Below are 1,153,433 nucleotides of genomic sequence, written 5' to 3' on the forward strand. Positions count from 1 at the left end.
CGGGTACTACCAAACAGCCTTTCCCTGGGTTTCACTGCAGCTGCTGCTGCTGCCAACCCCTCAGACAGGTTTCTGCCCTCCTGGGGTCCAGCCAGGCTTGGCCCAGGAAGGCAGAACAAAGGACTTCCTCAGAGAGAGGGTGTTACACCCTCTCCCTTTGGAAAAAGGTGTCAGGGCTGGGGAGGAGTAGCCTCCCCCAGCCTCTGGAAATGCTTTGATGGGCACAGATGGTGCCCATCTCTGCATAAGCCAGTCTGCACCGGTTCAGGGATCCCTCAGCCCTGCTCTGACTCTAAACTGGACAAAGGAAAGGGGATTGACCACTCCCCTGACCTGCACCTCTCCTGGGAGGTGCCCAGACCTCCTCCAGTGTGCTCCAGACCTCTGCCATCTTGGAAACAGAGGTGCTGCTGGCACACTGGACTGCTCTGAGTGGCCAGTGCCAGCAGGTGACGTCAGAGACTCCTTCTGATAGGCTCCTTCACGTGTTGCTAGCCTATCCTCTCTCCTAAGTAGCCAAACCTCCTTTTCTGGCTATTTGGGGTCTCTGCTTTGGGGAATTCTTTAGATAACGAATGCAAGAGCTCATCCAAGTTCCTCTGCATCTCTCTCTTCACCTTCTGCCAAGGAATTGACTGCTGACCGCGCTGGAAGCCTGCAAAACTGCAACATAGTAGCTAAGACGACTACTGCAACTCTGTAACGCTGATCCTGCCGCCTTCTCGACTGTTTTCCTGGTGGTGCATGCTGTGGGGGTAGTCTGCCTCCTCTCTGCACTAGAAGCTCCGAAGAAATCTCCTGTGGGTCGACGGAATCTTCCCCCTGCAACCACAGGCACCAAAACGCTGCATTACCGGTCCCTTGGGTCTCCTCTCAGCACGACGAGCGAGGTCCCTCGAATCCAGCAACTCTGTCCAAGTGACCCCCACAGTCCAGTGACTCTTCAGTCCAAGTTTGGTGGAGGTAAGTCCTTGCCTCCCCACGCCAGACTGCATTGCTGGGAACCGCGACTTTTGCAGCTACTCCGGTCCCTGTGCACTTCCGGCGGAAATCCTTTGTGCACAGCCAAGCCTAGGTCCACGGCACTCTAACCTGCATTGCACGACTTCCTAAGTTGTTCTCCGATGACGTGGGACTTCTTTTTGCGACTTCGGGTGAGCACTGTTTCACGCATCCTTGTAGTGCCTGTTTCTGGCACTTCTCCGGGTGCTACCTGCTGCTGAGAGGGCTCCTTGTCTTGCTCGATATCCCCTCTCTCTCCTGACACAATTTGCGACATCCTGGTCCTTCCTGGGCCACAGCAGCATCCAAAAACGCTTACCGCATGATTTGCAGCTAGCAAGGCTTGTTGGCGGTCTTTCAGCGAGAAAACACTTCTGCACAACTCTCCACGGCGTGAGAGATCCGTCCTCCAAAGGGGAAGTCTCTAGCCATTTTCGTTCCTGCAGAAACCTCAGATTCTTCTTCCCAGTAGAAGCTTCTTTGCACCCACAGCTGGCATTTCCTGGGCATCTGCCCATCTCCGACTTGCTTGTGACTTTTGGACTTGGTTCCCTTGTTCCACAGGTACCCTAGATTGGAAATCAATCATTGTTACATTGTTGGTTTGTGTCTTTCCTGCATTATTCCTCTATCACGACTTCTTTGTCCTTGGGGGAACTTTAGTGCTCTTTGCATTCACTTTTCAGGGTCTTGGGGTGGGCTATTTTTCTAACCCTTACTATTTTCTAATAGTCCCAGCGACCCTCTACAAGGTCACATAGGTTTGGGGTCCATTTGTGGTTAGCATTCCACTTTTGGAGTATATGGTTTGTGTTGCCCCTATCGCTATGTGTCCCCATTGCATCCTATTGTAACTATACATTGTTTGCACTGTTTTCTAAGACTATACTGCATATTTCTGGTATTGTGTATATATATCTTGTGTATATTTACTATCCTCTCACTGAGGGTACACTCTGAGATACTTTGGCATATTGTCATAAAAATAAAGTAGCTTTATTTTTAGTATAACTGTGTATTGTGTTTTCTTATGATATTGTGCATATGCACTAAGTGGTCCTGTGGGAGCTTCACTCGTCTCCTAGTTCAGCCTAAGCTGCTCTGCTAAGCTACCATTATCTATCAGCCTATGCTGCTAGACACCCTATACACTAATAAGGGATAACTGGGCCTGGTGCAAGGTGCAAGTACCCCTTGGTACTCACTACAAGCCAGTCCAGCCTCCTACACCCTCTACAAGCTCACATAGGTTTGGGGTCCATACGTTATTCGCATTCCACTTTTGGAGTATATGGTTTGTGTTGCCCCTATACCTATGTGCTCTCATTGCAATCTATTGTGACTGTACATTGCTTGCATTGCTTTCTATTGCTATTACTGCATAATTTTGGTATTGTGTACATATATCTTGTGTATATTTGCTATCCTCATACTGAGGGTACTCACTGAGATACTTTTGGCATATTGTCATAAAAATAAAGTACCTTTATTTTTAGTATATCTGTGTATTGTGTTTTCTTATGATATTGTGCATATGACACCAGTGGTATAGTAGGAGCTTCACACGTCTCCTAGTTCAGCCTAAGCTGCTCTGCTAAGCTACCCTTTTCTCTCAGCCTAAGCTGCTAGAAACACCTCTTCTACGCTAATAAGGGATAACTGGACCTGGTGCAGAGTGTAAGTACCCCTTGGTACCCACTACAAGCCAGGCGAGCCTCCTACACTTTCCCTTTAACCACTTTTTCCCCAACCCTGCAAGAAGTTTTACTTCTGATCCTTGTCAGAAGTAGATTTCTAACCTTTCTCGGTATGGGAAATGATTAGAGAAGAGCTAGTGAAAATCCTTAAAACATGCAAGTTAATATGTTTGCACAGACTAAAAAAGACATTCCAACCTTGGAACTATTGCTTACCGCTACCTCCCGCCCCAGTATGTAGATCTTCGAAAAGGTGTCAAAATAAAGAAATTGCTAGTATTCAAGCCCTACTATACTACGAGCCTTGGCAAAATCCAAGTGGCTATTATCAGAGCTCTAATATAAGATTGCTGCCATAATTTGTCACCATACTACATGGCACCGAAGGGACTAGTAGATTTTTTTACAGGCAAGCAACCTGTCCTATGGTCGAGTAGATATTTTATTAAATTCCACACCCCTTGGTTGTCACTCAGAAGGTTCAGGAGGAGATTGCGTGGTTCAACAGAGAAAACATTAGACAAGGAAAACCATTTCTGCACCCAACTCCTTCAGTAATGATAACAACAGCCGCTTCACATATAGAAGGGAGAGCTCACTGGGCTCTCTGAAGATAAGAGAAATTAGGAGGTGAAGCTGCACATAAACATACTGGAGTTAAAGATTGTGAAATATCTTCAAGGGTAGACAATATGATTCCAAAAGGACATTACAACAGCCATGTTTTGCATCAACAAACAAGGGGGGGACTCAATCTCCACCCCTCTCAAGGTTAGCTTAGCAGCTCTGGAAATGGGCAATTCAGAGGAACATGGAGATTTCTAGCAGTACATCTGTCAGGGAAACAGAAGTGCGAGGCAGACAGTCTGAGCAGGCAGGCCACATGCTCGCACGAATGAGAGCTCAATCAGAAAATGGTGCAAAAGTTTTTCTAAAAGTGGGGTACACCAACAATAAATCAGTTTGCAACACTTTGGAACGCAAAATGGCAAAACCTTGCTTCCAGAGAGCCATGCCCTCTGTCGCTGGAGAATGTCCTTTTAGTAAACTGGTCAGGGACTTTTGCATAATCTTTTCCCCCAATCCCACTGTGACACAGGGTCATCAGCAAACGCAAAAGGAGCCACATGAACTTGATTTTAATTGCTCTGCATGGGGAAAGACAAACGTGGTAATCTGATACGATACAATTAGGTCAAGGAACCTTTCAGACACTACCAAGACATCTGCTGTCAATGGAAAACTGAAAGTTAATGCCCCCAGAACCAGGAATATTTCAAACTAATGGTGTGGCTCCTGAAGACTGGCTGAGCCCCACAGGTAACTGTCCCGCTGGACCTACATGGTCCCCGTGACTGGGCCAGTACAAGAGAAGATTGGTGGTCGCACTAGCTACTGGCTCAAGAAGCGCTTCGCTGATTACTTTTTTAAAATTTATTTTTGTATAACAAAATATGAGAAACTTCTTCTAAATACAAAGGTAATCACTCCTTAGCCAATTCAATCAATGTACAAACTAAGGGCGTGATGTGGAGTCTGGCGTGGGGGTTACTCTGTCACATCGGTGGCGGATATCCCGTCCGCTGAAACATAAATCCCATTATATCCTATGGGTTTATGTAGGAAGTTGGCTCTGTATGTGCTATTTCAAAGTAAGGAATAGCATGCACAGAGTCCAAGGGTTCCCCTTAGAGGTAAAATAGTGGTAAAAAATAGATAATACTAATGCTCTATTTTGTGGTAGTGTGGTCGAGCAGTAGGCTTATCCAAGGAGTAGTGTTAAGCATTTGTTGTACATACACATAGACAATAAATGAGGTACACACACTCAGAGACAAATCCAGCCAATAGGTTTTGTTATAGAAAAATATCTTTTCTTAGTTTATTTTAAGAACCACAGGTTCAAATTCTACATGTAATATCTCATTCGAAAGGTATTGCAGGTAAGTACTTTAGGAACTTCAAATCATCAAAATTGCATGTATACTTTTCAAGTTATTCGCAAATAGCTGTTTTAAAAGTGGACACTTAGTGCAATTTTCACAGTTCCTAGGGGAGGTAAGTATTTGTTAGTTTTACCAGGTAAGTAAGACACTTACAGGGTTCAGTTCTTGGTCCAAGGTAGCCCACCGTTGGGGGTTCAGAGCAACCCCAAAGTCACCACACCAGCAGCTCAGGGCCGGTCAGGTGCAGAGTTCAAAGTGGTGCCCAAAACACATAGGCTAGAATGGAGAGAAGGGGGTGCCCTGGTTCCGGTCTACTTGCAGGTAAGTACCCGCGTCTTCGGAGGGCAGACCAGGGGGGTTTTGTAGGGCACCGGGGGGGACACAAGTCCACACAGAAATTTCACCCTCAGCGGCGCGGGGGCGGCCGGGTGCAGTGTAGAAACAAGCGTCGGGTTCGCAATGTTAGTCTATGAGAGATCTCGGGATCTCTTCAGCGCTGCAGGCAGGCAAGGGGGGGATTCCTCGGGGAAACCTCCACTTGGGCAAGGGAGAGGGACTCCTGGGGGTCACTTCTCCAGTGAAAGTCCGGTCCTTCAGGTCCTGGGGGCTGCGGGTGCAGGGTCTCTCCCAGGCGTCGGGACTTTAGGTTCAAAGAGTCGCGGTCAGGGGAAGCCTCGGGATTCCCTCTGCAGGCGGCGCTGTGGGGGCTCAGGGGGGACAGGTTTTGGTACTCACAGTATCAGAGTAGTCCTGGGGTCCCTCCTGAGGCGTCGGATCTCCACCAGTCGAGTCGGGGTCGCCGGGTGCAGTGTTGCAAGTCTCACGCTTCTTGCGGGGAGCTTGCAGGGTTCTTTAAAGCTGCTGGAAACAAAGTTGCAGCTTTTCTTGGAGCAGGTCCGCTGTCCTCGGGAGTTTCTTGTCTTTTCGAAGCAGGGGCAGTCCTCAGAGGGTGTCGAGGTCGCTGGTCCCTTCGGAAGGCGTCGCTGGAGCAGGATCTTTGGAAGGCAGGAGACAGGCCGGTGAGTTTCTGGAGCCAAGGCAGTTGTCGTCTTCTGGTCTTCCGCTGCAGGGGTTTTCAGCTGGGCAGTCCTTCTTCTTGTTGCAGGAATCTAATTTTCTAGGGTTCAGGGTAGCCCTTAAATACTAAATTTAAGGGCGTGTTTAGGTCTGGGGGGGTTAGTAGCCAATGGCTACTAGCCCTGAGGGTGGGTACACCCTCTTTGTGCCTCCTCCCAAGGGGAGGGGGTCACAATCCTAACCCTATTGGGGGAATCCTCCATCTGCAAGATGGAGGATTTCTAAAAGTTAGAGTCACCTCAGCTCAGGACACCTTAGGGGCTGTCCTGACTGGCCAGTGACTCCTCCTTGTTATTCTCATTATTTTCTCCGGCCTTGCCGCCAAAAGTGGGGCCTGGCCGGAGGGGGCGGGCAACTCCACTAGCTGGAGTGTCCTGCTGGGTTGGCACAAAGGAGGTGAGCCTTTGAGGCTCACCGCCAGGTGTGACAATTCCTGCCTGGGAGAGGTGTTAGCATCTCCACCCAGTGCAGGCTTTGTTACTGGCCTCAGAGTGACAAAGGCACTCTCCCCATGGGGCCAGCAACATGTCTCGGTTTGTGGCAGGCTGCTAAAACTAGTCAGCCTACACAGATAGTCGGTTAAGTTTCAGGGGGCACCTCTAAGGTGCCCTCTGTGGTGTATTTTACAATAAAATGTACACTGGCATCAGTGTGCATTTATTGTGCTGAGAAGTTTGATACCAAACTTCCCAGTTTTCAGTGTAGCCATTATGGTGCTGTGGAGTTCGTGTTTGACAGACTCCCAGACCATATACTCTTATGGCTACCCTGCACTTACAATGTCTAAGGTTTTGTTTAGACACTGTAGGGGTACCATGCTCATGCACTGGTACCCTCACCTATGGTATAGTGCACCCTGCCTTAGGGCTGTAAGGCCTGCTAGAGGGGTGTCTTACCTATACTGCATAGGCAGTGAGAGGCTGGCATGGCACCCTGAGGGGAGTGCCATGTCGACTTACTCGTTTTGTCCTCACTAGCACACACAAGCTGGTAAGCAGTGTGTCTGTGCTGAGTGAGAGGTCTCCAGGGTGGCATAAGACATGCTGCAGCCCTTAGAGACCTTCCTTGGCATCAGGGCCCTTGGTACTAGAAGTACCAGTTACAAGGGACTTATCTGGATGCCAGGGTCTGCCAATTGTGGATACAAAAGTACAGGTTAGGGAAAGAACACTGGTGCTGGGGCCTGGTTAGCAGGCCTCAGCACACTTTCAATTGTAAACATAGCATCAGCAAAGGCAAAAAGTCAGGGGGCAACCATGCCAAGGAGGCATTTCCTTACACAACCCCCCCCCAAACGAAAGAGGATGAGACTAACCTTTCCCAAGAGAGTCTTCATTTTCTAAGTGGAAGAACCTGGAAAGGCCATCTGCATTGGCATGGGCAGTCCCAGGTCTGTGTTCCACTATAAAGTCCATTCCCTGTAGGGAGATGGACCACCTCAACAGTTTAGGATTTTCACCTTTCATTTGCATCAGCCATTTGAGAGGTCTGTGGTCAGTTTGAACTAGGAAGTGAGTCCCAAAGAGGTATGGTCTCAGCTTCTTCAGGGACCAGACCACAGCAAAGGCCTCCCTCTCAATGGCACTCCAACGCTGCTCCCTGGGGAGTAACCTCCTGCTAATGAAAGCAACAGGCTGGTCAAGGCCATCATCATTTGTTTGGGACAAAACTGCCCCTATCCCATGTTCAGAGGCATCAGTCTGCACAATGAACTGCTTAGAATAATCTGGAGCTTTGAGAACTGGTGCTGAGCACATTGCCTGTTTCAGGGTGTCAAAGGCCTGTTGGCAGTCCACAGTCCAGTTCACTTTCTTGGGCATTTTCTTGGAGGTGAGCTCAGTGAGGGCTGTCACAATGGATCCATATCCCTTCACAAACCTCCTGTAGTACCCAGTCAAGCCAAGGAATGCCCTGACTTGAGTCTGGGTTTTTGGAGCTACCCAGTCCAGAATAGTCTGGATCTTGGGTTGGAGTGGCTGAACTTGGCCTCCACCTACAAGGTGTCCCAAGTAAACCACAGTTCCCTGCCCTATCTGGCATTTGGATGCCTTGATAGAGAGGCCTGCAGATTGCAGAGCCTTCAAAACCTTCCTCAGGTGGACCAGGTGATCCTGCCAGGTGGAGCTAAAGACAGCAATATCATCAAGATAAGCTGTGCTAAAGGACTCCAAGCCAGCAAGGACTTGATTCACCAACCTTTGGAAGGTGGCAGGGGCATTCTTTAAACCAAAGGGCATAACAGTAAACTGATAATGCCCATCAGGTGTGGAGAATGCTGTCTTTTCTTTTGCTCCAGGTGCCATTTTTATTTGCCAGTACCCTGCTGTCAAGTCAAAGGTACTTAGGAATTTGGCAGCACCTAATTTATCAATGAGCTCATCAGCTCTTGGAATTGGATGAGCATCCGTCTTGGTGACAGAATTGAGCCCTCTGTAGTCCACACAAAACCTCATCTCTTTCTTTCCATCTGTGGTGTGAGGTTTGGGGACTAAGACCACTGGGCTAGCCCAGGGGCTGTCAGAGCGCTCAATGACTCCCAATTCCAGCATCTTGTGGACTTCCACCTTGATGCTTTCCTTAACATGGTCAGACTGTCTAAAGATTTTGTTCTTGACAGGCATGCTGTCTCCTGTGTCCACATCATGGGTACACAGGTGTGTCTGACCAGGGGTTAAGGAGAAGAGTTCAGGAAACTGTTGTAGGACTCTCCTACAATCAGCTTGCTGTTGGCCAGAGAGGGTGTCTGAGTAGATCACTCCATCTACTGTACCATCTTTTGGGTCTGATGACAGAAGATCAGGGAGAGGTTCACTCTCTGCCTCCTGATCCTCATCTGTTACCATCAACAGATTGACATCAGCCCTGTCGTGGAAGAGCTTAAGGCGGTTTACATGGATCACCCTTTTGGGGCTCCTGCTTGTGCCCAGGCCCACCAAGTAGGTGACCTGACTCTTCCTCTCTAGTACTGGGTAAGGGCCACTCCATTTGTCCTGGAGTGCCCTGGGAGCCACAGGCTCCAGAACCCAGACTTTCTGCCCTGGTTGGAACTCAACCAGTGCAGCCTTTTGGTCATACCAAAACTTCTGGAGCTGTTGGCTGGCCTCAAGGTTTTTGGTTGCCTTTTCCATGTACTCTGCCATTCTAGAGCGAAGGCCAAGTACATAGTCCACTATGTCCTGTTTAGGCTCATGGAGAGGTCTCTCCCAGCCTTCTTTAACAAGGGCAAGTGGTCCCCTTACAGGATGACCAAACAGAAGTTCAAAGGGTGAGAACCCTACTCCCTTCTGTGGTACCTCCCTGTAAGCGAAAAGCAGACATGGCAGGAGGACATCCCATCTCCTTTTGAGTTTTTCTGGGAGCCCCATGATCATGCCTTTTAATGTCTTGTTGAATCTCTCAACTAAGCCATTAGTTTGTGGATGGTAAGGTGTAGTGAATTTATAAGTCACTCCACACTCATTCCACATGTGCTTTAGGTATGCTGACATGAAGTTGGTACCTCTGTCAGACACCACCTCCTTAGGGAAACCCACTCTGGTAAAGATACCAATGAGGGCCTTGGCTACTGCAGGGGCAGTAGTCGACCTAAGGGGAATAGCTTCAGGATACCTGGTAGCATGATCCACTACTACCAGGATATACATATTTCCTGAGGCTGTGGGAGGTTCCAGTGGACCAACTATGTCCACACCCACTCTTTCAAAGGGCACCCCCACCACTGGAAGTGGAATGAGGGGGGCCTTTGGGTGCCCACCTGTCTTACCACTGGCTTGACAGGTGGGGCAGGAGAGGCAAAACTCCTTAACCATGTTGGACATATTGGGCCAGTAGAAGTGGTTGACTAACCTCTCCCACGTCTTGGTTTGTCCCAAATGTCCAGCAAGGGGAATGTCATGGGCCAATGTTAGGATGAACTCTCTGAACAGCTGAGGCACTACCACTCTCCTAGTGGCACCAGGTTTGGGGTCTCTGGCCTCAGTGTACAGGAGCCCATCTTCCCAATAGACCCTATGTGTTCCATTTTTCTTGCCTTTGGACTCTTCAGCAGCTTGCTGCCTAAGGCCTTCAAGAGAGGGACAGGTTTCTTGTCCCTTACACAGCTCTTCCCTTGAGGGTCCCCCTGGGCCTAAGAGCTCAACCTGATAAGGTTCAAGTTCCAAAGGCTCAGTTCCCTCAGAGGGCAGAACTTCTTCCTGAGAAGAGAGGTTCCCTTTCTTTTGCTGTGTTGCAGTTGGTTTCCCAACTGACTTTCCTGTTCTCTTGGTAGGCTGGGCCATTTTTCCAGACTCCAGCTCTACTTTTTCACCCTGTGCCTTGCATTGTGCTCTTGTTTTCACACACACCAGTTCAGGGATACCCAGCATGGCTGCATGGGTTTTTAGCTCTACCTCAGCCCATGCTGAGGACTCCAGGTCATTTCCAAGCAGACAGTCCACTGGGATATTTGAGGAGACCACCACCTGTTTCAGGCCATTGACCCCTCCCCATTCTAAAGTAACCATTGCCATGGGATGTACTTTTCTCTGATTGTCAGCGTTGGTGACTGTGTAAGTTTTTCCAGTCAGGTATTGGCCAGGGGAAACCAGTTTCTCTGTCACCATGGTGACACTGGCACCTGTATCCCTCAGGCCCTCTATTCTAGTCCCATTAATTAAGAGTTGCTGTCTGTATTTTTGCATGTTAGGCGGCCAGACAGCTAGTGTGGCTAAATCCACCCCACCCTCAGAAACTAGAGTAGCTTCAGTGTGGACCCTGATTTGCTCTGGGCACACTGTTGATCCCACTTGGAGACTAGCCATACCAGTGTTACCTGGATGGGAGTTTGGAGTGGAACCTTTCTTGGGACAGGCCTTGTCTCCAGTTTGGTGTCCATGCTGTTTACAGCTATGACACCAGGCCTTTTTGGGATCAAAGTTTTTACCCTTGTACCCATTGTTTTGTGAAGAGGCTCTGGGCCCACCCTCCTGTGCAGGTTTTTGGGGGCCTGTAGAAGACTCTTTACTATTTTTAGTTTTGGTTGTCTCATCACCCTTCTGCTGGGGAGTCTTTGTGACCCCTTTCTTTTGGTCACCCCCTGTTGAAGTCTTGGACACCCTTGTCTTGACCCAATGGTCCGCCTTCTTTCCCAATTCTTGGGGAGAAATTGGTCCTAGGTCTACCAGATGCTGATGCAGTTTATCATTGAAACAATTACTTAACAGGTGTTCTTTCACAAATAAATTGTACAGCCCATCATAATTACTTACACCACTGCCTTGAATCCAACCATCTAGTGTTTTCACTGAGTAGTCAGCAAAGTCAACCCAGGTCTGGCTCGAGGATTTTTGAGCCCCCCTGAACCTAATCCTGTACTCCTCAGTGGAGAATCCAAAGCCCTCAATCAGGGTACCCTTCATGAGGTCATAAGATTCTGCATCTTGTCCAGAGAGTGTGAGGAGTCTATCCCTACACTTTCCTGTGAACATTTCCCAAAGGAGAGCACCCCAGTGAGATCTGTTCACTTTTCTGGTTACACAAGCCCTCTCAAAAGCTGTGAACCATTTGGTGATGTCATCACCATCTTCATATTTAGTTACAATCCCTTTGGGGATTTTCAACATGTCAGGAGAATCTCTGACCCTATTTATGTTGCTGCCACCATTGATGGGTCCTAGGCCCATCTCTTGTCTTTCCCTCTCTATGGCTAGGATCTGTCTTTCCAAAGCCAATCTTTTGGCCATCCTGGCTAACTGGATGTCCTCTTCACTGGAGTTATCCTCAGTGATTTCAGAGTTGTTGGTCCCTCCTGTGAGGGAACCAGCATCTCTGACTATTATTTGTGGAGTCAGGGCTTGAGAAGCCCTGCTCTCCCTAAGTAGGACTGGAGGGGGGGAATTTCCCTCCAAGTCACTATCTTCATCCTCTGAGTTGCCATCCTCAGAGGGGTTGGCCTTTTCAAACTCTGCCAAAAGCTCCTGGAGCTGTACTTTGGTAGGTTTGGGGCCCATTGCTATTTTCTTTAGTTTACAGAGTGACCTTAGCTCTCTCATCTGTAGATGGAGGTAAGGTGTGGTGTCGAGTTCCACCACATTCACATCTGTGCTAGACATTATGCTTCTAAAAGTTGGAATACTTTTTAAGAAACTAAAACTGGTTCTAGAATCTAGTTCAAACTTTTACAAACTTTTAAACTCTAAAAGAAATGCTAAACAGGATCTAACACAAGGCCCTAGCAGGTCTTTTAAGAATTTAGAAAACTTTTCAAATTGCAAAAATCAATTTCTAATGACAATTTTGGAATTTGTCGTGTGATCAGGTATTGGCTGAGTAGTCCAGCAAATGCAAAGTCTTGTACCCCACCGCTGATCCACCAATGTAGGAAGTTGGCTCTGTATGTGCTATTTCAAAGTAAGGAATAGCATGCACAGAGTCCAAGGGTTCCCCTTAGAGGTAAAATAGTGGTAAAAAATAGATAATACTAATGCTCTATTTTGTGGTAGTGTGGTCGAGCAGTAGGCTTATCCAAGGAGTAGTGTTAAGCATTTGTTGTACATACACATAGACAATAAATGAGGTACACACACTCAGAGACAAATCCAGCCAATAGGTTTTGTTATAGAAAAATATCTTTTCTTAGTTTATTTTAAGAACCACAGGTTCAAATTCTACATGTAATATCTCATTCGAAAGGTATTGCAGGTAAGTACTTTAGGAACTTCAAATCATCAAAATTGCATGTATACTTTTCAAGTTATTCGCAAATAGCTGTTTTAAAAGTGGACACAGTGCAATTTTCACAGTTCCTAGGGGAGGTAAGTATTTGTTAGTTTTACCAGGTAAGTAAGACACTTACAGGGTTCAGTTCTTGGTCCAAGGTAGCCCACCGTTGGGGGTTCAGAGCAACCCCAAAGTCACCACACCAGCAGCTCAGGGCCGGTCAGGTGCAGAGTTCAAAGTGGTGCCCAAAACACATAGGCTAGAATGGAGAGAAGGGGGTGCCCTGGTTCCGGTCTACTTGCAGGTAAGTACCCGCGTCTTCGGAGGGCAGACCAGGGGGGTTTTGTAGGGCACCGGGGGGGACACAAGTCCACACAGAAATTTCACCCTCAGCGGCGCGGGGGCGGCCGGGTGCAGTGTAGAAACAAGCGTCGGGTTCGCAATGTTAGTCTATGAGAGATCTCGGGATCTCTTCAGCGCTGCAGGCAGGCAAGGGGGGGATTCCTCGGGGAAACCTCCACTTGGGCAAGGGAGAGGGACTCCTGGGGGTCACTTCTCCAGTGAAAGTCCGGTCCTTCAGGTCCTGGGGGCTGCGGGTGCAGGGTCTCTCCCAGGCGTCGGGACTTTAGGTTCAAAGAGTCGCGGTCAGGGGAAGCCTCGGGATTCCCTCTGCAGGCGGCGCTGTGGGGGCTCAGGGGGGACAGGTTTTGGTACTCACAGTATCAGAGTAGTCCTGGGGTCCCTCCTGAGGCGTCGGATCTCCACCAGTCGAGTCGGGGTCGCCGGGTGCAGTGTTGCAAGTCTCACGCTTCTTGCGGGGAGCTTGCAGGGTTCTTTAAAGCTGCTGGAAACAAAGTTGCAGCTTTTCTTGGAGCAGGTCCGCTGTCCTCGGGAGTTTCTTGTCTTTTCGAAGCAGGGGCAGTCCTCAGAGGGTGTCGAGGTCGCTGGTCCCTTCGGAAGGCGTCGCTGGAGCAGGATCTTTGGAAGGCAGGAGACAGGCCGGTGAGTTTCTGGAGCCAAGGCAGTTGTCGTCTTCTGGTCTTCCGCTGCAGGGGTTTTCAGCTGGGCAGTCCTTCTTCTTGTTGCAGGAATCTAATTTTCTAGGGTTCAGGGTAGCCCTTAAATACTAAATTTAAGGGCGTGTTTAGGTCTGGGGGGGTTAGTAGCCAATGGCTACTAGCCCTGAGGGTGGGTACACCCTCTTTGTGCCTCCTCCCAAGGGGAGGGGGTCACAATCCTAACCCTATTGGGGGAATCCTCCATCTGCAAGATGGAGGATTTCTAAAAGTTAGAGTCACCTCAGCTCAGGACACCTTAGGGGCTGTCCTGACTGGCCAGTGACTCCTCCTTGTTATTCTCATTATTTTCTCCGGCCTTGCCGCCAAAAGTGGGGCCTGGCCGGAGGGGGCGGGCAACTCCACTAGCTGGAGTGTCCTGCTGGGTTGGCACAAAGGAGGTGAGCCTTTGAGGCTCACCGCCAGGTGTGACAATTCCTGCCTGGGAGAGGTGTTAGCATCTCCACCCAGTGCAGGCTTTGTTACTGGCCTCAGAGTGACAAAGGCACTCTCCCCATGGGGCCAGCAACATGTCTCGGTTTGTGGCAGGCTGCTAAAACTAGTCAGCCTACACAGATAGTCGGTTAAGTTTCAGGGGGCACCTCTAAGGTGCCCTCTGTGGTGTATTTTACAATAAAATGTACACTGGCATCAGTGTGCATTTATTGTGCTGAGAAGTTTGATACCAAACTTCCCAGTTTTCAGTGTAGCCATTATGGTGCTGTGGAGTTCGTGTTTGACAGACTCCCAGACCATATACTCTTATGGCTACCCTGCACTTACAATGTCTAAGGTTTTGTTTAGACACTGTAGGGGTACCATGCTCATGCACTGGTACCCTCACCTATGGTATAGTGCACCCTGCCTTAGGGCTGTAAGGCCTGCTAGAGGGGTGTCTTACCTATACTGCATAGGCAGTGAGAGGCTGGCATGGCACCCTGAGGGGAGTGCCATGTCGACTTACTCGTTTTGTCCTCACTAGCACACACAAGCTGGTAAGCAGTGTGTCTGTGCTGAGTGAGAGGTCTCCAGGGTGGCATAAGACATGCTGCAGCCCTTAGAGACCTTCCTTGGCATCAGGGCCCTTGGTACTAGAAGTACCAGTTACAAGGGACTTATCTGGATGCCAGGGTCTGCCAATTGTGGATACAAAAGTACAGGTTAGGGAAAGAACACTGGTGCTGGGGCCTGGTTAGCAGGCCTCAGCACACTTTCAATTGTAAACATAGCATCAGCAAAGGCAAAAAGTCAGGGGGCAACCATGCCAAGGAGGCATTTCCTTACAGTTTACATTTCGGCGGACGGGATATCCGCCGCCGTTGTGATGGAGTAACCTTCCCACCAAACTTTAAATCCGGCCCCAGCCATGAGATGTCATTTCAGTAAAAGCAAAAACGACAGATGGAGCGTGTGCTTGCTATGAAATGAACACATGGAAGGCAGATTTGAACAAATTGAGCTGAAAAAGTACAGAAAATTTTATTGGAGCAATCACATAGACAATAAAGTATTTGGATAACTTAGCCTACAAGATTATAGCCAGATTTCCACATTTGATCAAATGTCCCTTAAAGCAAGCCAATCCCTTATCAGCAATATATTCTCTACCCAATGCTCCATTGGTGGCCAGATCAGGGCCCGCGTTTCCGAGCTTTCTTTCCCTTACAATTATAGAGGGCCTTCTGCATATTCTGCATACTGTCTAGCCATGCTGCTGCAATGAGGAAACATGCCACCGCTTTAGCAATAAAAACAAAATAAAGTATCCCCCTATCCCTACAGATAGTTTGATCAGTAAGAATTAACATCAGTGATGGAGTGTTGCTAACCTAGTCATCCAAGCCCACCTGCAAAAGGCTCAGAGTTCCTTCTTTTAGCTCCTGTAGCTTCATGCATCCATAAAACATATGCTCCATACCTGGCAACCCTCCCACTTCGATACTTCAATGACAGCGATCATCGGATCTTTTCCCCAAATAAACAGCTTGGAAGGGATATGGTATAGGCTAAAAATAGACTTGTAATGCTGGCTCCTCAAAGTAGCCGTAAGCAGAGCTAACTTGGCGACCTCAAGCGACGCCTCCAAATCTATACCCTTAATTCCCAGTCTTGCTTCCCATATCTCCCTGTGAAGTTCAAGGTCATCCTAATTCTCTGCGCTGAACTCCTGGTAAATGTGACCGATCTTAGTTCTCTGAATCATAACTCTAGGAGCAGTATCCTTTCTACAGACAGTCCCCACTCCCTAGTTTGGAGATAAAATCCCTGGTCTGTGAGTGCTTGAAAAAGGTTTTCCCTCCCAGACCAAACTTTGATTGGAGATCCCCGAACAAACATAGATTGCCATGGCTACAAAGATCACCCAATCACAGCACCCCTGCTTTTTCCCATATATTAGACTCTATCGTGAAATATTGAGGGAAATATAGGTGATCCCCACAGCGGGGTATATCTGTTGTATCTTGTGATTGCGTCATTCCCTTTGAGCTACTTCCAGAACTTATATGCTGCCCAAATTATTTTAAGTTTGACGTTCTTATAGTAACTTTGATCGATTTTCCTGGCAAAACACCGTCGGACTTGCTTCCGTAGATCCAGCTCGTAAATGGTTGGTATTTCAGCATATAGTGGAGCCGGTCTTTCACAATCCGTGATAAGAATCCCCACACATTGCAACAAAGCAGCCCACAAATACTTATAATTGGGGACCGCCCATCCTCCCCTGTTTCTGGGAAGAACCATATACTTCATTGTCCGCTGAACTCTTTCATACTGCCATATGAAATGTATCCAGACAGAATCACATTTTTTAACTATAGTGCTTCACTCCAACGGAATAGCCCTAGGACCTTAGGTAATACATTCATTTTAATTACATTACACCTGCCTACCAATGTCATATGTAAATCATGGATTCTCCTGAGGTCCTGGCTGACCTTACCTAGTGCTGGAGTATAATAACTTTCAATAATTCTACCCACATTAGCAGTGATTTTAATACCTTAATATGTTGCGTGCTCTACCGTAAACCATCTGTCAATATTGTTGGTACAGACAATCTGTATTTTCTTACTCAGAAAGTAGCCAGAGAGCACATCAGACACTTCAGCCTCTGTTTCTACTTCAGCCAGCGCTTTTAGAGATCTGGTGACACGCGAGGTAAATCATCCGCATATTGTCTGCGCAAGCTAATACTTTAGTATCAAATCCCTTTACACTAACCGCTGCAATGGCCGTATTCCTCAGGAGTTGCGTAGTAAAAGGGTCAATATATATCATGAACTGAAGGGCTGAGCATGGACAGCCCTGCATTGTCCCTCTTGTTATCACAGTCCTCTCTGGTTCCAACCCATAATCTAAAGTTGGGCAGTAGGCTTGTGATATAGGGCCACATGTATGATTCTGGCCCATTGCCATTCGGTAATCGCTATTTTTAAGAAATTGCAATTACCGACTCGCAAAGGGCCATGTATCACATTTGCGATTCGGTAATTGCAATTTCTTAAAAATCGCAAATGAAATTACCAAATCGCAAATTGCGATACTGGCCCCATTCGCAGCTACGGGCCTGTTGGCCCATAGCTGCGAATTTTCTGCATTTCCTAAATTGCGATTTCTGAACCCGAAATCGCAATTTGAGAAATGCAAAAGGCCAGGGTGCTGGGGGCCTAAGGCACCCTCTCCTGCACCCCAAAATTATTTTTTTTACCATGTAAAGTACACACATGCCAAAAGGGCATATGTGCTTTACAGATTAAATTTAAAAATGCAGTTTAATGCATTTTAAAATTTTGCACCAGGTTACCACCTGGTTGCAGACAATGGTATTTTGCATGTGCAAAATACCATTCTGCGAAAAATTTCAATTTGCGATTTTTTTGCAGAATTGCCTTGCGACCTGGATTTTGTGAATCGCAAATTGCGATTCGCAAAATCCAGGTCGCAACGCAGAAAATCGCAATTTTTGCAATTTTCATTTTGTGGTCTGCGAATGCCTTTGATGCATTGCAGACCACGATTTTGCACTCACAAACGGCCGATTTCGCCATTTGCAAGTGCAAAATATTTTGATACATCTGGCCCATAATGCCTTACTTAAACCTTCCACTAACCCTCTTCGTCTAAGTACGTCCTATTAATACCCCCTAGAAACCCGGTCAGAGGCCCTTTCTGCATCAAGGAGGATCATAGCCAAAGGGTCCCAAGTGACTTCTGCGATGTCGAATAATGTAATTGGTCTCCTAATGTGTTCGGTGGTGTTCGATGGCATGTGTAGCTGCAGATTCACATGCTTTGCACATCCCGCCATCTAGTGTTGGGCTCGGAGTGTTACAAGTTGTTTTTCTTCGAAGACGTCTCTTCGAGTCACGAGATCGAGGGACTCCTCCCATTTTCGGCTCCATTGCGCATGGGCGTCAACTCCATCTTAGATTGTTTTTTTTCCGCCATCGGGTTCGGACGTGTTCCTTTTCGCTCCGTGTTTCGGGTCGGAAAGTTAGTTAGAATCTCGGAAAATTTGTCGGTATTGTTTGCGTTCGGTATCGGGTTAGTTACAACAGATCAACACCAACTTTAGAAGAGAAGAACTCCGGTGGCCCTTTGGGTTTTTTTTTCGATCCCCCGTCGGGGCCTGGTCGGCCCAGCCACGTGTCTCTTCAAGGCTGATGGAACGGACCCCATTCCGCTTCTGCCCAAAATGTCATAACAAGTATCCGTATACAGATCAGCATCTGGTCTGTAACTTATGTTTGTCTCCAGAGCACAAGGAAGATACTTGTGAAGCCTGTTGTGCGTTTCGGGCGAGGAAGACATTAAGAGACCGAAGAGCAAGAAGACTGCAGATGGCGTAGGCGCCGACAGGACAAGGGCGTTTCGAGGAGGAAGAAGAAACCTTCTCCATTCAGGAGTCTGACTCAGACGAGCTTGATCCCGAAGAAACGCCGAAAACCGTGAGAAAGACGTCGAAACATAAAACTCACGAGAAGACCACAAAAGCCCAGGGGACGCCACCGCCAACAGGCCATGGCTTCACCCGAAAAATAGGTGACCGATCATTGGCACCGAAAAAGGGCACGCTTGTGTCGAAGTCATCCGACTCCGGTCGAGATACCGGCACACAGCAATCTCAGGCCCGAGACAGCGGCTCCGAGCAAGTTCGGCATCGAGACAGTGGCACCAAAATGAGTCGGCACCGAGACACCACGACGCCGAAAATAAAGAAGGTTTCGTCGGAGCCCAAAAAGGCGACCGAAAAGGTTTCGATTCCGAAACATCCAGCCTCGGATCCGAAAACAGGTTCCTACACAGAGGAACAGGGATTGTCCTCCCAAATGCAAGGACATAAGTTCGGACAAGAGCTTGAGTCAATGGAGCCAGATTACACACAAAGGAGGCTACACATTCAAAAGAACACAGGGAAGATAAGCACTCTTCCACCAATTAAAATGAAAAGAAGACTTGCCTTTCAAGAAAAGGACAAGCAGCCACAGGCAAAGGTGGCAAGACAAACAACTCCGCCACCATCTCCACCACCATCAATGCACATATCACCGGTAGCCACACCACCACTGATGCAATCCCTGACTCATACTGCAATGAGTCAAGATGATCCAGACGCATGGGACCTTTATGATGTTCCGGTATCAGATAACAGCCCAGACTGTTACCCTGCGAGGCCGTCGCCACCTGAAGACGGTACATCCTACACGCAGGTGGTCTCAAGGGCAGCTGCTTTTCATAACGTCGCCTTGCATGCAGAACCAATTGAGGATGACTTTTTGTTTAATACACTATGCTCCACTCATAGCCAATACCAAAGCTTACCTATGCTCCCTGGAATGCTAAAACACTCCAAACAAGTATTTCAGGATCCGGTGAAAAGCAGGGCCATAACTCCAAGGGTGGAGAAAAAGTACAAACCACCGCCAACAGACCATGTTTATATCACGCAGCAATTAACACCAGACTCTGTGGTTGTAGGGGCAGCTCGCAAGAGAGCAAACTCTCATACCTTGGGAGACGCTCCACCTCCAGAAAAGGAGAGTCGCAAATTCGACGCTGCTGGGAAAAGGGTTGCAGCACAAGCAGCAAACCAATGGCGCATTGCCAACTCACAAGCACTTCTGGCAAGATACGATAGAGCTCATTGGGACGAAATGCAGCATTTCATAGAACACTTACCCAAAGAGTTCCAAAAAAGGGCACAACAAGTGGTGGAGGAAGGACAAAGTATCTCAAATAATCAGATACGGTCAGCAATGGATGCAGCAGATACAGCTGCAAGGACAGTGAATACTGCAGTAACAATAAGGAGACACGCATGGTTGCGTACGTCAGGATTCAAGCCGGAAATACAACAAGCCGTGCTGAATATGCCTTTTAATGAACAGCAGTTGTTTGGGCCGGAGGTGGACACTGCTATTGAGAAACTTAAAAAAGACACTGATACGGCAAAAGCCATGGGCACACTCTACTCCCCACAGAGCAGAGGCACATTTCGCAAGACACAATTTAGGGGGGGTTTCGAGGTCAACCTACAGAAGCCACAACCTCACAAGCAAGGCCCACTTATCAAAGCCAATATCAGCGGGGAAGTTTTCGGGGGCAATATAGAGGGAGACAATTCCAAAAGAATAGAGGTAAGTTCCAAAGCCCCAAAACTCCTCAAAACAAACAGTGACTTCTAAGTCACACATCCCCAACACATAACACCTGTGGGGGGGAGGCTAAGTCATTTTTACAAACATTGGGAGGAGATAACAACAGACACTTGGGTACTGCCTATTATCCAGCATGGTTATTGCATAGAATTTCTCAAATTCCCTCCAAACGTCCCACCGAAAACACACAATATGTCAAAAAAACACATGGATCTTCTAGGACTAGAAATGCAGGCATTAATACAGAAAGGAGCAATAGAATTAGTACCAATCCAACAGAAAGGAACAGGAGTTTACTCTCTGTACTTTCTCATACCCAAAAAGGACAAAACACTAAGACCTATATTAGATCTTTTTTTTTTTTTTTTTTTTATTGGAAAGAATCATAAAGCAAATGTATTCTTACATCACTTTACATTGCGAACGTATCATTCTAAGCCGATAGTAGAGAAACAAGCAGGAGAGAAAAAAAGAAAAAAAAAGGATGGGGGGGGGGGAATTTATTCACTTATACGCTATTCACTGTGAGTCCGAATCCAGACCTGAAGTAGCTCCCATATTGCCTTCCCTTTCCGCCTGGCATGTTTCCCCTTGTGTTCATATAATGCCATCTCCAGATGATATACAGCGAGCAACCTGGCCAGCCATTGCTGCCAGGATGGGGGTCGTGCATTCAGCCATGCGGATGTTATACATATTCGATACACTGCCATGGCTACAAAAATAAATGCTCTATGTGAACCATCCAGATCGCCAGCTACCCCTAGAACCATAATCTCGGGAGTAAGGACGAAATCACATCCCAAAACCTCCTTCAAGACCGATTGAATACCTTCCCTTGAGGCCTCCAGTTCCCCACATGTAGCCATCATATGTACGATATCCGTACCGTACCTCCCACATCTTGGACAATTTGTTCCTGCCGTACACCCCCATTTGGCAAGGTGAGCTGGAGTATGATACAGGTCAAATATAGTTTTATAATGCTGCGCTTGCAAGGAGGAAGATAATAAGATGGTACATCCCAACTCCAATGACCTCAAAAAATGATTACTTCCATCCACCAGTAGTTTATTCCACTTCTCCTTATACTTCTCTAGATTGTCTGGCTGATCTGCCAGCATTAAAGGGTAAATTGATCTGATAGTTATATTAGGATTGGCCAGGATATCGTTCAGCAGTTGATTACTTCTGAATCCCTGCGCACCTCCTGTTTTTTTCCATAAAAAATCCTGTTTCTGTAAATATTTAAAAAAGTCCCTTTGCTCAAGACCATACTGCTCCTGTAAATCTCCGAATGCCTTCACCCAGAACTTATCAAAGAGATTCCCTAGCCTACTTATGCCTAAAGAGACCCAGTTTACCATATATCTATCCTGAAAGATCTCGGGGAGCGATGGATTCTTCTCAATCTTGGTATAATAATTATATCTACCAAATCCTTTCTTCTTATACCATACTCGCCAGCACTTATATGCTGCTCCCAAAACCTTAAATCTAGTTTTCTTATAATAACCAGGTTCATGATACGTTACAAGACACCCATTGGCATCTACTCCTATCTGCAGCTCATAAATACTAGGGCCGTCTACCTCCGTACTTCCTTCTTTCTTGGGGCCCCATAATGGATGCATGTACTGAAAAGCTGCTGCAATTTGATACAATTTTATATTCGGTAACGACCACCCCCCCTTTCTCGAGAGAGAGAGACAAAAATTTGCTTGCTCTTCTACACTTACCATATGCCCAAATAAATCTTATAATCACTCTTTCTATCTCTTTAAAGATAAGATTATTAAAGCTCAATGGTATGGCCCGAAAAAGATATAGCAATTTAGGAAGGAGGATCATTTTCACCATATTACACCTTCCCACAATAGTCAGATGTAAATGATTCCATCTGCACATATCTTCTCTAGTTTTCTTCAGTATAGGATCTATATTCAGATTAACAATTTCATTTATCATTTGTGTAATATTGATACCTAAATATATTGCCTGATCCACCCTCCGACTGTCTTCGGTGTTTGTGTATTGATTAGCCAGCAGCTGCGTTTTAGCGCTATTTAACAAGTATCCAGAGAACTTTACGAATTTTGTAGTCACCTCTTCAACCTCTCTCAGTGCTAAGTCGGGGGAGGGCGTTAAAATGGCTATATCATCTGCATATGCTAATACTTTTGTATCCCATCCCTGCCTATGTACTGGTGGAATCTTACTATTTGCCTTCAACTGTCTGAGCAAAGGATCTATATACAATGCAAACAAGAGGGGGGAGCATGGGCATCCCTGCCTAGTGCCTCTCCTGATCATAATATTCTCGGATTGTCCTCCCATTAACTGTATTTTCACGACCGGTGATCTATATAGAGCTCTTACTGCTGTAATAAATTTCTTCCCTAACCCGTAGTATTCCATAACATACCACAGATAATTCCAATTTACCCGGTCGAATGCCTTTTCTGCGTCCAATAAAGCAACCGCCATGGGCTCCTTTGCTACCTCCATAGCATCCAAGAGTGCTATGACTCTCTGGATATGGTTAGTAGTGTCTCTTCCTGGGACAAACCCATGCTGCCTAGGGGAAACAAGCTCCTTGATCACCCGCGATAATCGAGCAGCCAGTATCTTTGAGTATATTTTGACGTCACTATTTATTAATGTGATCGGGCGATATGAGGCCGGGCTTGACGAAGGTTTCCCCTTCTTCAAAAACATAACTATATTGGCCAGATCCCAAGATGGGGGAATTTCCCCTCCGTTCTGAACCTGAATGAACAGCTCTGCCATCACAGGGAATACAAATGCTTTAAAAACTTTGAAAAATTCTAAAGGAATCGAATCGGGCCCTGTAGCTTTCCCGGTAGGTAGATCGCTCATTGCCCTGTCAATTTCTGAGATATCTATCTGCTCCCCCAAGCGTAATATATCACTCTTGGCTAATTTCTCAACCCTAATGGGGTGTAAAAACTCCGAGATCTCTTCCTCCGGATGTCCAGATATATCATTATATAATTCCTGATAGTATCTATGGAACACCTTTCTAATTTCATCTACTTCAGTTACTGTCTGGCCTTGCCAGTCTTTAATCTCTCTGATGACCCCAGATGCTATTTTCTGGCTTGCCCGTATCCCTAGCAGTCGCCCAACTTTTTCTCCATACTCAAACCCTTGTGCACGCTGTGCTAGATATTTATCCGCTATTCTTTGGGCCGTATCCATGTTCATTGCTGCTTTTACTATAGCGACCTCCTCTTGAACCCTCCGTACATCGGCTCCAGCTTCTATAGCTATGATCAATTGCCTCTCTGCCTCCTGCAGCTTCCCTTGGAGCTCTTTTATTCTCCCTTGGATATCCTTCTGTCTTTTAATACTAAAACTCAATGTTTCGCCTCGAACTCCTGCTTTCAAAGTGTCCCAGATTATCTCTACTGAAGCTGACCCCTGGTTAAACCCCAGAAATTCCACTAACCACTTTCTCATATGCTCACAGTACTCCGGGTCCTTAAGGAGCCCACGTTCAAATGTCCATCTACTAACCTTTGGCTCCAACCCACTAAGTTCTAAATCTAGAACTAAAGGATTATGATCTGATATGATCCGTGGATATAGCTCAATCTTACCCTGCTTCAAAAGTACGAGAGAGATTAAAAAATAATCTAGTCATGCTAGTTTCTCATGAGGGGATGAATAATAGGTATATCCAGGGTCTGGCTTACGCAGCTTCACCCAAGCGTCCACCAATCCTAATTCTTGCTGGAAAGCAACCATTGCCCTATATACCCGGGGTTTGCGCCCCCGATACCTCTGGGTTGTAGGTGCTAATAAATCCTGCAATCCCTCCCATGATCCGTTGAAGTTGAAGTCCCCGCATATAATATAGGGAGGGGCCCAATCTGTTAACTCAATGGCAAGAGTGTCCACCACTACTGGATCGTCCGTAACCACCCCGTACAGAGAACATAATGTAAAACTACTATGCCCGTAACAACATTCTACTATTACCCATCTTCCACCTATATCTGCCTTCTGCCGGGTAATATTTAATTTGTTAGTCCGGTCTAATATTGCTACTCCTTTGGTTCTGGCTTCTTGTTCCGTCCGGGCGATCACTTTCATACCAAGTGAACCAAGGATCCCAGAATTTGTATATTCCACGTGTGTCTCTTGCAAGCAAAACATATCTGCCTTAAAAGTTTTCAATTCCTCGGCCACACCCCTTCTCTTACGGGGGTCATTTAATCCACATATATTTATTGAGACAATTCTCAGCCTAGCCATTCATTATTTTGGTTGATTCCCCCTATTTCCTCCTTCCCCTTCCCCTTCTTCTACTCGATAGGATCCTTACAATTAGCTTCATTTTCTCTTGAATCCTCCATTCCGACTGCTCGACATTTCTTGTTTTCCCACTCCATTTCTCTCGCTTCTCTTAAACCTTTCCTTTCCATTTTCTTCCCTCGTTTTCCCCCCCTCCCTCCCCCTATGCCCTTCCCCTCCTCCCTGTTCCCCCCGTTCCCCCCTCCACCCCCCTGAGCCAGTCTCCGCCCTCCCCCACCTCATCTCCTTACCACCCCCCCGAGACTGCCCCCCATCTTGTTGGGCAATCAGACCACCTATGGCCTGGATATTGGTGTCGTGCATACAGCGGCTCACCCACCCATCCGTCTCCCAAGCACCACTTTTCTCCCTATATTTCTATATTCTATTGCTTGTCCCCCATCAGGTATTCTTTTGCCTTAATTTCTGAGGTGAAGACTTTTACTTTTCCATTCATTATTGTTTTTAGTCTAGCAGGGGCCAACAAATAAGCTTCCCCTCCTTTGTCTGAGAATGGTTTAATAAGTTGTCGTAACCACCATCTCCGCTCCACGGTAGCATGGCAAAAATCGGGGCAGGTAAAGAAAGTAACCCCGTCCAAAGAGGTTGGGGTATTAGGACGGGTTTTGTCAGCTATCTCTTGTCGTAACAAATAATTCCCAAAATAGACCAAGATCGCTCTTGGATATTTTGATTTTGCTCGCTGGCCCCCCTCCCGTTGACTTATTGGAAACCTATGGACCCGTTGTAGCTCATTGTGCCAGTCCCAGTTCCCAAGCTCTGGGAAGGCCCCACGTAAGAGATTGACCATATACGCCTGTATATTATTTCCCTCTAGCCCCTCCGGTATGCCCAGAAATCGAAGATTGTTCCTTCTCTGTCTATTTTCCAAATCTTCCATTTTCCACATCACATCCGTCAGTTGCCCGTCTCTGTCGGCGTTCTGCTCTTTCAGAGTGTCCACATCCTCCTCGACCGCCACAATCCTTTCTTCCATTGACCATAGCTTGGCTTCAATCTCTGTGCATGAATTCGTGACTTTGCGAACCGTCCCCTGCAGTCTCTTAGTAGCGATCCTTGCGCGCCGGCTTTCGATCCTGGTCTCAGTTTGCAGTTCTTTAATTGAGTTATATATTGACTGCAGGATCCCTGCCTCAGTGCACAACGCAGATGCGTTGACAGGGATGCCTGCAGAGGCTCCAATTTCTGCTTTCTCATTATCAGGACCCTGGAAGCCACTGGTAGGAACATCTATTAAACCAATACCAGAATAGTCCCACTTTAAAGTCCTGCCGCTCATAGATGCTGCATTTTCAACTCCCTCCTGAGACCCAGGGCGTGTTCTGACCATTTTCCGTTGTCGGTATTGCCACACTAAGTTCATTACTTGGATATTTTTTGTCAGCCTCAGATGTCTCACTCCCTTCTGATTCACTAAAACTGTGGTCCCCACTGCTGAGATCAGATTCTTCTGTTAAAGAGTAGAATTTATCACTGCAGTCTTTACCCCAGACCATGAGTTGGGGGTCTTTTCCAGCTGGTTTATCCCATTGTTTCCCATTTCCTAGAGGGATAGTTAAGTCATCCTTTTCTAATGCAGGTCCTGATGCTTTTATAGCTCCCACCTTATTTTGAAGCTCCGACTCTTCATTTTGATCAAGTTGTTGTCTTTGGGATTGCCTGAGCCCAGAGATGTCGGGTATTTTCTCTTTATTACTGTCTTCAACCACCATACCGGTGCATGGAAGAGGGACTTCCACCCCTGACCCTCTGCTTTCCAAAGGGGGGGTTATACGTGCAGGAAGACTATTTTGCAACCCGCTTGCAAGGAAGGCCGTGATAGTTGACTGTTTTTTACCTATCGGTCCTGCTTCCAATGGGGGGGGTATTGCTATCACCCGTCTTGGCGTCTCTCGACGATCAGGACACGTTGTTCCCAGCCGCTTTGCCAGTTGTTGAGGTCAGGTGTTTATTTGCCCCTGCTGCCTCTCCTTTATCCTTACCGATACGTGTCATCTTAGCCCCCCCACTCTTATCTCCAAGATTCCGGATGGGTTTAGGTGCCATTTTTATTTTGACAGCGTAAGATAATAATTTGATAAATCTTGTGACTCCGGCCACTGCAATTAGTACGTCCGATATTGATCGTTCAATAACACTCTTTAAAGAGCCTTGAGGGGGTATACTGATACCAAGCTGCATTACATTACACTCCATGCACACCTGAGGCTTTTCAGTTACCCCTCCTGACACTTTAACTGTTTTAGCCTCACTCCTCAGTTTTCCCTGAGAGCTTTGTCGAATGTGGGGATCTGATACATTTAGCTACTGATCATAGTCCTGCCTTCAGAGCGCTTTAATAATAGTCGGATAGGACCGCCGACCGTTAATGCACACTGTTTACTCAAAATAGTCAGATTTTCCTTAAATACAAACAAGGGAAAAGAGAGTCTTCCCCCCCCCCCCAAAAGGTCCTCCGGGAACAGCAGCAAAGTTCAGGAATCAGCATGTGCTTAAAAAAGCACAATAAGCACTGTATTGCACTCACTGTGCTCTCTTTCTAATGTTTTTTTTTTTTCCCCTTTTAGTGCAGCTTTGACATTGCAGCATTTACAGTATAACTCCACAGCATTTTCCCTGTGTATACGACAATATCCATTGATCCCTATTTCCTCCGAGTGAGTGTGTGAGATTGTCCACTTTCCAAAATGCCCATTCACGTCTTCCCCTCTTACCGGAGCGAGACACACAGCAGTTCCCAAGTCCCTTTCAAAGCGTGGTTTCAGCCTTGCTAACAGCGTCTGCCAACAGCGTCTGATGTGTCTCTCACAGATCCATAAACAATCCGAGAGAGCAAGGCGTCTCCCGCGCCCCCTCGCGATCTCCGGCGAGGAAGTAGGGGGATCTATTCGGAAGCGGCAGCGGCTGGGTTTCTCTAACGAGGGGAATCCTTACTGCTGCAGCACGGCATTCACGGCGTTTCCTTCGACGCGAGGGAGACAGAAGGCAGCTCGGTGCTTGGTTCCGGTGGGCGGGGCTTCCCGAGCCTCTCCGCTACTCCAACACTATCTTGCCCTCCCCAACACCATCTTGCCCTCCGACCTATATTAGATCTAAGAACATTAAATACCTACATCAAATCAGACCACTTTCACATGGTGACATTACAAGACGTAATCCCACTGCTCAAACAACAAGACTACATGACAACACTAGACCTCAAGGATGCATATTTCCATATACCACTACATCCTTCACACAGAAAGTACCTAAGATTTGTATTCCAAAGGGTACATTACCAATTCAAGGTGTTGCCATTTGGAATAACAACTGCACCAAGAGTTTTTACAAAATGCCTGGCAGTAGTAGCTACGCATATCAGAAGGCAGCAAATACATGTGTTCCCATACCTAGACGATTGGTTAATCAAAACCAACACACTAGAACGTGTTTACAACACACAAAGTACGTCATAGAAACCTGCACAAACTAGGTTTCTCAATCAACTACACAAAGTCACACCTTCAGCCGTGTCAAACAAAGCAATACTTAGGGGCAACAATCTACACAGCAAAAGCGATTGCCACTCCAAGTCCACAAAGAGTGCAAGCATTTCAGAATGTAATACAGGTCATGTATCCAAACCAAAGAATACAAGTCAAAATAGTAATGAAACTCCTAGGCCTGATGTCCTCATGCATAGCCATTGTCCCAAACGCAAGATTGCACATGCGGCCCTTACAACAGTGCTTAGCATCACAATGGTCACAAGCACAGGGTCACCTTCTAGATCTAGTGTTGATAGACCGCCAAACATACACCTCGCTTCAATGGTGGAACAATATAAATTTAAACCAAGGGCGGCCTTTTCAAGACCCAGTGCCTCAATACGTAATAACTACAGATGCCTCCATGATAGGGTGGGGAGCACACCTCAATCAACACAGCATTCAGGGACAATGGGACTCTCGGCAAAAACAATTTCACATAAATCACTTAGAACTATTGGCAGTATTTCTAGCGCTGAAAGCATTTCAACCCATAATAAGCCACAAACACATTCTTGTCAAAACAGACAACATGACAACGATGTATTACCTGAACAAACAGGGAGGGACACACTCAACACAGTTGTGTCTCCTGGCACAGAGAATATGGCATTGGGCGATTCACAACCACATTCGCCTAATAGCACAATTTATTCCAGGAATTCAGAATCAGTTAGCAGACAATCTCTCTCGGGATCACCAACAGATCCACGAATGGGAGATTCACCCCCAAATACTGAACACTTACTTCCAGAGTTGGGGAACACCACAAATAGATCTATTTGAAACAAAGGAAAACGCAAAATGCCGAAACTTCGCATCCAGGTACCCACAAGATCAGTCTCAGGGCAATGCGTTATGGATGAGTTGGTCAGGGATATTTGCTTACGCTTTTCCCCCTCTCCCACTCCTTCCATATCTGGTAAACAAGTTGAGTCAAAACAAACTCAAACTCATACTAATAGCGCCAACATGGGCAAGACAACCTTGGTACACAACATTACTAGACCTCTCAGTAGTGCCTCATGTCAAACTACCAAACAGACCAGATCTGTTAACGCAACACAGACAACAGATCAGACATCCAAATCCAACATCGCTGAATCTAGCAATTTGGCTCCTGAAGTCCTAGAGTTCGGACACTTAGACCTTACACAAGAATGTATGGAGGTCTTAAAACAAGCTAGGAAACCTACCACTAGACATTGCTATGCAAATAAGTGGAAAAGATTTGTTTATTACTGCCATAATAATCAAATTCAACCCTTACAAGCATCTGCCAAAGACATCGTAAGATACTTACTACATTTGCAAAAGTCAAAGCTAGCTTTTTCTTCCATTAAGATACATCTTACTGCAATTTCAGCTTACCTGCAAATTACGCACTCAACTTCACTATTTAGGATACCAGTCATAAAAGCGTTTATGGATGGCCTAAAGAGAATTATACCACCAAGAACACCACCAGTTCCTTCATGGAACCTCAACATTGTCTTAACACGACTTATGGGCCCACCTTTTGAGCCCATGCACTCTTGTGAAATGCAATACTTAACATGGAAAGTTGCATTTTTAAGTGCCATCACATCTCTAAGAAGAATAAGTGAGATTCAAGCATTTACCATACAAGAACCATTTATTCAAATACACAAGCATAAAGTAGTTCTACAAACAAATCCTAAATTTTTGCCAAAAGTCATATCACCGTTCCACTTGAATCAAACAGTAGAACTACCAGTGTTCTTCCCACAGCCAGATTCTGTAGCTGAGAGCGCACTACATACACTAGACATCAAAAGAGCGTTAATGTACTACATTGATAGAACAAAACATATTCGGAAGACAAAACAATTATTTGTTGCTTTCCAAAAACCTCATACAGGAAATCCAATTTCCAAACAAGGCATTGCTAGATGGATAGTTAAATGCATTCAAACTTGTTATCTCAAAGCAAAAAGAGAACTGCCTATTACACTAAGGGCACACTCAACTAGAAAGAAAGGTGCTACCATGGCCTTTCTAGGAAACATTCCAATGACGGAAATATGTAAGGCAGCCACATGGTCTACGCCTCATACGTTTACCAAGCACTACTGCGTGGATGTGTTAACAGCACAACAAGCCACAGTAGGACAAGCAGTACTACGAACTTTGTTTCAAACAACTTCAGCTCCTACAGGCTGAACCACCGCTTTTGGGGAGATAACTGCTTACTAGTCTATGCACAGCATGTGTATCTGCAGCTACACATGCCATTGAACGGAAAATGTCACTTACCCAGTGTACATCTGTTCGTGGCATTAGTCGCTGCAGATTCACATGCGCCCACCCACCTCCCAGGGAGCCTGTAGCCGTTCAAAAGTTGATCTTGAACATTTGTAAATACATTACTTTAAACTACATTATGTACATACGTATTCACTCCATTGCGTGTGCACTATTACTAGCATACACAACTCCTACCTCACCCTCTGCGGGGAAAACAATCTAAGATGGAGTCGATGCCCATGCTCAATGGAGCCGAAATGGGAGAAGTCCCTCGATCTCGTGACTCGAAAAGATTTCTTCGAAGAAAAACAACTTGTAACACTCCGAGCCCAACACCAGATGGCGGGATGTGCACAGCATGTGAATCTGCAGCGACTAATGCCACGAACAGATGTATACTGGGTAAGTGACATTTTCCATACTCAACAATTGTCAAAAAAGAATAAAGGAAACCAGCGATAATACAAAAAAAAAAAAAAATCACGCTTGTGTACATAAAGGAAGTCCATACCCCAGTGCTTCAGAAAAAGGGGTGCCGAGATAAACACTATGAAAAGTCAGACAATATCCAGGACAATGAGGTAACCAAGGAAACCTCTTGATAAGGGTTTATATATCCCTAATATTTATTGCCACAACTGGAGACTGTGTATGCCATAACTCCAAAGTGAAACAAATCTTCTTGACTGTGTTGTGAGTCAGTTTTAGTGTAGAAGCTGAATGTTGTACTTGTGTGATTACAGGCTGCATCATAACCTCCCCAGAGTCCTACTCCTGGACTAAGGCAGCAGGAGCACCGTATCCCAACCATCTTCGAAACTGTGCCGGAAGAGAACGTGATAACTGCTCCATGCGTAAGTCCTATCAACCTTCTTGTCTGAGCTTTCCTTGGCTAGTCAACCCTATGACTTGTAGGTCTCATCAGGACTCTTCAGTGAGTGCTTAACCTGCTGTTTCATCTTCACTACCAATAATATGGCATAATGGCCATGAGTTCATGAAGTTGAGATCAGTACAATCATCTTGAGCCAAGCTGTTGTTGGTAGAGGAGCAGCTCTGATCACTTGCGCTGATGAGATTGCAGCCCATCATGGTTTAGTTGTCCCACAGGCTGCTGGTCTGCAGCCCTCTAGGGTTTTAGGTCTGGGGTCTGTGTGAACTAGAGGACCAGGGATTTGAAGTGACATTCTTTTAAGATGCAAGAGTTCTCACATTTGGGATGATCAGGCTGTGTTTAAATGAAGGGCAGAGTGGGAGTAGTTGCTAAAAGAGCATACATTTCCAGATAACCTTTTGGCATCCCAAAACATCCATCATCCTGGCTCAGTTGTGCCAAAATTAAAACTTTCTAATGAGTATGCAGCCACTTGTATTGAAACCAAACTTTCCTTTGATCCCCACAGGAAATGGAGCTCGGCTGAGACGTGTGGAGGGAAAGTTCCTGGGTGGATATAGTGAGCGTGGAAGTTTCCGGATGCCCTTCTCAGGAAAGGCTAATGTCAACATTGCACAGCGTTCTGATAAGGGAAGCACAGGCATAGCTGGGTATTGGTCCGATCAGTATCCGAGGAAGACTTCAAGGCAGAGAATGGAGACAGCTGCTCTGATCCAGAGACATTTCACCAAAATAGCAATCCCCGTTGTCCAGCACCGCAGGAGTGCTAACACCATGCCCACTCTCTATCGAGAACCTGATGGCACATTCAGGATTGGATCTCCCCCAGGAATACCTGGTGGAACAGGTCTCTACAGCTGCCATCAGTGTGACAAAAACTTTGACAGACCATCGGAGCAGAAAATTCACCAGCGGGTACACAGAGTGCAGGTCTACAAGTGCACAGAATGTGACAAGATCTTCAAGCAGGTTTCTTCTCTCAAGGCCCACCACAGGATCCATACGGGCGAGCGGCCATACAAATGTACTCAATGTGAGAAGAGCTTCAATCACGCCTCTAGTTTCACCATTCATCAAAGAACACACACAGGTAACCGGCCATACAAGTGTTCTGAATGTGATAAGCGCTTCAGTAACAAATCCAATCTGCTGAAGCATGAGAGAATCCATTCCAGGGTGCGGCCTTACCAGTGCCTTGACTCTACCCAGAGCTTTACTTACAAGTCTCATCTCTTGATACATCAAATCAGTCATTCTGGAGTGATCATGAACTAGGTCATGTGATGTACCTGGGAGCCCGCTGAGGTCAGAGACATTCTTCCGGGATCATCAGTGTGATTTCCGGTTCATTTAGATACCAGAAAAGTATTGTAGAAGAAGCACTCAACTTGGAAACACTAACCCATAGAGAAGGAGGTTTTGGTGGCCAGTGATTACTCAGTTTTGTATCTCATGCACCAGAATCATTGAAGGCAAAAGATGCCCCTTTAAAATAATGTGAGAAGGACACCATATTATACACCGGTGAGTTCACTTGGCAGAGGGAGACTGTCTGCCTAGATAAGAATGTTAGGTATTTGTAGGTGGCAGGAGCATGGCTTAAATGCATTAAATGTGAGAGGCCATGCATATGCTTGGTTTATTTTTTAAATGTTCTTTAGAATGACAGACTGCTACTAAAATTAGAATAAGCTGTGGATCTTTCCACCCTCCTATCCTTGCTTTGAAGTGGGGTGGGATGTTGAAACTACAACTGAGGCTGTGCAGGCTCAGATTGAAGTGGTGCTATCGTTGGCCATCCATTGTCTGAAGATGGAAAACAGAGACATTAAGTATATTTCATCGTAAAACCCAGCAAACAAGGAGTTGAATGTCTCTAAACTGAGAAAAACAGAAGTACACCTTGGAACTCTCTGATCTCTTGAACACTGAAAATGTCTCAAGAACCTCAGTGCTTCCTGTAGAATGAAACATATTATGGGGATTAGCCATGCTTCAAATTCCACCAAGTGCGAAATGAGAATGAAGCTGCCAGTGCTCACATCTGAAAGGCCTTGGAAAATGAGACCAGAGGTGGTGCATGCAGTCATTCCATCATCTGAGCAAACTCTTGGAAACAGCAAACTAACACACCGTGTGGAGGCTTCTGTCCCTTGAACTAGGAAAGGGAATTTATTGTAAACTTTTGATCTACTGATCTCCAGGTGACAATGAATTTGAACAGTATCTAGGGGTCTCGAGACAACCATGAGCTTAAATAATAACTGCCCAGGTTCTAGGAAGCTGCAGTGTGAGGGTATCTGGAGTGAGTCCTTCTGCTGGACCCTTCGAAGTGGAGAATTGACAATGTGGGGAGATCATGCATCCTGTCAATGCAAGAAACTATGGGAAGGAGATTCTCTGAAACCAGAGAAACAGAAAATACCACAGCTGGTAGTCGGTTATCCACTCATTGCTGGGAAACTAAAGGAAATAGGCTACATTCAAGGGAATTAACAAAGTGAAGAATCAGTGGCATCCGAGACCACCTATTTCAGAGCGCAAGGGGAAAGACTGATGGGGTTTTGGACATTTACATTATAGAACAGAGGTTTTTCTGTAAGTCTTGCATAAAATTTTCCTGAAGACAGCTTTCTGAGTGAAACATCTAATTTCATGACTGCTTATGGAAGCACTGCATGTCCTGGGTGTTGATGCGTGTAGGAGGCTGGACTGGCTTGTAGTGAGTACCAAGGGGTACTTGCACCTTGCACCAGGCCCAGTTATCCCTTATTAGTGTATATGGTGTCTAGCAGCTTAGGCTGATAGATAATGGTAGGTTAGCAGAGCAGCTTAGGCTGAACTAGGAGACGTGTGAAGCTACTACAGTACCACCTAGTGTCAGATGCACAATATCATAAGAAAACACAATACACAGTTATACTAAAAATAAAGGTACTTTATTTTTATGACAATATGCCAAAGTATCTTAGAGTGTACCCTCAGTGAGAGGATAGGAAATGTACACAAGATATATATACACAATAGCAAAAATATGCAGTATAGTCTTAGAAAACAGTGCAAACAATGTATAGTTACAATAGGATGCAATGGGGACACATAGGGATAGGGGCAACACAAACCATATACTCCAAAAGTGGAATGCGAACCACGAATGGACCCCAAACCTATGTGACCTTGTAGAGGGTCGCTGGGACTATTAGAAAATAGTGAGAGTTAGAAAAATAACCCTCCCCAAGACCCTGAAAAGTGAGTGCAAAGTGCACTAAAGTTCCCCTAAGGATAAAGAAGTCGTGTTAGAGGAATAATGCAGGAAAGACACAAACCAACAATGCAACAACAATGGATTTCCAATCTAGGGTACCTGTGGAACAAGGGGACCAAGTCCAAAAGTGTGTGTGTGTGCGAAAGTGGTTTTTGATTGATGAAGGAAGGGTTGACAACAAGGTGGTGTACTGTGATTTATTTTGACTGCATGCATTTGCGATTTAGGATAAGAATTTTTCGAAAATTTAAGAAGGGGTGGGTGGACTCATGGGCGACATAATACAGATTTTTATGACAATTGACTGATTTAATCTGCAAACATCACACAGTACAAACACCCCCCCTGCACTCACTACATATTGATACAAGGGGTGGGAGTAGGATCACCCCACAGGGCTAGTTGTACTGTGACCCTTGTCTATGGTTCTGCCGTCACATGTGGTTGCTTGACTTGTTCACCGCTATTGCATTATCTGTGTGTCACTGGCCAAGGATCTGGTCCAGCTTCCAATATCATACAGCCGCACCCTGTCCCTCCTGACTATTCTGTCATCTCTTGATTCACCCCAAAGGACGCCAGTGTGGACGCCGTCACTAGCACCTTGGGTACTGTCTGATTTCAAACTTTGTGTGAGCTAAGGTGGACATGGCTGGCTGAAATTGTGGCATGGATGCAGACCGGCTTGCTTCCTGCTTTTACTAATCAATAATTGCGGCTGGCAAAGAGAGGCTGCGTGTGTGAATATACCCATTGTTACCCCTTCTGTGTCATGGGGTATGAGCGGTGTAAAAAGAAAAAAAATACACCAACATCCTACTGTTTTCTGGAACGATTGTAATTGTCTTCGTGTTATGTAACAAAAGGCTAGGGTAAGACAGTAACGAGGAACCCTCTTAGTAAAGGCAAACTATAGACACATCAACATAGCCCCAAGGACAGTCCAGCGTACCAAATAGAGGCGAAAGAAGGCCTATAGGCACTACTGTACTTAGACTTTGACTTTGCAAGGAAACTGACAGTAGTGTTTCTGTGGCTTTGCGGACATGTGTGGTGCTTTACAATGCCGCATACATGGTAGTTGCATGTGGGATGTCCATTGAATATGGGGCTGTCGTGTATGTGGAGGATAAAAAAATAAATAAATAAATAAACTGAACTGAAGAAGAGATAATAGGGGCTTGTCAAGCTCTCTTCCTGTGGCGAGTGCACAGTCACAGGAACAAAACATCGATTTTGTTTGAAGACATTTGGGAAATACACTACAGCCTGAGGGCACCACAACAGGGACCAAACACTCTGAGCTGCCTCTTCAACAGCAGGCAGAGACGGAACGTGAAAGCCGCACCCTGGAATGGCGTTTGATGGATGAGGAAGTGAAAAATAAAAGCAAAAAGTAAGAGACCTTGTGAAAGAATTAGACAGTTATTCCATAGCCAGGGTAAAGAGGAAGTAGCTAACGCAATTAGAAAACATGAACAGAAGTACTAACAGATATCAAATGAAATGGAAAGGTGTATTGGCAAGGGGCGAGAGGGATCACACAATTTACTATGGGATATGTCCACGAATGCACATCACACAATCCATAACATCAAGATGTGGAAGGAGGTGCTCAGCAATACAAACACACAGCTGGAGATCACAAGACACAGTCTCTCGACGTACATACAAATGTACAGAGTTAAACAGAATAATAGCCATGGGAAGGGCTGCTTTGGAAGGATCCGGATACATTGTTTAGCATTATTGTACCATGAGATTTGTGGGAGGATTGTAAGAAGGCGATACACTGGCCTGAAAAATGTGACCACTACTCCAATTACTATACTATCATTTGGCGCAAGACTGAGTATGGGAAAGGTTTGCAAGTAGACAAGGGATGGCTGTAACATGCTTACACACTGTAAAAAATGTAAGTTTAATTGTTAAATTATCACACGTAGTGAGACACAAAATTCAGACTTTATTACTTGTTAATGGCTTTAAAAGCACTGCAAAGAGCATTGTACAGCGAAAATAAAAGCGTCAAGATAACTCCAGTGATTAATGTACCTGCTGGGGAGGAATGGGACTTTTGGACAGTGGCATTTTTTTACTGAAAGATAGTGCAGATGGTTAATATGCAGGCTGCAAAGGATGTGTATCATGAAAAAAAAAAACAGTATTTTATGTGGATGGCACAGTGGGTTACTGCTTTTGTCACAGAGATTCTTTAGTTACTGTACAGTTCATAATAGTAATCTAGCACAGTGAGCTATGAACTGCAATTAATGAGCTGCATGCCAACTGCATAGCACAAATTAGAAAGCTGTTTTTTCCCAGTCTTTCATTTTAAAGTGCTGTAAAGTGCTCCAACACCTACACTGGTATGAGAGATGCTATAATAAAAATTAATTACATGTGACAAAAAGGATAGGGAGAGAAGAGAGGCACTTATGGTTAAAAATTGAAAAGTTGGTCGCCAAGATGCAGCACCAACATTTCCAATAAAATGTTTACATTTTTGCATATTTTTTCAATATAAAAAGAATGATTTCATGTTTGAAATTTAAATTGTGCAAATTGCTTGGGGGTACCTGGCTTCCAGTAATGTTTCACTGGTGGTCCCCAGGAGTAAAAAGGTTAGGAACCACAGGTGTACAACAAATTAGAACTTTCTTATGTAGGGATTACATTTAAAAATATTTGACCTATGCAAAGGTTGCCAAAATTCTTACAGTGAACAAATTTAGTCTGGAGGGAACAGAGGATTCATTTGCAGCAGTTAACAATATGTTGACAGGAGTGTGGAATTTTATAAAATGTCTAAATTGTCCATGGGACAGTTTGTGTCATCAGTCTACTTGTCCTGTAAAAAGACATGCATATTTTCCTCCTGCTAAAATGGTGTTTACAAATATTGTCTAGGAGTTCGATTTCCTGGTCTGCCTCATTGAATGCTAGCTCATGTATAAAAGCTGTAAATCTGCACTAATGCAGGAACAGATACCATGGGTGCACTTTGTGATTTTCTTTAAGAATTCTGCCATAAACTGGTTATCACAGATCTTTTGTTATTTGAATTCTGTCTCTCTGTTTATTGACTGGCTTCAGTGGTAGTGACACCATTCTGCTCTTCCATACGAAGAATATTGGCACAAAGTAGTTTTGGCACAAAGTAGTTTTGTTCATGCAAGGAACTACTATGGCAATGTGTAACTTTGATGAAAAGGTTACATTGATTTTTCCTGTTATGAATATAAATGTTGGAAATACCACCATGCATCCGCACATTTTACTAAATGATGCTTCAAAGAAATGACACCTAAAATATCATGGTAGTTTAGCAGAATGTTTCTTTCCTAGTTACATTGTTTGTGAAGATATTTTGAAAGCAAGGAATAACAAAATTTTGCTTTCGAGCTTCTGCAGATATTTGCATCTGATGAGAGAGCATTCTGGAAGAATTGTGCTGGGCATTTGTTTACTGTAGTTCCATACCCCTGGTTGTGTATTTCTTCATAGCTCTATAGAGTACATACTAATAATTTAGTCATGTTCAATGACAGAAGAGATATAGAAATTAACAGAAGTGTTAAAATGTGATGAATTGTAAATAATATAAGGAAATAAGAGATATATAAAAATGTGGGTTGTTGTTGGGGTGTAGAGTGAGTTAATTATGTAATAACAAACTTCTACTAAGGTGTATTGATATTTAAAATAAACACATTAGTGCAGTAATAATGATTACACACGACGTGTTAGTGACTGATCGATTTCACTTAATAAGAGGCTAAAAGAAAATAACACAAGTGGATGTTTAAACATCTGCAGTACATGTAGTATGTTGAAGTCATGTGAGTGCAACCAGGGTGTCAAAAGGGCAATGAATGGGTAAAAATGCAGCACATTTGTCACAAATGTGTTTTATTTTTATGGTATTTTATTTTATGCATTTATCTGCCAGGTCCCGTCCCTATATTAAATTGTAGCATTTAAGATTACCTTCCCCATTTCTGAAAACCACAGACTCTGGGCATGACTCCAAGGGCAAAGCCACGGATTGGTGCGATATGTTACCATGACGTTCCAAGTAGAAATGTAAAATAAATGTAGAGCTGAATGTTAGAAGTTAATTTTAATATAATATATATGTGAATATAATTGGCGGCAGGAGGAGTATTTTTCTATCCATGTTTTTTCCTAGGTTTCAGAACATGGACGAGAAGATGTGGTTTCTGTATCCGTCTTTCTATGTTACGTTTTATGTTTTCATAATTAATGGGAGTCTTCCGTGGTACATCTTAAATGAGCGCAGTGACATGGATTGCCTTCATGTGTTGGTAGATTGCAACTAAATATTCTCCAAACTGGTTTTGGGTAGTGAAAATACCTATATTAGGATAGAGTTATTACTACCTTAGGATGTGCTATGTAGTACTGCAATACAGCTATGAGTAATATACCTCTGATGATGAGGGTGCCAAATATAAATAAATAAAATAAATATAATATCTTAAAGGAACATCAGCATTTCAGAACATCACACTTGTACGAGAAAGGGGAAGTGACTTCTGATGGCGGTGATGCCTGCAAAGTCCCAACCCTTCCAGCATTGATGCAGATATTCTGGATGTTGAAATAGAATAATAGGATAAAATGCTATGTTAACATTTTTTTACTGGCTGTATACCAGTGTAACATGTGTTTTCGCCTGACCTTTGGATCACCATTTGTTTGGTGAAATAGTTTGTGTGAATATTCCACTGTTACTGAGTGTAATTGTTATTTATTTTTTTTGTGTTTATTTGAGTTTATTTGAGTTTAAGAGTGTGCTAGTTACCCCATAAACAAGTCAGATATGTCCCTTTATAAGATTTTGTGCATCTGCTGAGCGGTTCTAGATTGATGCACTACCACTTGCTTCCTTGATCAAGAAAGGCACCCTTGACAAAGTTGTCAAAGTGAGCACCGACTGAGATACTGTTTGACTGGCCTATGAACATGTCTGGTGCTGAGAAGTTATTATCTGATAAGACATTTTGACAGCAGTTTGCCTTACCTTCAGCATTAGGTGCTGCAGGTCCTTCCTGGCTGGACAACACTACCTGGACATCATCTCCAACAGGGAGATTGAGATTGGGTCTCCTGAAAAGTAGGAGGGAATGACCTCCTGGATCCACAGCTATTACACCAAGAAGGTACACCACCGGACAACGACTGCATCCTGGAGACTGGGTGTGGGTAAAGGCCACACCAGACGGCACTGCCTTCAACCACGGTGGAAGGGACCACACCAAGTCTTGTTGACAACAGCCACAGCAGTCAAGTGTGAGGGCATCACATGCTGGGTCCATACTTCACACACCAAGAAGGCCACTGGACCAAAAGACGACCAGCCTCCAACAAAGTTGCCGACGGTAGAAATGCCAACTTCACCACAGCGGTACAACCTTCGTTCAACAAGCGCCACCAGCCAACACTGACGGAACTGCTCGTGCTACACTCCCACAGGAGTCGGAGAGTGTACGAGGGTTCCCCAGTACACCAGAGCATTGTTCTTGGACTGCTCGTGCTGCAACCCCACAGGAGTCGGAGGGTGCAAGCGGGTCCTCAAGACACCAGGATATTCTTTCAGAACTGCTCGTGCTACTCTCCACAGGAGTCGGAGAGTCAAGCAAGGCCACTTAAGTATTAAAGACATTAGGATATAAATGAACAGAATAGTAAAAGTCCGCTAGAAAAATTTGCGCCAAGAGGTACAGATCCCAGTCCTACGGAAGCGGCTGGTCACTAGGATCAGTGCGGTTTGTAGCCCCATTGGGAGGTGCCTCTTCCAATTAGGAATATAGCAAAAATAGGACAAAAGGGCCATCCCTCGGGACTATCGCATTCAACTCCCTTAGAACTGGACACTGGGATTCATCCCTTTATACTCTGCATAACTACAAGTGTCAAATAGCATTCAACGTCGCCCCGAAAATATACAGAAGGAATAGACTACTCGTGTGGCACTCCTACAGGAATAAGGAGGTACCAAAGGTTACATACCAATAGAACTGGTTTCAAGTGCTAGCCACATCCGACCACACCCTATAAGGCGACATGGATTTAAGATTACAAGATAAGAAAAAGGAGCAGAAGAAGTGGCCCGTGGTGGTCACAGCATTACTCACCCCAGTAGCAGCTATAGTACTAACAACAATCCTGATAGTATATAAAGACGACATACATATTCCATGGCTCGACCAGGAACACTACATCCCCAAAAATGGCCAAGGTGAAAGAGCAACCGGTGGTGAGAACAACAATATCTCAAAACAACATGAGAGGGTGGAGGATAAAACAAAATGGGTGAAATATACAAAAATGGAAAGAAGATGGAGAAGATTATAAGGACAATACATTTGTGCAAATGGTATCAATGTACAAAGAACTAGCAAATGTGTCTGATTGTTATATATGTACCCACCTACCGACCACTAGCCAGGAGAAAAGAAATTACACTTAGATGCCCCTCACAGAATTCATGGCATGTAACATATTAGATAATATGTTAGGGGGAAATTTAAAAGGAATGAGAACAGGGAAAAGAAAAAAAGGAGAGAATAAGAGAAAATATAAACAGTGGAGAAATGAGGAGAAAAAGGGATGAGTATGGTTTGGAAGATGAACCTTATGTAGGTGATATGCAAGGAAAATTGGTAGAAAGAGTGTAAAATAAATTGAAGGAAGAAGATAGAAGGAGAAGAAAGAAGTGTAGGAGATTAGAACCCGAAGAAAGAAGAAGAGAATTTATTGAATGCATTTACAACAGAAAGAGGGAAGGGTTACACTGAAAGGGATCATGGCTCAGAACAACGAATACCATGCCTGGCCATTGATACAGAAATAAAGGCACCATGGTGTTTCAAATGCTCAAGAGGTAACGCAGACACTAGCAAAAACGGAATTGATGTGGGACATAGTATTTGCAATACAACATTGAGCCTGGACTACAAAAGAAATGACACAACAGGCTTGTCCATAGGCCTGACACCTCCCAAAGGAATATTTATTATATGTGGGACATCTGCATTTTTTTAAATTGCCAGCAGGTTGGCAAGGTACCTGCTACCTAGCATTCGTGCTACCAAAAATGGCACATAGAACAGAATTACAGAAGGGGGAAAAGAGAACACTTGGCGGGGTGCGCAGGAAGAGGACACCAACGTGGGGAATATAAGAAAGGAAATAGAGGATATAAAAAAGGTAGAAGGAGGAGCTGGGAAAGTGGGAGATGGGAGAGAAGTCGGAGGAATGCTGGATCGAGTAGCAGCATGGTTCAGGGGTTGGGGTACCTGGTTGGTAGAGGTACTAGCGATAGGGATAGGGATAGGGATCGTGGCACTGATAACGATATGTGTGCTCTTACCAGTTTGTCCATCCTTCCTGGCCCTACTCTTGAAAAAAAAAAAAAAAAAAAACTGTCACCAGAAACACACACATTATCAAAGAAAAAGATATAAGGATGACAACAGGGACGAGCAAGAGGTATGAATGAGAGCAATACACCATGACCCTTAGATTTGTCATTGAGTATCAGAGGGCGGAATGTGGAATCGCATTTTACAGTTCTTAGGTATGCTATGCCTAGTGGCCCCTGTGATACACAATGACAATCTCTGCACAGGCCTATCATTAAGTAAAGAGGCCTACAAATGTAATTCGCTACTGCTTTGAACGCATTATGTTGCAAGGCTTGCTCTATGAACAGCCATCATGAAATATCATTGTCATTGCATGCTAAAATAAGCAATCTCCCTTCTGGAAAGTACCAGTCTGAGTACGTGATGTTCTCAAGTTCTGTCACAAGATGGACCCTGTGATATTAGGCACGTAGGCCACCTTGTGTAAAATCCTTTTCTATGCTTTTTGTTACTATATATGGTATGATAGGAAAAACGACCTCAGCCATAATGGAGAAGTAGTCATACGTCAATCATACGTCAAAGCCAAAGAACCAATAAGACGTTGAATTATGTTTGTGGTTTAATACTATAAAAGATCGTGTATTACTTCCTTGTATTAGGCTGCTCGAGTGTACACTAGTACAGAGCATCCTCCATGTACATGTCTTTCTATTCTATCCCTAATAAATTCATTATGTTTATCTAGAAGAGCTGGCTAACGGTCGTTTGTATCCTGAATGGGTGCTGAATAAATAGGCTTCTACAATACACCGGTGAGTTCACTTGGCAGAGGGAGACTGTCTGCGTAGCTAAGAATGTTAGGTATTTGTAGGTGGCAGGAGCATGGCTTAAATGCATTAAATGTGAGAGGCCATGCATATGCTTGGTTTATTTTTTAAATGTTCTTTAGAATGACAGACTGCTACTAAAATTAGAATAAGCTGTGGATCTTTCCACCCTCCTATCCTTGCTTTGAAGTGGGGTGGGATGTTGAAACTACAACTGAGGCTGTGCAGGCTCAGATTGAAGTGGTGCTATCGTTGGCCATCCATTGTCTGAAGATGGAAAACAGAGACATTAAGTATATTTCATCGTAAAACCCAGCAAACAAGGAGTTGAATGTCTCTAAACTGAGAAAAACAGAAGTACACCTTGGAACTCTCTGATCTCTTGAACACTGAAAATGTCTCAAGAACCTCAGTGCTTCCTGTAGAATGAAACATATTATGGGGATTAGCCATGCTTCAAATTCCACCAAGTGCGAAATGAGAATGAAGCTGCCAGTGCTCACATCTGAAAGGCCTTGGAAAATGAGACCAGAGGTGGTGCATGCAGTCATTCCATCATCTGAGCAAACTCTTGGAAACAGCAAACTAACACACCGTGTGGAGGCTTCTGTCCCTTGAACTAGGAAAGGGAATTTATTGTAAACCTTTGATCTACTGATCTCCAGGTGACAATGAATTTAAATAGTAACTAGGGGTCTCGAGACAACCATGAGCTTAAATAATATCTGCCCAGGTTCTAGGAAGCTGCAGTGTGAGGGTATCTGGAGTGAGTCCTTCTGCTGGACCCTTCGAAGTGGAGAATTGACAATGTGGGGAGATAATGCATCCTGTCAATGCAAGAAACTATGGGAAGGAGATTCTCTGAAACCAGAGAAACAGAAAATAACACAGCTGGTAGTCGGTTATCCACTCATTGCTGGGAAACTAAAGGAAATAGGCTACATTCAAGGGAATTAACAAAGTGAAGAATCAGTGGCATCCGAGACCACCTATTTCAGAGCGCAAGGGGAAAGACTGATGGGGTTTTGGACATTTACATTATAGAACAGAGGTTTTTCTGTAAGTCTTGCATAAAATTTTCCTGAAGACAGCTTTCTGAGTGAAACATATAATTTCATGACTGCTTATGGAAGCACTGCATGTCCTGGGTGTTGATGCGTGTAGGAGGCTGGACTGGCTTGTAGTGAGTACCAAGGGGTACTTGCACCTTGCACCAGGCCCAGTTATCCCTTATTAGTGTATAGGGTGTCTAGCAGCTTAGGCTGATAGATAATGGTAGGTTAACAGAGCAGCTTAGGCTGAACTAGGAGACGTGTGAAGCTACTACAGTACCACCTAGTGTCAGATGCACAATATCATAAGAAAACACAATACACAGTTATACTAAAAATAAAGGTACTTTATTTTTATGACAATATGCCAAAGTATCTTAGAGTGTACCCTCAGTGAGAGGATAGGAAATATACACAAGATATATATACACAATAGCAAAAATATGCAGTATAGTCTTAGAAAACAGTGCAAACAATGTATAGTTACAATAGGATGCAATGGGGACACATAGGGATAGGGGCAACACAAACCATATACTCCAAAAGTGGAATGCGAACCACGAATGGACCCCAAACCTATATGACCTTGTAGAGGGTCGCTGGGACTATTAGAAAATAGTGAGAGTTAGAAAAATAACCCTCCCCAAGACCCTGAAAAGGGAGTGCAAAGTGCACTAAAGTTCCCTAAGGATAAAGAAGTCGTGTTAGAGGAATAATGCAGGAGAGACACAAACCAACAATGCAACAACGATGGATTTCCAATCTAGGGTACCTGTGGAACAAGGGGACCAAGTCCAAAAGTCACAAGCAAGTCGGAGATGGGCATATGCCCAGGAAATGCCAGCTGTAGATGCAAAGAAGCTTCTACTGGACAGAAGAAGCTGAGGTTTCTGCAGGAACGAAAAGGGCTAGAGACTTCCCCTTTGGTGGACGGATCCCTCTGGCTGTGGAGAGTCGTGCAGAAGTGTTTTCCCGCCGAAAGAACGCCAACAAGCCTTGCTAGCTGCAAATCGTGCGGTTTAGCGTTTATGGACGCTGCTGTGGCTACTCCTCCCCTGCCTTCACAACATTTTCCAAAGGGAGAGGGTGTAACACCCTCTCTCAGAGGAAGTCCTTTGTTCTGCCATCCTGGGCCAGGCCTGGCTGGACCCCAGGAGGGCAGCTGCCTGTCTGAGGGGTTGGCAGCAGCATCAGCTGCAGTGAAACCCCAGGAAGGGCAGTTTGGCAGTACCAGGGTCTGTGCTACAGACCACTGGGATCATGGGATTGTGCCAACTATGCCAGGATGGCATAGAGGGGGCAATTCCATGATCATAGACATGTTACATGGCCATATTCGGAGTTACCATTGTGAAGCTACATATAGGTAGTGACCTATATGTAGTGCACGCGTGTAATGGTGTCCCCGCACTCACAAAGTCCGGGGATTTGGCCCTGAACAATGTGGAGGCACCTTGGCTAGTGCCAGGGTGCCCTAACACTAAGTAACTTTGCACCTAACCTTTACCAGGTAAAGGTTAGACATATAGGTGACTTATAAGTTACTTAAGTGCAGTGTAAAATGGCTGTGAAATAACGTGGACGTTATTTCACTCAGGCTGTAGTGGCAGGCCTGTGTAAGAATTGTCAGAGCTCCCTATGGGTGGCAAAAGAAATGCTGTAGCCCATAGGGATCTCCTGGAACCCCAATACCCTGGGTACCTCAGTACCATATACTAGGGAATTATAAGGGTGTTCCAGTAAGCCAATGTAAATTGGTGAAATTGGTCACTAGCCTGTTAGTGACAATTTGGAAAGAAATGAGAGAGCATAACCACTGAGGTTCTGGTTAGCAGAGCCTCAGTGAGACAATTAGGCACCACACAGGGAACACATACATATAGGCCACAACCTTATGAGCACTGGGGCCCTGGCTAGCAGGGTCCCAGTGACACATAACAAACATACTAAAAACATAGGGTTTGCACTATGAGCACTGGTCCCTGGCTAGCAGGATCCCAGTGAGACAGTGAAAATACCCTGACATACACTCACAAACAGGCCCAAAGTGGGGGTAACAAGGCTAGAAAGAGGCTACTTTCTCACAATGCGCCTGCCTGATGTTGAAGAGTTTGTGTATTGCCATAGTTTTCTGAACTCACTCTTTGTGGGGATGTGGGCACAGTGGATGATTTTTCGTGCTGGGGGTCATGGTTCTACCTGTGGGCAGCCACATGCTCTGCTCTGTGACTGGGTACGTCCTATTGTGTTGAAACAACTGCATCTAAAAGACTTCATTTTGTAGGAGCCAAGTTAGGGTGAAGAGGAAAAATCTTCCATTTACTTCTGGGGCTTTAACCTGGGAGACTACAGGCCAGTAACAGGTGGTGGTAACCAGATTGTGGACGATGCAGGCTCATCACAGTTGCTGCACTGGACTGTTTACCTGCAGATTATCAAACATGCCCAACCAGTTAAGGTATTTATGAATGTTGCCCAAACCTTCTAAGTCAAGGTCTTCTGGTTGGTGGGCCCAGCACAAAACAGTAGGCAGGAGGTAGCAGCAATTCTTTGGATATAATGGGATAAAAACTAATTGAGCAGGGGAGTGTATGTTGACACCGCACCACCCCCACAGCTCCAAAGACAGCTGCTCCTTTAGGGCAGAGACAAAGGAAACCAGGTAAGCAAGCTGTTATATATAGTTATTATATATATATATATATATATATATATATATATATATATATAGTGTTATAAAGGCATAATGCATTGGGACGCTCTTTTTGAGCATGCACGCACAAGTCATTTCCTTAATGGGCACCAGTCATCCTGTAAATTAAAACACACCCTACATAACATGGTTGAATAAAGAGCTCCAGTTATGGGCAACAGCCTGACTTTTATGAACCCGGTACCCATGCATAGTAGCCACCTCTGATCTGTGCTTAAGGATGGTTTTGGTAGAGTCCTCGCAGCAGAACAGAGGTTCTGGTGTTGAGTCCACATATGTACATGCGGTGGATACCCAAGTCTGCAGTCAAAAGACTCACTTGGGTTTTGCAGCGTGAATCACTTCTGGATTCACATGCTGTGCATTATCCCATCATTGAGCGGTTGGGTCCGGAATTCTCTAAATTTTTGTAGTCCTTCTGTTTTTGTTTTTTGGTGGTGGGTGTTGACAGACCCTCATTTGGCGTCTCTTGTGACGTCGTACTGCTTCGTCTGGAATCTCCCACATTTGGTCGTCATCTTCAGATGGTCACCCCCAGGGTTATTGACTGATGTTGCTGGTTTTTCGACTGAGAGTGCACTGAGGCCTGTTAACCAGACCCTAGTTCTAGTTACAAGGGCTATACCCAATTGGCATAGGCTAATTTACGTGTAGGTCATTAGTATATGATACCCAGGGTATCCATGGCCTGTAAGTGATTGCAGTACTGTTTGTGCCACCCTGGGTATGACAAAGGTAAGACGAGTCTACCAGTCCATCTTTGCAAGCTGGAGGAGCAGTTTTGCAATTCTGGCCCAACTGCCATTCAAATCTCCCCTTGGAACGTGTAAATCACTCCTATAGCAGACATACCGAGAACCTTAGGCAGGGTGCAGCATATTTAATAGGCAGAACATGCATTTTGCATGTTCTGGCAGTAAAAACTCAAAATTGACAATTTTTTACTGTAGAAATACTTGGCTGCCCTGGCGAGTGCAGGGTAATACACTGACCCCGCAGCTGTGTGAACTGTTGAATGGTGCGACCAAAGTTGATAATCCAAGTATCAAATAGCTTGTTACATTATTCCCGATTTGACTCACAACTTCAAATCTATGTAACAAGTTACAGTGTGCAACTTTTACAAAGTTGCCACTTTGTTGCCTTCAGTGTCTTGTGCCCTTACCAGTTACACAAGGAGCTTGAACCCAAGAGATTTTTCTGTCCTCCTATGGGGATGTCCTAACGACTCTAGGAAATGAGACAATAGGGGCCTGTACTGGAGAGAGGAGTTACCTTCCTCCTGCAGGAAGCAACGCAGGTGTTGGCCCAAAAAGCGAGCTTCAAAGCTGAAGCCGCCTTTAAAGAGCAAATAGGGAATATTTAGGAGAGGCTGCCCCGTTCTTTATGCAGACTATAGAAAAGTACTGTCTTTTTGGCATGATTACCCCCACTTTTTGCATGCTGTCAGTGAGTTTTTGACTGTGTTCACTGGGATCCTGCTGAACAGGATCCCAGTGACTGTGCTCTCTCCCTCTAAATATGGTTGTCCCTGACTTTCTGCACCCCACACATGGCATACTGGTGCCCCCATGTAAGTCCCTAGTATAGAGCACCTAGGTACCCAGGGCATTGGGGCACCAGAGGTTCCCCATGGGCTGCAGCATGTATTATGCCACCCATGGGAGGCCATGCAAAATGTGTCTGAAGAGCTGCCATTGCAGCCTGCGTGAAAAGGTGCATGCACCCTTTCACTACAGGTCACTGTAGGTCACTGCACCAGGTCACTGTAAGTCACCCCCATGGCAGGCCCTCCTACCCCAGATGGTGCAAGTACCTGTGTGTGGGGGCACCCCTCCATGAGCATAGGTGCCCCCACAAACTCCAGCTCCATTTTCTTGGACTTCGTTAGGGCGGGGAAGCAATTTTACCTGTGTAACAGACAAAGGACACTACCTATGTCCAGCTACGTAATGGTAACTCCGAACCTGGACAAGTTTGGTATCAAACATGTGGGAATCATACCCCAATACTGTTGCCAGTATTGGTTGTATGATTCCATGCACTCTGGGGGCTCCTTAGAGGACCCCCAGCTTTGCTCCTACCAGTATGCAGGGTTTTCCCGGGCAGCCCGCGCTGCTGGCTGCTGCCACCCTTACATACTCCTGCTTGAACAGCTCAAGCACAGGAAGGCAGAGCAAAGGATTTCATTTGGGGGGAGGAGGCAACACGTTCTTCCTTTGGAAATAGGTGTTACATGACTTGGGAGGGGTAGCCTCCCCAAGCCACTGGTAAGCTTTGAAGGGCACATTTGGTGCCCTCGCATAAACCGGTTTGCACCAGTCCAGGGACCCCCGTTCCCTGCTCTGGCGTGAAACTGGACAATGGAAAGGGAAGTTACCACTCCCCTGGGGTGGTGCCCAGAGCTCCTCCAGGTGGACCTTGGACCTTGGGTGGGTCCTCAGATTCCATGTGCAAGATTCCATCAGAACACCTCTGCAATATTTACGTCGACTTCTGGCCACTGGAACTGCAACTGGACTTAACAGGAACCTACAACCTGCAGCTCCAGCGAAGACTCTGTTCTGCAACATTGTTTCTCCAGCTCCTTCCAGCAACTGCAACACTTCCCTGGCTGTGCATCCTCTGAGGACAGCAATTCTTGAGTCTGCACCAAGAAGCAAGAATGACTCTCCCTTGGAGTGTAGGAGTCACTCCCCTGCATCTGCAGACACCAACTGCAACAACGACCGGCTGTCTGGATCCTCTCTCCTGCAAATCTGTTTGGATCCTGCAACACATGTGAGGATCTGTAGTGGTCCCCTCGGTCCTCTCTACCAGCTGTCCAACTTGGGAGGTGGTGAGTCTTTGGCTCTCCTTGCAGAACAGTACCCTAATGCACTGTGACTCTTGCCGCTACCAAGGCTTGTTGGCTCTTCTTCTAAGGGATCTTCAGGCTCCGGGTAGCCTAGCCTCCAGCACTCTTCTCTGCAACATGTGGTCTTCTGCAGCTGAGTGGGCCTCACTGCGACTCCTGTGTCTATTGGCTGTGAGTTGCCTGTGGGGGCTGCATGCTCGACTTCTGGCTCTCCTCACTGCTGAGGGTCACCTGGGTCTCCCCTCCTTGGGTTTAGTCCCCTTGGACCTTCCTGGTCTCCAGCAGCGCTGCAACCCTTCATCTGCGACTCTTGCCTTTGGGTTTGGAAAAAAAACAGGTACTTAACTTTTCTCTCCTGGTCGCTGGGGGGCACCCTTGTACTTACCTTTTTGGGTTCCTAGTTCCAGCTCCCCTCTACAGATTCCACTTACCTGGGTGGGGGGTCTGCCTTTCGCATTCCATTTTTTTGTATATGGTTTGGTCTCCCCCTAGAGTGTCTATTGTTACTGTCATTTCACTGTTTTCTATTGCTTTCTATGCCCATTTCTGATTACTAAGGTGCATATAGTAGTGGGTTTACTCACCTGCTAGTAGAGTAAACCCACTATTTTACAGTGTTTTAGTATTTGTGTCACTAAGATAAAGTACCTTTATTTTTGTAACACTGTGTGGTTCGTTCATGTTTGTAAGTGTTGTGTTACTATAAATGGTATTGCATAAGCTATGCATGTCTCCTAGATAAGTCTTGGGTGCTCATGCACAGCTACCTCTAGAGAGCCATGCTTCCTAGACCCTGATTACACCTCACTAATAGGGGATACCTGGACCTGGTATAAGGTGAAAACACCATAGGCGCTCACCACACACCAGTCCAGCTTCCCACACAGACTAGCTGGCACTGGGAAAGGAGAGGGGAAACCTGTTTTAAAACCACTTTCTCATGGGCTTGTAGCCCCCTGAGTTGCCACATTTTAGAACAGACAGCCTTAGGGTGGTCTTCCCCCAACTTTTTGTCTGCCTACTTGCATTTTTTCTGATCTTGTTTTTGCTGGTTTTAGGACTCTGCACACTTTGCCACTGCTGACCAGTGATAAAGTGCCTGTGCCCTCTCCCCTAAACATGGTAACATTGGCTCATACCCAATTGGCATATTTAATTTCCTATAGGTCCCTAGTAAAGTGCACTACGTATGCCCAGGGCCTGTAAATTAAATGCTACTAGTGGGCCTGCAGCAACCACATAAGTAGCCCCTTAACCATGTCTCAGGCCAGCCATGGCAAGGCCGGTGTGTGCAGTTTCACTGTCACTTCGACTTGTCATTTAAAACTACTTGCCAAGCCTTAAACTCCACTTTTATTACATGTAAGTCACCCTTAAGGTAGGCCACAGGACAAGGTGCTATGTAAATAAAAGGCAGTATCCGTAGTAATAGGTTTTACATGTTCTGGTAGTGAAAAATACCCATAGTTGTTTTTCACTATTGGGAAGCCTGCTCCTCTCATAGGTCAGCTTTGGAAATTCTCTTCAATATTTTTAAGTGGTCATTTCTGACCTGAAAGGAGTGGCATTGTCATCTTTGGTATGGTTGGAATGGCAATGAGAGGTCCTGCTTTACTGGTGAAGTTGGATTTTACACTATCATTTTAGAAATGCCACTTTTAGAAAGTAGGCATGGCTCTTCACTTACTGCTCTCTGTGCCTTACAGCCTGTCTCCAGTCCACATCTGGTCTGATGCTGGTACAGCTCCCTTTGTGTATTTCACCCAAACCGGTTCTTCAGCTGCATCTGCATACTGATGGGCCTTCCTGTGCAGGAAGGGTGGAGGGACTCTCACACTTTAAGGGCTAGAGGCCTGACCCTACACAAAGGACTAATAACCCCCCAAAGACCTCCTGGCAGACAGGGCTGGGTTGTAAGGGAACTAGTGCACTTTGAAACCACTCTTTTGAAGTCTCCCTTCCCCTTCAAAGGCACATTTGGGTGTATATATATGCTGGTTCTGTGACCCCCTAAAATCTGGACCTACAACTGGACTCTGTCAGAGGGACAGCCGTGCTGCCCAAAGGAATCATCTGGACTTCTTTTCTGTAAGGACTGCTCTCCTGCGTGCTGCCCTGCTGCATGCTGCTCCCTGACTTTGCTGGAAAGACTTTGCCTTTCCCTACTAGTGCTCTCCAGGGGCTTGAACTGAGCATGTCTCCTGTTAAGAAGTCTCAGGGGCAACAAACAGTGATATGTTGACTCATGCATATTCGATTCTTGTTGTTTTGGCTTCATTGTATTCAGATAAATATGGGCATCCCCCACTTTTGGCGGCAAGTCCAGGGGAGATAATGAGAAAAACAAGGAGTAGTCACCCACCAGTCAGGACAGCCCCTAAGGTGTCCTGAGCTGAGGTTACCCCTGCCTTTAGAAATCCTCCATCTTGGTTTTGGAGGATTCCCTCAATAGGATTACGGATGAACCCCCCGCCCCCAAAGGGAGGAGGCACAAAGAGGGTGTAACCACCCTCAAGGACAATAGCCATTGGCTACTGCCCCCCAGACCTAAACACACCCCTAAATTGCGTATTTAGGGGCGACCCTGAACCCAGGAAGGCAGATTCCTGCAACCTGAAGAAAGAAGAAGGACTGCTGACCTACAAGCCTGCATAGAAGGAGGAAGACGACAACTGATTTGGCCCCAGCCCTACTGGCCTGTCTCCAACTTCGAAAACCTGCTCCAGCGACACATCCGACAGGGACCAGTGACTTCTAAGGCCTCATAGGACTGCCCTGGACTAAAGAACCAAGGAACTCCTGTGAACAGCGGCCCTGTTCAAAACCTGCAACTTATTTGCAACAAACAAGCAACTTTCAAAGACTGCACGTTTCCCGCCGGAAGGGTGAGACTTCATACTCTGCACCCAACGCCCCCGGCTCGAGATCCAGAGAACAAACACCACAGGGAGGACTCTCCGGCGACTGCGAGCCCACGAGTAGCCAGAGATGACCCCCCTGCGACGCCTGCAGAGAGAATCCAGAGGCTCCCCCTGACCGCGACTGCCTGTAACAAGGGACCCGACGCCTGGAACCAACACTGCACCCGCAGCCCCCAGGACCTGAAGGAACCGAACTTCGAGGCAGGAGTAACCCCCAGGCGACCCTCTGCCTAGCCCAGGTGGTGGCTGTCCCGAGACGCCCCCCTGTGCCTGCCTGCAACGCTAGAGTGACCCCCGGGTCCCTCCATTGTTTTCAATCTAAAACCAGACGCCTGCTTTGCTCACTGCACCCGACCGCCCCTGTGCCGCGGAGAGTGTACTTTGTGTGCCTTCTTGTGTGTCCCCCGGTGCTCTACAAAACCCCCCTGGTCTGCCCTCTGAGGACGCAAGTGCTTACCTGCTGCAAGACTGGAACCGGAGCACCCCTGTTCCCCATAGGCGCCTATGTGTTGTGGGCACCTCTTTGACCTCTGCACCTGACCGGCCCTGAGCTGCTGGTGTGGTAACTGTGGGGTTACCTTGATCCCCCAACAGTGGGCTGCCTATCCCCCCCCCTCCCCCCAACTTGAGACTTGTAAGTGTTTTACTTACCTTCAAATCTAACCTTTACTTACCCTCCCTCAGGAACTGTTGATTTTTGCACTGTGTCCACTTTGAAAATAGCTTATTGCCATTTTTACAAAGATTGTACATGATATTGTTTTCATTCAAAGTTCCTAAAGTATCTAAGTGAAGTACCTTACATTTAAAGTATAACTGTAAATCTTGAACCTGTGGTTCTTAAAATAAACAAAGAAAATATATTTTTCAATATAAAAACCTATTGGCCTGGAGTAAGTCTTTGAGTGTGTGTTCCTCATTTATTGCCTGTGTGTGTACAACAAATGCTTAACACTACCCTCTGATTTTGCCACTATCTTACCTCTAAGGGGAACCCTTGGACTCTGTGCACACTATTTCTCACTTTGAAATAGTATATACAGAGCCAACTTCCTACATTGGTGGATTAGCGGTGGGGTCGAAGACTTTGCATTTGCTGACTACTCAGCCAATACCTGATCACACAACGAAATTCCAAAAATTGTCATTAGGAATAGATTTTGAAATTTGAGCTATTTTTCAAAAAAATGTAAAGTCCTGCTAGGGCCTTGTGTAAGTCCCTGTTAGCATTTCTTTTAGAGTTTAAAAGTTTTGTAAAAGTTTGGATTAATTTCTAGAGAACTTGGCAGAGTGCAAAAGGGACCACCCCTCTGAGGATAATCCTTAAAATGGGGAAATTAGTAAACAGGAGGATGACTTCCCCCCTCCTGTCCTACATAGGGAGAACAGGGTCCCTCAAACCCTGACTCCTCAAATCCTAGTCAGAGAAACTGGTTCTTCCATAGGGGAGTCCAGTACCTCTGAAAACATTGAGGGCAGCCTCAATGAAAATGACCTCCTGTTAGCCAGGATGGCCAAAAGATTGGCTTTGCGAAAACAGCTCCTAGCCATAGAAAGGGAACTAAAAGAGATGGTTTAGCTCCCATCAATGGTGGCAGCAACATAAATAGGGTCAGAGCTTCTCCTGACATGTTGAAAATCCCCAAAGGGATTGTAACAAAATATGAAGATGGTGATGACATCACCAAATGGTTCACAGCTTTTGAGAGGGCTTGTGCAACCAGAAAAGTAAACAGATCTCACTGGGGAGCTCTCCCTTGGGAAATGTTCACTGGAAAGTGCCCATAGAAGTTGGTGGGACTTTTAGCTGGAGAAGGGTGGTAGTCAGTACAGACCTCCCCCTTGACTGTCTCCTTGGAAATGACTACCCAGAGGTTAGTCAGAGCCCAAGAGAGGAACTGGTTCTGTGCCAGTCCTCTCCCAAGGATTCTGGAGGCGCTACTGTAGGAGGCTGGCCTGGCTTCTAGTGGGTACCAAGGGGTACTTACACTCTGTACCAGGTCCTACTAAAGCTCCTACTATACCACTGGTGTCATATGCACAATATCATAAGAAAACACAATACACAGATATACTAAAAATAAAGGTACTTTATTTTTTATGACAATATGCCAAAAGTATCTCAGTGAGTACCCTCTGTATGAGGATGCCAAATATACACACGATATATGTACACAGTACCAAAAATATGCAGTAATAGCAAAAGGAAGTAATGCAAGCAGTGTAAAGTTACAATAGATTGCAATAGGAGCACATAGGTATAGGGGCAACAGAAACCATATACTCCAAAAGTGGAATGCGAACCACGAATGGACCCCAAACCTATGTGAGCTTGTAGAGGGTCGATGGGACTGTAAGAAAACAGTGAGGGTTAGGAAAATAGCCCACCCCAAGACCCTGAAAAGTAGGTGTAAAGTGCACCTATAACCCCCAGAGAGCACAGAAGTCGTGATAGGGGGTTTCTGCAAGGAAGACCAACACCAGCAAAGCAACCAAAGGCGATTTCCGGACCTGAATACCTGTGGAACAAGGGGACCAAGTCCAAGAGTCGTGACAATGTCGAGAGTGGGCAGATGCCCAGGAAATGTCAGCTGAGGGTGCAAAGAAGCTGTCACCGGATGGTAGAAGCTGTGGATTCTGCAAGAACGAAGAGGACTAGAAACTTCCCCTTTGGAGGATGGATGTCCCACGTCGTGAAGAAGCTCGCAGAGGTGTTCCCATGCAGAAAGACCGCAAACAAGCCTTGCTAGCTGCAAGGGTCGCGGTTAGGGTTTTTGGATGCTGCTGTGTGCATCAGTGTGCATTTATTGTGCTGAGAAGTTTGATACCAAACTTCCCAGTTTCAGTGTAGCCATTATGGTGCTGTGGAGTTCGTGCATGACAGACTCCCAGACCATATACTCTTATGGCTACCCTGCACTTACAATGTCTAAGGTTTTGCTTAGACACTATAGGGGCATAGTGCTCACGCACTTATGCCCTCACCTATGGTATAGTGCACCCTGCCTCAGGGCTGTAAGGCCTTACTAGAGTGGTGACTTATCTATGCCATAGGCAGTGTGAGGTTGGCATGGCACCCTGAGGGGAGTGCCATGTCGACTTAGTCATTTTCTCCCCACCAGCACTCACAAGCTGGCAAGCAGTGTGTCTGTGCTGAGTGAGGGGTCCCTAGGGTGGCATAAGATATGCCAAAAGTATCTCAGTGAGTACCCTCTGTATGAGGATGCCAAATATACACACAATCTATGTACACAGTACCAAAAATATGCAGTAATAGCAAAAGGAAGTAATGCAAGCAGTGTAAAGTTACAATAGATTGCAATAGGAGCACATAGGTATAGGGGCAACAGAAACCATATACTCCAAAAGTGGAATGCGAACCACGAATGGACCCCAAACCTATGTGAGCTTGTAGAGGGTCGCTGGGACTGTAAGAAAACAGTGAGGGTTAGGAAAATAGCCCACCCCAAGACCCTGAAAAGTAGGTGTAAAGTGCACCTATAACCCCCAGAGAGCACAGAAGTCGTGATAAGGGGTTTCTGCAAGGAAGACCAACACCAGCAAAGCAACCAAAGGTGATTTCCGGACCTGAATACCTGTGGAACAAGGGGACCAAGTCCAAGAGTCGTGACAATGTCGAGAGTGGGCAGATGCCCAGGAAATGTCAGCTGAGGGTGCAAAGAAGCTGTCACCGGATGGTAGAAGCTGTGGATTCTGCAAGAACGAAGAGGACTAGAAACTTCCCCTTTGGAGGATGGATGTCCCACGTCGTGAAGAAGCTCGCAAAGGTGTTCCCATGAAGAAAGACCGCAAACAAGCCTTGCTAGCTGCAAGGGTCGCGGTTAGGGTTTTTGGATGCTGCTGTGTGCATCAGTGTGCATTTATTGTGCTGAGAAGTTTGATACCAAACTTCCCAGTTTCAGTGTAGCCATTATGGTGCTGTGGAGTTCGTGCATGACAGACTCCCAGACCATATACTCTTATGGCTACCCTGCACTTACAATGTCTAAGGTTTTGCTTAGACACTATAGGGGCATAGTGCTCACGCACTTATGCCCTCACCTATGGTATAGTGCACCCTGCCTCAGGGCTGTAAGGCCTTACTAGAGTGGTGACTTATCTATGCCATAGGCAGTGTGAGGTTGGCATGGCATCCTGAGGGGAGTGCCATGTCGACTTAGTCCTTTTCTCCCCACCAGCACACACAAGCTGGCAAGCAGTGTGTCTGTGCTGAGTGAGGGGTCCCTAGGGTGGCATAAGATATGCCAAAAGTATCTCAGTGAGTACCCTCTGTATGAGGATGCCAAATATACACACGATATATGTACACAGTACCAAAAATATGCAGTAATAGCAAAAGGAAGTAATGCAAGCAGTGTAAAGTTACAATAGATTGCAATAGGAGCACATAGGTATAGGGGCAACAGAAACCATATACTCCAAAAGTGGAATGCGAACCACGAATGGACCCCAAACCTATGTGAGCTTGTAGAGGGTCGCTGGGACTGTAAGAAAACAGTGAGGGTTAGGAAAATAGCCCACCCCAAGACCCTGAAAAGTAGGTGTAAAGTGCACCTATAACCCCCAGAGAGCACAGAAGTTGTGATAGGGGGTTTCTGCAAGGAAGACCAACACCAGCAAAGCAACCAAAGGCGATTTCCGGACCTGAATACCTGTGGAACAAGGGGACCAAGTCCAAGAGTCGTGACAATGTCGAGAGTGGGCAGATGCCCAGGAAATGTCAGCTGAGGGTGCAAAGAAGCTGTCACCGGATGGTAGAAGCTGTGGATTCTGCAAGAACGAAGAGGACTAGAAACTTCCCCTTTGGAGGATGGATGTCCCACGTCGTGAAGAAGCTCGCAAAGGTGTTCCCATGCAGAAAGACCGCAAACAAGCCTTGCTAGCTGCAAGGGTCGCGGTTAGGGTTTTTGGATGCTGCTGTGTGCATCAGTGTGCATTTATAGTGCTGAGAAGTTTGATACCAAACTTCCCAGTTTCAGTGTAGCCATTATGGTGCTGTGGAGTTCGTGCATGACAGACTCCCAGACCATATACTCTTATGGCTACCCTGCACTTACAATGTCTAAGGTTTTGCTTAGACACTATAGGGGCATAGTGCTCACGCACTTATGCCCTCACCTATGGTATAGTGCACCCTGCCTCAGGGCTGTAAGGCCTTACTAGAGTGGTGACTTATCTATGCCATAGGCAGTGTGAGGTTGGCATGGCACCCTGAGGGGAGTGCCATGTCGACTTAGTCATTTTCTCCCCACCAGCACACACTAGCTGGCAAGCAGTGTGTCTGTGCTGAGTGAGGGGTCCCTAGGGTGGCATAAGATATGCCAAAAGTATCTCAGTGAGTACCCTCTGTATGAGGATGCCAAATATACACACGATATATGTACACAGTACCAAAAATATGCAGTAATAGCAAAAGGAAGTAATGCAAGTAGTGTAAAGTTACAATAGATTGCAATAGGAGCACATAGGTATAGGGGCAACAGAAACCATATACTCCAAAAGTGGAATGCGAACCACGAATGGACCCCAAACCTATGTGAGCTTGTAGAGGGTCGCTGGGACTGTAAGAAAACAGTGAGGGTTAGGAAAATAGCCCACCCCAAGACCCTGAAAAGTAGGTGTAAAGTGCACCTATAACCCCCAGAGAGCACAGAAGTCGTGATAGGGGGTTTCTGCAAGGAAGACCAACACCAGCAAAGCAACCAAAGGCGATTTCCGGACCTGAATACCTGTGGAACAAGGGGACCAAGTCCAAGAGTCGTGACAATGTCGAGAGTGGGCAGATGCCCAGGAAATGTCAGCTGAGGGTGCAAAGAAGCTGTCACCGGATGGTAGAAGCTGTGGATTCTGCAAGAACGAAGAGGACTAGAAACTTCCCCTTTGGAGGATGGATGTCCCACGTCGTGAAGAAGCTCGCAGAGGTGTTCCCATGCAGAAAGACCGCAAACAAGCCTTGCTAGCTGCAAGGGTCGCGGTTACGGTTTTTGGATGCTGTTGTGTGCATCAGTGTGCATTTATTGTGCTGAGAAGTTTGATACCAAACTTCCCAGTTTCAGTGTAGCCATTATGGTGCTGTGGAGTTCGTGCATGACAGACTCCCAGACCATATACTCTTATGGCTACCCTGCACTTACAATGTCTAAGGTTTTGCTTAGACACTATAGGGGCATAGTGCTCATGCACTTATGCCCTCACCTATGGTATAGTGCACCCTGCCTCAGGGCTGTAAGGCCTTACTAGAGTGGTGACTTATCTATGCCATAGGCAGTGTGAGGTTGGCATGGCACCCTGAGGGGAGTGCCATGTCGACTTAGTCATTTTCTCCCCACCAGCACACACAAGCTGGCAAGCAGTGTGTCTGTGCTCAGTGAGGGGTCCCTAGGGTGGCATAAGATATGCTGCAGCCCTTACAGACCTTCCCTGGCATCAGGGCCCTTGGTACCAGGGGTACCAGTTACAAGGGACTTACCTGAATGCCAGGGTGTGCTAATTGTGGAAACAAAAGTACAGGTTAGGGAAAGAACACTGGTGCTGGGGCCTGGTTAGCAGGCCTTCGCACACTTTCAAATCATAACTTGGCATCAGCAAAGGCAAAAAGTCAGGGGGTAACCATGCCAAGGAGGCATTTCCTTACACAACACCCCCCCAACGAAAGAGGATGAGACTAACCTTTCCCAAGAGAGTCTTTATTTTTTAAGTGGAAGAACCTGGAAAGGCCATCTGCATTGGCATGGGCAGTCCTAGGTCTGTGTTCCACTATAAAGTCCATTCCCTGTAGGGAGATGGACCACCTCAACAGTTTTGGATTTTCACCTTTCATTTGCATTAGCCATCTGAGAGGTCTGTGGTCAGTCTGAACTACAAAGTGAGTACCAAAGAGGTATGGTCTCATCTTCTTCAGGGACCAAACCACAGCAAAGGCTTCCCTCTCAATGGCACTCCAACGCTGCTCCCTGGGGAGTAACCTCCTGCTAATGAAAGCAACAGTCTGGTCAAGGCCATCATCATTTGTGTGGGACATGTTCAGAGGCACCAGTCTGCACAATGAACTGCTTGGAGTAATCTGGAGCTTTTAGAACTGGTGCTGTGCACATAGCTTGCTTCAGGGTGTCAGAGGCCTCTTGGCATTCTACAGTCAAGTTTACCTTCTTGGGCATTTTCTTGGAGGTAAGTTCTGTGAGGGGTGTCACTATGGATCCATATCCCTTCACAAACCTCCTGTAGTATCCAGTCAAGCCAAGGAATGCCCTGACTTGAGTCTGGGTTTTTGGAGCTGCCCAGTCCAGAATAGTCTGGATCTTGGGCTGGAGTGGCTGAACTTGGCCTCCACCTACAAGGTGTCCAAAGTAAACCACAGTTCCCTGCCCTATCTGACATTTGGATGCCTTGATAGAGAGGCCTGCTGCTTGCAGGGCCTTCAAAACCTTCTTCAGGTGGACCAGGTAATCCCGCCAGCTGGGGCTAAAGACAGCAATATCGTTAAGATAAGCTGCACTAAAGGACTCCAAGCCAGCAAGGACTTGATTCACCAACCTTTGGAAGGTGGCAGGGGCATTCTTTAAACCAAAGGGCAGTGAACTGATGATGCCCATCAGGTGTGGAGAATGCTGTCTTTTCTTTTGCTTCTGGTGCCATTTTGATTTGCCAGTACCCTGCTGTCAAGTCAAAGGTACTTAAATACCTAGCTTATCAATCAATTCATCTGCCCTTGGAATGGGATGGGCATCTGTCTTGGTGACAGAATTAAGTCCTCTGTAGTCCACACAGAACCTCATCTCTCTCTTTCCATCTTTGGTGCGAGGTTTGGGGACTAAGACCACTGGGCTAGCCCAGGGGCTGTCAGAGTGCTCAATGACTCCAAAATTCCAGCATCTTGTGGACTTCCACCTTGATGCTTTCCTTAACTTGGTCAGATTATCTGAAAATTTTGTTTTTGACAGGCATGCTGTCTCCTGTGTCCACATCATGGGTACACAGGTGTGTCCGACCAGGGGTTAGGGAAAAGAGCTCAGCAAACTGTTGCAGGACCTTCCTACAGTCAGATTTCTGTTGGCCAGAGAGGGTGTCTGAATCGATCACTCCATCAACTGAACCATCTTTAGGGCCTGTGGAGAGGAGATCAGGGAGAGGTTCACTCTCAGCTTCCTGGTCCTCATCTGTTACCATCAAAAGATTCACATCTGCCCTGTCATGGAAGAGTTTGAGGCGGTTCACATGGATCACCCTTTTGGGGGTCCTGCTAGTGCCTAGGTCTACTAGGTAGGTGACCTGACTCTTCTTCTCTAGCACTGAGTAAGGGCCACTCCATCTGTCCTGAAGTGCCCTGGGAGCCACAGGCCCCAGAACCCAGACTTTCTGCCCTGGCTGAAACTCAACCATAGCTGCCTTTTGGTCATACCACATCTTCTGGAGTTGTTGGCTAGCCTCAAGGTTTTTACTTGCCTTTTCCATGTACTCTGCCATCCTTAAACGTAGGCCTAGTACATAGTCCACTATATCTTGTTTAGGCTCATGAAGAGGTCTCTCCCAGCCTTCTTTTACAAGAGCTAGTGGTCCCCTTACAGGATGGCCAAACAGAAGTTCAAAGGGGGAAAACCCTACTCCCTTCTGAGGCACATCTCTATAGGCGAAAAGCAGACATGGCAAGAGGACAGCCCATCTCCTTTTGAGTTTTTCAAGGAGCCCCATGATCATGCCTTTCAATGTCTTGTTAAATCTTTCTACAAGACCATTGGTTTGTGGATGGTATGGTGTGGTGAATTTGTAAGTCACCCCACACTCATTCCACATATGTTTCAGGTATGCTGACATGAAGTTGGTACCTCTGTCAGACACCACCTCCTTAGGAAATCCCACTCTGGTAAAAATACCAATGAGTGCTTTGGCTACTGCAGGGGCAGTAGTCGACCTAAGGGGAATTGCTTCAGGGTATCTAGTAGCATGATCCAGTACTACTAGTATGTATTGGTTCCCTGAGGCTGTGGGAGGTTCAAGTGGACCTACTATGTCCACACCCACTCTTTCAAAGGGGACCCCCACCACTGGAAGTGGAATGATGGGGGCCTTTGGGTGTCCACCTGTCTTACCACTGGCTTGACAGGTGGCACATGAGACACAAAACTCCTTGACCTTCTGGGACATGTTGGGCCAATAGAAGTGGTTGACTAATCTCTCCCACGTCTTGGTCTGTCCCAAATGCCCAGCAAGAGGAATTTCATGAGCTAAGGTTAGAATGAACTCCCTAAACTCCTGAGGCACTACCACTCTCCTAGTGGCACCAGGTTTGGGATCTCTTGCCGCAGTGTAAAGGAGTCCATCTTCCCACTAGACTCTATGTGTTCCTGTTATTTTTCCATTGGACTCTTCAGCAGCTTGCTGCCTAAGGCCTTCAAGAGAGGGACATGTGCCTTGCCCCTTACACAACTGTTCCCTTGAGGGCCCCCCCTGGGCCCAGGAGCTCAACCTGATAAGGTTCTAACTCCATAGGCTCAGTTCCCTCAGAGGGCAGAACTTCTTCCTGGGAAGAGAGGTTCTCTTTCTCTTGTTGTGTGGAAGCTGGTTCCCCAGTCTTCTTTCCTTTTCTCTCGGAGGGTTGGGCCCTTTTTCCAGGCTCCAACACCACTTTTTCACCCTGAGCCTTGCACTGTGCCCTTGTCTTAACACACATCAGTTCAGGGATACCCAGAATGGGTGCATGGGTTTTGAGTTCTACCTCAGCCCATGCTGAGGACTCCAGGTCATTTCCAAGCAAACAGTCTACAGGGATATTTGAGGAGACCACCACCTGTTTCAGGCCATTGACCCATCCCCACTCTAAAGTTACCATAGCCATGGGATGACCTTTAGTCTGATTGTCAGCGTTGGTGACTGGATAAGTTTGCCTACCCAGGTATTGACCAGGGGAAACCAGTTTCTCTGTCACCATGGTGACACTGGCACCTGTATCCCTCAGGCCTTCTACACTTGTACCATTAATTAAGAGTTGCTGCCTGTAATTTTGCATATTAGGGGCCAGGCAGCCAGTGTGGCTAAGTCCACCCCACCCTCAGAGACTAATGTAGCTTCAGTGTGAACCCTGATTTGCTCTGGGAACACTGTTGATCCCACTTGGAGACTGGCCATTCCAGTGTTAGCTGGAGTAGAGTTAGAAGTGGAACCTTTCTTGGGACAGGCCTTGTCTCCAGTTTGGTGTCCTTGCTGGTTACAGCTACGACACCAGGCCTTTTTGGGATCAAGGTTTTTACCCTTGTACCCAAAATTGGATTGTGAAGAGGCTCTGGACCCTCCCTCCTGAGCAGGTTTTTGGGGCCCTATAGAAGACTCTACTTTTTCCTTTGGATGTCTCAACACTCTTCCCCTGGGAAGCCTTTGTGACCCATTTCTTTTGGTCACCCCCTGTGGAAGTCTTGGTCACCCTAGTCTTGACCCAATGGTCCCCTTCTTTCCCAATTCTTGGGGAGAAATTGGTCCTAGGTCTACCAGATGCTGATGCATTTTATCATTGAAACGATTACTTAACAGGTGTTCTTTCACAAATAAATTGTACAGCCCATCATAATCATTTACACCACTGCCTTGAATCCAACCATCCACTGTTTTTACTGAGTAGTCAACAAAATCAACCCAAGTCTGGCTCGAGGATTTTTGAGCCCCCTTGGACCTAATTCTATACTCCTAAATTGAGAATCCAAAGCCCCCAATCAGGGTAGCCTTCATGAGGTCATAGGATTCTGCATCTTTTCCAGAGAGTGTGAGGAGTCTATCCCTACACTTTCCAGTGAACATTTACCAAAGGAGAGCACCCCAGTGAGATCTGTTTACTTTTCTGGTTGCACAAGCCCTCTCAAAAGCTGTGAACCATTTGGTGATGTCATCACCATCTTCATATTTAGTTACAATCCCTTTTGGGATTTTCAACATGTCAGGAGAATCTTTGACCCTATTTATGTTGCTGCCACCATTGATGGGACCTAGGCCCATCTCTTGTCTTTCCCTTTCTATGGCTAGGATCTGTCTTTCCAAAGCCAATCTTTTGAGCATCCTGGCTAACTGGAGGTCATCTTCATTGAGGCTGCCCTCAATGCTTCCAGAGTTGCTGGACTCTCCTGTGAGAGAAGCAGCATCTCTGACCATCACTTGTGGAGACAGGGTTTGAGGGACCCTGTTCTCCCTAACTAGGAGTGGGAGTGGGAAATCCTCCACATCACTAGCTTCCCCCTCTGGGAAGGTATCCTCAGGGGTTTTGTTGTTAGCAAACTCTGCCAAAAGCTCCTGGAGCTGTACTTTGGTAGGGTTTGAACCAGTTTTAATCTTTTTGATTTTGCAGAGAGCCCTTAACTCTGACATCCTAAGATGAAGGTAAGGGGTGAGGCTGAGTTCTATCACAATCTCTTCTGCAGCAGACATTATGTTTCTAAAAGTTGGAATAGTTTTTAAGAATCTAAAACTATCTCTAGAACTTAATTCAAACTTTTACAAAACTTTTTAAAAGAAATGCTAACAGGGACTAACACAAGGCCCTAGCAGGACTTTTAAAAATTTAGAAAAATAGCTCAAATTTCAAAAATCAGTTTCTAATGATAATTTTTGGAATGTAGTCGTGTGATCAGGTATTGGCTGAGTAGTCCAGCAAATGCAAAGTCTTGTACCCCACCGCTGATCCACCAATGTAGGAAGTTGGCTCTGTATGTACTATTCAAAGTAAGAAATAGCATGCACAGAGTCCAAGGGTTCCCCTTAGAGGTGAGATAGTGGCAAAAAGAGATAATTCTAATGCTCTATTTTGTGATAGTGTGGTCGAGCAGTAGGCTTATCAGAGGGTAGTGTTAAGCATTTGTTGTTCACACACAGGCAATAAATGGGGAACACACACTCAAAGACAATTCCAGGCCAACAGGTTTTTATATAGAAAAATATATTTTCTTAGTTTATTTTAAGAACCACAGGTTCAACATTTACAAACAATACTTTAAAGGAAAGGTATTTCACTTAGAAACTTTAGGAACTTTGAATGAGCAAAATAGCATTTACAGTTTTCACACAAATGGCAATAAGCTATTTTAAAACTGGACACAGTGCAATTTTCAACAGTTTCTGGGGGAGGTAAGTGTTTGTTAGTTTTGCAGGTAAGTAAACCACCTACAGGGTTCAAAGTTGTGTTCAAGGTAGCCCACCGTTGGGGGTTCAGGGCAACCCCAATGTTACCACACCAGCAGCTCAGGGCCGGTCAGGTGCAGAGGTCAAAGTGGTGCCCAAAACACATAGGCTTCAATCGAGAAGGGGGTGCCCCGGTTCCAGTCTGCAAGCAGGTAAGGAGGGCAGACCAGGGGGGGTTTGTAGGGCACCGGGGGGGACACAAGTCAGCACAAAAAGTACACCCTCAGCGGCACGGGGCGGCTGGGTGCAGAGTGCAAACAGGCGTCGGGTTTGCAATGTAATTCAATGGGAGACCCAGGGGTCTCTTCAGTGAAGCAGGCAGGCAAGGAGGGGGGGCTCCTCGGGGTAGCCACCACCTGGGCAAGGGAGAGGACCACCTGGGGGTCACTCCTGCACTGGAGGTCGGATCCTTCAGGTCCTGGGGGCTGCGGGTGCAGTGTCCTTACCAGGCGTCGGGTCTTAGAAGCAGGCAGTCGCGGTCAGGGGGGACCCTCTGGATTCCCTCTGCAGGCGTCGCTGTGGGGCTCAGGGGTTCAACTCTGGCTACTCACGGGCTCGCAGTCACAGGGGAGTCCTCCCTGTAGTGTTGGTTCTCCACAAGTCGAGCCGGGGGCGTCAGGTGCAGAGTGCTAAGTCTCACGCTTCCGGCGGGAAACGTGTGATTTTTCAAAGTTGCTTCTTTGTTGCAAAGATGTTTCTTCTTTGGAGCAGAGCCGCTGTCCTCGGGAGTTCTTGGTCCTTTTAGATGCAGGGTAGTCCTCTGAGGCTTCAGAGGTCGCTGGACCCTGTGGAACGCGTCGCTGTTGCAGTTTTTCTTAAAGTGGGGAGACAGGCCGGTAGAGCTGGGGCCAAAGTAATTGGTTTCTCCGTCTTCTCTGCAGGGTTTTTAGCTCAGCAGTCCTTCTTCGTCTTAGGTTGCAGGAATCTAGTTACCTAGGTTCTGGGAGCCCATAAATACTCGATTTAGGGGTGTGTTTAGGTCTGGGGGGTTAGTAGCTAATGGCTAGTAGCCCTGAGGGTGGCTACACCCTGTTTGTGCCTCCTTCCTGGGGGGAGGGGGACACATCCCTAATCCTATTGGGGGAATCCTCCATCTGCAAGATGGAGGATTTCTAAAAGTTAGTCACCTCAGCTCAGGACACCTTAGGGGCTGTCCTGACTGGCCAGTGACTCCTCCTTGTTTTTCTCATTATCTCCTCCGGCCTTGCCGCCAAAAGTGGGGCCGTGGCCGGAGGGGGCAGGCAACTCCACTAGCTCGAGTGCCCAGGGGTGCTGTAACAAAGGGGCCTTTGAGGCTCACCGCCAGGTGTTACAGTTCCTGCAGGGGGAGGTGAGAAGCACCTCCACCCAGTACAGGCTTTGTTACTAGCCACAGAGTGACAAAGGCACTCTCCCCATGTGGCCAGCAACATGTCTGGTGTGTGGCAGGCTGCTAAAACTAGTCAGTCCACACTGGAAGTCGAGTATGGTTTCAGGGGGCATATCTAAGATGCACTCTGGGGTGTATTTCACAATAAAATGTACACTGGCATCAGTGTGCATTTATTGTGCTGAGAAGTTTGATACCAAACTTCCCAGTTTTCAGTGTAGCCATTATGGTGCTGTGGAGTTCGTGTATGACAGACTCCCAGACCATATACTCTTATGGCTACCCTGCACTTACAATGTCTAAGGTTTTGCTTAGACACTGTAGGGGCACAGTGCTCATGCACTGGTGCCCTCACCTATGGTATAGTGCACCCTGCCTTAGGGCTGTAAAGCCTGCTAGAGGGGTGACTTATCTATACTGCATAGGCAGTGTGAGGTTGGCATGGCACCCTGAGGGGAGTGCCATGTCGACTTAGTCATTTTCTCCCCACCAGCACACACAAGCTGGCAAGCAGTGTGTCTGTGCTGAGTGAGGGGTCCCAGGGTGGCATAAGACATGCTGCAGCCCTTAGAGACCTTCCCTGGCATCAGGGCCCTTGGTACCAGGGGTACCAGTTACAAGGGACTTACCTGAATGCCAGGGTGTGCCAATTGTAGAAACAAAAGTACAGGTTAGGGAAAGAACACAGGTGCTGGGGCCTGGTTAGCAGGCCTCAGCACACTTTCAAATCATAACTTGGCATCAGCAAAGGCAAAAAGTCAGGGGGTAACCATGCCAAGGAGGCATTTCCTTAAACACAGGCTGTTACTAGGTGGCCTGAGAGCGAGGAGGACAAGCCTGCAGTACCACAGGCTGTTACTAGGTGTCCTGAGAGTGAGGAGGACAAGCCTATAGTACCACAAGCTCTTACTAGGTGTCCTGAGAGTGAGGAGGACAAGCCTGCAGTACCACAGGCTGTTACTAGGTGTCCTGAGAGTGAGGGGCTCAAACATGCAGTGCCACAGGCTGTTACTAAGGGCAATATTTATACTTTCTGATGCAAAACTGCGCCAACGCAGTTTTGCGTCAAAAATATTACCGCCAGCTAACGCCATTTCTTTGTGCCGTGTGGGCGTCGAATTTATACTTTGACGCATGGCGGCGCAAACTACGGGTGTGAGTCATTTTTGTTTACTCAAACCATTGCGTCACATCGTAAAGAAAAACTACATTAACGCAGCGAAAATGACTGTGCGCCGGTTTACGACGTCGCAAACGGGATACTCAATTTTTTTTGACGCAATTGCACAAAAAGTGGCGCAAACACTGCAAAATGTGCTAAGGAGAGCCAAAATGGATCCCAGATGCTTGCACAGACCCCAGGAAGATGACAACAGACCAGGAACCAGCCAGGAAGACCAACACAAGTCCCAGGACAGGGAGAAGAAGAAAAGGAAGTGTTGCTTCAGTGCAGAGGAGCAGAACATTTTGGTGAAAGAGGTGACTGAACACCAGCACCAACTGTTTGTTACCTCAAAGTTGCCAATCAGTAGGAGAGAGGCAATATGGGCAACAAATTGTTGACAAGATTAACAATGTGGCAGAAATACGGAGAACAGTCATCGAGTGCAGGAAATGCTGGCATGACTGCAAGCGTAGGACCAAGGAAAAGATGGCCAGGAACAGGAAGGCAGCACTGCAGACTGGAGGTTGGAGTCCAGCACCGCAGGAGGCCAAGGACCACATGGAGGAGATGGTCACAGCCGTCATCCCTGAGGAGATCGTCACAGGGATTCAAGGACAGGACAGCGCAGACTACCAGGAGACAACACACATGCAGGGTAAGTCGCATGGGGGAATTAAATTGCACAAATGTTAACTGTAAGCAGGGGGGGTGGACATACCTACTACACAATGCATGTAAGTCATGATATTCAGGGAGTGGCATGGGTAAAGGGGCACGGCACGGGGGCCTGGGCTGTACAGAGGAAACCTGGGGCACAATACTACACTACACCAGCAACCTTTGCATGGGGTTATGCTGCCTTGCCAAGGATGTTGCAAAGGTAAAGCCAGGCCAGGAGGGCAGGGTACAACGTGAAACTGGCAGCCCATCACACGTCAGCCAGTATTCTCCCTACATTAACTAGGGCACAATTAACAACCTCTGGCCATATCTGCAAGTGGAATTTAACATTGACAACAGTTGCCACTACCACCTCTGCTGTTTATGCAGGTCAAGTAGCTAATGGCAGTAACATCCCGATGGATCAAACAGACCCAAATTAGAGGGTTCAGGATGACACTTTATCAATCCCCTGAAATCAATACAAATGTTCCAATCTTGTCAAATGTGATTGTCCATAGTTGCTACAAACATCAGCCATTGTCATAAACATTAGGAGGTTCACAGCACTAATGTCATACCCATGCTGCATTTGTCAGGGTCCACCCTATGCCTGGGTTACAATAGCTCCAATGACACCATGCAACATCCCAAATGTCATACTGCTCAGACAGCAGCAGTGGGGGGAGGACACATGTAACTGGTTGCAGAACCACACCCGCACAGTCCGAGGAGGAAATGGAACACTGCTAGGACAATCAGTGCAATCCAATGTAGCACACATTCCTCAACATCAGCAGTACACATTACCAATGCTGACATCCATATCGTGTCATAACAATGCTATACATAGTATATGCTAGATCTCAACAACATATAGGTGGATGTGAAAGATCAGAGACTGGGGCAGTTCCAGATTAAGTGTGGTGCTAGTGCCATCAGAACACCCACAGCCAGTGAAAGGCCTCACCATGAGAATGGAAGTAGACCGAGGGCTGAGTAGGACAAGAAGGTGGCAAATCACAATTTGGCCTGAACCAACACCTAGAGGATGTGATGCTGACAAGTCCACAAACTGACCACAATACATGTGTAGGAGGCTGGCCTGGCTTATAGTGGGTACTAAGGGTACTTACACTCTGTGCCAGGTCCAGTTATCCCTTATTAGTGTAGAAGAGGTGTTTCTAGCAGCTTAGGCTGATAGAAGGTAGCTATAGCAGAGCAGCTTAGGCTGAACTAGGAGACGTGCAAAGCTCCTACTTTACCACTGGTGTCATATGCACAATATCATAAGAAAACACAATACACAGATATACTAAAAATAAAGGTACTTTATTTTTATGACAATATGACAAAAGTATCTCAGTGAGTACCCTCAGTAGGAGGATGCCACATATACACAAGATATATGTACACAATACCAAAAATATGCAGTAATAGCAAAAGGAAGTAATGCAAGCAATGTAAAGTTACAGTAGATTGCAATAGGAGCACATAGGTATAGGGGTAACACAAACCATATACTCCAAAAGTGGAATGCGAACCACGAATGGACCCCAAACCTATGTGAGCTTGTAGAGGGTCGCTGGGTCTGTAAGAAAACAGTGAGGGTTAGAAAAATAGCCCACCCCAAGACCCTGAGAAGTAGGTGTAAAGTGCACCTATGTTCCCCAGAGAGCACAGAAGTCGTGATAGGGGAATTCTGCAAGGAAGACCAACACCAGCAATGCAACCAAAGTGGATTTCCGGACCTGAGTACCTGAGAAACAAGGGGACCAAGTCCAAGAGTCGCGACAATGTCGAGAGAGGGCAGATGCCCAGGAAATGCCAGCTGAGGGTGCAAGGAAGCTGCCACCGGATGGTAGAAGCTGTGGATTCTGCAAGAACGAAGAGGACTATGAACTTCCCCTTTGGAGGATGGATGTCCCACGTCGTGAAGAAGCTTGCAGAGGTGTTCCCACGCAGAAAGACCGCAAACAAGCCTTGCTAGCTCCAAGGGTCGCGGTTAGGGTTTTTGGATGCTGCTGTGGCCCAGGAGGGACCAGGATGTCGCCACTTGGATGAGGAGACAGAGGGGGGCGCCCAGCAAGTCGGGGAGCCCTCACAGAAGCAGGCAGCACCCGCAGAAGTACCGGAACAGGCACTTAGAAGAGGAGTGAACCGGAGTCTACCCGAAGTCACAAAAGGGAGTCCCACGATGCCGGAGGACAACTCAGGAGGTTGTGCACTGCAGGTTAGAGTGTCGGGGACCCAGGCTTGGCTGTGCACAAAGGAAATCCTGGAAGAGTGCACAGGAGCCGGAGCAGCTGCAAATCACGCGGTACCCAGCAATGCAGTCTAGCATGGGGAGGCAAGGACTTACCTCCACCAAACTTGGACTGAAGAGCCACTGGACTGTGGGAGTCACTTGGACAGAGGTGGTGAGTTCCAGGGACAACGCTCTTCATGCTGAGAGGGGACCCAGAGGACCGGTGATGCAGTCTTTTGTTGCCTGCGGTTGCAGGGGGGATTCCGTCGTCCCACGGGAGATTTCTTCAGAGCTCCTGGTACAGAGAGGAGGCAGGCTACCCCCAGAGCATGCACCACCAGAAAACAGTCGAGAAGGCGGCAGGATCAGTGATACAAGGTTGCAGTTGTCTTTGCTACTTTGTTGCGGTTTTGCAGGCGTCCTGAGCAGTCAGCGGTCGATCCTTTGGCAGAAGGTGAAGAGAGAGATGCAGAGGAACTCGGATGAGCACTTGCATTCGTTATCTGAAGAATTCCCCAAAGCAGAGACCCTAAATAGCCAGGAAAGGAGGGTTGGCTACCTAGGAAGGAGGATCGGCTAGTAACACAGGTAAGAGCCTATCAGAAGGAGTCTCTGACGTCACCTGCTGGCCCTGGCCACTCAGAGCAGTCCAGTTTGCCAGCACACCTCTGAATCCAAGATGGCAGAGGTCTGGGGCACGCTGGAGGAGCTCTGGGCACGTCCCCTGGGAGGTGCAGGTCAGGGGAGTGGTCACTCCCCTTTCCTTTGTCCAGTTTCGCGCTAGAGCAGGGCTGGGGGATCCCTGAACCGGTGTAGACTGGCTTATGCAGAGATGGGCACCATCTGTGCCCATCAAAGCATTTCCAGAGGCTGGGGGAGGCTACTCCTCCCCAGCCCTGACACCTTTTTCCAAAGGGAGAGGGTGTAACACCCCCTCTCTGAGGAGGTCCTTTCTTCTGCCTTCCTGGACCAGGCCTGGCTGGACCCCAGGAGGGCAGAAACCTGTCTGAGGGGTTAGCAGCAGCTGCAGTGAAACCCCGGGAAAGGTAGTTTGGCAGTACCCGGGTCTGTGCTAGAGACTCGGGGGATCATGGAATTGTCTCCCCAATGCCAGAATGGCATTGGGGTGACAATTCTATGATCCTTGACATGTTACATGGCCATGTTCGGAGTTACCGTTGTGACGCTGTACATAGGTAGAGACCTATGTACAGTGCACGCGTGTAATGGTGTCCCCGCACTCACTAAGTCCAGGGAATTTGCCCTGAACGACGTGGGGGCACCTTGGCTAGTGCCAGGGTGCCCACACACTAAGTAACTTTGCACCCAACCTTCAGCAGGTGAAGGTTAGACATATAGGTGACTTATAAGTTACTTAAGTGCAGTGGTAAATGGCTGTGAAATAACGTGGACGTTATTTCACTCAGGCTGCACTGGCAGGCCTGTGTAAGAATTGTCAGATCTCCCTATGGGTGGCAAAAGAAATGCTGCAGCCCATAGGGATCTCCTGGAACCCCAATACCCTGGGTACCTTAGTACCATATACTAGGGAATTATAAGGGTGTTCCAGTATGCCAATGTGAATTGGTGAAATTGGTCACTAGCCTGTTAGTGACAATTTGTAAAGAGAGAGCATAACCACTGAGGTTCTGGTTAGCAGAGCCTCAGTGAGACAGTTAGTCATCACACAGGGAACACATACAGGGCACACTTACGAGCACTGGGGCCCTGGCTGGCAGGGTCCCAGTGACACATACATTAAAACAACATATATACAGTGAAATATGGGGGTAACATGCCAGGCAAGATGGTACTTTCCTACATGTGACATGCAGGTGGGGCATAGGCCTGGGAGAATGCTAATATGAAAGACAGGAACAATGAACAGGAACCAAGATCACAATGTGAAAATAATCGGAAGGCAGGCATGTCACATTACAAATCCCACAACACAGACACACTAATTGTACAATATTTCATTGAAGAGGACGATGGCTCTCCTGCAGATATGCCTGTCCAGGACTACCCAGATGACATGGATGACGAGCTGACAAACATCAGCCAGCAGACCCTCCAAGATGTCCTTGGAACCCTCCAGAGCCCACCTTCAGTCACAAGGAGGAGCACAGAACTAGCAGCCATCACAGAGGACCCACTGTAGGAAGTTGGCTCTGTATGTGCTATTTCAAAGTAAGGAATAGCATGCACAGAGTCCAAGGGTTCCCCTTAGAGGTAAGATAGTGGCAAAAAGAGATAATACTAATGCTTTATTTTGTGGTAGTGTGGTCGAGCAGTAGGCTTATCAAAGGAGTAGTGTTAAGCATTTGTTGTACATACACACAGGCAATAAATGAGGAACACACACTCAGACAATTCCAGCCAATAGGTTTTTGTATAGAAAAATATATTTTCTTAGTTTATTTTAAGAACCACAGGTTCAAATTCTACATGTAATATCTCATTTGAAAGGTATTGCAGGTAAATACTTTAGGAACTTTGAATAATTACAGTAGCATATATACTTTTCACATAAAACACAAATAGCTGTTTTAAAGTGGACACAGTGCAATTTTCACAGTTCCTGGGGGAGGTAAGTTATTGTTAGTTCTTGCAGGTAAGTAAACCACCTATGGGGTTCAAATTGGGGTCCAAGGTAGCCCACCGTTGGGGGTTCAGAGCAACCCCAAAGTTACCACACCAGCGGCTCAGGGCCGGTCAGGTGCAGAGTTCAAAGTGGTGCCCAAAACACATAGGCTTCAATGGAGGTAAGGGGGTGTCCCGGTTCCGGTCTGCCAGCAGGTAAGTACCCGCGTCTTCGGAGGGCAGACCAGGGGGGTTTTGTAGGGCACCGGGGGGGACACAAGTCCACACAAAAAGTACACCCTCAGCAGCGCGGGGGCGGCCGGGTGCAGTGTGCAAACTAGCGTCGGGTTTCCAATGGGAGTCAATGGGAGACCAAGGGGTCTCTTCAGCGGTGCAGGCAGGCAAGGGGGGGCTCCTCGGGGTAGCCACCACCTGGGCAAGGGAGAGGGCCTCCTGGGGGTCACTCCTGCACTGGAGTTCCGATCCTTCAGGTGCTGGGGGCTGCGGGTGCAGGGTCTTTTCCAGCCGTCGGGATTTTAGAGTCAGGCAGTCGCGGTCAGGGGGAGCCTCGGGATTCCCTCTGCAGGCGTCGCTGTGGGGGCTCAGCTGGGACAACTTTGGTTACTCACGGTCTCGGGGTCGCCGGAGGGTCCTCCCTGAGGTGTTGGTTCTCCACCAGTCGAGTCGGGGTCGCCAGGTGCAGTGTTGCAAGTCTCACGCTTCTTGCGGGGATTTGCAGGGGTCTTTAAATCTGCTCCTCTGTAACAAAGTTGCAGTCTTTTTTGAGCAGGGCCGCTGTCCTCAGGAGTTTCTTGTCTTTCTTGAAGCAGGGCAGTCCTCTGAGGATTCAGAGGTCGCTGGTCCTGGGGAAAGCGTCGCTGGAGCAGGTTTCTTCAGAAGGCAGGAGACAGGCCGGTAGGTCTGGGGCCAAAGCAGTTGGTGTCTTCTTTTCTTCTTCTGCAGGGGTCTTTCAGCTCAGCAGTCCTCTTCTTCTTGTAGTTGCAGGAATCTAAATCTGTAGGTTCAGGGAAGCCATTAAATACTAAACCTAAGGGCGTGTTTAGGTCTGGGGGGTTAGTAGCCAATGGCTACTAGCCTCTTTGTGCCTCCTCCCAAGGGGAGGGGGTCACAATCCTATCCCTATTGGGGGAATCCTCCATCTGCAAGATGGAGGATTTCTAAAAGTTAGATTCACTTCAGCTCAGGACACCTTAGGGGCTGTCCTGACTGGCCAGTGACTCCTCCTTGTTATTCTCATTATTTCCTCCGGCCTTGCCGCCAAAAGTGGGGCCGTGGCCGGAGGGAGCGGGCAACTCCACTAGCTGGAGTGCCCTGTGGTGCTGGAACAAAGGGGGTGAGCCTTTGAGGCTCACCGCCAGGTGTTACAGCTCCTGCCTGGGGGAGGTGTTAGCATCTCCACCCAGTGCAGGCTTTGTTACTGGCCTCAGAGTGACAAAGGCACTCTCCCCATGTGGCCAGCAACATGTCTCGGTTGTGGCAGGCTGCTGGAACCAGTCAGCCTACACAGGTAGTCGGTTAAGGTTTCAGGGGGCGCCTCTAAGGTGCCCTCTGGGGTGTATTTTACAATAAAATGTACACTGGCATCAGTGTGCATTTATTGTGCTGAGAAGTTTGATACCAAACTTCCCAGTTTTCAGTGTAGCCATTATGGTGCTGTGGAGTTCGTGTTTGACAGACTCCCAGACCATATACTCTTATGGCTACCCTGCACTTGCAATGTCTAAGGTTTGGCTTAGACACTGTAGGGGCACAGTGCTCATGAACTGGTGCCCTCACCTATGGTATAGTGCACCCTGCCTTAGGGCTGTAAGGCCTGCTAGAGGGGTGACTTATCTATACTGCATAGGCAGTGTGAGGTTGGCATGGCACCCTGAGGGGAGTGCCATGTCGACTTACTCGTTTTGTCCTCACCAGCACACACAAGCTGACAAGCAGTGTGTCTGTGCTGAGTGAGGGGTCCCCAGGGTGGCATAAGATATGCTGCAGCCCTTAGAGACCTTCTCTGGCATCAGGGCCCTTGGTACCAGAGGTACCAGTTACAAGGGACTTATCTGGATGCCAGGGTGTGCCAATTGTGGATACAAAAGTACAGGTTAGGGAAAGAACACTGGTGCTGGGGCCTGGTTAGCAGGCCTCAGCACACTTTCAATTCAAAACATAGCATCAGCAAAGGCAAAAAGTCAGGGGGTAACCATGCCAAGGAGGCATTTCCTTACACCCACCCACCACCCCAATTGTACGACCTGCCAGCTCCAACACAGCTGATGACTGACGACCCTGGCACCAGCTTTGAGCAAACTGTAGTTGGAATACATCGGGAGCTGGACAAGGAGCTGTGGGTGGGGATGCAAAATATGGCTTCCAGCCTAGAGGGGGTGCGTTCATGCATGATGTCAACTGAAGAACAGGCAGCAGCTATGCAAGGGCGAACAACAATCTTGCAGGAACTTGAAAAAAGGTTGAAGGAAATCAGCACAGCTGTAAAAGAGTTGATCCAACACCTACAACAACAATCCTGTCAATGCGTGCACAAATGCAATATTGAACCCCTCAGGGCCGACCTAGCTGCCTACCACTGTGATGTGTCTGCTATTCTTAAGAACCAGCAGCTCCTCCTTGCTGCAGTACTGCCCTTAAGAGCCCCACAGTTGGCAGCTACCGGGATGTCTGACTCCACGTCTTCAAACACTGAGGTGTGTGTTGCCCCTTCACAACCACCGCCACCAAGGTCAGAGGAAACTACACACACATCAGAAGATGAAGACGTGGAACAGATCACCTTCACCCGTAAGAGTACCCAGTAGCTTTAGTCCCTGCCACATGGCCACCTATTACCAAGGTCCTGTGCTTTGTAACATGCCAGTCTTGCAACAACTGTACTTCAGCACTGTTCTCCAGCCCACTCTTTATCTTGTCACCCTGCCCTGCGATTGTCTCTCACTAACTCATTGGCAAATCCTGTCCCTCTGCACTGTCTGACACTTCACCCCAGCATGTCCAATGACATGTTCTTTTGCACTTGTGTAGGATCACAATGGAAGATGTCACACTAATGGACTCACAATCATGGACAATGTACATATAGCACTACAGCACTTTTAAATAACTAGCACTTACACAACAACTTTGTCTCTGTGTAATGTGACACATCAACCGTGATGGCCATCAGTGATGTTTACCTCAGGTCAATGATTATTGATTGTCAATACACCTGACCTGAACGAATCTTGGCTGATAACTATGCCCAGTGGTCTGGATTTTACCATCATCTGCCCTCCTTAAGGGTCATTTCGTAGGAAAATATAAACTATACACCATAATGCTGTGTTGGACAGAATAACGCTTCCTCAAGGGATGTCTAAGCCAGAAAATAGTGCCTTCAATTATTTCTGAAGGTCTAAACTTACGTATGTGACATTTGCCCCAATTTGTAGCTAACACACACCATACAGCATGAATGGATGTGTATGAGTTTCCATAGAAATAAGTCACAGGGCTTAACATTGTAACAAATGATAGCTGTGAGTAATGTATACCATACTACATGAGAGCATACTACCACTCACCTTATAAGGATTCGCTTGGACATCAGGCTGCAGGCAGACTTAACACAGTGTCCTCAATACCAAATCTGTTAGCAAAGTATGTGACATTGAAAACATACATCACAAAATAACCACACTTTTGGATCCATAGTAACCGTGAGTGGTGGGTGCAATGGATGGCCGAATCTTAGCTAAGTAGCTTTGGTGTAGCTGCTCAGTTGGGATATGGTTGCAGCATGGAACACAAAAGCTAAGACAAAAGAGACACTGTCCACTCATGCCAAGGCACCGATCTACAAGCACTTGACACATACTGTAAAGGGTAACCTAGGTATTTATTAAACAGTAAAAACAGAAGCTAAAACCAGGGGAAACACCTTACCTAACCTAAACTACTCTAACTACACATTACACACAACTGTCCCTAACTAACCTAAGCTAAACTTACTTATCACATTTAACAAAACAATCTAAACATCACCCTGCCTTAGGGCTGTAAGGCCTGCTAGAGGGGTGACTTACCTATGCCACAGGCAGTGTGAGGTTGGCATGGCACTCTGAGGGGAGTGCCATGTCGACTTAGTCATTTTCTCCCCACCAGCACACACAAGCTGGCAAGCAGTGTGTATGTGCTGAGTGAGGGGTCCCCAGGGTGGCTTAAGACATGCTGCAGCCCTTAGAGACCTTCCCTGGCATCAGGCCCTTGGTACCAGGGGTACCAGTTACAAGGGACTTACCTGGGTGCCAGGGTTGTGCCAATTGTGGAGACAAAGGTACAGTTTAGGGAAAGAACACTGGTGCTGGGGCCTGGTTAGCAGGGTCCCAGCACCCCTTCAAATCATAACTTGGCATCAGCAAAGGCAAAAAGTCAGGGGGTAACCATGCCAAGGAGGCATTTCCTTACACAACACCCCCCCCCCCCAAAGGAAAGATGATGAGACTAACCTTTCCCAAGAGAGTCTTCATTTTCTAAGTGGAAGAACCTGGAAAGAGCATCTGCATTGGCTTGGGCAGTCCCAGGTCTGTGTTCGTTCCACTATAAAGTCCATTCCCTGTAGGGATATGGACCACCTCAACAGTTTTGGATTTTCACCTTTCATTTGCATTAGCCATCTGAGAGGTCTGTGGTCAGTCTGAACTACAAAGTGAGTACCAAAGAGGTATGGTCTCAGCTTTTTCAGGGATCAGACCACAGAAAAGTCCTCCCTCTCAATGACACTCCAAGGCTGCTCCCTGGGGAGTAGCCTCATGCTAATGAAAGCAACAGGCTGGTCAAGGCCATCATCATTTGTTTGGGACAGAACTGCCCCTATCCCATGTTCAGAGGCATCAGTTTGAACAATGAACTGCTTGGAGTAATCTGGAGCTTTGAGAACTGGTGCTGTGCACATAGCTTGTTTCAGGGTGTCAAAGGCCTGTTGGCATTCTACAGTCCAGTTTACCTTCTTGGGCATTTTCTTAGAGGTAGCTTCTGTGAGGGGTGTCACTATGGATCCATATCCCTTCACAAACCTCCTATAGTAACCAGTCAAGCCAAGGAATACCATGACTTGAGTCTCGGTTTTTGGAGCTATCCAATCCAGAATTGTCTAGATCTTGGGTTGGAGTGCCTGATCTTGGCCTCCATCTACAAGGTGCCCCAAGTAAACCACAGTACCCTACCCTATCTGACATTGAGATGCCTTGATAGAGAGGCCTGCTGCTTGCAGGGCCTGCAAAACCGTCTTCAGGTGGACCAGGTGATCCTGCCAGCTGGAGCTAAGGACAGCAATATCATCAAGATAAGCTGCACTAAAGGACTCCAAGCCAGCAAGGACTTGATTCACCAACCTTTGGAAGGTGGCAGGGGCATTCTTTAAACCAAAGGGCATAACAGTGAACTGATAATGCCCATCAGGTGTGGAGAATGCTGTATTTTCTTTTGCTCCTGGTGCCATTTTGATTTGCCAGTACCCTGCTGTTAAGTCAAAGGTACTTAAGAATTTGGCAGCACCCAATTTGTCAATTAACTCATCCGCCCTTGGAATGGGATGGGCATCTGTCTTGGTGACATAATTAAGTCCTCTGTAGTCCACACAGAACCTCATCTCTCTCTTGCCATCTTTTGTGTGAGGTTTGGGGACTAAGACCACTGGGCTAGCCCAGGGGCTGTCAGAGTGCTCAATGACTCCCAATTCCAGCATCTTGTGGACTTCCACTTTGATGCTTTCCTTAACTTGGTCAGTCTGTCTAAAGATTTTGTTTTTGACAGGCATGTTGTCTCCTGTGTCCACATCATGGGTACACAGGTGTGTCTGACCAGGGGTTAGGGAAAAGAGCTCAGCAAACTGTTGTAGGACTTTCCTACAGTCAGCTTGCTGTTGGCCAGAGAGGGTGTCTGAATATACCACTCCATCTACTGAGCCATCTTTAGGGTCAGTGGAGAGGAGATCAGGGAGAGGTTCACTCTCAGCTTCCTGGTCCTCATCTGTAACCATTAACATGTTTACATCTGCCCTGTCATGAAAGAGTTTGAGGCGGTCAATCAATCAATCAATCAATCACGATATTTATAAAGCGCGCTATGTACCCGTCAGGGTTTCGAGGCGCTAGGGGGAAGGGGGGGGTGGAGGTGTGCTGCAGTTAGCGGTCGAAGAGCCAGGTTTTGAGGAGTCTCCTGAAGGCGAGGAGGTCCTGGGTCTGGGCGTAGAGATGTGGGGAGAGAGTTCCAGGACTTGGCGGCGAGGAAGGAGAAGGATCTGCCGCCGCAGGTCTTGCGCTGGATTCGGGGGACGACGGCGAGGGCCAGGTTGGCGGATCGAAGTTGACGTGTGGGAGCGTAGAAATTGAGTCTGGAGTTGAGGTAGGAGGGTCCGGCGTTGTGAAGTGCCTTGTGAGCGTGGGTGAGGAGTTTAAAGGTGATCCTCTTCTCCACCGGGAGCCAGTGGAGTTCCCTCAGGTGAGGGGAGATGTGACATCGGCGGGGTATGTCGAGGATCAGTCGGGCGGAGGCATTTTGGATACGCTGGAGTCGTTTGATGTCTTTGGTTGGGATGCCTGTGTAGAGTGCGTTGCCGTAGTCAAGTCTGCTGCTGACGAGGGCTTGGGTCACCATCTTTCTGGTCTCTGTTGGAATCCACTTGAAGATTCTGCGGAGCATGCGGTGGGTGTTGAAACAGGAGGAGGAGACGGTGCTGACCTGTTTGGACATGGTGAGTGCAGAGTCCAGGATGAAGCCGAGGTTTCTTGCGTGGCTGGCAGGGGTGGGTGGGGGTCCGAGGTCGGCGGGCCACCATGAGTCGTTCCAGGCCGAGGGAGAGCGCCCGAGGATGAGGATTTCCGTCTTGTCGGAGTTGAGTTTCAGGCGACTGTTGTTCATCCATTCGGCGATGGATTTTAGTCCTTCGTGGAGGTTTGTTTTGGCGGTGAGTGGGTCTTTGGTCAGGGAGAGGACGAGCTGGGTGTCGTCGGCGTAGGAGATGATGCTGAGGTGATGCTGGCGGGCCAGTTTTGCGAGGGGGGCCATGTAGACGTTGAACAAAGTAGGGCTGAGGGAGGATCCTTGGGGGACGCCGCAGATGAGGTTGGTGGCTTTGGAGCGAAAGGGGGAGAGCGGACTCTCTGAGTTCTGTTGGAGAGAAAGGATGAGATCCAGTGGAGGGCTTTGTCTTGGATGCCGGCTTCCTGGAGGCGGGTCAGTAGGGTGCGGTGGCAGACTGTGTCCATGTTCACATGGATCACCCTTTTGGGGGTCCTGCTAGTGCCTAGGTCTACCAGGTAGGTGACCTGACTCTTTCTCTCTACCACTGGCTAAGGTCCACTCCATCTGTCCTGAAGTGCCCTGGGAGTGAGAAGCTCCAAAACCCAGACTTTCTGCCCTGGCTGAAACTCAACCATAGCAGCCTTTTGGTCATACCACATCTTCTGGAGTTGTTGGCTGGCCTCAAGGTTTTTGCTTGCCTTTTCCATGTACTCTGCCATCCTGGAACGTAGGCCTAGTACATAGTCCACTATATCTTGCTTAGCCTCATGAAGAGGTCTCTCCCAGCCTTCTTTCACAAGAGCTAGTGGTCCCCTTACAGGATGGCCAAACAGAAGTTCAAGGGGGGGAAACCCTACTCCCTTCTGAGGAACCTCTCTGTAGGCGAAAAGCAGACATGGAAAGAGGACATCCCATCTCCTTTTGAGGTTTTCAGGGAGCACCATGATCATGCCCTTCAATGTCTTGTTAAACCTTTCCACAAGTCCATTGGTTTGTGGATGGTATGGTGTGGTGAACTTGTAAGTCACCCCACACTCATTCCACATGTGTTTAAGGTATGCTGACATGAAGTTGGTACCTCTGTTAGAAACCACCTCCTTAGGAAATCCCACTCTGGTAAAGATGCCAATGAGTGCTTTAGCTACTGCAGGGGCAGTAGTGGACCTAAGGGGAATTGCTTCAGGGTACCTAGTAGCATGATCCACTACTACTAGGATATACTGATTCCCTGAGGCTGTGGGAGGTTCAAGTGGACCCACTATGTCCACTCCCCCTCTTTCAAAGGGGACCCCTACCACTGGAAGTGGAATGAGGGGGGGGCCTTTGGATGGCCACCTGTTTTACCACTGGCTTGACAGGTGGCACAGGAGGCACAAAACTCCTTGACTTTCTGGGGCATATTGGGCCATTAGAAATGGTTGACTAACCCCTCCCATGTCGTGGTTTGTCCCAAATGCCCAGCAAGTGGAATGTCATGGGCTAAGGTCAGAATGAATTCCCTAAACTCCTGAGGCACTACCACTCTCCTAGTGGCACCAGGTTTGGGATCTCTTGCCTCAGTGTAAAGTAGTCAATCTTCCCAATAGACCCTGTGTGTTCCACTGACTCTTCCTTTTGTTTCCTCAGCAGCTTGCTGCCTAAGGCCTTCAAGAGAGGGACAGGTTTCTTGCCCCTTACACAGCTGTTTCCTTGTGGGTACCCCTGGGCCCAAGAGTTCAACCTGATAAGGTTCCAACTCCATGGGCTCAGTTCCCTCAGAGGGTAGAACTCCTTCCTGGGAAGAGAGAGCTTTTTCTTTTGCTGTGTTGAAGCTGGTTCCCCAGTCTTCTTTCCTTTTATCTTGGAGGGTTGGGCTATTATTCCAGACTCCAACACCTCTTTTTCACCCTGAAACTTGCACTGTGCCCTTGTCTTGATACACAAGTTCAGGGATACCCAGCATGGCTGCATGGGTTTTGAGTTCTACCTCAGCCCATGCTGAGGACTCCAGGTCATTTCCAAGCAAACAGTCGACTGGGATAGCAGAGGAGACTACCCCCTGTTTCAGGCCAGCGACCCCTCCCCATTCTAAAGTTACCATAGCCATGGGATGTACTTTAGTCTGACTGTCAGCGTTGGTGACTGGATAAGTTTGTCCAGTCAGGTATTGTCCTGGGGAAACCAGTTTGTCTGTCACCATTGTGACACTGGTACCTGTATCCCTCAGGGCTTCTACACTAGTCCTATTAATCAAGAGTTGCTGCCTGTATTTTTGCATACTAGGTGTAGGAAAGTACCATCTTTCCTGGCATGTTATCCCCATATTTCACTGTATATATGTTGTTTTAGTGTATGTGTCACTGGGACCCTGCCAGCCAGGGCCCCAGTGCTCATAAGTGTGCCTTGTATGTGTTCCCTGTGTGATGACTAAGTGTCTCACTGAGGCTCTGCTAACCAGAACCTCAGTGGTTATGATCTCTCTGCTTTCTAAATTGTCACTAACAGGCTAGTGACCAATTTCACCAATTCACATTGGCATACTGGAACACCCTTATAATTCTCTAGTATATGGTACTAAGGTACCCAGGGTATTGGGGTTCCAGGAGATCCCTATGGGCTGCAGCTTTCTTTTGCCACCCATAGGGAGCTCTGATAATTCTTACACAGTCCTGCCACTGCAGCCTGAATGAAATAACGTCCAAGTTATTTCACAGCCATTTACCACTGCACTTAAGTAACTTATAAGTCACCTATATGTCTAACCTTTACCTGGTAAAGGTTGGGTGCTAAGTTACTTAGTGTGTGGGCACCCTGGTACTAGCCAAGGTGCCCCCACATCGTGCAGGGCAAATTCCCCAGACTTTGTGAGTGCGGGGACACCATTACACGCGTGCACTGGACATAGGTCACCACCTATGCACAGCGTCACAATGGTAACTCCGAACATGGCCATGTAACATGTCTAAGATCATGGAATTGTCACCCCAATGCCATTCTGGCATTGGGGAGACAATTCCATGATCCCCCGAGTCTCTAGCACAAACCCGGGTACTGCCAAACTACCTTTCCCGGGGTTTCACTGCAGCTGCTGCTGCTACCAACCCCTCAGACAGGTTTTTGCCCTCCTGGTGTCCAGCCAGGCCCGGCCCAGGAAGGCAGAACAAAGGACTTCCTCAGAGAGAGGGTGTTACACCCTCTCCCTTTGGAAATAGGTGTCAGGGCTGGGAAGGAGTAGCCTCCCCCAGCCTCTGGAAATGCTTTGATGGGCACAGATGGTGCCCATCTCTGCATAAGCCAGTCTACACCGGTTCAGGGATCCCCCAGCCCTGCTCTGGCGCGAAACTGGACGAAGGAAAGGGGAGTGACCACTCCCCTGACCTGCACCTCCCAGGGGAGGTGCCCATAGCTCCTCCAGTGTGCTCCAGACCTCTGCCATCTTGGAAACAGAGGTGCTGCTGGCACACTGGACTATCCTCCTTCCTAAATAGCCAAACCTCCTTTTCTGGCTATTTAGGGTCTCTGCTTTGGGGAATTCTTTAGATAACGAATGCAAGAGCTCATCAGAGTTCCTCTGCATCTCTCTCTTCACCTTCTGCCAAAGGATCGATCGCTGACTGCTCAGGACGCCTGCAAAACCGCAACAAAGTAGTAAAGACGACTACTGCAACCTTGTATCGCTGATCCTGCTGCCTTCTCAACTGTTTCCCTGGTGGTGCACGCTGTGGGGGTAGTCTGCCTCCTCTCTGCACTAGGAGCTCTGAAGAAATTTCCCGTGGGACGACGGAATCCCCCCCCTGCAACCGCAGGCAACAAAAGACTGCATCACCGGTCCTCTGGGTCCCCTCTCAGCACGACGAGCGTGGTCCCTGGAAGTCAGCAACTCTGTCCAAGTGACTCCCACAGTCCAGTGACTCTTCACTCCAAGTTTGGTGGAGGTAAGTCCTTGCCTCCCCACGCCAGACTGCATTGCTGGGTACCGCGTGATTTGCAGCTGCTCCGACTCCTGTGCACTCTTCCAGGATTTCCTTTGTGCACAGCCAAGCCTGGGTCCCCGACACTCTAACCTGCAGTGCACAGCTTCCTAAGTTGTCCTCCGTCGTCGTGGGACTCCCTTTTGTGTCTTCGGGTGAGCTCCGGTTCACTCCTCTTCGTAGTGCCTGTTCCGGCACTTCTGCGGGTGCTGCCTGCTTCTGTGAGGGCTCCCTGACTTGCTGGGCGCCCCCTCTGTCTCCTCATCCAAGTGGCGACATCCTGGTCCCTCCTGGACCACAGCACCTTCCAAAAAGCCTAAACGCGACCCTTGCAGCTAGCAAGGCTTGTTTGCGGTCTTTCGGCATGGGAACACCTCTGCAAGTTTCTTCACGGCGTGGGACATCCATCCTACAAAGGGGAAGTTCCTAGTCCTCTTCGTTCTTGCAGAATCCACAGCTTTTACCATCCGGTGGCAGCTTCTTTGCACCCTCAGCTGGCATTTTGTGGGCTTCTGCCCACTCTCGACTTTGTCGTGACTCTTGGACTTGGTCCCCTTGTTCCACAGGTACTCTCGTCCAGAAATCCACTTTGGTTGCATTGCTGGTGTTGGTCTTCCTTGCAGAATTCCCCTATCGCGACTTCTGTGCTCTCTGGGGAACATAGGTGCACTTTACACCTACTTCTCAGGGTGGGCTATTTTTCTAACCCTCACTGTTTTCTTACAGTCCCAGCGATCCTCTACGAGCTCACATAGGTTTGGGGTCCATACGTTATTCGCATTCCACTTCTGGAGTATATGGTTTGTGTTGCCCCTATACCTATGTGCTCCTATTGCAATCTATTGTAACTATACACTGCTTGCATTACTTCCTTTTGCTATTACTGCATATTTTTGGTATTGTGTACATATATCTTGTGTATATTTGGCATCCTCATACTGAGGGTACTCACTGAGATACTTTTGGCATATTGTCATAAAAATAAAGTACCTTTATTTTTAGTATATCTGTGTATTGTGTTTTCTTATGATATTGTGCACATGACACCAGTGGTATGGTAGGAGCTTTGCATGTCTCCTAGTTCAGCCTAAGCTGCTCTGCTATAGCTACCTTCTATCAGCCTAAGCTGCTAGAAACACCTCTTCTACACTAATAAGGGATAACTGGACCTGGTACAGAGTGTAAGTACCCCTTGGTACCCACTACAAGCCAGGCCAGCCTCCTACACTAGGGGGCCAGGCAGCTAGTGTGGCTAAGTCCACCCCACCCTCATAAACTAATGTAGCTTCAGTGTGGATCCTGATTTGCTCTGGGCACACTGTTGATCCCACCTGGAGACTGGCTATTCCAGTGCTAACTGGAGTAGTAGTATAAGTGGAACCTTTCTTGGGACAGGCCTTGTCTCCAATTTTGTGTCCCTGCTGATTACAGCTACAACACCAGGCCTTTTTGGGATCACCGTTTTTACCCTTGTACCCAAATGAGGATTGTGAAGAGGCTTTGGACCCTCCCTCCTGAGCAGGTTCTTGGGGCCCTGTAGAAGACTCTTTACTTTTACCCTTGGATGTCTCAACACTCTTCCCCTGGGGAGTCTTTGTGACCCCTTTCTTTTGGTCACCCCCTGTGGAAGTCTTGGTCACCCTAGTCTTGACCCAACGGTCTGCCTTCTTTCCCAATTCTTGGGGAGAAATTGGACCTAGGTCTACCAGATGCTGATGCAGTTTATCATTGAAACAATTACTTAAAAGGTGTTCTTTCATAAACAGATTGTACAGCCCATCATAATCATTTACACCACTGCCATTAATTCAACCATCCAGTGCTTTGACTGAGAAGTCAACAAAATCAACCCAGGTCTGGCTCGAGGATTTTTGAGCCCCCCTGAACCTAATCCTGTACTCCTCAGTTGAGAATCCAAAGCCCTCAATCAGGGCAGCCATCATGAGGTCATAGGATTCGGCATCTTTTCCAGAGAGTGTGAGGAGTCTATCCCTACACTTTCCAGTGAACATTTCCCAAAGGAGAGCACCCCAGTGAGATTTGTTTACTTTTCTGGTTGCACAAGCCCTCTCAAAAGCTGTGAACCATTTGGTGATATCATCACCATCTTCATATTTTGTTACAATCCCTTTGGGGATTTTTAGCATGTCAGTATTTTCTCTGACCTTATTTAAGTTGCTGCCACCATTGATGGGAGCTAAACCCATCTCTTGTCTTTCCCTTTCTATGGCTAGGAGCTGTCTCTCCAAAGCCAATCTTTTGGCCATCCTGGCTAACACAAGGTCATCTTCATTGAGGCTGCCCTCAATGCTTCCAGTGCTGTTGGACTCCCCTGTGGGAGAAGCAGAATCTCTGACTATCACTTGTGGAGTCAGGGTTGGAGGAACCCTGGTCTCTCTAACTAGTAGTGGAGGGGGGAAATTGTCCTCCACTTCACTAGCTTCATCCTCTGTAAGGTTATCTTCAGAGGGCTTGTCTCTAGCAAACTCTGCCAAGAGCTCCTGGAGCTGTACTTTGGTAGGGTTTGATCCAGTTTTTATCTTTTTGATTTTGCAGAGTCCTTAACTCTGACATCCTAAGATGCAGGTAAGGGGTGAGGTTGAGCTCCACCACCATCTCTTCTGCAGTAGACATTATTTCTCTAAAAGTTGGGATACTTTTTAAGAATCTAAAACTATCTCTAGAACTTAATCCAAACTTTTACAAAACTTTTAAACTCTAAAAGAGATGCTAACAGGGACTAACACAAGGCCCTAGCAGGACTTTTAAAAATTTAGAAAAATAGCTCAAATTTCAAAAATCAGTTTCTCATGACAATTTTGGGAATTTAGTCGTGTGATCGGGTATTGGCTGAGTAGTACAGCAAATGCAAAGTCTTAGACCCCACCGCTGATCCACCAATGTAGTAAGTTGGCTATACTATTTCAAAGTGAAAAATATTGTCCACAGAGTCCAAGGGTTCCCCTTAGAGGTAAGATAGTGGCAAAAAGAGATAATTCTAATGCTCTGTTTTGTGGTAGTGTGGTCGAGCAGTAGGCTTATCAGAGGGTAGTGTTAAGCATTTGCTGTACACACACAGGCAATAAATGAGGAACACACACTCAAAGACAAATTCCAGGCCAATAGGTTTTTATATAGAAAAATATATTTTCTTAGTTTATTTTAAGAACCACAGGTTCAAGATTTACAATCAATACTTTAAATGAATGGTACTTCACTCAGGTATCAGAGGAACTTTGAATCAGCAAAATAGCATGTACAGTTGTGGCAAAAATGGCAATAAGCTATTTTAAAACTAGACACAGTGCAAATTTCAAAAGTTCCTGGGGGAGGTGAGTATTTGTTAGTTTTGCAGGTAAGTAAAGTAAGTAAACCACCTACAGGGTTCAAAGTTGGGTCCAAGGTAGCCCACCGTTGGGGGTTCAGGCCAACCCCAAAGTTACCACACCAGTAGCTGAGGGCAGGTCAGGTGCAGAGGTCAAAGTGGTGCCCAAAACACATAGGCTTCAATGGAAACAGGGGTGCCCCGGTTCCAGGCTGCCAGCAGGAAAGTACCCGCGTCTTCGGAGGGCAGACCAGGGGGGTTTTGTAGGGCACCGGTGTAGGAAAGTACCATCTTGCCTGGCATGTTACCCCCATTTTTCACTGTATATATGTTGTTTTAGTTGTATGTGTCACTGGGACCCTGCCAGCCAGGGCCCCAGTGCTCATAAGTGTGCCTGACTGTGTTACCTGTGTTATGACTAACTGTCTCACTGAGGCACTGCTATCCAGAACCTCAGTGGTTATGCTCTCTCATTTCTTTCAATTTGTCACTAACAGGCTAGTGACCAATTTTACCAATTTACATTGGCTTACTGGAACACCCTTATAATTCCTTGTATATGGTACTGAAGTACCCAGGGTATTGGGGTTCCAGGAGATCCCTATGGGCTGCAGCATTTCTTTTGCCACCCATAGGGAGCTCTGACAATTCTTACACAGGCCTGCCACTGCAGCCTGCGTGAAATAACATCCACGTTATTTCACAGCCATTTACCACTGCACTTAAGTAACTTATAAGTCACCTATATGTCTAACCTTTACCTGGTAAAGGTTAGGTGCAAAGTTACTTAGTGTGAGGGCACCCTGGCACTAGCCAAGGTGCCCCCACATTGTTCAGGGCCAATTCCCCAGACTTTGTGAGTGCGGGGACACCATTACACGCGTGCACTACATATAGGTCACTACCTATATGTAGCTTCACAATGGTAACTCCGAATATGGCCATGTAACATGTCTATGATCATGGAATTGCCCCCTCTATGCCACCCTGGCATAGTTGGCACAATCCCATGATCCCAGTGGTCTGTAGCACAGACCCTGGTACTGCCAAACTGCCCTTCCTGGGGTTTCACTGCAGCTGCTGCTGCTGCCAACCCCTCAGACAGGTTTCTGCCCTCCTGGGGTCCAGCCAGGCTTGTCCCAGAATGGCAGAACAAAGGACTTCCTCTGAGAGAGGGTGTTACACCCTCTCCCTTTAGAAAATGGTGTGAAGGCAGGGGAGGAGTAGCCTCCCCCAGCCTCTGGAAATGCTTTCATGGGCACATTTGGTGCCCATTTCTGCATAAGCCAGTCTACACCGGTTCAGGGACCCCTTAGCCCTGCCCTGGCGCGAAACTGGACAAAGGAAAGGGGAGTGACCACTCCCCTGGGAGGTGCCCAGAGCTCCTCCAGTGTGCTCCAGACCTCTGCCATCTTGGAAACAGAGGTGCTGCTGGCACACTGGACTGCTCTGAGTGGCCAGGGCCAGCAGGTGACGTCAGAGACTCCTTCTGATAGGCTCCTTCAGGTGTTGCTAGCCTATCCTCTCTCCTAAGTAGCCAAACCCTCTTTTCTGGCTATTTAGGGTCTCTGCTTTGGGGATTTCCTTAGATAACGAATGCAAGAGCTCATCAGAGTTCCTCTGCATCTCTCTCTTCACCTTCTGCCAAGAAATCGACTGCTGACCGCGCTGGAAGCCTGCAAAACTGCAACAAAGTAGCTAAGACGACTACTGCAACTCTGTAACGCTGATCCTGCCGCCTTCTCGACTGTTTTCCTGGTGGTGCATGCTGTGGGGGTAGTCTGCCTCCTCTCTGCACTAGAAGCTCCGAAGAAATCTCCCGTGGGTCGACGGAATCTTCCTCCTGCTACCGCAGGCACCAAAGAACTGCATCACCGGTCCCCTGGGTCTCCTTTCAGCACGACGAGCGAGGTTTCTTGAATCCAGCAACTCTGTCCAAGTGACTCCCACAGTCCAGTGACTCTTCAGTCCAAGTTTGGTGGAGGTAAGTCCTTGCCTCCCCACGCCAGACTGCATTGCTGGGAACCGCGTCTTTTGCAGCTACTTCGGCCTCCCTGCACTTCTGGCGGAAATCCTTTGTACACAGCCAAGCCTGGGTCCACGGCACTCTAACCTGCATTGCACGACTTTCTAAGTTGTCCTCCGGCAGCGTGGGATTCCTTTGTGCAACTTCGGGTGAGCACCGTTTCACTCCTCTTCGTAGTGCCTGTTCCAGCACTTCTGCGGGTGCTGCCTGCTTCTAAGAGGGCTCATTGTCTTGCTCGGCGCCCCCTCTGTCCCCAGATGCAATTGGCGACATCCTGGTCCCTCCTGGGCCACAGCAGCATCCAAAAACACTAACCGCACGATTTGCAGCTAGCAAGGCTTGTTGGCGGTCTTTTGGCGGGAAAACACTTCTGCACGACTTTCCACGGCGTGGGGGATCCATCCTCCAAAGGGGAAGTCTCTAGCCCTTGTCGTTCCTGCAGAATCCTCAGCTTCTACTGTCCAGTAGCAGCTTCTTTGCACCCACAGCTGGCATTTCCTTGGCATCTGCCCATCTCCGACTTGCTTGTGACTTTTGGACTTGGTCCCCTTGTTCCACAGGTACCCTCGACTGGAAATCCACTGTTGTTGCATTGCTGGTTTGTGTCTTTCCTGCAGAATTCCCCTATCACGACTTCTGTGCTCTTTGGGGAACTTTAGTGCACTTTGCACTCACTTTTCAGGGTCTTGGGGTGGGCTATTTTTCTAACCCTTACTATTTTCTAATAGTCCCAGCGACCCTCTACAAGGTCACATAGGTTTGGGGTCCATTCGTGGTTCGCATTCCACTTTTGGAGTATATGGTTTGTGTTGCCCCTATCCCTATGTGTCCACATTGCACCCTATTGTAACTATACATTGTTTGCACTGCTTTCTAAGACTATACTGCATATTTTTGGTATTGTGTACATATATCTTGTGTATATTTGCTATCCTCATACTGAGGGTACACTCTGAGATACTTTGGCATATTGTCATAAAAATAAAGTACCTTTATTTTTAGTATATCTGTGTATTGTGTTTTCTTATGATATTGTGCAAGTGACACTAGTGGTACTGTAGGAGCTTCACTCGTCTCCTAGTTCAGCCTAAGCAGCTCTGCTAAGCTACCATTATCTATCAGCCTAAGCTGCTAGACACTCTATACACTAATAAGGGATACCTGGGCCTGGTGCAAGGTGTAAGTACCCCTTGGTACTCACTACAAGCCAGTCCAGCCTCCTACATTGGTTGTGCAGCGGTGGGATAAGTGCTTTGAGACTACTTACCACTCTTGTCATTGTACTTTTCATAAGAGAAAAATATACAAAACAAGTTCAGTGTATGTACACATAACTAAAAAGTTTTGCATTTCCTCTTTTCACTCTTTTCTAAGTGCTGAAAACTACTTCCAAACTTTCTAAAAGTTCTTAAAAAGTTTAAAAAGTTTTTTTTCTGTCTTTCTAAAAGTTCTGAAAAACTTTTTCTTCACTTTTTCTATCACTTAAACTCTTTCTAAAAATGTCTGGCACAGGCCAAAATGTTGATCTGTCCAAACTTGCATATGATCACCTTAGCTGGAAAGGAGCAAGGAGTCTCTGTGTAGAAAGAGGTTTGAGTGTAGGGAAGAATCCTTCTTTGGAATTGTTGCTTAACATGCTTAGAGAACAAGATAAGGCCAAAAGGGCCCCATCTGTTGAAAAAGTAGCTAATGGTTCCCAATCTGATCCAGGGACTCCCCAAGGAAAAGATTCAGGAAAGAAACTTCATAGCCTGCCCATTACTAGACAGTCTAGCATAGTTGGTACTGATGTAGAGTCACACCATACAGATAGTGTTGTCTCACATCATAGCAAGATTATTCCTTCTCACCACAGTAGAAGTGATGTTTCTGTTAACCAAGCTGTTAGGGTGCCTTCTGTAAGGGACAGGTCTCCTTCTGTCCATTCTCACCATACTTCTGTTTCAAGGCATGTCCCTCCCACCCACCCTGATGACAGAATGTTAGAAAGGGAGCTCAATAGATTGAGAGTGGAACAAACCAGACTGAAGCTCAAGAAGCAACAGCTGGATTTGGATAGACAAACCTTAGAAGTAGAGAAGGAAAGACAGAAACTGGGTTTAGAAACCCATGGTGGCAGCAGCAGTATTCCCCATAGTCATCCTGCAAAAGAGCATGATTCCAGGAATCTGCACAAGATAGTTCCCCCTTATAAGGAGGGGGATGACATTAACAAGTGGTTTGCTGCACTTGAGAGGGCCTGTGCTGTACAGGATGTCCCTCAAAGGCAGTGGGCTGCTATCCTATGGCTATCATTTAGTGGAAAAGGTAGGGATAGGCTCCTTACTGTGAAAGAAAGTGAAGCCAATGATTACAAAGTTCTTAAGAATGCACTCCTGGATGGTTATGGCTTAACCACTGAACAGTACAGGATAAAGTTCAGAGAAACCAAAAAGGAGTCTTCACAAGACTGGGTTGATTTCATTGACCATTCAGTGAAGGCCTTGGAGGGGTGGTTACATGGCAGTAAAGTTACTGATTATGACAGCCTGTATAACTTGATCCTGAGAGAGCATATTCTTAATAATTGTGTGTCTGATTTGTTGCACCAGTACTTGGTGGACTCTGATCTGACCTCTCCCCAAGAATTGGGAAAGAAGGCAGACAAATGGGTCAGAACAAGGGTGAACAGAAAAGTTCATACAGGGGGTGACAAAGATGGCAACAAGAAGAAGGATGGTAAGTCTTCTGACAAGGGTGGGGACAAATCTAAAAATGAGTCTTCATCAGGCCCACAAAAACACTCTGGCGGGGGCGGTGGGCCCAAATCCTCTTCTAATCAAAACAAAGAAAAGAAACCATGGTGCTATTTATGTAAAATAAAAGGCCATTGGACAACAGATCCCAGTTGTCCAAAGAAAAGCACCAAGCCTCCTACCACTACAACCCCTACTGCTACACCTAGTGTCCCTACTAATAGCAGTGGTGGTGGGAGCAAACCTACTAATAGCCAATCTAAGGGAGTAGCTGGGCTCACCTTTGGTAACTTAGTTGGGGTTGGTCTGATTAGGAAGACCACAGAGGCTGTGTTAGTCTCTGAAGGGGCTATTGATTTAGCCACCTTGGTTGCTTGTCCCCTTAACATGGATAAGTACAAGCAACTACCCCTAATAAATGGTGTTGAGGTTCAGGCCTACAGGGACACAGGTGCCAGTGTCACAATGGTGATAGAGAAACTGGTCCACCCTGAACAACACCTACTTGGTCACCAGTACCAAGTAACCGATGCTCACAACAACACCCTTAGCCACCCCATGGCTGTTGTAAATCTCAACTGGGGGGGGGGTTTACTGGCCCAAAGAAAGTTATGGTTGCCTCAGATTTACCTGTAGACTGTCTATTAGGGAATGATTTAGAGACATCAGCTTGGGCAGAAGTGGAGTTGGAGGCTCATGCAGCAATGCTGGGCATTCCAGGGCATATTTTTGCTTTAACAAGGGTTCAGGCCAAAAAGCAAAAAGGACAGGGAAACTTAGATCCTGGAACAATGGCTAGTAGAAGTAAAGCACTACCTACTATCCCTCCCTCTACAGTGGATTCTACTTCTGAGGAAGAAGAATTTCCACCCTGTGCAGAACCTACACCAGAGGAGCTGGAAGCAGACACTGCTGAGCTTTTGGGTGAAGGGGGGCCTGCCAGGGAGGAGCTGAGTGTGGCACAGCAGACCTGTCTCACACTTGAGGGTCTAAGACAGCAAGCTGTCAAACAAGCAAATGGGGATGTCAGTGACTCTCACAGAGTTTACTGGGAGGACAACCTCTTGTACACTGAGGCAAGGGATCCTAAACCTGGAGCTGCCAGGAGATTGGTGATTCCTCAGGATTACAGAAAGTTCCTCCCCACTCTTGCTCACGACATTCCCCTTGCTGGACATTTGGGGCAAATGAACTTGAGACAGGCTTGTTCCCTTGTTTCATTGGCCTAGAATGTCTGAGGACACAAAAGATTTTTGTAAGTCCTGTGAAACCTGTCAAGCCAGTGGCAAGACAGGTGGCACTCCAAAGGCACCCCTTATTCCACTGCCTGTGGTTGGGGTTCCCTTTGAAAGGGTAGGGGTTGACATAGTTGGCCCCCTTGACCCTCCTACTGCTTCAGGCAATAGGTTTATCTTGGTGGTAGTGGACCATGCCACCAGATATCCTGAAGCAATTCCTCTAAGGACCACTACAGCTCCTGCTGTGGCAAAGGCCCTCCTGGGAATATTTTCCAGGGTGGGCTTCCCAAAAGAGGTAGTTTCAGACAGAGGAAGCAATTTCATGTCTGCCTACTTGAAGGCCATGTGGAAGGAGTGTGGGGTGACATATAAGTTCACCACACCCTATCATCCACAAACAAATGGACTGGTGGAGAGATTTAACAAAACTCTCAAAGGCATGATTATGGGTCTCCCTGAAAAACTCCGCAGGAGATGGGATATCCTGTTACTATGCCTCCTTTTTGCCTACAGGGAGGTACCCCAGAAAGGAGTGGGCTTCAGCCCCTTTGAACTCCTCTTTGGACACCCTGTCAGGGGTCCACTAACACTTGCTGCTGCTGCCAACCCCTCAGACAGGTTTCTGCCCTCCTGGGGTCCAGCCAGGCTTGGCCCAGGAAGGCAGAACAAAGGACTTCCTCAGAGAGAGGGTGTTACACCCTCTCCGTTTGGAAAAAGGTGTCAGGGCTGGGGAGGAGTAGCCTCCCCCAGCCTCTGGAAATGCTTTGATGGGCACAGATGGTGCCCATCTCTGCATAAGCCAGTCTGCACCGGTTCAGGGATCCCTCAGCCCTGCTCTGGCGCGAAACTGGACAAAGGAAAGGGGAGTGACCACTCCCCTGACCTGCACCTCCCAGGGGAGGTGCCCAGAGCTCCTCCATTGTGCTCCAGACCTCTGCCATCTTGGAAACAGAGGTGCTGCTGGCACACTGGACTGCTCTGAGTGGCCAGTGCCAGCAGGTGACGTCAGAGACTCCTTCTGATAGGCTCCTTCAGGTGTTGCTAGCCTATCCTCTCTCCTAAGTTGCCAAACCTCCTTTTCTGGCTATTTAGGGTCTCTGTTCTGGGGAATGCCTTAGATAACGAATGCAAGAGCTCATCAGAGTTCCTCTGCATCTCTCTCTTCACCTTCTGCCAAGGAATCGACTGCTGACCGTGCTGGAAGCCTGCAAAACTGCAACAAAGTAGCAAAGACGACTACTGCGACCTTGTAACGCTGATCCTGCCGCCTTCGACTGTTTTCCTGCTTGTGCATGCTGTGGGGGTAGTCTGCCTCCTCTCTGCACCAGAAGCTCCGAAGAAATCTCCCGTGGGTCGACGGAATCTTCCCCCTGCAACCGCAGGCACCAAAAAGCTGCATTACCGGTCCCTTGGGTCTCCTCTCAGCACGACGAGCGAGGTCCCTCGAATCCAGCGACACCGTCCAAGTGACCCCCACAGTCCAGTGACTCTTCAGCCCAAGTTTGGTGGAGGTAAGTCGTTGCCTCACCTCGCTGGGCTGCATTGCTGGGAACCGCGACTTTGCAACCTACTCCGGCCCCTGTGCACTTCCGGCAGAAATCCTTCGTGCACAGCCAAGCCTGGGTCCACGGCACTCTAACCTGCATTGCACGACTTTCTAAGTTGGTCTCCGGCGACGTGGGACTCCTTTGTGCAACTTCGGCGAGCACCGTTTCACGCATCCTCGTAGTGCCTGTTTCTGGCACTTCTCCGGGTGCTACCTGCTTCAGTGAGGGCTCTTTGTCTTGCTCGACGTCCCCTCTCTCTGCAGGTCCAATTTGCGACCTCCTGGTCCCTCCTGGGCCCCAGCAGCGTCCGAAAACGCCAAACGCACGATTTGCGTGTAGCAAGGCTTGTTGGCGTCCATCCGGCGGGAAAACACGTCTGCACGACTCTCCAAGGCGTAGGGGATCCATCCTCCAAAGGGGAAGTCTCTAGCCCTTGTCGTTCCTGCAGTATTCACAGTTCTTCAGCCTAGTAAGAGCTTCTTTGCACCAACCGCTGGCATTTCTTGGGCATCTGCCCATCTCCGAGCTGCTTGTGACTTTTGGACTTGGTCCCCTTGTTCCACAGGTATCCTCAGTCAGGAATCCATCGTTGTTGCATTGCTGATTTGTGTTTTCCTTGCATTTTCCCTCTAACACGACTATTTTGTCCTTAGGGGAACTTTAGTGCACTTTGCACTCACTTTTCAGGGTCTTGGGGAGGGTTATTTTCCTAACTCTCACTATTTTCTAATAGTCCCAGCGACCCTCTACAAGGTCACATAGGTTTGGGGTCCATTCGTGGTTCGCATTCCACTTCTGGAGTATATGGTTTGTGTTGCCCCTATCCCTATGTTTCCCCATTGCATCCTATTGTAACTATACATTGTTTGCACTGTTTTCTAAGACTATACTGCATATTTTTGCTATTGTGTATATATATCTTGTGTATATTTCCTATCCTCTCACTGAGGGTACACTCTAAGATACTTTGGCATATTGTCATAAAAATAAAGTACCTTTATTTTTAGTATAACTGTGTATTGTGTTTTCTTATGATATTGTGCATATGACACTAAGTGGTACTGTAGTAGCTTCACACGTCTCCTAGTTCAGCCTAAGCTGCTCTGCTAAGCTACCATTATCTATCAGCCTAAGCTGCTAGACACCCTATACACTAATAAGGGATAACTGGGCCTGGTGCAAGGTGCAAGTACCCCTTGGTACTCACTACAAGCCAGTCCAGCCTCCTACATTGGTTGTGCAGTGGTGGGATAAGTGCTTGAGACTACTTACCACTCTTGTCATTGTACTTTTCATAAGAGAAAAATATACAAAACAAGGTCAGTGTATATACAGTACACATAGCCAAAAAGTTTTGCATTTCCTCTTTTCACTCTTTTCTAAGTGCTGAAAAGTACTTCTAAACTTTCAAAAAGTTCTTAAAAGTTTAAAAAGTTTTTTTCTGTCTTTCCAAAAAGTTCTGAAAACGTTTTTCTCTTTTCCTATCACTTTAACTCTCTCTAAAAATGTCTGGCACAGGCCAAAAAGTTGAACTGTCCAAACTTGCATATGATCACCTTAGCTGGAAAGGAGCAAGGAGTCTCTGCATAGAGAGAGGTTTGAGTGTAGGGAAGAATCCTTCCTTAGAACTGTTAATTAACATGCTTAGGGTACAGGATAAGGCCATAAGTGCCCAATCTGTAGAAAAAGTAGCTAATGGTTCTCAATCTGATCCAGGGACTCCCCCAGGAAAAGGTTCAGGAAAGAAACTTCTCAGCCTGCCCATTACTAGACAGTCTAGCATAGTTGGTACAGAGGTTGAATCACACCATACTAATGGTGTGCTCTCACATTATACTGGTAGCCAAGCTGTTAGGGTGCCCTCTGTAAGGGACAGGTCTCCATCTGTTCATACCTCTGTATCTAGAAATGTCCCTCCCACCCACCCTGATGACAGATTGTTAGAAAGGGAGCTCAATAGATTGAGAGTGGAGCAAACCAGACTGAAGCTCAAGAAGCAACAGCTGGATTTGGATAGACAGTCTTTAGAAATAGAGAGGGAAAGACAGAAGATGGGTTTAGATACCCATGGTGGCAGCAGCAGTATTCCCCATAGTCATCCTGCAAAAGAGCATGATTCCAGGAATCTGCACAAGATAGTTCCCCCTTATAAGGAGGGGGATGACATTAACAAGTGGTTTGCTGCACTTGAGAGGGCCTGTGCTGTACAGGATGTCCCTCAAAAGCAGTGGGCTGCTATCCTATGGCTATCATTTACTGGAAAAGGTAGGGATAGGCTCCTTACTGTAAAAGAAAATGATGCTAACAATTTCCAAGTTCTTAAGAATGCACTCCTGGATGGTTATGGCTTAACCACTGAACAGTACAGGATAAAGTTCAGAGATACCAAAAAGGAGTCTTCACAAGACTGGGTTGATTTCATTGACCAGGCAGTGAAGGCCTTGGAGGGGTGGTTACATGGCAGTAAAGTTACTGATTATGACAGCCTGTATAACTTGATCCTGAGAGAGCATATTCTTAATAATTGTGTGTCTGATTTGTTGCACCAGTACGTGGTGGACTCTGATCTGACCTCTCCCCAAGAATTGGGAAAGAAGGCAGACAAATGGGTCAGAACAAGAGTGAACAGAAAAGTTCATACAGGGGGTGACAAAGATGGCAACAAAAAGAAGGATGGTAAGTCTTCTGACAAGGGTGGGGACAAATCTAAAAATGAGTCTTCATCAGGCCCACAAAAACACTCTGGTGGGGGTGGTGGGTCCAAATCCTCCTTTAATCAGAACAAGGAAAAGAAACCATGGTGCTATTTATGTAAAATAAAAGGCCATTGGACAACAGATCCCAGTTGTCCAAAGAAAGGCACCACAGCTCCTACCACTACAACCCCTACTGCTACACCTAGTGTCCCTACTAATAGCAGTGGTGGTGGGAGCAAACCTACTAATAGCCAATCCAAGGGAGTAGCTGGGCTCACTTTTGGTAATTTAGTTGGGGTTGGTCTAATTAGGGAGACCACAGAGGCTACTTTAGTCTCTGAAGGGGCTATTGACTTAGCCACTTTGGTTGCTTGCCCCCATAACTTGGAGAAGTACAAGCAACTAACCCTAATAAATGGTGTTGAGGTCCAGGCCTACAGGGACACAGGTGCCAGTGTCACAATGGTGATTGAGAAACTGGTGCACCCTGAACAACACATACTTGGACACCAGTACCAAGTAACCGATGCTCACAACATAACACAAAGCCACCCCATGGCTGTTGTAAATCTCAACTGGGGGGGGGTATCTGGTCCAAAGAAAGTTGTGGTAGCTTCAGATTTACCTGTAGACTGTCTATTAGGGAATGATTTGGAGACATCAGCTTGGTCAGATGTGGAGTTGGAGGCCCATGGAGCAATGCTGGGCATCCCAGGGCATATTTTTGCTTTGACAAGGGCTCAGGCCAAAAAGCAAAAAGGACAGGGAAGTTGGATCCTGGAACAATGGACCAAGTGCTCCCTAAAGCTAGGGCTAGTAGAAGCAAACCACTTCCTACTATCCCTCCCTCTACAGTGGATTCTAATTCTGAGGAAGAAGAATTCCCTCCCTGTGCAGAACCTACACCAGAGGAGCTGGAAGCAGACACTGCTGAGCTTTTGGGTGAAGGGGGGCCTGCCAGGGAGGAGCTGAGTGTGGCACAGCAAACCTGTCCCACATTAGAGGGTCTCAGACAGCAAGCTGTCAAACAGGCTAATGGGGATGTCAGTGACTCTCACAGAGTTTACTGGGAGGACAACCTCTTGTACACTGAGCATAGGGATCCTAAACCTGGAGCGGCCAGGAGATTAGTGATTCCTCAGGAGTACAGAAAGTTCCTCCTAACACTGGCACATGACATTCCCTTAGCTGGGCACCTGGGTCAAATGAAAACTTGGGACAGATTGGTACCATTGTTTCATTGGCCTAGGATGTCTGAGGACACAAAAGAATTTGGTAAGTCCTGTGAAACCTGTCAAGCCAGTGGCAAGACAGGTGGCACTCCAAAGGCACCCCTTATCCCACTGCCTGTGGTTGGGGTTCCCTTTGAAAGGGTAGGGGTTGACATAGTTGGCCCCCTTGACCCTCCTACTGCTTCAGGCAATAGGTTTATCTTAGTGGTAGTGGACCATGCCACAAGATATCCTGAAGCTATTCCTTTAAGGACCACTACAGCTCCTGCAGTGGCAAAGGCCCTCCTGGGAATATTTTCCAGGGTGGGCTTCCCAAAGGAAGTAGTATCAGACAGAGGAAGCAATTTCATGTCTGCATACGTAAAGGCCATGTGGAAGGAGTGTGGTGTAACTTACAAGTTCACAACACCCTATCATCCACAAACAAATGGACTGGTGGAGAGATTTAATAAAACTCTCAAAGGCATGATTATGGGACTCCCTGAAAAACTCCGCAGGAGATGGGATATCCTTCTACCATGCCTCGTTTTTGCCTACAGGGAGGTACCCCAGAAAGGAGTGGGCTTCAGCCCCTTTGAACTTCTTTTTGGACACCCTGTTAGGGGTCCACTCACACTTGTAAAGGAGGGTTGGGAACAACCTTTAGAAGCTCCTAAACAGGATATTGTGGATTATGTACTTGGCCTCAGATCAAGGATGGCTGAGTACATGAAAAAGGCCAGTAAAAACCTTCAGGCCAGCCAAGAGCTCCAGAAGCAATGGCATGATCAGAAGGCTGTTTTGGTTCAGTACCAACCAGGGCAGAAAGTGTGGGTCTTGGAGCCTGTGGCCCCAAGAGCACTCCAAGATAAATGGAGTGGACCCCACACAATTGTTGAAAAGAAGGGTGAAGTCACCTACTTGGTTGACTTAGGCACTGCCAGGAGTCCCCTTAGGGTGCTCCATGTCAACCGCCTGAAACCCTACTATGACAGGGCTGATCTCACCCTGCTCATGGCAACAGATGAGGGACAGGAAGAAGACAGTGATCCTCTACCTGATCTCTTCTCTTCCACAGAACAAGATGCTCTTGTGGAAGGTGTAGTTTTGGCTGATTGTCTTACTCCTGAGCAGAAAGAGAATTGCATAAATCTCCTAGGACAATTTTCAGAACTCTTCTCCATTGTGCCAGGCACCACTTCTTGGTGTGAGCACACTATAGATACTGGAGACAGTTTACCTGTCAAAAGTAAGATCTATAGGCAGCCTGACCATGTCAGGGACTGCATAAAGCAAGAAGTTCAGAAAATGTTAGAACTAGGAGTGGTTGAGCACTCTGACAGTCCATGGGCTTCTCCTGTGGTACTGGTACCAAAACCCAATTCTAAAGATGGAAAGAAGGAAATGAGGTTTTGTGTAGACTATAGAGGTCTCAACTTGGTAACCAAAACTGATGCTCACCCTATACCCAGGGCAGATGAGCTCATAGATACACTGGCATCTGCCAAGTATCTAAGCACTTTTGATTTGACTGCAGGGTATTGGCAGATCAAATTGTCAGAAGATGCTAAACCTAAGACTGCATTTTCTACCATTGGAGGACATTACCAGTTTACTGTAATGCCTTTTGGTTTGAAAAATGCACCTGCCACTTTTCAGAGGTTGGTGAACACAGTCCTGCAAGGGCTTGAAGCTTTCAGTGCAGCATATTTGGATGATATAGCTGTCTTTAGCTCCAGCTGGGATGATCACCTGGTCCACCTTTGGAAAGTTTTGGAGGCTCTGCAAAAGGCAGGCCTCACTATCAAGGCTTCAAAGTGCCAGATAGGGCAGGGTAAGGTGGTTTATCTGGGACACCTTGTTGGTGGGGAACAGATTGCACCACTTCAGGGGAAAATCCAAACTATTATTGATTGGGTTCCCCCTACCACTCAGACTCAGGTGAGAGCCTTCCTAGGCCTCACTGGGTATTACAGGAGGTTCATTAAGAACTATGGCTCCATTGCAGCCCCTCTTAATGACCTCACATCCAAGAAAATGCCTAAAAAGGTATTATGGACAGCAAACTGTCAGAAAGCTTTTGAGGAGCTGAAGCAGGCCATGTGCTCTGCACCTGTCCTAAAAAGCCCTTGTTACTCTAAAAAATTCTATGTCCAAACTGATGCATCTGAATTAGGAGTAGGGGCAGTCCTATCACAACTTAATTCTGAGGGCCAGGATCAACCTGTTGCTTTTATTAGTAAAAGGTTGACCCCTAGAGAAAAGCGTTGGTCTGCCATTGAGAGGGAGGCCTTTGCTGTGGTCTGGGCTCTGAAGAAGTTGAGGCCATACCTGTTTGGCACTCACTTCATTGTTCAGACAGACCACAAACCTCTACTTTGGCTAAAACAAATGAAAGGTGAAAATCCTAAATTGTTGAGGTGGTCCATATCCCTACAGGGAATGGACTATACAGTGGAACATAGACCTGGGAGTAGCCACTCCAATGCAGATGGACTCTCCAGATATTTCCACTTAGACAATGAAGACTCATCAGGTAATGGCTAGTCTTATTGTCCTTCGTTTGGGGGGGGGGTTGTGTAGGAAAGTACCATCTTGCCTGGCATGTTACCCCCATCTTTCACTGTATATATGTTGTTTTAGTTGTATGTGTCACTGGGACCCTGGTAACCCAGGGCCCCAGTGCTCATAAGTGTGCCTGAATGTGTTACCTGTGTAGTGACTAACTGTCTCACTGAGGCTCTGCTAATCAGAACCTCAGTGGTTATGCTCTCTCATTTCTTTCCAAATTGTCACTGACAGGCTAGTGACCATTTTTACCAATTTACATTGGCTTACTGGAACACCCTTATAATTCCCTAGTATATGGTACTGAGGTACCCAGGGTATTGGGGTTCCAGGAGATCCCTATGGGCTGCAGCATTTCTTTTGCCACCCATAGGGAGCTCTGACAATTCTTACACAGGCCTGCCACTGCAGCCTGAGTGAAATAACGTCCACGTTATTTCACAGCCATTTTACACTGCACTTAAGTAACTTATAAGTCACCTATATGTCTAACCTTTACCTGGTAAAGGTTAGGTGCAAAGTTACTTAGTGTGAGGGCACCCTGGCACTAGCCAAGGTGCCCCCACATTGTTCAGAGCCAATTCACTGAACTTTGTGAGTGCGGGGACACCATTACACGCGTGCACTACATATAGGTCACTACCTATATGTAGCTTCACCATGGTAACTCCGAATATGGCCATGTAACATGTCTATGATCATGGAATTGCCCCCTCTATGCCATCCTGGCATTGTTGGTACAATTCCATGATCCCAGTGGTCTGTAGCACAGACCCTGGTACTGCAGACTGCCCTTCCTGGGGTTTCTCTGCAGCTGCTGCTGCTGCCAACCCCTCAGACAGGCAGCTGCCCTCCTGGGGTCCAGCCAGGCCTGGCCCAGGATGGCAGAACAAAGAACTTCCTCTGAGAGAGGGTGTGACACCCTCTCCCTTTGGAAAATGGTGTGAAGGCAGGGGAGGAGTAGCCTCCCCCAGCCTCTGGAAATGCTTTGTTGGGCACAGATGTGCCCAATTCTGCATAAGCCAGTCTACACCGGTTCAGGGACCCCTTAGCCCCTGCTCTGGCGCGAAACTGGACAAAGGAAAGGGGAGTGACCACTCCCCTGACCTGCACCTCCCCTGGGAGGTGTCCAGAGCTCCTCCAGTGTGCTCCAGACCTCTGCCATCTTGGAAACAGAGGTGCTGCTGGCACACTGGACTGCTCAGAGTGGCCAGTGCCACCAGGTGACGTCAGAGACTCCTTGTGATAGGCTCCTTCAGGTGTTAGTAGCCTTTTCTCTCTCCTAGGTAGCCAAACCCTCTTTTCTGGCTATTTAGGGTCTCTGTCTCTGGGGAAACTTTAGATAACGAATGCATGAGCTCAGCCGAGTTCCTCTGCATCTCCCTCTTCACCTTCTGATAAGGAATCGACCGCTGACCGCGCTGGAAGCCTGCAAACCTGCAACATAGTAGCAAAGACGACTACTGCAACTCTGTAACGCTGATCCTGCCGCCTTCTCGACTGTTTTCCTGCTTGTGCATGCTGTGGGGGTAGTCTGCCTCCTCTCTGCACCAGAAGCTCCGAAGAAATCTCCCGTGGGTCCACGGAATCTTCCCCCTGCAACCGCAGGCACCAAAAAGCTGCATTACCGGTCCCTTGGGTCTCCTCTCAGCACGACGAGCGAGGTCCCTCGAATCCAGCGACACCGTCCAAGTGACCCCCACAGTCCAGTGACTCTTCAGCCCAAGTTTGGTGGAGGTAAGTCTTTGCCTCACCTCGCTGGGCTGCATTGCTGGGAACCGCGACTTTGCAAGCTACTCCGGCCCCTGTGCACTTCCGGCAGAAATCCTTCGTGCACAGCCAAGCCTGGGTCCACAGCACTCTAACCTGCATTGCACGACTTTCTAAGTTGGTCTCTGGCGACGTGGGACTCCTTTGTGCAACTTCAGCGAGCACCATTTCACGCATCCTCGTAGTGCCTGTTTCTGGCACTTCTCCGGGTGCTACCTGCTTCAGTGAGGGCTCTTTGTCTTGCTCGATGTCCCCTCTCTCTGCAGGTCCAATTTGCGACCTCCTGGTCCCTCCTGGGCCCCAGCAGCGTCCGAAAACGCCAAACGCACGATTTGCGTGTAGCAAGGCTTGTTGGCGTCCATCCGGCGGGAAAACACTTCTGCACGACTCTCCAAGGCGTGGGGGATCCATCCTCCAAAGGGGAAGTCTCTAGCCCTTGTCGTTCCTGCAGTATTCACAGTTCTTCAGCCTAGTAAGAGCTTCTTTGCACCAACCGCTGGCATTTCTTGGGCATCTGCCCATCTCCGAGCTGCTTGTGACTTTTGGACTTGGTCCCCTTGTTCCACAGGTATCCTCAGTCAGGAATCCATCGTTGTTGCATTGCTGATTTGTGTTTTCCTTGCATTTTCCCTCTAACACGACTATTTTGTCCTTAGGGGAACTTTAGTGCACTTTGCACTCACTTTTCAGGGTCTTGGGGAGGGTTATTTTCCTAACTCTCACTATTTTCTAATAGTCCCAGCGACCCTCTACCAGGTCACATAGGTTTGGGGTCCATTCGTGGTTCGCATTCCACTTTTGGAGTATATGGTTTGTGTTGCCCCTATCCCTATGTTTCCCCATTGCATCCTATTGTAACTATACATTGTTTGCACTGTTTTCTAAGACTATACTGCATATTTTTGCTATTGTGTATATATATCTTGTGTATATTTCCTATCCTCTCACTGAGGGTACACTCTAAGATACTTTGGCATATTGTCATAAAAATAAAGTACCTTTATTTTTAGTATAACTGTGTATTGTGTTTTCTTATGATATTGTGCATATGACACTAAGTGGTACTGTAGTAGCTTCACACGTCTCCTAGTTCAGCCTAAGCTGCTCTGCTAAGCTACCATTATCTATCAGCCTAAGCTACTAGACACCCTATACACTAATAAGGGATAACTGGGCCTGGTGCAAGGTGCAAGTACCCCTTGGTACTCACTACAAGCCAGTCCAGCCTCCTACACTGCGCCCCAGGACCAAGAGCCCCCTTCAGCGACACCGTCTCCGACCTCGCAAGCACCCACGCCCTCACCTCTCCAGACTACATCCTCCTGGGAGATCTTAACTTCCACCTGGAAAACAACAACGACGCCAACACCGCATCACTGACCACCAACCTCCTCAACCTCGGACTCCGTCAGCTGGTCAACACTCCCACCCACATCGCCGGACACACGCTTGACCCACTCTTCACCTCAAGCAACCACATCTCTTTCAGCCACACCTCCGAACTCCACTGGACTGACCATCACTGCGTCCACTTCTCCTTCAAGAAAAACACCGAACACCACCGCATCCCTCTACCGCCTCACTGCCGCTGGGGAAAAGTCACCAACGACCAACTAACCAGCACACTCGCCAAAAACCCACCACCCGAACCCACCGACCCGAGCACCGCCGCCATCAACCTCCATCAATGGATCCTCAACTGCGCCAACACCTTAGCCCCACTCAAGAAACCCACCGCCAACCAAGAAAAGAAAAAACCAGCATGGTTCACAGCCGAACTGACCACCTCCAAACGCACCTGCCAGAAACTCAAGAAGAAATGGATCCTCAAGCGCACACCCGACAACCTTGCCACCCTCAAGGACGCCAACCGTGAACACCACCAACGGATCCGACTCGCCAAGCGCGCCCACTTCACGGAACGCCTCAACAACAACGCCCACGACTGCAAAGAACTCTTCTGCATCGTGAAGGAGCTCTCCAACCCTAACGCCAACGTCAACGACGTCCCTCCCTCCCAGAAACTCTGCAACGATCTCTCCACCTTCTTCCACCAGAAAATCGCAGCCATCCACGACAGCTTCAACACTGCACCTCCGCCAGACCCCACCCCCGACGACTCCTCCCACGCCTGCCGCCTCACCACCTGGACCCAAGTAGACGACGCCGAAACCCTAACAACCATGAATTCTATCCACTCAGGCACTCCCACGGACCCGTGCCCACATCACGTATTCAACAAAGCCGACGCCACCATCGCCCCCAAACTCCGCAAGATCATCAACCTCTCCTTCAACTCCGCCACCTTCCCAGACAGCTGGAAGCACGCAGAAATCCAACCCCGCTTCAAGAAACCCAAGGCTGACCCCAACGATCTCAAAAACTTCCGACCGATCTCTCTCCTCCCTTTTCCAGTGAAAGTCATTGAGAAGATCGTCAACGCACAGCTCGCCCACTTCCTAGAAGTCAACTCCATCCTAGACCCCTCACAATCTGGATTCAGACGAAACCACAGCAATGATACCGCACTCCTCGCCGCCACAGATGACATCAGACAACAAATGGACAACGGCGAAACCTCAGCCCTCATCCTCCTCGACCTATCTGCCGCTTTCGACACAGTCTGCCACCGCACCCTGCTAACCCGTCTCCACGAAGCCGGCATCCAAGACAAAGCCCTCAACTGGATCTCATCCTTCCTCTCCGACAGAACCCAGAGAGTCCGACTCTCACCCTTCCGCTCCAAAGCCACCAACCTCATCTGCGGCGTCCCCCAAGGATCCTCTCTTAGCCCAACGTTGTTCAACGTATACATGGCCCCCCTCGCACGACTGGCCCGCCAACACAACCTCAGCATCATCTCCTACTCCGACGACACCCAGCTCGTCCTCTCCCTGACCAAAGATCTGCTCACCGCCAAAACCAACCTCCACGAGGGACTAAAATCCAGCGCCTCGAAACCCTGTCGGGTACATAGCGCGCTTTATAAATTCTTGATTGATTGACCGCCGCGTGAGAAGTGACCTGGCGCGTGCGTAGAACAGCCGTTGAGGAAGTAAGTTCACAGTCAGCGATGAGGTAGATTTATTTCTTCCCCTAGTGCCCCAGCAGCCTTTCACTGGAGTGATAAAAAAAAGTGAAGAATATAATCTCCAAACACGTCTGCGCGCTCCTCAAACTGCTTGTTCTCCTAGATATCTCAATATGCGAAATACGTTCTCGCGGTTATTTTTTTTCATCTACTAGTTTCCTCTCCGGAAATGTTGTGACATCTGCGAAGGCCCCGTCCTCCTCCGGCGGCTGGGAGGGAAGTCATGTCATTCTCTTATCGCCGAAAGTTGAAGCGCGCGAGGGCCCAGCACGGGCTGCGTCACGGCCCGCGGGGCGCGGAAGAGACAACCGTCGCAGGCTTCGGTTCCCACCACAGGAAGTGCGGCCGGCGAGGACAGGGCGCGGCCCGCGAGGACAGGGCGCGGCCCGCGAGGCACAGGGCGCGGCCCGCGAGGCACAGGGCGCGGCCCGCGAGGCACAGGGCGCGGCCCGCGAGGCACAGGGCGCGGCCGGCGAGGACAGGGCGCGGCGGGACAGGGCGCGGCCCGCGAGGCACAGGGCGCGGCCCGCGAGGCACAGGGCGCGGCGGGACAGGGCGCGGCCCGAGCGCGGCCTCCATTTCCTCTCAGCACCCTAGAATGGCGGACGCGGAACCGGCGCGGGCTGAGCTGGGCGAGTCTACCTCGGGGGAGCAGCGCCGCGGCCACAACGGTAACTACCGCGCGATGGTTTCATGGCGGGGCAGCGGGGGCTGCCCCAGAGTCCCGGCCGCGGCACAGGGCGCACTGGGCCCGCGCGCTCTGCTTGTATCGCACCGCCGAGCACACTAGCAAGGAAGTTAATCCGTTTACAAAATCAAAACGGCGACTCTTAACCGAGATTATTTGTAATTGTTATCGAGATTTCCAAATGAGAGCCCCTGAAGAATTATTAAGTACAACATTCTGTTCTTAGGTCGAGCGTTCGCCCGCTGTACACTTAAGTATACAACAGTGAGATCCAGCGTTCTCATTTGTTAGTTGCAGTCTGCTTCAAAACTCCCTCCTTGCTAGTGCTCAGTCCTTCCTCTTCGTCCTGCCTTTTTTCACTTTGGGAGCAGCACAAAGTACTGTGTAATTACGCTATGCCCTGTTTATCTCTTCTGTAAGGGACTTTTTTTTGGCATTTCCCTGTTTCACCTCAAAAGTGTGGGTGCTTGTTCAGTTACTCCTCCCCACCAGCTCCTCTGCAAACATAATAAAAACAGAGGGGGCCTTTTCCAGGGCCAGCTGCCTCTTGGTCTCTTCCTGCGCACCTGAAGTAAAGCGCACGCTGAATAAAACGAGAACTACAAGGTTCACACAACAGTTTCTGTAAATGCACTTCAATACATCTTCTGTGTCTTTTTCTGCGCTGCGTTACACTCCCGCTTATCACACAGCGCCACACAACAGTGAAGCACACTAACACTCTTCTGTAATTTCCACGCTATATCAAACTACGTGAACAAATATTTCCAACGTAGCAGACCTCTTTTTCAAAAAGCCTCCGAACTACATTCCAAAAGCAAAACAGGCAGCAGAGAAACTCTAGCTCCCCTCGCAGTCCTCTGTTGACATTGCTGCCCCTGTGAAGGGTTCCGCGAAACCCCACTCAGAGACCCATCCATAAGGAGGAGGAGATGGGTGAGCTCCCAAGTCAAAAAGGAAGCTCATCCTAGAGTAATTCTGAAGTCATCTGATGACTTCCACTGAGCTATTCCTGCAATTATCTGGGGAAGTCATCCAAATCCACCCTGAAGTATGTGTATAGGGCGAAATATTTAAATGAGATGACTGTAGAGTCCTCACAAGAACTACTCTAGAATGACTTCCTGATGACTTAATTTGAAAGTGTGTGATGATTGTTTACAATTCCAGGAGTACCAGCTGACAATTTGAGGATTAGTGCAGATTACTACAAAATAATTCCAGGACAAATTGAGGATTAGTGCAGATTACTACAAAATGATTCCAGGACAATTTGAGGATTAGTGCAGATTACTACAAAATGAAGCCGGGACAATTTGAGGATTAGTGCAGGTCACTACAAAATGACTCCAGGAGAATTTGAGAATGAGTGTGGATTACTCTTAGATTACTTTATGCCAACTTCAGGATGAGTGAACTCTGCTCCTTGATGATTATATGAAAACTTTGAGATAAGCGCAGAATATTGCACAATGACTATAACAAATTCAGGATAAGTGCTGATTACTTCAAGATGATTCTACGACAACCTGAAGAAGCCTTTCGGATTGCTTTAGGATGATTGTATGACAACTTCAGAATGAGCCTCGAATAATCGGAGATGACATTGTGATAGCTTCAGTATGAGTGAGGATTACTACTTGATGATGTAAAAAAAACTTCAAGATAGGTCTGAACTTTTACTCCGTGGTTCCAAACCTTTTTCTGGAGATTGTCCATGATGGCAGCCATTTCATCTCCTCAATCAGAGGTCTTCGAGGCGCACCACCACCATTGCCACTCCCACCGTTTAGCAGAACCATGTTTAACCTTTGATCTATGTCCTACGAGGAGAAGTCACCAATATTTGCCAGTTGCCTATTCTACATTCCAGGTGAAGCATAGTGTTGAGGGCAGAGTCAACGGAGGGAAAACTCAAATGGTGGAACAATTAAAAGATGATAAATAGCATGCATGGATGAAGGTCTAATAGGAGGTGAGTGTTTTGTTTATGAGGAGCCATAAGAACATGTGTGCCAAGCAATAATACATGGCAAGATGTGAACAGTTGAGGGCAAGGTGTCTGCAGATGATCGCCTGACGGAACATGTGAGTGGCAAAGTGTTTGCAGGTGATTGCTGGGAGTGGGGGAAGCTGTGAGCGTCTGAGTCACTCTGGGTCAAATATTGACGATGATCAAATTTGGGAGAAAATTGTTATGCATCCATTATTGAACAGTTGAGGGAAAAGTGCTGAGTGGGTTGTCCAACTTTAGCAGGATAGTGACTGAGGGCAGAGGAAGATGTGAGTGATTGTCTTTAGGAAAGTGGATGTGGTAGGCTATGAGTGGCCGACTGTTTACAAGCAAAACAGTCTTAGGAAGGAAAGTTGTGCATGATGACTTGCTAGATGAGAGATGCTGTAAATGGCTGCACAATTAACGGCACTGAAGCTGTAAATATGTAGCTTTATGTATGAGAGAATATGCAGATAAGAAGACCTGTGACTGGGATAAGTGACACATTACCTATAGGAGAAGTAGTGTGTTTGTGGCTAAGGGAGTACACTGGAACATTCTGGATACTATGAATGACAGAATATCCTTAGGTGAGCGTTTGAGTGCAAGAGAAGCTATAAGCAAATGGCTGCTTGTAGGCAGGTGACTGAGACACAAGAAGCTCCACTTGTGGCAAAGTGTCAGTTGGTTGAGCAGTTTATGGCAAATGGTTCAGTAAGTGAACAATTCAGGCTGAGGGAAGCTTTAAGGGTCCTGTTATAGATGGTGGAAACTGTGAGCAGATGAACTGCTGCAAGGGAGATAAGCAGCAAGAAGGTGGGTTACTGATGTCAGGAGAAACTATTTGAAAGCCTCTACGGAGGTGATAAGAGATCAGGTGACTACATGCTAGTAACTCATTCTGGCCCTGTTGTTTGCTTGGATGGGAAACAAGAGCTCGTGTTTACCGAGGGATGGAAACCCGAAACCTGTTTTGTGTGCCAAGATATGACAGGGCCTGTATTGTACCTCAGAGGTGGGAGCCCAGCACCCATATTTCAAGGGCAGGAATCCAGTGATCGTCTCTCAGGAGCAGGAGATTTGAGGCCAGGGCATGTGTGGTGTACCAGTGGGTGTGCTGGGAAAGAGCTCAGGGCCAGAGTTCTGTGTCTGATGTGGGAGTACAGGGCCTGTATGTGTACTGCAGTAGAAGTCTAGGGACTGTTTTATTTGCCAGACGGTGCAAGTTCAGGGCCTTTGTTGTGTGCTTGAGTGTGAATCCAGGGCCTGTGTTATGGACCAGGGTGGGAGTTCAGGACCTGTGTTGGGTGCTGGGTGTGAGTCCAAGGCCTGTGGTTGAATAATGGGGTAGGAGTTTAGGGCCTCCATGTAGGGATTGAAGTCCAAAACCTCCATGCATACAGAAGGGCAGGAGTCCACAGTCTGTGCTGTGTTGGGTGTATGCTAATTGCCTGTGATGAGTATTAGGGTTGGAGTCTAGTTCATGATTGTTGGGATGAGTCCATGCCCTGAACTGCTGAGTTCGGAGTCCAGGGCGTGTAAGTCAGGGTGGGAATCCTGTGCCCTTCAGTCAGAGGAAGAGCATTTAAATCCAGGACCTGTGTTAACTGCAGGAGTGGGAGCCAAGGGCATGTGTTGTCTGCTGGAATGGTAGTGTATCAGCAGCAGTGTATCAAGGAAAGGATGCTGAAGTCCAGGGCAGGCGTGGTCTGCTCTGGAGTACGAGGGATGGGGTTGGTAAGGAAATGGGGCAGTCAACGGCCTGCATTGTCTGATGAGGGGTCGGAGTCCAGGATCTGTGCAGTGTGCTGAGGGAAAAGACTTCAGGACTTGTGTATGCGAGGAGTGTGACTACAGGGACTGTGATGTGTCTATGGCATGGAAGAACAAAGCCGACAGTTTCTACTCTACACATAGTTTCTACTCAATACATAATTAGGAAAACATCTCAGGTTTTACCGGGGGATGCAGCTGTAATGTTGGCATCTATTCATGTAATAATTTGCATATTCTTGTCATTCTTGAAGATATCTCTGGCAGTTATTTTGCTGTCAGGGACAGGTTTCACCATTACCAGCAGAAAAATATGCCAACAGGTCTCAACATTACCAGGCCAAGACGTAAATATGCCAATATGGGTAGACGATAATAGTATTTAAAGCTCAGCCGTTTCCACTGTATTTGGTAGTTCTCTTCTGGGCCTAGAATACTGCTTAAAGTGTCCAGGCTTGGCTACCTGTGGCTGGGGTTATCATGAACAATTCAAGTAAATGTTGCTCATGATCACACCTCTGACTTTCTTGTAGTAGGAAAGCAGGTAGTCCTTTATCAGTACAGCTGCCCGCTGCCATTTCTCCCGTCACTCGCAGAAGTGGTATCACCTGAGCTGACTTGTGGCATGGCATAACTTATCACATGATTATGCTCCACCTACATACCGACATTTTAAGAGGAAAGAGGGAGAAAGTGAAAATCTCTCATCTGAATTGGGTCTGTTGGCACTTATGATCTAGTCCCATTTAAGACGCCTTTGTAAACAATGTTTTTTTGCTGATTGGAAAGTGTTGCTTCCTATTAAAAAAAGCATTGGCAATGCCAATAGGCCTCCCCTATGCGAGAACTATTGATTTTAGCAATGTGCTGTAGCCTTTATATACACTAGTGTGGCTGCTGTTGAGCATGACTAAATGTTTGTGGCGTGGGATGGGGAAGATTGCGGTAGAGTGGAATGGGGTACATTGGGGTAGCGTGGAGTGGGGTAGATTGGAAAGGGGTAAATTAGAGTGGGGGTGTTGGGCAGATCAAAGTATTAGATAGGAGTGAAGTAAGTTGACTTGCAGTAGCTTTGGGTGGAGTAGGGTAGATTAGAGTGGGGTGGAAAGGGTTAGATTCAGGAAGAGTGGAGTGGAGTGGGGTGGACTGGATGGGATAGATTGGAATCGGGTAGTTTGGTGTGGAGTAGGGTAGGGTAAATTGGAGTGGGGTCGATTGGGTTAGATTGGATGCAGTGGAGCAGATTTGGGTAGCATGTGGTAGAGTGAAGTAAAGTGGTGTGCGGTAGATTGGGTTGGTCGGAATGGAGTGTGGTAAATTGGGGTGGAGTTGGATAGATTGGAGTCGAGACTGGAGTGGAATGAAAGACTGAGGGAAGAGTAGTGTCGTGGAGTGGTGTAGATTAGGGTGGAGTGGGGTAGACTGGGTGGATTAGATTAGGGTAGATTGGAGTGGAGTGAGGTACACTGAAGAGGAATGAGTGGAGCAGGTTGGATTGGAGCAGAGTGGAGTGGGATATACTGCAATGGAGTGGGGTATTTCTGGGAAGAATGGAGTGAGGTGGAGAGGGTTAGATTGCAGTGGAGTAGATTAAGGTGAAGTGGGGTAGATTGAAGTGGGGCAGATTGGACGGTTAGACTGGAGCAGGGTAGTCTGGGGTAGAGTAGGGTAGTTTTGAGTAGGGTAAGTTGGAGTGGGATGATTGGGTTAGATCGGACTGGAGTGGGGTAGATTTGGGTAGCATGGGGTAGAGTGAAGAAAAGAGAAGTGGGGTAGACTGGAATGAAGTGTGGTAGAGTGGGTGGGGTAGATTAGGTCGATTGGAGTGAAGTGGAGAGGGGTAGATTTGGATAGAGTAGAGTGTAGTAGGTGGTGTTGTCTGGTACACTTTGACCTATAAACGACTGGCAGTGGGCACAAAGAAGGGAATATCTGGTAACATGACAGGTTCAGCAGTCCCCTTCGGCCCAGAATAACAACCTTAACCCACTCGTCAACTTGTTGCCATGTGTTAGCAGAAATGCATACACTTAAAGTATATCACAAATTTTCCCTTTATTTTCTACTCTGTGAATGCCATGAAAATGCCCTTAAGTGTTGCAGCTGAAGTGGATATGTTGATGTAAGATTTTAATAAAGTGTCTACAGCAATGTTACAGATGCTTTGTGTTACTCTATGCTATTACTGGCATATTGTAATCCTACATCTGTCTGTAGCATGTCTTGGTTTTCAGTACTGAAAATCTGGTAAGCATAGGTAAGGGAATCATTGTGCTGGCTAATGGATAGCTAGTTTGCCACATAGCCCTTTTTTTACTGGCAGGACCATTATTTTGGAGATGTAGGACTACAACATGTCAGTACTAACGTATTACAAAAATTAGGAAGATAACCTACATTTAGTATTTTCCCTTCATCAGTACATACTTTAAACTGTATCATAAGAAGAAATCACTTAAATATGTTTTTTAGAGCTACCTTAATGCCCTCTCTGATAATAAAAGTAAACAAAGGCAGAAAAAGCAGTACTAAAAACGAATTCAGACACTTTTATACAAAGTTTTATTTCTTTATCATGTTGGAGGCTTCGCAGGATCTTAAAACATGAACAAAGGGCCGGTATTTGTCTCTAGGAAAGTGACCTTATGAGTAGGTGTCAGCAAATCTGGATTGGGGTGCATCAAGCTAGGTAGTGACGTAATGCTGGCTAGGGAGGTGCATGTGTGGGTCATAAGGCTTTTCTAGATGTCCGTGTTATCTGGGCAGAACGATGGTGTTGGATCCAGTGCAAGAGATACGCACGCCCTCGTGCCAGCAAGTTCTGCCTTTTTTACAGGGACACTTTGCATTCTGGGACTTGTAGGATGCACCTAGAAATTCCAATATGCAAAGTACTTTTGTATAAAAACCTGGACTGGCTGTGCTGATGGGGGGAAAAAAGCCCAGAGCAGCTGAAGGTGTCACACATGTGCCCACTTGTGCCAGCATGGACCTGCATACCTTTCACACTGGCCAAAGCCAAGCGCTTCCTCCCCTATGCTGCATGGCACCTCTGCCCTGAAGAGCTCTCCGCTAGTCTCCCTCTGTCCCTCGGGGGGGGGCTGGCATCTGTCTGCCTCCTCGTGTCTCTCAGGCTGCTGTGGGCCTCCATGTTTCACGGAGCTCAGAATCTGTGTCACCAGGCACTGCAATGCTTCGTTGAAAATGTTCATGCTCGATCTCAACTGAAGAGTAAACTTCATTCATGGAAAGGAAGCCTGGGCTATACCAGCAGCCTCCTCAATGAGGGGGGGAGTGTTCCATTAATTGTAAACTTAGAATGGGGCACCAGCACACTCATAATGCTTAATTATTTGTGCTTTGGTGTAGATGCTGCACATTTATCAGGAAGCGCTGTTGCTTTCTATTTTTGAGCCTATTTCACACTCTATTTCTCGGACAATTTCCTAATTTTAAATATCTTTTGCGATATGCTGGGATCGCAGTATAAGATGGCATGCTTATTCACCACAAATACGCTCATTTTGTTTGTTTCAAATTCAAAGTGACCTGCAGACACACACATCACCGCAGCAGGCACTGTCTTCGTAATCTGCTAGTCATTTATGTCAACAAGCTACATTTAGGTAGGAGACTAGTGATTTTTACAGCAAGTTATAGCACTAATTTAACTTTCTACTGCTTAAAACTATTTGACTTAAATTCTAGTTTAGGAGAAAATTCATGACATAATTATTTGTTGGTAGATAACATTTAGAATGTGCACTACTTAATATTCATAATTTTAACTGAAAAATCTTTATATTTTCTGTAGTGCTGGGATCCCTTATGTTTCAATGTGTGTTATCATGTCTAAACAATGACAGGCGCAGAACGTGCCGCACAGTTTTGCATCATTTGCCATTACATTATATATTTATCCTTGCTACATAGTGTAGTACTCCATAGACCATTTCAGTGGCACCTATAAAAAGCATCACTGTCCAAAGGTTCTCATTTAGCCACTTTGTGCAGTGGAAAATAAGAGTCATCGCCATGCTGAGATCCAAACAAGAAGCCTGCAGTTATTCAGTTCACTGCAGCAGGCAATCAGCCTACTGAGCTAGCCTAGAACAACTTGGTAATCACTTAGAGAATGGTTGGCACAATTTTCATTGACATACGAAAAAACGATCTTCTAAAAGAGCTTCATCCTCACTTAAAATCGGGTGCTAACACAATTTGAAACCAAATTTGAAAACACAGGTTTCCTTCAAAGTGTGCATACAAGCCAATAAATCGATTAACCTTACACATCGATTTCTGAAGCATATTTCATGCTTATTTGCATCTAGTGTAAAACGTATATACCATCTAATTGGTTTTCAATTTGAAATAATCCACAAATAATTCTGAAACCATGCCACAGGTTAAAACTTTCTAACAAAAGTGAAAACAGAATGATAGTCATGGTCCTGAGGTAATCCTTGACATCCTTAAATCATCAGGAAGCATTTCCATTTGTTAGTACTTGGGAAGTAATCTACTAGTCTGTTTTTATAATAGCCTCAAATCCTCAAGAACCATCCCTTCTCATGGTGTAATCAGATACTCATTTCAAATCATCAGCAATAATCCCATCTTGTGAAATCATCAGATACTCATTTTTGAGTCATCCTGAAACCATCTAAAACAACCCTAGCTTGCCAAGTAATCGGACAGTCATTTTCAAGGCATCCTCAAATCATCCAGCACACATTTCTAAACTCTGCTGATGACTTCAAGAGCTTGATGATGTCGGATGATGAGAAAATGACTTCTAAGATAGTTTGATGATCATCCAATTACTCTGGGATGGCTTCTAAAGTAATCCTGTATGACATGGGCTGCGCAGTCCATTTCAATCACTGTTAAAAGTGAAAGCCACGCGTGACGGACAAAGCGGAGGTCAAAGCGCGCAGAGCACCGCACACAGCGCCCTGACCCGTACTGCCATCCTCAGGAGGCTGGTGAGTATCTGAGAACTCCTCCTGGGGGCAGCAGGCATCAGCGGCGGGGTCTCAGCCTTCGCACCCATCACCAATGCAGCTTAGTGACGTTTGCCTTCACCTGACTGCCCTCTGAGAGGGCGTTCTTTATTAGCCCTTGTCTGCTCCATGATTCTCATCTGGTTAGGGAACCGCCATGCAGCTGGAGCTGGCCCTGTCTCCACCTACAATTTGAGTTTAACTTTACAGAGATCATGCAGCAAAACCCACTCTTGGGATGTTTATTACCTTTGTTACGTTGCATGTTGATTGCAGTGTCGCTGAAATGTTATCATTATATGATGTTTGTTTAGACACTGTTGAAAGAGGAATGATTGTGGATAGGGTAGAATGGACAGATCACCGATTTCTGCACCAAGACATAGGTTGCTAATGAACGACGTGGCATTTTATCTAATCTGTTTTCATTGGCAAGTTTTTTATTCTATTGATCAGATTTCCTCTGTTTCTTAAATAGCACCTCACTGTAGCGTATCATCTGCTTATTGTACATCTTCTCCATCCCTCTGACCCAGCCTCCTCCCTCCATTCATCTTTTTCGACCCACCGTATACCGGCCCCCTCTTTATGTGCTCTTAACCTTGCCCATGTCACGCCCATCAGATTGGTTGGTTCGTGGGCTCGTTTGTTTAGCTGAAGTCATTAAGCACGTCACAGTGTGGTGTGCATACGGACAGTCGGACCCAGGCAGAACTTTGTCAGGCCTGTGATGTCAGCAGCCCTTCACTGAGGGAGCAGAGCTGAGGCTAAACATGCATTCACGGGCAAATAATAGGTGTTTACATGCGCACGAGTTGAAAAACTTTTTCCTCCTACCATAATCGCACTTCCCACGACGTAAAGAAACACTCTGAAGAAGCAGATGTTAAACTGTCATTTTGACTTTTCTTTCCTTTGGTATTTTCCTGTATAGAGTGCTATTTCTAAGTATACATTGTATGTTTACAAGCTGTGTAACGTTTTCTGCATTCAAACAGGATGTAGCCGACGTGATACTAAACAGACATAATTAAAATTTTATCACAGCTTATTAGCATCTTTCCAACTTTCCATTACTGTATGGCCCACGTGAAACAATTTGCCCAAGATCACACAGAGAGACAAGGCACAAACAGGTTGCTGGAGACTCTAACATCCTGCTCCTGAAGTGCTGTATCTTAATGGCAGGAACTCACCTCGCCCCAAGACAGGCTACAGTCGAGAACAAGAAATGCTAACTCGTCAAGCCAAACGTTTGTAAAAGCAGATATTTCAGCGCTTTTAGGATAATTAATGCATAATGTAGGAGTAAAGCTCGTTCGCTATTAAGGCGTACCCAGCGCCGCACTTTCGACTCCCACCACAGCACCTCCAGGGCTCCCTAGGCTCCATCTGCGACTAGTTGGAGACCGCAGTGTCCGCTAAGAGCCGGCAGGCACCGGGCTCATCACCCTGGCTTAGCCACTGCACCAAGGATGCTACCAGCCACATGTCACAGTCAGACATTAGGGCATCAGAAGGGAACCTCCAGCGCAGATTAACAGCTGGATGTAAACAAAAGGTGTCTCAACTTTGGCCAATGCGCAAGTGCAACTTTCAAGTCGCAAGCTCTTTCCACGAACTGGTGGAGGCAGCTCAGCCGTTTCACGGCTGAGCTCGATAACATGATCATTCTGCAATTAGACCCTTTTTGGACCAACATTTTTTAGCAGTATTTGATAAAGCAATAAATATAACTTTGGAGGCCGCATGGTCCAGGTAACTGCCAGGACTGAATATCCACCTTGCACGGGATGTAGCTTGCAAGCTGCAAGATGCAGCGGCCTTAAGCCAAGTACACGCCTGCACCGGTGAGTAGTAAATGCTTTTGTTTAAAAGCATTGACCAGGAAGTGCCCCTTTTATTTCACTCAGTCCAGCACGCGCTGTCTCACGACTGTTGTAATCTACTTCTATGTGTATATGGTTGTGGAATATAAATAAATATAATAAATAATGGCAATATTTTCATTTTGTGATGCAGATAGAGGAAGAAGATGAATTGAAGTGCTTTAGTTAGAAGCAGGGCCACTGGAATTATGTGGCAGAGAGGACAAAATTATGCAGTAGGGTTGACCAATTTATGTTGCAAGAAAAGTCCAGTTATACATTTACAACGCCAATAGCTCTAACTCAAACAAATCCGAGACCTATTGCATTGCAAATACTTGTCTAATGATTGTTACACTAACTGCAGATTCATTTGTCTACAGCGGTCCCTCCTTTCCTTATATGGCAGCGGGCTTTGCAGAAATGCACGGCAACCTCTCATTTCTTTTGTGTTGAGGCTAGATTTACACGAATCACATCTGCAACAAAAATCGTCAATAAAGCCCCACAGTTATTGACCATATTTCGACCATTGTGTGAAACCGCACAGTTCATGGTAGCGGAGTTTACTAAAGTATGGTGAGTTAATGTGTTCCCCATTTTCATTGTCCACAATCCTAATCACAAAAGATTAACCGGTATGGGAAAACTGTCTTCCTTGGTTTCCTGCTAATGTGTATGCTAACTGACGGACAGCAGTGTTATATTTTTAACAATTACGTTCAAATGTATACCTTTGAACCGTGAGTTTTCACTTTGCTAGGTTAATAGCATGTTTCTTACTGCATATTTTGGAGCGTTGCTCGGCCCAGTTTTCTATTTATTACCATGTACTAAGCCAAAAAGTTTTATAGTCCTACTGTCGATCCAAATCTAGCATGTTCTGATTTTATAACCTTGAAACCCTGGGACTCTTCGTGGGTCTTGCCTATAATAATGAAGGACATTTTTTTACGGGCGAGAACAAAGTGCTCCAACCATGCCACGTCAGTCACTTACATTGGTTCGTGGGCTTGCCTTTTAAAATCCACTTGCTTTAATTTGTGAAAGGCATGCATACGTCATAGTGTTAAGCCCACCTACACAGCACCGGTAAACTACCAAAAACATATGAGGCTCGATGTTTTCAGCCTGGAGTCCGGACTACTTTATCTGTTTATTTTCCACACAGCACGATCACGCTGCATTTTACATAGCGAGATCGCTCTGCGTCTTTTTTTGCTAATAGCTCTAACTCAAACAAATGCGAGACCCGTTGCATTGAAAATGCTTGTTGATTTGTAGCTTACACACACTGAAGGCCAATTGCTTACAGTGGATAATACTTTTTAGGGTCGAGCATGTGCTTGCGTATCGCTTGCAAGACGCTTTAGTAGTTAGAAAAGGGCTCGAAGCCCTGTCCATGTCACGTCAGTGTCTTTCATTGGTTCGTGGTCTTGCCTTTTAAAATCTGCTTGCTTTCTTTAATGCAAGGCATGTATATGTCATGCCTTTTCCAGTGGTTAGCCCTCCTCGAGCGCAGTTTTCCGTCCGGTTTGTGGACTACTTTTTATCTTTTTTCGCAGCGCGATCTCGCTTGGCAGAACTCGAGCGCTTTGCATGATATCGACCCTGTTACATAGTTAATTGCACTTTTGCCGATAGGTTTCACTCCGAGTGAAAGGTAGCAGCGCAATCGCACTTTTTTTTTTTCTTTTTCATTTAATGTGGCAAGAAAAGTCAGGTTGGGAGTTTACAACTTCTAATAGCTCTAACTCTGAGAAATGCGAGACCCGTTGCGTTGCAAATGCTTGTTTTTTCTTGTGTAGCTCTCACCTGAAGAGGAGGAAAAATGCAGAGTCCGAGGAGAGCAGAGCAAACTGGTGCAGAGAAGCAAGAGATAAACTCCAGGCACTACGTACGGCGCACATATACTCTCCATGCCACGGAAGCTTACACTGGACTTTTCAAGAGTTATAGACCCGTAGAGTTTAATACTGTCAGGGGACCACAACAACCTTAGAGCCCACCACAGCGGACGACTAGTCTGCTTGCTTATGGTCCTGAAGCAGGCTGTTAAACTTGGCATCGTGGGCGTGGTCTTCCCTAACCTTTTGCCTCTCTTTCCCAGGTTGTTGATGTGTGCTGGACTGTTTTACCTGTTTTTGTTACTCCGGCCACTTTACCACTGCTAACCAGTGCTAAAGTACAAGTGGTCCTGTGTAAAATGTGTATGTAATTGGCTTTCCATGATTGGCATATTTGATTTACTGGTAAGGCCCTAATACAGTGCACTAGAGGTCCCTAGGGCCTGTAAAGCAAATGCTACTAGTGGGCCTGCAGCACTGGTTGTGCCACCCACATAAGTAGCTCTGTAAACATGGCTCATACCTGCCACTGCAGTGTCTGTGTGTGCAGTTTTAACTGCCAACTCGACTTGGCAAATGTACCAGGTTTCCAGGCCGAAACGTCCCCTTTTAAAACATGTAAGCCACCCTTAACTTAGACCCTAGTTAGCCCCTTGGGCAGGTTTCACTGTATGTTAAAGGTGGGACATGTACTGATATATTTTACATGTCCTGACAGTGAAATACTGCCAAATTTGGTTTTCACTGGTGCAAGGCCTATCTCTTTCATAGGTTACCATGGGGGCTGCCTTTAAATATTATTAAAGTGTAGATTCCGTTTGGGAGCAGATGGACATCCGGAATTTGGAGTCTCTGAACTCACAACTTAAAAACACATCTTTTAGTGAAGTTGGTTTTTAGATTGGGTGTTTGAAAATGCCGCTTTTAGAAAGTAGGCATTTTCTTGCCTAAACCATTCTGTGGCTCTGCCTGTTTGTGGATTCCCTGTCTGGGTCAGTTGAGCTGCTTGCACCTCTCTGTAGACAATGATACAAAGGGAGCTGGGGTGTAGCTTGCATATCCTGATGCACCATCTGTGCTGGGAGGGAGGGGAGGAGTGGTCACTCACACCTGAAAGGACTGTGCCTGCCCTCACACAATGCAGTCTCCAACCCCCTGGTATGTCTGGGGCCTGGCCTCGGCAAGGCAGGATCCTGAAAAAAACAGAGACTTCTCTTTGAAGTAGGCCTACTTCAAAGGCAGAAAGGGGCATAAGAACCACCCCCAAAACCCCTGAAGATTAGATCACTTCTGGAATCGAGAGGAACCTCTGCCAAGGAGAAGAGCTGAGGAGAAGCGCTGCCCCTGCCTGTGACTGAGCTTTTTTGGGCTATTCTGCAGTTGCTGCTTCTGCCTCAGAAAGGTAACAAAGCTTGGACGTTGTTGTGCATTCCTGCTTGAGAAGGGTATCCCAGCGATTGAACTGAGCTTGCCTCCTGTTGTTGAAGTCTCAAGACCATGAAAGGCTTCCCCTGCCAGCACCTGGACTCTCTGAGACTCCTGCCCTGCCAAGTGGTACCCTATCCAGTTCCTGGGCCGTTGAAAGGTAAAGTTGGCAGACAAGAACTGAAAATGAACGCACAGACTGCCGTGTGGGGAAATTTTCGATGCTCCTTCCGTGACGCGACTAATAAACAACGCGCCACCGCCTTCACGGCTGAAATCAACGCTCCACCTACATCGCGGCTGGAAGATCGACGCAACGCGGCTGGAGAAACAATGCACAACGCCTGCTAACGGAGGCTGATAACGACACAAACCCCACGCAGTGTGGGTTTCTGAAACTGTGCGACTGGATTTTCCACGCATCGTCCCTGGGCGTCAAAGTCAACCCGACTGCACGTATCTGAGGTGCCCCGTCTGGAAATCGACACATCACTCTCTTGCGGGAGAAAAACATTGCATCACCAACCCGAACAGAGAAGGAAACGACTCATGGGCTCACTTGCAAGTAAGGAATCAACGCATCGCTACCCTTTTCTGACACACGCCCGCCCGCGCGGCTTCATTTTTACGCTAACCAGGTTTTTTGTGCAACAACAGCATTCTCACTGTTTTCTAAGGACTAAGGCATATTTAGACTTTTTGGTGCAAAACTGCACTAATGCAGTTTTGCATCAAAAAGTTTTCCACTGGCTAGCACCGTTGAATGGCGCCAGACGGGGACCATATTTATGGGATGGTGCAAAGGGTGGGCTAGCGTAAAAAAAACCAATTACATTATCCGGGTGGGGGTGGCGGTATGGGAGAAGGGGGTTTTGCACCAATGAATGACTTTAGGCAGGTTAGAATTAAAAAAAATAAAATGACTCTAACCTGCCTAGAGTCGTTTTCTGACGCAAAATCATCCATACCACATGACTCTTTTCTTAGAAAAGACAGGAGTCATGCCCACAACCCCAAAGGCCAGCACAGGGGACCAGGGTCCCCTGGGCTTGGCCATTGCACCCAGTGGCATGTAGGGGCCCCATTTCAAGTCCCCCAATGACACCTAAAAAAAATATTAAAAAATACTTACCTGTACTTACCTATACTTACCTTGGATGAGTTTCCCCCATCCTCCGCTGTCCCTCTGGTGTGCTTGGGTGTGTTCCTGGGGCCTCGGGAGGGCACCTGTGGGCTTATTCCATGGTGTTCCACCATGGAAATATGCCCACAGGTCCCCTAATACCTGCTCTGACCCATGCTTGCTTTGCACCATTATTTGACCCCTTTTCCCCCCTTCCGTGATTTTAGCACAGGGTGATAAATATGGCGCTAAGGCCATAGAGTCATATTGTGCACAGGAATGCCTACCTTCCATCTCATTGATGCAAGGTAGGTTTCCACGTCCAACAAATGACTTTCACTCCATATCTTTGGCGCTAGATGGTTCTAGTGCCAAAGTATAAATATGGAGTTCGTTTTGCACCGAATTTGCGTTGAAAAAAAACAAAAACAAAAAACGTAAATTCAGCCCAAAACAAGTATAAATGTGCTCCTAATTCTTTTGAAAATTCATAACTTTGCTTGTTTATGTTGGATATTTGTCGTTGTGGTCTTGTTTTGTTTAGATAAATATTCCCTATTTGTCTAAACCTGTTTTGTGTCATTTTGTAGTCTTGTCACTGAGTTACTCTGTGTGTTAATACAAATACTTTACACATTGCTTCTGAAGTTAAGCCTGGCTCCTCATGCCAAGCTACCCAGGGGGTGAGCAGGCGTTAACTGAGGGTGATTGTTCTTTACCCTGACTAGAGTGAGGGTCCTTGTTTGGACAGAGGGGTAACCTGACTGCCAGCCAAAGACCCCATTTCTAACACAGGCCGTATGAGAGAGTGAGAGGGCTTTTAAGAACCACAATAGCCCGAGGTAGAAGAGCTATAAGGACATTCAACCCACTGATGGTAAAATGTTCTGAGTTAAAAAGAGAGAAACATAGACAAACATTGGAATGTTGGAGCCAGGAAGTGTACACCATGGTTAGCCCCGGGCCTCTTCATTGTCTTCAGTGGAGCTCGCAACATTCCTAAGTACTAATAACCATTAACTTGATGTGAGTAATAACGGGTGGGTTGGTTGTATTATAGGTTTTGGGGCCAGTCCCTTGCTGAGTTTATGGCTGCTTCACATCCCTCCTTATGAGCTGTGTTGTGCAGGACACCTTCCATGCTGCATCTCCTCTCTGGCAGGTGCACAAGAACCTCAAAGCCCCCTTCTAAGGGAGAGCCTGCCAGCTGTGAGAGGCATCCCAGTGTTGTCCCTAGATATAAGACATAGGGGTAGTCTAGGTGCCTGGGCTATTCAGAGGAGGAATCATTCACCACACGTCTCCAAAGCATGGCTGACTTCACCCTCTCAGGGTCAAGAATGTTTTTGTATCTAGAATGGTAATCAAATGGACCCCGGTACCCATACCAAGTGTCCCCTCGCAACCTTTGCACCTCATCTTAGAGGTGAGCTCACTATAGCAGGCAAGGAGGGGAGAGGTGCATGTGGGGCAGTGGATGGGGCAAAATGTACCACTGGTTTCTTTTAGCAGTCACATGCGGTGTGTGGATGTTGTTGGTAGCCAAGGATGAAGGTCCAGTACAGCGCAGCACATTCTTCTGAAGGTCCTATGTGACTAACTTTGGGGCAGAGCAGTATTGTCTCTTCTAATGTGAACAGACTTGCCAGTATCACTGCCCCCCCCCCCAAAAAAAAGTCACTGAAACATTTGCAGACTTGATTGGTACCATGAGGTGCCACAACATCAACTACAGCAAGAAACACGCTGCTGAAATAACAATTTAATCTGGGTCATCCCTTGTTAGATATGCCTGCATTTGTTCTGCACTAGGAGTATACTTCTTCCACATCCAGCAGTTAAGGAACCATTAAAGGGTGTTTCAAGTAATTGTGAGTCTTACTAAATAATTCTACCCCTGTACATCTGTCAACAACTTAACTTGATTCTAATATCACAGAATTGGTGTAGGTATTCCCCTCTGCCGGAATTTGCAAGCTGGTTATCCACAATTGGAAACAGCATCAATAATTTGGGACTGATGTAATATTCTGATTTGGCCTAAGGGGTGTTGGAGTTAACCTGTGTGAATGAATGAAACACACCTAACAGACTACTATATTCTTTTTTTTTTTTTTTTTTTTTAATACCTCTTGTGGACAGCTTTGCCCTTCCTTTTGCCCACATATATCCAATGAAGAGCTGATCATCAATTCTGAAGTGTCTCATCCTTTCTATGTAGAAGCGCAGGGCCCTTCTCAGATGCAAGTGATGCAGCCTTTCCTCCTTTGATTGATGGGGAGGAGGGTAAAAGGATGGGAGAGTTAGAGGTGGTCCCAAATAAAAGGGAGTGACTACCTTAGTAAGGAAAGCTGCCCTGGTTCTCAGCACCACCTTATTAGCATGAAAGGTAGTGAAAGTGGTTTCACACTAAGAGCCTGAAGCTCAGTCTCACATCTAGCTGACGTGATGGCTGTTAGAAAAACTGTCTTAAAAACTAAGAACCTCAATGGGCAGGTATGCATATGCTTAAATGGTGAACCCATCAGAAAAGTCAAAACTAACTTCAAATCCCACTGTGGCATTATAAACGGAGTGGGAGGAAACTTGCTCATTAACCTTCTAAGGAACCTAAGAACTATAGGGGACTCAAATAAGGAAGGCTGATCAGGTAGGCAAAGAAAAGTCGACAATGCCAATAAATACCCTTTCACTGTCGCAACTGCGCAACCTTTCTGCACTAAGGAAGTGCAAACTGCAAAATATTAGATAAAAGGGCCTTTAGGGATCAATTTGTCTCTCTACCCACCGACTAACAAATTTCACCCATCTACCGGCATAGACTGTCTTGGTGGAGTGTCGCCTAGCTGATAAGATAACATCCACCACTTCTGTAGGGAGAGGAAAATAACTCAGATTGCCCGTTCAGTCTCCAGGCATGTAGGGGCAGGCACTGGAGGTGGGGGTGTAGAACCTGCCCCTGCGCCTGCGAGAGGTCTACCCTGTGAGAGAGACGGAGCGGAGGGCACAGTGAGAGTTGAAGAAGGTCTGTGTACCACACCCTTCTTGCCCAGTCCAGGGCTATTAATATGATTTGGGGCCCAATCTTGGCGACTCTTCCTCAGAACTCGAGGAATCAAGGGTATGAGAGGAAAATCGTAACCCAGTCGGTCGCTCCAGGTCAGCTGAAACGCGTCTCCCCAACTCCCCCTGCATCGGATACTGGAGGCTGCAGAACAATGGGCAGTGTGATGTCTTGTGAGTGGCAAACAGGTCTATCAGAGGTGCTTCTCACATCCGGGAGATGTAAAGAACCACGTCCGGATGGAGACACCACTTGTGATAGGCTGAAAAGTGCCGATTGAGACCGTCCGCACATACGTTGAGCACTCCGGCGAGATGGTTTGCTACTATGCAAATCCGATGGTCCTGTGCCCAGGACCAGAGCCGCAGAGCCTCTCCACAGAGAAGGTACAATTCTATTCCTCCTAGCTTGTTGATGTATCACACTGCGGTAGTGTTGTCTGTTTAGACTTCTACTGACTTACTGTGAATGGACAGGAGGAAGGCCTTGAGAGCCAGATCTATTGCCCACTTTTCCAACAGATTGATGTGAAACATCTGTTCTACTGGAGACCATAGGCTTTTGATCTACAGGTCCCCCAGATGAGCTCCCCGCCCTAGAGTGCAAGCATCCGTTATGACTGTGGTCACCGGAGGTGGAAGACAAAACAGCCTTCCTTGAGAGAGGTTGCTGTCCACAGCCCACCATCCCAGAGTCACCGCAGCGTCCCTGGAGTTCATTATCAACTCCTCGAGATCCCCTTTGTGTTGAAACCACTGCTTGCGGAAGCACCACTGGAGAGCCCTTATGTGCCAGCGTGCGTGTGTGACCAACAGAATGCAGAAAGCGAACAGACCGGGCAGACCTAGGACCTTGGGGACTGGAACAGCCGCTCCCTTTTGAAACATTGGAATAATCGCCTGAATGTCCTGAATCCTCTGTGGAGAAGGGTAGGCCCAATTCAATGTTGTGTCCAGTACTGCCCCTATGAACAGGAGGCGCCGAGAGGGCTCCAGGTGAGACTTGGGCACGTTTATTGTACAGCCCAGGTTGAACAACAACTGGGTTGCCACCTGCAAAAGATGCAGCATGAGCTCTGGGGACCCGACTTTGATCAGCCAATCGTCCAGCTAAGGGAATACAGATATTCCCTTCCTTCTGAGGTCCACTGCAACCACTGCCATCACCTTCATGAAGACTCGAGGTGCGGAAGTAAGACCAAAAAGAAGGACCGCAAACTGGTATTGTTGCAACCCTACCATGAACTGGAGATAATTCCTGTGCGAAATCTGAATAGGGTATGAAAATAAGTATCATGCAAGTAGATAGACACCATCCAGTCTTCCTTGTTCGACACAAGAAGCACCTGTGTTAGGGTCAGCATTTTGAACTTTTCCCGCTTGAGGAACCAATTCACAATCCTCAGATCCAGGATAGGCCTCAATCGACCATCTTTCTTGGGAATCAGGAAATACCTTGAATAACATCCCTGACCCCTTTCCTGCTCCGGAACCAACTCCAATGCACCTTTTAACAAAAGGGTATGCACTTTCTGCTGAAGCAACAGGAGATGCTCTTATATCCAAAATGAATGATGGGGAGAGAAGGGGGGGAAAATCCAGAAAGGGAAGGACATAACATTTTCCCACTACGCTCAACACCCAAGAGTCCGATGTTATTAACTCCCACTCTTGGAAAAAATATAACAGCCTTCCACCCATGAGTAGGACATGCTGGTGAAAGGTGCTAGAACTAGGGCTAGTTCCCTGGCTGGACTCCCCCGGAGGATGAAGAGTAGGAGGTAGGCTGCTGGACGGCTCCCCGCATTCGAACTCTCCCACGACCCCTAGAGGACCTGTAGAGAGGGTTGGAAGGCTGTTGGCCATAGGGCTGCTGCCTCCCACTAAAGGACGATCCATGCCCAAACCCTCTGAATCTGCAGAAAGGTCTGAAGGGTGTAGAAGAAGCTTGAAGGCCCAAAGATTTTGAAGTGGCTCTGCTGTCTTTGAACCTTTCCAAGGCTGAGTCAGCCTTTGCTCCAAATAGCCTGGCACTGTTAAATGGGAGGTCCATCACTGTAGCCTGCACATCAGAGGAAAACCCCCAACCTCTGAGTGAAGCATGCCATCCTAGTCGCAGTGGAAGTCCCCATGACCCTAGCAACTGAGTCCGCAGTGTCCAGTCCTGATTGAATCACCTGCTTAGCTGCCGCTTGGCTGTCCTGCAACAGTTAACTAAAATGCTCCTGAACTTCCTGCAGCAACTTAGAGACAGCCTCCTTTGCTGTATCCCTTAGGGCATAAATGTATCTCCCAGTACACATGTTGCATCTAGCGATTTTCAAGGCCATGCTTCCCAGGGAGAAACATTTCTTTGCTCACTGCTCCATGCGCTTTGAATCCCTTTCAGATGGCGTTGAAGGGAATGAACCAGGAGCTGATCTAGAAGAACAAGAAGCTTGTACCACCAAGCTCTCCAGCGTTGGGTGTTGGGACAGAAATTGGGGATCACCAGGAGCCACCTTGTACCTTCTGGCCACAGTCTTAGAAACCACAGGTGTAATAACCGGTTTCTTCCATATCTCTAATATGGGTTCTGACAAGACATCATTGAATGGTAGGAGGGGCTCTGAAGAGGAAGCCGATGGATGTAAAACCTCCATTAGAATATTGTTTTTTTAACTCTGACGCAGGCAGTGGCAAATCCAAAAATTCTGCCACCTTTCTTATCACCCCATGGAAGGTAGTCACTTCTGCTGTGAGTTCACCTCCAGGGCTAAAAGCTCCCACTCAGGGGACGTATCCAACCCACTAGCAGAGTCTAATCCCTGGAAATCCTCTGAAGGCCCAGGGATTTCTCCTTCCTCCAATTGTTGTCGCTGTTGCCGTTGTTCTGGATACTGCTGCTCCTCCAGAAGTCTTGAGGCTTTCCTTCTAGACCTCAGCCTGGACTCCAAACGTGGCGTCAATAGAGAATTGGTCGACGATGCAGGCTTTGAAGGAGATGGCAACACTTGGGAGGAGGCGAATACACACTCCGCTACGAAGTAGAGTGTTGAGATCCATCGGACGCCGGTATCGACACTGCTGGCGCCGTCATCTGGGGTAGAAGAGGTGACTTCCTTGGCACCGTGCCAGTACCATCGAAAGGTGTTGTTGGTAAAAAAGGCATAAATGGGGCCTGCTTATACGGCACCAGCAACCCCAATGTAAAATCCAACAGACCCATGGGACCAGCAGATGGACCAGAGGGGACCATTGCCCTATGAAAAATGCTAAACATAGCAATGAGAAAAAAAGACTGATCTGCTCTCTTATTCTCCTTGCGGTGGTTGCGCTGGATCTGGCGTTTGAGCCCCAAACTCATGACCGTGGGAGGATGCAGGGGAAAAGTGAGCCTTTGCACTCGCAGGTGACTCCGAGATCTCTATCAAAGTTGGTGCTGGAGATGCCTCAGGTGACTGTGGTGTCAGAGTGGGGCTGAATTCCCAAGTCGTGTGGCGCCATCTCAGGGGAGACTCCGACTGATCTCTGGTTGAACGATGCCGTGACTCATGCTGTTGGTGTCGCTTCTTATGAGACCTCGATGATCTGTGCCACGAAGTCCGCACTCGCCACAAGGTTTAAACTCAGACTTCTTTGGTGGGGACATAGTCGTGCTACAAAATAATTCCCTTGTTACAGTTGAGATACAACAGAGAGGTAGAAAACCGTTAGCGCAGAAGGTGCGGAAAAAAGGGAACTGTCATTAGTGTAGGAGGCTGGCCTGGCTTATAGTGGGTACCAGATGGTACTTAGACCTTGTACCAGGTCCAGTTATCCCTTATTAGTAGATTAGTAGTGTTCTAGCAGCTTCGCCTACTATACCACTTATATCATATAGCACTATATCATAAGAAACACAATACTCAGTTACTAAAAATAAAGGTACTTTATTTTAGTGACAATATGCCAAATTTATCTCAGGATATACTCCCTTAGGAGGTAAGTAAAATACACAAAATATTCACACAATTCAAAATCAGGTAAGTAAACAGTTAGAAAAATAGTGCAAACACTGTAGAATTCAATAGGATGCAATAGGAGACAATAGGCCTAGGGGCAACACAAACCATATACTCTAAAAGTGGAATGCGAACCGCGAATGGACCCCAGGCCTAGTGTAGTGTGAAGGGGGTCACTGGGAGTGTAAGAAAACACTAAGGGTGTCCAAGATACCCCACCCCAAGACCCTGAAAAGTAGGAGTAAAGTTACCCTACTACTCCAGAAAGACAGTAAAGTTGAGATAGGGGATTCTGCAAGGACAACAACTGACTGCAAAGCACTGAAGACGGATTCCTGGACCTGAGGACCTGTAAAGGAAGGGAACAAAGTCCAAGAGTCACGCAAGTGTATGGGGGTCGGGGGGCAGGAGCCCACTATCACCCAGATAAAGGTGCAAAAGGGCTGCCTCTGGGTGGAAGAAGCCAAAGATTCTGCAACAACGGAAGGTGCCAGGAACTTCTCCTTTGGTCAGAAGATGTCCCACAGCGTGCTGGAGGATGCAGAGTTGTTTCCACGCAGAAAGACCGCAAACAAGCCTTGCTAGCTGCAAGAGTCACGGTTAAAGAAAATGGGTGCTGCCTGGGCCCAGGAGGAGAGATAGGGGGCGCTCAGCAGCACAGAGAGCCCACGCAGAAGCAGGCCGCACCCGCAGAAGGCGTTCAAGAAATCTCAGCGTGGAGGGCATCTCAACACAATAAAAGAGGGTCCCATCAAGTCTGTGGTCAACTCAGTGAGTTGAGCAATGCAGGACTGAGTGCTGGGGACCTGGGCTATGCTGTGCACAAAGGAATCCTTGCAAAAGTGCACAGAAGCCCTAGCAGCTGCAGATCACGCAGTACACAGGATTACTGTCTGGCGTGGGGAGGCAAGGACTTACCGCCACCAAATTTGGAGAGAAGGACCACTGGACTGTCGAAGTCACTTGGATCCAGCTCCTGTATTCCAGGGACCATGCTCGTCAAGATGAGAGGGGACCCAGAGGACCTGTGATGCAGAAGTTTGGTGCCTGCGTTAGCAGGGGGAAGATTCCGTCGACCCACAGGAGATTTCTTCTTGGCTTCCAGTGCAGGGTGAAGTCAGACAGCCCTTAGAGCATGCACCACCAGGAAACAGTCGAGAAAGCCGGCAGGATTAGGTGCTTCAATGTTGCTGGTAGTCGTATTGCTACTTTGTTGTGGTTTTGCAGGCGTCCTGGAGCAGTCAGTGGTCGATCTTGGCAGAAGTCGAAGAGGGAGATGCAGAGGAACTCTGGTGAGCTCTTGCATTCGTTATCTGAAGAGAAGCCCACAGGAGAGACCCTAAATAGCCCTCAGAGGAGGATTGACCACCTAGTCAGGTAAGCACCTATCAGGAGGGGTGTAGGAAAGTAGCCTCTTTCTAGCCTTGTTACCCCCACTTTTTTAGCCTGTTTGTGAGTATATGTCAGTGTTTTCACTGTCTCACTGGGATCCTTCTAGCCAGGGCCCAGTGCTCATAGTGAAATCCCTATGTTGTAAGTGTGTTTGTTAGGTGTCACCGGGATCCTGCTAGCCAGGACCCCAGTGCTCATAGGTTTGTGGCCTATATGTGTTCCCTGTGTGATGCCTAACTGTCTCACTGAGTGCCAGTGTGTCCTCACACTAAGTAACTTTGCACCTAACCTTCACTAAGTGAGGGTTAGACATATAGGTGACTTATAAGTTACTTAAGTACAGTGTAAAATGGCTGTGAAATAACATGGACGTTATTTCACTCAGGCTGCAGTGGCAGTCCTGTGTAAGAATTGTCAGAGCTCCCTATGGGTGGCAAAAGAAATGCTGCAGCCCATAGGGATCTCCTGGAACCCTAATACCCTGGGTACCTAAGTACCATATACAAGGGAATTATATGGGTGTACCAGTATGCCAATGAGAATTGGTAAATTTAGTCACTAGCCTGCAGTGACAAATTTAGAAAACAGAGAGAGCATAAACACTGAGGTTCTGGTTAGCAGAGTCTCAGTGATACAGTTAGGCACCACATAGGGAACACATATAGGACACAAACCTATGAGCACTGGGTTCCTGGCTAACGGTCCCAGTGGCACATATCAACCACACTGACAACATAGGGTTTCCACTATGAACACTGGGGCCCTGGCTAGCAGGATCCCAGTGAGACAGTAAAAATACCCTGGCATATACTCACAAACAGGCCAAAAGTGGGGGTAGCAAGGCTAGAAAGAGGCTACCTTCCTACAGTCAGCATGCCGGCGAGGACTTCTTATGGCTTCGATGACATTAGACGAAGTCCCGTGCAGATCTGAGCAATTGTAACATCCTCGTCAATGTGGAGAGCTAGGAAAAAATTTGCATTGACTGCTGGCACATTGGGAGAATTCATAAGGTGAGCATTCCGCAGGTAGTTGTATCCATCAGAAAAGCTGCCTGGAGGAAATTTGACTGGTGTGTGGTGGACACCTATTGTGTTTGCACCTTATACCAGGTCCAACCAACCTTTATTAGTTAGTGTTGCATTGTCTAGGAAGCCAGGGCTCTTTAGTGGTAGCTGTGGTGAGCAGCCAAGACTTATCTAGGAGGAGTGTGAAGCACTTGAAATACCACAGCAGTCACAAAGTAACGTATCGCACATGAAAGGAACAACACAGGTTTACAAAAATAAAGCTACTTTATTACAGAGCACTGAACTAGATTACTTATAGGCACTCCCCCAGTTGAAGGTAAGTACACTCTATATATGGGAAATGTCACTTACCCAGTGTACACCTGTTCATGGCATGTAGTGCTGCAGATTCACATGCTTTGCATAAGCACGCCATCTAGTGTTGGCCTTGGAGTGTTACAAGATGTTTTTCTTCTAAGCTTTTTCGAGTCACAAGATTGACTTCTCTCGGTGATAGTGCGCATGGGCATTGAGTCCTTTGTTAGATTGTTTTCCTGCAGGAGGGTGAAGTAAGGAGTGAAGAAATCTATATGTAAATGTATAGTAAGAAAAGTAGATGTTTGTGCAATGTATACACCTATTTATATAAAGGACTACAATGGCTACAGGCTTCCGGGGAGGAGGGAGGGCGCATGTGAATCTGCAGCACTACATGCCACGAACTGATGTACATTGGGTAAGTGACATTTTCCGTTCAATGGCATGTGTAGCTGCAGATACACATGCTTTGCATAGACTGAAAAGCAGTCCCCTCCTAAAATAAGCGGTGTTAGCGTGTAGGAGTTGGAGTAGTTTGAAATATTGTTCTAACCACTGCCTGACCAACATTTGCGTGTTGGCGAGATAGCACATCCACACAGTAGTGTTTATTAAATGTGTGTGGTGTGGACCATGTGGCTGCTTTGCAGATGTCTGCCATTGGTATATTCCCTAAAAATGCCATTGGAGCATGTGCTTTAGGAGTTACTAATAGTTGCCTTTTAGCTTTAAGAAAGCAAATTTGAATATACTTTACTATCCATCTGGTCAGTCCTTGTTTGGAAATGGGATTACCTTTTATGAGGCTGTGGAAAAGCCACAAAAAGGTGTTCAGATTTTCTAAAATCATTTGTTCTGTCTATATAATAAATGAGAGCTCTTTTGAGATCAAGAGTGTGAAGAGCTCTTTCAGTAACTGATCTGGCTGTGGAAAGAAGACTGGCAATTCCACTGACTGTTGTGAAACCACTTTGGGTAGAAATTTTGGATTTGTCCTAAGTACTATTTTGTGTTTGTGAATTTGGAAGAAAGGTTCTTCTAAAGTGAGTGCTTGAATTTCACTAACTCTTGTTAAGGAAGTAATTGCTACCAGGTAAGCAGCTTTCCATGAGAGAAATTAAAGACCGCAAGAATGCATGGGTTCAAATGGTGGACCCTTAAGTCTTGTGAGCACAATTTAAGATTCCAGGCAGTAGCTGGTGAAGCTGTAGTTAAAATACCTCTTAAGACCTTCCATAAAAGCTTTTATGATAGGAACTCTAAACAGAGAAGTATGCTGTCTGTTTTGGAGGTAGACTGATATTGCTGTTAAATGAATTTTAATAGATGAATATGCAAGATTTGCTTTTTGTAAGTAAAGCAAGTAACATACTGTAGGAAGTTGGCTCTGTATGCACTATTTCAAAGTAAGGAATAGTATGCACAGAGTCCAAGGGTTCCCCTTAGAGGTAAGATAGTGGCAAAAAGAGATAATACTAATGCTCTATTTTGTGGTAGTGTGGTCGAGCAGTAGGCTTATCAAAGGAGTAGTGTTAAGCATTTGTTGTACACACACAGGCAATAAATGAGGAACACACACTCAGAGACAATTCCAGGCCAATAGGTTTTTGTATAGAAAAATATATTTTCTTAGTTTATTTTAAGAACCACAGGTTCAAATTTTACATGTAATACTTTAAATGAAAGGTATTGCAGGTAGGTACTTTAGGAACTTTGAATAATCACAATAGCATATATACTTTTCAAATAAATCACATATAGCTATTTTAAAACTAGACACAGTGCAATTTTCACAGTTCCTAGGGGGAGTAAGAGTTAGTTAGTTTTTGCAGGTAAGTAAACCACCTATGGGGTTCAAGTTTGGGTCCAAGGTAGCCCACCGTTGGGGGTTCAGAGCAACCCCAAAGTTACCACACCAGCAGCTCAGGGCCGGTCAGGTGCAGAGTTCAAAGTGGTGCCCAAAACGCATAGGCTTCAATGGAGAAGGGGGTGCCCCGGTTCCAGTCTGCCAGCAGGTAAGTACCCGCGTCTTCGGAGGGCAGACCAGGGAGGTTTTGTAGGGCACCTGGGGGGGACACAAGTTAGCACAGGTTTTACACCCTCAGCAGCACGGGGGCGGCCGGGTGCAGTGTGCAAACACACGTCGGGTTTCCAATGTAAATCAATGGGAGACCAAGGGGTCTCTTCAGCGATGCAGGCAAGGGGGGGGGTCCTCGGGGTAGCCACCACCTGGGCAAGGGAGAGGGCCTCCTGGGGGTCACTCCTGCACTGGAGTTCTGATCTTTCAGGTCCTGGGGGCTGCGGTTGCAGAGTCTTTTCCAGGCGTCGGGATCTGGGAGTCAGGCAGTCGCGGTCAGGGGGAGCCTCGGGATTCCCTCTGCAGGCGTCGCTGTGGGGTCTCAGGGGGGGCAACTCTGGCTACTCACAGTCTCGTAGTCGCCGGGGAGTCCTCCCTGAAGTGTTGCTTCTCCACAAGTCGAGCCGGGGGTGTCTGGCAAGCAGTGTGTCTGTGCTGAGTGAGGGGTCCCCAGGGTGGCATAAGACATGCTGCATCCCTTAGAGACCTTCCCTGGCATCAGGGCCCTTGGTACCAGGGGTACCTGGATGCCAGGGTGTGTCAATTGTGAAAACAAAAGTACAGGTTAGGGAAAGAACACTGGTGCTGGGGCCTGGTTAGCAGGCCTCAGCACACTTTCAAATAAAAACGTAGCATCAGCATAGGCAAAAAGTCAGGGGGCAACCATGCCAAGGAGGCATTTCCTTACACACCCCCCCCCCAAACGAAAGAGGATGAGACTAACCTTTCCCAAGAGAGTCTTCATTTTCTAAGTGGAAGAACCTGGAAAGGCCATCTGCATTGGCATGGGCAGTCCCAGGTCTGTGTTTCACTATAAAGTCCATTCCCTGTAGGGAGATGGACCACCTCAACAGTTTTGGATTTTCACCTTTCATTTGCATCAGCCATCTGAGAGGTCTGTGGTCGGTTTGAACTACAAAGTGAGTACCAAAGAGGTATGGTCTCAGCTTCTTCAGGGACCAAACCACAGCAAAGGCCTCCCTCTCAATGGCACTCCAACGCTGCTCCCTGGGGAGTAACCTCCTGCTAATGAAAGCAACAGGCTGGTCAAGGCCATCATCATTTGTTTGGGACAAAACTGCCCCTATCCCATGTTCAGAGGCATCTGTCTGCACAATGAACTGCTTGGAGTAATCTGGAGCTTTTAGAACTGGTGCTGTGCACATTGCTTGTTTCAGGGTGTCAAAGTCCTGGTGGCATTCTATAGTCCAGTTTACTTTCTTGGGCATTTTCTTGAAGGTAAGTTCTGTGAGGGCTGTCACTATGGATCCATATCCCTTCACAAACCTCCTGTAGTACCCAGTCAAGCCAAGGAATGCCCTGACTTGAGTCTGGGTTTTTGGAGCTACCCAGTCCAGAATAGTCTGGATCTTGGGTTGGAGTGGCTGAACTTGGCCTCCACCTACAAGGTGTCCCAAGTAAATCACAGTTCCCTGCCCTATCTGGCATTTGGATGCCTTGATAGAGAGGCCTGCTGATTCCAGAGCCTTCAGAACCTTCTTCAGGAGGACCAGGTGATCCTGCCAGCTGGAGCTAAAGACAGCAATATCGTCAAGATAAGCTGCACTAAAGGACTCCAAGCCAGCAAGGACTTGATTCACCAACCTTTGGAAGGTGGCAGGGGCATTCTTTAAACCAAAGGGCATAACAGTAAACTGATAATGCCCATCAGGTGTGGAGAATGCTGGCTTTTCTTTTGCGCCTGGTGCCATTTTGATTTGCCAGTACCCTGCTGTTAAGTCAAAGGTACTTAAGAATTTGGCAGCACCTAATTTATCAATCAGCTCATCAGCCCTTGGAATGGGATGGGCATCTGTCTTGGTGACAGAATTAAGTCCTCTGTAGTCCACACAAAACCTCATCTCTCTCTTTCCATCTTTGGTGTGAGGTTTGGGGACTAAGACCACTGGGCTAGCCCAGGGGCTGACAGAGTGCTCAATTACTCCCAATTCCAGCATCTTGTGGACTTCCACCTTGATGCTTTCCTTAACTTGGTCAGACTGTCTGAATATTTTGTTTTTGATAGGCATGCTGTCTCCTGTGTCCACATCATGGGTACACAGGTGTGTCTGACCAGGGGTTAGGGAAAAGAGCTCAGCAAACTGTTGCAGGACCTTCCTACAATCAGATTGCTGTTGGCCAGAGTGGGTGTCTGAATAGATCACTCCATCTACTGAACCATCTTTAGGGTTTGATGAGAGGAGATCAGGGAGAGGTTCACTCTCAGCTTCCTGGTCCTCATCTGTTACAATCAACAGATTCACATCAGCCCTGTCATGGAAGAGCTTCAGGCGGTTCACATGGATCACCATCTTGGGGCTCCTGCTAGTGCCTAGGTCCACCAGGTAGGTGACCTGACTCTTCTTCTCTAGCACTGGGTAAGGGCCACTCCATTTGTCCTGAAGTGCCCTGGGAGCCACAGGCTCCAGAACCCAGACTTTCTGCCCTGGTTGAAATTCAACCATTGCAGCCTTTTGGTCATACCAAAACATCTGGAGCTGTTGGCTGGCCTCAAGGTTTTTACTTGCCTTTTCCATGTACTCTGCCTTCCTTGAACGTAGGCCAAGTACATAGTCCACTATGTCTTGTTTAGGCTCATGAAAAGGTCTCTCCCAGCCTTCCTTCACAAGAGCTAGTGGTCCCCTTACAGGGTGGCCAAACAGAAGTTCAAAGGGTGAGAACCCTACTCCCTTCTGAGGCACCTCTCTGTAAGCGAAAAGCAGACATGGCAAGAGGACATCCCATCTCCTTTTGAGTTTTTCAGGGAGCCCCATGATCATGCCTTTTAATGTCTTGTTGAATCTCTCAACAAGGCCATTAGTTTGTGGATGGTAGGGTGTAGTGAATTTATAAGTCACTCCACACTCATTCCACATGTGTTTCAGGTAGGCTGACATGAAGTTGGTACCTCTGTCAGACACCACCTCCTTAGGAAAACCCACTCTGGTAAAAATACCAATGAGGGCCTTGGCTACTACAGGGGCAGTAGTCGACCTAAGGGGAATAGCTTCAGGGTATCTAGTAGCATGATCCACTACTACTAGTATGTACATGTTCCCTGAGGCTGTGGGAGGTTCCAGTGGACCCACTATGTCCACACCCACTCTTTCAAAGGGGACCCCCACCACTGAAAGTGGAATGAGGGGGGCCTTTGGGTGTCCACCTGTCTTACCACTGGCTTGACAGGTGGTACAGGAGACACAAAACTCCTTGACTTTCTGGGACATGTTGGGCCAATAGAAGTGGTTGACTAGTCTCGCCCACGTCTTGGTTTGTCCCAAATGCCCAGCAAGAGGAATATCATGGGCTAAGGTCAGTATGAACTTCCTAAACTCCTGAGGCACTACCACTCTCCTAGTGGCACCAGGTTTGGGATCTCTTGCCTCAGTGTACAGGAGTCCATCTTCCCAATAGACCCTATGTGTTCCAGTTTTCTTGCCATTGGACTCTTCAGCAGCTTGCTGCCTAAGGCCTTCAAGAGAGGGACAGGTTTCTTGCCCCTTATACAACTGCTCCCTTGAGGGTCCCCCTGGGCCCAAGAGCTCAACCTGATAAGGTTCTAACTCCATAGGCTCAGTTCCCTCAGAGGGCAGAACTTCTTCCTGAGAAGAGAGGTTCTCTTTTTGTTGTTGTGTTGCAGCTGGTTTCCCAGTTGTCTTTCCTTTTCTCTTGGTAGGCTGGGCCCTTTTTCCAGGCTCCAGCTCTACTTTTTCACCCTGAGCCTTGCACTGTGCCCTTGTCTTGACACACACCAGTTCAGGGATACACAGCATGGCTGCATGGGTTTTCAGTTCTACCTCAGCCCATGCTGAGGACTCCAGGTCATTTCCAAGCAAACAGTCTACTGGGATATTTGAGGAGACCACCACCTGTTTCAGGCCATTGACCCCTCCCCACTCTAAAGTTGCCATGGGATGTACTTTAGTCTGATTGTCAGCGTTGGTGACTGGATAAGTTTGTCCAGCCAGGTATTGACCAGGGGAAACCAGTTTCTCAGTCACCATGGTGACACTGGCACCTGTATTCCTCAGGCCTTCTACACTTGTCCCATTAATTAAGAGCTGCTGCCTGTATTTTTGCATGTTAGGAGGCCAGGCAGCCAGTGTGGCTAAATCCACCCCACCCTTAGAGACTAATGTAGCTTCAGTGTGACACCTGATTTGCTCTGGGCACACTGTTGATCCCACTTGGAGACTAGCCATTCCAGTGTTGGCTGGAGTGGAGTTAGAAGTGGTACTTTTCTTGGGAAATGCCTTGTCTCCAGTTTGGTGTCCAGGCTGATTACAGCTACGACACCAGGCCTTTTTGGGATCAAAGTTTTTACCCTTGTACCCAAAATTGTTTTGTGAAGAGGCTCTGGGCCCACCCTCCTGTGCAGGTTTTTTGGGGGCCTGTAGAAGACTCTTTACTATTTTTGTTTTTGGATGTCTCAACACTCTTCCCTTGGGGAGGCTTTGTGACCCCTTTCTTTTAGTCACCCCCTGTGGAAGTCTTGGTCACCCTAGTCTTGACCGAATGGTCCGCCTTCTTTCCCAATTCTTGGGGAGAAATTGGTCCTAGGTCTACCAGATGCTGATGCAGTTTATCATTTCAACAATTACTTAATAGATGTTCTTTCACAAATAAATTGTACGGCCCATCATAATCATTTACACCACTGCCTTGAATCCAACCATCCAGTGTTTTCACTGAGTAGTCCACAAAATCAACCCAGGTCTGACTCGAGGATTTTTGAGCCCCCCTGAATCTAATTCTATACTCCTCAGTGGAGAATCCAAAGCCCTCAATCAGGGTACCCTTCATGAGGTAATAAGATTCTGCATCTTTTCCAGAGTGTGAGGAGTCTATCCCTACACTTTCCAGTGAACATTTCCCAAAGGAGAGCACGCCAGTGAGATCTGTTTACTTTTCTGGTTGCACAAGCCCTCTCAAAAGCTGTGAACCATTTGGTGATGTCATCACCATCTTCATATTTAGTTACAATCCCTTTTGGGATTTTCAACATGTCAGGAGAATCTCTGACCCTATGTATGTTGCTGCCACCATGGATGGGACCAAAACCCATCTCTTGTCTTTCCCTTTCTATGGCTAGGAGCTGCCTCTCCAAAGCCAGTCTTTTGGCCATCCTGGCTAACAGGAGGTCATCTTCACTGAGGCTCTCCTCAGTGATAACAGAGGTGCTGGCCCCTCCTGTGAGGGAAGCAGTATCTCTGACTATTATGGTTGGAGTCAGGGATTGAAGTTCCCTGATCTCCCTAATTAGGACTGGAAGGGGGGAATTCTCCTCCAAGTCACTATCTTCCCCCTCTGTGAGGGGTTGGCTTTTTCAAACTCTGCCAGCAGCTCCTGGAGCTGTTGTTTGGAGGGTCTTAAGCCAACTGGGATTGTCTTTATTTTGCAGAGAGACCTTAGCTCCCTCATCTTAAGATGGAGGTAAGGTGTGAGGTCGAGCTCCACCACGTTCTCTTCTGCACCAGGCATTCTGTTTCTAAAAGTTGGAATACTTTTTAAGAATCTAAAACTATTTCTAGAACCTAATTCAAACTTTCACAAAACTTTTAAACTCTAAAAGAAATGCTAACAGGGACTAACACAAGGCCCTAGCAGGACTTTTAAAAATTTAGTAAAATAGCTCAAATTGCAAAAATCAGTTTCTAATGACAATTTTTGGAATTTAGTCGTGTGATCAGGTATTGGCTGAGTAGTCCAGCAAATGCAAAGTCTTGTACCCCACCGCTGATCCACCAATGTAGGAAGTTGGCTCTGTATGCTCTATTTCAAAGTAAGGAATAGAATGCACAGAGTCCAAGGGTTCCCCTTAGATGTAAGATAGTGGCAAAAATAGATAATACTAATGCTCTATTTTGTGGTAGTGTGGTCGAGCAGTAGGCTTATCAAAGGAGTAGTGTTAAGCATTTGTTGTACACACACAGGCAATAAATGAGGAACACACACTCATTCCAGGCCAATAGGTTTTTGTATAGAAAAATATATTTTCTTAGTTTATTTTAAGAACCACAGGTTCACATTTTACATGTAATACTTTAAATGAAAGGTATTGCAGGTAGGTACTTTAGGAACTTTGAATAATCACAATAGCATATATACTTTTCAAATAAATAACATATAGCTATTTTAAAACTAGACACAGTGCAATGTTCACAGTTCCTAGGGGGAGTAAGAGTTAGTTAGTTTTTGCAGGTAAGTAAACCACCTACGGGGTTCAACTTTGGGTCCAAGGTAGCCCACCGTTGTGGGTTCAGAGCAACCCCAAAGTTACCACACCAGCAGCTCAGGGCCGGTCAGGTGCAGAGTTCAAAGTGGTGCCCAAAACGCATAGGCTTCAATGGAGAAGGGGGTGCCCCGGTCCCAGTCTGCCAGCAGGTAAGTACCCGCGTCTTCGGAGGGCAGACCAGGGAGGTTTTGTAGGGCACCGGGGGGGGACACAAGTTAGCACAGGTTTTACACCCTCAGCAGCACGGGGGCGGCCAGGTGCAGTGTGCAAACACACGTCGGGTTTCCAATGTAAATCAATGGGAGACCAAGGGGTCTCTTCAGCGATGCAGGCAAGGGGGGGCTCCTCGGGGTAGCCACCACCTGGGCAAGGGAGAGGGCCTCCTGGAGGTCACTCCTGCACTGGAGTTCCGATCTTTCATGTCCTGAGGGCTGCGGGTGCAGAGTCTTTTCCAGGCGTCGGGATCTGGGAGTCTGGCAGTCACGGTCAGGGGGAGCCTCGGGATTCCCTCTGCAGGCGTCGCTGTGGGGTCTCAGGGGGGGGCAACTCTGGCTACTCACAGTCTCGTAGTCGCCGGGGAGTCCTCCCTGAAGTGTTGTTCCTCCACAAGTCGAACCGGGGGCGTCGGGTGCAGAGTAGCAAGTCTCAGCATTCCGGCAGGAAACGCAGTTGTCTTGAAGTTGCTTCTTTGGAAACAAAGTTGCAGTCTTGGGTGAACAGAGCTGCTGTCCTCTGGAGTTTCTTGATCCTTCTAGAGCAGGGCAGTCCTCTGAGGATTCAGAGGTCGCTGGTCCTGGGGAAAGCGTCGCTGGAGCAGTGTCTTTTAGAAGTGGGGAGACAGGCCGGTAGAGCTGGGGCCAAAGCAGTTGGTGTCTCCATCTTCTCTGCAGGGTTTTCAGCTTAGCAGTCCTCTTCTTCTTAGGTTGCAGGAATCTGAGTTCCTAGGTTCTGGGGAGCCCCTAAATACTGAAGTTAGGGGTGTGTTTAGGTCTGGGGGGGTTAGTAGCCAATGGCTACTAGCCCTGAGGGTGGGCACACCCTCCTTGTGCCTCCTCCCAAGGGAAGGAGGTCACATTCCTATCCCTATTGGGGGAATCCTCCATCTGCAAGATGGAGGATTTCTAAAAGTTAGTCACTTCAGCTCAGGACACCTTAGGGGCTGTCCTGACTGGCCAGTGACTCCTCCTTGTTATTCTCATTATCTCCTCCGGCCTTGCCGCCAAAAGTGGGGCCGTGGCCAGAGGGGGCGGGCAACTCCACTAGCTGGAGTGCCCTGTGGTGCTGTAACAAAGGGGGTGAGCCTTTGAGGCTCATCGGCAGGTCTTACAGTTCCTGCAGGGGGAGATGTGAAGCACCTCCACCCAGTACAGGCTTTGTTACTAGCCACAGAGTGACAAAGGCACTCTCCCCATGTGGCCAGCAACATGTCTCGAGTGTGGCAGGCTGCTAAAACCTGTCAGCCTACACGGGTAGTTGGTTAAGGTTTCAGGGGGCACCTCTAAGGTGCCCTCTGGGGTGTATGTTACAATAAAATGTACACTGGCATCAGTGTGCATTTATTGTGCTGAGATGTTTGATACCAAACTTCCCAGTTTTCAGTGTAGCCATTATGGTGCTGTGGAGTTCGTGCATGACAGACTCCCAGACCATATACTCTTATGGCTACCCTGCACTTACAATGTCTAAGGTTTTGCTTAGACACTGTAGGGGCACAGTGCTCATGCACTGGTGCCCTCACCTATGGTATAGTGCACCCTGCCTTAGGGCTGTAAGGCCTGCTAGAGGGGTGACTTATCTATACTGCATAGGCAGTCTGAGGTTGGCATGGCACCCTGAGAGGAGTGCCATGTCGACTTACTCGGTTTGTCCTCACCAGCACACACAAGCTGGCAAGCAGTGTGTCTGTGCTGAGTGAGGGGTCCCCAGGGTGGCATAAGACATGCTGCACCTCTTAAAGACCTTCCCTGGCATCAGGGCCCTTGGTACCAGGGGTACCAGTTACAAGGGACTTACCTGGATGCCAGGGTGTGTCAATTGTGAAAACAAAAGTACAGGTTAGGGAAAGAACACTGGTGCTGGGGCCTGGTTAGCAGGCCTCAGCACACTTTCAAATCAAAACTTAGCATCAGCAAAGGCAAAATGTCAGGGGGTAACCATGCCAAGGAGGCATTTCCTTACACATACAATATCCTGTACTGATGCTTTAAGTGGATCAATGTTTTTGGGTTGACAGTAATGTAGAAAATGTTTCCATTTAGCTGCATAGCATTGCCTGGTTGTAGTTATACGTGCTTCCTGTAGAATGTCCATACACTCAGATGGAATCTGTAGATAGCCAAATTCTATGACGTCAAGAGCCAAATTGCCAGGTTGACCATACTGGGATTGGGATGCCTCATTTGACGTTTGTTTTGAGTCAATAGTTCTGGTCTGTTTGGAAGCTTGTGATGTGGTACTACAGATAGATCCAATAGTGTTGTGTACCAGTGTTGACATGCCCACATGGGAGCTTTGACTATCATAGTGAGGGAAGAGTTGACAGATCTTGTTGACCAGAAACGGAATTAGTGTGAGAGGGGGAAAAGCATAAGCACATTTTTTCTGACCAATTGATCCATAGAGCATTGCCCTTGGATTGAGTTTGTGGGTACCTAGATGCGAAGTTTGAGCATTTTGCGTTTTGGCTTGTTATGGAAAGGTCTATGTTTGGTGTTCCCCACATGTGAAAGTACTGTTGAATTACTTGTGGGTGAATCTTCCATTCGTGTATTTGTTGCTGCATCCTGCTTAAGAGGTCCACTAGTTGGTTGTGTATCCCTGGGATATACTCTGCTAATAGGTGAATGCGATTGTGAATTGCCCACTTCCAAATTGTCAATGCTAGAAGGGACAATTGGGATGAGCGTCTCCCCCCTGTTTTTGCAGATAATACATTGTTGTCACATTGTCTGTCCTTAATAAGACTGTTTTGTGTGTGATCTGTGGCTGGAATGCTTTGAGTGCTAAGAACACTGCTAGCAATTCCGAGTGGTTTATGTGGTAAATCGGCTGGATTGAGTCCCATTCCCCTTATATGGTGAGGTTGTTAAGCTGGGCTCCACAACCTGTCATTAATGCATCTGTGGTGATTATGGTCTGTGGCACACGGTCCTGAAATGGCTGCCCTTTTGATAAGTTGGTGTGATTCCACCATTGCAGATAGTTGCAAGTCTGGCAGTCCAACTACACTAGATCGTGAAGTTGACCCTGTGCCTGAGACCACTTTTGTGAAAGACACTGTTGTAGGGGTCTCATGTTTAGATGTGCATTGGGCACTATTGATATGCATGATGGCAAAATTCCTAATAGTTTCATAATAAACCTTACTGTGTACGTTTGATTGTATTGTAGCTGAGATATGAGACTGTGGAAAGCTTAAATTCTTTGTGGGTTTGGGGAAACTGATGCTGACTGAGTGTTCAGAATTGCTCCCAGATATGATTGTATTTGCGCTGGCTGAAGGTGAGACTTCTGGTAATTGACTGTGAACCCTAGGTTGTGTAGGGTATTGATTGTGTATTGTGTGTGTTGTTGACAGGTTTGAATGGTGCTGGCTTTTATGAGCCAGTTGTCTAGATGGGGAAATACACGTATGTACTGTCTTCTGAGGTATGCTGCAACCACTGCTAGACATTTGGTAAATACCCTTGGTGTGGTTGTTGCTCCAAAGGTATTGGTAGTGCTTGCCTGCTACCACAAACCTTAAGTATTTGTGGTGTGCTGGATTTATGGGAATATGGAAGTAAGCATCTTTTAGATCTAATGCTGTCATGTAGTCTTGTTTTTGAAGTAAAGGAATGGCATTCTGAAAAGTGACCATGTTGAAGTGCTCTGAGAGAATGTATTGATCAATGAATCAGGGATTTGTAAATTGTACTACTCACCCGTTAGGGTCTCAAGGCACTGAGGAGGGGAGGGGGGGAGACGTGGGGGGGAGGTGCGGCTACTGCTCGAACAGCCAGGTCTTGAGAAGTTTCCTGAAGGTAAGGAGGTCTTTGGTCTGGTGCAGGTTGGTGGGAAAAGTGTTCCACGTTTTGGTGGCGAGGTGTGTGAATGATCTACCGCCGGTTGTAGTTCTGCGGACACGTGGGACAGTTGCGAGGGTGAGGTCGGCAGAGCGGAGATGCCGAGTCTGGTGTAGAAGGAGAGTCATCTGAGGTATTCTGGTCAGGTTTTGTGCAGTGCTTTGTGAGCGTGGGTGAGGAGTTCGAAGGTGATTCGCTTGTTGAGCCAGTGCAGATTTTGCAGGTGGTCTGCCATGTGGCAGTGGCGGGGGAGGTCCAGGATGAGGCGTGCAGAGGCATTCTGGATGTGTTGCAGCCTCTTCTGGAGTTTGGCCGTGGTTCCTTCCTAGAGGGCATTGCCATAATCCAGTTTGCTGCTTACGAGGGCTTGTGAGACTGTTCTTCTGGTTGAGGGGTCTGAGATCGAGGATTGGTTTGAGAGTACCATCCATCTTTGGTATGAGGAAGTATAGAGAATATACTCCTGTCCTTTGTTGAGGTATAGGTACTATCTCTATTGCACCTTTTGAGTAGAAGTGATTATACCTCTTGTTTTTAGCAAAACAAGGTGTTCTGGAGAAAGCCTGTGTGAGCGAGGGGGACTATTTGCTTGAGTAGAGATGAGTTCTAGGCAATAACCATTGTGGATAATTTACAGCACCCATTGATCTGATGTAATGCTGTGCCATTGATGGTAGAAATGTTGCAGTCTTCCTCCCACTGAGTAGGAGGCTGGCCTGGTTTGTAGTGGGTACCTTGGGTACTTACACCTTGTACCAGGTCCAGTTATCCCTTATTAGTGAAATGTAGTAGTGTTCTAGCAGCTTAGGCTGATAGAAGGTAGCTACAGCAGAGCAGCTTAGGCTGAACTAGGAGACATGCAAAGCTCATGCAATACCACTTATAGTTACACAGTACTTATACACAAGTAAAGACAATACTAGGTGTTAACAAAAATAAGGGTTGTTTATTTGGGTGACACAAGGCCAAAAATGTCTTAGAGGCAATACTCCATCTGGAGGTAAGTATTATACACAATATATACACTAGACACCAAAATAATAGGAAATGCTATAGAATGCAATGGGAGAAAATAGGTCTAGGGGCAACACAAACCATAAATTAAAAAAGTGGAATGTGAATCACAAATTCCCCCCAGACAAGTGTAGTGTGTGCAGAATCGCTGGGAGAGTAACAATACAGTAAAGGTAAGTAAATTACTCTCTCCCCCCAAGAGCCCAGAAAAGAAGGAGTAAAGTACTACAAATTTCCTTAGGACACACTACAAGTCGTGATTAGAGTTATTGCAAGAACCAAGCAAGACTGCAAACAACAAATGGTGGATTCCTGGACCTGATGACCTGCAAAGGAAGGAGACCAAGGGGGTTATTACAACTTTGGAGGAGGTGTTAATCCGTCCCAAAAGGGACGGTAAAGTGACGGATCTACCACCAGCCGTATTACGAGTCCATTATATCCTATGGAACTCGTAATACGGCTGGTGGTATATCCGTCACTTTTGGGACGGATTAACACCTCCTCCAAAGTTGTAATAACCCCCAAGTCCAGAAGTTGAAAGAAGTTCCAGGAAGGACATGAGCCCCTGCCAACCTAGCAGAGGGTGCAAAAGAAGAGTACCAGGTTGGACGAAGACTGCAGAAATGCACCCAAGGAAGATGTCAGCGGGTTCCTGCATGATCCACTGGATGTCCCCTGCATAGAAGTTGGATGCAGGCGAGTTTTGGCACTGGAATTCTCCAACAAGCATTGGTTCTGGCAAAGTCGTGTTTTGCATCAAGTTGGCGCTAGCTGGACCCAGGAGGGACCTAGGGGCCTCAACTCTGTGTGAGGAGGAAGAGGGGGCTCTCAGCATTTCAGAGAGCCCTCAGGACACCAGATAGCAACCACAGGAGTCCCAGGATACAGGGACAAAAGAGGTGCAAAATGCAGTTGGTGCAGCACTACAAAGGAAGGTTCCACGCCACTGGAAAACAACTCAGTGAGTTGAGCGTCACAGGATAGAGTGCTGGGGACCTGGGCAAGGCTGTGCATGAAGAAAATGTGCAAATAGTGCACAGAGGCCTCAGGCGGTGAAGAAGTCGCAGTGCATAGGGGTACTGTTGTTCTCGGGTAAGGCAAAGTCTTACTTCCTCCAAATTGGGACAGCAGGACCTCAGGACAGTCTATGTTGATGGGGTCCACCTTCGGTGTTCCAAGAAGAACGCTTGTTTCCAGGAGAGGAGTCCAAGAGAACTGGTCGTCGACTTAGAAGGTGCCTGTGTGAGCAGGGAAGTGACTCCATCACCTCACAGGAGATTTCTTCGGTCCTTATGGTGCAGGGTGAAGACAGTCCCCAGAGCTTGCACAATGTGGAAACTGTTGCAGTTTCTGGCTGGAGCTGAAGTTTCAGAATCAAAGTAGCCCTTCAGGATACTTTGTTGCTTTTACAGCGGTTCCTGGAGCAGTCTGCGGTTGATCCGAGGTCAGAGGATGAATTAGTAGTTGCAGAGGATTCCTGCTGGAAACTTGCAAATACAATCTGAAGAGAACCCACAGGAGAGACCTTAGAGTGGGATTGGCTACCTTTATGAGGTATGGACCTATCCAGAGGGGTCTCTTACGTCACCTGCTGGCACAGACCACTCAGAGGCCTCCAGAGTGTCCCCACACCTTGGGAAAACAAGATGGCTGAAGTCTGGGCACTACCCCTGGGGTGGTGATGGACAGGGGAGTGGTCACTCCCCTTTCCTTTGTCCAGTTTTGCGCCAGAGCAGGGACTGGGGGTTCCTGAACTGGTGTAGACTGATTTATGCAAGGAGGGCACCATCTGTGCCCTTCAAAGCATTTCCAGAGGCTGGGGAGGCTACCCATCCCCAGCCCAATACACCTATTTCCAAAGGGAGAGGGTGTAACACCCTCCTCTCAAAGAAAATGCTTTTTTCTGCCTTCCAGGGACTGAGCTGCTCAGACCCCAGGAGGGCAGAGCCCTGTCTGTGAGGTGGCAATAGCTGTAGCTACAGTGCAAGCCTCAGAGAGCTGGTTTGGCAGTACTGGGAGTCCATGGTGGAGCCCCCAGGATGCATGGAATTGACTCCCCAATATCAAATTTGGAATGGGGGGACAATTCCATGATCTTAGACAGCTTACATGGCCATATTCAGAGTTACCACTGTGAAGCTACATATAGGTATTGACCTAATATGTAGTGAACGTGTGTAATGGCATCCCCGCACTCACAAAGTCCTGGGATGTGGCCCTGTACTATGTGGGGGCACCTTTGCTAATGCAAGGGTACCATCACACTTAGTAACTTTGCACCTAACCTTTATTAAATGAAGGTTAGCCATATAGGTGACTTAGGTTATATAAGTGCCGTGAAAATGGCTGTGAAATAGTGTGTGCACTATTTCACGCAGGCTGCAATGGCAGGCCTGTGGAAGGGTTTGTCTGAAATTCTTATGGGTGGCAAAAGAAATGCTGCAGCCCATAAGGATCTCCTGGAACCCCAATGCCCTGGGTACCTAGGTACCATATACTAGGAACTTATAAGGGGGGTCCAGTGTGCCAGTTGAAATTGGTAAATGAAGTCAGTAGCCTATAGTGACATGTAAAAGCAGAGAGAGCATAAGCACTTAGGTTCTGGTTAGCTGAGCCTCAGTGACACAGTTAAGCACTACTGACAACACACACATTAGGCCACAAACTATGAGCACTGGGTCCTGACTGAGAATTGTGCTGGGACCCTGCTAACCAGGCCCCAGCACCAGTGTTCTTTCACCTAAAATGTACCATTGTCTCCACAATTTGCACAATCCTGGCACCCAGGTAAGTCCCTTGTAACTGGTACCCCTGGTACCAAGGGCCCTGGTGCCTGGGAAGGTCTCTAAGGGCTGCAGCATGTCTTATGCCACCCTAGGGACCCCTCACTCAGCACAGACACACTGCTTGCCAGCTTGTGTGTGTTGGTGGGGAGAAAATGACTAAGTCGTCATGGCACTCCCCTCAGGGTGCCATGCCAACCTCACACTGCCTGTGGCATAGGTAAGTCACCCCTCTAGCAGGCCTTAGAGCCCTAAGGCAGGGTGCACTATACCACAGGTGAGGGCATATGTGCATGAGCACTATTCCCCTACAGTGTCTAAGCAAAACCTTAGACATTGTAAGTGCAGGGTAGCCGTAAGAGTATATGGTCTGGGAGTCTGTCAAAAACGAACTCCACAGCTCCACAATGGCTACACTGAATACTGGGAAGTTTGGTATCAAACTTCTCAGAATAATAAACCCACACTGATGCCAGTGTTGGATTTATTAAAAAATGCACACAAAAGGCATCTTAGAGATGCCCCTTGTATTTTACCCAATTGTTCAGTGCAGGACTGACTGATCTGTGCCAGCCTGCTGCTGAGAGACGAGTTTCTGACCCCATGTGGTGAGGGCCTTTGTGCTCTCTGGGGACAGAAACAAAAGCCTGCTCTGGGTGGAGATGCTTCACACCTCCCCCTGCAGGAACTGTAACACCTAGCATGGAGCCTCAAAGGCTCAGACTTCGTGTTACAATGCACCAGGGCACTCCAGCTAGTAGAGATGCCCGCCCCCTGGACACAGCCCCCACTTTTGGCGGCAAGTCCAGGGGAGATAATGAGAAAAACAAGGAGGAGACACTGGCGAGTCAGGACAGCACCTAAGGTGTCCTGAGCTGAGGTGACTCTGACTTTTAGAAATCCTCCATCTTGCAGATGGAGGATTCCCCCAATAGGATTAGGGATGTGACCCCCTCGACTCAGGGAGGAGGCACAAAGAGGGTGTAGCCACCCTCAGGGCTAGTAGCCATTGGCTACTAACCCCTCAGACCTAAACACACCCCTAAATCGAGTATTTAGGGGCTCCCAGAACCAAGCAAGATAGATTCCTGCAACCTAAGACGAAGAAGGACTGCTGAGCTGAAAAACCTGCAGAGAAGACGGAGACACCAACTGCTTTGGCCCCAGCTCTACCGGCCTGTCTCCCCACTTCAAGAGAACTGCTGCAGCGACACGTTCCACAGGGTCCCGCGACCTCTGAAGCCTCAGAGGACTACCCTGCATCTAAAAGGACCAAGAACTCCCGAGGACAGCAGCTCTGTTCCACAAAGACTGCAACTTTGCAACAAAGAAGCAACTTTTGAAAACAACACGTTTCCCGTCGGAAGCGTGAGACTTGGCTCTCTGCACCCGACGCCCCCGGCTCGACTTGTGGAGAACCAACACTACAGGGAGGACTCCCCGGCGACTGCGAGCCCGTGAGTAGCCAGAGTTGACCCCTCTGAGCCCCCACAGCGACGCCTGCAGAGGGAATCCAGAGGCTTCCCCTGACCGCGACTGCCTGCTTCCAAGAACCCGACGCCTGGTAAGGACACTGCACCCGCAGCCCCCAGGACCTGAAGGATCCGACCTCCAGTGCAGGAGCGACCCCCAGGTGGCCCTCTCCCTTGCCCAGGTGGTGGCTACCCCGAGGAGCCCCCCCTCCCCCTTGCTTGCCTGCATCACTGAAGAGACCCCTAGGTCTCCCAATGGACTACATTGCAAACCCGACGCCTGTTTGCACACTGCACCCGGCCGCCCCCGTGCCGCTGAGGGTGTTCTTTTTGTGCTGACTTGTGTCCCCCCGGTGCCCTAGAAAACCCCCCCTGGTCTGCCCTCCGAAGACGCGGGTACTTACCTGCTGGCAGACTGGAACCGGGGCACCCCCTTCTCCATTGAAGCCTATGCGTTTTGGGCACCACTTTGACCTCTGCACCTGACCGGCCCTGAGCTGCTGGTGTGGTAACTTTGGGGTTGCTCTGAACCCCCAACGGTGGGCTACCTTGGACCCAACTTTGAACCCTGTAGGTGGTTTACTTACCTGCAAAACTAACAAACACTTACCTCCCCCAGGAACTGTTGAAAATTGCACTGTGTCCAGTTTTAAAATAGCTTATTGCCATTTGTGTGAAAACTGTATATGCTATTTTGCTAATTCAAAGTTTCTAAAGTTCCTAAGTGAAATACCTTTCATTTAAAGTATTACATGTAAATCTTGAACCTGTGGTTCTTAAAATAAACTAAGAAAAGATAATTTTCTATACAAAAACCTATTGGCCCTGGAATTATCTTTGAGTGTGTGTTCCTCATGTATTGCCTGTGTGTGTACAACAAATGCTTAACACTACCCTCTAATAAGCCTATTGCTCGACCACCCTACCACAAAATAGAGCATTAGAATTATCTCTTTTTGCCACTATCTTACCTCTAAGGGGAACCCTTGGACTCTGTGCATGCTATTTCTTACTTTGAAATAGTACATACAGAGCCAACTTCCTACACCCCTCTGAAGTGGGGCCTGCAAAAAGTACCCCGAACAGGTGTTGCCTAAAGGACACCCATGGCCTTAGCTGTGTCCGAGTCCTTTTCTAATTTTTCGATGGTGGTATCCATCTCTGGACCAGACAGCTGATGATTATTAAATGGCATATTAAGGACCTCTTTCTGTATCTCAACTTTGAATCCTGAGGATCGCAACCAAGCATGCCTCCTGATTATTATGCTAGTGTTTATACTCCTAACTGCGGTGTCTGCTGCATCTAGGGCGGATCTAATCTTGTTGTTGGAGATAGCCTGTCCTTCTGCAACTACCTGCTGTTCCCTTTTTGGTGTTCTGGTGGGAAATATTGCAGGAACTCTTGCATCTTGTCCCAATGGTTCCTATCGTACCTGGCTAACAGACCCTGGGAGTTGGCAAGTCTCCATTGATTTGCAGCTTGAGTGGCCACTCTTTTGCCTGCCACATCAAATTTACTGCTTTCCTAATCGGGGGAGGAGCATCCCCGGTAGATTATTTGCCCTCTTATCACTGCACTTGCAACAATGGAATCAGGTGGCAATTATTGAGTGATGAAGAGTGGATCTGATGGTGCAGCTTTAGATTTTTGTCCACCCTCTGTGTGAGTACTCTAGCCTCTACTGGCTCTTTAAAAATGTCATCAGCTTGTTTTAGCACGCCTGGAAGCATTGGTACCCTTTGTGTTTAGAGGAGAGCGTGTTAAATAAAAAATCATCTTCTAAAGGATCTAAGTGCAGCTGCACATTGTGGTATGTGGCTGCCTTAGCAATAACCTGACTATAGGCAGTGGTGTCTTCAGGTGGAGATGGCCTAGTGGGATATAGATCAGGGTCATTAGGTGGGACAGGGTCTGGGTCATACAAATCTGGGTCTACACTATAAGTATTGTCACCCATTTAATCCCCATGTGAGGAGGCTCCATAGAAAACTGTGTATGTGAACATGGTGGTGGTGGAGTATCAGGAGGTGGAGAAGTGGTAAGCAAAGGTGAATGTGGTGGTGAAGGCTGATGTGCTGCCTTTGGTTTCTCCTTGTGTTTGAAGATCTTGGCAGGTGAAAGCCCAGCTTCCAATGTCTCTTGGAAAGATAGTTTCCTTTTTGTTATGGAAGGAGGAGAGGCAATATCCTTTCCAGTATCCTTATGGATTTGGTTCTTTCATTGTTTATGGTCCATCACTTTAAGTAGCAACCAAAGAAGGTGATCTGGACTGAGTCTTGCCGACAGGCGTTTGATCCCCTGAAGGCTGCAAAGTACACAGCACTTGTGCTGAAGTCACCTGACTCTTCCAAGGAGTTTGTTGTGCAAACAGACGCCTCAGAGCATGGTATTGGAGCAGTACTCTCACGGCTTAATGAGGAGGCCCTACATCAACCTGTAGCCTTTATTAGCAGGAGGTTACTTCCCAGGGGACGTAGGTGGAGGGCAATGGAGCGTGATGCTTTTGCTGTGGTCTGGGCGCTGAAAAAGCTAAGTCTCTACTTGTTTGAGACTCACTTCCTGGTTCAGACCGACCACAAGCCCCTCAGATGGTTAATTCAGATGAGGGGTGAGAATCCAAAACTGTTGGGATGGTCTTTACGGTGGAACACCACCCTGGCACAAAACACGCCAACGCTGATGGTCTGTCTAGATTCTTCCCCTCTTAGTGACTAGAACTCCCATGAGGTTGGGTAGTTGCTCCCCACTTTCAGCTGGGGGTGGGGGGACGTGTGAGACTTGACATCTTTGGCGTGTTCTCCCCTAACTTTTTGCCTCTGTTTCACAGGTTGTTGATATATGCTGGACTGTTTTTGCTGTTTTTGTTACTCTGGGCACTTTACCACTGCTTGGGGTTTGCAAAGGGGGAAGCCATCTGCTGCTAGCAACAGGCCTGGGGTCTCGAGTTTTCAGGGGCAGTACTCCTTTGAAGCTCACCGTCAGGGTGTTGCACATTCCTGAGGGAGGGGGTGTTAGCTCCTCCATCCTAGGAAGGGCATTGTTTTACAAACCAGAGAGCCATGGCTCTCCCCCAGGTTTGTATATTGGCTGTCTGAAAATGGCAGGCTGGATGGAACCAGTCAGCAACTATGCCAGTTAGGTTAGCTTTTGCAGGGGGCACCTCTAAGGTGGCCCCTGGGTACATTTAGGGTTAAATCCATTACAGGTACCAGTTTGGATTTATCATTCCGAGTTGTTTGATACCAAACAACTCAGGGTGCAGCATGTAGCGGGGGAACTAGTGTTTGACCAGTGCCCAATACATGTGCTTAAAATGGCTGCTCTGTTCACTCACTATGTCCCAGGTTTGGCAAGGTCACAGTGGGGGCATATTGCTCATGCGATTATGCCCTCGCGTATAGTATGGTTCCCCCTGCCTTAGGGCTGTTAGGCCTGCCAGAGGGGTGACTTGTCTATATCATATGCAGTGTAGGGTGGACAGGTTACACAGGGAGTGTGCCATGTCAAGTTTGCCTTTTTAGGTTTGCCCCAGTACAGTCAGCAAGCACTGTCAGTGCTGGGTGCATCTGGGTGCAGTGCCCTAGAGGATGGCACAATCAGCGCTATCAGGGGCCTACCCTTCCCATCCCATGCCTTGGTGTACCAATTTACTGGGGTCTTACAGTGATATGGAACACTGTGTCCAATTGTGCCAAGCAGCACAACAGATTTAGGGAAATAACTCTGGCCTAGGGAACCTAGTTAGCACGGGCCCTGGGCACTACCAACTTCTAGAACACATCAGGCCAAAGTGGAGTCTAACCATGCAAAAAGAGGCCTCCTCTCACACTTCTACCCCCTCCCCCACCCCCACCCCCCCAGGCGAAAGAGAATGAGACTACCCTTCCCCTAGTGATTCTTCATCTTCTAAGTAGAAGAACCTGGAGAGGCCATCTGCATTGGCATGGGCAGACCCAGGTCTGTGTTCCACTTTCAAGTTCATCCCCTGTAGGGAAATGGACCACCTAAGCAGCTTGGGATTTTCACCTTTTATTTGTTGTAGCTATCTGAGAGGCCTGTGGTCAGTCTGAACTGTGAAGTGAGAGCCAAAGAAGTAGGGCCTCAACTTTTTCAGAGCCCATACCACAGCAAAGGCTTCCCTCTCTATGGAGCTCTATTTTGGTTAGGTAACCAATCCCCCTTTCAGCGCTATTAAGTGTCTCTCCTCTGGGTGTTTCTTCAGATTCAGATTGCAAGACTCCAGCAGGAATCCTCTGCATGTTTTACGTCATCTTCTACTGACGGAACAGCCGCTGAACTCTCCAGGAACTCTACAAACTGCAACAAAGAAGCAAAGATTACTTCTGTGAGCTTGTATCTTCTGCTCCTCCTAGCAACTGCAACAATTTCCCAGAAGTGCGTCCTCCAAGGACTGCCTGTCTTCAGCCTGCACCAGAAGAACCGAAGGAATCACCCGTGGAGTGATGAGTCACTTCCCTGCTTCAGCAGGCACCTCTCTGCAGCAACGACTGGTGCTTTAGGTCCCTTCTCTAGGCGACGAGCGTGGATCCAGCAACACGGGTGGGGGACTAAAGTGACCACGACAGTCCCAAATTCCAGCTGTCCAACTTTGGTGGAGGTAAGAGCTTGCCTCCCCATGCAAGACAGTACCCCTGTGCACCGTATGACTTGCCAAAGCTTGTGTGCGTCCTTCCACAAAGTTCGTTGTGCACAGCACAGCTTAGGCCCCCAGCACTCCATCCTGCAACGCACAGCTTCCGGAGTGGTTCTCCGGCGGCGTGGGACATCTTCTGAACCAACTAGGATCCCGCATCTGACTTCTTTGGTGCATAACTAACGTTGTCTTCTCACCGGTGGTTCTCCTTTTGCACCTTCATCCGGGTTGGCAGGGGCTCCTGTTTTCCCTGGACTCTTCAGTGCTTCTTGGACTTGGTCCCCTTCTTCCACAAGTCTTCATGTCCAGGAATCCATCGTTGGTGTCTTGCAGTCTCTTCTGGTTTTTGCATTATCTTCTATCACAAACTTATTTTGGGTTTCAGGAAACCTACTGAAATTTACTCCTGTTTTCCTGGGGTCTGGCGTGGGGTCTATTACTTACCTTTGATGTTTTCTTACACTCCCAGCGCCCCCTACACATTACACTTGCCTAGATGGGAAACCGACTTTCGCATTCCACTATTTTAGAATATGGTTTGTGTCCCTCCCCACGCCCATTGAAACCTATTGTGATTTTTCACTCTTTGCGCTGTTTTCTGACCTGTTTGCGGTTACTAGTGTATATATTGTGTATAATACTTAACTCCAAAGGGAGTATAGTCTCTAAAGTATTTTTGGCATTGTCACTAAAATAAAGTACCTTTATTTTTGTAACACTGAGTATTTTCTTTCATGTGTGTGAGTACTGTGTGACTACAGTGGTATTGCAAGAGTGTTACATGCCTCCTAGTTCAGCCTTGGCTGCTCTGCCTACAGCTACCTGTAGACAGCCTGGCTTCTAGACACTGACTGCATTTCACTGATAAGGGATAACTGGACCTGGTATAAGGTGTAAGTACCTTTGGTACACTCTACAAACCAGGCCAACCTCCTACAAATCATACATCTGGCATCCGACATCTTCTGCACCAACCAGGAACCGGCATCCGTCTTCTTGGGTGCAGTACTGACTGTTGCTCCTCATCGGTGGTTCCTCTGGTGCACCTTCATCCGGGTTAGCTGGGGCTTCTGCTCTCCCTGGACTCCTCAGTGTTTCTTGGACTTGCTCCCCTTCTTTCACAGGTCTTCAGGTCCAGGAATCCATCATTGGTGTCTTGCAGTCTCTTCTGGTTCTTGCAATATCTTCTTTCTCATGTTCTAGGAATGTTCCTGTGATTTACTCCTACTTTCCTGGGCTCTGGGGTGGGTTCTTTTACTTACCGCTGGTGTTTTCTGATACTCCCAGTACCCCTCTACACACTACACTTGCCTAGGGGGGAAACAGACTTTCGCATTCTACTTTCTTGGTATATGGTTTATGTTCTCCCTAGGCCTATTTCTAACTATTGTGATTTTCACTATTTGCACTGTTTTCTAATTGTTTTACAGCTATTTCTGCTTTCTAATGTATATACTGTGTATATTACTTATCTCCAAAGGGAGTATAGTGTCTATGGTATTTTTGGCCTTGTGTTACTAAAATAAATTACCTTTGTTTTTGTAACACTGAGGGGGTCATTACGACCCTGGCGGAACAAGTCCGCCAGGGCCGTGGGACGCGGTGGCACCGCCGACAGGCCGGCGGTGCCCCGCGGGGCATTCTGACCGCGGCGGCTCAGCCGCGGTCAGAGAAGGGAAACCGGCGGTCTCCCGCCGGTTTCCCGCTGCCCCAAAGGAATCCTCCAAGCCGGCGCAGCATGCTGCGCCGGCATGGGGATTCCGACTCCCCCTCCCGCCATCCAGTTCCTGGCGGTTCTCCCGCCGGGAACCGGATGGCGGGAGGGGGAGTCGCGGGGCCCCTGGGGGCCCCTGCCGTGCCCATGCCTATGGCATGGGCACGGCAGGGGCCCCCGTAAGAGGGCCCCTAAAAGTATTTCAGTGTCTGCAAAGCAGACACTGAAATACGCGACGGGTGCAACTGCACCCGTCGCACCTTCCCACTCCGCCGGCTCTATTACGAGCCGGCGTCATCGTGGGAAGGGAGTTTTCCCCTGGGCTGGCGGGCGGTCTTGTGAAGACCGCCCGCCAGCCCAGGGGAAAACTCGGAATACCCTCCGCGGTCTTACGACCGCGGAGCGGTATTTCGGAGGGGGGAAGCCTGGCGGGCGGCCTCCGCCGCCCGCCAGGCTCGGAATGAGGGCCTGAGTGTTTTCTTTCATGTGTGTGAGTACTGTGTGTACAGTGGTATTGCATGAGCTTTGCATGTCTCCTAGTTAGGCCTTGGCTGCTCATCTACACTACCCCCAGAGAGCCTGGCTTCTAGACACTGACTAAATTTCAGTAATAAGGGATAACTGGACCTGGTATAAGGTGTAAGTACCTTTGGTACAGACACAAAAAAACAGGCCAACCTCCTACAGTCCCAGGTCTGTGTTCCACTTTAAAGTCCATCCCCTGTAGGGAAATGGACCATCTAAGCTGTTTGAGGTTTTCACATTTCATTTGCTAAAGCCATGTGAGAGGCCTGTGGCTAGTCTGAACAGTGAAGTGAGAGTCAATCAAGTATGGCCTCAACGTTTTCAGAGCCCAAACCACAACAAAGACTTCCCTCTCCATGGCACTCCATTTGTGTTCCCTAGGGAGTAGCATTTTGCTAATAAAAGCAACTGGCTGCTCATGTCCATCATTCCTTTGGGAGAGGACTGCTCCCATCCCCATCTCTGAGGCATCTGTCTAGGCTATGAATTCCCTAGAGTAGTCTGTGCATGTAGTACTGGAGGAGAGCACATGGCTTTCTTAAGTGTCAAAGGCCTCTTAACAACTCATTGTCCAGTTGATGTTTCTGGGCATCCTTTTGGAGGTGAGTTCTGTGAGGAGGGGGCAACTATTGTGTCATAGTCCCTCACAAACCTCCTGTAATATCCAGTTAAGTCAAGAAATGCCCTGACTTGTGTCTGGGTTGTAGGAGCTTCCCAAGCCAGAATAGTCCGAATCTTGGGTTGTAGAGGTTGTACTTGGCCTCCACCAACTAGGTGCCCCAGGTACACGACTTTCCCCTGCCCTATATGGCACTTACTGGCCTTATAGTGAGGCCTGCCTTCTACAGAGCCTCAAGGACCTTTCGAAGGTGGATCCGGTGCTCCTGAAAGGTGGAACTATAGACAGCTATGGCATCTAAGTAAGCAGCACTAAATGTTTCCAGCATGTTTCACCAACCTTTGGAAGGTTGCAGCTTCATTTTTGAGTCCAAAGGGCATAACAGTGAACTGATACTGCCCACTAGGAGTAGAAAATGCCGACCTCTCTTTTGCTCCTGAGGTCAGGCCAATCTGCCAGTACCCTGATGTTAAATCAAAAGTACTGAGACACTTGGCTGCTCCCAGTCCCCCAGTCTGTCAATGAGTTCATCGTCTCTTGGGATTAGGTGTGCATCTGTCTTGGTTACTGTTAGAAATGGGGTCTTTGGTTGGCAGTCAGGTTTCTCCCTGTCCAAGCAAGGACCCTCACTCTAGTCAGGGTAAAGGTGAATCACCCTTGGTTAACCCCGCTTACCCCTTTGGTAGCTTGGCACGAGCAGGCAGACTTAGCTTCAGAAGCAATGTGTAAAGTATTTGTAACAACACACACAGTAACTCAGTGAAAACACTACAAAATAACAATACAGGTTTGGAAAAATAGGGAATATTTTTCTAAACAAAACAAGACTAAAACGACAAAAATCCAACATACACAAGTCAAGCTAAGAATTTTCAAAGAATAAGAGTCTTAATCCTTTGAAAACAGTAAGAACGCAGTTAGCGCTCAAAAGTACCTGGGTAGGGTGCATCAAAAAAGGCCAGCGATGCGTTGATTTCTCACTCCCAAAGCAAGACGGTGTGTCGTTCCTCCTCCGGTCGGGTCGGCGTGCGTCGTTTCTTCTCTCCTTCAATAGAGTGATGCGTCGATCCAGACCGGTACCTCAGGTCCGGGCAGGCTTTGTGTTGTTTTTCCACACCCAGCGGTGTTGTGGGGAAAATCCAGTTGCACGGTATCCCAAAACCGTGCTGCCTGGGGTTTGCTTCGTTATCAGCCTCCATTAGCGGGTGTTGTGCGTTGTTTCCCCAGCCGTTTTGTGTTGATCTTCCAGCCGCAATGCAGGAGGAGCATTGATTTCAGCCGCTAAGCCTGAGGCGTGTCATTTATCAGCCGCATCAAAGAAGGTGTGTCGGAAATTTCACCACACAGTGGTCTATGCGTGGATTTTCAGTCTGTCTGCCAGCTTCACCTTTCAAGGGCCCAGGAACTGGATAGAGCACCACTTGGTAGGGCAGGAGTCTCAGCAGAGAGTCCAGGTGCTGGAAGGGGAATTGTTTGATGGCCCTGAGACTTCAACAACAGGAGGCAAGCTCAGTTCAAGCCCTTGGAGAGTCTTCACAAACAGGAATGCACCTTTTTTGTCCCCTTTCACAGACAGAAGCAGCAACTGCAGGATAGGTCCACAAATCAAAGTCACAGGCATGGCAGCACTTCTCAGCTATTCAGCTCTTCTCCTTGGAAGAGGTTCCTTTTAATTCCAGAAGTGATCTAATTTTCAGGGGTTTTGGGTGCTCTTCTTGTACTCCTTTCTGCTTTTGAAGTAGGCCTACTTCAAAGGAAAGTCTCTCTTCTTTGTGAGATCCTGCCTTGACCAGACTAGGCCCCAGACACACACCAGGCAGTTGGAGACTGCATTGTGTGAGGGCAGGCACAGCCCTTTCAGGTGTAAGAGACCACTCCTCCCCTCGTTCCCAGCACAGATGACTCATCAGGATATGCAGGCTACGCCCCAGCAGCAACCTTTGCGTCCCTGTCTAGAGAGGTGCAAACTGTCAAACTGACCCAGACAGGGAATCTACAAACAGGCAGCGTCACAGAATGGTTTAGAAAGAAAATGCATACTTTCTAAAAGGGGCATTTTCAAATACAATCTGAAAAACAACTTCACTAAAAGATGTATTTTTAAATTGTGAGTTCCGAGACCCCAAACGCCACATGTCTATCTGCTCCCAAAGGGAATCCACACTTTAATCATATTTAAAGGCAGCCCCCATGTTAACCTATGAGAGAGCTAGACCTTGCATCAGTGAACGAATTTGGCAGTATTTCACTGTCAGGACATGTAAAACACATAAGTACATGTCCCACCTTTAACATACACTGCACACTGCCCATGGAGCTACCTAGGGCCTACCTTAGGGGTGCCTAATTTGTATAAAAAGGGAAGGTTTTGCCCTGGCAAGTGAGTACACTTGCCAAGTCGAAATGGCAGTTTAAAGCTGCACACACACTGCAGTGGCAGGTCTGAGCCATGTTTACAGGGCTACTAATGTGGGGGGCACAACCAGTGCAGCAGGCCCACTAGTAGCATTTGATTCTGATGGATACAACTACCTGTGGATTCCTCACCTAATGAATACTCCCACGGTGCCAGCATTCGACGGAAATCTTCTTCCTAGCTTCTGCACGTCGACGAGGACGTCACATTTGCCCACGCGACGCCGTCTGACGTCATACAGGCAATAAGAGGTCCTCGCCGACGTTAGTTCCCTTTTTTCCGTGCGTTTGAAACGGTTATCTTCGAGGGAGCTACTGTTGCTTTCGAAGTTACAGTGTGTTTTTCTGCATCGTGTTTTTCTCTGAGGTTACTATGTCTCAGAGGAAGTCTGGTTTCAAGCCCTGTCGGGAGTGTGGGGGTAAGATGTCCGTTACTGACCCACATTCGGACTGCTTATGGTGCTTAAGCTCCGACCACGACGTCGCAACATGTGATTCATGTCAACACATGAATCCGAAAGCCCTAAAAGAGCGAGAAGCCAAGCTCTTCATGGCGAAGTCAAAAAGGAAGGAGAAGAAACATCATAGGAAGTCCTCCTCGCCGAGGTCTCATCGGCGTCATCGAGACTCCCGGCGCTGTAGGGATTCACGGCGCCATTCCAGCAAGGAGAGGTCTCGATCGAGGTCGCCTTCGGCTCGGCGTCGAAAGACTTGGGAGGTCAGTCCCACAGTCACTCCACATCCATCGACGCCGTTGCCTTCTCCGGCTTCGCCGACTTCGCCTGGGCAGACATCTTCAGTGATTGAAGTGACGCAGCCTCAGGTGTTCTCTCCGGCGTCGGGGTCGCCTTCGATCCAGGCACCCCAGTTTCCGGCTTTTTCTGCCCCTGGAGCCGATAATTCTGCATTTCTGAATGTGATGTTTACCATCTTCCAGCAGATGGCTCCAGGCGGTGCTCCGACCGGTCCTTCGGGGCCGTTGGCTTTCACCTTGGGTGCTCCGGCACCGCTAAGGCCAGCACCCTTCATGCCCTTTCTCCCCTTGGGGAATGTGGGCTCGGCGCCGGTGTCGGCTCCGGTGTCGGCTCCGGTGGCTCCAGAGGTTTCGGCCCCGGAGGTTTCCATCCCGTCGACTTCGGGGTTTCGGCCAGTGACCCCGACAGGACCATCTGAGACTCCGAGACGAACCTCTCTTCATCTGGCTCCGAGCTCGGCGTCGAAGCTTCTTGTGGCGCCGGACATGGCGTCGGATGGATCCGGCGATCGGCGTCATTCCTCGAATTCGGCAGATGCCATGTCGACGCTGCGTATTGAAGAGAGGCTACATTCTAGGAGACGTGCTCTCCGTCTCTTGGAGGAACAAGAATACCAACGGGTCTTGGAGGAAGGAGAAATTGAGGATTCTGGCGAGGGTCTTCATGGACTGGATACAGCTAGTGGGCTGGATACTTCCCCTGAGTGGGACTTGTCATCGCCAGGGGAGTATACTGAGGAGGCAGCCACTTTTCACGCTGTAGTAAGAAAGGCAGCTAACTTCCTCGAACTGCCTTTGCCGGTAGCGGAGGCGAAACAGAATTTATTAACTGAGGTCCTACATCCAGCCTCTACTGCAGCAGAGCCTCTTTTACCATTCAACAAGACCTTGCTTGATCCGGTATTGGAGGTTTGGAAGAAGCTGGTATCTTCCTCGGCGGTTCATAGGGCTGTGGCCAGGAGGTATCGGGCTGCACCATCTGACCCTGGCTTTCTGTCCAGACACCCTACGCCGGAGAGCTTGGTGGTCCACGCTTCCTGTTCTTCTAGATCTGCGCCTGGATCTTTTCCGACGGTGCCGGGGGACAGAGACTCCAAGAAGTTGGACTCACAATCCAAGAAAATATTTTCGTCCTGTAGCATGGCGTTGAAGTCCACCAACTCTACATGTATCTTGGGGAGGTACATCTATGCTCTTATGGACGAAATAACATCATCGCATACAGAGCTTCCCCAAGGGCTCTTGAATATCGTGTCGGATTCCCAGGCTGCTGCAACCCAGGTTATCCAATCTGGGTTGGACACAACTGACTCAGTGGCTAGAGCGATGGGCACGGCTGTGGTTGCGAGGAGACAGGCTTGGCTTCGCAACTCAGGGTTCTCTTCGGACGTGCAGTCGACCCTGTTGGACCTCCCGTTTGATGGGGACAAACTTTTTGGGGCCAAAGCGGATTCGGCCTTGGAAAGGTTTAAAGAAAGCAGGGCCACAGCCAAGTCATTAGGACTGCAAGCCGCTTCTTCTGCCTCCTCCAGATTTTTTAGGAGGTTTCGTGGATTTGGACGTGGCTCTTCCTCCTCTTCCTTTCGGGGGAGATTCCAACAACCTGCTTCTTCTCTCACCTTTAGATCAATTAGAGGAAGGGGTAGGGTCCGCACCAGGGGAGCCTCTCAGCAGCACTCTGCCTCTTCCTCGTCCTCTGGAGGGGTGCAGCAGGGGAAGCAGCCGTAGGCTTCCACTAATTCTCACTCACTCCTCTCCTGTAGGGGGAAGGTTACTGCATTTTCTTCACAAATGGGAAGCTATTACATCAGACACTTGGTTTATCAGCATTGTGGGAAAAGGCTACACCCTTCCCTTTCGGGAGTTTCCGCCCCCCATCCCGCCCCGCCCATCTTATTGTTCAAAAGACCACCTCCTGTTGTTAGAACAGGAGGTTCAGGTCCTCCTTTTAAAGGGCGCGTGGAGTTGGTTCCAGAGCAGGAAAGGGGTCAAGGTTGTTACTCGAGGTACTTCCTGATTCCCAAGAAGAATGGTCGGTTGAGACCAATCCTGGACCTGAGGATCTTGAATTGGTTCCTCAAACAGGAAAAGTTCAAGATGCTGACCCTAGCTCAGGTGCTTTTGGCGTTGAACAATGGAGATTGGATGGTGTGTGTCGACTTGCAGGATGCTTATTTTCATATCCCGATACTCAAGTCGCACAGGAAGTATCTCCGGTTTGTGGTGGGGTCGCAGCACTATCAGTTTGTGGTCCTCCCGTTTGGTCTTACTTCAGCACCTCGAGTCTTCACGAAGGTGATGTTGGTGGTTGCAGCAGAGCTCAGGAGGAAGGGGATAGCAGTATTCCCTTACCTAGACGACTGGTTGATCAAAGCCAAGTCCCCGGAGCTTGTGTTGCATCATCTGCAGTCGACAACCCAGTTGTTGTTCGACCTGGGCTTTTCGGTGAACGTGCCCAAATCTCACCTAGAGCCCTCTCAACGCCTCCTGTTCATAGGGGCAGTACTGGATACAACATTGGATCGAGCCTTTCCTCCGCCTCAGCAGATTCAAGATATTCAGGAGTTGGTTCCAATGTTTCGAAGTGGAGCAGTCGTTCCAGTCCTCAAGGTCCTTCGTCTGCTCGGTCTGTTTGCCTCCTGCATACTGTTGGTCACGCATGCTCGCTGGCACATGAGGGCTCTTCAGTGGTGCCTCCGAAGGCAGTGGTCTCAACACAGAGGGGATCTCGAAAGTTCTGTCAGGATCTCCAGAGATGCTGCCACGGATTTGAAGTGGTGGATTGCGGACGACAATCTTTGCCAAGGAAGGCCGTTCACGCAGCCTCCACCAGGGACCACGGTCATAACGGATGCTTCCACTCTAGGGTGGGGAGCTCATCTGGGGGACCTGGAGATCAAAGGGCTTTGGTCTCCAGGGGAACAGATGTTTCATATCAATCTGTTAGAGTTACGGGCTGTACGTCTGGCTCTCAAGGCCTTCCTCCCATCCCTTCGCGGTCAGTCGGTTCAGGTATTGACGGACAATACTACGGCGATGTGGTATATAAACAAACAGGGAGGAGTGGGGTCGTACCTTCTCTGCAGAGAAGCTCTTCGACTATGGTCCTGGGCAAAGGACCATCAGATTTGCTTGGTAGCAAATTATCTGGCCGGAGTTTTGAATGTACGTGCGGACGGTCTCAGTCGCCCTTTCTCGGCCGACCACGAGTGGCGTCTCCATCCAGATCAAGTCCGTCTAATTTTCCAGTTGTGGGGGGTTCCTCGGATAGATCTGTTTGCCACCCGGGAGAACTCACACTGTCTGTTATTCTGCAACCTCCAGTATCCAGTGCAGGGGGCTCTGGGGGACGCGTTTCAGAGAACCTGGTGCGACCAGTTGCTTTACGCGTTTCCCCCCATACCCTTGATTCCTCGAGTATTGAGGAAAATTCGCCAAGACCGGGCCCGAGTAATCTTAATAGCTCCGGATTGGCCAAGGAGGGTGTGGTATTCCGACCTTCTCCAACTCTCAATGTGCCCTCTGCTCCGTCTCCCTCTCAGGGCAGACCTCCTCTCGCAGTCACAGTGGCAGGTTTTACACCCCAACCTCCAGAGTCTGCACCTACATGCCTGGAGATTGAACGGGGCAACCTGAGTTCTTTCTCTCTCCCGCCTAATGTAGTGGATGTTATCTTAGCGGCCAGGCGACACTCCACTAAAACTATCTACGCTAATAGGTGGTCTAAATTTGTGTTATGGTGTGGAGAGAGAGAGATTGATCCCTTACGCGCTCATTTGTCGGATGTTTTATCTTTTGCTTTGTCTTTAGCGCAGAAAGGTTGTGCAGTGGCTACTATTAAAGGTTACTTGTCTGCCCTGTCAGCCTTCATTTGTCTACCAGACCAACCATCATTATTTAAATCTCCTATAGTACTTAGATTCTTGAAGGGCCTTATGAATAAATACCCTCCAAAACCCTTTGTTATGCCTCAATGGGATTTGTCCTTAGTCCTGACTTTCCTTATGGGGTCCCCTTTTGAGCCTATGCATTCTTGCCCCTTAAGGTTCTTAGTTATTAAAACAGTTTTCCTGGTGGCCATAACATCTGCAAGGAGAGTGAGTGAGTTGCAGGCTTTATCTGTAAAACCCCCTTATACAACTTTTTATGGGGATAAGGTGGTGTTGAGGACCAAGGCTGCTTTCCTTCCGAAGGTTGTTTCACCCTTCCATTTGGCTCAAACAATTACTCTGTCCACGTTCTATCCTCCGCCTCATCCTTCAAAGGAAGAAGAGAGACTTCATCGCTTGGACCCAAAGAGGGCGTTAAGCTTCTTCATAGACAGAACGAAGGATTTCAGGCTGGATGATCAGCTTTTCATCGGATACGTGGGCAATAGGAGAGGAAAGGCAGTCCACAAGAGAACACTCTCCAGGTGGGTTGTTCTTTGCATTAAAATTTGTTACTCTTTAGCAAAGAAGGATCCTCCTGATGGTATTAGAGCCCATTCCACCAGGGCTAAGTCGGCCACTTCGGCCTTGGCTAGGGGTGTTCCTGTGGTCGACATCTGCAAGGCCGCAACTTGGTCGTCCCTTCACACTTTTGCGAAGCATTACTGCTTGGACTCTGAGGTCAGAAGGGACGGTCATTTTGCACGGTCAGTGCTGCAGGATTTCTTGGTTTGACCATACAGGCACCCACCACTGGGCGTGGTACTGCTTTGGGACTCTATTCATTAGGTGAGGAATCCACAGGTAGTTGTATCCATCAGAAGAACGAGTTACTTACCTTCAGTAACGACTTTTCTGGTGGATACATTAGCTACCTGTGGATTCCTCACGGTCCCACCCGCCTCCCCGTTGCCTTTTTGGTCTTACCAAGTAATCCTTGAGTGCGCTCCTCTTGGTTTTGAGGACGGGTGTAGATTATGTATATATGGATATTTGTATATATATATTTATTTGTGTATATACATATTTAGTGTATATATCTATTGTTTAAAAAAAAAAAAAAGTTTTATTAAATTTATAGCCATCTTCTTACAATGATGTGTAGTTTGCAATATTATGAAATGTTGCCTTTATTTTTCATTACATAGAATTATTGTTCTCAGGCACGTAAAAAATGTTGGTACAGACGGCGTCGCGTGGGCAAATGTGACGTCCACGTCGACGTGCAGAAGCTAGGAAGATTTCCGTCGAATGCTGGCGCCGTGGGAGTATTCATTAGATAAGGAATCCACAGGTAGCTAATGTATCCACCAGAAAAGTCGTTACCGAAGGTAAGTAACTCGTTCTTTACTGGCCCTGGTCACCTTTAGTGCACTGTACTAGGGACTTACTAGTAAATCAGATATGTCCAATCACGGAAAGCCAATCAACAATTCAATTTACGCAAAGAGCATATGCACTTTAGCACTGATTAGCAGTGGTAAAGTGCTCAGAGTCGTAAAGGCAACAAAAACAGGTCTGAAAAATTAGGAGGAAGGAGGCAAACAGATTGGGGTTGACCCTGCAAAAGGGAAGTCCAACAGTTACTGAGTTGAGGCCCCCGAAGTCCACACAAACCTGATTTCTTTCTTGTCACCCTTGGAGTGAGGTTTGGGGACTAACACTCCTGGGCTAGCACAGGGGCTCTCTGAGGGTTCAATGACACCTAAATCCAACATTTCTTGACTTCAGCTTCTATGCTTTCTCTGACATGGTCAGGTTGTATGTAAATCTTGTTTTTGACAGGAAGGCTGTCACCAGGGTCCACATCATGGGTATACCAGTTTGTCTTTCCAGGGGTCAGAGAAAAGAGCCCTGAATACTGATTGAGGATTTTCCTGCAATTAGTCTGCTGTTCTACTGAAAGGGTGTCTGACAAGATAACTTCATCTACAGAACCAACTTGGGGTTTGATGGGGAGGAGATCAGGGAGAGGTTCACTCTCATCTTCCTGTCCCTCATCTGTAACCATGAGCATGGTCACATCAGCTCTGTCATAAAAGTTTTAGGCTGTTGACGTGTATAATTCTCTTGGGGTTTTTGCAACTGCCTAGTTCAACAAGATAAGTGGCCTCCCCTTTTCTTTCAAGAATGGGATAGGGCCCAGACCATTTGTCCTGGAGAGCCTTTGGAGCAACAGGCTCTGTTGGAGGCTGGCCCTCTATGTAGTGTACAAAATCAAGCAGACTATGCAGAGGGTCCGAACATTCGCATGTTAGTTCACAGAGGTAAAAATTAGACCAACTAATGCTCCAAGTTTTAAGGTAGCTGGTCGAGCAGTTAGGCTTATCCAGGAGATGTGCTAAGTATTTGATGTACTCACAAATCTAATCATGCACCACACACACTCAATGACTAACTCGAGACCAGATTTTATAAAAAATACTTCAGAGTTTTATATAATTTTTAAGACCGAAATCTTTAGAATAACTACTTTTCTTGTTATGAATTTTTAAAGTTTGTATTTCTGTGCGTAATTACGCACCATAGGAATCACTAGGCAGTCACTTTTAAAAATGCATTTAAAGTCGACCAGTTGGGTTACCAGTCTCTTCTTTTGCAGGGTGGTTGCAGTAGTCGGTGGGCACCTCGTGCCAGCTGGAGAGCCTCTGGCGGCTCCCGTTCTCAGCAGGTGCAGCGTTGGTGAAGTTCTTGGCACAGGCAGAGGGCCTCCTGGGGGGGCCACTTGGAAAAGGAGCTGGTTTGCAAAATCAAAGTGATGCCTGGGGGTCCCCTTGGGCTGGTGAGGTCGCAAGGGGTTGGGGACCCGGGGCACACAGCAGTTCCCGCGATGCAAGGCCCAGGGCGGCCAGGTGCAGGGCATCTTGGAGGCTGTGCGCAACAGAGTCCACTGGAGCTGGAGGTGAGTCTCTTGGATGGCGGTTTACAGGACAACGGGGGCACTCTGATCAGAGGTGCGGGGTGTTCCTGAAGTCCCTCGACTGGGGCTTCCTCCTGATCCTTTTTCAGCTCAGAGTGAGCTGGTCCTCGCCTGGTCTGACGTCAGCTGACCAGGACCAAGGGTATTGCTCTATCTTGGCCGTTGGGGGGTCGCAGGGCCACCAAACTCGGGTCAGTTGGGGGGCACTTCCGGGCTGTCGTGTCCGGCTGTGACTTCCGGTCGCCAAGATAGACGATTTTGTGAAGTGACCTTCACTGGTTTCTTGCTTCTTTGCAGTTTCTTGAATGAAGCCTTCACTCAGGAGGGAGATCTGGGTCATTCCTTGAAGCCTGGAGGTCCCCAGGGTTTCTTAGTGTTGGTCCAGTATCCAGCTCCTCCGCTGTCACGATTGTCGGGACTCTGGTGCAGCAAGCAGGGGTCTCGTCTCCTTTTCTGGTAGAGCAGGTCCTCAGTTCTCGTCCTGGCAGCTTCTTTGGGGCTGGTCTTCTTTCTTCTTGGAGTCCTTTTTGTAATCTAAAATCTTGGTCTAGGGTATCCCACTAAATACTGAATTTATTGCACGTTTTAGGGGGAACCAGGTAGTGTCCAATGGGACACTTACCCTTGGGTGGCTACACCCACTACAGTGACCACTTCCTGTGAAAAAGGTCACTTCCCTAAACCCTACTGGCTATCTTTCTCCATTCCAAGATGGAGAAAACGGAGTTTGAGTGTCCACCTGGCATGCAAGCCCCTAGGGGTGGTGCATGGTCAGTGTGGTCACTCCTCCTACCCTTTGTCTGGTTTCCCGCCCTTGTTCCCGCCAAAAGTGGGGGTTGGCAATGGGGGAAGCCCTCTGCTGCTAGCAGCAGGCCTGGTGGCTCGAGTTTCAGGGCAGTAGCCCTTTGAAGCTCACCACCAGGGTGTTGCACATTCCTGAGGGAGGGGGTGTTAGCTCCTCCACCGAGGAAGGGCATTGTCTTAGAAAACCAGAGCGCCAAGGCTCTCCCCCAGGTTTTGTATATTGGCTGTCTGGAGTGGCAGCTGGTTGGAACCAGCCAGCAACCATGCCAGGAGAGTTAGGTTTTGCAGGGGGCACCTCTAAGGTGGCCCCTTGGTACATGTATGTTTAAATTCAATACTGGTATCAGTTTGGATTTAATATCCTGAGTTGTTTGATACCAAACAACCTAGGGTGCAGAGTGGCCATTATGTAGCTGGGTAACTCATGTTTGACCAGTGCCCAGTACATACATTAAAATGGCTGCTCTGTTCACTCACTATGTCCTATGTTTGATAAGGACACAGTGGGGGCATATTGCTCATGCAATAATGCCCTCACATATAGTATGGTGCACCCTGCCTTAGGGCTGGTAGGCCTGCTAGAGGGGTGACTTACCCATAATATATGCAGTGGATGGTGGACAGGGCACACAGAGGGTGTGCCATGTTGAATTTGTCTTTTAGGGTTGCCCCAGGACACTCTGTCTGCCATGGCAGTGCAGGGTGCATCTCGGAGCAGGGCCCTTGGGTTGGCACAATCTTTGCTTCTTACCCCACAGGCCTACTCTTAATACCACCTGCCCTGGGTACTGGGGTACCCATTTACTAGGACTTAAAGGGTATTTTAAGAGTGTAACCAATTGTGCCAAGTATCGCAGCAGTTTTAGGGAAAGAGCTCTGGCTCACGGAACCTGTTTAGCAGGGGCCCTGGGCACTACCAGCTTCTAGAACACATCAACATCAGGCAAAAAGTGGGGGCTAACCATGCAAAAAGAGGCATCCTCTCACACACTGGCACCTGTATCCGTCAGGGCTTCCACTCTAGTCCCATTGATTAAGAGCTGCTTCCTGTATTTTTGCATGTTAGGCGGCCAAGCAGCAAGTGTGGCTAAATCCACCCCATCCTCAGAGACTAATGTAGCTTCAGTGTGAACCCTATTTTGCTCTGGGCACACTGTTGATCCCATCTGTAGACTGGCTATTCTAGTGCTAACTGGAGTAGTATTTTTTGTGGGACTTTTCTTTGGACAGGCCTTGTCTCCAGTTTGGTGTGCATGCAGACTACAGTTTCAACACCAGGCCTTTTTGTGAAAAAGGTTTTTACCCTTCTACTCATTTGTGGACTGTGAAGAGGTTCTAGGCCCACCCTCCTGAGCAGGTTTTTGGGGCCCTGTAGAAGACTCTACTTTTGCCCTTGGATGTCTCACCACTCTTCCCTTGGGGAGGCTTTGTGACCCCTTTCTTTTGGTCACCTCCTGTGGAAGTCTTGGTCACCCTAGTCTTGACCCAGTGGTCTGCCTTCTTTCCCAATTCTTGGGGAGAAATTGGACCTAGGTCTACCAGATGTTGATGTAACTTGTCATTGAAACAATTACTTAATAGATGTTCTTTCATAAACAAGTTATACAGCCCATCATAATCATTTACACCACTGCCAGTTATCCAACCATCTAGTGTTTTGACTGAGAAGTCAACAAAATCAACCCAGGTCTGGCTCGAGGATTTTTGAGTCCCCTGAACCTCATCCTGTACTCCTCAGTTGAGAATCCAAAGCCCTGAATCAGGGCAGCCTTCATGAGTTCATAAGATTCTGCATCTTTACCAGAGAGTGTGAGGAGTCTATCCCTACACTTTCCAGTGAACATTTCCCAAAGGAGAGCTCCCCAGTGAGATCTGTTTACTTTTCTGGTTGCACAAGCCCTCTCAAAAGCTGTGAACCACTTAGTGATGTCATCACCATTTTCATATTTTGTTACAATCCCTTTGGGGATTTTTAGGATGTCAGTATTCTCTCTGACCCTATTTATGTTTCTGCCACCATTGATGGGAGTTAAACCCATCTCTTGTATTTCACTTTCTATGGCTTGGAGCCGCTTCACCAAAGCCAATCTTTTGGCCGTCCTGGCTGCCCTCAATGCTTCCAGAGGTGCTGTTCTCCCCTGTGGAAGAACCAGTCTCACTGACTGACTATGATTTGTGGAGTCAGGGTTTGAGGAACCCTGTTCTCCCTGGTTAGGACAGGAGGGGGGAATTCATCCTCCTGTTCACTAACTTCCCCATCTGAAGGATTATCCTCAGAAGGGTGGTCCCTTGTGAACTCTGCCAAAAGCTCCTGGAGCTTTACTTTGGTAAGGTTGGACCCAGTTTTGATCTTTTTAAGTTTACAGAGAGACCTTAACTTTGACATCCCTAGATGCAGGTAAATGGGTGAGGTTGAGTTCCATCACCATCTCATCTGTATTAGACATTATCACTCTAAAAGGTGGGATTACTTTTTAAGAATCTAAAAACTAATTCTAGACCTTCTGTAATCAACACAGAACCTCATCTCCTTTTTCCCATTTTGGGAGTGAGGTTTTAGTAACAGCACCACTGGACTAGCCCAATCACTCCTAGGTCTTGCATCTTTTGCACTTCAGCTTTGATGCAGTCCCTAACACGATCAGGTTGCGTATAAAATGTACTTTTAACAGGCAAACTGTCTCCTGTGTCAATGATGTGTTCGCACCATTATGTCTCACCAGGTGTCAGAAAAAACAGTTCAGAGAACTGGCCGAGGAGGTTGCTGCAGTCCTCTTTCTGACAGTCAGAAAGGCAGTCTGCTAGGATAACGCCATCCACTGAGCCATCAGCTGCAGTGTTGGAGAAGAGGTGAGGGAGAGGGTCACTCTCTCCTTCCTGTCCCTCCTGAGTAGCCATGAGTAGGGTTAGATCAGCCCGGTCATAGTTGGGCTTTAGGCGGTTCACGTGAAGCATCTGGGAGTGCCAAGATCCACCAAAAAGGTGACCTCACCCTTCTTCTCCACTAGGCACACTGTGCAGGGGACCACCTAATGCTCCAATTTTTATGGTAGCTGGTCAAGCAGTTAGGCTAATCCAGGAGATGTGCTAAGTATTTCCTGTACCCTCAAATCCAATCATGCACCACACACACTCAATGAATAACTCAAGACCAGAATTTGTAAAAATACTTCAGACTTTCCAATACATTTTAAGACAAAGATCTTTAACATATTTTAAGTACTTTTTGAGATATGACTTTTCAAAATTTTCATAAAGTTAGTCGTTCTGTGGGTAATTACGCTCCATAGAAATCAATAGGTAGTCACTTTTAAAAATGCATTAAAAATCGTACAGTTAAATTACCAGTCTTCTTTTGCAGGGTGGTCGAGGTAGTCGTTGGGTACCTTGTGCCAGCTGGAGAGCCTCGGGCGGCTCTCGGTTCAGGTGGGAGCAGCGTTGGAAAAACCTCTTTGCACAGGCCCAGGGCCTCCTGGAGGGGCCAGTTGGAAAAGGAGCTGGTTTGCAGATTTAAAGGTGATACTTTTGGGTCCCCTTCGGCTGTTGAGGGCGCAAGGGGTTGGGGACCCAGGGCTGTAGGAGGCTGGACTGGCTTTTAGTGAGTACCAAGGGGTACTTGCACCTTGCACCAGGAACAGGTATCCCTTATTAGTGTATAGGGTGTCTAGCAGCATAGGCTGATAGATAATGGTAGCTTAGCAGAGCAGCTTAGGCTGAACTAGGAGACGAGTGAAGCTCCTACAGTACCACAAGTGTCACTTGCACAATATCATAAGAAAACACAATACACAGATATACTAAAAATAAAGGTACTTTATTTTTATGACAATATGCCAAAGTATCTCAGAGTGTACCCTCAGTATGAGGATAGCAAATATACACAAGATATATGTACACAATACCAAAATATGCAGTAATAGTATTAGAAGACAGTGCAAACAATGTATAGTTACAATAGGATGCAATGGGGACACATAGGGATAGGGGCAACACAAACCATATACTCCAAAAGTGGAATGCGAACCACGAACGGACCCCAAACCTATGTGACCTTGTAGAGGGTCGCTGGGACTATTAGAAAATAGTAAGGGTTAGAAAAATAGCCCACCCCAAGAGCCTGAAAAGTGAGTGCAAAGTGCACTAAAGTTCCCCAAAGGACAAAGAAGTAGTGATAGGGGAATTCTGCAGGAAAGACACAAACCAGCAATGCAACAACGATGGATTTCCAGTCGAGGGGTATCTGTGGAACAAGGGGACCAAGTCCAAAAGTCACAAGCAAGTCGGAGATGGGCAGATGCCCAGGAAATGCCAGCTGTGGGTGCAAAGAAGCTGCTACTGGACAGTAGAAGCTGAAGGTTCTGCAGGAACGACAAGGGCTAGAGACTTCCCCTTTGGAGGATGGATCCCCCACGCCGCGGAGAGTCGTGCAGAAGTGTTTTCCTGAAGAAAGACCGCCAACAAGCCTTGCTAGCTGCAAATCGTGCGGTAAGGTTTTTGGATGCTGCTATGGCCCAGGAGGGACCAGGATGTCGCCAATTGCGTCTGGGGACAGAGGGGGCGTTGAGCAAGACAAGGAGCCCTCTCAGCAGCAGGTAGCACCCGCAGAAGTGCCAGAAACAGGCCCTACGAGGATGCGTGAAACAGTGCTCACCCGAAGTCGCACAAAGGAGTCCCACGTCGCCGGAGGACAACTTAGGAGGTCGTGCATTGCAGGTTAGAGTGCCGTGGACCCAGGCTGGACTGTGCACAAAGGATTTCCGCCGGAAGTGCACGGAGGCCGGAGTAGCTGCAAAAGTCGCGGTTCCCAGCAATGCAGTCTGGCGTGGGGAGGTAAGGACTTACCTCCACCAAACTTGGACTGAAGAGTCACTGGACTGTGGGAGTCACTTGGACAGAGTTGCTGGATTCAAGGGACCTCGCTCGTCGTGCTGAGAGTAGACCCAGGGGACCGGTGATGCAGTTCTTTGGTGCCTGCGGTTGCAGGGGGACGATTCCGTCGACCCACAGGAGATTTCTTCAGAGCTTCTAGTGCAGAGAGGAGGCAGACTACCCCCACAGCATGCACCACCAGGAAAACAGTCGAGAAGGCGGCAGGATCAGCGTTACAGAGTTGCAGTAGTCGTCTTCGCTACTTTGTTGCAGTTTTGCCGGCTTCCAGCGCGGTCAGCAGTCGATTCCTTGGCAGAAGGTGAAGAGAGAGATGCAGAGGAACTCGGATGAGCTCTTGCATTCGTTATCTAAGGAATCCCCAGAGACAGAGACCCTAAATAGCCAGAAAAGAGGGTTTGGCTACCTAGGAGAGAGGATAGGCTAGCAACACCTGAAGGAGCCTATCAGAAGGAGTCTCTGACGTCACCTGGTGGCACTGGCCACTCAGAGCAGTCCAGTGTGCCAGCAGCACCTCTATTTTCAAGATGGCAGAGGTCTGGAGCACACTGGAGGAGGTCTGGACACCTCCCAGGGGAGGTGCAGGTCAGGGGAGTGGTCACTCCCCTTTCCTTTGTCCAGTTTCGCGCCAGAGCAGGGCTAAGGGGTCCCTGAACCGGTGTAGACTGGCTTATGCAGAAATGGGCACCATGTGTGCCATGAAAGCATTTCCAGAGGCTGGGGGAGGCTACTCCTCCCCTGCCTTCACACCATTTTCCAAAGGGAGAGGGTGTAACACCCTCTCTCAGAGGAAGTCCTTTGTTCTGCCATCCTGGGCCAAGCCTGGCTGGACCCCAGGAGGGCAGAAACCTGTCTGAGGGGTTGGCAGCAGCAGCAGCTGCAGTGAAACCCCGGGAAAGGCAGTTTGGCAGTACCAGGGTCTGTGCTACAGACCACTGGGATCATGGGATTTTGCCAACTATGCCAGGATGGCATAGAGGGGGCAATTCCATGATCATAGACATGTTACATGGCCATATTCGGAGTTACCATTGTGAAGCTACATATAGGTAGTGACCTATATGTAGTGCACGCGTGTAATGGTGTCCCCGCACTCACAAAGTCCGGGGAATTGGCCCTGAACAATGTGGGGGCACCTTGGCTAGTGCCAGGGTGCCCTCACACTAAGTAACTTTGCACCTAACCTTTACCAGGTAAAGGTTAGACATATAGGTGACTTATAAGTTACTTAAGTGCAGTGTAAAATGGCTGTGAAATAACGTGGACGTTATTTCACTCAGGCTGCAGTGGCAGGCCTGTGTAAGAATTGTCAGAGCTCCCTATGGGTGGCAAAAGAAATGCTGCAGCCCATAGGGATCTCCTGGAACCCCAATACCCTGGGTACCTCAGTACCATATACTAGGGAATTATAAGGGTGTTCCAGTAAGCCAATGTAAATTGGTAAAATTGGTCACTAGCCTGTTAGTGACAATTTGAAAGAAATGAGAGAGCATAACCACTGAGGTTCTGGTTAGCAGAGCCTCAGTGAGACAGTTAGGCACCACACAGGGAACACATACATATAGGCCACAAACTTATGAGCACTGGGGTCCTGACTAGCAGGGTCCCAGTGACACATAACAAACATACTGAAAACATAGGGTTTTCACTATGAGCACTGGGCCCTGGCTAGCAGGATCCCAGTGAGACAGTGAAAACACCCTGACATACACTCACAAACAGGCCAAAGAAAGAGGCTACTTTCTCACAAGGGCACACAGCAATTCCCATGATGCAGGGTCCAAGGTGGCCAGGTGCAGGGCGTTTTGGAGGTCTTTGGATGCTATCCGCAAAGGGACCCTTTGGAGCTGGAGGTAAGTGTTCTTCTTTTGGTCTTGCAGGATGTTGCGGGCACTCTGGTGGGAGGTCCAGGGTGTCACTGAAGTCCCTCAACTGGGGATTCTTCCTGGTCCAGTTGCAGCTCTGGTTGAGCTGTTTTGGGATTGTTCGATGTGCACTGACGAGGACTTGGGGTATTGGCACAACTCAGACATGGGAGGGTGCTGTGCCACCAAACTTGGCACACTTGCAGGTCTTATCCGGGCTGTCATTGGTGTGTTATTAGGGCCCAGCTGCGACTTCCAGCTGCAGAGATATTGTCCAGTCAGTGAAGTAACCCTCACTGGTTTGCAGGTTCCTTAGGTTTTTTGAGTGGTACCTTCACTCAGGAGGGAGATCTTGTGCTATTTTCAAAGCCTGGAAGTCCTCAGGGTCTTTTGAGGTTGGTCCAGTGGTCAGATCCTCCACAGCAGTGATTGTTGGGACTCTGGTGCACCAAGCAGGGATCTTGACGCCTCTTCAGGTGCAGCAGGTCCTCTGTTCTCGTCTTGGTGGGTTCTTTGGTGCTGTCTTCTTTTTTTCTAGATGAATCTAATTTCTTGGTCTAGGGGAGCCTACTAGATACTGAATTTAGTTGGCGTTTTAGGGGAACCTGGTAGTGTCCAATGGGACACTTACCATAGGGTGGCTACACCCACTACAGTGACCACTTCCTGTGGGAAGGGTCACTTCCCTAAACCTCATTGGCTGTTTTCCTACCATCCAACATGAAGGATAATGAAATGGAGGGTCCACTTCGCCTGCCAGCCCCTAGGGGTGGTGCAGGCTCAGTGAGGCCACTCTTCCTACCCTTTGACTGGTTTCCAAGCCTTTGCTCCTGCCAAAAGTGGGGGTTTACAAAGGGGGAAGCCATCTGCTGCTAGCAGCAGGCCAGGGATCTCAAGTTTTCAGGGTCAGTACTCCTTTGAAGCTCACCGTCAGGGTGTTGCACATTCCTGAGGGAGGGGGTGTTAGCTCCTCCATCCTAGGAAGGGCATTGTTTTACAAACCAGAGAGTCATGGCTCTCCGGTTTTACAAACCAGAGAGCCATGGCTCTCCCCCAGGTTTGTATATTGGCTGTCTGAAAATGGCAGGCTGGATGGAACCAGTCAGCAACTATGCCAGTTAGGTTAGCTTTTGCAGGGGGCACCTCTAAGGTGCCCCCTGGGTACATTTAGGGTTAAATCCAATACAGGTACCAGTTTGGATTTATCATTCTGAGTTGTTTGATACCAAACAACCCAGGGTGCAGCATGTAGCGGGGGAACTAGTGTTTGACCAGTGACCAGTACATGTGCTTAAAATGGCTGCTCTGTTCACTCACTATGTCCCAGGTTTGGCAAGGTCACAGTGGGGGCATATTGCTCATGCGATTGCCCTCACGTATAGTATGGTTCCCCATGCCTTAGGGCTGTTAGGCCTGCCAGAGGGGTGACTTATCTATATCATATGCAGTGTAGGGTGGACGGGGTACACAGGGAGTGTGCCATGTCCAGTTTGTCTTTTTAGGTTTGCCCCAGTACAGTCAGCAAGCACTGTCAGTGCTGGGTGCTTCTGAGTGTATGGCCCTAGAGGATGGCACAAACAGCGCTATCAGGGGCCTACCCTGCCCATCCCATGCCCTGGTGTACTAATTTACTGGGGTCCTACAGTGATATGTAACAGTGTATCCAATTGTGCCAAGCAACACAACAGATTTAGAGAAAGAGCTCTGGCCCAAGGAACCTAGTTACCAGGGGCCCTGGGCACTACCAACTTCTAGAACACATCAAAATCAGGCCAAAGTGGAGTCTAACCATGCAAAAAGAGGCCTCCTCTCACACTCCCCCTTCCCCGCCAAATGAAAGAGGATGAGACTCCCCTAGTGATTCTCCATCTTCTAAGTAGAAGAACCTGGAGAGGCCATCTGCATTGGCATGGGCAGGCCCAGGTCTGTTTTCCACTTTCAAGTCCATCTCCTGTAAGGAAATGGACCACCTAAGCAGCTTGGGATTTTCACCTTTTATTTGTTGTAGCTATCTGAGAGGCCTGTGGTCAGTCTGAACTGTGAAGTGAGAGCCAAAGAAGTAGGGCCTCAACTTTTTCAGAGCCCATACCACAGCAAAGGATTCTCTCTCTATGGTGCTCCATTTTGGTTAGGTGACCAATCCCCCTTTCAGGGCTATTAAGTGTCTCTCCTCTGGGTGTTTCTTCAGATTCAGATTGCAAGACTCCAGCAGGAATCCTCTGCATGTTTTACGTCATCTTCTACTGACGGAACAGCCGCTGAACTCTCCAGGAACTCTACAAACTGCAACAAAGAAGCAAAGATTACTTCTGTGAGCTTGTATCTTCTGCTCCTCCTAGCAACTGCAACAATTTCCCAGAAGTGCGTCCTCCAAGGACTGCCTGTCTTCAGCCTGCACCAGAAGAACCGAAGGAATCTCCTGTGGAGTGACGAGTCACTTCCCTGCTTCAGCAGGCACCTCTCTGCAGCAACGACTGGTGCTTTGGGTCCCTTCTCTAGACGACGAGCATGGATGCAGCAACACGGGTGGGGGACTAAAGTGACCACGACAGTCCCAAATTCCAGCTGTCCAACTTTGGTGGAGGTAAGAGCTTGCCTCCCCACGCAAGACAGTACCCCTGTGCACTGTGCACTGCATGACTTGCACTTGCCAAAGCTTGTGTGCGTCCTTCCACAAAGTTTGTTGTGCACAGCACAGCTTAGGCCCCCAACACTCCATCCGGCAACGCACAGCTTCCTGAGTGGTTCTCCGGCAGCGTGGGACATCTTCTGAACCAACTAGGATCCCGCATCTGACTTCTTTGGTGCATAACTAACGTTGTCTTCTCACCGGTGGTTCTCCTTTTGCACCTTCATCTGGGTTGGCAGGGGCTCCTGTTTTCCCTGGACTCTTCAGTGCTTCTTAGACTTGGTCCCCTTCTTCCACAAGTCTTCAGGTCCAGGAATCCATCGTTGGTGTCTTGCAGTCTCTTCTGGGTTTTGCATTATCTTCTATCACAAACTTCTTTTGTGTTTCAAGAAACTTACTGAAATGTACTCCTGTTTTCCTGGGGTCTGGGGTGGGGGTCTATTACTTACCTATGATGTTTTCTTACACTCCCAGCGCCCCTCTACACATTACACTTGCCTAGGTGGGAAACTGACTTTCGCATTCCACTATTTTAGTATATGGTTTGTGTCCCTCCCTACGCCCATTGCAACCTATTGTGATTTTTCACTCTTTGCGCTGTTTTCTGACCTGTTTGTGGTTACTAGTGTATATATTGTGTATAATACTTACGTCCTAAGGGAGTATAGTCTCTAAAGTATTTTTGGCATTGTCACTAAAATAAAGTACCTTTATTTTTGTAACACTGAGTATTTTCTTTCATGTGTGTGAGTACTGTGTGAATACAGTGGTATTGCAAGAGCGTTGCATGCCTCCTAGTTCAGCCTTGGCTGCTCTGCCTACAGCTACCTGTAGGCAGCCTGGCTTCTATACACTGACTGCATTTCACTGATAAGGGATAACTGGACCTGGTATAAGGTGTAAGTACCTTTGGTACACTCTACAAACCAGGCCAACCTCTTACAAATTATACATCCGGCATCCGACATCTTCTGCCCCAACCAGGAACCCGCATCCGTCTTCTTGGGTGCAGTACTGACTGTTGCTCCTCATCGGTGGTTCCTTTGGTGCACCTTCATCCGGGTTAGCTGGGGCTCCTGCTCTCCCTGGACTCCTCAGTGTTTCTTGGACTTGCTCCCCTTCTTTCACAGGTCTTCAGGTCCAGGAATCCATCGTTGGTCTCTTGCAGTCTCTTCTGGTTCTTGCAATATCTTCTTTCTCATGTTCTAGGAAAGTTCCTGTGATTTACTCCTACTTTCCTGGGCTCTGGGGTGGGTTCTATTACTTACCTCTGGTGTTTTCTAATACTCCCAGTACCCCTCTACACACTACACTTGCCTAGGGGGGAAACAGACTTTCGCATTCTACTTTCTTGGTATATGGTTTATGTTCTCCCTAGGCCTATTTCTAACTATTGTAATTTTCACTCTTTGCACTGTTTTCTAATTGTTTTACAGCTATATCTGCATTCTAATGTATATACTGTGTATATTACTTATCTCCAAAGGGAGTATAGTCTCTATGGTATTTTTAGCATGGTGTCACTAAAATAAATTACCTTTATTTTTGAATCACTGAGTATTTTCTTTCATGTGTGTGAGTACTGTGTGACTACAGTGGTATTGCATGAGCTTTGCATGTCTCCTAGTTAGGCCTTGGCTGCTCATCCACACTACCCCTAGAGAGCCTGGCTTCTAGACACTGACTAAATTTCACTAATAAGGGATAACTGGACCTGGTATGAGGTGTAAGTACCTTTGGTACAGACACAAAAAACCAGGCCAACCTCCTACAGTCCCAGGTCTGTGTTCCACTTTAAAGTCCATCCCCTATAGGGAAATGGACCATCTAAACTGTTTGAGGTTTTCACATTTCATTTGCTAAAGCCATGTGAGAGGCCTGTGGCTAGTCTGAACAGTGAAGTGAGAGTCAAACAAGTATGGCCTCAACGTTTTCAGAGCCCAAACCACAACAAAGACTTCCCTCTCCATGGCACTCCATTTGTGTTCCCTAGGGAGTAGCATTTTGCTAATAAAAGCAACTGGCTGCTCATGTCCATCATTCCTTTGGGAGAGGACTGCTCCCATCCCCATCTCTGAGGCATCTGTCTAGGCTATGAATTCCCTAGAGTAGTCTGTGCATGTAGTACTGGAGGAGAGCACATGGCTTTCTTAAGTGTCAAAGGCCTCTTAACAACTCATTGTCCAGTTGATGTTTCTGGGCATCCTTTTGGAGGTGAGTTGTGTGAGGAGGGGGCAACTATTGTGCCATAGTCCCTCACAAACCTCCTGTAATATCCAGTTAAGCCAAGGAATGCCCTGACTTGTGTCTGGGTTGTAGGAGCTTCCCAAGCCAGAATAGTCTGAATCTTGGGTTGTAGAGGTTGTACTTGGCCTCCACCAACTAGGTGCCCCAGGTACACGACTTTCCCCTGCCCTAACTGGCACTTACTGGCTTTATAGTGAGGCCTGCCTTCTACAGAGCCTCAAGGACCTTCCCAAGGTGGATCAGTTGCTCCTGAAAGGTGGCACTATAGACAGCTATGGCATCTAAGTAAGCTGCACTAAATGTTTCCAGCATGTTTCACCAACCTTTGGAAGGTTGCAGGTGCATTTTTGAGTCCAAAGGGCATAACAGTGAACTGATACTGCCCACTAGGAGTAGAAAATGCCGAACTTTCTTTTGCTCCTGGGGTCAGGTCAATCTGCCAGTACCCTGATGTTAAATCAAAAGTACTCAGAAACTTGGCTTCCCCCAGTCTGTCAATGAGTTCATCGTCTCTTGGGATTAGGTGTGCATCTGTCTTGGTTACTGTTAGAAATTGGGTCTTTGGTTGGCAGTCAGATTTCTCCCTGTCCATGGAAGGACCCTCACTCTAGTCAGGGTAAAGATGAATCACCCTTGGTTAACCCCCGCTCACCCCTTTGGTAGCTTGGCACGAGCAGGCAGACTTAGCTTCAGAAGCAATGTGTAAAGTATCTGTACCAACACACACAGTAACTCAGTGAAAACACTACAAAATAACAACAAAGGTTTAGAAAAATAGGGAATATTTATCTAAACAAAACAAGACTAAAACACATTTTGAAACACAATCTGAAAAACAACTTCACTAAAAGATGTATTTTTAAATTGTGAGTTCCGAGACCCCAAACGCCACATGTCTATCTGCTCCCAAAGGGAATCTACGCTTTAATCATATTTAAAGGCAGTCCCCTTGTTAACCTATGAGAGAGCTAGACCTTGCAACAGTGACCGAATTTGGCAGTATTTCACTGTCAGGACATGTAAAACATAAAAGTACATGTCCCACCTTTAACATACACTGCACCATGCCCATGGAGCTACCTAGGGCCTACCTTAGGGGTGCCTTATATGTATAAAAATGGAAGGTTTTGCCCTGGCAAGTGGGTACACTTGCGAAGTCGAAGTGGCAGTTTAAAGCTGCACACACACTGCAGTGGCAGGTCTGAGCCATGTTTACAGGGCTGCTAATGTGGGGGGCACAACCAGTGCTGCAGGCCCAGTAGTAGCATTTGATTTACAGGCCCGGGTCACCTCTAGTGCACTGTACTAGGGACTTACTAGTAAATCCGATATGTCCAATCACGGAAAGCCAATCAACAATTCAATTTACACAGAGAGCATATGCACTTTAGCACTGATTAGCAGTGGTAAAGTGCTCAGAGTCGTAAAGGCAACAAAAACAGGTCTGAAAAATTAGGAGGAAGCAGGCAAACAGATTGGGGTTGACCCTGCAAAAGGGAAGTCCAACAGTTACTGAGTTGAGGCCCCCGTAGTCCACACAAACCTGATTTCTTTCTTGTCACCCTTGGAGTGAGGTTTGGGGACTAACACTCCTGGGCTAGCACAGGGGCTCTCTGAGGGTTCAATGACACCTAAATCCAACATTTTCTTGAGTTCAGCTTCTATGCTTTCTCTGACATGGTCAGATTGTATGTAAATCTTGTTTTTGACAGGAAGGCTGTCACCAGTGTCCACATCATGGGTATACCAGTTTGTCTTTTCAGGGGTCAGAGAAAAGAGCCCTGAATACTGATTGAGGATTTTCCTGCAATCAGTCTGCTGTTCTACTGAAAGGGTGTCTGACAAGATAACTTCATCTACAGAACCAACTTGTGGATTGATGGGGAGGAGATCAGGGAGAGGTTCACTCTCATCTTCCTTTGCCTCATCTGTAACCATGAGCATGGTCACATCAGCTCTGTCATAACAGTTTTAGGCTGTTGACGTGTATAATTCTCTTGGGGTTTTTGCAACTGCCTAGTTCAACATGATAAGTGGCCTCCCCTTTTCTTTCAAGAATGGGATAGGGCCCAGACGATTTGTCCTGGAGAGCCTTTGGAGCAACAGGCTCTGTTGGAGGCTGGCCCTCTATGTAGTGTACAAAACCAAGTACACTATGCAGAGGGTCCGAACTACCGCATATTAGTTCACAGAGTTAATAATTAGACCAACTAATGCTCCAATTTTTAAGGTAGCTGGTCGAGCAGTTAGGCTTATCCAGGAGATGTGCTAAGTATTTGCTGTACTCACAAATCTAATCATGCACCACACACACTCAATGACTAACTCGAGACCAGATTTTATAAAAAATACTTCTGACTTTTATATAATTTTTAAGACCGAAATCTTTAGAATAAGTTAAGTACTTTTCTTGTTATGAATTTTCAAAGTTTTAGTAAAGTTTGTATTTCTGTGCGTAATTACGCACCATAGGAATCACTAGGCAGTTACGTTTAAAAATGCATTTAAAATAGACCTGTTGGGTTACCAGTCTTTTCTTTTGCAGGGTTGTCGCAGTAGTCGGTGGGCACCTTGTGCCAGCTGGAGAGCCTCTGGCGGCTGCCGGTCTCAGCAGGTGCAGTGTTGGTGAAGTTCTTGGCACAGGCAGAGGGCCTCCTTGGGGGGGGGGCACTTGGAAAAGCAGCTGGTTTGCAAAATCAAAGTGGTGCCTGGGGGTCCCCTTGGGCTGGTGAGGTCGCAAGGGGTTGGGGACCCGGGGGCACACCGCAATTCCCGCAATGCAAGGCCCAGGGTGGCCAGGTGCAAGGCGTCTTGGAGGCTGTGCGCAACGGAGTCCGCTGGAGGTGAGTCTCTTGGAGTGCGGCTTACAGGACAACAGGGGCACTCTGGTCAGAGGTGCGGGGGTGTTCCTGAAGTCCCTCGACTGGGGCTTCCTCCTGATCCTTTTGCAGCTCAGAGGGAGCTGGTCCTCGCCTGGTCTGACGTCAGCTGATCAGGACCAAGGGTATCGCTCTATCTTGGCCGTTGGGGGTCGCAGGGCCACCAAGCTCGGATCAGTTGGGGGGCACTTCCGGGCTGTCGTCGTGGCCGGCTGTGACTTCCGGTCGCCGAGAAAGACGATTTTGTGAAGTGACCTTCACTGGTTTCTTGCTTCTTTGCAGTTTCTTGAGTGATGCCTTCAATCAGGAGGCAGATCTAGGTCATTCCTTGAAGCCTGGAGGTTCCCGGGGTTTCTTAGGGTCGGTCCAGTATCCAGCTCCTCCGCTGTCACGATTGTCGGGACTCTGGTGCAGCAAGCAGGGGTCTCGTCTCCTCTTCTGGTAGAGCAGGTCCTCAGTTCTCGTCCTGGCAGCTTCTTTGGGGCTGGTCTTCTTTCTTCTTGGAGTCCTTTTCGAATCTAAAATCTTGGTCTAGGGTATCCCAGGTTTTGTATATTGGCTTTCTGATGGATACAACTACCTGTGGATTCCTCACCTCATGAATACTCCCATGGTGCCAGCATTCGACGGAAATCTTCTTACTAGTCTCTGCACGTCGACGAGGACGTCACTGTCGCCCACGCGACGCCGTCTGACGTCATACAGGCAATAAGAGGTCCTCGACGACGTGCGGACGTCAGTTCCCTTTTTTCCGTGCATTCGAAACGGTTATCTTCGAGGGAGCAACTGTTACTCTTGCGGTTACAGTGTATATCTTGCTGCGTAGTCTTTCGCTGTGGAAATAATGTCGCAGAGAAAGTCTGGATTTAAGCCTTGTCGTGAGTGTGGAGGCAAGATGTCGGTGACGGATCCTCATTCCGATTGCCTTTGGTGTTTGAGCTCCGACCACGACGTCTCGACTTGTGATTCATGTCAGCACATGAATCCAAAGGCTCTTAAAGAACGTGAGGCGAAGCTGTTTATGGCCAAGTCAAAGGAGAAGCATCACAAGAAGTCTTCTCCAAGACATCGGCGTCATCGAGACTCCCGGCGCCGTAGAGAATCTCGGCATCATTCAAGGGAGGCTCGTTCCAGGTCTCCGGATCGGCGCCGAAGAACATGGGAAGTCAGCCCCACGGTTACGCCGCATCCTTCGACGCCGTTGCCTTCTCCGGCGTCTCCAACTTCACCTGGACAGGCGTCGGTGATTGAGGTATTGGAGCCTCAAGTGTTTTCTCCGGCGCAGACGCCGAGGCCGGCGTCGGGGTCGCCTCCGAGACAGGCACCCCAGTATCCGGCTTTTCCCACCCCTGGAGCCGATAGTTCCGCATTCTTGAATGCGATGTATGCCATCTTCCAACAGATGGCTCCAGGGGGTGCTCCGGCTGGGCCTTTGGCCTTTTCTTTGGGTGATCCTGCGCCTCTTCGGCCGGCACCCTTTATGCCCTTTCTCCCGTTTGGGAACGTGGGCTCGGCGCCAGTGTCGGCGCCGGTGGCCGCTCCGGTGGCTTCGGAAGGATTGGCCCCAGGGATTTCCATCCCGTCGACGTCGAGATTTCGGCCTGTGACTCCGGTGGGCCCATCCGTTTCAACTGCTCTTCAGTCGGCGCCGAAGTTACCTGTGGCGCCGGATGCGGCGTCGGTGGCTTCGGAAGATCGGCGCTGATCTCCGACTTCGGCGGAGGCATTGTCGACTCCGCGGATTGAGCAACGACTGCATTCAAGGAGACGTGCTCTCCGGGTACTAGAAGAGCAGGAGTACCAACGAGCCCTAGAGGAAGGAGAGCTAGAGGACTCGGGTGATGGGCTGCGTGGACTGGAGTCGGCCAGTGGGCTGGACACTTCCCCTGAGTGGGACCTTTCGTCCCCGGGGGAATATACTGAGGAGGCTGCTTCCTTTCATGCAGTGGTACGGAAGGCAGCTAGTTTTTTGGACCTGCCTTTGCCGGTAGTGGAGGTGAAACAAAACCTTTTGACAGAGGTGTTACATCCGGCCTCAGCCGCGGCGGAGCCTCTGTTACCTTTTAATGACGCTCTGCTGGATCCGGTTTTAGAGGTGTGGAAGAGGCCGGCATCTTCCCCAGCAGTTCACAGAGCCGCGGCCAGGAGGTATCGGGCAGCTCCAACTGACCCTGGTTTTCTGTCCAGGCACCCTACGCCGGAGAGCTTGGTGGTGCAGGCCTCCTGTTCGTCCAAGTCAGCGCCTGGTTCTTTTCCGACGGTGCCTGGGGACAGAGATTCAAAGAAGCTAGAGGCGCAGTCGAAGAAGATTTTTTCGTCCTGCAGTCTGGCGTTAAAAGCCACCAATGCAACCTGTATCCTGGGGAGGTATATTCATGCTCTGATGGATGACATCTCCTCTTCGTTTACAGAGCTTCCCCAGGGTCTTTTGGATCTTGTCTCAAATGCCCAGGCTGCTGCGACCCAAATTATCCAGACGGGACTGGATACCACCGACTCGGTAGCCAGAGCAATGGGCACAACTGTGGTGGCAAGGAGACAGGCCTGGCTCCGTAACTCGGGCTTTTCGGCTGATGTACAGTCCACATTGTTGGATCTCCCGTTTGATGGGGACAAACTGTTTGGGGCTAAGGCTGATTCGGCCTTGGAACGTTTTAAGGAAAGCAGGGCCACGGCTAAGTCGTTAGGGCTCCAAGCTCCTTCTTCCACGGCCTCTTCCAGATTCTTCAGGAGGTTTCGTGGATTTGGGCGTGGCTCTTCCTCCTCTTCCTTTCGGGGAAGATATCAGCAACCTGCCTCTTCCCATCCCTATAGATCTTTCAGGGGGAGAGGTAGGGTCCGCACCAGAGGAGCCTCTCAGCAGCACTCTGCCTCTTCCTCATCCTCTGGCGGGGTGCAGCAGGGGAAGCAGCCTTAGGCTTCCACCATTTCCAACTCACGCCTCTCCTGTAGGGGGAAGATTACAGCATTTTCTCACCAAATGGGAGACTGTTACGTCGGACAATTGGGTTCTCAGTGTTGTGGGAAAAGGCTACACCCTTCCTTTTCGGGAGTTTCCGCCCCTCATCCCGCCCCGCCCTTCGTATTGTTCACAAGAACACCTCCTGTTGCTAGAACAGGAGGTAGAAGTCCTCCTTTTAAAGGGCGCGGTGGAGTTGGTCCCGGAGCAGGAAAGGGGTCAAGGAGTTTACTCAAGGTATTTCCTGATTCCCAAGAAGGATGGTCGTTTGAGACCAATTCTGGACCTGAGGATCTTGAATTGGTTCCTCAAGCAGGAAAAGTTCAAGATGCTGACCCTAGCACAGGTGCTTTTGGCGTTGAACATGGAAGACTGGATGGTGTCTGTCGACTTGCAGGATGCTTACTTTCATATCCCGATACTCAAGTCACACAGGAAGTATCTCCGGTTTGTGGTGGGATCGCAACATTATCAGTTTGCGGTCCTTCCGTTTGGTCTTACTTCAGCACCTCGAGTCTTCACGAAGGTGATGTCGGTGGTTGCGGCAGAGCTCAGAAGGAAGGGGATAGCAGTATTCCCTTACCTGGACGACTGGTTGATCAAAGCCAAGTCCCCGGAGCTTGTGTTGCGTCATCTGCAGTCAACAACCCAGTTGTTGTTCGACCTGGGTTTTTCGGTGAACGAGCCCAAATCTCACCTAGAGCCCTCTCAGCGCCTCCTGTTCATAGGGGCAGTACTGGATACAACATTGGGTCGGGCCTTTCCTCCGCCTCAGCGGATTCAAGATATTCAGGATTTGGTTCCAATGTTTCGAAATGGAGCGGTAGTTCCAGTCCTCAAGGTCCTTCGTCTGCTCGGTCTTTTTGCCTCCTGCATTCTGTTGGTCACGCATGCTCGCTGGCACATGAGGGCTCTTCAGTGGTGCCTCCGAAGGCAGTGGTCTCAACACAGAGGGGATCTAGAGGGTACTGTCAAGATCTCCAGAGATGCTGCTGTGGATTTGAAGTGGTGGATTGTAAGCAACAATCTTTCGCAAGGAAAGCCGTTCCAGCAGTCACCACCAGTGGCCACAGTCATAACGGATGCTTCCACTCTAGGGTGGGGAGCTCATCTGGGGGATCTGGAGATCAAAGGTCTTTGGTCTCCAGAGGAACAGATTTTTCACATCAATCTGTTAGAATTACGGGCTGTACGTCTGGCTCTCAAGGCCTTCCTCCCTTCCCTTCGTGGTCAGTCGGTACAGGTCCTAACGGACAATACTACCACGATGTGGTACATAAACAAGCAGGGAGGAGTGGGGTCGTACCTTCTCTGCAGAGAAGCTCTTCGACTATGGTCCTGGGCAAAGGACCATCGGATTTGCTTGATAGCAAACCATCTGGCCGGAGTTTTGAACGTGCGTGCGGACAGTCTCAGTCGCCACTTCTCGGCAGACCACGAGTGGCGTCTCCATCCAGATCAAGTCCGTTTGATCTTCCAGAGGTGGGGGTTTCCTCGGGTAGATCTGTTCGCCACTCGAGAGAACGCGCATTGTCCGTTGTTCTGCAGCCTTCAGTATCCGATGCAGGAAGCGTTGGGGGACGCGTTTCAAATGACCTGGTGCGGCCAGTTGCTTTACGCGTTTCCTCCCATACCCTTGATTCCTCGAGTATTGAGGAAGATTCGCCAAGACCGGGCTCTAGTAATCTTAATAGCTCCGGATTGGCCAAGGAGGGTGTGGTACTCCGACCTTCTCCAACTCTCAATGTGCCCGCCGCTCCGTCTCCCTTTCAGGGCAGACCTCTTCTCGCAGTCGCAGGGGCAGGTTCTACACCCCAACCTCCAGAGTCTGCACCTACATGCCTGGAGATTGAACGGGGCAACCTGAGTTCCTTCTCTCTCCCGCCTGAGGTAGTGGATGTTATATTAGCGGCCAGGCGACACTCCACTAAATCTATCTACGCTAATAGGTGGTCTAAATTTGTTGCGTGGTGTGGAGAGAGGCAGATTGATCCTTTGCATGCTCATCTATCGGACGTTTTGTCTTTTGCTCTATCTCTGGCGCAGAAAGGTTGTGCAGTGGCTACCATTAAAGGTTATTTATCGGCCTTGTCAGCCTTCTTATGTCTTCCAGACCAACCATCTTTATTTAAATCCCCTATTGTTATCAGATTCTTGAAAGGTCTTCTAAATCAATATCCTCCAAAGCCATTCGTTATGCCGCAATGGGATTTGTCCTTAGTCCTGACTTTCCTTATGGGGTCCCCTTTTGAACCTATGCATTCTTGCCCCTTGAGGTATTTGGTTTTAAAAACAGTCTTCCTGATAGCTATAACATCAGCAAGGAGAGTGAGTGAGTTGCAGGCCTTATCAGTAAAACCCCCTTATACAACTTTTTATGGGGATAAGGTGGTGTTGAGGACCAAGGCTGCTTTCCTCCCGAAGGTTGTTTCACCCTTCCATTTGGCTCAGGCAATTACTTTGTCCACGTTCTATCCTCCGCCTCATCCTTCCAAAGAGGAAGAAAGACTGCACCGTCTGGACCCAAAGAGAGCGTTGAGCTTCTTTATCGATAGAACAAAGGATTTCAGGCTGGAGGATCAGCTGTTTATTGGATACGTGGGCAAGAGGAGAGGAAAGGCAGTCCACAAGAGAACACTATCCAGGTGGGTTGTTCTTTGCATTAAAATATGTTACTCTTTGGCAAAGAAGGATCCTCCTGAGGGCATTAGAGCTCATTCCACCAGAGCTAAGTCGGCCACTTCGGCCTTGGCCAGAGGTGTTCCTGTGGTCGACATCTGCAAGGCTGCAACTTGGTCGTCCCTTCACACTTTTGCAAAACATTACTGTTTGGATTCTGAGGTTAGAAGGGACGGCCATTTTGCACGGTCAGTGCTGCAGGATTTCTTGGTTTGACCATTTAGGCACCCACCGCCGGGCGTGGTACTGCTTTGGGACTCTATTCATGAGGTGAGGAATCCACAGGTAGTTGTATCCATCAGAAGAACGAGTTACTTACCTTCGGTAACGACTTTTCTGGTGGATACATTAGCTACCTCTGGATTCCTCACGGTCCCACCCGCCTCCCCGTTGCCTTTCTGGTCTTACCAAGTAATCCTTGAGTGCGCTCCTCTTGGTCTTTGAGGGTGCAATAGATGTATATATAATATATTTATATATATATATGTATATATGTATATATCTTTGTGTATATACTTGGTGTGTGTATATATTTTAAAAGAGAGAGTTTTATATATATATATATATATGTACATAAAAAGATTTACAGTTATTCATACAATGTGGTGTATTTTTACAATATAATGGATGTTGCCTTGCTCTTTCATTGCATTGCCTGGTTGTTCTCATGCACGTAAAAAATGATTGGTACTGACGTCCGCACGTCGTCGAGGACCTCTTATTGCCTGTATGACGTCAGACGGCGTCGCGTGGGCGACAGTGACGTCCTCGTCGACGTGCAGAGACTAGTAAGAAGATTTCCGTCGAATGCTGGCGCCATGGGAGTATTCATGAGGTGAGGAATCCACAGGTAGCTAATGTATCCACCAGAAAAGTCGTTACCGAAGGTAAGTAACTCGTTCGTCTGGAGTGGCAGCTGGTTGGAACCAGCCAGCGACCATGCCTGGATAGATAGCTTTTGCAGGGGGCCCCCGTAAGGTGCCCGCTGGGTACATTTATGTTTAAATCCAATACTGGTATCAGTTTGGATTTAATATTCTGAGTTGTTTGATACCAAGCAACCCAGGGTGCAGAGTGGCCATTATATAGCTGGGTAACTTGAGTTTGACCAGTGCCCAGTACATACATATAAAATGGCTGCTCTGTTCACTCATTATGTCCTAGGTTTGATAAGGACACAGTGGGGGCATATTACTCATGCAATAATGCCCTCACATATAGTATGGTGCACCCTGCCTTAGGGCTGGTAGGCCTGCTAGAGGGGTGACTTACCCATAATATATGCAGTGCATGGTGGACAGGGCACACAGAGGGTGTGCCATGTCGAATTTGTCTTTTGGGGTTGCCCCAGTACACTGTCTGCCATGGCAGTGCTGGGTGCATCTGGGAACAGAGCCTTGGGGGGTGGCACAATCTGTGCTGCTGCCCCCAGGGGCCTACTCTTAATACCACTGCTACCCATTTACTACGGACTTATAGGGTATATTAAGAATGTAACCAATTGTGCCAAGCATCACAACAGTTTTAGGGAAAGAGATCTGGCCCAGGGACCCTGTTTAGCAGGGGCCCTGGGCACTACCAATTTCTAGAACAGATACACATCAGTGTAGGAAGGTAGCCTCTTTCTAGCCTTGTTACCCCCACTTTTGGCCTGTTTGTCAGTATATGTCAGGGTGTTTTTACTGTCTCACTGGGATCCTGCTTGCCAGGACCCCAGTGCTCATAGTGGAAACCCTATTTGTCAGTGTGTTTTATGTCTCATTGGGACCCTGCTAGCCAGGACCCCCAGTGCTCATAGTTTGTGGCCTATACGTGTTCCCTGTTTGGTGCCTAACTGTGCTTATGCTCTCTCTGCTTTTAAAATTGTCACTGCAGGCTAGTGACCATTTTTTACCAATTCTGATTGGCACAATGGAACACCCTTATAATTCCCTGGTATATGGTACCTAGGTACCCAGGGTATTGGGGTTCCAGGAGATCTCTATGGGCTGCAGCATTTCTTTTGCCACCCATATGGAGCTCAGACAATTCTTACACAGGCCTGCCACTACAGCCTGAGTGAAATGACGTCCACGTCCACGTGAGAAGCCGGTGGTCGACTCAGCGAGGTGAGCAATGCAGGACGGAGCGCTGGGGAGCTGGACTGTGCTGTGAACAAAGGAATCCTTGCAAGTGCACAGAAGCCCTAGCAGCTGCAGTACACAGGATTACTGTCTGACGTGGGGAGGCAAGGACTTACCTCCACCAAATTTGGAAAGAAGGACCACTGGACTGTCGGAGTCACTTGGTGTAGGAGGCTGGCCTGGCTTGTAGTGGGTACCAAGGGGTACTTACACTCTGTACCAGATCCACTTCTCCCTTATTAGTGTAGAAGAGGTGTTTCTAGCAGCTTAGGCTGATAGAAGGTAGCTATAGCAGAGCAGCTTAGGCTGAACTGGGAGACATGCAAAGCTCCTACTATACCACTGGTGTCATATGCACAATATCATAAGAAAACACAATACACAGATATACTAAAAATAAAGGTACTTTATTTTTATGACAATATGCCAAAGTAGCTCAGTGAGTACCCTCAGTATGAGGATGCCAAATATACACAAGATATATGTACACAATACCAAAAATATGCAGTAATAGCAAAAGGAAGTAATGCAAGCAATGTAGAATTACAGTAGATTGCAATAGGAGCACATAGGTACAGGGGCAACACAAACCATATACTCTAGAAGTGGAATGCGAACCACAAATGGACCCCAAACCTATGTGAGCTTGTAGAGGGTCGCTGGGACTGTAAGAAAACAGTGAGGGTTACAAAAATAGCCCACCCCAAGACCCTGAAAAGTAGGTGTAAAGTGCACCTAAGTTCCCCAGAGAGCACAGAAGTCGTGATAGGGGAATTCTGCTAGGAAGACCAACACCAGCAATGCAACCAAAGTGGATTTCCGGACGAGAGTACCTGTGGAACAAGGGGACCAATTCCAAGAGTCGCGACAAAGTCGAGATTGGGCAGATGCCCAGGAAATGCCAGCTGAGGGTGCAAAGAAGCTGCCACCGGATGGTAGAAGCTGTGGATTCTGCAAGAACGAAGAGGACTAGGAGCTTCCCCTTTGGAGGATGGATGTCCCACGTCGTGAAGAAGCTTGCAGAGGTGTTCCCAAGCAGAACGACCGCAAACAAGCCTTGCTAGCTGCAAGGATCGCGGTTAGGGTTTTTGGTTGCTGCTGTGGCCCAGGAGGGACCAGGATGTCACCACTTGGATGAGGAGACAGAGGGGGCGCCCAGCAAGTCAGGGAGCCCTCACAGGAGCAGGCAGCACCCGCAGAAGTGCCGGAACAGGCACAACGAAGAGGAGTGAACCGGAGCTCACCCGAAGACACAAAAGGGAGTCCCACGACGCCGGAGGACAACTCAGGAGGTTGTGCACTGCAGGTTAGAGTGTCGGGGACCCAGGCTTGGCTGTGCACAAAGGAAATCCTGGAAGAGTGCACAGGAGCTGGAGCAGCTGCAAATCATGCAGTCTAGGTCTAGCGTGGGGAGGGAAGGACTTACCTCCACCAAACTCGGACTGAAGAGTCACTGGACTGAGGGAGTCACTTGGACAGAGTTGCTGAGTTCCAGGGACCACGCTCGTCGTGCTGAGAGGGGACCCAGAGGACCGGTGATGCAGTCTTTTGTTGCCTGCGGTGGCAGGGGGAAGATTCCGTCGACCCACTGGAGATTTCTTCAGAGCTCCTGGTGCAAGAAGGAGGCAGGCTACCCCCAGAGCATGCACCACCTGGAAACAGTCGAGAAAGCCGGCAGGATGAAGCGATACAAGGTTGCAGTAGTCGTCTTTGCTACTTTGTTGCGTTTTTGCAGGCGTCCTGAGCAGTCAGCGGTCGATCCTTTGGCAGAAGGTGAAGAGTGAGATGCAGAGGAACTCTGATGAGCTCTTGCATTCGTTATCTAACGAATTCCCCAAAGCAGAGACCCTAAATAGCCAGAAAAGGAGGTTTGGCTACCTAGGAAGGAGGATAGGCTAGCAACACAGGTAAGAGCCTATCAGAAGGAGTCTCTGACGTCACCTGCTGGCACTGGCCACTCAGAGCAGTCCAGTGTGCCAGCAGCACCTCTGTTTCCAAGATGGCAGAGGTCTGGAGCACACTGGAGGAACTCTGGGCACCTCCCCTGAGAGGTGCAGGTCAGGGGAGTGGTCACTCCCCTTTCCTTTGTCCAGTTTTGCGTCAGAGCAGGACTGGGGGATCCCTGAACCGGTGTAGACTGGCTTATGCAGAGATGGGCACCATCTGTGCCCATCAAAGCATTTCCAGAGGCTGGGGGAGGCTACTCCTCCCCAGCCATCACACCTATTTCCAAAGGGAGAGGGTGTTGCACCCTCTCTCAGAGGAAAATCTTTGTTCTGCCTTCCTGGGCCAGGGCTGCCTGGACCCCAGGAGGGCAGAAACCTGTCTGAGGGGTTGGCAGCAGCAGCAGCTGCAGTGGAGACCCCGGAAAGGCAGTTTGGCAGTACCCGGGTCTGTGCTAGAGACTCGGCGGATCATGGAATTGTCTCCCCAATGCCAGGATGGCATTGGGGTGGCAATTCCATGATCTTAGACATGTTACATGGCCATGTTCGGAGTTACCATTGTGACGCTATACATAGGTAGTGACCTATATATAATGCACGTGTGTAATGGTGTCCCCACACTCACAAAGTCCAGGGAATTTGCCCTGAACGATGTGGGGGCACCTTGGCTAGTGCCAGTGTGCCCACACACTAAGTAACTTAGCACCCAACCTTTACCAGGTAAAGGTTAGACATATAGGTGACTTATAAGTTACTTAAGTGCAGTGGTAAATGGCTGTGAAATAACGTGGATGTTATTTCACGCAGGCTGCAGTGGCAGGCCTGTGTAAGAATTGTCAGAGCTCCCTATGGGTGGCAAAAGAAATGCTGCAGCCCATAGGGATCTCCTGGAACCCCAATACCCTGGGTACCTCAGTACCATATACTAGGTAATTATAAGGGTGTTCCAGTATGCCAATGTGAATTGGTGAAATTGGTCACTAGCCTGTTAGTGACAATTTAGAAAGCAAAGAGAGCATAACCACTGAGGTTCTGATTAGCAGAGCCTCAGTGAGACAGTTAGTCATCACACAGGGAACACATACAGGGCACACTTATGAGCACTCGGGCCCTGGCTGGCAGGGTCCCAGTGACACATACACTAAAACAACATATATACAGTGAAATATGGGGGTAACATGCCAGGCAAGATTGGTGCAGAGTGGAAAGTTTCACACTTCCGGCAGGAAACGTGTGGTCTTTAAAAGTTGCTTCTTTGTTTCATAAAGTTGCAGTTTCTTGAACAGGGCCGCTGTTCTCGGGAGCTTCTTGATCGTCCTCTGAGGCTTCAGAGGACGCTGGACCCTGTTGGATGCATCGCTGTTGCAGTTTTCTTCGAAGTAAGGAGACAGGCCGGTGGGGCTGGGGTCAAATCAGTTGTCGTCTCCGTCTTCACTGCAGGGCTTCAGGTCAGCAGTCCTTCTTTGTCTTCAGGTTGCAGGAATCTAGTTTCCTAGGTTCTGGGGAGCCCCTAAATACTGAATTTAGGGGTGTGTTTAGGTCTGGGAGGGCAGTAGCCAATGGCTACTATTCTTGAGGGTGGCTACACCCTCTTTGTGCCTCCTCCCTGAGGGGAGTGGGGCACATCCCTATTCCTATTGGGGGAATCCTCCAAAATCAAGATGGAGGATTTCTAAAGGCAGGGGTCACCTCAGCTCAGGACATCTTAGGGGCTGTCCTGACTGGTGGTGACTCCTCCTTGTTTTTCTCATTATCTCCCCTGGATTTGCCGCCAAAAGTGGGGGCTGTGTCTAGGGGGCGGGCATCTCCACTAGCTGGAGTGCCTTGGGGCATTGTAACACGAAGCCTGAGCCTTTGAGGCTCACTGCTAGGTGTTACAGTTCATGCAGGGGGGAGGTGTGAAACACCTCCACCCAGAGCAGGCTTTTGTTTCTGTCCTCAGAGAGCACAAAGGCCCTCACCACATGGGGTCAGAAACTCGTCTCTCAGCAGCAGGCTGGCACAGACCAGTCAGTCCTGCACTGAACAATTGGGTAAAATACAGGGGGCATCTCTAAGATGCCCTCTGTGTGCATTTTGTAATAAATCCAACACTAGCATCAGTGTGGGTTCATTATTCTGAGAAGTTTGATACCAAACCTCCCAGTATTCAGTGTAGCCATTATGGAGCTGTGGAATTCGTTTTTGACAACCTCCCAGACCATATACTTAATATGGCCACAACTGTACTTACAATGTCTAAGAATAGGCTTAGACACTGTAGGGGCATATTTCTCATGCAGCTATGCTCTTCACCTGTGGTATAGTGCACCATGCCTTAGGGCTGTAAGGCCTGCTAGAGGGGTGACTTACCTATGCCACAGGCAGGATTTTGTGTGCATAGCATCCTGAGGGGGATGCCATGTTGACTTTGCCTTTTTCTCCCCACCAACACACACAATCTGCAATGGCAGTGTGCATCTGTTAGGTGAGGGGTCACTTAGGGTGGCACAACATATGCTGCAGCCCTTAGGGACCTTCCCTGGTCACAGGGCCCTTGGTACCACTGGTACCTTTTACAAGGGACTTATCTGTGTGCCACGGGTGTGCCAATTGTGGAAACAATGGTACATTGTAGGTGAAAGAACACTGGTGCTGGGGCCTGGTTAGCAGGGTCCCAGCACCATTCTCAGTCAAGTCAGCATCAGTATCAGGCAAAAAGTGGGGGGTAACTACAACAGGGAGCCATTTCCTTACACTCCTGCAGAATCCACGAGACAATCCTGTCATTCTTCGAGACGTTCCTCTACGTCTAGACACAGTCATCAGCATGACTCGGATCACAGGTCTCCTCGTTCCCACCATAGGCACTCCTCTTCATCCACAAGAGATTACTGTCCGACTTTATTGGACTCCTTGTATCCGAGAGTTTCACCCATAGATGATGTGAATACTTTTCAGGAGGTATTAATTTGTGGTGCTACTAAGCTGAACATCCCTCTGGCAGTACCCACTCCAACAACTTCTGTCATATTTGAGACATTACACCAGCGATCTTCGGCTAGACCATTACTACCACTGGTCCCAGGGTTACTTGAACCGGCAATGGACATTTTCCTCACACCGTCTTCAACCAAGACTGCTCCTTCCAGACTCATAAAGAAATACCGTCCTCCGGAGCAGGATCCTTTATTTCTGAGAGCGGATCCAGTGCCCGATTCGGTGGTAATCGTGGCTGCTAAAAAGTTACATTCAATATCTCCGTCGTCCTCTTCTCCACCAGACGGGGAGAGTAGAACTCCCAGTTTTCTTTCCACAACCAGACTCAGTAGCTGAAAGGGCCTTGCATACATTAGACAATAAAAGAGCACTAATGTATTACATTGACAGAACGAAACAATTTCGTAAAACAAAACAATTGTTTGTAGCTTTCCAAAAACCTCATTCAGGTAACCCCATATCCAAACAAGGCATTGCCAGATGGATTGTTAAATGTATTCAAACTTGCTACATTAAAGCAAAAAGAGAATTACCTATTACAGGAAGAGCATATTCTACTAGAAAGAAAGGCGCCACAATGGCTTTTCTTGGGAATATACCAGTGACAGAAATTTGTAAGGCAGCCACCTGGTCTACGCCACATACATTTACTAAGCATTACTGTGTAGATGTGTTAGCAACGCAAGAAGCCACAGTAGGACAGGCTGTATTAAGAACATTATTTCAGACAACTTCAACTCCTACAGGCTAAACCACCGCTTTTTGGGGAGATTACTGCTTGTTAGTCTATGCCCAGCATGTGTATCTGCAGCTACACATGCCACTGAACGGAAAATGTCACTTACCCACTGTTCATCTGTTCATGGCATGTTGCGCTGCAGATTCACATGCTCCCTCTTACTTCCCCGGGAGCCTGTAGCAGTTTTTAATTGCTTGACAATTGTAAATATGTAAATAAATATTATTTTAATAGACATTAGATACATACATTACTACTCCATTGCATGGGCACCTCTAGTAGACTCACAACTCCTACCTCACCCTTTGCGGGGAAAACAATCTAAGATGCGCAATGGAGCTGAAAGGGAGGAGTCACTCGGTCCCGTGACTCGAAAAGGCTTCTTTGAAGAAAAACCACTTGTAACACTCCGAGCCCAACACTAGATGGCAGGATAATGCACAGCATGTGAATGTGCAGCGTCTCATGCCACGAACAGATGTACACTGGGTAAGTGACATTTTCCATATATGAGGTAATTATTTGAAAAACATGTTTTCATTTAGTCTAACATGCTGCTGGACAGTACATGAGTCAATGTAAGACAATAGCCATTCATATATTCTTTTTGTACATCCCAAGATGACACCCATGTTTCTATCCCGGACTGCTGCTTTTTGCATTTTAGTCCTTTGTCTGCTTGCTGCTCCATTTCTGTACTAATACAGTTGAGGCGATGGCGCCGGTTTGGATTGCCTCCCCCCTGAATGCGAGCTGTTGTCGCATGGACGACCGTGTATATTCCCTTAACGTGCCGATTCAAGTATTTCTCAACCTAGGGGTAGGCGACGCTATCTTTGTCCACATGCTCGTGATAGCGGTTCTAACGGATTCGGCCTGGTTATACCATCTGTACACTATCAATCGTCTTCGGCAGCGAGATATATATCATATAGGACAGGAGATAGTCCTTGGTTTTATATACATGATTATATCCACCAAAGGAGATGTCTTAGCATTAGAGACGCCATGCACAGGTTGGCACTGCAGACATTTATTCCATTAGGAGAGATACATTCTGTGTATCATGTTTCCTCTATTACAGATACCGCTTACAGCAAAATTAGGAGCCGCGAACAGTGACCCTATTCCCTTTGTGGTATTATGTTGGTTGTGGCATACATCTAGGTATCGGTATGTGCCTATGGCATTCACTCTATAGAGCGCCATGGGTGAATAAGGAAGAAAGTATCTGGGTGTATCATCTTTGAGGGCTGAAGCACTTTGTCCGATATGTCCATCTCACTTATGTTTACCTCGTAGAGACGCACTGGATTTTAGTGGCTCTTTCTTTGCATGGATTTGTAGACATAGGCCTCATTTTCTTCATCCTTACTTGTTCTTTCTTTGTCTTTCTAGCGTGTCATTCCTTATTCGTTTTCCATGTGTTGTGTTTTAGTGTTTGTGTATTGTATGGGATGTGAGATCTCAAGATTACAGACACATTTATTTCATATTTTCAGGATGATGTAATGCAACAAATTGCTCCCTGGAATTGTATTTTAATATACACAAGTCAGTGCCCTGAGGAAGGTGGACGACCTGTCCTTGGTCGTTTGTCACCGAAACATACGTGGCTGCAGCTAGGGTGACCACCCGTCCGTAAATTTCACGGACTGTCCGTAATTTCGCCCTGCTGTCCGTTGTCCGTGATGAAAGCTTTAACGGACGGCATTTGTCCGTAATTTTAGCCTTTCACCTAAAGGGCAACGGAGGCAGGGCGAAATTACCGGCAGATCAGTTTCCCCAGCTGGATTGGAAGGCAGGGAGTCTCCAGTGCTCTGAGGGAGGGGCAGACACATAAGAATCAGACCTTCTTGCCAGGGGGTCTCCTTCCCTAAAGATATGCAAATGTGACCAACTGGTAAATCTACAAACACAAAAGGGCTTGAAAACCTGCATTGACTTTACTAAAAGGAGTCACTTGAAGTTTTCTGGTGGCAAAGATATTTCTTTTAGAGAGGTATTGTAATGGTGTTCCAAAGTGAGCTGTGGAGTGTTTGGTTTTAATGGAGTGTTATACAATTTTTTGGTACTAGGTATAAACTTTATATTATTCAAATCTGTATTTCAGAAGCACTTATTATTTAACCGAAATGTATTTGCGTATTTTGTAGCAGCCTTTATTATTTTGATGTAATTGTATTTTTACAGTTCTTTCAGGTACTTCGGTACCTCATAGTACTAACAAACATTGGCAAAGCAATAGGTCTCATCTACGAAAGAGTTATTGGCTTTGCTAATGTGTTTTAGCCATTAGCTATGTTATACACCAGAGTAGCTGCTGTTCAGCATGGCTTAAAGTTAGTGGCATAGTGGTGTGGAGTGGAGTAGAGTAGCATAGGAGCAGTGGTGTAGAGCCCATTGTTGCAAAGTACAGTGCAGTGGGGTACAGTGCAGTTGTTTAGAGTGCGTTAGCGTAGAGTGCAGTGGTTTAGAGTGCAGGGGTTTAGAGTGGCGTGGGGCAGAGTAGAGTGGCATAGAGTGCAGTGGAGTAGAGTGGCATACATTGGAGTGGCAGAGAGAGCAGTAGCGTAGAGTGGTACAGTGGCATAGATTGCAGAGTAGACTCACGTTGCAGGGAGTGCAGTGGCATAGTGTAGAGTGGTGCAGAGTAGAGCAAAGTGCTGTAGAGTGGAGTGATGCAGAGTAGAGTGGCATAGAGTGCAGTGGCATAGAATGCAGTAGTACATAGTATATCAGTGTATAGTACAGTGGTGGAGAGTGTAACGCTGCAGAGTAGAGTGTCAGTGCAGTGATGTAGAGTGGAGTAGAGTGGCACAGAGAGCAGTGGCGTAGAGTACAGTGGTACAGAGTCAGAGGGCAGTGGCGTACAGTGCAGTTGTTTAGAGTATATTGGCGCAGAGTGCAGTGGCATAGAGTGGCATGGGGTAGTTTTACATAGAGTGCAGTGAAGAGAGTGGCATACAATAGAGTAGCAGACTGCAGTGATGCAGAGTGGTGCAGTGTCATATAGTGCAGAGTAGACTCATGTGGCATAGAGTGCAGTGGTGTAGAGTAGAGTGGTACAGAGGAGAGTAGAGAAGCATAGTGTGAAGTAGCATGGAGTGCAGTGGCATAATGTGGAGTGGATCCGAATGGAGAAGAGTGCAGTGGCATGGAGTGGAGTAAAGTAGAGTGATACAGAGTAGGGTGCAGTGGCGTGTAGTTGTGCAGAGTGGAGTGCAGTATGGATGATTTGCTAACACACTGCCATTATAGGCAACACATTTTTGATTGAAATGACCATTACATTTGCACAGATATACAGTTTTTCAAATCAAACTATACTGTGCACAGACGATGGTGTGGAAATTGCATCACCTAATGCAATGATTTGTTTTAATCATGTAAAGGTATTTGTTTCCAGCACAGTTCAGAATTAACAAAAATGTGCTTGATTTGTACTTCTGATATATTATGAAGTTTATTTAAATGTTGTCATGTGATAGAAAAAAAACTCTTTCCTAGCCCCAGTATCCAGCAAGATTGTCGCATAAATCATCTCACTTTGAAGTCAGAGAAAGTAAAGTAAACACTAAGGCCCTGATTTTAACCTTGGCGGACGGCGGAGGCCGTCCGCCAAGGTTCCGCCGCCAAATGACCGCACCACGGTCACAAGACCGCGGCGGCCATTCTAACATTTCCTCTGGGCCGGCGGGCGCTCTCCAAAAGAGCGCCCGCCGGCCCAGAGGAAATGCCCCTGCAACGAGGACGCCGGCTCAGAATTGAGCCGGCGTAGTTGCAGGGGTGCGACGGGTGCAGTTGCACCCGTCGCGTATTTCAGTGTCTGCAAGGCAGACACTGAAATACTTTGCGGGGCCCTCTTACTGGGGCCCCTGCCGTGCCCATGCCATTGGCATGGGCACGGCAGGGGCCCCCAGGGGCCCCGCGGCACCCCCTACCGCCATCCTGTTCATGGCGGGTTTCCTGCCATGAACAGGATGGCGGTAGGGGCTGTCAGAATCCTCATGGCGGCGGAGCGCGCTCCGCCGCCATGGAGGATTCCCCCGAGCAGCGGTAAGTCGGCGGGAGCCCGCCGACTTGCCGCTTCTGACCGCGGCTGAACCGCCGCGGTCAGAATGCTCGTGGGAGCACCGCCAGCCTGTTGGCGGTGCGACCCCCTAAGTTGCCACCAAAGACAGAGCCTGACATTTGACTTTGTTCTTTGAATGCACAGCAAATATGATAAGGTAAGAACAAGATTTACAGGCCTGTTTGCAGAAAGGGAGCACTCAGCAGGATACTGTAAATAAGGTTTTGGCAAGGGAAGGGACAAATTCAAGCTGCATAGCCTAAAACAAATAAAGCCAGCAAATTGAAAGCAACAAATTGTGAGTTACAAACCACAAGGTCAATGGCAAGCAACGGGCAGAATGCATTCACAAGAAAGCACTATGAATGTACTTAAAGTGACAGCTGTGGGGTACTTTGTGGGGAAAGTCCAGTATTTTAGTCCATTTCTTGCAGAGGTTTGGCTACATCAATCACCCAGGTAGTATGACGATAAGACCTGGAGTGGTTTCCATGTTGCAGGATAGGTCTGTACACCCATTCTATCAGTTTGCCACCAGTTCCTATGGTGTAGATCTTCTGGCACACCTTTTGTAGGGTTAGTGCTAGGTGGCAGACATGAAATGGGGCATTTAATGATTATTTAAGGTGGTTGTAAGTAAGGAGTTGACCGGGGTGAAGATGGTAGTCTGCCACAAGGGTTTGGAAATTTAGTAGCTTACTGTTCAGAAACAAAGTCCCCAATTTTAAGACACCTGCAACATGCCACTGATGGAGCTGCTCTGAGCACAGCCATCCTGTGCGAGTGGGAAGGCTTAGCAAAGGTAGTGCAGGAGCATAGGGTTTCTCCGTGTCAGTTTACAGGTTCTGGAAAGGCAAGAGAAAGCCGTGCATGATAACCCCTGATGGTGATCCGTAGAATGGTCAGTAGGAAACGATGAGCAGTGCATTAAGCCTTCCTTAAAAGTCTTTACTGGTAAACCCCATCTCATGCAGGGAGGTGGGCAGAAAGCCAGTGAGCCACCCATTGGACCTGTGCACTGAATAATAGCATTCTAAGTCCAGAAGATCTAATCCACCCGCAGTCACAGTTAGCTTTAGAGTGGAAAGAGATCCCGATGGCGCCACAGTGACCAAATCAGATGTGTGGCCTATCTGAAGAAGGAATGAAGGACGAGCAGGGGAACGTTTGCAAAATAATACTATCATTGGGGTAGCACCCCATCTTCACTAGTGCCACGTGGCATCTACAGAAAGTAGAAGAGAAGACCACAAAGGAAACTGGGCTTGGAGGGACCGTTCGCTCTGCCGAGATTTTCATCCTGGAAATCAGTGTAAGAATGGTAGATATTAATCATTAGGTATCAAAAGGTAACTGGTTCCCAGTTCAATCTGAGATCTAATTGTGTATGAAGGCGAAAACAGTGCCATATGTTAAACAAACACTAATTACATTAAAAAATTTCAAAATTTTGTTTGTGCAATTTACATCCCAAATATTTTGAAGATTCTATGTGTACTTGACACTTAGGGATAACCAAGATCTCTAGTTTGGCTTTTGCTCAATTTCAAAACCAGTTAAAGACATAGACAAAGCGGGCAATTGCCTTGCACAACCTTGCAAGGGGTCTGGCCCTTGCTCACCCTTCACAAGCACTAACAGCGAACCATTGCACCAGAAGAGGTTGCCAAGGTGGATGGGTGTTGCTTGTTCAACCACTTGACAGTGCACCTTCTGTTTCGCTCCTGTGTGCAGAGACAACTCCACAGGCACCCAATACCTTCGAATAGTCTTGGTGGACCCATCTTCTCTGATTTTAGGAATTGTCCCACCTTGTTCTTCTCTTCTTTATTTATCCAGTTTTTAGCAACAACCCTTTGAATTACTTGCTGTGGATCTCCCATTTGATCACGATTTCATCCTCTTCTTTTATTATCTTTGATTGGTAGTCTGAGATAAATGTAGAGTCCCATTCATACACTCTAGTGCAGTGAGACTGCAGACAAGTTATGGGTACATCACATCCTGACATTAGGTGTGAGACTGTCGCCCACACCATCTGCCCTGGCTCTTTAAAAAAAAATTAGGTTGAAAGTCCATTGGCGGTTGGGGTAAGCCAGATGTTTTTGTTCAATTTGTTTAAACTAGCATAAGGTTAATTACCTTAATGTGTCCCAAACTGTTTGCCAGGGGTTTTAAAATGTTCAGAAAAATAATCAAAATGTTGCTGTTACTTTCTCTTCAGGAAAGATCGGGTAGGTTTGGGTAGGGGTGATGGCCTTGCCGCAGTACTGAAGGGCATTAATTTACTACTGAACAAGGACGTAATGTGACACCTGAATGTAGCATACCAGGAGACAATCACAAAAGGACCACAGTGAATAAATAGTGCTATGTTAAAAAAGAGTAAATAAATGCTCTGACAACATAGTGAGGCATGGCCTCTCTTGCGTGTGTCTGTAAAACTGACGTTGGTTCTTGAATTTTTGTCCTGAATTTTGACCCTTTGTCCTGAATTTTTGTCCTGAATTTTGACCCTTTGTCCTGAATGTTTAACAGTCCTGTCCAGAATTTGCCTCAATGCCAGGTGGTCACCCTAACCACAACTCTTGAACGAGACACTTGCTGTGGCCAACATGGAGATTTCTTTGAAACGCGCAATTAATTCATTCATACAATATGAGAAAAGATTAATGATCTGAAGGACTAAGAAGGGCTTTTGTAGTTTGGAAGTGGAACTACTATAATACATATATCGGTCACTGAGGACCCTTTCTGTTGGGCCTTCTTTAATCATGATATTATGAAATCATTGGATTGATATTCAGCTATGTAATTATTGATGTAGATAGAGAAGCCCATGAGGCATATTTGTATGTTATAGTTTGTAGCCCTTCTTGACTTCATCCGTGTTGGTCTTAAGGCATCTAACTGAATCATTATGCTTTTTTTAACATGGTATGAATGAAATAGTATGACTGTGATTCTGCTGTTTTTCCATTTCGTTTTTTCCAGTGTGCACATCTAGGATTCTTACTATAGTGTTATATGTAGATATATCAGTTTTGAGCATTGTTGGATATAAAGGATGAGATTATGTTTATATCCTAATACATTTTGCACTGTATATATTTATTTACATTAGTCATTGTTGTTGTCTTTGTTTGGTGTCTAGTTATCTTGAGACCTCTTCTCTAAGGGATTCTTAGGATTCTGAATTTGGTACCCAAGGTGTACTTGGGACAATTACTTGAATTTTCGGTAGAATTTGCATTTTCACCTTCCATTACTCATCTCTGGATTTGCACATACAATCCAGTCATTTGACTACAAATCCGCACAGGACGCCCTTGGAATTCAGATCCATATCGGTTTCTATTGGACAAACACAGGCTTATGTGTGTGAACTATAAGGCACTATGAACTATCAAGGTGTAGTGAAGCCTATCTTGTTTAATGGGAAGCAGGAGTTAGCTTAGCCCTCTGGCTTGTAGACTTGTGCCCCCAAAACACAGTGACTTTTACCCTACTTAGTTTGCTCTGTTTTAGCACATTTATTTAATTATATTTTTCAGGATGGCTGCATTGTTTCTAGTTAGGCCAATGTTTAAGTTTCCTGTTATCAGTGCCACCGCGCTAAGGCGTCACTATCAAGCGACAAAGATAAACAAGCGGGAGGGATTCACATTAGGTACTTTCCCTCTTTGCACTTTCGAGGGAATCGTTTATATAAATTTCCGCCCCAAGCATGTCTTGTTATCTGTTGTTTGGGAACAAGCCTACATCAGGGGTCCGATAAGATCTGTATAAATACATCTCACACAGACAGATAGTCAGAGGCATTCCTACCAGATGCCATCAACACCACCTATGCTCCATGTCGCCTTGACGCTGACCCAGTCTTCATCTCACCCCAGAATCTGATCTAGAGACCTCATTCCAAGGTAACAAGGGTTATGGGGCTCTTTCCATGGACATGGCACTGGCAGATTAAGTTTATCACACCTAGCTCTCTTTAGGTTAGGGGTTAGGTTCATCATGCTAGGGTATTAGGACATATTCCATCTCTCATGTCATTTCATGTTATTGCAAGATGGTGGGGGTCTTTCTACTAATGACTCTCGTTTTCATAATTCTGTTTCGTGCACTGTTCATTATCCTAATCATTGCAGCCTACGCAATTTATCATAGATCACAGTATTGTTAATAAAACCTATTAAGACTTTTACTGCATCTCTTCATTGCCTTTGTTTGATTGAGACATGCTGTTCATGTTAGGAAGGGGTAATCTCTGTTTAACCACAACAGTCCCTGAGATGTCGCACTCTTGAGTCTATGCGTAAAGGCTGCCACAAATCTCCTTTTAATGTTTGGGTTTTTGGTGAGGTACTGCTTATGAGCCTGGAGGATTGGGATGACAGTTGCAACTTGTTGTAGGACAGGCATAGTTGCCTACAAACATAAGTACTGTCATCCTTAAACCAGCAGTCTTGCCTAGAGCAAGAGTCCCAACTATCACAAAGGCTGAAAATAAACTCTCAGGGTGAATGATTCAATGCAGTCAGCTGAACCCTCAGCCCGCGGCACACCACAGTAAGAGCAGTTGTTGCAGGCTGCTTCATCTCAAATTAAAATCGCACAGACGCCAGTAAGCAGAGTTTGGGTCTCATCTGCAGCACAGGACTCACCAAACTGCTATTAATGCAGCTCCTGCCATCCGTTAGGGTCATTATCCTGGCTTGTGCCCTGCAGCACAGTGCAGGTCATATCAATATAATGGTGGACAGAACTCCACGGAATATCACAGAGTTTTAATGAAATAGCATGGAATTCCACTGAGTTCCGCCCACCCCTAATTTTCCCTGCGTTCCTCAGGCACTGTGGAAGAAAATGCTTCTATTATTACCTTCTCTGCCTAAGGTACATCACCTACATAGACCGGAGACTACTCATCCTCAGGATAATGCCACAGGCATCTGATGAATGTGACCAGAATATGGATTTAATTGTGCATAGTATATCCTGATCAACCTGTGTTTTTACTTTATAAAATAGCGGAAGGAAACATCCAAAGCGAAGATAAAGTCAAGGATGCTTTGAGGTTATCCTTGGTGACTTTGGATGAAACTCCTCAGGCTACTACCTCTGCCTTGGCAAAGGCAGATTTCTAAAACCTAAAGTAAGCTCACTGGGTAGGTCAAGTGATCAGATCTGTAAAACAGAAAAACAACAACCTAAATCTCCTCGAACGATGATAGCATTTAATAGAGGGTATGCACTGCCATAAGGGCAAGCCTCACGTACTTTGTTGAGGTCTGCGAGTGGCTGTGCCCTTCAGACCGTCACTGAGTTCAGCTGATTGGTTGAAATCCTTAATACAAGGGTGCTAATGGCTTGCAAGACAAAAGGTGCAATATGCTTGTCAAAACTGATACTAGCCTTCTTCTATCATCTGTAGTAAAAGGTAAATTATATGCACTACACAAGATAGACAAGATAGTTGCAACTAAGATTCCTGCCAAGGAAAAATGCAAAATGAGGTTTTGGGACAGGAAACCAACTCTTGTGATAATCACTTCTAGAGGGAGACTCTATCACAAGGAAACATCTACTGGTTAAGCCAGTGAGTAGCCTGCCCTCTCTCTTTATCACATCCTCTCCTCGTTGCAGGGATCCAACTTTAATTGAACTACCAGAAAAATGTATTTGTACATAAAACCAGATCACCTTTCCATTTCTCCACAACCTTGTGACTGAAGCAGCTTTATTGGCTGCACCTAGAGAAAACCAGCCAACAACAAAAGTGAGACACATTGTGGCAGGAACCCACAAGCTAGGCCAAGTTGTAGGAAAGTAGCCTCTTTCTAGCTTGGTTACCCCCACTTTTGACCTGTTTGTCAGTGTGTTTGACTGTGTCTACTGGGATCCTGCTAACCAAGACCCCAGTAGTTATGCTCTCTCCCTCAAATGTAGTTGTTGGTTAATGTTATCACTGTATTTCACCCACAATTGGCACACTGGTGCCCAATTCTAAGTCCCTAGTATAAGGTACCTAGGGTACCCAGGGCATTGGGGTCATAGGGGATCCCTATAGGCTGCAGTATATATTTTGCCACCCATAGGGAGCCCATGCAAAGGCTTCTGCAGGACTGCCATTGCAGCCTGCATGAAAAGGTGCAAGCACCCTGTCACTGCCATTTTTTACTACATCAGGTAACTTAAAAGTCACCCCTATGATAGGCCATCTAGCCCAGAGGGCAGGGTGCAAAGTACCTGTGTGAGAGGGCACCCCTGCGCTAGCAGAGGTGCCCCCATGACCTCCAGGCCCATTTTCCCGGACGTTTTGAGTGCGGGACGGCATTTTACGCATGTACCGGACATAGGTCACTTCCTATGTCAATCTACAAATGGTAACTTCAAACATAGGCATGTTTGGTATCAAACATGTTGAAATCATACCCCAAGGCTTTTGCAAGCATTGGTTGTATGATTCCATGCACTTTGCTTGCTCCTTAGAGGACCCCCAGTATTGCCATTACAGCCTTCTGAGGGTTTCCAGGCAGCCCAAGCTGCTGCCACCTCGCAGACAGGTTTCTGCTCTCCTGTTGATTGAGAAGCTCGAGCCCAGAAAGGCAGAACAAAGCATTTCCTCTGGGAGCAGGGTGTTATACCCTCTCCCTTTGGAAATGTGTTACAGGCTGGGGAGGGGTAGCCTCCCCCTGCCTCTGGAAATGCTTGGACCCCCTTGCAAAAACCAGTCTACACTGGTTCAGGGACCCTCAGCCCCTGCTCTGGTGCGAAACTGGACAAAGGAAAGGGAAGTGACCACTCCCCTGTCCATCACCACCCTAGGGGTGATGCACAGAGCTCTTCCAGAGGGTCCCTGGGTTTTGCCATCTTGGATTCAAGGTTGGCAGGGAACTCCGGGAGCATCTGAATGGCCAGTGCCAGCAGGTGATGTCATAGCCCCTTCCTGCTAGGTGGTCACCCGGGTAGGTGACCAATCCCCCTTTCAGGGCTATTTAGGGTCTCTCCTTTGGGTAGTTACTCCGATTCGGATTGCAAGACTCCAGTAGGAATCCTCTGCACCCTCCACTTTGACATCTGACCAAAGAGACCGCATCTGGACTCTTCAGGACCCTACAAACTGCAACAAATTAGCAAGACATGTTCAGCAACAGTGAATTTCCGGCTCCTTTCAGCAACTGAAACATCTCCCCAGTCGTGCATCCTTTGAGGACAGTCCATCTTCATCCTGCATCAGAAGAAAGAAGGAATCTCTCTTGGAGTGAAGGAGTCACTCCTCCTGCAGGCACCAACTGCGACAACGACTGGCAGCGTGGATCCCCTCTCCTGCTGAGCTGCATGGATCCTGCATCACAGGTGGTGGACTGAAGTGGTCCCCATGGTCCTCTCTTCCAACTATCCAATTTTGGTGGAGGTAAGACCTTGCTTTCCACAGAAGACAGAATCCCCATGCACTGTGTCTTTTGCAGCTGCCAAGGCTTAATGGCATCCTTCCTCCAAGATCTTGGTGCATCTTAATGCTCCAGCCCCCAGCATCCTCCGGGTTGGAGGGGGGGGGGGTGGAGTGGTTCTCTGGCGGCCTGGGAGCCTTTCTTGTTGTGCTGCGTGAGTATCTTCTGCAACTTTCGGGTCACCGTCCTGTGGGACTCCTGTGTGCGCTGCCTGGTCTTCTGTGGGCTCTGTGTTCCTGAGGGCCCCTTCTGACTCCCCCTCCTGGGTGAAGTCCACCTGGTTCTTCCTGGTCCCCGGCAGCACCATTTTCCGCTAACTGCAAGCTTTGCGTGTGCCAAGGTTTGTTAGCAGACTCCGACGCAAACCCGACTGCAATCCTCCATCTATCGTGGGACATCACCTGCACCCTCCAGGAACCCGTCTTCGTCTTCTTGGGTGCAGTGCTGAATTTTCTTCATCACCGGTGGTTCACCTTTTGCACCTTCATCCGGGTTGGTAGGGGCTCCTGCCCTTCCTAGACTCTTCTGTGCTTCATGGACTTGGCCCCCTTCTTCCATAGGTCTTCTTGTCCAGGAACCCACTGTTGGTGTCTAGCAGTCTCTTCTGGGTTTTGCAATATTCCTCTTCACTTCTCTGTATGTGCTCTAGGAAGCTTACTGTGATTTACTCCTGTTATCCTGGTTGCTGGGGTGGGTTGGGGTACTTAACTTTGGGCTTTCCTAGTACTCCTAGCTCCCCTCTACACACTACACTTGCCTAGGTGGGGGAACAACTTTCGCATTCTAATTCTTAGTATATGGTTTCTGCTCCCCCTAGGCCCATTTCTAACTATTGTGATTTTCACTAATTGCACTGTTTTCTGTTTTGATGCCTATTTCTGCATACTAGTGTATATAATTTGAGTAGTACTTACCTCCAAAGGGAGTATAGTCTGTAAGGTATTTTTGGTATTTGTGTCACCAAAATAAAATACCTTTATTTTTGTAACACTAAGGCCCTCATTCTAACCCCGGCGGTCTTAGACCGCCGGGGCCAGGGTCGGTGGGAGCACCGCCGACAGACCGGCGGTACCCCGCAGGGCATTCTGACCGCGGCGGTTTGGCCGCGGTCAGAAAGGGTAAACCGGCGGTCTCCCGCCGGTTTACCGCTGCCCTGGGAATCCCCCATGCCGCCATGGGGGATTCTGACACCCCCTACCGCCATCCTGTTCCTGGCGGTTCGCCCGCCAGGAACAGGATGGCGGTAGGGGGTGCCGCGGGGCCCCTGGGGGCCCCTGCCGTGCCCATGCCAATGGCATGGGCACGGCAGGGGCCCCCGTAAGAGGGCCCCACAAAGTATTTCAGTGTCTGCCTAGCAGACACTGAAATACGCGACGGGTGCAACTGCACCCGTCGCACCTTCCCACTCCGCCGGCTCAATTCTGAGCCGGCATCTTAGTGGGAAGGTCGTTTTCCCCTGGGCTGGCGGGCGGCCTTTTGGCGGCCGCCCGCCAGCCCAGGGGAAAACTTGAAATACCCGCTGCGGTCTTTTGACCGCGGCGCGGTATTTTGGAGGGCGGAATTCTGGCGGGCGGCCTCCGCCGCCCGCCAGAATCAGAATCACCCCCTAAGTGTTTTCTTTCATGTGGGAAAGTATTAAGTGTGACTACGTGGTTTTGCATGAGCTGTGCATGTCTCCAGATAAGCGTTGGCTGCTCATCTACAGCTACCCCTAGAGAGCCTGGCTTCTCCAGCATTGGATCTTTCATAGATTCACATGCTTGAATCATCCCCGTCGTCGAGGTGGGAGCCTCACGGTAAATTTAAATATATAAAAAGCAGTAAGTCAGTAAAAATAAAACCAGTAGGCCCAAGTAGGCCTCATAAGGTATTTTACAGTCTATCCACTTTGTTTTGTGAAAAGACCCAAACTTGAGTATCAACCAATCAGGATTCAGCCCCTCCCAAACACTCCCAACAGAGGCTGAATTCCCTCAGATTTTCTACCGCACGTCGTGTGAAGGGAGTCTCCCTGAGCTCTGCTCAGTTTTTTTTCCTATTTTCTGACTGAAGATTGTTTTTTCTCTCAGGAAACTAGTTACAACTTTACTATGTCTGAAAAGGCAAAGAAGGGTCTGTTCAGAGACTGTGACAACTGTGGGAAGAAGAGACTACATATTGATGACCCCCACAAGAAGTGTATTTACTGCCTTCATCCAGACCATAAGGTGAGAGACTGCAAAATCTGTCGCACCTTTAGTCAAAAAACCCTCAAAGACCGAGAGGGTAGACTTCTCTTATGGCTGCAAAAACAGAAAGCCTTAGAGCATCCTTCATCAGACAGCGAAGAGTCACCACAAACTTCTCGCCCTCAGAAAAGAACAGGTGAGAGAGATAGAGGTGCGGATGAACCACCAAGAAAAATGCACAAAAAGACTAAACAAGTCTTAACTGAAGAGGCAGTTAAACATGGACCAAAAAAGGTTCATTCAGAACCTACTACGCCGTTACACCGGAAAAGCACCTCAAAGAAACCATCCCTGTCTCTGTCACCACAAAAAGAGTCAGAAAAACTCTTTTTGGTGAAAAAACAACCGTCGACGACCGCCCCGTCGACGACAGTGTCGACGGTAACAGCGACCACGGTATCGTCGACGTTCACAACACCATCCTCACCGATGATTATGACGTCGTCGCCTTTGTCATCGACGACGATTATTACTGCAAAAATCTTCAAAAGAGCTTCGTCGGCAACCACATCGTCGACAGCGGAGGCCTCCTGGGTTCACAAATCATCCAGGGCACTCCCATCTACGCAAACTACGTCGGCGAAGCGACCGTCGTCGCTAAAATACCCGTCGACGAAGGGACCGTCGACTAAGGAAAAGACGCAGTCATGGACGGAAGCGTCGACGAGAGACCCGTCGACGAGAGACCCGTCGACGACAGTACAGTTGACGACAGTACCGTCGACGAGGGAACCGTCGACGAGGGAACCGTCGACGAGGGAACCGTCGACGATGGATCCTACGATCACCACAGCATTAACAGTTTACAAACCTTTGGACATTTCACCAGCTCATTCCTCATACCATCATGAGGACTCCACCAGATTCTTACCCCTTTCCCTTATTAATATAGGGGACAAGCCATCTGACATTTTGCCGATGCATACATCACCAAGTAAGGTGCTGCCATACCCACCGCAACATCTTTTAGACGATGAGGATGATGATGTTCAAGGCATGTTTGGGGCAGCTAGTAGCCCGTCCCAACTAAATGTCAAATGTCAAGAGTTTGATGAAGAAGAGGATCAACATTACCAGCATAGTTATGCTTCAACATCTTATCCAACGATCCAAAAACCCCTCTACACCTATTGCGTCTCCCCCAGACAAAGAGGGAAGGAGACTAGACAATATCGGTAAGAAATTCTCCTCGGTTGCTGCAGTAACGGTCAAGGCGGCAAATTCCCTCGCCATCCTGGGAAGGTACGATCGGCAGATGTGGGCAGACATGTCCGTTTTTGTAGATTCACTGCCAGAAGATATCAAGGTGGAAGCTAAAAAGGTCTTGCAGGAGGGAGAAAGGGTTTCCGCAGAGATAATAGACAGTGCAATAGATATTTCCCTCACTGGCTTTCGACAATTAGCTGGAGCAGCAGTCCTACGCAGACAAGGGTGGCTTAAGGCTACTTCATTCAGACCAGAAGTCCAGACTCGTGTTCTCGACATGCCCTTCGATGGAGAGAGTTTGTTTGGCAAACATGTCGATGATATGCTGCAGGCTATCAAGACGGATACCGATACGGCAAAATCCCTAGGTACCCTGCAATATAAAAAACTACCTTTTCGTGGAGCAAGGGGTAGAGGTAATTACTCCTTTCGAGGTGGATACCAACAATACAGGTCACAATATACATCTTCCTCCACAGGACCAGGACATCAGCACCATCAACAACAGCAGCATTATCGATTACCACCAGCCGCAGCTTACAAACATCCGGCTAGAGGAAGAGGAGCTGCCCGAGCAAGAGATACAGGCAGAAAGCAATGACCAGCGGATAATCTCAACACCTCCCCAATCAATATTGAAGGTCGGAGGTCGCATCAATTCTTATTTCCCCAAGTGGAAGGCTATAACATCGGACAGATGGGTACTAGATGTGGTGACCAGAGGTCATACTCTGGAATTCATCCAAACACCACCGAGTGTCCCTCCATCGGGTACACCGCCTCTGAGGTTGAGCCAACTTCTCAGGGAAATAAGGATAATGCTAACAAAAGGAGCAATAGAACCAGTCCCTTTATCTCAAAGGAACAAGGGATTCTATTCCCGGTTTTTCCTTCTCAAGAAACCCTCAGGAGACTGGCGCCCCATCCTGGACTTGAGAGCACTAAACAAGTTTCTAAAGAAACAATCGTTCAGGATGGTAACGTTGCAGGATGTCCTGCGTCTCATAAACACGGGCGATTGGATGGCATCCCTAGACCTCCAGGATGCTTATTTTCATATCCCCATATATCGCAACCATCGCAAATTTTTAAGGTTCAGGGTAGGAAGTATGCACCTCCAATTCCGGGTTCTACCATTCGGTCTCAAATCAGCCCCCAGAATCTTCACAAAAATGCTAGCTCCAGTAGCAGCACATCTTCGCCAGGCAGGTATCCAGGTCTTCCCTTACCTGGACGACTGGCTTATAAAGGCACCCTCAAAATTACAAGTAACAAATCATATTTCCTATTGCCTTCATTTGTTACACAGCCTGGGGTTTGTAGTCAACTACCAGAAATCTCAGATATACCCCAAACAAGAATTGAGTTTCTTGGGAGCAATTTTGGACACAGTACGCAGCAAAGCGTACCCATCACACGAGAGGAAACAAAAGTTAACCTCGTTGGCAAACAACCTATCCAGAAAAAAGTTCGTTTCAGTCCGCATCTACAAATCATTGCTCGGAATGATATCATCGTGCATTCCGCTAGTCCCAGATTGCAGGCTCCATATGCGACCCCTGCAAGAGCAATTGGACATACAATGGACACAGGTCCTCGGCTCCTTCGAAGACAAGATTCGCATAACGCCTCTAATGAAGAACACTATGAGGTGGTGGGCGACTCCAACCAATTTCTCAAAAGGGCTGTCTTTTCTTCTTCAAACACCAAGTTACATAGTAACAACGGATGCCTCTCTCGAAGGATGGGGTGCACATTGCCAGGACCTGCAAATCAGCGGAATCTGGAATCAGCAAGAGAGCCAGCTCCACATCAATTATCTAGAACTCAAAGCAATACACTTAGCTCTAAAAGCTTTCTTGCCAAAGATACAATGTTCAAGCGTCTTAATCCGGACGGACAACATGACCAGCATGTTTTATCTAAACAAGCAAGGAGGCACAAGGTCCCTACAACTCTCGCAGCTAGCACAACAAATTTGGACATGGGCCATCAAACACAATATTTCACTAAAAGCGGAGCATGTGCCAGGACAGATCAATGTTCTAGCAGACACCTTGAGCAGGACAGTAATTCCTTATCACGAGTGGGAGCTAGACCAGAAAACTCTCAATGGCCTGTTTCTATTATGGGGCAAACCAAACTTAGACCTATTTGCCACTCTCGAGAACAAGAAATGCCAGTTCTACGCAAGTTGGCTTCCCCAAAAAGATTCGTGGGGGAATGCGTTTTCGATGAGATGGTCAGGAGTTTATGCCTACGCTTTTCCTCCGATCCCGCTCATTCCGAGAGTCATCAGAAAAATGAAGACGGAGGGGTGTCGACTTCTACTCATAGCTCCCAGATGGCCCAGACAAATATGGTATACGGAGCTCCTCATGCTCTCCGAACGACCACATCTACCACTCAGACAGAGTCCGACTCTTTTAACGATGCACCAGGGACAAGTCACACACCCACATCCGTCGTCTCTTCATTTGTCGGCTTGGCTCCTGAACACAATGAATACTTAAATCTCAAAATCTCCCCAGAGTGTAGAGACATCTTAGCAAAAGCTAGAGCTGACACTACCAACAAAACCTATAGACTTAAATGGAAACGGTTTTGTGTTTGGTGTGCAGCGGAAAATATACATCCTTTATCTTCTACTCCTGAACAGATACTTCCATATCTCCTGCTCCTGGCAAAATCAGGACTTGCATATTCTTCCATACGGGTACATCTGGCAGCAATCTCCAGATACCGCAGATCACCAGATAGACTCTCTTTGTGTTCCACAAGAATTGTCAAACAATTTATGAAGGGCCTTTTTTCGGGTCTTCCCGCCAATTAGGAAACCCCCGCCTCTATGGTCATTGAACGTTGTGTTGATGCAACTCATGAAAGCTCCTTTTGAGCCGATCCACAAGGCTGACCTAAAATTCCTGGCATGGAAAACAGCGTTACTGTTAGCTCTTACTTCGGCAAAGAGAGTCAGTGACATTCAGGCTTTCACCATCAAACAGCCGTTCCTCCAGTTTACAAACTCAGGTGTCATCCTGCGGACAAATCCTAAATTCATTCCGAAAGTTCCCTCAACATTTCATTTAAATGAACCAGTCATCTTAAAAACCTTTTTTCCAAATCCGCAAACAGTGGCGGAAAGAACATTACATTCTCTCAATATTAAAAGATGTTTAAAGTTTTATCTACAGAAAACTCACACCATCCGCCAGTCGGATCAATTATTTGTAGCGTTCGGCGGAACAAAGAAGGGACACGCGGTGTCCAAACAAACTTTAGCAAGATGGATTGGCCTGGCGATTCAATTCTGCCATTCAAAAGCAGGAAAGCCGCTCCACACCAAGGTGAGAGCCCACTCTACAAGATCGGTAGCCACTTCAGCGGCACTCTTTGCAGGTGTACCACTACATAGCATCTGTAGAGCAGCAACATGGTCCAGCCAACACACATTTACAAGACATTACTGTTTAGAGGAGACAAACCAGGTCGATACAGCAGTGGGACAAGCAGTGCTGAGGCATCTATTTCGTTAAGGTGAGCCTCTTACACATCCCACCACCACACTCGAGGTATGGTCATTAATGGTTCATTTTCTTCTACTGTTTAACGTGTCGTATTCTCCATAATAATAGCATAGACTGTGTCAGGATTTCTTGCCACACACATTTTATTGCTTTTATATTCGTATGTTTGTGAATATAAATATAATTATATGTAAGTGCATATTTAAAACTGAACTAATGTGAATCACATCACGTATAGAATTACGATGGAATTACAGTCAATGTAATTCAGTAAGTAAGAAAACATTACTGCTCGTTACTCGGATTCAAGCATGTGAATCTATGAAAGATCCAATGCTGGAGAAGAAAATTAGTTACTTACCTGTAACTGCAGTTCTCCAGTATTGGTATCTTTCATAGATTCACATGCGACCCACCCTCCTCCCCTCAGAGGCTCCCCTATTATACAGATATTAAACTTCACACTCCTAATAGAAAATCTGAGGGAATTCAGCCTCTGTTGGGAGTGTTTGGGAGGGGCTGAATCCTGATTGGTTGATACTCAAGTTTGGGTCTTTTCACAAAACAAAGTGGATAGACTGTAAAATACCTTATGAGGCCTACTTGGGCCTACTGGTTTTATTTTTACTGACTTACTGCTTTTTATATATTTAAATTTACCGTGAGGCTCCCACCTCGACGACGGGGATGATTCAAGCATGTGAATCTATGAAAGATACCAATACTGGAGAACTGCAGTTACAGGTAAGTAACTAATTTTCTTCTAGACACTGACTACACTATTAAGGGATACCTGGATCTGGTATAAATTGTAGGTACCCACCACACACCAGGCCATCATCCTACAAAAGTCATGATATGAAGTTCTAAATCCAGAAGATAATTCACATTGATAAGCTTTTCCACCACAGTAATGGAAGAAATCACACCAATTGCTTCTCTTCAGGAGTTCCTCCACAAATGTATAGATTCCCTTAAAATCCATTTCTAAATGTCAATTGTACAAAGCGTTACAGAGAAGGCTCTGCAGACTGACACATAAACCGAAAATCCATGGTCTTTTAGAAGCAATGAAAAAGGTTGCACTTGTGGATGTTCCTTTAATGGTCACTCTGAGAGTCCCAAACTCAAGGCACAATCTTTCATGACAAATTGGCCATTGTGTTAAAAAGGAAGCAGAGATTGAGAGGGTTCTGGGGTTTTATCAGAGACAGTTTCCTGTAAGAGAAGGTGATGTTAATCAACAGCCATTGGTGTGCTCAGAGCCACTTGTTCACACATGGTAGCTAGGTTGGAGGCTGGCACTAGTCATGGTAAAGCAGAGGAGGTCAAGGTTCCTCCATGGTCAGCCACACTACTGCGGCTTGTGTGCCTGATGTAATTACACATGCACAACGGCATGTCCGCTTTGCATCACCTGCCTCACGCCATACCCCTTCCGCTTTACCCTATGCACTGACGGGCTTCCTAATCCCATTTTCTTAAATTACAGAACTGCAAGAGGGAATGAAAATTGAAAGTTGGAACCAAGAAAGGCCCCTTTGAAATCTAAACCTCCATGACCAAGCACAAAAAATTATTTCTGGAGTCAGCAACTTCAAAATTATTCTGAAAGTATAAAGTTCAATAAATCCCACTACAAAGCAGCCCCCAATAATAAAGCAATGCCTTGGTAAAGCCAACAGACATGGTGCTTCCTGACCGTTTTTTGCCATTGTCGATTCTTGATGAAATGCATAAGTGATGGGGCAAAAAATAAAACATTTTGACCCACTGTCTGGCACTGTGAGACAGTGGGAATTCCTTTAGGTTCAATGCGAAAGCTCTCCATCATGGCTCATTATAAACAGTGATTATAACGGACCACGATTGAGAGCTCTGGGATTGAGTCTTACCCACGACTTGCCTTCTCCAGTCCTTCTTGGTGTTCTTTAGTCAGGGAGCACGTGGTTTCAGAGCCAACGCCCTGAACCACTCCAGAAGGTTCTCTCGTGCTGCTGATAATGTTAAGCAGCATTAGAGAAGTGCCAGTATTGGTTACAGTGGACTGCCTCGAAGCTTCTTAAGACTAAGCCTGTGAAGAGTTTGCAGAGTTCTGCAGTGCCGAACTCTGCAAAGTGACAAAAGAATTCCACTGTGCTACGCGGAGTTCCGCAAGCGGCAGTGTGCGTTAGGTCTTGACATTTGTGCTGATTTTTAGCGCTGGGTGTTTGTCCTGCACCGAAAAATCAGAACGAATGGCACCACGCGTCAGGGTGCTGGCAAGAGGGTGCTGCTTCTTTTCAGCCGCTCAAGTAGATTTTCTACTCGAGCTGCAACTATCTCAAAGCGAATGGAAGATTTCTCAACGCGGGATGTAGCGACTGTAGGAGGCTGGCCTGGTTTGTAGTGGTACCAAGGGGTACTTACACTCTGCACCAGGTCCAGTTATCCCTTATTAGTGTAGAAGAGGTGTCTAGCAGCTTAGGCTGATAGAAAAGGTAGCTTAGCAGAGCAGCTTAGGCTGAACTAGGAGACGTGTAAAGCTCCCACTATACCACTGGTGTCATATGCACAATATCATAAGAAAACACAATACACAGATATACTAAAAATAAAGGTACTTTATTTTTATGACAGTATGCCAAAAGTATCTCAGTGAGTACCCTCAGTATGAGGATAGCAAATATACACAAGTTATATGTACACAATACCAAAATTATGCAGTAATAGCAATAGAAAGCAATGCAAGCAATGTACAGTCACAATAGATTGCAATGAGAGCACATAGGTATAGGGGCAACACAAACCATATACTCTAGAAGTGGAATGCGAACCACGAATGGACCCCAAACCTATGTGAGCTTGTAGAGGGTCGCTGGGACTGTAAGAAAACAGTGAGGGTTAGAAAAATAGCCCACCCCAAGACCCTGAAAAGTAGGTGTAAAGTGCACCTAAGTTCCCCAGAGAGCACAGAAGTCGTGATAGGGGAATTCTGCAAGGAAGACCAACACCAGCAATGCAACAACAATGGATTTCCAGATGAGAGTACCTGTGGAACAAGGGGACCAAGTCCAAGAGTCACACTCAAGTCGGGAGTGGGCAGATGCCCAGGAAATGCCAGCTGTGGGTGCAAAGAAGCGGCCACCAGATGATAGAAGCTGTGGATTCTGCAAGAACGAAGAGGACTAGGAACTTCCCCTTTGGAGGATGGATGTCCCACGTCGTGAAAAAGCTTGCAGAGGTGTTGCCACGCAGAAAGACCGCAAACAAGCCTTGCTAGCTGCAAGGGTCGCGGTTAGGGTTTTTGGATGCTGCTGTGGCCCAGGAGGGACCAGGATGTCGCCAATTGCGTGAGGAGACAGAGGGGGCATCCAGCAAGATAAAGAGCCCTCTCAGAAGCAAGCAGCACCCGCAGAAGTGCCGGAACAGGCATTACGAAGAAGAGTGAACCGGAGCTCACCCGAAGTCACAAAAGAAGGTCCCACGACGCTGGAGGACAACTCAGGAGGTCGTGCACTGCAGGTTAGAGTGTCGGGGACCCAGGCTTGGCTGTGCACAAATGAAATCCTGGAAGAGTGCACAGGAGCCGGAGCAGCTGCAAATCACGCGGTACCCAGCAATGCAGTCTAGCGTGGGGAGGCAAGGACTTACCTCCACCAAACTTGGACTGAAGAGTCACTGGACTGTGGGAGTCACTTGGACAGAGTTGCTGAGTTCCAGGGACCACGCTCGTCATGCTGAGAGGGGACCCAGAGGACCGGTGATGCAGTCTTTTGGTGCCAGCAGTTGCAGGGGGAGGATTCTGTCGTCCCACGGGATATTTCTTCTGAGCTTCTAGTGCAGAGAGGAGGCAGACTACCCCCACAGCATGCACCACCAGGAAAACAGTCGAGAAGGCAGCAGGATCAGCGATATAAGGTTGCAGTAGTCGTCTTTGCTACTTTGTTGCGGTTTTGCAGGCGTCCAGAGCAGTCAGCGGTCGATTCATTGGCAGAAGGTGAAGAGAGAGATGCAGAGGATCTCTGATGAGCTCTTGCATTCGTTATCTAAAGAATTCCCCAAAGCAGAGACCCTAAATAGCCAGAAAAGGATGTTTGGCTACTTAGGAAGGAGGATAGGCTAGCAACACAGGTAAGAGCCTATCAGAAGGAGTCTCTGACGTCACCTGCTGGCACTGGCCACTCAGAGCAGTCCAGTGTGCCAGCAGCACCTCTGTTTCCAAGATGGCAGAGGTCTGGAGCACACTGGAGGAGCTCTGGGCACCTCCCAGGGGAGGTGCAGGTCAGTGGAGTGGTCACTCCCCTTTCCTTTGTCCAGTTTCGCGCCAGAGCAGGGCTGGGGGATCCCTGAACCAGTGTAAACTGGCTTATGCAGAGATGGGCACCATCTGTGCCCATCAAAGCATTTCCAGAGGCTGGGGGAGGCTACTCCTCCCCAACCCTGACACCTTTTTCCAAAGGGAGAGGGTATAACACACTCTCTCCGAGGAAGTCCTTTGTTCTGCCTTCCTGGGCCAAGCCTGGCTGGACCCCAGGAGGGCAGAAACCTGTCTGAGGGGTTGGCAGCAGCAGCCAATGGATGTAGACGACTGCATAAATGACGTTCTAAGCATATTACATTTATAATTTTAGTAAGAATGAAGGGTTCTGGCTAACACAAGGCTTAATGACAGGCAGAATGCTAATAGCAGTGCAGTCGACAGCTGAGGATTGTAAATAGTTGCAGAGCTTCAGACCATGATGGTGTGACAGAAGACAAGGTTCACTGACGGGAAAGGTCGGTGTCTTCTCCTGGGGGAGAACTGGGTGGTCTCTATCTGTTGCATTCAGTGTCTGTGGCTGGACATTTCCAGAAGGAAGGAGTAATGTGTTCCACTGTCCTGCCAGACTGGCCTCTTCCATGTGAGCTGAACTACATGAGGTATTGTGGACTCTGCTGCTGTCCTGATGACATAAACCACTGAGGGCCACTGCCAGGGGCTGCTGGTGACTGCCTGGCCTCAGCACACGCCCCTCACGCTGGCTCCCGGTTTTGAAAGATGTGTCCAGATTTCTCTGTAACTGTCACCGAGCCATCTCAGAGCCTCTCTCTCTCTGCTTCCCTCCTGCTCCATAATTGAACCCTCTCACCCCCAATCAAACAGAAAATATCAAACCTGATTCTACAAGTAGATGGTGTCATCTGTAGTGGTGCCAGACTGCTGACCCAGGTGTGAAACAGAAGCTCTCGCAGCCCCCGTGGTACCGGGGGCCCCCAGTGTTTCTTGTTTTGGAGGGGGGCACCTCTACGCCATGCAATTGCAATGACTTTCTTAGTACATGGTTTGTGTTGCCCCTAGGCCTATTACATCCTATTGTATTCTACAGTGTTTGCACTACTTTTCTAACTGTTTGCTTACCTGATTTTGGTTTGTGTGTATATTTTGTGTATTTTAATTACCTCCTAAGGGAGTATATCCTCTGAGATATTTTTGGCACATTGTCACTAAAATAAAGTACCTTTATTTTTAGCAACTCTGCATATTGTGATTGTTATGATATAGTGCTATATGATATAAGTGGTATAGTAGGAGCTTTGCATGTCTCCTAGTTCAGCCTAAGCTGCTCTGCTATAGCTACCTCTATCAGCCTAAGGTGCTAGAACACTACTAATCTACTAATAAGGGGTGACTGGACCTGGCACAAGGTGTAAGTACCATCAGGTACCCACTGTAAGCCAGGTCAGCCTCCTACAGCTGTACTGAGTGTGTACTAGCCAGGACAGAAAGCGTGGGTCCTGGAGCCTATGGCTTCCAGGGCACTCCAGGACAAGTGGAGTGGCCCCCAAACCATTGTGGAAAAAAGGGTGAGGTTACCTACTTGGTAGACCTTAGCACTCCCAGAAGCCCCTTCAGGGGGCTTCATGTGAATAGCCTAAAGGCCTACTGTGACAGGTCAGATATGACTTTGCTCATGGCAACTGATGAGAGACAGGAAGAAGAGAGTGACCCTGTCGCTGACCCCTTCTCCCACAGTGCAGCTGATAGCTCAGTGGATGGGGTAGTGCTTGCTGCCTGTCTCTGGGTCCCGAAAAGAGTACTGCAGAAACCTCCTAGGTCAGTTCTCAGAACTGTTCTCCCTGACACCTGTTCAAACCACACGGTGAGAACACACCATTGGCACAGGGGACAGCTTACCTATTAAAAGCAAAATTTACATGCAACCTGATCATGTCAGAGACTGCATTAAGTCTGAGGTTCAGAAGATACTAGAGCTAGGAGTCCTAGATCTCTCAGACAGCCCCTGGGCTAGTCTTGTAGTACTTGTCCCAATACCCCACTCCCAGAATGGAAAAAGAGAGATGCGGTTTTGTGTAGACTACAGGGGTCTCGACACTGTTACTAAAACAGATGCTCATCCTATCCCTAGAGCAGATGAGCTTATAAATACAATGGCATCTGGCAAGTATCTAAGCACCTTTGATCTTACTGCTGGATATTGGCAGATCAAGTTATCAAAAGGATGCTAAACCGAAAACAGCATTTTCTACCATTGGAGGGCACTATCACTTCACTGTGATGCCCTTTGGGCTGGAAAATGCACCTGCCACACTCCAAAGGCTGGTGAATACAGTTCTCCAAGGATTGGAAGACTACAGTGCAGCTTATCTTAATGATACAGCTGTCATTAACTCCACCTGGGATGACCACCTGGTCCACTTGTGGAATGTTTTGGAGGCCCTGCAAAACGCAGGCCTTACTATCAAGGTCTCTAAGTGCCAGATAGGGCAGGGGAAGATGGTATAGCTGGGCCACCTGGTAGGTGGAGGCCAGATTCAGCCACTCCAGGGTAAAATCCAAACTATTTTGGTTTGGACTGCCCCTACTACACATACCCAGTGTAAGGAAATGCCTCCTTGGCATGGTTACCCCCTGACGTTTTGCCTTTGCTGATGCCAAGTTATGATTTTAAAGTGTGCTGAGGTCTCCTAACCAGGCCCCAGCACCAGTGTTCTTTCCCTAACCTGTACCTTTGTTCCCACAATTGGCACACCCTGGCATCCAGGTAAGTCCCTTGTAACTGGTACCCCTGGTACCAAGGGCCCTGATGCCAGGGAAGGTCTCTAAGGGCTGCAGCATGTCTTATGCCACCCTGGGGACCCCTCACTCAGCACAGACACACTGCTTGCCAGCTTGTGTGTGCTAGTGAGGACAAAACGACTAAGTCGACATGGCACTCCCCTCAGGGTGCCATGCCAAACTCACACTGCCTATAGGTATAGATAAGTCACCCCTCTAGCCGGCCTTACAGCCCTAAGGCAGGGTGCACTATACCATAGGTGAGGGCATAAGTGCATGAGCACTATGCCCCTACAGTGTCTAAGCAAAACCTTAGACATTGTAAGTGCAGGGTAGCCATAAGAGTATATGGTCTGGGAGTCTGTCATGCACGAACTCCACAGCACCATAATGGCTACACTGAAAACTGGGAATTTTGGTATCAAACGTCTCAGCACAATAAATGCACACTGTAGGAAGTTGGCTCTGTATGCACTATTTCAAAGTAAGAAATAGCATGCACAGTGTCCAAGGGTTCCCCTTAGAGGTAAGATAGTGGCAAAAAGAGATAATTCTAATGCTCTATTTTGTGGTAGTATGGTCGAGCAGTAGGCTTATCAGAGGGTAGTGTTAAGCATTTGTTGTACACACACAGGCAATAAATGAGGAACACACACTCAGAGACAATTCCAGGCCAATAGGTTTTTGTATAGAAAAATATATTTTCTTAGTTTATTTTAAGAACCACAGGTTCAAGATTTACAAACAATACTTTAAATTAAAGGTATTTCACTTACGAACTTTAGGGACTTTGAATTAGCAAAATAGCATGTACAGTTTTCACACAAATGGCAAATAGCTATTTTAAAACTAGACCGTGCAATTTTCAACAGTTCCTGGGGGAGGTAAGTGTTTGTTAGTTTTGCAGGTAAGTAAACCACCTACAGGGTTCAAGTTTGGGTCCAAGGTAGCCCACCGTTAGGGGTTCAGAGCAACCCCAAAGGTACCACACCAGCAGCTCAGGGCCGGTTAGGTGCAGAGGTCAAAGTGGTGCCCAAAACACATAGGCTTCAATGGAGAAGGGGGTGCCCCGGTTCCAGTCTGCCAGCAGTTTTGTAGGGCACCGGGGGGGGATACAAGTCAGCACGGAAAGTACACCCTCAGCGGCACGGGGGCGGCTGGGTGCAGTGTGCAAACAGGCGTCTGGTTCGCAATAGGATTCAATGGGAGACCAAGGGGTCTCTTCAGCGAAGCAGGCAAGGGGGGGGGCTCCTCGGGGTAGCCACCACCTGGGCAAGGGAGAGGGCCACCTGGGGGTCGCACCTGCACTGGAGGTCGGATCCTTCAGGTCCTGGGGGCTGCGGGTGCAGTGTCTTTACCAGGCGTCGGGTCTTTGAAGCAGGCAGTCGCGGTCAGGGGGAGCCTCGGGATTCCCTCTGCAGGCGTCGCTGTGGGGACTCAGGGGGTGTCAACTCTGGCTACTCACGGTCTCGTAGTCGCCGGGGAGTCCTCCCTGTGGTGTTTGCTCTCCACAAGTCGAGCCGGGGGCGTCGGGTGCAGAGTGCAAAGTCTCACGCTTCCGGCGGGAAACGTGTGTTGTTTCAAAGTTGCTTCTTTGTTGCACAGTCTTTGGGGAACAGAGCCGCTGTCCTCCGGAGTTCTTGGTCCTTCTAGATGCAGGGGAGTCCTCTGAGGCTTCAGAGGTTGCTGCACCCAGTGGAACGCGTCGCTGGAGCAGTGTCTTTAGAAGTAGGGAGGCAGGCCGGTGGAGTTGGGGCCAAAGCAGTTGGTGTCTCCGTCTTCTCTGCAGGTTTTCAGCTCAGCAGTCCTTCTTCTTCTTAGGTTGCAGGAATCTATCTTGCTGTGTTCTGGGAGCCCCTAAATACTCAATTTAGGGGTGTGTTTAGGTCTGGGGGGTTAGTAGCCAATGGCTACTAGCCCTGAGGGTGGCTACACCCTCTTTGTGCCTCCTCCGTGAGGGGAGGGGGGCACATCCCTATCCCTATTGGGGGAATCCCCCATCTGCAAGATGGAGGATTTCTAGAAGTCAGAGTCACCTCAGCTCAGGACACCTTAGGGGCTGTCCTGACTGGCCAGTGACTCCTCCTTGTTTTTCTCATTATCTCCTCCGGCCTTGCCCCCAAAAGTGGGGCCGTGGCCGGAGGGGGCGGGCAACTCCACTAGCTGGAGTGCCCTGGGGTGCTGTAACAAAGGGGGTGAGCCATTGAGGCTCACCGCCAGGTGTTACAGTTCCTGGAGGGGGAGGTGAGAGGCACCTCCACCCAGTACAGGCTTTGTTACTAGCCACAGAGTGACAAAGGCACTCTCCCCATGTGGCCAGCAACATGTCTGGTGTGTGGCAGGCTGCTAAAACTGGTCAGCCTACACTGGTAGTCGGTTAAGGTTTCAGGGGGCACCTCTAAGGTGCCCTCTGGGGTGTATGTTACAATAAAATGTACACTGGCATCAGTGTGCATTTATTGTGCTGAGACGTTTGATACCAAACTTCACAGTCTTCACTGTAGCCATTATGGTGCTGTGGAGTTCGTGCATGACAGACTCCCAGACCATATACTCTTATGGCTAACCTGCACTTACAATGTCTAAGGATTTGCTTAGACACTGTAGGGGCATAGTGATCATGCACTTATGCCCTCACCTATGGTATATTGCACCCTGCCTTAGAGCTGTAAGGCCTGGTAGGGGGGTGACTTATCTATACCTATAGCAGTGTGAGGTTGGCATGGCACCCTGAGGGGAAAGCAATGTCGACTTTGTTGTTTTATCCCCACTAGCACACACAAGCTGGCAAGCAGTGTGTCTGTGCTGAGTGAGCGGTCCCAAGGGTGGCATAAGACATGCTGCAGCCCTTGGAGACCTTCCCTGGCATCAGGGCCCTTGGTATCAGAGGTACCAGTTACAAGGGACTTACCTGGATGCCAGGGTGTGCCAATTGTGGAAACAAAGGTACAGGTTAGGGAAAGAACACTGGTGCTGGGGCCTGGTTAGCAGACCTCAGCACACTTTCAAATCATAACTTGGCATCAGCAAAGGCAAAAAGTCAGGGGGTAACCATGCCAAGGAGGCATTTCCTTACACCCTTCATTTGGGGGATGGGGTTCTTGTAGGAAAGCACCATCTTGCCTGGCATGTTACCCCCATATTTCACTGTAGATATGTTTTAGTTGTATGTGTCACTGGGACCCTGCCAGCCAGGGCCCCAGTGCTCATAAGTGTGCCCTGTATGTGTTACCTGTGTTATGACTAACTGTCTCACTGAGGCTCTGCTAACCAGAACCTCAGTGGTTATGCTCTCTCATTTCATTCCAAATTGTCACTAACAGACTAGTGACCAATTTCACCAATTTACATTGGCATACTGGAAGACCCTTATAATTCCCTAGTATATGGTACTGAGGTACCCAGGGTATTGGGGTTCCAGGAGATCCCTATGGGCTGCAGCATTTCTTTTGCCACCCATAGGGAGCTCTGACAATTCTTACACAGGCCTGCCACTGCAGCCTGAGTGAAATAACGTCCACGTTATTTCACAGCCATTTACCACTGCACTTAAGTAACTTATAAGTCACCTATATGGCTAACCTTTACCTGGTAAAGGTTGGGTGCTAAGTTACTTAGTGTGTGGGCACCCTGGCACTAGCCAAGGTGCCCCCACATTGTTCAGGGCCAATTCCCCGGACTTTGTGAGTGTGGGGACACCATTACACGCGTGCACTATACATATATCACAACATATGTATAGCGTCACAATGGTAACTCCGAACATCGCCATGTAACATTTCTAAGATCATGGAATTGTCACCCCAATGCCATTCTGGCATTGGGGAGACAATTCCATGATCCCCTGAGTCTCTAGCACAGACCCGGGTACTGCCAAACTACCTTTCCCGGGGTTTCACTGCAGCTGCTGCTGCTGCCAACCCCTCAGACAGGTTTCTGCCCTCCTGGGGTCCAGCCAGGCTTGGCCCAGGAAGGCAGAACAAAGGACTTCCTCAGAGAGAGGGTGTTACACCCTCTCCCTTTGGAAACAAGTGTCAGGGCTGGGAAGGAGTAGCCTCCCCCAGCCTCTGGAAATGCTTTCATGGGCACAGATGGTGCCCATTTCTGCATAAGCCAGTCTACACCGGTTCAGGGATCCCCCAGCCCTGCTCTGGCGCGAAACTGGACAAAGGAAAGGGGAGTGACCACTCCCCTGACCTGCACCTCCCCTGGGAGGTGCCCAGAGCTCCTCCAGTGTGCTCCAGTCCTCTGCCATCTTGGAAACAGAGGTGTTGCTGGCACACTGGACTGCTCTGAGTGGCCAGAGCCAGCAGGTGACGTCAGAGACTCCTTCTGATAGGCTCTTACCTGTGTTGCTAGCCTATCCTCCTTCTTAGGTAGCCAAGCCTCCTTTTCTGGCTACTTAGGGTCTCTGCTTTGGGCAATTCCTTAGATAACGAATGCAAGAGCTCATCCGAGTTCCTCTGCATCTCTCTCTTCACCTTCTGCCAAGGAATCGACCGCTGACTGCTCTGGAAGCCTGCAAAACTGCAACAAAGTAGCAAAGACGACTACTACGACCTTGTAACGCTGATCCGGCCGCCTTCTCAACTGTTTTCTTGGTGGTGCATGCTGTGGGGGTAGTCTGCCTCCTCTCTGCACTAGAAGCTCCGAAGAAATCTCCCGTGGGACGACGGAATCCTCCCCCTGCAACCGCAGGCACGAAAAGACTGCATCACCGGTCCTCTGGGTCCCCTCTCAGCACGATGAGCATGGTCCCTGGAACTCAGCAACTCTGTCCAAGTGACTCCCACAGTCCAGTGACTCTTCAGTCCAAGTTTGGTGGAGGTAAGTCCTTGCCTCCCCACGCTAGACTGCATTGCTGGGTACCGCGTGATTTGCAGCTGCTCCGGCTCCTGTGCACTCTTCCAGGATTTCCCTTGTGCACAGCCAAGCCTGGGTCCCCGACACTCAAACCTGCAGTGCACGACCTCCTGAGTTGTCCTCCGGCGTCGTGGGACCTTCTTTTGTGACTTCGGGTGAGCTCCGGTTCACTCTTCTTCGTAGTGCCTGTTCTGGCACTTCTGCGGGTGCTGCTTGCTTCTGAGTGGGCTCTTTGTCTTGCTGGACGCCCCCTCTGTCTCCTCACGCAATTTGCAACATCCTGGTCCCTCCTGGGCCACAGCAGCATCCAAAAAACCTAAACGCGACCCTTGCAGCTAGCAAGGCTTGTTTGCAGTCTTTCTGCACGGAAACACCTCTGCAATCTTCTTCACGATGTGGGACATCTATCCTCCAAAGGGGAAGTTCCTAGTCCTCTTCGTTCTTGCAGAATCCACAGCTTCTACCATCCGGTGGCAGCTTCTTTGCACCCACAGCTGGCATTTCCTGGGCATCTGCCCACTCCCGACTTGATCGTGACTTTTGGACTTGGTCCCCTTGTTCCACAGGTACTCTCGTCCGGAAATCCATTGTTGTTGCATTGCTGGTGTTGGTCTTCCTTGCAGAATTCCCCTATCACGACTTCCGTGCTCTCTGGGGAACTTAGGTGCACTTTGCACCCACTTTTCAGGGTCTTGGGGTGGGCTATTTTTCTAACCCTCACTGTTTTCTTACAGTCCCAGCGACCCTCTACAAGGTCACATAGGTTTGGGGTTCATTCGTGGTTCGCATTCCACTTCTAGAGTATATGGTTTGTGTTGCCCCTATACCTATGTGCTCTCATTGCAATCTATTGTGACTGTACATTGCTTGCATTGCTTTCAATTGCTATTACTGCATAATTGTGGTATTGTGTACATATATCTTGTGTATATTTGCTATCCTCATACTGAGGGTACTCACTGAGATACTTTTGGCATATTGTCATAAAAATAAAGTACCTTTATTTTTAGTATATCTGTGTATTGTGTTTTCTTATGATATTGTGCATATGACACCAGTGGTATAGTGGGAGCTTCACACGTCTCCTAGTTCAGCCTAAGCTGCTGTGCTAAGCTACCTTTTCTATCAGCCTAAGCTGCTAGACACTTCTTCTACACTAATGAGGGATAACTGGACCTGGTGCAGAGTGTAAGTACCCCTTGGTACCACTACAAGCCAGGCCAGCCTCCTACAGTTATGTAGGAAAGTACCCTCTTTTTGGCATGATTACCCCCACTTTTTGCCTGCTGTCAGTGTGTTTTGTCTGTGTTCACTGGGATCCTGCTAACCGGTACCCCAGTGACTGTGCTTGCTCACTCTAAATTTGGTTGTTCTGGGACATCACACACCCCACATTTGGCATACTGGTGCCCCCATAAAAGTACTTAGTATACAGTACCCAGGGGTTCCCCATGGGCTGCATCATGTATTTTGCCACACATGGGAGCCCTTGTAAAATGTTTGAAGGTCTGCCATTGCAGCCTGCATGAAAAGGAGCATGCACCGGGTCATTATGTCACCCCTATGGTAGGCCCTCCTACCCCAGAGGGCAGGTTGCAGGTACCTGTGTGTGAGGGCACCCCTGCATGAGCAGAGGTGTCCCTATGAACTCCAGCTGCATTTTTCTGGACTTCGTAACTGCGGAGAAGCCATTTTACCCGTGTCCTGGACAATATGTCACTACCTGTGTCTAGCTACATATTGATAACTCTGTACCTGGTCATTTTTGGTATCAAACATGTTGGAGTCATACCCCAATACTGTTGCCAGTATTGGTTGTATGATTCCATGGATGAGAAATGCTGTAGTGTGTAGGATGCCCTTAAGGGGTGCAAGTAAGGAACCTGGAAACCCAAGGAGCAAGTAGTTAATGGCCATCAAGGTAGAGGATACAAGGTCTTGAACAGTAGTTCTGAAATCGATTTCTAGAAGAAACCTTTCAACCTCTTTAGAAGAGAGAGCTGATACCAGGTCACTGTTATTATTTGGCAGAGTGTTCATTGAGGGTGAATTTAAGTCACTTGGCATTCAGTAAAAGTTGAGGTTTAAAGCCATCAGAATTTGTGTAAGTCTGTTTGGAGAGCCAGTAGGAGAACCAGTGAGGGATATTGCTGGTGAATCCTTTTTGAGACATCAGGGTGCGTATGAGGGTGGATACTTGACTGTGTCACAGTCAGAGACAGCTGAGAGGTCCAGTAGTATCAGGTGACAAGGGTTGTCTTCATCTGTGGTCAGAAGGGTATAGTATTTGATGTGGAAGTTTGCACTCTGTGCTGCAGTGTCATCTGAAGCTAGACTGTTAGTCGTGGAGAAGATGGTTAGCATTTACGTGATCTTTGAGTTAAATGTAGACTCTTTTTAGGTCGAGCATAGGCATTTTACCTTGTGTATACTTTTAGTATACTTCTTATGGCTTAAAGTTATTTCATTTGTTGGCTGGAGTGTCCTTTAAAAATTCTTGCTTGCTAGTGGTCAGGTATGCCTTTTTCTCCCTCCTTTTTCTGTTTCAGAGCAGTGACTAAGAAATTATTCCACTTTGGTTTCTTTATCTGTTGCTGTAACGGGCTATTTTTGTTATTTCTCCAGTGATCCTCTTTGTGGGTGTTTTAGGCTGGTAACTGCCTGCGTTTAATTGCAGCATTCTGTTCCTCTCTTCTCCTCCCATGTTGCTGACAATTGTTTTGGCTTTATTCCAGTGCTGTCCTTGTTTCTCTGGCTCCTATAATAAGCCTTTATTTATTTATTTTTTACAAAAGAAACACCGGGTCATTTAGCTCACTGCTCACGAAATGCCACAATATGCCCTTTCTGGTAGAATGTAGCTAAACCTAGAAGCAATGATGTGAATCTTACTTAGCCTTGCATTATATCTCGTTTCTCTCTCCAGGGCCGCTCTCTGTCAGCACTCAGGACATCGCACACAGGGCATTGCTTATCTCCTTTATTGGGGCCATAAATCTTCTCAGGCTGCTCTGCTCGTTGGGAGGCAAGAATGCTTGCAAGCCTTTTTGTTCTGTTAAAATAAAAATAAAAATAAAATACTTTTCTAACCTTATTTTCTAATTTCTGTTCAGATATTTACACAACACGAGGTAGTGCAGTCATCTCGTCACTCTTCCTCTTCTTGTGATATCTGATGGTAGTAGCCGCCGGTGACAACCAAAAAATGCCAGGAAAAGATGAAATTATAAGACAGGGTTGACCAATTTGTGTCAAGAAAAGTCCAGTTCTGAATTTGCAATGCCAATAGTTCTAACACAAGAAAATGTGAGACCTAGTGCATTGCAAATGCTTCTTTCAATGATCTTGCTGAGAAATAGTAGGAGAATGATGAGTGGTAGTGGGCGAGGTCATTAGGGTCTAGTCTGGGTTTCTTTAGGAGTGGGAGGGTCTGGCCTATGTTAAGAGCTTCTTAGAAGGTGCATTGAGTGAGGTGAGCACTGAAAATGGCAAATCGTTGCAAGAGAGCATCTCCAGCAAGACCGTTGATGAAGGAAGATGTTATAACATTATCCTACATAAGAAGTGGGTTTGAGGGAGTTGGGTTTGACAGCAAGACCTTGGAGAGATAGTTCTTGGAAGACTGACCATTCTGGACTTCTACAGGAATGGGCCGGTGTAAGAACTGAAGCAGGTTTGATGTTGTTGTGCTGTCTGGTCTTCTGTATTTTTCATGAAACAAGTGGTTAATGCGTTGCACCTTTCTGTGGTGTGAGGAATAGGTCTGCCCAGCAGGGGGTTGTTGCAGCGCTTGATTGTCTGAAAAATAATTCTGCTTCTGTTGGTGGCTTTGCTGATTGTGTTGGCATAGTGCCTTGCTATGGCTGATGTAATTAAAGCCATATGGAGGATGCGAAAAGCAGACGTGTCACTTCCTGTGTATATGGAAGATGGGCAATGGTTTAGGGACTATTGACACTTGCTCTACTGTAACCTGCACTGAACCACATCCTGACATTGAGTGGATACTGGCTAGTGGGTGATTATTCAATGTCCTTTTAAAATATTTTGCACTTTTCAATAGCTTTATCCCTATGTCCCTCACCCCAGTCATTACTAGTGAAGTAGCTGCCACCTCACAACAAGAACAAAACAGGAGAATCCTAAAATGCAAGCCCCACTCACCCACACTGGGTGCTATAAAGGCGCAGACATTGTCGCGGCTGCTCTGCGGCTCCCCACGCCGATGCAGCCAGGACCCGTGGAGGGATGGACAGGAATAATGAGTTGGAGGCTTAGCTGTGGTATTTTTACAATAGATGTTTTTATTAAGGCCAACAGGACAAGGGAGAAAATAAATACAAATATTAAGTATAGTCTCTTGTTTTAACAGTCTTCTTCCTGTTCAGGGTGCTCTATCACGTAAATCTTCCCCAATGTCTCTTCTCTTTTCCTCATAGTGTCGTCGGATGATGATTCTGACGGCCCTCCAAAAACAAAACCGAGAAAATGTTCCAAGTAAGTCATTTATTCAGGGGGATAGTAAACAGAAGAAGTTCCTTAGGCGTGCACAAAGGCTTTCCTTTCTTATTGGGTCTTTCCAGCTTCTGCCTTTAGCCCTCTCTCATTATATACCTTCTTTTCGTGCTCTGCACCCAGTGGTTCTCAGTGTACTCATGCTGGCTCAGCCAATTTCCTTTAATTCCACACAGTTCTCCTTTGTCCTCCAGTCAGACCCAAGGTGGTACCTTGCACCTGATCATGATGAATGTGGCTAAGAGTCATCACAAGCCTAGGATCTGCTTAGTACAGCCCTCTGACTCTCACTGGTTCAAAAGTCAGACAACAACAAAAAATCCAGACTACTGAAATAATTTGTTTTCCCTCCACCATAGAGTAAGGGATATTATGCAACAAAACCTGACTCACCCAGGTAGGCACAACCCTCCCGGGTTGTGGCTGCAGCACGGTCATTCTCAGCTTCTGTGTCGACCTCCATCTCTGCCCATTCATCTAGGAGGTATATGGTGGCTTCACTGCTTGGCGTTTCAGAGTGGGATCCTCCCCTTTCCTGCCGTGACAAATCTGTCTTTAGTTTCTTGTTTCCCTGTTGCTGTACTGTAATGTCCTCTCCTCCCCTACTCCCAAGTCTCTCTTCTCTTTTCAGGAAATCACCCCGCTGTGGAACGACTTCATCCAGTTTTCTAGGGACAGATACTGTGAAACCCTTTGCTTTTCCTCCAGGTAAGTTCTGCTCGCCAACCCAGATCTTTCACATGACTGGAGTGGAGTGCTGTTGTGCAGTACATTGTCTAGCCTTTGTGGCCATGACCAGTGCATCGGCAACCTCACCCTACCAGGAAGGCCACGTACCTCGCAGTCAGGCGCAGCATAAATAAGTCGCTTCCGAGGACACAGCATTTGCCTACTGCTTTGATGCACTTACCATGTTTCTACTATCCATGCTAAAGCTGTTTTTAGACTCTCGTCTACATGCCTGCAGTTACACTGCTAAGCCTGATTTCGACTCTTGGGGCCTTCTTGTCTTCCCGCATCACACGGAGTCCCTGTGCTCACCGCATCTTCTCGCCAGCATCACCACTCCTCAGTAGGACTCCGGGGACCTGTAAGATATATAAAGTACTTACTAACAGTGGACTTATAGGGGCCCCTTGCCCCGGAAACGGAAAGAAAACGTTCAAGCTTGGTGATATTTTGTGATCTGGGTTTTTATTTCAAATTTTTTCTTTTAGTCTCTATTGTTCACTTTAAACTTTTATCGGTTCTTCCTTTTATTTTTATTTTCCTTTTGGTTTTTCTTCCTCTTTCTTTCTTTAATAGGTGTTCTGCTCCTTTCCCCTCCTTTTTCTTGGTATATCAGTTTCTTTACAATGTTTCTCCTGTTCTTTCTTTACAGTGGTCGCAGTTGGGTGCCCCCTGACCTTGTGGAATGCCCAGATAGAAAACGAAACCGAAGCCAAAGGTAAGTAGACTTATTTATCTTTACTTCAAATCCTTTATAGGGTAAGGAGTGCAGAGACACCAACCCGCTAGTGCAAGTGATAAAATAGGGGTCCTCCTTGTAGGAGTCTGGCCTGGCTTATAGTGGGTACCTTGTGGTACTTACACCTTGTGCCAGGTCCAGTTATCCCTTATTAGTAGTGTTCTAGCACTAAACTAGGAGACATGCAAAGCTCCTACTATACCACTTATATCATATAGGTACTATATCATAAGAAAACACAATACTCAGAGTTACAAAAAATAAAGGTACTTTATTTTGGTGACAAAATGCCAAAAGTATCTCAGAGGATATACTCCCTTAGGAGGTAAGTAATATAAACAAAATATATGCACACAAACCAAAATCAGGTAAGTAATAGTTAGAAAAGTAGTGCAAACAATCTAGAATAGAATGCAGTAGGAAGAAATAGGCCTAGGGGCAACACAAACCATATATTCCAAAAGTGGAATGAGAACCACAAATGGACCCCAGGCCTAGTGTAGTGTGTAGAGGGTCGCTGGGAGTGCAAGAAAACACTAAGGGTGCCCAAGATACCCCACCCCAAGACCCTGAAAAGTAGGAGTAAAGTTACCCTACTACCCCAGAAAGACAGTAAAGTCGAGATAGGGGATTCTGCAAGGACAACAACTGACTGCAAAACATGAAGACGGATTGCTGGACCTGAGGACCTGTAAAGGAAAGGGACCAAGTCCAAGAGTTACGCAAGTGTCCAGGGGGAGCAGGAGCCCACTAAACCCCGGATGAAGATGCAAAAGGGCTGCCTCCGGGTGGAAGAAGCCGAAGATTCTGCAACAACGGAAGGTGCCAGGAACTTCTCCTTTGGTCAGAAAATGTCCCACGGCGTGCTGGAGGATGTAGAGGTTCCACGCAGAAAGACCGCAAACAAGCCTTGCTAGCTGCAAGAGTCGCAGTTGAGGATTTTGGGTGTGCTAGGGCCCAGGAAGGACCAAGAGGTCGCCCCTTGGAGGAGGAGACAGAGGGGGCGCTCATCAACACAGACAGCCCAGGCAGAAGCAGGTAGCACCCGCAGAAGCACCTGAAAAGGCATTTAGAAGATCTGAGGACAGTGGTCGACTCAGTCACAAAGGAGGGTCCCACGACGTCGGAGTCCAACTGAGCGAGTTAGGCAATACAGGACGGAGTGCTGGGGACCTGGGCTAGGATGTGGACAAAGGAAGTCTTGCAAAAGTGCACAGAATCCCGAGCAGCTGCAGTTCACAGGATTACTGTCTGGCGTGGGGAGGCAAGGACTTACCTCCACCAAATTTTGACAGAAGGGCCACTGGACTGTCGAAGACACTTGGACCCAGCTCCTGTGTTCCAGGGACCACGCTCGTCAGGATGAGAGGGGACCCAGAGGACCGGTGATGCAGAAGTTTGGTGCCTGCGTTAGCAGGGGGAAGACTCCGTCAACCAACAGGAGATTTCTTTTTGGCGTTCAGTGCAGGGTAAAGGCAGCCAGCCCTCAGAGCATGCACCACCAGGAAACAGTCGAGAAAGCCGGCAGGATGAGGCGCTGCAATGTTGGCTGGTAGTCTTCTTGCTACTTTGTTGCGGTTATGCAGGCGTCCTGGAGCAGTCAACGGACGATCCTTGGCAGAAGTTGAAGAGGGAAGTGCTGAGGAACTCTGGTGAGCTCTTGCATTCGTTATCTGGTGCGATACCCACAGGAGAGACCCTAAAAGGCCCTCAGAGGAGGATTGGCTACAGATACAGAAAAAGGTAAGCGCCTATCAGGAGGGGTCTCTGACGTCACCTGCTGGCACTAGCCACTCAGAGCTGTCCATTGTTCCCTCACACCTCTGCATCCAAGATGGCAGAGGTCTGGGACACACTGGAGGTGCTGGTCAGGGGAGTGGTCACTCCCCTTTCGTTTGTCCAGTTTCTCGCCAGAGCAGGGCTGGGGGGATCCCTGAACTGGTGTAGACTGGCTTATGCAGAGAGGGCACCATCTGTGCCCTTCAAAGCATTTCCAGAGGCCAGGAGAGGCTACTCCTCCCAGGCCCTTCACACCTATTTCCAAAGGGAGAGGGTGTAACACCCTCTGTCAGAGAAAATCCTTTGTTCTGCCTTCCTGGGACCAGGCTGCCCAGGCCCCAGGGGGGCAGAAACCTGTCTAAGGGGTTGGCAGCAGCGTTAGCATGCGTGTAATGGTGTCCCCGCACTCACAAAGTCTGAGGAATTTGCCCTGAACAATGTGGGGGCACCTTGGCTAGAGCCAAGGTGCCCACACACTAAGTAACTTTGCACCTAACCTTCACCAAGTGAGGGTTAGACATATAGGTGACTGATAAGTTACTTATGTGCAGTGTAAAATGGCTGTGAAATAACATGGACGTTATTTCACTCAGGCTGCAGTGGCAGTCCTATGTAACAATTGTCTGAGCCTACTATGGGTGGCAAAAGAAATGCTGCAGCCCATAGGGATCTCCTAGAACCCCAATACCCTGAGTACCTAGGTAGCATATACAAGGGAATTATAAGGGTATTCCAGTGTGCCAATGAGAATTGGTAAAATGAGTCACTAGCCTGCAGTGACAATTTTAAAAGTAGAGAGAGCATAAACATTGAGGTTCTGTTTAGGAGAGCCTCAGTGATACAGTTAGGCACCCCCACGATCGCAGCACCACCTAGCTGTGTCTGTGTCCCCGACCCCCACCCACGCTGCTGTTAGGGTGTTCAAGGCCCTCCTCCACCCGCAGGCACCGGCCTGCGCCTCATCCCTGGGGTCTAGTGGGCTTCTGGTGAGCGTCGCTAGACTTGTGTGTAAGGAAATGCCTCCTTGGCATGGTTACCCCCTGACATTTTGCCTTTGCTGATGCTAAGTTATGATTTGAAAGTGTGCTGGGACCCTGCTAACCAGGCCCCAGCACCAGTGTTCTTTCCCTAAACTGTACCTTTGTCTCCGCAATTGGCACAACCCTGGCACCCAGGTAAGTCCCTTGTAACTGGTACCCCTGGTACCAAGGGCCCTGATGCCAGGGAAGGTATCTAAGGGCTGCAGCATGTCTTATGCCACCATAGAGATCCCTTACTCAGCACATACACACTGCTTGCCAGCTTATGTGTGCTGGTGGGGAGAAAATGACTAAGTCGACATGGCACTCCCCTCAGAGTGCCATGCCACCCTCACACTACCTGTGGCATGGGTAAGTCACCCCTCTAGCAGGCCTTACAGCCCTAAGGCAGGGTGCACTATACCACAGGTGAGGGCATATGTTCATGAGCACTATTCCCCTACAGTATCTAAGCAAAACCTTAGACATTGTAAGTGCAGGGTAGCCATAAGAGTATATGGTCTGGGAGTCTGTCAAACACGAACTCCACAGTACCATAATGGCTACACGGAAAGCTGGGAAGCTTGGTATCAAACTTCTCAGCACAATAGGATGCCAGTGTGCACTTTATTGTAATATACACCCAGAGGGCATCTTAGAGATGCCCCCTGAAAACATACCCAACTTCCAGTGTGGGCTGACTAGTTTTTGCCAGCCTGCCACACACCAGACATGTTGCTGGCCACATGGGGAGAGTGCCTTTGTCACTCTGTGGCCAGGAACAAAGCCTGTCCTGGGTGGAGGTGCTTCTCACCTCCCCCTGCAGGAACTGTAACACCTGGCGGTGAGCTTCAAAGGCTCACCCCCTTTGTTACAGCGCCACAGGGCATCCCAGCTAGTGGAGATGCCCGCCCCTCCGGCCACTGCCCCCACTTTTGGTGGCAAGGCTGGAGGAGATAATGAGGAAAACAAGGAGGAGTCACTCCCCAGTCAGTACAGCCCCTAAGGTGTCCTGAGCTGAGGTGACTCTTACTTTTAGAAATCCTCCATCTTGCTGATGGAGGCTTCCCCAATAGGATTAGGGATGTGCCCCCCTCCCCACAGGGAGGAGGCAGAAAGAGGGTGTAGCCACCCTCAGGGCCAGTAGCCATTGGCTACTGCCCTCCCAGACCTAACCACACCCCTAAATTGAGTATTTAGGGGCTCCCAGAACCGAGGAAGATAGATTCCTGCAACCTAAAGAAGAAGAAGGACTGCTGACCTGAAGCCCTGCAGTGAAGACGGAGACGACAACTGATTTGACCACAGCCCCACCGGCCTGTCTCCCTACTTCGAAGAAAACTGCAACAGCGATGCATCCAACAGGGTCCAGCGACCTCTGAAGCCTCAGAGGACTACCCTGCATCTAAAGGACCAAGACGCTCCCGAGAACAGCGGCCCTGTTGAAGAAACTGCAACTTTTTGAAACAAAGAAGCAACTTTTAAGACCACACGTTTCCTGCGGGAAGCGTGAGACTTTCCACTCTGCACCCGACGTCCCCGGCTCAACCTGCAGAAAACTAACACTACAGGGAGGTCTCCTGTCTTGAACTCAGGGGCCCGGTTGTAGGGACAGGCAAGATCTGTTGCCATAGAGGTATCCATTTTAGGATGTTGCTTAATCCAGTTTCAAGTAGATGCTGGTAATGCTTCTAGGAATTGTTCTAAAAGAATAATTTTAATTATGTCATCTCTATCTGGGTTATTGGGTGTTAACCATTTTAACCCCAGGTCTTGGATCCTAAAATAAAGAGCTCAGGGATTCTCCATAGGGGTCCACTTGGTTATGCAGAACCTAATCCGATAATACTCCGTGTCAGTGTCATGTCCGACTCTCTCGAATTCCCTTCTTGATTTCAGGAAATGGAGTAGTGTTACCGGGGTTTATAGAATGGTAGGCGGCTTGTAAAGTCCAAGTCAGGAGAGGAGCCACATATTGACCCCATCGGTCTTCCGGCCAGGTGGCAGAAGTGGCGATATGCTCAAAGTTTGTGAAGAACGCGTTGGGATCTTTGCCATCCTGAAATTTTTGTAGGACTGAACTTGGCACATTGGGGTGTACCGAGTTGCTGCAGTCGTATCTGTTAGCTTTTGTAACGCAGTCTCATGCGCTAGTTGGTTGTTGGCTATTATCGTAGCCTGGCTCTTGAGGGCATTTTGGAGGGTTTCCCTATCGGTTTTGGCCTCCCTTTGTTGCTCTTCCCAGAGTATCTGAAGATGGCATTGTCCTTCCGCCAAACTCTGTATCATCTCTTCGAGTGTTGGTTTTCTTTCCATGGTGTTCTTCCCGGAGTTTACAATTCCACTTCTGACACCATTGTAGGGGTCCCTTGTCCCGGAAATGGAAAGAAAACGTTCAAGCTTGGTGATCTTTTGTGATATGGGTTTTTTATTTGTAATTTCTTCTTTTAGTCTCTATTGTTCACTTTAAACTTTGATTGGTTCTTCCTTTTATTTTTATTTTCCTTTTGGTTTTTCTTCCTCTTTCTTTCTTCAATAGATATTCTGCTCCTTTCCCCTCCTTTTTCTTGGTATATCGGTTCTCTCGTAGGGGATTTCCATGTATAGTCATGAGCACTGAATAGTTCTGCACGCCTGCGGGGACCCCGGAGCACTGTTCTGAAGTGTCTTCTTAAGTGTAGATGTTCGCCTTTCTTGAGGAAGGCCTGCCAAATCACTTAAGAATGTCAATGTGCAGCCTAGATGAAAGGCTACAAAGGCCAAATTGTTAATTCTTTTGTATGAAAAAAGGATACTGTAGTAAAGATATACATTTAAAAACATGTTTATTCTAGAGATAAAGTAGAAAACAATTTTCACAAAGCTTTTTACAACTTTAAAATAAGGATGAAACAATGCAGGGCAGTGTAGCCCATAGGCTGCCATTATAAAGAATTTAAATAGAGCTGTGCCTTTAAAAGGAGAAAGACTTCCTGTATCCCATCATGCATAGCAAAAGGCAGTTGCCTCAGTTCTTTTTTCCGGTTACTTCTGACAGGACCCTGAGGCATTGAGCTCCACCTATTTATAGGTTTTTGACCAAAATTAAACAAAAATCCTTTGGATTTCATTTTTACTCGACGTTTTTCAACCAGAGTGAATGTTTTCTGTCCTTTTTTGTCAAATTCTGACAGAAATTTAAGGCTTTTTTCCACCAGCATGCCTTCACTTTTTGATAAGTGCCTTAGCTGTGGCAGGAAGAAGGCCAAAACAGACCCACATCATGTCTGTATTATTTGCCTGCCGTCATCTCATAAACCTGATTCCTGTGACAATTGTAAAACCTTCTCCAGGCGCACCCTTTGTGACAGGGAGAAGATTCGTCTTCAAGCGAAGGAGGATAGTAGACGGAGGGGACAATCCACCACAGAGCGAGGAGAAGGTCAGTCTTTTACCAGGGCTCTCACTTTGTCCTCTGGAGTAGCTTCCAGATCTGCTCAGAAACGTCACAGGTCCCAGACAACGTCGAGAGCATCGACTTCGAGACAGGGAACAGCACCGACATGCTCGCCGTCGAGAACCAGCTCGCCGTCGAGGAAGAGGCATCGCTCGCCGTCGAGAGCGTTATCAACGACGAGACGGCACAGACATTCGCCGTCGAGAAGTTCCCTGTCGAGGTCACCGCCAACGCGAAGGGGAAGATCGACGTCGAGAGACAGTACTCACTGTCGGAGACGATCTACATCATTCCACCGATGTTGAGGCAGATCGCCGTTGAAGGGTTCTCAACGGCGAGAGGAATCAACATTGAGAGGTACATGTCGGCGTCGTACTTCGACGTCGAGAAGCTTGTCGGCATCGAGAAGGCATTCAAAGAGACCAAGGAGAGTCTATACCACCTCAGAATCCTCGGCTTCTCTGATTCTCTTGCCACCTTCCCCTCAGCCATCTCCTTTACCACCGACACCTGTGGCACCTACAGCTCCTCCGCCGTTCCCTCTTTCTGAGGCCGCCCCAGTTACTCCTGCAGAATCCACGAGACAATCATGTCATTCTTTGAGTCGTTCTTCTGCGTCTAGACACTGTCATCAGCATGACTCGGACCACAGGTCTCCTCGTTCCCACCATAGGCACTCCTCTTCATCCACAAGAGATTACTCTCCAACGTTATCGGACTCCCCGTCTCAGAGAGTTTCACCCATAGATGATGTGAATACTTTTCAGGAGGTATTAATTCGAGGAGCTACTAAGCTGAACATCCCTCTGGCAGTACCCACTCCAACAACTTCTGTCATATTTGAGACATTACACCAGCGATCTTCAACAAGACCATTACTACCGCTGGTCCCAGGGTTACTTGAACCAGCAATGGACATTTTCCTTACACCGTCCACAACCAAGACTGCTCCTTCCAGACTCATAAAGAAATACCGTCCTCCGGAGCAGGACCCTTTATTTCTGAGAGCGGATCCGGTGCCCGATTCTGTGGTAATCGTGGCTGCTAAAAAGTTACATTCAACATCTCCGTCGTCCTCTTCTCAGACAAGCAGAGTAGAAAGATTGATGCCGCAGGCTGCAAAGTTTGCTCAACATCAGCAATCACCATGAAAGCGGCTAGTGCCTCTGCCCTTTTGGGCAGGTATGATTGTAGGAAAGTACCATCTTGCCTGGCATGTTACCCCATATTTCACTGTATATATGTTGTTTTAGTCTGTGTCACTGGGACCCTGCCAGGCAGGGCCCCAGTGCTCATTAGTATGTGCCCTCTATGTGTTCCCTGTGTGATGACTAACTGTCTCACTGAGGCTCTGCTAACCAGAACCTTAGTGGTTATGCACTCTCTGCTTTCCCAATTGTCACTAACAGGCTAGTGACCAATTTCACCAATTCACATTGGCATACCGGTACACCCATATAATCCCCTAGTATATGGTACTGAGGTACCCAGGGTACTGGGGTTCCAGGAGATCCCTATGGGCTGCAGCATTTCTTTTGCCACTTGTAGGAAGTTGGCTCTGTATGCACTTTTTCAAAGTAAGAAATAGCATGCACAGAGTCCAAGGGTTCCCCTTATAGGTAAGATAGTGGCACAAAGAGATAATTCTAATGCTCTATTTTGTGGTAGTGTGGTCGAGCAGAAGGCTTATCAGAGGGTAGTGTTAAGCATACAGGCAATAAATGGGGAACACACACTCAGACAATTCCTGGCCAATAGGTTTTTATATAGAAAAATATATTTTCTTAGTTTATTTTAAGAAGCTTTACACGTCTCCTAGTTCAGCCTAAGCTGCTCTGCTAAGCTACCCTTTTCTATCAGCCTAAGCTGCTAGACACCTCTTCTACACTAATAAGGGATAACTGGACCTGGTGCAGAGTGCAGAGGGTCGCTTGGACTGTAAGAAAACAGTGAGGGTTAGAAAAATAGCCCACCCCAAGACCCTGAAAAGTGGGTGCAAAGTGCACCTAAGTTTCCCAGAGATCACAGAAGTCGTGATAGGGGAATGCTGCAAGGAAGACCAACACCAGCAATGCAACAACGAGTACCTGTGGAACAAGGAGACCAAGTCCAAGAGTCACACTCAAGTCGTGAGTGTGCAGATGCCCAGGAAATGCCAGCTGTGGGTGCAGAGAAGCTGCCACCGGATGGTAGAAGCTGTGGATTCTGCAAGAACGAAGAGGACTAGGAACTTCCCCTTTGCAGGATGGATGTCCTACGTCGTGAAGAAGCTCGCAGAGGTGTTTCCGTGCAGAAATACCGCAAACAAGCCTTGCTAGCTGCAAGGGTTGCGGTTAGGGTTTTTGGATGCTGCTGTGGCCTAGGAGGGACCAGGATGTCGCCAATTGCATGAGGAGACACAGGTGGCGCCCAGCAAGACAAGGAGCCCACTCAGAAGCAAGCAGCACCCGCAGAAGTGCCGGAACAGGCACTACAAAGAAGAGTGAACCGGAGCTCAACCAAAGTCACAAAGGAAGGTCCCACGACGCCGGAGGACAACTCAGGAGGTCGTGCACTGCAGGTTAGAGTGTCGGGGACCCAGGCTTGGCTGTGCACAAAGGAAATCCTGGAAGAGTGCACAGGAGCCGGAGCAGCTGCAAATCACGCGGTACCCAGCAATGCAGTCTAGCGTGGGGAGGCACGGACTTACCACCACCAAACTTGGACTGAAGAGTCACTGGACTGTGTTAGTCACTTAGACAGAGTTGCTGAGTTCCAGGGACCACGCTCGTCGTGCTGAGAGGGGACCCAGAGGACCGGTGATGCAGTCTTTTGATGCCTGCGGTTGCAGGGGGAAGATTCCGTCGACCCAATGGAGATTTCTTCGGAGCTTCTAGTGCAGAGAGGAGGCAGACTACCCCCACAGCATGCACCACCAGGAAAGCAGTCGAGAAGGCGGCCGGATCAGCGATACAAGGTTGCAGTAGTCGTCTTAGCTACTTTGTTGCAGTTTTGCAGGCGTCCAGAGCAGTCAGCGGTCGAATCCTTGGCAGAAGGTGAAGAGAGAGATGCAGAGGAACTCTGATGAGCTCTTGTATTCATTATCTGAAGAATTCCCCAAAGCAGAGACCCTAAATAGCCAGAAAAGGAGGTTTGGTTACCTAGGAAGGAGGATAGGATAGCAACACAGGTAAGAGCCTATCAGAAGGAGTCTCTGACGTCACCTGCTGGCACTGGCCACTCAGAGCAGTCCAGTGTGCCAGCAGCACCTCTGTTTCCAAGATGGCAGAGGTCTGGAGCACACTGGAGGAGCTCTGGGCACCTCCCAGGGGAGGTGCAGGTAAGGGGAGTGGTCACTCCTCTTTCCTTTGTCCAGTTTCGCACCAGAGCAGGGCTGGGGGATCCCTGAATCGTTGTGGACTGGCTTATGCAGAAATGGGCACCATCTGTGCCCATGAAAGCATTTCCAGAGGCTGGGGGAGGCTACTCCTCCCCTGCCATGACACCTTTTTCCAAAGGGAGAGGGTGTAACGCCCTCTCTCTGAGGAAGTCCTTTGTTCTGCCTTCCTGGGCCAAGCCTGGCTGGACCCCAGGAGGGCAGAAACCTGTCTGAGGGGTTGGCAGCAGCTGCAGGGAAACCCCAGGAAAGGTAGTTTGGCAGGACCCGGGTCTGTGCTAGAGACTCGGGGGATCATGGAATTGTCTCTCCAATGCCAGAATGGCATTGGGGTGACAATTTCATGATCTTAGACATGTTACATTGCCTTGTTCGGAGTTACCATTTTGACGCTATACATATGTAGTGACATATGTATAGTGCACATGTGTAATGGTGTCCCCGCACTCACAAAGTCCGGGGAATTTGCCCTGAACAATGTGGGGGCACCTTGGCTAGTGCCAGGGTGCCCACACACTAAGTAACTTAGCACCCAACCTTTACCAGGTAAAGGTTAGACATATAGGTGATTGATAAGTTACTTAACTGCAGTGGTAAATGGCTGTGAAATAACATGGACGTTATTTCACTCAGGCTGCAATGGCAGGCCTGTGTAAGAATTGTCAGCGCTCCCTGTGGGTGGCAAAAGAAATGCTGCAGCCCATAGGGATCTCCTGGAACCCCAATACCCTGGGTACCTTAGTACCATATACTAGGGAATTATAAGGGTGTTCCAGTATGCCAATGTAAATTGGTGAAATTGGTCACTAGCCAGTTAGTGACAATTTGGAAAGAAATGAGAGAGCATAACCACTGAGATTCTGGTTAGCAGAGCCTCAGTGAGACAGTTAGGCATCACACAGGGAACACATACATATAGGTCACAAACCTATGAGCACTGGGGTCCTGGCTAGCAGGGTCCCAGTGACACATAACAAACATACTGAAAACATAGGGTTTTCACTATGAGCACTGGGCCCTGGCTAGCAGGATCCCAGTGAGACAGTGAAAACACGCTGACATACACTCACAAACAGGCCAAAAATGGGGGTAACAAGGTGTAGGAAAGTACCATCTTGCCTGGCATGTTACCCCCATTTTTCACTGTATATATGTTGTTTTAGTTGTATGTGTCACTGGGATCCTGGTAACCCAGGGCCCCAGTGCTCATAAGTGTGCCTGAATGTGTTACCTGTGTAGTGACTAACTGTCTCACTGAGGCTCTGCTAATAAGAACCTCAGTGGTTATGCTCTCTCATTTCTTTCAAATTGTCACTAACAGGCTAGTGACCAATTTTACCAATTTACATTGGCTTACTGGAACACCCTTATAATTCCCTAGTATATGGTACTGAGGTACCCAGGGTATTGGGGTTCCAGGAGATCCCTATAGGCTGCAGAATTTCTTTTGCCACCCATAGGGAGCTCTGACAATTCTTACACAGGCCTGCCACTGCAGCCTGAGTGAAATAACGTCCACGTTATTTCACAGCCATTTTACACTGCACTTAAGTAACTTATAAGTCACCTATATGTCTAACCTTTACCTGGTAAAGGTTAGGTGCAAAGTTACTTAGTGTGAGGGCACCCTGGCACTAGCCAAGGTGCCCCCACATTGTTCAGGGACAATTCCCCGGACTTTGTGAGTGCGGGGACACCATTACACGCGTGCACTACATATAGGTCACTACCTATATGTAGCTTTACAGTGGTAACTCCGAATATGGCCATGTAACATGTCTATGATCATGGAATTGCCCCCTCTATACCATCCTGGCATAGTTGGCACAATCCCATGATCCCAGTGGTCTGTAGCACAGACCCTGGTACTGCCAAACTGCCCTTCCTGGGGTTTCACTGCAGCTGCTGCTGCTGCCAACCCCTCAGACAGGCATCTGACCTCCTGGGGTCCAGCCAGGCCTGGCCCAGGATGGCAGAACAAAGGACTTCCTCTGAGAGAGGGTGTTACACCCTCTCCCTTTGGAAAATGGTGTGAAGGCAGGGGAGGAGTAGCCTCCCCCAGCCTCTGGAAATGCTTTCTTGGGCACAGATGTGCCCAATTCTGCATAAGCCAGTCTACACCGGTTCAGGGGACCCCTTAGCCCTGCTCTGGCGCGAAACTGGACAAAGGAAAGGGGAGTGACCACTCCCCTGACCTGCACCTCCCCTGGGAGGTGTCCAGAGCTCCTCCAGTGTGCTCCAGACCTCTGCCATCTTGGAAACAGAAGTGCTGCTGGCACACTGGACTGCTCTGAGTGGCCAGTGCCACCAGGTGACGTCAGAGACTCCTTCTGATAGGCTCCTTCAGGTGTTAGTAGCCTATCCTCTCTCCTAGGTAGCCAAACCCTCTTTTCTGGCTATTTAGGGTCTCTGTCTCTGGGGAAAGTTTAGATAACGAATGCAAGAGCTCATCCGAGTTCCTCTGCATCTCTCTCTTCACCTTCTGCCAAGGAATCGACTGCTGACCGCGCTGGAAGCCTGCAAACCTGCAACATAGTAGCAAAGACGACTACTGCAACTCTGTAACGCTGATCCTGCCGCCTTCTCGACTGTTTTCCTGCTTGTGCATGCTGTGGGGGTAGTCTGCCTCCTCTCTGCACCAGAAGCTCCGAAGAAATCTCCAGTGGGTCGACGGAATCTTCCCCCTGCAACCGCAGGCACCAAAAAGCTGCATTACCGGTCCCTTGGGTCTCCTCTCAGCACGACGAGCGAGGTCCCTCGAATCCAGCGACTCTGTCCAAGTGACCCCCACAGTCCAGTGACTCTTCAGTCCAAGTTTGGTGGAGGTAAGTCCTTGCCTCACCTCGCTGGGCTGCATTGCTGGGAACCGCAACTTTTGCAGCTACTCCGGCCCCTGTGCACTTCCGGCGGGAATCCTTTGTGCACAGCCAAGCCTGGGTCCACGGCACTCTAACCTGCATTGCACGACTTTCTAAGTTGGTCTCCGGCGACGTGGGATTCCTTTGTGCGACTTCGGGTGAGCACCGTTTCACGCATCCTCGTAGTGCCTGTTTCTGGCACTTCTCCGGGTGCTACCTGCTGCTGAGAGGGCTCCTTGTCTTGCTCGACGTCCCCTCTCTCTCCTGGTCCAATTTGCGACCTCCTGGGCCACAGCAGCGTCCAAAAACGCTAACCGCACGATTTGCAGCTAGCAAGGCTTGTTGGCGTTCTTTCGGCGGTAAAACACTTCTGCACGACTCTCCAAGGCGAGAGGGATCCGTCCTCCAAAGGGGAAGTCTCTAGCCCTTTGCGTTCCTGCAGAAACCGCAGCTTCTTCTGTCCAGTGGAAGCTTCTTTGCATCCACAGCTGGCATTTCCTGGGCATATACCCATCTCCGACTTCCTTGTGACTTTTGGACTTGGTCCCCTTGTTCCACAGGTACCCTAGATTGGAAATCCACAGTTGTTGCATTGTTGGTTTGTGTCTTTCCTGCATTATTCCTCTAACACGACTTCTTTGCCTTTAGGGGAACTTTAGTGCACTTTGCACTCACTTTTCAGGGTCTTGGGGAGGGTTATTTTTCTAACTCTCACTATTTTCTAATAGTCCCAGCGACCCTCTACAAGGTCACATAGGTTTGGGGGCCATTCGTGGTTCGCATTCCACTTTTGGAGTATATGGTTTGTGTTGCCCCTATCCCTATGTTTCCCCATTGCATCCTATTGTAAATATACATTGTTTGCACTGTTTTCTAAGACTATACTGCATATTTTTGCTATTGTGTATATATATCTTGTGTATATTTCCTATCCTCTCACTGAGGGTACACTCTAAGATACTTTGGCATATTGTCATAAAAATAAAGTACCTTTATTTTTAGTATAACTGTGTATTGTGTTTTCTTATGATATTGTGCATATGACACTAAGTGGTACTGTAGTAGCTTCACCCGTCTCCTAGTTCAGCCTAAGCTGCTCTGCTAAGCTACCATTATCTATCAGCCTAAGCTGCTAGACACCCTATACACTAATAAGGGATAACTGGGCCTGGTGCAAGGTGCAAGTACCCCTTGGTACTCACTACAAGCCAGTCCAGCCTCCTACACAAGGCTAGAAAGCGGCTACTTTCTCACAGTATATAGTACCCAGGGGTTCCCCATGGGATGCATCATTTATTTTGCTACCCGTGGGAGCCCTTGTAAAATGTCTGCAGGTCTGCCATTGCAGCCTGCATGTAAAGGAGCATGCACCAGGTCACTATGTCACCCCTATGGTAGGCCCTCCTACCCCAGAGGGCAGGTTGCAGGTACCTGTGTGTGAGGGCACCCCTGCATGAGCAGAGGTGTCCCTATGAACTCCAGCTGCATTTTTCTGGACTTCGTAACTGCGGGGAAGCCATTTTACCCGTGTCCTGGACAATATGTCACTACCTGTGTCTAGCTACATAATGATAAGTCTGAACCTGGTCATGTTTGGTATCAAACATGTTGGAATCATACCCCAATACTGTTGCCAGTATAGGTTGTATGATTCCATGGATGAGATATGCTGTAGTGTGTAGGATGCCCTTAAGGGGTGCAAGTATACAACCTGGAAAGCCAAGGAGCAAGGCGTTAATGGCCATCAAGGTAGAGGATACAAGGTCTTGAACAGTTTTTTCTAGAAGAAACCTTTCAACCTCTTTAGAAGAGAGAGCTTATACCAGGTCACCGTTATTATTTGGCAGTGTGTTCATTGAGGGTGAATTTAAGGGCCAGATGTAGGAAAATTGCAAATTGCGACTTGCAATTTGCGAGTCCTTCCGACTCGCAAATTGCAAGTCGCAATTTGCAATGCAGAACGGTGTCTCAGACACCGTCTGCGCGTCGGTATGGGGTCGCAGAGACCCACCTCATTAATATTAATGAGGTGGGTCGCAAATTGCGGCCCCATACCGACTATAGGCACTCGCAAACATGGAGGCCTGCTGTAGTCAGCAGACCTCCATGTTCTTGACTGCTTTTAAATAAAGCATTTTTTTTTTTTTTAACTGTAGCCCGTTTTCCTTAAAGGAAAACGAGCTGCACTTAAAAAAAAAAAACGAAACCTTTAGTTTCGGTATTTTTTCAGGGCAGGTAGTGGTCCCTTGGACCACTACCTGCCCTGAAAAAATAGTTTTGGGTCCATTCAGAAAGGGGAAGGGGTCCCATTTGCGAGTGGGTTACCATCCACTTCAAGCATATGCGCATATATGCGGTCGCAAATGGTATTGCATACCACTATGAATCGCAAATAGGAAGGCAACACCCCTTCCTATTTGCGATTCTGAAATGCATTTTGCGAGTCGGTCCCGACTCGCAAAATGCATTTCTGCGTTGGAAACACGCATTTGCGAGTCGCAAACGGCAGATTTTGCCGTTTGCGACTCGCAAAGTGTTTCCTGCATCTGGCCCTAAGTCACTTGGCATTCAGTAAAAGTTGAGGTTTAAAGCCATCAGAATTTGTGTAAGTCTTTTTGGAGAGCCAGTAGGAGAACCAGTGAAGGATATTGCTGGTGAATCCTTTTTGAGACGTCAGGGTGCGTATGAGGGTGGATACTTGACTGCGTCACAGTCAAAGACAGCTGAGAGGTCCAGTAGTATCAGGTGACAAGGGTCGTCTTCATCTCTGGTCAGAAAGGTCTAGCATTTGATGTGGAAGTTTGCACTCTGTGCTGTAATGTCATCTGAAGCTAGACTGTTAGTCGTGCAGAAGATGGTTAGCATTTACGTGATCTTTGAGTTAAATGTAGACTCTTTTTAGGTCGAGCATAGGCATTTTACCTTGTGTATACTTTTAGTATACTTCTTATGGCTTAAAGTTATTTCATTTGTTGGTTGGAGTGTCCTTTAAAAATTCTTGCTTGCTAGTGGTCAGGTATGCCTTTTTCTCCCTCCTTTTTCTGTTTCAGAGCAGTGACTAACTACTGTATTATTCCACTTTGGTTTCTTTATCTGTTGCTGTAACGGGCTATATTTGTTATTTCTCTGGTGATCCTCTTTGTGGGTGTTTTAGGCTGGTAACTGCCTGCGTTTTTTTTATTTTTTTATCTGTTTATTAAGCATAGCATTCATATAACAGTACATTGGCTGTTCATGATTTATCGAATTATTTGCCTACATATATAAACTTGAGCAGCCTTATTGCATAGTGACTTGTACAAAAGTGAGAAGAAAGAAAACAAGATATAAACAAACAAAAGGTATTGCTAATAGACCAATAAAGGAAGAAACATTCAACTTAAATACTGTACGACAACTGCTTGTCGAATAGCGATGCAGCTAAAGCGATTAATGTCATTGCTGATGTTGGCTACCTCTGACAGAGGTTAGTAGAAATAAGAGGAAGGAGTACAGCTGATATGTGTAAGTTTGTGTAGAGCGGAGGACATAATTGGGGCGAGGATTATGTTTTGCGGAGTGCGGCGGGATGCTGAGCAGGATTAGTGTTGAATGAGCTGGGTTTATCTTGCATGAAGGCTTAAACGCTTGAAAGCAGCCTGGTGTATCACATTGATTCTTTGAGGATAGTGATGAGAATACCAGTAATGACAATAAATGAGATTGAGGCAGTTCAATTATCATGCTGAACGTGTCAACCTGGACTGTAAGGGTTATGTCTGGTGCGCTGTTCACAGGGGGTGCAAGTCATCTCGTGCTTCTATCGCCACCACAAAAGTGTTCCAGATTACGGGGCCCACCTCAATAAGACTTTTGTGTTGCAGTAGGTTGAGTGTCTGCGCTTCAGCTTGTGAGCGACTGTGTAAGTCACGAAGCCAAACCAGGTGGGGTGGGACATGTGGAGCCTTCCAATGTGTTGCTATCAGACGTTTGAAGACAACAAACTCTAGGTCTATAAATCTGTGTATCTGTTTATCTCCCTTAGTGCGGTGACGTATGCCCAATAAGCAGGATTCTGGTGTGGGGGATAGGGCGAGGGACGAGATGTCTGCTGTGACGTCTGTGACACGGTGCCAGGCCGAGTTTGAGTGGCAGCTCCAAACCATGTGGTAAAAGTCGGTTGCTGGGGTAGCGCATCTTGGGCATGTCGGAGTTGTGTTCGGGTATATTCTTTGGATGCGGGCTGGAGATAAATAAGAATGGTGGATATAATTGAATTGGGTGTATCGTAAACAAGGATTTCGGGATATTGATTTGATCGTTGCAAGAGCTGCAATCCAAGTTTTTTGTGGTAATGGTGAAGAAAGGGCCATGTCCCAACGTGCCTTAGCGTGCAGCAGGGTGGTACAGACTGCTGCTAGTAATATTTCGTATATTTTAGTTATGGTACCTTTTGTGCTACCTATTGTAAGGATAGTGGTGAGCAATGGAGACTCAAGAGGTTCGTCATTGCCGACACCCAAAAGCTTATTAAGAAGCCGTTTAATGGCGCTGTACGTCAGGAAGGCCCCATTGTGCATCACCCCGGCAGACACCAGTTCCGCGAAGGAGTACAGCGCGGAACTGGAGTATAGATCGCCCACCTTCAGTGTATTTATGGCCCATGTGTTATGATGTGTTGAGATAGTTTGGGTGCCTGGCAATTGGAACAGTGGTAGCAAGGGTGAATAAGGGGGGAAGGGAGTCTTGCCTTTGACATATCTACGCCAACAGAAGCGAGCTGCTTCCAGCAGTATGAGTTTCAGGGATAGGGAGTGAGGGTTAGATATCAATGTAGGCAGCAGCCTTTGTGGGGCCATACATGACTGCAGCATTATGCCCTCGGTGGAAGGAACATCACGAAGCCATGCAGACAGCCACGACAATTGAGCGGCTGCGTAGTATCTTTCAAGGTTGGGCATGCCCAGCCCACCCATTTCCTGCGGGTGTTGTGTTATGGTCAGCGCTACTCTGCGTCTATCTTTGCCCCAGAGTAGGTCGGTTAGTATTGAGTGCAGTTTGCTAAAGAAGGAGCGTGGCAGGCACACCGGGAGGGCAGTGAAATAATATAGGAACCTCTGAAGGATAAGCATCTTGGCTATTGCTACCTGGCCCATCGGGGATAAGGGGAGTGATCTCCAAAATGGTATTGAGCTGCGGGTGGAGCTTAGTACTCTGTCAATGTTGCCCTCTTTTAGATCTATAATAGAATGATAAATCTGCACTCCGAGGTATTTAAAGGTTGCAAATGACCACGGTAGTTTATACTGCTGTAGTGTCGTATGTGTGTCAGCCGGGATGGAGGTAAGAGGGAAGATACTGGACTTGGACCAGTTTACGTGCAGTCCAGAGGCGAGGGCAAAGGAGTCCAGCAATTTCAGCACTCTTGTCAAGGAGGCAGAGTGATTACGCAAATAAATCAGGGCATCATCTGCATATAGGGATATAATATGATGGGTGTTAGATTCCGGGATGCCCCATATATGTGCGCAGCTGCGTAGTTTAATTGCTAATGGCTCCATGGCAATGGCAAATAGCAAGGGAGACAATGGGCAGCCTTGCCTGGTGCCTCTGCTTATGGGGAATGCTTCGGAGATAATGCGGCCATTTTTGACATGTGCTGTGGGCTTAGAGTAAAGCGTTTTGATCCAGCTGATGAAGCCTGGACCAAAACCGAACGCCTTGAGTGTGCAAAGGAGATAGTTCCAGCTTAGTGTGTCAAACGCTTTTTCAATATCTAGGGAGAGGGCGATCGCTTCGGTGTCTGTGTTGCTGTGGATTATATGGAGCAGCCTCCTGATATTAAGGAAGGTGCTCCTACCAGGGATAAAGACGGACTGGTCGTGATGTATCAAGCTTGATAGATCGGGGAGGAGCCTGTTCGCTAATACTTTCCCTTATAGTTTGCAGTCTGTATTGAGGAGGGAGAGCGGTCTATATGATTTAACATCAAGGGGGTCGCGACCAGCTTTTGGAAGGACAACTATTAAAGCTTTGCGCATAGAATCTGGCAGTTGCAAGTTATGGTGCGCTTCGTTGAACACCTCTACAAGCGGGAGTAGGAGATGACTAGCATGGGAGTTAAAATATTCCACCGGTAGTCCATCCGATCCGGGGGTTTTGCTGCGTGCCATTTGTGCCAGAGCTGAGCGCAGCTCTTCAATGGTAATGGGGCCATCCAGAGTAGGGGAGTTATCGAGGATAAGTTGGTTTTGAGAGACCAGTTGTAGTATATCAGTTAGATGTTGTTCCGGCGGAGGGGGAGGAGACGTGTAAAGTGTGCGGTAATATGTGGAAAAGGCTTCGTTGATGCCTGACTGAGTGTTGACGATAACGTCGGGGTTTAGGCATATCGCGCCGATAGGCGTTGGCTGCGAGGGCTGTCGAGTCAGCCAGGCTAATAGTCTACCGGATCTGTCTCCTTCAGCATGCTGTCTTGTCATATAGTGTCTGTAGTCATGTTTGCCTAGTCTGGTGTCTGCTTCATTATGGGCAGTCCTAAGCGAGTTCAGTGTTGTTAGTGTGGACTCGTCCCTGACGACCATATTCTCTGCATTGCGGAGTTTTACCTCTAATGCTTGTAGTTCTTTGGTAAGTTTTTTTCTAACACCCACCGTGGCTGCAAGGAAGTGTCCCCGTATCACCGCTTTATGGGCATCCCACTCTATAGAGCGGGATGATGTCGTGTTTTTATTTAGCAGGAAGTAATCAGCTAGTATTTTAGATATCTGCTTGAAAGGGGGGGGTCTAAAAGAGCTTCCGGCTGCACTCGCCATGTTGGTATGCGAGTGTGCATGCGACCCCAGGCCATTGTTACACATAAAGGATTATGGTCTGATATAGTGCGCGCTAGGTATTCAGACATGCACACTTTCTGAATTAGGGCTGCAGATACAAAAATCATATCTATTCTGGTATATAACTTGTGTACAGGGGAATAATAAGAGTATTCACGTCGGGTGGGATGGGCTGTCCTCCATACATCTCTCAAGCCGTTATTTAAAGCCCAGCTTGCTAGTGCTTGAGAGGCGCGATTGGAAGGGGCTGAGGTAAGCGGGGGAAACGAGCGGTCTATTTGAGTGTCTAAGACACTATTGAAGTCGCCCCCCACATGCACTCAAACGTAGGGTCACTAAGGTTACCGGTAGAAAGAGTGGATAGGAAATCACTCTGGTTTGCATTTGGGGAGTACAGTGCAACTAGGGCTAGAGGGGACCCATCTAGGATGCCCTCAACTATCACGTGCCGGCCGTTTGAGTCACATTGTGTACGAGATACGGTAAATGGGACCCCGGGGGCGATCCAGATCGCTACCCGCGGGCAAATGAAGAAGATGTTGTTCCATGCAATTGCCCCTTCCATTTCGAGCGTGTGTTTTCCAGCGTGGATTTAGAGAGATGTGTCTCTTGTGGTAGAGCTATGTGTATCTGATGCCTCTTGAGAAAGGCATGAACTCTTTGCCGCTTCCGTGGAGTTGCCATACCTCTAATGTTCCATGTGAGCACCTTGTATTTCACATTGCTTTAATGAGTTTGAGTGGCCATGATGTTTTTGTGGTTTTCGTGTGACCGAGGGAGTGGGTGTCTGCTGACCACAGCATGAAAGCATTGTGATGCTCACTCACTGAGATTGGGCAGCCGATGACTACGATAGTGTGAGCTGTAATCCTATTGCTATAATAGATATGACATGTTCGTTTGCTGCTGCGTTTGCAATTAACTAGTATGTGACAGTACCAACAACTAAATAAGAAAATGCACTCTAAAACAAAATATAATAACAACTGAATTAAAAGATAGAAAACAATTCCAGCAATTGCTGGCTCGAGAGAATGGTCCATATGGAACGGGGGTGCTGGGGAGCATTGGTGCAGAGTCATGGGTTTACCCTGCCCGAGTCACTCGTGGTGCAGAGTGCGCCGCCCAGGGGCACAAGCGGAGCACGCGACGTAATAGGGAGACACTAATGGCACCCAGCAGGAGGTGTAGGAGAGTTGTGACGCTGTCCTCAATTCGTGGAAACAAATAGAACCCAGCTGCTTAGCAGATATCGTCCGCTGTGCGTGGTGTGAGGGTAGGACCACACGTGGATTCGGCTGAGTCAGAGTTTGCATCTTGTTCCTGCTCGACGTCCGTTTGTATGGAGAGAGCAGTTGGCGATGTGTTAACGAATCTGGATGTGGCCCGCAGGAGCCGGGAGCGTTCAGTTAGCACTTGTTCAGGGGAGGGCTTAGCACCTTGTTTTTTGCGCTGTCTGCGACCCGACGTGGAGGAGGGTCTATTGTCTCCCAGAGTATTTGTGTCTAACGGGTCAGCTAGACCCTTGGCATTTAGCCAGGTCCAGGCGTCTTCCGGAGAGGTGAAGAAGAGTGTACGAGTGTCATCTTGCACCTGGAGTCTGGCAGGGAACATCAGTGCATACTTGATGTTGTGTTTTCGGAGACATGCCTTAACGAGGTAGAAAGAGTTTTGTTTCTTCTGTACTTCTGCTGTAAAGTCTGGGTAAGCTGTGATCACAATGTCTTCGAAGCTTACCGGGCCAGATTTGCGGAATAACTGTAGGATAAGGTCTCTGTCACGGTAATTAAGGAGTCTTACTATAAGCGGACGTGATTGTGAGCCAGGTAGGGGAGGTCTGGCGGGAATCCTCTGTGCCCTTTCGACAGAAAAGAACTTCAGGATATTATCTTTGAGAATAGTGTCAGTGAGCCATTGCTCTATAAATAATTCAGCGCTAAGGCCTTCGGCCCGTTCGGGGAATCCCACCATGCGGATATTGTTGCGGCGAGATCTGCCTTCTGCATGTTCAGCTCTGCGTTTTAAGGAATCCACCTCTGTTGATAAATGAGCTAGTTGCGATTGGAGATCTTTCACAGAGCGGGGAAGGGTTACAGTGTCTTTTTCAAGTTCGGTTACTCTGTCAGCTAGTGCGTGTTGGTCAGTGCGAAGTATGTTAAGATCTTCTGTTACCGAACCTAATTTAGCTTCTAGAGTAGTTTTAGTGTCTAGAATGGCTTGTAGTATCTTTTCAAATTGTGACGTGTGTGATTGCAGGGTAAGTTCCAGCTTCTGCAAAGCCACTTGCGTGGTGGCGTGGGCCTCTGAGGAGGGTGAGGTGGCGTGATCTATTTTGCCCAAAGGTGCTCGTGGGGTCTTTGGTTTGACCATTTGGCAAGTGCGGGAGCGCTTAGACGTTAACGTACTTAGAAATCGCGGAGCAGTGTGTGCGGACAAGTCAAGTGTCATGCCAGTTCAGCCTGGGTGTTGAGGAGGAGTAAGGCGAAGACAAAAAGAAGATGTAGATGAGTAGTAGCATGGCACATTAACTATCACTTGTGGAGCTTAATAATGATGGTGCTAGTGTGAGTTTATAAGTCTAGTGGGGTAGGGGCAGTGCGCTATGTAGTATATTGGAGGTTGCAGCTGCTCTGATTATCTTGTGTCCCGAAGGGGGTGATTAATGCGTGTACGCTCTGCGACTCGGTAAGTGTCGCCGAAAGGCTCACCTCTCTTGATCGACCAGATCCGTTGTGCGCTTTTCCCCCAAGCGAATAGCTGAATTCTTGTTGCCTCGCCCCTCCGGAGGTGGAGTCCGGACCAATACTGAGGAAGGATCCGTGTAGTGGGGACTGCAGTTATGGCACAGTGTGCTAGTGAAACAATCCACGTCAAATCAGTGCGTCTGAATGATCACGATTAATAGTCCGGTACAGCCCGCACCACTGGGGCAAATTAATTTGTGAACCTGCTCCTGCAGGCCGCTCGGTGCGGGAGGCAGGATCGCAACAGGTCAGTGCCGCCGCACAGCAACGCCACAAAGTGAATTTTTGGGGTATGCGCCCTAATACGATGTGCCGCTGCACAGCGCTTCCCGCGTACCAGTTGAACTTGTATGGCAAAGTTAGGCGCTGTTGTTTGCAGAAAATGCGGAGTTTAAAAGTATTGGCCGCAGCTTGTTGGGCCCGACGATGCAAATTTTTGCATGGTCCGGCCACTGGGCAGGACACGGGGCGCGGTGTTGCTTACGGTAAGCGGGGGGGGAGCCAGGGCATGGATACCCCCACCAGCTGCCTACCTCGATGAATGGAGAGCAGGAGAGCTCGCCCCGGCAAGGTCTCAACCCGCGCGGGGCTTCGTTGCTGCAAAAGGGAATCCAGCCGTCGCCGCCCCCTTGGGGAGTCCCTCACGAGTTGATGTGCAATATCAGCGCCCAGGTCCGGATGGAGTCCGCGGCGGTGCCCCCAATCAGTGCAGCGCGAACCCGAGCTCCAGCCATGGGTCGCGAGTAGAGGCGTTTCCTGCGCGGCTCGGCCTCCAGGCTGGCTGCGGGGTGCTGTGCTGCTACAAGTTAGTGGGGGGAGCCTTGTCGCGGAGAGCCCCGGCCGCCGTCTGCCACGATGGGTGACGAACAGGTAAGCCTGTTGCGGCAGGGCTTAACCCGACATGGGTGCCGCTACAACAGGGGTGGCCCGGACGGCACCGCCCCACCAGAATGCCCACGACGGGCCGGCGCGCAGCACCACCTCTGACCTACAGGCAAAATCCACGATGGAGCTCCTCAACGGTGGAACGCGAGCTTGCGCTCCAGCTTCGGCCCGCAAGAGATACTTCGCAGCGCCCTCGGAGAGCGTGTTATTTGAAGATCAGGTACAGGCCTCAATCCGACCGAGTGCCATCTGCGCGTCGGTGACTCATTTCCGGTCGCGGGCGTCGATGCAGCCCCCGGGCTACGCACTAATCGATGGTCAGACCCACTCGAGGGGGGGCCCGGGCGCCGCTAGCAGGATGTTTGTTCGGGCCAGGGATCGGAGCTGCAGTTTATGCTGCCGCTCCGGTCGCCATCTTGGCCACGCCCCCGGTAACTGCCTGCGTTTAATTGCAGCATTCTGTTCCTCTCTTCTCCTCCCATGTTGCTGACAATTGTTTTGGCTTTATTCCAGTGCTGTCCTCCTTTCTCAGGCTCCTATAATAAGCTTCTTTTTTTTTTTTTTTTTACAAAACAAACACCGGGTCATTTAGCTCACTGCTCACGAAATGCCACAATATGCCCTTTCTGGTAGAATGTAGCTAAACCTAGAAGCAATGATGTGAATCTTACTTAGCCTTGCATTATATCTCGTTTCTCTCTCCAGGGCCGCTCTCTGTCAGCACTCAGGACATCGCACACAGGGCATTGCTTATCTCCTTTATTGGGGCCATAAATCTTCTCAGGCTGCTCTGCTCGTTGGGAGGCAAGAATGCTTGCAAGCCTTTTTGTTCTGTTAAAATAAAAATAAAAATAAAATACTTTTCTAACCTTATTTTCTAATTTCTGTTCAGATATTTACACAACACGAGGTAGTGCAGTCATCTCGTCACTCTTCCTCGTCTTGTGATATCTGATGGTAGTAGCCGCCGGTGACAACCAAAAAATGCCAGGAAAAGATGAAATTATAAGACAGGGTTGACCAATTTGTGTCAAGAAAAGTCCAGTTCTGAATTTGCAATGCCAATAGTTCTAACACAAGAAAATGTGAGACCTAGTGCATTGCAAATGCTTCTTTCAATGATCTTGCTGAGAAATAGTAGGAGAATGATGAGTGGTAGTGGGCGAGGTCATTAGGGTCTAGTCTGGGTTTCTTTAGGAGTGGGAGGGTCTGGCCTATGTTAAGAGCTTCTTAGAAGGTGCATTGAGTGAGGTGAGCACTGAAAATGGCAAATCGTTGCAAGAGAGCATCTCCAGCAAGACCGTTGATGAAGGAAGATGTTATAACATTATCCTACATAAGAAGTGGGTTTGAGGGAGTTGGGTTTGACAGCGAGACCTTGGAGAGATAGTTCTTGGAAGACTGACCATTCTGGACTTCTACAGGAATGGGCCGGTGTAAGAACTGAAGCAGGTTTGATGTTGTTGTGCTGTCTGGTCTTCTGTATTTTTCATGAAACAAGTGGTTAATGCGTTGCACCTTTCTGTGGTGTGAGGAATAGGTCTGCCCAGCAGGGGGTTGTTGCAGCGCTTGATTGTCTGAAAAATAATTCTGCTTCTGTTGGTGGCTTTGCTGATTGTGTTGGCATAGTGCCTTGCTATGGCTGATGTAATTAAAGCCATATGGAGGATGCGAAAAGCAGACGTGTCACTTCCTGTGTATATGGAAGATGGGCAATGGTTTAGGGACTATTGACACTTGCTCTACTGTAACCTGCACTGAACCACATCCTGACATTGAGTGGATACTGGCTAGTGGGTGATTATTCAATGTCCTTTTAAAATATTTTGCACTTTTCAATAGCTTTATCCCTATGTCCCTCACCCCAGTCATTACTAGTGAAGTAGCTGCCACCTCACAACAAGAACAAAACAGGAGAATCCTAAAATGCAAGCCCCACTCACCCACACTGGGTGCTATAAAGGCGCAGACATTGTCGCGGCTGCTCTGCGGCTCCCCACGCCGATGCAGCCAGGACCCGTGGAGGGATGGACAGGAATAATGAGTTGGAGGCTTAGCTGTGGTATTTTTACAATAGATGTTTTTATTAAGGCCAACAGGACAAGGGAGAAAATAAATACAAATATTAAGTATAGTCTCTTGTTTTAACAGTCTTCTTCCTGTTCAGGGTGCTCTATCACGTAAATCTTCCCCAATGTCTCTTCTCTTTTCCTCATAGTGTCGTCGGATGATGATTCTGACGGCCCTCCAAAAACAAAACCGAGAAAATGTTCCAAGTAAGTCATTTATTCAGGGGGATAGTAAACAGAAGAAGTTCCTTAGGCGTGCACAAAGGCTTTCCTTTCTTATTGGGTCTTTCCAGCTTCTGCCTTTAGCCCTCTCTCATTATATACCTTCTTTTCGTGCTCTGCACCCAGTGGTTCTCAGTGTACTCATGCTGGCTCAGCCAATTTCCTTTAATTCCACACAGTTCTCCTTTGTCCTCCAGTCAGACCCAAGGTGGTACCTTGCACCTGATCATGATGAATGTGGCTAAGAGTCATCACAAGCCTAGGATCTGCTTAGTACAGCCCTCTTACTCTCACTGGTGCAAAAGTCAGACAACAACAAAAAATCCAGACTACTGAAATAATTTGTTTTCCCTCCACCATAGAGTAAGGGATATTATGCAACAAAACCTGACTCACCCAGGTAGGCACAACCCTCCCGGGTTGTGGCTGCAGCACGGTCATTCTCAGCTTCTGTGTCGACCTCCATCTCTGCCCATTCATCTAGGAGGTATATGGTGGCTTCACTGCTTGGCGTTTCAGAGTGGGATCCTCCCCTTTCCTGCCGTGACAAATCTGTCTTTAGTTTCTTGTTTCCCTGTTGCTGTACTGTAATGTCCTCTCCTCCCCTACTCCCAAGTCTCTCTTCTCTTTTCAGGAAATCACCCCGCTGTGGAACGACTTCATCCAGTTTTCTAGGGACAGATACTGTGAAACCCTTTGCTTTTCCTCCAGGTAAGTTCTGCTCGCCAACCCAGATCTTTCACATGACTGGAGTGGAGTGCTGTTGTGCAGTACATTGTCTAGCCTTTGTGGCCATGACCAGTGCATCGGCAACCTCACCCTACCAGGAAGGCCACGTACCTCGCAGTCAGGCGCAGCATAAATAAGTCGCTTCCGAGGACACAGCATTTGCCTACTGCTTTGATGCACTTACCATGTTTCTACTATCCATGCTAAAGCTGTTTTTAGACTCTCGTCTACATGCCTGCAGTTACACTGCTAAGCCTGATTTCGACTCTTGGGGCCTTCTTGTCTTCCCGCATCACACGGAGTCCCTGTGCTCACCGCATCTTCTCGCCAGCATCACCACTCCTCAGTAGGACTCCGGGGACCTGTAAGATATATAAAGTACTTACTAACAGTGGACTTATAGGGGCCCCTTGCCCCGGAAACGGAAAGAAAACGTTCAAGCTTGGTGATATTTTGTGATCTGGGTTTTTATTTCAAATTTTTTCTTTTAGTCTCTATTGTTCACTTTAAACTTTTATCGGTTCTTCCTTTTATTTTTATTTTCCTTTCTTTCTTTAATAGGTGTTCTGCTCCTTTCACCTCCTTTTTCTTGGTATATCGGTTTCTTTACAATGTTTCTCCTGTTCTTTCTTTACAGTGGTCGCAGTTGGGTGCCCCCTGACCTTGTGGAATGCCCAGATAGAAAACGAAACCGAAGCCAAAGGTAAGTAGACTTATTTATCTTTACCCTCAAATCCTTTATAGGGTAAGGAGTGCAGAGACACCAACCCGCTAGTGCAAGTGATAAAATAGGGGTCCTCCTTGTAGGAGTCTGGCCTGGCTTATAGTGGGTACCTTGTGGTACTTACACCTTGTGCCAGGTCCAGTTATCCCTTATTAGTAGTGTTCTAGCACTAAACTAGGAGACATGCAAAGCTCCTACTATACCACTTATATCATATAGGTACTATATCATAAGAAAACACAATACTCAGAGTTACAAAAAATAAAGGTACTTTATTTTGGTGACAAAATGCCAAAAGTATCTCAGAGGATATACTCCCTTAGGAGGTAAGTAATATACACAAAATATATGCACACAAACCAAAATCAGGTAAGTAATAGTTAGAAAAGTAGTGCAAACAATCTAGAATAGAATGCAGTAGGAAGAAATAGGCCTAGGGGCAACACAAACCATATATTCCAAAAGTGGAATGAGAACCACAAATGGACCCCAGGCCTAGTGTAGTGTGTAGAGGGTCGCTGGGAGTGCAAGAAAACACTAAGGGTGCCCAAGATACCCCACCCCAAGACCCTGAAAAGTAGGAGTAAAGTTACCCTACTACCCCAGAAAGACAGTAAAGTCGAGATAGGGGATTCTGCAAGGACAACAACTGACTGCAAAACATGAAGACGGATTGCTGGACCTGAGGACCTGTAAAGGAAAGGGACCAAGTCCAAGAGTTACGCAAGTGTCCAGGGGGAGCAGGAGCCCACTAAACCCCGGATGAAGATGCAAAAGGGCTGCCTCCGGGTGGAAGAAGCCGAAGATTCTGCAACAACGGAAGGTGCCAGGAACTTCTCCTTTGGTCAGAAAATGTCCCACGGCGTGCTGGAGGATGTAGAGGTTCCACGCAGAAAGACCGCAAACAAGCCTTGCTAGCTGCAAGAGTCGCAGTTGAGGATTTTGGGTGTGCTAGGGCCCAGGAAGGACCAAGAGGTCGCCCCTTGGAGGAGGAGACAGAGGGGGCGCTCATCAACACAGACAGCCCAGGCAGAAGCAGGTAGCACCCGCAGAAGCACCTGAAAAGGCATTTAGAAGATCTGAGGACAGTGGTCGACTCAGTCACAAAGGAGGGTCCCACGACGTCGGAGTCCAACTGAGCGAGTTAGGCAATACAGGACGGAGTGCTGGGGACCTGGGCTAGGATGTGGACAAAGGAAGTCTTGCAAAAGTGCACAGAATCCCGAGCAGCTGCAGTTCACAGGATTACTGTCTGGCGTGGGGAGGCAAGGACTTACCTCCACCAAATTTTGACAGAAGGGCCACTGGACTGTCGAAGACACTTGGACCCAGCTCCTGTGTTCCAGGGACCACGCTCGTCAGGATGAGAGGGGACCCAGAGGACCGGTGATGCAGAAGTTTGGTGCCTGCGTTAGCAGGGGGAAGACTCCGTCAACCCACAGGAGATTTCTTTTTGGCGTTCAGTGCAGGGTAAAGGCAGCCAGCCCTCAGAGCATGCACCACCAGGAAACAGTCGAGAAAGCCGGCAGGATGAGGCGCTGCAATGTTGGCTTGTAGTCTTCTTGCTACTTTGTTGCGGTTATGCAGGCGTCCTGGAGCAGTCAACGGACGATCCTTGGCAGAAGTTGAAGAGGGAAGTGCAGAGGAACTCTGGTGAGCTCTTGCATTCGTTATCTGGTGCGATACCCACAGGAGAGACCCTAAAAGGCCCTCAGAGGAGGATTGGCTACAGATACAGAAAAAGGTAAGCGCCTATCAGGAGGGGTCTCTGACGTCACCTGCTGGCACTAGCCACTCAGAGCTGTCCATTGTTCCCTCACACCTCTGCATCCAAGATGGCAGAGGTCTGGGACACACTGGAGGTGCTGGTCAGGGGAGTGGTCACTCCCCTTTCGTTTGTCCAGTTTCTCGCCAGAGCAGGGCTGGGCGGAATCCCTGAACTGGTGTAGACTGGCTTATGCAGAGAGTGCACCATCTGTGCCCTTCAAAGCATTTCCAGAGGCCAGGAGAGGCTACTCCTCCCAGGCCCTTCACACCTATTTCCAAAGGGAGAGGGTGTAACACCCTCTGTCAGAGAAAATCCTTTGTTCTGCCTTCCTGGGACCAGGCTGCCCAGGCTCCAGGGGGGCAGAAACCTGTCTGAGGGGTTGGCAGCAGCGTTAGCATGCGTGTAATGGTGTCCCCGCACTCACAAAGTCTGAGGAATTTGCCCTGAACAATGTGGGGGCACCTTGGCTAGAGCCAAGGTGCCCACACACTAAGTAACTTTGCACCTAACCTTCACCAAGTGAGGGTTAGACATATAGGTGACTGATAAGTTACTTATGTGCAGTGTAAAATGGCTTTGAAATAACATGGACGTTATTTCACTCAGGCTGCAGTGGCAGTCCTATGTAACAATTGTCTGAGCCTACTATGGGTGGCAAAAGAAATGCTGCAGCCCATAGGGATCTCCTAGAACCCCAATACCCTGAGTACCTAGGTAGCATATACAAGGGAATTATAAGGGTGTTCCAGTGTGCCAATGAGAATTGGTAAAATGAGTCACTAGCCTGCAGTGACAATTTTAAAAGTAGAGAGAGCATAAACACTGAGGTTCTGTTTAGGAGAGCCTCAGTGATACAGTTAGGCACCCCCACGATCGCAGCACCACCTAGCTGTGTCTGTGTCCCCGACCCCCACCCACGCTGCTGTTAGGGTGTTCAAGGCCCTCCTCCACCCGCAGGCACCGGCCTGCGCCTCATCCCTGGGGTCTAGTGGGCTTCTGGTGAGCGTCGCTAGACTTGTGTGTAAGGAAATGCCTCCTTGGCATGGTTACCCCCTGACATTTTGCCTTTGCTGATGCTAAGTTATGATTTGAAAGTGTGCTGGGACCCTGCTAACCAGGCCCCAGCACCAGTGTTCTTTCCCTAAACTGTACCTTTGTCTCCGCAATTGGCACAACCCTGGCACCCAGGTAAGTCCCTTGTAACTGGTACCCCTGGTACCAAGGTCCCTGATGCCAGGGAAGGTATCTAAGGGCTGCAGCATGTCTTATGCCACCATAGAGATCCCTTACTCAGCACATACACACTGCTTGCCAGCTTATGTGTGCTGGTGGGGAGAAAATGACTAAGTCGACATGGCACTCCCCTCAGAGTGCCATGCCACCCTCACACTGCCTGTGGCATGGGTAAGTCACCCCTCTAGCAGGCCTTACAGCCCTAAGGCAGGGTGCACTATACCACAGGTGAGGGCATATGTTCATGAGCACTATTCCCCTACAGTATCTAAGCAAAACCTTAGACATTGTAAGTGCAGGGTAGCCATAAGAGTATATGGTCTGGGAGTCTGTCAAACACGAACTCCACAGTACCATAATGGCTACACGGAAAGCTGGGAAGCTTGGTATCAAACTTCTCAGCACAATAGGATGCCAGTGTGCACTTTATTGTAATATACACCCAGAGGGCATCTTAGAGATGCCCCCTGAAAACATACCCAACTTCCAGTGTGGGCTGACTAGTTTTTGCCAGCCTGCCACACACCAGACATGTTGCTGGCCACATGAGGAGAGTGCCTTTGTCACTCTGTGGCCAGGAACAAAGCCTGTCCTGGGTGGAGGTGCTTCTCACCTCCCCCTGCAGGAACTGTAACACCTGGCGGTGAGCTTCAAAGGCTCACCCCCTTTGTTACAGCGCCACAGGGCATCCCAGCTAGTGGAGATGCCCGCCCCTCCGGCCACTGCCCCCACTTTTGGTGGCAAGGCTGGAGGAGATAATGAGGAAAACAAGGAGGAGTCACTCCCCAGTCAGTACAGCCCCTAAGGTGTCCTGAGCTGAGGTGACTCTTACTTTTAGAAATCCTCCATCTTGCTGATGGAGGCTTCCCCAATAGGATTAGGGATGTGCCCCCCTCCCCACAGGGAGGAGGCAGAAAGAGGGTGTAGCCACCCTCAGGGCCAGTAGCCATTGGCTACTTCCCTCCCAGACCTAACCACACCCCTAAATTGAGTATTTAGGGGCTCCCAGAACCGAGGAAGATAGATTCCTGCAACCTAAAGAAGAAGAAGGACTGCTGACCTGAAGCCCTGCAGTGAAGACGGAGACGACAACTGATTTGACCACAGCCCCACCGGCCTGTCTCCCTACTTCGAAGAAAACTGCAACAGCGATGCATCCAACAGGGTCCAGCGACCTCTGAAGCCTCAGAGGACTACCCTGCATCTAAAGGACCAAGACGCTCCCGAGAACAGCGGCCCTGTTGAAGAAACTGTAACTTTTTGAAACAAAGAAGCAACTTTTAAGACCACACGTTTCCTGCGGGAAGCGTGAGACTTTCCACTCTGCACCCGACGTCCCCGGCTCAACCTGCAGAAAACTAACACTACAGGGAGGTCTCCTGTCTTGAACTCAGGGGCCCGGTTGTAGGCACAGGCAAGATCTGTTGCCATAGAGGTATCCATTTTAGGATGTTGCTTAATCCAGTTTCAAGTAGATGCTGGTAATGCTTCTAGGAATTGTTCTAAAAGAATAATTTTAATTATGTCATCTCTATCTGGGTTATTGGGTGTTAACCATTTTAACCCCAGGTCTTGGATCCTAAAATAAAGAGCTCAGGGATTCTCCATAGGGGTCCACTTGGTTATGCAGAACCTAATCCGATAATACTCCGTGTCAGTGTCATGTCCGACTCTCTCGAATTCCCTTCTTGATTTCAGGAAATGGAGTAGTGTTACCGGGGTTTATAGACTGGTAGGCGGCTTGTAAAGTCCAAGTCAGGAGAGGAGCCACATATTGACCTCATCGGTCTTCCGGCCAGGTGGCAGAAGTGGCGATATGCTCAAAGTTTGTGAAGAACGCGTTGGGATCTTTGCCATCCTGAAATTTTTGTAGGACTGAACTTGGCACATTGGGGTGTACCGAGTTGCTGCAGTCGTATCTGTTAGCTTTTGTAACGCAGTCTCATGCGCTAGTTGGTTGTTGGCTATTATCGTAGCCTGGTTCTTGAGGGCATTTTGGAGGGTTTCCCTATCGGTTTTGGCCTCCCTTTGTTGCTCTTCCCAGAGTATCTGAAGATGGCATTGTCCTTCCGCCAAACTCTGTATCATCTCTTCGAGTGTTGGTTTTCTTTCCATGGTGTTCTTCCCGGAGTTTACAATTCCACTTCTGACACCATTGTAGGGGTCCCTTGTCCCGGAAATGGAAAGAAAACGTTCAAGCTTGGTGATCTTTTGTGATATGGGTTTTTTATTTGTAATTTCTTCTTTTAGTCTCTATTGTTCACTTTAAACTTTGATTGGTTCTTCCTTTTATTTTTATTTTCCTTTTGGTTTTTCTTCCTCTTTCTTTCTTCAATAGATATTCTGCAACTTTCCCCTCCTTTTTCTTGGTATATCGGTTCTCTCGTAGGGGATTTCCATGTATAGTCATGAGCACTGAATAGTTCTGCACGCCTGCGGGGACCCCGGAGCACTGTTCTGAAGTGTCTTCTTAAGTGTAGATGTTCGCCTTTCTTGAGGAAGGCCTGCCAAATCACTTAAGAATGTCAATGTGCAGCCTAGATGAAAGGCTACAAAGGCCAAATTGTTAATTCTTTTGTATGAAAAAAGGATACTGTAGTAAAGATATACATTTAAAAACATGTTTATTCTAGAGATAAAGTAGAAAACAATTTTCACAAAGCTTTTTACAACTTTAAAATAAGGATGAAACAATGCAGGGCAGTGTAGCCCATAGGCTGCCATTATAAAGAATTTAAATAGAGCTGTGCCTTTAAAAGGAGAAAGACTTCCTGTATCCCATCATGCATAGCAAAAGGCAGTTGCCTCAGTTCTTTTTTCCGGTTACTTCTGACAGGACCCTGAGGCATTGAGCTCCACCTATTTATAGGTTTTTGACCAAAATTAAACAAAAATCCTTTGGATTTCATTTTTACTCGACGTTTTTCAACCAGAGTGAATGTTTTCTGTCCTTTTTTGTCAAATTCTGACAGAAATTTAAGGCTTTTTTCCACCAGCATGCCTTCACTTTTTGATAAGTGCCTTAGCTGTGGCAGGAAGAAGGCCAAAACAGACCCACATCATGTCTGTATTATTTGCCTGCCGTCATCTCATAAACCTGATTCCTGTGACAATTGTAAAACCTTCTCCAGGCGCACCCTTTGTGACAGGGAGAAGATTCGTCTTCAAGCGAAGGAGGATAGTAGACGGAGGGGACAATCCACCACAGAGCGAGGAGAAGGTCAGTCTTTTACCAGGGCTCTCACTTTGTCCTCTGGAGTAGCTTCCAGATCTGCTCAGAAACGTCACAGGTCCCAGACAACGTCGAGAGCATCGACTTCGAGACAGGGAACAGCACCGACATGCTCGCCGTCGAGAACCAGCTCGCCGTCAAGGAAGAGGCATCGCTCGCCGTCGAGAGCGTTATCAACAACGAGACGGCACAGACATTCGCCGTCGAGAAGTTCCCTGTCGAGGTCACCGCCAACGCAAAGGGGAAGATCGACGTCGAGAGACAGTACTCACTGTCGGAGACGATCTACATCATTCCACCGATGTCGAGGCAGATCGCCGTTGAAGGGTTCTCAACGGCGAGAGGAGTCAACATCGAGAGGTACATGTCGGCGTCGTACTTCGACGTCGAGAAGCTTGTCGGCATCGAGAAGGCATTCAAAGAGACCAAGGAGAGTCTATACCACCTCAGAATCCTCGGCTTCTCTGATTCTCTTGCCACCTTCCCCTCAGCCATCTCCTTTACCACCGACACCTGTGGCACCTACAGCTCCTCCGCCGTTCCCTCTTTCTGAGGCCGCCCCAGTTACTCCTGCAGAATCCACGAGACAATCATGTCATTCTTTGAGTCGTTCTTCTGCGTCTAGACACTGTCATCAGCATGACTCGGACCACAGGTCTCCTCGTTCCCACCATAGGCACTCCTCTTCATCCACAAGAGATTACTCTCCAACGTTATCGGACTCCCCGTCTCAGAGAGTTTCACCCATAGATGATGTGAATACTTTTCAGGAGGTATTAATTCGAGGAGCTACTAAGCTGAACATCCCTCTGGCAGTACCCACTCCAACAACTTCTGTCATATTTGAGACATTACACCAGCGATCTTCAACAAGACCATTACTACCGCTGGTCCCAGGGTTACTTGAACCGGCAATGGACATTTTCCTTACACCGTCCACAACCAAGACTGCTCCTTCCAGACTCATAAAGAAATACCGTCCTCCGGAGCAGGACCCTTTATTTCTGAGAGCGGATCCGGTGCCCGATTCTGTGGTAATCGTGGCTGCTAAAAAGTTACATTCAACATCTCCGTCGTCCTCTTCTCAGACAAGCAGAGTAGAAAGATTGATGCCGCAGGCTGCAAAGTTTGCTCAACATCAGCAATCACCATGAAAGCGGCTAGTGCCTCTGCCCTTTTGGGCAGGTATGATTGTAGGAAAGTACCATCTTGCCTGGCATGTTACCCCATATTTCACTGTATATATGTTGTTTTAGTCTGTGTCACTGGGACCCTGCCAGGCAGGGCCCCAGTGCTCATTAGTATGTGCCCTCTGTGTTCCCTGTGTGATGACTAACTGTCTCACTGAGGCTCTGCTAACCAGAACCTTAGTGGTTATGCACTCTCTGCTTTCCCAATTGTCACTAACAGGCTAGTGACCAATTTCACCAATTCACATTGGCATACCGGTACACCCATATAATCCCCTAGTATATGGTACTGAGGTACCCAGGGTACTGGGGTTCCAGGAGATCCCTATGGGCTGCAGCATTTCTTTTGCCACTTGTAGGAAGTTGGCTCTGTATGCACTTTTTCAAAGTAAGAAATAGCATGCACAGAGTCCAAGGGTTCCCCTTATAGGTAAGATAGTGGCACAAAGAGATAATTCTAATGCTCTATTTTGTGGTAGTGTGGTCGAGCAGAAGGCTTATCAGAGGGTAGTGTTAAGCATTTGTTGTACACATACAGGCAATAAATGGGGAACACACACTCAGACAATTCCTGGCCAATAGGTTTTTATATAGAAAAATATATTTTCTTAGTTTATTTTAAGAAGCTTTACACGTCTCCTAGTTCAGCCTAAGCTGCTCTGCTAAGCTACCCTTTTCTATCAGCCTAAGCTGCTAGACACCTCTTCTACACTAATAAGGGATAACTGGACCTGGTGCAGAGTGCAGAGGGTCGCTTGGACTGTAAGAAAACAGTGAGGGTTAGAAAAATAGCCCACCCCAAGACCCTGAAAAGTGGGTGCAAAGTGCACCTAAGTTTCCCAGAGATCACAGAAGTCGTGATAGGGGAATGCTGCAAGGAAGACCAACACCAGCAATGCAACAACGAGTACCTGTGGAACAAGGAGACCAAGTCCAAGAGTCACACTCAAGTCGTGAGTGTGCAGATGCCCAGGAAATGCCAGCTGTGGGTGCAGAGAAGCTGCCACCGGATGGTAGAAGCTGTGGATTCTGCAAGAACGAAGAGGACTAGGAACTTCCCCTTTGCAGGATGGATGTCCTACGTCGTGAAGAAGCTTGCAGAGGTGTTTCCGTGCAGAAATACCGCAAACAAGCCTTGCTAGCTGCAAGGGTTGCGGTTAGGGTTTTTGGATGCTGCTGTGGCCTAGGAGGGACCAGGATGTCGCCAATTGCATGAGGAGACACAGGTGGCGCCCAGCAAGACAAGGAGCCCACTCAGAAGCAAGCAGCACCCGCAGAAGTGCCGGAACAGGCACTACAAAGAAGAGTGAACCGGAGCTCAACCAAAGTCACAAAGGAAGGTCCCACGACGCCGGAGGAAAACTCAGGAGGTCGTGCACTGCAGGTTAGAGTGTCGGGGACCCAGGCTTGGCTGTGCACAAAGGAAATCCTGGAAGAGTGCACAGGAGCCGGAGCAGCTGCAAATCACGCGGTACCCAGCAATGCAGTCTAGCGTGGGGAGGCAAGGACTTACCACCACCAAACTTGGACTGAAGAGTCACTGGACTGTGTTAGTCACTTAGCCAGAGTTGCTGAGTTCCAGGGACCACGCTCGTCGTGCTGAGAGGGGACCCAGAGGACCGGTGATGCAGTCTTTTGTTGCCTGCGGTTGCAGAGGAAGATTCCGTCGACCCAATGGAGATTTCTTCGGAGCTTCTAGTGCAGAGAGGAGGCAGACTACCCCCACAGCATGCACCACCAGGAAAGCAGTCGAGAAGGCGGCCGGATCAGCGATACAAGGTTGCAGTAGTTGTCTTAGCTACTTTGTTGCAGTTTTGCAGGCGTCCAGAGCAGTCAGCGGTCGAATCCTTGGCAGAAGGTGAAGAGAGAGATGCAGAGGAACTCTGATGAGCTCTTGCATTTGTTATCTAAAGAATTCCCCAAAGCAGAGACCCTAAATAGCCAGAAAAGGAGGTTTGGTTACCTAGGAAGGAGGATAGGATAGCAACACAGGTAAGAGCCTATCAGAAGGAGTCTCTGACGTCACCTGCTGGCACTGGCCACTCAGAGCAGTCCAGTGTGCCAGCAGCACCTCTGTTTCCAAGATGGCAGAGGTCTGGAGCACACTGGAGGAGCTCTGGGCACCTCCCAGGGGAGGTGCAGGTAAGGGGAGTGGTCACTCCTCTTTCCTTTGTCCAGTTTCGCACCAGAGCAGGGGTGGGGGATCCCTGAACCGTTGTGGACTGGCTTATGCAGAAATGGGCACCATCTGTGCCCATGAAAGCATTTCCAGAGGCTGGGGAGGCTACTCCTCCCCTGCCATGACACCTTTTTCCAAAGGGAGAGGGTGTAACGCCCTCTCTCTGAGGAAGTCCTTTGTTCTGCCTTCCTGGGCCAAGCCTGGCTGGACCCCAGGAGGGCAGAAACCTGTCTGAGGGGTTGGCAGCAGCTGCAGGGAAACCCCAGGAAAGGTAGTTTGGCAGGACCCGGGTCTGTGCTAGAGACTCGGGGGATCATGGAATTGTCTCTCCAATGCCAGAATGGCATTGGGGTGACAATTTCATGATCTTAGACATGTTACATTGCCTTGTTCGGAGTTACCATTTTGACGCTATACATATGTAGTGACATATGTATAGTGCACATGTGTAATGGTGTCCCCGCACTCACAAAGTCCGGGGAATTTGCCCTGAACAATGTGGGGGCACGACTCACTGAGGCTCTGCTAATAAGAACCTCAGTGGTTATGCTCTCTCATTTCTAACAGGCTAGTGACCAATTTTACCAATTTACATTGGCTTACTGGAACACCCTTATAATTCCCTTGTATATGGTACTGAGGTACCCAGGGTATTGGGGTTCCAGGAGATCCCTATGGGCTGCAGAATTTCTTTTGCCACCCATAGGGAGCTCTGACAATTCTTACACAGGCCTGCCACTGCAGCCTGAGTGAAATAACGTCCACGTTATTTCACAGCCATTTTACACTGCACTTAAGTAACTTATAAGTCACCTATATGTCTAACCTTTACCTGGTAAAGGTTAGGTGCAAAGTTACTTAGTGTGTGGGCACCCTGGCACTAGCCAAGGTGCCCCCACATTGTTCAGGGACAATTCCCCGGACTTTGTGAGTGCGGGGACACCATTACACGCGTGCACTACATATAGGTCACTACCTATATGTAGCTTCACAGTGGTAACTCCGAATATGGCCATGTAACATGTCTATGATCATGGAATTGCCCCCTCTATACCATCCTGGCATAGTTGGCACAATCCCATGATCCCAGTGGTCTGTAGCACAGACCCTGGTACTGCCAAACTGCCCTTCCTGGGGTTTCACTGCAGCTGCTGCTGCTGCCAACCCCTCAGACAGGCATCTGACCTCCTGGGGTCCAGCCAGGCCTGGCCCAGGATGGCAGAACAAAGGACTTCCTCTGAGAGAGGGTGTTACACCCTCTGCCTTTGGAAAATGGTGTGAAGGCAGGGGAGGAGTAGCCTCCCCCAGCCTCTGGAAATGCTTTCTTGGGCACAGATGTGCCCAATTCTGCATAAGCCAGTCTACACCGGTTCAGGGGACCCCTTAGCCCTGCTCTGGCGCGAAACTGGACAAAGGAAAGGGGAGTGACCACTCCCCTGACCTGCACCTCCCCTGGGAGGTGTCCAGAGCTCCTCCAGTGTGCTCCAGACCTCTGCCATCTTGGAAACAGAAGTGCTGCTGGCACACTGGACTGCTCTGAGTGGCCAGTGCCACCAGGTGACGTCAGAGACTCCTTCTGATAGGCTCCTTCAGGTGTTAGTAGCCTATCCTCTCTCCTAGGTAGCCAAACCCTCTTTTCTGGCTATTTAGGGTCTCTGTCTCTGGGGAAAGTTTAGATAACGAATGCAAGAGCTCATCCGAGTTCCTCTGCATCTCTCTCTTCACCTTCTGCCAAGGAATCGACTGCTGACCGCGCTGGAAGCCTGCAAACCTGCAACATAGTAGCAAAGACGACTACTGCAACTCTGTAACGCTGATCCTGCCGCCTTCTCGACTGTTTTCCTGCTTGTGCATGCTGTGGGGGTAGTCTGCCTCCTCTCTGCACCAGAAGCTCCGAAGAAATCTCCAGTGGGTCGACGGAATCTTCCCCCTGCAACCGCAGGCACCAAAAAGCTGCATTACCGGTCCCTTGGGTCTCCTCTCAGCACGACGAGCGAGGTCCCTCGAATCCAGCGACTCTGTCCAAGTGACCCCCACAGTCCAGTGACTCTTCAGTCCAAGTTTGGTGGAGGTAAGTCCTTGCCTCACCTCGCTGGGCTGCATTGCTGGGAACCGCAACTTTTGCAGCTACTCCGGCCCCTGTGCACTTCCGGCGGGAATCCTTTGTGCACAGCCAAGCCTGGGTCCACGGCACTCTAACCTGCATTGCACGACTTTCTAAGTTGGTCTCCGGCGACGTGGGACTCCTTTGTGCGACTTCGGGTGAGCACCGTTTCACGCATCCTCGTAGTGCCTGTTTCTGGCACTTCTCCGGGTGCTACCTGCTGCTGAGAGGGCTCCTTGTCTTGCTCGACGTCCCCTCTCTCTCCTGGTCCAATTTGCGACCTCCTGGGCCACAGCAGCGTCCAAAAACGCTAACCGCACGATTTGCAGCTAGCAAGGCTTGTTGGCGTTCTTTCGGCGGTAAAACTCTTCTGCACGACTCTCCAAGGCGAGAGGGATCCGTCCTCCAAAGGGGAAGTCTCTAGCCCTTTGCGTTCCTGCAGAAACCGCAGCTTCTTCTGTCCAGTGGAAGCTTCTTTGCATCCACAGCTGGCATTTCCTGGGCATATACCCATCTCCGACTTGCTTGTGACTTTTGGACTTGGTCCCCTTGTTCCACAGGTACCCTAGATTGGAAATCCACAGTTGTTGCATTGTTGGTTTGTGTCTTTCCTGCATTATTCCTCTAACACGACTTCTTTGCCTTTAGGGGAACTTTAGTGCACTTTGCACTCACTTTTCAGGGTCTTGGGGAGGGTTATTTTTCTAACTCTCACTATTTTCTAATAGTCCCAGCGACCCTCTACAAGGTCACATAGGTTTGGGGGCCATTCGTGGTTCGCATTCCACTTTTGGAGTATATGGTTTGTGTTGCCCCTATCCCTATGTTTCCCCATTGCATCCTATTGTAAATATACATTGTTTGCACTGTTTTCTAAGACTATACTGCATATTTTTGCTATTGTGTATATATATCTTGTGTATATTTCCTATCCTCTCACTGAGGGTACACTCTAAGATACTTTGGCATATTGTCATAAAAATAAAGTACCTTTATTTTTAGTATAACTGTGTATTGTGTTTTCTTATGATATTGTGCATATGACACTAAGTGGTACTGTAGTAGCTTCACCCGTCTCCTAGTTCAGCCTAAGCTGCTCTGCTAAGCTACCATTATCTATCAGCCTAAGCTGCTAGACACCCTATACACTAATAAGGGATAACTGGGCCTGGTGCAAGGTGCAAGTACCCCTTGGTACTCACTACAAGCCAGTCCAGCCTCCTACACAAGGCTAGAAAGCGGCTACTTTCTCACAGTATATAGTACCCAGGGGTTCCCCATGGGATGCATCATTTATTTTGCCACCCGTGGGAGCCCTTGTAAAATGTCTGCAGGTCTGCCATTGCAGCCTGCATGTAAAGGAGCATGCACCAGGTCACTATGTCACCCCTATGGTAGGCCCTCCTACCCCAGAGGGCAGGTTGCAGGTACCTGTGTGTGAGGGCACCCCTGCATGAGCAGAGGTGTCCCTATGAACTCCAGCTGCATTTTTCTGGACTTCGTAACTGCGGGGAAGCCATTTTACCCGTGTCCTGGACAATATGTCACTACCTGTGTCTAGCTACATAATGATAAGTCTGAACCTGGTCATGTTTGGTATCAAACATGTTGGAATCATACCCCAATACTGTTGCCAGTATAGGTTGTATGATTCCATGGATGAGATATGCTGTAGTGTGTAGGATGCCCTTAAGGGGTGCAAGTATACAACCTGGAAAGCCAAGGAGCAAGGCGTTAATGGCCATCAAGGTAGAGGATACAAGGTCTTGAACAGTTTTTTCTAGAAGAAACCTTTCAACCTCTTTAGAAGAGAGAGCTTATACCAGGTCACCGTTATTATTTGGCAGTGTGTTCATTGAGGGTGAATTTAAGGGCCAGATGTAGGAAAATTGCAAATTGCGACTTGCAATTTGCGAGTCCTTCCGACTCGCAAATTGCAAGTCGCAATTTGCAATGCAGAACGGTGTCTCAGACACCGTCTGCGCGTCGGTATGGGGTCGCAGAGACCCACCTCATTAATATTAATGAGGTGGGTCGCAAATTGCGGCCCCATACCGACTATAGGCACTCGCAAACATGGAGGCCTGCTGTAGTCAGCAGACCTCCATGTTCGTGACTGCTTTTAAATAAAGCATTTTTTTTTTTTTAACTGTAGCCCGTTTTCCTTAAAGGAAAACGAGCTGCACTTAAAAAAAAAAAACGAAACCTTTAGTTTCGGTATTTTTTCAGGGCAGGTAGTGGTCCCTTGGACCACTACCTGCCCTGAAAAAATAGTTTTGGGTCCATTCAGAAAGGGCAAGGGGTCCCATTTGCGAGTGGGTTACCATCCACTTCAAGTGGATGGTAACTGCGACATCATTTGTGACCGCATATGCGGTCGCAAATGGTATTGCATACCACTATGAATCGCAAATAGGAAGGCAACACCCCTTCCTATTTGCGATTCTGAAATGCATTTTGCGAGTCGGTCCCGACTCGCAAAATGCATTTCTGCGTTGGAAACACGCATTTGCGAGTCGCAAACGGCAGATTTTGCCGTTTGCGACTCGCAAAGTGTTTCCTGCATCTGGCCCTAAGTCACTTGGCATTCAGTAAAAGTTGAGGTTTAAAGCCATCAGAATTTGTGTAAGTCTTTTTGGAGAGCCAGTAGGAGAACCAGTGAAGGATATTGCTGGTGAATCCTTTTTGAGACGTCAGGGTGCGTATGAGGGTGGATACTTGACTGCGTCACAGTCAAAGACAGCTGAGAGGTCCAGTAGTATCAGGTGACAAGGGTCGTCTTCATCTCTGGTCAGAAAGGTCTAGCATTTGATGTGGAAGTTTGCACTCTGTGCTGTAATGTCATCTGAAGCTAGACTGTTAGTCGTGCAGAAGATGGTTAGCATTTACGTGATCTTTGAGTTAAATGTAGACTCTTTTTAGGTCGAGCATAGGCATTTTACCTTGTGTATACTTTTAGTATACTTCTTATGGCTTAAAGTTATTTCATTTGTTGGTTGGAGTGTCCTTTAAAAATTCTTGCTTGCTAGTGGTCAGGTATGCCTTTTTCTCCCTCCTTTTTCTGTTTCAGAGCAGTGACTAACTACTGTATTATTCCACTTTGGTTTCTTTATCTGTTGCTGTAACGGGCTATATTTGTTATTTCTCTGGTGATCCTCTTTGTGGGTGTTTTAGGCTGGTAACTGCCTGCGTTTTTTTTATTTTTTTATCTGTTTATTAAGCATAGCATTCACATAACAGTACATTGGCTGTTCATGATTTATCGAATTATTTGCCTACATATATAAACTTGAGCAGCCTTATTGCATAGTGACTTGTACAAAAGTGAGAAGAAAGAAAACAAGATATAAACAAACAAAAGGTATTGCTAATAGACCAATAAAGGAAGAAACATTCAACTTAAATACTGTACGACAACTGCTTGTCGAATAGCGATGCAGCTAAAGCGATTAATGTCATTGCTGATGTTGGCTACCTCTGACAGAGGTTAGTAGAAATAAGAGGAAGGAGTACAGCTGATATGTGTAAGTTTGTGTAGAGCGGAGGACATAATTGGGGCGAGGATTATGTTTTGCGGAGTGCGGCGGGATGCTGAGCAGGATTAGTGTTGAATGAGCTGGGTTTATCTTGCATGAAGGCTTAAACGCTTGAAAGCAGCCTGGTGTATCACATTGATTCTTTGAGGATAGTGATGAGAATGCCAGTAATGACAATAAATGAGATTGAGGCAGTTCAATTATCATGCTGAACGTGTCAACCTGGACTGTAAGGGTTATGTCTGGTGCGCTGTTCACAGGGGGTGCAAGTCATCTCGTGCTTCTATCGCCACCACAAAAGTGTTCCAGATTTCGGGGCCCACCTCAATAAGACTTTTGTGTTGCAGTAGGTTGAGTGTCTGCGCTTCAGCTTGTGAGCGACTGTGTAAGTCACGAAGCCAAACCAGGTGGGGTGGGACATGTGGAGCCTTCCAATGTGTTGCTATCAGACGTTTGAAGACAACAAACTCTAGGTCTATAAATCTGTGTATCTGTTTATCTCCCTTAGTGCGGTGACGTATGCCCAATAAGCAGGATTCTGGTGTGGGGGATAGGGCGAGGGACGAGATGTCTGCTGTGACGTCTGTGACACGGTGCCAGGCCGAGTTTGAGTGGCAGCTCCAAACCATGTGGTAAAAGTCGGTTGCTGGGGTAGCGCATCTTGGGCATGTCGGAGTTGTGTTCGGGTATATTCTTTGGATGCGGGCTGGAGATAAATAAGAATGGTGGATATAATTGAATTGGGTGTATCGTAAACAAGGATTTCGGGATATTGATTTGATCGTTGCAAGAGCTGCAATCCAAGTTTTTTGTGGTAATGGTGAAGAAAGGGCCATGTCCCAACGTGCCTTAGCGTGCAGCAGGGTGGTACAGACTGCTGCTAGTAATATTTCGTATATTTTAGTTATGGTACCTTTTGTGCTACCTATTGTAAGGATAGTGGTGAGCAATGGAGACTCAAGAGGTTCGTCATTGCCGACACCCGAAAGCTTATTAAGAAGCCGTTTAATGGCGCTGTACGTCAGGAAGGCCCCATTGTGCATCACCCCGGCAGACACCAGTTCCGCGAAGGAGTACAGCGCGGAACTGGAGTATAGATCGCCCACCTTCAGTGTATTTATGGCCCATGTGTTATGATGTGTTGAGATAGTTTGGGTGCCTGGCAATTGGAACAGTGGTAGCAAGGGTGAATAAGGGGGGAAGGGAGTCTTGCCTTTGACATATCTACGCCAACAGAAGCGAGCTGCTTCCAGCAGTATGAGTTTCAGGGATAGGGAGTGAGGGTTAGATATCAATGTAGGCAGCAGCCTTTGTGGGGCCATACATGACTGCAGCATTATGCCCTCGGTGGAAGGAACATCACGAAGCCATGCAGACAGCCACGACAATTGAGCGGCTGCGTAGTATCTTTCAAGGTTGGGCATGCCCAGCCCACCCATTTCCTGCGGGTGTTGTGTTATGGTCAGCGCTACTCTGCGTCTATCTTTGCCCCAGAGTAGGTCGGTTAGTATTGAGTGCAGTTTGCTAAAGAAGGAGCGTGGCAGGCACACCGGGAGGGCAGTGAAATAATATAGGAACCTCTGAAGGATAAGCATCTTGGCTATTGCTACCTGGCCCATCGGGGATAAGGGGAGTGATCTCCAAAATGGTATTGAGCTGCGGGTGGAGCTTAGTACTCTGTCAATGTTGCCCTCTTTTAGATCTATAATAGAATGATAAATCTGCACTCCGAGGTATTTAAAGGTTGCAAATGACCACGGTAGTTTATACTGCTGTAGTGTCGTATGTGTGTCAGCCGGGATGGAGGTAAGAGGGAAGATACTGGACTTGGACCAGTTTACGTGCAGTCCAGAGGCGAGGGCAAAGGAGTCCAGCAATTTCAGCACTCTTGTCAAGGAGGCAGAGTGATTACGCAAATAAATCAGGGCATCATCTGCATATAGGGATATAATATGATGGGTGTTAGATTCCGGGATGCCCCATATATGTGCGCAGCTGCGTAGTTTAATTGCTAATGGCTCCATGGCAATGGCAAATAGCAAGGGAGACAATGGGCAGCCTTGTCTGGTGCCTCTGCTTATGGGGAATGCTTCGGAGATAATGCGGCCATTTTTGACATGTGCTGTGGGCTTAGAGTAAAGCGTTTTGATCCAGCTGATGAAGCCTGGACCAAAACCGAACGCCTTGAGTGTGCAAAGGAGATAGTTCCAGCTTAGTGTGTCAAACGCTTTTTCAATATCTAGGGAGAGGGCGATCGCTTCGGTGTCTGTGTTGCTGTGGATTATATGGAGCAGCCTCCTGATATTAAGGAAGGTGCTCCTACCAGGGATAAAGACGGACTGGTCGTGATGTATCAAGCTTGATAGATCGGGGAGGAGCCTGTTCGCTAATACTTTCCCTTATAGTTTGCAGTCTGTATTGAGGAGGGAGAGCGGTCTATATGATTTAACATCAAGGGGGTCGCGACCAGCTTTTGGAAGGACAACTATTAAAGCTTTGCGCATAGAATCTGGCAGTTGCAAGTTATGGTGCGCTTCGTTGAACACCTCTACAAGCGGGAGTAGGAGATGACTAGCATGGGAGTTAAAATATTCCACCGGTAGTCCATCCGATCCGGGGGTTTTGCTGCGTGCCATTTGTGCCAGAGCTGAGCGCAGCTCTTCAATGGTAATGGGGCCATCCAGAGTAGGGGAGTTATCGAGGATAAGTTGGTTTTGAGAGACCAGTTGTAGTATATCAGTTAGATGTTGTTCCGGCGGAGGGGGAGGAGACGTGTAAAGTGTGCAGTAATATGTGGAAAAGGCTTCGTTGATGCCTGACTGAGTGTTGACGATAACGTCGGGGTTTAGGCATATCGCGCCGATAGGCGTTGGCTGCGAGGGCTGTCGAGTCAGCCAGGCTAATAGTCTACCGGATCTGTCTCCTTCAGCATGCTGTCTTGTCATATAGTGTCTGTAGTCATGTTTGCCTAGTCTGGTGTCTGCTTCATTATGGGCAGTCCTAAGCGAGTTCAGTGTTGTTAGTGTGGACTCGTCCCTGACGACCATATTCTCTGCATTGCGGAGTTTTACCTCTAATGCTTGTAGTTCTTTGGTAAGTTTTTTTCTAACACCCACCGTGGCTGCAAGGAAGTGTCCCCGTATCACCGCTTTATGGGCATCCCACTCTATAGAGCGGGATGATGTCGTGTTTTTATTTAGCAGGAAGTAATCAGCTAGTATTTTAGATATCTGCTTGAAAGGGGGGGGGGTCTAAAAGAGCTTCCGGCTGCACTCGCCATGTTGGTATGCGAGTGTGCATGCGACCCCAGGCCATTGTTACACATAAAGGATTATGGTCTGATATAGTGCGCGCTAGGTATTCAGACATGCACACTTTCTGAATTAGGGCTGCAGATACAAAAATCATATCTATTCTGGTATATAACTTGTGTACAGGGGAATAATAAGAGTATTCACGTCGGGTGGGATGGGCTGTCCTCCATACATCTCTCAAGCCGTTATTTAAAGCCCAGCTTGCTAGTGCTTGAGAGGCGCGATTGGAAGGGGCTGAGGTAAGCGGGGGAAACGAGCGGTCTATTTGAGTGTCTAAGACACTATTGAAGTCGCCCCCCACATGCACTCAAACGTAGGGTCACTAAGGTTACCGGTAGAAAGAGTGGATAGGAAATCACTCTGGTTTGCATTTGGGGAGTACAGTGCAACTAGGGCTAGAGGGGACCCATCTAGGATGCCCTCAACTATCACGTGCCGGCCGTTTGAGTCACATTGTGTACGAGATACGGTAAATGGGACCCCGGGGGCGATCCAGATCGCTACCCGCGGGCAAATGAAGAAGATGTTGTTCCATGCAATTGCCCCTTCCATTTCGAGCGTGTGTTTTCCAGCGTGGATTTAGAGAGATGTGTCTCTTGTGGTAGAGCTATGTGTATCTGATGCCTCTTGAGAAAGGCATGAACTCTTTGCCGCTTCCGTGGAGTTGCCATACCTCTAATGTTCCATGTGAGCACCTTGTATTTCACATTGCTTTAATGAGTTTGAGTGGCCATGATGTTTTTGTGGTTTTCGTGTGACCGAGGGAGTGGGTGTCTGCTGACCACAGCATGAAAGCATTGTGATGCTCACTCACTGAGATTGGGCAGCCGATGACTACGATAGTGTGAGCTGTAATCCTATTGCTATAATAGATATGACATGTTCGTTTGCTGCTGCGTTTGCAATTAACTAGTATGTGACAGTACCAACAACTAAATAAGAAAATGCACTCTAAAACAAAATATAATAACAACTGAATTAAAAGATAGAAAACAATTCCAGCAATTGCTGGCTCGAGAGAATGGTCCATATGGAACGGGGGTGCTGGGGAGCATTGGTGCAGAGTCATGGGTTTACCCTGCCCGAGTCACTCGTGGTGCAGAGTGCGCCGCCCAGGGGCACAAGCGGAGCACGCGACGTAATAGGGAGACACTAATGGCACCCAGCAGGAGGTGTAGGAGAGTTGTGACGCTGTCCTCAATTCGTGGAAACAAATAGAACCCAGCTGCTTAGCAGATATCGTCCGCTGTGCGTGGTGTGAGGGTAGGACCACACGTGGATTCGGCTGAGTCAGAGTTTGCATCTTGTTCCTGCTCGACGTCCGTTTGTATGGAGAGAGCAGTTGGCGATGTGTTAACGAATCTGGATGTGGCCCGCAGGAGCCGGGAGCGTTCAGTTAGCACTTGTTCAGGGGAGGGCTTAGCACCTTGTTTTTTGCGCTGTCTGCGACCCGACGTGGAGGAGGGTCTATTGTCTCCCAGAGTATTTGTGTCTAACGGGTCAGCTAGACCCTTGGCATTTAGCCAGGTCCAGGCGTCTTCCGGAGAGGTGAAGAAGAGTGTACGAGTGTCATCTTGCACCTGGAGTCTGGCAGGGAACATCAGTGCATACTTGATGTTGTGTTTTCGGAGACATGCCTTAACGAGGTAGAAAGAGTTTTGTTTCTTCTGTACTTCTGCTGTAAAGTCTGGGTAAGCTGTGATCACAATGTCTTCGAAGCTTACCGGGCCAGATTTGCGGAATAACTGTAGGATAAGGTCTCTGTCACGGTAATTAAGGAGTCTTACTATAAGCGGACGTGATTGTGAGCCAGGTAGGGGAGGTCTGGCGGGAATCCTCTGTGCCCTTTCGACAGAAAAGAACTTCAGGATATTATCTTTGAGAATAGTGTCAGTGAGCCATTGCTCTATAAATAATTCAGCGCTAAGGCCTTCGGCCCGTTCGGGGAATCCCACCATGCGGATATTGTTGCGGCGAGATCTGCCTTCTGCATGTTCAGCTCTGCGTTTTAAGGAATCCACCTCTGTTGATAAATGAGCTAGTTGCGATTGGAGATCTTTCACAGAGCGGGGAAGGGTTACAGTGTCTTTTTCAAGTTCGGTTACTCTGTCAGCTAGTGCGTGTTGGTCAGTGCGAAGTATGTTAAGATCTTCTGTTACCGAACCTAATTTAGCTTCTAGAGTAGTTTTAGTGTCTAGAATGGCTTGTAGTATCTTTTCAAATTGTGACGTGTGTGATTGCAGGGTAAGTTCCAGCTTCTGCAAAGCCACTTGCGTGGTGGCGTGGGCCTCTGAGGAGGGTGAGGTGGCGTGATCTATTTTGCCCAAAGGTGCTCGTGGGGTCTTTGGTTTGACCATTTGGCAAGTGCGGGAGCGCTTAGACGTTAACGTACTTAGAAATCGCGGAGCAGTGTGTGCGGACAAGTCAAGTGTCATGCCAGTTCAGCCTGGGTGTTGAGGAGGAGTAAGGCGAAGACAAAAAGAAGATGTAGATGAGTAGTAGCATGGCACATTAACTATCACTTGTGGAGCTTAATAATGATGGTGCTAGTGTGAGTTTATAAGTCTAGTGGGGTAGGGGCAGTGCGCTATGTAGTATATTGGAGGTTGCAGCTGCTCTGATTATCTTGTGTCCCGAAGGGGGTGATTAATGCGTGTACGCTCTGCGACTCGGTAAGTGTCGCCGAAAGGCTCACCTCTCTTGATCGACCAGATCCGTTGTGCGCTTTTCCCCCAAGCGAATAGCTGAATTCTTGTTGCCTCGCCCCTCCGGAGGTGGAGTCCGGACCAATACTGAGGAAGGATCCGTGTAGTGGGGACTGCAGTTATGGCACAGTGTGCTAGTGAAACAATCCACGTCAAATCAGTGCGTCTGAATGATCACGATTAATAGTCCGGTACAGCCCGCACCACTGGGGCAAATTAATTTGTGAACCTGCTCCTGCAGGCCGCTCGGTGCGGGAGGCAGGATCGCAACAGGTCAGTGCCGCCGCACAGCAACGCCACAAAGTGAATTTTTGGGGTATGCGCCCTAATACGATGTGCCGCTGCACAGCGCTTCCCGCGTACCAGTTGAACTTGTATGGCAAAGTTAGGCGCTGTTGTTTGCAGAAAATGCGGAGTTTAAAAGTATTGGCCGCAGCTTGTTGGGCCCGACGATGCAAATTTTTGCATGGTCCGGCCACTGGGCAGGACACGGGGCGCGGTGTTGCTTACGGTAAGCGGGGGGGGAGCCAGGGCATGGATACCCCCACCAGCTGCCTACCTCGATGAATGGAGAGCAGGAGAGCTCGCCCCGGCAAGGTCTCAACCCGCGCAGGGCTTCGTTGCTGCAAAAGGGAATCCAGCCGTCGCCGCCCCCTTGGGGAGTCCCTCACGAGTTGATGTGCAATATCAGCGCCCAGGTCCGGATGGAGTCCGCGGCGGTGCCCCCAATCAGTGCAGCGCGAACCCGAGCTCCAGCCATGGGTCGCGAGTAGAGGCGTTTCCTGCGCGGCTCGGCCTCCAGGCTGGCTGCGGGGTGCTGTGCTGCTACAAGTTAGTGGGGGGAGCCTTGTCGCGGAGAGCCCCGGCCGCCGTCTGCCACGATGGGTGACGAACAGGTAAGCCTGTTGCGGCAGGGCTTAACCCGACATGGGTGCCGCTACAACAGGGGTGGCCCGGACGGCACCGCCCCACCAGAATGCCCACGACGGGCCGGCGCGCAGCACCACCTCTGACCTACAGGCAAAATCCACGATGGAGCTCCTCAACGGTGGAACGCGAGCTTGCGCTCCAGCTTCGGCCCGCAAGAGATACTTCGCAGCGCCCTCGGAGAGCGTGTTATTTGAAGATCAGGTACAGGCCTCAATCCGACCGAGTGCCATCTGCGCGTCGGTGACTCATTTCCGGTCGCGGGCGTCGATGCAGCCCCCGGGCTACGCACTAATCGATGGTCAGACCCACTCGAGGGGGGGCCCGGGCGCCGCTAGCAGGATGTTTGTTCGGGCCAGGGATCGGAGCTGCAGTTTATGCTGCCGCTCCGGTCGCCATCTTGGCCACGCCCCCGGTAACTGCCTGCGTTTAATTGCAGCATTCTGTTCCTCTCTTCTCCTCCCATGTTGCTGACAATTGTTTTGGCTTTATTCCAGTGCTGTCCTCGTTTCTCTGGCTCCTATAATAAGCTTCTTTTTTTTTTTTTTTTTACAAAACAAACACCGGGTCATTTAGCTCACTGCTCACGAAATGCCACAATATGCCCTTTCTGGTAGAATGTAGCTAAACCTAGAAGCAATGATGTGAATCTTACTTAGCCTTGCATTATATCTCGTTTCTCTCTCCAGGGCCGCTCTCTGTCAGCACTCAGGACATCGCACACAGGGCATTGCTTATCTCCTTTATTGGGGCCATAAATCTTCTCAGGCTGCTCTGCTCGTTGGGAGGCAAGAATGCTTGCAAGACTTTTTGTTCTGTTAAAATAAAAATAAAAATAAAATACTTTTCTAACCTTATTTTCTAATTTCTGTTCAGATATTTACACAACACGAGGTAGTGCAGTCATCTCGTCACTCTTCCTCGTCTTGTGATATCTGATGGTAGTAGCCGCCGGTGACAACCAAAAAATGCCAGGAAAAGATGAAATTATAAGACAGGGTTGACCAATTTGTGTCAAGAAAAGTCCAGTTCTGAATTTGCAATGCCAATAGTTCTAACACAAGAAAATGTGAGACCTAGTGCATTGCAAATGCTTCTTTCAATGATCTTGCTGAGAAATAGTAGGAGAATGATGAGTGGTAGTGGGCGAGGTCATTAGGGTCTAGTCTGGGTTTCTTTAGGAGTGGGAGGATCTGGCCTATGTTAAGAGCTTCTTAGAAGGTGCATTGAGTGAGGTGAGCACTGAAAATGGCAAATCGTTGCAAGAGAGCATCTCCAGCAAGACCGTTGATGAAGGAAGATGTTATAACATTATCCTACATAAGAAGTGGGTTTGAGGGAGTTGGGTTTGACAGCGAGACCTTGGAGAGATAGTTCTTGGAAGACTGACCATTCTGGACTTCTACAGGAATGGGCCGGTGTAAGAACTGAAGCAGGTTTGATGTTGTTGTGCTGTCTGGTCTTCTGTATTTTTCATGAAACAAGTGGTTAATGCGTTGCACCTTTCTGTGGTGTGAGGAATAGGTCTGCCCAGCAGGGGGTTGTTGCAGCGCTTGATTGTCTGAAAAATAATTCTGCTTCTGTTGGTGGCTTTGCTGATTGTGTTGGCATAGTGCCTTGCTATGGCTGATGTAATTAAAGCCATATGGAGGATGCGAAAAGCAGACGTGTCACTTCCTGTGTATATGGAAGATGGGCAATGGTTTAGGGACTATTGACACTTGCTCTACTGTAACCTGCACTGAACCACATCCTGACATTGAGTGGATACTGGCTAGTGGGTGATTATTCAATGTCCTTTTAAAATATTTTGCACTTTTCAATAGCTTTATCCCTATGTCCCTCACCCCAGTCATTACTAGTGAAGTAGCTGCCACCTCACAACAAGAACAAAACAGGAGAATCCTAAAATGCAAGCCCCACTCACCCACACTGGGTGCTATAAAGGCGCAGACATTGTCGCGGCTGCTCTGCGGCTCCCCACGCCGATGCAGCCAGGACCCGTGGAGGGATGGACAGGAATAATGAGTTGGAGGCTTAGCTGTGGTATTTTTACAATAGATGTTTTTATTAAGGCCAACAGGACAAGGGAGAAAATAAATACAAATATTAAGTATAGTCTCTTGTTTTAACAGTCTTCTTCCTGTTCAGGGTGCTCTATCACGTAAATCTTCCCCAATGTCTCTTCTCTTTTCCTCATAGTGTCGTCGGATGATGATTCTGACGGCCCTCCAAAAACAAAACCGAGAAAATGTTCCAAGTAAGTCATTTATTCAGGGGGATAGTAAACAGAAGAAGTTCCTTAGGCGTGCACAAAGGCTTTCCTTTCTTATTGGGTCTTTCCAGCTTCTGCCTTTAGCCCTCTCTCTTTATATACCTTCTTTTCGTGCTCTGCACCCAGTGGTTCTCAGTGTACTCATGCTGGCTCAGCCAATTTCCTTTAATTCCACACAGTTCTCCTTTGTCCTCCAGTCAGACCCAAGGTGGTACCTTGCACCTGATCATGATGAATGTGGCTAAGAGTCATCACAAGCCTAGGATCTGCTTAGTACAGCCCTCTTACTCTCACTGGTGCAAAAGTCAGACAACAAAAAATCCAGACTACTGAAATAATTTGTTTTCCCTCCGCCATAGAGAAAGGGATATCATGCAACAAAACCTGATTCACCCAGGTAGGCACAAACCTCCCGGGTTGTGGCTGCAGCTAGGGTGACCACCCGTCCGTAAATTTCACGGACTGTCCGTAATTTCGCCCTGCCGTCCGTTGTCCGTGATGAAAGGCTTAACAGACGGCATTTGTCCGTAATTTTAGCCTTTCACCAAATAGACAAGGGAAGGTAGTGCGAAATTAAGGGCGATTAGTTTCCCCAGCAGGTTTCAGAGGCAGGGAGTCTCGTGTGCTCTGAGGGAGGGAGGGAGGGAGGGGCAGACAGGTAAGAATCAGACCCTCTTGCCATGGTGTCTCCTTACCTAAAGACATGCAAATGTTGGCAACTGGTAAATCTGCAAATGCAAAGGGGCTTGAAAACCTGCATTGACTTTGCTAAAAGGAGTCACTTGAAGTTTTCTGGTGGCAAAGATATTTCCTTTAGAGAGGTATTGTAATGGTGTTCCAAGGTGAGCTGTGGAGTATGTGGTTTTAATGAAGTGTTATAACATTTTTTAGTACTAGGTATTATTCAAATCTGTATTTGAGAAGCGCTTTTTTTTATTTAACCGAAATGTATTGCCGCATTTTGTAGCACCTTTTATTATGATGTAATTGTATTTTTCACAGTTCTTTCAGCGACCTCGGTACCTCATAGTACTAACAAACATTGGCAAAGCCAACAGGTCTCGCCTACAAAAGAGTTATTGTCTTTGCTAATGTGTTTTAGCCATTAGCCGTGTTATACACCAGAGTACCTGCTGTTCAGCATGGCTTAAGGTTAGTGGCATAATTGTGTGGAGTGGAGTAGAGTGGCTTAGGAGCAGTGGTGTAGAGCCCAGTGGTGCAAAGTACAGTGCAGTGCAGTGGGGTACAGTGCAGTTGTTTAGAGTGCGTTAGCGTAGAGTGCAGTGGTTTAGAGTGCAGTGGCATGGAGTGGCGAGGGACGGAGTAGAGTGGCATAGAGTGCAGTGGAGTAGAGTGGCATACAATAGAGTGGCAGAGAGAGCAGTAGTGTAGAGTGATACAGTGGCATAGATTGCAGAGTAGACTTGCGTTGCAGGGAGTGCAGTGGCGTAGTGTAGAGTGGTGCAGAGTAGAGTATAGTGCTGTAGAGTGGAGTGATGCAGAGTAGAGTGGCATAGAATGCAGTGGCATAGAATGCAGTAGTACATAGCAGATTGGTGTATAGTACAGTGGTGGATAGTGCAACGCTGTGGAGTAGAGTGTCAGTGCAGTGATGTAGAGTGGCACAGAGAGCAGTGGCGTAGAGTACAGTGGTACAGAGTAGAGGGCAGTGGAGTACAGTGCAGTTGTTTATAGTGCATTGGCGCAGAGTGCAGTGGCATAGAGTGGCATGAGGTAGAGTTACATAGAGTGCAGTGGAGTAGCAGAGACTGCAGCAATGCAGAGTGGTGCAGTGTCAGAGTGCAGAGTAGACTCATGTGGCATAGAGTGCAGTGGTGTAGAGTGGTGCACAGAGGAGTATTGTAGAGTGGTGTAGAGTAGAGTATAGTGCCTAGAGTTCAGTGGCATAGAGTAGAGTGGTGTAGAGTGCAGAGCTGCAGAGTAGAGTGTCAGTGCAGTGGTGTAGAGTGGTACAGAGAACAGTGGCATAGAGTACAGTGGTTCAGCGTAAAGGGCAGTGGCACACAGTGCAGTTGTTTAGAGTGCACTGGTGTAGTTTGCAGTTGCATAGAGTGGCACTGGGCAGGGAAGAGTGGCATAGAGTGCAGTAGAATAGAGTGTATTGGTGCAGAATGCACTAGTACAGAGCAGAGTGGTGTAGAGTATAGTGGCGTCCAGTGCAGTGTGCGGGGGGGAAGGCTTAGCAAAGGTAGTGCAGGAGCATAGGGTTTCTTCGGGTCAGTGAGTTTACAGGTTCTGGCAGGGCAAGAGAAAGCTGTACATGATAACCCCAGATGGTGATCCATGGAATGGTCAGTAGGAAACAATGAGCAGTGTATTAAGCCTTCCTTAAAAGTATTTACTGGTAAACCCCATCTAATGCAGGGAGGTGGGCAGCGAGCCACCCATTGGACCTGTGCAGCTGAATAATAGCATTCTAAGCCCAGAAGACCTAATCCACCCGCAGTAACAGGTAACTTTAGAGTGGAAAGAGCTACCCGATGGCACTGCAACAACCAAATCAGATGTGTGGCCTGTCTGAAGAAGGAATGAAAGACGAGCAGGGGAAGGTTTGCAAAATAATACTATCATTGGGGTAGCACACCATCTTCGCTAGTGCCACACGGCCCACTAAAGGAAGCAGAAGAGAAGACCAAAAAGCAAACTGGGCTTGGAGGGACCATTCGCTCTGCCGAGATTTTCATCCTGGAAATTAGTGTAAGAATGGTAGATCTTAATCACTAGATATCAAAAGGTAACTGGTTCCTAGTTCAATCTGAGATCTAATTGTATATAAAGGGGAAAACAGTGCCATATGTTTAAGAAACACTAATTACATTTCAAAATTTGTACATTTTGTTTGTAAAATTTACATCCCAAATATTTAAAAGATTCTATGTGTACTTGACACTTAAGGATAACCCAGATCTCTAGTTTGGCTTTTGCTCAATTTCAAAACCATTTAAAGACCTGGACAAAGCAAGCAATTGCCTTGCACAACCTTGCAAGGGGTCTGCCCCCTGCTCACCCTTCACAAGCACTAACAGCGAACCATTGCACCAGAAGAGTTTGCCAAGGTGGATGGGTGTTGCTTGTTCGACCACTTGACAGTGCCTCTTCTGTTTCGCTCCTGTGTGCAGAGACAACTCCCCAGGTACCCAATACCTTCGAATAGTCTTGGTGGACCCACCTTGTCTGATTTTAGGAATTGTCCCACCTTGTTCTTCTCTTCTTTATTTATCCAGTTTTTATCAACAACGCTTTGAATTACTTGCTGAGGATCTCCCATTTGATCTCAATTTCATCCTCCTCTTTTATTATCTTTGATTGGTAGTCCGGGCTCCCATTTCTGAGATAAATGTAGAGTCCCAGACATACACTCTAGTGCAGTGAGACTACAGACAAATTATGGGTGCCTCACATCCTGACATTAGGTGTTAGACTGTCGTCCACACCATCTGCCCAGCCTCTTTAAAAAAAATGTAGGTTTAATGTCCATGGGCGGTTGGGGTAAGCCAGATGTTTTTGTTCAATTTGTTTAAATTAGCATAAGGTTATTTACCTTAATGTTTCCCATACTGTTTGCCAGGGGTTTTAAAATGTTCAGAAACATAATCAAAATGTTGCTGTTACTTTCTCTTCAAGAAAGATCGGGTAGATTTGGGTAGGGGCGGATGGGCTTTCCACAGTACTGAAGGGCATTAATTTACTACTGAACAAGGACGTAATGTGACACCTGAATGTAGCATACCAGGAGGCAATCACAAAAAGACCACAGTGAATAAAAAGTGCTATGTTAAAAAAGAGTAAATAAATGCACTGACAAAATAGTGAGGCATGGCCTCTCTTGCGTGTGTCTGTAAAACTGACGTTTGTTCTTGAATTTTTGTCCTGAATTTGGACCCTTTGTCCTGAATTTTTGTCCTGAATTTTGACCCTTTGTCCTGAATTTTTTACAGTCCTGTCCAGAATTTGCCTCAATCCCAGGTGGTCACCCTAGCTGCAGCACGGTCATTCTCAGCTTCTGTGTCGACCTCCGTCTCTGCCCCTTCATCTAGGAGGTGTATGGTGGCTTCACTGCTTGGCGTTTCAGAGTGGGACTCCTCCCCTTTCCTGCCGTGACAAATCTGTCTTTAGTTTCTTGTTTCCCTGTTGCTGTACTGTAATGTCCTCTCCTCCCCTACTCCCAAGTCTCTCTTCTCTTTTCAGGAAATCACCCCGCTGTGGAACGACTTCATCCAGCTTTCTAGGGACAGACACTGTGAAACCCTTTGCTTTTCCTCCAGGTAAGTTCTGCTCGCCAACCCAGATCTTTCACATGACTGGAGTGGAGTGCTGTTGTGCAGTACATTGTCTAGCCTTTGTGGCCATGACCAGTGCATCGGCAACCTCACCCTACCAGGAAGGCCACGTACCTCGCAGTCAGGCGCAGCATAAATAAGTCGCTTCCGAGGACACAGCATTTGCCTACTGCTTTGATGCACTTACCATGTTTCTACTATCCATGCTAAAGCTGTTTTTAGACTCTCGTCTACATGCCTGCAGTTACACTGCTAAGCCTGATTTCGACTCTTGGGGCCCTCTTGTCTTCCCGCATCACACGGAGTCCCTGTGCTCACCGCATCTTCTCGCCAGCATCACCACTCCTCAGTAGGACTCCGGGGACCTGTAAGATAACAGTGGAGTTATAGGGGCCCCTTGCCCCGGAAACGGAAAGAAAACGTTCAAGCTTGGTGATCTTTTATGATCTGGGTTTTTATTTGTAATTTCTTCTTTTAGTCTCTATTGTTCACTTTAAACTTTTATCGATTCTTCCTTTTATTTTTATTTTCCTTTTGGTTTTTCTTCCTCTTTCTTTCTTCAATAGATATTCTGCTCCTTTCCCCTCCTTTTTCTTGGTATATCGGTTCTCTCGTAGTGGATTTCCATGTATAGTCATAAGCACTGAATAGTTCTGCACGCCTGCGGGGACCCCGTAGCACTGTTCTGAAGTGTCTTCTTAAGTGTAGATGTTCGCCTTTCTTGAGGAAGGCCTGCCAAATCACTTAAGAATGTCAATGTGCAGCCTAGATGAAAGGCTACAAAGGCCAAATTGTTAATTCTTTTGTATGAAAAAAGGATACTGTAGTAAAGATATACATTTAAAAACATGTTTATTCTAGAGATAAAGTAGAAAAAATCTTTCACAAAGCTTTTTACAACTTTAAAATAAGGATGAAACAATGCAGGGCAGTGTAGCCCATAGGCTGCCATTATAAAGAATGTAAATAGAGCTGTGCCTTTAAGAGGAGACAGACTTCCTGTATTCCATCATGCATAGCAAAAGGCAGTTGCCTCAGTTCTTTTTTCCAGCTCCTTCTGACAGGACCCTGAAGCATTGAGCTCCACCTATTTATAGTTTTTTTGAATAAAATTCAACAAAAATCCTTTGGATTTCATTTTCACTCGACGTTTTTCAACCAGAGTGAATGTTTTCTGTCCTTTTTTTGTCAAATTCTGACAGAAATTTAAGGCTTTTTTCCACCAACATGCCTTCACTTTTTGATAAGTGCCCTAGCTGTAGCAGGAAGAAGGCCAAAACAGACCCACATCAAGTCTGTATTATTTGCCTGCCGTCATCTCATAAACCTGATGCCTGTGACATTTGTAAAACCTTCTCCAGGCGCACCCTTCGTGATAGGGAGAAGATTCGTCTTCAAGCGAAGGAGGATAGTAGACGGAGGGGACAATCCACCACAGAGCGAGGAAAAGGTCAGTCTTCTACCAGGGCTCTCACTTTGTCCTCTGGAGCAGCTTCCAGATCTGCTCAGAAACGTCACAGGTCCCCGATGACGTCGAGAGCATCGACATCGAGACAAGGATCAGCACCGACATGCTCGCCGTCGAGAACCAGCTTGCCGTCGAGGAAGAGGCATCGCTCGCTGTCGAGAGCGTTATCAACGACGAGATGGCACAGACATTCGCCGTCGAGAAGTTCCCTGTCGAGGTCACCGTCGACGCGAAGGGGAAGATCGACGTCGAGAGACAGTACTCACTGTCTGAGACGATTGACGTCATTCCACCGACGTCGAGGCAGATCGCCGTCAAGGGGTTCTCAACGGCGAGAGGAGTCAACGTCGAGAGGTACACGTCAGCGTCGTACTTCGACGTCGAGAAGCTTGTCGGCATCGAGAAGGTATTCAAAGAGACCAAGGAGAGTCTATTACACCTCAGAACCCTTGGCTTCTCTGATTCTCTTGCCACCTTCTCCTCAGCCATCTCCTTTACCACTGACACCTCTGGCACCTACAGTTCCTCCGCCGGTACCTCTTTCTGAGGCCGCCCCGGTTACTCCTGCAGAATCCACAAGACAATCATGTCATTCTTCGAGACGTTCCTCTGCGTCTAGACACCGTCATCAGCATGACTCGGATCACAGGTCTCCTCGTTCCCACCATAGGCACTCCTCTTCATCCACAAGAGATTACTCTCCGACGTTATCGGACTCCCCGTCTCCGAGAGTTTCACCCATAGATGATGTGAATACTTTTGATGAGGTATTAATTAGCGGTGCTACTAAGCTGAAACATCCCTCTGGCAGTACCCACTCCAACAACTTCTGTCATATTTTAGACATTACACCAGCGATCTTCAACTAGACCATTACTACCGCTGGTCCCAGGGTTACTTGAACCGGCAATGGACATTTTCCTCACACCGTCCACAACCAAGACTGCTCCTTCCAGACTCATAAAGAAATACCGTCCTCCGGAGCAGGACCCTTTATTTCTGAGAGTGGATCCAGTGCCTGATTCAGTGGTAATCGTGGCTGCTAAAAAGTTACATTCAACATCTCCGTCGTCCTCTTCTCCACCAGACAAGGGGAATAGAAAGATTGATACCGCAGGCTGCAAAGTTTGCTCAACATCAGCTTTGTGAAAGATTTTTTCTACTTTATCTCTAGAATAAACATGTTTTTAAATGTATATCTTTACTACAGTATCCTTTTTTCATACAAAAGAATGAACAGCTTAGCCTTTGTCATCTAGGCTGCACATTGACATTCTTAAGTGATTTGGCAGGCCTTCCTCAAGAAAGGCGAACATCTACACTTAAGAAGACACTTCAGAACAGTGCTCCGGGTTCCCTGCAGGCGTGCAGAACTATTCAGTGCTTATGACTATCATGGACATACCCCTACGAGAGAACTGGAGTTAAAGGTAAGAAACTATTCCTTTCTTTATAATGTTTCTCTTGTTCTTTCTGTACAGTGGTCACAGCTGGGAGCGTCTTGCCCTCGTGGAATGCCCGGAAAGAAAATGAAACCGAAGCTAAAGGTAAATAGACTTATTTATCTTTCCTTCAAATCCTTTATAGAGTAGGGAGTACAGGGACACCAACCCGGTAGTGCATGTTATAAATTAGGGTTCTTTTCCAGGGGATCCTCATCAATAGTCATAAACATGTAATGTTCCCGCCCCCGTGCGGGGATCCCGGAGCATATTTAAAAACACATATGTATACGTATGAAATATATATGAAAAAGAACACTTTTAGTAAATAATTTTCATACAAGAATCATGTATACCGGAGTGCTCATACGCCTTCGAAGCTGTTACAACCCTCAACAGCAAGTAAGACGACGTCGAGGTCGCCGCATCGTGCGGAGCAGAGACTTCCGTCGTCAGCAGCCCATCACTCAACGGCCAAGCATACGACGTTGAGTTGTCCACATGGAAAGGACCATCTGTTGCCTTCGAGGCGCTCAACGTCGAGACCTGAGCAGCCTATGATGCATTCTGGGCCTCCTTCAACGTCGGTACACCGATCGACTTCGAGACAGCAACCACCTGTCTCTCAAGGAGAAGAGCGTCAGCAACCACCAGCCGACAAGAATCTCACTCCACCAAGTCCAATGGTCTCTATAAGGAGTGGATCGTCCAGACGGTCAAGGGTCTCATCGCCAGGGCACATCTTGCCCATAAACCTATCGCCTAGGTGGTTGGAGAGCCTGAACAAGGCGCCGGCTTCTCCATACTCTCAGTACTCATGCACGTACTCACCATCAGCGTCACTACCGAGGACACCAACGGCACATACAGAGCGGGCTCGCTCTACGTCTCGCGAGTCTATCCCTAGGCCTCGACGCACTCCCACAAGATCTCGGAGCAGGTCACGCTCCCTGAGGAGGTCTAGGTCAAGGTTGCGCCATCAGCGAAGGACCCTTTCTTGGTCCACATCGAGGTCTTCCATAAGAGGTTACTCCCTGTAGGAGGCTGGCCTGGCTTGTAGTGGATACCAGAGGTACTTACACCTTGTGCCAGGTCCAGTTATCCCTCATTAGTGTAGAAGAGGTGTTTCTAGCAGCTTAGACTGATAGAAGGTAGCGATGGCAAAGCAGCTTAGGCTGAACTAGGAGACATGTAAAGCTCCTACTATACCAATGGTGTCATATGCACAATATCATAAGAAAACACAATACACAGAAGTACTGTAGGAAGTTGGCTCTGTATGTACTATTTCAAAGTAAGAAATAGCATGCACAGAGTCCAAGGGTTCCCCTTAGAGGTAAGATAGTGGCAAAAAGAGATAATTCTAATGCTCTATTTTGTGGTAGTGTGTTCGAGCAGTAGGCTTATCAGAGGGTAGTGTTAAGCATTTGCTGTACACACACAGGCAATAAATGAGGAACACACACTCAAAGACTTACTCCAGGCCAATAGGTTTTTGTATAGAAAAATATATTTAGCATATACAGTTTTCACACAAATGGCAATAAGCTAGTTTAAAACTAGACAGTGCAATTTTCAACAGTTCCCGGGGGAGGTAAGTGTTTGTTAGTTTTGCAGGTAAGTAAACCCCCTACAGGGTTCAAAGTTGGGTCCAAGGTAGCCCACTGTTGGGGGTTCAGAGCAACCCCAAAGTTACCACACCAGCAGCTCAGGGCCGGTCAGGTGCAGAGGTCAAAGTGCTGCCCAAAACCCATAGGCTTCAATAGTGAAGGGGGGTTCCCCGGTTCCAGTCTGCCAGCAGGTAAGTACCCGCGTCTTCGGAGGGCAGACCAGGGGGGTTTTGTAGGGCACCGGGGGGGACACAAGTCAGCACAAAAAGTACACCCTCAGCGGCCGGGTGCAGTGTGCAAACAGGCGTCGGGTTCACAATAGGATCAATGGGAGACCAAGGGGTCTCTTCAGCGATGCAGGCAGGCAAGGGGGGGGGGGGGCTCCTCGGGGTAGCCACCACCTGGGCAAGGCTGGGGGTGCAGTGTCTTTACCAGGCGTCGGGTCTTTGAAGCAGGCAGTCGCAGTCAGGGGTGCCTCGGGATTCCCTCTGCTGATGCCAAGTTATGATTTGAAAGTGTGTTGAGGCCTGCTAACCAGGCCCCAGCACCAGTGTTCTTTCCCTAACCTGTACCTTTGTTTCCACAATTGGCACACCCTGGCATCCAGGTAAGTCCCTTGTAACTGGTACCTCTGGTACCAAGGGCCCTGATGCCAGGGAAGGTCTCTAAGGGCTGCAGTATGTCTTATGCCACCCTAGAGACCCCTTACTCAGCACAGACACACTGCTTGCCAGCTTGTGTGTGCTGATGGGGATAAAATGACTAAGTCGACATGGCACTCCCCTCAGGGTGCCATGCCAACCTCACACTGCCTATAGGTATAGATAAGTCACCCCTCTAGCAGGCCTTACAGCCCTAAGGCAGGGTGCACTATACCATAGGTGAGGGCATAAGTGCATGAGCACTATGCCCCTACAGTGTCTAAGCAAAACCTTAGACATTGTAAGTGCAGGGTAGCCATAAGAGTATATGTTCTGGGAGTCTGTCATGCACGAACTCCACAGCACCATAATGGCTACACTGAAAACTGTAAAGTTTGGTATAAAACTTCTCAGCACAATAAATGCACACTGATGCCAGTGTACATTTTATTGTGAAATACACCCCAGAGGGCATCTTAGAGATGTCCCCTGAAACCATACCGACTACTAGTGTGGGCTGACTAGTTTTAGCAGCCTGCCACACACCAGACATGTTGCTGGCCACATGGTGAGAGTGCCTTTGTCACTCTGTGGCTAGTAACAAAGCCTGTACTGGGTGGAGGTGCTTCTCTTCCAGGGGATCCTCATCAATAGTCATAAACATTGAATATTCCCGCCCTTGTGCGGGGACCCCGGACCATGTATAAAATACACACATATAAAGTATGAAATATGCACGAAAAAATATATATATAGCATTTTTAGTAGACATATCTTTCATACTAAATTCATATATACATGTGTAAAACAGCAATGCAGACTATAATCATAAACAAGATAAAACGCTTTATTTCTATGGAGTTTTTTTTTTTTTTTTTTTTTTTTTTAACATTATAAAATTACAAAAGAGAATAAATATCTACCCAAGCCCCCAAAACTGGGCTTAGGGAAATAAGCAGCAGCAATATCTAGAGAAAAAAGAGAAAAACTACATTGAAAAACAATGGAGCATTCTTAGCCAATAGGCTGCATGCAGGTTAACACAGGAGAACCATAAAAACTTTGGCACCGTGCCTTTAAGACCCTGAGCACCTCCAGTATCCCACCATGCCTCAGGGGTGAAGGAAAGGTGACAGTTGGTTCACAGTTAGGTCAGTTCTTTTTTCCGGCTTCTTCTGAGAGGATCCTGGAGCATTGAGCTCTCAGTTTTTCTGAGTTTTTCCCAGAAAAATCCTTTAAAACTGCGTTTTTTCCTGTTTCACTCGACAGATAACAACTTTGTCTGAGTTTGGCAGTTTTTTCCTGACAGAAAAATGCCTTCACTTTTTGTCAAATGCCCTTCTTGTGGGAAGAAGAAAGCCCAGTCAGACCCACACTCTTTGTATTGTGTGCCTGCCTCAGAGTCACTGCCCTGACACTTGCAAGCACTGCAAGAATATGTCAAAGAGGACTCTGAAGGACAGAGAGAAGATCAGGCTACATGGGCTTCATGAGAGGCAAAAGACATCGTCCTCTTCACTTCCCAGGCAACCAGCAGGCCATTCTCAGGAGAGAATGGCCAGGTCGACGTCAACAGGTAGGAAAGTACCTGTTTGTTCCCCGTCGACGCTGCCACCGTCTCACCGGCATAGATCGCAGTCGACGGCGACCCGCCCGACGTCGAAAGATACGGCGTCGAGGGAACATGTTCATCGCAGGGGCATATCTCAGTCGACGGCAGCCCGCCGATCGATGTCGAGCCATCACCGGCGCGCCCGTTCGCCGCCGAAGACTTCACGCCCCTTGACGTCAAGAGACACGACGTCGAAATCGCCACGACGGCATGAACGACATCCGCCGTCGGCCACTCGCCGCTCCACTTCGAGGCACACGACGGCGAGTAGGTCAAGGTCCAGAGATTGCCGCTCGACGTCGAGACACTCTACGTCGAGGCATTCAACGTCGAGACCGGACCAACCAGTGTACCCTTCGACGTCGGCACAGCAGTCGACGTCGACACAGGTTTTACCTGTCTCGCAGGGAGTAGAGCATCGTCCTCCAGCAGATAAGGCACCATCTCCAGTGGTCTCCATACGGAGCGACTCATCTCATTCGAGAGCGGCATCATCGGGGCATGTTTCTCCCATCAACTTATCACCTAGATGGTTGGAGAGCCTGAATAGACCAGCGGCCTCCCCGGATTCACAATACTCTTGAATGCACTCTCCTACTGCCTCTCTCCCGAGAACACCATCGCCGACAGCGCGGGCAGGACGAGCTCGTTCTGCTCCTCGTCAACCGACCGCGAGGCCTGGGCGCTCTGTTACAGCCTCTCGCAGCAGGTCTCGTTCCCAACGGAGATCCAGGTCACGATTACGACACAGAAGATCACCCTCTTGGTCGTCGTCAGGATCATCTGTTGGGCGTTACTCCCCCACCCTAACAGATTCTCCACCTGCTAGGATCTCACCGGTGGATGACATTACCACTTTTAACGAGGTGCTGTTAAGGGGAGCGCAGATATTGAGTATAGAGGTTCCGGAGCCAACTACCTCCTCGTCAGTCATCTTTGAGACTCTGCAGCACAGATCAGTGTCGAAAAAGCTACTACCACTAGTGCCTGGCTTATTGCAGCCAACCATGGACACTTTTCTGACCCCAGTCACACTCAAGTCTGCCCCGGCTATGATTAAAAAAAAATACAAGGCTCCCGAACAGGATCCTTTATTCCTAAGAAAGGATCCGCCACCGGATTCTGTTATATTGGCCGCAGCCCGAAAAACCCGCTCGGTGGCATTATCCTCCACTGTCCCCCCGGATAAAGAGAGCAGGCATCTAGGCTCTCTGGGGAGAAAGATGTGCGGTACGGCGGCATCTGCAATGAAAGTCTCCAGCGCTTCTGCACTCCTGGGCAGGTATGACCGTTCTCTGTGGGACTCCCTCCACAGATTCACAGAAAAATTGCCCAGAGAAGACAGACAGGACTTTCAAGAAATCCTGCAAGAGGGATGCCTGGTATCCAACCAGGTCATCAGCGCAGCGGCGGATGGGGCGGACTTAGCTGCGCATGGGTACGCGCAGGGAATCTATGCTAGAAGGTCTTCCTGGCTGAGACTGACTGCTTTAAAGCAGGAAGCACAGCAGCGCATCCTAAACCTCCCATTCAGCGGGAACTCGCTGTTCGGTACCCATGCAGATGAAGAGATGGCCCGCATGAAGACAGAGGTGGACACCATGAGGGCAGTAGGCCTGGAAAGAAAGAAAGATTTCAGGCGGAGGTACAGGCCTTATGACAGGCGCCCGTTCCAGCAGAGGGTTCAAACCCCTCACTGGTCCCAAAGGCCACAACAACGGCAAGGACGCCCCCTTTTTCAGGCTCGTAAGCCCACAAGAGAGCGAGGGTCAAGTAGACCTCAACAGTCCACACCGAAAGCGCCGGCCAAACAATGAGATCTCGCTTCCCTCGACACTGTACACCACTCCGGTGGGGGGAAGTATCACGGGTTATCTTCACGAGTGGCACTCTATCACAAAAGACAAATGGGTGCTCAACATTGTCAAAAATGGCTACTCTCTTCTTTTCAGACAGCCTCCACCACACTTGCCACCAGCCAGATGCATTCCATCTCATCTCAGCCTGCTGCGCAAAGAGGCTCTCGCCCTCTTACAAAAGAAAGCAATAGAAAAGGTTCCACCTGCGCTCAGAGGAAAGGGGGTTTAATCCCGTTATTTTCTGGTGGCGAAAAAGGGCCGAGAGGGCGTTTTCAGACCAATTCTGGACTTACGGCTGCTGAACAAGTACATAAGAAAACAGAAGTTCAGGATGCTAGCCCTTCACCAGATTTTCCCGCAACTACATCAGGGAGACTGGATGTGCTCCATCGACCTGCAGGATGCATATTTTCACATCCCAATAGCTCCCAAGCATCGGAAATTCTTGCGTTTCCAAATAGCTTCACAGCACTATCAGTTCAGAGTTCTACCATTCGGCCTGAAATCTGCCCCCCGCGTCTTCTCGAAATGTGTGGCAGTGGTAGCGGCACATCTTCGAAAACAAAAGATCTTCGTCTACCCATACCTAGACGACTGGTTACTGAAGGCTTCCTGTCCGGATCAGGCGAGAAGCCATCGGGACATTGTGCTCAGGGTTTTCGAGTCTCTAGGTCTTCAAATCAACTACCAAAAGTCAACCTTGATTCCAACACAGAACCTTCACTACCTGGGAGCTATACTAAACACAGAGCTCCAAAGAGTGTATCCTTCGGAGGAACGACTTTTATCGATACACAGGAAGTGTCAAGACCTGTTAAAAGCCGACACACCTACTGCCCGTCAGGTGACATCGCTACTGGGCTCCATGGCTTCATGCATTTTCATTGTCCCAAATGCCAGGCTGCACATGAGGCCCCTTCAAGAGGCATTGGAGAGCAACTGGAGCCAAAGGACAGGTCGCTGGGAGGACAGAGTGCGCCTACCGACAGCGGCGCTTCAGTCATTGCAATGGTGGATGCACAGACCTCACCTGTCAGTAGGTTCTCCGTTTCACCAGGTAGTTCCATCCGACACTCTGGTAACGGATGCGTCTCTTCAAGGATGGGGGGCTCATCTGGGTGCCCTCCAAGCTCAGGGCCTGTGGTCCGACAAGGAAAGGAACTACCACATCAATCTGCTGGAACTCAGAGCGGTCCATCTGTGTAGGAAAGTACCATCTTGCCTGGCATGTTACCCCCATTTTTCACTGTATATATGTTGTTTTAGTTGTATGTGTCACTGGGACCCTGGTAACCCAGGGCCCCAGTGCTCATAAGTGTGCCTGAATGTGTTACCTGTGTAGTGACTAACTGTCTCACTGAGGCTCTGCTAATCAGAACCTCAGGGGTTATGCTCTCTCATTTCTTTCCAAATTGTCACTGACAGGCTAGTGACCATTTTTACCAATTTACATTGGCTTACTGGAACACCCTTATAATTCCCTAGTATATGGTACTGAGGTACCCAGGGTATTGGGGTTCCAGGAGATCCCTATGGGCTGCAGCATTTCTTTTGCCACCCATAGGGAGCTCTGACAATTCTTACACAGGCCTGCCACTGCAGCCTGAGTGAAATAACGTCCACGTTATTTCACAGCCATTTTACACTGCACTTAAGTAACTTATAAGTCACCTATATGTCTAACCTTTACCTGGTAAAGGTTAGGTGCAAAGTTACTTAGTGTGAGGGCACCCTGGCACTAGCCAAGGTGCCCCCACATTGTTCAGAGCCAATTCACTGAACTTTGTGAGTGCGGGGACACCATTACACGCGTGCACTACATATAGGTCACTACCTATATGTAGCTTCACCATGGTAACTCCGAATATGGCCATGTAACATGTCTATGATCATGGAATTGCCCCCTCTATGCCATCCTGGCATTGTTGGTACAATTCCATGATCCCAGTGGTCTGTAGCACAGACCCTGGTACTGCCAGACTGCCCTTCCTGGGGTTTCTCTGCAGCTGCTGCTGCTGCCAACCCCTCAGACAGGCAGCTGCCCTCCTGGGGTCCAGCCAGGCCTGGCCCAGGATGGCAGAACAAATAACTTCCTCTGAGAGAGGGTGTGACACCCTCTCCCTTTGGAAAATGGTGTGAAGGCAGGGGAGGAGTAGCCTCCCCCAGCCTCTGGAAATGCTTTGTTGGGCACAGATGTGCCCAATTCTGCATAAGCCAGTCTCCACCGGTTCAGGGACCCCTTAGCCCCTGCTCTGGCGCGAAACTGGACAAAGGAAAGGGGAGTGACCACTCCCCTGACCTGCACCTCCCCTGGGAGGTGTCCAGAGCTCCTCCAGTGTGCTCCAGACCTCTGCCATCTTGGAAACAGAGGTGCTGCTGGCACACTGGACTGCTCTGAGTGGCCAGTGCCACCAGGTGACGTCAGAGACTCCTTGTGATAGGCTCCTTCAGGTGTTAGTAGCCTTTCCTCTCTCCTAGGTAGCCAAACCCTCTTTTCTGGCTATTTAGGGTCTCTGTCTCTGGGGAAACTTTAGATAACGAATGCATGAGCTCAGCCGAGTTCCTCTGCATCTCTCTCTTCACCTTCTGACAAGGAATCGACCGCTGACCGCGCTGGAAGCCTGCAAACCTGCAACATAGTAGCAAAGACGACTACTGCAACTCTGTAACGCTGATCCTGCCGCCTTCTCGACTGTTTTCCTGCTTGTGCATGCTGTGGGGGTAGTCTGCCTCCTCTCTGCACCAGAAGCTCCGAAGAAATCTCCCGTGGGTCGACGGAATCTTCCCCCTGCAACCGCAGGCACCAAAAAGCTGCATTACCGGTCCCTTGGGTCTCCTCTCAGCACGACGAGCGAGGTCCCTCGAATCCAGCGACGCTGTCCAAGTGACCCCCACAGTCCAGTGACTCTTCAGCCCAAGTTTGGTGGAGGTAAGTCCTTGCCTCACCTCGCTGGGCTGCATTGCTGGGAACCGCGACTTTGCAAGCTACTCCGGCCCCTGTGCACTTCCGGCGGAAATCCTTCGTGCACAGCCAAGCCTGGGTCCACGGCACTCTAACCTGCATTGCACGACTTTCTAAGTTGGTCTCCGGCGACGTGGGACTCCTTTGTGCAACTTCGGCGAGCACCGTTTCACGCATCCTCGTAGTGCCTGTTTCTGGCACTTCTCCGGGTGCTACCTGCTTCAGTGAGGGCTCTTTGTCTTGCTCGACGTCCCCTCTCTCTGCAGGTCCAATTTGCGACCTCCTGGTCCCTCCTGGGCCCCAGCAGCGTCCAAAAACGCCAAACGCACGATTTGCGTGTAGCAAGGCTTGTTGGCGTCCTTCCGGAGGGAAAACACTTCTGCACGACTCTCCAAGGCGAGAGGGATCCGTCCACCAAAGGGGAAGTCTCTAGCCCTTTTTGTTCCTGCAGAAACCGCAGCTTCTTCTGTCCAGTCGAAGCTTCTTTGCACCCGCAGCTGGCATTTCCTGGGCATCTGCCCATCTCCGACTTGCTTGTGACTTTTGGACTTGGTCCCCTTGTTCCACAGGTACCCTAGATTGGAAATCCACAGTTGTTGCATTGTTGGTTTGTGTCTTTCCTGCATTATTCCTCTAACACGACTCTTTTGTCCTTAGGGGAACTTTGGTGCACTTGGCACTCACTTTTCAGGGTCTTGGGGAGGGTTATTTTTCTAACTCTCACTATTTTCTAATAGTCCCAGCGACCCTCTACAAGGTCACATAGGTTTGGGGTCCATTCGTGGTTCGCATTCCACTTTTGGAGTATATGGTTTGTGTTGCCCCTATCCCTATGTTTCCCCATTGCATCCTATTGTAACTATACATTGTTTGCACTGTTTTCTAAGACTATACTGCATATTTTTGCTATTGTGTATATATATCTTGTGTATATTTCCTATCCTCTCACTGAGGGTACACTCTAAGATACTTTGGCATATTGTCATAAAAATAAAGTACCTTTATTTTTAGTATAACTGTGTATTGTGTTTTCTTATGATATTGTGCATATGACACTAAGTGGTACTGTAGTAGCTTCACACGTCTCCTAGTTCAGCCTGAGCTGCTCTGCTAAGCTACCATTATCTATCAGCCTAAGCTGCTAGACACCCTATACACTAATAAGGGATAACTGGGCCTGGTGCAAGGTGCAAGTACCCCTTGGTACCCACTACAAGCCAGTCCAGCCTCCTACATTGGTTGTGCAGTGGTGGGATAAGTGCTTGAGACTACTTACCACTCTTGTCATTGTACTTTTCATAAGAGAAAAATATACAAAACAAGGTCAGTGTATATACACATAGCCAAAAAGTTTTGCATTTCCTCTTTTCACTCTTTTCTAAGTGCTGAAAAGTACTTCTAAACTTTCAAAAAGTTCTTAAAAGTTTAAAAAGTTTTTTTTCTGTCTTTCCAAAAAGTTCTGAAAACTTTTTTCTCTTTTTCTATCACTTTAACTCTCTCTAAAACATGTCTGGCACAGGAAAAAATGTTGAACTGTCCAAACTTGCATATGATCACCTTAGCTGGAAAGGAGCAAGGAGTCTCTGCATAGAGAGAGGTTTGAGTGTAGGGAAGAATCCTTCTTTAGAACTGTTAATTAATATGCTTAGAGTACAGGATAAGGCCATAAGTGCCCAATCTGTAGAAAAAGTAGCTAATGGTTCTCAATCTGATCCAGGGACTCCCCCAGGAAAAGGTTCAGGAAAGAAACTTCTCAGCCTGCCCATTACTAGACAGTCTAGCATAGTTGGTACAGAGGTTGAATCACACCATACTAATGGTGTGCTCTCACATTATACTGGTAGCCAAGCTGTTAGGGTGCCCTCTGTAAGGGACAGGTCTCCTTCTGTTCATTCCCATCATACCTCTGTATCTAGAAATGTCCCTCCCACCCACCCTGATGACAGATTGTTAGAAAGGGAGCTCAATAGATTGAGAGTGGAACAAACCAGACTGAAGCTCAAGAAGCAACAGCTGGATTTGGATAGACAGTCTTTAGAAGTAGAGAGGGAAAGACAGAAGTTGGGTTTAGAAACCCATGGTGGCAGCAGCAGTTTTCCCCATAGTCATCCTGCAAAAGAGCATGATTCCAGGAATCTGCACAAGATAGTTCCCCCTTATAAGGAGGGGGATGACATTAACAAGTGGTTTGCTGCACTTGAGAGGGCCTGTGCTGTACAGGATGTCCCTCAAAAGCAGTGGGCTGCTATCCTATGGCTATCATTTACTGGAAAAGGTAGGGATAGGCTCCTTACTGTAAAAGAAAATGAGGCTAATAATTTCCAAGTTCTTAAGAATGCACTCCTGGATGGTTATGGCTTAACCACTGAACAGTACAGGATAAAGTTCAGAGAGACCAAAAAGGAGTCTTCACAGGACTGGGTTGATTTCATTGACCAGGCAGTGAAGGCCTTGGAGGGGTGGTTACATGGCAGTAAAGTTACTGATTATGACAGCCTGTATAACTTAATCCTGAGAGAGCATATTCTTAATAATTGTGTGTCTGATTTGTTGCACCAGTACTTGGTGGACTCTGATCTGACCTCTCCCCAAGAATTGGGAAAGAAGGCAGACAAATGGGTCAGAACAAGAGTGAACAGAAAAGTTCATACAGGGGGTGACAAAGATGGCAACAAAAATAAGGATGGTAAGTCTTCTGACAAGGGTGGGGACAAATCTAAAAATGAGTCTTCATCAGGCCCACAAAAAAACTCTGGTGGGGGTGGTGGGTCCAAATCCTCCTTTAATCAGAACAAGGAAAAGAAACCATGGTGCTATTTATGTAAAATAAAAGGCCATTGGACAACAGATCCCAGTTGTCCAAAGAAAGGCACCACAGCTCCTACCACTACAACCCCTACTGCTACACCTAGTGTCCCTACTAATAGCAGTGGTGGTGGGAGCAAACCTACTAATAGCCAATCCAAGGGAGTAGCTGGGCTCACTTTTGGTAATTTAGTTGGGGTTGGTCTGATTAGGGAGACTACAGAGGCTACTTTAGTCTCTGAAGGGGCTATTGATTTAGCCACTTTGGTTGCTTGCCCCCATAACTTGGAGAAGTACAAGCAACTAACCCTAATAAATGGTGTTGAGGTCCAGGCCTACAGGGACACAGGTGCCAGTGTCACAATGGTGATTCAGAAACTGGTGCACCCTGAACAACACATACTTGGACACCAGTACCAAGTAACCGATGCTCACAACATAACACAAAGCCACCCCATGGCTGTTGTAAATCTCAACTGGGGGGGGTAACTGGTCCAAAGAAAGTTGTGGTAGCTTCAGATTTACCTGTAGACTGTCTATTAGGGAATGATTTGGAGACATCAGCTTGGTCAGATGTGGAGTTGGAGGCCCATGCAGCAATGCTGGGCATTCCAGGGCATATTTTTGCTTTGACAAGGGCTCAGGCCAAAAAGCAAAAAGGACAGGGAAGCTTGGATCCTGGAACAATGGACCAAGTGCTCCCTAAAGCTAGGGCTAGTAGAAGCAAACCACTTCCTACTATCCCTCCCTCTACAGTGGATTCTAATTCTGAGGAAGAAGAATTCCCTCCCTGTGCAGAACCTACACCAGAGGAGCTGGAAGCAGACACTGCTGAGCTTTTGGGTGAAGGGGGGCCTGCCAGGGAGGAGCTGAGTGTGGCACAGCAAACCTGTCCCACATTAGAGGGTCTCAGACAGCAAGCTGTCAAACAGGCTAATGGGGATGTCAGTGACTCTCACAGAGTTTACTGGGAGGACAACCTCTTGTACACTGAGCATAGGGATCCTAAACCTGGAGCAGCCAGGAGATTAGTGATTCCTCAGGAGTACAGAAAGTTCATCCTAACACTGGCACATGCCATTCCCTTAGCTGGGCACCTGGGTCAAATGAAAACTTGGGACAGATTGGTACCATTGTTTCATTGGCCTAGGATGTCTGAGGACACAAAGGAATTTTGTAAGTCCTGTGAAACCTGTCAAGCCAGTGGCAAGACAGGTGGCACCCCAAAGGCACCCCTTATCCCACTGCCTGTGGTTGGGGTTCCCTTTGAAAGGGTAGGGGTTGACATAGTTGGCCCCCTTGACCCTCCTACTGCTTCAGGCAATAGGTTTATCTTGGTGGTAGTGGACCATGCCACAAGATATCCTGAAGCTATTCCTTTAAGGACCACTACAGCTCCTGCAGTGGCAAAGGCCCTCCTGGGAATATTTTCCAGGGTGGGCTTCCCAAAGGAAGTAGTATCAGACAGAGGAAGCAATTTCATGTCTGCATACTTAAAGGCCATGTGGAAGGAGTGTGGTGTAACTTACAAGTTCACAACACCCTATCATCCACAAACAAATGGACTGGTGGAGAGATTTAATAAAACTCTCAAAGGCATGATTATGGGACTCCCTGAAAAACTCCGCAGGAGATGGGATATCCTTCTACCATGCCTCCTTTTTGCCTACAGGGAGGTACCCCAGAAAGGAGTGGGCTTCAGCCCCTTTGAACTTCTTTTTGGACACCCTGTTAGGGGTCCACTCACACTTGTAAAGGAGGGTTGGGAACAACCTTTAAAAGCTCCTAAGCAGGATATTGTGGACTATGTACTTGGCCTCAGATCAAGGATGGCTGAGTACATGAAAAAGGCCAGTAAAAACCTTCAGGCCAGCCAAGAGCTCCAGAAGCAATGGCATGATCAGAAGGCTGTTTTGGTTCAGTACCAACCAGGGCAGAAAGTGTGGGTCTTGGAGCCTGTGGCCCCAAGAGCACTCCAAGATAAATGGAGTGGACCCCACACAATTGTTGAAAAGAAGGGTGAAGTCACCTACTTGGTTGACTTAGGCACTGCCAGGAGTCCCCTTAGGGTGCTCCATGTCAACCGCCTGAAACCCTACTATGACAGGGCTGATCTCACCCTGCTCATGGCAACAGATGAGGGACAGGAAGAAGACAGTGATCCTCTACCTGATCTCTTCTCTTCCACAGAACAAGATGCTCTTGTGGAAGGTGTAGTTTTGGCTGATTGTCTTACTGCTGAGCAGAAAGACAATTGCATAAATCTCCTAGGACAATTTTCAGAACTCTTCTCTACTGTGCCAGGCACCACTTCTTGGTGTGAGCACACTATAGATACTGGAGACAGTTTACCTGACAAAAGTAAGATCTATAGGCAGCCTGACCATGTCAGGGACTGCATAAAGCAAGAAGTTCAGAAAATGTTGGAACTAGGAGTGGTTGAGCACTCTGACAGTCCATGGGCTTCTCCTGTGGTACTGGTACCAAAACCCAATTCTAAAGATGGAAAGAAGGAAATGCGGTTTTGTGTAGACTATAGAGGTCTCAACTTGGTAACCAAAACTGATGCTCACCCTATACCCAGGGCAGATGAGCTCATAGATACACTGGCATCTGCCAAGTATCTAAGCACTTTTGATTTGACTGCAGGGTATTGGCAGATCAAATTGTCAGAAGATGCTAAACCTAAGACTGCATTTTCTACCATTGGAGGACATTACCAGTTTACTGTAATGCCTTTTGGTTTGAAAAATGCACCTGCCACTTTTCAGAGGTTGGTGAACACAGTCCTGCAAGGGCTGGAAGCTTTCAGTGCAGCACATTTGGACGATATAGCTGTCTTTAGCTCCAGCTGGGATGATCACCTGGTCCACCTATGGAAAGTTTTGGAGGCTCTGCAAAAGGCAGGCCTCACTATCAAGGCTTCAAAGTGCCAGATAGGGCAGGGTAAGGTGGTTTATCTGGGACACCTTGTTGGTGGGGAACAGATTGCACCACTTCAGGGGAAAATCCAAACTATAATTGATTGGGTTCCCCCTACCACTCAGACTCAGGTGAGAGCCTTCCTAGGCCTCACTGGGTATTACAGGAGGTTCATTAAGAACTATGGCTCCATTGCAGCCCCTCATAATGACCTCACATCCAAAAAAATGCCTAAAAAGGTATTATGGACAGCAAACTGTCAGAAAGCTTTTGAGGAGCTGAAGCAGGCCATGTGCTCTGCACCTGTCCTGAAAAGCCCTTGTTACTCTAAAAAATTCTATGTCCAAACTGATGCATCTGAATTAGGAGTAGGGGCAGTCCTATCACAACTTAATTCTGAGGGCCAGGATCAACCTGTTGCTTTTATTAGTAGAAGGTTGACCCCTAGAGAAAAGCGTTGGTCTGCCATTGAGAGGGAGGCCTTTGCTGTGGTCTGGGCTCTGAAGAAGTTGAGGCCATACCTGTTTGGCACTCACTTCATTGTTCAGACAGACCACAAACCTCTACTTTGGCTAAAACAAATGAAAGGTGAAAATCCTAAATTGTTGAGGTGGTCCATATCCCTACAGGGAATGGACTATACAGTGGAACATAGACCTGGGAGTAGCCACTCCAATGCAGATGGACTCTCCAGATATTTCCACTTAGACAATGAAGACTCATCAGGTAATGGCTAGTCTTATTGTCCTTCGTTTGGGGGGGGGGGTTGTGTAGGAAAGTACCATCTTGCCTGGCATGTTACCCCCATTTTTCACTGTATATATGTTGTTTTAGTTGTATGTGTCACTGGGACCCTGGTAACCCAGGGCCCCAGTGCTCATAAGTGTGCCTGAATGTGTTACCTGTGTAGTGACTAACTGTCTCACTGAGGCTCTGCTAATCAGAACCTCAGTGGTTATGCTCTCTCATTTCTTTCCAAATTGTCACTGACAGGCTAGTGACCATTTTTACCAATTTACATTGGCTTACTGGAACACCCTTATAATTCCCTAGTATATGGTACTGAGGTACCCAGGGTATTGGGGTTCCAGGAGATCCCTATGGGCTGCAGCATTTCTTTTGCCACCCATAGGGAGCTCTGACAATTCTTACACAGGCCTGCCACTGCAGCCTGAGTGAAATAACGTCCACGTTATTTCACAGCCATTTTACACTGCACTTAAGTAACTTATAAGTCACCTATATGTCTAACCTTTACCTGGTAAAGGTTAGGTGCAAAGTTACTTAGTGTGAGGGCACCCTGGCACTAGCCAAGGTGCCCCCACATTGTTCAGAGCCAATTCACTGAACTTTGTGAGTGCGGGGACACCATTACACGCGTGCACTACATATAGGTCACTACCTATATGTAGCTTCACCATGGTAACTCCGAATATGGCCATGTAACATGTCTATGATCATGGAATTGCCCTCTCTATGCCATCCTGGCATTGTTGGTACAATTCCATGATCCCAGTGGTCTGTAGCACAGACCCTGGTACTGCCAGACTGCCCTTCCTGGGGTTTCTCTGCAGCTGCTGCTGCTGCCAACCCCTCAGACAGGCAGCTGCCCTCCTGGGGTCCAGCCAGGCCTGGCCCAGGATGGCAGAACAAAGAACTTCCTCTGAGAGAGGGTGTGACACCCTCTCCCTTTGGAAAATGGTGTGAAGGCAGGGGAGGAGTAGCCTCCCCCAGCCTCTGGAAATGCTTTGTTGGGCACAGATGTGCCCAATTCTGCAAAAGCCAGTCTACACCGGTTCAGGGACCCCTTAGCCCCTGCTCTGGCGCGAAACTGGACAAAGGAAAGGGGAGTGACCACTCCCCTGACCTGCACCTCCCCTGGGAGGTGTCCAGAGCTCCTCCAGTGTGCTCCAGACCTCTGCCATCTTGGAAACAGAGGTGCTGCTGGCACACTGGACTGCTCTGAGTGGCCAGTGCCACCAGGTGACGTCAGAGACTCCTTGTGATAGGCTCCTTCAGGTGTTAGTAGCCTTTCCTCTCTCCTAGGTAGCCAAACCCTCTTTTCTGGCTATTTAGGGTCTCTGTCTCTGGGGAAACTTTAGATAACGAATGCATGAGCTCAGCCGAGTTCCTCTGCATCTCTCTCTTCACCTTCTGACAAGGAATCGACCGCTGACTGCGCTGGAAGCCTGCAAACCTGCAACATAGTAGCAAAGACGACTACTGCAACTCTGTAACGCTGATCCTGCCGCCTTCTCGACTGTTTTCCTGCTTGTGCATGCTGTGGGGGTAGTCTGCCTCCTCTCTGCACCAGAAGCTCCGAAGAAATCTCCCGTGGGTCGACGGAATCTTCCCCCTGCAACCGCAGGCACCAAAAAGCTGCATTACCGGTCCCTTGGGTCTCCTCTCAGCACGACGAGCGAGGTCCCTCGAATCCAGCGACGCTGTCCAAGTGACCCCCACAGTCCAGTGACTCTTCAGCCCAAGTTTGGTGGAGGTAAGTCCTTGCCTCACCTCGCTGGGCTGCATTGCTGGGAACCGCGACTTTGCAAGCTACTCCGGCCCCTGTGCACTTCCGGCGGAAATCCTTCGTGCACAGCCAAGCCTGGGTCCACGGCACTCTAACCTGCATTGCACGACTTTCTAAGTTGGTCTCCGGCGACGTGGGACTCCTTTGTGCAACTTCGGCGAGCACTGTTTCACGCATCCTCGTAGTGCCTGTTTCTGGCACTTCTCCGGGTGCTACCTGCTTCAGTGAGGGCTCTTTGTCTTGCTCGACGTCCCCTCTCTCTGCAGGTCCAATTTGCTACCTCCTGGTCCCTCCTGGGCCCCAGCAGCGTCCAAAAACGCCAAACGCACAATTTGCGTGTAGCAAGGCTTGTTGGCGTCCTTCTGGCGGGAAAACACTTCTGCACAACTCTCCAAGGCGAGAGGGATCCGTCCACCAAAGGGGAAGTCTCTAGCCCTTTTCGTTCCTGCAGAAACCGCAGCTTCTTCTGTCCAGTCGAAGCTTCTTTGCACCCGCAGCTGGCATTTCCTGGGCATCTGCCCATCTCCGACTTGCTTGTGACTTTTGGACTTGGTCCCCTTGTTCCACAGGTACCCTAGATTGGAAATCCACAGTTGTTGCATTGTTGGTTTGTGTCTTTCCTGCATTATTCCTCTAACACGACTCTTTTGTCCTTAGGGGAACTTTGGTGCACTTGGCACTCACTTTTCAGGGTCTTGGGGAGGGTTATTTTTCTAACTCTCACTATTTTCTAATAGTCCCAGTGACCCTCTACAAGGTCACATAGGTTTGGGGTCCATTCGTGGTTCGCATTCCACTTTTGGAGTATATGGTTTGTGTTGCCCCTATCCCTATGTTTCCCCATTGCATCCTATTGTAACTATACATTGTTTGAACTGTTTTCTAAGACTATACTGCATATTTTTGCTATTGTGTATATATATCTTGTGTATATTTCCTATCCTCTCACTGAGGGTACACTCTAAGATACTTTGGCATATTGTCATAAAAATAAAGTACATTTATTTTTAGTATAACTGTGTATTGTGTTTTCTTATGATATTGTGCATATGACACTAAGTGGTACTGTAGTAGCTTCACACGTCTCCTAGTTCAGCCTGAGCTGCTCTGCTAAGCTACCATTATCTATCAGCCTAAGCTGCTAGACACCCTATACACTAATAAGGGATAACTGGGCCTGGTGCAAGGTGCAAGTACCCCTTGGTACCCACTACAAGCCAGTCCAGCCTCCTACAATCTGGCTCTCAAATCTTTCTCTCCATTGGTTCAGGGGAAATCTCTCCTAATACAACCACAATGTATTATTTGAACAGACAGGGGGGAACGAGATCCCTACCCCTATCTCGAGAGTCCCAAACGATATGGCATTGGCTCCTGGCCAGGGGAATGTCAATTACAGCGGTTCACCTGCCAGGTCAACAAAACGTGGAAGCAGATTTCCTGAGCAGACACCTAGAGGACGCACACGATTGGGTCCTACACGGCGAAGTCGTCGAGGACATCTTCGCTCAATGGGGTCGACCTCAATTGGATCTCTTCGCAGACGAAGTAAACAAGAAATGCCCAGACTTCGCATCCAGGTTCTACCGTCCGGGATCTCGAGGGAATGCCCTGTTGATCGACTGGTCAGGGATATTTCTCTACGTCTTTCCACCGATTCCCCTCATACCGGCAGTGATCAACAAACTTTACAAATCCAGAACCAGAATGATTCTCATAGCGCCACAATGACCCGTCAATTCTGGTACACAGATCTCCTCAACCTTTCGGAAAAACCTCACAGGAGGCTGCCGTGCAGACCGGATCTTCTGAGCAGGATGGGAGGGCAGGATTCTACATCCCAACCTACCCTCTCTGAGCTTAACAGCATGGCTCCTGAATTCCTGCAGTATGGACACCTAGGGCTCTTGCAGGAGTGTATGAACATCTTGAAAGAGTCCAAACGGCCTTCCACGCGGCGTTCTTACGCTTTTAAGTGGAAGAGATTCTACATATGGTGCTGTCAACAAGGGCACAATCCCATACGGGCTCAGGAGGATGTCATACTGTCTTATTTACTTCATCTGGCAAAGTCCGGTCTGCAGGTATCATCTATTAAGGTACATTTGTCTGCCATTACAGCCTATCGTAAGTCACCTTCTCAGGAATCCTTCTTTACGAAACCAGTAGTCAAGGATTTCTTAGAAGGTTTGAAGAAAGTTTTTCCTCCCATTCGGAGACCCTCTCCTCCATGGGAACTGAACATAGTACTGTCAAAACTTATGGGCCCTCCTTTCGAACCTATACACAAGGCCTCTTTACAACACCTTACGTGGAAGACGGCTTTTTTGGTAGCCATTACTTCCGCGAGGAGGGTCAGTGAGATTCAGGCTTTGTCTTCCAAAAAACCGTACACAGTTTTTCACGACAATAGAGTGGTTCTGCGAACTCACCCATCTTTCCTTCCGAAGGTGGTGTCAAAATTCCACATCAATCAAACTATATCTTTACCGACTTTCTTTCCCAATCCGGAGACTCTGGCGGAGAAAGCATTGCACTCTTTAGACTTGAAAAGAATGCTGAAATTTTATTTGGATAAGACAAAATCGATTAGACATTCCAACCACTTGTTTGTAAATTATGGTCATTTGAGGACAGGAGAGGCAGCATCTAAACGAACAATATCAAGATGGATAGTTTCTTGTGTTGTTAATACTTACCAGCTGGCTAATAAACAATTACTAGCTAGGCCTAAAGCGCATTCTACAAGGGGAAAAGCGGCTACTGCTGCCCTCCTTAACAATGTCCCAATCTCTGAGATTTGTAAGGCTGCTACATGGAAGTCTGTACATACTTTTACTAGACATTACTGTTTAGATTCAGATGCAAGAGCAGACGCCCAGGCTGGGCAGGCCTCTCTGAGAAATGTATTTGCATAATACGTATCTATTCCTGCACTTCTATTAGACAGTCCGCAGAGTTTAGGGATGGGCTTGCTAATCTATCCAATGTTTATGACTATTGATGAGGATCCCCTGGAAGAGAAGGATTAGTTACTTACCTGTAAATCCTAGTTCTCTTCCAGGGGTATCCTCATCAAAGTCATAAATAACCCACCCTCCTCCCCGGACGCACGTCTCCTAGAAGTGCAGGACAGACTGTCTTTCGAATCAGTTTCACAGATTGTCACTGTAAAAAAGTACTGAAACAAGGGCGGGAATATTCAATGTTTATGACTTTGATGAGGATACCCCTGGAAGAGAACTAGGATTTACAGGTAAGTAACTAATCCTTCTCACCTTCCCGTGCAGGAACTGTAACACCTGGCGGTGAGCCTCAAAGGCTCACCCCCTTTGTTACAGCACTCCAGGGCACTCCAGCTAGTGGAGTTGCCCTCCCCCTCCGGCCACGGCCCCACTTTTGGCGGCAAGGCTGGAGGAGATAATGAGAAAAACAAGGAGTCGTCACTGGCCAGTCAGGACAGCCCCTAAGGTGTCCTGAGCTGAGGTGACTGAATTTTAGAAATCCTCCATCTTGCAGATGGAGGATTCCCTGAATAGGAGTAGGGATGTGCCCCCCCCTTCCCTCAGGGAGGGGGCACAAAGAGGGTGTAGCCACCCTCAGGGCTAGTAGCCATTGGCTGATAGAAAAGGTAGCTTAGCAGAGCAGCTTAGGCTGAACTAGGAGACGAGTGAAGCTCCTACAGTACCACTAGTGTCACTTGCAGAATATCATAAGAAAACACAATACACAGATATACTAAAAATATAGGTACTTTATTTTTATGACAATATGCCAAAGTATCTCAGTGAGTACCCTCAGTGTGAGGATAGCAAATATACATAAGATATATGTACACAATACCAAAATATGCAGTAATAGCAATAGAAAACAGTGCAAACAATGTATAGTCACAATAGAATGCAATGGGGGCACATAGGGATAGGGGCAACACCAACCATATACTCTAGAAGTGGAATGCGAACTACGAATGGACCCCAAACCTATGTGACCTTGTAGAGGGTCGCTGGGACTGTAAGAAAACAGTGAGGGTTAGAAAAATAGCCCACCCCAAGACCCTGAAAAGTGGGTGCAAAGTGCACCTAAGTTCCCCAAAGAGCACAGAAGTCGTGATAGGGGAATTCTGCAGGAAAGACCAACACCAGCAATGCAACAACGATGGATTTCCAGACGAGAGTACCTGTGGAACAAGGGGACCAAGTCCAAAAGTCACAAGCAAGTCGGAGATGGGCAGATGCCCAGGAAATGCCAGCTGTGGGGGCAAAGAAGCTGCTACTAGGCAGTAGAAGCTAAGGATTCTGCAAGAACGACAAGGGCTAGAAACTTCCCCTTTGGAGGATGGATGTCCCACGTCGTGAAGAGTCGTGCAGAAGTGTTTTCCCCGCAGAAAGACCGCAAACAAGCCTTGCTAGCTGCAAGGGTCGCGGTTAGGGTTTTTGGATGCTGCTGTGGCCCAGGAGGGACCAGGATGTCACCAATTGCGTGAGGAGACAGAGGGGGCGTCCAGCAAGACAAAGAGCCCACTCAGAAGCAAGCAGCACCCGCAGAAGTGCCGGAACAGGCACTACGAAGTGGAGTGAACCGGAGCTCACCCGAAGTTGCACAAGAGAGTCCCACGACGCCGGAGTACAACTCAGGAGGTTGTGCAATGCAGGTGAGAGTGCCGGGGACCCAGGCTTGGCTGTGCACAAAGGAAATCCTCGAAGAGTGCACAGGAGTCAGAGTAGCTGCAAAACACGCGGTTCCTAGCAATGCAGTCTAGCGTGGGGAGGCAAGGACTTACCTCCACCAAACTTGGACTGAAGAGTCACTGGACTGTGGGAGTCACTGGGACAGAGTTGCTGAGTTCAAGGGACCTCGCTCGTCATGCTGAGAGGAGACCCAGAGGACCGGTGATGCAGTTCTTTGGTGCCTGCGGTTGCAGGGGGAAGATTCCGTCGACCCACAGGAGATTTCTTCGGAGCTTCTAGTGCAGAGAGGAGGCAGACTACCCCCACAACATGCACCACCAGGAAAACAGTCGAGAAGGCGGCAGGATCAGCGTTACAAGGTCGCAGTAGTCGTCTTTGCTACTTTGTTGCAGTTTTGCAGGCTTCCAGCACGGTCAGCAGTCGATTACTTGGCAGAAGGTGAAGAGAGAGATGCAGAGGAACTCTGATGAGCTCTTGCATTCGTTATCTAAGGAATTCCCCGAAGCAGAGACCCTAAATAGCTAGAAAAGGAGGTTTGGCTACCTAGGAGAGAGGATAGGCTAGCAACACCTGAAGGGGCCTATCAGAAGGAGTCTCTGACGTCACCTGCTGGCACTGGCCACTCAGAGCAGTCCAGTGTGCAGTCCAGTGTGCCAGCAGCACCTCTGTTTCCAAGATGGCAGAGGTCTGGAGCACACTGGAGGAGCTCTGGGCACCTCCCAGGGGAGGTGCAGGTCAGGGGAGTGGTCACTCCCCTTTCCTTTGTCCAGTTTCGCGCCAGAGCAGGGCTGAGGGAACCCTGAACCGGTGCAGACTGGCTTATGCAGAGATGGGCACCATCTGTGCCCATCAAAGCATTTCCAGAGGCTGGGGGAGGCTACTCCTCCCCAGCCCTGACACCTTTTTCCAAAGGGAGAGGGTGTAACACCCTCTCTCTGAGGAAGTCCTTTGTTCTGCCTTCCTGGGCCAAGCCTGGCTGGACCCCAGGAGGGCAGAAACCTGTCTGAGGGGTTGGCAGCAGCAGCAGCTGCAGTGAAACCCCGGGAAAGGTAGTTTGGCAGTACCCGAGTGTGAGCTAGAGACTCGGGGGATCATGGAATTGTCTCCCCAATGCCAGAATGGCATTGGGGTGACAATTCCATGATCCTAGACATGTTACATGGTTATGTTCGGAGTTACCATTGTGACGCTATACATATGTCGTGACATATGTATAGTGCACGCGTGTAATGGTGTCCCGCACTCACAAAGTCTGGGGAATTTGCCCTGAACAATGTGGGAGCACCTTGGCTAGTGCCAGGGTGCCCACATACTAAGTAGCTTAGCACCCAAACTTTACCAGGTAAAGGTTAGACATATAGGTGACTTATAAGTTACTTAAGTGCAGTGGTAAATGGCTGTGAAATAACGTGGACGTTATTTCACTCAGGCTGCACTGGCAGGCCTGTGTAAGAATTGGCAGATCTCCCTATGGGTGGCACAAGAAATGCTGCAGCTCATAGAGATCTCCTGGAACCCCAATACCCTGGGAACCTCTGTACCATATAGTAGGGAATTATAAGGGTGTTCCAGTATGCCAATGTAAATTGGTGAAATTGGTCATTAGCCTGTTAGTCACAATTTGGAAAGAAATGAGAGAGCATAACCACTGAGGTTCTGGATAGCAGAGCCGCAGTGAGACAGTTAGTCATAACACAGGTAACACATACATGACACACTTATGAGCACTGGGGCCCTGGCTGGCAGGGTCCCAGTGACACATACAACTAAAACAACATATATACAGTGAAATATGGGGGTAACATGCCAGGCAAGATGGTACTTTCCTACTTGTGCCCAACAGGATGTGGAGGAAGGACAAGCAATATCCAACAACCAAATAAGGTCCGCATTAGACTCAGCAGACACAGCAGCATGAACAGTCAACACTGCGGTAACCATTCGCAGGCATGCATGGTTACGAAGTTCGGGATTCAAACCAGAATTCCAACAGGCTGTGCTAAACATGCCTTTTAACCAGGAACAATTGTTTGGGCCTGAAGTGGACACATCAACTGAAAAATTAAAGAAGGACACGGCCAAAGCCATGGGCGCGCTCTACTCCCCACAGAGCAGAGGCACATTTAGAAAGCCACAATTTAGAGGGGGGTTTCGAATGCAAACACCAGAGCCTTCCACCTCGCAAACCAGACCTACCTATCGGGGTCAATACCAGAGTGGAGGGTTTCGTGGCTCATACAGAGGTGGACAATTCCCAAGAGGAAGGGGAAAATTCCAAACACCTAAGACAAGTCAAACCAAACAGTGACGTCAATGTCACAAAACCCCAACACTTAACACCAGTGGGGGGGAGACTTACCACATACTACCAAAACTGGACACACATAACTACGTACGCATGGGTCCTAGCCATTATCCAACATGGTTATTGAATAGAATTCATAAATTACCCGCCAGATGTGCCCCCAAGCAAAGCAAAACACAAACGCTGTGGGATAGCGTAACTGAATGGACGGAATGCAGAACCAATCAAACATTCACCCCCAGTCACAGATCTGGGTTTAATCCATCCATTATTTTGCTCACCATGCCACCCCAGTTTGAACCCAGCCATATGCAAATCAGTCTTGACCCTGTTCCTCATGGGAACAGTCCAGCCTGAACTGCCAGGCCAGGTTCTCCCTAGACCGGAAACAAGCATCCTGCGACCGGTTTCGTGGTTTCACCCCTCATCAGCCAGGCTAGCTAGAATCCAGTGGCACAGTGAGCCCGGGACCCATGTCTGGGCATACCCGGCGCATTTAGGGCGGCAAAAGCAAAGCAAAACACAAACGCTGTGGGATAGCGTAACTGGATGGACGGAATGCGTAACCAATCAAACATTCACCCCCAGTCACAGGTCTGGGTTTAATCCATCCATTATTTTGCTCACCATTCCACCCCAGTTTGAACCCAGCCATATGCAAATCAGTCTTGACCCTGTTCCTCATGGGAACAGTCCAGCCCAAACTGCCAGGCCAGGTTCTCCCTGGACCGGAAACAAGCATCCTGGGACCGGTTTCGGGGTTTCACCCCTCATCAACCAGGCTAGCTTGAATCCAGTGGCACAGTGAGCCCGGGACCCACGTCTGGATCCCATGCTTGCTATGCCACCAGATTCAAGCTAGCCTGGCTGATGAAGGATGATACCCTGAAACCGGTCCCAGGATGCTTGTTTCTGGTCCAGTGAAGACCTTGCCTGGCAGTTCGGGCTGGACTGTTCCCATGGGGAACAGGGTCAAGACTGATTTGTATATGGCTGGGTCTAAACTGGAATGGCATGGCAAGCAAAACAACTGATGGATTTAACCCAGATCTGTGACTGGGGGGTGAATGTTTGATTTGTTCTGCATTCCGTCCATCATCTGTTGTTTTTGCAGATGTGCCCCCAAGGGCACACAATATGTCCAAACAACACTTAGACCTATTACAACTAGAGGTCCAAGCATTATTACAAAAACAAGCAATAGAGTTAGTACCCAACCATCAGAAAGGAACAGGTGTCTACTCACTATATTTCCTAATTCCAAAAAAGGACAAAACGTTAAGACCTATATTAGACCTCAGAACACTGACTCTCTTTATCAAGTCAGATCACTTCCACATGGTAACACTTCAAGACGTGGTTCCCTTACTAAAAAAAGAGGACTACATGTCAACGTTAGATCTCAAAGATGCCTACTTTCACATAAACCGTACATCCTTCCCACAGAAAATACTAAAGGTTTGTAATACACGTCGTGCACTACCAATTCAAAGTGTTACCGTTCGGGATAACAACAGCCCCAAGGGTATTCACAAAATGCCTTGCAGTAGTAGCCGCTCACATAAGGAGACAGCACATGCGCGTATTCCCATCCTTATACGACTGGCTAATAAAAACTAGCACTCAGCAACAGTGTCTTCTTCACACACAATACGTTATAGAAACTCTACACAAACTAGGATTTTCTATAAATTACCAGAAATCACATCTGCAGCCATCCCAAATACAGCAATACTTGGGACAACACTCGACACACAAAAAGCGATTGCCACTCCAAGTCCACAAAGGGTAGAAGCGTTCCAAAATATAACATCAAACATACAGCCAAACCAACACTACCAAGTAAGGTTTGTAATGAAACTTCTAGGAATGATGTCTTCATGCACAACCATTGTCCCAAACGCGAGATTACACATGTGGACCTTACAACAGTGCCTAGCAAACCAATGGACACAAGCACAGGGTCCACTCCAAGATCTAGTGTTGATAGACCGCCAGACACACTTCTCGCTTCAATGGTGGAAACCTATAAATTTAAACCAAGGGCGGCCATTCCAGGACCCAGTGCCTCAAGATGTGATCACAACAGATGCTTCCATGATGGGGATGGGGAGCACACCTCAACTAGCACAGCATACAGGGACAATGGGACAATCAACAAAAACAACTCCACATAAATCAGTTAGAGCTGTTGGCAGTGGTTCTAGCATTAAAAACATTTCAACCACTAATAGCCCTTAAACACATTCCTGTCAAAACCGACAACATGACAACAATGTATTACCTCAACAAACAAGGAGGGACACACTCGTCACAACTGTCTCTCTTAGCCCAAAAAACTTGGCATTGGGCAATTCATAATCACATTCGCCTAATAGCACAATACATCCCAGGCATTCAGAACCAGTTGGCCGACAATCTCAGTCGAGATCACCAGCAAACACACGAATGGGAAATTCATCCCCAGATCCTACTGGATTACTTCCTACGCTGGGGGACACCAAAAATAGACCTATTCGCAACAAAAGAAAACGCGAAATGCCAAAACTTCGCGTCCAGGTACCCACACCCTCAACCCAAGGGCAATGCGTTATGGATCAGTTGGTCAGGGATATTTGCTTACGCTTTTCCCCCTCTCCCACTCATTCCTTATCTGGTAAACAAACTAAGTCAAAACAAACTCAAACTAATTCTCATAGCACCAATTTGGGCTCGCCAACCGTGGTACACAACATTGCTGGACCTATCAGTAGTACTTCATATCAAATTACCAAACAGGCCAGATCTGTTAACTCAACACAAACAACAGATCAGACACCCGAATCCAGCATCGATCAATCTAGCAATCTGGCTCCTGAAGTCTTAGAATTTGGACACTTAGGGGGTTATTCCAACTTTGGAGGAGGTGGTAATCCGTCCCAAATGTGACGGATTTACCACCAGCCGTATTACGAGTTCCATAGGATATAATGGACTCGTAATACGGCTGGTGGTATATCCGTCACTTTACCGTCACTTTTGGGACGGATTACCACTTCCTCCAAAGTTGGAATAACCCCCTTAGACTTTACACAAGAATGTATGGAGGTCATTAAACAAGCTAGAAAACCTACAACAAGACATTGTTACGCAAACAAATGGAAAAGATTTGTTTATTACTGCCACAATAATAAAATTAAACCACTACATGCTTCCGCAAAGGACATTGTAAGCTACTTATTACACTTACAAAAGTCTAAACTAGCATTCTCTTCAATTAAAATACATCTCACAGCAATATCTGCCTATCTGCAGATTACACATTCAACATTGCTTTTTAGAATCCCAGTCATTAAAGCATTTCCAAACAAGGCATTGCCAGATGGATAGTTAAATGTATTCAAACTTGCTATATTAAAGCAAAAAGAGATCTACCTATTACACCAAGAGCGCATTCCACTAGGAAAAAAGGCGCCACAATGGCTTTTCTGGGAAATATACCTATGACAGAAATTTGTAAGGCAGCCACCTGATCTACGCCTCATACATTCACAAAGCATTATTGTGTAGATGTGTTAACAACACAACAAGCCACAGTAGGACAGGCTGTATTAAGAACATTATTTCAGACAACTTCAACTCCTACAGGCTAAGCCACCGCTTTTTGGGGAGATTACTGCTTATTAGTCTATGCACAGCATGTGTATCTGCAGCTACACATGCCATCGAACGGAAAATGTCACTTACCCAGTGTGCATCTGTTCGTGGCATGAGACGCTGCAGATTCACATGCGCCCTCCCATCTCCCCGGGAGCCTGTAGCCGTTATAAGTTGGATGAAAATTGTAAATTTGTAAATAAATATTTTTTTAATACATATTATGTACATACATACCTACTCCATTGCATGGGCACATTTAATATATTCACAACTCCTACCTCACCCTCTGCGGGGAAAACAATCTAAGATGGAGTCGACACCCATGCGCAATGGAGCCGAAAGGGAGGAGTCCCTCGGTCTCGTGACTCGAAAAGACTTCTTCGAAGAAAAACAACTTGTAACACTCCGAGCCCAACACTTGATGGCAGGATAATGCAGAGCATGTGAATCTGCAGGGTCTCATGCCACGAACAGATGTACACTGGGTAAGTGACATTTTCCATATATATATATATATATATGTTCGATGGCATGTGTAGCTGCAGATACACATGCTGTGCACATCCCGACATCTGGTGTTGGGCTCGGAGTGTTACAAGTTGTTTTTCTTCGAAGAAGTCTTTTCGAGTCACGAGACCGAGGGACTCCTCCCATTTCGACTCCATTGCGCATGGGTGTCGACTGCATCTTAGATTGTTTTTTTTCCGCCATCGGGTTCGGACGTGTTCCTTTTCGCTCCGTGTTTCGGGTCGGAAAGTTAGTTAGAATCTCGGAAAAATCGTCGGTATTGTTTGCGTTCGGTATCGTGTTAGTTACAACAGATCGACACCGAATTAAGAAGAGCTCCGGTGGCCCTTCGTTTTTTTTTTCGATCGCCGTTGGGCCTGGTCGGCCCGGCCACGTGTCTCTTCAAGGCTGATGGAACGGACCCCATTCCGCTTCTGTCCAAAATGCCATAACAAGTATCCATATACAGATCAACACCTGGTCTGTAACTTGTGTTTGTCACCAGAACACAAGGAGGATACTTGTGAGGCCTGTCGAGCGTTTCGGTCCAGGAAGACACTCAGGGACCGAAGAGCAAGAAGACTGCAAATGGCATCAGCGCCGACAGGACAAGGGCGTTTCGAGGAGGAGGAAGAAACATTCTCCACCCAGGATTCGGACTCGGAGGAGATCGATCCCGAAGAAACGCCGAAAACCGTGAGTAAGACGTCGAAACAAAGAACTCACGAGAAGACCGCTAAAGCCCAGGGGACGCATCCGCCAACAGGCCATGGCTTAACCCGAAAAATAGGTGACCGTCCATCGGCACCGAAAAAGGGCGAGCTGGTGTCGAAGTCATCCGACTCCGGTCGAGATACCGGCACACAGCAATCTCGGGCCCGAGAGAGTGGCTCCGAGAAGATTCGGCATCGAGACAGCGGCACCGAAATGGGTCGGCACCGAGAGGGCACGACGCCTAAAGTAAAGAAGATTTCGGCGGAGCCGAAAAAAGCAGCTGAAAAGGTTTCGGTACCTAAACATCCGGCCTCGGAACCGAAAATAAGTTCCTATTCAGAGGAACAAGGACTGTCCTCACAAATGAAGACACACAGATTTGGACAAGAATTAGAGACAATAGAGCCAGATCACACACAAAGGTGGCTCTTTATTCAAAAAGATACAGGGAAGATCAGCACTCTTCCTCCAATCAAAATGAAACGTAAACTTGCCTTCCAAGACAAGGACAAACAGCCACACGCAAAGGTGGCTAAACAAGTAACACCACCACCATCCCCACATCACTCTCCGCAACCATCACCGGTAGCCACTCCACCAATGATGCAATCCCCAACTCATACGGGAATGAGTCAAGATGACCCTGACACATGGGACCTTTATGACGCACCAGTGCCAGATAATAGTCCTCAATGCTATCCAGCGAGACCATCGCCACCAGAGGATAGTACAGGCTACGCTCAAGTGGTATCGAGACCAGCAGCATTTCACAATGTTAGCCTTCATTCAGAACCCATTGAAGACGACTTTCTTTTTAATACACTGTCGTCTACACACAGTCAATATCCGAGTCTTCCGATGTTACCCGGAATGCTAAAACACTCCAAACAAGTGTTTGAGGAGCCTGTCAAAGGGAGAGCCATTACTCCAAGAGTAGATAAAAAATATAAACCGCCACCAACAGACCCAGTGTACATCACACAACAGCTACCACCAGACTCTGTTGTAGTTGGAGCAGCGCGCAAAAGAGCCAACTCTCATACTTCAGGAGATGCACCACCTCCAGATAAAGAAAGTAGAAAATTCGATGCTGCAGACAAAAGGGTGGCGCACAGGCAGCAAACCAGTGGCGTATTGCAAATTCACAAGCTTTGTTAGCCAGATATGATAGGGCCCATTGGGATGAGATGCAACACTTTACTGAACATTTACCAAAGGAGTTCCAAAAAAGAGCGCAGCAAGTGGTAGAAGAGGGACAGAGTATCTCCAATAATCAGATACGGTCAGCAATGGATGCTGCAGACACAGCTGCTAGAACTGTCAACACAGCAGTAACAATAAGGAGACATGCATGGCTGCGTACTTCAGGATTTAAACCAGAGATACAGCAAGCTGTGCTGAATATGCCATTCAACGGACAGCAGTTGTTTGGGCCGGAAGTGGACACTGCAATAGAAAAACTTAAGAAAGACACTGACACGGCCAAAGCCATGGGCGCGCTCTACTCCCCGCAGAGCAGAGGCACATTTCTAAAGACACAATTTCGAGGGCAGACCACAGAAGCCACAACCTCACAAACAAAGCCCACTTACCAGAGCCAGTATCAGCGGGGAGGTTTTCGGGGACAATATAGAGGAGGACAATTTCAAAGAAATAGAGGAAAGTTCCAAAGTCCCAAAACTCCTCCAAACAAACAGTGACTTCAAGGTCACAAATCCCCAACACATAACACCTGCGGAAGGGAGACTAACCAAGTTTTACACACATTGGGAGGAAATAACAACAGACACTTGGGTCTTAGCAATTATCCAGCATGGTTATTGCATAGAATTTCTCAAATTCCCTCCAAACGTCCCACCGAAAACACACAGTATGTCAAAACAACATATACATCTTCTAGGACTAGAAGTTCAGGCATTGCTACAGAAAGAAGCAATAGAATTAGTACCAAGACAACAATTAAACACAGGAGTTTACTCACTGTACTTCCTGATACCCAAAAAAGACAAGAGCCTGAGACCGATACTAGATCTCAGAACATTAAATACCTACATCAAATCAAATCAAATCAGACCACTTTCACATGGTTACTTTACAAGACGTAATCCCACTGCTCAAACAACAAGACTACATGACAACACTAGACCTAAAGGATGCATATTTCCATATACCAATACATCCTTCACACAGAAAGTACCTAAGGTTTGTATTCCAAGGGATACATTACCAATTCAAAGTGTTGCCATTCGGAACAACAACTGTGCCAAGAGTTTTTACAAAACGCCTGGCAGTAGTAGCTGCACATATCAGAAGGCAGCAAATACATGTGTTCCCGTACCTGGACGATTTGTTAATCAAAACCAACACGCTAAGACAGTGTTCACAACACACAAAATATGTCATAGAAATCCTACACAAACTAGGTTTCTCAATCAACTACGCAAAGTCACACCTTCTGCTGTGTCAAACACAGCAATACTTAGGAGCAACAATAAACACAGCAAAAGGGATTGCCACTCCAAGTCCACAAAGAGTTCAAACATTTCACAATGTTATACAGGCCATGTATCCAAAACAAAGGATACAAGTCAAAATGGTAATGAAACTACTAGGCATGATGTCTTCATGCATAGCCATTGTCCCAAATGCAAGGTTGCACATGCGGCCCTTACAACAGTGCCTAGCGTCACAATGGTCACAAGCACAGGGTCAGCTTCTAGATCTGGTGTTGATAGACCGCCAAACATACATCTCGCTTCAATGGTGGAACAGTATAAATTTAAACCAAGGGCGGCCTTTCCAAGACCCAGTGCCACAATACGTGATAACGACAGATGCTTCCATGACAGGGTGGGGAGCACACCTCAGTCAACACAGCATCCAAGGACAATGGGACATACAACAAAGACAGTTTCACATAAATCACTTAGAACTGTTAGCGGTATTTCTAGCGCTGAAAGCATTTCAACCCATGATAACCCACAAATACATTCTTGTCAAAACAGACAACATGACAACAATGTATTACCTAAACAAACAGGGAGGGACACACTCGACACAGTTGTGTCTCCTGACACAGAAAATATGGCATTGGGCGATTCACAACCACATTCGCCTAATAGCACAATTTATTCCAGGAATTCAGAATCAGTTAGCAGACAATCTCTCTCGGGATCACCAACAGATCCACGAATGGGAGATTCACCCCCAAATACTTAACACTTCCAAATTTTGGGAACACCACAAATAGATCTATTTGCAACAAAAGAAAACTCAAAATGCCAAAACTTCGCATCCAGGTACCCACAACATCAGTCTTAGGGCAATGCGCTATGGATGAACTGGTCAGGGATATTTACGTACGCTTTTCCCCCTCTCCCACTCCTTCCAGATCTAGTAAACAAGTTGAGTCAAAACAAACTCAAACTCATACTAATAGCACCAACATGGGCAAGACAACCTTGGTACACAACACTACTAGACCTTTCAGTAGTACCTCATGTCAAACTACCAAACAGACCAGATCTGTTAACACAACACAAACAACAGATCAGACATCCAAATCCAGCATCGCTGAATCTAGCAATTTGGTCCTGAAATCCTAGAATTCGGACACTTAGACCTCACACAAGAATGTATGGAGGTCATAAGACAAGCTAGGAAGCCTACCACTAGACACTGCTATGCAAATAAGTGGAAAAGATTTGTTTATTACTGTCATAATAATCAAATTCAACCCTTACACGCATCTGCAAAAGATATAGTAGGATACTTACTACATTTGCAAAAGTCAAAACTAGCTTTCTCTTCCATAAAGATACATCTTACTGCAATTTCAGCTTACCTGCAAATTACGCACTCAACTTCATTATTTAGGATACCAGTCATAAAAGCGTTTATGGAAGGCCTAAAGAGAATTATACCACCAAGAACAGCACCAGTTCCTTCATGGAACCTCAACATTGTCTTAACACGACTCATGGGTCCGCCTTTTGAGCCCATGCACTCTTGTGAAATGCAATACTTAACGTGGAAAGTTGCATTTTTGATTGCCATCACATCTCTAAGAAGGGTGAGTGAAATTCAAGCATTTACCATACAAGAACCATTTATTCAAATACACAAGAATAAAGTAGTTCTACGAACAAATCCAAAATTTTTACCAAAAGTAATCTCACCGTTCCACTTGAATCAAACAGTAGAATTACCAGTGTTCTTCCCACAGCCAGTTTCTGTAGCTGAAAGAGCACTACATACATTAGACATCAAAAGAGCGCTAATGTACTACATTGACAGAACAAAACTAATTCGAAAAACAAAACAACTATTTATTGCCTTTCAAAAACCTCATACAGGAAATCCAATTTCTAAACAAGGCATTGCTAGATGGATAGTTAAGTGTATTCAAACCTGCTATCTTAAAGCAAAGAGAGAGCTGCCTATTACACCAAAGGCGCACTCAACCAGAAAGAAAGGTGCTACCATGGCCTTTCTAGGAAATATTCCAATGAACGAAATATGTAAGGCAGCAACATGGCCTACGCCTCATACATTTACCAAACATTACTGTGTAGATGTGTTAACTTCACAACAAGCCACAGTAGGTCAAGCTGTACTACGAACATTGTTTCAAACAACTTAAACTCCTACAGGCTAAACCACTGCTTTTGGGAAGATAACTGCTTACTAGTCTATGCACAGCATGTGTATCTGCAGCTACACATGCTATCGAACAGAAAATGTCACTTACCCAGAGTACATCTGTTCGTGGCATTAGTCGCTGCAGATTCACATGCGCCCACCCGCCTCCCCGGGAGCCTGTAGCCGTTTAGAAGTTGATCTTGAACATTTGTAAATTTGTAAATATATTTCTTTAAACTTCATTATGTACATACGTATTCACTCCATTGCATGGGCACTATTACTACCATACACAACTCCTACCTCACCCTCTGCGGGGAAAACAATCTAAGATGGAGTCGACGCCCATGCGCAATGGAGTCGAAATGGGAGGAGTCCCTCGGTCTCGTGACTCGAAAAGACTTCTTCGAAGAAAAACAACTTGTAACACTCCGAGCCCAACACCAGATGGCGGGATGTGCACAGCATGTGAATCTGCAGCGACTAATGCCACGAACAGATGTACACTGGGTAAGTGACATTTTCCATATATACATATATATATGTTCAATGGCATGTGTAGCTGCAGATACACATGCTGTGCACTGTTCCTGCCATCTAGTGTTGGGCTCGGAGTGTTACAAGTTGTTTATCTTCGAAGAAGTCTTTTCGAGTCACGGGACCGAGTGACTCCTCCCTTTCGGCTCCATTGCGCATGGGCGTCGACTCCATCTTAGATTGTTTTCTTTCCGCCATCGGGTTCGGATGTGTTCCTCTTCGCTCCGTATTTTGAATTGGGAAAGTTAGCTAAGTATCGAAAATTCGACTGTGTTGTTTTCTTTCGGTACCGGGTTAGTGTTAGTATATCGGCACCAACATCAAGACCGCTTCGGCGGCCCTTCGGGGCTTCCACTCTTCATCGAGGCCTGGTTGGCCCGACCACACCCGTCGTCCAAGACTAATGGACCAGACCCCCTTCCGTTTCTGTCCAAAGTGTCACGGAAAGTATCCTTATACAGACCAGCACCGGGTCTGTAACCTGTGTTTATCGCCCGAACACAGAGAGGATACTTGTGAAGCTTGCCGTGCGTTTCGATCGAAGAAAACCTTGAGAGATCAACGTGCAAGAAGACTACAAATGGTGTCGAAGCCGAAAGAACAGCTCGATGTCGAGGAGGAAGAAAGATTCTCCATCCAAGAAACGGACTTGGATGAATCCGACAATGAACGACCCTCAACGGTGCAACAAACTGTGAGTAAACCTGCCCCGTCCCAAACCCAGGGTCACACCAAGAAACTCAACGCCATAAGGACACCACTGCCAGCAGGCCATGGCTCAACCCACAGAAGGGAAGGTGACCAGATAACATTGGCACGGAAAAAGGCCAAAGAGTTGCCCGAAGACTTCCGACTCCGGTCGAGATTCTGGCACCGAAAAATTTAGACATTGAGTGGTCGAATCAAGCAAGCCCCGAAAAAGCTCATCGGAACCGAAAAAGACTATTACACTATGAATTTCGGTACCGAAAAAAACGGCCTCGGAGCCAAAACGCCATGCATACACTGAGGAGCAAGGGCTTTTGATGCAACTCAAAGAAAAGCATAGATTTGAGCAAGATTTGGATATAGAAGAACCTGACCAAAGGCAACAAACGTTACAAATCCAAAAGGATACAGGCAAGATTCAGACCATCCCTCCACTCAAATCTAAAAGAAAACTAACTTTTCAGGAATCAGAGATGCAACCAAAAGCCAAAGTGGTTAGAGACAAATCACCACCACCACAGGTCTCACCACAATTATCCCCACTGCATTCACCACACTTGTCACCAGTGGGAACACCGTTAATGCAGTCACCCACACATACTGGGATGACCCAAGATGATGCTGATGCATGGGATTTATATGATCCACCAATATTGGATAACAGCCCAGAGTGTTATCCAACAAAGCCGTTACCACATGAGGACAGTACAGCATATACGCAAGTACTAGCCAGGGCAGCTACGTTCCACAACGTAACAATGCACTCTGAACCAGTGGAGGATGACTTCCTTTTCAACACTCTGGAATCCACCCACGCATCCAATCAAAGCCTGCCAATGCTACCGGGCATGCTCAAGCACGCACAACAGGTCTTCCAAGAGCCTGTAAAGGGAAGAGCTATAACACCTAGGGTCAAAAAGAAATATAAACCACCACCAACAGACCCAGTGTTTATAACGCAACAGCTCACACCGGACTCAGTGGTTGTAGGGGTGGCAAAAAAAAGGGCAAACTCACAATCGTCAGGGGATGCCCCACCACCTGACAAAGAGAGTCGAAAATTCGACGCGGCGGGCAAGAGAGCGGCATCACAAGCAGCCAATCAATGGCGAATTGCAAATTCGCAAGCCTTACTTGCACGCTACGACAGGGCACACTGGGACGAGATGCAAGACATCATCCTGCACTTGCCCAAGGAACACCAAAAACGTGCCCAGCAAGTAGTTGAAGAGGGACAGGCCATATCAAACAATCAGATAAGGTCTGCATTAGACTCTGCAGATACAGCAGCACGGACTGTAAACACGGCTGTAACGATTCGAAGGCATGCATGGCTGCGGCGTTCTAGATTCAAACCAGAAATACAACAAGCGGTACTAAATATGCCGTTTAACCAACCACAGTTGTTTGGGCCGGAAGTCGATACTGCCATTGAAAAGATGAAAAAAGACACAGACACGGCCAAAGCCATGGGCGCGCTCTACTCCCCACAATTCAGAGGCACTTTTAGGAAACCACAATTTAGAGGGCGGTTTCGGCAACAAACGGCTAAACCATCCACCTCCCAAACAAAACCCACCTATCAGTCATAATACCAAAGGGGGGGGGGGTTTGTGGTTCATATAGAGGACAATTCCCAAGAGGAAGAGGGAAATTCCAGCCCCCCCAAACCAAGCCCTAGCAAGCAGTGACTTCAATGTCACAACACCCCAACACTTGTCACCAGTGAGGGGGAGGCTAACCAAATACTAACACAATTGAACACATATTACCACAGGCACATGGGTCCTATCAATGATCCCACATGGTTATTGCATAGAATTCACAACATTCCCTCCAGATGTGCCACCAAAACCGCACAGACTGTCTCCACAACACTTAGACCTATTACATATAGAGGTCCAAGCACTGCTACAAAAACAAGCAATAGAGCTAGCACCCAATCACCAAAAAGGAACAGGCGTTTACTCACTGTATTTCTTTATTCCAAAAAAAGGACAAAACGTTAAGGCCTATATTAGATCTCAGAACACTGAATCTCTTCATCAAATCAGATCCTTTCCACATGGTAACACTTTAGGATGTAGTTCCCTTACTAAAAAAGGGGGAATACATGACAACACTGGATCTCAAGGATGCGTATTTCCACATACCCATCCATCCATCTCACAGGAAATACCTAAGGTTTGTAATTCAAGGCACACGTTATCAATTCAAAGTGCTACAGTTCGGGATAACAACAGCCCCCAGAGTATTTACAAAATGCCTAGCCGTAGTAGCAGCTCACATAAGGAGACAGCACATGCACGTATTCCCATATTTGGATGATTGGCTAATAAAAGCCAACTGTAAGGAAATGCCTCCTTGACATGGTTACCTCCTGATTTTTTGCCTTTGCTGATGCCAAGTTATGATTTGAAAGTGTGCTGAGGCCTGCTAACCAGGCCCCAACACCAGTGTTCTTTCCCTAACCTGTACCTTTGCTTCCACAATTGGCACACCCTGGCATCCAGGTAAGTCCCTTCTAACTGGTACCCCTGGTACCAAGGGCCCTGATGCCAGGGAAGGTCTCTAAGGGCTGCAGCATGTCTTATGCCACCCTGGGGACCCCTCACTCAGCACAGACACACTGCTTGCCAGCTTGTGTGTGCTGGTGGGGATAAAATGACTAAGTCGACATGTGTAGGAAGTTGGCTCTGTATGCACTATTTCAAAGTAAGGAATAGTATGCACAGAGTCCAAGGGTTCCCCTTAGAGGTAAGATAGTGGCAAAAAGAGATAATACTAATGCTCTATTTTGTGGTAGTGTGGTCGAGCAGTAGGCTTATCAAAGGAGTAGTGTTAAGCATTTGTTGTACATACACACAGGCAATAAATGAGGAACACACACTCAGAGACAATTCCAGGCCGATAGGTTTTTGTATAGAAAAATATATTTTCTTAGTTTATTTTAAGAACCACAGGTTCATATTCTACATGTAATATCTCATTTGAAAGGTATTGCAGGTAAGTACTTTAGGAACTTTGAATAATCACAATAGCATATATACTTTTTACATAAAACACATATAGCTATTTTAAAAGTGGACACAGTGCAATTTTCACAGTTTCTGGGGGAGGTAAGTTAATGTTAGTTCTTGCAGGTAAGTAAACCACCTATGGGGTTCAAATTGGGGTCCACGGTAGCCCACCTTTGGGGGTTCAGAGCAACCCCAAAGTTACCACACCAGCAGCTCAGGGCCGGTCAGGTGCAGAGTTCAAAGTGGTGCCCAAAACACATAGGCTTCAGTGGAGAAGGGGGTGCCCCGGTTCCAGTCTGCCAGCAGGTAAGTACCTGCGTCTTCGGAGGGCAGACCAGGGGGGTTTTGTAGGGCACCGGGGGGGACACAAGTCAGCACAAAAAGTACACCCTCAGCAGCACGGGGGCGGCCGGGTGCAGTGTGCAAACACGCGTCGGGTTTTCAATAGGTTTCAATGAAAGACCAAGGGGTCTCTTCAGTGATGCAGGCAAGGGGGGGCTCCTCGGGGTAGCCACCACCTGGGCAAGGGAGAGGGCCTCCTGGGGGTCACTCCTGCACTGGAGTTCCGATCCTTCAGGTCCTGGGGGCTGCGGGTGCAGGGTCTCTTTCAGGCGTCGGGATTTTGGATTCCCTCTGCAGGCGTCGCAGTGGGGGCTCAGGGGGGACAACTTTGGTTCTCTTCCAGGGGATCCTCATCAATAGTCATAAACATTGAATATTCCCGCCCTTGTGCGGGGACCCCGGAGCATATACAAAATACACACATATAAAGTATGAAATATGCACGAAAAATATATATATATAGCATTTTTAGTAGACATATCTTTCATACTAAACTCATATATACATGTGTAAAACAGCAATGCAGGCTATAATCATAAACAGGCTAAAATGCTTTATTTCTATGAAGTTTTTTTTTTTTTTTTATCATTATAAAATTACAATTAGAGAATAAATATCTACCCAAGCCCCCAAAACTGGGCTTAGGGAAATAAGCAGTAGTAATCACTAGAGAAAAAAGAGAAAAAACTACATTGAAAAACAATGGAGCATTCTTAGCCAATAGGCTGCATGCAGGTTAACACAGGAGAACCATAAAAACTTTGGCACCGTGCCTTTAAGACCCTGACCACCTCCAGTATCCCACCATGCCTCAGGAGTGAAGGAAAGGTGACAGTTGGTTCACAGTTAGGTCAGTTCTTTTTTCCGGCTTCTTCTGAGAGGATCCTGGAGTATGAGTGTCTTCCTGGACCGAAACGCTCGACAGGCCTCACAAGTATCCTCCTTGTGTTCTGGTGACAAACACAAGTTACAGACCAGGTGTTGATCTGTATATGGATACTTGTTATGGCATTTTGGACAGAAGCGGAATGGGGTCCGTTCCATCAGCCTTGAAGAGACACGTGGCCGGGCTGACCAGGCCCCGACGGGGATCGAAAAAACCCCGAAGGGCCACCGGAGCTCTTCTTAATTTGGTGTCGATCTGTTGTAACTAACCCGATACCGAACGCAAACAATACCGACGATTTGTTCGAGATTCTAAATAACTTTCCGACCCGAAACACGGAGCGAAAAGGAACACGTCCGAACCCGATGGCGGAAAAAAAACAATCTAAGATGGAGTCGACGCCCATGCGCAATGGAGTAGAAATGGGAGGAGTCCCTAGGCCTCGTGACTCGAAAAGACTTCTTCGAAGAAAAACAACTTGTAACACTCCAAGCCCAACACCAGATGGCAGGATGTGCACAGCATGTGTATCTGCAGCTACACATGCCATCGAACATATATATAGCATTTTTAGTAGACATATCTTTCATACTAAACTCATATATACATGTGTAAAACAGCAATGCAGGCTATAATCATAAACAGGCTAAAATGCTTTATTTCTATGAAGTTTTTTTTATTTTTTTATCATTATAAAATTACAATTAGAGAATAAATATCTACCCAAGCCCCCAAAACTGGGCTTAGGGAAATAAGCAGTAGTAATCACTAGAGAAAAAAGAGAAAAAACTACATTGAAAAACAATGGAGCATTCTTAGCCAATAGGCTGCATGCAGGTTAACACAGGAGAACCATAAAAACTTTGGCACCGTGCCTTTAAGACCCTGACCACCTCCAGTATCCCACCATGCCTCAGGAGTGAAGGAAAGGTGACAGTTGGTTCACAGTTAGGTCAGTTCTTTTTTCCGGCTTCTTCTGAGAGGATCCTGGAGTATGAGTGTCTTCCTGGACCGAAACGCTCGACAGGCCTCACAAGTATCCTCCTTGTGTTCTGGTGACAAACACAAGTTATAGACCAGGTGTTGATCTGTATATGGATACTTGTTATGGCATTTTGGACAGAAGCGGAATGGGGTCCGTTCCATCAGCCTTGAAGAGACACGTGGCCGGGCTGACCAGGCCCCGACGGGGATCGAAAAAACCCCGAAGGGCCACCGGAGCTCTTCTTAATTCGGTGTCGATCTGTTGTAACTAACCCGATACCGAACGCAAACAATACCGACGATTTGTTCGAGATTCTAAATAACTTTCCGACCCGAAACACGGAGCGAAAAGGAACACGTCCGAACCCGATGGCGGAAAAAAAACAATCTAAGATGGAGTCGACGCCCATGCGCAATGGAGTAGAAATGGGAGGAGTCCCTAGGCCTCGTGACTCGAAAAGACTTCTTCGAAGAAAAACAACTTGTAACACTCCAAGCCCAACACCAGATGGCAGGATGTGCACAGCATGTGTATCTGCAGCTACACATGCCATCGAACATATATATAGCATTTTTAGTAGACATATCTTTCATACTAAACTCATATATACATGTGTAAAACAGCAATGCAGGCTATAATCATAAACAGGCTAAAATGCTTTATTTCTATGAAGTTTTTTTTATTTTTTTATCATTATAAAATTACAATTAGAGAATAAATATCTACCCAAGCCCCCAAAACTGGGCTTAGGGAAATAAGCAGTAGTAATCACTAGAGAAAAAAGAGAAAAAACTACATTGAAAAACAATGGAGCATTCTTAGCCAATAGGCTGCATGCAGGTTAACACAGGAGAACCATAAAAACTTTGGCACCGTGCCTTTAAGACCCTGACCACCTCCAGTATCCCACCATGCCTCAGGAGTGAAGGAAAGGTGACAGTTGGTTCACAGTTAGGTCAGTTCTTTTTTCCGGCTTCTTCTGAGAGGATTCTGGAGTATTGAGCTCTCAGTTTTTCTGAGTTTTTCTCAGAAAAATACTTTAAAACAGCGTTTTTTCCTGTTTTACTAGACATCTAACATCATTGTCTGAGTTTGGCAGTTTTTTCCTGACAGAAAAATGCCTTCCCTTTTTGTCAAATGCCCTTCTTGTGGGAAGAAGAAGGCCCAGTCAGATCCACACACTCTCTGTATTGTGTTCCTGCCTCAGAGTCACTGCCCTGACACTTGCAAACACTGCAAGAACATGTCAAAGAGGACTCTGAAGGACAGAGAAAAGATCAGGCTTCATGGGCTTCACGAGAGGCAGAAAACATCATCCTCTTCGCTTCACAAGCGGCCAACAGGCCACTCTCAGGAGAGAATGGCTAGGTCGACGTCAGCAGGTAGGAAAGTACGTCGTCGCTGCCACCATCTCACCGCCATAGATCGCCGTCTATGAAGGATACGGCGTCGAGGAACCATGGCCATCGCAGGGGCATATCTCCGTCGACGGCAGCTCGCCGATCGACGTCGAGCCATCACCGGTGTGCCCGTTCGCCGCCGAAGACCTCACGTCCCCCGACGTCAAGAGACACAACGTTGAAATCGCCACGGCGGCAAGAGCGACATCCGCCGTCGGCCGCCCACTGCTCCACGTCGAGGCACACGACGGCGAGTAGGTCGAGGTCCAGAGATTGCCGTTCAACGTCAAGATACTCTTCGTCGAGGCACTCAACGTCGAGGCAAGATCAACCGGCGGCACGCCCTTCGACGTCGGCACAGCTGTCTACGTCGACACAGGTTTTACCTGTCTCGCAGGGAGTAGAACATCGCCTTCCTCCAGCAGATAAGGCCGCTCCATCTCCAGTGGTCTCCATACGGAGCGATTCATCTCGTTCGAGAGCGGCATCATCGGGGCATGTTTCACCCATCAACTTGTCACCAAGATGGTTGGAGAGCCTTAATAGACCAGCGGCCTCCCCGGATTCGCAGTATTCACGAATGTACTCTCCTACTGCCTCTCTCCCAAGAACGCCATCACCGACAGCGTGGGCAGGACGGGCTCGTTCTGCTCCTCGCCAACCGACCACGAGGCCTGGGCGCTCTGTTACAGCGTCTCGCAGCAGGTCACGTTCCCAATGACGATCTAGGTCACGATCACGACACAGAAGATCGCCCTCTTGGTCGTCGTCAGAATCATCCGTCGGACGTTACTCCCCCACCTTAACAGATTCTCCACCAGCTAGGGTCTCACCGGTGAATGACATCACCACTTTTAATGAGGTGCTTTTAAGGGGAGCGCAGAAGTTAAATATAGAGGTTCCAGAACCATCTACCTCCTCGTCAGTCATTTTTGAGACTCTGCAACATAGAACAGTTTCGAAAAAGCTACTGCCGCTAGTGCCTGGTCTGTTGCAGCCAACCATGGACACTTTTTTGGCGCCAGGCACCCTCAAATCTGCTCCGGCTAGAATTTTGAAAAAATATAAAGCGCCTGAACAGGACCCTTTATTCCTAAGAACGGATCCGCCACCGGACTCAGTAATATTGGCCGCAGCCCGAAAAACCCACTCGGTGGCATCATCCTCCACGGTCCCACCGGACAAAGTGAGCAGGCATCTAGACTCTCTGGGGAGAAAAATGTGCGGCACGGCGGCATCTATAATGAAGGTCTCCAGCGCTTCTGCACTCCTGGGCAGGTATGACCGTTCTCTGTGGGACTCCCTCAACAGGTTCACAGAAAAGTTGCCCAGGAAAGAGAGACAGGACTTCCAAGAAATCCTGCAAGAGGGATGTCTGGTATCCAACCAAGTCATCAGTGCAGCGGCAGATGGGGCAGACTTAGCTGCACATGGGTACCCACATGGAATCTGTGCAAGAAGGTCTTCCTGGCTGAGACTGACTGGTTTAAAACAGGAAGCACAACAGCGCATCCTAAATCTCCCATTCAACGGGAACTCGCTGTTTGGTACCCATACGGATGAAGAAATGGCACGCATGAAGACCGAAGTGGACACCATGAGGGCAGTAGGCCTGGAAAGGAAGAAGGACGTCAGGCGGAGGTATAGGCCTTATGACAGGCGCCCTTTCCAACAGAGGGTTCAAACCCCTCACTGGTCCCAGAGGCCACAGCAAAGGCAGGGACGCCCTCTTTTTCACGCTTGTAAGGCCACAAGGGAACAAGGGTCAAGTAGACCTCAACAGTCCTCACCGAAAGCGCCGGCCAAACAATGAGATCTCGCTTCCCTCGACACTGTACACCACTCCGGTGGGGGGAAGTATCACAGATTATCTTCAAGAGTGGCACTCTATCACAAAAGACAAATGGGTGCTCAACATTGTCGAAAATGGCTACTCTCTTCTTTTCAGACAACCTCCACCGCACTTGCCACCAGCCAAATGCAATCCATGTCATCTCAGCCTGCTGCGCAAAGAGGCTCTCGCCCTCTTACGAAAGAAGGCAATAGAAAAGGTTCCACTTGCGCACAGAGGAAAGGGGGTTTACTCCCGTTATTTTCTGGTGGCGAAAAAAGGCCGAGAGGGCGTTTTCAGACCAATTCTGGACTTACGGCTGCTGAACCAGTACATAAGAAAACAGAAGTTCAGGATGCTGGCTCTTCACCAGATTTTCCCTCAACTACATCAGGGGGACTGGATGTGCTCCATCGACCTGCAGGATGCATATTTTCACATCCCGATAGCTCCCAAGCATCGGAAATTCTTGCGCTTCCAGATAGCCTCACGGCACTATCAGTTCAGAGTGCTACCATTCGGCCTGAAATCTGCCCCCGCGTCTTCTCGAAATGTGTGGCAGTGGTAGCGGCACATCTTCGAAAACAAAAGATCTTCATCTACCCATACCTAGACGACTGGTTACTGAAAGCTTCCTCTCCGGATCAGGCGAGAAGCCATCGGGACATTGTGCTCAAGGTTTTCGAGTCTCTAGGTCTTCAAGTCAACTACCAAAAGTCCACCTTGATTCCAACACAGAACCTCCACTACCTGGGAGCTATACTAAACACAGAGCTCCAAAGAGTGTATCCTTCGGAGGAACGACTATTATCAATAAAGAGGAAGTGTCAAGACCTGTTAAAATCCGACGCACCTACGGCCCGTCAGGTGACATCTCTGCTGGGCTCCATGGCATCATGCATTTTCATTGTCCCAAATGCCAGGCTGCACATGAGGCCCCTACAAGAGGCGTTGGAGAACAACTGACATTCTGGTAATGGATGCGTCTCTTCAGGGATGGGGGGCTCATCTGGGTCCCCTTCAAGCTCAGGGCCTGTGGTCCGACAACGAAAGGAAGTACCACATCAATCTGCTGGAGCTCAGAGCGGTCCATCTGGCTCTCAAGTCTTTTGCTCCATCGATTCAGGGGAAATCTCTCCTAATACAAACGGACAATACAACCACAATGTATTATTTGAACAGACAGGGGTGAACGAGATCCCTACCCCTATCTCGAGAGTCCCAAACGATATGGCATTGGCTCCTGGCCAGAGGAATGTCACTTACAGCGGTTCACCTGCCAGGTCAACAAAACGTGGAAGCAGATTTCCTGAGCAGACACCTAGAGGACGCCCACGATTGGGTCCTACACAGCGAAGTTGTCGAAGACATCTTCGCTCTATGGGGTCGGCCTCAATTGGATCTCTTCGCAGACGAAGTAAACAAGAAATGCCCCGACTTTGCATCCAGGTTCTACCGTCCGAGGTCTCGAGGGAATGCCCTGTTGATCGACTGGTCAGGGATATTTCTCTACGCCTTTCCACCGATTCCCCTCATACTGGTAGTGATCAACAAACTTTACAGATCCAGCACCAGAATGATTCTCATAGCGCCACAATGGCCCCGTCAATTCTGGTACACAGATCTCCTCAACCTATCGGAACAACCTCACAGGAGGCTGCCGTGCAGACCGGATCTTCTGAGCAGGATGGAGGGCAGGGTTCTGCATCCCAACCTACCCTCTCTGAGCTTGACAGCATGGCTCCTGAATTCCTGCAGTATGGGCACCTAGGGCTCTCGCAGGAGTGCATGAACGTCTTGAAAGAGTCCAGACGACCTTCCACGCGGCGTTCTTACGCGTTTAAGTGGAAGAGGTTCTACATATGGTGCTGTCAACAAGGTCAGAATCCCATAAGGGCTCAGGAGGATGTCATATTGTCTTACTTACTTCATCTGGCAAAGTCCGGTCTGCAGGTATCATCTATTAAGGTACATTTGTCTGCCATTACAGCCTATCGTAAGTCACCTTCTCAGGAATCCTTCTTTACGAAACCAGTAGTCAAGGATTTCTTAGAAGGCTTGAAAAAAGTTTTTCCGCCCATTCGGAGACCCTCTCCTCCATGGGAACTGAACATTGTATTGTCAAAACTTATGGGCCCTCCTTTCGAACCTATACACAAAGCCTCTTTGCAACACCTTACGTGGAAGACGGCTTTTTTGGTGGCCATTACTTCTGCGAGGAGGGTCAGTGAAATTCAGGCTTTGTCTTCCAAAGAACTGTACACAGTTTTTCACGACAATAGAGTGGTTTTGCGAACTCACCCATCATTCCTACCGAAGGTGGTGTCAGAATTCCACATCAATCAGACTATCTCTTTACCGACTTTCTTCCCCAATCCGGAGACTCCGGCGGAGAAAGCGTTGCACTCCCTAGATTTGAAAAGAGTGCTGAAATTGTATTTGGATAAAACAAAATTGATTAGACATTCCAACCACTTGTTTGTAAATTATGGTCATTTGAGGACAGGAGAGGCAGCATCTAAACGAACAATATCAAGATGGATAGTTTCTTGTATTGTTAATGCTTACCAGTTGGCTAACAAACAACTACTAGCTAGACCTAAAGCGCATTCCACAAGGGGAAAAGCGGCTACTGCTGCCCTCCTTAACAATGTTCCAATATCTGAGATTTGTAAGGCTGCTACATGGAAGTCTGTACATACATTTACTAGACATTACTGTTTAGACTCAGATGCAAGAGCAGATGCCCAAGTGGGGCAGGCCTTTCTGAGAAATTTATTTGCATGATACATATCTATTCCTGCACTTCTATTAGACAGTCCGCAGAGTTTAGGGATGGGCTTGCTAATCTAGTCAATGTTTATGACTATTGATGAGGATCCCCTGGAAGAGAAGGATTAGTTACTTACCTGTAAATCCTAGTTCTCTTCCAGGGGTATCCTCATCAAAGTCATAAATAACCCACCCTCCTCCCCGGACGCACGTCTCCTAGAAGTGCAGGACAGACTGTCTTTCGAATCAGTTACACAGATTGTCACCATAAAAAAGTACTGACCTAACTGTGAACCAACTGTCACCTTTCCTTCACCCCTGAGGCATGGTGGGATACTGGAGGTGCTCAGGGTCTTAAAGGCACGGTGCCAAAGTTTTTAATGGTTCTCCTGTGTTAACCTATTGGCTAAGAATGCTCCATTGTTTTTCAATGTAGTTTTTTCTCTTTTTTCTCTAGTGATTACTACTGCTTATTTCCCTAAGCCCAGTTTTGGGGGCTTGGGTAGATATTTATTCTCTAACTGTAATTTTATAATGATAAAAAAAAAAAAATCATAGAAATAAAGAATTTTAGCCTGTTTATGATTATAGCCTGCATTGCTGTTTTACACATGTATATATGAGTTTAGTATGAAAGATATGTCTACTAAAAATGCTATATATATGTTCGATGGCATCTGTTGCTGCAGATACACATGCTGTGCACATCCCGCCATCTGGTGTTGGGCTCGGAGTGTTGTTTTTCTTCGAAGAAGTCTTTTCGAGTCACAAGGCCTAGGGACTCCTCCCATTTCTACTCCATTGCGCATGGGCGTCGACTCCATCTTAGATTGTTTTTTTTCTGCCATCGGGTTCGGACGTGTTCCTTTTCGCTCTGTGTTTCGGGTCGGAAAGTTATTTAGAATCTCGAAAAAATCGTCGGTATTGTTTGCGTTCGGTATCGGGTTAGTTACAACAGATCGACACCAAATTAAGAAGAGCTCCGGTGGCCCTTCGGGGTTTTTTCGATCCCCGTCGGGGCCTGGTCAGCCCGGCCACGTGTCTCTTCAAGGCTGATGGAACGGACCCCATTCCGCTTCTGTCCAAAATGCCATAACAAGTATCCATATACAGATCAACACCTGGTCTGTAACTTGTGTTTGTCACCAGAACACAAGGAGGATACTTGTGAGGCCTGTCGAGCGTTTCGGTCCAGGAAGACACTCAGGGACCGAAGAGCAAGAAGACTGCAAATGGCTTCGGCGCCGACAGGACAAGGGCGTTTCGAGGAGGAGGAAGAAACATTCTCCATCCAGGATTCGGACTCGAAGGAGATCGATCCCGAAGAAACGCCGAAAACCGTGAGTAAGACGTCGAAACAAAGAACTCACGAAAAGACTGCCAAAGCCCAGAGGACGCCACCGCCAACAGGCCATGGCTTAACCCGAAAAATAGGTGACCGTCCATCGGCACCGAAAAAGGGCGAGCTGGTGTCGAAGTCATCCGACTGCAGTCGAGATACAGGCACGCAGCAATCTCTGGCCCGAGAGAGTGGCTCCGAAAAGATTCGGCACCGAGACAGCGGCACCGAAATGGGTCGGCACCAAGAGGGCACTACGCCGAAAGCAAAAAAGATTTTGTCTGAGCCAAAGAAAGCAGCCGAAAAGGTTTCGGTGCCGAAACATCCGGCCTCCGAACCGAAAATTAGTTCCTATTCAGAGGAACAAGGACTGTCCTCACAAATGAAGACACACAGATTTGAACAAGAATTAGAGACAGTAGAGCCAGATTACACGCAAAGGCGGCTCTTTATTCAGAAAGATACAGGGAAGATCAGCACTCTTCCTCCAATCAGAATGAAACGAAAACTTGCCTTCCAAGACAAGGACAAACAACCACAAGCAAAAGTGGCTAAACAAGTAACACCACCACCATCCCCACATCACTATCCACAACTATCACCGGTAGCCACTCCACCAATGATGCAATCCCCAACACATATGGGGATGAGTCAAGATGACCCTGACGCATGGGACCTTTACGACGCACCAGTGTCAGATAATAGTCCTCAATGCTATCCAGCGAGACCCTCGCCACCAGAGGATAGTACAGGCTACGTTCAAGTGGTATCAAGGGCAGCAGCATTTCACAATGTCAGCCTTCAACCAGAACCCATTGAAGACGACTTCCTTTTTAATACACTGTCGTCTACGCACAGTCAATATCAAAGTCTGCCGATGTTGCCCGGAATGCTAAAACACTCCAAACAAGTGTTTGAGGAGCCTGTCAAAGGGAGAGCCATTACTCCAAGAGTAGATAAAAAATATAAACCGCCACCAACAGACCCAGTGTACATCACACAACAGCTATCACCAGACTCTGTTGTAGTTGGAGCAGCGCGCAAAAGAGCCAACTCTCATACTTCAGGAGACGCGCCACCTCCAGATAAAGAGAGTAGAAAATTCAACGCAGCAGGCAAAAGGGTGGCGGCACAGGCAGCAAACCAGTGGCGTATTGCAAATTCCCAAGCTTTGCTAGCCAGATTTGATAGGCCCCATTGGGACGAGATGCAACACCTTATTGAACACTTGCCAAAGGAGTTCCAAAAAAGAGCGCAGCAAGTGGTAGAAGAGGGACAAAATATCTCCAATAATCAAATTCGATCAGCAATGGATGCTGCAGACACAGCTGCTAGAACTGTCAACACAGCAGTAACAATAAGGAGGCATGCATGGCTGCGTACATCAGGATTTAAACCAGAGATACAGCAAGCTGTGCTGAATATGCCATTCAACGGACAGCAGTTGTTTGGGCCGAAGGTGGACACTGCAATAGAAAAACTTAAAAAAGACACTGACACGGCCAAAGCCATGGGCGCACTCTACTCCCCGCAGAGCAGAGGCACTTTTCGAAAAACACAATTTCGAGGGGGGTTTCGAGGGCAAACCACAGAAGCCACAACCTCACAAACAAAGCCCACTTACCAGAGCCAGTATCAGCGGGGAGGTTTTCGGGGACAATATAGAGGAGGACAGTTTCAAAGAAACAGAGGAAAGTTCCAAAGTCCCAAAACTCCTCAAAACAAACAGTGACTTCAAGGTCACAAATCCCCAACACATAACACCTGTGCGGGGAGACTAACCAAGTTTTACACACATTGGGAGGAAATAACAACAGACACTTGGGTCTTAGCAATTATCCAGCATGGTTATTGCATAGAATTTCTCAAATTCCCTCCAAACGTCCCACCGAAAACACACAATATGTCAAAACAACATATAGATCTTCTAGGACTAGAAGTTCAGGCATTGATACAGAAAGAAGCAATAGAATTAGTACCAAAAGAACAATTAAACACAGGAGTTTACTCACTGTACTTCCTGATACCCAAAAAAGACAAGAGCCTGAGACCGATACTAGATCTCAGAACATTAAATACCTACATCAAATCAGACCACTTTCACATGGTTACTCTACAAGACGTAATCCCACTGCTCAAACAACAAGACTACATGACAACACTAGACCTAAAGGATGCATATTTCCATATACCAATACATCCTTCACACAGAAAGTACCTAAGGTTTGTATTCCAAGGGATACATTACCAATTCAAAGTGTTGCCATTCGGAATAACAACTGCGCCAAGAGTTTTTACAAAATGCCTAGCAGTAGTAGCTGCACATATCGGAAGGCAGCAAATACATGTGTTCCCATACCTAGACGATTGGTTAATCAAAACCAATACGCTAAAACGGTGTTCAAAACACACAAAATATGTCATAGAAATCCTACACAAACTAGGTTTCTCAATCAACTACGCAAAGTCACACCTGCAGCCGTGTCAAACACAGCAATACTTGGGAGCAACAATCAACACAGCAAAAGGGATTGCTACTCCAAGTCCACAAAGAGTATAAACATTTCACAATGTAATACAGGCCTTGTATCCAAAACAAAGAGTACAAGTCAAAATAATAATGAAATTACTAGGCATGATGTCCTCATGCATAGCCATTGTCCCAAATGCAAGGTTACACATGCGGCCCTTACAACAGTGCCTAGCATCACAATGGTCACAAGCACAGGGTCAGCTTCTAGATCTGGTGTTGATAGACCGCCAAACATACATCTCGCTTCAGTGGTGGAACAGTATAAATTTAAACCAAGGGCGGCCTTTCCAAGACCCAGTGCCACAATACGTGATAACAACAGATGCTTCCATGACAGGGTGGGGAGCATACCTCAATCAACACAGCATCCAAGGACAATGGAACATACAGCAAAAACAGTTACACATAAATCACCTAGAACTGTTAGCGGTATTTCTAGCGCTGAAAGCATTTCAACCAATGATAACTCACAAATACATTCTTGTCAAAACAGTCAACATGACAACAATGTATTACCTAAACAAACAAGGAGGGACACACTCAACACAGTTGTGTCTCCTAACACAGAAAATATGGCATTGGGCGATTCACAACCCCATTCGCCTAATAGCACAATTTATTCCAGGAATTCAGAATCAGTTTGCAGACAATCTCTCACGGGATCACCAATGGGAGATTCACCCCCAAATACTGAACACTTACTTCCAAATTTGGGGAACACCACAAATAGATCTATTTGCAACAAAGGAAAACTCAAAATGCCAAAACTTCGCATCCAGGTACCCACAACATCAGTCTCAGGGCAATGCGCTATGGATGAACTGGTCAGGGATATTTGCATACGCTTTTCCCCCTCTCCCACTCCTTCCATATCTAGTAAACAAGTTGAGTCAAAACAAACTCAAACTCATACTAATAGCACCAACATGGGCAAGGCAACCTTGGTACACAACACTACTAGACCTGTCAGTAGTACCTCATGTCAAACTACCAAACAGACCAGATCTATTAACACAACACAAACAACAGATCAGGCATCCAAATCCAGCATCGCTGAATCTAGCAATTTGGCTCCTAAAATCCTAGAATTCGGACACTTAGACCTCACACAAGAATGTATGGAGGTCATAAAACAGGCTAGAAAGCCTACCACTAGACACTGCTATGCAAATAAGTGGAAAAGATTTGTTTATTACTGCCATAATAATCAAATTCAACCCTTACACGCATCTACAAAAGATATAGTAGGATACTTACTACATTTGCAAAAAGCAAAACTAGCTTTCTCTTCCATAAAAATACATCTTACTGCAATTTCAGCTTACCTGCAAATTACGCACTCAACTTCATTATTTAGGATACCAGTCATAAAAGCGTTTATGGAAGGCCTAAAGAGAATTATACCACCAAGAACGCCACCAGTTCATTCATGGAACCTCAACATTGTCTTAACACGACTCATGGGTCCACCTTTTGAGCCCATGCACTCTTGTGAAATGCAATACTTAACGTGGAAAGTTGCATTTTTAATTGCCATCACATCTCTAAGAAGAGTGAGTGAAATTCAAGCGTTTACCATTCAAGATCCATTTATTCAAATACACAAAAATAAAGTTGTTCTACGAACAAATCCTAAATTTTTACCAAAAGTAATCTCACCGTTCCACTTGAATCAAACTGTAGAATTACCAGTGTTCTTCCCACAGCCAGATTCTGTAGCTGAAAGAGCACTACATACATTAGACATCAAAAGAGCACTAATGTACTACATTGACAGAACAAAACTAATTCGAAAAACAAAACAACTATTTATTGCCTTTCAAAAACCTCATACAGGAAATCCAATTTCAAAACAAGGCATTGCTAGATGGATAGTTAAGTGCATTCAAACCTGCTATCTTAAAGCTAAGAGAGAACTGCCTATTACGCCGAAGGCACACTCAACCAGAAAGAAAGGTGCTACCATGGCCTTTCTAGGAAATATTCCAATGAACGAAATATGTAAAGCAGCAACATGGTCTACGCCTCATACATTTACCAAACACTACTGTGTAGATGTGTTAACTGCTCAACAAGCAACAGTAGGTCAAGCTGTACTAAGAACATTATTTCAAACTACTTCAACTCCTACAGGCTGAACCACCGCTTTTGGGGAGATAACTGCTTACTAGTCTATACACAGCATGTGTATCTGCAGCTACACAAGCCACCGAACGGAAAATGTCACTTACCCAGTGTACATCTGTTCGTGGCATTAGTCGCTGCAGATTCACATGCGCCCACCCGCCTCCCCGGGAGCCTGTAGCCGTTTAGAAGTAGATCTTAAACATTTGTACATTTGTAAATATATTACTTTAAACTTCATTATGTACATACGCATTCACTCCATTGCATGGGCACTATTACTAGCATACACAACTCCTACCTCACCCTCTGCGGGGAAAACAATCTAAGATGGAGTCGACGCCCATGCGCAATGGAGCCGAGAGGGAGGAGTCATTCGGTCCCGTGACTCGAAAAGACTTCTTCGAAGAAAAATAACTTGTAACACTCCGAGCCCAACACAAGATGGCAGGAACAGTGCACAGCATGTGAATCTGCAGCGTCCCATGCCACGAACAGATGTACACTGGGTAAGTGACATTTTCCATATATATATATATACATATATATATATATGTTCGATGGCATGTGTAGCTGCAGATACACATGCTGTGCACATCCCGCCATCTGGTGTTGGGCTCGGAGTGCTACAAGTTGTTTTTCTTCGAAGAAGTCTTTTCGAGTCACGAGATCAAGGGACTCCTCCCATTTCGACTCCATTGCTCATGGGCGTTGACTCCATTATAGATTGTTTTTTTTCCGCCATCGGGTTCGGACGTGTTCCTTTTCGCTCCGTGTTTCGGGTCGGAAAGTTAGTTAGAATCTCGGAAAAATCGTCGGTATTGTTTGCGTTCGCTATCGGGTTAGTTACAACAAATCGACACCGACTTTTGAAGAGCTCCGGTGGCCCTTCAGGTTTTTTTTTTTTCGATCCCCCGTCGGGGCCTGGTCGGCCCGGCCACGTGTCTCTTCAAGGCTGATGGACCAGACCCCATTCCGTTTCTGCCCAAAATGCCATAACAAGTATCCATATACAAATCAGCATCTGATATGTAACTTGAGTTTGTCGCTGGAACACAAGGAAGATACTTGTGAAGCCTGTCGAGCGTTTCGGTCCAGGAAGACACTAAGAGACCGAAGAGCAAGGAGACTGCAAATGGCGTCGGCGCCGACAGGACAAGAGCGTTTCGAGGAGGAGGAAGAAACATTCTCCATCCCGGAATCGGACTCGGATGAGATCGATCCCGAAGAAACGCCGAAAACCGTGAGTACGACGTCGAAACACAAAACTCACGAAAAAACCACTAAAGCCCAGGGGACGCCACCGCCAACAGGCCATGGCTTAACCCAAAAAATAGGTGACCGATCATCGGCACCGAAAAAGGGCATGCATGTGGCGAAGTCATCCGACTCCGGTCGAGATACAGCCACACAACAATCTCGGGCCCGAGACAGCGGCTCCGAGCAAACTCGGCACCGAGACAGTGGCACCGAAATAATTCGGCACCGAGACACCACGACGCCGAAAATAAAGAAGGTTTCCTCGGAGCCCAAGAAAGCGACAAAAAAGATTTTGGTTCCGAAACATCCAGCCTCGGAACCGAAAACAGGTTCCTACAAAGAGGAACAAGGATTGTCCTCCCAAATGCAAGGACATAAGTTCGGGGAAGAACTTGAATCAGTTGAGCCAGACTACACTCAAAGAAGGCTTCACATTCAAAAAGACACAGGGAAGATTAGCACTCTTCCCCCAATTAAGATGAAAAGAAGACTTGCCTTTCAAGAAAAGGACAAGCAGCCACAGGCAAAGTGGGCAAGACAAACAACTCCACCACCATCTCCACCACCATCAATGCACACATCACCGGTAGCCGCTCCACCACTGATGCAATCCCCGACTCATACTGCAATGAGTCAAGATGATCCCGATGCATGGGACCTTTATGATGCTCCTGTATCAGATAACAGCCCAGACTGTTACCCTGCGAGGCCGTCGCCACCTGAAGACAGTACATCCTACACGCAGGTGGTCTCAAGGGCAGCTGCTTTTCATAACGTCACCTTGCATTCAGAACCAATTGAGGATGACTTTTTGTTTAATACACTCTCCTCCACTCATAGCCAATACCAAAGCTTACCTATGCTCCCGGGAATGCTAAAGCATTCCAAACAAATATTTCAGGATCCTGTAAAAGGCAGAGCCATAACTCCAAGGGTAGAGAAGAAGTACAAGCCACCGCCAACAGACCCTGTTTATATTACGCAGCAATTAACACCAGACTCTGTGGTTGTTGGGGCAGCTCGCAAGAGAGCAAACTCTCATACCTCAGGAGATGCACCACCTCCAGACAAGGAGAGTCGCAAATTCGATGCTGCGGGTAAAAGGGTTGCAGCACAAGCAGCAAACCAATGGCGTATTGCCAATTCAGAAGCACTTTTGGCAAGAAGCGATAGAGCTCATTGGGACGAAATGCAGCATTTCATAGAACACTTACCCAAAGAGTTCCAGAAAAGGGCACAACAAGTGGTAGAAGAAGGACAAAGTATCTCCAATAATCAGATACGGTCAGCAATGGATGCAGCAGATACGGCTGCAAGGACAGTAAATACTGCAATAACTATAAGCAGACACGCATGGTTGCGTACGTCAGGATTCAAGCCGGAAATACAACAAGCCGTGCTGAATATGCCCTTTAATGAACAGCAGTTGTTTGGGCCGGAAGTCGACACTGCTATTGAAAAACTCAAAAAAGATACTGATACCGCAAAAGCCATGGGCGCAGTCTACTCCCCACAAAGCAGAGGCACATTTCGCAAAACACAATTTAGGGGAGGGTTTCGAGGTCAACCTACAGAGGCCACAACCTCACAAGCAAAGCCCACTTATCAAAGCCAATATCAGCGGGGAAGTTTTCGGGGGCAATATAGAGGGGGACAATTCCAAAAAAATAGAGGGAAGTTTCAAAGCCCCAAAACCCCTCAAAACAAACAGTGACTTCCAAGTCACACATCCCCAACACATAACACCTGTGGGGGGGAGACTAAGCCAATTTTACAAACATTGGGAGGAGATAACAACAGACACTTGGGTACTGGCAATTATCCAGCATGGTTATTGCATAGAATTTCTCAAATTCCCTCCAAACGTCCCACTGAAAACACACAATATGTCAAAACAACATATAGATCTTCTAGGACTAGAAGTTCAAGCATTGCTACTAAAAGAAGCAATATAATTAGTACCAAAACACCAGAAAGGAACAGGAGTTTACTCTATGTACTTTCTCATACCCAAAAAAGACAAGAGTCTGAGACCTATATTAGATCTCAGAACATTAAATACCTACATCAAATCAGATCACTTTCACATGGTGACATTACAAGACGTAATCCCACTGCTCAAACAACAAGACTACATGACAACACTAGACCTAAAGGATGCATATTTCCATATACCGATACATCTTTCACACAGAAAGTACTTAAGGTTTGTATTCCAAGGGATACATTACCAATTCAAGGTGTTGCCATTCGGAATTGCAACTGCGCCAAGAGTTTTTACAAAGTGTCTAGCAGTCGTAGCTGCACATATCAGAAGGCAGCAAATACATGTGTTTCCGTACCTAGACGATTGGTTAATCAAAACCAACACGCTAAAAAGGTGTTCACAACACACAAAGTATGTCATAGAAATACTCCACAAACTAGGTTTCTGAATCAACTACACAAAGTCACACCTTCTGCCGTGTCAAACACAGCAATACTTAGGGGCGACAATCAACACAGCAAAAGGGATTGCCACTCCAAGTCCACAAAGGGTTCAAGCATTTCACAATGTAATACAGGCCATGTATCCAAAACAAAAAATACAAGTCAAAATTGTGTTAAAACTCCTAGGCATGATGTCCTCATGCTTAGCCATTGTCCCAAACGCAAGATTGCACATGCGGCCCTTACAACAGTGCCTAGCATCACAGTGGTCACAGGCACAGGGTCAACTTATAGATCTGGTGTTGGTAGACCGCCAAACATACATCTCGCTTCAATGGTGGAACAGTATAAATTTAAACCAAGGGCGGCCTTTCCAAGACCCAGTGCCACAATATGTAATAACAACAGATGTCTCCATGATAGGGTGGGGAGCACACCTCAATCAATACAGCATCCAAGGACAATGGGACACTCACCAAAAACAGTTTCACATAAATCACTTAGAACTATTAGCAGTATTTCTAGCGCTCAAAGCATTTCAACCCATAATAAGCCACAAACACATTCTTGTCAAAACAGACAACATGACAACTATGTATTACCTAAACAAACAAGGAGGGACACACTCAATACAGTTGTGTCTCCTGGCACAGAAAATATGGCATTGGGCGATTCACAACCACATTCGCCTAATAGCACAATTTATTCCAGGAATTCAGAATCAGTTAGCAGACAATCTCTCTCGGGATCACCAACAGATCCACGAATGGGAGATTCACCCCCAAATACTGAATACTTACTTCCAGAATTTTGGGAACACCACAAATAGATCTATTTGCAACAAAGGAAAACGCAAAATGCCAAAACTTCGCATCCAGGTACCCACAAGATCAGTCTCAGGGCAATGCGTTATGGATGAGCTGGTCAGGGATATTTGCTTACGTTTTTCCCCCTCTCCCACTCCTTCCATATCTAGTAAGCAAGCTGAGTCAAAACAAACTCAAACTCATACTAATAGCGCCAACATGGGCAAGACAACCTTGGTACACAACACTACTAGACCTCTCAGTAGTGCCTCATGTCAAACTACCAAACATACCAGATCTGTTAACGCAACACAAACAACAGATCAGACATCCAAATCCAGCATCGTGGAATCTAGCAATCTGGCTCCTGAAGTCCTAGAGTTCGGACACTTAGACCTTACACAGGAATGTATGGAGGTCATAAAACAAGCTAGGAAACCTACCACTAGACATTGCTATGCAAATAAGTGGAAAAGATTTGTTTATTACTGCCATAATAATCAAATTCAACCCTTACACGCATTCGCCAAAGACATCGTAGGATACTTACTACATTTGCAAAAGTCAAAGCTAGCTTTTTCTTCCATTAAGATACATCTTACAGCAATTTCAGCTTACCTACAGATTACGCACTCAACTTCTCTATTTAGGATACCAGTCATAAAAGCATTTATGGAAGGCCTAAAGAGAATTATACCACCAAGAACACCACCATTTCCTTCATGGAACCTCAACATTGTCTTAACACGACTCATGGGTCCACCTTTTGAGCCCATGCACTCTTGTGAAATGCAATACTTAACATGGAAAGTTGCATTTTTAATTGCCATCACATCTTTAAGAAGAGTAAGTGAGATTCAAGCATTTACCATACAAGAACCATTTATTAAAATACACAAGCATAAAGTAGTTATACGGACAAATCCTACATTTTTACCAAAAGTCATATCACCGTTCCACTTAAATCAAACAGTAGAATTACCAGTGTTCTTCCCACAGCCAGACTCTGTAGCTGAAAGAGCACTACATACATTAGACATCAAAAGAGCGTTAATGTACTACATTGACAGAACAAAACTAATTCGGAAAACAAAACAATTATTTATTGCTTTCCAAAAACCTCATACAGGAAATCCAATTTCTAAACAAGGCATTGCTAGATGGATAGTTAAGTGCATTCAAACCTGTTATCTTAAAGCAAAAAGAGAACTGCCTATTACACCAAAGGCACACTCAACTAGAAAGAAAGGTGCTCCCATGGCCTTTCTAGGAAATATTCCAATGACTGAAATATGTAAGGCAGCTACATGGTCTACGCCTCATACATTTACCAAACACTACTGTGTAGATGTGCTAACGGCACAACAAGCCACAGTAGGCCAAGCAGTACTACGAACATTGTTTCAAACAACTTCAACTCCTACAGGCTGAACCACCGCTTTTGGGGAGATAACTGCTTACTAGTCTATGCACAGCATGTGAATCTGCAGCTACACATTCCATCGAACGGAAAATGTCATTTACCCAGTGTACATCTGTTCGTGGCATTAGTCGCTGCAGATTCACATGCGCCACCCGCCTCCCTGGAAGCCTGTAGCCGTTTAGAAGTTGATCTTGAACATTTGTAAACTTGTAAATATATTACTTTAAACTACATTATGTACATACGTATTCACTCCATTGCATGGGCACTATTACTAGCATATACAACTCCTACCTCACCCTCTGCGGGGGAAAACAATCTAAGATGGAGTCGACGCCCATGCGCAATGGAGTCGAAATTGGAGGAGTCCCTCGATCTCGTGACTCGAAAAGACTTCTTCGAAGAAAAACAACTTGTAACACTCCGAGCCCAACACCAGATGGCGGGATGTGCACAGCATGTGAATCTGCAGCGACTAATGCCACGAACAGATGTACACTGGGTAAGTGACATTTTCCATATGTTTGATGGCATGTGTAGCTGCAGATACACATGCTGTGCATATCCCGCCATCTAGTGTTGGGCTCGGAGTGTTACAAGTTGTTTTTCTTCGAAGAAGACTTTTCGAGTCACGAGATCGAGGGACTCCTCCCCTTTCGGCTCCATTGGGCATGGGCGTTGACTCCATCTTAGATTGTTTTCTTTCCGCCATCGGGTTCGGACGTGTTCCTCTTCGCTCCGTGTTTCGGTTTGGAAAGTTAGTTAAATCTCGGAAAATTCGACGGTATTGTTGACGTTCGGTATCGGGTTAGTTAACGCAGATCGACACCGAATCAAGAAGAGCTCCGGTAGCCCTTCGGGGCTTCGATTCCCCGGCGGGGCCTGGTCGGCCCGACCGCGTGCGTCTTCAAGGCTAATGGAACGGACCCCATTCCGCTTCTGCCCCGAATGCCACAACAAGTATCCTTACACAGATCAACATCTGGTCTGTAATTTGTGTTTGTCTCCCGAACACAAAGAGGATACCTGCGAGGCCTGTCGGGCGTTTCGGTCGAAGAAAACGCTACGAGACCGGAGAGCACGAAGGCTTCAAATGGCATCGGCGCAGTTAGGACACCGCGACATCGAGGAAGAGGAGACTTTCTCCATCGCTGACTCAGAATAGCCTGAAACAGAGCAGGCGCCGAAAACCGTGAGTAAACCAGCCCCGGCCAAAACTCACACCAAAATCATGAAGGCCCAGGGGACGCCACTGCCGGCAGGCCATGGCTTAACCTGTACAATTGGTGACCAACCATCGGCACCGAAAAAGGGCACGCACGTGTCGAAGTCTTCCGACTCCGGTCGTGTAACGCCGTGCTCTGACGCGGCGTCTCTTTCTGTCCTCACGGGTGGAACACCCTACCGATATTCGGAGCGCCATTCTCCGCGTTTTTTGACTATGCTTTCTGGGAAGCATATATTTTGCTCCCGGTCGCGCTACACTTACTTGTAGCCTTTTTTCGTCTTTTATTGTTGGTGGTGGGTTTTTTGTTGGGCCTTTTGCCTGTCTCTATCCATGATGGGTCCATCTTGTCTTCTTCGTGATTTTGTCCCAGCATGCTCTGTTTTTCTTTTATACTACTTCCTTTTTCCTATACTGGTCTATGGGCTTTTCCCAATCCAAGATGGTGTTACTTCCCTTTCCTGTGATGTCCCTTCCCTTTTCTCAGTATATAAGTCAGTCAGTCTTGTTCCTCCTTGCGTTGCAAACACTTCCTTCGGGTTGTGCTGTTCACTCCTGTTCTTTGTTCCTGCTTTTGCCTTGGGAGATTTTTGCCTGTTCTTTGTTCCTGCTTTTGCCTTGGATATTTTTGCCTATTCCTTTTTTCCTGCCTTGTACCCTGGATATTGCCTATTTTTGTTTCCTGTTGTCAAGTCCTGTTTTTTCTTGTTTTCCTTGAGGAGTTCCTGTTAGAGGTTTTTTCCCCAGTGTTGGTTTTTTTTCCCTCTGGGACTCCTTCTGGAGGATACGGTCTGCTTTGGCGTAGCCTGTCAAGCGGCACCGTGGCTACTAGAAGGGGTCGCCCTTATCTGGGAACATTCAGGACCTGTAGAAGACTTGGTGTATTCGCCAATCCGAAATCCAGAGGTGAGAAGTCCAGCGCAGTACGTGACAGGTCGAGATCCCGGCACGCAGCATACTCGACAACGAGAACCTGGCTCAGACCAGACTCGACACCGGGAGACCGGCTCCGAAATAAGTCGGCACCGAGATGTCGGCACACCGAAACCTAAAAAAGTGGCTTCGGAGCCGAAAAAAACTGTAGAAAAAGTTTCGGTACCGAAACACCCAGCTTCGGAGCCGAAAACAAGCTCCTACTCCGAAGAGCACGGCCTTTCAGAACAACTACAAGGCCATAGATTTGGACAAGAGCTAGAAGCAGGGGAGCCAGATTATACGCAAAGAAGGCTCCATATTCAAAAGGAAACAGGGAAAATAAGAACTCTCCCTCCTATAAGGATGAAAAGGAAACTTGCTTTCCAAGACACAGAAAAACAACCGAAAGCAAAGGTGGCAAAACAAGTAACTCCACCACGGTTTTCGCCACAACCATCACCACACCACTCACCGCAACCATCACCAATTGCGACCCCACCTATGATGAAATCTCCAATGCACACAGGGATGAGCCAGGATGACCCAGATGCATGGGATCTATGAGATGCACCAGTATCTGACAATAGTCCAGACTGCTACCCAGCGAGGCCATCACCATCTGAAGACAGTACTGCTTACACGCAGGTGGTGTCCAGAGCAGCTGCTTTTCACAATGTGACACTGCACGCTGAACCGATTGAGGATGACTTTTTATTTAATACTTTGTTATCAACACACAGTCAGTACCAGAGTCTTCCAATGTTACCAGGGATGTTGAAACATGCGAAACAAGTATTTCAAGAGCCTGTCAAAGGCAGGGCCATCACACCTAGGGTGGAGAAAAAGTACAAGCCTCTCCCTACAGACCCTGTGTACATCACGCAACAACTGACACCTGACTCAGTAGTAGTAGGCGCAGCACGTAAAAGGGCTAATTCACACACCTCGGGAGATGCACCACCACCCGGCAAAGAAAGTCGAAAGTTTGATGCAGCGGGGAAAAGAGTTGCAGCACACGCGGCCAATCAATGGCGCATTGCCAATTCCCAGGCTTTGTTGTCAAGAAATGACAGGGCTCATTGGGATGAAATGCAGCACTTTATAGAACATCTGCCCAAAGAGTTCCAAAAGCGTGCACAACAAGTGGTGGAAGAGGGCCAAAGTATCTCGAACAATCAGATACGATTGGCAATGGATGCAGCAGACACAGCCGCAAGAACTGTGAATACAGCAGTCACTATTCAGAGACACGCATGGCTACGCATCTCCGGATTTAAGCCCGAAATCCAACAGGCTGTGCTTAATATGCTTTTAATGGACAGCAGTTGTTTGGGCCAGAGGTGGACACAGCTATAGAGAAGCTGAAGAAGGACATGGATACGTCCAAGGCTATGGGCGCTCTCTACTCCCCACAGAGCAGAGGCACATTTAGGAAGACACAATTTAGGGAGGTTTCGGGCCCAAAGCACAGAACCCTCAGACTCACAAACCAGACCCACATACCAGGGCCAGTATCAAAGAGGAGGCTTTCGGGGACAATACAGAGGTGGACAGTTCCCTAAAACTAGAGGAAAGTTCCAAAGCCCAAAGACCCCTCAAAATAAACAGTGACTTCAGTGTCACAAATCCCCAACACATAACACCAGTGGGGGGGAGACTTACAGATTTTTACCAAAACTGGGAAGAAATAACAACAGACTCGTGGGTCCTAGCCATTATCCAACATGGTTATTGCATAGAATTCCTACATCTACCACCAAATGTGCCTCCAAGAACACACAACATGTTGCAAAAAGACGCATTAGAACTAGTACCCAATCATCAGAAAGGAACAGGTGTTTATTCCCTGTATTTTCTAATACCCAAAAAGGACAAAACTCTGAGACCCATCTTAGATCTCAGAAACCTAAATCTTTACATCACATCAGATCACTTTCACATGGTGACACTTCAAGACGTAATCCCCTTGCTCAAACAACAAGACTACATGTCAACATTAGATCTCAAGGATGCGTACTTCCATATAGCCATACATCCTTCGCACAGGAAATACTTAAGGTTTGTAATCCAAGGAGTACATTACCAATTCAAAGTGTTACCATTCGGGATAACAACAGCACCAAGGGTATTTACAAAATGCCTTGCAGTGGTAGCAGCCCATATCAGAAGACAGCACATACATGTATTCCCGTATCTAGACGATTGGTTAGTCAAGACCAATACGCAGGAACGGTGTCTTCAACACACAAAATACGTCACAGAAACCCTTCACAAACTAGGGTTCTCACTAAACTACCAAAAATCACACTTACAGCCGTGTCAAATACAACAATACTTAGGAGCAACAATCAACACAAAATAAGGGATTGCCACTGCAAGTCCACAAAGGGTACAAGCATTCCAAAACGTAATAGAAAGCATGCACCCAAACCAAAGGTTTCAGGTAAAATTAGTGATGAAACTACTAGGCATGATGTCCTCATGCATAGCCATTGTCCCAAACGCAAGATTACACATGCGGCCCTTACAACAGTGCCTAGCAACACAATGGTCACAAGCACAGGGTCAACTTCAAGATCTAGTGTTGATAGACCGCCAAACATACACCTCACTTCAATGGTGGAATCCTATAAATTTAAACCAAGGGCGGCCTTTCCAAGACCCAGTGCCTCAATACATGATCACAACAGATGCTTCCATGGTAGGGTGGGGAGCACACCTCAACCAACACAGCATCCAGGGACAATGGGACACTCAGCAGAAACAACTTCATATAAATCAGTTAGAACTACTAGCAGTGTTTCTAGCGCTGAAAGCATTTCAACCACTAATAGCCCACAAACACATTCTTGTCAAAACAGACAACATGACAACAATGTATTACCTAAACAAACAGGGCGGGACATACTCAACACAGTTGTGTCTCTTAGCACAAAAGATTTGGCATTGGGCGATTCACAATCACATTCGCCTAATAGCGCAATACATACCAGGAATTCAAAACCAGTTAGCCGACAATCTCAGTCGGGATCACCAACAGATCCACGAATGGGAAATTCATCCCCAGATACTACAAACCTACTTCCAAAGCTGGGGAACACTGCAAATAGACTTATTTGCAACAAAAGAAAACGCAAAATGCCAAAACTTCGCATCCAGGTACCCACAGCCTCACTCCAAGGGCAATGCGTTATGGATGAGTTGGTCAGGGATATTTGCTTACGCTTTTCCCCCTCTCCCACTCCTTCCGTATCTCGTAAACAAATTGAGTCAAAACAAACTCAAACTAATACAAATAGCACCAACTTGGGCACGATAACCTTGGTACACAACACTACTAGACCTGTCAGTAGTGCCTCATATCAAACTGCCAAACAGACCAGATCTGTTAACTCAACACAAACAACAGATCAGACACCCGAATCCAGCATCGCTCATTCTAGCAATCTGGCTCCTGAAGTCTTAGAATTCGGACATCTAGACCTTACACAAGAATGCATGGAGGTAATCAAACAGGCTAGAAAACCTACTACAAGACATTGCTATGCAAATAAATGGAAAAGATTTGTTTATTACTGTCATAATAATCAAATCCAACCATTACACGCATCCGCAAAAAACATTGTAAGCTACTTACTACACTTATAAAAGTCTAAGTTAGCTTTTTCATCCATTAAAATACATCTCACAGCAATTTCGGCCTATCTGCAAATTACACATTCAACTTCACTATTCAGATTCCCAGTCATAAAAGCATTTATGGAGGGTCTAAAAAGGATTATTCCACCAAGAACACCACCAGTTCCTTTGTGGAACCTCAATATTGTATTAACACGACTCATGGGTCCACCATTTGAACCCATGCACTCTTGTGAGATACAATACTTAACCTGGAAAGTAGCCTTCCTAATAGCTATCACATCTCTCAGAAGAGAAAGTGAAATACAATCCTTTACCATACAAGAACCCTTTATACAAATACACAAACATAAAGTGGTTCTACGCAAAAATCCCAAATTTTTGCCAAAAGTCATATCACCGTTTCACTTAAATCAGAGGAACTCCCAGTGTTCTTTCCAGAAGCAGACTCTGTAGCTCAAAGAGCATTACATACATTAGACATAAAAAGAGCACTAATGTATTACATTGATAGAACCAAACAAATTCGCAAAACAAAACAATTATTTGTTGCCTTCCAAAAACCTCATGCAGGGAATCCAACATCCAAACAAGGCATTGCCAGATGGATAGTTAAATGTATTCAAACCTGTTATATGAAAGCAAAGAGAGAACTGCCTATTACACCAAAGGCACACTCCACTAGAATGAAAGGTGCCACCATGGCTTTTCTAGGAAATATACCATTGACTGAAATCTGTAAGGCAGCCACATGGTCTACGCCTCATACATTCACTAAACATTACTGCGTGGATGTGTTAACAACACAACAAGCCACAGTAGGACAAGCAGTATTAAGAACATTATTTCAAACAACTTCAACTCCTACAGGCTAAACCACCGCTTTTGGGGAGATAACTGCTTACTAGTCTATGCACAGCATGTGTATCTGCAGCTACACATGCCACTGAACGGAAAATGTCACTTACCTAGTGTACATCTGTTCGTGGCATGAGACGCTGCAGATTCACATGCACCCTCCTACCTCCCCGGGAGCCTGTAGCCGTTATAAGTTGATAAAAATAAAACTTGTACATTAGTAAATTTGTAAATATATCACTTTTAGTCACATTATGTACATACATACTTACTCCATTGCATGGGCACTATTACTATATACACAACTCCTACCTCACCCTCTGCGGGGAAAACAATCTAAGATGGAGTCGACGCCCATGCGCAATGGAGCCGAAAGGGGAGGAGTCCCTCGATCTCGTGACTCGAAAAGACTTCTTCGAAGAAAAACAACTTGTAACACTCCGAGCCCAACACTAGATTGCGGGATATGCACAGCATGTGAATCTGCAGCGTCTCATGCCACGAACAGATGTACACTGGGTAAGTGACATTTTCCATATATATATATGTTCGATGGCATGTGTAGCTGCAGATACACATGCTGTGCATTATCCTGCCATCTAGTGTTGGGCTCGGAATGTTACAAGTTGTTTTTCTTCGAAGAAGTCTTTTCGAGTCACGAGACCGGGGGACTCCTCCCTTTTGGCTCCATTGCGCATGGGCGTCGACTCCATCTTAGATTGTTTTCTTTCCGCCATCGGGTTCGGACATGTTCCTCTTTGCTCCGTGTTTCGGTTCGGAAAAGATAGTTATCAATCTGAAAATTTGACGGTATTGTTTGTGCTCGGTACCGGGTTAGTGCTAGCACATCGACACCGAAGAAAGAGGAGCTCCGGCAGCCCTTCGGGGCTTCCACTCCTCGGCGGGGCCTGGTCGGCCCGACCGCGTCCATCTTCAAGGCTCATGGAACGGACCCCCTTCCGCCCCAAATGCCACGCTAAGTATCCCTATACAGACCAACACTTGGTCTGTAATCTGTGTTTGTCCTCCGAACACAAAGAGGATATGTGCGAGGCCTGTCGGGCATTTCGATCCAAGAAGACACTGCGGGATCGTAGAGCTCGAAGACTTCAAATGGCGTCGACACCGGGCAGACACCCCGACGTTGAAGAAGAGGAGACATTCTCCATTCCAGATTCGGACTCGGACGAGCCAGAGAGTGAGCAGCTGACGAGGCAACAAACCGTGAGTAAACCACGCCCGGCAAAAACTCACTCAAAAATCATGAAGGCCCAGGGGACGCCACCGCCAACAGGCCATGGCTTTACCCGAAAACACGGTGACCAAACATCGGCATCGAAAAAGGCCTACCAGCAGTTGAAGACATCTGACTCCGGTCGAGATACCGGCTCCGAACAGACTCGGCACCAAGATACCGGCTCCGACCAGACTCGACACCGAGAGATCGGCACCCCGAAAGCCAAAAAGGTTTCCTCGGAACCGAAAAAGACTGCCGAAAAGGTTTTGGTGCCGAAACATGCAGCCTCGGAGCCGAAACACAGCTCCTATACAGACGAACAGGGCCTTTCCTCACAATTACAAGGCCACAGGTTTGAACAAGAACTGGGTATGGGAGAGCCAGACCATACCCAGAGAAGGCTCCATATACAAAAAGACATGGGGTAAATCAGAACTCTTCCTCCAGTAAAGATGAAGCGGAAGCTTGCATTCCATGAGGCGGAAATGCAGCCAAAAGCTAAAGTGGCTAAAGAAAAAACACCACCACAGTTTTCTCCACAGCCATCGCCACCGCACTCGCCACATCTGTCCCCAGTAGCAACACCCCCAATGAAGCAGTCACCGACGCACACAGGGATGAGCCAAGATGACCCAGATGCATGGGATTTGTATGATGCACCGGTCTCAGATAATAGTCCGGATTGCTACCCGGCAAGGCCATCACCACCAGAGGACAGTACTGCTTATATGCAGGTGGTTTCCAGGGCAGCTACTTTTCATGACGTAGCATTGCATTCAGATCCCATAGAAGATGACTTTTTGTTCAATACCCTGTCATCTACGCACAGCCAATACCAAAGTTTGCCAATGTTACCAGGCATGTTAAAACACGCCAAACAGGTGTTTCAAGACCCAGTCAAGAGCAGAGCCATCACACCTAGGGTGGAGAAGAAATATAAACCTCCCCCTACGGACCCTGTGTACATTACACAATAGTTAACTCCTGATTCGGTGGTAGTAGGAGCAGCCCGGAAAAGGGCAAACTCGCAAACTTCTGGAGACGCACCACCACCCGACAAAGAAAGTCGGAAATTCGATGCAGCAGGCAAAAGGGTGGCAGCACAAGCAGCCAATCAGTGGCGAATTGCCAATTCGCAAGCTCTACTGGCAAGATACGACAGGGCACATTGGGACGAAATGCAACATTTCATTCAATACCTTCCCAAAGAGTTCCAGAAACGTGCCCAACAGGTTGTCGAGGAGGGCCAAACGATCTCCAACAACCAAATAAGGTCGGCTATGGACTCAGCAGACACGGCGGCCAGGACAGTAAACACAGCGGTAACCATAAGGAGACACGCGTGGCTACGTACCTCCGGATTTAAGCCAGAAATCCAGCAGGCTGTGCTGAATATGCCTTTCAACGGACAACAATTGTTTGGGCCAGAGGTGGATACAGCGATAGATAAACTGAAGAAAGACACTGACACTGCCAAAGCCATGGGTGCGCTCTACTCCCCACAGAGCAGAGGCACTTTTAGGAAGCCGCACTTTAGAGGGGGGTTTTGGCCCCAGACCACAGAGCCTTCCACCTCACAAGTCAGACCCACATACCAGGGCCAATATCAGAGAGGAGGTTTTCGGGGACAATATAGGGGTGGACAGTTCCCTAAAACAAGAGGGAAATTCCAAAGCCCAAAAACCCCACAAACTAAACAGTGACTCCAACGTCACAAACCCCCACCACACAACACCAGTGGCGGGGAGGCTCACAGATATTACCAAAACTGGGTACACATAACTACGGACGCGCGGGTCCTAGCTATTATCCAACATGGTTATTGCATAGAATTCCTACATTTACCACCAGATGTGCCTCCAAGAGCACACAGCATGTCCAATCAACACTTAAATCTGTTACAACTAGAAGTCCAAGCATTGTTACAAAAGGAAGCAATAGAACTAGTACCCAACTATCAAAAAGGAACAAGTGTTTTCTCCCTTTATTTCCTAATTCCAAAAAGGACAAAACACTGAGACCCATACTAGACCTCCGAACACTAAATCATTACATCAAATCAGATCATTTTCACATGGTGACACTCCAAGACGTGATTCCCTTGCTCAAACAACAGGACTACATGTCAACATTAGATCTCAAAGATGCTTATTTCCACATACCCATACATCCTTCCCACAGGAAATACTTGAGGTTCGTAATCCAAGGCGTGCATTACCAATTCAAAGTGCTACCGTTCGGCATCACAACAGCCCCAAGGGTATTCACAAAATGTCTTGCAGTAGTAGCTGCTCACATCAGAAGACAGCACATGCATGTATTCCCTTACTTGGACAATTGGTTAATAAAAACCAGCACTCAGCAACAGTGTCTACTACACACAAACTACGTCATAGAAACCCTTCACAAGTTAGGGTTCTCTATAAACTACCAAAAATCACATCTACATCCGTGCCAAATACAACAATACCTAGGAGCAACAGTCAACACACAAAAAGGGATTGCCACTCCAAGTTCACAAAGGGTACAAGCCTTCCAAAATGTAATACTAAACATGCACCCAAACCAACACTATCAAGTGAGGTTTGTAATGAAACTCCTAGGCATGATGTCTTCATGCATAGCCATTGTCCCAAACGCAAGACTACACATGCAGCCCTTACAACAGTGCCTAGCGACACAATGGACACAAGCACAGGTTCAACTTCAAGATCTAGTGTTGATAGACCGCCAAACACACTCCTCGCTTCAATGGTGGAATCCTATAAATTTAAACCAAAGGCGGCCATTCCAAGACCCAGTGCCTCAATACGTGATCACAACAGATGGTTCCATGGTAGGGTGGGGAGCACACCTCAACCAGCACAGCGTACAGGGACAATGGGACGTTCAAAAAAAGCAATTGCATATAAACCATTTAGAGCTGTTCGCGGTGTTTCTAGCATTGAAAGCATTTCAACCGCTAATAGCCCACAAACACATTCTTGTCAAAACAGACAACATGACAACAATGTATTACTTAAACAAACAGGGAGGGACACACTCATCACAACTGTGTCTCTTAGCACAAAAGATTTATTGGGCAATTCACAATCACATTCGCCCAATAGCACAGTACATCCCAGGAATTCAAAACCAGTTAGCCGACAATCTCAGTCGAAATCACCAACAAACACACGAATGGGAAATTCATCCCCAGATTCTACAAACTTACTTTCGAAGCTGGGGAACACCACAAATAGACCTATTCGCAACAAAAGAAAACGCAAAATGCCAAAACTTCGCGTCCAGGTATCCACACCCTCACTCCAAGGGCAATGCATTATGGATGAGTTGGTCAGGGACATTTGCTTACGCTTTTCCCCCTCTCCCACTCCTTCCGTATCTGGTAAACAAATTGAGTCAAAACAAACTCAAACTTATACTAATAGCACCAATCTGGGCTCGCCAACCATGGTATACAACACTACTAGACCTGTCAGTAGTACCTCATATCAAACTACCAAACAGACCAGATCTGTTAACTCAACACAAACAACAGATCAGACACCCGAATCCAGCATCACTCAATCTAGCAATCTGGCTCCTGAAGTCTTAGAATTTGGGCATTTAGACCTTACACAAGAATGTATGGAGGTCATTAAACAAGCTAGAAAACCAACTACAAGACATTGTTACGCAAATAAAGGGAAAAGATTTGTCTATTACTGCCATAATAATCAAATTCAACCACTACATGCTTCCGCAAAAAACATAGCAAGCTACTTATTACACTTATAAAAATCTAATCTAGCTTTTTCTTCCATTAAAATACATCTCACAGCAATATCTGCCTATCTGCAGATTACACATTCAACATCACTCTTGAGAATCCCAGTCATCAAAGCATTTATGGAGGGTTTAAAAAGAATCATACCCCCAAGAACACCACCAGTTCCCTCGTGGAACCTCAATATTGTATTAACACGACTCATGGGTCCACCATTTGAGCCCATGCACTCTTGTGAGATTCAATACTTAACCTGGAAAGTAGCCTTCCTAATAGCTATCACATCTCTTAGAAGAGTAAGTGAAATACAAGCATTTACTATACAAGAACCCTTTATACAAATACATAAACATAAGGTGGTTCTCCGTACAAATCCCAAGTTCTTACCAAAAGGTATATCACCGTTCCACCTAAACCGAACAGTGGAACTCCCAGTCTTTTTTTCCACAACCAGACTCAGTAGCTGAAAGAGACTTACATACGTTAGACATTAAAAGAGCACTAATGTATTATATTGATAGAACAAAACAGTTTTGCAAAACAAAACAATTGTTTGTAGCCTTCTAAAAACCTCATGCAGGAAATCCAGTATCGAAACAAGGCATTGCCAGACGGATAGTGAAATGTATTCAGACCTGCTATATTAAAGCAAAAAGAGATCTACCTGTTACGCCAAAGGCGCACTCCACTAGGAAGAAAGGTGCCACAATGGCCTTTCTAGGAAATATACCTATGACAGAAATCTGTAAGGCAGCCACATGGTCTGCGCCTCATACATTCACAAAACATTACTGTGTAGATGTGTTAACGACACAACAAGCCACAGTAGGACAGGCTGTATTACAAACATTATTTCAGACAACTTCAACGCCTACAGGCTAAGCCACCGCTTTTGGGGAGATAACTGCTTACTAGTCTATGCAAAGCATGTGTATCTGCAGCTACACATGCCATTGAACGGAAAATGTCACTTACCCAGTGTACATCTGTTCGTGGCATGGGACGCTGCAGATTCACATGCGCCCTCCCGCCTCCCCGGCAGCCTGTAGCCGTTATACGTTGATGAAACTTGTACATTTGTAAATTTGTAAATACATACTATTTTTTATACACATTATGTACATACATACTCACTCCATTGCACGGGCACTTTTACTATATACACAACTCCTACCTCACCCTCTGCTGGGAAAACAATCTAAGATGGAGTCGACGCCCATGCGCAGTGGAGCTGAAAGGGAGGAGTCCCTCGGTCTTGTGACTCGAAATGACTTCTTCGAAGAAAAACAACTTGTAACATTCCGAGCCCAACACTAAATGGCAGGATAATGCACAGCATGTGAATCTGCAGCGTCCCATGCCACAAACAGATGTACACTGGGTAAGTGACATTTTCCATATAACCCCGGGAAGTAGGTATGAGAGGACCTACCAAGTCCATTGCAACCCTAGAGAATGGTACATCAATAATCAGTAATGGAAATAAAGGTGTCTTTTTCTGGGGTCTGGGGTTTACCAGTTGACAGTGTGGACATGGCTGACAAAATCGTCAGATCTCTGAAGAGACCCCAGGCCAGTAAAACCGACATAGGAGGTATTCTTTGGTCTTTTCTCTTCCGAAATGTCCACCCCCCATCTGATTGTGAGCAAAATGCAGTGTTTGTATCTGGAATGCTCGCGGTATTACTAACTGTAGTCGTTCTGTGTTATGGTGTTGGGTTACCTGGTATAACAAACCCTTTTTTAATAGGAAGTACGGACCCACTTGTCTGGTTTTCTCAGTCACCGCGCTATCCCAGGCATGGCGTAGTGTGGGGTCTTCCATTTGAGTGCTACGGAACGAAGATACAGAGGCTAATACTGCTTTTTCTGACCCAGTGAAAGGAAACGATGAGTGTAGGAAGTTGGCTCTGTATGTACTATTTCAAAGTAAGGAATAGCATGCACAGAGTCCAAGGATTCCCCTTAGAGGTAAGATAGTGGCAAAAAGAGATAATTCTAATGCTCTATTTTCTGGTAGTGTGGTCGAGCAGTAGGCTTATCAGAGGGTAGTGTTAAGCATTTGTTGTACACACACAGGCAATAAATGAGGAACACACACTCAAAGACAATTCCAGGCCAATAGGTTTTTATATAGAAAAATATTTGTTCTTAGTTTATTTTAAGAACCACAGGTTCAAGATTTACAAATAATACTTCAAATGAAAGATATTTCTCTCAGGTCTCTTAGGAACTTTGAATCAACACAATGTACATGTACAGTTTTGGCAAAAATGGCAAGAAGCTATTTTAAAACTAGACAGTGCAATTTTCAACAGTTCCTGGGGAGGTAAGTATTTGTTAGTTTTTCAGGTAAGTAAACCACCTACATGGTTCAAAGTTGGGTCCAAGGTAGCCCACCGTTGGGGGTTCAGGGCAACCCCAAAGTTACCACACCAGTAGCTCAGGGCCCGTCAGGTGCAGAGGTTAAAGTGGTGCCCAAAACACATAGGCTTCAATGGAGAAGGGGTGCCCCGGTTCCAGTCTGCCAGCAGGTAAGCACCTGCGTCTTCGGAGGGCAGACCAGGGGGGTTTTGTAGGGCACCGGGGGGATACAAGTCAGCATACAAAGTACACCCTCAGCGGCACGGGGCGGCCGGGTGCAGAGTGCAAACAGGCGTCGGGTTTGCAATGTAGTTCAATGGGAGACCCAGGGGTCTCTTCAGCGAAGGAGGCAGGCAAGGGGGGGCTCCTCGGGGTAGCCACCACCTGGGCAAGGGAGAGGGCCACCTGGGGGTCGCTTCTGCACTGGAGGTCGAATCCTTCAGGTCCTGGGGGCTGCAGGTGCAGTGTCCTTACCAGGCGTCTGGTTCTTAGAAGCAGGCAGTCGCGGTCAGGGGGAGCCTCTGGATTCCCTCTGCAGGCATCGCGGTAGGGGCTCAGGGGGGTGACCTCTGGCTACTCACGGGCTCGCAGTCGCCGGGGAGTCCTCCCTGTAGTGTTGGTTCTCCACAAGTCGAGCCGGGGCGTCGGGTGCAGAGTGCAAAGTCTCACGCTTCCGGCGGGAAACGTGTGTTCTTTAAAAGTTGCTTCTTTGTTGCAAATATGTTTCTTCTTTGGAGCAGAGCCACTGTTCTCAGGAGTTCTTGGTCCTTTTAGATGCAGGGTAGTCCTCTGAGGCTTCAGAGGTCGCTGGACCCTGTGTAACGCGTCGCTGTTGCAGTTTTTCTCGAAGTGGGGAGACAGGCCGGTAGGGCTGGGGCCAAAGCAGTTGGTGTCTCCGTCTTCTCTGCAGGGCTTTCAGGTCAGCAGTCCTTCTTCGTCTTAGGTTGCAGGAATCTAATTTCCTAGGTTCTGGGTAGCCCCTAAATACTGAATTTAGGGGTGTGTTTAGGTCTGGGAGGGAAGTAGCCAATGGCTACTGTCCTTGAGGGTGGCTACACCCTCTTTGTGCCTCCTCCCTGAGGGGAGGGGGGCACATCCCTATCCCTATTGGGGGAATCCTCCAAAATCAAAATGGAGGATTTTTAAAGGCAGCGGTCACCTCAGCTCAGGACACCTTAGGGGCTGTCCTGACTGGTGGGTGACTCCTCCTTGTTTTTCTCATTATCTCCCCTGGACTTGCCATTAGAAGTGGGGGTTGTGTATAGGGGGCGGGCATCTCCACTAGCTGGAGTGCCCTGGGGCATTGTAACACGAAGCCTGAGCCTTTGAGGCTCACTGCTAGGTGTTACAGTTCCTGCAGGGGGGAGGTGTGAAGCACCTCCACTCAGAGCAGGCTTTTGTTTCTGTTCTCAGAGAGCACAAAGGCCCTCACCACATGGGATCAGAAACTCGTCTCTCAGCAGAAGGCTGGCATAGACCAGTCAGTCCTGCACTGAACAATTGGGTAAAATACAGGGGGCATCTCTAAGATGCCCTCTGTGTGCATTTTTTAATAAATCCAACACTGGCATCAGTGTGGGTTTATTATTCTGAGAAGCTTGATACCAAACTTCCCAGTATTCAGTGTGGCCATTATGGAGCTGCGGAGTTCGTTTTTGACAAACTCCCAAACCATATGCTTAATATGGCCATAACTGTACTTACAATGTCTAAGAATAGACTTAGACACCGTAGGGGCGTACTGCTCATGTAGCTATGCCCTCACCTGTGGTATAGTGCACCCTGCCTTAGGGCTGTAAGGCATGCTAGAGGGGTGACTTACCTATGCCATAGGCAGTATTTTGTGTGCATGGCATCCTGAGGGGGATGCCATGTCGACTTTGCCTTTTTCTCCCCACCAACACACACAATCTGCAATGGCAGTGTGCATGTGTTAGGTGAGGGGTCCCTTAGGGTGGCACAACATATGCTGCAGCCCTTAGGGACTTTCCCTGGTCACAGGGCCCTTGGTACCACTGGTACCTTTTACAAGGGACTTATCTGTGTGCCAGGGGTGTGCCAATTGTGGAAACAATGGTACATTTTAGGTGAAAGAACACTGGTGCTGGGGCCTGGTCAGCAGGGTTCCAGCATGTAGGAGGCTGGCCTGGCTTGTAGTGGGTACCAGAGGTACTTACACCTTGTGCCCGGTCCAGTTATCCCTTATTAGTGTAGAAGAGGTGTTTCTAGGAGCTTAGGCTGATAGAAGGTAGCTATGGCAAAGCAGCTTAGGCTGAACTAGGAGACATGCAAAGCTCCTACTATACTATAACAGGTATGGCCTCAACTTCTTCAGTGCCCAGACCACAGCAAAGGCCTCCCTCTCTATGGCAGACCAACGCTTCTCTCTAGGGGTCAACCTCCTGCTGATAAAAGCAACTGGTTGATCCTGGCCCTCAGAATTAAGTTGTGATAAGACTGCCCGTACCCCTAATTCAGATGCATCAGTTTGAACAATGAATTTCTTGGAGTAACATGGGCTTTTTAGGACAGGTGCAGTGCACATGGCCTGTTTGAGCTCCTCAAAAGCTTTCTGACAGCTAGCTGTCCACAATACCTTTTTAGGCATCTTCTTGCTAGTGAGATCATTAAGTGGGGCTGCAATGGAGCCATAGTTTTTAATGAATCTCCTGTAATACTTGGTGAGGCCTAGGAAGGCTCTCACCTGGGTCTGTGTTGTAGGGGGAACCCAATCCATGATTGTCTGGATTTTCCCCTGAAGTGGTGCAATCTGTTCTCCACCTACCAGGTGTCCCAGATAAACCACCTTTCCCTGCCCTATCTGGCACTTTGAAGCCTTGATAATGAGGCCTGCCTTTTGCAGGGCCTCCAAAACTTTCCACAGGTGGACCAGGTGATCATCCCAGGTGGAGCTAAAGACAGCTACATCGTCTAGATATGCTGCACTAAAAGCCTCCAACCCTTGCAGGACTGTATTCACCAACCTCTGAAAAGTGTCAGGTGCATTTTTCAAACCAAAGGGCATTACTGTGAATTGGTAGTGTCCTCCTCTAGTAGAAAATGCAGTTTTTGCTTTAGCATCCTCTGCCAATTCGATCTGCCAATACCCTGCAGTCAAATCAAAGGTGCTTAGATACTTGGCAGATGCCAGTGTATCTATGAGCTCATCTGCCCTGGGTATAGGGTGAGCATCCGTTTTTGTTACCTGGTTGAGACCTCTGTAATCTACACAAAACCTCATCTCCCTTTTTCCATCTTTTGAGTGAGGCTTTGGTACAAGCACCACAGGAGAGGCCCATGGGCTTTCAGAATGTTCAACCACTCCTAAGTCAAGCATTTTCTGAACTTCTTGCTTTATGTAGTCTCTGACATGGTCAGGCTGCCTATAGATTTTACTTTTGACAGGCATGCTGTCTCCAGTATCAATTGTGTGTTCACACCAAGATGTGGTGCCTGGCACAGTTGAAAAGAGTTCAGAAAACTGACCTAGGAGATGTAAGCAGTTGTCTTTCTGCTCTGCAGTAAGACAGTCTGCCAAAACTACTCCTTCCACTAGAGCATCCTCTTCTGTGGTATAGAAGAGATCAGGGAGAGGGTCACTCTCTTCTTCCTGTCCCTCATCTGTTGCCATGAGCAGGGTGAGATCAGCCCTGTCATAGTAGGGTTTTAGGCGATTGACATGAATCACCCTTAGGGGACTCCTGGCAGTGCCTAGGTCAACCAAGTAGGTGACCTTGCCCTTCTTTTCAACAATGAGATGGGGTCCACTCAATTTGTCTTTGAGTGTTCTTGGGGCCACAGGCTCCAATACCCACACCTTCTGTCCTGGTTGGTACTGAATCAGAACAGCCTTCTGATCATGCCATTGCTTTTGGAGCTCTTCGCTGGCCTGAAGGTTTTTACTGGCCTTTTTCATGTACTCCGCCATTCTGGATCTTAGTGCATAGTCCACTATATCCTGCTTAGGAGCTTTTAAAAGTTGTTCCCAACCCTCCTTCGCAAGTGTTAGTGGACTTCCTACAGGGTGCCCAAAGAGGAGATCAAGGGGGCTGAAGCCCACTCCTTTCTGGGGTACCTCCCTGTAAGCAAAAAGGAGGCAAGGTAACAGGACATCCTATCTACTCCTGAGTTTTTCAGGGAGTCCCATTATCATTCCTTTGAGAGTTTTATTAAACCTCTCTACCAGTCCATTTGTCTGTGGATGATAAGGTGTGGTGAATGTGTATGTTACACCACATTCCTTCCACATAGCCTTCAAGTATGCAGACATAAAGTTGCTACCCCTGTCTGATACAACCTCTTATTGGAAAACTCACCCTGGAAAAGATTCCCAGGAGGGCTTTTGCCACTGCAGGAGCTGTAGTGGTCCTTAGAGGAATAACTTCAGGATATCTTATGGCATAGTTGTACCACCAAGATAAACCTATTGCCTGAAGCAGTAGGAGGGTCAAGGGGGGCAACTATGTCAACCCCTACCCTTTCAAAGGGAACCCCAACCACAGGTAGTGGAATAAGGGGAGCTTTTGGTGTGCCGCCAGTCTTGTCACTGGCTTGGCAGGTCACGCAAGATTTACAAAAGTCTTTTGTGTCCTCTGACACCCTAGGCCAGTGAAACAGGGGGACAAGCCTTTCCCATGTTTTAATCTGGCCCAAATGCCCAGCCAGGGGAATGTCATGTGCCAGAGTTAGGAGGAACTCTCTGTACTGCAGGGGAATGACCAATCTCCTGGCTGCTCCAGGTTTTGGGTCCCTTGCCTCTGTGTACAAGAGGCTGTCCTCCCAGTAAACTCTATGTGAGTCACTGACATCCCCATTTTGCTGCTTGACAGCTTGCTGTCTGAGACCCTCTAATGTGGGACAGGATTGCTGTACCACACTCAGCTCTTCCCTGGCAGGCCCCCCTCCAGTCTACTGCCAACTCCTCTGGTGAAGGTTCTGCACAGGGAGGAAATTCTTCTTCCTCAGAAGTTGAATCATCTGTAGAGGGAGGGATAGTGGGTAGGGATTTACCCTTGCTACCCCTAGCTTTAGGGAGCACTTGGTCCATTGTTCCAGGATCCAAGCTTCCCTGTCCTTTTTGCTTTTTGGCCTGAGCCCTTGTCAAAGCAAAAATATGCCCTGGGATGCCCAGCATTGCTGCATGGGCCTCCAACTCCACATCTGACCAAGCTGATGTCTCCAAATCGTTCCCTAATAGACAGTCTACAGGTAAATCTGAAGCTACCACAACTTTCTTTGGACCAGTAAACCCCCCCCCCCCCCCCAGTTGAGATTAACAACAGCCATGGGGTGGCTAAGTGTGTTGTTGTGAGCATCGGTTACTTGGTACTGGTGACCAAGTAGGTGTTGTTCAGGGTGGACCAGTTTCTCTATGACCATAGTCACACTGGCACCAGTGTCCCTGTAGGCCTGAACCTCAACACCATTTATTAGGGGTAGCTGCTTGTACTTATCCATATTAAGGGGACAAGCAACTATTGTGGCTAAATCAATAGCCCCCTCAGAGACTAACACAGCCTCTGTGGCCTCCCTAACAAGGCCAACCCCAACTAAGTTACCAATAGTGAGCCCAGCTACTCCCTTGGATTGGCTATTAGTAGGTTTGCTCCCACCACCACTGCTATTAGTAGGGACACTAGGGGTAGCAGTAGGGGTTGTAGTGGTAGGAGCATTGGTGCTTTTCTTTGGACAACTGGGATCTGTTGTCCAATGGCCTTTTATTTTACATAAATAGCACCATGGTTTCCTTTCCTTGTTCTGATTAAAAGAGGATTTGGGCCCACCACCCCCACCAGAGTGTTTTTGTGGGCCTGATGAAGACTCATTTTTAGATTTGTCCCCACCCTTGTCAGAAGACTTACCATCCTTCTTTTTGTTGCCATCTTTGTCACCCCCTGTATGAACTTTTCTGTTCACCCTTGTTCTGACCCATTTGTCTGCCTTCTTTCCCAATTCTTGGGGAGAGGTCAGATCAGAGTCCACCAAGTACTGGTGCAACAAATCAGACACACAATTATTAAGAATATGCTCTCTCAGGATCAAGTTATACAGGCTGTCATAATCAGTAACCTTACTGCCATGTAACCACCCCTCCAAGGCCTTCACTGAATGGTCAATGAAATCAACCCAGTCTTGTGAAGACTCCTTTTTGGTCTCTCTGAACTTTATCCTGTACTGTTCAGTGGTTAAGCCATAACCATCCAGGAGTGCATTCTTAAGAACTTGGAAATTATTAGCATCATTTTCTTTCACAGTAAGGAGCCTATCCCTACCTTTTCCACTAAATGATAGCCATAGGATAGCAGCCCACTGCCTTTGAGGGACATCCTGTACAACACAGGCCCTCTCAAGTGCAGCAAACCACTTGTTAATGTCATCCCCCTCCTTATAAGGGGGAACTATCTTATGCAGATTCCTGGAATCATGCTCTTTTGCAGGATGACTATGGGGAATACTGCTGCTGCCACCATGGGTATGTAAACCCAACTTCTGTCTTTCTTTCTCTAGTTCAAAAGACTGTCTATCCAAATCCAGCTGTTGCTTTTTAAGCTTCAGTCTGGTTTGTTCCACTCTCAACTTATTGAGTTCCCTCTCTAACATTCTGTCATCAGGGTTGGTGGGAGGGATATTCTTAGACACAGAAGAATGAACAGAAGGAGACCTGTCCCTTACAGAAGCCACCCTAACAGCTTGGCTAACAGAAACATCACTACCAGTATGGTGAGAATAAATGCTTTTGCTATGATGTGAGACAACGCTATTTCTATGGTGAGTCTCTCCATCATTACCAACTATGCTAGACTGTCTAGTAATGGGCAGGCTAGGAAGTTTCTTTCCTGAATCTTTTCCTGGGGGAGTCCCTGGATCAGATTGGGAACCATTTGCTACTTTTTCAACAGATGTGGCCCCTATGGCCTTATCTTGTTCTCTAAGCATGTTAAGCAATAATTCCAAAGAAGGATTCTTCCCTACACTCAAACCTCTCTCTACACAGAGACTCCTTGCTCCTTTCCAGCTAAGGTGGTCAAATGCAAGTTTGGACAGATCAACATTTTGGCCTGTGCCAGACATTTTTAGAGAGAGTTAAAGTGATAGTAAAAGATAAAAAGTTTGTCAGAGCTTTTAGAAAGACAGAGAAAAAAAACTTTTACAACTTTTTAGAACTTTTTAGAAAGTTAGGAGTACTTTTCAGCACTTAGAAAAGAGTGAAAAGAGGAAATGCAAAACTTTTTGGCTATGTGTGTATACACTGACCTTGTTTTGTATATTTTTCTCTTATGAAAAGTACAATGACAAGAGTGGTAAGTAGTCTCAAAGCACTTATCCCACCGCTGCACAACCAATGTAGGAGGCTGGACTGGCTTGTAGTGAGTACCAAGGGGTACTTGCACCTTGCACCAGGCCCAGTTATCCCTTATTAGTGTATAGGGTGTCTAGCAGCTTAGGCTGATAGATAATGGTAGCTTAGCAGAGCAGCTTAGGCTGAACTAGGAGACGTGTGAAGCTACTACAGTACCACTTAGTGTCATATGCACAATATCATAAGAAAACACAATACACAGTTATACTAAAAATAAAGGTACTTTATTTTTATGACAATATGCCAAAGTATCTTAGAGTGCACCCTCAGTGAGAGGATAGGAAATATACACAAGATATATATACACAATAGCAAAAATATGCAGTATAGTCTTAGAAAACAGTGCAAACAATGTATAGTTACAATAGGATGCCATGGGAACACATAGGGATAGGGGCAACACAAACCATATACTCCAAAAGTGGAATGCGAACCACGAATGGACCCCAAACCTATGTGACCTTGTAGAGGGTCGCTGGGACTATTAGAAAATAGTGAGAGTTCGAAAAATAACCCTCCCCAAGACCCTGAAAAGTGAGTGCAAAGTGCACTAAAGTTCCCCTAAGGACAAAGAAGTCGTGTTAGAGGAATAATGCAGGAAAGACACAAACCAACAATGCAACAACTGTGGATTTCCAATCTAGGGTACCTGTGGAACAAGGGGACCAAGTCCAAAAGTCACAAGCAAGTCGGAGATGGGCATATGCCCAGGAAATGCCAGCTGCGGGTGCAAAGAAGCTTCTACTGGACAGAAGAAGCTGAGGTTTCTGCAGGAACGAAAAGGGCTAGAGACTTCCCCTTTGGTGGACGGATCCCTCTCGCCGTGGAGAGTCGTGCAGAAGTATTTTCCCGCCGAAAGAACGCCAACAAGCCTTGCTAGCTGCAAATCGTGCGGTTAGTGTTTTTGGACGCTGCTGTGGCCCTGGAGGGACCAGGAGGTCGCAAATTGGACCAGGAGAGAGAAGGGACGTCGAGCAAGACAAGGAGCCCTCTCAGCAGCAGGTAGCACCCGGAGAAGTGCCAGAAACAGGCACTACGAGGATGCGTGAAACGGTGCTCACCCGAAGTCGCACAAAGGAGTCCCACGTCGCCGGAGACCAACTTAGAAAGTCGTGCAATGCAGGTTAGAGTGCCGTGGACCCAGGCTTGGCTGTGCACAAAGGATTTCCGCCGGAAGTGCACAGGGGCCGGAGTAGCTGCAAAAGTCGCGGTTCCCAGCAATGCAGCCCAGCGAGGTGAGGCAAGGACTTACCTCCACCAAACTTGGACTGAAGAGTCACTGGACTGTGAGGGTCACTTGGACAGAGTCGCTGGATTCGAGGGACCTCGCTCGTCGTGCTGAGAGGAGACCCAAGGGACCGGTAATGCAGCTTTTTGGTGCCTGCGGTTGCAGGGGGAAGATTTCCGTCGACCCACGGGAGATTTCTTCGGAGCTTCTGGTGCAGAGAGGAGGCAGACTACCCCCACAGCATGCACAAGCAGGAAAACAGTTGAGAAGGCGGCAGGATCAGCGTTACAGAGTTGCAGTAGTCGTCTTTGCTACTATGTTGCAGGTTTGCAGGCTTCCAGCGCGGTCAGCAGTCGATTCCTTGGCAGAAGGTGAAGAGAGAGATGCAGAGGAACTCGGATGAGCTCTTGCATTCGTTATCTAAAGTTTCCCCAGAGACAGAGACCCTAAATAGCCAGAAAAGAGAGTTTGGCTAGCTAGGAGAGAGGATAGGCTACTAACACCTGAAGGAGCCTATCAGAAGGAGTCTCTGACGTCACCTGGTGGCACTGGCCACTCAGAGCAGTCCAGTGTGCCAGCAGCACCTCTGTATCCAAGATGGCAGAGGTCTGGAGCACACTGGAGGAGCTCTGGACACCTCTCAGGGGAGGTGCATGTCAGGGGAGTGGTCACTCCCCTTTCCTTTGTCCAGTTTCGCGCCAGAGCAGGGCTAAGGGGTCCCCTGAACCGGTGTAGACTGGCTTATGCAGAATTGGGCACATCTGTGCCCAACAAAGCATTTCCAGAGACTGGGGGAGGCTACTCCTCCCCTGCCTTCACACCATTTTCCAAAGGGAGAGGGTGTCACACCCTCTCTCAGAGGAAGTTATTTGTTCTGCCATCCTGGGCCAGGCCTGGCTGGACCCCAGGAGGGCAGATGCCTGTCTGAGGGGTTGGCAGCAGCAGCAGCTGCAGTGAAACCCCAGGAAGGGCAGTTTGGCAGTACCAGGGTCTGTGCTACAGACCACTGGGATCATGGGATTGTGCCAACTATGCCAGGATGGCATAGAGGGGGCAATTCCATGATCATAGACATGTTACATGGCCATATTCGGAGTTACCATTGTGAAGCCACATATAGGTAGTGACCTATATGTAGTGCACGCGTGTAATGGTGTCCCCGCACTCACAAAGTTCAGGGAATTGGCTCTGAACAATGTGGGGGCACCTTGGCTAGTGCCAGGGTGCCCTCACACTAAGTAACTTTGCACCTAACCTTTACCAGGTAAAGGTTAGACATATAGGTGACTTATAAGTTACTTAAGTGCAGTGTAAAATGGCTGTGAAATAACGTGGACGTTATTTCACTCAGGCTGCAGTGGCAGGCCTGTGTAAGAATTGTCAGAGCTCCCTATGGGTGGCAAAAGAAATGCTGCAGCCCATAGGGATCTCCTGGAACCCCAATACCCTGGGTACCTCAGTACCATATACTAGGGAATTATAAGGGTGTTCCAGTAAGCCAATGTAAATTGGTAAAATTGGTCACTAGCCTGTCAGTGACAATTTGGAAAGAAATGAGAGAGCATAACCACTGAGGTTCTGATTAGCAGAGCCTCAGTGAGACAGTTAGTCACTACACAGGTAACACATTCAGGCACACTTATGAGCACTGGGGCCCTGGAGAACAGGGTCCCAGTGACACATACAAATAAAACAACATATATACAGTGAAAAATGGGGGTAACATGCCAGGCAAGATGGTACTTTCCTACACCGGGCACTACCAATTCACAGTAATGCCCTTTGGTATGAAAAATGCACCTGCCTCTTTTCAGAGGTTGGTGAATACAGTCCTGCAAGGGTTGGAGGCTTTTAGTGCAGCATATCTAGATGATATAGCTGTCTTTAGCTCCACTTGGGATGATCACCTGGTCCACCTATGGAAAGTTTTGGAGGCCCTGCAAAAGGCAGGCCTCGCTATCAAGGCTTCAAAGTGCTAGATAGGGCAGGGGAAAGTGGTTTATCTGGGACACCTTGTAGGTGGAGAACAGATTGCACCACTTCAGAGGAAAATCCACACTATCATAGATTGGGTTCCCCCTACAACTCAGACCCAGGTGAGAGCCTTCTTAGGCCTCATTGGGTTTTACAGGGGGTTCATAAAGAACTATGGCTCCATAGCAGCCCCTCTTAATGACCTCACTTCAAAGAAAATGCCTAAAAAGGTATTGTGGACAGCCAGCTGTCAGAAAGCTTTTGAGGAGCTGAAACAGGCCATGTCCTCTGCACTTGTCCTAAAAAGCCCATGTTACTCCAAGAAATTCATTGTTCAAACTGATGCATCTGAATTAGGGGTAGGGGCAGTCTTATCACAACTCAATTCTGAGGGCCAGGATCAACCTGTTGCTTTTATCGGCAGGAGGTTGACCCCTAGAGAAAAGCGTTGGTCTGCCATAGAGAGGGAGGCCTTTGCTGTGGTCAGGGCACTGAAGAAGTTGAGGCCATACCTGTTTGGCACTCACTTCATTGTTCAGACAGGCCACAAATCTCTACTTTGACTAAAACAAATGAAAGGTTGTAGGAGGCTGGCCTGGCTTGTAGTGGGTACCAAGGGGTACTTACACCTTGCACCAGGTCCAGGTATCCCTTATTAGTGTAGATGGGTGTCTAGCAGCTTAGGCTGATAGAAAAGGTAGCTTAGCAGAGCAGCTTAGGCTGAACTAGGAGACGATTGAAGCTCCTACAGTACCACTAGTGTCATATGCACAATATCATAAGAAAACACAATACACAGATATACTAAAAATAAAGGTACTTTATTTTTTTGACAATATGCCAAAAGTATCTCAGTGAGTACCCTCAGTATGAGGATAGCAAATATACACAAGATATATGTACACAATACCAAAATTATGCAGTAATAGCAAAAGGAAGTAATGCAAGCAGTGTAAAGTTACAGTAGATTGCAATAGGAGCACACAGGTATAGGGGCAACACAAACCATATACTCCAAAAGTGGAATGCGAACCACAAATGGACCCGAAACCTATGTGAGCTTGTAGAGGGTCGCTGGGACTGTAAGAAAACAGTGAGGGTTAGAAAAATAGCCCACCCCAAGACCCTGTAAGTTAGGTGTAAAGTGCACCTACAACCCCCAGAGAGCACAGAAGTCGTGATAGGGGGATTCTGCAAGGAAAACGAACACCAGCAATGCAACAACAGTGGATTTCCGGACCTGAGTACCTGTAAGACAAGGGGACCAAGTCCAAGAGTCGCGACAGTGTCGAGAGTGGGCAGGATCCCAGGAAATGCCAGCTGAGGGTGCAAGGAAGCTGCCACCGGATGGAAGAAGCTTGGTGTTTTGCAAGAACGAAGAGGACTAGGAACTTCCCCTTTGGAGGATGGATGTCCCACATCGTGAAGAAGCTTGCAGAGGTGTTCCCACGCAGAAAGACCGCAAACAAGCCTTGCTAGCTGCAAGGGTCGCTGTTAGGGTTTTTGGATGCTGCTGTGGCCCAGGAGGGACCAGGATGTCGCCAATTACGTGAGGAGACAGAGGGGGCGCCCAGCAAGATAGGGAGCCCTCACAGAAGCAGGTAGCACCCGCAGAGGTGCCGGAACAGGCACTATGAAGAAGAGTGAACCGGAGCTCACCCGAAGTCACAAAAGGAGATTCCACGATGCCGGAGGACAACTCAGGAGGTTGTACACTGCAGGTTAGAATGTCGGGGACCCAGGCTTGGCTGCGCACAAAGGAAATCCTGGAAGAGTGCACAGGAGCCGGAGCAGCTGCAAATCATGCTGTACCCAGCAATGCAGTCTAGCGTGGGGAGGCAAGGACTTACCTCCACCAAACTTGGACTGAAGTTTCACTGGACTGTGGGAGTCACTTGGACAGAGTTGCTGGGTTCCAGGGACCACGCTCGTCGTGCTGAGAGGGGACCCAGAGGACCGGTGATGCAGTTCTTTTGGTGCCTGCGGTTGCAGGGGGAGGATTCCGTCGTCCCACAGGAGATTTCTTCAGAGCTCCTGGTGCAGAAAGGAGGCAGGCTACCCCCAGAGCATGCACCACCTTGAAACAATCGAGAAAGCCGTCAGGATGAAGCAATACAAGGTTGCTAGTAGTCTTTGGTACTTTGTTGCGGTTTTGCAGGCGTCCTGAGCAGTCAGCGGTTGATCCTTTGGCAGAAGGTGAAGAGGGAGATGCAGAGGAACTCTGGTGAAATCTTGCATTCGTTATCTGAAGAATTCCCCCAAAGCAGAGACCCTAAATAGCCAGAAAAGGAGGTTTGGCTACCTAGGAAGGAGGATTGGCTACCAAGAGAGGTAAGAGCCTATCAGAAGGAGCCTCTGACGTCACCTGCTGGCACTGGCCACTCAGAGCAGTCCAGTGTGCCACAGACACCTCTGTTTCCAAGATGGCAGAGGTCTGGGACACACTGGAGGAGCTCTGGGCACCTCCCCTGGGATCTGCAGGTCAGGGGAGTGGTCACTCCCCTTTCCTTTGTCCAGTTTCGAACCAGAGGAGGGCTGGGGGATCCCTAAACCGGTTTAGACTGGTCTATGCAGAGATGGGCACCATCTCTGCCCATCAAAGCATTTCCAGAGGCTGGGGGAGGCTACTCCTCCCCAGCCTTCACACCTATTTCCAAAGGGAGAGGGTGTTACACCCTCTCTCAGAGGAAATCCTTTGTTCTGCCTTCTTGGGACGGGGCTGCCTGGACCCCAGGAGGGCAGAAACCTGCTTGAGGGGTTGGCAGCAGCTGCAGTGGAGACCCCGGAAAGGCAGTTTGGCAGTACCCGGGTTCTGTGCTAGAGACCCGGGGGGATCATGGAATTGTCCCCCAATGCCAGAATGGCATTGGGTTGACAATTTCATGATCTTAGACATGTTACAGGGCCTTGTTCGGAGTTACCATTGTGACGCTGTACATATGTAGTGACCTATGTACAGTGCACGCGTGTAATGGTGTCCCTGCACTCACAAAGTCCGGGGAATTTGCCCTGAACGATGTGGGGGCACCTTGGCTAGTGCCAGGGTGCCCACACACTAAGTAACTTGGCACCCAACCTTCACCAGGTGAAGGTTAGACATATAGGTGACCTATAAGTTACTTAAGTGCAGTGGTAAATGGCTGAGAAATAACGTGGACGCTATTTCACTCAGGCTGCACTGGCAGGCCTATGTAAGAATTGTCAGAGCTCCCTATGGGTGGCAAAAGAAATGCTGCAGCCCATAGGGATCTCCTGGAACCCCAATACCCTGGGTACCTCATTACCATATACTAGGGAATTATATGGGTGTACCAGTATGCCAATGTGAATTGGTGAAATTGGTCACTAGCCTGTTTGGGACAAATTTGGAAAGCAGAGAGAGCATAACCACTGAGGTTCTGGTTAGCAGAGCCTCAGTGAGACAGTTAGGCACCACACAGGGAACACATACAGGGCACACTTATGAGCAATGGGGCCCTGCCTGGCAGGGTCCCAGTGACACATAGACTAAAACAACATATATACAGTGAAATATGGGGGTACCAGGACAGATATGGCAAATTGATCAGGTTTCAGGGGGAGTGATTGCTGCAGATTACCCAGGAGAAATCAAAATATGCTGATAACTAGAAAATAATCTGATTCATTCATACAAATTGGAGACCGAATGGCCCAACTTGTCAAAAGTGCAGTGAATGGAGGTTTGGTAAAGGAGGAGTCTGCCCCAGCCCTTCTGACAGTGCAAGGAAAGGGAAGCTGTGGTCCAGCAGATAAAAATCTCAGTGCTGAGGTGTGGGTTGAAGCCTCAGGTGACCCTCCAGAACCTGCAGAAATCATAACAAAGGGCCCCAAAAACGTCCTGCTGATTATAAAACAGGGAAAGGAAGAGGAAGGGCACATTTCAGATGACAAATGTTATTTGCAAGAAAAGTCATACTTTTTTCTTTTGCAGATCCTACCACGTCTCGCCACTGACCATGAGTGTGCTGTGTGGTCTCCCTTCAGGTGTGTGCGTGTGGGGTCGGGGGAGAGACCGAAGCCACAACCTGAACCTGATTGATTAAAGTACAAACCCCATGGATCCATTTTGTGCAACTGGCGCCTTCAGTTCAAGTTCAACTTGTTTGATTACATTCTTCCACTGGAACTAAGCAACCTTAACAGTTAACTGTCTGTGTTTTTTCGTGTGGAACTATGACTTTCACTTACCTTCCAGCAAACCTTTCAGGTGGAACGTGCACCTTTATATGAGTAGAACTCATGCTACATCAAATTGCTGTTTTAGAGACACTGTTCAATCATTTATTATCCCAATTAGAGTATATAAGTTTCAGTCTTTTCTGTGTAGATGTATCCGATGTGAAAGGTTATGAGATCAATATTTTAATCCACTTCCATTGCTTTACAGTGATTGCTTTTATCATTAAAATCAGATTTGCTTATAATGTTTTTTTTGTGTTGATGTTTTTGTTTTTGTTTGAAATAAGAGGTATGAAACAAAAATTAATTGGTCATAGGGTGGAATGTGATGCTATTAATTGTGTTTGACCAATGACTTTGTGTTTCACCACTGCGCATATTAGTTGCTCAATGTTCACCAGTAGCACATTACATGTTGTGTTCAGTTTAGCTGCCTATTGGCTTTAACATGGAGTTAGCCATTACATTCTTTATTCAGTTTAGCTGCCTATTGTCTTTCACATGGGATTAGACATTACATTTGGTATTTAGGTTAGCTACCTATTGGCTTTGACATGGCATTAGCCATTACATTCTGTATTCAGTTTAGCTGCCTATTGGCTTTGACATGTGTAGCAGGCTGGCCTGGCTTGTAGTGGGTACCGGAGGTACTTACACCTTGTGCCAGGCCCAGGTATCCCTTATTAGTGTAGAAGAGGTATTTCTAGCAGCTTAGGCTGAGAGAAGGCAGCTATGGCAAAGCAGCTAAGGCTGAACTAGGAGACATGTAAAGCTCCTACTATACCACTGGTGTCATATGCACAATATCATAAGAAAACACAATACACAGAGGTACTAAAAATAAAGGTACTTTCTTTTTATGACAATATGCCAAAAGTATCTCAGTGAGTACCCTCAGTATGAGGATAAGTTATATACACAAGATATATGTACACAAACCAAACCTAGGTAAGTAATAGCAAGAAAAGTAATGCAAACAGTGTAGAATTACCATAGATTGCAATAGGAGCACATAGGTATAGGGGCAACACAAACCATATACTGCAAAAGTGGAATGCGAACCACGAATGGACCCCAAACCTATGTGAGCTTGTAGAGGGTCGCTGGGACTGTAAGAAAACAGTGAGGGTTAGAAAAATAGCCCACCCCAAGACCCTGAAAGGTAGGTGTAAAGTGCACCTACTTCCCCCAGAGAGCACAGAAGTCGTGATAGGGGGATTCTGCAGGAAGAACAAACACCAGCAATGCAACAACAGTGGATTTCCGGACCTGAGTACCTGTAAGACAAGGGAACCAAATCCCATAGTCGCAACAGTGTCGAGAGTGGGCAGGAGCCCAGGAAATGCCAACTGAGGGTGCAAGGAAGCTGCCACCTGTTGGAAGAAGCTTGGAGTTCTGCAAGAAAGAAGTGAGATAGGGACTTCTCCTTTGGAAGACAGATGTCCCACGTCGCGATGAAGCTTGCAGAGGTGTTCCCACGCAGAAAGACCGCAAACAAGCCTTGCTAGCTGCAAGGGTCGCAGTAGAGGTTTTTGGATGTTGCTGTGGCCCAGGAGGGACCAGGATGTCGCCATTTGAAGGAGGAGACAGAGGGGGCACCCAGCAACTCAGGGAGCCCTCACAGAAGCAGGCAGCACCCGTAGAAGTACCTGAACAGCCACTTGGAAGAAAAGTGAACCGGAGTCCACCCGAAGTCACAAAAGGGAGTCCCACGACGCCGGAGGACAACTCAGAAGGTTGTGCACTGCAGGAAGGAGTGTCGGGGACCCAGGCTTGGCTGTGCACGAAGGAAATACTGGAAGAGTACACAGGAGCCGGAGCAGCTGCAAGTCACGTGGTACCCAGCAATGCACTCTAGCGTGGGGAGGCAAGAACTTACCTCCACCAAACTTGGACTGAAGAGTCACTGGACTGTGGGAGTCACTTGGACAGAGTTGCTGAGTTCCAGGGACCATGCTCGTTGTGCTGAGAGGGGACCCAGAGGACCAGTGATGCAGTCTTTTGGTGCCAGCGGTTGCAGGGGGAAGATTCAGTCGACCCACGGGAGATTTCTTCAGAGCTCCTGGTGCAGAGAGGATGCAGGCTACCCCCAGAGCATGCACCACCTGGAAACAGTTGATAAAGCCGTCAGGATGAAGCGATACAAGGTTGCTAGTAGTCGTCTTGCTACTTTGTTGCGGTTTTGCAGGCGTCCTGAGCAGTCAGCGGTCGATCCTTTGGTAGAAGGTGAAGAGGGAGATGCAGAGGAACTCTGATGAGCTCTTGCATTCGTTATCTAAAGAATTCCTCAAAGCAAAGACCCTAAATAGCCAGAAAAGGAGGTTTGGCTGCCAAGGAAGGAGGATTGGCTACAAAGAGAGGTAAGAGCCTATCAGAAGGAGTCTCTGACGTCACCTGCTGGCACTGGCCACTCAGAGCAGTCCAGTGTGTCCCCAGCACCTCTGTTGTCAAGATGGCAGAGGTCTGTACAACACTGGAGGAGCTCTGGGCACCTCCCCTTGGGAGGTACTGGTCGGGGGAGTGGTCACTCCCTTTTCCTTTGTCCAGTTTCGCGCCAGAACAGGGCTGAGGGATCCCTAAACCGGCGTAGACTGGCTTATGCATAGATGGGCACCATCTGTGCCCATCAAAGCATTTCCAGCAGCCTTCACACCTATTTCCAAAGGGAGAGGGTGTTACTCCATCTCTCAGAGGAAATCCTTTGTTTTGCCTTCCTGGGCCAGGGCTGCCTGGACCCCAGGAGGGCAGAAACCTGTCTGAGGGGTTGGCAGCAGCTGCAGTGGGTACCCCGGAAAGGCAGTTTGGCAGTACCCGGGTACTATACTAGAGACCTGGGGGATCATGGAATTATCCACCCAATGCCAGAATGGCATTGGGGTGACAATTCCATGATCTTAGACATGTTACATAGCCATGTTCGGAGTTACCATTGTGACGCTATACATAGGTAGTGACCTATGTATAGTGCACACGTGTAATGGTGTCCCCGCACTCACAAAGTTCGGGGAATTTGCCCTGAACGATGTGGGGGCACCTTGGCTAGTGCCAGGGTGCCCACACACTAAGTAACTTTGCACCCAACCTTCACCAGGTGAAGGTTAGACATATAGGTGACTTATAACTTACTTAAGTGCAGTGGTAAATGGCTGTGAAATAACGTGGATGTTATTTCACTCAGGCTGCACTGGCAGGCCTGTGTAAGAATTGTCAGAGCTCCCTATAGGTGGCAAAAGAAATCCTGCAGCCCATAGGGATCTCCTGGAACCCCAATACCTTGGGTACCTCAGTACCATATACTAGGGAATTATATGGGTGTACCAGTATGCCAATGTGAATTGGTAAATTTAGTCACTAGCCTGTTAGTGACAAATTTGCAAGCAGAGAGAGAGCATAACCACTGAGGTTCTGGTTAGCAAAGCCTCGGGTGAGACAGTTAGGCATCACACAGGTAACACATACATGGCACATACTTATGAGCACTGGGGCCCTGCCTGGCAGGTTCCCACTGACACATACACTAAAACAACATATATACAGTGAAATATGGGGGTAACATGCCAGGCAAGATGGTACTTTCCTACAACATGGCATTAGACATTACATTTGATATTTAGTTTAGCTGCCTATTGGCTTTAATGTGGGGTTAGACATTGCAGTTGAGACATTGCAGATGAGCTGTGTTTTTCCAAGCTGTGTTTTTCCACATGATAGACCAAGCTGTGTGTTTCACACTAGACTATAGCTGATAAGAGCACGTAGATTTTGTGTTTACCTCGCAATCCAGTCTGAGAACGAGTGAGCTCGGGAGAATTGGCCACTCTCCAAGTTTCTTCGGTTCTCACACTGAATTTGCTTTTAAGGATGACTCTGGACTACAGCAGAGGTAGATGGAATCTGCTTTGACTTCAGACAGGAAATAGACGTCAGTTGCCTGTCTCCCGTTTGGGTAGAAAATCTCTTTCTTGCAGTTGAACGGAGTCATTAACTTGAAGCCCCAGAAAGATGAAGCTGAATATAGGCCCTACAGCCTTGCCCCTACGGTGATGAATTTTGACTTTTATGCTTTGCTTTTAAGTTATGATATAATATAATCACATGTATTTGCTGTGTACATTGCAACTGAGAAGTACTTTGATATCTTTTGCTTTGATTCCTGCGACTACTTTTGAACGTGTGTAGGAGGCTGGACTGGCTTGTAGTGAGTACCAAGGGGTACTTACACCTTGCACCAGGCCCAGTTATCCCTTATTAGTGTATAGGGTGTCTAGCAGCATAGGCTGATAGATAATGGTAGCTTAGCAGAGCAGCTTAGGCTGAACTAGGAGACGAGTGAAGCTCCTACAGTACCACTAGTGTCATATGCACAATATCATAAGAAAACACAATACACAGATATACTAAAAATAAAGGTACTTTATTTTTATGACAATATGCCAAAGTATCTCAGAGTGTACCCTCAGTATGAGGATAGCAAATATACACAAGATATATGTACACAATACCAAAATATGCAGTAATAGTATTAGAAAACAGTGCAAACAATGTATAGTTACAATAGGATGCAATGGGGACACATAGGGATAGGGGCAACACCAACCATATACTCCAAAAATGGAATGCGAACCACGAATGGACCCCAAACCTATGTGACCTTGTAGAGGGTCGCTGGGACTATTAGAAAATAGTAAGGGTTAGAAAAATAGCCCACCCCAAGACCCTGAAAAGTGAGTGCAAAGTGCACTAAAGTTCCCCAAAGGACATAGAATTCGTGATAGGGGAATTCTGCAGGAAAGACACAAACCAGCAATGCAACAACAATGGATTTCCAGTCGAGGGTACCTGTGGAACAAGGGGACCAAGTCCAAAAGTCACAAGCAAGTCAGAGATGGGCAGATGCCCAGGAAATGCCAGCTGTGGATGCAAAGAAGCTGCTACTGGACAGCAGAAGCTGAAGGTTCTGCAGGAACGACAAGGGCTAGAGATTTCCCCTTTGGAGGATGGATCCCCCACGCCGTGGAGAGTCGTGCAGAAGTGTTTTCATGAAGAAAGACCGCCAACAAACCTTGCTAGCTGCAAATCGTGCGGTTAGGGTTTTTGGATGCTGCTGTGGCCCAGGAGGGACCAGGATGTCGCCAATTGCGTCTGGGGACAGAGGGGGCGTCGAGCAAGACAAGGAGCCCTCTCAGAAGCAGGCAGCACCCGCAGAAGTGCCGGAACAGGCACTACGAAGATGCGTGACACGGTGCTCACCCGAAGTCGCACAAAGGAGTCTCACGTCGCCGGAGGACAACTTAGGAAGTTAGAGTGCCGTGGACCCAGGCTGGACTGTGCACAAAGGATTTCCGCTGGAAGTGCACGTATGCCGGAGTAGCTGCAAAAGTCGCGGTTCCCAGCAATGCAGTCTGGCGTGGGGAGTCAAGGACTTACCTCCACCAAACTTGGACTGAAGAGTCACTGGACTGTGGGAGTCACTTGGACAGAATTGGTGGATTCAAGGGACCTCGCTCGTTGTGCTGAGAGGAGACCCAGGGGACCGGTGATGCAGTTCTTTGGTGCCTGCGGTTGCAGGGGGACGATTCCGTCGACCCACGGGAGATTTCTTCGGAGCTTCTAGTGCAGAGAGGAGGCAGACTACCCCCACAGCATGCACCACCAGGAAAACAGTCGAGAAGGCGGCAGGATCAGCGTTACAGAGTTGCAGTAGTCGTCTTTGCTACTTTGTTGCAGTTTTGCAGGCTTCCAGCGCGGTCAGCAGTCGATTCCTTGGCAGAAGGTGAAGAGAGAGATGCAGAGGAACTCGGATGAGCTCTTGCATTCGTTATCTAAGGAATCCCCAGAGACAGAGACCCTGAATAGCCAGAAAAGAGGGTTTGGCTACCTAGGAGAGAGGATAGGCTAGTAACACCTGAAGGAGCCTATCAGAAGGAGTCTCTGACGTCACCTGGTGGCACTGGCCACTCAGAGCAGTCCAGTGTGCCAGCAGCACCTCTGTTTCCAAGATGGCAGAGGTCTGGCGCACACTGGAGGAGCTCTGGGCACCTCCCAGGGGAGGTGCAGGTCAGGGGAGTGGTCACTCCCCTTTCCTTTGTCCAGTTTCGCGCCAGAGCAGGGCTAAGGGGTCCCTGAACCGGTGTAGACTGGCTTATGCAGAAATGGGCACCATGTGTGCCCATGAAAGCATTTCCAGAGGCTGGGGGAGGCTACTCCTCCACTGCCTTCAAACCATTTTCCAAAGGGAGAGGGTGTAACACCCTCTCTCAGAGGAAGTCCTTTGTTCTGCCATCCTGGGCCAAGCCTGGCTGGACCCCAGGAGGGCAGAAACCTGTCTGAGGGGTTGGCAGCAGCAGCAGCTGCAGTGAAACCCCGGGAAAGGCAGTTTGGCAGTACCAGGGTCTGTGCTACAGACTACTGGGATCATGGGATTGTGCCAACTATGCCAGGATGGCATAGAGGGGGCAATTCCATGATCATAGACATGTTACATGGCCATATTCGGAGTTACCATTGTGAAGCTACATATAGGTAGTGACCTATATGTAGTGCACACGTGTAATGGTGTCCCGCACTCACAAAGTCCGGGGAATTGGCCCTGAACAATGTGGGGGCACCTTGGCTAGTGCCAGGGTGCCCTCACACTAAGTAACTTTGCACCTAACCTTTACCAGGTAAAGGTTAGACATATAGGTGACTTATAAGTTACTTAAGTGCAGTGTAAAATGGGTGTGAAATAACGTGGACGTTATTTCACTCAGGCTGCAGTGGCAGGCCTGTGTAAGAATTGTCAGAGCTCCATATGGGTGGCAAAAGAAATGCTGCAGCCCATAGGGATCTCCTGGAACCCCAATACCCTGGGTACCTTAGTACCATATACTAGGGAATTATAAGGGTGTTCCAGTAAGCCAATGTAAATTGGTAAAATTGGTCACTAGCCTGTTAGTGACAATTTGAAAGAAATGAGAGAGCATAACCACTGAGGTTCTGGTTAGCAGAGCCTCAGTGAGACAGTTAGTCATAACACACGTAACACATTCAGGCACACTTATGAGCACTGGAGCCCTGGCTGGCAGGGTCCCAGTGACACATACAACTAAAACAACATATATACAGTGAAAAATGGGCGTAACATGCCAGGCAAGATGGTACTTTCCTACAACGTGTGCTTCCAATCTACTAATTTCATCTCTCAGGAACCTTGTGGTGAACAATAAATGTCTTCTTTAAACTCAGAAGTGCATTCCAGAGAGGTTCTGTAAGCTTGGTTATGAGATAAGAGCAGGAAAGCAGAACAGCAGTCTGCGATCCATTTGTGGAAGGTGCGTGCTATGGTGTTTGGGTCGTCGTTGTGTGTGATGGTGAGGGCGGCGATAAGTTTCTATGTTATGGTTGCTGTTTGGGTCTGATGACGGTAGGTGTGTTAAAGGTGAAATGGATGCATTGGTCGTCTGTCCATGGGAGTTCTATGGGGTGACTGAAGGTGGTGGAGGTTCCTGTTGTGAAGATGGGATTGAGGGTGTGTCCTGCTGAGGGTGTTGGTTCCGTCACAATATGTCGGAGTCCTATGTTGTGGTGGTTGTCTAGAAGGGATGCTGTGTTGGCGTTTTGTAGGTTTTCAAGTTTGAAGTTGAGGTCTCCCAGCAGGGTGTAGTTGGTGGCTGTAATGGCTTGTGCGGAGACGCAGTCCATGAAGGAGTCGGCTAAGGGAGTACGTGGTCCGGGAGGGCCGTAGATGAGGGTTCCCCTAATGGTTGATGTCAGGCTGGTATGTAGCTTGAAGTGGAGGTGTTCCATCAGGTTTGTGGATTCTTTGGAGTCTTCGGAGTGTCTGTTCAGGCGGAGGTTGAGCATGTGGACGATGGCGATTCCCCCCCCCCCCCCCGCCCCCCCCCAAGGGCAGTTGGGGTGGTCTTTCCGGGTGATCTAATCCGGGCCTGAGGTCACTATATTTCGGTGATTATGATTTTGCCATCACTTATAACCCAGGAAGAAAGAACGGAAAGGCAGACGCATTATCCTGAATTTATTCTGGAGGAGAGAAAATAATTGTAGAAATACAAAACATCATCCCAGACTCTAAAATTATTGGAGCTGTTTCAGTTCATGGAATGGAAGCATTAATCAGAGAGAAAGTGCCACTAGCTGAAATCCAGGAATGGGTAAAAGAGGATCCAAAAAGGAACATTCAAAACCAGTTACTCTACCATGATAATGCTCTGTACTTGCCTACTCACGAAATGCTGATACAAATTCTCATGGAATGGAATGACAGCCCTCTAGCTGGATATAAGGGCACCTATAAGATAGAAGAATGGGTTAAAATACATTTTTGGTGGGCCAACTTGAAGGTGGATGGTTGTCTATTTGTTTCCACTGGTGAGATCAGCGCTCATGGAAAACCAGTAAGACAGGCTAAACAGCCTTCAACCTTTGCCCATCTCACCACATCCATGGCACACTATAACAATGGACCTCACTGTAGACTTGCCTTCCAGTCAGGAGTACAACGCCATCCTAGTGTTTATCCATGCCTTTACTAAAGTGTCCCAATTGCACAGTAAGTAGCACAACAATTTAGCACATGGTGATCCTCAGTTACTCTTCTCAGACCGGGGTTCACAATTCCTGTCTCATTTTTGGAAGGCCTTTACTGAGACTTTAAATATTGAAACAAGGTTTTCCACCAGAAATCATCCAGAAACTGATGGTCAAACTGAGAGGACTAATCAAGAGCTGTTTCAACTGGTAATTCTCCATTCTTTCTGAACTATGGAAAACACCCAAATTCCATAATTAGTTCAAGAGAGATAGCAGTCCCAGCCATTCAGGATTTAGTGTAGCATTTAAGCTCACTTCATAAAAAGGCAGTCGAGAATTTAACCATGGCAAAGGAACACTATAAAATCCAGGCAGATCGAAAGAGGAGGCCAGGTCCTAAATTGCGAGTGGGAGACGAGGTCAAGTTAAGTTCTAAAAATTTAAGATCAAAAGGAAACAGAAAATTTCAACCTCTATTTGTGGGTCCTTTTATAATCAAGAAGAAAATCAATTCACTGACTTACTGATTAAAAGTTCCAAAAGATTGAAAATTAATCCTGTTTTTCATGTTTCTCTTCTGAAAAAGGTGACACCCAAAGTAAGGAAAAGTTAACCACCCAAACCAGCAGATGTAGAAAGTAGTGTGGAGTTTGAGGTCAAAGAAATACTAGATTCCAGGGTGGGGAAAGGACAGGTACATTATTTGATGGATTGGAAGGGGTATGGTCTGGAAGAAAGATTCTGGGAATCACACAAAGATGTTCATATTCCTAGGTTGACCCAGGCATTTCACAGAAAAAGTCCAATGAAGCCTGACCCGGGGTGTTGCCCTTGCATGGGGGTACTGTCAGGAATGGCCCCTTGCAGTTCAACAGCATCTGTGCCCTTAGTTGGCCCTCACTATATCACCAGTACCGTTCTAGATTAGCAGTCTAGTTGTTTAAGATTCCTTTCTCAGAATGTTCAGAGGGTGCTTGGCCTTGCATCTTGAGAACACTTAGCATTCTAATCAGCACACTTCACTTTAGACTTTTCCCAGTACACACTTGTATTTTGAGGATCCGCAGAGAAGAGCAGATAGGACCTTCATTGTATTCTGGCAGTATTAAGACGCGTCTCAAAGGCGTAGAAAGTTCAACATCGAGGCTAGTCCCTCTCAAACGTGCACGCCGTCTTTTGGTCTGACTCGTGAGTAATTATTATTACTGGGCATGCAAATTTTCATGACTAGCGTCTCTAGGTGAAAGGCTATATTTTGAAACCGCAATATTTAGAATATCGGAACATGTTGGCATTTGTAGTTCTATTGGCCTTCTCCGACTACATGTATGTGTATAACGTTGCTTCCTTAGGTATTGGCGTTTAGAACTCATCGGGAAAGTCAATATATATATATGTTCGATGGCATGGGTGGCTGCTGATTAACATGCTGTGCACTGTTCCTGCCATCTAGTGTTGGGCTCGGAGTGTTACAAGTTGTTTTTGTTCGAATAAGTCTTTTCGAGTCACAGGACCGAGTGACTCCTCCCTTTCGGCTCCATTGCACATGGGCATCGACTCCATCTTAGATTGTTTTCTTTCCGCCATCGGGTTTGGACGTGTTCCTCTTCGCTCCGTGATTAGAATCGGGAAAGTATTAAAATCATCAAAAATCCGTCGGTATTGTGGCATTTGGGAACGATCTTCTATCGATACATCGGCACCGACGAGACAACCGTTCCGGTGGCCCTTCGGGGCTTCCGTGCCCAGCCGAGGCCTGGTCGGGCCTACCACACCCGTCGTCGAAGCCTCATGGACCGGACGTCCTTCTGTTTCTGTCCGACGTGCCACGCCAAGTATCCTTATACAGACCAGCATCGGGTCTGTAATTTGTGTCTGTCACCGGAGCACAGAGAGGATACCTGCGAGGCCTGCAAGGCCTTTCGGTCAAAAAAGACCTTGAGAGATCGGAGGGCGAGGCGCTTACAGATGGCGTCGAAATCGTCACAACACCTCGACGTCGAAGAGGAGGAGATGGCTATCTCCATCCAGGGATCGGAATCGGACGACTCTGACGGAGACCAAACGCCGACAGCGGGCCAAAAGGTGAGTATGCTTGCCCCGACACAACCCCAAAGTCAGCCAAAAAAGCAAAAGGCCTCGGGGACGCCACTGCCTGAAGGCCATGGTTCGACCCACAAAAAAAGTGGTGACCAAGCAACATCTTCGGCACCGAAGAAGGCCAAAATCGTGCCGAAGTCTTCCTACTCGAGTCGAGAAACCGGCGTTGAAAAAAGTTGACCGACTGGTCGAAACCACTAAGCCTCGAAAGAGCCTTTCGGAGCTGAGGCCAACCAATACCATGGGTATTTCGGTGCCGAGAAAGCCGGCTTCGGAGCCGAAAAAGGCCTCTTATACAGAAGAACATGGGCTCTCCAAACAACTGAAGGAGAGGCACAGGTTTGAAGCGGAGCTGGATGTTGAAGAGTTTGATCAAAGTCAACCAAGATTACAGATCCAGAAGGATACTGGAAGGATTCAAACTGTCCCTCCTCTCAAATTTAAGAGGAAATTGGCTTTTCAAACACAGGCAGAGACTGAAACTGATCAGCCAAGAGCAAAGGTGGCTAGAGAGAAGTCACCAACTCGACATTTCTCGCCAGAAATATCGCCACCACATTCGCCACAAAGGACAGGGTCGCCATTTGGCACGCCAACTGCACAGTCACCCACACATACTGTGCAAACACAGGACGATGTAGATCCCTGGGACCTCTACGACTCCCCGGTTTCAGACAATAGCCCTGAGTGCTACCCCTCACAGCCATCTCCTCCAGAGGATAGCACCTCCTATACACAAGTCCTGGCCAGGGCTGCGACATTCCATAATGTCACTATGCACTCGGAACCATTGCAGGATGACTTTTTTTTCAATACCCTGGCGTCCACGCATGCATCATACCAAAGCCTGCCTATGCTACCAGGCATGCTTAAGCATGCACAACAAGTCTTTCAAGAGCCGGTCAAAGGAAGAGCCATCAAACCGCGCTGGAAAAAAAGTACAAACCACACCGTCGGACCCTGTGTTCATTACACAGCAGCTCCCTCCGGACTCTGTAGTGGTGGGGGCCGCAAAGAAACGTGCAAACTCTCAATCATCAGGGGATGCACCACCTCCTGATAAAGAAAGCCGCAAGTTTGACGCAGCGGGGAAGAGAGTGGCGTCGCAAGCTGCCAACCAATGGCGTATCGCAAATTCACAGGCCCTCCTCACCCGTTTCGACCGAGCCCACTGGGATGAAATTAATTATATCATTCAGCATCTACCGAAAGATTATAGGAAACGGGCTCAACAGGTGGTTGAGGAAGGGCAAGCCATCTCCAACAACCAGATCCGTTCGGCACTGGACTCAGCTGACACCGCCGCAAGAACTGTAAACACGGCAGTCACAATCAGGAGACATGCTTGGCTACGAAGTTCAGGATTCAAACCTGAAATACAGCAGGCAGTGTTAAACATGCCGTTTAACCAGCAGCAACTATTTGGGCCGGAGGTGGACACCGCCATCGAAAAGATGAAGGACACTGACACGGCCAAAGCCATGGGCGCGCTCTACTCTTCCCAGAATAGGGGGACATTTAGAAAGCCACAATTTAGGGGAGGTTTTATTCCGCAACCCTCAGAGGCATCCACCTCTCAAGCAAAACCCACCTACCAGTCCCAATACCAGAGAGGGGGGTTTTGTGGTTTATTCAGGGGAGCAAGAGGAAAGTTTCAGCCTACCAAGCAGACCCCCTGTAACAAACAGTGACTTCAATGTCACACTTCCCCCACACACATCACCAGTAGGGGGAAGATTAACACACTACCACAAACATTGGTCAGACATAACCACAGACACATGGGTTCTATCAATTATCCAACATGGTTACTGCATAGAGTTCACACATATCCCTCCAGATGTTCCCCCAAGAGCGCACAAACTGTCGGCACAACATCTAGACCTGCTACAAATAGAGGTACAAGCACTATTAACAAAACAAGCCATAGAACTAGTACCTCACCACCAAAAAGGAACAGGGGTTTACTCCCTATATTTCCTTAGTCCCAAAAAAGACAAAACACTAAGACTAATTTTACATCTCAGGACATTAAACCTCTTCATCAAATCAGAACATTTCCACATGGTCACACTACAAGATGTAGTTCCCTTTCTAAAACTGGAAGAATACATGGCAACACTGCATCTAAAAGATGCGTATTTCCATATACCCATCCATCCATCTCACAGGAAATACCTCAGATTTGTCATACAGGGCAACCATTACCAATTCAAGGTACTGCCCTTCGGGATCACAACAGCACCCAGAGCAGCTCATATGTAGAGATATCACATGCACGTATTCCCATATCTCGACGATTGGCTAATAAAAGCCAACACTCAACACCGGTGTCAAAATCACACGCAGTATGTAATAGATACCCTACACACACTAGGTTTTTCTGTAAATTAACAAAAATCTCACTTGCATCCATCCTAACTACAACAATACTTGGGAGCAACACTCAAAACACAAAGAGCAATTGCCACTCCAAGCCCACAGAGAGTTCAGTCGTTTCAAACTATGGTATCAAACATACAACCAAATCACCAGTACATAGTCAGATTTGTCATGAAACTCCTAGGCATGATGTTCACATGCATCGCTATTGTCCCAAACGCACGACTACACATGCGGCCCTTACAACAGTGTAAGGAAATGCCTCCTTGGCATGGTTGCCCCCTGACTTTTTGCCTTTGCTGATGCTATGTTTACAATTGAAAGTGTGCTGAGGCCTGCTCACCAGGCCCCAGCACCAGTGTTCTTTCCCTAACCTGTACTTTTGTATCCACAATTGGCAGACCCTGGCATCCAGATAAGTCCCTTGTAACTGGTACTTCTAGTACCAAGGGCCCTGATGCCAAGGAAGGTCTCTAAGGGCTGCAGCATGTCTTATGCCACCCTGGAGACCTCTCACTCAGCCCAGACACACTGCTTGCCAGCTTGTGTGTGCTAGTGAGGACAAAACGAGTAAGTCGACATGGCACTCCCCTCAGGGTGCCATGCCAGCCTCTCACTGCCTATGCAGTATAGGTAAGCCACCCCTCTAGCAGGCCTTACAGCCCTAAGGCAGGGTGCACTATACCATAGGTGAGGGTACCAGTGCATGAGCAGGGTACCCCTACATTGTCTAAACAAAACCTTAGACATTGTAAGTGCAGGGTAGCCATAAGAGTATATGGTCTGGGAGTCTGTCAAACACGAACTCCACAGCACCATAATGGCTACACTGAAAACTGGGAAGTTTGGTATCAAACTTCTCAGCACAATAAATGCACACTGATGCCAGTGTACATTTTATTGTAAAATACACCACAGAGGGCACCTTAGAGGTGCCCCCTGAAACTTAACCGACTGTCTGTGTAGGCTGACTAGTTCCAGCAGCCTGCCACACCAGAGACATGTTGCTGGCCCCATGGGGAGAGTGCCTTTGTCACTCTGAGGCCAGTAACAAAGCCTGCACTGGGTGGAGATGCTAACACCTCCCCCAGGCAGGAGCTGTGACACCTGGCGGTGAGCCTCAAAGGCTCACCCCTTTGTCACAGCCCAGCAGGGCACTCCAGCTTAGTGGAGTTGCCCGCCCCCTCCGGCCACGGCCCCCACTTTTGGCGGCAAGGCTGGAGGGAACAAAGAAAGCAACAAGGAGGAGTCACTGGCCAGTCAGGACAGCCCCTAAGGTGTCCTGAGCTGAGGTGACTCTGACTTTTAGAAATCCTCCATCTTGCAGATGGAGGATTCCCCCAATAGGGTTAGGATTGTGACCCCCACCCCTTGGGAGGAGGCACAAAGAGGGTGTACCCACCCTCAGGGCTAGTAGCCATTGGCTACTAACCCCCCAGACCTAAACACGCCCTTAAATTTAGTATTTAAGGGCTACCCTGAACCCTAGAAAATCAGATTCCTGCAACTACAAGAAGAAGGACTGCCTAGCTGAAAACCCCTGCAGAGGAAGACCAGAAGACGACAACTGCCTTGGCTCCAGAAACTCACCGGCCTGTCTCCTGCCTTCCAAAGATCCTGCTCCAGCGACGCCTTCCAAAGGGACCAGCGACCTCGACATCCTCTGAGGACTGCCCCTGCTTCGAAAAGACAAGAAACTCCCGAGGACAGCGGACCTGCTCCAAGAAAAGCTGCAACTTTGTTTCCAGCAGCTTTAAAGAACCCTGCAAGCTCCCCGCAAGAAGCGTGAGACTTGCAACACTGCACCCGGCGACCCCGACTCGGCTGGTGGCGATCCAACACCTCAGGAGGGACCCCAGGACTACTCTAAGACTGTGAGTACAAAAACCTGTCCCCCCTGAGCCCCCACAGCGCCGCCTGCAGAGGGAATCCCGAGGCTTCCCCTGACCGCGACTCTTTGAATCCTAAGTCCCGACACCTGGGAGAGACCCTGCACCCGCAGCCCCCAGGACCTGAAGGACCGGACTTTCACTGGAGGAGTGACCCCCAGGAGTCCCTCTCCCTTGACTAAGTGGAGGTTTCCCCGAGGAACCCCCCCCTTGCCTGCCTGCAGCGCTGAAGAGATCCCTAGATCTCCCATTGACTTCCATTACAAACCCGACGCTTGTTTCTACACTGCACCCGGCCGCCCCCGCGCTGCTGAGGGTGAAATTTCTGTGTGGGCTTGTGTCCCCCCCAGTGCCCTACAAAACCCCCCTGGTCTGCCCTCCGAAGACGCGGGTACTTACCTGCAAGCAGACCGGAACCGGGGCACCCCCTTCTCTCCATTCTAGCCTATGTGTTTTGGGCACCACTTTGAACTCTGCACCTGACCGGCCCTGAGCTGCTGGTGTGGTGACTTTGGGGTTGCTCTGAACCCCCAATGGTGGGCTACCTTGGACCAAGAACTGAACCCTGTAAGTGTCTTACTTACCTGGTAAAACTAACAAAAACTTACCTCCCCTAGGAACTGTGAAAATTGCACTGTGTCCACTTTTAAAACAACTATTTGTCAATAACTTGAAAAGTATACATGCAATTTTTATGATTTAAAGTTCCTAAAGTACTTACCTGCAATACCTTTCAAATGAGATATTACATGTAGAATTTGAACCTGTGGTTCTTAAAATAAACTAAGAAAAGATATTTTTCTATACAAAAACCTATTGGCTGGGTTTGTCTCTGAGTGTGTGTACCTCATTTATTGTCTATGTGTATGTACAACAAATGCTTAACACTACTCCTTGGATAAGCCTATTGCTCGACCACACTACCACAAAATAGAGCATTAGTATTATCTCTTTTTACCACTATTTTACCTCTAAGGGGAACCCTTGGACTCTGTGCATGCTATTCCTTACTTTGAAATAGCACATACAGAGCCAACTTCCTACATTGGTGGATCAGCGGTGGGGTACAAGACTTTGCATTTGCTGGACTACTCAGCCAATACCTGATCACACGACAAATTCCAAAATTGTCATTAGAAATTCATTTTTGCAATTTGAAATTTTTCTAAATTCTTAAAAGTCCTGCTAGGGCCTTGTGTGTTAAGTCCCTGTTTAGCATTGTCTTTTTAGAGTTTAAAAGTTTGTTAAAAGTTTGAATTAGATTCTAGAAACAGTTTTAGATTCTTAAAAAAGTATTCCAACTCTTAGCAGAATAATGTCTGATACAGAGATGCAGGTGGTGGAACTCGACACCACACCTTACCTCCATCTTAAGATGAGGGAGCTAAGGTCTCTCTGTAATATCAAAAAAATAACCATTGGCTCCAGACCTACCAAAATTCAGCTCCAGGAGCTGTTGGCAGAGTTTGAAAAAGCCAACCCCTCTGATGATGACCTCACAGAGGAAGAAATTAGTGACTTGGAGGCCAATGTCCCTCCTCCAGTCCTAAATAGGGAGAACAGGACCCCTCAAGTCCTGTCTCCAACTGTGTTAGTCAGAAATAGTGAGTCCCTCACAGGAGGGTCCCACATTTCTGAAATCACTGAGGATGCTCTCAGTGAAGATGACCTCCTGTTAGCCAGGATGGCCAAAAGATTGGCTTTAGAGAGACAGCTCCTAGCCATAGAAAGGGAAAGACAAGTGATGGGCCTAGGACCCATCAATGGTGGCAGCAATATAAATAGGGTCAGAGATTCTCCTGACATGTTAAAAATCCCCAAAGGGATTGTGACTAAATTTGAAGATGGTGATGACATCACCAAGTGGTTCACAGCTTTTGAGAGGGCTTGTGTAACCAGAAAAGTGAACAGATCTCACTGGGGTGCTCTCCTTTGGGAAATGTTCACTGGAAAGTGTAGGGATAGACTCCTCACACTCTCTGGAAAAGATGCAGAATCTTATGACCTCATGAAGGGTACCCTGATTGAGGGCTTTGGATTCTCCACTGAGGAGTACAGGATTAGGTTCAGGGGGGCTCAAAAATCCTCGAGCCAGACCTGGGTTGACTTTGTTGACTACTCAGTGAAAACACTAGATGGTTGGATTCAAGGCAGTGGTGTAAGTAATTATGATGGGCTGTACAATTTATTTGTGAAAGAACACCTGTTAAGTAATTGTTTCAATGATAAACTGCATCAGCATCTGGTAGACCTAGGACCAATTTCTCCCCAAGAATTGGGAAAGAAGGCGGACCATTGGGTCAAGACAAGGGTGTCCAAGACTTCAACAGGGGGTGACCAAAAGAAAGGGGTCACAAAGACTCCCCAGGGGAAGGGTGATGAGACAACCAAAACTAAAAATAGTAAAGAGTCTTCTACAGGCCCCCAAAAACCTGCACAGGAGGGTGGGCCCAGAGCCTCTTCACAAAACAATGGGTACAAGGGTAAAAACTTTGATCCCAAAAAGGCCTGGTGTCATAGCTGTAAACAGCATGGACACCAAACTGGAGACAAGGCCTGTCCCAAGAAAGGTTCCACTCCAAACTCCCATCCAGGTAACACTGGTATGGCTAGTCTCCAAGTGGGATCAACAGTGTGCCCAGAGCAAATCAGGGTCCACACTGAAGCTACTCTAGTTTCTGAGGGTGGGGTGGATTTAGCCACACTAGCTGTCTGGCCGCCTAACATGCAAAAATACAGACAGCAACTCTTAATTAATGGGACTAGAATAGAGGGCCTGAGGGATACAGGTGCCAGTGTCACCATGGTGACAGAGAAACTGGTTTCCCCTGGCCAATACCTGACTGGAAAAACTTACACAGTCACCAACGCTGACAATCAGAGAAAAGTACATCCCATGGCAATGGTTACTTTAGAATGGGGAGGGGTCAATGGCCTGAAACAGGTGGTGGTCTCCTCAAATATCCCAGTGGACTGTCTGCTTGGAAATGACCTGGAGTCCTCAGCATGGGCTGAGGTAGAACTAAAAACCCATGCAGCAATGCTGGGTATCCCTGAACTGGTGTGTGTGAAAACAAGAGCACAATGCAAGGCACAGGGTGAACAAGTAGAGCTGGAGTCTGGAAGAATGGCCCAGCCTACCAAGAGAACAGGAAAGTCAGTTGGGAAACCAACTGCAACACAGCAAAAGAAAGGGAACCTCTCTTCTCAGGAAGAAGTTCTGCCCTCTGAGGGAACTGAGCCTTTGGAACTTGAACCTTACCAGGTTGAGCTCTTAGGCCCAGGGGGACCCTCAAGGGAGGAGCTGTGTAAGGGACAAGAAACCTGTCCCTCTCTTGAAGGCCTTAGGCAGCAAGCTGCTGAAGAGTCCAAAGGCAAGAAAAATGGAACACATAGGGTCTATTGGGAAGATGGACTCCTGTACACTGAGGCCAGAGACCCCAAACCTGGTGCCACTAGGAGAGTGGTAGTGCCTCAGCTGTTCAGGAAGTTCATCCTAACATTGGCCCATGACATTCCCCTTGCTGGACATTTGGGACAAACCAAGACGTGGGAGAGGTTAGTCAACCACTTCTACTGGCCCAATATGTCCAACATGGTTAAGGAGTTTTGCCTCTCCTGCCCCACCTGTCAAGCCAGTGGTAAGACAGGTGGGCATCCAAAGGCCCCCCTCATTTCACTTCCAGTGGTGGGGGTTCCCTTTGAAAGAGTGGGTGTGGACATAGTTGGTCCACTAGAACCTCCCACAGCCTCAGGAAATATGTATATCCTGGTAGTAGTGGATCATGCTACCAGGTATCCTGAAGCTATTCCCCTTAGGTCGACTACTGCCCCTGCAGTAGCCAAGGCCCTCATTGGTATCTTTACCAGAGTGGGTTTCCCTAAGGAGGTGGTGTCTGACAGAGGTACCAACTTCATGTCAGCATACCTAAAGCACATGTGGAATGAGTGTGGAGTGACTTATAAATTCACTACACCATACCATCCACAAACTAATGGCTTGGTTGAGAGATTCAACAAGACATTAAAAGGCATGATCATGGGGCTCCCGGAAAAACTCAAAAGGAGATGGGATGTCCTCTTGCCATGTCTGCTTTTCGCTTACAGAAAGGTGCCACAGAAGGGAGTAGGATTCTCACCCTTTGAACTTCTGTTTGGTCATCCTGTAAGGGGACCACTTGCCCTTGTTAAAGAAGGCTGGGAGAGACCTCTCCATGAGCCTAAACAGGACATAGTGGACTATGTACTTGGCCTTCGCTCTAGAATGGCAGAGTACATGGAAAAGGCAACCAAAAACCTTGAGGCCAGCCAACAGCTCCAGAAGTTTTGGTATGACCAAAAGGCTGCACTGGTTGAGTTCCAACCAGGGCAGAAAGTCTGGGTTCTGGAGCCTGTGGCTCCCAGGGCACTCCAGGACAAATGGAGTGGCCCTTACCCAGTGCTAGAAAGAAAGAGTCAGGTCACCTACCTGGTGGACCTGGGCACAAGCAGGAGCCCCAAGAGGGTGATCCATGTGAACCGCCTTAAGCTCTTCCATGACAGGGCTGATGTGAATCTGTTGATGGTAACAGATGAGGATCAGGAGGCAGAGAGTGAACCTCTCCCTGATCTTCTGTCATCAGACCCAAAAGATGGCACAGTAGATGGAGTGATCTACTCAGACACCCTCTCTGGCCAACAGCAAGCTGATTGTAGGAGAGTCCTACAACAGTTTCCTGAACTCTTCTCCTTAACCCCTGGTCAGACACACCTGTGTACCCATGATGTGGACACAGGAGACAGCATGCCTGTCAAGAACAAGATCTTCAGACAATCTGACCATGTTAAGGAAAGCATCAAGGTGGAAGTCCACAAGATGCTGGAATTGGGAGTAATTGAGCGCTCTGACAGCCCCTGGGCTAGCCCAGTGGTCTTAGTCCCCAAACCTCACACCAAAGATGGAAAGAAAGAGATGAGGTTTTGTGTGGACTACAGAGGACTCAATTCTGTCACCAAGACAGATGCTCATCCCATTCCAAGAGGCGATGAGCTCATAGACAAATTAGGTGCTGCCAAATTCCTAAGTACCTTTGACTTGACAGCAGGGTACTGGCAAATAAAAATGGCACCTGGAGCAAAAGAGAAAACAGCATTCTCCACACCTGATGGGCATTATCAGTTTACTGTTATGCCCTTTGGTTTAAAGAATGCCCCTGCCACCTTCCAAAGGTTGGTGAATCAAGTCCTTGCTGGCTTGGAGTCCTTTAGCACAGCTTATCTTGATGATATTGCTGTCTTTAGCTCCACCTGGCAGGATCACCTGGTCCACCTGAAGAAGGTTTTGAAGGCTCTGCAATCTGCAGGCCTCTCTATCAAGGCATCCAAATGCCAGATAGGGCAGGGAACTGTGGTTTACTTGGGACACCTTGTAGGTGGAGGCCAAGTTCAGCCACTCCAACCCAAGATCCAGACTATTCTGGACTGGGTAGCTCCAAAAACCCAGACTCAAGTCAGGGCATTCCTTGGCTTGACTGGGTATTACAGGAGGTTTGTGAAGGGATATGGATCCATTGTGACAGCCCTCACTGAACTCACCTCCAAGAAAATGCCCAAGAAAGTGAACTGGACTGTGGAATGCCAACAGGCCTTTGACACCCTGAAACAAGCAATGTGCTCAGCACCAGTTCTAAAAGCTCCAGATTATTCTAAGATGATGGCCTTGACCAGCCTGTTGCTTTCATTAGCAGGAGGTTACTCCCCAGGGAGCAGCGTTGGAGTGCCATTGAGAGGGAGGCCTTTGCTGTGGTTTGGTCCCTGAAGAAGCTGAGACCATACCTCTTTGGGACTCACTTCCTAGTTCAAACTGACCACAGACCTCTCAAATGGCTGATGCAAATGAAAGGTGAAAATCCTAAACTGTTGAGGTGGTCCATCTCCCTACAGGGAATGGACTTTATAGTGGAACACAGACCTGGGACTGCCCATGCCAATGCAGATGGCCTTTCCAGGTTCTTCCACTTAGAAAATGAAGACTCTCTTGGGAAAGGTTAGTCTCATCCTCTTTCGTTTGGGGGGGGGGTTGTGTAAGGAAATACCTCCTTGGCATGGTTGCCCCCTGACTTTTTGCCTTTGCTGATGCTATGTTTACAATTGAAAGTGTGCTGAGGCCTGCTCACCAGGCCCCAGCACCAGTGTTCTTTCCCTAACCTGTACTTTTGTATCCACAATTGGCAGACCCTGGCATCCAGATAAGTCCCTTGTAACTGGTACTTCTAGTACCAAGGGCCCTGATGCCAAGGAAGGTCTCTAAGGGCTGCAGCATGTCTTATGCCACCCTGGAGACCTCTCACTCAGCCCAGACACACTGCTTGCCAGCTTGTGTGTGCTAGTGAGGACAAAACGAGTAAGTCGACATGGCACTCCCCTCAGGGTGCCATGCCAGCCTCTCACTGCCTATGCAGTATAGGTAAGCCACCCCTCTAGCAGGCCTTACAGCCCTAAGGCAGGGTGCACTATACCATAGGTGAGGGTACCAGTGCATGAGCAGGGTACCCCTACAGTGTCTAAACAAAACCTTAGACATTGTAAGTGCAGGGTAGCCATAAGAGTATATGGTCTGGGAGTCTGTCAAACACGAACTCCACAGCACCATAATGGCTACACTGAAAACTGGGAAGTTTGGTATCAAACTTCTCAGCACAATAAATGCACACTGATGCCAGTGTACATTTTATTGTAAAATACACCACAGAGGGCACCTTAGAGGTGCCCCCTGAAACTTAACCGACTGTCTGTGTAGGCTGACTAGTTCCAGCAGCCTGCCACACCAGAGACATGTTGCTGGCCCCATGGGGAGAGTGCCTTTGTCACTCTGAGGCCAGTAACAAAGCCTGCACTGGGTGGAGATGCTAACACCTCCCCCAGGCAGGAGCTGTGACACCTGGCGGTGAGCCTCAAAGGCTCACCCCTTTGTCACAGCCCAGCAGGGCACTCCAGCTTAGTGGAGTTGCCCGCCCCCTCCGGCCACGGCCCCCACTTTTGGCGGCAAGGCTGGAGGGAACAAAGAAAGCAACAAGGAGGAGTCACTGGCCAGTCAGGACAGCCCCTAAGGTGTCCTGAGCTGAGGTGACTCTGACTTTTAGAAATCCTCCATCTTGCAGATGGAGGATTCCCCCAATAGGGTTAGGATTGTGACCCCCTCCCCTTGGGAGGAGGCACAAAGAGGGTGTACCCACCCTCAGGGCTAGTAGCCATTGGCTACTAACCCCCCAGACCTAAACACGCCCTTAAATTTAGTATTTAAGGGCTACCCTGAACCCTAGAAAATCAGATTCCTGCAACTACAAGAAGAAGGACTGCCTAGCTGAAAACCCCTGCAGAGGAAGACCAGAAGACGACAACTGCCTTGGCTCCAGAAACTCACCGGCCTGTCTCCTGCCTTCCAAAGATCCTGCTCCAGCGACGCCTTCCAAAGGGACCAGTGACCTCGACATCCTCTGAGGACTGCCCCTGCTTCGAAAAGACAAGAAACTCCCGAGGACAGCGGACCTGCTCCAAGAAAAGCTGCAACTTTGTTTCCAGCAGCTTTAAAGAACCCTGCAAGCTCCCCGCAAGAAGCGTGAGACTTGCAACACTGCACCCGGCGACCCCGACTCGGCTGGTGGCGATCCAACACCTCAGGAGGGACCCCAGGACTACTCTAAGACTGTGAGTACAAAAACCTGTCCCCCCTGAGCCCCCACAGCGCCGCCTGCAGAGGGAATCCCGAGGCTTCCCCTGACCGCGACTCTTTGAATCCTAAGTCCCGACACCTGGGAGAGACCCTGCACCCGCAGCCCCCAGGACCTGAAGGACCGGACTTTCACTGGAGGAGTGACCCCCAGGAGTCCCTCTCCCTTGACCAAGTGGAGGTTTCCCCGAGGAACCCCCCCCTTGCCTGCCTGCAGCGCTGAAGAGATCCCTAGATCTCCCATTGACTTCCATTACAAACCCGATGCTTTTTTCTACACTGCACCCGGCCGCCCCCGCGCTGCTGAGGGTGAAATTTCTGTGTGGGCTTGTGTCCCCCCCGGTGCCCTACAAAACCCCCCTGGTCTGCCCTCCGAAGACGCGGGTACTTACCTGCAAGCAGACCGGAACCGGGGCACCCCCTTCTCTCCATTCTAGCCTATGTGTTTTGGGCACCACTTTGAACTCTGCACCTGACCGGCCCTGAGCTGCTGGTGTGGTGACTTTGGGGTTGCTCTGAACCCCCAACGGTGGGCTACCTTGGACCAAGAACTGAACCCTGTAAGTGTCTTACTTACCTGGTAAAACTAACAAAAACTTACCTCCCCTAGGAACTGTGAAAATTGCACTGTGTCCACTTTTAAAACAACTATTTGTCAATAACTTGAAAAGTATACATGCAATTTTTATGATTTAAAGTTCCTAAAGTACTTACCTGCAATACCTTTCAAATGAGATATTACATGTAGAATTTGAACCTGTGGTTCTTAAAATAAACTAAGAAAAGATATTTTTCTATACAAAAACCTATTGGCTGGGTTTGTCTCTGAGTGTGTGTACCTCATTTATTGTCTATGTGTATGTACAACAAATGCTTAACACTACTCCTTGGATAAGCCTATTGCTCGACCACACTACCACAAAATAGAGCATTAGTATTATCTCTTTTTACCACTATTTTACCTCTAAGGGGAACCCTTGGACTCTGTGCATGCTATTCCTTACTTTGAAATAGCACATACAGAGCCAACTTCCTACAAACAGTGCCTAGCAAAACAATGGACGCAGGCACAGGGTCAACTTCAGGATCTTGTGTTGATAGACCGCCAAACACCCTCTTCGCTTCAATGGTGGAACCCTGTAAATTTAAACAAAGTGCGGCCATTTCAAGACCCGGTGCCTCACGCCATTATCACAACAGATGCTTCTATGATTGGGTGGGGAGCACACCTCAACAACCACAATATACAAGGACAATGGGACAATCAACAAAAACAACTACACATAAATCACTTAGAACTACTAGCGGTCTCCCTAGCGCTAAAAGCTTTACAACCCCTTCTAGTCCACAAACACATTCTTGTCAGAACAGACAATATGACAACAATGTACTATCTAAACAAACGGGGGACACACGCCTCACAACTATGCCTCCTAGCACAAAAGATTTGGCATTGGGCAATTCACAACAACATTTGCCTGATAGCGCAATATATATACCAGGCATTCACAATCAGTTAGCCGACAATCTCAGTCAAGATAACCAGCAAACTCACGAGTGGGAAATACATCCCCAGATTCTACAGGATTACTTCTACCGCTGGGGGACACCAGACATAGAGCTGTTTGCAACAAAACAAAACGCAAAATGCCAAAACTTCGCAACCAGGTACCCACACCCTCAGTCCAAGGGCAATGCTCTATGGATCAGTTGGTCAGGGATATTTGCTTACGATTTTTCTCCTCTCCCACTCATTCCTTTCCTAGTCAACAAACTGAGTCAAAACAAACTCAAACTAATACTCATAGCACCAACGTGGGCTCGCCAACTATGGTACACCACACTGTTGGACTTCTCAGTAGTACCTCACATCAAACTCCCAAACAGACCAGATGTGTTAACACAGCGCAAACAACAGATCAGGCACCCAAATCCAGCATCGCTCAACCTAGCAATCTGGCTCCTGAAACCTTAGAATTTGGCTATTGTAAGGAAATGGCTCCCTGTTGCAGTTACCCCCCACTTTTTGCCTGGTACTGATGCTGACTTGACTGAGAAGTGTGCTGGGACCCTGCTAACCAGGCCCCAGCACCAGTTTTCTTTCACTTAAAATGTACCATTGTTTCCACAATTGGTACACCCCTGGCACACAGATAAGTCCCTTGTAAAAGGTACCAGTGGTACCAAGGGCCCTGTGTGAGAAGGTAGCCTCTTTCTAGCCTTGTTACCCCCACTTTTGGCCTGTTTGTGAGTGTATGTCAGGGTGTTTGTCACTGTTTTCACTGTCTCACTGGGATCCTGATAGCCAGGCCTCAGTGCTCATAGTGAAAACACTATGTTTTCAGTATGGTTGTTATGTGTCACTGGGATCCTGCTGGTCAGGACCCCAGTGCTCATAGGTTTGTGGCCTATATGTATGTGTCACTGGGACCCTGTCACACAGGGCCCCAGTGCTCATAGGTGTGCATGTATATGTTCCCTGTGTGGTGCCTAACTGTCTCACTGAGGCTCTGCTAACCAGAACCTCAGTGGTTATGCTCTCTCATTACTTTCAAATTGTCACTAACAGGCTAGTGACCAATTTTACCAATTTACATTGGCTTACTGGAACACCTTTATAATTCCCTAGTATATGGTACTGAGGTACCCAGGGTATTGGGGTTCCAGGAGATCCCTATGGGCTGCAGCATTTCTTTTGCCACCCATAGGGAGCTCTGACAATTCTTACACAGGCCTGCCACTGCAGCCTGAGTGAAATAACGTCCAGGTTATTTCACAGCCATTTTACACTGCACTTAAGTAACTTATAAGTCACCTATATGTCTAACCTTTACCTGGTAAAGGTTAGGTGCAAAGTTACTTAGTGTGAGGGCACCCTGGCACTAGCCAAGGTGCTCCCACATTGTTCAGAGCCAATTCCCTGAACTTTGTGAGTGCGGGGACACCATTACACGCGTGCACTACATATAGGTCACTACCTATATGTAGCTTCACAATGGTAACTCCGAATATGGCCATGTAACATGTCTATGATCATGGAATTGCCCCCTCTATGCCATCCTGGCATAGTTGGCACAATCCCATGATCCCAGTGGTCTGTAGCACAGACCCTGGCACTGCCAAACTGCCCTTCCTGGGGTTTCACTGCAGCTGCTGCTGCTGCCAACCCCTCAGACAGGCATCTGCCCTCCTGGGGTCCAGCCAGGCCTGGCCCAGGATGGCAGAACAAAGGACTTCCTCTGAGAGAGGGTGTGACACCCTCTCCCTTTGGAAAATAGTGTGAAGGCAGGGGAGGAGTAGCCTCCCCCAGCCTCTGGAAATGCTTTGTTGGGCACAGAGGTGCCCAATTCTGCATAAGCCAGTCTACACCGGTTCAGGGACCCCTTAGCCCCTGCTCTGGCGCGAAACTGGACAAAGGAAAGGGGAGTGACCACTCCCCTGACCTGCACCTCCCCTGGGAGGTGTCCAGAGCTCCTCCAGTGTGCTCCAGACCTCTGCCATCTTGGAAACAGAGGTGCTGCTGGCACACTGGACTGCTCTGAGTGGCCAGTGCCACCAGGTGACGTCAGAGACTCCTTGTGATAGGCTCCTTCAGGTGTTAGTAGCCTCTCCTCTCTCCTAGGTAGCCAAACCCTCCTTTCTGGCTATTTAGGGTCTCTGTCTCTGGGGAAACTTCAGATAACGAATGCATGAGCTCAGCCGAGTTCCTCTGCATCTCCCTCTTCACCTTCTGATAAGGAATCGACCGCTGACCGCGCTGGAAGCCTGCAAACCTGCAACATAGTAGCAAAGACGACTACTGCAACTCTGTAACGCTGATCCTGCCGCCTTCTCGACTGTTTTCCTGCTTGTGCATGCTGTGGGGGTAGTCTGCCTCCTCTCTGCACCAGAAGCTCCGAAGAAATCTCCCGTGGGTCGACGGAATCTTCCCCCTGCAACCGCAGGCACCAAAAAGCTGCATTACCGGTCCCTTGGGTCTCCTCTCAGCACGACGAGCGAGGTCCCTCGAATCCAGCGACGCTGTCCAAGTGACCCCCACAGTCCAGTGACTCTTCAGCCCAAGTTTGGTGGAGGTAAGTCCTTGCCTCACCTCGCTGGGCTGCATTGCTGGGAACTGCGACTTTGCAAGCTACTCCGGCCCCTGTGCACTTCCGGCGGAAATCCTTCGTGCACAGCCAAGCCTGGGTCCACGGCACTCTAACCTGCATTGCACGACTTTCTAAGTTGGTCTCCGGCGACGTGGGACTCCTTTGTGCAACTTCGGCGAGCACCGTTTCACGCATCCTCGTAGTGCCTGTTTCTGGCACTTCTCCGGGTGCTACCTGCTTCAGTGAGGGCTCTTTGTCTTGCTCGACGTCCCCTCTCTCTGCAGGTCCAATTTGCGACCTCCTGGTCCCTCCTGGGCCCCAGCAGCGTCCAAAAACGCCAAACGCATGATTTGCGTGTAGCAAGGCTTGTTGGCGTCCTTCCGGCGGGAAAACACTTCTGCACGACTCTCCAAGGCAAGAGGGATCCGTCCACCAAAGGGGAAGTCTCTAGCCCTTTTCGTTCCTGCAGAAACCTCAGATTCTTCTGTCCAGTCGAAGCTTCTTTGCACCGCAGCTGGCATTTCCTGGGCATCTGCCCATCTCCGACTTGCTTGTGACTTTTGGACTTGGTCCCCTTGTTCCACAGGTACCCTAGATTGGAAATCCACAGTTGTTGCATTGCTGGTTTGTGTCTTTCCTGCATTATTCCTCTAACACGACTACTTTGTCCTTAGGGGAACTTTAGTGCACTTTGCACTCACTTTTCAGGGTCTTGGGGAGGGTTATTTTTCTAACTCTCACTATTTTCTAATAGTCCCAGCGACCCTCTACAAGGTCACATAGGTTTGGGGTCCATTCGTGGTTCGCATTCCACTTTTGGAGTATATGGTTTGTGTTGCCCCTATCCCTATGTTTCCCCATTGCATCCTATTGTAACTATACATTGTTTGCACTGTTTTCTAAGACTATACTGCATATTTTTGCTATTGTGTATATATATCTTGTGTATATTTCCTATCCTCTCACTGAGGGTACACTCTAAGATACTTTGGCATATTGTCATAAAAACAAAGTACCTTTATTTTTAGTATAACTGTGTATTGTGTTTTCTTATGATATTGTGCATATGACACTAAGTGGTACTGTAGTAGCTTCACACGTCTCCTAGTTCAGCCTAAGCTGCTCTGCTAAGCTACCATTATCTATCAGCCTAAGCTGCTAGACACCCTATACACTAATAAGGGATAACTGGGCCTGGTGCAAAGTGCAAGTACCCCTTGGTACTCACTACAAACCAGTCCAGCCTCCTACATTGGTTGTGCAGTGGTGGGATAAGTGCTTGAGACTACTTACCACTCTTGTCATTGTACTTTTCATAAGAGAAAAATATACAAAACAAGGTCAGTGTATATACACATAGCCAAAAAGTTTTGCATTTCCTCTTTTCACTCTTTTCTAAGTGCTGAAAAGTACTTCTAAACTTTCAAAAAGTTCTTAAAAGTTTAAAAAGTTTTTTCTGTCTTTCCAAAAAGTTCTGAAAACTTTTTTCTCTTTGTCTATCACTTTAACTCTCTCTAAAAATGTCTGGCACAGGCCAAAATGTTGAACTGTCCAAACTTGCATATGATCACCTTAGCTGGAAAGGAGCAAGGAGTCTCTGCATAGAGAGAGGTTTGAGTGTAGGGAAGAATCCTTCCTTAGAACTGTTAATTAACATGCTTAGAGTACAGGATAAGGCCATAAGTGCCCAATCTGGTGAAAAAGCAGCTAATGGTTCTCAATCTGATCCAGGGACTCCCCCAGGAAAAGGTTCAGGAAAGAAACTTCTCAGCCTGCCCATTACTAGACAGTCTAGCATAGTTGGTACAGAGGTTGAATCACACCATACTGGTGGTGTGCTCTCACATTATACTGTTAGCCAAGCTGTTAGGGTGCCCTCTGTAAGGGACAGGTCTCCTTCTGTTCATTCCCATCATACCTCTGTATCTAGAAATGTCCCTCCCACCCACCCTGATGACAGATTGTTAGAAAGGGAGCTCAATAGATTGAGAGTGGAACAAACCAGACTGAAGCTCAAGAAGCAACAGCTGGATTTGGATAGACAGTCTTTAGAATTAGAGAAGGAAAGACAGAAGTTGGGTTTAGATACCCATGGTGGCAGCAGCAGTATTCCCCACAGTCATCCTGCAAAAGAGCATGATTCCAGGAATCTGCACAAGATAGTTCCCCCTTATAAGGAGGGGGATGACATTAACAAGTGGTTTGCTGCACTTGAGAGGGCCTGTGCTGTACAGGATGTCCCTCAAAAGCAGTGGGCTGCTATCCTATGGCTATCATTTAGTGGAAAGGGTAGGGATAGACTCCTTACTGTGAAAGAAAGTGATGCCAATAATTTTACAGTTCTTAAGAATGCACTCCTGGATGGTTATGGCTTAACCACTGAACAGTACAGGATAAAGTTCAGAGAGACCAAAAAGGAGTCTTCACAAGACTGGGTTGATTTCATTGACCATTCAGTGAAGGCCTTGGAGGGGTGGTTACATGGCAGTAAAGTTACTGATTATGAAAGCCTGTATAACACAATCCTGAGAGAGCATATACTTAATAATTGTGTGTCTGATTTGTTGCACCAGTACCTGGTAGACTCTGATCTGACCTCTCCCCAAGAATTGGGAAAGAAGGCAGACAAATGGGTCAGAACAAGGGTGAACAGAAAAGTTCATACAGGGGGTGACAAAGATGGCAATAAGAAGAAAGATGGTGAAAAATCTCAAGATAAGCATGGGGATAAGGGTAAAACCAAAGATCCCACTTCAAATCTTAAACACTCTTCAGAGGGTGGGGATAAAACAAATTCTTCCTCTTCTTCCCAACCTGCACACATTAAAAAGCCTTGGTGCTTTGTGTGTAAAAACAGAGGCCATAGGCCAGGGGATAAGTCCTGTCCAGGTAAACCCCCTGAGCCTACCACCACTAATACATCAAGCTCTAGTGCCCCTAGCAGTAGTGGTACTAGTGGTGGGATTGCTGGCAACAGTCAAGCAAAGGGTGTAGTTGGGTTCACTTATGGGTCCATAGTGGAAACTGATGTAATCAGTCCCAAGACAGTTTCTGTCACACCTAGTGGCATTGGCCTTGCCACACTGGCTGCTTTTCCCCTTACAATGGATAAGTACAGGCAGACAGTTTCAATAAATGGTGTTGAGGCCTTGGCCTACAGGGACACAGGTGCCAGTTTCACTTTGGTGACTGAAAACCTAGTGCCTCCTGAACAACACATCATTGGACAACAGTATAAGATTATTGATGTCCATAACTCCACTAAGTTTCTTCCCTTAGCTATAATTCAGTTTAGTTGGGGTGGAGTTACTGGCCCTAAGCAGGTGGTGGTATCACCTAGCTTACCTGTAGACTGTCTCTTAGGTAATGACCTAGAGGCCTCAGGTTGGGCTGATGTAGAGTTTTATGCCCATGCAGCCATGCTGGGCATCCCTGAGGAATTGTTCCCTCTCATTTCAAGTGAAATGAAAAAGCAAAGGAGAGAAGGCCTGAAAACTCAGGATCCCTCTCCATCAACAGGTAAAAAGGGTATCACAGTATCCCCTAACCACCCTACCATTCAGGATACTATTCCTGTGGTGGGAGAAACCTCTCCTGGGGTGGCACCTGTTCCAAGGGAATCATCAGCTGGCAAAGCTGGACTCCCTGAGGTAGAAGTACCTCTCTGTGGGATAACTAACATTGGTGAGAAAAAGAGCACCATTTTAGTTAACATGGAGCATCCCTCCAACCCTCCCAGAGAAACTTTAGTGCAGAAACTCTGCACTGCCTCACAACACTTAGGACAGCATCCCTGCCCTAGTGTGGAGCTGATAGGACAGCATCCCTGCCCTGCTCCAACTCAAGAGAAACAGCATCCCTGTTCTCTCTTCCAGCCAGATGGACAAAGTTTTTGCCCAGCTATGGCTTTTCTGAGACAGCATCCCTGTCTGGCATTTCCATCACTACAAATAGGTTCAGTGGATAATTCCCACTGCTCTAAACTAAAACTTACTGATAGAAACTCTGAAAATACATCTTCACATTGTTGGTTAGCTAAAAAACTTCAAACAGGGTGGTTTACATCCCCACAGGGAAGTAACCATATAGTGGATGATAAAGGGAGTAACCAGTCTATTGCAGAGCTACTCTCTACTTATCACCACTTAGACAATAAAGTCTCAACTGGCCAAGGTTAGCCTTATTGTCCTTCGTTTGGGGGGGGGTTGTGTGAGAAGGTAGCCTCTTTCTAGCCTTGTTACCCCCACTTTTGGCCTGTTTGTGAGTGTATGTCAGGGTGTTTGTCGCTGTTTTCACTGTCTCACTGGGATCCTGATAGCCAGGCCTCAGTGCTCATAGTGAAAACACTATGTTTTCAGTATGGTTGTTATGTGTCACTGGGATCCTGCTGGTCAGGACCCCAGTGCTCATAGGTTTGTGGCCTATATGTATGTGTCACTGGGACCCTGTCACACAGGGCCCCAGTGCTCATAGGTGTGCATGTATATGTTCCCTGTGTGGTGCCTAACTGTCTCACTGAGGCTCTGCTAACCAGAACCTCAGTGGTTATGCTCTCTCATTACTTTCAAATTGTCACTAACAGGCTAGTGACCAATTTTACCAATTTACATTGGCTTACTAGAACACCTTTATAATTCCCTAGTATATGGTACTGAGGTACCCAGGGTATTGGGGTTCCAGGAGATCCCTATGGGCTGCAGCATTTCTTTTGCCACCCATAGGGAGCTCTGACAATTCTTACACAGGCCTGCCACTGCAGCCTGAGTGAAATAACGTCCACGTTATTTCACAGCCATTTTACACTGCACTTAAGTAACTTATAAGTCACCTATATGTCTAACCTTTACCTGGTAAAGGTTAGGTGCAAAGTTACTTAGTGTGAGGGCACCCTGGCACTAGCCCAGGTGCTCCCACATTGTTCAGAGCCAATTCCCTGAACTTTTTGAGTGCGGGGACACCATTACACGCGTGCACTACATATAGGTCACTACCTATATGTAGCTTCACAATGGTAACTCCGAATATGGCCATGTAACATGTCTATGATCATGGAATTGCCCCCTCTATGCCATCCTGGCATAGTTGGCACAATCCCATGATCCCAGTGGTCTGTAGCACAGACCCTGGCACTGCCAAACTGCCCTTCCTGGAGTTTCACTGCAGCTGCTGCTGCTGCCAACCCCTCAGACAGGCATCTGCCCTCCTGGGGTCCAGCCAGGCCTGGCCCAGGATGGCAGAACAAAGGACTTCCTCTGAGAGAGGGTGTGACACCCTCTCCCTTTGGAAAATGGTGTGAAGGCAGGGGAGGAGTAGCCTCCCCCAGCCTCTGGAAATGCTTTGTTGGGCACAGAGGTGCCCAATTTTGCATAAGCCAGTCTACACCGGTTCAGGGACCCCTTAGCCCCTGCTCTGGCGCGAAACTGGACAAAGGAAAGGGGAGTGACCACTCCCCTGACCTGCACCTCCCCTGGGAGGTGTCCAGAGCTCCTCCAGTGTGCTCCAGACCTCTGCCATCTTGGAAACAGAGGTGCTGCTGGCACACTGGACTGCTCTGAGTGGCCAGTGCCACCAGGTGACGTCAGAGACTCCTTGTGATAGGCTCCTTCAGGTGTTAGTAGCCTCTCCTCTCTCCTAGGTAGCCAAACCCTCCTTTCTGGCTATTTAGGGTCTCTGTCTCTGGGGAAACTTCAGATAACGAATGCATGAGCTCAGCCGAGTTCCTCTGCATCTCCCTCTTCACCTTCTGATAAGGAATCGACCGCTGACCGCGCTGGAAGCCTGCAAACCTGCAACATAGTAGCAAAGACGACTACTGCAACTCTGTAACGCTGATCCTGCTGCCTTCTCGACTGTTTTCCTGCTTGTGCATGCTGTGGGGGTAGTCTGCCTCCTCTCTGTACCAGAAGCTCCGAAGAAATCTCCCGTGGGTCGACGGAATCTTCCCCCTGCAACCGCAGGCACCAAAAAGCTGCATTACCGGTCCCTTGGGTCTCCTCTCAGCACGACGAGCGAGGTCCCTCGAATCCAGCGACGCTGTCCAAGTGACCCCCACAGTCCAGTGACTCTTCAGCCCAAGTTTGGTGGAGGTAAGTCCTTGCCTCACCTCGCTGGGCTGCATTGCTGGGAACCGCGACTTTGCAAGCTACTCCGGCCCCTGTGCACTTCCGGCGGAAATCCTTCGTGCACAGCCAAGCCTGGGTCCACGGCACTCTAACCTGCATTGCACGACTTTCTAAGTTGGTCTCCGGCGACGTGGGACTCCTTTGTGCAACTTCGGCGAGCACCGTTTCATGCATCCTCGTAGTGCCTGTTTCTGGCACTTCTCCGGGTGCTACCTGCTTCAGTGAGGGCTCTTTGTCTTGCTCGACGTCCCCTCTCTCTGCAGGTCCAATTTGCGACCTCCTGGTCCCTCCTGGGCCCCAGCAGCGTCCAAAAACGCCAAACGCACGATTTGCGTGTAGCAAGGCTTGTTGGCGTCCTTCCGGCGGGAAAACACTTCTGCACGACTCTCCAAGGCGAGAGGGATCCGTCCACCAAAGGGGAAGTCTCTAGCCCTTTTCGTTCCTGCAGAAACCTCAGCTTCTTCTGTCCAGTCGAAGCTTCTTTGCACCCGCAGCTGGCATTTCCTGGGCATCTGCCCATCTCCGACTTGCTTGTGACTTTTGGACTTGGTCCCCTTGTTCCACAGGTACCCTAGATTGGAAATCCACAGTTGTTGCATTGCTGGTTTGTGTCTTTCCTGCATTATTCCTCTAACACGACTACTTTGTCCTTAGGGGAACTTTAGTGCACTTTGCACTCACTTTTCAGGGTCTTGGGGAGGGTTATTTTTCTAACTCTCAATATTTTCTAATAGTCCCAGCGACCCTCTACAAGGTCACATAGGTTTGGGGTCCATTCGTGGTTCGCATTCCACTTTTGGAGTATATGGTTTGTGTTGCCCCTATCCCTATGTTTCCCCATTGCATCCTATTGTAACTATACATTGTTTGCACTGTTTTCTAAGACTATACTGCATATTTTTGCTATTGTGTATATATATCTTGTGTATATTTCCTATCCTCTCACTGAGGGTACACTCTAAGATACTTTGGCATATTGTCATAAAAATAAAGTACCTTTATTTTTAGTATAGCTGTGTATTGTGTTTTCTTATGATATTGTGCATATGACACTAAGTGGTACTGTAGTAGCTTCACACGTCTCCTAGTTCAGCCTAAGCTGCTCTGCTAAGCTACCATTATCTATCAGCCTAAGCTGCTAGACACCCTATACACTAATAAGGGATAACTGGGCCTGGTGCAAAGTGCAAGTACCCCTTGGTACTCACTACAAACCAGTCCAGCCTCCTACACTAGGGAATTATAAGGGTGTTCCAGTAAGCCAATGTAAATTGGTAAAATTGGTCACTAGCCTGTTAGTGACAATTTGAAAGAAATGAGAGAGCATAACCACTGAGGTTCTGTATAGCAGAGCCTCAGTGAGACAGTTAGGCATCACACAGGGAACACATACATATAGGCCACAAACTTATGAGCACTGGGGTCCTGACTAGCAGGGTCCCAGTGACACATAACAAACATACTGAAAACATAGGGTTTTCACTATGAACACTGGGCCCTGGCTGGCAGGATCCCAGTGAGACAGTGAAAATACCCTGACATACACTCACAAACTGGCCAAAAGTGGGGGTAACAAGGCTCGAAAGAGGCTACTTTCTCACACAACCCCCCCCCCCCAAATGAAGGACAATAAGGCTAACCTTGGCCAGTTGAGACTTTATTGTCTAAGTGGTGATAAGTAGAGAGTAGCTCTGCAATAGACTGGTTACTCCCTTTATCATCCACTATATGGTTACTTCCCTGTGGGGATGTAAACCACCCTGTTTGAAGTTTTTTAGCTAAGCAACAATGTGAAGATGTATTTTCAGAGTTTCTATCAGTAAGTTTTAGTTTAGAGCAGTGGGAATTGTCCACTGAACCTATTTGTAGTGATGGGAATGCCAGACAGGGATGCTGTCTCAGAAGAGCCATAGCTGGGCAAAAACTTTGTCCATATGGCTGGAAGAGAGAACAGGGATGCTGTTTCTCTTGAGTTGGAGCAGGGCAGGGATGCTGTCCTATGAGCTCCACACTAGGGCAGGGATGCTGTCCTAAGTGTTGTGAGGCAGTGCAGGGGTTCTGCACTAAAGTTTCTCTGGGAGGGTTGGAGGGATGCTCCATGTTAACTAAAATGGTGCTCTTTTTCTCACCAATGTTAGTTATCCCACAGAGAGGTACTTCTACCTCAGGGAATCCAGCTTTGCCAGCTGATGATTCCCTTGAAACAGGTGCCACCCCAGGAGAGGTTTCTCCCACCACAGGAATGGTATCCTGAATGGTAGGGTGGTTAGGGGATACTGTGATACCCTTTTTACCTGTTGATGGAGAGGGATCCTGAGTTTTCAGGCCTTCTCTCCTTTGCTTTTTCATTTCAGTAGAAATGAGAGGGAACAATTCCTCAGGGATGCCCAGCATGGCTGCATGGGCATAAAACTCTACATTAGCCCAACCTGAGGCCTCTAGGTCATTACCTAAGAGACAGTCTACAGGTAAGCTAGGTGATACCACCACCTGCTTAGGGCCAGTAACTCCACCCCAACTAAACTGAATTATAGCTAAGGGAAGAAACTTAGTGGAGTTATGGACATCAATAATCTTATACTGTTGTCCAATGATGTGTTGATCAGGGTGCACTAGGTTTTCAGTCACCAAAGTGATACTGGCACCTGTGTCCCTGTAGGCCAAGGCCTCAACACCATTTATTGAAACTGTCTGCCTGTACTTATCCATTGTAAGGGGACAAGCAGCCAGTGTGGCAAGGCCAATGCCACTAGGTGTGACAGAAACTGTCTTGGGAGTGACTATCCCAGTTTCTACTATGGACCCATAAGTGAACCCAACTACACCCTTAACTTGACTGTTGCCAGCAGTCCCACCACTAGTACCACTACTGCTAGGGGCACTAGAGCTTGATGTATTAGTGGTGGTAGGCTCAGGGGGTTTACCTGGACAGGACTTATCCCCTGGCCTATGGCCTCTGTTTTTACACACAAAGCACAAAGGCTTTTTAAATTGTGTAGGTTGAGAAGAAGAGGAAGAATTTGTTTTATCCTCACCCCCTGAAGAGTGTTTAAGATTTGAAGTGGGATCTTTGGTTTTACCCTTATCCCCATGCTTATCTTGAGATTGTTCACCATCTTTCTTCTTATTGTTCTCTTTGTCACCCCCCTGTATGAACTTTTCTGTTTACCCTTGTTCTGACCCATTTGTCTGCCTTCTTTCCCAATTCTCGGGGAGAGGTCAGATTAGAGTCCACCAAGTACTGGTGCAACAAATCAGACACACAATTATTGAGAATATGCTCTCTCAGGATCAAGTTATACAGGCTGTCATAATCAGTAACTTTACTGCCATGTAACCACCCCTCCAAGGCCTTCACTGAATGGTCAATGAAATCAACCCAGTCTTGTGAAGACTCCTTTTTGGTCTCTCTGAACTTTATCCTATATTGTTCAGTGGTTAAGCCATAACCATCCAGGAGTGCATTCTTAAGAACTTTGTAATCATTGGCTTCATTTTCTTTCACAGTAAGGAGCCTATCCCTACCTTTTCCACTAAATGTTAGCCATAGGATAGCAGCCCACTGCCTTTGAGGGACATCCTGTACAGCACAGGCCCTCTCAAGTGCAGCAAACCACTTGTTAATGTCATCCCCCTCCTTATAAGGGGGAACTATCTTGTGCAGATTCCTGGAATCATGCTCTTTTGCAGGATGACTATGGGGAATACTGCTGCTGCCACCATGGGTTTCTAAACCCAGTTTCTGTCTCTCCTTCTCTACTTCTAAGGTCCGTCTATCCAAATCCAGCTGTTGCTTCTTGAGCTTCAGTCTGGTTTGTTCCACTCTCAATCTATTGAGCTCCCTTTCTAACAATCTGTCATCAGGGTGGGTGGGAGGGACATGCCTTGAAACAGAAGTATGGTGAGAATGGACAGAAGGAGACCTATCCCTTACAGAAGGCACCCTAACAGCTTGGTTAACAGAAACATCAATTCTACTGTGGTGAGAAATAATACTCTTGCTATGATGTGAGATAACACCATCTGTATGGTGTGCCTCCACATCAGTACCAACTATGCTAGACTGTCTAGTAATGGGCAGGCTAGGAAGTTTCTTTCCTGAATCTTTTCCTTGGGGAGTCCCTGGATCAGATTGGGAACCATTAGCTACTTTTTCAACAGATGGGGCCCTTTTGGCCTTATCTTGTTCTCTAAGCATGTTAAGCAATAATTCCAAAGAAGGATTCTTCCCTACACTCAAACCTCTTTCTATGCAGAGACTCCTTGCTCCTTTCCAGCTAAGGTGATCATATGCAAGTTTGGACAGATCAACATTTTGGCCTGTGCCAGACATTTTTAGAAAGAGTTTAAGTGATAGAAAAAGTGAAGAAAAAGTTTTTCAGAACTTTTAGAAAGACAAAAAAAAACTTTAAAAACTTTTTTGAACTTTTTAGCAAGTTTAGAAGGTCTTTTCAGCACTTAGAAGAGTGAAAAGAGGAAATGCAAAACTTTTTAGTTATGTGTACACACACTGAACTTGTTTTTGTATATTTTTCTCTTATGAAAAGTACAATGACAAAAGTGGTAAGTAGTCTCAAAGCACTTATCCCACCGCTGCACAACCAAATGTAGGAGGCTGGACTGGCTTGTAGTGATTACCAAGGGGTACTTGCACCTTGCACCAGGCCCAGTTATCCCTTATTAGTGTATAGGGTGTCTAGCAGCATAGGCTGATAGATAATGGTAGCTTAGCAGAGCAGCTTAGGCTGAACTAGGAGACGAGTGAAGCTCCTACAGTACCACTAGTGTCATATGCACAATATCATAAGAAAACACAATACACAGATATACTAAAAATAAAGGTACTTTATTTTTATGACAATATGCCAAAGTATCTCAGAGTGTACCCTCAGTATGAGGATAGCAAATATACACAAGATATATGTACACAATACCAAAAATATGCAGTATAGTCTTAGAAAACAGTGCAAACAATGTATAGTTACAATAGGATGCAATGGGGACACATAGGGATAGGGGCAACACAAACCATATACTCCAAAAGTGGAATGCGAACCACGAATGGACCCCAAACCTATGTGACCTTGTAGAGGGTCGCTGGGACTATTAGAAAATAGTAAGGGTTAGAAAAATAGCCCACCCCAAGACCCTGAAAAGTGAGTGCAAAGTGCACTAAAGTTCCCCAAAGGACATAGAAGTCGTGATAGGGGAATTCTGCAGGAAAGACACAAACCAGCAATGCAACAACGATGGATTTCCAGTCGAGGGTACCTGTGGAACAAGGGGACCAAGTCCAAAAGTCACAAGCAAGTCGGAGATGGGCAGATGCCCAGGAAATGCCAGCTATGGATGCAAAGAAGCTGCTACTGGACAGTAGAAGCTGAAGGTTCTGCAGGAACGACAAGGGCTAGAGACTTCCCCTTTGGAGGATGGATCCCCCACGCCGTGAAGAGTCGTGCAGAAAAGTTTTCTTGAAGAAAGACCGCCAACAAGCCTTGCTAGCTGCAAATCGTGCGGTTAGGGTTTTTGGATGCTGCTGTGGCCCAGGAGGGACCAGGATGTCGCCAATTGCGTCTTGGGACAGAGGGGGCGTCGAGCAAGACAAGGAGCCCTCTCAGCAGCAGGCAGCACCCGGAGAAGTTCCAGAAACAGGCACTACAAGGATGCGTGAAATGGTGCTCACCGGAAGTCGCACAAAGGAGTCCCACGTCGCCGGAGGACAACTTAGGAGGTCATGCAATGCAGGTTAGAGTGCCGTGGACCCAAGCTGGACTGTGCACTAAGGATTTCTGCCGGAAGTGCACGGAGGCCGGAGTAGCTACAAAAGTCGCGGTTCCCAGCAATGCAGTCTGGCGTGGCTAGTGACCAATTTTACCAATTCATATTGGCATACTGGAACACCCTTATAATTCCCTAGTATATGGTACCGAGGTACCCAGGGTATTGGGGTTCCAGGAGATCCCTATGGGCTGCAGCATTTCTTTTGCCACCCATAGGGAGCTCTGACAATTCTTACACAGGCCTGCCAGTGCATCCTGAGTGAAATAACGTCCACGTTATTTCACAGCCATTTACCACTGCACTTAAGTAACTTATAAGTCACCTATATGTCTAACCTTTACCTGGTAAAGGTTGGGTGCTAAGTTACTTAGTGTTTGGGCACACTGGCACTAGCCAAGGTGCCCCCACATTGTTCAGGGCAAATTCCCAGGACTTTGTGAGTGCGGGGACACCATTACACGCGTGCACTATACATATGTCACTACATATGTATAGCGTCACAATGGTAACTCCGAACATGGTCATGTAACATGTCTAAGATCATGGAATTGTAACCCCAATGCCATGATCCCCCGAGTCTCTAGCACAGACCCGGGTACTGCCAAACTGCCTTTCCCGGTGTTTCAGTGCAGCTGCTGCTGCTGCCAACCCCTCAGACAGGTTTCTGCCCTCCTGGGGTCCAGCCAGGCTTGGCCCAGGAAGGCAGAACAAAGGACTTCCTCAGAGAGAGGGTGTTACACCCTCTCCCTTTGGAAAAAGGTGTCAGGGCTGGAGAGGAGTAGCCTCCCCCAGCCTCTGGAAATGCTTTGATGAGCACAGATGGTACCCATCTCTGCATAAGCCAGTCTACACTGGTTCAGGGATCCCCCATGGTAGTGGACCGTGCCACAAGATATCCTGAAGCTATTCCTCTAAGGACCCCTACAGCACCTGCATTGGCAAAAGCCCTCCTGGGAATCTTTTCCAGGGTGGGCTTCCCAAAAGAGGTTGTATCAGACAGGCATAGCAACTCTATGTCTGCATACTTCAAGGCCATGTGGAAGGAAAGTGGTGTAACATACAAATTCACCACACCTTATCATCCACAAACAAATGGACTGGTAGAGAGGTTTAATAAATCTCTCAAAGGAATGAAAATGGGACTCCCTGAAAAACTCAGGAGGAGATGGGATGTCCTGTTACCTTGCCTCCTTTTTGCTTACAGGGAGGTACCCCAGAAAGGAGTGGGCTTCAGCCCCTTTGAACTCCTATTTGGACACCCTGTAAGAGGTTCCCTAACACTTGTGAAGGAGAGTTGGGAACAACCTTTAAAAGCTTCCAAGCAAGAGATAATGGACTACGTACTCGGCCTAAGATCCAGAATGGCTGAGTACATGAAAAAGGCCTGTAACAACCTTCAGGCCAGCCAAGAGCTCCAAAAGCAATGGCATGACCAGAAGGCTGTTCTGATTCAGTACCAACCAGGACAGAAGGTGTGTGGTATTGGAGCCTGTGGCCTCAAGAGCACTCCAGGACAAATTGATTGGACCCCATCTCATTGTTGAAAAGAAGGGCGAGGTCACCTATTTGGTTGACCTAGGCACTGCCATAAGTCCCCTTAGGGTGCTCCATGACAATCGCCTAAAACCCTACTATGACAGGGCTGATCTCACCCTGCTCATGGCAACTGATGAGGGACAGGAAGAAGAGAGTGACCCTCTCCCTGATCTCTTCTCTTCCACAGAACAAGATGCTCTAGTGGAAGGTGTAGTTTTGGCAGACTGTCATACTGCTGAGCAGAAAGACCACTGCATAAATCTCCTGGGTCAGTTTTCTGAACTTTTTTCAACTGTGCCAGTCACCACATCTTGGTGTGAGCACACAATAGATACTGGAGACAGCATGCCTGTCAAATTTAAAATCTATAGGCAGCCTGACCATGTCAGGGACTGCATAAAACAAGAAATTCAGAAAATGCTTGAACTAGGAGTGGTTGAACATTCTGAAAGCCCATGGGCCTCTCCTGTGGTGCTTGTACCAAAGCCTCACTCAAAAGATGGAAAAAGAGAGATGAGGTTTTGTGTAGATTACAGAGGTCTCAACCAGGTAATAAAAACTGATGCTCACCCTATACCCAAGGCAGATGAGCTCATAGATACACTGGCATCTGCCAAGTATCTAAGCACTTTTGATTTGACTGCAGGGTATTGGCAGATCAAATTATCAGAAGATGCAAAAGCAAAAACTGCATTTTCAACCATTGGAGGGCGCTACCAATTGACAGTAATGCCTTTTTGGATTGAAAAATGCACCTGCCACTTTTCAAAGGTTGGTGAACACAGTCCTGCAAGGGCTGGAAGCTTTTAGTGCAGCATATCTAGATGATATAGCTGTCTTTAGCTCCAGCTGGGATGATCACCTGGTCCACCTATGGAAAGTTTTGGAGGCCCTGCAAAAGGCAGGCCTCACAATCAAGGCTTCAAAGTGCCAGATAGGGCAGGGTAAGGTGGTTTATCTGGGACACCTGGTAGGTGGAGAACAGATTGCACCACTTCAGGGGAAAATCCAAACTATTATAGATTGGGTTCCCCCTACAACTCAGACTCAGGTGAGAGCCTTTTTAGGCCTCACTGGGTACTATAGGAGGTTCATAAAGAACTATGGCTCCATTGCAGCCCCTCTTAATGACCTCACATCCAAGAAAATGCCTAAGAAGGTATTATGGACAGCAAACTGTCAGAAAGCTTTTGAGGAGCTGAAGCAGGCCATGTGTTCTGCACCTGTCCTGAAAAGCCCCTGTTACTCCAAGAAATTCATTGTCCAAACTGATGCATCTGAATTAGGGGTAGGGGCAGTCTTATCACAACTTAATTCTGAGGGCCAGGATCAACCTGTTCCTTTTATCAGCAGGAGGTTGACTCCTAGAGAAAAGCGTTGGTCTGCCATAGAGAGGGAGGCCTTTGCTGTGGTCTGGGCACTGAAGAAGTTGAGGCCATACCTGTTTGGCACTCACTTAATTATTCAGACAGACCACAAACCTCTACTTTGGCTAAAACAAATGAAAGGTGAAAATCCTAAATTGTTGCGGTGGTCCATATCCCTACAGGGAATGGACTATACAGTGGAACATAGACCTGGGAGTACCCACTCCAATGCAGATGGACTCTCCAAATATTTCCACTTAGACAATGAAGACCCATCAGGTAATGACTAGTCTTATTGTCCTTCGTTTGGGGGGAGGTTGTGTAGGAAAGTACCATCTTGCCTGGTATGTTACCCCCATATTTCACTGTATATAAGTTGTTTTAGTTGTATGTGTCACTGGGACCCTGCCAGCCAGGGCCCCAGTGCTCATAAGTGTACCCTGTATGTGTTACCTGTGTTATGACTAACTGTCTCACCGAGGCTCTGCTATCCAGAACCTCAGTGGTTATGCTCTCTCATTTCTTTCCAAATTGTCACTAACAGGCTAGTGACCAATTTCACCAATTTACATTGGCATACTGGAACACCCTTATAATTCCCTAGTATATGGTACTGAGGTACCCAGGGTATTGGGGTTCCAGGAGATCCCTATGGGCTGCAGCATTTCTTTTGCCACCCATAGGGAGCTCTGACAATTCTTACACAGGCCTGCCACTGCAGCCTGAGTGAAATAATGCACACATTATTTCACAGCCATTTTCACTGCACTTAAGTAACTTATAAGTCACCTATATGTCTAACCTTTACTTAGTAAAGGTTGGGTGCTAAGTTACTTAGTGTGTGGGCACCCTGGCACTAGCCAAGGTGCTCCCACATTGTTCAGGGCAAATTCCCCCTGACTTTGTGAATGCGGGGACACCATTACACGTGTGCACTATACATAGGTCACTACCTATGTATAGCTACACAATGGTAACTCCGAATATGGCCATGTAACATGTCTAAGATCATGGAATTGCCCCCTCTATGCCATCCTGGCATTGTTGGCACAATCCCATGATCCCACGGGTCTCTAGCACAGACCCGGGTACTGCCAAACTGCCTTTTCAGGGGTTTCACTGCAGCTGCTGCTGCTGCCAACCCCTCAGACAGGTTTCTGCCCTCCTGGGGTCCAGCCAGGCTTGGCCCAGAAAGGCAGAACAAAGGACTTCCTCAGAGAGAGGGTGTTACACCCTCTCCCTTTGGAAAAAGGTGTTAAGGCAGGGGAGGAGTAGCCTACCCAGCCTCTGGAAATGCTTTCATGGGCACAGATGGTGCCCATTTCTGCATAAGCCAGTCTACACCGGTTCAGGGACCCCTCAGCCCTGCTCTGGCGCGAAACTGGACAAAGGAAAGGGGAGTGACCACTCCCCTGACCTGCACCTCCCCTGGGAGGTGCCCAGAGCTCCTCCAGTGTGCTCCAGACCTCTGCCATCTTGGAAACAGAGGTGCTGCTGGCACACTGGACTGCTCTGAGTGGCCAGGGCCAGCAGGTGACGTCAGAGACTCCTTCTGATAGGCTCCTTCAGGTGTTGCTAGCCTATCCTCTCTCCTAAGTAGCCAAACCCTCTTTTCTGGCTATTTAGGGTCTCTGCTTAGGGGAATTCCTTAGATAACGAATGCAAGAGCTCATCAGAGTTCCTCTGCATCTCTCTCTTCACCTTCTGCCAAGGAATCGACTGCTGACCGCGCTGGAAGCCTGCAAAACTGCAATAAAGTAGCAAAGACGACTACTGCGACACTGTAACGCTGATCCTGCCGCCTTCTCGACTGTTTTCCTGGTGGTGCATGCTGTGGGGGTAGTCTGCCTCCTCTCTGTACTAGAAGCTCCGAAGAAATCTCCAGTGGGTCGACGGAATCGTCCCCCTGCAACCGCAGGCACCAAAGAACTGCATCACCGGTCCTCTGGGTCTCCTCTCAGCACGACGAACGAGGTCCCTTGAATCCAGCAACTCTGTCCAAGTGACTCCCACAGTCCAGTGACTCTTCATTCCAAGTTTGGTGGAGGTAAGTCCTTGCCTCCCCACGCCAGACTGCATTGCTGGGAACCGCGTCTTTTGCAGTTACTCCGGCTCCTGTGCACTTTTCCAGGATTTCCTTTGTGCACAGCCAAGCCTGGGTCCACGGTACTCTAACCTGCATTGCACGACCTCCTGAGTTGTCCTCCGGCGGCATGGGACTCTCTTGTGCAACTTCGGGTGAGCGCCATTTCACTCCACTTCGTAGTGCCTGTTCCGGCACTTCTCCGGGTGCTGCTTGCTTCTGAGAGGGCTCCTTGTCTTGCTGGACGCCCCCTCTGTCCCCTCACGCAATTGGCGACATCCTGGTCCCTCCTGGGCCACAGCAGCATCCAAAAACCCTAACCGCACGCTTTGCAGCTAGCAAGGCTTGTTTGCTGTCTTTCTTCAGTAAAACACTTCTGCACGACTCTTCACGACGTGGGACATCCATCCTCCAAAGGGGAAGTTTCTAGCCCTTGTCGTTCTTACAGAATCCTCAGCTTCTACTGTCCAGTAGCAGCTTCTTTGCACCCACAGCTGGCATTTCCTGGGCATCTGCCCACTCTCGACTTGATCGTGACTTTTGGACTTGGTCCCCTTGTTCCACAGGTATTCTCGTCTGGAAATCCATTGTTGTTGCATTGCTGGTGTTGGTCTTTCCTGCAGAATTCCCCTATCACGACTTCTGTGCTCTTTGGGGAACTTTAGTGCACTTTGCACTCACTTTTCAGCGTCTTGGGGTGGGCTATTTTTCTAACCCTCACTGTTTTCTTACAGTCCCAGCGACCCTCTACAAGGTCACATAGGTTTGGGGTCCATTCGTGGTTCGCATTCCACTTTTGGAGTATATAGTTTGTGTTGCCCCTATCCGTATGTGTCCCCATTGCATCCTATTGTAACTATACATTGTTTGCACTGTTTTCTAAGACTATACTGCATATTTTGGTATTGTGTACATATATCTTGTGTATATTTGCTATCCTCATACTGAGGGTACTCACTGAGATACTTTGGCATATTGTCATACAAATAAAGTACCTTTATTTTTAGTATATCTGTGTACTGTGTTTTCTTATGATATTGTGCAAGTGACACTAGTGGTACTGTAGGAGCTTCACTTGTCTCCTAGTTCAGCCTAAGCTGCTCTGCTAAGCTACCATTATCAATCAGCCTAAGCTGCTAGACACCATATACACTAATAAGGGATACCTGGGCCTGGTGCAAGGTGCAAGTACCCCTTGGTACTCACTACAAGCCAGTCCAGCCTCCTACAAGACCCCACCCAAGGACCCTGGAAAGTAGGAGTAAAGTGATACTACTTTCCCAGAAGAGCTGCCAGACACTGAAGATGGATTCCGGAACCCGAGGACCTGCAAAGAAGGGGGACCAAGTCCAAGAGTCACTGGAGTGTCCAGGGGGGGCAGGAGCCCACTAAACCCCAGATGAAGACACGAAATGGCTGCCTCTGGTTGGAAACAGATGCTGGTTTTGCACTGACGAAGTGACCTAGGAAGACCAAATTCATGCAGGAGCTTCCCCACATCATGCTGGAAGATGCAGTGAAGAAAGTTTGCAAAAGTACAACAAACAAGCCTTGCTACACGCAAGGGTCGCGGTTAGGTGAAAAAGGTGCTGCCCGGGCCCAGGAAGGACCAGAATGTTGCTACTCGGGGTGAGTGACAGAGGGGGCCCTCAGCAAGGATGAAGGCCCAGAAAGAAGAAGGGAGCACCCACAGGAGCCTTTTAACAGGGGTTCAAAGGAGCTGAATATGGCGGTCATCTCAACACTGCTGTGAGGAGTCCCACGTCGCTGGAGGTCAACTCACGGAGCTGTGCGTTGCAGGACAGAGTGCTGGGGACCTCGGCTCGGCTGTGCACCAAGGGATTCTGCAAGGGATGCACCGAAGCCCTAGGAGCTGCTGGACACTGGACACACGGTGGCACTGACTGGTGAGGGGAGGGAAGGACTTACCTCCACCAATTTTGTGCAGCTGGACCTCTGGACAGTCGGGGTCACTTGGGTCCACCACTCGTATTCCGGTGACAACGCTCTTTGAAGAGGGAGAAGTCCCAGAGGGTCAGTGTTGCTGCTTTTGGTTGCCTGCTGGAGCAGGGGGAAGATTCCGTCAACCCATGGGAGATTTCTTCTGGACATTGAGTGCAGACTGAAGCCAGACAGCCCCCAGAGGATGCACAATCAGGAAACAGTTGATGAAAGCCGGCAGGATTAGGCGCTACAAGGTCGCAGTAGCCGTCTGGATACTTTGTTGCAGTTTTGCAGGCGCCCTGGGTCAGTCAGCAGTCGATTCTTGATGAAAGTCGAAGAGGGAGATGCAGAGGAGTCCTGGTGGATTCTTGCAAGTCGTTATCTGAGGAAACCCCCACTGGAGAGCCCCTAAATAGCCTAAAGAAGAGGTATGGCTACCTACAAGATGTGGACCTATCAGGAGGGGTCTCTGACGTCACCTGCTGGCACTGTTCACTCAGGGGTGTCCAGTGTGCCCCCACACCTCTGAATTCAAGATGGCAGAGGTCTGGGACACACTGGAGGATCTCTGGGCACCTTCCCCAGGGAGGTGCAGGTCAGGGGAGTGGTCACTCCCCTTTCCTTTGTCCAGTTTCACACCAGAGCAGGGACAGGGGATCTCTAAACTGGTGCAGACTGGCTTATGCAAGGAGGGCACCATTTGTGCCCTTCAAAGCATTTCCAGAGGCTCTGGTAGGTTACCCCTCCCAAGCCTGTGACACCTATTTCCAAAGGCAGAGAGTGTAACACTCCCCTGCCAAAAGAAATACATTGTTCTTCCTTCCTGGGACTGAGCTGCTCAGACCCCAGGAGGGCAGAAACCTCTCTGGAGGTTGGCAGCACCTGTAGCTGCAGAGAAAACCCCTGAGAAGTGGTTTGGCAGTACTGGGGGTCCACGGTGGAGCCCCCAGGGTACATGGAATCGCCCCCCAGTACCTGACTCGGACTGGGGGTGAAATTCCACAATCCTAGACACCTCACATGGCCATATTCGGTTCAGCCTTTGTGCAGCTACATATAGGTGTTGACCTATATGTCGTGCACGCATAAAATGGTGTGTCCGCACTCACAAAGTCCGGGGAAAAGGCCCAGACTTTATGAGAGCGGGGACGCCATTTTATGCACATTGTCCGGGGAAATGGCCCTGGACAACGTGGGGGCACCTTTGCTACTGCAAGGGTGCCCTCACACTTAGTAACTTTGCACCTAGCCAGAGTTGGACATATAGGTGACTTATGGGTTACTTAAGTGCAGTGATAAATGGCTGTAAAATAGTGTAGACACTAATTTACCCAGGCTGCTGTGGCAGTCCTGTGAAAGGTTTGTCTGAGCTCCTTATGGGTGGCAAAAGTAATGCTGCAGCCCATAATGTGCTCTTGGAACCCCAATACCCTGGGTACCTAAGCACCATATACAAGGGAATTATAAGAGTGTTCCAAAGTGTCAATTGGAATTGGAAAAATAAGTCACTAGCCTGCAGTGACAAATTTGAAGCAGAGAGAGCATAAGCACTGAGGTTCTGATTAGCAGAGCCTCAATGACACAGTAAGCACTACAGCCAACACACACATAGGCCACAAACTATGAGCACTGGGGTCCTGACTAGCAGGATCCCAGTGAGACAGGCAAAACACACTGACAAAATAGGTTTTTGACTATGGGCACTGGGGTGCTGGCTAGCAGGATCCCAGTGAGACAGTAAAAACACACTGACACACACTCACAAACAGGCCAAAAGTGGTAGTAACAATGCTAGAAAGAGGCTACTTTCTCACACCTGCCTAACTATTGTCTTTGGCTGGTGTTCTCCAGGTGGAGACAATAAATCTGCCTCGGTCGTGAGGATCTGCAAGAATAGAAGGATGAACGTTGGATGCGCAAAACTGGTTCTGTGGACAGATGCTGCTGATAGGTGAATTGAAGTTGGATGGTCGCAGAGAAGACAGGATGTGAGAAAGAAGCAACACTGTTCATTGGCTGGACTGGTAGGTGTTTTCTTTTTGTAAAATCTCCCTCTAGATTCTAGACTCTAGAGGCTATTAGCCCCAGAGTTGGTTCACTGTCTCAAAGCTTCCTCTTCCAATTTTCTTTTGGCAAAAGTCCTGGTTATAACTATCTTGCGCACTACACATGCTTAGCCTTTCAGTATGTCTGAGGGCAAAAAATTAGTTCAGCATTCATTTTGCCAAGTGTATTGCCCCTTTTGTCTTGCAACCCTCCAGCATCCTGAGCTGAACTTATTGACTGTTTAAAGTTAAAGGTACTTGCACATGCCACCTCTATGTTGGGTCTATCATAAAGCATGTTATGGCATGCCCATGTGCAGGGCATTCACTCAATAGTTTATTGTCATTCAATGAGATTCAGGTCATTGCTGCTCTCTTGTTATCCCAATACAAACATATGGCCTTTTCCGTAAGCAAAGCTGCACCTCTGTGATGAAGCCCAATGAAGCTGACACCGGTCTGTGTTGCTTGTGTTCTGGTTCAGAGAGGATGGGGGTTTGGTAATAAGGGCTGGATTGTTTCTGTTGGAACAGGAGCAAAGTAATTTGCATACTCCCTGTCCGGAGTAGCAGTGAGCAAAGTAATGATGGCGTGAACTCAACTGAAGCGCCACCATCTCAGGCCAGCAGAAACATCTACTCTGACTCCTTATTGCCAAAGCCATGATCAAGCACCTATGTATGGAGTATGGAGGGGTCAACAACTTTCGTGTATTTCTCTTATCTGGACATCTGAAAAATCAGGCATTGATCCAGCCTTTAGGAGTCACAGTCTACTCTATACGTTCCTGCACGTTTGAGCAAGAAAATGGTTATTTCTAATAGCAGTGCAGCTACTACAGCGCCAGGATGCCCTAGTTGGCCAACAGTTGTGCTATATTCAGTGGGTTTCATTCATTCAATCAAGCACTTTGTACAGGTGTGAGTAGCACGTGATCATGTCCTTAACTTCCATGCCTCAAGACTATGTGAACAACCCTTTTTTTTTTATGACACACCATTTTTTTCAGATATAGCCTCACATGAGCCATGGGGAACAGAGGGAGCAAATGTAGCGACATCCTGCTGTATGCCCTGGAGGACCTCTCCCATGCTGACTTCAAGAGGTTTAAGGATAAATTATCAGATATCGACTTCAAAGGACGGAAAAACATCGCACGTGGAAAGCTGGAGAAAGCAGACCAGATTGACACCAAGAATCTTCTTGTAAAGTTCTACGGCATGGACTCAGCCATTGATGTGACCATTGAAGTCTTCACCAAGGTCAGCCTGATGGAGCCAGCAGCCAGGCTCAGAGAGGAGCGACAGCGAGGTAAGAGGTGTGCGATCCTTCAAGATCACACCTGAAGGTCCACCATGTTTGCCAGATTTAGAGATTGTCAATGTTTTTTTATTTTGAGAATAATAGAGATTACTTTTCAAAGCCAACGCTTTTGGTGCAATCCACATTGAGGACATCTTGGTCTGATATCAATAGAATTTTATCTTTGTCATCACATCTCACTCAGTCTCCTCCTGTGAGTAGTCTTCAGTTTGTTGCAGTGCTTTTTGTTAGTGTTTGGGTGGTGCAGTTGCACGTCTACACTACCACTATCTACATGGTGCTGAGGAGTGAACAAACTAGTATTGTGAGAAGTTTCTCAAGAGTTACAAATGGGGCAAGCTGTACAATCATATGTGGTCAGCTGTGAAAACCAAACCCCCATGCCCTGTCAGTCCTTTTACCAGATCAAGCAGGGTCTAGTGGCTTAGAGGAGTAAAGTGTCCACTTTAGGGACCTGTGTTTTACCTCATGGTCACAGGTTCAAATCCCACCAGGTCCACTCAGCCTTTCATCCTTCTGAGGTCGATAAAATGAAGACCATTCAGTTGGGTAACAATACATATCTGTTATTCAGCGCCAAGATATCTGTTTGGCTTAACAAGGGCTTTACAAATACTCATGTTATGTTATGAAGTGATAAGGACCACCAAGCACTATCAAAGAGGAGTGGATACATGTTCCTTATGGACCGGGATGCTGGGTACTCACTCCTGTATGGGAAGTTAGCCTCCAAAGACTCTGACTCTCCAAAGTAGATCCAACAAGCACTCAAGGCTGGGCGCAAATTTGGTGATGTGAAGACTGAGAGTACCTGCCACAGAGCAATGTTATCACAGCCACAACTGATGGAACAAATGGAGTGTTTTATGACAGAGATAAGTGAGACACTGCTCTCACCTGTCTCCTAGAGTCTTGATACTGGGTAGAATTAAGGGCTTGGACCTCACACTGGTGGCATTATTACAAGTAATCTTGAGGAGTCTTAATACCGGGTAGAATTAAGGGCTTGGACCTCACACTGGTGGTAGGAAAGTACCATCTTGCCTGGCATGTTACCCCTATATTTCACTGTATATATGTTGTTTTAGTGTATGTGTCACTGGGACCCTGCCAGCCAGGGCCCCAGTGCTCATAAGTGTGCCCTGTGTGAGTTCCCTGTGTGATGACTAACTGTCTCACTGAGGCTCTGCTAACCAGAACCTCAGTGGTTATGTGTAGGAGGCTGGCCTGGCTTGTAGTGGGTACCAAGGGGTACTTACACTCTGTACCAGGTCTAGTTATCCCTTATTAGTGTAGAAGCGGTGTTTCTAGAAGCTTAGGCTGATAGAAGGTAGCTATAGCAGAGCAGCTTAGGCTGATCTAGGAGACATGTAAAGCTCCTACTATACCACTGGTGTCATATGCACAATATCATAAGAAAACACAATACACAGATATACTAAAAATAAAGGTACTTCATTCTAATTCTCGGTCCAAAGACCGCGAGACTACTAACGTGATCGCGAGATCACCTGTCAAAAACAAAACAGAAAACGGTGTCGGCCATCTTAGAATGGTCATAAATCAGAAGTCAAAATAGACGGAATAGAACGAGGATAAACCAAGAATATATTTTTAGGTGAAATAACATCACCATCGATGTGAATTTGAATAAACACAAAAATATACAAATAAACCCACCTACGATGGTTCATTTCAAAAAGACCTGGGGACCATCAAAAGTATCCCTCTTCATCATAGGTGCCAGGCATCATACTCTGAGTTCCGGTAAATGGACCGAAACCCCTCATGTACTCGTTAAGACCATTATCATGTTTGTTTAAGGTAAAAATCCCCAAAACTTCCAGCTTTTTCCTTATGTTTTTCCTTTCTTTACCTGGAACGTCCTTGATTTTTTCCAAAATCGTCCAAGTCAGATCGTCCAACTCATGTTTTTCTTTCAACCAGTGTTGTACTAGGGGAGCTCTAACTTCACGCCCAGTCTCTCCCACATACCCCGCCGGGCAGGGACAGATGATCAGGTATATACAATTTGAGGTTCTCCAATTGGTCATATCACACAGTTTATACTTCTTTTTGTTCCACACCAATACATCACTTACTATGGCTTTGGGACATGCTTTGCAAGTCCCACATTGATGATTTCCCCTAACTGGGACTGCTCCAGTAATGGACTTTTGACAAAATTCCTCATCTCTTGGTAGGGCTGCCTTAACCAGTTTATTGCGGATATTCAGATTATTCTTAAACGCCAAAAGAGGCCTATCTAAAGGTGTAGGAGGCTGGACTGGCTTGTAGTGAGTACCAAGGGGTACTTACACCTTGCACCAGGCCCAGGTAGCCCTTATTAGTGTATAGGGTGTCTAGCAGCTTAGGCTGATAGATAATGGTAGCTTAGCAGAGCAGCTTAGGCTGAACTAGGAGACGTGTGAAGCTACTACAGTACCACTTAGTGTCATATGCACAATATCATAAGAAAACACAATACACAGTTATACTAAAAATAAAGGTACTTTATTTTTATGACAATATGCCAAAGTATCTCAGAGTGTACCCTCAGAGTGAGGATAGCCAATATACACAAGTTATATGTACACAGTACTAAAAATATGCAGTATAGTCTTAGAAAACAGTGCAAACAATGTATAGTTACAATAGGATGCAATGGGAACACATAGGGATAGGGGCAACACAAACCATATACTCCAAAAGTGGAATGCGAACCACGAATGGACCCCAAACCTATGTTTGTAAAAGAAAGGACCTAGGCACACTATAACAATAAACTAACCATTACATTTTTAGAAATACACAATCCAACAATACATAATGGATAAAGAAACATTATAGAAAAAAGAACAAAAAAGATCCCATAAGCATAATCAATCCGTCTTTAATATGGCGAAAGGCAGCGAAGAACAGCCAACACGTGTTTCGTCGAGGGGAGTATACCCCCTTTGACTTTTTCAAGGCTATAAAACATAACAAAAAGCAACATTTACCATTGAAAACAAAATAATGATAAGAAAGAACATCCATATACATAGTACAGACAACTGAAAATAGGTATCTCCCAAAACTCAATGGTGTCAAAATTTACATCAATAGCAGTTATATATACACCACTAATGTAATTAATTATATCTTATATGTACAAATTGATAATTAAACCTCACATCCGAAAGGTGAAAGTGATCAACCACACCACAAAAAAGCGAGAATGACTGCAAAATGGTGAATATCAATAAATAGTTGTCAATATTAACAAGTGACTATCACCAGCAACCAACTAATGTGTGTATCCCCATATCATCACCTAAAGTCAACAATACAAGAAAACATACCTCGCTGACATTCAAAATTGATTCAAATACACCAACCAATAGGCGTTTAGAGGAACACTGTTGTGCAAAAAAGATGTGATTAATATCAAACTTACCATATAAAAAGTTAATCGGAATAAAAAACAAAATAGGATTATATGTGCACCACCAAAAACCCAAAGTGCAATATATTCAAATAACCTACCCGTACGTCGCAAACTACTATCATCAAAACATAAGGCTCGCAAATCCATTCAAAACCTAAAATGAACCTGAAATAATCAAACATAGCACTCAAGTCACCACCACTACAGACAAAACGGGGCTTAATTGAAATAATAATGCCCCTCTCAAACTCACCCAAATAAGTTTTTCAAAGAGCAGGAGTCCGAATATTCGGTCCCGCGTTTGCCCGATAAGCGTTTACCGCTGCCGCCATTGGCAAACGCTATTAAAGCAAGCTGGTACGCGCATGTGAATTACAGCGCGTCCACAGATCAGCACTACTGCTAACCTACGGCAGAGCACGGGCGCCATCTTAGAGTGAGACGCTATATATTGACAAATATATATAATACGTTAACACAATGACAATAGACCACATATTGTCCATAAACAACACAATGAAAATGCTAATTAATGTGAGAAACTATAAAAGAACAGCAATTAACCATGCAATTTACACAAAAGGTAACAATAATTGAAATACATAATTTTATATTAAAAAAATGTAACTACTCAGTAAGGCTGTATCCATCACCCTGCAGTCAAACGCACGTCCGCGTCATGGTGACCACCTCCCAATTCAGGATGCGAGGTATTACAATCTAATAGACTACATACTAAAGAAAATAATACAGTTTATAACAAAGACAAGTTGGGAATAGCATCTTATACAAGTGTAAATGGAATACACGATATCATAAATATGTATAACTATATACTACAAATATTTGAAAATATAACCCATATTCCATGGTTCAATAATTAGTGGTAATACAACACAACAGTTATGTATTTGATTAGATAACTAATCCAAGAAATATTCCATTTCGTAGTTCGAATTGAGTCCTGTTTCCACCGCTCTAAGTTTAAGAATCCATAGGCATTCCCTCTTTCTTAATTGTAACTCTCTATTTCCACCACGAGAGTTAGCATGTACCAAATCAAAACCAAAGAATTCAAAGTTCTGTACTTTAGTCTGCCTAGAACATTGACTCATATGTGTAACAATAGGATAGCGTTCATCAAGGTGTTTCAAAGCCCTATAATGTTCACTAATTCTCACTTTCAAGGGTCTGATTGTACTACCAATATAGTATAGACCACATTTACAAATAATCATATAAATCACGAAACCACTATCACATGTTATGTGGGTGTTAATATGAAATTTCTCACCCGACATACTTTCAAACGATGAGATCCCCGATCTGCTCAACCTGCACATACCACATCGACCACACTTAAAGAAACCCTTACTGTGGATTGAGAGCCAATTCTCTTGTTTCAATCGTGTAGGATAGCTCGGACACAAAATATTTTTGAGGGTTCTGCCCCTACGGTAAGTGAACATTGGTGATTCAGATAGTGAACCCTTCAGAGTAGTATCAGCCCGTAATATATGCCAATATTTCTTCATACTGTTACGCAGGGCTGATGATGCCGGGGTATAATCGACTATACATCTTATTTTGTTATCAGATATTTTATCCCTATTTCTCAAAGTGTCAGTCCGGGACAAACGACCTACTCTATTGCGTGCTTTGGTCACAGTATCTGTAGGGTAACCCCGAAGCTCAAATCTAGAAGACATATCTTGAATGGTATTAATAAAATCATTATCAATACTGCAATTCCTTCTGGCACGTACCATTTCACCATAGGGAATGGAATGGATTTGGTGTTTCGGATGTGCACTACTGGCGTGCAGTATGGAATTGCAGGCTGTACTTTTTCTAAACAAACGACTTTCAATCTTGTTGTTGCGGATGAAAAGTTCAACATCCAAAAAGGATATACAAGTTTCACTATAATCCCATGTGAACTTAATGTTAAATTGGTTCGAGTTAAGGAAATTAACAAACTCATTCAATAGGATGAGGTCCCCCGTCCATATCATAAGACAGTCATCTATATATCGACCCCAAAAAAGAATACTAGAGTTCCAGGTCCTTGCTTCAGGCCCCCATATCCATTTCTGTTCGAGGTAACCCATAAACAGATTCGCATAAGACGGTGAAAAGCGGGATCCCATTGCAACACCTCTTTTTTGTCGAAACCATTTATTCTTAAAGAGAAAAAAATTGTTGTCCAGAATCAACCTAATCATATCTAAAATCATCGAAGTGTGTTGGTATAGACTAGCTGATTGATTATGTAAAAAATGACGTATCGCTATCATACCCAAATCGTGCTTAATACTGGTGTACAATGAAGTCACATCCAGAGTTACTAACTTCATGCCCTGTTCCCAGGTAATATCACCAAGTATACCTAAGATGTGTTTGGTATCCTTTATATAGGAAGGAAGATTGATGACAAAAGACTGTAGAAAAATGTCTACATACTCTGATAGTTTTTCAGTCGGGCCACCCATTCCAGATACAATGGGTCTGCCAGGAGGCGAGCGAGAGTCTTTATGAATTTTAGGCAGCGTGTAAATACAGGGATATCTGGGTCTGAAAACCCGTAAATACATATATTCATCCTCCTTAAGCAATCTTTGATCAAAACAAAGTTTCAAATAGTTGTTAATTTTATTGGAGAGAGCAGGTATAGGGTTATTCTCAATCTGCTCATAGCATTCAGAATCGCTAAGCTGTCTAATGATTTCAGATTCGTAATCTGCAATATTCATAACCACAATATTGCCGCCCTTATCGGCCTCCCTAATTATAATGTCCTTATTGGTGCGTAAACTTTTAAGGCATTCAAGTTCACCAGCCGACAAATTGTTATGACAATTATAATAGTAAAACTTGTTTTTGTTTTCCGCTATAAGAAGGTCCTGCCACACTAGTTTGAAAAAAGTATCCACACAATTACCACCACTAAGGACAGGCGTCCATCTAGATTTGGGTTTCAAACCACTCGACACAGTATCAGGCATTATGTCCAAGTCATCCAAAATATTGGAAACTATAGATGGATCCTGTTCAAAGTCTGTAATAGAGAGCAGTACAGCTGTATCCTGTATGTCCCGAATGGAAAGAGGGTAATAATCTTTAGTGCACAAAGAGAGGATATCCCTGTTAGAAGTGCTACTAGACATACCGAAATGTTTCCTAAGTTTAAGTCTCCTCACATATTTAAAAAAGTCTATTTTGGTCCTTTGAAAATCCCCTGAACTAAATGGGCAAAAACCAAGCCCCTTAGTGAGTAATGCATTAGCCTGTTCAGATAATTCTACATCCGATAGGTTGACAATGCTAATTGTCTTCTTCTCCATATTATTCATTTGCGCCTGTTCCATGATCTGGTTTGGACCCCTACTCTTGTTTCTTTGGGTCCCTCCTCTCTTACTTCTCCTTGTTTTCCGGGGTCTTCTATACGTCTGTTTACTTCTCTCTGTCCTTGTCTTATTCTTTGTACTTCGGCTAAAAAAGATGATGGTCCCTGTTCACTTGATATATTCTGATCTGAGACACTAGACACGTCACTGGATTCACTGCTGGTAGCTGAAATACTGTTAAGTGATGACTGAGCACTTATTCGTTGGGACTGTTGACTCTGTATATTTTGAATTAAATGATCATATCTCCGAGAAAATGTAAAGACTCTCCCTCTACTGTAGTCAAGCTCGTCCCGCTTCAGTTTCCGGGATTTTCTCCTCGTAACCTCCAACTGATGTTGGTTCACAATTTCATTTAAAATCGCATAGTTTTTAGAGGTTGCCTCTTCCAAATTCATAGCCTTAATCTCAGTTTCTAAGCATTCAATATCTCTCTGTAGTAGGTTCACTTTCCTTTCCGAGTTCTCAATTAGAATATTCATGAGTCTCATCGAACTGGAAATTAACTCTTGTTCCCAACTGTCCAAAAGATCTGAGTCTAAGTCATCAAATGTGGGAAATAAATGAGACCTCAAACCCCTGGGTATTCTATTAAGCTTGATATAGTGTTTGAGCGTAGCCCCATCCCACCACTTAGATACCTCCTGCTTTTTTAATCTCTCTAATTTGATAAATTTTGCCCTTAATCCTATTTCTTTAGATGTACCACACGCAGCATTGGACATAAGAGTAATATTGGTAGATCCAGGTTCTCCAAATAAATTGGCTGCTAGTTTCATACGATCCATATTTGTCATATATGTGTAAAAATTTAAGTTAAGGTGTAAGGAGCTGCTTCCCCTAATCAAAAACAATCAACAGAATGGGAAGAACAAATAAAGGGGAAAAGAAAGCGCTCCCAACTGTCCCCTATAGTATAAACTTAGGTGCTCCCGGCCCTAGAGGATTCTTCCCTTCCTCCAAAATCTGTGAAGACACAGCTATAACAAAATTTGTAAAAGAAAGGACCTAGGCACACTATAACAATAAACTAACCATTACATTTTTAGAAATACACAATCCAACAATACATAATGGATAAAGAAACATTATAGAAAAAAGAACAAAAAAGATCCCATAAGCATAATCAATCCGTCTTTAATATGGCGAAAGGCAGCGAAGAACAGCCAACACGTGTTTCGTCGAGGGGAGTATACCCCCTTTGACTTTTTCAAGGCTATAAAACATAACAAAAAGCAACATTTACCATTGAAAACAAAATAATGATAAGAAAGAACATCCATATACATAGTACAGACAACTGAAAATAGGTATCTCCCAAAACTCAATGGTGTCAAAATTTACATCAATAGCAGTTATATATACACCACTAATGTAATTAATTATATCTTATATGTACAAATTGATAATTAAACCTCACATCCGAAAGGTGAAAGTGATCAACCACACCACAAAAAAGCGAGAATGACTGCAAAATGGTGAATATCAATAAATAGTTGTCAATATTAACAAGTGACTATCACCAGCAACCAACTAATGTGTGTATCCCCATATCATCACCTAAAGTCAACAATACAAGAAAACATACCTCGCTGACATTCAAAATTGATTCAAATACACCAACCAATAGGCGTTTAGAGGAACACTGTTGTGCAAAAAAGATGTGATTAATATCAAACTTACCATATAAAAAGTTAATCGGAATAAAAAACAAAATAGGATTATATGTGCACCACCAAAAACCCAAAGTGCAATATATTCAAATAACCTACCCGTACGTCGCAAACTACTATCATCAAAACATAAGGCTCGCAAATCCATTCAAAACCTAAAATGAACCTGAAATAATCAAACATAGCACTCAAGTCACCACCACTACAGACAAAACGGGGCTTAATTGAAATAATAATGCCCCTCTCAAACTCACCCAAATAAGTTTTTCAAAGAGCAGGAGTCCGAATATTCGGTCCCGCGTTTGCCCGATAAGCGTTTACCGCTGCCGCCATTGGCAAACGCTATTAAAGCAAGCTGGTACGCGCATGTGAATTACAGCGCGTCCACAGATCAGCACTACTGCTAACCTACGGCAGAGCACGGGCGCCATCTTAGAGTGAGACGCTATATATTGACAAATATATATAATACGTTAACACAATGACAATAGACCACATATTGTCCATAAACAACACAATGAAAATGCTAATTAATGTGAGAAACTATAAAAGAACAGCAATTAACCATGCAATTTACACAAAAGGTAACAATAATTGAAATACATAATTTTATATTAAAAAAATGTAACTACTCAGTAAGGCTGTATCCATCACCCTGCAGTCAAACGCACGTCCGCGTCATGGTGACCACCTCCCAATTCAGGATGCGAGGTATTACAATCTAATAGACTACATACTAAAGAAAATAATACAGTTTATAACAAAGACAAGTTGGGAATAGCATCTTATACAAGTGTAAATGGAATACACGATATCATAAATATGTATAACTATATACTACAAATATTTGAAAATATAACCCATATTCCATGGTTCAATAATTAGTGGTAATACAACACAACAGTTATGTATTTGATTAGATAACTAATCCAAGAAATATTCCATTTCGTAGTTCGAATTGAGTCCTGTTTCCACCGCTCTAAGTTTAAGAATCCATAGGCATTCCCTCTTTCTTAATTGTAACTCTCTATTTCCACCACGAGAGTTAGCATGTACCAAATCAAAACCAAAGAATTCAAAGTTCTGTACTTTAGTCTGCCTAGAACATTGACTCATATGTGTAACAATAGGATAGCGTTCATCAAGGTGTTTCAAAGCCCTATAATGTTCACTAATTCTCACTTTCAAGGGTCTGATTGTACTACCAATATAGTATAGACCACATTTACAAATAATCATATAAATCACGAAACCACTATCACATGTTATGTGGGTGTTAATATGAAATTTCTCACCCGACATACTTTCAAACGATGAGATCCCCGATCTGCTCAACCTGCACATACCACATCGACCACACTTAAAGAAACCCTTACTGTGGATTGAGAGCCAATTCTCTTGTTTCAATCGTGTAGGATAGCTCGGACACAAAATATTTTTGAGGGTTCTGCCCCTACGGTAAGTGAACATTGGTGATTCAGATAGTGAACCCTTCAGAGTAGTATCAGCCCGTAATATATGCCAATATTTCTTCATACTGTTACGCAGGGCTGATGATGCCGGGGTATAATCGACTATACATCTTATTTTGTTATCAGATATTTTATCCCTATTTCTCAAAGTGTCAGTCCGGGACAAACGACCTACTCTATTGCGTGCTTTGGTCACAGTATCTGTAGGGTAACCCCGAAGCTCAAATCTAGAAGACATATCTTGAATGGTATTAATAAAATCATTATCAATACTGCAATTCCTTCTGGCACGTACCATTTCACCATAGGGAATGGAATGGATTTGGTGTTTCGGATGTGCACTACTGGCGTGCAGTATGGAATTGCAGGCTGTACTTTTTCTAAACAAACGACTTTCAATCTTGTTGTTGCGGATGAAAAGTTCAACATCCAAAAAGGATATACAAGTTTCACTATAATCCCATGTGAACTTAATGTTAAATTGGTTCGAGTTAAGGAAATTAACAAACTCATTCAATAGGATGAGGTCCCCCGTCCATATCATAAGACAGTCATCTATATATCGACCCCAAAAAAGAATACTAGAGTTCCAGGTCCTTGCTTCAGGCCCCCATATCCATTTCTGTTCGAGGTAACCCATAAACAGATTCGCATAAGACGGTGAAAAGCGGGATCCCATTGCAACACCTCTTTTTTGTCGAAACCATTTATTCTTAAAGAGAAAAAAATTGTTGTCCAGAATCAACCTAATCATATCTAAAATCATCGAAGTGTGTTGGTATAGACTAGCTGATTGATTATGTAAAAAATGACGTATCGCTATCATACCCAAATCGTGCTTAATACTGGTGTACAATGAAGTCACATCCAGAGTTACTAACTTCATGCCCTGTTCCCAGGTAATATCACCAAGTATACCTAAGATGTGTTTGGTATCCTTTATATAGGAAGGAAGATTGATGACAAAAGACTGTAGAAAAATGTCTACATACTCTGATAGTTTTTCAGTCGGGCCACCCATTCCAGATACAATGGGTCTGCCAGGAGGCGAGCGAGAGTCTTTATGAATTTTAGGCAGCGTGTAAATACAGGGATATCTGGGTCTGAAAACCCGTAAATACATATATTCATCCTCCTTAAGCAATCTTTGATCAAAACAAAGTTTCAAATAGTTGTTAATTTTATTGGAGAGAGCAGGTATAGGGTTATTCTCAATCTGCTCATAGCATTCAGAATCGCTAAGCTGTCTAATGATTTCAGATTCGTAATCTGCAATATTCATAACCACAATATTGCCGCCCTTATCGGCCTCCCTAATTATAATGTCCTTATTGGTGCGTAAACTTTTAAGGCATTCAAGTTCACCAGCCGACAAATTGTTATGACAATTATAATAGTAAAACTTGTTTTTGTTTTCCGCTATAAGAAGGTCCTGCCACACTAGTTTGAAAAAAGTATCCACACAATTACCACCACTAAGGACAGGCGTCCATCTAGATTTGGGTTTCAAACCACTCGACACAGTATCAGGCATTATGTCCAAGTCATCCAAAATATTGGAAACTATAGATGGATCCTGTTCAAAGTCTGTAATAGAGAGCAGTACAGCTGTATCCTGTATGTCCCGAATGGAAAGAGGGTAATAATCTTTAGTGCACAAAGAGAGGATATCCCTGTTAGAAGTGCTACTAGACATACCGAAATGTTTCCTAAGTTTAAGTCTCCTCACATATTTAAAAAAGTCTATTTTGGTCCTTTGAAAATCCCCTGAACTAAATGGGCAAAAACCAAGCCCCTTAGTGAGTAATGCATTAGCCTGTTCAGATAATTCTACATCCGATAGGTTGACAATGCTAATTGTCTTCTTCTCCATATTATTCATTTGCGCCTGTTCCATGATCTGGTTTGGACCCCTACTCTTGTTTCTTTGGGTCCCTCCTCTCTTACTTCTCCTTGTTTTCCGGGGTCTTCTATACGTCTGTTTACTTCTCTCTGTCCTTGTCTTATTCTTTGTACTTCGGCTAAAAAAGATGATGGTCCCTGTTCACTTGATATATTCTGATCTGAGACACTAGACACGTCACTGGATTCACTGCTGGTAGCTGAAATACTGTTAAGTGATGACTGAGCACTTATTCGTTGGGACTGTTGACTCTGTATATTTTGAATTAAATGATCATATCTCCGAGAAAATGTAAAGACTCTCCCTCTACTGTAGTCAAGCTCGTCCCGCTTCAGTTTCCGGGATTTTCTCCTCGTAACCTCCAACTGATGTTGGTTCACAATTTCATTTAAAATCGCATAGTTTTTAGAGGTTGCCTCTTCCAAATTCATAGCCTTAATCTCAGTTTCTAAGCATTCAATATCTCTCTGTAGTAGGTTCACTTTCCTTTCCGAGTTCTCAATTAGAATATTCATGAGTCTCATCGAACTGGAAATTAACTCTTGTTCCCAACTGTCCAAAAGATCTGAGTCTAAGTCATCAAATGTGGGAAATAAATGAGACCTCAAACCCCTGGGTATTCTATTAAGCTTGATATAGTGTTTGAGCGTAGCCCCATCCCACCACTTAGATACCTCCTGCTTTTTTAATCTCTCTAATTTGATAAATTTTGCCCTTAATCCTATTTCTTTAGATGTACCACACGCAGCATTGGACATAAGAGTAATATTGGTAGATCCAGGTTCTCCAAATAAATTGGCTGCTAGTTTCATACGATCCATATTTGTCATATATGTGTAAAAATTTAAGTTAAGGTGTAAGGAGCTGCTTCCCCTAATCAAAAACAATCAACAGAATGGGAAGAACAAATAAAGGGGAAAAGAAAGCGCTCCCAACTGTCCCCTATAGTATAAACTTAGGTGCTCCCGGCCCTAGAGGATTCTTCCCTTCCTCCAAAATCTGTGAAGACACAGCTATAACAAAATTTGTAAAAGAAAGGACCTAGGCACACTATAACAATAAACTAACCATTACATTTTTAGAAATACACAATCCAACAATACATAATGGATAAAGAAACATTATAGAAAAAAGAACAAAAAAGATCCCATAAGCATAATCAATCCGTCTTTAATATGGCGAAAGGCAGCGAAGAACAGCCAACACGTGTTTCGTCGAGGGGAGTATACCCCCTTTGACTTTTTCAAGGCTATAAAACATAACAAAAAGCAACATTTACCATTGAAAACAAAATAATGATAAGAAAGAACATCCATATACATAGTACAGACAACTGAAAATAGGTATCTCCCAAAACTCAATGGTGTCAAAATTTACATCAATAGCAGTTATATATACACCACTAATGTAATTAATTATATCTTATATGTACAAATTGATAATTAAACCTCACATCCGAAAGGTGAAAGTGATCAACCACACCACAAAAAAGCGAGAATGACTGCAAAATGGTGAATATCAATAAATAGTTGTCAATATTAACAAGTGACTATCACCAGCAACCAACTAATGTGTGTATCCCCATATCATCACCTAAAGTCAACAATACAAGAAAACATACCTCGCTGACATTCAAAATTGATTCAAATACACCAACCAATAGGCGTTTAGAGGAACACTGTTGTGCAAAAAAGATGTGATTAATATCAAACTTACCATATAAAAAGTTAATCGGAATAAAAAACAAAATAGGATTATATGTGCACCACCAAAAACCCAAAGTGCAATATATTCAAATAACCTACCCGTACGTCGCAAACTACTATCATCAAAACATAAGGCTCGCAAATCCATTCAAAACCTAAAATGAACCTGAAATAATCAAACATAGCACTCAAGTCACCACCACTACAGACAAAACGGGGCTTAATTGAAATAATAATGCCCCTCTCAAACTCACCCAAATAAGTTTTTCAAAGAGCAGGAGTCCGAATATTCGGTCCCGCGTTTGCCCGATAAGCGTTTACCGCTGCCGCCATTGGCAAACGCTATTAAAGCAAGCTGGTACGCGCATGTGAATTACAGCGCGTCCACAGATCAGCACTACTGCTAACCTACGGCAGAGCACGGGCGCCATCTTAGAGTGAGACGCTATATATTGACAAATATATATAATACGTTAACACAATGACAATAGACCACATATTGTCCATAAACAACACAATGAAAATGCTAATTAATGTGAGAAACTATAAAAGAACAGCAATTAACCATGCAATTTACACAAAAGGTAACAATAATTGAAATACATAATTTTATATTAAAAAAATGTAACTACTCAGTAAGGCTGTATCCATCACCCTGCAGTCAAACGCACGTCCGCGTCATGGTGACCACCTCCCAATTCAGGATGCGAGGTATTACAATCTAATAGACTACATACTAAAGAAAATAATACAGTTTATAACAAAGACAAGTTGGGAATAGCATCTTATACAAGTGTAAATGGAATACACGATATCATAAATATGTATAACTATATACTACAAATATTTGAAAATATAACCCATATTCCATGGTTCAATAATTAGTGGTAATACAACACAACAGTTATGTATTTGATTAGATAACTAATCCAAGAAATATTCCATTTCGTAGTTCGAATTGAGTCCTGTTTCCACCGCTCTAAGTTTAAGAATCCATAGGCATTCCCTCTTTCTTAATTGTAACTCTCTATTTCCACCACGAGAGTTAGCATGTACCAAATCAAAACCAAAGAATTCAAAGTTCTGTACTTTAGTCTGCCTAGAACATTGACTCATATGTGTAACAATAGGATAGCGTTCATCAAGGTGTTTCAAAGCCCTATAATGTTCACTAATTCTCACTTTCAAGGGTCTGATTGTACTACCAATATAGTATAGACCACATTTACAAATAATCATATAAATCACGAAACAACTATCACATGTTATGTGGGTGTTAATATGAAATTTCTCACCCGACATACTTTCAAACGATGAGATCCCCGATCTGCTCAACCTGCACATACCACATCGACCACACTTAAAGAAACCCTTACTGTGGATTGAGAGCCAATTCTCTTGTTTCAATCGTGTAGGATAGCTCGGACACAAAATATTTTTGAGGGTTCTGCCCCTACGGTAAGTGAACATTGGTGATTCAGATAGTGAACCCTTCAGAGTAGTATCAGCCCGTAATATATGCCAATATTTCTTCATACTGTTACGCAGGGCTGATGATGCCGGGGTATAATCGACTATACATCTTATTTTGTTATCAGATATTTTATCCCTATTTCTCAAAGTGTCAGTCCGGGACAAACGACCTACTCTATTGCGTGCTTTGGTCACAGTATCTGTAGGGTAACCCCGAAGCTCAAATCTAGAAGACATATCTTGAATGGTATTAATAAAATCATTATCAATACTGCAATTCCTTCTGGCACGTACCATTTCACCATAGGGAATGGAATGGATTTGGTGTTTCGGATGTGCACTACTGGCGTGCAGTATGGAATTGCAGGCTGTACTTTTTCTAAACAAACGACTTTCAATCTTGTTGTTGCGGATGAAAAGTTCAACATCCAAAAAGGATATACAAGTTTCACTATAATCCCATGTGAACTTAATGTTAAATTGGTTCGAGTTAAGGAAATTAACAAACTCATTCAATAGGATGAGGTCCCCCGTCCATATCATAAGACAGTCATCTATATATCGACCCCAAAAAAGAATACTAGAGTTCCAGGTCCTTGCTTCAGGCCCCCATATCCATTTCTGTTCGAGGTAACCCATAAACAGATTCGCATAAGATGGTGAAAAGCGGGATCCCATTGCAACACCTCTTTTTTGTCGAAACCATTTATTCTTAAAGAAAAAAAAATTGTTGTCCAGAATCAACCTAATCATATCTAAAATCATCGAAGTGTGTTGGTATAGACTAGCTGATTGATTATGTAAAAAATGACGTATCGCTATCATACCCAAATCGTGCTTAATACTGGTGTACAATGAAGTCACATCCAGAGTTACTAACTTCATGCCCTGTTCCCAGGTAATATCACCAAGTATACCTAAGATGTGTTTGGTATCCTTTATATAGGAAGGAAGATTGATGACAAAAGACTGTAGAAAAATGTCTACATACTCTGATAGTTTTTCAGTCGGGCCACCCATTCCAGATACAATGGGTCTGCCAGGAGGCGAGCGAGAGTCTTTATGAATTTTAGGCAGCGTGTAAATACAGGGATATCTGGGTCTGAAAACCCGTAAATACATATATTCATCCTCCTTAAGCAATCCTTGATCAAAACAAAGTTTCAAATAGTTGTTAATTTTATTGGAGAGAGCAGGTATAGGGTTATTCTCAATCTGCTCATAGCATTCAGAATCGCTAAGCTGTCTAATGATTTCAGATTCGTAATCTGCAATATTCATAACCACAATATTGCCGCCCTTATCGGCCTCCCTAATTATAATGTCCTTATTGGTGCGTAAACTTTTAAGGCATTCAAGTTCACCAGCCGACAAATTGTTATGACAATTATAATAGTAAAACTTGTTTTTGTTTTCCGCTATAAGAAGGTCCTGCCACACTAGTTTGAAAAAGTATCCACACAATTACCACCACTAAGGACAGGCGTCCATCTAGATTTGGGTTTCAAACCACTCGACACAGTATCAGGCATTATGTCCAAGTCATCCAAAATATTGGAAACTATAGATGGATCCTGTTCAAAGTCTGTAATAGAGAGCAGTACAGCTGTATCCTGTATGTCCCGAATGGAAAGAGGGTAATAATCTTTAGTGCACAAAGAGAGGATATCCCTGTTAGAAGTGCTACTAGACATACCGAAATGTTTCCTAAGTTTAAGTCTCCTCACATATTTAAAAAAGTCTATTTTGGTCCTTTGAAAATCCCCTGAACTAAATGGGCAAAAACCAAGCCCCTTAGTGAGTAATGCATTAGCCTGTTCAGATAATTCTACATCCGATAGGTTGACAATGCTAATTGTCTTCTTCTCCATATTATTCATTTGCGCCTGTTCCATGATCTGGTTTGGACCCCTACTCTTGTTTCTTTGGGTCCCTCCTCTCTTACTTCTCCTTGTTTTCCGGGGTCTTCTATACGTCTGTTTACTTCTCTCTGTCCTTGTCTTATTCTTTGTACTTCGGCTAAAAAAGATGATGGTCCCTGTTCACTTGATATATTCTGATCTGAGACACTAGACAAGTCACTGGATTCACTGCTGGTAGCTGAAATACTGTTAAGTGATGACTGAGCACTTATTCGTTGGGACTGTTGACTCTGTATATTTTGAATTAAATGATCATATCTCCGAGAAAATGTAAAGACTCTCCCTCTACTGTAGTCAAGCTCGTCCCGCTTCAGTTTCCGGGATTTTCTCCTCGTAACCTCCAACTGATGTTGGTTCACAATTTCATTTAAAATCGCATAGTTTTTAGAGGTTGCCTCTTCCAAATTCATAGCCTTAATCTCAGTTTCTAAGCATTCAATATCTCTCTGTAGTAGGTTCACTTTCCTTTCCGAGTTCTCAATTAGAATATTCATGAGTCTCATCGAACTGGAAATTAACTCTTGTTCCCAACTGTCCAAAAGATCTGAGTCTAAGTCATCAAATGTGGGAAATAAATGAGACCTCAAACCCCTGGGTATTCTATTAAGCTTGATATAGTGTTTGAGCGTAGCCCCATCCCACCACTTAGATACCTCCTGCTTTTTTAATCTCTCTAATTTGATAAATTTTGCCCTTAATCCTATTTCTTTAGATGTACCACACGCAGCATTGGACATAAGAGTAATATTGGTAGATCCAGGTTCTCCAAATAAATTGGCTGCTAGTTTCATACGATCCATATTTGTCATATATGTGTAAAAATTTAAGTTAAGGTGTAAGGAGCTGCTTCCCCTAATCAAAAACAATCAACAGAATGGGAAGAACAAATAAAGGGGAAAAGAAAGCGCTCCCAACTGTCCCCTATAGTATAAACTTAGGTGCTCCCGGCCCTAGAGGATTCTTCCCTTCCTCCAAAATCTGTGAAGACACAGCTATAACAAAATTTGTAAAAGAAAGGACCTAGGCACACTATAACAATAAACTAACCATTACATTTTTAGAAATACACAATCCAACAATACATAATGGATAAAGAAACATTATAGAAAAAAGAACAAAAAAGATCCCATAAGCATAATCAATCCGTCTTTAATATGGCGAAAGGCAGCGAAGAACAGCCAACACGTGTTTCGTCGAGGGGAGTATACCCCCTTTGACTTTTTCAAGGCTATAAAACATAACAAAAAGCAACATTTACCATTGAAAACAAAATAATGATAAGAAAGAACATCCATATACATAGTACAGACAACTGAAAATAGGTATCTCCCAAAACTCAATGGTGTCAAAATTTACATCAATAGCAGTTATATATACACCACTAATGTAATTAATTATATCTTATATGTACAAATTGATAATTAAACCTCACATCCGAAAGGTGAAAGTGATCAACCACACCACAAAAAAGCGAGAATGACTGCAAAATGGTGAATATCAATAAATAGTTGTCAATATTAACAAGTGACTATCACCAGCAACCAACTAATGTGTGTATCCCCATATCATCACCTAAAGTCAACAATACAAGAAAACATACCTCGCTGACATTCAAAATTGATTCAAATACACCAACCAATAGGCGTTTAGAGGAACACTGTTGTGCAAAAAAGATGTGATTAATATCAAACTTACCATATAAAAAGTTAATCGGAATAAAAAACAAAATAGGATTATATGTGCACCACCAAAAACCCAAAGTGCAATATATTCAAATAACCTACCCGTACGTCGCAAACTACTATCATCAAAACATAAGGCTCGCAAATCCATTCAAAACCTAAAATGAACCTGAAATAATCAAACATAGCACTCAAGTCACCACCACTACAGACAAAACGGGGCTTAATTGAAATAATAATGCCCCTCTCAAACTCACCCAAATAAGTTTTTCAAAGAGCAGGAGTCCGAATATTCGGTCCCGCGTTTGCCCGATAAGCGTTTACCGCTGCCGCCATTGGCAAACGCTATTAAAGCAAGCTGGTACGCGCATGTGAATTACAGCGCGTCCACAGATCAGCACTACTGCTAACCTACGGCAGAGCACGGGCGCCATCTTAGAGTGAGACGCTATATATTGACAAATATATATAATACGTTAACACAATGACAATAGACCACATATTGTCCATAAACAACACAATGAAAATGCTAATTAATGTGAGAAACTATAAAAGAACAGCAATTAACCATGCAATTTACACAAAAGGTAACAATAATTGAAATACATAATTTTATATTAAAAAAATGTAACTACTCAGTAAGGCTGTATCCATCACCCTGCAGTCAAACGCACGTCCGCGTCATGGTGACCACCTCCCAATTCAGGATGCGAGGTATTACAATCTAATAGACTACATACTAAAGAAAATAATACAGTTTATAACAAAGACAAGTTGGGAATAGCATCTTATACAAGTGTAAATGGAATACACGATATCATAAATATGTATAACTATATACTACAAATATTTGAAAATATAACCCATATTCCATGGTTCAATAATTAGTGGTAATACAACACAACAGTTATGTATTTGATTAGATAACTAATCCAAGAAATATTCCATTTCGTAGTTCGAATTGAGTCCTGTTTCCACCGCTCTAAGTTTAAGAATCCATAGGCATTCCCTCTTTCTTAATTGTAACTCTCTATTTCCACCACGAGAGTTAGCATGTACCAAATCAAAACCAAAGAATTCAAAGTTCTGTACTTTAGTCTGCCTAGAACATTGACTCATATGTGTAACAATAGGATAGCGTTCATCAAGGTGTTTCAAAGCCCTATAATGTTCACTAATTCTCACTTTCAAGGGTCTGATTGTACTACCAATATAGTATAGACCACATTTACAAATAATCATATAAATCACGAAACAACTATCACATGTTATGTGGGTGTTAATATGAAATTTCTCACCCGACATACTTTCAAACGATGAGATCCCCGATCTGCTCAACCTGCACATACCACATCGACCACACTTAAAGAAACCCTTACTGTGGATTGAGAGCCAATTCTCTTGTTTCAATCGTGTAGGATAGCTCGGACACAAAATATTTTTGAGGGTTCTGCCCCTACGGTAAGTGAACATTGGTGATTCAGATAGTGAACCCTTCAGAGTAGTATCAGCCCGTAATATATGCCAATATTTCTTCATACTGTTACGCAGGGCTGATGATGCCGGGGTATAATCGACTATACATCTTATTTTGTTATCAGATATTTTATCCCTATTTCTCAAAGTGTCAGTCCGGGACAAACGACCTACTCTATTGCGTGCTTTGGTCACAGTATCTGTAGGGTAACCCCGAAGCTCAAATCTAGAAGACATATCTTGAATGGTATTAATAAAATCATTATCAATACTGCAATTCCTTCTGGCACGTACCATTTCACCATAGGGAATGGAATGGATTTGGTGTTTCGGATGTGCACTACTGGCGTGCAGTATGGAATTGCAGGCTGTACTTTTTCTAAACAAACGACTTTCAATCTTGTTGTTGCGGATGAAAAGTTCAACATCCAAAAAGGATATACAAGTTTCACTATAATCCCATGTGAACTTAATGTTAAATTGGTTCGAGTTAAGGAAATTAACAAACTCATTCAATAGGATGAGGTCCCCCGTCCATATCATAAGACAGTCATCTATATATCGACCCCAAAAAAGAATACTAGAGTTCCAGGTCCTTGCTTCAGGCCCCCATATCCATTTCTGTTCGAGGTAACCCATAAACAGATTCGCATAAGATGGTGAAAAGCGGGATCCCATTGCAACACCTCTTTTTTGTCGAAACCATTTATTCTTAAAGAGAAAAAAATTGTTGTCCAGAATCAACCTAATCATATCTAAAATCATCGAAGTGTGTTGGTATAGACTAGCTGATTGATTATGTAAAAAATGACGTATCGCTATCATACCCAAATCGTGCTTAATACTGGTGTACAATGAAGTCACATCCAGAGTTACTAACTTCATGCCCTGTTCCCAGGTAATATCACCAAGTATACCTAAGATGTGTTTGGTATCCTTTATATAGGAAGGAAGATTGATGACAAAAGACTGTAGAAAAATGTCTACATACTCTGATAGTTTTTCAGTCGGGCCACCCATTCCAGATACAATGGGTCTGCCAGGAGGCGAGCGAGAGTCTTTATGAATTTTAGGCAGCGTGTAAATACAGGGATATCTGGGTCTGAAAACCCGTAAATACATATATTCATCCTCCTTAAGCAATCTTTGATCAAAACAAAGTTTCAAATAGTTGTTAATTTTATTGGAGAGAGCAGGTATAGGGTTTAATTATCAATTTGTACATATAAGATATAATTAATTACATTAGTGGTGTATATATAACTGCTATTGATGTAAATTTTGACACCATTGAGTTTTGGGAGATACCTATTTTCAGTTGTCTGTACTATGTATATGGATGTTCTTTCTTATCATTATTTTGTTTTCAATGGTAAATGTTGCTTTTTGTTATGTTTTATAGCCTTGAAAAAGTCAAAGGGGGTATACTCCCCTCGACGAAACACGTGTTGGCTGTTCTTCGCTGCCTTTCGCCATATTAAAGACGGATTGATTATGCTTATGGGATCTTTTTTGTTCTTTTTTCTATAATGTTTCTTTATCCATTATGTATTGTTGGATTGTGTATTTCTAAAAATGTAATGGTTAGTTTATTGTTATAGTGTGCCTAGGTCCTTTCTTTTACAAATTTTGTTATAGCTGTGTCTTCACAGATTTTGGAGGAAGGGAAGAATCCTCTAGGGCCGGGAGCACCTAAGTTTATACTATAGGGGACAGTTGGGAGCGCTTTCTTTTCCCCTTTATTTGTTCTTCCCATTCTGTTGATTGTTTTTGATTAGGGGAAGCAGCTCCTTACACCTTAACTTAAATTTTTACACATATATGACAAATATGGATCGTATGAAACTAGCAGCCAATTTATTTGGAGAACCTGGATCTACCAATATTACTCTTATGTCCAATGCTGCGTGTGGTACATCTAAAGAAATAGGATTAAGGGCAAAATTTATCAAATTAGAGAGATTAAAAAAGCAGGAGGTATCTAAGTGGTGGGATGGGGCTACGCTCAAACACTATATCAAGCTTAATAGAATACCCAGGGGTTTGAGGTCTCATTTATTTCCCACATTTGATGACTTAGACTCAGATCTTTTGGACAGTTGGGAACAAGAGTTAATTTCCAGTTCGATGAGACTCATGAATATTCTAATTGAGAACTCGGAAAGGAAAGTGAACCTACTACAGAGAGATATTGAATGCTTAGAAACTGAGATTAAGGCTATGAATTTGGAAGAGGCAACCTCTAAAAACTATGCGATTTTAAATGAAATTGTGAACCAACATCAGTTGGAGGTTACGAGGAGAAAATCCCGGAAACTGAAGCGGGACGAGCTTGACTACAGTAGAGGGAGAGTCTTTACATTTTCTCGGAGATATGATCATTTAATTCAAAATATACAGAGTCAACAGTCCCAACGAATAAGTGCTCAGTCATCACTTAACAGTATTTCAGCTACCAGCAGTGAATCCAGTGACGTGTCTAGTGTCTCAGATCAGAATATATCAAGTGAACAGGGACCATCATCTTTTTTAGCCGAAGTACAAAGAATAAGACAAGGACAGAGAGAAGTAAACAGACGTATAGAAGACCCCGGAAAACAAGGAGAAGTAAGAGAGGAGGGACCCAAAGAAACAAGAGTAGGGGTCCAAACCAGATCATGGAACAGGCGCAAATGAATAATATGGAGAAGAAGACAATTAGCATTGTCAACCTATCGGATGTAGAATTATCTGAACAGGCTAATGCATTACTCACTAAGGGGCTTGGTTTTTGCCCATTTAGTTCAGGGGATTTTCAAAGGACCAAAATAGACTTTTTTAAATATGTGAGGAGACTTAAACTTAGGAAACATTTCGGTATGTCTAGTAGCACTTCTAACAGGGATATCCTCTCTTTGTGCACTAAAGATTATTACCCTCTTTCCATTCGGGACATACAGGATACAGCTGTACTGCTCTCTATTACAGACTTTGAACAGGATCCATCTATAGTTTCCAATATTTTGGATGACTTGGACATAATGCCTGATACTGTGTCGAGTGGTTTGAAACCCAAATCTAGATGGACGCCTGTCCTTAGTGGTGGTAATTGTGTGGATACTTTTTTCAAACTAGTGTGGCAGGACCTTCTTATAGCGGAAAACAAAAACAAGTTTTACTATTATAATTGTCATAACAATTTGTCGGCTGGTGAACTTGAATGCCTTAAAAGTTTACGCACCAATAAGGACATTATAATTAGGGAGGCCGATAAGGGCGGCAATATTGTGGTTATGAATATTGCAGATTACGAATCTGAAATCATTAGACAGCTTAGCGATTCTGAATGCTATGAGCAGATTGAGAATAACCCTATACCTGCTCTCTCCAATAAAATTAACAACTATTTGAAACTTTGTTTTGATCAAAGATTGCTTAAGGAGGATGAATATATGTATTTACGGGTTTTCAGACCCAGATATCCCTGTATTTACACGCTGCCTAAAATTCATAAAGACTCTCGCTCGCCTCCTGGCAGACCCATTGTATCTGGAATGGGTGGCCCGACTGAAAAACTATCAGAGTATGTAGACATTTTTCTACAGTCTTTTGTCATCAATCTTCCTTCCTATATAAAGGATACCAAACACATCTTAGGTATACTTGGTGATATTACCTGGGAACAGGGCATGAAGTTAGTAACTCTGGATGTGACTTCATTGTACACCAGTATTAAGCACGATTTGGGTATGATAGCGATACGTCATTTTTTACATAATCAATCAGCTAGTCTATACCAACACACTTCGATGATTTTAGATATGATTAGGTTGATTCTGGACAACAATTTTTTTCTCTTTAAGAATAAATGGTTTCGACAAAAAAGAGGTGTTGCAATGGGATCCCGCTTTTCACCATCTTATGCGAATCTGTTTATGGGTTACCTCGAACAGAAATGGATATGGGGGCCTGAAGCAAGGACCTGGAACTCTAGTATTCTTTTTTGGGGTCGATATATAGATGACTGTCTTATGATATGGACGGGGGACCTCATCCTATTGAATGAGTTTGTTAATTTCCTTAACTCGAACCAATTTAACATTAAGTTCACATGGGATTATAGTGAAACTTGTATATCCTTTTTGGATGTTGAACTTTTCATCCGCAACAACAAGATTGAAAGTCGTTTGTTTAGAAAAAGTACAGCCTGCAATTCCATACTGCACGCCAGTAGTGCACATCCGAAACACCAAATCCATTCCATTCCCTATGGTGAAATGGTACGTGCCAGAAGGAATTGCAGTATTGATAATGATTTTATTAATACCATTCAAGATATGTCTTCTAGATTTGAGCTTCGGGGTTACCCTACAGATACTGTGACCAAAGCACGCAATAGAGTAGGTCGTTTGTCCCGGACTGACACTTTGAGAAATAGGGATAAAATATCTGATAACAAAATAAGATGTATAGTCGATTATACCCCGGCATCATCAGCCCTGCGTAACAGTATGAAGAAATATTGGCATATATTACGGGCTGATACTACTCTGAAGGGTTCACTATCTGAATCACCAATGTTCACTTACCGTAGGGGCAGAACCCTAAAAAATATTTTGTGTCCGAGCTATCCTACACGATTGAAACAAGAGAATTGGCTCTCAATCCACAGTAAGGGTTTCTTTAAGTGTGGTCGATGTGGTATGTGCAGGTTGAGCAGATCGGGGATCTCATCGTTTGAAAGTATGTCGGGTGAGAAATTTCATATTAACACCCACATAACATGTGATAGTTGTTTCGTGATTTATATGATTATTTGTAAATGTGGTCTATACTATATTGGTAGTACAATCAGACCCTTGAAAGTGAGAATTAGTGAACATTATAGGGCTTTGAAACACCTTGATGAACGCTATCCTATTGTTACACATATGAGTCAATGTTCTAGGCAGACTAAAGTACAGAACTTTGAATTCTTTGGTTTTGATTTGGTACATGCTAACTCTCGTGGTGGAAATAGAGAGTTACAATTAAGAAAGAGGGAATGCCTATGGATTCTTAAACTTAGAGCGGTGGAAACAGGACTCAATTCGAACTACGAAATGGAATATTTCTTGGATTAGTTATCTAATCAAATACATAACTGTTGTGTTGTATTACCACTAATTATTGAACCATGGAATATGGGTTATATTTTCAAATATTTGTAGTATATAGTTATACATATTTATGATATCGTGTATTCCATTTACACTTGTATAAGATGCTATTCCCAACTTGTCTTTGTTATAAACTGTATTATTTTCTTTAGTATGTAGTCTATTAGATTGTAATACCTCGCATCCTGAATTGGGAGGTGGTCACCATGACGCGGACGTGCGTTTGACTGCAGGGTGATGGATACAGCCTTACTGAGTAGTTACATTTTTTTAATATAAAATTATGTATTTCAATTATTGTTACCTTTTGTGTAAATTGCATGGTTAATTGCTGTTCTTTTATAGTTTCTCACATTAATTAGCATTTTCATTGTGTTGTTTATGGACAATATGTGGTCTATTGTCATTGTGTTAACGTATTATATATATTTGTCAATATATAGCGTCTCACTCTAAGATGGCGCCCGTGCTCTGCCGTAGGTTAGCAGTAGTGCTGATCTGTGGACGCGCTGTAATTCACATGCGCGTACCAGCTTGCTTTAATAGCGTTTGCCAATGGCGGCAGCGGTAAACGCTTATCGGGCAAACGCGGGACCGAATATTCGGACTCCTGCTCTTTGAAAAACTTATTTGGGTGAGTTTGAGAGGGGCATTATTATTTCAATTAAGCCCCGTTTTGTCTGTAGTGGTGGTGACTTGAGTGCTATGTTTGATTATTTCAGGTTCATTTTAGGTTTTGAATGGATTTGCGAGCCTTATGTTTTGATGATAGTAGTTTGCGACGTACGGGTAGGTTATTTGAATATATTGCACTTTGGGTTTTTGGTGGTGCACATATAATCCTATTTTGTTTTTTATTCCGATTAACTTTTTATATGGTAAGTTTGATATTAATCACATCTTTTTTGCACAACAGTGTTCCTCTAAACGCCTATTGGTTGGTGTATTTGAATCAATTTTGAATGTCAGCGAGGTATGTTTTCTTGTATTGTTGACTTTAGGTGATGATATGGGGATACACACATTAGTTGGTTGCTGGTGATAGTCACTTGTTAATATTGACAACTATTTATTGATATTCACCATTTTGCAGTCATTCTCGCTTTTTTGTGGTGTGGTTGATCACTTTCACCTTTCGGATGTGAGGTTTAATTATCAATTTGTACATATAAGATATAATTAATTACATTAGTGGTGTATATATAACTGCTATTGATGTAAATTTTGACACCATTGAGTTTTGGGAGATACCTATTTTCAGTTGTCTGTACTATGTATATGGATGTTCTTTCTTATCATTATTTTGTTTTCAATGGTAAATGTTGCTTTTTGTTATGTTTTATAGCCTTGAAAAAGTCAAAGGGGGTACACTCCCCTCGACGAAACACGTGTTGGCTGTTCTTCGCTGCCTTTCGCCATATTAAAGACGGATTGATTATGCTTATGGGATCTTTTTTGTTCTTTTTTCTATAATGTTTCTTTATCCATTATGTATTGTTGGATTGTGTATTTCTAAAAATGTAATGGTTAGTTTATTGTTATAGTGTGCCTAGGTCCTTTCTTTTACAAATTTTGTTATAGCTGTGTCTTCACAGATTTTGGAGGAAGGGAAGAATCCTCTAGGGCCGGGAGCACCTAAGTTTATACTATAGGGGACAGTTGGGAGCGCTTTCTTTTCCCCTTTATTTGTTCTCCCCAAACCTATGTGACCTTGTAGAGGGTCGCTGGGACTATTAGAAAATAATGCGGAAAGACACAAACCAACAATGCAACAACGATGGATTTCCAATCTAGGGTACCTGTGGAACAAGGGGACCAAGTCCAAAAGTCACAAGCAAGTCGGAGATGGGCAGATGCCCAGGAAATGCCAGCTGTGGGTGCAAAGAAGCTTCTACTGGACAGAAGAAGCTGAGGATTCTGCAGGAACGAAAAGGGCTAGAGACTTCCCCTTTGGTGGACGGATCCCTCTCACCGTGGAGAGTCGTGCAGAAGTGTTTTCCCGCCGAAAGAACGCCAACAAGCCTTGCTAGCTGCAAATCGTGCAATTAGCGTTTTTGGACGCTGCTGTGGCCCAGGAGGGACCAGGAGGTCGCAAATTGGACCAGAAGGTAGAGGGGATGTCGAGCAAGACAAGGAGCCCTCTCAGCAGCAGGTAGCACCCGCAGAAGTGCCAGAAACAGGCACCACGAGGATGCGTGAAACAGTGCTCACTCGAAGTTACACCAAGGAGTCCCACGTCGCCGGAGACCAACTTAGAAAGTCGTGCAATGCAGGTTAGAGTGTCGTGGACACAGGCTTGGTTGTGCACAAAGGATTTCCGCCGGAAGTGCACAGGGGCCGGAGAAGTTGCAAAAGTCGCCGTTACCAACAATGCAGTCTGGCGTGGGGAGGCAAGGACTTACCTCCACCAAACTTGGACTGAAGAGTCACTGGACTGTGGGAGTCACTTGGACAGAGTTGCTGGATTCAAGGGACCTCGCTCGTCGCGCTGAGAGGAGACCCAAGGGACCGGTAATGCAGCTTTTTGGTGCCTGCGGTTGCAGGGGGAAGATTCCGTCGACCCACGGGAGATTTCTTCGCAGCTTCTAGTGCAGAGAGGAGGCAGACTACCCCCACAGCATGCACCACCAGGAAAACAGTCGAGAAGGCGGCAGGATCAGCGTTACAGAGTTGCAGTAGTCGTCTTTGCTACTATGTTGCAGTTTTGCAGGCTTCCAGCGCGGTCAGCAGTCGATTCCTTGGCAGAAGGTGAAGAGAGAGATGCAGAGGAATTCTGATGAGCTCGTGCATTCGTTATCTAAAGTTTCCCCAGAGACAGAGACCCTAAATAGCCAGAAAAGAGGGTTTGGCTACCTAGGAGAGAGGATAGGCTAGCAACACCTGAACGAGCCTATCAGAAGGAGTCTCTGACGTCACCTGGTGGCACTGGCCACTCAGAGCAGTCCAGTGTGCCAGCAGCACCTCTGTTTCCAAGATGGCAGAGGTCTGGAGCACACTGGAGGAGCTCTGGACACCTCCCAGGGGAGGTGCAGGTCAGGGGAGTGGTCACTCCCCTTTCCTTTGTCCAGTTTCGCGCCAGAGCAGGGCTAAGGGGTCCCTGAACCGGTGTAGACTGGCTTATGCAGAATTGGGCACATCTGTGCCCAAGAAAGCATTTCCAGAGGCTGGGGGAGGCTGCTCCTCCCCTGCCTTCACACCATTTTCCAAAGGGAGAGGGTGTAACACCCTCTCTCAGAGGAAGTCCTTTGTTCTGCCATCCTGGGACAAGCCTGGCTTGACCCCAGGAGGGCAGAAACCTGTCTGAGGGGTTGGCAGCAGCAGCAGCTGCAGTGAAACCCCAGGAAAGGCAGTTTGGCAGTACCAGGGTCTGTGCCACAGACCACTGGGATCATGGGATTGTGCCAACTATGCCAGGATGGCATAGAGGGGGCAATTCCATGATCATAGACATGTTACATGGCCATATTCGGAGTTACCATTGTGAAGCTACATATAGGTAGTGACCTATATGTAGTGCACGCGTGTAATGGTGTCCCCGCACTCACAAAGTCCGGGGAATTGGCCTGAACAATGTGGGGCACCTTGGCTAGTGCCAGGGTGCCCTCACACTAAGTAACTTTGCACCTAATCTTTACCAGGGAAAGGTTAGACATATAGGTGACTTATAAGTTACTTAAGTGCAGTGTAAAATGGCTGTGAAATAACGTGGACGTTATTTCACTCAGGCTGCAGTGGCAGGCCTGTGTAAGAATTGTCAGAGCTCCCTATGGGTGGCAAAAGAAATGCTGCAGCCCATAGGGATCTCCTGGAACCCCAATTCCCAGGGTACCTCAGTACCATATACTAGGGAATTATAAGGGTGTTCCAGTAAGCCAATGTAAATTGGTAAAATTGGTCACTAGCCTGTTAGGTACAATTTGAAAGAAATGAGAGAGCATAACCACTGAGGTTCTGATTAGCAGAGCCTCAGTGAGACAGTTAGTCACTACACAGGTACAACATTCAGGCACACTTATGAGCACTGGGGTGGTACCAGGGTCCCAGTGATACATACAACTAAAACAACATATATGCAGTAAAAAATGGGGGTAACATGCCAGGCAAGATGGTACTTTCCTACACAACTCCCCCCCAAACGAAGGACAATAAGACTAGCCATGCCCTGATGAGTCTTCATTGTCTAAGTGGAAATATCTGGAGAGTCCATCTGCATTGGAGTGGCTACTCCCAGGTCTATGTTCCACTGTATAGTCCATTCCCTGTAGGGATATGGACCACCTCAACAATTTTGAATTTTCACCTTTCATTTGTTTTAGCCAAAGTAGAGGTTTGTGGTCTGTCTGAACAATGAAGTGAGTGCCAAACAGGTATGGCCTCAACTTCTTCAGTGCCCAGACCACAGCAAAGGCCTCCCTCTCAATGGCAGACCAACGCTTTTCTCTAAGAGTCAACCTCCTACTAATAAAAGCAACAGGTTGATCCTGGCCCTCAGAATTAAGTTGTGATAGGACTGCCCCTACTCCTAATTCAGATGCATCAGTCTGGACATAGAAATTTTTAGAGTAACAAGGGCTTTTCAGGACAGGTGCAGAGCACATGGCCTGCTTCAGCTCCTTAAAAGCTTTCTGACAGTTTGCTGTCCATAATACCTTTTTAGGCATTTTCTTGGAAGTGAGGTCATTAAGAGGGGCTGCAATGGAGCCATACTTCTTAATGAACCTCCTGTAATACCCAGTGAGGCCTAGGAAGGCTCTCACCTGAGTCTGAGTAGTAGGGGGAACCCAATCAATAATTGTTTGGATTTTCCCCTGTAGTGGTGCAATCTGTTCCCCACCAACTAGGTGTCCCAGATAAACCACCTTACCCTGCCCTATCTGGCACTTTGAAGCCTTGATAGTGAGGCCTGCCTTTTGCAGGGCCTCCAAAACTTTCCATAGGTGGACCAGGTGATCATCCCAGCTGGAGCTAAAGACAGCTATATCGTCCAAATATGCTGCACTGAAAGCTTCCAGCCCTTGCAAGACTGTGTTCACCAACCTCTGAAAAGTGGCAGGTGCATTCTTCAATCCAAAAGGCATTACAGTGAACTGGTAATGTCCTCCAATGGTTGAAAATGCAGTTTTAGGTTTAGCATCTTCTGACAATTTGATCTGCCAATACCCTGCAGTCAAATCAAAAGTGCTTAGATACTTGGCAGATGCCAGTGTATCTATGAGCTCATCTGCCCTGGGTATAGGGTGAGCATCAGTTTTGGTTACCAGGTTGAGACCTCTATAGTCGACACAAAACCGCATTTCCTTCTTTCCATCTTTGGAATGGGGTTTTGGTACAAGTACCACAGGAGAAGCCCATGGACTTTCAGAGTGCTCAACCACTCCTAGTTCTAACATTTTCTGCACCTCTTGCTTTATGCAATCCCTGACATGGTCAGGCTGTCTATAGATCTTACTTTTGACAGGCAAGCTGTCTCCAGTATCTATAGTGTGCTCACACCAAGAAGTGGTACCTGGCACAGTAGAGAAGAGTTCAGAGAATTGATCTAGGAGATTTATGCAATGGTCTTTCTGCTCAGCAGTAAGACAATCAGCCAAAACTACACCTTCCACTAGAGCATCTTGTTCTGTGGAAGAGAAGAAATCAGGAAGAGGATCACTGTCTTCTTCCTGTCCCTCATCAGTTGCCATGAGCAGGGTGAGATCAGCCCTGTCATAGTAGGGTTTCAGGCGGTTGACATGGAGCACCCTAAGGGGACTCCTGGCAGTGCCTAAGTCAACTAAATAAGTGACTTCACCCTTTTTCTCAACAATTGTGTGGGGTCCACTCCATTTATCTTGGAGTGCTCTTGGGGCCACAGGCTCCAAGACCCACACTTTCTGCCCTGGTTGGTACTGAACGAAAACAGCCTTCTGATCATGCCATTGCTTCTGGAGCTCTTGGCTGGCCTGAAGGTTCTTACTGGCCTTTTTCATATACTCAGGCATCCTTGATCTGAGGCCAAGTACATAATCCACAATATCCTGCTTAGGAGCTTTTAAAGGTTGTTCACAACCCTCCTTTACAAGTGTTAGTGGACCCCTAACAGGGTGTCCAAAAAGAAGTTCAAAGGGCCTAAAGCCCACTCCTTTCTGGGGTACCTCCCTGTAGGCAAAAAGGAGGCATGGTAACAGGATATCCCATCTCCTGCGGAGTTTTTCAGGGAGACCCATAATCATGCCTTTGAGAGTTTTATTAAATCTCTCCACCAGTCCATTTGTTTGTGGATGATAGGGTGTAGTGAACTTATAAGTCACACCACACTCCTTCCACATGGCCTTTAAGTATGCAGACATGAAATTGCTTCCCCTGTCTGATACTACTTCCTTTGGGAAGCCCACCCTGGAAAATATTCCCAGGAGGGCCTTTGCCACTGCAGTAGCTGTAGTGGTCCTTAAAGGAATAGCTTCAGGGTATCTTGTGGCATGGTCCACTACCACCAAGATGAATCTATTGCCTGAAGCAGTAGGAGGGTCAAGGGGACCAACTATGTCAACCCCTACCCTTTCAAAGGGAACCCCAACCACTGACAGTGGAATAAGGGGTGCCTTTGGGGTACCACCTGTCTTGCCACTGGCTTGACAGGTTTCACAGGACTTACAAAGTTCCTTTGTGTCCTCAGACATCCTAGGCCAATTAAACAAGGGAACAAGCCTGTCCCAAGTTTTCATTTGTCCCAGATGTCCTGCTAGGGGAATGTCGTGAGCAAGAGTTAGGAGGAACTTTCTGTACTCCTGAGGGATCACTAATCTCCTGGCAGCTCCAGGTTTAGGATCCCTTGCCTCAGTATACAAGAGATTGTCCTCCCAGTAAACTCTGTGAGAGTCACTGACATCCCCATTAACCTGTTTGACAGCTTGCTGTCTGAGACCCTCTAATGTGGGACAGGTTTGCTGTGCCACACTCAGCTCCTCTCTGGCAGCCCCCCCTTCACCCAAAAGCTCAGCAGTGTCTGCTTCAAGCTCCTCTGGTGTAGGTTCTGCACAGAGAGGGAATTCTTCTTCCTCAGAAGTAGAATCCACTGTAGAGGGAGGGATAGTAGGAAGTGGTTTGCTTCTACTAGCCCTAGCTTTAGGGAGCACTTGGTCCATTGTTCCACGAACCAAGCTTCCCTGTCCTTTTTGCTTTTTGGCCTGAGCCCTTGTCAAACCAAAATATGCCCTGGGATGCCCAGCATTGCTGCATGGGCCTCCAACTCCACATCTGACCAAGCTGATGTCTCCAAATAATTTCCTAGTAGACAGTCTACAGGTAAATCTGTGGCTACCACAACTTTCTTTGGACCAGTAACCCCCCCCAGTTGAGATTTACAACAGCCATGGGGTGGCTAAGTGTGTTGTTGTGAGCATCGGTTACTTGGTACTGGTGACCAAGTAGGTGTTGTTCAGGGTGGACCAGTTTCTCTATGACCATAGTCACACTGGCACCAGTGTCCCTGTAGGCCTGAACCTCAACACCATTTATTAGGGGTAGCTGCTTGTACTTATCCATATTAAGGGGACAAGCAACTAAGGTGGCTAAATCAATAGCCCCCTCAGAGACTAACACAGCCTCTGTGGTCTCCCTAACAAGACCAACCCCAACTAAGTTACCAATAGTGAGCCCAGCTACTCCCTTGGATGGGCTATTAGTAGGTTTGCTCCCACCACCACTGCTATTAGTAGGGACACTAGGGGTAGCAGTAGGGGTTGTAGTGGTAGGAGGCTTGGTGCTTTTCTTTGGACAACTGGGATCTGTTGACCAATGACCTTTTACTTTAGATAAATAGCACCATGGTTTCTTTTCTTTGTTTTGATTAAAAGAGGATTTGGGCCCACCACCCCCACCAGAGTGTTTTTGTGGGCCTGATGAAGACTCATTTTTAGATTTGTCCCCACCCTTGTCAGAAGACTTACCATCCTTCTTTTTGTTGCCATCTTTGTCACCCCCTGTATGAACTTTTCTGTTCACCCTTGTTCTGACCCATTTGTCTGCCTTCTTTCCCAATTCTTGGGGAGAGGTCAGATCAGAGTCCACCAAGTACTGGTGCAACAAATCAGACACACAATTATTAAGAATATGCTCTTTCAGGATCAAGTTATACAGGCTTTCAAAATCAGTAACTTTACTGCCTTGTAACAATCCCTCCAAGGCCTTCACTGAATGGTCAATGAAATCAACCCAGTCTTGTGAAGACTCCTTTTTGGTCTCTCTGAACTTTATCCTGTATTGTTCAGTGGTTAAGCCATAACCATCCAGGAGTGCATTCTTAAGAACTGTAAAATTATTGGCATCACTTTCTTTCACGGTAAGGAGCCTATCCCTACCTTTTCCACTAAATGATAGCCATAGGATAGCAGCCCACTGCCTTTGAGGGACATCCTGTACAACACAGGCCCTCTCAAGTGCAGCAAACCACTGGTTAATGTCATCCCCCTCCTTATAAGGGGGAACTATCTTATGCAGATTCCTGGATGCATGCTCTTTTACAGGATGACTATAGGGAATACTGCTGCTGCCACCATGGGTTTCAAAACCCAACTTCTGTCTTTCCTTCTCTAGTTCAAAAGACTGTCTATCCAAATCCAGCTGTTGCTTTTTAAGCTTCAGTCTGGTTTGTTCCACTCTCAACTTGTTGAGTTCCCTTTCTAACATTCTGTCATCAGGGTTGGTGGGAGGGACATTCTTAGACACAGAGGTATGATGGGAATGAACAGAAGGAGACCTGTCCCTTACAGAGGCCACCCTAACTGCTTGGCTGACAGTGTAATGTGAGAGCACATCATCTGTGTGATGTGACTCCACCTCAGTAACAACTATGCTAGACTGTCTAGTAATGGGCAGGCTTGGAAGTTTCTTTCCTGAATCTTTTCCTGGGGGAGTCCCTGGATCAGATTGGGAACCATTTGCTACTTTTTCAACAGATGTGGCCCCTTTGGCCTTATCTTGTTCTCTAAGCATATTAAGCAACAATTCCAAGGAAGGATTCTTCCCTACACTCAAACCTCTCTCTATGCAGAGACTCCTTGCTCCTTTCCAGCTAAGGTGATCATATGCAAGTTTGGACAGATCAACATTTTGGCCTGTGCCAGACATTTTTAGAGAGAGTTAAAGTGATAGAAAAAGAGAAAAAAGTTTTCAGAACTTTTTAGAAAGACAGAAAAAAAAACTTTTTAAACTTTTAAGAACTTTTTGAAAGTTTAGAAGTACTTTTCAGCACTTTAGAAAACAGTGAAAAGAGGAAATGCAAAACTTTTTAGCTATGTGTACACACACTGAACTTGTTTTGTATATTTTTCTCCTATGAAAAGTACAATGACAAGAGTGGTAAGTAGTCTCAAAGCACTTATCCCACCGCTGCACAACCAATGTAGGAGGCTGGACTGGCTTGTAGTGAGTACCAAGGGGTACTAGCACCTTGCACCAGGCCCAGGTATCCCTTATTAGTGTATAGGGTGTCTAGCAGCTTAGGCTGATAGATAATGGTAGCTTAGCAGAACAGCTTAGGCTGAACTAGGAGACGTGTGAAGCTACTACAGTACCACTAGTGTCACTTGCACAATATCATAAGAAAACACAATACACAGTTATACTAAAAATAAAGGTACTTTATTTTTATGACAATATTCCAAAGTATCTCAGAGTGTACCCTCAGAGTGAGGATAGCAAATATACACAAGTTATATGTACACAGTACTAAAAATATACAGTATAGTCTTAGAAAACAGTGCAAACAATGTATAGTTACAATAGGATGCAATGGGAACACATAGGGAAAGGGGCAACACAAACCATACACTCCAAAAGTGGAATGCGAACCACGAATGGACCCCAAACCTATGTGACCTTGTAGAGGGTCGCTAGGACTATTAGGAAATAGTGAGGGTTAGAAAAATAGCCCACCCCAAGACCCTGAAAAGTGAGTGCAAAGTGCACTAAAGTTCCCCCAAAGACAAAGGAGTTGTGATAGAGGAATAATGCAGGAAAGACACAAACCAACAATGCAACAACGATGGATTTCCAATCTAGGGTACCTGTGGAACAAGGGGACCAAGTCCAAAAGTCACAAGCAAGTCGGAGATGGGCAGATGCCCAGGAAATGCCAGCTGTGGGTGCAAAGAAGCTTCTACTGGACAGAAGAAGCTGAGGATTGTGCAAGAACAAAAAGGGCTACAGACTTCCCCTTTGGTGGACGGATCTCTCTTGCCGTGGAGAGTCGTGCAGAGGTGTTTTCCCGCCAAAAGAATGCCAACAAGCCTTGCTAGCTGCAAATCGTGCGCTTAGCGTTTTTGGACGCTGCTGTGGCCCAGGAGGGACCAGGAGGTCGCAAATTGGACCAGGAGGTAGAGGGGACGTCGAGCAAGACAAGGAGCCCTCTCAGCAGCAGGTAGCACCCGGAGAAGTGCCAGAAACAGGCACTACGAGGATGCATGAAACGGTGCTCACCCGAAGTTACACAAAGGAGTCCCACGTCGCCGGAGACCAACTTAGAAAGTCGTGCAATGCAGGTTAGAGTGTCGTGGACCCAGGCTTAGCTATGCACAAAGGATTTCTGCCGGAAGTGCACAGGGGCCGGAGAAGTTGCAAAAGTTGCGGTTACTAACAATGCAGTCTGGCGTGGGGAGGCAAGGATTTACCTCCACCAAACTTGGACTGAAGAGTCACTGGACTGTGGGAGTCACTTGGACAGAGTTGCTGGATTCAAGGGACCTCGCTCGTCGTGCTGAGAGGAGACCCAAGGGACCGGTAATGCAGCTTTTTGGTGCCTGCGGTTGCAGGGGGAAGATTCCGTCGACCCACGGGAGATTTCTTCGCAGCTTCTAGTGCAGAGAGGAGGCAGACTACCCCCACAGCATGCACCACCAGGAAAACAGTCGAGAAGGCGGCAGGATCAGCGTTACAGAGTTGCAGTAGTCGTCTTTGCTACTATGTTGCAGTTTTGCAGGCTTCCAGCGCGGTCAGCAGTCGATTCCTTGGCAGAAGGTGAAGAGAGAGATGCAGAGGAACTCTGATGAGCTCTTGCATTCGTTATCTAAAGTTTCCCCAGAGACAGAGACCCTAAATAGCCAGAAAAGAGGGTTTGGCTACCTAGGAGAGAGGATAGGCTAGCAACACCTGAAGGAGCCTATCAGAAGGAGTCTCTGACGTCACCTGGTGGCACTGGCCACTCAGAGCAGTCCAGTGTGCCAGCAGCACCTCTGTTTCCAAGATGGCAGAGGTCTGGAGCACACTGGAGGAGCTCTGGACACCTCCCAGGGGAGGTGCAGGTCAGGGGAGTGGTCACTCCCCTTTCCTTTGTCCAGTTTCGCGCCAGAGCAGGGCTAAGGGGTCCCTGAACCGGTGTAGACTGGCTTATGCAGAATTGGGCACATCTGTGCCCAAGAAAGCATTTCCAGAGGCTGGGGAGGCTGCTCCTCCCCTGCCTTCACACCATTTTCCAAAGGGAGAGGGTGTAACACCCTCTCTCAGAGGAAGTCCTTTGTTCTGCCATCCTGGGACAAGCCTGTCTTGACCCCAAGAGGGCAGAAACCTGTCTGAGGGGTTGGCAGCAGCAGCAGCTGCAGTGAAACCCCAGGAAAGGCAGTTTGGCAGTACCAGGGTCTGTGCTACAGACCACTGGGATCATGGGATTGTGCCAACTATGCCAGGATGGCATAGAGGGGGCAATTCCATGATCATAGACATGTTACATGGCCATATTCGGAGTTACCATTGTGAAGCTACATATAGGTAGTGACCTATATGTAGTGCACGCATGTAATGGTGTCCCCGCACTCACAAAGTCCGGGGACTTGGCCCTGAACAATGTGGGGGCACCTTGGCTAGTGCCAGGGTGCCCTCACACTAAGTAACTTTGCACCTAACCTTTACCAGGTAAAGGTTAGACATATAGGTGACTTATAAGTTACTTAAGTGCAGTGGTAAATGACTGTGAAATAACGTGGACGTTATTTCACTCAGGTTGCAGTGGCAGGCCTGTGTAAGAATTGTCAAAGCTCCCTATGGGTGGCAAAAGAAATGCTGCAGCCAATAGGGATCTCCTGGAACCCCAATACCCTGGGCACCTCAGTACCATATACTAGGGAATTATAAGGGTGTTCCAGTAAGCCAATGTAAATTGGTAAAATTGGTCACTAGCCTGTTAGTGACAATTTGAAAGAAATGAGAGCGCATAACCACTGAGGTTCTGATTAGCAGAGCCTCAGTGAGACAGTTAGTCACTACACAGGTAACACATTCAGGCACACTTATTAGCACTGGGGCCCTGGATACCAGGGTCCCAGTGACACATACAACTAAAACAACATATATACAGTGAAAAATGGGGGTAACATGCCAGGCAAGATGGTACTTTCCTACAAAAGGTATAATAGTTTAATCACTATTCAGGATTTGCCAATTGCTGTTAATTATTCTCCTGATTTTATCATTCATATTCGAATGTTGGATGACACAAAATAATTGTTGTTTAGGTTCTTTTGTACGTTGTTGAAACATGCTCTCTCTATTATAGTATTTTGCCCGTTTGTACGGTTCCCTAATCAGTCTCTTAGGGTATCCCCTCAAAATGAGTTTTTCTTGGAGAACATCTGCATGTATGTTGTATTCACTAAGTTCCGTACAGTTTCTACGAATACGAAGAAACTGACTATAAGGAACACCTTGTTTTTGGCTTCTTGGATGATAACTGTCAAAATGCAAAATAGTGTTCTTTGCCGTTCTTTGGTATATAGTGACACCTCTAACTGAGAGTTATGGCTTTTTATCCAAATGTCTAGAAACTCAATTTTGTCCCTACTTCTATGAATAGAAAATTTGAGATTTGCATCACATAAATTAATCCATTCACAGGAATTTTTCCAATTGTTCTTCGTGTCCTGACCATATAAAGAAGACATCATCTATGTACCTAGACCAAAGCCTGATATTCTCATAAAAAGGGGCAATTTCATTGTAGATGTGGGTCTGTTCAAACAAACCCACATAGATATTTGCGACACTAGAGGCACATGCTGCCCCCATACTGACTCCCTTCTTCTGCTGGTACATTTTTCCATCAAATTAAAAAAAATTGCCTTCCAACACAATCTTTAAACAGTCAAGAACAAACAACGAATGGTCCGTCATACCTTCCTTATCGAATAGTTGACCGACTGCCTGCCAAGCTTCAAGTTGAGGGATATTCGTATACAGAGCCTCAATGTCCATAGTCACCAAAAGCTCAGTGTCCGGATTGAATCTAACCCCTTCCAATCTTAAAATATTGTGTCCCGTGTCTTTAATGTATGCAGGGAGTTGTACCACTCTTGCTTTCAAGAATTTTCCCACAAATTTCGATAATGGTTCAGTAATGGACCCTACCGTAGACACTATGGGTCGAAAAGGAGGGTCTGTAGGAAAGTACCATCTTGCCTGGCATGTTACCCCCATTTTTCACTGTATATATGTTGTTTTAGTTGTATGTGTCACTGGGACCCTGTTCTCCAGGGCCCCAGTGCTCATAAGTGTGCCTGAATGTGTTACCTGTGTAGTGACTAACTGTCTCACTGAGGCTCTGCTAATCAGAACCTCAGTGGTTATGCTCTCTCATTTCTTTCAAATTATCACTAACAGGCTAGTGACCAATTTTACCAATTTACATTGGCTTACTGGAACACCCTTATAATTCCCTAGTATATGGTACTAAGGTACCCAGGGTATTGGGGTTCCAGGAGATCCCTATGGGCTGCAGCATTTCTTTTGCCACCCATAGGGAGCTCTGACAATTCTTGCACAGGCTTGCCACTGCAGCCTGAGTGAAATAACGTCCACGTTATTTCACAGCCATTTTACACTGCACTTAAGTAACTTATAAGTCACCTATATGTCTAACCTTTACCTGGTAAAGGTTAGGTGCAAAGTTACTTAGTGTGAGGGCACCCTGGCACTAGCCAAGGTGCCCCCACATTGTTCAGGGCCAATTCCCCGGACTTTGTGAGTGCGGGGACACCATTACACGCGTGCACTACATATAGGTCACTACCTATATGTAGCTTCACAATGGTAACTCCGAATATGGCCATGTAACATGTCTATGATCATGGAATTGCCCCCTCTATACCATCCTGGTATAGTTGGCACAATCCCATGATCCCAGTGGTCTGTAGCACAGACCCTGGTACTGCCAAACTGCCTTTCCTGGGGTTTCACTGCAGCTGCTGCTGCTGCCAACCCCTCAGACAGGTTTCTGCCCCCCTGGGGTCAAGCCAGGCTTGTCCCAGGAAGGCAGAACAAAGGACTTCCTCTGAGAGAGGGTGTTACACCCTCTCCCTTTGGAAAATGGTGTGAAGGCAGGGGAGGAGTAGCCTCCCCCAGCCACTGGAAATGCTTTCTTGGTCACAGATGTGCCCAATTCTGCATAAGCCAGTCTACACCGGTTCAGGGACCCCTTAGCCCTGCTCTGGCACGAAACTGGACAAAGGAAAGGGGAGTGACCACTCCCCTGACCTGCACCTCCCCTGGGAGGTGTCCAGAGCTCCTCCAGTGTGCTCCAGACCTCTGCCATCTTGGAAACAGAGGTGCTGCTGGCACACTGGACTGCTCTGAGTGGCCAGTGCCACCAGGTGACGTCAGAGACTCCTTCTGATAGGCTCCTTCAGGTGTTGCTAGCCTATCCTCTCTCCTAGGTAGCCAAAACCTCTTTTCTGGCTATTTAGGGTCTCTGTCTCTGGGGAAACTTTAGATAACGAATGCAAGAGCTCATCAGAGTTCCTCTGCATCTCTCTCTTCACCTTCTGCCAAGGAATCGACTGCTAACCGCGCTGGAAGCCTGCAAAACTGCAACATAGTAGCAAAGACGACTACTGCAACTCTGTAACGCTGATCCTGCCGCCTTCTCAACTGTTTTCCTGGTGGTGCATGCTGTGGGGGTAGTCTGCCTCCTCTCTGCACTAGAAGCTGCGAAGAAATCTCCCGTGGGTCGACGGAATCTTCCCCCTGCAACCGCAGGCACCAAAAAGCTGCATTACCGGTCCCTTGGGTCTCCTCTCAGCACGACGAGCGAGGTCCCTTGAATCCAGCAACTCTGTCCAAGTGACTCCCACAGTCCAGTGACTCTTCAGTCCAAGTTTGGTGGAGGTAAGTCCTTGCCTCCCCACGCCAGACTGCATTGTTGGTAACCGTGACTTTTGCAACTTCTCCGGCCCCTGTGCACTTCCGGCGGAAATCCTTTGTGTACAGCCAAGCCTGGGTCCACGGCACTCTAACCTGCAATGCACGACTTTCTAAGTTGGTCTCTGGCGACGTGGGACTCCTCTGTGTCACTTCGGGTGAGCACCGTTTCAAGCATCCTCGTAGTGCCTGTTTCTGGCACTTCTCCGGGTGCTACCTGCTGCTAAGAGGGCTCCTTGTCTTGCTCGACGTCCCCTCTACCTCCTGGTCCAATTTGCGATCTCCTGGTCCCTCCTGGGCCACAGCAGCGTCCAAAAATGCTAACCGCACGATTTGCAGCTAGCAAGGCTTGTTGGCGTTCTTTCGGCGGGAAAATACTTCTGCACGACTCTCCACGGCGAGCGGAATCCGTCCACCAAAGGGGAAGTCTCTAGCCCTTTTTGTTCCTGCAGAAACCTCAGCTTCTTCTATCCAGTAGAAGCTTCTTTGCACCCACAGCTGGCATTTCCTGCGCATCTGCCCATCTACGACTTGCTTGTGACTTTTGGACTTGGTCCCCTTGTTCCACAGCTACCCTAGATTGGAAATCCATCGTTGTTGCATTGTTGGTTTGTGTCTTTCCTGCATTATTCCTCTATCACGGCTTCTTTGTCTTCGGGGGAACTTTAGTGCACTTTGCACTCACTTTTCAGGGTCTTGGGGTGGGCTATTTTTCTAACCCTCACTATTTTCTAATAGTCCCAGCGACCCTCTACAAGGTCACATAGGCTTGGGGTCCATTTGTGGTTCGCATTCCACTTTTGGAGTATATGGTTTGTGTTGCCCCTATCCCTATGTGTCTCCATTGCATCCTATTGTAACTATACATTGTTTGCACTGTTTTCTAAGACTATACTGTATATTTTTAGTACTGTGTACATATAACTTGTGTATATTTGCTATCCTCACTCTGAGGGTACACTCTGAGATACTTTGGCATATTGTCATAAAAATAAAGTACCTTTATTTTTAGTATAACTGTGTATTGTGTTTTCTTATGATATTGTGCAAGTGACACTGGTGGTACTGTAGTAGCTTCACACGTCTCCTAGTTCAGCCTAAGCTGCTCTGCTAAGCTACCATTATCTATCAGCCTAAGCTGCTAGACACCCTATACACTAATAAGGGATACCTGGGCCTGGTGCAAGGTGTAAGTAGCCCTTGGTACTCACTACAAGCCAGTCCAGCCTCCTACATTGGTTGTGCAGCGGTGGGATAAGTGCTTTGAGACTACTTACCACTCTTGTCATTGTACTTTTCATAAGAGAAAAATATACAAAACAAGTTCAGTGTATGTACACATAGCTAAAAAGTTTTGCATTTCCTCTTTTTACTGTTTTCTAAAGTGCTGAAAAGTACTTCTAAACTTTCAAAAAGTTCTTAAAAGTTTTAAAAGTTTTTTTTCTGTCGTTCTAAAAAGTTCTGAAAACTTTTTTCTCTTTTTCTATCACTTTAACTCTCTCTAAAAATGTCTGGCACAGGCCAAAATGTTGATCTGTCCAAACTTGCATATGACCACCTTAGCTGGAAAGGAGCAAGGAGTCTCTGTGTAGAGAGAGGTTTGAGTGTAGGGAAGAATCCTTCCTTGGAATTGTTGCTTAATATGCTTAGAGAACAAGATAAGGCCAAAGGGGCCACATCTGTTGAAAAAGTAGCAAATGGTTCCCAATCTGATCCAGGGACTCCCCCAGGAAAAGATTCAGGAAAGAAAGTTCCCAGCCTGCCCATTACTAGACAGTCTAGCATAGTTGGTAATGATGAAGAGCCACACCATACAAATAGTGTTGTCTCACATCATAGCAAGAGCATTTATTCACACCACAGTGGAAGTGATGTTTCTGTCAGCCAAGCTGTTAGGGTGGCTTCTGTAAGGGACAGGTCTCCTTCTGTTCATTCTTCTGTATCTAAGAATGTCCCTCCCACCAACCCTGAAGACAGAATGTTAGAAAGGGAACTCAACAAGTTGAGAGTGGAACAAACCAGACTGAAGCTTAAAAAGCAACAGCTGGATTTGGATAGACAGTCTTTTGAACTAGAGAAGGAAAGACAGAAGTTGGGTTTAGAACCCATGGTGGCAGCAGCAGTATTCCCCATAGTCATCCTGCAAAAGAGCATGATTCCAGGAATCTGCACAAGATAGTTCCCCCTTATAAGGAGGGGGATGACATTAACAAGTGGTTTGCTGCACTTGAGAGGGCCTGTGTTGTACAGGATGTCCCTCAAAGGCAGTGGGCTGCTATCCTATGGCTATCATTTAGTGGAAAAGGTAGGGATAGGCTCCTTACTGTGAAAGAAAGTGATGCCAATAATTTTACAGTTCTCAAGAATGCACTCCTGGATGGTTATGGCTTAACCACTGAACAGTACTGGATAAAGTTCAGAGAGACCAAAAAGGAGTCTTCACAAGACTGGGTTGATTTCATTGACCATTCAGTGAAGGCCTTGGAGGGGTGGTTACATGGCAGTAAAGTTACTGATTATGACAGCCTGTATAACTTGATCCTGAGAGAGCATATTCTTAATAATTGTGTGTCTGATTTGTTGCACCAGTACTTGGTGGACTCTGATCTGACCTCTCCCCAAGAATTGGGAAAGAAGGCAGACAAATGGGTCAGAACAAGGGTGAACAGAAAAGTTCATACAGGGGGTGACAAAGATGGCAAGAAGAAGGATGGTAAGTCTTCTGACAAGGGTGGGGACAAATCTAAAAATTAGTCTTCATCAGGCCCACAAAAACACTCTGGTGGGGGGGGTGGGCCCAAATCCTCTTTTAATCAAAACAAAGAAAAGAAACCATGGTGCTATTTATGTAAAGTAAAAGGCCATTGGACAACAGATCCCAGTTGTCCAAAGAAAAGCACCAAGCCTCCTACCACTACAACCCCTACTGTTACACCTAGTGTCCCTACTAATAGCAGTGGTCGTGATAGCACACCTACTAATAGCCAATCAAGGGAGTAGCTGGGCTCACTATTGCTAACTTAGTTGGGGTTGGTCTTGTTAGGGAGACCACAGAGGCTGTGTTAGTCTCTGAGGGGGCTATTGATTTAGCCACCTTAGTTGCTTGTCCCCTTAATATGGATAAGTACAAGCAGCTACCCCTAATAAATGGTGTTGAGGTTCAGGCCTACAGGGACACTGGTGCCAGTGTGACTATGGTCATAGAGAAACTGGTCCACCCTGAACAACACCTACTTGGTCACCAGTACCAAGTAACCGATGCTCACAACAACACACTTAGCCACCCCAGGGCTGTTGTAAATCTCAACTGGGGGGGGGGTTACTGGTCCAAAGAAAGTTGTGGTAGCCACAGATTTACCTGTAGACTGTCTACTAGGAAATGATTTGGAGACATCAGCTTGGTCAGATGTGGAGTTGGAGGCCCATGCAGCAATGCTGGGCATCCCAGGGCATATTTTTGCTTTGACAAGGGCTCAGGCCAAAAAGCAAAAAGGACAGGGAAGCTTGGATCCTGGAACAATGGACCAAGTGCTCCCTAAAGCTAGGGCTAGTAGAAGCAAGCCACTTCCTACTATCCCTCCCTCTACAGTGGATTCTACTTCTGAGGAAGAAGAATTCCCTCCCTGTGCAGAACCTACACCAGAGGAGCTTGACGCAGACACTGCTGAGCTTTTGGGTGAAGGGGGGCCTGCCAGAGAGGAGCTGAGTGTGGCACAGCAAACCTGTCCCACATTAGAGGGTCTAAGACAGCAAGCTGTCAAACAGGCTAATGGGGATGTCAGTGACTCTCACAGAGTTTACTGGGAGGACAATCTCTTGTATACTGAGGCAAGGGATCCTAAACCTGGAGCTGCCAGGAGATTAGTGATCCCTCAAGAATACAGAAAGTTCCTCCTAACTCTTGCTCACGACATTCCCCTAGCAGGACATCTGGGACAAATGAAAACTTGGGACAGGCTTGTTCCCTTGTTTCATTGGCCTAGGATGTCTGAGGACCCAAAATAATTTTGTAAGTCCTGTGAAACCTGTCAAGCCAGTGGCAAGACAGGTGGCACCCCGAAGGCACCCCTTATTCCACTGCCTGTGGTTGGGGTTCCCTTTGAAAGGGTAGGGGTTGACATAGTTGGCCCCCTTGACCCTCCTACTGCTTCAGGCAATAGATTTATCTTGGTGGTAGTGGACCATGCCACAAGATACCCTGAAGCTATTCCTTTAATGACCACTACAGCTCCTGCAGTGGCAAAGGCCCTCCTGGGAATATTTTCCAGGGTGGGCTTCCCAAAGGAAGTAGTATCAGACAGGGGAAGCAATTTCATGTCTGCATACTTAAAGGCCATGTGGATGGAGTGTGGTGTAACTTACAAATTCACCACACTCTATCATCCACAAACAAATGGACTGGTGGAGAGATTTAATAAAACTCTCAAAGGCATGATTATGGGTCTCCCTGAAAAACTCCGCAGGAGATGGGATATCCTGTTACCATGCCTCCTTTTTGCCTACAGGGAGGTACCCCAGAAAGGAGTGGGCTTTAGCCCCTTTGAACTTCTTTTTGGACACCCTGTTAGGAGTCCACTAACACTTGTAAAGGAGGGTTGGGAACAACCTTTAAAAGCTCCTAAGCAGGATATTGTGGATTATGTACTTGGCCTCAGATCAAGGATGGCTGAGTATATGAAAAAGGCCAGTAAGAACCTTCAGGCCAGCCAAGAGCTCCAGAAGCAATGGCATAATCAGAAGGCTGTTTTGGTTCAGTACCAACCAGGGCAGAAAGTGTGGGGAGCACTCCAAGATAAATGGAGTGGACCCCACCCAATTGTTGAGAAAAAGGGTGAAGTCACCTATTTAGTTGACTTAGGCACTGCAAGGAGTCCCCTTAGGGTGCTCCATGTCAACCGCCTGAAACCCTACTATGACAGGGCTGATCTCACCCTGCTCATGGCAACTGATGAGGGACAGGAAGAAGACAGTGATCCTCTACCTGATCTCTTCTCTTCCACAGAACAAGATGCTCTTGTGGAAGGTGTAGTTTTGGCTGATTGTCTTACTGCTGAGCAGAAAGACCAATGCATAAACCTCCTAGATCAATTCTCTGAACTCTTCTCTACTGTGCCAGGTACCACTTCTTGGTGTGAGCGCACTATAGATACTGGAGACAGTTTACCTGTCAAAAGTAAGATCTATAGGCAGCCTGACCATGTCAGGGACTGCATAAAGCAAGAGGTACAGAAAATGTTAGAACTAGGAGTGGTTGAGCACTCTGAAAGTCCATGGGCTTCTCCTGTGGTACTTGTACCAAAACCCCATTCCAAAGATGGAAAGAAGGAAATGCGGTTTTGTGTAGACTATAGAGGTCTCAACCTGGTAACCAAAACTGATGCTCACCCTATACCCAGGGCAGATGAGCTCATAGATACACTGGCATCTGCCAAGTATCTAAGCACTTTTGACTTGACTGCAGGGTATTGGCAGATCAAATTGTCAGAAGATGCTAAACCTAAAACTGCATTTTCAACCATTGGAGGCCATTACCAGTTTACTGTAATGCCTTTTGGTTTGAAAAATGCACCTGCCACTTTTCAAAGGTTGGTGAACACAGACCTGCAAGGGCTGGAGGCTTTCAGTGCAGCATATTTGGACGATATAGCTGTCTTTAGCTCCAGCTGGGATGATCACCTGGTCCACCTAAGGAAAGTTTTGGAGGCCCTGCAAAAGGCAGGCCTCACTATCAAGGCTTCAAAGTGCCAGATAGGGCAGGGTAAGGTGGTTTATCTGGGACACCTTGTTGGTGGGGAACAGATTGCACCACTTCAGGGGAAAATCCAAACAATTATTGATTGGGTTCCCCCTACTACTCAGACTCAGGTGAGAGCCTTCCTAGGCCTCACTGGCTATTACAGGAGGTTCATTAAGAACTATGGCTCCATTGCAGCCCCTCTTAATGACCTCACATCCAAGAAAATGCCTAAAAAGGTATTATGGACAGCAAACTGTCAGAAAGCTTTTGAGGAGCTGAAGCAGGCCATGTGCTCTGCACCTGTCCTGAAAAGCCCTTGTCACTCTAAAAAATTCTATGTCCAAACTGATGCATCTGAATTAGGAGTAGGGGCAGTCCTATCACAACTTAATTCTGAGGGCCAGGATCAACCTGTTGCTTTTATTAGTAGGAGGTTGACCCCTAGAGGAAAGTGTTGGTCTGCCATTGAGAGGGAGGCCTTTGCTGTGGTCTGGGCACTGAAGAAGTTGAGGCCATACCTGTTTGGCACTCACTTCATTGTTCAGACAGACCACAAACCTCTACTTTGGCTAAAACAAATGAAAGGTGAAAATCCTAAATTGTTGAGGTGGTCCATATCCCTACAGGGAATGGACTATACAGTGGAACATAGACCTGGGAGTAGCCACTCCAATGCAGATGGACTCTCCAGATATTTCCACTTAGACAATGAAGACTCATCAGGTCATGGCTAGTCTTATTGTCCTTCGTTTGGGGGGGGGGTTGTGTAGGAAAGTACCATCTTGCCTGGCATGTTACCCCCATTTTTCACTGTATATATGTTGTTTTAGTTGTATGTGTCACTGGGACCCTGTTCACCAGGGCCCCAGTGCTCATAAGTGTGCCTGAATGTGTTACCTGTGTAGTGACTAACTGTCTCACTGAGGCTCTGCTAATCAGAACCTGAGTGATTATGCTCTCTCATTTCTTTCAAATTGTCACTAACAGGCTAGTGACCAATTTTACCAATTTACATTGGCTTACTGGAACACCATTATAATTCCCTAGTATATGGTACTGAGGTACCCAGGGTATTGGGGTTCCAGGAGATCCCTATGGGCTGCAGCATTTCTTTTGCCACCCATAGGGAGCTCTGACAATTCTTACACAGGCCTGCCACTGCAGCCTGAGTGAAATAACGTCCACGTTATTTCACAGCCATTTTACACTGCACTTAAGTAACTTATAAGTCACCTATATCTCTAACCTTTACCTGGTAAAGGTTAGGTGCAAAGTTACTTAGTGTGAGGGCACCCTGGCACTAGCCAAGGTGCCCCCACATTGTTCAGGGCCAATTCCCCGGACTTTGTGTGTGCGGGGACACCATTACACGCGTGCACTTCGTATAGGTCACTACCTATATGTAGCTTCACAATGGTAACTCCGAATATGGCCATGTAACATGTCTATGATCATGGAATTGCCCCCTCTATGCCATCCTGGCATAGTTGGCACAATCCCATGATCCCAGTGGTCTGTAGCACAGACCCTGGTACTGCCAAACTGCCCTTCCTGGGGTTTCACTGCAGCTGCTGCTGCTGCCAACCCCTCAGACAGGCATCTGCCCTCTTGGGGTCCAGCCAGGCCTGGCCCAGGATGGCAGAACAAAGGACTTCCTCTGAGAGAGGGTGTTACACCCTCTCCCTTTGGAAAATGGTGTGAAGGCAGGGGAGGAGTAGCCTCCCCCAGCCTCTGGAAATGCTTTGTTGGGCACAGATGTGCCCAATTCTGCATCAGCCAGTCTACACCGGTTCAGGGGACCCCTTAGCCCTGCTCTGGCGCGAAACTGGACAAAGGAAAGGGGAGTGACCACTCCCCTGACCTGCACCTCCCCTTGGAGGTGTCCAGAGCTCCTCCAGTGTGCTCCAGACCTCTGCCATCTTGGAAACAGAGGTGCTGCTGGCACACTGGACTGCTCTGAGTGGCCAGTGCCACCAGGTGACGTCAGAGACTCCTTCTGATAGGCTCCTTCAGGTGTTGATAGCCTATCCTCTCTCCTAGGTAGCCAAACCCTCTTTTCTGGCTATTTAGGGTCTCTGTCTCTGGGGAAACTTTAGATAACGAATGCAAGAGCTCATCCGAGTTCCTCTGCATCTCTCTCTTCACCTTCTGCCAAGGAATCGACTGCTGACCGCGCTGGAAGCCTGCAAACCTGCAACATAGTAGCAAAGACGACTACTGCAACTCTGAAACGCTGGTCCTGCCGCCTTCTCGACTGTTTTCCTGGTGGTGCATGCTGTGGGGGTAGTCTGCCTCCTCTCTGCACTAGAAGCTCCGAAGAAATCTCTCGTGGGTCGACGGAATCTTCCCCCTGCAACCGCAGGCACCAAAAAGCTGCATTACCAGTCCCTTGGGTCTCCTCTCAGCACGACGAGCGAGGTCCCTCGAATCCAGCAACTCTGTCCAAGTGACCCCCACAGTCCAGTGACTCTTCAGTCCAAGTTTGGTGGAGGTAAGTCCTTGCCTCACCTCGCTAGACTGCATTGCTGGGAACCGCGACTTTTGCAGCTACTCCGGCCCCCGTGCACTTCCTGCGGAAATCCTTTGTGCACAGCCAAGCCTGGGTCCACGGCACTCTAACCTGCATTGCACGACTTTCTAAGTTGGTCTCCGGTGACGTGGGACTCCTTTGTGCGACTTCGGGTGAGCACCGTTTCACGCATCCTCGTAGTGCCTGTTTCTGGCACTTCTCCGGGTGCTAAGAGGGCTCCTTGTCTTGCTGGACGTCCCCTCTACCTCCTGGTCCAATTTGCGACCTCCTGGTCCCTCCTGAGCCACAGCAGCGTCCAAAAACGCTAACCAAACGATTTGCAGCGAGCAAGGCTTGTTGGCGTTCTTTTGGCGGGAAAACACTTCTGCACGACTCTCCACGGCGAGAGGGATCCGTCCACCAAAGGGGAAGTCTCTAGCCCTTTTCATTCCTGCAGAAACCTCTGCTTCTTCTGTCCAGTAGAAGCTTCTTTACACCCACAGCTGGCATTTCCTGGGCATCTGCCCATCTCCGACTTGCTTGTGACTTTTGGACTTGGTCCCCTTGTTCCACAGGTACCCAAGATTGGAAATCCATCGTTGTTGCATTGTTGGTTTGTGTCTTTCCTGCATTATTCCTCTAACACGACTTCTTTGTCCTTAGGGGAACTTTGGTGCACTTTGCACTCACTTTTCAGGGTCTTGGGGAGGGTTATTTTTCTAACTCTCACTATTTTCTAATAGTCCTAGCGACCCTCTACAAGGTCACATAGGTTTGGGGTCCATTCGTGGTTCGCATTCCACTTTTGGAGTATATGGTTTGTGTTGCCCCTATCCCTATGTTTCCCCATTGCATCCTATTGTAACTATACATTGTTTGCACTGTTTTCTAAGACTATACTGCATATTTTTAGTACTGTGTACATATAACTTGTGTATATTTGCTATCCTCACTCTGAGGGTACACTCTGAGATACTTTGGCATATTGTCATAAAAATAAAGTACCTTTATTTTTAGTATAACTGTGTATTGTGTTTTCTTATGATATTGTGAAAGTGACACTGGTGGTACTGTAGTAGCTTCACACGTCTCCTAGTTCAGCCTAAGCTGCTCTGCTAAGCTACCATTATCTATCAGCCTAAGCTGCTAGACACCCTATACACTAATAAGGGATACCTGGGCCTGGTGCAAGGTGTAAGTAGCCCTTGGTACTCACTCCAAGCCAGTCCAGCCTCCTACAGGGTCTATCTCATTTTTATGTATTTTTGGAAGACCATACAAGATGGGAACTCTAGTAGTCGTAGGATTCAAATATATGTATTCTTTATGGCAGATCAGTCCTTCATTATATGCTTTCAGGCTTACTTCCTGAATTGCCTTTTTTATTTCCCTTTGCCACCCATTGTTGGCTTTGCTGTAATGTTCTGATACTCCTAGCATGAGGTTAACTTTGTGTTTATATTGATCTGTTTCAAGCAGGACAATTCCTTCCCCTTTATCACAAGGTTTGATAACTTGGGGCCAGATGTAGAAAGATTCCAAATTGCGATTTGCAATTTGCGAGTCCCTGCGACTCGCAAATTGCAAGTCGCAATTTGGAATGCAGAAAGGTGTCTCAGACACCTTCTGCAACTCGCTATGGTGTCGCAAAGACCCACCTCATAAATATTTATGAGGTGGGTCGCAGTTTGCGACCCCATAGCGAGTCTAGGCACTCACGGGGATGGTGGCCTGCTGGAGACAGCAGACCACCATCTCTGTGACTGCTTTTAAATAAAGCAGTTTTTTTTTTTCTCTTTGCAGCCCGTTTTGCAGCCCGTTTTCCTTAAAGGAAAACGAGCTGCAAATAGAAAAAAATACCGAAACCTTTTGTTTCGGTTTTTTTCAGAGTAGGCAGTGGTCCATAGGACCACTGCCTGCTCTGAAAAAATAATTTTGTGAGCATTCACAAAGGGGAAGGGGTCCCGTGGGGACCCCTTCCCCTTTGCGAATGAGTTACCATGCACTTCAAGTGGATGGTAACTGCGAGTTGATCTGCGACCGCTTTCGCGGTCACAAATCAACTTAAATCGCGGTGCGAGTCGCAAATAGGAAGGGAACACCCCTTCCTATTTGCGAGTCGGAAACACATTTTGCGAGTCGGTTCCGACTCGCAAAATGTGTTTCTGCATCGCTTGAGGGCTTTTGCACCTCGCAAACGGCGTTTTTCGCCGTTTGCGAGGTGCAAAAGCCTACCTACATCTGGCCCAATGTTCTTATTTTGCTGTAACTCTTCATATTCGGTTGTGTATTCACACTAGGAGCCATTTGTGACCGGAAGTTGGTATTAGAGAATTGAGCCTCTTTTTGCTTTGTGTCTGAGGAAACTCATCAACATTATCGCCTGGTATTTATTATTATTATTATTTTTCCTGTGAACGCTGCTATTGGGGAACTCACACATATGGTGAGGCTTTGGTGCATGTATGTATTTTTTCAATTCACTTTCATTGGATTGAAGTGTTCAATTATTTTATTGCTTTGGTTATTTTATCACTTTTTATTCTTTCTTCATATTTTTTATTTTTGATTCTTTTAGATCTTATTCTGGTTGTGGTACTATCTTGGTGCTAATCTCTGGTGGTTAGTTGGATCTCAAGGAATTGGATCAAATGTATTATTTTGTTGTATTTTGTGTTTATCAGGATATATACTTACGGGAAGGACGAGAACTTATAAGATCTTTGATATTATTTACTAAACATTGAAAAGGAACTGCCCTGATGAAGGCAACTTTATAAATTGGATGGTTACCGCCAAAACGTGCGTAGGCTTGGTTCCTACAGTTGCCTGGACGGACTATTAACTTATGGTGTTAAGGATTTTTTTTTTCTTTTGTGATTTAGTAAGATGGAGACATTATAATATGATATTATTGTGAATATTATTAAAGCTCCAGAAAGAGAAAGTGTACATATTCAGTTTGTATCTTACTGTATTTTTGGAAATTTTAATTTTATTTTTGTTCAGTGTTATGTTTTTATTATCTTCACTGTCTCGTCTTGTGCGGCACCTTGTCTTTGTCTATTAATTTGGGTATATGTGTAGGTATATTTAGATGAATAAGTGTTTGTCTTCCCTTGTCAACATTTATACATTTACATATGTAATAAATATCATTTTTTGAATTTCTGTTATTTTTCAGTTGTCCTGTATATTATTTTGGATTACAGTGAATATTAGTTGTAGCCCATTTGCTTTTTCTTGTACTCAAGAATTCCGTGATCTTAGACATGTTACATGGCCATGTTCGGAGTTACCATTGTGACGCTATACATAGGTAGTGACCTATGTATAGTGCACACTTGTAATGGTGTCCCTGCACTCAAAAAGTCTGGGGAATTTGCCCTGAACAATGTGGGGGCACCTTGGTTAGTGCCGGGGTGCCCACACACTAAGTAACTTTGCACCCAACCTTCACCAGGTGAAGGTTAGACATATAGGTGACTTATAAGTTACTTAAGTTCAGTGGTAAATGGCTGTGAAATAACGTGGACGTCATTTCACTCAGGCTGCACGGGCAGGCCTGTGTAAGAATTGTCAGATCTCCCTATGGGTGGTAAAAGAAATGCTGCAGCCCATAGGAATCTCCTGGAACCCCAATACCCTGGGTACCTCAGTACCATATACTAGGGAATTATATGGGTGTTCCAGTATGCCAATGTGAATTGGTGAAATTGGTCACTAGCCTGTTAGTGACAATTTGGAAAGCAGAGAGTGCATAACCACTGAGGTTCTGGTTAGCAGAGCCTCAGTGAGATAGTTAGTCATCACACAGGGAACATATACAGGGCACACTTATGAGCACTGGGGCCCTGCCTGGCAGGGTCCCAGTGACACATAGACTAAAACAACATATATACAGTGAAATATGGGGGTAACATGCCAGGCAAGATGGTACTTTCCTACACTCCCTCTCTATGGCAGACCAACGCTTTTCTCTAGGGGTCAACCTTCTGCTGATAAAAGCAACTGGTTAATCCTGGCCCTCAGAACTCAGTTGTGATAAGACTGCCCCTACCCCTAATTCAGATGCATCAGTTTGAACAATGGATTTCTTGGAGTAACATGGGCTATTTAGGACAGGTGCAGACGATATGGCCTGTTTCAGCTCCTCAAAAGCTTTCTGACAGCTTGCTGTCCATAATACCTTTTTAGGCATTTTCTTACTAGTGAGATCATTAAGAGGGGCTGCTATGGAGCCATAGTTTTTAATGAATCTCCTGTAATTCCCTGTGAGGCCAAAGAAGGCTATCACCTGAGTCTGAGTTGTAGGGGGAACCCAATCCACGATTGCCTGGATTTTCCCCTGAAGTGGTGCAATCTGTTTTCCACATACCAGGTGTCCCATATAAACCACCTTTCCCTGGCCTATCTGGCACTTTGAGGCCTTGATAGTGAGGCCTGCCTTTTGCAGGGCCTCCAAAACCTTCCAAAGGTGGACCAGGTGATCATCCCAGGTGGAGCTAAATACAGCAATATTATCTAGATATGCTGCACTAAAAGCCTCCAACCCTTGCTGGACTGTGTTCACCAACCTCTGAAAAGTGGCAGGTGCATTGTTCAAACCAAAGGGCATCACTGCAAATTGGTAGTGCCCTCCTATAGTTGAAAATGCAGTTTTAGGTTGAGCATCCTCAGCCAATTTGATATACCAATACCCTGCAGTCAAATCCAAGATGCCAAGATACTTGGCAGATGCCAGTGTATCAATGAGCTCATCTGCCCTAGGTATATGGTGAGCATCAGTTTTAGTTACCTGATTGAGACCTCTGTAGTCTACACAAAACCTCATCTCCCTTTTTCGATCTTTTGAGTGAGGCTTTGGTACAAGCACCATAGGACTCGCCCATGGGCTTTCAGAAGGTCCAATCACTTGCAGATCAAGCATTTTCTGCACCTCTTGTTTTATGCAGTCCCTGACATGGTCAGGCTGCCTATAAATCAAGCAGTCACCAGTATCAATTGTGTGTTCACACCAGAATATTGTACCTGGTACAATTGAAAAGAGGTCAGAAAATTGTCCAAGGAGATTTATGCAGTTGTCTTTCTGTTCTGCAGTTAGACAATCTGCTAAAACTACTCCCTCCACTAAAGCATCAGTTTCAGTGGTGGAAAAGAGATCAGGGAGAGGGTCACTCTCTTCTTCCTGTTCCTCATCTGTTACCATGAGCAGGGTGAGATCAGCCCTGTCATAGTAGGGTTTTAGACGGTTGACAAGAATCACCCTAAGGGGACTCCTGGCAGTGCCCAGGTCTACTAGATAGGTAACCTCAGCCTTTTTTCAACAATTAGATGGGGTCCACTCCATTTGTCCTGGAGTGCTCTTGGGGCCACAGGTTCCAATACCCATGCCTTCTGTCCTGGTTGGTACTGGATCAGAACAGCCTTCTAGTCATGCCATTGCGTCTGGAGCACCTGGCTGGCCTGAAGGTTTTTACTGGCCATTTTCATGTACTCGCCCATTCTGGATCTTAGCCCAAGTACGTAGTCCACTATGTCCTGTTTGGGAGCTTTTAAAGGTTGTTCCCAACCCTCCTTCACAAGAGTGAGTGGACCTCTTACAGGGTGTCCAAAGAGAAGTTCAAAGGGGCTGAAGCCCACTCCTTTCTGGGGTACCTCCCTGTAAGCAAAAAGGAGGCAAGGTAACAGGACATCCCATCTCCTCCTGAGTTTTTCAGGGAGTCCCATTATCATACCTTTGAGAGTTTTATTAAACCTCTCTACCAGTACATTAGTCTGTGGATGATAAGGAGTGGTGAACTTGTAGGTAACACCAGACTCCTTCCACATTGCTTTCAAGTATGCAGACATGAAGTTGCTACCCCTGTCTGATACAACCTCTTTAGGGAAACCCACCCTGGAAAAGATTCACAGGAGGGCCTTTGCCACTGCAGGAGCTGTAGTGGTCCTTAGAGGAATTGCTTCAGGATATCTTGTGGCATGGTCCACAATCACCAAGATAAACCTATTGCCTGAAGCAGTAGGAGGGTCAAGGGGGCCAGCTATGTCAACCCCTACCTTTTCAAAGGGGACCCCAACCACAGTTAGTGGAATAAGGGGAGCCTTTGGAGTGCCACCTTTCTTGCCACTGGCTTGGTAGGTCACACAAGACTTGCACAAATCTTTAGTGTCCTCTGACATCCTAGGCCAGTGGAACAGGGGGACAAGCCTTTCCCATGTTTTGATCTGGCCCAAATGCCCAGCCAAAGGAATGTCATGTGCAAGAGTTAGGAGGATCTCTCTGTACTGCAGGGGAATGACCAATCTCCTGGCTGATCCAGGTTTTGGGTCCCTTGCCTTGGTGTACAAGAGGTTGTCCTCCCAGTAAACTCTATGTGAGTCACTGACATCCCCATTTTGCTGTTTGACAGCTTGCTGTCTGAGACCCTCTAATGTGGGACAGGTTTGATGTGCCACACTCAGCTCTTCCATGGCAGGCCCCCCTCCACCCAAAAGCTCAGCAGTGTCTGCTGCCAGCTCATCTGGTGAAGGTTCTGCACAGGGAGGGAATTCTTCCTCCTCGGAAGGAGAATCATCTGTAGAGGGAGGGATAGTGGGTAGGGATTTACCCTTGCTACCCCTAGCTTTAGGGAGCACTTGGTCCATTGTTCCAGGATCCAAGTTACCCTGTCCTTTTTGCTTTTTGGCCTGAGCCCTTGTCAAAGCAAAAATATGCTCAGGAATTCCCAGCATTGCTGCATGAGCCTCCAACTCCACTTCTGCCCAAGCTGTTCTCTCTAAATCATTCCCTAGTAGACAGTCTACAGGTAAATCTGAGGCAACCACAACTTCCTTTGGACCAGTAACCTCCCCCCCCCAGTTGAGATTCACAACAGCCATGGGGTGGCTAAGAGTGTTGTTATGAGCGTCTGTCACTTGGTACTGCTGACCAAGTAGGTGTTGTTCAGGGTGGACCAGTTTCTCTATGACCATAGTTACACTGGCACCTGTGTCCCTGTAGGCCTGGACCTCAACACCATTTATTAGGGGAAGTTGCTTGTACTTATCCATATTTAGGGGACAAGCATCTAATGATGAAATCTTCCTTGAAAAATCTTAAACAAACCACCTTGAGAGATGATGTTTTTCTTGACACCTTGACTTTCATTGCTGATCAAAATAATCACGGTTGTAAAGAGAAACTCAAAAATATTGTATATTCCTTTTTTCTGGTGGATACTTCTAAATGCACATTCTTCACCACTGGAATATTCCCAGATGCCGGTCTGGATCCTGATCATTTTTCAGCATAGCCCCTACGTGCCTGTAGTTGACATTGTGCAGCTCTATATTAACCCTGCTCAGCCCCAGAAGGGATTGCTGAAATCAGTTCCTTTTTTCCTCACCTTTGTTACAGATCTGGAGCTAGCTCCCAACTTGTTTCCCTAGTTGACATTCTTTTTCTTACAAAATGTCTCTCCAGTGTGCAAGCTTAAAGGTCCTCTCCTAAAACTTTAAGGTTTAAACCTTGTAAGGACTGTCACAAACCGATGTCTCTGGTGTTTGAGCTTGCTCCATTAAGTCATGCAAAGAGTGTACCCTGATGCACCCAAGTGCAATCTGGAGCTTGAACCCAAGCTATACATCTCTGAACACAACAGGAAGTTGAATAAGACCGTCTCCTTCTTGAAGTTGAGGACACGCCCCACTCTCAGACTGCTCCCATGATAGTTTGTCATCACTGTCCAAGGCTTTGGCTACGTGTAAGTCCAAAATGAAGCATAATAAGTCACATCCTCAATGGTCTCCTGAGACGTTGCATAGACGTCAAGGTACCCCTCGGTCTTGATCCCAGTTCCCCACATAGGTGCTGATTCCTCAGCTGATCCTAATGCACCCCAAATTTCCAGGGCCTTTGGTGAAGCTATAACAGATTGAGGTGCTTAAGAAAACCATGCTTTGAATCTTTGGCACCCTATGGCTCCCTCTGGTGTGGTGTGGTGTGCCTTTGGGCCCATGGCTCAGCAGAGGCCTCCAGCTGGGTTACCATCGGTAGGTCTGCCTTCGGTGCTGTGTCTCCCACCTGAATGCACTTCAGGTTCAGCTTCGACTTAAGAGTCAATGCCACAACTGGCAGCATTTTGCCACAATGACACCAGCCCCATCATTGCTGATGCCAGAAGAGGATGCCAGTCCTACTGTCCTCCAGCCGAATATCCAGTTCATCCTAGGCCAAATTTGTATTCTGGCACAGTACCGACAAGTTTGACCCCAGTACACTATATACAATACATAGAATACAATAAAGGAGCTGCCCTTCTGTGCTTCAAAAGTTTTTAGATGGGACTCTGACCAGATTCAACCAGCATTTGCTGATGATGGGAATTCATTTCTCCGTTTTTATTTAGACCTAAAAGACGCTAGTGGATTGGACACTTCTCCTGACAAGGGACTGGGTTCTTCCCATGGCCCTTCCATGAAAGAGTCATCCTCATTTGCTATAGTCAGTACATGAGCGACTGAAGTTCTGGACTTGTAGTTACTACCTGCTTAGTAACACAAACATCCTCACCAATGTTTTAAAACCCAGACAGACCTTATCCAAACCTTTACTGCTGCTCAAGAAAGCTCTGGAATGGCCACCAGCTCTGACTCTGAAAACACAGGACAGTGGCCAAATTGAGATTGGCTGACAAAGAAGGCGGGTGGGTTGATACCACGATAAAAAATGGGACAAAATAGGAGCCTTCTGGGAGTACAAAATCTTATGGGCAACACACAAGGTTTTAAAGTGAATGTGCTTTTCCACTGGGAGCCAGTGCACTTTGTGGAGAAGACCAGAGACAGAGCAAAATTTGGGGAGAGAAAAGAGCAGCCTTGCGGCAGGATTTTGCACCAGCTGGAGTCTTCTGATGATGGACTTGTTGGTACCTAGGTACAATATGTTACAATAGCCTAGCTGAGATAGTATTACTGCCTGGATGATAGTTTGTTGGGTGATGAAGTCAAAGAGGCCAAGAATGGGTTTGAGACGTCTCAAGAACCCAAAACTGGTGCCTGCTACTGATTTAGATTAAGCCTAAATAGTGAAGGTGTTGTCCATGAGGACTCCTAGATTTTTTATAGAATCCGTGAGAATGGGGAGAAGCCTGAGTGAAGGGGGCAACCAGGGGTTGCCCCAAAAGTGGGTATTGTTTCCCAGTGGGAAGACATCAATTTTATTTGCATTCAAACGGAGGCAATTGGCATTCATTCAATCTGCAACTGTTAACACTCCTCTTTGGAAATTAGACCTGTCGAATTTAGGATTATCTGTAAAGGAGAGCACCAAATGTGTGTCTTCAGCATAGGATATTAATGCAATCCCTGTAGATTTAATAACCTGCACAAACGGTTGGATGTAAATATTGAACAAAGTGGGGCTCAATGTAGAACCCCAAGGAACACTGTGGGGTACAGTGTGTGATTGAGGGCTGTGCGTGGGTGAAATGACCTGGAAGGAGCATTTAGATAGAAGAGACGCAAACCAGGACAATGCCGCCCCACCTATACCAATGCCTTGTAAGCACTGAAGTATAATTTTGCGAGTGACCTTATCAAACGCGGTGCTCAGGTCCAGCAAGACGACCTTCATCCAGGGCACTATGGAGTTGTTCAGTGACTGTGAGAAGTGCAGTTTACGTATAGTACCCTGGCGTTAAACCATTTTGGGAAATATCCAAGATCTGGTTATCATCCAGCAACTTAGTGATGATAGCACTAACATGCTGTTTTGCTTCAATGCTGACCGAGCTGAAATACACACACACTGAAAAGAATCTCTGGAATGCACCTCTTAGTCTAGAGAAATCATTTATTAAATCACTCTGCAAGGCTCGTAAAGGAAGGTCAGTACAACCGAAAGTGCACGTTTAAAATGTGCACAATAAAACATTTACAAAGAATCTTCAATCTATAAACAGCAAATATACATGCAAAGACACAGATACCGATATATATATATATATATATACATATATATATATATAAAATTCATCACCATGGGCACAGTTGCTCCTTCATCTTTCTCCCAGCAGCTTCAAGTCGTAGACCCCAGATCGACCGTAAAGAGAAAGGGAGATCTACCCGCACGGGCAGGATAATTGGCATTAGCGTCCCGACCCTGTGTGAGGTCTCTGAATCACTTCACCGCCAATCTTTGGTCTCTTAAATACCTTAAACGAGCTAGAGAGATTTCTAGAAAACCCATCCTTCAAGTTGTTGTCCAAAAAGGCTGGCTACTTCAAGTCAGTTTTTTTAAAGGAACACGTTGGAACTGGCCAGGATCCCAAGGTGCCCTCTCTCAAAGCCAAACCGTTCCCTGCCGTACCATAAACATCATCCTAGCACACTCTTATCAGCCTAAATTCCCCATGTTATGCCTTAGGTCTTGATGAGAAAGAACATGCAGACATGTAGAATAAAAACACGAGCCAAAAGCACATTGTATAACGTGGACATGGAAAAATGCTTCCAGCTTTGAACGTGGAGGTGAAGCTAAGGCTAAGCTAAATTCAAAATGGAGTTTGTAGCTAGTGACCGCTAATTTGACAGTGGAAAATCTAAGCTAAGTGCAATGTGGGGTCATTGGTTAAAACACAAATATCATGACACATGCCTCTCTGTGACCTTAACCAAATGGGAGCAGAGAAACAGGACAAATGTTTTCTTGGTTGGAGGAGTCCAAGGAAGGTTTCTTCAGAAGGGGGATCACCTTGGCATGCTTTCAAGAGCTGGGCACACAGACAAGGAAAGATTAACCACTTCCAAGCAAGGTGGGAGAAAAAGTTTATGAAATTTCAGAATTAAATCTGATTTGAGTGGGTCTGTAGGTGAGCCAGATTTAATTTGCCCAAAAAGAGTGGGCAGTTCAGGCAGGCTCAAGGGAGAGCACGAATTGAGTGCTGGCTTAATGCTGCTAGTACCAGGCAGTGCAATAGCATCTAGTTTCATCACAAAGGCATCCAAGGGAAAATGACAATAGATGTCCTCTATCTTGCCAGTGAAGTATTCAGAAAACTTCTCACAATGTGCATGAGAGCTGGCAATAGTGTCGGCAGTGAATGTTGGTCGGAGAAGGTTAATCATTAATTTAAAATGTTCATTGGTAGGGTTCTTATTGTTCCTGATTTTACTAGCAAAATAATCAGCTTTAACTTTCAAAATCAGTTTGTGGTGAGATCTAATGGCTGCTCTATATAAAATTTTCCGCAGAGGGTCATAGGCTGTCCTCCAGGAATGTTCTAAGGTTTTATAGCACTTTTTTGGCCATGGTGAGGGTTTCATTGAACCAGAGAGTGGCATTTTTCATTCTGCTGGCAGTCTGACTAGCCGGAATGAAAATATCTAAGAATAAAGTAAGCCATGATTACAGAGTGTCATTCGCTGCCTCAATTTTAAAGGCAAACTGGAGTTTGTGAGCCAGAATGGAATCCTCAAATTTATGAAGATCAAGTTTATGCCATGGACGTTTTCATAATCTGGTTTGAGATGATTGTCAACATATGCAAGGCAGGCAGAGGGTCAGGGAATCCAGGAAATGGTCAGTCCATAGCATAGGAAGAGCGGTTGCAGCCCGAAGATTACTGAGGTTGGAGACAACCAAGTCTAGGAGGTGGCCGGCAGAGTGCGTAGCACCCGACAATAAATGTGTTCGTTGCAGAGCTGCAAGTTCATCTATAAAAAAAGCAGTGTCACATTCCTGGATGGCCTTTAAGTGAAGATTGAGGTCTCCCAGAATGTGAAAGTTAGCTAATTTAATAATCAGTGGGGCAATAAAATTAATCATCGCCAACCTAAAAAATTCAGAAAGACCGGGAGGATGATAGATGAGAAATCCTGAGAAAGTAAAATTATGGAGAGAGCACTTTCACAATCAGGAATTGCTTAGTGGGATAGACTACAACCACACCTATTGCGATAGATCATGGCAGTGCCATCCCCCCACCACTAGTCCTGTTAATGTTCTTCAACTGGTAGCCGTGAGGGAGTGCTAAGGCACGTTCTGCTACTGTGAACTGGGTGAGCCAGGTTTGGGTAAGAAACAGGACATCAAGGGCCTGGTCTTGGATAAGGTCAAAAATATCAGTGTAGTGTTTGACCAAGCAGTGGCAGTTAATGCTACAAAACCTAAACTCCATAGGCTTGGGCGAGATCTGGGAGATCAGCTTAATGATGGATATGGGCAAACTAAGAGCAAAACTGCAAGTCTTGCAGCGGTGAGGTAACTCATCTGAGACCCACTTGTGCTTGCTACAGGACTGTGGATAGGTTCTGAGAACTCAGAGTTAATCCAAAGAATATACTAGCCTCTGAGAAAGGAGAAAAACAGGGGGCCTGGCCCCTGGCACCTTCCAGGTGCAGATGGGTCTGCCCCTAGCGTGCCTTTGGCGTGCCAGCGGCTTGCCCGCTGCACGCGTTCACTCCGCGTTCGTGTCATGCCTCCATTAACTGGCAGTGAAGTTCTAACAGGCTTTTCCCAGGTGTGTCCCCATGATTGGATACCCCCTCAACCAATCAGGATGAGGCAGAAGAAGTGCTGAAAGGTAACAGAGTGAGTGCGTACAAATAGCAGTTTTATTTCAAATAACCCCATACAATTAAACATGATTAAACTGACACAAAATAAAATTCTAAAAAATCTTAGCCTTAAGAATGTGGTGCAAGCTGTGGCCAAACAGCATTATACCAGAGGTTGGCGCAATTGCGTCGCAAAATCCTTTAAATGCTGGTGAAGCTCTCAAAGGCTTCTCCCAGGTGTGTCTGTGATTGGATACCGCCTTAACTGTAGGAGGCTGGCCTGGTGTGTGGTGGGTACCTATGATACTTACACCTTATACCAGGTCCAGGTATCCCTTATTAGTGTAGTGTAGTCAGTGTCTAGAAGCCAGGCTCTCTAGAGGTACCTGTGGATGAACAGCTAAGGCTTATGTAGGAGACATGCAAAGCTCATGCAATACCTCTGTAGTCACACTTAGTACTTACACACATGAAAGAAAACACTCAGGTGGTCATTCTGACTTTGGCGATCTTTTCCTCAGGCCACCAAAGCCGCGGGCACTAGAAGACAATTTGGGTGGAAATCCTCCAGTAGTTGTGCTGGCGGTAGGAGGCGCAGAGGCGGTTCTACCGTCGGCCCTGCCCTGCTAAAAGGACTCCACCAGCCGTATTATGAGCAGTAATACGGCCTAGTGGTGTCCTGATGGTGGGGCGCTGCAGGCGGTGGGAGCGCCGGGTCCCGTCCCCTCAGGGAGGAGCACATCGTTGGGCAAGTTAAGTTTCCTCCGCAAGGGGAGTGGGGTGGAGTATGTGAATGGATGTGTGTGAGTGTATGTATGTGTGTCATGAATGGGGGGTGGGATGGGGAGTGTTTGTGCATGCGTGTCAGTGTGTAAATGTGGTGATGCGTGTCTGGTTGAATGTGAATGCTGGGTCGTGTGTGTGTGTGCATGCATGTAGATAGGGGCGGGGATGTGTGTGTATATATATGTTGAGGAAAGGAGGGGGTGAGGTATGGAGTGTGTATGCGTGTCAATGTGGTGAATGTAGTGAGTGCGTGTGTGAGTGGGGGTGTTGTGTGTGCGTGTATGGATTTGGGGGGATGTTGCATATGTTTGTTTGCGTGAGTGTAGGGGTGTTGTGAGTGTCAGGGTGTGCGTCTGTGGGTGCGGTGGGGGTAAGTACGGGGATCGGGAGGGGTGGGGGGTCACTACTGGGAGCAGGGGGTGGGTGGGTCACTGGGGGTTTGGGGAGGTGAGGGGTGGGAATGTTGTCAGGGAAGGGGGTTTGCGGGGCTCTCGGGTAGATGGGGGTGGGGGAGTCGTCTACCGGTGACAGGAATGCAAGTTTCTGTAGCCGGTAGCCTTTCCGCCAGGGATTTCGTGGCAGTGCTACCGCCAAGAAATCCCTGGCGGAAAGGGGACTCATGATCCCGCCGGCAGTATTGGGTGGACCTTACCTGGTGGTAAGCACGGGTAAGTGGCAGTTTGGCACAGGTAAAACTGCCACACTTGTAATGTGGCGGTCTTCACCGCCGGCCCATCGGCGGTGAGACTGCCACTGCGGTCGGAATGACCACCTCAGTGTTACAAAAATAAAAGTACTTTATTTTGGTGACACAAATTCCAAATATACCATAGAGGCTATACTTCCTTAGGAGGTAAGTAACAGACAAATTATATACACTAGTATGCAGAAATAGGCATAAACACAGTTAGAAAACAGTGCAATTAGTAAAAATCACAATAGAGAGAAATATGCCTGGGGGAGAACAAACCATAAACTAAAAAAATTGAATGCCAAACTCGTCACCCACCTAGGTAAGTGTAATGTGTAGAGGGGAGCTGTGAGTGCTAGGAAAGCCCAAAGGTAAGCACTACATCCCACCCCAGCGACCAGGAAAACAGGAGTAAATCACAGTAAGTTTCTCAGGACACACACAGAGAAGTATATTGCAAAACCCAGAAAAGACTGCAAGACACCAACAGTGGATTCCTGGCCAAGAAGATATGTGGAAGAAGGGGAGCAAGTCCAAGAAGCACAGCAGAGTCCAGGAAGGGTAGGAGCCCCTACACACCAGAATGAAGGTGCAGAAGGTGACCACCGGTGAAGAAGAGTCAGCACTGCACCTAAGAAGATGAAGTCTGGTTCCTGGAGGATCCAGGTGATGTCCCATGCCGGAAGGAGGATTGCAGTCGGGTTTGCGTCTTCGGGTTCCCAACAAGCCCTGGCACACGCAAAGCTCGTGGTTAGCAGAAAGTGGAGCTGCTGGGGACCAGGAAGGACCAGGTGGGCTCTGCCCAGGAAGGGAAGTCAGAGGTGGCCCTCAGCAACACAGAGAACCCACAGAAGCTCAGGCAGCATCCACAGGAGTCCCACAGGACGGTGACAGGGTGTGAGAAAGTAGCCTCTTTCTAGCCTTGTTACCCCCACTTTTGGCCTGTTTGTGAGTGTATGTCAGGGTATTTTCACTGTCTCACTGGGATCATGCTAGCCAGGGCCCAGTGCTCATAGTGAAAACCCTATGTTTTCAATATGTTTGTTATGTGTCACTGGGACCCTGCTAGCCAGGACCCCAGTGCTCATAAGGTTGTGGCCTATATGTATGTGTTCCCTGTGTGATGCCTAACTGTCTCACTGAGGCTCTGCTAACCAGAACCTCAGTGGTTATGCTCTCTCATTTCTTTCAAATTGTCACTAACAGGCTAGTGACCAATTTTACCAATTTACATTGGCTTACTGGAACACCCTTATAATTCCCTAGTATATGGTACTGCAGTACCCAGGGTATTGGGGTTCCAGGAGATCCCTATGGGCTGCAGCATTTCTTTTGTCACCCATAGGGAGCTCTGACAATTCTTACACAGGCCTGCCACTGCAGCCTGAGTGAAATAACGTCCACGTTATTTCACAGCTATTTTACACTGCACTTAAGTAACTTATAAGTCACCTATATGTCTAACCTTTACCTTGTAAAGGTTAGGTGCAAAGTTACTTAGTGTGAGGGCACCCTGGCACTAGCCAAGGTGCCCCCACATTGTTCAGGGCCAATTCCCCGGACTTTGTGAGTGCGGGGACACCATTACACGCGTGCACTACATATAGGTCACTACCTATATGTAGCTTCACAATGGTAACTCCGAATATGGCCATGTAACATGTCTATGATCATGGAATTGCCCCCTCTATGCCATCCTGGCATAGTTGGCACAATCCCATGATCCCAGTGGTCTGTAGCACAGACCCTGGTACTGCCAAAACTGCCTTTCCTGGGGTTTAACTGCAGCTGCTGCTGCTGCCAACCCCTCAGACAGGTTTCTGCCCTCCTGGGGTCAAGCCAGGCTTGTCCCAGGATGGCAGAACAAAGGACTTCCTCTGAGAGAGGGTGTTACACCCTCTCCCTTTGGAAAATGGTGTGAAGGCAGGGGAGGAGTAGCCTCCCCCAGCCTCTGGAAATGCTTTCATGGGCACTTCTTTTTGGTGCCCATTTCTGCATAAGCCAGTCTACACCGGTTCAGGGGACCCCTTAGCCCTGCTCTGGCGCGAAACTGGACTAAGGAAAGGGGAGTGACCACTCCCCTGACCTGCACCTCCCCTGGGAGGTGTCCAGAGCTCCTCCAGTGTGCTCCAGACCTCTGCCATCTTGGAAACAGAGGTGCTGCTGGCACACTGGACTGCTCTGATTGGCCAGTGCCACCAGGTGACGTCAGAGACTCCTTCTGATAGGCTCCTTCAGGTGTTGCTAGCCTATCCTCTCTCCTAGGTAGCCAAAACCTCTTTTCTGGCTATTTAGGGTCTCTGTCTCTGGGGAAACTTTAGATAACGAATGCAAGAGCTCATCAGAGTTCCTCTGCATCTCTCTCTTCACCTTCTGCCAAGGAATCGACTGCTGACCGCGCAGCAAGCCTGCAAAACTGCAACATAGTAGCAAAGACGACTACTGCAACTCTGTAACGCTGATCCTGCCGCCTTCTCGACTGTTTTCCTGGTGGTGCATGCTGTGGGGGTAGTCTGCCTCCTCTCTGCACTAGAAGCTGCGAAGAAATCTCCCGTGGGTCAACAGAATCTTCCCCCTGCAACCGCAGGCACCAAAAAGCTGCATTACCGGTCCCTTGGGTCTCCTCTCAGCACGACGAGCGAGGTCCCTTGAATCCAGCAACTCTGTCCAAGTGACTCCCACAGTCCAGTGACTCTTCAGTCCAAGTTTGGTGGCGGTAAGTCCTTGCCTTCCCACGCCAGTCTGCATTGCTGGTAACCGCGACTTTTGCAGCTACTCCGGCTTCTGTGCACTTCCGGCGGAAATCCTTTGTGCACAGCCAAGCCTGGGTCCACGGCACTCTAACCTGCATTGCACGACTTTCTAAGTTGGTCTCCGGCGACATGGGACTCTTTTGTGTAACTTCGGGTGAGCACCGTTTCACGCATCCTTGTAGTGCCTGTTTCTGGCACTTCTCCGGGTGCTACCTGCTGCTAAGAGGGCTCCTTGTCTTGCTCGACGTCCCCTCTACCTCCTGGTCCAATTTGCGACATCCTGGTCCCTCCTGGGCTACAGCAGCATCCAAAAACGCTAACCGCACGACTTGCAGCTAACAAGGCTTGTTGGCCTTCTTTTGGCAGGAAATCACTTCTGCACGACTCTCCACGGCAAGTGGGATCCGTCCACCAAAGGGGAAGTCTCTAGCCCTTTTCGTTCCTGCAGAATCCTCAGCTTCTTCTGTCCAGTAGAACCTTCTTTGCACCCACAGCTGGCATTTCCTGGGCATCTGCCCATCTCCGACTTGCTTGTGACTTTTGGACTTGGTCCCCTTGTTCCACAGGTACCCTCGACTGGAAATCCATTGTTGTTGCATTGCTTGTTTGTGTCTTTCCTGCATTATTCCTCTATCACGACTTCATTGTCCTTTGGGGAACTTTAGTGCACTTTGCACTCACTTTTCAGGGTCTTGGGGTGGGCTATTTTTCTAACCCTCACTATTTTCTAATAGTCCCAGCGACCCTCTAGAAGGTCACATAGGTTTGGGGTCCATTCGTGGTTCGCATTCCACTTTTGGAGTATATGGTTTGTGTTGCCCCTATCCCTATGTGTCCCCATTGCATCCTATTGTAACTATACATTGTTTGCACTGTTTTCTAAGACTATACTGCATATTTTTAGTACTGTGTACATATAACTTGTGTATATTTGCTATCCTCACTCTGAGGGTACACTCTGAGATACTTTGGCATATTGTCATAAAAATAAAGTACCTTTATTTTTAGTATAACTGTGTATTGTGTTTTCTTATGATATTGTGCAAGTGACACTTGTGGTACTGTAGTAGCTTCACACGTCTCCTAGTTCAGCCTAAGCTGCTCTGCTAAGCTACCATTATCTATCAGCCTAAGCTGCTAGACACCCTATACACTAATAAGGGATACCTGGGCCTGGTGCAAGGTGCAAGTACCCCTTGGTACTCACTACAAGCCAGTCCAGCATCCTACATTGGTTGTGCAGCGGTGGGATAAGTGCTTTGAGACTACTTACCACTCTTGTCATTGTACTTTTCATAAGAGAAAAATATACAAAACAAGTTCAGTGTGTGTACACATAGCTAAAAAGTTTTGCATTTCCTCTTTTCACTCTTTTCTAAAGTGCTGAAAAGTACTTCTAAACTTTCAAAAAGTTCTTAAAAGTTTAAAAAGTTTTTTTTTCTGTCTGTCTAAAAGTTCTGAAAACTTTTTTCTCTTTTTCTATCACTTTAACTCTCTCAAAAAATGTCTGGCACAGGCCAAAATGTTGATCTGTCCACAATTGCATATGATCACCTTAGCTGGAAAGGAGCAAGGAGTCTCTGCATAGAGAGAGGTTTGAGTGTAGGGAAGAATCCTTCCTTGGAATTGTTGCATAATATGCTTAGAGAACAAGATAAGGCCAAAGGGGCCACATCTGTTGAAAAAGTAGCAAATGGTTCCCAATCTGATCCAGGGACTCCCCCAGGAAAAGATTCAGGAAAGAAAATTCCTAGCCTGCCCATTACTAGACAGTCTAGCATAGTTGGTAATGATGAAGAGCCACACCATACAAATAGTGATGTCTCACGTCATAGCAAGAGCATTCATTCTCACCACAGTAGAAGTGATGTTTCTGTTAGCCAAGCTGCTAGGGTGCCCTCTGTAAGGGACAGGTCTCCTTCTGTTCATTCCCATCATTCCTCTGTGTCTAGAAATGTCACTCCCACCAACCCTGATGACAGATTGTTAGAAAGGGAACTCAACAAGTTGAGAGTGGAACAAACCAGACTGAAGCTTAAAAAGTAACAGCTGGATTTGGATAGACAGTCTTTAGAACTAGAGAAGGAAAGACAGAAGTTGGGTTTAGATACCCATCGTGGCAGCAGCAGTATTCCCCATAGTCATCCTGTAAAAGAGCATGATTCCAGGAATCTGCATAAGATAGTTCCCCCTTATAAGGAGGGGGATGACATTAACAAGTGGTTTGCTGCACTTGAGAGGGCCTGTGTTGTACAGGATGTCCCTCAAAGGCAGTGGGCTGCTATCCTATGGCTATCATTTAGTGGAAAAGGTAGGGATAGGCTCCTTACTGTGAAAGAAAGTGATGCCAATAATTTTACAGTTCTTAAGAATGCACTCCTGGATGGTTATGGCTTAACCACTGAACAATACAGGATAAAGTTCAGAGAGACCAAAAAGGAGTCTTCACAAGACTGGGTTGATTTCATTGACCACTCAGTGAAGGCCTTGGAGGGGTGGTTACATGGCAGTAAAGTTACTGATTATGACAGCCTGTATAACTTGATCCTGAGAGAGCATATTCTTAATAATTGTGTGTCTGATTTGTTGCACCAGTACTTGGTGGACTCTGATCTGACCTCTCCCCAAGAATTGGGAAAGAAGGCAGACAAATGGGTCAGAACAAGGGTGAACAGAAAAGTTCATACAGGGGGTGACAAAGAGAAGAAAGAAGAAAGATGGTGAAAAATCTCAAGATAAGCATGGGGATAAGGGTAAAACCAAAAATTCCACTTCAAATCTTAAACACTCTTCAGGGGGTGGAGATAAAACAAATTCTTCCTCTTCTTCTCAACCCACACAATTTAAAAAGCCTTGGTGCTTTATGTGTAAAAATAGAGGCCATAGGCCAGGGGATAAGTCCTGTCCAGGTAAACCCCCTGAGCCTACCACCACTAATACATCAAGCTCTAGTGCCCCTAGCAGTAGTGGTACTAGTGGTGGGACTGCTGGCAACAGTCAAGTCAAGGGTGTAGTTGGGTTCACTTATGGGTCCATAGTAGAAACTGGGGTAGTCAGTCCCAAGACAGTTTCTGTCACACCTAGTGGCATTGGCCTTGCCACACTGGCTGCTTGTCCCCTTACAATGGATAAGTACAGGCAGACAGTTTCAATAAATGGTGTGGAGGCCTTGGCCTACAGGGACACAGGTGCCAGTATCACTTTGGTGACTGAAAACCTAGTGCATCCTGAACAACACATCATTGGACAACAGTATAAAATTATTGATGTCCATAACTCCACTAAGTTTCTTCCCTTAGCTATAATTCAGTTTAGTTGGGGTGGAGTTACTGGCCCTAAGCAGGTGGTAGTATCACCTAGCTTACCTGTAGACTGTCTCTTAGGTAATGACCTAGAGGCCTCAGGTTGGGCTGATATAGAGTTTTATGCCCATGCAGCCATGCTGGGCATCCCTGAGGAATTGTTCCCTCTCATTTCTACTGAAATGAAAAAGCAAAGGAGAGAAGGCCTGAAAACTCAGGATCCCTCTCCATCAACAAGTAAAAAGGGTATTACAGTATCCCCTGACCACCCTACCATTCAGGATACCATTCCTGTGGTGGGAGAAACCTCTCCTGGGGTGGCACCTGTTCCAAGGGAATCATCAGCTGGCAAAGCTGGACTCCCTGAGGTAGAAGTACCTCTCTGTGGGATAACTAACATTGGTGAGAAAAAGAGCTCCATTTTAGTTAACATGGAGCATCCCTCCAACCCTCCCAGAGAAACTTTAGTGCAGAAACTCTGCACTGCCTCACAACACTTAGGACAGCATCCCTGCCCTAGTGTGGAGCTCATAGGACAGCATCCCTGCCCTGCTCCAACTCAAGAGAAACATCATCCCTGTTCTCTCTTCCAGCCAAATGGACAAAGGTTTTGCCCAGCTATGGCTTTACTGAGACAGCATCCCTGTCTGGCATTTCCATCACTACAAATAGGTTCAGTGGACAATTCCCACTGCTCTATACTAAAACTTACTGATAGAAACTCTGAAAATACATCTTCACATTGTTGCTTAGCTAAAAAACTTCAAACAGGGTGGTTTACATCCCCACAGGGAAATAACCATATAGTGGATGATAAAGGGAGTAACCAGTCTATTGCAGAGCTACTCTCTACTTATCACCACTTAGACAATAAAGTCTCAACTGGCCAAGGTTAGCCTTATTGTCCTTCGTTTGGGGGGGGGGGTTGTGTGAGAAAGTAGCCTCTTTCTAGCCTTGTTACCCCCACTTTTGGCCTGTTTGTGAGTGTATGTCAGGGTATTTTCACTGTCTCACTGGGATCCTGCTAGCCAGGGCCCAGTGCTCATAGTGAAAACCCTATGTTTTCAGTATGTTTGTTATGTGTCACTGGGACCCTGCTAGCCAGGACCCCAGTGCTCATAAGGTTGTGGCCTATATGTATGTGTTCCCTGTGTGATGCCTAACTGTGTCACTGAGGCTCTGCTAATCAGAACCTCAGTGGTTATGCGCTCTCATTTCTTTCAAATTGTCACTAACAGGCTAGTGACCAATTTTACCAATTTACATTGGCTTACTGGAACACCCTTATAATTCCCTAGTATATGGTACTAAAGTACCCAGGGTATTGGGGTTCCAGGAGATCCCTATGGGCTGCAGCATTTCTTTTGCCACCCATAGGGAGCTCTGACAATTCTTACACAGGCCTGCCACTGCAGCCTGAGTGAAATAACGTCCACGTTATTTCACAGCCATTTTACACTGCACTTAAGTAACTTATAAGTCACCTATATGTCTAACCTTTACCTGGTAAAGGTTAGGTGCAAAGTTACTTAGTGTGAGGGCACCCTGGCACTAGCCAAGGTGCCCCCACATTGTTCAGGGCCAATTCCCCGGACTTTGTGAGTGCGGGGACACCATTACACGCGTGCACTACATATAGGTCACTACCTATATGTAGCTTCACAATGGTAACTCCGAATATGGCCATGTAACATGTCTATGATCATGGAATTGCCCCCTCTATGCCATCCTGGCATAGTTGGCACAATCCCATGATCCCAGTGGTCTGTAGCACAGACCCTGGTACTGCCAAATCTGCCTTTCCTGGGGTTTCACTGCAGCTGCTGCTGCTGCCAACCCCTCAGACAGGTTTCTGCCCTCCTGGGGTCAAGCCAGGCTTGTCCCAGGATGGCAGAACAAAGGACTCCCTCTGAGAGAGGGTGTTACACCCTCTCCCTTTCGAAAATGGTGTGAAGGCAGGGGAGGAGTAGCCTCCCCCAGCCTCTGGAAATGCTTTCATGGGCACTTTTTGGTGCCCATTTCTGCATAAGCCAGTCTACACTGGTTCAGGGACCCCTTAGCCCTGCTCTGGCGCGAAACTGGACGAAGGAAAGGGGAGGGACCATTCCCCTGACCTGCACCTCCCCTGGGAGGTGTCCAGAGCTCCTCCAGTGTGCTCCAGACCTCGGCCATCTTGGAAACAGAGGTGCTGCTGGCACACTGGACTGCTCTGAGTGGCCAGTGCCACCAGGTGACGTCAGAGACTCCTTCTGATAGGCTCCTTCAGGTGTTGCTAGCCTATCCTCTCTCCTAGGTAGCCAAACCATCTTTTCTGGCTATTTAGGGTCTCTGTCTCTGGGGAAACTTTAGATAACGAATGCAAGAGCTCATCAGAGTTCCTCTGCATCTCTCTTTTCACCTTCTGCCAAGGAATCGACTGCTGACCGCGCTGGAAGCCTGCAAAACTGCAACATAGTAGCAAAGACGACTACTGCAACTCTGTAACGCTGATCCTGCCGCCTTCTCGACTGTTTTCCTGGTGGTGCATGCTCTGGGGGTAGTCTGCCTCCTCTCTGCACTAGAAGCTGCGAAGAAATCTCCCGTGGGTCGACGGAATCTTCCCCCTGCAACCGCAGGCACCAAAAAGCTGCATTACCGGTCCCTTGGGTCTCCTCTCAGCACGACGAGCGAGGTCCCTTGAATCCAGCAACTCTGTCCAAGTGACTCCCACAGTCCAGTGACTCTACAGTCCAAGTTTGGTGGAGGTAAGTCATTGCCTCCCCACGTCAGACTGCATTGCTGGTAACCTCGACTTTTGCAGCTACTCCGGCTTCCGTGCACTTCCGGCAGAAATCCTTTGTGCACAGCCAAGCCTGGGTCCACGGCACTCTAACCTGCATTGCACGACTTTCTAAGTTGGTCTCCGGCGATGTGGGACTCTTTTGTGTAACTTCGGGTGAGCACCATTTCACGCATCCTCGTAATGCCTGTTTCTGGCACTTTTCCGGGTGCTACCTGCTGCTAAGAGGGCTCCTTGTCTTGCTCGACGTCCCCTCTACCTCCTGGTCCAATTTGCGACATCCTGGTCCCTCCTGGGCCACAGCAGCATCTAAAAACGCTAACCGCACGACTTGCAGCTAGCAAGGCTTGTTGGCGTTCTTTCGGCGGGAAAACACTTCTGCACGACTCTCCACGGCGAGGCAAATCCGTCCACCAAAGGGGAAGTCTCTAGCCCTTTTCGTTCCTGCAGAATCCTCAGCTTCTTCTGTCCAGTAGAAGCTTCTTTGCACCCACAGCTGGCATTTCCTGGGCATCTGCCCATCTCCGACTTGCTTGTGACTTTTGGACTTGGTCCCCTTGTTCCACAGGTACCCTCGACTGGAAATCCATTGTTGTTGCATTGCTGGTTTGTGTCTTTCCTGCATTATTCCTCTATCACAACTTCATTGTCCTTTGGGGAACTTTAGTGCACTTTGCACTCACTTTTCAGGGTCTTGGGGTGGGCTATTTTTCTAACCCTCACTATTTTCTAATAGTCCCAGCGACCCTCTACAAGGTCACATAGGTTTGGGGTCCATTCGTGGTTCGCATTCCACTTTTGGAGAACATGGTTTGTGTTGCCCCTATCCCTATGTGTCCCCATTGCATCCTATTGTAATTATACATTGTTTGCACTGTTTTCTAAGACTATACTGCATATTTTTAGTACTGTGTACATATAACTTGTGTATATTTGCTATCCTCACTCTGACGGTACACTCTGGGATACTTTGGCATATTGTCATAAAAATAAAGTACCTTTATTTTTAGTATAACTGTGTATTGTGTTTTCTTATGATATTGTGCAAGTGACACTTGTGGTACTGTAGTAGCTTCACACGTATCCTAGTTCAGCCTAAGCTGCTCTGCTAAGCTACCATTATCTATCAGCCTAAGCTGCTAGACACCCTATACACTAATAAGGGATACCTGGGCCTGGTGCAAGGTGCAAGTACCCCTTGGTACTCACTACAAGCCAGTCAAGCCTCCTACACAGGGGAGTCACAGAAGAGGCCCACGCAGCACTATGAGAGAGGGTCCCACACTGCCGGAGAACCACTCAGGGAGCTGTGCATCACAGGAAGAAGTGCTGGGGGCTGGAGCTTCAGGATGCCTTAACATCTTGGAGGCAGGATGCCAACAAGCCTTGACAGCTGCAAATGACGTGGAACACAGGGGTACTGTCCTGCATGGGCAGGCAAGGGCTTACCTTCACCCAAATTAGACAGTTGGAAGAGAGGACTGTAGGAAAGTACCATCTTTCCTGGCATGTTACCCCCATTTTTCACTGTATATATGTTGTTTTAGTTGTATGTGTCACTGGGACCCTGGTATTCCAGGGCCCCAGTGCTCATAAGTGTGCCTGAATGTGTTACCTGTGTAGTGACTAACTGTCTCACTGAGGCTCTGCTAATCAGAACCTCAGTGGTTATGCTCTCTCATTTCTTTCCAAATTGTCACTAACAGGCTAGTGACCATTTTTACCAATTTACATTGGCTTACTGGAACACCCTTATAATTCCCTAGTATATGGTACTGAGGTACCCAGGGTATTGGGGTTCCAGGAGATCCCTATGGGCTGCAGCATTTCTTTTGCCACCCATAGGGAGCTCTGACAATTCTTACACAGGCCTGCCACTGCAGCCTGAGTGAAATAACGTCCACGTTATTTCACAGCCATTTTACACTGCACTTAAGTAACTTATAAGTCACCTATATGTCTAACCTTTACCTGGTAAAGGTTAGGTGCAAAGTTACTTAGTGTGAGGGCACCCTGGCACTAGCCAAGGTGCCCCCACATTGTTCAGAGCCAATTCCCTGAACTTTGTGAGTGCGGGGACACCATTACACGCGTGCACTACATATAGGTCACTACCTATATGTAGCTTCACAATGGTAACTCCGAATATAGCCATGTAACATGTCTATGATCATGGAATTGCCCCCTCTATACCATCCTGGCATAGTTGGCACAATCCCATGATCCCAGTGGTCTGTAGCACAGACCCTGGTACTGCCAAACTGCCCTTCCTGGGGTTTCACTGCAGCTGCTGCCAACCCCTCAGACGGGCATCTGCCCTCCTGGGGTCCAGCCAGGCCTGGCCCAGGATGGCAGAACAAAGAACTTCCTCTGAGAGAGGGTGTGACACCCTCTCCCTTTGGAAAATGGTGTGAAGGCAGGGGAGGAGTAGCCTCCCCCAGCCTCTGGAAATGCTTTCTTGGGCACAGATGTGCCCAATTCTGCATAAGCCAGTCTACACTGGTTCAGGGGACCCCTTAGCCCTGCTCTGGCGCGAAACTGGACAAAGGAAAGGGGAGTGACCACTCCCCTGACCTGCACCTCCCCTGGGAGGTGTCCAGAGCTCCTCCAGTGTGCTCCAGACCTCTGCCATCTTGGAAACAGAGGTACTGCTGGCACACTGGACTGCTCTGAGTGGCCAGTGCCACCAGGTGACGTCAGAGACTCCTTCTGATAGGCTCCTTCAGGTGTTAGTAGCCTATCCTCTCTCCTAAGTAGCCAAACCCTCTTTTCTGGCTATTTAGGGTCTCTGTCTCTGGGGAAACTTTAGATAACGAATGCAAGAGCTCATCCGAGTTCCTCTGCATCTCTCTCTTCACCTTCTGCCAAGGAATCGACTGCTGACCGCGCTGGAAGCCTGCAAACCTGCAACATAGTAGCAAAGACGACTACTGCAACTCTGTAATGCTGATCCTGCCGCCTTCTCGACTGTTTTCCTGCTTGTGCATGCTATGGGGGTAGTCTGCCTCCTCTCTGCACCAGAAGCTCCGAAGAAATCTCCCGTGGGTCGACGGAATCTTCCCCCTGCAACCGCAGGCACCAAAAAGCTGCATTACCGGTCCCTTGGGTCTCCTCTCAGCACGACGAGCGAGGTCCCTCGAATCCAGCGACTCTGTCCAAGTGACCCCCACAGTCCAGTGACTCTTCAGTCTAAGTTTGGTGGAGGTAAGTCCTTGCCTCACCTCACTGGGCTGCATTGCTGGGAACCGCGACTTTTGCAGCTACTCCGGCCCCTGTGCACTTCCGGCGGAAATCCTTTGTGCACAGCCAAGCCTGGGTCCACGGCACTCTAACCTGCATTGCACGACTTTCTAAGTTGGTCTCCGGCGACGTGGGACTCCTTTGTGCGACTTCGGGTGAGCACCGTTTCACGCATCCTCGTAGTGCCTGTTTCTGGCACTTCTCCGGGAGCTACCTGCTTCAGAGAGGACTCCTTGTCTGGCTCGACGTCCCCTCTCTCTGCTGGTCCAATTTGCGACCTCCTGGTCCCTCCTGGGCCACAGCAGTGTCCAAAAACGCTAACCGCACGATTTGCAGCTAGCAAGGCTTGTTGGCGTTCTTTCGGCGGGAAAACACTTCTGCACGACTCTCCACGGCGAGAGGGATCCGTCCCCCACAGGGGAAGTCTCTAGCCCTTTTCGTTCCTGCAGAAACCTCAGCTTCACACGTCTCCTAGTTCAGCCTAAGCTGCTCTGCTAAGCTACCATTATCTATCAGCCTAAGCTGCTAGACACCCTATACACTAATAAGGGATAACTGGGCCTGGTGCAAGGTGCAAGTACCCCTTGGTACTCACTACAAGCCTGTCCAGCCTCCTACATTGGTTGTGCAGCGGTGGGATAAGTGCTTTGAGACTACTTACCACTCTTGTCATTGTACTTTTCATAATAGAAAAATATACAAAACAAGGTCAGTGTATATACACATAGCCAAAAAGTTTTGCATTTCCTCTTTTCACTCTTTTCTAAGTGCTGAAAAGTACTTCTAACTTTCTAAAAAGTTCTAAAAAGTTTTAAAAGTTTTTTTCCCTGTCTTTCTAAAAGCTCTGACAAACTTTTTATCTTTTACTATCACTTTAACTCTCTCTAAAAATGTCTGGCACAGGCCAAAATGTTGATCTGTCCAAACTTGCATATGATCACCTTAGCTGGAAAGGAGCAAGGAGTCTCTGCATAGAGAGAGGTTTGAGTGTAGGGAAGAATCCTTCCTTAGAACTGTTAATTAACATGCTTAGAGTACAGGATAAGGCCATAAGTGCCCCATCTGTTGAAAAAGTAGCTAATGGTTCTCAATCTGATCCAGGGACTCCCCCAGGAAAAGATTCAGGAAATAAACTTCCTAGCCTGCCCATTACTAGACAGTCTAGCATAGTTGGTAATGATGATGAGCCACACCATATAAATAGCGTTGTCTCACATCATAGCAAAAGCATTTATTCTCACCATACTGGTAGTGATGTTTCTGTTAGCCAAGCTGTTAGGGTGGCTTCTGTAAGGGACAGGTCTCCTTCTGTCCATTCTCACCATACTTCTGTTTCAAGGCATGTCCCTCCCACCCACCCTGATGACAGACTGTTAGAAAGGGAGCTCAATAGATTGAGAGTGGAACAAACCAGACTGAAGCTCAAGAAGCAACAGCTGGATTTGGATAGACAGACTTTAGAAGTAGAGAAGGAGAGACAGAAACTGGGTTTAGAAACCCATGGTGGCAGCAGCAGTATTCCCCATAGTCATCCTGCAAAAGAGCATGATTCCAGGAATCTGCACAAGATAGTTCCCCCTTACAAGGAGGGGGATGACATTAACAAGTGGTTTGCTGCACTTGAGAGGGTCTGTGTTGTACAGGATGTCCCTCAAAGGCAGTGGGCTGCTATCCTATGGCTATCATTTAGTGGAAAAGGTAGGGATAGGCTCCTTACTGTGAAAGAAAATGATGCTAATAATTTCCAAGTTCTTAAGAATGCACTCCTGGATGGTTATGGCTTAACCACTGAACAATACAGGATAAAGTTCAGAGAGACCAAAAAGGAGTCTTCACAAGACTGGGTTGATTTCATTGACCATTCAGTGAAGGCCTTGGAGGGGTGGTTACATGGCAGTAAAGTTACTGATTATGACAGCCTGTATAACTTGATCCTGAGAGAGCATATTCTTAATAATTGTGTGTCTGATTTGTTGCACCAGTACTTGGTGGACTCTGATCTGACCTCTCCCCAAGAATTGGGAAAGAAGGCAGACAAATGGGTCAGAACAAGGGTGAACAGAAAAGTTCATACAGGGGGTGACAAAGATGGCAAAAAGAAGGATGGTAAGTCTTCTGACAAGGGTGGGGACAAATCTAAAAATGAGTCTTCATCAGGCCCACAAAAACACTCTGGTGGGGGTGGTGGGCCCAAATCCTCTTTTAATCAGAACAAGGAAAAGAAACCATGGTGCTATTTATGTAAAATAAAAGGCCATTGGACAACAGATCCCAGTTGTCCAAAGAAAGGCACCAAGCCTCCTACCACTACAACCCCTACTGCTACACCTAGTGTCCCTACTAATAGCAGTGGTGGTGGGAGCAAACCTACTAATAGCCAATCCAAGGGAGTAGCTGGGCTCACTATTGGTAACTTAGTTGGGGTTGGCCTTGTTAGGGAGGCCACAGAGGCTGTGTTAGTCTCTGAGGGGGCTATTGATTTAGCCACCTTAGTTGCTTGTCCCCTTAATATGGATAAGTACAAGCAGCTACCCCTAATAAATGGTGTTGAGGTTCAGGCCTACAGGGACACTGGTGCCAGTGTGACTATGGTCATAGAGAAACTGGTCCACCCTGAACAACACCTACTTGGTCACCAGTACCAAGTAACCGATGCTCACAACAACACACTTAGCCACCCCATGGCTGTTGTTAATCTCAACTGGGGGGGGGTTACTGGTCCAAAGAAAGTTGTGGTAGCTTCAGATTTACCTGTAGACTGTCTATTAGGGAATGATTTGGAGACATCAGCTTGGTCAGATGTGGAGTTGGAGGCCCATGCAGCAATGCTGGGCATCCCAGGGCATATTTTTGCTTTGACAAGGGCTCAGGCCAAAAAGCAAAAAGGACAGGGAAGCTTGGATCCTGGAACAATGGACCAAGTGCTCCCTAAAGCTAGGGCTAGTAGAAGCAAACCACTTCCTACTATCCCTCCCTCTACAGTGGATTCAACTTCTGAGGAAGAAGAATTCCCTCCCTGTGCAGAACCTACACCAGAGGAGCTGGAAGCAGACACTTCTGAGCTTTTGGGTGAAGGGGGGCCTGCCAGAGACGAGCTGAGTGTGGCACAGCAAACCTGTCCCACATTAGAGGGTCTCAGACAGCAAGCTGTCAAACAGGCTAATGGGGATGTCAGTGACTCTCACAGAGTTTACTGGGAGGACAACCTCTTCTACACTGAGCATAGGGATCCTAAACCTGGAGCTGCCAGGAGATTAGTGATTCCTCAGGAGTACAGAAAGTTCCTCCTAACCCTGGCACATGACATTCCCTTAGCTGGGCATCTAGGACAAATGAAAACTTGGGACAGACTTGTTCCCCTGTTTCATTGGCCTAGAATGTCTGAGGACACAAAGGAATTTTGTAAGTCCTGTGAAACCTGTCAAGCCAGTGGCAAGACAGGTGGCACCCCAAAGGCACCCCTTATTCCACTGCCTGTGGTTGGGGTTCCCTTTGAAAGGGTAGGGGTTGACATAGTTGGCCCCCTTGACCCTCCTACTGCTTCAGGCAATAGATTTATCTTGGTGGTAGTGGACCATGCCACAAGATATCCTGAAGCTATTCCTTTAAGGACCACTACAGCACCTGCAGTGGCAAAGGCCCTCCTGGCAATATTTTCCAGGGTGGGCTTCCCAAAGGAAGTAGTATCAGACAGGGGAAGCAATTTCATGTCTGCATACTTAAAGGCCATGTGGAAGGAGTGTGGTGTAACTTACAAGTTCACAACACCCTATCATCCACAAACAAATGGACTGGTGGAGAGATTTAATAAAACTCTCAAAGGCATGATTATGGGTCTCCCTGAAAAACTCTGCAGGAGATGGGATATCCTTCTACCATGCCTCCTTTTTGCCTACAGGGAGGTACCCCAGAAAGGAGTGGGCTTCAGCCCCTTTGAACTTCTTTTTGGACACCCTGTTAGGGGTCCACTCACACTTGTAAAGGAGGGTTGGGAACAACCTTTAAAAGCTCCTAAGCAGGATATTGTGGATTATGTACTTGGCCTCAGATCAAGGATGGCTGAGTACATGAAAAAGGCCAGTAAAAACCTTCAGGCCAGCCAAGAGCTCCAGAAGCAATGGCATGATCAGAAGGCTGTTTTGGTTCAGTACCAACCAGGGCAGAAAGTGTGGGTCTTGGAGCCTGTGGCCCCAAGAGCACTCCAAGATAAATGGAGTGGTCCCCACACAATTGTTGAAAAGAAGGGAGAAGTCACCTATTTAGTTGACTTAGGCACTGCCAGGAGTCCCCTTAGGGTGCTCCATGTCAACCGCCTGAAACCCTACTATGACAGGGCTGATCTCACCCTGCTCATGGCAACTGATGAGGGACAGGAAGAAGACAGTGATCCTCTACCTGATCTCTTCTCTTCCACAGAACAAGATGCTCTTGTGGAAGGTGTAGTTTTGGCTGATTGTCTTACTGCTGAGCAGAAAGATAATTGCATAAATCTCCTAGATCAATTCTCTGAACTCTTCTCTACTGTGCCAGGTACCACTTCTTGGTGTGAGCACACTATAGATACTGGAGACAGTTTACCTGTCAAAAGTAAGATCTATAGGCAGCCTGACCATGTCAGGGACTGCATAAAGCAAGAGGTCCAGAAAATGTTAGAACTAGGAGTAGTTGAGCACTCTGACAGTCCATGGGCTTCTCCTGTGGTACTGGTACCAAAACCCCATTCCAAAGATGGAAAGAAGGAAATGCGGTTTTGTGTAGACTATAGAGGTCTCAACTTGGTAACCAAAACTGATGCTCACCCTATGCCCAGGGGAGATGAGCTCATAGATACACTGGCATCTGCCAAGTATCTAACCACTTTTGATTTGACTGCAGGGTATTGGCAGATCAAATTGTCAGAAGATGCTAAACCTAAGACTGCATTTTCAACCATTGGAGGACATTACCAGTTTACTGTAATGCCTTTTGGTTTGAAAAATGCACCTGCCACTTTTCAGAGGTTGGTGAACACAGTCCTGCAAGGGCTGGAAGCTTTCAGTGCAGCATATTTGGACGATATAGCTGTCTTTAGCTCCAGCTGGGATGATCACCTGGTCCACCTATGGAAAGTTTTGGAGGCCCTGCAAAAGGCAGGCCTCACTATCAAGGCTTCAAAGTGCCAGATAGGGCAGGGTAAGGTGGTTTATCTGGGACACCTTGTTGGTGGGGAACAGATTGCACCACTTCAGGGGAAAATCCAAACAATTATTGATTGGGTTCCCCCTACCACTCAGACTCAGGTGAGAGCCTTCCTAGGCCTCACTGGGTATTACAGGAGGTTCATTAAGAACTATGGCTCCATTGCAGCCCCTCTTAATGACCTCACATCCAAGAAAATGCCTAAAAAGGTATTATGGACAGCAAACTGTCAGAAAGCTTTTGATGAGCTGAAGCAGACCATGTGCTCTGCACCTGTCCTGAAAAGCCCTTGTTACTCTAAAAAATTCTATGTCCAAACTGATGCATCTGAATTAGGAGTAGGGGCAGTCCTATCACAACTTAATTCTGAGGGCCAGGATCAACCTGTTGCTTTTATTAGTAGGAGGTTGACCCTTAGAGAAAAGCGTTGGTCTGCCATTGAGAGGGAGGCCTTTGCTGTGGTCTGGGCACTGAAGAAGTTGAGGCCATACCTGTTTGGCACTCACTTCATTGTTCAGGCAGACCACAAACCTCTACTTTGGCTAAAACAAATGAAAGGTGAAAATCCTAAATTGTTGAGGTGGTCCATATCCCTACAGGGAATGGACTATACAGTGGAACATAGACCTGGGAGTAGCCACTCCAATGCAGATGGACTCTCCAGATATTTCTGTAGGAGGCTGGACTGGCTTGTAGTGAGTACCAAAGGGTACTTGCACCTTGCACCAGGCCCAGTTATCCCTTATTAGTGTATAGGGTGTCTAGCAGCTTAGTCTGATAGATAATGGTAGCTTAGCAGAGCAGCTTAGGCTGAACTAGGAGACGTGTGAAGCTACTACAGTACCACTTAGTGTCATATGCACAATATCATAAGAAAACACAATACATAGTTATACTAAAAATAAAGGTACTTTATTTTTATGACAATATGCCAAAGTATCTCAGAGTGTACCCTCAGTGAGAGGATAGGAAATATACACAAGATATATATACACAATAGCAAAAATATGCAGTATAGTCTTAGAAAACAGTGCAAACAATGTATAGTTACAATAGGATGCAATGGGGAAACATAGGGATAGGGGCAACACAAACCATATACTCCAAAAGTGGAATGCGAACCACGAATGGACCCCAAACCTATGTGACCTTGTAGAGGGTCGCTGGGACTATTGGAAAATAGTGAGAGTTAGAAAAATAACCCTCCCCAAGACCCTGAAAAGTGAGTGCAAAGTGCACTAAAGTTCCCCTAAGGACAAAGAAGTCGTGTTAGAGGAATAATGCAGGAAAGACACAAACCAGCAATGCAACAACTGTGGATTTCCAATCTAGGGTACCTGTGGAACAAGGGGACCAAGTCCAAAAGTCACAAGCAAGTCGGAGATGGGCAGATGCCCAGGAAATGCCAGCTGTGGGTGCACAGAAGCTTCTACTGGACAGAAGAAGCTGAGGTTTCTGTAGGAACGAAAAGGGCTAGGGACTTCCCCTTTGGAGGACGGATCCCTCTCGCCTTGGAGAGTCGTGCAGAAGTGTTTTCCCGCCGGAAGGACGCCAACAAGCCTTGCTAGTCGCAAATCGTATGTTTGGCATTTTTGGACGCTGCTGGGGCCCAGGAGGGACCAGGAGGTCGCAAATTGTACCTGAAGAGAGAGGGGACGTCGAGCAAGACAAAGAGCCCTCACTAAAGCAGGTAGCACCCGGAGAAGTGCCAGAAACAGGCACTACGAGGATGCGTGAAACGGTGCTCGCCGAAGTTGCACAAAGGAGTCCCACGTCGCCGGAGACCAACTTAGAAAGTCGTGCAATGCAGGTTAGAGTGCCGTGGACCCAGGCTTGGCTGTGCACAAAGGATTTCCGCCGGAAGTGCACAGGGGCCGGAGTAGCTGCAAAGTCGCGGTTCCCAGCAATGCAGCCCAGCGAGGTGAGGCAAGGACTTACCTCCACCAAACTTGGACTGAAGAGTCACTGGACTGTGGGGGTCACTTGGACAGAGTTGCTGGATTCGAGGGACCTCGCTCGTCATGCTGAGAGGAGACCCAAGGGACCGGTAATGCAGCTTTTTGGTGCCTGCGGTTGCAGGGGGAAGATTCCGTCGACCCACGGGAGATTTCTTCGGAGTTTCTGGTGCAGAGAGGAGGCAGGCTACCCCCACAGCATGCACAAGCAGGAAAACAGTCGAGAAGGCGGCAGGATCAGCGTTACAGAGTTGCAGTAGTCGTCTTTGCTACTATGTTGCAGGTTTGCAGGCTTCCAGCGCGGTCAGCAGTCGATTCCTTATCAGAAGGTGAAGAGAGAGATGCAGAGGAACTCGGATGAGCTCTTGCATTCGTTATCTAAAGTTTCCCCAGAGACAGAGACCCTAAATAGCCAGAAAAGAGAGTTTGGCTACCTAGGAGAGAGGATAGGCTACTAACACCTGAAGGAGCCTATCAGCAGGAGTCTCTGACGTCACCTGGTGGCACTGGCCACTCAGAGCAGTCCAGTGTGCCAGCAGCACCTCTGTTTCCAAGATGGCAGAGGTCTGGAGCACACTGGAGGAGCTCTGGACACCTCCCAGGGGAGGTGCAGGTCAGGGAAGTGGTCACTCCCCTTTCCTTTATCCAGTTTCGCACCAGAGCAGGGCTAAGGGGTCCCCTGAACCGGTGTAGACTGGCTTATGCAGAATTGGGCACATCTGTGCCCAACAAAGCATTTCCAGAGGCTGGGGGAGGCTACTCCTCCCCTGCCTTCACACCATTTTCCAAAGGGAGAGGGTGTCACACCCTCTCTCAGAGGAAGTTCTTTGTTCTGCCATCCTGGGCCAGGCCTGGCTGGACCCCAGGAGGGCAGCTGCCTGTCTGAGGGGTTGGCAGCAGCAGCAGCTGCAGTGAAACCCCAGGAAGGGCAGTTTGGCAGTACCAGGGTCTGTGCTACAGACCACTGGGATCATGGGATTGTGCCAACTATGCCAGGATGGCATAGAGGGGGCAATTCCATGATCATAGACATGTTACATGGCCATATTCGGAGTTACCATTGTGAAGCTACATATAAGTAGTGACCTATATGTAGTGCACGCGTGTAATGGTGTCCCCGCACTCACAAAGTTCAGGGAATTGGCTCTGAACAATGTGGGGGCACCTTGGCTAGTGCCAGGGTGCCCTCACACTAAGTAACTTTGCACCTAACCTTTACCAGGTAAAGGTTAGACATATAGGTGACTTATAAGTTACTTAAGTGTAGTGTAAAATGGCTGTGACATAACGTGGACGTTATTTCACTCAGGCTGCAGTGGCAGGCCTGTGTAAGAATTGTCAGAGCTCCCTATGGGTGGCAAAAGAAATGCTGCAGCCCATAGGGATCTCCTGGAACCCCAATACCCTGGGTACCTCAGTACCATATACTAGGGAATTCTAAGGGTGTTCCAGTAAGCCAATGTAAATTGGTAAAAATGGTCACTAGCCTGTTAGTGACAATTTGGAAAGCAAAGAGAGAGCATAACCACTGAGGTTCTGGTTAGCAGAGCCTCAGTGAGACAGTTGGTCATCACACAGGGAACACATACAGGGCACACTTATGAGCACTAGGGCCCTGGCTGGCAGGGTCCGAGTGGCACATACAACTAAAACAACTTATATACAGTGAAATATGGGGGTAACATGCCAGGCAAGATGGTACTTTCCTACAAATACAGGCCCCTCTCAACACCTCTCCAATGCTGTAATGGAAGAGTACTGGCATTTCTGATACCATTCTGATGCTTTTAATGGGATAGTACCGGCATAGAAAAATAACCCTCCCCAAGACCCTGAAAAGTGAGTGCAAAGTGCACTAAAGTTCCCCTAAGGACAAAGAAGGCGTGTTAGAGGAATAATGCAGGAAAGACACAAACCAGCAATGCAACAACTGTGGATTTCCAATCTAGGGTACCTGTGGAACAAGGGGACCAAGTCCAAAAGTCACAAGCAAGTCGGAGATGGGCAGATGCCCAGGAAATGCCAGCTGCGGGTGCACAGAAGCTTCTACTGGACAGAAGAAGCTGAGGTTTCTGCAGGAACGAAAAGGGCTAGGTACTTCCCCTTTGGTGGACGGATCCCACTCGCCTTGGAGAGTCATGCAGAAGTGTTTTCCCGCCGGAAGGACGCCAACAAGCCTTGCTAGTCGCAAATCGTGCGTTTGGCGTTTTTGGACGCTGCTGGGGCCCAGGAGGGACCAGGAGGTCGCAAATTGTACCTGAAGAGAGAAGGGACGTCGAGCAAGACAAAGAGCCCTCACTGAAGCAGGTAGCACCCGGAGAAGTGCCAGAAACAGGCACTACGAGGATGCATGAAACGGTGCTTGCCGAAGTTGCACAAAGGAGTCCCACGTCACCGGAGACCAACTTAGAAAGTCGTGCAATGCAGGTTAGAGTGCCGTGGACCCAGGCTTGGCTGTGCACAAAGGATTTCCGCCGGAAGTGCACAGGGGCCGGAGTAGCTGCAAAGTCGCGGTTCCCAGCAATGCAGCCCAGCAAGGTGAGGCAAGGACTTACCTCCACCAAACTTGGACTGAAGAGTCACTGGACTGTGGGGGTCACTTGGACAGAGTCGCTGGATTCGAGGGACCTCGCTCGTCGTGCTGAGAGGAGACCCAAGGGACCGGTAATGCAGCTTTTTGGTGCCTGCGGTTGCAGGGGGAAGATTCCGTCGACCCACGGGAGATTTTTTCGGAGCTTCTGGTGCAGAGAGGAGGCAGGCTACCCCCACAGCATGCACAAGCAGGAAAACAGTCGAGAAGGCGGCAGGATCAGCGTTACAGAGTTGCAGTAGTCATCTTTGCTACTATGTTGCAGGTTTGCAGGCTTCCAGCGCGGTCAGCAGTCGATTCCTTATCAGAAGGTGAAGAGAGAGATGCAGAGGAACTCGGATGAGCTCTTGCATTCGTTATCTAAAGTTTCCCCAGAGACAGAGACCCTAAATAGCCAGAAAAGAGGGTTTGGCTACCTAGGAGAGAGGATAGGCTACTAACACCTGAAGGAGCCTATCAGCAGGAGTCTCTGACGTCACCTGGTGGCACTGGCCACTCAGAGCAGTCCAGTGTGCCAGCAGCACCTCTGTTTCCAAGATGGCAGAGGTCTGGAGCACACTGGAGGAGCTCTGGACACCTCCCAGGGGAGGTGCAGGTCAGGGGAGTGGTCACTCCCCTTTCCTTTGTCCAGTTTCGCGCCAGAGCAGGGCTAAGGGGTCCCCTGAACCAGTGTAGACTGGCTTATGCAGAATTGGGCACATCTGTGCCCAACAAAGCATTTCCAGAGGCTGGGGGAGGCTACTCCTCCCCTGCCTTCACACCATTTTCCAAAGGGAGAGGGTGTCACACCCTCTCTCAGAGGAAGTTCGTTGTTCTGCCATCCTGGGCCAGGCCTGGCTGGACCCCAGGAGGGCAGCTGCCTGTGTGAGGGGTTGGCAGCAGCAGCAGCTGCAGTGAAACAACAGGAAGGGCAGTTTAGCAGTACCAGGGTCTGTGCTACAGACCACTGGGATCAAGGGATTGTGCCAACTATGCCAGGATGGCATAGAGGGGGCAATTCCATGATCATAGACATGTTACATGGCCATATTCGGAGTTACCATTGTGAAGCTACATATAGGTAGTGACCTATATGTAGTGCACGCGTGTAATGGTGTCCCCGCACTCACAAAGTTCAGGGAATTGGCTCTGAACAATGTGGGGGCACCTTGGCTAGTGCCAGGGTGCCCTCACACTAAGTAACTTTGCACCTAACCTTTACCAGGTAAAGGTTAGACATATAGGTGACTTATAAGTTACTTAAGTGCAGTGTAAAATGGCTGTGACATAACGTGGACGTTATTTCACTCAGGCTGCAGTGGCAGGCCTGTGTAAGAATTGTCAGAGCTCCCTATGGGTGGCAAAAGAAATGCTGCAGCCCATAGGGATCTCCTGGAACCCCAATACCCTGGGTACCTCAGTACCATATACTAGGGAATTATAAGGGTGTTCCAGTAAGCCAATGTAAATTGGTAAAAATGGTCACTAGCCTGTTAGTGACAATTTGGAAAGAAATGAGAGAGCATAACCACTGAGGTTCTGATTAGCAGAGCCTCAGTGAGACAGTTAGTCACTGCACAGGTAACACATTCAGGCACACTTATTAGCACTGGGGCCCTGGGTTACCAGGGTCCCAGTGACACATACAACTAAAACAACATATATACAGTGAAAAATGGGGGTAACATGCCAGGCAAGATGGTACTTTCCTACACAACCCCCCCCAAACGAAGGACAATAAGACTAGCCATGACCTGATGAGTCTTCATTGTCTAAGTGGAAATATCTGGAGAGTCCATCTGCATTGGAGTGGCTACTCCCAGGTCTATGTTCCACTGTATAGTCCATTCCCTGTAGGGATATGGACCACCTCAACAATTTAGGATTTTCACCTTTCATTTGTTTTAGCCAAAGTAGAGGTTTGTGGTCTGTCTGAACAATGAAGTGAGTGCCAAACAGGTATGGCCTCAACTTCTTCAGTGCCCAGACCACAGCAAAGGCCTCCCTCTCAATGGCAGACCAACGCTTTTCTCTAGGGGTCAACCTCCTACTAATAAAAGCAACAGGCTGATCCTGGCCCTCAGAATTAAGTTGTGATAGGACTGCCCCTACTCCTAATTCAGATGCATCAGTTTGGACATAGAATTCTTTAGAGTAACAAGGGCTTTTCAGGACAGGTGCAGAGCACATGGCCTGCTTCAGCTCCTCAAAAGCTTTCTGACAGTTTGCTGTCCATAATACCTTTTTAGGCATTTTCTTGGATGTGAGGTCATTAAGAGGGGCTGCAATGGAGCCATAGTTCTTAATGAACCTCCTGTAATACCCAGTGAGGCCTAGGAAGGCTCTCATCTGAGTCTGTGTAGTAGGGGGAACCCAATCAATAATTGTTTGGATTTTCCCCTGTTGTGGTGCAATCTGTTCCCCACCAACAAGGTGTCCCAGATAAACCACCTTACCCTGCCCTATCTGGCACTTTGAAGCCTTGATAGTGAGGCCTGCCTTTTGCAGGGCCTCCAAAACTTTCCATAGGTGGACCAGGTGATCATCCCAGCTGGAGCTAAAGACAGCTATATCGTCCAAATATGCTGCACTGAAAGCTTCCAGCCCTTGCAGGACTGTGTTCACCAACCTCTGAAAAGTGGCAGGTGCATTTTTCAAACCAAAAGGCATTACAGTAAACTGGTAATGTCCTCCAATGGTTGAAAATGCAGTCTTAGGTTTAGCATCTTCTGCCAATTTGATCTGCCAATACCCTGCAGTCAAATCAAAAGTGCTTAGATACTTGGCAGATGCCAGTGTATCTATGAGCTCATCTGCCCTGGGTATAGGGTGAGCATCTGTTTTAGTTACCAAGTTGAGACCTCTATAGTCTACACAAAACCGCATTTCCTTCTTTCCATCTTTGGAATGGGGTTTTGGTACCAGTACCACAGGAGAAGCCCATGGACTGTCAGAGTGCTCAACCACTCCTAGTTCTAACATTTTCTGGACCTCTTGCTTTATGCAGTCCCTGACATGGTCAGGCTGCCTATAGATCTTACTTTTGACAGGTAAACTGTCTCCAGTATCTATAGTGTGCTCACACCAAGAAGTGGTACCTGGCACAGTAGAGAAGAGTTCAGAGAATTGATCTAGGAGGTTTATGCAATTGTCTTTCTGCTCAGCAGTAAGACAATCAGCCAAAACTACACCTTCCACCAGAGCATCTTGTTCTGTGGAAGAGAAGAGATCAGGTAGAGGATCACTGTCTTCTTCCTGTCCCTCATCTGTTGCCATGAGCAGGGTGAGATCAGCCCTGTCATAGTAGGGTTTCAGGCGGTTGACATGGAGCACCCTAAGGGGACTCCTGGCAGTGCCTAAGTCAACTAAATAGGTGACTTCTCCCTTCTTTTCAACAATTGTGTGGGGTCCACTCCATTTATCTTGGAGTGCTCTTGGGGCCACAGGCTCTAAGACCCACACTTTCTGCCCTGGTTGGTACTGACCCAAAACAGCCTTCTGATCATGCCATTGCTTCTGGAGCTTTTGGCTGGCCTGAAGGTTTTTGCTGGCCTTTTTCATGTACTCAGCCATCCTTGATCTGAGGCCAAGTACATAATCCACAATATCCTGCTTAGGAGCTTTTAAAGGTTGTTCCCAACCCTCCTTTACAAGTGTGAGTGGACCCCTAACAGGGTGTCCAAAAAGAAGTTCAAAGGGGCTGAAGCCCACTCCTTTCTGGGGTACCTCCCTGTAGGCAAAAAGGAGGCATGGTAGAAGGATATCCCATCTCCTGCGGAGTTTTTCAGGGAGACCCATAATCATGCCTTTGAGAGTTTTATTAAATCTCTCCACCAGTCCATTTGTTTGTGGATGATAGGATGTTGTGAACTTGTACGTTACACCACACTCCTTCCACATGGCCTTTAAGTATGCAGACATGAAATTGCTTCCCCTGTCTGATACCACTTCCTTTGGGAAGCCCACCCTAGAAAATATTCCCAGGAGGGCCTTTGCCACTGCAGGTGCTGTAGTGGTCCTTAAAGGAATTGCTTCAGGATATCTTGTGGCATGGTCCACTACCACCAAGATAAACCTATTGCCTGAAGCAGTAGGAGGGTCAAGGGGGCCAACTATGTCAACCCCTACCCTTTCAAAGGGAACCCCAACCACAGGCAGTGGGATAAGGGGTGCCTTTGGGGTGCCACCTGTCTTGCCACTGGCTTGACAGGTTTCACAGGACTTACAAAATTCCTTTGTGTCCTCAGACATTCTAGGCCAATGAAACAGGGGAACAAGCCTGTCCCAAGTTTTCATTTGTCCTAGATGCCCAGCTAAGGGAATGTCATGTGCCAGTGTTAGGAGGAACTTTCTGTACTCCTGAGGAATCACTAATCTCCTGGCAGCTCCAGGTTTAGGATCCCTATGCTCAGTGTACAAGAGGTTGTCCTCCCAGTAAACTCTGTGAGAGTCACTGACATCCCCATTAGCCTGTTTGACAGCTTGCTGTCTGAGACCCTCTAATGTGGGACAGGTTTGCTGTGCCACACTCAGCTCCTCTCTGGCAGGCCCCCCTTCACCCAAAAGCTCAGCAGTGTCTGCTTCCAGCTCCTCTGGTGTAGGTTCTGCACAGGGAGGGAATTCTTCTTCCTCAGAAGTAGAATCCACTGTAGAGGGAGGGATAGTAGGAAGTGGTTTGCTTCTACTAGCCCTAGCTTTAGGGAGCACTTGGTCCATTGTTCCAGGATCCAAGCTTCCCTGTCCTTTTGCTTTTTGGCCTGAGCCCTTGTTAAAGCAAAAATATGCCCTGGGATGCCCAGCATTGCTGCATGGGCCTCCAACTCCACATCTGACCAAGCTGATGTCTCCAAATCATTTCCTAGTAGACAGTCTACAGGTAAATCTGTGGCTACCACAACTTTCTTTGGACCAGTAACCCCCCCCCAGTTGAGATTAACAACAGCCATGGGGTGGCTAAGTGTGTTGTTGTGAGCATCGGTTACTTGGTACTGGTGACCAAGTAGGTGTTGTTCAGGGTGGACCAGTTTCTCTATGACCATAGTCACACTGGCACCAGTGTCCCTGTAGGCCTGAACCTCAACACCATTTATTAGGGGTAGCTGCTTGTACTTATCCATATTAAGGGGACAAGCAACTAAGGTGGCTAAATCAATAGCCCCCTCAGAGACTAACACAGCCTCTGTGGCCTCCCTAACAAGGCCAACCCCAACTAAATTACCAAAAGTGAGCCCAGCTACTCCCTTGGATTGGCTATTAGTAGGTTTGCTCCCACCACCACTGCTATTAGTAGGGACACTAGGTGTAGCAGTAGGGGTTGTAGTGGTAGGAGCAGTGGTGCCTTTCTTTGGACAACTGGGATCTGTTGTCCAATGGCCTTTTATTTTACATAAATAGCACCATGGTTTCTTTTCCTTGTTCTGATTAAAGGAGGATTTGGACCCACCACCCCCACCAGAGTGTTTTTGTGGGCCTGATGAAGACTCATTTTTAGATTTGTCCCCACCCTTGTCTGAAGACTTACCATCCTTCTTTTTGTTGCCATCTTTGTCACCCCCTGTATGAACTTTTCTGTTCACTCTTGTTCTGACCCATTTGTCTGCCTTCTTTCCCAATTCTTGGGGAGAGGTCAGATCAGAGTACACCAAGTACTGGTGCAACAAATCAGACACACAATTATTAAGAATATGCTCTCTCAGGATTAAGTTATACAGGCTGTCATAATCAGTAACTTTACTGCCATGTAACCACCCCTCCAAGGCCTTCACTGAATGGTCAATGAAATCAACCCAGTCTTGTGAAGACTCCTTTTTGGTCTCTCTGAACTTTATCCTGTACTGTTCAGTGGTTAAGCCATAACCATCCAGGAGTGCATTCTTAAGAACTTGGAAATTATTAGCATCATTTTCTTTCACAGTAAGGAGCCTATCCCTACCTTTTCCACTAAATGATAGCCATAGGATAGCAGCCCACTTCCTTTGAGGGACATCCTGTACAACACAGGCCCTCTCAAGTGCAGCAAACCACTTGTTAATGTCATCCCCCTCCTTATAAGGGGGAACTATCTTGTGCAGATTCCTGGAATCATGCTCTTTTGCAGGATGACTATGGGGAATACTGCTGCTGCCACCATGGGTATCTAAACCCAACTTCTGTCTTTCCTTCTCTAATTCAAAAGACTGTCTCCAGCTGTTGCTTTTTAAGCTTCAGTCTGGTTTGTTCCACCCTCAACTTATTGAGTTCCCTCTCTAACATTCTGTCATCAGGGTTGGTGGGAGGGACATTCCTAGAAACAGAGCTATGATGGGAATGAACAGAAGGAGACCTGTCCCTTACAGAAGCCACCCTAACAGCTTGGTTAACAGAAACATTACTACCAGTATGGTGAGAATAAATGCGTTTGCTATGATGTGAGACAACACTATTTATATGGTGTGGCTCATCATCATTACCAACTATGCTAGACTGTCTAGTAATGGGCAGGCTAGGAAGTTTCTTTCCTGAATCTTTTCCTGGGGGAGTCCCTGAATCAGATTGAGAACTATTAGGTACTTTTTCAACAGATGAGGCACCTATGGCCTTAACCTGTTCTCTAAGCATGTTAAGTAACAGTTCCAAGGAAGGATTCTTCCCTACACTCAAACCTCTCTCTATACAGAGACTCCTTGCTCTTTTCCAGCTAAGGTTGTCATATGCAAGTTTGGACAGATCAACATTTTGGCCTGTGCCAGACATTTTTAGAGAGAGTAAAAGTGATAGTAAAAGATAAAAAGTTTGTCAGAGCTTTTAGAAAGACAGAGAAAAAAACTTTTAAAACTTTTTAGAACTTTTTAGAAAGTTAGAAGTACTTTTCAGCACTTAGAAAAGAGTGAAAAGAGGAAATGCAAAACTTTTTGGCTATGTGTATATACACTGACCTTGTTTTGTATATTTTTCTCTTATGAAAAGTACAATGACAAGAGTGGTAAGTAGTCTCAAGCACTTATCCCACCACTGCACAACCAATGTAGGAGGCTGGACTGGCTTGTAGTGAGTACCAAGGGGTACTTGCACCTTGCACCAGGCCCAGTTATCCCTTATTAGTGTATAGGGTGTCTAGCAGCTTAGGCTGATAGATAATGGTAGCTTAGCAGAGCAGCTTAGGCTGAACTAGGAGACGTGTGAAGCTACTACAGTACCACTTAGTGTCATATGCACAATATCATAAGAAAACACAATACACAGTTATACTAAAAATAAAGGTACTTTATTTTTATGACAATATGCCAAAGTATCTCAGAGTGTACCCTCAGTGAGAGGATAGGAAATATACACAAGATATACAGTATATACACAATAGCAAAAATATGCAGTATAGTCTTAGAAAACAGTGCAAACAATGTATAGTTACAATAGGATGCAATGGGGAAACATAGGGATAGGGGCAACACAAACCATATACTCCAAAAGTGGAATGCGAACCACGAATGAACCCCAAACCTATGTGACCTTGTAGAGGGTCGCTGGGACTATTGGAAAATAGTGAGAGTTAGAAAAATAACCCTCCACAAGACCCTGAAAAGTGAGTGCAAAGTGCACTAAAGTTCCCCTAAGGACAAAGAAGTCGTGTTAGAGGAATAATGCAGGAAAGACACAAACCAGCAATGCAACAACTGTGGATTTCCAATCTAGGGTACCTGTGGAACAAGGGGACCAAGTCCAAAAGTCACAAGCAAGTCGGAGATGGGCAGATGCCCAGGAAATGCCAGCTGCGGGTGCACAGAAGCTTCTACAGGACAGAAGAAGCTGAGGTTTCCGCAGGAACGAAAAGGGCTAGGGACTTCCCCTTTGGTGGACGGATCCCACTCGCCTTGGAGAGTCGTGCAGAAGTGTTTTCCCGCCGGAAGAACGCCAACAAGCCTTGCTAGTCGCAAATCGTGCGTTTGGCGTTTTTGGACGCTGCTGGGGCCCAGGAGGGACCAGGAGGTCGCAAATTGTACCTGAAGAGAGAAGGGACGTCGAGCAAGACAAAGAGCCCTCACTGAAGCAGGTAGCACCCGGAGAAGTGCCAGAAACAGGCACTACGAGGATGCGTGAAACGGTGCTTGCCGAAGTTGCACAAAGGAGTCCCACGTCACCGGAGACCAACTTAGAAAGACGTGCAATGCAGGTTAGAGTGCCGTGGACCCAGGCTTGGCTGTGCACAAAGGATTTCCGCCGGAAGTGCACAGGGGCCGGAGTAGCTGCAAAGTCGCGGTTCCCAGCAATGCAGCCCAGCGAGGTGAGGCAAGGACTTACCTCCACCAAACTTGGACTGAAGAGTCACTGGACTGTGGGGGTCACTTGGACAGAGTCGCTGGATTCGAGGGACCTCGCTCGTCGTGCTGAAAGGAGACCCAAGGGACCGGTAATGCAGCTTTTTGGTGCCTGCGGTTGCAGGGGGAAGATTCCGTCGACCCACGGGAGATTTCTTCGGAGCTTCTGGTGCAGAGAGGAGGCAGGCTACCCCCACAGCATGCACAAGCAGGAAAACAGTCGAGAAGGCGGCAGGATCAGCGTTACAGAGTTGCAGTAGTCGTCTTTGCTACTATGTTGCAGGTTTGCAGGCTTCCAGCGTGGTCAGCAGTCGATTCCTTATCAGAAGGTGAAGAGAGAGATGCAGAGGAACTCGGATGAGCTCTTGCATTCGTTATCTAAAGTTTCCCCAGAGACAGAAACCCTAAATAGCCAGAAAAGAGGGTTTGGCTACCTAGGAGAGAGGATAGGCTACTAACACCTGAAGGAGCCTATCAGCAGGAGTCTCTGACGTCACCTGGTGGCACTGGCCACTCAGAGCAGTCCAGTGTGCCAGCAGCACCTCTGTTTCCAAGATGGCAGAGGTCTGGAGCACACTGGAGGAGCTCTGGACACCTCCCAGGGGAGGTGCAGGTCAGGGGAGTGGTCACTCCCCTTTCCTTTGTCCAGTTTCGCGCCAGAGCAGGGCTAAGGGGTCCCCTGAACCAGTGTAGACTGGCTTATGCAGAATTGGGCACATCTGTGCCCAACAAAGCATTTCCAGAGGCTGGGGGAGGCTACTCCTCCCCTGCCTTCACACCATTTTCCAAAGGGCGAGGGTGTCACACCCTCTCTCAGAGGAAGTTCTTTGTTCTGCCATCCTGGGCCAGGCCTGGCTGGACCCCAGGAGGGCAGATACCTGTCTGAGGGGTTGGCAGCAGCAGCAGCTGCAGTGAAACCCCAGGAAGGGCAGTTTGGCAGTACCAGGGTCTGTGCTTCAGACGACTGGGATCAAGGGATTGTGCCAACTATGCCAGGATGGTATAGAGGGGGCAATTCCATGATCATAGAAATGTTACATGGCAGGGAACTCTGGGAGCATCTGAGTGGCCAGTGCCAGCAGGTGACGTCAGAGCCCCCTCCTGATAGGTGGCATTCAGCTAGGTGACCAATCCCCATTTCAGAGCTATTTAGGGTCTCTCCTTTGGGTGGTTCCTCAGATTCGGATTGCAGGACTCCAGCAGGAATCCTTTGAACCCTCTACTTTGACTTCTGACCGAAGAAACTGCATCTGGACTCTTCAGGTCCCCACAAGCTGCAACAAAGAAGCAAGGAGCCTTCTGCAACATTGTATCTCTGGCTCCTTCCAGCAACTGCAACATTTCCCCGGTTGTGCAACCTCTGAGGACAGCCCATCTTCAGCCTGCATCAGAAGAAAGAAGGAATCTCCCTTGGAGTGAAGGAGTCACTGCCCTGTTTCTGCAGGCGCCAACTGCCACAATTGCCGGCTGCGTGTATCCCCTCTCCTGCTGAGTTGCGTGGATCCTGCATCACAGGTTGTGTACTGAAGTGGTCCCGAGGGTCCTTGTAGGAGGCTGGACTGGCTTGTAGTGAGTACTAAGGGGTACTTACACCTTGCACCAGGCCCAGTTATCCCTTATTAGTGTATAGGGTGTCTAGCAGCTTAGGCTGATAGATAATGGTAGCTTAGCAGAGCAGCTTAGGCTGAACTAGGAGACGTGTGAAGCTACTACAGTACCACTTAGTGTCATATGCACAATATCATAAGAAAACACAATACACAGTTATACTAAAAATAAAGGTACTTTATTTTTATGACAATATGCCAAAGTATCTTAGAGTGTACCCTTAGTGAGAGGATAGGAAATATACACAAGATATATATACACAATAGCAAAAATATGCAGTATAGTCTTAGAAAACAGTGCAAACAATAGGATGCAATGGGGAAACATAGGGATAGGGGCAACACAAACCATATACTCCAAAAGTGGAATGCGAACCACGAATGGACCCCAAACCTATGTGACCTTGTAGAGTGTCGCTGGGACTATTAGAAAATAGTGAGAGTTAGCAAAATAACCCTCCCCAAGACCCTGAAAAGTGAGTGCAAAGTGCACTAAAGTTCCCCTAAGGACAAAGAAGTCGTGTTAGAGGAATAATGCAGGAAAGACACAAACCAGCAATGCAACAACTGTGGATTTCCAATCTAGGGTACCTGTGGAACAAGGGGACCAAGTCCAAAAGTCACAAGCAAGTCGGAGATGGGCAGATGCCCAGGAAATGCCAGCTGCGGGTGCAAAGAAGCTTCTACTGGACAGGAGAAGCTGAGGTTTCTGCAGGAACGAAAAGGGCTAGAGACTTCCCCTTTGGTGGACGGATCCCTCTCGCCGTGGAGAGTCGTGCAGAAGTGTTTTCCCGCCGAAAAAACGCCAACAAGCCTTGCTAGCTGCAAATCGTGCGGTTAGCATTTTTGGACGCTGCTGAGGCCCAGGAGGGACCAGGAGGTCGCAAATTGGACCAGCAGAGAGAAGGGACGTCGAGCAAGACAAGGAGCCCTCTCTGAAGCAGGTAGCACCCGGAGAAGTGCCAGAAACAGGCACTACAAGGATGCGTGAAACGGTGCTCGCCGAAGTTGCACAAAGGAGTCCCACGTCGCCGGAGACCAACTTAGAAAGTCGTGCAATGCAGGTTAGAGTGCCATGGACCCAGGCTTGGCTGTGCACAAAGGATTTCCGCCGGAAGTGCACAGGGGCCGGAGTAGCTGCAAAAGTCGCTGTTCCCAGCAATGCAGCCCAGCGAGGTGAGGCAAGGACTTACCTCCACCAAACTTGGACTGAAGAGTCACTGGACTGTGGGGGTCACTTGGACAGAGTCGCTGGATTCGAGGGACCTCGCTTGTCGTGCTGAGAGGAGACCCAAGGGACCGGTAATGCAGCTTTTTGGTGCCTGCGGTTGCAGAGGGAAGATTCCGTCGACCCACGGGAGATTTCTTCTGAGCTTCTGGTGCAGAGAGGAGGCAGACTACCCCCACAGCATGCACAAGCAAGAAAACAGTCGAGAAGGCGGCAGGATCAGCGTTACAGAGTTGCAGTAGTCGTCTTTGCTACTATGTTGCAGGTTTGCAGGCTTCCAGAGCGGTCAGCAGTCGATTCCTTATCAGAAGGTGAAGAGAGAGATGCAGAGGAACTCGGCTGAGCTCATGCATTCGTTATCTAAAGTTTCCCCAGAGACAGAGACCCTAAATAGCCAGAAAAGAGGGTTTGGCTACCTAGGAGAGAGGATAGGCTACTAACACCTGAAGGAGCCTATCAGAAGGAGTCTCTGACGTCACCTGGTGGCACTGGCCACTCAGAGCAGTCCAGTATGCCAGCAGCACCTCTGTTTCCAAGATGGCAGAGGTCTGGAGCACACTGGAGGAGCTCTGGACACCTCCCAGGGGAGGTGCAGGTCAGGGGAGTGGTCACTCCCCTTTCCTTTGTCCATTTTCGCGCCAGAGCAGGGCTAAGGGGTCCCCTGAACCGGTGTAGACTGGCTTATGCAGAATTGGGCACCTCTGTGCCCAACAAAGCATTTCCAGAGGCTGGGGGAGGCTACTCCTCCCCTGCCTTCACACCATTTTCCAAAGGGAGAGGGTGTCACACCCTCTCTCAGAGGAAGGTCTTTGTTCTGCCATCCTGGGCCAGGCCTGGCTGGACCCCAGGAGGGCAGATGCCTGTCTGAGGGGTTGGCAGCAGCAGCAGCAGCAGCTGCAGTGAAACCCCAGGAAGGGCAGTTTGGCAGTACCAGGGTCTGTGCTACAGACCACTGGGATCATGGGATTGTGCCAACTATGCCAGGATGGCATAGAGGGGGCAATTCCATGATCATAGGCATGTTACATGGCCATATTCGGAGTTACCATTGTGAAGCTACATATAGGTAGTGACCTATATGTAGTGCACGCGTGTAATGGTGTCCCCGCACTCACAAAGTTCAGGGAATTGGCTCTGAACAATGTGGTGGCACCTTGGCTAGTGCCAGGGTGCCCTCACACTAAGTAACTTTGCACCTAACCTTTACCAGGTAAAGGTTAGACATATAGGTGACTTATAAGTTACTTAAGTGCAGTGTAAAATGGCTGTGAAATAACGTGGACGTTATTTCACTCAGGCTGCAGTGGCAGGCCTGTGTAAGAATTGTCAGAGCTCCCTATGGGTGGCAAAAGAAATGCTGCAGCCCATAGGGATCTCCTGGAACCCCAATACCCTGGGTACCTCAGTACCATATACTAGGGAATTATAAGGGTGTTCCAGTAAGCCAATGTAAATTGGTAAAAATGGTCACTAGCCTGTTAGTGACAATTTGGAAAGAAATGAGAGAGCATAACCACTGAGGTTCTGATTAGCAGAGCCTCAGTGAGACAGTTAGGCACCACACAGGGAACACATACATATAGGCCACAACCTTATGAGCACTGGGGTCCTGACTAGCAGGGTCACAGTGACACATAACAAACATACTGAAAACATAGGGTTTTCACTATGAACACTGGGCCCTGGCAAGCAGGATACCAGTGAGACAGTGAAAACACCCTGACATACACTCACAAACAGGCCCCAAGTGGGGGTAACAAGGCTAGAAAGAGGCTACTTTCTCACAAGGCCCCCCGAGTTGTGTCATGGCAGCACCCTCAGGGTAATTGTAGGAGGCTGGACTGGCTTGTAGTGAGTACCAAGGGAGTACTTACACCTTGCACCAGGCCCATGTATCCCTTATTAGTGTATAGGGTGTCTAGCAGCTTAGGCTGATAGATAATGGTAGCTTAGCAGAGCTGCTTAGGCTGAACTAGGAGACGAGTGAAGCTCCTACAGTACCACTAGTGTCACTTGCACAATATCATAAGAAAACACAATACACAGATATACTAAAAATAAAGGTACTTTATTTTTATGACAATATGCCAAAGTATCTCAGTGAGTTCCCTCAGTATGAGGATAGCAAATATACACAAGATATATGTACACAATACCAAAAATATGCAGTAAAGTCTTAGAAAACAGTGCAAAGAATGTATAGTTACAATAGGATGCAATGGGGACACATAGGGATAGGGGCAACACAAACCATATACTCCAAAAGTGGAATGCGAACCACGAATGGACCCTAAACCTATGTGACCTTGTAGAGGGTCGCTGGGACTGTAAGAAAACAGTGAGGGTTAGAAAAATAACCCAACCCAAGACCCTGAAAAGTGAGTGCAAAGTGCACTAAAGTGCCCCAAAGAGCACAGAAGTCGTGGTAGGGGAATTCTGCTGGAAGGACACAAACCAGCAATGCAACAACGATGGATTTCCACACGAGAGGACCTGTGGAACAAGGGGACCAAGTCCAAAAGTCACAAGCAAGTCGGAGATGGGCAGATGCCCAGGAAATGCCAGCTATGGGTGCAAAGAAGCTGCTACTAGGCAGTAGAAGCTGAGGATTCTGCAAGAACGACAAGGGCTAGAAACTTCCCCTTTGGAGGATGGATGTCCCACGTTGTGAAGAGTCGTGCAGAAGTGTTTTCCTGAAGAAAGACCGCAAACAAGCCTTGCTAGCTGCAAATCGTGCGGTAAGGGTTTTTGGATGCTGCTGTGGCCCAGGAGGGACCAGGATGTCGCCAATTGCGTCTGGGGACAGAGGGGCGTCCAGCAAGACAAGGAGCCCTCTCAGAAGCAGGCAGCACCCGGAGAAGTGCTGGAACAGGCACTACGAAGAGGAGTGAAACGGTGATCACCCGAAGTTGCACAAGAGAGTCCCACGCCGCCGGAGGACAACTCAGGAGGTCGTGCAATGCAGGTTAGAGTGCCGTGGACCCAGGCTTGGCTGTGCACTAAGGATTTCCGCCGGAAGTGCACAGAGGCCGGAGTAGCTGCAAAAGACGCGGTTCCCAGCAATGCAGACTGGCGTGGGGAGGCAAGGACTTACCTCCACCAAACTTGGACTGAAGAGTCACTGGACTGTGGGGGTCACTTGGACAGAGTCGCTGGATTCGAGGGACCTTGCTCGTCGTGCTGAGAGGAGACCCAAGGGACCGGTAATGCAGCTTTTTGGTGCCTGCGGTTGCAGGGGGAAGATTCCGTCGACCCACAGGAGATTTCTTCGGAGCTTCTGGTGCAGAGAGGAGGCAGACTACCCCCACAGCATGCACAAGCAGGAAAACAGTCGAGAAGGCGGCAGGATCAGCGTTACAGAGTTGCAGTAGTCGTCTTTGCTACTATGTTGCAGGTTTGCAGGCTTCCAGCGCGGTCAGCAGTCGATTCCTTATCAGAAGGTGAAGAGAGAGATGCAGAGGAACTCGGCTGAGCTCATGCATTCGTTATCTGAAGTTTCCCCAGAGACAGAGACTCTAAATAGCCAGAAAAGAGGGTTTGGCTACCTAGGAGAGAGGATAGGCTACTAACACCTGAAGGAGCCTATCAGAAGGAGTCTCTGACGTCACCTGGTGGCACTGGCCACTCAGAGCAGTCCAGTGTGCCAGCAGCACCTCTGTTTCCAAGATGGCAGAGGTCTGGAGCACACTGGAGGAGCTCTGGACACCTCCCAGGGGAGGTGCAGGTCAGGGGAGTGGTCACTCCCCTTTCCTTTGTCCAGTTTCCCGCCAGAGCAGGGCTAAGGGGTCCCCTGAACCGGTGTAGACTGGCTTATGCAGAATTGGGCACCTCTGTGCCCAACAAAGCATTTCCAGAGGCTGGGGGAGGCTACTCCTCCCCTGCCTTCACACCATTTTCCAAAGGGAGAGGGTGTCACACCCTCTCTCAGAGGAAGTTCTTTGTTCTGCCATCCTGGGCCAGGCCTGGCTGGACCCCAGGAGGGCAGATGCCTGTCTGAGGGGTTGGCAGCAGCAGCAGCTGCAGTGAAACCCCAGGAAGGGCAGTTTGGCAGTACCAGGGTCTGTGCTACAGACCACTGGGATCATGGGATTGTGCCAACTATGCCAGGATGGCATAGAGGGGGCAATTCCATGATCATAGACATGTTACATGGCCATATTCGGAGTTACCATTGTGAAGCTACATATAGGTAGTGACCTATATGTAGTGCACGCGTGTAATGGTGTCCCCGCACTCACAAAGTTCAGGGAATTGGCTCTGAACGATGTGGGGGCACCTTGGCTAGTGCCAGGGTGCCCTCACACTAAGTAACTTTGCACCTAACCTTTACCAGGTAAAGGTTAGACATATAGGTGACTTATAAGTTACTTAAGTGCAGTGTAAAATGGCTGTGAAATAACGTGGACGTTATTTCACTCAGGCTGCAGTGGCAGGCCTGTGTAAGAATTGTCAGAGCTCCCTATGGGTGGCAAAAGAAATGCTGCAGCCCATAGGGATCTCCTGGAACCCCAATACCCTGGGTACCTCAGTACCATATACTAGGGAATTATAAGGGTGTTCCAGTAAGCCAATGTAAATTGGTAAAAATGGTCACTAGCCTGTTAGTGACAATTTTGAAAGAAATGAGAGAGCATAACCACTGAGGTTCTGATTAGCAGAGCCTCAGTGAGACAGTTAGGCACCACACAGGGAACACATACATATAGGCCACAACCTTATGAGCACTGGGGTCCTGACTAGCAGGGTCCCAGTGACACATAACAAACATACTGAAAACATAGGGTTTTCACTATGAACACCGGGCCCTGGCAAGCAGGATACCAGTGAGACAGTGAAAACACCCTGACATACACTCACAAACAGGCCCCAAGTGGGGGTAACAAGGCTAGAAAGAGGCTACTTTCTCACAAGGCCCCCCCGAGTTGTGTCATGGCAGCACCCTCAGGGTAATTGTAGGAGGCTGGACTGGCTTGTAGTGAGTACCAAGGGGGTACTTACACCTTGCACCAGGCCCAGGTATCCCTTATTAGTGTATAGGGTGTCTAGCAGCTTAGGCTGATAGATAATGGTAGCTTAGCAGAGCAGCTTAGGCTGAACTAGGAGACGAGTGAAGCTCCTACAGTACCACTAGTGTCACTTGCACAATATCATAAGAAAACACAATAAACAGATATACTAAAAATAAAGGTACTTTATTTTTATGACAATATGCCAAAGTATCTCAGTGAGTACCCTCAGTATGAGGATAGCAAATATACACAAGATATATGTACACAATACCAAAAATATGCAGTATAGTCTTAGAAAACAGTGCAAAGAATGTATAGTTACAATAGGATGCAATGGGAACACATAGGGATAGGGGCAACACAAACCATATACTCCAAAAGTGGAATGCGAACCACGAATGGACCCTAAACCTATGTGACCTTGTAGAGGGTCGCTGGGACTGTAAGAAAACAGTGAGGGTTAGAAAAATAACCCAACCCAAGACCCTGAAAAGTGAGTGCAAAGTGCACTAAAGTGCCCCAAAGAGCACAGAAGTCGTGGTAGGGGAATTCTGCTGGAAGGACACAAACCAGCAATGCAACAACAATGGATTTCCACACGAGAGGACCTGTGGAACAAGGGGACCAAGTCCAAAAGTCACAAGCAAGTCGGAGATGGGCAGATGCCCAGGAAATGCCAGCTATGGGTGCAAAGAAGCTGCTACTAGGCAGTAGAAGCTGAGGATTCTGCAAGAACGACAAGGGCTAGAAACTTCCCCTTTGGAGGATGGATGTCCCACGTTGTGAAGAGTCGTGCAGAAGTGTTTTCCTGAAGAAAGACCGCAAACAAGCCTTGCTAGCTGCAAATCGTGCGGTAAGGGTTTTTTGATGCTGCTGTGGCCCAGGAGGGACCAGGATGTCGCCAATTGCGTCTGGGGACAGAGGGGCGTCCAGCAAGACAAGGAGCCCTCTCAGAAGCAGGCAGCACCCGGAGAAGTGCTGGAACAGGCACTACGAAGAGGAGTGAAACGGTGATCACCCGAAGTTGCACAAGAGAGTCCCACGCCGCCGGAGGACAACTCAGGAGGTCGTGCAATGCAGGTTAGAGTGCCGTGGACCCAGGCTTGGCTGTGCACTAAGGATTTCCGCCGGAAGTGCACAGAGGCCGGAGTAGCTGCAAAAGACGCGGTTCCCAGCAATGCAGACTGGCGTGGGGAGGCAAGGACTTACCTCCACCAAACTTGGACTGAAGAGTCACTGGACTGTGGGGGTCACTTGGACAGAGTCGCTGGATTCGAGGGACCTCGCTCGTCGTGCTGAGAGGAGACCCAAGGGACCGGTAATGCAGCTTTTTGGTGCCTGCGGTTGCAGGGGGAAGATTCCGTCGACCCACAGGAGATTTCTTCGGAGCTTCTGGTGCAGAGAGGAGGCAGACTACCCCCACAGCATGCACAAGCAGGAAAACAGTCGAGAAGGCGGCAGGATCAGCGTTACAGAGTTGCAGTAGTCGTCTTTGCTACTATGTTGCAGGTTTGCAGGCTTCCAGCGCGGTCAGCAGTCGATTCCTTATCAGAAGGTGAAGAGAGAGATGCAGAGGAACTCGGCTAAGCTCATGCATTCGTTATCTAAAGTTTCCCCAGAGACAGAGACTCTAAATAGCCAGAAAAGAGGGTTTGGCTACCTAGGAGAGAGGATAGGCTACTAACACCTGAAGGAGCCTATCAGAAGGAGTCTCTGACGTCACCTGGTGGCACTGGCCACTCAGAGCAGTCCAGTGTGCCAGCAGCACCTCTGTTTCCAAGATGGCAGAGGTCTGGAGCACACTGGAGGAGCTCTGGACACCTCCCAGGGGAGGTGCAGGTCAGGGGAGTGGTCACTCCCCTTTCCTTTGTCCAGTTTCCCGCCAGAGCAGGGCTAAGGGGTCCCCTGAACCGGTGTAGACTGGCTTATGCAGAATTGGGCACCTCTGTGCCCAACAAAGCATTTCCAGAGGCTGGGGGAGGCTACTCCTCCCCTGCCTTCACACCATTTTCCAAAGGGAGAGGGTGTCACACCCTCTCTCAGAGGAAGTTCTTTGTTCTGCCATCCTGGGCCAGGCCTGGCTGGACCCCAGGAGGGCAGATGCCTGTCTGAGGGGTTGGCAGCAGCAGCAGCTGCAGTGAAACCCCAGGAAGGGCAGTTTGGCAGTACCAGGGTCTGTGCTACAGACCACTGGGATCATGGGATTGTGCCAACTATGCCAGGATGGCATAGAGGGGGCAATTCCATGATCATAGACATGTTACATGGCCATATTCGGAGTTACCATTGTGAAGCTACATATAGGTAGTGACCTATATGTAGTGCACGCGTGTAATGGTGTCCCCGCACTCACAAAGTTCAGGGAATTGGCTCTGAACGATGTGGGGGCACCTTGGCTAGTGCCAGGGTGCCCTCACACTAAGTAACTTTGCACCTAACCTTTACCAGGTAAAGGTTAGACATATAGGTGACTTATAAGTTACTTAAGTGCAGTGTAAAATGGCTGTGAAATAACGTGGACGTTATTTCACTCAGGCTGCAGTGGCAGGCCTGTGTAAGAATTGTCAGAGCTCCCTATGGGTGGCAAAAGAAATGCTGCAGCCCATAGGGATCTCCTGGAACCCCAATACCCTGGGTACCTCAGTACCATATACTAGGGAATTATAAGGGTGTTCCAGTAAGCCAATGTAAATTGGTAAAAATGGTCACTAGCCTGTTAGTGACAATTTTGAAAGAAATGAGAGAGCATAACCACTGAGGTTCTGATTAGCAGAGCCTCAGTGAGACAGTTAGGCACCACACAGGGAACACATACATATAGGCCACAACCTTATGAGCACTGGGGTCCTGACTAGCAGGGTCCCAGTGACACATAACAAACATACTGAAAACATAGGGTTTTCACTATGAACACCGGGCCCTGGCAAGCAGGATACCAGTGAGACAGTGAAAACACCCTGACATACACTCACAAACAGGCCCCAAGTGGGGGTAACAAGGCTAGAAAGAGGCTACTTTCTCACAAGGCCCCCCCCGAGTTGTGTTATGGCAGCACCCTCAGGGTAATTGTAGGAGGCTGGACTGGCTTGTAGTGAGTACCAAGGGGGTACTTACACCTTGCACCAGGCCCAGGTATCCCTTATTAGTGTATAGGGTGTCTAGCAGCTTAGGCTGATAGATAATGGTAGCTTAGCAGAGCAGCTTAGGCTGAACTAGGAGACGAGTGAAGCTCCTACAGTACCACTAGTGTCACTTGCACAATATCATAAGAAAACACAATACACAGATATACTAAAAATAAAGGTACTTTATTTTTATGACAATATGCCAAAGTATCTCAGTGAGTACCCTCAGTATGAGGATAGCAAATATACACAAGATATATGTACACAATACCAAAAATATGCAGTATAGTCTTAGAAAACAGTGCAAAGAATGTATAGTTACAATAGGATGCAATGGGGACACATAGGGATAGGGGCAACACAAACCATATACTCCAAAAGTGGAATGCGAACCACGAATGGACCCCAAACCTATGTGACCTTGTAGAGGGTCGCTGGGACTGTAAGAAAACAGTGAGGGTTAGAAAAATAACCCAACCCAAGACCCTGAAAAGTGAGTGCAAAGTGCACTAAAGTGCCCCAAAGAGCACAGAAGTCGTGGTAGGGGAATTCTGCTGGAAGGACACAAACCAGCAATGCAACAACGATGGATTTCCACACGAGAGGACCTGTGGAACAAGGGGACCAAGTCCAAAAGTCACAAGCAAGTCGGAGATGACCAGATGCCCAGGAAATGCCAGCTGTGTGTGCAAAGAAGCTGCTACTAGGCAGTAGAAGCTGAGGATTCTGCAAGAACGACAAGGGCTAGAAACTTCCCCTTTGGAGGATGGATGTCCCACGTTGTGAAGAGTCGTTCAGAAGTGTTTTCCTGAAGAAAGACCGCAAACAAGCCTTGCTAGCTGCAAATCGTGCTGTAAGGGTTTTTGGATGCTGCTGTGGCCCAGGAGGGACCAGGATGTCGCCAATTGCGTCTGGGGACAGAGGGGCGTCCAGCAAGACAAGGAGCCCTCTCAGAAGCAGGCAGCACCCGGAGAAGTGCTGGAACAGGCACTACGAAGAGGAGTGAAACGGTGATCACCCGAAGTTGCACAAGAGAGTCCCACGCCGCCGGAGGACAACTCAGGAGGTCGTGCAATGCAGGTTAGAGTGCCGTGGACCCAGGCTTGGCTGTGCACTAAGGATTTCCGCCGGAAGTGCACAGAGGCCGGAGTAGCTGCAAAAGACGCGGTTCCCAGCAATGCAGACTGGCGTGGGGAGGCAAGGACTTACCTCCACCAAACTTGGACTGAAGAGTCACTGGACTGTGGGGGTCACTTGGACAGAGTCGCTGGATTCGACGGACCTCGCTCGTCGTGCTGAGAGGAGACCCAAGGGACCGGTAATGCAGCTTTTTGGTGCCTGCGGTTGCAGGGGGAAGATTCCGTCGACCCACGGGAGGTTTCTTCGGAGCTTCTGGTGCAGAGAGGAGGCAGACTACCCCCACAGCATGCACAAGCAGGAAAACAGTCGAGAAGGCGGCAGGATCAGCGTTACAGAGTTGCAGTAGTCGTCTTTGCTACTATGTTGCAGGTTTGCAGGCTTCCAGCGCGGTCAGCAGTCGATTCCTTATCAGAAGGTGAAGAGAGAGATGCAGAGGAACTCTGATGAGCTCTTGCATTCGTTATCTAAGGAATTTCCCAAAGCAGAGACCCTAAATAGCCAGAAAAGAGGGTTTGGCTACCTAGGAGAGAGGATAGGCTAGCAACACCTGAAGGAGCCTATCAGAAGGAGTCTCTGGCGTCACCTGCTGGCCCTGGCCACTCAGAGCAGTCCAGTGTGCCAGCAGCACCTCTGTTTCCAAGATGGCAGAGGTCTGGAGCACACTGGAGGAGCTCTGGACACCTCCCAGGGGAGGTGCAGGTCAGGGGAGTGGTCACTCCCCTTTCCTTTGTCCAGTTTCGTGCCAGAGCAGGGCTGAGGGGTCCCTGAACCGGTGAAGACTGGCTTATGCAGAAATGGGCACCATCTGTGCCCATGAAAGCATTTCCAGAGGCTGGGGGAGGCTACTCCTCCCCTGCCTTAACACCTTTTTCCAAAGGGAGAGGGTGTAACACCCTCTCTCTGAGGAAGTCCTTTGTTCTGCCATCCTGGGCCATGCCTGGCTGGACCCCAGGAGGGCAGATGCCTGTCTGAGGGGTTGGTAGCAGCAGCAGCTGCAGTGAAACCCCAGGAAGGGCAGTTTGGCAGTACCAGGGTCTGTGCTACAGACCACTGGGATCATGGGATTGTGCCAACAACACCAGGATGGCATAGAGGGGGCAATTCCATGATCATAGACATGTTACATGGCCATATTCGGAGTTACCATTGTGAAGCTACATATAGGTAGTGACCTATATGTAGTGCACGCGTGTAATGGTGTCCCCGCACTCACAAAGTTCAGGGAATTGGCTCTGAACAATGTGGGGGCACCTTGGCTAGTGCCAGGGTGCCCTCACACTAAGTAACTTTGCACCTAACCTTTACCAGGTAAAGGTTAGACATATAGGTGACTTATAAGTTACTTAAGTGCAGTGTAAAATGGCTGTGAAATAACGTGGACGTTATTTCACTCAGGCTGCAGTGGCAGGCCTGTGTAAGAATTGTCAGAGCTCCCTATGGGTGGCAAAAGAAATGCTGCAGCCCATAGGGATCTCCTGGAACCCCAATACCCTGGGTACCTCAGTACCATATACTAGGGAATTATAAGGGTGTTCCAGTAAGCCAATGTAAATTGGTAAAAATGGTCACTAGCCTGTTAGTGACAATTTTGAAAGAAATGAGAGAGCATAACCACTGAGGTTCTGATTAGCAGAGCCTCAGTGAGACAGTTAGGCACCACACAGGGAACACATACATATAGGCCACAACCTTATGAGCACTGGGGTCCTGACTAGCAGGGTCCCAGTGACACATAACAAACATACTGAAAACATAGGGTTTTCACTATGAACACTGGGCCCTGGCAAGCAGGATACCAGTGAGACAGTGAAAACACCCTGACATATACTCACAAACAGGCCCCAAGTGGGGGTAACAAGGCTAGAAAGAGGCTACTTTCTCACAAGGCCCCCCCCCGAGTTGTGTCATGGCAGCACCCTCAGGGTAATTGTAGGAGGCTGGACTGGCTTGTAGTGAGTACCAAGGGGGTACTTACACCTTGCACCAGGCCCAGGTATCCCTTATTAGTGTATAGGGTGTCTAGCAGCTTAGGCTGATAGATAATGGTAGCTTAGCAGAGCAGCTTAGGCTGAACTAGGAGACGAGTGAAGCTCCTACAGTACCACTAGTGTCACTTGCACAATATCATAAGAAAACACAATACACAGATATACTAAAAATAAAGGTACTTTATTTTTATGACAATATGCCAAAGTATCTCAGTGAGTACCCTCAGTATGAGGATAGCAAATATACACAAGATATATGTACACAATACCAAAAATATGCAGTATAGTCTTAGAAAACAGTGCAAAGAATGTATAGTTACAATAGGATGCAATGGGGACACATAGGGATAGGGGCAACACAAACCATATACTCCAAAAGTGGAATGCGAACCACGAATGGACCCCAAACCTATGTGACCTTGTAGAGGGTCGCTGGGACTGTAAGAAAACAGTGAGGGTTAGAAAAATAACCCAACCCAAGACCCTGAAAAGTGAGTGCAAAGTGCACTAAAGTGCCCCAAAGAGCACAGAAGTCGTGGTAGGGGAATTCTGCTGGAAGGACACAAACCAGCAATGCAACAACGATGGATTTGCACACGAGAGGACCTGTGGAACAAGGGGACCAAGTCCAAAAGTCACAAGCAAGTCGGAGATGACCAGATGCCCAGGAAATGCCAGCTGTGGGTGCAAAGAAGCTGCTACTAGGCAGTAGAAGCTGAGGATTCTGCAAGAACGACAAGGGCTAGAAACTTCCCCTTTGGAGGATGGATGTCACACGTTGTGAAGAGTCGTGCAGAAGTGTTTTCCTGAAGAAAGACCGCAAACAAGCCTTGCTAGCTGCAAATCGTGCGGTAAGGGTTTTTGGATGCTGCTGTGGCCCAGGAGGGACCAGGATGTCGCCAATTGCGTCTGGGGACAGAGGGGGCGTCCAGCAAGTCAAGGAGCCCACTCAGAAGCAGTCAGCACCCGGAGAAGTGCTGGAACAGGCACTACGAAGAGGAGTGAAACGGTGCTCACCCGAAGTTGCACAAGAGAGTCCCACGCCGCCGGAGGACAACTCAGGAGGTCGTGCAATGCAGGTTAGAGTGCCGTGGACCCAGGCTTGGCTGTGCACAAAGGATTGCCGCCGGAAGTGCACAGAGGCTGGAGTAGCTGCAAAAGACGCGGTTCCCAGCAATGCAGACTGGCGTGGGGAGGCAAGGACTTACCTTCACCAAACTTGGACTGAAGAGTCACTGGACTGTTGGAGTCACTTGGACAGAGTTGCTGGATTCAAGGGACCTCGCTCGTCGTGCTGAGAGGAGACCCAGAGTACCGGTAATGCACTTCTTTGTTGCCTGCTGTTGCAGGGGGAAGATTCCGTCGACCCACGGGAGATTTCTTCGGAGCTTCTAGTGCAGAGAGGAGACAGACTACCCCCACAGCATGCACCACCAGGAAAACAGTCAAGAAGGCGGCAGGATCAGCGTTACAGAGTTGCAGTAGTCGTCTTCGCTACTTTGTTGCAGTATTGCAGGCTTCCAGCGCGGTCAGCAGTCGTTTCCTTGGCAGAAGGTGAAGAGAGAGATGCAGAGGAACTCTGATGAGCTCTTGCATTCGTTATCTAAGGAATTTCCCAAAGCAGAGACCCTAAATAGCCAGAAAAGAGGGTTTGGCTACCTAGGAGAGAGGATAGGCTAGCAACACCTGAAGGAGCCTATCAGAAGGAGTCTCTGGCGTCACCTGCTGGCCCTGGCCACTCAGAGCAGTCCAGTGTGCCAGCAGCACCTCTGTTTCCAAGATGGCAGAGGTCTGGAGCACACTGGAGGAGCTCTGGACACCTCCCAGGGGAGGTGCAGGTCAGGGGAGTGGTCACTCCCCTTTCCTTTGTCCAGTTTCGCGCCAGAGCAGGGCTGAGGGGTCCCTGAACCGGTGAAGACTGGCTTATGCAGAAATGGGCACCATCTGTGCCCATGAAAGCATTTCCAGAGGCTGGGGGAGGCTACTCCTCCCCTGCCTTAACACCTTTTTCCAAAGGGAGAGGGTGTAACACCCTCTCTCTGAGGAAGTCCTTTGTTCTGCCATCCTGGGCCATGCCTGGCTGGACCCCAGGAGGGCAGATGCCTGTCTGAGGGGTTGGTAGCAGCAGCAGCTGCAGTGAAACCCCAGGAAGGACAGTTTGGCAGTACCAGGGTCTGTGCTACAGACCACTGGGATCATGGGATTGTGCCAACAACACCAGGATGGCATAGAGGGGGCAATTCCATGATCATAGACATGTTACATGGCCATATTCGGAGTTACCATTGTGAAGCTACATATAGGTAGTGACCTATATGTAGTGCACGCGTGTAATGGTGTCCCCGCACTCACAAAGTCCGGGGAATTGGCCCTGAACAATGTGGGGGCACCTTGGCTAGTGCCAGGGTGCCCTCACACTAAGTAACTTTGCACCTAACCTTTACCAGGTAAAGGTTAGACATATAGGTGACTTATAAGTTACTTAAGTGCAGTGTAAAATGGCTGTGAAATAACGTGGACGTTATTTCACTCAGGCTGCAGTGGCAGGCCTGTGTAAGAATTGTCAGAGCTCCCTATGGGTGGCAAAAGAAATGCTGTAGCCCATAGGGATCTCCTGGAACCCCAATACCCTGGGTACCTCAGTTCCATATACTAGGGAATTATAAGGGTGTTCCAGTAAGCCAATGTAAATTGGTAAAATTAGTCACTAGCCTGTTAGTGACAATTTGGAAAGAAATGAGAGAGCATAACCACTGAGGTTCTGATTAGCAGAGCCTCAGTGAGACAGTTAGTCACTACACAGGTAACACATTCAGGCACACTTATGAGCACTGGGGCCCTGGAGAACAGGGTCCCAGTGACACATACAACTAAAACAACATATATACATTGAAAAAAGGGGGTAACATGCCAGGCAAGATGGTACTTTCCTGCAGTGGCACAGCAGACCTGTCCCACACTAGAGGGTCTAAGATAGCAAGCTGTCAAACAAGCAAATGGGGATGTCAGTGACTCTCACAGAGTTTACTGGGAGGACAACCTCTTGTACACTGAAGCAAGGGATCCAAAACCTGGAGTTGCCAGGAGATTGGTGATTCCTCAGCAGTACAGAAAGTTCCTCCTAACTCTTGCTCACGACATTCCCTTAGCTGGACATTTGGGGCAAATGAAAACTTGGGACAGGCTTGTTCCCCTGTTTCATTGGCCTAGAATGTCAGAGGACACAAAGGAATTTTGCAAGTCCTGTGAAACCTGTCAAGCCAGTGGCAAGACAGGTGGCACTCCAAAGGCACCCCTGATTCCACTGCCTGTGGTTGGGGTTCCCTTTGAAAGGGTAGGGGTTGACATAGTTGGCCCTCTTGACCCTCCTGCTGCTTCAGGCAATAGGATTATCTTGGTGGTAGTGGACCATGCCACTAGATATCCTGAAGCAATTCCTCTTAGGACCACTACAGCTCCTGCAGTGGCAAAGGCCCTCGTGGGAATTTTTTCCAGGGTGGGCTTCCCAAATGAGGTGGTATCAGACAGAGGAAGCAATTTCATGTCTGCTTACTTAAAGGCCATTTGGAAAGAGTGTGGTGTAACATACAAGTTCACTACACCCTATCATCCACAAACAAATGGACTGGTAGAGAGATTTAACAAAACTCTCAAAGGCATGATTATGGGTCTCCCTGAAAAACTCTGCAGGAGATGGGATATCCTGTTACCATGCCTCCTTTTTGCTTACAGGGAGGTACCCCAGAAAGGAGTGGGCTTCAGCCCCTTTGAACTCCTCTTTGGACACCCTGTGAGAGGTCCACTAACACTTGTTAAGGAGGGTTGGGAACAACCTTTAAAAGCTCCAAAGCAAGACATAGTGGATTATGTACTTGGCCTCAGATCAAGGATGGCTGAGTACATGAAAAAGGCCAGTAAAAACCTTCAGGCCAGCCAAGAGCTCCAGAAGCAATGGCATGACCAGAAGGCTGTTTTGGTTCAGTATCAACCAGGGCAGAAAGTGTGGGTCTTGGAGCCTGTGGCCCCAAGAGCACTCCAAGATAAATGGAGTGGACCCCACACAATTGTTGAGAAAAAGGGTGAAGTCACCTACTTAGTTGACTTAGGCACTGCCAGGAGTCCCCTTAGGGTGCTCCATGTCAATCGCCTGAAACCCTACTATGACAGGGCTGATCTCACCCTGCTCATGGCAACTGATGAGGGACAGTAAGAAGAGAGTGACCCTCTCCCTGATCTCTTCTCTTCCACAGAACAAGATGCTCTCGTGGAAGGTGTTGTACTGGCAGATTGTCTTACTGCTGAGCAGAAAGACCACTGCATAAATCTCCTGGGTCAGTTTTCTGAACTCTTCTCTACTGTGCCTGGTACCACTTCTTCGTGTGAGCACACTATAGATACTGGAGACAGCTTGCCTGTCAAAAGTAAGATCTATAGGCAGCCTGACCATGTCAGAGACTGCATAAAGCAAGAGGTGCAGAAAATGCTAGAACTGGGAGTGGTTGAGCACTCTGAAAGTCCATGGGCTTCTCCTGTGGTACTTGTACCAAAACCTCATTCCAAAGGTGGAAAGAAGGAAATGTGGTTTTGTGTAGACTACAGAGGTCTCAACCAGGTAACCAAAACTGACGCTTACCCTATACCCAGGGCAGATGAGCTCATAGATACACTGGCATCTGCCAAGTATCTAAGCACTTTTGATTTGACTGCAGGGTATTGGCAGATCAAGTTATCAGAAGATGCAAAAGCTAAAACTGCATTTTCAACCATTGGAGGCCATTACCAATTCACAGGAATGCCTTTTGGATTGAAAAATGCACCTGCCACTTTTCAAAGGTTGGTGAATACAGTCCTGCAAGGGCTGGAAGCTTTTAGTGCAGCATATTTGGACGATATAGCTGTCTTTATCTCCAGTTGGGATGATCACCTGGTCCACCTATGGAAAGTTAGTGACCTATGTGTAGTGCACGCGTGTAATGGTGTCCCCGCACTCACAAAGTCTGGGGAATTTGCCCTGAACGATGTGGGAGCACCTTGGCTAGTGCCAGGGTGCCCACACACTAAGTAACTTAGCACCCAACCTTTACTAAGTAAAGGTTAGACATATAGGTGACTTATAAGTTACTTAAGTGCAGTGAAAATGGCTGTGAAATAATGTGTGCATTATTTCACTCAGGCTGCAGTGGCAGGCCTGTGTAAAGAAATGCTGCAGCCTATAGGGATCTCCTGGAACCCCAATACCCTGGTGCCCCAGTGCGCATAAGTGTGTCATGTATGTGTTACCTGTGTTAGTGACCAATTTCACCAATTTACATTGGCATACTGGAACACCCTTATAATTCCTAGTATATGGTACTAAGGTACCCAGGGTATTGGGATTCCAGGAGATCCCTATGGGCTGCAGCATTTCTTTTGCCACCCATAGGGAGGTCTGACAATTCTTACACAGGCCTGCCAGAGCAGCCTGAGTGAAATAACGTCCACGTTATTTCACAGCCATTTACCACTGCACTTAAGTAACTTATAAGTCACTTATATGTCTAACCTTTACCTGGTAAAGGTTGGGTGCTAAGTTACTTATGGGGTCATTCTGACCCTGGCGGCCGGTGGCCGCCAGGGCCACCGACCACGGGAGCACCGCCAACAGGCTGGCGGTGCTCCCACGAGCATTCTGACCGCGGCGGTTCAGCCGCGGTCAGAAGCGGCAAGTCGGCGGGCTCCCGCCGACTTACCGCTGCTCGGGGGAATCCTTCATGGCGGCGGAGCGCGCTCCGCCGCCATGAGGATTCTGACAGCCCCTACCGCCATCCTGTTCATGGCGGGAAAGCCGCCATGAACAGGATGGCGGTAGGGGGTGCCGCGGGGCCCCTGGGGGCCCCTGCCGTGCCCATGCCAATGGCATGGGCACGGCAGGGGCCCCCGTAAGAGGGCCCCAAAAAGTATTTCAGTGTCTGCCTTGCAGACACTGAAATACGCAACGGGTGCAACTGCACCCGTCGCACCCCTGCAACTACGCCGGCTCAATTCTGAGCCGGCGTCCTCGTTGCAGGGGCATTTCCTCTGGGCCGGCGGGCGCTCTCTTGGAGAGCGCCCGCCGGCCCAGAGGAAATGTCTGAATGTCCGCCGCGGTCTTTTGACCGCGGTGCGGTCATTTGGCGGCGGTACTATGGCGGACGGCCTCCGCCGTCCGCCATAGTAAGAATCACCCCCTTAGTGTGTGGGCACCCTGGCACTAGCCAAGGTGCTCCCACATTGTTCAGGGCAAATTCCCCAGACTTTGTGAGTGTGGGGACACCATTACACGCGTGCACTATACATATGTCACGACATATGTATAGCGTCACAATGGTAGCTCCGAACATGGCCATGTAACATGTCTAAGATCATGGAATTGCATCCCCCGAGTCTCTAGCACAGACCCGGGTACTACCAAACTGCCTTTCCCGGGGTTTCACTACAGCTGCTGCCATCCCCTCAGACATGTTTCTGCCCTCCTGGGGTCCAGCCAGGCTTGGCCCAGGAAGGCAGAACAAAGGACTTCCTCAGAGAGAGGGTGTTACACCCTCTCCCTTTGGAAAAAGGTGTCAGAGCTGGGGAGGAGTAGCCTCCCCCAGCCTCTGGAAATGATTTGATGGGCACAGATGGTGCCCATCTCTGCATAAGCCAGTCTGCACCGGTTCAGGGATCCCTCAGCCCTCCTCTGGCGCGAAACTGGACAAAGGAAAGGGGAGTGACCACTCCCCTGAACTGCACCTCCCCTTGGAGGTGCCCAGAGCTCCTCCAGTGTGCTCCAGACCTCTGCAATCTTGGAAACAGAGGTGCTGCTGGCACACTGGACTGCTCTGAATGGCCAGTGCCAGCTGGTGACGTCAGAGACTCCTTCTGATAGGCTCCTTCAGGTGTTGCTAGCCTATCCTCTCTCCTAAGTAGCCAAACCTCCTTTTCTGGCTATTTAGGGTCTCTGCTTTGGGGAATTATTTAGATAACGAATGCAAGAGCTCATCAGAGTTCCTCTGCATCTCTCTCTTCACCTTCTGGCAAGGAATCGACTGCTGACCGCGCTGGAAGCCTGCAAAACTGCAACAAAGTAGCAAAGACGACTACTGCGACCTTGTAACGCTGATCCTGCCGCCTTCTCGACTGTTTTCCTGGTGGTGCATGCTGTGGTGGTAGTCTGCCTCCTCTCTGCACTAGAAGCTCCGAAGAAATCTCCCGTGGGTCGACAGAATCTTCCCCCTGCAACCGCAGGCATCAAAGAGCTGCATCACCGGTCCTCTGGGTCTCCTCTCAGCACGATGAGCGAGATCCCTTGAACTCAGCAACTCTGTCCAAGTGACTCCCACAGTCCAGTGACTCTTCAGTCCAAGTTTGGTGGAGGTAAGCCCTTGCCTCCCCACGCTAGACTGCATTGCTGGGAACCGCGTGTTTTGCAGCTGCTCCGGCTCCTGTGCACTGTAGGAGGCTGGACTGGCTTGTAGTGGGTACCAAGAGGTACTTACACCTTGCACCAGACCATGGTATCCCTTATTAGTGTAGAGGGGTGTCTAGTAAAGCTCCTACTGTACCACTGGTGTCATGTGCACAATATCATAAGAAAACACAATACACAGAAGTACTAAAAATAAAGGTACTTTATTTTTATGACAATATGCCAAGAGTATCTCTGTGAGTACCCTCATTATGAGGGTAAGTTATATACACAAGATATAAGTACACAAACCAAAATTATGCAGGTAATAGCAAGAAAAGTAATGCAAACAATGTAGGATTCCAGTAGATTGCAATAGGAGCACATAGGTATAGGGGCAACACAAACCATATACTCCAAAAGTGGAATGCGAACCACGAATGGACCCCAAACCTATGTGAGCTTGTAGAGGGTCGCTGGGACTGTAAGAAAACAGTGAGGGTTAGAAAAATAGCCCACCCCAAGACCCTGAAAGGTAGGTGTAAAGGGCACCTACTGCCCCCAGAGGGCACAGGAGTCGTGATTGGCAGTTTTTGCAGGAAGAACAAACACCAGCAATGCAAAAGCAGTGGATTTCCAGACCTGAGTACCTGTAAGACAAGGGGACCAAGTCGAATAGTCGCGACAGTGTCGAGAGTGGGCAGGAGCTCAGGAAATGCCAGCTGAGGGTGCAAGGAAGCTGTCACCGGTTGGAAGAAGCTTGGAGTTCTGCAAGAAAGAAGAGAGCTAGGGACTTCTCCTTTGGAAGAAGGATCTCGCACGTCACGATGAATCTTTCAGATGTGTTCCCACGCAGAAAGACTGCAAGCAAGCCTTGCTAGCTGCAAGGGTCGCGGTAGAAAATTTGGGGTGCTGCTGTGGCCCAGGAGGGACCAGGATGTCACCACTTAGATGAGGAGACAGATGGGACGTCCAGCAACTCAGGGAGCCCTCACAGAAGCAGGCAGCACCAGCAGAAGTACCTGAACAGGCACTTAGAAGAAAAGTGAACCGGAGTCCACCTGAAGTCACAAAAGTGAGTCCCACAATGCCAGAGTACAACTCAGAAGGTTGTGCATTGCAGGAAGAAGTGTCGGGTACCCAGGCTTGGCTGTGCACGAAGGAAATCCTAGAAGAGTGCACAGGAGCCGGAGCAGCTGCAAATCACGTGGTACCCAGCAATGCAGTCTAACGTGGGGAGGCAAGGACTTACCTCCACCAAACTTGGACTGAAAAGTCACTGGACTGTGGGAGTCACTTGGACAGAGTTGCTGAGTTCCAGGGACCACGCTCGTCGTGCTGAGAGAGGACCCAGAGGCACAGTGATACAGTTTGTTGGTGCCTGCGGTTGCAGATGGAAGATTCCGTTGACCCATGGGAGATTTCTTCAGAGCTCCTGGTGCAGGGAGGAGGCAGGCTACCCCCAGAGCATGCACCACCTGGAAACAGTCGAGAAAGCCGGCAGGATGAAGCGATACAAGGTTGCTAGTAGTCATCTTGCTACTTTGTTGCGGTTTTGCAGGCATCCTGAGCAGTCAGCAGTCGATCCTTTGGCAGAAGGTGAAGAGGGAGATGCAGAGGAACCCTGGTGAGCTCTTGCATTCATTATCTGAAGAATTCCCCAAAGCAGAGACCCTAAATAGCCAGAAAAGGAGGTTTGGCTACCAAGGTAGGAGGATTGGCTACCAAGAGACATAAGAGCCTATCAGAAGGAGCCTCTGACGTCACCTGCTGGCACTGGCCACTCAGAGTAGTCCAGTGTGCCAGCAACACATCTGAATCCAAGATGGCAGAGGTCTGGGGCACACTGGAGGAGCTCTGGGCACCTCCTCTGGGAGGTGCAGGTCAGGGGAGTGGTCACTCCCCTTTCCTTTGTCCAGTTTTGCGCCAGAGCAGGGCTGGGGGATCCCTGAACCGGTGTAGACTGACTTATGCAGAGATAGGCAGCATCTGTGCCCATCAAAGCATTTCTAGAGGCTGGAGGAGGCTACTCCTCCCCAGCCTTTCTCACCTTTTCCAAAGGGAGAGGGTGTAACACCCTCTCTCTGAGGAAGTCCATTGTTCTGCCTTCCTGGGCTAGCGCTGCCTGGACCCCTGGGGCGCAGAAACCAGTCTGAGGGGTTGGCAGCAGCAGCAGCTGCAGTGAAACCCCTGAAAGGCAGTTTGGCATGATCTTAGACATGTTACATGGCCATGTTCGGATTTACCATTGTGACGCTACACATAGGTAGTGACCTATGTGTAGGACACGCATGTAATGATGTCCCCGCACTCAAAAAGTCAGCGGAAATTGCCCTGAGCAATGTGGGGGCACCTTGGCTAGTGCCAGGGTGCCCACACACTAAGTAGCTTTGCACCAAACCTTCACCAGGTGAAGGTTAGATATATAGGTGACTTATAAGTTACTTATGCGCAGTTTAAAATGGTTGTGAAATAATGTGGGCAATATTTAACTCAGGCTTCAGTGGCGGGCCTGTGTAAGAATTGTCAGAGCTCCCCATGGGTGGCAAAAGAAATGCTGCATCCCATAGGGATCTCCTGGAATCCCAATACCCTGGGTACCTCAGTACCATATACTAGGGAATTATATGGGTGTACCAGTATGCCAATGTGAATTGGTAAATTTAGTCACTAGCCTGTTAGTGACAAATTTGGAAAGCAGAGAGAGCATAACCACTGAGTTTCTGGTTAGCAGAGCCTCAGTGAGACAGTTAGGCATCACACAGGGAACACATATAGGCCACAAACTTATGAGCACTGGGGTCCTGGCTAGCAGGGTCCCAGTGACACATCACAAACATACTGACAACATAGGGTTTTCACTATGAGCACTGGGCCCTGGCTAGCAGGATCCCAGTGAGACAGTGAAAGCACCCTGACATATACTCACAAACGGGCCAAAAGTGGGGGTAACAAGGCTAGAAAGAGGCTACTTTCTCAGAACTGCCAAGTTCCAAATTTGGGCCATAGTGTGCACAGAGTCCAGGGCTTCCCCAGAGGCTTAACAGATACTAAAGTAGATAATACTAATGCTCTCTTTTGTGGTAGTGTGGTCGAGCAGTTAGGCTTATCAGAAGGTAGTACAAAGCATTTGTTGTACACACACAGGCAATAATTGAAGCACACACTCAATGATTAACTCCAGGGCAATTGTTTTTATATAGCTAAAATATATTTTGTTACTTTATTTCTAGAACGACAAGTTTCAAGTTGCAGGTAAGTACATTTGCAAGTAAGTATCCAACATATGAATCAACACCACTTTGTTTCAGTTTGGCAAGTTAAATGTTTTTTAAGAAAATAGGAAATATCTGTTTTAAAAGTTGACGTTGCAATTTTCAGAAACAGTTCTAGGGGGGAAGAAATGTTAGTACAGTTTTGAGGTAAGTACAAGGCGTACAGTTCCAGTCTCCGGGGGTTAGGATGTCCACAAATTGGGGTTCAAGTTAACCCCAAACACCCACCACCAGCAACACGGGACCGGCCGAGTGCAGAGGTCAACGTTGATGTAGCTTTAAAATGGGCTCCTATGGTGACTGGAGGCACTCGGAATCAGGCCTTTTTCCAGGTAAGTACCCGTGTCTTCAGAGGGCAGACGTGGGGGGTTTCGGTGAGCACCAAATACACACCCTCAGCAGCACAGGGGGAACCAGGTGCAGGGTACAAACACAGCTTTGGGCTGACAATGCTTTTCAATAGGGGGAACCCAGGGGTCACAAAGATGCCGCAGGCTAGGCCCAGGGGGTCAGTTCTGGAAAACCACAGGCTGGACAAGTAGGAGTGCCGCCTGCTGAATGTTGCTGGATCATTGGCTGGATTCCCAAAGGCCAGGGGGCTGTGGGGGCAGGGGTGCCTTTAGGTGTCGGGAATCTTCATCCGGTTCTCTCTCAGTCAGGGGGGTCATCCGGATTTAGGCTGCAGGCGTCACCATGTTGGACAGGAGGGGTCAACCCAGGGTGGACACTAGGTCAAAATCGCCTGCGGACCAGCTCTAGTTAGTTGGGCCACCTGGACACAGGCCGGGGGCATCAGATGCAGAGTAGGCAGGACTCGCGGATCTGGGGAGGTTCTGGAGTGCTTTGTTGGAGTTTCTTTCTGGACAGGGCTGCTGTCCACAGGAGATCTTGGTCCTCTGGGGTGCAAGGAGTCCTCTTGAGGCTTTTAAGAGGTTGCTGGTCCTGCAGGATGCATCGCCATTTTGTAGCAGGGCTTCAGAAGCTGGAGACAGGCCTGTAGGGCTGGGACCAAGTCAATTGGAGTCTTCAGTCTTCTCTGCTGGGGGTCAGCTTAGCAGTCCTTCTTTCATCATGAGGATGCCAGCAATTTGATGAGCTAGGTTCAGGGGAGCCCTTAAATCTTGGATTTAGGGGTGTTACATGTGTCAGAGGGCAGTAGCCAATGGCTACTGTCCCTGTGGGTGACTACACCCATTCCGGTGTCCACTCCCTTAGGGGAGGGGGATACAGATCTAACCCTATTGGTCCCTGTCCTCCAAACCAAGATGGAGGATTTTGCAAAGAGGGGGTCACTTCAGCTCTGGGCACCTTAGGGGTGGTCCTAGCTGAAGTGGTCACTCCTCCTTGTTTTTCCTAAGTTTCCCGTTGGACGTGCCAGCAAAAGTGAGGCTTTTTCCGGGGGGAGGGAGGAAGTGGGGTATACATCTCCACTAGCTGGAGTGCCCTGGGGCATTGTAACAAGAGGTCTGAGCCTTTACTCTCACCGCCAGGTGTTGCAGATCCTGAAGGGGGGAGGTGTGAAGCTTCGTTTTTGGCTACAGAGGCTCTCACCCCATGGGGCAGAAACTTGTCTGGAAGTGGCAGGCTGGCACAGACCGGTCAGTCCTGCACTACACATTTGGCTAAAAAACAGGGGGCATCTCTAAGATGCCTTCTGGGTGCTTTTTTCAATAAATCCAACACTGGCATCAGTGTGGGTTTATTGTGCTGAGAAGTTTGATACCAAACTTCCCATATTTCAGTGAAGCCATTATGGAGCTGAAAAGGTCATAATGAAAGCCTCCCAGCCCATATACTCAGTACGGCCACACTGCACTTACAATGTCTAAGAATGGACTTAAACACTGTAGTGGCATATTGTTCATGCAGCTATACCCTCACCCGTGGTATAGTGCACCCTGCCTTAGGGTTGTAAGGCCTGCTAGAGGAGTGACTTACCTATGTCACAGGCAGAGGTTTGTTGGTATGGCACCCTGAGAGGGGTGCCATGTCGACTTTGTCTTGTTCTCCTCACTGGCACACACAAGCTGCAATGGCAGTGTGCATGTGCTTGGTCAGGGGTCCCCCAGGGTGGCATAATACATGCTGCAGCCCTTGGGGACCTTCCGTGGCCACAGGGCCCTTGGTACCACTGGTACCTTTTACAAGTGACTTAGCTGTGTGCCAGAGGTGTGCCTACTGTGGAAGCAATGGTATATTGTTAGGGAAAGAACACTGGTGCTGAAGCCTGATCAGCAGGCTCCCAGTACACTCTGTCAAGTCAACATCAATATAAAGGCAAAGAGTGGGGGGTAATCATGCCAAAAGGGGCACTTTCCTACACATTCTGTTTAAGGTTTTGGTGGATACGTACTACCACACAATAGAGTCTGTCTAAGAATAAATCATGATGTCACATAAATGTTCATACTGATTCTGATTTACTTAAGTTGTCTTGATAGACTTAATATTAATAAGCTTCAATTTATTTTTCAGTGTTGGATCCTCGAATAAGCCAAGCAGTTCCAGGAGCTACTTCAGGTATGTAATGTTTCCACACAGGTGATAAATAGGATTTTGAACAGAGGGAAACGAGCACTGTCTTTGTTGGGAAAGGGGCTTTGCTGTGGAACATAAATGTACTCAGTGTCCTTTGTTGTGGGTGGCTGCTATGGACTGGAGCCTTCATGTGTGGATGTTGATGATGCTGAAGGGTGTGGAGGCTGGAGGTGTGCTGAAGAAGTTTATTCAAAGTCTAAATTATCCAGGTTTGAGGATGCAGACGGTTGAGATGGCCCTGAAGTAGAGGTGGTCCTTTAGGGAGGTTAGAAATTGTGGGTAACTCCGACATTAGCATTTTAAGTGTGCTTTTTGTTTGAGGCTTGAGATACAAAAATATAGAAAGTGGAGATATATATGGGGATTGGAAAAGCAGAGATTGACAGGGTTAGATATTCTGGTCTTAATTTACAAAGGTAACTTACACTTTTGATCAAATGTATGCTTAAGTGTAACCTTACTATTTGCACTTTTTCAGTAACTTATACTTTTGTAGCAATATACACTTTTGTAGTAACTTACACTGTTATAGTAAATCCAGCACTAGACTTCGCCTACCAGTGGTACTGCAACACCCTTCCATAGAAAACAATGGCAGTAGAAACCTAAAATAAAACCTCATAGGGAATAATGTTAAATTTAAAACATACTACATCTTTAAATGTTATTAAAAATAATGAAAGTACATTAAATTAATTCTATACTTCACTTTTAATAATTATTAATGTGCATTAAAATGTTTTTTTTCTACTGGTGGGATTTTATGTTTTAATTTAAACTTCAGAAAATGCAATAGTGTAGCATTTCTTATTTTGTTCTACTTTTAAAGTAAATACATAATATGAATTTACATTATTAGGTAAGATTAAAAAAATTAATTCGTATTTTCAAGGTAAATATTTTTTTTTAATTTCTCCTTAAATTTTACTGTGTGAAGACTCGGAGATCTCTGAATAGTAAAGACAGGGGAAATTTAAAAAATGTAAATAACTCTAAAATAAATATATAAGCATTGTAAGGTTAAATCCTAATGTAAATTCATTTTATTTATTTACTTTAAATGTAGAAGAAAATAGAAAATGCTACAGCACTACTAAGTTAATTTTAAAATTAAAACTTTAATTCATAGAGAAATATTATTTTAATTGAAAATCATTTTTCTGAAGGTTATATTAAAAAATACATTTACACCTGAAGAAAAACATGTTTTTAATGTGCAATAATAACTATTAACGTTATGTGTGAAATTAATTAAAGTTAATGTAATCATTTTTAATATAATAATGAAATGTTACATTATAGTACTTTCTAACTCAAAAGAAGGTTATGAGACTATCTTTATATATGTTTTAACACTAATTTATATTTATTTATATTTGTAGCTATTTTAAATAATGTCATTTAATTTAACATTATTTCTTATAGAGTTTTATTTTAAGTCCCTACCTCCATTACTTTCTATGGGAGGGAATTGCAGTACCAGTGGTTGGACGTGTGTAGTGCTAGACTTATTATAAAAGTGTAAGTTGCATGTGTAAGTAACTACAAAAGTGTAAGTTACTACAAAATTGTACGTTACATGTGTAAGTTACTACAAAAGTCTTAGTTACATATGTAAGTTACTATCGAAGTGCAGATTGTGAATGGCACTTTTTAGTAGGTTTTGTGGTACTTTTGCAGTACTCCAGAACTTATCTCAAAGTGCAGTGTGTGAATCAGGCCCTCTGAATCTCACTGCAATGTTGGTAAGGAAATCATACACATTAATGATGTACCAGCAGCTTTTGCCTCCATGGAACAATGCAAACATTTCAGAAATTAGTAGTAGGTGTGTTGGTAATATTGCAAACATCATCTTGATTACTGGAAATTTCTCTAATGTCTCTTACAGGCTTTTCTTGCTGAAGAGGCCTGCAGTAATGATGGGTGGAAACATTGTTCCACAAAATCTTTAGATATGTTTAAGATATTGTGAAATTGGCTGGCAGTAATAATAATACCGGGTTTTCAATTCCATAATATTTCAAGGCATGTCCCTGTTCCAGTTCTACATGAAAAATGGATGATGAACAGCTATGAGGCATTGTCAAAAGACATCTAAATAAATATTTTCCTCAATTTGAAGATATGAGTATTAATGTAACACCAGATGTCAGAGTCATATAACGCAATGCAACACATGTAGCTTCATAATCATAGCTTGGATGGGCTCATTACCCATCCTTAAAGCAGAATCAAACACAGCTGAAATACAACTGCAAAACAGTTTTCTTTTACTAGTCTGTAAATAGGACCATTTATTTGATGAGTCCAAAGTGCCCAGACAAGAAAGGATTAGACCTTGCTAATAAGCCAGTCCTTCCTTTTTCAAAATCTGGATTCAGTCCGTTTTGAGCTGACTGCCATAATGCATGAATTAATAAATGTAGAACTTAATTCCATAACATAACAAGAAATGCTTAGGTTTTGTGTGAATGATTTGGATGCAACCTTCAGTAGTGCTGGGTCTGTTGCATACTGTAGGAGGCTGGACTGGCTTGTAGTGAGTACCAAGGGGTACTTACACCTTGCACCAGGCCCAGGTATCCCTTATTAGTGTATAGGGTGTCTAGCAGCTTAGGCTGATAGATAATGGTAGCTTAGCAGAGCAGCTTAGGCTGAACTAGGAGACCAGTGAAGCTCCTACAGTACCACTAGTGTCACTTGCACAATATCATAAGAAAACACAATACACAGATATACTAAAAATAAAGGTACTTTATTTTTATGACAATATGCCAAAGTATCTCAGAGTGTACCGTCAGTATGAGGATAGCAAATATACACAAGATATATGTACACAATACCAAAAATATGCAGTATAGTCTTAGAAAACAGTGCAAACAATGTATAGTTACAATAGGATGCAATGGGGACACATAGGGATAGGGGCAACACAAACCATATACTCCAAAAGTGGAATGCGAACCACGAATGGACCCCAAACCTATGTGACCTTGTAGAGGGTCGCTGGGACTATTAGAAAATAGTTAGGGTTAGAAAAATAGCCCACCCCAAGACCCTGAAAAGTGAGTGCAAAGTGCACTAAAGTTCCCCAAAGGACAAAGAAGTCGTGATAGGGGAATTCTGCAGGAAAGACACAAACCAGCAATGCAACAACGATGGATTTCCAAATGAGGGTACCTGTGGAACAAGGGGACCAAGTCCAAAAGTCACAAGCAAGTCAGAGATGGGCAGATGCCCAGGAAATGCCAACGGTGGGTGCAAAGAAGCTGCTACTGGACAGTAGAAGCTGAGGATTCTGCAGGAACGACAAGGGCTAGAAACATCCCCTTTGGAGGATGGATCCCCCACGCCGTGGAGAGTCGTGCAGAAGTGTTTTCCTGTGGAAATACAGCCAACAAGCCTTGCTAGCTGCAAATCATGCGGTAAGGGTTTTTGCGTGTTGCTGTGGCCCAGGAGGGACCAGGATGTCGCCAATTGCGTCTGGCGACAGAGGGGGCGTCTAGCAAGATAAGGAGTCCTCTCAGAAGCAGGCAGCACCCGGAGAAGTGCTGGAACAGGCACTACGAAGAGGAGTGAAACGGTGCTCACCCGAAGTTGCACAAGAGAGTCCCACGCCGCCGGAGGACAACTCAGGAGGTCGTGCAATGCCGGTTAGAGTGCCGTGGACCCAGGCTTGGCTGTGCACAAAGGATTTCCGCCGGAAGTGCACAGAGGCCGGAGTAGCTGCAAAAGACGCGGTTCCCAGCAATGCAGTCTGGCGTGGGGAGGCAAGGACTTACCTCCACCAAACTTGGACTGAAGGGTCACTGGACTGTGGGAGTCACTTGGACAGAGTTGCTGGATTCAAGGGACCTCGCTTGTCGTGCTGAGAGGAGACCCAGAGTACCGGTAATGCAGTTCTTTGGTGCCTGCGGTTGCAGGGGGAAGATTCCGTCGACCCACGGGAGATTTCTTCGGAGCTTCTAGTGCAGAGAGGAGGCAGACTACCCCCACAGCATGCACCACCAGGAAAACAGTTGAGAAGGCGGCAGGATCAGCGTTACAGAGTTGCAGTAGTCGTCTTCGCTACTTTGTTGCAGTTTTGCAGGCTTCCAGCGCGGTCAGCAGTCGTTTCCTTGGCAGAAGGTGAAGAGAGAGATGCAGAGGAACTCTGATGAGCTCTTGCATTCGTTATCTAAGGAATTCCCCAAAGCAGAGACCCTAAATAGCCAGAAAAGAGGGTTTGGCTATCTAGGAGAGAGGTTAGGCTAGCAACACCTGAAGGAGCCTATCAGAAGGAGTCTCTGACGTCACCTGCTGGCCCTGGCCACTCAGAGCAGTCCAGTGTGCCAGCAGCACCTCTGTTTCCAAGATGGCAGAGGTCTGGAGCACACTGGAGGAGCTCTGGGCACCTCCCAGGGGAGGTGCAGGTCAGGGGAGTGGTCACTCCCCTTTCCTTTGTCCAGTTTCGCGCCAGAGCAGGGCTGAGGGGTAGACTGGCTTATGCAGAAATGGGCACCATCTGTGCCCATGAAAGCATTTCCAGAGGCTGGGGGAGGCTACTCCTCCCCTGCCTTCACACCTTTTTCCAAAGGGAGAGGGTGTAACACCCTCTCTCTGAGGAAGTCCTTTGTTCTGCCTTCCTGGGCCAAGCCTGGCTGGACCCCAGAAGGGCAGAAACCTGTCTGAGAGGTTGGCAGCAGCAGCAGCTGCAGTGAAACCCCTGAAAAGGCAGTTTGGCAGTACCCGGGTCTGTGCTACAGACCCGTGGGATTATGGGATTGTGCCAACAACGCCAGGATGGCATAGAGGGGGCAATTCCATGATCTTAGACATGTTACATGGCCATATTCGGAGTTACCATTGTGAAGCAACACATAGGTAGTGACCTATGGGTAGTGCACGCGTGTAATGGTGTCCCCGCACTCACAAAGTCTGGGGAATTTGCCCTGAACGATGTGGGAGCACCTTGGCTATTGCCAGGGTGCCCACACACTAAGTAACTTAGCACCCAACCTTTACTAAGTAAAGGTTAGACATATAGGTGACTTATAAGTTACTTAAGTGCAGTGAAAATGACTGTGAAATAATGTGTGCATTATTTCACTCAGGCTGCAGTGGCAGGCCTGTGTAAGAATTGTCAGAGCTCCCTATGGGTGGCAAAAGAAATGCTGCAGCCTATAGGGATCTCCTGGAACCCCAATACCCTGGGTACCTCAGTACCATATACTAGGGAATTATAAGGGTGTTCCAGTATGCCAATGTAAATTGGTGAAATTGGTCACTAGCCTGTTAGTGACAATTTGGAAAGAAATGAGAGAGCATAACCACTGAGGTTCTGGTTAGCAGAGCCTCAGTGAGACAGGTAGGCATCACACAGGGAACACATACATATAGGTCACAAACTTATGAGCACTGGGGTCCTGACTGTAGGAGGCTGGACTGGTTTGTAGTGAGTACCAAGGGGTACTTGCACCTTGCACCAGGCCCAGTTATCCCTTATTAGTGTATAGGGTGTCTAGCAGCTTAGGCTGATAGATAATGGTAGCTTAGCAGAGCAGCTTAGGCTGAACTAGGAGACGTGTGAAGCTACTACAGTACCACTTAGTGTCATATGCACAATATCATAAGAAAACACAATACACAGTTATACTAAAAATAAAGGTACTTTATTTTTATGACAATATGCCAAAGTATCTTAGAGTGTACCCTCAGTGAGAGGATAGGAAATATACACAAGATATATATACACAATAGCAAAAATATGCAGTATAGTCTTAGAAAACAGTGCAAACAATGTATAGTTACAATAGGATGCAATGGGGAAACATAGGGATAGGGGCAACACAAACCATATACTCCAGAAGTGGAATGCGAACCACGAATGGACCCCAAACCTATGTGACCTTGTAGAGGGTCGCTGGGACTATCAGAAAATAGTGAGAGTTAGAATAATAACCCTCCCCAAGACCCTGAAAAGTGAGTGCAAAGTGCACCAAAGTTCCCCTAAGGACAAAATAGTCGTGTTAGAGGGAAAATGCAAGGAAAACACAAATCAGCAATGCAACAACGATGGATTCCTGACTGAGGGTACCTGTGGAACAAGGGGACCAAGTCCAAAAGTCACAAGCAGCTCGGAGATGGGCAGATGCCCAAGAAATGCCAGCGGTTGGTGCAAAGAAGCTCTTACTAGGCTGAAGAACTGTGAATACTGCAGGAACGACAAGGGCTAGAGACTTCCCCTTTGGAGGATGGATCCCCCACGCCTTGGAGAGTCGTGCAGAAGTGTTTTCCCGCCGGATGGACGCCAACAAGCCTTGCTACACGCAAATCGTGCGTTTGGCGTTTTTGGACGCTGCTGGGGCCCAGGAGGGACCAGGAGGTCTCAAATTGGACCTGCAGAGAGAGGGGACGTCGAGCAAGACAAGGAGCCCTCACTGAAGCAGGTAGCACCCGGAGAAGTGCCAGAAACAGGCACTACGAGGATGCGTGAAACGGTGCTCGCCGAAGTTGCACAAAGGAGTCCCACGTCGCCGGAGACCAACTTAGAAAGTCGTGCAATGCAGGTTAGAGTGCCGTGGACCCAGGCTTGGCTGTGCACACAGGATTTCCGCCGGAAGTGCACAGGGGCCGGAGAAGCTTGCAAAGTCGCGGTTCCCAGCAATGCAGCCCAGCGAGGTGAGGCAAGGACTTACCTCCACCAAACTCGGGCTGAAGAGTCACTGGACTGTGGGAGTCACTTGGACGGTGTCGCTGGATTCGAGGGACCTCGCTCGTCGTGCTGAGAGGAGACCCAAGGGACCGGAGATGCAGCTTTTTGGTGCCTGCGGTTGCAGGGGGAAGATTCCGTCGACCCACGGGAGATTTCTTCGGAGCTTCTGGTGCAGAGAGGAGGCAGACTACCCCCACAGCATGCACAAGCAGGAAAACAGTCGAGAAGGCGGCAGGATCAGCGTTACAGAGTTGCAGTAGTCGTCTTTGCTACTATGTTGCAGGTTTGCAGGCTTCCAGCGCGGTCAGCGGTCGATTCCTTATCAGAAGGTGAAGAGGGAGATGCAGAGGAACTCGGCTGAGCTCATGCATTCGTTATCTGAAGTTTCCCCAGAGACAGAGACCCTAAATAGCCAGAAAAGAGGGTTTGGCTACTTAGGAGAGAGGATAGGCTACTAACACCTGAAGGAGCCTATCAGCAGGAGTCTCTGACGTCACCTGGTGGCACTGGCCACTCAGAGCAGTCCAGTGTGCCAGCAGCACCTCTGTTTCCAAGATGGCAGAGGTCTGGAGCACACTGGAGGAGCTCTGGACACCTCCCAGGGGAGGTGCAGGTCAGGGGAGTGGTCACTCCCCTTTCCTTTGTCCAGTTTCGCGCCAGAGCAGGGGCTAAGGGGTCCCTGAACCGGTGTAGACTGGCTTATGCAGAATTGGGCACCTCTGTGCCCAACAAAGCATTTCCAGAGGCTGGGGGAGGCTACTCCTCCCCTGCCTTCACACCATTTTCCAAAGGGAGAGGGTGTCACACCCTCTCTCAGAGGAAGTTCTTTGTTCTGCCATCCTGGGCCAGGCCTGGCTGGACCCCAGGAGGGCAGATGCCTGTCTGAGGGGTTGGCAGCAGCAGCAGCTGCAGTGAAACCCCAGGAAGGGCAGTTTGGCAGTACCAGGGTCTGTGCTACAGACCACTGGGATCATGGGATTGTGCCAACTATGCTAGGATGGCATAGAGGGGGCAATTCCATGATCATAGACATGTTACATGGCCATATTCGGAGTTACCATTGTGAAGCTACATATAGGTAGTGACCTATATGTAGTGCACGCGTGTAATGGTGTCCCCGCACTCACAAAGTTCAGTGAATTGGCTCTGAACAAGGTGGGGGCACCTTGGCTAGTGCCAGGGTGCCCACACACTAAGTAACTTTGCACCTAACCTTTACCAGGTAAAGGTTAGACATATAGGTGACTTATAAGTTACTTAAGTGCAGTGTAAAATGGCTGTGAAATAACGTGGACGTTATTTCACTCAGGCTGCAGTGGCAGGCCTGTGTAAGAATTGTCAGAGCTCCCTATGGGTGGCAAAAGAAATGCTGCAGCCCATAGGGATCTCCTGGAACCCCAATACCCTGGGTACCTCAGTACCATATACTAGGGAATTATAAGGGTGTTCCAGTAAGCCAATGTAAATTGGTAAAAATGGTCACTAGCCTGTTAGTGACAATTTGAAAGTAATGAGAGAGCATAACCACTGAGGTTCTGGTTAGCAGAGCCTCAGTGAGACAGTTAGGCACCACACAGGGAACACATACATGCACACCTATGAGCACTGGGGTCCTGTGTGACAGGGTCCCAGTGACACATACATATAGGCCACAACCTTATGAGCACTGGGGTCCTGACTAGCAGGATCCCAGTGACACATAACAAACATACTGAAAACATAGTGTTTTCACTATGAGCACTGAGGCCTGGCTATCAGGATCCCAGTGAGACAGTGAAAACAGTGACAAACACCCTGACATACACTCACAAACAGGCCAAAAGTGGGGGTAACAAGGCTAGAAAGAGGCTACCTTCTCACACAACCCCCCCCCAAACGAAGGACAATAAGGCTAACCTTGGCCAGTTGAGACTTTATTGTCTAAGTGGTGATAAGTAGAGAGGAGCTCTGCAATAGACTGGTTACTCCCTTTATCATCCACTATATGGTTACTTCCCTGTAGGGATGTAAACCACCCTGTTTGAAGTTTTTTAGCTAAGCAACAATGTGAAGATGTATTTTCAGAGTTTCTATCAGTAAGTTTTAGTTTAGAGCAGTGGGAATTATCCACTGAACCTATTTGTAGTGATGGAAATGCCAGACAGGGATGCTGTCTCAGAAAAGCCATAGCTGGGCAAAAACTTTGTCCATCTGGCTGGAAGAGAGAACAGGGATGCTGTTTCTCTTGAGTTGGAGCAGGGCAGGGATGCTGTCCTATGAGCTCCATACTAGGGCAGGGATGCTGTCCTAAGTGTTGTGAGGTAGTGCAGGGTTTCTGCACTAAAGTTTCTCTGGGAGGGTTGGAGGGATGCTCCATGTTAACTAAAATGGTGCTGTTTTTCTCGCCAATGTTAGTTATCCCACAGAGAGGTACTTCCACCTCAGGGAGTCCAGCTTTGCCAGCTGATGATTCCCTTGGAACAGGTGCCACCCCAGGAGAGGTTTCTCCCACCACAGGAATAGTATCCTGAATGGTAGGGTGGTTAGGGGATACTGTGATACCCTTTTTACCTGTTGATGGAGAGGGATCCTGAGTTTTCAGGCCTTCTCTCCTTTGCTTTTTCATTTCACTTGAAATGAGAGGGAACAATTCCTCAGGGATGCCCAGCATGGTTGCATGGGCATAAAACTCTACATCAGCCCAACCTGAGGCCTCTAGGTCATTACCTAAGAGACAGTCTACAGGTAAGCTAGGTGATACCACCACCTGCTTAGGGCCAGTAACTCCACCCCAACTAAACTGAATTATAGCTAAGGGAAGAAACTTAGTGGAGTTATGGACATCAATAATCTTATACTGTTGTCCAATGATGTGTTGTTCAGGAGGCACTAGGTTTTCAGTCACCAAAGTGAAACTGGCACCTGTGTCCCTGTAGGCCAAGGCCTCAACACCATTTATTGAAACTGTCTGCCTGTACTTATCCATTGTAAGGGGACAAGCAGCCAGTGTGGCAAGGCCAATGCCACTAGGTGTGACAGAAACTGTCTTGGGACTGATTACATCAGTTTCCACTATGGACCCATAAGTGAACCCAACTACACCCTTTGCTTGACTGTTGCCAGCAGTCCCACCACTAGTACCACTACTGCTAGGGGCACTAGAGCTTGATGTATTAGTGGTGGTAGGCTCAGGAGGTTTACCTGGACAGGACTTATCCCCTGGCCTATGGCCTCTGTTTTTACACACAAAGCACCAAGGCTTTTTAATGTGTGCAGGTTGGGAAGAAGAGGAAGAATTTGTTTTATCCCCACCCTCTGAAGAGTGTTTAAGATTTGAAGTGGGATCTTTGGTTTTACCCTTATCCCCATGCTTATCTTGAGATTTTTCACCATCTTTCTTCTTATTGCCATCTTTGTCACCCCCTGTATGAACTTTTCTGTTCACCCTTGTTCTGACCCATTTGTCTGCCTTCTTTCCCAATTCTTGGGGAGAGGTCAGATCAGAGTCTACCAGGTACTGGTGCAACAAATCAGACACACAATTATTAAGTATATGCTCTCTCAGGATTGTGTTATACAGGCTTTCATAATCAGTAACTTTACTGCCATGTAACCACCCCTCCAAGGCCTTCACTGAATGGTCAATGAAATCAACCCAGTCTTGTGAAGACTCCTTTTTGGTCTCTCTGAACTTTATCCTGTACTGTTCAGTGGTTAAGCCATAACCATCCAGGAGTGCATTCTTAAGAACTGTAAAATTATTGGCATCACTTTCTTTCACAGTAAGGAGTCTATCCCTACCCTTTCCACTAAATGATAGCCATAGGATAGCAGCCCACTGCTTTTGAGGGACATCCTGTACAGCACAGGCCCTCTCAAGTGCAGCAAACCACTTGTTAATGTCATCCCCCTCCTTATAAGGGGGAACTATCTTGTGCAGATTCCTGGAATCATGCTCTTTTGCAGGATGACTATGGGGAATACTGCTGCTGCCACCATGGGTATCTAAACCCAACTTCTGTCTTTCCTTCTCTATTTCTAAAGACTGTCTATCCAAATCCAGCTGTTGCTTCTTGAGCTTCAGTCTGGTTTGTTCCACTCTCAATCTATTGAGCTCCCTTTCTAACAATCTGTCATCAGGGTGGGTGGGAGGGACATTTCTAGATACAGAGGTATGATGGGAATGAACAGAAGGAGACCTGTCCCTTACAGAGGGCACCCTAACAGCTTGGCTACCAGCATAATGTGAGAGCACACCATCAGTATGGTGTGATTCAACCTCTGTACCAACTATGCTAGACTGTCTAGTAATGGGCAGGCTGAGAAGTTTCTTTCCTGAACCTTTTCCTGGGGGAGTCCCTGGATCAGATTGAGAACCATTAGCTACTTTTTCTACAGATTGGGCACTTATGGCCTTATCCTGTACTCTAAGCATATTAATTAACAGTTCTAAGGAAGGATTCTTCCCTACACTCAAACCTCTCTCTATGCAGAGACTCCTTGCTCCTTTCCAGCTAAGGTGATCATATGCAAGTTTGGACAGTTCAACTTTTTGGCCTGTGCCAGACATTTTTAGAGAGAGTTAAAGTGATAGACAAAGAGAAAAAAGTTTTCAGAACTTTTTGGAAAGACAGAAAAAACTTTTTAAACTTTTAAGAACTTTTTGTAAGTTTAGAAGTACTTTTCAGCACTTAGAAAAGAGTGAAAAGAGGAAATGCAAAACTTTTTGGCTATGTGTATATACACTGACCTTGTTTTGTATATTTTTCTCTTATGAAAAGTACAATGACAAGAGTGGTAAGTAGTCTCAAGCACTTATCCCACCGCTGCACAACCAATGTAGGAGGCTGGACTGGTTTGTAGTGAGTACCAAGGGGTACTTGCACCTTGCACCAGGCCCAGTTATCCCTTATTAGTGTATAGGGTGTCTAGCAGCTTAGGCTGATAGATAATGGTAGCTTAGCAGAGCAGCTTAGGCTGAACTAGGAGACGTGTGAAGCTACTACAGTACCACTTAGTGTCATATGCACAATATCATAAGAAAACACAATACACAGTTATACTAAAAATAAAGGTACTTTATTTTTATGACAATATGCCAAAGTATCTTAGAGTGTACCCTCAGTGAGAGGATAGGAAATATACACAAGATATATATACACAATAGCAAAAATATGCAGTATAGTCTTAGAAAACAGTGCAAACAATGTATAGTTACAATAGGATGCAATGGGGAAACATAGGGATAGGGGCAACACAAACCATATACTCCAGAAGTGGAATGCGAACCACGAATGGACCCCAAACCTATGTGACCTTGTAGAGGGTCGCTGGGACTATCAGAAAATAGTGAGAGTTAGAAAAATAACCCTCCCCAAGACCCTGAAAAGTGAGTGCAAAGTGCACCAAAGTTCCCCTAAGGACAAAATAGTCGTGTTAGAGGGAAAATGCAAGGAAAACACAAATCAGCAATGCAACAACGATGGATTCCTGACTGAGGGTACCTGTGGAACAAGGGGACCAAGTCCAAAAGTCACAAGCAGCTCGGAGATGGGCAGATGCCCAAGAAATGCCAGCGGTTGGTGCAAAGAAGCTCTTACTAGGCTGAAGAACTGTGAATACTGCAGGAACGACAAGGGCTAGAGACTTCCCCTTTGGAGGATGGATCCCCCACGCCTTGGAGAGTCGTGCAGAAGTGTTTTCCCGCCGGATGGACGCCAACAAGCCTTGCTACACGCAAATCGTGCGTTTGGCGTTTTTGGACGCTGCTGGGGCCCAGGAGGGACCAGGAGGTCTCAAATTGGACCTGCAGAGAGAGGGGACGTCGAGCAAGACAAGGAGCCCTCACTGAAGCAGGTAGCACCCGGAGAAGTGCCAGAAACAGGCACTACGAGGATGCGTGAAACGGTGCTCGCCGAAGTTGCACAAAGGAGTCCCACGTCGCCGGAGACCAACTTAGAAAGTCGTGCAATGCAGGTTAGAGTGCCGTGGACCCAGGCTTGGCTGTGCACACAGGATTTCCGCCGGAAGTGCACAGGGGCCGGAGAAGCTTGCAAAGTCGCGGTTCCCAGCAATGCAGCCCAGCGAGGTGAGGCAAGGACTTACCTCCACCAAACTCGGGCTGAAGAGTCACTGGACTGTGGGAGTCACTTGGACGGTGTCGCTGGATTCGAGGGACCTCGCTCGTCGTGCTGAGAGGAGACCCAAGGGACCGGAGATGCAGCTTTTTGGTGCCTGCGGTTGCAGGGGGAAGATTCCGTCGACCCACGGGAGATTTCTTCGGAGCTTCTGGTGCAGAGAGGAGGCAGACTACCCCCACAGCATGCACAAGCAGGAAAACAGTCGAGAAGGCGGCAGGATCAGCGTTACAGAGTTGCAGTAGTCGTCTTTGCTACTATGTTGCAGGTTTGCAGGCTTCCAGCGCGGTCAGCGGTCGATTCCTTATCAGAAGGTGAAGAGGGAGATGCAGAGGAACTCGGCTGAGCTCATGCATTCGTTATCTGAAGTTTCCCCAGAGACAGAGACCCTAAATAGCCAGAAAAGAGGGTTTGGCTACTTAGGAGAGAGGATAGGCTACTAACACCTGAAGGAGCCTATCAGCAGGAGTCTCTGACGTCACCTGGTGGCACTGGCCACTCAGAGCAGTCCAGTGTGCCAGCAGCACCTCTGTTTCCAAGATGGCAGAGGTCTGGAGCACACTGGAGGAGCTCTGGACACCTCCCAGGGGAGGTGCAGGTCAGGGGAGTGGTCACTCCCCTTTCCTTTGTCCAGTTTCGCGCCAGAGCAGGGGCTAAGGGGTCCCTGAACCGGTGTAGACTGGCTTATGCAGAATTGGGCACCTCTGTGCCCAACAAAGCATTTCCAGAGGCTGGGGGAGGCTACTCCTCCCCTGCCTTCACACCATTTTCCAAAGGGAGAGGGTGTCACACCCTCTCTCAGAGGAAGTTCTTTGTTCTGCCATCCTGGGCCAGGCCTGGCTGGACCCCAGGAGGGCAGATGCCTGTCTGAGGGGTTGGCAGCAGCAGCAGCTGCAGTGAAACCCCAGGAAGGGCAGTTTGGCAGTACCAGGGTCTGTGCTACAGACCACTGGGATCATGGGATTGTGCCAACTATGCTAGGATGGCATAGAGGGGGCAATTCCATGATCATAGACATGTTACATGGCCATATTCGGAGTTACCATTGTGAAGCTACATATAGGTAGTGACCTATATGTAGTGCACGCGTGTAATGGTGTCCCCGCACTCACAAAGTTCAGTGAATTGGCTCTGAACAAGGTGGGGGCACCTTGGCTAGTGCCAGGGTGCCCACACACTAAGTAACTTTGCACCTAACCTTTACCAGGTAAAGGTTAGACATATAGGTGACTTATAAGTTACTTAAGTGCAGTGTAAAATGGCTGTGAAATAACGTGGACGTTATTTCACTCAGGCTGCAGTGGCAGGCCTGTGTAAGAATTGTCAGAGCTCCCTATGGGTGGCAAAAGAAATGCTGCAGCCCATAGGGATCTCCTGGAACCCCAATACCCTGGGTACCTCAGTACCATATACTAGGGAATTATAAGGGTGTTCCAGTAAGCCAATGTAAATTGGTAAAAATGGTCACTAGCCTGTTAGTGACAATTTGAAAGTAATGAGAGAGCATAACCACTGAGGTTCTGGTTAGCAGAGCCTCAGTGAGACAGTTAGGCACCACACAGGGAACACATACATGCACACCTATGAGCACTGGGGTCCTGTGTGACAGGGTCCCAGTGACACATACATATAGGCCACAACCTTATGAGCACTGGGGTCCTGACTAGCAGGATCCCAGTGACACATAACAAACATACTGAAAACATAGTGTTTTCACTATGAGCACTGAGGCCTGGCTATCAGGATCCCAGTGAGACAGTGAAAACAGTGACAAACACCCTGACATACACTCACAAACAGGCCAAAAGTGGGGGTAACAAGGCTAGAAAGAGGCTACCTTCTCACACTGACTAGCAGGGTCCCAGTGACACATAACAAACATACTGAAAACATACGGTTTTCACTATGAGCACTGGGCCCTGGCTGGCAGGATCCCAGTGAAACAGTGAAAACACCCTGACATACACTCACAAACAGGCCCAAAGTGGGGGTAATAAGGCTAGAAAGAGGCTGTTTTCTCACAGTAATGTGTTGGACGGGTCCGTATCAAGGCTGGGGGGTGAAGGGCAGCCCCCAAGGCCACGGCACAGAGTTCCAGTGTTGCAGGGGGGACAGAGTAAATCTCTGTATGAAAGCCCTCCAGGGAGAGCAGTCTGCCATAGCGCTCGTGGTCTGCAGGTCAGAGCTCTGCAGCCAGGCGCAGTCAGTACTAAGTGCTGCCCCACGGATCTCCAGTGTACCTCTGGGGGCTCTGACCCACGGATCTCCAGTATACCTCTGGGGGCTCTGACCCACGGATCTCCAATGTGCCTCTGTGGGTTCTGACCCACTGATCTCCAGTGTACCTCTGGGGGCTCTGACCCACTGATCTCCAGTGTACCTCTGGGGGCTCTGACCCACGGATCTCCAATGCGCCTCTCAGGGCTCTGACTCACGGATCTCCAATGCGCCTCTGGGGGCTCTGCCCCATGGATCTCCAAAGCACCTCTGGAGGCTCTGACCAATGGATCTCCAATGCACCTCTGGGGGCTCTGACCCACGGATCTCCAATGCGCCTCTGGGGGCTCTGACCCACGGATCTCCAGTGTACCTTTGGGGGCTCTGACCCACGGATCTCCAGTGTACCTCTGGGGGCTCTGACCCACGAATCTCCAGTGTACCTCTGGGGGCTCTGACCCACGAATCTCCAATGTACCTCTGGGGGCTCTGACCCACGGATCTCCAATGTACCTCTGGGGGCTCTGACCCACGGATCTCCAATGTGCCTCTGTGGGTTCTGACCCACTGATCTCCAGTGTACCTCTGGGGGCTCTGACCCACTGATCTCCAGTGTACCTCTGGGGGCTCTGACCCACGGATCTCCAATGCGCCTCTCAGGGCTCTGACTCACGGATCTCCAATGCGCCTCTGGGGGCTCTGCCCCATGGATCTCCAAAGCACCTCTGGAGGCTCTGACCAATGGATCTCCAATGCACCTCTGGGGGCTCTGACCCACGGATCTCCAATGCGCCTCTGGGGGCTTTGACCCACGGATCTCCAGTGTACCTTTGGGGGCTCTGACCCACGGATCTCCAGTGTACCTCTGGGGGCTCTGACCCATGAATCTCCAATGTACCTCTGGGGGCTCTGACCCACGGATCTCCAATGTGCCTATGGGGACTCTGACCCACAGATCTCCAATCCCCCTCTGGGGGCTCTGCCACACGGATTTTGAATGCACCTCTGGGGGCTCTGCACCACAGATCTCCAATGCGCCTCTGGGGGCTCTGCCACACGGATCTCCAATATGCCTCTGGGGGCTCTGTACCACGGATCTCCAATGTGCCTCTGGGGGCTCTGACCCACGGATCTCCAATGTGCCTCTGGGGGCTCTGACCCACGGATCTCCAATGCACCTCTAGGGGCTCTGATCCATGGATCTCCAATGTGCCTCTGGGGGCTCTGCTCCACGGATCTCTAATGGGCCTCTAGGGGCTCTGATCCACGGATCTCCAATGTGCCTCTAGGGGCTCTGTCCCACGGATCTCTAATGTGCCTCTGGGGGCTCTGCCCCCAGGATCTCCAATGCGCCTCTGGGGGCTCTGCCCCACGGATCTCCAAAGTGCCTATGGGGGCTATGCACCACGGATCTCGAATGTGCCTCTGGGGGCTCTGCCCCACGGATCTTCAATGTGCCTCTGGGGGCTCTGCCCCACGGATCTCCAATGTGCCTATGGAGGCTCTGACCCATGGATCTCCAAGGTTCCTCTGGGGTCTCTGCCCCACGGAATCTCCAATGCACCTCTAGGGGCTCTGATCCATGGATCTCCAATGTGCCTCTGGGGACTCTGCTCCAAGGATCTCCAATGGGCCTCTAGGGGCTCTGATCCATGGATCTCCAATGTGCCTCTGGGGCCTCTGCCCCACGGATCTCCAATGTACCTCCAGGGGCTCTGATCCACGGATCTCCAATGTGCCTCTGGGGGCTCTGGCCCACGGATCTCCAGTGTACCTCGGGGGGCTCTGACCCACGGATCTCCAATGCGCCTCTGGGGCGCTCTGCCCCACGTATCTCCATTGTGCCTATGGGGGCACTTCCCCACGGATCTCCAATGTGCCTCTAGGGGCTCTGATCCATGGATCTCCAATGTGCCTCTGGGATCTCTGCCCTGTGGATCTCCAATGTGTCTCTGGCACTTCGGTGTTGTCGCTCCCTGTGCCACGCCTGACATGCTCCTGTCCAGTGTGTGAACTGAAGCAGCCACCCGCAGGTGCACACAGATGGGCAGGACCGTGCCAGCTGCCCATCCAAGGCCCATGAAGGGCCACCATGTGACTGGCCATTGACAGACCCCTGCAATGTGTGTGCTGTCACCCCTGGTCTTATTGTGCACAGCAACATCACAGGCAGCTAATGCGCAATAAATAAACAACCTCATCCACTCCTTCACTCCGTGCAAGCTTAGCTGAATGTTTTGTTTTCCATTCTCTGTGTGTTTTAAGACGATGCAGACGAAAGATCTGAGGTGCCCTCTAGTCCCACAATATATTATTACTTGCAGACATAGACATCTACATGCACTGAGCACAGTCCTCGCCAATTGATGCCCATGGAGCGGTCTCCTCATCCACCTGGTGGCGTTGTGGGCCATGTGCTTGGCTTTGAATGCTTTACTGTTGTTCATCAAGGAAAGGCTGGTTCAACACCCCTGTATTGTGGTATTGCAATAAATATGCTGGAGTAGGATCCAAGGCCCTGTGCCACAAGACTTTGTGCCTCAGGAACTGGCTGAATCATCTTGGAATTTCGCTGTTCATCCCACCTGGAAGGATTTTTAATTGCCAGTGTTGAGAAGCTCAGCCAACGACAGGTAGAGGATCGCAAATGACATTTACACCCAGAGGTGATGCAAGGCATCTTACAACAATGGAGATAGCCTGGGCTCGAGCTCTTTGTCACTGGCGAGAACATGCAATGTCAGCATTTTTGCACCTTGAGTTTCCTAGAAGGATGTCTCTCAGACAAGCATTCAGCCCAGAGTCAAGCATAGGGCTCCTGTGAGTCTTGTCACTGCTACCTCATCTGCCCCAAATTCTGAAGAAGATGAGGAACAAACGTCCCAAGTCATCCCAGTGATTTTGGATTTGGCCTGGAGAGTGTGGTACCCAGAACTTCTGGGCTTCAGTATCTGTCATTGACTCATGCTGCCATTTTGGGAGGATGTTCTGTCATAGCAGCAAGACAAGGTCTTGGTCCTACGCCTGCAAAAGTTAAACCTCCATGTGTGGTGAATGTATAGAGGCACCTGAATACATTCACTTCCTCCTGTAGAAGTGAATGTCATCTTTATGGCTCAGAGTCGTTCAACGAAGTCTGTGTATATTGGACACTGAACCAGTATGTTGAATGGTGTGGCACCAGTAACGTGTAGGAGGCTGGTCTGTATAGTGAACAAAATGATGTACACTGTGTAGAGAGTCCAGGCAACCTCACCTTGGTATCCAGAGGCAAAAATAGATAACCCAGAGCTGTTTTTTGTGGTAGTGTGGGCAAGCAGCCAGGCTTATCTAGGGGTCATGTTATGCATTTGTTGTATTCACAGTATCAATAAATGGAACAAACACTTAAAGAATAGCTCAAGTCCAATTTTATAAAAATCCTACTGATTTTTATATAAAACATTCATCCTTATAAGGTAAGCAGTTTTTAAAGTGAAAATACTTTGCTGCTTCAGGAATCAACACTTAGTACAATTTTCAGAGACTTCAGTGTTAACCTATGGGAGGAAAACAAAAAATGCAGTTTTGTAGGTCAGTACTCGACTTACATATCCAGTCTTTGGGGTTTGAGGTCAACACCAGCAAGGTTCAAATCACTACCAAGAGTGTACCCACAGAGCACAGCGGCGGGCATGAGCAGAGGTCAGATTTGGGATTGGGTGTCCAATTTTATTCCATGGATGCTGGGGGTGCACGAAGGTGCGCTGCTCACAGGTGAGTAAAGTGATGTCGGCGGTCGATCTCCTGGGGTTAAGCAAGCACAAAGGGGGGCCCACATGGTAGCACCAAACTTAAACCCTCAGCAGTATGGGGTGACCAGGTGCAGGGTGCTAACACAGGGTCCGGTTCCCAATGTTAACCAATGGGTGGGATAGGTTTTGGAAAGAGGCTGCAGGCTTGGACCATGAGGCTGATTGAAGAAAACCCACATCTGCCCAGGTAAGTTCTGTTGTTGAGAGATTCAGGGACACCATCGGCAGTCTAGCTACCCAAGTTTCCAGGGGCTCTGGATGCAGGGATTCCTTTGATGTCAGAAAACAGCTTACTGGGAGGTCACGGTCAGGCGAGTCTTCGGATTGAGGCTGCAGGCTTGGAGGCAGAGTCCGGCAGGAGTCAACCCACAGTGGACTTGGGCTCAGAATTGCTGGGGTGCCTTCACAAGCTGGTGGGCCACTTGGTCTGGGGCCGTGGGCGTTGTGTGCAGAGGTGGGCCCGGTTGCAGTTTCGCAGTTCCTCAGGGCAGAGTTCTTCTTTTGAAGATGGTTTCTTCTTGAACAGGTCCGCTGTTCTCGGGAGATCTCAATCGCAGGCAGTCCTTCCAAGGCTTTGGAGGCCACTGGACTGCAGGACAGGTCGTCTTTTGGTGCAGGTTCTTTGAGGGCTGCAGACAGGCCGGTGGGGCTGGGGAAAAGTTAGTTGGTGTCTGCAGTCTTCTCTGCTGATGCAACGCTGTAGTGCTCTTCTTAGGTCTTCAGAAATCTGCTGTTCTGGTCAGGGGTTGCCACCTAAATACTGTATGTAGGGGGCATTAGTGAGAGTAGTATACCTGGTAGTAGCCAATGGGAGACCTACCTTAAGGTTGCTACACCCTCTATGTGACCATTTTCTTTGGGAAGGGAACACAATCCTGACCTTAATTGGCTATTTTTCCTTCCACCCAAGATGGAGGAAAATGAAATGGAGGGGTTACCTCGCCTGACACTCCTGAGGGGTGGTGCTGGCTGAGAGTGGCCACTCCTCTTATTCTTTCTAGTTTTCCCACCGGTCCTCAAACCAAAAAGTGAGGTCTGGACCGGTGGGTTGCCTTCTTCTGCTAGCAGCAGAGGCTGGGGTTGCATTTCAAAGGCGGCATGGCCTTTTAAGCTTCCCACCTGAGCAGTTTGCCTGCCTGGGGGAGTAAGTGTGACACCTCCGCCCCGGAAAGACTTTGGCCTTCATTATAACAATTGCGGTAAAAACTGCCTACTGCCGCGGTAACGGCCGCCAACATACCGTCACTGTGGCTACCATCCGTCCGCCATATTATGATCACTGCCGGACATCCGCCACAAGAAGGGCGGAAACCCGTCAGTGATCATACTGGCAGACGGTGGTACGCTGGCACTGCTACCACCAGCACCGCCACACCAGTTGAACGCCGCCAGCCATATCATGACCTGTGATACGGCCTGGCGGTGTTCTGCTGGCGGGGCGCTGCTGGTGGTAGCAGTACCCCTTCCCGTTCCCTGCCAGAAGACCTCCTCGACCAAGGTAAGTCAGGCTTCCGACAGGGGAGGGGGGTGTTGTGTGTATGTGCATGAATGTCTGAGTGTGTGTGTGAATGCGTCCGTGTGTGCTGTGTTATTTGCGTGGTTGTATGCGTGTGAGTGAATGGTGAAGTGAGTGCATGTCAGCGTGATTGTGTGCAAGAATGTGTGCGAGCATGTCTGGAAGTATGTGTGTATGCCAGTGTGAGTGATTGGGTGTATGCGTGGTGCGTGTCTGCGGGTGTGTGCGTGTTTGGAGGGTGGAGGGGTGAGTGTGAGGATCGGAGGGGGTGGGAGAATGTGAGGATCGGAGGGGTGGGGGGAGTTTGGATGGAGGGGAGTGGGGGGTGTCAGGTGTGTGTTGGGGGGGCGGGGGAGCATTCTACTGGTGACAGGGAAGGAACGCCACAAAAACCATGGTGGTAGGCCGGCTCATAATGCCACTGGCGGTACTATGCCAGCTGCGGGCTGAAGATTGACATCTCCAACCCGGCAGTTGATACCTCCATTATGGTATGAGTGGAGAAGTGGCGGGTTGGCTGCAGCCAACCCCCCCATTCTCCTAATGTGGCGGGATGTACCGCTAGCCTGTTGGCGGTACTACCGCCACATTACCACTCACTGCCAGGGTCATAATGACCCTCTTTGTCTTCTGGCCCCAGAGTGCATAGGCTCTTACCCCAAGGGTCCAGAATCATGTCTGGTGGTGGCAGGCTGGCTAAGACCAGTCAGCAACAATGCCATGGCTGTTAGGCTTGCAGGGGGCACCTCTAAGGTACCATCTGGGTACATTTTATAATAAATTCAACACTGGCACCAGTGAGGATTTATTATCCTGAGTTGTTTGATAGCAAACAACCCAGGTTTCAGAGAAGTCATCAAATAGCTGGGGAACTCGTAATGACCATTGTCCAGCACATGCACTTAAAATGTCTTCCCTGGTCACTTGCTATGTCTGAGAATCGACAAAGACATAATAGGGGCATAGCTGCTCATGCAGGTGTGCCCACATATGTAATATAATACACCCTGCCTTAGGGCTGTAAGACCTGCTGGAGGATAACTTACATATATTACATGCAGTGTTAGAGGACATGGCACACAGACTGTATGCCAATGTGTGTTTTCATTTTGGTTCTACACCAAGACACGCAGCCTGCAATAGCAGTGCAGTGTGCACTTGGTGACGGGGTCCCTGAGGGTGACACAATCTGTGCTTCAGCCCTCAGGGGCCTTCTTAAGTACCCAATGCCTTAGGTACCAAGGGTGCCATTTATTAGGGACTTATAGTGGTAGATAAAGGTTTGCCAATGGAGAACACAGTTGTGCAGTTTTGTGGGAAAGAACACTGGCACATTGGACCTGGTTAGCAGGAACCCAGTGCACTCCAGTCAAAGTTGCATCCAGAAATCAGGCAAAAAGTGTGTGTGTGTGTTGGTGTGTGTGTGTGTATATGTGTATGGTGGGGGGGTACTGTAACAAAAAAATAATTCTACAACATGGGCCCGCTGTCGGCCAAACTGTCGGATGTCTTGTCGTTAGTTTTTCTTTAGACCAGCAAGGACTTGCAGTGGGCATGGTTAAATGTTATCTGTTGGCCAATTCAACATGTTTACATTTACCAGCATGTTCATTTTTGTTCAAATCACCTGTTGTGATGCGATTTCTCAAAGTTTAGTCCACATGCTTCCATCTAATTTTTTCATGATACCACAGTGGGACCTTAATTTGGCCCTTACTTTTCTTATGTGTACCCCTCTTGAGCCATTGCACATCTGTCTTCTGACCCTGGAAACAGTGTTTCTCATTGTGATTACTTTAGCTCATTGCTTGAGTGAGTTTCAAGCTTTATCAGTTTAGCCGTTCTATAACACCTTCTTTCTGGACAAAATGGTGGTGAGACGAGAGCAGCCTTTTCCACAAAAAATTGTGACTCCCTTCATGTTCACCAGTCCATCACTCTTCTGACGTTCTTTGCCCCACATCATGCCTTGAATGAAGAAGAGATACTCTATTGTTTAGACCCCAAGAGAGTGCGTTGCTTCTACATCGATCATACCAAAGACCATCAGGAGGACGATGAACTTTTTGTGGGGTTCTGAGGGCAAAGTAAGTAAAGAAAGGGCAGAAAAGTTATTTGTCCAGGTGAATAGTCTGCTAAGCATTGGCCACAAAGCAGCCTTCAGAAGGGTTGAGAGCCGATTCTACCAGGCCCAAAGCTCCCACCACTGCTCTGGCACATGGACGGCTGTTCTAGATATTTACCAGGTGACAAGGTGGACATCAGTGCACACATTCACAAAGCATTACTGCCTTGATAGCGAAGTCCAGCCGGATGAACATTTTGGCCATTTTGTCCTGCAGAATTGTTTGATTAGAGAGATTCCACAGACCCACCACCCGGGGAGGTACTGTTTTGTTATCTGTGGTTACTAGTGTCCATCAGAAAAATAAGGTACTTACCTTTGGGAATGCTCTTTATGGTGGATACTTTATCAAACCACAGATTTTTCACTGTCATTCTGCCTTCCCTTTCTGTGGAATGGACTCTTCCCCATCTAAAAAAGTCCAAAATTAGAGATCTCTGCACTGGCACAAACAATTGTCTTTTGGGCTCTTTGTCTAGGGCATGGACATGTCCAGAAAGAAACTGACATCAGCACACTTGAGTGGCACCTATATGCAGTTACAGCCATCACTTTATGGGTAGAGCAGGGTCAGCACAGAGCCGCACGGTGCCACCTCCTGGTGCACAGAGACTATGCTGAAAAATCTTCTGGCTCTAGTTAGGGTCTTGGGGATATTCTAAAGGTGATGAATCTGCGGTTAGGATTAGATAAAGGACCCACCAGAGAGAGCCGAAGGGAAGTAACTTGTCCCTCATTATACAGCACCCCAGGCAGCTACGTTCTCGAAGGAATTCAATGCATCATGTGTTTGTAATATCTCATGTGGTCACACATTGATCCTCTCTCCCTCAACAAGTTTCTGTGTCTCTCTCTGTTTCTCTCTATGATAATGGTACGATTATGAGTGAATCCATGTTCTTTAACCTATCTCTATTCAATCACCATCTCTGAACACTTCTCTCTGCTACCAAGAGGTTGCTCTCTTTCGTCCCTACCTATACGGCTCACCCTGTTGCTTGCTTCCTCCATTTCTCCAGATCCTAACACCTCCCATCCATTGTCTTCATCCTTTGTCACTGGTACACACCCCTCTGCTCCTCCAGTCTCATATTTGCCAACCTCTAGTCTCTACCCCTCCAGAACTGACACCCTTGGATTCATTATGGCTATGCCCCATCTTCCATACTCACATCTCATCTAGGCCTCTCCTGCTAACCCTTTTTATTCTTTCTACGAAACAGACACACTTTCCTCACCCTCACCCTGCACAACCCTTTGCTGATACCAGGAATGCACCTTCTTGGCACTCCGTGATGTAGAGCACAAACTGTTTGCATTGTCTTACCTCAGTCCTTACCCCCCCAAAGGCTCATGTGTTGACTCGCCTCCTCCTTTGGCCTTACCTGCTAATTCACAATGCTTCTTCTTGCCCGAAGCCTTCTAAGTATGCTGCTTCTCCTCTCTCTCCTTTCACTTCTTGCTTACATCCCAAAACCTTGCTCCTACCACCTCCTCTCGCCTCACCCTGCTCCCACCTATAATTTCTGCCTCCACTGCTGCTTCTGGCATGGTGGCTTCTGGATTGTCCCTTACCAACCCTCCTTTCCTCTCTTATTTCACCCTCCCCTTCAACCATCTCTACCTTTTCAGGCATTTGGGGCTTTTCCCCTCAGACAAACTTGATGGCAATGAGGTGTCCCCATTTACCTGACTGAAAAGGTATCTATTTGGAATGAGCGCAGGATCAACCCCACCTCTTTTGGCCTTCCTCACTGCAAAGTAAATCTCTTGACTTCTATGTAGACCCAGTCTGAACACATGCATTCCACCATGATGTTTCTCAGTAAATCTGCAACAACATCCATGATTTAGCTCAAATGTCACACTTTACAGGGACACAACTGTGAACTTAAGCTGGATCAACAGTGCCCCTCTGTAGGAGGCTGGTCTGGCTTGTAGTGGGTACCAGAGGTACTTACACCTTGTGCCAGGTCCAGTTATCCCTTATTAGTGTAGAAGAGGTGTTTCTAGCAGCTTAGGCTGATGGAAGGTAGCTATAGCAGAGCAGCTTAGGCTGAACTAGGAGACATGCAAAGCTCCTACTATACCACTGGTGTCATATGCACAATATCATAAGAAAACACAATTCACAGATATACTAAAAAAAAGGTACTTTCTTTTTATGACAATATGCCAAAAGTATCTCAGTGAGTACCCTCAGTATGAGGATGCCAAATATACACAAGATATATGTACACAATACCAAAAATATGCAGTAATAGCAAAAGGAAGTAATGCAAGCAGTGTAAAGTTACAATAGATTGCAATAGGAGCACCTAGGTATAGGGGCAACACAAACCATATACTCCAAAAGTGGAATGCGAACCACGAATGGACCTGAAACCTATGTGAGCTTGTAGAGGGTCGCTGGGGCTGTAAGAAAACAGTGAGGGTTAGAAAAATAGCCCACCCCAAGACCCTGTAAGGTAGGTGTAAAGTGCACCTACAACCCCCAGAGAGCACAGAAGTCGTGATAGGGGGATTCTGCAAGGAAAACTAACACCAGCAATGCAACAACAGTGAATTTCCGGACCTGAGTACCTGTAAGACAAGGGGACCAAGTCCAAGAGTCGCGACAGTGTCGAGAGTGGGCAGGAGCCCAGGAAATGCCAGCTGAGAGTGTAAGGAAGCTGCCACTGGATGGAAGAAGCTTGGTGTTTTGCAAGAACGAAGAGGACTAGGAACTTCCTGTAGGAGGCTGGACTGGCTTGTAGTGAGTACCAAGGGGTACTTGCACCTTGCACCAGGCCCAGTTATCCCTTATTAGTGTATAGGGTGTCTAGCAGCTTAGGCTGATAGATAATGGTAGCTTAGCAAAGCAGCTCAGGCTGAACTAGGAGACGTGTGAAGCTACTACAGTACCACTTAGTGTCATATGCACAATATCATAAGAAAACACAATACACAGTTATACTAAAAATAAAGGTACTTTATTTTTATGACAATATGCCAAAGTATCTTAGAGTGTACCCTCAGTGAGAGGATAGGAAATATACACAAGATATATATACACAATAGCAAAAATATGCAGTATAGTCTTAGAAAACAGTGCAAACAATGTATAGTTACAATAGGATGCAATGGGGAAACATAGGGATAGGGGCAACACAAACCATATACTCCAGAAGTGGAATGCGAACCACGAATGGACCCCAAACCTATGTGACCTTGTAGAGGGTCGCTGGGACTATTAGAAAATAGTGAGAGTTAGAAAAATAACCCTCCCCAAGACCCTGAAAAGTGAGTGCAAAGTGCACCAAAGTTCCCCTAAGGACAAAATAGTCGTGTTAGAGGGAAAATGCAAGGAAAACACAAATCAGCAATGCAACAACGATGGATTCCTGACTGAGGGTACCTGTGGAACAAGGGGACCAAGTCCAAAAGTCACAAGCAGCTCGTAGCTGGGCAGATGCCCAAGAAATGCCAGCGGTTGGTGCAAAGAAGCTCTTACTAGGCTGAAGAGCTGTGAATACTGCAGGAACGACAAGGGCTAGAGACTTCCCCTTTGGAGGATGGATCCCCCACGCCTTGGAGAGTCGTGCAGAAGTGTTTTTCCGCCGGATGGACGCCAACAAGCCTTGCTACACGCAAATCGTGCGTTTGGCGTTTTTGGACGCTGCTGGGGCCCAGGAGGGACCAGGAGGTCGCAAATTGGACCTGCAGAAAGAGAGGACGTCGAGCAAGACAAAGAGCCCTCACTGAAGCAGGTAGCACCCGGAGAAGTGCCAGAAACAGGCACTACGAGGATGCGTGAAACGGTGCTCGCCGAAGTTGCACAAAGGAGTCCCACGTCGCCGGAGACCAACTTAGAAAGTCGTGCAATGCAGGTTAGAGTGCCGTGGACGCAGGCTTGGCTATGCACGAAGGATTTCCGCCGGAAGTGCACAGGGGCCGGAGTAGCTTGCAAAGTCGCGGTTCCCAGCAATGCAGCCCAGCGAGGTGAGGCAAGGACTTACCTCCACCAAACTTGGGCTGAAGAGTCACTGGACTGTGGGGGTCACTTGGACGGTGTCGCTGGATTCGAGGGACCTCGCTCGTCGTGCTGAGAGGAGACCCAAGGGACCGGTAATGCAGCTTTTTGGTGCCTGCGGTTGCAGGGGGAAGATTCCGTCGACCCACGGGAGATTTCTTCGGAGCTTCAGGTGCAGAGAGGAGGCAGACTACCCCCACAGCATGCACAAGCAGGAAAACAGTCGAGAAGGCGGCAGGATCAGCGTTACAGAGTTGCAGTAGTCGTCTTTGCTACTATGTTGCAGGTTTGCAGGCTTCCAGCGCGGTCAGCGGTCGATTCCTTATCAGAAGGTGAAGAGGGAGATGCAGAGGAACTCGGCTGAGCTCATGCATTCGTTATCTAAAGTTTCCCCAGAGACAGAGACCCTAAATAGCCAGAAAAGAGGGTTTGGCTACCTAGGAGAGAGGAAAGGCTACTAACACCTGAAGGAGCCTATCAGCAGGAGTCTCTGACGTCACCTGGTGGCACTGGCCACTCAGAGCAGTCCAGTGTGCCAGCAGCACCTCTGTTTCCAAGATGGCAGAGGTCTGGAGCACACTGGAGGAGCTCTGGACACCTCCCAGGGGAGGTGCAGGTCAGGGGAGTGGTCACTCCCCTTTCCTTTGTCCAGTTTCGCGCCAGAGCAGGGGCTAAGGGGTCCCTGAACCGGTGTAGACTGGCTTATGCAGAATTGGGCACATCTGTGCCCAACAAAGCATTTCCAGAGGCTGGGGGAGGCTACTCCTCCCCTGCCTTCACACCATTTTCCAAAGGGAGAGGGTGTCACACCCTCTCTCAGAGGAAGTTCTTTGTTCTGCCATCCTGGGCCAGGCCTGGCTGGACCCCAGGAGGGCAGCTGCCTGTCTGAGGGGTTGGCAGCAGCTGCAGTGAAACCCCAGGAAGGGCAGTCTGGTAGTACCAGGGTCTGTGCTACAGACCACTGGGATCATGGAATTGTACCAACAATGCCAGGATGGCATAGAGGGGGCAATTCCATGATCATAGACATGTTACATGGCCATATTCGGAGTTACCATGGTGAAGCTACATATAGGTAGTGACCTATATGTAGTGCACGCGTGTAATGGTGTCCCCGCACTCACAAAGTTCAGTGAATTGGCTCTGAACAATGTGGGGGCACCTTGGCTAGTGCCAGGGTGCCCTCACACTAAGTAACTTTGCACCTAACCTTTACCAGGTAAAGGTTAGACATATAGGTGACTTATAAGTTACTTAAGTGCAGTGTAAAATGGCTGTGAAATAACGTGGACGTTATTTCACTCAGGCTGCAGTGGCAGGCCTGTGTAAGAATTGTCAGAGCTCCCTATGGGTGGCAAAAGAAATGCTGCAGCCCATAGGGATCTCCTGGAACCCCAATACCCTGGGTACCTCAGTACCATATACTAGGGAATTATAAGGGTGTTCCAGTAAGCCAATGTAAATTGGTAAAAATGGTCACTAGCCTGTCAGTGACAATTTGAAAGTAATGAGAGAGCATAACCACTGAGGTTCTGGTTAGCAGAGCCTCAGTGAGACAGTTAGGCACCACACAGGGAACATATACATGCACACCTATGAGCACTGGGGCCCTGTGTGACAGGGTCCCAGTGACACATACATATAGGCCACAAACCTATGAGCACTGGGGTCCTGACCAGCAGGATCCCAGTGACACATAACAAACATACTGAAAACATAGTGTTTTCACTATGAGCACTGAGGCCTGGCTATCAGGATCCCAGTGAGACAGTGAAAACAGTGACAAACACCCTGACATACACTCACAAACAGGCCAAAAGTGGGGGTAACAAGGCTAGAAAGAGGCTACCTTCTCACACAACCCCCCCCCAAACGAAGGACAATAAGGCTAACCTTGGCCAGTTGAGACTTTATTGTCTAAGTGGTGATAAGTAGAGAGTAGCTCTGCAATAGACTGGTTACTCCCTTTATCATCCACTATATGGTTACTTCCCTGTGGGGATGTAAACCACCCTGTTTGAAGTTTTTTAGCTAACCAACAATGTGAAGATGTATTTTCCGAGTTTCTATCAGTAAGTTTTAGTTTAGAGCAGTGGGAATTATCCACTGAACCTATTTGTAATGATGGAAATGCCAGACAGGGATGCTGTCTCAGTAAAGCCATAGCTGGGCAAAAACTTTGTCCATTTGGCTGGAAGAGAGAACAGGGATGCTGTTTCTCTTGAGTTGGAGCAGGGCAGGGATGCTGTCCTATGAGCTCCACACTAGGGCAGGGATGCTGTCCTAAGTGTTGTGAGGTAGTGCAGGGTTTCTGCACTAAAGTTTCTCTGGGAGGGTTGGAGGGATGCTCCATGTTAACTAAAATGGTGCTGTTTTTCTCACCAATGTTAGTTATCCCACAGAGAGGTACTTCCACCTCAGGGAGTCCAGCTTTGCCAGCTGATGATTCCCTTGGAACAGGTGCCACCCCAGGAGAGGTTTCTCCCACCACAGGAATGGTATCCTGAATGGTAGGGTGGTTAGGGGATACTGTGATACCCTTTTTACCTGTTGATGGAGAGGGATCCTGAGTTTTCAGGCCTTCTCTCCTTTGCTTTTTCATTTCACTTGAAATGAGAGGGAACAATTCCTCAGGGATGCCCAGCATGGCTGCATGGGCATAAAACTCTACATCAGCCCAACCTGAGGCCTCTAGGTCATTACCTAAGAGACAGTCTACAGGTAAGCTAGGTGATACCACCACCTGCTTAGGGCCAGTAACTCCACCCCAACTAAACTGAATTATAGCTAAGGGAAGAAACTTAGTGGAGTTATGGACATCAATAATCTTATACTGTTGTCCAATGATGTGTTGATCAGGGTGCACTAGGTTGTCAGTCACCAAAGTGAAACTGGCACCTGTGTCCCTGTAGGCCAAGGCCTCAACACCATTTATTGAAACTGTCTGCCTGTACTTATCCATTGTAAGGGGACAAGCAGCCAGTGTGGCAAGGCCAATGCCACTAGGTGTGACAGAAACTGTCTTGGGACTGATGACATCAGTTTCCACTATGGACCCATAAGTGAACCCAACTACACCCTTTGCTTGACTGTTGCCAGCAGTCCCACCACTAGTACCACTACTGCTAGGGGCACTAGAGCTTGATGTATTAGTGGTGGTAGGCTCAGGGGGTTTACCTGGACAGGACTTATCCCCTGGCCTATGGCCTCTATTTTTACACACAAAGCACCAAGGCTTTTTAATGTGTGCAGGTTGGGAAGAAGAGGAAGAATTTGTTTTATCCCCACCCTCTGAAGAGTGTTTAAGATTTGAAGTGGGATCTTTGGTTTTACCCTTATCCCCATGCTTATCTTGAGATTTTTCACCATCTTTCTTCTTATTGCCATCTTTGTCACCCCCTGTATGAACTTTTCTGTTCACCCTTGTTCTGACCCATTTGTCTGCCTTCTTTCCCAATTCTTGGGGAGAGGTCAGATCAGAGTCTACCAGGTACTGGTGCAACAAATCAGACACACAATTATTAAGTATATGCTCTCTCAGGATTGTGTTATACAGGCTTTCATAATCAGTAACTTTACTGCCATGTAACCACCCCTCCAAGGCCTTCACTGAATGGTCAATGAAATCAACCCAGTCTTGTGAAGACTCCTTTTTGGTCTCTCTGAACTTTATCCTGTACTGTTCAGTGGTTAAGCCATAACCATCCAGGAGTGCATTCTTAAGAACTGTAAAATTATTGGCATCATTTTCTTTCACAGTAAGGAGTCTATCCCTACCCTTTCCACTAAATGATAGCCATAGGATAGCAGCCCACTGCTTTTGAGGGACATCCTGTACAACACAGGCCCTCTCAAGTGCAGCAAACCACTTGTTAATGTCATCCCCCTCCTTGTAAGGGGGAACTATCTTATGCAGATTCCTGGAATCATGCTCTTTTGCAGGATGACTATGGGGAATACTGCTGCTGCCACCATGGGTATCTAAACCCATCTTCTGTCTTTCCCTCTCTATTTCTAAAGACTGTCTATCCAAATCCAGCTGTTGCTTCTTGAGCTTCAGTCTGGTTTGCTCCACTCTCAATCTATTGAGCTCCCTTTCTAACAATCTGTCATCAGGGTGGGTGGGAGGGACATTTCTAGATACAGAGGTATGATGGGAATGAACAGAAGGAGACCTGTCCCTTACAGAGGGCACCCTAACAGCTTGGCTACCAGTATAATGTGAGAGCACACCATCAGTATGGTGTGATTCAACCTCTGTACCAACTATGCTAGACTGTCTAGTAATGGGCAGGCTAAGAAGTTTCTTTCCTGAACCTTTTCCTGGGGGAGTCCCTGGATCAGATTGAGAACCATTAGCTACTTTTTCTACAGATTGGGCACTTATGGCCTTATCCTGTACTCTAAGCATATTAATTAACAGTTCTAAGGAAGGATTCTTCCCTACACTCAAACCTCTCTCTATGCAGAGACTCCTTGCTCCTTTCCAGCTAAGGTGATCATATGCAAGTTTGGACAGTTCAACTTTTTGGCCTGTGCCAGACATTTTTTAGAGAGAGTTAAAGTGATAGACAAAGAGAAAAAAGTTTTTCAGAACTTTTTGGAAAGACAGAAAAAAACTTTTTAAACTTTTAAGAACTTTTTGAAAGTGTAGAAGTACTTTTCAGCACTTAGAAAAGAGTGAAAAGAGGAAATGCAAAACTTTTTGGCTATGTGTATATACACTGACCTTGTTTTGTATATTTTTCTCTTATGAAAAGTACAATGACAAGAGTGGTAAGTAGTCTCAAAGCACTTATCCCACCGCTGCACAACCAATGTAGGAGGCTGGACTGGCTTGTAGTGAGTACCAAGGGGTACTTGCACCTTGCACCAGGCCCAGTTATCCCTTATTAGTGTATAGGGTGTCTAGCAGCTTAGGCTGATAGATAATGGTAGCTTAGCAAAGCAGCTCAGGCTGAACTAGGAGACGTGTGAAGCTACTACAGTACCACTTAGTGTCATATGCACAATATCATAAGAAAACACAATACACAGTTATACTAAAAATAAAGGTACTTTATTTTTATGACAATATGCCAAAGTATCTTAGAGTGTACCCTCAGTGAGAGGATAGGAAATATACACAAGATATATATACACAATAGCAAAAATATGCAGTATAGTCTTAGAAAACAGTGCAAACAATGTATAGTTACAATAGGATGCAATGGGGAAACATAGGGATAGGGGCAACACAAACCATATACTCCAGAAGTGGAATGCGAACCACGAATGGACCCCAAACCTATGTGACCTTGTAGAGGGTCGCTGGGACTATTAGAAAATAGTGAGAGTTAGAAAAATAACCCTCCCCAAGACCCTGAAAAGTGAGTGCAAAGTGCACCAAAGTTCCCCTAAGGACAAAATAGTCGTGTTAGAGGGAAAATGCAAGGAAAACACAAATCAGCAATGCAACAACGATGGATTCCTGACTGAGGGTACCTGTGGAACAAGGGGACCAAGTCCAAAAGTCACAAGCAGCTCGTAGCTGGGCAGATGCCCAAGAAATGCCAGCGGTTGGTGCAAAGAAGCTCTTACTAGGCTGAAGAGCTGTGAATACTGCAGGAACGACAAGGGCTAGAGACTTCCCCTTTGGAGGATGGATCCCCCACGCCTTGGAGAGTCGTGCAGAAGTGTTTTTCCGCCGGATGGACGCCAACAAGCCTTGCTACACGCAAATCGTGCGTTTGGCGTTTTTGGACGCTGCTGGGGCCCAGGAGGGACCAGGAGGTCGCAAATTGGACCTGCAGAAAGAGAGGACGTCGAGCAAGACAAAGAGCCCTCACTGAAGCAGGTAGCACCCGGAGAAGTGCCAGAAACAGGCACTACGAGGATGCGTGAAACGGTGCTCGCCGAAGTTGCACAAAGGAGTCCCACGTCGCCGGAGACCAACTTAGAAAGTCGTGCAATGCAGGTTAGAGTGCCGTGGACGCAGGCTTGGCTATGCACGAAGGATTTCCGCCGGAAGTGCACAGGGGCCGGAGTAGCTTGCAAAGTCGCGGTTCCCAGCAATGCAGCCCAGCGAGGTGAGGCAAGGACTTACCTCCACCAAACTTGGGCTGAAGAGTCACTGGACTGTGGGGGTCACTTGGACGGTGTCGCTGGATTCGAGGGACCTCGCTCGTCGTGCTGAGAGGAGACCCAAGGGACCGGTAATGCAGCTTTTTGGTGCCTGCGGTTGCAGGGGGAAGATTCCGTCGACCCACGGGAGATTTCTTCGGAGCTTCAGGTGCAGAGAGGAGGCAGACTACCCCCACAGCATGCACAAGCAGGAAAACAGTCGAGAAGGCGGCAGGATCAGCGTTACAGAGTTGCAGTAGTCGTCTTTGCTACTATGTTGCAGGTTTGCAGGCTTCCAGCGCGGTCAGCGGTCGATTCCTTATCAGAAGGTGAAGAGGGAGATGCAGAGGAACTCGGCTGAGCTCATGCATTCGTTATCTAAAGTTTCCCCAGAGACAGAGACCCTAAATAGCCAGAAAAGAGGGTTTGGCTACCTAGGAGAGAGGAAAGGCTACTAACACCTGAAGGAGCCTATCAGCAGGAGTCTCTGACGTCACCTGGTGGCACTGGCCACTCAGAGCAGTCCAGTGTGCCAGCAGCACCTCTGTTTCCAAGATGGCAGAGGTCTGGAGCACACTGGAGGAGCTCTGGACACCTCCCAGGGGAGGTGCAGGTCAGGGGAGTGGTCACTCCCCTTTCCTTTGTCCAGTTTCGCGCCAGAGCAGGGGCTAAGGGGTCCCTGAACCGGTGTAGACTGGCTTATGCAGAATTGGGCACATCTGTGCCCAACAAAGCATTTCCAGAGGCTGGGGGAGGCTACTCCTCCCCTGCCTTCACACCATTTTCCAAAGGGAGAGGGTGTCACACCCTCTCTCAGAGGAAGTTCTTTGTTCTGCCATCCTGGGCCAGGCCTGGCTGGACCCCAGGAGGGCAGCTGCCTGTCTGAGGGGTTGGCAGCAGCTGCAGTGAAACCCCAGGAAGGGCAGTCTGGTAGTACCAGGGTCTGTGCTACAGACCACTGGGATCATGGAATTGTACCAACAATGCCAGGATGGCATAGAGGGGGCAATTCCATGATCATAGACATGTTACATGGCCATATTCGGAGTTACCATGGTGAAGCTACATATAGGTAGTGACTTATATGTAGTGCACGCGTGTAATGGTGTCCCCGCACTCACAAAGTTCAGTGAATTGGCTCTGAACAATGTGGGGGCACCTTGGCTAGTGCCAGGGTGCCCTCACACTAAGTAACTTTGCACCTAACCTTTACCAGGTAAAGGTTAGACATATAGGTGACTTATAAGTTACTTAAGTGCAGTGTAAAATGGCTGTGAAATAACGTGGACGTTATTTCACTCAGGCTGCAGTGGCAGGCCTGTGTAAGAATTGTCAGAGCTCCCTATGGGTGGCAAAAGAAATGCTGCAGCCCATAGGGATCTCCTGGAACCCCAATACCCTGGGTACCTCAGTACCATATACTAGGGAATTATAAGGGTGTTCCAGTAAGCCAATGTAAATTGGTAAAAATGGTCACTAGCCTGTCAGTGACAATTTGAAAGTAATGAGAGAGCATAACCACTGAGGTTCTGGTTAGCAGAGCCTCAGTGAGACAGTTAGGCACCACACAGGGAACATATACATGCACACCTATGAGCACTGGGGCCCTGTGTGACAGGGTCCCAGTGACACATACATATAGGCCACAAACCTATGAGCACTGGGGTCCTGACCAGCAGGATCCCAGTGACACATAACAAACATACTGAAAACATAGTGTTTTCACTATGAGCACTGAGGCCTGGCTATCAGGATCCCAGTGAGACAGTGAAAACAGTGACAAACACCCTGACATACACTCACAAACAGGCCAAAAGTGGGGGTAACAAGGCTAGAAAGAGGCTACCTTCTCACACTTCCCCTTTGGAGGATGGATGTCCCACGTCATGAAGAAGCTTGCAGAGGTGTTCCCACCCAGAAAGACCGCAAACAAGCCTTGCTAGCTGCAAGGGTCGTGTTTAAAGTTTTTGGATGCTGCTGTGGCCCAGGAGGGACCAGGATGTCGCCACTGGGATGAGGAGACAGACGGGGCACCCAGCAAGTCAGGGAGCCCTCACAGAAGCAGGCAGCACCCGCAGAAGTACCGGAACAGGAACTTAAAAGAGGAGTGAACCGGAGTCCACCCGAAGTCAGAAAAGGGAGTCCCACGTCGCTGGAGGACAACTCAGAAGGTTGTGCACTGCAGATTAGAGTGTCGGGACCCAGGCTTGGCTGTGCACGAAGGAAATCCTGGAAGAGTGCACAGGAGCCGGAGCAGCTGCAAATCACACGGTGCCCAGCAATGCAGTCTAGCGTGGGGAGACAAGGACTTACCTCCGCCAAACTTGGACTGAAGAGTCACTGGACTGTGGGAGTCACTTGGACAGAGTTGCTGAGTTCCAGGGACCACGCTTGTCATGCTGAGAGGGAACCGAGAGGACCGGTGATGCAGTCTTTTGTTGCCTGCGGTTGCAGGGGGATGATTCCGTCGATCCACAGGAGATTTCTTCAGAGCTCCTGGTGCAGAAAGGAGGCAGGCTACCCCCAGAGCATACACCACCTGGAAACAGTTGAGAAAGCCGGCAGGATGAAGCGATACAAGGTTGCTAGTTGTCATCTTTGCTACTTTGTTGCGGTTTTGCAGGCGTCCTGAGCAGTCAGTGGTCGATCCTTTGGCAGAAGGTGAAGAGGGAGATGCAGAGGAACTCTGGTGAGCTCTTGCATTTGGTATCTGAAGAAGTCCCCAAAGCAGAGACCCTAAATAGCCAGAAAAGGAGGTTTGGCTACCTAGGAAGGAGGATTGGCTACTAAGAGAGGTAAGAGACTATCAGAAGGAGTCTCTGACGTCACCTGCTGAAACTAGCCACTCAGAGCAGTCCAGTGTGCCAGCAACACCTCTGTTTCCAAGATGGCAGAGGTCTGGGGCACACTGGAGGAGCTCTGGGCACCTCCCCTGGGAGGTGCAGGTCAGGGGAGTGGTCACTCCCCTTTCCTTTGTCCAGTTTCATGCCAGAGCAGGGCTGGGGGATCCCTAAACCAGTGTAGACTGGCTTATGCAGAGATGGGCAGCATCTGTGCCCATCAAAGCATTTCCAGAGGCTGGGGGAGGCTACTCCTCCCCATCCATCACACCTATTTCTAAAGGGAGAGGGTGTCACACCCTCTCTGAGAGGAAATCCTTTGTTCTGCCTTCCTGAGCCGGGGCTGCCTGGACCCCAGGAGGGCAGAAACCTGTCTGAGGGGTTGGCAGCAGCAGCAGCTGCAGTGGAGACCCCGGAAAGGCAGTTTGGCAGTACCCTGGTTCTGTGCTAGAGACCCGGGGGATCATGGAATTGTCTCCCCAATGCCAGAATGGCATTGGGGTGACAATTCCATGATCTTAGACATGTTATATGGCCATGTTCGGAATTACCATTGTGACGCTATACATAGGTAGTGACCTATGAATAGTGCACACGTGTAATGGTGTCCCTGCACTCACAAAGTCCGGGGACTTTGCCCTGAACGATGTGGAGGCACCTTGGCTAGTGCCAGGGTGTCCACACACTAAGTAACTTTGCACCCAACCTTCACCAGGTGAAGGTTAGACATATAGGTGACTCATAAGTTACTTAAGTGTAGTGGTAAATGGCTGTGAAATAACATGGACGTTATTTCCCTCAGGCTGCAGTGGCAGGCCTGTGTAAGAACTGTCAGAGCTCCCTATGGGTGGCAAAAGAAATGCTGCAGCCCATAGGGAGCTCCTGGAACCCCAATACCCTGGGTACCTCAGTACCATTTACTAGGGAATTATAAGGGTGTTCCAGTATGCCAATGTGAATTGGTGAAATTGGTCACTAGCCTGTTAGTGACATTTTGGCAAGCAGAGAGAGCATAACCACTGAGGTTCTGGTTAGCAGAGCCTCAGTGAGTCAGTTAGTCATAACACAGGTAACACATTCAGGCCCCCTTATGAGCACTGGGGCCCTGCCTGGCAGGGTCCCAGTGACACATAGACTAAAACAACATATATACAGTGAAATATGGGGGCAACATGCCACGCAAGATGGTTCTTTCCTACACCCTCTCTCTCTCCAATGTCAAACTTCAGGTCCCCTTCAAGGGATATAATCATCACTCTCACTCCATTTGCTCATTTATCCCAAAATGATGTAACTCCTGCATCCCAGCGAACATACTTTCAAGGCTGCTACTCTGACAGTTTCTGTTCAAATGAAAAAGGCATACACGCTGCACAAGGCCAAGGGTACAAAGCAACCGCATTCAAATCCATGCTCAACCCTTAGCATCACTTAGCAATAAAACAATTAATTCATCACTAGGGTGTCTGCTTCACAACTGCAGATCACGAACAAAACACCGGGTAGAATTTGCAGACATTGTTATTACTCAGAACCTCGAAGTACTCGTACTTACTGAAAACTGGTTCATTGATCCATCTACAAACATCATCGACCTCCTATTCAGGAGATGGTGTTTGCACCCACTTGATTTAAATGCGGGTGGATCTTACGTTTGGCCACAGCAGTGACTATACTGTCACTGTTGTGGTTAAACTTCTCCAAAGGACCTGTGGAGTAAGGACCGACAGAGGCAGAATGTAAATTTCACCAACCTGATTTAGATGGGTGGAATTAGACATAGATTTCACTGCTGTCACCACCAGAAAAACCCTGGCTGTAAGGGGCAGTGAAAACTGTGATTTGCTTTCCTCACTATGGGAAAGGATTCCCATGGTGAGGGGAGCATTTTGCTTTTTATTTTTGAAAATACAAAAGTAAAGTTTGGTGCAGAACTCCATCATGTTGACTTGTCCTCCTGTTTTCCTTGGCTATAGGTAAGGGCCTGATTACGAGTTTGGTGGGCAGAAATCCCGACCGCCAGACCCGTGGTGAGGAGACCGCTGTGGAGCTGCGGTCTCCCCACCTGCCCCATTAGGAGTTTTCGAATGCGCTGACTGGTGGAAATTAAACTTTCCACTGGTCAGCCCAGTGGAAAACGTGCGGTGGCATTGGGCATGGCTCCACAAGGAGCTGTGTCCAATGCCATCACACAGGCTGTCTCCCTAGCGCCCGCGGAATGTGCACTGTCTGCTGAGTAGACAATGCGCATTTGGATGGTGCTGGGGAAAGGGGGCCCTTAACTGCCAGTGACAATGCTGTTGGCAGTGAAGGGGCCCTTCTGTGGCCCCCAGCACTTGTTCCCCACTAGCCTTTTCATAGTGGTCGAACCACCATAAAAAGGCTGGCGGAGAACATGGTTGTAATCCGCAGGGTGGTGCGGACTTCAGCACCGCCCTTGCTGATCACAACCAAGACTGCCAACAGCCCATCAGGATCAGAGATCCTGGCGGAGACGGCGGTCTTTTGGCAGTCCGACTTCCAGGGTTGTAATGTAACGCTCAGACCACCACAGCCGCAACAGTCTGGCCACCACTGCGAGTCCTGAATGATCCTATAAGGTGGTCTTGGGACCGCCAGACTCGTAATCTGGCCCTAAATCACCACGCATTTGTCTCATTTTCTTCTGCAAGGCTTAATAATCATTCGAGATTGTGCTTTCACTGATATCAGTTACTGGCGCCTCTAGAGTTCTCTTTGATTTTTCTCCTTTTGTTTAGTGTTGTAAACATGCAATGTATTTTAGTTCATCATCACATTTCTTTTATATGCGTTTTTCATCGTTAATGTTGAAGTCGCCTCATTTTTCTCCTGCTACATATTTCTTTGTAACACCTGTGCAATGCCAGCACCACATACAAATGCAGAAGAAAATAGGTGGGAGTCCAGTGTAGTGGTTCATATGTTGCTGGGACATGGTCAGAGTTTCTCAAACCACAAATGAGGTGGACTGTGAAATTCTAGATTCATTTCTTAGTTTTACAGGATAGAAGAAGTGAGTAAATGGTACATCAGTAGTCGAGCCGGGATAGGATAGAAGCTCCCACCTCAGTGGAATGGAAGGAACAGGGAGAATTAGGCTTTAAATCAACAGCCAGAGTTGGTGAATAGACAAAGCTGACCCTGTTTTATGCTGATCCATGAGTGAGAAGACCTTTTTGAGTAGAAAGCTAAGATTGCATATCCTTGTAGCAGGATGAGGACAAAGCAATGGAATCTCAGACACCTACATTGACCTCGCTTTTGTCAGTATTTATGTTGAAAATGCTTTTAACAATCGAGCCTGGTGAGGCCATCAAGCTCTGGCTAAAGTATGCAACATGATAGGTGCAGTGCTTATCTAGGCAGATAATGAGTTGTTTTTCATCTTCTTGGATGGGGATTTATACCTGAATGATCCTATAAGGTGAGTAGCCCTTAGCGGTTGAGTTCTCAGAACTGGGGTTGATCATTCTACTGAAATCACCTGGTAACCAGCAATGATTGTGTTTGAATTACAGATCACTGGAAATGGATGAAAGGCCTTTTCATCGTACATATCCAGTGTTGAAGCACTTCAGAACAACTCCGAGGTCTCATGTTAGTGTTGTGAACCCATCAGGGTTTTTCTCTTAGGCTAATCTTTCTTGTTTTCATTCTGCTCTGTCATTGATAGGGTTCACAAACCCTAGGGGGCAGCAATTTATGCTTTAAAAATTCTAAACATAATTTTACTGAAATATCATTTTGCAACTAAAATTTGTGATGGTCCCTTTTAAAGGTACACGAGCTAGGGATATTGACCACATTCTTATGCTCAGATTACAGGAGAATATACATGAAGCATATTGCAGAGCGGTACAGAATGATAAAAGACAGGAACGCCCGGGTGGGTGAGACGGTCCCTCTGGAGAAAAGGTACACAAAGCTGCTGATTGTCCAGAAGTATCGCTATGAGGAGGAGCGTCAGCATGAGATAATGTCCTATGGAAAGAAACACACCGATATCTTGGACAGCCTGGCCCTTTCTACGCACTACACTGATTTAGATGCTCTCTTTGCTTCTGCAGAGGATGGACGCAGACCCAGGACCATAGTGCTGCAGGGGCCAGCAGGCATTGGGAAGACCATGACAGCCCAAAAAATCATGCTGGACTGGGCTCTAGGGGAGCTCTACCAGGAACTGTTTGATTACGTGTTCTACCTCAGCTGCAGAGAGATCAACCGAGTCAAAAGCCACAAAAGTGCAGTTGATGTGATTGCAGCCAGCTTCCCCGACAGGACACTACCAATGAGCGCACTGCTGGTTGATCCCAACAAGATACTGTTCATCATTGATGGCTTTGATGAGCTGAAGTTCTCTCTCGACTTGAAGGAGGACCAGCACTGCAGTGATCCATTTCAGAAGAATCCTGTGGAAGTTACCCTGAGCAACCTGTTGAGAAGAAATATCCTGTCGGGGTGCTCCATGATCATCACCACACGTCCGACCGCTGTGGCATGGCTCATGCAGTGCATAAAAGCTCACCTTTGTGCTGAGATAATAGGATTCACAGAAGAGGACAGGAAGTCATACTTTAAGGGTTTCTTTGACAATGATGAAAATGCATCCCGAGCCCTTGCAGTGGTGAAAGACAATGACATCCTGTATACCATGTGCTTCCTCCCCATCGTCTGCTGGATCGTGTGCACTGTCATGAAGCAACAGATGGAGAGAGGCCAGGATATTAAGAATTCTTCAAAGACCACAACATCAGTCTATTTGTTCTTCTTGTCCACACTGTTGAGGGACCACTGTGGTTCTTCTGTGCAGACCATGCAAAGGTGCCTGAAGAAGCTCTGCTCCCTGGCACTCAGTGGCATTTTTAAGCAGAGAATCCTCTTCGATGAGGAGGACCTCAAGCAGTACGGCCTCGAAGTCTCAGACATCCAGTCTCTCTTTCTCAATCAGACAATCTTCCAGCAAGACATTGACGTCTACACAGCCTACAGCTTCATCCACCTCAGCTTTCAGGAGTTTTTTGCAGCCATGTTCTACATCCTTGACGTAGATGTGGGCACAGCGAGCTGCCCACTAAATCCTCAGACAGACGTAAACCATTTATTGAGGGTATACAGTCAATATACAAATGGTCATTTCATGCTGACTGTGCGTTTTCTGTTTGGCCTCATGAGCAGAAACCAAACGCGACATGTAGAGAAAGACCTTGGATGCAAAATATCTCAAAGCGTCAAAGCCGACCTCATGGCGTGGCTTCAGAAGCTTAAAGGTGACAGCCTGGTATTGGATCTTTTCCACTGCTTACATGAGGTTCAAGATGAAGATATTGTTTCCAACACCATGAACAACATCCAGAACATTACTGTAGCAAACTTCTATCCTCGGGGAGTCCATTACATGGATTACAAAGTGGTCTCATTCTGCTTAAGCTGTTCCCAAGGTGACAAGACTCTCAATGTGTCAAATGTACACTTCGGACCAGAAATTCAGGAAATCATGAAGCCTGGGGTGATGAAATGCTCTACGTTCAGGTATGTGCCTTTATGTGCTGTATTTAAATAATCTACGCTCTGCTATGTGCATCTGTGTGTGCTGTGTGTTAAGTATACATATTCTATATTCTGTTATTTTCATCTGTGGGTGCAATATAAAAGGTTTGTATTTAGTAATGAATGTGGCTTTGTGTGTTATTTATAAATATTCTAGACTCTGCTATATGCATCTGTGTGCAAAATATAAATGCTTTGTATTCAGTAACGCGCTTTTGTGTGTTGTACATAAATATTCTACACTGTGTGTTAGAAAGTAGGTTTCTGGTTGTCAGAGTATGCACCCTGTACAAGAAAAAAACACAATCCTAGTCACGGAAACCAGATGCACAAAAACAGATAACCTCTGCTCACCCTCTGGTAGCTTGGCACAGAGCAGTCAGATTTATCTAAAGAGGCAATGTGTAAAGTATTTGTTCAACACGCACACAGTAACACAATGACAATATCACAAAAAGACTGTACGCCAGGTTACAAAAATAGACAATTGTATAAATAAATCAAGACCAAAACAACAAAAATCCAATAAGTAGAAGTTGATTCATAAATTTATTAAGAAGAAAAAGAGTTCTAGTGCTTAGAAGCAATAAGGGGCATTATTTACATTTTTGTGTATGTTACAGGCCGGTGTTCCTTGGAGATGACCGATACAAGGATTGGCAAAGGCAACCGGTCTGGCATTGGCCGCCAGCCTTTTGGCAAATCTTGAGTTGTATTTTCATGGACTTTGCTAAACTCTCGTTCTGGAAGCTGCTGGACACTCAACCAGCTGAAAACAAATCTAAAAAGTTTAGAAATAACATTGTCTAAAAGCACAAATGTTTTTTGGTCTCAAAAACGTACACTCTAGTTGTCCCTGGCATTGAAGGGGACCACTGTGAGTGTGGATGTGCTCCTTGTGAAAGGGCAGCATCCTCAAGTCATAGTGAAATCAGCCAATGGCTGAAGAGGGGTGACGCACTGCCCCTTGACATACCCAGAGACTAATGAATGTAGTCTGTCTGAAACCCACTACAGGCCACTGTGTTAAACACATCATTTTAGTAAAATCAAAAGTTCTTGGCTAACACAGACCTAAAAAAGCCAATCATTTTGGGTCTGGCTGCCAGTCTCTCGCCTTTGAGAAAGAAGGCAAGAAGGTAAAGAAAACAGGCAAGAAACAATGAATGAACAGAAGATGGAAACAAAGAACAGAAGATCAAAGAAAGGCAGATGAAAATTAGGATGAAAGGAAGAAAGAAAAAACATAGAAAGAAAGAAACTAAAGAAATGGAAGAAAGAAAGAAGGAAAGCAAGAAAGAAATAAGGCATGAATGAAGACAAGAAATAAAGAAAAATATAAGAACGAAAACAAAGAAAGAAGGAAAGAGAGCAAGAAAGAACAAACATAATAAAGAAGGCGAGAAAGAAAGGAAGAAAGAAGGAAAGAAGGAAAGAGAGCAAGAAAGAACAAAAATAACAAAGAAGGCGAGGAAGGAAGAAAGAAGGAAAGAGAACAAGAAAGAACAAAAATAAAGAAGGCGAGAAAGAAAGGAAGGAAGTAGAAAAAGAAAGAAAGAACAAAAATGATAAGGAAGGCAAGAAAGAAAGAAAGGAAGAAAGAAAGAAACCAAGAAAGAACAAAAATAACAAGGCGAGAAAGGAAGGAAGTAGAAAGAAAGAACAAAAATGATAAGGAAGACGAGAAAGAAAGAAAGGGAATGAAAGAAAGAAAGAACAAAAGTAACAAAGAAGGCGAGAAAGGAAGGAAGTAGAAAGAAAGAAAGAACAAAAATGAAAAGGAAGGTGAGAAAGAAAGGAAGAAAGAGAGCAAGAATGAACAAAAGTAATAAAGAAGGCAAGAAAGAAAGAAACAAACAAGTAAAGAAAGTAAGTTAGGGTTGCAAAGATAGGAGACCCTGATGAGCTTACATTCAGAGTGTGCGTAAGCAGCCGTTTGAATTAGTGTTGTCCTTCTAAAGGCTCTGTTCTCCACAACTTTCTTTAGACCAGCCCCAGAGTTGGTGCACTGTTACTGCAGCGTGCAGATTTACTTCACTGATACATTATGACACAAAGAACACACAGCACCACAGGGACCAGGGTTGCATTACAGATCAGCATTGCTTACTCAGCAGCACATGAGGGTATCGCCGATTCTTCGGGAATGAGTTGTCTATCTGGCTCCTGAATGTCTACAGAACTATGGTCCTAATGAGTTATCCCTCCAGCTTCAAATGTGTCCCTGATCGGACTCCAGGTGAACTATCTCACCAACGCATAAAAATAACTGTAATTTGTTTTTCAGAAACTGAAGCACCTGTAAGTTTCCTCTTTTGTTTTTTCTAAAAGTCCAGTGTTGGACACTAAAACCCAAATGTCACCCCACATGTGTTTAAATGAAAGTGCTACAAGTCTGCTGCAAATGAAAGATGATAAAGGTCCATTTTCTACCTGGGCTAAGTTTATTAAGAATCATTGGTTAAACCGAGTCCAGAGTAAACAATTCTGAAGATTATTATTCACTATTCCTATAAATGCCTATAATATTTAGGATTTCAGTTTATGTATTATATATATACTCACACCCCCGCCATGCACAGTTTTTTTCAAATAATTTGAACGCTAATGTTTTATTTATATTTTTAATGACATTATAGAAGTTGTCATGAGTTCTGTAATATCTGGGGTAAATAGCAGTGCATGGCGAGGGTGCAAGTTATAGTTACCTTACGGCTCGAGTTATAGTTACTTGAAAGAACTCTACAACTGCTGAATTTCTATGGTTTGCACGAGTAAATTCAGAAACTAACTAGAACGTCCCTGTAACCTTTGTTTTCTTCAATTAATTTCAGTGTTTTTTTAACGTAAAGTAATTTCAATTACAATACATTCATCCAATCACAGCCGTACACGGCCTTTGGCCGTGTGTTGTGTGGGGTTGGCCACAGGTCCTGGCCTATGGCCAGGCCCTGTGGCCAACCCCCTAAACTACCCAACCCTGCGTTGCTTCTTGCCCTCTGTTTCTGCCTTTCTGCTCGTTTGTTACCCTCTGTGCCTCTCTGTCCATTTCTTGTCCTCTGTTTCTGATTCTCTGGCTGCTTCTTGCCCTCTGTTTTTGCCTCTCTGCCTGTTTCTTCCCTCTGTTGCCACTTCTCTGCCCGTTTTCTACTGGTTTCTTGCCTTCTGTTTCTTCCTTTCTGCCCATTTCTAGCCTTCTGTTTGTGCCTTTCTGTCATGTTATTTTATGTTAACTGGATTTGTATAGAGCATGGCTACCGAGAGGCCTCCCAGTGTGTAGTGCTTTCCTCTTAGCTAGTTTCTAAGCACTAACATAACACACCAGAAATGCACTTCTGAGGTCAAAGAAGACTTTTATTGTTGTTAATTCTTCCCCAACCCCAATTTTTATGTATGACGAATTAGTAGCTTTCAAGTCCGCGTTAATCAAACAAAATATATCAGTTTGCAATATACACAGCAGGTTATATTTATAAGATATTGAATGCAAAGCAAAACAAATACTTCACCGTGTGGGAAACTATTTACAGCTTCATCTTTCTAAGGTCTGCAAGCTGATGACCCCTGTCAGCCGCGAGAAAGAGATTCATCTACCCACACGGGATTGCTGGCAGCTGGCGCCAAGCTCCAGCACGAGGTCCGGCAGATTCCAATCTGACCCTCTGCAGCCTGTTACATTTGTTACAAAGGTGTGCCCCCTCCTCTCAGACCTGGGAAACTGAGCAAGCCTTTTGGAGACTGGCCAGGTCTCCAAGACTACTCCTGTTCCCAAGCTCAAGCGAAGAAAAACAACACCTATGTACTCTCTCTTATCATGTCTAGTCTACTGTGAGAAAAACATCTTGGTTCTCTGGTGCAAAAACACAGCTTGGAAAAATACAGCTTGGATTCTCAACTGCAATGTCTAACTCCACGTTAAAGGCAATAGGCAGCTAACCTAAGTATCAAATGCACTGTCATGTTAAAGGCAATAGGCAGCTAACCTAAATATCAAATGCAATGTCTAGTGTCATGTCAAAGCCAATAAGCATCTAAGCTGAATACAAAATGCAATGTCTTATATCATGTCAAAGCCCATAGGCAGAATATCTAATAGCATGTCAAAGTCAATAGGAATACATCATGTCAAAGCCAATAGGAATGCAATGTCAAAGCCAATAGGCGGCTAGACTGGATACAGCATGTCAAAGCCAATAGGAATGGCTAATGCAATGTCAAAGCCCATAGGCGGCTCAACTGAATACAGAAAGTAATGGCTAATGCCATGTCAAAGCCAATAGGCAGAATACAGAATGTAATGACTAATGCAATGTCAAAGCCCATAGGCGGCTAAACTGAATACAGAAAGTAATGGCTAATGCCATGTCAAAGCCAATAGGTGGCTAAACTGAACAAAACATACAATGTGCTACTGGTGAACATTGAGCAACTAATATGCGCAGTGGTGAAACACAAAGTCATTGGTCAAAACAAAACTTATCAAATGGCAGTACATTCCGCCCTTTGACCAATGAATTTTTGTTTCACATATCTCTTGTTTCAAACAAACACAAAAAACAAAAAACATCAGCACAAAAAAAAAACATTATCAGCAAGTCAGATTTGAATGATCAAAGCAATCCCTGTAAAGCAATAGAAGTGGATTAACACATTGATTTCATAACCTTTCACATCAGATACATCTATACAGAAAAGACTGAGCAATTTGTACTCTGAATGAGTCTCTAATTCAACAGTGTTAGCAATTTGATGTGGCATGAGTTCTACTCATGTAAAGATGCACAGTCCACCTGAAAGGTTTGCTGGAAGGTAAGCAAAAGTCAGAGTTCCATACGAGAGGGGAAAAAAAAAAAAACACAGCTTAGTTCCAGTGGAAGAATGCAATCAAACAAGTTGAACTTGAACTGAAGGCGCAGTTTGCGCAAAATGGATCCATGGTGCTGGCACTTTACTCAGCCAGGTTCAGGTTGGGGGTTCAGTCCCTTCCCCGACCCCACACGCACACACCGGAAGGGGGACCACACAGCACACTCAGGGACAGTGGCGAAACGTGGTAGGATCTGCAAAAGAAACAAGTATGACTTTTCTTGCAAATAACATTTTTCATTTAAACTGCACCCTTCCTCTTTCTTTCCCTGTTTTATAATCAGCAGGACGTTTTTGAGGCCCTTTGTTATATTTTCTGCAGGTTCTGGAGGATCACTTGGGGCTTCAGCCCACACATCAGCACTGAGGTTTTTATCTGCTGCGCCACAGCTTCCCTTTTCTTGCACTGTCAGAAGGGCTGGGGCAGACTCCTTCTTTAACAAACCTCCATTCACTGCACTTTTGCCAATTTGGGCCATTCTGTCTCCAATTTGTTTGAATGAATCAGATTCTTTTCTAGGTATCAGCATAATTTCGATTTTTCCTTGGTAATCTGCAGCAATCACTCTCCCTAAAACCTGATCAATTTGCCATTTCTGTTCTGGTAACTTTCCTCTCCCCAACTGCTCTGTGACTGCTTGCATGACAGATTGCTTTTGTGCGTGCTGCACAGTTTTTATCAAATCTAGGGGAATGTGCATCTCTCTCATCTCTGCCCACCTGTAAGTGGCTTTTTCTCTCAGCTGTTCACATTTCTGGGGCACCCACTTAGCCATCCCCACTAAGGCAGAATTCTGGGTGTACACTTCTCTCTCTGAATTTTTCTCATTAACATCTGCAAGGTAATTGATCCAGTTAGGTACAAGCCATGTGTAAAAGCAAACAGCTAAAACATTAGCAAAGAATCAAAAATCAGCATAAAAATGACACATCTCACGTAGCTCTTGCTTTAAAATCTGACACACATTATACAACTCTGTTCCTTCTACTGTGCCAGAAAACAACATTTCAGTCAATGAATCATTAGTAAAACAAACATGCTTTTTATCTTCAGTGGACACGAGTTCAAATGGTGCACACAATTTCATTGGTAACTCTTCTACCTGTGGTACTCTAGCCCTGTCTTGCAAGTACCAGATCCATTGTATGATTCTAGCTAGGGGCACTATTTTCTTTCCTTGTTCTTGAGTTACATGTACATAAGTATTTCCTTCTTGCACTGCGCAGAAACCTAAAGTCTGCATTATTTCATTTGCCAAATCACAAGCGCGCAACTGCATATAATTTTTCACAGTGACCATATACAAAAGTGTTAGGATTTCACTCAAATGAGGGCTATTCTTTTTCCAAAAATCAAACAAGCTAATGAAACTCGGGGTGTCTTGCTCTAAAATCCTTCGTTTTACTTGTGCATTTTGCAACGGTAACTCGTAAATCACATTCTGGTCTCTCTCGTCCGTGTTATCAGTTAAGGAACGCATTTTGTCTGCCAAAAACCCTGGCTCACACGAAAACTCAGTGCAGCTCGGAGCTGTCTTAACCCCCTCATTACTGGAATGGGACAAGAAAGATTCTTCTACAACAGTAGTTTTATAACTTTCAGTCTTATTTCGAATTATTGTATCCTGGCTAATTTGCTCACGTAAATTCCTATTTTCATGTTCCAACTTCCTACATTTCTCCTGCATTTCTCTGTAAGCAGATAAAGATATCCAGACCTTTCTGTCATCATTACTTCCAAAAGACACATTTTCTACATATGTACAACAGAAATTATTTCTCAAAACACTATCAGGCATTTTAGCTACACATGCATTTTCAGACATGGTCTGTCGTGCTTCTGTAATTCCCCAAACAGAAAACAATTCACAGTTTTTCCGAGCACCATCGGGCAGTTTAACAACACATGCATTCTCAGACATGGTCTGCCGTGCTACTGTGATTCTCCAAACAAAAAAAACAATTTCTGTAATTCTCCAAACAACAGAAACAATTACACTTTTAAAGTGTGCACTTAGAAATCTACCAACTCGTCAACACCCTCTTAATCACCTCTTAATGACCGACCCCACTCCTGGTACCAATTGTAGTGCTTTCCTCTTAGCTAGTTTCTAAGCACTAACATAACACACCAGAAATGCACTTCTGAGGTCAAAGAAGACTTTTATTGTTGTTAATTCTTCCCCAACCCCAATTTTTATGTATGACGAATTAGTAGCTTTCAAGTCCGCGTTAATCAAACAAAATATATCAGTTTGCAATATACACAGCAGGTTATATTTATAAGATATTGAATGCAAAGCAAAACAAATACTTCACCGTGTGGGAAACTATTTACAGCTTCATCTTTCTAAGGTCTGCAAGCTGATGACCCCTGTCAGCCGCGAGAAAGAGATTCATCTACCCACACGGGATTGCTGGCAGCTGGCGCCAAGCTCCAGCACGAGGTCCGGCAGATTCCAATCTGACCCTCTGCAGCCTGTTACATTCGTTACAAAGGTGTGCCCCCTCCTCTCAGACCTGGGAAACTGAGCAAGCCTTTTGGAGACTGGCCAGGTCTCCAAGACTACTCCTGTTCCCAAGCTCAAGCGAAGAAAAACAACACCCATGTACTCTCTCTTATCATGTCTAGTCTACTGTGAGAAAAACATCTTGGTTCTCTGGTGCAAAAACACAGCTTGGAAAAATACAGCTTGGATTCTCAACTGCAATGTCTAACTCCACGTTAAAGGCAATAGGCAGCTAACCTAAGTATCAAATGCACTGTCATGTTAAAGGCAATAGGCAGCTAACCTAAATATCAAATGCAATGTCTAGTGTCATGTCAAAGCCAATAAGCATCTAAGCTGAATACAAAATGCAATGTCTTATATCATGTCAAAGCCCATAGGCAGAATATCTAATAGCATGTCAAAGTCAATAGGAATACATCATGTCAAAGCCAATAGGAATGCAATGTCAAAGCCAATAGGCGGCTAGACTGGATACAGCATGTCAAAGCCAATAGGAATGGCTAATGCAATGTCAAAGCCCATAGGCGGCTCAACTGAATACAGAAAGTAATGGCTAATGCCATGTCAAAGCCAATAGGCAGAATACAGAATGTAATGACTAATGCAATGTCAAAGCCCATAGGCGGCTAAACTGAATACAGAAAGTAATGGCTAATGCCATGTCGAAGCCAATAGGTGGCTAAACTGAACAAAACATACAATGTGCTACTGGTGAACATTGAGCAACTAATATGCGCAGTGGTGAAACACAAAGTCATTGGTCAAAACAAAACTTATCAAATGGCAGTACACAGTGCTTTCTGCTCATTCCTTGCCTCTGTCTGTGCCTTTCTGCTTGTTTTCTGCTTGTTTTTTGTGCTTCTGTTTCTGTTTGTTTCCTACCCTCTGTTTGTGTCTCTCTGCCAGTTTCTTTCCTCTGCTTATACCTTTCTGCCCCTTTTTCTGCTTATTTCGTGCCTTTGTTTTTGCCTTTCTGCTCGTTTCTTGTCTTCTATTCCTGCCTTTCTGCTAATTTGTTACCCTCTTTCGGGCTTTCAGGTACTGCAGGGAGCCTCAAGTCCTCCCTGTTGGTCCCAGTCGGACCCCTGCCTCCTAGGCGGAGCAGGCATTGATTTCACAGAGCGAGAGCTGCAAAAGCAGCTCCCACTCTGTTAGAGCAATGTTTCCTCTGTCTCCCTGTCTGCGTCTCCGTAGGCAGAGAGTCAGAGCCAGGGGGCACAGCCTCTGCTTTCAGCGAGGAAGAGTTGTTTGACAGCTCTCCCTCGCTGCGAGCAGAGTGTTCGCTCCAATGCTTTAATGGGATAGTACCGGCACTTCTCAACACCACTCCAATGCTTTAATGGGAGAGTCCAGACACTTCTGACACAACTCCGATGCTTTTGATTGGATAGTACTGGCATTTTAGAGCACTGCTCCGATGCTTTTAATGGGAGAGTACCAGCACTTCTCATCACCGCTCCAATGCCTTTAATGGGAGAGTATCAAAACTTCTCAGCACAGCTCTGATGCTTTTAATGGGATAGTATTGGCACTTCTCAACAGCACTCCAATTGTTTTAATGGAATAGTACCGGCACTTCTCAGCACTGCTACGGTACTTTTAATGAGAGAGTACTGGCACTTCTCAGCACCGCTCTGATGCTTTTGATGGGAGAGTGCCAGCATTTTCAGCACTGCTCCAATGCTTTAAATGGAAGAGTACCGGCACTTCTCTGATGCTTTTAATGGGAGAGTACTGGCACTTCTCAACAGCGCTGCAATTGTTTTAATGGAATAGTACCGACACTACTCAGCACCGCTCCAATGGTTTTAATGGGAGAGTACTGGCACTTCTCAGCACCACTCTGATGCTTTTGATGGCAGTGTACTGGCACTTCTCAGCACTGTTCTTATGCTTTTAATGGGATAGTTTTGGTAGCTCTCAGCACCTCTCCAATGCTTTTAATGGGAGAGTACTGGCACTTATCGGCACCTCTCCGATGCTTTAGCACTTCTCTGAGGCTTTTAATGGGAGAGTACTGGCACTTCTCAGCACCTCTCCGATGTTTTTAGTGGGATAGTACAGGCACTTCTGAGCACAACTCCGATGCTTTTAATTGGATAGTACCGGCACTTCTTTAATTTGAAAGGGATAGTACCAGCACTTCTAACACCACTCCAATGCTTTTAAGGGATAGTACCGGCCCTTCTCAACACCGCTCCGATGCTTTAATGGAGAGTACTGACACTTCTCAGCACCGCTCCAATGCTTTTAATGGGAGAGTATTGGCATTTCTGATACCAGTCTGATGCTTGTAGTGGGATAGTACCAGCACTTCTCAGCTCCGCTCTGATGCTTTTAATGGGATAGTACCAGCAATTCTCAGCACCGCTTCAATGCTTTTAATAGTAGAGTACTGGCCCTTCTCAGCACTGCTTTGGTGCTTTTAATAGGAGAGTACTGGCACTTTTCAGCACTGCTGCGATGCTTCTAATGGGATAGTACTGGCACTTCTCAAAACCGCTCTGATGCTTCTAAAAGAATAGTACAGGCACTTCTCAACACCACTCCAATGCTTTTAATGGGAGAGTCCTGACACTTCTGACACTGCTCTGATGCTTTTAATGGGAACGTAATCGCACTTCTGACACCACTCCAACGCTTTTAATAGAGAGCACGGGCACTTCTCAGCAACGCTCCGCTGCTTTTAATGGGAGAGTACTGGTACTTCTCAGCACCGCTCAAATGCTTTTAATGGAAGAGTAATGGCAGTTCTCAGTACTGCTCCGATGCTTTTAATGGGAGAGTACGGCACATCTCAGCACTGCTCCAATGCTTTTAATGGGAGAGTACTTCCACTTATCCGCACCACTCCGATGCTTTTACTGAGAGAGTACTGGCACTTCTGACACCACTCTGATGCTTTTAAAGGGATAGTACTGGCACTTCTCAGCACCGCTTCGATGCTCATAATGGGATAGTGCCGGCACTTCTAAGCACTGCTCCAACGTTTTTAATGGAGGAGTACTGGCACTTCTCAAACCCGCTCTGATGCTTTTAATGGGAGAGTACCAGCACTTCTCAGCACTGCTCTGATGCTTTTAATGGGAGAGTACTAGTACTTCTGACAGCATTCTGATTCTTTTAATGGGAGAGCACCTCCCCTTCCCAGAACTGCTCCAGTGATTTTAATGGAAGAGTATTGGTACTTCTCAGCACCGCCCCAATGCTTTTAATGGGAGTGTACTGGCATTTCTCAGCACCACTCCAATGCTTTTAATGGGATAGTACTGACACTTCTCAACACCGCTCCGAAGCTTCTTATGGGAGAGTACTGGCACTTCTCAGCACTGCTCTGATGCTTTTCATGGGATTGTATGGGCCATTCTCAACAGCGCTCCACTTGTTTTAATAGGATAGTACTGGCACTTCTCAGCACCGCTCAGGTGCTTTTAATGAGAGAGTACTGGCACTTCTCATGCAGTTCCAATGCTTTAAATGGGAGAGTGCTGGCACTTCGTAGCACCGCTCCTATGCTTTTGGTGGGAGAGTGCCAGCACATCTCAACACTGCTCAGATGCTTTTAATGAGAGAGTACTGGCACTTCTCAGCACCACTCTTACTCTTTTAATGGGAGAGTAGCAGCACTTCTGCCCACTCTGATGCTTTTAATGGGAGAGTACTGGCACTGCTCATCACCGCTCTGATGCTTTTAATGAGAGAGTACTGGCACTTCTCAGCACCACTCCGGTGCTTTTAATGGGAGAGTACCAGCACTTCTCAGCACTGCTCTGATGCTTTTAATGGGAGAGTACTAGCACTTCTGACACCATTCTGATTCTTTTAATGGGAGAGCACCTCCCCTTCTGAGAACTGCTCCAGTGATTTTAATGGAAGAGTATTGGTACACTTCAGCACCGCTCCAATGCTTTTAATGGGAGAGTACTGGCATTTCTCAGCACCACTCCAATGCTTTTAATGGGATAGTACCGACACTTCTCAACACCGCTGTGAGAAGGTAGCCTCTTTCTAGCCTTGTTACCCCCACTTTTCGCCTGTTTGTGAGTGTATGTCAGGGTGTTTGTCACTGTTTTCACTGTCTCACTGGGATCCTGATAACCAGGCCTCAGTGCTCATAGTGAAAACACTATGTTTTCAGTATGGTTGTTATGTGTCACTGGGATCCTGCTGGTCAGGACCCCAGTGCTCATAGGTTTGTGGCCTATATGTATGTGTCACTGGGACCCTGTCACACAGGGCCCTAGTGCTCATAGGTGTGCATGTATATGTTCCCTGTGTGGTGCCTAACTGTCTCACTGAGGCTCTGCTAACCAGAACCTCAGTGGTTATGCTCTCTCATTACTTTCAAATTGTCACTGACAGGCTAGTGACCATTTTTACCAATTTACATTGGCTTACTGGAACACCCTTATAATTCCCTAGTATATGGTACTGAGGTACCCAGGGTATTGGGGTTTCAGGAGATCCCTATGGGCTGCAGCATTTCTTTTGCCACCCATAGGGAGCTCTGACAATTCTTACACAGGCCTGCCACTGCAGCCTGAGTGAAATAACGTCCACGTTATTTCACAGCCATTTACCACTGCACTTAAGTAACTTATAAGTCACCTATATGTCTAACCTTTACCTGGTAAAGGTTGGGTGCAAAGTTACTTAGTGTGTGGGCACCCTGGCACTAGCCAAGGTGCCCCCACATTGTTCAGGGTAAATTCCCCGGACTTTGTGAGTGCGGGGACACCATTACACGCGTGCACTATACATATGTCAGTACATATGTATAGCGTCACAATGGTAACTCCGAATATGGCCATGTAACATGTCTATGATCATGGAATTGCCCCCTCTATGCCATGCTGGCATTGGGGAGACAATTCCATGATCCCAGTGGTCTGTAGCACAGACCCTGGTACTGCCAAACTGCCCTTCCTGGGGTTTCACTGCAGCTGCTGCTGCTGCCAACCCCTCAGACAGGCATCTGCCCTCCTGGGGTCCAGCCAGGCCTGGCCCAGGATGGCAGAACAAAGGACTTCCTCTGAGAGAGGGTGTGACACCCTCTCCCTTTGGAAAATGGTGTGAAGGCAGGGGAGGAGTAGCCTCCCCCAGCCTCTGGAAATGCTTTCTTGGGCACAGATGTGCCCAATTCTGCATAAGCCAGTCTACACCGGTTCAGGGACCCCTTAGCCCCTGCTCTGGCGCGAAACTGGACAAAGGAAAGGAGAGTGACCACTCCCCTGACCTGCACCTCCCCTGGGAGGTGTCCAGAGCTCCTCCAGTGTGCTCCAGACCTCTGCCATCTTGGAAACAGAGGTGCTGCTGGCACACTGGACTGCTCTGAGTGGCCAGTGCCACCAGGTGACGTCAGAGACTCCTTGTGATAGGCTCCTTCAGGTGTTAGTAGCCTCTCCTCTCTCCTAGGTAGCCAAACCCTCTTTTCTGGCTATTTAGGGTCTCTGTCTCTGGGGAAACTTTAGATAACGAATGCATGAGCTCAGCCGAGTTCCTCTGCATCTCCCTCTTCACCTTCTGATAAGGAATCGACCGCTGACCGCGCTGGAAGCCTGCAAACCTGCAACATAGTAGCAAAGACGACTACTGCAACTCTGTAACGCTGATCCTGCCGCCTTCTCGACTGTTTTCCTGCTTGTGCATGCTGTGGGGGTAGCCTGCCTCCTCTCTGCACCAGAAGCTCCGAAGAAATCTCCCGTGGGTCGACGGAATCTTCCCCCTGCAACCGCAGGCACCAAAAAGCTGCATTACCGGTCCCTTGGGTCTCCTCTCAGCACGACGAGCGAGGTCCCTCGAATCCAGCGACGCTGTCCAAGTGACCCCCACAGTCCAGTGACTCTTCAGCCCAAGTTTGGTGGAGGTAAGTCCTTGCCTCACCTCGCTGGGCTGCATTGCTGGGAACCGCGACTTTGCAGCTACTCCGGCCCCTGTGCACTTCCGGCGGAAATCCTTTGTGCACAGCCAAGCCTGGGTCCACGGCAATCTAACCTGCATTGCACGACTTTCTAAGTTGGTCTCCGGCGACGTGGGACTCCTTTGTGCAACTTCGGCGAGCACCGTTTCACGCATCCTCGTAGTGCCTGTTTCTGGCACTTCTCTGGGTGCTACCTGCTTCAGTGAGGGCTCTTTGTCTTGCTCGACGTCCCCTCTCTCTTCAGGTCCAATTTGCGACCTCCTGGTCCCTCCTGGGACCCAGCAGCGTCCAAAAACGCCTAACGCACGATTTGCGTGTAGCAAGGCTTGTTGGCGTCCTTCCGGCGGGAAAACACTTCTGCACGACTCTCCAAGGCAAGAGGGATCCGTCCACCAAAGGGGAAGTCTCTAGCCCTTTTCGTTCCTGCAGAAACCTCAGCTTCTTCTGTCCAGTCGAAGCTTCTTTGCACCCGCAGCTGGCATTTCCTGGGCATCTGCCCATCTCCGACTTGCTTGTGACTTTTGGACTTGGTCCCCTTGTTCCACAGGTACCCTAGATTGGAAATCCACAGTTGTTGCATTGCTGGTTTGTGTCTTTCCTGCATTATTCCTCTAACACGACTCTTTTGTCCTTAGGGGAACTTTAGTGCACTTTGCACTCACTTTTCAGGGTCTTGGGGAGGGTTATTTTTCTAACTCTCACTATTTTCTAATAGTCCCAGCGACCCTCTACAAGGTCACATAGGTTTGGGGTCCATTCGTGGTTCACATTCCACTTCTGGAGTATATGGTTTGTGTTGCCCCTATCCCTATGTTTCCCCATTGCATCCTATTGTAACTATACATTGTTTGCACTGTTTTCTAAGACTATACTGCATATTTTTGCTATTGTGTATATATATCTTGTGTATATTTCCTATCCTCTCACTGAGGGTACACTCTAAGATACTTTGGGATATTGTCATAAAAATAAAGTACCTTTATTTTTAGTATAACTGTGTATTGTGTTTTCTTATGATATTGTGCATATGACACTAAGTGGTACTGTGGTAGCTTCACACGTCTCCTAGTTCAGCCTAAGCTGCTCTGCTAAGCTACCATTATCTATCAGCCTAAGCTGCTAGACACCCTATACACTAATAAGGGATAACTGGGCCTGGTGCAAGGTGCAAGTACTCCTTGGTACTCACTACAAGCCAGTCCAGCCTCCTACAACCGCTCCAAAGCTTCTAATAGGAGAGTACTGGCACTTCTCAGCACTGCTCTGATGCGTTTCATGGGATTGTACAGGCCCTTCTCAACAGCGCTCCACTTGTTTTAATAGGATAGTACTTGGTACTTCTCATCACCGCTCTGATGCTTTTAATGGGAGAGTACTGGCACTTCTCAGCACCACTCTGATGCTTTTAGAGGGAGAGGACTGGCACTTCTCAGCACCACTCCGGTGCTTTTAATGGGAGAGTACCAGCACTTCTTTAATTTGAAAGAGATAGTGCCAACAGTTCTGACACCACTCCAATGCTTTCAATGGGATAATACTGTAGGAGGCTGGCCTGGTTTGTCGTGGGTACCAAGGGGTACCTACACTCTGTACCAGGTCCAGTTATCCCTTATTAGTGTAGAAGAGTTGTCTAGCAGCTTAGGCTGATAGAAGGTAGCTATAGCAGAGCAGCTTAGGCTGAACTAGGAGACATGCAAAGCTCCTACTATACCACTGGTGTCATATGCACAATATAATAAAAAAACACAATACACAGATATACTAAAAATAAAAGTATTTTATTTTTATGACAATATGACAAAAGTATCTCAGTGAGTACCCTCAGTATGAGGATAGCAAATATACACAAGATATATGCACACAATACTAAAAATATGCAGTATTGCAATAGAAAGCAATGCAAGCAATGTACAGTCACAATAGATTGCAATGAGAGCACATAGGTATAGGGGCAACACAAACCATATACTCTAGAAGTGGAACGCAAACCACGAATGGACCCCAAACCTATGTGAGCTTGTAGAGGGTCGCTGGGACTGTAAGAAAACAGTGAGGGTTAGAAAAATAGCCCACCCCAAGACCCTGAAAAGTAGGTGTAAAGTGCACTGAAGTTCCCCAGAGAGCACAGAAGTCGTGATAGGGGAATTCTGCAAGGAAGACCAACACCAGCAATGCAACAACGATGGATTTCCGGACGAGAGTCCCTGTGGAACAAGGGGACCAAGTCCAAGAGTCACGATCAAGTCGGGAGTGGGCAGATGCCCAGGAAATGCCAGCTGTGAATGCAAAGAAGCTGCCACCGGATGGTAGAAGCTGTGGATTCTGCAAGAACGAAGAGGACTAGGAACTTCCCCTTTGGAGGATGGATGTCCCACTTTGTGAAGAAGCTTGCAGAGGTGTTCCCACGCAGAAAGACCGCAAATAAGCCTTGCTAGCTGTAAGGGTCGCAGTTAGGGTTTTTGGATGCTGCTGTGGCCCAGGAGGGACCAGGATGTCGCCAATTGCGTGAGGAGACAGAGGGGGCGTCAAGCAAGACAAAGAGCCCACTCAGAAGCAAGCAGCACCCGCAGAAGTGCCGGAACAGGCACTACAAAGAAGAGTGAACCGGAGCTCACCCGAAGTCACAAAAGAAGGTCCCACGACGCCGGAGGACAACTCAGGAGGTCGTGCACTTCAGGTTAGAGTGTCGGGGACCCAGGCTTGGCTGTGCACAAAGAAAATCCTGGAAGAGTGCACAGGAGCCGGAGCAGCTGCAAATCACGCGGTACCCAGCAATGCAGTCTAGCGTGGGGAGTCAAGGACTTACCTCCACCAAACTTGGACTGAAGAGTCACTGGACTGTGCGAGTCACTTGGACAGAGTTGCTGAGTTCCAGGGACCAGGCTCGTCGTGCTGAGAGGAGACCCAAGGGACCGGTAATGCAGTCTTTTGGTGCCTGCGGTTGCAGGGGGAAGATTCCGTCGACCCACGGGAGATTTCTTCGGAGCTTCTAGTGCAGAGAGGAGGCAGACTACCCCCACAGCATGCACCACCAGGAAAACAGTCGAGAAGGCGGCCGGATCAGCGACACAAGGTTGCAGTAGTCGTCTTTGCTACTTTGTTGCGGTTTTGCAGGCGTCCAGAGCAGTCAGCGGTCGATTCCTTGGCAGAAGGTGAAGAGAGAGATGCAGAGGAACTCTGATGAGCTCTTGCATTCGTTATCTAAAGAATTCCCCAAAGCAGAGACCCTAAATAGCCAGAAAAGGAGATTTGGTTACTTAGGAAGGAGGATAGGCTAGCAACACAGGTAAGAGCCTATCAGAAGGAGTCTCTGACGTCACCTGCTGGCACTGGCCACTCAGAGCAGTCCAGTGTGCCAGCAGCACCTCTGTTTCCAAGATGGCAGAGGTCTGGAGCACACTGGAGGAGCTCTGGGCACCTCTCCGGGGAGGTGCAGGTCAGGGGAGTGGTCACTCCCCTTTCCTTTGTCCAGTTTCGTGCCAGAGCAGGGCTGGGGGATCCCTGAACCGGTGTAGACTGGCTTATGCAGAGATGGGCACCATCTGTGCCCATCAAAGCATTTCCAGAGGCTGGGGGAGGCTACTCCTCCCCAGCCCTGACACCTTTTTCCAAAGGGAGAGGGTGTAACACCCTCTCTCTGAGGAAGTCCTTTGTTCTACCTTCCTGGGCCAAGCCTGGCTGGACCCCAAGAGGGCAGAAACCTGTATGCCAATGTGAATTGGTGAAATTGGTCACTAGCCTGTTAGTGACAATTTGGAAAGCAAAGAGAGAGCATAACCACAGAGCCTCAGTGAGACAGTTGGTCATCACACAGGGAACACATACAGGGCACACTTATGAGCACTAGGGCCCTGGCTGGCAGGGTCCCAGTGGCACATACAACTAAAACAACTTATATACAGTGAAATATGGGGGTAACATGCCAGTCAAGATGGTACTTTCCTACAAATACAGGCCCCTCTCAACACCTCTCCAATGCTGTAATGGAAGAGTACTGGCATTTCTGATACCATTCTGATGCTTTTAATGGGATAGTACCGGCATTTCTGAGCCCTGCTCCCATGCTTTTAATGGAAGAGTTCCGGAATTTCTCCGCCCTGCTCCCATGCTTTTAATGGAAGAGTACTGGCACTTTTGACACAACTTCGATGATTTGAATGGGAGAGTACTGGCCCTTCTAAGCACTGCTCCTGTGCTTTTTAAATGGGAGAGGACTGACAATTCTCATCACTGCTCCATATCTTTTAATGGGAGAGTACTGGTACTTTTCAGCACTGCTGCAATGCTTCTAATGGGATAGTCCTGGCACTTCTCAACACCGCTCTCATACTTCTAATAGGATAGTACAGGCACTTCTCAACACTGCTCCAATGCTTTTAATGGGAGAGTACCAGCTCTTCTCAACACTGTTCCGAAGTTTTTAAGGGTATAGTACAGTACTTCTCAGCACTGCTCCAATGCTTTTAATGGGAGAACACCAGCACTCCTCAACACCACTCTGATGCTTTTAATTGGAGATTGCCAGCACTTCTCAGCACCGCTCCAATGCTTTTAATGGGAGAGTACTAGCAATTATCAGCACTGCTCTGATGATTTTATTGGGAGAGTGCCAGCACTTCTCATCACCGCTGCAATGCTTTTAATGGGTGCGTACCTGGAACGTCTCAGCACCGCTGTGTTGCTTTTAATGAGATAGTGCCGGCACTTCTCAACACTACTCCAATACTTTTAATGGGATAGTGCTGGCATTTCTCAGCACCTCTCCAATGCTTTTAATGAGAGAGTACTGGCACTTCTCAGCACCTCTTCAATGTTTTAATGAAAGAGTACTGGCACTTCTCAGCACCGCTCTGATGCTTTAGCACCTCTCTGATGCTTTTCATGGGAGAGTACTGGCACTTCTTAGCACTGCTCCAATGTTTTTAATGGGAGAGTTCTTTAATTTGGAAGGGATAGTTCCGGCACTTCGGACCCACTCCAGTGTTTTTAATGTTATAGTATCTGCCCTTTTCAACACCGCTCCAATGCTTTTCATGGAGAGTACTGGCACTTCCCAGCATCACTCCAATGCTTTTAAGGGGAGAGTACTGCCATTTCTGATACCACTCTGACGCATTTAATGGGATAGTACCAGCACTTCTCCGCTCCGATGCTTTTGATGGGATAGTACCAGCACTTCTCACCACCACTCCGATGCTTTTCATGGGAGAGTACCAGCCTTTCTCAGCACCACTCTGATGCGTATAATGGGAGAGTACTGACACTTTTGACATAACTTTGATGATTTTAATGTGAGAATACTGGCACTTCTCAGCACTGCTGTGATGCTTCTAATGGGATAGTACTGGCACTTCTCAACACTACTCTTATGCTTCTAACGGGATAGTACCAGCACTTCTCAACACCGCTACAATGGTTTTAATGGGAGATTACCGGCACTTCTCAACAGCGCTCCACTTGTTTTAATGGGATAGTACTGGCACTTCTCAGCGCCATTCCGATGCTTTAAATGGAAGAGTACTGGCACTTCTCAGCACCGCTCCTATGCTTTTGGTGGAAGAGTAGCAGCACTTCTGACCACTCTGATGTTTTTAATGGGAGAGTACTTGCACTTCTCACCATGCTCCAATGCTTTTAAGGGGATAGTACCAGTACTTCTTAGCACCATTTCAATGCTTTTAATGGGTTTTTACTGGCAGTTCTCAGCACCACTCCGATGCTTTGAATGGGAGAGTACTGGCATTTCTCAGCACTTCTCCGAAGCTTTTAATGGGATAGTACTGGCACTTCTCACCATGCTCCAATGCTTTTAATGGGATAGTACCAGTACTTCTTAGCACCACTCCGATGCTTTTAATGGGAGAGTACTGGCACTTCTCACCACGCTCTAATGCTTTTAATGGGATAGTACCAGTACTTCTTAGCACCATTTCAATGCTTTTAATGGGAGTTTACTGGCAGTTCTCAGCACCGCTCTCATGCTTTTAATGGGATAGTACTGGCACTTCTCAGCACCGCTTTGATGCTTTAGCACCTCTCTGATGCTTTTAATGAGAGCGCACCTGCACTTCTCAACACCGCTCTGATGCTTCTAATGGGAGAGTGCCAGCACTTCTCAGCACCGCTCCAATGCTTTTAAGGGGTGAGTACTGGCACTTCTCAGCACCACTCCCATGTTTTAATGGGAGAGTACTGGCAGTTCTGATCACTCTGATGCTTTTAATAGGAGTGTACTGGCACTTCTCAGTACCGCTCTGATGCTTTTAATGAGATAGTGTCGGCACTTCTTAACACTGCTCCAATACTTTTAATGGGAGAGTACTGGCAGTTCTCAGCACCTCTCCGATGCTTTTAATGAGAGAGTACTGGCACTTCTCAGTACCTCTCTGATGGTTTTAATGGGATAGTACCAACGCTTCTCAACACCGCTCTGATGCTTTTAATGGGTGAGTACTGGCACTTCTCAGCACCACTCCAATGCTTTTAATGAGAGAGTACTGACACTTCTCAGCACCACTCTGATGCTTTAGCGCCGCTCTGATGCTTTTAATGGGAGAGTACTGGAACTTCTTAGAACTGCTCCAATGCTTTTAATGGGAGAGTACTGGCACTTCTTTAATTTGGAAGGGATAGTACCGGCATTTCTGACCTACTCCAGTGTTTTTAATGGAATAGTATCTGCTCTTCTCAACATCGCTCCAATGCTTTTCATTGAGAGTACTGGCACTTCTCAGCATCGCTCCAATGCTTTTAATGGGAGAGGACTGGCATTTCTGACACCACTCTGATGCTTTTAATTGGATAATACCAGCACTTCTCCGCTCGGATGCTTTTAATGGGATGGTACCAGCACTTCTCACCACGGCTCTGATGCTTTTAATTGGAGAGTACCAGCACTTCTCAGCACTACTCTGATGCATTTAATGGGAGAGTACTACCACTTTTGACACAACTTTGATGATTTTGATGGGAGACTACTGGCACTTCTCAGCACTACTCCGATGGTTTTAATGGGATAGTACCAGCACTTCTCAGCACCGCTCTGATGCTTTAGCACCTCTCTGATGCTTTTAATGGGAGAGTACTGGCACTTCTTAGAACTGCTTCAATGCTTTTAATGGGAGAGTACTGGCACTTCTTAGAACTGCTCCAATGCTTTTAATGGGAGAGGACTGGCACTTCTTTAATTTGGAAGGGACAGTACCTGAACTTCTGACCTACTCCAGTGTTTTTAATGGGATAGTATCTGCCCTTCTCAACACCTCTCCAATGCTTTTCATTGAGAGTACTGGCACTTCTCAGCATCGCTCCAATGTTTTTAATGGGAGAGTACTGGCATTTCTGACACCACTCTGATGCTTTTAATGGGATAGTACCAGCACTTCACAGCTCAGCTCCAATGCTTTTAATGGGATAGTACCAGCACTTCTCACCACCGCTCCAATGCTTTTAATGGGAGAGTACCAGCATTGATGCTTTAGCACCTTTGTTGCTTTTAATGGGAGAGTACTGACACTTTTGACACAACTTTGATTATTTTAATGGGAGAGTACTGGCACTTCTCAGCACTGCTCCGATGATTTTAATGGGAGAGTACTGGCACTTCTCAGCACTGCCCCGATGATTTTAATGAGAGAGTACTGGCACTTCTCAGTACCTCTCTGATGGTTTTAATGGGATAGTACCAGCACTTCTCAGCACCGCTCTGATGCTTTAGCACCTCTCTGATGCTTTTAATGGGAGAGTACTGGCTCTTCTTAGAACTGCTCCAATGCTTTTAATGGGAGAGTACTGGCACTTCTTTAATTTGGAAGGGATAGTACCTGAACTTCTGACCTACTCCAGTGTTTTTAATGGGATAGTATCTGCCCTTCTCAACACCGCTCCAATGCTTTTCATTGAGAGTACTGGCACTTCTCAGCATCGCTCCAATGTTTTTAATGGGAGAGTACTGGCATTTCTGACACCACTCTGATGCTTTTAATGGGATAGTACCAGCACTTCACAGCTCAGCTCCAATGCTTTTAATGGGATAGTACCAGCACTTCTCACCACTGCTCCAATGCTTTTAATGGGAGAGTACCAGCATTGATGCTTTAGTACCTTTGTTGCTTTTAATGGGAGAGTACTGACACTTTTGACACAACTTTGATTATTTTAATGGGAGAGTACTGGCACTTCTCAGCACTGCTCCGAGGAGTTTAATGTGAGAGTATTGGCAGTTCTCAGCCCTGCTCCGATGATTTTAATGGGAGAGTACTGGCACTTCTCAACACCACTCTTATGCTTCTAATGGGATAGTACCGGCATTTCTCAACACCGCTACAACGGTTTTAATGGGAGAGTGCTGGCACTTCTCAGCACCTCTCCGATGCTTTTAATGGGATAGTACCGGCACTTCTCAGCACCGCTCCGATGCTTTTATGGGAGAGTACTGGCACTTTTGGCACAAATTCGATGATTTTAATGGGAGAGTACTGGCCCTTCTCAGCACTGCTCCTGTGCTTTTAATGGGAGAGTACTGGTACTTCTCATCACTGCTCCATATCTTTTAATGGGAGAGTACTGGTACTTTTCAGCACTGCTGTGACGCTTCTAATGGGATTGTGCGAGGATGGCAAATTTATGACGCTGAATAGTCAAAGAACTGTCTTTTATTGGTTCTTGAAACAGTTTATACGATGAGTAATATGTACAAAGTTTATGGAATAGTAGTAGGTCCTCTTGGCTCGTCCTTCTTCTTCCTTCCCAGGCCTCGCGGGGAGCATGGAAACAAGAAAATAAATAGATACGGTAAGTGGGGAGGTTTGTTAAGGCTTAACTGTTCTCGTCTTTCCCTTTTCTCTCTCACTCTCTTTGTCCCTGCCTCCACTGTCTTCTTATTGTCTTACTTCTTTTCGCCTGTGTTGTCCCTCTTCCGACTCTCCTGCCAGACTTCCTTCCTGCCTGTTTCCTTGCATCCTGCGTTTCTTGCTTATGTACTGTTTTCCGTCTTTCTCCTTCTTTTTCTCTCTCTCTCTCTTCCTCTCGTTTATTCGTTTAGTGTACTTAATCGTAAATCTCTTCCTGTGTATGCTCTATCTCCTTGGTATCGTATTTCCTATATTTCTCTTCCCTTTCTTTTCTGTATCTGAATGACTGCTATTGTTTTCTTGCCCCGTCCCCTTTTCCCCGCAGTGCTCCCCATCCCAAGTGCCCGTTCACCCTCTCCTTTTTTCCCTCTCCCTTCTGTCCCCTCCTCTTCCCCGCTCCTTACTTCCCGCCTCCCTTCCCCGTTTCCGTCTCCGTACCTGGAGATGCCACACTTCTCCGGAAGCGTGGCGGCGTATAAGCGGGCTCCCCGGGCCAGCTGTCTCCAAATCTCCTCTGTGATACTCCAGCTCCCGTCGGCTCCGTCTTCCGGCCGTCCTCCTCCTCGATGGTGGTTTCCTCGTCCTCTTGTTCCTCCTTTGTCACTCGTATGTCTCCACTCCCTCTCGCCTCCTCTCCCGATCTCTCTGACGCTCCGCTTTTAACCCGCAGTTGGTCCCGCGGTTGCCATAAGTGACCAATCAAATCGCCGGGGTCTACAGTATGCACCAGGTCGTGTGTGGCAGAGTCAGCACAAGTAAGAGAACTGTGTGGGTCGGAATGGAGCGACCCATCACAGACACTCCCCCTAGAGAGCGTCTGTAGACGACGCTCATCCGAAGGACATCTGGAGAGAAAGTCAACATTGGCCATGAGACGTCCCGGAGAATGAAACACCTGAAACGAAAAGGGTTGTAAGGAAAGAAACCATCTCAGGACTCTAGGATTCGTATCCTTATGACGAGACAGCCAAGTGAGTGGGGCATGATCAGTCAGGAGGGTGAAAGGACGGCCACTGAGATAATACCGGAGAGACTCAATGGCCCACTTAATGGCGAGACATTCTTTCTCAATAGTGGGATATGGACGCTCACGGGGAAGAAGCTTCCTACTGATAAACAGAACCGGGTGAACCGACCCATCAGTTTGGGTTTGTGATAACACGGCCCCTAGACCAACATCAGAAGCGTCGGTTTGTAAGATAAAAGGACGACCAAAATCCGGGCAGCACAACACAGGGTTGGTAGCCAAGGCCTCCTTAAGCCTCAAAAAACTGTGCATACCTGCTTCTGGTAAGGAGGAGAATGTTTTAGGAGACCCATTCTTCAGCAGATTTGTAAGAGGCTCAGCTATGGTCGAAAACCCAGGAATAAACCGCCTGTAGTAGCCGACGAGCCCAAGGAACGAGCGTATTTCTTTTTTTTACTTAGGTGCTGGAATCTGTTTTATGGCTGCAATTTTTTCAATTTGAGGGTAGACTTTTCCTTGTCCTAAGACATACCCCAGGTATTTGATTGATGTACAGCCTAACATACATTTTTCAGGATTGGCAGTTAAGTGAGCTTCCCTCAATGTCTGTAGTACTGTTGATAAATGTTGGAGGTGGTCAGTCCATGAGTCGCTAAATATTACAATGTCATCTAAGTAGGCTGAGGCATAGGAGCGATGGGGTCTTAAAATCATATCCATTAGCCGTTGAAAGGTAGCAGGGGCTCCGTGTAGTCCAAAAGGGAGAACTGTAAACTGATATAACCCAGAGGGTGCTGAAAATGCGGTCTTTTCCCTGTCTGTTTCTTTTAAGGGGATCTGCCAATATCCTTTTGTGAGATCTAAAGTAGACATGAACTTGGCATGCCCTATTCTCTCCAACAGTTCGTCGATGCGAGGCATAGGGTAAGCGTCAAAATAGGTGAGCTCATTCACCTTCCGATAATCTACACAGAAGCGCGTGGTTCCATCTGGCTTGGGTACTAACACTATAGGGGAACACCAGGGACTACTGGATGGTTCAATAATCCCGGATTGTAACATTTTAGTAACTTCCTGTTCGATTACAGCTTTCTTGGCTTCCGGAATCCTATAGGGTCTTTGTCTTACAACTGCCTCGCTCTTGGTTCTGATACTATGTTCGGTTAAATTAGTGTGGCCAGGGTGTCGGGAGAATATATCTGCATAGGTGGTAAGTATTCGATAGAGAGAGGTTTGATAACTGTCAGCAAGAGAGGTATTGATCCGGGGTTTATCATCTCCTTCATTGGGGAAAAAGGAAAGAGCAGGATAAGGAATGTCTTCTATCTGCTCTGTCACGATATGTTGGATTTTATGGCTATGCTCAGTTCCTTGCCATTTTTTTAACAAGTTTATATGATAGATTTGTTCTTTTTGGGGTCGATGGGGAAGAGCCAACCGGTATGTTGTTGGGTTGATTTGTTCTAACACTTCATATGGTCCTTGCCATCGGGCTAACAATTTATTCTCACTACTGGGGAGAAGGATTAGAGCCTTATCTCCCACTTTAAGAGTACGAAACACACTTTTAGCATCATAATTCTTCTTTTGCCTGTCTTGGGCTTCTCTTAAATTCTCATGGGCTCTATCCCATACAGCCTGTAGATTCTCTTTTAAGTCTTTAGTATAGGTCAGTAGATCCTTTATGTCCTCATCTCTTTCCTCCCATTGTTCTACCAACATATCAAGGAGGGTTCGAGGAGGTCTACCAAATAACATCTCAAAAGGACTATGTCCAAGGGAAGCCTGGATATGTGTACGTATGGCATATAATACGAGTGGTAGTTTTTTTTCCCAGTCTCTTCCGTCCTCTGCTACGCTCTTCCTAAGTAACGACTTAATGGTCCGATTATATCGTTCCACAAGTCCATCAGTTTGGGGATGGTAAACCGAGGTTCGGATTTGTTTTATCCCCAACGTGTCACTGACCTCCCTCATTAATCTAGACATGAAAGGAGTACCCTGATCAGTCAGAATTTCTTTAGGGAACCCGACCCTTGAAAAGAACTCGATCATAGCTTGGGCCACTACCTTTGTATGCATACTAGGAAGTGGGATTGCCTCGGGATACCTTGTGGCGTAGTCCACCAGGACTAATATATACTGTCTTCCTTTAGTAGATGGGGTGAGGGGACCAATAAGATCCATTCCTACACGAGAAAAAGGGGTTTCTATAATCGGGAGGGGTTGTAAAGGGGCAGGGGGTTGCATTCCTGGGTTATAGAACTAACATTTCTGACAGGTTTGACAATACCGCCGTATATCCCCATATACCCCAGGCCAATAGAATCGCTGGAGGACCGCTGCCTCAGTCTTATCTCTTCCGAGGTGCCCTTCCCCTGTCTCCCCATGGGCTAGTTGTAAGACCTGCTCTCGGTACCTCCCAGGGACTAATAATTGTCTCCGGTCCATATTACCTGACTGGGGTAGTCTATATAACAGTTCATTATGTATGTGAAATGTGGGTCCTACCCCTCCTTCCTCCCGATTAAGGGCCTTTTCCCAGGCATTCTTTAAGGATGGATCCTCTCTCTGTGTTTGTCTAAAATCCCCGGCAACGGTGTATACCTTTCCGGTGCTTTTTTGTGAGTTCTTGTTTTCTGGATTCTCCTCCCAATATTGCTGTCTCTGGACTCTTTTCTGTCTTTTGCTTACGTGGGGTTTTAGAGGGCGAGTCTCAGCTATTTCAATATCATAGGGTACTTCCTCCCACCATTTTTTCACCAGATGTTCTTCTCCGGCTTTGTGCAATAATTGTGGAAAAGCTACATAGTCTGTCCCAATAATAATATCTTCTTCAAGATGTGGCAATACTCCAACCCTGAGGATTTCTTCTTCGCCCCTCCACTGAAAGCGAATGCTAGCTACTGGGTAATATGACTGATCACCATGGACACAAGCTATCAATACCTGGGTATGGGGTATGGTGTGCCTTGCTTCTACTAGGTTTTGTCTAATGACGCTCTGACTGCAGCCAGAGTCAATTAAAGCTACTTTCTCTTGTCCATTTAGACATATGGGAAGTGTATAGGTAGGCCTAGCCTCCCCAGCCCAGAAAACCCTGCCTTTAGTGACGCCAACTTCCATGGGTTCTTCTATGTCTTTTTTCTGTGGACAAAAGCGGGCGATATGACCCCATTCAGAACAATTATAACATTGAGGACCGCTAGACGTATAAGAGGCTGGAGGTGGATGGGGACTACGAATTCTCTCTGGCTCAGGGGAACTTAGTGGTCGTGAAGGTGCTATTTTCCCTATATTTGGCCGTGCAGGAGATGGTCCAGGGTTCCGATAAGGGGTGGTTTTGAAATCTGGGCTCCTGTGGAAGGCACAGGCTAAGTCAATTGCTGTTTCGTTAGTTAATCCGGGGTGTTGCCGAACCCAATTTCTTGTGGTTGAGGGCAGTGCATCCAGGAATTGTTCTAATACAATCACATCAAACATTTCTTCCCGAGTCTTTTCGGTGGGCCTTAACCAACGTCCCGCCGCGTTTTGGACCCGGTAGTATAAGGCACGAGGATTTTCTTGTAATCCCCATTTCATATGCCGGAACTTGCTCCGATAACTTTCGTGGTCTAGTCCTATCCTTTCTAGGACAGTCTTTTTGATCTCCTTGTAGGGGAGGGTGCCCATGGGATTGATGGCTTGATATGTGGCCTGCAATTGTCCAGTCAATAATGGGGCTATATATTGGCCCCATTTGTCTTCGGGCCAGTTGGCTGTACTGGCCACCCTTTCAAAATTAAGAAAAAATGAATCCGGATCTTCCTGATCCTGGTATTTTTGTAGAACACTGCTCGGCACATTCGGATGTACTTTGGTATGTGCAATGGTCTCTGTTAATTTACTCATGGCAGTTTCATGGACTAGTTGATTGTTGGCCATAATTGTGGCCTGACTTTTAAGGGCCGTCTGTAACGCTTCTCTCTCCTCTTTGGCGTCTTTCATTTGCTGCTCCCACATCAACTGTAGATGTCGTTGTCCTTCTGCGAGCTGAGCAATTACATCCGCCATGGTGGGTTTTTCTTCCATCGTCTTCTCCGTGTGTGTGTGGGGTTCAAATCCCACTTCTGACACCACTTGTGCGAGGATGGCAAATTTATGACGCTGAATAGCAATATCGTGGTTTCAAAGAACTGTCTTTTATTGGTTCTTGAAACAGTTTATACGATGAGTAATATGTACAAAGTTTATGGAATAGTAGTAGGTCCTCTTGGCTCGTCCTTCTTCTTCCTTCCCAGGCCTCGCGGGGAGCATGGAAACAAGAAAATAAATAGATACGGTAAGTGGGGAGGTTTGTTAAGGCTTAACTGTTCTCGTCTTTCCCTTTTCTCTCTCACTCTCTTTGTCCCTGCCTCCACTGTCTTCTTATTGTCTTACTTCTTTTCGCCTGTGTTGTCCCTCTTCCGACTCTCCTGCCAGACTTCCTTCCTGCCTGTTTCCTTGCGTCCTGCGTTTCTTGCTTATGTACTGTTTTCCGTCTTTCTCCTTCTTTTTCTCTCTCTCTCTCTTCCTCTCGTTTATTCGTTTAGTGTACTTAATCGTAAATCTCTTCCTGTGTATGCTCTATCTCCTTGGTATCGTATTTCCTATATTTCTCTTCCCTTTCTTTTCTGTATCTGAATGACTGCTATTGTTTTCTTGCCCCGTCCCCTTTTCCCCGCAGTGCTCCCCATCCCAAGTGCCCGTTCACCCTCTCCTTTTTTCCCTCTCCCTTCTGTCCCCTCCTCTTCCCCGCTCCTTACTTCCCGCCTCCCTTCCCCGTTTCCGTCTCCGTACCTGGAGATGCCACACTTCTCCGGAAGCGTGGCGGCGTATAAGCGGGCTCCCCGGGCCAGCTGTCTCCAAATCTCCTCTGTGATACTCCAGCTCCCGTCGGCTCCGTCTTCCGGCCGTCCTCCTCCTCGATGGTGGTTTCCTCGTCCTCTTGTTCCTCCTTTGTCACTCGTATGTCTCCACTCCCTCTCGCCTCCTCTCCCGATCTCTCTGACGCTCCGCTTTTAACCCGCAGTTGGTCCCGCGGTTGCCATAAGTGACCAATCAAATCGCCGGGGTCTACAGTATGCACCAGGTCGTGTGTGGCAGAGTCAGCACAAGTAAGAGAACTGTGTGGGTCGGAATGGAGCGACCCATCACAGGGATAATACAGGCACTTCTCAGCACCACTCTGATGCTTTAGCACCTCTCTGATGCTTTTAATGGAAGAGTACTGACACTTTGACACAACTTTGATCATTTAATGGGAGAGTACTGGCACTTCTCAGCACTGCTCCGATGAGTTTAATGGGAGAGTGCTGGCACTTCTCAGCACTGATGTGATGCTTCTAATGGGATAGTACTGGCACTTCTCAACACCACTCTTATGCTTCTAATGGGATAGTACCTGCACTTCTCAACACCTCTACAATGGTTTTAATGGGAGAGTACTGGTACTTCTCAGCACTGCTCCGATGCTTTAGCACCTCTCTGAAGCTTTTAATGAGAGAGAACTGGCACTTCTCAACACCACTCCCTTACTTTTAGTAGGACAGTAGCGGCACTCTTTAATTTGGACGGGATAGTGCCAACACTACTGACACCACTCCAATCCTTTTAATGGTACAGTACAGGCCCTTCTCAACACTGGTCTGATGTTTTAATGGAGAGTACTGGCACTTCTAAGCATTGCCCTGATGATTTTAACGGGAGAGTACCAGCACTTCTCAGCACTGCTTCGATGCTTTTAATGGGAGAGTACTGTCACTTTTGACACAACTTCGATGCTTTTAATGGGAGAGACTGGCACTTCTCTGCACTGCTCCAAATCTTTTAATGGGAGAGTACTGGTACTTTTCAGCACTGTTGCAATGCTTCTAATGGGATAGTACTGGCACTTATCAACACCTCTCTGATGCTTCTAATAGGATAGTACTGCCACTTCTCAGCACCGCTCCAATGCTTTTAATGGGAGAGTAGTGGCACTTCTGACATCACTCTGATGCTTTTGATGAGAGAGCACCAGCACTTCTCAACACCACTCTGATGCTTTTAATGGGAGAGCATCAGCACTTCTCAGCACGGCTCCGATGTTTTTAATTGGAGAGTACCAGCACTTCTGAGCACTTCTTCAATGCTTTTAATGGGAGAGAAGTGACACTTCTCAGCACCACTCTGATGCTTTTAATGGGAGAGTACTGGCAATTCTGACCACTTGGATGCTTTTAATAGGAGTGTACTGGCACTTCTCAGCACCGCTCTGATGCTTTTAATAGGATAGTGCCGGCACTTCTCAACACTGATCCAATACTTTTCATGGGATAGTACTGGAAGTTCTCAGCACATCTCCGATGCTTTTATTGGGAGAGTACTGGCACTTCTCAGCATCTCTCCGATGCTTTTAATGGGATAGAACTGGCTCTTCTTAGCACCGCTCCGATGCTTTAGCAACTCTCTGATGCGTTTAATGGGAGAGTACTTCTACTTCTTAGCACTGCTCCGATGCTTTTTATGGGAGAGTACTGGCACTTCTTTAATTTGGAAGGGATAGTACTGGCACTTCTGACACCACTCCTTTGCTTTAATGGTATAGTACCGGCACTTCCCAAAACTTTTAATAGAGAATACTGGCACTTCTCAGCACCGCTACAATGCTTTTAATGGGAGAGTACTGGCATTTCTGATACCACTCTAATGCTTTTAATGGGATAGTACCAGCACTTCTCAGCTATGCTCCGATGCTTTTAATGGGATATTACAGGAACTTCTCAGCACCGCTCCTCTGCTTTTAATGAGAGAGTACCAGCACTTCTCAGCACCACTCTGATGCTTTTAAGGGGAGACTACTGACATTTTTTACACAACTTTGATGATTTTAATGGGAGAGTATTGGCACTTCTCAGTACTGCTCTGATGCTTTTAATGGGAGAATACTGGCACTTCTCAGCACTGCTGCGATGCTTCTAAAGGGATAGTACTGGCACTTCTCAACACCTCTCTGATGCTTCTAATGGGATAGTACTAGCATTTCTCAACACCTCTCTGATGCTTCTAATAGGATAGTACCGGCACTTCTCAACACCGCTCCGAAGCTTTTAATGGGAGTGTACTAGCACTTCTCGACACCGCTCCAGTGCTTTTAATGGGATAGTACTGGCACTTCTGAAACCGCTCTGATGCTTTTAATGGGATAGTACTGGCACTTCTGAAACCGCTCTGATGCTTTTAATGGGAGATTATTGGCACTTTTGACACTGCTCTGATGCTTTTAATGGGAGATTACTGGCACTTTTGACACTGCTCTGATGCTTTTAATGGGAGAGTACCAGCACTTCTCAACAATGCTCCGATGCTTTTAATGGGAGTGCACTAGCACTTCTCAACACCGCTCCAATGCTTTTAATGGGATAGTATCAGCACTTCTCAGCACAGCTCCGATGCTTTTAATGTGATTGTACTGGCACTTCTCTGCACCTCTCTTATGCTTTTAATGGGAGTGTACTAGAACTTCTCGACACCGCTCCAGTGCTTTTAATGGGATAGTATCAGCACTTCTCACCACAGCTCCGATGCTTTTAACGGCACTGGCACTTCTCTGCACCACTCCTATGCTTTTAATGGCAAGTATTGGCACTTCTGACCCCACTCCAATGCTTTTAATGGGAGAGTGCCGGCACTTCTCACCCCGCTCCGATTCTTTTAATGGAAGAGTACCAGCACTTCTCATCACCACTCCGATTCTTTTCATGGGAGAGTACTGGCACTTCTGCCAACACTCTGATGCTTTTATTGGGATAGTATTAACACTTCTCAGCACCTCCCTGATGCTTTCAATGGTAGAGTACCAGTACTTATCAGCACCATTCCTATGCTGTTAATGGGAGAGTACTGGCATTTCTGACACCACTCCGATGCTTTTAATGGAATAGTACTGTCACTTCTCAGCACCGCTCCGATGCTTTAATGGGAGAGTAATGATAGTTCTAATACCACTCCAATACTTTTGATGGGAGAGTACCGGTACTTCTCAGCACCTCTACGGTACTTTTAATGGGAGAGTACTGGCACTTCACAGCTCCACAAAGGTACTCTGGGACAAGGAGTACCTACACTTACACGTTTCCATTTCAAGCACCCATCCTCAGACGTATTACTCTAAAATTGCACTGTATAGCGTGCTGTGTGCCTTCCAGAGACTTTCAGGGAAACACCTGGCGTTGCTTCTGTGCCCAGGTAGAGGGTCTGGAGTGACAGTGCTGTGCCTCCAGGGATGGGTGGGGGGGGCCGCTCTGGACCTCAGATCTCACGGGTTTTCTCTCCCCTCCATGAAACAGATACTCAAGGAAAGAGGCTGCCTCCAAACTGCCATGTCCTCCATCCTGCAGCAGGCTCTGGCATGGGAGGGGTATGCCAGCTTGTACTAAAGACACACAACTACACTTCCATTTAACTCCTGGAGACCCTGGGGTCTTTCTTTCTAGAATATGTTGCAGATGTTATACTTCTGCCTCACTCCACCCATAGCCAAAGATGAGAAACACTGGAAAGTCCAAGCCCATAACGGTACAAAAAATACACCCACTGGCACTGATAACCAGGATGTGAAATGTATGAAAAGAGGGCCCAAAGCACAAGGTTACACAGCACAATAGTGTTTTGCTTTCTGCTCTTAAATAGCAGCCGAATAATGCTCCTTGTAATGTAACATTCCGTCCAGTGCTTAATTTGAGCCGGTGGTTTCCAGTGCGGGGCACCTGCACTTTATTTTGAGGGCCAGCACCTATTCTTCTGTCTCAAGCATTACTGCGAGCAAAAGACACAGATGGGAAAAATAGAAGAAGAGAAAAACGAAAGGGAGAAAGCAGAAAGCTGCAAGAGTGAGCTGAAGGCCAGGGAGTGGCTGTAAAAGGATTAAAGAGGCCCGAGATGTCTTCAGGATTGCACTGCCTCATTATTCTGTGCTCACACATTTAAGTGCAGCAGCTGCGAGTTTTAGAGGAATCCTTTGGGCACTGGCTTGTTTTTATTTACAAATTAAGCACTGATTCTGTCTGCCGTATTTCCTTCTATTCATATTTATTGACAGCTCACGCCACCTATGTCAGAGTGTATGATCGTGAGCACACACACATTTTGGACAACTGTTAGCTGACATTAATAGCATAGGCAAGTCAACATCTATGAGAAAGTTGTTTCAGGAGGCCACTGAAACAACCCCACCACATCTCGACCATGGTTTCTACCAACATGCGCAAAGTAAATACACAAATCCTGGGAAGAAGAAACCACAGACACGAGGGACAGGAAGAAACTGCAGACACAGGGGACTTGAAGAAACCACAGACACAAGGGACAGGAAGAAACCGCAAACATGAGGGACAGGAAAGAACCACCGACACGAGGGACAGTAAGAAACCACCGACACAATGGACAGAAAGAAACCACAGACACGAGGGACAGGAAGAAACCATAGACACAAGGGACAGGAAGAAACAGCCGACATGAGGGACTTGAAAAAACCACAGACACGAGGGACAGGAAGAAACCACATAAACAAGGGACAGGAAGGAACTACAGACACAAGGCACAGGAAGAAACCATAGACACAAGGGACAAGTAGAAACTGCAGACATGAGGGACTTGAAGATACCACAGACATGAGGGACAGGAAGAAATTGCAGTCATGAGGGACTTCAAGAAAGCACAGACACGAGGGACAGGAAGCAATTGCATACATGAGGGACTTGAAGAAACCACAGACACAAGGGACAGGAAGGAACCACAGACACAAGTGGCATAAAGAAATTGCAGATACAAGGGACAGGAAGAAACCACAGACATGAGGGACTTGAAGAAACCACAGACACAAGGGAAAAGAAGAAACCACAGACACAAGGGACAGGAAGAAACCGCAGACACAAGGGACAGGAAGAAACCCCAGACACAAGGGACAGGAAGAAACTCTAGACACGAGGACAGAAAGAAACCACAGACATGAGGGACAGGAAGAAACCACAGACACGAGGGACATGATGAAACCGCAGATACGAAGGATAGGAAGAAACAGCAGACATGAGGGACATGAAGAAACCACAGGCACAAGGGACAGGAAGACACTGCAAACATGAAGGACTTGGAGGAACCAAAGACATGAGGGATAGGAAGAAATCACAGAAACAAGGGACAGGATGGAACCGCAGACACGAGGGACAGGATTCAGGAAGACACCACAGACACGAAGGACAGGAAGAAAATGCAGACACAGGGGACTTGAAGAAACTACAGACACAAGGGACAGGAAGAAACCGCAAACATGAGGGACAGGAAAGAACCACAGACACGAGGGACAGGAAGAAACCACAGACACAATGGACAGAAAGAAACCACAGACATGAGGGACAGGAAGAAACCACAGACACAAGGGACAGGAAGAAACAGCCGACATGAGGGACTTGAAAAAAACCACAGACACGAGGGACAGGAAGAAACCACATAAAGAAGGGACAGGAAGGAACTACAGACACGAGGCACAGGAAGAAACCATAGACACAAGGGACAAGAAGAAACTGCAGACATGAGGGACTTGAAGATACCACAGACATGAGGGATAGGAAGAAATTGCATGCATGAGGGACTTCAAGAAAGCACAGACACGAGGGACAGGAAGCAATTGCATACATGAGGGACTTGAAGAAAGCACAGACACAAGGGACAGGAAGGAACCACAGACACGAGGGGCATAAAGAAATTGCAGACACAAGGGACAGGAAGGAACCACAGACATGAGGGACTTGAAGAAACCACAGACACAAGGGAAAAGAAGAAACCACAGACACAAGGGACAGGAATAAATCACAGAAACAAGGGACAGGATGGAACCACAGACACAAGGAACAGAAAGAAACCACAGACACTAAGGGCTGGAAGAAACCGCAGACATAAGCGTCAGGAAGAAGCCGCAGACATGAGGTACTTGAAGAAACCATAGACATGAGGGACAGAAAGAAATCGCAGACATGAGGGGCATGAAAATGCAGACATGAGGGACAGGAAGAAACCGCAGACAATAGAGACCTGTTGGGAGTGAGGGACACACTAAATACAGCAGCTGCTGCCATTATCAGTTAATTAATGTGGTGTTTTCACATGTGATTTAATTCGGAGGCTATCCTTTTCGAGGCCAGTCCCTGGATAATTGGTTAATTAGGGGTGATAGTGGTGTGGACATGGTCTCCAGAGGGCATCTGATTGAATCTATGAGTTACTGAGCAGCTAAAAACCCAGGAACACAGAAGCAAAGCAAATAAGGACAAGGGACTCCAGCGGTGACACCAAGGTGAATATTTATACTTGGGTTGCACCCTTTTAGCTGCATTTATTTTAACGCTAAAACGATGCTGACCTAACTCAATATTTATATTTTGATGTCTAGCATCAAAATACTGGAGTTAGCGTCATGTTGTTGATGCAGCAAACTACCTTGCGCTAATTAGATGCAAGGTAGGCATTCCCGTCCACAACATGTCACTAACCCCCTAGCACCATATCTATCCTCTGGAGCAGAAATGACCCACACGGAGGAGTCGAACCCAAATAATGGTGCTGAGCCTGCTTAGCGCCATTATTTAACACCTGGGTACATATGGACCCATTTCCAATGCAAAACACCATGGAATGGGCCCACAGATGCCCATTCCAAGCCCCAGTAACACCCCCACCCACACCAGAGGGACACCACAGGATGGGGGACCCCATCCTGGGTAGTATTGGTAAGTATTATTATTTTTGTTTTTTTGGTGTGCCATTGGGGGTCCCTGATATGGGCCCCCCTGCCTGGCACTGGGTTTTATGGCCTCTGTTTGTGCCTTTCTGCTTGTTTCTGTCCTATGTTTATGCCTTTCTGTATGTTTTTGCCCTCTATTTATGCTCTCTGTCTGTTTCTTGCCCTATTTTTGTGCCTTTCTGCCCCTTTTTCTGCTTATTTTTGGCCTTCTGTTCTTCCTTTCTTGCCCTCTTTTGGACTATCTGGGACCGCCTGGAGAGCCTCAAGGCCTCTGGAGATGCAGCTCCCTTCATGTAAAAGCATTTCTTTCCTTTGTCTCCCTGCCCATAGGCATGGAGACAGAGGAAACCTCCGCTAAGATGAAGTGAGAGTAGTTTGACAGTGAGAGCTGCCACCAAGCCAAAGCAAACAACTATGTCCTGGGGATGGTCACACCAGGAAATAGCAGGAGTCAGCCCGGTGGGGGTGGGGGGACCACAGGCCCATGATAGGCTCCTCAAGGGGTGTTGCGCGGCACCCCTCCAACTAAAATGGCCTCAGGGCCATGCAAAGTTCTGAAACAGACTCCTTTTCTATTTTTTATTTAATATTCGCCGCAGGGAGGTTGTTGTCCCTGGGCTTGCAGGGGGCTGCTAGTCCCCGCACCCAATTTCATTAATGCCCCAGGGAGGAGGAAGCCCCTGGGGCTACGGGGGTGCTGCACAGCCCCCCCACATGCAATTTCAGAAATGCCCTGGGGAGGTGGCAGTCCCTGGGGCTGCGGGGGGTCTGTGTGGCCCCTCGCACACAGATTCCCAAATGCCCCAGGGAGGTGGCAGTCCCTGGGGCTGCAGGGGTGTAGGGGGCCCCCGTTACAAATTTTAAAAGCCCTGGGGAGGTGGTGTTTCCCAGGGCTGTGGGGTTCTGTAGGGCCCCCCTCATTAAAAATGTAAATGCCCGGGACCTGGCCCACCTTGGCGCTTCCCAGAAACAAGCATGGGAGCTTGCACTTGTTTATAAAAAAGAAAATTCCTGCTAATTCACAATTTTTGCGTATTTGTGGCAAAAAAAATGCTTTTTACCTCTTGTGGGGTCCCAAGAGTGCCAGAGCTAAGGGGTCAGGGTGTCTCTCCCTTGCCCTTTTACCTTTTTTGTTACATTTTTTAGTGGGACTCAGCTGAAGCAGAGTTCCAAGATGGCTGCCAACACTTCCTGGTTTGGAATGTTAGCAGCCAATCACAGATGTGCATTTCCCTGCACAAGCTTGTCTTTTGTCGTGAATCATTGCGAAGGAACCACAGCCCTAGATATACAAATTTATTTTCCCTTTAATATCTCAAAAACTGCTGAACAGATTCACACCAAATAAGCAAAAGCATAATCTGCATACCGAGAGCTAGCTTTCTGCCAAATTTTGTACAATTCTGTCCAGTGCTTCAATCAATCAAGGATTTGTAGAGCGCGACTACTCACTAGTGAGAGTCTCAAGGTGCTGGGGGAGGGATGGGGGGGAGCTGAGGATCAGTTGAAGAGCCAGGTCTTAAGGTCCTTCCTGAACTGCGACAGGGTGGGGGATTGCCTGAGGTGGGTGGGAAGGGTGTTCCAGGTCTTGGCGGCGATGTCGGAGAAGGATCTTCCTCCGGCTGTGGTCTTCCGAATGTGGGGGACGTTGGTGAGGGCCTGGTCGGTGGAACGGAGCTTTCTGGCGGGAGTGTAGAAGGAGAGTCTGTGGTTGAGGTAGGCAGGTCCGGCGTTGTGTAGGGCCTTGTATGCATGAGTCAGGAGCTTGAAGGTGATTCTCTTGTCGATGGGTAGCAAGTGTAGGTCTCTCAGGAGGGCGGGGTGTGGCTGTGACGGGGGGCGTGTAGGAGGCTGACCTGGCTTGTAGTGGGTACCAAGGGGTACTTACACTCTGTACCAGGACCAGTTATCCCTTATTAGTGTAGAAGTGGTGTTTCTAGCAGCTTAGGCTGATAGAAGGTAGCTATGGAGAGCAGCTTAGGCTGAACTAGGAGACATGCAAAGCTCCTACTATACCACTGGTGTCATATGCACAATATCTTAAGAAAACACAATACACAGATATACTATAAAGGTACTTTATTTTTATGACAATATGCCAAAGTATCTCAGTGAGTACCCTCAGTATGAGGATGCTAAATATACACAAGATATATGTACACAATACCAAAAATATGCAGTAATAGCAAAAGGAAGTAATGCAAGCAATGTAGAATTACAGTAGATTGCAATAGGAGCACATAGGTATAGGGGCAACACAAACCATATACTCTAGAAGTGGAATGCGAACCACAAATGGACCCCAAACCTATGTGAGCTTGTAGAGGGCCGCTGGGACTGTAAGAAAACAGTGAGGGTTAGAAAAATAGCCCACCCCAAGACCCTGAAAAGTAGGTGTAAAGTGCACCTATATTCCCCAGAGAGCACAGAAGTCGTGATAGCGGAATTCTGCAAGGAAGACCAACACCAGCAATGCAACAAAGGTGGATTTCTGGACGAGAGTACCTGTGGAACAAGGGGACCAAGTCCAAGAGTCGCAACAAAGTCGAGATTGGGCAGATGCCCAGGAAATGCCAGCTGAGGGTGCAAAGAAGCTGCCACTGGATGGTAGAAGCTGTGGATTCTGCAAGAACGAAGAGGACTAGGAACTTCCCCTTTGGAGGATGGATGTCCCACGTCGTGAAGAAGCTTGCAGAGGTGTTCCCACGCAGAAAGACCGCAAACAAGCCTTGCTAGCTGCAAGGGTCGCGGTTAGGGTTTTTGGATTCTGCTGTGGCCCAGGAGGGACCAGGATGTCGCCACTTGAGTGAGGAGACAGAGGGGGTGCCCAGCAAGACAGAGAGCCCTCACAGAAGCAGGCAGCACCCGCAGAAGGGACGGAAAAGGCACTACAAAGAGGAGTGAACCAGAGCTCACCCGAAGTCACAAAAGGAGATCCCACGACGCCGAAGGACAACTCAGGAAGTTGTGCACTGCAGGTTAGAGTGTTGGGGACCCAGGCTTGGCTGTGCACAAAGGAAATCCTGGAAGAGTGCACAGGTGCCGGAGCAGCTGCAAATCACGCGGTACCCAGCAATGCAGTCTAGCGTGGGGAGGCAAGGACTTACCTCCACCAAACTTGGACTGAAGAGTCACTGGACTGTGGGAGTCACTTAGACAGAGTTGCTGAGTTCCAGGGACCACGCTCGTCGTGCTGAGAGGGGACCCAGAAGACCGGTGATGCAGTTCTTTTGGTGCCTGCGGTTGCAGGGGGAGGATTACGTCGTCCCACGGGAGATTTCTTCGGAGCTTCTAGTGCAGAGAGGGGGCAGACTACCCCCACAGCATGCACCACCAGGAAAACAGTTGAGAAGGCAGCAGGATCAGCGATACAAGGTTGCAGTAGTCGTCGTTGCTACTTTGTTGCGGTTTTGCAGGCTTCCTGAGCAGTCAGTGGTCGATTCCTTGGCAGAAGGTGAAGAGAGAGATGCAGAGGAACTCTGATGAGCTCTTGCATTCGTTATCTAAAGAATTCCCCAGAGCAGAAACCCTAAATAGCCAGAAAAGGAGGTTTGGCTATCTAGGAAGGAGGATAGGCTAGCAACACAGGTAAGAGCCTATCAGAAGGAGTCTATGACGTCACCTGCTGGCACTGGCCACTCTGAGCAGTCCAGTGTGCCAGCAGCACCTCTGTTTCCAAGATGGCAGAGGTCTGGAGCACACTGGAGGAGCTCTTGGCACCTCCCCTGGGAGGTGCAGGTCAGGGGAGTGGTCACTCCCCTTTCCTTTGTCCAGTTTTGCGCCAGAGCAGGGCTGGGGGATCCCTGAACCGGTGTAGACTGGCTTATGCAGAGATGGGCACCATCTGTGCCCATCAAAGCATTTCCAGAGGCTGGGGGAGGCTACTCCTCCCCAGCCCTGACACCTTTTTCCAAAGGGAGAGGGTGTAAAACCCTCTCTCTGAGGAAGTCCTTTGTTCTGCCCTCCTGGGCCAAGCATGGCTGGACCCCAGGAGGGCAGAAACCTGTCTGAGGGGTTGGCAGCAGCAGCAGCTGCAGTGAAACCACGGGAAAGGCAGTTTGGCAGTACCCGGGTCTGTGCTAGAGACTCGGGGGATCATGGAATTGTCTTAGACATGTTACATGGCCATGTTGGGAGTTACCATTGTGACGCTATACATAGGTAGTGACCTATGTATAGTGGACACGCGTAATGGTGTCCCCGCATTCACAAAGTCCGGGGAATTTGCCCTGAATGATGTGGGGGCACCTTGGCTAGTGCCAGGGTGCCCACACACTAAGTAACTTAGCACCCAACCTTTACCAGGTAAAGGTTTGACATATAGGTGACTTATAAGTTACTTAAGTGCAGTGGTAAATGGCTGTGAAATAATGTGGACGTTATTTCACTCAGGCTGCAGTGGCAGGCCTGTGTAAGAATTGTCAGAGCTCCCTATGGGTGGCAAAAGAAATGCTGCAGCCCATAGGGATCTCTTGGAACCCCAATACCCTGGGTACCTCAGTACCATATACTAAGGAATTATAAGGGTGTTCCAGTATGCCAATGTGAATTGGTGAAATTGGTCACTAGCCTGTTAGTGACAATTTAGAAAGTAAAGAGAGAGCATAACCACTGAGGTTCTGGTTAGCAGAGCCTCAGTGAGACAGTTAGTCATCACACAGGGAACACATTCAGGGCACACTTATGAGCACTGGGGCCCTGGCTGGCAGGGCCCCATAAAACAACATATATACAGTGAAATATGGGGGTAACATGCCAGGCAAGATGGTACTTTCCTACAGGGCGTTCATGATGAGATGGGCAGAGGCGTTCTGGATGCGTTGCAGTCTTTTCTAGGTCTTGGCGGTTGTTTCGGCATAGATCGCGTTGCCGTAGTCGAGGCAGCTGCTGACAAGGGCCTGGGTGACTGTCCTTCTGGTTTCAGTTGGGATCCATTTGTAGATCTTCCGAAGCATGTGCAGGGTGTAGAAGAATCCGGATGAGACGGCGTTCACCTGTCGGTCCATTGAGAGTGATGAGTCTAGGATGACGCTGAGGTTGCGGGCGTGGTTGGTGGGGACTGGGGCGTTTCCAAGGGCAGTGGGCCACCTGTAGTCGTTCCAGGTGGAGGGTGAGGAGCCGAGGATGAGGACTTCTGTCTTGTCAGAATTCAGCTTGAGGCAGCTGTCTTTCATCCAAGCGGCGACTGCCTTTATTCCTTCGTGGAAGTTGTTCTTGGCGGTGGTAGGGTTGTTTCAAGCTGTAGTCATGTTGAAAGGTCCTGTTAGACCTGGCATCCTTGACGTGGTTTACCCTGTTCTTTTACCTCTGCTTCCTGTGTTTTTGACTGTGTGCTGGGCTTTGTTTTTGCTGGTTTTGATACTCTGGGCACTTTACCACTGCTGACCAGTGATAAAGTACAAGTGCTCTCTGTGTAAACTGCATGTGTAATTGACTTTTCCACAATTGTCATATTTGATTTACTAGTAAGTCCCTAGTAAAGTGCACTAGAGGTGCCCACGGCCTGTAAAACAAATGCTACTAGTGGGCCTGCAGCACTGATTGTGCCACCCACATGAGTAGCTCTGTAAACATGGCTCAGACATGCCACTGCAGTGTCTGTGTGTGCAGATTTAAACTGCCAATTCGACCTGGCAAGTGTACCCACTTGCCAGGGCCAAACCACCCCTTTTTATACATGTAAGGAACCCCTAAGATAGGCCCTAGGTGGCCATATTGACAGGGTGCAGTATATTTTAAAGCTAGGACATATACTGATGTGTTTTGCATGTTCTGACAGTGAAATACTGGCAAATTCGGTTTTCACTGTTGCAAGGACTATCTCTCTCATAGGTTAACATGGGGACTGCCTTTAAATTTAAGTGAAGTCTCCCAATGGGAACAGATAGAGATTTGGAGTTTGGGGTCTCTGAACCCCCCCATTTAAAAATGCATCTTTTGGTAAAGTTGTTTTTTAGATTTTCAGTTTGAAAATGCCACTTTTAGAAAGTGGGAATTTTCTTGCTTAACCATTCTGTGCCTCTGCCTGCTTGTGTATTCCATGTCTGGGTCAGACAGTTGGGCTCTTTGTGAATCTCCACTAGACAGTGACACAAAGAGAGCTGGGGTATAGCCTTCATATCCTGATGAGTCTCCTGGGCTAGAGTGGGGAGGGAGGAGTTGACACTTAGACAGTCCTTTTGAACCTGACAGTAATGACCGGACCGCCGGCGGTGTCGGAAACTACCGCCAACATGCCGGCGGTGCAGACTGCCAAATAATGAAGCATAGGCGAAACAGCCAGCGACCCATCCACCCACCACCATCTTGGAAGCACTGCCGATGACGGCAGAGGCCTTCTCTAGGCCGGCGGAAAGGCCCAACCCGACCAGCAGATTATGAACACCACACCGCCATCAGTTCCGGGGCGGTAACCACCGCCACTCAAAGCCTGGCGGAAACGACCCATATAAATGGAATCACTCACCGGAGGCCCACAGAACACGCTGACATGGAGCAAGAGTTGGAAATAATGCCAGTGCTTCTCCTTGCCATATTCCTCCGTGACCGCCGACGAAGACGACGACGGTAAGTCCCCCAGCCTAGCACACAAGGGAGGAAAGGGCACAATTACACACCCACTCACCCCACCCACACCGCAACGCACACCCAACCCCTTCCACCACCCCAAGCCATACACACCCTAACAAAATGTACTTGCCAGACACAAGCCAACAAATACCTGCACCAATGCACAAACCTGTGTAACCACACCCCCACGGTGAAATGCTGCACAACGGCTCAATTTAGCACCAACAGGTCTGATGGGCTGCAAATTTTAATCCCAAAAAACTATTTACAAAAGGCCATTGGCCAGTACAAAGTCCCGGTAGGGCAAAGATAGCCCACACTTGACTCCCACGATGTAAAGGACCATTCCACAGAGAAGGGGCATCAATATGGCAGCCAGGCACCTCAGGGTTCAGGGGCTGGGGGTGGCGGGGTGGGGTGGGGACTCAGGTTTGGAAGGGGGGGTCTTGGGCGTAGGTTATGGAGGTGGAGAGGGTTTGGGCTTGCCCTTGGGAGGAGGAGGAGTGGGCCTTGACCGGGAGGTGGAAGAGGGACCAGGGACAACATGGGCCTTCTTCTTCTCTGGAGAAGGGGCACGGGAATGGGTATGGCGGACTGCTGAGGACTTGGATGAGGAAGGAGTGGGTTTCTGGAGGCCAAGGGAACGTTTAGGGACAAGACGAACAAGTTACTTACCTTCGGTAACGACTTTTCTGGTGGATACATTAGCTACCTGTGGATTCCTCACCTCATGAATACTCCCATGGCGCCAGCATTCGACGGAAATCTTCTTACTAGTCTCTGCACGTCGACGAGGACGTCACTCTAGCCCACGCGACGCCGTCTGACGTCATACAGGCAATAAGAGGTCCTCGACGACGTGCGGACGTCAGTACCAATCATTTTTTACGTGCATGAGAACAACCAGGCAATGCAATGAAAGAGCAAGGCAACATCCCATTATATTGCAAAAACACACAACATTGTATGAATAACTGTAAATCTTTTTATATAAAACTTTCTCTTTTAAAATATATACACACACCAAGTATATACACAAAGATATATACATATATACATATATATAAATTTATATTATATACACATCTATTGCACCCTCAAAGACCAAGAGGAGCGCACTCAAGGATTACTTGGCAAGACCAGAAAGGCAACGGGGAGGCGGGTGGGACCGTGAGGAATCCACAGGTAGCTAATGTATCCACCAGAAAAGTCGTTACCGAAGGTAAGTAACTCGTTCTTCTGATGGATACAACTACCTGTGGATTCCTCACCTCATGAATAGAGTCCCAAAGCAGTACCACGCCCGGCGGTGGGTGCCTAAATGGTCAAACCAAGAAATCCTGCAGCACTGACCGTGCAAAATGGCCGTCCCTTCTAACCTCAGAATCCAAACAGTAATGTTTTGCAAAAGTGTGAAGGGACGACCAAGTTGCGGCCTTGCAGATGTCGACCACAGGAACACCCCTGGCCAAGGCCGAAGTGGCCGACTTAGCTCTGGTGGAATGAGCTCTAATGCCCTCAGGAGGATCCTTCTTTGCAAAAGAGTAACATATTTTAATGCAAAGAACAACCCACCTGGATAGTGTTCTCTTGTGGACTGCCTTTCCTCTCCTCTTGCCCACGTATCCAATAAACAGCTGATCCTCCAGCCTGAAATCCTTTGTTCTATCAATAAAGAAGCTCAACGCTCTCTTTGGATCCAGACGGTGCAGTCTTTCTTCCTCTTTGGAAGGATGAGGCGGAGGATAGAACGTGGACAAAGTAATTGCCTGAGCCAAATGGAAGGGTGAAACAACCTTCGGGAGGAAAGCAGCCTTGGTCCTCAACACCACCTTATCCCCATAAAAAGTTGTATAAGGGGGCTTTACTGATAAGGCCTGCAACTCACTCACTCTCCTTGCTGATGTTATAGCTATCAGGAAGACTGTTTTTAAAACCAAATACCTCAAGGGGCAAGAATGCATAGGTTCAAAAGGGGACCCCATAAGGAAAGTCAGGACCAAGGACAAATCCCATTGCGGCATAACGAATGGCTTTGGAGGATATTGATTTAGAAGACCTTTCAAGAATCTGATAACAATAGGGGATTTAAATAAAGATGGTTGGTCTGGAAGACATATGAAGGCTGACAAGGCCGATAAATAACCCTTAATGGTAGCCACTGCACAACCTTTCTGCGCCAGAGATAGAGCAAAAGACAAAACGTCCGATAGATGAGCATGCAAAGGATCAATCTGCCTCTCTCCACACCACGCAACAAATTTAGACCACCTATTAGCGTAGATAGATTTAGTGGAGTGTCGCCTGGCCGCTAATATAACATCCACTACCTCAGGCGGGAGAGAGAAGGAACTCAGGTTGCCCCGTTCAATCTCCAGGCATGTAGGTGCAGACTCTGGAGGTTGGGGTGTAGAACCTGCCCCTGCGACTGCGAGAGGAGGTCTGCCCTGAAAGGGAGACGGAGCGGCGGGCACATTGAGAGTTGGAGAAGGTCGGAGTACCACACCCTCCTTGGCCAATCCGGAGCTATTAAGATTACTAGAGCCCGGTCTTGGCGAATCTTCCTCAATACTCGAGGAATCAAGGGTATGGGAGGAAACGCGTAAAGCAACTGGCCGCACCAGGTTATTTGAAACGCGTCCCCCAACGCTCCCTGCATCGGATACTGAAGGCTGCAGAACAACGGACAATGCGCGTTCTCTCGAGTGGCGAACAGATCTACCCGAGGAAACCCCCACCTCTGGAAGATTAAACGGACTTGATCTGGATGGAGACGCCACTCGTGGTCTGCCGAGAAGTGGCGACTGAGACTGTCCGCACGCACGTTCAAAACTCCGGCCAGATGGTTTGCTATCAAGCAAATCCGATGGTCCTTTGCCCAGGACCATAGTCGAAGAGCTTCTCTGCAGAGAAGGTACGACCCCACTCCTCCCTGCTTGTTTATGTACCACATCGTGGTAGTATTGTCCGTTAGGACCTGTACCGACTGACCACGAAGGGAAGGGAGGAAGGCCTTGAGAGCCAGACGTACAGCCCGTAACTCTAACAGATTGATGTGAAACATCTGTTCCTCTGGAGACCAAAGACCTTTGATCTCCAGATCCCCCAGATGAGCTCCCCACCCTAGAGTGGAAGCATCCGTTATGACTGTGGTCACTGGTGGCGACTGCTGGAACGGCTTTCCTTGTGAAAGATTGTTGCTTGCAATCCACCACTTCAAATCCACAGCAGCATCTCTGGAGATCTTGACAGTACCCTCTAGATCCCCTCTGTGTTGAGACCACTGCCTTCGGAGGCACCACTGAAGAGCCCTCATGTGCCAGCGAGCATGCGTGACCAACAGAATGCAGGAGGCAAAAAGACCGAGCAGACGAAGGACCTTGAGGACTGGAACTACCGCTCCATTTCGAAACATTGGAACCAAATCCTGAATATCTTGAATCCGCTGAGGCGGAGGAAAGGCCCGACCCAATGTTGTATCCAGTACTGCCCCTATGAACAGGAGGCGCTGAGAGGGCTCTAGGTGAGATTTGGGCTCGTTCACCGAAAAACCCAGGTCGAACAACAACTGGGTTGTTGACTGCAGATGATGCGACACAAGCTCCGGGGACTTGGCTTTGATCAACCAGTCGTCCAAGTAAGGGAATACTGCTATCCCCTTCCTTCTGAGTTCTGCCGCAACAACCGACATCACCTTCGTGAAGACTCGAGGTGCTGAAGTAAGACCAAACGGAAGGACCGCAAACTGATAGTGTTGCGATCCCACCACAAACCGGAGATACTTCCTGTGTGACTTGAGTATCGGGATATGAAAGTAAGCATCCTGCAAGTCGACAGACACCATCCAGTCTTCCATGTTCAACGCCAAAAGCACCTGTGCTAGGGTCAGCATCTTGAACTTTTCCTGCTTGAGGAACCAATTCAAGATCCTCAGGTCCAGAATTGGTCTCAAACGACCATCCTTCTTGGGAATCAGGAAATACCTTGAGTAAACTCCTCGACCCCTTTCTTGCTCCGGGACCAACTCCACCGCGCCCTTTGAAAGGAGGACTTGCATCTCCTGTTCTAGCAACAGGAGGTGTTCTTCTGAACAATACGAAGGGCGGGGCGGGATGAGGGGCGGGAACTCCCGAAAGGGAAGGGTGTAGACTTTTCCCACAACACTGAGAACCCAAGTGTCCGATGTAACAGTCTTCCATTTGGTGAGAAAATGCTGTAATCTTCCCCCTACAGGAGAGGAGTGAGTGGGAAATGGTGGAAGCCTAAGGCTGCTTCCCCTGCTGCACCCCGCCAGAGGATGAGGAAGAGGCAGAGTGCTGCTGAGAGGCTCCTCTGGTGCGGACCCTACCTCTCCCCCTGAAAGGTCTATAGGGATGGGAAGAAGCAGGTTGCTGATATCTCCCCCGAAAGGAAGAGGAGGAAGAGCCACGCCCAAATCCACGAAACCTCCTGAAGAATCTGGAAGAGGCCGTGGAAGAAGGAGCTTGGAGCCCTAACGACTTAGCCGTGGCCCTGCTTTCTTTAAAACGTTCCAAGGCCGAATCAGCCTTAGCCCCAAACAGTTTGTCCCCATCAAACGGGAGATCCAACAATGTGGACTGTACATCTGCCGAAAAGCCCGAGTTACGGAGCCAGGCCTGTCTCCTTGCCACCACAGTTGTGCCCATTGCCCTGGCTACCGAGTCGGTGGTATCCAGTCCCGTCTGGATAATTTGGGTCGCAGCAGCCTGGGCATTTGAGACAAGATCCAAAAGACCCTGGGGAAGCTCTGTAAACGAAGAGGAAATGTCATCCATCAGAGCATGAATATACCTCCCCAGGATACAGGTTGCATTGGTGGCTTTTAACGCCAGACTGCAGGATGAAAAAATCTTCTTCGACTGCGCCTCTAGCTTCTTTGAATCCCTGTCCCCAGGCACCGTCGGAAAAGAACCAGGCGCTGACTTGGACGAACAGGAGGCCTGCACCACCAAGCTCTCCGGTGTAGGGTGCCTAGATAGGAAACCAGGGTCAGTTGGAGCCGTCTGATACCTCCTGGCCACGGCTCTGTGAACTGCTGGGGAAGATGCCGGCCTCTTCCACACCTCTAACACCGGATCCAGCAGAGCGTCATTAAATGGTAACAGAGGCTCCGCCGCGGCTGAGGCTGGATGTAACACCTCTGTCAAAAGGTTTTGTTTTGCCTCCACCACCGGCAAAGGCAGGTCCAAAAAACTAGCTGCCTTCCGTACCACTGCATGAAAGGAAGCAGCCTCCTCAGTATATTCCCCCGGGGACGAAAGGTCCCACTCAGGGGAAGTGTCCAGCCCACTGGCCGACTCCAGTCCACGCAGCCCATCACCCGAGTCCTCTAGCTCTCCTTCCTCTAGGGCTCGTTGGTACTCCTGCTCTTCTAATACACAGAGAGCACGTCTCCTTGAATGAAGTCGTTGCTCAATACGCGGAGTCGACAATGCCTCCGTCGAAGTCGAAGATCGGCGCCGATCTTCAGAAGCTACCGACGCCGCATCCGGCGCCACAGGTAACTTCGGCGCCGACGGAAGAGCAGCTGAAGCAGATGGACCCACCGGAGTCACAGGCCGAAATCCCGACGTCGACGGGATGGAAATCCCCGGGCCAATCCTTCTGCAGCCACCGGAGCGGCCACCGGCGCCGACAGTGGCGCCGAGCCCACGTTCCCAAACGGGAGAAAGGGCATAAAGGGTGCCGGCCGAAGAGGCGCAGGATCACCCAAAGAAAAGGCCAAAGGCCCAGCCGGAGCACCCCCTGGAGCCATCTGTTGGAAGATGGCATACATCGCATTCAAGAATGCGGAACTATCGGCTCCAGGGGTGGGAAAAGCCGGATACTGGGGTGCCTGTCTCGGAGGCGACCCCGACGCCGGCCTCGGCGTCTGCGCCGGAGAAAACACTTGAGGCTCCAATACCTCAATCACCGACGCCTGTCCAGGTGAAGTTGGAGACGCCGGAGAGGGCAACGGCGTCGAAGGATGCGGCGTAACCGTGGGACTGACCTCCCATGTCCTTCGGCGCCGATCCGGAGACCTGGAACGAGTCTCCTTTGAATGACGCCGAGATTCTCTACGGCGCCGGGAGTCTTGATGACGCCGATGTCTTGGGGAAGAAGACTTCTTGTGATGTTTCCCCTTTGACTTGGCCATAAACAGCTTCGCCTCACGTTCCTTGAGGGCCTTTGGATTCATGTGCTGACATGAATCACAAGTCGAGACGTCGTGGTCGGAGCTCAAACACCAAAGGCAATCGGAATGAGGATCCGTCACCGACATCTTGCCTCCACACTCACGACAAGGCTTAAATCCAGACTTCCTCTGCGACATTATTTCCACAGCGAAAGACTACGCAGTAAGATATAAACTGTAACTGCAAGAGTAACAGTTGCTCCCTCGAAGATAACCGTTTCGAATGCACGGAAAAAAGGGAACTGACGTCCGCACGTCGTCGAGGACCTCTTATTGCCTGTATGACGTCAGACGGCGTCGCGTGGGCTAGAGTGACGTCCTCGTCGACGTGCAGAGACTAGTAAGAAGATTTCCGTCGAATGCTGGCGCCATGGGAGTATTCATGAGGTGAGGAATCCACAGGTAGTTGTATCCATCAGAAGCAGTGGGTCAGTGGGTTCGAACAGGTCAACATGGGGAGGGAAACATTACGAGGTGCAGCTGGAGGGGTTTTGGAGACAGGTTTGGGAGTGGAGGTATGAGGTGTAGGTCTGCTGTGCTTGGGTGCAGGTGCCTGTACAGTATGCCCATGTTTGGTGGATGTGTGTGGAGTGGATATCTGGGTTCGTTTCTGTGTCCTGGGAGGAGGGGGGAGGACACAGTGGGGGAGGTGGATGTTGCTGTGTCTGCCTTTGAATGTTGGGTGTGTGCCTGCATGTGGTGGGACGTGTGATGCTTGGGTTTGTGTGCCTGCTTCTTGGGTGTTGATTTGGGTGCATGGCTGTCTGGATGTGTGCTTGGGATGGGGGAAGGGAGTGGGGTGCTGGAAGGATAGGGGTTGTGGGAGGGGGATGGAAAGACCAGGGGCACTGGCTGCCGTCAAAGAGGAGGCCAGAGCCTGAAAAGATCTCTGGAGGCCAGACATGGCACCATGAATTCCTTCCAGAAACGCTTGCATTGCTGCATCTGGGTTGTCTGACCAACAGAGATGCTTCTCAGGAGGTCAATAGCCTCCTGAGTGAGGGCAGCAGGGCTAACAGGGGCAGGAGATGAGGTGCCTGGGGTGAAGGAGACGCCCACCCTCCTGGGTGAGCGGGCACGGGCTACACGCTGGGGAGCTACTGAAAGGGCGGTGATGGTATGGGGGGTGGCGGAAGATGAAAAGGAATGGTTGGGCCCAGTAGGCTCCGCCACCACCAGGGAGCTGCCATCGGAGGAGGTGTCTGAGTCACTACCTCCAGTGGTAGTTGCCTCCCCCGTGGCACTCTCCTCGCCCTCTAACCAACTAGCACCCTTGGCGTCGGTGGACTCTGCCTCCTGGGAACCGTGGGCTGCAGAATCCCCACTCGCCGGTGCCTCAGCTCCCTCACCAGATGATGCTAAAGCACAAAAGGACACAAGAGCACAGAGGTGGGGGACAAAACAAGAAAGAAGTAGGTCAAATCTAGATCAAACATACCTGTTGGCACACATATACCCCCAACCATCTCATGCTCTAACCCCCAGCAGACAGAATAATTCACCTGAATGTGCCCCCGACTGCTAGGCAACATCCCACAATACACTACATTACCATCCTAGCACTCTACTCTGAAACCCTTTGCAATGGGACACATTGAGAGACATTGGCAAGACAACAAATCTGCTAATCCATGAGGCTACATCTATACCAATGGCCCAAACAGGGGACCCCTCACAGGCCTACATTCCCAGCCATATCAACCTAAGGACACTATCCCACAGACGTAGAGGGGGCAGGACTGCAGGGACACACCTGTCTATGGGCCTGCCACTACACTGCATGCACCCCATGGCACCTAACTACACTCAGCATAGTAGCATCACATTAGTGTAGGTACTCACCCCCTTGTGGCTGCTGTGCTGCCTTCAAGCACCCATCCAAATCCGAATAGGCTACCGCCAGTATGCGGGCCATTAGGGGGGTCAGGGTCCGACGGGCACCTCTCCCTCGTTGGGAGGTCGTCCCCAGCTGGGCCTCTCCGGTCTTCCGGGCCCAGCGCTGCAGGTCCTCCCACCGCTTCCTTAAGTGGGTGTTCTGCCGGTTGTAGAACCCCAGGGTCCGCACTTCCTTGGCGATGGCTTGCAACATTCCTTTCTTTGAATGGGCGCTGACCTGCATGGGACACACAGAGTAAAGAAACAGACGTCAGTGTGGGTGCCCCATACACAAATGGCATGCTAGTTTGACCTCACATAGCCCATGGAGACACACATATTGACAATAGCCAAGACAACAACTGCCAGACACATCACGGATAAGCATCCACACAGCCAAAAAAACGCCTACAGGCATCTGCCACATTCACACACATTCAAGGAGGACTAATAGCAACTTACCTGAGCCTCTGGTCACCCATACAGCTTCGCATACACGGGTAGGACCCCCTCCACCAGCTTCTCAAGCTCCTCCGTGGTGAAGGCCGGGGGCCGTTCGCCTGTGACACGTGCCATTGTAAGGACCAGAGTCATGACACAGCAGCTCACACAGTGGAGTTCCATTCCCCTCGATGTGCAGGAGTCAAGTGGCAAGGGCATGGCAAAATGCCAGTACTTACCGTGGTGGTGTGCACCGTTACTGCCGGCGGTGATCGTGATTGACCCTGCTTCCCCATAGACGCCAATGTTCTCCAATGAAGAGGTGTACGGTGGTGAACACCGCCTACTGCCATGATGACTACTGCCAGCGGAATGGTCACTTCCTACCATACACTACCTGTAGGGCAGGGGGCTGCCATTTTGCATACACCATTCCTTCATAGTCTGTCTGGGGTCCTAATCCATGGCTCCATTCCCTCTCCCCTTTGTCGAGTAATGGTATGATCAGTGATCCTCCTCATGGAATCATAGTGGGAAGTGTGCCTACAGTGTGATGCAATGCAAAATACACACCACACCAGACAATACCCAGACAGGATTACCAAGTTCTCTGTGTCTGTGTGAGGGGCAATAGTGTTGCGTTTAAAAGTTGAATTGTGGAATATTGTGATTGAAGTGTTTGTGGCAAATCAATGTGTCTCCATTCCCCCCCATAGATACAGACCCATGTGGCGAGCGAGGGCCCCATCTGTCTACAGACCCATGGTTGATCTGACCACCATGGAGGAACGTCACATCATCATCACTTACCGCCTGAATCGAGCCACTATCCTGGAACTCTGTGCACAAATGGAGCCTGTTCTGATGCCAGCTAATAGGAATCCCCATGCCATCCCTACAACTGTGCAGGTACTATCTGTGCTACATTTTCTCGCCACAGGTTCATTCTAAGTGAAAGTGGGCATGGCAGCCGGTGTATCTCTGCCAATGTTCAGCCATATCCTGTCCAAATTTCTGGATTTCTTTGTGCAACACCTGCAGAGTTATATCCAGTTTCCCCAAAGGGCTGATCTCAGCTCCATCAAATCTGGATTTTATGCTTTTGCAAATATTCCCCATGTGATAAGTGCCATTGATGGTACCCACATAGCCCTCATACCCCCAAGAGTAAACAAACAAGTGTTCAGGAATCGTAAAAACTTTCACTCCATTAATGTCCAATTGGTATATACAGCTGATCAGTCCATTACTCATGTCAATGCAAGGTTCCCAGTCCATGATTCCTTTGTCCTGAGAAACAGCAGGGTGCCACACATGATGGGACAGCTACAGGGGGACAGAGCTTGGCTCATAGGTGAGTGTATATGACACTGGATCAGTTACATAGCTGACAGGCAGGCTGAATGCAAGTAGTTTGTGTGTGTTTCAACCCTCTTTCGCCCACTTTTGCAGGGGATTCTAGCTACCCAAACATACAATGGCTCCTGACACCTGTGAGGAATCCCAGGACAGATGCAGAAATCCATTATAATGAGGCTCATGGTCGCACTAGGAGGGTTATTGAGAGGACCATAGAACTCCTGAAGGCAAGATTTTGCTGCCTTCATCTCTCTGGAGGGTCACTGTGCTATGTCCCTAACAAGGTGTGTCAGATAGTGGTGGCCTGCTGCATGGTACACAACTTGGCACTGAGGAAAGCTATTCCACTACTGGATGAGGTGGATGCTGTCTGTAGGAGGCTGGACTGGCTTGTAGTGAGTACCAAGGGGTACTTGCACCTTGCACCAGGCCCAGTTATCCCTTATTAGTGTATAGGGTGTCTAGCAGCTTAGGCTGATAGATAATGGTAGCTTAGCAGAGCAGCTTAGGCTGAACTAGGAGACGTGTGAAGCTACTACAGTACCACTTAGTGTCATATGCACAATATCATAAGAAAACACAATACACAGTTATACTAAAAATAAAGGTAATTTATTTTTATGACAATATGCCAAAGTATCTTAGAGTGTACCCTCAGTGAGAGGATAGGAAATATACACAAGATATATGTACACAATACCAAAAATATGCAGTATAGTCTTAGAAAACAGTGCAAACAATGTATAGTTACAATAGGATGCAATGGGGAAACATAGGGATAGGGGCAACACAAACCATATACTCCAAAAGTGGAATGCGAACCACGAATGGACCCCAAACCTATGTGACCTTGTAGAGGGTCGCTGGGACTATTAGAAAATAGTGAGAGTTAGAAAAATAACCCTCCCCAAGACCCTGAAAAGTGAGTGCAAAGTGCACTAAAGTTCCCCTAAGGACAAAGAAGTCGTGTTAGAGGAATAATGCAGGAAAGACACAAACCAACAATGCAACAACGATGGATTTCCAATCTTGGGTACCTGTGGAACAAGGGGACCAAGTCCAAAAGTCACAAGCAAGTCGGAGATGGGCATATGCCCAGGAAATGCCAGCTGTGGGTGCAAAGAAGCTTCTACCGGACAGAAGAAGCAGAGGTTTCTGCAGGAACGAAAAGGGCTAGAGACTTCCCCTTTGGTGGACGGATCCCTCTCGCTGTGGAGAGTCGTGTAGAAGTGCTTTCCCGCTGAATGGACGCCAACAAGCCTTGCTAGCGGCAAATCGTGCGGTTAGCGTTTTTGGATGCTGCTGTGGCCCAGGAGGGACCAGGAGGTCGCAAATTGGACCAGGAGGTAGAGGGGACGTCGAGCAAGACAATGAGCCCTCTTAGCAGCAGGTAGCACCCGGAGAAGTGCCAGAAACAGGCACTACGAGGATGTGTGAAACGGTGCTCACCCGAAGTCGCACAAAGGAGTCCCACGTCGCCGGAGACCAACTTAGAAAGTCGTGCAATGCAGGTTAGAGTGCCGTGGACCCAGGCTTGGCTGTGCGCAAAGGATTTCCGCCGGAAGTGCACAGGGGCCGAAGTAGCTGCAAAAGTCGCGGTTCCCAGCAATGCAGTCTAGCGAGGTGAGGCAAGGACTTACCTCCACCAAACTTGGATTGAAGAGTCACTGGACTGTGGGAGTCACTTGGACAGAGTTGCTGGATTCGAGGGACCTCGCTCGTCGTGCTGAGAGGAGACCCAAGGGACCGGTAATGCAGCTTTTTGGTGCCTGCGGTTGCAGGGGGAAGATTCCGTCGACCCACGGGAGATTTCTTCGGAGCTTCTAGTGCAGAGAGGAGGCAGACTACCCCCACAGCATGCACCACCAGGAAAACAGTCGAGAAGGCGGCAGGATCAGCGTTACAGAGTTGCAGTAGTCGTCTTTGCTACTATGTTGCAGGTTTGCAGGCTTCCAGCGCGGTCAGCAGTCGATTCCTTGGCAGAAGGTGAAGAGAGAGATGCAGAGGAATTCGGATGATCTCTTGCATTCGTTATCTAAAGTTTCCCCAGAGACAGAGACCCTAAATAGCCAGAAAAGAGGGTTTGGCTACTTCGGAGAGAGGATAGGCTACTAACACCTGAAGGAGCCTATCAGAAGGAGTCTCTGACGTCACCTGGTGGCACTGGCCACTCAGAGCAGGCCAGTGTGCCAGCAGCACCTCTGTTTCCAAGATGGCAGAGGTCTGGAGCACACTGGAGGAGCTCTGGACACCTCCCAGGGGAGGTGCAGGTTAGGGGAGTGGTCACTCCCCTTTCCTTTGTCCAGTTTCGCACCAGAGCAGGGCTAAGGGGTCCCCTGAACCGGTGTAGACTGGCTTATGCAGAATTGGGCACATCTGTGCCCAAGAAAGCATTTCCAGAGGCTGGGGGAGGCTACTCCTCCCCTGCCTTCACACCATTTTCCAAAGGGAGAGGGTGTAACACCCTCTCTCAGAGGAAGTCCTTTGTTCTGCCATCCTGGGCCAGGCCTGGCTGGACCCCAGGAGGGCAGATGCCTGTCTGAGGGGTTGGCAGCAGCAGCAGCTGCAGTGAAACCCCAGGAAGGGCAGTTTGACAGTACCAGGGTCTGTGCTACAGACCACTGGGATCATGGGATTGTGCCAACTATGTGCCAGTGGGGCCTTCGTCTTCAGGTGGAGTACTGGCATTCCTTGATGTCTCCGTCTTTGTGGCATGGGTGGTGGTGCCTGTGTGTGTGAGAACAGAGATGTGGGTGTCCTGCACTTTCATGTCCCTTGAAGCACTGCTTAAGAGTTACTGGTGGTTCCATTCCCATGTGCTAGCATGCAGGGTTCCTTGGTGTTCTTTTGGATGTATTTGGTGAGGGGGGGAGTGGTGCATTCTGGGTGTTGTGGTGCTCCTGTCATTTCATGCATGGGTTGGTGACTGTGCACAGGGGGCTGGATAGTGATTTGTATGGGGGGTTGTGGGCATGCATGGGACATGGGAAGGAGTGTGTGGGTGTTGTTTGCTGGGTAGGGGATGGGGTCATGGTGGTAGTGAGATGGATTGGGTGATACATGCACTGCAGGTGTAGTTGACTTACCCGAGTCCAGTCCTCCAGGGAGTCCAGTGAGGTCCTCCGGGTGCAGGATAGCCATGACCCTCTCCTCCCAGTCCGTGTATTCGGGGGAAGGAGGTGGGGGACCACCACCAGTCTTCTGTACAGTGATGTTGTGTTGTGATGCCATGGAACACACCTTCCCCTGCAGGTCTTTCCATCTCTTCCTGATGACATCCCGTGGATGGATTCCTACTGCACTAACCTTGTTGGCTATCCTCTGCCATAGCTCCGTCTTCTTGACCAAGGACGTCTGCTCCACCTGTGCCCCAAATAGCTGCGGCTTGACTCTAAGTATCTACCATGGTCCTCAGCTCCCTGTTGGTGAAGCGGGAGTGCTTAGGGGGTGCCATGGTGTGTGTTGTGGGTGGTGTGTTGTGTGGTGGTTGTTTGTATGTGTGTTGTGGTGTGGTTTTCTGTAGTGCTGTTGGCGTTGTAAAGGACTGTGGTTTGTGTGTGTGTTTTATAGTGGTGTGGATTTGTGTCAGCTGTGTGGTTTTCAAATTTGCCAATGTGTGCTTCTGTTGTTGGGGGTTCACATTTCTGAGCGCAGCGGTCATTACCGCGCTGATTTTTACATCCTTATTTGGTGGGCTTGGGGTTTGTAGGGATGGCGGTGGTGGATTGCTGTTTCCTGCCTTTCCGCCGTCATTGGCCCTGGCAGTGAGTAGAGGTTGTCAATTTTTGGGCAGACTGTGTTTTTGACATCATTATTCGGTGGTGTGCAGTCCACCGCCACTGGCGGTCTTTTGTTCAACATCAGCACGGCGGTTGGCGGTGATTACCGCCAAGTTCATATTGAGGGACTTAGACCTGAAAGGGCTGTGCCTGCCCTCACACAATGCAGTCTCCAACCCCCTGGTGTGTGTCTGGAGCCAGGCCTGGGCAAGCAGGATCTTGTGAAAACCAGAGACTTTCCTTTGAAGTTTGCCCACTTCAAAGGTAGAAAGGGATAGAAGTAGTGGACCCAAAACCCAAGATTTTTAGATTAGTTCTGAGATCAAGAGGAACCTACAACAAAGAAGCAGAGCTGAGGGAGAAGTACTGCCCCTTTGTGTCAGGAATAGAGCTGGGCGCGGTCCAGGACCCGCCCAAACCTCCGCTGTGCGCCTCTGCGGCGCTGTGTCCGCTGCGCACCTATGCGGCGCTGTTTGCATGTCATTGGTTATCCCCTCATGTTCCAGGAGAGGTCCTCAATGTCACCTGCCCTGTAGTAAGGTTCATATAGCTGCAGGGTCAGGACATTGGTAGACCAGGTGTACTTATCAATGCCATTCAAGAGAGGACTACAATTCCCATGTTTCTAGAGGCGGCGGCCATCTTGGGGTGTGGCAAGCCTACTAAGCCCAGCCACACCCAAGCACCAGACAAAGCGGCTGCATTTCCAGACATCCTTGTTTCCATGGTGAATCCATTACGAGTAGGCCGTACTCATAGCGGTAAGGCCTCGAAGAGGCATAATCGAAGGAGTCGTTATTTCCAGAAGGTATAAGCGCCCCTTAGCATAACGAGCATTCTGTTCAAGGCAGTCAAGTAAAGCGCAAATGGCACGACGTTAAGTATGCTCAAGACATTCAAGTAAAAGCGCACATGGCACGAAAATAAAAGCGCTTAAGACAATCGAGTGAAGCGCACATGGCACGATAATAAAAACGCTTAAGACAATCAAGTGAAGCGCACATGGCACGATAATAAAAGCGCTTAAGACAATCAAGTGAAGCACACATGGCACGAGAATGAAAGAGCTTAAGGCAATCGAGTGAAGCACACATTGCACGATAATAAAAGCGCTTAAGGCAATCAAGTGAAGCTCACATGGCATGAGAATAAAATCGCTTTAGGCAATCAAGTAAAGCGCACATGGCACGAAAATAAATGAGCTCAAGGCAATCAAGGAAATTGCACATGGCACTAAAATAAATGCGCTCAAGGCAATCAAGGAAAGCGCTCATGAAACGACAATAAATGCGCTCAAGGCAATCAAGTAAAGCGCACATGGCACAATGATAATTCATTTCAAGGCAATTGAGTAAAGCGCCCTTGGCAAGACAATCAAAGCGCTTTGGGTTATATGAACAAAGCGTCCTGGGCACGTTAATCATAGCACTTCAGTTCTCATGAGTAAAAGCCCTAGACTCCAGATTTAAGGCTTTATATTTCAAGGTGTAGAAACTCTTAGGCCTCAATATTAATGTGAAAGTGTTTAGTGTAGTTTCATTGTATTCTGAGATATACCATAGGTGAGGCACACATTTGATTTTAGAACAGTCCTTTTTGGAGTGAGCAGTATTATTGCATGTTTTACCGTTCAGGTATTTCTACAATCCTTATCTCTTGGGTATTGGTCCCAGAGAGATTGTCTTTTGTTCATGTTCCATGTTTCTAAGCAGGGCCACGCCCAGTTTTCCAAAGGGTCTCAATCTGCCATGGTGAAAACACCTTTGTCCCAAGGTCTACCTGTGAGTCATTACTGTTATGAATGAGTATATGCATATTTGTTCTAATCATTGCTTTTCAGATCTCTCTCCTTGCTGTTCCCTACCTAACTCCCTTACCCCCGCCTGGCTCCATCAATACTCTGCGCTGTAATAGCTTTCGGAGTTTGGTGACGCCTGGAGGTGGGCCTTTTGTTCGACCACGTGCAGATCCAGAGGAAAGACCACTGTGACACTTTGTCTGTGAGTGTGCTTTGCTGGATTAACCTGCAGTTGCTGCTTCTGCCTTTGAGAGGACAAAGACTGGACTTTGTGGTATTTTCCTACTTGTGAAGTGTCTCCAAGGGCTTGGACTGAGCTTGCCCCCTTTCTTAAAGTCTCAGGGCCATCACAGACTTCCTGTACCATCACCTGGACTCTCTGCTGAGACTCCCACCCTGCCAAGTGGTGCCTACTCCGGTCCCTGGGCCCTTGAAAGGTGAATCTGGGGGAACCAAGGCAGAAATCCATGCACATGAGCTGTGCGGGAGAAAAATCAACGTGCCACCTGCATCACGTCTGGAAAATCGACGCATCACCTGCATTGCGGCTGGGAAATTGACATACCACCTGCATCACGGCTGGAGAAACAAAGCAATACCCGCTTGTGGCTGTTAAAATCAACGCACCCCCATGCAGTGTGGTTCTTCACCACCGTGTGGCTGGATTTTGCACGCATTGTTGCTGAACGCCAAAGTCACCATGAACCTGCACGGGTCCGAGTTTGCCCGTCTGGAAACCGATGCATCATTTCTCTGCGTGGGAAAAAAATGACGGATCGCCTACCCGACCGGAGAAGAAACAACGCACAGCCTCACTTGCGAGTAAGGAATCAACGCATCTCTGACTTTTCCGACGCACACTCGCCCATGCAGTTTTATTTTTGACGCAAATCAGGTACTGTGTGTAACATCAACACATCCATTGTTTTCTATGGAGTAAGACTTTTGAATTTAAAAATTCATAACTTTACTTGTGTATGTTAGATTTTTGTTGTTTTGGTCTTGTCTGATTTAGATAAATACTGACTATTTTTCTAAACCTGTGTTGTGTCCATTTTGTAGTGTTTTCACTGAATTGCTAGGTGTGTTGGAGCACATACTTTACACATTGCCTTTGTGATAAGCCTGACTGCTTAAGCCAAGCTACCAACGGGGAGAGCAGGAGTTATCTTAAGTGTGTATCTCCATTGCCCTGACTAGAGTGAGGGTCCCTGCTTGGACAGAGTGCAAACTGACTGCCAACCAGGGACCCCTGACCTGACCTGTTTTAGGTCTTGAGCTCGCCCCCCACGTCCGCAGCACCAACCTGCTGTCTCCTGCCTCTGACCCCCGCCCACGCTGCTGCTAGCGTGTTCGAGGCTTCCCTTGACCCGTGTGCCGTTTTTCCGCCGCCCTGTAAGTGCTTTGCTATTTTCAGTGCCTTGACTCTTGCGCTTCTGCCCCCGCCGTGCCCCTTCTGATTCTGCCACTTTTCGCCACCCTGTAGTGCGTTTTACTAATTTCCAAGCGCCTCGCCTCCTGCGCTTCTGCCCCCGTTGTGCCCCCCTGATTGCTGTGTCCCCGATTGTATTCTGTGCCATTAGTGTATTTCTGTGACCTTTTTCATATTGTGACTGTTTTTGGAAATTGTGCCCGACTTTTTTGTGCCTTGTTTTGGTGTTTTCGCCCCTTGTGCGCTCTCCCTCGCTCTCCGCTCCCTGCCGCTGCCTCCCTGCGGCCCGCCCCCCTTGCGCCCCCATTCACCGCTCCCTCCCGCCTCCCAGCTGCTCCTCCCTCCCCCCTCCCTTCTTAATGGCTGGCGCTGCGCGTCGCGAGTGAGCGACCTCTGACCTGTTTTTGGTCTTGAGCTCGCCCCCCACGTCCACAGCACCAACCTGCTGTCTCCTGCCTCTGACCCCTGCCCACGCTGCTGCTAGCGTGTTCGAGGCTTCCCTTGACCCGTGTGCCGTTTTTCCGCCGCCCTGTAAGTGCTTTGCTATTTTCAGCGCCTTGACTCTTGCGCTTCTGCCCCCGCCGTGCCCCTTCTGATTCTGCCACTTTTCGCCACCCTGTAGTGCGTTTTACTAATTTACAAGCGCCTCGCCTCCTGCGCTTCTGCCCCCGTTGTGCCCCCCTGATTGCTGTGTCCCCAATTGTATTCTGTGCCATTAGTGTATTTCTGTGACCTTTTTCATATTGTGACTGTTTTTGGAAATTGTGCCCGACTTTTTGTGCCTTGTTTTGGTGTTTTCGCCCCTTGTGCGCTCCCCCTCGCTCTCCGCTCCCTGCCGCTGCCTCCCTGCGGCCCCGCCCCCCTCGCGCCCCCATTCGCCGCTCCCTCCCGCCTCCCAGCTGCTCCTCCCTCCAGAGGCAAGCCCGTCTGCGTCTGTCCGCGCCTGGACCGCACCCAGCGCCACCCTCCCTGGTCCTCACGCCCCCCGCAACTCCTGCTTCCGATACTCAGCCAGCGATCTCCTCGCCCTCAACCCTGGCCCCTCCACAGAGTGCTTCCTGGCCACCCCGAAGCACACCAAAGGACCTTTTTCCTGCCGCACCTGCAACTTCTCCTGCAACAGAACAACGAAGCCAGCAACTACCAACAAAAACCACCTGCACTGCATCCTCCTCAATACACGCTCCGCACGAAAACACGCCATCGAGCTAAGATCGAACCAACGGAATCGGCGGAGGGATAGCCATCGCCCACAAATCTACCCTCAAAATCCACACCCACACAGACGACACTCTCAAGACAGCCGAACACCTCCACTTCCAGATTCACACGGACCCCAACACTACCCTCAGAGGAACCCTCATATACCTCCCTCCAGGACCAAGAGCCCCCTTCAGCGACACCGTCTCCGACCTCGCAAGCACCCATGCCCTCGCCTCACCAGACTACATCCTCCTGGGAGATCTAAACTTCCACCTGGAAAACAACAACGACGCCAACACCGCATCACTGACCACCAACCTCCTCAACCTCGGACTCCGTCAACTGGTCAACACTCCCACCCACATCGCCGGACACACACTTGACCCCCTCTTCACCTCAAGCAACCACATCTCCTTCAGCCACACCTCCGAACTCCACTGGACCGACCATTACTGCGTCCATTTTACCTTCAAGAAAAACACCGAACACCACCGCATCCCTCTACCGCCTCACCGCCGCTGGGGAAAAGTCAACGAAGACCAACTAACCAGCACCCTCGTCAAAAACCCACCACCCCGACCCCACCGACCCGAGCGTCGCCGCCATCAGCCTCCATCAGTGGATCCTTGACTACGCCAACACCTTAGCTCCACTCAAGAAACCCACCGCCAACCAAGGAAAGAAAAAACCAGCCTGGTTCACAAACGAACTGACCACCTCCAAACGCACCTGCCAGAAACTCAAAAAGAAATGGATCCTCGAGCGCACACCCGACAACCTTGCAACCCTCAAGGACGCCAACCGTGATCACCACCAACGGATCCGACTCGCCAAGTGCGCCCACTTCACAGAACGCCTCAACAGCAACGCCCACGACTGTAAAGAACTCCTCGGCATCGTGAAGGAACTCTCCAACCCTAACGCCAACATCAACGACGTCCCTCCCTCCCAAAAACTCTGCGACGACCTCTCCACCTTCTTCCACCTGAAAATCACAGCCATCCACGACAGCTTCAACACCACACCTCCGCCAGACCCCACCCCCGACGACTCCTCCCACGCCTAGCGCCTCACCGCCTGGACCCAAGTAGACGACGCCGGAACCCTAACAACCATGAATTCCATCCACTCAGGCTCTCCCACGGACCCGTGCACACATCACGTATTCAACAAAGCCGACGCCATCATCGCCCCCAAACTCCGCAAGATCATCAACCTCTCCTTCAACACCGCCACCTTCCCGGACAGCTGGAAGCACGCAGAAATCCAACCCCTCCTCAAGAAACCGAAGGCTGACCCCAACGATCTCAAGAACTTCCGTCCGATCTCTCTCCTCCCTTTTCCAGCGAAAGTCGTCGAGAAGATCGTCAACGCACAGCTCGCCCACTTCCTAGAAGACAACTCCATCCTAGACCGCTCTCAATCTGGATTCAGACGAAACCACAGCACTGAGACCGCACTCCTCGCCGCCACAGATGACATCAGACAACAAATGGACAACGGCGAAACCTCAGCCCTCATCCTCCTCGACCTATCAGCCGCTTTCGACACAGTCTGCCACCGCACCCTACTATCCCGCCTCCACGAAGCCGGCATCCAAGACAAAGCCCTCAACTGGATCTCATCCTTCCTCTCCGACAGAACCCAGAGAGTCCGACTCTCCCCCTTCCGCTCCAAAGCCACCAACCTCATCTGCGGCGTCCCCCAAGGCTCCTGTCTTAGCCCGACGTTGTTCAACATCTACATGGCCCCCCTCGCACAACTGGCCCGTCAACACAACCTCAGCATCATCTCCTACGCCGACGACACCCAGCTCGTCCTCTCCCTGACCAAAGATCCGCTCACCGCCAAAACCAACCTCCACGAGGGACTGAAATCCATCGCCGAGTGGATGAACAACAGCCGCCTGAAGCTCAACTCCGACAAGACGGAAGTCCTCATCCTCGGACGCACCCCCTCGGCCTGGAACGACTCCTGGTGGCCCACAACCCTCGGACCCCCACCCACCCCTGCCAGCCACGCAAGAAGCCTCGGCTTCATCCTCAACTCCGCTCTCACCATGTCCAAACAGGTCAACGCCGTCTCCTCTTCCTGTTTCAACACCCTCCGCATGCTCCGCAGGATCTTCAAGTGGATTCCAACAGGAACTAGAAAGACGGTGACCCAAGCCCTCGTCAGTAGCAAACTCGACTACGGCAACACACTCTACACAGGCATCCCAACGAAAGACATCAAATGACTTCAACGCATCCAGAACGCATCCGCCCACCTGATCCTCGACGTACCCCGCCGGTGCCACATCTCCCCCCACCTGAAGAACACTGCACAACACCGGACCCACCTACCTGAACTCCAGACTCAACTTCTACACTCCCTCACGTCAACTACGCTCTGCCAACCTTGCCCTCGCCATCATCCCCCGAATCCAGTGCAAGACCTCTTGCGGCAGATCCTTCTCCTACCTCGCCGCCAAGACCTGGAACTCTCTCCCCACCTCACTACGCCAGACCCAGGACCTCCTCACCTTCAGGAGACTCCTCAAGACTTGGCTCTTCGAACGCTAGCAGCATCCCCCCCCCCCCACCCCCCCCCCAGCGCCTCGAAACCCTGACGGGTACATAGTGCGCTTTATAAATTCTCTGATTGATTGATTGATTGACCCCATTTTCAACAGGTCCTATGGAAATTGACATGGGAAACACAACGTTTTTGACCTCCCCTTTTCTTCGACCCCCTCTTGACGGATCACCCCAAAACTTTCCATACGCAAAAAGAATCGCAGAAATTATGAGAACTTTCAGCAAAGAGTGCCAAAGACATAGGTATATATGTATGTATATATTTGTGCGTATGTATATATATATATATATATATATATATATATATTCACTGAAAAAAACAAAGGTTACAGGAATGTTATAGTTAGGCAATAGAATTTAAAAAACCTTTGAAATTCACAGACAAAAACAAAGGTTACAGGGACGTTAAAGTTATGTACTGAATTTACTCATACAAAACCATAGAAATTCACCTGTTACAGTTAGAGTTATCTAAAGTAACTATAACTTGTGCCATAAGCTATCTATAATTTGTGCCCTGCCATGCACAAGTATCTAATCAATAATTTTACTGCAGATGTTACAGTGACATTATCAATGATGTTATCAAAGATGTCATGAGTGCTGTAATTTGTGAGATAATTAGCAGTGCAAAACCAACTCAGGTCTTCTGTACTGAGCGTAAGGTTTCCCACGTGTCAACCATCAGGCATACAGTCATAAAATTGCAAATGTATACAAAATTACAGGGCCAAAGCTCCCCTAACAGGGCTTTTCACAATGCGCATGTGTAGGAAAGTACCATCTTGCCTGGCATATTACCCCCATATTTCACTGTATATATGTTGTTTTAGTGTATGTGTCACTGGGACCCTGCCAGCCAGGGCCCCAGTGCTCATAAGTGTGCCTGAATGTGTTACCTGTTTGATGACTAACTGTCTCACTGAGGCTCTGCTAACCAGAACCTCAGTGGTTATGCTCTCTCTGCTTTCTAAATTGTCACGAACAGGCTAGTGACCAATTTCACCAATTCGCATTGGCATACTGGAACACCCTTATAATTCCCTAGTATATGGTACTGAGGTACCCAGGGTATTGGGGTTCCAGGAGATCCCTATGGGCTGCAGCATTTCTTTTGCCACCCATAGGGAGCTCTGACAATTCTTACACAGGCCTGCCACTGCAGCCTGAGTGAAATAACGTCCACGTTATTTCACAGCCATTTACCACTGCACTTAAGTAACTTATAAGTCACCTATATGTCTAACCTTCACCTGGTGAAGGTTGGGTGCTAAGTTACTTAGTGTGTGGGTACCCTGGCACTAGCCAAGGTGCCCCCACATTTTTCAGGGCAAATTCCCCGGACTTTGTGAGTGCGGGGACACCATTGCACGCGTGCACTATACATAGGTCACTACCTATGTATAGCGTCACAATGGTAACTCCGAACATGGCCATGTAACATGTCTAAAATCATGGAATTGTCACCCCAATGCCATTCTGGCATTGGGGAGACAATTCCATGATCCCCCGAGTCTCTAGCACAGACCCAGGTACTGCCAAACTGCCTTTCCCGGGGTTTCACTGCAGCTGCTGCTGCTGCCAACCCCTCAGACAGATTTCTGCCCTCCTGGGGTCCAGCCAGGCCTGGCCCAGGAAGGCAGAATAAAGGACTTCCTCAGAGAGAGGGTGTTACACCCTCTCCCTTTGGAAAAAGGTGTCAGGGCAGGGGAGGAGTAGCCTCCCCCAGCCTCTGGAAATGCTTTGATGGGCACAGATGGTGCCCATCTCTGCATAAGCCAGTCTACACCGGTTCAGGGATCCCCCAGCCCTGCTCTGGCGCGAAACTGGACAAAGGAAAGGGGAGTGACCACTCCCCTGACCTGCACCTCCCAGGGGAGGTGCCCAGAGCTCCTCCAGTGTGCTCCAGACCTCTGCCATCTTGGAAACAGAGGTGCTGCTGGCACACTGGACTGCTCTGAGTGGCCAGTGCCAGCAGGTGACGTCAGAGACTCCTTCTGATAGGCTCTTACCTGTGTTGCTAGCCTATCCTCCTTCCTAGGTAGCCAAACCTCCTTTTCTGGCTATTTAGGTTCTCTGCTTTGGGGAATTCTTTAGATAACGAATGCAAGTGCTAATCAGAGTTCCTCTGCATCTCTCTCTTCACCTTCTGCCAAAGGATCGACCGCTGACTGTTCAGGACGCCTGCAAAACCGCAACAAAGTAGCAAAGACGACTACTGCAACCTTGTATCGCTGATCCTGCCGCCTTCTCAACTGTTTTCCTGGTGGTGCATGCTCTGGGGGTAGCCTGCCTCCTCCTTGCACCAGGAGCTCTGAAGAAATCTCCCGTGGGTCGACTGAATCTTCCCCCTGCAACCGCAGGCAACAAAAGACATCATCACCGGTCCTCTGGGTCCCCTCTCAGCACGACGAGCAAGGTCCCTTGAACTCAGCAACTCTGTCCAAGTGACTCCCACAGTCCAGTGACTCTTCAGTCCACGTTTGGTGGAGGTAAGTCCTTGCCTCTCCACGCTAGACTGCATTGCTGGGTACAAGTTTGGTGGAGGTAAGTCCTTGCCTCTCCACGCTAGACTGCATTGCTGAGAACCGCGTGATTTGCAGCTGCTCCGGCTCCTGTGCAATCTTCCAGGATTTCCTTCGTGCACAACCAAGCCTGGGTCCACGACACTCTAACCTGCAGTGCACAACCTCTTGAGTTGTCCTCCGGCGTCGTGGGACTCCCTTTTGTGTCTTCAGGTGAGCTCCAGTTCACTCCTCTTCTAAGTGCCTGTTCCGGTACTTCTGCGGGTGCTGCCTGCTTCTGTGAGGGCTCCCTGACTTGCTGGTGCATCCTGGTCAACGCTCGTTCCGTCCACAAGCACGCCGTTGAACTTTGGGACCTCCTGGACTCCACAGCCCCGGACGTCGCCTTCATCACGGAGACATGGATGAACGCCTCCTCTGCTCCAGACATCGCTACCGCCATCCCCGAAGGCTACAAGATCTCCAGAAAAGACCGCACCAACCAAGTAGGAGGAGGTGTCGCCATCATCTTCAAAGACTCCATCAGCGTCACCACCTCCACCGAAGACCCCCCCCTCGCCGCTGAACACCTGCATTTTCAGATTCGCACCGACCCAAGGACCACCCTCAGAGGATCCCTCGTCTACCGTCCTCCCGGACCTCGCGCCTCTTTCAGCGACGCCATCGCCGACTTCATCTCCCCGCACGCCCTCGCCTCACCGGACTACATCCTCCTAGGCGACCTCAACTTCCATCTGGAACAAAACAACGACCCCAACACCACCACCCTGCTCGACAACCTCGCCAACCTCGGCCTCAAACAACTGGTGAACACCGCCACCCACATCGCCGGACACACGCTCGACCCTATCTTCTCCGCCAGCAAACACGTCTTCTTCAGCCACACCTCTGCCCTGCACTGGACCGACCACAGCTGCGTCCACTTCACATTCCGACGCGAGACCTCCCACCTCCGCACTCAACCCATCCCTCGTCGACAGTGGAACAAGATCCCTGAAGAGCAACTCTTCTCCGCTCTCGCCGCCAACCAACCCACCCTCACCACCGACCCCAACGACGCAGCTCTCAACCTCACAAACTGGATCTCCAAATGCGCTGACAACCTTGCTCCCCTCAAACGCACGCATCGACAGACCAACACCAAAAAACCTCTCTGGTTCTCTGACACCCTCAAAGAATCAAAGAAAACTTGTCGTGCCCTTGAGAAGGCCTGGCGCAAGGACCACACCGCTGACAACATGACCGCCCTCAAGAACGCTACACGCGAACACCACCACCTGATCCGCACTGCCAAAAGGAACTTTTTCACCGACAGACTAGACAAAAACAGCCACAACAGCAGAGAACTCTTCAGCATCGTCAAAGAGTTCTCCAACCCCAGCGCCAGCGCCAACGCCGTCACGCCCTCACAGGATTTGTGCGAATCCCTCGCCACTTTCTTCCATCGCAAGATCAGCGACCTCCACGACAGCTTCGGACACCAGACCCAACCATACACCACTGAACCCGCTTCCCCGGACATCACCCTCAACAACTGGACCCACATCAACACGGAAGAAACCAAATCCATCATGAACTCTATCCACTCCGGCGCCCCTTCGGACCCCTGCCCGCACTTCATCTTTAACAAAGCCGACGACATCATCGCCCCGCACCTCCAGACCGTCATCAACTCTTCTTTTTCTTCTGCTACCTTCCCCGAATGCTGGAAGCACGCTGAAGTCAACGCCCTACTAAAGAAACCTACGGCTGACCCAAGCGACCTGAAAAACTTCCGCCCCATCTCTCTTCTACCTTTCCCAGCCAAGGTAATAGAAAAGACCGTCAACAAACAGCTGACCACCTTCCTGGAAGACAACAACCTGCTCGACCCTTCACAAACCGGATTCCGAACCAACCACAGCACGGAAACCGCCCTCATCTCAGTCACAGACGACATCAGAACCCTGATGGACAACGGTGAAACAGTCGCCCTCATTCTCCTCGACCTCTCGGCTGCCTTTGACACCGTCTGTCACCGCACCCTAATCACCCGCCTACGCTCCACCGGGATCCAAGGCCAGGCCCTGGACTGGATCGCCTCCTTCCTCGCTAACCGCTCCCAAAGAGTTTACCTCCCTCCGTTTCGCTCAGAACCCACCAAGATCATCTGCGGCGTACCTCAAGGCTCATCGCTCAGCCCGACACTCTTCAATGTCTACATGAGCCCCCTCGCCGACATCGTACGCAAGCACGACATCATCATCACCTCCTACGCCGACGACACCCAACTTGTACTCTCCCTCACCAAGGACCCCGCCAGCGCCAAGACCAACCTACAAGAGGGTATGAAGGACGTCGCAGATTGGATGAGGCTCAGCCGCCTAAAGCTGAACTCTGAAAAAACGGAAGTCCTCATCCTCGGCAACACCCCGTCCGCCTGGGACGACTCCTGGTGGCCCACGGCCCTCGGCACCGCACCGACCCCCGCAGACCACGCCCGCAACCTCGGCTTCATCTTGGACCCTCTTCTCACCATGACCAAGCAAGTCAACGCCGTGTCCTCCGCCTGCTTCCTCACTCTCCGCATGCTCCGCAAGATCTTCCGCTGGATCCCCGCCGACACCAGAAAAACCGTGACCCACGCCCTTGTCACGAGTCGCCTGGACTACGGCAACACCCTCTACGCCGGGACCACCGCCAAACTCCAAAACCGCCTGCAACGCATCCAAAACGCCTCGGCCCGCCTCATCCTCGACGTACCCCGCAACAGCCACATCTCCGCACACCTGAGACACCTGCATTGGCTCCCAGTCAGCAAAAGGATCACCTTCCGTCTTCTCACCCACGCACACAAAGCCCTCCACAACAAGGGACCGGAATACCTCAACAGACGCCTCAGCTTCTACGTCCCCACCCGCCCCCTCCGCTCCGCTGGCCTCGCACTTGCTGCCGTCCCTCGCACCCGCCGCTCCACGGCGGGTGGGAGATCTTTCTCCTTCCTGGCGGCCAAGACCTGGAACTCCCTCCCCACCAGCCTCAGGACCACCCAGGACCACTCCGCTTTCCGGAGACTCCTAAAGACTTGGCTGTTCGAGCAGCGATAACCCCCCCTTTCCACCCTAGCGCCTTGAGACCCGCACGGGTGAGTAGCGCGCTTTACAAATGCTAATGATTTGATTTGATTTGGGTGCCACCTCTGTCTCCTCATCCAAGTGGCGACATCCTGGTCCCTCCTGGGCCACAGCAGCATCCAAAAACCCTAACCGCGACCCTTGCAGCTAGCAAGGCTTGTTTGCGGTCTTTCTGCGTGGGGACGCCTCTGCAAGCTTCTTCACGACGTGGGACATCCATCCTCCGAAGGGGAAGTTTCTAGCCCTCTTCGTTCTTGTAGAATCCACAGCTTCTACCATCCGGTGGCAGCTTCTTTGCACCCTCAGCTGGCATTTCCTGGGCATCTGCCCACTCTTGACTTTGTCGCGACTCTTGGACTTGGTCCCCTTGTTCCACAGGTACTCTCGTCCGGAAATCCACTTTGGTTGCATTGCTGGTGTTGGTCTTCCTTGCAGAATTCCCCTATCACGACTTCTGTGTTCTCTGGGGAATATAGGTGCACTTTACACCTACTTTTCAGGGTCTTGGGGTGGGCTATTTTTCTAACCCTCACTGTTTTCTTACAGTCCCAGCGACCCTCTACAAGCTCAAATAGGTTTGGGGTCCATTCGGGATTCGCATTCCACTTTTGGAGTATATGGTTTGTGTTGCCCCTATACCTATGTGCTCCTATTGCAATCTACTGTAACTTTACATTGCTTGCATTACTTCCTTTTGCTATTACTGCATATTTTTGGTATTGTGTACATATATCTTGTGTATATTTGGCATCCTCATACTGAGGGTACTCACTGAGATACTTTTGGCATATTGTCATAAAAAAAGTACCTTTATTTTTAGTATATCTGTGTATTGTGTTTTCTTATGATATTGTGCATATGACACCAGTGGTATAGTAGGAGCTTTGCATGTCTCCTAGTTCAGCCTAAGCTGCTCTTCTATAGCTACCTTCTATCAGCCTTAGCTGCTAGAAACACCTCTTCTACACTAATAAGGGATAACTGGACCTGGCACAAGGTATAAGTACCCCTTGTTACCCACTACAAGCCAGGCCAGCCTCCTACAGTATGTTCTATACTCATTGTTTTTTCAGAGGGGCAACCAGCACCAAAACCATTGCCTACTATTGTAAATATGAAATTTCATGTAACAAAAAAATCTATCTGCAGTCTTTAATTCAGAGTAATAACATTACACACTTAAATGCCAATTGACTTTACACATGCTTTTCACAATCAACTTATCAGGCCAACTGCCTTTATCATAACCTTTCATAATAAACATTCTGATAGACACTTCTAACTTCAGATCACTCTGGTCTCCAGTGGAAACTCTGAAGTTGCAAGCAATTTACTTGGCACTGAAGGCATTCCTCACAACCATCAAGGTTTAATGGGTACATATTACTGCGGACAACAACACCATCATGTGGTACTACAACAAACAGGGATTTTGTGAAGTCATGAGTCCTGTGTCAGGAGGCCTTATGCGTTTGGAAGTGGTTGAAGCCTCAAGGCATCTTCCTAGTGCCCCAGCACCTAGCCAGGGCAGACAAGCTGCCAGGCGGATCATGAAAAACGATTACTCTCAGAGGTGGGTCCAGGCACCTTCCATCAATACGGAGAATCCTGGCCTGGTCTATTCTCCACCGTAGAGAATGTGCAGTGTCAAAAACCTTTACATGTTGGAGTTCCCAAGACAGTCCTTCCTCAGGAACATCTTTCGCCAGTACGAGGGGTTGGGACTTCTGTGAAGATATTTGTTGTCATTCAACCCTTGGATGCACAGTTGTCGGTTGTTCTTCTGTTTTGTTTGTCACTTGCCCAGCAAGGCCTTTCTGTGGCAACAGTTAAAGGTTATTTGTTGATCCTTTCGGCTTCCTTATGTTTACCTGACCAGGCATCCGTTTGCAATTCACCGGTTGTGATGTGTTTTTTGTAGGGGCTGGTCCATACGTTTTCACCAACTCCATTTGTGATGCCGCAATGGGACCTTAATTTGGGCCTCACCTAGCTGATGTGCACTCCCTTTGGACCCATGCACAGTTTTCCTCTTTGCCTGCTTACCATCAAAATAGAATTCCTCATCACTACAATATCATCCAGGCAAGTGGGCGAGAGCGAGCTCCAGTCTTTGTCTGTGATACCGCCATACACCTCGTTCTTCCCAGACAAACTGGCCCTCTGGAGGAAAGCAGCATTTCTGCCCAAGTTAGCCACTCCCTTCCACATAGGGCAATCCATCACCTTACCAGCTTTTTATGCAGTGATTCATCTCTCCAGGGAAGAACAACACTGATTGGACCCGAGATTGCTAACAGGATGACCAACTTTTCCGGTGCTAAAGAAAGCAAAGTGGTGAAAAAAAGAAGACCATCTCCCGATGGATAGTTTTATGCATTAAGATCTGCTAGGACCCAGCCAAAAAGCAGCCCCCAGAAGGCATGTGTGCTCATTCCACCAGAACATAGGCTGTTAACACAGAGTTGGCATGTGGTGTTCCAGTCATGGACATTTGCAGGCTTCTACCTGTGTATCCCTCCACATTTTCACCAAGCATTACTGACTGGATAACTGCAGACTCCTCACTGTCCTTACTCCTCCCCATTCTGTGGAATAGACTCATACGGTTCAATAATAAGATGCCAATCTAAAACATCTGCATACTGCACCATCTGATTTAAGTGTCTCCGCATCCGATGGTATTGACAGAAAGAAAATGATGCCAGCACACAACGGTGGCACATATATAGAAGTACAGGCATCATATTTGGAGCAGACGGATTTAGCTTGGGGCCACATGATGCCAGCAGATCGACACGTGAGGTAATTGCTTTAAAGTTTCCTGATCCAGTCTGGTACCTGGGGAAACTTACAAGGTGAGGAATCTGAAGTTAAGTAGTATCTTCCAGAAAATGTGTTTCCAAATGTAATTAACTTATTCATCTGACATATATCATGCCTTTATCGTCGGCTTGTCACCATGACCAACTTAAGCCATTGTCTTTAGCACCGGCAGACAGTCATAAAAGTATAAATGCACACAACACTACACTTGCGAAAGCAAAATACTATCTTTCTTAAGGGAGTCTGATAACAATGATTGTAGTGCATATCTTATATCAACACAGCTTGTTCAGATGGATCACCACCACCTCAAAACCCTTGCTCACTCCAGTAATCTGTGAAGTTCCACTGAACAAAGTATCTGCCTACAGGTTTTAGCACAGTGTAATAACAATCCTTCCTTAAAAGCCTATTGTCTTTAATGCATACTTTTCACAATAAGTAGGTTAGGACCTCTTGCTCTGTAATATGGTTTCATAATCAAAAGGTCCAACCTATGGCATCTAGAATGCTTTTCCCAACAAATTGCTGAAGCCACTGCAAGCAAATGGAAAGAAGATTGCACACAAGCAAGGACACCTCAGACAGTACCACCTTCAAGACCTCCCTCAACCTCTAATACAGGTTGCTGAGAGAGACAAAGAAAAAAGAGTTCAGTTCCACCCACAGCAGAGAGCTCTTCAATATTGTCAGAGAGTTTGCAAACCTTGCAGACACAGAAAACAGCATCAGCCCCTCTCAAGAACTATGTGGCAGTTCTTCCATGACAAGATCGCCACCATCTATAAGAACTTCAAACCCCAGCCTAAGCCTTCAGATTCCCTTCGCCTTCACTCAGTCACCAAAATCAACACGGGGCACTGATTATCTCATGGAACCAGCTCACCCCCCAGGACACCTTCATGAACCCCGTTCACTCAGGAGCCCCCGCGCATCCCTGCTCTCTCCACCTTTTCAACCTTAGAAGACGCAGGATCAGCAGCAACCTCACCACCCTCTTCAACTCCTGTCTTGCCAAACCCACCTTTCCCGAGCACTGGAAACATGTAAAAGTCAAGCCACTCCTGAAGAAACCATTTGCTGTCCAGAGTGAACTCAAAGTCTACTATCCCATCTTCCTTCTCCATATCCCCACCAGAGTCCTGGAAAAAGCCATCAACTGACAAATCACGAAATATCTGGAGCAGAACCTTCTCCTAGACACCTCCCAATCTAGATTCCTTGCCAACCACAGCACAGAGACTGGCTTGATCGCCAGCGATGACATCAAAGCCATTCTCAACCAGAGAGAAACACGTCTCTGATCCACCTCGACCTCTCAATAGCCTTCAACACCCTATCTCATCACATACTGATGAGAAGACTGCATCACATTGGTATCCAAGCAAACGCCCTCACGGGGATCACCACCTGTAGGAGGCTGGACTGGCTTGTAGTGAGTACCAAGGGGTACTTACACCTTGCACCAGGCCCAGTTATCCCTTATTAGTGTATAGGGTGTCTAGCAGCATAGGCTGATAGATAATGGTAGCTTAGCAGAGCAGCTTAGGCTGAACTAGGAGACGTGTGAAGCTACTACAGTACTACTAGTGTCACTTGCACAATATCATAAGAAAACACAATACACAGGTATACTAAAAATAAAGGTACTTTATTTTTATGACATTATGCCAAAGTATCTCAGTGAGTACCCTCAGTATGAGGATAGCAAATATACACAAGATATATATACACAATACCAAAAATATGCAGTATAGTCTTAGAAAACAGTGCAAACAATGTATAGTTACAATAGGATGCAATGGGGACACATAGGGATAGGGGCAACACAAACCATATACTCCAAAAGTGGAATGCGAACCACGAATGGACCCCAAACCTATGTGACCTTGTAGAGGGTCGCTGGGACTATTAGAAAATAGTGAGGGTTAGAAAAATAGCCCACCCCAAGACCCTGAAAAGTGAGTGCAAAGTGCACTAAAGTTCCCCAAAGGACATAAAAGTCGTGATAGGGGAATTCTGCAGGAAAGACACAAACCAGCAATGCAACAACAATGGATTTCCAATCGAGGGTACCTGTGGAATAAAGGGGACCAAGTCCAAAAGTCACAAGCAAGTCGGAGATGGGCAGATGCCCAGGAAATGCCAGCTGTGGGTGCAAAGAAGCTGCTACTGGACAGTAGAAGCTGAGGATTCTGCAGGAATGACAAGGGCTAGAGACTTCCCCTTTTAGAGGATGGATCCGCTACACCGTGGAGAGTCGTGCAGAAGTGTTTTCCTGAAGAAAGATCGCCAACAAGCCTTGCTAGCTGCAAATCATGCGGTAAGGGTTTTTGCGTGCTGCTGTGGCCCAGGAGGGACCAGGATGTCTCCAATTGCGTCTGGGGACAGAGGGGGCGTCAAGCAAGACAAGGAGTCCTCTCAGAAGCAGGCAGCACCCGCAGAAGTGTCGGAACAGGCACTACAAAGAAGAGTGAAACGGTGCTCACCCGAAGCTGCACAAAGGAGTCCCACGCCGCCGGAGGACAACTTAGAAAGTCGTGCAATGCAGGTTAGAGTGCCGTAGACCCAGGCTTGGCTGTGCACAAAGGATTTCCGCCGGAAGTGCACAGAGGCCGGAGTAGCTGCAAAAGACGCGGTTCCCAGCAATGCAGTCTGGCGTGGGGAGGCAAGGACTTACCTCCACCAAACTTGGACTGAAGAGTCACTGGACTGTGGGAGTCACTTGGACAGAGTTGCTGGAATCAAGGGACCTCGCTCGTCGTGCTGAGAGGAGACCCAGAGTACCGGTAATGCAGTTCTTTGGTGCCTGCGGTTGCAGGGGGAAGATTCCATCGACCCACGGGAGATTTCTTCGGAGCTTCTAGTGCAGAGAGGAGGCAGACTACCCCCACAGTATGCACCACCAGGACAACAGTCGAGAAGGCGGCAGGATCAGCGTTACAGAGTTGCAGTAGTCGTCTTTGCTACTTTGTTGCAGTTTTGCAGGCTTCCAGCACGGTCAGCAGTCGTTTCCTTGGCAGAAGGTGAAGAGGGAGATGCAGAGGAACTCTGATGAGCTCTTGCATTCGTTATCTAAGGAATTCCCCAAAGCAGAGACCCTAAATAGCCAGAAAAGAGGGTTTGGCTACTTAGGAGAGAGGATAGGCTAGCAACACCTGAAGGAGCCTATCAGAAGGAGTCTCTGACGTCACCTGCTGGCACTGGCCACTCAGAGCAGTCCAGTGTGCCAGCAGCACCTCTGTTTCCAAGACGGCAGAGGTCTGGAGCACATTGGAGGAGCTCTGGGCACCTCCCAGGGGAGGTGCAGGTCAGGGGAGTGGTCACTCCCCTTCCCTTTGTCCAGTTTCGCACCAGAGCAGGGCTAAGGGGTCCCCGAACCGGTGTAGACTGGCTTATGCAGAAATGGGCACCATCTGTGCCCATGAAAGCATTTCCAGAGGCTGGGGGAGGCTACTCCTCCCCTGCCTTCACACCTTTTTCCAAAGGGAGAGGGTGTAACACCCTCTCTCTGAGGAAGTCCTTTGTTCTGCCTTCCTGGGCCAAGCCTGGCTGGACCCCAGGAGGGCAGAAACCTGTCTGAGGGGTTGGCAGCAGCAGTAGCTGCAGTGAAACCCCTGAAAAGGCAGTTTGGCAGTACCCGGGTCTGAGCTACAGACCCGTGGGATCATGGCATTGTACCAACAATGCCAGGATGGCATAGAGGGGGCAATTCCATGATCTTAGACATGTTACATGGCCATATTCGGAGTTACCATTGTGAAGCTACACATAGGTAGTGACCTATGTGTAGTGCACGCGTGTAATGGTGTCCCCGCACTCACAAAGTCCGGGGAATTTGCCCTGAACGATGTGGGAGCACTCTGGCTAGTGCCAGGGTGCCCACACACTAAGTAACTTAGCACCCAACCTTTACTAAGTAAAGGTTAGACATATAGGTGACTTATAAGTTACTTAAGTGCAGTGAAAATGGCTGTGAAATAATGTGTGCATTATTTCACTCAGGCTGCAGTGGCAGGCCTGTGTAAGAATTGTCAGAGCTCCCTATGGGTGGCAAAAGAAATGCTGCAGCCCATAGGGATCTCCTGGAACGCCAATACCCTGGGTACCTCAGTACCATATACTAGGGAATTATAAGGGTGTTCCAGAATGCCAATGTGAATTGGTGAAATGGTCACTAGCCTGCTAGTGACAATTTGTAAAGAGAGAGCATAACCACTGAGGTTCTGGTTAGCAGAGCCTCAGTGAGACAGTTAGGCATCACACAGGGAACACATACATATAGGTCACAAACTTATGAGCACTGGGGTCCTGGCTAGCAGGGTCCCAGTGACACATAACAAACATACTGAAAACATAGGGTTTTCACTATGAGCACTGGGTCCTGGCTGGCAGGATCCCAGTGAGACAGTGAAAACACCCTGACATACACTCACAAACAGGCCAAAAGTGGCGGTAATAAGGCTAGAAAGAGGCTACTTTCTCACAAACCTCCCCCCCCCCCCAAACGAAGGACAATAAGGCTAACCTTGGCCAGTTGAGACTTTATTGTCTAAGTGGTGATAAGTAGAGAGTAGCTCTGCAATAGACTGGTTACTCCCTTTATCATCCACTATATGGTTACTTCCTTGTGGGGATGTAAACCACCCTGTTTGAAGTTTTTTAGCTAAGCAACAATGTGAAGATGTATTTTCAGAGTTTCTATCAGTAAGTTTTAGTTTAGAGCAGTGGGAATTGTCCACTGAACCTATTTGTAGTGATGGAAATGCCAGACAGGGATGCTGTCTCAGTAAGGCCATAGCTGGGCAAAAACTTTCTCCATATGGCTTGAAGAGAGAACAGGGATGCTGTTTCTCTTGAGTTGGAGCAGGGCAGGGATGCTGTCCTATGAGCTCCACACTAGGGCAGGGATGCTGTCCTAAGTGTTGTGAGGCAGTGCAGAGTTTCTGCACTAAAGTTTCTCTGGGAGGGTTGGAGGGATGCTCCATGTTAACTAAAATGGTGCTCTTTTTCTCACCAATGTTAGTTATCCTACAGAGAGGTACTTCCACCTCAAGGAGTAAAGTTTTGCCAACTGATGATTCCCTTGGAACAGGTGCCACCCCAGGAGAGGTTTCTCCCACCACAGGAATGGTATCCTGAATGGTAGGGTGGTTAGGGGATACTGTGATACCCTTTTTACCTGTTGAAGGAGAGGGATCCTGAGTTTTCAGGCCTTCTCTCCTTTGCTTTTTCATTTCAGTAGAAATGAGAGGGAACAATTCCTCTGGGATGCCCAGCATAGCTGCATGGGCATAAAACCCTACATCAGCCCAACCTGAGGCCTCTAGGTCATTACCTAAGAGACAGTCTACAGGTAAGCTAGGTGATACTACCACCTGCTTAGGGCCAGTAACTCCACCCCAACTAAACTGAATTATAGCTAAGGGAAGAAACTTAGTGGAGTTATGGACATCAATAATCTTATACTGTTGTCTAATGATGTGTTGTTCAGTATGCACTAGGTTTTCAGTCACCAAAGTGATACTGGCACCTGTGTCCCTGTAGGCCAAGACCTCAACACCATTTATTGAAACTGTCTGCCTGTACTTATCCATTGTAAGGGGACAAGCAGCCAGTGTGGCAAGGCCAATGCCACTAGGTGTGACAGAAACTGTTTTGGGACTGACTACCCCAGTTTCTACTATGGACCCATAAGTGAACCCAACTACACCCTTAACTTGACTGTTGCCAGCAGTCCCACCACTAGTACCACTACTGCTAGGGGCACTAGAGCTTGATGTATTAGTGGTGGTAGGCTCAGGGGGTTTACCTGGACAGGACTTATGCCCTGGCCTATGGCCTCTGTTTTTACACACAAAGCACCAAGGCTTTTTAATGTGTGTGGGTTGAGAAGAAGAGGAAGAATTTGTTTTATCCCCACCCTCTGAAGAGTGTTTAAGATTTGAAGAAGGATCTTTGGTTTTACCCTTATCCCCATGTTTATCTTGAGATTGTTCACCATCTTTCTTCTTATTGCCATCTTTGTCACCCCCTGTATGAACTTTTCTGTTCACTCTTGTTCTGACCCATTTGTCTGCCTTCTTTCCCAGTTCTTGGGGAGAGGTCAGATCAGAGTCTACCAGGTACTGGTGCAACAAATCAGACACACAATTACTAAGAATATGCTCTCTCAGGATTACGTTATACAGGCTTTCATAATCAGTAACTTTACTGCCATGTAACCACCCCTCCAAGGCTTTCACTGAATGGTCAACAAAGTCTACCCAGTCTTGTGAAGACTCCTTTTTGGTCTCTCTGAACTTCATCCTGTACTGTTCAGTGGTTAAGCCATAACCATCTAGGAGTGCATTCTTAAGAACAGTGAAATTATTGGCATCACTTTCTTTCACAGTAAGGAGTCTATCCCTACCCTTTCCACTAAATGATAGCCATAGGATAGCAGCCCACTGCCTTTGAGGGACATCCTGTACAAAACAGGCCCTCTCAAGTGCAGCAAACCACTTGTTAATGTCATCCCCCTCCTTATAAGGGGGAACTGTCTTATGCAGATTCCTAGAATCATGCTCTTTTGCAGGATGACTATGGGGAATACTGCTGCTGCCACCATGGGTTTCAACCCCAATTTTCTGTCTTTCTCTCTCTACTTCTAAGCAATGTCTATCCAAATCCAGCTGTTGCTTCTTGAGCTTCAGTCTGGTTTGTTCCACTCTCAATCTATTGAGCTCCCTTTCTAACAATCTGTCATCAGGGTGGGTGGGAGGGACATGCCTTGAAACAGAGGTATGGTGAGAATGAACAGAAGGAGACCCATCCCTTACAGTAGGCATCCTAACAGCTTGGTTAACAAAAACATCACTTCTACTATGATGAGAAGGAATACTCTTGCTATGATGTGAGACAACACTATCAGTATGGTGTGACTCTACATCAGTAACAACTATGCTAGGCTGTCTGATAAGGGGCAGGCTAGGAAGTTTCTTTCCTGAATCTTTTTCTAGGGGAGTCCCTGGATCAGATTGGGAACCATTAGCTACTTTTTCAACAGAAGGGGCACGTTTTTCCTTATCCTGTTCTATAAGCATGTTAACCAACAGTTCTCTGGGGGTATTCTTCCCTACACTTAAACCTCTCTCTGTAGGAGGCTGGACTGGCTTGTAGTGAGTACCAAGGGGTACTTACACCTTGCACCAGGCCCATGTATCCCTTATTAGTGTATAGGTTGTCTAGCAGCTTAGGCTGATAGATAATGGTAGCTTAGCAGAGCAGCTTAGGCTGAACTAGGAGACGAGTGAAGCTCCTACAGTACCACTAGTGTCACTTGCACAATATCATAAGAAAACACAATACACAGATACACTAAAAATAAAGGTACTTTATTTTTATGACAATATGCCAAAGTATCTCAGTGAGTACCCTCAGTATGAGGATAGCAAATATACACAAGATATATGTACACAATACCAAAAATATGCAGTATAGTCTTAGAAAACAGTGCAAACAATGTATAGTTACAATAGGATGCAATGGGAGCACATAGGGGCAACACAAACCATATACTCCAAAAGTGGAATGCGAACCACGAATGGACCCCAAACCTATGTGACCTTGTAGAGGGTCGCTGGGACTGTAAGAAAACAGTTAGGGTTAGAAAAATAGCCCACCCCAAGACCCTGAAAAGTGAGTGCAAAGTGCACTAAAGTTCCCCAAAGGACATAGAAGTCGTGATAGGGGAATTCTGCAGGAAAGACACAAACCAGCAATGCAACAATGATGGATTTCCAAACGAGAGTACCTGTGGAACAAGGGGACCAAGTCCAAAAGTCACAAGCAAGTCGGAGATGGGCAGATGCCCAGGAAATGCCAACGGTGGGTGCAAAGAAGCTGCTACTGGACAGTAGAAGCTGAGGTTTCTGCAGGAACGACAAGGGCTAGAGACTTCCCCTTTGGAGGATGGATCCCCCACGCCGTGGAGAGTCGTGCAGAAGTATTTTCCTGTGGAAATACAGCCAACAAGCCTTGCTTGCGGCAAATCGTGCGGTAAGGGTTTTTGCGTGCTGCTGTGGCCCAGGAGGGACCAGGATATCGCCAATTGCGTCTGGGGAGAGAGGGGGTGTCGAGCAAGACAAGGAGCCCTCTCAGAAGCAGGCAGCACATGCAGAAGTGCCAGAACAGGCACTACGAAGAAGAGTGAAACGGTGCTCACCCGAAGTTGCACAAAGGAGTCCCACGCCGCCAGAGGACAACTTAGAAAGTCGTGCAATGCAGGTTAGAGTGCCATCGACCCAGGGATGGCTGTGCACAAAAGATTTCCGCCGGAAGTGCACAGAGGCCGGAGTAGCTGCAAAAGACGCGGTTCCCAGCAATGAAGTCTGGCGTGGGGAGGCAAGGACTTACCTCCACCAAACTTGGACTGAAGAGTCACTGGACTGTGGGAGTCACTTGAACAGAGTTGCTGGAATCAAGGGACCTCGCTCGTCGTGCTGAGAGGAGACCCAGAGTACCGGTAATGCAGTTCTTTGGTGCCTGCGGTAGCAGGGGGAAGATTCCGTCGACCCACGGGAGATTTCTTCAGAGCTTCTAGTGCAGAGAGGAGGCAGACTACCCCCACAGCATGCACCACCAGGAAAACAGTCGAGAAGGCGGCAGGATCAGCGTTACAGAGTTGCAGTAGTCGTCTTCGCTACTTTGTTGCAGTTTTGCAGGCTTCCAGCGCGGTCAGCAGTCGATTCCTTGGCAGAAGGTGAAGAGAGAGATGCAGAGGAACTCTGATGAGCTCTTGCATTCGTTATCTAAGGAATTCCCCTAAGCAGAGACCCTAAATAGCCAGAAAAGAGGGTTTGGCTACTTAGGAGAGAGGATAGGCTAGCAACACCTGAAGGAACCTATCAGAAGGGGTCTCTGACGTCACCTGCTGGCCCTGGCCTCTCAGAGCAGTCCAGTGTGCCAGCAGCACCTCTGTTTCCAAGATGGCAGAGGTCCCTGAACCGGTGTAGACTGGCTTATGCAGAAATGGGCACCATCTGTGCCCATGAAAGCATTTCCAGAGGCTGGGGGAGGCTACTCCTCCCCTGCCTTCACACCTTTTTCCAAAGGGAGAGGGTGTAACACCCTCTCTCTGAGAAAGTCCTTTGTTTTGCCTTCCTGGGCCAAGCCTGGCTGGACCCCAGCAGGGCAGGAACCTGTCTGAGGGGTTGGCAGCAGTAGCAGCTGCAGTGAAACCCCTGAAAAGGCAGTTTGGCAGTACCCGGGTCTGAGCTACAGACCCATGGGATCATGGGATTGTACCAACAATGCCAGGATGGCATAGAGGGGACAATTCCATGATCTTAGACATGTTACATGGCCATATTCGGAGTTACCATTGTGAAGCTACACATAGGTAGTGACCTATGTGTAGTGCACGCGTGTAATGGTGTCCCCGCACTCACAAAGTCCGGGGAATTTGCCCTGAACGATGTGGGAGCACTCTGGCTAGTGCCAGGGTGCCCACACAGTAAGTAACTTAGCACCCAACCTTTACTAAGTAAAGGTTAGACATATAGGTGACTTATAAGTTACTTGAGTGCAGTGAAAATGGCTTTGAAATAATGTGTGCATGATTTCACTCAGGCTGCAGTGGCAGGCCTGTGTAAGAATTGTCAGAGCTCCCTGTGGGTGGCAAAAGAAATGCTGCAGCCCATAGGGATCTCCTGGAACCCCAATACCCTGGGTACCTCAGTACCATATACTAGGGAATTATAAGGGTGTTCCAGAATGCCAATGTGAATTGGTGAAATGGTCACTAGCCTGTTAGTGACAATTTGTAAAGAGAGAGCATAACCACTGAGGTTCTGGTTAGCAGAGCCTCAGTGAGACAGTTAGGCATCACACAGGGAACACATACATATAGGTCACAAACTTATGAGCACTTGGGTCCTGGCTAGCAGGGTCCCAGTGACACATAACAAACATACTGAAAACATAGGGTTTTCACTATGAGCACTAGGTCCTGGCTGGCAGGATCCCAGTGAGACAGTGAAAACACCCTGACATACACTCACAAACAGGCCAAAAGTGTGGGTAATAAGGCTAGAAAGAGGCTACTTTCTCACACAACCTTCTACACTGGAAGAACAGAGAAGGTCCATCTCCCCCCATTCTCTGATGAACCCAAGGATATGATATCACCTGTGGTGGCCATCATTGTCAGATACCACGGACTAAACATGATATCCTATGCAGATGACACCCAGCTCATCCTCTCGCTTTCAGAAGATCCCGCCATCACAAGAACCAGCTTCCACAGGTGCATGATGAGCACTACCAACTAGATGAAGGACAACAGCATGAAGCTCAACATGGACAAAACGGAAGTGCTGATCTTTGGCAACAACACAACCCCTTGGAACGACTTCTGGTGGCCCTCGGAACTCGGACCATCATCCAAACCGACCGACCACACCAGAAACCTCAACAGCAAACTGGCCATGAAGTCCCAGATCAATGCAGTTGCCTTTGCCTGCTTTCTCACACTTCACATTTTACGAAAATGGCTCCCACTGAATGCCAGTGGTACCATCACTCAGGCCCTAATCATCAGCCGATTAGACTACCGCAACACACTCTATGCCTGATCACCACACACCTTCTACAGAGACTCCAGATGATACAAAACACCGCTGCCAGTCCCGGCCTCCACCTCCCACGATGTACGCACATCACCCCCACCTCAGGAAACTCCACTGGCTCCTCATGCAGAAGAGATGCCAATTCAAGCTGATCAACCACACCTACAAAGCTCTGCACAACCAAGGACCAGCCTACATCAACCACCACCTGAACTTCCACCAACCTACCAGACAACTAAACTCTGCCTCCCACTCACTCGCCCACACCTCCTGCATCCACTGAAGCAACATCAGAGAACGCTCCTTCTACCTCACTGAGAAAACCTGAAATGGCCTCCCTCTGTAGCTACAATACCTCCACCTTACTACTGGGATGTTGGAGAGCACTTAAAACCTGGCTGTTTGACTGAGTCACCTGAAGCATCATGACCCTCAAGCGCCTTGATACCTTCTCGGGTGATTAATCACACTATATAAATCCACTTGAATGATTTATTGAAGCCTTTACCCCTTAACATTGGTTTTACACTTTCCCCAACACCGGCCTATTCAAGCACACATAAATTGGCAACCATCCAGCATGCCGTTATAAAATTACAAATATGTAGAATAAAACAGCTTCAAAATGATATGCAACCCGTCTCAACAGGGCCTAACAAGAATAATCATGGAGAAACCCCCCAGGGTTTGTTAGAGCGGGTGGTCAGTGTCAAAACCCTGGCCTCGTATGGTGATCTGTGAGGTTCCTTATAAAAAAGGCTTTAATATAGATTAACAATTCACACCTAAATGCTTATCAACTTCAACATATGCTGTTCACAATAAATACATCAGACACAGGGCCTCACTTCGAGGTTGGTGGTCTTGAGACCGCCATCCTCGCTGTGGTGGTCAGGACCGTTGCTGCTGTGGTGGTCCGGCTGCCACATTAAGACCCTGGCGGTCAGACTGCCAGGGTACTGCTGTCTCTGCCGTGATCAATGATCCCGATGGGCTGACAGTGGCAGAGGTCGGAATCAACCAGGGCGGCTGGCGGTTTTACCGCCATGGAAAGGTTGTCAGAGAACAGGTGCAGGGGCACTGTAAGGAAGGTGGGTTCCTGCCGACCATATATAGGTGTTACAATCCTGCAATCGTTGTACTACCGGTGGATTACCTCAGTACCATATACTAGGGAATTATAAGGTGTAGGAGGCTGGACTGGCTTGTAGTGAGTACCAAGGGGTACTTGCACCTTGCACCAGGCCCAGTTATCCCTTATTAGTGTATAGGGTGTCTAGCAGCTTAGGCTGATAGATAATGGTAGCTTAGCAGAGCAGCTTAGGCTGAACTAGGAGACGTGTGAAGCTACTACAGTACCACTTAGTGTCATATGCACAATATCATAAGAAAACACAATACACAGTTATACTAAAAATAAAGGTACTTTATTTTTATGACAATATGCCAAAGTATCTTAGAGTGTACCCTCAGTGAGAGGATAGGAAATATACACAAGATATATATACACAATAGCAAAAATATGCAGTATAGTCTTAGAAAACAGTGCAAACAATGTATAGTTACAATAGGATGCAATGGGGAAACATAGGGATAGGGGCAACACAAACCATATACTCCAAAAGTGGAATGCGAACCACGAATGGACCCCAAACCTATGTGACCTTGTAGAGGGTCGCTGGGACTATTAGAAAATAGTGAGAGTTAGAAAAATAACCCTCCCCAAGACCCTGAAAAGTGAGTGCAAAGTGCACTAAAGTTCCCCTGAGGACAAAGAAGTCGTGTTAGAGGAATAATGCAGGGAAGACACAAACCAACAATGCAACAACTGTGGATTTCCAATCTAGGGTACCTGTGGAACAAGGGGACCAAGTCCAAAAGTCACAAGCAAGTCGGAGATGGGCAGATGCCCAGGAAATGCCAGCTGCGGGTGCAAAGAAGCTTCTACTGGACAGAAGAAGCTGAGGTTTCTGCAGGAACGAAAAGGGCTAGAGACTTCCCCTTTGGTGGACGGATCCCTCTCGCCGTGGAGAGTCGTGCAGAAGTGTTTTCCCGCCGAAAGAACGCCAACACGCCTTGCTAGCTGCAAATCGTGCAGTTAGCGTTTTTGGACGCTGCTGTGGCCCTGGAGGGACCAGGAGGTCGCAAATTGGATCAGGAGAGAGAGGGGACGTCGAGCAAGACAAGGAGCCCTCTGAGCAGCAGGTAGCACCCGGAGAAGTGCCAGAAACAGGCACTACAAGGATGCGTGAAACGGTGCTCACCCGAAGTCGCACAAAGGAGTCCCACGTCGCCGGAGACCAACTTAGAAAGTCGTGCAATACAGGTTAGAGTGCCGTGGACCCAGGCTTGGCTGTGCACAAAGGATTTCCGCCGGAGGTGCACAGGGGCCGGAGTAGCTGCAAAAGTCGCGGTTCCCAGCAATGCAGCCCAGCGAGGTGAGGCAAGGACTTACATCCACCAAACTTGGACTGAAGAGTCACTGGACTGTGGGGGTCACTTGGACAGAGTCGCTGGATTCGAGGGACCTCGCTCGTCGTGCTGAGAGGAGACCCAAGGGACCGGTAATGCAGCTTTTTGGTGCCTGCGGTTGCAGGGGGAAGATTCCGTCGACCCACGGGAGATTTCTTCGGAGCTTCTGGTGCAGAGAGGAGGCAGACTACCCCCACAGCATGCACAAGCAGGAAAACAGTCGAGAAGGCGCCAGGATCAGCGTTACAGAGTTGCAGTAGTCGTCTTTGCTACTATGTTGCAGGTTTGCAGGCTTCCAGCGCGGTCAGCAGTCGATTCCTTGGCAGAAGGTGAAGAGAGAGATGCAGAGGAACTCAGATGAGCTCTTGCATTCGTTATCTAAAGTTTCCCCAGAGACAGAGACCATAAATAGCCAGAAAAGAGGGTTTGGCTACCTAGGAGAGATGATAGGCTAGTAACACCTAAAGGAGCCTATCACAAGGAGTCTCTGACGTCACCTGGTGGCACTGGCCACTCAGAGCAGTCCAGTGTGCCAGCAGCACCTCTGTTTCCAAGATGGCAGAGGTCTGGAGCACACTGGAGGAGCTCTGGACACCTCCCAGGGGAGGTGCAGGTCAGGGGAGTGGTCACTCCCCTTTCCTTTGTCCAGTTTCGCGCCAGAGCAGGTCTAAGCGGTCCCCTGAACCGGTGTAGACTGGCTTATGCAGAATTGGGCACATCTGTGCCCAACAAAGCATTTCCAGAGGCTGGGGGAGGCTACTCCTCCCCTGCCTTCACACCATTTTCCAAAGGGAGAGGGTGTAACACCCTCTCTCAGAGGAAGTTCTTTGTTCTGCCATCCTGGGCCAGGCCTGGCTGGACCCCAGGAGGGCAGATGCCCGTCTGAGGAGTTGGCAGAAGCAGCAGCTGCAGTGAAACCCCAGGAAGGGCAGTTTGGCAGTACCAGGGTCTGTGCTACAGACCACTGGGATCATGGGATTGTGCCAACTATGCCAGGATGGCATAGAGGGGGCAATTCCATGATCATAGACATGTTACATGGCCATATTCGGAGTTACCATTGTGAAGCTACATATAGGTAGTGACCTATATGTAGTGCACGCGTGTAATGGTGTCCCCGCACTCACAAAGTTCAGGGAATTGGCTCTGAACAATGTGGGGGCACCTTGGCTAGTGCCAGGGTGCCCTCACACTAAGTAACTTTGCACCTAACCTTTACCAGGTAAAGGTTAGACATATAGGTGACTTATAAGTTACTTAAGTGCAGTGTAAAATGGCTGTGAAATAACGTGGACGTTATTTCACTCAGGCTGCAGTGGCAGGCCTGTGTAAGAATTGTCAGAGCTCCCTATGGGTGGCAAAAGAAATGCTGCAGCCCATAGGGATCTCCTGGAACCCCAATACCCTGGGTACCTCAGTACCATATACTAGGGAATTATAAGGGTGTTCGTGTAAGCCAATGTAAATTGGTAAAAATGGTCACTAGCCTGTTAGTGACAATTTGGAAAGAAATGAGAGAGCATAACCACTGAGGTTCTGATTAGCAGAGCCTCAGTGAGACAGTTAGTCACTACACAGGTAACACATTCAGGCACACTTATGAGCACTGGGGCCCTGGGTTACCAGGGTCCCAGTGACACATACAACTAAAACAACATATATACAGTGAAAAATGGGGGTAACATGCCAGGCAAGATGGTACTTTCCTACACAACCCCCCCCCAAACGAAGGACAATAAGACTAGCCATGACCTGATGAGTCTTCATTGTCTAAGTTATAAATATCTGGAGAGTCCATCTGCATTGGAGTGGCTACTCCCAGGTCTATGTTCCACTGTATAGTCCATTCCCTGTAGGGATATGGACCACCTCAACAATTTAGGATTTTCACCTTTCATTTGTTTTAGCCAAAGTAGAGGTTTGTGGTCTGTCTGAACAATGAAGTGAGTGCCAAACAGGTATGGCCTCAACTTCTTCAGTGCCCAGACCACAGCAAAGGCCTCCCTCTCAATGGCAGACCAACGCTTTTCTCTAGGGGTCAACCTCCTACTAATAAAAGCAACAGGTTGATCCTGGCCCTCAGAATTAAGTTGTGATAGGACTGCCCCTACTCCTAATTCAGATGCATCAGTTTGGACATAGAATTATTTTAGAGTAACAAGGGCTTTTCAGGACAGGTGCAGAGCACATGGCCTGCTTCAGCTCCTCAAAAGCTTTCTGACAGTTTGCTGTCCATAATACATTTTTAGGCATTTTCTTGGATGTGAGGTCATTAAGAGGGGCTGCAATGGAGCCATAGTTCTTAATGAACCTCCTGTAATACCCAGTGAGGCCTAGGAAGGCTCTCACCTGAGTCTGAGTGGTAGGGGGAACCCAATCAATAATTGTTTGGATTTTCCCCTGAAGTGGTGCAATCTGTTCCCCACCAACAAGGTGTCCCAGATAAACCACCTTACCCTGCCCTATCTGGCGCTTTGAAGCCTTGATAGTGAGGCCTGCCTTTTGCAGGGCCTCCAAAACTTTCCATAGGTGGACCAGGTGATCATCCCAGCTGGAGCTAAAGACAGCTATATCGTCCAAATATGCTGCACTGAAAGCTTCCAGCCCTTGCAGGACTGTGTTCACCAACCTCTGAAAAGTGGCAGGTGCATTTTTCAAACCAAAAGGCATTACAGTAAACTGGTAATGTCCTCCAATGGTTGAAAATGCAGTCTTAGGTTTAGCATCTTCTGACAATTTGATCTGCCAATACCCTGCAGTCAAATCAAAAGTGCTTAGATACTTGGCAGATGCCAGTGTATCTATGAGCTCATCTGCCCTGGGTATAGGGTGAGCATCTGTTTTGGTTACCAAGTTGAGACCTCTATAGTCTACACAAAACCGCATTTCCTTCTTTCCATCTTTGGAATGGGGTTTTGGTACCAGTACCACAGGAGAAGCCCATGGACTGTCAGAGTGCTCAACCACTCCTAGTTCTAACATTTTCTGGACCTCTTGCTTTATGCAGTCCCTGACATGGTCAGGCTGCCTATAGATCTTACTTTTGACAGGTAAACTGTCTCCAGTATCTATAGTGTGCTCACACCAAGAAGTGGTACCTGGCACAGTAGAGAAGAGTTCAGAGAATTGATCTAGGAGGTTTATGCAATTGTCTTTCTGCTCAGCAGTAAGACAATCAGCCAAAACTACACCTTCCACCAGAGCATCTTGTTCTGTGGAAGAGAAGAGATCAGGTAGAGGATCACTGTCTTCTTCCTGTCCCTCATCTGTTGCCATGAGCAGGGTGAGATCAGCCCTGTCATAGTAGGGTTTCAGGCGGTTGACATGGAGCACCCTAAGGGGACTCCTGGCAGTGCCTAAGTCAACTAAATAGGTGACTTCTCCCTTCTTTTCAACAATTGTGTGGGGTCCACTCCATTTATCTTGGAGTGCTCTTGGGGCCACAGGCTCCAAGACCCACACTTTCTGCCCTGGTTGGTACTGAACCAAAACAGCCTTCTGATCATGCCATTGCTTCTGGAGCTCTTGGCTGGCCTGAAGGTTTTTGCTGGCCTTTTTCATGTACTCAGCCATCCTTGATCTGAGGCCAAGTACATAATCCACAATATCCTGCTTAGGAGCTTTTAAAGGTTGTTCCCAACCCTCCTTTACAAGTGTGAGTGGACCCCTAACAGGGTGTCCAAAAAGAAGTTCAAAGGGGCTGAAGCCCACTCCTTTCTGGGGTACCTCCCTGTAGGCAAAAAGGAGGCATGGTAGAAGGATATCCCATCTCCTGCAGAGTTTTTCAGGGAGACCCATAATCATGCCTTTGAGAGTTTTATTAAATCTCTCCACCAGTCCATTTGTTTGTGGATGATAGGGTGTTGTGAACTTGTACGTTACACCACACTCCTTCCACATGGCCTTTAAGTATGCAGACATGAAATTGCTTCCCCTGTCTGATACCACTTCCTTTGGGAAGCCCACCCTAGAAAATATTCCCAGGAGGGCCTCTGCCACTGCAGGTGCTGTAGTGGTCCCTAAAGGAATTGCTTCAGGATATCTTGTGGCATGGTCCACTACCACCAAGATAAACCTATTGCCTGAAGCAGTAGGAGGGTCGAGGGGGCCAACTATGTCAACCCCTACCCTTTCAAAGGGAACCCCAACCACAGGCAGTGGGATAAGGGGTGCCTTTGGGGTGCCACCTGTCTTGCCACTGGCTTGACAGGTTTCACAGGACTTACAAAATTCCTTTGTGTCCTCAGACATTCTAGGCCAATGAAACAGGGGAACAAGCCTGTCCCAAGTTTTCATTTGTCCTAGATGCCCAGCTTAGGGAATGTCATGTGCCAGTGTTAGGAGGAACTTCCTGTACTCCTGAGGAATCACTAATCTCCTGGCAGCTCCAGGTTTAGGATCCCTATGCTCAGTGTACAAGAGGTTGTCCTCCCAGTAAACTCTGTGAGAGTCACTGACATCCCCATTAGCCTGTTTGACAGCTTGCTGTCTGAGACCCTCTAATGTGGGACAGGTTTGCTGTGCCACACTCAGCTCCTCTCTGGCAGGCCCCCCTTCACCCAAAAGCTCAGCAGTGTCTGCTTCCAGCTCCTCTGGTGTAGGTTCTGCACAGGGAGGGAATTCTTCTTCCTCAGAAGTTGAATCCACTGTAGAGGGAGGGATAGTAGGAAGTGGTTTGCTTCTACTAGCCCTAGCTTTAGGGAGCACTTGGTCCATTGTTCCAGGATCCAAGCTTCCCTGTCCTTTTTGCTTTTTGGCCTGAGCCCTTGTCAAAGCAAAAATATGCCCTGGGATGCCCAGCATTGCTGCATGGGCCTCCAACTCCACATCTGACCAAGCTGATGTCTCCAAATCATTCCCTAATAGACAGTCTACAGGTAAATCTGAAGCTACCACAACTTTCTTTGGACCAGTAACCCCCCCCCCAGTTGAGATTTACAACAGCCATGGGGTGGCTAAGTGTGTTGTTGTGAGCATCGGTTACTTGGTACTGGTGACCAAGTATGTGTTGTTCAGGGTGGACCAGTTTCTCTATGACCATAGTCACACTGGCACCAGTGTCCCTGTAGGCCTGAACCTCAACACCGTTTATTAGGGGTAGCTGCTTGTACTTATCCATATTAAGGGGACAAGCAACTAAGGTGGCTAAATCAATAGCCCCCTCAGAGACTAACACAGCCTCTGTGGCCCCCCTAACAAGGCCAACCCCAACTAAGTTACCAATAGTGAGCCCAGCTACTCCCTTGGATTGGCTATTAGTAGGTTTGCTCCCACCACCACTGCTATTAGTAGGGACACTAGGGGTAGCAGTAGGGGTTGTAGTGGTAGGAGCATTGGTGCTTTTCTTTGGATAACTGGGATCTGTTGTCCAATGGCCTTTTATTTTACATAAATAGCACCATGGTTTATTTTCCTTGTTCTGATTAAAAGAGGATTTGGGCCCACCACAATGTTTTTGTGGGCCTGATGAAGACTCATTTTTAGATTTGTCCCCACCCTTGTCAGAAGACTTACCATCCTTCTTTTTGTTGCCATCTTTGTCACCCCCTGTATGAACTTTTCTGTTCACCCTTGTTCTGACCCATTTGTCTGACTTCTTTCCCAACTCTTGGGGAGAGGTCAGATCAGAGTCCACCAAGTACTGGTGCAACAAATCAGACACACAATTATTAAGAATATGCTCTCTCAGGATCAAGTTATACAGGCTGTCATAATCAGTAACTTTACTGCCATGTAACCACCCCTCCAAGGCCTTCACTGAATGGTCAATGAAATCAACCCAGTCTTGTGAAGCCTCCTTTTTGGTCTCTCTGAACTTTATCCTGTACTGTTCAGTGGTTAAGCCATAACCATCCAGGAGTGCATTCTTAAGAACTTGGAAATTATTAGCATCATTTTCTTTCACAGTAAGGAGCCTATCCCTACCTTTTCCACTAAATGATAGCCATAGGATAGCAGCCCACTGCCTTTGAGGGACATCCTGTACAACACAGGCCCTCTCAAGTGCAGCAAACCACTTGTTAATGTCATCCACCTCCTTATAAGGGGGAACTATCTTATGCAGATTCCTGGAATCATGCTCTTTTGCAGGATGACTATGGGGAATACTGCTGCTGCCACCATGGGTATCTAAACCCAACTTCTGTCTTTCTTTCTCTAGTTCAAAAGACTGTCTATCCAAATCCAGCTGTTGCTTTTTAAGCTTCAGTCTGGTTTGTTCCACTCTCAACTTATTGAGTTCCCTCTCTAACATTCTGTCATCAGGGTTGGTGGGAGGGACATTCTTAGACACAGAAGAATGAACAGAAGGAGACCTGTCCCTTACAGAAGCCACCCTAACAGCTTGGCTAACAGAAACATCACTACCAGTATGGTGAGAATAAATGCTTTTGCTATGATGTGAGACAACACTATTTCTATGGTGAGGCTCTCCATCATTACCAACTATGCTAGACTGTCTAGTAATGGGCAGGCTAGGAAGTTTCTTTCCTGAATCTTTTCCTGGGAGAGTCCCTGGATCAGATTGGGAACCATTTGCTACTTTTTCAACAGATGTGGCCCCTATGGCCTTATCTTGTTCTCTAAGCATGTTAAGCAATAATTCCAAAGAAGGATTCTTCCCTACACTCAAACCTCTCTCTACACAGAGACTCCTTGCTCCTTTCCAGCTAAGGTGGTCATATGCAAGTTTGGACAGATCAACATTTTGGCCTGTGCCAGACATTTTTAGAGAGAGTTAAAGTGATAGAAAAAGAGAAAAAAGTTTCCAGAACTTTTTAGAAAGACAGAAAAAAACTTTTTAAACTTTTAAGAACTTTTTGAAAGTTTAGAAGTACTTTTCAGCACTTAGAAAAGAGTGAAAAGAGGAAATGCAAACCTTTTTGGCTATGTGTATATACATGTACTGCCATTTGTTAAATTTTGTTTTGACCAATGACTTTGTGTTTCACCACTGCGCATATTAGTTGCTCAATGTTCACCAGTAGCACATGGTATGTTTTGTTCAGTTGAGCCGCCTATGGGCTTTGACATTGCATTAGCCATTACATTCTGTATTCTGCCTATTGGCTTTGACATGCTGTATCCAGTCTAGCCGCCTATTGGCTTTGACATTGCATTCCTATTGGCTTTGACATGATGTATTCAATTTAGCTGCCTATTGACTTTGACATGCTATTAGATATTCTGCCTATGGGCTTTGACATGATATTATATATTGCATTTTGTATTCAGCTTAACTGCCTATTGGCTTTGACATGATATTATACATTACATTTTGTATTCAGCTCAGCTGCCTATTGGCTTTGACATGATATTATACATTGCATTTTGTATTCAGCTCAGCTGCCTATGGGCTTTGACATGATATAAGACATTGCATTTTGTATTCAGCTCAGATGCCTATTGGCTTTGATATGACACTAGACATTGCATTTGATATTTAGGTTAGCTGCCCATTGCCTTTAACGTGGAGTTAGACATTGCAGTTGAGAATCCAAGCTGTATTTTTCCAAGCTGTGTTTTTGCACAAGATGTTTTTCTCACAGTAGACTAGACATGATAAGAGAGAGTACATGGGTGTTGTTTTTCTTCGCTTGAGCTTGGGAACAGGAGTAGTCTTGGAGACCTGGCCAGTCTCCAAAAGGCTTGCTCAGTTTCCCAGGTCTGAGAGGAGGGGGCACACCTTTGTAACGAATGACACAGGCTGCAGAGATTCAGATTCGAATCTGCCGGACCTCGTGCTGGAGCTTGGCGCCAGCTGCCAGCAATCCCGTGTGGGTAGATGAATCTCTTTCTCGCGGCTGACAGGGGGTCATCAGCTTGCAGACCTTAGAAAGATGAAGCTGTAAATAGTTTCTGTGAGAAGGTAGCCTCTTTCTAGCCTTGTTACCCCCACTTTTGGCCTGTTTGTGAGTGTATGTCAGGGTGTTTGTCACTGTTTTCACTGTCTCACTGGGATCCTGATAGCCAGGCCTCAGTGCTCATAGTGAAAACACCATGTTTTCAGTATGGTTGTTATGTGTCACTGGGATCCTGCTGGTCAGGACCCCAGTGCTCATAGGTTTGTGGCCTATATGTATGTGTCACTGGGACCCTGTCACACAAGGCCCCAGTGCTCATAGGTGTGCATGTGTATGTTCCCTGTGTGGTGCCTAACTGTCTCACTGAGGCTCTGCTAACCAGAACCTCAGTGGTTATGCTCTCTCATTACTTTTAAATTGTCACTAACGGGCTAGTGACCAATTTTACCAATTCACATTGGCTTACTGGAACACCCTTATAATTCCCTAGTATATGTTACTGAGGTACCCAGGGTATTGGGGTTCCAGGAGATCCCTATGGGCTGCAGCATTTCTTTTGCCACCCATAGGGAGCTCTGACAATTCTTACACAGGCCTGCCACTGCAGCCTGAGTGAAATAACGTCCACGTTATTTCACAGCCATTTTACACTGCACTTAAGTAACTTATAAGTCACCTATATGTCTAACCTTTACCTGGTAAAGGTTAGGTGCAAAGTTACTTAGTGTGAGGGCACCCTGGCACTAGCCAAGGTGCCCCCACATTGTTCAGAGCCAATTCACTGAACTTTGTGAGTGCGGGGACACCATTACACGCGTGCACTACATATAGGTCACTACCTATATGTAGCTTCACCATGGTAACTCCGAATATGGCCATGTAACATGTCTATGATCATAGAATTGCCCCCTCTATGCCATCCTGGCATTGTTGGTACAATTCCATGATCCCAGTGGTCTGTAGCACAGACCCTGGTACTGCCAGACTGCCCTTCCTGGGGTTTCACTGCAGCTGCTGCTGCTGCCAACCCCTCAGACAGGCAGCTGCCCTCCTGGGGTCCAGCCAGGCCTGGCCCAGGATGGCAGAACAAAGAACTTCCTCTGAGAGAGGGTGTGACACCCTCTCCCTTTGGAAAATGGTGTGAAGGCAGGGGAGGAGTAGCCTCCCCCAGCCTCTGGAAATGGTTTGTTGGGCACAGGTGTGCCCAATTCTGCATAAGCCAGTCTACACCGGTTCAGGCACCCCTTAGCCCCTGCTCTGGCGCGAAACTGGACAAAGGAAAGGGGAGTGACCACTCCCCTGACCTGCACCTCCCCTGGGAGGTGTCCAGAGCTCCTCCAGTGTGCTCCAGACCTCTGCCATCTTGGAAACAGAGGTGCTGCTGGCACACTGGACTGCTCTGAGTGGCCAGTGCCACCAGGTGACGTCAGAGACTCCTTGTGATAGGCTCCTTCAGGTGTTAGTAGCCTTTCCTCTCTCCTAGGTAGCCAAACCCTCTTTTCTGGCTATTTAGGGTCTCTGTCTCTGGGGAAACTTTAGATAACGAATGCATGAGCTCAGCCGAGTTCCTCTGCATCTCCCTCTTCACCTTCTGATAAGGAATCGACCGCTGACCGCGCTGGAAGCCTGCAAACCTGCAACATAGTAGCAAAGACGACTACTGCAACTCTGTAACGCTGATCCTGCCGCCTTCTCGACTGTTTTCCTGCTTGTGCATGCTGTGGGGGTAGTCTGCCTCCTCTCTGCACCAGAAGCTCCGAAGAAATCTCCCGTGGGTCGACGGAATCTTCCCCCTGCAACCGCAGGCACCAAAAAGCTGCATTTCCGGTCCCTTGGGTCTCCTCTCAGCACGACGAGCGAGGTCCCTCGAATCCAGCAACACCGTCCAAGTGACTCCCACAGTCCAGTGACTCTTCAGCCCGAGTTTGGTGGAGGTAAGTCCTTGCCTCACCTCGCTGGGCTGCATTGCTGGGAACCGCGACTTTGCAAGCTACTCCGGCCCCTGTGCACTTCCGGCGGAAATCCTTCGTGCACAGCCAAGCCTGGGTCCACGGCACTCTAACCTGCATTGCACGACTTTCTAAGTTGGTCTCCGGCGACGTGGGACTCCTTTGTGCAACTTCGGCGAGCACCATTTCACGCATCCTCGTAGTGCCTGTTTCTGGCACTTCTCCGGGTGCTACCTGCTTCAGTGAGGGCTCTTTGTCTTGCTCGACGTCCCCTCTCTCTGCAGGTCCAATTTGCGACCTCCTGGTCTCTCCTGGGCCCCAGCAGCGTCCAAAAACGCCAAACGCACGATTTGCGTGTAGCAAGGCTTGTTGGCGTCCATCCGGCGGGAAAACACTTCTGCACGACTCTCCAAGGCGTGTGGGATCCATCCTCCAAAGGGGAAGTCTCTAGCCCTTGTCGTTCCTGCAGTATTCACAGTTCTTCAGCCTAGAAAGAGCTTCTTTGCACCAACCGCTGGCATTTCTTGGGCATCTGCCCATCTCCGAGCTGCTTGTGACTTTTGGACTTGGTCCCCTTGTTCCACAGGTACCTTCAGACAGGAATCCATCGTTGTTGCATTGCTGATTTGTGTTTTCCTTGCATTCTCCCTCTAACACGACTATTTTGTCCTTAGGGGAACTTTGGTGCACTTTGCACTCACTTTTCAGGGTCTTGGGGAGGGTTATTTTTCTAACTCTCACTATTTTCTAATAGTCCCAGCGACCCTCTACAAGGTCACATAGGTTTGGGGTCCATTCGTGGTTCACATTCCACTTTTGGAGTATATGGTTTGTGTTGCCCCTATCCCTATGTTTCCCCATTGCATCCTATTGTAACTATACATTGTTTGCACTGTTTTCTAAGACTATACTGCATATTTTTGCTATTGTGTATATATATCTTGTGTATATTTCCTATCCTCTCACTGAGGGTACACTCTAAGATACTTTGGCATATTGTCATAAAAATAAAGTACCTTTATTTTTAGTATAACTGTGTATTGTGTTTTCTTATGATATTGTGCATATGACACTAAGTGGTACTGTAGTAGCTTCACACGTCTCCTAGTTCAGCCTGAGCTGCTTTGCTAAGCTACCATTATCTATCAGCCTAAGCTGCTAGACACCCTATACACTAATAAGGGATAACTGGGCCTGGTGCAAGGTGCAAGTACCCCTTGGTACTCACTACAAGCCAGTCCAGCCTCCTACATTGGTTGTGCAGTGGTGGGATAAGTGCTTGAGACTACTTACCACTCTTGTCATTGTACTTTTCATAAGAGAAAAATATACAAAACAAGGTCAGTGTATATACACATAGCCAAAAAGTTTTGCATTTCCTCTTTTTCACTCTTTTCTAAAGTGCTGAAAAGTACTTCTAAACTTTCAAAAAGTTTAAAAAGTTTTTTCTGTCTTTCCAAAAAGTTCTGAAAACTTTTTTCTCTTTGTCTATCACTTTAACTCTCTCTAAAAATGTCTGGCACAGGCCAAAAAGTTGAACTGTCCAAACTTGCATATGATCACCTTAGCTGGAAAGGAGCAAGGAGTCTCTGCATAGAGAGAGGTTTGAGTGTAGGGAAGAATCCTTCCTTAGAACTGTTAATTAATATGCTTAGAGTACAGGATAAGGCCATAAGTGCCCAATCTGTAGAAAAAGTAGCTAATGGTTCTCAATCTGATCCAGGGACTCCCCCAGGAAAAGGTTCAGGAAAGAAACTTCTCAGCCTGCCCATTACTAGACAGTCTAGCATAGTTGGTACAGAGGTTGAATCACATCATACTGATGATGTGCTCTCACATTATACTGGTAGCCAAGCTGTTAGGGTGCCCTCTGTAAGGGACAGGTCTCCTTCTGTTCATTCCCATCATACCTCTGTATCTAGAAATGTCCCTCCCACCCACCCTGATGACAGATTGTTGGAAAGGGAGCTCAATAGATTGAGAGTGGAGCAAACCAGACTGAAGCTCAAGAAGCAACAGCTGGATTTGGATAGACAGTCTTTAGAAATAGAGAGGGAAAGACAGAAAATGGGTTTAGATACCCATGGTGGCAGCAGCAGTATTCCCCATAGTCATCCTGTAAAAGAGCATGATTCCAGGAATCTGCATAAGATAGTTCCCCCTTACAAGGAGGGGGATGACATTAACAAGTGGTTTGCTGCACTTGAGAGGGCCTGTGCTGTACAGGATGTCCCTCAAAGGCAGTGGGCTGCTATCCTATGGCTATCATTTACTGGAAAAGGTAGGGATAGGCTCCTTACTGTAAAAGAAAATGATGCTAACAATTTCCAAGTTCTTAAGAATGCACTCCTGGATGGTTATGGCTTAACCACTGAACAGTACAGGATCAAGTTCAGAGATACCAAAAAGGAGTCTTCACAAGACTGGGTTGATTTCATTGACCAGGCAGTGAAGGCCTTGGAGGGGTGGGTACATGGCAGTAAAGTTACTGATTATGACAGCCTGTATAACTTAATCCTGAGAGAGCATATTCTTAATAATTGTGTGTCTGATTTGTTGCACCAGTACCTGGTAGACTCTGATCTGACCTCTCCCCAAGAATTGGGAAAGAAGGCAGACAAATGGGTCAGAACAAGGGTGAACAGAAAAGTTCATACAGGGGGTGACAAAGATGGCAATAAGAAGAAAGATGGTGAAAAATCTCAAGATAAGCATGGGGATAAGGGTAAAACCAAAGATCCCACTTCAAATCTTAAACACTCTTCAGAGGGTGGGGATAAAACAAATTCTTCCTCTTCTTCCCAACCTGCACACATTAAAAAGCCTTGGTGCTTTGTGTGTAAAAACAGAGGCCATAGGCCAGGGGATAAGTCCTGTCCAGGTAAACCCCCTGAGCCTACCACCACTAATACAGCAAGCTCTAGTGCCCCTAGCAGTAGTGGTACTAGTGGTGGGACTGCTGGCAACAGTCAAGCAAAGGGTGTAGTTGGGTTCACTTATGGGTCCATAGTGGAAACTGATGTAATCAGTCCCAAGACAGTTTCTGTCACACCTAGTGGCATTGGCCTTGCCACACTGGCTGCTTGTCCCCTTACAATGGATAAGTACAGGCAGACAGTTTCAATAAATGGTGTTGAGGCCTTGGCCTACAGGGACACAGGTGCCAGTTTCACTTTGGTGACTGAAAACCTAGTGCCTCCTGAACAACACATCATTGGACAACAGTATAAGATTATTGATGTCCATAACTCCACTAAGTTTCTTCCCTTAGCTATAATTCAGTTTAGTTGGGGTGGAGTTACTGGCCCTAAGCAGGTGGTGGTATCACCTAGCTTACCTGTAGACTGTCTCTTAGGTAATGACCTAGAGGCCTCAGGTTGGGCTGATGTAGAGTTTTATGCCCATGCAGCCATGCTGGGCATCCCTGAGGAATTGTTCCCTCTCATTTCTACTGAAATGAAAAAGCAAAGGAGAGAAGGCCTGAAAACTCAGGATCCCTCTCCATCAACAGGTAAAAAGGGTATCACAGTATCCCCTAACCACCCTACCATTAAGGATACCATTCCTGTGGTGGGAGAAACCTCTCCTGGGGTGGCACCTGTTCCAAGGGAATCATCAGCTGGCAAAGCTAGACTCCCTGAGGTGGAAGTACCTCTCTGTGGGATAACTAACATTGGTGAGAAAAACAGCACCATTTTAGTTAACATGGAGCATCCCTCCAACCCTTCCAGAGAAACTTTAGTGCAGAAACCCTGCACTACCTCACAACACTTAGGACAGCATCCCTGCCCTAGTGTGGAGCTCATAGGACAGCATCCCTGCCCTGCTCCAACTCAAGAGAAACAGCATCCCTGTTCTCTCTTCCAGCCAGATGGACAAAGTTTTTGCCCAGCTATGGCTTTTCTGAGACAGCATCCCTGTCTGGCATTTCCATCACTACAAATAGGTTCAGTGGACAATTCCCACTGCTCTAAACTAAAACTTACTGATAGAAACTCTGAAAATACATCTTCACATTGTTGCTTAGCTAAAAAACTTCAAACAGGGTGGTTTACATCCCCACAGGGAAGTAACCATATAGTGGATGATAAAGGGAGTAACCAGTCTATTGCAGAGCTACTCTCTACTTATCACCACTTAGACAATAAAGTCTCAACTGGCCAAGGTTAGCCTTATTGTCCTTCGTTTGGGGGGGGGGTTGTGTGAGAAGGTAGCCTCTTTCTAGCCTTGTTACCCCCACTTTTGGCCTGTTTGTGAGTGTATGTCAGGGTGTTTGTCACTGTTTTCACTGTCTCACTGGGATCCTGATAGCCAGGCCTCAGTGCTCATAGTGAAAACACCATGTTTTCAGTATGGTTGTTATGTGTCACTGGGATCCTGCTGGTCAGGACCCCAGTGCTCATAGGTTTGTGGCCTATATGTATGTGTCACTGGGACCCTGTCACACAAGGCCCCAGTGCTCATAGGTGTGCATGTGTATGTTCCCTGTGTGGTGCCTAACTGTCTCACTGAGGCTCTGCTAACCAGAACCTCAGTGGTTATGCTCTCTCATTACTTTTAAATTGTCACTAACGGGCTAGTGACCAATTTTACCAATTCACATTGGCTTACTGGAACACCCTTATAATTCCCTAGTATATGTTACTGAGGTACCCAGGGTATTGGGGTTCCAGGAGATCCCTATGGGCTGCAGCATTTCTTTTGCCACCCATAGGGAGCTCTGACAATTCTTACACAGGCCTGCCACTGCAGCCTGAGTGAAATAACGTCCACGTTATTTCACAGCCATTTTACACTGCACTTAAGTAACTTATAAGTCACCTATATGTCTAACCTTTACCTGGTAAAGGTTAGGTGCAAAGTTACTTAGTGTGAGGGCACCCTGGCACTAGCCAAGGTGCCCCCACATTGTTCAGAGCCAATTCACTGAACTTTGTGAGTGCGGGGACACCATTACACGCGTGCACTACATATAGGTCACTACCTATATGTAGCTTCACCATGGTAACTCCGAATATGGCCATGTAACATGTCTATGATCATAGAATTGCCCCCTCTATGCCATCCTGGCATTGTTGGTACAATTCCATGATCCCAGTGGTCTGTAGCACAGACCCTGGTACTGCCAGACTGCCCTTCCTGGGGTTTCACTGCAGCTGCTGCTGCTGCCAACCCCTCAGACAGGCAGCTGCCCTCCTGGGGTCCAGCCAGGCCTGGCCCAGGATGGCAGAACAAAGAACTTCCTCTGAGAGAGGGTGTGACACCCTCTCCCTTTGGAAAATGGTGTGAAGGCAGGGGAGGAGTAGCCTCCCCCAGCCTCTGGAAATGGTTTGTTGGGCACAGGTGTGCCCAATTCTGCATAAGCCAGTCTACACCGGTTCAGGCACCCCTTAGCCCCCGCTCTGGCGCGAAACTGGACAAAGGAAAGGGGAGTGACCACTCCCCTGACCTGCACCTCCCCTGGGAGGTGTCCAGAGCTCCTCCAGTGTGCTCCAGACCTCTGCCATCTTGGAAACAGAGGTGCTGCTGGCACACTGGACTGCTCTGAGTGGCCAGTGCCACCAGGTGACGTCAGAGACTCCTTGTGATAGGCTCCTTCAGGTGTTAGTAGCCTTTCCTCTCTCCTAGGTAGCCAAACCCTCTTTTCTGGCTATTTAGGGTCTCTGTCTCTGGGGAAACTTTAGATAACGAATGCATGAGCTCAGCCGAGTTCCTCTGCATCTCCCTCTTCACCTTCTGATAAGGAATCGACCGCTGACCGCGCTGGAAGCCTGCAAACCTGCAACATAGTAGCAAAGACGACTACTGCAACTCTGTAACGCTGATCCTGCCGCCTTCTCGACTGTTTTCCTGCTTGTGCATGCTGTGGGGGTAGTCTGCCTCCTCTCTGCACCAGAAGCTCCGAAGAAATCTCCCGTGGGTCGACGGAATCTTCCCCCTGCAACCGCAGGCACCAAAAAGCTGCATTTCCGGTCCCTTGGGTCTCCTCTCAGCACGACGAGCGAGGTCCCTCGAATCCAGCGACACCGTCCAAGTGACTCCCACAGTCCAGTGACTCTTCAGCCCGAGTTTGGTGGAGGTAAGTCCTTGCCTCACCTCGCTGGGCTGCATTGCTGGGAACCGCGACTTTGCAAGCTACTCCGGCCCCTGTGCACTTCCGGCGGAAATCCTTCGTGCACAGCCAAGCCTGGGTCCACGGCACTCTAACCTGCATTGCACGACTTTCTAAGTTGGTCTCCGGCGACGTGGGACTCCTTTGTGCAACTTCGGCGAGCACCTATTCACGCATCCTCGTAGTGCCTGTTTCTGGCACTTCTCCGGGTGCTACCTGCTTCAGTGAGGGCTCTTTGTCTTGCTCGACGTCCCCTCTCTCTGCAGGTCCAATTTGCGACCTCCTGGTCTCTCCTGGGCCCCAGCAGCGTCCAAAAACGCCAAACGCACGATTTGCGTGTAGCAAGGCTTGTTGGCGTCCATCCGGCGGGAAAACACTTCTGCACGACTCTCCAAGGCGTGTGGGATCCATCCTCCAAAGGGGAAGTCTCTAGCCCTTGTCGTTCCTGCAGTATTCACAGTTCTTCAGCCTAGAAAGAGCTTCTTTGCACCAACCGCTGGCATTTCTTGGGCATCTGCCCATCTCCGAGCTGCTTGTGACTTTTGGACTTGGTCCCCTTGTTCCACAGGTACCTTCAGACAGGAATCCATCGTTGTTGCATTGCTGATTTGTGTTTTCCTTGCATTCTCCCTCTAACACGACTATTTTGTCCTTAGGGGAACTTTGGTGCACTTTGCACTCACTTTTCAGGGTCTTGGGGAGGGTTATTTTTCTAACTCTCACTATTTTCTAATAGTCCCAGCGACCCTCTACAAGGTCACATAGGTTTGGGGTCCATTCGTGGTTCACATTCCACTTTTGGAGTATATGGTTTGTGTTGCCCCTATCCCTATGTTTCCCCATTGCATCCTATTGTAACTATACATTGTTTGCACTGTTTTCTAAGACTATACTGCATATTTTTGCTATTGTGTATATATATCTTGTGTATATTTCCTATCCTCTCACTGAGGGTACACTCTAAGATACTTTGGCATATTGTCATAAAAATAAAGTACCTTTATTTTTAGTATAACTGTGTATTGTGTTTTCTTATGATATTGTGCATATGACACTAAGTGGTACTGTAGTAGCTTCACACGTCTCCTAGTTCAGCCTGAGCTGCTTTGCTAAGCTACCATTATCTATCAGCCTAAGCTGCTAGACACCCTATACACTAATAAGGGATAACTGGGCCTGGTGCAAGGTGCAAGTACCCCTTGGTACTCACTACAAGCCAGTCCAGCCTCCTACAGTTTCCCACACGGTGAAGTATTTGTTTTGCTTTGCATTCAATATCTTATAAATATAACCTGCTGTGTATATTGCAAACTGATATATTTTGTTTGATTAACGCGGGCTTGAAAGCTACTAATTCGTCAACATTAAAATTGTGGTTGGGGAAGAATTAACAACAATAAAAGTCTTCTTTGAACTCAGAAGTGCATTTCTGGTGTTTTATGTATGTGCTTAGAAACTAGATAAGAGGAAAGCACTACAATACACTGACCTTGTTTTGTATATTTTTCTCTTATGAAAAGTACAATGACAAGAGTGGTAAGTAGTCTCAAAGCACTTATCCCACCGCTGCACAACCAATGTAGGAGGCTGGACTGGCTTGTAGTGAGTACCAAGGGGTACTTGCACCTTACACCAGGCCCAGTTATCCCTTATTAGTGTATAGGGTGTCTAGCAGCTTAGGCTGATAGATAATGGTAGCTTAGCAGAGCAGCTTAGGCTGAACTAGGAGACGTGTGAAGCTACTACAGTACCACTTAGTGTCATATGCACAATATCATAAGAAAACACAATACACAGTTATACTAAAAATAAAGGTACTTTATTTTTATGACAATATGCCAAAGTATCTTAGAGTGTACCCTCAGTGAGAGGATAGGAAATATACACAAGATATATATACACAATAGCAAAAATATGCAGTATAGTCTTAGAAAACAGTGCAAACAATGTATAGTTACAATAGGATGCAATGGGGAAACATAGGGATAGGGGCAACACAAACCATATACTCCAAAAGTGGAATGCGAACCACGAATGGACCCCAAACCTATGTGACCTTGTAGAGGGTCGCTGGGACTATTAGAAAATAGTGAGAGTTAGAAAAATAACCCTCCCCAAGACCCTGAAAAGTGAGTGCAAAGTGCACTAAAGTTCCCCTAAGGACAAAGAAGTCGTGTTAGAGGAATAATGCAGGGAAGACACAAACCAACAATGCAACAACTGTGGATTTCCAATCTAGGGTACCTGGGGAATAAGGGGACCAAGTCCAAAAGTCACAAGCAAGTCGGAGATGGGCAGATGCCCAGGAAATGCCAGCTGCGGGTGCAAAGAAGCTTCTACTGGACAGAAGAAGCTGAGGTTTCTGCAGGAACGAAAAGGGCTAGAGACGTTCCCTTTGGTGGACGGATCCCGCTCGCCGTGGAGAGTCGTGCAGAAGTGTATTCCCGCCGAAAGAACGCCAACAAGCCTTGCTAGCTGCAAATCGTAAGGTTAGCGTTTTTGGACGCTGCTGTGGCCCTGGAGGGACCAGGAGGTCGCAAATTGGACCAGGAGAGAGAGGGGACGTCGAGCAAGACAAGGAGCCCTCTCAGCAGCAGGTAGCACCCGGAGAAGTGCCAGAAACAGGCACTACGAGGATGCGTGAAACGGTGCTCACCCGAAGTCGCACAAAGGAGTCCCCCGTCGCCGGAGACCAACTTAGAAAGTCGTGCAATGCAGGTTAGAGTGCCGTGGACCCAGGCTTGGCTGTGCACAAAGGATTTCCACCGGAAGTGCACAGGGGCCGGAGTAGCTGCAAAAGTCACGGTTCCCAGCAATGCAGCCCAGCGAGGTGAGGCAAGGACTTACCTCCACCAAACTTGGACTGAAGAGTCACTGGACTGTGGGGGTCACTTGGACAGAGTCGCTGGATTCGAGGGACCTCGCTCGTCATGCTGAGAGGAGACCCAAGGGACCGGTAATGCAGCTTTTTGGTGCCTGCTGTTGCAGGGGGAAGATTCCGTCGACCCACAGGAGATTTCTTCGGAGCTTCTGGTGCAGAGAGGAGGCAGACTACCCCCACAGCATGCACAAGCAGGAAAACAGTCGAGAAGGCGGCAGGATCAGCGTTACAGAGTTGCAGTAGTCGTCTTTGCTACTATGTTGCAGGTTTGCAGGCTTCCAGCGCGGTCAGCAGTCGATTCCTTGGCAGAAGGTGAAGAGAGAGATGCAGAGGAACTCGGAGGAGCTCTTGCATTCGTTATCTAAAGTTTCCCCAGAGACAGAGACCCTAAATAGCCAGAAAAGAGGGTTTGGCTACCTAGGAGAGAGGATAGGCTAGTAACACCTGAAGGAGCCTATCACAAGGAGTCTCTGACGTCACCTGGTGGCACTGGCCACTCAGAGCAGTCCAGTGTGCCAGCAGCACCTCTGTTTCCAAGATGGCAGAGGTCTGGAGCACACTGGAGGAGCTCTGGAAACCTCCCAGGGGAGGTGCAGGTCAGGGGAGTGGTCACTCCCCTTTCCTTTGTCCAGTTTCGCGCCAGAGCAGGTCTAAGGGGTCCCCTGAACCGGTGTAGACTGGCTTATGCAGAATTGGGCACATCTGTGCCCAACAAAGCATTTCCAGAGGCTGGGGGAGGCTACTCCTCCCCTGCCTTCACACCATTTTCCAAAGGGAGAGGGTGTAACACCCTCTCTCAGAGGAAGTTCTTTGTTCTGCCATCCTGGGCCAGGCCTGGCTGGTCCCCAGGAGGGCAGATGCCTGTCTGAGGGGTTGGCAGCAGCAGCAGCTGCAGTGAAACCCCAGGAAGGGCAGTTTGGCAGTACCAGGGTCTGTGCTACAGACCACTGGGATCATGGGATTGTGCCAACTATGCCAGGATGGCATAGAGGGGGCAATTCCATGATCATAGACATGTTACATGGCCATATTCGGAGTTACCATTGTGAAACTACATATAGGTAGTGACCTATATGTAGTGCACGCGTGTCATGGTGTCCCCGCACTCACAAAGTTCAGGGAATTGGCTCTGAACAATGTGGGGGCACCTTGGCTAGTGCCAGGGTGCCCTCACACTAAGTAACTTTGCACCTAACCTTTACCAGGTAAAGGTTAGACATATAGGTGACTTATAAGTTACTTAAGTGCAGTGAAAAATGGCTGTGAAATAACGTGAACGTTATTTCACTCAGGCTGCAGTGGCAGGCCTGTGTAAGAATTGTCAGAGCTCCCTATGGGTGGCAAAAGAAATGCTGCAGCCCATAGGGATCTCCTGGAACCCCAATACCCTGGGTACCTCAGTACCATATACTAGGGAATTATAAGGGTGTTCCAGTAAGCCAATGTAAATTGGTAAAAATGGTCACTAGCCTGTTAGTGACAATTTGGAAAGAAATGAGAGAGCATAAACACTGAGGTTCTGATTAGCAGAGCCTCAGTGAGACAGTTAGTCACTACACAGGTAACACATTCAGGCACACTTATGAGCACTGGGGCCCTGGGTTACCAGGGTCCCAGTGACACATACAACTAAAACAACATATATACATGAAAAATAGGGGTAACATGCCAGGCAAGATGGTACTTTCCTACATAAGGGTGTTCCAGTATGCCAATGTAAATTGGTGAAATTGGTCACTAGCCTGTTAGTGACAATTTGGAAAGAAATGAGAGAGCATAACCACTGAGGTTCTGGATAGCAGAGCCTCAGTGAGACAGTTAGTCATAACACAGGTAACACATAGAGGGCACACTTATGAGCACTGGGGCCCTAGCTTGCAGGGTCCCAGTGACACATACAACTAAAACAACATATATACAGTGAAATATGGGGGTAACATGCCAGGCAAGATGGTACTTTCCTACAGTAAGTCCTTGCCTCCCCACGCTAGACTGCATTGCTGGGTACCGCGTGATTTGCAGCTGCTCCGGCTCCTGTGCACTCTTCCAGGATTTCCTTTGTGCACAGCCAAGCCTGGGTCCCCGACACTCTAACCTGCAGTGCACAACCTCCTCAGTTGTCCTCCGGCATCGTGGGACCTTCCTTTGTCACTTCGGGTGAGCTCCGGTTCACTCTTCTTTGTAGTGCCTGTTCCGGCACTTCTGCAGGTGCTGCTTGCTTCTGAGTGGGCTCTTTGTCTTGCTGGACGCCCCCTCTGTCTCCTCACGCAATTGGCGACATCCTGGTTGTAGGAAAGTACCATCTTGCCTGGCATGTTACCCCATATTTCACTGTATATATGTTGTTTTAGTTGTATGTGTCACTGGGACCCTGCCAGCCAGGGCCCCAGTGCTCATAAGTGTGCCCTGTAGGTGTTACCTGTGTTATGACAAACTGTCTCACTGAGGCTCTGCTATTCAGAACCTCAGTGGTTATGCTCTCTCATTTTCTTTCCAAATTGTCACTAACAGGCTAGTGACCAATTTCACCAATTTACATTGGCATACTGGAACACCCTTATAATTCCCTAGTATATGGCACTGAGGTAATCCACCGGTAGTACACCGATTGCAGGATTGTAACACCTATATATGGTCGGCAGGAACCCGCCTATCCTCTCTCCTAGGTAGCCAAACCTCCTTTTCTGGCTATTTAGGGTCTCTGCTTTGGGGAATTTCTTAGATAACGAATGCAAGAGCTCATCAGAGTTCCTCTGCATCTCTCTCTTCACCTTCTGCCAAGGAATCGACTGCTGACCGCGCTGGAAGCCTGCAAAACTGCAACAAAGTAGCAACAACGACTACTGCGACCTTGTAACGCTGATCCTGCCGCCTTCTCGACTGTTTTCCTGGTGGTGCATGCTGTGTGGGTAGTCTGCCTCCTCTCTGCACTAGAAGCTCCGAAGAAATCTCCCGTGGGTCGACAGAATCTTCCCCCTGCAACCGCAGGCACCAAAGAACTGCATCACCGGTCCTCTGGGTCTCCTCTCAGCACGACGAGCGAGGTCCCTTGAACTCAGCAACTCTGTCCAAGTGACTCCCACAGTCCAGTGACTCTTCAGTCCAAGTTTGGTGGAGGTAAGTCCTTGCCTCCCCACGCTAGACTGCATTGCTGGGAACCACGTGTTTTGCAGCTACTCCAGCTCCTGTGCACTCTTCGAGGATTTCCTTTGTGCACAGCCAAGCCTGGGTCCCCGTCACTCTAACCTGCATTGCACAACCTCCTGAGTTGTCCTCCGGCGTCGTGGGACTCTCTTGTGCAACTTCGGGTGAGCTCTGGTTCACTCCACTTCGTAGTGCCTGTTCCGGCACTTCTGCGGGTGCTGCTTGCTTCTGAGTGGGCTCTTTGTCTTGCTGGATGCCCCCTCTGTCTCCTCACACAATTGGCGACATCCTGGTCCCTCCTGGGCTACAGCAGCATCCAAAAACCCTAACCGCGACCCTTGCAGCTAGCAAGCTTGTTTGCGGTCTTTCTGCGGGAAAACACTTCTGCACGACTCTCCACTACGTGGGACATCCATCCTCTAAAGGGGAAGTTTCTAGCCCTTGTTGTTCTTGCAGAATCCAGAGCTTCTACCATCCAGTGGCAGCTTCTTTTCACCCACAGCTGGCATTTCCTGGGCATCTGCCCACTCCCGACTTGATCGTGACTCTTGGACTTGGTCCCCTTGTTTCACAGGTGCTCTCGTCTGGAAATCCATCGTTGTTGCATTGCTGGTGTTGGTCTTTCCTGCAGAATTCCCCTATCACAACTTCTGTGCTCTTTGGGGAACTTAGGTGCACTTTGCACCCACTTTTCAGGGTCTTGGGGTGGGATATTTTTCTAACCCTCACTGTTTTCTTACAGTCCCAGCGACCCTCTACAAGCTCACATAGGTTTTGTGTCCATTCGTGGTTCGCATTCCACTTCTAGAGTATATGGTTTGTGTTGCCCCTATCCCTATGTGCCCCCATTGCATTCTATTGTGACTATACATTGTTTGCACTGTTTTCTATTGCTATTACTGCATATTTTGGTATTGTGTACATATATCTTGTGTATATTTGCTATCCTCATAATGAGGGTACTCACTGAGATAATTTGCCATATTGTCATAAAAATAAAGTACCTTTATTTTTAGTATATCTGTGTATTGTGTTTTCTTATGATATTGTGCATATGACACTAGTGGTACTGTAGGAGCTTCACTCGTCTCCTTGTTCAGCCTAAGCTGCTCTGCTAAGCTACCTTTTCTATCAGCCTAAGCTGCTAGACACCCCTCTACACTAATAAGGGATACCTGGGCCTGGTGCAAGGTGTAAGTACCCCTTGGTACTCACTACAAGCCAGTCCAGCCTCCTACAATCACCGGTCCTCTGGGTCCCCTCTCAGCAAGACGAGCGTGGTCCCTGGAACTCAGAAACTCTGTCCAAGTGACTCCCACAGTCCAGTGACTCTTCAGTCCAAGTTTGGTGGAGGTAAGTCCTTGCCTCCCCACGCTAGACTGCATTGCTGGGTACCGCGTGATTTGCAGCTGCTCCGGCTCCTGTGCACTCTTCCAGGATTTCCTTTGTGCACAGCCAAGCCTGGCTCCCCAACACTCTAACCTGCAGTGCACGACCTTGTCCTCCGGCGTCGTGGGACCTTCCTTTGTGACTTCGGGTGAGCTTCGGTTCACTCTTCTTCGTAGTGCCTGTTCCGGCACTTCTGCTAGTTCTGCTTGCTTCTGAGTGGACTCTTTGTCTTGCTGGACGCCCCCTCTGTCTCCTCACGCAATTGGCGACACCCTGGTCCCTCCTGGGCCACAGCAGCATCCAAAAACCCTAACCACGACCCTTGCAGCTAGCAAGGCTTGTTTGCAGTCTTTCTGCATGGAAAGACCTCTGCAAGCTTCTTCACGGCGTTGACATCCATCCTCCAAAGGGGAAGTTCCTAGTCCTCTTCGTTCTTGCAGAATCCACTTCTTCTACCATCCAGTGGCAGCTTCTTTGCACCCACAGCTGGCATTTCCTGGGCATCTGCCCTATCCCGACTTGATCGTGACTTTTGGACTTGTTCCCCTTGTTCCACAGGTACTCTCGTCTGGAAATCCATCATTGTTGCATTGCTGGTGTTGGTCTTCCTTGCAGAATTCCCCTATCGCAACTTCTGTGCTCTTTGGGGAAGTTAGGTGCATTTTGCACCCACTTTTCAGGGTCTTGGGGTGGGCTATTTTTCCAACCCTCACTGTTTTCTTACAGTCCCAGCGACCCTCCACAAGGTCACATAGGTTTGGGGTCCATTCGTGGTTCGCATTCCACTTCTAGAGTATATGGTTTGTGTTGCCCCTAACCCTATGTGCCCTCATTGCAATCTATTGTGACTGTACATTGCTTGCATTGCTTTCTATTGCTATTACTGCATAATTTTGGTTTTCTGTACATATATCTTGTGTATATTTGCTATCCTCATACTGAGGGTACTCACTGAGATACTTTTGGCATATTGTCATAAAAATAAAGTACCTTTATTTTTAGTATATCTGTGTATTGTGTTTTCTTATGATATTGTGCATATGACACCAGTGGTATAGTGGGAGCTTTACACGTCTCCTAGTTCAGCCTAAGCTGCTATGCTAAGCTACCCTTTTCTATCAGCCTAAGCTGCTAGACACCTCTTCTACACTAATAAGGGATAACTGGACCTGGTGCAGAGTGTAAGTACCCCTTGGTACCACTACAAACCAGGCCAGCCTCCTATACTTACCTCCACCAAACTTGGACTGAAGAGTCACTGGACTGTGGGAGTCACTTGGACAGAGTTGCTGAGTTCCAGGGACCACGCTCGTCGTGCTGAGAGGAGACCCAAGGGACCGGTGATGCAGTCTTTTGGTGCCTGCGGTTGCAGGGGGAAGATTCCGTCGACCCACTGGAGATTTCTTCAGAGATTCTAGTGCAGAGAGGAGGCAGACTACCCCCACAGCATGCACCACCAGGAAAACAGTCGAGAGGGCCGCAGGATCAGTGATACAAGGTTGCAGTAGTTGTCTTTGCTACTTTGTTGCAGTTTTGCAGGTGTCCCGAGCAGTCAGCGGTTGATTCCTTGGCAGAAGGTGAAGAGAGAGATGCAGAGGAACTCTGATGAGCGATTGCATTCGTTATCTAAAGAATTCCCCAAAGCAGAGACCCTAAATAGCCAGAAAAGGAGGTTTGGCTACTTAGGAAGGAGGATAGGCTAGCAACACAGGTAAGAGCCTATCAGAAGGAGTCTCTGACGTCACCTGCTGGCACTGGCCACTCAGAGCAGTCCAGTGTGTCAGCAGCACCTCTGTTTCCAAGATGGCAGAGGTCTGGAGCTCTGGGCACCTCCCAGGGGAGGTGCAGGTCAGGGGAGTGGTCACTCCCCTTTCCTTTGTCCAGTTTCGCGACAGAGCAGGGCTGGGGGATCCCTGAACCGGTGTAGACTGGCTTTTGCAGAAATGGGCACCATCTGTGCCCATGAAAGCATTTCCAGAGGCTGGGGGAGGCTACTCCTCCCCAGCCCTGACACCTTTTTCCAAAGGGAGAGGGTGTAACACCCCCTCTCTGAGGAAGTCCTTTGTTCTGCCTTCCTGGGCCAAGCCTGGCTGGACCCCAGGAGGGCAGAAACCTGTCTGAGGGGTTGGCAGCAGCAGCAGCTGCAGTGAATCCCCGGGAAAGGTAGTTTGGCAGTACCCGGGTCTGTGCTAGAGACTCGGGGGATCATGGAATTGTCTCCCCAATGCCAGAATGGTATTGGGGTGACAATTCCATGATCTTAGACATGTTACATGGCCATGTTCGGAGTTACCATTGTGACGCTATACATATGTAGTAACATATGTATAGTTCACGCGTGTAATGGTGTCCCCGCACTCACAAAGTCCTAGGAATTTGCTCTGAACAATGTGGGGGCACCTTGGCGAGTGCCGGGGTGCCCGCACACTAAGTAATTTAGCACCCAACCTTTACCAGGTAAAGGTTAGACATATAGGTGACTTATAAGTTACTTAAGTGCAGTGGTAAATGGCTGTGAAATAAGTGGACGTTATTTCACTCAGGCTGCAATGGCAGGCCTGTGTAAGAATTATCAGAGCTCCCTATGGGTGGCAAAAGAAATGCTGCAGCCCATAGGGATCTCCTGGAACCCCAATACCCTGGGTACATCAGTACCATATACTAGGGAATTATAAGGGTGTTCCAGTATGCCAATGTAAATTGGTGAAATTGGTCACTAGCCTGTTAGTGACAATTTGGAAAGAAATGAGAGAGCATAACCACTGAGGTTCCGGTTAGCAGAGCCTCAGTGAGACAGTTAGGCATCACACAGGGAACACATACATATAGGTCAGAAACTTAAGAGCACTGGGGTCCTGGCTAGCAGGGTCCCAGTGACACATAACAAACATACTGAAAACATAGGGTTTTCAGTATGAGCACTGGGCCCTGGCTGGCAGGATCCCAGTGAGACAGTGAAAACACCCTGACATACACTCACAAACAGGCCGAAAGTGGGGGTAACAAGGCTAGAAAGAGGCTACTTTCTCACTGTCAGACACTCACCAGAGACAGTCAGTCAGTGCAGCAGCGGTTCAGTCTATCTCTGATGAGGAATCAAAGGGGCCCTGGTACTCACAGCTGCCTGTCAGGTACTCATCAGAGACAGTCAGGAAGAGCTGCAGCGGGTCAGTCTATCTCTGATGAGGAATGAGAGGACCCTGGTACTTACAGCTGCCTGTCAGTTAGGTATTCACCAGAGACAGTCAGTCAGTGCTACAGCGGTTCAGTCTATCTCTGATGAGGAATCAAAGGAGGCCCAGGTACTCACATCTATAAGTGAGTTAGGTACTCACCAGAGACAGTCAGGCAGTGCTGCAGCGGGTCAGTCTATCTCTGATGAGGAATGAGAGGGCCCTGGTACTCACAGCTGCCTGTCAGACACTCACCAGAGACAGTCAGTCAGTGCTGCAGCGGTTCAGTCTATCTCTGATGTGGAATGAGAGGGCCCTGGTACTCACAGCTGCCTGTCAGACACTCACCAGAGACAGTCAGTCAGTGCTGCAGCGGTTCAGTCTATCTCTGATGAGGAATGAGAGGGCCCTGGTACTCACAGCTGCCCGTCAGTTAGGTACTCACCAGAGACAGTAAGGCAGAGCTGCAGCGGTTCAGTCTATCTCTGATGAGGAATGAGAGGACCCTGGTACTCACAGCTGCCTGCCAGACACTCACCAGAGACAGTCAGGCCGTGCTCCAGCGGGTCAGTCTATCTTTGATGAGGAATGAGAGGGGGCCCTGGTACTCACAGCTGCCTGTCAGTTAGGTACTCACCAGAGAAGGTCAGGCAGTGCTTCAGTGGTTCAAAGTTACAACTGATACTCAGGTACAGCGGGGTTTTTATAGGTAGGGACAGCTGATGCAAGATTAAAATGCGTCCAAGAGGGGCTTAGCTATCAGTAGTGCAGCAGGTGTAGCAGCACCAGGGCCTCATAAAACCCACGTGTTGGTGTCAGGACTTCAAGCCAGGGTTTAGAGGGACTGACTCTTTGCTAGTAATGGGGTCAGTGCCCGTTGCTGCGCCACTGACTGCTTCAGGACTCACTTCTGCGTTACACCTCAAACGCAGCGTTTTATGGTAAATGGCGGCTATTGGTGGTTTTTTGTGTAATTTTCCTTTCTGTCTGATTGTGCAATGGTCTTTGGTCACAAAGGACAATGAAAATTATTCATTCAATGTGTAGTTTCCTTCTAGAAGCTCCAGAAGCTGGGAGCTCTAGATGCATGGTATTCAGTTTGCTGTAGTTCCCTTTTAGGAGCCCAAGGTATTCTTATTCATTCATCCAGTAGTTCCTTGCCAGGAGCTATCTCTAAGGGTTCCCTATTTATTCATGTTCTGGTTCCCTTCTGGGAGCTCTAGATGCATGGTATTCAGTTAGGTGTAGTTCCCTTGTGGGAGCTCAAGGTGTCTTTATTCATTCATTCAGTCGTTCCCTAAGGGCAGCTGTTGCTGCTCATTAATAAAGTATTCAGTAGTTCCCTAATGGGAGATGCATGGTATTCAGTTAGCTGTATTTCCCTTGTGGGAGCTCAAGGTGTGCCTAATTCATTCATTTACTTATTTGTTTTCCCCTGTGAGCTCTCGGTGTGCTTTATTCATTCATTCATTAGTTCTCTTTTGGGAGCTGTTGCTGCTCATTAATAAAGTATTCAGTAGTTTCCTACTGGGAGCCCTAGATGCATATTCTTCAGTTAGCGGTAGTTCCTTGTGGGTGCTCATGGTGTCTTTATTCATTCACTCAGTAGTTCCCTACTGGGAGTCCTAGATGCATGTTCTTCAGTTAGCGGGAGTTCTTTGTTGGAGCTCATGGTGTCTTTATTCATTCATTCAGTAGTTCCCTAATGGGAGCTCTTGCTGTTCATTATTAAAGTGTTCAGTAGTTCCCTACTGGGAGTCTTAGATGCATGTTCTTCAGTTAGCGGGAGTTCCTTGTGGGAGCTCATGGTGTCTTTATTCATTCATTCCCTACTGGGAGCTGTTGCTGTTCATTATTAAAGTGTTCAGTAGTTCCCTACTGGGAGTCCTAGATGCATGTTCTTCAGTTAGCGGGAGTTCCTTGTGGGAGCTCATGGTGTCTTTATTCATTCATTCAGTAGTTCCCTACTGGGAGCTGTTGCTGTTCATTATTAAAGTGTTCAGTAGTTCCCTACTGGGAGTCCTAGAGGCATGTTCTTCAGTTAGCGGGAGTTCCTTGTGGGAGCTCATGGTGTCTTTATTCATTCATTCAGTAGTTCCCTACTGGGAGCTGTTGCTGTTCATTATTAAAGTGTTCAGTAGTTCCCTACTGGGAATCCTAGATGCATGTTCTTCAGTTAGCGGGAGTTCCTTGTGGGAGCTCATGGTGTCTTTATTCATTCATTCAGTAGTTCCCTACTGGGAGCTGTTGCTGTTCATTATTAAAGTGTTCAGTAGTTCCCTACTGGGAGCCCTAGTTGCATGTTCTTCAGTTAGTGGGAGTTCCTTCTGGGAGCTCTAGGTGTCTTTATTCATTCATTCAGTAGTTCCCTACTGGGAGCTGTTGCTGTTCATTATTAAAGTGTTCAGTAGTTCCCTACTGGGAGTCCTAGATGCATGTTCTTCAGTTAGCGGGAGGTCCTTCTGGGAGCTCAAGGTGTCTTTATTCATTCATGTTCTGGTTCCCTACTGGGAGCTGTTGCTGTTCATTATTAAAGTGTTCAGTAGTTAACTACTGGGAGTCGTAGATGCATGTTCTTCAGTTAGTGATAGGTCTTTTTGGGAGCTCATGGTGTCTTTATTCATTCATTCAGTAGTTCCCTACTGGGAGCTGTTGCTGTTCATTATTAAAGTGTTCAGTAGTTAACTACTGGGAGTCCTAGATGCATGTTCTTCAGTTAGTGGTAGTTCCTTCTGGGAGCTCAAGGTGTCTTTATTCATTCATGTTCTGATTCCCTACTGGGAGCCCTTGATGCATGTTCTTCAGTTAGTGGTAGTTCCTTGTGGAAGCTCAGCTGAGCATGTTCCTTGGTGCTGGAGAGATGGTACAGAAAGCTTTGCCCTGTGTGAACCCTATGTGCCTGTGGTATAGGCCACAGCTCCCCTGACAGATCATGCAACGCTCATGCCAGCTCTTTCTTCCACAGTCTCTGTTGGTGTGTGACCACGGACAAGGTGGACCTTCTCGACAGCCCATCCTCTGAGTACGGCATTGGCCACTCCCGCCCCTCTTTTGCTGATTACTTCTCCGCTGGAGAGTCAAACCTATCTCTGCTGTGTGAAGCGCTGAGGGATCGAAGGTGCCACCTTAAGAAGCTCAGGTAAGTCAACCCTTCCTCCTGTTGATGCTTCCAATGGGCCAGGGGGGCAGTCAAGGTGCAGGGTTTCCATGCCACTGCCAATGAGACCATCTTAGGTTCAGAGGTGGAGGCTTCTCTTCCGGGCATGAACCTCCATGGTGCTTTCAGCAGAAATTATAGACATAGTGATTGTGACGAACAAGTTCCTTACCTTCGGTAATGCTCTTTCTGGTGGATACTCTATCTTACCTCTAATGCCTCAGCTTTGGGATATTCCCAGGCACCAGATTGCTTCCAGAGGCTTTTTCAGCAATGACTCTTGCGTGCCACCAGGTGGCACTCTGTGGCTTCGGAGGGGCTTTGCACCGTACTGGAAGTGATTGAACAGAGCTGCATATAGACGCCACTCCTGCGTCCTGACATCAGTTTCTTAATTTACTGCCAGATGTGGATTAGTTATAACAATGACAATGCGCTGGTATCTAACTAGAGACATGCAGAAGTCCGCTCCACACAGTGTGGAGACTGGAAGGCAGTGAGGAATCTGAAGTTACAGTCTCCACCAGAAAGAGCTTCTAAGTAACTTGTTCCTCTGATGACTAATTATAACTGTAGATTCCTCGCCTCTAGAATAGACACCCAGTCAGTACCTCCTAAAACGTAGTGGGTCTGAGAAGGGTAGTTGTTATCAAGGCAGTAGTGTTTGGTGAACATATACAACGACACCCATGTCACAGCTTGGCAAGTGTCCAGGACAAGCAGCCCTTGCCAACACCATTGTAGTAGCCTTGGCCCTTGTGAAAAGCATGTGGCGGCCTTCGGGGACGTACTTTTGGTCCAATGCGTTGCACATTTCTATGCTACTCCCGATTCACCCTAACAGAGTTCTCTTCTGCACCACTTTCTGGGCACCAGCAAGACACCCACAAAGAGCTGGTCATCCGCATGGTGTCTCTTGTGCCTTGATAGTAAAAGCTCACAGCTCTCTTAGGCCAGGCTGATGCAGCATCTCCTCCTCTCTCGAGGGGTGTGGCAGAGAGAAGAAGGCCAGTAGGATGCTTGATTGCCTGACATGAAAGGACAATACCACCTTTAGCAGAAAGGCGGCCCGAGTTCTGAGCCACAGTTTGGGAAGAAAGTATTGTAAAGAGGTTGCACTGACAGTGCCAGTAGCTTGCTCTTGTTACCCGCTGAAGTGGTTGCATCAAAATATAGTGTCCTGATAGTGTGAAACCATAAGGGGCAGCTATGCAATGCTTCAAGCAGTGCACACATTAGAAACGTGAGAACCTGAGAACCAAGTTCAGGTCCCCTTGTGGCATGACCAAAGGATTTGGAGGAAACTTGTATTAGGCCTCTCTCAAAATGCATCACACAGGTGAGTTGAAAAGAGAAGGCTGATGTGCTAAACATACAAATGCTGAAAGGCTGACATGTAACCCTTAACTGTGCCCACCACAAAATAAATAACACCTCAGAAAGTTTGACCTGCAGGAAACCATGGTGACAGTGCCTTCACCAGGTTGCTGATGTCTACAAGCATCCTGGCTAAATAGGGATGGTTGAAGGACATCTAGCTGCGAGGATAACATCCACTACTGCAGGTGACAATACATAGGTACTCAGGTATCTCCCCTCAGTCTCCAAGCAGGGAGGTGTAGATTGTGGACATTCGGATGCAGGACCATCTCCTGTTGCTAAGACAGGGATGGAGTGAGGATCATTAAATCTCAGTCTCTCAGTGAAATCATCAAACAGAATACCCCCACTGGGCGTATGAACCTTTGATTATTGATCCTGCTGGTGACAGTGTGTGTTATTGACCATCAGCAAGTGTCCTCCAGTGGATCCCATTGAGCTTGCAGTTCAGGACACTCATATCTGCCACCCGATGGATCTGATTGCGTAAGCATCTGAAATCATGAATCTTCACCCAAAGGCCTCACTGCCTGGCAACACCATGCGTCACTTGTTATAGCTGCTGCCATATTTTTGGCTGTGATCAATCACGCTGTAGCTCAAAGCCGCACACAGAACGTTTCCCTTCTTCAGCCTATGTACCACAAGGGATGCAGTTGCTCCTAAGTATGTATTTCGTGTCTATCCATAGTACTGCTAGCCACGGCAGGATTTAAAGACCATGAGGTAAAAGACGGGAAAGAGGGGGAAGGTAGTCGTAAAAGATCAAAACAGGCACCACCAATCCCCGACACCCCAATAAAAGAAAACTAAGACAACTCCACCACACTTGAAGCTATCCTTCAGAAATGAAAAGATGTGCAGGACATAGCTTAGAGAATAAACACAAACACAATCTATGAGGCTAAAAATCATACATGGTACATAGTTTCCGGAGAACGAAGGAGATGTGCAGGTGCTACATAAAGAAATATTGTTTTTCTTACGGGAGAACAGCTCCTCTATCTCTTCACTAGTCACACTATGGGACACCCTGAAGTGTTTCTTCAGAGCACAAGTGATAAGGTGCATGGCTAGGACGATTAAAGACATCAAATCTTCCCTTGATAAGCCGATGGCTGACATTGACACTCAGGACGCTCCATGTAGGCATTCTGTGATCCATCAGCCTCTTCAACACCCACAAAAATCAGATACGAATATCATAAAATAAGCAGTAAACGTGCCCACCTTTGGATCCATGCTCAAAAACGTAAACATCTATTTTATCTAAAAAACTTGCAGCCTACAACTTAAAAAACCATCCTACTTAATTTTGAGCATGAAGAATCACCGATGCACATTAAAAACTAAAACCTATGTTGTCATTGGGGTCTTCTAGAAGTTCTACGCTGAGCTATATACCCCTCGATTTCCACCCCTAAAGACGTATGCCTAAAATTCCTCCAAACCTTACCAATGAAGACTATTTCTGCATCGGGTTGCCTGAGCTTAAACTGATGTAGAGCAGCAGGTTCAGAAGGCAATAAAGCTTATTCCTTCTGGTAAAGCCCCGGGCCCAGACGGTCTACCATCAATTATTATAAAACCTTTGCCTCCACGAAAATGGACCAGTTTGAATCGATCCTAAACCACTTTGCCTCATCTGGGGTAGTTTAGGGCACGGTGGCAGAGGCCACAACACTGGGCATCCCAAAAGAGGGGACCTTCTGATCATTCCGAACACAAAAATGTCACACCCTTATCCTTAACTAATATGTCAACTGAAATCTCTGCTAAAATACTTGCTACTCTCCTGCCCCCATGATAACCTCGTTATTGCATGCTTCTCAGATTCACGGAAATCCTGGATACCGCCATTTCTTCAATTGTTACTATGATCAACAAATTCTCTGGCATCTGTAGCTACTCCCTGAACAGGGATTAAACCGAGGCCCTGCCCCTCAATGTCCACTGTAACCCCTTGTGTGGGAAACTCAAATTTCCAATGGCAAGCTAAATCCATCAGATTTGGGAATATGGTTTTCTAACAATTTTGCGGATTCTAAATCTCAAAATAAATGTAAAACAATTGAGAAAATTAAAGATACGTCTCATGGGGGGGGCAATTAGAAACATTGAAGATGGTGGTAACCACATTAGTTAAGTTTCTGGCCAGCATGCTTCCTATGCTGTCTCCAAATCTTTCTTCTTAACATTAGATAAAATTGCTTCAGAATTCTTTGGATGTAAGAAGAAACCCAGAGTTAGCCTTAAAAAGCTCAGGTGATCGATTAAAAATGGTGGTTGAAATCTTCCAGACGGGTTCAGTTACCATACAGCGTTCTTAGCAGCTCAGGGCACACGTTGGCTGGAATTGGACACAATCAATGTGCCTTGTTGGCTCAAAATCGAACAAGACATTAATGGCAAAGCTGCTGACTTTGGAGCTGGGGAACCAGGTTTGAACCCCCACGAGGGCTCATCACCCTGTGATTCTGGGGAAATCATTTCATCTCCCGGTGCCTACCAAGAAGTTAATGTGTCCTTGTGTAATGTAACTGGTGTTCATGTAAAGTGCTCCAATACCTTCGTGTCGAGTTCATGAGATATAAAACTGCAAAAAAGCCAGCATTTTATTAAGGCCCTTCTAGGGGTAGATACAGCTTTAGCTTCCAACATTAGTAATTCATACCACATCTCACTTTGGAACAATAAGATTCTTCAATCTCCTGTTTTGTTTGTAATTGGTCCGACATGGAGTAGCAAAGATATCTCATTTGTGGCAGATCTGTACGCAGGATCTAAACCCCTCTCATTTGCTGATCTCCAAAAGAAGTTTACCCTTTCATACTTGAATTTCTATGATTTTCTGAAAATGATTGTGAAAATCTACAAACTAGGACCTCTAATTGAAGCCCTCATCTTCTCTGCTCTCAAACGCATCCACACAGGGGGTCATGTAGCATCCAAAATCTACAAACTACTTTGCAGTGCATCTAACCAATCTAAATCACCTCTATTAGTAACTAGTCCACCTATTTTTCTGACAGGGGCAAATCTCCTCCAATAGAGGAATTCTAGGCTATAATCTGTTCCAAGATAAATCTGTCCACCTCGATACTGCAAAGAAGATTTGTTGTATCACATTTTCTCCACTGGACCCTATTTAAACTCAAACTAGCAAGTCTGACAGTTGTTGGTCTTGCACATCAGCACAAGGTGACCCAGAACACATGTTTTTCTCATGCACACTGCTAACTACTTACTGAGAAGATATTTCTTCCCAGTTATGCAAAATCTTTGAGACATCCTTCATATTTGACTTTTCAAAGGTTATATTGAGACCAGACACCTCATCGGTCCCTGTTGCCCTTTAAGACTTGGACCTTGCTCTGCTTGACTTATTATTGCCGATAAAGTCATCCTATTAGATTGGACGTCCACCAACAATATTTGCGATCATTCTTGGTGGACATGGTTCACCTACCTTACAAGCACACATGCGGCCCAGTTGAAGTCCGAGGGAAATCCCATCACCTCTGAACGCCTGTGGAAAACACTGGACATCTTTATTCACAACTCTAACTAGAGCTGCATCCCTTTAAGGATGGTCTTATCGGCTCTGGTCTGAGATTAGAACCTCCAGACATGTCACACAACTCCTATTCTTAGCCTTCTTTTCTACCCTGTCTTCTCCCTCACTTCACTTCATTCTCCTCTTGCTTCTGTACTTACTTCGTCCTCTCCTCCCACCTCTGTCCTGTGCTCCCCTCCCCACGTCATATCTTGTTTTTGCTGCACGTATACGACTGATGTCCTAAGATCCTGTGCTCTGTGTCTTCTTAGGAATTCTCGCTGGTTACCGGCTGTTATTTTCCACAATTGCATATGGACACAGCAGCTAAATGGAGCTCTCTCAGCCATGGTGGAAACTCCTGGGAAGATTACTCCATCTTCTTTCTTTGCCTATCACTCTCTCTTGCAGTTCCACTAGTTCCTCTATTACTGCTTTGCAATATTTTATTGTTGAAAACCGGACATTACCTCACTCAGTGTTGGTATGTTCATGTTCCTTACTGTATGTTGCTAAAAATTCAATAAAACCCCCTACTTTCCCAGCTCCTGACAAAGACTCGTTCATCCTTCAATGCATCATTGGTCCAGTCTGCTAGCTACTACAGATTCTTCTCACCATCCTATATCTATGACCAACGTCAAGTCTTCATCACTGAGCCCTCTCTAAGGGGCTAATACAGGAAACAAAGAGACATTTCCCTAGCTAGCAAGGAATCTGATAGTGCACCTGGAGAGGAAAGAGGAAACAAACTCCTAACAATCATTGGAAAGTGTAACATGCACTTGGGCCTAGTCACAGGTTAAGTTAGCATTAAACTTGAAATAAAGATGAACAAGTACAATTGGACCAAGTGCACATCAAGTACATCAAAGAAGATTTGCAATTCTAATTATTGTAAATACATTGACTACAATTCAGTTGTATACATGGCAAAGGTAAATGCAGCCACCTAATGTTATTCAATTAATACAGTGCACACAGATTATTATATTAAAACACACTTATAGATATAGATATATATAATCACTTAAAAAAACAACGTTTACAGGGGCGTTATAGCTAGGCTTGCATTTTAAACGTACAAATCAATAGAAATTCACGAGTTTTAGTTAGCGTTACCTCAAGTAACTATAACTCGTGACCTAAGGTAACAGTAACTCGCACCCACGCCATGCACAGTTTGTCAAACTTTTTACTGCAAATATTACACTGACATTATCAATGATGCTATCAAAGATGTCATGTGTGCAGTAATTTGTGGGGTAATTAATGTGTGTGGTAAGGGTGCTAGTTATAGTTACCTTCGGGCACGAGTTTTAGCTAATTGAAATAAATCTAACTGTAACTGGTGAATTTCTATGGTTTTGTAGGTTATAAATGTTAGTCTAACTATAATGTCCCTGTAGCCTTTGTTTCTTTCAGTGAATTTCAATGTTTTTTACTGTAGGAAAGTACCATCTTGCCTGGCATGTTACCCCCATTTTTCACTATATATATGTTGTTTTAGTTGTATGTGTCACTGGGACCCTGTCATCCAGGGCCCCAGTGCTCATAAGTGTGCCTGACTGTGTTACCTGTGTTATGACTAACTGTCTCACTGAGGCTCTGCTATCCAGAACCTCAGTGGTTATGCTCTCTCATTTCTTTCAAATTGTCACTAACAAGCTAGTGACCAATTTTACCAATTCACATTGGCATACTGGAACACCCTTATAATTCCCTAATATATGGTACTGAGGTACCCAGGGTATTGGGGTTCCAGGAGATCCCTATGGGCTGCAGCATTTCTTTTCCCACCCATAGGGAGCTCTGACAATTCTTACACAGGCCTGCCACTGCAGCCTGAGTGAAATAATGCACACATTATTTCACAGCCATTTTCACTGCACTTTAGTAACTTATAAGTTACCTATATGTCTAACCTTTACTTAGTAAAGGTTGGGTGCTAAGTTACTTAGTGTGTGGGCACCCTGGCACTAGCCAGAGTGCTCCCACATCGTTCAGGGCAAATTCCCCGGACTTTGTGAGTGCGGGGACACCATTACACGCGTGCACTACACATAGGTCACTACCTATGTGTAGCTTCACAATGGTAACTCAGAATATGGCCATGTAACATGTTTAAGCTCATGGAATTGCCCCCTCTATGCCATCCTGGCATTGTTGGCACAATCCCATGATCCCACGGGTCTGTAGCTCACACCCGGGTACTGCCAAACTGCCTTTTCAGGGGTTTCACTGCAGCTGCTGCTGCTGCCAACCCCTCAGACAGGTTTCTGCCCTCCTGGGGTCCAGCCAGGCTTGGCCCAGGAAGGCAGAACAAAGGACTTCCTCAGAGAGAGGGTGTTACACCCTCTCCCTTTGGAAAAAGGTGTGAAGGCAGGGGAGGAGTAGCCTCCCCCAGCCTCTGGAAATGCTTTCATGGGCACAGATGGTGCCCATTTCTGCATAAGCCAGTCTACACCGGTTCAGGGACCCCTCAGCACTGCTCTGGCGCGAAATTGGACAAAGGAAAGGGGAGTGACCACTCCCCTGACCTGCACCTCCCCTGGGAGGTGCCCAGAGCTCCTCCAGTGTGCTCCAGACCTCTGCCATCTTGGAAACAGAGGTGCTGCTGGCACACTGGACTGCTCTGAGTGGCCAGGGCCAGCAGGTGACGTCAGAGACTCCTTCTGATAGGCTCCTTCAGGTGTTGCTAGCCTATCCTCTCTCCTAAGTAGCCAAACCCTCTTTTCTGGCTATTTAGGGTCTCTGCTTTGGGGAATTCCTTAGATAACGAATGCAAGAGCTCATCAGAGTTCCTCTGCATCTCTCTCTTCACCTTCTGCCAAGGAATCGACTGCTGACCGCGCTGGAAGCCTGCAAAACTGCAACAAAGTAGCGAAGACGACTACTGCAACTCTGTAACGCTGATCCTGCCGCCTTCTTGACTGTTTTCCTGGTGGTGCATGCTGTGGGGGTAGTCTGCCTCCTCTCTGCACTAGAAGCTCCAAAGAAATCTCCCGTGGGTCGACGGAATCTTCCCCCTGCAACCGCAGGCACCAAAGAACTGCATTACCGGTTCTCTGGGTCTCCTCTCAGCACGACGAGCGAGGTCCCTTGATTCCAGCAACTCTGACCAAGTGACTCCCACAGTCCAGTGACTCTTCAGTCCAAGTTTGGTGGAGGTAAGTCCTTGCGTCCCCACGCCAGACTGCATTGCTGGGAACCACGTCTTTTGCAGCTGCTCCGGCTCCTGTGCACTCTTCCAGGATTTCCTTCATGCACAGCCACGCATGGGTCCACGGCACTCTAACCTGCATTGCACGACTTGCTAAGTTGTCCTCCGGCGACGTGGGACCCCTTTGTGCAACTTCAGGTGAGCACCATTTCACTCCTCTTCGTAGCGCCTGTTCCGGCACTTCTGCGTGTGCTGCCTGCTTCTGAGAGGGCTCCTTCTTTCTCGATGCCCCTTGTGTCCCCAGACGCAATTGGCGACATCCTGGTCCCTCCTGGGCCACAGCAGCATGCAAAAACCCTTACCGCACGATTTGCAGCTAGCAAGGCTTGTTGGCTGTATTTCCACAGGAAAACACTTCTGCACGACTCTCCACGGCGTGGGGGATCCATCCTCCAAAGGGGAAGTCTTTAGCCCTTGTCGTTCCTGCAGAATCCTCAGCTTCTACTGTCCAGTAGCAGTTTCTTTGCACCCACCGTTGGCATTTCCTGGGCATCTGCCCATCTCCGACTTGCTTGTGACTTTTGAACATGGTCCCCTTGTTCCACAGGTACCCTCGTTTGGAAATCCATTGTTGTTGCATTGCTGGTTTGTGTCTTTCCTGCAGAATTCCCCTATCACGACTTCTATGTCCTTTGGGGAACTTTAGTGCACTTTGCACTCACTTTTCAGGGTCTTGGGGTGGGCTATTTTTCTAACCCTTACTATTTTCTAATAGTCCCAGCGACCCTCTACAAGGTCACATAGGTTTGGGGTCCATTCGTGGTTCGCATTCCACTTTTGGAGTATATGGTTTGTGTTGCCCCTATCCCTATGTGTCCCCATTGCATCCTATTGTAACTATACATTGTTTGCACTGTTTTCTAAGACTATACTGCATATTTTTGGTATTGTGTACATATATCTTGTGTATATTTGCTATCCTCATACTGAGGGTACTCACTGAGATACTTTTGGCATATTGTCATAAAAATAAAGTACCTTTATTTTTAGTATATCTGTGTATTGTGTTTTCTTATGATATTGTGCAAGTGACACTAGTGGTACTGTAGGAGCTTCACTCGTCTCCTAGTTCAGCCTAAGCTGCTCTGCTAAGCTACCATTATCTATCAGCCTAAGCTGCTAGACACCCTATACAGTAATAAGGGATACCTGGGCCTGGTGCAAGGTGTAAGTACCCCTTGGTACTCACTACAAGCCAGTCCAGCCTCCTACATTGGTTGTGCAGCGGTGGGATAAGTACTTTGCAACTACTTACCACTTTTGTCACTGTACTTTTCATAAGAGAAAAATATACAAAACAAGTTCAGTGTATGTAGTTTTGCATTTCCTCTTTTCACTTCTTCTCTAAGTGCTGAAAAGTACCTCTAAACTTTCTAAAAGTTCTTAAAAAGTTTAAAACGTTTTTTTTCTGTCTTTCAAAAAGTTCTGAAAACTTTTTTCTCACTTTTTCTGTCACTTAAACACTTTCTAAAATGTCTGGCACACGCCAAACTGTTGATCTGTCCAAACTTGCTTATGATCACCTTAGCTGGAAAGGAGCAAGGAGTCTCTGCATAGAAAGAGGTTTAAGTGTAGGTAAGAATCCCCCCAGAGAACTGTTGGTTAACATGCTTATAGAACAGGATAAGGCAAAAGGTGCCCCTTCTGTTTTAAAAGTAGCTAATGGTTCACAATCTGATCCAGGGACTCCCCTAGAAAAAGAGTCAGGAAAGAAACTTCCTAGCCTGCCCCTTATCAGACAGCCTAGCATAGTTGGTACTGATGTAGATTCACACCATACTGATAGTGTGGTCTCCCATCATAGCAAGAGTATTCCTTCTCACCACAGTAGAAGTGATGTTTCTTTTAACCAAGCTGTTAGGATGCCATCTGTTAGGAACAGGTCTCCTTCTGTCCATTCTCACCATACTTCTGCTTCAAGGAATGTCCCTCCCACCCACCCTGATGACAGAATGTTAGAAAGGGAGCTCAATAGATTGAAAGTGGGACAATCCAGACTGAAGCTCAAGCAGCAACAGCTGGATTTAGATAGGCAATCCTTAGAAGTGGAAAAAGAAAGACAGAAATTGGGTTTAGAAACCCATGGTGGCAGCAGCAGTATTCCCCATAGTCATCCTGCAAGAGAGCATGATTCAAGGAATCTGCACAAGATAGTTCCCCCTTATAAGGAGGGGGATGACATTAACAAGTGGTTTGCTGCACTTGAGAGGGCCTGTCTTGTACAGGATGTCCCTCAAAGGCAGTGGGCTGCTATCCTATGGCTATCATTTAGTGGAAAGGGTAGGGATAGGCTCCTTACTGTGAAAGAAAGTGATGCCAATAATTTTACAGTTCTTAAGAATGCACTCCTGGATGGTTATGGCTTAACCACTGAACAGTACAGGATGAAGTTCAGAGAGACCAAAAAGGAGTCTTCACAAGACTGGGTAGACTTTGTTGACCATTCAGTGAAGGCCTTGGAGGGGTGGTTACATGGCAGTAAAGTTACCACCTACCTACCTCCACCTACCAGGTGTCCCAGAGAAACCACTTTCCCCTGCCCTATCCAGCACTTTGAAGCCTTGATAGTGAGGCCTGCCTTCTGCAGGGCCTCCAAAACTTTCCACAGGTGGACCAGGTGATCATCCCAGGTGGAGCTAAATACAGCTATATCGTCCAGATATGCTGCACTAAAAGCCTCCAACCCTTGCAGGACTGTATTCACCAACCTCTGAAAAGTGGCAGGTGCATTTTTCAAACCAAAGTGCATTACTGTGAATTGGTAGTGCCCTCCAATAGTCGAAAATGCAGTTTTTGCTTTAGCATCCTCTGATAACTTGATCTGCCAATACCCTGCAGTCAAATCAAGGTGCTTAGATACTTGGCAGATGCCAGTGTATCTATGAGCTCATCTGCCCTGGGTATAGGGTGAGCATCAGTTTTTGTTACCTGGTTGGGACCTCTGTAATCTACACAAAACCTCATCTCTCTTTTCCCATCTTTTGAGTGAGGCTTTGGTACAAGCACCACAAGAGAGGCCCATGGACCTTCAGAATGTTCAACCACTCCTAGTTCAAGCATTTTCTGAACTTCTTGTTTTATGCAGTCTCTGACATGGTCAGGCTGCCTATAGATCTTACTTTTGACAGGCATGCTGTCTCCAGTATCTATAGTGTGCTCACACCAAGAAGTGGTGCCTGGCACAGTAGAAAAGAGTTCAGAAAACTGACCTAGGGGATTTATGCCGTTGTCTTTCTGCTCAGCAGTAAGACAGTCTGCCAAAACTACACCTTCCACTAGAGCATCTTGTTCTGTGGAAGAGAAGAGATCAGGGAGAGTGTCACTCTCTTCTTCCTGTCCTTTATCTGTTGCCATGAGCAGGGTGAGATCAGACCTGTCATAGTAGGCTTTTAGGCGATTGACATGGAGCACCCTAAGGGGACTCCTGGCAGTGCCCAGGTCACCCTAGTAGGTGACTTCTCCCTTCTTTTCAACAATGATGTGGGGTCCACTCCATTTGTCTTGGAGCGCTCTTGGGGCCACAGGCTCCAATACCCACACCTTCTGTCCTGGCTGGTACTTAATCAGAACAGCCTTCTGGTCATGCCATTGCTTTTGGAGCTCTTGGCTGGCCTGAAGGTTTTTACTGGCTTTTTTCATGTACTCAGCCATTCTGGATCTTAGGCCGAGTACATAGTCCACTATGTCTTGCTTGGGAGCTTTTAAAAGGTTGTTCCCAACCCTCCTTCACAAGTGTTAGAGGACCTCTTACAGGGTGTCCAAATAGAAGTTTAAAGGGCCTGTAAGCAAAAAGGAGGCAAGGTAACAGGACATCCCATCTCCTCCTGAGTTTTTCAGGGAGTCCTATTATCATTCCTTTGAGAGTTTTATTAAACCTCTCTACAGTTCATTTTATTGTGCATGATAAGGTGTGGTGAATTTGTATGTTACACCACATTCCTTCCACATGGCCTTCAAGTATGCAGACATAAAGTTGCTACCCCTGTCTGATACAACCTCTTTTGGGAAACCCACCCTGGAAAATATTCCCAGGAGGGCTTTTGCCACTGCAGGTGCTGTAATGGTCCTTAGAGGAATTGCTTCAGGATATCTTGTGGCATGGTCCACTACCACTAAGATAAACCTATTGCCTGAAGCAGTAGGAGGGTCAAGGGAGCCAACTATGTCAACCCCTACCCTTTCAAAGGGAACCCCAACCACAGGCAGTGGAATAAGGGGAGCCTTTGGAGTGCCACCAGTCTTGCCACTGGCTTGGCAGGTCACACACGACTTACAAAAGTATTTTGTGTCCTCTGACATCCTAGGCCAGTGAAACAGGGGGACAAGCCTTTCCCATGTTTTAATCTGACCCAAATGTCCAGCCAAGGGAATGTCATGTGCCAGAGTTAGGAGGACCTCTCTGTACTGCAGGGGAATGACCAATCTCCTGGCTGCTCCAGGTTTTGGGTCCCTTGCCTCTGTGTACAAGAGGTTGTCCTCCCAGTAAACTCTATGTGAGTCACTGACATCCCCATTTTGCTGTTTGACAGCTTGCTGTCTTAGACCCTCTAATGTTGGACAGGTTTGCTGTGCCACACTCAGCTCCTCCCTGGCAGGCCCCCCTCCACCCAAAAGCTCAGCAGTGTCTGCTGCCAGCTCCTCTGGTGAAGGTTCTGCACAGGGGGAAAACTCTTCTTCCTCAGAAGTAGAATCATCTGTAGAGGGAGGGATAGTGGGTAGGGATTTACCCTTACTAACCCTAGCTTTATGGAGCACTTGGTCCATTGTTCCAGGATCCAAGTCACCCTGTCCTTTTTGCTTTTTGGCCTGAGCCCTTGTCAAAGCAAACATATGCCCTGGAATGCCCAGCATTGCTGCATGAGCCTCCAACTCCACTTCTGCCCAAGCTGAAGTCTCTAAATCGTTCCATAGTAGACAGACTACAGGTAAATCTGAGGCAACCACAACTTTCTTTGGACCAGTAACCCTCCCCCAGTTGAGATTCACAACAGCCATGGGGTGGCTAAGAGTGTTGTTATGAGCGTCTGTCACTTGGTACTGGTGACCAAGTAGGTGTTGTTCAGGGTGTACCAGTTTTTCTATCACCATGGTAACACTGGCACCTGTGTCCCTGTAGGCCTGAACCTCAACACCATTGATTAGGGGAAGTTGCTTGTACTTATCCATATTAAGGGGACAAGCAACCAAGGTAGCCAAATCAATGGCACCTTCAGAGACTAACACAGCCTCTGTGGTCTCCCTAACAAGACCAACCCCAACTAAATTACCAAAAGTTAGCCCAGCTACTCCCTTGGATTGGCTATTAGTAGGTTTGCTCCCACCACCACTGCTATTACTAGGGGCACTAGAGGTTGCAGTAGGGGTTGTGGTAGTGGGAGGCTTGGTGCTTTTCTCTGGACAACTGGCATCAGTTGTCCAATGGCCTTTTACTTTACATAAATAGCACCATGGTTTCTTTACTTGATTAGAAGAGGATTTGGACCCACCACCCCCACCAGAGTGTTTTTGTGGGCCTGATGAAGACTCATTTTTAGGTTTGTCCCCACCCTTGTCTGAAGACTTACCATCCTTCTTCTTTCCATCCTTGTCACCCCTTGTATGAACTTTTCTGTTCACTCTTGTTCTGACCCATTTGTCTGCCTTCTTTCCCAATTCTTGGGGAGAGGTCACATCTGAGTCCACTAGATATTGCTGTAACAAATCAGACACACAGTTATTCAGAATATGCTCTCTCAGGATTAGATTGTACAGGCTTTCATAGTCAGAAACTTTACTGCCTTGTAACCACCCCTGCAAGGCCTTCACTGAATAGTCAACAAAGTCTACCCAGTCTTGTGAGGACTCTTTTCTGGTTTCTCTGAACTTAATCCTGTATTGTTCAGTGGTTAAGCCAAATCCATCCAAGAGTGCATTCTTCAAAACTGTAAAATTATTGGCATCACTTTCCTTCACAGTAAGGAGCCTATCCCTACCCTTTCCCCTGAAAGATAGCCATAGGATAGCAGCCCACTGCCTTTGAGGGACCCCCTGTACCATACAGGCCCTCTCAAGTGCAGCAAACCACTTGTTAATGTCATCCCCCTCCTTGTAAGGGGGAACTATCTTGTGCAGATTCCTGGAATCATGCTCTGTAACAGGATTACTATCAGGAATACTGCTGCTGCCACCATGGGGTCCAAACCCCAACCTCTGTCTCTCTTTTTCTAAGTCTAGGGATTCCCTGTCTAGAGCCAGCTGTTGCTGTTTGAGCTTCAGCCTGGTCTCTTCCACTCTCAACTTATTGATTTCCCTTTCTAACATTTTGTCATCAGGGTGGGTGGGTTGGGAATGTTTTGACACAGAAGAAAGATTTGAATGAGCAGAGGTAGACCTGTCCTTAACAGTTGGCACTCTAACAATCTGGCCTCCAGGAACAAAAACATCCCTACTGTGATGGGAGCTTCTATTACTACCAGCATTGCTAGTGGTCTGCTAAGGGGCAGGTTAGGAAGGGAACCCTGTAACACTCCCTCAAGGGCTTCCCCTGAGTCAGAGTGTGAGCTATCTATCAACTGTTCAGATGAGGTACCACCCTGGACCTTATCATTCTCAATAAGCATATTAGACAGTAATTCTCTAGAAGGGTTCTTTCCTATCACTAAACCTCTACCAATGCAGAGACTCCTTAGGCTCTTAAAGTTAAGGTGGTCATAAGTAGTATTGACCAAATGAAGAGGGGTTCCTACATCAGACATGGTAGAAAAAGGTTTAGGGACAGATAAAAGAGAGAAAAAGTTTTAGGACCTTTTAAAGAACAGGAAAAAAAACTTTTTCAACTTTTTGAAACTTTTAGAAAGTTTAGGAGTACTTTTCAGCACTTAGCAGATAGTGTAAGAGAAGAAAAGCAAAACTTTTTGGTTAGGTGTACATACACTGAACTTGTTTTGTATATTATTCTCTTATGAAAAGTACAAAATGACAAAGTGGTAAGTAGTTACAAGTACTTATCACACCGCTGCACAACCAATGAAGGAGGCTGGCCTGGCTTGTAGTGGGTACCAAGGGGTACTTACACTCTGTACCAGGTCCAGTTATCCCTTATTAGTGTAGAAGAGGTGTTTCTAGCAGCTTAGGCTGATAGAAGGTAGCTATAGCAGAGCAGATTAGGCTGAACTAGGAGACATGCAAAGCTCCTACTATACCACTGGTGTCATATGTACAATATCATAAGAAAACACAATACACAGATATACTAAAAATAAAGGTACTTTATTTTTATGACAATATGCCAAAAGTATCTCAGTGAGTACCCTCAGTATGAGGATTCCAAATATACACAAGATATATGTACACAATACCAAAAATATGCAGTACTAGCAAAAGGAAGTAATGCAAGCAATGTAAAGTTACAGTAGATTGCAATAGGAGCACATAGGTATAGGGGCAACACAAACCATATGCTCCAAAAGTGGAATGCGAACCACGAATGGACCCCAAACCTATGTGAGCTTGTAGAGGGTCGCTGGGACTGTAAGAAAACAGTGAGTGTTAGAAAAATAGCCCACCCCAAGACCCTGAAAAGTAGGTGTAAAGTGCACCTATAACCCCCAGAGAGCACAGAAGTCGTGATAGGGGGTTTCTGCAAGGAAGACCAACACCAGCATAGCAACAACAGTGGATTTCCGGACCTGAGTACCTGTGGAACAAGGGGACCAAGTCCAAGAGTCGCGACAATGTTGAGAGTGGGCAGATGCCCAGGAAATGCCAGCTGAGGGTGCAAAGAAGCTGCCACCTTATGGTAGAAGCTGTGGATTCTGCAAGAACGAAGAGGGCTAGAAACTTCCCCTTTGGAGGATGGATGTCCCACGTCGTGAAGAAGCTTGCAGAGGTGTTCCCATGCAGAAAGACCGCAAACAAGCCTTGCTAGCTGCAAGGGTCACAGTTAGGGTTTTTGGGTGCTGCTGAAGCTCAGGAGGGACCAGGATGTCGCCACTTGGATGAGGAGACAGAGGGGGCGCCCAGCAAGTCAGGGAGCCCTAACAGAAGCAGGCAGCACCCGCAGAAGTACCAGAACAGGCACTTAGAAGAGAAATGAACCTGAGTCCACCCGAAGTCAGAAAAGGGAGTCCCACGACGCCGGAGGACAACTCAGAAGGTTGTGCACTGCAGGTTAGAGTGTCGGGGACCCAGGCTTGGCTGTGCACAAAGGAAATCCTGGAAGAGTGCACAGGAGCCGGAGCAGCTGCAAATCACGCGGTACCCAGCAATGCAGTCTAGCGTGGGGAGGCAAGGACTTACCTCCACCAAACTTGGACTGTGGGAGTCACTTGGACAGAGTTGCTGAGTTCCAGGGACCACGCTCGTCGTGCTGAGAGGGGACCCAGAGGACTGGTGATGCCGTCTTTTGTTGCCTGCTGTTGCAGGGGGAAGATTCTGTTGTCCCACAGGAGATTTCTTCAGAGCTCCTGGTGCAGAAAGGAGGCAGGGTACCTCCAGACCATGCACCACCAGGAAACAGTCGAGAAGGCGGCATGATGAGCGATACAAGGTTGCAGTAGTCGTCTTTGCTACTTTGTTGCGGTTTTGCAGGCGTCCTGAGCAGTCAGCGGTCGATCCTTTGGCAGAAGGTGAAGAGAGAGATGCAGAGGAACTCTGGTGAGCTCTTGCATTCGGTATCTGAAGAATTCCCCAAAGCAGAGACCCTAAATAGCCAGAAAAGGAGGTTTGGCTACCTAGAAAGGAGGATTGGCTAGAAACACAGGTAAGAGCCTATCAGAAGGAGTCTCTGACGACACCTGATGGCACTGGCCACTCAGAGCAGTCCAGTGTGCCAGCAACACCTCTGTTTCCAAGATGGCAGAGGTCTGGAGCACACTGGAGGAGCTCTGGACACCTCCCCTGGGAGGTGCAGGTCAGGGGAGTGGTCACTCCCCTTTCCTTTGTCCAGTTTCGCGCCAGAGCAGGGCTGGGGGATTCCTGAACTGGTGTAGTCTGGCTTATGCAGAGATGGGCACCATCTGTGCCCATCAAAGCATTTCTAGAGGCTGGGGGAGGCTACTCCTCCCCAGCCCTGACACCTTTTTCCAAAGGGAGAGGGTGTAACACCCTCTCTCTGAGGAAGTCCTTTGTTCTGCCTTCCTGGGCCAAGCCTGGCTGGACCCCAGGAGGGCAGAAACCTGTCTGAGAGGTTGGCAGCAGCAGCAGCTAAAGGGAAATCCCGGGAAAGGTAGTTTGGCAGTACCCGGGTCTGTGCTAGAGACTCGGGGGATCATGGAATTGTCTCCCCAATGCCAGAATGACATTGGGGTGACAATTCCATGATCCTATACATTTTACATGGCCATGTTCGGAGTTACCATTGTGAAGCTATACATAGGTAGTGACCTATCTATAGTGCACGCGTGAAATGGTGTCCCCGAACTCACAATGTCCGGGGAATTTGCCCTGAACGATTGTGGGGGCACCTTGGCTAGTGCCAGGTTGGCTACACACTAAGTAACTTAGCACCCAACCTTCACCATGTGAAGGTTAGACATATAGGTGACTTATAAGTTACTTAAGTGCAGTGGTAAATGGCTGTGAAATAACATGGACGTTATTTCACTCAGGCTGCAATGGCAGGCCTGTGTAAGAATTGTCAGAGCTCCCTATGGGTGGTAAAAGAAATGCGGCAGCCCATAGGGATCTCCTGGAACCCCAATACCCTGGGTACCTCAGTACCATATGCTAGGGAATTATAAGGGTGTTCTAGTATGCCAATGTGAATTGGTGAAATTGGTCACTAGCCTGTTAGTGACAATTTAGAAAGCAGAGAGAGCATAACCACTGAGGTTCTGGTTAGCAGAGCCTCAGTGAGACAGTTAGTCATCACCCAGGGAACACATACAGGGCACACTTATGAGCACTGGGGCCCTGGTTGACAGGGTCCCAGTGACACATACACTGAAACAACATATATACAGTGAAATATGGGGGTAACATGCCAGACAAGATGGTACTTTCCTACACCTGACTATCAAGGCTAGTAAGTGCCAGATTGGGCAGGGTTCCCTAATGTACTTGGGACACCTAGTAGGTGGTGGCAAGTTGCAGCCTCTCCAGGCCAAGATTGAAACTATCAAGGCCTGGCAACCACCTAGAACACAGACAGAGGTGAGAGCCTTCCTAGGCCTCACTGAATAGTACCATAGGTTTGTCAAGGGCTATGGATCCATTGTGACACCCTTGACAGAACTTACTTCCAAAAAGCAACCTAGGTTGGTGAATTGGACAGAGGCTTGTCAGAAAGCCTTTGACTCCCTGAAGGAAACCAGCTCAAGGCCCCTGCCTACTCCCAGGAATTTATTGTGCAGACAGATGCTTCAGAGCATGACATAGGGGCTGTTCTAGCACACCTAAATGAGGAGGGCGTAGACCAACCAGTAGTCTTTATTAGCAGAAGACTATTACCACAGGAACAGAGGTGGAGTGCTATTGAGAGAGAAGCATTTGGTGTGTTCTGGGCACTGAAGAAGCTGAGACCATACCTGTTTGGGACTCACTTCGGGGTTCAGACAGACCACAGGCCCCTCAGATGGCTCATGCAGATGAGGGGCGAGAATCCTAAACTCTTGAGGTGGTCCATTTCCCTACAAGGGATGGACTTTACGGTGGAGCATCGCCCGGGGATTAACCACACCAACGCTGATGGTCTCTCCAGATACTTCCGCCTTAGCGATGAGAGCTCCCAGGATGTTGGGTAGCTCTCCCCACTTTCAGCTGGGGGGACACATGTTAGACCTGACAGCCTTAGGGTGGTCACCCTAACTTTTTGCCTGCCTCCCTCCACTTTTTGGATACTGTTTTTGCTGGTTTTAGGACTCTGCACACTTTACCACTGCTAACCAGTGCTAAATTCCCTATGCTCTCTCACTTTAAACATGATGACTTTGGATCATACCCAAATGGATTATTTAATTTACTTATAATTCCCTAGTAAAGTGCACTATATGTGCCCAGGGCCTGTAGATTAAATGCTACTAGTGGGCCTGCAGCACTGATTGTTTAACCATGTTTCAGGCCTGCCATTGTAAAGCCTGTGTGTGCAGTTTCACTGCCAATTCGACTTGGCATTTAAAAGTACTTGCCAAGCCTAAAACTCCCCTTTTTCTACATATGTCACCCCCAAAGTAGGCCCTAGGTAACCCATAGCAAGGGCAGGGTGCTGTGTAGGCAAAAGCCAGGACATGTACCTGTGTAGTTTACATGTCCTGGTAGTGTAAAACTCCTGCATTCGTTTTTACACTGCTGTGAGGCCTGTTCCTTTCATAGGCTAGCATTAGGGCTACCCTCATATACTGTTTGAGTGAGCTGCTGATCTAAAAGGAGTGGGAAGATCATATTTAGTATGACCAGAATGGTAATACAAAATCCTGCTGACTGGTAGAATTGGATTTAATATTACTATTTTATAAATGCCACTTTTAGAAAGTGAGCATTTCTCTGCACTTAAATCCTTCTGTGCCTTGCATTCCATGTCTGGCTAGGTTCAGTTGACAGTTCCCTTGTGCATTCACTCAGACAAACCCCAAACACAGGATGCTCAGCCTCACTTGCATATATTTGAATTTTGAATGGGTTTTCCTGGGCTGGGAGGGATGAGGGCCTGACACTTACATGTCAAAGGACAGTAGCCTGCCCTCACACAAAGGACTGCCACACCCCTTACTGGGACCCTGGCAGACAGGATTGAACTGAAAGGGGGCCTGGTGCACTTCTAAGCCACTCTTTGAAGTCTCCCCCACTTCAAAAGCACATTTGGATATTTATACAGGGTCTCTGCCCCTACCAACTCAGACACTTCGTGGAGAAGAGAACCTGAACCAGAACCTGCAACCTGCCAGGAACTGCCTGGCTGCCCAAAGGACTCACCTGACTGCTTTCTGTGAAGGACTTCTGCCTTGCTGTTGCCCTGCTGCCTTGCTGCTCTCTGGCTGTGGTGACGACGTGCTCTCCAAGGGCTTGGATAGAGCTTGCCTCCTGTTCCCTGAAGTCTCAGGACCAAAAAGACTTAATTCCTGCAAGAAGAACTCCCTATGCGGGGAAAATCGACGCATAGCCTGCCAGAAATGACGCACAACCAGCATCGCAGTGAAAAATTCACTGCACGCCGACCCGGAATGATGCAGCTCAACTTTGCAACGAGAAGATCAACGCAGCACCAGTGTAACAACAAGAAATTCGACGCAAGGCCCACTGGATCAATGCACAGCCGAACCAGAATGACACAGCGCAACTTCCAGAGAGGAATCGACGGAGCACCTGCAGCACAATAGAAATTTCCACGCAACGCCCACCGGATCAACGCAGTCCCTGTGAGTTCGCCCTGTCAGTGCCGAAATTTGACGCATTGTCCCCGGGGCGTCCGAAAACCCTGCAACTTAAAGAGGATCCAAGACCAAGTGCCGGAAATCGACGGAAAGCCTTCCCTGCGTGAAAAATAAACGACGCATCGCCGTGTGTGGCCCAATCAATCGATGCACACCTTCCTGTTTTCCACGCATCTTCTCCTCTGCAGTTCCTTGCACGCAAATCAGGTACTTTGTGCTTGCAAGAGACATTTATTGCTTTAAGAGACTAAATACACTTAAGATCATTTTTACAGTGATATCTCAACAGATACTTATTGCCTCTCAATCGTTTTGACCTGCATTTTACCAGATAAATATTATATATTTTTTTAACACTGTGTGGTGTATTTTTGTGGTGTTGCATGATTTATTGCACAAATAGTTTACATATTACCTTCTAAGTTAAGCCTGACTGCTCAGTGCCAAGCTACCAGAGGGTTGCCACAGGATAATTTGGATTGTATGTGACTTACCCTGACTAGAGTGAGGGTCCTTGCTTGGACAGGGGGTAACCTGACTGCCAACCAAAGACCCCATTTCTAACAGTTGTTAGTTAGGGATCTAAGATCAGCACAAAGTCTGATGTCTACTGTTTTGTTTTTTGCAACTATAATGGGTGAAATCCATTGGGAGGGGTTAATAGGTTCAATAACCTTGTCTGCACACAGTTTTCCTAAATGCTGCCTCAATTGACTCTGAACACTCAGAGGCACATTCCTCCTCTTGTGAATAACAGGAACAACATCTTTTTTGAGAATTGCCTTATGCCCATAGCCATGTAGAATACCCTCCTTGTCCTCAAATAAAGACTTCTGTTTTCCCAATAAACAATGAAGTGAATCAGTCTGAAAGAATCTCCACCAAAGAAATGCAACAAAAAGTACCTGGTCTCAAAATCATGACAAATGTGCCTTGGTTCTCCCAACTCAAAATATTATAGCCTTTCTTGACCACATACACCTTTGTAAAAATTGACCTACACTTTTACGAGATATCTTCTGAAAAATTCCCCATTATATCAAAGTCATGGCCTCCGAAGACCACTGTGCAAACATCAGCAGGTAAAAGTTAAATTGCACTCCACTCTTTGAAATCTAAGTTGTCAGTCACAAAGGTAATGGGAGACCCACAATTCACCGTAATTTGGTCATCTACAACACCTATGCGGCCGTACATACTGGGCCTTCACCTCCAGTTGGTTCTTGTGTCACTTCTACTGTCTTCAAAAACAAGATAACTCTATTAAAACTTTGACCAGTGCATGCTTTAAAATCAGAAAACTCATAATGCGCTGCAACCAAAATTACCTTCTGAACGTTTTTGCATATTCATGCAAAGTGTCCAACCTGCTTACCTCTTTAACAAATTTGCTGCAGAGTTGAAAATCCCTAGGACTTGGCTAAATGAGCATTGGAACTGCATCTGAAACACCCACTAGTATGTAGCTTATAAGGTTTTCAACCCTATAAAACAGTAGCAGCATGAGACATTGGCTTAATAGCAATGGCATTCAATGGTTTTGACTCAGAAACATTCTTAGATCTATTCAACTCTTTAGAGGCTAGCATTGATCTTTCAATGATTCTGGCAATTTCTTATGTTGCTTCAATGCTGGGATTTCTACAGCATAATAGTTATTCCTGTATTCTCTTATAACAGTTTGCCACCAATTGGTCTCCTAAATAGGTACCAATATTTCCAAAAATATTTCCACAAATGGATATTAAAACACGAAGTTCGGACAAGAAGTTATCTATTGTCTCATGTTGTATCTAACAACGAAAATCTGTGTCTTTCAACAACTATGCTAGTATCATCTTTGATATGATTTTTTAAACTTTTAACAGCATCTACTTATACATTCCAATCAGTTTCCAAAAGCTGCATTGCAGAAGGTGGATGGTAGAAAATGAGTTGCCCTTCTGAGCCCAAACAATTATAGAGGAGAGCCATGTTCCTTATGGGTTAAAATTTTGAGCCACCATTAGCAATTGAAGTAGCTGTCAAAGGTCTTGCACCATTGTTTCCATTTGAATTTCTGAACTCAATGTTTTGCCAGAAAACAGAACAATTAATATACTGCATGTTGCTTAATATCAAGTAAATGAGGGCCATTTGTAGGGAAATAGCTTGGAAACGAACAACAGTGCGCTCAAAAACAATGTGGCCGAACCAATGAAAAGGGTTCCCAATTCAAAGGTTATATTTCAGCAGAAGTGGTGGAAGAGCCAATGTTTTTTTTAAAGTTTTTCATGCATGATGGCCAGTCAGCTGTCTTATGCACTCTGACCCCAGGAGGAGGAGGAATCAACTTGTGACAGGAAAAGTGTAGCTCCAGGCATTATTCTGCGACAAATCTCTGGTGAGATTGTCTGTACAGACAAAGGCCATGAAGCTGACTTGAAGGAATGCGAGCTCGTCAGTGCATTGCTGGAAAGGATTAAGTGCAGCTACTTAGCATGCAGGCCTGAGACAATCACCGCGCTGGTCAGGCTCCAGCCAGCTGTTGGAGAGTTGGCACAACATGATCCCTCGTGCCTCTGCTGCTTAGCAGTCTTGTAAATCAGGCTGAAGCAAAATTGACAATAAAAGTGAAATAGCTTCGCTCCAGGTCAAATTCCCACTTATATGGTTCACCACATCTGATGAGCATGTGGAGGGTGCCGCAGGTACCATGTAAAGGAAGGTGTTGTCCTGATTGGCCCACCTGTCGCCAAAATATTTGGCGTTGTCACCATGTAAAAAGATGATGAACGTCACAGAGTCCAACAGCGTTTTAGAAAACACAAATTAATTTGAAGGATTTACAAGAGAGCACATGACTCTCTCTCACAGTTACCCCCAGCTCTAGCCACCACTGACTCAAGCCTGGAACCTCCGCGAGGCAGCATCAGTGTCACAAATTCCAAAGTTTTATTCTTAAAGAGATAATAGTAAAACATAACACTTTGGGACACTTGATTTGCAGTGAGTTTAAATGATTTTAAAGAAGTGCTGAGGCTTTTGAAGAGCCCCCTCCTTCACAGGGAGCCAGTGACAGTACTGTGAATGCTCTGATATAAGAGTCCACCGCAGTAGCATTAGTAGCAGGCGCTGCCACAGTTTGTGTCTATTGCAGTTAACAGGCAGTGCAAGCCGAAAGGCTAAGATAGAGGGCACTGGCATGATCAATCAGTGAAGGCACTACTACTTTCAAGACAGCACAGTGCAAATTCACTTGGTACAAATAGCAGAATTGCCCTCAGTACTTTTAAGGTGGAAAACTGGATCCCAAAATGAAGCCATCTGAGCTCTTAAGGAAAGCTCCTCATCAAATATAACAACAAGGGTTTTTACAGTTGTTGCAGACTACAAGCATTTGTTTAAAGTGTCTGACCAGCAGCCACAGGTCAACTGTGAGAAACTGGGTTGTTGGGTGACTGGGATGTGAGCCCTGGTCAAGCAAAAGCCATAATCCCTTGCAGGGTGAACCATAAAAAGTCACTAAATTTACTTGTGCGAATCCCTGGGTAGATTGGCACAAACAACAGTCAGGATTAACTTTGAGGAAATATGTAAAGTATTTATACAGCACACAAAAAAATTTATAAAGTGAAAACACATCAAAATAAGAATCCCTAACCAATTTAGAAGAATAGAATATATTTAAATAAATTTTGACAACAAAATGACAAAATAATATCCATTAGAACCGTAGTTATGAGTTTTAAGGTTTAAGGTTCAAAATTGTGCTTAAAAGCACCATCCGCAGACATCTAGGGCCATATTTATACTCCGGTTGCGCCAAATGTGCGTCAAAAATTTTGACGCACATTCAGCGCAAACGATGCCCCATATTTATACCCTGACGCCCGATGCGGCGCACAAGGGGAATGGCGCTATGTGCGTGAGTTTTTGGAAGCGGCACCCCGCCCTGCGTTAATGACATGCAGGGTAGGCGTTCCCGTCCAAAAACCCACGCATACAGCGGTGCGTCGTATTTATGCTTCCGGGCAAAAATGTCTCCCGGGCCGTAGGCGGCGCAAAAAAATGACGCAAAGCACGAATAGCGTTAAATTTTAACGCCTGGGTCAGGGCAGGCGTTAAAATGGGGCAAACACACCTGTACTTAAGCAGAACACACAGAACAAACAACAGAGCAGCAGAGCAGCAACAGGGAGCTATGGAGGTGCTTTTTCTTCAACGTGCACGTAGACGCAGAGCCCTGCAGCAACAACAGCAGCTACAACAACAACAGCAGGGACCCCAAAGACAGCGCAGAAGGCAGGACAGGATATTCCGCCCAAGAACAACCCTGCATGGCCTCAGGGAACGGGACATCATCCAGAGGTACCGGTTGAACTGGCAGGCCATTCAGCAGCTGCTGGCAAATATCGAACAACAGTTGGCCCCCACTTTAGTGACACCCCGCACTATCCCAACTGAAACAAAGCTGCTTGCCGTACTACACCTGCTGGCAAGTGGCTCCTTTCAGACAACTGGTGCCCTGGTTGGTGGAATATCCCAACCATCATTCTCTGCATTCCTGCCTAAAGTCCTGGATGCCATCATTCGCCTGACACCCCGCCATATCTGCTTCCCTAACACACTGCAGAAGCAGCAGGAAATTAAACAGGGGTTCTACGCCATCAGTGGCTTCCCGCACGTCCTTGGTGCAATCGACTGCACACACGTACGCCTTGTGCCACCTGCTGATTCAGAACACCTCTACCGCAACAGGAAGCACACACATTCAATCAACGTGCAGGCCATAGTCGATCACCAAGGACTGATCACCAACATCGTGGCCAAATATCCTGGGAGTGTACATGACGCATTCATCTTCCGTCACTCCACCATCAACCAACACTTCCAGGATGGACGCTATGGCAATGGACTACTTGTTGGTAAGGACAAAAAACAAACCCATACACACACCGCACACAAACCCTCTAGGACAAACAACACATACACCACAATAGCAACACCTAGCCAGGAACACACTGAGGTACTCACATCACTAGCCATGTGTCAGAAGTCAACATTTAACCTGTCACACATTGGAATTTAATCCACAGCCTAATGTGAAGACATCAATGAGTGTGGTTGGCCAAATGTCACTTTACAGATTGGAAGTCTCAAAATAACCTGTACACTAATACAATGCATAAGTCAAAAGGTATGGGATGGCCTGGGCTCATACACATGAAGGTGTCAAATACACTTTCACGTTTTAACTCGGCATGGAACTAACATCACACCCCCAGTGAGGACACACAGACAACTGTATCACTAGTCACAATGCTAGGGAGGGAACACTCTACTGCAACAACAAAAACAGTCCTTCTGACAAACGGTTAGCCAACAAACACTTGCTCAGCCAAGGGAAAATATATCAAAGCAAAGTTTTCAATAACAACCATAGGTTGGAACATTAGTACACAAAAGAGTCACAGACAACACAAGACAACTACAGCCATCAAAGATCCGTACAACACTGCCTCCTACATCTAATTCAATCCATTCTCTTTCTCTTTCAGCTGATCAGGGGTATGGCATCCAGCCTTGGGTGATGACACCATTCGGGAACCCAATCACTGCTGCAGAGCGGGCATACAATGACGCCCACAAGAGGACCCGCAGCATTGTGGAGAGGACCTTTGGGATCCTAAAGTCTAGGTTCCGCTGCCTTGACATCACTGGCGGGAGCCTACTCTATTCCCCAGAGATGGTGTGCAAAATCATCCTCACTTGTGCCATATTGCACAATATATGTGTCCAGAGGAACATTCCCCTCCTTGAACTGGACCCAGGCATGCCTGAGGATGACGAAGAGGAGGATGCTGGGCCGCAACAGGAGGGGGGACAACCCAACACGGCAGCAGGACAGCGTAGGCGCCAGCAGCTTGTAAATAATTTTTTTGCTTAATGTATAATAATCACCTGTATTACACTATTGTAAATAAACACAGATATCAAACACCACATCATGCTTTGGTCCATGCATTACTGAGCACCTTTACTTATAAAATGCTGACGAAGAATGTGGTCTCCTTGACCAACAATGCCATAACAATCATCACAACAAAAAAGAACATTTCAATTGTATGCACAGAGGGTAGGATGTGACATGATACATTGCCATACACAGAGGCCCACATGAGTACAAATGTGGCAAATCCACATGCTACATCAAAACACCTGAGACAGTCTTGCACCCAGACAAAAAAAGTAGATCATGTGAAAGTCACATCACATGTGGTCAGAGACAGGGTGGGACCATCCATGTGTACGTCACCATGTCATCAATGGCTTCTCTCCAGTGGGTGATATGAGCAAAACACAATTGGGACAACATTAGCTGCCACTAACTCAGGAGGAGACCTGGATGTCACAGTGACAACATACACCCAGACAGGTGATAGTGGATCCACATACCAACACACATGTACACATATGTCATACAATCAACCAAATTATTGAAAGTAGACCATCACAGTCGGGTCCCAGTTTGAACCTAGCAGGAAGAATGTGACATGCCACTTAACCAGTTAATGCAGAAAGGGACACAGACACCCACTAAAGAATATTCCCCAGAACATCAGGAACGCTCAGAGTCTTCCAAACATAGTCATTGGGAAATGGTAGGCATGTCAGCTCAAAATCATCATTACTGCAAACTTCTAATGGGCTAATGAGATGAATGAATGGTCAACAGTCATACATACCATATGGCCTTACATTAGCCTGCTGCTGCAGGTTTCCCATAAAATATTAAGCCAAGCCATGGATACTGTAACTAATCAGGATGGTCAAATCCTAGGGTGCTGGGGGCCTAAGTCCACTTCTACGGTCCCACAAACATACACAAATCCTGTACTTGTGAGCCAAACACATGCATAAGGTACATGTGTGGCCTACATGTCAAGAGTAGAACACAAAGCACAAACACAAAATGAGGCTAGGACATGGTTAGCCCCATAATAACTGTAAGTGACCATTGCACTCCCTGTTAGGACTCCAGATAAAAGCATCACCATCATAAGTGTGGACCAAATTTGGAGAAGGAATACATCATGGTATCCCATCCATCATTTCCAAACAGCCATCAGCAATTGCCACAAATATGTTGACAAATATGGAAAAGACATTATGTAACGTATCCACACCATTACTGTGTGAATGCCTGCCATACATACAACAATGGACATGTGGCATATCCAAACACAAATGTGTATCACATTGCCCCGTTTGACCCTGACAAATCACCTTCCCCAAGTTAAAAACATGAAGACGTAACAAAAAGATTTGATCATAATTCTACGCATACAGCATGGGTGTCATATTTTGGTCACGTACATGAGTGCACAGAATGCAGAGTCAAATCTGAATGTATACAAAAATTTCACAGATTTAGACAGCAAAATATAAGTTACATCATATTTCAGATTTGACTCAGCAGCATGTGCATTCCTGTACGTTTCAAAAATATGACGCCCATCATGTATGCGTCGGAAAAAATGACGCAACATGCACATATTTTCGTACATCTCGTACAGTAAATGAATATTAATATTTGTAGGAGGCTGGACTGGCTTGTAGTGAGTACCAAGGGGTACTTGCACCTTGCACCAGGCCCAGTTATCCCTTATTAGTGTATAGGGTGTCTAGCAGCTTAGGCTGATAGATAATGGTAGCTTAGCAGAGCAGCTTAGGCTGAACTAGGAGACGTGTGAAGCTACTACAGTACCACTTAGTGTCATATGCACAATATCATAAGAAAACACAATACACAGTTATACTAAAAATAAAGGTACTTTATTTTTATGACAATATGCCAAAGTATCTTAGAGTGTACCCTCAGTGAGAGGATAGGAAATATACACAAGATATATATACACAATAGCAAAAATATGCAGTATCGTCTTAGAAAACAGTGCAAACAATGTATAGTTACAATAGGATGCAATGGGGAAACATAGGAATTGGGGCAACACAAACCATATACTCCAGAAGTGGAATGCGAACCACGAATGGACCCCAAACCTATGTGACCTTGTAGAGGGTCGCTGGGACTATTAGAAAATAGTGAGAGTTAGAAAAATAACCCTCCCCAAGACCCTGAAAAGTGAGTGCAAAGTGCACCAAAGTTCCCCTAAGGACAAAATAGTCGTGTTAGAGGGAGAATGCAAGGAAAACACAAATCAGCAATGCAACAACGATGGATTCCTGTCTGAAGGTACCTGTGGAGCAAGGGGACCAAGTCCAAAAGTCACAAGCAGCTCGGAGATGGGCAGATGCCCAAGAAATGCCAGCGGTTGGTGCAAAGAAGCTCTTACTAGGCTGAAGAACTGTGAATACTGCAGGAACGACAAGGGCTAGAGACTTCCCCTTTGGAGGATGGATCCCCAACGCCTTGGAGAGTCGTGCAGAAGTGTTTTCCCGCCGGATGGACGCCAACAAGCCTTGCTACACGCAAATCGTGCGTTTGGCGTTTTTGGACGCTGCTGGGGCCCAGGAGGGACCAGGAGGTCGCAAATTGGACCTGCAGAGAGAGGGGACGTCGAGCAAGACAAAGAGCCCTCACTGAAGCAGGTAGCACCCGGAGAAGTGCCAGAAACAGGCACTACGAGGATGCGTGAAACGGTGCTCGCCGAAGTTGCACAAAGGAGTCCCACGTCGCCGGAGACCAACTTAGAAAGTCGTGCAATGCAGGTTAGAGTGCCGTGGACCCAGGCTTGGCTGTGCACACAGGATTTCCGCCGGAAGTGCACAGGGGCCGGAGAAGCTTGCAAAGTCGCGGTTCCCAGCAATGCAGCCCAGCGAGGTGAGGCAAGGACTTACCTCCACCAAACTTGGGCTGAAGAGTCACTGGACTGTGGGGGTCACTTGGACGGTGTCGCTGGATTCGAGGGACCTCGCTCGTTGTGCTGAGAGGAGACCCAAGGGACCGGAGATGCAGCTTTTTGGTGCCTGCGGTTGCAGGGGGAAGATTCCGTCGACCCACGGGAGATTTCTTCGGAGCTTCTGGTGCAGAGAGGAGGCAGACTACCCCCACAGCATGCACAAGCAGGAAAACAGTCGAGAAGGCGGCAGGATCAGCGTTACAGAGTTGCAGTAGTCGTCTTTGCTACTATGTTGCAGGTTTGCAGGCTTCCAGCGCGGTCAGCGGTCGATTCCTTATCAGAAGGTGAAGAGGGAGATGCAGAGGAACTCGGCTGAGCTCATGCATTCGTTATCTAAAGTTTCCCTAGAGACAGAGACCCTAAATAGCCAGAAAAGAGGGTTTGGCTACCTAGGAGAGAGGAAAGGCTACTAACACCTGAAGGAGCCTATCACAAGGAGTCTCTGACGTCACCTGGTGGCACTGGCCACTCAGAGCAGTCCAGTGTGCCAGCAGCACCTCTGTTTCCAAGATGGCAGAGGTCTGGAGCACACTGGAGGAGCTCTGGACACCTCCCAGGGGAGGTGCAGGTCAGGGGAGTGGTCACTCCCCTTTCCTTTGTCCAGTTTCGCGCCAGAGCAGGGGCTAAGGGGTCCCTGAACCGGTGTAGACAGGCTTATGCAGAATTGGGCACATCTGTGCCCAACAAAGCATTTCCAGAGGCTGGGGGAGGCTACTCCTCCCCTGCCTTCACACCATTTTCCAAAGGGAGAGGGTATCACACCCTCTCTCAGAGGAAGTTCTTTGTTCTGCCATCCTGGGCCAGGCCTGGCTGGACCCCAGGAGGGCAGCTGCCTGTCTGAGGGGTTGGCAGCAGCAGCAGCTGCAGTGAAACCCCAGGAAGGGCAGTTTGGCAGTACCAGGGTCTGTGCTACAGACCACAGGGATCATGGGATTGTGCCAACTATGCCAGGATGGTATAGAGGGGGCAATTCCATGATCATAGACATGTTACATGGCCATATTCGGAGTTACCATGGTGAAGCTACATATAGGTAGTGACCTATATGTAGTGCACGCGTGTAATGGTGTCCCCGCACTCACAAAGTTCAGTGAATTGGCTCTGAACAATGTGGGGGCACCTTGGCTAGTGCCAGGGTGCCCTCACACTAAGTAACTTTGCACCTAACCTTTACCAGGTAAAGGTTAGACATATAGGTGACTTATAAGTTACTTAAGTGCAGTGTAAAATGGCTGTGAAATAACGTGGACGTTATTTCACTCAGGCTGCAGTGGCAGGCCTGTGTAAGAATTGTCAGAGCTCCCTATGGGTGGCAAAAGAAATGCTGCAGCCCATAGGGATCTCCTGGAACCCCAATACCCTGGGTACCTCAGTACCATATACTAGGGAATTATAAGGGTGTTCCAGTAAGCCAATGTAAATTGGTAAAAATGGTCACTAGCCTGTTAGTGACAATTTAAAAGTAATGAGAGAGCATAACCACTGAGGTTCTGGTTAGCAGAGCCTCAGTGAGACAGTTAGGCACCACACAGGGAACATATACATGCACACCTATGAGCACTGGGGCCCTGTGTGACAGGGTCCCAGTGACACATACATATAGGCCACAAACCTATGAGCACTGGGGTCCTGACTAGCAGGATCCCAGTGACACATAACAACCATACTGAAAACATGGTGTTTTCACTATAAGCACTGAGGCCTGGCTATCAGGATCCCAGTGAGACAGTGAAAACAGTGACAAACACCCTGACATACACTCACAAACAGGCCAAAAGTGGGGGTAACAAGGCTAGAAAGAGGCTACCTTCTCACAATATTCATATCATATTTTTTCACTCAGCAGCATTAGCACTCCTGTAGGTGGATAAAATATGACGCCCATCATGTATGCGTCGGAAAAAATGACGCAACATGCACATATTTTCGGACATCTCGTACAGTAAATGAATATTAATATTCATATCATATTTTTTCACTCAGCAGCATTAGCACTCCTGTAGGTGGATAAAATATGACGCCCATCATGTATGCGTCGGAAAAAATGACGCAACATGCACATATTTTCGGACATCTCGTACAGTAAATGAATATTAATATTCATATCATATTTTTTCACTCAGCAGCATTAGCACTCCTGTAGGTGGATAAAATATGACGCCCATCATGTATGCGTCGGAAAAAATGACGCAACATGCACATATTTTTGGACATGTCGTACAGTAAATAAATATTAATATTCATATCATATTTTTACACTCAGCAGCATGTGCAATATTATGCGTCATAAAAAATTACGCGAAATTATGTATGCGTGAAAATACGACGCAAACCGCGATTAAAAAACGGCGGCCATTTTATGCAGGAAGTGATGTAATAGGATATCCTGTTTGCCAAATCTGTATTGGAAGTTGACTTTCACTTTCACTTTTCAGTCTCAGATTTTTCTAGACTGTGTGGTTCAGTGAAGAGTGTTGTCCTGTGAATTACTGCTTTGTTGTCCTGTGTAGCTTGTCTTTTGTACTTTGTTCAGTCTAATATTGTTGTGTATCATTGTCTCAGTCTGTTAAGTCTAGTTTTGTCCATTCCTGTATTTGTTTGTATTGTCTGTGGGAGTCTGTTGTGGCTAGGGTAGTTATTGGGGTTAGTTGGGCTATTTTCTCCTTTTCTTAACTTCACACCTCTACCTTTCCCCATTTCCTACTTTATTTTTTCTGTTAGTCATCAGTCATAATGTCAGGGAGGCCTCGCCTGTCCAGGATGGGCGAAGATGAATTGGGGGGATTTATCTGGCTAGTGTGCCATTTCCTCCCGCTGATGCTGGAGGCTGGGGGCCGTGTGATACAGGGGTATCACACGGAGGCCCGGAAAATTCGCTGGGAGAAGGTGCGCCATCACATGGTCCGGGTCCATGGGACCATGCGGAATGTCCATCAGTTGAAACACCGCTGGGCCGATCTGATCACGAGGGAACAGGACCTGCTGGACCACCTGGGAGTCAGGATTGGTGGCCCTGTTGGTGAGTAGCAATCAATTACATGGACATGATAGTAATCTGTGTGTGAACATGTGATGAATGTTACCCAATCTGCTAGATAAGGAGCTGCCTATGTGTAATGCTAGGGAAACCTAGGCCCTTGTCAATATATATTGATATCCCCAAATTGGCTACACTTTTTCTCCCTCAAACAGCAGAAACTTAATACATATATCTGTATTTGGCAGGTGTGGCCCATCTCTGCGTGATGCAATGATGCAAATGCTGCCTTACTAATGTTTACATATGTGCCCTAATGTGTACGTGTTGCACAATGTGTATGAAGACCTATGCTAGCAGTCAGATGGCTCAGTTGTTCTACACATACCAGATGGCTGTAGCTGTATGTAATGTAGTGTATGTAGGAGGCTGGACTGGCTTGTAGTGGGTACCAAGGGGTACTTGCACCTTGCACCAGGCCCAGTTATCCCTTATTAGTGTATAGGGTGTCTAGCAGCTTAGGCTGATAGATAATGGTAGCTTAGCAAAGCAGCTCAGGCTGAACTAGGAGACGTGTGAAGCTACTACAGTACCACTTAGTGTCATATGCACAATATCATAAGAAAACACAATACACAGTTATACTAAAAATAAAGGTACTTTATTTTTATGACAATATGCCAAAGTATCTTAGAGTGTACCCTCAGTGAGAGGATAGGAAATATACACAAGATATATATACACAATAGCAAAAAAAATATGCAGTATAGTCTTAGAAAACAGTGCAAACAATGTATAGTTACAATAGGATGCAATGGGGAAACATAGGGATAGGGGCAACACAAACCATATACTCCAAAAGTGGAATGTGAACCACGAATGGACCCCAAACTTATGTGACCTTGTAGAGGGTCGCTGGGACTATTAGAAAATAGTGAGAGTTAGAAAAATAACCCTCCCCAAGACCCTGAAAAGTGAGTGCAAAATGCACCAAAGTTCCCCTAAGGACAAAATAGTCGTGTTAGAGGGAGAATGCAAGGAAAACACAAATCAGCAATGCAACAACGATGGATTCCTGTCTGAAGGTACCTGTGGAACAAGGGGACCAAGTCCAAAAGTCACAAGCAGCTCGGAGATGGGCAGATGCCCAAGAAATGCCAGCGGTTGGTGCAAAGAAGCTCTTACTAGGCTGAAGAACTGTGAATACTGCAGGAACGACAAGGGTTAGAGACTTCCCCTTTGGAGGATGGATCCCCCACGCCTTGGAGAGTCGTGCAGAAGTGTTTTCCCGCCGGATGGACGCCAACAAGCCTTGCTACACGCAAATCGTGCGTTTGGCGTTTTTGGACGCTGCTGGGGCCCAGGAGGGACCAGGAGGTCGCAAATTGGACCTGCAGAGAGAGGGGACGTCGAGTAAGACAAGGAGCCCTCACTGAAGCAGGTAGCACCCGGAGAAGTGCCAGAAACAGGCACTACGAGGATGCGTGAAACGGTGCTCGCCGAAGTTGCACAAAGGAGTCCCACGTCGCCGGAGACCAACTTAGAAAGTCGTGCAATGCAGGTTAGAGTGCCGTGGACCCAGGCTTGGCTGTGCACGAAGGATTTCCGCCGGAAGTGCACAGGGGCCGGAGAAGCTTGCAAAGTCGCGGTTCCCAGCAATGCAGCCCAGCGAGGTGAGGCAAGGACTTACCTCCACCAAACTTGGGCTGAAGAGTCACTGGACTGTGGGGGTCACTTGGACGGTGTCGCTGGACTCGAGGGACCTCGCTCGTCGTGCTGAGAGGAGACCCAAGGGACCGGAGATGCAGCTTTTTGGTGCCTGCGGTTGCAGGGGGAAGATTCCGTCGACCCACGGGAGATTTCTTCGGAGCTTCTGGTGCAGAGAGGAGGCAGACTACCCCCACAGCATGCACAAGCAGGAAAACAGTCGAGAAGGCGGCAGGATCAGCGTTACAGAGTTGCAGTAGTCGTCTTTGCTACTATGTTGCAGGTTTGCAGGCTTCCAGCGCGGTCAGCGGTCGATTCCTTATCAGAAGGTGAAGAGGGAGATGCAGAGGAACTCGGCTGAGCTCATGCATTCGTTATCTAAAGTTTCCCCAGAGACAGAGACCCTAAATAGCCAGAAAAGAGGGTTTGGCTACCTAGGAGAGAGGAAAGGCTACTAACACCTGAAGGAGCCTATCACAAGGAGTCTCTGACGTCACCTGGTGGCACTGGCCACTCAGAGCAGTCCAGTGTGCCAGCAGCACCTCTGTTTCCAAGATGGCAGAGGTCTGGAGCACACTGGAGGAGCTCTGGACACCTCCCAGGGGAGGTGCAGGTCAGGGGAGTGGTCACTCCCCTTTCCTTTGTCCAGTTTCGCGCCAGAGCAGGGGCTAAGGGGTCCCTGAACCGGTGTAGACTGGCTTATGCAGAATTGGGCACCTCTGTGCCCAACAAAGCATTTCCAGAGGCTGGGGGAGGCTACTCCTCCCCTGCCTTCACACCATTTTCCAAAGGGAGAGGGTGTCACACCCTCTCTCAGAGGAAGTTCTTTGTTCTGCCATCCTGGGCCAGGCCTGGCTGGACCCCAGGAGGGCAGATGCCTGTCTGAGGGGTTGGCAGCAGCAGCAGCTGCAGAGAAACCCCAGGAAGGGCAGTCTGGCAGTACCAGGGTCTGTGCTACAGACCACTGGGATTATGGAATTGTACCAACAATGCCAGGATGGCATAGAGGGGGCAATTCCATGATCATAGACATGTTACATGGCCATATTCGGAGTTACCATGGTGAAGCTACATATAGGTAGTGACCTATATGTAGTGCACGCGTGTAATGGTGTCCCCGTACTCACAAAGTTCAGTGAATTGGCTCTGAACAATGTGGGGGCACCTTGGCTAGTGCCAGGGTGCCCTCACACTAAGTAACTTTGCACCTAACCTTTACCAGGTAAAGGTTAGACATATAGGTGACTTATAAGTTACTTAAGTGCAGTGTAAAATGGCTGTGAAATAACGTGGACGTTATTTCACTCAGGCTGCAGTGGCAGGCCTGTGTAAGAATTGTCAGAGCTCCCTATGGGTGGCAAAAGAAATGCTGCAGCCCATAGGGATCTCCTGGAACCCCAATACCCTGGGTACCTCAGTACCATATACTAGGGGATTATAAGGGTGTTCCAGTAAGCCAATGTAAATTGGTAAAAATGGTCACTAGCCTGTCAGTGACAATTTGAAAGTAATGAGAGAGCATAACCACTGAGGTTCTGGTTAGCAGAGCCTCAGTGAGACAGTTAGGCACCACACAGGGAACATGTACATGCACACCTATGAGCACTGGGGCCCTGTGTGACAGGGTCCCAGTGACACATACATATAGGCCACAACCTTATGAGCACTGGGGTCCTGACTAGCAGGATCCCAGTGACACATAACAAACATACTGAAAACATAGTGTTTTCACTATGAGCACTGAGGCCTGGCTATCAGGATCCCAGTGAGACAGTGAAAACAGTGACAAACACCCTGACATACACTCACAAACAGGCCAAAAGTGGGGGTAACAAGGCTAGAAAGAGGCTACCTTCTCACACAACCCCCCCCCAAACGAAGGACAATAAGGCTAACCTTGGCCAGTTGAGACTTTATTGTCTAAGTGGTGATAAGTTATTATTGTCTAAGTGGTGATAAGTTATACAGGCTTTCATAATCAGTAACTTTACTGCCATGTAACCACCCCTCCAAGGCCTTCACTGAATGGTCAATGAAATCAACCCAGTCTTGTGAAGACTCCTTTTTGGTCTCTCTGAACTTTATCCTGTACTGTTCAGTGGTTAAGCCATAACCATCCAGGAGTGCATTCTTAAGAACTGTAAAATTATTGGCATCACTTTCTTTCACAGTAAGGAGTCTATCCCTACCCTTTCCACTAAATGATAGCCATAGGATAGCAGCCCACTGCCTTTGAGGGACATCCTGTACAGCACAGGCCCTCTCAAGTGCAGCAAACCACTTGTTAATGTCATCCCCCTCCTTATAAGGGGGAACTATCTTGTGCAGATTCCTGGAATCATGCTCTTTTGCAGGATGACTATGGGGAATACTGCTGCTGCCACCATGGGTATCTAAACCCAACTTCTGTCTTTCCCTCTCTATTTCTAAAGACTGTCTATCCAAATCCAGCTGTTGCTTCTTGAGCTTCAGTCTGGTTTGTTCCACTCTCAATCTATTGAGCTCCCTTTCTAACAATCTGTCATCAGGGTGGGTGGGAGGGACATTTCTAGATACAGAGGTATGATGGGAATGAACAGAAGGAGACCTGTCCCTTACAAGGGGCACCCTAACAGCTTGGCTACCAGCATAATGTGAGAGCACATCATCAGTATGATGTGATTCAACCTCTGTACCAACTATGCTAGACTGTCTAGTAATGGGAAGGCTGAGAAGTTTCTTTCCTGAACCTTTTCCTGGGGGAGTCCCTGGATCAGATTGAGAACCATTAGCTACTTTTTCTACAGATTGGGCACTTATGGCCTTATCCTGTACTCTAAGCATATTAATTAACAGTTCTAAGGAAGGATTCTTCCCTACACTCAAACCTCTCTCTATGCAGAGACTCCTTGCTCCTTTCCAGCTAAGGTGATCATATGCAAGTTTGGACAGTTTAACATTTTGGCCTGTGCCAGACATTTTTAGAGAGAGTTAAAGTGATAGACAAAGAGAAAAAAGTTTTCAGAACTTTTTGGAAAGACAGAAAAAACTTTTTAAACTTTTAAGAACTTTTTGAAAGTTTAGAAGTACTTTTCAGCACTTAGAAAAGAGTGAAAAGAGGAAATGCAAAACTTTTTGGCTATGTGTATATACACTGACCTTGTTTTGTATATTTTTCTCTTATGAAAAGTACAATGACAAGAGTGGTAAGTAGTCTCAAAGCACTTATCCCACCACTGCACAACCAATGTAGGAGGCTGGACTGGCTTGTAGTGGGTACCAAGGGGTACTTGCACCTTGCACCAGGCCCAGTTATCCCTTATTAGTGTATAGGGTGTCTAGCAGCTTAGGCTGATAGATAATGGTAGCTTAGCAAAGCAGCTCAGGCTGAACTAGGAGACGTGTGAAGCTACTACAGTACCACTTAGTGTCATATGCACAATATCATAAGAAAACACAATACACAGTTATACTAAAAATAAAGGTACTTTATTTTTATGACAATATGCCAAAGTATCTTAGAGTGTACCCTCAGTGAGAGGATAGGAAATATACACAAGATATATATACACAATAGCAAAAAAAATATGCAGTATAGTCTTAGAAAACAGTGCAAACAATGTATAGTTACAATAGGATGCAATGGGGAAACATAGGGATAGGGGCAACACAAACCATATACTCCAAAAGTGGAATGTGAACCACGAATGGACCCCAAACTTATGTGACCTTGTAGAGGGTCGCTGGGACTATTAGAAAATAGTGAGAGTTAGAAAAATAACCCTCCCCAAGACCCTGAAAAGTGAGTGCAAAGTGCACCAAAGTTCCCCTAAGGACAAAATAGTCGTGTTAGAGGGAGAATGCAAGGAAAACACAAATCAGCAATGCAACAACGATGGATTCCTGTCTGAAGGTACCTGTGGAACAAGGGGACCAAGTCCAAAAGTCACAAGCAGCTCGGAGATGGGCAGATGCCCAAGAAATGCCAGCGGTTGGTGCAAAGAAGCTCTTACTAGGCTGAAGAACTGTGAATACTGCAGGAACGACAAGGGTTAGAGACTTCCCCTTTGGAGGATGGATCCCCCACGCCTTGGAGAGTCGTGCAGAAGTGTTTTCCCGCCGGATGGACGCTAACAAGCCTTGCTACACGCAAATCGTGCGTTTGGCGTTTTTGGACGCTGCTGGGGCCCAGGAGGGACCAGGAGGTCGCAAATTGGACCTGCAGAGAGAGGGGACGTCGAGTAAGACAAGGAGCCCTCACTGAAGCAGGTAGCACCCGGAGAAGTGCCAGAAACAGGCACTACGAGGATGCGTGAAACGGTGCTCGCCGAAGTTGCACAAAGGAGTCCCACGTCGCCGGAGACCAACTTAGAAAGTCGTGCAATGCAGGTTAGAGTGCCGTGGACCCAGGCTTGGCTGTGCACGAAGGATTTCCGCCGGAAGTGCACAGGGGCCGGAGAAGCTTGCAAAGTCGCGGTTCCCAGCAATGCAGCCCAGCGAGGTGAGGCAAGGACTTACCTCCACCAAACTTGGGCTGAAGAGTCACTGGACTGTGGGGGTCACTTGGACGGTGTCGCTGGACTCGAGGGACCTCGCTCGTCGTGCTGAGAGGAGACCCAAGGGACCGGAGATGCAGCTTTTTGGTGCCTGCGGTTGCAGGGGGAAGATTCCGTCGACCCACGGGAGATTTCTTCGGAGCTTCTGGTGCAGAGAGGAGGCAGACTACCCCCACAGCATGCACAAGCAGGAAAACAGTCGAGAAGGCGGCAGGATCAGCGTTACAGAGTTGCAGTAGTCGTCTTTGCTACTATGTTGCAGGTTTGCAGGCTTCCAGCGCGGTCAGCGGTCGATTCCTTATCAGAAGGTGAAGAGGGAGATGCAGAGGAACTCGGCTGAGCTCATGCATTCGTTATCTAAAGTTTCCCCAGAGACAGAGACCCTAAATAGCCAGAAAAGAGGGTTTGGCTACCTAGGAGAGAGGAAAGGCTACTAACACCTGAAGGAGCCTATCACAAGGAGTCTCTGACGTCACCTGGTGGCACTGGCCACTCAGAGCAGTCCAGTGTGCCAGCAGCACCTCTGTTTCCAAGATGGCAGAGGTCTGGAGCACACTGGAGGAGCTCTGGACACCTCCCAGGGGAGGTGCAGGTCAGGGGAGTGGTCACTCCCCTTTCCTTTGTCCAGTTTCGCGCCAGAGCAGGGGCTAAGGGGTCCCTGAACCGGTGTAGACTGGCTTATGCAGAATTGGGCACCTCTGTGCCCAACAAAGCATTTCCAGAGGCTGGGGGAGGCTACTCCTCCCCTGCCTTCACACCATTTTCCAAAGGGAGAGGGTGTCACACCCTCTCTCAGAGGAAGTTCTTTGTTCTGCCATCCTGGGCCAGGCCTGGCTGGACCCCAGGAGGGCAGATGCCTGTCTGAGGGGTTGGCAGCAGCAGCAGCTGCAGAGAAACCCCAGGAAGGGCAGTCTGGCAGTACCAGGGTCTGTGCTACAGACCACTGGGATTATGGAATTGTACCAACAATGCCAGGATGGCATAGAGGGGGCAATTCCATGATCATAGACATGTTACATGGCCATATTCGGAGTTACCATGGTGAAGCTACATATAGGTAGTGACCTATATGTAGTGCACGCGTGTAATGGTGTCCCCGTACTCACAAAGTTCAGTGAATTGGCTCTGAACAATGTGGGGGCACCTTGGCTAGTGCCAGGGTGCCCTCACACTAAGTAACTTTGCACCTAACCTTTACCAGGTAAAGGTTAGACATATAGGTGACTTATAAGTTACTTAAGTGCAGTGTAAAATGGCTGTGAAATAACGTGGACGTTATTTCACTCAGGCTGCAGTGGCAGGCCTGTGTAAGAATTGTCAGAGCTCCCTATGGGTGGCAAAAGAAATGCTGCAGCCCATAGGGATCTCCTGGAACCCCAATACCCTGGGTACCTCAGTACCATATACTAGGGGATTATAAGGGTGTTCCAGTAAGCCAATGTAAATTGGTAAAAATGGTCACTAGCCTGTCAGTGACAATTTGAAAGTAATGAGAGAGCATAACCACTGAGGTTCTGGTTAGCAGAGCCTCAGTGAGACAGTTAGGCACCACACAGGGAACATGTACATGCACACCTATGAGCACTGGGGCCCTGTGTGACAGGGTCCCAGTGACACATACATATAGGCCACAACCTTATGAGCACTGGGGTCCTGACTAGCAGGATCCCAGTGACACATAACAAACATACTGAAAACATAGTGTTTTCACTATGAGCACTGAGGCCTGGCTATCAGGATCCCAGTGAGACAGTGAAAACAGTGACAAACACCCTGACATACACTCACAAACAGGCCAAAAGTGGGGGTAACAAGGCTAGAAAGAGGCTACCTTCTCACAGTGTAGCATTTGTGTCAGACAAGCAACACGTTAATGGCTCTATTTGTACTCTACATGTCATAATGGGCAATGAGTAAGTCATGTCGAAACAACATACCTACATATGTAGACCCCATCGCTCGAAATCTGATTTGAATCCCATGATGATGATATACATGTGTGTTTTATACACGTCACATGAAGTCAGATATGTTTTCCACAGATATGTGACATGTGTGTGTGGTTGCTGTGTGTTGAACATGTCCACATAGGCTGTTTGACTGTGAGTGGTCATGCAGTCCTCATGGAACAAGTGTCTGGATGTCTCTCTGGAATGCACATGCTGAGATGTTTGGATAACAATATTGGCGGGGCATAATTATTGTGAGTAAACTTGGACGACACCTGACTGTCCTGGCCACTGCATGTGTGTAGTAGGGTGTGTAACTGTAGCAGGAGAATCATCCAATGTTAATGTTGAATACAAACTCATCCATGCAGTATGAGCATGTGTGAAAGTGTATCATTACCATGTCATATTCTCACAGTGTCATTGTAACAGAATTATTTTGTCAGTCCACCCAGTCTGAGTACATTCTTCCTGTCATGCTTTACAGGTGGACCAGAGCCTTACACCGTGGGAGAGGTGGCACACTTCGACGACCCCGATACCTACAGTGAGTGTTGCCTGAGTGCTATTTGATATATTTATTTGCCAATGACGCAAAATGGACTACTGTGTGTTCAAGAGAAATCATGATGTGATGCGCTGGCCGTTCATTGCCATTGTCGTGTTAGTGTGATATCAAATTGGACTTATGTTTCTGTTAAGCAACACCTAGCCATCTCTGAGATTGAGGGGCTGTAGGACATTACAGTTGGGCCGCAATGGGGAATGGGATGAGTTACTTAGAATACACTGGTCAAAGTAAGACTTGGTCGGGGACTTGACATGAACTGAGTCTGCATATCAGACTGACATTCTCCCATATAGCTTAGGCACATGGCTGTGATGAAAAGTGCATCTTCCTAGTTGAGGATGGACTGTGCACACTGTAGGTTGGATCTTCCGGGGGCATGTACTTACACAAGCTGAACTAGGAGTGTGTGTGACTTGAGTGCAATGGCCGATGTGTTCTGTTGAATCATGAGAATGGGTGTTCCACCTCCTCTGTGTGTGTAGTAAAACATGCCTCACTGATAGTATGTCATGTTGGCAAAAGTCATATCATTGTGACATGTGTGGTCCATGGATGTCACAATGTTTGCCTAAGTCCAACGTGTTGCTAGCCATTCATAGGTCTTGTGTGTGAAGGCACATACTTGGTGAACGTTCAATACACTCCTGGGTGTGCATTTCACATGGGATTGGTGGTTGTTCTTCCCACACCACCCTCAACGACTGGGATGTTAATGTGAAACAGGCTACCTTGGACTGTAGCAACCAGTATCTCACACTTACTTGACACCTTTTGTGTTGTGAGTCAGAACCTAGGGCCAGATGTGCCAAACTGTGTACAAGTTGATAAACTCATAATTATTGTGTGTGAGTTGCAAACATCTGTTTCCTATTCCGAAATGTATTAGGTGATCATGAAAATATATGGGAGATTTTATTCCTAATCCTAAATATGAAGGCATTTTCCAGTCCTATTTGCAACTGACAGTGGTATGCAAGTCCATTTGCAATGGAGTTTGTGGTTGCTAAGTGAGTCGCAGTTATCATCCACTTTAAGTGGATGGTAACCCACTTGCTAGCAGTAAGGGGTCCCCATTGTAGCCCATCACCTTTCCGAGTGTACCAAAATAATCCTGTACAAAACAGGCAGTGGTCCTTGGGACCACTGCGGCCCGTATTTATAATTTTTTTGCACCACATTTGCCCAGCTTTTTGACGCCAAAACGGCGCAAACTTACAAATTACAATTGGAATTTGCAATTTTGCGCGGCTTTTGCGTCAACAAGTGACGCAAATGCGGCGCAACAACAAATATAAATACGGGCCTAAGTGCCTTAAATTATTCAATATTGAAATTGTCGTAATTTATTTCTAAGTGCTGCTCATTTCCCGTTGAGGTAAACGGCCTACACTTGGGGAACATGTTCTGCGTTATTTCCAAGCGGTCACGGACATGGAGGTCTGCTGTTCCCAGCAGGCCTCCATCCCCGTGAGTGCCCATAGTTGCAAAGGTGGAGCAACTTGCAACCCACATCATTGATGTAAATGAGGTGGCTCTTAGCAACCCCATAGCAACTCACAGACGGTGTCAGATACCCCATTCTGCATTGCAGATTGTTCGTCCCATTTCCCATCTTCCTACATCTGGTCCCTAGTGTAGACATTGGGTTATAGTCCATTGGTTCAATCTTAGCACACAACCAATTCCAGATGGCTTAGAGTGAGGAGTGTGATAGTTATCACATATAGTGACATATGTAGTGAAGTAAGTATGCGGAAGAGGTGCAGCCATGATGTACAAAACCGTAGGGATGATTAGGATGAGTAGTGTAGGGTGATGTCATCCATCATGTAGAGACCTGGATATTCTAGGTGTGATATGCCCTTATGTATGCATGCTTCACATGTACTTCCTCTGAGCCCTTCTGTGAACTATGTTGTGACAATTGCTGCAACCTATACATTTCTAGTAATGTACAAATAACCCATTGTGCTATCCCACCCAATGCAAAGCCAAAGGTAAATATCTGCCTTTTCTCTTCACAGCTGCTAACATGAGGGCGGCCGATCGCATCCATTTTGAGCGGCGTGCCATCCGTTACAGGCACATCCTGCAGGTGCAGTCTGGGTATCGGCGGATGGGCCGCAGGTATCACTCCGAAAGGGCCTCCGGGGCGTGGTGGGCCACACCACAGCCTCCAACAAGTGTGCCACCTACAGCCACCAACGACACAGCCACCAGGTCTGGCCCAGTGGTCCCATCTACTTCGGCTGCCATGGACCCGCCGCATGCAGCACGACCTGGACCCAGCCGTGTGCTGGCAGCAGGACAGTCACATGTCCCACCAACAGCTGCCACTAGCTCGACCTCTGCTGGCACACAAACCCTCCCCACAGACCCTCCCGTGGACCCTGCAGCCTTCCAGGCATTGTCCCAGAAAGTGGACAAACTTTTGAGGAAGGTGGACAACCTGACTGATGACATGAACTATGTAAAGACCCGGGTCCGCGACATCAGGCGCACACTAAGGAGTGCAAACGTCTAGTTCGTTTGCCCTCTTAAACTTTTATCCCTCCCCTCTCACCTCTTTCCTTTTTTTCTCCTGTTAGTTGGGCTTTGGGGATTAGTATTAGGATTAGGATAGGTATGTAGCTTAGTTAGTGTTAGGGAAGAGGGTGGGGGGTCCTTGTTATTTTTCTCAAATATTTGTGTGTGGGTGGGTGGGTGGGGGGCAATGTTGGGATTCATGTTTAATAAAACAAAAAAACAAAAAAAATTTAAAACAAAAAAAAAAAAAAATTATCTGCTTGTTTAGGATAGTGTAGTATGTGTGTAGGTTAGTATGTTTTGTCCTGCATGTGTCCTGTCTCATAATGGTGGGTGGGGGGTTGATGTTTAGATCGTTTCGTTACATGTGTAGAGTAAGTTTAGCTTAGGTTAGATAGGGACAGTTGTGGGTTATTAGTAGTCAGGTTAGATTAGTGTAGGTGTACCTTTCCCTTAGTTGCCTCTTGTAGTACTAGATATAAATAAATATTTTGTTAACCCTTTACTTGATGCGTTAGGTGCTACTTTATCATGGCCTTGACATCCATGTTGCAGAATGATTTAGTGTGACATTTGTGTCCTATGCTCAGCATCCCCTGGGAATGGATGTTTAACATCCCATCTACCCGTGTGCTCACTTGTTAAGTATCCTCAAATTGGGAGACTCCCCATTGGTAGTGTGCATTGTACACCAAGCTTTTGTTATGATATGTGTCCAACTTCACAAAGAGTGCTTCATTACATGTCAATGTGGGTTAATTGTTAGGTCGGACAGCAGTGTGAAGCTCAGGGAGATCTTTGTAGATGAGGAGTTGTTCACACTCATGTATTGCTGCTTTCATTGCTGAGCTACATCATGTGTGTACTGAAGCAGCATGAATTTCCTTCATGGAAGCCTACTCTGTAAGGGAAGTTAATGCAGTGTGATTTGTACACGATTCATTACATTAAGCGGCATCCATTCTTATTTAAGTCTTGCATGGAGCCTACATTTCCCAGACACCATTTGCTCTCTGGAATAGCGATAGATGGTGCATCATTCTGACCAACACAGCATGATTGTGTGTGCTTAGTTCCTTCCTCAGTTATTTCCCTCAGTATGGTAGGGCTATGATGCAATCCTGGCCAATGCACAGATGGATCTGAATATATGACATCAGGACAGTAGTATAGAGATTCAACAGGGTTGCCACACAGCCACTTTGGAGTTAGGTACTGCACAGTTGAAGTGTGAAATGACACAGAGACACAATAGGTGAGCAAGTGCGATTTATTTACAGGTGTTGTAGTGCAAATTGTCCATTCAACATTTTGGCAGAGTCCGTTCTGGGGCATCATTTCTTGGTGAGCCTATAGAAGGTGTCAGTGCAGAGGGACAGGATTACCAAATTGTAGGAGAGAGACATTCACTGGCAATGTGGACAAGTCAAACAGTGGATTGCCAAACAGTCATTGAGTGTAGGTGTTCAGAAACTGGGCTTTGACTAAACGCAGGACCTTGGTCAGAGTAGGCCATGGTGCAGGGACTAGGGCTTCCGGGTACTCCTCCGTGTGAAGGTTATCTGTTCCACGTCTTCTTCTTCTGATGTGTGTGTTGCCTCCTCTGTCCTTGTTGTTGTTGGTTGTGAAGGGGCAACACACACCTCAGTGTTAGAAGACATGGAGGCAGACATCCCGGGGGCTAGTCCCTGTGGACTTAGGAAGGGCAATACTGCAGCAAGGAGGGCCTGCTGGTTTCTCAGAATGGCAGCCACATCCCGATGGTAGGCAGCCAGGTCAGCCCTGAGGGGTTCGATGTTGCATTCGTGCACCCGTTGACTGGCTTGCATTCTTAGTTGTTCCGTCAACTGGATGACAGCTGTGGCGATTTGCTTTTGAGTTTCTACAAGTTCCTGCATGTGCGATGTTAGTGCTTGCATCACAGCTGTCTGATCAGCAGGAGGGATCATGCACGAACGCACCCTCTCAAGGCTGGCTGCCATAGTTTGCATCCCCACCCGCACCTCCTTGGCCAGCTCCCGCTGGACCCCAACGACGGTTCTTTCAAAGCTGGTTCCAGTGTCGTCGGAGTCCTCAGCTGTGTTGGAGCTGGCAGGTATTACATTTGGGGTGGCAGGTGGGTCTACTGGGGTGGCTGCTTCTTCTGGGCTCCTCCTTGGGACTGAAGGTGGGGTTTGGAGGCTTCCTAAGACCATGTTGAGGGTTTGTGGGGAGAGGTTGATGGGGTCGTCATCGATGTCATCAGGGAAATCAGGGTCAGGCATATCGGCAGGAGATCCATGTTCCTCTGCAATGAAACAGGGTACAATTAGTGTGTCTGTGTTGTAACAAGTTTGCAAACAGTTACAGGCGTTTGGATGCCTTATCTTTGGTGTCTGTTTTTTTCTGGGTATCTGCTGTCCTTCATATGGGCATTGTTGTAGGCCTATGGCCCACCTGTGTGTCACATGTGTGATGTGGAGCTACCAGACTTGTCTGCCTAATTGCCGCTAGGTGTTGCTTTGTAACATTTTGTGAATAGGCATCTTTGTGTCCTACTAGTCCCTCCGTGATTAACTATTCTTATGTAGAGACATTTTCGAGGGTGTGTTCTCATTATCCGACCTGAGCTGACTTGCTTACGAGGCAGCAGGATAGCTAATGGTGTGATGGACTGAGTCTGACCCACTTTTAATTGACTCTGTCACCCTGATTCTTTCATTTTGCTCTAGCTAACTAGCATTGGCTCATGTCTCCCACAGCAAAGGAATGATTATACATCCGAGCGCATGACATCTTTGGAACTTTTCAGGGAAGTTGTGGTCACTCAGATCCCAACATCTTCACTCTTTTCCAGTATGAACTCATACACAAAAGTCAAAGACAGTATTTGTTTCATATGATGATCTCTTTGAACAACTGACTTGTCTATATTTAGGTGTGAGCCACAATAACCCAAATACTTCAACATGGTAGACTTGAAATAGTCAGCAGGAGAGTAAGACATTGGTCGAAAGCTATCATGGTGCCTAACAGTTTGTACTCTCCCTCTGCTTGTTCTATTTATAGCACAGCATGTTAAGCTTCTAGCCTGCCTGTCTGAATCACTGGGGAGACTTCATCCGTCATATCTGAGCAATGGCCTGTGATCTGGTTTTGCATCTGCAGCAAGGCAGGCAGCGTCTGGTGTTTCTCTGTTTGGAGACTCCCTCTTGTGTGTCTTGGGACAAGGAAGTGATTTTATAAGTCATAAGTCATGGTGATGAGATAGTTTCCCTACGCAGGAATGGCAAATCAGAACCCCTACCCCATCTATCCGCAAAGTACCAGACTGTATCCTTGACTGGGGCACAGAGTGTATCTGTTCTGGCACACTCCAGTGCAGATGTAGGCAAAACAGTGTGATTGGACTTATTAACAACACCCTAGGACTGGCTATTTGGTATATTTCCTAATAGGAAGGCCAATGAGAAGCATGTAGTGCAAAGTGCTCAGAGGCTCTTAGATGTGAGCATATGCGTAAGAGTACATTCAGGGTAAGGTGCAGAAAGGCCTACAGCCTGAGGCTAATGCGCAAAGTATACATTACACTTGCCAGAATACACATTGACTGACTGTGGGTGTTGTGAGTGCCCTGCCAACACACTTGCCTCTCAGGACCTGCCCCATTCACTTTTGATTCACATTGCATGCAGTGTACATGTTCCGTGCCATTTCCTATGCATGTTCATGTTTGGATGTGGTGTGGATGTAAACATTGTTGATGTTTGAAGATGAAGGTGGGTCATGTGTGTTTGATTGTATAAGCCTGTTTATCGTATGAAGGTCCGATTTGTTTGTCAGACTTTGCAGGTGTGTTTGAGTGACCAGTTGCCTATGTCTCCTCCTCAGGTGTTGTCTGAGCAATATGACATTAGTGATGTAGCCTTGTTATCCAGGCATGTGAGGGACCCTGACGTATGCAGCATGTGTGTGTGGTTGGTGCTGTGTGGGTCCTATTGCTGTTTACTTTGGCTTATGTATGTGTCAGGTATGGACATTGGGCATTTGAGTGTACTGGTGCGTTTGTATTTTTACACTGACTTGTTGCGGATGTCAATGTCACCCCCTAATTTGTGTATGTATATTCCATGGGGAGGTTGCTGCCATTTGGTACTGTAGCTGCACAGAGATGAGAGGCGTTATTGTAAGGTGTTGTGGCAGTTACATTGCAGTTGTTGCTTTGCCTACTGGGTTACTGATAGGGACCTAGTTGCTGTAGGATAGATTTTACAAAACAAGTGCCTGGATGTGAGTTTGCTGTAGTGGCCTTCCTACCTGTCGCTGCTTTCCCTTGGCTCTATTGTTGTACTTACAGGATGTCCCCATGGGGCTGTACTTGTTGCTGTGTTTGGTGGTGCCCCAGCTTCAGTGTGTGCTAGGCATGCCCCCCTACTGTGCTCCTTTACCCATGCCACTCTATGTATATGCTGACTTACATGCATTGTGTAGTAGGTATTCCCCCCCTGGTTGCAGTTAACATTAGTGCATTATAATTCCCCATGCGACTTACCCTGCATGTGCATTGTGTCTTGGTAGTCTGCACTGTCCTGCCCTTGAATCCCTGTGACGATCTCCTCGGGGATGGCGGCTGCAACCATCTCCTCCATGTGGTCCAGGGCCTCCTGTTGTGCTGGACTCCCACCTCCAGTCTGCATTGCTGCCTTCCTGTTCCTGGCCATTTTCTCTTTGGTCCTGCGTTTACAGTCATGCCAGCGTTTCTTACACTCAGTGACTGTGCGGCGTTCTTCAGCCACACTGTTGATCTTGTCCACTATTTGCTTCCATATGGCCTCTCTCCTACTGAGTGGCAATTTGGATGTTATGAAAAGTTGGTGCTGGTGTTCCGTCACCTCTCTCACCAGGATTTCCTGCTCCTCTTCACTGAAGCGACACTTTCTTTTCTTTTTTTGGTTATCCTGGTTTGTTTGTGGGACCTCTTGGCTGGTTCCTGGTCTGCTGTCATCATCCTGGGCTCTGTTGTGTCCACTGGGATCCATGTTGGCTCTCTGGTAACACTGCAGTTTTCGCGCTAGAATTTGACGCAATTGCGTGAGAAAAACCAGCGCTTTCACGATTGCGCTGTCGTAAATCGGCCCACGGTGATGTGCGTCGCCTTTACGTGGTTTTTCCTTACGACTTGACGCCGCTGTGTGCGTCACAATATCCTGACGCCCACCTGTTGGTTGCGCCGCCGTACGTCAAAGTATAAATTTGACGCCCGCACGGCGCATCCAAATGGCGTTAGACGGCGCAAATTTTTTTGACGCAAAACTGCGTTAGCGCAGTTTTGCGTCAAAAAGTATAAATATGGGCCCTAGTTATGCTAAAAGGGGCAAAGTCTAAAGTTAAGGTGAACCACAATGGAGAGAGGTTTAGATACACAAAGTGGATTGGGCCCGTTCAGCGCGTACCTTCGAACTTAGGAAATTATTGAAGAAAAACTATCTGAGAAGGTAGAAGTTCAGAGAGGCAAGATTGAAGAAGTATCTGAGGAGGGAACATTGTCATTGGATAGCCATGGAGCTGAGGCACAGTGAAGTTTTTTACCTTCAGACTTAGTCACCAAAATGGAAGTCAAAAATCTCCAGTGAGATAAAGCAGAAGGCTGTAGCCGAAGACAGTTCAGCGAAGTCAGATACCCCTGGCGAGGGACTGCTGTAATGGATTGCTGCCACCGAGAAGAATGTACTGGGAAAAGCCGCAAAGTCAATCTGACCAGCGATGCACCTTGGACAGCTAGGTGAGTAAGTTGTTCCCAGTCTCATCCTGGTTCTCAGAGCACTTTTTGGCAAAATCATGTCCTCAGTTTTGGAAAGTGGCCATCTGGGGTCATTTAGCACCCCAACCAAGGGTCCAGAAGTGGATATAACCTCTTGGGGGTTCAGGGCTAACTCAGGCTGTGTCCAGATGCAGGTTCAAGATGATAGGAACAGGTTATGTCCCTGTGACTCTGAACAGGAGGCCAGCAAAGTAGCCCTTAGAGTCACATCTGGAAGTCCTGGGTGCAGGTAAAAATGCAGAGCTCAACAGCAGGGCTGGCCTCTGAGTGTTCAAGGCAAGCTCCAAGCAGCAAGGCAGTCCTTTCAGGTACAGCACCAGTCTGGGAGAGTGTACAGCAGAAGGCAGTCCTTTGTGAGCCCTTCAGCAGGTCCAGTAGTGAACTGAAGAGTAGGTCTGAGAACTCTTTTTTTATACTCTGGTGCCCTGCTCCTATAAGGTGGGAGAAGCTTCCAGAAACGTTCCTTGAAATTCTGGGAGTTTCTAGATTCTCCTACCCTTGTTCCCAGCTGGCTACACTGACAATACACAGTTGTTAAGCCTATTTTGAGGAGACATGACATAGCCTATTCAGGTGCAGATGTGTCTGTGCTCAGCGCTGTCTCCCCCCACCCCCATCCTGCTAGGTGAAGGGCCATTCAGCCTCTGCTAATCCCACTATTGTATGACTTTATGGAGGGAATTCACAAAGTCCTAACTATCAGTTAAACCCGGTCACGTGATCGAAAACAGGTTGCAGGCACAGAGAGCTAAAGGCAGGAGAAGGCCAACTTTTTAAAAGTGGCATTTTCAAACTTGTAATGATAAATTCAACATTAAAGAGGATTTATCATTACAAGCTCACAGGTACCAAACACAACATACCTATCGCTTCTCGTTGAGGAATTACAGCTAATTAAATGCAATAAGGAATTCCCAATGTTATCCTATCGGAAGGATAGGGCTCACAGTAGTGAAAAACAAATTTGGGAGTTTTCCATTACTAAGACATGTAAAACATAAAAGTACATGTCCTACCTTTTAATTACACAGCACCCTGCTCTATGGGCTACCTAGGGCCTACCTTAGGGGTGACTTATTTGTAATAAAAGGAGAGTTTAAGGCTTGACAAGGGGTTTCAAATGGCAAGTCGACATGACAGTGGGACACTGCCATCAGGCTGCAATAGCAGGGTTGGGACATATTTTATGGTGCTACTTAAGTCGACATCCCCCTCCATCACCGAGACATGGACAAACACAACATTCAAACTGTACATCTCCAGCGCCATCCCCAGCAACGTCAAGATGTTCCACAAGGACCGACCCTCCACACCAGGCGGCGGCATAGCCATCACCCACAAGACCACCCTCCAACTAACGATCAACGCACAGTAACTCTCCCCCTCATGGAGCACCCCCACTTCCAAGTGCACACCACCCCGAAGACCACCACCCGCGGCACCCTCATCTACAGACAACTCGGACCACGCCCAGCTTTCAGCAACTCCATCGTCAACCTCATAGCCCCCCACGCACTTGCCTCCACCTATTACATACACCTCAGAGCCCTCAACTTCCACATTGATGATCTCAACGACCACAAAACCTTATTGCTACCTGAGAACCTGGGCACAATAGGGCTCAAGCGACTGGTCACCTCACCAACCCACATCACCGAACACACTCGACCCCATCTTCTCTGCCAGCAACAAGGTCACCATTGACAACTCACCGCTGCTACAATGAACTGACTACTACTGCATCTACTTTTCCATCTCCACACCTACAGTGCACGCTTACACCACTTACCTCCCCAAAGGAAATGGAACCAGAACACAGAGGAGCAACTCATCAACACCCTCAGCAACCCACCATCCCCTGAAACAACAGATGCCAACACCTCAGCATGCAACCTCCACAAATGGATCACCGATTGCGCCAGCATCCTAGCTCCTCTCTGAGCGACCACAGTGAAACATGCTACCAAGAAAGCCAGCTGGTTCACCCCGGCACTTCAGGAACCAAAGCGCACCTGCAGGAAGCTGGAGAAGAAATGGAGGAACAGCAAATCCCCGGAAGACCTTGCAGCCTTCAAATCCACCACAAAATCCACCATGGGCTTATCAGATCCACAAAACAGCCCTGCAGGACCGCATCAACACCACCACACACAACACAAAATAACTTTTCGCCATCATTAAGGACTTCGTCAAACCGCAAGCTGAGGCCACTAATATTCTGCTGTCCCAGGACCTCTTGGACAGACTAGCCACCTTCTTCCATTGGAAACTCAAGGATATCTATGACAGCTTCGGACCCCAAGACTCTCTGAACTCGCCAACAACACCCCAACCCAGATCCACTGAACCTCCACTGTTCCTGCACGCTTGGACCCCCCTCACGACGGACGAGACTCGCTCCATCATGAGCAGCATCTACTCCGGAGCCCCCACCAACTCCTGCCCCCACTGCATCTTCAACAAGGTCAGTGCCTCAATTAAACCCGAACTCGACAAGACCATCAACTGCTCCCTACAGTAGGACACTTTCCCCGAGGACTGGAAGCACGCTGAGATCTACCCACTCTTGAAGAAATCCACGGCCGACCCCACAGATCTTGAGAATTACCTCCCCATCTTGCTGCTGCCTTTCCCAGCCAAGGTCGCCGAAAAAGCAATCAACATTCAGCTCCGCAACACATCGAGGATAACATCATCCTGGATGTCTCACAGTAAGGATTCAGAACTAATAATAGCATTGAGACCACCTTGCTCATCACCACAGATGACATCCATTCTCGCCTCAAACGGCCAAACAGCAGCCCTCATTCTACTAGAACTATCAGCTGCCTTCGATACAGTGTCCCACCGCACAGTATGCGGCAGACTCCACACAACAGGCATACACGGCAAGGCCTTTCAGTGGATACACTCCTTCCTGACAGGTAGAATGCAGAGTCAGACTCCCACCACACCTGTTGAACCTACAGAGATCAGCTGTGGAGTACCCTAAGGATTCTTGTTGAGTCCCATGCTGTTCAACATCTACATGCCCGCTTGCCCCAGTGGTCAGAAACTATGGACTGAACATCGCCTCCTACGCCGACGACACCCAACTGATCATCTACGTGACTGAAAACCCCACAATGGCCAAGAATAACTTCCAAGACGGGATGGAAACAGTCACGTCCTGGATGAAGGAGAGCTGCCTTAAGCTAAACTTCAACAAGACTGAACTCCTCATCCTGGGACCTTTCTCCTCAGCCTGGGATGACTCCTGGGGGCCCTCAACACTAAGCAGCCCCATCACCCCGACAGACCATGCACAAAACCTCGGCATCATCCTCGTCTCAGTGCTCACCATGACCAGACAGGTCAACTTCATTGCATCCAACTGCTTCCACACCCTCCGTTTCCTATATAAGGTTTTCAGATAGATACCAAGCGACTGCCGCAAAACCGTGACACATGCCTTGATCACAAGCAGACTTGACTATGGCAACGCCCTCTATGCGTGGACCATCAAGAAGAGCCTGAGTAAGCTGCAACAAATCCAGAACACCGCCAGAAGACTCGTCCTGAACATCCTCTGCTGGAAACACATCACAGGACACCTGAGAGACCTCCACTGGCTCCCTGTTGAGAAGAGGATCAACTTCAAACTCCTCGTACATGCCTACAGAGCCCTTCCACAACAATGGACACAGCTACCTCAACCACCGCTTCACCTGGCAATCCCCTTCCAGACCTTTCTGATCCTCCCAGCAGTCGCTCACTGCCATACCCCACAAAAAGAAGTCCTTGGCTGGAGGAAGATTGTTCACCTACCTGATGGCAGAAGGTTGGAAAACCTTACCTCTCCACCTCGGACAGTCGCCATCTCTACCTCAATTCAGGAAGGACCTCAGGACCTGGCTCTTTGACTGAACCCTGAGGACATACCCCACAGCGCCTTGAGGCCCTATGGGTGAGTAGCGTGCTCCAAAAATAACTGACTGATCGATTGAAGTGGGTGGCACAATAAGTTCTGCAGGCCCTCTGATACATTTAATTTACAGGTCCTGGTTATATGGGATACCACTCTACAAGGGACTTGCCAATTGAGTATAAACCAATGAAACCATGTTTTAGCGAGAGATCACAAGTACTTTAGCACTGGTTAGCAGTGGTAAAGTGCCCAGAGTCGTAAGACCAAGAAAATGAATTCGGCATTTATTGAGCTGTGACCTCCATTTTGGAGCAGGTAGAGAGGTTGAGCTCGGCATTGAAAGAATTGTAATTAAAATCCCTCTGTAATCGTAAAGTTGGATTTTTAATCAGAATTCTGAAAATGCCACTTTCAGAAACTGGCATTTTCTTGTCCCAACCATTTGGCGTCTGCTGTTTATATCCTGGATCACATGACTAGATATAGTTGTCAGTTGGTCTTTGTGTATTGCCATCAGACAGTGAGACGAAAGCCAGGTGTTTGCAAGATGGGGCACTCTGCGTTTAACGAGGGGGAGGAGCTGTCATTTACCACACCTGTATACTACCAAGGCCCTGCCTGGGCACTCCCAGAAAGAGTTTGACACTGGTCTATTGTGACCCATGACAATCTGGGGCCAGAGCAGGGAGGCAGGAAATTCCAAGCACCTCTGGTGGGTGGAATCCTCTGGAAGTTTCTCCCACTTCAAAGTGGACACAAATATTGAACTTTAGACACAAACTTTTCTAGATCTTTGGACTCTGCAAGGAAGGACTGCTGTGCTGCTGAAAGTACTGCCACTCTGCTGGACTCTGAGCAGTGGTACACTGTCCAAGGCTGCTGCTATGCCTTCCTGATCTAGGATCCTACAAAGGTTTCTTATACCAGCAACCAGTGCCACTTCTCTTTCATGAAGTCCCTGAAACGCTCTTGAAAAGGATTGAGGTTTTGTGACCTTCATACATTCTTAAATGTAAACATTTATGTCTTTTTTGTCACCTTGGCACAATAGGGGGTAAATGAAGTAGGGTGATAGTTATTCCGGATGGCTATATCTAACAAAAGTAATCATGTATGCTAATGTGACGGAGTGCAGAGCCTTGTATGTAATGCAGACAGTCTTGAAAGAGCTACGGACGTCCAAGGGATGCAACTTGAGAATTGCCAGAATTGGTTTCATATGATCACATTTTCTTTCCCCAGAAATGAGGCCTGATCTGGGCTGGATGTGTTCTACATTTCTTATGATGCTTTTGCTCCACCTCGGACTCTGGTCTGCACTGGGATGTTGTAGCAAGCCTGATGATGAAGCATGCCACGATGTAGGAAAGTAGCCTCTTTCTAGCTTGATTACCCCCACTTTTGGCCTGTTTGTCAGTCTGTTTGACGGTGTCTACTGGGATCCTGCTGATCAGGACCCCAGTAGTTATGCTCTCTCTCTTAAAATAAATATTATTGCATATGGGTAACCCAGTATTTCACCCACAATTGGCATACTGGTGCCCCCATATAAGTCCCTGGTATATGGTACCTGGGTACCCAGGGCATTGGGGTTCCGGTTCCAGGGGATCCCTATGGGCTGCAGCATATCTTTTGCCACCCTTAGGGAGGCCATGCAAAGGTTTCTATAGTACTGCCATCGCAGCCTGTGTGAAAAGGTGCGTGCATCCTTTCACTGCCATTTACACTGCACCAGGTCACTTATAAGTCACGCCTGTAGCAGGCCCTCCAACCCTGAGGGCAGGGTGCAGAGTACCTGTGTCTGAGGGCACCCCTGCACTAGCAGAGGTGACCCACGACCTCAGGACCATTTTCCCGGACTTCATGTGTGCGTGGCTCCATTTTATGTGTGTACTGATCATAGATCAATACCTATGTCCAGATACATAATGGTAACTCCGAACATAGGCATGTTTGGTATCATACCCCAATGCCTTTGCAAGCATTGGTTGTATGATTCCATGCACTCTGGGGGCTCCTTAGAGGACCCCCAGTATTGCCATACCAGCCTTCTGAGGTTTTCCGGGCAGCCCCGGCTGCTGACAACTCTCAGACAGGTTTCTGCCCTCCTGTTGCTTGAGCAGCTTAAAACGAGGAAGGCAGATCAAAGGATTTCCTTTGGGAGATGGGTGTTACAGGCTTGGGAGGTGTAGCCTCCCCAAGCCACTGGAAATGCATTGAAATGCACATTTGGAGGGCACCTCCTTTCATAATCCAGTCTACACCAGTTCAGGGACCCTCAGTCCCTGCTCTGGTGCAAAACTGGACAAAGGAAAGGGGAGTGACCATCAGGGTGGTTCTCAGAGCTCCTCCAGAGGGTCCCTGGGTTTTGCCATCTTGGATTCCAAGTTGGCAGGAAACTCTGGGAGCATCTGAGTGGCCAGTGCCAGCAGGTGACGTCAGAGCCTTCTCCTGATAGGTGCTTACCTGTGTAGCTGACCAATCCCCCTATCAGGGCTATTTAGGGTCTCTCTCTTGGGTGTTTTGAGTTGCAAGACTCCAGCAGGAATCCTCTGCATCCTTTACTTCACCTTCTTACCAAAGAAACTACATCAGGACCCTCCAGGTGTAGGAGGCTGGACTGGCTTGTAGTGAGTACCAAGGGGTACTTACACCTTGCACCAGGCCCAGGTATCCCTTATTAGTGTATAGGGTGTCTAGCAGCTTAGGCTGATAGATAATGGTAGCTTAGCAGAGCAGCTTAGGCTGAACTAGGAGACAAGTGAAGCTCCTACAGTACCACTAGTGGCACAATATCATAAGAAAACACAATACACAGATATACTAAAAATAAAGGTACTTTATTTTTATGACAATATGCCAAAGTATCTCAGTGAGTACCCTCAGTATGAGGATAGCAAATATACACAAGATATATGTACACAATACCAAAAATATGCAGTATAGTCTTAGAAAACAGTGCAAACAATGTATAGTTACAATAGGATGCAATGGGGACACATAGAGATAGGGGCAACACAAACCATATACTCCAAAAGTGGAATGCGTACCACGAATGGACCCCAAACCGATGTGACCTTGTAGAGGGTCACTGGGACTGTAAGAAAACAGTTAGGGTTAGAAAAATAGCCCACCCCAAGACCCTGAAAAGAGAGTGCAAAGTGCACTAAAGTTCCCCAAAGGACATAGAAGTCGTGATAGGGGAATTCTGCAGGAAAGACACAAACCAGCAATGCAACAACGATGGATTTCCAAACGAGGGTACCTGTGGAACAAGGGGACCAAGTCCAAAAGTCACAAGCAAGTCGGAGATGGGCAGATGCCCAGGAAATGCCAGCTGTGGGTGCAAAGAAGCTGCTACCAGACAGTAGAAGCTGAGGTTTCTGCAGGAACGACAAGGGCTAGAGACTTCCCCTTTGGAGGATGGATCCCCCACGCCGTGGAGAGTCGTGCAGAAGTGTTTTCCTGAAGAAAGACCGCCAACAAGCCTTGCTAGCTGCAAATCGTGCGGTAAGGGGTTTTGCATGCTGCTGTGGCCCAGGAGGGACCAGGATGTCGCCAATTGCGTCTGGGGGCAGAGGGGGCGTCGCGCAAGACGAGGAGCCCTCTCAGAAGCAGGCAGCACCAGCAGAAGTGCCGGAACAGGCACTACGAAGAGGAGTGAAACGGTGCTCACCCGAAGTTGCACAAAGGAGTCCCACGCCGCCGGAGGACAACTTAGAAAGTCGTGCAATGCAGGTTAGAGTGCCGTGGACCCAGGCTTGGCTGTGCACAAAGGATTTCCACCGGAAGTGCACAGAGGCCGGAGTAGCTACAAAATACGCGGTTCCCAGCAATGCAGTCTGGCGTGGGGAGGCAAGGACTTACCTCCACCAAACTTGGACTGAAGAGTCACTGGACTGTTGGAGTCACTTGGACAGAGTTGCTCGAATCAAGGGACTCCGCTCGTCGTGCTGAGAGGAGACCCAGAATACCGGTAATGCAGTTCTTTGGTGCCTGCGGTTGCAGGGGGAAGATTCCGTTGACTCACAGGAGATTTCTTCAGAGCTTCTAGTGCAGAGAGGAGGCAGACTACCCCCACAGCATGCACCACCAGGAAAACAGTCGAGAAGGCGGCAGGATCAGCGTTACAGAGTTGCAGTAGTCGTCTTTGCTACTTTGTTGCAGTTTTGCAGGATTCCAGCGCGGTCAGCAGTCGTTTCCTTGGCAGATGGTGAAGAGAGAGATGCAGAGGAACTCTAATGAGCTCTTGCATTCGTCATCTAAGGAATTCCCCAAAGCAGAGACCCTAAATAGCCAGAAAAGAGGGTTTGGCTACTTAGGAGAGAGGATAGGCTAGCAACACCTGAAGGAGCCTATCAGAAGGAGTCTCTGACGTCACCTACTGGCCCTGGCCACTCAGAGCAGTCCAGTGTGCCAGCAGCACCTCTGTTTCCAAGATGGCAGAGGTCTGGAGCACACTGGAGGAGCTCTGGGCACCTCCCAGGGGAGGTGCAGGTCAGGGGAGTGGTCACTCCCCTTTCCTTTGTCCAGTTTCGCGCCAGAGCAGGGCTGAGGGGTCCCTGAACCGGTGTAGACTGGCTTATGCAGAAATGGGCACCATCTGTGCCCATGAAAGCATTTCCAGAGGCTGGGGGAGGCTACTCCTCCCCTGCCTTCACACCTTTTTCCAAAGGGAGAGGGTGTAACACCCTCTCTCTGAGGAAGTCCTTTGTTCTGCCTTCCTGGGCCAAGCCTGGCTGGACCCCAGGAGGGCAGAAACCTGTCTGAGGGGTTGGCAGCAGCAGCAGCTGCAGTGAAACCCCTGAAAAGGCAGTTTGGCAGTACCCGGGTCTGTGCTACAGACCCGTGGGATCATGGGATTGTGCCAACAATGGCAGGATGGCATAGAGGGGGCAATTCCATGATCTTAGACATGTTACATGGCCATATTCGGAGTTACCTTTGTGAAGCTACACATAGGTAGTGACCTATGTGTAGTGCACGCGTGTAATGGTGTCCCCGCACTCACAAAGTCCGGGGAATTTGCCCTGAACGATGTGGGAGCACTCTGGCTAGTGCCAGGGTGCCCACACACTAAGTAACTTAGCACCTAACCTTTACTAAGTAAAGGTTAGACATATAGGTGACTTATAAGTTACTTAAGTGCAGTGAAAATGGCTGTGAAATAATGTGTGCATTATTTCACTCAGGCTGCAGTGGCAGGCCTGTGTAAGAATTGTCAGAGCTCCCTATGGGTGGCAAAAAAATGCTGCAGCCCATAGGGATCTCCTGGAACCCCAATACCCTGGGTACCTCAGTACCATATACTAGGGAATTATAAGTGTGTTCCAGTATGCCAATGTGAATTGGTGAAATGGTCACTAGCCTGTTAGTGACAATTTGTAAAGAGAGAGCATAACCACTGAGGTTCTGGTTAGCAGAGCCTCAGGGAGACAGTTAGGCATCACACAGGGAACACATACATATAGGTCACAAACTTATGAGAACTGGGGACCTGGCTAGCAGGGTCCCAGTGACACATAACAAACATACTGAAAACATAGGGTTTTCACTATGAGCACTGGGTCCTGGCTGGCAGGATCCCAGTGAGACAGTGAAAACACCCTGACATACACTCACAAACAGGCCAAAAGTGGGGGTAATAAGGCTAGAAAGAGGCTACTTTCTCACCCCAGGTACTCTACAAACTGCAACAAAGAAGCAAATACAACTTCTGCAACATTGTATCTTCAGCTCCTGCCAGCAACTGCAACTGTTTCCCAGTCGTGCATCCTCGGAGGACAGCCTGTCTTCAGCCTGCACCAGAAGAACAAAGGAATATCCCTTGGAGTGAAGGAGTCACTCTCCTGCTTCAGCAGGTGCCTCTCTGCATCGACGACCAGCAGCGTGGGTCCCCTCTCCTGAAGAGCTGCTTGGATCCTGCCTCACGGGTGGTGGACTGAAGTGGTCCCAATGGTCCTCACATCCAACTGTCCAACTTTGGTGAAGGTAAGAGCTTGCCTTCCCATGCAAGAAAGTACCCCTGTGCACTCCGTGTTTTGCAGTTGCCAAGGCTTGTTGGCATCCTTCCACAAAGTTCTTCATGCACCCAGCAGTTCCGGCCCCCAGCACTCCTTCCTGCGATGTACAGCTTCCTGCGTGGTTCTCCGGTGGCGTGGGACCCTTTGTTGTAGTGCTGCATGGGCCTCCTTTTGCACCTTCTTTGTCCCCATGCTGTGGGACTCCTGTGCATGCTGCTAGGTCTTCTGAGGGCACTCTGAGTTGCTGAGACCCCCCTCTGGCTCCCCCCTCCGGGTGCAGTCCACCAGGTCCCTCCTGGTCCTGGGCAGCGCCATTTTCCGCTAACCATGATCTTTGCGTGTGCCAAGGCTTGTTGGCGGAATCCAGTGATGCAAACCAGACTGCAGTTATCCATGCGGCTTGGGACATCTTCTGCACCAACCAGGAGCCCGCATCTATCTTCTTGGGTGCAGTACTGACTGTTGTTCTTCACTGGTGGTTCTTCTTTTGCACCTTCATCTGGGTTAGCAGGGGCTCCTGTTCTCCCTGGACTCTTCTGTGCTTCTTGGACTTGGTCCCCTTCTACCACAGGCCACTAAGGCATGGTGCCAAAACTGTAGACAGACAGGGCACCACACCAAGGACACTTCTTGTCCCAAAAACAAACCCCCTAGCAAAATCCCAGGGGTGACCAGTGTAGCCATTGGGGATGACTCCTCAGATGAGGAGGTCTTCATAGCCTTCAACTGGAAAAAGGGCCCAACAGGTGAGTTGGAGATTCCAGAGGGAAGTAGACACTTTCACCACCTACTGGTGAATGGAATCCCAGCCACTGTCCTAAGAGACACTTGTGCCAGTCACACTATTGCGCATGACAGGCTGGTGTTATCAAACCAGTACATCCCAGATGAGACTGCCAGAGTAAGAGTTAGCCCAGACAGGGTCACTGATAGGCCTGTGGCTTTTGTGCCCATAGAAGTGGGTGGGACTTTTAGCTGGAGAAGGGTGGTAGTCAGTACAGACCTCCCACTTGATTGTCTCCTTGGAAATCTGGTCCAGTGCCAGTCCTCTCTGAAGGATTCTGGAGGTGCTACCCCTGCAGTAACTGCAGGTAGGCCCCAAAAGAAAAAGAAAGGAAAACAGAGTAGGAAAGGTGGACAACCTTTAGCCAAGGTTCCAGCAAGCCAAGGAGATTATGCTCCAGTAGGGGACAACTCCAAAAATGGCACTGATAAAGTCCCACCTGACCCACAAGAAGTCCTGGCTAGTCAGACAACCGTTAAACCTGAGTTGGTGGCTCCTCAGTTAACAGAAGAAAGAGTGGAAGAAGAGTGTTTACTACAAGATGTAGTAACCCCCACTCTTACACAGCAGACAGGCACCCTGAACCCAAAGAAGCCTGTAAATTAGCTCCTTCCCTTGCTGGTGAAGAGCTAAAGGTGTGGTTCTGGGCACTGACAGCTGTCAGTGGCCTGTGTTGGGTGTTAGCCTTTATGGCTGCACTATCCTTGGCATGGTGGTCTGACCCCATGCCAAATAGCAAGTTAGGCCCCCTGACCCTGTTGGTCATTGTGGGGTTACTCCAGCTCTGGGTAACCTCTTTGGGTAAGCTAGGGGTGACCCTGGCTAAGATAAGATTAGCAGAGGTGGATACCTCTAACCCTAAACTAGAGAGAAGGGGTGAAGACTTTAAAGCACAGACAAGAGGCAATTCAGACTAGGTCCTATCACTGTGGAAGTGGGTCAGTTCCCCAGAGGGAATGACCTGAACAGGAGGATGTAAGGCAGAGTAGGCCCTGCAACAAACCAGCCTATTTCCTCTAGTAGGCCTTGCTGAGGCTTACTTCAACAGCCTGACAGACTAGGAAGACTCTCCCAGCTTTGGCTGAGTCTCCTGGACTGTGGGCTGGGGGGCTTGTGCAAGGAAATGGCTCCCTGTTGCAGTTACCCCCCACTTTTTGCCTGATACTGATGCCGACTTGACTGAGAAGTGTGCTGGGACCCTGCTAACCAGGCCCCAGCACCAGTATTCTTTCAGCTAAAATGAACCATTGTTTCCACAATTGGCACACCCCTGGCACACAGATAAGTCCCTTGTGAAAGGTACCAGTGGTACCAAGGGCCCTGTGCCCAGGGACGGTCCCCAAGGGCTGCAGCATATGTTGTGCCACTCTAAGGGATCACTCACATAACACATGCACACTGCCATTGCAGATTGTGTGTGTTGGTGGGGAGAAAAAGGCAAAGTCGACATGGCATCCCCCTCAGGATGCCATGCACACAAAATACTGCCTGTGGCATAGGTAAGTCACGCCTCTAGCAGGCCTTACAGCCCTAAGGCAGGGTGTTCTATATCACAGGTGAGGGCATAGCTGCATGAGCAATATGCCCCTACAGTATCTAAGTCTATTCTTAGACATTGTAAGTACAGTTGTGGCCATATTAAGTATATGGTCTGGGAGTTTGTCAAAAACGAACTCCACAGCTCCATAATGGCTACACTGAATACTGGGAAGTTTGATATCAAACTTCTCAGCATAATAAACCCACACTGATGCCAGTGTTGGCTTCATTAAAAAATGCACACAGAGGGCATCTTAGAGATACCCCTTGTATTTTACCCAATTGTTCAGTGCAGGACTGACTGGTCTGTGCCAGCCTGCTGCTGAGAGACGAGTTTCTGACCCCATGTGGTGGGGGCCTTTGTGCTCTCTGAGGACAGAAATAAAAGCCTGCTTCTGGGTGGAGGTGCTTCACACCTCCCCCTGCAGGAACTGTAACACCTAGCAGTGAGCCTCAAAGGCTCAGGCTTCGTGCTACACTGCCCCAGGACACTCCAGCTAGTGGAGATGCCCGCCCCCTTGACACAGCTCCCACTTTTGGCGGCAAGTCCAGGGGAGATAATGAGAAAAACAAGGAGGAGTCACCCACCAGTCAGGACAGCCAGTAAGGTGTCCTGAGCTGAGGTGACCCCTGCCTTTAGAAATCCTCCATCTTGGGTTTGGAGGATTCCCCCAATAGGGATAGGGATGTGCCCCCCACCCCACAGGGAGGAGGCACAAAGAGGGTGTGGCCACCCTCAAGGACAGTAGCCATTGGCTACTTCCCTCCCAGACCTACACACACCCATAAATCCAATATTTAGGGGCCCCCAGAACCGAGGAAGATAGATTCCTGCAACCTAAAGAAGAAGGACTGCTGACCTGAAGCCTTGCAGTGAAGACGGAGAGGACAACTGATTTGGCCCCATCCCCATCGGCCTGTCTCCCTACTTCAAAGAAAAACTGCACCAGAGACGCATCCAACAGGTTCCAGCGACCTCTGAAGCCTCAGAGGACTACCCTGAAACTAAAGGACCAAGAAGCTCCAGAGAACAGCGGCTCTGTTCAAGAAACTGCAACTTTTTGAAACAAAGAAGCAACTTTTAAAGACCACACGTTTCCCGCCTGTAGGAAAGTACCATCTTGCCTGGCATGTTACCCCCATTTTTCACTGTATATATGTTGTTTTAGTTGTATGTGTCACTGGGACCCTGCCAGCCAGGGCCCCAGTGCCCATAAGTGTGCCTGACTGTGTTACCTGTGTATATGACTAACTGTCTCACTGAGGCTCGGCTATCCAGAACCTCAGTGGTTATGCTCTCTCATTTCTTTCCAAATTGTCACTAACAGGCTAGTGACCAATTTTACCAATTCACATTGGCATACTGGAACACCCTTATAATTCCCTAGTATATGGTACTGAGGTACCCAGGGTATTGGGGTTCCAGGAGATCCCTATGGGCTGCAGCATTTCTTTTGCCACCCATAGGGAGCTCTGACAATTCTTACACAGGCCTGCCACTGCAGCCTGAGTGAAATAACGTCCACGTTATTTCACAGCCATTTACCACTTCACTTAGGGAACTTATAAGTCACCTATATGTCTAACCTTTACCTGGTAAAGGTTGGGTGCTAAGTTACCTAGTGTGTGGGCACCCTGGCACTAGCCAAGGTGCCCCCACATCGTTCAGGGCAAATTCCCCGGACTTTGTGAGTGCGGGGACACCATTAAACGCGTGCACTACACATAGGTCACTACCTATGTGTAGCTTCACAATGGTAACTCCGAATATGGCCATGTAACATGTCTAAGATCATGGAATTGCCCCCTCTATGCCATCCTGGCATTGTTGGTACAATCCCATGATCCCACGGGTCTGTAGCTCAGACCCGGGTACTGCCAAACTGCCTTTTCAGGGGTTTCACTGCAGCTGCTGCTGCTGCCAATCCCTCAGACAGGTTTCTGCCCTCCTGGGGTCCAGCCAGGCTTGGCCCAGGAAGGCAGAACAAAGGACTTCCTCAGAGAGAGGGTGTTACACCCTCTCCCTTTGGAAAAAGGTGTGAAGGCAGGGGAGGAGTAGCCTCCACCAGCCTCTGGAAATGCTTTCATGGGCACAGATGGTGCCCATTTCTGCATAAGCCAGTCTACTCCGGTTCAGGGACCCCTTAGCCCTGCTCTGGCGCGAAACTCGACAAAGGAAAGGGGAGTGACCACTCCCCTGACCTGCACCTCCCCTGGGAGATGTCAAGAGCTCCTCCAGTGTGATCCAGACCTCTGCCATCTTGGAAACAGAGGTGCTGCTGGCACACTGGACTGCTCTGAGTGGCCAGGGCCAGCAGGTGACGTCAGAGACTCCTTCTGATAGGCTCCTTCAGGTGTTGCTAGCCTATCCTCTCTCCTAAGTAGCCAAACCCTCTTTTCTGGCTATTTAGGGTCTCTGCTTTGGGGAATTCCTGAGATAACGAATGCAAGAGCTCATCAGAGTTCCTCTGCCTCTCTCTCTTCACCTTCTGCCAAGGAATCGACTGCTGACCGCGCTGGAAGCCTGCAAAACTGCAACAAAGTAGCAAAGACGACTACTGCAACTCTGTAACGCTGATCCTGCCGCCTTCTCGACTGTTTTCCTGGTGGTGCATGCTGTGGGGGTAGTCTGCCTCCTCTCTGCACTAGAAGCTCCGAAGAAATCTCCCGTGGGTCGACGGAATCTTCCCCCTGCTACCGCAGGCACCAAAGATTTGCATTACCGGTACTCTGGGTCTCCTCTCAGCACGACGAGCGACGTCCCTTGATTCCAGCAACTCTGTCCAAGTGACTCCCACAGTCCAGTGACTCTTCAGTCCAAGTTTGGTGGAGGTAAGTCCTTGCCTCCCCACGCCAGACTGCATTACTGGGAACCGCGTCTTTTGCAGCTACTCCGGCCTCTGTGCACTTCCGGTGGAAATCCTTTGTGCACAGCCAAGCCTGGGTCCACGGCACTCTAACCTGCATTGCACGACTTTTTAAGTTGTCCTCCGGCGGTGTGGGACTCCTTTGTGCAACTTCGGGTGAGCACCGTTTCACTCTTCTTCGAAGTGCCTGTTCTGGCACTTCTTTGTGTGCTGCCTGCTTCTGAGAGGGCTCCTTGTCTTGCTCGATGCCCCCTCTGTCCCCAGACGCAATTGGCGACATCCTGGTCCCTCCTGGGCCACAGCAGCACGCAAAAACCCTTACCGCACGATTTGCCGCTAGCAAGGCTTGTTGGCTGTATTTCCACAAGAAAATACTTCTGCACGACTCTCCACGGCGTGGTGGATCCATCCTCCAAAGGGGAAGTTTCTAGCCCTTGTCGTTCCTGCAGAATCCTCAGCTTCTACTCTCCAGTAGCAGCTTCTTTGCACCCACCGTTGGCATTTCCTGGGCATCTGCCCATCTCCGACTTGCTTGTGACTTTTGGACTTGGTCCCCTTGTTCCACAGGTACCCTCGTTTGGAAATCCATTGTTGTTGCATTGCTGGTTTGTGTCTTTCCTGCAGAATTCCCCTATCACGACTTCTATGTCCTTTGGGGAACTTTAGTGCACTTTGCACTCACTTTTCAGGGTCTTGGGGTGGGCTATTTTTCTAACCATTACTATTTTCTAATAGTCCCAGCGACCCTCTACAAGGTCACATAGGTTTGGGGTCCATTCGTGGTTCGCATTCCACTTTTGGAGTATATGGTTTGTGTTGCCCCTATCCCTATGTGTCCCCATTGCATCCTATTGTAACTATACATTGTTTGCACTGTTTTCTAAGACTATACTGCATATTTTTGGTATTGTGTACATATATCTTGTGTATATTTGCTATCCTCATACTGAGGGTACACTCTGAGATACTTTGGCATATTGTCATAAAAATAAAGTACCTTTATTTTTAGTATATCTGTGTATTGTGTTTTCTTATGATATTGTGCAAGTGACACTAGTGGTACTGTAGGAGCTTCACTCGTCTCCTAGTTCAGCCTAAGCTGCTCTGCTAAGCTACCATTATCTATCAGCCTAAGCTGCTAGACACCCTATACACTAATAAGGGATACCTGGCCTGGTGCAAGGTGTAAGTACCCCTTGGTACTCACTACAAGCCAGTCCAGCCTCCTACATTGGTTGCGCAGCGGTGGGATAAGTACTTTGCAACTACTTACCACTTTTGTCACTGTACTTTTCATAAGAGAAAAATATACAAAACAAGTTCAGTGTGTGTACACATAACCAAAAAGTTTTGCATTTCCTCTTTTCACTTCTTTTCTAAAGTGCTGAAAAGTACCTCTAAACTTTCTAAAAGTTCTTAAAAAGTTAAAAAAGTTTTTTTTCTGTCTTTCAAAAAGTTCTGAAAACTTTTTCTCACTTTTTCTGTCACTTAAACACTTTCTAAAATGTCTGGCACAGGCCAAACTGTTGATTTGTCCAAACTTGCTTATGATCACCTTAGCTGGAAAGGAGCAAGGAGTCTCTGCATAGAAAGAGGTTTGAGTGTAGGTAAGAATCCCCCCAGAGAACTGTTGGTTAACATGCTTGTTGAACAAGATAAGGCAAAAGGTGCCCCTTCTGTTGAAAAAGTAGCTAATGGTTCCCAATCTGATCCAGGGACTCCCCTAGAAAAAGATTCAGGAAAGAAACTTCCTAGCCTGCCTCCTATCAGACAGCCTAGCATAGTTGGTACTGAAGTAGGGTCACACCATACTGATGGTGTGGTCTCACATCATAGCAAGAGTATTTCTTCTCACCCTAGTACAAGTGATGTTTCTGTTAACCAAGCTGTTAGGATGCCATCTGTTAGGAACAGGTCTCCTTCTGTCCATTCTCACCATACCTCTGTGTCTAGGAATGTCCCTCCCACCCACTCTGATGACAGAATGTTAGAAAGGGAGCTCAATAGATTGAGAGTGGAGCAATCCAGACTGAAGCTTAAGCAGCAACAGCTGGATTTAGATAGAAAATCCTTAGAAGTAGAGAAGGAAAGACAGAAATTGGGTTTAGAAACCCATGGTGGCAGCAGCAGTATTCCCCATAGTCATCCTGCAAGAGAGCATGATTCTAGGAATCTGCACAAGATAGTTCCCCCTTATAAGGAGGGAGATGACATTAACAAGTGGTTTGCTGCACTTGAGAGGGCCTGTGTTGTACAGGATGTCCCTCAAAGGCAGTGGGCTGCTATCCTATGGCTCTCATTTAGTGGAAAAGGTAGGGATAGGCTCCTTACTGTGAAAGAAAGTGATGCCAATAATTTTACAGTTCTTAAGAATGCACTCCTGGATGGTTATGGCTTAACCACTGAACAGTACAGGATGAAGTTCAGAGAGACCAAAAAGGAGTCTTCACAAGACTGGGTTGATTTTGTTGACCATTCAGTAAAGGCCTTGGAGGGGTGGTTACATGGCAGTAAAGTTACTGATTATGACAGCCTGTATAACTTGATCCTGAGAGAGCATATTCTTAATAATTGTGTGTCTGATTTGTTGCACCAGTACTTGGTGGACTCTGATCTGACCTCTCCCCAAGAATTGGGAAAGAAGGCAGACAAATGGGTCAGAACAAGGGTGAACAGAAAAGTTCATACAGGGGGTGACAAAGATGGCAATAAGAAGAAAGATGGTAAGTCTTCTGACAAGGGTGGGGACAAATCTAAAAATGAGTCTTCATCAGGCCCACAAAAACACTCTGGTGCGGGTGGTGGGCCCAAATCATCTTCTAATCAAAACAAAGAAAAGAAACCATGGTGCTATTTATGTAAAATAAAAGGCCATTGGACAACAGATCCCATTTGTCCAAAGAAAAGCACCAAGCCTCCTACCACTACAACCCCTACTGCTACACCTAGTGTCCCTACTAATAGCAGTGGTGGTGGGAGCAAACCTACTAATAGCCAATCCAAGGGAGTAGCTGGGCTCACCATTGGTAACTTAGTTGGGGTTGGTCTGATTAGGGAGACCACAGAGGCTGTGTTAGTCTCTGAGGGGGCTATTGATTTAGCCACCTTGGTTGCTTGTCCCCTTAACATGGATAAGTACAAGCAACTACCCCTAATAAATGGTGTTGAGGTTCAGGCCTACAGGGACACTGGTGCCAGTGTTACTATGGTAATTGAGAAACTGGTCCACCCTGAACAACACCTACTTGGTCACCAGTACCAAGTAACCGATGCTCACAACAACACACTTAGCCACCCCATGGCTGTTGTAAATCTCAACTGGGGGGGGGGGTTACTGGTCCAAAGAAAGTTGTGGTAGCCTCAGATTTACCTGTGGACTGTCAACTAGGAAATGATTTGGAGACATCAGCTTGGTCAGATGTGGAGTTGGAGGCCCATGCAGCAATGCTGGGCATTCCAGGGCATATTTTTGCTTTAACCAGGGCTCAGGCGAAAAAGCAAAAAGGACAGGGTGACTTGGATCCTGGAACAATGGACCAAGTGCTCCCTAAAGCTAGGGCTAGTAGAAGTAAAGCACTACCTACTATCCCTCCCTCTACAGTGGATTCTACTTCTGAGGAAGAAGAGTTCCCTCCCTGTGCAGAACCTACACCAGAGGAGCTGGAAGCAGACACTGCTGAGCTTTTGGGTGAAGGGGGCCTGCCAGGGAGGAGCTGAGTGTGGCACAGCAGACCTGTCCCACACTAGAGGGTCTAAGACAGCAAGCTGTCAAACAGGCTAATGGGGATGTCAGTGACTCTCACAGAGTTTACTGGGAGGACAACCTCTTGTACACTGAGGCAAGGGATCCTAAACCTGGAGCTGCCAGGAGATTAGTGATTCCTCAGGAGTACAGAAAGTTCCTCCTAACACTTGCTCACGACATTCCCCTAGCTGGACTTTTGGGGCAAATGAAAACTTGGGACAGGCTTGTTCCCTTGTTTCATTGGCCTAGAATGTCTGAGGACACAAAAGAGTTTTGTAAGTCCTGTGAAACCTGTCAAGCCAGTGGCAAGACAGGTGGCACTCCAAAGGCACCCCTTATTCCACTGCCTGTGGTTGGGGTTCCCTTTGAAAGGGTAGGGGTTGACATAGTTGGCCCCCTTGACCCTCCTACTGCTTCAGGCAATAGGTTTATCTTGGTGGTAGTGGACCATGCCACAAGATACCCTGAAGCAATTCCTCTTAGGACCACTACAGCTCCTGCAGTGGCAAAGGCCCTCCTGGGAATCTTTTCCAGAGTGGGCTTCCCAAAATAGGTAGTATCAGACAGGGGAAGCAATTTCATGTCTGCTTACTTGAAGGCCATGTGTAAAGAGTGTGGTGTGACTTACAAGTTCACTACACCCTATCACCCTCAAACAAATGGACTGGTGGAGAGATTTAATAAAACTCTCAAAGGCATGATTATGGGTCTCCCTGAAAAAATCCGCAGGAGATGGGATATTCTGTTACCATGCCTCCTTTTTGCCTAGAGGGAGGTACCCCAGAAAGGAGTGGGCTTCAGCCCCTTTGAACTTCTTTTTGGACACCCTGTTAGGGGTCCACTAACACTTGTCAAGGAGGGTTGGGAACAACCTTTAAAAGCTCCAAAACAAGATATTGTGGATTATGTACTTGGCCTCAGATCAAGGATGGCTGAGTACATGAAAAAGGCCAGTAAAAACCTTCAGGCCAGCCAAGAGCTCCAGAAGCAATGGCATGACCAGAAGGCTGTTTTGGTTCAGTACCAACCAGGGCAGAAAGTGTGGGTCTTGGAGCCTGTGGCCCCAAGAGCATTCCAAGATAAATGGAGTGGACCCCACACAATTGTTGAGAAAAAGGGTGAAGTCACCTACTTAGTTGACTTAGGCACTGCCAGGAGTCCCCTTAGGGTGCTCCATGTCAATCGCCTGAAACCCTACTATGACAGGGCTGATCTCACCCTGCTCATGGCAACTGATGAGGGACAGGAAGAAGACAGTGATCCTCTACCTGATCTCTTCTCTTCCACAGAACAAGATGCTCTAGTGGAAGGTGTTGTACTGGCAGATTGTCTTACTGCTGAGCAGAAAGACCACTGCATAAATCTCCTGGGTCAGTTTTCTGAACTCTTCTCTACTGTGCCAGGTACCACTTCTTGGTGTGAGCACACTATAGATACTGGAGACAGCTTGCCTGTCAAAAGTAAGATCTATAGGCAGCCTGACCATGTCAGAGACTGCATAAAGCGGGAGGTGCAGAAAATGTTAGAACTGGGAGTGGTTGAGCACTCTGAAAGTCCATGGGCTTCTCCTGTGGTACTTGTACCAAAACCCCATTCCAAAGATGGAAAGAAGGAAATGCGGTTTTGTGTAGACTACAGAGGTCTCAACCAGGTAACTAAAACGGACGCTCACCCTATACCCAGGGCAGATGAGCTCATAGATACACTGGCATCTGCCAAGTTTCAAAGCACTTTTGATTTGACTGCAGGGTATTGGCAGATCAAATTATCAGATGATGCTAAAGCTAAAACTGCATTTTCAACCATTGGAGGCCATTACCAATTTACAGTAATGCCTTTTGGATTGAAAAATGCACCTGCCACTTTTCAGAGGTTGGTGAACACAGTCCTGCAAGGGCTGAAAGCTTTTAGTGCAGCATATTTGGACGATATAGCTGTCTTTAGCTCCAGTTGGGATGATCACCTGGTCCACCTATGGAAAGTTTTAGAGGCCCTGCAAAAGGCAGGCCTCACTATCAAGGCTTCAAAGTGCCAGATAGGGCAGGGGAAGGTGGTTTATCTGGGACACCTGGTTGGTGGAGAACAGATTGCACCACTTCAGGGGAAAGTCCAGACTATTATAGATTGGGTTCCCCCTACTACTCAGACTCAGGTGAGAGCCTTTTTAGGCCTCACTGGGTACTATAGGAAGTTCATTAAGAACTATGGCTCCATTGCAGCCCCTCTTAATGACCTCACATCCAAGAAAATGCCTAAGAAGGTATTATGGACAGCAAACTGTCAGAAAGCTTTTGAGGAGCCGAAGCAGGCCCTGTGCTCTGCACCTGTCCTGAAAAGCCCTTGTTACTCTAAAAAATTCTATGTCCAAACTGATGCATCTGAATTAGGAGTAGGGGCAGTCCTATCACAACTTAATTCTGAGGGCCAGGATCAACCTGTTGCTTTTATTAGTAGGAGGTTGACCCCTAGAGAAAAGCGTTGGTCTGCCATTGAGAGGGAGGCCTTTGCTGTGGTCTGGGCACTGAAGAAGTTGAGGTCATACCTGTTTGGCACTCACTTCATTGTTCAGACAGACCACAAACCTCTACTTTGGCTAAAACAAATGAAAGGTGAAAATCCTAAATTGTGGAGGTGGTCCATATCCCTACAGGGAATGGACTATACAATGGAACATAGACCTGGGAGTACCCACTCCAATGCAGATGGACTCTCCAGATATTCCCACTTAGACAATGAAGACCCATCTTGTAATGACTAGTCTTATTGTCCTTCGTTTGGGGGGGGGGTTGTGTAGGAAAGTACCATCTTGCCTGGCATGTTACCCCCATTTTTCACTGTATATATGTTGTTTTAGTTGTATGTGTCACTGGGACCCTGCCAGCCAGGGCCCCAGTGCTCATAAGTGTGCCTGACTGTGTTACCTGTGTATATGACTAACTGTCTCACTGAGGCTCTGCTATCCAGAACCTCAGTGGTTATGCTCTCTCATTTCTTTCCAAATTGTCACTAACAGGCTAGTGACCAATTTTACCAATTCACATTGGCATACTGGAACACCCTTATAATTCCCTAGTATATGGTACTGAGGTACCCAGGGTATTGGGGTTCCAGGAGATCCCTATGGGCTGCAGCATTTCTTTTGCCACCCATAGGGAGCTCTGACAATTCTTACACAGGCCTGCCACTGCAGTCTGAGTGAAATAACGTCCACGTTATTTCACAGCCATTTACCACTGCACTTAGGTAACTTATAAGTCACCTATATGTCTAACCTTTACCTGGTAAAGGTTGGGTGCTAAGTTACCTAGTGTGTGGGCACCCTGGCACTAGCCAAGGTGCCCCCACATCGTTCAGGGCAAATTCCCCGGACTTTGTGAGTGCGGGGACACCATTACACGCATGCACTACACATAGGTCACTACCTATGTGTAGCTTCACAATGGTAACTCCGAATATGGCCATGTAACATGTCTAAGATCATGGAATTGCCCCCTCTATGCCATCCTGGCATTGTTGGTACAATCCCATGATCCCACGGGTCTGTAGCTCAGACCCGGGTACTGCCAAACTGCCTTTTCAGGGGTTTCACTGCAGCTGCTGCTGCTGCCAACCCCTCAGACAGGTTTCTGCCCTCCTGGGGTCCAGCCAGGCTTGGCCCAGGAAGGCAGAACAAAGGGCTTCCTCAGAGAGAGGGTGTTACACCCTCTCCCTTTGGAAAAAGGTGTGAGGGCAGGGGAGGAGTAGCCTCCCCCAGCCTCTGGAAATGCTTTCATGGGCACAGATGGTGCCCATTTCTGCTTAAGCCAGTCTACACCGGTTCAGGGACCCCTTAGCCCTGTTCTGGCGCAAAACTGGACAAAGGAAAGGGGAGTGACCACTCCCCTGACCTGCACCTCCCCTGGGAGGTGTCCAGAGCTCCTCCAGTGTGCTCCAGACCTCTGCCATCTTGGAAACAGAGGTGCTGCTGGCACACTGGACTGCTCTGAGTGGCCAGGGCCAGCAGGTGACGTCAGAGACTCCTTCTGATAGGCTCCTTCAGGTGTTGCTAGCCTATCCTCTCTCCTAAGTAGCCAAACCCTCTTTTCTGGCTATTTAGGGTCTCTGCTTTGGGGAATTCCTGAGATAACGAATGCAAGAGCTCATCAGAGTTCCTCTGCCTCTCTCTCTTCACCTTCTGCCAAGGAATCGACTGCTGACCGCGCTGGAAGCCTGCAAAACTGCAACAAAGTAGCAAAGACGACTACTGCAACTCTGTAACGCTGATCCTGCCGCCTTCTCGACTGTTTTCCTGGTGGTGCATGCTCTGGGGGTAGTCTGCCTCCTCTCTGCACTAGAAGCTCCAAAGAAATCTCACGTGGGTCGACGGAATCTTCCCCCTGCTACCGCAGGCACCAAAGAACTGCATTACCGGTACTCTGGGTCTCCTCTCAGCACGACGAGCGACGTCCCTTGATTCCAGCAACTCTGTCCAAGTGACTCCCACAGTCCAGTGACTCTTCAGTCCAAGTTTGGTGGAGGTAAGTCCTTGCCTCCCCACGCCAGACTGCATTACTGGGAACTGCGTCTTTTGCAGCTACTCCGGCCTCTGTGTACTTCCGGCGGAAATCCTTTGTGCACAGCCAAGCCTGGGTCCACAGCACTCTAACCTGCATTGCACGACTTTCTAAGTTGTCCTCCGGCGGCGTGGGACTCCTTTTTGCAACTTCAGGTGAACACCCTTTCACTCTTCTTCGAAGTGCCTGTTCCGGCACTTCTGCATGTGCTGCCTGCTTCTGAGAGAGCTCCTTGTCTTGCTCGACGCCCCCTCTGTCCCCAGACGCAACTGGCTACATCCTGGTCCCTCCTGGGCCACAGCAGCACGCAAAAACCTTTACCGCACGATTTGCAGCTAGCAAGGCTTGTTGGCTGTATTTCCACAGGAAAACACTTCTGCACGACTCTCCACGGCGTGGGGGATCCAACCTCCAAAGGGGAAGTTTCTAGCCCTTGTCGTTCCTGCAGAATCCTCAGCTTCTACTGTCCAGTAGCAGCTTCTTTGCACCCACCGTTGGCATTTCCTGGGCATCTGCCCATCTCCGACTTGCTTGTGACTTTTGGACTTGGTCCCCTTGTTCCACAGGTACCCTCGTTTGGAAATCCATCGTTGTTGCATTGCTGGTTTGTGTCTTTCCTGCAGAATTCCCCCATCACAACTTCTATGTCCTTTGGGGAACTTTAGTGCACTTTGCACTCACTTTTCAGGGTCTTGGGGTGGGCTATTTTTCTAACCCTTACTATTTTCTAATAGTCCCAGCGACCCTCTACAAGGTCACATAGGTTTGGGGTCCATTCGTGGTTCGTATTCCACTTTTGGAGTATACGGTTTGTGTTGCCCCTATCCCTATGTGTCCCCATTGCATCGTATTGTAACTATACATTGTTTGCTCTGTTTTCTAAGACTATACTGCATATTTTTGGTATTGTGTACATATATCTTGTGTATATTTGCTATCCTCATACTGAGGGTGCACTCTGAGATACTTTGGCATATTGTCATAAAAATAAAGTACCTTTATTTTTAGTATATCTGTGTATTGTGTTTTCTTATGATATTGTGCAAGTGACACTAGTGGTACTGTAGGAGCTTCACTCGTCTCCTAGTTCAGCCTAAGCTGCTCTGCTAAGCTACCATTATCTATCAGCCTAAGCTGCTAGACACCCTATACACTAATAAGGGATACCTGGCCTGGTGCAAGGTGTAAGTACCCCTTGGTACTCACTACAAGCCAGTCCAGCCTCCTACACCGCCGTAAGCGTGAGAATTTCCACTCTGCACCCAACGCCCCCGGCTCGACCTGCGGAAAAATAACACTACAGGGAGGACTCCCCGGCGACTGCGAGCCCGTGAGTAGCCAGAGTTGACCCCCCTGAGCCCCTACAGCGACGCCTGCAGAGGAAATCCAGAGGCTTCCCCTGACCGCCACTGCCTGCTTCAAGGAACCCGATGCCTGGAAACAGCACTGCACCTGCAGCCTCCAGGACCTGAAGGAACCGAACTCTAGTGCAGGAGCTACCCCCACCCTCTGCCTAGCCCAGGTGGTGGCTACCCCGAGGAGCCCCCCGTGCCTGCCTGCATCGTTGAAGAGACCCCCGGGTCTCCCCATTGATTCCTATCTGAAACCCGACACCTGTTTGCACTCTGCACCCGGCCGCCCCTGTGCCGCTGAGGGTGTACTTTCTGTGCCTGCTTGTGTCCTCCCCGGTGCCCTATAAAACCCCCCTGGTCTGCCCTCTGAAGACGCGGGTACTTACCTGCTGGCAGACTGGAACCGGGGAATCCCTATTTCCATTGAAGCCTATGTGTTTTGGGCACAACTTTGACCTCTACACCTGACCGGCCCTGAGCTGCTGGTGTGGTAACTTTGGGGTTGCCTTGAACCCCCAACGGTGGGCTACCTTGGACCCATCTTTGAACCCTGTAAGTGTTTTACTTACCTGTGAACTTAACATTTACTTACCTCCCCCAGGAACTGTTGATTTTTGCACTGTGTCCACTTTTAAAATAGCTTATTGCCATTTTTGCCAAAACTGTACAATCTATTGTAATTATTCAAAGTTCCTAGAATACCTGAGTGAAATATCTTTCATGTAAAGTATTGTTTGTAAATCTTGAACCTGTGGTTCTTAAAATAAACTAAGAAAATATATTTTTCTATATAAAAACCTATTGGCCTGGAATTTGTCTTTGAGTGTGTTCCTCAGTTTTTGGCCTGTGTGTGTACAACAAATGCTTAACACTACCCTCTAATAAGCCTACTGCTCGACCACACTACCACAAAATAGAGCATTAGAATGATCTCTTTTTGCCACTATCTTACCTCTAAGGGGAACCTTACTTTGAAATAGTATATACAGAGCCAACTTCCTACAAGAACCATAAGGGTCTGGTGCCCAAGGACGTGACTGTGCTAGTGCACTGGAGAATATTATTCCACATTGTAGGCGGCTGGCCTGGCTTGTAGTGGGTACCAAGGGGTACTTACGCTCTGTACCAGGTCCAGTTATCACTTATTAGTGTAGAAGAGGTGTTTCTAGCAGCTTGGGCTGATAGAAGGTAGCTATAGCAGAGCAGCTTAGGCTGAACTAGGAGACATGCAAAGCTCCTACTATACCACTGGTGTCATATGCACAATATCATAAGAAAACACAATACTCAGATATACTAAAAATAAAGGTACTTTATTTTTATGACAATATGCCAAAAGTATCTCAGTGAGTACCCTCAGTATGAGGATGCCAAATATACACAAGATATATGTACACAATACCAAAAATATGCAGTAATAGGAAAAGGAAGTAATGCAAGCAATGTAGAATTACAGTAGATTGCAATAGGAGAACATAGGTATAGGGGCAACACAAACCATATACTCCAAAAGTGGAATGCGAACCACGAATGGACCCCAAACCTATGTGAGCTTGTAGAGGGTCGCTGGGACTGTAAGAAAACAGTGAGGGTTAGAAAAATAGCCCACCCCAAGACCCTGAAAAGTGGGTGCAAAGTGCACCTAAGTTCCCCAGAGAGCACAGAAGTCGTGATAGGGGAATTCTGCAAGGAAGACCAACACCAGCAATGCAACAACAATGGATTTCCAGACGAGAGTACCTGTGGAACAAGGGGACCAAGTCCAAGAGTCACACTCAAGTCGGGAGTGGGCAGATGCCCAAGAAATGCCAGCTGTGGGTGCAAAGAAGCTGCCACCGGATGGTAGAAGCTGTGGATTCTGCAAGAACGAAGAGGATTAGGAACTTCCCCTTTGGAGGATGGACGTCCCACGTCGTGAAGAAGCTTGCAGAGGTGTTCCCGTGCAGAAAGACAAAAAACAAGCCTTGCTAGCTGCAAGGGTTGCTGCTAGGGTTTTTGGATTCTGCTGTGGCCCAGGAGGGACCAGGATGTCGCCAATTGCGTGAGGAGACAGAGTGGGCCTCCAGCAAGACAAGGAGCCCACTCAGAAGCAAGCAGCACCCACAGAAGTGCCGGAAGAGGCACTCCGAAGAAGAGTGAACTGGAGCTCACCCGAAGTCACAAAAGAAGGTCCTACGACGCCGGAGGACAACTCAGGAGGACGTGCACTGCAGGTTAGAGTGTCGGGGACCCAGGCTTGGCTGTGCACAAAGGAAATCCTGGAAGAGTGCACAGGAGCCGGAGCAGCTGCAAATCACGCGGTACCCAGCAATGCAGTCTAGCGTGGGGAGGCAAGGACTTACCTCCACCAAACTTGGACTGAAGAGTCACTGGACTGTGGGAGTCACTTGGACAGAGTTGCTGAGTTCCAGGGACCAAGCTCATTGGGCTGAGAGGGGACCCAGAGGACCGGTGATGCAGTCTTTTGGTCCTGCGTTTGCAGGGGGAAGATTCCATCGACCCACGGGAGATTTCTTCTGAGCTTCTAGTGCAAAGGGGAGGCAGACTACCCCCACAGCATGCACCACCAGGAAAACAGTCGAGAAGGCCGCAGGATCAGCGATACAAGGTTGCAGTAGTCGTCTTTGCTACTTTGTTGCGGTTTTGCAGCCGTCCAGAGCAGTCAGCGGTCGATTCCTTGGCAGAAGGTGAAGAGAGAGATGCAGAGGAACTCTGATGAGCTCTTGCATTCGTTATCTAAAGAATTCCCCAAAGCAGAGACCCTAAATAGCCAGAAAATGATGTTTGGCTACTAAGGAAGGAGGATAGGCTAGCAACACAGGTAAGAGCCTATCTGAAGGAGTCTCTGACGTCACCTGCTGGCACTGGCCACTCAGAGCAGTCCAGTGTGCCAGCAGCACCTCTGTTTCCAAGATGGCAGAGGTCTGGAGCACACTGGAGGATCTCTGGGCACCTCCCAGGGGAGGTGCAGGTCAGGAGAGTGGTCACTCCCCTTTTCTTTGTCCAGTTTCGCGCCAGAGCAGGTCTGGGGGATCCCTGAACCGGTGTAGACTAGCTTATGCAGAGATGGGCACCATCTGTGCCCATCAAAGCATTTCCAGAGGCTGGGGGAGGCTACTCCTCCCCAGCCCTGACACCTTTTTCCAAAGGGAGAGGGTGTAACACCCTCTCTCTGTGGAAGTCCTTTGTTCTGCCTTCCTGGGCCAAGCCTGGCTGGACCCCAGGAGGGCAGAAACCTGTCTGAGGGGTTGGCAGCAGCAGCAGCTGCAGTGAAACCCCGGGAAAGGTAGTTTGGCAGTACCCGGGTTTGTGCTAGAGACTCAGGGGATCATGGAATTGTCTCCCCAATGCCAGAATGGCATTGGGGTGACAATTCCATGATCTTAGACATGTTACATGGCCATGTTCGGAGTTACCATTGTGACGCTATACATATGTAGTGGCATATGTATAGTGCACGCGTGTAATGGTGTCCCCGCACTCACAAAGTCCGGGGAATTTGCCCTGAACGATGTGGGGGCACCTTGGCTAGTGTCAGGGTGCCCACACACTAAGTAACTTAGCACCCAACCTTTACCAGGTAAAGGTTAGACATATAGGTGACTTATAAGTTACTTAAGTGCAGTGGTAAATGGCTGTGAAATAACGTGGACGTTATTTCACTCAGGCTGCAGTGGCAGGCCTGTGTACGAATTGTCAGAGCTCCCTATGGGTGGCAAAAGAAATGCTGCAGCCCATAGGGATCTCCTGGAACCGCAATACCCTGGGTACCTCAGTACCATATACTAGGGAATTATAAGGGTGTTCCAGTATGCCAATATGAATTGGTGAAATTGGTTACTAGCCTGTTAGTGACAATTTGTAAAGAGAGAGCATAACCACTGAGGTTCTGGTTAGCAGAGCCTCAGTGAGACAGTTAGGCACCACACAGGGAACACAGACATATAGGCCACAAACTTATAAGCACTGGGGTCCTGACTAGCAGGGTCCCAGTGACACATAACAAACACACTGAAAACATAGGGTTTTCACTATGAGCACTGGGCCCTGGCTAGCAGGATCCTAGTGAGACAGTGAAAACACCCTGACATACACTCACAAACAGGCCAAAAGTGGGGGTAAGAAGGCTAGAAAGAGGCTACTTTCTCACACTATACACTACATTTTTTTACTTTTAGCACTTAGCAAAGTGGCATTTCACCTTAAAGAAAGTTAATTTCTTAATGTTATGGCTTTGAGCTGTGTATAATATTTTCTAATGTGTATCTCTTAGTAGGTGATTAAAATGTTGTTTCTTTTTATGCAGTGATTTTTGGTCATTGTTGACGTGTTGACTGTTGCACTGCTGTGTCATCCTGTGCATCACTTAATTTCATTTCAGTGTAGACCAGTGAACACTAGCTGCGTCTTTCTTCCTTTTTGTGTGGTTTGACTTTGTCTTCTCCTCAGTACCAAAGACTGCAGGTTTTGAGACTCCTATTGTATTGACAAGTCCTGACAGCCTCCCTTTTCCTCTGCTTGTGATTTCACTCTGTCTTTTCCTCAGGGCCGAGGACTGAAGGTTCTCAGAGTCTTCTTGCATTGATCAGCAAAGTCCTCACAACCTGCTTCCTCACCGTCATGCTGTTTCTCAACATCTTCTCCATAGGATCAAGAACTGCAGACTGTCAGATTTGTGCTGCCAAGACCTGGCCCTTGTTCTCGCTGCACAAACATCCCTGAAAGAGCTTGACCTTTCCCAGAACTCACTGCAAGTTAGGCGGTTGGCATGGTTGGTGGAAGGATTGGCACGTCCCACTCAAGAACTCCAGAAACTCACGTAAGTAAAATACAGCCATAAAAAAAGCAAAGAATGATTCTTAGGTGGTGGGTGAAACCTTCATTCCAGATCTTCGAGCTCTAGGCCCAGGCTCACAATCAATTACATTTGAAAGCATAGGCAGTGAGAGCAATGGCACAGGTACCCAAATTCCAAGGGGCACCCTGGGAAACTGAACTTTCTTTCTGTCTCACCGCTAGAGATCTTTGACATTCTCTCTCGGTGCCCAATGTCTTGCTGAAGATATTCTGGAGCCACTGGAAAGAAATATTTCAATTATTTTTGTCCGACCACTTTTCTGGTAGTTTGGTTAGTATTATGACAGCCTGAACTAGCAAAAAATGGGTAAAATAAAGCTAAAAGTCACTGAGATGACACTGCCTGTAATGGGAAAAGCAAAACTATAAACTAAAAGGGCGGTTGTGTAAAATGCCAAGACTAGCTAAGGGCATGAGATGTGTCATGGGCCACCTTACGGTATGTGATACAGTCCGGGTGTGGGAGGAGGCTCTGATGACGAGCGCAGCTGGACCTGAGTGGTGATGATGAGAGCTCTGACAGGAGAGTGAAGACAAGAGCTTGAAAATGTAAACGAAGAGGAAGAGCAATCAGGCACAGTGCTGCACCCCACATTTCACCCTCTTGAATGATTGTTGGTTGATATGACGTGTGACACCGAGTGGGGGGCTCTGTTTTGGGGTGCAGTCAGATACAAGTAGCTCACTGTAGTTAAAGCAGTTAGTAATAGGAATAAACAATACATTTGTATTAAAAAAAAAACAACTGATAACATCATCACTAATCTTCTGTTCAATTTAATCTAAAACCCAGCACAGCTTTTGCAATGTGTAAAAAGGTAGAAAGGGACACAGAATCATGTAAAGCATAGATTGCATAACCATATGTGCCTATATTAAACAATTACAATGCAGCTCACTCCCTCTAGTCACCTTAGCCCCTTGAGGTGGAGAAGTTGCTACTAGGCACATCCTTCGCCATGTGCACGTTTTCACAGAGAGTCCCCTGCCTCCACACATCTCCACACACACACTACCTCTGACAGGTGCCAAAGCTCCTACTAGGCTCATCGTTCACCCTGTCCTTACTCAGCTCTTCACAGACAGTCCATTTCCTTTAGACACCAAGCCCTCTTAGGTGACAAAGCCCCTGATATGCAGAACATTTGCCCTGAGCACATCTCTTCATGGACAGGCCACTTCCTCTAATCATCCAAGCCACATTTGGTAGCCGCACGCCTACTACACAAAGCCACCGTCCTGTGTACAGCTTGTCACACAGAGCCCACTACCTACACTCTCTAACACTTTAAGGTGCTGAGCTCCCTTCTACACACATCCTTTGTCACAGAATGTCCACACGCTTCACACATGCAAGCCCCATGAGGAGGCAAGACCTGTTGCAAATATACACTCAGCACGACAGAAGCGACAGCAAATGTGCTCCAGATACAGCTAAGTAAATACCTTTCAGTGATGGAAGCATCTAGCAAACTGTCACACTCTCTGATGATGTCAGCAGTGATATAATCATTGATGTCATTTGAGATGTCATAAGTGATGTCGCCAATAATGTCAATGAACATGTCATGAGTGATGTAATATGTGAGGTTATAAGTAGTGCATGCCATTGGGACACGTTATAGCTATATCAGAGAATTATAACGTAAATTTCCACCATCACTTTAACCTGGTTATCTATCTATCTATCTATCTATCTATCTATCTATCTATCTATCTATCTATCTATCTATCTATCTATCTATCTATCTATCTATCTATCTATCAACCTATCATACCTTAGGTAGTTATAACTAGGTCTATGTTTCCATAGCAAAAACATTTTCTGGTTTGCTTATGACTTTGGTGCAGTTTGAAGAATCTTCATCAACCTTTCCTAAAAAGACTCAACTACCTCATCTCCTAACTGGAACATTTCAGGATCATCCCTCAAGTGCAGCTGAGAAAAAAGAGGGGGTGGACAGTCCCAGAACACATTCTCTATTCACTTTGCCATAGGAAAGTTGAACAGCGATACCCCAAAAGCTGCTAAACGGAATTACACCAAATTTGGCAGAAAGCTAGATACTGGGTCAGAAAGCATGTTTTTTTTTTATTTTGGTCGAAATCCGTTCAGTAGTTTGTGAGAAATCAAAGCTTATAAATGTTGTATATATCACCCATGGAGCCGACAGATTGTAATATAAGATTTGATTAACTTACAACATTAACAAATATGAGGCGGCAGCCATTTGTGGACTTGGGACTCAGTCAGGGCAACACAGAATTACTCCAGCACCGCAGGAGCAAAAGAAAGATGCTCCCACAAAGTGGGAGCAATGCAGGCTTCCACTAGCACCAGGAATGCCCCCCCCGCAGCCCTTAACATGCAAAACACTGTGGGGTTACCCAGGTATACACTAGGGCATCCCAGGATTAGTGTAAAAAATAAAAAAGTCTGAGTTCTGTACTTGCAAGGAGCCTTTGGGGCTGCGGGGGTCCAAAATAGTAAAGAATTGTGGTGGGGTGTTCTGGGTTGACACGAGAGAACTCCAGTTTTGGAAAAAAAAAAAAAAAAAAAAAAAAAAGGTTTGCCAGCTCCTGCATAGCTTATAGGGCCAATTGCAGGACTCTGGTGGGGATGCAGGGCCCTAGGGCTCCACCCAGGACCTACAACAAATGTTAAACTTGTGAGTGTGGTCGGTGGGCACCAGGTCACTGAAAAAATGAATTAAATAAATAAATAGTTATATTATTTATTATTTACTACTCCTCGAAAAAAGAGTCCTGAAATGCCCTTTTTACATATATTTCTTGGAGCCTGGTTATGTCCTAGAAGCGGCAAGGGCACCACCAAGCATTTTGTTGAATGTGAGTGGGCTGGAAGGAGTACAGCATCCCCCCAGCAACAAACAAAACAAAGTAAGTCTCCTGGGTCATTGAATCCATGACCCCAGTAGAGCTTACCTCATGTTTCTAAGTCACTCTGAGCTGGATACTCTTCAGCTAAAGTGCTGAGACCTCTAGTGGTTGCTTTTATGGTTGCAGTTTGTGGCATGAAAAAAGTTAAGAAAAACTTGCATGTTAATGTTTGTTTTTTTAAATGCTTATTGAAAACATTTTGTCACATCACTAATATTAAGCATTGCAGTGTGTGAAGTAATGAAATATACATTTAATTGTGGTTATTAGTGAACATCTTTAAAACACAGTAGGCATACTTTACATGTTAATGTGCTGAGCCCTTGATAAAGCCAGCAGGCCCTGCCACTATTATTTAGTTTTTTTTAACCTTTCACAAAACCAGTAGGGCTGCCTTACTTAAGATGACACCTTTTATATTGTTACATGGTGTAGACAGGCCCAGCACCCAACATCACGCCACACGTGGACATCTTATGTTACGTTAAAAAAATAGAAGGTAACAGAAAAAAGGTGAAAACAACACTTATAGATAAGTATTTAAATAAATCTGAGAAATTCACATAAAAAACAAAGGTAAAGGCACATTATAGTTAGGTGAAAATGTCAGGTAAAACATACAAACTCACTGCAATTCATGTCTTATAGTAATCTCAGGTAACTGTAACTCATGCCGTAAAGTAACTATAACTCGTACCTTCGTCATGCACTACTAATTACCTCACATACTACATCACTCATGACATGTTCCATAATATCATTGATGACATCTGAAATCACCCCAACATTTGCTGTAAAATTATTGATGAGAAAACTATGCATAGCGGGTGTGAGAGTTACAGTTACTTTAGGGAACGAGTTACAGTTGGGGGGGGGCTCGTGCAAGGACTGGCGCTCAAACTCTGCAGGCCCTAAGCCTTCCTATGTAATATTACATTATAAAGAATGTAATTTAAAGTAATTCACACCTACTGATCTTGTGAAAGGATCAGAACACTAAAATATAAAATGTGGGCCTGTTGGCTTTATAAAGGGGTCAGTATATCAAAATATGTATAAAACACATCTATTGTATTTAATAAACATTGAATAAAAATAATGTGGTAACTCTAAGGATCCTCTAACTCCTCCAAATCGTCACCCTCTCCAGGCCTGTCAAAAGAAAAATTCACTTGCTCTGGCTCTGAAGTCATGATACTAGTTGCTGCCGGAGTTTGGCATTGGGTGACACCAATTCGGCTCCGTGTCGGAGTCGGGTATAACAATGGGACCTGAATTGTTGTGGGGCATCACGGTCCCCAGAGTGACAGCAGTGGAGCGTGCATCGAGCAAGGTTGTGGTCTAGCACCCTGCGCTGTATCCAAAGAGCCCGGCTGGTGCCAAAGGCAGACCTGCTGGTGAAGAACCAGTAAGGGCCCCTGCTGCATCATGGGGCACAGAGGCACTCCAAAAGGTTTAGGCCACCCAGATGTGAGATACATAGGGCCTCATTATGACCCTGGCGGGTGGCGGAGGCCGCCCGCCAGGATGCCGCCCTCCATAATACCGCTCCGCGGTCAGAAGACCGCGGAGGGTATTATGAGTTTTTCCCTGGGCTGGCGGGCGGTCTCCAAAAGACCGCCCGCCAGCCCAGGGAAAAACTCCCTTCCCACGAGGATGCCGGCTCGTAATCGAGCCGGCGGAGTGGGAAGGTGCGACGGGTGCTACTGCACCCGTCGCGTATTTCACTGTCTGCTACGCAGACAGTGAAATACTAGCGGGGCCCTCTTATGGGGGCCCCTGCAGTGCCCATGCCATTGGCATGGGCACTGCAGGGGCCCCCAGGGGCCCCACGACAATCCTTACCGCCATCCTGTTCCTGGCGGGCGAGCCGCCAGGAACAGGATGGCGGTAAGGATTGTCAGAATCCCCTCGGCGGCGCAGCAAGCTGCGCCGCCTTGGAGGATTCTTAGGGGCAGTGGAAAACCGGCGGGAGACCGCCGGTTTTCCCTTTCTGACCGCGGCCAAAGCGCCGCGGTCAGAATGCCCAAGGGAGCACCGCCGGCCTGTCGGCGGTGCTCCCGCCCCCGTTGGCCCTGGCGGTTCTCTACCGCCAGGGTCATAATGAGGCCCATAGTCTTATAAAATTATTTGAGTATGGTGGGGGCTGTTCCCGCTCCTGGGCACTCTGGGAGGGTCGGACCCAACCCTGGGACGGCTCCACTGTGTAGCGAGACCTAAAGTGCAACACTCTTGAGCCAGATCTAATGACCTGGCGGAGGAGTCAAAGTTTGCTTAGACATCTTTGACTTCTTTCTCTTCTTTCTCTTGTGAGACTTACCCAGTGACTTGGATCAAGACAACAATCATCTGGATTGACTCTGTGATCCGTCTCAGGACCTTCCATGTGACCAGGTTGACAGCATTTTGGGGTCGTCCAACTTTGGGCAGCGAGGAGCTTCAGGGATCGTGCCTTCAGCGACTTGGGGTTCATGGCACAGCAGGCCTCGTAGGTCTTGGTTTTGTGGTCCTGCTGTGAACACCAAGGGCAAACCAAATTAGGGTCTGTCACAGACATCTTCCTGTGACAGACACCACATGTTTTAAAGTCTGTAGCCTTCTTAGGGGACATCCCTACCGAACTAGGGGTCTGATTTAAGAAAGGTGGTGCTGTATCCAACGGAGCACCACTTTTCTTACACTCCTTAGCACCACTTAACACTACCATGTGTGTGCTGTATTAAAAATATGGTGCACCATGATGGTAGTTAAGGAACTAGTATCACAATTTTTTACGCTAATTTGACACTTTGATGCTAATCCTGCAAAACACATTAAGGCCCATTATGAATAATGGTGTGTCGCACAAAAAATGACACAAAGAAATCTATGATTTCTTTGTGGAATTATTTCCACCCCCCTGATGAGAGAACGCTTCCCTAGCATACATTATGTCTGGCACAGGCGTAATGTGGCTCAAGGGGTTACACAGTGGTGCAATGCATGCATTGCGTCACTTTGTAAATATGGTGTGGGGATTTTGGATACCTAACTGTAGGAAAGTACCATCTTGCCTGGCATGTTACCCCCATTTTCCACTGTATATATGTTGTTTTAGTTGTATGTGTCACTGGGACCCTGGTAACCCAGGGCCCCAGTGTAGGAAAGTACCATCTTGCCTGGCATGTTACCCCCATTTTTCACTGTATATATGTTGTTTTAGTTGTATGTGTCACTGGGACCCTGGTAACCCAGGGCCCCACTGCTCATAAGTGTGCCTGAATGTGTTACCTGTGTAGTGACTAACTGTCTCTCTGAGGCTCTGCTAATCAGAACCTCAGTGGTTATGCTCTCTCATTTCTTTCTAAATTGTCACTAACAGGCTAGTGACCATTTTTACCAATTTACATTGGCTTACTGGAACACCCTTATAATTCCCTAGTATATGGTACTGAGGTACCCAGGGTATTGGGGTTCCAGGAGATCCCTATGGGCTGCAGCATTTCTTTTGCCACCCACAGGGAGCTCTGACAATTCTTACACAGGCCTGCCACTGCAGCCTGAGTGAAATAACGTCCACGTTATTTCACAGCCATTTTACACTGCACTTAAGTAACTTATAAGTCACCTATATGTCTAACCTTTACCTGGTAAAGGTTAGGTGCAAAGTTACTTAGTGTGAGGGCACCCTGGCACTAGCCAAGGTGCCCCCACATTGTTCAGAGCCAATTCCCTGAACTTTGTGAGTGCGGGGACACCATTACACGGGTGCACTACATATAGGTCACTACCTATATGTAGCTTCACAATGGTAACTCCGAATATGGCCATGTAACATGTCTATGATCATGGAATTGCCCCCTCTATGCCATCCTGGCATAGTTGGCACAATCCCATGATCCCAGTGGTCTGTAGCACAGACCCTGGTACTGCCAAACTGCCCTTCCTGGGGTTTCACTGCAGCTGCTGCTGCTGCCAACCCCTCAGACAGGCATCTGCCCTCCTGGGGTCCAGCCAGGCCTGGCCCAGGATGGCAGAACAAAGAACTTCCTCTGAGAGAGGGTGTGACACCCTCTCCCTTTGGAAAATGGTGTGAAGGCAGGGGAGGAGTAGCCTCCCCCAGCCTCTGGAAATGCTTTCTTGGGCACAGATGTGCCCAATTCTGCATAAGCCAGTCTACACCGGTTCAGGGACCCCTTAGCCCCTGCTCTGGCGCGAAACTGGACAAAGGAAAGGGGAGTGACCACTCCCCTGACCTGCACCTCCCCTGGGAGGTGTCCAGAGCTCCTCCAGTGTGCTCCAGACCTCTGCCATCTTGGAAACAGAGGTGCTGCTGGCACACTGGACTGCTCTGAGTGGCCAGTGCCACCAGGTGACGTCAGAGACTCCTGCTGATAGGCTCCTTCAGGTGTTAGTAGCCTATCCTCTCTCCTAGGTAGCCAAACCCTCTTTTCTGGCTATTTAGGGTCTCTGTCTCTGGGGAAACTTCAGATAACGAATGCAAGAGCTCATCCGAGTTCCTCTGCATCTCCCTCTTCACCTTCTGATAAGGAATCGACTGCTGACCGCGCTGGAAGCCTGCAAACCTGCAACATAGTAGCAAAGACGACTACTGCAACTCTGTAACGCTGATCGTGCCGCCTTCACGACTGTTTTCCTGCTTGTGCATGCTGTGGGGGTAGCCTGCCTCCTCTCTGCACCAGAAGCTCCGAAGAAATCTCCCGTGGGTCGACGGATTCTTCCCCCTGCAACCGCAGGCACCAAAAAGCTGCATTACCGGTCCCTTGGGTCTCCTCTCAGCACGACGAGCGAGGTCCCTCGAATCCAGCGACTCTGTCCAAGTGACCCCCACAGTCCAGTGACTCTTCAGTCCAAGTTTGGTGGAGGTAAGTCCTTGCCTCACCTCGCTGGGCTGCATTGCTGGGAACCGCGACTTTGCAGCTACTCCGGCCCCTGTGCACTTCCGGCGGAAATCCTTTGTGCACAGCCAAGCCTGGGTCCACGGCACTCTAACCTGCACTGCACGACTTTCTAAGTTGGTCTCCGGCGACTCCTTTGTGCAACTTCGGCGAGCACTGTTTCACGCATCCTCGTAGTGTCTGTTTCTGGCACTTCTCCGGGTGCTACCTGCTTCAGTGAGGGCTCTTTGTCTTGCTCGACGTCCCCTCTCTCTTCAGGTCCAATTTGGGCCCCAGCAGCGTCCAAAAACGCCAAATGCACGATTTGCGACTAGCAAGGCTTGTTGGCGTTCTTTCGGCGGGAAAACACTTCTACACGACTCTCCAAGGCGAGAGGGATCCGTCCACCAAAGGGGAAGTCTCTAGCCCTTTTCGTTCCTGCAGAAACCTCAGCTTCTTCTGTCCAGTAGAAGCTTCTTTGCACCCGCAGCTGGCATTTCCTGGGCATCTGCCCATCTCCGACTTGCTTGTGACTTTTGGACTTGGTCCCCTTGTTCCACAGGTACCCTAGATTGGAAATCCACAGTTGTTGCATTGCTGGTTTGTGTCTTTCCTGCATTATTCCTCTAACACGACTTCTTTGTCCTTAGGGGAACTTTGGTGCACTTTGCACTCACTTTTCAGGGTCTTGGGGAGGTTTTTTTTTCCAACTCTCACTATTTTCTAATAGTCCCAGCTACCCTCTACAAGGTCACATAGGTTTGGGGTCCATTCGTGGTTCGCATTCCACTTTTGGAGTATATGGTTTGTGTTGCCCCTATCCCTATGTTTCCCCATTGCATCCTATTGTAACTATACATTGTTTGCACTGTTTTCTAAGACTATACTGCATATTTTTGCTATTGTGTATATATATCTTGTGTATATTTCCTATCCTCTCACTGAGGGTACACTCTAAGATACTTTGGCATATTGTCATAAAAATAAAGTACCTTTATTTTTAGTATAACTGTGTATTGTGTTTTCTTATGATATTGTGCATATGACACTAAGTGGTACTGTAGTAGCTTCACACGTCTCCTAGTTCAGCCTAAGCTGCTCTGCTAAGCTACCATTATCTATCAGCCTAAGCTGCTAGACACCCTATACACTAATAAGGGATAACTGGGCCTGGTGCAAGGTGCAAGTACCTCTTGGTACTCACTACAAGCCAGTCCAGCCTCCTACATTGGTTGTGCAGTGGTGGGATAAGTGCTTGAGACTACTTACCACTCTTGTCAGGGTACTTTTCATAAGAGAAAAATATACAAAACAAGGTCAGTGTATATACACATAGCCAAAAAGTTTTGCATTTCCTCTTTTCACTCTTTTCTAAGTGCTGAAAAGTACTTCTAAACTTTCAAAAAGTTCTTAAAAGTTTAAAAAGTTTTTTTCTGTCTTTCCAAAAAGTTCTGAAAACTTTTTTCTCTTTTTCTATCACTTTAACTCTCTCTAAAAATGTCTGGCACAGGCCAAAATGTTGATCTGTCCAAACTTGCATATGACAACCTTAGCTGGAAAAGAGCAAGGAGTCTCTGTATAGAGAGAGGTTTGAGTGTAGGGAAGAATCCTTCCTTGGAACTGTTACTTAACATGCTTAGAGAACAGGATAAGGCCATAGGTGCCTCATCTGTTGAAAAAGTACCTAATAGTTCTCAATCTGATTCAGGGACTCCCCCAGGAAAAGATTCAGGAAAGAAACTTCTTAGCCTGCCCATTACTAGACAGTCTAGCATAGTTGGTAATGATGATGAGCCACACCATACAAATAGTGTTGTCTCACATCATAGCAAAAGCATTTATTCTCACCATACTGGTAGTAATGTTTCTGTTAACCAAGCTGTTAGGGTGGCTTCTGTAAGGGACAGGTCTCCTTCTGTTCATTCCCATCATAGCTCTGTTTCTAGAAATGTCCCTCCCACCAACCCTGATGACAGAATGTTAGAGAGGGAACTCAATAAGTTGAGGGTGGAACAAACCAGACTGAAGCTTAAAAAGCAACAGCTGGATTTGTATAGACAGTCTTTTGAATTAGAGAAGGAAAGACAGAAGTTGGGTTTAGATACCCATGGTGGCAGCAGCAGTATTCCCCATAGTCATCCTGCAAAAGAGCATGATTCCAGGAATCTGCACAAGATAGTTCCCCCTTATAAGGAGGGGGATGACATTAACAAGTGGTTTGCTGCACTTGAGAGGGCCTGTGTTGTACAGGATGTCCCTCAAAGGCAGTGGGCTGCTATTCTATGGCTATCATTTAGTGGAAAAGGTAGGGATAGGCTCCTTACTGTGAAAGAAAATGATGCTAATCATTTCCAAGTTCTTAAGAATGCACTCCTGGATGGTTATGGCTTAACCACTGAACAGTACAGGATAAAGTTCAGAGAGACCAAAAAGGAGTCTTCACAAGACTGGGTTGATTTCATTGACCATTCAGTGAAGGCCTTGGAGGGGTGGTTACATGGCAGTAAAGTTACTGATTATGACAGCCTGTATAACTTAATCCTGAGAGAGCATATTCTTAATAATTGTGTGTCTGATTTGTTGCACCAGTACTTGGTGGACTCTGATCTGACCTCTCCCCAAGAATTGGGAAAGAAGGCAGACAAATGGGTCAGAACAAGAGTGAACAGAAAAGTTCATACAGGGGGTGACAAAGATGGCAACAAAAAGAAGGATGGTAAGTCTTCTGACAAAGGTGGGGACTAATCTAAAAATGAGTCTTCATCAGGCCCACAAAAACACTCTGGTGGGGGTGGTGGGTCCAATTCCTCCTTTAATCAGAACAAGGAAAAGAAACCATGGTGCTATTTATGTAAAACAAAAGGCCATTGGACAACAGATCCCAGTTGTCCAAAGAAAGGCACCACTGCTCCTACCACTACAACCCCTACTGCTACACCTAGTGTCCCTACTAATAGCAGTGGTGGTGGGAGCAAACCTACTAATAGCCAATCCAAGGGAGTAGCTGGGCTCACTTTTGGTAACTTAGTTGGGGTTGGTCTGATTAGGGAGACCACAGAGGCTACTTTAGTCGCAGAAGGGGCTATTGATTTAGCCACTTTGGTTGCTTGCCCCCATAACTTGGAGAAGTACAAGCAACTAACCCTAATAAATGGTGTTGAGGTCCAGGCCTACAGGGACACAGGTGCCAGTGTCACAATGGTGATTGAGAAACTGGTGCACCCTGAACAACACATACTTGGACACCAGTACCAAGTAACCGATGCTCACAACATAACACAAAGCCACCCCATGGCTGTTGTAAATCTCAACTGGGGGGGGGTAACTGGTCCAAAGAAAGTTGTGGTAGCTTCAGAATTACCTGTAGACTGTCTACTAGGGAATGATTTGGAGACATCAGCTTGGTCAGATGTGGAGTTGGAGGCCCATAAAGCAATGCTGGGCATCCCAGGGCATATTTTTGCTTTGACAAGGGCTCAGGCCAAAAAGCAAAAAGGACAGGGAAGCTTGGATCCTGGAACAATGGACCAAGTGCTCCCTAAAGCTAGGGGTAGTAGAAGCAAACCACTTCCTACTATCCCTCCCTCTACAGTGGATTCTACTTCTGAGGAAGAAGAATTCCCTCCCTGTGCAGAACCTACACCAGAGGAGCTGGAAGCAGACACTGCTGAGATTTTGGGTGAAGGGGGGCCTGCCAGAGAGGAGCTGAGTGTGGCACAGCAAACCTGTCCCACATTAGAGGGTCTCAGACAGCAAGCTGTCAAACAGGCTAATGGGGATGTCAGTGACTCTCACAGAGTTTACTGGGAGGACAACCTCTTGTACACTGAGCATAGGGATCCTAAACCTGGAGCTGCCAGGAGATTAGTGATTCCTCAGGAGTACAGAAAGTTCCTCCTAACACGGGCACATGACATTCCCCTAGCTGGGCACCTGGGTCAAATGAAAACTTGGGACAGATTGGTTCCATTGTTTCATTGGCCTAGGATGTCTGAGGACACAAAAGAATTTTGTAAGTCCTGTGAAACCTGTTAAGCCAGTGGCAAGACAGGTGGCACCCCAAAGGCACCCCTTATCCCACTGCCTGTGGTTGGGGTTCCCTTTGAGAGGGTAGGGGTTGACATAGTTGGCCCCCTTGACCCTCCTACTGCTTCAGGCAATAGGTTTATCTTGGTGGTAGTGGACCATGCCACAAGATATCCTGAAGCTATTCCTTTAAGGACCACTACAGCTCCTGCAGTGGCAAAGGCCCTCCTGGGAATATTTTCAAGGGTGGGCTTCCCAAAGGAAGTAGTATCAGACAGGGGAAGCAATTTCATGTCTGCATACTTAAAGGCCATGTGGAAGGAGTGTGGTGTAACGTACAAGTTCACAACACCCTATCATCCACAAACAAATGGACTGGTGGAGAGATTTAATAAAACTCTCAAAGGCATGATTATGGGTCTCCCTGAAAAACTCCGCAGGAGATGGGATATCCTTCTACCATGCCTCCTTTTTGCCTACAGGGAGGTACCCCAGAAAGGAGTGGGCTTCAGCCCCTTTGAACTTCTTTTTGGACACCCTGTTAGGGGTCCACTCACACTTGTAAAGGACGGTTGGGAACAACCTTTAAAAGCTCCTAAGCAGGATATTGTGGATTATGTACTTGGCCTCAGATCAAGGATGGCTGAGTACATGAAAAAGGCCAGTAAAAACCTTCAGGCCAGCCAAGAGCTCCAGAAGCAATGGCATGATCAGAAGGCTGTTTTGGTTCAGTACCAACCAGGGCAGAAAGTGTGGGTCTTGGAGCCTGTGGCCCCAAGAGCACTCCAAGATCAATGGAGTGGTCCCCACACAATTGTTGAAAAGAAGGGAGAAGTCACCTATTTAGTTGACTTAGGCACTGCCAGGAGTCCCCTTAGGGTGCTCCATGTCAACCGCCTGAAACCCTACTATGACAGGGCTGATCTCACCCTGCTCATGGCAACTGATGAGGGACAGGAAGAAGACAGTGATCCTCTACCTGATCTCTTCTCTTCCACAGAACAAGATGCTCTTGTGGAAGGTGTAGTTTTGGCAGATTGTCTTACTGCTGAGCAGAAAGACCATTGCATAAATCTCCTAGGAAAATTTTCAGAAGTCTTCTCTACTGTGCCAGGCACCACTTCTTGGTGTGAGCACACTATAGATACTGGAGACAGTTTACCTGTCAAAAGTAAGATCTATAGGCAGCCTGACCATGTCAGGGACTGCATAAAGCATGAAGTTCAGAAAATGTTGGAACTAGGAGTGGTTGAGCACTCTGACAGTCCATGGGCTTCTCCTGTGGTACTGGTACCAAAACCCAATTCTAAAGATGGAAAGAAAGAAATGCGGTTTTGTGTAGACTATAGAGGTCTCAACTTGGTAACCAAAACTGATGCTCACCCTATACCCAGGGCAGATGAGCTTATAGATACACTGGCATCTGCCAAGTATCTAAGCACTTTTGATTTGACTGCAGGGTATTGGCAGATCAAATTATCAGAAGATGGTAAACCTAAGACTGCATTTTCTACCATTGGAGGACATTACCAGTTTACTGTAATGCCTTTTGGTTTGAAAAATGCACCTGCCACTTTTCAGAGGTTGGTGAACACAGTCCTGCAAGGGCTGGAAGCTTTCAGTGCAGCATATTTGGACGATATAGCTGTCTTTAGCTCCAGCTGGGATGATCACCTGGTCCACCTATGGAAAGTTTTGGAGGCCCTGCAAAAGGCAGGCCTCACTATCAAGGCTTCAAAGTGCCAGATAGGGCAGGGTAAGGTGGTTTATCTGGGACACCTTGTTGGTGGGGAACAGATTGCACCATTTCAGGGGAAAATCCAAACAATTATTGATTGGGTTCCCCCTACCACTCAGACTCAGGTGAGAGCCTTCCTAGGCCTCACTGGGTATTACAGGAGGTTCATTAAGAACTATGGCTCCATTGCAGCCCCTCTTAATGACCTCACATCCAAGAAAATGCCTAAAAAGGTATTATGGACAGCAAACTGTCAGAAAGCTTTTGAGGAGCTCTGCACCTGTCCTGAAAAGCCCTTCTTACTCTAAAAAATTCTATGTCCAAACTGATGCATCTGAATTAGGAGTAGGGGCAGTCCTATGACAACTTAATTCTGAGGGCCAGGATCAACCTGTTGCTTTTATTAGTAGAAGGTTGACCCCTAGAGAAAAGCGTTGGTCTGCCATTGAGAGGGAGGCCTTTGCTGTGGTCTGGGCTCTGAAGAAGTTGAGGCCATACCTGTTTGGCACTCACTTCATTGTTCAGACAGACCACAAACCTCTACTTTGGCTAAAACAAATGAAAGGTGAAAATCCTAAATTGTTGAGGTGGTCCATATCCCTACAGGGAATGGACTATACAGTGGAACATAGACCTGGGAGTAGCCACTCCAATGCAGATGGACTCTCCAGATATTTCCCCTTAGACAATGAAGACTCATCAGGTCATGGCTAGTCTTATTGTCCTTAGTTTGGGGGGGTGGGGTTGTGTAGGAAAGTACCATCTTGCCTGGCATGTTACCCCCATTTTTCACTGTATATATGTTGTTTTAGTTGTATGTGTCACTGGGACCCTGGTAACCCAGGGCCCCAGTGCTCATAAGTGTGCCTGAATGTGTTACCTGTGTAGTGACTAACTGTCTCACTGAGGCTCTGCTAATCAGAACCTCAGTGGTTATGCTCTCTCATTTCTTTCCAAATTGTCACTAACAGGCTAGTGACCATTTTTACCAATTTACATTGGCTTACTGGAACACCCTTATAATTCCCTAGTATATGGTACTGAGGTACCCAGGGTATTGGGGTTCCAGGAGATCCCTATGGGCTGCAGCATTTCTTTTGCCACCCACAGGGAGCTCTGACAATTCTTACACAGGCCTGCCACTGCAGCCTGAGTGAAATAACGTCCACGTTATTTCACAGCCATTTTACACTGCACTTAAGTAACTTATAAGTCACCTATATGTCTAACCTTTACCTGGTAAAGGTTAGGTGCAAAGTTACTTAGTGTGAGGGCACCCTGGCACTAGCCAAGGTGCCCCCACATTGTTCAGAGCCAATTCACTGAACTTTGTGAGTGCGGGGACACCATTACACGCGTGCACTACATATAGGTCACTACCTATATGTAGCTTCACAATGGTAACTCCGAATATGGCCATGTAACATGTCTATGATCATGGAATTGCCCCCTCTATGCCATCCTGGCATAGTTGGCACAATCCCATGATCCCAGTGGTCTGTAGCACAGACCCTGGTACTGCCAAACTGCCCTTCATGGGGTTTCACTGCAGCTGCTGCTGCTGCCAACCCCTCAGACAGGCATCTGCCCTCCTGGGGTCCAGCCAGGCCTGGCCCAGGATGGCAGAACAAAGAACTTCCTCTGAGAGAGGGTGTGACACCCTCTCCCTTTGGAAAATGGTGTGAAGGCAGGGGAGGAGTAGCCTCCCCCAGCCTCTGGAAATGCTTTCTTGGGCACAGATGTGCCCAATTCTGCATAAGCCAGTCTACACCGGTTCAGGGACCCCTTAGCCCCTGCTCTGGCGCGAAACTGGACAAAGGAAAGGGGAGTGACCACTCCCCTGACCTGCACCTCCCCTGGGAGGTGTCCAGAGCTCCTCCAGTGTGCTCCAGACCTCTGCCATCTTGGAAACAGAGGTGCTGCTGGCACACTGGACTGCTCTGAGTGGCCAGTGCCACCAGGTGACGTCAGAGACTCCTGCTGATAGGCTCCTCCAGGTGTTAGTAGCCTATCCTCTCTCCTAGGTATCCAAACCCTCTTTTCTGGCTATTTAGGGTCTCTGTCTCTGGGGAAACTTCAGATAACGAATGCAAGAGCTCATCCGAGTTCCTCTGCATCTCCCTCTTCACCTTCTGATAAGGAATCGACTGCTGACCGCGCTGGAAGCCTGCAAAACTGCAACATAGTAGCAAAGACGAATACTGCAACTCAGTAACGCTGATCCTGCCGCCTTCTCGACTGTTTTCCTGCTTGTGCATGCTGTGGGGGTAGCCTGCCTCCTCTCTGCACCAGAAGCTCCGAAGAAATCTCCCGTGGGTCGACGGAATCTTCCCCCTGCAACCGCAGGCACCAAAAAGCTGCATTACCGGTCCCTTGGGTCTCCTCTCAGCACGACGAGCGAGGTCCCTCGAATCCAGCGACTCTGTCCAAGTGACCCCCACAGTCCAGTGACTCTTCAGTCCAAGTTTGGTGGAGGTAAGTCCTTGCCTCACCTCGCTGGGCTGCATTGCTGGGAACCGCGACTTTGCAGCTACTCCGGCCCCTGTGCACTTCCGGCAGAAATCCTTTGTGCACAGCCAAGCCTGGGTCCACGGCACTCTAACCTGCATTGCACGACTTTCTAAGTTGGTCTCCGGCGACGTGGGACTCCTTTGTGCAACTTCGGCGAGCACCATTTCACGCATTCTCGTAGTGCCTGTTTCTGGCACTTCTCCAGGTGCTACCTGCTTCAGTGAGGGCTCTTTGTCTTGCTCGACATCCCCTCTCTCTTCAGGTCCAATTTGCGACCTCCTGGTCCCTCCTGGGCCCCAGCAGCGTCCAAAAACGCCAAACGCACGATTTGCGACTAGCAAGGCTTGTTGGCGTTCTTTCGGCGGGAAAACACTTCTGCACGACTCTCCAAGGCGAGAGGGATCCGTCCACCAAAGGGGAAGTCTCTAGCCCTTTTCGTTCCTGCAGAAACCTCAGCTTCTTCTGTCCAGTAGAAGCTTCTTTGCACCCGCAGCTGGCATTTCCTGGGCATCTGCCCATCTCCGACTTGCTTGTGACTTTTGGACTTGGTCCCCTTGTTCCACAGGTACCCTAGATTGGAAATCCACAGTTGTTGCATTGCTGGTTTGTGTCTTTCCTGCATTATTCCTCTAACACGACTTCTTTGTCCTTAGGGGAACTTTGGTGCACTTTGCACTCAATTTTCAGGGTCTTGGGGAGGGTTATTTGTCTAACTCTCACTATTTTCTAATAGTCCCAGCGACCCTCTACAAGGTCACATAGGTTTGGGGTCCATTCGTGGTTCGCATTCCACTTTTGGAGTATATGGTTTGTGTTGCCCCTATCCCTATGTTTCCCCATTGCATCCTATTGTAACTATACATTGTTTGCACTGTTTTCTAAGACTATACTGCATATTTTTGCTATTGTGTATATATATCTTGTGTATATTTCCTATCCTCTCACTGAGGGTACACTCTAAGATACTTTGGCATATTGTCATAAAAATAAAGTACCTTTATTTTTAGTATAACTGTGTATTGTGTTTTCTTATGATATTGTGCATATGACACTACAGGGAGTGCAGAATTATTAGGCAAGTTGTATTTTTGAGGATTAATTTTATTATTGAACAACAACCATGTTCTCAATGAACCCAAAAAACTAATTAATATCAAAGCTGAATATTTTTGGAAGTAGTTTTTAGTTTGTTTTTAGTTTTAGCAATGTTTGGGGGATATCTGTGTGTGCAGGTGACTATCACTGTGCATAATTATTAGGCAACTTAACAAAAAAAAATATATACCCATTTCAATTATTTATTATTACCAGTGAAACCAATATAACATCTCAACATTCACAAATATACATTTCTGACATTCAAAAACAAAACAAAAACAAATCAGTGACCAATATAGCCACCTTTCTTTGCAAGGACACTCAAAAGCCTGCCATCCATGGATTCTGTCAGTGTTTTGATCTGTTCACCATCAACATTGCGTGCAGCAGCAACCACAGCCTCCCAGACACTGTTCAGAGAGGTGTACTGTTTTCCCTCCTTGTAAATCTCACATTTGATGATGGACCACAGGTTCTCAATGGGGTTCAGATCAGGTGAACAAGGAGGCCATGTCATTAGATTTCCTTCTTTTATACCCTTTCTTGCCAGCCACGCTGTGGAGTACTTGGACGCGTGTGATGGAGCATTGTCCTGCATGAAAATCATGTTTTTCTTGAAGGATGCAGACTTCTTCCTGTACCACTGCTTGAAGAAGGTGTCTTCCAGGAACTGGCAGTAGGACTGGGAGTTGAGCTTGACTCCATCCTCAACCCGAAAAGGCCCCACAAGCTCATCTTTGATGATACCAGCCCAAACCAGTACTCCACCTCCACCTTGCTGGCGTCTGAGTCGGACTGGAGCTCTCTGCCCTTTACCAATCCAGCCACGGGCCCATCCATCTGGCCCATCAAGACTCACTCTCATTTCATCAGTCCATAAAACCTTAGAAAAATCAGTCTTGAGATATTTCTTGGCCCAGTCTTGACGTTTCAGCTTGTGTGTCTTGTTCAGTGGTGGTCGTCTTTCAGCCTTTCTTACCTTGGCCATGTCTCTGAGTATTGCACACCTTGTGCTTTTGGGCACTCCAGTGATGTTGCAGCTCTGAAATATGGCCAAACTGGTGGCAAGTGGCATCGTGGCAGCTGCACGCTTGACTTTTCTCAGTTCATGGGCAGTTATTTTGCGCCTTGGTTTTTTCACACGCTTCTTGCGACCCTGTTGACTATTTTGAATGAAACGCTTGATTGTTCGATGATCACGCTTCAGAAGCTTTGCAATTTTAAGAGTGCTGCATCCCTCTGCAAGATATCTCCCTATTTTTGACTTTTCTGAGCCTGTCAAGTCCTTCTTTTGACCCATTTTGCCAAAGGAAACGAAGTTGCCTAATAATTATGCACACCTGATATAGGGTGTTGATGTCATTAGACCACACCCCTTCTCATTACAGAGATGCACATCACCTAATATGCTTAATTGGTAGTAGGCTTTCGAGCCTATACAGCTTGGAGTAAGACAACATGCATAAAGAGGATGATGTGGTCAAAATACTAATTTGCCTAATAATTCTGCACTCCCTGTAAGTGGTACTGTAGTAGCTTCACACGTCTCCTAGTTCAGCCTAAGCTGCTCTGCTAAGCTACCATTATCTATCAGCCTAAGCTGCTAGACACCCTATACACTAATAAGGGATAACTGGGCCTGGTGCAAGGTGCAAGTACCTCTTGGTACTCACTACAAGCCAGGCCAGCCTCCTACACCCAGTGCTCATAAGTGTGCCTGAATGTGTTACCTGTGTAGTGACTAACTGTCTCACTGAGGCTCTGCTAATCAGAACCTCAGTGGTTATGCTCTCTCATTTCTTTCCAAATTGTCACTAACAGGCTAGTGACCATTTTTACCAATTTACATTGGCTTACTGGAACACCCTTATAATTCCCTAGTATATGGTACTAAGGTACCCAGGGTATTGGGGTTCCAGGAGATCCCTATGGGCTGCAGCATTTCTTTTGCCACCCATAGGGAGCTCTGACAATTCTTACACAGGCCTGCCACTGCAGCCTGAGTGAAATAACGTCCACGTTATTTCACAGCCATTTTACACTGCACTTAAGTAACTTATAAGTCACCTATATGTCTAACCTTTACCTGGTAAAGGTTAGGTGCAAAGTTACTTAGTGTGAGGGCACCCTGGCACTAGCCAAGGTGCCCCCACATTGTTCAGAGCCAATTCCCTGAACTTTGTGAGTGCGGGGACACCATTACACGCGTGCACTACATATAGGTCACTACCTATATGTAGCTTCACAATGGTAACTCCGAATATGGCCATGTAACATGACTATGATCATGGAATTGCCCCCTCTATGCCATCCTGGCATAGTTGGCACAATCCCATGATCCCAGTGGTCTGTAGCACAGACCCTGGTACTGCCAAACTGCCCTTCCTGGGGTTTCATTGCAGCTGCTGCTGCTGCCAACCCCTCAGACAGGCATCTGCCCTCCTGGGGTCCAGCCAGGCCTCGCCCAGGATGGCAGAACAAAGAACTTCCTCTGAGAAAATGGTGTGAAGGCAGGGGAGGAGTAGCCTCCCCCAGCCTCTGGAAATGCTTTGTTGGGCACAGATGTGCCCAATTCTGCATAAGCCAGTCTACACCGGTTCAGGGGACCCCTTAGCCCTGCTCTGGCGTGAAACTGGACAAAGGAAAGGGGAGTGACCACTTCCCTGACCTGCACCTCCCCTGGGAGGTGTCCAGAGCTCCTCCAGTGTGCTCCAGACCTCTGCCATCTTGGAAACAGAGGTGCTGCTGGCACACTGGACTGCTCTGAGTGGCCAGTGCCACCAGGTGACGTCAGAGACTCCTTGTGATAGGCTCCTTCAGGTGTTGCTAGCCTATCCTCTCTCCTAGGTAGCCAAACCCTCTTTTCTGGCTATTTAGGGTCTCTGTCTCTGGGGAAACTTTAGATAACGAATGCAAGAGCTCAGCCGAGTTCCTCTGCAACTCTCTCTTCACCTTCTGATAAGGAATCGACTGCTGACCGTGCTGGAAGCCTGCAAAACTGCAACAAAGTAGCTAAGACGACTACTGCAACTCTGTAACGCTGATCCTGCCGCCTTCTCGACTGTTTTCCTGCTTGTGCATGCTGTGGGGGTAGTCTGCCTCCTCTCTGCACCAGAAGCTCCGAAGAAATCTCCTGTGGGTCGACGGAATCTTCCCCCTGCAATCGCAGGCACCAAAAAGCTGCATTACCGGTCCCTTGGGTCTCCTCTCAGCACGACGAGCGACGTCCCTCGAATCCAGCAACTCTGTCCAAGTGGCCCCCACAGTCCAGTGACTCTTCAGTCCAAGTTTGGTGGAGGTAAGTCCTTGCCTCACCTCGCTAGACTGCATTGCTGGGAACCGCGACTTTTGCAGCTACTCCGGCCTCCGTGCACTTCCGGCGGAAATCCTTTGTGCACAGTCCAGCCTGGGTCCACGGCACTCTAACCTGCATTGCACGACCTCCTAAGTTCTTCTCTGGCGACATGGGACTTCTTTGTGCGACTTCGGGTGAGCACCGTTTCACGCATCCTCGTAGTGCCTGTTTCTGGCACTTTTCCGGGTGCTACCTGCAGCTGAGAGAGCTCATTGTCTTGCTCGACGTCCCCTCTCTCTCCTGGTCCAATTTGCGACCCCCTGGTCCCTCCAGGGCTACAGCAGCGTCCAAAAACGCTAACCGCACGATTTGCAGCTAGCAAGGCTTGTTGGCGTTCTTTTGGCGGGAAAACACTTCTGCACGACTCTCCACGGCAAGAGGGATCTGTCCACCAAAGGGGAAGTCTCTAGCCCTTTTCGTTCCAGCAGAAACCGCAGATTCTTCTGTCCAGTAGAAGCTTCTTTGCACCCGCAGCTGGCATTTCCTGGGCATCTGCCCATCTCCGACTTGCTTGTGACTTTTGGACTTGGTCCCCTTGTTCCACAGGTACCCTAGATTGGAAATCCACAGTTGTTGCATTGTTGGTTTGTGTCTTTCCTGCATTATTCCTCTAACACAACTTCTTTGTCCTTAGGGGAACTTTAGTGCACTTTGCACTCACTTTTCAGGGTCTTGGGGAGGGTTATTTTTCTAACTCTCAGTATTTTCTAATAGTCCCAGCGACCCTCTACAAGGTCACATAGGTTTGGGGTTCATTCGTGGTTCGCATTCCACTTTTGGAGTATATGGTTTGTGTTGCCCCTATCCCTATGTTTCCCCATTGCATCCTATTGTAACTATACATTGTTTGCACTGTTTTCTAAGACTATACTGCATATTTTTGCTATTGTGTATATATATCTTGTGTATATTTCCTATCCTCTCACTGAGGGTACACTCTAAGATACTTTGGCATATTGTCATAAAAATAAAGTACCTTTATTTTTAGTATAACTGTGTATTGTGTTTTCTTATGATATTGTGCATATGACACTAAGTGGTACTGTAGTAGCTTCACACGTCTCCTAGTTCAGCCTAAGCTGCTCTGCTAAGCTACCATTATCTATCAGCCTAAGCTGCTAGACACCCTATACACTAATAAGGGATAACTGGGCCTGGTGCAAGGTGCAAGTACCTCTTGGTACTCACTACAAGCCAGTCCAGCCTCCTACATTGGTTGTGCAGCGGTGGGATAAGTGCTTTGAGACTACTTACCACTCTTGTCATTGTACTTTTCATAAGAGAAAAATATACAAAACAAGGTCAGTGTATATACACATAGCCAAAAAGTTTTGCATTTCCTCTTTTCACTCTTTTCTAAGTGCTGAAAAGTACTTCTAAACTTTCAAAAAGTTCTTAAAAGTTTTAAAAGTTTTTTTTCTGTCTTTCTAAAAAGTTCTGAAAACTTTTTTCTCTTTTTCTATCACTTTAACTCTCTCTAAAAATGTCTGGCACAGGCCAAAATGTTGATCTGTCCAAACTTGCATATGATCACCTTAGCTGGAAAGGAGCAAGGAGTCTCTGCATAGAGAGAGGTTTGAGTGTAGGGAAGAATCCTTCTTTGGAATTATTGCTTAACATGCTTAGAGAACAAGATAAGGCCATAGGGGCCACATCTGTTGAAAAAGTAGCAAATGGTTCCCAATCTGATCCAGGGACTCCCCCAGGAAAAGATTCAGGAAAGAAACTTCCTAGCCTGCCCATTACTAGACAGTTTAGCATAGTTGGTAATGATGGAGAGCCTCACCATACAAATAGTGTGCTCTCACATCATAGCAAAAGCATTTATTCTCACCATACTGGCAGTGATGTTTCTGTTAGCCATGCTGTTAGGGTGGCTTCTGTAAGGGACAGGTCTCCTTCTGTTCATTCTTCTGTGTCTAAGAATGTCCCTCCCACCAACCCTGATGACAGAATGTTAGAGAGGGAACTCAATAAGTTGAGAGTGGAACAAACCAGACTGAAGCTTAAAAAGCAACAGCTGGATTTGGATAGACAGTCTTTTGAACTAGAGAAAGAAAGACAGAAGTTGGGTTTAGATACCCATGGTGGCAGCAGCAGTATTCCCCATAGTCATCCTGCAAAAGAGCATGATTCCAGGAATCTGCATAAGATAGTTCCCCCTTATAAGGAGGGGGATGACATTAACAAGTGGTTTGCTGCACTTGAGAGGGCCTGTGTTGTACAGGATGTCCCTCAAAGGCAGTGGACTGCTATCCTATGGCTATCATTTAGTGGAAAAGGTAGGGATAGGCTCCTTACTGTGAAAGAAAATGATGCTAATAATTTCCAAGTTCTTAAGAATGCACTCCTGGATGGTTATGGCTTAACCACTGAACAATACAGGATAAAGTTCAGAGAGACCAAAAAGGAGTCTTCACAAGACTGGGTTGATTTCATTGACCATTCAGTGAAGGCCTTGGAGATGTGGTTACATGGCAGTGAAGTTACTGATTATTACAGCCTGTATAACTTGATCCTGAGAGAGCATATTCTTAATAATTGTGTGTCTGATTTGTTGCACCAGTACTTGGTGGACTCTGATCTGACCTCTCCCCAAGAATTGGGAAAGAAGGCAGACAAATGGGTCAGAACAAGGGTGAACAGAAAAGTTCATACAGGGGGTGACAAAGATGGCAACAAAAAGAAGGATGGTAAGTCTTCTGACAAGGGTGGGGACAAATCTAAAAATGAGTCTTCATCAGGCCCACAAAAACATTCTGGTGGGGGTGGTGGGCCCAAATCCTCTTTTAATCAGAACAAGGAAAAGAAACCATGGTGCTATTTATGTAAAATAAAAGGCCATTGGACAACAGATCCCAGTTGTCCAAAGAAAAGCACCAATGCTCCTACCACTACAACCCCTACTGCTACCCCTAGTGTCCCTACTAATAGCAGTGGTGGTGGGAGCAAACCTACTAATAGCCAATCCAAGGGAGTAGCTGGGCTCACTATTGGTAACTTAGTTGGGGTTGGCCTTGTTAGGGAGGCCACAGAGGCTGTGTTAGTCTCTGAGGGGGCTATTGATTTAGCCACCTTAGTTGCTTGTCCCCTTAATATGGATAAGTACAAGCAGCTACCCCTAATAAATGGTGTTGAGGTTCAGGCCTACAGGGACACTGGAGCCAGTGTGACTATGGTCATAGAGAAACTGGTCCACCCTGAACAACACCTACTTGGTCACCAGTACCAAGTAACCGATGCTCACAACAACACACTTAGCCACCCCATGGCTGTTGTTAATCTCAACTGGGGGGGGGGTTACTGGTCCAAAGAAAGTTGTGGTAGCTTCAGATTTACCTGTAGACTGTCTATTAGGGAATGATTTGGAGACATCAGCTTGGTCAGATGTGGAGTTGGAGGCCCATGCAGCAATGCTGGGCATCCCAGGGCATATTTTTGCTTTGACAAGGGCTCAGGCCAAAAAGCAAAAAGGACAGGGAAGCTTGGATCCTGGAACAATGGACCAAGTGCTCCCTAAAGCTAGGGCTAGTAGAAGCAAACCATTTCCTACTATCCCTCCCTCTACAGTGGATTCTACTTCTGAGGAAGAAGAATTCCCTCCCTGTGCAGAACCTACACCAGAGGAGCTTCAAGCAGACACTGCTGAGCTTTTGGGTGAAGGAGGCCTGCCAGAGAGGAGCTGAGTGTGGCACAGCAAACCTGTCCCACATTAGAGGGTCTCAGACAGCAAGCTGTCAAACAGGCTAATGGGGATGTCAGTGGCTCTCACAGAGTTTACTGGGAGGACAACCTCTTGTACACTGAGCATAGGGATCCTAAACCTGGAGCTGCCAGGAGATTAGTCATTCCTCAGGAGTACAGAAAGTTCCTCCTAACCCTGGCACATGACATTCCCCTAGCTGGGCATCTAGGACAAATGAAAACTTGGGACAGGCTTGTTCCCCTGTTTCATTGGCCTAGAATGTCTGAGGACACAAAGGAATTTTGTAAGTCCTGTGAAACCTGTCAAGCCAGTGGCAAGACAGGTGGCACCCCAAAGGCACCCCTTATTCCACTGCCTGTGGTTGGGGTTCCCTTTGAAAGGGTAGGGGTTGACATAGTTGGCCCCCTTGACCCTCCTACTGCTTCAGGCAATAGGTTTATCTTGGTGGTAGTGGACCATGCCACAAGATATCCTGAAGCAATTCCTTTAAGGACCACTACAGCACCTGCAGTGGCAAAGGCCCTCCTGGGAATATTTTCTAGGGTGGGCTTCCCAAAGGAAGTAGTATCAGACAGGGGAAGCAATTTCATGCCTGCATACTTAAAGGCCATTTGGAAGGAGTGTGGTGTAACTTACAAGTTCACAACACCCTATCATCCACAAACAAATGGACTGGTGGAGAGATTTAATAAAACTCTCAAAGGCATGATTATGGGCCTCCCTGAAAAACTCCACAGGAGATGGGATATCCTTCTACCATGCCTCCTTTTTGCCTACAGGGAGGTACCCCAGAAAGGAGTGTGCTTCAGCCCCTTTGAACTTCTTTTTGGACACCCTGTTAGGGGTCCACTCACACTTGTAAAGGAGGGTTGGGAACAACCTTTAAAAGCTCCTAAGCAAGATATTGTGGATTATGTACTTGGCCTCAGATCAAGGATGGCTGAGTACATGAAAAAGGCCAGCAAAAACCTTCAGGCCAGCCAAGAGCTCCAGAAGCAATGGCATGATCAGAAGGCTGTTTTGGTTCAGTACCAACCAGGGCAGAAAGTGTGGGTCTTGGAGCCTGTGGCCCCAAGCGCACTCCAAGATAAATGGAGTGGACCCCACACAATTGTTGAAAAGAAGGGAGAAGTCACCTATTTAGTTGACTTAGGCACTGCCAGGAGTCCCCTTAGGGTGCTCCATGTCAACCGCCTGAAACCCTACTATGACAGGGCTGATCTCACCCTGCTCATGGCAACTGATGAGGGACAGGAAGAAGACAGTGATCCTCTACCTGATCTCTTCTCTTCCACAGAACAAGATGCTCTTGTGGAAGGTGTAGTTTTGGCTGATTGTCTTACTGCTGAGCAGAAAGATAATTGCATAAATCTCCTAGATCAATTCTCTGAACTCTTCTCTACTGTGCCAGGTACCACTTCTTGGTGTGAGCACACTATAGATACTGGAGACAGCTTGCCTGTCAAAAGTAAGATCTATAGGCAGCCTGACCATGTCAGGGACTGCATAAAGCAAGAGGTCCAGAAAATGTTAGAACTAGGATTGGTTGAGCACTCTGACAGTCCATGGGCTTCTCCTGTGGTACTGGTACCAAAACCCCATTCCAAAGATGGAAAGAAGGAAATGCGGTTTTGTGTAGACTATAGAGGTCTCAACTTGGTAACCAAAACTGATGCTCACCCTATACCCAGGGCAGATGAGCTCATAGATACACTGGCATCTGCCAAGTATCTAAGCACTTTTGATTTGACTGCAGGGTATTGGCAGATCAAATTGTCAGAAGATGCTAAACCTAAGACTGCATTTTCTACCATTGGAGGACATTACCAGTTTACTGTAATGCCTTTTGGTTTGAAAAATGCACCTGCCACTTTTCAGAGGTTGGTGAACACAGTCCTGCAAGGGCTGGAAGCTTTCAGTGCAGCATATTTGGACGATATAGCTGTCTTTAGCTCCAGCTGGGATGATCACCTGGTCCACCTATGGAAAGTTTTGGAGGCCCTGCAAAAGGCAGGCCTCACTATCAAGGCTTCAAAGTGCCAGATAGGGCAGGGTAAGGTGGTTTATCTGGGACACCTTGTTGGTGGGGAACAGATTGCACCACTTCAGGAGAAAATCCAAACAATTATTGATTGGGTCCCCCCTACCACTCAGACTCAGGTGAGAGCCTTCCTAGGCCTCACTGGGTATTACAGGAGGTTCATTAAGAACTATGGCTCCATTGCAGCCCCTCTTAATGACCTCACATCCAAGAAAATGCCTAAAAAGGTATTATGGACAGCAAACTGTCAGAAAGCTTTTGAGGAGCTGAAGCAGGCCATGTGCTCTGCACCTGTCCTGAAAAGCCCTTGTTACTCTAAAAAATTCTATGTCCAAACTGATGCATCTGAATTAGGAGTAGGGGCAGTCCTATCACAACTTAATTCTGAGGGCCAGGATCAACCTGTTGCTTTTATTAGTAGGAGGTTGACCCCTAGAGAAAAGCGTTGGTCTGCCATTGAGAGGGAGGCCTTTGCTGTGGTCTGGGCACTGAAGAAGTTGAGGCCATACCTGTTTGGCACTCACTTCATTGTTCAGACAGACCACAAACCTCTACTTTGGCTAAAACAAATGAAAGGTGAAAATCCTAAATTGTGGAGGTGGTCCATATCCCTACAGGGAATGGACTATACAGTGGAACATAGACCTGGGAGTAGCCACTCCAATGCAGATGGACTCTCCATATATTTCCACTTAGACAATGAAGACTCATCAGGTCATGGCTAGTCTTATTGTCCTTCGTTTGGGGGGGGGGTTGTGTAGGAAAGTACCATCTTGCCTGGCATGTTACCCCCATTTTTCACTGTATATATGTTGTTTTAGTTGTATGTGTCACTGGGACCCTGGTAACCCAGGGCCCCAGTGCTCATAAGTGTGCCTGAATGTGTTACCTGTGTAGTGACTAACTGTCTCACTGAGGCTCTGCTAATCAGAACCTCAGTGGTTATGCTCTCTCATTTCTTTCCAAATTGTCACTAACAGGCTAGTGACCATTTTTACCAATTTACATTGGCTTACTGGAACACCCTTATAATTCCCTAGTATATGGTACTGAGGTACCCAGGGTATTGGGGTTCCAGGAGATCCCTATGGGCTGCAGCATTTCTTTTGCCACCCATAGGGAGCTCTGACAATTCTTACACAGGCCTGCCACTGCAGCCTGAGTGAAATAACGTCCACGTTATTTCACAGCCATTTTACACTGCACTTAAGTAACTTATAAGTCACCTATATGTCTAACCTTTACCTGGTAAAGGTTAGGTGCAAAGTTACTTAGTGTGAGGGCACCCTGGCACTAGCCAAGGTGCCCCCACATTGTTCAGAGCCAATTCCCTGAACTTTTTGAGTGCGGGGACACCATTACACGCGTGCACTACATATAGGTCACTACCTATATGTAGCTTCACAATGCTAACTCCGAATATGGCCATGTAACATGTCTATGATCATGGAATTGCCCCCTCTATGCCATCCTGGCATAGTTGGCACAATCCCATGATCCCAGTGGTCTGTAGCACAGACCCTGGTACTGCCAAACTGCCCTTCCTGGGGTTTCACTGCAGCTGCTGCTGCTGCCAACCCCTCAGACAGGCATCTGCCCTCCTGGGGTCCAGCCAGGCCTGGCCCAGGATGGCAGAACAAAGAACTTCCTCTGAGAGAGGGTGTGACACCCTCTCCCTTTGGAAAATGGTGTGAAGGCAGGGGAGGAGTAGCCTCCCCCAGCCTCTGGAAATGCTTTGTTGGGCACAGAGGTGCCCAATTCTGCATAAGCCAGTCTACACCGGTTCAGGGGACCCCTTAGCCCTGCTCTGGCGTGAAACTGGACAAAGGAAAGGGGAGTGACCACTCCCCTGACATGCACCTCCCCTGGGAGGTGTCCAGAGCTCCTCCAGTGTGCTCCAGACCTCTGCCATCTTGGAAACAGAGGTGCTGCTGGCACACTGGACTGCTCTGAGTGGCCAGTGCCACCAGGTGACGTCAGAGACTCCTTGTGATAGGCTCCTTCAGGTGTTGCTAGCCTATCCTCTCTCCTAGGTAGCCAAACCCTCTTTTCTGGCTATTTAGGGTCTCTGTCTCTGGGGAAACTTTAGATAACGAATGCAAGAGCTCATCCGAGTTCCTCTGCATCTCTCTCTTGACCTTCTGATAAGGAATCGACTGCTGACCGCGCTGGAAGCCTGCAAAACTGCAACAAAGTAGCTAAGACGACTACTGCAACTCTGTAACGCTGATCCTGCCGCCTTCTCGACTGTTTTCCTGCTTGTGCATGCTGTGGGGGTAGTCTGCCTCCTCTCTGCACCAGAAGCTCCAAAGAAATCTCCCGTGGGTCGACGGAATCTTCCCCCTGCAACCGCAGGCACCAAAAAGCTGCATTACCGATCCCTTGGGTCTCCTCTCAGCACGACGAGGGACGTCCCTCGAATCCAGCAACTCTGTCCAAGTGGCCCCCACAGTCCAGTGACTCTTCAGTCCAAGTTTGGTGGAGGTAAGTCCTTGCCTTACCTCGCTAGACTGCATTGCTGGGAACTGTGACTTTTGCAGCTACTCCAGCCTCCGTGCACTTCCGGCGGAAATCCTTTGTGCACAGTCCAGCCTGGGTCCACGGCACTCTAACCTGCATTGCACGACCTCCTAAGTTGTTCTCCGGCGACGTGGGACTCCTTTGTGCGACTTCGGGTGAGCACCGTTTCACACATCCTCGTAGTGCCTGTTTCTGGCACTTCTCCGGGTGCTACCTGCTGCTAAGAGGGCTCTAAGTCTTGCTCGACGTCCCCTCTACCTCCTGGTCCAATTTGCGACCTCCTGGTCCCTCCTGGGCCACAGCAGCATCCAAAAACGCTAACCGCACAATTTGCAGCTAGCAAGGCTTGTTGGCGTTCTTTTGGCGGAAAAACACTTCTGCACGACTCTACAAGGCGAGAGGGATCCGTCCTCCAAAGGAGAAGTCTCTAGCCCTTTGCGTTCCTGCAGAAACCGCAGCTTCTTCTGTCCAGTAGAAGCTTCTTTGCACCCGCAGCTGGCATTTCCTGGGCATCTGCCCATCTCCGACTTGCTTGTGACTTTTGGACTTGGTCCCCTTGTTCCACAGGTACCCTAGATTGGAAATCCACAGTTGTTGCATTGTTGGTTTGTGTCTTTCCTGCATTATTCCTCTAACACAACTTCTTTGTCCTTAGGGGAACTTTAGTGCACTTTGCACTCACTTTTCAGGGTCTTGGGGAGGGTTATTTTTCTAACTCTCACTATTTTCTAATAGTCCCAGCGACCCTCTACAAGGTCACATAGGTTTGGGGTCCATTCGTGGTTCGCATTCCACTTTTGGAGTATATGGTTTGTGTTGCCCCTATCCCTATGTTTCCCCATTGCATCCTATTGTAACTATACATTGTTTGCACTGTTTGCTAAGACTATACTGCATATTTTTGCTATTGTGTATATATATCTTGTGTATATTTCCTATCCTCTCACTGAGGGTACACTCTAAGATACTTTGGCATATTGTCATAAAAATAAAGTACCTTTATCTTTAGTATAACTGTGTATTGTGTTTTCTTATGATATTGTGCATATGACACTAAGTGGTACTGTAGTAGCTTCTCACGTCTCCTAGTTCAGCCTAAGCTGCTCTGCTAAGCTACCATTATCTATCAGCCTAAGCTGCTAGACACCCTATACACTAATAAGGGATAACTGGGCCTGGTGCAAGGTGCAAGTACCCCTTGGTACTCACTACAAGCCAGTCCAGCCTCTTACATTGGTTGTGCAGTGGTGGGATAAGTGCTTTGAGACTACTTACCACTCTTGTCATTGTACTTTTCATGAGAGAAAAATATACAAAACAAGGTCAGTGTATATACACATAGCCAAAAAGTTTTGCATTTCCTCTTTTCACTCTTTTCTAAGTGCTGAAAAGTACTTCTAAACTTTCTAAAAAGTTCTAAAAAGTTTAAAAAGTTTTTTTCTCTGTCTTTCTAAAAGCTCTGACAAACTTTTTATCTTTTGCTATCACTTTATCTCTCTCTAAAAATGTCTGGCACAGGCCAAAATATTGATCTGTCCAAACTTGCATATGATCACCTTAGCTGGAAAGGAGCAAGGAGTCTCTGCATAGAGAGAGGTTTGAGTGTAGGGAAGAATCCTTCCTTGGAATTGTTACTTAACATGCTTAGAGAACAAGATAAGGCAAGAAGTGCCCCATCTGTTGAAAAAGTAGCTAATGGTTCCCAATCTGATCCAGGGACTCCCCCAGGAAAAGATTCAGGAAAGAAACTTCCTACCCTGCCCATTACTAGACAGTCTAGCATAGTTGGTAATGAGGTTGGGTCACACCATACAAATAGTGTTGTCTCACATCATAGCAAAAGCATTTATTCTCACCACAGTGGTACTGATGTTTCTGTGAGCCAAGCTGTTAGGGTGCCCTCTGTAAGGGACAGGTCTCCTTCTGTCCATTCTCACCATACTTCTGTTTCAAGGCATGTCCCTCCCACCCACCCTGATGACAGATTGTTAGAAAGGGAGCTCAATAGATTGAGAGTGGAACAAACCAGACTGAAGCTCAAGAAGCAACAGCTGGATTTGGATAGACAGACTTTAGAAGTAGAGAAGGAGAGACAGAAACTGGGTTTAGAAACCCATGGTGGCAGCAGCAGTATTCCCCATAGTCATCCTGCAAAAGAGCATGATTCCAGGAATCTGCATAAGATAGTTCCCCCTTATAAGGAGGGGGATGACATTAACAAGTGGTTTGCTGCAGTTGAGAGGGCCTGTGCTGTACAGGATGTCCCTCAAAGGCAGTGGGCTGCTATCCTATGGCTATCATTTAGTGGAAAAGGTAGGGATAGGCTCCTTACTGTAAAAGAAAATGAAGCTAATGATTACAAAGTTCTTAAGAATGCACTCCTGGATGGTTATGGCTTAACCACTGAACAGTACAGGATAAAGTTCAGAGAGACCAAAAAGGAGTCTTCACAAGACTGGGTTGATTTCATTGACCATTCAGTGAAGGCCTTGGAGGGGTGGTTACATGGCAGTAAAGTTACTGATTATGACAGCCTGTATAACTTGATCCTCAGAGAGCATATTCTTAATAATTGTGTGTCTGATTTGTTGCACCAGTACTTGGTGGACTCTGATCTGACCTCTCCCCAAGAATTGGGAAAGAAGGCAGACAAATGGGTCAGAACAAGGGTGAACAGAAAAGTTCATACAGGGGGTGACAAAGATGGCAACAAAAAGAAGGATGGTAAGTCTTCTGACAAGGGTGGGGACAAATCTAAAAATGAGTCTTCATCAGGCCCACAAAAACACTCTGGTGGGGGTGGTGGGCCCAAATCCTCCTTTAATCAAAACAAAGAAAAGAAACCATGGTGCTATTTATGTAAAGTAAAAGGCCGTTGGACAACAGATCCCAGTTGTCCAAAGAAAAGCACCAAGCCTCCTACCACTACAACCCCTACTGCTACCCCTAGTGTCCCTACTAATAGCAGTGGTGGTGGGAGCAAGCCTACTAATTGCCAATCCAAGGGAGTAGCTGGGCTCACTATTGGTAACTTAGTTGGGGTTGGCCTTGTTAGGGAGGCCACAGAGGCTGTGTTAGTCTCTGAGGGGGCTATTGATTTAGCCAGCTTAGTTGCTTGTCCCCTTAATATGGATAAGTACAAGCAGCTACCCCTAATAAATGGTGTTGAGGTTCAGGCCTACAGGGACACTGGAGCCAGTGTGACTATGGTCATAGAGAAACTGGTCCACCCTGAACAACACCTACTTGGTCACCAGTACCAAGTAACCGATGCTCACAACAACACATTTAGCCACCCCATGGCTGTTGTTAATCTCAACTGGGGGGGGTTACTGGTCCAAAGAAAGTTGTGGTAGCCACAGATTTACCTGTAGACTGTCTACTAGGAAATGATTTGGAGACATCAGCTTGGTCAGATGTGGAGTTGGAGGCCCATGCAGCAATGCTGGGCATCCCAGGGCATATTTTTGCTTTGACAAGGGCTCAGGCCAAAAAGCAAAAAGGACAGGGAAGCTTGGATCCTGGAACAATGGACCAAGTGCTCCCTAAAGCTAGGGCTAGTAGAAGCAAACCACTTCCTACTATCCCTCCCTCTACAGTGGATTCAACTTCTGAGGAAGAAGAATTCCCTCCCTGTGCAGAACCTACACCAGAGGAGCTGGAAGCAGACACTGCTGAGCTTTTGGGTGAAGGGGGGCCTGCCAGGGAGGAGCTGAGTGTGGCACAGCAAACCTGTCCCACATTAGAGGGTCTAAGACAGCAAGCTGTCAAACAGGCTAATGGGGATGTCAGTGACTCTCACAGAGTTTACTGGGAGGACAACCTCTTGTACACTGAGCACAGGGATCCTAAACCTGGAGCTGCCAGGAGACTAGTGATTCCTCAGGAGTACAGAAAGTTCCTCCTAACTCTTGCCAACGACATTCCCCTAGCTGGGCACCTGGGTCAAATGAAAACTTGGGACAGACTGGTTCCATTGTTTCATTGGCCTAGGATGTCTGAGGACACAAAAGATTTTTGTAAGTCCTGTGAAACCAGTCAAGCCAGTGGCAAAACAGGTGGCACCCCAAAGGCACCCCTTATTCCACTGCCTGTGGTTGGGGTTCCCTTTGAAAGGGTAGGGGTTAACATAGTTGCCCCCCTTGACCCTCCTACTGCTTCAGGCAATAGGTTTATCTTGGTGGTAGTGGACCATGCCACAAGATACCCTGAAGCAATTCCTTTAAGGACCACTACAGCACCTGCAGTGGCTAAGGCCCTCCCGGGAATATTTTCTAGGGTGGGCTTCCCAAAGGAAGTAGTATCAGACAGGGGAAGCAATTTCATGTCTGCATACTTAAAGGCCATGTGGAAGGAGTGTGGTGTAACTTACAAGTTCACAACACCCTATCATCCACAAACAAATGGACTGGTGGAGAGATTTAATAAAACTCTCAAAGGCATGATTATGGGTCTCCCTGAAAAACTCCGCAGGAGATGGGATATCCTTCTACCATGCCTCCTTTTTGCCTACAGGGAGGTACCCCAGAAAGGAGTGGGCTTCAGCCCCTTTGAACTTCTTTTTGGACACCCTGTTAGGGGTCCACTCACACTTGTAAAGGAGGGTTGGGAACAACCTTTAAAAGCTCCTAAGCAGGATATTGTGGATTATGTACTTGGCCTCAGATCAAGGATGGCTGAGTACATGAAAAAGGCCAGAAAAAACCTTCAGGTCAGCCAAGAGCTCCAGAAGCAATGGCATGATCAGAAGGCTGTTTTGGTTCAGTACCAACCAGGGCAGAAAGTGTGGGTCTTGGAGCCTGTGGCCCCAAGAGCACTCCAAGATAAATGGAGTGGACCCCACACAATTGTTGAAAAGAAGGGAGAAGTCACCTATTTAGTTGACTTAGGCACTGCCAGGAGTCCCCTTAGGGTGCTCCATGTCATCCGCCTGAAACCCTACTATGACAGGGCTGATCTCACCCTGCTCATGGCAACTGATGAGGGACAGGAAGAAGACAGTGATCCTCTACCTGATCTCTTCTCTTCCACAGAACAAGATGCTCTTGTGGAAGGTGTAGTTTTGGCTGATTGTCTTACTGCTGAGCAGAAAGACCATTGCATAAATCTCCTAGATCAATTCTCTGAACTCTTCTCTACTGTGCCAGGTACCACTTCTTGGTGTGAGCACACTATAGATACTGGAGACAGTTTACCTGTCAAAAGTAAGATCTATAGGCAGCCTGACCATGTCAGGGACTGCATAAAGCAAGAGGTCCAGAAAATGTTAGAACTAGGAGTGGTTGAGCACTCTGAAAGTCCATGGGCTTCTCCTGTGGTACTTGTACCAAAACCCCATTCCAAAGATGGAAAGAAGGAAATGCGGTTTTGTGTAGACTATAGAGGTCTCAACTTGGTAACCAAAACTGATGCTCACCCTATACCCAGGGCAGATGAGCTCATAGATACACTGGCATCTGCCAAGTATCTAAGCACTTTTGATTTGACTGCAGGGTATTGGCAGATCAAATTGTCAGAAGATGCTAAACCTAAGACTGCATTTTCTACCATTGGAGGCCATTACCAGTTTACTGTAATGCCTTTTGGTTTGAAAAATGCACCTGCCACTTTTCAGAGGTTGGTGAACACAGTCCTGCAAGGGCTGGAAGCTTTCAGTGCAGCATATTTGGACGATATAGCTGTCTTTAGCTCCAGCTGGGATGATCACCTGGTCCACCTATGGAAAGTTTTGGAGGCCCTGCAGAAGGCAGGCCTCACTATCAAGGCTTCAAAGTGCCAGATAGGGCAGGGGAAGGTGGTTTATCTGGGACACCTTGTTGGTGGGGAACAGATTGCACCACTTCAGGGGAAAATCCAAACAATTATTGATTGGGTTCCCCCTACCACTCAGACTCAGGTGAGAGCCTTCCTAGGCCTCACTGGGTATTACAGGAGGTTCATTAAGAACTATGGCTCCATTGCAGCCCCTCTTAATGACCTCACATCCAAGAAAATGCCTAAAAAGGTATTATGGACAGCAAACTGTCAGAAAGCTTTTGAGGAGCTGAAGCAGGCCATGTGCTCTGCACCTGTCCTGAAAAGCCCTTGTTACTCTAAAAAATTCTATGTCCAAACTGATGCATCTGAATTAGGAGTAGGGGCAGTCCTATCACAACTTAATTCTGAGGGCCAGGATCAACCTGTTGCTTTTATTAGTAGGAGGTTGACCCCTAGAGAAAAGCGTTGGTCTGCCATAGAGAGGGAGGCCTTTGCTGTGGTCTGGGCTCTGAAGAAGTTGAGGCCATACCTGTTTGGCACTCACTTCATTGTTCAGACAGACCACAAACCCCTACTTTGGCTAAAACAAATGAAAGGTGAAAATCCTAAATTGTTGAGGTGGTCCATATCCCTACAGGGAATGGACTATACAGTGGAACATAGACCTGGGAGTAGCCACTCCAATGCAGATGTACTCTCCAGATATTTCCACTTAGACAATGAAGACTCATCAGGTCATGGCTAGTCTTATTGTCCTTCGTTTGGGGTGGGGTTGTGTAGGAAAGTACCATCTTGCCTGGCATGTTACCCCCATTTTTCACTGTATATATGTTGTTTTAGTTGTATGTGTCACTGGGACCCTGGTAACCCAGGGCCCCAGTGCTCATAAGTGTGCCTGAATGTGTTACCTGTGTAGTGACTAACTGTCTCACTGAGGCTCTGCTAATCAGAACCTCAGTGGTTATGCTCTCTCATTTCTTTCCAAATTGTCACTAACAGGCTAGTGACTAATTTTACCAATTTACATTGGCTTACTGGAACACCCTTATAATTCCCTAGTATATGGTACTGAGGTACCCAGGGTATTGGGGTTCCAGGAGATCCCTATGGGCTGCAGCATTTCTTTTGCCACCCATAGGGAGCTCTGACAATTCTTACACAGGCCTGCCACTGCAGCCTGAGTGAAATAACGTCCACGTTATTTCACAGCCATTTTACACTGCACTTAAGTAACTTATAAGTCACCTATATGTCTAACCTTTACCTGGTAAAGGTTAGGTGCAAAGTTACTTAGTGTGAGGGCACCCTGGCACTAGCCAAGGTGCCCCCACATTGTTCAGAGCCAATTCCCTGAACTTTGTGAGTGCGGGGACACCATTACACGCGTGCACTACATATAGGTCACTACCTATTTGTAGCTTCACTATGGTAACTCCGAATATGGCCATGTAACATGTCTATGATCATGGAATTGCCCCCTCTATGCCATCCTGGCATAGTTGGCACAATCCCATGATCCCAGTGGTCTGTAGCACAGACCCTGGTACTGCCAAACTGCCCTTCCTGGGGTTTCACTGCAGCTGCTGCTGCTGCCAACCCCTCAGACAGGCATCTGCCCTCCTGGGGTCCAGCCAGGCCTGGCCCAGGATGGCAGAACAAAGAACTTCCTCTGAGAGAGGGTGTAACACCCTCTCCCTTTGGAAAATGGTGTGAAGGCAGGGGAGGAGTAGCCTCCCCCAGCCTCTGGAAATGCTTTCTTGGGCACAGATGTGCCCAATTCTGCATAAGCCAGTCTACACCGGTTCAGGGGACCCCTTAGCCCTGCTCTGGCGCGAAACTGGACAAAAGAAAGGGGAGTGACCACTCCCCTGACCTGCACCTCCCCTGGGAGGTGCCCAGAGCTCCTCCAGTGTGCTCCAGACCTCTGCCATCTTGGAAACAGAGGTGCTGCTGGCACACTGGACTGCTCTGAGTGGCCAGTGCCACCAGGTGACGTCAGAGACTCCTTGTGATAGGCTCCTTCAGGTGTTGCTAGCCTATCCTCTCTCATAAGTAGCCAAACCCTCTTTTCTGGCTATTTAGGGTCTCTAAGCAAAAACAACAAGAAGTGATGGACGGATTGCTGAACATTGTCAAACACTCACCCCCAGTCACAGATCTGGGTTTAATCCATCGTTCTTTTGCTCACCATGCCACCCCAGTTTGGACCCAGCCATATGCAAATCAGTCTTGAACCTGTTCCTCATGGGAACAGTCCAGCCCGAACTGCCAAGCCACGTCCTCACTGGACCGGAAACAAGCATCCTAGGACCGGTTTCGGGGTTTCACCCGTGGGTCGACGGAATCTTCCCCCTGCAACCGCAGGCACCAAAAAGCTGCATTACCGGTCCCTTGGGTCTCCTCTCAGCACGACGAGTGAGGTCCCTCGAATCCAGCAACTCTGTCCAAGTGGCCCCCACAGTCCAGTGACTCTTCAGTCCAAGTTTGGTGGAGGTAAGTCCTTGCCTCACCTCGCTAGACTGCATTGCTGGGAACCGCGACTTTTGCAGCTACTCCGGCCTCCGTGCCCTTCCGGCGGAAATCCTTTGTGCACAGTCCAACCCGGGTCCACGGCACTCTAACCTGCATTGCACGACCTCCTAAGTTGTTCTCCGGCGACGTGGGACTCCTTTGTGCGACTTCGGGTGAGCACCATTTCATGCATCCTCGTAGTGCCTGTTTTTGGCACTTCTCCGGGTGCTACCTGCTGCTAAGAGGGCTCCTTGTCTTGCTCGACGTCTCCTCTACCTCCTGGTCCAATTTGCGACCTCCTGATCCCTCCTGGGCCACAGCAGCATCCAAAAACGCTAACCGCACGATTTGCAGCTAGCAAGGCTTGTTGGCGTTCTTTTGGCGGGAAAACACTTCTGCACGACTCTACAAGGCGAGAGGGTTCCGTCCTCTAAAGGGGAAGTCTCTAGCCCTTTGCGTTCCTGCAGAAACCGCAGCTTCTTCTGTCCAGTAGAAGCTTCTTTGCACCGCAGCTGGCATTTCCTGGGCATCTGCCCATCTCCGACTTGCTTGTGACTTTTGGACTTGGTCCCCTTGTTCCACAGGTACCCTAGATTGGAAATCCACAGTTGTTGCATTGTTGGTTTGTGTCTTTCCTGCATTATTCCTCTAACACGACTTCTTTGTCCTTAGGGGAACTTTAGTGCACTTTGCACTCACTTTTCAGGGTCTTGGGGAGGGTTATTTTTCTAACTCTCACTATTTTCTAATAGTCCCAGCGACCCTCTACAAGGTCACATAGGTTTGGGGTCCATTCGTGGTTCGCATTCCACTTTTGGAGTATATGGTTTGTGTTGCCCCTATCCCTATGTTTCCCCATTGCATCCTATTGTAACTATACATTGTTTGCACTGTTTTCTAAGACTATACTGCATATTTTTGCTATTGTGTATATATATCTTGTGTATATTTCCTATCCTCTCACTGAGGGTACACTTTAAGATACTTTGGCATATTGTCATAAAAATAAAGTACCTTTATTTTTAGTATAACTGTGTATTGTGTTTTCTTATGATATTGTGCATATGACACTAAGTGGTACTGTAGTAGCTTCACACGTCTCCTAGTTCAGCCTAAGCTGCTCTGCTAAGCTACCATTATCTATCAGCCTAAGCTGCTAGACACCCTATACACTAATAAGGGATAACTGGGCCTGGTGCAAGGTGCAAGTACCCCTTGGTACTCACTACAAGCCAGTCCAGCCTCCTACATAGCCAGATCATGTTTAGTATCTGTGAAATTGTAATGAAAAATTCTCTATAATGGTAAAGTTGTATTTTTAATTACAATTTTGAGAATTCCACTTTTAGAAAGTTGTCATTTTCCTGATGTTAGCCCTTTTGTGCTTCCAGCCTGTCTTGGGCCGCATGACTGGGTGTAACTGATAGTTGGACTTTTTGCATGCCTCCCAGTCACTCATTAGAAGGGTTAGGTAGCTTGAATGGGCCATCTTCTGGCAAGATGGTGGGGCAGAGCTGAATACTGCCTCACTTGCAATTATAAAAAGGCTGTGCTCTGCCTTAACACTTTCACATTCTTTCTGAATCCAGCTTGGAGCCAGGGCAGGGAAGTTAGGAAAGTTCCATTCACTTCAAAGCCACTGTCTAGAAGCTTCTCTCCCCTTCCAGAAGAAGGATATCAGCATATTATAAGAGAACCTCAGCTACCAACTCTTCAGTACACTTATGGACCTGTGGATACTCTGCCAGGAAGGACTGCTGTGCTGCTGGAAGCACTGCTACTCCGCTGGACAGCTGCTCTGGAAGAGTGCTGCCTGCTTGTCCTGCTGCTCTGCTACCTTCTAACCACAGAGAGGGACAAGGAGTGCCGAAAGGTCCCACATACACGCTCCATAAGATACTATGTAAAACAATAGGTATTCAGTTCCTAAGAAGAGAGAAACGGAAAAGGAAAAGAAAGTCTAGGCCAGGGCAACTGATGAAAGAAATCAGGGGATCTGAGTGTTCAAAGACAAGAGCCCTCACTCACCCAGGTGGGTATCATGGTTAACTATTCTTAACTATACTGCCTGAAATCATATAGTGCTTATCAAGCACCTCATATGATTATGTGATGTTTCTAAAGCACCTCTTCCTGTGATCATATGGTGTCCTGGAGTGGTGTGGGAGGGTGACCCAGAGGTGGGTCATAGTTAGACCCTAGATGCGCCTTGATTGTATTCTGGGAAATTAATTGCCACCACTGTCTGAAAAGCTTGGAGGGAAAGCCACCCAGAGTGCTCTGAAAGCTCAGTTTTTTATGGGTGTACCACTCCCAAGTGGAGTATACAGAGGCATAAACTGAGGGAGGAAGGGCTTACCTCTGTCACCTGTCCAGCCTCAGGGTACAGACCTGAGCTGAAAAGCCAGTCTCCGGATACCACTCCTAGACTGGTGAGAGATAGATTGAAAGTGAGGTGCCTAACACACGGGGCTATCACCCCTCCACTATGAGAAACCTTAGAGGTGAGGGACCCCTTAGGAAACTCCTTTCCACCCCCACGGCTGCAAGTGAGGCCTGCCCAGGGTACCTGCTTGGAGTTTCCACCTGGCAGTAGATGGCGCAGGGCCTGGTTCTTGACAGTGATAGGTGTCCGTGCCTCTGTTGGTTGCTTTCCTTTTAGGTTAGGGACAGAAGTCTAATCCCTGGGGAGGAATGGGCAATGTAAGAAACTGGGTTACTGGTTCAAGGGTGAAACACCACTCAAGCAGCAGCTTCAAACCTTGGCAGGGTGACAAGCAACCCCCATCTTTACCTGTGCTTAACCCTCGGGTAGCTTGGCACAGAAGGTGACAGGCTTAGCTTACAGGCAATGTGTAAAGAATTTATGCAGCACTTCAAACAGTAATAACGTCAGAACACAACTCAAGAAAATCCCACACCATAAAATAGAGTAAAATGTAATAAATAATTGAAGGACAAAACAACAACAAATCCAATCAATAGAACCAAACGTATGTCATTTAAAAAATGTAGTGAATATAGTACCGAAAAGGACAAAGCACCAACTGTGGATCTCTGGTCGCACCATACCAGGATAAAGTCAAAAGTTCAGGCCGATCACAATGGACCTTAAATCATGGTTGCGGAGCACTGCAAAATCCTCCATCAATGGTGTGTCGTGCAGTAGTGATTCCTAGGAGCTGTGAAGCTGCAATGCAAAGTCCTGCATCATTGTCAAGGGTGCCATCAATGAGAGGCTCACAATGTGAAGGCCTGCGTTGAGTACGCATCATGCAGCGGTGGTTGCTTGAGGGCTGAGGGTGGCAATTTAAAGTCCTGCGCTGGAGACAAACCATGCAGTTATCCCAATGCAGAATCTGGAGCGGCAATGCGTTGCACAATGGCTGTGATGCAGAGATGCATCAGTCCTGCTGGAGCCACAGTTAGACTGGCAGAGAACATTCAGGCCCACTTTCAAGGGTCCATTATTGGAGTGGTATCACTTGGGCAGATAGGACTCATAGCAGACAGAGTCCAGGTGCTGGGTTTAAGGCGGTTGGGGCCTTCTGTCCCTGAGGCTCTGGTCAGAATGCCAACCAGCTAGGGCTTAGAGTCACTCTGGTGGTCCTCGGTTCAAGAAGCAGGACTAGTCATTCACTCAGATAGCAGGTAGAAGGGCAGCCGAGTAGCAGACCTTCTTGCAGAGCAGCACAACGGTCCTTCTGAGTTTCCCCACAGGTCCAGATATGTACTGAAGAGTCGGGTGTAATGGTTCAATATTTGTACCTGGTGCCCACTTTGAAGCAGGAAAGGGTTTAGAAGTGTTCCACTCCCTGTCTGGAATGTCCTGCCTTCTTGCCCTGGCCTCATATTGTCTGGGGTCACAAAAGACCAGTGTCAAATTTTAATTACAATCCTGTAGGCACCAAGCTCAACATCCCCACCTTCTTCCAATTGAAAATGATCACTTATTAAATGTAATGAGGTAACCCAATGTTATCCTATAGGAGATGTAGACCTTACGTAGTAAATAACAAATTTAGGAGTTATTCCACTAGCAGGGCATGTAAAACTTAAAAGTGCATGCCCAACTTTTTAAATTCACTGCACCATGAACTCTGGGCTGTTCAGGACCTACCCTAGTGACTTATATGTATTAATAATGAAGGTTTGGACCTGGCGAAAAGTGTATTTTGCTATGTTGAAATGGCAGTTTAAAAACTGCACACACACTCTGCAATGACAGGTCTGAGACAGGTTTAAAGAGCTACTCAAGTGGATGGCACAATAAGTATTGCTGGCCCACTAATAGCCCTAAACTTACAGGACCTGTGTACCTCTAGTACCACTTTACTAGGAACTTACAAGTAAATTAAACATGCCAATTAGGTGTAGGCCAAATTTACCATGTTTAAAGGAGGGAGCACAAACAGAGTCATAAAGCCAAGGAAAATGATGTCAGCCAAACAGGAGGCTGGAGTGCAGAATGTTAGGGGGGCCCACACCAAGAATGTCAGATCTAATGGGCTACAACACTTTGTTGGCCATGGTGGTACTGTCTGCTGACTGGGATACATCTGAGAGCAAGTTAAGGTTAGGGGCTGCACAGATAAGGAGAGGCGTCCCCATGGGTCAGACCAGTGGCTCAGGTGAGTAGTAACAGAGAGATCCAACTGAGTTCAGAGAGATCCACTTCTTAAGAAGGCCAGAGTCAATGTTCTATCACCTTAGAGGGGAAGCCCATCAACGTATTGATTTGTCCACCCTGGTTCTAGGCTTGAGGGGGGTCAGTGTTTGAGTTTGGTGTTTGTCAAGCACCTCAGCATGTGATCCTGTGGTGTTTGTCAATCACTTCTGCATGTTGTCATCTGGTGTTTTTCAAGCACCTGTGCATGTGATCCTGTGGTGTTTGTCAAGCGCCTCAGCATGTGATCCTGTGGTGTTTGTCAAACACCTTTGAGTGTGCTCCTATGGTATTTGTCATTAACCTCTGCATGTGACCCTGTGGTGTTTGTCAATAACCTATGCGTGTACTCGTATGGTGTTTGTCAAGCACCTTTGCATGTGATCTTGTGGTGTTAGTCAGTCACTTCTGCATGTGCTCATGCGGTGTTTGTCAAGTACCTCTGCATGTGATCATGTTGTGTTGGTGAGGCACCTCTGCCTGACATCATGTTGTGTTTGCCATGCACCTGTGCCTGAAATCATATGGTGTTCATCGCGCACTTCTGCATGTTATCATGTGGTGTTTAGCGAGCGTCTCTGCAGTGATTCAACATGCAAGGGCCATTCCGTGTGCTGTCTCCTATTAGTGTTACTTACTCCTCCGTTTCCAGCTCTTATGACCAGCAGTAGTTCTCATGCACTGTTTTGTCAATTCTGTTTTGTTGATCATCAGAGTGTCTCTGACTGCTGAAACAGTCCTGACCCTATATTCTCAGAGTGTTAAGAGATTGCTAATATCTTCTCTCCTCATTTTAGGCTGGAGGGCTGCTCTTTATGTCCTGATTGCTGCAAAGAGCTCTCTGTTCTTCTCGCACATCCATCACTGAGGGAACTGAACATCTGTGAAAATCCCATGGGAGACTCTGGCATTGGGTGGATCTGTACAACCCTGAAGCATCCCAACTGCAAACTGCAGACACTTCTGTACGTTCTCGTGAGTTGTGTTGTCATCTTCTCAACCACTCAGCTGTACAATCTATGGGGGAAGACTTGCTCAATTGTTCATTTATATATCAAATGGACAGAAGATATATTTCACTCAGTGGATGTTTAAGATTTTCCTTCCTCAGAGGGCTAGAAACATTGAATATATATATGGGCAGGAGACCTGCCATTAATGAGAGTTGTAAGCTGGTATTGGTTATGAAAGTGAACTTGGCACTGAAATGCAAGTCATGATCTACTAAGATGACCTGGGGACCTAAAACGATAGAACAGATTTGGCAGAATCCACTAGGCGGGGTGGTCCCTGGCACTGGACTGGTTCAGTCTTGTAAGCAGAGAAGAGTTGAATATGGCAGCAGAAAGGTATGCGATCTGGCAATATGAAGAACTGAAGACATGCAGCAATGTAATTCTGGACTTGGTGACCTGGCCTTAGAGTGCAATAAATCTTTATCCAAAAATCAAGCCAAATAAGTCAGAAATGTAATTTTGCTTCTATCTACTTGTAATCTGCAATGTGTGGTATCATAGAGTCTTCCCACTTACACTTGTCATTGAGCATCCACAGACTCTCCTCTGCTCAGATACTTGTCCAGGGTAAAGCCAAGTCACCAGCAGTCACTTGGATTCACCTTGGCCACTAAGCTCACTTTCAGGAAATACACTGCCAAAAAACAAAGATGCTGTTTACCTGTTCTCACTTTTAAATAAAGCGAAAATGTTTCTTCCAGAAAGCGACTTTGCAACTGCTGTTCAAGCCCTTGTACAATTGCATCTGGGTGGTAGTTGCGCCCTGCTCCACGGCCTCCCAGATTCCACACTAGTATCCCTTAAGGACACTCTACGAGCCACAGCACATTCTATCCCGGGCATACAGAAATAAGATCACATCACCCCCATCCTGATGGGACTCTATACACTCTTAGTGATGGCCTGTGCCATCTTCAAAATCAGCCTCATTATTTACAGAGCTGTCACAACCAGCACCCCTGCTTATGGTGCAGACAAGCTCTCCATCTCTAGTGACTCTGGGCATACCCATAGCCAGGACATCGGACTAGAGACTAAGAAGTATATGGAAAGAAAAACAAGGCAGCCGGCCTTTTCCATATATGTAATCAGAACCTGTCTCCATCCTGACCACCCCAGCTGTTTAAGACTCACCCCTTTAAGGAACGCGACACCACAATGCATCAACAGTCCATAAGCCACCTCTGCTTTCACTCATTAACAGTATGCTTGCCTTTGACCCTGCACAGCCCTCCACTGCCTTTTATACCACATAAATACTTATATGCATAGTTCTTGTACAACATCAGGCACACTTTCAAATGTCCACCAATGATTCCCAGATTCACATGCATTTGGAGACAAAGGTAAATAGTGTATGGTACAGAGCACCTCGAACACATTCCAAATGGTTAAAAGCATGCTCCATCTGTTTAACTGGATCCAAATCAGTGATCTTAATTGGGCGAGAGGAAGTGATCTTACTAATGAATTTCCGTTTCTCTGGTCTGCAAGTTTAAATCTAGAGCCACACAAGAACAGAGAAACCAACAAATGATTTTCAGTTCAAACCCACCCTACACTTGATAAATGGCATCAAGTATTTGAGGTGTCTAGTCTAAGGGAAATCAACCCATTTCTCCAGACTAGCCTTTGAGTAACTCATTTAGAATTTTGTAAAGTAATCTAAGCACTATCCTAAAGAAACTCATTGACAAACTGTAGAGTGCAGAATCATGAGGCCACAATATTCATCCTTTTAGAGATACATGACCATGCTAAGCCAGCTTCAGAGTTGAAAGTCCCTGGTGTGGTTGTAATAAGCTAAGGTACCACACCTTTGGGGTCCTCTTGAATGTATGAAGTCCTTAAGGTTGTAGAGTGCACCTCAACGTTTAGTGGTGGTCAGTGCTTCTGTCTCCCCACTTTCCTGCACTACTCCTTACTTCCGCCATCCGTTTGGTGTTCATAGTGTAGCGAAGCTCACCTAAACAGGCTTCAGTATACATCCAGCAAATGACACTGAAAAGATATTTTGTTGCTTACTGGACCTGGGTCAAGTATGTTCTGGCAGCTCAGCCTGTGGACTGCAAAGTGCAACACAGGCACCCCAGGGATGGCCCAAGCCTCACGCATTGTACCTCCGATTGTTGGGAGTCATGGGGTAGGCAGCTCCAGGATACCCTCCTGGTGAAAGTGTGCTCTACAAATCTGCATCACATGACATAACATAACAATCTTCTGGATAGAACCCTTGGGGAACTCAATGTCTGCTGGATTGAACACTTCCGGTTGCTCACAGTCTGCTAGTTAGAACCCTTGGGGGTACTCACAGTCTGCTGGATATCTGCAGAGGTCCTGTTTAGCTTCTGGATATCTGCAATGGTCTTATGTACCATCTGGTAGCATTGTTGTCCTATGTCAGAGACCAGGCATACAGTGGGCCCGTTATGGAGGCTGTGGCCACTGGACTGCCTTGGGACAATTACAGCAGTCAAAGAATCCTGCTACCAACAAACACTCCCCATTATTATTAGTATTCTCCCTGAACTAAGATGACAGCTCCAGTCCTTTCCCACCAGTCTCTGTGCCCACCACTGGATCCTTCAGCAGATCCCTTTGTCTGCTGGATTCAAGTTTATTGAGACACGTCAGATAGAGATGAAGATTGCAATGTTGGTGCATGCTATCTTATTACACCGACTAAACGTTGTGTGAAGAGCAACTCCTTTACCTGAGGCTGCCATATTTGTGCCATGTTTACCTTGTTGCTGTGGTTGGTGGGTAGGGCCAGGTCTTTTTCAGCGACATTCATATCAGCTTCTACATCTCTTGATGGTCTTCCCATGGCATCTGCAAAACAGTATGCAAGTACCTCAGAGTACATGCCAACGATTCACTACTGAGGTTTTTAAGGTGTCCTGTGGTTTGTGTTTTCTTACACAAGACACTTTGTTATGGGTAGCTCTGAAATGAAAACAAGACCTTAACTGCACACAAATTGTACTACAGCTCCTGGCTGGATTCCTTTCCATTTATTGTGAGACAGATGCATTAGCCTGTCCTACTGGGCCTCTAATTTCCCAACGTGAGGTACATATTAGCCTCACATTGACATATTAGTCAAAAACTCTGTCAGAAGCAGAACAACAATATACTATTTACAATTATGAAATGCTCATCAGCAATGAGGCCTTTAGCCACTGGTGACACTAATTAGAATGTGTCAGTCAGACTGTCACAGTTTGGAATGGCCCAAAAAATGTGAGGTTTCTGAATTCAATGAGGTGTGAAATTTCAGTGTACTGGAGGGTTACTGTGTTCCCACTTCACTATCAAAAACTGACCAGGAAATCGGCATGGTAAAGAAGGTGTACTGTCTCAAATCCAGGGCTCTCAAAGTGATGCTCCAATCTCCGTTAATAGAACCCATAATGCCCACAATGAAGAAAACACCAGATATGTTTACTATGAATTCAAGCAAGCTCTCCACACTGTTAATAGTACTAAGTGGAATTGGCAGGATTCTTCATCCAGATACATGGAGACCTGGGCTCTTGTATCACCTTTTCAAAATCTTTGTCATAACATAGCAGCTGCAAGACTAGCTATCACAATGGAATCATGACACACCCCAAGCAAGTCATCCCGGAACCTAATAGACCAAAAACGTATTGGCACATATACTTTGGTGGCCACTCATGCATAAAGTGTAGAGTCACCCTGTTCTGTGTACATTCAGACTAACACATTAAGTGGGAAATCAGCCAGACTTTAACCTCGCCAACGCCCTATCAATATTGAACCTCAATGTCAATTAAATTCATGACTCATACTGTTTTATTGGTAGTTGTGTATTGTTTTTATAAAACTAGGATGTCAAGGCATTAAAGTCCTTCCCACATCATAATTTCTGCTAAACATTTCATGAAATAAATTGTCTGATATCATGGGTATCTAATCTCAGATTGTGGCTCCCAGTTTATGTCAAAATTCTAGACTAAGTTTTTGGGAATACAGACAAACACATCTAGTGGCAGAAACCCTCAGTCAGATGGACAAACTGAGAGTTAATAAAGCCGTTGAACAATATCACAGATGTTTCCACACGCAACATCAGAAGGACTGGCTTATGTGGGTTCCAGTTGCAGAATTGGTGTAAAAACACTTCCTTCAGACCTTCTCAAACAGTCACCATATTATTGCACAAATGAGTGTCAGGTCCGCATGATGGATTTGATATACTCACAGTTCCATGTCTCCAGCTATGGCTCTTATGAACTCTTTAGAATATACATCAATGAGTAATTCCCCATCACAGTGACACACGGGTGGAATGATACCAGAGCAATGTAACTAAACTTTGTTTGACAAAAATATTGTGTCTTGAATATCTCTTTCATGAATATCACCCCATTGGATTTAGGAATAAAAAATATACACTGAATGGGCAGGTATTTTTATAAATGGTATTTAGGACACAGTATTTCTGTCAGATATTTTGTATACTATGTTGATAACAATGACTCACAAGTGCATCAGAAATAGGCAAGAAGTTAAGTATGTTGAGTGGGAGATTTAGTCATGCTGTCAACTCATTGTCTACACCTTTGTGTTACAACATAAAGTTCACACCATTACCATTATAAGGATCATTGATTGTTGTTTTTCTGCTTCAACCTATTCATTGGTATATTCTCACCATTTTCCATGTGTCTATGCTAAAACATTCTTCATCATGTCTGTGTCATCTTCTTTGTACACTTAATTCAGTCATACAAGGGGATACAACCTGAATATGAAGTCAAACGGTCCTGGATGCCACAATGTTCATTACCAATCGTTGTATCTTATATATTGGTAGAGGTATTGTCCTGCTGCTTAATTAGTGGACCCTGCTTCTTTTGTTCATGCCCCTTACCTCCTTCATGTCTTTATTACTATTACCCAGGAAAACTGGGCTATCCTTCTGGAGTGGCAAGTGCTGTCAGGACTCAGAAATAAATCCAGGATTTGTACTGTGTGGGAAATCACCCGTGAGGGTTTTAAATTGCTCAATTGTAGACACAGGGAGATTAAGGCCCTCATTATGACACTGGCAGTAAATTCCACTTACCGCCATGCCGGCTGCCTCCAACATACCACCGCGGCGGCGGATATCCGCTAACCATATGATGACACACACACCCCAATCCATCACTATTCAGACACACACACAAATCCGCCAGCCCAAAGGTCAGTGATAAAGTGGCAGTAGCAAAACCCACACTGGTACGCCATCAGAACAACGCCCATCACATTATGATCCACAAATCACCACGGCGGACATTCAATGGTGGTAAACCATTGGCGGTACATACCGCCGCGCTCAAAATACACACACTCAACCAAAACAACACCACATTGGACAATTCAAACGACACGCACCTGACACACATACACATACACATACCACACCCACCCACTCACACCACTATAAAACACACACCCACATCACCCACAACCCTTTACGACTACAAACCATTGCAAACAGACTGACATCACGACTACAGACAAGACCAGACCCACACACCACCATCACCTATACACCACCCACGCACCTTACAACACACACCCTACACACACCACTCACACTACACTTATGGCACCACGACACCCCAGATACTCTGAGGAGGAGCTAAGGGTTATGGTGGAGGAAATCATCCGGGTAGAGCCACAGCTATTTGGATCACAGGTGCAGCAGGTATCCATTGTTAGGAAGAGGGAGCTATGGCGGAGAATCGTGGACAGGGTCAACGCCGTGGGACAGCACCCCAGAACAAGGGATGACATCAGGAAGAGGTGGAACGACATACGGGGGAAGGTACGTTCCATTGAAGCAAGACAACAACTCACTGTACAGAGGACTGGTGGTGGACCCCCACCTCCTCCCCCACAACTAACAACATAGGAGGAGCACGTCTTGGCAATCATGCATCCTGAGGGCCTGGCAGGAGTAGCAGGAGGACTGGACTCTGGTAAGTCAACTCTATACTACTACTACCCCACTACCTGCATGCCATCACGTACCCCATCCTCATCCTTACTCCCATCACTCCACCACTTCCCACACACCCCACCGTCACATCTCATTCATCCCAATACAAAGACCTGCATGCTGTACCAATGCATGGACATCACACACAGCCCTGCATGGACACCTATCACAAATGCATGCACACTAGAGATAATCAGCTAGCCCACCAAATAACAACTCACACAAGGCAAAGCTGCCAGGGCAATATCAACAATAGAGGGCAACCCACCAATTCACAAGATGTCACACACAGAAACAATAACACTGCATTTACATCCCCACAGGTATCCCAGCCAATGTCACCGGAGAAGAGGTGCCAGCAACATCCAGCCCCACCACAGAAGAGGCCCACAGTGATGACAACAGCTCCGCTCACCTGGATCTGGATGACCAACCTGGCCTATCAGGGACCTCCGGACAGTCAGTTACCTAGGCACAGTCTCACACCACCACAGAGCCTCCCCCCTCTGGAAACACCACCACAGCACCCACCCAGCAGGCACATACCTCTGTCCCCAGGACACATCGATCAGCAGTGTGGCCACCACTACAGGGATCCCAGGGCACAACACAAACCCAGGACAATCAGGGACCTGGGGTCAATGGGCACATGGTTCAGGGGACAGTGGCACAGGACAACAGGGAAGATGGGAGGACTGGTGTGCGACAGGGGGAGGAGAGGCCCAGGGAACCGACCCTCCAGGAGGCACTCACCGCGATCCTGGGAGCCTACCAACATTCCCAGGATACGCTGGGCCAGATTCTGGACAAGATGCAGGAGAACATGCGGCGGGACAGGACAGGAGGGACAGTACCTGGGGATCAGGGAAGACTTGAAGTCCATTAACACCACCCTGGTCTCCATTGCAGGGGTGCTGGCAGACATGGCCAACAGTATGAGGGAGGCAGTAGCACACCACCGGGCCCCTGACACTAGCCTGACTACTGAACAGCCCTCCACCTCCGCTGCTGCTAGTGGACAGGAGGCCCGCCACAGGACGAACAGGCCACCAGCACTCCTCCCCCTGCAGAAGGTGAACCACCCAGCAAACGTTCCCTGCGATCCAGGCAGAAGCTAGAGACTATTGCCAAGACCCCCGCCAGTAAATAAGACACTCCTGATTGTCACCCTTGTGTTCCACTCTGTCACCCTGTCCACCTTGAACTGCAATTGCTCCCCTTCCTATGCCCCTTTGGACACTGCACCTGTGATACAAATAGACTGGACTCTACCCTGGACTTTCCTCCATCATCATCCCAGCCCATTGCACTACCCCCTCTTCTTCAGAGCACTGCAATAAACACACTTAGAAAAAATACAAGTATGGTGTATGTCAAATGATTTCTAAATGTATTCATTTAACAAAGTTCAAACATTACATTCCAACTGTACAGTAATGTTTACACAGGAAAGACCTTTAGGTGGCTGCACTGAACACACCAGGAGCAATAGTGGGCACAAACATCTGCAAAAGGAGATGCCAAAGGGTACAGTGAGTGGGCATAGAAGCAGGAATTTACAGCCTGCCAGTGTCAATGTCACGCATCAAACTGTAAATGAAATGTGAAATAACACTGTCTTACCTGTGTGTCATTGGAAGTATTGACGAATAACTGCACTTCTGTTGTCCTCATCCTCTGCCTCCTCATCTTCACTGTCCACAGGGTCCACTGCTGCCACACGGCCATCTCCAGCCTCCTCCTCCTGCAGAAAAGGCACATGGCGGGACAAGGCAAGGTTGTGCAACATACAGCATGCCACCATGAACTGGCAAACCTTCTTGGGTGAGGAGCACAGCGATCCACCAGTTAGTTGGAGGCACCGAAACTTGGCCTTCAGGATTGTCCTTTCTAATTTCCTTCTTGTTCACCCATGTGCCTCATTGTAACGTTCCCCTGCCCTTGTCCTGGGATTCCTCACAGGGGTCAGTAGCCGTGAGAGGTTGGGGTAACCAGAGACACCTGCAAATATCGGGGGACAACTGTTAGCCACACACTCACACTTTGGGCCCACAACATACCCATACGCCAACATCCACTGGGTGGGAACCAGGGCTCACCTATTAGTCACACCCTGTGCCTCTAGAGGTGGGCCATCACATTTGGGATGCTGCTTTTCCTCAGGATAAAGTCATCATGCACAGACTCAGGATACTTAGCAATGATGTGGGAGATGTACTGGTCCGTCAGGCACACCATCTGGACATGCATGGAGTGAAAACTCTTTCGATTTCTGAAGACCTGTTCATTCTGCCGGGGGGAACAAATGCAATATGTTTCCCCAATGCTGTTGGGGATATGTCCCATTGCATAGAAGTCAGATTTCACTGTGGGGTGTGGATAGCAGATATTAGGTCAGGCTCCAATTGGGCACACAGCTCCGTGATTGTGGCCCTGTCAAGTCTATACTAGGATAATGTGCTTGTCCTCCATTGTACACGGAGGATGTCTCCATTTCCTATTCATCCGCAGCGGTTGCAATCTATGTGGCAAAAGAGTGAGCAGCTGGTCATTATCTGTACATTGCAACCACTACAGTTCTATGCATATTGTGATTGTTACATTATTTAGGTGTGATAGGTCCAAAATGTGAATTTGTGTCATGTGACGCAGTTAGGATCCATGGCCTGCACCACCCCTGAAATGGCGTCCACCTGTCCAGTATGGAGGGACAGGTGGAAGTGAGGTAATTCCGCTGACGTTGTGCACTGTTGCCGGAGGTGGTTGAGAACCGCCGTGCAACTCCTTATTGGCTGTCATTGGGCCCTATGGGGTACAGTGGTCAATGGTGTTGTACGCCGGCGGTGATGGTACACACCGCCACGGACGTGACCGCCATTTTCACTGTTCACTCACTTACTACCTGACCTTCAACAGCAGAGGACCTACACTGCATGTGCTGCTGTGCCCCTGCCTTCACCTCGGCGGAGTTGGAGAGACTGGTGGGTGGGGTCCTACCCCAGTACCTATTGCTTAATGGAACCCCAGACCAACAGGTGAGTACACCGTGAGTACGATGCATGGAGTGCTGTGTGTGAAGGCCTCGTGTAGGGGGGGTTGGTGGATGGGCCATGGGCAGCGTGCAGCATGTATGCTGGGCCATGTCTGTGCTAATGGGGATGGGAAGGGGCATGGTGGACCATAAGTGTAACAGGCAGGACAGCCAGACTAATACCTTTCCCTGTGTGTATTTTCCTGCAGGTCAGTGCCCAGCAAAAGAAGGGTATATGGCGTGCCATCGCCAAGGACATGCGGACCCTGGGGTCTACGGCAGGCGGAGCACCCCCTGTCGGAAACGGTGGGAGGACCTGAGATGCTGGGCATGGAAGACGGCGGAGGCCTAGCTGGGGATGGCCTCCCTACAAGGAAGGGGTGCCCGTCGAACCCTGACCACCCTGATGGCCCACATACTGATGGTGGCCTATGCAGAGCTAGATGGGCGCTTGGGGGCATCACAGCAGCAACAAGGGGGTGAATACAGTGCCCTTCATTACAAATTATGCCTGGTGGGGTGGTATCCGGGTGGGGGTGGGGGCCTTGTGGGTGCCCCTAGGCCAGGCCTGACATTGCAGAGTAGGTCCCATGTTGGGCAGGGTTCTGATTTGAAGGTCCTCCAACCAAGCTAGTAGGCATCCACTACTGGCCAGGGGTCTCAGGTATGCTGCAAGTGGCGTTAGGTGTCCCTATCCATGGGCTGGTGACTAGCATTGTGACTGGTAGTACATTGCCTAGTGCGTAGGGCTGTTCCCTGTGTGTTGTGTACACCAACGGTGGTGTTGGTGCCGCCACTGACTAAGTGTATCCTTTGTCTCTTCCCCCCCTTTTTGTTTTGTCACCCTGTCCTTATGTGCATTTCATCATCTGGCAGAGGAGCAGAGGCACCTGCGACCGAGGGAGCTGCATCCCACAGGACCTAGGAGGCCGAATCCACTGACGGTGAGGGCACCAGTGGGATGGGGGGCGAGGGGAGCACCACGGCGGAGACTGGAGGGGACAGTTCGGACACGGATACCTCCTCCAATGGAAGCTCCCTGGTGGTGGCTGACACCTCTGTGCCCACCCCATCTACAGGTATAGCCGCCACCCCCGTACCAGCACCACCCTCCCAGCAGCCCCTCAGCGAGTTGCCCATGCCCGCTCAACCAGGAGGGTGGGCATCTCCTTCGCCCCAGGCACCTCTGGCCCTGCCTCAGTCAGCCCTGCTGCCCTGAGTGAGGAGGCTATTAACCTCCTGCGATCCATCTCTGTTGGGCAGTCAACCATTGTGAATCCCATCCAGGGGCTGGCAGCCCAATTGCAACAAACCAATGTATTTCTGGAGGGCATTCACACTGGCTTGGTGGCCCAGCCGAGATCAATCCAGGCTCGGGCCTCCTCTCTGATGGCAGCCATTGTCCCTGTTTCCACCCAATCCCATATCCCTCAACCCCAACCTATCCCAAGCACACATGCAGATGAGCATGCACACAGGACAACACACAAGAGTGGACATGGCAAACACAAGCACCACACTTCATCCCACAGGCACTCACACAAACACCATCCAGATGCAGACATACCAACATCCACTGTCTCCACTGTGGCCCCCTCCTCGTCCAACTCCCTCCCAGTAGCGTCTCCACTCACACCTGCATGCACTACATCCTCATCCATTACCACCAGCACACCTATCAGTATACACCCCTCACTGGCAGTCACTACCACCACATCCATGCACACGTCCCCTGTGTCCTCTCCCACTCTGTCTGTGCCCCCTCCTCCCAAAGTACACAAACACAAGCACTCAGACACCCCAACAGCCATCCACCTCACAACAGCATCCATCCTGTGCACCTGCACCCAAACACAGCAGACTGACACCTCCTACAACCACTCCCTCTTCCTCCACTCCAAAAAGATCTCCCTCTTCCCACCCCAATGTCCCTAAGAAGCTTTTCCTCTCCACCATTGACCTCTTCTGTACCCCTCCCCCTGTCCCTCATGTCAAACCAGGGTGGTCAAAACCCAGGCAAGCACCTCAGCCACCCAGTCCACTGGCACAGTAGTGTCCCCAGCAACTCCAGGTGGGAAAGGATCCCGGCCACCAGCCAGCAAGACGGAAAGGGTGCCTGCCCCAAGTGCTTTTCAGGAAGGGCAAGGAGCCAGCCCCAGCTGCAGGAAGGAAGGGCAAGGGGCCTGCACCAGCAGCCAGTAAGGACAAGTGGCCTGGTGTTGGGACTCAGTCAGAGCCCCCACCACCAACCATGGTGGTGCAGCTGTCCGAGGCTGCAGGGGATGGGCTAGAACCTCCCCCCACCACCACCAGCAGCACCGCCACCAACACCACCAGCAGCAGCCCCAGTGGGCAGCCATCTGAGGCTGCAGGGGATGGGCTGGAGCCTCCCCCACCACTACCGGCAGCACTGCCAGCAGCACCACCAGCAGCAGCCCTAGTGGGCAGCCGTCTGAGGCTGCAGGGGATGGGCTGGAGCCTCCCCCCACCACTACCAGTAGCAGCACCCCCACTGCCACCACTGAACAGCCGTCTCCGCCGGCAGACAGTGCATAGTCCTGCGTCCATGGGCTACTGTGCGGCCTGGCCCCTGCAAATCCTGTGGGTATGACACCCAGCTGAGAAACTGTGCCCTTGCACTCCCCAGGACCTGCATCACATAGCATGATGCCCCCTCCAGAACCGGTGGAGAAGCCATCCACTCACCCCATCCTCCCCAGGATGAAGCTCACTGGGCATGATGCCCCCTCAAGAGCCAGTGGAGAAGTCATCAAGTTAAGAGACTGTGGCCTTGCACTCCCCAGGACAGAGCAATGGGCATGTTGCCCTCTCTAGTACCAGTGGCGTTGTACCATCTTCTGGCTGAGGTGCCCCCCCGTTCCCCATCCCCCTGAGGTGCCTGCCTATTTTCGACCTGATGCCCCTGTAGTGTTCTCTCCATGTTGTTGCAGGAGTGAGGTGGGGCCTTGGACTTTGTGATGTGGCCCTGTGGCCCACGAACATTGAGGAATGGGCAGTGTCCCTTGATTTGTAAATATGTATATAGGTTTTTATTTGGATGCACAAATTACTACAATATTTATCTTACTACACTCACTTTAATCTATTGGTGTTGTCCTTGTATTATTCCTGAGGGGTACGGGGTCAATATGTTATGTTACTGCATCTGCTTGTGTGTATGTTGTTGGGGGTGGGGGTGATGCGTGTTGCGTGTGTGTGTCACTTGCTTTTTCCTTCCCCCCGTGCTAAGCGGCTGTACTCACCGTGGTCGTCTTCGCCTTCGTTGGTGTTCGTAGTGGAGCAGCACGTAGAAGAGCATTGGGAAGCCATGCAACTCGGGCTTCATGACAGCCTGTTCTTCCCTGAGTCTCCACAGGTGAGTCGTTTCCCTCCTGTGCAGTGTTTCCGCCAGGCTTTTGATGTTGTTGGTACTGCCCCGGAAAAGGTGGCGGATTGGCATGGCTTAATACAGTGGACGGAACATTGTCTTCCGCCTGGCTGTAGGCGGTTACCGATGTGGTGCCTGTTGTTTCTGCCCTGGTGTGTTAAAGTGGCTGTCTGTCTGAGCTGTTTCTGCCGTGGTCATAATTTGCGGTAATTACCGCCGGCCTGTTGGCGGTATTAATGCCACTTTATCACCGACCGCCAGGGTTGTAATAAGTGATTTGCCCAGAATCTTAGGATGTTGAGCCAACTCCAACACTCAAACGGGGTTCCGCCAGCTCCATAGTCAGCATCTCAGGCCATTCTGCCACATCCTCTTCCCTTTACACTGCATCCTCTCCCCTGGCATCCTCACTAGTCTTCTGGATGTCCATGCACATCTTGTGTGCCTATAAGGCTCATTGTCTGCCCTCGTCAGACTCCTGGCACAAAGTGGCTCTTCCATAGAGGCTGGCATCTATGGACTCTCGTAGGGCAATGAAATTACCAGAGGCAAAGAATGGCAGCACCTATAAACAGCGTTCTGTCTGAATTAAAATGGTGCTGTTTCCCTTTATTCCCAGACTCTGAGCTCATTCCAAGATGGCACTTAGTGCTCTGGATAGGGACTTCCAGACCAGGAGCAGCAGGGGTAATAGATGAGGTAGTACAATGGACAATTTAGTGCCTGGCATCTTTGCACTTTCTGGGTTATCCCACTGTTGACCTTATTTCACACCTGACTTGCCAGTGAATGCACCTTTATTGTGTTTGCCGTTCCTTTGGGATTGTTCCTCATTGCTTTGAACTTCTCCAGTTTCTTCGAAGACCCAGTGGCCTTTCAGTCCTCCTGGGACAAATAGTTCCACATAATCTCTGAGCGAGCCATCCCATGGAAACAATTCTGTCTCACTCTGTGGCACTCCGAACAGTCTTCACTGATGGTGGACCTGCCTCATGGGTATACATATGTCTGGAAGATCCATATTCATTACCCTTTTTTTGTTTCCTTTACCCCTTCCTCCCTGTTTCCCCTCAGTCAGGTAATTGATGCTTCTACCCTTTCCAAGCATACACAGCTCCTGAGAGACAAGGGGCTTAAATGCTGGGACCATGATAGGGTTAGTGGCTTCCAATGCCCACATCCTCATATTGCTAGAGAGGAGAGTTACCAGGAAGCAAAACACAATGTCTGAGTTACAAACTGACTCCACGTCAATGCTGGAGAACAGTGGTGCAGCCGGAAAAAAACATTTACATTCATAGATTTGCTTTTCCACAAACCTTTATGGCTACCGTTGAATTTGACTAGATTTAGGGAGCTGCCCCAGGCATGGATATAATCTGACTTCATGGCTGTCCTGTGTTTAACGGTTGTTTAAGAGCTATTGGTTTCTTCCCTTTGAGGGGTGAGGAGTAAACCTTTAGGACTGAAGAAAAGCCTCTGCTGCTGAAAGGAGGTAGAGGTCCAATCCTGCTCAGCCATCATCCAAGCCTGTGCTCAGTGCTGCACAACTTTACCATGTGGAGGTCGTGGAAGCCCAAACCTGCCAAGGCTTGGAGCCTGCAGGTGCTGCCTGATCCAATCTGCATCCTTTCTTGCGTCGCCATGACAGTGCACCGTGACACCTCAAGGTAGTGCATCTGTGTCTGTGTGAGGCTCTGTGTGCCCTCACCCTGCACTTCTGCATAACATTCTTCTGTGACTTATGTCTTTGTAAGACCTCATATGTCCATGAACACCTCAGTGTAGAACCCTGTGTTCTCCTGTGACCAAGGTTTGTGTATAACTTGTGTGCCCAACAGTATCTCATCATGCACCATGCAGTCTTCCGCAATTGATATCTGCATAAGCCACTTTTGCCAATCAGGGTCTCATTGTTTCACACAACATCAGAGTGATGTAGAGAATGCTGAGCTAATCTTTTAGGAATTAGCAATCTCTTGGACCATGCTCCAGTCTATACTTTTTCATCCACTATGCCACTGTGCACAGAGAACAGCTGCAAGCCTTGGTCTTGCACCAGTGAGAACAATGCAACCCAAATTGCCAAACTGGGTCCCCTTTAGATAGAAAGAAAATTAACCCTGGATCGGTTTTGGCCTAGTTGGCCATGTTATTGAGGCATAACATGAGTCCTATGGAACTGGTGTAGCCATTCGGTGTGTAAGAGGTGGGCCATAAAAGCTTAACCTTCTAGATGAGTAATCAAGACCCTAAGACGCATCGCTGTCTCAAGAGGTTTCTGTTGTTGCATGATGACCGTGAGCTGGTAGGATGAATCGTTGCGTAAGACAAGAGTACAAGTACCCTCACAAGCAGCAGCCATCAATCCTATGACGTTTTATGTTCCCAAAGGAATATGCTATGATACGTAAATCTGTCTTTAGTTGACGCCCTGCATATAAGAGGAGCTTGTTTTGAAGTTATTCTTTCAGGGGAAGTAGTACTTACACTCCAGCCTGCTGGCTGAGCTCAGCGCTTGGTGTCTGTCTGGCCAGTCAGTGCCATATCTCTCCCACAGGTGTGTCCTTCAGACACTGAGAACCTTGAACCTCCCCCACCCCCACAAAGAGCACCTAGGAATGGGCAGAGCGGTGACGGTGGTGGTGCGCATTCCCACAGGAGTATGCAATCTATTGAGACACTGATCCCTCGACAGCCAAGAGACCCTTTGTGGTAGTGAGCAGCTTGTGTGTAATTATAAATAGAGTAGTTGACACCCTTTCCCAGAGCCCCCTCCAGTTCCCCTATGTGCATAGGAATAGGGAATAAAAGGGGCAACGTTTTATACGTTTTTAGTGACAAACGCACAAAATGTCACTTGCAGTCATCTGTTCATGCCAAATTGGGGGAAGTCTCAAGTTCAGTCCAACCGCAAGGAAGTGCCAGCTAGATACAGGGACCAAGTTAGTTCCACTGAAGAGTTACCTTCTCAAATTCAGTGCAAAGAGTTCCATTTGCTGTGGAGGAGGCTGAGGAGCCCAACTTTCTTCACCTTTTTCTTCATCAAGGAGCTTCCACTGATTCCATCTTAGGGTCAAGGACCTCAGGGGCACCTCTGGGGTGACAAAGGCAGGTCAGGCCTGGTGCTGGGTTCCATTGTGTGTGCTGGAGGGAGAGCTTTTGTAAGTTGGGAGGAGTCCAATTCCACCCCAAGCATTCTGTCATGAAGACCCTCTCCCAGCTACACCCAGGCCCTATTGTTAAGTCACTATGCCCAGTAGGCATTCGTAACAGCAGAGCCATTAACAGGCGAAGGCACCTGGAAACTCCTAGGCCTCAGAAATTATTGGGCAGGAAAATGCGAACTCTATAACAGTGGCATTTTCAAAGTTGCTATCTAAAATCCAACTTTACCACTAAAGATGATTTTAAATTACAATTCATTTCAGTTTAAACAAGATATTTGGACCTACTCCTAATCCAAAGTTAGCACTTATTAATTGAAATAAGGTAACCCAGCATTAGCCTAAGGGAGTAATAGAGCGGACAGTAGTGAAAAATGACTTTAAGACTTTTTCACTACCAAGACATATAAAACTTACACCCACACGCCCTACGTATACCCACATACCCTACAATACACTCTGCAGTAAGAACCTGTAGGGTCTACCTTAGGGTTGACTCATAAGTATTATAAAAATGATTTAGGCCTGTCAAAAGGCCAGGTCGAACTGGCAGTTTAAACCTGCACTACGGGCTTCAATGGTAGGCCCGAGCCAGGTTTTAAAGTGCTACTTTACTGAGTGGCACAATGAGTGCTGCAGGCCAAATAGTAACATTTTATTTACAGGGCCTGGTTACTGGTACTATTTATTAGGGAAATTAAATGTGCCAATCAGGTCTAGGCCAATCTCCCATGTTTTAGGGAGCGAGCACAAGCACTTTAGCACTTGGAAAGTGCACAGAGTCATAATGCCAAAACAAACAGGTTCAGCAAAACAGGAGGGGAGAAGGCAAAACGTTTGGGGTGACCCTGCAGAGTTGGCTAAGCCAACAGCATATTTTAGAAGGCATGTTTATCTTCAAAACCATTGATTTTTGCTTGCATGTTTTGAAAACCTATGTCAACCTTTTATTCTTTTGAAGAAAACATTAAATCTGCATTATATCAGCCTATGTTTTAGTGTACACACATTCATTATGAATATATGTCATGATGGGGGTGCCAAAATGAGTTACTCTGACCATCATTAGTAGATAGTAGCCTCTTTTTATCAGATCATCCTCAGGAGTAAGGTCTGTGGTCTGGAGCAGTCTTGTACCATTGCATATTCCCGCCCGCAGACACATGCAGTTGATTCCTAAGGGTATGCAGAGTCTGTGGGAGTGTGCGTGGAGGCCATCGTGAGTGTATGCAAGGTATGCACATAGGCGTACAAAGGGTATTCAGAGTCTGTAGGAGTGTACGTAGAGGCTACCCTACAGAGTGTATTCAATGTATGCACATAGGCGTACATAGGGTATTCAGAGTCTGTGTGAGTGTCCGTGGAGGCTGTAGTAGAGAGTGTATGCAAGGTATGCATATAGGCGTACAAAGGGTATACAGTCTGTGGAAGTGTGTGCAGAGGCTGTTGTAGAGAGTGTATACAAGGTATGCACATAGGCGTACAAAGGGTATTCAGAGTCTGTGAGTGTGTGTGTGGAGGCTCTCATAGACAGTGTATGCAAGGTATGCATATATGCATACAAAGGGTGTGCAGAGTCTGTGGGAGTGTGTGTGGAGGCTGTTGTAGAGAGTGTATGCAAGGTATGCATATAGGTGTACAAAAGGTATGCAGAGTCTGTGGGAGTGTGTGTGGAGGCTGCCTTAGAGAGTGTATGCAAGGTATGCACATAGGCGTACAAACAGTATTCAGATTCTATGATAGTGTGTGCGGAGGCTGTTTTAGAGAGTGTATATAAGGTATAGACGTAGGCGTACAAAGGGTATGCAGAGCCTGTGGGAATGTGCATAGAGGCTGTCATAGAGAGTGTATGCAAGGTATGCACATAGGCGTACAAACAGGATTCAGAGTCTGTGGGAGTGTGCGTGGAGGATGCCCTAGAGAGTTTATGAAAGGTATGCACATAGCCGTGTGTGGAGGCTGTCGTAGAGGTAGTATGCAAGGTATGCACACAGGCGTGCAAAGGGTATGCAGAGTCTCTCGGAGTGTGTTTGGGGCTGCTATAGAGAGAGTATGCAAAGTATGCACATAGGCGTACAAAGTGTATTCAGAGTCAGTGGGAGTGTGAGTGGAGGCTGTCACAGAGAGTGTATACAAGTGATGCACATAGGCATACAAAGGGTATGCAGAGTCTGTGGGAGTGTGTGTGGAGGCTGTCATAGAGAGTGTATGCAAGGTAAGCATATATGCGTACAAAAGGTATGCAGCGTCTCTGGGACTGTGTTTGGAGTTTGCTTTGGAGAGTGTATGCATGGTATGCACATAGGCGTGCAAAGGGTATGCAGAGTCTGTGGGATTGTGCATAGAGGCTGTCGTAGAGAGTGTATGCAAGGTATGGACATAGGCATACAAAGGGTATGCAGAGACTGTGGGAGTGTGCATGGAGGGTGTCGTCGAGAGTGTATGCAAGACATGCACATAGGCATACAAAGGGTATGCAGAGTCCATGGGAGTGGGCATAGAGGCTGTCACAGAGAGTGTATGCAAGGTATGGACATAGGCATACAAAGGGAATGCAGAGTCTGTGGGAGTGTGTGTGGAGGCTGTCGTAGAGAGTGTATACAAGGTATGCACATAGGTCTGCCAAGGGTATTTTGAATCTGTGGGAGTGTGTGTGGAGGCTGTCGTAGAGAGTGTATGCAAGGTATGGACATATGCGTTCATAGGGTATGCAGAGTCTGTGGGAGTGTGCGTGGAGGCTGACTTAGAGAGTGTATGAAAGGTATGCACATATGTGTACAAAGGGTATGCAGAGTCCATGGGAGTGGGCATAGAGGCTGTCACAGAGAGTGTATGCAAGGTATGGACATAGGCATACAAAGGGAATGCAGAGTCTGTGGGAGTGTGTGTGGAGGCTGTCGTAGAGAGTGTCTACAAGGTATGCACATAGATGTGCCAAGGGTATTTTGAGTCTGTGGGAGTGTGTGTGGAGGCTGTTGTAGAGATTGTATGCAAGGTATGGACATATGCATACATAGGGTATGCAGAGTCTGGGAGCGTGCATAGAGGCTGTCGTAGAGAGTGTATGAAAGGTATGCAAAGAGGTGTACAAAGGGTATTCAGAGTCTGTGGGAGTGTGCGTGGAGGCTGTCATAGAGAGTGTATGCAAGGTATGGACATTGGCATAAAAAGGGTATTCAGAGTCTGTGGGAGTGTGTATAGAGGCTGTCGCAGAGAGTGTATGCAAAGTATGCACATAGGCGTACAAAGTGTATTCAGAGTCTGTGGGAGTGTGCGTGGAGGCTGTCATAGAGAGTGTATGCAAGGTATACGCATAAGCATACAAACGGTATGCAGAGTCTATGGGTGTGTTCAAAGAGGCTGTCATAGAGAGTCGATTCAAGGTATGCACACAGGCGCTCAAAGGGTATGCAGAGTCTGTGGGAGTGTGTATATAGGCTGTCGTAGAGAGTGTATGCAAGGTATACGCATAAGCATACAAACGGTATGCAGAGTCTATGAGAGTGTGCATAGAGGCTGTCATAGAGAGTCGATTCAAGGTATGCACACAGGCGCTCAAAGGGTATGCAGAGTTTGTGGGAGTGTGTTAGGAGGCTGTCGTAGAGAGTGTATAGAAGCTATGGACATACACGTACAAAGGGTATACATAGTCTGTGGGAGTGTGCGTGGAGGGTGTCGCAGAGTGTATGCAAGGTATGCACATAGGCATACAAAGGATGTGCAGAGTCTGTGGGAGTATGCATGGGGGCTGTCATAGAGAGTGTATGCATGGTATGCACATAGGTGTACAAAGGGTATGCAGAGTCTGTGGGAGTGTGTGGAGGGTGTTGTAGAGAGTGTATGCATGGTATGCACATAGGCATACAAAGGATGTGCAGAGTCTGTTGGAGTCTGTCTGCGGGCTGTCATAGAGAGTGTGTATACGGTATGCACATAGGCATACAAAGGATGTGCAGAGTCTGTGGGAGTATGCATGGGGGCTGTCATAGAGAGTGTATGCATGGTATCCACATAGGTGTACAAAGGCTATGCAGAGTGTGTGGAAGTGTCCATGGAGGCTGTTGTAGAGAGTGTATGCAAGGTATGGACATAGGTGTACAAAGGGCATGCAGAGTCTATGGGAGTGTCTGTAGAGGCTGTAATAGAGAGTGTGTGGAAGGTATGGACAGAGGCATACAAAGGGTATGATGGAAAGAATACATTAATTGGAGATGTACAGATATACCTGAAAAATCTGCAAACACACATATCATTATCAGTTGGGGTCATACGTGAGCTGTGTTGATTTGTCGAAGACAGACCAGCAGCTGTGTGCTGCCTGCACCAGTGTGCCTGGAAAGGAGTGACTGGCATGAGTATAAATAAATATCCCGCAGAATACAGACCAGTTCTAAACTCACAGTAGAGCTCTGGTGGGTGGATAATGCAGAGTTCCCACATTGTGGCATCTCTAAACGCATGTATATATGGGCTGCTTTAAACAATTACTCTGTTCTTTCTGACCCTTGCAGCTTGAAGAACTGTCAACTCACATCTGACGCCTGTAGCAGTCTGTCTTCGGTTCTCCCTTTAATGTGGACTCTGACAGAGCTTGACCTGAGCTGCAACACACTGGGTGATTCTGGGATGTCCAGGCTGTGCCCCTATCTGATGCACCCAAAGTGTAAACTGCAAACACTCAGGTAGGTGCTGTCTGAAGAGAGCACATCTCCTTTGCAGAAGGTTCTCCTCTTCCAGTCTTGTCTCTTTGAGGTCAGGCTTGGAGAATTGGGTTCTTGCAGTCTACCGAGAGGTGGGCAGGGCTGCCCAGGGCATATGTTCTTTCTGTCTGTTCTGTAGTTTAATAGTAAGTATTCATACAGGCTCCTCCGTTCCTCTTTCAGCAGTGGGCAGATAGTCTTTCTCTGAGGATTGACCGTCTGGAACCTTTACAACTGATAGTGATATTCAGTCTCTACTTCCTTTAGAGAGCCCCTCTCCTTCCAGCACTTTGGCTCTCACTAGGAGCAGAGAGGAGTGGAGTTATTGAATGGTTTCATTGTTAATTCAGCTCAGCCTAATAATACATATTTCTGATCAATCTTCCCGAAGGAGTTATTTTACGTGATATTATCTGGTGTAGCATTCCCACAGGGTGAAATACCACTCCAGGAAAACTGAACGTGGAAAAAACAAGATGAGGGGAACAGACAGCCATGAGATATTACAACCTAAGTTCTCCTCCTATCCAGTGCAGGTGGTGCCCACTGGAAAACATAACTGCAAGCATGCCACATCAACAAAACATTCAGGTGTACCTTATGAAGATAGGTTCACTACAATACAAACAAGAGTAGTGACTTCCAAATCAAAGGGGACATGACAAAGACCATCATAGCACAACACAAGCACTGGATCAGCATCATGAAAACACCCAACAATGGTTGCTGTCAGTCACATGTACCTACCACTGCAACCCTATCTATCTTTCCAACCCTGTACATCAATCCATCTTTGCAAACCATGTAAAAATGTATTGTTTGGGAAGTTGCAGGGTGTTTGTCAATCTAAACAAAAGAAATGACCGAAGGCAAAAAAAAGTTTTAGTCTCAAAAAAGGACACATTACCATAGTCTTCCTGGCACTGAAGGGAACTACTTTGTGTGTGGAGGCGCTCCTCCTGAGGGAACAGCTGCCTTACCTCATGGTGAAGCCAGCCGATGGCTGACGTGGGGAGATGAGTTGACACTTAATATATGTTCAACTGGTTTGGAGAAAAATGTGAATAACACAACAACAGATAAATGGACGAAGTGTGGCTGAACATCCCAGTAAGTAACTGTGTCATACATATCATTTTAGTAAGATCAGTAGGTCTTGTCTAGCACGGACGTAAAAAAACATTTGTTAAATCATTGGCTGACAGTCTCTGGCCTCTGAGAAAGAAAGAAAGCAATAAAGAAAGAATAAAGGAAAGAAAAATAATGAAAAAACAATGAAAGAAAAAGTAAGGTAAGACGAAGGAAAGAATAAATTTAGGAAAGAAAGAACAAAGGATAGAAAAAAGCAAGAAAGAATAAAAGCAACCAAGAATGAAAGCAAAAAAATAAAAGAAAGAAAAAGAAAGAAAAAGAGAAAGAAGAAAAGTAAGGAGAGAAAAAGAAGGAAAAGAAAGACAGAAGGCAAGACAGATGGAATAAAAGAGAGAGGGAATGAAATAAGGAAAACAAGAAAGAAGGAATAGATGCAGGAAGGAAGTAAAGAATGAGTGAAAGCACAGTCAAAGGAAAGAGGGAAAGAAAGCAAGAATGAATAGAAAAAGAAATAAAGAAAAAAGAAGGAATGAGAGAATGAAAGAAAAAAGAAATCAAGAGAGACAGAATGAAAGAAAGAAGGAAAGCAAAAAAGAAGGAAAGAAGAAATGAAAGAGAAAAATAAATAAAAAGGAATAAAAAAATTAAAGAGAAGGGAGGAAGGAAAAAGGGAAGTGGGAAAGAAGGGATGAAAGGAAAGAAAATGAGAGGAAGGAATGAAAGAAAATAAATCATGAAAGATGTAAAAAGGAATGCAAAATAAAATGAAAGGGAAAGGAATGAAAGAAAAAAGGAAAGAAATAATTAAATAAAAAAGAAAGAAGGGAGGCATACATGAATAAAGGAAAAAGAAAGAATGAATGACATATTGAAAGGGAGAAAAGAAAAAGAAGGAAAGAGAGTGAAAGAACAAAAGATAGAAACAAAGGAAGGAAATTAAGAAAGATGATAGAAATAAAGAATAAAACTGTGTTACAAATGTTGCATACTAAACACAAAAAGGCCTTCTTCCTGGGCCAAGTTTATGAACGAACTATTGGTGATCTTATGTCTACAATAAATGTGTTCTGAAGAACTGTCTGCTTATTAATTCAAATGTTTATTATTGAAGGTTTTGATAACTTAATACAGAACAGTTTCAAATGGATACAAGTGGTTATGCTGTGAAATTCCTTTTGGAGTGTCCTTTGCTTATCTGAGAATGCCAGATAAACAAAAGACTTTCCATAAAGGAATTTAAGATAGCATTGGCAGGAGATATGAACTGATAAAGCATGGAATGTGGCCTGTGCTCACATCTGATCAAAGTAATGAATTAAAAACAAAAAATTGGCCCAGAAGGGAACTAGCTTGTGTGTGGATGTGGTCCTTGTGTTCACTCAAAGTGAAGTTAACCAGTGGCCGAATTGCTTTACACAGTCTCCTTTCTCGTATTACACCGTCTCTGCACCGGCGTCTTGCTGCTATGAGCACTCCATGGACCATCACACCTCCTGCAGTGTTGGCAGGCTCCTCCCTCTCTAGGCAGGCACGCTGGCTTCCAGGCACTTCAGGTCAGAGGAAGAGCAAGGCTTGATGTAATGCCTCCTCATCTCCAGGAAGCTGCTGTCAAGCAGACGTCAGCTCTAGTTGCACAGCAGTCCTCTGTGGACCACTCCCTGAGATGTCACTGGAACAACAGGAGATCCGTGGCCCCCACTTACATACAGTGAAAGCAGCCAGTGATTATTTCAACCCCAGAGCTGTGTGTTGGTGTTTTTTTCAGGTGTCCTCACCAGTCTGTTCTCCAGGAGTAGCCTCTGTGCACAGTTATGCATCTCAAAGCAGGCTAGTTTCTGTCCTGGAGCGCCCCTCCTCTTTTTTCATATTTTTCTGAATTTTGCTTGGTAAAATGATTGGCATATTTCATTTACTTAAAATGTACATTATAAGTCCCTAGTTAAGTAGTAAACCTTATACAGGGGCCCCATAAATTAAATGCTACTAGTAGGCCTGCAGCGCATATTGTGCCACCACTTAAGTAGCCTTTTAAAACATGTCTCAAGTCTGCCCCCTGAATGTGCACTTTTAAAACTGACATTTTGACCTTTCTAAACTGCCAAACCTTTTAGCAGGCCTAAACCTTCCTTTTTAATGCATATGTCACCCCTAGAGTAAACCTTAGACAGCCCACAGAACAGGGTGAGTTGTATTTACAAAGTTGGACTCGTTACCTTTAAATTTTACATGTGCTGGAAGCGAAAAACCCATAAATTAATGTTTCACTGCTGCAAGGTCTGCCTCCCTTATAAGTTAACATTGGGTTACCTTATTACATATACTAAGTGATCACTTCTGATTGAGAGCATGTAAGAAAGTCATGTTTGGTGTCAGTGGAATTGTAATTTAAAACCTTCTTTAATGGTAATGCCAGAATTTAAATCACAATTCTGAAAATGTCACTTTAAAAAAAATTATATTTTCTTGTCCTAACCATTTGGTGGTTGCATCCTGTTTCTTTGTCACATGACTAGGTTTAGTTGGCAGTTGGTCCTTGTGTATTCCTCCCAGACAGCCACACAATAGAGGGAATAGGTGTGCCTGGATGGGCCATCCCAGGCATGATAGAGGGAGGGTGTGGATCTGTGCACAGCCCCACTTACACATCAATAGGCCAGGCCCTACTCACACACAAAGCACTTCATAGTAATCTGTCGTGCCTTTAGCCAGGCTAGAACAAGGACAGTGAGGCAGGAAATTCCAAACACCTTTGTGCGGGGGGGCAGTAAGGTTCCGGAGGTTTCTCTCACTTTAAACAACTTTACAAAAGATAACAGGAATAAAAGGGGGGTCCTCAGACCCACTCTTCAGATCACTTCTGGACCTGTAGAAGAATCAGAAGGAGGGCATTTCTGCTGCTCTGCTGCAAAATAAACTCCCTGCTCTCTGCAACCCTGCTGTATGAGTGAAAAAGACTGGACCTACACCTTGAATCCAGGAGCACCAGACTGACTACCAGGATTAGTTGGCTGGCCTCCTGATCAGAGCCTCAGGAACAGAAAAGGTTCCAACCACCCTGCACTTGAACTCTGCCTGCTGTGGGTCTTGCCTTCTAAGTGGTGCCACCACATTCCTGACCCTTGGAAATGGGCCTGATGGAGCTCTAATAGCCCAACTGTGGATCAGCAGAACCTCCGTACTGTGATGCAAGCCCAACAGAGCCCCTTGTAGCTCAGCACCCCTCACAGCTCATCGGAACCAACACATCGCTTGCATGCTCGACACAAGCTTGCATTGCCACACTTTCAGCTCATCGGAACTGCCACTACGTGACTCATTCATGACTGGGAACTTGCATCGCTCCTCAGGACCACCACTGCACGGAGCAAGGCTCTGAATCCGTGACTTAAGGTACAATGCTCAGCTGGCCTAATTTAGCCCTTGTATGTGGCCCTTGACCATTGCGGTCAGCCTGAATTTGTGACATGACCAGATAACTGCAGGTGGCACTTTGTGCTTTTAAGCACTATTTTTACCTAAATCTTTAAGATTGCTCATCTCTGGTTCTACAAATGGATGTTTGCCGTTGTGGTGTCAACTCATTTATTAAATTGTACTCTATTTTTTTATATTGGTGTGGGATTTTTCTTGTGTTGTGTTTTCACCTTATTACTGTTTGTGTGCTGCATAAATACTTTACACATTGCCTGTAAGTTAAACTTGACTGCTTTTGTGATACGCTTGAAGCACAGGTTGATTTGGGGATTTTTAGTATTTCACCCTGACAGGGATTATGGCTGCTCCTTAAGAAGGGCTTACATCACCTCCTCCTCCAACCAACAACCCAGTTTTATATGCTGTACCACACAGGCCACATACACAAACTCGCACAACATACACCTGGGATGTTAGCTGCAGACTCTGGCTAAGCACATAGAAGCACTGAAACAATCCTGTCTGTGACACAGGCATCCATGCACCATGAAGTGACACTGTGAATCACTCCTCTATGCTTTGTCTGCTAGTAGAAATGGGTATTCAGGGCAGAGCCTTGTCGTGGCTGAGTTTTTTCCTTTCTAACTGCACCTTTCAGGAGCTCTCACACCAATACAGGTCCAAACCACATCACCTAGTCTCGGGACTGCTACACAATGCCTCTGTTGTTCAATCTATGTGAGGCCTCTTGCTGAGATTGTGGAATCCGATGGGCTTACACTTTTTTTCAACACCAATGACACCCAAATTGTTCATCCTTTTCTACTAAGAATAACCACAATGCAGCTGCTCTTAATATCTGACTTACCCAAGTCTCACCAGGGATGAACACTGATATGCTGAAACTTAATGGGGACAATACAGGGGTTGTGCTTGTGCGAAATTCTCCCGCCTCTGGGGTCTTCATCTTTGGCCTGCAAACATGGGTTTGTGCCCCTCTCTAGCTCAGGTAGTTAAAAGTTTGGGAGTGTGGCTGGATGACAAATTGATTATGTGTTACCTGATAAATAAGGTGGCTGCAACTTGTTTTAGCTTCCTTAAGTGTCTCAGGAAAATCCTGGCATGTATTCCTGCTCCTGATCAACGGACTGTGGTCCAAACTTTGGTGGTTTCCAGGCTGGACTATAGTAACATATTACATCTGAGTGCTGCAGAAGCTTCGCTGAAACAGCTTCAAGTAGTTTAAAATGAAGCAGCCCGCTTACTTATTCATCCACCGAGATTCACTTCTTGAGCCAGGCTACTACACACCTTATACTGGCATCCTATTGCACGGCAAGTCCACTTCAAGACTCTTTGTTACATGCACAAGTGCCTTGCCAACATAGGGCCTGTGTATGTGAGACAGTTGGTAACTGGGTACTGTCCAAATCACACTCTTCGATCTAGCCATCAGGATCTGGCAATAGTGCCCAGGATCAGGAAGTCTCGTAAGGGTGGCCGGGCATTTGTGTTTCTTGGCCCCAAGCTTTAGAACTATCTGCCACGTTCACTGAGAGCCTGGATATTGCTTTCCGCTTTTCGGAAGCAGGTAAAAACCTGACTGTTTGCATTTTCCATCTAATTGGCAAAGTTGTGGCTCACCAGCCCGGGCCAAGGGGGAGGCTAGCGCTGGTAAATCTTTTAGGTAGTCATGCGCCTTCTAAGTTTAAATAACATAACATAACATGGTTCAAGTCTGTCGCATTGGTGCTAGGCAGCCAATTGTGCACCACTATAGGGTAAAGGATGAAAATGCACCATATTTTGCAGATACAACACATTTCTGCCCTTTCTCTGTGGTGCCGGACAGTGCAGCAAGGCCACTTCTGTCTGTGTGGAAGCGCCAATCCTAAAAACTAGACCAAACTCAAAACAGAAGATGGCTCTGGGAGTCACACCTGCACTTGCCAGTCAGTGGTAAATACTGGGAAGAAACTCCAGGTGATTGTTCCAGGGATGTCCAACCATCTTCATTCTACTTATGAGTAGCCTTTAAGGGGGCGTTATGGGATAGTTCTGTCATACATCACTGGCCCAAAAGGGAGCAACACACCACAACTGGAATTAGGTAGCTCTGACAACCACTAATGCAGTCTATCCTGTCACTCCATAACACTCAGGGAGCGCAGACATGCACTCTCAAAGAGGCTTGGTGTGAGGATCTCACATCTGTGGTTTGAACTTACATGTTGACTCCATGCTCCTTCCTTCTCAGTTTACAGATGTGCCATTTTACGATAATCTGTTACTGAAGGTCTCTTTTCTTCTCAGACACACTGCTCTCTCACTTTATTCTCTCACCTTTACATTGTACACACATGGTGGGTCTCAGAGGCTTCCTGAAGGGTCGTCTTCTCTCTAAAACCCTGCTGTCTCACTTTATTCTTTGTCCTTAACATCGTATGCACATGTGGTTAAGGCTTCCTGAAAGGTTCTCTCCTCTCCAATATACTGCTTTCTCCCTTTATTACCTCACCTTACAACATCATGCAGGCATGCAGTCTCAGAGGCGTCATGGAAGGGTCTTCTCCTCTCCAATACACTGCTCCCCCACTTTATTCTCTCACTTTTACATTACACATACATGTGGTCTCAGATGCTCCCTGGAAGAGTCCTCTCCTCTCCAATCCACTGCTCTCTCAATTTATTCCTTGTCCTTTACATCATGCACACATGTGGTCTCAGAAGGTTCCTGGAAGGGTCCTCTCCTCTCTAATACCCTGCTCTCTCACTTTATTCTCTCACCTTTGCTTCATGCACACATGGTGGGTCTCAGAGGCTTCCTGAAGGGTCCTCTCCTCTTTAATACTCTGCTCTCTCATCCTTGTCCTTTGCATCATGCACACTTGTGGTCTCAGAAGGTTCCTGGAAGGGTCCTCTCCTCTCTAATACCCTGCTCTCTCATTTTATTCTCTCACCTTTGCTTCATGCACACATGGTGGGTCTCAGAGGCTTCCTGAAGGGTCCTCTCCTCTTTAATACTCTGCTCTCTCATCCTTGTCCTTTGCATCATGCACACATGTGGTCTCAGAAGGTTCCTGGAAGGGTCCTCTCCTCTCTAATACCCTGCTCTCTCATTTTATTCTCTCACCTTTGCTTCATGCACACATGGTGGGTCTCAGAGGCTTCCTGAAGGGTCCTCTCCTCTTTAATACTCTGCTCTCTCATCCTTGTCCTTTGCATCATGCACACTTGTGGTCTCAGAAGGTTCCTGGAAGGGTCCTCTCCTCTCTAATACCCTGCTCTCTCACTTTATTCTCTCACCTTTGCTTCATGCACACATGGTGGGTCTCAGAGGCTTCCTGAAGGGTCCTCTCCTCTTTAATACTCTGCTCTCTCATCCTTGTCCTTTGCATCATGCACACTTGTGGTCTCAGAAGGTTCCTGGAAGGGTCCTCTCCTCTCTAATACCCTGCTCTCTCACTTTATTCTCTCACCTTTGCTTCATGCACACATGGTGGGTCTCAGAGGCTTCCTGAAGGGTCCTCTCCTCTTTAATACTCTGCTCTCTCAATTTATTCCTTGTCCTTTACATCATGCACACATGTGGTCTCAGAAGGTTCCTGGAAGGGTCCTCTCCTCTCTAATACCCTTCTCTCTCACTTTATTCTCTCACCTTTGCTTCATGCACACATGGTGGGTCTCAGAGGCTTCCTGAAGGGTCCTCTCCTCTTTAATACTCTGCTCTCTCATCCTTGTCCTTTGCATCATGCACACTTGTGGTCTCAGAAGGTTCCTGGAAGGGTCCTCTCCTCTCTAATACCCTGCTCTCTCATTTTATTCTCTCACCTTTGCTTCATGCACGCATGGTGGGTCTAAGAGGCTTCCTGAAGGGTCCTCTCCTCTCTAATACTCTGCTCTCTCATCCTTGTCCTTTGCATCATGCACACTTGTGGTCTCAGAAGGTTCCTGGAAGGGTCCTCTCCTCTCTAATACCCTGCTCTCTCATTTTATTCTCTCACCTTTGCTTTATGCACACATGGTGGGTCTCGGAGGCTTCCTGAAGGGTCCTCTTCTCTCTAATACTCTGCTCTCTCATCCTTGTCCTTTACATCATGCACACTTGTGGTCTCAGAAGGTTCCTGAAAGGGTCCTCTCCAATACAGTGCTCTCTCATTTTATTCTCTCACCTTTGCTTCATGCACACATGGTGGGTCTCAGAGGCTTCCTGAAGGGTTCTCTCCTCTCTAATACCCTGTTCTCTCATTTTACTCATTGTCCTTTACATCATACAAACGTGGTCTCAGAAGGTTCCTGGAAGGGCCCTCTCCTCTCCAATACACTGCTCTCTCACTTTATTCTCTCACCTTTGTTTCCTGCACACATGGCGAGTCTCAGAGGATTCCTGCAGGGTCCTCTCCTCTCTAAAACCCTGCTCTCTCACTTTATTCCTTGTCCTTTACATTGTGTTCGCTCATGTGGTGTCTGGTGCTCCCTGGAAGTGTCCTCTCCTCTCCAATAAAATGCTCTCTCACTTTATTCTCTCACCTTTCATCAGGCATGTGGTCTCAGAGGCTTCCTGGAAGGGTCTCCTATCCAATACACTGCTCTCCCACTGTATTCACTTGCCTTTGCATTGTGCATACATGTGGTCTCTGACGCTCACTGTATAGATCTAATTTCTTCTGTAATTATACTGCTCACTCGCTTTGTTTCTCACTCATGTACTTTTTGCATATGTGGTCTCCGGGGCCTCCTGGAAAGGCCTTCTCCTTTCTAGTATGCTGCATTCTCACTTTATTTTGTCTCCTTTGTGCAAACGTGCTGATGTACATTATCTCAACGTAAGGACTTTTTATTCTCTGAGACAGCACTCACTCACTTTAATCTTTTCCCCTCAGTTTGTTGACAAGGCTTGGACTTAGGGATTTTTCTTCTCCAAGTCAATGCTCACTCACTTTTGTCCTCTCTTGTTTGTAGGGTGCAGACATGTGATCTCACTGTGGCGTGCTGTAAGGATCTTGCATCTGTAATCAGCTCAAGCTGTTACCTGCAAACTCTGGACTTAATTCATAATTCCTTGCAAGATAGAGGGATAATACTGCTCTGTGATGGACTCAAGAGTCCCACTTCAAAGTTAAATAAACTCAAGTAAGTTATTGTTTAGTTTATTTTTTTAATGATTTTAAATTGTGCGTATCATGCCTCCAGCAGATATGCTCAGCCTGGAAACTGAATTTTGGTTTGACAAAATAAGAAAGAGCTCCAGTGTCACATATTAATCCCTGTTAGACTTGGCATCATTGACATGGTCTCCCCTAACTTTTTGCCTCTACTTCCCAGGTTGCTTCTGTGTGGTGGACTCTGTTTTTGCTCTTTTGTTTGCTCTGGACACTTTAGCACTGCTGACCAGTGCTTACGTGTAAGTGCTACCTGTGTATATTTTATATGTAATTGGCTTATCCATGATTGCATATTTTGATGTACTAGGTAGTCCCTAGTACAGTGCACTAGAGGTGCCCAGGGCCTCTAAATCAAATGCTACTAGTGGGCCTGCAGCACTGGTTGTGCCACCCACATTAGTAACTCTGTAAACATGGCTCAGACCTGCCATCACAGTGTCTGTGCAGTTTTGAACTGCCAAATCGACTTGGCAAGTGTACCTTCCCTTTTCATACATGTAAGAAACTCCTATGGTAGGCCCTAGGTATCTCCATGGGCAGGGTGCAGTGTATGGTTAAGGTAGGACATATACTAATGTGTTTTTTATGTCCTGACAGTGAAATACTGCCAAATTCGGTTTTCACTGTGCAAAGCCTATCTCTCATATAGGTTACCATGGGGGCTGCCTTTAAATATTATTAAAGCACTGTAGGAAAGTACCATCTTGCCTGGCATGTTACCCCCATTTTTCACTGTATATATGTTGTTTTAGTTGTATGTGTCACTGGGACCCTGTTACCCAGGGCCCCAGTGCTCATAAGTGTGCCTGAATGTGTTACCTGTGTAGTGACTAACTGTCTCACTGAGGCTCTGCTAATCAGAACCTCAGTGGTTATGCTCTCTCATTTCTTTCCAAATTGTCACTAACAGCCTAGTGACCAATTTTACCAATTTACATTGGCTTACTGGAACACCCTTATAATTCCCTAGTATATGGTACTGAGGTACCCAGGGTATTGGGGTTCCAGGAGATCCCTATGGGCTGCAGCATTTCTTTTGCCACCCATAGGGAGCTCTGACAATTCTTACACAGGCCTGCCACTGCAGCCTGAGTGAAATAATGTCCACGTTATTTCACAGCCATTTTACACTGCACTTAAGTAACTTATAAGTCACCTATATGTCTAACCTTTACCTGGTAAAGGTTAGGTGCAAAGTTACTTAGTGTGAGGGCACCCTGGCACTAGCCAAGGTGCCCCCACATTGTTCAGAGCCAATTCCCTGAACTTTGTGAGTGCGGGGACACCATTACACGCGTGCACTACATATAGGTCAATACCTATATGTAGCTTCACAATGGTAACTCCGAATATGGCCATGTAACATGTCTAAGATCATGGAATTGCCCCCTCTATGCCATCCTGGCATTGTTGGCACAATTCGATGATCCCAGTGGTCTGTAGCACAGACCCTGGTACTGCCAAACTGCCTTTCCTGGGGTTTCACTGCAGCTGCTGCTGCTGCCAACCCCTCAGACAGGCTTCTGCCCCCCTGGGGACAAGCCAGGCTTGTCCCAGGATGGCAGAACAAAGGACTTCCTCTGAGAGAGGGTGTTACACCCTCTCCCTTTGGAAAATGGTGTGAAGGCAGGGGAGGAGTAGCCTCCCCCAGCCTCTGGAAATGCTTCTTGGGCACAGATGTGCCCAATTCTGCATAAGCCAGTCTACACCGGTTCAGGGACCCCTTTGCCCCTGCTCTGGTGCGAAACTGGACAAAGGAAAGGGGAGTGACCACTCCCCTGACCTGCACCTCCCCTGGGAGGTGTCCAGAGCTCCTCCAGTGTGCTCCAGACCTCTGCCATCTTGGAAACAGAGGTGCTGCTGGCACACTGGACTGCTCTGAGTGGCCAGTGCCACCAGGTGACGTCAGAGACTCCTTCTGATAGGCTCCTTCAGGTGTTAGTAGCCTATCCTCTCTCTTAAGTAGCCAACCCCTCTTTTCTGGCTATTTAGGGGCTCTGTCTCTGGGGAAACTTTAGATAACGAATGCAAGAGCTCATCCGAGTTCCTCTGCATCTCTTTCTTCACCTTCTGCCAAGGAATCGACTGCTGACCGCGCTGGAAGCCTGCAACACTGCAACATAGTAGCAAAGACGACTACTGCAACTCTGTAACGCTGATCCTGCCGCCTTCTCGACTGTTTTCCTGCTTGTGCATGCTGTGGGGGTAGTCTGCCTCCTCTCTGCACCAGAAGCTCCGAAGAAATCTCCCGTGGGTCGACGGAATCTTCCCCCTGCAACCGCAGGCACCAAAAAGCTGCATTACCGGTCCCTTGGGTCTCCTCTCAGCACGACGAGCGAGGTCCCTCGAATCCAGCGACTCTGTCCAAGTGACCCCCATAGTCCAGTGACTCTTCAGTCCAAGTTTGGTGGAGGTAAGTCCTTGCCTCACCTCGCTGGGCTGCATTGCTGGGAATCGCGACTTTTGCAGCTACTCCGGCCCCTGTGCACTTCCGGCGCAAATCCTTTGTGCACAGCCAAGCCTGGGTCCACGGCACTCTAACCTGCATTGCACGACTTTCTAAGTTGGTCTCCGGCGACGTGGGACTCCTTTGTGCGACTTTGGGTGAGCACCGTTTAACGCATCCTTGTAGTGCCTGTTTCTGGCACTTCTCCGGGTGCTACCTGCTTCAGAGAGGGCTTCTTGTCTTGCTCGACGTCCCTTCTCTCTGCTGGTCCAATTTACGACCTCCTGGTCCCTCCTGGGCTTCAGCAGCGCCCAAAAACGCTAACCGCACGATTTGCAGCTAGCAAGGCTTGTTGGCGTTCTTTCGGCGGGAAAACACTTCTGCACGACTTTCCAAGGCGAGAGGGATCCCTCCACCAAAGGGGAAGTCTCTAGCCCTTTTCGTTCCTGCAGAAACCTCAGCTTCTTCTGTCCAGTAGAAGCTTCTTTGCACCCGCAGCTGGCATTTCCTGGGCATCTGCCCATCTCCGACTTGCTTGTGACTTTTGGACTTGGTCCCCTTGTTCCACAGGTACCCTAGATTGGAAATCCACAGTTGTTGCTTTGTTGGTTTGTGTCTTTCCTGCATTATTCCTCTAACACGACTTCTTTGTCCTTAGGGGAACTTTAGTGCACTTTGCACTCACTTTTCAGGGTCTTGGGGAGGGTTATTTTTCTAACTCTCACTATTTTCTAATAGTCCCAGCGACCCTCTACAAGGTCACATAGGTTTGGGGTCCATTCGTGGTTCGCATTCCACTTTTGGAGTATATGGTTTGTGTTGCCCCTATCCCTATGTTTCCCCATTGCATCCTATTGTAACTATACATTGTTTGCACTGTTTTCTAAGACTATACTGCATATTTTTGCTATTGTGTATATATATCTTGTGTATATTTCCTATCCTCTCACTGAGGGTACACTCTAAGATACTTTGGCATATTGTCATAAAAATAAAGTACCTTTATTTTTAGTATAACTGTGTATTGTGTTTTCTTATGATATTGTGCATATGACACTAAGTGGTACTGTAGTAGCTTCACACGTCTCCTAGTTCAGCCTAAGCTGCTCTGCTAAGCTACCATTATCTATCAGCCTAAGCTGCTAGACACCCTATACACTAATAAGGGATAACTGGGCCTGGTGCAAGGTGCAAGTACCCCTTGGTACTCACTACAAGCCAGTCCAGCCTCCTACATTGGTTGTGCAGCGGTGGGATAAGTGCTTTGAGACTACTTACCACTCTTGTCATTGTACTTTTCATAAGAGAAAAATATACAAAACAAGGTCAGTGTATATACACATAGCCAAAAAAAAATTTGCATTTGCTCTTTTCGCTCTTTTCTAAGTGCTGAAAAGTACTTCTAACTTTCCAAAAAGTTCTAAAAAGTTTAAAAAGTTTTTTTCTCTGTCTTTCTAAAAGCTCTGACAAACTTTTTATCTTTTACTATCACTTTAACTCTCTCTAAAAATGTCTGGCACAGGCCAAAATGTTGATCTGTCCAAACTTGCATATGATCACCTTAGCTGGAAAGGAGCAAGGAGTCTCTGCATAGAGAGAGGTTTGAGTGTAGGGAAGAATCCTTCCTTAGAACTGTTAATTAACATGCTTAGAGTACAGGATAAGGCCATAAGTGCCCCATCTGTTGAAAAAGTAGCTAATGGTTCTCAATCTGATCCAGGGACTCCCCCAGGAAAAGATTCAGGAAAGAAACTTCCTAGCCTGCCCATTACTAGACAGTCTAGCATAGTTGGTAATGATGATGAGCCACACCATATAAATAGTGTTGTCTCACATCATAGCAAAAGCATTTATTCTCACCATACTGGTAGTGATGTTTCTCTTAGCCAAGCTGTTAGGGTGGCTTCTGTAAGGGACAGGTCTCCTTCTGTCCATTCTCACCATACTTCTGTTTCAAGGCATGTCCCTCCCACCCACCCTGATGACAGATTGTTAGAAAGGGAGCTCAATAGATTGAGAGTGGAACAAACCAGACTGAAGCTCAAGAAGCAACAGCTGGATTTGGATAGACAGACTTTAGAAGTAGAGAAGGAGAGACAGAAACTGGGTTTAGAAACCCATGGTGGCAGCAGCATTATTCCCCATAGTCATCCTGTAAAAGAGCATGATTCCAGGAATCTGCACAAGATAGTTCCCCCTTACAAGGAGGGGGATGACATTAACAAGTGGTTTGCTGCACTTGAGAGGGCCTGTGTTGTACAGGATGTCCCTCAAAGGCAGTGGGCTGCTATCCTATGGCTGTCATTTAGTGGAAAAGGTAGGGATAGGCTCCTTACTGTGAAAGAAAATGATGCTAATAATTTCCAAGTTCTTAAGAAGGCACTCCTGGATGGTTATGGCTTAACCACTGAACAATACAGGATAAAGTTCAGAGAGACCAAAAAGGAGTCTTCACAAGACTGGGTTGATTTCATTGACCATTCAGTGAAGGCCTTGGAGGGGTGGTTACATGGCAGTAAAGTTACTGATTATGACAGCCTGTATAACTTGATCCTGAGAGAGCATATTCTTAATAATTGTGTGTCTGATTTGTTGCACCAGTACTTGGTGGACTCTGATCTGACCTCTCCCCAAGAATTGGGAAAGAAGGCAGACAAATGGGTCAGAACAAGGGTGAACAGAAAAGTTCATACAGGGGGTGACAAAGATGGCAACAAAAAGAAGGATGGTAAGTCTTCTGACAAGGGTGGGGACAAATCTAAAAATGAGTCTTCATCAGGCCCACAAAAACACTCTGGTGGGGGTGGTAGGCCCAAATCCTCTTTTAATCAGAACAAGGAAAAGAAACCATGGTGCTATTTATGTAAAATAAAAGGCCATTGGACAACAGATCCCAGTTGTCCAAAGAAAGGCACCAAGCCTCCTACCACTACAACCCCTACTGCTACACCTAGTGTCCCTACTAATAGCAGTGGTGGTGGGAGCAAACCTACTAATAGCCAATCCAAGGGAGTAGCTGGGCTCACTATTGGTAACTTAGTTGGGGTTGGCCTTGTTAGGGAGGCCACAGAGGCTGTGTTAGTCTCTGAGGGGGCTATTGATTTAGCCACCTTAGTTGCTTGTCCCCTTAATATGGATAAGTACAAGCAGCTACCCCTAATAAATGGTGTTGAGGTTCAGGCCTACAGGGACACTGGTGCCAGTGTGACTATGGTCATAGAGAAACTGGTCCACCCTGAACAACACCTACTTGGTCACCAGTACCAAGTAACCGATCCTCACAACAACACACTTAGCCACCCCATGGCTGTTGTAAATCTCAACTGGGGGGGGGTTACTGGTCCAAAGAAAGTTGTGGTAGCTTCAGATTTACCTGTAGACTGTCTATTAGGGAATGATTTGGAGACATCAGCTTGGTCAGATGTGGAGTTGGAGGCCCATGCAGCAATGCTGGGCATCCCAGGGCATATTTTTGCTTTGACAAGGGCTCAGGCCAAAAAGCAAAAAGGACAGGGAAGCTTGGATCCTGGAACAATGGACCAAGTGCTCCCTAAAGCTAGGGCTAGTAGAAGCAAACCACTTCCTACTATCCCTCCCTCTACAGTGGATTCTACTTCTGAGGAAGAAGAATTCCCTCCCTGTGCAGAACCTACACCAGAGGAGCTGGAAGCAGACACTGCTGAGATTTTGGGTGAAGGGGGGCCTGCCAGAGAGGAGCTGAGTGTGGCACAGCAAACCTGTCCCACATTAGAGGGTCTCAGACAGCAAGCTGTCAAACAGGCTAATGGGGATGTCAGTGACTCTCACAGAGTTTACTGGGAGGACAACCTCTTGTACACTGAGCATAGGGATCCTAAACCTGGAGCTGCCAGGAGATTAGTGATTCCTCAGGAGTACAGAAAGTTCCTCCTAACCTTAGTACATGACATTCCCCTAGCTGGACACCTGGGTCAAATGAAAACTTGGGACAGATTGGTTCCATTGTTTCATTGGCCTAGGATGTCTGAGGACACAAAGGAATTTTGTAAGTCCTGTGAAACCTGTCAAGCCAGTGGCAAGACAGGTGGCACCCCAAAGGCACCCCTTATCCCACTGCCTGTGGTTGGGGTTCCCTTTGAAAGGGTAGGGGTTGACATAGTTGGCCCCCTTGACCCTCCTACTGCTTCAGGCAATAGATTCATCTTGGTGGTAGTGGACCATGCCACAAGATATCCTGAAGCTATTCCTTTAAGGACCACTACAGCACCTGCAGTGGCAAAGGCCCTCCTGGGAATATTTTCCAGGGTGGGCTTCCCAAAGGAAGTGGTATCAGACAGGGGAAGCAATTTCATGTCTGCATACTTAAAGGCCATGTGGAAGGAGTGTGGTGTAACGTACAAGTTCACAACACCCTATCATCCACAAACAAATGGACTGGTGGAGAGATTTAATAAAACTCTCAAAGGCATGATTATGGGTCTCCCTGAAAAACTCCGCAGGAGATGGGATATCCTTCTACCATGCCTCCTTTTTGCCTACAGGGAGGTACCCCAGAAAGGAGTGGGCTTCAGCCCCTTTGAACTTCTTTTTGGACACCCTGTTAGGGGTCCACTCACACTTGTAAAGGAGGGTTGGGAACAACCTTTAAAAGCTCCTAAGCAGGATATTGTGGATTATGTACTTGGCCTCAGATCAAGGATGGCTGAGTACATGAAAAAGGCCAGTAAAAACCTTCAGGCCAGCCAAGAGCTCCAGAAGCAATGGCATGATCAGAAGGCTGTTTTGGTTCAGTACCAACCAGGGCAGAAAGTGTGGGTCTTGGAGCCTGTGGCCCCAAGAGCACTCCAAGATAAATGGAGTGGTCCCCACACAATTGTTGTAAAGAAGGGAGAAGTCACCTATTTAGTTGACTTAGGCACTGCCAGGAGTCCCCTTAGGGTGCTCCATGTCAACCGCCTGAAACCCTACTATGACAGGGCTGATCTCACCCTGCTCATGGCAACTGATGAGGGACAGGAAGAAGACAGTGATCCTCTACCTGATCTCTTCTCTTCCACAGAACAAGATGCTCTTGTGGAAGGTGTAGTTTTGGCTGATTGTCTTACTGCTGAGCAGAAAGATAATTGCATAAATCTCCTAGATCAATTCTCTGAACTCTTCTCTACTGTGCCAGGTACCACTTCTTGGTGTGAGCACACTATAGATACTGGAGACAGCTTGCCTGTCAAAAGTAAGATCTATAGGCAGCCTGACCATGTCAGGGACTGCATAAAGCAAGAGGTCCAGAAAATGTTAGAACTAGGAGTGGTTGAGCACTCTGACAGTCCATGGGCTTCTCCTGTGGTACTGGTACCAAAACCCCATTCCAAAGATGGAAAGAAGGAAATGCGGTTTTGTGTAGACTATAGAGGTCTCAACTTGGTAACCAAAACTGATGCTCACCCTATACCCAGGGCAGATGAGCTCATAGATACACTGGCATCTGCCAAGTATCTAAGCACTTTTGATTTGACTGCAGGGTATTGGCAGATCAAATTGTCAGAAGATGCTAAACCTAAGACTGCATTTTCTACCATTGGAGGACATTACCAGTTTACTGTAATGCCTTTTGGTTTAAAAAATGCACCTGCCACTTTTCAGAGGTTGGTGAACACAGTCCTGCAAGGGCTGGAAGCTTTCAGTGCAGCATATTTGGACGATATAGCTGTCTTTAGCTCCAGCTGGGATGATCACCTGGTCCACCTATGGAAAGTTTTGGAGGCCCTGCAAAAGGCAGGCCTCACTATCAAGGCTTCAAAGTGCCAGATAGGGCAGGGTAAGGTGGTTTATCTGGGACACCTTGTTGGTGGGGAACAGATTGCACCACTTCAGGGGAAAATCCAAACTATTATTGATTGGGTTCCCCCTACCACTCAGACTCAGGTGAGAGCCTTCCTAGGCCTCACTGGGTATTACAGGAGGTTCATTAAGAACTATGGCTCCATTGCAGCCCCTCTTAATGACCTCACATCCAAGAAAATGCCTAAAAAGGTATTATGGACAGCAAACTGTCAGAAAGCTTTTGAGGAGCTGAAGCAGGCCATGTGCTCTGCACCTGTCCTGAAAAGCCCTTGTTACTCTAAAAAATTCTATGTCCAAACTGATGCATCTGAATTAGGAGTAGGGGCAGTCCTATCACAACTTAATTCTGAGGGCCAGGATCAACCTGTTGCTTTTATTAGTAGGAGGTTGACCCCTAGAGAAAAGCGTTGGTCTGCCATTGAGAGGGAGGCCTTTGCTGTGGTCTGGGCTCTGAAGAAGTTGAGGCCATACCTGTTTGGCACTCACTTCATTGTTCAGACAGACCACAAACCTCTACTTTGGCTAAAACAAATGAAAGGTGAAAATCCTAAATTGTTGAGGTGGTCCATATCCCTACAGGGAATGGACTATACAGTGGAACATAGACCTGGGAGTAGCCACTCCAATGCAGATGGACTCTCCAGATATTTCCACTTAGACAATGAAGACTCATCAGGTCATGGCTAGTCTTATTGTCCTTCGTTTGGGGGGGGGGGTTGTGTAGGAAAGTACCATCTTGCCTGGCATGTTACCCCCATTTTTCACTGTATATATGTTGTTTTAGTTGTATGTGTCACTGGGACCCTGGTAACCCAGGGCCCCAGTGCTCATAAGTGTGCCTGAATGTGTTACCTGTGTAGTGACTAACTGTCTCACTGAGGCTCTGCTAATCAGAACCTCAGTGGTTATGCTCTCTCATTTCTTTCCAAATTGTCACTAACAGGCTAGTGACCATTTTTACCAATTTACATTGGCTTACTGGAACGCCCTTATAATTCCCTAGTATATGGTACTGAGGTACCCAGGGTATTGGGGTTCCAGGAGATCCCTATGGGCTGCAGCATTTCTTTTGCCACCCATAGGGAGCTCTGACAATTCTTACACAGGCCTGCCACTGCAGCCTGAGTGAAATAACGTCCACGTTATTTCACAGCCATTTTACACTGCACTTAAGTAACTTATAAGCCACGTATATGTCTAACCTTTACCTGGTAAAGGTTAGGTGCAAAGTTACTTAGTGTGAGGGCACCCTGGCACTAGCCAAGGTGCCCCCACATTGTTCAGAGCCAATTCCCTGAACTTTGTGAGTGCGGGGACACCATTACACGCGTGCACTACATATAGGTCACTACCTATATGTAGCTTCACAATGGTAACTCCGAATATGGCCATGTAACATGTCTATGATCATGGAATTGCCCCCTCTATGCCATCCTGGCATAGTTGGCACAATCCCATGATCCCAGTGGTCTGTAGCACAGACCCTGGTACTGCCAAACTGCCCTTCCTGGGGTTTCACTGCAGCTGCTGCTGCTGCCAACCCCTCAGACAGGCATCTGCCCTCCTGGGGTCCAGCCAGGCCTGGCCCAGGATGGCAGAACAAAGAACTTCCTCTGAGAGAGGGTGTGACACCCTCTCCCTTTGGAAAATGGTGTGAAGGCAGGGGAGGAGTAGCCTCCCCCAGCCTCTGGAAATGCTTTGTTGGGCACAGATGTGCCCAATTCTGCATAAGCCAGTCTACACCGGTTCAGGGGACCCCTTAGCCCTGCTCTGGCGCGAAACTGGACAAAGGAAAGGGGAGTGACCACTCCCCTGACCTGCACCTCCCCTGGGAGGTGTCCAGAGCTCCTCCAGTGTGCTCCAGACCTCTGCCATCTTGGAAACAGAGGTGCTGCTGGCACACTGGACTGCTCTGAGTGGCCAGTGCCACCAGGTGACGTCAGAGACTCCTTCTGATAGGCTCCTTCAGGTGTTAGTAGCCTATCCTCTATCCTAGGTAGCCAAACCCTCTTTTCTGGCTATTTAGGGTCTCTGTCTCTGGGGAAACTTTAGATAACGAATGCAAGAGCTCATCCGAGTTCCTCTGCATCTCTCTCTTCACCTTCTGCCAAGGAATCGACTGCTGACCGCGCTGGAAGCCTGCAAACCTGCAACATAGTAGCAAAGACGACTACTGCAACTCTGTAACGCTGATCCTGCCGCCTTCTCGACTGTTTTCCTGCTTGTGCATGCTGTGGGGGTAGTCTGCCTCCTCTCTGCACCAGAAGCTCCGAAGAAATCTCCTGTGGGTCGACGGAATCTTCCCCCTGCAACCGCAGGCACCAAACAGCTGCATTACCAGTCCCTTGGGTCTCCTCTCAGCACGACGAGCGAGGTCCCTCGAATCCAGCGACTCTGTCCAAGTGACCCCCACAGTCCAGTGACTCTTCAGTCCAAGTTTGGTGGAGGTAAGTCCTTGCCTCACCTCGCTGGGCTGCATTGCTGGGAACCGCGACTTTTGCAGCTACTCCGGCCCCTGTTCACTTCCGGTGGAAATCCTTTGTGCACAGCCAAGCCTGGGTCCACGGCACTCTAACCTGCATTGCGCAACTTTCTAAGTTGGTCTCCGGCGACGTGGGACTCCTTTGTGCGACTTCGGGTGGGCACCGTTTCACGCATCCTCGTAGTGCCTGTTTCTGGCACTTCTCCGGGTGCTACCTGCTACCAAGGGGTACTTGCACCTTGCACCAGGCCCAGTTATCCCTTATTAGTGTATAGGGTGTCTAGCAGCTTAGGTTGATAGATAATGGTAGCTTAGCAGAGCAGCTTAGGCTGAACTAGGAGACGTGAGAAGCTACTACAGTACCACTTAGTGTCATATGCACAATATCATAAGAAAACACAATACACAGTTATACTAAAAATAAAGGTACTTTATTTTTATGACAATATGCCAAAGTATCACAGAGTGTACCCTCAGTGAGAGGATAGGAAATATACACAAGATATATATACACAATAGCAAAAATATGCAGTATAGTCTTAGAAAACAGTGCAAACAATGTATAGTTACAATAGGATGCAATGGGGAAACATAGGGATAGGGGCAACACAAACCATATACTCCAAAAGTGGAATGCGAACCACGAATGGACCCCAAACCTATGTGACCTTTTAGAGGGTCGCTGGGACTATTAGAAAATAGTGAGAGTTAGAAAAATAACCCTCCCCAAGACCCTGAAAAGTGAGTGCAAAGTGCACTAAAGTTCCCCTAAGGACAAAGAAGTTGTGTTAGAGGAATAATGCAGGAAAGACACAAACCAGCAATGCAACAACTGTGGATTTCCAATCTAGGGTACCTGTGGAACAAGGGGACCAAGTCCAAAAGTCACAAGCAAGTCGGAGATGGGCAAACACCCAGGAAATGCCAGCTGCGGGTGCAAAGAAGCTTCTACTGGACAGAAGAAGCTGAGGTTTCTGCAGGAACGAAAAGGGCTAGAGACTTCCCCTTTGGTGGACGGATCCCACTCGCCGTGGAGAGTTGTGCAGAAGTGTTTTCCCGCCGAAAGAACGCCAACAAGCCTTGCTAGCTGCAAATCATACGGTTAGCGTTTTTGGACGCTGCTGTGGCCCTGGAGGGACCAGGAGGTCGCAAATTGGACCAGGAGAGAGAGGGGACGTGCAGCAAGACAAGGAGCCCTCTCAGCAGCAGGTAGCACCCGGAGAAGTGCCAGAAACAGGCACTACGAGGATGCGTGAAACAGTGCTCACCCAAAGTTGCACAAAGGAGTCCCACGTCGCCGGAGACCAACTTAGAAAGTCGTGCAATGCAGGTTAGAGTGCCGTGGACCCAGGCTTGGCTGTGCACAAAGGATTTCCGCCGGAAGTGCACAGGGGCCGGAGTAGCTGCAAAAGTCGCGGTTCCCAGCAATGCAGCCCAGCGAGGTGAGGCAAGGACTTACCTCCACCAAACTTGGACTGAAGAGTCACTGGACTGTGGGGGTCACTTGGACAGAGTCGCTGGATTCGAGGGACCTCGCTCGTCGTGCTGAGAGGAGACCCAAGGGACCGGTAATGCAGCTTTTTGGTGCCTGCGGTTGCAGGGGGAAGATTCCGTCGACCCACGGGAGATTTCTTCGGAGCTTCTGGTGCAGAGAGGAGGCAGACTACCCCCACAGCATGCACAAGCAGGAAAACAGTCGAGAAGGCGGCAGGATCAGCGTTACAGAGTTGCAGTAGTCGTCTTTGCTACTTTGTTGCAGTGTTGCAGGCTTCCAGCGCGGTCAGCAGTCGATTCCTTGGCAGAAGGTGAAGAGAGAGATGCAGAGGAACTCGGATGAGCTCTTGCATTCGTTATCTAAAGTTTCCCCAGAGACAGAGACCCTAAATAGCCAGAAAAGAGGGTTTGGCTACCTAGGATAGAGGATAGGCTACTAACACCTGAAGGAGCCTATCAGAAGGAGTCTCTGACGTCACCTGGTGGCACTGGCCACTCAGAGCAGTCCAGTGTGCCAGCAGCACCTCTGTTTCCAAGATGGCAGAGGTCTGGAGCACACTGGAGGAGCTCTGGACACCTCCCAGGGGAGGTGCAGGTCAGGGGAGTGGTCACTCCCCTTTCCTTTGTCCAGTTTCGCGCCAGAGCAGGGCTGGGGGATCCCTGAAGCGGTGTAGACTGGCTTATGCAGAATTGGGCACCTCTGTGCCCAACAAAGCATTTCCAGAGGCTGGGGGAGGCTACTCCTCCCCTGCCTTCACACCATTTTCCAAAAGGAGAGGGTGTCACACCCTCTCTCAGAGGAAGTTCTTTGTTTTGCCATCCTGGGACAAGCCTGGCTTGACCCCAGGAGGGCAGATGCCTGTCTGAGGGGTTGGCAGCAGCAGCAGCTGCAGTGAAACCCCAGGAAGGGCAGGTTGGCAGTACCAGGGTCTGTGCTACAGACCACTGGGATCATCGAATTGTGCCAACAATGCCTGGATGGCATAGAGGGGGCAATTCCATGATCTTAGACATGTTACATGGCCATATTCGGAGTTACCATTGTGAAGCTACATATAGGTAGTGACCTATATGTAGTGCACGCGTGTAATGGTGTCCCCGCACTCACAAAGTTCAGGGAATTGGCTCTGAACAATGTGGGGGCACCTTGGCTAGTGCCAGGGTGCCCTCACACTAAGTAACTTTGCACCTAACCTTTACCAGGTAAAGATTAGACATATAGGTGACTTATAAGTTACTTAAGTGCAGTGTAAAATGGCTGTGAAATAACGTGGACGTTATTTCACTCAGGCTGCAGTGGCAGGCCTGTGTAAGAATTGTCAGAGCTCCCTATGGGTGGCAAAAGAAATGCTGCAGCCCATAGGGATCTCCTGGAACCCCAATACCCTGGGTACCTCAGTACCATATACTAGGGAATTATAAGGGTGTTCCAGTAAGCCAATGTAAATTGGTAAAAATGGTCACTAGCCTGTTAGTGACAATTTGGAAAGAAATGAGAGAGCATAACCACTGAGGTTCTGATTAGCAGAGCCTCAGTGAGACAGTTAGTCACTACACAGGTAACACATTCAGGCATACTTATGAGCACTGGGGCCCTGGGTTACCAGGGTCCCAGTGACACATACAACTAAAACAACATATATACAGTGAAAAAATGGGGGTAACATGCCAGGCAAGATGGTACTTTCCTACACAACCCCCCCCCCAAACGAAGGACAATAAGACTAGCCATGACCTGATGAGTCTTCATTGTCTAAGTGGAAATATCTGGAGAGTCCATCTGCATTGGAGTGGCTACTCCCAGGTCTATGTTCCACTGTATAGTCCATTCCCTGTAGGGATATGGACCACCTCAACAATTTAGGATTTTCACCTTTCATTTGTTTTAGCCAAAGTAGAGGTTTGTGGTCTGTCTGAACAATGAAGTGAGTGCCAAACAGGTATGGCCTCAACTTCTTCAGAGCCCAGACCACAGCAAAGGCCTCCCTCTCAATGGCAGACCAACGCTTTTCTCTAGGGGTCAACCTCCTACTAATAAAAGCAACAGGTTGATCCTGGCCCTCAGAATTAAGTTGTGATAGGACTGCCCCTACTCCTAATTCAGATGCATCAGTTTGGACATAGAATTTTTTAGAGTAACAAGGGCTTTTCAGGACAGGTGCAGAGCACATGGCCTGCTTCAGCTCCTCAAAGGCTTTCTGACAGTTTGCTGTCCATAATACCTTTTTAGGCATTTTCTTGGATGTGAGGTCATTAAGAGGGGCTGCAATGGAGCCATAGTTCTTAATGAACCTCCTGTAATACCCAGTGAGGCCTAGGAAGGCTCTCACCTGAGTCTGAGTGGTAGGGGGAACCCAATCAATAATTGTAGGAGGCTGGACTGGCTTGTAGTGTGTACCAAGGGGTACTTGCACCTTGCACCAGGCCCAGTTATCCCTTATTAGTGTATAGGGTGTCTAGCAGCTTAGGCTGATAGATAATGGTAGCTTAGCAGAGCAGCTTAGGCTGAACTAAGAGACGTGTGAAGCTACTACAGTACCGCAAGTGTCACTTGCACTATATCATAAGAAAACACAATACACAGTTATACTAAAAATAAAGGTACTTTATTTTTATGACAATATGCCAAAGTATCTTAGAGTGTACCCTCAGTGAGAGGATAGGAAATATACACAAGATATATATACACAATACCAAAAATATGCAGTATAGTCTTAGAAAACAGTGCAAACAATGTATAGTTACAATAGGATGCAATGGGGAAACATAGGGATAGGGGCAACACAAACCATATGCTCCAAAAGTGGAATGCGAACCACGAATGGACCCCAAACCTATGTGACCTTGTAGAGGGTCGCTGGGACTATTAGAAAATAGTGAGAGTTAGAAAAATAACCCTCCCCAAGACCCTGAAAAGTGAGTGCAAAGTGCACTAAAGTTCCCCTAAGGACAAAGAAGTCGTGTTAGAGGAATAATGCAGGAAAGACACAAACCAACAATGCAACAACTGTGGATTTCCAATCTAGGGTACCTGTGGAACAAGGGGACCAAGTCCAAAAGTCACAAGCAAGTCGGAGATGGGCATATGCCCAGGAAATGCCAGCTGTGGATGCAAAGAAGCTTCTACTGGACAGAAGAAGCTGAGGTTTCTGCAGGAACAAAAAGGGCTAGAGACTTCCCCTTTGGTGGACGGATCCCTCTCGCCGTGGAGAGTCGTGCAGAAGTGTTTTTCCGCCGAAAGAACGCCAACAAGCCTTGCTAGCTGCAAATCGTTTGGTTAGCGTTTTTGGACGCTGCTGTGGCCCTGGAGGGACCAGGAGGTCGCAAATTGGACCAGGAGAGATAGGGGACGTCGAGCAAGACAAGGAGCCCTCTCAGCAGCACGTAGCACCCGGAGAAGTGCCAGAAACAGGCACTACGAGGATGCGTGAAACGGTGCTCACCCGAAGTCGCACAAAGGAGTCCCACGTCGCCGGAGACCAACTTAGAAAGTCGTGCGATGCAGGTTAGAGTGCCGTGGACCCAGGCTTGGCTGTGCACAAAGGATTTCCACCGGAAGTGCACAGGGGCCGGAGTAGCTGCAGAAGTCGCGGTTCCCAGCAATGCAGCCCAGCGAGGTGAGGCAAGGACTTACCTCCACCAAACTTGGACTGAAGAGTCACTGGACTGTGGGGGTCACTTGGACAGAGTCGCTGGATTCGAGGGACCTCGCTCGTCGTGCTGAGAGGAGACCCAAGGGACCGGTAATGCAGCTTTTTGGTGCCTGCGGTTGCAGGGGGAAGATTCCGTCGACCCACGGGAGATTTCTTCGGAGCTTCTGGTGCAGAGAGGAGGCAGACTACCCCCACAGCATGCACAAGCAGGAAAACAGTCGAGAAGGCGGCAGGATCAGCGTTACAGAGTTGCAGTAGTCGTCTTTGCTACTTTGTTGCAGGTTTGCAGGCTTCCAGCGCGGTCAGCAGTCGATTCCTTGGCAGAAGGTGAAGAGAGAGATGCAGAGGAACTCGGATGAGCTCTTGCATTTGTTATCTAAAGTTTCCCCAGAGACAGAGACCCTAAATAGCCAGAAAAGAGGGTTTGGCTACCTAGGAGAGAGGATAGGCTACTAACACCTGAAGGAGCCTATCAGAAGGAGTCTCTGACGTCACCTGGTGGCACTGGCCACTCAGAGCAGTCCAGTGTGCCAGCAGCACCTCTGTTTCCAAGATGGCAGAGGTCTGGAGCACACTGGAGGAGCTCTGGACACTTCCCAGGGGAGGTGCAGGTCAGGGGAGTGGTCACTCCCCTTTCCTTTGTCCAGTTTCGCGCCAGAGCAGGGCTAAGGGGTCCCCTGAACCGGTGTAGACTGGCTTATGCAGAATTGGGCACCTCTGTGCCCAACAAAGCATTTCCAGAGGCTGGGGGAGGCTACTCCTCCCCTGCCTTCACACCATTTTCCAAAGGGAGAGGGTGTCACACCCTCTCTCAGAGGAAGTTCTTTGTTCTGCCATCCTGGGACAAGCCTGGCTTGACCCCAGGAGGGCAGATGCCTGTCTGGGGGGTTGGCAGCAGCAGCAGCTGCAGTGAAACCCCAGGAAGGGCAGGTTGGCAGTACCAGGGTCTGTGCTACAGACCACTGGGATCATCGAATTGTGCCAACAATGCCAGGATGGCATAGAGGGGGCAATTCCATGATCATAGACATGTTACATGGCCATATTCGGAGTTACCATGGTGAAGCTACATATAGGTAGTGACCTATATGTAGTGCACGCGTGTAATGGTGTCCCCGCACTCACAAAGTCCGGGGAATTGGCTCTGAACAATGTGGGGGCACCTTGGCTAGTGCCAGGGTGCCCTCACACTAAGTAACTTTGCACCTAACCTTTACCAGGTAAAGGTTAGACATATAGGTGACTTATAAGTTACTTAAGTGCAGTGTAAAATGGCTGTGAAATAACGTGGACGTTATTTCACTCAGGCTGCAGTGGCAGGCCTGTGTAAGAATTGTCAGAGCTCCCTATGGGTGGCAAAAGAAATGCTGCAGCCCATAGGGATCTCCTGGAACCCCAATACCCTGGGTACCTCAGTACCTAATACTAGGGAATTATAAGGGTGTTCCAGTAAGCCAATGTAAATTGGTAAAAATGGTCACTAGCCTGTTAGTGACAATTTGAAAGAAATGAGAGAGCATAACCACTGAGGTTCTGATTAGCAGAGCCTCAGTGAGACAGTTAGTCACTACACAGGTAACACATTCAGGCATACTTATGAGCACTGGGGCCCTGGGTTACCAGGGTCCCAGTGACACATACAACTAAAACAACATATATACAGTGAAAAAATGGGGGTAACATGCCAGGCAAGATGGTACTTTCCTACAGTCAGCCCCTGTAATCCTGCGCCTCTGGATGCGCCTGCCGCCAGGTGTGTAATCCCGCGCCGCTGGATGCGCCTGCCACCAGGTGTGTCAGCCCACCTCTGTGAACCATTGCTGAAGGGCTGGGGACAGTGCGCTAGTGTGGCCATGTCTCTCTGCAGACTTCGATCACAATGTTGAAATTCCCCCTACAATGATACACATGTCTGGTGTAGTGAGACTGAGACTCAATTGAGTTGTTTCAGAAAGTACCGTGTTACTGGGGCATCGCTCCTGACATTCCTCCTGTCACATCCAAGCCTGCCTTTCTCGCCGGGGTTTGGTGAACGGTGTTTAGGGCATTATCTTTCTTGGAAATACTCTGGGGGGCCATTGCTGCACGGGGTGGGCTGCCCGGGTCATCAGAGAAGATAGGGATTAGGGCAACGCAGTGTGTGCCAGAGCTCCAACTAGCACAGAGGCAGACTGGCCCCACCACCCCTCAGGTGCTTCAGACGTCAAGGAATCCTTGTGTGGGCTTCCTGGCGGGGGGGAGGATCTGCTAGTCAGTTCACCATCACTCATGCACCGGGCATGCAGGGCCTTTGTCAGGTGTGGCAGCCCCTTCTTCTGTGGTGGATGGGGCTCTGGTGTAGAGGCTGGCAGAGATGAGGGTCCAGTCCTCCAGGTCTGCATGCAAGGGGAGTCCGCAGGGGAGGTATCACTGCCTGCGCCAAGGAAAGGCTTAGATTGTGATGCACAGGTCCATCACCTCTCACCACTGCCCCTGCATCCTTCCGCCTCCCCATTGATAGCAGACAGTCATACAGAGCATCATCCGCTCTCACCGCTCACCACCAGGCTGTCCGCACTATTCCTGATGTACTTAGCCGATCAGGCAGGCAGTCAGGTCTGACACCCTCTCCACGTCCTTTGCTTTAGAGAGGAAGTGATTGCTAACCTTCTCACTCCAGGTCACACTAGGTCTCTGCTCACCTCCAGGCAGGCCCCTCTGGAGCCGGTCCTTGCTGGTCTTCACCGAACCCCGAATCCGGTCTCAGACCCACCTAAGTATGGAGAGGTAGGAAGGGCAGATCGTGCTCCACACACCACTGGAGCCATTCACGGCCCACTTCGCTTCTTGTCAGGCTGCTTGGCCGCCCACCTTTCTCTGTCTGTAGTCGGGCAGGATGCGCCCGCTGCTGCCGGTAACCTGGTGGTCGGCCGGCACCGGATCCACTCGACTCAGGCGGCTGAGCTCCTGGAGGACGCTCCTACTTGGGTATCATTTTAGACATGCCCTCCATACTTCTCATTAGGTACAAAATCCTGTTTATGAGTTGGGAATTTCTTTAAACTAGTGAAAGGACTTTTCAATCAATCAATCAAGGTATTTGTAAAGCATACTACTCACCCGTGAAGGTCTCAAGGTACTGCAATCACTTCTGAATTGCACGTAGGAGGGTTCATCAATAGGGGTTTCCTCCCTTCCTTTTCTGATTCAGAAAGGAATTTATTGATAGATCGTGTCTGCAATTTCTGTCAAATCATTAAAGAGCTAATGACCCCTGAGTTGGGGTAGTAACGAAATTGCAAAGCAGAAAGGCTCCCTTTAGGACAAGATGCTGGCAGCCTGGGGGAAGGGGGGAGACGTTTTCCAAAAACTGCAAGCAAAATCAAAATAGTGCATAATTTCTACTGTTCAGACAGTGACCTGGAAATAGTGAACTTTTCCTGCTATTTGCATGACTGTTGGCCAAACAGTACAGAATCTCTACTATTTAGCCAGTAGCTGGGTGAATATTTAAGTTGTCCTGCTATTTGCACAGCTGCCAGATGTCCAGTGCAGGATCTCCAATATGTAGCCAGCAGTAAGATAAATAATGAAGATTTTCTGCTATTTGCATGATTGCTGGCCAAACGGTGCAGAATTTCTACTATTTAGCCAGCGGCCTGGAAAATAGTGAAGTCTTTCTGCTATTTGCATGGCTGTCGGGACAAATAGTGCAAAATCTTAATGATTTAGCCAGCGGCCGGGTAAATAGTGAAGTTTCTCTGCTATTTTCAAGGTTGCTTGACAAATACTAAATAATTTCTACTATTTTGGTTAGAGGATGAGTAAATATTCGTTTTTACCTCATTTCAGCACCTAGCTATAACGTCACTTTAACCTTTGTTTTTTTCAGTGAATGTGTGTGTGTTTAAGTTGAAATTGATGGAATTGTCATCTGTGAATCAACACAACCATACAACCATAAGCTTTGGTTTGACAAATATTATGCTAAACCCCTTAGAAGGCCACAGTCAATATGTGTCCTTCAGCCAATGTCCCCTGTAGAAGCCAACATAATACTATCTTCTGCTCATAGAAATCTTTTATGTTGATTATGGTGTGTCATGATTACCACTGGTCTCACCACACAACATAAGAAGCATAGGCCCAGATTTATGTTATAGTGGTGCAGCGCGGTGCTGTGCCAAAAATAGCAGCGCCTTCCTGGCCCTTAGAAACACGGAGGTGTGCCGTATTTAGAGGAGTACGGTGCACCCCAGCGTTTCCCCCTGCGCTGGTGCTGAATTAAGCTGCCTAGCACCAACCGTAGTGCAAGGGTGTCTGCGTTGAGGGGATAGATTGTTTATCAGCAGGAAGGGTCCCTTCCTGCACATAAACAAATTATAATGGCGATGTGGCACTTCTATGTTTACTGCAAAATGAAGCACACATGGAAGTACCAAAGAGCCATTTTGAATGATTGTTTATGTGCAGGAAAGTGTCCCTTCCTGCACGTAAACTATTGTCCATGGCATTTTGCTTCTTCTATGTGTGCTGCGGAATGCAGCACACCTAGAAAAAGCAAAAAACAAGGAGGAATAAAGCATTCCTCCTCGTTTTGCCATGCGCTGCCTCAGGTTTACAACATGTAAATCTGAGGCAGCCTTAAAAGCAATGGGTGTTTCAGTGGAACGTCCACCGCAACACCATTGCACACCCCTCTGACACAAAAATCTGTGTCAGGAGGGCTAATATTTACAAGGAGGCGTAACGCCACAAAAAAGTGGTGTTACACCTCCTTGTAAATATGGAGCAGTGCTCAGAGCTAGGGGTCTTAAATATGCCCCCAGTGCTCTTCCTGTTAGCAGCAACAGGGCAGCCGATTGGCCTTACCTTGTCATTGTGAGACTGCTGATAACGTAGCCGTGCGTGTCCCTCTTGTTGCAGGTTGATACGCTGTGACTTCACCCACCTGTGCTGTGCTCATCTCGCCAGAGCTCTCAGGACAAACCTGTCCCTGGCCGAACTGGACCTCTCTGGAAATAACATTGGAGACGAGGGGATGAAGGCCTTTTGTAGAGAGCTGAAGGATGGAGACAGCCGACTGCAGGGTCTTAAGTAAGACATCACATCACACTGATGCTTCGAGGTTTGATGCGATTCTAAAAAGTTAGATAATTCCCACCATATTACTGTGTTTTACATAGAAGTAAAGCAATCTATTTTTAATTAAATATTTTAATTCAGATTTGTACACAGAACAAAGAACATTATGACACCAACATCAGAATGACCCAGGTAGGTAGCAGTGAGCAGTGAACCCCCGGGAGTACTTTGTGGTGTCTATCAGCGTTGGAAGCCCATCACCTTTACTCCCATTCACTCCTGTTTCCCTCCATGGCTACTGTATCCCTAGAGGCAGTTTCTCACTCCCCCATAGGCTTTCCATGATCCTCCAATCCCCCACCACCTCCAGGTCACCAGTCTATGTTTTTTTCCCAGGCTTGTAGGATTGACGTCTCTCTCTTACTCACCATAATGCCCCACAATGTAGCTTTGCCACAACCAGGCCCAGGGCCACCCATAGTTTCAAGTATTGGGGACACCTTCTTCTCCTGTATATTCAAACCAAACAGGTTGACCACCATCACAACCCTGGTCCTCATTTCTTGCTCCATACATTTCCAAGACCAAAGATTATTAAAAAAAGATCCCACCTGGCACAACCTCTCACACACTGCTATACCTATCTCCTTCACATCTTTTGCAGGACAACTCCTGAATAATACAATGTAAGCAGGATACAGAGCTGTATGAGCTGAAAACTAGACCGTATCACTCTGTCTTGTTGGGCCCTAAGTTCTCCCCACCATTCATCCTCCTCAGAGTCCCCCCCAAGCCCAAGCCCTCCCTGCTCTGAGCTTGTCAAGGATACCAGGGGAAGTATGTATTGCCTTTTTATAGACTAAGATACAGCCTCTCTAGTGAGGAGATCAGTCGGTGTCCACCTTTCAGAGGTCTTGGGGCTGCTATATCCATCCCTTTCTCTAGATGTGATGCCATGACATGCTGTACCTGTAAGTACATATATTTCAGATTCCGCCAATGGTTATTCAGACTGGACACCCTCCAGTTGGACAATCTCACCATTTGCCCATAGGACTCGCGGCTTAGTAACTCCAGTCAAATCCCACTTTTTGGATCTTTTCAAGCTACCGCCTTCTGCTAATGTATCTCTATCCTGCAACAAAGATTCCACTGTTAATATCTCCTGCCATCCTAAATATGCGGTCACTTCATTGCAAACTGATAGCAGTGTCTGTATGTGAGTGACAGGCCCTTGTGAAGTTTGTGCTGCACAACACCCTCTGTCTCCAAGAGCCTTCTTTGCGATCCTCGCCATTGGTTCCGCTTGAACTGCAAATACCCAGTCACTCATTGTAGCCAACTAACTGGGATAGTAATGTTTCCTGAGATCCGGAGAGCCCCCACCCTGGTATACCCTGGTAAACCCCCCTCATCAGTATACTTGGATATGGCCAGGCCCTCTATCCCCAGCAGTGGCCTACCTCCGCTTCTAACCTCTTGAAGAGTTCTGTCGGGAAGACGCACAGGGTATTCTGAAGCACATATAGAAACTTGGCCAAGGCATGGGTGTAGGAGGCTGGACTGGCTTGTAGTGAGTACCAAGGGGTACTTGCACCGTGCACCAGGCCCAGTTATCCCTTATTAGTGTATAGGGTGTCTAGCAGCTTAGGCTGATAGATAATGGTAGCTTAGCAGAGCAGCTTAGGCTGAACTAGGAGACGGGTGAAGCTACTACAGTACCACTTAGTGTCATATGCACAATATCATAAGAAAACACAATACACAGTTATACTAAAAATAAAGGTACTTTATTTTTATGACAATATGCCAAAGTATCTTAGAGTGTACCCTCAGTGAGAGGATAGGAAATATACACAAGATACATATACACAATAGCAAAAATATGCAGTATAGTCTTAGAAAACAGTGCAAACAATGTATAGTTACAATAGGATGCAATGGGGAGACATAGGGATAGGGGCAACACAAACCATATACTCCAAAAGTGGAATGCGAACCACGAATGGACCCCAAACCTATGTGACCTTGTAGAGGGTCGCTGGGACTATCAGAAAATAGTGAGAGTTAGAAAAATAACCCTCCCCAAGACCCTGAAAAGTGAGTGCAAAGTGCACCAAAGTTCCCCTAAAGACAAAGAAGTCGTGTTAGAGGAATAATGCAGGAAAGACACAAACCAACAATGCAACAACGCTGGATTTCCAATCTGGGGTACCTGTGGAACAAGGGGACCAAGTCCAAAAGTCACAAGCAAGTCGGAGATGGGCAGATGCCCAGGAAATGCCAGCTGCGGGTGCAAAGAAGCTTCCACTGGACAGAAGAAGCTGCGGTTTCTGCAGGAACGCAAAGGGCTAGAGACTTCCCCTTTGGAGGACGGATCCCTCTCGACTTGTAGAGTTGTGCAGAAGTGCTTTCCCGCCGAAAAAACGCCAACAAGCCTTGCTAGCTGCAAATCGTGCGGTTAGCGTTTTTGGACGCTGCTGTGGCCCAGGAGGGACCAGGAGGTCGCAAATTGGACCAGGAGAGAGAGGGGACGTAGAGCAAGACAAGGAGCCCTCTCAGCAGCAGGTAGCACCCGGAGAAGTGCCAGAAACAGGCACTACGAGGATGCGTGAAACGGTGCTCACCCGAAGTCGCACAAAGGCGTCCCACGTCGCCGGAGACCAACTTAGAAAGTCGTGCAATGCAGGTTAGAGTGCCGTGGAACCAGGCTTGGCTGTGCACAAAGGATTTCCGCCGGAAGTGCACAGGGGCCGGAGTAGCTGCAAAAGTCACGGTTCCCAGCAATGCAGCCCAGCGAGGTGAGGCAAGGACTTACCTCCACCAAACTTGGACTGAAGAGTCACTGGACTGTGGGGGTCATTTGGACAGAGTTGCTGGATTCGAGGGACCTCGCTCGTTGTGCTGAGAGGAGACCCAAGGGACCTGTAATGCAGCTTTTTGGTGCCTGCGGTTGCAGGGGGAAGATTCCGTCGACCCACGGGAGATTTCTTCGGAGCTTCTGGTGCAGAGAGGAGGCAGACTACCCCCACAGCATGCACAAGCAGGAAAACAGTCGAGAAGGCGGCAGGATCAGCGTTACAGAGTTGCAGTAGTCGTCTTTGCTACTATGTTGCAGGTTTGCAGGCTTCCAGCGCGGTCAGCAGTCGATTCCTTGGCAGAAGGTGAAGAGAGAGATGCAGAGGAACTCGGATTGACTCTTGCATTCGTTATCTAAAGTTTCCCCAGAGACAGAGACCCTAAATAGCCAGAAAAGAGGGTTTGGCTACCTAGGAGAGAGGATAGGCTAGCAACACCTGAAGGAGCCTATCAGATTGAGTCTCTGACGTCACCTGGTGGCACTGGCCACTCAGAGCAGTCCAGTGTGCCAGCAGCACCTCTGTTTCCAAGATGGCAGAGGTCTGGAGCACACTGGAGGAACTCTGGACACCTCCCAAGGGAGGTGCAGGTCAGGGGAGTGGTCACTCCCCTTTCCTTTGTCCAGTTTCGCGCCAGAGCAGGGCTAAGGGGTCCCCTGAACCGGTGTAGACTGGCTTATGCAGAATTGGGCACATCTGTGCCCAAGAAAGCATTTCCAGAGGCTGTGGGAAGCTACTCCTCCCCTGCCTTCACACCATTTTCCAAAGGGAGAGGGTGTAACACCCTCTCTCAGAGGAAGTCCTTTGTTCTGCCATCCTGGGACAAGCCTGGCTTGACCCCAGGGGGGCAGAAACCTGTCTGAGGGGTTGGCAGCAGCAGCAGCTGCAGTGAAACCCCAGGAAAGGCAGGTTGGCAGTACCAGGGTCTGTGCTACAGACCACTGGGATCATGGGATTGTGCCAACTATGCCAGGATGGCATAGAGGGGGCAATTCCATTATCATAGACATGTTACATGGCCATATTCGGAGTTACCATTGTGAAGCTACATATAGGTAGTGACCTATATGTAGTGCACGCGTGTAATGGTGTTCCCGCACTCACAAAGTCAGGGGAATTGGCCCTGAACAATGTGGGGGCCCTTGGCTAGTGCCAGGGTGCCCTCAAAACTAAGTAACTTTGCACCTAACCTTTACCAGGTAAAGGTTAGACATATAGGTGACTTATAAGTTACTTAAGTGCAGTGTAAAATGGCTGTGAAATAACGTGGACGTTATTTCACTCAGGCTGCAGTGGCAGGCCTGTGTAAGAATTGTCAGAGCTCCCTATGGGTGGCAAAAGAAATGCTGCAGCCCATAGGGATCTCCTGGAACCCCAATACCCTGGGTACCTTAGTACCATATACTAGGGAATTATAAGGGTGTTCCAGTAAGCCAATGTAAATTGGTAAAAATGGTCACTAGCCTGTTAGTGACAATTTGGAAAGAAATGAGAGAGCATAACCACTGAGGTTCTGATTAGCAGAGCCTCAGTGAGACAGTTAGTCACTACACAGGTAACACATTCAGGCACACTTATGAGCACTGGGTGTAGGAGGCTGGACTGGCTTGTAGTGAGTACCAAGAGGTACTTGCACCTTGCACCAGGCCCAGTTATCCCTTATTAGTGTATAGGGTGTCTAGCAGCTTAGGCTGATAGATAATGGTAGCTTAGCAGAGCAGCTTAGGCTGAACTAGGAGACGTGTGAAGCTACTACAGTTCCACTTAGTGTCATATGCACAATATCATAAGAAAACTGTAGGAGGCTGGACTGGCTTGTAGTGAGTACCAAGGGGTACTTGCACCTTGCACCAGGCCCAGTTATCCTTTATTAGTGTATAGGGTGTCTAGCAGCTTAGGCTGATAGATAATGGTAGCTTAGCAGAGCAGCTTAGGCTGAACTAGGAGACGTGTGAAGCTACTACAGTACCACTTAGTGTCATATGCACAATATCATAAGAAAACACAATACACAGTTATACCAAAAATAAAGGTACTTTATTTTTATGACAATATGCCAAAGTATCTTAGAGTGTACCCTCAGTAAGAGGATAGGAAATATACACAAGATATATATACACAATAGCAAAAATATGCAGTATAGTCTTAGAAAACAGTGCAAACAATGTATAGTTACAATAGGATGCAATGGGGAAACATAGGGATAGGGGCAACACAAACCATATACTCCAAAAGTGGAATGCGAACCACGAATGGACCCCAAACCTATGTGACCTTGTAGAGGGTCGCTGGGACTATTAGAAAATAGTGAGAGTTAGAAAAATAACCCTCCCCAAGACCCTGAAAAGTGAGTGCAAAGTGCACTAAAGTTCCCCTAAGGACAAAAGAGTTGTGTTAGAGGAATAATGCAGGAAAGACACAAACCAGCAATGGAACAACTGTGGATTTCCAATCTAGGGTACCTGTGGAACAAGGGGACCAAGTCCAAAAGTCACAAGCAAGTCGGAGATGGGCAGATGCCCAGGAAATGCCAGCTGCGGGTGCAAAGAAGCTTCGACTGGACAGAAGAAGCTGAGGTTTCTGCAGGAACGAAAAGGGCTAGAGACTTCCCCTTTGGTGGACGGATCCCTCTCGCCTTGGAGAGTCGTGCAGAAGTGTTTTCCCGCCGGAAGGACGCCAACAAGCCTTGCTACACGCAAATCATGCGTTTGGCGTTTTTGGACGCTGCTGGGGCCCAGGAGGGACCAGGAGGTCGCAAATTGGACCTGAAGAGAGAAGTGACGTCGAGCAAGACAAAGAGCCCTCAATAAAGCAAGTAGCACCCGGAGAAGTGCCAGAAACAGGCACTACGAGGATGCGTGAAACGGTGCTCGCCGAAGTTGCACAAAGGAGTCCCACGTCGCCGGAGACCAACTTAGAAAGTCGTGCAATGCAGGTTAGAGTGCCGTGGACCCAGGCTTGGCTGTGCACAAAGGATTTCCGCCGGAAGTGCACAGGGGCCGGAGTAGCTGCAAAGTCGCGGTTCCCAGCAATGCAGCCCAGCGAGGTGAGGCAAGGACTTACCTCCACCAAACTTGGGCTGAAGAGTCACTGGACTGTGGGGGTCACTTGGACAGCGTCGCTGGATTCGAGGGACCTCGCTCGTCGTGCTGAGAGGAGACCCAAGGGACTGGTAATGCAGCTTTTTGGTGCCTGCGGTTGCAGGGGGAAGATTCCGTCGACCCACGGGAGATTTCTTCGGAGCTTCTGGTGCAGAGAGGAGGCAGGCTACCCCCACAGCATGCACAAGAAGGAAAACAGTCGAGAAGGCGGCAGGATCAGCGTTACAGAGTTGCAGTAGTCGTCTTTGCTACTATGTTGCAGGTTTGCAGGCTTCCAGCGCGGTCAGCGGTCGTTTCCTTATCAGAAGGTGAAGAGAGAGATGCAGAGGAACTCGGCTGAGCTCATGCATTCGTTATCTAAAGTTTCCCCAGAGACAGAGACCCTAAATAGCCAGAAAAGAGGGTTTGGCTATCTAGGAGAGAGGAAAGGCTACTAACACCTGAAGGAGCCTATCAGCAGGAGTCTCTGACGTCACCTGGTGGCACTGGCCACTCAGAGCAGTCCAGTGTGCCAGCAGCACCTCTGTTTCCAAGATGGCAGAGGTCTGGACCACACTGGAGGAGCTCTGGACACCTCCCAGGGGAGGTGCAGGTCAGGGGAGTGGTCACTCCCCTTTCCTTTGTCCAGTTTCGCGCCAGAGCAGGGGCTAAGGGGTCCCTGAACCGGTGTAGACTGGCTTATGCAGAATTGGGCACATCTGTGCCCAACAAAGCATTTCCAGAGGCTGGGGGAGGCTACTCCTCCCCTGCCTTCACACCATTTTCCAAAGGGAGAGGGTGTCACACCCTCTCTCAGAGGAAGTTCTTTGTTCTGCCATCCTGGGCCAGGCCTGGCTGGACCCCAGGAGGGCAGCTGCCGGTCTGAGGGGTTGGCAGCAGCAGCAGCTGCAGTGAAACCCCAGGAAGGGTAGTTTGGCAGTACCAAGGTCTGTGCTACAGACCACTGGGATCATGGGATTGTGCCAACTCTGCCAGGATGGTATAGAGGGGGCAATTCCATGATCATAGACATGTTACATGGCCATATTCGGAGTTACCATGGTGAAGCTACATATAGGTAGTGACCTATATGTAGTGCACGCGTGTAATGGTGTCCCCGCACTCACAAAGTTCAGGGAATTGGCTCTGAACAATGTGGGGGCACCTTGGCTAGTGCCAGGGTGCCCTCACACTAAGTAACTTTGCACCTAACCTTTACCAGGTAAAGGTTAGACATATAGGTGACTTATAAGTTACTTAAGTGCAGTGTAAAATGGCTGTGAAATAACGTGGACGTTATTTCACTCAGGCTGCAGTGGCAGGCCTGTGTAAGAATTGTCAGAGCTCCCTATGGGTGGCAAAAGAAATGCTGCAGCCCATAGGGATCTCCTGGAACCCCAATACCCTGGGTACCTCAGTACCATATACTAGGGAATTATAAGGGTGTTCCAGTAAGCCAATGTAAATTGGTAAAAATGGTCACTAGCCTGTTAGTGACAATTTGGAAAGAAATGAGAGAGCATAACCACTGAGGTTCTGATTAGCAGAGCCTCAGTGAGACAGTTAGTCACTACACAGGTAACACATTCAGGCACACTTATGAGCACTGGGGCCCTGGGTTACCAGGGTCCCAGTGACACATACAACTAAAACAACATATATACAGTGAAAAATGGGGGTAACATGCCAGGCAAGATGGTACTTTCCTACACAACCCCCGCCCAAATGAAGGACAATAAGACTAGCCATGACCTGATGAGTCTTCATTGTCTAAGTGGAAATATCTGGAGAGTCCATCTGCATTGGAGTGGCTACTCCCAGGTCTATGTTCCACTGTATAGTCCATTCCCTGTAGGGATATGGACCACCTCAACAATTTAGGATTTTCACCTTTCATTTGTTTTAGCCAAAGTAGAGGTTTGTGGTCTGTCTGAACAATGAAGTGAGTGCCAAACAGGTATGGCCTCAACTTCTTCAGAGCCCAGACCACAGCAAAGGCCTCCCTCTCAATGGCAGACCAACGCTTTTCTCTAGGGGTCAACCTCCTACTAATAAAAGCAACAGGTTGATCCTGGCCCTCAGAATTAAGTTGTGATAGGACTGCCCCTACTCCTAATTCAGATGCATCAGTCTGGACATAGAATTTTTTAGAGTAACAAGGGCTTTTCAGGACAGGTGCAGAGCACATGGCCTGCTTCAGCTCCTCAAAAGCTTTCTGACAGCTTGCTGTCCATAATACCTTTTTAGGCATTTTCTTGGATGTGAGGTCATTAAGAGGGGCTGCAATGGAGCCATAGTTCTTAATGAACCTCCTGTAATACCCAGTGAGGCCTAGGAAGGCTCTCACCTGAGTCTGAGTGGTAGGGGGAACCCAATCAATAATAGTTTGGATTTTCCCCTGAAGTGGTGCAATCTGTTCCCCACCAACAAGGTGTCCCAGATAAACCACCTTACCCTGCCCTATCTGGCACTTTGAAGCCTTGATAGTGAGGCCTGCCTTTTGCAGGGCCTCCAAAACTTTCCATAGGTGGACCAGGTGATCATCCCAGCTGGAGCTAAAGACAGCTATATCGTCCAAATATGCTGCACTGAAAGCTTCCAGCCCTTGCAGGACTGGTTCACCAACCTCTGAAAAGTGGCAGGTGCATTTTTCAAACCAAAAGGCATTACAGTAAACTGGTAATGTCCTCCAATGGTAGAAAATGCAGTCTTAGGTTTAGCATCTTCTGACAATTTGATCTGCCAATACCCTGCAGTCAAATCAAAAGTGCTTAGATACTTGGCAGATGCCAGTGTATCTATGAGCTCATCTGCCCTGGGTATAGGGTGAGCATCAGTTTTGGTTACCAAGTTGAGACCTCTATAGTCTACACAAAACCGCATTTCTTTCTTTCCATCTTTAGAATTGGGTTTTGGTACCAGTACCACAGGAGAAGCCCATGGACTGTCAGAGTGCTCAACCACTCCTAGTTCCAACATTTTCTGAACTTCTTGCTTTATGCAGTCCCTGACATGGTCAGGCTGCCTATAGATCTTACTTTTGACAGGTAAACTGTCTCCAGTATCTATAGTGTGCTCACACCAAGAAGTGGTGCCTGGCACAGTAGAGAAGAGTTCTGAAAATTGTCCTAGGAGATTTATGCAATTATCTTTCTGCTCAGCAGTAAGACAATCAGCCAAAACTACACCTTCCACAAGAGCATCTTGTTCTGTGGAAGAGAAGAGATCAGGTAGAGGATCACTGTCTTCTTCCTGTCCCTCATCTGTTGCCATGAGCAGGGTGAGATCAGCCCTGTCATAGTAGGGTTTCAGGCGGTTGACATGGAGCACCCTAAGGGGACTCCTGGTAGTGCCTAAGTCAACCAAGTAGGTGACTTCACCCTTTTTTTCAACAATTGTGTGGGGACCACTCCATTTATCTTGGAGTGCTCTTGGGGCCACAGGCTCCAAGACCCACACTTTCTGCCCTGGTTGGTACTGAACCAAAACAGCCTTCTGATCATGCCATTGCTTCTGGAGCTCTTGGCTGGCCTGAAGGTTTTTACTGGCCTTTTTCATGTACTCAGCCATCCTTGATCTGAGGCCAAGTACATAATCCACAATATCCTGCTTAGGAGCTTTTAAAGGTTGTTCCCAACCCTCCTTTACAAGTGTGAGTGGACCCCTAACAGGGTGTCCAAAAAGAAGTTCAAAGGGGCTGAAGCCCACTCCTTTCTGGGGTACCTCCCTGTAGGCAAAAAGGAGGCATGGTAGAAGGATATCCCATCTCCTGCGGAGTTTTTCAGGGAGACCCATAATCATGCCTTTGAGAGTTTTATTAAATCTCTCCACCAGTCCATTTGTTTGTGGATGATAGGGTGTTGTGAACTTGTAAGTTACACCACACTCCTTCCACATGGCCTTTAAGTATGCAGACATGAAATTGCTTCCTCTGTCTGATACTACTTCCTTTGGGAAGCCCACCCTGGAAAATATTCCCAGGATGGCCTTTGCCACTGCAGGAGCTGTAGTGGTCCTTAAAGGAATTGCTTCAGGATATCTTGTGGCATGGTCCACTACCACCAAGATAAACCTATTGCCTGAAGCAGTAGGAGGGTCAAGGGGGCCAACTATGTCAACCCCTACCCTTTCAAAGGGAACCCCAACCACAGGCAGTGGGATAAGGGGTGCCTTTGGGATGCCACCTGTCTTGCCACTGGCTTGACAGGTTTCACAGGACTTGCAAAATTCTTTTGTGTCCTCAGACATCCTAGGCCAATGAAACAGGGGAACAAGCCTGTCCCAAGTTTTCATTTGTCCTAGATGCCCAGCTAAGGGAATGTCATGTGCCAGTGTTAGGAGGAACTTTCTGTACTCCTGAGGAATCACTAATCTCCTGGCAGCTCCAGGTTTAGGATCCCTATGCTCAGTGTACAAGAGGTTGTCCTCCCAGTAAACTCTGTGAGAGTCACTGACATCCCCATTGGCCTGTTTGACAGCTTGCTGTCTGAGACCCTCTAATGTGGGACAGGTTTGCTGTGCCACACTCAGCTCCTCTCTGGCAGGCCCCCCTTCACCCAAAAGCTCAGCAGTGTCTGCTTCCAGCTCCTCTGGTGTAGGTTCTGCACAGGGAGGGAATTCTTCTTCCTCAGAAGTTGAATCCACTGTAGAGGGAGGGATAGTAGGAAGTGGTTTGCTTCTACTAGCCCTAGCTTTAGGGAGCACTTGGTCCATTGTTCCAGGATCCAAGCTTCCCTGTCCTTTTTGCTTTTTGGCCTGAGCCCTTGTCAAAGCAAAAATATGCCCTGGGATGCCCAGCATTGCTGCATGGGCCTCCAACTCCACATCTGACCAAGCTGATGTCTCCAAATCATTCCCTAATAGACAGTCTACAGGTAAATCTGAAGCTACCACAACTTTCTTTGGACCAGTTACCCCCCCCCCAGTTGAGTTTTACAACAGCCATGGGGTGGCTTTTTGTTATGTTGTGAGCATCGGTTACTTGGTACTGGTGTCCAAGTATGTGTTGTTCAGGGTGCACCAGTTTCTCAATCACCATTGTGACACTGGCACCTGTGTCCCTGTAGGCCTGGACCTCAACACCATTTATTAGGGTTAGTTGCTTGTACTTCTCCAAGTTATGGGGGCAAGCAACCAAAGTGGCTAAATCAATAGCCCCTTCAGAGACTAAAGTAGCCCCTGTGGTCTCCCTAATCAGACCAACCCCAACTAAATTACCAAAAGTGAGCCCAGCTACTCCCTTGGATTGGCTATTAGTAGGTTTGCTCCCACCACCACTGCTATTAGTAGGGACACTAGGTGTAGCAGTAGGGGTTGTAGTGGTAGGAGCTGTGGTGCCTTTCTTTGGACAACTGGGATCTGTTGTCCAATGGCCTTTTATTTTACATAAATAGCACCATGGTTTCTTTTCCTTGTTCTGATTAAAGGAGGATTTGGACCCACCACCCCCACCAGAGTGTTTTTGTGGGCCTGATGAAGACTCATTTTTAGATTTGTCCCCACCCTTGTCAGAAGACTTACCATCCTTCTTTTTGTTGCCATCTTTGTCACCCCCTGTATGAACTTTTCTGTTCACTCTTGTTCTGACCCATTTGTATGCCTTCTTTCCCAATTCTTGGGGAGAGGTCAGATCAGAGTCCACCAAGTACTGGTGCAACAAATCAGACACACAAATATTAAGAATATGCTCTCTCAGGATTAAGTTATACAGGCTGTCATAATCAGTAACTTTACTGCCATGTAACCACCCCTCCAAGGCCTTCACTGAATGGTCAATGAAATCAACCCAGTCTTGTGAAGACTCCTTTTTGGTCTCTCTGAACTTTATCCTGTACTGTTCAGTGGTTAAGCCATAACCATCCAGGAGTGCATTCTTAAGAACTTGGAAATTATTGGCATCATTTTCCTTCACAGTAAGGAGCCTATCCCTACCTTTTCCACTAAATGATAGCCATAGGATAGCAGCCCACTGCCTTTGAGGGACATCCTGTACAACACAGGCCCTCTCAAGTGCAGCAAACCACTTGTTAATGTCATCCCCCTCTTTATAAGGGGGAACTATCTTGTGCAGATTCCTGGAATCATGCTCTTTTGCAGGATGACTATGGGGAATACTGCTGCTGCCACCATGGGTATCTAAACCCAACTTCTGTCTTTCCTTCTCTAATTCAAAAGACTGTCTATCCAAATCCAGCTGTTGCTTTTTAAGCTTCAGTCTGGTTTGTTCCACCCTCAACTTATTGAGTTCCCTCTCTAACATTCTGTCATCAGGGTTGGTGGGAGGGACATTTCTAGAAACAGAGCTATGATGGGAATGAACAGAAGGAGACCTGTCCCTTACAGAAGCCAACTTAACAGCTTGGTTTACAGAAACATTACTACCGGTATGGTGAGAATAAATGCTTTTGCTATGATGTGAGACAACACTATTTCTTTGGTGTGGCTCATCATCATTACCATCTATGCTAGATTGTCTAGTAATGGGCAGGCTAGGAAGTTTCTTTCCTGAATCTTTTCCTGGGGGAGTCCCTGAATCAGATTGGGAACTATTAGGTACTTTTTCAACAGATGGGCCACCTCTGGCCTTATCCTGTTCTCTAAGCATGTTAATTAACAGTTCCAAGGCAGGATTCTTCCCTACACTCAAACCTCTCTCTATACAGAGACTCCTTGCTCTTTTCCAGCTAAGGTTGTCATATGCAAGTTTGGACAGATCAACACTTTGGCCTGTGCCAGACATTTTTTAGAGAGAGTTAAAGTGATAGAAAAAGAGAAAAAAAGTTTTCAGAACTTTTTGGAAAGACAGAAAAAAAACTTGTTAAACTTTTAAGAACTTTTTGAAAGTTTAGGAGTACTTTTCAGCACTTAGAAAAGAGTGAAAATAGGAAATGCAAAACTTTTTGGCTATGTGTATATACACTGACCTTGTTTTGTATATTTTTCTCTTATGAAAAGTACAATGACAAGAGTGGTAAGTAGTCTCAAGCACTTATCCCACCACTGCACAACCAATGTAGGAGGCTGGACTGGCTTGTAGTGAGTACCAAGGGGTACTTGCACCTTGCACCAGGCCCAGTTATCCCTTATTAGTGTATAGGGTGTCTAGCAGCTTAGGCTGATAGATAATGGTAGCTTAGCAGAGCAGCTTAGGCTGAACTAGGAGACGTGTGAAGCTACTACAGTACCACTTAGTGTCATATGCACAATATCATAAGAAAACACAATACACAGTTATACCAAAAATAAAGGTACTTTATTTTTATGACAATATGCCAAAGTATCTTAGAGTGTACCCTCAGTAAGAGGATAGGAAATATACACAAGATATATATACACAATAGCAAAAATATGCAGTATAGTCTTAGAAAACAGTGCAAACAATGTATAGTTACAATAGGATGAAATGGGGAAACATAGGGATAGGGGCAACACAAACCATATACTCCAAAAGTGGAATGCGAACCACGAATGGACCCCAAACCTATGTGACCTTGTAGAGGGTCGCTGGGACTATTAGAAAATAGTGAGAGTTAGAAAAATAACCCTCCCCAAGACCCTGAAAAGTGAGTGCAAAGTGCACTAAAGTTCCCCTAAGGACAAAAGAGTTGTGTTAGAGGAATAATGCAGGAAAGACACAAACCAGCAATGCAACAACTGTGGATTTCCAATCTAGGGTACCTGTGGAACAAGTTGGACCAAGTCCAAAAGTCACAAGCAAGTCGGAGATGGGCAGATGCCCAGGAAATGCCAGCTGCGGGTGCAAAGAAGCTTCGACTGGACAGAAGAAGCTGAGGTTTCTGCAGGAACGAAAAGGGCTAGAGACTTCCCCTTTGGTGGACGGATCCCTCTCGCCTTGGAGAGTCGTGCAGAAGTGTTTTCCCGCCGGAAGGACGCCAACAAGCCTTGCTACACGCAAATCGTGCGTTTGGCGTTTTTGGACGCTGCTGGGACCCAGGCGGGACCAGGAGGTCGCAAATTGGACCTAAAGAGAGAGGTGACGTCGTGCAAGACAAAGAGCCCTCACTGAAGCAGGTAGCACCCGGAGAAGTGCCAGAAACAGGCACTACGAGGATGCGTGAAACGGTGCTCGCCGAAGTTGCACAAAGGAGTCCCACGTCGCCGGAGACCAACTTAGAAAGTCGTGCAATGCAGGTTAGAGTGCCGTGGACCCAGGCTTGGCTGTGCACAAAGGATTTCCGCCGGAAGTGCACAGGGGCCGGAGTAGCTGCAAAGTCGCGGTTCCCAGCAATGCAGCCCAGCGAGGTGAGACAAGGACTTACCTCCACCAAACTTGGGCTGAAGAGTCACTGGACTGTGGGGGTCACTTGGACAGCGTCGCTGGATTCGAGGGACCTCGCTCGTCGTGCTGAGAGGAGACCCAAGGGACCGGTAATGCAGCTTTTTGGTGCCTGCGGTTGCAGGGGGAAGATTCCGTCGACCCACGGGAGATTTCTTCGGAGCTTCTGGTGCAGAGAGGAGGCAGGCTACCCCCACAGCATGCACAAGCAGGAAAACAGTCGAGAAGGCGTCAGGATCAGCGTTACAGAGTTGCAGTAGTCGTCTTTGCTACTATGTTGCAGGTTTGCAGGCTTCCAGCGCGGTCAGCGGTCGTTTCCTTATCAGAAGGTGAAGAGAGAGATGCAGAGGAACTCGGCTGAGCTCATGCATTCGTTATCTAAAGTTTCCCCAGAGACAGAGACCCTAAATAGCCAGAAAAGAGGGTTTGGCTACCTAGGAGAGAGGAAAGGCTACTAACACCTGAAGGAGCCTGTCAGCAGGAGTCTCTGACGTCACCTGGTGGCACTGGCCACTCAGAGCAGTCCAGTGTGCCAGCAGCACCTCTGTTTCCAAGATGGCAGAGGTCTGGAGCACACTGGAGGAGCTCTGGACACCTCCCAGGGGAGGTGCAGGTCAGGGGAGTGGTCACTCCCCTTTCCTTTGTCCAGTTTCGCGCCAGAGCAGGGGCTAAGGGGTCCCTGAACCGGTGTAGACTGCCTTATGCAGAATTGGGCACATCTGTGCCCAACAAAGCATTTCCAGAGGCTGGGGGAGGCTACTCCTCCCCTGCCTTCACACCATTTTCCAAAGGGAGAGGGTGTCACACCCTCTCTCAGAGAAAGTTCTTTGTTCTGCCATCCTGGGCCAGGCCTGGCTGGACCCCAGGAGGGCAGCTGCCTGTCTGAGGGGTTGGCAGCAGCAGCAGCTGCAGTGAAACCCCAGGAAGGGTAGTTTGGCAGTACCAGGGTCTGTGCTACAGACCACTGGGATCATGGGATTGTGCCAACTATGCCAGGATGGTATAGAGGGGGCAATTCCATGATCATAGACATGTTACATGGCCATATTCGGAGTTACCATGGTGAAGCTACATATAGGTAGTGACCTATATGTAGTGCACGCGTGTAATGGTGTCCCCGCACTCACAAAGTTCAGGGAATTGGCTCTGAACAATGTGGGGGCACCTTGGCTAGTGCCAGGGTGCCCTCACACTAAGTAACTTTGCACCTAACCTTTACCAGGTAAAGGTTAGACATATAGGTGACTTATAAGTTACTTAAGTGCAGTGTAAAATGGCTGTGAAATAACGTGGACGTTATTTCACTCAGGCTGCAGTGGCAGGCCTGTGTAAGAATTGTCAGAGCTCCCTATGGGTGGCAAAAGAAATGCTGCAGCCCATAGGGATCTCCTGGAACCCCAATACCCTGTGTACCTCAGTACCATATACTAGGGAATTATAAGGGTGTTCCAGTAAGCCAATGTAAATTGGTAAAAATGGTCACTAGCCTGTTAGTGACAATTTGGAAAGAAATGAGAGAGCATAACCACTGAGGTTCTGATTAGCAGAGCCTCAGTGAGACAGTTAGTCACTACACAGGTAACACATTCAGGCACACTTATGAGCACTGGGGCCGTGGGTTACCAGGGTCCCAGTGACACATACAACTAAAACAACATATATACAGTGAAAAATGGGGGTAACATGCCAGGCAAGATGGTACTTTCCTACAAAAACACAATACACAGTTATACTAAAAATAAAGGTACTTTATTTTTATGACATTATGCCAAAGTATCTTAGAGTGTACCCTCAGTGAGAGGATAGGAAATATACACAAGATATATATACACAATAGCAAAAATATGCAGTATAGTCTTAGAAAACAGTGCAAACAATGTATAGTTACAATAGGATGCAATGGGGAAACATAGGGATAGGGGCAACACAAACCATATACTCCAAAAGTGGAATGCGAACCACGAATGGACCCCAAACCTATGTGACCTTGTAGAGGGTCGCTGGGACTATTAGAAAATAGTGAGAGTTAGAAAAATAACCCTCCCCAAGACCCTGAAAATTGAGTGCAAAGTGCACCAAAGTTCCCCTAAGGACAAAGAAGTCGTGTTAGAGGAATAATGCAGGGAAGACACAAACCAACAATGCAACAACGCTGGATTTCCAATCTGGGGTACCTGTGGAACAAGGGGACCAAGTCCAAAAGTCACAAGCAAGTCGGAGATGGGCAGATGCCCAGGAAATGCCAGCTGCGGGTGCAAAGAAGCTTCCACTGGACAGAAGAAGCTGCGGTTTCTGCAGGAACGCAAAGGGCTAGAGACTTCCCCTTTGGAGGACGGATCCCTCTCGACTTGTAGAGTTGTGCAGAAGTGTTTTCCCGCCGAAAGAACGCCAACAAGCCTTGCTAGCTGCAAATCGTGCGGTTAGTGTTTTTGGACGCTGCTGTGGCCCAGGAGGGACCAGGAGGTCGCAAATTGGACCAGGAGAGAGAGGGGACGTCGAGCAAGACAAGGAGCCCTCTCAGCAGCAGGTAGCACCCGGAGAAGTGCCAGAAACAGGCACTACGAGGATGCGTGAAACGGTGCTCACCCGAAGTCGCACAAAGGCGTCCCACGTCGCCGGAGACCAACTTAGAAAGTCGTGCAATGCAGGTTAGAGTGCCGTGGAACCAGGCTTGGCTGTGCACAAAGGATTTCCGCCGGAAGTGCACAGGGGCAGGAGTAGCTGCAAAACTCGCGGTTCCCAGCAATGCAGCCCAGCGAGGTGAGGCAAGGACTTACCTCTACCAAACTTGGACTGAAGAGTCACTGGACTGTGGGGGTCACTTGGACAGAGTTGCTGGATTCGAGGGACCTCGCTCGTCGTGCTGAGAGGAGACCCAAGGGACTGGTAATGCAGCTTTTTGGTGCCTGCGGTTGCAGGGGGAAGATTCCGTCGACCCACGGGAGATTTCTTCGGAGCTTCTGGTGCAGAGAGGAGGCAGACTACCCCCACAGCATGCACAAGCAGGAAAACAGTCGAGAAGGCGGCAGTATCAGCGTTACAGAGTTGCAGTAGTCGTCTTTGCTACTATGTTGCAGGTTTGCAGGCTTCCAGCGCGGTCAGCAGTCGATTCCTTGGCAGAAGGTGAAGAGAGAGATGCAGAGGAACTCGGATGAGCTCTTGCATTCGTTATCTAAAGTTTCCCCAGAGACAGAGACCCTAAATAGCCAGAAAAGAGGGTTTGGCTACCTAGGAGAGAGGATAGGCTAGCAACACCTGAAGGAGCCTATCAGAAGGAGTCTCTGACGTCACCTGGTGGCACTGGCCACTCAGAGCAGTCCAGTGTGCCAGCAGCACCTCTGTTTCCAAGATGGCAGAGGTCTGGAGCACACTGGAGGAGCTCTGGACACCTCCCAGGGGAAGTGCAGGTCAGGGGAGTGGTCACTCCCCTTTCCTTTGTCCAGTTTCGTTCCAGAGCAGGGCTAAGGGGTCCCCTGAACCGGTGTAGACTGGCTTATGCAGAATTGGGCACATCTGTGCCCAAGAAAGCATTTCCAGAGGTTGGGGGAAGCTACTCCTCCCCTGCCTTCACACCATTTTCCAAAGGGAGAGGGTGTAACACCCTCTCTCAGAGGAAGTCCTTTGTTCTGCCATCCTGGGACAAGCCTGGCTTGACCCCAGGGGGTCAGAAACCTGTCTGAGGGGTTGGCAGCAGCTGCAGTGAAACCCCAGGAAAGGCAGTTTGGCAGTACCAGGGTCTGTGATACAGACCACTGGGATCATGGGATTGTGCCAACTATGCCAGGATGGCATAGAGGGGGCAATTCCATGATCATAGACATGTTACATGGCCATATTCGGAGTTACCATTGTGAAGCTACACATAGGTAGTGACCTATATGTAGTGCACGCGTGTAATGGTGTCCCCGCACTCACAAAGTCAGGGGAATTGGCCCTGAACAATGTGGGGGCACCTTGGCTAGTGCCAGGGTGCCCTCACACTAGGTATAGGTAACTTTGCACCTAACCTTTACCAGGTAAAGGTTAGACATATAGGTGACTTATAAGTTACTTAAGTGCAGTGTAAAATGGCTGTGAAATAACGTGGACGTTATTTCACTCAGGCTGCAGTGGCAGGCCTGTGTAAGAATTGTCAGAGCTCCCTATGGGTGGCAAAAGAAATACTGCAGCCCATAGGGATCTCCTGAAACCCCAATACCCTGGGTACCTCAGTACCATATACTAGGGAATTATAAGGGTGTTCCAGTAAGCCAATGTAAATTGGTAAAATTGGTCACTAGCCTGTCAGTGACAATTTGAAAGAAATGAGAGAGCATAACCACTGAGGTTCTGATTAGCAGAGCCTCAGTGAGACAGTTAGGCACCACACAGGGAACACATACATATAGGTCACAACCTTATGAGCACTGGGGTCCTGACTAGCAGGGTCCCAGTGACACATAACAAACATACTGAAAACATATGGTTTTCACTATGAGCACTGGGCCCTGGCTAGCAGGATCCCAGTGAGACAGTGAAAACACCCTGACATACACTCACAAACAGGCCAAAAGTGGGGGTAACAAGGCTAGAAAGAGGCTACTTTCTCACAATGGGCATCTTAAATATGTCCGCTGTACCCAAAAGTGAGAGCGGCCACCTTCTCCAGTGTTTGACATCATTGTTGAATTTAGTAAGTAATGTATAGAGGTTTTGGTCCAAGACTTTGGCTTGTCACTTGTAAATACCAATATACCGAAAACCTCAGTAGGCATCTGACAACCAGCCAGCAGCCGCAGGTCATGCCACAATGTTGAGTGACTGGGCCAGCACTGTGCATTGAGATAAGTGCTACTAATGGACCAACATTATGTACAGGGAATTGAGCATGCATCTTATTAAGTGTTTACCAGTTTCGCTAAGAAGTAGATTTGACTGTGCCTGATGTAGAGGATGGTGTATCCTCAACACAACACAGAGAATATGTTCACTGTTAGCCAGATGTAGTGATTGTACTAGTGATTGGCATGAAGTTCCTGTGCAACTGATATAATACTGCGTTGATTTATAAAATAAATTAACTGAAAGTGCCCCTAGTTCTCTTTTCTAGTTGCTGAATTTGAAAATGCCCAGCAAGGACCAAAACACCTCAAGAGGCCACTGGTGCAACAAAGGCCCCCACACACCCGGCAGTGCATGTGGGGGGCGTAGCTCCAGGAGGCCCCCTCAGCACAGCACCTGGCACGGGTTAGTCTGGAGGGGGGCCCTCCATGTTCTTTGCAGGGAGGCCCCCTCAGCACAGCACCTGGCATGGGTTAGTCTGGAGGGGGGCCCTCCATGTTCTTTGCAGGGAGGCCCCCTCAGCACAGCACCTGGCATGGGTTAGTCTGGAGGGGGGCCCTCCATGTTCTTGGCAGGGAGGCCCCCTCCACTTTTTGCACCACTGCAAGAGGCCCAGACTGGGTGTGAATGCACACTGTAAATAAGGTGTGATAGGGGTGCCTTTCGGAGGGCAGCCTTTCTTTAAAAGGTGAAATGGGGAAGGCCTTTTACCTTTACGTTTGTTAATAGCGAGTGGCGTGAAGACCTGCTGGGAATAGGCACTAAATCAAAATGGAAGAATCCCTAAACCAGGAATGCATCCAAGCCATCGACAGCAGCACTATTGGCCCCAGCAAGTTAATAATCGGTGTGCCCTGGAAACTGACTGGAATAGCAGCATTAATAATTACTCCTATACGAGTTGCAGCACACACCAAACCATGTGAGAAATGTATTAATACAACAGGTTAACTTGTCACACAAAATGGAGGCCAAACATGATGCTATTCCTTGTTTTGTAATATTTTCAGCTTGTTAATGGCTACTTTATGCTTGCATTTGGCACAATACTTAAATATTCTTGAGTGCACGCACACCCAGAAATAAACAAGCAGAGATTAACTCACACAGCATTCCACATATTTTCTTTAAAATATATCCCGAGTGTCCCCATTCTCTCCCTTTTTCCGTCACTTTCCTCTTACACAAACCAGGCACACACAAGCGAGCCAACACACAGACGCTAACGCAAGAGACTCGGGTGGGATAAAAGCCATTTTAAACTCCTTACCTCCGTGGCCTGTGGCTTTCTTAATTGCGCCTGTCACTGTGCTTCAGTGTGTTCAGAAGTTCACGAGATAGTGTGAACGAGAGTGACAGTGCAGGGCCTTAATGGCCATGCTCCATCCTCCAACATAGTGTGTGATCCTGGGCAACCGGACATTATGCAAATGAGAGTATGCTGAATAGTTCAACAGTGGCTCAGCTCGGGGCTACAAAGGCAGTTTGGCTGTCACAGTGTCGTCCAGGCAGGCTCCACTTTCACAGCCTCGAGCTCAGAAGCACGAGCAGCAACGAGCCTTTTATGAGTACCAGTACTCTCATTGCAGGCAGAGAAGTGCCGGTACTCACAGCAGTAAAAATAAAAAGTGCCGGTACTCAGTACCTGTGAGTACCGGCCCATTTAAAGCACTGCACCCATTGTAACAATTATATTAAACTTCCCCCGGTTTATTTTGCACCCTAAATATTTTCCCCAAATTTCCAAATAGTTGCAGTACTTTGGCGACGGTCATCTTGGGCTCTGCCTCATGATATCATGTGTACAACATCCCTTCCTCTTGTGTAGTGCCCCAACTCAAACTCTTCTTATTGGATCCTCCGTAATCCAGGCTGTGAGGAGCTCCAGTGCCAATGTAGAGACCATGGGTGACAGTGGGCAGCGCTGTCTGGTATCCATCCCATCGTTCAAATTGTCTAAAATGTGTACAGTTCTTCCTTACCCTGGCCAGTGGTTGTCGATATAGGAGCTCTACTCACTGCTTGTACCAAGGCCCGAATCCCAATCTTTCCATGACTGTAAACATGTAGAACCCGCTTGTAGGAAGGTAGCCTCTTTCTAGCCTTGTTACCCCCACTTTTGGCCTGTTTGTGAGTGTATGTCAGGGTGTTTTCACTGTCTCACTGGTATCCTGCTAGCCAGGGCCCAGTGCTCATAGTGAAAACCCTATGTTTTCAGTATGTCTGTTATGTGTCACTGGGATCCTGTAAACAAGTAGAACCCGCTCCACGGTATCACACGCCATGGTGCATCAAGTGATGTCACCAGCACTGGTTGCCAAACCATCTCCACATATCCCAGAACCCCAAAGAATGGACACAGATTGACCTTTGGTCCCGTAGTTGACAAACACCAGATTGAACTGGATGGATTAGGTTTCACACTCTTCAATCTGCTCGCCAGGACCTTGGCTAAACATTTGGCTTCTGCGTTGAACAATGACATAGGCCAGTATGAGGCACGATCCTTCAATGGATCTTCTCTCAGCATCACTACTATGGTGGTCAGCCTCAGATCACATGGATGCCCGACCGGATCCTTGGCCACAAGAAACATCTGAAGCACATGTGGAGAGGTTTGTGACCTTGGTTGTTAGAATCGAGTTGGTAGGATATTCAGCCCTGTCTCTTTTCGAGATTGTAGTTCTACTTATGATGCAGATATTTTGCCTGCTCTTCCTGTGGCAGCGTGTGAAGTTTTATATCCATAATAATGTTTTTCTTTCTCCCAGGGCTTTGATGGGTTTGGATTTGTATGTCTGCGAATGTGTATATTTCACAAATTATTCTGCAATTTAATTTCATAATTTTCCTTGACTGTCCGTCCCATCGCATCCCTAACCTCTAGGACCCAGCTTCTATATCGCTCTCTTTCCCCAGCCAGGCCAAGAAATGACCTGCTTTCTTCCCCTCTTCAAATAATCTGCTGTAGGAGGAGGGGATCACAGCACAAGTGTAACTTTTAATAAGGTTTCTATGTTGTTTCTGCTTCAGGCAGAGCTGGTGGATTCTCCCCCCGTCCCCTTGCAAGAGATTTAGTCACTCAATATTGAGGATCTCCTCTTCCAGCTGATCCAGTGTTTCCTCTTTACCTGGTCTCACTTGCGATCAGAGACCTTGCCTGCCCTGTGACTCCTGGTTCAATGGCCTCCCACAGTTTCACCTCGAAGTCTACTGTCCCTCAGTTTTCAGTGAAATATTGGTCAGAGCTTGTTCTCAGTTGATCAATAATGATGCCAATTCAAGCTGCTGACCCATGCACACAAAGCTGTACACAACCAAGGACCTGCGTAATTTAACCACCGCCTGAATTTCCACCAACCATCTCCCTTTCACTTGCCTATACTCCCCGTATCTACTGAAACTTAAGTGGAGGACGCTCCTATTCTCACATCGGAGCAAAAAGCTCAGGCTTCCCACGCACCTTCAGACTATCACCTCACTTCTGGATTCTGAATGGCCCTCAAGACCTGGCCGTTCGAATATGCCTCTGGGACCTGCAGCACCTGGATACCCTATCGGGTGATTAGCTGTGCTTCATAGACCCTCATTGATTGATTAATAGAGAGGCCCCACAGTCAAGCAACACCCTTAACGCATTGTCTGGGACGATCCACACTCGCCACTTGATCTGACAGCTTTACAGAGTACTAAAAACGAATGGACCACGACTAACTCTAAAAGTCCAACAAAAATGGAGGACGATTTACATGAACCATTAATAAACGATGAGTGGAAGACAGCGTGTGCCCTTGTGCAACACATAACTAGTAACGCAAAGTTTGAGTTGATACATTTCCGTTTCTTACATCGCACATAGAGATTACAAAAAAATATAACCCAGGCTGCTCCTCGGTAAGATTTAGATGCACGTAGGCAAATGCCACATTTACACCTGGGATTGTGTGCCAGCCTCAAACTACTGGGGGAGGTGGCGATGAGCTGGAGAAGAGCAGGGTCTGTTCCTGTAGAAACTATAATAAAACCTTGTTTGTTGGGCCTTATACCACAGCCCAGGAAAGATAAAATACAATATAGGTTCACCTCACTGGGTCTCCTGTTGGGTAAGTGCAGATTGGCAGTAGAGTGAGATCAACCAGACCCCTTGTGTAGGGAAATGGCTGAGACATGAACGAGTGGGTCTTGGTGGAGGAAAGATGCCTGTGGACACCCCTTTCCCACCTCACACTTTACAAGAGAGGTGGAGAGGCTTGCTGCTGGTTCCCATACATAAAAAGAGGTCAAATAGAGTCCCTCAGAGCTCTCGTCTCATTGCTTTCCTGGATGTTGAAGGCAAGGTATATGCAGAACTGCTCTTAAAAGGTTTAGATAAGCAGGCCTCAGAGAAAATATGTATTCCTCTCTTCCAAACTGGATTTGCTGAAGGCTGTAGTATTGAGGATAATTTACTGGTGCTATCAGTGCTTGTGGAGAACAACCTGACCAATAAAGAGAAAATGTATTATGTGGCTCAAATTTACTTCACCACAGCTTTTGACAATGTCAGTATTGCAGATTGTATCGATGCCATATTTGCTGCACGTTGCCTTGATGCAAATTCAGCCTTCGTGTTACCACTGAGTTTGATCTAGAGACCTAATTCCAAGGTAACGAGGGTTGGGGGCACTTCTCATGGACCTAGTACTGACATATTAGGTTTACACACCAAGTTCTCGTTAGGTTAGAGATTGGGTTCTCCATGCTAGGGTTTTAGGGTATTTCACATTTCCTGTTTAGTGCAAGATGGTGGGGGTTTTTGTATTCACAACTCTCATCTTCACAATTCTGCTTCTTGCATTGTTCAATATCCTAATCATTGCAGCTCATGCATTTTATCGTAGCTTGCAGTCTTTTTAATAAAACTATTGGAAACTTTCCTGCATCGCCTTTATTGACAGTGTGTGACTGAGACTTATTGCTAACATGAGAAAAGGATAACTTCTGTTCCACCACGACTCCCCAGAGATGTCGCTCTCTAGAGTCCATGCGTACAGCCTGCCACAAATCACCTTTTACTGCTTGGGTTTTTGGTGAGGTACTGCTTGAGAGCCAGGAGGGTTGGGCAGACAGTTGCGACTTGTTGTAGGATTGGCTTAGTCGCCTACAAACAAAAGTGCTATCATCCCTAAAGCCGCAGTCTCACCTAGGAGAAAGCGTCCAACTACAACAAAACTCCAATAAGTAGGTGAAGATAAGATTAACATCCAAATGGGTGGTGTCAGGGAGAATTCCCACGAATAAAGAGCTGAAGCAAGGTTGCCTATGGGCCCCTTTATCTTTTCATTCACACCTCCCTCACAAAGAGTGTGTATGTCAAGATTGGCAGAAATAAAAATCAACATCCTACAGTATGCTGATAACACAGTATTGCTGGCTCAAACTGGAGTGGTGCAAAAAAGAATAAATGATGGATGGAACGCTGAACACTGTCAAATATTCACCCCCAGTACAGAGATCTGGGCCTAAATCCCTCATTTATTGCTACCAATGTCATTCCAGTTTGGAGCCAGCCATATACAAATCAGTCTTGATCCTGCTTCCCATGGGACAGTGAAGCCCGAACTGCCAAACCAGGTTCTCCCTGGACTGGAAACAAGCATCCTGGGACCAGTTTCAGTGTATTACCCTTCCATCAGCCAGGCTACCTTGACTCCAATGGCATGGGTGTAGGAGGCTGGCCTGGCTTATAGTGGGTACCTTGTGGTACTTACACCTTGTGCCAGGTCTAGTTATCCCTTATTAGTATATTAGAGGTGTTCTAGCAGCTTAGGCTGATAGAGGTAGCTATAGCAGAGCAGTTTAGGCTGAACTAGGAGACATGCAAAGCTCCTACTATACCACTTATATCATAAAGCACTATATCATAAGAAAACACAATACTCAGTTACTAAAAATAAAGGTACTTTATTTTAGTGACAATATGCCAAAAGTATCTCAGAGGATATACTCCCTTAGGCGGTAAGTAATATACACAAAATATACACACACAAACCAAATCAGGTAAGCAAACAGTTATAAAAGTAGTGCAAACACTGTAGAACACAATAGAATGCAATAGGAGACAATAGGCCTAGGGGCACACAAACCATATACTACAAAAGTGGAATGCGAACCACGAATGGACCCCAGACCTAGTGTAGTGTGTAGAGGGTCGCTGGGAGTGTAAGAAAACACTAAGGGTGTCCAAGATACCCCACCCCAAGACCCTGAAAAGTAGGAGTAAAGTTACCCTACTACCCAAGAAAGACAGTAAAGTCGAGATAGGGGATTCTGCAAGGACAACAACTGACTGCAAAGCACTGAAGACGGATCCCTGGACCTGAGGACCTGCAAAGGAAGGGGACCAAGTCCAAGAGTCACGCAAGTGTCCAGGGAGGACAGGCGCCAACTAAACCCCAGATGAAGGTGCAAAAGTGCTGCCTCCGGGTGGAAGAAGCCAAAGATTCTGCAACAACGGAAGGTGCCAGGAACTTCTCCTTTGATCAGAAGATGTCCCACGACGTGCTGGAGGATGCAGAGTTGTTTCCACGCAGAAAGACCGCAAACAAGCCTTGCTAGCTGCAAGATTCACGGTTGAAGAAAAAGGGTGCTGCCCAGGCCCAGGAAGGACCAGGAGGTCGCCACTTGGATGAGGAGACAGAGGGGGCGCTCAGCAACACAGGGAGCCCACGCATAAGCAGGCAGCACCTGCAGAAGCACTTGAACAGGCATTCAAGAAATCTCCCTAGTTAGGTTAGGAGGGGGGAGTTCTACCTCCTGATCCCTATCTTCTTCCCCATCTGAAGGGAGGTCTTCCTCCTCAGCGGGGTGGTCCCTTGTATACTTTGCCAAGAGCTCCTGGAGCTTGACCTTGGTAGGGTTGGAACCCGTTCTAATTTTCTTCAGCTTACAGAGAGTCCTTAACTCTGCCATCCCCAGATGGAGGTAAGGGGAGAGGTTGAGTTTCATCACCATCTCATTGTGCTGCTCATTATGTCAATAAAGTTGGGATTACTTTTTAGAAACTAAAAACTACTTCTGGTAACTAAATCCTAACTTTTAAACTTAAAAGAGATGCTAACAGGGACGTACACAAGGCCCTAGCAGGACTTTAATTTTTTTTTTTAAATAGTCAAAATTCTAAAATTTGTTTTCTAAAGGCAATTTTAGAATTTAGTTGTGTGATCAGGTATTGGCTGAGTAGTCCAGCAAATGCAAAGTCTGAGACCCCACCACTGATCCATCACTGTAGGAAGCTGACTCTGTATATACTATATCAAAATTAGATATAGGGCCTGATTACAACTTTGGCGGAGGGGGTTAATGTAGGAAGCTGGCCTGGCTTATAGCGGGTACCCTGTGGTACTTGCACCCTGTGACAGGTCCAGTTATCCCTTATTAGTAGAATAGAGGTGTTTCTAGCAGCTTAGGCTGATAGAAGGTAGCTATGGCAAAGTAGCTTAGGCTGAAGTAGGAGACATGCAAAGCTCCTACTATACCACTTATATCATATGCACAATATCATAAGAAAACACAGAGTTACTAAAAATATAGGTACTTTATTTTTATGACAGTATGCCACAAGTATCTCAGTGAGTACCCTCAGTAAGAAGGTAAGTAATATACACAAGATATATGTACACAAACCCAAAACAGGTAAGTAAGAGTCAGAAAAGTAATGCAAACAGTGTAGAATTACAATAGGTTGCACTAGGCAAGCATAGGTCTAGGGGCAACACAAACCATATACTCCAAAAGTGGAATGCGAACCACGAATGGACCCCAGACCTATGGGAGCTTGTAGAGGGTCGCTGGGACTATAAGAAAACAGTCAGGGTGTCAAAGATACCTGTAGGAAAGTACCATCTTGCCTGGCATGTTACCCCCATTTTTTACTGTATATATGTTGTTTTAGTTGTATGTGTCACTGGGACCCTGTTCTCCAGGGCCCCAGTGCTCATAAGTGTGCCTGACTGTGTTACCTGTGTAGTGACTAACTGTCTCACTGAGGCTCTGCTATTCAGAACCTCAGTGGTTATGCTCTCTCATTTCTTTCCAAATTGTCACTAACAGGCTAGTGACCAATTTTACCAATTTGCATTGGCTTACTGGAACACCCTTATAATTCCCTAGTATATGGTACTGAGGTACCCAGGGTATTAGGGTTCCAGGAGATCCCTATGGGCTGCAGCATTTCTTTTGCCACCCATAGGGAGCTCTGACAATTCTTACACAGGCCTGCCACTGCAGCCTGAGTGAAATAACGTCCATGTTATTTCACAGCCATTTTACACTGCACTTAAGTAACTTATAAGTCACCTATATGTCTAACCTTTACCTGGTAAAGGTTAGGTGCAAAGTTACTTAGTGTGAGGGCACCCTGGCACTAGCCAAGGTGCCCCCACATTGTTCAGAGCCAATTCCCCGGACTTTGTGAGTGCGGGGACACCATTACATGCGTGCACTACATATAGGTCACTACCTATATGTAGCTTTACAATGGTAACTCCGAATATGGCCATGTAACATGTCTATGATCATGGAATTGCCCCCTCTATGCCATCCTGGCATAGTTGGCACAATCCCATGATTCCAGTGGTCTGTAGCACAGACCCTGGTACTGCCAAACTGCCTTTCCTGGGGTTTCACTGCAGCTGCTGCTGCTGCCAACCCCTCAGACAGGTTTCTGCCCTCCTGGGGTCAAGCCAGGCTTGTCCCAGGATGGCAGAACAAAGGACTTCCTCTGAGAGAGGGTGTTACACCCTCTCCCTTTGGAAAATGGTGTGAAGGCAGGGGAGGAGTAGCCTCCCCCAGCCTCTGGAAATGCTTTGTTGGGCACAGATGTGCCCAATTCTGCATAAGCCAGTCTACACCGGTTCAGGGGACCCATTAGCCCTGCTCTGGCGCGAAACTGGACAAAGGAAAGGGGAATGACCACTCCCCTGACCTGCACCTCCCCTGGGAGGTGTCCAGAGCTCCTCCAGTGTGCTCCAGACCTCTGCCATCTTGGAAACAGAGGTGCTGCTTGCACACTGGACTGCTCTGAGTGGCCGGTGCCACCAGGTGACGTCAGAGACTCCTTCTGATAGGCTCCTTCAGGTGTTAGTAGCCTATCCTCTCTCCTAAGTAGCCAAACCCTCTTTTCTGGCTATTTAGGGTCTCTGTCTCTGGGGAAACTTTAGACAACGAATGCAAGAGCTCATCAGAGTTCCTCTGCATCTCTCTCTTCACCTTCTGCCAAGGAATCGACTGCTGACCGCGCTGGAAGTCTGCAACACTGCAACAAAGTAGCAAAGACGACTACTGCAACTCTGTAACGCTGATCCTGCCGCCTTCTCGACTGTTTTCCTGGTGGTGCATGCTGTGGGGGTAGTCTGCCTCCTCTCTGCACTAGAAGCTCCGAAGAAATCTCCCGTGGGTCGACGGAATCTTCCCCCTGCAACCGCAGGCACCAAAAAGCTGCATTACCGGTCCCTTGGGTCTCCTCTCAGCACGACGAGCGAGGTCCCTCGAATCTAGCAAGTCTGTCAAAGTGACTCCCACAGTCCAGTGACTCTTCAGTCCAAGTTTGGTGGAGGTAAGTCCTTGCCTCACCTCGCTAGACTGCATTGCTGGGAACCGCGACTTTTGCAGCTACTCCGGCCCCTGTGCACTTCCGGCGGAAATCCTTTGTGCACAGCCAAGCCTGGGTCCACGGCACTCTAACCTGCATTGCACGACTTTCTAAGTTGGTCTCCGGCGACGTGGGACTCCTTTGTGTAACTTCGGGTGAGCACCGTTTCACGCATCCTCGTAGTGCCTGTTTCTGGCACTTCTCCGGGTGCTACCTGCTGCTGAGAGGGCTCCTTGTCTTGCTCGATGTCCCCTCTACCTCCTGGTCCAATTTGCGACCTCCTGGTCTCTCCTGGGCCACAGCAGCGTCCAAAAACGCTAACCGCACGATTTGCAGCTAGCAAGGCTTGTTGGCGTTCTTTCGGCGGGAAAACACTTCTGCACGACTCTCCACGGCAAGAGGGATCGGTCCACCAAAGGGGAAGTCTCTAGCCCTTTTCGTTCTTGCAGAAACCTCAGCTTCTTCTGTCCAGTAGAAGCTTCTTTGCATCCACAGCTGGCATTTCCTGGGCATATGCCCATCTCCGACTTTCTTGTGACTTTTGGACTTGGTCCCCTTGTTCCACAGGTACCCTCGATTGGAAATCCACCGTTCTTGCATTGTTCGTTTGTGTCTTTCCTGCATTATTCCTCTATCACAACTTCTTTGTCTTTGGGGGATCTTTAGTGCACTTTGCACTCACTTTTCAGGGTCTTGGGGAGGGCTAATTTTCTAACTCTCACTATTTTCTAATAGTCCCAGCGACCCTCTACAAGGTCACATAGGTTTGGGGTCCATTCGTGGTTCGCATTCCACTTTTGGAGTATATGGTTTGTGTTGCCCCTATCCCTATGTGTCCCCATTGCATCCTATTGTAACTATACATTGTTTGCACTGTTTTCTAAGACTATACTGCATATTTTTGGTATTGTGTACATATATCTTGTGTATATTTCCTATCCTCTCACTGAGGGTACACTCTAAGATACTTTGGCATATTGTCATAAAAATAAAGTACCTTTATTTTTAGTATAACTGTGTATTGTGTTTTCTTATGATATTGTGCAAGTGACACTTGTGGTACTGTAGTAGCTTCACACGTCTCCTAGTTCAGCGTAAGCTGCTCTGCTAAGCTACCATTATCTATCAGCCTATGCTGCTAGACACCCTATACACTAATAAGGGATAACTGGGCCTGGTGCAAGGTGCAAGTACCCCTTGGTACTCACTACAAGCCAGTCCAGCCTCCTACATTGGTTGTGCAGCGGTGGGATAAGTGCTTTGAGACTACTTACCACTCTTGTCGTTGTACTTTTCATAAGAGAAAAATATACAAAACAAGTTCAGTGTGTGTATACATAGCTAAAAAGTTTTGCATTTCCTCTTTTCACTCTTTTCTAAAGTGCTGAAAAGTACTTCTAAACTTTCAAAAAGATCTTAAAAGTTTAAAAAGTTTTTTCCGTCTTTCTAAAAAGTTCTGAAAACTTTTTTCTCTTTTTCTATCACTTTAACTCTCTCTAAAAATGTCTGGCACAGGCCAAAATGTTGATCTGTCCGAACTTGCATATGACCACCTTAGCTGGAAAGGAGCAAGGAGTCTCTGTGTAGAGAGAGGTTTCAGTGTAGGGAAGAATCCTTCCTTGGAATTGTTACTTAACATGCTTAGAGAACAAGATAAGGCAAAAGGGGCCACATCTGTTGAAAAAGTAGCTAATGGTTCCCAATGTGATCCAGGGACTCCCCCAGGAAAAGATTCAGGAAAGAAACTTCCTAGCCTGCCCATTACTAGACAGTCTAGCATAGTTGGTAATGATGGAGAGCCACACCATACAAATAGTGTTGTCTCACATCATAGCAAAAGCATTTATTCTCACCACAGTGGTACTGATGTTTCTGTTAGCCAAGCTGTTAGGGTGGCCTCTGTAAGGGACAGGTCTCCTTCTGTTCATTCCCATCATACCTCTGTATCTAGAAATGTCCCTCCCACCAACCCTGATGACAGACTGTTAGAAAGGGAACTCAATAAGTTGAGGGTGGAACAAACCAGACTGAAACTTAAAAAGCAACAGCTGGATTTGGATAGACAGTCTTTAGAAATAGAGAAGGAAAGACAGAAGTTGGGTTTAGAAACCCATGGTGGCAGCAGCAGTATTCCCCATAGTCATCCTGCAAAAGAGCATGATTCCAGGAATCTGCATAAGATAGTTCCCCCTTATAAGGAGGGGGATGACATTAACAAGTGGTTTGCTGCACTTGAGAGGGCCTGTGTTGTACAGGATGTCCCTCAAAGGCAGTGGGCTGCTATCCTATGGCTATCATTTAGTGGAAAAGGTAGGGATAGGCTCCTTACTGTGAAAGAAAGTGATGCCAATAATTTTACAGTACTTAAGAATGCACTCCTGGATGGTTATGGCTTAACCACTGAACAATACAGGATGAAGTTCAGAGAGACCAAAAAGGAGTCTTCACAAGACTGGGTTGATTTCATTGACCATTCAGTGAAGGCCTTGGAGGGGTGGTTAAATGGCAGTAAGGTTACTGACTTTCAAAGCCTGTATAACTTGATCCTGAGAGAGCATATTCTTAATAATTGTGTGTCTGATTTGTTGCACCAGTACTTGGTGGACTCTGATCTGACCTCTCCCCAAGAGTTGGGAAAGAAGGCAGACAAATGGGTCAGAACAAGGGTGAACAGAAAAGTTCATACAGGGGGTGACAAAGATGGCAACAAAAAGAAGGATGGTAAGTCTTCTGACAAGGGTGGGGACAAATCTAAAAATGAGTCTTCATCAGGCCCACAAAAACACTCTGGTGGGGGTGGTGGGCCCAAATCCTCTTTTAATCAGAACAAGGAAAAGAAACCATGGTGCTATTTATGTAAAATAAAAGGCCATTGGACAACAGATCCCAGTTGTCCAAAGAAAAGCACCAAGCCTCCTACCACTACAACCCCTACTGCTACACCTAGTGTCCCTACTAATAGCAGTGGTGGTGGGAGCAAACCTACTAATAGCCAATCCAAGGGAGTAGCTGGGCTCACTATTGGTAACTTAGTTGGGGTTGGCCTTGTTAGGGAGGCCACAGAGGCTGTGTTAGTCTCTGAGGGGGCTATTGATTTAGCCACCTTAGTTGATTGTCCCCTTAATATGGATAAGTACAAGCAGCTACCCCTAATAAATGGTGTTGAGGTTCAGGCCTACAGGGACACTGGAGCCAGTGTGACTATGGTCATAGGGAAACTGGTCCACCCTGAACAACACCTACTTGGTCACCAGTACCAAGTAACCGATGCTCACAACAACACACTTAGCCACCCCATGGCTGTTGTAAATCTCAACTGGGTGGGGTTACTGGTCCAAAGAAAGTTGTGGTAGCCACAGATTTACCTGTAGACTGTCTACTAGGAAATGATTTGGAGACATCAGCTTGGTCAGATGTGGAGTTGGAGGCCCAAGCAGCAATGCTGGGCATCCCAGGGCATATTTTTGCTTTAACCAGGGCTCAGGCCAAAAAGCAAAAAGGACAGGGAAGCTTGGATCCTGGAACAGTTGACCAAGTGCTCCCTAAAGCTAGGGCTAGTAGAAGCAAACCACTTCCTACTATCCCTCCCTCTACAGTGGATTCAACTTCTGAGGAAGAAGAATTCCCTCCCTGTGCAGAACCTACACCAGAGGAGCTTGAAGCAGATACTGCTGAGCTTTTGGGTGAAGGGGGGCCTGCCAGGGAGGAGCTGAGTGTGGCACAGCAAACCTGTCCCACATTAGAGGGTCTAAGACAGCAAGCTGTCAAACAGGCTAATGGGGATGTCAGTGACTCTCACAGAGTTTACTGGGAGGACAACCTCTTGTACACTGAGCATAGGGATCCTAAACCTGGAGCTGCCAGGAGATTAGTGATTCCTCAGGAGTACAGAAAGTTCCTCCTAACTCTTGCCCACGACATTCCCCTAGCTGGGCATCTGGGACAAATGAAAACTTGGGACAGGCTTGTTCCCTTGTTTCATTGGCCTAGAATGTCTGAGGACACAAAAGAATTTTGTAAGTCCTGTGAAACCTGTCAAGCCAGTGGCAAGACAGGTGGCACCCCAAAGGCACCCCTTATTCCACTGCCTGTGGTTGGGGTTCCCTTTGAAAGGGTAGGGGTTGACATAGTTGCCCCCCTTGACCCTCCTACTGCTTCAGGCAATAGGTTTATCTTGGTGGTAGTGGACCATGCCACAAGATATCCTGAAGCTATTCCTTTAAGGACCAATACAGCTCCTGCAGTGGCAAAGGCCCTCCTGGGAATATTTTCCAGGGTGGGCTTCCCAAAGGAAGTAGTATCAGACAGGGGAAGCAATTTCATGTCTACTTACTTAAAGGCCATGTGAAAGGAGTGTGGTGTGACTTATAAGTTCACTACACCCTATCATCCACAAACTAATGGACTGGTGGAGAGATTTAACAAAACTCTCAAAGGCATGATTATGGGTCTCCCTGAAAAACTCCGCAGGAGATGGGATATCCTGTTACCATGCCTCCTTTTTGCCTACAGGGAGGTACCCCAGAAAGGAGTGGGCTTCAGCCCCTTTGAACTTCTTTTTGGACACCCTGTTAGGGGTCCACTCACACTTGTCAAGGAGGGTTGGGAACAACCTTTAAAAGCTCCAAAACAAGATATTGTGGACTATGTACTTGGTCTCAGATCAAGGATGGCTGAGTACATGAAAAAGGCCAGTAAAAACCTTCAGGCCAGCCAAGAGCTCCAGAAGCAATGGCATGATCAGAAGGCTGTTTTGGTTCAGTACCAACCAGGGCAGAAAGTGTGGGTCTTGGAGCCTGTGGCCCCAAGGGCACTCCAAGATAAATGGAGTGGACCCCACACAATTGTTGAGAAAAAGGGTGAAGTCACCTATTTAGTTGACTTAGGCACTGCAAGGAGTCCCCTTAGGGTACTCCATGTAAACCGCCTGAAACCCTACTATGAAAGGGCTGATCTCACCCTGCTCAGGGCAACTGATGAGGGACAGGAAGAAGACAGTGATCCTCTACCTGATCTCTTCTCTTCCACAGAACAAGATGCTCTTGTGGAAGGTGTAGTTTTGGCTGATTGCCTTACTGCTGAGCAGAAAGATCATTGCATAAATCTCCTAGATCAATTCTCTGAACTCTTCTCTACTGTGCCAGGTACCACTTCTTGGTGTGAGCACACTATAGATACTGGAGACAGCTTGCCTGTCAAAAGTAAGATCTATAGGCAGCCTGACCATGTCAGGGACTGCATAAAGCAAGAGGTCCAGAAAATGTTAGAACTAGGAGTGGTTGAGCACTCTGAAAGTCCATGGGCTTCTCCTGTGGTACTTGTACCGAAACCTCATTCCAAAGGTGGGAAGAAGGAAATGCGGTTTTGTGTAGAATACAGAGGTCTCAACTTGGTAACCAAAACCGATGCTCACCCTATACCCAGGGCAGATGAGCTCATAGATACACTGGCATCTGCCAAGTATCTAAGCACTTTTGACTTGACTGCAGGGTATTGGCAGATCAAATTGTCAGAAGATGCTAAACCTAAAACTGCATTTTCAACCATTGGAGGACATTACCAGTTCACAGTAATGCCTTTTGGTTGGAAGAATGCACCTGCCACTTTTCAAAGGTTGGTGAACACAGTCCTGCAAGGGCTGGAGGCTTTCAGTGCAGCATATTTGGACGATATAGCTGTCTTTAGCTCCAGCTGGGATGATCACCTGGTCCACCTATGGAAAGTTTTGGAGGCCCTGCAAAAGGCAGGCCTCACTATCAAGGGTTCAAAGTGCCAGATAGGGCAGGGGAAGGTGGTTTATCTGGGACACCTTGTTGGTGGGGAACAGATTGCACCACTTCAGGGGAAAATCCAAACAATTATTGATTGGGTTCCCCCTACAACTCAGACTCAGGTGAGAGCCTTCCTAGGCTCCATTGCAGCCCCTCTTAATGACCTCACATCCAAGAAAATGCCTAAAAAGGTATTATGGACAGCAAACTGTCAGAAAGCTTTTGAGGAGCTGAAGCAGGCCATGTGCTCTGCACCTGTCCTGAAAAGCCCTTGTTACTCTAAAAAATTATATGTCCAGACTGATGCATCTGAATTAGGAGTAGGGGCAGTCCTATCACAACTTAATTCTGAGGGCCAGGATCAACCTGTTGCTTTTATTAGTAGGAGGTTGACCCCTAGAGAAAAGCGTTGGTCTGCCATTGAGAGGGAGGCCTTTGCTGTGGTCTGGGCACTGAAGAAGTTGAGGCCATACCTGTTTGGCACTCACTTCATTGTTCAGACAGACCACAAACCTCTACTTTGGCTAAAACAAATGAAAGGTGAAAATCCTAAATTGTTGAGGTGGCCCATATCCCTACAGGGAATGGACTATACAGTGGAACATAGACCTGGGAGTAGCCACTCCAATGCAGATGGACTCTCCAGATATTTCCACTTAGACAATGAAGACTCATCAGGGCATGGCTAGTCTTATTGTCCTTCGTTTGGGGGGGGGTTGTGTAGGAAAGTACCATCTTGCCTGGCATGTTACCCCCATTTTTCACTGTATATATGTTGTTTTAGTTGTATGTGTCACTGGGACCCTGTTCTCCAGGGCCCCAGTGCTCATATGTGTGCCTGACTGTGTTACCTGTGTAGTGACTAACTGTCTCACTGAGGCTCTGCTATTCAGAACCTCAGTGGTTATGCTCTCTCATTTCTTTCCAAATTGTCACTAACAGGCTAGTGACCAATTTTACCAATTTACATTGGCTTACTGGAACACCCTTATAATTCCCTAGTATATGGTACTGAGGTACCCAGGGTATTGGGGTTCCGGGAGATCCCTATGGGCTGCAGCATTTCTTTTGCCACCCATAGGGAGCTCTGACATTTCTTACACAGGCCTGCCACTGCAGCCTGAGTGAAATAGCGTCCACGTTATTTCACAGCCATTTTACACTGCACTTAAGTAACTTATAAGTCACCTATATGTCTAACCTTTACCTGGTAAAGGTTAGGTGCAAAGTTACTTAGTGTGAGGGCACCCTGGCACTAGCCAAGGTGCCCCCACATTGTTCAGGGCCAATTCCCCGGACTTTGTGAGTGTGGGGACACCATTACATGCGTGCACTACATATAGGTCACTACCTATATGTAGCTTCACAATGGTAACTCCGAATATGGCCATGTAACATGTCTATGATCATGGAATTGCCCCCTCTATGCCATCCTGGCATAGTTGGCACAATCCCATGATCCCAGTGGTCTGTAGCACAGACCCTGGTACTGCCAAACTGCCTTTCCTGGGGTTTCACTGCAGCTGCTGCTGCTGCCAACCCCTCAGACAGGTTTCTGCCCTCCTGGGGTCAAGCAAGGCTTGTCCCAGGATGGCAGAACAAAGGACTTCCTCTGAGAGAGGGTGTTACACCCTCTCCCTTTGGAAAATGGTGTGAAGGCAGGGGAGGAGTAGCCTCCCCCAGTCTCTGGAAATGCTTTGTTGGGCACAGATGTGCCCAATTCTGCATAAGCCAGTCTACACCGGTTCAGGGGACCCCTTAGCCCTGCTCTGGCGCGAAACTGGACAAAGGAAAGGGGAGTGACCACTCCCCTGACCTGCACCTTCCCTGGGAGGTGTCCAGAGCTCCTCCAGTGTGCTCCAGACCTCTGCCATCTTGGAAACAGAGGTGCTGCTGGCACACTGGACTGCTCTGAGTGGCCAGTGCCACCAGGTGACGTCAGAGACTCCTTCTGATAGGCTCCTTCAGGTGTTAGTAGCCTATCCTCTCTCCTAAGTAGCCAACCCCTCTTTTCTGGCTATTTAGGGTCTCTGTCTCTGGGGAAGCTTTAGATAACGAATGCAAGAGCTCATCAGAGTTCCTCTGCATCTCTCTCTTCACCTTCTGCCAAGGAATCGACTGCTGACCGCGCTGGAAGCCTGCAACACTGCAACAAAGTAGCAAAGACGACTACTGCAACTCTGTAACGCTGATCCTGCCGCCTTCTCGACTGTTTTCCTGGTGGTGCATGCTGTGGGGGTAGTCTGCCTCCTCTCTGCACTAGAAGCTCCGAAGAAATCTCCTGTGGGTCGACGGAATCTTCCCCCTGCAACCGCAGGCACCAAAAAACTGCATTACCGGTCCCTTGGGTCTCCTCTCAGCACGACGAGCGAGGTCCCTCGAATCCAGCAACTCTGTCCAAGTGACTCCCACAGTCCAGTGACTCTTCAGTCCAAGTTTGGTGGAGGTAAGTCCTTGCCTCACCTCGCTAGACTGCATTGCTGGGAACCGCGACTTTTGCAGCTACTCCGGCCCCTGTGCACTTCCGGCGGAAATCCTTTGTGCACAGCCAAGCCTGGGTCCACGGCACTCTAACCTGCATTGCACGACTTTCTAAGTTGGTCTCCGGCGACGTGGGACTCCTTTGTGTAACTTCGGGTGAGCACCGTTTCACGCATCCTCGTAGTGCCTGTTTCTGGCACTTCTCCGGATGCTACCTGCTGCTGAGAGGGCTCCTTGTCTTGCTCGACGTACCCTCTACCTCTTGGTCCAATTTGCGACCTCCTGGTCCCTCCTGGGCTACAGCAGCGTCCAAAAAAGCTAACCGCATGATTTGCAGCTAGCAAGGCTTGTTGGTGTTCTTTCGGCGGGAAAACACTTCTGCACGACTCTCCACGGCGAGAGGGATCCGTCCACCAAAGTGAAAGTCTCTAGCCCTTTTCGTTCCTGCAGAAACCTCAACTTCTTCTGTCCAGTAGAAGCTTCTTTGCATCCACAGCTGGCATTTCCTGGGCATATGCCCATCTCCGACTTGCTTGTGACTTTTGGACTTGGTCCCCTTGTTCCACAGGTACCCTAGATTGGAAATCCACCGTTGTTGCATTGTTGGTTTGTGTCTTTCCTGCATTATTCCTCTATCACGACTTCTTTGTCTTTGGGGGATATTAGTGCACTTTGCACTCACTTTTCAGGGTCTTGGGGAGGGCTAATTTTCTAACTCTCACTATTTTCTAATAGTCCCAGCGACCCTCTACAAGGTCACATAGGTTTAGGGTCCATTCGTGGTTCGCATTCCTCTTTTGGAGTATATGGTTTGTGTTGCCCCTATCCCCATGTGTCCCCATTGCATCCTATTGTAACTATACATTGTTTGCACTGTTTTCTAAGACTATACTGCATATTTTTGTTATTGTGTACATATATCTTGTGTATATTTCCTATCCTCTCACTGAGGGTACACTCTAAGATACTTTGGCATATTGTCATAAAAATAAAGTACCTTTATTTTTAGTATAACTGTGTATTTTGTTTTCTTATGATATTGTGCAAGTGACACTTGTGGTACTGTAGTAGCTTCACACGTCTCCTAGTTCAGCCTAAGCTGCTCTGCTAAGCTACCATTATCTATCAGCCTATGCTGCTAGACACCCTATACACTAATAAGGGATAACTGGGCCTGGTGCAAGGTGCAAGTACCCCTTGGTACTCACTACAAGCCAGTCCAGCCTCCTACACACTCCAAGACCCTGAAAAGTAGCAGTAAAGTATACCTAGTACCCCTAAAGAGCACAATAGTCGTGATAGGGGGATTCTGCAAGAACAACTAACACCAGCAGTGCACTGAAAACGGATTCCTGGACCTGAGGACCTGCAAAGCAAGGGGACCACGTCCAATAGTCGCGACAGTGTCCAGGGGAGGCAGGAGCCCAGAAAAACCCAGGTGAAGGTGCAAGGAAGCTGCCTCCTGATAAAAGAAGTTTTGGAATTCTGCAAGAACGAAGAGGACTAGGAACTTCTCCTTTGAATGGAAGATATCCCACGTCGCGATGAAGGTTGCAGAAGTATTCCCACACAGAAATACCGCAAACAAGCCTTGCTAGCTGCAAGGGTTGCGGTAGAGGTCTTTGGGTGCTTCTCAGGACCAGGAAGGACCAGGATGTCGCCCCTTGAAGGAGGAGACAGAGGGGGTGCTCAGCAACTCAGAGAGCCCTCACAGAAGCAGGCAGCACCCACAGAAGTAGCTGAACAGGCACTTGGAAGATTTGTGAACCGGAATCCACGCAGAGTTACAAAGGAGGGTCCCACGACGTCGGAGACCAACTTAGAGGGTTAAGCACTGCAGGGTGGAGTGCTGGGGACCCAGGCTAGGCTGTGCGCAAAGAAATCCTGGAAGAGTGCACAGGAGCCGGAGCAGCTGCAAAACACACAGTACACAGGTTTGCAGTCTAGCGTGGGAAGGCAAGGACTTACCTCCACCAAACTTGGACTGAAGGATCACTGGACTGTGGGAGTCACTTGGATAGAGTTCCTGTGTTCCAGGGACCACGCTCGTCAGGATCAGAGGTGTAGGAGGCTGGACTGGCTTGTAGTGAGTACCAAGGGGTACTTGCACCTTGCACCAGGCCCAGTTATCCCTTATTAGTGTATAGGGTGTCTAGCAGCTTAGGCTGATAGATAATTGTAGCTTAGCAGAGCAGCTTAGGCTGAACTAGGAGACGGGTGAAGCTACTACAGTACCACTTAGTGTCATATGCACAATATCATAAGAAAACACAATACACAGTTATACTAAAAATAAAGGTACTTTATTTTTATGACAATATGCCAAAGTATCTTAGAGTGTACCCTCAGTGAGAGGATAGGAAATATACACAAGATATATATACACAATAGCTAAAAGATGCAGTATAGTCTTGGAAAACAGTGCAAACAATGTATAGTTACAATAGGATGCAATGGGGAAACATAGGGATAGGGGCAACACAAACCATATACTCCAAAAGTGGAATGCGAACCACGAATGGACCCCAAACCTATGTGACCTTGTAGAGAGTCGCTGGGACTATTAGAAAATAGTGAGAGTTAGAAAAATAACCCTCCCCAAGACCCTGAAAAGTGAGTGCAAAGTGCACTAAAGTTCCCCTAAAGACAAAGAAGTCGTGTTAGAGGAATAATGCAGGAAAGACACAAACCAACAATGCAACAACGCTGGATTTCCAATCTGGGGTACCTGTGAAACAAGGGGACCAAGTCCAAAAATCACAAGCAAGTCGGAGATGGGCAGATGCCCAGGAAATGCCAGCTGCGGGTGCAAAGAAGCTTTCACTGGACAGAAGAAGCTGCGGTTTCTGCAGGAACGCAAAGGGCTAGAGACTTCCCCTTTGGAGGACGGATCCCTCTCGCCTTGTAGAGTCGTGCAGAAGTGTTTTCCCGCCGAAAGAACGCCAACAAGCCTTGCTAGCTGCAAATCGTGCGGCTAGCGTTTTTGGACGCTGCTGTGGCCCAGGAGGGACCAGGAGGTCGCAAATTGTACCAGGAGAGAGAGGGGACGTCGAGCAAGCCAAGGAGCCCTCTCAGCAGCATATAGCACCCAGAGAAGTGCCAGAAACAGGCACTACGAGGATGCGTGAAACGGTGCTCACCCGAAGTCGCACAAAGGAGTCCCACGTCGCCAGAGACCAACTTAGAAAGTCGTGCAATGCAGGTTAGAGTGCCAAGGACCCAGGCTTGGCTGTGCACAAAGGATTTCCTCCGGAAGTGCACAGGGGCCGGAGTAGCTGCAAAAGTCGCGGTTCCCAGCAATGCAGCCCAGCGAGGTGAGGCAAGGACTTACCTCCACCAAACTTGGACTGAAGAGTCACTGGACTGTGGGGGTCACTTGGACAGAGTTGCTGGATTCGAGGGACCTCGCTCGTCGTGCTGAGAGGAGACCCAAGAGACCGGTAATGCAGCTTTTTGGTGCCTGCGGTTGCAGGGGGAAGATTCCGTCGACCCACGGGAGATTTCTTCGGAGCTTCTGGTGCAGAGAGGAGGCAGACTACCCCCACAGCATGCACAAGCAGGAAAACAGTCGAGAAGGCGGCAGGATCAGCGTTACAGAGTTGCAGTAGTCGTCTTTGCTACTATGTTGCAGGTTTGCAGGCTTCCAGCGCAGTCAGCAGTCGATTCCATGACAGAAGGTGAAGAGGGAGATGCAGAGGAACTCGGATGAGCTCTTGCATTCGTTATCTAAAGTTTCCCCAGAGACAGAGACCCTAAATAGCCAGAAAAGAGGGTTTGGCTACCTAGGAGAGAGGATAGGCTACTAACACCTGAAGGAGCCTATCAGAAGGAGTCTCTGACGTCACCTGGTGGCACTGGCCACTCAGAGCAGTCCAGTGTGCCAGCAGCACCTCTGTTTCCAAGATGGCAGAGGTCTGGAGCACACTGGAGGAGCTCTGGACACCTCCTAGGGGAGGTGCAGGTCAGGGGAGTGGTCACTCCCCTTTCCTTTGTCCAGTTTCACGCCAGAGCAGGGCTAAGGGGTCCCCTGAACCGGTGTAGACTGGCTTACGCAGAATTGGGCACATCTGTGCCCAACAAAGCATTTCCAGAGGCTGAGGGAGGCTACTCCTCCCCTGCCTTCACACCATTTTCCAAAGGGAGAGGGTGTAACACCCTCTCTCAGAGGAAGTTCTTTGTTCTGCCATCCTGGGCCAGGCCTGGCTGGACCCCAGGAGGGCAGATGCCTGTCTGAGGGGTTGGCAGCAGCAGCAGCTGCAGTGAAACCCCAGGAAGGGCAGTTTGGCAGTACCAGGGTCTGTGCTACAGACCACTGGGATCATGGGATTGTGCCAACTATGCCAGGATGGTATAGAGGGGGCAATTCCATGATCATAGACATGTTACATGGCCATATTCGGAGTTACCATTGTGAAGCTACGTATAGGTAGTGACCTATATGTAGTGCACGCGTGTAATGGTGTCCCCGCACTCACAAAGTTCAGGGAATTGGCTCTGAACAATGTGGGGGCACCTTGGCTAGTGCCAGGGTGCCCTCACACTAAGTAACTTTGCACCTAACCTTTACCAGGCAAAGGTTAGACATATAGGTGACTTATAAGTTACTTAAGTGCAGTGTAAAATGGCTGTGAAATAACGTGGACGTTATTTCACTCAGGCTGCAGTGGCAGGCCTGTGTAAGAATTGTCAGAGCTCCCTATGGGTGGCAAAAGAAATGCTGCAGCCCATAGGGATCTCCTGGAACCCCAATACCCTGGGTACCTCAGTACCATATACTAGGGAATTATAAGGGTGTTCCAGTAAGCCAATGTAAATTGGTAAAAATGGTCACTAGCCTGTTAGTGACAATTTGGAAAGAAATGAGAGAGCATAACCACTGATGTTCTGATTAGCAGAGCCTCAGTGAGACAGTTAGTCACTACACAGGTAACACATTCAGGCACACTTATGAGCACTGGGGCCCTGGTGAACAGGGTCCCAGTGACACATACAACTAAAACAACATATATACAGTGAAAAATGGGGGTAACATGCCAGGCAAGATGGTACTTTCCTACACAACCACCCCCCCCAAACGAAGGACAATAAGACTAGCCATGACCTGATGAGTCTTCATTGTCTAAGTGGAAATATCTGGAGAGTCCATCTGCATTGGAGTGGCTACTCCCAGGTCTATGTTCCACTGTATAGTCCATTCCCTGTAGGGATATGGACCACCTCAACAATTTAGGATTTTCACCTTTCATTTGTTTTAGCCAAAGTAGAGGTTTGTGGTCTGTCTGAACAATGAAGTGAGTGCCAAACAGGTATGGCCTCAACTTCTTCAGTACCCAGACCACAGCAAAGGCCTCCCTCTCAATGGCAGACCAACGCTTTTCTCTAGGGGTCAACCTCCTACTAATAAAAGCAACAGGTTGATCCTGGCCCTCAGAATTAAGTTGTGATAGGACTGCCCCTACTCCCAATTCAGATGCATCAGTTTGGACATTGAATTTTTTAGAGTAACAAGGGCTTTTCAGGACAGGTGCAGAGCACATGGCCTGCTTCAGCTCCTCAAAAGCTTTCTGACAGTTTGCTGTCCATAATACCTTTTTAGGCATCTTTTTGGTAGTGAGGTCATTAAGAGGGGCTGCAATGGAGCCATAGTTCTTAATGAACCTCCTGTAATACCCAGTGAGGCCTAGGAAGGCTCTCACCTGAGTCTGAGTGGTAGGGGGAACCCAATAAATAATTGTTTGGATTTTCCCCTGAAGTGGTGCAATCTGTTCCCCACCAACAAGGTGTCCCAGATAAACCACCTTACCCTGCCCTATCTGGCACTTTGAAGCCTTGATAGTGAGGCCTGCCTTTTGCAGGGCCTCCAAAACTTTCCATAGGTGGACCAGGTGATCATCCCAGCTGGAGCTAAAGACAGCTATATCGTCCAAATATGCTGCACTGAAAGCTTCCAGCCCTTGCAGGACTGTGTTCACCAACCTCTGAAAAGTGGCAGGTGCATTTTTCAAACCAAAAGGCATTACAGTAAACTGGTAATGTCCTTCAATAGTTGAAAATGCTGTTTTAGGTTTAGCATCTTCTGACAATTTGATCTGCCAATACCCTGCAGTCAAGTCAAAAGTGCTTAGATACTTGGCAGATGCCAGTGTATCTATGAGCTCATCTGCCCTGGGTATAGGGTGAGCATCAGTTTTGGTTACCAAGTTGAGACCTCTATAGTCTACACAAAACCGCATTTCCTTCTTTCCATCTTTGGAATGGGGTTTTGGTACAAGTACCACAGGAGAAGCCCATGGACTGTCAGAGTGCTCAACCACTCCTAGTTCTAACATTTTCTGGACCTCTTGCTTTATGCAGTCCCTGACATGGTCAGGCTGCCTATAGATCTTACTTTTGACAGGCAAGCTGTCTCCAGTATCTATAGTGTGCTCACACCAAGAAGTGGTACCTGGCACAGTAGAGAAGAGTTCAGACAATTGATCTAGGAGGTTTATGCAATTGTCTTTCTGCTCAGCAGTAAGACAATCAGCCAAAACTACACCTTCCACCAGAGCATCTTGTTCTGTGGAAGAGAAGAGATCAGGTAGAGGATCACTGTCTTCTTCCTGTCCCTCATCAGTTGCCATGAGCAGGGTGAGATCAGCCCTGTCATAGTAGGGTTTCAGGCGGTTTACATGGAGTACCCTAAGGGGACTCCTTGCAGTGCCTAAGTCAACTAAATAGGTGACTTCTCCCTTTTTCTCAACAATTGTGTGGGGTCCACTCCATTTATCTTGGAGTGCTCTTGGGGCCACAGGCTCCAAGACCCACACTTTCTGCCCTGGTTGGTACTGAACCAAAACAGCCTTCTGATCATGCCATTGCTTCTGGAGCTCTTGGCTGGCCTGAAGGTTTTTACTGGCCTTTTTCATGTACTCAGCCATTCTTGATCTGAGGCCAAGTACATAATCCACAATATCCTGCTTAGGAGCTTTTAAAGGTTGTTCCCAACCCTCCTTCACAAGTGTGAGTGGACCCCTAACAGGGTGTCCAAAAAGAAGTTCAAAGGGGCTGAAGCCCACTCCTTTCTGGGGTACCTCCCTGTAGGCAAAAAGGAGGCATGGTAGAAGGATATCCCATCTCCTGCGGAGTTTTTCAGGGAGACCCATAATCATGCCTTTGAGAGTTTTATTAAATCTCTCCACCAGTCCATTTGTTTGTGGATGATTGGGTGTTGTGAACTTGTACGTTACACCACACTCCTTCCACATGGCCTTTAAGTATGCAGACATGAAATTGCTTCCCCTGTCTGATACCACTTCCTTTGGGAAGCCCACCCTGGAAAATATTCCCAGGAGGGCCTTTGCCACTGCAGGTGCTGTAGTGGTCCTTAAAGGAATAGCTTCAGTTAATCTTGTGGCATGGTCCACTACCACCAAGATAAACCTATTGCCTGAAGCAGTAGGAGGGTCAAGGGGGCCAACTATGTCAACCCCTACCCTTTCAAAGGGAACCCCAACCACAGGCAGTGGGATAAGGGGTGCCTTTGGGGTGCCACCTGTCTTGCCACTGGCTTGACAGGTTTCACAGGACTTACAAAATTCCTTTGTGTCCTCAGACATTCTAGGCCAATGAAACAGGGGAACAAGCCTGTCCCAAGTTTTCATTTGTCCTAGATGCCCAGCTAGGGGAATGTCATGTGCCAGGGTTAGGAGGAACTTTCTGTACTCCTGAGGAATCACTAATCTCCTGGCAGCTCCAGGTTTAGGATCCCTATGCTCAGTGTACAAGAGGTTGTCCTCCCAGTAAATTCTGTGAGAGTCACTGACATCCCCATTAGCCTGTTTCACAGCTTGCTGTCTGAGACCCTCTAATGTGGGACAGGTTTGCTGTGCCACACTCAGCTCCTCTCTGGCAGGCCCCCCTTCACCCAAAAGCTCAGCAGTGTCTGCTTCCAGCTCCTCTGGTGTAGGTTCTGCACAGGGAGGGAATTCTTCTTCCTCAGAAGTTGAATCCACTGTAGAGGGAGGGATAGTAGGAAGTGTTTTGCTTCTGCTAGCCCTAGCTTTAGGGAGCACTTGGTCCATTGTTCCAGGATCCAAGCTTCCCTGTCCTTTTTGCTTTTTGGCCTGAGCCCTTGTCAAAGCAAAAATATGCCCTGGGATGCCCAGCATTGCTGCATGGGCCTCCAACTCCACATCTGACCAAGCTGATGTCTCCAAATCATTTCCTAGTAGACAGTCTACAGGTAAATCTGTGGCTACCACAACTTTCTTTGGACCAGTAACCCCCCCCCCAGTTGAGATTAACAACAGCCATGGGGTGGCTAAGTGTGTTGTTGTGAGCATCGGTTACTTGGTACTTGTAGGAAAGTACCATCTTGCCTGGCTTGTTACCCCCATTTTTCACTGTATATATGTTGTTTTAGTTGTATGTGTCACTGGGACCCTGGTAACCCAGGGCCCCAGTGCTCATAAGTGTGCCTGAATGTGTTACCTGTGTAGTGACTAACTGTCTCACTGAGGCTCTGCTAACCAGAACCTCAGTGGTTATGCTCTCTCATTTCTTTCCAAATTGTCACTGACAGGCTAGTGACCATTTTTACCAATTCACATTGGCTTACTGGAACACCCTTATAATTCCCTAGTATATGGTACTGAGGTACCCAGGGTATTGGGGTTCCAGGAGATCCCTATGGGCTGCAGCATTTCTTTTGCCACCCATAGGGAGCTCTGACAATTCTTACACAGGCCTGCCACTGCAGCCTGAGTGAAATAACGGCCACGTTATTTCACAGCCATTTTACACTGCACTTAAGTAACTTATAAGTCACCTATATGTCTAACCTTTACCTGGTAAAGGTTAGGTGCAAAGTTACTTAGTGTGAGGGCACCCTGGCACTAGCCAAGGTGCCCCCACATTGTTCAGAGCCAATTCCCTGAACTTTGTGAGTGAGGGGACACCATTACACGTGTGCACTACATATAGGTCACTACCTATATGTGGCTTCACAATGGTAACTCCGAATATGGCCATGTAGCATGTCTATGATCATGGAATTACCCCCTCTATGCCATCCTGGCATAGTTGGCACAATCCCATGATCCCAGTGGTCTGTAGCACAGACCCTGGTACTGCCAAACTGCCCTTCCTGGGGTTTCACTGCAGCTGCTGCTGCTGCCAACCCCTCAGACAGGCAGCTGCCCTCCTGGGGTCCAGCCAGGCCTGGCCCAGGATGGCAGAACAAAGAACTTCCTCAGAGAGAGGGTGTGACTCCCTCTCCCTTTGGAAAATGGTGTGAAGGCAGGGGAGGAGTAGCCTCCCCCAGCCTCTGGAAATGCTTTGTTGGGCACAGAGGTGCCCAATTCTGCATAAGCCAGTCTACACCGGTTCAGGGACCCCTTAGCCCCTGCTCTGGCGTGAAACTGGACAAAGGAAAGGGGAGTGACCACTCCCCTGACCTGCACCTCCCCTGGGAGGTGTCCAGAGCTCCTCCAGTGTGCTCCAGACCTCTGCCATCTTGGAAACAGAGGTGCTGCTGGCACACTGGACTGCTCTGAGTGGCCAGTGCCACCAGGTGACGTCAGAGACTCCTGCTGATAGGCTCCTTCAGGTGTTAGTAGCCTATCCTCTCTCCTAGGTAGCCAAACCCTCTTTTCTGGCTATTTAGGGTCTCTGTCTCTGGGGAAACTTTAGATAACGAATGCAAGAGCTCATCCGAGTTCCTCTGCATCTCTCTCTTCACCTTCTGATAAGGAATCGACTGCTGACCGCGCTGGAAGCCTGCAAACCTGCAACATAGTAGCAAAGACGACTACTGCAACTCTGTAACGCTGATCCTGCCGCCTTCTCGACTGTTTTCCTGCTTGTGCATGCTGTGGGGGTAGTCTGCCTCCTCTCTGCACCAGAAGCTCCGAAGAAATCTCCCGTGGGTCGACGGAATCTTCCCCCTGCAACGGCAGGCACCAAAAAGCTGCATTACCGGTCCCTTGGGTCTCCTCTCAGCACGACGAGCGAGGTCCCTCGAATCCAGCGACTCTGTCCAAGTGACCCCCACAGTCCAGTGACTCTTCAGTCCAAGATTGGTGGAGGTAAGTCCTTGCCTCACCTCGCTGGGCTGCATTGCTGGGAACCGCGACTTTGCAGCTACTCCGGCCCATGTGCACTTCCGGCAGAAATCCTTTGTGCACAGCCAAGCCTGGGTCCACGGCACTCTAACCTGCATTGCACGACTTTCTAACTTGGTCTCCGGCGACGTGGGACTCCTTTGTGCAACTTCGGCGAGCACCGTTTCACGCATCCTCGTAGTGCTGGTTTCTGGCACTTCTCCGGGTGCTACCTGCTTCAGTGAGGGCTCTTTGTCTTGCTCGACGTCCACTCTCTCTTCAGGTCCAATTTGCGACCTCCTGGTCCCTCCTGGGCCCCAGCAGCGTCCAAAAACGCCAAACACACGATTTGCGACTAGCAAGGCTTGTTGGCGTCCTTTCGGCGGGAAAACACTTCTGCACGACTCTCCAAGGCGAGAGGGACCGTCCACCAAAGGGGAAGTCTCTAGCCCTTTTCGTTCCTGCAGAAACCTCAGCTTCTTCTGTCCAGTAGAAGCTTCTTTGCACCCGCAGCTGGCATTTCCTGGGCATCTGCCCATCTCCGACTTGCTTCTGACTTTTGGACTTGGTCCCCTTGTTCCACAGGTACCCTAGATTGGAAATCCACAGTTGTTGTATTGCTGGTTTGTGTCTTTCCTGCATTATTCCTCTAACACGACTTCTTTGTCCTTAGGGGAACTTTAGTGCACTTTGCACTCAGTTTTCAGGGTCTTGGGGAGGGTTATTTTTCTAACTCTCACTATTTTCTAATAGTCCCAGCGACTCTCTACAAGGTCACATAGGTTTGGGGTCCATTCGTGGTTCGCATTCCACTTTTGGAGTATATGGTTTGTGTTGCCCCTATCCCTATCTTTCCCCATTGCATCCTATTGTAACTAGACATTGTTTGCACTGTTTTCTAAGACTATACTGCATATTTTTGCTATTGTGTATATATATCTTGTGTATATTTCCTATCCTCTCACTGAGGGTACACTCTAAGATACTTTGGCATATTGTCATAAAAATAAAGTACCTTTATTTTTAGTATAACTGTGTATTGTGTTTTCTTATGATATTGTGCATATGACACTAAGTGGTACTGTAGTAGCTTCACACGTCTCCTAGTTCAGTCTAAGCTGCTCTGCTAAGCTACCATTATCTATCAGCCTAAGCTGCTAGACACCCTATACACTAATAAGGGATAACTGGGCCTGGTGCAAGGTGCAAGTACCCCTTGGTACTCACTACAAGCCAGTCCAGCCTCCTACAGTACTGGTGACCAAGTAGGTGTTGTTCAGGGTGGACCAGTTTCTCTATGACCATAGTCACACTGGCACCAGTGTCCCTGTAGGCCTGAACCTCAACACCATTTATTAGGGGTAGCTGCTTGTACTTATCCATATTAAGGGGACAAGCAACTAAGGTGGCTAAATCAATAGCCCCCTCAGAGACTAACACAGCCTCTGTGGCCTCCCTAACAAGGCCAACCCCAACTAAGTTACCAATAGTGAGCCCAGCTACATCCTTGGATTGGCTATTAGTAGGTTTGCTCCCACCACCACTGCTATTAGTAGGGACACTAGGGGTAGCAGTAGGGGTTGTAGTGGTAGGAGCATTGGTGCTTTTCTTTGGACAACTGGGATCTGTTGTCCAATGGCCTTTTATTTTACATAAATAGCACCATGGTTTCTTTTCCTTGTTCTGGTTAAAAGAGGATTTGGGCCCACCACCCCCACCAGAGTGTTTTTGTGGGCCTGATGAAGACTCATTTTTAGATTTGTCCCCACCCTTGTCAGAAGACTTACCATCCTTCTTTTTGTTGCCATCTTTGTCACCCCCTGTATGAACTTTTCTGTTCACCCTTGTTCTGACCCATTTGTCTGCCTTCTTTCCCAATTCTTGGGGAGAGGTCAGATCAGAGTCCACCAAGTACTGGTGCAACAAATCAGACACACAATTATTAAGAATATGCTCTCTCAGGATCAAGTTATACAGGCTGTCATAATCAGTAACTTTACTGCCATGTAACCACCCCTCCAAGGCCTTCACTGAATGGTCAATGAAATCAACCCAGTCTTGTGAAGACTCCTTTTTGGTCTCTCTGAACCTTATCCTGTATTGTTCAGTGGTTAAGCCATAACCATCCAGGAGTGCATTCTTAAGAACTTGGAAATTATTAGCATCATTTTCTTTCACAGTAAGGAGCCTATCCCTACCTTTTCCACTAAATGATAGCCATAGGATAACAGCCCACTGCCTTTGAGGGACATCCTGTACAACACAGGCCCTCTCAAGTGCAGCAAACCACTTGTTAATGTCATCCCCCTCCTTATAAGGGGGAACTATCTTGTGCAGATTCCTTGAATCATGCTCTTTTGCAGGATGACTATGGGGAATACTGCTGCTGCCACCATGGGTTTCTAAACCCAACTTCTGTCTTTCCTTCTCTAGTTCAAAAGACTGTCTATCCAAATCCAGCTGTTGCTTTTTAAGCTTCAGTCTGGTTTGTTCCACCCTCAACTTATTGAGTTCCCTCTCTAACATTCTGTCATCAGGGTTGGTGGGAGGGACATTTCTAGATACAGAGGTATGATGGGAATGAACAGAAGGAGACCTGTTCCTTACAGAGGCGACCCTAACAGTTTGGCTAACAGAAACATCACTACCTGTATGGTGAGAATAAATGCTTTTGCTATGATGTGAGACAACACTATTTGTATGGTGTGGCTCATCATCATTACCAACTATGCTAGACTGTCTAGTAATGGGCAGGCTAGGAAGTTTCTTTCCTGAATCTTTTCCTGGGGGAGTCCCTGAATCAGATTGGGAACTATTAGGTACTTTTTCAACAGATGGGGCACTTATAGCCTTATCTTGTTCTCTAAGCATGTTAATTAACAATTCCAAGGAAGGATTCTTCCCTACACTCAAACCTCTCTCTATGCAGAGACTCCTTGCTCCTTTCCAGCTAAGGTGATCATATGCAAGTTTGGACAGATCAACATTTTGGCCTGTGCCAGACATTTTTAGAGAGAGTTAAAGTGATAGAAAAAGAGAAAAAAGTTTTCAGAACTTTTTGGAAAGACAGAAAAAACTTTTTAAACTTTTAAGAACTTTTTGAAAGTTTAGAAGTACTTTTCAGCACTTAGAAAAGAGTGAAAAGAGGAAATGCAAAACTTTTTGGCTATGTGTATATACACTGACCTTGTTTTGTATATTTTTCTCTTATGAAAAGTACAATGACAAGAGTGGTAAGTAGTCTCCCACCGCTGCACAACCAATGTAGGAGGCTGGACTGGCTTGTAGTGAGTACCAAGGGGTACTTGCACCTTGCACCAGGCCCAGTTATCCCTTATTAGTGTATAGGGTGTCTAGCAGCTTAGGGTGATAGATAATGGTAGCTTAGCAGAGCAGCTTAGGCTGAACTAGGAGACGGGTGAAGCTACTACAGTACCACTAAGTGTCATATGCACAATATCATAAGAAAACACAATACACAGTTATACTAAAAATAAAGGTACTTTATTTTTATGACAATATGCCAAAGTATCTTAGAGTGTACCCTCAGTGAGAGGATAGGAAATATACACAAGATATATGTACACAATACCAAAAATATGCAGTATAGTCTTAGAAAACAGTGCAAACAATGTATAGTTACAATAGGATGCAATGGGGAAACATAGGGATAGGGGCAACACAAACCATATACTCCAAAAGTGGAATGCGAACCACGAATGGACCCCAAACCTATGTGACTTTGTAGAGGGTCGCTGGGACTATTAGAAAATAGTGAGAGTTAGAAAAATAACCCTCCCAAGACCCTGAACAGTGAGTGCAAAGTGCACTAAAGTTCCCCTAAAGACAAAGAAGTCGTGTTAGAGGAATAATGCAGGAAAGACACAAACCAACAATGCAACAACGCTGGATTTCCAATCTGGGGTACCTGTGGAACAAGAGGACCTAGTCCAAAAGTCACAAGCAAGTCGGAGATGGGCAGATGCCCAGGAAATGCCAGCTGCGGGTGCAAAGAAGCTTCTACTGGACAGAAGAAGCTGAGGTTTCTGCAGGAACGCAAAGGGCTAGAGACTTCCCCTTTGGAGGACGGATCCCTCTCGCCTTGTAGAGTCGTGCAGAAGTGTTTTCCCGCCGAAAGAACACCAACAAGCCTTGCTAGCTGCAAATCATGCGGCTACCGTTTTTGGACGCTGCTGTGGCCCAGGAGGGACCAGGAGGTCGCAAATTGGACCAGGAGAGAGAAGGGACGTCGAGCAAGACAAGGAGCCCTCTCAGCAGCAGGTAGCACCCGCAGAAGTGCCAGAAACAGGCACGACCAGGATGCGTGAAACGGTGCTCACCCGAAGTTGAACAAAGGAGTCCCACGTCGCCGGAGACCAACTTAGAAAGTCGTGCAATGCAGGTTAGAGTGCCGTGGACCCAGGCTTGGCTGTGCACAAAGGATTTCCGCCGGAAGTGCACAGGGGCCGGAGTAGCTGCAAAAGTCGCGGTTCCCAGCAATGCAGCCCAGCGAGGTGAGGCAAGGACTTACCTCCACCAAACTTGGACTGAAGAGTCACTGGACTGTGGGGGTCACTTGGACAGAGTTGCTGGATTCGAGGGACCTCGCTCGTCGTGCCCAGAGGAGACCCAAGGGACCGGTAATGCAGCTTTTTGGTGCCTGCGGTTGCAGGGGGAAGATTCCGTCGACCCACAGGAGATTTCTTCGGAGCTTCTGGTGCAGAGAGGAGGCAGACTACCCCCACAGCATTCACAAGCAGGAAAACAGTCGAGAAGGTGGCAGGATCAGCGTTACAGAGTTGCAGTAGTCGTCTTTGCTACTATGTTGCAGGTTTGCAGGCTTCCAGCACGGTCAGCAGTCGATTCCTTGACAGAAGGTGAAGAGGGAGATGCAGAGGAACTCGGATGAGCTCTTGCATTCGTTATCTAAAGTTTCCCCAGAGACAGAGACCCTAAATAGCCAGAAAAGAGGGTTTGGCTACCTAGGAGAGAGGATAGGCTACTAACACCTGAAGGAGCCTATCAGAAGGAGTCTCTGACGTCACCTGGTGGCACTGGCCACTCAGAGCAGTCCAGTGTGCCAGCAGAACCTCTGTTTCCAAGATGGCAGAGGTCTGGAGCACACTGGAGGAGCTCTGGACACCTCCCAGGGGAGGTGCAGGTCAGGGGAGTGGTCACTCCCCTTTCCTTTGTCCAGTTTCGCGCCAGAGCAGGGCTAAGGGGTCCCCTGAACCGGTGTAGACTGGCTTATGCAGAATTGGGCACATCTGTGCCCAACAAAGCATTTCCAGAGGCTGGGGGAGGCTACTCCTCCCCTGCCTTCACACCATTTTCCAAAGGGAGAGGGTGTAACACCCTCTCTCAGAGGAAGTTCTTTGTTCTGCCATCCTGGGCCAGGCCTGGCTGGACCCCAGGAGGGCAGATGCCTGTCTGAGGGGTTGGCAGCAGCAGCAGCTGCAGTGAAACCCCAGGAAGGGCAGTTTGGCAGTACCAGGGTCTGTGCTACAGACCACTGGGATCATGGGATTGTGCCAACTATACCAGGATGGTATAGAGGGGGCAATTCCATGATCATAGACATGTTACATGGCCATATTCGGAGTTACCATTGTGAAGCTACATATAGGTAGTGACCTACATGTAGTGCACGCGTGTAATGGTGTCCCCGCACTCACAAAGTTCAGGGAATTGGCTCTGAACAATGTGGGGGCACCTTGGCTAGTGCCAGGGTGCCCTCACACTAAGTAACTTTGCACCTAACCTTTACCAGGTAAAGGTTAGACATATAGGTGACTTATAAGATACTTAAGTGCAGTGTAAAATGGCTGTGAAATAACGTGGACGTTATTTCACTCAGGCTGCAGTGGCAGGCCTGTGTAAGAATTGTCAGAGCTCCCTATGGGTGGCAAAAGAAATGCTGCAGCCCATAGGGATCTCCTGGAACCCCAATACCCTGGGTACCTCAGTACCATATGCTAGGGAATTATATGGGTGTACCAGTATGCCAATGTGAATTGGTAAATTTAGTCACTAGCCTGTTAGTGACAAATTTGGAAAGCAGAGAGAGCATAACCACTGAGGTTCTGGTTAGCAGAGCCTCAGTGAGACAGTTAGGCATCACACAGGGAACACATACAGGGCACATACTTATGAGCACTGGGGCCCTGCCTGGAGGGTCCCAGTGACACATATACTAAAACAGCATATATACAGTGAAATATAGGGGTAACATGCCAGGAAAGATGGTATTTTCCTACCCTCGGAATTCGGTCTGCCAGCAGGTAAGTACCCGTGGCTCGGAGGGCAGACCAGGGGGGATTAGAGGAGCACTGGAGGGGCCCCAAGTAGGCACCAATCCCACACCCTCAGTAGCACTGGGGCGGCGGGGTGCAGGGTGCAAACAGTGCATTGGCTTTCCAATGAAACTCTATGAGGGGACCCTGGGGGTCTCTCAGGCGCTGCAGGCATGGTCCTGGGTGAATGTCTTGTGCACACCACTGGTCGGACAGGGAAGAGGGCCACCTGTTGATCGTCGCTGCACCGGGTGTGGATTTCTTCGAGGCCTGGTGGGCTGCGGGTGAAGTGGGTCCCTTGGCGTTGGTTATCTTCATCCAGGGCATTTGCTATCAGGGGGTTCCTCGGAATTCCCTCTGCAGGCGTCATCGTGGAGGAGTGGAGAGGTCAACCCAGGGTGGGCATCTTGGTTGCCGTCGCCTGGGGAGTCCTATCTTGTCAGTTGGGCCATCTGGACTCTTGCAGTGGACGTCGGGTGCAGAGTGGTTAGGACTCACGCTTCTGGAGTGTGGTGGGAGTCCTTTAGAAGAGGTTTCTTCTTTTCTTCTTTGGACAGGGCTGCTGTCCACTGGAGTTCTTGATCCTCTGTGATGCAGGCACTCCTCTGGAGGTTTTTGAGAGGTCGTTGGACCTGAAGGATGTGTAGCCCTTCTTCTGCAGGTTCTTTGAAGTAGGAGACAGGACGGTAGGGCTGGGGTCAAGTCAGTTGTCTCCTTTCCTTCTCTGCTGCGTTTCAGCTAAGCAGTCCATCTTCTTCTTGTGAGGTCGTCAGGAATCTGACTAGCTTGGTTCGGGGAGCCCTTAAGTACTAAATTTAGGGGCATTTTTAGGGGTTAGAGGGCAGTAGCCAATGGCTACTGTCCCTGAGGGTGACTACACCCTTCCTGTGCCCACTCCCTTTGGGAAGGGGACACATTCCTAACTCTATTGGTCCCTGTCCTCCAAACCAAGATGGAGGATTCTGCAAGGAAGGGGTCACTTCAGCTCTGGACACCTTAGGGTTGGTCCTGGCTGAGGTGCTGACTCCTCAGTGTTTTTACTAATTATCCCTCTGGACTTGCCGCCAAAAGTGGGGCTTTGCCCGGGGGCTGGGCATCGCCAATGGCTGGAGTGCCCTGGTGCATTGTAACATGAAGCCTGAGCCTTTGAGGCTCACCAATAGGTGTTACAGTGCCTGCAGGGGGGAGGTGTGAAGCACTTCAATCCAGTGCAGTCTTTGTTTCTGGCCTCAGAGACCACAAAGCCTCTAACCCCATAGGGTCAGAAACTTGTCTCTCAGTGGCAGGCTGGCGCAGACCAGACCAGTGAAGGATTGGGTAAAATACAGGGGACATCTCTAAGATGCCCATTGTGTGCAATTTTTAGTAAACACAACACTGGCATCAGTGTGGGTTTATTATGCTGAGAAATTTGATACCAAACATGCCAGTATTCAGTGTAGCCATTATGGAATCTGTGGAGTTCATCTTGACAAACTCCCAGACCATATACTTAATATCTCCCCACTGCACGTACAATGTCTAAGAATGGACTTAGACACTGCAGGGGCATATTGCTTATGCAACTATGCCTTCACCTGTGGTATAGTGCACCCTGCCATAGGGCTGTAAGGCCTGCTGGAAGGGTGACTTACCTATGCCACAGGCACTGGTTTGTGTGCATGGCACTCTGAGAGAGGTGCCATGTTGACTTTGCCTTTTTCTCCCCACCAGTACACACAAGCTGCCAGGCAGTGTGCATGTGCTGAGTGAGGGATCCCCTAGTTTGGCATAATATATGCTTCAGGCTCCTCTGGCCACAGGGCCCTTGGTACCATGGGCATCTTTTACAAGGGACTTAACTGTGTGCCAGGGCTATGCCAATTATGGAAGCAAAGGTACAGATTTAGGAAAACACACTGGTGTTGGGGCCTGGTTAGCAGGGACCCAGCACACTTTCAATCAAAGTTGGCATCAACACTAGGCAAAACGTGGGGGGTAACCATGCCAACAGTGGCACTTTCCTGCACACATCCTCAGCAGCCAGGTGCAGGGTGGAAACAATGTTGGGCTCCTAATGCTTTCTTATAGGAGGGCCCCGGGTGCCACCAAGATGCTTCAGGTGAAGTCCAGGGGGTCGGTTCTGGAAAACCAAAGACTGGACAAGGAGGAGGACTGCCTGCTGTACATTGCTGCACCGAAGGTCAAGTTCCCTAAGGCCAGGGAATGTGGGTGCAGGTGTACCTTTTGGCGTTGGGAATCTTCGTCAGGGGGGTCCTCCGGATTCAGTCTGTAGGCGTTGTGGTGGTGGACTGTAAGGGTCAACCCAGGGTGGGCACTTTCTCAAAATCACCTGGGGACTAGCTCTAGTTGGTTGGGCCACCTGCACTTGGGCCGTGGGCGTCAGGAGCAGAGTAGTGAGGATTCACAGATCCGGAGCGGTTCTGGAGTCCTGAGATGGAGCCTCTTCTTGGACAGGGCCGTTGTCCATGGGAATTCCTTGTCCTTTGTGATGCAGGCAGTCCTCTGAAGTCTTCTCAGAGGTCGCTGGACCCGCAGGATGTGTCTCTTTGTTTTGCAGGGCTTTTGAAGCTGTAGACAGGCCGGTAGGGCTGGGGCTAAGTCAGATTTTGTCTTCTGTCTTCCCTTCTGTGGTTTCAGCTTAGCAGTCCTTCTTTCATCATGTGAGATTCCAGGAATCGGAGAAACTGGGTTCAAGGGAGCCTGTAAATCCTGGACTTAGGGGAATTAAAGGGGTCAGAGGGCAGTAGCCAATGGCTACTGTCTCTGAGGTTGGCTACATCCTGCCTGTTTCCACTCCCTTTGGGGAGGGGGGCACATTCCTAACCCTATTGGTCCCTGTCCTCCAAATGAAGATAGAGGATTTTGCAAGGAGGGGGCCACCTCAGATCTGGACACCTAAGGGGTGGTCCCAGCTGAGGTGGTCACTCCTCCCTGCTTTTCCTAATTTCCCTTCCGGACTTGCCACCAAAAGTGGGGCTTTGTCCAGGGGGGTGGGCTTCTCCACTAGCTGGAGTGCCCTCGGGCACTATAACAAGAGGCCTGAGCCTTTGAGGCTCACCGCCTGATGTTACAGTTCCTGCAAGGGGGGGTGTGAAGCACCTCGACCCAGTGCAGGCGTTGTTTATGGCCAGAGAGGATCAAGGCACTGGCATCAGTGTGGATTTATTGTGCTGAGAAGTTTGATACCAAACTTCACAGTATTCAATGAAGCCATTATGGAGCTGTGGAGTTTGTAATGACAAACTCCCAGACTATGCTCATTATGGCTACCCTGCACATACAATGTCTAAGAACGGGTTTAGACACTGTGAGGCATATTGCTCATGCAGCTCTGTCCTCACCTGTGGTATAGTGCACCCTGCCTTAGGGCTGTAAGGCATGCTAGAGGGGTGTCTTACCTACGCCGGAGTGATTTTTGGGCATAGCACCCTGAGAGTGGTGGTATAATACATGCTCCAGCTCTTGGGGACCTTCTCTGGCCAAAGGGCCCTTGGTACCATTGGTACCTTTTACAAGGAACTTAACTGTGTGCCAGGATGTGCCAATTGTGGAAACAATGGTACAGGTTGAGGCCTGGTTAGCAGGATCCCAGCACACTCTCAATCTAAGTTGGCATCAATATCAGGCAAAAGGTGCTGGGTAACCATGCAAACAAGGGCACTTTCCTACACCTACCAAAAATGACCTATATCACTAAGACCAGTAGATCCAGAGATAGGAGAGAACTAGACCTTCCAAGAATGACATATCATAAAGTCGGGTAGATGGCCAGAGATGAGGGATTATCAAATATTATACATGCATAACACCCCAGAGAACATAACAAGATGGGATATTGCAGGAATTTATCAGTAAAGAAGGGTGGGAGAGTCTGAACAATATAATTCTATCATTCTTTTCTGTAGAGGAGTGATGTGTCATGGAGAGGGCTCAGGATGAGGGACTGTCTGGAGGGACTTTATTTGATTGTTAGTTTTTATTGTGAAATCCTGTGGGAAAGTACATTAAATGTTATATATATACAATAACATATTCAAATTATTTAAAAAGTCATTACTTCCGGTGTGCCTTCTTCCAGAAAAGTATCCTTTAGGAATTCCACAAGGACATGAGTAGACTTATGACACTGTGCAGGGGCAGCAGGCCCCAGACTGGGTCCAGGAGGGAGGTGGGCCCCTCCAGGTAGTTGGCAGGAGCCCCCCCTTCATGTTTCTTTATGCCATTAGGTACATTGCTAAACACTTTGTGGGACTGTCCATGTGTATGTCTTTTCTGGCCACGGATGTGGCTGTAACAGGATAAACGTTTACACTCGGTCAGCAGCTGGCCACACTGGGCACATGGGGAGCACAGACCTAACCTAAATACACGCTGGTTTGGGGTAATTTTCTCTCATATTAGCCAGGAGAGACATTGTAAGGAAGTGGAACAGCCCAGACACTATGGGACTGGACATTGGTCCCCCACCATGGACTGTTGTATGCAGTGGGGAAGTCAAGGAAACCTAGATGTTTGAGACAGTGCGTGGTCCATGGCGAAACCTCGTAAAATAGATTGAGTCTCAGTGTTGAGGAGGAAGGATATATGGGGACATCTGAATAGAGTGGACGTTCATTCGGGTGATTCACAACAAGGAGGGTGAGGGAAGGGGCATCCTTTGTTGATGAGTATCCTTTTTTCTTGGTGCATTTGGCATTTGGTTTGAACATCTTGATTGTAAAAAAGTACATAGCATGTACCATATTTCAATATTGTCAGATTATTCTTCATAAGTTCATGTTTTTGGGGGACGCAAAATGAACCAACCTGGGAAAAGACCAGCATGCATGTCATTTCAAGGGAAGAAATGACTAGGCTTTGTCCTCCTATACCTAGTCTGAATACTCAGCACAAGCTGCATTGTGTTTGGATTCAGCTCAGTGAGGCTGACTCTCTTCAAAGGCAGGTATAGTCATTACCTTTTGGCCAACTTTGGGTTTTTAAAGACCTCATTTTTTGAGTAGGAAAGAGACAAATCTTGCACGTGTAAGAGCCCCGAGTTCACAAGTACACTCACGAAAGGTCATGTAGTGATACCCTTCAGTTGTGTTTTTTCATTGTGTGCACTGTGGTTCACTATATTTCCGTGTCCTTGGCTGGTATACCCTAAGCAAGGTGGCACCTCACATCAGAGACTCCCGGCCCATGACATCTACTCTTCCGGGTTTGTCAGACCCTGACATACCAGCCAGGTGACACCTCAGATCAGAGTTTCCAGGCCCATGAAATCTACTCTTCCGGATGTGTCAGACCCTGACATACCAGCAGGTGACACCTCTGACCAGAGACTCCCTGCCCATGACAGCTGCTCTTCTGGGTGTATTTGCGGCTTGGTTTTTAAGACTCCTGAGCAATAAATCTTGATTGTTTCAGAACTACTGTTGTTGCTTGTCATTCTGTAACTCTCTCTGTGTCTCACCTTCCTCAGCATCAGGTGTTGTGAGATAACCGGCGCCTGCTGTGAAGATCTGGCCGCATTCCTGCACGTCAACCGCTCTTTGCTGGACCTGAACTTGGACTCCAATGAACTGGACGATGCTGGTGTATACAAACTCTGTGATATCCTGAAGCAACCAGACAACCAGGTGCAGAAGATCGAGTAAGGAGCACTGGGGGAGGGTCGAACTTGTCTGTATCATTTGTAATGTGTATTTACACATGCAGTTGGGTGAAAGGGCACACAGTTTGGGGGTGGACGGTGCACGTGCAGTTGGGTGAAAGGGCACACAGTTTAGGGGTGGACGGTACACGTGCAGCTGGGTGAAAGGGCACACAGTTTGGGGTTTGGACGGTGCACGTGCAGCTGGGTGAAAGGGCACACAGTTTGGGGGTGGACGCTGCACATGCAGTTGGGTGGAAGGGCACAGTTTAGGGGTGGACGGTACACGTGCAGCTGGGTGGAAGGGCACACAGTTTGGGGGTGGACGGTGCACGTGTAGTTGGGTGAAAGGGCACACAGTTTGGGGTGGACGGTGCACATGCAGTTGGGTGGAAAGGCACACAGTTTGGGGTTTGGATAGTGCAGTTGGGTGGAAGGGCACACAGTTTGGGGTTTGGACAGTGCACATGCAGTTGGGTGGAAGGGCACACAGTTTGGGGGTGGACGGTGCACGTGCAGTTGGGAGAAAGGGCACACAGTTTGGGGTGGATGGTGCACGTGCAGTTGGGTGAAAGGGCACACAGTTTGGGGGTGGACGGTGCACATGCAGTTGGGTGAAAGGCAAACAGTTTGGGGTTTGGATGGTGCACGTACAGTTGGGTGGAAGGGCATACAGTTTGGGGGTGGACGGTGCACATGCAGTTGGGTGGAAGGACACACAGTTTGGGGTTTGGACGGTGAAGTTGGATGGAAGGGCACACAGCTTGGGGTTTGGACTGTGCACGTGCAGTTGGGTGGAAGGGCACACAGTTTGGGGGTGGACTGTGCACGTACACTTGGGTGGAAGGGCACACAGTTTGGGGGCGGACGGTGCACGTGCGTTTGGGTGAAAGGGCATCCAGTTTGAGGGTGGACGGTGCACATGGAGTTGGGTGGATGGGCACACAGTTTGGGGTTTGGACGGTGCAGTTGGATGGAAGGGCACACAGTTTGGGGTTTTCAGCGGTGCATGTGCAGTTGGGTGGAAGGGCACACAGCTTGGGGTTTGGACGGTGCACGTGCAGTTGGGTGGAACGGCACACAGCTTGGGGTTCAGACAGTGCACGTGCAGTTGGGTGGAAGGGCACACAGCTTGGGGTTTGGAAGGTGCACGTGAAGTTGGGTGGAAGGGCACACAGCTTGGGGTTTGGACGGTGCACGTGCAGTTGGGTGGAAGGGCACACAGCTAGGGGTTTGGAAGGTGCACGTGCAGTTGGGTGGAAGGGCACACAGCTTGGAGTTTGGATGGTGCACATTCAGATGGGTGGAATGGCACACTGTATGGGGTTTCGATGGTGCACGTACAGTTGGGTGGAAAGGCACACAGTTTGGGGTTTGGACAGTGCACGTGCAGTTGGGTGAAAGGGCACACAGTTTGCGGTTTGGACGGTGCACATGCAGTTGGGCAGAAGGGCACACAGTTTAGAGCTTGGACGGTGCACGTACAGTTGGGTGAAAGGGCACACAGTTTGGGGGCGGACAGTGCACGTGTAGTTGGGTGAAAGGGCCACAGTTTGGGGTTTGGACGGTGCAGTTGGGTGGAAGGGCACACAGTTTGGGGTTTGGACAGTTCGCATGCAGTTGGATGGAAGGGCACACAGTTTGGGGGTGGACGGTGCACGTGCAGTTGGGTGAAAGGGCACACAGTTTGGGGGTGGACGGTGCACATGCAGTTGGGTGGAAAGGCACACAGTTTGGGGTTTGGACGGTGCAATTGGGTGGAAGGGCACACAGTTTGGGGTTTGGACAGTGCACATGGAGTTGGGTGGAAGGGCACACAGTTTGGGGGTGGACGGTGCACGTGCAGTTGGGTGAAAGGGCACACAGTTTGGCGGTGGATGGTGCATGTGCAGTTGGGTGAAAGGGCACACAGTTTGGGGGCGGACAGTGCACGTGTAGTTGGGTGAAAGGGCACACAGTTTGGGGTGGACAGTGCACATGCAGTTGGGTGGAAAGGCACACAGTTTGGGGTTTGGACGGTGCAGTTGGGTGGAGGGGCACACAGTTTGGGGCTTGGACAGTGCACATGCAGTTGGATGGAAGGGCACACAGTTTGGGGTGGACGGTGCACGTGCAGTTGGGTGAAAGGGCACAAGGTTTGGGGGTGGACGGTGCACGTGCAGTTGGGTGAAAGGGCACACAGTTTGGGGGTGGACGGTGCACATGCAGTTGGGTGAAAGGGCAAACAGTTTGGGGTTTGGATGGTGCACGTGCAGTTGGGTAGAAGGGCATACAGTTTGGGGGTGGACGGTGCACATGCAGTTGGGTGGAAGGGCACAGAGGTTGAGGTTTGGACGGTGAAGTTGGGTGGAAGGGCACACAGCTTGGGGTTTGGACTGTGCACGTGCAGTTGGGTGGAAGGGCACACAGTTTGGGGGTGGACTGTGCACGTAAACTTGGGTGGAAGGGCACACAGTTTGGGGCGGACGGTGCACGTGCGTTTGGGTGAAAGGGCACCCACTTTGAGGGTGGACGGTGCACATGCAGTTGGGTGGATGGGCACACAGTTTGGGGTTTGGACGGTGCAGTTGGATGGAAGGGCACACAGTTTGGGGTTTCAACAATGCACGTGCAGTTGGGTGGAAGGGCACACAACTTGGGGTTTGGACGGTGCACGTGCAGTTGGGTGGAAGGGCACACAGCTTGGGGTTTGGACAGTGCACGTGCAGTTGGGTGGAAGGGCACACAGCTTGGGGTTTGGACAGTGCACGTGAAGTTCGGTGGAAGGGCACACAGCTTGGGGTTTGGACAGTGCATGTGCAGTTGGGTGGGAGGGCACACAGCTAGTGGTTTGGAAGGTGTACGTGCAGTTGGGTGGAAGGGCACACAGCTTGGAGTTTGGATGGTGCACGTGCAGATGGGTGGAATGGCACAGAGTATGGGGTTTCGACGGTGCACGTACAGTTGGGTGGAAAGGCGCACAGTTTGGGGTTTGGACAGGGCACGCGCAGTTGGGTGAAAGGGCACACAGTTTGCGGTTTGGACGGTGCACATGCAGTTGGGCAGAAGGGCACACAGTTTGGGGGTGGACGGTGCACATGCAGTTGGGTGTAAGGGCACACAGTTTGGGGCTGGACGGTGCACGTACAGTTGGGTGAAAGGGCACACAGTTTGGGGGTGGACGGTGAACATGCAGTTGGGTGGAAGGGCACACAGTTTGGGGTTTGGACAGTTCACATGCAGTTGGGTGGAAGGGCACACAGTTTGGGGGTGGACGGTGCACGTGCAGTTGAGTGAAAGGGCACAAAGTTTGGGGGTGGACAGTGCAGTTGGGTGAAAGGGCACACAGTTTGGGGGTGGACGGTGCACATGCAGTTGGGTGAAAGGGCAAACAGTTTGGGGTTTGGATGGTACACGTGCAGTTGGGTGGAAGGGCATACAGTTTGGGGGTGGACGGTGCACATGCAGTTGGGTGGAAGGGCACACAGTTTGGGGTTTGGACGGTGAAGTTGGGTGGAAGGGCACACAGCTTGGGGTTTGGACTGTGCACGTGCAGTTGGCTGGAAGGGCACACAGTTTGGGGGTGGACTGTGCACGTACACTTGGGTGGAAGGGCACACAGTTTAGGGGCAGACGGTGCACGTGCGTTTGGGTGAAAGGGCACCCAGTTTGAGGGTGGACGGTGCACATGCAGTTTGGTAGAAGGTCATACAGTTTGGGGCTTGGATGGTACAGTTGGATGGAAGGGCACACAGTTTGGGGTTTCAACGGTGCATGTGCAGTTGGGTGGAAGGGCACACAGCTTGGGGTTTGGACGGTGCACGTGCAGTTGGGTGGAAGGGCACACAGCTTGTGGTTTAGACAGTGCACGTGCAGTTGGGTGGAAGGGCACACAGCTTGGGGTTTGGACGGTGCACATGAAGTTGGGTGGAAGGGCACACAGCTTCGGGTTTGGATGGTGCACATGCAGTTGGGTGGAAGGGCACACAGCTTGTAGTTTGGATGGTGCAAATGGGTGGAATGGCACACAGTATGGGGTTTCGACGGTGCACGTACAGTTGGGTGGAAAGGCACACAGTTTGGGGTTTGGACAGTGCACGTACAGTTGGGTGAAAGGGCACACAGTTTGCGGTTTGGACGGTGCACATGCAGTTCTGCAGAAGGGCACACAGTTTGGGGTTTGGACAGTGCACATGCAGTTGGGTAAAAGGGCATACAGCTTGGGGTTTGGACGGTGCACGTGCAGTTGGGTGAAAGGACACACAGTTTGGGGATGGACGGTGCACGTGCAGTTGGGTGGAAGGGCCAACAGTTTGAGGGCAGACGGTGCACATGCAGTTGGGTGAAAGAGCACATATTTTGGGGTTTGGCCGGTGCACATGCAGTTGGGTGAAAGGGCACACAGTTTGAGGGTGGACGATGCACATGCAGCTGGGTGAAAGGCCACACAGTTTGGGGATGGATGGTGCACATGCAGTTGGGTGGAAGGGCACAGAGCTTGGGGTTGGATGGTGCACGTGCAGTTGGGTGGAAGGGCACACAGCTTGGGGTTTGGACGGTGCACATGCAGTTGGGTTCAAGGATACACAGCATGGGGTTTCGGATGGTGCACGTGCAGTTTGGTGGAAGGGCACACAGCTTGGGGTTTGAATGCTGCACATGCAGTTGGGTGGAAGGGCACACAGTTTGGGGTTTGGACGGCGCACATGTAGTTGGGTGGAAGAGCACACAGTTTGGGGTTTGGACGGTGCATGTGCAGTTGGGCGGAAGGGCACACAGTTTGGGGGTGGACGGTGCACGTATAGTTGGGCGGAAGGGCACACAGTTTGGGGGTGGACGGTGCATGTGCAGCTGGGTGAAAGGGCACACAGTTTGGGGTTTGGACGGTGCACGTGCAGTTGGGTGGAATGGCACATAGTTTGGATGTGGACGGTGCACGTGCAGTTGGGAAGAAGGGCACAGAGTTTTGGGACTGGATGGTGCACGTGCAGTTGAGTGAAAGGGAACACAGTTTGGGGGTGGACGGTTCATGTGCAGCTGGTTGAAAGGGCACACAGTTTGGGGTTTGGACAGTGCACGTGCAGCTGGGTGAAAGGGAACACTGTTTGGGGTTTGGACAGTGCATTTGCAGTTGGGTGAAAGGGCACTCAGTTTGGGGTATGGACGGTGCACGTGCAGAAGGGTGAAAGGGCACACAACTTGGGGTTTGGACGGTGCACGTGCAGTTGTGTGAAAGGCCACACAGTTTGGGGATGGACGGAGCAGTTGGGTGGAAGGGCCAATAGTTTGAGGGCGGACGGTGCACATGCAGTTGGGTGAAAGGGCACACAGTTTGAGGGTGGACGATGCACATGCAGCTGGGTGAAAGGGCACACAGTTTGGGGATGGATGGTGCACATGCAGTTGGGTGGAAGGTACAGAGCTTGGGGTTGGATGGTGCACGTGCAGTTGGGTGGAAGGGCACACAGCTTGGGGTTTGGACGGTGCACATGCAGTTGGGTGGAAGGGCACACAGCTTGGGGTTTGGACGGTGCACATGTAGTTGGGTGGAAGGGCACACAGCATGGGGTTTGGGCGGTGCACGTGCAGTTGGGTGGAAGGGCACACAGCTTGGGGTTTGGATGGTGCACATGCAGTTGGGGTGAAGTGCACACAGTTTGGGGGTTGGACAGTGCACGTGCAGTTGGGTGAAAGGGCACACAGTTTGTGGTTTGGACGGTGCACATGCAGTTGGGCAGAAGGGCAAACAGTTTGGGGGTGGACGGTGCACGTGCAGTTGGGTGGAAGGGCTCACAGTTTGGGGCGGGACGGTGCACGTACAGTTGGGTGAAAGGGCACACAGTTTGGGGGTGGACGGTGAACATGCAGTTGGGTGGAAAGGCACACAGTTTGGGGTTTGGACGGTGCAGTTGGGTGGAAGGGCACACAGTTTGGAGTTTGGACAATTCACATGCAGTTGTGTGGAAGGGCACACAGTTTGGGGGTGGACGTGCACGTGCAGTTGGATGAAAGGGCACACAGTTTGGGGGTGGACAGTGCAGTTGGGTGAAAGGGCACACAGTTTGGGGGTGGACGGTGCACATACAGTTGGGTGAAAGGGCAAACAGTTTGGGGTTTGGATGGTACACGTGCAGTTGGGTGGAAGGGCATGCAGTTTGGGGGTGGACGGTGCACATGCAGTTGGGTGGAAGGGCACACAGTTTGGGGTTTGGACGGTGGAGTTGGGTGGAAGGGCACACAGCTTGGGGTTTGGACTGTGCACGTGCAGTTGGGTGGAAGGGCACACAGTTTGGGGGTGGACTGTGCACATGCAGTTGGGTTGAAGGTCATACAGTTTGGGGCTTGGACGGTACAGTTGAATGGAAGGGCACACAGTTTGGGGTTTCAACTGTGCATGTGCATTTGGGTGGAAGGGCACACAGCTTGGGGTTTGGACGGTGCATGTGCAGTTGGGTGGAAGGGCACACAGCTTGTGGTTTAGACAGTGCACGTGCAGTTGGGTGGAAGGGCACACAGCTTGGGGTTTGGACGGTGCACATGAAGTTGGGTGGAAGGGCACACAGCTTCGGGTTTGGATGGTGCACATGCAGTTGGGTGGAAGGGCACACAGCTTGTAGTTTGGATGGTGCAAATGGGTGGAATGGCCCACAGTATGGGGTTTCGACGGTGCACATACAGTTGAGTGGAAAGGCACACAGTTTGGGGTTTGGACAGTTCACGTACAGTTGGGTGAAAGGGCACACCGTTTGCGGTTTGGACGGTGCACATGCAGTTCTGCAGAAGGGCACACAGTTTGGGGTTTGGACAGTGCACGTGCAGTTGGGTGAAAGGGCATGCAGTTTGGGGTTTGGACGGTGCACATGCAGTTCTGCAGAAGGGCACACAGTTTGGGGTTTGGACAGTGCACGTGCAGTTGGGTGAAAGGGCATGCAGTTTGGGATTTGGACGGTGCACGTGCAGTTGGGTGAAAGGGCACACACTTTGGGGTTTGGACAGTGCACATGCAGTTAGGTAAAAGGGCATACAGCTTGGGGTTTGGACGGTGCACGTGCAGTTGGGTGAAAGGACACACAGTTTGGGGATGGACGGTGCACGAGCAGTTGGGTGGAAGGGCCAACAGTTTGAGGGCAGACGGTGCACATGCAGTTGGGTGAAAGAGCACATATTTTGGGGTTTGGCCGGTGCACATGCAGTTGGGTGAAAGGGCACACAGTTTGAGGGTGGACGATGCACATGCAGCTGGGTGAAAGGGCACACAGTTTGGGGATGGATGGTGCACATGCAGTTGGGTGGAAGGCACAGAGCTTGGGGTTGGATGGTGCACGTGCAGTTGGGTGGAAGGGCACACAGCCTGGGGTTTGACCGGTGCACATGCAGTTGGGTGGAAGGGCACACAGCATGGGGTTTCGGGCGGTGCACGTGCAGTTTGGTTGAAGGGCACACAGCTTGGGGTTTGGATGCTGCACATGCAGTTGGGTGGAAGGGCACACAGTTTGGGGTTTGGACGGCGCACATGTAGTTGGGTGGAAGAGCACACAGTTTGGGGTTTGGACGGTGCACGTGCAGGTGGGCGGAAGGGCACACAGTTTGGGGGTGGACGGTGCACGTATAGTTGGGCGGAAGGGCACACAGTTTGGGGGTGGACGTTGCATGTGCAGCTGGGTGAAAGGGCACACAGTTTGGGGTTTGAACGGTGCACGTGCAGTTGGGTGGAATGGCACACAGTTTGGATTTGGACGGTGCACGTGCAGTTGGGAAGAAGGGCACACAGTTTTGGGACTGGATGGTGCACGTGCAGTTGAGTGAAAGGGAACACAGTTTGGGGGTGGACGGTTAATGTGCAGCTGGTTGAAAGGGCACACAGTTTGGGGTTTGGACAGTGCACGTGCAGCTGCGTGAAAGGGAACACTGTTTGGGGTTTGGACAGTGCATTTGCAGTTGTGTGAAAGGGCACACAGTTTGGGGTATGGACGGTGCACGTGCAGAAGGGTGAAAGGGCACACAGCTTGGGGTTTGGACGGTGCACATACAGTTGGGTGAAAGGGCAAACAGTTTGGGGTTTGGATGGTACACGTGCAGTTGGGTGGAAGGGCATGCAGTTTGGGGGTGGACGGTGCACATGCAGTTGGGTGGAAGGGCACACAGTTTGGGGTTTGGACGGTGGAGTTGGGTGGAAGGGCACACAGCTTGGGGTTTGGACTGTGCACGTGCAGTTGGGTGGAAGGGCACACAGTTTGGGGGTGGACTGTGCACATGCAGTTGGGTTGAAGGTCATACAGTTTGGGGCTTGGACGGTACAGTTGAATGGAAGGGCACACAGTTTGGGGTTTCAACTGTGCATGTGCATTTGGGTGGAAGGGCACACAGCTTGGGGTTTGGACGGTGCATGTGCAGTTGGGTGGAAGGGCACACAGCTTGTGGTTTAGACAGTGCACGTGCAGTTGGGTGGAAGGGCACACAGCTTGGGGTTTGGACGGTGCACATGAAGTTGGGTGGAAGGGCACACAGCTTCGGGTTTGGATGGTGCACATGCAGTTGGGTGGAAGGGCACACAGCTTGTAGTTTGGATGGTGCAAATGGGTGGAATGGCCCACAGTATGGGGTTTCGACGGTGCACATACAGTTGAGTGGAAAGGCACACAGTTTGGGGTTTGGACAGTTCACGTACAGTTGGGTGAAAGGGCACACCGTTTGCGGTTTGGACGGTGCACATGCAGTTCTGCAGAAGGGCACACAGTTTGGGGTTTGGACAGTGCACGTGCAGTTGGGTGAAAGGGCATGCAGTTTGGGGTTTGGACGGTGCACATGCAGTTCTGCAGAAGGGCACACAGTTTGGGGTTTGGACAGTGCACGTGCAGTTGGGTGAAAGGGCATGCAGTTTGGGATTTGGACGGTGCACGTGCAGTTGGGTGAAAGGGCACACACTTTGGGGTTTGGACAGTGCACATGCAGTTAGGTAAAAGGGCATACAGCTTGGGGTTTGGACGGTGCACGTGCAGTTGGGTGAAAGGACACACAGTTTGGGGATGGACGGTGCACGAGCAGTTGGGTGGAAGGGCCAACAGTTTGAGGGCAGACGGTGCACATGCAGTTGGGTGAAAGAGCACATATTTTGGGGTTTGGCCGGTGCACATGCAGTTGGGTGAAAGGGCACACAGTTTGAGGGTGGACGATGCACATGCAGCTGGGTGAAAGGGCACACAGTTTGGGGATGGATGGTGCACATGCAGTTGGGTGGAAGGCACAGAGCTTGGGGTTGGATGGTGCACGTGCAGTTGGGTGGAAGGGCACACAGCCTGGGGTTTGACCGGTGCACATGCAGTTGGGTGGAAGGGCACACAGCATGGGGTTTCGGGCGGTGCACGTGCAGTTTGGTTGAAGGGCACACAGCTTGGGGTTTGGATGCTGCACATGCAGTTGGGTGGAAGGGCACACAGTTTGGGGTTTGGACGGCGCACATGTAGTTGGGTGGAAGAGCACACAGTTTGGGGTTTGGACGGTGCACGTGCAGGTGGGCGGAAGGGCACACAGTTTGGGGGTGGACGGTGCACGTATAGTTGGGCGGAAGGGCACACAGTTTGGGGGTGGACGTTGCATGTGCAGCTGGGTGAAAGGGCACACAGTTTGGGGTTTGAACGGTGCACGTGCAGTTGGGTGGAATGGCACACAGTTTGGATTTGGACGGTGCACGTGCAGTTGGGAAGAAGGGCACACAGTTTTGGGACTGGATGGTGCACGTGCAGTTGAGTGAAAGGGAACACAGTTTGGGGGTGGACGGTTAATGTGCAGCTGGTTGAAAGGGCACACAGTTTGGGGTTTGGACAGTGCACGTGCAGCTGGGTGAAAGGGAACACTGTTTGGGGTTTGGACAGTGCATTTGCAGTTGTGTGAAAGGGCACACAGTTTGGGGTATGGACGGTGCTCGTGCAGAAGGGTGAAAGGGCACACAGCTTGGGGTTTGGACGGTGCACGTGCAGTTGTGTGAAAGGCCACACAGTTTGGGGATGGACGGAGCAGTTGGGTGGAAGGGCCAACAGTTTGAGGGCGGACGGTGCACATGCAGTTTGGTGAAAGGGCACATATTTTGGGGTTTGGCTGGTGCACGTGCAGTTGGGTGAAAGGGCACACAGTTTGGGGGTGGACGGTGCACATGCAGCCGGGTGAAAGGGCACAGAGCTTCGGGTTGGATGGTGCACGTGCAGTTGGGTGGAAGGGCACACAGCTTGGGGTTTGGACGCTGCACATGTAGTTGGGTGGCAGGGCACACAGCATGGGGTTTGGGCGGTGCACGTGCAGTTGGGTGGAAGGGCACACAGCTTGGGGTTTGGATGGTGCACATGCAGTTGGGGTGAAGTGCACACAGTTTGGGGGTTGGCCGGTGCACGTGCTGTTGGGTGGAAGGGCCAACAGTTTGAGGGTGGACGGTGCAGTTGGGTGAAAGGGCACACGGTTTGGGTTTGGGTGGTGCACGTGCAGCTGCGTGAAAGGGTACACAGTTTGGGGTTTGGGCGTTGCACGTGAAGTTGGGCGGAAGGGCACACAGTTTGGGAGTGGACGGTGCAAGTGCAGTTGGGTTGGTGCAAAGCAGTTGGGCGGAAGGGCTCACAGTTTGGGGTCTGGATGGTGCACGTGCAGCTGGGTGAAAGGGCACACCGTTTGGGGTTTAGACGGTGCACGTGCAGTTGGGTGAAAGGGCACACAGTTTGGTGTTTGGACAGTGCACGTGCAGTTGGGTGAAAGGGCACACAGTTTGGGGTTTGGGCGGCGCACGTCCAGCTGGGTGAAAGGGCACACAGTTTGAGGTTTGGACGGTGCACGTGCAGTTGGGTGAAAGGGCATGCAGTTTGGGGTTTGGACGGTGCACGTGCAGTTGGGTGAAAGGGCACACAGTTTGGGGTTTGGACAGTGCACATGCAGTTTCGTAAAAGGACATACAGCTTGGGGTTTGGATGGTGCACGTGCAGTTGTGTGAAATGCCACACAGTTTGGGGATGGACGGTGCAGTTGGGTGGAAGGGCCAACAGTTTGAGGGCGGACGGTGCACATGCAGTTTGGTGAAAGGGCACATATTTTGGGGTTTGGCCGGTGCACGTGCAGTTGGGTGAAAGGTCACACAGTTTGGGGGTGGACGGTGCACATGCAGCTGGGTGAAAGGGCACACAGTTTGGGGATGGATGGTGCATATGCAGTTGGGTTGGAAGGGCACAGAGCTTGGGGTTGGATGGTGCACGTGCAGTTGGGTGGAAGGGCACACAGCTTGGGGTTTGGACGGTGCACATGTAGTTGGGTGGAAGGGCACACAGCATGGGGTTTGGGCGGTGCACGTGCAGTTGGGTGGAAGGGCACACAGCTTGGGGTTTGGATGGTGCACATGCAGTTGGGGTGAAGTGCACACAGTTTGGGGGTTGGCCGGTGCACGTGCTGTTGGGTGGAAGGGCTAACAGTTTGAGGGTGGACGGTGCACGTGCAGTTGGGTGAAAGGGCACACGGTTTGGGCGGTGCACGTGCAGTTGCGTGAAAGGGTACACAGTTTGGGGTTTGGGCGGTGCACGTGTAGTTGGGCGGAAGGGCACACAGTTTGGGATTGGACGGTGCACGTGCAGTTGGGTGGAAGGGCACACAGCTTGGGTTTTGGACGGTGCACTTCCAGTTGTGTGGAAAGGCACACAGCTTAGGGTTTGTTTGGTGCACATGCAGTTGGGCGGAAGGGCTCACAGTTTGGGGTCTTGATGGTGCACGTGCAGCTGGGTGAAAGGGCACACAGTTTGGGGTTTGGATGGTGCACGTGCAGTTGGGTGGAAGGGCACACCGTTTGGGGTTTGGACGGTGCACGTGCAGTTGGGTGAAAGGGCACACAGTTTGGTGTTTGGACAGTGCACATGCAGTTGGGTGAAAGGGCACACAGTTTGGGGTTTGGACGGTGCACGTGGAGCTGGGTGAAAGGCCACACAGTTTGAGGTTTGGACGGTGCACGTACAGTTGGGTGGAAAGGCACACAGTTTGGGGTTTGGACAGTGCACGTGCAGTTGGGTGAAAGGGCACACAGTTTGCGGTTTGGACGGTGCACATGCAGTTGTGCAGAAGGGCACACAGTTTGGGGTTTGGACAGTGCACGTGCAGTTGGGTGAAAGGGCATGCAGTTTGGGGTTTGGACGGTGCACGTGCAGTTGGGTGAAAGGGCACACAGTTTGGGGTTTGGACAGTGCACATGCAGTTGGGTAAAAGGGCATACAGCTTGGGGTTTGGACGGTGCACGTGCAGTTGTGTGAAAGGCCACACAGTTTGGGGATGGACGGTGCAGTTGGGTGGAAGGGCCAACAGTTTGAGGGCGGACGGTGCGCATGCAGTTTGGTGAAAGGGCACATATTTTGGGGTTTGGCCGGTGCACATGCAGTTGGGTGAAAGGGCACACAGTTTGGGGGCGGACGGTGCACATGCAGCTGGATGAAAGGGCACACAGTTTAGGGATGGATGGTGCACATGCAGTTGGGTTGGAAGGGCAGAGAGCTTGGGGTTGGATGGTGCACGTGCAATTGGGTGGAAGGGCACACAGCTTGGGGTTTGAACGCTGCACATGTAGTTGGGTGGAAGGGCACACAGCATGGGGTTTGGGCGGTGCAGGTGCAGTTGGGTGGAAGGGCACACAGCTTGGGGTTTGGATGATGCACATGCAGTTGGGGTGAAGTGCACACAGTTTGGGGTTTGGCCGGTGCACGTGCAGTTGGGTGGAAGGGCCAAAAGTTTGAGGGTGGACGGTGCATGTGCAGTTGGGTGAAAGGGCACACGGTTTGGGGTTTGGGCGGTGCACGTGCAGCTGCGTGAAAGGGTACACAGTTTGGGGTTTGGGCGGTGCACGTGAAGTTGGGCGGAAGGGCACACAGTTTGGGAGTGGACGGTGCACGTGCAGTTGGATGGAAGGGCACACAGTTTGGGGGCAGACGGTGCACGTGCAGTTGGGTGAAAGGGCACACAGTTTGGGGGTGGACGGTGCACATGCAGTTGGGTGAAAGGGCACACAGTTTGGGGTTTGGACGGTGCAGTTGGGTAGAAGGGCACACAGTTTGGGGTTTGGACGGTGCACGTGTAGTTGGGCAGAAGGGCACACAGTTTGGGGGTGGACGGTGCACATGCAGTTGGGTGAAAGTGCAAACAGTTTGGGGTTTGGATGGTGCACGTGCAGTTGGGTGGAAGGGCATACAGTTTGGGGGTGGATGGTGCACATGCAATTCGGTGGAAGGGCACACAGTTTGGGGTTTGGACAGTGCAGTTGGGTGGAAGGGCACACAGCTTGGGGTTTGGACGGTGCATGTGCAGTTTGGTGGAAGGGCACACAGTTTGGGGTGGACGGTGCACCTTCAGTTGAGTGGAAGGGCACACAGCTTCGGGTTTGGACAGTGCACGTGCAGTTGGGTGGAAGGGCACACAGCGTGGGGTTTGGACTGTGCACATGCAGTTGGGTGGAAGGGCACACAGCTTGGGGTTTGAACGGTGCACGTGCAGTTGAGTGGAAGGGCACAAAGATTGGGGTTGGACGGTGCACATGCAGTTTGGTGGAAGGACACACAGCTTGGAGTTTGGACGGTGCACGTGCAGTTGGGTGAAAGGGCACACATTTTGGGGTTTGGACAGTGCACGTGCAGTTGGGTGAAAGGGCATGCAGTTTGGGGTTTGGACGGTGCAATTGTAGTTGGGTGAAAGGGCACACAGTTTGGGGTTTGGACAGTGCACGTGCCGTTGGGTAAAAGGGTATACACCTTGGGGTTTGGTTGGTGCACGTGCAGTTGGGTGAAAGGATACACAGTTTGGGGGTGGACGGTGCACGTGATGTTGGGTGGAAGGGTCAACAGTTTCAGGGCGGATGGTGCACATGCAGTTGGGTGAAAGGCCACACATTTTGGGGTTTGGCCGGTGCACGTGCAGTTGGGTGAAAAGGCACACAGTTTGGGGGTGGACGGTGCACATGCAGCTGGGTGAAAGGGCACACAGTTTGGGGATGGATGGTGCACATGCAGTTGGGTGGAAGGGCACACAGTTTGGGATTTGGATGGTGCACGTGCAGTTGGGTGGAAGGGCACACAGATTAGGGTTTGGATGGTGCATGTGCAGTTGGGTGGAAGGGCACACAGCATGGGGTTTGGATGGTGCACGTGCAGTTGGGTGGAAGGGCACATAGCTTGGGGTTTGGATGCTGCACATGCAGATGGGTGGAAGGGCACACAGTTTGGGGTTTGGCCGGTGCACGTGCAGTTGGGTGGAAGGGCACACAGCTTGGGGTTTGGACAGAGCACGTGCAGTTGGGTGGAAGGGCATACATTTTGGTGTTTGGACTGTGCACATGCAGTTGGGCAGAAGGGCACACAGTTTGGTGGTGGACGGTGCACGTGAAGTTGGGCGGAAGGGCACACGGTTTGGGGATGGACTGTTTCTGTGCAGCCTGGTGATAGGGCACACAGTTTGGGGTTTGGACGATGCACGTGCAGTTGGGAGGAATGGCACTTAGTTTGGATTTGGACTGTGCACATGCAGTTGAGCGGAAGGGCTCACAGTTTGGGGTTTGGAAGGTGCATGTGCAGTTGGGTGAAAGGGCACACAGTTTGGGGGTGGATGGTTCATGTGCACCTGGGTGAAAGGGCACACAGTTTGGGGTTTTGATGGTGCACATGCACCTGGGTGAAAGGGCACACAGTTTGGGGTTTGGACAGTGCATGTGCAGTTGGGTGAAAGTGCACACAGTTTGGGGTATGGACGGTGCACGTGCAGAAGGGTGGAAGGGCACACAGTTTGGGGTCTGGACGGTGCACGTGCAGCTAGGTGAAAGGGCACACAGTTTGGGGTTTGGACGGTGAACGTGCAGTTGGGTGAAAGGGCACACAGTTTGAGGGTGGACAGTGCACATGCAGTTTAGTGAAAGGGCACAGTTCTGGATGGATGGTGCACATGCAGTTGGGTGGAAGGGCACACAGTTTGGGGTTTGGATGGTGCACGTGCAGTTGAGTGAAAGGGCACACAGTTTGGGGGTGGACGGTTCATGTGCAGCTGGGTGAAAGGGCACACAGTTTGGGGTTTGGACGGTGCACATGCAGCTGGGTGAAAGGGCACACAGTTTGGGATTTGGACAGTGCATGTGCAGTTGGGTGAAATGGCACACAGTTTGGGGTATGGACGGTGCACGTGCATAAGGGTGAAAAGGCACACAGTTTGGGTTTTGGACAGTGCACGTGCAGTTAGGTGAAAGGGCACAAATTTTTGGGTTTGGACGGTACACAAGCAGTTGGGTGGAAGGGCACACAGCTTGCGGTTTGGATGGTGCACATGCAGGTGGGTGGAAGGACACACAGCTAGGGGTTTGGACGGTGTACGTGCAGTTGGGTGGAAGGGCACACAGCTTGGGATTTGGACGCTGCACGTGCAGTTGGGTGGAAGGGCACACAGCTTGGGGTTTGGACGGTGCACTTCCAGTTGGGTGGAAAGGCACACAGCTTGGGGTTTGTTTGGTGCACATGCAGTTGGGCGGAAGGGCACACAGTTTGGGGTTTGGACGGTTCATGTGCAGTTGGGTGAAAGGGCACACAGTTTAGGGTTTGGACGGTGCACGTGGAGCTGGGTGAAAGGGCACACAGTTTGAGGTTTGGACGGTGCACGTACAGTTGGGTGGAAAGGCACACAGTTTGGGGTTTGAATGGTGGACGTGCAGTTGGGTGAAAGAGCACACAGTTTGAGGGTGGACAGTGCACATGCAGTTGGGTGGAAGGGCACACAGTTTGGGGATGGATGGTGCACATGCAGTTGGGTGGAAGGGCACACAGTTTGGGGCTTGGATGGTGCACGTGCAGTTGAGTGAAAGGGCACACAGTTTTGGGGGTGGACGGTTCATGTGCAGCTGGGTGAAAGGGCACACAGTTTGGGGTTTGGACGGTGCATGTGCAGTTGGGTGAAAGGGCACACAGTTTGGGGTATGGACGGTGCACGTGCATAAGGGTGAAAGGGCACACAGTTTGGGCTTTGGACAGTGCACGTGCAGTTGGGTGAAAGGGCACATATTTTTGGGTTTGGACTGTAAACATGCAGTTGGGTGGAAGGGCCAACAGTTTGAGGGTGGACGGTTCACATGCAGTTCGGTGGAAGGGCACACAGCTTGTGGTTTGGACGGTGCACGTGCAGGTGGGTGGAAGGACACACAGCTAGGGGTTTGGATGGTGCAAGTGCAGTTGGGTGGAAGGGCACACAGCTTGGGATTTGGACTGTGCACGTGCAGTTGGGTGGAAGGCCACACATTGTGGGGTTTGGACAGTGCACTTCCAGTTGGGTGGAAAGGCACACAGCTTGGGGTTTGTTTGGTGCACATGCAGTTGGGCGGAAGGGCACAGTTTGGGGTGTGGACGGTGCACGTGCAGCTGGGTGAAAGGGCACACAGTTTGGGGTTTGGATGGTGCACGTGCAGTTGGGTGGAAGGGCACACCGTTTGGGGTTTAGACGGTGCACGTGCAGTTGGGTGAAAGGGCACACAGTTTGGGGTTTGGACGGTGCACGTGCAGTTGGGTGAAAGGGCACACAGTTTGGGGTTTGGATGTGCACGTTGAGCTGGGTAAAAGGGCACACAGTTTGAGGTTTGGACGGTGCACGTACAGTTGGGTGGAAAGGCACACAGTTTGGGGTTTGGACAGTGCACGTGCAGTTGGGTGAAAGGGCACACAGTTTGCAGTTTGGACGGTGCACATGCAGTTGGGCAGAAGGGCACACAGTTTGGGGTTTGGACAGTGCACGTGCAGTTGGGTGAAAGGGCATGCAGTTTGGGGTTTGGACGGTGCACGTGCAGTTGGGTGAAAGGGCACACAGTTTGAGGTTTGGACGGTGCACGTACAGTTGGGTGGAAAGGCACACAGTTTGCGGTTTGGACGGTGCACATGCAGTTGGGCAGAAGGGCACACAGTTTAGAGCTTGGACGGTGCACGTACAGTTGGGTGGAAGGGCACACAGTTTGGGGGTGGACGGTGCACGTGCAGTTGGGTGAAAGGGCACACAGTTTGGGGGTGGACGGTGCACATGCAGTTGGGTGGAAAGGCACACAGTTTGGGGTTTGGACGGTGCAGTTGGGTGGAAGGGCACACAGTTTGGGGTTTGGACAGTGCACATGGAGTTGGGTGGAAGGGCACACAGTTTGGGGGTGGACGGTGCACGTGTAGTTGGGTGAAAGGGCACACAGTTTGGCGGTGAATGGTGCACGTGCAGTTGGGTGAAAGGGCACACAGTTTGGGGGCGGACAGTGCACGTGTAGTTGGGTGAAAGGGCACACAGTTTGGGGTGGACAGTGCACATGCAGTTGGGTGGAAAGGCACACAGTTTGGGGTTTGGACGGTGCAGTTGGGTGGAGGGGCACACAGTTTGGGGCTTGGACAGTGCACATGCAGTTGGATGGAAGGGCACACAGTTTGGGGTGGACGGTGCACGTGCAGTTGGGTGAAAGGGCACACAGTTTGGGGGTGGACGGTGCACGTGCAGTTGGGTGAAAGGGCACACAGTTTGGGGGTGGACGGTGCACATGCAGTTGGGTGAAAGGGCAAACAGTTTGGGGTTTGGATGGTGCACGTGCATTTGGGTAGAAGGGCATACAGTTTGGGGGTGGACGGTGCACATGCAGTTGGGTGGAAGGGCACAGAGGTTGGGGTTTGGACGGTGAAGTTGGGTGGAAGGGCACACAGCTTGGGGTTTGGACTGTGCACGTGCAGTTGGGTGGAAGGGCACACAGTTTGGGGGTGGACTGTGAACGTAAACTTGGGTGGAAGGGCACACAGTTTGGGGTGGACGGTGCACGTGCGTTTGGGTAAAAGGGCACCCACTTTGAGGGTGGACGGTGCACATGCACTTGGGTGGATTGGCACAGAGTTTGGGGTTTGGACGGTGCAGTTGGATGGAAGGGCACACAGTTTGGGGTTTCAACGATGGATGTGCAGTTGGGTGGAAGGGCACCGAGCTTGGGGTTTGGACGGTGCACGTGCAGTTGGGTGGAAGGGCACACAGCTTGGGGTTTGGACAGTGCACGTGCAGTTGGGTGGAAGGGCACACAGCTTGGGGTTTGGACGGTGCACGTGAAGTTCGGTGGAAGGGCACACAGCTTGGGGTTTGGACACTGCACGTGCAGTTGGGTAGAAGGGCACACAGCTAGGGGTTTGGAAGGTGCACGTGCAGTTGGGTGGAAGGGCACACAGCTTGGAGTTTGGATGGTGCACGTGCAGATGGGTGGAATGGGACAGAGTATGGGGTTTCGACGGTGCACGTACAGTTGGGTGGAAAGGCGCACAGTTTGGGGTTTGGACAGTGCACGTGCAGTAGGGTGAAAGGGCACACAGTTTGCGGTTTGGACGGTGCACATGAAGTTGGGCAGAAGGGCACACAGTTTGGGGGTGGACAGTGCACGTGCAGTTGGGTGGAAGGGCACACAGCTTGGAGTTTGGACAGAGCACGAGCAGTTGGGAGGAATGGCACACAGTTTGGGGTTTAGGCGGTGCACCTGCAGTTGAGTGCAAAGGCACACAGTTTGGGGTTTGGACGGTGCACGTGCATTTGGGTGAAAGGGCAAACAGTTTGCAGTTTGGACGGTGCACATGCAGTTGGGTGGAAGTGCACACAGTTTGGTGTTTGGACAGTGCACGTGCAGTTCGGCGAAAGGGCATGCAGTTTGGGGTTTGGACGGTGCACGTGCAGTTGGGTGAGAGGGCACACAGTTTGGGGTTTGGACAGTGCACGTGCAGTTGGGTAAAACGGCACACAGCTTGGGGTTTGGACGGTGTACGTGCAGTTGGGTGAAAGGACACACAGTTTGGGGGTAGACGGTGCACGTGCAGTTGGGTGGAAGGGCCAACAGTTTGAGGGTGGACGGTGCACATGCAGTTGGTTGAAAGGGCACACATTTTGGGGCTTGGCCGGTGGACGTGCAATTGGGTGAAAGGGAGCACAGTTTGGGGGGGACGGTGCACATGCAACCAGGTGAAAGGGCACACAGTTTGGGGATGGATGGTACACATGCAGTTGGCTGGAAGGGCACACAGTTTGGGGTTTGGATGGTGCACATGCAGTTTGGTGGAAGGGCACAGAGGTTGGGGTTTGGACGGTTCAAGTGCAGTTGGGTGGAAGGGCACGCAGTTTGGGGTTTTCTCAGTGCACGTGCAGTTGGGTGAAAGGGCACACAGTTTGGGGTATGGACGGTGCACATGCAGTTACGTGGAAGGGAACACAGCTTGGGGTTTGGACGGTGCACGTGCATATGGGTGGAAGAGCACACAGCTTAGGGTTTGGACGGTGCACGTGCAGTTGGGTGGAGGGGCACACAGCTTGGGGTTTGGATGGTCCACATGCAGTTGGGTGGAAGGGCACACAGTTTGGGGTTTGGCCGGTGTACGTGCAGTTGGGTGGAAGGGCACACAGCTTGGGGTTTGGACGGTGCACGTGCAGTTTGGTGGAAGGGCACACAGTTTGGGGTTTGGACGGTGCACGTGCAGTTAGGCGGAAGGGCACACAGTTTGGGGGTGGACGGTGCATGTGCAATTGGGCTGAAGGGCACACAGTTTGAGGATGGATGGTGCATGTGCAGCTGGGTGAAACGGCACACAGTTTGGGGATTGGACGGTGCACGTGCAGTTGGGTGGAATGGCACACAGTTTTGGTTTGGACGGTGCACGTGCAGTTGGGCGGAAGGGCACACAGTTTGGGGTTTGGACAGTGCACGTGCAGTTGTGTGAAAGGGCACACAGTTTGGGGATGGATGGTGCACATGCAGCTGGGTGAAAGGGCACACAGTTTGGGTGTGGACTGTGCCTGTGCAGTTTGGTGGAAGGGCACACAGTTTGGGGTTTGGACGGTGCATATGCAGTTGGGTGAAAGGACACACAGTTTGTGGTTTGGACGTGCACTTCCAGTTGGGTGGAAAGGCACACAGTTTGTGGTTTGGACGGTGCACGTGCAGTTGGGTGAAAGAACACACAGTTTGGGGGTGGACGGTGCACGTGCAGTTGGGCAGAAGGGCCAACAGTTTGAGGGTGGATGGTGCACATGCAGTTGGGTGAAAGGGCTCACAGTTTGTGGATTGGACAGTGCACGTGCAGTTGGGTGGAAGGGCACACAGCTTGGGGTTTGGACGGTGCACGTGAAGTTCGGTGGAAGGGCACACAGCTTGGGGTTTGGACACTGCACGTGCAGTTGGGTAGAAGGGCACACAGCTAGGGGTTTGGAAGGTGCACGTGCAGTTGGGTGGAAGGGCACACAGCTTGGAGTTTGGATGGTGCACGTGCAGATGGGTGGAATGGGACAGAGTATGGGGTTTCGACGGTGCACGTACAGTTGGGTGGAAAGGCGCACAGTTTGGGGTTTGGACAGTGCACGTGCAGTAGGGTGAAAGGGCACACAGTTTGCGGTTTGGACGGTGCACATGAAGTTGGGCAGAAGGGCACACAGTTTGGGGGTGGACAGTGCACGTGCAGTTGGGTGGAAGGGCACACAGCTTGGAGTTTGGACAGAGCACGAGCAGTTGGGAGGAATGGCACACAGTTTGGGGTTTAGGCGGTGCACCTGCAGTTGAGTGCAAAGGCACACAGTTTGGGGTTTGGACGGTGCACGTGCATTTGGGTGAAAGGGCAAACAGTTTGCAGTTTGGACGGTGCACATGCAGTTGGGTGGAAGTGCACACAGTTTGGTGTTTGGACAGTGCACGTGCAGTTCGGCGAAAGGGCATGCAGTTTGGGGTTTGGACGGTGCACGTGCAGTTGGGTGAGAGGGCACACAGTTTGGGGTTTGGACAGTGCACGTGCAGTTGGGTAAAACGGCACACAGCTTGGGGTTTGGACGGTGTACGTGCAGTTGGGTGAAAGGACACACAGTTTGGGGGTAGACGGTGCACGTGCAGTTGGGTGGAAGGGCCAACAGTTTGAGGGTGGACGGTGCACATGCAGTTGGTTGAAAGGGCACACATTTTGGGGCTTGGCCGGTGGACGTGCAATTGGGTGAAAGGGAGCACAGTTTGGGGGGGACGGTGCACATGCAACCAGGTGAAAGGGCACACAGTTTGGGGATGGATGGTACACATGCAGTTGGCTGGAAGGGCACACAGTTTGGGGTTTGGATGGTGCACATGCAGTTTGGTGGAAGGGCACAGAGGTTGGGGTTTGGACGGTTCAAGTGCAGTTGGGTGGAAGGGCACGCAGTTTGGGGTTTTCTCAGTGCACGTGCAGTTGGGTGAAAGGGCACACAGTTTGGGGTATGGACGGTGCACATGCAGTTACGTGGAAGGGAACACAGCTTGGGGTTTGGACGGTGCACGTGCATATGGGTGGAAGAGCACACAGCTTAGGGTTTGGACGGTGCACGTGCAGTTGGGTGGAGGGGCACACAGCTTGGGGTTTGGATGGTCCACATGCAGTTGGGTGGAAGGGCACACAGTTTGGGGTTTGGCCGGTGTACGTGCAGTTGGGTGGAAGGGCACACAGCTTGGGGTTTGGACGGTGCACGTGCAGTTTGGTGGAAGGGCACACAGTTTGGGGTTTGGACGGTGCACGTGCAGTTAGGCGGAAGGGCACACAGTTTGGGGGTGGACGGTGCATGTGCAATTGGGCTGAAGGGCACACAGTTTGAGGATGGATGGTGCATGTGCAGCTGGGTGAAACGGCACACAGTTTGGGGATTGGACGGTGCACGTGCAGTTGGGTGGAATGGCACACAGTTTTGGTTTGGACGGTGCACGTGCAGTTGGGCGGAAGGGCACACAGTTTGGGGTTTGGACAGTGCACGTGCAGTTGTGTGAAAGGGCACACAGTTTGGGGATGGATGGTGCACATGCAGCTGGGTGAAAGGGCACACAGTTTGGGTGTGGACTGTGCCTGTGCAGTTTGGTGGAAGGGCACACAGTTTGGGGTTTGGACGGTGCATATGCAGTTGGGTGAAAGGACACACAGTTTGTGGTTTGGACGTGCACTTCCAGTTGGGTGGAAAGGCACACAGTTTGTGGTTTGGACGGTGCACGTGCAGTTGGGTGAAAGAACACACAGTTTGGGGGTGGACGGTGCACGTGCAGTTGGGCAGAAGGGCCAACAGTTTGAGGGTGGATGGTGCACATGCAGTTGGGTGAAAGGGCTCACAGTTTGTGGATTGGACGGTGCACGTGCACTTGGGTGAAAGGGCACACAGTTTGGGGTTTGGACGGTGCACGTGCAGTTGGGTGAAAGGGCACACAGTTTGGGGTTTGGACAGTGCACATGCGGTTGTGTGAAAGGGCACACATCCTGGGGTTTTGGACGGTGCACGTACAGTTGGGTGGAAGGGCACACAGGTTGGGGTTTGGACGGTGCACGTGCAGTTGGGTGGAAGGGCACACAGATTGTGGTTTGGATGGTGCACATGCAGTTCGATGGAAGGGCACACAGTTTGGGGGTGGATGGTGCACGTCCAGTTGGGTGGAAGGGCACACGGTTCGTGGTTTGGATGGTGCACGTGCAGTTGGGTGAAAGGGCACACAGTTTGGGGGTGGACGGTGCGCGTGCAGTTGGGCAGAAGGGCCAACATTTTGAGGGTGGATGGCGCACATGCAGTTGGGTGAAAGGGCACAGAGTTAGTGGTTTGGACGGTGCACGTGCAGTTGGGTGGAAGGGCTCACAGTTTGTGGATTGGACGGTGCACGTGCAGTTGGGTGGAAGGGCTCACAGTTTGTGGATTGGACGGTGCACGTGCGCTTGGGTGAAAGGGCACACAGTTTGGGGTTTGGACGGTGCACGTGCAGTTAGGCGGAAGGGCACACAGTTTGGGGGTGGACGGTGCATGTATAGTTGGGCTGAAGGGCACACAGTTTGGGGATGGATGGTGCATGTGCAGCTGGGTGAAAGGGCACACAGTTTGGGGATTGGACGGTGCACGTGCAGTTGGGTGGAATGGCACACAATTTTGGTTTGGACGGTGCACGTGCAGTTGGGCGGAAGGGCACACAGTTTGGGGTTTGGACATTGCACGTGCATTTGGGTGAAAGGGCACACAGTTTGGGGATGGACGGTGCACGTGCAGCTGGGTGAAAGGGCACACAGTTTCGGGTGTGGACTGTGCATGTGCAGTTTGGTGGAAGGACACACAGTTTGGGGTTTGGACGGTGCATGTGCAGTTGGGTGAAAGGATACACAGTTTGTGGTTTGGATGTGCACTTCCAGTTGGGTGGAAAGGCACACAGTTGGTGGTTTGGACGGTGCACGTGCAGTTTGGTGAAAGAACACACAGTTTGGGGGTGAACGGTGCACGTGCAGTTGGGAAGACGGGCCAAGAGTTTGAGGGTGGATGGTGGATGGACTTCCTCAGAGAGAGGGTGTTAAACTCTCTCCCTTTGGAAAAAGGTGTCAGGGCTTGGGAGGAGTAGCCTCCCCCAGCCTCTGGAAATGCTTTGATGGGCACAGATGGTGCCCATCTCTGCATAAGCCAGTCTACACCGGTTCAGGGATCCCCCAGCCCTGCTCTGGCACGAAACTGGACAAAGGAAAGGGGAGTGACCACTCCCCAGACCTGCACCTCCAAGGGGAGGTGCCCAGAGCTCCTCCATCGTGCCCCAGACCTCTGCCATCCATCTTGGATTCAGAGGTGTGCTGGCACACTGGACTGCTCTGAGTTGCCAGGGCCAGCAGGTGACGTCAGAGACTCCTTCTGATAGGCTCTTACCTGTGTTACTAGCCTATCCTCTTTCCTAGGTAGCCAAACCTCCTTTTCTGGCTATTTAGGGTCTCTGCTTTGGGGAATTCTTCAGATACCGAATGCAAGAGCTCATCAGAGTTCCTCTGCATCTCCCTCTTCACCTTCTGCGAAAGGATCCACCGCTGACTGCTCAGGACGCCTGCAAAACCGCAACAAAGTAGCAAAGACTACTACTGCAACCTTGTATCACTTCATCCTGCTGGCTTTCTCGCCTGTTTCCTGGTGGTGCATGCTCTGGGGGTAGCCTGCCTCCTTCTTGCACCAGGAGCTCTGAAGAAATCTCCTGTGGGTCGACGGAATCTTCCCCCTGCACCCCACAGTCCAGTGACTCTTCAGTCCAAGTTTGGTGGAGGTGAGTCCTTGCCTCCCCATGCTAGACTGCATTGCTGGGTATCGCGTGATTTGCAGCTGCTACGGCTCCTGTGCACTCTTCCTGGATTTCCTTCCGGCACAGCCAAGCCTGGGTCCCCGACACTCTAACCTGCAGTGCACAACCTTCTGAGTTGTCCTCCGGCGTCGTGGGACTCCCTTTTCTGACTTCGGGTGGACTCCGGTTCACTCCTCTTCTAAGTGCCTGATCCGGTACTTCTGTGGGTGCTGCCTGCTTCTGTGAGGGCTCCCTGACTTGCTGGGCGCCCCCTCTGTCTCCTCATCCAAGTGGCGACATCCTGGTCCCTCCTGGGCCACAGCAGCATCCAAAAACCCTAACCGCGACCCTTGCAGCTAGCAAGGCTTGTTTGCGGTCTTTCTGCGTGGGAGCACCTCTGCAAGCTTCTTCACGACGTGGGACATCCATCCTCCAAAGGGGAAGTTCCTAGTCCTCTTCGTTCTTGCAGAAACCAAAGCTTCTTCCATCCGGTGACAGCTTCTTTGCACCCTCAGCTGGCATTTCCTGGGCATCTGCCCACTCTCGACACTGTTGCGACTCTTGGACTTGGTCCCCTTGTTTCACAGGTACTCAGGTCCAGAAATCCACTATTGTTGCTTTGCTGGTGTTGGTTTTCCTTGCAGAATCCCTCTATCACGACTTCTTTGCTCTCTGGGGGTTATAGGTGCACTTTACACCTACTTTTTAGGGTCTTGGGGTGGGCTATTTTTCTAACCCTCACTGTTTTCTTACAGTCCCACTTACCCTCTACAAGGTCACATAGGTTTGGGGTCCATTCGTGGTTCGCATTCCACTTTTGGAGTATATGGTTTGTGTTGCCCCTATACCTATGTGCTCCTATTGCAATCTACTGTAACTTTACATTGCTTGCATTACTTCCTTTTGCTATTACTGCATATTTTTGGTATTGTGTACATATTTCTTGTGTATATTTGGCATCCTCATACTGAGGGTACTCAATGAGATACTTTTGGCATATTGTCATAAAAATAAAGGGGGTCATTCTGACTTTGGCGGGCGGCGGAGGCCGCCCGCCAAAGTTCCCCCGCCAGAACACCGCTGCGCGGTCAAAAGACCGCCGCGGTGATTCTGAGTTTCCCGCTGGGCGGGCGGGCGACCGCCAGAAGGCCGCCCGCCCGCCCAGCGGGAAACCCCCTTCCACGAGGATGCCAGCTCCGAATGGAGCTGGCGGAGTGGAAAGGGTGCGACGGGTGCAGTTGCACCCGTCGCGATTTTCAGTGTCTGCTATGCAGACACTGAAAATCTCTGTGGGGCCCTGTTAGGGGGCCCCTGCAGTGCCCATGCCATTGGCATGAGCACTGCAGGGGCCCCCAGAGGCCCCACGACACCCGTTACCGCCATCCTGTTCCTGGCGGTGAAACCGTGGAGGATTCCCTAGGGCAGCGGGAAACCAGCGGGACACCGCCGGTTTCCCGTTTCTGACCGCGGCTGCACCGCCGCGGTCAGAATGCCCATGGATGCACCGCCAGCCTGTTGGCGGTGCATCCGCGGTCCCCGGCGTCGGAATGACCCCAAAGTACCTTTATTTTTAGTATATCTGTGTATTGTGTTTCCTTATGATATTGTGCATATGACACCAGTGGTATAGTAGGAGCTTTGCATGTCTCCTAGTTCAGCCTAAGCTGCTCTGCTATAGCTACCTTCTATCAGCCTAAGCTGCTAGAAACACCTCTTCTACACTAATAAGGGATAACTGGACCTGGTACAGAGTGTAAGTACCCCTTGGTACCCACTACAAGCCAGGCCAGCCTCCTACAGTGAGGAGCAGGTGGGATATCATTTGTACCAGCCTGTGAGGTATGAGGAGCAGGTGGGATATCACTTGTACCTGCCTGTGAGCTGTGAGGAGCAGGTGAGATATCACTTGTACCTGCCTGTGAGCTGTGAGGAGCAGGTGGGATATCACTTGTACCTGGATATGAGGTGTGAGGAGTAGATGGAATATCACTTGTACCTGCCTATGAGGTGTGAGGAGCAGGTGGGATATTAGATATATCTGTCTATGAGGTGTGAGGAGCAGGTGTGATATCACTTGTACCTGCCTATGAGGTGTGAGCAGCAGTTGGAATATCACTTGTACCTGCCTATGAGGAGCAGGTGTGATATCACTTGTACCAGCCTATGAGGTGTGAGGAGCAGGTGGGATATCACTTGTACCTGCCTATGAGGTGTGAGGAGCAGGTGGGATATCAGGTGTATCTGTCTATGAGGTGTGAGGAGCAGGTGGAATATCACTTGTACCTGCCTACGAGGAGTAGGTGGAATATCACTTGTACCTGCCTATGAGGAGCAGGTGGGACATCCCTTGTACCAGCCTATGAGGTGTGAGGAGCAGGTGGGATATCCCTTGTACCTGCCTGTGAGGTGTGAGGAGCAGGTGGGATATCACTTGTGCCAGCCTGTGAGGTGTGAAGAGCAGGTGGGATATCACTTGTACCTGCCTGTGAGGTGTGAGGAGCAGGTGGGATATCACTTATACCAGCCTGTGAGGTGTGAGGAGCAGGTGGGATGTCACTTGTGCCTGCCTGTGAGGTGTGAGGAGCAGGTGGGATATCACTTGTACCTGCCTGTGAGGAGCAGGTGGGATATCAGGTGTACCCGACTATGAGTTTGTTAGGAGCAGGTGTGATATTACTTGTACCTGCCTGTGAGGTGTGAGGTGCAGGCAGGATATCACTTGTACCTGCCTGTGAGTTGTGAGGAGAAGGTGGGATATCACTTGTACCAGCCTATGGGGTGTCAGGAGCAGGTAGGATATCAGGTGTACCTGTCTATGAGGTGAGAGGAGCAGGTGCGATATCACTTGTAGCAGCCCGTGATGTGTGAGGAGCAGGTGTGATATCAGGTGTACCTGTCTATGAGGTGTGAGGAGCAGGTGTGATATCACTTGTACCTGTCCATGAGGTGTCAGGAGCAGGTGGGATATCACTTGGACCTTCCTGTGAGGTGTAAGGAGCCGGTGGGATATCACTTGCACCCTCCTGTGAGGTGTGAGGAGCAGGTGGGATATCACTTGTACCTGCGTGTGAGGTGTGAGGAGCAGGTGGGATATCACTTGTACCAGCCTATGAGATGTGAGGAGCAGGTGGGATATCAGGTGTACCTGTCTATGAGGTGTGAGGAGCAGTTGTGATATCACGTGTGCCTGCCTATGAGGTGTGAGCAGCAGGTGGAATATCACTTGTACCTGCCTATGAGGTGTGAGCAGCAGGTGGAATATCACTTGTACCTGCCTATGAGGAGCAGGTGGGACATCCCTTGTACCAGCCTATGAGGTGTAAGGAGCAGGTGGGATATCCCTTGTACCTGCCTGTGAGGGGTGAGGAGGAGGTGGGATATCACTTGTACCACCCTGTGAGGTGTGAGGAGCAGGTGGGATATCACTTGTACCTGCCTGTGAGGTGTGAGAAGCAGGTGGGATATCACTTGTACCAGCCTGGGAGGTGTGAGGAGCAGGTGGGATATCAGGTGTACCCGACTATGAGTTTGTTAGGAGCAGGTGTGATATTACTTGTACCTGCCTGTGAGGTGTGAGGAGCAGGTGGGATATCACTTGTACCTGCCTATGAGGCGTGAGGAGCAGGTGGGATATCACTTGTACCTGCCTGTGAGGTGTGAGGAGCAGGTGGGATATCACTTGTACCTGCCTATGAGGCGTGAGGAGCAGGTGGGATATCACTTGCACCTTCCTGTGAGGTGTGAGGAGCAGGTGGGATATCACTTGCACCTTCCTGTGAGGTGTGAGGAGCAGGTGAGGTATTACTTGTACCTTCCTGTGAGGTGTGAGGAGCAGGTGTGCTATCACTTGTACCTTCCTGTGAGGTGTGAGGAGCAGGTGGGATATCACTTGTGCCTGGATATGAGGTGTGAGGAGTAGATGGAATATCACTTGTACCTGCCTATGAGGTGTGAGAAGCAAGTGGGATATTAGATATATCTGTCTATGAGGTGTGAGGAGCAGGTGTGATATCACTTGTACCTGCCTATGAGGTGTGAGCAGCAGTTGGAATATCACTTGTACCTGCCTATGAGGAGCAGGTGTGATATCACTTGTACCAGCCTATGAGGTGTGAGGAGCAGGTGGGATATCACTTGTACCTGCCTATGAGGTGTGAGGAGCAGGTGGGATATCAGGTGTATCTGTCTATGAGGTGTGAGGAGCAGGTGGAATATCACTTGTACCTGCCTACGAGGAGTAGGTGGGATATCACTTGTACCAGCCTTTGAGGAGCAGGTGTGATATCACTTGTACCTGCCTATGAGGTGTGAGCAGCAGGTGGAATATCACTTGTACCTGCCTATGAGGAGCAGGTGGGACATCCCTTGTACCAGCCTATGAGGTGTGAGGAGCAGGTGGGATATCCCTTGTACCTGCCTGTGAGGTGTGAGGAGCAGGTGGGATATCACTTGTGCCAGCCTGTGAGGTGTGAAGAGCAGGTGGGATATCACTTGTACCTGCCTGTGAGGTGTGAGGAGCAGGTGGGATATCACTTATACCAGCCTGTGAGGTGTGAGGAGCAGGTGGGATATCACTTGTGCCTGCCTGTGAGGTGTGAGGAGCAGGTGGGATATCACTTGTACCTGCCTGTGAGGAGCAGGTGGGATATCAGGTGTACCCGACTATGAGTTTGTTAGGAGCAGGTGTGATATTACTTGTACCTGCCTGTGAGGTGTGAGGTGCAGGCAGGATATCACTTGTACCTGCCTGTGAGGTGTGAGGAGAAGGTGGGATATCACTTGTACCAGCCTATGGGGTGTCAGGAGCAGGTGGGATATCAGGTGTACCTGTCTATGAGGTGAGAGGAGCAGGTGCGATATCACTTGTAGCAGCCCATGATGTGTGAGGAGCAGGTGTGATATCAGGTGTACCTGTCTATGAGGTGTGAGGAGCAGGTGTGATATCACTTGTACCTGTCAATGAGGTGTCAGGAGCAGGTGGGATATCACTTGGACCTTCCTGTGAGGTGTGAGGAGCAGGTGGGATTTCACTTGCACCCTCCTGTGAGGTGTGAGGAGCAGGTGGGATATCACTTGTACCTGCGTGTGAGGTGTGAGAAGCAGGTGGGATATCACTTGTACCAGCCTATGAGATGTGAGGAGCAGGTGGGATATCAGGTGTACCTGTCTATGAGGTGTGAGGAGCAGTTGTGATATCACGTGTGCCTGCCTATGAGGTGTGAGCAGCAGGTGGAATATCACTTGGACCTTCCTGTGAGGTGTGAGGAGCAGGTGGGATATCACTTGCACCCTCCTGTGAGGTGTGAGGAGCAGGTGGGATATCACTTGTACCTGCGTGTGAGGTGTGAGGAGCAGGTGGGATATCACTTGTACCAGCCTATGAGATGTGAGGAGCAGGTGGGATATCAGGTGTACCTGTCTATGAGGTGTGAGGAGCAGTTGTGATATCACGTGTGCCTGCCTATGAGGTGTGAGCAGCAGGTGGAATATCACTTGTACCTGCCTATGAGGTGTGAGCAGCAGGTGGAATATCACTTGTACCTGCCTATGAGGAGCAGGTGGGACATCCCTTGTACCAGCCTATGAGGTGTAAGGAGCAGGTGGGATATCCCTTGTACCTGCCTGTGAGGGGTGAGGAGGAGGTGGGATATCACTTGTACCAGCCTGTGAGGTGTGAGGAGCAGGTGGGATATCACTTGTACCTGCCTGTGAGGTGTGAGAAGCAGGTGGGATATCACTTGTACCAGCCTGGGAGGTGTGAGGAGCAGGTGGGATATCACTTGTACCTGCCTGTGAGGTGTGAGGAGCAGGTGGGATATCACTTGCGCCTGCCTGTGAGGTGTGAGGAGCAGGTGGGATATCACTTGTACCTGCCTGTGAGGAGCAGGTGGGATATCAGGTGTACCCGACTATGAGTTTGTTAGGAGCAGGTGTGATATTACTTGTACCTGCCTGTGAGGTGTGAGGAGCAGGTGTGATATCACTTGTACCTGCCTATGAGGCGTGAGGAGCAGGTGGGATATCACTTGTACCTGCCTGTGAGGTGTGAGGAGCAGGTGGGATATCACTTGTATCTGCCTATGAGGCGTGAGGAGCAGGTGGGATATCACTTGCACCTTCCTGTGAGGTGTGAGGAGCAGGTGGGATATCACTTGCACCTTCCTGTGAGGTGTGAGGAGCAGGTGAGGTATTACTTGTACCTTCCTGTGAGGTGTGAGGAGCAGGTGTGCTATCACTTGTACCTTCCTGTGAGGTGTGAGGAGCAGGTGGGATATCACTTGTACCTGGATATGAGGTGTGAGGAGTAGATGGAATATCACTTGTACCTGCCTATGAGGTGTGAGGAGCAGGTGGGATATTAGATATATCTGTCTATGAGGTGTGAGGAGCAGGTGTGATATCACTTGTACCTGCCTATGAGGTGTGAGGAGCAGGTGGGATATTAGATATATCTGTCTATGAGGTGTGAGGAGCAGGTGGGATATCACTTGCACCCTCCTGTGAGGTGTGAGGAGCAGGTGGGATATCACTTGTACCTGCGTGTGAGGTGTGAGGAGCAGGTGGGATATCACTTGTACCAGCCTATGAGATGTGAGGAGCAGGTGGGATATCAGGTGTACCTGTCTATGAGGTGTGAGGAGCAGTTGTGATATCACGTGTGCCTGCCTATGAGGTGTGAGCAGCAGGTGGAATATCACTTGGACCTTCCTGTGAGGTGTGAGGAGCAGGTGGGATATCACTTGCATCCTCCTGTGAGGTGTGAGGAGCAGGTGGGATATCACTTGTACCTGCGTGTGAGGTGTGAGGAGCAGGTGGGATATCACTTGTACCAGCCTATGAGATGTGAGGAGCAGGTGGGATATCAGGTGTACCTGTCTATGAGGTGTGAGGAGCAGTTGTGATATCACGTGTGCCTGCCTATGAGGTGTGAGCAGCAGGTGGAATATCACTTGTACCTGCCTATGAGGTGTGAGCAGCAGGTGGAATATCACTTGTACCTGCCTATGAGGAGCAGGTGGGACATCCCTTGTACCAGCCTATGAGGTGTAAGGAGCAGGTGGGATATCCCTTGTACCTGCCTGTGAGGGGTGAGGAGGAGGTGGGATATCACTTGTACCAGCCTGTGAGGTGTGAGGAGCAGGTGGGATATCACTTGTACCTGCCTGTGAGGTGTGAGAAGCAGGTGGGATATCACTTGTACCAGCCTGGGAGGTGTGAGGAGCAGGTGGGATATCACTTGTACCTGCCTGTGAGGTGTGAGGAGCAGGTGGGATATCACTTGCGCCTGCCTGTGAGGTGTGAGGAGCAGGTGGGATATCACTTGTACCTGCCTGTGAGGAGCAGGTGGGATATCAGGTGTACCCGACTATGAGTTTGTTAGGAGCAGGTGTGATATTACTTGTACCTGCCTGTGAGGTGTGAGGAGCAGGTGGGATATCACTTGTACCTGCCTATGAGGCGTGAGGAGCAGGTGGGATATCACTTGTACCTGCCTGTGAGGTGTGAGGAGCAGGTGGGATATCACTTGTACCTGCCTATGAGGCGTGAGGAGCAGGTGGGATATCACTTGCACCTTCCTGTGAGGTGTGAGGAGCAGGTGGGATATCACTTGCACCTTCCTGTGAGGTGTGAGGAGCAGGTGAGGTATTACTTGTACCTTCCTGTGAGGTGTGAGGAGCAGGTGTGCTATCACTTGTACCTTCCTGTGAGGTGTGAGGAGCAGGTGGGATATCACTTGTACCTGGATATGAGGTGTGAGGAGTAGATGGAATATCACTTGTACCTGCCTATGAGGTGTGAGGAGCAGGTGGGATATTAGATATATCTGTCTATGAGGTGTGAGGAGCAGGTGTGATATCACTTGTACCTGCCTATGAGGTGTGAGCAGCAGTTGGAATATCACTTGTACCTGCCTATGAGGAGCAGGTGTGATATCACTTGTACCAGCCTATGAGGTGTGAGGAGCAGGTGGGATAACACTTGTACCTGCCTATGAGGTGTGAGGAGCAGGTGGGATATCAGGTGTATCTGTCTATGAGGTGTGAGGAGCAGGTGGAATATCACTTGTACCTGCCTACGAGGAGTAGGTGGGATATCACTTGTACCAGCCTTTGAGGAGCAGGTGTGATATCACTTGTACCTGCCTATGAGGTGTGAGCAGCAGGTGGAATATCACTTGTACCTGCCTATGAGGAGCAGGTGGGACATCCCTTGTACCAGCCTATGAGGTGTGAGGAGCAGGTGGGATATCCCTTGTACCTGCCTGTGAGGTGTGAGGAGCAGGTGGGATATCACTTGTGCCAGCCTGTGAGGTGTGAAGAGCAGGTGGGATATCACTTGTACCTGCCTGTGAGGTGTGAGGAGCAGGTGGGATATCACTTATACCAGCCTGTGAGGTGTGAGGAGCAGGTGGGATATCACTTGTGCCTGCCTGTGAGGTGTGAGGAGCAGGTGGGATATCACTTGTACCTGCCTGTGAGGAGCAGGTGGGATATCAGGTGTACCCGACTATGAGTTTGTTAGGAGCAGGTGTGATATCACTTGTACCTGCCTGTGAGGTGTGAGGTGCAGGCAGGATATCACTTGTACCTGCCTGTGAGGTGTGAGGAGAAGGTGGGATATCACTTGTACCAGCCTATGGGGTGTCAGGAGCAGGTGGGATATCAGGTGTACCTGTCTATGAGGTGAGAGGAGCAGGTGCGATATCACTTGTAGCAGCCCATGATGTGTGAGGAGCAGGTGTGATATCAGGTGTACCTGTCTATGAGGTGTGAGGAGCAGGTGTGATATCACTTGTACCTGTCCATGAGGTGTCAGGAGCAGGTGGGATATCACTTGGACCTTCCTGTGAGGTGTGAGGAGCAGGTGGGATATCACTTGCACCCTCCTGTGAGGTGTGAGGAGCAGGTGGGATATCACTTGTACCTGCGTGTGAGGTGTGAGGAGCAGGTGGGATATCACTTGTACCAGCCTATGAGATGTGAGGAGCAGGTGGGATATCAGGTGTACCTGTCTATGAGGTGTGAGGAGCAGTTGTGATATCACGTGTGCCTGCCTATGAGGTGTGAGCAGCAGGTGGAATATCACTTGTACCTGCCTATGAGGTGTGAGCAGCAGGTGGAATATCACTTGTACCTGCCTATGAGGAGCAGGTGGGACATCCCTTGTACCAGCCTATGAGGTGTAAGGAGCAGGTGGGATATCCCTTGTACCTGCCTGTGAGGGGTGAGGAGGAGGTGGGATATCACTTGTACCAGCCTGTGAGGTGTGAGGAGCAGGTGGGATATCACTTGTACCTGCCTGTGAGGTGTGAGAAGCAGGTGGGATATCACTTGTACCAGCCTGGGAGGTGTGAGGAGCAGGTGGGATATCACTTGTACCTGCGTGTGAGGAGCAGGTGGGATATCACTTGTGCCTGCCTGTGAGGTGTGAGGAGCAGGTGGGATATCACTTGTACCTGCCTGTGAGGAGCAGGTGGGATATCAGGTGTACCCGACTATGAGTTTGTTAGGAGCAGGTGTGATATTACTTGTACCTGCCTGTGAGGTGTGAGGAGCAGGTGGGATATCACTTGTACCTGCCTATGAGGCGTGAGGAGCAGGTGGGATATCACTTGTACCTGCCTGTGAGGTGTGAGGAGCAGGTGGGATATCACTTGCACCTTCCTGTGAGGTGTGAGGAGCAGGTGGGATATCACTTGCACCTTCCTGTGAGGTGTGAGGAGCAGGTGGGATATCACTTGCACCTTCCTGTGAGGTGTGAGGAGCAGGTGAGGTATCACTTGTACCTTCCTGTGAGGTGTGAGGAGCAGGTGTGCTATCACTTGTACCTTCCTGTGAGGTGTGAGGAGCAGGTGGGATATCTCTTGCACCTTCCTGTGAGGTGTGAGGAGCAGGTGGGAATGATCCAGTGCAGTTTTATGATGGGATGGTGGCTCCTGCAGCTATCCAGCTCTCACATTCTTATTCCGTCATTCACCGGGAGCAGGGCCCTTCATACTTGTAGCCAATTGTCTCCAATTCATGAGTGTAATGATGGGGATTGGCTTCTGATGATGTGAAATGGCCATCGTTGCCACAGTTACTGCTGTCCAAACAGTGGGGTTTTGTTGGTGCAGCAGATACCCTCATGCATTTGTACCACTGGGTAAGTGGGAGTCTCTGCCTAGTTTCTAGCTTGACTGTCCCCTAACCTTGGTTCATTGAGTAAAGAGGAGTGTTGGGCAGAGGGCACTGGCTCTGGCAGGTCTGATGTATTTATGTTTACAATGTGTATCTATATTGACCTGCTTCTACCATATATAGAGAAGATAAAGAATGGCCGATGGAGAGGGAGTGGTAATTTGACCCTGTGGTTTCTACAGTGCTTTGTAGCTGCTCACGAATACATACTCAGTTATGTTGAAAATGCTGTGCCTAGTGGATTTTTTTTTTATTATTTACATCAACAGGATTGAATCACTACCTGACCCTCTCTCGTCCCTACAGGTTTGAAATGCTGTCCTTCAGTTCGTCTGTTCTCGATGAGCTGAAGAGAGCCAGACCAGAGCTAGAGATCGTGGAGCACTACCCGTGAAGAGATGTGTTCTCGACGTCCTCGTGTGTACAGAACAATGTCAGAGGTAGAGATCTTGGAACACCAGCCATAAAGAGATGTATTCTGGAGGTCCATGGTGTGTAATAGCCATGAGGAGATATATTCTGAAGGTCCATGGTGTGTAAAGAGCAATGTCAGAGCTAGAGATCTTGGAACACCAGCCATAAAGAGATGTATTCTGGAGGTCCATGGTGTGTAACAGCCATGAGGAGATATATTCTGAAGGTCCATGGTGTGTAAAGAGCAATGTCAGAGCTAGAGATCTTGGAACACCAGCCATGAAGAGATGTATTCTGGAGGTCCATGGTGTGTAACAGCCGCGAGGAGATGTATTCTGGAGGTCCATGGTGTGTAAAGAGCAATGTCAGAGCTAGAGATCTTGGAACACCAGCCATGAAGAGATGTATTCTGGAGGTCCATGGTGTGTAACAGCTGCGAGGAGATGTATTCTGGAGGTCCATGGTGCGTAAAGAGCAATGTCAGAGGTAGAGATCTTGGAACACCAGCCATGAAGAGATGTATTCTGGAGGTCCATGGTGTGTAACAGCCATGAGGAGATATATTCTGAAGGTCCATGGTGTGTAAAGAGCAATGTCAGAGCTAGAGATCTTGGAACATCAGCCATAAAGAGATGTATTCTGAAGGTCCATGGTGTGTAACAGCCATGAGGAGATATATTCTGAAGGTCCATGGTGTGTAAAGAGCAATGTCAGAGCTAGAGATCTTGGAACACCAGGCATGAAGAGATGTATTCTGCAGAACCATGGTGTGTACAGAACAATGTCAGAGCTAGAGATCTTGGAACACCAGCCGTGAGAAGATGTATTCTGGAGGTCCATGGTGCGTAAAGAGCAATGTCTGAGCTACAGATCTTGCTAAACTGCTGGTCAAGATATTTATTCTGGATATTCATGCTTTGAACGAAGCATTGCTGGAGCTAGAGATCTTGAGAGACTGCCGGTGAATGGATTTTTTCTGGATGTTCATGGTCAATCAATCAATTAATGAATTGATTTATAGAGCACGGATTGTCACCAATGAGGGTATCCGGACACTGGAGTGTACAGTATGGAACAGTGCCGGAGCTAGAGATCTTGGCACACTATCCGTGAAGTGATGTATTCTGGAACGTTCATGGTGTATAGTGCACAGTGCCAGAGCTATAGATTTTGGAAGATGACCTGTGAAGTGGTGTATCCTGGACAAACTTGGTGTGATGATAAATCACCCTCACCAATAGTCTAGATTGACAGATTAACAGCTACTGTTATTTCAAGCTATCACTGGGTAACAAGCAACGCCTTGCTGGTTAAATTATCACTGGGGGCCTGGTAATTCATCCAGGTATGAATCATGCCTTCTTCAGATACTGCAAGACCCTTCCATACAGGGAGTGCAGAATTATTAGGCAAGTTGTATTTTTGAGGATTAATTTTATTATTGAACAACAACCATGTTCTCAATGAACCCAAAAAACTCATTAATATCAAAACTGAATATTTTTGGGAGTAGTTTTTAGTTTGTTTTTAGTTTTAGCTATGTTAGGGGGATATCTGTGTGTGCAGGTGACTATCACTGTGCATAATTATTAGGCAACTTAACAAAAAAAAATATATACCCATTTCAATTATTTATCATTACCAGTGAAACCAATATAACATCTCAACATTCACAAATATACATTTCTGACATTCAAAAACAAAACAAAAACAAATCAGTGACCAATATAGCCACCTTTCTTTGCAAGGACACTCAAAAGCCTGCCATCCATGGATTCTGTCAGTGTTTTGATCTGTTCACCATCAACATTGCGTGCAGCAGCAACCACAGCCTCCCAGACACTGTTCAGAGAGGTGTACTGTTTTCCCTCCTTGTAAATCTCTCATTTGATGATGGACCACAGGTTCTCAATGGGGTTCAGATCAGGTGAACAAGGAGGCCATGTCATTAGATTTCCTTCTTTTATACCCTTTCTTGCCAGCCACGCTGTGGAGTACTTGGACGCGTGTGATGGAACATTGTCCTGCATGAAAATCATGTTTTTCTTGAAGGATGCAGACTTCTTCCTGTACCACTGCTTGAAGAAGGTGTCTTCCAGGAACTGGCAGTAGGACTGGGAGTTGAGCTTGACTCCATCCTCAACCCGAAAAGGCCCCACAAGCTCATCTTTGATGATACCAGCCCAAACCAGTACTCCACCTCCACCTTGCTGGCGTCTGAGTCGGACTGGAGCTCTCTGCCCTTTACCAATCCAGCCATGGGCCCATCCATCTGGCCCATCAAGACTCACTCTCATTTCATCAGTCCATAAAACCTTAGAAAAATCAGTCTTGAGATATTTCTTGGCCCAGTCTTGACGTTTCAGCTTGTGTGTCTTGTTCAGTGGTGGTCGTCTTTCAGCCTTTCTTACCTTGGCCATGTCTCTGAGTATTGCACACCTTGTGCTTTTGGGCACTCCAGTGATGTTGCAGCTCTGAAATATGGCCAAACTGGTGGCAAGTGGCATCGTGGCAGCTGCACGCTTGACTTTTCTCAGTTCATGGGCAGTTATTTTGCGCCTTGGTTTTTCCACACGCTTCTTGCGACCCTGTTGACTATTTTGAATGAAACGCTTGATTGTTCGATGATCACGCTTCAGAAGCTTTGCAATTTTAAGAGTGCTGCATCCCTCTGCAAGATATCTCACTATTTTTTACTTTTCTGAGCCTGTCAAGTCCTTCTTTTGACCCATTTTGCCAAAGGAAAGGAAGTTGCCTAATAATTATGCACACCTGATATAGGGTGTTGATGTCATTAGACCACACCCCTTCTCATTACAGAGATGCACATCACCTAATATGCTTAATTGGTAGTAGGCTTTCGAGCCTATACAGCTTGGAGTAAGACAACATGCATAAAGAGGATGATGTGGTCAAAATACTCATTTGCCTAATAATTCTGCACTCCCTGTAGACCTCCTCACTAAATACATATTGATCTATTTCAATACATTGCCTATAAAATGAATGAGCATAATATTAAATAAATCACTTAATTGGTTACCTGTTTTATAGAACCAAAAGCATGAGAAGCGTGAGCCAGGACCTTCTTGGTAAACAGGAGACAACTTTATCAAGAACAAAACACCTCAGAGAAATTGCCAAACAGACTTTGCTAATGACAAAGTAGAAAATGAATAAAATATGACAACAAATACAACTCTGTTAAAGTGAGAGACAAACCTTACACAAGCATTTCAACAAGCACACAATCAGTATCATCCTAAACTGGCATGTAACAGAACACACAGCCATGAAGTGTGCAATTCACAACCTCAAAGATAACACATCAGAAAAGAAACAGACAGTGAGAGTGAGAAGCACAACCTCAGAGCAATGTATTGTGCAGTAGTGGGTCAACATCAACACACCAAAGGGGGTTGTGAAAGTGGCCTCCCAGCATGGAGTTACACAGCCTGACAAGAACCAATGTCAGAGAAGGGCATCTAGAGGGTATGGACGTCTTGGTGGAGGGGGTCAGGTAGCATGGCCACGCAAGCACTGAGAGAACAGCCTTGTGCCTGAAAGTGGTACCTTTGGGGAATTGGGATCTTGAGGATACAGCCTGGCTCCCCAAGCTCTAAGAGGACACCCCAGTGTCTGAGATTGACATTTGGGGTGGAGATTGAGATTTTGTGGTGGGGTGCAGCCTGGCTACAAAAGATTTCAGAGCTCACAGTGTCTGAGCTTTCATTAACAGGTATGTTGATCAAGCGAACTGCTTGTAGCCTACCTGCCCTTGTGTCTGGTAAGATCTCCCTGAGGCAGGCAGTTCTGTTCTTACACCTGTCTTGTTAGCCAGTTCAGTAACTTTGAAGTGACCTTGCACTGGAAGCCCTTGTGAACTGGCCAAATCAGGAGAAGACCGCTCTCCAAACCACTGCTGGTACATCTTCCTGAGGGCTCGCTTGTGTTGCCATCCCAAGCAAGAGATGGGATAGACAGATTAACAGCTGCTGTGATTTCAAACGATGTCTTTTTCCACAATGATGACCCAAATCATGGCCAACCTGGCTTGACCTTCAGAAAAGTCAAGATGTTTTTGGTCAGCCCTGTAGTATGTGCAGTCTGATTAGTGTCCAGCAGAATTTGATTTTTTAAATGTGTCTTCAAAGAAGTGCACAAACAACCACATTGTATGTGGGTGCAGAAAAGAATGAGCTTGAAGATGCTTCACACAATACACACATCCACCAGAAACCTGGTCTCCAGACAAACAGTCCTTTGAGTGTGACAAACATGTTCTCCAATAACTAGCTTTCTAAACCTGTTGCTGTGAGTTTGGGAAGAATACCCTCAAAGGTGTTTGCCACCAAACAGTGACCCCGTAATTGTGGGAAGTATCCCCTTTAGAGCAGTCGCTGCCTTCTGAAATGAAAGGCTGTACATAGTAACAAGTACTAATGCATATGCCAAATGTATGCTTCAGTGTTGTCCATAAAGTGTTTGATGAAGTACTTAGAAGGTACAGTTGAGTCCTTGACAATGCTGTGTAAGACATTAAATGCACATATTTACAAAGAGGTCTCATGAGAAGACCCTCATCACTTTGAAGTTGATGTGTTGGAACAACAGGGGATGTGTGTCTGTATAAGAGGGGATACTTTGTACATTGTTATTCATGGGTTTCAAGATTGAAGTAAAGGCCTGAGACCAGATGGGAAGATGTTCATACAGTGAAGCTGCTGAGTGGAAACAGGATGAGTAACAGGATGGCTAGAGGAGGATAGCAGATGGTGAGTAGCAGATTAGAGTGATTGAGCTGGAGAATATGACGTGAAGGATTCAGTGAGCAAAGGAGGTGAAATATAGTTAATTCTTTTGAAAAGAAACATTGGCAAAGGTGGCGATGGTCTGGATTTATTGACGTAGTGAATGCAAATATAGGGATGCGCAGATGTGCACACAGCTTGTGGTGCTGGTGATTTGCAGCATCGCACACCTGCATGGATCTAGGAAACACCAAAAGAAAGGTTGTGGTGAAACACAGTACAAATAGACTGAACATTTATGTGCCTATGCTAGCATATGTTCAAGCTAGACCTATTGAGTTTGCCAAAGTCTTGTTCTCCTTCCAGTCCTTTACACACACCTCCGCACAAAGTGCCTAGGATATCAGCTATTCCACAATAGATAGCTCTCCATTCATTCATGCTCATCTGCTGAGAGGCAGAAGTAATTCTCAAGAAAACAACTCAACTTTCACAAACATATATACATGCAAGTTTACCATCACCAAAGAAAATGGCTGTTGGCCAAACATAGGGCCCCCTGATCCTCCTAGGACCACAACTTCCCCCCTCTGCTTCATCAACATTAACCTTACTAAGATAACCCTGGGGCCCCAGAGTGTTCAGACCTTGGAAGTACTTTCACCACACTTATGAAGTATGCTATCTAGCCACGTCAGAGTTGCCGCCTCTTAGGGGTTAAAAGAGACACACAAAACAACTTACTGGACTTTAACCTCTTCGCTGCTGGGCCTTTCCCCCCGCCCCCCAGTGCTGAGCCCTTTTTTGGCTATTTGGGATAGTTTGCGCTTAGGCCTTCATAACTTTTTGTCCACATAAGCTATCCACGCCAAATTTGCATCCTTGTTTTCCAACATCCTAGGGATTGGTACCCAGAGTTTGTGGTTTCCCCTGGAGGAGACCAAGAAATTAGCCAAAATACAGTGAAATTTTCGTTTTTTTCAAAAAAATGGGAAAAAAGGGCTGCCGAAGAAGGCTTGTGGTTTTTTCCCTGAAAATGGCATCAACAAAGGGTTTCTGGTAGTAAAATCACCATCATCCCACCTTTCAGGAACAGGCAGACTTGAATCAGAAAAACAAATTTTTCAACACAATTTTGGCATTTTACTGGGACATATTCCATTTTCACTATTTTTGGTGCTTTCAGCCTCCTTCCAGTTAGTGACAGGGATGGATGTGAAACCAATGCTGGATCCCGGACAGCTAAACGTTTCTGAAAAGTAGACAAAATTCTGAATTCAGCAAGGGGTCATTTGTGTAGATCCTACAAGGTTTTCCTACAGAAAATAACAGCTGAAATAAAAAAATATTGAAAGTGAGCTGAAAAAAACAGCCATTTTTCTCCACGTTTTACTCTGTAACTTTTTTCTGCAATGTCAAATTTTTAAAGCAATATACCGTTGCGTGTGCTGGACTCTTCCGGTTGTGAGGATACATAGGGCTTGTAGGTTCATCAAGAACTCTAGGTACCCAGAGCCAATAAATGAGCTGCACCTTGCAATGGGTTTTCATTCTATACCGGGTAAAAAGCAATTCATTTGCTGAAATATAAAGAGTGAAAAATAGGTATCAAGCAACCCTTTGTATTTCCAAAATGGGCATAAGGTGTTGAGGAGCAGTGGTTATTTGCACATCTCTGAATTCCGGGGTGCCCATATTAGCATGTGAATTACAGGGCATTTCTCAAATAGACGTCTTTTTTACACACTGTCTTACATTTGGAAGGAAAAAATGTAGAGAAAGACAAGGGGCAATAACACTTGTTTTGCTATTCTGTGTTCCCCCAAGTCTCCCGATAAAAATGGTACCTCACTTGCGTGGGTAGGCCTAATGCTCCTGACAGGAAACGCAACATGGACACATCACATTTTTATATTGAAATCTGACATGTTTTTTGCAAAGTGCCTACCTGTAGATTTTGGCCTCTAGCTCAGCCGGCACCTAGGGAAACCTACAAAACCTGTGCATTTTTGAAAACTAGAGACCTAGGGGAATCCAAGATGGGGTGACTTGTGGGGCTCTGACCAGGTTCTGTTACCCAGAATCCTTTGCAAAGCTCAAAATTTGGCAAAAAAAACACATTTTCCTCACATTTCGGTGACAGAAAGTTCTGGAATCTGAGAGGAGCCACAAATTTCCTTCCACCCAGCGTTCCCCCAAGTCTCCCGATAAAAATTATACCTCACTTGTGTGGGTAGGCCTGGTGCCCGCAACAGGAATAGATCACACAACGGTCAATGTTGGTCCTTACATGAGGCAGCTGTTGACCCTGGGGTGATCCATTCCTGACGCAGGCACTAGGTGTAGGCACTCAAGTGGGGTAGTGTTTTTATCAGGACAGGTGAGGAATCACTGGGTGGTAGGAATTTTGTGGATCCCAGCATATTCCTGTAGTTTGAGTGACAGAAATGCGAGAAAAATAGAGTTTTTATTCAACATTTCAGCTTTGCAGGGTATTCTGGGTAAGAAAACTTTGGGGAATCCACACAAGTCACACCTCTGTGGACTCCCCCGAATGTCTAGTTTCCAGAAATGTTTGGGTTTAGTGTGTTTCTCTATTTGGCCGCCAAACCCAGGACCAAAAACACAGGTGCCTGCCTTACAAAACCAGTTTGTTTTGCAATAGATAATTTTGATGTCTCCACAATACGATTTGGGCGGTGGAATTTGGGGCTGAACTAAATTGGGGAGCTCCCAAGAGAGCACTCTCTCTCTCTGCTTGCCGGTGCATTCACCTGCTCTCTGGGTTGGGCTAACCCACTATTACCCAGTTGCACAGACTGCTTGCGAAGGGACAGCAGGACTGTCCTCATCACCTCCCTCATAATTTACTGGAAGAGGAGTTATCGAATGGGACTCCTCCGACTGAAAAATCACTCCCAGAGTCTGCGCCATTGTCCTATCCCTCAGATGCTGTCTCAGTATCTGATGTCTCAGTCTCTGATCCTATGTCAGAGCTGTCCTCTATAACCCGAGTGACGGCAGCAGTCATGAATCAAGATGCCATCTCTGCTATTGGCTAAACTGTTGCTCTAAAACACTAGCCTACGTAGACAGTCACAAAATCGATGGTGTGTGTGAGATACGTGCAACAGTAGAGGCCACCTTACCTGCGCTTCTTCCCTCAATCAGCACGTTCTTTCAAGACACTCAAAAAACACCTTGTCACGTACCATTCGTCACAGTCTTTAGCACCTCCTGCGCCCAGTCCGACAATCATTATTGGTGCTCCCACTCCCTCCTCCTCGGTTTCCCTCATTACTACCCAGCAAAAGTGCCCTTCATCTCTCCATAGCCACCCTCCACCCCGCACATACATTTCATTTGTATTATAGCGCAGGTAATGGCTGACTTTACTAATGTACTCAGCTATTTACATAAAATACAGATTTGCTCTTTGCAGTAGGCATATAAACCTTCTGCGCTTCTTTATGGCACTAAAACTGCCACTAGACAAGTCTGACCCTTTTGTAGCCGAAACATAATCACAATACTTACTTGACTTTTTTATTGCTGCCTAAAAGCTACAGTTGAAAAGCGTCAGTTGAAGTATGTGCATTGCTTTGAAGACGCAAGCTGCAACTGCAAGACAACTGGTGGCAAATCTCTCTCTCTCTCTCTCTCTCTCTATATATATATATATATATATATATATATATATATATATATATATTACTTTTATATGTGGGTCTGGTTTTCCTGGGGGCCGATCACAGCACCCAGGGAAACCACACACGTATTGACAAAAGTGATATATATATATATATATATATATATATATAGATCTATATCCATATATATATATCTATCTACATAGATATATCTATAGATATATATATATATATATATACACATATATCTATATATATCTATAGATATATTCATGTAGATAGATATATCTACATAGATATATCTCTATATATATATATATATATATATATATATATATATATATATATATATATATATATATATATTTTTAGTTGTTGTATGGTTTCCTTGGGGGCCCATGGGCGACCCCCTGTCCATTTATTTTTCTTTAAAAAAAAAAATACAATTTAGCCCCGAGGGGGGGGGGGGGGGTGGGGGCTACCTGCACCTAGCTGCGGTCAGGGCCCAGGAAACACTTTCAGGAAGGCCTCGTAAGAAAGAGGAGACTCTCCTCTTTCTTACGAGGCCTTCCCGAACGTGGGGAAGGCCGTATGTGGCCGTTTTCCCCATCAGAGTAGGCCGCTGTGAGAAAGTAGCCTCTTTCTAGCCTTGTTACCCCCACTTTTGGCCTGTTTGTGAGTGTATGTCAGGGTGTTTTCACTGTTTCACTGGGATCCTGCTAGCCAGGGCCCAGTGCTCATAGTGAAAACCTTATGTTTTCAGTATGTTTGTTATGTGTCACTGCGACCCTGCTAGTCACGACCCCAGTTCTCATAAGTTTGTGGCCTATATGTATGTGTTCCCTGTGTGGTGCCTAACTGTCTCACTGAGGCTCTGCTAACCAGAACCTCAGTGGTTATGCTCTCTCTGTACAAATTGTCACTAACAGGCTAGTGACCAATTTCACCAATTTACATTGGCATACTGGAACACCCTTATAATCCCCTAGTATATGGTACTGAGGTACCCAGGGTATTGGGGTTCCAGGAGATCCCTATGGGCTGCAGCATTTCTTTTGCCACCCATAGGGAGCTCTGACAATTCTTACACAGGCCTGCCACTGCAGCCTGAGTGAAATAATGCACACATTATTTCACAGCCATTTTCACTGCACTTAAGTAACTTATAAGTCACCTATATGTCTAACCTCTACCTAGTAAAGGTTAGGTGCAAAGTTACTTAGTGTGTGGGCACCCTGGCACTAGCCAAGGTGCCCCCACATCGTTCAGGGCAAATTCCTCGGACTTTGTGAAGTGCGGGGACACCATTACACGCGTGCACTACACATAGGTCACTACCTATGTGTAGCTTCACAATGGTAACTCCGAATATGGCCATGTAACATGTCTAAGATCATGGAATTTCCCCCTTTATGCCATCCTGGCATTGTTGGCACAATCCCATGATCCCACGGGTCTGTAGCACAGACCCTGGTACTGCCAAACTGCGTTTTCAGGGGTTTCACTGCAGCTGCTGCTGCTGCCAACCCCTCAGACAGGTTTCTGCCGTCCTGGGGACCAGCCAGGCTTGGTCCAGGATGGCAGAACAAAGGACTTCCTCAGAGAGAGGGTGTTACACCCTCTCCCTTTGGAAAAAGGTGTTCAGGCAGGGGAGGAGTAGCCTCCCCTAGCCTCTGGAAATGCTTTCATGGGCACAAAGGTGCCCATTTCTACATAAGCCAGTCTACACCGGTTCAGGGACCCCTCAGCCCTGCTCTGGCGCGAAACTGGACAAAGGAAAGGGGAGTGACCACTCCCCTGACCTGCACCTGCCCTGGGAGGTGCCCAGAGCTCCTCCAGTGTGCTCCAGACCTCTGCCATCTTGGAAACAGAGGTGCTGCTGGCACACTGGACTGCTCTGAGTGGCCAGGGCCAGCAGGTGACGTCAGAGACTCCTTCTGATAGGCTCCTTCAGGTGTTGGTAGCCTATCCTCTCTCCTAAGTAGCCAAACCCTCTTTTCTGGCTATTTAGGGTCTCTGCTTTGGAGAATTCCTTAGATAACGAATGCAAGAGCTCATCAGAGTTCCTCTGCATCTCTCTCTTCACCTTCTGCCAAGGAATCGACTGCTGACCGCGCTGGAAGCCTGCAAAACTGCAACAAAGTAGCGAAGACGACTACTGCAACTCTGTAACGCTGATCCTGCCGCCTTCTCGACTGTTTTCCTGGTGGTGCATGCTGTGGGGGTAGTCTGCCTCCTCTCTGCACTAGAAGCTCCGAAGAAATCTCCCGTGGGTCGACGGAATCGTCCCCCTGCAACCGCAGGCACCAAAGAACTGCATCACTGGTCCCCTGGGTCTCCTCTCAGCACGACGAGTGAGGTCCCTTGAATCCAGCAACTCTGTCCAAGTGACTCCCACAGTCCAGTGACTCTTCAGTCCAAGTTTGGTGGAGGTAAGTCCTTGCCTCCCCACGCCAGACTGCATTGCTGGGAACCGCGTCTTTTGCAGCTACTCCGGCTTCCGTGCACTTCCGGCGGAAATCCTTTGTGCACAGTCCAGCCTGGGTCCACGGCACTCTAACCTGCATTGCACGACCTCCTAAGTTGTCCTCCGGCGGCGTGGGACTCCTTTGTGCAACTTCGGGTGAGCACCGTTTTACTCTACTTCGTAGTGCCTGTTCCAGCACTTCTGCGGGTGCTGCCTGCTTCTGAGTGGGTTTCTTGTCTTGCTCGACGCCACCTCTGTCCCCAGACGCAATTGGCGACATCCTGGTCCCTCCTGGGCCACAGCAGCATCCAAAAACCCTAACCGGACGATTTGCAGCTAGCAAGGCTTGTTGGCGGTCTTTCTTCAGGAAAATACTTCTGCACGACTCAACACGGCATGAGGGATCCGTCCTCCAAATGGGAAGTCTCTAGCCCTTGTCGTTCCTGCAGAATCCTCAGCTTCTACTGTCCAGTGGTGGCTTCTTTGCACCCACAGCTGGCATTTCCTGGGCATCTGCCCATCTCCGACTTGCTTGTGACTTTTCGACTTGGTCCCCTTGTTCCACAGGTACCCTCGACTGGAAATACATCGTTGTTGCATTGCTGGTTTGTGTCTTTCCTGCAGAATTCCCCTATCACGACTTCTTTGTCCTTTGGGGCACTTTAGTGCACTTTGCACTCACTTTTCAGGGTCTTGGGGAGGGCTATTTTTCTAACCCTCACTGTTTTCTTACAGTCCCAGCGACCCTCTACAAGGTCACATAGGTTTGGGGTCCATTCGTGGTTCGCATTCCACTTTTGGAGTATATGGTTTGTGTTGCCCCTATCCCTATGTGTCCCCATTGCATCCTATTGTAACTATACATTGTTGGCACTGTTTTCTAATACTATACTGCATATTTTTGGTATTGTGTACATATATCTTGTGTATATTTGCTATCCTCATACTGAGGGTACTCACTGAGATACTTTGGCATATTGTCATAAAAATAAAGTACCTTTATTTTTAGTATATCTGTGTATTGTGTTTTCTTATGATATTGTGCATATGACACTAGTGGTACTGTAGGAGCATCACTCGTCTCCTAGTTCAGCCTGAGCTGCTCTGCTAAGCTACCATTATCTATCAGCCTATGCTGCTAGACACCCTATACACTAATAAGGGATAACTGGGCCTGGTGCAAGGTGCAAGTACCCCTAGGTACTCACTACAAGCCAGTCCAGCCTCCTACATTGGTTGTGCAGCGGTGGGATAAGTACTTTGTAACTACTTACCACTTTTGTCATTGTACTTTTCATAAGAGAAAAATATACAAAATAAGTTCAGTGTATGTACACCTAACCAAAAAGTTTTGCATTTCCTCTTTTCACTCGTTTCTAAGTGCTGAAAAGTACCTCTAAACTTTCTAAAAGTTCTTAAAAAGTTTTTAAAGTTTTTTTTCTGTCTTTCCAAAAGTTCTGAAAAACTTTTTCTTCACTTTTTCTGTCACTTAAACACTGTCTAAAATGTCTGGCACAGGCCAAACTGTTGATCTGTCCAAACTTGCTTATGATCACCTTAGCTGGAAAGGAGCAAGGAGTCTCTGCATAGAGAGAGGTTTAAGTGTAGGGAAGAATACCCCCACAGAACTGTTGGTTAACATGCTTATAGAACAGGATAAGGCCAGAGGTGCCCCATCTGTTGAAAAAGTAGCTAATGGTTCCCAATCTGATCCAGGGACTCCCCTAGAAAAAGATTCAGGAAAGAAACTTCCTAGCCTGCCCATTACTAGACAGCCTAGCATAGTTGGTACTGATGTAGAGTCACACCATACTGATAGTGTTGTCTCACATCATAGCAAGAGTATACCATCTCATCATAGTAGAAGTGATGTTTCTGTTAACCAAGCTGTTAGGATGTAGGAGGCTGGACTGGCTTGTAGTGAGTACCAAGGGGTACTTACACCTTGCACCAGGCCCAGTTATCCCTTATTAGTGTATAGGGTGTCTAGCAGTATAGGCTGATAGATAATGGTAGCTTAGCAGAGCAGCTCAGGCTGTACTAGGAGACGAGTGATGCTCCTACAGTACCACTAGTGTCATATGCACAATATCATAAGAAAACACAATACACAGATATACTAAAAATAAAGGTACTTTATTTTTATGACAATATGCCAAAGTATCTCAGTGAGTACCCTCAGTATGAGGATAGCAAATATACACAAGATATATGTACACAATACCAAAAATATGCAGTATAGTATTAGAAAACAGTGCCAACAATGTATAGTTACAATAGGATGCAATGGGGACACATAGGGATAGGGGCAACACAAACCATATACTCCAAAAGTGGAATGCGAACCACAAATGGACCCCAAACCTATGTGACCTTGTAGACGGTCGCTGGGACTGTAAGAAAACAGTGAGGGTTAGAAAAATAGCCCTCCCCAAGACCCTGAAAAGTGAGTGCAAAGTCACCCCAGAGTTTCCCCAGAGACAGAGACCCTAAATAGCCAGAAAAGGGGGTTTGGCTACCTAGGAGAGAGGATAGGCTAGCAACACCTGAAGGAGCCTATCAGAAGGAGTCTCTGACGTCACCTGGTGGCACTGGCCACTGTAGGAGGCTGGACTGGCTTGTAGTGAGTACCAAGGGGTACTTGCACCTTGCACCAGGCCCAGTTATCCCTTATTAGTGTATAGGGTGTCTAGCAGCTTAGGCTGATAGATAATGGTAGCTTAGCAGAGCAGCTTAGGCTGAACTAGGAGACGTGTGAAGCTACTACAGTACCACTTAGTGTCATATGCACAATATCATAAGAAAACACAATACACAGTTATACTAAAAATAAAGGTACTTTATTTTTATGACAATATGCCAAAGTATCTTAGAGTGTACCCTCAGTGAGAGGATAGGAAATATACACAAGATATATATACACAATAGCAAAAATATGCAGTATAGTCTTAGAAAACAGTGCAAACAATGTATAGTTACAATAGGATGCAATGGGGAAACATAGGGATAGGGGCAACACAAACCATATACTCCAGAAGTGGAATGCGAACCACGAATGGACCCCAAACCTATGTGACCTTGTAGAGGGTCGCTGGGACTATTAGAAAATAGTGAGAGTTAGAAAAATAACCCTCCCCAAGACTCTGAAAAGTGAGTGCAAAGTGCACTAAAGTTCCCCTAAGGACAAAATAGTCGTGTTAGAGGGAGAATGCAAGGAAAACACAAATCAGCAATGCAACAACGATGGATTCCTGTCTGAGGGTACCTGTGGAACAAGGGGACCAAGTCCAAAAGTCACAAGCAGCTCGTAGCTGGGCAGATGCCCAAGAAATGCCAGCGGTTGGTGCAAAGAAGCTCTTACTAGGCTGAAGAACTGTGAATACTGCAGGAACGACAAGGGCTAGAGACTTCCCCTTTGGAGGATGGATCCCCCACGCCTTGGAGAGTCGTGCAGAAGTGTTTTCCCGCCGGATGGACGCCAACAAGCCTTGCTACACGCAAATCGTGCGTTTGGCGTTTTTGGACGCTGCTGGGGCCCAGGAGGGACCAGGAGGTCGCAAATTGGACCTGCAGAGAGAGGGGACGTCGAGCAAGACAAAGAGCCCTCACTGAAGCAGGTAGCACCCGGAGAAGTGCCAGAAACAGGCACTACGAGGATGCGTGAAACGGTGCTCGCCGAAGTTGCACAAAGGAGTCCCACGTCGCCGGAGACCAACTTAGAAAGTCGTGCAATGCAGGTTAGAGTGCCGTGGACCCAGGCTTGGCTGTGCACGAAGGATTTCCGCCGGAAGTGCACAGGGGCCGGAGAAGCTTGCAAAGTCGCGGTTCCCAGCAATGCAGCCCAGCGAGGTGAGGCAAGGACTTACCTCCACCAAACTTGGGCTGAAGAGTCACTGGACTGTGGGGGTCACTTGGACGGTGTCGCTGGATTCGAGGGACCTCGCTCGTCGTGCTGAGAGGAGACCCAAGGGACCGGAGATGCAGCTTTTTGGTGCCTGCGGTTGCAGGGGGACGATTCCGTCGACCCACGGGAGATTTCTTCGGAGCTTCTGGTGCAGAGAGGAGGCAGGCTACCCCCACAGCATGCACAAGCAGGAAAACAGTCGAGAAGGCGGCAGGATCAGCGTTACAGAGTTGCAGTAGTCGTCTTTGCTACTATGTTGCAGGTTTGCAGGCTTCCAGCGCGGTCAGCGGTCGATTCCTTATCAGAAGGTGAAGAGGGAGATGCAGAGGAACTCGGCTGAGCTCATGCATTCGTTATCTAAAGTTTCCCCAGAGACAGAGACCCTAAATAGCCAGAAAAGAGGGTTTGGCTACCTAGGAGAGAGGAAAGGCTACTAACACCTGAAGGAGCCTATCACAAGGAGTCTCTGACGTCACCTGGTGGCACTGGCCACTCAGAGCAGTCCAGTGTGCCAGCAGCACCTCTGTTTCCAAGATGGCAGAGGTCTGGAGCACACTGGAGGAGCTCTGGACACCTCCCAGGGGAGGTGCAGGTCAGGGGAGTGGTCACTCCCCTTTCCTTTGTCCAGTTTCGCGCCAGAGCAGGGGCTAAGGGGTCCCTGAACCGGTGTAGACTGGCTTATGCAGAATTGGGCACCTCTGTGCCCAACAAAGCATTTCCAGAGGCTGGGGGAGGCTACTCCTCCCCTGCCTTCACACCGTTTTCCAAAGGGAGAGGGTGTCACACCCTCTCTCAGAGGAAGTTCTTTGTTCTGCCATCCTGGGCCAGGCCTGGCTGGACCCCAGGAGGGCAGATGCCTGTCTGAGGGGTTGGCAGCAGCAGCAGCTGCAGAGAAACCCCAGGAAGGGCAGTCTGGCAGTACCAGGGTCTGTGCTACAGACCACTGGGATTATGGAATTGTACCAACAATGCCAGGATGGCATAGAGGGGGCAATTCCATGATCATAGACATGTTACATGGCCATATTCGGAGTTACCATGGTGAAGCTACATATAGGTAGTGACCTATATGTAGTGCACGCGTGTAATGGTGTCCCCGCACTCACAAAGTTCAGTGAATTGGCTCTGAACAATGTGGGGGCACCTTGGCTAGTGCCAGGGTGCCCTCACACTAAGTAACTTTGCACCTAACCTTTACCAGGTAAAGGTTAGACATATAGGTGACTTATAAGTTACTTAAGTGCAGTGTAAAATGGCTGTGAAATAACGTGGACGTTATTTCACTCAGGCTGCAGTGGCAGGCCTGTGTAAGAATTGTCAGAGCTCCCTATGGGTGGCAAAAGAAATGCTGCAGCCCATAGGGATCTCCTGGAACCCCAATACCCTGGGTACCTCAGTACCATATACTAGGGGATTATAAGGGTGTTCCAGTAAGCCAATGTAAATTGGTAAAAATGGTCACTAGCCTGTCAGTGACAATTTGGAAAGAAATGAGAGAGCATAACCACTGAGGTTCTGATTAGCAGAGCCTCAGTGAGACAGTTAGTCACTACACAGGTAACACATACAGGCACACTTATGAGCACTGGGGCCCTGGGTTACCAGGGTCCCAGTGACACATACAACTAAAACAACATATATACAGTGAAAAATGGGGGTAACATGCCAGGCAAGATGGTACTTTCCTACACAACCCCCCCCCAAACGAAGGACAATAAGACTAGCCATTACCTGATGAGTCTTCATTGTCTAAGTGGAAATATCTGGAGAGTCCATCTGCATTGGAGTGGCTACTCCCAGGTCTATGTTCCACTGTATAGTCCATTCCCTGTAGGGATATGGACCACCTCAACAATTTAGGATTTTCACCTTTCATTTGTTTTAGCCAAAGTAGAGGTTTGTGGTCTGTCTGAACAATGAAGTGAGTGCCAAACAGGTATGGCCTCAACTTCTTCAGAGCCCAGACCACAGCAAAGGCCTCCCTCTCAATGGCAGACCAACGCTTTTCTCTAGGGGTCAACCTTCTACTAATAAAAGCAACAGGTTGATCCTGGCCCTCAGAATTAAGTTGTGATAGGACTGCCCCTACTCCTAATTCAGATGCATCAGTTTGGACATAGAATTTTTTAGAGTAACAAGGGCTTTTCAGGACAGGTGCAGAGCACATGGCCTGCTTCAGCTCCTCAAAAGCTTTCTGACAGTTTGCTGTCCATAATACCTTTTTAGGCATTTTCTTGGATGTGAGGTCATTAAGAGGGGCTGCAATGGAGCCATAGTTCTTAATGAACCTCCTGTAATACCCAGTGAGGCCTAGGAAGGCTCTCACCTGAGTCTGAGTGGTAGGGGGAACCCAATCAATAATAGTTTGGATTTTCCCCTGAAGTGGTGCAATCTGTTCCCCACCAACAAGGTGTCCCTGATAAACCACCTTACCCTGCCCTATCTGGCACTTTGAAGCCTTGATAGTGAGGCCTGCCTTTTGCAGGGCCTCCAAAACTTTCCATAGGTGGACCAGGTGATCATCCCAGCTGGAGCTAAAGACAGCTATATCATCCAAATATGCTGCACTGAAAGCTTCCAGCCCTTGCAGGACTGTGTTCACCAACCTCTGAAAAGTGGCAGGTGCATTTTTTAAACCAAAAGGCATTACAGTAAACTGGTAATGTCCTCCAATGGTAGAAAATGCAGTCTTAGGTTTAGCATCTTCTGACATTTTGATCTGCCAATACCCTGCAGTCAAATCAAAAGTGCTTAGATACTTGGCAGATGCCAGTGTATCTATTAGCTCATCTGCCCTGGGTATAGGGTGAGCATCAGTTTTGGTTACCAAGTTGAGACCTCTATAGTCTACACAAAACCTCATTTCCTTCTTTCCATCTTTAGAATTGGGTTTTGGTACCAGTACCACAGGAGAAGCCCATGGACTGTCAGAGTGCTCAACCACTCCTAGTTCCAACATTTTCTGAACCTCTTGCTTTATGCAGTCCCTGACATGGTCAGGCTGCCTATAGATCTTACTTTTGACAGGTAAACTGTCTCCAGTATCTATAGTGTGCTCACACCAAGAAGTGGTGCCTGGCACAATGGAGAAGAGTTCTGAAAATTGTCCTAGGAGATTTATGCAATTATCTTTCTGCTCAGCAGTAAGACAATCAGCCAAAACTACACCTTCCACAAGAGCATCTTGTTCTGTGGAAGAGAAGAGATCAGGTAGAGGATCACTGTCTTCTTCCTGTCCCTCATCTGTTGCCATGAGCAGGGTGAGATCAGCCCTGTCATAGTAGGGTTTCAGGCGGTTGACATGGAGCACCCTAAGGGGACTCCTGGCAGTGCCTAAGTCAACCAAGTAGGTGACTTCACCCTTCTTTTCAACAATTGTGTGTGGACCACTCCATTTATCTTGGAGTGCTCTTGGGGCCACAGGCTCCAAGACCCACACTTTCTGCCCTGGTTGGTACTGAACCAAAACAGCCTTCTGATCATGCCATTGCTTCTGGAGCTCTTGGCTGGCCTGAAGGTTTTTACTGGCCTTTTTCATGTACTCAGCCATCCTTGATCTGAGGCCAAGTACATAATCCACAATATCCTGCTTAGGAGCTTTTAAAGGTTGTTCCCAACCCTCCTTTACAAGTGTGAGTGGACCCCTAACAGGGTGTCCAAAAAGAAGTTCAAAGGGGCTGAAGCCCACTCCTTTCTGGGGTACCTCCCTGTAGGCAAAAAGGAGGCATGGTAGAAGGATATCCCATCTCCTGCGGAGTTTTTCAGGGAGTCCCATAATCATGCCTTTGAGAGTTTTATTAAATCTCTCCACCAGTCCATTTGTTTGTGGATGATAGGGTGTTGTGAACTTGTAAGTTACACCACACTCCTTCCACATGGCCTTTAAGTATGCAGACATGAAATTGCTTCCTCTGTCTGATACTACTTCCTTTGGGAAGCCCACCCTGGAAAATATTCCCAGGAGGGCCTTTGCCACTGCAGGAGCTGTAGTGGTCCTTAAAGGAATAGCTTCAGGATATCTTGTGGCATGGTCCACTACCACCAAGATAAACCTATTGCCTGAAGCAGTAGGAGGGTCAAGGGGGCCAACTATGTCAACCCCTACCCTTTCAAAGGGAACCCCAACCACAGGCAGTGGGATAAGGGGTGCCTTTGGAGTGCCACCTGTCTTGCCACTGGCTTGACAGGTTTCACAGGACTTACAAAATTCTTTTGTGTCCTCAGACATCCTAGGCCAATGAAACAGTGGTACCAATCTGTCCCAAGTTTTCATTTGACCCAGGTGCCCAGCTAAGGGAATGTCATGTGCCAGTGTTAGGAGGAACTTTCTGTACTCCTGAGGAATCACTAATCTCCTGGCAGCTCCAGGTTTAGGATCCCTTTGCTCAGTGTACAAGAGGTTGTCCTCCCAGTAAACTCTGTGTGAGTCACTGACATCCCCATTAGCCTGTTTGACAGCTTGCTGTCTGAGACCCTCTAATGTGGGACAGGTTTGCTGTGCCACACTCAGCTCCTCTCTGGCAGGCCCCCCTTCACCCAAAAGCTCAGCAGTGTCTGCTTCCAGCTCCTCTGGTGTAGGTTCTGCACAGGGAGGGAATTCTTCTTCCTCAGAAGTAGAATCCACTGTAGAGGGAGGGATAGTAGGAAGTGGTTTGCTTCTACTAGCCCTAGCTTTAGGGAGCACTTGGTCCATTGTTCCAGGATCCAAGCTTCCCTGTCCTTTTTGCTTTTTGGCCTGAGCCCTTGTCAAAGCAAAAATATGCCCTGGGATGCCCAGCATTGCTGCATGGGCCTCCAACTCCACATCTGACCAAGCTGATGTCTCCAAATCATTCCCTAATAGACAGTCTACAGGTAAATCTGAAGCTACCACAACTTTCTTTGGACCAGATACCCCCCCCCAGTTGAGATTTACAACAGCCATGGGGTGGCTTTGTGTTATGTTGTGAGCATCGGTTACTTGGTACTGGTGTCCAAGTATGTGTTGTTCAGGGTGCACCAGTTTCTCAATCACCATTGTGACACTGGCACCTGTGTCCCTGTAGGCCTGGACCTCAACACCATTTATTAGGGTTAGTTGCTTGTACTTCTCCAAGTTATGGGGGCAAGCAACCAAAGTGGCTAAGTCAATAGCCCCTTCAGAGACTAAAGTAGCCTCTGTGGTCTCCCTAATTAGACCAACCCCAACTAAATTACCAAAAGTGAGCCCAGCTACTCCCTTGGATTGGCTATTAGTAGGTTTGCTCCCACCACCACTGCTATTAGTAGGGACACTAGGTGTAGCAGTAGGGGTTGTAGTGGTAGGAGCTGTGGTGCCTTTCTTTGGACAACTGGGATCTGTTGTCCAATGGCCTTTTATCTTACATAAATAGCACCATGGTTTCTTTTCCTTGTTCTGATTAAAGGAGGATTTGGGCCCACCACCCCCACCAGAGTGTTTTTGTGGGCCTGATGAAGACTCATTTTTAGATTTGTCCCCACCCTTGTCAGAAGACTTACCATCCTTCTTTTTGTTGCCATCTTTGTCACCCCCTGTATGAACTTTTCTGTTCACTCTTGTTCTGACCCATTTGTCTGCCTTCTTTCCCAATTCTTGGGGAGAGGTCAGATCAGAGTCCACCAAGTACTGGTGCAACAAATCAGACACACAATTATTAAGAATATGCTCTCTCAGGATTAAGTTATACAGGCTGTCATAATCAGTAACTTTACTGCCATGTAACCACCCCTCCAAGGCCTTCACTGCCTGGTCAATGAAATCAACCCAGTCTTGTGAAGACTCCTTTTTGGTATCTCTGAACTTGATCCTGTACTGTTCAGTGGTTAAGCCATAACCATCCAGGAGTGCATTCTTAAGAACTTGGAAATTGTTAGCATCATTTTCTTTTACAGTAAGGAGCCTATCCCTACCTTTTCCAGTAAATGATAGCCATAGGATAGCAGCCCACTGCTTTTGAGGGACATCCTGTACAGCACAGGCCCTCTCAAGTGCAGCAAACCACTTGTTAATGTCATCCCCCTCCTTGTAAGGGGGAACTATCTTATGCAGATTCCTGGAATCATGCTCTTTTGCAGGATGACTATGGGGAATACTGCTGCTGCCACCATGGGTATCTAAACCCATTTTCTGTCTTTCCCTCTCTATTTCTAAAGACTGTCTATCCAAATCCAGCTGTTGCTTCTTGAGCTTCAGTCTGGTTTGCTCCACTCTCAATCTATTGAGCTCCCTTTCCAACAATCTGTCATCAGGGTGGGTGGGAGGGACATTTCTAGATACAGAGGTATGATGGGAATGAACAGAAGGAGACCTGTCCCTTACAGAGGGCACCCTAACAGCTTGGCTACCAGTATAATGTGAGAGCACATCATCAGTATGATGTGATTCAACCTCTGTACCAACTATGCTAGACTGTCTAGTAATGGGCAGGCTGAGAAGTTTCTTTCCTGAACCTTTTCCTGGGGGAGTCCCTGGATCAGATTGAGAACCATTAGCTACTTTTTCTACAGATTGGGCACTTATGGCCTTATCCTGTACTCTAAGCATATTAATTAACAGTTCTAAGGAAGGATTCTTCCCTACACTCAAACCTCTCTCTATGCAGAGACTCCTTGCTCCTTTCCAGCTAAGGTGATCATATGCAAGTTTGGACAGTTCAACTTTTTGGCCTGTGCCAGACATTTTTAGAGAGAGTTAAAGTGATAGACAAAGAGAAAAAAAAGTTTTCAGAACTTTTTGGAAAGACAGAAAAAAAACTTTTTAAACTTTTAAGAACTTTTTGAAAGTTTAGAAGTACTTTTCAGCACTTAGAAAAGAGTGAAAAGAGGAAATGCAAAACTTTTTGACTATGTGTATATACACTGACCTTGTTTTGTATATTTTTCTCTTATGAAACGTACAATGACAAGAGTGGTAAGTAGTCTCAAGCACTTATCCCACCACTGCACAACCAATGTAGGAGGCTGGACTGGCTTGTAGTGAGTACCAAGGGGTACTTGCACCTTGCACCAGGCCCAGTTATCCCTTATTAGTGTATAGGGTGTCTAGCAGCTTAGGCTGATAGATAATGGTAGCTTAGCAGAGCAGCTTAGGCTGAACTAGGAGACGTGTGAAGCTACTACAGTACCACTTAGTGTCATATGCACAATATCATAAGAAAACACAATACACAGTTATACTAAAAATAAAGGTACTTTATTTTTATGACAATATGCCAAAGTATCTTAGAGTGTACCCTCAGTGAGAGGATAGGAAATATACACAAGATATATATACACAATAGCAAAAATATGCAGTATAGTCTTAGAAAACAGTGCAAACAATGTATAGTTACAATAGGATGCAATGGGGAAACATAGGGATAGGGGCAACACAAACCATATACTCCAGAAGTGGAATGCGAACCACGAATGGACCCCAAACCTATGTGACCTTGTAGAGGGTCGCTGGGACTATTAGAAAATAGTGAGAGTTAGAAAAATAACCCTCCCCAAGACTCTGAAAAGTGAGTGCAAAGTGCACTAAAGTTCCCCTAAGGACAAAATAGTCGTGTTAGAGGGAGAATGCAAGGAAAACACAAATCAGCAATGCAACAACGATGGATTCCTGTCTGAGGGTACCTGTGGAACAAGGGGACCAAGTCCAAAAGTCACAAGCAGCTCGTAGCTGGGCAGATGCCCAAGAAATGCCAGCGGTTGGTGCAAAGAAGCTCTTACTAGGCTGAAGAACTGTGAATACTGCAGGAACGACAAGGGCTAGAGACTTCCCCTTTGGAGGATGGATCCCCCACGCCTTGGAGAGTCGTGCAGAAGTGTTTTCCCGCCGGATGGACGCCAACAAGCCTTGCTACACGCAAATCGTCCGTTTGGCGTTTTTGGACGCTGCTGGGGCCCAGGAGGGACCAGGAGGTCGCAAATTGGACCTGCAGAGAGAGGGGACGTCGAGCAAGACAAAGAGCCCTCACTGAAGCAGGTAGCACCCGGAGAAGTGCCAGAAACAGGCACTACGAGGATGCGTGAAACGGTGCTCGCCGAAGTTGCACAAAGGAGTCCCACGTCGCCGGAGACCAACTTAGAAAGTCGTGCAATGCAGGTTAGAGTGCCGTGGACCCAGGCTTGGCTGTGCACGAAGGATTTCCGCCGGAAGTGCACAGGGGCCGGAGAAGCTTGCAAAGTCGCGGTTCCCAGCAATGCAGCCCAGCGAGGTGAGGCAAGGACTTACCTCCACCAAACTTGGGCTGAAGAGTCACTGGACTGTGGGGGTCACTTGGACGGTGTCGCTGGATTCGAGGGACCTCGCTCGTCGTGCTGAGAGGAGACCCAAGGGACCGGAGATGCAGCTTTTTGGTGCCTGCGGTTGCAGGGGGACGATTCCGTCGACCCACGGGAGATTTCTTCGGAGCTTCTGGTGCAGAGAGGAGGCAGGCTACCCCCACAGCATGCACAAGCAGGAAAACAGTCGAGAAGGCGGCAGGATCAGCGTTACAGAGTTGCAGTAGTCGTCTTTGCTACTATGTTGCAGGTTTGCAGGCTTCCAGCGCGGTCAGCGGTCGATTCCTTATCAGAAGGTGAAGAGGGAGATGCAGAGGAACTCGGCTGAGCTCATGCATTCGTTATCTAAAGTTTCCCCAGAGACAGAGACCCTAAATAGCCAGAAAAGAGGGTTTGGCTACCTAGGAGAGAGGAAAGGCTACTAACACCTGAAGGAGCCTATCACAAGGAGTCTCTGACGTCACCTGGTGGCACTGGCCACTCAGAGCAGTCCAGTGTGCCAGCAGCACCTCTGTTTCCAAGATGGCAGAGGTCTGGAGCACACTGGAGGAGCTCTGGACACCTCCCAGGGGAGGTGCAGGTCAGGGGAGTGGTCACTCCCCTTTCCTTTGTCCAGTTTCGCGCCAGAGCAGGGGCTAAGGGGTCCCTGAACCGGTGTAGACTGGCTTATGCAGAATTGGGCACCTCTGTGCCCAACAAAGCATTTCCAGAGGCTGGGGGAGGCTACTCCTCCCCTGCCTTCACACCGTTTTCCAAAGGGAGAGGGTGTCACACCCTCTCTCAGAGGAAGTTCTTTGTTCTGCCATCCTGGGCCAGGCCTGGCTGGACCCCAGGAGGGCAGATGCCTGTCTGAGGGGTTGGCAGCAGCAGCAGCTGCAGAGAAACCCCAGGAAGGGCAGTCTGGCAGTACCAGGGTCTGTGCTACAGACCACTGGGATTATGGAATTGTACCAACAATGCCAGGATGGCATAGAGGGGGCAATTCCATGATCATAGACATGTTACATGGCCATATTCGGAGTTACCATGGTGAAGCTACATATAGGTAGTGACCTATATGTAGTGCACGCGTGTAATGGTGTCCCCGCACTCACAAAGTTCAGTGAATTGGCTCTGAGCAATGTGGGGGCACCTTGGCTAGTGCCAGGGTGCCCTCACACTAAGTAACTTTGTACCTAATTTTTACCAGGTAAAGGTTAGACATATAGGTGACTTATAAGTTACTTAAGTGCAGTGTAAAATGGCTGTGAAATAACGTGGACGTTATTTCACTCAGGCTGCAGTGGCAGGCCTGTGTAAGAATTGTCAGAGCTCCCTATGGGTGGCAAAAGAAATGCTGCAGCCCATAGGGATCTCCTGGAACCCCAATACCCTGGGTACCTCAGTACCATATACTAGGGGATTATAAGGGTGTTCCAGTAAGCCAATGTAAATTGGTAAAAATGGTCACTAGCCTGTCAGTGACAATTTGGAAAGAAATGAGAGAGCATAACCACTGAGGTTCTGATTAGCAGAGCCTCAGTGAGACAGTTAGTCACTACACAGGTAACACATACAGGCACACTTATGAGCACTGGGGCCCTGGGTTACCAGGGTCCCAGTGACACATACAACTAAAACAACATATATACAGTGAAAAATGGGGGTAACATGCCAGGCAAGATGGTACTTTCCTACAGCCACTCAGAGCGGTCCAGTGTGCCAGCAGCACCTCTGTTTCCAAGATGGCAGAGGTCTTGAGCACACTGGAGGAGATCTGGACACCTCCCAGGGGAGGTGCAGGTCAGGGGAGTGGTCACTCCCCTTTCCTTTGTCCAGTTTCGCGCCAGAGCAGGGCTAAGGGGTCCCTGAACCAGTGTAGACTGGCTTATGCAGAAATGGGCACCAAATGTGCCCATGAAAGCATTTCCAGAGGCTGGGGGAGGCTACTCCTCCCTTGCCTTCACACCATTTTCCAAAGGGAGAGGGTGTAACACCCTCTCTCAGAGGAAGTCCTTTGTTCTGCCATCCTGGGACAAGCCTGGCTTGACCCCAGGAGGGCAGAAACCTGTCTGAGGGGTTGGCAGCAGCAGCAGCTGCAGAGAAACCCCAGGAAAGGCAGTTTGGCAGTACCAGGGTCTGTGCTACAGACCACTGGAATCATGGGATTGTGCCAACTATGCCAGGATGGCATAGAGGGGGCGATTCCATGATCATAGACATGTTACATGGCCATATTTGGAGTTACCATTGTGAAGCTACATATAGGTAGTGACCTATATGTAGTGCACGCGTGTAATGGTGTCCCCGCACTCACAAAGTCCGGGGAATTGGCCCTGAACAATGTGGGGGCACCTTGGCTAGTGCCAGGGTGCTCTCACACTAAGTAACTTTGCACCTAACCTTTACCAGGTAAAGGTTAGACATATAGGTGACTTATAAGTTACTTAAGTGCAGTGGTAAATGGCTGTGAAATAACGTGGACGTTATTTCACTCAGGCTGCAGTGGCAGGCCTGTGAAAGAATTGTCAGAGCTCCCTATGGGTGGCAAAAGACATGCTGCAGCCCATAGGGATCTCCTGGAACCCCAATACCCTGGGTACCTTAGTACCATATACTAGGGAATTATAAGGGTGTTCCAGTAAGCCAATGGTCACTAGCCTATTAGTGACAATTTGAAAGAAGTGAGAGAGCATAACCACTGAGGTTCTGGTTAGCAGAGCCTCAGTGAGACAGTTAGGCACCACACAGGGAACACATACATATAGGCCACAAACTTATGAGCACTGGGGTTCTGACTAGCAGGGTCCCAGTGACACATAACAAACATACTGAAAACATAGGGTTTTCACTATGAGCACTGGGCCCTGGCTAGCAGGATCCCAGTGAGACAGTGAAAACACCCTGACATACATTCACAAACAGGCCAAAAGTGGGGATAACAAGGCTAGAAAGAGGCTACGTTCTCACACAACCCCCCCCCCCCCCAAACGAAGGACAATAAGGCTAACCTTGGCCAGTTGAGACTTTATTGTCTAAGTGGTGATAAGTAGAGAGTAGCTCTGCAATAGACTGGTTACTCCCTTTATCATCCACTATATGGTTACTTCCCTGTGGGGATGTAAACCACCCTGTTTGAAGTTTTTTAGCTAAGCAACAATGTGAAGATGTATTTTCAGAGTTTATATCAGTAAGTTTTAGTTTAGAGCAGTGGGAATTATTCACTGAACCTATTTGTAATGATGGAAATGCCAGACAGGGATACTGTCTCAGTAAAGCCATAGCTGGGCAAAAACTTTGTCCACATGGCTGGAAGAGAGAACAGGGATGCTGTTTCTCTTGAGTTGGAGCAGGGCAGGGATGCTGTCCTATGAGCTCCACACTAGGGCAGGGATGCTGTCCTAAGTGTTGTGAGGCAGTGCAGAGTTTCTGCACTAAAGTTTCTCTGGGAGGGTTGGAGGGATGCTCCATGTTAACTAAAATGGTGCTCTTTTTCTCACCAATGTTAGTTATCCCACAGAGAGGTACTTCTACCTCAGGGAGTCCAGCTTTGCCAACTGATGATTCCCTTGGAACAGGTGCCACCCCAGGAGAGGTTTCTCCCACCACAGGAATGGTATCCTGAATGGTAGGGTGGTTAGGGGATATTGTGATACCCTTTTTACCTGTTGATGGAGAGGGATCCTGGGTTTTCAGGCCTTCTCTCCTTTGCTTTTTCATTTCAGTAGAAATGAGAGGGAACAATTCCTCAGGGATGCCCAGCATGGCTGCATGGGCATAAAACTCTACATCAGCCCAACCTGAGGCCTCTAGGTCATTACCTAAGAGACAGTCTACAGGTAAGCTAGGTGATACCACCACCTGCTTAGGGCCAGTAACTCCACCCCAACTAAACTGAATTATAGCTAAGGGAAGAAACTTAGTGGAGTTATGGACATCAATAATCTTATACTGTTGTCCAATGATGTGTTGTTCAGGATGCACTAGGTTTTCAGTCACCAAAGTGATACTGGCACCTGTGTCCCTGTAGGCCAAGGCCTCAACACCATTTATTGAAACTGTCTGCCTGTACTTATCCATTGTAAGGGGACAAGCAGCCAGTGTGGCAAGGCCAATGCCACTAAGTGTGACAGAAACTGTCTTGGGACTGACTACCCCAGTTTCTACTATGGACCCATAAGTGAACCCAACTACACCCTTGACTTGACTGTTGCCAGCAGCCCCACCACTAGTACCACTACTGCTAGGGGCACTAGAGCTTGATGTATTAGTGGTGGTAGGCTCAGGGGGTTTACCTGGACAGGACTTATCCCCTGGCCTATGGCCTCTATTTTTACACACAAAGCACCAAGGCTTTTTAAATTGTGTAGGTTGAGAAGAAGAGGAAGAATTTGTTTTATCCCCACCCCCTGAAGAGTGTTTAAGATTTGAAGTGGGATCTTTGGTTTTACCCTTATCCCCATGCTTATCTTGAGATTTTTCACCATCTTTCTTCTTATTGTTCTCTTTGTCACCCCCTGTATGAACTTTTCTGTTCACCCTTGTTCTGACCCATTTGTCTGCCTTCTTTCCCAATTCTTGGGGAGAGGTCAGATCAGAGTCCACCAAGTACTGGTGCAACAAATCAGACACACAATTATTAAGAATATGCTCTCTCAGGATCAAGTTATACAGGCTGTCATAATCAGTAACTTTACTGCCATGTAACCACCCCTCCAAGGCCTTCACTGAATGGTCAATGAAATCAACCCAGTCTTGTGAAGACTCCTTTTTGGTCTCTCTGAACTTTATCCTGTATTGTTCAGTGGTTAAGCCATAACCATCCAGGAGTGCATTCTTAGGAAGTGTAAAATTATTGGCATCACTTTCTTTCACAGTAAGGAGCCTATCCCTACCTTTTCCACTAAATGATAGCCATAGGATAGCAGCCCACTGCCTTTGAGGGACATCCTGTACCACACAGGCCCTCTCAAGTGCAGCAAACCACTTGTTAATGTCATCCCCCTCCTTATAAGGGGGAACTATCTTATGCAGATTCCTGGAATCATGCTCTTTTGCAGGATGACTATGGGGAATACTGCTGCTGCCACCATGGGTTTCTAAACCCAACTTCTGTCTTTCCTTCTCTATTTCTAAAGACTGTCTATCCAAATCCAGCTGTTGCTTTTTAAGCTTCAGTCTGGTTTGTTCCACCCTCAACTTATTGAGTTCCCTTTCTAACAATCTGTCATCAGGGTTGGTGGAAGGGACATTCTTAGACACAGAAGTATGATGAGAATGAACAGAAGGAGACCTGTCCCTTACAGAGGGCACACTAACAGCTTGGCTGACAGTGTAATGTGAGAGCACATCATCTGTATGATGTGACTCCACCTCAGTACCAACTATGCTAGACTGTCTAGTAATGGGCAGGCTAAGAAGTTTATTTCCTGAATCTTTTCTTGGGGAGTCCCTGGATCAGATTGGGAACCATTTGCTACTTTTTCAACAGATGTGGCCCCTTTGGCCTTATCTTGTTCTCTAAGCATGTTAAGCAATAATTCCAAAGAAGGATTCTTCCCTACACTCAAACCTCTCTCTATGCAGAGACTCCTTGCTCCTTTCCAGCTAAGGTGATCATATGCAATTTTGGACAGATCAACATTTTGGCCTCTGCCAGACATTTTTAGAGAGAGTTTAAGTGATAGAAAAAGAGAAAAAAGTTTTCAGAACTTTTTAGAAAGACAGAAAAAAACTTTTTAAACTTTTAAGAACTTTTGAGAAAGTTTAGAAGTACTTTTCATCACTTTAGAAAAGAGTGAAAAGAGGAAATGCAAAACTTTTTAGCTATGTGTACACACACTGAACTTGTTTTGTATATTTTTCTCTTATGAAAAGTACAATGACAAGAGTGGTAAGTAGTCTCAAAGCACTTATCCCACCGCTTCACAACCAATTCAGGAAATAAACTTCCTAACCTGCCCATTACTAGACATCCTAGCATAGTTGGTACTGATGTAGAGTCACACCATACTGATAGTGTTGTCTCACATCATAGCAAGAGTATTCCTTCTCATCATAGTAGAAGTGATGTTTCTGTTAACCAAGCTGTTAGGATGTAGGAGGCTGGACTGGCTTGTAGTGAGTACCTAGGGGTACTTACACCTTGCACCAGGCCCAGTTATCCCTTATTAGTGTATAGGGTGTCTAGCAGCATAGGCTGATAGATAATGGTAGCTTAGCAGAGCAGCTTAGGCTGAACTAGGAGACGAGTGAAGCTCCCACAGTACCACAAGTGTCACTTGCACAATATCATAAGCAAACACAATACACAGTTATACTAAAATTAAAGGTACTTTATTTTTATGTCAATATGCCAAAGTATCTCAGCGAGTACCCTCAGTATGAGGATAGAAAATATACACAAGTTATATGTACACAATACCAAAAATATGCAGTATAGTCTTAGAAAACAGTGCAAACAATGTATAGTTACAATAGGATGCAAAGGGAACACATAGGGATAGGGGCAACACAAACCATATACTCCAAAAGTGGAATGCGAACCATGAATGGATACCAAACCTATGTGACCTTGTAGTCGGTCGCTGGGACTGTTATAAAATAGTGAGGGTTAGAACAATAGCCCACCCCAAGACCCTGAAAAGTGAGTGCAAAGTGCACTAATGTTCCCCAAAGGACAAAGAAGTCGTGATAGGGGAATTCTGCAGGAAAGACACAAACCAGCAATGCAACAACAATGGATTTCCAGTTGAGGGTACCTGTGGAACAAGGGGACCAAGTCCAAAAGTCACAAGCAAGTAGGAGATGGGCAAATGCCCAGGAAATGCCAGCTGTGGGTGCAAAGGAGCTTCTATTGGACAGAAGAAGCTTAGGTTTCTGCAGGAACGACGAGGGCTAGAGACTTCCCCTTTGGAGGACGGATCCCTCACGCCGTGGAGAGTCGTGCAGAAGTGTTTTCCAGCCAAAAGAACGCCAACAAGCCTAGCTACCTGCAAATAGTGCGGTTAGCGTTTTTGGATGCTGCTGTGGCCCAGGAGGGACCAGGATGTCGCAAATTGCGCCAGGAGACAGAGGGGACGTCGAGCAAGACAAGGAGCCCTCTCAGCAGCAGGTAGCACCCGGAGAAGTGCCAGAAACAGGCATTACAAGGATGCGTGAAACGGTGCTCACCCAAAGTTACACAAAGGAGTCCCACGTCGCCGGAGACCAACTTAGAAAGTCGTGCAATGCAGGTTAGAGTGCAGTGGATCCAGTCTTGGCTGTGCAGAAAGGATTTCCGCCGGAAGTGCACAGGGGCCGGAGTAGCTGCAAAACTCACGGTTACCAGCAATGCAGTCTGGCGTGGGGAGGCAAGGACTTACCTCCACCAAACTTGGACTGAAGAGTCACTGGACTGTGGGAATCACTTGGACAGAGTTGCTGGATTCAAGGGACCTCGCTCGTCGTGCTGAGAGGAGACCCAAGGGACCGGTAATGCAGGTCTTTGGTGCCTGCGGTTGCAGGGGGAAGATTCCGTCGACCCACGGGAGATTTCTTCGGAGCTTTTAGTGCAGAGAGGAGGCAGACTACCCCCACAGCATGCACCACCAGGAAAACAGTCGAGAAGGCGGCAGGATCAGCGTTACTGAGTTGCAGTAGTCGTCTTTGCTACTATGTTGCAGTTTTGCAGGCTTCCAGCGCGGTCAGCAGTCGATTCCTTGGCAGAAGGTGAAGAGAGAGATGCAGAGGAACTCTGATGAGCTCTTGCATTCGTTATCTAAAGTTTCCCCAGAGACAGAGACCCTAAATAGCCAGAAAAGAGGGTTTGGCTACCTAGGAGAGAGGATAGGCTAGCAACACCTGAAGGAGCCTATCAGAAGGAGTCTCTGACGTCACCTGGTGGCACTGGCCACTCAGAGCAGTCCAGTGTGCCAGCAGCACCTCTGTTTCCAAGATGGCAGAGGTCTGGAGCACACTGGAGGAGATCTGGACACCTCCCAGGGGAGGTGCAGGTCAGGGGAGAGGTCACTCCCCTTTCCTTTGTCCAGTTTCGCGCCAGAGCAGGGGCTAAGGGGTCCCTGAACCGGTGTAGACTGGCTTATGCAGAAATGGGCACCAAATGTGCCCATGAAAGCATTTCCAGAGGCTGGGGGAGGCTACTCCTCCCCTGCCTTCACACCATTTTCCAAAGGGAGAGGGTGTAACACCCTCTCTCAGAGGAAGTCCTTTGTTCTGCCATCCTGGGACAAGCCTGGCTTGACCCCAGGAGGGCAGAAGCCTGTCTGAGGGGTTGGAAGCAGCAGCAGCTGCAGAGAAACCCCAGGAAAGGCAGTTTGGCAGTACCAGGGTCTGTGCTACAGACCACTGGGATCATGGGATTGTGCCAACTATGCCAGGATGGCATAGAGGGGGCAATTCCATGATCATAGACATGTTACATGGCCATATTTGGAGTTACCATTGTGAAGCTACATATAGGTAGTGACCTATATGTAGTGCACGCGTGTAATGGTGTCCCCGCACTCACAAAGTCCGGGGAATTGGCCCTGAACAATGTGGGGGCACCTTGGCTAGTGCCAGGGTGCTCTCACACTAAGTAACTTTGCACCTAACCTTTACCAGGTAAAGGTTAGACATATAGGTGACTTATAAGTTACTTAAGTGCAGTGGTAAATGGCTGTGAAATAACGTGGACGTTATTTCACTCAGGCTGCAGTGGCAGGCCTGTGAAAGAATTGTCAGAGCTCCCTATGGGTGGCAAAAGACATGCTGCAGCCCATAGGGATCTCCTGGAACCCCAATACCCTGGGTACCTTAGTACCATATACTAGGGAATTATAAGGGTGTTCCAGTAAGCCAATGTAAATTGATAAAATTGGTCACTAGCCTGTTAGTGACAATTTGAAAGAAGTGAGAGAGCATAACCACTGAGGTTCTGGTTAGCAGAGCCTCAGTGAGACAGTTAGGCACCACATAGGAAACACATACATATAGGCCACAAACTTATGAGCACTGGGGTCCTGACTAGCAGGGTCCCAGTGACAAATAACAAACATACTGAAAACATAGGGTTTTCACTATGAGCACTGGGCCCTGGCTAGCAGGATCCCAGTGAGACAGTGAAAACACCCTGACATACACTCACAAACAGGCCAAACGTGGGGGTAACAAGGCTAGAAAGAGGCTACTTTCTCACAGTAACCCCCGCCAGTTGAGATTTACAACAGCCATGGGGTGGCTAAGTGTGTTGTTGTGAGCATCGGTTACTTGGTACTGGTGACCAAGTAGGTGTTGTTCAGGGTGGACCAGTTTCTCTATTACCATTGTCACACTGGCACCAGTGTCCCTGTAGGCCTGAACCTCAACACCATTTATTAGGGGTAGCTGCTTGTACTTATCCATAGTAAGGGGACAAGCAACTAAGGTGGCTAAACCAATAGCCCCCTCAGAGACTAACACAGCCTCTGTGGTCTCCCTAACAAGACCAACCCCAACTAAGTTACCAATAGTGAGCCCAGCTACTCCCTTGGATTGGCTATTAGTAGGTTTGCTCCCACCACCACTGCTATTAGTAGGGACACTAGGTGTAGCAGTAGGGGTCGTAGTGGTAGGAGGCTTGGTGCTTTTCTTTGGACAACTGGGATCTGTTGTCCAATGGCCTTTTATTTTACATAAATAGCACCATGGTTTCTTTTCTTTGTTTTGATTAGAAGAGGATTTGGGCTCACCACCCCCACCAGAGTGTTTTTGTGGGCCTGATGAAGACTCGTTTTTAGATTTGTCCCCACCCTTGTCAGAAGACTTACCATCCTTCTTCTTGTTGCCATCTTTGTCACCCCCTGTATGAACGTTTCTGTTCACCCTTGTTCTGACCCATTTGTCTGCCTTCTTTCCCAATTCTTGGGGAGAGGTCAGATCAGAGTCCACCAAGTACTGGTGCAACAAATCAGACACACAATTATTAAGAATATGCTCTCTCAGGATCAAGTTATACAGGCTGTCATAATCAGTAACTTTACTGCCATGTAACCACCCCTCCAAGGCCTTCACTGAATGGTCAATGAAATCAACCCAGTCTTGTGAAGACTCCTTTTTGGTCTCTCTGAACTTTATCCTGTATTGTTCAGTGGTTAAGCCATAACCATCCAGGAGTGCATTCTTAAGAACTGTAAAATTATTGGCATCACTTTCTTTCACAGTAAGGAGCCTATCCCTACCTTTTCCACTAAATGATAGCCATAGGATAGCAGCCCACTGCCTTTGAGGGACATCCTGTACAACACAGGCCCTCTCAAGTGCAGCAAACCACTTGTTAATGTCATCCCCCTCCTTATAAGGGGGAACTATCTTATGCAGATTCCTGGAATCATGCTCTCTTGCAGGATGACTATGGGGAATACTCCTGCTGCCACCATGGGTTTCTAAACCCAACTTCTGTCTTTCCTTCTCTAGTTCTAAGGACTGTCTATCCAAATCCAGCTGTTGCTTCTTAAGCTTCAGTCTGGTTTGTTCCACTCTCAACTTATTGAGTTCCCTTTCTAACATTCTGTCATCAGGGTTGGTGGGAGGGACATGTCTTGAGACAGAGGTATGATGAGGATTGACAGAAGGAGACCTATCCCTTACAGAAGGTACCCTAACAGCTTGGTTAACAGAAACATCACTTCTACTGTAGTGAAAAGGAATACTCTTGTTAAGATGAGACAACACTATCTGTATGGTGTGACTCAACCTCAGTACCAACTATGCTAGGCTGTCTAGTATTGGGCAGGCTAGGAAGTTTCTTTCCTGAATCTTTTCCTAGGGGAGTCCCTGGATCAGATTGGGAACCATTAGCTACTTTTTCAACAGATGGGGCCCTTCTGGCCTTATCTTGTTCTCTAAGCATGTTAAGCAATAATTCCAAAGAAGGATTCTTCCCTACACTCAAACCTCTCTCTATGCAGAGACTCCTTGCTCCTTTCCAGCTAAGGTGATCATATGCGAGTTTGGACAGATCAACATTTTGGCCTGTGCCAGACATTTTAGACAGTGTTTAAGTGATAGAAAAAGTGAGAAAAAGTTTTTCAGAACTTTTGGAAAGACAGAAAAAAAAACTTTTTAAACTTTTTAAGAACTTTTAGAAAGTTTAGAGGTACTTTTCAGCACTTTAGAAAAGAGGTGAGAAAAGAAATGCAAAACTTTTTGGTTAGGTGTACATACACTGAACTTGTTTTGTATATTTTTCTCTTATGAAAAGTACAATGAAAAAAGTGGTAAGTAGTCTCAAAGCACTTATCCCACCGCTGCACAACCAATGTAGGAGGCTGGACTGGCTTGTAGTGAGTACCAAGGGGTACTTGCACCTTGCACCAGGCCCAGTTATCCCTTATTAGTGTATAGGGTGTCTAGCAGCATAGGCTGATAGATAATGGTAGCTTAGCATAGCAGCTTAGGCTGAACTAGGAGACGAGTGAAGCTCCTACAGTACCACTAGTGTCATATGCACAATATCATAAGAAAACACAATACACAGATATACTAAAAATAAAGGTACTTTATTTTTATGACTGTAGGAGGCTGGACTGGCTTGTAGTGAGCACCAAGGGGTACTTGCACCTTGCACCAGGCCCAGTTATCCCTTATTAGTGTATAGGGTGTCTAGCAGCATAGGCTGATAGATAATGGTAGCTTAGCAGAGCAGCTTAGGCTGAACTAGGAGACGAGTGAAGCTCCTACAGTAGCACAAGTGTCACTTGCACAATATCATAAGAAAACACAATACACAGTTATACTACAAATAAAGGTACTTTATTTTTATGACAATATGCCAAAGTATCTTAGAGTGTACCCTCAGTATGAGGATAGCAAATATACACAAGTTATATGTACACAATACCAAAAATATGCAGTATAGTCTTAGAAAACAATGCAAACAATGTATAGTTACAATAGGATGCAATGGAGACACATAGGGATAGGGGCAACACAAACCATATACTCCAAAAGTGGAATGCGAACCACGAATGGACCCCAAACCTATGTGACGTTGTAGAGGGTCGCTGGGACTATTAGAAAATAGTGAGGGTTAGAAAAATAGCCCACCCCAAGACCCTGAAAAGTGAGTGCAAAGTGCACTAAAGTTCCCCTAAGGACAAAGAAGCCGTGATAGAGGAATAATGCAGGAAAGACACAAACCAGCAATGCAACAACAATGGATTTCCAGTCGAGGGTACCTGTGGAACAAGGGAACCAAGTCCAAAAGTCACAAGCAAGTCGGAGATGGGTAGATGCCCAGGAAATGCCAGCTGTGGGTGCAAAGAAGCTTCTACTGGACAGAAGAAGCTTAGGTTTCTGCAGGAACGACAAGGGCTAGAGACTTCCCCTTTGGAGGACGGATCCCTCACGCCGTGGAAAGTTGTGCAGAAGTGTTTTCCCGCCGAAAGAACGCCAACAAGCCTTGCTAACTGCAAATCGTGCAGATAGGGTTTTTGGATGCTGCTGTGGCCCAGGAGGGACCAGGATGTCGCAAATTGCGTCAGGAGACAGAGGGGACGTCGAGCAAGACAAAGAGCCTTCTCAGCAGCAGGTAGCACCCAGAGAAGTGCCACAAACAGGCACTACAAGGATGCGTGAAACGGTGCTCACCCGAAGTTACACAAAGGAGTCCCACGTCGCCGGAGACGAACTTAGAAAGTCGTGCAATGCAGGTTAGAGTGCTGTGGACCCAGGCTTGGCTGTGCACAAAGGATTTCCGCCGGAAGTGCACAGGGGCCGGAGTAGCTGCAAAAGTCGCGGTTACCAGCAATGCAGTCTGGCGTGGGGAGGCAAGGACTTACCTCCACCAAACTTGGACTGAAGAGTCACTGGACTGTGGGAGTCACTTGGACAGAGTTGCTGGATTCAAGGGACCTCGCTCGTCGTGCTGAGAGGAAACCCAAGGGACCGGTAATGCAGTTCTTTGGTGCCTGTGGTTGCAGGGGGAAGATTCCATCGACCCACGGGAGATTTCTTCGGAGCTTCTAGTGCAGAGAGGAGGCAGACTACCCCCACAGCATGCACCACCAGGAAAACAGTCGAGAAGGCGGCAGGATCAGCGTTACAGAGTTGCAGTAGTCGTCTTTGCTACTTTGTTGCAGTTTTGCAGGCTTCCAGCGCGGTCAGCAGTCGATTCCTTGGCAGAAGGTGAAGAGAGAGATGTAGAGGAACTCTGATGAGCTCTTGCATTCGTTATCTAAAGTTTCCCCAGAGACAGAGACCCTAAATAGCCAGAAAAGAGGGCTTGGCTACCTAGGAGAGAGGATAGGCTAGCAACACCTGAAGGAGCCTATCAGAAGGAGTCTCTGACGTCACCTGGTGGCACTGGCCACTCAGAGCAGTCCAGTGTGCCAGCAGCACCTCTGTTTCCAAGATGGCAGAGGTCTGGAGCACACTGGAGGAGCTCTGGACACCTCCCAGGGGAAGTGCAGGTCAGGGGAGTAGTCACTCCCCTTTCCTTTGTCCAGTTTCGCGCCAGAGCAGGGCTAAGGGGTCCCTGAACTGGTGTAGACTGGCTTATGCAGAAATGGGCACCAAATGTGCCCATGAAAGCATTTCCAGAGGCTGGGGGAGGCTACTCCTCCCCTGCCTTCACACCATTTTCCAAAGGGAGAGGGTGTAACACCCTCTCTCAGAGGAACTCCTTTGTTCTGCCATCCTGGGACAAGCCTGGCTTGACCCCAGGAGGGCACAAAACCTGTCTGAGGGGTTGGCAGCCGCTGCAGTGAAACCCCAGGAAAGGCAGTTTGGCAGTACCAGGGTCTGTGCTACAGACCACTTGGATCATGGGATTGTGCCAACCATGCCAGGATGGCATAGAGGGGGCAATTCCATGATCTTAGACATGTTACATGGCCATATTCGGAGTTACCATTGTGAAGCTACATATAGGTAGTGACCTATATGTCGTGCACGCGTGTAATGGTGTCCCCGCACTCACAAAGTCCGGGGAATTGGCCCTGAACAATGTGGGGGCACCTTGGCTAGTGCCAGGGTGCCCTCACACTAAGTAACTTTGCACCTAACCTTTACCAGGTAAAGGTTAGACATATAGGTGACTTATAAGTTACTTAAGTGCAGTGTAAAATGGCTGTGAAATAACATGGACGTTATTTCACTCAGGCTGCAGTGGCAGGCCTGTGTGAGAATTGTCAGAGCTCCCTATGGGTGGCAAAAGAAATGCTGCAGCGCATAGGGATCTCCTGGAACCCCAATACCCTGGGTACCTCAGTACCATATACTAGGGAATTATAAGGGTGTTCCAGTAAGCCAATGTAAATTGGTAACATTGGTCACTAGCCTGTTAGTGACAATTTGAAAGAAATGAGAGAGCATAACCACTGAGGTTCTGATTAGCAGAGCCTCAGTGAGACAGTTAGTCACTACACAGGTAACACATTCAGGCACACTTATGAGCACTGGGGCCCTGGATACCAGGGTCCCAGTGACACGTACAACTAAAACAACATATATACAGTGAAAAATGGGGGTAACATGCCAGGCAAGATGGTACTTTCGTACACAACCCCCCCCCCCAAACGAAGGACAATAAGACTAGCCATGACCTGATGAGTCTTCATTGTCTAAGTGGAAATATCTGGAGAGTCCATCTGCATTGGAGTGGCTACTCCCAGGTCTATGTTCCACTGTATAGTCCATTCCCTGTAGGGATATGGACCACCTCAACAATTTAGGATTTTCACCTTTCATTTGTTTTAGCCAAAGTAGAGGTTTGTGGTCTGTCTGAACAATGAAGTGAGTGCCAAACAGGTATGGCCTCAACTTCTTCAGTGCCCAGACCACAGCAAAGGCCTCCCTCTCTATGGCAGACCAACGCTTTTCTCTAGGGGTCAACCTCCTTCTATTAAAAGCAACAGGTTGATCCTGGCCCTCAGAATTAAGTTGTGATAGGACTGCCCCTACTCCTAATTCAGATGCATCAGTTTGGACATAGAATTTTTTAGAGTAACAAGGGCTTTTCAGGACAGGTGCAGAGCACATGGCCTGCTTCAGCTCCTCAAAAGCTTTCTGACAGTTTGCTGTCCATAATACCTTTTTAGGCATTTTCTTGGAGGTGAGGTCATTAAGAGAGGCTGCAATGGAGCCATAGTTCTTAATGAACCTTCAGTAATACCCAGTGAGGCCTAGAAAGGCTCTCACCTGAGTCTGAGTAGTAGGGGGAACCCAATCAATGATTGTTTGGATTTTCCCCTGTAGTGGTGCAATCTGTTCCCCACCAACAAGGTGTCCCAGATAAACCACCTTACCCTGCCCTATCTGGCACTTTGAAGCCTTGATAGTGAGGCCTGCCTTTTGCAGGGCCTCCAAAACTTTCCATAGGTGGACCAGGTGATCATCCCAGCTGGAGCTAAAGACAGCTATATCGTCCAAATATGCTGCACTGAAAGCTTCCAGCCCTTGCAGGACTGTATTCACCAACCTCTGAAAAGTGGCAGGTGCATTTTTCAATCCAAAAGGCATTACTGTGAACTGGTAATGGCCTCCAATGGTTGAAAATGCAGTTTTAGGTTTAGCATCTTCTGATAATTTGATCTGCCAATACCCTGCAGTCAAATCAAAAGTGCTTAGATACTTGGCAGATGCCAGTGTATCTATGAGCTCATCTGCCCTGGGTATAGGGTGAGCATCAGTTTTGGTTACCTGGTTGAGACCTCTGTAGTCTACACAAAACCGCATTTCCTTCTTTCCATCTTTGGAATGGGGTTTTGGTACAAGTACCACAGGAGAAGCCCATGGACTTTCAGAGTGCTCAACCACTCCTAGTTCTAACATTTTCTGCACCTCTTGCTTTATGCAGTCTCTGACATGGTCAGGCTGCCTATAGATCTTACTTTTGACAGGCAAGCTGTCTCCAGTATCTATAGTGTGCTCACACCAAGAAGTGGTACCTGGCACAGTAGAGAAGAGTTCAGAAAACTGACCCAGGAGATTTATGCAATGGTCTTTCTGCTCAGCAGTAAGACAATCAGCCAAAACTACACCTTCCACTAGAGCATCTTGTTCTGTGGAAGAGAAGAGATCAGGTAGAGGATCACTGTCTTCTTCCTGTCCCTCATCAGTTGCCATGAGCAGGGTGAGATCAGCCCTGTCATAGTAGGGTTTTAGGCGATTGACATGGAGCACCCTAAGGGGACTCCTGGCAGTGCCTAAGTCAACTAAATCGGTGACTTCACCCTTTTTCTCAACAATTGTGTGGGGTCCACTCCATTTATCTTGGAGTGCTCTTGGGGCCACAGGCTCCAAGACCCACACTTTCTGCCCTGGTTGGTACTGAACCAAAACAGCCTTCTGATCATGCCATTGCTTCTGGAGCTCTTGGCTGGCCTGAAGGTTCTTACTGGCCTTTTTCATATACTCAGCCATCCTTGATCTGAGGCCAAGTACATAATCCACAATATCTTGTTTTGGAGCTTTTAAAGGTTGTTCCCAACCCTCCTTGACAAGTGTTAGTGGACCCCTAACAGGGTGTCCAAAGAGGAGTTCAAAGGGGCTGAAGCCCACTCCTTTCTGGGGTACCTCCCTGTAGGCAAAAAGGAGGCATGGTAACAGGATATCCCATCTCCTGCGGAGTTTTTCAGGGAGACCCATAATCATGCCTTTGAGAGTTTTATTAAATCTCTCCACCAGTCCATTTGTTTGTGGATGATAGGGTGTAGTGAACTTGTAAGTCACACCACACTCCTTCCACATGGCCTTTAAGTATGCAGACATGAAATTGCTTCCCCTGTCTGATACTACTTCCTTTGGAAAGCCCACCCTGGAAAATATTCCCAGGAGGGCCTTTGCCACTGCAGGAGCTGTAGTGGTCCTTAAAGGAATTGCCTCAGGATATCTTGTGGCATGGTCCACTACCACCAAGATAAACCTATTGCCTGAAGCAGTAGGAGGGTCAAGGGGGCCAACTATGTCAACCCCTACCCTTTCAAAGGGAACCCCAACCACAGGCAGTGGAATAAGGGGTGCCTTTGGGGTGCCACCTGTCTTGCCACTTGCTTGACAGGTTTCACAGGACTTACAAAACTCTTTTGTGTCCTCAGACATTCTAGGCCAATGAAACAAGGGAACCAGCCTGTCCCAAGTTTTCATTTGTCCCAGATGTTCTGCTAGGGGAATGTCGTGGGCAAGAGTTAGGAGGAACTTTCTGTACTCCTGAGGAATCACTAATCTCCTGCCAGCTCCAGGTTTAGGATCCCTTGCCTCAGTGTACAAGAGGTTGTCCTCCCAGTAAACTCTGTGAGAGTCACTGACATCCCCATTAGCCTGTTTGACAGCTTGCTGTCTTAGACCCTCTAGTGTGTGACAGGTTTGCTGTGCCACACTCAGCTCCTCCCTGGCAGGCCCCCCTTCACCCAAAAGCTCAGCAGTGTCTGCTTCCAGCTCCTCTGGTGTAGGTTCTGCACAGGGTGGAAATTCTTCTTCCTCAGAAGTTGAATCTACTGTAGAGGGAGGGATAGTAGGAAGTGGTTTACTTCTACTAGCCCTAGCTTTGGGAGCACTTGGTCCATTGTTTCAGGATCCAAGCTTCCCTGTCCTTTTTGCTTTTTGGCCTGAGCCCTGGTTAAAGCAAAAATATGCCCTGGGATGCCCAGCATTGCTGCATGGGCCTCCAACTCCACATCTGACCAAGCTGATGTCTCCACATCATTTCCTAGTAGACACTCTACAGGTAAATCTGTGGCTACCACAACTTTCTTTGGACCAGTAACCCCCCCCAGTCGAGATTTACAACAGCCATGGGGTGGCTAAGTGTGTTGTTGTAAGCATCGGTTATTTGGTACTGGTGACCAAGTAGGTGTTGTTCAGGGTGGACCAGTTTTTCTATGACCATAGTCACACTGGCACCAGTGTCCCTGTAGGCCTGGACCTCAACACCATTTATTAGGGGTAGCTGCTTGTACTTATCCATATTACGGGGACAAGCAACTAAGGTGGCTAAATCAGTAGCCCCCTCAGAGACTAACACAGCCTCTGTGGTCTCCCTAAAAAGACCAACCCCTACTAAGTTACCAATAGTGAGCCCAGCTACTCCCTTGGATTGGCTATTAGTAGGTTTGCTCCCACCACCACTGCTATTAGTAGGGACACTAGGTGTAGTAGTAGGGGTTGTAGTGGTAGGAGGCTTGGTGCTTTTCTTTGGACAACTGGGATCTGTTGTCCAATGGCCTTTTATTTTACATAAATAGCACCATGGTTTCTTTTCCTTGTTTTGATTAGAAGAGGATTTGGGCCCACCACCCCCACCAGAGTGTTTTTGTGGGCCTGATGAAGACTCATTTTTAGATTTGGCCCTACCCTTGTCTGAAGACTTACCATCCTTCTTCTTGTTGCCATCTTTGTCACCCCCAGTATGAACCTTTCTGTTCACCCTTGTTCTGACCCATTTGTCTGCCTTCTTTCCCAATTCTTGGGGAGAGGTCAGATCAGAGTCCACCAAGTACTGGTGCAACAAATCAGACACACAATTATTAAGAACATGCTCTCTCAGGATCAAGTTATACAGGCTGTCATAATCAGTAACTTTACTACCATGTAACCACCCCTCCAAGGCCTTCACTGAATGGTCAATGAAATCAACCCAGTCTTGTGAAGACTCCTTTTTGGTCTCTCTGAACTTTATCCTGTATTGTTCAGTGGTTAAGCCATAACCATCCAGGAGTGCATTCTTAAGAACTGTAAAATTATTGGCATCACTTTCTTTCACAGTAAGGAGCATATCCCTACCTTTTCCACTAAATGATAGCCATAGGATAGCAGCCCACTGCCTTTGAGGGACATCCTGTACAACACAGGCCCTCTCAAGTGCAGCAAACCACTTGTTAATGTCATCCCCCTCCTTATAAGGGGGAACTATCTTGTGCAGATTCCTGGAATCATGCTCCTTTGCAGGATGACTATGGGGAATACTGCTGCTGCCACCATGGGTTTCTAAACCCAACTTCTGTCTTTCCTTCTCTAGTTCTAAAGACTGTCTATCCAAATCCAGCTGTTGCTTTTTAAGCTTCAGTCTGGTTTGTTCCACTCTCAACTTATTGAGTTCCCTTTCTAACATTCTGTCATCAGGGTTGGTGGGAGGGACATTCTTAGACACAGAAGTATGATGAGAATGAACAGGAGACCTGTCCCTTACAGAGGGCACCCTAACAGCTTGGCTGACAGTGTAATGTGAGAGCACACCATCTGTATGATGTGACTCCACCTCAGTACCAACTATGCTAGACTGTCTAGTAATGGGCAAGCTAGGAAGTTTCTTTCCTGAATCTTTTCCTGGGGGAGTCCCTGGATCAGATTGGGAACCATTTGCTACTTTTTCAACAGATGTGGCCCCTTTGGCCTTATCTTGTTCTCTAAGCATGTTAAGGAATAATTCCAAAGAAGGATTCTTCCCTACACTCAAACCTCTCTCTATGCAATGACTCCTTGCTCCTTTCCAGCTAAGGTGATCATATGCAATTTTGGACAGATCAACATTTTGGCCTGTGCCAGACATTTTTAGAGAGAGTTAAAGTGATAGAAAAAGAGAAAAAAGTTTTCAGAACTTTTAGAAAGACAGAAAAAAAAAAACTTTTTAAACTTTTAAGAACTTTTTGAAAGTTTAGAAGTACTTTTCAGCTCTTTAGAAAACAGTGAAAAGAGGAAATGCAAAACTTTTTAGTTAGGTGTACATACACTGAACTTGTTTTGTATATTTTTCTCTTATGAAAAGTACAATGACAAGAGTGGTAAGTAGTCTCAAAGCACTTATCCAACCGCTGCACACCCAATGTAGGAGGCTGGACTGGCTTGTAGTGAGTACCAAGGGGTACTTGCACCAGGCCCAGTTATCCCTTATTAGTGTATAGGGTGTCTAGCAGCATAGGCTGATAGATAATGGTAGCTTAGCAGAGCAGCTTAGGCTGAACTAGGAGACGAGTGAAGCTCTTACAGTACCACAAGTGTCACTTGCACAATATCATAAGAAAACACAATACACAGTTATACTAAAAATAAAGGTACTTTATTTTTATGACAATATGCCAAAGTATCTTAGAGTGTACCCTCAGTATGAGGATAGCAAATATACACAAGTTATATGTACACAATACCAAAAATATGCAGTATAGTCTTAGAAAACAGTGCAAACAATGTATAGTTACAATAGGATGCAATGGAGACACATAGGGATAGGGGCAACACAAACCATATACTCCAAAAGTGGAATGCGAACCACGAATGGACCCCAAACCTATGTGACCTTGTAGAGGGTCGCTGGGACTATTAGAAAATAGTGAGGGTTAGAAAAATAGCCCACCCCAAGACCCTGAAAAGTGAGTGCAAAGTGCACTAAAGTTCCCCAAAGGACATAGAAGTCGTGATAGGGGAATTCTGCAGGAAAGACACAAACCAGCAATGCAACAACGATGGATTTCCAGTCGAGGGTACCTGTGGAACAAGGGGACCAAGTCCAAAAGTCACAAGCAAGTCGGAGATGGGCAGATGCCCAGGAAATGCCAGCTGTGGGTGCAAAGAAGCTTCTAATGGACAGAAGAAGCTTAGGTTTCTGCAAGAACGACAAGGGCTAGAGACTTCCCCTTTGGAGGACGGATCCCTAACGCCGTGGAGAGTCGTGCTGAAGTGTTTTCCCGCCGAAAGAACGCCAACAAGCCTTGTTAACTGCAAATCGTGCGGTTAGCGTTTTTGGATGCTGTTTGTGGCCCAGGATGGAGCAGGATGTCGCAAATTGCATCAGGAGACAGAGGGGACGTCGAGCAAGACAAGGAGCCCTCTCAGCAGCAGGTAGCACCCGGAGAAGTGCCAGAAACAGGCACTACGAGGATGTGTGAAAGGGTGCTCACCCGAAGTTACACAGAGGAGTCCCACGTCGCCGAAGACCAACTTAGAAAGTCGTGCAATGCAGGTTAGAGTGCCGTGGACCCAGCCTTGGCTGTGCACAAAGGATTTCCGCCGGAAGTGCACAGGGGCCGGAGTAGCTGCAAAAGTCGCGGTTACCAGCAATGCAGTCTGGCGTGGGGAGGCAAGGACTTACCTCCACCAAACTTGGACTGAAGAGTCACTGGACTGTGGGAGTCACTTGGACAGAGTTGCTGGATTCAAGGGACCTCGCTCGTCGTGCTGAGAGGAGACCCAAGGGACCGGTAATGCAGTTCTTTGGTGCCTGCGGTTGCAGGGGGAAGATTCCGTCGACCCACGGGAGATTTCTTCGTAGCTTCTAGTGCAGAGAGGAGGCAGACTACCCCCACAGCATGCACCACCAGGAAAGCAGTCGAGAAGGCGGCAGGATCAGCGTTACAGAGTTGCAGTAGTCGTCTTTGCTACTTTGTTGCAGGCTTCCAGCGCGGTCAGCAGTCGACTCCTTGGCAGAAGGTGAAGAGAGAGATGCAGAGGAACTCTGATGAGCTCTTGCATTCGTTATCTAAAGTTTCCCCAGAGACAGAGACCCTAAATAGCCAGAAAAGAGGACTTGGCTACCTAGGAGAGAGGATAGGCTAGCAACACCTGAAGGAGCCTATCAGAAGGAGTCTCTGACGTCACCTGGTGGCACTGGCCACTCAGAGCAGTCCAGTGTGCCAGCAGCACCTCTGTTTCCAAGATGGCAGAGGTCTGGAGCACACTGGAGGAGCTCTGGACACCTCCCAGGGGAGGTGCAGGTCAGGGGAGTGGTCACTCCCCTTTCCTTTGTCCAGTTTCGCACCAGAGCAGGGCTAAGGGGTCCCTGAACCGGTGTAGACTGGCTTATGCAGAAATGGGCACCAAATGTGCCCATGAAAGCATTTCCAGAGGCTGCGGGAGGCTACTCCTCCCCTGCCTTCACACCATTTTCCAAAGGGAGAGGGTGTAACACCCTCTCTCAGAGGAAGTCCTTTGTTCTGCCATCCTGGGACAAGCCTGGCTTGACCCCAGGAGGGCAGAAACCTGTCTGAGGGGGTTGGCAGCAGCAGCAGCTGCAGTGAATCCCCAGGAAAAGCAGTTTGGCAGTACCAGGGTCTGTGCTACAGACCACTGGGATCATGGAATTGTGCCAACCATGCCAGGGTGGCATAGAGGGGGCAATTCCATGATCATAGACATGTTACATGGCCATATTCGGAGTTACCATTGTGAAGCTACATATAGGTAGTGACCTATATGTAGTGCACGCATGTAATGGTGTCCCCGCACTCACAAAGTCCGGGGAATTGGCCCTGAACAATGTGGGGGAACCTTGGCTAGTGCCAGGGTGCCCTCACACTAAGTAACTTTGCACCTAACCTTTACCAGGTAAAGGTTAGACATATAGGTGACTTATAAGTTACTTAAGTGCAGTGTAAAATGGCTGTGAAATAACGTGGACGTTATTTCACTCAGGCTGCAGTGGCAGGCCTGTGTAAGAATTGTCAGAGCTCCCTATGGGTGGCAAAAGAAATGCTGCAGCCCATAGGGTTCTCCTGGAACCCCAATACCCTGGGTACCTCAGTACCATATACTAGGGAATTATAAGGGTGTTCCAGTAAGCCAATGTAAATTGGTAAAATTGGTCACTAGCCTGGTAATGACAATTTGAAAGAAATGAGAGAGCATAACCACTGAGGTTCTGATTAGCAGAGCCTCAGTGAGACAGTTAGTCACTACACAGGTAACACATTCAGGCACACTTATGAGCACTGGGGCCCTGGATACCAGGGTCCCAGTGACACATACAACTAAAACAACATATATACAGTGAAAAATGGGGGTAACATGCCAGGCAAGATGGTACTTTCCTACAATGACAATATGCCAAAAGTATCTCAGTGAGTACCCTCAGTATGAGGATAGCAAATATACACAAGATATATGTACACAATACCAAAATATGCAGTAATAGTATTAGAAAACAGTGCAAACAATGTATAGTTACAATAGGATGCAATGGGGACACATAGGGATAGGGTCAACACAAACCATATACTCCAAAAGTGGAATGCGAACCACGAATGGACCCCAAACCTATGTGACCTTGTAGAGGGTCGCTGGGACTGTAAGAAAACAGTTAGGGTTAGAAAAATAGCCCACCCCAAGACCCTGAAAAGTGAGTGCAAAGTGCACTAAAGTTTCCCAAAGAGCACAGAAGTCGTGATAGGGGAATTCTGCAGGAAAGACACAAACCAGCAATGCAACAATGATGGATTTCCAGACGAGGGTGCCTGTGGAACAAGGGGACCAAGTCCAAAAGTCACAAGCAAGTCAGAGATGGGCAGATGCCCAGGAAATGCCAGCTGTGGGTGCAAAGAAGCTGCTACTAGGCAGTAGAAGCTGAGGATTCTGCAAGAACGACAAGGGCTAGAAACTTCCCCTTTGGAGGATGGATGTCCCACGTCGTGAAGAGTCGTGCAGAAGTGTTTTCCTGAAGAAAGACCACAAACAAGCCTTGCTGGGTGCAAATCGTGTGGTAAGAGTTTTTGGATGCTGCTGTGGCCCAGGAGGGACCAGGATGTCGCCAATTGCGTCTGGGGACAGAGGGGGCGTCGAGCAAGACAAGGAGCCCTCTCAGAAGCAGGCAGCACCCGCAGAAGTGCCGGAACAGGCACTACGAAGAGGAGTGAAATGGTGCTCACCCGAAGTTGCACAAAGGAGTCCCACGCCGCCGGAGGACAACTTAGGAGGTCGTGCAATGCAGGTTAGAGTGCCGTGGACCCAGGTTTGGCTGTGCACAAAGGATTTCCCCCGGAAGTGCACAGAGGCCGGAGTAGCTGCAAAAGACGCGGTTCCCAGCAATGCAGTGCAGTCTGGTGTGGGGAGGCAAGGACTTACCTCCACCAAACTTGGACTGAAGAGTCACTGGACTGTGGGAGTCACTTGGACAGAGTTGCTGGATTCAAGGGACCTCGCTCGTCGTGCTGAGAGGAGACCCAGAGTACTGGTAATGCAGTTCTTTGATGCCTGCGGTTGCAGGTGGAAGATTCCGTCGACCCACGGGAGATTTCTTCGGAGCTTCTAGTGCAGAGAGGAGGCAGACTACCCCCCCAGCATGCACCACCAGGAAAACAGTCGAGAAGGCAGCAGGATCAGCGTTACAGAGTTGCAGTAGTCGTCTTCGCTACTTTGTTGCAGTTTTGCAGGCTTCCAGCGCGGTCTGCAGTCGATTCCTTGGCAGAAGGTGAAGAGAGAGATGCAGAGGAACTCTGATGAGCTCTTGCATTCGTTATCTAAGGAATTCCCCAAAGCAGAGACCCTAAATAGCCAGAAAAGAGGGTTTGGCTACTTAGGAGAGAAGATAGGCTAGCAACACCTGAAGGAGCCTATCAGAAGGAGTCTCTGACGTCACCTGCTGGCCCTGGCCACTCAGAGCAGTCCAGTGTGCCAGCAGCACCTCTGTTTCCAAGATGGCAGAGGTCTGGAGCACACTGGAGGAGCTCTGGGCACCTCCCAGGGGAGGTGCAGGTCAGGGGAGTGGTCACTCCCCTTTCCTTTGTCCAGTTTCGCGCCAGAGCAGGGCTGAGGGGTCCCTGAACCGGTGTAGACTGGCTTATGCAGAAATGGGCACCATCTGTGCCCATGAAAGCATTTCCAGAGGCTGGGGGACGCTACTGCTCCCCTGCCTTCACACCTTTTTCCAAAGGGAGAGGGTGTAACACCCTCTCTCTGAGGAAGTCCTTTGTTCTGCCTTCCTGGGCCAAACCTGGCTGGACCCCAGGAGGGCAGAAACCTGTCTGAGGGGTTGGCAGCAGCTGCAGTGAAACCCCTGAAAAGGCAGTTTGGCAGTATCCGGGTCTGAGCTACAGACCCGTGGGATCATGGGATTGTGCCAACAATGCCAGGATGGCATAGAGGGGGCAATCCCATGATCTTAGACATGTTACATGGCCATATTCGGAGTTACCATTGTGAAGCTACACATAGGTAGTGACCTATGTGTAGTGCACGCGTGTAATGGTGTCCCCGCACTCACAAAGTCCAGGGAATTTGCCCTGAACGATGTGGGAGCACTCTGGCTAGTGCCAGGGTGCCCACAAACTAAGTAACTTAGCACCCAACCTTTACTACGTAAAGGTTAGACATATAGGTGACTTATAAGTTACTTAAGTGCAGTGAAAATGGCTGTGAAATAATGTGTGCATTATTTCACTCAGGCTGCAGTGGCAGGCCTGTGTAAGAATTGTCAGAGCTCCCTATGGGTGGCAAAAGAAATGCTGTAGCCCACAGGGATCTCCTGGAACCCCAATACCCTGGGTACTTCAGTACCATATACTAGGTAAATATAAGGGTGTTCCAGTATGCCAATGTGAATTGGTAAAATTGGTCACTAGCCTGTTAGTGACAATTTGGAAATAAATGAGAGAGCATAACCACTGAGGTTCTGGATAGCAGAGCCTCAGTGAGACAGTTAGTCATAACACAGGTAACACATTCAGGCACACTTATGAACACTGGGGCCCTGGCTGGCAGGGTCCCAGTGACACATACAACTAAAACAACATATATACAGTGAAAAATGGGGGTAACATGCCAGGCAAGATGGTACTTTCCTACACACTGCAGGTGCTGTAGTGGTCCTTAGAGGAATTTCTTCAGGATATCTTGTGGCATGGTCCACAACCACCAAGATAAACCTATTGCCTGAAGCAGTAGGAGGGTCAAGGGGGCCAACTATGTCAACCCCTACCCTTTCAAATGGGACCCCAACCACAGGTAGTGGAATAAGGGGAGCCTTTGGTGTGCCACCAGTCTTGCCACTGGCTTGGCAGGTCACACAAGACTTACAAAAATCTTTTGTGTCCTCTGACATCCTAGGCCAGTGAAACAGGGGGACAAGTCTTTCCCGTGTTTTGATCTGGCCCAAATGCCCAGCCAAAGGAATGTCATGTGCCAGAGTTAGGATGAACTCTCTGTACTGCAGGGGAATGACCAATCTCCTGGCTGCTCCAGGTTTTGGGTCCCTTGTCTCTGTGTACAAGAGGTTGTCCTCCCTGTAAACTCTATGTTAGTCACTGACATCCCCATTTTGCTGTTTGACAGCTTGCTGTCTGAGACCCTCTAATGTGGGACAGGTTTGCTGTGCCACACTCAGCTCTTCCCTGGCAGGCCCCCCTCCACCCAAAAGCTCAGCAGTGTCTGCTGCCAGCTCATCTGGTGAAGGTTCTGCACAGGGAGGAAATTCTTCTTCCTCAGAAGGAGAATCATCTGTAGAGGGAGGGATAGTGGGTACGGATTTACCCTTGCTACCCCTAGCTTTAGGGAGCACTTGGTCCATTGTTCCAGGATCCAAGTTACCCTGTCCTTTTTGCTTTTTGGCCTGAGCCCTTGTCAAAGCAAAAATATGCCCAGGAATGCCCAGCATTGCTGCATGAGCCTCCAACTCCACTTCTGCCCAAGCTGATGTCTCTAAATCGTTCCCTAGTATACAGTCTACAGGTAAATCTGAGGCAACCACAATTTTTTTTGGACCAGTAACCCCCCACCAGTTGAGATTCACAACAGCCATGGGGTGGCTAAGAGTGTTGTTATGAGCGTCTGTCACTTGGTACTAGTGACCAAGTAGGTGTTGTTCAGGGTGTACCAGTTTCTCTATCACCATGGTAACACTGGCACCTGTGTCCCTGTAGGCCTGAACCTCAACACCATTTATTAGGGGAAGTTGCTTGTACTTATCCATATTAAGGGGACAAGCAACCAAGGTGGCCAAATCAATGGCCCCCTCAGAGACTAACACAGCCTCTGTGGTCTCCCTAACAAGACCAACCCCAACTAAATTACCAAAAGTGACCCCAGCTACTCCCTTGGATTGGCTATTAGTAGGTTTGCTCCTACCACCACTGCTATTACTAGGGGCACTAGAATTTGCAGTAGGGGTTGTGGTAGTGGGAGGTTTGGTGTTTTTCTTTGGACAACTGGCATCAGTTGTCCAATGGCCTTTGACTTTACACACATAACACCAAGGCTTTTTAACTTGATTTGAAGAGGATTTGCACCCACCAGCCCCACCAGAGGATTTTTGTGGGCCTAATGAAGACTCATTTTTAGATTTGTCCCCACCCTTGTCAGAAGACTTACCATCCTTCTTCTTGCCATCCTTGTCACCCCTTATTAACTTTTCTGTTCACTCTTGTTCTGACCCATTTGTCTGCCTTCTTTCCCAATTCTTGGGGAGAGGTCAGATCTGAGTCCACTAGATATTGGTGTAGCAAGTCAGACACACAGTTTTTCAGAATATGCTCTCTCAGGATTACATTATACAGGCTTTCATAGTCAGAAACTTTACTGCCATGTAACCACCCCTCCAAGGCCTTCACTGAACAGTCAACAAAGTCTATCCAGTCTTGTGAGGACTCTTTTCTGGTGTCTCTGAACTTAATCCTGTATTGCTCAGTGGTTAAGCCAAATCCATCCAAGAGTGCATCCTTCAAAACTGCAAAATTGTTAGCATCACTCTCTCAAACAGTAAGGAGCCTATCCCTACCCTTTCCAGTGAAAGATAGCCACAATATAGCAGCCCACTGCCTTTGAGGGACCCCCTGTACCATACAGGCCCTCTCAAGTGCAACAAACCACTTGTTGATGTCATCCCCCTCCTTGTAAGGGGGGACTATCTTGTGCAGATTCCTGGAATCATGCTCTCTCACAGGATTACTATCAGGAATTCTGCTATTGCTGCCACCATGGGGTCCAAACCCCAATCTCTGTCTCTCCTTCACCAGATCTGGGGATTCCCTGTCTAGAGCCAGCTGTTGCTGTTTAAGGTTCAGTCTGGTCTCTTCCACTCTCAACTTTTTGAGTTCCCTTTCTAACATATTGTCTTCAGGGTGGGTGGGTTGGGAATGCTTGGACAAAGAAGATAAACTGGAAACAACAGAGGGAGATCGGTCCCTAACTGACTGAACTCTAACACCCTGGCCTCCAGGAATAAAGACTTCCCTACTACGATGGGAACCTCCATTACTACCAACATTACTAGGTGTCCTGCTAAGGGGCAGATTTGGAACAGAACCCTCCCCACCTACCTCAAGGAGATCCCCTGAGTCAGAATGGGAGCCATCTATTAACTTCTCATTTTAAGTGCCTGCTTGGGACTCATCATTCACAATAAGCATGTTATATAGAAACTCTTTTGTAGGGCTCTTTCCTATCAGTAAACCTCTATCTAAGCAGAGACTCCTTAGGCTCTTGTAATTCAAATTGTCATAAGTAGTATTGACCATTTTAAGAGCAGACTCTACGTCAGACATGATAGCAAAAGGTTTAGAGACAGTGAGAAGGAAGAAAAAGTTTCAGAACTTTTTAAAGAACAGAGAAAAAAAACTTTTTCTAACTTTTAGAAGTTTTAGAGAAACTTTTCAGAACTTTGTAAAACGTTTAAGAGAAGAAAAGCAAAACATTTTGGTTAGGTGTACATACACTGAACTTGTTTTGTATATTATTCTCTTATGAAAAGTACACAATGACAAAGCGGTAAGTAGTTACAAGTACTTATCCCACCGCTGCACAACCAATGTAGGAGGCTGGCCTGGCTTGTAGTGGGTACCAGAGGTACTTACAACTTGTGCCAGGTCCAGTTATCCCTTATTAGCGTAGAAGAGGTGTTCCTAGCAGCTTAGGCTGATAGAAGGTAGCTATGGCAAAGCAGCTTAGGCTGAACTAGGAGACATGTAAAGCTCCTACTATACCACTGGTGTCATATGCTCAATATCATAAGAAAACACAATACACAGAAGTACTAAAAATAAAGGTACTTTATTTTTATGACAATATGCCTAAAGTATCTCAGTGAGTACCCTCAGTATGAGGATAAGCTATATACACAAGATATATGTACACAACCCAACATTATGCAGGAAATAGCAAGAAAAGTAATGCAAGCAGTGTAAAGTTACAATAGATTGCAATAGGAGCACATAGGTATAGGGGCAGCACAAACCATATACTCCAAAAGTGGAATGCAAACCGCGAATGGACCCCAAACCTATGTGAGCTTGTAGAGGGTCGCTGGGACTGTAAGAAAACAGTGAGGGTTAGAAAAATAGCCCACCCCAGGACCCTGAAAGGTAGGTGTAAAGTGCACCTACTACCCCCAGAGAGCACAGAAGTCGTGATAGTGGGATTCTGCAGGAAGAACAAACACCAGCAATGCAACAACAGTGGATTTCCGGACCTGAGTACCTGTAAGATAAGGGGACCAAGTCCAATAGTCGCGACAGTGTCGAGAGTGGGCAGGAGCCCAGGAAATGCCAGCTGAGGGTGCAAGGAAGCTGCCACCTGTTGGAAGAAGCTTGGAGTTCTGCAAGAAAGAAGAGGACTAGGAACTTCCCCTTTGGATGATGGATGTTGTTAGACCTGACAGCCTTAGGGTGGTCACCCCTAACTTTTTACCTGCCTCGCTCCACTTTTTGGACAAAGTTGTTGCTGGCTTTTAGACTCTGCGCACTTTATCACTGCTAACTGGTGCTAAAGTGCATATGCTCTCTCCCTTTACACATGGTAACCTTGGATAGTACCTGATTGGACTATTTAATCTACTTATAAGTCCCTAGTAATGGGCACTATATGTGCCTAGGGCCTGTTGATTAAATGCTACTAGTGGGCCTACAGCACTGGTTGTGCCACCCACTTAAGTAGCCCCTTTACCTTGTCTCAGGCCTGCCATTGCAATGGGCAGTTTCACTGTCACCTCGACTTGGCATTTAAAAGTACTTGCCAAGCCTAATCCTCCCCTTTCTCCACATATAAGTCACCTCTAATGTGTGCCCTAGGTATCCCCTAGAGCAGGGTGCTGTGTGGGTGAAACCCAGAACATGTACCTGTGTAGTTTACATGTCCTGGTGGTGTAAAACTCCTAAATTCGTTTTTGCACTACTGTGAGGCCTGCTCCCTTCATAGGCTAACATTGGGGCTGCCCTCTTACAGTATTGAAGTGGTAGCTGCTGATCTGAAAGGACTAGGAAGGTCAAATCTAGTATGGCCAGAATGGTAATACCAAATCCTGCTGACTGGTGAAGTTGGACTTAATATTACTATTCTAGAAATGCCACTTTTAGAAAGTGAGCATTTCTTTACACTTAAATCTTTCGGTGCCTTACAATCCACGTCTGGCTGGGCTTGGTTGACAGCTCCTTGTGAATTCACTCAGACACACCCCAAACACAGGGTACTCAGCCTCACTTGCATACATCTGCATTTTGAATGGGTCTTCCTGGGCTGGGAGGGTGGAGGGCCTGCTCTCACACAAAGGACTGTGCCACACCCCCTACTGGGACCCTGGCAGACAGGATTGAACTGAAAGGGGACCTGGTGCACTTCTTAGCCACTCTTTGAAGTCTCCCCCACTTCAAAGGCACATTTGGGTATAAGACAGGGCCTCTGCCCTACCTCATCAGACACTTGCAGGAGAAGAAACCTGAACCAGAACCTGCATCCTGCAAGAAGAACTGCCTGGCTGCCTAAAGGACTCATCTGACTGCTTTCTACAAAGGACTGCTGCCTTGATGTTGCCCTGCTGCCTTGATGAACTCTTGTCTGGCTGTAAAAGTGCTCTCCAAGGGCTTGGATAGAGCTTGCCTCCTGTTCCCTGAAGTCTCAGGACCAAAAAGACTTCTCTTTTTCCTTTGGACTCTTCATGCGCTGAAAAGTTCGACGCACAGTTTGCTCCGCAGCGAGAAAATTGCCGCACACCGACGCTGATCGACGCGACACCTCCGGGGCGACCGGAACTTCGACACACGGCCTCGCAAGGACAACGCCGCCCGACTTCCAGAGGGGAAATCGACGTGACGCCTGCCGTGAGACCGAGAATTCCGCGCACAGCCTCCCGGAACGACGCGCAATCGGAAAACAAGCCGAAGAATCCACGCACAGACCCCGGGACATCTGGTAATCCCGCGACCCACAGAAAGAGACAGTCCGCACGCCGGAAAAATAGACACGACTTCCCCGCGTGAAATATAACCACGCAAGTCCGTGTGTGCAGAGGAGAAATCGATGCACACACCATTTTTCCACGTATCTCTTCTTCTGCGGCCCTTTGCAGAGATTTTCCACTTTAAACCAGGTACTTTGTGCTTGAAAGAGACTTTGGGGGTGATTCTAACCCTGGCGGGCGGCGGAGGCCGCCCGCCAGAGTTCCCCCCTCCAGAATACCGCACCGCGGTCATGAGACCGCTGCGGTGATTCTGGGTTTTCCACTGGGCTGGCGGGCGACCGCCAAAAGGCCGCCCGCCAGCCCAGTGGAAAACAACCTTCCCACGAGGACGCGGAGTGGGAAGGTGCGACGGGTGCAGTTGCACCCGTCGCGAATTTCAGTGTCTGCAAAGCAGACACTGAAATTCTTTTTGGGGCCCCCAGGGGCCCCACGACACCCCATACCGCCATCCTGTTCCTGGCGGGCGAACCGCCAGGAACAGGATGGCGGTATGGGGTGTCAGAATCCACATGGCGGCGCAGCTTGCTGCACCGCCATGGAGGATTCATATGGGCAGCGGAAAACCGGCGGGAGACCGCCGCAGTCAGAATGCCCTGCGGGGCACCGCCAGCCTGTTGGCGGTGCTCCCGCCGACCCTTGCCCCGGCGGTTCCTTTATATCACTTTTCAGTGATATCTCTACAATTTCACATTGCATGTTTATTCGTTTTGACCTGCAATTATCCTGATAAATATTATATATTTTTCTAAACACTGAGTGGTGTATTTTTGTGGTGCTACATTGTCTTATTGTATGATTTATTGCACAAATACTTTACACATTGCCTTCTAAGTTAAGCCTGACTGCTCGTGCCAAGCTACCAGAGGGTGGGCACAGGATAATTTTGGATTGTGTGTGACTTACCCTGACTAGAGTGGGGGTTCTTGCTTGGACAGAGGGTAACCTGACTGCCAACCAAAAAACCCATTTCTAACATTGGTGACCAGCAGTGAGGATAGGACTTGTATTTGTGCAGTGACATACAGTAGCTAAGTATTTCACTACCTACCCACAGTTGAAGGTCAACTTGATTTTTATCTCTTGTTTTGCAAATTCGTTTTTCCTCACAATTTTCAAAAACTAAATCCTCACTCAACATGTCTCTGACTGGGTCTCAAGCAGGAGACTTTGACCTAGCCCTGTTGGATACATATACAGTCAAACAGCTAAGAGGGTCTGTAGGGTGATGAGAGTACCCACCCAAGGGGCCTCCAAAAAGGAGGACTTTCAAGTGGCGCTGAGGGCCTGGGCAGAAGCCCATTTAGAGGAGGATGATGAGGAAGAGGAGTCAGAAAATGGCCCGTCAGAGGATTTGTTGCTATCAGTGGATGATGTTACCACTGCAATTGTGCCCCCTTCCAGACCAAGGAGCAGTGTCTCTGAGCAAAGCCTGACCGCAGAGGAAAGGAGAGAAGAAAGGGAGTTCCAATTACAAATGGCAAAACTGAAAATTGAGGCTCAACAGGAGGAAAGGAGGGCAGAGAGGGAAGCCAAGGAAGCTGAAAGAGCAGCCAAACAGATGGAGGCTGAAAGAGCAGCCAAACAGATGGAAGCTGAAAGGGCTTTGGCTGAAAAGAAACAGTTGTTGGCTCATGAACTGAGTCTCAAGGAGCTGGAGATCAAGGCGAGACAGTCTGAATCCAGCAATAATGGTGGCAGCATACAGACAGGACCTGCTGGAGAAAAGAAGGTTTGTATACCCAAAAATGTGGTGCCCAATTTTGTGGTGGGAGATGACATAGATAAATGGTTAGCTGCTTATGAAGTTGCACTAAGGGCTCATGAGGTTCCTGAGGGCAATGGGGGGTAGCTATGTGGGGTTATGTGCCGCCATTGGGGAGGGACACACTTCTCACATTGGATCAACCTGATCAAAACACATACCCACTTCAGAAAGCCACTTTACTTGCCAAGTTTGGGCTGACCCCTGAGGGATACCGTCAAAGGTTTAGGGACAGCACCAAACAAACCACACAAACATGGGTAGATTTCTTTGACTTCTCCAGTAAGGCACTGAATGGATGGATGCGGGGCAACAAAGTAGACAATTATAAAGGGTTATATGACTTGATTCTGAGAGAGCATATGCTCAATACTACTTTTACAGAGTTGCGCCAGAACTTGGTAGATAGTAAGCTGACTGATCCCAGGAAGCTTGCTGAGGAGGCAGACCTCTGGGTTAGCACCAGAGTGTCCAAAAATGTACCTGAGGGGGGCACCCACAAAGGTGGTCAGGGTTCCCAACAGAAGAAAGAGGGGGAGATAAACTTACAGATAAGGAACTCTCCAAAGGCCCCCAAAAGAATTCCCAGGGAGGGGGTGGCAACCATTCCTTTTCCAGATTTGGGAAAAAGCCAGGGACTTATGATAAATCAGGGAGATCCAACCCCAAATGATTAGAGTGCTACCAATATGGTCACTATAAAGGCGACCCCCAGTGCTCCAAGAGGGCACCGTCCACTACTGGACCGACACCTGGGTTGACTAGTGTAGCGCTTGGGGGGAGATGGACCATAGCATTGGGGAGCAGGTGGAGATTTCCCTAGTGTCCCTGGGAGAAGGAGAAATGGTGCCCAAAGCCCACATGCCCCAAAATACTTCCAAGTACAGGCAGTGGGTCACCATTGATGGGCAAAAGGTGGAGGCTCTGCGTGACACAGGAGCCAGTATGACTACTATCAAGAGTCAGCTCATGTCAACAGAGCAGATAGTCCCTAATACATTCCACCAGGTCATAGTCGCTGACAATCGTGAGAGTCACCTACCGGTGGCTCTAGTTACCTTTGAGTGGGGGGTTCTCTGGTACTTTGAAAGTAGCTGTGAGTCCTGCCATGCCTGTAGATTGTCTGTTAGGCAAATGGGTCTGCATGACCACACAGTCCATGGCTGACCGAGAGGGAAGTCAAGGGCGTCTGGAGCCTGGAACAATGGCCCAGAGAACTGCCAAGAGGAGGGGCAAGGGGCAAGGGAAACCGGTCCCAGAAGTTCCCGCAGTGGTTGACGGGGTTCCTGAGGAGGAGGCTCCTGAGCCAACTGGGGAAGACATTGCCACCCTAGGTGATCTACCTGAGCTTGCTGGCTAGCAAGTTGAGGGGGGACCCACCAGGGAGGAATTCTGCAAGGCACAGAAAGAATGTCCCACTCTAGAGGGTATGAGGAAGCAAGCCTCAGCCCAGGCAGCAGGTGAAGCCTCTGGCGATCACCACGTATATTGGAAGAATGATCTCCTCTACAGTGAGCCTAAGGTTCCGGCCATTGGGGCAGCACGTGCGCTGGTGGTCCTCCAGTGTTACCGAACCTTTCTACTGGGTCTGGCTCACGACATTCACCTGGCAGGACATTTGGGGCAAGACAAGACCTTTGCCAGGCTTGTCACCCACTTTTATTGGCCCAGAATAAGGACAAACTCAGATACGTTCTGTAGATCTTGTCCTACCTGCCAGGCCAGTGGTAAAACAGGAAAAAGGGTTAAGACCCCCCTGATTCCACTTCCTGTTGTTGGCACCCCCTTTGAAAGGGTGGGCATCGATGTTGTTGGTCCATTGGACCCCAAAACTGCCCTAGGCAACAGGTTCATCCTGGTTTTGGTGGACCATGCCACCCGTTACCCAGAGGCAATCCCTCTGAGGACCGTAACTGCACCGGTGGTGACCAGAACTCTGATGGGGATATTTACCCGTGTGGGATTCCCAAAGGAGATAGTGTCTGACAGAGGCACTAACTTCATGTCTGCATACATGAAGTCTATGTGGGATGTGTGTGGTGTAACCTACACGTTCACCACACCCTATCACCCCCAATCTAATGGTCTTGTGGAGAGATTCAACAAGACCTTGAAAGGCATGATTGGTGGCCTCCCTGAGGTCCTGAGGCGTAAGTGGGACGTCATCTTACCATGCCTTCTCTTTGCTTACAGAGAGGTACCCCAGAAGGGGGTAGGGCTCAGTCCCTTTGAGCTTCTCTAAGGGTACCCTGTCAGGGGACCCTTAAGCATTGTCAAGGAGGGGTTGGAGTAAGCTCTAAAGGCACCCCCTCAGGATGTGGTCAGCTACATGTTGGCCCTCCGCAACCAGATGACCCGCTTCTGGAAAGAGGCCAAAAGTAACCTTGAGGCCAGTCAAGAGGTAATGAAACGCTGGTATGACCAGAAGGCCACGCTGGTAGAGTTTCAACCTGGAGACAAAGTGTGGGTAATGGAGCTAGTAGAGCCTAGAGCTCTCCAGGACCGCTGATCTGGACCATTTGAAGTAAAGGAGCAGAAAGGGGAGGCCACTTACCTAGTGGACCTCCAAACCTCTAGGAACCCGATGTGATGGGTCTCCTCGATCCGACACACACTCCGCCCAGACTTGTGCTGACTCTGCCCTTGTTCCACCAGAAGTGACCCCGGATGACTGTGCTATCACTGGTTGTAGTCCGAGACCGCGGAACCTATCGGACTTTAAAAGTCGGTTTCCTCTGTGTTTGGGAGGACACGACCGGAATAGGAGCTGGGAGGCATCGGAACTCGTGAACCTGGAGGAACAGACGTTTGGAGAAACCATCGGGACCAGAACGGAAGAAACCGCTCCGCGGAGGAGCGGAACGCCGCCCGAGTCGTATCCAGCAAGAACTCTGAGGACGGACGCGGAACCGGGAAGCTGAACGGAAAAGCCGCCACGCTTCAGGAGAAGCGTGGCCTTTCCAGGTACGGGGAGCGGCACAAGGGAAAAGGGTGGGATGACGGGAAGTAAAAGGGGGGAAAAGGGAAAGAAAAGGGAACACGGCACGGGAAGCACTTAAAAGGGGGGGGGGAAACAGAGCCACAACAAGACGGGGAAGTAACAAAACGAACAGAAGAGCGATAGAAGACAGGAAAAGAGACGTAAATGAATAGGAGGAACAGCTAAAGGCAAGGAATCAAGAAGGGAAAACGGGAAGAAAGAGTATCTAGAATTATTCGAACCAGAGGAGGGAAAGAAGGAAAGAGAGCAAAGAGAGAGAGAAAACAGGCCTCAGGAAAAACTCAGAATAAAGAAACAAAGAAGGAAGATACAGGAGGAAGGGGAATACAGGCGAGAAGAAGAGAGAGAAAGAGGGGGGAAATATTAAGAGAGTAACACCGCAACCCCACACTTACCGATTCTATATTCTTTTCTTTTCCTCACGCTTCCAGCAAGGTCCTGGGAGAAAGAGAAGAGAGGAGGACAAGAGAGAGAAGGGCCTGAAGGAGAAGTCCCCACCGCACACTGGCGGAGAACACTCATCTATAACTGTTGCCTATATATATTATCAAATCAATAAATCCAAATCTACTAAATCACAAATAACCCACGCAGTCTGGTGTCTATATCCAACCATCCTACCACACCCCTAAGGGTGCTCCATGTCAACCGTCTGAAGCCTCATTTTGAGAGGTCTGAAATCAACATGCTTCTGGTCACAGATGAAGGAATGGAAGAGGAGAGTGAATCTCTCCCCGACCTCCTCTTTGCCCAAGAAGGTGATAGGTCAGTGAAAGGTGTCATTCTCTCTGACTCCCTGACTCTAAACCAGAGAGGAGACTGCTATGAGCTGTTGGAGCAGTTCTCTCCCCTGTTCTCCCTTACTCCTGGACTGACCCACTTCTGTGTTCATGACATTGACACAGGTGACAGTCTCCCTGTGAAGAACAAAATTTACAGGTTATCGGATAAGGTGAAGGCCAGCATCAAGGAGGAGGTCTCCAAGATGTTAGCTTTAAGGGTTATCGAGAAATCCAGTAGTCCCTGGGCCAGCCCTGTGGTGTTGGTCCCTAAGGCTACTGCCCCAGGTGCGAAGCCAGAACTCCGGTTCTGTGTTGACTACCGGGGTCTCAACTCAGTCACACGGACTGATGCCCAACCCATCCCCCGAGCTGATGAGCTCGTTGACAGTCTGGGCGCTGCCAAGTTCCTGAGTACGTTTGAACTTACTTCAGGGTACTGGCAGATCGCCCTGACTGAGGGGGCTAAAGAGAGATCTACATTTTCCCCACCTGATGGCCATTACCAGTTCCGGGTGATGCCATTTGGGTTGAAAAATGCCCCCGCTACCTTCCAACGGTTGGTTAACGGGGTCCTAGCTGGCAAGGATGCCTTCTGTGCAGCCTACCTGGACGACATAGCTGTCTACAGTTCCAGCTGGGAGGAACACCTGCTCCACCTCAAGGAGGTGCTTCAGGCCCTGCAACAGGCAGGCCTGACCATTAAGGCTAGTAAATGCCAGATTGGGCAGGGTTCCGTGGTGCACTTGGGACACCTAGTGGGTTGTGGCAAGGTGCAGCCACTCCAGGCCAAGATTGAAACTATCAAGGCCTGGCAACCACCTAGAACACAGACTGAGGTGAGAGCCTTTTTAGGCCTCACAGGATACTACCGCAGATTTGTCAAGGGCTATGGTACCATTGTGTCTCCCTTGACAGAACTCACTTCCAAGAAACAACCTAGGTTGGTGAATTGGACAGAGGCTTGTCAGAAAGCCTTTGACTCTCTGAAGGAAGCCATGTGCACGGCCCCGTGCTCAAGGCCCCTGACTGCTCCAAGGAATTTATCGTGCAGACAGACGCTTCAGAGCATGGCATAGGGGCGGTCCTAGCACAGCTAAATGAGGAGGGCTTAGACCAACCAGTAGTCTTTATTAGCAGAAGGCTATTACCACAGGAACAGAGGTGGAGTGCTATTGAGAGAGAAGCATTTGCTGTGGTATGGGTACTGAAGAAGCTGAGGCCATACCTATTTGGGACTCACTTCCGGGTTCAGACAGACCACAGGCCCCTCACATGGCTCATGCAGATGAGGGGTGAAAATCCTAAACTCTTGAGGTGGTCCATTTCCCTACAGGGGATGGACTTTACGTGGGAGCATCGCCCCGGGGTTGACCATGCCAATGCTGATGGTCTCTCCAGCACTTCTGCCTTAGCAATGAGAGCTCCCAGGAGGTCGGGTAGCTCTCCCCACTTTCACCTGGGGGGGGACACATGTTAGACCTGACAGCCTTAGGGTGGTCACCCCTAACCTTTTGCCTGACTCCCTCCACTTTTTGGACATTGTTTTTGCTGGCTTTTAGACTCTGCACACTTTATCACTGCTAACCGGTGCTAAAGTGCATATGCTCTCTCCCTTTACACATGGTAACCTTGGATCATACCTGATTGGACTATTTAATCTACTTATAAGTCCCTAGTAATGGGCACTATATGTGCCTAGGGCCTGTAGATTAAATACTACTAGTGGGCCTGCAGCACTGGTTGTGCCACCCACTTAAGTAGCCCCTTTACCTTGTCTCAGGCCTGCCATTGCAAGGCCTGTGTGGGCAGTTTCACTGTCACCTCGACTAGGCATTTAAAAGTACTTGCCAAGCCTAAACCTCCCCTTTCTCCACATATAAGTCACCTCTAATGTGTGCCCTAGGTAACCCCTAGAGCAGGTGTAGGAGGCTGGACTGGCTTGTAGTGAGTACCAAGGGGTACTTACACCTTGCACCAGGCCCAGGTATCCCTTATTAGTGTATAGGGTGTCTAGCAGCTTAGGCTGATAGATAATGGTAGCTTAGCAGAGCAGCTTAGGCTGAACTAGGAGACGTGTGAAGCTACTACAGTAGCACAAGTGTCACTTGCACAATATCATAAGAAAACACAATACACAGTTATACTAAAAATAAAGGTACTTTATTTTTATGACAATATGTCAAAGTATCTCAGAGTGTACCCTCAGAGTGAGGATAGCAAATATACACAAGTTATATGTACACAGTACTAAAAATATGCAGTATAGTCTTAGAAAACAGTGCAAACAATGTATAGTTACAATAGGATGCAATGGAGACACATAGGGATAGGGGCAACACAAACCATATACTCCAAAAGTGGAATGCGAACCACGAATGGACCCCAAACCTATGTGACCTTGTAGAGGGTCGCTGGGACTATTAGAAAATAGTGAGGGTTAGAAAAATAGCCCACCCCAAGACCCTGAAAAGTGAGTGCAAAGTGCACTAAAGTTCCCCAAAGGACAAAGAAGCCATGATAGAGGAATAATGCAGGAAAGACACAAACCAACAATGCAACAACGGTGGATTTCCAATCTAGGGTACCTCTGGAACAATGGGACCAAGTCCAAAAGTCACAAGCAAGTCGGAGATGGGCAGATGCCCAGGAAATGCCAGCTGTGGGTGCAAAGAAGCTTCTACTGGACAGAAGAAGCTGAGGATTCTGCAGGAACGAAAAGGGCTAGAGACTTCCCCTTTGGTGGACGGATCCCCCTTGCCGTGGAGAGTCGTGCAGAAGTGTTTTCCCGCCAAAAGACCGCCAACAAGCCTTGCTAGCTGCAAATCATGTGGTTAGCATTCTTGGATGCTGCTGTGGCCCAGGAGGGACCAGGAGGTCGCAAATTGGACCAGAAGGTAGAGGAGACGTCGAGCAAGACAAGGAGCCCTCTTAGCAGCAGGTAGCACCCGGAGAAGTGCCAGAAACAGGCACTACAAGGATGCATGAAACGGTGCTCACCCGAAGTTACACAAAGGAGTCCCACGTCGCCGGAGACCAACTTAGAAAGTCGTGCAATGCAGGTTAGAGTGCCGTGGACCCAGGCTTGGCTGTGCACAAAGGATTTCCACCGGAAGTGCACAGGGGCCGGAGTAGTTGCAAAACTCACGGTTACCAACAATGCAGTCTGGCGTGGGGAGGCAAGGACTTACCTCCACCAAACTTGGACTGAAGGGTCACTGGACTGTGGGAGTCACTTGGACAGAGTTGCTGGATTCAAGGGACCTCGCTCGTCATGCTGAGAGGAGACCCAAGGGACCGGTAATGCAGCTTTTTGGTGCCTGCGGTTGCAGGGGGAAGATTCCCTCGACCCATGGGAGATTTCTTCGCAGCTTCTAGTGCAGAGAGGAGGCAGACTACCCCCACAGCATGCACCACCAGGAAAACAGTCGAGAAGGCGGCAGGATCAGCGTTACAGAGTTGCAGTAGTCGTCTTTGCTACTATGTTGCAGTTTTGCAGGCTTCCAGTGCGGTCAGCAGTCGATTCCTTGGCAGAAGGTGAAGAGAGAGATGCAGAGGAACTCTGATGAGCTCTTGCATTCGTTATCTAAAGTTTCCCCAGAGACAGAGACCCTAAATAGCCAGAAAAGAGGGTTTGGCTACCTAGGAGAGAGGATAGGCTACTAACACCTGAAGGAGCCTATCAGAAGGAGTCTCTGACGTCACCTGGTGGCACTGGCCACTCAGAGCAGTCCAGTGTGCCAGCAGCACCTCTGTTTCCAAGATGGCAGAGGTCTGGAGAACACTGGAGGAGCTCTGGACACCTCCCAGGGGAGGTGCAGGTCAGGGGAGTGGTCACTCCCCTTTCCTTTGTCCAGTTTCGCGCCAGAGCAGGGCTAAGGGGTCCCTGAACCGGTGTAGACTGGCTTATGCAGAATTGGGCACATCTGTGCCCAAGAAAGCATTTCCAGAGGCTGGGGGAGGCTACTCCTCCCCTGCCTTCACACCATTTTCCAAAGGGAGAGGGTGTAACACCCTCTCTCAGAGGAAGTCCTTTGTTCTGCCATCCTGGGACAAGCCTGGCTTGAACCCAAGGGGGCAGAAACCTGTCTGAGGGGTTGGCAGCAGCAGCTGCAGTGAAACCCCAGGAAAGGCAGTTTGGCAGTACCAGGGTCTGTGCTACAGACCACTGGGATCATGGGATTGTGCCAACTATGCCAGGATGGCATAGAGGGGGCAATTCCATGATCATAGACATGTTACATGGCCATATTCGGAGTTACCATTGTGAAGCTACATATAGATAGTGACTTATATGTAGTGCACGCGTGTAATGGTGTCCCCGCACTCACAAAGTCCGGGGAATTGGCCCTGAACAATGTGGGGGCACCTTGGCTAGTGCCAGGGTGCCCTCACACTAAGTAACTTTGCACCTAACCTTTACCAGGTAAAGGTTAGACATATAGGTGACTTATAAGTTACTTAAGTGCAGTGTAAAATGGCTGTGAAATAACGTGGAAGTTATTTCACTCAGGCTGCAGTGGCAGGCCTGTGTAAGAATTGTCAGAGCTCCCTATGGGTGGCAAAAGAAATGCTGCAGCCCATAGGGATCTCCTGGAACCCCAATACCCTGGGTACCTCAGTACCACATACTAGAGAATTATAAGGGTGTTCCAGTAGCCAATGTAAATTGGTAAAATTGGTCACTAGCCTGTTAGTGACAATTTGAAAGAAATGAGAGAGCATAACCACTGAGGTTCTGATTAGCAGAGCCTCAGTGAGACAGTTAGTCACTACACAGGTAACACATTCAGGCACACTTATGAGAACTGGGGCCCTGGATACCAGGGTCCCAGTGACACATACAACTAAAACAACATTTATACAGTGAAAAATAGGGGTAACATGCCAGGCAAGATGGTACTTTCCTACACAACCCCCCCCCAAACGAAGGACAATAAGACTAGCCATGCCCTGATGAGTCTTCATTGTCTAAGTGGAAATATCTGGAGAGTCCATCTGCATTGGAGTGGCTACTCCCAGGTCTATGTTCCATTGTATAGTCCATTCCCTGTAGGGATATGGACCACCTCAACAATTTAGGATTTTCACCTTTCATTTGTTTTAGCCAAAGTAGAGGTTTGTGGTCTGTCTGAACAATGAAGTGAGTGCCAAACAGGTATGGCCTCAACTTCTTCAGTGCCCAGACCACAGCAAAGGCCTCCCTCTCAATGGCAGACCAACGCTTTTCTCTAGGGGTCAACCTCCTACTAATAAAAGCAACAGGTTGATCCTGGCCCTCAGAATTAAGTTGTGATAGGCCTTCCCCTACTCCTAATTCAGATGCATCAGTTTGGACATAGAATTTTTTAGAGTAACAAGGGCTTTTCAGGACAGGTGCAGAGCACATGGCCTGCTTCAGCTCCTCAAAAGCTTTCTGACAGTTTGCTGTCCATAATACATTTTTAGGCATTTTCTTGGAAGTGAGGTCATTAAGAGGGGCTGCAATGGAGCCATAGTTCTTAATGAACCTCCTGTAATACCCAGTGAGGCCTAGGAAGGCTCTCACCTGAGTCTGAGTAGTAGGGGGAACCCAATCAATAATTGTTTGGATTTTCCCCTGAAGTGGTGCAATCTGTTCCCCACCAACTAGGTGTCCCAGATAAACCACCTTACCCTGCCCTATCTGGCACTTTGAAGCCTTGATAGTTAGGCCTGCCTTTTGCAGGGCCTCCAAAACTTTCCATAGGTGGACCAGGTGATCATCCCAGCTGGAGCTAAAGACAGCTATATCGTCCAAATATGCTGCACTGAAAGCTTCCAGCCCTTGCAGGACTGTGTTCACCAACCTCTGAAAAGTGGCAGGTGCATTTTTCAATCCAAAAGGCATTACAGTGAACAGGTAATGTCCTCGAATGGTTGAAAATGCAGTTTTAGGTTTAGCATCTTCTGATAATTTGATCTGCCAATACCCTGCAGTCAAATCAAAAGTGCTTAGATACTTGGCAGATGCCAGTGTATCTATGAGCTCATCTGCCCTGGGTATAGGGTGAGCATCAGTTTTGGTTACCAGGTTGAGACCTCTGTAGTCTACACAAAACCGCATTTCCTTCTTTCCATCTTTGGAATGGGGTTTTGGTACAAGTACCACAGGAGAAGCCCATGGACTTTCAGAGTGCTCAACCACTCCTAGTTCTAACATTTTCTGCACCTCTTGCTTTATGCAGTCCCTGACATGGTCAGGCTGCCTATAGATTTTACTTTTGACAGGCAAGCTGTCTCCAGTATCTATAGTGTGCTCACACCAAGAAGTGGTACCTGGCACAGTAGAGAAGAGTTCAGAGAATTGATCTAGGAGATTTATGCAATGGTCTTTCTGCTCAGCAGTAAGACAATCAGCCAAAACTACACCTTCCACTAGAGCATCTTGTTCTGTGGAAGAGAAGAGATCAGGAAGAGGATCACTGTCTTCTTCCTGTCCCTCATCAGTTGCCATGAGCAGGGTGAGATCAGCCCTGTCATAGTAGGGTTTCAGGCGGTTGACATGGAGCACCCTAAGGGGACTCCTGGCAGTGCCTAAGTCAACTAAATAAGTGACTTCACCCTTTTTCTCAACAATTGTGTGGGGTCCACTCCATTTATCTTGGAGTGCTCTTGGGGCCACAGGCTCCAAGACCCACACTTTCTGCCCTGGTTGGTACTGAACCAAAACAGCCTTCTGATCATGCCATTGCTTCTGGAGCTCTTGGCTGGCCTGAAGGTTCTTACTGGCCTTTTTCATATACTCAGCCATCCTTGATCTGAGGCCAAGTACATAATCCACAATATCCTGCTTAGGAGCTTTTAAAGGTTGTTCCCAACCCTCCTTTACAAGTGTTAGTGGACCCCTAACAGGGTGTCCAAAAAGAAGATCAAAGGGGCTAAAGCCCACTCCTTTCTGGGGTACCTCCCTGTAGGCAAAAAGGAGGCATGGTAACAGGATATCCCATCTCCTGCGGAGTTTTTCAGGGAGACCCATAATCATGCCTTTGAGAGTTTTATTAAATCTCTCCACCAGTCCATTTGTTTGTGGATGATAGGGTGTAGTGAACTTATAAGTCACACCACACTCCTTCCACATGGAATTTAAGTATGCAGACATGAAATTGCTTCCCCTGTCTGATACTACTTCCTTTGGGAAGCCCACCCTGGAAAATATTCCCAGGAGCGCCTTTGCCACTGCAGGAGCTGTAGTGGTCCTTAAAGGAATAGCTTCAGGGTATCTTGTGGCATGGTCCACTACCACCAAGATGAATCTATTGCCTGAAGCAGTAGGAGGGTCAAGGGGGCCAACTAAGTCAACCCCTACCCTTTCAAAGGGAACCCCAACCACAGGCAGTGGAATAAGGGGTGCCTTTGGTGTGCCACCTGTCTTGCCACTGGCTTGACAGGTTTCACAGGACTTACAAAACTCTTTTGTGTCCTCAGACATCCTAGGCCAATGAAACAAGGGAACAAGCCTGTCCCAAGTTTTCATTTGTCCCAGATGTCCTGCTAGGGGAATGTCGTGAGCAAGAGTTAGGAGGAACTTTCTGTACTCCTGAGGGATAATTAATCTCCTGGCAGCTCCAGGTTTAGGATCCCTTGCCTCAGTATATAAGAGATTGTCCTCCCAGTAAACTCTGTGAGAGTCACTGACATCCCCATTAGCCTGTTTGACAGCTTGCTGTCTCAGACCCTCTAATGTGGGACAGGTTTGCTGTGCCACACTCAGCTCCTCTCTGGCAGGCCCCCCTTCACCCAAAAGCTCAGCAGTATCTGCTACAAGCTCCTCTGGTGTAGGTTCTGCACAGGGAGGGAATTCTTCTTCCTCAGAAGTAGAATCCACTGTAGAGGGAGGGATAGTAGGAAGTGGTTTGCTTCTACTAGCCCTAGCTTTAGGGAGCACTTGGTCCATTGTTCCAGGATCCAAGCTTCCCTGTCCTTTTTGCTTTTTGGCCTGAGCCCTTGTCAAAGCAAAAATATGCCCTGGGATGCCCAGCATTGCTGCATGGGCCTCCAACTCCACATCTGCCCAAGCTGATGTCTCCAAATCATTTCCTAGTAGACAGTCTACAGGTAAATCTGTGGCTACCACAACTTTCTTTGGACCAGTAACCACCCCCCCCAGTTGAGATTTACAACCGCCATGGGGTGGCTAAGTGTGTTGTTGTGAGCATCGGTTACTTGGTACTGGTGACCAAGTAGGTGTTGTTCAGGGTGGACCAGTTTCTCTATGACCATAGTCTCACTGGCACCAGTGTCCCTGTAGGCCTGTACCTCAACACCATTTATTAGGGGTAGCTTCTTGTACTTATCCATATTCAGGGGACAAGCAACTAAGGTGGCTAAATCAATAGCCCCCTCAGAGACTAACACAGCCTCTGTGGTCTCCCTAACAAGACCAACCCCAACTAAGTTACCAATAGTGAGCCCAGCTACTCCCTTGGATTGGCTATTAGTAGGTTTGCTCCCACCACCACTGCTATTAGTAGGGACACTAGGGGTAGCAGTAGGGGTTGTAGTGGTAGGAGGCTTGGTGCTTTTCTTTGGACAACTGGGATCTGTTGTCCAATGGCCTTTTACTTTACATAAATAGCACCATGGTTTATTTTCCTTGTTTTGATTAAAAGAGGATTTGGGCCCACCACCCCCACCAGAGTGTTTTTGTGGGCCTGATGAAGACTCATTTTTAGATTTGTCCTCACCCTTGTCAGAAGACTTACCATCCTTCTTTTTGTTGCCATCTTTGTCACCCCCTGTATGAACTTTTCTGTTCACCCTTGTTCTGACCCATTTGTCTGCCTTCTTTCCCAATTCTTGGGGAGAGGTCAGATCAGAGTCCACCAAGTACTGGTGCAACAAATCAGACACACAATTATTAAGAATATGCTCTCTCAGGATCAAGTTATACAGGCTTTCAAAATCAGTAACTTTACTGCCTTGTAACCACCCCTCCAAGGCCTTCACTGAATGGTCAATGAAATCAACCCAGTCTTGTGAAGACTCCTTTTTGGTCTCTCTGAACTTTATCCTGTATTGTTCAGTGGTTAAGCCATAACCATCCAGGAGTGCATTCTTAAGAACTGTAAAATTATTGGCATCACTTTCTTTCACAGTAAGGAGCCTATCCCTACCTTTTCCACTAAATGATAGCCATAGGATAGCAGCCCACTGCCTTTGAGGGACATCCTGTACAAGACAGGCCCTCTCAAGTGCAGCAAACCACTTGTTAATGTCATCCCCCTCCTTATAAGGGGGAACTATCTTATGCAGATTCCTGGAATCATGCTCTCTTGCAGGATGACTATGGGGAATACTCCTGCTGCCACCATGGGTTTCTAAACCCAACTTCTGTCTTTCCTTCTCTAGTTCTAAGGACTGTCTATCCAAATCCAGCTGTTGCTTCTTAAGCTTCAGTCTGGTTTGTTCCACTCTCAACTTATTGAGTTCCCTTTCTAACATTCTGTCATCAGGGTTGGTGGGAGGGACATGTCTTGAGACAGAGGTATGATGAGGATTGACAGAAGGAGACCTATCCCTTACAGAAGGTACCCTAACAGCTTGGTTAACATAAACATCACTTCTACTGTGGTGAGAAGGAATACTCTTGTTAAGATGAGACAACACTATCTGTATGGTGTGACTCAACCTCAGTACCAACTATGCTAGGCTGTCTAGTATTGGGCAGGCTAGGAAGTTTCTTTCCTGAATCTTTTCCTAGGGGAGTCCCTGGATCAGATTGGGAACCATTAGCTACTTTTTCAACAGATGGGGCCCTTCTGGCCTTATCTTGTTCTCTAAGCATGTTAAGCAATAATTCCAAAGAAGGATTCTTCCCTACACTCAAACCTCTCTCTATGCAGAGACTCCTTGCTCCTTTCCAGCTAAGGTGGTCATATGCAAGTTTGGACAGATCAACATTTTGGCCTGTGCCAGACATTTTTAGAGAGAGTTAAAGTGATAGAAAAAGAGAAAAAAGTTTTCAGAACTTTTTAGAAAGACAGAAAAAAAAACTTTTTAAACTTTTAAGAACTTTTTGAAAGTTTAGAAGTACTTTTCAGCACTTAGAAAACAGTGAAAAGAGGAAATGCAAAACTTTTTAGCTATGTGTACACACACTGAACTTGTTTTGTATATTTTTCTCTTATGAAAAGTACAATGACAAGAGTGGTAAGCAGTCTCAAAGCACTTATCCCGTCGCTGCTTCCAATGTAGGAGGCTGGACTGGCTTGTAGTGAGTACCAAGGGGTACTTGCACCTTGCACCAGGCCCAGTTATCCCTTATTAGTGTATAGGGTGTCTAGCAGCTTAGGCTGATAGATAATGGTAGCTTAGCAGAGCAGCTTAGGCTGAACTAGGAGACGTGTGAAGCTACTACAGTACCACAAGTGTCACTTGCACAATATCATAAGAAAACACAATACACAGTTATACTAAAAATAAACTTACTTTATTTTTATGACAATATGCCAAAGTATCTTAGAGTGTACCCTCAGTGAGAGGATAGGAAATATACACAAGATATATGTACACAATACCAAAAATATGCAGTATAGTCTTAGAAAACAGTGCAAACAATGTATTGTTACAATGGGATGCAATGGGGACACATAGGGATAGGGGCAACACAAACCATATACTCCAAAAGTGGAATGCGAACCACGAATGGACCCCAAACCTATGTGACCTTGTAGAGGGTCGCTGGGACTATTAGAAAATAGTGAGAGTTAGAAAAATAGCCCTCCCCAAGACCCTGAAAAGTGAGTGCAAAGTGCAATGAAGTTCCCCCAAAGACAAAGAAGTCGTGATAGAGGAATAATGCAGGAAAGACACAAACCAACAATGCAACAACTGTGGATTTCCAATCTAGGGTACCTGTGGAACAAGGGGACCAAGTCCAAAAGTCACAAGCAAGTCGGAGATGGGCATATGCCCAGGAAATGCCAGCTGTGGATACAAAGAAGCTTCTACTGGACAGAAGAAGCTGAGGTTTCTGCAGGAACGAAAAGGGCTAGATACTTCCCCTTTGGTGGACGGATTCCGCTCGCCGTGGAGAGTCGTGCAGAAGTGTTTTCCCGCCAAAAGAACGCCAACAAGCCTTGCTAGCTGCAAATCGTGCGGTTAGCGTTTTTGGACAGTGCTGTGGCCCAGGAGGGACCAGGAGGTCGCAAATTGGACCAGGAGGTAGAGGGGACGTCGAGCAAGACAAGGAGCCCTATCAGCAGCAGGTAGCACCCAGAGAAGTGCCAGAAACAGGCACTACAAGGATGCGTGAAACAGTGCTCGCCTGAAGTTACATAAAGGAGTCCCACGTCGCCGGAGACCAACTTAGAAAGTCGTGCAATGCAGGTTAGAGTGCCGTGGACCCAGGATTGGCTGTGCACAAAGGATTTCCGCCGGAAGTGCACAGGGGCCGGAGTAGCTGCAAAAGTCGCGGTTCCTAGCAATGCAGTCTAGCGAGGTGAGGCAAGGACTTACCTCCACCAAACTTGGACTGAAGAGTCACTGGACTGTGGGAGTCACTTGGACAGAGTTGCTGGATTCGAGGGACCTCGCTCGTCGTGCTGAGAGGACACCCAAGGGACCGGTAATGCAGTTCTTTGATGCCTGCGGTTGCAGGGGGAAGATTCCGTCGACCCACGGGAGATTTCTTCGGAGCTTCTAGTGCAGAGAGGAGGCAGACTACCCCCACAGCATGCACCACCAGGAAAACAGTCGAGAAGGCGGCAGGATCAGCATTACAGAGTTGCAGTAGTCGTCTTTGCTACTTTGTTGCAGTGTTGCAGGCTTCCAGCGCGGTCAGTAGTCGATTCCTTGGCAGAAGGTGAAGAGAGAGATGCAGAGGAACTCTGATGAGCTCTTGCATTCGTTATCTAAAGTTTCCCCAGAGACAGAGACCCTAAATAGCCAGAAAAGAGGGTTTGGCTACCTAGGAGAGAGGATAGGCTACTAACTCCTGAAGGAGCCTATCAGAAGGAGTCTCTGACGTCACCTGGTGGCACTGGCCACTCAGAGCAGTCCAGTGTGCCAGCAGCACCTCTGTTTCCAAGATGGCAGAGGTCTGGAGCACACTGGAGGAGCTCTGGACACCTCCCAGGGGAGGTGCAGGTCAGGGGAGGGGTCACTCCCCTTTCCTTTGTCCAGTTTCGCGCCAGAGCAGGGCTAAGGGGTCCCTGAACCGGTGTAGACTGGCTTATGCAAAATTGGGCACATCTGTGCCCAAGAAAGCATTTCCAGAGGCTGGGGGAGGCTACCCCTCCCTGCCTTCACACCATTTTCCAAAGGGAGAGGGTGTAACACCCTCTCTCAGAGGAAGTCCTTTGTTCTGCCATCCTGGGACAAGCCTGGCTTGACCCCAGGGGGGCAGAAACCTGTCTGAGGGGTTGGCAGCAGCAGCAGCTGCAGTGAAACCCCAGGAAAGGCAGTTTGGCAGTACCAGGGTCTGTGCTACAGACCACTGGGATCATGGAATTGTGCCAACAATGCCAGGATGGCATAGAGGGGGCAATTCCATGATCTTAGACATGTTACATGGCCATATTCGGAGTTACCATTGTGAAGCTACATATAGGTATTGACCTAAATGTAGTGCACGTGTGTAATGGTGTCCCCGCACTCACAAAGTTCAGGGAATTGGCCCTGAACAATGTGGGGGCACCTTGGCTAGTGCCAGGGTGCCCTCACACTAAGTAACTTTGCACCTAACCTTTACCAGGTAAAGGTTAGACATATAGGTGACTTATAAGTTACTTAAGTGCAGTGTAAAATGGCTGTGAAATAACGTGGACGTTATTTCACTCAGGCTGCAGTGGTAGGCCTGTGTAAGAATTGTCAGAGCTCCTTATGGGTGGCAAAAGAAATGCTGCAGCCCATAGGGATCTCCTGGAACCCCAATACCCTGGGTACCTCAGTACCATATACTAGGGAAGTATAAGGGTGTTCCAGTAAGCCGATGTAAATTGGCAAAATGGTCACTAGCCTGTTAGTGACAATTTGGAAAGAAATGAGAGAGCATAACCACTGAGGTTCTGATTAGCAGAGCCTCAGTGAGACAGTTAGTCACTACACAGGTAACACATTCAGGCACACTTATGAGCACTGGGGCCCTGGAGAACAGGGTCCCAGTGACACATACAACTAAAACAACATATATACAGTGAAAAATGGGGGTAACATGCCAGGCAAGATGGTACTTTCCTACACTTTGCACCTAACCTTTACCAGGTAAAGGTTAGACATATAGGTGACTTATAAGTTACTTAAGTGCAGTGTAAAATGGCTGTGAAATAACGTGGACGTTATTTCACTCAGGCTGCAGTGGCAGGCCTGTGTAAGAATTGTCAGAGCTCCCTATGGGTGGCAAAAGAAATGCTGCAGCCCATAGGGATCTCCTGGAACCCCAATACCCTGGGTACCTCAGTACCATATACTAGGGAATTATAAGGGTGTTCCAGTAGCCAATGTAAATTGGTAAAATTGGTCACTAGCCTGTTAGTGACAATTTGAAAGAAATGAGAGAGCATAACCACTGAGGTTCTGATTAGCAGAGCCTCAGTGAGACAGTTAGTCACTACACAGGTAACACATTCAGGCACACTTATGAGCACTGGTGCCCTGGATACCAGGGTCCCAGTGACACATACAACTAAAACAACATATATACAGTGAAAAATGGGGGTAACATGCCAGGCAAGATGGTACTTTCCTACAGCAGGGTGCTGTGTGGGTGAAAGGCAGGACATGTACCTGTGTAGTTTACATGCCCTGGTAGTGTAAAACTCCTAAATTCGTTTTTGCACTACTGTGAGGCCTACTCCCTTCATAGGCTAACATTGGGGCTGCCCTCATACAGTATTGAAGTTGTAGCTGCTGATCTGAAAGGAGTAGGAAGGTCATATTTAGTATGGCCAGAATGGTAATACCAAATCCTGCTGACTGGTGAAGTTGGATTTAATATTACTATTCTAGAAATGCCACTTTTAGAAAGTGAGCATTTCTTTGCACTTAAATCTTTCGGTGCCTTACAATCCACGTCTGGCTGGGCTTGGTTGACAGCTCCTTGTGCATTCACTCAGACACACCGCAAACACAGGGTACTCAGCCTCACTTGCATACATCTGCATTTTGAATTGGTCTTCCTGGGCTGGGAGAGTGGAGGGCCTGCTCTCACACAAAGGACTGCCACACCCCCTACTGGGACCCTGGCAGACAGGATTGAACTGAAAGGGGACCTTGTGCACTTCTTAGCCACTCTTTGAAGTCTCCCCCACTTCAAAGGCACATTTGGGTATAAAACAGGGCCTCTGCCCTACCTCATCAGACACTTGCTGGAGAAGAAACCTGAACCAGAACCTGCATACTGCCAAGAATAACTGCCTGGCTGCCTAAAGGACTCACCTGACTGCTTTCTACAAAGGACTGCTGCCTTGCTGTTGCCCTGCTGCCTTGATGAACTCTTGTCTGGCTGTAAAAGTGCTCTCCAAGGGCTTGGATAGAGCTTGCCTCCTGTTCCCTGAAGTCTCAGGACCAAAAAAACTTCTCTTTTTCATTTGGACTCTTCGTGCGCTGAAAATGTCAACGCACAGCTTGCTCCGCGGTGAGAAAATCGACGCACACCGACGCTGATGGACGCGACACCTCCGGGGCGACCGGAACTTTGACGCACGGCCACGTAAGGACAACGCCGCCCGACTTCCAGAGGGGAAATCGACGCGACGCCTGCCGTGAGATCGAGAATTCCACGCACAGCCTTCCGGAACGACGCACAACTGGAAAACAAGCTGAAGAATCCACGCACAGACCCCGGGACATCTGGTAATCCCGTGACCCACAGAAAGAGACAGTCCGCGCGCCGGAAAACGACTCACGACTTCTCCACGTGAAAAATAACGATGCAAGCCCGTGTGTGCAGAGAAAAAATCGACGCACACACCGTTTTTCCACGTATCTCTTCTTCTGCGGCCCTTTGCGGAGATTTTCAACTTTAAACCAGGTACTTTGTGCTTGAAAGAGACTTTGTTTGCTTCTTAAAGACTTAAGACACTGTATATCACTTTTCAGTGATATCTCTACAATTTCACATTGCGTCTTTATTCGTTTTCACCTACAATTATCCTGATAAATATTATATATTTTTCTAAACACTGTGTGGTGTATTTTTGTGGTGCTATATTGTGTTATTGTATGATTTATTGCACACATACTATACACATTTCCCTCTAAGTTAAGCATGACTGCTCGTGCCAAGCTACCAGAGGGTGGGCACAGGATCATTTTGGATTGTGTGTGACTTACACTGACTAGAGTGAGGGTTCTTGCTTGGACAGAGGCAAAAACCCCATTTCTAACAGATGTCCCACGTCGCGATGAAGCTTTCAGATGTGTTTCCACGCAGAAAGACCGCAAACAAGTCTTGGTAGCTGCAAGGGTCGCGGTTAGGGTTTTTGGGTGCTGCTGTGGCCCAGGAGGGACCAGGATGTTGCCACTTGGGGGAGGAGACAGAGGGGGCCCCCAGCAACGTAGGGAGCCCTCACTGAAGCAGGCAGCACCCGCAGAAGTTCCTGAACAGGCACTTAGAAGGAAAGTGAACCAGAGTCCACCCGAAGTCACAAATGGGAGTCCCACGACGCCGGAGGACAACTCAGGAGGTTGTGCACTGCAGGAAGGAGTGTCGGGGACCCAGGCTTGGCTGTGCATGAAGGAAATCATGGAAGAATGCACAGGAGCCGGAGCAGCTGCAAATCACGCAGAACCCAGCAATGCAGTCTAGCGTGGGGAGGCAAGGACTCACCTCCACCAAACTTGGACTGAAGAGTCACTGGACTGTGGCAGTCAGTTGGACAGAGTTGCTGAGTTCCAGGGACCATGCTCGTTGTGCTGAGAGGTGACCCATAGGACCAGTGATGCAGTCTTTTGGTGCCTGCGGTTGCAGGGGGAAGATTCCATCGACCCACGGGAGATTTCTTCAGAGCTTCTGGTGCAGAGAGGAGGCAGGCTACCCCCACAGCATGCACAAGCAGGAAAACAGTCGAGAAGGCGGCAGGATCAGCGTTACAGAGTTGCAGTAGTCGTTTTTGCTACTTTGTTGCAGTTTTGCAGGCTTCCAGCGCGGTCAGCAGTCGATTCCTTGGCAGAAGGTGAAGAGAGAGATGCAGAGGAACTCTGATGAGCTCTTGCATTCGTTATCTAAGGAATTCCCCAAAGCAGAGACCCTAAATAGCCAGAAAAGAGGTGTCATAATGTACTCGGGCGCATTTCCCACTGGGTGACGACTTACTGATTTATTATCTAAGATGTGCTTTATTTAATATGTAGCCACCTGACTGTGAAAAACCTTACAGTACATTTTGCTTTTTTCTGCTTCGCCTTTGACCCCCGCAGGGTGAAGTGGTCCAGCCCCCCCCCCCGCAGTGTGAAGTGGTCCAGCGCTCCCCCCATGCAGCTGACAGCTCCCAATATTTTCGTAATGGACTTCGACTGCTGAATTAACAGGACTACAAGTCCCAGCATGCAGTGAGTCACCGCACTAGACGAACTACCACTCCAACGGAACTAGAGACCCTGGAGCTCGGCTGGAGTGAACACTCAGTCATTGGCCGTTAGTCCACCAGCTGTGTCGTGCTTGACAAAAAACACGAAGTTATTCAACACCACGGACCCTGCAGTGGGAGGGCTTGCACTCAAGTAAGATGGCGTCCGCGAGACCACGCTGCAATTGACGGGTCAGCGCGCAAGATACTGAAGCGCATGCGCAGTCATGTAATGCATGTCACCTCGCTGGGACAGGGCAGCCCCTGCAGCACATGCGCAGCGCCCGGTACACTGCACTCCCTGCGCGCATGCGCAGAGCGCAGCCTGAGGTCCCGGGTCCATGGCTGACGGAGGCAGGAGCTGATCCCGGCACCGACCCCCCATGCAGCCGGGACTGCCGCGGAGGGGAGCGGGCCCCGGGCTCCGGGGGGCGGCGGGGCAGCGCGGAGGAGGCATGGCAGCCTACCCCCTGGTGAGAGGGCCGGGGGGGGAGGGGCAGAGTATTGTACACTACGAGGGGGGGGGCAGAGTATTGTACACTACAAGGGGTGGAGGGCAGAGTATTGTACACTATGAGGGGTGGGCAGAGTATTGTACACTACGAGGGGGGGGGGCAGAGTATTGTACACTACGAGGGGGGGGGGCAGAGTATTGTACACTACGAGGGGGAGGGCAGAGTATTGTACACTACGAGGGGGAGGGCAGAGTATTGTACACTACGAGGGGGGGGGGCAGAGTATTGTACACTACACGAGGGGGGGGCAGAGTATTGTACACTACGAGGGGGGAGGGCAGAGTATTGTACACTACACGGGGGAGGGGCAGAGTATTGTACACTACGAGGGGGGAGGGGCAGAGTATTGTACGCTACGAGGGGGAGGGCAGAGTATTGTACAGTACAAGGGGGGGAGGGCAGAGTATTGTACACTACAAGGGGTGGAGGGCAGAGTATTGTACACTACGAGGGGGGGGCAGAGTATTGTACACTACGAGGGGGGGCAGAGTATTGTACACTACGAGGGGTGGAGGGCAGAGTATTGTACACTACGAGGGGGGAGGGCAGAGTATTGTACACTACGAGGGGGAGGGCAGAGTATTGTACACTACAAGGGGTGGAGGGCAGAGTATTGTACACTACGAGGGGGAGGGCAGAGTATTGTACACTACAAGGGGTGGAGGGCAGAGTATTGTACACTACGAGGGGGAGGGCAGAGTATTGTACACTACAAGGGGGAGGGCAGAGTATTGTACACTACGAGGGGGGGGGCAGAGTATTGTACACTACGAGGGGGGAGGGCAGAGTATTGTACACTACGAGGGGGGAGGGCAGAGTATTGTACACTACAAGGGGTGGAGGGCAGAGTATTGTACACTACGAGGGGGGGGCAGAGTATTGTACACTACGAGGGGGGGGGCAGAGTATTGTACACTACGAGGGGGGAGGGCAGAGTATTGTACACTACGAGGGGGGGGGCAGAGTATTGTACACTACAAGGGGTGGAGGGCAGAGTATTGTACACTACGAGGGGGGGGGCAGAGTATTGTACACTACGAGGGGGGGGGCAGAGTATTGTACACTACGAGGGGGGAGGGCAGAGTATTGTACACTACGAGGGGGGAGGGCAGAGTATTGTACACTACAAGGGGTGGAGGGCAGAGTATTGTACACTACGAGGGGGGGGCAGAGTATTGTACACTACGAGGGGTGGAGGGCAGAGTATTGTACACTACAAGGGGTGGAGGGCAGAGTATTGTACACTACAAGGGGTGGAGGGCAGAGTATTGTACACTACGAGGGATGGAGGGCAGAGTATTGTACACTACGAGGGGTGGAGGGCAGAGTATTGTACACTACGAGGGGGGAGGGCAGAGTATTGTACACTACGAGGGATGGAGGGCAGAGTATTGTACACTACGAGGGATGGAGGGCAGAGTATTGTACACTACGAGGGGGGGGCAGAGTATTGTACACTACATGGGGGAGGGCAGAGTATTGTACACTACGAGGGGTGGAGGGCAGAGTATTGTACACTACATGGGGGAGGGCAGAGTATTGTACACTACGAGGGATGGAGGGCAGAGTATTGTACACTACAAGGGGTGGAGGGCAGAGTATTGTACACTACAAGGGGTGGAGGGCAGAGTATTGTACACTACGAGGGGGGAGGGCAGAGTATTGTACACTACGAGGGATGGAGGGCAGAGTATTGTACACTACGAGGGGTGGAGGGCAGAGTATTGTACACTACGAGGGGTGGAGGGCAGAGTATTGTACACTACGAGGGGGGGGGGCAGAGTATTGTACACTACAAGGGGTGGAGGGCAGAGTATTGTACACTACGAGGGGCGGGGGCAGAGTATTGTACACTACGATGGGGAGGGCAGAGTATTGTACACTACGAGGGGGGAGGGCAGAGTATTGTACACTACAAGGGGTGGAGGGCAGAGTATTGTACACTACGAGGGGGGAGGGCAGAGTATTGTACACTACGAGGGGGAGGGGCAGAGTATTGTACACTACAAGGGGTGGAGGGCAGAGTATTGTACACTACAAGGGGTGGAGGGCAGAGTATTGTACACTACGAGGGGGGGGCAGAGTATTGTACACTACGAGGGATGGAGGTCAGAGTATTGTACACTACGAGGGGTGGAGGGGCAGAGTATTGTACACTACGAGGGGGAGGGGCAGAGTATTGTACACTACGAGGGGTGGAGGGCAGAGTATTGTACACTACATGGGGGAGGGCAGAGTATTGTACACTACGAGGGATGGAGGGCAGAGTATTGTACACTACAAGGGGTGGAGGGCAGAGTATTGTACACTACAAGGGGTGGAGGGCAGAGTATTGTACACTACGAGGGGGGAGGGCAGAGTATTGTACACTACGAGGGATGGAGGGCAGAGTATTGTACACTACGAGGGGTGGAGGGCAGAGTATTGTACACTACGAGGGGTGGAGGGCAGAGTATTGTACACTACGAGGGGGGGGGCAGAGTATTGTACACTACAAGGGGTGGAGGGCAGAGTATTGTACACTACGAGGGGCGGGGGCAGAGTATTGTACACTACGATGGGGAGGGCAGAGTATTGTACACTACGAGGGGGGAGGGCAGAGTATTGTACACTACGAGAGATGGAGGGCAGAGTATTGTACACTACGAGGGGGAGGGGCAGAGTATTGTACACTACAAGGGGTGGAGGGCAGAGTATTGTACACTACGAGGGGGGAGGGCAGAGTATTGTACACTACGAGGGGGAGGGGCAGAGTATTGTACACTACAAGGGGTGGAGGGCAGAGTATTGTACACTACAAGGGGTGGAGGGCAGAGTATTGTACACTACGAGGGGGGGGCAGAGTATTGTACACTACGAGGGATGGAGGTCAGAGTATTGTACACTACGAGGGGTGGAGGGGCAGAGTATTGTACACTACGAGGGGGAGGGGCAGAGTATTGTACACTACGAGGGGTGGAGGGCAGAGTATTGTACACTATGAGGGGTGGATGGCAGAGTATTGTACACCACGAGGGCGAGGGCAGAGTATTGTACACTACGAGGGGGGGGGGGGGCAGAGTATTATACACTACGAGGGGGGAGGGCAGAGTATTGTACACTACGAGGGGGGGGGCAGAGTATTGTACACTACGAGGGGGAGGGCAGAGTATTGTACACTACGAGGGGTGGAGGGCAGAGTATTGTACACTACATGGGGGAGGGCAGAGTATTGTACACTACGAGGGGGGGGCAGAGTATTGTACACTACGAGGGGGGGGCAGAGTATTATACACTACGAGGGGGGAGGGCAGAGTATTGTACACTACGAGGGGGGGGCAGAGTATTGTACACTACGAGGGGGGGCAGAGTATTGTACACTACGAGGGGGGAGGGCAGAGTATTGTACACTACGAGGGGGGCAGAGTATTGTACACTACGAGGGGGAGGGCAGAGTATTGTACACTACGAGGGGGGCAGAGTATTGTACACTACGAGGGGGGGGCAGAGTATTGTACACTACGAGGGGGGCAGAGTATTGTACACTACGAGGGGGGGGCAGAGTATTGTACACTACGAGGGGGGCAGAGTATTGTACACTACGAGGGGGGAGGGCAGAGTATTGTACACTACGAGGGGGAGGCAGAGTATTGTACACTACGAGGGGGGGCAGAGTATTGTACACTACGAGGGGGGGGGCAGAGTATTGTACACTACGAGGGGGGGGCAGAGTATTGTACACTACGAGGGGGGGCAGAGTATTGTACACTACGGGGGGGGCAGAGTATTGTACACTACGAGGGGGGGGCAGAGTATTGTACACTACGAGGGGGGGCAGAGTATTGTACACTACGAGGGGGGGCAGAGTATTGTACACTACGAGGGGGGGAGGGCAGAGTATTGTACACTACATGGGGAGGGCAGAGTATTGTACACTACGAGGGGGGGGGGCAGAGTATTGTACACTACGAGGGGGGGCAGAGTATTGTACACTACGAGGGGGGGGGCAGAGTATTGTACACTACGAGGGGGGCAGAGTATTGTACACTACGAGGGGGAGGGGCAGAGTATTGTACACTACATGGGGGAGGGCAGAGTATTGTACACTACGAGGGGGGAGGGCAGAGTATTGTACACTACATGGGGGAGGGCAGAGTATTGTACACTACGAGGGGGAGGCAGAGTATTGTACACTACGAGGGGGAGGCAGAGTATTGTACACTACGAGGGGGGGCAGAGTATTGTACACTACGAGGGGGGGGGGCAGAGTATTGTACACTACGAGGGGGGGCAGAGTATTGTACACTACGAGGGGGGGCAGAGTATTGTACACTACGAGGGGGGGGGCAGAGTATTGTACACTACGAGGGGGGGCAGAGTATTGTACACTACGAGGGGGGGGCAGAGTATTGTACACTACGAGGGGTGGAGGGCAGAGTATTGTACACTACGAGGGGGGGGGCAGAGTATTGTACACTACGAGGGGGGGGCAGAGTATTGTACACTACGAGGGGTGGAGGGCAGAGTATTGTACACTACGAGGGCGGGAAGAGTATTGTACACTACGAGGGATGGAGGGCAGAGTATTGTACACTACGAGGGGGAGGGGCAGAGTATTGTACACTACAAGGGGTGGAGGGCAGAGTATTGTACACTACGAGGGGGGAGGGCAGAGTATTGTACACTACGAGGGGGAGGGGCAGAGTATTGTACACTACAAGGGGTGGAGGGCAGAGTATTGTACACTACAAGGGGTGGAGGGCAGAGTATTGTACACTACGAGGGGGGGGGCAGAGTATTGTACACTACGAGGGATGGAGGGCAGAGTATTGTACACTACGAGGGGTGGAGGGGCAGAGTATTGTACACTACGAGGGGGAGGGGCAGAGTATTGTACACTACGAGGGGTGGAGGGCAGAGTATTGTACACTATGAGGGTGGATGGCAGAGTATTGTACACCACGAGGGGGAGGGCAGAGTATTGTACACTACGAGGGGGGGGGGCAGAGTATTATACACTACGAGGGGGGAGGGCAGAGTATTGTACACTACGAGGGGGGGGCAGAGTATTGTACACTACGAGGGGGAGGGCAGAGTATTGTACACTACGAGGGGTGGAGGGCAGAGTATTGTACACTACATGGGGGAGGGCAGAGTATTGTACACTACGAGGGGGGGGCAGAGTATTGTACACTACGAGGGGGGGGCAGAGTATTATACACTACGAGGGGGGAGGGCAGAGTATTGTACACTACGAGGGGGGGGCAGAGTATTGTACACTACGAGGGGGGGCAGAGTATTGTACACTACGAGGGGGGAGGGCAGAGTATTGTACACTACGAGGGGGGCAGAGTATTGTACACTACGAGGGGGGCAGAGTATTGTACACTACGAGGGGGAGGGCAGAGTATTGTACACTACGAGGGGGGCAGAGTATTGTACACTACGAGGGGGGGGCAGAGTATTGTACACTACGAGGGGGGCAGAGTATTGTACACTACGAGGGGGGGGCAGAGTATTGTACACTACGAGGGTGGCAGAGTATTGTACACTACGAGGGGGGAGGGCAGAGTATTGTACACTACGAGGGGGAGGCAGAGTATTGTACACTACGAGGGGGGGCAGAGTATTGTACACTACAAGGGGGGGGCAGAGTATTGTACACTACGAGGGGGGGGCAGAGTATTGTACACTACGAGGGGGGGCAGAGTATTGTACACTACGAGGGGGGGCAGAGTATTGTACACTACGAGGGGGGGGCAGAGTATTGTACACTACGAGGGGGGGCAGAGTATTGTACACTACGAGGGGGGGAGGGCAGAGTATTGTACACTACATGGGGAGGGCAGAGTATTGTACACTACGAGGGGGGGGCAGAGTATTGTACACTACGAGGGGGGGCAGAGTATTGTACACTACGAGGGGGGGCAGAGTATTGTACACTATGAGGGGGGCAGAGTATTGTACACTATGAGGGGGGCAGAGTATTGTACACTACGAGGGGGAGGGGCAGAGTATTGTACACTACATGGGGGAGGGCAGAGTATTGTACACTACATGGGGGAGGGCAGAGTATTGTACACTACATGGGGGAGGGCAGAGTATTGTACACTACGAGGGGGAGGCAGAGTATTGTACACTACGAGGGGGAGGCAGAGTATTGTACACTACGAGGGGGGGCAGAGTATTGTACACTACGAGGGGGGGGGGCAGAGTATTGTACACTACGAGGGGGGGCAGAGTATTGTACACTACGAGGGGGGGCAGAGTATTGTACACTACGAGGGGGGGGGCAGAGTATTGTACACTACGAGGGGGGGCAGAGTATTGTACACTACGAGGGGTGGAGGGCAGAGTATTGTACACTACGAGGGGGGGGGCAGAGTATTGTACACTACGAGGGGGGGGCAGAGTATTGTACACTACGAGGGGTGGAGGGCAGAGTATTGTACACTACGAGGGGGGGGCAGAGTATTGTACACTACGAGGGGGGAGGGCAGAGTATTGTACACTACGAGGGGGGAGGGCAGAGTATTGTACACTACGAGGGGGGAGGGCAGAGTATTGTACACTACGAGGGGGAGGGGCAGAGTATTGTACACTACGAGGGGTGGAGGGCAGAGTATTGTACACTACGAGGGGTGGAGGGCAGAGTATTGTACACTACGAGGGGGAGGGCAGAGTATTGTACACTACGAGGGGGAGGGGCAGAGTATTATACACTACGAGGGGGAGGGCAGAGTATTGTACACTACGAGGGGGAGGGGCAGAGTATTGTACACTACGAGGGGGGGAGGGCAGAGTATTGTACACTACAAGGGGGGGAGGGCAGAGTATTGTACACTACAAGGGGTGGAGGGCAGAGTATTGTACACTACGAGGGGGAGGGGCAGAGTATTGTACACTACGAGGGGGAGGGGCAGAGTATTGTACACTACGAGGGGGAGGGGCAGAGTATTGTACACTACGAGGGGGAGGGCAGAGTATTGTACATTACGAGGGGGGAGGGCAGAGTATTGTACACTACGAGGGGGAGGGCAGAGTATTGTACACTACATGGGGTAGGGCAGAGTATTGTACACTACATGGGGGAGGGCAGAGTATTGTACACTACGAGGGGGGAGGGCAGAGTATTGTACACTACGAGGGGGGAGGGCAGAGTATTGTACACTACGAGGGGCGGAGGGCAGAGTATTGTACACTACGAGGGGGAGGGCAGAGTATTGTACACTACATGGGGAGGGCAGAGTATTGTACACTACGAGGGGGGAGGGCAGAGTATTGTACACTACAAGGGGGGAGGGCAGATTATTGTACACTATGAGGAGTGGGGGCAGAGTATTGTACACTACAAGGGGGAGGGCAGAGTATTGTACACTACGAGGGGTGGAGGGCAGAGTATTGTACACTACATGGGGGAGGGGCAGAGTATTGTACACTACGAGGGGGAGGGCAGAGTATTGTACACTACAAGGAGCGGGGGCAGAGTATTGTACACTACATGGGGTGGAGGGCAGAGTATTGTACACTACAAGGGGTGGGGGGCAGAGTATTGTACACTACGACGGGTGGAGGGCAGAGTATTGTACACTTCGAGGGGTGGAGGGGCAGAGTATTGTACACTACGAGGGGGGGGGCAGAGTATTGTACACTACGAGGGGGGCAGAGTATTGTACACTACGAGGGGGAGGGGCAGAGTATTGTACACTACAAGGGGGAGGGCAGAGTATTGTACACTACAAGGGGGAGGGCAGAGTATTGTACACTACGATGGGGAGGGCAGAGTATTGTACACTACGATGGGGAGGGCAGAGTATTGTACACTATGAGGGGTGGAGGGCAGAGTATTGTACACTACGAGGGGGAGGGGCAGAGTATTGTACACTACGAGGGATGGAGGGCAGAGTATTGTGGGCAGAGTATTGTACACTACAAGGGGCGGAGGGGCAGAGTATTGTACACTACGAGGGGTGGAGGGCAGAGTATTGTACACTACAAGGGGGAGGGGCAGAGTATTGTACACTACGAGGGGTGGAGGGCAGAGTATTGTACACTACAAGGGGTGGAGGGCAGAGTATTGTACACTACAAGGGGGAGGGCAGAGTATTGTACACTACAAGGGGGAGGGCAGAGTATTGTACACTACGATGGGGAGGGCAGAGTATTGTACACTATGAGGGGTGGAGGGCAGAGTATTGTACACTATGAGGGGTGGAGGGCAGAGTATTGTACACTACGACGGGGAGGGGCAGAGTATTGTACACTACGAGGGATGGAGGGCAGAGTATTGTGGGCAGAGTATTGTACACTACAAGGGGCGGAGGGGCAGAGTATTGTACACTACGAGGGGTGGAGGGCAGAGTATTGTACACTACAAGGGGGAGGGGCAGAGTATTGTACACTACGAGGGGTGGAGGGCAGAGTATTGTACACTACAAGGGGTGGAGGGCAGAGTATTGTACACTACAAGGGGTGGAGGGCAGAGTGGAGGGCAGAGTATTGTACACTACAAGGGGTGGAGGGCAGAGTATTGTACACTACAAGGGGGAGGGGCAGAGTATTGTACACTACGAGGGGGAGGGGCAGAGTATTGTACACTACGAGGGGGAGGGGCAGAGTATTGTACACTACGAGGGGGAGGGGCAGAGTATTGTACACTACGAGGGGGAGGGGCAGAGTATTGTACACTACGAGGGGGGGAGGGCAGAGTATTGTACACTACAAGGGGTGGAGGGCAGAGTATTGTACACTACAAGGGGGAGGGCAGAGTATTGTACACTACAAGGGGGAGGGCAGAGTATTGTACACTACAAGGGGGAGGGCAGAGTATTGTACACCACGAGGGGCGGGGGCAGAGTATTGTACACTACAAGGGGGAGGGCAGAGTATTGTACACTACAAGGGGTGGAGGGCAGAGTATTGTACACTACAAGGGGTGGAGGGCAGAGTATTGTACACTACAAGGGGGAGGGCAGAGTATTGTACACTACGAGGGGTGGAGGGCAGAGTATTGTACACTACGAGGGGTGGAGGGCAGAGTATTGTACACTACAAGGGGCAGGGGGCAGAGTATTGTACACTACGAGGGCTGGAGGGCAGAGTATTGTACACTACGACGGGTGGAGGGCAGAGTATTGTACGCTACGACGGGTGGAGGGCAGAGTATTGTACACTACGAGGGGCGGAGGGCAGAGTATTGTACACTACGAGGGGGGAGGGGCAGAGTATTGTACACTACAAGGGGTGGAGGGCAGAGTATTGTACACTACGAGGGGTGGAGGGCAGAGTATTGTACACTACAAGGTGAAGGGCAGAGTATTGTACACTACAAGGGGGAGGGCAGAGTATTGTACACTACGAGGGGGAGGGCAGAGTATTGTACACTATGAGGGGTGGAGGGCAGAGTATTGTACACTATGAGGGGTGGAGGGCAGAGTATTGTACACTACGAGGGGTGGAGGGCAGAGTATTGTACACTACGAGGGGGAGGGGCAGAGTATTGTACACTACGAGGGGGAGGGCAGAGTATTGTACACTACGAGGGGCGGAGGGCAGAGTATTGTACACTACGAGGGGCGGAGGGCAGAGTATTGTACACTACAAGGGGGAGGGGCAGAGTATTGTACACTACAAGGGGGGAGGGCAGAGTATTGTACACTACAAGGGGTGGAGGGCAGAGTATTGTACACTACAAGGGGTGGAGGGCAGAGTATTGTACACTACAAGGGGGAGGGCAGAGTATTGTACACTACAAGGGGGAGGGCAGAGTATTGTACACTACGAGGGGGGGAGGGCAGAGTATTGTACACTACGAGGGGTGGAGGGCAGAGTATTGTACACTACGAGGGGTGGAGGGCAGAGTATTGTACACTACGAGGGGTGGAGGGCAGAGTATTGTACACTACAAGGGGTGGGGGGGAGGCGGACTACTGCACAGCTTGGAGGGCTGGACCAGTGACACAGCAGAGGGTTGGGGGTAGAACCATTGGGGGCGTTCAGAGCACTGCAGGGGCAGTAGGTTGCCCTTGCTCCTTGCAGGGAGTGGTAGTGATGAACCCCTAGATACAGATGCTGTATCACTCAGACTCCATCAGATGCAAGTGCTGTACCATGTGAGAAAGGGGCAGACAAGACTGGAGCACTGCACCCTGCAGGCAGTAGGAGGGCGGGACCGAGCTACAATAAGATTTTGAGTAACGTTGACGCACACAGAGCTGCAGTGAGGTGGTTAACAGAAAATAGAAGAGCAGCAGTTAGGTTTGTATTCATTGTGGTGTTGCCATGAAAGTCTACAGGCCTCCAAGCTAAAAATGAAAACTCAATAACTTTATCATTCAGAAGTTTTCTACATGTTTACGTCCAAGTGAGGGATAGAGTTCAGTTCAAGTTTGAGCTCTTGGGGAGAGGGGTTGGTTAAGGGAGGTCTAGCTGAGGGGTATGGGAGCTGTAATCAATGGAAGGCAGTGCAGGATGTATTGGTAGTGAGTTGGATCATAGAGTAGTTAGTGTCATGCCATGTATTGGATCAAAGAAGTTTCTGTACAGCATTCTTTTTGGACAAGAGAGAGCCAGCCTGGTGAAGGTACGATGGGGTGGAGTGTGCGACTCAATAGTGTTCTGGTGGTGAAGGTACGATGGGGTTTAGTGCGTGACTGGACAGTGTTCTGGTGGTGAAGGTACGATGGGGTGGAGTGTGCACCTGGACAGTGTTCTGGTGGTGAAGGTACGATGGGTTGGAGTGTGTGACTTGACCGTGTTCTGGTGGTGGAGTGTGCACCTGGACAGTGTTCTGGTGGTGAAGGTACGATGGGTTGGAGTTTGTGACTGGACAGTGTTCTGGTGGTGAAGGTATGATGGAGTGGAGTGTGCACCCGTACAGTGTTCTGGTGGTGAAGGTACGATGAGGTGGAGTGTGTGACTGGACAGTGTTCTGGTGGTGAAGGTACGATGGGGTTTAGTGCGTGACTGGACAGTGTTCTGGTGGTGAAGGTACGATGGGGTGGAGTGTGCACGTGAACAGTGTTCTGGTGGTGAAGGTACGATGGGTTGGAGTGTGCACCTGGACAGTGTTCTGGTGGTGAAGGTACGATGGGGTGGAGTGTGCACCTGGACACTGTTCTGGTGGTGAAGGTACGATGGGTTGGAGTTTGTGACTGGACAGTGTTCTGGTGGTGAAGGTATGATGGAGTGGAGTGTGCAGCTGGACAGTGTTCTGGTGTTGAAGGTACGATGAGGTGGAGTGTGTGACTGGACAGTGTTCTGGTGGTGAAGGTACGATGGGGTTTAGTGCGTGACTGGACAGTGTTCTGGTGGTGAAGGTACGATGGGGTGGAGTGTGCACCTGGACAGTGTTCTGGTGGTGAAGGTACGATGGGTTGGAGTGTGTGACTTGACAGTGTTCTGGTGGTGAAGGTACGATGGGGTGGAGTGTGCACCTGGACACTGTTCTGGTGGTGAAGGTACGATGGGTTGGAGTTTGTGACTGGACAGTGTTCTGGTGGTGAAGGTACGATGGGGTGGAGTGTGCACCTGGACAGTGTTCTGGTGGTGAAGGTACGATGGGTTGGAGTGTGTGACTTGACAGTGTTCTGGTGGTGAAGGTACGATGGGGTGGAGTGTGCACCTGGACACTGTTCTGGTGGTGAAGGTACGATGGGTTGGAGTTTGTGACTGAACAGTGTTCTGGTGGTGAAGGTACGATGGGTTGGAGTTTGTGACTGGACAGTGTTCTGGTGGTGAAGGTACGATGGGGTGGAGTGTGAACCTGGACAGTGTTCTGGTGGTGAAGGGACGATGGTTTGGAGTGTGCAGCTGGACCGTGTTCTGGTGGTGAAGGTGCAACAAGGTGGTGCGTGCCACTGGATAGTGTTGTGGTGGTGAAGGTACCATGGGGTGGAGTGTGCAGTTGGACCGTGTTCTGGTGGTGAAGGTACGACGAGGTGGTGCGTGCCACTGGATAGTGTTCTGGTGCTGAAGTTTCTGCCCTTGTTGAGTGGTACACAGAGTCCTGCTGTAGAACCATCAGTCCTGCTTGTTGCAGGCCTCGAAAAAGCTTTAAAATTGTTACTAGACCTGTAGGTCGAGTAACTTGAATAATCTACTCGACCTAACTAATGTACTTACCCCATAAAAGAGTCTCAAATTGTGTGATTCTAGTCAAATATTTTATTTTACAGAGTGGGCTTTTTCTTCACCGTCCCATAGGAGGGTACCATCAAACATGTGAGCTCAGCATTTCTGCTGTACCAAAAAACGTCTTTGTTTGATTAAATAGACCAAACGTTTGCTCCATGTATAAAAAGAATCTAGCACACATATAGGGAACACGTGATCCATTCCGTGCCTCTTAGTTTACTAACAGCATTGCTATCAGGGTAGGAGTGTTTCTCAGTTTATCTTTAAACATGTGCTGTACGGGCCATGATAGCAAACGTGCCTTCCCTTGGAATAGAATCAAATGCCTTGGTGGGGTCCAGCAGCACTGCAGCTGCCTGGAGAGAACGGGCCACTGGTGAAGTAAGGCAAACATTGTGAATGGTGCACGGAGCAGCGGGAAGGTATGAAACCGTATTGGTCCAGTAAAACCGAGATCATTAGGGGCTGCAGTTGCATCACCAGTATTTTCTTATCTATGTTTATTAAAGATAACGGTCTGCAGGACTTGCAAGCTTTAGGTGATTTATCTGGTTTCAGTAGCGTCACTCAGTGCCTCATGCAAGGAGGGGGCTGTATCTGCTTTGCTACGCTTCGTAGTACATGGCTTGCGGGTGCAGCGCAAGGATCTCAACGAATTCCTTGTAAAATTCCCCCATCAGGCCATCGAGCCATGGGGTTTGCTGTTCGGGAGAGCCTGTATCGCCTCCTTCATGTCCTCCACTGTGGTGGGTGTCATAAGATATTCTCCCTGCCCCTGAGATAGCCATGCCAAGGCTACATTATCAGGATAGAGAGGAATATCAGGCTGTGGCACGCATACTGTACAAGCTAGCATACAAATTCTTAAAGACCGTGAGGATAGAGGGCGTGCCATAGTTTTCATGTGCGTTCATGCTCACTACTTTGACTATATCTTCCGCTTCCTGCGGTGCCCTCAGATTTTCAGCCAGGCTGTGGCCAGGCCTACCCCCTCACCCTAGGATCATGCTACATGCCACTTGGATACAAACTTTGATTCCGGTGCTGCTAGTTCATTAAATTCTGTTATCTGTTCTCGAATCTCTGCTAGTGAAGCCTGACTCAGCTATTCGCAGTCACATTCTGGGGAATTTATTTTGGTCTCTGTTGTTTGTAGTTGAGTGTGTATCACTTTCAGTACTCCGGCTTGAGTACTCTTGCAGACCCCCCTATTCATGAGTTTAAAAGCCTCCCACAAGATATCCCTTCCGGTCACAGTCCCCTTGTTTTTGGCAAAGTATTCAACTATTGTTGAGCATGTCTCATTCCTGAAGATAGCATTCAGGAGTGCCATCACACCCATCGTTTTTTTTTTTTAAAGCTTGATCCTTTATGATTTTACTGAAATTCATTCTCTTTCTCTCTCTCCCCAAATAGTTATACATAAGTAGTTATAGTTGGGACCATGTTTCCATAGAAAAAGTGTTTTTTGACTAGTCTATATCTTTGGCACTGCTTGACGATTCGTCACTAATTTTTCAAAATAAGTAACTGGTGGATCTTGCTGCGCACAGAAAGTTTCAAGGTGATCCGTCAAGCAGGGGCTAAGAAATAGGGGGGGGGGCAAAAAAGTTGTGTTTCCCATGTTGATTCCCATAGGCCCTTAGAACCAGACTACAGCACGAGCCTCTGGACGGAATTACACCAAAGTTGGCAGAAAGCTAGCTTGCGCTTTTGCTTATTTGGGAGACAGAGGAAAGAATTGCTTTTGAATGCAGGGAGCTGCATATCCAGCAGCTCCCTGTGTGCAACAGCAATGGGACCGCGGGGGAGACCTTGAAGCTCCCCCTGTGGTACCAGATAGCCTGAAAGAGAGCAAGAAATGAACGGAAGGCAAGAAATGAGCGGAAAAGGGACAGAGAGGCACAAAGAGAGGGCAAGAAACCTACAGAGAGGCATAAACTGAGGGCAAGAAAAGTGCAGAAAGGCAAAAACAGAAAGTAAGAAACCATCAGAAAAATGGGCAGAAAGGCACAGAGAGAAGAAACAGGCAGAGGCAAAAAGAGCGAGAAATGAGCAGAAAAATAGGCAGAAAGGCCTAGAGAGAAGTACAGGGCAGAGAGGCACAAACAGAGAGCAACAAATGGATAGAGAGGCACAAACAGAGGGCAAGAAACAAGCAGGAAAATGGGCAGAAACAGAGACAGAAGGCAAGAAACGAGGAGAAAGGCTGAAACAGAAGGCAACAAACTCGCAAAAGGGGCAAAGAGGCATAAACAGAGGGCAATAAATGCGCACAAAGGCAGAAACAGAAGGCCAAAAAACAAGCAAAAGGCACAGACCGAGGCAAGAAACAAGCAAAAAGGCAGAAACCAGCAGAAAATGGGCAGAGAAGCAGCAACAGAGAAAAGAAACGGGCAGGGAGGCACAAACAGAGGGCAAGAAACAACGCAGGGTTGGGTGGTTATAGGGGGCTGGCCGTGCTTGCGGCTGTGGTTGGATTAACGTATGGTAAATTAAATTACTGTACGTTAATAAAAACATACAAATTCACTGAAAAAAAACAAAGGTTACAGGGATGTTATAGTTAGGCTCAGTTTAAAGTGGTACAAAACCATAGAAATTCAGCAGTTATAGTTAGTTATTTCAAGTAACAATAACTCGCACCCTAAGGTAACTATAACTCGCACCCTCGCCATGTACTGCTAATTACCCCAGAAATTACAGCACTGATGACAACTTCTATAACATCATTAAAAATATAAGTGAAACATTAGCAGTGAAATTACTGAAGAAAAAACTGTGAACGATGGGGCGTGAGCTATAGTGACCTTAGGGCGCAAGTTATAGTTACTTGAGATAACTCGAACTATAACTACTGTAAATTCAGAACCTAACTATAACATCCCTGTAACCTTTGTTTTTTTCTGTGAATTTCTATGGTTGTAACCTTGTACAGTGAATATATCATACTTACTTTTAGGGGCTTTCAGCCACCCTTTTTCATCCATTTTTCTGTAAATATGTAATTTTCGTTTTTTTCCCACCCACTTCAGCTAACAACACATAGTGATGGATCTGGCCCCGTCAGCACACCTTCACAGTGAGATGATTTCTGTACAATTATGTATAGAATGTACTTACTTTATGGTGACTTTCAGCCAGCTCTCTTTATCTGTTGGTCAGTTCTTGCATCAGTCACATTCTTCTTCTGCCCATTATCGCATGGGGCAGTTGGTCCGCCCACTCCAGCCATTGGCTAACTTCATTGTGGGTGACAGCATTCAGCCCTTTAACAAGGAGCACACCTGCCCACAATGACAAAAATTCTAGCTATTGCATCAAGAATTGTAGATTCTGTTAAGGACACGGAGGCGAGGATTATGCTTTCTCTTCACTTTATTGACAAAACAGCAGCCAATAAAATACAAAATAACTTGAAACTACAACTCCAATGAGCCCAAGTCCACCAATCGTGGCTCTACTCTGTCCATAAATAGCCTGAACACTACAGTCCGTCCTCTTTCTTTGCAAAATCCAACGTTAAGGTGCATTAAAACTTGCAGAACCTTGGAATGGAGGTCTCTCATGTCACCTGGAACTGATTCCACCACTTCATCCGGAACTTTGAACCAAAGACGTACCCCTTGATCCAAATGGGAGGAACTCACGAAACCGTGTAAGTTGCCCCTGTGGAAGGCAAAATATATAGAACTAATATCCATGTATAACCTTGGGTGGGTTTAATCTTTATCCTTAGTTATACATTTACAAAATACTAAATTAATAATGAAACATTTATAACAAATATTTATAAAAATGTACGACGGGTTGGATAATCCTTGCCTCCGTGTCCTTAATAGAATCTAAAATTCTTGACGCAATAGCTAAAGGATTTTTAACTCTGTGTCAGGACCGGACGCTTCGGATTATGCTAGTTTAAAGTATAATTACCACATCAGATACCACATCAACAATAGGTTTATGATAGAATACTTTGAAAGTAGAATCATTTGACCAGACCGCTGAAGCATAATATCCTCTAATCTAGCCCCAGTTGAAAAAGCCTTAGAAGCCATGGCTCCTCTAACTGAGTGAGCTCCAAATATGGTTACATCAATACCAGTTTCTGCTAATATCCATTTGACCCAACGAGCCAAAGTTGCAGCAGTGACTGGCCGAAAAGGCTTCTGTAAGGAAATTAACAATTGACCAAAAACATCTTGTCTGAATTCATGTGTGCAATCTTCATAAGCTTTTAAACATTGAACAACACAAAGTTTTTTATTATGCGGAAAGGAAGGGTAAGAAATACATTTTGAAGATGTTTTAGTACGTCTAGTAATGGAAAATGATACTTCCTCAGGAGTAAATCCAAGGCTTTAAATCTGAAACTCGTCTACAAGACAAACATAACAGGATCGTCAATTTAGCTGATAATTGCTTACGGGATCATCCTTCATTATCAGGCCAATTTCTGAGAAAACGCAGAACAATATTAACATCCAATAAAGATGTATATTTTGGTTGAGGAGGTTTAACCATATGGATGCCCCTAAGCAGTTTACAAATCAAAGGGTGTTCCCCAACCGGCTTACCCTGACTATGAGGATGAACAGCCGGCAGGGCGGAACTACAATTATTAATTTTCCTATACGCCAAACTTTGGGAAGCCAAATCAGAAAGAAAATTGGCTATGACATGAATTTCTGACCCCACGGGATCCAGACTCCTTGCACCGCACCAACATAACCACTTCCTCCAGGCTTGTTCATATCTTTTATGAGTGGAGGGGGCCCAAGACTGGGGTAAGAAAAACAGTGCAGATTCTGAAACTCCAGGCACCTGCCATCGTCGCCTGAAAGTCGCCAAGCCATCATGGACAGCAATCCCTGTACAATCATAGGGTGGAAGTTGCCCATCGGGTCCGTGAGAAGATCCACACTCACTGGTAGCATCACTGGAAAGCCTCATGAAAGATTCATTGCAGATGGAAACCAAGGTTGTGCTCTCCAGAACGGAGTCACCAATATAACCTCTGTCCGTTTTTTCTGCCGAATTTGTGCCAGGATGCGCTGAATCATCGCAAAAGGAGGGAACGCATAAAGAAGTTCCTCCGGCCACAGTTGAAGGAAGGCATCTGTCCCCATCGACTGAGGATCTGGCTTCCAACTGAAAAAACATGGAACTTGATTGTTCAACCAGGACGCAAACAAATCTACCTGACAAATCCCCCACTTCAGTTGAAGAGCCTGGAAAACCTGCGGTTTGAGCTTCCAGTCGCTGCCATCCCAAAAGAAGCGTGAATTCCAGTCCGCCGTCGCATTGGCATGACCCGTAATGTATTCCGCTATTACTGAAATCTGTTGTTGGAGACAAAAATGCCAAAATTCCTTCGCAATCTCTGATAGTAGTCATGATCTGGTCCCCCCACCCCCACCCCCACCCCCAGGTGATTGATGTACCTGACCGCAAAGACATTGTCCGTCCGGAGGAGGATGCAACACTGAGCTTTGCGAGGGGAAAGTGATCTGATTGCGAAAGCTCCCACCAAGAGCTCCAGACAATTGATATGATAACTCAGTTCTCCCGGGGACCAACGACCCCCCGTTTCCACTGAGCCGCAGTGAGCTCTCCAGCCCCACCGGCTGGTATCCGACTCTATTATCACATCTGGACTGGATGTGAAAATTGCTCTGCCATTCCAGGCATCCATGTGAGAGAGCCACCAAGATATCTCCATCTTGGCTTCCTTCAAGAGGGGAATCAATTCTGAATATTAAAGACCTTTTCGGAGATGAAGGATCTTCAACCTCTGCAGGGCCCTGTAGTGCAGTGGCCCCGGAAAAATCACCTGAATTGACGATGCCAGAAGACCGACCAGGTGAGCTAATGTCCTCAGTGATATAGTCGGAGAGGCAAAGGCTCTCCTCAACTCCTTCTTGATCGAATTCCGTTTGCTTAAGTTAAGGAGTAACAAGGCTTTTACAGAATCTATTTGAAAACCTAAGAATTCGATATTCTGAGTTGGCACTAAACTGGATTTTTCGGAATTGATGACATGTCCGAGATCTTGTAGTAATTGGATTGTCCAATTGAGATGCACAAGTATTAAATCTTTGTCCTCAGCCTAAGAAGAATGTTGTTGAGATATATAATCCATCTCACACCTCGCTCCCTTAAGAATTGGACTACCGGATGTAGAAGTTTGATGAAACACCAAGGAGCTGAAGACAGACCGAAGGGAAGGGCGTTGAACTCAAACCAATGGGAGCCCCATTGGAAGGTAAGAAAACGCCTGTGCGGAGCGCATATTGGAACTGAAAGGTAAGCGTCCTTGAGATCCAAACGTACCATCCAATCTCCGTCTCTTAAAAGATCTTGCAGAAGATGTATACCTTCCATCTTGAAATGGCGATATTCCATCCAAGAATTGAATTGCCTGAGATTTAGAACTAACTGGGAACCGCCGCCTTTCTTTTGCACTAAGAAAATCGTGGTGACGAACCCATGAGGGTGTGGCATGGTCTGCACCACTGCCCCTTTCTGAATGAGAGTAAAAATCCCCTCTTCGGTGATTGCGCGATCTGCGAGGGGAAAAAAGAAGAGAAGTAGGAAGAGCCCCTTGAACCGGGGAGGTGTAAAACTCTAACTGGAAACCCTGGACTGTTTGAAGAACCTAAGGGTCTTTAGTTATATTTTGCCAGGCTGGGAGAAAATGTTGCAGCCTGCCCCCCAAAATTACTTCTGATAAACAGATAATTCTCACCTGGGTTGGAGGTTTCTTGGTTGGAACCACATCCACGATAGCCTCTGGGGGAACGACCATGTCCTCTGTAACGATTGGGGTAGAAAGTCTGGTACTCTGTGGAACCACCGCGGTTTCTCTGAGAGGCGAATCTTGCAGCCTGGTATCTACGGCCTGGTTCTCAGCCTCTGAAGTGCCCGACCCGTGCAAAAAGAGCATTATTGAATACTTTCTTTATTTTGGACTGAGCCTTATCTAAAGCTGTGAAGGTAGCAACATATTTGCCCAAATATTTAACGAATGTGTCGCCAAAAAGCATGCCATTGGCTAAAAAACCAGCTTTATTAGTTGCCAATTTGGGATCAAGCTGAATGAGAAAGGAACGTCTGCGTTCTGTAGACATGGCGCAATTGGCGCTGCCCAAAAGACAGGCAGCTCTCTGTGCCCATTGCAGCACGACTTCCGGATCCAAAGGAGTATTGGTTTCCGTAGATTGGATAGCAAGATCTAAGATTTTTGTTAATGGACCTGACAAGTACAATAACTTGTCTTGGCAACCTCGCCAAGCACGATCTAGACCTTTCTTGGGGTCCTTAGCAAATTTGCGCAAAAATTTAGCCATGCTGGGGTCCAACTCTGGCGTCTCCACTACTTTACCAAGTAAGGAAGGCCAAATGCTTTCCGACCTGAGTGTATTGCGCACTTCTTTCTCAAAACGTTTGCGCAGTCTATCTTGCACGTAATGGGCTACCTCAGCTGTAGGAACCCATTTAGTGGAACGTGGATGTATGATGTCTTCGGGAGAAAACAAAAGATTCTTACCAGCCGGGGTAGTAACCTCGGACATAGCATGTCGTGATTTGCATTGCTTTTTGCGTGGAACCGAATCTGTCTGCGAGTCATTCGACTCTGATTTAGATTAGGATGGATCATGTAAACTTGCTTGTGAAAAGGATGTAGGAAGTTGGCTCGGTATGCACTATTTCAAAGTAAGGAATAGTATGCAGAGAGTCCAAGGGTTCCCCTTAGAGGTAAGATAGTGGCAAAAAGGGATAATTCTAATGCTCTATTTTGTGGTAGTGTGGTCGAGCAGTAGGCTTATCAGAGGGTAGTGTTAAGCATTTGTTGTACACACACAGGCAATAAAGGAGGAACACACACTCGGAGACAATTCCAGGCCAATAGGTTTTTGTATAGAAAAATATATTTTCTTAGTTTATTTTAAGAACCACAGGTTCAAGATTTACATGTAATACTTCAAATGAAAGGTATTGCAGGTAGGTACTTTAGGAACTTTGAATTAGCAAAATAGCATATACAGTTTTCACATAAATGACATACAGCTATTTTAAAACTAGACAGTGCTATTTTTAACAGTTCCTGGGGGAACTGTTAGAGTTTGTTAGTTTTTGCAGGTAAGTAAACCACCTATGGGGTTCAAGTTTGGGTCCAAGGTAGCCCACCATTGGGGGTTCAGAGCAACCCCAAAGTTACCACACCAGCAGCTCGGGGCCGGTCAGGTGCAGAGGTCAAAGTGGTGCCCAAAACGCATAGGCTTCAATGGAGAAGGGGGTGCCCTGGTTCCAGTCTGCCAGCAGGTAAGTACCCGCGTCTTCGGAGGGCAGACCAGGGGGGTTTTGTAGGGCACCGAGGGGGACACAAGTCCACACAGATAGTTCACCCTCAGCGGCACGGGGTGGCCGAGTGCAGTGTGCAAACAAGCGTTGGGTTTGTAATAGAAAGCAAAGGGAGACCAAGGGGTCTCTTCAGCAATGCAGGCAGGCAAGGGGCGGCTCCTCTGGGTAGCCACCACCTGGGCAAGGGAGAGGGCCACCTGGGGGTCGCTCCTGCACTGGAGGTCGGATCCTTCAGGTCCTGGGGGCTGCGGATGCAGTGCCTTTACCAGGTGTCGGGTCTTTGAAGCAGGCAGTCGCGGTCAGGGGGAGCCTCGGGATTCCCTCTACAGGCATCGCTGTGGGGGCTCAGGGGGGTCAACTCTGGCTACTCACGGTCTCGTAGTCACCGGGGAGTCCTCCCGGTGGTGTTAGTTATCCACAAGTCGAGCCGGGGGCGTCGGGTGCAGAGTGCAAAGTCTCACGCTTCTGGTGGGAAACGTGTGTTGTTTCAAAGTTGCTTCTTTGTTGCAAAGTTGCAGTCTTTGTGGAACAGAGCCGCTGTCCTCGGGAGTTCTTGGTCCTTCTAGATGCAGGGTAGTCCTCTGAGGCTTCAGAGGTTGCTGGACCCTGGGAACGCGTCGCTGAAGCAGTGTCTTTGGAAGGGGGGAGACAGGCCGGTAGAGCTGGGGCCAGAGCAGTTGGTGTCTCCGTCTTCTCTGCAGGTTTTTCAGTTCAGCAGCCCTCTTCTTCTTAGGTTGCAGGAATCTGAGTTCCTAGGTTCTGGGGAGCCCCTAAATACTGAATTTAGGGGTGTGTTTAGGTCTGGGGGGTTAGTAGCCAATGGCTACTAGCCCTGAGGGTGGCTACACCCTCTTTGTGCCTCCTCCCTGAGGGGAGGGGGGCACATCCCTAATCCTATTGGGGGAATCCTCCATCTGCAAGATGGAGGATTTCTAAAAGTCAGTGTCACCTCAGCTCAGGACACCTTAGGGGCTGTCCTGACTGGCCAGTGACTCCTCCTTGTTTTTCTCATTATCTCCTCCGGCCTTGCCACCAAAAGTGGGGCCGTGGCCGGAGGGGGCGGGCAACTCCCCTAGCTGGAGTGCCCTGGGATGCTGTAAAAAAAGGGGGTGAGCCATTGAGGCTCACCGCCAGGTGTTACAGTTCCTGCAGGGGGAGGTGATAAGCATCTCCACCCAGTACAGGCTTTGTTACTAGCCACAGAGTGACAAAGGCACTCTCCCCATGTGGCCAGCAACATGTCTGGTGTGTGGCAGGCTGCTAGAACTAGTCAGCCTACACGGATAGTCGGTTAAAGTTTCAGGGGGCACCTCTAAGGTGCCCTCTGGGGTGTATGTTACAATAAAATGTACACTGGCATCAGTGTGCATTTATTGTGCTGAGAAGTTTGATACCAAACTTCACAGTTTTCAATGTAGCCATTATGGTGCTGTGGAGTTCGTGCATGACATACTCCCAGACCATATACTCTTATGGCTACCCTGCACTTACAATGTCTAAGGTTTTGCTAAGACACTGTAGGGGCATAGTGCTCATGCACTTGTGCCCTCACCTATGGTATAGTGCACCCTGCCTTAGGGCTGTAAGGCCTGCTAGAGGGGTGACTTATCTATACTTCATAGGCAGTGTGAGGATGGCATGGCACCCTGAGGGGAGTGCCATGTCGACTTAGTTGTTTTATCCCCACTAGCACACACAAGCTGGCAAGCAGTGTGTCTGTGCTGAGTGAGGGATCCCCAGGGTGGCATAAGACATGCTGCAGCCCTTAGAGACCTTCCCTGGCATCAGGGCCCTTGGTACCGGGGTACCAGTTACAAGGGACTTACCTGGATGCCAGGGTGTGCCAATTGTGGAAACAAAAGTACAGGTTAGGGAAAGAACACTGGTGCTGGGGCCTGGTTAGCAGGCCTCAGCACACTTTCAATTCAAAACATAGCATCAGCAAAGGCAAAAAGTCAGGGGGTAACCATGCCAAGGAGGCATTTCCTTACAAAGGAGGATTGTGGAAAAGTGGTAGATGTTTCCTGAGGGGGAAAACTGCCATATTCATGATCACGCAGCACCGAAGCTGCCATCTGTGGCAGAATTTCTGCTGAGGAAGAACCCTCCAGAGTGTTGCAGAGAGAGGCCAGATACCTCCCTAGATTCTCCAGCTTGCAAGCGAGGCTGTTGACTACTCTCACCCAAAAACTCTCTTCTGCCACAATTAGCCAAAGGCTGGGTAAAAGGCTTCAAGGCCTGAATCAGGGCCCAGTTCACAGAGTCTTGCACATGATGCCCAAGTGCCTCCACAAGTCTTTCCTCCATCTGATGTTCAATAAGAATCTCTTGCAGTTCCTGATACTGCTCTTCCTCATCGGCGTAGTACGCCATAATAATATTTGGGAGGAATGGAGGAGTTAGTGGAAGAACCCTGAAGCAGATGAACAAATTGTAAATAAAAACAGCTTAAAAGCTGTTCAGCCAGCAGTATTGGAAGTGGAGGGAGCCACCTGATTTCAATATACTTTATAAACGATTGAGAACTGAAATAAATACAAATAGAGGCAAAATAACTGAAATTAAGTAATTAAGGAAATATTACACCAGGGCAAAGCCCAATTCGTATTTTTATAGCCCGTCGGGCGAAATGCGGCCGGTAAACTCTGAAAAACAGAGGCTGCGTGCCTTCCTACAAGTGCGTCAAGCCAATCGGAAGAAAAACTCAGATCCGGCTAAACGCGCATGCGCGGCTGGCGAAACAGAAAGAGGACTACGTCACTTTAATGTGAGCGTAAACTCACGCCGGCTATATAAATAAAAAAGGGATCGGAGATCCCTGAATCAGAGAATACAAATGCAGAGAGAAACGCGCAGCGCAAATATACACTCCCGCACCCGCATACAAAAGTCAATACAAATAAACACAGTAAATTGCAATGGAGGCGCATCACTTAACTGGCTGCTGCAGCAGCAAAGAAAAAGGACGGACTGTAGCGTGCAGGCTATTTATGTGGACAGTGTAGAGCCATGATTGGTGGACTTGGGCTCATGGGTGTTGTAGTTTCAAGTTATTTTGTATTTTATTGGCTGCTGTTTTGTCAGTAAAGTGAAGATAAAGCATAATCAGAAGCCTCCGGTCCTGACATAGAATCTACTCCCCCTTAAAGCTAGGAACAGCATTAATAATGTGTATGTTTTGAGATCAAATCAAGATATGTTTACTTTTTTCCTGTACATTGACAAGAGTGGGGTAGCTCCTCCTACAATAATTTTTTTTTACTAAAACCATGACAAAACAAACCGCATTGACAAATCGAAAATGCTGCAGCCAGACGTGTTGGCTTTTGTACAATCATGGGGACACTAAACAGAGGAACATTAGCCACTGGAAGACTCTTTGAAACCCCACAGCACCAGGTACAGTCCCAATTCTGATTGCTTGTTCCCAGATGCTCTTTTGTAGACTCCTCAGAGTGTGAACTATGGCAGGTTGTGTAGTGCCCTTCTGGGTGGGACAGAGCATATTTTAATGCTGGTTGTATAAATATCCATTTCTGTGGGTTACGTTCGGCATGGTTGGTTGTACGATCACTCATTCTTAGAGCTGCTTCTCTACCTCTCATGGTGTCGACTCTGCAGGCCGAGACTTTGGCTGTAGCATGTGACTTAGTGTACTCTACGGGAGTATACCGTATCTGATCTAATTTTGTACAACACAAGTGTGTCAGTCTTCTCCTCTGCTCCATAGCTAGTGGACTTTAAACAGTGTGATGCTGACCACTCCTAATGCCAGAAATATGTACATGTTTTTTGGTATAGTTTTTATTAGCATTACTAGTTTTAACAAGCATACAGTTGTCTATCTATAACACCCCAAACCATGCCCCCCGCTCTCTACCATAGCCTATGCATAGACTTTTGTGGAGCAGAAACTCCGAAAGTAGGTGAATCATTGTGTGTCTACTAGTCAGAGACCCAAGACTCCTCTTCAGGCAGCACAAGCCTACACTTATCCGAGGCCCCTGTGTCCTGCATCCAGTCTAAGGACCTAGTCGTCATACCCTCCAATAAACTGACGTTTCCATCTACCAACATGACCAATCCATCTAGAGTGACCTAGCATCTTGGGGCGCAAGTAAATCGCCCTGTAAGTCATCAGCTAATTTATTATCCATCCGGCATTTGAGCATGAGTCTCTCCTCTGCCCATTCAGCCATGTCTTTCACCCACTCTCGAACCCCCTGGAGGGGTCAGAGACAGCCAGTGAATGGCCACCCTGCGTTTGGGTAGAATTAACCCCAACACCAGGAACCTACTACTCAGGCCCTCCTCCTTATGCCCTGGGAGCAAGCCCAAGAGGCATTGTCTGTGATCCCATGGGATCACCCAACCGTGGCCTGGTTCAGCCAATTGACTAGTATCTGCCAAAAAGTGGTAAGTGCAGGGCGTCCCCCCAACATATGTAGAAAGCCAGCATTCTTCACAGCGGACAGGTAGATGGTCTGTCTGGATAAAAGTCATAGCGTGGTTGGAGTAAGATATACTTGGTGAATACCATTTTAGTGAATTAATTTGAACCTCACATTTCATGTAGTTGTCTGTACTCCTGCGTGCACAGTTTTCCTTCTCTTGTCTTTAAACTGTTCCCCAACACCTCCTGCCACCTGCCCTGTGCTTGCAACGTGCACAGTGGAACATCATCTCAGAGTTCCCTATAGATAAATGAGATCAATCTTTGTCCTCCACCTATATCGAGCAAAGTGACCAGTGTGCAAGACTCCTTGGGGACCTCCGTGAATGAGGATCATATCCTTCAAGCCGTGGACGCCATTGTAGCGAGTGAAAGGAACTGCCTTCAGCCAAGACTAAGGGTCTCTATTGCACCCTGGGGTGTAATAAAAATGTAATTTCGACACAGATCACGTGCAAACAATGTTGTCCTTGAAAGAAAGCTCACTCCCAAACAAGTTACAATTTATTTTGGAATGCAGCAAAGCCAGCAACATACAGAGAATTCTTTAACATTTCTCCAGGCCTTGCACGTGTCAGACATCTCCGTCCTTGCTCACAGGCCGAATGCTTGGGTTCAGCAAGTAACTGCAGGCCTCCGGTTACTTGATGAAACACAGATCACGTAGGGTGCTACAACCTCCCTCCTGCCACCTGCCCATCACCATTGTGTGCGTTATTTGAATGAAGGGCCACAGAGACCATATAGACGTGTCAGGCGTGTAAGGGGCGCTCAACAGTACTCGGCGGCCGCCCGTTCCCAAGCTGTACACACATGTTGCACCGCGTAGTGGACCGCGTTAAGAACGCCCACCTCCAACATCAGAAGTTCAGGAAGGAGCGTCTCACCAGAAGTGCCATGGAGTAAAGGTTCCTCCCGGTTTTCCCGCTTGTCTACCCAATGTACCGCATGCTGTAGCTGCAGGGCAAGGGAGGAGATCTCGAAAATGGGTAGTCCCAGCCCTCCCCGTTGCCAGGGTGTTTTAAAGTTGCCAGAGTTACCCTCGTCCTCCCAGCCGCCTAGAGTGACTTGACATTGATTGTGTGCAGTTTGAGAAAATATTGTTCACGAGCGCCACCTTACCCGACTGAGATCAGTGGAGAGTGTTCCAGACTTATCTGAGGGTCCAAGGATTTCCTGGACCCTTCAAGACTGTGTATCTTCTACATTTTCCGCATCAGCACTGCAGCCCCAACATGGTGTGTGAACATGGTGTGAATGGTTTCTTCTGTACTTGCACAGAATAAAACACTTTACACACAAACCACCATGACGAACTTTCTGTTTATCCTTACACCATCGTCTAACATGTGAGCGTCCCACCTTTCACACCTTTGTACCTCACTGCACACAACTCAGCAGCAAAACACACCTGGCAGATGCCTACTCTGCCACCCGAGTTCTCCAAGTAGTAGCGGGCTCGCCCTCCACAGATGTGCCTTGGCACCGCTTCTGGGGCTCGGAGAGTGGCGAAGATGCAACTATAATACAGGGAGTGCAGAATTATTAGGCAAATGAGTATTTTGACCACATCATCCTCTTTATGCATGTTGTCTTACTCCAAGCTGTATAGGCTCGAAAGCCTACTACCAATTAAGCATATTAGGTGATGTGCATCTCTGTAATGAGAAGGGGTGTGGTCTAATGACATCAACACCCTATATCAGGTGTGCATAATTATTAGGCAACTTCCTTTCCTTTGGCAAAATGGGTCAAAAGAAGGACTTGACAGGCTCAGAAAAGTCAAAAATAGTGAGATATCTTGCAGAGGGATGCAGCACTCTTAAAATTGCAAAGCTTCTGAAGCGTGATCATCGAACAATCAAGCGTTTCATTCAAAATAGCCAACAGGGTCGCAAGAAGCGTGTGGAAAAACCAAGGCGCAAAATAACTGCCCATGAACTGAGAAAAGTCAAGCGTGCAGCTGCCACGATGCCACTTGCCACCAGTTTGGCCATATTTCAGAGCTGCAACATCACTGGAGTGCCCAAAAGCACAAGGTGTGCAATACTCAGAGACATGGCCAAGGTAAGAAAGGCTGAAAGACGACCACCACTGAACAAGACACACAAGCTGAAACGTCAAGACTGGGCCAAGAAATATCTCAAGACTGATTTTCTAAGGTTTTATGGACTGATGAAATGAGAGTGAGTCTTGATGGGCCAGATGGATGGGCCCGTGGCTGGATTGGTAAAGGGCAGAGAGCTCCAGTCCGACTCAGACGCCAGCAAGGTGGAGGTGGAGTACTGGTTTGGGCTGGTATCATCAAAGATGAGCTTGTGGGGCCTTTTCGGGTTGAGGATGGAGTCAAGCTCAACTCCCAGTCCTACTGCCAGTTCCTGGAAGACACCTTCTTCAAGCAGTGGTACAGGAAGAAGTCTGCATCCTTCAAGAAAAACATGATTTTCATGCAGGACAATGCTCCATCACACGCGTCCAAGTACTCCACAGCGTGGCTGGCAAGAAAGGGTATAAAAGAAGGAAATCTAATGACATGGCCTCCTTGTTCACCTGATCTGAACCCCATTCAGAACCTGTGGTCCATCATCAAATGTGAGATTTACAAGGAGGGAAAACAGTACACCTCTCTGAACAGTGTCTGGGAGGCTGTGGTTGCTGCTGCACGCAATGTTGATGGTGAACAGATCAAAACACTGACAGAATCCATGGATGGCAGGCTTTTGAGTGTCCTTGCAAAGAAAGGTGGCTATATTGGTCACTGATTTGTTTTTGTTTTGTTTTTGAATGTCAGAAATGTATATTTGTGAATGTTGAGATGTTATATTGGTTTCACTGGTAATAATAAATAATTGAAATGGGTATATATATTTTTTTGTTGAGTTGCCTAATAATTATGCACAGTAATAGTCACCTGCACACACAGATATCCCCCTAACATAGCTAAAACTAAAAACAAACTAAAAACTACTTCCAAAAATATTCAGCTTTGATATTAATGAGTTTTTTGGGTTCATTGAGAACATGGTTGTTGTTCAATAATAAAATTAATCCTCAAAAATACAACTTGCCTAATAATTCTGCACTCCCTGTAGAGCAACCAGAGCAGGGGCTTCTCCTGGTGTTCTTTGTAAACTCTCTCTTCGAATAGAGAATGAAATCTTCAGTCTGGCGGTCTTGGGTGTCCAAGTGTGTCTTTCAGAGTGATTTGGAGAGGCTGCAGACCCCCCTGCCCGTCCCCAGTATGCCAACATCTAATGCTTCTGTCTCCTGCTAGATGGGGTCTTGTATCCTAGAGTGTTAGATTCCTCCCGCTCCCAAATCCTTCCATCCGCACACTGTAAAAACCAGGTCCGGTTTGATATTTTTTTTGTGCCACAAATGTAAAGCAGCCACCTGGGCTAGCCAGGGTTTTGCGTACACAGTGATATTAGTTTATTTTCCGATGCCGGATAGGTCGGGCTCCGCGCAGTCTGTTGTGTTGGTAAGATATAGATGCTCATTCCGAGCAGGCCTATGCCAGTTTGTCTGCAAGAGCTTTGCACTACATCGGCGCTGATATCTGTTCACCGAACCCCCTGTGTTGAGGCCGCAAGGACGCTAACTTAGTACCACAGCTTGGAAGGAAGGATAACGTCAGATGTGGTGATTGTAGAGAGCAGAGGCGGACTTCTCCCAGGGATAGTTTGCTCACAACCATTGTCTCTTTCCCTGCAACTCTCAGAAATTACTTGAACAGCCGGATGAGTAGATGGGCTGACAGGGGCACTGGGGACACCCACCCAAAACATGCTTCATTGTTACCCTGCGGCTTACTGAACAATGTGCTGGGCACCGTACTGCCAGGAAGGGATCCGATGCCAGCTTCTGATGGGGTGAAGACAAAGGGTAATATTTGCAGTGCTTGGAATGTGGGTTTTTATACCCTTTGTGAGTGTTTGTAGCTTCTTTCTCTATAGGGTAGTTTTCCTACAGTATATTTTACATTGCTTTGTGTTTGGGGTTTTTAATAAACTACCAGACAGTGTCACCCAGCCAACCTTGTGCTTGTGTTGCTTTTTTCGGAGAACTTGTGATGGTTTTCTGGTTACAGAACCAGAATGGAGGCCTATTGAAATTTGCAGAACATATCACATGTCTGTATAGTGCATATACCATGCAGACTACGTCCTCGCTCATGTGCAGGCGTGTGTGAGGCACGGCCACTCACATAGAAGTGCCACCTGGCAGAAGGCCTTCAGTGCTCCAGTGAGCTCCCTTCTTCCACTGCAGCTCTTCAAAATATAAATTCAGTCTTTTGTGCTTCTCTGTCACTTCCCAAGTCTGTACGCTCTCTGCTGTATCTGTAACTTACAAACGAGCCTGTGTGTTAGGGGAGGAAAATGCCGATTCCTAGCCTTGTCCAAAGTCATTGGAGCCGTTAGGACTGAGATGGAACTGAAAGAGCAAAAACCATGAAGTCTGGTCTGTGCTTCGGTGAAAGTGTCCATGAGGCTATAAGGACCTATAAAAGAGTGAACCTGGCTATAGACCCTCCAGAGAGCACATGCAGATACCAGAGAGGGGCGTCTGATGCTGGGGTGCATGTATTGCAGGGGCGTCTGATGAGGCTAGATGCTGGGGTACTTGTGAGGCTAGATGCTGGGGTACATGTGTTGCAGGGGCGTCTGGTGAGGCTAGATGCTGGGGTACATGTGAGGCTAGATGCTGGGGTACATGTGTCGCAGGGGCGTCTGATGAGGATAGATGCTGGGGTACATGTGTTGCAGGGGCGTCTGATGAGGATAGATGCTGGGGGTGAGTGTTTGCATTGTTCAGCACTCCGACCATCATCCTTTTGTGTTGCTAAAGTTGCCCTAAGTAGGAAGGGTATGCCCAGACGTGGGTCCCGTGCTCACTGTGCCACTGGATTCAAGCTAGCCTGGCTGATGAAGGGTGATACCCTGAAACCGGTCCTAGGATGTTTGTTTCCGGTCCAGGGAGGACCCGGCCTGGCAGTTCGGGCTGGATTTTTCCCATGAGGAAAAGGGTCAGGACTGATTTGTATATGGCTGGGTCCAAACTGGGGTGGCATGGTCAGCAAAAGAACAATGGATTAAACGCAGATCTGTGGGGGTGAGTGTTTGCATTGTTCAGCACTCCTTTTGTGTTGCTAGATGCTGGGGTACATGTGTTGCACGGGTGTTTGAGGCTAGATGCTGGGGTACATGTGTCGCAGGGGTGTTTGATGAGGCTAGATGCTGGGGTACATGTGTCGCAGGGATGTTTGATTTTTATTATTACTATTCTGATTGTATTCTTACTCTTGAGCTGTGTAGAAAGCTGTCATGTTGGGTGATCTGGTTTCACACCCTCATGGCCGGGTGAAGTCACTGTAGCCATGGCCCGCCTGCCGCCTGACCCTGAAGATGATGTGGTCACTACTGTATCCGGGCAGTTCATTGTAACCATTTTACTCCCTGCCCTACCCAGCTTTCCTGCCTCCGAGCTGGCCACAAGGTTCTGAGTTCTGCAGTGCGTGCACATGGAACAGTTGGTGTACATCTGCGCTCGGCTGGTGTCTGCTCGTAGCTTGGACTGTCACACTCCGTTAAAGTGCAGAACTCACACCTCTGATGCACTAGGCTAGACCCTTGTGTGTCTGCACTTTGCTTGACTCCCTGATAGTCTAGAGAATGTAAATATTGCTTGAGATAACCCGCCCGCTTGGATTGTGTTGACTATTTTGTGAATGGAGTGGACTTGGATGACAGGTCTGGTGTCTCGTTTCAGGTGACCTTCCATGATGTTGCTGTCTACTTCACGGAGGAGGAGTGGGGCCGGCTGGAGGAGTGGCAGAAGATGCTCTACAGAAACGTCATGGAGGAGATCCACTCCGCCCTGGTCTCATTAGGTAAACGCGGAAACCTTTACCCCTAGATAGTTTCTAAAACTCTAGACCGGCGTGTTCAGGTATGACGGCTCCATCTGATGACACTTCCAAGAGGGGGTAGCACTGCAGGTCCTGTCTCTTTGTATCTGAACATTGTTCTCATCAGTCTGCCCCATGCATACCCTTGGTTCAGGCTGTATTTTTGGTTTCATGAGTTTATTTATTCAGCTGCGTGAAATGAGTTGTGTATGTGGTTTGGTATTTCTGTAGTGCAAAGCTAGCTGGGGAGCAATGACGCTCTGTACATAATAACAAGACATAGAAATTATATTGGGGGGAGAGATTAGAGCTTGTGTGGAAATAAGTTATAAATCCATTGCCATGTTCCTACATCAGCAGAAGTTTCCATTGGTAGATTATTCTGGTTCCAAAGTGACCCATTATAGGTGGTAATCCTCGGTCTTTGATTTCTTTGGCACTCTTCTGCTGTTGAACTCTTAACATTGAAACACTTCTATCGACTGCCCAGCGCAGGTGCTCTGACCCCCATAGTGTATTGAAATTGCCGTAAAACCTGATTGGCCCATTTGACTTTCCTGTAAGGCCATATTACATGATGCAGAAGTAGACCAGCGGCATGGAGCCTTAAATGGCACTTGTGGACTGCAGCACTTATTGCTGCATCTGCGGCAATAAAAATCAAGATGTGTGATTCACAGCAGCCACGAGTCCTATACAAAAGTGTTACCACCATCAAGCCCACTCTGTATCTTTTAAATGCTCATATCTCTAAATGTTGGTGAAGAGATTTACACCAATAAGAGCAAACTGTTGAGTGTAGGTCTGCTTTCATGCTAAGTTTGGCAAAGGTTGCTTCAGGGGTTTGGGCTGTAGGCATGACCAACATTTCCTCTGGGCCTGAAATGGGAAAACTCTTGTTGTTTCAATCCCCTTTATATTTTTTCCCTTGGACAGATCTTCATGAAACTTGGGATGCCGAACGCTTGCTTACTGAGTTAGATCACCATATTTTGTGCAAACCCAGCCACGGGATCCAAATGGCCTTTTCAATGGAAACTTACCCTCAACGACAAGTACACAGCGGTGACCACAGCTGTGTAATATACACATATGTATGTGTTTTGTTAAGGTTTCAGAAACAAACATTATTAAACTTACCTGCGAGTAAAGGTTGTAAAATGTAGCAGGGATGAAACGATTGCTGATGCATGAGCTCTGCTGTAACAGGATTTGACATCTCTCCCTGGTTTCTGGAGTTTTACTGGCGCCTTTACAGCTTTTTCAGCAGTGGAGCCAGGTGAACGCCTGTGATGGAACGTGCGGAATCTGGTGCAGGGTCCAGTGTGGGACCCAGGACCAGACCTTGTGCCTTTTCCACGGCTGCCTCAGGAAGAGACCGTGGCCTTTACCTGCAGCTCATGCAGTCTTCTGCACAACGCCAGCTCATGCACTTGCTTTACCCTCAGACGCACAAGGTGATGGGAGGATGCTTGCAATTACTCTAACCATTCGCAGTCGCTCGGGCAGCATTCCAACCATCGCTCATTTGCCCATTGAGCCACCTCAGGTTGGACCCAACCATATGCAAATCAGTCTTGACTTGCTCTACTGGAAGCAGAATAGCCCAGACACCCAAACCAGGTCTTCTCTGAACCAGACACAAGCAACCAAAGACATGACTCGGGCTTTTCAGTCTCTTAAACAAGCCCACTTAGGGCTCAGACCTTGCAGCATATCAATAAGTTTTCTCCCACCTTGAAGTAAAAACAAGAAACCTATATGAAAACATAGCCAGAATTGATGTTCTACAATATTTATACAGAAAATGTTGTACAACAAACTTGCCTGGCATGTTACCCCCATTTGTACTTGTGTGTCAGTTTGTTTTTGCCTGTGTCACTGGGACCCTGCTAGCCAGGACCCCAGTGCTCATAGTTTGTGGCCTAAATGTGTTTCCCTGTGTGGTGCCAAACTCTATCACTGAGGCTCTGCTAACCAGAAACTCAGTGTAGAAAAGTACCCTCTTGCCTGGCATGTTACCCCCATATTTCACTGTATATATGTTGTTTTAGTTGCATGTGTGACTGGGACCCTGGCAGCCAGGGCCCCAGTGCTCATAAGTGTGCCCTGTATGTGTTCCCTGTGTGATGACTAACTGTCTCACTGAGCCTCTGCTAACCAGAACCTCAGTGGTTATGCTCTCTCTGCTTTCCAAATTCTCACTAACAGGCTTGTGACCAATTTCACCAATTCACATTGGCATACTGGAACACTGTAGGAAAGTACCATCTTGCCTGGCATGTTACCCCCATATTTCACTGTATATATGTTGTTTTAGTTGTATGTGTCACTGGGACCCTGCCAGCCAGGGCCCCAGTGCTCATAAGTGTGCCCTGTATGTGTTACCTATGTTATGACTGTCTCATTGAGGCTCTGCTATTCAGAACCTCAGTGCTTATGCTCTCTCATTTCTTTCCAAATTGTCACTAACAGGCTAGTGACCAATTTCACCAATTTACATTGGCATACTGGAACACCCTTATAATTCCCTAGTATATGGTACTGAGGTACCCAGGGTATTGGGGTTCCAGGAGATCCCTATGGGCTGCAGCATTTCTTTTGCCACCCACAGGGAGATCTGACAATTCTTACACAGGCCTGCCAGTGCAGCCTGAGTGAAATAACGTCCACGTTATTTCACACCCATTTACCACTGCACTTAAGTAACTTATAAGTCACCTATATGTCTAACCTTTACCTGGTAAAGGTTGGGTGCTAAGTTACTTAGTGTGTGGGCACCCTGGCACTAGCCAAGGTGCTCCTACATTGTTCAGGGCAAATTCCCCGGACTTTGTGAGTACGGGGACACCATTACACGCGTGCACTATACATATGTCACGACATATGTATAGCGTCACAATGGTAACTCCGAACATGGCCATGTAACATGTCTAAAATCATGGAATTGTCTCCCCAATTCCCTTCTGGCATTGGGGAGACAATTCCATGATCCCCGAGTCTCTAGCTCAGACCCGGGTACTGCCAAACTACCTTTCCTGTGGTTTCACTGCAGCTGCTGCTGCTGCCAACCCCTCAGACAGGTTTCTGCCCTCCTGGGGTCCAGCCAGGCCTGGCCCAGGAAGGCAGAACAAAGGACTTCCTCAGCGAGAGGGTGTTACACCCTCTCCCTTTGGAAAAAGGTGTCAGGGCTGGGGAGGAGTAGCCTCCCCCAGCCTCTGGAAATGCTTTGATGGGCACAGATGGTGCCCATCTCTGCATAAGCCAGTCTGCACTGGTTCAGGGATCCCTCAGCCCTGCTCTGGCGTGAAACTGGACAAAGGAAAAGGGAGTGACCACTCCCCAGACCTGCACCTCCCCTGGGAGGTGCTCAGAGCTCCTCCAGTGTGCTCCAGACCTCTGCCATCTTGGAAACAGAGGTGCTGCTGGCACACTGGACTGCTCTGAGTGGCAAGTGCCAGCAGGTGACGTCAGAGACTCCTTCTGATAGGCTCCTTCAGGTGTTGCTAGCCTATCCTCTCTCCTAGGTAGCCAAACCTCCTTTTCTGGCTATTTAGGGTCTCTGCTTTGGGGAATTCCTTAGATAACGAATGCAAGAGCTCATCAGAGTTCCTCTGCATCTCTCTCTTCACCTTCTGACAAGGAACCGACTGCTGACCGCGCTGGAAGCCTGCAAAACTGCAACAAAGTAGCAAAGACGACTACTGCAACCTTGTAACGCTGATCCTGCCACCTTCTCGACTGTTTTCCTGGTAGTCTGCCTCCTCTCTTCACTAGAAGTTCCGAAGAAATCTCCAGTGGGTCGACGGAATCTTCCCCCCTGCAACCGCAGGCACCAAAGAACTGCATCACTGGTCCTCTGGGTCTCCTCTCAGCACGACGAGCGAGGTCCCTTGAACTCAGCAACTCTCTCCAAGTGACTCCCACAATCCAGTGACTCTTCAGTCCAAGTTTGGTGGAGGTAAGTCCTTGCCTCCCCACGCTAGACTGCATTGCTAGGAACCGCGTGTTTTGCAGCTACTCCGGCTCCTGTGCACTCTTCCAGGATTTCCTTTGTGCACAGCCAAGCCTGGGTCCCCGGCACTCTAACCTGCATTGCACGACCTCCTGAGTTGTCCTCCGGCTTCGTGGGACCCTCTTGTGCAACTTCGGGTGAGCTCTGGTTCACTCCACTTCGTAGTGCCTGTTCCGGCACTTCTGCGGGTGCTGCTTGCTTCTGACTGGGCTCTTTGTCTTGCTGGGCGCCCCCTCTGTCCCCTCACGCAATTGGCGACATCCTGGTCCCTCCTGGGCCACAGCAGCATCCAAAAACCCTAACCGTGACCCTTGCAGGTAGGAAGGCTTGTTGGCGGTCTTTCTGCACGAAAACACCTCTGCACGACTCTTCACGACGTGGGACATCCATCCTCCAAAGGGGAAGTTTCTAGCCCTTGTAGTTCTTGCAGAATCCACAGCTTCTACCATCCGGTGGCAGCTTCTTTGCACCCACAACTGGCATTTCCTGGGCATCTGCCCACTCCCGACTTGATCGTGACTTTTGGACTTGGTCCCCTTGTTCCACAGGTACTCTCGTCTGGAAATCCATCGTTGTTGCATTGCTGGTGTTGGTCTTTCCTGCAGAATTCCCCTATCACGACTTCTGTGATCTTTGGGGAACTTAGGTGCACTTTGCACCCACTTTTCAGGGTCTTGGGGTGGGCTATTTTTCTAACCCTCACTGTTTCCTTACAGTCCCAGCGACCCTCTACAAGGTCACATAGGTTTGGGGTCCATTCGTGATTTGCATTCCACTTCTAGAGTATATGGTTTGTGTTGCCCCTATCCCTATGTGCCCCCATTGCATTCTATTGTGACTATACATTGTTTGCACTGTTTTCTATTGCTATTACTGCATATTTTGGTATTGTGTACATATATCTTGTGTATATTTGCTATCCTCATACTGAGGGTACTCACGGAGATACTTTGGCAAATTGTCATAAAAATAAAGTACCTTTATTTTTAGTATATCTGTGAATTGTGTTCTCTTATGATATTTTGCATATGACACTATGGTACTGTAGGAGCTTCACTCGTCTCCTAGTTCAGCCTAAGCTGCTCTGCTAAGCTACCTTTTCTATCAGCCTAAGCTGCTAGACACCCCTCTACACTAATAAGGGATACCTGGGCCTGGTGCAAGGTGTAAGTACCCCTTGGTACTCACTACAAGCCAGTCCAGCCTCCTACAAACACCCTTATATTTCCCTAGTATATGGTACTGAAGTACCCAGGGTATTGGGATTCCAGGAGATCCCTATGGGCTGCAGCATTTCTTTTGCCACCCATAGGGAGATCTTACTATTCTTACACAGGCCTGCCACTGCAGCCTGAGTGATATAACGTCCACGTTATTTCACAGCCATTTTACACTGCACTTAAGTAACTTATAAGTCACCTATATGTCTAACCTTCACCTGGTGAAGGTTGGGTGCAAAGTTACTTAGTGTGTGGGCACCCTGGCACTAGCCAAGGTGCCCCCACATTGTTCAGGGCAAATTCCCCGGACTTTGTGAGTGCGGGGCACCATTTCACACGTGCACTATACATAGGTCACTACCTATGTATAGCGTCACAATGGTAACTCTGAACATGGCCATGTTACATGTCTAAGATCATGGAATTATCCCCCCATACCAATTGGGGTACTGGGGTGCCAATCCCATGCATCCTCGGGGCTCCAGCACGGACCCTGGGTACTGCCAAACTAGCTCTCTGGGGTTTTCACTGCAGCTACCGCTGCTGCCAACCCAAAGACAGGCTTCTGCCCTCCTGGGGTCTGGGCAGCCCAGTCCCAGGAAGGCAGAACAAAGAATTTCCTCTGAGAGAGGGTGTTACACCCTCTCCCTTTGGAAATAGGTGTTAAGGGCTGGGGAGGAGTAGCCTCCACTAGCCTCTGGAAATGCTTTGAAGGGCACAGATGGTGCCCTCCTTTCATAAGCCAGTCTACACCAGTTCAGGGATCCCCAGCCCCTGCTCTGTCGCGAAACTGGACAAAGGAAAGAGGAGTTCTAGGAGGCTGGCCTGGCTTCTAGTGGGTACCTTGTGGTACTTACACCTTGTGCCAGGTCCAGTTATCCCTTATTAGTAGAACAGAGGTGTTCTAGCAGCTTAGCGTGATAGAGGTAGCTATAGCAGAGCAGCTTAGGTTGAACTAGGAGACATGCAAAGCTCCAACTATACCACTTATACCATACAGCACTATATCATAAGAAAACACAATACTCAGAGTTACTAAAAAATAAAGGTACTTTATTTTAGTGACAATATGCCAAAAGTATCTCAGAGGACATACTCCCTTAGGAGGTAAGTACCTCCTGGTCCTTCCTGGGCGCGGGCAGCACCCATTTTCTTCAACCGCGACCTTTGCAGCTAGCAAGGCTTGTTTGCAGTCTTTCTGCATGGAAACAACTCTGCATCGTCAAGCACGCCGTGGGACGTCTTCTGCGCAAAGGAGAAGTTCCTGGCATCTTCCGTTGTTGCAGAATCTTAAGCTTCTTCCACCCGGAGGCAGCCATTTTGCACCTTCATCCAGGGTTTGGTGGGCTCCTGCCCCCCGACCCCCCCTCCCCCGGACACTTTCGTGATTCTTGGACTTAGTCCCCTTCCTTTACAGGTCCTCAGGTCCAGGAATCCATCTTCAGTGCTTTGCAGTCAGCTGTTGTCTTTGCAGAATCTCCTATCACGACTTTAGTGTGTTTCTGGGGAAGTTGGGTAATTTTACTCCTACTTTCCAGAGTCTTGGGGTGGGGTATCTTGGACATCCTAGTGTTTTCCTACACTCCCAGTGACCTCCTACACTAGGCCTGGGGTCCCTGAGTGGTTCACATTCCCCTAGGCCTATTGCATCCTATTGTATTCTACAGTGTTTGCACTACTTTTCTAACTGTTTACTTACCTGATTTTGGTTTGTATGTATATTTTGTATATTTACTTACCTCCTAAGGGAGTATATCCTCTGAGATATTTTTGGCACATTGTTACTAAAATAAAGTACCTTTATTTTTAGTAATTCTGTGTATTGTGTTTGTTATGATATAGTGCTATATGATATAAGTGGTATAGTAGGAGCTTTGCATGTCTTCTAGTTCAGCCTAAGCTGCTCTGCTATAGCTACCTCTATCAGCCTAAGCTGCTAGAAACACCTCTAATCTACTAATAAGGGATAACTGGACCTGGCACACAGGGTAAGTACCATCAGGTGCCCACTATAAGCCAGGCCAGCCTCCTACAGTGCTTGACCCTTGAGGTCCTCGGGCATGTGGGGACACTGTTGGTCCTCTCCTCCTCTGGCTGTGGGGCTCGGTGCAGTGGTGTCTCTTGGCATTGGGTCCAGTGCTAGAGTTGGGGTGGGCTTTGTCTCTGGAGAGCCGGGGAACCACACTGGCACCGTTGGCCCACTTTGGTTCAGGCCGAGCAGCTGGGGTGCAGTGGCCTTGCCCGGTGTAGGGGTTTTTGGTGGTTCCAGTCCTCGCAGTTCTTTCTTGGGTGCCTGCAGATGCAGGGAAGCAGCTCCTCTGCTCCAAGGGAGTTCTTCTTGGCGATTTGCGAAGCACTGGTAGCTCTTCCTGGTTTCTTGGAGTCTGTACATCTGCAGGACAGGTCAGTTGATCCTCGAGGGTAGGGTGTAGCAGGCAGGTCGGCAGGGTTGGCGCCAAGTCAGTCTTGCTCCTCGGTTTTCGACCTCAGCAGGCTTCTTGTTGACTGTGTCCAGTGAAGATCTGCTATCAGGGGGTCCCCTGAATACTCCGTTTCGGGGGCATTAAGGGGAGTGGTGCAGTGGCATAGAGTGCGGAGCAGATTCGAGTGGCATAGAGAGGTGCAGAGTGGAGTAGTGTGGTGCAGAGCATAGTGCTGTAAAGGGCAGTGACGTAGAGTGGAGTTATGCAGAGTGCAGTGGAATAGAGTGTATTGGTGCAGAGAACAGCAGCAGAGAGTGCAATGTTGCAGAGTAGAGTGTCAGTGCAGTGATGTAGAGTGGCACAGAGAGCTGTGGCATAGAGTACAGTGGTACAGAGTAAAGGACAGTGGCATACAGTGCAGTTGTCTAGAGTGCAATGGAATAGTGTGTATTGGTGCAGAATGCAGTAGTACAGAGTAGAGCGGTGTAGAGAATAGTGGCGGCCAGTGCAGTGCTGCAGAGTAGTGTGTCAGAGTTCAGTTGTTTAGAGTACATTGGCATAGAGTGCATTGAAGTAGAGTGCAGTGGCGTAGAATAGATTGTTTCAGAGTAGAGTGCAGTGGCATAGAGAGGAGAGGTGTAGGGTAGAGTGCAGTGGCATAGAATGCAGTGGCGCAGAGTGCAGTGGCGTAAAGTTGATTGTTTCACAGCCGAGTGAAGTGGCGTAGAGTGCATAGGTGAAGAGTAGAGTGGAGTTGCGTAGAGTGGCATAGAGTGTGATGGCATAGAGTAAAGTGGTGTAGAGTGCAGTGGCATAGAGTAGATTAGAGTGACGTACAGTGTATTGATGAAGAGTGCAGTGGCATAGAGTTGAGTGTTACAGAATAAAGTTCACTAGCATAGAGTGCATTAGCTTAGAGTGCAGTGGCGTGCAGTGCAGTGTTGCAGAGTGGCATAGAGTGGAGTTGTGCGGACTAGATTAGTGCTGCCCAGACTGGAGTGGTATAGCGTACAGAGGGCAGTGGTGTAGAGAGGCGTAAAGTGTGTTGGCATTGAGTAGAGTGTTACAGAGTTGAGTAGAAGTGTAGTGTGAAGTAGCATAGAGTGTAGTGGCATAGAGTGGAGTAGTTCAGAGTGGAGAAGAGTGCAGTGTCCCACAGTGCAGTGGCATGGAGTGGGGTAAAGTGGAGTGATACAGAGTAGGGTACAGTGGTATGGAGTGGTGCACAGCAGAGTGGAGTGGAGTATGCATGGTGTGGTACCACACTGCCATTACAGACAACACATGTTTGATTGAAATGACCATTATTGCACAGACATACATCTTTTCAAATAAAACTATTCAGTGCACAGACGATGATGTGTGGAAATTGCATCACCTAATACAATGATTTGGTTTAATCATACAAGGGTATTTGTTTCCTGTACAGTTCAGAAAATGGGCTTCATTTGTACACCTAATTCTGGTATATTTTGAAGTTTATTTAAATGTTGTCATGTGATAGAAAAAACTTGTTCCTAGCCCCAGTATTTAGCAAGGTTGTCGCATAAATCCACTCACTCTGAAGTCAGAGAAAGAAAAGTAAACACTATGTTCCCACGGAAGACAGAGTCTGACATTTGACCTTGTTCTTTTGAATACACAGCAAATGCGATGAGATAAGAACAAGATTTACAGGCCTGTTTACAGAAAGGGAGCACACAGAAGCATACTGTAAATAAGGTTTTGGCAAGGGATAAGAGACTGACTTAAACTGCATAGCCTAAAACAAATAAAGCCAGCAAATTGCAAGCAACAAAATGTGAGTTACAAACCCCAAAGCCAATAGCAAGCAATGGACAGAATGCATTCCAAAGGAAGCTTTATGAATGTACTTAAAGTGACAGCTGTGGAATACTTTGTGGGGAAAGTCCAGTATTTTAGTCCAGTCTGTATCTTGCAGAGGTTTGGCCACATCAATTACTCAGCTAGTGTGACGAGAAGACCTGGTGTGGTTTCCATGTTGCAGAAATGGTCTGTACACCCATTCTGTCAGTTTGCCACCAGTCCCCATGGTGTAGAGCATCTGGCACACCTCTTGTAGGGTTAGTGCTAGGTGGCAGACATGAAATAGGGCATTTAATGATTGAGTAAGGTGGTTGTAAGTAAGGAGTTGACTGGCGTGAAGATTGTAGTCTGCCACAAGGGTTTGGAAATGTAGTAGCTCTCCGTCCAGAAACAAATCTGCCAATTTTAAGACACCTGCAGCGTGCCACTGATGGAGTTGCTCTGAGCATGGCCATCCTGTGCCAGTGGGAAGGCTTAGCAAATGTAGTGCAGGAGCACAGGGTTTCTTTGTGTCAGTGAGTTTACAGGTTCTAGCACGGCAAGAGAAAGCCGTGCATGATAAGCCCTGATGGTGATCCGTAGAATGCTCAGTAGGAAACAATGAGCAGTGCAGTAAGCCCTCTTTAAAAGTCTTTACTGATAAACCCCATCTCATGCAGGGAGGTGGGCAGTAAGCCAGCGAGCCACCCATTGGACCTGTGCAGCTGAATAATAGCATTCTAAGTCCAGAAGACCTAATCCACCCGCAGTCACGGGTAGCTTTAGAGTGGAAAGAGCTCCCGATGGCACCGCAGCGACCAAATCAGATGTGTAGCATGTCTGAAGAAGGAATGAAGGACGAGCAGGAGAAGGTTTGCGAAATAATACTATTATTGGGGTAGCACACCATCTTCACTAGTGCCACTTGGCCTTTACAGAAAGCAGAAGAGAAAACCAAAAAGCAAACTGGGCTTGGATGGACCGTGATGCTCTGCTGAGATTTCCATCCTGGAAATCAGTGAGAGAATGGTAAATATTAATCACTAGGTATCGAAAGGTAACTGGTTCCCAGTTCAATCTGAGGTCTAATTGTATATAAAAGGGGAAAACAGTGCCATATGCTAAAGAAACACTAATTACATTTTAAAATGTTTACATTCTGTTTGTGTAATTTGCATCTCAAATATTTTTAAGATTCTATGTGTACTTGACACCTAGGGATAACCCAGATCACTAGTTTGGCTTTTGCTCAATTTCAAAACCATTTTAAGACCTGGACAAAGCGGGCAATTGCCTTGCACAACCTTGCAAGGGGTGTGGGCCCAGCTCACACTTCCCTTCACGAACAGCAGACCATTGCACCAGAAGAGTTTGCCAAGGTGAGTGGGTGCTGCTTGTGCAACCACTTAACAGTGCCTCTTCTGTTTCTTTCCTGTCTGCAGAGACAACTCCCACATACCCAATACCGTCTGATAGTCTTGGTGGACCCATCTTGTCTGATTTTAGGAATTGTCCCACCCTCTTCTTCTCTTCCTTATCTATCCGGTTCTCAGCAACAGCCTCCCATTTGAACTCGGTTTCATCCTCCTCTTTTTTTATCTTTGATTAGTAGTCCGGGTTTCCAGATCTGAGTTAAATGTAGCGTCCCAGCCATACACTCTAGTGCTGTGAGACTATAGACAAGTTGTGGGTACCTCACATCCTGACATTAGGTGTGAGACTGTGACCCACACCATCTGCCCTGTCTCATAAAATTATATTTAGGATGAAAGTCCATGGACGGTTGGGGTGAGCCAGATGTTTTTGTTCAAATTGTTTAAACTAGCATAAGGTTAATTACCTTAATGTTTCCCAAACTGTTTGCCAGGTGTTTTAAATGTTCAGAAACATCAAAATGTTGTTGTTACTTTCTCTTTTAGAAAGATTGTGTAGATTTGGGTAGTGGTGATGACCTTGACACAGTGCTGAAAGGCATTCATTTACTACTGAACAAGGATGTAATGTGACATCTGAATGTAGCATACCTGGAGGCCATCACAAAAAGACCACAGTGAATAAATAGTGCTATGTTAAAAAAGAGTAAATAAATGCACTGCTAACGTAATGGTGTATGGCCTCTCTTGGGTGTGTCTGTAAAACTGACGTTTGTTCTTGAATTTTTGTCCTGAATTTTGACCCCTCATCCTGAATTTTTACAGTCCTGTCTAGAATTTGCCTCAATGTCAGGTGGTCACCCTAGTCGTGACCACTTCAGGCTGACCACCCTAGGGGTGTGTCCATCCTGGAAGGGCAACATGCCTCCTGCTTGGCTAATTTTCCCACCTGTGCAGGTGCCAGATGGGCCCTGAGACAGGGGGGTTGGCTTCCCCCTCTGAGGAGAGCTAGATCTGCATATCACAGGCAGTGGGTTTCTTTCAAGCTCCTGCCTTGGCATGCAGGTCATCCTGTGGGGAGGGGTGTGTAATATCCTGGCCCAGACAGGCTTTTTGTTCTGACCTCTTGAGAGCAGAGACTTTTACCCTAGGAGGCCAGAACCTCGTCTGTTTGTGGCATGCTGGTCAGAACTGGTCAGTGGGCACACCAGCAGTTGGTAGATTTTCAGGGGGCACCTTTAAGGTGCCCTCTGGGTGCATGTATTGATAAATCCATCACTGGAATCAGTGTGGGCTTATCAATACAAGATGTTTGATACCAAACATCGTTATGTTCAGGGAAGCCATCATGTAACTGGGGCACTGCCAGTGCCCAGTGCCCAGCACATGCATTTAAAATGGCTTCCCTGGTCACTTACTATGTCTAGGAATCGACAAAGACATAGTAGGGGCATATTTGCTCATTCAGATAGACTCTCACATGTAATGCACCCTGCCTTAGGGCTGAAGGCCTGCTGTAGGGGTGACTTACAGATATCACAACCAGTGTTTAGGGGACATGGCACACAACCATGTTGTGTTTTCAATTTTGGAAGCAGCTTGTCACGCAGCCTGCAATGGCATTCTGCATAAGTTTGTGGTGGGTCCCTTAGAGTGGCACAAGTTGTGCTGCAGCTCTGATGGACCCTCTTTAGTATCCTTGCATGCCATGAGTTCCAGGGGTACCATTTACTAGGGACCTACAGAGGTGCTAAAGGGCCTGATTACTTGGGGATCAAGTGACCAGGTGACTTGTTTCGGAGAAGGAACACTGGCACTGGGGACCTGGTTAGCAGGAACCCAGTGCATTTCAGTTGAAATTGAATCAAAAACCAGGCAGAAAGGGGGGGGGGGGGTACTGCAACAAGAACCCAGCTTCCTACAAGCATGCAGTTGATGTCTTGTGTCTTTGATTTGCTACTCTCCACCTGATTGTGAGCACAGAGAGCATTTCTTGATAAGCCCTTGTAAGGCTGAGGGAACCTTCTAGCTCAAGTGTATCCACTGAATGGGTGCGCCAGATGCTCTTGGACTTGGATTAGATGTGACCACACTCATGGACTGATGCTAAAAAGCCTCCTCTTCGCTGCTGAAAGACAAAAAATGAAAGTTAAGACAACAAACGGGTCTTTGCACCTACTGCTATTTCATGACTCCTGAGACTGGTGGCTGGGGCCACGCTAGGGAAGCCTCTTCCTTCCTTGTTTACTCATCAGTAGAGACACTGAGGCCTTTCTTTTAGGGGCAGTGCAGTCTGGAGTCATCTCAGGCACATTTGATCTCAGGCCAGGATCCCTATTCTCTTTTAATCTTGGACTTGAATTCTTGTACCTTCAGGTTTTAGGTCAAGATAAGTGTGCCACGGTGTTGGTGGCAATAAATGTGTGCGGCTTAGAGGACGAGTGCAGTCTGAGGTCCTGGGATACTTGATCAACATCAACCTCTGGCAAGACCCCTAAATGGATTGTCTCCTGCAACCCACTGAGGTTTTTCTTGCAGATTCCTATCGTTGAACTGTTTTTTCTGTTGGGTAACTTGTGCGTGCTGTTTTATTTTCTGCTTTGGTGATGTGAACTACACTAATTACAAAGGATCACTTAGTAACTTGTAATATGAAATCTGTTGTTTGAATTCCAGGCTATAGCATTACCAATCCGGAGACTCTGTTCAGAATTAAAAAGGAGGATCAGCCGTATGTCAAGAAACTGACCTCTTCCAAGGGAGAAGATCTGAAGAAGGCCCCCGCGGGTACGTCTGTGTTACCCATAATATAGGCCACCATTTCTAACCGCTCTGAGGAGAGAGATTGTGTTTGCCAAGTCTGAGAATAAGTCACTTACAAGACTGAAGTCTGCCAAAATCATTAAGGCCTAAATGTTCTTTCTTTAAAATAAATAAATAAAAACTACTAGAAAAATGTGTTTTCCTAAGGGCTCTGGAAATGTTTTGTGCAGCATCTCATAATCCAACTCAGGAGATTTTTGTAAGAGTGTGTGAAAGTTTGTAACATTTACTGGAGGTTCTAACGCCTCTGAGACTTCTCAGGTGAGAGCTGCGACTTGTCAGATGGAAATAAGAAATAAAGCTATTTCCTCTTCACAGTGACACCACTGGGGCCATTGCAGGGCGGCCTCGCCTATCTGATACCACCTAGGGTTACTTTCCCAAGTGTGCTGGGTATCTCTACGTGCTCCCACTACTGGCATTTCGTTTTTCATTAGATTGCTGGATAGAGGGCTTGAGATTCACATGCACTCGGATGTAAAAGAATAACCCCTCTCCCTCTCCCCGCAGCGGGCTGTTCTGTTCCCAGCCCAGACATCCTGCTGAGGATTAAACATGAGGAGGTGTTGTTCTGCAAGGACCTGCGCGTGTCTCAGAAGCCTCCCAGTGCGAGTGAGTATGGACAGCGGTGGAGTCATTCACAGGCGATGCGGCATGCTGAGGGGGCACTACTGACTGAGCAGCAGAGAGGTATAGCAGCAGGTGCAAGGAGAGCTGCTAATGGGGCACTAGTGACTGAGCAGCAGAGAGGTATAGCAGCAGGTACAAGGAGAGCCGCTGAGGGGGCGCTAGTGACTGAGCAGCAGAGAGGTATAGCTCAGGTGAAAGGAGAGCTACTGGGGGACCGAGGGATTCTGGGCAGCAGAGGGATAGCGCAGCAGGTGCAAGAAGAGCTGCTGATAGCGCTAGTGACTCTGGGCAGCAGAGGGATAACGCAGCAGGTGCAAGAAGAGCTGCTGAGAGTGCTAGTGACTGAGCAGCAGAGAGGCAAAGCACCCGGTGCAAGAAGAGCTGCTGAGAGCACTAGTGACTCTGGGCAGCAGAGGGATAACGCAGCAGGTGCAAGAAGAGCTGCTGAGAGTGCTAGTGACTGAGCAGCAGAGAGGTAAAGCACCCGGTGCAAGTTTAGCTGCTGAGGGCGCTAGTGACTCTGAGCAGCAGAGAGATAAAGCATCCTGTAGGAATCTGGTCTGGTGTGTGGTGGGTGCCTATGGTACTGACACCTTATATCAGGTCCAGTTATCCCTTATTAGTGAAATGTAGGCAGTGCCTAGAAGCCAGGCTGTCTAGAGGTAGTTGTGGATGAGCAGCCAAGCCTTATCTAGAAGACATGCAAAGTTCATGCAATACCACTCTAGCCACACAGTACTCACACACATGAAAGAAAACACTCAGTTTTACAAACATAAAGGGTCTATATTTGTGGAACACAATACCACAAAATACTAGAAGGGCAATCCTCCAAAAGAAGTTAAGTAATACACTAAATGGATACACTAGTAAACAGTAATAGGCATGGAAAAGGTTAGAAAGCAGTGCAAACAGCAATAACCAATAGTGACCCTAGGGGGAGCCCAAACCATATACAAACAAAATGGAATGCAAACACAGGACCCCCACCTAGGTAAGTAGAGTGTGTAGAAGGGAGTTGGGACTACTAGAATACCACAGAGGTAACCGCTGCTCAGGGGGTGCTAGTGACTCTGGGTAGCAGAGAGGTAGAGCACCCTGTGCAAGAAGAGCTGCTGAGGGAGCACTAGTGACTGAGCAGGAGAGAGGTATAGCAGCAGGTGAAAGGAGGGCTGCTGAGGGAGTGCTAATGACTCTGGGCAGCAGAGAGGTAACGCACCCGGTGCAAGGAGATCTGCTGAGGGAGCGCTAGTGACTGAGCAGCAGAGAGGTATAGCAGCAGGTGAAAGGAGAGCTGCTGAGGGGGCGCTAGTGACTGAGCAGTAGAGAGGTAAAGCACCCGGTGCAAGGAGAGCTGCTGAGGAAGCCCTAGTGATTGAGCAGCGAAGAGGTAACGCACCTGGTGCAAAGAGAGCTGCTGAAGGAGTGCTAGTGACTCTGAGCAGCAGAGAGGTACAGCACGTGGGGCAAGGAGAGCTGTTGAGGGAGCTCTAGTCACTCTGAGCAGCAGAGAGGTAACGCACCTGGTGCAAGGAGAGCTGCTGAGAGAGTGCTAGTGACGGAGACTGACCAGCAGAGAGATACAGCACCCAGTGCAAGGAGAGCTGCTGAGGGAGCGCTAGTAACTGAGCAGCCAAGAGGTAAAGCACCCGGTGCAAGGAGAGCTGCTGAGGGAGCTCTAGTCACTCTGAGCAGCTGAGAGGTAACTCACCTGGTGCAAAGAGAGCTGCTGAGGGAGTGCTAGTGACTCTGAGCAGCTGAGAGGTAACGCACCTGGTGCAAGGAGAGCTGCTGAGAGAGTGCTAGTGACTGAGACTGAGCAGCAGAGAGGTACAGCACCCAGTGCAAGGAGAGCTGCTGAGGGAGTGCTAGTAACTGAGCAGCCAAGAGGTAAAGCACCCGGTGCAAGGAGAGCTGCTGAGGAAGCACTAGTGACTGAGCAGGAGAGAGGTAAAGCAACAGGTGCAAGGAGGGCTGCTGAGGGAGTGCTAATAACACTGGGCAGCAGAGAGGTAACGCACCCGGTGCAAGGAGAGCTGCTGAGGGAGCGCTAGTGACTGAGCAGGAGAGAGGTAAAGCAGCAGGTGCAAGGAGAGCTGCTGAGGGAGCGCTAGTGACTCTGAGCAGCAGAGCAGTACAGCACCTGGTGCAAGGAGAGCTGCTGAGAGAGCGCTAGTCACTCTGAGCAGCTGAGAGGTATAGGAGCAGGTACAAGGGGAGCTGCTGGGGGGCACTAGTGACTGAGCAGCGGAGAGGTATAGCAGCAGGGGAAAGGAGAGCTGGTGAGGGGGTGCTAGTGATTGTGCAGCAGAGGGATAACGCAGCAGGTGCAAGGTGAGCTGCTGTGGGGGGGCGCTAGTGACTGAGCAGCAGAGTGGTATAGCAACAGTTGAAAGGAGAGCTGCTGAGGGGGCGCTAGTGACTGGGTAGCAGAGAGGTATAGCAGCAGGTGAAAGGAGAGCTGCTGAGGGAGCGCTAGTGACTGAGCAGGAGAGAGGTAAAGCAGCAGGTGCAAGGAGGGCTGCTGAGGGAGTGCAAATGGCTCTGGGCAGCAGAGAGGTATAGCAGCAGGTACAAGGAGATCTGCTGAGGGAGCGCTAGTGACTGAGCAGCAGAGAGGTAATGCACCCGGTGCAAGGAGATCTGCTGACGGAGCGCTAGTGACTGAGCAGCAGAGAGGTATAGCAGTAGGTGAAACGAGAGCTGCTGGAGGGGCGCTAGTGACTGGGCAGCTGAGAGGTAATGCACTCGGTGCAAGGAGAGCTGCTGAGGGAGCACTAGTCACTCTGAGCAGAAGAGAGGTAAAGCACCTGGTGCAAGAAGAGCTGCTGAGGGAGCGCTAGTGACTGAGACTGAGCAGCAGAGAGATAAAGCACCCGGTGCAAGGAGAGCTGCTGAGGGAGCACTAGCCACTCTTAGCAGCTGAGAGGTAACGCACCCAGTGCAAGGAGAGCTTCTGAGAGAGCGCTAGTGACTGAGCGGCAGAGAAGTAAAGCAGCAGGTGCAAGGAGAGCTGCTGAGGGAGCCGGAGCAGTGCTGCTTAGTTCGGCTAACCCTGCGCTTACAAATGTGTTGCGGTTACAACATGCAACACCCACCGTGCAACCAACATGGCAGATACCCCCATTGACAGTGTAAGGCAGGGCTCATTGGTGACCTCTTGGAGAATAGCCTATTGGAACTGGTGAGCATGACTAGTCTGGCACTGAGGGCACCTCCTTGTAATGCCCTGTGCGAGTCTGACTGACCCAACCTCAGACGTGCCCCTAGTTACATTACGTTACATGGAGTACACCAGCTAGAAATCCCCATGTCCGTGGCCTTGGCAGTCAGTGGGGAGCTGGCAGGGAGTGAGTACTCTGCGTGCATCCATCATGGCTCAGAGTATATCCAGCACAGCTGTCAGCAAGCACCGTGTGATGCGGGGAGCAGTATCACCAGGTCTCTTGCGCATTCAGACCTCCTCCTTGAAGTTCTAGCACCACATGTCCCAGAGAGTTTGCTTATCAGCAGATGGATTCAAGCCCCCCTTTATGTTTTGTGTACACTGCACGGGCAGTGTTAAACCAGCAATCTGACATACTTCACCAGATCCAGTCTCTTTTAGTCCTCTTGGGCCAGCTGTACCCTCGAGATGGGTTCCTGCCTCTCACTAGGATCCCTTACCTACACCCACACGAAGGGAGCCCACACAGTGCCAGAGCAAACCTATCAGACACCTTCTACCAGTCTACTTGAACAGGCGGCATCCATCCAGTGTGTGCATTCTCAATCTTTGCATCCTCCCAACTTTTGCCAGAATCCTGTCACTCCCTTCCACCACTCTCCAGCAGTCCGAGACACTGAAAATAGGACAGGCACGGATACCACTGCCCTGTAGGTAGACCAGTTCCGTGAGGGTGCATCACAGAACAGAAGTACCACGGGGGACGAGCATGCTGAAATAACCAAATTACATTAATACACTTGAGCTCATTCAAATTTAAGTGTCACTCGAATGTACATCCTAGGGCACATCAAAGAGCTTCAGGAAAATGTGAAATCCATTTCAAAGTCCAACACTAGTTAAATACCCCCAGATGTGGCCTTGCCTTGCAGCATACTTCGGACAGGTCTGCTGAGAGCAGACATAAAATGTGAACAGTAGGGCTTGTTGGAGATGGAGAGTAGGGGTCCGGTAGGGCAGTCAGGGTAGAAGCAGCCAGAGGGAAATGTTGCCTCCTGCCCCTTTGTTGTGCTCTGGGTGATGGGAGGAACCCTGATGGTTAAGTCAGCCCCCATCTGTGCCATTGGCTGGGGCTGTCCTTCCTACAGTGGGTAGGGGGATGCAGCTCCTGGTACTTGTTGGGGTGGCAAAATAATCTGCTCCACCTGCTACGCTCCTGGGGTTGGGTCAGGCAGTGGTACTGTCCTCAGTTCCTGCCCCTGGAGAGATTTAAGCAGGTGCACCCAGTAATGCAGACCTAGGATTACTGACACAGAGACACCCAGCCACCCAGAATAGTGACTGGCAGATTTCCACCTGGAGGTACCACTCCAACTAGAACACCGCCTCAAATAATGGGGTGCTTAGTGTTTTTTTTTTTAATTTTTTTATTTCACTTTCTCTTCCTGCTTTTTCCTTTTCTACACCCCCTTCAGGCAAATACAAAACACCCACCATCCAACAACTAGGACCCCCCAGCAAATACAAAACACCCACCATCCAATAACTAAGACCTCCTTCTAGCAAACACAAACCACCTGCCATCCAACAACTAGGACCCTCTTCCAGCAGACAAAAAAAAAACACCATCCAAAAACCAGCATCTCTTCCAGCAACCACAAAACACTCAGCATCCAACAACTAGGACCCCCCTCCAGCAAAACAAAACACACACCATCCAACAACTAGGTCCCCCTTCCAGCAAGCACAAAACACCTACCATCCAACAATTAGGACCCCCCTTCAAGGAAAAACAAAACACCCACCATCCAACAACTAGGTCCCCCTTCCAGAAAGCACAAAACGCCTACCATCCAACAATTAGGACCCCCTTCAAGGAAAGACAAAACACCTACCATCCAAAAACTAGGACCCCTTTCAGCAAAGAGAAAACACCCACCATCCAACAACTAGGACCTCCTTCCAGCAAACACAAAAACACCAAGACAAAACACCCACCATCAAACAACTAGTACCCCCTTCCAGCAAATAGAAAACACCTGCCACCCTACAACTAAGACCTCCTTCTAGCAAACACAAACCACCTGCCATCCAACAACTAGGACCCTCTTCCAGCAAACAAAAAAATAAAAAAATACCATCCAAAAACCAGCATCTCTTCCAGCAAGCACAAAACACCCAGCATCGAACAACTAGGACCCCCCCCCCAGCAAAAACAAAACACCCACCATCCAACAACTAGGTCCCCCTTCCTGAAAGCACAAAACACCTACCATCCAACAATTAGGCCCCCCCTTTGAGGAAAGACAAAACACCTACCATCCAAAAACTAGGACCCCTTTCAGCAAAGAGAAAACACCCACCATCCAAAAACTAGGAACCCTTCCAGCAAAGAGAAAACACCCACCATCAAACAACTAGTACCCCCTTCCAGCAAATAGAAAACACCTGCCACCCTACAACTAGAACCCCCTTCCAGCAAACACAAAACACCCACCATCCAAAAAATAGGACCCCTTCCAGCAAAGACAAAACACCTATCATCCAACAACTAGGATGCCTTCCAGCAAAGACAAAACATCCACCATCCAAAAACTAGAACCCCTTCCAGAAAAGACCAAACACTCACCATCCAACAACTAGGACCCCCTTCCAGAAAAGACCAAATACCCACCATCCAACAACTAGGAACCCTTCCAGCAAAGACAAAACACCCACCAACCAAAAACTAGGACCCCCTCCCAGCAAAGAAAAAACACCCACTACCAAAAAACAAAGGCCCCCTTCCAACAAAGACAAAACACTCACCACCCAAAAATTAGGACCCCTTCCAGCAAAGACAAAAAACTAGGACCCCTTCCAGCAAAGACTGTCCTCCTCCTGCGAGTAAGGTTCTGGTGACCTTGGTTCTGGGTCACAGCGTATAAAGTCTCAGGTCACTGAAATCCTGATGCCAGTGTGTGATCCCAGTGTGCTAGTCCTGCTTTTGTAGGGGTCAGATGACACGTAAGTCAACACTGAAAAGGTTGGTTTTCTGAGCCATTTTTTCTTTCGTAGGTCCACACCTCCATGTCCGTCGTGGTCATGCCTTTCAGTGACTGGGTGTCCCACAGGACTTGGGTACCCAGGGGGTCATTGGTGCAGTGATGACCAAGAGTGTTCCTGGTCTTTCAGGGCTGGTACCAACTGCACTTCCAGTTGTTTTTTTAATTCTATGCAGTCAAATGGACTCTGAATCATTGTGAACCTCCTCCATCTAGCAGAACCAGCACACAGGCCAGAGATGTTAAAGAAATAGGCCTCCTTGTTCCCCTTTCGCTAGATTAAGGGGGTCATTCCGACCCCAGCGGGCGGCGGGAGCCGCCCGCCGGGCGGAAACCGCCCAAACACCGCACCGCGGTCAAATGACCGCGGCGGTGATTCTAACTTTCCCGCTGGGCCGGCGGCCGATCTCAAGAAGATCGCCCGCCGGCCCAGCGGGAAAGCCCCTGCAAAGAGGAAGCCGGCTCCGAATGGAGCCGGCGGATTTGCAGGGGTGCGATGGGTGCAGTGGCACCCGTTGCGATTTTCAGTATCTGCAAAGCAGACACTGAAAATCATTATGGGGCCCTGTTAGGGGGCCCCTGCACTGCCCATCCCAGTGGCATGGGCAGTGCAGGGGCCCACAGGGGCCCCACGACACCCGTTCCCGCCAGCCTCTTGGAAGGGGGTCAGAATCCCCATGGCGGCGCTGGAAGCAGCGCCGCCATGGAGGATTCCCCCAGCTGGGGGGAATCCGGCGGGAAACCGCCGGACCCGGCTGGGCGACCGCAGCTTCACAGCCGCGGTCGGAATACCTGGTGAAGCACCGCCAGCCTGTTGGCGGTGCTTCATCCGGCCTCCACCCTGGCGGTCTATGACCGCCAGGGTCGTAATGAGGCCCTAAGTGTTTTACAAGTTCCCCATGTCGCCGGCATATGTCAGCTGGGCTACAGTAGATAGTTTTCAGGTACCCTGTGTGCATGGCATGGGTCCTTGCAGGCTACAGTAGATATTTTACAGGTACCATATGTGCACGGCATTGGTCCTCACAGGCTACAGTAGATATTTTGCAGATACCATATGTGCACGGCATGGGTCCTTACAGGCTACAGTAGATATTTTACAGGTACCCTGTGTGCACGGAGTGGGTCCTTGCAGGCTACAGTAAATATTTTATAGGTACCATATGTGCACGGCATGGGTCCTTACAGGCTACAGTAGATATTTTACAGGTACCCTGTGTGTATGGCATGAGTCCTTGCAGGCTACAGAGATTTTTTTCAGGTAACAATTGTGCACAGCATGCATCCTCACAGACTACAGAATGTGTTTCAGGGACGCTAAGGACATGGAAAGGCTCATGGATAGTATGGCAGAAGGCACTGGAGAAGTTTTTCTGCTAATAGGATGCACGCCTTTAAACAAGGACCCTGCGGGCTTCCCAGATTTATTCTGAGTTTGGAGGAAGAGTGGCCTCACGCAGGGGTTTGATTCCTGATCTGGTGTCTTCTGCCCATCGCCTGGTGCCCAGGCTCCTTGGTATTCAGGACACTAGCAACAAAGCAAGGGGTCCGAAACCTGTGGTGGTCATGGTCGGGTGCTAGAGTCTCCCAGAGCGACTGCCACATTCAGCAGCTTGTAGTCTCCTCTCGCTGGCCATTCTTCATAGTGTTACAACCCCAGGGCCCACAATCGGATTACTTAAGAGAATCTTAGGTGTACCAGGCTAAGAGGCCACTGAATTGCTCCTTTTCCAAAGGTAACTGCAATACAGGGATTGGTATATTATTAAGATTCACCAACTAAAAAAATCTAACGGGCTCCATATTTCCCTATCCACTAGGTAAACAGGTTTCTGGGATGGTAGCTGTAGGAAAGTACCATCTTGCCTGGCATGTTACCCCCATATTTCACTGTATATATGTTGTTTTAGTCTGTGTCACTGGGATCCTGCCAGCCAGGGCCCCAGTGCTCATAGTATGTGCCTTGTATGTGTTCCCTGTGTGATGCCTAACTGTCTCACTGAGGCTCTGCTAACCAAACCCTCAGTGGTTATGCTCTCTCTGCTTTCCAAATTGTCACTAACAGGCTAGTGACTAAATTTACCAATTCACATTGGCATACTGGTACACCCATATAATTCCCTTGTATATGGTACTGAGGTACCCAGGGTATTGGGGTTCCAGGAGATCCCTATGGGCTGCAGCATTTCTTTTGCCACCCATAGTGAGCTCTGACAATTCATACACAGGCCTGCCATTGCAGCCTGCAACGTCCAGGTTTTTTCACAGCCATTTACCTCTGCACATAAGTAAATTATAAGTCACCTATATGTCTAACCTTCACCTGATGAAGGTTGGGTGCAAAGTTACTTAGTGTGTAGACATCCTGGCACTAGCCAAGATGCCCCCACATCGTTCAGGGCAAATTCCCCGGACTTTGTGAGTGCGAGGACACCATTACACGCGTGCACTATACATAGGTCACTACATATGTATAGCGTCACAATGGTAACTCTGAACATGGCCATGTAACATGTCTAAGATCATGGAATTGTCACCCCAATACCATTCTTGTATTGGGGGGACAATTCCATGATCCCCGGGTCTCTAGCACAGAACCCGGGTACTGCCAAACTGCCTTTCCGGGGTCTCCACTGCAGCTGCTGCTGCTGCCAACCCCTCAGACAGGTTTCTGCCCTCCTGGGGTCCAGGCAGCCCTGGGCCAGGAAGGCAGAACAAAGGATTTCCTCTGAGAGAGGGTGTTACACCCTCTCCCTTTGGAAAGAGGTGTGAGGGCTGGGGAGGAGTAGCCTCCCCCAGCCTCTGGAAATGCTTTGATGGGCACAGATGGTGCCCATCTCTGCATAAGCCAGTCTACACTGGTTCAGGGATCCCCCAGCCCTGTTCTGGCGCGAAACAGGACAAAGGAAAGGGGAGTGACCCAGTGTGTCCCAGACCTCTGCCATCTTGGAAACAGAGGTGTTGGGTGCACACTGGACTGCTCTGAGTGGCCAGTGCCAGCAGGTGACATCAGAGGCTCCTTCTGATAGGCTCTTACCTCTCTTGGTAGCCAATCCTCCTTCCTTGGTAGCCAAACCTCCTTTTTTGGCTATTTAGGGTCTCTGCTTTGGGTAATTCTTCAGATAACGAATGCAAGAGCTCACCAAAGTTCCTCTGCATCTCCCTCTTCACCCTCTACCAAAGGATCGACCGCTGACTGCTCCAGGACGCCTGCAAAAACGCAACAAAGTTGCAAGACGACTACCAGCAACATTGTAGCGCCTAATCCTGCCGGCTTTCTCGACTATTTCCAGGTGGTGCATACTCTGGGGGGTAGCCTGCCTTCACCCTGCACCAGAAGCTCTGAAGAAATCTCCTGTGGGTCGACGGAATCTTCACCCTGCTAACGTAGGCACCAAAAGACTGCAACACTGGTCCTCTGTGTCCCCTCTCATCCTGACAAGCGTGGTCCCTGGAACACAGCAACTCTGTCCAAGTGACTCCCACAGTCCAGTGACTCTTCAGTCCAAGTTTGGTGGAGGTAAGTCCTTGCCTCCCCACGCTAGACTGCAAAGCTGTGTACTGCGTGATTTGCAGCTGCTCCGGCTCCTGTGCACTCTTCCAGGATTTCCTTCATGCACAGCCAAGCCTGGGTCCCCAGCTCTCCGTCCTGCAGTGCACAACCTTCTGAGTTGTCCTTCGGCGTCGTGGGACTCCCTTTTGTGACTTTGCGTGGACTTCAGTTCACTTTTCTTCTAAGTGCCTGTTGGGGTACTTCTGCGGGTGCTGCCTGCTTCTGTGAGGGCTCTCTGAGTTGCTGAGTGCCCCCTCTGTCTTCTCCTCCAAAAGGCGACATCTGGTCCTCAGCAGCACGCAAAAACCTCTACCGCGACCCTTGCAGCTAGCAAGGCTTGTTTGTGGTCTTTCTGCGTGGGAACAACTCTGCAAGCTTCATCGCGACGTGGGACATCAGTCTTCCAAAGACGAAGTCCCTAGTCCTCTTCTTTCTTGCAGAACTCCAAGCTTCTTCCAACCGGTGGCAGCTTCTTTGCACCTTCAGCTGGGGTTTCCTGGGCTCCTGCCCCCCCCAGACACCGTCGCGACCATTGGACTTGGTCCCCTTGTCTTACAGGTACTCAGGTCCGGAAATCCATTGTCAGTGCACTGCTGGTGTGTGTTCTTCCTGCAGAATCCCCCTATCACGACTTCTGTGTTCTCTGGGGGTAGTAGGTGCATTTTACTCCTACTTTTCAGGGTCTTTGGGTGGGGTATTTTTCTAACCCTAACTGTTTTCTTACGGTCCCAGCGACCCTCTACAAGCTCACATAGGTCTGGGGTCCATTTGTGGTTCGAATTCCACTTTTGGAGTATATGGTTTGTGTTGCCCCTATACATATGTGCTCCTATTGCAATCTATTGTAATTCTACACTGTTTGCATTACTTTTCTTGCTATTACTTACCTAACTTTGGTTTGTGTACATATAACTTGTGTATAGTACTTACCTTCTTACTGAGGGTACTCACTGAGATACTTTTGGCATATTGTCATAAAAATAAAGTACCTTTATTTTTAGTAACTCTGTGTATTGTGTTTTCTTATGATATTGTACATATGACACCAGTGGTATAGTAGGAGCTTTGCATGTCTCCTAATTCAGCCGAAGCTGCTTTGCCATAGCTACCTTCTATCAGCCTAAGCTGCTAGAAACACCTCTTCTACACTAATAAGGGATAATTGGACCTGGCACAAGGTGTAAGTACCTCTGGTACCCACTACAAGCCAGGCCAGCCTCTTACAGTAGCAGGGTTAGGTGCATGCTGGGATGTCCAAGGCATTTGTCATACAAACATCACAACAGCTTATCATTTAGTATTAAAGGACTTCTCAGGTGGCTGGCCCTAAGTGTTCTGTCCTTTCCAAGCTATGCAATGATCTATTCTTGGGCTCAGTTCTTTTAATGTATATAAATGTAGCAGTGTCTGCCACTGACTAGTGCCATAAGCTAGAAGCTCTGTTGTGGTACACGCATAGGCACTGACAACAACACTGGTAAATACACATTTACATTTTGGCTGCTTCTTTCAGGGTTTGCACTGCCCTAGAAGTGATCCACTTTCACCTTTCCTTGATCAGGCTTTTATGATGAGCTTAGCTGGTTTAATGATTTATTAGTAACATTCTCTTTCGCTGAGAGTGCTTTGGCATCAGTACCAGATCATGTCCCCTTTTCACTTTAGTCTGTATTTACAATCCTTCTTACTTTAATCTGGCCTGGCTTCTGCATTTCTGATGATTGAATATTGGATTTATTTCATGTCTTCAGGCCTCCAACAACTATTATCTGGAAATGACCGCTGCCCACAAGGTAAATCTTACATATTTAAATTATTTATTTTTCAATTTTACTCCACAAAGTCTGTGGACCAACCTGTCTGCTCTTAACCTAAAGATGTATAATGATCTGCACGAAGTGGAATACGGTAGCTTTTCGCTTGTCACGCTCTACAATTAGTATGGAGTGCACTTTTTTCTGCTCACCTTCTGTTGGCCTACTTGTTCAGTACCTCCTTTTCGCCCCATTTACTGCCTTTTTCACCATGTCGTCCACCTTCCTCTCATCCTACTTACTCCCTCCCTTATGCCCGCTTTCTAAATTTATCTTACACCTCACCTGGTATAGCTCCCTTTCACTTATCTTCTCACATTCCTTTCGCTGTGCTCACTTGTACCCTTGTTTAGCTGGTTAACGCTCCTTCCCCCTTTATGGTCGCTCCCTCCCTTTCTACTCCACCTCCATCTGGCGCTTCCGTAGTTCCCTGCTTGGACACCTAATTTTATCTCACTAACATTACCATTTGCTAGATTGTTTTCATTATTACTTCTAATCCCCTCTGCCAGCTTCTCACTGCTCTTTTCTTGCTTGCTCCATTTTTACCTCAATTATTTCCTTACTTTCATTCCCTTTCCCTTTGCTCATTCCCATTGTTTCTAGATCATTCCTTTACCCCATGAGTGCATGCTCCCTTCCCCTTTGTTCTAACCCTTCCCCTTACTCATACTTTCCCTCCCTTGCTCCGACTCTTCCCTTCCTTGCTCCCACCCTTCCCTCCCTTGCTCCGACTCTTCCCTTCCTTGCTCCCACCCTTCCCTCCCTTGCTCCCACCCTTCCCTCCCTTGCTCCCACCCTTCCCTTTCTTGCTCCCACCCTTCCCTTTCTTGCTCCCACCCTTCCCTTCCTTGCTCCCACCCTTCTCCTTTTTGCTCCCACCCTTCTCCTTCTTGCTCCCACCTTTCTCCTTGTTGTTCTCACCCTTCTTCTTGCTCCCACCCTTCCCTGCTTGCTCCTATCTTCCCCTGCTCGTTCTCACCCTTATTCATCTTGTTCCCACCCTTCCCCTCCTTGTTCTCACCCTTCTTCCTCTTGCTCTACCCTTCCCCTCCTTCCCCCACCTTCCACCTTTCCCCCTTGTTCTCACCCTTTTCCATGCTTGCTCCCACCCTTTTCCATGCTTGCTCCCACCCTTTTCCATGCTTGCTCCCACCCTTTTCCATGCTTGCTCCCACCCTTTTCCATGCTTGCTCCCACCCTTCTCCCTCTTGCTCCCACCCTTCTCCCTCTTGCTCCCACCATTTTCTATCCTTGCTTCCACCCTTCCCCTTACTCCTACTCGTCTCCCTCTTCCTCCCACCCTTCCCTATCCTTGCTCCCACCCTCCCCCTGCTTGTTCTCACCCTTCTTCCTCTTGCTCCCACACTTCCCCCTGCTTCTTCTCACCCTTCTCTCTTGCTCCACCCTTCCCCACACTTCCCCTCACTTCCCCTTTGCTCCCACCCTTCCCCTTTGCTCCCGCCCTTCCCCTTTGCTCCTGCCCTTCCCCTTTGCTCCTGCCCTTCCCCTTTGCTCCTGCCCTTCCCCCTCTTGCTCCTGCCCTTCCCCCTCTTGCTCCTGCCCTTCCCCCTCTTGCTCCTGCCCTTCCCCCTCTTGCTCCTGCCCTTCCCCCTCTTGCTCCTGCCCTTCCCCCTCTTGCTCCTGCCCTTCCCCCTCTTGCTCCTGCCCTTCCCCCTCTTGCTCCTGCCCTTCTCCCTCTTGCTCCCGGCCTTCTCCCTCTTGCTCCCGGCCTTCTCCCTCTTGCTCCCGGCCTTCTCCCTCTTGCTTCCGCCCTTTTCCCTCTTGCTTCCGCCCTTCTCCCTCTTGCTTCCGCCCTTCTCCCTCTTGCTCTCGCCCTTTTCCATCCTTGCTCCCACTCTTTTCCCTATTGCTTCCACCCTTCCCCTTTGCTCCAATCCTTTCCCATCTTTACTCCGTCCCTTCCCCTCCTTGCTCCCTCCCTTTCCCTCTTTGTTCTCACCTTCTCCTCCTTACTCTCCCTGTCACTTCCTTGCTTCTACTCTTCCCCTCCTTGCTCATAACCTTCCCCTGCTTGCTCATACCCTTCCCCTGCTTGCTCATACCCTTCCCCTGCTTCTCACTCTTCTTCCCCTCCTTGCTCCCACCCTTCCTCTCCTTGCTCCCACCCTTCCCCTCCTTGTTCTTACCATTCGCCCTCTTGCTCCAACCTTCCCCTTCCTTGCTGTTACCCTTTTTCATCCTTCCTCCCACCCTTTCCCTCCTTGTTCCCACCCTTTCCCTCCTTGTTCCCACTCTTCCCCTCCTTGCTCATAACCTTCCCCTGCTTGCTCATACCCTTCCCCTGCTTGTTCTCACTCTTCTTCCCCTCCTTGCTCCCACCCTTCCCCTCCTTGCGCCCACTCTTCCTCTCCTTGCTCCCACTCTTCCCCTCCTTGCTCCCACTCTTCCCCTCCTTGCTCCCACTCTTCCCCTCCTTGCTCTCACCCTTCTTCCTCTTGCCAACACATCCACCATTCCCCCCTTGCTCCCACCATTCCCCCCTTGCTCCCACCATTCCCCCTTGCTCCCACCTTCCCCCTCTTGCTCCCACCTTCCCCCCCTTGCTCCCACCTTCCCCCCTTGCTCCCACCTTCCCCCCTTGCTCCCACCTTCCCCCCTTGCTCCCACCTTCCCTCCCTTGCTCCCACCCTTTTCCATCCTTGCTCCTACCCTTTTCCATCCTTGCTCCTACCTTTCTCTCCTTGGTCCCATGTTTCCCATCTTTGCCCCCTCCCTTTTCCTCCTACCGCCCACCCTTCCCCCGTGTTCTCACCCTTCCCCCGTGTTCTCACCCTTCCCCCGTGTTCTCACCCTTCTCCCTTTTGCTCCTACCCTTCCCCTCCTGGCTCCTACCCTTCCCCTCCTTGCTCTCACCCTTCTCCTCCTTGGTCCCAACCTTCCCCTCCTTGCTCTCACCCTTCTCCTCCTTGGTCCCAACCTTCCCCCTCCTTGGTCCCAACCTTCCCCCTCCGTGCTCCTACCCTTCCCCTCTCCTTGCTCCCACCCTTCTTTCTCTCGCTCCTACCTTTCCCGTCCTTGCTCCAGCCCTTCACCTCCTTTTGCCCACCCTTTCCCTCCTTGCTCCAACCCTTCTTCTGAGTCCCCCTTCCCCTCTGCCCCTCCCTTTCCCTCCTTGCTCCCACCCTTGTTCTCACCCTTCTCCCTCGTTCTCACCCTTCTTCCTTTTGCTCACACTCGCCCCCTCCTTGGTCCCACCCTTCCCCTCCTCCTTGGTCCCACCCTTCTCCCATCTCCTTGCTCCCACCCTTCTTCTCTCTCCTACCCTTCCCCCTTGCTCCCACCCTTCCCCCTTGTTCTCACCCTTCTCCCTTTTGCGCCCACTCTTCCTCTCCTTGCTCCCACTCTTCCCCTCCTTGCTCTCACCCTTCTTCCTCTTGCCAACACGTCCACCATTCCCCCCTTGCTCCCACCCTTTCCCCCTTGCTCCTACCCTTTCCCCCTTGCTCCCACCTTCCCCCCTTGCTCCCACCCTTTTCCATCCTTGCTCCTTCTCTCCTCGGTCCCATGTTTCCCATCTTTGCCCCCTCCCTTTTCCTCCTACCGCCCACCCTTCCCCTGTGTTCTCACCCTTCTCCCTCGTTCTCACCCTTCTACCTTTTGCTACCACCCTTCCCCATCATTCTCCCTTTTGCTCCCACCCTTCCCCTCCTTGCTCCCACCCTTCCCCTCCTTAGTCCCACCCTTCCCCTCCTTAGTCCCACCCTTCCCCTCCTTGGTCCCACCCTTTCCCCTCCTTGGTCCCACCCTTCCTCCCCTCCTCGCTCCCACCCTTCCTGCCTCCTTGATCCCACCCTTTTTCCTCTCACTCCCACCATTCTTTCTCTCGCTCCTACCTTTCCACTCCTTGCTCCAGCCCTTCACCTCCTTTTGCCCACCCTTTCCCTCCTTGCTCCCACCTTTGTTCTCACCCTTCTCCCTCATTCTCACCCTTCTCCCTTTTGCTCACACTCGCCCCCTCCTTGGTCCCACCCTTCCCCTCCTCCTTGGTCCCACCCTTCCCCCATCTCCTTGCTCCCACCCTTCTTCCTCTCTCTCTCCTACCCTTCCCCCCCTTGCTCCCACCTCTCCCTGCTCCCAAGCTTACCCCCTTCCTCCCACCCTACCCCTCCTTGCTCCCCCTTTTCCATCCTTGCTCCCACCCGTCTCTTCTTGCTCCCATGTTTCCCATCTTTGCCCCCTCCCTTTTCTTCCTTCTCCCACCCTTCCCCCTTTTTCTCACCCTTCTCATTTTTGCTCCCACTCTCTCCCTTCTTGCTCCCACCCTTCCCCTTGCTCCCACCCTTCCCCTTGCTCCCACCCTTCCCCCTCCTTGCTCCCACCCTTCTCCTTTCTCCCACCCTTCCCCTTTGTTCTCACCCATCTCCCTCTTCCTTTCACCCTTTTCCATCCTTGCTCCCACCCTTCCCCTCCTTGCTCCTACCCTTCTCCTGGCTCCCTCTTTGCCCCCTCCCTTTCCCTCCTTGCTCCCACTCTTCCTCTTTCTCACCCTTCTCCCTCGTTCTCACCTTCCCCTCCTTGCTCCCACCTTTCCCCTCCTTGCTCCCTCCCTTCCCCTCTTTGCCCCCTCCCTTTCCCTCCTTGCTCCCACCCTTCCCCCTTGTTCTCACCCTTCTCCCCCTTGTTCTCACCGTTCTCCCTCTTGTTCTCACCCTTCTCCCTCTTGTTCTCACCCTTCTCCTTCTTGTTCTCACCCTTCTCCTTCTTGTTATCACCCTTCTCCCTCTTGTTCTTACCCTTCTCCCTTGTTTCCACCCCACCCGCTTGTTCCCAACCTTCCCTCTTGCTCCCACCCTTCTCCCTCTTGTTCTCATCTTTCCCTCCTTGTTCCCACCATCCCTTTCTTGCTCCCACCCTTCCCCTCCTTGCTCCCACCCTTCCCCTCCTTGCTTCCACCCTTCCTCCCTTTGGTCCCACCCTTCTCACTTGTTCTCACCTTTATCCCTCTTTGCTCCCACCCTTCTCCCTCTTGCTCCCACCCTTCTCCCTCTTGCTCCCACCCTTCTCCCTCTTGCTCCCACCCTTCTCCCTCTTGCTCCCACCCTTATCCCTCTTGCTCCCACCCTTATCCCTCTTGCTCCCACTCTTCCTTGCTTTGTGTTTTGAATGACACTTTAATCATTTTGTGTTTGCATTTTTTATGAATTGCAGACCAGCCACAAATTCCCCTGGTCCTGTCACAGAATGTTAAAAACGAGACAGACACACACCCTCCGGATCAGCGGGGGCGAGCCAGTGGTACAATCAGCCCCAGCACAGGTGAGAAGGACTTGGTGTAATAACATCTGGGTGAGTTCCCAGAGAATGTGAGCCCTGCTTGTTGCCTGACTCCACCTGGGTTGAGCCGGAGGAGAATGGTGCTCCCTCCCTTAGCTTCCTGGAAATTCAGTTCCCTTTCCTGCCCAGGGTTCTACAGGAGCATAGGTATACCCTGTAAAAACCGTACTCCTTTAGGTTAATTCCTGTCATGTACCTGCAATTGCAGCTTCTTGCAGTTGTAAATTGCTACAGACACCCACCATGTGTACCATAATACTAGTTGCTCGTAATATGCAGATTTGCACAAGATGTTGTACTGCAACTCTCTGCTGGTATTAACTTGTATTTAAGTCTTACATTTTTGTATTACACACAGGAGCTTTTTCAGGGCACTCCATGCAAGAGTGCTTACAAAACATTGTGACTGAAAACATTGACATCAAAGGTTTTGTGTCACCATGTCCACCTCTGATATGATAGCTTAGTGGTGTGCTGCAGCATCATTGGAGGCTGCAACACTCAGATGCCGACAGTAGGCTCTCGAACTGTGTTTGCATAGAGCAGGTAATTCATTAAGCAGAGAGGAGCACTGACTCTTTGAGAGGTTCCTAAGGTGGGTGTGCATCACATCCCTTACTGAGGAGCTCTGAAAGAAAGTGTCTTATAAGAAACCATCTCCTTTTACTTGCTATGGCTGAGGTTCTCTGTAGCGGTAAATCTAAAGGGAAAGGTGTGAGTCTCTTGTGCCCACTAGGCCTAAAGGGTTTGGAAAACATCACACTGACAGGAAATGATTGATTGGAATTCTGGTAATGAAAGCATGAAACACAGCAAGGGCCCTATTTAGAACCTGCCCTTCAATCGCTGCTCTGGAACCCACACCTTTGTGTGACCGGTCTTGGCACAGTCTTTTCCCTTCACTCAGCTGCCTTCAGGTGTGTGCTGAGGGGTCTTTGCGCGGACCGTCTCCTCACTGAGCTGCCTTCGGACCCACAGGTGTGTGCTGAGGGGTCTCTGCGCAACCTGTCTCCTTACTCAGCTGCCTTCGGACCCACAGGTGTGTGCTGAGGGGTCCCTGCGTGGCCCGTCTCCTCACTGAGCTGCTTTCGGACCCACAGGTGTGTGCTGAGGGGTCTCTGAGCAGCCAGTTTCCTCACTCAGCTGCCTTCGGACCCACAGGTGTGTGCGGAGGGGTCCCTGCGCGGCCTGTCTCTTCACTCAGCTGCCTTCGGTCCCACAGCTGTGTGCTGATGGGTCTCTCTGCAGCTTGCCTCCTCACTCAGCTGCCTACGGACCCACAGGCTTGTGCTGAAAGGTCTTTGCACAGCCTGTCTCCTCACGCAGCTGCCTTCGGGGACACAGGTGTGTGCTGAGGGGTGTAGGAGGCTGGCCTGGCTTATAGTGGGTGCCTTGTGGTACTTACACCTTGTACCAGGTCCAGTTATCCCTTATTAGTGTAGAAGAGGTGTTCTAGCAGCTTAGGCTGATAGAAGGTAGCTATGGCAAAGCAGCTTAGGCTGAACTAGGAGACATGCAAAGCTCCTACTATACCACTTATATCATATAGCACAATATCATAAGAAAACACAATACTCAGAGTTACTAAAAATAAAGGTACTTTATTTTTATGCTAATATGCCACAAGTATCTCAGTGAGTACCCTCAGTTAGAAGGTAAGTAATATACACAAGTTATATGTACACAAACCCAAAACAGGTAAGTAATAGTAAGAAAAGTAATGCAAACAGTGTAGGATTACAATAGGATGCAATAGGTGAACATAGGTCTAGGGGCAACACAAACCATATACTCCAAAAGTGGAATGCGAATCACAAATGGACCCCAGACCTATGGGAGCTTGTAGTGGGTCGCTGGGACTGTTAGAAAACAGGCAGGGTGTCCAAGATACCCCACCCCAAGACCCTGAAAAGTAGGAGTAAAGTGCACCTACTACCCCAATAGAACACAATAGTCGTGATAGGGGGATTCTGCAAGAACCACAAACACCAGCAAAGCACTGAAGACGGATTCCTGGACCTGAGGACCTGCAAGGCAAGGGGACCAAGTCCAAGAGTCGCGATAGTGTCCGGCGGGGGGGCAGGAGCCCAGGAAACCCTGGATGAAGGTGCAAGAAGGTTGCCTCTGGATGGAAGAAGCCTAGGATTCTGCAACAACGAAGAGAGCTAGGAACTTCTCCTTTGAATGGAAGATGTCCCACGGTGCGCTGAAGGTTGCAGAAGTGTTCCCACGCAGAAATACCGCAAACAAAGCCTTGCTAGCTTCAAGGGCCAATGTAGAGGTTTTTGGGTGCTGCTGGGGACCAGGAAGGACCAGGATGTCGCACCTTGGAGGAGGAGACGGAGGGGGTGCTCAGCAACTCAGAGAGCCCCCCACAGAAGCAGGCAGCACCCGCAGAAGTACCGGAGCAGGCACTTAGAAGATTTGTGAACCGGAGCTAGCTCAGAGTCACAAAGGAGGGTCCCATGACGTTGGAGTCCAACTCAGAGGGTTAAGCACTGCAGGACGGAGTGCTAGGGACCCAGGGTAGGCTGTGCACAGAGGAATCTGTGGAGGAGTGCACAGAAGCCGGAGCAGCTGCAAATCACGCAGTACACAGGTTTGCAGTCTAGCGTGGGGAGGCAAAGACTTACCTCCACCAAACTTGGACTGAAGGATCACTGGACTGTGGGAGTCACTTGGATAGAGTTCCTGTGTTCCAGGGACCACGCTCGTCCGGATGAGAGGGGACCCAGAGGACCGGTGATGCAGTCTTTTGGTGCCTGACCAACAGGTGTGTGCTGAGATGTCTCAGCGCTGCCTGTCTCTTCACTCAGCTGCCTTCGGACCCACAGGTGTGTGCGCTAAGGCGTCTCTGTCAAGCCTATCTCCTCACTCAGCTGTCTTCGGACCCACAGGCGTGTGCTGAGAGTGTCGCTGCGTGGCCTGTCTCCTCACTTAGCTTCCAGATGGGTGCTGTGGGGTGTCCACACTGTCAGCACAGCCTGTCTTTTCATTGAAGCCTCTTGTTGCGTGGATTAGAATGTGCACTGCTGCAGCAAGTGCTGCACATCTCTCATTCTGGAGTGGAGCTGCTTTTGTTATCACAGATCATCCTTCCTCTCTCCTAGTGATGTGTTGGACCCTGTGGTGTACACGGGTCGCTGGGCCCTAATGAAAGCATTATATGTGCACCCACACAGGAGTTTAGAAGACTGCCGTTGTTTGGGTGAAGTTGGTCCTTCGCTCTCTCGGGCCACAGTTCCACTGCCTCTGAGCCTTGGAAACAAACTACAAAAACATACAAAGTCCACAAAAGACAGATCTATATGTTCGTTGGCATGTGTACCTGCAGATACACATGCTTTGCATAAGTCCGCCATCTAGTGTTGGGCTCGGAGTGTTAAACGTTTTTTCTTTGAAGAAGGCTTTTAAGTCACAAGATCGAGTGACTCCTCCTCTCGGTGATAGTGCACATGGGCATCTAGTCCTTTATTAGATTGTTTTCTTTCCGCCGTCACGTTCGGACGTGCTTCCTTTCGCTCCTGTAGATCTCGGTTCGGTACTATCTGAAGTTCTCTCTTCTTTTCCCGATCGGGTTTTCCAGTCAATCGATCCGATTGTAATCGTCGGGCTTGATTACATGCCCCTAAGGAGTGACCTCGCCCTTCTTGGGCCTACTTCGAAGCGTGGTGGTAGTCGAACAATGTTAGGCTGATGGAACGGACTCCATTTTTTTTTTGCCCTCGGCATACACCGATTGTAGGAAGGTAGCCTCTTTCTAGCCTTGTTACCCCCACTTTTGGCCTGTTTGTGAGTATATGTCAGGGTGTTTTCACTGTCTCACTGGGATCCTGCTAGCCAGGGCCCAGTGCTCATAGTGAAAACCCTATGTTGTCTGTGTGTTTGATATGTGTCACTGGGATCCTGCTAGCCAGGACCCCAGTGCTCATAAGTTTGTGGCCTATATGTGTTCCCTGAGTTGTGCCTAACTGTATCACTGAGGCTCTGCTAACCAAAACCTCAGTGTTTATGCTCTCTCTGCTTTCTAAGTTTGTCACTGCAGGCTAGTGACTAAATTTAGCAATTCTCATTGGCACCCTGGTACACCCATATAATTCCCTTGTATATGGTACTGAGGTACCCAGGGTATTCGGGTTCCAGGAGACCCCTATGGGCTGCAGCATTTCTTTTACCACCCATAGGGAGCTCGGACCATTCTTACACAGGCCTGCCACTGCAGCCTGAGTGAAATAACATCTACATTATTTCACAGCCATTTTCACTGCACATAAGTAACTTATAAGTCACCTATATGTCTAACCTTCACTGGGTGAAGGTTGGGTTCCAGGTTATTTAGTGTGTGGGCAACCTGGCACTAGCCAAGGTGCCCCCACATCGTTCAGGGCAAATTCCCCGGACTTTGTGAGTGCGTGGACACCATTACACGTGTGCACTATACATAGGTCACTACCTATGTATAGCGTCACAATGGTAACTCCGAACATGGCCATGTAACATGTCTAAGATCATGGAATTGTCACCCCAATGGGGGGACAATTCCATGATCCCCCGGGTCTCTAGCACAGAACCCGGGGACTGTCAAACTGCCTTTCCGGGGTTTCCACTGCAGCTGCCGCAGCTGCCAACCCCTCAGACAGGATTCTGCCCTCCTTGGGTCTAGGCAGCCCCGGCCAGGAAGGCAGAACAAAGGATTTCTTCTGAGAGAGGGTGTTACACCCTCTCCCTTTGGAAATAGGTGTGAAGGGCTGGGAAGGAGTAGCCTCCCCCAGCCTCTGGAAATGCTTTGATGGGCACAGATGGTGCCCATCTCTGCATAAGCCAGTCTACACCAGTTCAGGGATCCCCCAGCCCTGCTCTGGCACGAAACTGGACAAAGGAAAGGGGAGTGACAACTCCCCTGACCAGTACCTCCCAGGGGAGGTGCCCAGAGCTCCTCCAGTGTGTCCCAGACCTCTGCCATCTTGGAAACAGAGGTGTTGGGGGCACACTGGACTGCTCTGAGTGGCCAGTGCCAGCAGGTGATGTCAGAGACCCCCTCTGATAGGCTCTTACCTCTCTTGGTAGCCAATCCTCCTTTCTTGGTAGCCAAACTTCCTTTTCTGGCTATTTAGGGTCTCTTCTCTGGGGTATTCTTCAGATAACGAATGCAAGAGCTCACCAGAGTTCCTCTGCACTTCCCTATTCGACTTCTGCCAAGGATCGACCGCTGACTGCTCCAGGACGCCTGCAAGACCGCAACTAAGTAGCAAAATGACTACCAGCAACATTGTAGCGCCTCATCCTGCTGGCTTTCTCGACTGTTTGCTGGTGGTGCATGCTCTGGGGGTCATCTGCCTTCACCCTGCACTGGAAGCCAAGAAGAAATCTCCTGTGGGTCGACGGAACCTTCCCCCTGCTAATGCAGGCACCAAAAGACTGCATCACCGGTCTTCTGGGTCCCCTCTCATCCTGACGAGCATGGTCCCTGGAACACAGGAACTCTATCCAAGTGACTCCCACAGTCCAGTGATCCTTCAGTCCAAGTTTGGTGGAGGTAAGTCCTTGCCTCCCCACGCTAGACTGCAAACCTGTGTACTGCGTGATTTGCAGCTGCTCCGGCTCCTGTGCACTCCTCCACGGATTCCTTCGTGCACAGCCTAGCCTGGGTCCCCGGTACTCTAACCTGCAGTGCTCAACCCTCTGAGTTGGCCTCCGACGTCATGGGACCCTCCTTTGTGACTCTGAGCCAGCTCCAGTTCACAAATCTTCTAAGTGCTTGCTCCGGTACTTCTGCGGGTGCTGCCTGCTTCTGTGGGGGCTCTCTCAGTTGCTGAGCGCCCCCTCTGTCTCCTCCTCCAAGTGGTGACATCCTGGTCCTTCTTGGGCCCCTGCAGCACCCAAAAACCCTAACCGCGACCCTTGCAGCTAGCAAGGCTTTTTTGCAGTATTTCTGCGTGGGAACACTTATGCAACCTTCAGCACGATGTGGGACATCTTCCATCCAAAGGAGAAGTTCCTAGTCCTCTTCGTTGTTGCAGAAGCCTAAGCGTCTTCCATTCGGAGGCAGATTCCTTGCACCTTCATCCGGGGTTTCCTGGGCTCCTGGCCCCCTTGGACACTATTGCGACTCTTGGACTTGGTCCCCTTGCCTTGCAGGTCCTCAGGTCCAGGAATCCATCTTCACTGCTTTACTGATGTTTGTGGTTCTTGCAGAATCCCCCTATCATGACTATTGCGTTCTATTGGGGTAGTAGGTGTACTTTACTCCTACTTTTCAGGGTCTTGGGGTGGGGTATTTTGGACACCCTGACTGTTTTCGTACAGTCCCAGCGACCCTCTGCAATCTCCCATAGGCCTGGGGTCCATTCGTGATTCGCATTCCACTTCTAGAGTATATGGTTTGTGTTGCCCCTAGACCTATGTTCACCTATTGCATCCTATTGTAATTCTACACTGTTTGCATTACTTTTCTTACTCTTACTTACCTGTTTTGGGTTTGTGTACATATAACTTGTGTATATTACTTACCTTCTTACTGAGGGTACGCCCTGAGATACTTTTGGCATATTGTCATAAAAGTAAAGTACTTTTATTTTTAGTAACTCTATGTATTGTTTTTTCTTATGTTATTGTGCTATATGATATAAGTGGTATAGTAGGGGCTTTGCATGTCTCCTAGTTCACCCTATGCTTTGCCATAGCTACCTTCTATCAGCCTAAGCTGCTAGAAACACCTCTATTCTACTAATAAGGGATAACTGGGCCTGGCACAGAGTGTAAGTACCACAAGGTACCCACTGTAAGCCAGGCCAGCCTCCTACACTGATCAGCACTCGGTGTGCAATCTCTGTTTCTCTCCAGATCACAGAGAAGAGAAGTGTGACACTTGCCAGTCCTTTCATTCTAAGAAGACTCTTAGGGAAAAGAACACGCACAAGAGGAATTGGCACGTCAAGCTACCGTTTCCATCGCAGACTCTGATTCTGATCGAGATTCCGATGTCGACTGTCAGTCTATCTCACCGGCGCAGTACACCCAAAGGCAGCCAAAAAGACTTCAGCACTGGTTTTGTGTCCTCCACTGCCGGCCAACCATGGTCGGATACGAAAAATACAATCGGAAGACCAACCCTCGGGTTTGGTGCCGAAACAAAAGGCCAAAGTGCATTCGGCACCGAGCAAACCGCTGGCCACACCTGTTTCTGAATCGAGCTGAAAATCAGAGACTTCCACCTGGGAGCGGAAAAAAGTAACAACACTTTTGGAGGTGACATTTTCCAACCGACTCAAGCATTAGGTATCCAAACTTTTGGAGCTGAAACTTGTTGGTGGTAAATATGCGCCAGTTACTGAGGAGCCTTTGGAAATAAGGTCCATATTGGAGGTAATGGATGCTAAACAGCGGAAGACCCATATCCATAAGGACACAGGGAGGATCATAGCCTCTCCTCCTCCATCAATTAAAATAAAATTGACTTTTAAGAAACTTTAGAAGCTGGGCCTCCACCTGCTAAAATATTTAAACAAAAGAAAAAACCAAAGTTACCACAACAGCCTTCATCATCACTTTCTCCTTTACTACCTGATACTCCACCACCACCCCTTTCTCCTAAACAATTTTCTCCACAATCCCCTGTTTCACCACGAAGGGATAATTTGTACGACACTCAAGAGGATGTAGATCCGTGGGACATATGAGACAGACCCCATTCTTCCCAATGATCCTGATGTATACCCTGCAAGGCCATCTCCCCCTGACGATAGCACAGCCTACAATCAGGTTATAGCCAGGGCAGCTGCGTCTTATAATGTACAACTACATACAGATCCCATTGAGGGGGATTTTTTATTTGATAAGGAGTATCAGTGTCTCCTTTGCTCCCAGGCACGCTTAAACATGCAGAAGACATTTTCAAGGAACCGGTAAAATCCAGAATTATTACACCCAGGGTGGATAAAAAGTATAACCTGCACCCTGTGAGATCCGGCTTTTATTAGAACACAGCTTCCACCTGTCTCTATAATCGTCAGTGCAGCCAGAAAGAGGGCAGTAGCCAGGCTACAGGGGATGCGCCTCCTCCAGACAAGGAAAGTCGCACATTTGACGCAGCTAAAAAGAGAGTAGCAACTCAAGCTGCGAACCATAGGAGGATTGCAAACTCTCAAGCACTTTTAGCAAGACACGATAGAGCTCAGTGTGGACCAAATGGAAAATGTATTGCAGTACCCTCCACCAGAAAAGAGCACAACAGATAGCAGTGGAAGGTCAGGCTATTGCCAATAATGAAATCAGGTCTGCTATAGATGCAGCAAATGCGCAGCAAGGGGTATCAGCACTAGTATCGTCATTAGGTGGCACGCATGGTTAAGGGCAGTGTTGAATATGCCCTTTGATGAGCCACACCTATTGGCCAGAGGTTGATACCACAATAGAAAAGCCGAAAAGACTCTGATACAGCTAAGGCTATGGGTGCCTTTACACTACACCTACTCGGGGAACTTTTTGCAGGCCACGGCTTAGGGGCAGTTTCAAACCATCAACCTCACAACCATCCACATCCCAACAGAAACAAGGGTCACATGTTTACAACGGGGGCTCCTTTAGAGGCTCTTAAAGAGGGAATAATTATAGAGGGAAAGGTAAATCAACCTCCCTGAGGTTCTTCCACCTCAACCAAGCAGTGACTTTTTACAGATCCCCACACAGCGCACATCTCCTGTGGGAGTGCAGGAGGCTGGCCTGGCTTGTAGTGGGTACCTTGGGTACTTACACCTTATACCAGGTCCAGTTATCCCTTATTAGTGAAGTAGTAGTGTTCTAGCAGCTTAGGCTGATAGAGGTAGCTATAGCAGAACAGCATAGGCTGAACTAGGAGACATGCAAAGCTCATGCAATACCACTTATAGTTACACAGTACTTATTCACAAGTAAAGACAATACTCAGTGTTACCAAAAATAAAGGTAGTTTATTTGGGTGACACAGTACCAAAAATATCTTAGAGGCAATACTCATTATAGAGGTAAGTATTACACACAATATATACACTAGACACCAAAATAAGGTAAGTAATTAGACATAGGATAGTGCAAACAATAGGAAATTCTAATAAATGCAATAGGAGAAAGTAGGTCTAGGGGCAACACAAACCATATATTAAGAAAGTGGAATGCGAATCATGAATTCCCCCTAGACAAGTGTAGTGTGTGCAGAATCGCTGGGAGAGTAAGAATACAGTAAAGGTAAGTAAATTACCCCACCCCAGAGCCCAGAAAAGCAGGAGGAAAGTACTGAAAGTTTCCTTCGGACACACACTACACCTCGTTTTTGGGATATTGCAATAACCAACCAAGTCTGCAAACAACAACTGCTGGATTATTGGACCTGAAGACCTGCAAAAGAAGGGGACCAAGTCCAGAAGTCGAAAGAAGTTCCAGGATGGACAGGAGCCCCTGCAACCCAGAAGAGGGTGCAAAAGAAAGAGTCGCCGGTTGGACAAAGACTGCAGAAATGCACCCTAAGAAGATGCCAGCGGGTTCCTGCATGATGCAATGGATGTCTCACGGCATGAAGATGGACGCCGATGTGTTTAGACTTTAGAGAGCCCTCAGGACACCAGACAGCAAAGGTTACAGGGACGTTATAGTTAGGAAATAGAATTTAAAAGAAAATTAGAAATTCACTGAAAAACCAAAGGTTAAAAGGACGTTATAGTTGAGCTCACATTTTAATCGTACAAAACCAGAGAAATTCACCAGTTATGGTTAGTTACCTCAAATAACTCGTGCCCTAAGGTAACTAAAACACCGGCTTCACCACGCACTGCTAATTACCCACAAAATACGGCACTCATGACATCTTTGATAATGTCATTGATAATATCGGTGTAATATTTGCTGTAAAATTGTTGACGAAAAAACTGCGTGGTGGGGGCACGAGTTATAAGTTACTTGAGATAACTCTAATTATGACTCTCAGCCTAACTATAACGTCCCTGTAACTTTTGCTTTTACTTTTAGTGTTTATGTATGTATATATTTATATATGTGTTCAATGGCATGTGTAGCTGCAGATACACATGCTGTGCATATCCCGCCATCTAGTGTTGGGCTCGGAGTGTTACAAGTTGTTTTTCTTCGAAGAAGTCTTTTTGAGTCACGAGATCGAGGGACTCCTCCCCTTTCGGCTCCATTGCGCATGGGCGTCGACTCCATCTTAGATTGTTTTCCCCGCAGAGGGTGAGGTAGGAGTTGTGTATATAGTAATAGTGCCCATGCAATGGAGTAAGTATGTATGTACATAATGTGACTAAAAGTGATATATTTACAAATTTACAAATGTACAAGTTTAATTTTAGTCAACTTAAAACGGCTGCAGGCTCCCGGGGAGGTGGGAGGGCGCACGTGAATCTGCAGCGTCTCATGCCACGAACAGATGTACCCTGGGTAAGTGACATTTTCCGTTCGATGTCATGTGTAGCTGCAGATACACATGCTGTGCATAGACTAGTAAGCAGTTATCTCCCCAAAAGCGGTGGCTCAGCCTGTAGGAGTTGAAGTTGTTTGAAATAATGTCCTTAATACTGCCTGTCCTACAGTGGCCTGTTGTGTTGTTAACACATCCACACAGTAATGTTTCGTGAATGTATGAGGCGTAGACCATGTGGCTGCCTTACAGATTTCTGTCATGGGTATATTTCCTAGAAAGGCCATTGTGGCGCCTTTCTTTCTAGTGGAGTGTGCCTTTGGTGTAATAGGCAGGTCTCTCTTAGCTTTTACATAGCAGGTTTGAATACACTTAACTATCCATCTGGCAATGCCTTGTTTGGATATTGGATTCCCTGCATGAGGTTTTTGGAAAGCTACAAACAATTGTTTTGTTTTGCGAATTTGTTTGGTTCTATCAATGTTGTACATTAGTGCCCTTTTAATGGCGGGATATGCACAGCATGTGAATGTGCAGCGTCTCATGCCACGAACAGATGTACACTGGGTAAGTGACATTTTCCATATATATATGTGTGTGTGTGTGTGTGTGTATATATATATATATATATATGTGTGTGTTTGGCATGTGTAGCTGCAGATACACGTGCTATGATATATGTATATATATATTTAAATGCTCCACATCTTTCTTTTCAATTTTGCCCGCATATGTTAACCGGAGACTGTGAGAAAGTAGCCTCTTTCTAGCCTTGTTACCCCCACTTTTGGCCTGTTTGTGAGTGTATGTCAGGGTGTTTTCACTGTCTCACTGGGATCCTGCTAGCCAGGGCCCAGTGCTCATAGTGAAAACCCTATGTTTTCAGTATGTTTGTTATGTGTCACTGGGACCCTGCTAGTCAGGACCCCAGTGCTCATAGGTTTGTGGCCTATATGTATGTGTTCCATGTGTGGTGCGTAACTGTCTCACTGAGGTTCTGCTAACCAGAACCTCAGTGGTTATGCTCTCTCATTTCTTACCAAATTGTCACTAACAGGCTAGTGACCAATTTTACCAATTCACATTGGCATACTGGAACACCCTTATAATTCCCTAGTATATGGTACTGAGGTACCCAGGGTATTGGGGTTCCAGGAGATCCCTATGGGCTGCAGCATTTCTTTTGCCACCCATAGGGAGCTCTGACAATTCTTACACAGGCCTGCCACTGCAGCCTGAGTGAAATAACGTCCAAGTTATTTCACAGCCAGTTTACACTGCACTTAAGTAACTTATAAGTCACCTATATGTCTAACCTTTACCTGGTAAAGGTTAGGTGCAAAGTTACTTAGTGTTAGGGCACCCTGGCACTAGCCAAGGTGCCCCCACATCGTTCAGGGCAAATTCCCCGGACTTTATGAGTGCGAGGACACCATTACACGCGTGCACTACATATAGGTCACTACCTATATGTAGCTTCACAATGGTAACTCCGAATATGGCCATGTAACATGTCTATGATCATGGAATTGCCCCCTCTATGCCATCCTGGCATAGTTGGCACAATCCCATGATCCCAGTGGTCTGTAGCACAGACCCTGGTACTGCCAAACGGCCTTCCCTGGGGTTTCACTGCAGCTGCTGCTGCTGCCAACCCCTCAGACAGGTTTCTGTCCCCCTGGGGTCAAGCCAGGCTTGTCCCAGGATGGCAGAACAAAGGACTTCCTCTGAGAGAGGGTGTTACACCCTCTCCCTTTGGAAAATGGTGTGAAGGCAGGGGAGGAGTAGCCTCCCCCAGCCTCTGGAAATGCTTTCTTGGGCACAGATGTGCCCAATTCTGCATAAGCCAGTCTACACCGGTTCAGGGACCCCTTAGCCCTGCTCTGGCTCGAAACTGGACAAAGGAAAGGGGAGTGACCACTCCCCTGACCTGCACCTCCCCTGGGAGGTGTCCAGAGCTCCTCCAGTGTGCTCCAGATCTCTGCCATCTTGGAAACAGAGGTGCTGCTGGCACACTGGACTGCTCTGAGTGGCCAGTGCCACCAGGTGACGTCAGAGACTCCTTCTGATAGGCTCCTTCAGGTGTTGCTAGCCTATCCTCTCTCCTAGGTAGCCAACCCCTCTTTTCTGGCTATTTAGGGTCTCTGTCTCTGGGGAAACTTTAGATAACGAATGCAAGAGCTCATCAGAGTTCCTCTGCATCCCTCTCTTCACCTTCTGCCAAGGAATCGACTGCTGACCGCGCTGGAAGCCTGCAAACCTGCAACATAGTAGCAAAGACGACTACTGCAACTCTGTAACGCTGATCCTGCCGCTTTCTCTACTGTTTTCCTGGTGGTGCATGCTGTGGGGGTAGTCTGCCTCCTCTCTGCACTAGAAGCTCCGAAGAAATCTCCCGTGGGTCGACGGAATCTTCCCCCTGCAACCGCAGGCACCAAAAAGCTGCATTACCGGTCCCTTGGGTCTCCTCTCAGCACGACGAGCGAGGTCCCTTGAATCCAGCAACTCTGTCCAAGTGACTCCCACAGTCCAGTGACTCTTCAGTCCAAGTTTGGTGGAGGTAAGTCCTTGCCTCCCCACGCCAGACTGCATTGTTGGTAACCGCAACTTTTGCAACTTCTCCGGCCCCTGTGCACTTCCGGCGGAAATCCTTTGTGCACAGCCAAGCCTGGGTCCACGGCACTCTAACCTGCATTGCACGACTTTCTAAGTTGGTCTCCGGCGACGTGGGACTCCTTTGTGTAACTTCGGGTGAGCACCGTTTCACGCATCCTCGTAGTGCCTGTTTCTGGCACTTCTCCGGGTGCTACCTGCTGCTAAGAGGGCTCCTTGTCTTGCTCGACGTCCCCTCTACCTCCTGGTCCAATTTGCGACCTCCTGGTCCCTCCTGGGCCCCAGCAGCATCCAAAAACGCTAACCGCACGATTTGCAGCTAACAAGGCTTGTTGGCGTTCTTTCGGCGGGAAAACACTTCTGCACGACTCTCCACGGCGAGAGGGATCCGTCCACCAAAGGGGAAGTCTCTAGCCCTTTTCGTTCCTGCAGAAACCTCAGCTTCTTCTGTCCAGTAGAAGCTTCTTTGCACCCACAGCTGGCATTTCCTGGGCAGCTGCCCATCTCCGACTTGCTTGTGACTTTTGGACTTGGTCCCCTTGTTCCACAGGTACCCTAGATTGGAAATCCATTGTTGTTGCATTGTTGGTTTGTGTCTTTCCTGCATTATTCCTCTATCACGACTCCTTTGTCTTTGGGGGAACTTTAGTGCACTTTGCACTCACTTTTCAGGGTCTTGGGGTGGGCTATTTTTCTAACCCTCACTATTTTCTAATAGTCCCAGCGACCCTCTACAAGGTCACATAGGTTTGGGGTCCATTCGTGGTTCGCATTCCACTTTTGGAGTATATGGTTTGTGCTGCCCCTATCCCTATGTGTCCCCATTGCATCCTATTGTAACTATACATTGTTTGCACTGTTTTCTAAGACTATACTGCATATTTTTGGTACTGTGTACATATAACTTGTGTATATTTGCTATCCTCACTCTGAGGGTACACTCTGAGATACTTTGGCATATTGTCATAAAAATAAAGTACCTTTATTTTTAGTATAACTGTGTATTGTGTTTTCTTATGATATTGTGCAAGTGACACTTGTGGTACTGTAGGAGCTTCACTCGTCTCCTAGTTCAGCCTAAGCTGCTCTGCTAAGCTACCATTATCTATCAGCCTAAGCTGCTAGACACCCTATACACTAATAAGGGATAACTGGGCCTGGTGCAAGGTGCAAGTACCCCTTGGTACTCACTACAAGCCAGTCCAGCCTCCTACAGAGACAGTTTGCATATGGAGAATTGATAGCTGTTGATCTGGCATATGGCACAAATTGAATTCTTTAGTGTTAAATACTGCTTTTTTTGTCCACGTTCTAAATACCGGATGTTAGCATTGCAGAATTAAGGATACTCACTTTATCCACCTCAGAAGGCTGGATGGCAGAGACCGCCTTGCCTGGACCCTGCAACGATCAGGGATTGACTTGGATAACCCTCACAACAACAGCATGAAATCAGATGAGAGCGAGTGAATGCCTGAGGTGACTTCCTGGGCACTGAGGAAGGTTGACTGGGAAGAGTCTGAGGTGCAGCTGTGGGTGACTTAATTGCACTTTTCTGTCAGTACTGTGACCAGAAAGGGCCCTTACAGACTGCTAGCAAGCTTGAATTTGGAAAAGAAGCCTTTTCAGACTGCTATTGTGTTCTCCTGGACCTGTGTTATCCAGGATTACAGTGGCACTTGGAACCTCACTGACCGACAGCCGAAGATGCAGAATAAAAAGGGTCGTAGGGGAATAATACATCATAGAGCGCATGGAAGTATCTGATCAAAACCAGACGTTATACATTTTAAATTAAGGCCTCATTTTTCCAAGCGCTTCAGTACTTTCTTTTTAATGATATTCACAGTAGACTTTGCATTAGAAGTGTTTCTCATTCAGTTTTGTTGGTCAGAGGTCTCATTCCTCAGCTGATAGTCATACACATTGTTGACTCAGGTGAGTTGGGGCTCAAGTCACATTAGTGGGAGAGGGTGAAGTGTTGGATGCAGACAGACTCCCTATGAATGAAGCTCTGGCTGGTGCGTAAGTGGTCTCGGAGTGTGTGTGACACAGGACAGCCCTGCTCCACCTCAGAGCTCAGGTTTGGGGGTTTCCGGAAACCAAGAAAGACTCTGGTGTCACAGGACCTTTCTGCGATGGACTGGTTTTTGTTCATAAACTTTTAGACAATTTCCCACACATAACTTGAGTTGGTTGGGATAATATTTACAGAAGTCAGATTAGTTTTGCTACGTTTTCTGGTGTTGAAGAGAATACCTGTGGGACTCAAATGGCGGAATCAAATATCTAGTCTTTCACATCGGATAAGTTTACCCTGATGTCACCTTAGTTGCTTTATCCCAATTGTGGGTAGGGTAGGCCTGTCAGGGCTGCTGCTCGAGAGCACGTCATTGCCCTTGATCATTACCCCTTCACTCCCAGCCCTCAGTCCTTCAATCAGAAGTACAGAGAGCAAGCCCCTGCCTGGCAATAAAGGAGGATTCTGAATGGATGGGATGATACATATCTCCATCTTGAGCAGGATGGCTTGTCCTCATGCCCTCTGGCCTGCACCTGGTGCATCAGTGATAGCGATGCCCCTTCATGGGCCTGGTCTTGTGAGTGTGTAGTATCTTATGTAACCCCAGTCCCTGCATGTCTGAGCTGATGAGAGACTACTTCAACAGAATGTGGGTGTCCAGTGGAGACTAGGGAGAGATGGGAGGTTGGAGGGAGCCCTGAGCCCTGACAGGGCCTGCTGAGTGGCTGCAGATCCTTGGGTAAAACCCTACCCTCTGACTTCAGCAGAAAGGCAGCGCGCTTGCCCTGTCCCTCACTTACCCTGATTCATGAGCTGTGTCTTTCCTGGCCAAACGCACAAAATCTTTGGGTCCCAGATGCCATTTATCAGCTCTTGAAGAGACATCTTTGGACATCGGTTTACTAGCAGAAGTCAGTAGTACAGGGAAAGCTAACCCTTTCTCATAACTCCTAATGTCCATCATTCATTTTCTGTTCTTGGCTAACTTGTTTGTACAGTCATTTCAGGCAGAGTTTTGTCTGTATATTAATGCTTTAAACCAGTAATTAAAGTTTGTAATGCCCTCAAGCAAACTCCAGATGAACCATTTTTAAATGGGCTGTCTGAAAGATTCAGAGTGGAGGTGTAGTGGCAATTCTGGCTAAACTGGGCTCCTTGTCGAGAGCATCTCAAAACCCTTCCCAAACTGTTTTTTAGAAAGAGCTTCTCACCACTCCTAGTGCGCTCTGATATGCTTGTTGCCAGTTTGACTCATGGAATTTTGTCACAGATTAACTTTCTTTCGCCTTGCAAGGACAGCCTGCTAAATACAGGGAATGTCTGATTATTGGTGAGTGAAGGAGAGTAGACGTCTGTGACAAGAATGTGCTGTCCCTTGCAGGCTGCCCTGTGTTCAACCACGAGCTGTCCTTGTGGATAAAGCAGGAAGACGAGTCCTCCTTCGGCGAGTCCCAGGCGTGTGGACAATATGCATCCACAGGTAAGACGAAAGAGACAAATCTTTTATTTTTAGACTTCTTTGTATTGATTGTTTACGTTGCACAAAAACAACTCAATGTGACCCATCTCCGAGCCACTTTTCACCCCTCACCTCCCCTTGATGAATACACAAATCAATGCCCAGTCCCCCACATGTCCTTTAAATACTCCGTAGCTGGTTCACGGTGTATTTTCCCAGGCTCTCGGGTTCACACTCCCGTAGTCTCTTTCCATTCCTCCTGCACCCTGGACAAGTTAGTCTCTGTATTCATGCGACAGGCCCCATACGTCCTCACATTTACACCAGCAACCCCGGGCATTGGAGACTGATTTTTCTGCCATCATGCACCATTCCATGTTGGTCTCCCATTGTTGGGGTATTTCTGCTGCCCCATACCTGCACTATTACCCTTCCAGCCACCATGAGGCTTGTGTTGCAAAATAAGAGTGTACTTGAGCAGTGTCTGCTCTTCCATATCCCTCGGGGTGGCAGTGCCAGGCCCACAGTTATCTCTTCCCTGGTGACATCCTAGAGCCATCTGCCCACCCAAACCCAGTAGTGCCTCGCCCTCTCACAGCCCTACAATGTCTGTAGTAGCATTCCGCCGCCCCTCTGGGGTCTGTGTGTCTGTCGTCCCCGTGCGTTGCAGCCTGGTTCTAGTGTAGTGGCACCGGGCGGAACCCCGCTTTGACTGCTACTTCCCGTGGATGTCGACATGCCTCACCCCAATCCTTGCCCTCTAGTGTCCCTGTGTCTCTTTCCCACTGGTCTTTGAGTGATGCGAGTCAGGAGCGGGGTTGTTCAACAGGGCTTTATAAATCTGGGACACCGCATGTCTGCATAGCAGGAGCGCTAGTATTCGTTATTCCAGTGGGGTCTCGTCCGCCACCTCACGGAGCTCCTCCTTAATACCCCGCTTGAGCATGCTTCAGCTGTGGGTATCTGTAGCATTGGGTGTTAGCAAAATCATAGTGGATCTGGATTTCCTGAAGCGGGAGGATGCCCTGCCCCCCCCCCACATACACACATCCCCCCAATACAGAGAGCCCTGTCCTATCCCATTGTTCTGCCCCTCTAGTCGTTGCAGGTCTGTAAGCATCTCTGATTCTCAGAGGCATCTCCAACTTTAGCCCCCGCCTATCCCAACCTCTTAGTAGCCTTCTTCCAGATTCTCATCACCTCTTGAGTTGGGGTGACCGCTGGTGGGCTAACCGCTGGTGGGGTTGCTCCATTCTATAAATATCTTCGGGAACCCCCTGATCCCATATACTGTGTGTCTGCCTGCAAGGCTGGTTCTTATTGGGACTCAACTGACCGTGCATTAACCACCAGCAGTTGAGTCGCCCAGTAGTACAGTTTTATGTCCGGGAGGGTGCTTCCTCCCTCGTCGGGCCCCTGGTGAGCAACAACAGGGTAACCTGTGGCACCCCCCCCATCCCAAAGAAGTAGTCTAGTTGTGGCGTCCACCTCTTGGGAGAACATCTCCAGCACCTCATGTGGTGTGTTCTGGAGCATATAGAGGAGGTTAGGTAGGGTGACCATTGGTAAAGCATACGTTTCTGCCTGGGCCCCACTTAACATTCATGAAGCACTCTTCCCTAAGTTGTGGCTGTAGAAGCCCACCGGATACACTGTCAAATAGACACCCACATTGAACGTCTACTTGGCTAATATTGTGTATTTATGATAAGTGTGGCACGCCTGAAGTCATCTTGATGGAATTAAAAATGTAAAACCTAAAGCATTTCCTTTAGAAATGAACTAAATAATGTCATTCTTTTCTCATAGAAGGTATGGTCAGAGCTCTAGTAAGCTAAAATGGGGACATGTTTCTGAGTTTCCAAGTAGCGCCAAAGGGCCTTTAACTTTTTATGGTTTTTTTTTATCTGGTTGATCACTTGCCTATTTGTTTTTCGAGCTGCTTTAGCTTTTGCACACTTCTATCATTGGGCCAAATCGGGACTTAATTTGTGATATTTGCACCGACTCGGGAGACCTATTTGTTATCAAGCTCCCTCATTCCTTCATTTACTGCAGCATCCACTGAAAGATGACTTCAGGGGATACAGAATGTCAGCACTCTAGGAGTTCATTAGAGATCTGGGGTGTTCACGGACGGTCCACTGCTGTACGTTTCAATCCACGTCAGATTGTTTTAGTGAAATGGATGAGGAAGATATTCGAGGAATCCTAGAAAATCTGTCCTAATTTTGCTTTATAAAGCAAGGGCTCTGAACCTTTTCACATCTGTGAACCTCCACTTTATCATTACTGGAACCCAGGACCCCCACAGAGCCGGGGAGCCTGGCCTGGGCACCTTCAATGATTTGAACAGCAAAACAATACACAAGAAACACAGGAACAAGCATTCTTCAAATCAGTAGAAAAAATATATAATATTTCAATGTAATTCGTGGAAAGATTTAAAAAGAAATCTAATTTTTTGTTTTAATGGGAAGATTGACACTCTTCTAATTTCAACTGAGGCCACTCAGCACCAGACTGTGTTCTGTTTCAGGCATTTGCACTGCTCCCAGAAATCTGTCTGTGGTACTGACTTTTTCAGTGTTGCTTCTTTTTCTATATACATTTTATTAATCTGTTAACAATATTAAATTTTCGAAGCGGTTGTGGACCCCTGATATCCCCCTTTAAATGTGCTCCTTTCTTTCACTGCAATGTTTTCCAATGGAGACCGTGTCCCGGAGTCCAGCAAGCATGGGGGGGGGGGTGGGGGGGGGCCGCCCTACAGGCCCTTTGGGGGTCAGGGTGTGCTCACATTACCCCTTTATATATATATTTCTTAAATTATTTTCAGGATGCAGCGGCCATGTCCCTGAGTTCTGTAATGACTGCCGCAACATATTGTTCAGTATTGACCAGTCCTCTTTAAAGTGGCCAACCAGAGCAAATCTGGACGTGTCCCGCCCAGATGTCTCTATTTTTTTTTAATCCGTAATTTCCCAAAAACAAATCACAAAAAGAATGCTTTCTGGGTAAAGATCTAGCGTTCTGCGAATTTGGTGTATGTCTATTAGGCAGCTTCCTCTGTAACACTGTTTCCTATGGAAATCTCAAGAACAAATTGAGTTTTGAGACACACACACGTCATGACATAGCTATGATTATGAGGACCCGCCATTGACTGTAATGAAGTGCGTATTTACTATTCTAACTCCACAGGCGCTTTGATAGTAGAGAAGGATATAAAGCAGACAGAGGGAAATATAACTGCACTTTTCGTTTTTTGATGCACTCGCATGAAACTACCTAAACACACTACGGGGAGCGGTCCTCCTAACGCAGCGGTCCTCCTAACGCAGCGGTCCTCCTAACGCAGCGGTCCTCCTAACGCAGCGGTCCTCCTAACGCAGCGGTCCTCACAAGGATAGTGTGTGTCTGGAGCTGACAGTGTTTACCAACACTGTGAGGAATGAACTGTTCCTCACAGTGTGGACTATACATGTGCACACACGCCCTGCCCCACCCCACACCACCCAAAGTATACCCGCGCAGTGGTCACCACCAATGTTTATATATAAATCTTCCCACTATACAGTAGTCACTTGAAAAAAAACAAAGGTTAAAGTGATGTTACAGTTAGCAATTGTAATAATGTTACTTTACATTTAACAAAGCCTTAGTAATTAATTGAAAAAAAACAAAGGCTAAAGAGACATTATAGTTAGGTGAAAATGTCAGTAAAACCTACTGTTTTAAATTAATAAACCCCTGGAATTTACCAGTTATAGTTATCTGAAGGAGGAGGGGGTGAGGGGAGAACAAAGGATAGGAAGGAGGCAATCAAGATGTGGACCAGCAAGATGATGGGGCCAACGTGGACAGGGGAGACTGACTACAAACACATGCACTCGTATGAAGTGCTAGGAAGAAAGTTTAAAAAAAAAAACTACATCAGGAAGCACGCAGCCAGACCAAAGGACACTGGCCGCTGATAGGAAGGTGCACTTGGTCCATGCTTCTTGGAATGCACAAACACAATGGAGAAGAGGAAGCAGGAAGCACTGCCAAATGAAAAACAAGGAAGCTAGAGCGCCATGGAAGCCATCCAATGGATACTAATGGGTGGGCCCTGTTTAAGGTTTTTATTTCTTTACAAGAGATTTTGCAAGCACGGCGCAAGCGCTGTGCAGACAAAACCTAAACAAGGTATGTGCAAAATGGGAAGAGAGTTATGACTCTGGAATGTATTGTACGTGACTGAGATGGAGCTGAAAAAGATGTTGTTTTAGTTTTCTGGAATGGGAGAAAGAGCTTAGTATACTTAATTCCTTCTGTCCGTGAAAGTGTTCGGGCATCACTAGCAAAAGAAAGATTAGGAGACCGATGGTATAAATGTTTTGGTTTCCAGTTGCAGAGTGGCTATTTCTCTGACTACTAGAAATGTTCACTCAATTGTGCAGGTGTTCTGCTTGGATTTCATGGAGTGCTTTGATAACAATACATGCATGCAGTTTTACCCAAACATTGCTTCCAAAGAAAGCTAATGTAGGCCTCTTATCACAGGAGTGATGTGACCAGCCTATCTACCAAGTGAAGAATGACTTTTAGGGGCTCAAGGTTGGATTTTGGCCTTAGAGTCAGAGTTCAGTTTCTGTAATCTGTGTGAGAAATCTCACAAGCATTAACTAGTCTGAACTCCATAGGTGTTAACTTGCTGAAGAGCGCAATGTTGCTATAGCTGCAAAAAGTCTAAATGTCTCACAAGAAGACGCAGTAAGCTGGTTTTCCAGCCAGATACCCAGCAGTTTTACCTCCAGTGCTGGTGAGGTGGATCATCTGATTGAGTACAGGTCCAGTAGCCACTTGGCACGCCCCTGAATTCATTCAGTTTTTTCATCATTCATTCTCAATACATTTTGAGACTTCAATTGTTGAAGTTTTGATAGTCAGGACTTGACATTCTGATGTCATGAAGTGACAATATTTTCAGCTATAACTGAGAATCATTTGCAGATTGATGGATTATAATGCCAGGTCTTTTGAGCAACATCCTGAGGTGGAAGATTGAGAGACCCACAAAATACACAAGCAGTCTCTGAGATAAAGTTGCTAAGTCTCAGTTCGGTTAGAGAGGTAAGATTAGAACAAACAAAGAGCTAAAGTGCTGATGAAGTGTTCAGATAAATTTGTGGTGGTCTGCGGTATCGAAGGGCACTAACAAATCTCGGAGAAGCTGTGGGCATCCGTTATCCTTGTCAGCGATGCACGTAGCATCATCAGGTGTTGTAAATATGCCGGTTTCCCTCAGTGTGACCCTTGTGGAATCCCGCTTTGTAGGAAGCAAGTAGGTTATCACTTTCTAGAAAAAACGTGCAGTTCGTTAGTAATGCCTTTTTCTGTCGCTTTACCCAGCCAGGGGTGGTCGCCGGTCTGAAGTTGGAGAGCGTGGTAGTACGTAGGAGGGTTTTCAGAGTCTGTGAGGAATCCATTTCAAAGTGAGATGTATAAGAAAGTTGGTTTTGATTAGTTTGCTTCACCAGAGAGCTTCAAAATAAGATGTTAGTTTTACATTTTTGACAACTGGAGACAAATTACCTACAGAGGTTGGTTCATAGTCTCTCCAGATGGCAGATGAAATCCTTGTCAGTTGATTGTCTGGTGACATTAATGTTTATTTATTAATTCCTTTTCTGGCATTCTGATGATGGTGAAACAGTGCATAGAATCGTAGGAGGGGGACATTTCATGAGAGATTGTGTTCAGTTTGTAAATGTTGACCAATTCCTTCGGTTTAGTGAGAGCACTGTTGATTTTATTCTCTAGATATGAAGATTTTAGTTTTATGGTGTTTCTTTTATGATATGTCCTCGGTGTTTTTAGCTCTGATGGACTGCTAGATGTTCTTTTTGTGCTCCGTCTTCTTTAAATTGTCCTATTTCCTCATGTTTTGGTTGAAAGGATTATCCATAAACCACAGATTTCTTTCTCTGAGTGATTTCCTTATTTTGATGGGTGCTACATAGTCTGTGTTTAGTGGAGTATTGTAACTTGAAAAGGTGTTTTCATCATTTGATAGGACAGTAACAGCACCAGCTTTGTTGTTACCATTTTCATTGTGGAGATATTGCATAGGGTACAAAGATCTTTGGAGGATAGAGTTAGCTTATATTTGTGCAGTTAAATCAAATATGGTTTGTTTGGGATCATAGGATGGACAGAATAATCCAACACGACTGATTCTTTACAACTAAAATTATGTCTTCTGCGACACCAGTATTCTTCTTTCTTCTGAGTTGGATGCTGTGACAGCTGTTCCAGATGGTGGGTATTAAGCAGCTCCAGTAGGTCTGTGGCAAGAGGGGCATTAGAATTATCCCTGGGTGTCTCACTTTATCAATACGTATTGATAATTAATATTGTTATTCATTGTAGGAAAGTACCATCTTGCCTGGCATGTTACCCCCATATTTCACTGTATATATGTTGTTTTAGTGTATGTGTCACTGGGACCCTGCCAGCCAGGGCCCCAGCGCTCATAAGTGTGCCCTGTATGTGTTACCTGTGTAGTGACTAACTGTCTCACTGAGGCTCTGCTAACCAGAACCTCAGTGGTTATGCTCTCTCTGCTTTCCAAATTGTCACTAACAGGCTAGTGACCAATTTCACCAATTCACATTGGCATACTGGTACACCCATATAATTCCCTAGTATATGGTACTGAGGTACCCAGGGTATTGGGGTTCCAGCAGATCCCTATGGGCTGCAGCATTTCTTTTGCCACCCATAGGGAGCTCAGACAATTCTTACACAGGCCTGCCACTGCATCCTGCGTGAAATAACGTCCACGTTATTTCACATCCATTTACCACTGCACTTAAGTAACTTATAAGTCACCTATATGTCTAACCTTCACCTGGTGAAGGTTGGGTGCAAGATTACTTAGTGTGTGGGCACCCTGACACTAGCCAAGGTGCCCCCACATTGTTCAGGGCAAATTACCCGGACTTTGTGAGTGCGGAGACACCATTACACGCGTGCACTACACATAGGTCACAATGGAAACTCCGAACATGGCCATGTAACATGTCTAAGATCATGGAATTGTCACCCCAATACCATTCTGGTGTTGGGGGGGACAATTCCATGATACCCCGGGTCTCTAGCACAGTACCCAGGTACTGCCAAACTGCCTTTCCGGGGTCTCCACTGCAACTGCTGCCAACCCCTCAGACAGGTTTCTGCCCTCCTGGGGTCCAGGCAGCCCTGGCCCAGGAAAGCAGAACAAAGGATTTCCTCTGAGAGAGGGTGTTACCCTCTCCCTTTGGAAATAGGTGTAAAGGCTAGGGAGGAGTAGCCTCCCCCAGCCTCTGGAAATGCTATGATGGGCACAGATGCTGCCCATCTCTGCATAAGCCAGTCTACACCGGTTCAGGGATCCCCCAGCCCTGCTCTGGCGCGAAACTGGACAAAGGAAAGGGGAGTGACCACTCTCCTGACCTGCACCTCCCAGGGGAGGTGCCCAGAGCTCCTCCAGTGTGTCCCAGACCTCTGCCATCTTTGAAACAGAGGTGTTGGGGGCACACTGGACTGCTCTGAGTGGCCAGTGCCAGCAGGTAACGTCAGAGGCTCCTTGTGATAGGCCCTTACCTCTCTTGGTAGCCAATCCTCCTAACCTGGTAGCCAAACCTCCTTTTCTGGCTATTTAGGGTCTCTGCGTTGGGGAATTCATCAGATAACGAATGCAAGAGCTCACCAGAGTTCCTCTGCATCTCCCTCTTCACCTTCTACCAAAGGATCGACCGTTGACTGCCCAGGACGCCTGCAAAACCGCAACAAAGTAGCAAGACGACTACCAGCAACATTGTAGCGCCTCATCCTGCCGGCTTTCTCGGTGGTGCATGCTCTGGGGGTAGCCTGCCTTCACCCTGCACCAGAAGCTCTGAAGAAATCTCCCTAGGGTGGACGGATTCTTCCCCCTGCTAACGCAGGTACCAAAAGACTGCAACACTGGTCGGCTGGGTCCCCTCTCATCTTGACGAGCGTGGTCCCTGGAACTCAGCAACTCTGTCCAAGTGACTCCCACTGTCCAGTGACTCTTCAGTCCAAGTTTGGTGGAGGTAAGTCCTTGCCTCCCCACGCTAGACTGCATTGCTGGGTACTGCGTGATTTGCAGCTGCTCCGGCTCCTGTGCACTCTTCCAGGATTTCCTTCGTGCACAGCCAAGCCTGGGTCCCCGCCACGCCTTCCTGCAGTGCACAACCTTCTGAGTTGTCCTCCGGCGTCGTGGGACTCCCTTTTGTGACTTCGCGTGGACTCCGGTTCACTTTGCTTCTAAGTACCTGTTGGGGTACTTCTGCGGGTGATGCCTGCTTCTGTGAGGGCACCCTGAGTTGCTGGGCGCCCCCTCTGTCTCGTCCTCCAAGTGGCGACATCCTGGTCTCTCCTGGGCCACAGGAGCACCCAAAAACCTCTACCGCGACCCTTGCAGCTAGCAGGCTTGTTTGCGGTCTTTCTGCGTGGGAACACCTCTGCAAGCTTCATCGCGACGTCGGACAGCTGTCTTCCAAAGGAGAAGTTCAAATTCCTTTTCTTTCTTGCAGAACTCCAAGCTTCTTCCAACAGGTGGCAGCTTCCTTGCACCGTCAGCTGGCATTTCCTGGGCTCCTGCCCACTCTCGACACTGTCGCGACTATTGGACTTGGTCCCCTTGTCTTACAGGTACTCTTGTCTGGAAATCCATCGTTGTTGCATTGCTGGTGTTGGTCTTTCCTGCACAATTCCCCTATCACGACTTCTGTGCTCTTTGGGGAACTTAGGTGCACTTTGCACCCACTTTTCAGGGTCTTGGGGTGGGCTATTTTTCTAACCCTCACTGTTTTCTTACAGTCCCAGCGACCCTCTACAAGGTCACATAGGTTTGGGGTCCATTCCTGGTTCACATTCCACTTCTAGAGTATATGGTTTGTGTTGCCCCTATCCCTAAGTGCCCCCTTTGCATTCTATTGTGACTATACATTGTTTGCACTGTTTTCTATTGCTATTACTGCATATTTTGGTATTGTGTACATATATCTTGTGTATATTTCGCATCCTCATACTGAGGGTACTCACTGAGATACTTTTGGCATATTGTCATTGTGAGAAAGTACCCTCTTTCTAGCCTTGTTACCCCCACTTTTGGCCTGTTTGTGAGTGTATGTCAGGGTGTTTTCACTGTCTCACTGGGATCCTGCTAGCCAGGGCCCAGTGCTCATAGTGAAAACCCTATGTTTTCAGTATGTTTGTTATGTGTCACTGGGACCCTGCTAGTCAGGACCCCAGTGCTCATAAGTTTGTGGCCTATATGTATGTGTTCCCTGTGTGGTGCCTAACTGTCTCACTGAGGCTTTGCTAACCAGAACCTCAGTGGTTATGCTCTCTCTGCTTTCCAAATTGTCACTAACAGGCTAGTGACCAATTTCACCAATTCACATTGGCATACTGGTACACCCTTATAATTCCCTAGTATATGGTACTGAGGTACCCAGGGTATTGGGGTTCCAGCAGATCCCTGTGGGCTGCAGCATTTCTTTTGCCACCCATATGGAGCTCTGACAATTCTTACACAGGCCTGCCACTGCAGCCTGAGTGAAATAATGCCCACATTATTTCACAGCCATTTTCACTGCACTTAAGTAACTTATAAGTCACCTATATGTCTATCCCTTACCTGGTAAGGGTTAGGTGCAAAGTTAATTAGTGTGTGGGCACCCTGGCACTAGCCAAGGTGCCCCCACATTGTTCAGGGCAAATTCCCCGACTTTGTGAGTGCTGGAGACACCATTACATGCGTGCACTACGCATAGGTCACTACCTATGTGTAGCTTCACAATGGTAACTCCGAATATGGCCATGTAACATGTCTATGATCATGGAATTGCCCCCTCTATGCCATCCTGGCATAGTTAGCACAATCCCATGATCCCAGTGGTCTGTAGCACAGACCCTGGTACTGCCAAACTACCTTTTCAGGGGTTTCACTGCAGCTGCTGCTGCTGCCAACCCCTGAGACAGATTTCTGCCCTCCTGGGGTCCAGCCAGGCCTGGCCCAGGATGGCAGAACAAAGGACTTCCTCAGAGAGTGGGTGTTACATCCTCTCCCTTTGGAAAATGGTGTGAAGGCAGGGGAGGAGGAGCCTCCCCCAGCCTCTGGAAATGCTTTCTTGGGCACAGATGTGCCCAATTCTGCATAAGCCAGTCTGCACCGGTTCAGGGACCCCTCAGCCCTGCTTAGGCGCGAAACTGGACAAAGGAAAGGAGAGTGACCACTCCCCTGACCTGCACCTCCCCTGGGAGGTGCCCAGAGCTCCTCCAGTGTGCTCCAGACCTCTGCCATCTTGGAAACAGAGGTGCTGCTGGCACACTGGACTGCTCTGAGTGGACAGGCCAGCAGGTGACGTCAGAGACTCCTTCTGATAGGCTCCTTCAGGTGTTGCTAGCCTATCCTCTCTCCTAAGTAGCCAAACCCTCTTTTCTAGCTATTTAGGGTCTCTGTCTTTGGGGATTCCTTAGATAACGAATGCAAGAGCTCATCAGAGTTCCTCTGCATCTCTCTCTTCACCTTCTGCCAAGGAATCGACTGCTGACCGCGCTGGAAGCCTGCAAAACTGCAACAAAGTAGCAAAGACGACTACTGCGACCTTGTAACGCTGATCCTGCCGCCTTCTCGACTGTTTTCCTGGTGGTGCATCCTGTGGGGGTAGTCTGCATCAGAAGCTGCGAAGAAATCTCCCGTGGGTCGACGGAATCTTCCCCCTGCAACCGCAGGCACCAAAAAGCTGCATCACCGGTCTCTTGGGTCTCCTCTCAGCACGACGAGCGAGGTCCCTCGAATCCAGCAAGACTGTCCAAGTGACCCCCACGGTCCAGTGACTCTTCAGTCCAAGTTTGGTGGAGGTAAGTCCTTGCCTCCCCCCGCCAGACTGCATTGTTGGAAACCGCGACTTTTGCAACTTCTCCGGCCTCTGTGCACTTCCGGCGGAAATCCTTTGTGCACAGCCAAGCCTGGGTCCACGGCACTCTAACCTGCATTGCACGACTTTCTAAGTTGGTCTCTGGCGACGTGGGACTCCTTTGTGCAACTTCGGGTGAGCACCGTTTCACTCTTCTTCGTAGTGCCTGTTCTGGCACTTCTGCGGGTGCTGCCTGCTCCTGAGAGGACTCCTTGTCTTGCTCGATGTCCCCTCTGTCCCCAGACACAATTGGCGACATCTTGGTCCATCCTGGGCCACAGCAGCATCCAAAAACGCTAACCGCACGACTTGCAGCTAGCAAGGCTTGTTGGCGTCCTTTCGGCAGGAAAACACTTCTGCACGACTCTCCACGGCGTGGGGGATCCATCCTCCAAAGGGGAAGTCTCTAGCCCTTGTCGTTCCTGCAGAAACCTAAGCTTCTTCAGTCCAGTAGAAGCTTCTTTGCACCCACAGCTGGCATTTCCTGGGCATCTGCCCATCTCCGACTTGCTTGTGACTTTTGGACTTGGTCCCCTTGTTCCACAGGTACCCTCGACTGGAAATCCATCGTTGTTGCATTGCTGGTTTGTGTCTTTCCTGCAGAATTCCTCTATCACAACTTCTATGTCCTTGGGGGAACTTTAGTGCACTTTGCACTCACTTTTCAGGGTCTTGGGGTGGGGTATTTTTCTAACCCTTACTATTTTCTAATAGTCCCAGCGACCCTATACAAGGTCACATAGGTTTGGGGTCCATTTCTGGTTCCCATTCCATTTTTGGAGTATATGGTTTGTGTTGCCCCTATCCCTATGTGCTTCCATTGCATCCTATTGTAACTATACATTGTTTGCACTGTTTTCTAAGACTATACTGCATATTTTTGCTATTGTGTATATATATCTTGTGTATATTTCCTATCCTCTCACTGAGGGTACACTCTAAGATACTTTGGCATATTGTCATAAAAATAAAGTACCTTTATTTTTAGTATAACTGTGTATTGTGTTTTCTTATGATATTGTGCAAGTGACACTAGTGGTACTGTAGTGGCTTCACATGTCTCCTAGTTCAGCCTAAGCTGCTCTGCTAAGCTACCATTATCTATCAGCCTAAGCTGCTAGACACCCTATACACTAATAAGGGATAACTGGGCCTGGTGCAAGGTGTAAGTACCCCTTGGTACTCACTACAAGCCAGTCCAGCCTCCTACATTGGTTGTGCAGTGGTGGGATAAGTGCTTTGAGACTACTTACCACTCTTGACATTGTACTTTTCATAAGAGAAAAATATACAAAACAAGTTCAGTGTGTATACACATAATCAAAAAGTTTTGCATTTCCTCTTTTCACTCTTTCCTAAGTGCTGAAAAGTACATCTAAACTTTCTTAAAGTTCTAAAAGTTTTTTTCTGTATTTCCAAAAGTTCTGAAAAACTTTTTCTTCACTTTTTTCTATCACTTAACTCTTTCTAAAAATGTCTGGCACAGGCCAAACTGTTGACCTGTCCAAAATTGCATATGATCACCTTAGCTGGAAAGGAGCAAGGAGTCTCTGCATAGAAAGAGGTTTGAGTGTAGGGAAGAATCCTTCTTTGGAATTGTTGCTTAATATGCTTAGAGAACAAGATAAGGCCAGAAGGGCCCCATCTGTTGAAAAAGTAGCTAATGGTCCCCAATCTGATCCAGGGACTCCCCTAGAGATAGATTCAGGAAGGAAACTTCCTAGCCTGCCCATTACTAGACAGTCTAGCATAGTTGGTACAGATGCTGGGTCACATCATACAGATGGTGTGCTCACACATTACACTGTTAGCCAAGCTGTTAGGGTGCCTTCTGTAAGGGATAGGTCTCCTTCTGTCCATTCTCACCATACTTCTGTTTCAAGACATGTCCCTCCCACCCACCCTGATGACAGAGTGTTAGAAAGGGAGATCAATAGATTAAGAGTGGAGGAATCCAGGCTGAAGCTCAAGAAGCAACAGCTGGATTTAGATAGGCAGTCTCTAGAGATAGAAAGAGAAAGAAATTGGGTTTAGAAACCCATGGTGGCAGCAGCAGTATTCCCCATAGTCATCCTGTAAAAGAGCATGATTCCAGGAATCTGCTTAAGATAGTTCCCCCTTATAAGGAGGGGGGTGACATTAACAAGTGGTTTGCTTCACTTGAGAGGGCCTGTGTTGTACAGGATGTCCCTCAAAGGCAGTGGGCTTCTATCCTATGGCTATCATATAGTGGAAAGGGTAGGGATAGACTCCTTACTGTGAATGAAAGGGATGCCAACAATTTCACTATTCTTAAGAATGCACTCCTTGATGGTTATGGCTTAACCACTGAACAATACAGGATGAAGTTCAGAGAGACCAAAAAGGAGTCTTCACAAGACTGGGTTGATTTTGTTGACCCTTCACTGAAGGCCTTGGAGGGGTGGTTACATGGCAGTAAAGTGACTGACTATGAAAGCCTATATAACATAATCCTGAGAGAGCATATACTTAATAATTGTGTGTCTGATTTGTTGCACCAGTATCTAGTGGACTCAGATCTGACCTCTCCCCAAGAATTGGGAAAGAAGGCAGACAAATGGGTCAGAACAAGGGTGAACAGAAAAGTTCATACAGGGGGTGACAAGGATGGCAAGAAGAAAAATGGTGAAAAATCTCAAGATAAGCATGGGGATAAGTGTAAAACCAAAGATCCTTCTTCAAATCTTAAACACTCTTCAGAGGGTGGGGATAAAACAAATTCTTCCTCTTCTTCTCAACCCACACACATTAAAAAGCCTTGGTGCTTTGTGTGTAAAAACAGAGGCCATAGGCCAGGGGATAAGTCCTGTCCAGGTAAACCCCCTGAGCCTACCACCACTAATACATCAAGCTCTAGTGCCCCTAGCAGTAGTGGTACTAGTGGTGGGACTGCTGGCAACAGTCAAGCAAAGGGTGTAGTTGGGTTCACTTATGGGTCCATCATAGAAACTGGGGTAGTCAGTCCCAAGACGGTTTCTGTCACACTTAGTGGCATTGGCCTTGCCACACTGGCTGCTTGTCCCCTTACAATGGATAAGTACAGGCAGACAGTTTCAATAAATGGTGTTGAGGCCTTGGCCTACAGGGACACAGGTGCCAGTTTCACTTTGGTGACTGAAAACCTAGTGCATCCTGAACAACATAATATTGGACAACAGTATAAGATTATTGATGTCCATAACTCCACTAAGTTTCTTCCCTTAGCTATAATTCAGTTTAGTTGGGGTGGAGTTACTGGCCCTAAGCAGGTGGTGGTATCACCTAGCTTACCTGTAGACTGTCTCTTAGGTAATGACCTAGAGGCCTCAGGTTGGGCTGATGTAGAGTTTTATGCCCATGCAGCCATGCTGGGCATCCCTGAGGAATTGTCCCCTCTCATTTCTAGTGAAATGAAAAAGCAAAGGAGAGAAGGCCTGAAAACTCAAGATCCCTCTCCATCAACAGGTAAAAAGGGTATCACAGTATCCCCTAACCACCCTACCATTCAGGATACCATTCCTGTGGTGGGAGAAACTTCTCCTGGGGTGGCACCTGTTCCAAGGGAATCATCAGCTGGCAAAGCTGGACTCCCTGAGGTAGAAGTACCTCTCTGTGGGATAACTAACATTGGTGAGAAAAATAGCACCATTTTAGTTAACATGGAGCATCCCTCCAACCCTCCCAGAGAAACTTTAGTGCAGAAACCCTGCACTGCCTCACAACACTTAGGACAGCATCCCTGCCCTAGTGTGGAGCTCATAGGACAGCATCCCTGCCCTGCTCCAACTCAAGAGAAACAGCATCCCTGTTCCCTCTTCCAGCCATATGGAAAAAGTTTTTGCCCAGCTATTGCTTTTCTGAGACAGCATCCCTGTCTGGCATTTCCATCACTACAAATAGGTTCAGTGGACAATTCCCACTGCTCTAAACTAAAACTTACTGATAGAAACTCTGAAAATACATCTTCACATTGTTGCTTAGCTAAAAAACTTCAAACAGGGTGGTTTACATCCCCACAGGGAAGTAACCATATAGTGGATGATAAAGGGAGTAACCAGTCTATTGCAGAGCTACTCTCTACTTATCACCACTCAGACAATAAAGTCTCAACTGGCCAAGGTTAGCCTTATTGTCCTTCGTTTGGGGGGGGGGGGGTTGTGTGAGAAAGTAGCCTCTTTCTAGCCTTGTTACCCCCACTTTTGGCCTGTTTGTGAGTGTATGTCAGGGTGTTTTCACTGTCTCACTGGGATCCTGCTAGCCAGGGCCCAGTGCTCATAGTGAAAACCCTATGTTTTCAGTATGTTTGTTATGTGTCACTGGGACCCTGCTAGTCAGGACCCCAGTGCTCATAAGTTTGTGGCCTATATGTATGTGTTCCCTGTGTGGTGCCTAACTGTCTCACTGAGGCTCTGCTAACCAGAACCTCAGTGGTTATGCTCTCTCTGTACAAATTGTCACTAACAGGCTAGTGACCAATTTTACCAATTCACATTGGCTTACTGGAACACCCTTATTATTCCCATGTATATGGTACCTAGATACCCAGGGTATTGGGGTTCCAGGAGATCCCTATGGGGTGCAGCATTTCGTTTGCCACCCATAGGGAGCTCTGATAATTCTTACACAGGCCTGCCACTGCAGCCTGAGTGAAATAATGCCCACATTATTTCACAGCCATTTTCACTGCACTTAAGTAACTTATAAGTCAGCTATATGTCTATCCCTTACCTGGTAAGGGTTAGGTGCAAAGTTACTTAGTGTGTGGGCACCCTGGAACTAGCCAAGGTGCCCCCACATTGTTCAGGGCAAATTCCCCGACTTTGTGAGTGCTGGAGACACCATTACATGCGTGCACTACACATAGGTCACTACCTATGTGTAGCTTCACAATGGTAACTCCGAATATGGCCATGTAACATGTCTATGATCATGGAATTGCCCCCTCTATGCCATCCTGGCTCTACTCACTACAAGCCAGTCCAGCCTCCTACAGTCATAAAAATAAAGTACCTTTATTTTTAGTAACTGTGTATTGTGTTTTCTTATGATATTGTGCATATGACACCAGTGGTATAGTAGGAGCTTTACATGTCTCCTAGTTCAGCCTAAGCTGCTTTGCCATAGCTACGTTCTATCAGCCTAAGCTGCTAGAAACACCTCTTCTACACTAATAAGGGACAACTGGACCCGGCACAGAGTGTAAGTACCCCTTGGTACCCACCACAAGCCAGGCCAGCCTCCTACATTCATCATTTCGTTCTGGAGTTAAGTTGTATATATTATGATCGGAAACAAGTGTTTCTACTATGAGTCGTTGTCCATCGTGGGTTTCAGGAAATCAGTGACATGGATTTGTTCGACACAAGCCTCAAAACGACAGCAAAGGTCTTTGAAAGAAATGGGTCGTAAAGTCCTAAACCCAACACTACATGTCAGGAGAATGCAGAACATGAGTCCATAAAGTACAAAAGCTCATGGGGGTTCTTATGGCTACAGGTAAATGTTTCCCGTTCAGACCACAAAAGTTGTTGAGGATGCTGTAGGAATACTTGTGCGAAAGACGGCGTTTAGGAAACCGAGGTGCAGGTAATGGACGGTCTCTGGATTTCATTTGAGAGAGAGAATAACAGAAAAAAAACCTCAGCACACGAGCCTTGGATTCCCCACTGGGCAGATAGTGATTGCCGACAGTGGGATTCCGCGATTATTGGATCATGATATATTGACTGGAACACGCTATCTACCTTTGCAAAAAAAGTTTACTCCAGGTATTCCACAGGCAGAGAATCTTAAGCAGATGTTTAGAGGCTCCACTCGCAAATACCCCACATAAAATGTTAACACTTTTTTTTTTAGTTGAAGGCAATGTCCAACACACTTAGATAGAAGGAAAGAAAGCCCTGTCTCAGTGTCTCAAACTAAGTGAAAAAAACTGTAACTTTTCTCAGAAAGAGGCTTCTAGGAGGTAGAAGGTTTTTGGTGAAGAAGAGAGGGTAATGATAACGAAGGGTGAGAAAAAAACAGCCTGACTCTGTATTTTAAATATATTTTTACACATCCAGTAGTATTAATCATCTGAAAGACTTGTACATATCCTAGCAGAAGCCTAGATTCTGTGCAGCTCCCTTTACACAAACTCTGTTTAAGATGCGGCCAGATCAGTGGTGCTTTGTACTGAACACCAGCTCCTTGCTGCAGTGAGCCCAGTGTGTGCAGAATGTGTCCCAGCGACAGGCGGCTCCTCACCAAGATTGCTGATATTCAATCCAGAGTTGAGGAAATGGTTCTCAAAACTAGCCAGCCTCAGGATTAGTAAACCTATATCCAATGTTGAGGAATAATAGGTGAAAAATCTCTTTTGCTCACTTAAAATCGTAATTGTGTTTCCAGCTTGAAGATTAGAAAGTGCTTTACATTTGTAAAGTACTCTTATCTATATCTTGCATTAGTCTTTTCATGCAGGGCTTAAAGGGGTGAGCGCCACAAGTAACGGGGTTGTGCATATTCACAAACCTCTTGTTGGTGGAGCTCTAGCATCTCAAAACCCACATTTAATCCCCTCAAAGGGAGGAATAAGATGCCTTTCAGTGTGGCTGCAGACTCTGTTTCTCAACAAGGACAAGTGTACATTTTTGCCTGCAGAATATTTCATGTGCTGGAAAGTCTACTGGAGTAAAGTTTAGGAAACAGATGACTGTGGTAGATTACCTAGAGTATTTTTCGGATCCTTTGTGAATCCCTAAAATATCAGAGACGTTGACTTTTAACATAGGATTCATCTTACTGGGTCAGATTTCAAAGGTTCTCTCGCCGATAATCGGGCAGCGTGGTTTGACTTGAATATGCATCTGTCAGGTGACTACCAGCTCTGGGATCCCAGCCCTAGCAGAGTGAAGACACATCAAACTGGATATGAGCACTTGTAGCACTTGTAGCTGACACCCGATGGTATCCACAGGTTACAGATTGAATATTGCCAAGTCATGTCAGCCTTCACCCTGCCACTGACTACCATTCTGTTGCGTAATGACGACACTGGCTACAACAGTCAAAAGCCGGTATCATGTACTGCTTTACAAAACGTTTATTACTGTAATTTTAATGAAAATATGTTTTTGTGTCTTCCAATTGAACAGAGGATGGCTGTCCAAGAGCAGGTGCCAAGGACCATTCCCAGGGATACAGGGACACCCAGGAGTATACGGTCACAGCATCCAGAGCTGCGCCTCTTCACATCGAAACACGGCAGAATGGGAGCAGCGGAGGAGAGTGCACCCCGCGTCACTCCTTAACAGGTGCAGACATAGCACCCTACATGTGTCCATCTGCATTCTTTAAAAGCTCTTCCCTAGACCCCCATCACAGACCCTATCAACGCGTGGGAGGTGGGAAAAGCCAAACGCAGGACATTGCCCAGCACCAGCGGATGCGTGTCCGAGGCTGGCCGTACGAGTGCATGGAGAACAGTGTCGTCCACTTGCAGCCAGTGAATGAGCAAGGAATAGCGCAGACTGATGAGAAGCCATACAAGTGCACAGAGTGTGAGAAAACCTTTCGTCAGGGCTCAACCCTCCTCCGTCACCAACGCACACACACCGCAGACGGGCCTTATCCATGCGCCCAGTGTAGCCAGAGCTTCATCCAACAGAGAGACCTCATTAGACATCAACGGAGACACAAAAAAACAAAATCCTTCCAATGCACCGAATGCGACAAAAGCTTTGGCCACAACGCAGCTCTCGTTCTGCACCAGAAAAGCCACGCAGCAGAGCAGCCGTATGTCTGTGCGGAATGTGAGAAAGAGTTCCCACATAAGCGAGACCTCGTCCGGCACCAGCGTACCCACCGTGAAAGGATCTACCACTGTACACAGTGCGAGAAGAGCTTTAGTTATAAAATATCCCTCGTTATCCATCACCGTACCCACACAGGAGAGAGACCTTACCAGTGTACGGAGTGCGAGAAAAACTTTTATGACAACTCGCGCCTTCAGAAACATATGAGAATCCACACAGGAGAGACCCCCTACAGATGTACAGAATGTGGAAAGGGCTTTAAAGAGCGCAGAAGTCTCACTGCCCATCAGAGGACTCACATGGCAGATCGACCATACAAGTGCCCCGAATGTGGGAAAAACTTTAGGGACCTACAATCTCTTGTGACACACAGGAAAAGGCATGGAGGAGACAGACCACACTCGTGTACTGACTGCGTAAAGAGCTTCACTCAGAAGAGAGACCTTCTCAGACACCAGATGAGACACAGTGGGGAGAGACCCTATCAGTGCCTAGGATGTGAGAAAAACTTCACTCAGAAGAGGGCCCTCCTCACGCATCAGAAGTCACACTCTGGGGACCGGCCATATAAATGTGCGGTGTGTGAGAAAAGCTTCAGTTACAAAATATCCCTAGTTATACATCACAGAACTCATACTGGGGAGAGACCGTATCAATGTACAAAATGTGAGAAAAACTTCTATGACAATTCACGCCTGCAGAAACACATGCGAATCCACACAGGCGAGACCCCTTACAAATGTGTGGAGTGTGACAAAGGCTTTAAAGAGCGGAGAAGTCTGATTGCTCACCAGAGGAAGCACACGAGGGACAGGTTGTGGCCATGCATGAACTGTGATAGAAGCTTCCAAGACCAGAAAGCTCTTTCTGCACACAAACGAATGCACGCAGAAGAGCCACTATATACTTGTACTCAGTGTAAGCAACCCTTTGGCCTCCACTCTCTGCATGACAGTGGAGAGGGGACCTATGTGTGCAGCGGTTGCATGGAGCGCTTTGCTGGTCAGCAGTCCATAGTTGGGCTTCAGTGAATGAGCAGAGGCCCGGGAGATGTTTAGATAAGACTTGGGGCCCTGGAATCAACATTGCCTTAACCTTTGCTGGTCACTCCTGCAAAGGAGGAGCTTTATATTGGACACTCAGTTTACTTTTTACATGCACTATAGAAAGCACTTGCAAGTGTCTTGATTTTGACAGAATAGGGTCATGTTCCTAATAATTTACCAGGCAATACAGACAAACTGAAATTATGGAGGCTAAAATCATACGTTTAACAGCAAACACTGCTTCCAAAGCAATGCAGTAATAGTCCAACAAGCAGGCTCTTCAGAAGGATGACGGTGTGGGGTCAGATATTGTGTGCGGCCTCTCATGACTGTCTACGAGAGGCAGAGAATGAGATTGAGGGCCAGATCATGCACCTCCACAAGGGGCTTGAGACAACACTAGGTGGGAAAGAGTGCACTGGAAGGAAGTGGTAGAAGGCAACAGATATGCAGGAAAAAGGAGAGACTTCATGGAGTCTGTTCAGTGGGGAGTCAGGTGGCAAAATGGCTCTTCAACGAGATGCAGATCAGAGGTTCCAGCAAGCTAGATAAGACAGAAGGCGGTCTGTAAGCATGGGCCGCAGAGTGATGGGATGGGGGAGAAGCTGTCCAGTGAGGTGAGGGGCAGAGGGGGTGAAACATGGACAACAGCGTTTAGCCAGTGAGATAGTGGTGGCGGAAGAAGCCGGAGAGCAAAGGGTGAGCCAATTTGAGATGGAGGGCAGAGGGTCATCTGGCGAGATGGAGGGCAGAGGTGTGTCCAGCGACAAGGAGGGTAGAGTGGTTTCCGGCGAGATGGAGGGCAGATGAGAGTCAAGCTTGAAGGAGGGCAGAAGGGCTATCCAGTGAGATTGAGAGTCCCCTAGGAGGGCAGTTGGCGCAGGGACTGTCTAGTGTGATGTGTGGCGCCGAGGCTGCTATGATAGATATGGATGAGATACTCCAGTGATGAGGTAGAATAACTGCTCATTTTGGTAGCGAAGGGGCGCTCCTGTTCACTGAGATGCTAATGGCAAAGGTACTAGCTAATGACATAGCCAGAGGGTTTGATCATTTAAATTAGAGGAGAGCGCTAAGGGTGTGGCCAGTGAGAAGGAGTCACAAGGAACTGTGATGATGAGGGCAGTAGGGAGGCAGCCCCCTTGCCTGCTTCTCACTGGACTGTCAGAGGAGAAGCTGTGATGAGCCTAGAGAGGAGAAGCTACATAGACAACCCAGTGATTTGGAGGGAAGGGAGACCCCTGATAGCAGTGAGGTTCATGTTGCCCAGAGGATCCATAGGTGTTACATGAGCGTATGTTAGAAATTCATCTACAGCATAGATTTCTGATGGTTTTCGGAACCCTCAACTAAGCCCCATTTTGCCACACAATGTGTGTGGGGGGAGATTAGGAGCAAGGGTATAAAAGTCATGAGGTCATATCTTATTCTGACATCTCTGTGGTGCATGGTGGCTTGTGAGGTGGGTGGTGCCTCGTGAGGTGGGTGGTGCCTCATGAGGTGGGTGGTGCTTCGGGAGGAGTGTGGTGCCTTGTGAGGGGTATGGTGCCTCGTGACGTAGGTGGTGGCTCTTGAGGTCCACGTTGCCTCGTGAGGGGTGTGGTTCCTGGTGAGGTGGACACAGACGTAGATTCCTGACTTTAGGTGCAGATCCTGCCTGAGACGGTGGCTTGTTGTGGTTGCAGAAACCGTTCTTAGCGGTGCGGTGTGGTGTAAGATTTCTTTCAGGACTGGTCTTTATAGGTGGAGAAAGACTCTGAGAATCCATTGGAGAATATGTGCAGAATGTGGTAGCTAAATTGTGTCTATATACAGAGAATGCTTCATTATACTGACCCGAAAATAACCAAAACCTCCTCCTCTGGTTGTGGCTCGGGCCCCGTGAGAAGAACGTAAAAAACTGGTGTATATTGTTGAGGAATACCCTTGGGAACGGATTTCTGATTATGGATAATGTGTTTTTTTCCCCCTAGCTGATGGTGACTGAAAAGGTGATTTAAAGATTCTGGGGGCTCATATGGCATGCGTAATTCCTTTAATTCTGCTCCCATTTAATGATAATACAAATGTGATATTATTTAGAACACTGTACCTTGCAGTATAAAGCTCAAGTCATTCCCCAGTACTTCTCTTCTATGCGGCTCTGAATCTAATATTATAACACATTGAATATTCTTAAATAAACTAAGTTATAAATTGGCATTATTAACTGCTCGACAGGTCCATGCGGAGCTCCAGATAGTTGATGTGAAATGCCCTTTCCTCCAAAGACCACAAGGCTCCTTTCCCTGGAGTTCCATTCCTGGCTCTTCTTTTAGTGTGACTTGCAACCAGTTATCTAATAATTTAATAATATTTATTTAATTTATTTATTTAGCAGTTTTATATAGTGCTGAGGACCAAAAGGTACGCAAGTTCGTTAGAAGGAACAGCAGTGACGCAAAGGCCAGACTGGTAGCACAACAAGGCAGAATGGATGGTTCATGCAACAGTCGTAGAACTAGTCATAGTTACAGCAGAACGAGTAGTGAGACCAGGGGCGAGGGAAGAGGCCAGTGCGGACTTGGAAGGAGTAAAGTAGGAGATCATGGATGGGGAGAGAGCGGAGGAGAAGTGGGCGATGGAGAGGCGGGGGCAGGGAAGAGGCCAGTGAGGACTTGGAAGGAGTAAAGGGGGAGATCATGGATGGGGAGAGAGCGCAGGAGAAGTGGGCGATGGAGAGGCGGGGCAGGGAAGAGGCCAGTGAGGACTTGGAAGGAGTAAAGGGGGAGATCATGGATGGGGGGAGGGCGGAGGAGAAGTGGGCGATGGAGAGGCGGGGGCAGGGAAGAGGCCAGTGAGGACTTGGAAGGAGTAAAGGGGGAGATCATGGATGGGGGGAGGGCGGAGGAGAAGTGGGCGATGGAGAGGCGGGGGCAGGGAAGAGGCCAGTGAGGACTTGGAAGGAGTAAAGGGGGAGATCATGGATGGGGGGAGGGCGGAGGAGAAGTGGGCGATGGAGAGGCGGGGGCAGGGAAGAGGCCAGTGAGGACTTGGAAGGAGTAAAGGGGAGATCATGGATGGGGGGAGGGCGGAGGAGAAGTGGGCGATGGAGAGGCGGGGGCAGGGAAGAGGCCAGTGAGGACTTGGAAGGAGCAAAGGGGGAGATCATGGATGGGGGGAGGGCGGAGGAGAAGTGGGCGATGGAGAGGCGGGGGCAGGGAAGAGGCCAGTGAGGACTTGGAAGGAGCAAAGGGGGAGATCATGGATGGGGGGAGGGCGGAGGAGAAGTGGGCGATGGAGAGGCGGGGGCAGGGAAGAGGCCAGTGATGACTTGGAAGGAGCAAAGGGGGAGATCATGGATGGGGGGAGGGCGGAGGAGAAGTGGGCGATGGAGAGGCGGGGGCAGGGAAGAGGCCAGTGATGACTTGGAAGGAGCAAAGGGGGAGATCATGGATGGGGGGAGGGCGGAGGAGAAGTGGGCGATGGAGAGGCGGGGGCAGGGAAGAGGCCAGTGAGGACTTGGAAGGAGTAAAGGGGGAGATCATGGATGGGGGGAGGGCGGAGGAGAAGTGGGCGATGGAGAGGCGGGGGCAGGGAAGAGGCCAGTGAGGACTTGGAAGGAGTAAAGGGGAGATCATGGATGGGGGGAGGGCGGAGGAGAAGTGGGCGATGGAGAGGCGGGGGCAGGGAAGAGGCCAGTGAGGACTTGGAAGGAGCAAAGGGGGAGATCATGGATGGGGGGAGGGCGGAGGAGAAGTGGGCGATGGAGAGGCGGGGGCAGGGAAGAGGCCAGTGAGGACTCGGAAGGAGCAAAGGGGGAGATCATGGATGGGGGGAGGGCGGAGGAGAAGTGGGCGATGGAGAGGCGGGGGCAGGGAAGAGGCCAGTGAGGACTCGGAAGGAGCAAAGGGGGAGATCATGGATGGGGGGAGGGCGGAGGAGAAGTGGGCGATGGAGAGGCGGGGGCAGGGAAGAGGCCAGTGAGGACTCGGAAGGAGCAAAGGGGGAGATCATGGATGGGGGGAGGGCGGAGGAGAAGTGGGCGATGGAGAGGCGGGGGCAGGGAAGAGGCCAGTGAGGACTTGGAAGGAGCAAAGGGGGAGATCATGGATGGGGGGAGGGCGGAGGAGAAGTGGGCGATGGAGAGGCGGGGGCAGGGAAGAGGCCAGTGAGGACTTGGAAGGAGCAAAGGGGGAGATCATGGATGGGGGGAGGGCGGAGGAGAAGTGGGCGTTGGAGAGGCGGGGGCAGGGAAGAGGCCAGTGAGGACTTGGAAGGAGTAAAGGGGGAGATCATGGATGGGGGGAGGGCGGAGGAGAAGTGGGCGATGGAGAGGCGGGGGCAGGGAAGAGGCCAGTGAGGACTTGGAAGGAGTAAAGTGGGAGATCATGGATGGGGAGAGAGCGGAGGAGAAGTGGGCGATGGAGAGGCGGGGGCAGGGAAGAGGCCAGTGAGGACTGAATAGTAATGAAGAGACAAGAGATGGAAGGGAGTGGAGGCAAAGGAGGAAACAAGACAGGCGTTTGTGAGGTTTGGAATGAGTCACGGTGGAGGAAAGAAATGAGCATAGAATGGATCAGAAAACAAATGGAAGGAAAGAGGGGCCAAGTGGGAAAGGAAAGTGGGAAGCAAGATCGATTCCAAAGCAGAATAACAGTAAGAGCTAAGGTGCTTCCAGACGCCGCCTCAGAGGCGAGAGCGCAGGTTTCACTCTTAACGGAGCGGGGAGAGCGATCGAAGAAGGGAAGGTGTTCCTGAGAAGCACTGAGGTCGAGTGTGAGCAATAGGAAAGCGGGAGGCTGCAGAAGGAGGTTTTTCTCACTTCCCAAAGTTCTGGAGCCGCACAGATGTTTCTATAGGTTGGAGAGGTCGGAATATAACCCTGAACGGTGCCTGAAATAGCCTTATTCATCCCATGCCTGTGTACTCTGAAGCCTTCACAGTGACTCCTCGCTTGCTTTGTGGAGTGTCCCTTTCTTCTTAGTCGGGGCTTGATTTATATCTTGGCCGACGAGTTACTCCCTCACATCGGAAAAGGGAGATAATGTGATTTAAATTTCGACGGACGGGATATCGGTCACCGTTGTGATGGAGTAACTAGTCCGACAACGTCTAAATCCGGCCCTAAGTCTTCGACTGCTGCCGTGGTCTGTAGTGAATGAGGCGTGGAAATATTGCATGAGTAGGTGCTGCCAAAACATGTACTCTTGGTAATTCCTTTAAAGAAAAGCTCTTTCTTCAAAACCCTATTCTACTTCTCTGTCTAGTGTTTGAGGTACACCATGGCCTCTTCTGAAGCTGACAAAGACCCCGGGAGTTGTCTTTTCTTGGGATAAAGATATGTTTCCATTGTTTTCTGGTCACCCAGCGTCCTTAGCAGGTTTGAAAAGAAAGGTGGTTCGGTAAATTTACCTGGCTTTGAGCTTTATAAAGAAAATGTGTGAAAAATTGAGATATCATTTGAAATAGACCCAGCTTCGAATGCTTGGTAAAAGAAGGCGTCGCAGAAGGCAAGTAAACTGCGTAGTTTTCCTTCACGTTTAGACCAATGGAACCCCCTGCCCCTGGGATGGATTGTAACTGAGAAGTCCTGAGCCGGCCCATCCCGGCTTCTTGGATTATTTCTGAGCAAGTGATTTCTCTCCGATCAAAAATGATAGTGAATTTTTATGATTTATCAAATTTGTTACTGGGCAAATACCCTGTGTTTTCTACAAACACTTTGCTCAGAATAACAATGTTTTCTCATGAGGTGTTTTCTTCCCCCTTTTAGAACTGTGTCTGCTATTTCCTGTTTGATGCATTTCTTGTTGAAAAAAGAGATTTTCAGTAGCGTGCCCTTGGAGTAGCTTGTGTGGGAGTAAATGAAAGCTCGACTCTGCAACACTTTAGAGGGTGAAACCCCGCTTGACTTGCGGTACCTTTTACCATTCCTCATAAAATAGCCAGCCTGAGGTTAGAGGCAGAAAAGACAGAACTAGAGATATCTTTATTTGTTCACCTCTTCTGCTTGTTAACTGTGACCTCTCCTTGTTCTGTGATTAGATTGCACCCACTGTGAGCACAAACAACCTGTGTCTACCTGGAGTCCTTGGCAGCATGCACTCTGTCTCTCTGCAATGCTGATAATACATAGGACTATACAGAGCCAGGAAATCTGTTCCAAATATCATAGCACTGCCAAAACATCACTTGCAAAGGTTTTTTTTTTATTTGCACTTCTTCAAAATTTGCAGTTAAAAATCCAAATGAGATCTTTTGCTGCAGACCCCTCTTTTTCTACCATATTTGTGCACTTGCAGCAAGAGCCCCGGTGAATCCAGCCCTGGAAGCTTCTACAGTCACTCGGACACTTGAGTCGGTAACCTGCCCCTCCGCCGTGTCCTGTATTGTTGCGAGGACCAGCGGGTTCTTGTCCTGATATAGTTTGAGGGATATTCCAAGACCACAGCAGCTCTACAGGAGCTGGGCGGGCACACACTGCCCTCGCCGCAAGGCGTTGACGCCGTTCCAGCCATTCTCTTTTTTAGATGGCTGTGTTAGCCGTGGGCCACCAGCCTCAGTGACTTCAGAACCGCTTCGATCTTTGTTATTGATCTCACAAAAGATATTCCCAGTAATCTCCCCCACAATATAGTGTTGTCCTTTTCTTGTCCTTCTTGGTAATGTGAACAGATTACTGTTGTCTTGGACTGTTGCCTTGTTGTCTCTTGGACAACTTCAGGTCTCAGTGGCCTATCTGCAGGACAGCCTCCTGCTTTAAGGACGTCTGTTTCCTTTCCAGGCGTTTTGCTGATATTTAATCATTAACAGTTCCCTGGCAGATTGCTTCCCTCCCTTCTTAGAAGGCAGTTAACATTGATTTGTGTGTTTACTGTCTTTTCCCCACGGTCTGCTTTTGTGAGACAGTTAAGAATGACAATTTCACAAAGATCTTGTTCCAAATATTTCCCTATTTCTTTTAGTCTGTAATTCATTCATCTGTCCCGTCATTGTAAGATGCTCTCTGGAAGGTTTTCGGCCCCAGAACTCAGTCCCAGCCAGGTCAGTTCAACATGTGAAATGTCACTCAAAATTAACCACTGGTCCCCTCCACTGATGTGAAGGTGACTTAACAGTTGTGCGCTTAATTGTACACGCAAAACACAATTCTACATAGTGAGCAAGAAAATGTTTGAGAAATGTGTTGTAATTATCTTGTAAAAGAATGGCTGATTTCCCAATACAAGTCTTACCACTTGTTTAATCCGTATATGTGTTTGTTAATTCCCTAATCCAAGACTGCTGATGGAATTAAAGGAACAGTTTGCTGAAGCTATCCAGACCTGTCTGAGAGCTGCTGGGACTACAAGCCTCTCTAGCAGACACTGGACAGCTTCACGCTTCCAAACCTTGTCCTGTTCCTTTCAAAAGTGGAGTCGCAGGCTGTTAAAGTTGGAGTGTAAGTTGGAGTGTAAGTTGGAGTTAACGTGTATGTGCCAGAAGAATGAAAGCCAAAGTAATGTTAACTTGTTTGCATCCATCGATGTTGCCGTCCATGAAAGGAAAGAAATCCGCCTTCCTATGGAGGCAGAAAAAAAAGTTATCTTGATGAACATAAAGGCAGAAACACAAAAACACGAAGGCTTTGTAGGAGATGTTAAGAAGACAGTGTAATGCTCGTTCATTCAACAAGGGATATGTTTTATTATTGACTCCCAGATAACCAATGCAAATATCTGATGCAGAAGCAGCAACAAAAGAGGATGAATATGCATTGTTGTTGGGGTTCATACTGTGGGCTGATTCTCTGTTCTAAATTCTCGCTCCTTTGTATTACACCCGTATAAGAGTAGCAATAAAGAGAACATATGTTTACTGTGAGCCTCCTTTCCGTCACATAAGGTCCATGTGAGACTGTTATACGTCACCGGTCTGTATGCATATAGAATATTGGACCACTTCTGTGAGATGCCCAACCTAGCTTTATGAGTAATGTTCAAGGAGAGATTCCTTTGAGAAGTCTTTGGAATGGGTGTTGGCTGCCTGTTCTCTCCGGGTTGGCCTGTGACAATGCAGAGTTTAAGTGACATGATTTTGATGTGGTGCATTCACTGTTGCCCTCTGCGACTAGACACAGGTCCTCTCCCATGTACTGCTTTCAGTTCCTTTATCTTGGTTTTCCATTTCTTGTGCACCAGATCTTTAGCATTGTCTGCTCCCCCTCGAAGCTTGAATCCATCACATCCAGGCATACCTCCCTTGTTTGTTTGCAATGTTTTTTAATGTTCCTGTACGAGGCCTGCATTACTGTCCGACCTGTATATTGCGTTGGTATAAAGTGCAGCTAATGAAGGGAAGTATATTAAATGTGTAGAGGTTTAGCAGTACTGTCTAGCCATGGGGACTTTCATGCATTTCTGTTTGTTCCTTTTGAATCATGTAGTCATTAAGTCATGCTTGTAAATGAACTAAATATTTATTATTAAAGGGGAACTGCTCACACCTGAAGTATGCAGTCACTGTCTCCTTTGGCCTCATCGAAAGACATTTGCTCTAAGATCTTCAGAATGTAGCCTGCTACATCAGCTCCCAACTTTTTGTGAGCTCCTGGGTGTCACAGTTGTACCTTCCGAGAGCCCCTTTTTCTTTCTTCTCATCTGATAGAGACTTCTAGCTACAGATTCCTTACCTTTGATTTCTCCCCAGGCATTAGACTGAATTCAGAAGAGTTTTATGAGCAGTACCCCTGCGCACCAGACGCTGCGGTCCCTATATAGGCACCACCCAGGCACACTGACATTAGTCCTTTTCTCTCCACACCAGTCTGCACCGATAGGGAAAGAGCTACCCCTTAGTCATTTTTTGACTGGTCTTTTTTTTACTTCTGTTAAACTGTTTTTCAAAAATTTTCTCCTGGCGTGTCAAGGGATGTCTTCCCAGAAGACAGGCTTCAAGCCCTGCGGATCCTGTCATCGGGCGATGTCCAGCACGGATCCGCACCTCGTGTGTTTGTGGTGTTTGGAGTGCCACTACAACCCGAAGTCGAGCTCCGAGTGCCGTGCCACGCATCCAAAAGCTTTGAGGGAGCAGTCCCTAAAGCTGATGGTGGCCCAGCATGCGACTCCGCACAGGTTGAGGTCTCGGTCGAGAGGAAGGTCCTGGGATTGATTGCGGAGTCCAAAGTCATCGTCCCATTTGTTGTCCTCTGCGTGATTGGATAATTCAAGGCATAAGAAAAAAAGCCAGAAGTCGAATCAGTCTTCGACTTCTCCTCGTTCGGCGGCCGATGCATCGACAGAGCGTTGTTATTCTAGGCTTCATTTTGCGGAGCCTTTGTCTGGGCAGACTCTTCTCCTCCCCAAGTTTCTAGGCACTGGAGCGACCCCTGCCCAAATTAAGAAGTTCTGAGAGACCATGTGCCTTGTTTTTGTCACTCTGGCTGCGCTCGAGCGCCTTTGGGCCCTGTGGATTCAAAGGGGGGCCCCACCAGGTCCCACACCGGCAGCTTTGACCTTGCCACGATGGACTCTCATGGATCCAGTCCTGGATCTGCACTTGCTCCACTCGTATCATTTTGACCTTAGCTAGCACCGATCCCGATGCGGACCCTCCCGGCCTCGTCGTCCCTGTTGTCATCCCCAACTCTGACACAGTGCCAGCAGGGGCTTTGCCTCCTTGCTCGGATCCTGAGCCCTATTGCCTGTGCTAGGCATCTAGGAAGAATAGGAGGGGCCGCTGCACCCTATAGAATACCAGCCCTATGAAAGTGAAATGAACTGGTGTATGGACTTGGGTGAAGCCAGTGGACTGAAAACATCTCCAGACACTGGCATGCTTTCTTCCCCTACCGTGGCTACGGAGGAGGGGCTTCTTATGCAGTGGTGGTGAGAAGGGCGGCAGAGGTTCTGGATCTTCAACTGCCCTCAGTAGCCATCAAGACTAATGCCGTGACAGAGGTGTTGCAAACGGGAGCTTCCGCGTCAGAACCCCTGCTCCTGTTTAATGATGCACTCCAGGACAACCTACTGGGTGCCTGGTCCAAACCCAGCACAGGGGCTGTTCTGAACAGGATAATTCCCCACCGCCATCGCCCCACACATGGGGACCCAAGTTTCCTGACACAATCCCCACCACTTAGAACTTGGTGTTCCAGACCTCTACTTCCCAAGGTGCGTTCCCTACCAGTCCCCCAGATATGGAATCCAAAAGGTTGGATTCATTTGGGAAGATGTTTTCTTCCGCCGGCCTTGCACTGCAGTAAGTAAACACTGCCTGCCTTTTGAGCCGTTATTCCCACAAGCTGTTGAATACGGTTGTGCAAAGGCTACCACAGGTCCTGGAGGAGGCCGGGCTGTACTGTCTGTTTGTTTTGGAAGGTAGAAATGCAGCAAAGTTCACAATTCCTTGCAGACTTGACACAACCTTCTCGCTAAGCAGAGCGGTTTCCACGACAGTGGCCCTGAGGTGCCACGCTTGGCTGAGGACATGTGGCTGTTCGGGGGGTGTCTATGATTCTTTGATAGACATGCCCTTTGATGACACCCATCTTTCCAGAGACAAGGCAGACTTGGCGCTCAAGGGCTTCAAGGATTCTCATGCTATAGTCAGGTCCTTGGGCCTCCAGCCACCCCTCGCCCCACCAGTCTGCCTTTTTCTCCCTTTGTGGCTGCGGAAGGGGTTACCAACCATGGCAATTCACATCCAGCCACTGTGCCATGCAAGCTGCCCAGCTTGTTTGTGGCCGAAGGTAGTGGACCCACGGACCTCGTGAGTCAGGTGGCCAGCAGTTATGTCAGTCTACCATCCCCCTCCCCACCAACCTCTAAGCCCTCTTAGTTTGCCCCCTCCCTTCTTTGGGCAAGTTGGCTGCAGGATTCGCCATCACCTGCTCCACTGGCAATCCATTACTTCAGACAGTTGGGTTTTGCAGCTAGTCTGAAGGAGCTGCTCCCTCCCTTCAAGACTATCCGTCCATCTGTGCCACTGTCTTATGATCGGATGATGGACGATCATTTGCCCCTTGTCTGCGATGAAGTAGTAGCTCTCTTGGCCAAGGGAGCCGTAGAGAGTTTTCCAGTGCCTGAAGTAGGCTGTGGTTGCTGTTCCCAATATTTTCTGGTTCCCAGAAAGGACAAGGGATTTCACTCTATCCTAGACCTCTGGTTCCTCAGTCTGTACCTCAAGAAGGAGAAGTTCAAGATGCTCACATTGGTTCAGGTTCTGTCTGCCCTGGACCCAGGAGATTGGATGTTAGCGTTGGGCTTGCAGGACACTTATTTCCACATCCTCGTCCTGCCTGCCCACAGACGTTACTTTCAGTTCACGGATGGCCATCAGCACTTTCAGTTCTCCATGTTTCTTTTTGGCCTTACCAACGCCCATTGGATGTTCACCAATGTGATAGCGGTGGTTGCAGCTCATCTGTGGAGATTAGGATTGTCAGTCTTCCCCCTGTCTCGACGACTGGCTCTTGAAGGTGGGCTCACCCCCAAGCTGCCATCTCCCACCTCTAGATTACAGCTGACCTCCTGCATTCGCTGGGGTTTACTATAAACGTGCTGAAGTCATACATGACTCCCTCTCAGACGATCACTTTCATTTGAGCTGTTTTGGACACAGTGCAGTATTGGGCTTCTTTCGAGCAGTGAGTCCAGGATATTCAGGCTATATTACCAATTTTCAACCTCTATCCTGGATTTCGGTGAGACTGACTCTGAGGCTGCTGGGCCTCATGGCCCCCTGCATCCTGCTGGTGACTGATGCCAGATGGCATATGCGGGCTCTGCAGTGGAACCTGAAGTTCCAGTGGGCGCAGCTTCAGGGGAATCTCTCAGACATGGTCATATCTCAGTGAAAAAGATCTGCAGTGGTGGTTAACAAACCGTGATTGGCAGTAGTAGTTAACGAACCATGATTGGGCCAGAGGCAGGCCCCTCTCCCTTTCTCAACCAGATCTGACAGTAGTGACATAAACAAGGAAGGTTAAGTCTCCTATTGTATATAGATTCCTTAAAGGTCTTACTCATCTCTTTAATCCATCTCCATTTATTATGCTCCAATGGGATCTTAATTTGGTAATGACCTTTTTGATGTGTGCTCCGTTCGAGTCCCTTCACCATTGTCCTCTCAGGCTTCTCATCCCAAAAAGCATTGGTGTTCTACCTTGATTGTACCAAAGAGTGCTAAGTGGTTGGCCAACACTTTGTAGGGTATGTGGGTGTGAAGAAAGGTCAGGCCGCACAGAAGCGGACCATTTCCAAATGGGTCATGCTCTGCTTTAAGATCTGCTTTGCACTGGCCAAAAAGCAACCCCCAAGGGTTTGCACCCTCATTCTACCCAAGATAAAGCTGCGGCTACTGCATTAGCATGTGGAGTTCCAGTCCTGGACATCTGTCAGGCAGAAGTGTGGGCATCTCTGCACACGTTTACCAAATACTACTGCGTGGACAGTCAGGTCTGTAGATATGGGCACTTTTCCCGTTCCTTCCTGCAGAACTTTCTTGTTTGAAATTGGTTTGCAGACCCTCCTTTGGGGATGGTATTGCTTGGGTATTTATGCAAAGGTAAGGAGTCTGCAGCTAGAAGTCTCTATTAGATGAACAAGTTACTTACCTCCGGTAACGCCTTATCTAGTAGTGACCTGATTTAGCTATTGGTGGCCGAGTTACTCCATCACAACAGTGACCAATATCCAGGCTGCCAAAATGTAAACCCTGTAGAATATTGTAGGAAGTTGGCTCTGTATGCGCTATTTCAAAGTAAGGAATAGCATGCACAGAGTCCAAGGGTTCCCCTTAGAGGTAAGATAGTGGCAAAAAGAGATAATACTAATGCTCTATTTTGTGGTAGTGTGGTCGAGCAGTAGGCTTATCAAAGGAGTAGTGTTAAGCATTTGTTGTACATACACCTATGCAATAAATGAGGAACAC

The 1,153,433-nt window shown here is 48.0% G+C and overlaps 3 protein-coding genes across 5 annotated transcripts; all 3 read left to right on the plus strand.

The window, feature by feature from the left end:
- The first annotated feature begins 105,906 nt into the window (after nt 1–105,906).
- LOC138297191 (uncharacterized) lies at nt 105,907–376,320 on the plus strand. The gene is made up of 11 exons (XM_069236682.1): nt 105,907–106,032; nt 229,605–229,662; nt 230,312–230,388; nt 231,062–231,127; nt 256,279–256,336; nt 256,986–257,062; nt 257,718–257,783; nt 282,195–282,252; nt 286,477–286,553; nt 289,518–289,583; nt 375,834–376,320. Exons 1-11 carry the CDS (start codon nt 105,960–105,962, stop codon nt 375,854–375,856), a joined length of 699 nt encoding a protein of 232 aa, XP_069092783.1. The 5' UTR covers nt 105,907–105,959; the 3' UTR covers nt 375,857–376,320.
- A 47,146-nt stretch (nt 376,321–423,466) lies between these two features.
- On the plus strand, nt 423,467–967,108 carry LOC138295305 (NACHT, LRR and PYD domains-containing protein 12-like). 3 transcript variants are annotated; one of them, XM_069233518.1, is made up of 12 exons: nt 423,467–423,637; nt 424,668–424,969; nt 545,008–545,052; nt 584,329–586,039; nt 699,169–699,342; nt 778,256–778,426; nt 820,969–821,136; nt 841,301–841,471; nt 850,958–851,128; nt 871,961–872,131; nt 930,903–931,073; nt 965,619–967,108. In XM_069233518.1, exons 2-12 carry the CDS (start codon nt 424,687–424,689, stop codon nt 965,704–965,706), a joined length of 3,324 nt encoding a protein of 1,107 aa, XP_069089619.1. In that variant the 5' UTR covers nt 423,467–423,637; nt 424,668–424,686; the 3' UTR covers nt 965,707–967,108. The 3 variants fall into 3 exon arrangements, with proteins under 3 accessions (XP_069089619.1, XP_069089620.1, XP_069089621.1); XM_069233519.1 differs by lacking the exon at nt 871,961–872,131; XM_069233520.1 differs by lacking the exon at nt 424,668–424,969.
- Nucleotides 967,109–1,042,017: 74,909 nt separating this feature from the next.
- LOC138295307 (zinc finger protein 271-like) lies at nt 1,042,018–1,142,741 on the plus strand. Its single transcript, XM_069233521.1, has 8 exons — nt 1,042,018–1,042,175; nt 1,072,918–1,073,038; nt 1,086,570–1,086,680; nt 1,087,227–1,087,328; nt 1,098,861–1,098,902; nt 1,104,096–1,104,203; nt 1,120,644–1,120,742; nt 1,138,834–1,142,741. The coding sequence occupies exons 1-8, from the start codon at nt 1,042,086–1,042,088 to the stop codon at nt 1,140,522–1,140,524; spliced, it is 2,364 nt and encodes a 787-aa protein (XP_069089622.1). The 5' UTR covers nt 1,042,018–1,042,085; the 3' UTR covers nt 1,140,525–1,142,741.
- Nucleotides 1,142,742–1,153,433: the final 10,692 nt, after the last annotated feature.

The sequence above is a fragment of the Pleurodeles waltl genome, chromosome 5, assembly GCF_031143425.1.
Source record: "Pleurodeles waltl isolate 20211129_DDA chromosome 5, aPleWal1.hap1.20221129, whole genome shotgun sequence".
NCBI classification, from domain to species: Eukaryota; Metazoa; Chordata; class Amphibia; order Caudata; family Salamandridae; genus Pleurodeles; species Pleurodeles waltl.

Coding starts and splice junctions, on each gene's coding strand:
- LOC138295305 (XM_069233518.1), top strand. CDS start 424,687: ATGGGGAACAGAGGGAGCAAATGTAGCGACATCCTGCTGTATGCCCTG. Junction 545,053..584,328: donor AGTTCCAGGAGCTACTTCAG/GTATGTAATGTT, acceptor TCTTATGCTCAG/ATTACAGGAGAATATACATG. Junction 931,074..965,618: donor AACCAGGTGCAGAAGATCGA/GTAAGGAGCACT, acceptor TCGTCCCTACAG/GTTTGAAATGCTGTCCTTCA.
- LOC138297191 (XM_069236682.1), top strand. CDS start 105,960: ATGGCGGACGCGGAACCGGCGCGGGCTGAGCTGGGCGAGTCTACCTCG. Junction 106,033..229,604: donor GCAGCGCCGCGGCCACAACG/GTAACTACCGCG, acceptor TTTTCCTCATAG/TGTCGTCGGATGATGATTCT. Junction 231,128..256,278: donor AAACGAAACCGAAGCCAAAG/GTAAGTAGACTT, acceptor TTTTCCTCATAG/TGTCGTCGGATGATGATTCT.
- LOC138295307 (XM_069233521.1), top strand. CDS start 1,042,086: ATGCAGCCGGGACTGCCGCGGAGGGGAGCGGGCCCCGGGCTCCGGGGG. Junction 1,086,681..1,087,226: donor TCTGAAGAAGGCCCCCGCGG/GTACGTCTGTGT, acceptor CTCTCCCCGCAG/CGGGCTGTTCTGTTCCCAGC. Junction 1,104,204..1,120,643: donor TACAATCAGCCCCAGCACAG/GTGAGAAGGACT, acceptor TGTCCCTTGCAG/GCTGCCCTGTGTTCAACCAC.